Here is a 1099423-nt window from a genome sequence, read left to right as displayed (position 1 = left end):
TAATAATATGCATCTTCATTTATGGACCCTACTGAGTGTTTTTGTAGGAAGAGAGACCAGGTACCATGGTAATTATTGATTCTCATTGTCTGGGTAAGTGCCTCACATCTACTGAGGCACTTATATCAAAACAATAATAGTGGGGACAATAATAATGAACATGCATCTTTGGTTACTCATTAATGCCATCTGCTCAGTAAACCATTAATGAGCTTACACTTTGACCTGTGAAAAGTGTTTTTAATTACACTTTTTTTTTTTTTTTTTTCTCTTTCTGCTGTTTGATTCTACCAGACTGCTGGATCCTTTGAACATGCTGTCTATTGTTTGGAGTAACAAATGAGCTCTCTGGTTTTACGCTGACATAAACGTGATGGTAGAAAAACAACGATTAAAAACAAATATCCCTCTAAGCTTTGGATGTTGCACTGAATATAGGATGAATGTTTGGGGTTAAAAGTTCCTACAGTCTATTTGATTAATAAACAAAGCACAAAACTTTTCAGTAATAATCACTCGATGATTACAAATAACACAAAAATATAAAAATGATGAACCTAAGTAGTAATCAAATAAATTAACTACGAAAATCAGATAACCTTTTAAACCTATGAAATTAGCAAAGATTATTTATTTATTTATTTATTTTTGGCTGTGTTGGGTCTTCGTTTCTGTGTGAGGGCTTTCCCTAGTTGTGGCACGCGGGGGCCACTCTTCATCGCGGTGCACGGGCCTCTCACTATCGCGGCCTCTCTTGTTGCGGAGCACAGGCTCCAGACGCGCAGGCTCAGTAGTTGTGGCTCACGGGCCCACTCGCTCTGCGGCATGTGGGATCTTCCCAGACCAGGGCTCGAACCCGTGTCCCCTGCATTGGCAGGCAGATTCTCAACCACTGCACCACCAGAGAAGCCCGGCAAAGATTTTTTAAATGAAACATCCAATTTTGTCGGGATATAGAGGAATAAGCATTCGTGGAAAGCTTTTTGGCCAGTGAGGATGTAGATTGATTCCATTTGGTCAATTTGGAAATAAATATTAATGCCTTAAAATATGTATTCTATTTGAGCCAGTGTTTATACTTACAGAAATGTATCCTAAAGAAATAATTATTACTGTGGGATTCTGGTAAAGATTAGTGACAAAAAATGTTCAGCAAGTTTTATACTAAGAAATAAAGAGAAACAGTCTCAACATTAATTTATTCAGTCAATATGTATTTATTGAATCCTGTTATATGCCAAATTCCATCATTCCTCAGAATCTTTGGGTACAGTGGTGAACAAGGCATGGTTTCTCTTATCAAATACCTATAGCTCAGTAGGCACATCCATTCAATGAAATGCTAGGCACCCATTTAAAAGTTATGCTGTAGACGTTTGCTTCAGTGAAGATGGAGTAACAGGGTTTAGATTTACCGTACTGTGTTAAACAACAAAATACGAGAGAAATTATACAAAGTAATGATATTCAGGCATTGGACAACAGACAGTGTAGGACTGTAATCTCTGAGAGAAAGGAAGTTTTACAAAAAGAATACTAAGATTGCATCAGATTACTACCTAGAGGAGGTTTAGGGGAGGTGGATGTCTCTGCTAGCCTTGCTTAATTGAAGAGACAGAGATCAGAGTTTAGGGAAATCAAGGCTGCTAGAATTTTCAGAGTGGAGTACTCGGGAGGAAGAACTCCATAAAGAGAGAGCTTCATAGATTTCTAGAGGGATCCCCTTGAGTCTTTGACTGAGTGCTGATCTGTACACATGTGAAAGGAAGTTATCTGGACCTAAGGAAATAACTGCTAGAAGGAATGGGTAGAAAATATCTGGATCAGACAAAGTTAGGAAATATTCATGTTTCCAATAGCCAGAGTACAAAGATTTTATGGAGTACAATCCTTAGAAAGTAATCACTTTATTAGTGCAAGTGAATTGGCCTTAGACTAAAGGCTACTCTGGATCTGCCCTAACAAAGCTTAAAAGCAAGACTCAAAACATACAGCTGATTGCTAATAACTTCACTGCACACCAGAACAAAATCCACTGCGGTTTACAGAGTTCAACAACCAACGATGTAAAATTCACTCTTTCTGGCCATCAATCAAAAATTATCAGGTGTGCAAAGAAGTAGGAACATACAACCCGTAGTCAGGAGAAAAATCAGTCAATAGAAAGAGAATCAAAAATGACAGAGATGTAGAAAGTAGCAAGAAAAGGACATCGAAACAGGTATTATAAATGTATTTGACATGTTCAAAAAGGTAGAGGAAAACATGATGATGATCGACATCGAAGATATAGAGAAAGACCTAAATGGGACTTTCAGAGCTGGAAAATAAGATATCAGAAACAAGTACATTGGGTGAGATTAACAGCAGATTAGATACTGCCAAAGAAGAGATCAATTTGAAGATATAGCAATAGAAGCATTCCAAAATGGAGCAAAGATATTAAAATTTTTTTTAAAGGAACAGAGCATCAGTGATGTGTGAACCAATATAATGCAGTCTATCACATGTGTTGTTAGAAACATAGGTCCTAAAAAAAGAGGTGGACAGAACAGAAAAAATAATTTCTGGAAACAATGGGCAAAATTTGGGGAGTTGATAGTTTGCAAAGGGAAAGAAGGTAATTTTTTTGGATGATGGAAATATTTTATATCATAATTTTGGTGGTGGTTACACAATTTTATTCCTATTTCAAAACTCATTAAATTATACTTAAAATTGGTAAATTTTACTGCAAATCTATCTCTATAAAAATCATGGTCCTCTTCCCAGAAATGACGTGGAGAATCATGAAATGATGATGGTATAGGTAGTAAGGTTAAGAAAAAAGCTTATAAGTTTACATTACATTTTGTTTTTGAAAAAATGCAGAAAAAGGCTGAAGAGATATATAACAAAATATTAGCCCTACAGTTTGCTGTGTAATAGGAAAACTTTTTAAGTAAATTATTTCTTCTTCTTTTTACTCATGTTTAGTTTCAATTTTTAATTTTTTCCCAATCAAGAACATGTATTATTAATGTACAAAAGAAGAAATTGCCAGTTTTTTGAGTTCAAGAAACCTAGGAGTTTGGGCAATGGTCAGAACAGGCCCCTGCCAATGACTCCTGGGAGAAAGGAAAATATAAATAGTGTCCTTCCGAAATGTAAAAGACGGCAGCATCTTTGTAGTACATCTATTCCACAAATTAGTTGAGTATGATAATCCTGCATTATGGCTGTATAAAAGAATGCTTTTTCGTAACGTGTTTTAGAAAAACAATTCGACCAGTGAAATCTCTACTGAGTGTTTTAATCTTATTTATTTATTTATTTTTGGCTGTGTTGGGTCTTCATTGCTGTGCACGGGCTTTCTCTAGTTGCGTCTAGTTGTTCTCTAGTTTCTCTAGTTTTTCTCTCTGAAAAGAGAATTTATTGGTTCTTATAACTGAAAAAGCTGGATCTAGGTTTTCAAGTATCAAGGCTTTTCCTCTATCTCCACAGCTTTTAGCTGTTTTCCTTTTTGATGACTTTATTCTTTAGCTTCCAGATAGCCTTGATAGGTATAAGTTCATATTGTTGAGTCCATGTACAGTTTTCATTTCTGCCGACATTGCTACATTGCTCATGAACTTTATCAGCAAACACTGGAGTGGCAGTTGGAGGACAGTGTGGCCTGTCATCTGGTCCAGTTCCTCAGTGGGGTCTTTTGGTGGCCATTCATATGAGCCACAGATATTCTCACAATCTGAGTCCATTCAGAGAGTTACATACCTTTCTCCAAACCTCACCTTCAATCCTGCAATGTCATTCCTTCCAAAAATTTGAACATCTGACATTAGCGCATTCCAATAAATCTGTATAGATTTATCCTCAAGCCATCAGTATTTATAGGCATACCGGACTAAGAGATCTCAAGTTTCTACTCACAGTGGGGTTTCTTTTCTTCGTTGTCCCTCAGGGACAATGCCTCTAGAACAGCAAGTACAGTTAGAGATGCTTCTTGATTAAGCTTAGGGTAATCCACAGTTATTCTGTAAGACCCATCTTCCTGATACACTGATCAAAAGGTAAGGTAAATGGAGATGTGATAAGAATCACGACCCCTGCATCTTTCAAGTCTTTGATGGTGGAACTAGCCTTTGTGATAGCAGTGGGAGTTCAAAGAGTTTTTACTTGTCCGTTTCTATCGTAACACTCCACAGTTCAAGAGACTAATGTGTAGATTCTGCTCAATTCTGGGTATACCTACTCAAGCTACACACTCAGAACTGGGGATATGATTACATAGTAGGTTTATGACCACCCTGGGCCTATGAATAGGTGGGTTTATCTGTATGATGATCTCTAACTATAAATGGTGTACCACAGGATGGGTCTCCAGGAATTAGCACGTTTTGAAGCCAATGTCAATAAAGATTCAAAGGACCGGGTATCTCCCTCTCCAGTGCATAGTTATCTTGTCAAATGATCATGCTTCCCACAGTTTTCATAGGAAAAGTTAGAAGGGGGATGTATAATACCTGCTTTCACGTGCTTGTAGGTTTCTTCCTCAAAAGTGCCTTGCTTTCCTTCCAGGTCTATGAAATGACTCCAATCAGAGAACTGGATGAGGAGAGTGGCTGTTATAGTAGCTCAAATCAGCCCTTTGTTAGCCAGACCTAAAGATTTTAGTTATATAATAAACCAAGTAGGACCTTAGTGGGCTACCCACTGTTTCAACCTGAGGGGACCCACATTAACTAGCCACCAAAGAGGGTCATAATTGAATGTCAGACAGTTCTGCCCATTAGGTTATCTTGCATTTGTGTACCTTGCATTTAATCATTAAATACCAATACTCAGCCTCTGTGACCCCAGAATCCTGGTATTTTTCAGTAAAATCAGTGGAGCCCATTTCCAATGCAGCATTTCTAGCTCATAGACAATGACTAGGTGAGGTCATATGAGACCTTCAAGCAAGGCAAGGACAGTTTTATTAAAAGGAGGATTTGAGGCTTTTCCCACTGGTAATAGACTACTCAGCTCAATGTAGTCAGTCATCTGAATCTTCCCATATGTCCTTATTTCAAATCTTGGGGCTCTAGTCTTTTATTATTGCTGCCCTTAGTTTCACCTAAGATATTTGCCTAGGCTGTAAATTATACTTAACGAACATTGTAAATTGGCAACAGCTAAGATCAATCTTTAAGTTTGTTTTGGGGCTATTACAGGCCTGCAGGAGCAAGAGGGAGGAGACTCATATAGGACCATTGTAGAAATCCCCTGATTATTGGTCTGTATTTTTAGCTTTGAAAATTTTAGCTTCTCTTTCTTTAAGCTATCAAATGTCCTTGCATTTCTTCAGTCCTTTTATACAGTGGTTATATGCTATTGGGTCTCCCCAAACCTGGCTTCAATGAGTTCTTCATTCCAGCTGACCACCATTTGCCCTTGGCTGCCATGGGCTACCAGAGTTTCAGCCATTTACACCAACTGTGTTTTTATTCTTTTTAGCTACAATCAGGTCAGATGATAGGTTCCAGATTGCCCCTGTTTCATTAGGCATCTGTTGCTTGTACCTCATACCTGATACAGATACCTGCTCATTTAAATTCCGTGATAGGCAGAACAGTGCCTCCAAAGATGCCCCTGTCCTAATGCCTGGAACCTGTGAATGTGTTAAGTTACATGGCAAAGAAGAATTAAGGGTGCAGATGGAATTAATGTTGACAATCGGCTGAATTTAAAATAGGGAGACTAGCCTGGATTATCCAGGTGGACCCAATGTAATCACGAGGGTCTTTAAAAGTGGAAGAGGGCGGTAGAAGAAGGGAGAGTCAGAGGAAGACGCGTCAAGGGAAGAATAGTCAGAGAGATGCAATGTTGCTGGCTTTAAAAGTGGAAGAAAGATGCCTCTGAAAGCTGGGAAAAGCAGAGAAATGGGTTCTTCTCTGGAACCTCCGGAAAGAAATGCAGCCCTGCTGATACCTTGATTTTAGGACTTCTGACTTCTAGAACTGTAAGAGAATAATGTTGTGTTAAACTACAAAGTTTGTGGTACCTTATTGTAGTAGCACTAGAAAACTAAAGCAGATTCTTAGTTTCAAGCACAAGAAACTAAATGGCTTTTAAGTAGAAGAGATTTATGGAAAGAGTTTTATCAGACAGCTCTCAGAATCTCCGGGAAGGGCTGGAGCACAAGCTGCAGAGGCTCCCTGTCCGAAGCCATACCACAGTCTTCCCGAGGACATGATTCACTGAACTGTTGCAGTCCCCTTAGGGGCATAGCCACTGAGCTTGCACTGTTGTTAGAAACGCAGGATGCTAGGTATCGAACGCTGTTGCTAGAACTTCAGCCTCTCTCTGGAAACTGAATGTATGAGTAGATGCTATTATGCATCGTCCTCTCTAGAGGATATAGATTTTGTGCAGTCTCCACTTCTTCGGGTCATTAACATCGAATCAGAACCTGGAATCTAGATGTATGACTGGCTTGGCTTGGCTTTTATGCTGGCACCATAGCTGCAAGGGATTTTGAGAGAGTGAATATCTGGCATAGTTGACGTTTCTGCTCTGCTTCCAAGGTGGTGGATTCCTCACATAGGAAGGCGATTCAGCTGCTGGTTACCATAAAGAATGACTAATGTCTACCACAGCATTTACAATCCTAGAAGAGGAGAGATTTTGTCTCCCAGCGTCTGTTTCAATCTCTGAGAAAGATTCTGATTGGCCTTGCTTGGGTCCTTTGCTGACCCCTGTAACAAACTATTGTTTAAGATGAGTAGGAGGTTCACTGATAAGCTGGTTTTGGTGGGGACCCTTGACTGACAGCCCTTTATGGAAAGATGTAGGTACCCAAAGGAAAAGTGGTTCCGTTATCAGACGAAAGGAAAAAGGAAAAAAACATTGTGATAAAAAGAGCTTATGACTGTAGCTAGACCCATTTGAGTTAAATCCCAGCTATACTGCTTGCTGGTCTGCAAAGTCCAGTTTACTCAAATGTACCTGCATTCTACCAGAGGAGTTGAGTCCTGATTCTGGTTCCAGGTTGCCTGGTGTGTGTCCAGGCTCTGTCACTGCTAACTGGGTGATTTTTGTGTTTCAACGTCCTCATTTTTAGAATGGGTATAAGAATAGTACTTCATAGAATAGTTGTGATTAATACATGAGTTAATAAATGAGCTTAGAATAGTGCCTGGTACATAATAATTGCCATTATTTATTATTATTATTTTAGGACAACTCAGACACACAAAGAAAGGAACTTAAAATTATTTTTATATAACTAATCTAGTTTTCAAACTGTTATTTCTGCTAATGGGGGTGGGGTGTGGGTGTGGAGGGGAACTGAAAATTGCTGTTAAGAGGTAATTTAAATAGCATCTTTTAGATACAAAAGCAATAAGTTTAAAACTCAAACTCCTTATGAAACTGTCTCCCTTCTCTCATGGGGTCTCACCCCCCTCTCCTTTCCTTCCCTAATGTGAACTGGGTGCAGGAAGAAAATGTAGATCATCATGGCACTCGGGTGGTCTCCTGTATCTTCTCAGATGCCCATCTGACTGGTGTGGCTGGTCAGATCTTGTCCCTGGAATGTTGAGCTGGTGGCCATTGATGTTTGGCTGGCCCTGCCTTGTTTTTGACATCAAACTGTTATCTTCCCCCGAAGAATTTGGGTCCTGCCATAGCCTCCGTATACAAAGTCCCTGCTCATTGTGGCCTTTCTTCCAGACTGTAGGCTGCTTGGCTTCAATTTTCCTGGAATGCCCAGAATTTCCATCTGTTTTATCTCTAAATGTTATGGTACGAGTTATCACCCTCTACCATTCCTACACTGTTAACCCTGCACCCTGTTGAAAATAACATGTAAAATGCTAGTCTTCTTTAAGGAGTTTGCTTTTTTTTTTTTAGGCTATTCTTTTGAGAAATGAGGATTAAGTTCTTCTGTACTTGGATTAATTGGGTGTTTCTATTCCCACTTGCATCTCCTCCCCACGATTTTGACTCTTAGAGGATAGTCAGGATGCCTGAATCTGAACTTCTTCCTTTTTTTTTTTTCCTCACTCTCTCCTGTCATCTCCAGCTCCCCCAATGACAAAGATTTCTTTTTCTCCTTCTTCTGAGCGTTGTATCATATCCTGAGTGCTTTCTGGCTTTGTTTCCCTGCTTTATCTTTCAGGTCTGGTTCTTAGGATTTCAAGGAATGCCTTTTGAGTTTGCGAAATTCCACTTCTTCTCAACAGAACCTAGTGATCAAAACTAAAAATGGAACGAGAAAAGTATAATTTGCAAGTTGAAACTGAACAATAACTTTATTTCTCCTGCGAAAGTGTTAACTGCTCTTGATTTTACTGGGTAGGGAGCAACAAGGAAATATACCAGTTCAATATTTAAAAAATATTATCCTTGTTCCACCAGCTATGATAACAAGCTATTCTTATTTTATGTAAATAGACTTGTTTAAATGAAGCCAGGAAATAATGCTTACCTTTATGCCTAAGTATTGGAGTTGCTTAGCAATATACTGAAGCTCTATACCATTCATTCATTCATTCACTCAACAAATATAGATTGATAGCCTATTATATGCCAGGACTTGCTTTAAGTGTTCCACAATTTCCTTTTTAGAGTTTAGGCCAAATAAGTGACATTGCTTTTAACAGTGAAATTTTCTACAAAGCACCCCCAGATTCTTCAGTAAGTTGGGTATGGCCCAAGATGGATCACGTATATACCAAATCCACCAGTTAACAAATAATAATTTTTCAGTATAGTGTCCCAGTTCAATGAGGTTAAATTGCTTCTTTTTTTTTTTTTTTTTTTTTTTTTGCGATACACGGGCCTCTCACTGCTGTGGCCTCTCCCGTTGTGGAGCGCAGGCTCCGGACGTGCAGGCTCAGCGACCATGGCTCACAGGCCCAGCCGCTCCGCGGCATGTGGGATCTTCCCGGACCGGGGCACGAACCCGTGTCCCCTGCATTGGCAGGCGGACTCTCAACCACTGCGCCACCAGGGAAGCCCTAAATTGCTTCTTTTGACCCCACTCAGTATTAGCTAAGTATGGGATGAATGATCAAGTTGTTGGGAGTGGCACTGCAGATCTTTCTGTCTGACCAAACCCAGCCCAGCGCTATTGCCAGGTTCATGGATCTCCTGTTGGTTTCCTTCTTCTTTTCACCCAACCCTGGCCCTGAGCTCTGACATTGGCCATGGCAGCAGAGGAGGGTTAATGGCAGTGATGAGTTATACTGAATCCAAGGAGAAGGCCCTTAGCTCACTGAATCTTTGGAATGGGAAGCCTGTGGTAAAATTGATGTCTATTACTGAGGAGCAAAAGGCAGTGTTGCAAGTAGCAGAGTCCTGACTATGTCTTTTTGACCCTCTGTTTTCTATTTTTATGTAAACATGGTATGATTAGACTTTAAATCGTGAGAAGCTCATGGAGAAAGCAGGTAATTGGAAACATTTTGGTTATACTGTACGTATCATGTATAGATTATATTTACCATACCTAGTTAATGAGATAATAGGTAAAGCTATAGGTAAGTTTACTATAAAAGTAAACTTCTATAACTTTATACCAGTTCTCAGTAATGATAAAAATATAACCAATTTTCCAGAGATCATTTGACTCTTTTTGTACATGTCAAGTATATTTTAAAGTGTTTTGCTATAAGTGAAATGGCAATTTTTCATGTGCAAAAGCAGCTTTTAGAAAGATAGGAATAGATATGTCAAGATAAAACTGAAGCTGCTTGCCCGTGCAGGAAAATGTCATATGTAGTCAGATTGGCTTGTAAGTGCAAAAGCTTCTTATAACTCTTGAATCCTCTGAAACGTGTTTTTTCCCCGTGTGCTAAGGAAACTCACGTAGGTAGCTCACCAGTTGTGATATGCCTACTATGAGGACTATTTCCTTGGAAAATGATCTCAAGTTACCTATGCTTCTGGGACTAAGTCAAATGCCTGAGAAATTTTTTGGAACCAAGACTGAGATATTTTCCAGTCTTTGAGCTGATTCTGTGTAGCATATGTGTTCCTAAAAAGCTGCCTTAAACTATGTATTTGTCAATAATTTCACTGCACTAAGGAATCTTATTATTTAGAGGAACTCCCAAGCAAGTATCCAGAGCAAAAATCATCTTGTGCTCTAATCACAACCTAATTTAGCTGTTTTATGACTTTTTTAAAAAGCAGGACATACCTGGTTTATATTTCACATATTTAAAATAAGGTTTTGAAAATACTAGATTTGTATTTATTAATGTATAAAGTACACGGATGTTAACAGTACAGTTTGATGGGTTTTGACAGATGTACGCACCTAGGTGACGAACATCCCAATAAAGATGTAGAACATTTCCGCAACTTGTAAAATTTCCTTATGTGCCTTTGCAGTCAATCTCCTTCCTCCCTCCCAACCATTGTTCTAATTTTTATTACCTCAGTTTAGTTTAGCTCCCTCTTGAACTTTCTATAAATGGAATACTCTCCTGCATCTGGATTCTTTTGCTCAAAATGTTTTTGAGATTTATTCATGTTGTTATGGGTATTAGTAGTTCATTCTTTTTTGTTGCTCTGGAGCATTCCAGTTAGTGATTATGCCACAATTTGTTTAACCATACTTCTATTGATGGACATTTTAGTGTCCAGTTTTCAGCTATTATGAATAAAGCTGCTATGAACATTCTTAAAAAGTCTTTGTGTGGAAATGTTTTCATTGGTCCTGGGTAAATTCTTAGGAGTGGAATTATTGGGTCATAGAGTAGGGATATGTATAATTTACAAAGAACTGAAAACTGATTTTCTGAGGTGGTTGTTGCATTTTTCTCTCCCACCAGTAATGTGAGAGTTCCAATTGTTTCACATCCTTGCAAATATTTATATTGTCAGTTTTTAGCTGTTTGCGTGGTAGTTCTCATTGTGATTCTAATTCGAATTTCCCTGATGACTAATGATGAATACTTTTTCATGTGATTCTTGGCCATTTATGTCTTGTGTTTCCTCTTTTTTATAAGCATATTTTCAAGTTTTACCTATTTAAAAAAATTGGATCATCTTTATTATTAATTTGTGGTAGTTCTTTATATATTTTGGATATAGGTTCTTTATCAGATACATGGGTCACAAATATTGGCTCAGTTTCTGCATTTTTTATTCACTTTCTTAATATGCTTTTGATGACACATAATATGTTTTTAATTTTGATGAAGTCCAATTGATTGCTTTTTATTTATGGTTAGAACTTTAAAAAATCTTATCGACAAATTCTTTTTCCATCCAAGATCATAAAGATAGTCTCTTAAATTTTCTTCTGGAAGCTTTATAGTTTTAAGTTTTATGACCAATCTCTAATTTTTTGTATGGCCTGAAATGGAAGTTCAGACTATGACTTTCTGTGCATGGATATATATTTTTTTCTGGCACCATTTGTTGAAAAGACATTCTTCCCCCATTCAATTGCATTGACACCTTTTGTCAACAGTTTTCCATTTAGCATGGATCTATTTTTGGACTCTATTCTACTCCTCTGATCTATTTGAATATCTGTACATTAATATTATACCATCTTAGTTACTGTAACTTATAGTAAATCTTGAAATTGGGTAGTATATGTACTTTAATTTTGTTTTTCTTTTTAAAGATTGTTTTGACTATGTTCAGTCATTCTCATTTTCATATAAACTTCTAGAAATAGTCTTTTAATTTCTATTTTTAAAAAGCCTTGTAGGGTTTTTAAGGTGATTACTTTATTTACTTTTTATTTATTTTCTTTTTTTATTGAGTTATAGTAGATTTACAATCTTGTGTTAATTTCTGCTGTACAGCAAAGTGATTCAGTTATACATATATATATATATATTCTTTTTTAATATTCTTTTCCATAATGGTTTATCATAGGATATTCAATATAGTTCCCTGTGCTATACAGTAGACCTTGTTGTGATCCATTCTATATATAAAAGCTTATATCTGCTAACCCCATCCTCCCACTCCATCCCTCCCCCAACCCCCTCCCCTTAGCAATCACCAGTCTATTCTCTATGTCCATGATTCTGTTTCTGTTTCATAGATAGGTTCATTTGTGTCATATTTTAGATTCCACATAGAAATGATATCGTATGGTATTTGTCTTTCCGACTTACTTCACTTAGTGTGATAATCTCTAGTTGCATCCATGTTGCTGCAAATGACATTATTTTGTTCCTTTTTATGGCTGAGTAGTATTCCATTGTATATATGTACCACATCTTCTTTACTGACTGTTATTACTTTAAATCCAGAGATAAATTTGGGAAAAAAAATGCCATATTAACAAACTCGAGTCTTACAAACACATGAACATTACGTATCTCTTTTTATTTAGGTCTTTAAGTTCTCTCAGCAATATTTTAGTTATCACTATAGAAGTCTTTCATGTCTTTATTAAATTTACTCCTAAATTATTTTATGATATTATAAATGGCAGTAAAATTTTTAAATTTTTGTTTGCTTCTAGTACATAGAAATAACTGATTTTGTTACATGGGCCTTGTATCCTGAAATCTTGCAAAACCGTTTATTGGTTATATTAGCTTCTTTTTAGATTTCTTAGGATTTTCTATGTACAAAATCATATCATCTACAAATAAAGACAATTATAAATTTTCTTTTCTGACATTTATGCCTTTAATTTTTTTCTTGCCATATTGCACTAAGACTTCCAGTTCAAAGTTAAATAGAAGAGCCATTATTAGGAGAAATTGTTTCTGATCTTAGGACAAGTATGTTAGTCTTTCACCACTAAGTATAATGCTAGCTGTGTTTTTTATAGATGCCCTGCAAAATAATATTATATTATCTGCCACCAATTCCACACACAAAACTCTTAAAACCCTTGTAATCTCCTGAGTTATAGGGATGATGGAAACATCTTTTGTTCTAATATTTGCTCTTTGACACTGGTTCCTGACACAGAGTTCCTAAATCCCTTGGAATTTCCTGGATGATAGGAGCTTCTTTTGCTCTAATTAAGTGACTCTTGGTGGGCTCATTATCATCTGGATAATCATCCGGGTAACTTCAGGATGTGTCATCAGAAAGACCAAGCCATGATTAGAAGCTTGGAACTTTTAGGCCTCCCCTCCAATCCTCTGAGAAGGGGAGAGGGGTTAGAGATTTAATTAATAATCCATTATGCCTACATGATGAAGCCTTTACAAAAATAAAGTGCAGTGTTTGGAGAACTTCCACATGCCAGGAGAGTGGTACATCCCAACTCCACAGGGACAGATTACTCTGAGGAAGTTTCTACACCTCACCCTATTTACCTGTTCATCTGTATACTTTATCATATCCTTTATTATATGAACTGGTAAATGTTAGTGAGTGTTTCTCTGAGGTTTGTGAGCCATTCTAGAAAATCAGTCCTGAGGAGGAGGTCATGGGAACCCCCACTTTAGAGCTGGTCAATTAAAGGTACAGGAGTTCTGGAAGTTGCATTTGGCATTTGAAGTGGGTGCAGTCTGTGAGACGGAGACCTTACTTGTGGGATCTAACATTAACTCCAGGTAGATAGTATCAGAATTGAATTGTAGGACACCTAACTGGTATCAGAGAATTGGTCAGTGTGGGAGAAAAACTCCACACATTTGGTGTCAGAGTGTTGGTGAGGGCAGAGGAAAGAAAATAGTAGTTTACTTCTGTGCCCTTTATTAGATTTAGGACACCGGTGGCCTTTCTATTCCTAGCTTTCCAAATTAACGAATTTGAATTTTGTCATATGTTTATGCTTTTACTGAGATGCTGTTATGGTGAACTACACTGAATGACTAATCTAGCATTCACAAGAAAGCCAATTGGTTATGATACATTATACTCTTTATATATTACTAGATTTGATTTACTAATATTTTGCTAAGAATTTTGGGGGAATTTCCTGGAGGTCCAGTGGTCAGGGTTCAGTGCTTTCACTGCCGGGGCCAGGTTCAGGCCCTGATCAGGGGACTAAGATCTTTCAAGCTGCACAGCATGACACCACCGCGCCCCCCAAAAAAAGAACTTTTGCGTTTATATTCAATAGTTATTAGTATGTACTTGTAATATCCTTGTCAGGTTTTAGTATCAGGTTTATTCTGGTCTCAAAAAACACATTGGGGGCTTCCCTGGTGGCGCAGTGGTTGAGAGTCCGCCTGCCGATGCAGGGGACACGGGTTCGTGCCCCGGTCCGGGAAGATCCCACATGCCGCGGAGCGGCTGGGCCCGTGAACCATGGCCGCTGAACCTGCGCGTCCGGAGCCTGTGTTCCGCAACGGGAGAGGCCACAACAGTGAGAGGCCCGCGTACCGCAAAAAAAAAAAAAAAAAAAAAACCACATTGGGATATTTCTTACTCTTTTATTTTCTGAATTTGTATAAAATTAGTAGTAGTTCTTCCTTAAATGTTTGATAGAAATCACCAATGAAACCATCTAAGCCTTGAGGTTTCTTTTTGGGAAAGTTTAAATGTTCCCATGCACAAAGTTAAATGTCTCGAAGAGTTATAGGACTATTCAAATTATTTCTGTTGGTATCAGTTTTCATAATTTGTGTTTTCAAGTGATCTAAGTTGGAAAATTTATTGGCATAAAGTTTTTCATGATATTCCCTTATTAATCTCTTAAGGTCTATAAAGTCTGTATCAATGTCCTTATTCCATTCCTGATATGGTATTTTGTGGGGTTTATTTCCTGGTCAGTCTTCACAGGATTTATCACTTTAAAAAAAAAATCTTTTCAAAGATCTAGCTTTTGACTTTAAAATTTTATCTATTGCTTATCATTTCATTATTTTACATTCTTTTATATTTTCTTTTTGCTACTTTGAGTTTAATTACCTTGTTTTTTCCAGCTTCTTTAAGTAGAAGCTTAGATCATTATTTTTAAATGTTTCTTCTTTTCTAATATAAGCATTCAAAGCTAGAAATTTCCCTCTAAGAACAATATAGCTACATCTCACAAACTTTGACTTCATAAATGTTTTGCTTGAGATATTTTCTAATTTACATTTAAATCGCATCTTTGACTTATGGATTATTTTTAGACATAGTTTTGGTAATTTCCAGATTCTGTGATTTTTCTATTGATAACTGATTTCTAATTTAATTCTGTTGCAGTCAGAGAAATACTGACTAAATTCTTTGAAATTTTTGAGATTTGATTTATGCCCCATCATATAGGCCCTCTAGACATTTGTTCCATGTGCATTTGAAAAAATATTTTGTGCAGTTGTTGTTGTGTTTTATAAAAATCAAGTAGAACTAGTTGGTTGATAGCGTTGGTTAAATCTTCAATATCCTTATTGATCTTCCCTATTTGATAGGGATCTTCCCGGACCGGGGCATGAACCCGTGTCCCCTGCATCGGCAGGCAGACTCTCAACCACTGCGCCACCAGGGAAGCCCCTGGAAACATTTTTGATCTTTGTCTCCAGCAAGCTAGAAGAGGTATTATTTTACCTGAAAGAGATTAAAACTGAAAAAGTATTTTCAGGTGGTGTCAGCTTGCTAAGAATTGTAGAGTTTATTTTTCTTCAATTGTCTTTATTTTCAATATTTTTACACAGTAGAGGAATTCTATGGCATTTTGATTTGGAAAGTTTAAGATTCACTGGTCTGGGATTCTAGCCTGGGAGTCAGGAGGATGGTATTTTTTTGTTTGAAATTCCAAATATCTGACTTAAGGCAAGTCTTCTAAAAGCTATCCCTGCCTCTTCCTGCCAAAACAAAGGTAGTGTTGCTTATCATAACCTAAAACTCATGGAATTTTGTAATTGGATATGACCTTAGAGATTACCTGCTCCTACCTGGTAATTTTATGTATGAGGAGACTGGGACTTTGAGAGGCTGAGTGATTTACCTAAACAACATTCAACATTCAGCATGTTCATAGAAGAGCTGGAATTTGAACCTTAGACTCCTGTTACCAGTCTAATGTGTTTTCTACTCAAATGCGGTGACTTTAGAGAATATTTAGAAAGACTCCAAGATTCCAAAATAATGAGTCTATACAAAATTTGACTAATAAGAGTTAAATGATTTAAAATATTTAAAAAATGCTGTTACCTGAATTTCAAAGAGCAGTGTTTATCTTCCATAGCTGAGTTCAAATTTAAGCAATCATGTCAGAAGAGACCCATAAATCCTTGTCAAGTACCAAATAATCTGATTTAAAGGAGGTATCATTTTCCTCTTTATTTTTGGCATATCAATTTGTATAGCTTTTAAAGATTACAAATGTTTCATTTGATCCTCACAAATAGCACTATAAAAATAATAGCTAGTATTTACTGATTGCTTACTATGTGCCAGGAACTCTTCTAAGAGCTTTATATCTATTAACTTTGTCCTTTAAACAGCCCTAGTGGGCTTCCCTGGTGGCGCAGTGGTTGAGAGTCCGCCTGCCGATGCAGGGGACACGGGTTTGTGCCCCGGTCCGGGAAGATCCCACATGCCGCGGAGCGGCTGGGCCCCGTGAGCCATGGCCGCTGAGCCTGCGCGTCCGGAGCCTGTGCTCTGCAACGGGAGAGGCCACAGCAGTGAGAGGCCCGCATACTGCAAAAAGAAAAAAAAAAAAAGAAAAAAATGGTACAGCCACTTTGGAAGACAATTTGACATTTTCTTACAGAACTAAATATACTCTTACCATACAACCCACCAGTTGCATTCCTTGGTATTTATCCAAAGGAGTTGAAAACTTATGTCCACACAAAAACCTGCATGTTATAGCACCTTTATTCACAATTGCTAAAACTTGGAAGTAACCAAGTTGTCTTTCAGTAGGTGAATGGATAAATAAACTGAGGTACACCCAGACAATAGAATATTATTCAGTGCTAAAAGAAATATGCTATCAAGCCATGAAAAGGCAAGGAAGAAACTTAAATGCATATTACTAAGTGAAAGAAGCCGATCTGAAAAGGCTACATACTGTATGATTCCAACAATAAGACATTCTGGAAAAGACAAAACTATGGACACAGGAAAAAGATCAGTGGTTCCTAGGAGAAGGGATGAATAGGTGAAGCACAGAGGATTTTTAGGGCAGTGAAAATACTTTGTATGATACTGTAATTATGGGTACATGTCGTCATACATTTGTCCAAACATGTAGAATGTGCAGCAACAAAGAGAACTGTAATGTAAACTATGGACTTTGGGTGATTATGGTGTGTCAATGTAGGTTCATTAGTTGTAACAAATGTACCACTTTTGGATACAAAATGTTATCCACTTTTGGTGGATATTGATGATGGGAGAGGCTGTGCATGTGAGGGGAAAGGCAGTGTATGGGAAATCTCCCTACCTTCCTCTCAACTTTGCTGAAAATCTAAAATTGCTCCGGAAAGCCTAAAAAACAAACCAGTTATAAGTGGAACTAAATGACCCATTGGATGTAATATAGATGGAAAAAAATGAGTCTGGGGGATGGAACTAGGTGAAAGAGATTTGCAGGTGGAGATAGTGAGTTCAGTTTTATATTTTATACTATTTATTTATTGAGCACTTACCATGAGCCAGGTACTGATTTTTCCCATCCTATAGATGTGAAACTGAAGCTTAGATAAGAGTCTGCAACCAAAGTCTTATTACAAGCAAGAGATAGAGCTGGGACTTGAATCCAGATCAATTTCTTATCATCCTGCCATACTGCCTGTGAGATGCTTGTGAGACCATCCAGCATAAAATAAGTCTGGAATCCAGGATTAGGTATGAATGTGGCCATTGAGTTGATGAACTGAAAAGAAGACAAAGGAGATGACTTGCCACTTTGGGTGAATTTAGGTGAGAGAGACACTTCATGACAGAGAAGGCAAGAGGCAAGGAAGTATGCCAACAGAATTGGTGTACAGGCCCAGGAATGTGTTAGTCATCTGTTATGGGTGAGTTGTTATCCATCTCTAATCAGGTGACCCACACTGACACAAGAGTAATGGATAGGAATGTCTTGTTTATAGTTGTCCATAGATAGCAGCTGCCTTATACGTGTTGAAACTTTCATCGTCCTCCAAACCATCTTCTTTTTTGGGGATAATGCTGTAGAAAAATACTTGAATCTGGACAAGTACTCACTGTGCACCAGTGCTGTATGGAAAAAACAACATCAGAGTTCTGGTCTGCTGAAAGCTCAGACCCTAACCCCAGCTGGGACCAGGGCTCTATAGCCTTGACCTTAAGATGAATAAAATAAAATGTGAAAATAAAGAATGCATCTTTTATCTGGTTATGTTCTGTTACTTTAAAATAGTTTAGTCTTGAATGTCAGTGAAGCCCCATGACTTTTTCAGCCTCCCACCTCCCATTAAACTAACCCAAAGATAGTTTTCTTCATTTCTCTGTGCTGTTGTCATCTTATACAGAGTTTCAAGACAGTCAGAAGCAGCACCCAAATCATATGTTTTCATCTATCCTATTTTTAAAGAAAATTTTTATATCCAAAAGCATGTGAATTTTATTTCCAAGAAACAACCTGAAATGATAACTTCAACCTTCTTTCTGCTTTTCTTCTTGAGAAGAGCTGCCTTGGATCAGAGAGTCCTAGGTTTCATTGTAGTTCTGTCAGGGAATAGCAGTGTAACAATGGCCAAGATATTCAGATACACTGATCCTTAATTTCCTCATCTGTGAAGTGAGGATAGCACCAATGCTTTAGACTGAAGATGCAATGAGATGTATCTTCCATGTCTAGCATGTTTCCTGGTCTGCAATAGGCATCCAATACATGCTTGTCTCTCTTGTCTTTTCTCCCTCTCTTTATAACTTATACTTCTCTTTCTTTTCCTCCTGCTGAAAGGGAGAGAACTGGGGACAGTCATTTTGTGTCTGGATAGGTCTTCAGTAGAGCATGGGAAAATTTTCCTTTGATTCTGCCTCTTACATATTTTCTTTGCGCTCCATTGCAGCCTGCCCTGGCCTCAAGCCTCCTGGTTTGAGGTTGTGCTCTACTGGGCCATTTGCTTATTTCTCTCAAATCCTCCTTTCTGTTGCTTCACCATTCCCCTACTTTTTAGAGCAGGCTCAAGGATTAGTACATCTAAGAAGGTAAAAACAATAAATAAGGACAGATAAAGGGATGGGATAAAATTGTCCTTTGAAACCCTCTACCGCAATTCTGCATATGTCTAGAATCTAGGAGGTACACGGGTATATCGCAGTCTTTGCATGGCAAAGTAGTTCTGTAGAATGGAAATCTTCAGCCTTTTCTGTGCTGAGGCAAACACCTGAATGACATTCTCGTGCTTGACATACTTCCTTGGAGGCAGAGGTGAGATGGGTTGCAGGTTATGGACAACTGTTAGAGCCTCTCGCTGTATCTTTCCGGATGCGCCTCAGTTTCTGTCCCGTAGAAGAAATGCAAGTGAATTTGAGAGGATTATGGACACAGCCTTTAATCAATCCTTGTATATAAAAAAAGTGAATCAAATCCTCTTCACTGTTTAGTACTTTTTATTTAAAAGTTTACTGGCCCCTCATTCACAACTGATTGTACCCTGGGCCTCAAAACTGCAGTTGGTTGGTTGCAAATTGCTGCCTTAGAAAGATCTGTTAATCATCTATAAAATCAGATGGTCCAGTCTGGTGGTTTCTGAGGTTGCTTTGAGCTTTAACATTTTATGTTTTGCTCACATTGTGCCACAAAGTCCCAGATCTTACTGGTGATAGATGGCAAGGGTGCTTCTGAAAGACCTGGTGCTGTGGGTTGAGTCATGTCCCCCAGAATATATGTTCAAGTCCCCAGGTACATGTGAATGTAATCTTAATTAGAAATAGTGTTTTGTCAGATGTAGCCAAGTTAAGATGAGGTCATACAGGGTTGGGGTGGAAGCTCATTCAGTGCCTGGTGTCCTTGTAAGAAGAGGGAAACTTGGACTTGGACACAGACAGGGAGAGAACATCACATGACAGTGGGAGCAGGGATTGGAGTGAGGCAGCTGCAGTCCAAGGAGGACCAAGCGTTGCTGGTCACCTCCAGAAGCTAGGAGAGAGGCCTAGAACAGATTCTCTCTCAGAGCCTCCAGAAGGAACCACCCCTACTGACACCTTAATTTCAGACTTCGAGCTCCCAGAGCAGTGAGGCAATACATCTCTGCTGTTTAGGCCACCCAGTTTGTTGTAATTTGTTATGACAGCTCCAGGAAACGGATACACCTGACAAACTTCAGCTTTGGCCGATCCTGACCAATGTTTAAAGTTTGGCATTCTGTCGTCCCTGTCACGTGCCCCGTGACTGGACACATCTCCAGCGGGCACGTGCACGAGGCGTGCAAGTGGACTGTGGACCTGCTTCTCCTGGCCTCTCCCCACAGGGAGCCTGCAGTCTGTCTGGTCTTTCTAAGGTATTTGTTTTTCAGTTTACCCTGGATTCTCTTGACCAGCTCCTGCCTCCTTCTGAGAGGGTGACTTCAAACCTAGACTAGAACTGAGAAGAGATTTTAGAAAACAATTCTTGGCTTCCGTTAGCTGATGTAATTTTAATTTATACTTTTCATGTCAGGGTGATCACCAGGAAATTTTTAAAAAAAAGGCATTATGTGATAATCTCATGACAGTGTCATTTTATGCTGATGGGGTAATTTGTCCCTTTAAAGAGAGCTATTTCTTGAGTAATTATTTTGGGTACCAAGTGACAGGCTCAGACTATTTTAGGCCTCTGTGGCCTTGTCTCATGACATGCACTTACCTTGAGGATAACGCGGGTGGCAGGTCTTACCCGTGACTCACTCCTCATCCAGCAGTTCGCTGCACTATTCATGTCTTTAGCAGATAGAAGCATATGACAAGGAAGCCTTGGAAGATTTGCTGCCAATGCGATTTTTATGTAAGACTGGCATGAAAGATTGTTCTTGTGCCTTACTAAGCATCTTTTCACTCAGACTAGACTTCTTGGTGACAGCCCAGGAAATTCACTAGATGTGAAGAAATGTGGGATAGCCAAGTACTACATTTGATAGTTTTATAAAAGTTTTCCAATTTGAAGCTGCCTCACTTACACTAATATGGGTTTATATAAAGTTATCTTCATTTATGCTTCCTAAAATGTATGCTTAACTAGCTATATTAACTTGTACTCAAAAGAGTAAAGAGATATAGACTATTTCAATTTATTTTTAAATATTTAGAAAAACCCTTCCAACACTTACAAAATACAACACATTTCAGGGTGATGACATATGCATTAAAATAATGTTCAAATCTGCCAACTGCTACCTTGTCCCCTCCTTCACCTAAAGTGACCAACATTAAAGAGTCTTTTTGTATCCCGTCTCACCTTTCCATGGCCTGGGTTGTAATTACAGCTTTTCCACAGATTCTCTGTTTCAGATCCACAGCTAAAGTGCCAAGGTTTTTCAGTGCTTAAGAGATGGAAATGCTATTTTAGTAATATTGCTTTTTGAACATACAAAGCTCTGTGAAGATGAGGGTGAAATGTCCATTGCCTATTGTGCCCAAAAAGGGTATGAATATTCAGACTTATAATTCTTATTATTTACCTTTTGTATATGAAGAAACTGAGATTCGGATAGGGTCAACGACTTGCTCTCAAATATTTAAAATGACAGCAAAACAGGAAGATCTCCCTGTTACAAAGGCCCACTGATTTCATATCAAGAGTTTTAGAATCTGCTCTTACAAAAATACTGAGACAAAATCATAGAGCGTAATGCAATCCTACTAATTAAAGGATTTAAAAATTTGGGGCCTATCTACAATTTAATTACTTTACTGGCTATGAGCTACAAACCTTTTAGCTCCTTAGTGGTTTTTAAAATGTGAAGAAAACCTCAAGTCAAAGAGCCCAAAGCAAAACACACTGTTTTTTCCTGATAATGACATTTTCCAGACGTGATTTTTCCTGCTGTCAGAGTGTGATAAAAGGCTTGGGTTTATAACTTGACCTAAGCCTTACCTTGGTCTTGCCCAGCAGAAATATGTGTTTCACTAAATTAACAATGGATCTTAAGGCAGAAAGTCAAGCTAATCCCCAAAGTCAGTATTTTGTCCCTATAATCTGCAGATGTATAAGGACCACAGAAATCAGTTTAACGTAATTTTCCCATTTTTCTCTGTTCAGCTTCTGAGATGCCAACTGTTATTTTCAGTTTGTCTGGGGATTTCATGTTTCAGAGCTGTCAAGAATTTTAGTGGCTACAAGGAGAGACCCTGAAGATACAGTTTATTGATTTATCACTGCATTCATATAAAACACTAGTGGACTTTTGAATACCAGGAAATATAAGAATGATCTTTCTTACATTCAAAAAATGAGAATTTGTGTATGATGAAAATAGTACCAAATATTAATATGGTACTTTTCAGCTCAAACAGTGCTTTCATTTCATTCCTGCAATAACCCTGTATATCAGATAGCTGAGTTGTTGAGCTACAGTGACACCCAACACACACGCTTACACACACACACAAACATATATACACACAGACATACACATATATGTTCAGTTTTCTCTCACATAAAAAATACACCAACACTACCATCTCCTCAAACTGTAACCCCCATCTCACAGTTGATTAATTTCTAAAATTCTCGAAAAGGTAAAAAAATATTCCCATGACTGTCTTCAACTCCCTACTACTACTCCATTAAGTCTATTTAATCTTTACCATTATAGAAAGCTTTTAGTTGTGAATGACTTTCTTAGTGCCAAATCCAGTGGATTTTTCTCTGTATTTCTCATCCAGAGCTCTCTGTAGTTTTGCATTCTGTTGATCAACTCCATGTTTTCTCTGTCTAGGCTTTTAAGTGTTCCTCACCATGGCTTCTGTGGCAATGCCGTTTTCTTCCCAGTTCTATGGCCAGGCCCTCTCTGATGTCTTTGCTGGTTCCTCTTTCCTTTCTTCTGGAAAATGTGTATATTCCCTAAGGTTGTGCCTGTGACCCTCTTTTCTTTCAGGCTCTCCCCTCTCAGCCTCAGGCTCCCCTGAGCAATGATTTTACCTGTTTCTGTTCATCGTCCTCCCCCACTTTCTACAACAGCCATCGTGTTGCACCCTGACCCCTTCCCTCTCAACTGATGGTCATGACCCTCCTATAATGAGAGAGCAGGACTGGGAAAGCTGGATGTGAATCCCTTTGGCTTTCTGTCCGCAGCAAGCTGACCTCCACATGTATGCACGCTTACATCCTCTCCTCCAGCTTATGAGGAAGAGATTGCCTCTTCCTGCTCAAGACCAATCCTTACTCACGATCCTACCCGCTCTGTCCTTTCTGGGAACAGAACCTTGTTCTATGGATTATTTCCTCTCTCTCTCTGTCTCTGACATTTTCAACCTCTTCCTCTTTATGTTTGGAGCCCATACACATGTTCATGTCTCTCCAGTCCTTAGAAGTGCCTGCCTTGACCCAGGGCCCTCTCTAACTACCAACCTATCTTTCTCTCTCCCAGCAGGGCCAAGCATCAATAAGTAGAGTCTAGGTGTCCTTCTGTTTCCTCTCCTTTAACTCTTTCTTCAATTCAGTGTTTAATGTCAGCCCTCTGCTTTTACCGAGGTTTTCAGGGACATTTAATCGGCTCACGTCACCAGGGTAACTTAATTTCTCAGCAGCAGTTGACACTGCCCACCACACCCCCCTTTTCAACACTTTGCCCTCTTGGTTTCCATGAAGCCACTCTCTCCTGTTCTTTGATTATTCTTTGTTTCTTCTGAGCTCTCCTCCTTCTTTCTTATTCTTCAAATTGTTTCTCTTTTCCTTTTCCACCGCCTTCGGTCTTCCTCCTTCCCCCATTTTTTCTTTTCCCCCATTGATGCTCTCCTTTGGGCTACAAGTTTAAGTCCCATTTTTACTCCGTGGTACAAATGACAGACATCATTCACATGCCGGACACTTCCGATAGGAGTGTCTGTGTCACTGGCCTCAATGTCTTCTTTCCTGCTCATCAGTAACACATATTAGAAGGCAGGTGAATGAGAGTGGTTGTTATCAAGATCACCTTGCATCCATTTTAATTTCTGGGAAAAAAAAAAGTAAATAATTTGCAAACTTCAGTACTTTAACGTTTACTAGTGATAGATTACTGGAAACACACCTCACAATTCATTGGAACACATTAGTGTATCATGACAACTTGATTGGGAAAGGCTGCTACGTTAGGTGTTCAAATGATTGTTGAATTGATTTGGCTTTAATATTAATGATCTTAGAGTTACTTCCTGGAGAATTTGAAACCAAAAATATTATTTCCCCCCAAAAGACTCATTAACTTATCTACCTATTTATCTTACCAAAAGGTAAAATTCTTATTCTGGGAGCATACTGGATTGGAGCAGCCCTGTTCTCAAATTCTTCGAATTGAGCAGTGAGAAAAAATCATTCTGGGGGGTCTTAATGGTTTTATGTATTCAGGAGTCCTATATTACAAAGAACAGATTCTAAGGGAACTAAGATATCATTCAGGTATTAAAGAGACCCCTTTTTCTGGAACCTGCAAAGAATGAACTGAATGGAATGGCACATATTACCTTGAGGTGCTCTGATAAGTTACAATATCTGAAAACTTGGATAGGAAAAGATTAGAGATGGATGTGAATCAGGGCAGCTTAAGTCCTGAAATACTACATACCTTCTCAGAGTGGCTTTAAAGATAACTTTGTATTTCATGACTTCAGTGATTCTAAAATCTGAATGGAGAGATAATATTCTCTAGATATTTATAGCAAGCATATTTTTTATGTTTATTTTTATAATAATTTGAGGTAAATACTCCAGTCACAGTGGGCTATTAAATCTGCTTTGCTGTTAATAATTAAGGCTCTGAAGGCCAAAACTTAACCTAAAAATTTACATTGACCCAGCTCATGTTTACTAATATTACCTTTTTTCCCTCTAGCTGGCCCTACCTACTTGTATTTTTAGCTTATTTCAGTAGAAGTATGCAACAACCCTCCTATAGCAAGCCCACCAATTTACTTCAACAACATTAGATTAGAAGCTTTGTAAAAGGTGGGAACCATGCCTTATACTTCTATTCAAGTGCTTTATACACAATTGACATGTAATAATTTTAAAAAGTTTTGTCGTATCAGTAAGTAAAACGTTTGTAGGAAATATAGATTTCTTTGAAAGAAAAATCATTTATTATCCCATGAAGCAGAGATAATTACTATCAACAGTTTAAGTGTGAACGAAAGGGTGGCAAACTTGTCGTATAAACAAATAGTAAATATTTGAGGCACATTGGACCTTGCATTCTCTATCCCAACCACTCAACTTTGCTGTTGTGGCGTGAAAGCAGAGGTAGGCAATAGAAGACAAGAAAATCCATAGACAGTGTTTGTAACTGTGTTCCTATAAAACTTTATTTGCAGAAACAGGCTGGTTGGATTTCGCCTGGAGGCGATAGTTTGCTGACCTCTGTATACACTATTCTTTAAGCCCGTATATATGTAATATGTATAATAATGTATATGTAACATATAACATATATATATGTATGTATATGGTGGTTTTTAAAAATGACATCATAAAGAGATGACTAGATATCCTTTCAAATCTTGGAGCCTCTGGGGATTGTCTGTCCTATAGAGCATGGATATTAATTGCCCCAAAGGGGGAAAATATTGGTTCTTTAGGGGTGGGAAAAAAAACCCCAGCTCTTACAATATTTGTGGCTCTCCAAAGTTCAACTCTACCCAACAAAATCTTATTTTTTAATATTTAATTTGGGGGAGGAGAGAGTTAGGTAAAAATGTGTAAAAAGTCTCCTTAGGAAGATAACAATGAAAAAAAAGTATTGAGCAACATTGTTATATGAATCTTTGTCTTTGATTAGGATATTTTTCAAGTCTATAGTTTTTAAGATAACTGACAAATTATTACAAATGCAAATAATTCTTGTCTATAGACTTGCAAATGAGTTTTGTACAGTAGAGAGACCATTCCCACTACTCATCACTAGGAAAAAGCCAGTTTTGTGTCCATTTGTAAATTTATCTCCATGTTCATTCACCCTATGTAAATTTGTGGTTCTCTAATTTCTCCTTTGAATTGGTTGAAACACTTGCCTAGTTCCCTCATTTTATAATAATGAGTTAAATAAAAATCTTTGACAAGTGTATATTTTATATCTTATGAGAGTCATGGTTTCACCTTTTCAAAAAGATACAATTAACAATTTCCATTGGTTTGTAACAGTTCTTTTGCACTTGACAGTATATCAAAACTCTTTCCATATCATTACATATTTTAAAGATTGTCAATATTCAATTAAATGAGCATGTTTTAAAAATGATCTTTTATTGTTGGAAAACAATGAATTATCACTTTATGAACAAGCACAGATTCCTCTCATAAACATGCAGAATATGGAAAGTCATAAAATGTGTCAAAAGCCTGTTGTTTAATTTTTTGGGCATACTGCTTGTTTGCTTTCTGTTCCATGTTGACTTTTTCGAGGACGTGGGCCAGTGGACATAGAGGCCAAGCTATTTTCATGGCTCTATTTGTTGACAGAAGGTTGCATGTGTCGCTCCTATGAATCTCAGATCATTCTGGGGAAAGCAGTGTGTCCTGGCCCTGTCAGAGGTACACATGAGATGCAGGACACTGAGTACACTCCGATGCTTTACTTGGCTCAAAGTACCTAGTCAAGATTCTGGTTTGGCTTGCAATTTATTTCAGGAACATGGAAAGGCCACTGTTTTTCTGGGCTTTATGTTACATTGCCAACTCTGAACCTCTTTACCCTCTTACTGCATAGACCCTAATTTCTAGCTCCCATATAAATGTTTTATATTCTTTAAAAAGTTTAAAATTTAATCCAAAATTGTAGAAATGGATCTTCTCAGATTTGTATCCATCCTGTTTAACTCTTGTTAAGGTTGCCTCCCTCGGACCCTCCCTCTCTCTCTCTCCCTCAGCTTCTCTCCCTCCTTACAATTGCCAGGTGAGTGGGTAGCAAGTGCCAATTCTCAGAATAATGTTTTTAACTTCCTTTTAGGAAACCAAATAAATAAATGTTTTATACATAGAGGGGAAGGCAAAGATAAGATAAAGTCAATTTTACGAAGTGGATACTAGTTATACGATCGGAGTAGTGAGATGGAGGTCACCTCATCCAACATCCTATAAAACAAGCCACTGTTATACATCTGCAGCAGTGGTATAGCTAATCTATTAATGTTGTTTTATCATTGCTAGAAAAAATATAAAATGCAGCACTTTCAAGGTCAACCAGCACTTTATAAAATGGTGCCAAATTATATCAAGGCAAGAAAGATGATTTCTGATTTTTAAACTGAGGATCTCTGATTTTAAACTTCTAAGTTTTGACTTTTGGTAAAATCCATTTAACATTTCAGAATGCAGTCCTTTGGTAAATGTCTGCTATTCCTTTAGTAATCTTTCTGCCTACAACAACATCTAAATTAAGGACTTACTCTTTTTATATGATAATGGGTTTTATCTTTATTATATAATTGCATCTTGAAAATTCATAACAAAATGGCAATTTCAATTAAAAAATGAGCAAAAGAACTAACCACCCTAAAGTCAAAATGCATATTACAAGAATATGCAACCTCACTAACAACACAACTGCCAATTAAAATGTGGGCGTGTGTTTTAACACCTTAACCATTTTTAGGTGTACAGTTCAGTGGCATAAAATACCTTCACATTATTGTGCAACCATCACTATCATCCAGAAGTTTTCATCCTCTCCTCAGCCCCTGGCAATCACCATTCTACTTCCTGTCTCAATGAATTTGACTACTCTAGGTAATTCATATGAGTGAAATCATATATATTTGTCCTTTTGTGACAGGAATATTTTACTTAGCATTATGGTCTTAAGGTTCATCTGTGTGGTAGTATGTGTCAGAATTTCCCTCCTTTTTAAGACTGAATACTATTCCATTGTATGTACTACCTTTTGCTTATTCATTCATCTGTTGATAAACACTTGAGTTACTTTCACCCTTTGGCTGTTGTGAATAATACTGCTATAAACATGGGTGTACAAAAACCTATTCAAGTCACTGATTTCAATTATTTTGAATATATACCCAAAAGTGGAATTTCTGGATGATATGGTAATTCTACTTCCAATTTTTTGATGAACTGCTGTGCTGTTTCCTGTACTGGCTGCACCATTTTACGTTCTCACTAAGAGCACATTGAGTTCCAGTTTCTCTACATCCTTGCCAACACTCGCTATTTTCTATTTTTTGGATAGTAGCTGTCTTAATGGGCGTAAGGTGGTATCTCAGTGTGGTTTTAATTTGCATTTCCCTAATGATTAATGATGTAGAGCATCTTCCCATGCACTTATGGGGCATTTGAATCTCTTCTTTCTATTCAAGTCCTTGGCCATTTTTAAATCAGATTGCTTGACTTTCTGTTGTTGAGTTTAAGCACTTGCATTTGTATGTACATGTGGAAGATTAAGTTCAAAGAACTGAATTTTTTTCACACAATAGCCAGATAAATCCTTGGGATAGTTTAGAGAATTACCCAGTTGATGACTGGGAGAACTCCCTTGAAGATATAAAAATAATACATGTTTTTTGTTCAAAGATAAGATTCATGTATTTCCAGTGAGATCACCCATCTATAAAATTCATCTATCATCAACCAAAACAAGATCAGCCACTTAAAAATATATAGGTTCATTTATAACACTTTTATGAATATGACTAGGTAATAGTTGACTGAAATAATTCTGAAACACATCAGGTAAGTATCACCAGATGTCAAATGAAAGGCTAGTCCTTGGGTGTTAAAGAGATGAGACCTCTCAGTAATTTCAGCAAGAATCTTTCTGAGGATGGTTTGTTAGTGTCCAAGTGAGGAATGCTAAAAGTGCCGGCTTCTCCTTAAGTTGTGGAAAAGTTTGAGGATGGGGTACCAGAAATCTGAGCAGGCTTCACGGTGACCCTAGAGGCCAAACAGTTTGGCTTTAAGCACAGGAGCTTAACTCATTGCTTTAAATCGAAGCTCCTCTCCATCATTCAAAGTCCACTATATTCTGGTCTCACCTTGCTCACCCAGCCTAATTTCTCATTCTCTTTCCAACGTATTCTCCCCAAGCAGGCTAACCTCCTCTTTATCCCAAACACCGTCTTGTGGCAGGTGTTTATCTCAGGGCACGAGGTATGCAAGTAATGTGACTGTTTTTCTAACAGCTTGACTTCCATTTCAAGCCATTTTTCTGAAGGGCTATGAAAACTCATTTTCATTAAAATCATAGTTTTCCGGGCTTCCCTGGTGGCGCAGTGGTTGACAGTCCGCCTGCCGATGCAGAGGACACCGGTTCGTGCCCCGGTCCGCGAAGATCCCACATGCCGCGGAGCGGCGGGACCCGTGAGCCATGGCCGCTGAGCCTGCGCGTCCGGAGCCTGTGCTCCACAACGGGAGAGGCCACAACAGTGAGAGGCCCGCGTACCGAAAAAAAAAAAAAATCATAGTTTTCCTCTATAAAAATCCCAGGGACTTAAGGTTAGCCAAGGTATCAAGTAGGGAGCCTATATTTCCTTGGAGTCCTTGGACCAGTATTTCTTTATCTCCCTCCCTCCTCTGAGCCCAGAGAATAATTTTCTGGATCTACGGTGGAGACAATTTGCTCTCAGTCATTCCAGTTCTTTTCTCCCTGGCTTAGTCCCTTCTCTATTAAGAGCTTGAACTTTTTTTTTTTTTTAAACATCTTTATTGGAGTATAATTGCTCTACAATGGTGTGTTAGTTTCTGCTTTATAACAAAGTGAATCAGCCATACATACACATACATCCCAATATCTCATCCCTCTTGCGTCTCCCTCCCACCCCTCTAGATGGTCACAAAGCACCGAGCTGATCTCCCTGTGCTATGCACTGCTTCCCACTAGCTATCTGTTTTACATTTGGTAGTGTATATATGTCCATGCCACTTTCTCACTTCGTCCCAGCTAACCCTTCCCCCTCCCTGTGTCCTCAAGTCCATTCTCTAGTAGGTCTGCATCTTTATTCCTGCCCTGCCCCTAGGTTCTTCAGAATCTTTTTTTTTTTTTTAGATTCCATATATATGTGTTAGCATATGGTATTTATTTTTCTCTTTCTGACTTACTTCACTTTGTATGACAGACTATCTAGGTCCATCCATCTCACTACAAATAACTCAATTTTGTTTCTTTTTATGGCTGAGTAATATTCCATTTGTATATATGTACCACAGCTTCTTTATCCATTCATCTGTCAATGGACCCTTAGGTTGCTTCCATGTCCTGGCTATTGTAAATAGAGAAGAGCCTGAACTTTTGAAAGTCAAAAAACCAGAAGGAAACTCCTTTCTCTTTGTTGCTACATACCTTTCCCAAGGCAAGGCACATAGAGCAGCCCTGCTGACTGTATGGGGGAAAAGATGAAGAGAGTGGAGGGAATGAAACACTGGGGGAAAAATAATCAGTTAATATACAAAAATTTATCTCACTATACTAACTTAAATGCTTTTACGTTTGCTCAGGTGGTTCTTGCTTAGAACATTCTTCCTCCTCCTTTATCCCTCTCCTGCTGTACTTTTCCTTCAAGCTTTGGCTTAAGTCTTCCCTCTTCAATGTATTTATTCTCCTTTACTACTGCTCTTATAATTTATGTCACATGAATTAATATTGAATGTCTTATAATTGCTGTAGGACTGAAAGAAAAGTCACCTAGTCCAAGCCCTCATTTCAGACTAGAATTTCTGAGATATCCAAGTGTTTGTTTAAGCCAGTAGTTCTCAATGTGATTCCCCTGACCAGCAGCATCAAGTGAGAACTTGTTAAAAATGCAAATTCTCAAGTCTCTTTGTAGATCTACTGAATCAAACCCTGAGGTCAGGTCCAGAATCTGTGTTTTAACAAGCCATCCAGAGGATTCTGTTACTTACTCTGGTTTGAGAAGCACTGATTTAACCTATGTTAGCCTGTGGAAGGAGACACTTGTTAGTAGAAGCGATTTCAATATTTGAATGCCTATTGAATGTACTTGAATACCTCTAATGGGTGATATTGATGGGGCACTCATAACTTATAAAGCATCTTTGGAAAACTGATTTACATTGGTCTGAAATCTAAATCTGATGTCTTCTACCCATCGCTCAGATTTAGCTTCCTGGAGTCACAGGGGAGAAATCAAATCTCCCTTCCACGTGACAGTCTTTAAAATATCTCAGTATTACTATCATTTGCCTCTCTCTGCTCCTCTCTTATCCAGTGGCATGACTTTTGAGTCCCTTTACTGTCTTGCTTGTACACAGCTGAACACAGTCTTATTTGTTTACCGTTCTCTTTGATGAGCTCTGCACAGAGCTGAACCCTGCTGTTCAAGGTCAGACAAGCTAGAGGAGAGTGGCTCTCAGTTTCTCGCTTCTAGGAATTATACTCACATTAATGTGAGCTAATACGGCCTTAGCTGGTTTTTTGGTGGCCACAGTGTTAATTCGTACAAAGCATGTTGTTAACTGAAATTCTTTGCTGTTCTTCACTTCTTCTTTTAGAATTGCTTCCAGACCCCACTTTATGAATCACACAAAAGAAACTCATTTTATAATGGTGGCAACACTTTTTTTTTTTTAATCCAAATTGGAATTCTTCCTGTTGATACCCATCTGAGCCCCTAGGTACATATTCCAAATACCTTTTGGTTGTATATACATATACTCTCACTGAAGGTAGTACTTGGCAGAAATTCCAGTAAAGACTTTTCAAAGAGCTTCCCAACAATGGCAATGTCCTTGGGAGGTACAGGTAATGCGTAATTGGACATATACATTTGTGTGTTTGCTTCTTATGGTGACTTTGCCTCACATGTTTGTTGCATCAAATATCCGCCCTAATGTAAGAAAGCACAAAAAGAGATTTGACCTCATAAAACAGAACCCAGATGTTTGTAGATCAAAGTAATGACACTCCTTAAAATGTTAGTAAGTAAAATAGTGTAAGTAAATAGTGTAAAATGTACTCAAATTGACAAGACTAACAATTCAGCCATTAAGTGAGAAGGGCATGAGCTTATTTATTCAACAAAATGTATAGAGCTCCTTATGTATAATGCGTAGGAAGAACCGATATATATTCGACTCCTGGAATATACCAGTCATTTTATGTGGAATCCCCATGAAGTAGAACGTGATTATCCGGTTTTACAGTAGAGAACTGAGACTCTGAGGGGATAAGTTGTCCAAGGTCACAAAACAAGTAGCAAAACAGATACTTGAACCCAGGCCTTCAGGATCCAAATCCTGCTCCCTTTCTACTATATTATACGAGGAATATAAAGAACCAAAAGATACAGTTTCTGTACCCAAGAAGCTCAAGGTACTTCATAGAAAAATAAGTAAATGTGGATTTTTAAATTCTCTGTACAAATCAAAGAAAGCTAAGTTAAAATTTAAAATTAGTTAATTGAATAAAAAATAATTTTAAAACGGCAATGTTTAATTTTGACAAGAGCTGAGTAAAATCGAAACTTTTCCTACAACTTGGTTAAAATTTACTTTGAAAGAAATTTAGCAATATAGATCAAGAACGATAAAAGTATGTATACCCTCTTTTATACCCTTTATTATTAATCCATTTCTGGGACTTTAGTCTAAGACAGTATTCTAAATGTTGAAAAATGGCACAAAGTTATTACTGGTGGAGTTGGAAAGAACACTTCTGTGTTTCCCCTTTACCCTCACACTGCTACCATATGCACAATACTTCACTTCTGACACTGGGTGTGTGGGTTTTCCACACACCAAGTAATTCTCCATGACACCAACTGGATTGCCTAAGATTCCCTTTAATTCTGACACTATTTGCCTGGAGTTAGTGTCCGATCCCACAAGTGAAAGGCTCAGGCCCCCAAGACTGCCCCCAACTTCAGATGCCAATTGCAAGTCCCAGGCTGTCATGCATACTTTTCATCAATTAGCTATAAATCAGGGTTTCCACACCCCTCTTCTCTTGGGTTTGATAATTTACTTAGCATGGCTCACAGAACTCAGGGAAACATGTTTACTGGTTTATTTTAAAGGATATAATACAGGATATGAGTGAGCAGCCAGATGAAGAGATACATAGGACAGGGTTTGGAAGGGTTCGGAGGCCAGGATACTCTGTCCCCATGGAGTTGAGGTGTGCCACCCTCCCAACATGTAGATGTATTCACCAACCAAGAAGTTCTCTGAACTCCGCACTTTGGGGATTTTTATCGAGGCTTCATCACCTAAGCGTGATAGATCATTAACTCTATCTCCAGCCCCTCTCCATTATCTGGAGAGGGGGTGGGGCTGAAAGTTCCAAGCTTCTAATCATGGCTTGCTCTTTCTGGTGATCAGTCCCCATTCTGAAGCCATCCAGGAACCCACCAAGAGTCATCTCATTAGAACAAAAACACTCCCGTCACCCGGGAAATTCCAGGCAATTAGGAGCTTCGTGTCAGGAATCAGGGTCAAAGACCAAATATTGGAACACCGAGATTCTTTTAGTGCTCATGTCACTTAGGAAATTACAAGGGTTTTAGGAGTTCTGTGCCAAAAATTGGGGGCAGGGATGATTATATGTACTTTATCTATATTACATTAGCAGCAGTAATTTTAAAAACAGGAAAAAATAGAAACAACCTATATATCCAATTTATTACCTAAATGTTTGGGTTAAACAGTTTGGCCTGTCTGTGGAATATTATGCAACCGTTAAAATAATGATTATAAAGACTATGCAGCATTATAAAAGCATGCCAGTAATAAACAAATACACATTTGGGTATACAATATATCAAATACTTATGATTTATGTTATAAGAAAGATATAGCATAAAGATGAAGAAAATACGTGAAATACTGATGTATTGCAGTGGAATAGTTTTAAAATGTTCTTTTGTTTCAGATTTTTTATTAATTTTATGATGAAGGGAAAAAAATCTCCAAACTTTCCTGGCATTGTCTGCTGTTGCAAGACAAAATACACTCTTTTTTTTTTTTTTAACTTGTGCTTTAGTTCCAGTAGAACTAAGTTTTTGGAAACTAGCTTTGTTTATTAAATTGTAATCAGATATTCCTAGCTCAATCTTCAATAGTTCAAGTAAGGGAAATACAACACATTTGACACTTAAGTGTAACTGTCACAACTTCTCCATTCATTGTGAATCTGTACAATTAAAAATTTGAAGACATTATGGCTCCTAGGATTAGTGGTTGAGATTGGGGATGCAAGGTCAGTCTCTTGGCTTCCAAGGAAAGTACTTCCTTTCACTGTGCCCTGAGTGTGTCTACACTGTGAGATGGAGAACAGGATTTAGAGCTTGCTATCGAGATATGAATTCTCGTTGGCTCTGGCAAGGCTGTTGGGACTTCCCTACATATTTCTGAAAGAAATATTTTGAAAGGGGAATGGTTTCTTAGTTCTGCTGGAGCCTCAGCTTGGGACTTGGTGACTCTCTGGCTGTCACAGCAAGGGGGGGAGGTGAGCCAGCACAGATAGCTGGACAAGAGTTGGAGCTCACATCAGATGTAGGCAGGCATGAGCCCAAGGCCTAAGGAAGGAATAAGTAGGATGTGGGGTTGGTGGGGGATTGGGTACTGGGAATAGTATAGGGAGGAGCTGGGAACAAAGGCAAGGCCAGGGTAGAGTTCCATCCAGAGATGGAGCTGGCTCAGAGCAAGAGTCAGTGCTCATGGGACCAAAGGGTGGACATAGGCTTGAACATTCAGCCTTAACAAAGAAAGCAAAGGCAAGAAACAGCAGCCACAAAAGAAGCTGGGCTGAAGCCCGAAGGAAGTCTGGTGTTGTAAATGGGAGCAAGGAAAGGGTGGAATTCTGGGGGAGACTCTTTCCAACTCCAGCTGCCTGTTATTATGGCTCACACGTTCCAGGCACAGAGAATTCAGCGTCCAGAGTGCCCTGAAGGAACTCGACAGCTTATAACCAAATGCCATGCAGGTTTCTGGATAAGGTGTCCCAACCAGCATCCTCCTTAAGACACCACCACTGCTCCAGTGTCTGTAGCCTGGACTCAAAAGATCATTTGACTGCTGGGAAGCCCTTTCTCTCAAGAACTATGGCTTACTGAGAAAACAGGATCTCTGCCATAACTGCCCAGATAAGCAATACAGAGTTCAAATACTTCTAATGCTATTGGTAAAGCATTTGCCATTTCAAACTATCAGGGATAGATTCTCCAATCATTACAGATGATTTTTAATCCTGGAGGATATATGTGCACAGACACACATCTCATTCCTCATTTAGATATTTACAATATGTATACAGTTGACCCTTGAACAATGTGGTGGTTAGGAGTGCCAACCCTCCATGCAGCTGAAAATTCATGTATAACTTTTTTTTTTTTACTTACAAGTATTTTATTTGAGTAAAACCATTATAATGGCCATTAAAATGATGTGAAATACAGTGATCACTCTGAAAGGAAGTTACAGCATCACTGGATTTACAGAAGAGGCAGCAGCAAAGGTGCACATTTGGAGGTGAACATAACATTGTAAAATCAACCCACATTAAATACCGTAAAAGTAACTACAAAATGCAGCATTATTTACATATGATTGAAAAGGAAGGGAACATTTCAGAGTTAAACTTTTGTATAATGCATGAATTTTGACCTGGTATGTTTAAGTTAGCAAAAAACCTTAGAGTTTGTATAAAATTATCGTGTGCCTTAATCCCACCTACCACTAGATCAAGACATTGAAACTGAGAATGATTCCTTCCTGATTTTACAGCTTTATTCTTGATATCCCTCTAAAAAGAGACCAGAACGATTGTGAAGAAGATTCATACCTACAGAGTAATTACAAAGTACCACAGTCACATAATAACAAAAGCCAAACGAAATATACTACAACTGTTTTCCTTTCAACTGCAACTATGCCACAAGTAAGCACAGTTGTGCATTTAGGAGTTGATTGTACTACTTCTGTAAAATATTAGGAATGAGCACATCTGAGTATAGGGATACTTACTTACCTTACAAAGTAAAAGCAAGCATTTTCTATGTAAAATCTTTATTTCTGTGTAAAACAAAGAACTCCTGAAAGTCAAACAAGGAAAAAATTCACAACATTCAAAGCACTATTAACTCATGAAATAAAGAAGAATCTGAGGTAGAAGTCAAGCGATATAATCCACAACCTTTTTAGGGGAGTATTTATTGATATTTCCAGCAGCCATCATATCTCTCCAGTAAGATCTAATTTAAAAAATGTCTCAAGTTCCAAAAAATCAGTCCACTCTCTACAATCAGATGTAAAACTATGACCAACAGAAAACACAACATAAACTTTTGTCATATTAACAGAGTAAATGGTTTTACTAAAAACTGCTGACATCTCTATCAGTAGTAGCCATAGGGAGGCCGTTGGTTGTGACCATAGTGTCCATATTGATGGGGGTAGTAAGGTTCTTGTCTGTGCTGCGGGTAATTGTTACCCCAGGATCGTCCATGCCACTGATTGGATTGATTGTCACTTGGCCACCCCCGTCTGCTATCCCTACCTCTAAACTGTCTGTTATCTTGCAACCGATTGCCTCTCTTTCTTTGGTTCCCACCAGCTCTGCTATTCCATTCCTCAACAGTTGGAGGGGACTCAGGAGGGCGTTTCAGGTATTCCTGGTACTCTTTGTCATCTGTGAATCTACTGACAAACATCTCTTCAAAATTTGGAACAGCTTCAGAAGTGTCAGTCATTCTGAAATTCCCAGGGATTTGAGGCAGCTGTACTATTTAATGTTTAGATTGTTTAGATCTCCGGCCCAGAGCACCGTCACAGGATCTCCAGACCCCTTCAGCTCTCCAAGGTAACAGGGCCACTTTCATGTATAACTTTAACGTCAGCCCTCTGTATCTGCGGTCAGCATCTGCACATTCAACCAACCAGGGATCATGTAGTACTGTAGTACATATTTATTGAAAATATAAGTGGACCTATGTGGTTCAAACCCATGCTGTTCAAGGGTAAGCTGTTTGTATATATGTTTGTATAAATATATTTATATATCTATATCTACATATATATGTATACACACATACATTTATATTGCCTATCTTCTTTTTTGGTTTGAAAAAGTATTTTTTATTGAAATATATTTGACAGATAACATTGTGCACATTCAAGGTGTACAAGATGTTGATATGATACATTTGTATATTCTTATATGATGGCCACTGTAGAGATAGTTAGTACCTCTATCATGTCACATAATTATGATTTTTTTTTGTGGTGGGAATAATTAAGATCTAGTCTCCTAGTGAGTTTGCTGATTGTAATACAATAGTGTCTATATTCACTATACTCTGCATTAGGTCTCTATGACTTATTTATCTACTAGTTGCAAGTTTGTCCCTTTGATCAACACCTCTTCTATTCCTGCCACACCCCAGCCCCTGGCAATCACCATTCTACTCTCTTTTTCTATAAGTTCAGCTTTTCTACATTGCACATGTCAGTGATATTGTACAGTTTTTATCTTTCTCTAACTTGTCTCACTTAGCATAATGTCCTCAGGTTCCATTCATGTTGTTGCAAATGGTAGGATCTCCTTTCTCATGGCTGAATTTTCTGCCTATCTATCTATCTCGAATCTTCTTTAACCACTTGCCTACCTTTTTCTCTTAAAATTTGCTTATAAAATATGGCGCCTCTGGATTAAGGTCACCTTGACAATTTTTCTACTCTATACGTGTCTTTCAGCTTGTCACTGGATTTAACATAGACTAGAACATGGCATGTCTCATGGAAAGTTTTCCTAGGCTCTGCCATTCTGTGGTCTCAGCCAATACTGTACTGAACTGTTGGTGGGAGCACAAAGCAAGGTGTCTAACAATCCAGGCAACCAAACAGCTCATAGACAGTGGCAAGTGGGGCCCATTACATGTGACTTTCTGCTCTAAGTCGTCTCTGCCACTAAGAAGTTCTTGAGCTTCAGAGCCACTGACTGAGTCTTGACAAAGGCTCTCCTTGACCAAACCTTAGTTAGGCTCCTTTGAACCCTTTAGGCCTTGACCTTGGTGTCTGTCCTTGTTGGGCCAGCATCAGTCAGTCACAGCAAGAATCTTGCTAAGTTGCTTTAAAGAGGGCCCCCTACCCTTGATATCTGGTCATCCTCAATATAGAAAAGTCCACATTCCCCAGCATCCCCCAGGTGATATATGATCACCTTGGCTTGCCTTCAGCAAGAGTTCTATCAAGTCGCTTTAGGCAGAAATCCCCCTCACCCTTGTAGATAATGTAAGTAATCCTTTCCGTAATTTTCCACCCCCTGACCTCCACCCTTGACTAGAAATCCCCACTTGTGCATGCTGTTTTGGAATTGAGCCCAGTTCTATACTGAGATCTCTTTCCCCCTGTTGTAACTGTTTCTGAATAAAATATAATTTTACCACTACAACTACCATCTAGCTCCGACTCTAACAGTCTTAGGTTTAAAAATTTCTGCCACAATTGCCTTTTAAGCCCTTTGGTTGACATTTTGTTTGTGCAGAATTCTGTAAATTAGGATGATATAGGCATGAGTTACAGAATCACATAGACCTGTTTTGAATCACAGCCCTTTCATCTGCTAGCTGAGTGACATTTTGCAGAATACTTTATCCACTGCACCTCAATTTTCTTATTTGAAAAGTGGGCATAACCATACTGATCTAATAAGATTATGAGGAATAAATGAAGTAACACTTGCAAAAATGCTTAGGACAGAATAGTAACAAAATAAATGATATTATTATCATTTTGATGGGATTACCCAATGAGAAGAAACATTGGAATGTTTTATAGCAAGAATAACTGCTATTTAAAAGTGTTCCTTTTTTCATATTCTTTTCCATTATGGTTTATTATAGGATATTAAATATAGTTCCTTGTGCTATACAATATAGTTTATCCATTCTATATATAATACTTTGCATCTGCTAGTCCCCCAAAAAGTGTGTTTCTGGTTTTGGAAATGTCAGGTCAGCTTGGACCAGACCTTCTTTTTCTGGAAAGAACCACTTAATGGCTTTTCTCTGAATTGTGGATATTTAGTAACAAGCTTACTTGTTTATGTAGCAATATGAAAATGCTTACATTATAATTAACAAAAAGAATATGCAGTTGAGTATACAGTAGAACCAAATACTTATGATTCATGTTATAGGAAAGATATAGTATAAAGATGAAGCAAATATATGAAATGCAGATGTATTACAGTGGTGGAATAGGATTTTATTTGGTCAGACAATGGCAACCCCTCTCTGTGTTCTTGGTAGATAGGGATTGCTGGTTGGTGTATGTGGGGTGGGAAGAGGGAAGGCATATTTACACGGGGTGCCAAGAAACTTTTAGAAATCAAAGGGATTGAGATCCTCATCTCTTCCCTTTTGAGGTTCAGTATTGTTAGGACATCTCTGACCTCATGGACCGAGGTGTTTCCAGTTGAAGTCATTGACCAGGAAAGGAGACCAGGTTTCTTCCGCCCAAGAAGGAAGTCGCTATGAAGAAGGGGAGGGTTTAGGCTTGTAACACATGTCCCAAATAAGGTCCTAGATGGTGATGGGGAAGACTGGGTTGGTGTTGCTCATCTAACCCTCAGAAAAACTCTACAAGGCGGGACGTGGTGTTTATCCCTGTTTTTCATTACAAAACTTAGAGAGGTTAAGAAATTTGCCCAAAGTAAGAGTGCCAGGAGGTAACTAAGAGCTGAGACTTGAACTTGTCTGTCTCTAGGATCCTTGCATCTCACCACTATACTCTGTGTCCTATCTGAGAACTTTATATGGTTTTTCTCCTCCTCAGTTGACAAAACAAAGAAATGCTAGTTGGAGTTGAGGATTAAGACAAATACTCCAGTGAGAAAGGTACTGGTAATTAGAGAAAGAGACCCCAAAAGGGCTTTGAGGTTTCCTGGCCTCCTGCAAGAGGGTAATGATTATGTGATGTAATCCACATTCTTGCCTGACTTCTGGAAATAAGAAAAACAAGAATTTTCAAGATGATTGCCTAAGATTGAAGGTCATTCTGTGGCCATATTTAGTTGTTGGTTTTTTCCCTATGAAAACTTGATCTTTCCGGACCTTAATAATCTCATCAGTAAAATAAGAGGGTTGTACTAAGTCATTGTTTAAGGTACTTTTCATGCTTTAATGTTTGTGAGTGCCTGAATTTATAAGCTTTTTCTGGTATTTAACCTTTGGCCTTAGCCTCTTTAGCACTATGATCAAAACTGATAGACTCAAAGTTTATGTGACAGGTAAGGAAGCCAGGACAAAGGACTTAAGGAAGGTTATGAAGCAGGGAGTCTGGCAGCAAAAGGTTTCACAGCTATGTATTAAATGGAGTTGAAAGGAAAGAATTCAGGATCTCAGAAACTAGTGGATAAAGCAGAAAAGGTTGAAGTTCAGGAAAGGCTTTCAGAGGGATTACATAGAGAAATGGATAAGATTTGGTTGTGCCTTAGATGTTAGCAGGCTGCAATTAGATTGGCCAGTGTGAGTTAGAGGAAAGGATTAGCCATCACAGGGGTGTGAGTAACAGATTGCTGTGCAGCTCCCCTATCTCACAGCTCCAGCCCCAATCTCTTGGAAGATGGCGTAGCTACTGACAACATCACCAATAACTCTACTCGCAACTACACAAAGCTTTCTTAGTCTTAGTTCAGGTGAACCAAAGAATAGATACCAACTGAGTAAATGAAATGTTAAAAAAAAAAGTCATGAAACCACAGTTGGGAGCAGTTTTGCTCTGATCTGTTTGAGAGAGTAACCACTCTCTTGTCCTCCTCTTCCTTCCTTCCTTCTTCTCGTCTTCCTTCTTTTGCCTCATCTATCCACTTCTTTCTCCTTCCTTTCTCTGCAGCTCCTTTCCCTCACCTCTTCATTCTTTCCTCCCCCACTCCCAGCACTTACAACACCATGTTTAAAAGTCCATGCTGGGCATTGTGGCCAACACAAGATAAAGTAGACATAGTTCCATTTTCTCACGTTGCTCTCAAGCAACAAGAGAGACAGACACAGACAAAGAATGCAGTAAACCAAATTTGTAAAAATCATCTCTTGGGTTTCTTTCCCTCACCTCGACCTTGTCTGTACAGACCCATTCCAAATCTGCTAAAGTTCTCTCCATCCTCCTCTCTTCTAAAGCTTGTTCTAAGGATTAGATGACTAATGGCTAATGATTTTCCCTAAGCTAGGAGACAGAATTCTCCTAAGGTTCATTGTGTCGTTTCAAGCAAATTCCAGACACATGACCAGTCACTAGCTGGGGCTTCTTTCTCTTTTTATTAAAACAGATACACAGAGTGTTTTAAAAAATAAGTTTCAGCATTTGGTCTTTTTATTGAGTAATGGTAGTATTTCCAGGACTTTACTGAATGCTTACCATGTGCTAGGTACTTAACATTATTTCTAATCCTTGTATTATCACTCCGCTGCTAACATCAATTCATAGATGGATAACTCAGAGAGGTTAAGTGACTAGTCTGATGTAAAACAGATGGAAGTGGAATTAGAACATAAATCTAACTCGAAAACCCAAGCTCTTTTCACTACCTCTGTGCTTTAATGACAAAGGGGGTTGCATACAATCTTTTTACTCCTCTTCAGAAGAATTCTGCTTTCAAGTACTGTTTTTTGTTTATTTTGTTTTTGTCTTATTTCTTAAACTTACTCATGAGGTAAGGCATGTGTTAAAGTTAGGCTACTAGCTTTGAAATACAATTGGATTCCTTCTAGGTTATACGAGTATCTGATCTGTTTTTGTTATCAATTGTAGACTCTACTATGATATTCAATTAAAATTTTTAATAGTTAGAAAAAGTACCAGAGTGGCATAATTTTTTAAAGTTAAGACTCTAAAAGTCTTATTTCTCCAAAGAAGATATACAGATTGCCAACAAACACATGAAAGGATGCTCAACATCACTAATCATTAGAGAAATGCAAATCAAAACTACATTGAGGTATCACCTCACACCAGTCAGAATGGCCATCATCAAAAAATCTACAAACAGTAAATGCTGGAGAGTGTGTGGAGAAAAGGAAACCCTCTTGCACTGTTGGTGGGAATGTGAATTGATACAATCACTATGGAGAACAGTATGGAGGTTCCTCAAAAAATTAAAAATAAAACTACCATATGACCCAGCAATCCCTCTACTGGGCATATACCCTGAGAAAACTATAATTCAAAAAGAGTCATGTACCACAATGTTCATTGCAGCACTATTTACAATAGCCAGGACATTGAAGTTTCCACACTTAGGACAACCTAAGTGTCCACTGACAGATGAATGGATAAAGAAGATGTGGTACATATATACAATGGAATATTACTCAGCCATGAAAAGAAATGAAATTGAGTTATTTGTAGCAAGGTGGATGGACCTAGAGACTGTCATACAGAGTGAAGTAAGTCAGAAAGAGAAAAACAAATACCGTATGCTAACACATATATATGGAATCTAAAAAAAATGGTTCTGAAGAACCTAGGGGCAGGACAGGAATAAAGACAAAGACCTACTAGAGAATGGACTTGAGGACCTGGGGAGGGGGAAGGGTAAGCTGGGACAAAGTGAGAGTGGCATGGACATATATACACTACCAAATGTAAAATAGCTAGTGGGAAGCAGCCGCATAACACAGGGAGATCAGCTCGGTGCTTTGTGACCATCTAGAGGGGTGGGATAGGGAGGGTGGGAGGGAGATGCAAGAGAGAGGAGATACGGAGATGTATGTATATGTATAGCTGATTCACTTTGTTATATAGCAGAAACTAACACACCATTGTAAAGCAATTATACTACAATAAAGATGTTAAAGAAAAAGACTTTAAAAGTCTTAAATTTAATGCTTATTAATAAAAACACATGTAGTTTTATACATTAATGTTCATTATGCAAAACACATGTGGACTTACAGGCATTAACAAAAGCCGAAGGAAATCGTAAGTCTTCTTACTGCTTGGTGTCATATACAACTTTAATGTATATTCACTTGATTTATAGAAGTTGCCAGAAAAAAAATCTCACTTTGATATTGTACAGCTTAAAAATAACATTATGAATTCTATAACAAATTTAGTTCAAAAGACTGTAAGAGAAACCTAATGGATTATTAATTTTTTGTATCTTGGCATTGATTATATCATTCCTACTGTATTAATACTAATTTTCATTGAGAATATTTTGCCAGTATGCTTCTGTTACAACATAATAATCAATAGGGGAAAATGTAGCATTGATCTGAGATCAGTTGTAATAGATTGTGACATTAATTTGTGCTCATCCTATCATGAATTTGTATCAAATTGAACTGATGCTGGTCATGTCCATAATACAATAGAATTTCATGCCATGTCTATATGGTGCCTAGATAATAGAGGCAGCGTTTAAACAGCAGTTCCTTTAACCCCTCTGGGTGTCAATGCTTTCATCTGTAGGTACAGATTATATTGCATCAAAAGAGTGAATGGCACATTGCTAACATTTCGTGTGGGTTTACTATTATAACCTATGAACCCTATTTTAGGAGTGAGAATGCTATTAGTAATGTTGCCTGTAACAACTGTTAAAGCTTGAAGCTAAACAACCTGAAGCTAAACCCACCAGTAGTCAGAGATATTAAACTCGTTTAAATGTGGACCTAATACAGCTTACAATCCATGAGAGAGGTTTGGAGAGGACTTTGACCATGTTTGAGGGGTGGGATCTTCTAACAGGGGAGAGCAGGGAACAACATTCTGATGTCAGTCATCAGTTAAGCTCTTAATTTTCCGGGTTTTCCGAACTGTGCGTCCAGGGCATGGTCCAGAAGAAGCTTCAGTGCCCCATCCAAATAAGCTTTAAAAATATTGCATAACCTACTCTCTTCTTGGAGATTCACAGTATTCATTTACGTAGCAAAGGCTTAGAGGTATGCAAAAATGAATCCTGTTTTTACTTAATTCCACCTCACTTTTCTCAAACTTATTTGTTAATGGAACCCTTTAAAAACATACCACCTTTAAATAGTCTGTATAATTAGTCCTCCATGGAATACATCTAGAGAAATGCTGATTCATAGAAAACTCAAAACTCGGCTACTTTTCCCTTTTTAAAATTTAGGAGTTTAAGGGACTTCCCTGGTGGCGCAGTGGTTAAGGATCCGCCTGCCAGTGCAGGGGACAGGGGTTCGAGCCCTGGTCCCGGAAGATCCCACATGTTGTGGAGCACCTAATCCCATGCACTACAACTACTGAGCCTGCATTCTAGAGCCTGCGAGCCACAACTACTGAGCCCACGTGCCACAACTACGGAAGCCTGTGTGCCTAGAGCCTGTGCTTTGCAACAAGAGAAGCCAACACAATGAGAAGTCTGAGCACCACAACGAAGACTAGCCCCCACTTGCTGCAACTAGAGAAAGCCCATGCACAGTAGAGAAGACCCAACGCAGCCAAAAAAAAAAAAATTAATTAAAAAAATAAATAAAATTCATGCATTTAAGACAAATTGTGCTGACAAATAGCTTCTCCAGTTTACCTTTTCATACATATTTAGTTGTAACAAAAACTTCACCATGTGGTAGGTAGTGAATTCATAAAACCCAGGTGAGGCGATCAGAAGCCATGTATCTGTACATGCCAGATGGGTCTCTATTTAATTACTTTTTTTATTTTTTGGTGACTTCCTTCTTCCTTCCCTCCCTCCTTCCCTCTTTCTTTCTTTCCTTCCTTCCTCCCCTCCTTTCTTCTCTCTCTCTCTTTCTTTCTTTTCTTTCAGTTTTATTGAGATATAATTGACATACAGCCCTGTATATGTTTAAGGTGTACAGCGTAATGATTTGACTTACATACATCATGAAATGAATATCACGATAAGTTTAGTGAACATCTATCATCTCGTATAAATACAAAATTAAAGAAATAGAAAAAATTTTTTTCCTTGTGAACTCAGGATTTACTCTCTTAACAACTTTCAAATATAACATACAGCAGTGTTCATTGTATTTATTATGTTGTACATCACATCCCTAGTACTTATTTATCTTATAACTGGGTGTTTGTACCTTTCATGCAGTTCCCCCTCTCCTGACCCCCTGCCTCTGGTAACCACAAATCTGATCTCTTTTTCTCTGAGTTTTCTTGTTTGTTTTGAAGTATACTTGACCTACAATGCTATCTTAGTTCCTGTTATACAACATAGTGATTCAATATTTCTATACATTACAAAATGATCACTGTGATCATTCTAGTTACCATCTGTCACCATACAATGTTTTTTGCATTATTGACTCTATTCCCCATGCTGTACATTTCATCCCTGTGGGTCATGTGTTTTAAAACTGGAAGTTTGTACCTCAGTCTCTGTCACCTATTTCTTCCCTCCCCCCACTCCCTTCTCCTCTGGCAACCATCTGTTGTTTTTTGGTTTTGTTTTGTTTTTTTCCTGTAGCTACAACTCTGTTTCTGTTGTGTTGTTTATTCACTTGTTTTTTAGATTCCACATATAAGTGAAATCATACAGTATTTGTCTTTCTTTGTCTGACTTATTTCATTTAATACGATACCCTCTGGGTCTAGCCATGTTGTCACAAATGGCAAGATTTCATTATTTTTTATGGTTGAGTAATATTACATTCTATAGATATACCACATATTCTTTATCCATTCGTCTATTAGTGGGGGCAATTAGGTTGCTTCCATATCTTGGCTATTGTAAATAATGCTGCAATGAACATTGGGGTGCATATACCTTTTCCAATTAGTGTTTTTGTCTTTTTTCAGATAAATACCCAGGAGTAGAATTGCTAGTAGTTCTATTTTAACTTTTTGAGGCATATCCATACTATTTTCCATAGATGCTGCACCAATTTACATTCCCACCAACAGTGCACAAGGATTCCCTTTTCTCCACATCCTTGCCATCGCTTGCTATTTGCTGTCTTTTTATTAATAGCCATTCTGACAGGTGTGAGGTGATATCTCATTGTGGTTTTGATTTTCATTTCCCTGATGATTAGTGATGTTGAACGTCTTTTTGTATGCCTGTTGGCCATCTGTATGTTTTCCTTGGAAAAATGTCTATTCACATCCTCTGCCCATTTTTAATTGGGTTGGTATTTTTTTGTTGTTCTTTTTGTTTGTTTGTTTTGTTTTTTGTTGATGTTGAGTTGTATGAATTCTTTCTGTATTTTTGATATTAACCCCTTATTGAACATATTGTTTGCAAATATCTTCTCCCATTCAGTAGACAGGCTTTCTGTTTCATTGAGTTTCCTTTTCTGTGCAAAGCTTTTTAGTTTGACGTAGTCCCATTTGTTTTTTTTTTGTTTGTTTTTTGCTTTTGTTTCCCTTGCCTGAAGAGACAGATCCAAAAAATTATTACTAAGACTGATGTCAAAGACCTTACTGCCTATGTTTTCTTCTAGCAGTTTTATAGTTTCAGGTCTTAAATTCAAAATGGATTAAAGACTTAAATGTATTTTTGTGCATAGTGTGAGAGAACAGTCCAGTTTGATTCTTTTGAAAGTAGTTGTCTGGTTTTCCCAACATCATTTAGTGAAGAGGCTGTCTTTTTCCCATTGTATATTCTTGTCTCCTTTTTCATAGATTAATTTCCCATATAAGTTTGGGTTTATTTCTGGGCTCTCTAATCTGTTCTGTTGATCTATTTATCTGTTTTTGTGCCAATACCATGCTGTTTTGATACTGTACCTTTGTAGTATAATTTTAAATCAGGGAATGTGACACCTCCATTTTTGTTCTTCTTTCTCAAGATTGTTTTGGCTATTCATGCTTTTTTGTGGTTCCATACACATTTTAGAATTATTTGTTCTAGTTCTGTGAAAAATGCCGTTAGTATTTTGGTAGGGATTGCTTTGAATTTGTAGATTGCCTTGGGTAGCATGGTCTTTTTAACAATATTAATTCTTCCAATCCATGAACATGGAATATCTTTCCATCTCTTTGTGCCATCTTCAATTTCTTTCATCAGTGTCTAAGAGTTTTCTGAGTACAGATATTTACCTCCTTAGTTAGATTTATTTCTATGTATTTTATTCTTTTTGATGTGATGGTAAATAGGATTGTTTTCTTAATTTCTCTTTCTGATAATTTGTTGTTAGTGTATAGAAATGCAAGATTTCTGTATGTTAATTTTGTATCCTGCAACTTTACAGAATTCATTAATGAGCTCTAGTGGGGTTTTTTTTTTGGTGACATCTTTAGGATTTTCTATGTATAGTATCATGTCATCTGCAAATAGTGACAGTTTTACTCCTTCCTCTCCCATTTGGATTCCTTTTATTTCTTTTCCTTGTCTGATTGCTATGGCTAGGACTTCCAATACTATACTGAATAAAAGTGGCAAGAGTGATCATCCTTGTCTTGTTTCTGATCTTAGAAGAAATGCTTCAGCTTTTCACCTTTGAGTGTGATGTTAGTCATGGGATTGTCATATATAGCCTTTGTTATGTTGAAGTATATTCCCTCTATACCCATATATATATATATGTATATATATAAAGTATATATATATAAATATATATGTTAATATATATATGTATGTTAAGTTTATCTGGTCTAGTATGTCATTTAAGGTTAGTGTTTTCTTATTGATTTTCTGTCTGGATGATCTATCCATTGATTTAAGTGGGCTGTTAAAGTCCCCTACTATTATTGTGTTACTGTCAATTTCTCCCTTTATGTCTATTAATCTTTGCTTTATGTATTTAGGCACTTCTATGTTGGGTGCATATATATTTACAATTGTTGTAACTTCTTCTTGGATTGATCCTTTGATCATTATGTAATGTCCTTCTTTGTCTTTCGTTACAATCTATGTTTTAAAGTCTATTTTGTCTGATATAAGTATTGCTAACCTGGCTTTCTTTTCATTTCCATTTACATGGAATAACTTTTTCCATCCCTTCACTTTCAGTTTGTTTGTGTCTTTAGATCTGATGTGAGTCTCTTGTAGAGTCATGTGTGTGTGTGTGTGTGTGTATAGTTATTTTAAGTTACTGATCTCTTAGGTTCAAACACATTTTAACAACTCTGCATTCCCCCCAACGCACATTTCCTGTTTTTAACATCATATTTTACATCTTTTTGTTTGTGTATCCCTTAACTACTTCTTGTGGTTATATATAGTTTTACTACTTTTGTCTTTTAACCTTTCTACTAGCTTTATATGTGGTTGATTTACTACCTTTACTGTATATTTGCCTTTACTAATGAGTTTTTCCCTTAATAATTTTTATATTTCTAGTTGTGGCCTTTCCTTTTTTCTTAGGAAGTCCATTTAACATTTCTTGTAAAGCTGGTTTAGTGATCCTGAACTCTTTTATCAACAGCTTTTGCTTGTCTGTGAAATTTTTGTTCTTTCCATCAAGTATGAGTGAAAGACTGCCAGGTAGTCTTTGTTGTGGGTTCTTCCCGTTCATCACTTTAAATATATAGTACCACTCCCTTATGACCTGCAAAGTTTTTGCAGAAATGTCAGCTAATAGCTTTATAGGAGTTCCTTGTATGTAACTTGTTGCTTTTCCCTTTCTGCTTTTAAGCGTCTCTCCTTATCTTTATTTTTTTCCATTTTAATTACAGTGTGTCTTGATGTGGTCCTCTTTCAGTTGATCCTGTTTAGGACTCTTCCAGCTCATGGATCCATTCTTCTATATTGTCTTATCTCCTGTTGATTCCTTCTAGTGTATATTCTCTTTCCATTATTGCATTCTTCATCTCTGTTTGTAACTTCTTTATATTTTCTAACTCTTTGTTAAAAACTTCTAACTTCTCACTCTGTTCTTTCAATCTTCTCCTGAGTTCTCTGAGCATCTTTACCTTGAACTCTTTATTGGGTCAATCACTTATGTGCACTTCACTTAGTTCTGGGATTTTATCTTGTTCCTTTGTTTGGAATATATTCTCCTGTTAACTCATTTCACCTAATTTGCTATTTTTATTTCTATGTATTTGGTAGGTTGGTTATGTTTCCCAGCCTTGGAGATATATCTCCCAGGAGATATCCTATGCATCCCAGCAGTGCACTACTTTCTGGCCAGCAGAGCTACATGCTCTAGGGATGCCCCCTATGTGGGCAGTGTGGGTCCTTCTTTTGTGGTGGACTGAGTACTATGGGTGGTCTGGTAGGTGTGACTGGCTCCCGGTCCGTTTGGTTGCCAGGCCTTGTCTTGTGCAGAGTCTTTTGGCCACCGGTGGGTAGGGCCAGGTCACTAGGCTGTTGGCTGCAGAGCTCTGGGGGCCCCAGGGATAGTGCTGGCTCACTGGTGGGTGGACCCAGGTTCCAGGGTAGGTGGTTTCAGGACTGGGATTCCTGGATCTAGTGTCACCTTACATGTGAGTGGAGCCAGTTCCTGACATGGCTGGCTGTGTGGTCCAGGGTGTCTTCCTACTGGTGATTGGGACCAAATCCCAGGGCAGCTGACTGAGGAGCTTAAGGTGTTCCAGAGCTGGTGCTGGCTTCCTGGTGGGTGGGCTGAGTCCTAACATGACAGGCTACAAGGCCCAGGGGATTCTGAGGCTGATGCCCACCCACTGGTGGCTGAGGCTGCTCTTGGGCTAGTGCTAACCCACTGGGGGCTAAGCTGGGTCTTATGGTTTCTGGGTGCAGAGCTCTGGGATTCCCAAGGCTATTGCCAGTGCACTGGTGTGCAGCACCAGCTCCTGGGCCCTCTGGGGAACAAGGTTGTGTCCCAGGGTGGCAGTGGGCTCAGGCAGTCTAAGGCAGCTAGCCTGCTGGTGTGTGGGGGGCTGTGTCCCTGACTGGCTAGTTGCTTGGCCTGAGGCATACAAGTCCTGGTGTCAATAGGCTGGTGGATAGGACTGGGTTCAGTGCTAATAGGCTAGAGGGAGGATTCCAAAATTGTGCTTGCCAGCACCAGTGTCCTCATGGTAAAACCAGCTCCCCCCACATGGCTACCACCAGTGTCTATGTTCCCAGAGTGAGTGCCAGGTGCCTCCTGCTTCTCTGAGAGGCTCTCCAAGATCAGCAGATCATTCTGACCCAGACTCCTTTCAAATTACTGCTTCTGTCCTGGGTCCTGGAGTGTGTGAGATTTTGTGTGCACCCTTTAAGAGTGGAGTCTCTATTTCCCAAATCCCTCTGGCTCTCCCCAAAGTAAGCCCTGCTGGCCAAACAGAGCCAAACATTCTGGGGAGCTCATCTTCCCCATGCAGGCTGTCTTGGCTGGGGAGCCCGATGCGGGTCTCAGACCTCTCACTTCTTGTGGAGAACCTCTGCAGTTGTAATTATCCTCCCATATGTTGGTCGCCCACCTGGGGGTATGTGTCTTGACTATACCTCCTCTCCACCCTTACACTTGTCTTACTGTGGTTCCTTCTTTATATCTTTAGTCGTAAGAGATCTTTTCTGCTAGTCTTCTCATCTTTCTCATCAATAGTTGTTCTATAAATAGTTGTAATTTTGGTGTATCTATGGGAGGAGGTGATCTCAGGGTCTTTCTACTCCACCATCTTGGCCACTCACCACTAACTGATTTTTCAGAAAAACATTTTAAGACCCTATAACTATGTTTATATCCTCATTCCAATTTCTTGAGGACAATAGAGACGAATCTGGGGAAAATTACCACAGGGGAAAAAACACATGTTACACCTGGACAGATTTGCATCCAGTAATCTAGGCTTTGGTGTTATTAAGTCGTGTTCAATAATTATTTAGCACTTTGTGCTCACAGTGGTAGGTATGCTCTGGAAACACATAACTGTCATGCACTTTATAATGTATGTTTTAAAAGTAATTCTTCTGGGCTTCCCTGGTGACACAGTGGTTGAGAGTCCGCCTGCCGATGCAGGGGACGCGGGTTCGTGCCCCGGTCCAGGAAGATCCCTCATGCCGTGGAGCGGCTGGGCCCGTGAGCCATGGCCGCTGAGCCTGTGCGTCCGGAGCCTGTTGCTCCGCAATGGGAGAGGCCACAACAGTGAGAGGCCCACGTACCACAAAAAAAAAAAAAAAAGTAATTCTTTTTCCATATTATATTAGTTATCTATTGCTGCATAATAAATTACCCCCAAATTTAGCACCAGAAACAACAACCACTTATTATCCTTACATTGTGGGGGTCTAGGCTGCAGCCCAGGTGCTGACAGGAACTGCAGTTATCTTGAGGCTCGACAAGGGGAGAATCTGCTTTCAAGCTCACCCATGTGGTTGTTGTCAGGATTTAGTTCTTTGTGAGCTGCTGGACTGAAGGCCTCTGTTGCTGACTGGATGTTAGCTGGAGGTCTCCCTCTGTCCATTGCCACATGTGCCTTTCCATAGGGCAACTCACAGTATAGTAGCTGGCTTTCATCAGCTGAGCAAGTAAAAGAACAAGAGAAGGTGTGCAAGATAGAAGCCAGAGTCCTTTTGAAACTTCATCTCAGAAGTGACATCCTATCACTTTTGTCACATTTTGTTTGTTAGAAGCACGTCACTAGATCCAGTCCACACTCAGGGGAGGGAATTATATCAGGACATGAATACCAGGAAGTGGGGATCATTAAGAGCCATTTTAGAAGCTGTCTATCACACACATTAAAAATTTGTGGCATGAGGGTGTTGTTCCACTAAATGGGTCTGGTACTTAAGGATATGTTGATGTTAGTCTGATTCAGAGATTATAGGTTCATGCATTAAAATCCAGTAAAATATTGAGTGATGAGATAGAGAAATTTGTACTTACCTCAATTCCCTTCCAGATAAATACAGAACACTGTATTTACTTGGAAAGAATGTCTTGGTAATCTCTGGTTAGGTGGAAAAAGAGGTCTGGAAGGCAAGGATCAGTACTTTGTGTCAGGTTGACGCCACAGAGTGGAGTTCAGAGTTCACAGCTGTGGAACTGACTGGGCTCTGAGCAGAGTCAATTAGATCTAGACATCTGAAAGACAGATGCTGACGCTGACATCTGAGTTACACTTGTTTGCAATGTGGAGAGATAAAAATAACCTTGGAACTTTAGGTTTTTATTTAGACCTGTTGATTAAAGTACAAACTTGAATTACTTATCTATTGCTGAGAAACAAATTGCCCCCAAATCTAGCAGCTTAAAACAACAAACGTTTTAACCCATAGTATCTGTGGGTCTGAATTTGAGAGTGACTTAGCTAGATGGCTCTGGCTCAGGGTGTCTCATGAGGTTTGACTCAAGATGTCCGCAGGAGCTGCAGTCATCTGAAGGCATGACTGGGACTGGAGGATCTTCCAGGGTGGCTTGCTTACACGACTGTTGGCAGGAGTTCCTCACCAAGTAGACCTCTCCACAGAACTGCTTGAGTATCCTCATGACATGTCATCTGGCTTCTCCCAGAATGAGTGACCCAAGGCAAAGAAAAAGGAGGAAGCCACAACATCTTTTATGATCTAGTTGAGGAAAATATACACTGTCACTTTTGCTATATGCTGTGCACTAGATGTGAGTCATTAACTCCAGTCCACACTCAAGGGGATGGAAATTAAGCTTTACTTCTTAAAGAAAGGAGTATCAAAGAATTTGTGGACATATTTTAAAACCATCACAATACTCTAGATGTTCTTCTTAGCAAAACAAACCATCAAAAACAAGGCAAAACCAAATGAACTTCCTAAATATAAATAGCCCTTGTTATTCATTAGAAGAATGCATTTAAGAAAAAATTTACCTATGTCTCCTTTCATTAACAAATTATTCACAAATATTCAAAATGAATACATGTCTGAGAGTCTGAATTTCAGGATATTATATTTGAAAGTCGTTTATCCAAAGAACAAACTTTACCTTACCAACTCTGAAAAAATTGAGGAAAGGACACTAAGATAAACTTCTAATTCAGCAGTGTTTATAACAAATAGTTAGCTTTTAAGAATTAAATGAATCCGGGCTTCCCTGGTGGCACAGTTAAGAATCTGCCTGCCAATGCAGGGGACACAGGTTTGAGCCCTGGCCCGGGCAGATCCCACATACCGCAGAGCAACTAAGCCTGTGTGCCACAACTACTAAGCCTGTGCTCTAGAGCCCGTGAGCCACAACTACTGAAGCCCGCACACCTAGAGACCGTGCTCTGCAACAAGAGAAGCCACCGCAGTGAGAAGCCTGCGCAGCGCAACGAAGAGTAGCCCCCGCTCGCTGTAACTAGAGAAAGCCTGTGCGCAACAACGAAGACCCAGCGCAGCCAAAAATAAATTAAATAAATAAATTTAATTTAAAAAAGAATTAAATGAATCAAAGTGACTTACAATATGATATTTTAGCGGTCTAGATCCCAAAACTTTTTCTTCAATTGCAAAGCATCACTCTTTTGCCACAGAGTATGTAAGAATCGCTACAAATAAACAGACGTAGCAAAAAAAGCAAATACAAATCCCAAACAGAATTTACACTAATCTACTATCCCACTGTTTTTCAGGAGTTCCTAGCCTGGAGGTTGATCTTTTTGCCCTTTCTCTCAATTCCTGAGATGGAGCACAAAGGCCGAATGAATAAGGAATGTTAGGAAATGCTAAATAACTTTGGCATTAAGACCCTTCCTTTCTTATAGGGTCAACCTCTATTAGGATTGCTTCTGAATTCCTAGGTTGTCTTAAATTTGGGACACCTTCCCAGATGGGGGAGTGCATATCTTGCACAGAAAGCTTCTTTTCTTCATCCAAGCACTTTTGAAGACATCTCCTACCCCCAGAGAGATTTGGAAGTGTGGAGAGATGTTTTTGGTTATCACCATTAACTAGGAGCTGTTCTTGGCTTTTAGTGGTAATATGTTCCTTACCATTAAAGGATAATCTCACAGCACAAATAATTGTCTGGCCTCAAGTGCCAATAGTGCCTCCAGTTAGGAAACATTTCCTTCTCCTCTCTCGAGTTCTACATCTAGTTTAGGTTGTAAACTCTGGGAAAGAAGGGATGTGGACACTGTTCATCGCCCTAACCTCAGTGCCTAAAAGAGTACTTTACATGTAGTAAGTGCTCAATAAATATTTGTTGAATGATGTGCCACCCATGATTGATTGATGGACAATAAGACAGGTATAACAAAAACCTGCTGACCAAAGTTCAATTTCCTTAGGCCTTAAATTGAATGACCTGGTGTTGGGATCCTGGAAACACCTGCTTGTCAAGTAAAGTTCTTTTAGAGCTTTGTGTATGTCAGATTGGAGTATGTCATTTTGGGGGATGGTTACCCTGTGTGCCATAGTTTACTGCGAATCTGTCCATCCATGTTGCTGCAAATGGCATTATTTCACTATTTTTTATGGCTGAGTACTATTCCATTGTGTAATGGAATAATCTCAGAGGGCTGTGAGGAATCATGGATTTAATTTTATTTTGAGTCTCTGTATTTAGGGAAAGTTGAAATACAATGCATACTTTATTTGGTAACAGTTTAACACCAAATTTATGAAGATATTAACTTGAAATCATGGTTCCCTAGATTTCCTGGAAAAGTTGGGAAATCTTTTAATTAAGCTTTCTAGTGATGGGGTGTTTTCAGTCTGTAAAGTGTGATATTCAAGGTTAAAAGGGGTAAAACAGGTTGTGAGGCTTTGGGTAGGTATAACTCTTCCTTCCAGTAAGACTTTCCAAAAAGCAAATTGGCTGTAAATGTTGGACTATGTTTCCTAAAAATAAACAAAAATTTATCAATTATCAGAAATATTGTTTACATGTAACTTATATTGTATAGAAACTACATTAAAAGATTTTCCCCTCAATATTTCAAAGAAAAAATTTCCTGTTTACTTCATTTGTCCTTTCTCTTCTTTTTTCTCAATGTTAATTTTCATACTATATGAAAATTGCTCCCTTGACTAGCATTTAAAGTCTCTTCTCTGGGGATGTCTTCGTTTTGCATTTCTAGCTATTTATACCATCAAGGAACAACTATTTTTTTAAAAAAAGCATTAACTTTATCGCAAAAGAAATATTTACAAATTATTTTTTCTTGTGGCATTTAGTGTTTGTTTCACCTTCACCTCCTTCTGTATTTATAGTATATTCACGCATTGAGTATTTAACATTCCTTCATGATTCCACAACAGAACTTCTTTCCCCCGAGACATCTAATTACTGTTTTCTGTCACAACAGCATATTTTTTTGTGGCATAAAATTGCATCCTTTTTTTTGTACTGAAAGCAGTGTTTTAACTGGGGGGAGTTGACAGACTCTGTGGACCTATCTTCAAGGCTGGGTTCAGAGCAGCTATTTCCATAACAGTCCCTGATGAATTCTAGCTTCTGATTTCTTTTTATATATAATAACAAGACCCTTGGCAAATAATGATAGCCAAATAAAGAAAACCACTCCTCTACAGAATCACTGGTGTCCTGGGAGTGATTGCCATAGGCTGATGTTTGTCTGGTTAAGTTGCTTTTGCCAGTGCACACAGCAGCAAATCTCATCAGAATCTGTTCTCCTAGGCATTGCTTCTCCCTCTTGATTTGTAGAATTGTTCCCTTTCAGTAACTATTTTGATGTTCTGAAGCAAGCTCGATTAACAGTGCTTTATTTTTGAGTTGGGTATAGTTGAGGCGTGTTAACACAGGTGTGTGTGGTTGCGTTGTTCTGCCCTGTCCTTTCCTCTGAAACCACCTTTTGGAAGTAAACCTTACATGGGGAGAGGATTCGGAGGAGGAAGGTGCATTCACAGTGTATTTATGTTTTAACCAAAAAAGTGTTTCGAGGCAGAACCTGTGGTGGGATAACAGAGGATGATTCTGAGAAATGGCTTGTGGGACAGCCTTGAGTTGGAAGATGTTCTTGCTGAGATGGCCATTGGTGTATCTGTGCAATACTTTTCTTTTTAATTGAAGTATAGTTGATTTACAATGTATTAATTTCTGGTGTACAGGAAAGTGATTCAGTTTTTTTTGTTGTTGTTGTTTTTGTTTTGTTTTGTTTTTGTGGTATGCGGGCCTCTCACTGTTGTGGCCTCTCCCGTTGCGGAGCACAGGCTCCAGACGCACAGGCTCAGCGGCCATGGCTCATGGGCCCAGCCGCTCCGTGGCATGTGGGATCTTCCCGGACCGGGGCACGAACCTGCGTCCCCTGCATTGGCAGGTGGACTCTCAACCACTGCGCCACCAGGGAAGCCCTGGACCTTGTTTTTTTATCGATTTCATATATCATAGTTAGTATCTGCTAATCCCAAACTCCTAATTTATCCCTCCCCCACCCCTTTTCCCCTTTGGTAACCATAAGTTTGTTTTCTATGTCTATAATTCTGTTTCCGTTTTGTAAATAAGTTCATTTGTATCATATTTTAGATTCCACGTATAAGTGATATCATATGGTATTTGTCTTTCTCTTTCTGGCTACTTCACTTAGTATGATAATCTCTAAGTCCATCCATGTTGCTGCAAATGGCATTATTTCACTATTTTTTATGGCTGAGTACTATTCCATTGTGTAAATATACCACATCTTCTTTATCCATTCATCTGTCGATGGACATTTAGGTTGCTCCCATGTGTTACTGTAAATTGTGCTGCTATGAGCACTGGGTGCATGTATATTTTCGACTTATATTTTTCTCTGGATATATGCCCAGAAGCGGGATTGCTGGATCATATGGCAACTCTATTTTTAGTTTGAGGAACCCCCATACTGTTTTCCATAGTGGTTGCACCAGCCTACATTCCCACCAACAGTGTAGATGGGTTCCCTTTTCTCCACACCCTCTCCAGCATTTATCTGTAGACTTTTTAATGATGGCCATTTTGACAGGAGTGAGGTGATACCTCATTGTAGTTTTGATTTGCATTTCTCTAATAATCAGTGATGTCAGGCATCTTTTCATGTGCCTATTGGCCATTTGTATGTCTTCTTTGAATAAATATCTATTTAGGTCTTCTTCCCATTTTTTGAATGGGTTGTTTGTTTTTTATTATTGAGTTGTATCAGCTGTTTGCATATTTTGGAAATTAAGCCCTGTCAGTCACATCATTTGCAAATATTTTCTCCCAGTCTGTAGGTTGTCTTTTCATTTTGTTTATGGTTTCCTTTGCTGTGCAAAAGCTTATAAGTTTGATTAGGTCCCATTTGTTTATTTTTGCTTTTATTTGTATTGCCTTGGGAGACTGACCTAAGAAAACATTGTTATGATTTATGTCAGAGAATCATTTGCCTATGTTCTCATCTAGGAGTTTTATGGTGTCATGTCTTATATTTAAGTCTTTAAGCCACTTTGAGTTTATTTTTGTGTCTGGTATGAGGGAGTGTTCTAACTTCATCGATTTACATGTAGCTGTCCAGCTTTCCCAACACCACTTGCTGAAGAGATGGTTTTTTCCTCCATTGTCTAGTCTTGCCTCCTTTGTTGAAGATTAACTGACTGTAGGCGAGTGGTTTATTTCTGGGCTCTATATTCTGTTCATTGATCCATACGTCTGTTTTTGTGCCAAGCTGTCTTCATTACTGTGGCTTTGCAGTATTGTCTGAGGTCTGGGAGGGTTATGCCTCCAACTTTGTTCTTTTTCCTTAGGACTGCTTTGACAATCCTGCGTCTTTCATGGTTCCATATAAATTTTAGGACTAGGTGTTCTAGTTCTGTGAAAAGTGTCATGGGTAAATTGATAGGGATTAAACCTGTAGATTGCTTTGGATAGTATGGCCATTTTAACTACATTAATTCTTCCAATCACAGAGCATGGAATATCTTTCCATTTCTTTAAATCATCTTCAGTTTCCTTTATCAATGTTTTATAGGTCTCAGTGTATAAGCCTTTCACCTCCTTGGTCAGGTTTCTTCCTAAGTATTTTCTTATTTTGATGTGACTTTAAAAGGGATTTTTTTTTTTTTACTTTCCCTTTCTGATATTTCATTGTTAGTATAAAGAAATGCAACAGATTTTTTTGTATCCTGCTACCTGTGTGCAATTCTTGATACAGGCTTTTTCTGATTTTATAGGAGAAAAAACAGCACTAAGCAAAATTAAACATCTAGATTCCTATCCCTTCCTATCACTGAGGCTTGGGAAATGGGAAATATGGGAGTTGTTCTAATTTTTTTCTCAGCTAGAGTTATTTCAGAAACAAAGATTAGAGTGAACTCCTCTCTTCCCTGCTCTCTGAGTGGCTTTGGGTACAAAGTTTCAGTTATGCAAGATGAATAAGTCCTAGAGATCTACTGTACAGCACTGTGTCTATAGTTAACAATACTGTATTGTACACATAAAAATTTGCTAAGAGGGTCGATTTTGTATTAATTGTTCTTATCCACACATATAAAACATAACAAATAAGATGTTGGGAGGAAACTTTTGGAGGTGATGGATAGGTTTCTGGCATAGATTGTAGTGATGGTTTCATGGTTTTGTGTTTATCTCTAAACACACCAACTTGTATACATTAAATATGTACAGCTTTTTGTGTGTCAATCATACCTCAATAAAATGGTTAAAGAAAAAGAAGTGGGCGTGAGATTTGAATTTGGACCTTCTGTGTGTTTGCTGGTCTTTTTGCTATCCCCAGCTACCCCTCTTACCGTGGCTAATTCACTAAGAGTGAAACGGCAGAGAAGGTGTCCCTCTGTTACAGGAATTTTTTAGAAGAGACAAGTCCTGATCTATCTTATACCTTCAAGTATGTCAGGTATAGTCAGGTATAGCAGGTGCGTCTTCTGAGATTTATGGAGGGTGGGTGTGCCAGGGTTCTAACGGTTCAGGGTGGGAGGGAACGGAGCCTTAAGTCTCTCACAGTACTGCATAAAAATGGATATTGTCTTGATCATATTAGTATTCTCACCAGTTACTAAAAGCCCTCCTGAGGCTTTGGTGGCTTTGAGTGAGGGTTCTTTTCGTCCTGTACCAAGGAAGACATACCTCTCTGTAGAAATTTGGGTCAAAGTTCTAGTTCTCAAATCATGGCTTCTGGATAGGTGCTTCAGGGGTCCTGTGAACATTTGATTCATTTATTATTTCCATATTTACCCTAACCATTATATTAGTAAGAGTAAATAACGCTAGCTGCCATAACAACGTTCCAAACCTTACTTGCCTAACAGTTAAAGTTTATTACTTGCTATTCCAAATCTAGTAAAATGTCCCTGGTCTGCAAGTGGCCTTCTACATGGTCCTTAAGGAGCCCAGCCTCCTTCCACTTTGGGGCCTCATCCTCTTCTCTGGACCCTCAGAGTCCTTTCTAGCCAGCAGGCTGCTGAGGAAAGGGCTGGAGGGTTGCCTGTGGCAGGTTTGCAGGGGCGGGGTCTGGGAGTGGTGTGGATCAGCTCCGCTCACGTTTCACTAGGTAGATCTCACAGAAATGGCTCCAAAGGAGGCTGGCAAATGTGGTTGTGCTGTATACCCAGAAAGGGAAGGAAAAAGAGATGACTTTTGCTAAGAACACACCATAATCATTAAAAAAAAAATCTTTTAGGGCTTCCCTTGTGGCGCAGTGGTTGAGAGTCCGCCTGCCGATTCAGGGGACACGCGTTCGTGCCCCGGTCCGGGAAGATCCCACATGCCGCGGAGCGGCTGGGCCCGTGAGCCATGGCCGCTGAGCCTGCGCGTCCGGAGCCTGTGCTCGGCAACGGGAGAGGCCATCTTTTAACTCTTTGGAAACCACAGCTTCTTAAAACATTGCCAGTGTTAACTTGTTTTAGTGAAGACTTTGAGAGGAAACTTCATTTGCTCTGTTTAATGATAGAATGCCCTAAAGTTGCCAAAAAAAAAAAAAGAAAAAAAGCTGTTACAAAAACATCCTCACCATCGGCAGCAATTTATCTGTGGGAGTCACTGTCATCACTCTCAAAAGTAGATACAAAGAAAATACGAAAAAAAAATTAGATTCTAGAACTGATATGTCTGCAAGTCATCTCTAAATCCAGATCACGTTCACCCAGAAAACTTCCTTGCTCTTAGTGACTAAATTTATAGCGTTGGAGAGAAATGTGATCTTATAAATTTATGTCAGTGAAATATTTCTCTCATCTGTTCTAGGTATATTGAGGTTGTATGAAAGATTTATCTTGTTAAAAAGGGTTCCTTTGCTTAACAAATTAAAAACAGTGCTGTCTAGTCTCTTCCAGCTCTAACATTTATACTGTCTATTTTTATATGCCATTGAAAGGAAGACTAACTCTTGATTGTATATAAATGGTTCAATGCAAATTACTAAAGTTGTTTTCCTTAATAGGAAAGTTAAGTTACACTAGAGAAGCTCTCACACAGTGTGCTTCCCCAACTTGTCTTAAATCAACTATTTCTAGAAAATCCTAGTGGCTTGAAATCTCCAGAGGTACCTACCAGCTAATAGTTGCCACCATTTATTTGAAATTTTACAACTGAAATAGGCTTTTGCTTGTTGAGAACCACCCTCACCTCTCTTGCATTGACTGTAATGTCAAGTCAGGGATCTGTTAAATTAAAGAGCCACAGACCTGCCAAACACCAGCATTGATTCTCTCTGCCCTTAGATTTCTTCTGGATTAGGTTTGGATATCTGCTTTGGGACTTCTGGCTCTCCCACTGCCCCTTTAGTGGAGTAGCCCTCTGCCTACCTCACTCAGGGGCTGCCCTGGGTCTGAAATATACAGGCAGGCAACTCATCCGTAAATTAGATGTTGCTGAGGCTGGTGGTGCTGTGGCTTTTGTGTTCAGGGTTGCAGTTTGAGGCGAAGGTCGTAATTCCTGTTCCTATGACGGCTGGCAGCAGCCACAGGGTTGCTAAGGGAGCAGCCACAGACCAGACTGAGATGGGAGAAATGAACTCAGGTGACCCTGCCTGCCTGACACAGATGAAGCCGTTTGGAGCTGTGCCTCCACTGGGGAGTCCTTGCAGAGGGCCAGGCTCTCCTAGATCTACTGTTCCCCTCTACTGGACAGGCATAGGCGTCCTAGATGCATAGCGAGGACTTTTGAAGAACAGAGCGTTAGCCTTACAGAACTGAGCTCTGAGGAGGTCGAGACCACACAACTTATTCCCAATTTCACCTGCATGCAATTAGCCAGTGACTGTGATTTGCTCGGCTTGACCCCTGCTTGTACTGAAACTGGTCGCATCTGTAAGATCTGCTAGGTTTGGATTGCACTTGATCTGGTACACTTGCAAAAATTACCACTTTGGGTTTGAAAGCAGATGTGTTTAGATGAGAGACAAGAGAAGACAAAGTGGTTTCTGGATGCTGAAAAGGGCCTTGGCAGCTCTGAAATGATGTTTCCATTCAGGGCTGGCTGTGTATGTCAAAGCAGATGCAGGAAAGTCCCTTAAAATTTCCCTTAAAATTACTATTATTTCAATAACATTAAACAAATAAATGAAATGCAAAAAAATTACTATTATTTCTATTACTATTAGTCTTTAATGAGCATAACAGTGTGGAGCTGGGACAGTGACCCTCAGACGCCTGTTTCTTTAGCCACCAAGTGTGTCCTTTATATCCCCTGCATCACTCCACAGGTTAGCCTTTCCATAATTTCTCATTTTCCCTCCTGTTTATTTTCGGTCTTTTTTTTGACCCACACGTCTGGAAAGAATGACAAACTTGAAATGCCACAGGAGAAAAAGAAACATAAAGCTATGGAATACATGTTTTACATGCTCCTTGGAGAAAATATAGAAAATTCAGATAAGAAAAAAAGGAAAATTAAACCACCCTGTTTGTTTCTCTAGATCTATCCTTCTCCATGCTGCGGTGTGCCTGGGTGGCTGACCTGCATCCAAAGGCCCCCCTTGCTTTCTGACTTCCCCTTGGGTTTTGCCAGTGTGAGTGAGGTTGGGATATTTATTTCCTTCCTGTGGGGTTGCTGCTAGCTGGCTGTGGGCCTTGATTGAAGGGCACAGCTCCTACCAAGCTGCCCCCTTAATAGAATGCTCTCTCTACATGTTCAGGAAACCACTTCCTATCCCAGCTGTACCAGTGTAGGCTGGTAATGAGGTCTACTCTGGGAACCTGTACCATTCTGCACCCATATCTTGCAAATAGTCCCTTAATAAACTTCCCTTAAATTACTTAAGGAGTTTCATCTCTTTTCTGCTGAAACCCTGGGTGGTACAATTATAATTATTACCCAGAGATAAGCACTGAGAAGCATTTTGGTATATTTCCTTAGCTAACTTTATTTATGATCCTGTGTATGGGCAGCAGATTTAGTGTAATTCTGTATATGCATCTTTATATCTCTTTTCCCCCATAATTCCTTATGAGAGTGATCCCCTACTAGGAAAACCTTCCATACCCTAAATCATGATTTTTATTGGCTATATTTTTTTCCACTGTATGGGTATAACTTGAATTTATTTTAGAATTCCAGAGCAGTTTTATGATCTATCTTCTTTTTATTCCCTCAAACTTAGTCACTCCCTATTTCTTATGTGTGTTCATTTCACAGTTTCACTTACCAAAATAGAAGATTTGACTAGATCAGTGTGTCACCACCATTTCAAGGACACCCTTTTCGGGCACAATCTTAAGCCAAGTTTCCTCATGGATGATTAAGCCTATTTCTGTTCAGTCTTCACTCACCTCAGTGGTTAAGTGACTTCTCCAAGGTCGCATTCTAGTCCATTGCAGACCTGCAACTTGAACCCATGACTGCTGTCTCTAAATCCAGGGCTTACCTACTCCACTATGTTATGTTTACCAATTTATAAAACGCAACCTCTACCTCTAACCATGGACATCACAGTTATAAGTTAAGGAAGAAAGCTCAATTAAAAAAAAAAATGTGTGGTTCTAAAGAAATGAGCTATCAAGCCATGAAAAGACATGGAGGAATCTTAAATGCATATTTCTAAGTGAAAGAAGCCAATCTGCAAAGGCTACATACTGTATGATTCCAACTATATGACATTTTGGGGGAAGGCAAAACTGTGGAGACAGTAAAAGGATCAGTGGTTGCCAGGGGTTGGGAGAGATGAATGGGTGGAGCACAGGGGATTTTAGAGCAGTGAAACTCTTCTGTATGATACTACAGTGGTACATACGTATCATTATACATTTGTCCAAACCCATAGAACGTATACCACCAAGAGTGAACTGTATGTAAACTATGGACATTGGGTGATGATGCTGTGTCAGTTCAGGTCCATCAATGGTAACATATGTATCACTCTCTTGTTATCACTCTGTTGTTAGATGGTGATGGCAAATGCGTATGTGTAGGGGGAAGGGGTATAGGGAAATCCCTCTCTCTTTTTTTCCTCTAAAAACCTAAAACTACTCTAAAAAGTAAAGTCTATTTTTAAAAATGTGTTGTTCTTTTAAAATAGGCATAGTATTAGGTTTTAGTGCCAACAGATTTGCCATGTCTGACTCGTTTTCCTTTAAGAAAAACGACCAGATTTCCCCTTTTATCACAAATGTCTGCAGTAAATTGACGTTCCTATCTCTGGGGCTTTCCCCACTGGCAACCAGTTTTCCTATTGTTATTTTAAAGCAGCTTCAGCACTGGTGTCCTGTATTCAGGTAATGTGGACACACGATCAATTATAAAATATATCTAGTTTTAAGGATGTTTTCCTGCTGGGGAGTTTCATACCCGAGTCTTATAGTGAAGATATAAGAGATCATTTTTATCTAAAGCCTTGGAGATTTAGAGGAATAAACTAGAAGCTTAACTTGAGACTTTCAAAATCCTAAAGTCTATTCAGGCATCCATCAGACATGACAGGATGATTATATTACCTCCAGAATTAGATGTAGGACTATATGTATGTTGGATGGAATTAATCTGACTCTCAATTCCAATGTACACTAAGTATATCTTTTCTCCAATATATCAACAAGTATGCAAACTTAAAAAAGTCAGAACTCTGAAATGCTTATGCATTAATTTCTCTTTGTTGAAACAGTTTAAGGAAATATTCTTTGTTAGAAAGGATCATAATGAACATATGTGGATAGGTTGCCCTGTTGATTGCTTAAAAACTCACAATTGAGACCGTAATGTAAACAAGAGTCTTTATGTGCACATTTTCTGAGACTGGGTGAGTTAAGAAATGCATAAAGGATCAGTGACTAATTTGCAAGGTGTGAGTCCTATTGTGTATATTGACTATTTGTACTTCTAGAGTCCCCTTTCTGTTGATCAGGGATTATGCCAATTATGTTTTGGAAATTTGATCACCTCCTGGTTTGTAAAATCAGGTTTCCCTGGGCACAGAGTTTTGTTTTTTCCCTTTGTCTTTTGAGATAGATTCATAGGCAGCTCTTGTATTTACATGAAAGGGGGAGGAGAGAGATGGAGATGTGATCAAATTGAATTATCCGAAAATCATTTCTATTTGGATTTAAAATTCATTGGTTTTTTATTTTTAATAAAGTTATTTATTTATATTTGGCTACATTGGGTCTTCATTGCTGCATGTGGGCTTTCTCTAGTTACAGCGAGTGGGGGCTTCTCATTGCGGTTTCTTCTCTTGCTGTGGAGCAGGGGCTCTAGGTGAGCAGACTTCAGTAGTTGTGGTTCGTGGGCTCAGTAGTTGTGGCTCGCAGGCCTAGAGAGCAGGCTCAGTAGTTGTGGCACATGGGCTTAGTTGCTCCGCAGCATGTGGGATCTTCCCGGACCAGAGATCGAACCCGTGTCCCTTGCATTGGCAGGCGGATTCTTAACCACTGCGCCACCAGGGAAGTCAAGAATTCATTGTTTATTTTTAGATAGAAGATATACTGTCTTACCTCATTTTCCTTGGGCCAATTTAAGAATTATATTACATAAGCATACAGTGGTAAAAGGCAGCAGAGGCATTTCTGAAGCATGCAGGGTGAGGAGAATGAGATTTAAATTTTATGGCCATTGCCATATTGCTCATACATGCTTAGATAACTCAGTTCTGTACTTTTTGCTCACAGTGCTGTCTTTTTTACCAGTCGTATATTAGATAAGGAATAAAATAAACAAGATTCCATTTCTGCCATCAATTTCCTATGTGCTCAGTGTAGACTGGGAGTGACCAACTATACTTGTTTGCCTGGGACTGAGAGGTTTCCAAGGATGTAAGGTTTTCAGTTTTAAAACTAGGAAAAGTCGTTCACTTTAGCTCAAGGGAGTAACTGTGGATAGGGGGTGGATGCGTTCTCCCGGTGACCTAGGCCAGGTGTATAATGCGAGGTAGAGAACCTTGGGGACAGTGAGCAAAAATAGTGGTTAAGGAAAGGACTAGAGCAGAGTTAAGTAGAGAGGCTGAAGTTAACAGCCAAGCCAAAGTTTTAGGGAGTGAGGGGTGTCCTTGTGTAGAGCCAAAAGAAATGAGAACAAGCTACACCCATTCTAGGTGCATAATGAGGATTGCTGCCCCCAGGAACTCAGCGGAGCTGGCTTCTATCGCGGTCTTCTCATTTGATTCCTTCTGCTGCAGGGATGGGCGTGTCCAGACACTTAACAAAGCCAGCAGAGGAAGCCAGCACTGTCCTTTAGGGCAGTAGGCTGTCTCCATCCTAGCCAAGGGATAAAGTAAATATTTCATCCTAATAATGAACTCTAGTTTCTTATTTTCATTTTTAAAAAGTGCTGAGTATTTTATTTTATGACTGTACAGGAGAACTGAGTGGTATTATGTGACACTCCAAAATGCATTCCCTAAAAGTTAACCTCCCATGGATGAGGTGGTCTGGCTGATGATGGTGGCCTGTGATTTTGCTGTACTCTTTCTCCATGAGGAGAAGAGAGGCTCAGACTCCTTTCTGGGTCTGCATGGGTAGGATGCCTGTCCAGCCCCAATGTAGTGCGCTTGCCTCTTTCCATCTGTGGGGAGGAGATGTGTTGCCCTAACCCGTGGTACTTTTTCTCAGCATACTATATTAATGAATTCAGAAACTTTAAAAGTGGGAATATTTGAATGCAGAGAAAATAGGAGGAGGGAAAGAATGATGAGTCCAGGAGTGACTCCACAAAAATATATGCTGCGAGGTTCTGCATGATGGACAAACAAAGGCCACAAGTCTCTGTGCCCAGAGAGAAATACAGTCTATTATATGAGTCAGTGTTCATAAAAAATGAAGAGAAGTACAACACTTCTTTGTACCAAAGCAAGAGGGCACTTTTTTCCAGGGGGTCTTCTTAGGGAGAACACTTTGAAATATAATGAATAACATTCTCAATAGTATCTTGATAGGAATTTCATAGATGTGTTTCCCATAATGTTCCTCAAATAAAGGCTAATGGTGTCATTCCACAGTTCAATTTAACAAAATTCCTATCTTAAATTTTTTTACAGAACAAAGTGAACTGTAGATATATATACATTTTAAACCTAAAATAAATAAAATTCATCAAAATAGGGAAAGAACTAAATGAGACCATCTAGATATGAAGATCTCTACTGGCTTGGATCACTCCAAAGATAGATTTTAGAGTGTGCAGAGGAATGTCTGAATTTTCTATCCTTCAGGCAGTGCTCCATAATGATGTTTCCCGAGCAAGCATTTGAGGTACTGAAAGCAATGAGTTTGATGAGATTCTGCCTGACAAATACCTCCTGGAATGCACACTCCTCTGTGGCCGATTATGTCTAGAACCCATCAAACAGAATTCCTCAGGCAAATGTTGAGAATTCAAATATGGATGCCACCTGAGTAGAGGCCTTTTATGGGCCAAGGAGGGGTTGTGACAGTGCCAAAGCTCTCCTTACAATTCTGGTTCTGTTCCAACACATGGCTGAATGGAAGGGCTCTAACATTCTATATCTGTAGAGCAGTATGTTAAGAATGTAAGTATGTAAGAACGTTTATGTAAGCTCTCAGTCATGGAGAACTGAGGTCCTTTTATGGGTAGGCCTCAGATAAATCTCTTTGGCTTCATTTTGACACTGTTCTCAAAACTGTCTTAGAATGGTACCTGGAATCTCTGCTTTTCAGAACTCTCTCTTTTCTTTTTTTTTCTCCCTCCTTTCTTATCTCCCTCCCTGTCTCCTTCCCTCCATCCATTCTTCCTTCCTGCCTCCCCAACCCCTTCTCCTTAATTCATATCTAAATCCAAAGACTCAGAGCTTGAAAGCAAAATTCTATTTGTCTTCTCCACCTGCTTCTCAGCCTGTCAGGGGACCCACAGCTCCAATTTCTCAAAGAGTTTCCACTACTTTCCTTAGGGAAATTTTTAAAAATTTATTTATTTAATTTATTTACTTTTGGCTGCATTGGGCCTTCGTTGCTGAACGCAGGCTTTCTCTAGTTGTGGCGAGCGGGGGCTACTCTTTGTTGTGGTGCGCGGGCTTCTCACTGCGGTGGCTTCTCTTGTTGCAGAGCACGGGATCTAGGCGTGCGGGCTTCAGTAGTTGTGGCACGCGGGCTTAGTTGCTCCGTGGCATGTGGAATCTTCCCAGACCAGGGCTCGAACCCGTGTCCCCTGCATTGGCAGGTGGATTCTTAACCACTGTGCCACCAGGGAAGTCCTCCTTAGTTAAATTTTGACCCATATTTTCACACAGTTGTTTCTTAATAAACACGTAGGAACACAAACATAACTGTTTATATAATTTATTTCAGTCCAGTTACTCTGATTCTAGATAGTCTGAAGACATCCCCAAATTCAGAATGGTTTGGGAGTGAAGTAAACTGTGTTATTATATTCTGTCTTTGACAGGTTTCAGAAGGAGAATTGGACAGTATAGGAGTTATATGCTCTTGTTAGTAACTTTATGTCGGGATGCTAATCACATTGTATGCAATCTCCTATTGATTTTTCTAATGTTTTTTATAATCCTTACAAGCTGTATATTTCCATTTTATTGCTGAAAAATTGATATATGGGAAAATATTTTTAGTTTGGGAGTTTTCCAGAGTTAGAGATTTTTTTAATCTTATGAGCTATGAGACATTTTCTTTACATTGCAATTTTTCAGTAACTGTTTTAGTGATAACTCCCTATTTTGTGTCTAAATTTGTTAAGAGACATACTCTTAAGAGCACTGTTGACCAGATTTCTGGCGTTCTACTGATAACCTTGAAGCTGACCTCTTTTCTGTTACAGAATTTCCATTTGGCAGTTAATACAGCCGAAATGTCATTTTCCATATCAACAGAGTCTTTCACTTCTTTGGCATTTCTAGCTACTATTTTTTTTTAAATGATGTCTTTGGGGTAGATCCATTTATTCTGGATCTTAAATATCAAGGTTTCAACATTTGTCCTTTTAGAGACTGTGTCACGAGGCTGAACTCTAATACTTGAAAACGGTTAGCGTTAAATACTTTACAACTGTTTGGATAGTTTATCACCTGCTCTGCTTCCAGCTGGTTCTAAACATTCAGGTATTTAGTACCTGACTCTGCATCAAAATGTTCTGAAATATTTTAGTAACTAAACAAACCGTGCAATGAGGAAGAGGTTCAAACAACTAGCTTGTGGTTATGGTTGTCAAGGAAACCATTTCCTTATATAATGTTTGACAGCAGCCCTGTTTTTTTGTTTTTTGTGTTTTTTTTGGGTTTTTTTTTGTTTTGTTTTAATACTATAAAATCAAAACTTATCTAGTAGTGTGGAGAAGTAAGTGTACAATGAAATGAGCCACAAGCCAACTGGAAGTGACGAGAATGTACTAGATGCAAAATGCTAGATATTAATTGATATATTGTTTGTTTGATAATATAAATACGAAATTCAAGAGGGATACTATGTTGAAAGTGTGGTAGAAGGGGAATGGGAGTAAAATGTCCTCGTTGAAAGAAGTTCAAGGTCCCACTATGTTCTCAAAATATACTGTGTGCATTTTTAGGGGAAGCGTTTCATTTAATGAACAGGTGATCCCATCTTTGCCAAACACAAATTCAAGGGATGGAATTTTAAACAGATTTGATTACATAATTAGTTGGAGATTTGAATGCATTGCTCAGGGATAGACTAGACTGCTAGAGGCTACAGGGACTGCAGGAAATGGAGAGCCTCTTTGGGGGATTTGTCCAGTTTATGCTGGGTTTTGCTTTAAAGGGAAAGAGAGAGTTGTGGAACACAGTGATGCTAAAACTCCTTATAGGAAAAAAAAAAGATCCTAGAATGTTGATAATGGATGAAGTATATTTTTAAAGCCTTGTCTCAAGGCCTATACATGTAAAACAAGACCCTAAAGGGAAGAAGATGGTGCTGGTTTGGACACTGTAGTTTTTGATTCTGCAATGTTGGGTTCGCATGTATAAATTGTCAGCATAAAGTGTGACAAGATGATAAGAAAGGTGAATTGTAAAGTGAGTGACTTTACAGAGACAAGGAGTACATTGAGCCTCATTTGAAGCTATTCAACCTATGAAAAGGAGTATATTATTTAAGAGATATCTGATTTGAAATGTTGAGAGTCAGATGAAAGTCCAATTGGAAGAGACAATTTCTGAATAGATTCTGACGTCTAGAAGAAATTGTTTCTTTCTTGATTGAGCAATGTCTTTCCTTATTTTATAAGCTAATTATACTATGTATGTAAATTTAAAAATTAATTTATACCTCTCCCCACCTTTACCTTTGATGTATAAAAGTAACTGCAGCATATGATACAGTAAAACACTCACTCTTTTTTCTTTGCAACTTGCCACAAAGGAAATGTTTGGATGACTTAAGACGTCCAAAGATAAAGCTGGCTCATAATTGCTTGTGGCCTCACATTTAAGTATATTTTATTTCTAAAAGACTGTGAAATACTTATCTCACTGCCCAACACACTGTTTTCATAAGTCGTTTCGTACAAAAGAGTAGGAAAAGAAAACAGAATGAATATATTTTAAGGACATGATAACTGACCTAATAAAGGAGAATGCTTATAAGCAAGTTAATGGTAATGAACTGGAGGAGGAGAATAAGGTGTCATGGAATTAGCTTCAGATCCCTGTGGCATTTTAGTTTGTATAAAAAGGTCCTAACCTAGTGCTTAACATGTAGGTGATTAATATTTCCTCTACTATTACCATACCTCCTAGCACGGCCAACCATAATTTTCAGATTTCTTATCTTTCATATTCTCTTAGAGTTTCCATTTTTCAGTTAGTCAGTCTAGAAGCATGAGTATGGGGAAAAATGGTGAAATGTATGAAAATCATATATGAACTTTAGTTAAAAGGAAAGGAGGGCATGCATTTAAAGGGCTATCACATAGAAGGAGAATTTAACCTATTCTCTGTGGCTTTCATAGATGGAACTAGGATCCGTGGGCAGAAGATATATCAAAGTAGACATTAAGTTCTCAGAGTTGCTAAAAATGGACTAGGCTGCTTTAATATGCGGAGGACTCACCATTATTGGAGGAATACTTTACTTATTACCTACCCTGTCTTTGGGTCTCACTTTGTGGGGGGGGGGCCTTGAGGGTTTTCACTATGTCAACTATCTCCTTTCTCTCGAATGGCTTTTCCCCTTAGACTAGAATTTCTTATGTCTCTCCCTTTACCAAGCTCTTCTCCTAATTTCCTTACCATCCATTCATTCCATCTAAGTGAGAAACAGGTATCCAATCCTATTGGTTTGATGTCCTCACTGTCTCTGAGTCTGCCCTCTTCTTTCTATTCCACTCTCCCTCCATCATAGATCTTGTCTCCCCCTTGAGATGTGAGCTCCTTGAGGGCATGTGTTGCCTTTTATTTTTTTGTCCCTCGTTAGTTAGCATAAGAGCTGGGTGCTCAGTAAATGTATACTGAATGAATACATGACTGTCAATAACTTACTTTGAAGCCACTTTTGCTTTGAGTGGCACATTGGCCTGTTTATTCAGTAAATATTTTTGAGCATCAGCTATGTGCATTGATGATATATGAATGAATAAGACATAGTAATTTTCCCTGAAAAGATCATGGTCCAGTTGGGAGGAAGGTATGTGAACAAAACTTGATTTTGCTCAGGCAATGTTATAAAAAGAAATATATACCCGATCAACTTAATTGGATCTCCAGAATATCAGATTCCTACCACTTTGCAGGGACCCCACAGCTAGCTTAGGCAGGTGATTTTTGAGAAGCCGGGGTCAGGGTTTGGGTTTCATGGAGCTGAAGATAGCTCCTCCCAGAGGTAACAGAGGACATCGATATTTGAGAGGGTGAACTAAGCAAGTTTAGGAGGGCAAGCCATTATTCCATAGTTTTGACTCTACCAGTCTCTTCTTGCTAGGGACTATCTTCCCTTAGGCTAAAGATTCTCGTGTTTTTAGTTTTCTTCTTGGGCCTCATCTGCTCCACATCAAACCCTGTTCCACATTGGTTCACCATCAAACTGGTCACTTCTTAGAATCAGAGTGCCCATATAGTTACAGAGCTTTTGAGTTTTCAGTCTGCAATTGTTTAAAGTTCAGGCTTTCTGCTTGGCTTCACCGTTATGGTCCGCCAGTCATTTATTTTCCTATTTCCAATTTTACGAATCCAAGCAAATGTACGAAATGTTAGACATGGGAGGCTCCTCCAATGTTATATATTCTGTTAACCAGTTCATTGGAAATGCTTGTAAATGCCTACTCCTTCCCTCTACCAAAAATGCTAGTCAAAGTTTTTTCTGAAGCTTTAATGAGAGTGGTTTTATAGACATCCTGGATCTAAGAAGGAAAAGAAAACACATTCTTGGCTGAAGTGTATCTTGGAAGACTTTCCCTTATTACTGTGATACCCTTCTCTCTCTACTTATTCTGGTCTCTAACTTCTAAATATTCTCAGGCGATAGTCCTCCTGCAACAAAATGTGCTTTTGTTATTTTATCTGTTTCATGCTCCTCCCACATAAATAGGATGGATATTACGATTTTAATACCAGAAGAGGAGAAATATAGGAACCGTGTATATGTGCGTATACATATGTGCACATACATATATAAATATGCATACATATGTGTGTATACACGTGAAACAGAAAAGTCAAGGGATAAATGTCAGAAGAGCAAACAAAACAAATAGAGAAATAAACTTGGTCTTCATTTGTGACCTCAGGTTTTCCCTTCCTTTCTTTTTGTCTCCAATTTCCCTCCGTTTAATCTTTACTTGTCCTGACATTTGGAATGGCAGGTAGTTGAAATGAGCTTTGTCTCATGAACCCTGATTCCCAGCTCTGCAGTCTGTGACCAACGCCGTGTGTGCAGCTGGCGACCTGTGACACACCTAAGCCATGTGATGCTATCACATCACAGTCAACTGAGGAGCAGGTGAAGTCTAAAGTCTGTGACTGGAATCATGAAAGACACCCTCAGGTTACTTTCCTAAAGCATTTGACTTTTTAAGAAATGTCTGTATTCTGATTTTATGATCTAGCCAGTTACTCATTCACCAAAAATGTTATATGCCGGTGAGGCAAAACTTACTTTATCAAGTTATTCCACTGCTGCCTCATAATGATTGAGGGTAGGGTGGGGTGGTATGAGAAACCACAAAATAACATGTGTTCAACTCTTTCCAGCTCATTTAAAAGTTCCAATTAGTCTAAGAGGCATTTGTTTTGGTTCTTACTTTCCAACTCTTAAAATCTTCTATCCAGTGCCTATACTAATTTGGAGTTTCTCTTCCATCTTTCCCTTTCAATCAGAATTAAACAATTAAATTCTATCATTTATTGTTCATCCTCTGCATATCAACCTCAGTATCTCTAGTGCTTTCTGGATTCACAGGAACGGATGTGCCCTTGAGAAAACACCACCTTCAAACCTTGTGTTCATGAAAGGCTTAAATCCAAAACTTATTTAGACCTCTCTGGCTTAAGATCACATAGATTTTTCCTCAGTAGTTCATTCCAGAGTTGGATAGTAAAGAATTACATGCTTTAGACAATGTAATATGGCCAACTCCAGATTATTAAGAAAAAAGATTTTGGCATAGATAATCTCAAATTTAAAATATGTCAACTTGTATAATGAAAATTAGGCAGAACATTTAAGTCAGGCACAAACTAATCATCTTTCTAAGCTTATCCAGCGCTCTCTGCCAACTCTTGATTATGTTGAAGTTGCTGATCTGTTTTTCAGATTCTCTCGGGGGGTCTCTTAAGGTCGTGGTCTGTTCTAGGATTCAGGTTTCTGTGCTTCAACAGAATGCCCAATTCCAGGCTGCTACTTCTAAAGAGGGTAAGGAAGAAGATCCCCCCCAGTCCCCCGAATCGTGAGAACCTGGTGTAGGCTAGCTCTACCTTGGGTCAGATTAAGTGGCAGCTAAACTACCTGTTTTTGGAAACCTCCCTGAAAGCACCGCCTTCCCTTGGTCTGAAAATCTTCTCTACTGTATTCTATGAGAAGACTACTGTCTCCAGAAGACCATTGTGAAAACAGCTGAAGGAGGACCAGGGCTTATCATTGATATATGATATATACTGAGTTCCTGGCTCAGGGCTTGTATATATTTGTCCAATGGATGGATATTCCTTGTAGGAGAGGAAAGGTCCTGACTAAGTTTATCTGATTAGCTAAGTAATATGTATAGATAGTGTTTGTGACCAAAGAGAGTATGACTAGAGGAAGACATTCATGATAGGCACATGGTAATGAGATGGAGGGATCGTGCTGCACATCTGCATACAGATGCTGAGAACCCCACTAGAAATACTGAATCAGGATTTCTGGAGAATAGGGCCTAGGAATATGCATTCCCCACCCTCCCACCCCCAGACTCCACAGGATATTTAGACACAGCCACCGTTGGGAATTATTCCAACAAAAGTAAGTTTCCTAGAACAGGCTTGAATGTAGTGCTCTTGGGGTATGTGGAGAGACAGTGAATGCTTATTGACTGACGGGTTGAATGAATTAATTAATCAGGGACTACCTAGAACTTGAGTTCTTAATTATAGTTACAGCCTTGCTGCCCCCATCGCATTCAAGCCCGGATGTCTTTACCAGCACTGCCAGATCCTCAGCTGTGAGCTGGAGCATCAGGAGAAGACAGGAAGAGCAAGGAGGAGACAAGCAGAAGATGTCAACTGAAATAGCATCTTGGGATGTTTTGGGTTCCCCCTCCTCCCAAAAAAGAGGCAGATTGACATCCCATCTCCCCAGCTGGCTGATGGCATGTGCATAACTGAAAGTGATTAACGGCTTCTTACCAGGATCAGCCTCAGAGCAGGAAAGCTGATGATAAAATGGTGCATGTGACAGAAATGTGTCCTTGCAGGACCCCCAGAGGAGCTCCAAATCAGATCAGCTGTCCTTCACTAATCAAAAGTTGACGGTAGCTCACTCCTCTATTTGGAATGAGTCTAGCCTTCCATCATTATGGCTGAACGGCAGGTTCATGAATAAGGTTTTAGCATGAAACTGAGTACACGCTTGTTATTGTAATCTCAGCCTGTGAAATGCAATGTCTTAAAGGCTGAATCAAGCTCATGGTCTGCAGTCCCACATTTAGAGTGTGTTAGCGCCTTCTCCTTTATTCTTGGATCGCTTTCCTCTTTCTTCCAATGCAAATTGTGGCTGGTGCCCAGTGAGTGTGCCCTTATGCATTCAGCTGGAATCTCCAACGATAAGCCAGGACTGGGGATGGTCCTCAAGGAAGAAGCACTGGCAGAGGGGAGAACTTGAGATCCATGCCATTTAGTTGAGCACTGTGGAAGCGCTCTGCAGCACAGAAATTCATGGAGACATATTATTAACCCCACTTTATAGATGAAGAAACTGAGATTCCAAGATGCTGAGAAAGTTGCCTAAATTTACATAGGCAATAATGTAGGGGAGTAATCAGTAGAGGGTGAGAGGTAGAGGAGTGGAGGGGAAGGCACAAAAGAAGAGAGGGTGTGAAAGGTCAGTCATAAAGCAAGGGATGTTGAAAAGAATGAGGAGAAGAAGGGTTAAATGGGTACAGGGGTTTTTTGGTTTCATTTTGGGGTTTTTTGGGGGTGTTTTTTGTTTGTTTGTTTTACTGTACCCTATTCACCTGGAGTTCAGTTATAAATCATCTGAAGTTTTGATCAGTTACCTCTATACTCATTGCTGGTTTACAGTCTTGTCTCTAAATAACACAGCCCCAGAAGCCCAGTAGGGGAAATTCTTTGGGTAGAGCTAGCTAAGGTCTGTGCCAGATCAAACACACGTAGGATGAGATCCGACCAGGGGACCAGACATTCTCTACTGCTGGTATCAAGTCAACGTGCACTCAGTCTGGATAAAGCTGTTCCCTGACCCAGCACCTCCCTCTTATATACTCACCAGTCAAGGATCGCGCACATTCCAGGAACCATGTGTCTGTGACCTCCTCAGCCTGTCATTGCCCTGTGTCCCTTGCTTCTCACTGCAGCAAGTTGGACCCTGAGACACATCACGTGAGGCAGTCAGAAAAAATGTTCTGTTTGACAAACGTTCCTGCCACATACTGTGCATGCTCTGCTATAGATAAAAGAAATGTGACAGGAAAGTACTCAAAATAGAAATGATCTATTTCTTCCTGGATTTTCTTGTACAGGTTGAACACTAAAAGTAACTTGAAAATAGCTGCACTTCTTATACACCTGGACTGAGATTTACTACCTATTAAATAATCTTCAGCCATTAAGAATTTGGTGCTACACCTGTGAAATTTTAAAACTGAACAAGTCTAATAATTTCAGAAGACTAATAGTTATGCAAACATTAGAGGGGATTAGAGTTTGTTTATGGTACCTTTACAACTCCCCGGAAAGTAAATATTAAAACTGTGTTTTCAAGTAGGGACCTTGTTTTCACTAACCAGGTCCTTAAAGAGAGCATCAGGGAGCTGACTGTACATTTAATGAAAGTCTGTGAATTGCCATAGCTTGTATTTCTAGAGAAATGTTTGTCATCTGGGACCACAGTCATGACAAGAGACCAATATGTGTCTTAAGGTCCCAACCTTTGAATTTAACTGCATTATGATTATATTTTTTCTTTGGCAGTAGGGAAGAAAGACTCAGAAATATTCTTCTAAGAATGACAGTTTGTATTGTGCTTTTAAAAAAAATCATGCTCGTACTGTTGTTCATAACAATGTTCTCTGCCTATCTTCTCAAAGCTGTCATCAACCCTGGAAGCTACCTGCTTTGATGAACACCAGTTAAGAGGGAAACTAGGTCAGAATTTTGACTGGGGATTGTGAAAAGCACAGCAAAAGCTGTGTAACTCAAGAAACGCTAAATAAAATTAATCCTCTATAAATAATGGCATGCAAATATACCTGGTAGTGAAATACTATAGTTGCTCTATGAGAGCATTTGAAATAGACTTTTATTTTTTTATCTTCCTGGTCTCTAGCCCTTTATCCTTCTGAATTATTAGTGTCACTTGAAACCTTACTAGAATGTCTGTCTGCTCTCTGTAGGAATTGGTTCTCCAAAGTAATCAAATAAACTCTCTTAACTAGAAGAAGCTGGTTAACCATTATGTGGATAGAACATTGTAACCAAAATGGGACAGCTCCTACCTGTCCACCAATGTCTGCCACCAGTAGGCCTCTGCCTTTTGACTACGACTTCCTATCCATAAATGGAGTTAGATTTCCGTTTCACAAGGATTACCTTGGCTGCAGTGTAGAGAATAGAGGCAAGACTGAAGGAAGGAGGACCACTTGATCATCATAGTCTTGACAAAGGACAGAGGTGACCTGGACAGTGCAGCAGTAGTAGGGAATGGAGAGATGTAGGGAGGCCAATAACAGGATTTAGTGGCAGACACTATGTGGGTGATCAGGGACGAGATAAATCCTTATGATGCTGAGCCCAGATTCTCACGGGAAAAGATGTGAGAAGCATGAAGTGCAGGGATTTTCTGGAGCTTGGAACCAATTGTCACTTGAATTCTGTGTTTGATCTTTTCTTTTTTGGACTTGAAACTCCAGGAGGATAGAAATCATGCAATGTACTTTCTCCCTACCCAATTGGTATCATGAAAGAAATCACAGAAAAACTGGGTTTCAGTCACAGTTTTGCAATTCAGTAAATTTGAGATATCAGGCAAAATACTTAATGTCTAATCAGAGCCCACTTCAGGCCCCAGGAAGACAACAGTGAACAAGAATGAAATCTTTTACTTTTATGAGCTCTAGCTGAGAAGACAGACAATAAGCAAATAAATAGAAAACTAGATAATTACAAATTGTGATAAGTGCTATGAAGGAAATAAAAAAGAATCCTGAGATAGAGCTAAAGAATGAGAATTGGTCAGTCACTAAAGGGCTGGCGGAAAGGCATTACAAGCAGAAGGGACACGAGTGCAAAGCCTGCCAATTGGAAAGAGCTTGGTGGGTCAAGTAACAGGCAGTCACGGAGGCAGGCCTTGTAGGCTAAGAGGAGATTACATTTTATTCTAAGAATGAGAGAAACCATTAGTGCATTTTAAGCAAGGCAATCAGCATGTCCAGATTTACATTTTTATAGTGTCATTCTGGCTGCTAAGTGGAGAATGAGTTGGAGAGGGAGAAAGTAAAGAGATCAGCTAGGAGACTATTACAGTTGTCCAGGAAGGATAAAAGTAGCTCAAATAATAATAAGTAATGGGTCTATAGCACTTACACTCTTTTTAGAAATTTTTTTCATAGATAATTTTGGGTAAGTTTTGGATAAAAAAACACTGAAAATATTTTACTTAATTTATAAATTTCCATCACTTTATTATAAAAATACAGAAAACATGAAAAAAAATTACAGAGTGTTACACTATATACCTACCTCAAAGATTCTAGGGCTTCCCTGGTGGCACAGTGGTTGAGAGTCTGCCTGCCGATGCAGGGGATACGGGTTCGTGCCCCGGTCCGGGAAGATCCCACATGCCGTGGAACGGATGGGCCCGTGAGCCATGGCCGCTGAGCCTGCGCGTCCAGAGCCTGTGCTCCGCAACGGGAGACACCACAACAGTGAGAGGCCCGCGTATCGCCAAAAAAAATAATAATAATAAGATTCTAAAATAACCATTTACTATTCTCGCTTTGTCACATGTCTGTTCCTCTAATCATCCCTCTATCAGGCCATCTTATTTTTTTGATGCATTTCAAAGTAAGTGCAGGTATCAATACACAACCCATAAACACTGCAGCATGAATAAGCTTAACTAGGAATCTGAATTTTTTATGATTCTTTTTTCCTTTTGTGATGAAACATACATATTTGTAATGCACAAATATAAATGTACTATTCGACACATTTGCCAAACACATATAGCAGTGTATGCCCTATTTTCTTTCCTTTTCTTTTGGCATCTCAGTGACACTTTATGAGACTTTTGATATTATTCCACAGGTCCCTGAGGCTCTGTAAACTTTTTTCAATCATTTTTCTCTCTGTTATTCAGGTTGGATAACCTATTGATCTATCTTCAAATGCACTTTGCTTTGTCATCTTCAATCTGCTATTAATCTCATTCAGTGATTTTAAAATTTTTTTAGCGTTTTATTTTTCAGTTCAAGAAGTCTTTTGATATTTTGTTACGGTTTATGTTTCTCTGCCAAATTTTCCTGCTCTTTTATTCATTATGTATTTTTCTTTGTAATATTATGCATAATTGTAATAGCTGCTTCAAAATCCTTGTCTACTAATTTGAACATCTGCATCATTTTAGGGTTATTCTCCATTGATTGCCTTTCTTTTTGAATTTGGTTTGTATTTTTCTGTTTCTTTGAATATAAAGTAATTTTGGATTGTCTCCTGGACATTTGGTTAATATTTTGTGTAGACTCTGGATTCTGTTAATTTCTTCAGAAGAGTGTTGATTTTTTTCAACTTAAGTAAAATAAAAACAAGCGTTACCTGGTCCTAACCTAAAAGCTCCAGTTTCTTTTGTAAGCAGTCTACATATGTTGACTGATTAATTTTCACAACCTACCAATCCTATAAGATAGGCCATTTTGTAGATGAGGAACCTGAGGCACAGAGAAGTTAGGTAACTTGCCCTTACAGCTAGTAAGTGGAGGAGCTCCAGAGTCTGACCTTCCAATACTTCTTAAAGTGGGGTGGTAGCAATGGAAACAGAAATAGGTGCACAGATCTGAAAATTATTAAGAAGTTAGAGGACTTCCCTGGTGGCTCTGTGGTTAAGAATCCATCTGCCAATGCAGGGGACATGGGTTCAAGCCCTGGTCCAGGAAGATCCCACATGCCGCAGAGCAACTAAGTCCATGCGCCCCAACTACTGAGCCTGCTCTCTAGAGATCTGCGAGCCACAACTACTGAGCCCACACTCAGCAATGAAAACCCAATGCAGCCAAATAAATTTAAAAAAAGAAAAAAAAAAAAAGAAGTTAGAGTCTCTCCAAGACTTGGAGAGATTAGGTATGAGAGAATGATGGAAAGAGAAGAATCTAAGAGCGTTCTGGACTTTCGGCTTGAGCAATGGATAAATGGTGATAAAACTTACTGATGTAATGAAAACTGGAGGAATACCTAGATTCCATTGTTGTTGTGAGGGGTATAGTATTTTAGATTTGTTGAGTTTGAAATTTTATTAGACATTCCAATGGAGTTGTCTAGTAGGCATTTGAGAATATGAGTCTGGAGTTTGGGAGTGGGTTGATTAGGGCTGTAGATACAACTTTGGTAATTGTCAGCACATGGGTATCCTTTAAAGTCACTGGACTGAATGAGGTAAATAAGGCAAAAGTATAGCTAGAGAAGAGAAGATGGCTGGGGGAAAATTCCCAAGGCACTTAAACACTAAGAAACTGGGAAGAATTTGGCAAAAGAAACTAAGAAAGAGGAGCTAGTAATTCTGAAGGAAATCCAGGAGAACGTAGTGTCCTGGAAGCCAGGAGAAGAGAAGGTTTTCAGAAGAAAGATGTGGTAACATGCATGAAGTACTGCTGGAATGTTTAGAAAAGATGAGGACAGAGAAGTGTCTATTGGATTTATCAAAATGGAGGTCAATAGAGTAAAAAGGTCGGACATATTGGAGTGGGTTGAAGAATCAATAGTTGAATGAGAAAGTGGAGATAGCAAGTTCTGAATCATTAGTTAATAGGTTTGTAGTGAGTCGAGATCAGGGGAATGAGGCAGAATATTTTATGTAGGCGGGACTGATACAGTAGACCCGGAGACATTTATCAACATTAATCATTAACTAAATACCTGATTTAGCCAATTCACTGGATTGTTTTGAAAATCAAATGATTTCTGCAGAACTCCTCTGTAGACTGTGAACTACTTCAAGAAAATTTTTAGGAGTATTTTTTTTAGACTTTGTAATTTCTGTGGGTTTTCTTTTTATCTTATATAGTACATACCTGTTGATCAAGGTCCACATTGATTTAACTTCTTTTGTGTTGTGTTACATAAAAATTGATGTTTAATGAATGCCTTTTCTAAACCATTCCCTTTGAAGCTTTGACTAGTTATTTTATTCCTCTGGATTTCAGTTTTCCCATTTTGAAAAATAGATGAGAAACGATGAAGAAATATATTCCTTGTCAGAGATGTCTGAACATATTGCTGAGTGGAATAAGGGTTCAAAAAATAACATATAGTGTATAATTCTGTTTTTGAAAAACTATATACATACATCAATGTATTTATGTCATTCAATTAATTTATTTCATATATCAATGTCTGGAAATATTTTTAACAGAATAACAAAACGGAATTGTGTTTATCAAAATTTAACAATATGAAATAGTAAAATGAAGAGAGTAAAGAAAACAGAACTGTGCAAACATAGATAATAATATTTTATTTCATAAGGTAGGACAAATTTTATCATTTGTAAAGGGATAAGTATCAAAATCAAGATGGCTTATATGGAGTGAAATCCAGCTCAGTTTATTTGAGCCTGAGTACATCAAGGACCATATTAATTCTGAACTTTCTACTGTTCCTATGTGAAGAAAAGAATCAGCCTGAATCCAGGTGTCTTTTGATCCTTCCTGAAACTTTCCCGTTTTCTATATGTCCATCCTTCAAAAGAAGCTGCCTTCATCTATGTTTGCTAATAGTACCAGCTCCACTTCCTGACCCATTTCTATCAGTGACTTCTTTCAGTTCCGGCTTTGAATATTTTGTCAGCTGAATCCTACAGGCTTCCTTTTATTCTCTGCTTTATCGAGAGTATGCTGAGTCCCAGCTCAGTGTCAGTTTTGGAACACAGACTTCCTGCCTGGCTCTGTAGGACAAATGCTACTGTGCCAGGTTTTTTTGTTTTGTTTTGTCTTTTGTGGCTTTCTTCCATTGTATCTGCAGTGGCCAATGGTAAGCATCATGTTCTGGTGCCCCCTGATGCAGTCTGCCACTTGCCCAACTGTACCTTGGCTTACATCCCTGTGTTCCAACGTTTTTGTGATTGTTCTTTTTGGATTAGAAGTACCTTATAGAAAATTGGTAACTCTGTTTATTTTTGACTACTGGGAAAAGAGTCATAAGAGCCTCAATCCAAAAAAAAAAATACATCTTGTAATTTTTTCAGTGGTTTTCTTTGTTTTTAAAGGTTATCTGAAGGTGAAGAAGTTGAAGGACATTTTCTTGGGCTGTTTACTCTGCCTTAGGTGCCTTTTCTTCTCCTTTCTCCTCATCTAGTGCAGTTCTAACTTCAAGGTCCAGTTGCAATCTCAGCCACTCCATGAAGACTCACCACCCCTGCCTTAGGGATCTGCCCTTTCTCTGTGTTCTGGTAACACACAGTGTCTACACTAGTGCTTACAAACTTAACGTGTGCTGCCTGTCTGTCAAGTATAAGCTTTGTCTTCCCAATTAGACTATCAGCTTTGTCTTTCCCTCACTGATTCTAAGTACAGACTCTGGAGTAAGAGTGCCTGGACTCCTGGCTGCATCACTGGTTAGCGCTTTGACCTTGTTCAAACCATTTACCGTCTCTATGCCTTGGGCGCCTTCATTGTTCAATGTGTTAATAGTATCTATCTTTTAAGGTTGTTGGGAGAGTTAAATGAAATTATACATGTAACATGTTTATATAGTGCTTGGCACATAGCTAGCCTTCAATAATTGTTATATTTGTATGGTTTTTGTTATTTAACTCCTGAGATTAAAAGAACTGGAGAAACAGTTATGAAAGAGGCATTATTCTACAGAAATGGTTTCTGCCATAGTAGAGTTTAAATTCCAAACCTTAGTAACTAATTACTCAATTATTTATTTAAATACTTACTCTTTTAATAAGTACAGGGTGCTCTGAGCACCCTGGAGGGTTTGGGAAAGTTCCCCTGAGGAAGTGATAAATGAATTTAGATAGGGAAAAGGAATAAGTGTGAACCAGGTGAATGTAAGGAAGAATATTCCAGGCAAAAGGAACAGCATGTGTGGGGACTCTGAGCTGGAGGAAAGCATGGAGTATGTGAAGAACTGAAAGAAGGCCAGCGTGGCTAGAACACAGTGGTCGAATGAGGAACTGGGTTTTATGTCTTGTCATTTTCCTGATATCTTGTGCCTATATACTGAAGAGCTCAATTAATACTTGTTAATAGCGTAGTCTACATGGGTAAAGCTGGTTCATCTGATTCTTTTAAGCATCACATGAAAGCGGTTTTCTGGGTAAGTGGTGCATCAGTAAGGGTCCAGTCAGGAAAATAGAAACCACATTGGACATTTCAGCAGTGAGAATTTAAAAGATGAGTTGGTTACACAGGCACTGGAGAAATGAGTAGGACGAGGGAACACCGGAGTAAGAGAGGGAGTGACTATAAGAAGCCACTACATCTCCAGACCAGAATCTTAAACTTCATCTTTATTGGCTGTCTCTCCCACATCCAGCCTCTCACAAAGTCCTATCTTTATAGCCCAGAGGAGCTAGAACTCAGAACCACGTGTGTGAGGGGGTGAGGGTGGAGGCAGAGGGGCTCTCTGGGTGCTGCAAGCAGGTGCTGGTACCTTCAGGCGCTTGGAAAAGCTAGGAAGACTTCTCAGTTGGTGCTGGTACCTATACCTCTAAGAATGAATTGTTCACATTAGTTCTAAGATTACTGAGATAAAGCAGGACACTGAGGCCATATGCCCATCCCAGGGTGGAGCACCATTGCTAAGACAACAGTGGTAGAACAGGAAGAGAGCAGAAAGGAGCTTACCTTCTAGGCTCCCTCTAGCGGCCACTATTGGTGGAAAATGATAGGGGATCAGCAGGCAAAGCAGAAATGTGATTTGCAGAATCCTAGACCCAGCATCAAATAGCGTAGTGTAGAAGGGTGGATGTCAGTTTTTATCTAGATAAGAACAAAGGAGGTGAGCATTGATAATTGGACATCAAGGGTGACATGGTTTTGCTTTGGATAGCATCTGAATCTCTAATTTCTGACCTTTAGCATATAGCAAGTTATTTTGAAAGACTGAAGAAAAAAATATTCCATTAACTCTTTCTTTGGAAGTAATGAAGATGAATTCCTCTGCTAATGCAGAAACATAGAGAAAACATCTTTTAAGTTTATGCCTCCAGTCTCTGAAGAGGAAATGTATGTGTATATGTATGCATATATATGTATACGTATGTATATCTATACATATACATATGTATGTAATACATATACACACATTCATATTTAAGTATATGACATTTAAGTGTATATTTTAAATTATTGACAAAGAACAAGATCTCATTTCGGGACTTAAAGCTATTGGAAACTAGCACACACCTTCATTAAAATACTGAAGGTGGGGCTTCCCTGGTGGTTCAGTGGTTGAGAGTCCGCCTGCCAATGCAGGGGATACGGGTTCGTGCCCCGGTCCGGGAAGATCCCACATGGCGCGGAGCGGCCAGGCCTTGAGCCATGGCCGCTGAGCCTGTGTGTCCGGAACCTGTGTTCCGCAGTGGGAGAGGCCACAGCAGTGAGAGGCCCGTGTACCGCAAAAAAAAAAAAAAAAAAAAAAAAATACTGAAGGTGATGACACAGGTTGGTTTCAGATACCAAAAGGTCTTGCCATCTATCAGATCTCTTGCTTATGTACTCCGGGGAAATCTCTGCTTCCCCACTTTTCCCTTGGTGGTTGATTGTAGAATCCCTGGGATTTGGAGAATCACATGTGCCTTTTCTCCCAGTCTCTGACCTAGGCTTAATTAAAACAATTAGGCTGATGAAGCTGAGCAGGTACCACCTAGAGACCTTTTTATTACTCCCCCTACCCCGAGCCCCATGGTGTGGAATATTTTGTCACCTAAACCACGAACAATAGGTTAGCAGTAATTTCTCAATATTTGTGAATAACAGTATTCTTAAAAGTTAACCACTGTTTTGATACTAAGTTGACTGAATTCAACTTAGCAAATGGATGTTTTAGTCATCCCAAGCAGTTCTAACAGACTAAAAGGTGATGTTCATTGGATACTTTGGAATATTAAAAATAATGATTCAATTGCCCAATACTACTTTGAAGTACCTTAAAATACACAGTTTCAGGTATAATTAATTTTTTTCATGTGTCCTATATTAAAAGATGTGTTTGCATGGAAGGTCTATTTAATGCAAAAGTGTGACTTTTGATCAGTTCCTCTTGGTCAATGACAATAATTGAATTCAGTACTTTAGTTCCTTTATTTCAACTCCTATATTTCTGTAGAGTTAGTGAAATAAGTACTTAAACTGATGTGGAAAGAATGAGCTTTCCACTTAAAAGGGGCATTGAAATGATATTTATCATTCAAATTGACTCATCCATCTCAAACATTCATTTCCTGAAAATAATCCCTTGGTGTTGTTTGTATGATAACTGAAACCTTATTATTTTATTTCACATACTTTCCCTGTTCTGATTTTCAGCATTAGAAAGCAATAATAACCTTGGTGAAAGATAATTCCTGTAGATCATTTTTCCATGGCCAGTTTTAGCTGGACATTCATCCCTCACTAATGCCACATACTTTGATTTTGTTGCTTAAATCAACACAAACCAGAATTACTGGCAGTCACAAAGATCTGATAATTCAGTGTTCAACTGTAAAACAAAATGCAGCTTTTATCAGAAACACAAAATACAATAAACAGATAAATATATTTATTTCTCAAAAATATGGTCTTGTTATAGATTCCTGAAAAATTACCCAGATATCCATTTTTTAAAATAAGCTATGCATTATTTATATGTTTGTTTCTCTGCTGGTAACAATATTTATGTGAGAAACAGGAAAAAAACCCATGGTGCAAACATAACATAAATCTTTGATGGGGTTTAGACCTCTTTCCATCTTTAATCTGCATGACATTTGCTGCCTCTTTACAGGATCAATTATGGGTTTGAAAGACCAGTCATCAAAAGTTACCTCATTTTTTCTGGCTGCATTGCTTTCTGTTAGAATATATGGCCAAAAAGTGCTGGCTAGTGCCTTATGTTATACAGTTGCATACTTTGATATTAGTGTGTAAAAATGTAACTTATTAACATAGTGAAGTATGAACATTGGCCTGACTTATGAAACATCATTATTATTTTTAAAGTAAGTACCAAATTGAAAACCACTTTAAAGTATGTTAATAAAAACCTAGGTACATTTCTGTACCTTTGTTGATGATCCTTAGCTGTTGTCCATCCTAGACTATTTCTAGTCTAGGAAGAAGCTGCTCCTCCTTAACTTGGCCAAAGACCTTTCTGGGGCTTTCCCACTGTACTGAGCTTTTTAGTAGCTTCACTGGCTTCACTTATATTTCTGCTACAAGATTTAACTTCCTTACAGATGCAGTCTTCCGTTTGTCTTTAGCTTCCTCACTTAACACTACTTAGTTTTCTTTTTATCTAATTCCATGTATCAGTCTCTTACTTTCTCCTTAATGGGGTAGAAAATTATCCTCCAGATTTACAAGGCTATTGTTGATGGAGAGAAATTACAGATATGATGTGCCTTTCCCAGGCAGCAGCACACCTAAGTTGACAATCACATTTCTCCCCTCAGCTACATGAAGACTTACTAGTTTCATTTGCCTCTTTTTTTAATCATTTATTAAGTGCTTATTAGTGTATTAAATATTTACATGCATCATCTTATTTAATTCTCCAGTAATCTGTTTCAGTTGGTATCATTGTTATCCCCATTTTATAGGTGAGGAGGCAGAGGCTTACCTACTACTAGCAGATATATCTCAACCTATTCTTTTTCTTTTTTTTAACATCTTTATTGGAGTATAATTGCTTTACAATGGTGTGTTAGTTTCTGCTTTATAACAAAGTGAATCAGCTATACATATACATATATCCCCATATTTCTTCCCTCTTGCATCTCCCTCCCTCCCACCCTCCCTATCCCACCCCTCTAGGTGGTCACAAAGCACCGAGCTGATCTCCCTGTGCTACGCGGCTGCTTCCCACTAGCTATCTATTTTACATTTGGTAGTGTATATATGTCCTGGGACAAAGTGAGAGAGTGACATGGACATATACACATTTGCCTCTTCTTAAAGAAAACTACTCTGAGCTTCCTTTCTCCTTTCTTGATAAATTGCTTAGTTGAGTGTCTGTAAAATGAAATGTACATCACATCAATCCCATAGCAACCCTCATACCCAAGATCTAATATGTTTTCCTTCTGGTCTTACTGAGACCATATATTCTAAGTTAACTAGCTAAGTAATATCAGAGTGTAACTTTTAAAACCACTTTGAAACTCTTCCAGAGAGCCAACAAAAGATACAAAGTGGTTTTAAGACAAACTCAAATATTGGGGAAAATATAACTATGTGTAATGGTAGTCTTGGTGGCTAGATTAAGGCAGCTCCTCCCAATAGTCCTTGGCAGGCAGAGTTGATCTTTGGGGAAGAGGTAGGAATATTTGCATAGGAGCCAAGGAAATTTATGGGACCAAAGAATCAAGAACCTGGCCCCCTCTCTTCTGAGTTTCAGTGTTATTAGAATATCTTCAGTAGACAGAGTTGATGCTAACTGAACTCTGCCAGCAGGAAGGACTCCAAACGTTCCTAAGAAATGTGCAAAAAATTGTGGTGTTCCAATTTTAACACCAAGGTTGCATGTTGGTGGCGCATATCCACAAAATGTACAAAATGTGGATATGGTAGAAGCTACTCTTAGCCAAGCCAGAAACATGCTAGGGGTTGTATTTAGATGCAATGACTGAAAATTTGATTATGAACTAAAAGAACTGCAGCAAGAGCCAGCAAAGAAATCATTACAAGTGGACAAGCATCCTGTGGGCATCCAGTTCTCAGTAGTTAAGTGATGGGGCTGGTACTGAACAATTACACTAGTGGTTTTGTTAGACCTCCTGGTTCTCTCCATGTGATATTTGGAAGTAGGACTAGCCACTTTGGGCTAAATAAGTAAACTGAGTAAGTAAACTTGGGTAGTTCAGAACAAGTAGTGCTTCCTAAAGGGAAATACTGGGATTCTTGCTGATGAAATAATTAGTTGGTATTATAAAGGAGATATAATTACCTTTGCATTCCAAGCTTGGAAAAGAAGGTCGTATTAGTAATGTATATTTGAAATGTTAAGATAGTCAAAATTTATTCTGAACTTCGAAAGAATTTGTCCTACATTATCACATTTTTCATATTTGTTATAGTAAACATATTTTTGCAAAGGTATTGTCTCTCCCTTCAAAATTTGTTTATTAATGGCCCTGATTTATCTTTATCTCAACTCTTGCTTCACGTCCCATGGAGTACAGCAAAGTGCCTCATGCAAAATAGGTACTAAATTACCCAACTCAATATTAAATTATAGAATGAAAGAAGACATTTGGAACACCCAGAATATTTTAAATACTGAAAGGTTCACACATATTTATGAGCAATATTTGTTTTATTCAAGAAAATAAATTTTGGGCCCTGAACCAAGATGGCGGAGTAGAAGGACATGCTCTCACTCCCTCTTGCGAGAACACCAGAATCACGGCTAGCTGCTGGACAGTCATCGACAGGAAGACACTGGAACTTACCAAAAAAGATACCCCACATCCAAAGACAAAGGAGAAGCAAAAATGAGATGGTAGGAGGGGTGCAATCACAGTAAAATCAAATCCCATAACTGCTGGGTGGGTGACTCACAGACTGGAGAACGCTTATACCATAGAAGTCCCCCCACTGGAGTGAAGGTTCTGAGCCCCATGTCAGGCTTCCCAACCTGGGTGTCTGGCAATGGGAGGAGGAATTCCTAGAGAATCAGACTTTGAAGCCTAGTGGGATTTGATTGCAGGACTTCGACAGGACTGGGGGAAAGAGAGACTCCACTCTTGGAGGGCACACACAAAGTAGTGTGCACATCGGGACCTAGGGTAAGGAGCAGTGACCCCAGGGGAGACTGAACCAGACCTACCTGCTAGGGTTGGAGGGTCTCCTGCAGAGGCAGGGGGTGGCTGTGACTCACCGTGGGGACAAGGACACTGGCAGCAGAAGTTCTGGGAAGTACTCCTTGGCGTGAGCCCTCCCAGAGTCCACCATTAGCCCCAAGAAAGAGCCTGGGTAGGCTCCAGTTTTGGGTTGCTTCAGGCCAAACCACCAACAAGGAGGGAACCCAGCCACACCCATCAGCAGTCAAGTGGATTAAAGTTTTACTGAGCTCTGCCCACCAGAGCAAAACACAACTCTACCCACCAGCAGTCCCTCCCATCAGGAAACTTGCACAAGCCTCTTAGATAGCCTCATCCACAAGAGGCCAGACAGCAGAAGCAAGAAGAAGTACAATCCTGAAGCCTGTGGAACAAAACCACATTCACAGAAAGAGAGAGAAGATGAAAAGGCAGAGAGCTATGTACCAGATGAAGGAACAAGATAAAACCCCAGAAAAACAATGAAATGAAGTGGAGATAGGCAACCTTCCAGAAAAAGAAGTCAGAGTAATGATAGTGAAGATGATCCAGGACCTCGGAAAAAGAATGGAGGCAAAGATCGAGAAGATGCAAGAAATGTTTAACAAAGACCTAGAAGAATTAAAGAACAAACAAACAGAGATGAACAATACAGTAACTAAAATGAAAACTACACTAGAAGGAATCCATAGCAGAATAACTTAGTCAGAAGAACGGATAAGTGACCTGGAAGACAGAATGGTGGAATTCACTGCTGCGGAACAGAAGAAAGAAAAAAGAAAGAAAAGAAATGAAGACAGCCTAAGAGACCTCTGGGACAACATTAAACACAACAACATTCACATAATAGGGGTCCCAGAAGGAGAAGAAAGAAAGAACCAGACAAAATATTTTAAGAGATTATAGTCAAAAACTTCCCTAACATGGGAAAAGAAATAGTCACCTAAGTCCAGGAAGCTCAGAGAGTCCCATACAGGATAAACCCAAGGAGAAACACGCAGAGACACATAGTAATCAAATTGGCAAAAATTAAAGACAAAGAAAAATTAGTGAAAGCAGTAAGGGAAAAACGACAAATAACATAAAAGGGAACTCCCATAAGGTTAACAGCTGATTTCTCAGCAGAAACTCTACAAGCCAGAAGGGAGTGACATGATATACTTAAAGTGATGAAAGGGAAGAACCTACAAGCAAAATTACTCTACCCAGCAAGGATCTCATTCAGATTCAATGGAGAAATCAGAAGCTTTACAGACACACAAAAGCCAAGAGAATTCAGCACCACCAAACCAGTTCTACAACAAATGTTAAATGAACTTTTCTAAGTGGGAAACACAACAGAAGAAGGGACCTAAAAAAACAAACCCAAAACAATTAAGAAAATAGTCATAGGAACATACATATCGATAATTACCTTAAACATGAATGGATTAAACGCTCCAAACAAAAGACACAGGCTAGCTGAATGGATACAAAAACAAGACCCATATATATGCTGTCTACAAGAGACCCATTTCAGACCTAGAGACACATACAGACTGAAAGTGGGGGGATGGAAATAGATATTCCATGCAAATGGAAATCAAAAGAAAGCTGGAGTAGCTATAGTCATATCAGATAAAATAGACTTTAAAATAAAGAATGTTACAAGAGACAAGGACACTACATAATGATCAAGGGATCAATCCAAGAAGAAGATATAACAATTATAAATGTATATGCACCCAACATAGGAGCACCTCAATACATAAGGCAACTGCTAGCAGCTATAAAAGAGGAAATCGACAGTAAGACAATAATAGTGGGGGACTTTAGTACCTCACTTACACCAATGGACAAATCATCCAAGATGAAAATAAATAAGGAACAGAAGCTTTAAGTGACACAATAGACAGTTAGATTTCATTGATATTTTTAGGACATTCCATCCAAAAACAGCAGATTACACTTACTTCTCAATTGCTCATGGAACATTCTCCAGGAGAGATCATATCTTGGGTCACAAATCAAGCCTTGGTAAATTTAAGAAAATTGAAATCATATCAAGTATCTTTTTGACTACAATGCTATGAGAGTAGATTACTCTCAATTACTGGAAAAAAAATCTGTAAAAAACAGAAACACATGGAGGCTAAATGATACACTACTAAATAACCAAGAGATCACTGAAAAAATCAAAGAGGAAATCAAAAAATACCTAGAAACAGATGACAATGAAAACACAATGACCGAAAACCTATGGGATGAAGCAAAAGCAGTTCTAAGAGGGAAGTTTATAGCAATAAAATCCTACCTCAAGAAACAAGAAACATCTCAAATAAACAATCTAACCTTAAACCTAAAGGAAAGAGAAAGAAGAACAAACAAACCCCAAAGTTAGCAGAAGGAAAGAAATCATAAAGATCAGAGGTGAAATAAATGAAATAGAAACAAAGAAAACATAGCAAAGATCAATAAAACTAAAAGCTGGTTCTTTGAGAAGATAAGTAAGATTGATAAACCATTAGCCAGACTCATCAAGAAAAAGAGGGAGAGGATTCAAATAAATAAAATTAGAAATGAAAAAGGAAAAGTTACAACAGACACTGCAGAAATACAAAGCATCCTAAGAGACTACTACAAGCAACTCTATGCCAATAAAATGGACAACGTGGAAGAAATGGACAAATTCTTAGAAAAGTATCACATTCCAAGACTGAACCAGGAAGAAACAGAAAATATGAACAGACCAATCACAAGTAATGAAATTGAAACTGTGATTAAAAATATTCCAACAAACAAAAGTCCAGGACCAGATGGCTTCACAAGTGAATTCTATCAAACATTTAGAGAAGAGATAACACCCATCCTTCTCAAACTCTTCCAAAAAATTGCAGAGGAAGGAACACTCCCAAACTCATTCTATGAGGCCACCATCACCCTGATACCAAAACCACACAGAGATACTACAAAAGAAGAAAATTACAGACCAATATCACTGATGAATACAGATGCAACAATCCTCAACAAAATACAAACAAACAGAATCCAACAACACATTAAAAGGATCATACACCCTGATCAAGTGGGATTTATCCCAGGGATGCAAGGATTCTTCAATATATGCAAATCAATCAATGTGATACACCATATTAACAAATTGAAGAATAAAAACCATATGATCATCTCAATAGATGCAGAAAAAGCTTTTGACAAAATTCAACACCTATTTATGATAAAAACTCTCCAGAAAGTGGGCATAGAGGGAACCTACCTCAACAAAATAAAGGCTATATATGACAAAACCACAGTAAACATCATTCTCAATGGTGAAAAACTGAAAGCATTTCCTCAAAGATCAGGAACAAGACAAGGATGTCCACTCTCGCCACTGTTATTCAACATAGTTTTGGAAGTCCTAGCCACGGCAATCAGAGAAGAAAAAGAAATAAAAGGTATACAAATTGGAAAAGAAGAAGTAAAACTGTCACTGTTTGCAGATGACATGATACTATACATAGAGAATCCTGAAGATGCCACCAGAAAACTGCTAGAGCTAATCAGTGAATTTGGTAAAGTTGCAGGATACAAAATTAATGCACAGAAATCTCTTGCATTCCTATACACTAATGATGAAAAATCTGAAAGCAATTACGGAAACACTCCCATTTACCATTGCAACAAAAAGAATAAAATACCTAGGAAGAAACCTACCTAGGGAGACAAAAGACCTGTATGCAGAAAACTATAAGACACTGATGAAAGAAATTAAAGATGATACCAACAGATGGAGAGATACCATTTTCTTGGATTGGAAGAATCAACATTGTGAAAATGACTATACTACCCAAAGCAATCTACAGATTCAATGCAATCCCTGTCAAATTACCAATGGCATTTTTTACTGAACTAAGGCAAAAAATCTTAAAATTTGTATGGAGACACAAAAGACCCCAAAGAGCCAAAGTAGTCTTGAGGGAAAAAAACGGAGCTGGAGGAATCAGGCTGCCTGACTTCAGACTATACTACAAATCTACAGTAATGAAGACAAAATGGTACTGGCACAAAAACAGAAACTTAGATCAATGAAACAAGATAGAAAGCTCAGAGATAAACCCACGCACCTATGGTCAACTAATCTGTGACAAAGGAGGCAAGGATATACAATGGAGAAAAGACAGTCTTTTCAATAAGTGGTGCTGGGAAAACTGGACAGCTACATGTAAAAGAATGAAATTACAAGTGATATTTTATAGTGGGAACAGAATAAAGGAAATGTAGCTCTCTAACACCATACACAAAAATAAACTCAAAATGGATTAGAGACCTAAATTCAAGACCGGACACTATAAAACTCTTAGAGGAAAACATAGGAAGAGCACTATTTGACATAAATCACAGCAAGATCTTTTTTGATCCACCTCCTAGAGTAATGGAAATAAAAACAAAAATAAACAAATGAGACCTAATGAAACTTCAGAGCTTTTGCACAGGAAAGGAATCCATAAACAATATGAAAAGTCAACCCTCAGAATAGGAGAAAATATCTGCAAACAATTCAATGGACAAAGGAGTAATCTCCAAAATATATAAACAGCTCATGCTACTCAATATTAAAAAAACAAAAACCCAATCCAAAAATGGGCAGAGGACCTAAATAGACGTTTCTCCAAAGAAGACATACAGATGGCCAAGAAGTACGTGAAAAGCTGCTCAACATCACTAATTATTAGAGAAATGCAAATCAAAACTATAATGAGGTATCACCTCACACCAGTTAGAATGGGCATCATCAGAAAATATACAAACAACAAATGCTGGAGATGGTGTGGAGAAAAGGGAACCCTCTTGCAGTGTTGGTGGGAATGTATATTAATAGAGCCACTATGGAGAACAGTATGGAGGTTCCTTAAAAAACTAAAAATAGAATTACCATATGATCCAGCAATCCCACTACTGGGCATATACCCAGAGAAACCATAATTCAAAAATACACATGCACCCCAATGTTCATTGCAGGACTATATAAAATAGCCAGGTCCTGGAAGCAAGCTAAATGCCCATCAACAGACAAATGGATAAAGAAGATGTGGTACATATATACAATGGAATATAACTCAACCATAAAAAGGAACGAAATTAGGTCATTTGTAAAGACGTGGATAGATCTAGAGACTATTGTACAGAGTGAAGTAAGTCAGAAAGAGAAAAACAAATATCGTATATTAACGAATATATGTGGAATCTAGAAAAATGGCACAGATGGACCAGTTTGCAAGGCATAAATAGAGACACAGATGTAGAGAACAAACGTATGGACACCAAGGGGGGAAAGCAGCAGGGGAGTGGTGGTGGTGGTGTGATGAATTGGGCGATTGGGATTGACATTTATGCACTGATGTCTATAAAATTGATGACTAATTATAATCTGTATAAAAAAATAAATAAAATAAAATTCAAAAAAAAGAAAATAAATTTTTTATAATTAAAGTTTAAAATAATGGTTATGATGTTCTAATATACAGAGAAATTATTTGAGGATATAAGTCTAAGTGAAAAGAAGAATTAGCTCTCAGCTGTGTAGCCAGAAATTCTGATTTATGTTTGGAGTTTGTTATATGTTTGGGGGAAGTCTTTTTATCTTAGTTCTTTAATTTTTTTGTCAGTTCTATGTGTCTTTATATATTTATATGTGTATTAAGTATATGCAGTAGATTTATTCTCAATATTTGATTTTTAAAAGTTTACATGCTGGGCTTCCCTGGTGACGCAGTGGTTGAGAGTCCATCTGCCGATGCAGGGAACACGGGTTTGTGCCCCGGTCTGGGAAGATCCCACATGCCGCAGAGCGGCTAGGCCTGTGAGCCATGGCCACTGAGCCTGAGCGTCTAGAGCCTGTTCTCCACGACGGGAGAGGCCACAACAGTGAAAAGCCCGCGTACCACAAAAAAAAAAAAAAAGTTTACATGCCATGCCACTCTCTTAAAAAGTCCGTATCCTGTTTGTAATGATTAATTTTATGTGGCAACTTAGCTAGGTCATAGTACCCAGATATTTAGCCAAACATTATTGTGGATATTTCTGTGAGGCTGTTTTTGGATGAGATTAACATCTAAATTGGTGGGATTTGACTGAAGTAGATTGTCTTTCATAGTGGTCATCTATGAACCATGAAGCGGGTTCCCACTAGCCACTGAATCTGCTGGCATCCTGATCGTGGACTTCCAGCCACCAGAACTGTGAGTAATGAATTTCTGTTATTTAAATGTTACCCAGTCTATGGTATTCTGTTATAGCAGCCCAAGTAGACTATGATAGTATGTAAGTGAAAATGTGAAACTTCCAGCAAGTGTACATAAAAGGTGGGGTCACATCCTTCTTCCCTTCTCTTTCTAAAAATGGTTGGAGACTTCTTGGACAAAGAGGTGAATTTGGGAATGAAAGCCTAGTTCTTGACATTGTAGAGCTCCAAACCAGCCCTGAACTATCTATCTCTGGATTTTTACATAAAGAAGAAATAATCTCTTAATTTTTTGATGCCACTGTTTTTATTGGGTGTTCTGTTTCTTGCAGTGCAATATAATCCAAGTTGATACATGATTATTAGGGATTTGGATGTTGATGTTCGTATTTTGCTCTCAAAGTGATATTATACTTAATTTTGTAATTTGGGATTGTCTCTTGAAGATCTCAACCTTTAGAGTGGGACACACTGTTCTAGCAGATGGAACAGAAAGTTAATGTGTAGTATTGGCTAAATTTCTAATCTTGTTATTTAAGTTTCTTCATCCACACTGTAAGAAAATAGAAACAGGTATGAAAGAGTTGGTAATTATTTGACTTACCACTTCTGAACAAAAGTAAGTTTCCTTTCAACTTATATCTGTCCCGTACCATCTTTCAGATTGAAGAGTTTCTCTGGCTCATTTAGATTTTGTGTTTTCACTGTCCTGGGGAGATATAATATTGGTTTCACTTGGATTCAGTTAGAATTAAATTTAAACTCACTGTGCCTAAAGTCTTTCTTTGGGACCATTTTTTTTTTGAAGCAGACTAGGACATATTTATTTAGTGCATAGGTAGAGGGGAAGTGTAAGTAACAAATGGTTGTATCCTCTACTTCTTTTTCTTAATTAATTTTTATTGGAGTACAGTTGCTTTACAATGTTGTGATAGTTTCTGCTGTACAGCAAAGTGAATCAGCTATATGTATACATATATCCCCTCTTTTTTTGGATTTCCTTCCCATTTTGGTCACCAAACAGCATTGAGTAGAGTTCTCTGTGCTATACAGTAGGTTCTCATTAGTTATCTATTTTATACTCAGTAGTGTATATATGTCAAACCCAATCTCCCATTTCATCCCACCACCCTCTTCCCCCACCTTGGTATCCATGTTTGTTCTCTACATCTGTGTCTCTATTTCTGGTTCGCAAATAAGTTCATCTGTATCATATTCCTAGATTCCACATATAAGAGATATTATATGATATTTCTTTTTCTCTTTCTGACTTACTTCACTCTGTATGACAGTCTCTAGATCCATCCACATCTCAACAAGTGACCCAATATCGTTCCTTTTTATGGCTGAGTAGTATTCCATTGTATATATATGCCACATCTTCTTTATCCATTTCTTTGCCGGTGGACACTTAGGTTGCTTCCATGTCCTGGCTATTGTAAATAAAGCTGCAGTGAACATTGTGGTGCATGTGTCTTTTTGAATTATGGTTTTCTCAGAGTATATGCCCAATAGTGGGATTGCTGGGTCATATGGTAGTTCTATTTTTAGTTTTTTGAGGAACCTCCATACTGTTCTCCATAGTGGCTCTATCAATATACATTCCCACCAACAGTGCAAGAGGGTTCCCTTTTCTCCACACCCTCTCCAGCCTTTACTGTTCGTAGATTTTTTGATGATGGCCATTCTGACCAGTGTGAAGTGATATTTCACTGTAGTTTTGATTTGCATTTCTCTAATAATTAATGATATTGAGCAACTTTTTATGTGTTAGCCATCTGTATGTCTTCTTTGGAGAAATGTCTATTTAGGACTTCTGCCATTTTTTGATTGGGCTGTTTGTCTTTTTTGATATTGAGCTGCATTAGCTGTTTTTATATTTTGGAGATTAATCCCTTGTCAGCTGTTTTGTTTGCAAATATTATCTCCCATTCTGAGGGTTGTCTAGTCTTGTTTATGGTTTCCTTTCCTGTGTGAAAGCTCTGAAGTTTCATTAGGTCCCATTTGTTTATTTTTGTTTTATTTTCATTATTCTAGGAGGTAGGTTAAAAAAGATCTTGCTGTGATTTATGTCAAAGAATGTTCTGCCTATGTCTTCCTCTAAGAATTTTATAGTGTCTGGCCTTACATTTAGGTCTTTAATCCATTTTGAGTTTATTTTTGTGTATGGCATCAGGGAGTGTTCTAATTTCATTCTTTTACATGTAGTGTCCAGTTTTCCCATCACCACTTATTGAAGAGACTGTCTTTTCTCCATTGTATTTTCTTGCCTCCTTTGTCATGGATTAGGTGACCGTAGGTTCATGGGTTTATCTCTGGGCTTTCTATTCTGTTCCATTGATCCGTATTTCTGTTTTTGTGCCACTACCATACTGTCTTGATTACTGTAGCTTTGTAGTATAGTCTGAAGCCAGGCAGCCTGATTCCTCATTTCAAGAAGGAAGGAAGGAAGGTATCTTCCTTCTCAAGATTGCTTTGGCTATGCAGGGTCTTGTGTGTTTCCATACAAATTGTGAAATTTTTTTGTTCTAGTTCTGTGAAAAATGCCATTGGTAGTTTGATAGGGATTGCATTGAATCTGTAGATTGCTTTGGGTAGTATAGTCATTTTCACAATGTTGATTCTTCCTATCCAAAACATGGTATATCTCTCCATCTGTTTGTATCATCTTTAATTTCTTTATCAGTGTCTTATACTTTTCTGCATACAGGTCTTTTGTCTCCCTAGGTAGGTTTCTTTTTGTTGCAATGGTAAATGGGAGTGTTTCCGTAATTGCTCTTTCAGATTTTTCATCATTAGTGTATAGGAATGCAAGAGATTTCTGTGCATTACTTTTGTATCCTGCAACTTTACCAGATTCATTGATTAGCTCTAGTAGTTTTCTGGTGGCATCTTCAGGATTCTCTATGTATAGTATCATGTCATCTGCAAACAGTGACAGTTTTACTTCTTCTTTTCCAATTTGTATGCCTTTTATTTCTTTTTCTTCTCTGATTGCCGTGGCTAGGACTTCCAGAACTATGTTGAATAATAGTGGCGAGAGTGGACATCCTTGTGGTGTTCCTGATCTTCGAGGAAATGCTTTCAGTTTTTCACCATTGAGAATTATGTTTGCTGTGGGTTTGTTGTATGTGACCTTTATTATGTTGAGGTAGGTTCCCTCTATGTCCACTTTCTGGAGAGTTTGTAGCATAGATGGGTGTTGAATTTTGCCAAAAGCTTTTTCTGCATCTATTGAGTTGATCATATGGTTTTTATTCTTCAATTTGTTAATATGGTGTATCACATTGATTGATTTGCATATATTGAAGAATCCTTGCATCCCTGTGATAAATCCCACTTGATCATGGGGTATGATCCTTTTAATATTTTTTGGATTCTGTTTGCTAGTATTTTTTGAGGGTTTTTGTATCTATGTTCATCAGTGATATTGTCCTGTAATTTTCTTTTTTTGTGATATCTTTGCCTGTTTTGGGTATCAGGGTGATGGTGGCCTCATAGAATGAGACTGGGAGTATTCCTCCCTCTGCAATTTTTGGGAAGAGTTTGAGAAGGATAGGTTTCAGCTCTTCTCTAAATGTTTGATTAGAATTCACCTGTGAAGCCATGTGGTCCCGGACTTTTGTTTGTCGGAATATTTTTAATCACTGTTTCAATTTTATTACTTGTGATTGTTCTGTTCATATTTTCTATTACTTCCTGGTTCAGTCTTGGAAGTTGTACTTTTCTAAGAATTTGTCCATATCTCTCAGGTTGTCCATTTTATTGGCATAGAGTTGTTTGTAGTAGTCTCTTATGATGCTTTGTATTTCTGTGGTGTCCATTGTAGCTTCTCCTTCTTCATTTCTAATTTTATTGATTTGAGTCCTCTCTCTTTATTTCTTGATGAGTCCGGCTAAAGTTTTGTCAATTTTGTTCATCTTCTCAAAGAATCAGCTTGTAGTTTCATTGATCTTTGCTATTGTTTTCTGAGTTTCTATTTCATTTATTTCTGCTCTGATCTTTATGATTTCTTTCCTTCTACTAACCTCTTTTTGTTTGTTCTTCTTTCACTAGTTGCTTTTGTTTGTTTGTTCTTCTTTTTTGTTTTGTTTTGTTTTTGTTTTTGTTTGTTTTTGTTTGTTTGTTTTGCTTTTGTTTGTTCTTTTTTGTTTTTGTTTTGTTTTTGTTTTGTTTGTTCTTCTTTCTCTAGTTGCTTTAGCTGTAAAGTTAGGTTGTTTGAGATTTTTCTTGTTTCTTGAAGTAGGATTATATTTCTATAAACTTCCCTCTTAGAACTTCTTTTGCTGCGTGCCATAGGTTTTGTGTCGTTGTGTTTTCATTGTCATTTGTTTCTAGGTATTTTTTTACTTACTCTTTGATTTCTTCAGTGGTGCATTGGTTGTTTAGTAGCATATTGTTTAGCCTCCATGTGTTTGTGTTTTTTACAGTTTTTTTCCTGTAATTGATTTCTATTCTCATAGCGCTGTGGTCAGAAAAGATGCTTGGTATGATTTCAATACTCTTAAATTTACCAAGGCTTGATTTGTGCCCAAGATGTGATCTATCCTGAAGAATGTTCTGTGTGCACTTGAGAAAAAGTGTATTCTGCTGCTTTCAGGTGGACTGTCCTATAAATATCAATTAAGTCTCTCTGGTCTAATGTATCATTTAAGGCTTGTGTTTCCTTATTAATTTTCTGTCTGGATAATCTGTCCATTGGTATAAGTGGAGTGTTAAAGTCCCCCACTATTATTGTGTTACTTTCGATTTCTCCTTTTATAGCTGTTAGTATTTGACTTATATATTGAGGTGCTCCTATGTTGGGTGCATAAATATTTATAATTGTGATATCTTCTTCTTGGATTGATCCCTTGATCATCATGTAGTGTCACTCTTTGTCTCTTGTAATTGTCTTTTCTTTAATAAATTTATTTATTTTGGCTGCATTGCTTCTTTGTTGCTGTGCGTAAGCTTTCTCTAGTTGCGGCGAGCAGGGGCTAGTCTTCGTTGTGGTGCACAGGGGCCATTCTTCGTTGCGGCCCGCAGGTTCCTCATAGTGGTGCCTTCTCTTGTTGTGGAGTATAGGCTCTAGGCACGTGGGCTTCAGTAGTTGTGGCACACAGGCTCAGTAGTTGTGGCTTATGGGCTCTAGAGCGCAGGCTCAGTAGTTGTAGCACACGGGATTAGTTGCTCCGCGGCATGCGGGATCTTCCCAGACCAGGGATTGAACCTGTGTCACCTGCTTGCAGGCAGATTCCCAACCACTGTGCCACCAGGGAAGTCCCTGTAATAGTCTTTATTTTAAAGTCTATTTTGTCTGGTATGAGTATTTCTACTCCAGCTTTCTTTTGATTTCCATTTGCATGGAATATCTTTTTCCATCCCCTCACTTTCAGTCTGTATGTGTCCCTAGCTCTGAAGTGGGTCTCTTGCAGACAGCATATGTACGGATCTTGTTCTTGTATCCATTCAGCCAGTCTGTGTCTTTGGTCGGAGCATTTAATCCATTTACATTTAAGGTAATTATCGATATGTATGTTCCTATTACCATCTTCTTAATTGTTTTGGATTTGTTTTTGTAGGTCTTTTTCTTCTCTTGTGTTTTCCACCTCGAGAAGTTCCTTAGCGTTTGTTGTAAAGCTGGTTTGATGGTGCTGAATTCTCTTAGCTTTTGCTTGTCTGTAAAGCTTTTGATTTCTCCATTGTATCTGAATGAGATCCTTGCTGGGTAGAGTAATCTTGGTTGTAGGTTTTTCCCTTTCATCACTTTAAAGATATCCTGCCACTCCCTTCTGGCCTGCAGAGTTGCTGCTGAAAAGTCTTTTGATAACCTTATGGAGATTCCCTTGTATGTTATTTGTTGCTTTTCCCTTGCTACTTTTAATATTTTTTCTTTGTATTTAATTTTTGTTAGTTTGATTACTATGTGTCTCAGCATGTTTCTCCTTGGGTTTACCCTGTATGGGACTCTCTGTGCTCCCTGGACTTGGATGACTGTTTCCTTTCCCATATTAGGGAAGTTTTTGACTATAATCTCTTCAAATATTTTCTCAGACCCTTTCTTTTTGTCTTCTTCTTCTGGGACCCCTATAATTTGAACGTTGGTGTGTTTAATGTTGTCCCAGAAGTCTCTGAGACTATCCTAATTTCTTGTCATTCTTTTTTCTCTATTCTGCTCCACGGCAGTTATTTCCACCATTCTATCTTCCAGCTCACTTATCTGTTCTTCTGCCTCAATTATTCTGCTATTGATTCCTTCTAGTGTATTTTTCATTTCAGTTATTGTGTTGTTCATCACTGTTTGTTCTTTAGTTCTTCCAGGTCCTTGTTAAACATTTCTTGTATCTTCTCAATCCATGCCTCCATTCTATTTTCGAGATCTTGGATCATCTTTACTATCATTACTCTGAATTTTTTTCAGGTAGAGTGCCTTTTTCCTCTTCATTTATTTGGTCTGTATGTTTTTACCTTGCTCCTTCATCTACAACATATTTCTCTGTCTTCTTATTTTGTCTAACTTACTGTGTTTATGGTCAACTTTCTGCAGGCTGCAGGGTCATAGTTCCTCTTGGTTCTGGTGTCTGCCCCCTGGTGGATTAGGTTGGTGGATTAGGTTGGATTAGGAGCTTGTGTAGGCTTCCTGGTGGGAGGGACTGGTGCCTGCACTCTGGTGGGTGGAGCTGAGTCTTGTCCCTCTGATGGGCAGGGACACGTCAGGTGGTGTGTTTTGGGGTGTCTGTGAGCTTAGAACAACTTTAGGCAGACTGTCTCCTGACAGGTGGGGCTGTGTTCCTGTCTTGCTGGTTGTTTGGCAGGAGGCATCCAGCACTGGAGCCTGTAGGTAGTTGAGTGGAGCCAGGTCCTGGTGTTGAGATGGAGACCTCTGGGAGAGCTCATGCTGCTAAATATTCCCTGAGCCTGGGACTTCTCTGGTGGTCCAGAGAATTCTAGTCCTGGACTTGGCACTGCCAACCCGGAGGCTCAGGCCCGACCCCAAGCTGGGAACTAAAACTCTGCAAGCTGGGTGACACGGTAAAAAAAAAAAAAAAAGGAAAAAAAAGGGAAAGAAAACAGACAAAACCCAAGACAAATAGCAAAAACAGAAACAAACAAACAGCAACAACAACAAAAACAAGAAAAGAAAACAAAGAAAACCCAAGACAAATGGTGAAAGCAAAACCAAACAAAAACAGTGACAGACAAAAAGAAACAAACAAAACAAAAAACAAGAGAACAGCCAAACAACCAAAAGAACACCAAAATGAAAACAAACAATAAAAACAAAACAAAGCAAAAAGCAGAAAGCAAATTTAAAAAAAGCAAACAGAACATAAAACAAACACACAAAAACTATCAAAAATATATGAAAACAAAACAAAGAATAAAAACAAAAGCAAGAAAAAAAACAACAAAATAGTAAAGTAAAAATAGAAAAATTAAAAGTACATTAGGGCTTCCCTGGTGGCACAGTGGTTGAGAGTCCGCCTGCCAATGCAGGGGACACAGGTTCGTGCCCCGGTCCAGAAGGATCCCATGTGCCGCAGAGTGGCTGGGCCCGTGAGCCATGGCCGTTGATCCTGCATGTCCAGAGCCTGTGCTCCACAACGGGAGAGGCCAGAACAGTGAGAGGCCCGCATACCGCAAAAAAAAAAAAAAAAAGTATATTAAAAAATTTAAAGAAAAAAATGAATTAAAAATTAAAAAAATAAAAACAACAAAACAAAACCAAAGAATAATAGTAATAATAATTTTTTCCTGGGGCCACAGCTATCAGTGTCTTTGCCCACACAGTGAGACACAGCCAACACCTGCCTCCCCTGGAGGCCCTCCAATACCTCCAGGTGGGTCTCTGCACCTGCTGTGGGCACTACAGGGGCAGTTCAGACTCTGACCTGGCCCAACTTCTGCATGCACTTGCCTCCAAAGTCCACAGCTGCTAAAGCTAGACCAGTCTCCGTTGTGAGAGTACTCACTGTCTATTCAGATATTCCACAGATGCAGAGGTTAACCAAGCCATCATGCGGATTTAAACCGAGGCTTGTGCAGCTTCATGAAGAGATTTCCCTTTCTCTTCCTTATTCACACTGCCCCTGGTGCTCACCTTTGGTTTTGGCCCCAACTCTGCATGTGGGCCACCCTCAGGCATCTGTTCCCCACCCAGGTGGGAGGGGGTGAAAGCAGCAGCTGATTGGGGCACCCTTATTTACTCAGGCCAGGGAGGGATAAGGCAGCCATAGCTGGGACATGTGCAAAGTGCCTGCAGCAGCAGAGACCAGCAGGAATTTGCAACAGACCGGGTGTGCTGTGCGCTCTCCCAGGGACATTGGCCCCAGATCGTGGGACCCTTGGCAGTGGCAGGCCACACAGGCCCCTGGGAAGGTGGGGGCAGTGATCTGTGCTTGCTCACAGGACCCTCCGTGGCAGTGGTGGCAGCAGTAATGATCTGCACGTGCCTCTGGGGTCTGAGATAGTAGTCGTGGCTCATGCCTGCCCCTGGAGCTCGTGTAGGTGGTGCCCTGCTGCCTGTGAGCGCACAGAGAAAGAAGTTCCTATGGTGGGCCTGCCCCTCTCCTTGCCCACCTCCCACCAATGGTCCCTTGGCTCTTTGGCAGGTCCAGGCTTCTTCCCAGACTCCCTCAGGTGTGGTGCACTACACCCTAGCTCCCTCAGGCTGTCTTCACGCAGCCAATCCTGGTCCTCTCCCCAGCATCTCATCTCCAAAGCCCAAGCCTCAGTACCCAGCCCCCACCTGCCCTAGCAGGTGAGGGGACAAGTGTCTTAGACTGGGGTGTGCCCGTTGGCACTGACCCTCTGTGCAGGTCTCTCTCCACTTTGCCCTCTGCACACCTGTTGCTGTACTCTCCTCTGGGGCTCTGAAGCTCCCCCTCTGTCCCCACCAGTGGGGGGACTTCCCAGTGTGCAGAAACATTTCCTGCTTCACAGCTCCTTCCCTGAGGTGCAGGTCCCCTCCCGATTCCTTTCTCTCTCTTTTTTTCTTTTATCTTTTGCCCTACCTAGTTACATGGAGATTTTCTTGCCCTTTTGCAAGTCTGAGATCTTCTGCCAAAGTTCAATAGATGTTCTGTGAGAGTCGTTCCATATGTAGATGTATTTTTGATGTATCTGTGGGGAGAAGGTGAGCTCCACGTCCGACTCCTCTGCCATCTTGATCTCCTGACGTTTTTTCTTTTTCTTTTTTTTTTCTTTTTTTTTTGCAATTTCCCCCCCAAACATCCATGAGCCTGGTAACCAAACAGTAAAGGCTAGATGTGGATTGGATGCCCCAAAGTTGCTTGAGTTAATTGCTTCAGATGCTTTCTGCTTGTTTCTGGCATACTTTGGCTCTTACTGGACTTAAGCATTGTCTTTACAACTTTGGTACTGCCACTGGCCCTTTGGATTAGATGTCCATAATTGATTTTTATGTCATTTAATTATTGATTTACCCTAGATAATATTTAGCTTATTTTTACTTTCTACCATTCATATTCTGAGTTGACTTGACTAAAAATTTCCCCTCCCCTGGTTGTTCATGAAGCAGGAATAACCAATCTGGGAAGCAGGGAGGAAGTTGGAAATATGGGGAAGGTTGGCCATTTTGTCACAAGTTTCATCTTTTCCTTTGAGAGAAGATTCATAGCTTTCATCAGATGAGGGGACATTGAAAGATAAATACGACTTTGGTGTCTATTTGGGGGATGGAATTGAAGAGGCAGTATTTCAGAGAGTAATAATGGTTAAGTGGTAATTATAACAGACTGGATGAGAGATAATAAAAGCCTAAATTTAAGCACTAGCAATGATGATGGAGAGAAAATAAATTTAAAGGACTATTCAGGGCATACAGATAAAAAAATTAGAGATCAGATGTATTGTGAAGGGAACGTCAAAAAATCTAGAATGACACCCCCCCCCCGCATTTGTAGCTTGAGAAACCACTGTGTGATGGTCCATTTCCTGAAATGACAGAAGAGATGAACAAGAGTAAATTTGGAGGAAGGTGATAAATTTATCTTGGGAGCCTCTGAGCCATCTAGATGGAAATGCCTGGCAGGCATTTGAAAATACCAACCAGCAGATCAAGACAGAAATATGGATGGTAGAGATGGAAGTGGAAACCCCCAGCTGCTGAAGCCAGGAAAATGGACAAGATCACTGAGGGAGAACACAGGCCGAGAAGAGATGAATTCTTAATCAAGGATGGAGTCACAGAGAACACCGAATCATGAAGAAACAGAAGAGAGTTCTGAAAGAAAAAGTGAGAAAGAGTGGTGAGAAGGGATGGAAAAATTACGAAGGAAAAAAAGAAACTGTTGTAATTTACTATCATTTCAGGAAAATAGGTTAAGCAGCTGTGGCAGACACACTGCTCTGTGTTCAAAAATCTGTTCCCACCCCGCCACACCCTAGGTTCCAGGAAGACTACATTTTCCAGTCCCCCACTGCATCCAAGTGAGACCAAGAGATTGAACACTGGCCAATGAAAAGAAGGTAGAGGCGGAAGGAACGACATAGTCTACTTCTAAGCCAGGTCCCTAAGACATTGCAGGTGGTCTGTGTGCATCTCTCTCTTACCTATCCATGTGACCAGATGGAGGAGTCATACGAGAGAGCTTCCTGATCAGAAATATTTATATCAGACTTTGCTTGAGTGGGAAATAGACCTTTATTGTGTTAACCTATTAAGATTTTGAGGTTATTTATTATAGCACTCAACACACTTTGATTGATAAGACAATTTAAAAAATATTTTAAATAAAGATATGTCATTTTAAGTTATACTTTTGGTATTGCTGACACACTTTAAAAACACAGCCATCCTAACAATATGCATTTTTCAAGATACTTTATTTACTGTCTTTTAGCAAGAATATAAGTTTCAGGATCATTGGAATGGCATCACATCTTAAATTTATGTTTAAAACAGACTAACAACAGATGGAGGAGCAAAAGGTTAATACGTGCATACACTCAACCATCTTGTCCTGATCATGTTATAGCCTGTTGAGAACACAAGCAAGCCTTTTCTCAACCACCCTCCTGGGGCTATCCAAACCCTTAGAGGGTAGGGCCTAAAATCCCAAATGTCAGGGACTCATGACATTCCATGTGATTTCTGTAGATGGAATGTCTAAGCAATGGTTTACTACCATAGCAGAAGCCTCCTGGTCCCAGGATTATGAAAATATGTACCTGAGTGGAGAAAGTAACAAGAGCATACAAGGAACCTCTTCCAAGTCAGTCTTCTGAACTAATAGAAAAGGCCTCAAAGGCAGCCTGAGGAACTATGAGCTCCTCAGGGATTGTGTTCAAGAAAATGAATTCAACCACAAAAAAAAAATGTAGACAACAAAATTAATAACTTCCGGATTATAACCCAAAGTATAAAATGGGTCCATACTCATATAAAAAATTAAATAAATGGGAGGAAGAGACAAATCTCCCATAACAAGAATTCCAAATAATTTATGTAGGTACTACCCCTTCAAGGAGGAGGAGTAGAACTCTCCACCCCTTAAGTGCGGACTGCGCTTAGTGGCTTGCTCGCAAAGAGTACAGAAAGGAAAGGGGAAAATAACTCTACAGTGGAGAAACCTGGCAAACACTGCCTTCGCCAGGTGAGTAACACCATCAGCACTGAGTCATGTCGACAGCCTGTACCCTTGATGTGATGTGATAAGAATGACACTTTACCTCTGTGGTCTTCCTTCCCAAACCGGTAACCCCAAGGAAATCTTGAGAAAAACATCAGACAAAACCAAAGTGATAGATATTCTACAAGATATCTGAGCAATACTCAAAACTGTCAAGGTCATCGAAAACAAGGAAAGTCTGAGAAACTGTCACAGCCAAGAGGAGCCTAAGGAGACATGACAACTAAATGCAATGTATCCTGCATGGGATCCTGGAACAGGTGAAGGCCATCGCAGAAAAACTAGTGACATTCTAATAAAGCATGGTTTAGTTAATAATGATGTATCCGTATTGGTTCATCAGTTGTGATGAATATATCACAGCGATCTAAGATGTTAAAAGGGGAAACGGGATGTGGGTTACGTGCACACCCTCTGTACTATTTTGTAACTATTCTATAAAGCTAAAACTATTCTAACATAAAAAGTGGTTTTTTTAAAGGAATCTAGAAATAAATTATTTATTTCTTTTTTTAACTTTTTATTTTATCTTGGAGTATAGTTGATTAACAATGTTGTGTTAGTTTCAGGTGTACAGCAAAATGATTCAGTTATACATATACATGTATCTATTCGTTTTCAAATTCTTTTCCCATTTAGGTTGTTACATAATACTGAGCAGAGTTCCCTGTGCTATACAGTAGGTCCTTGTTGGTTATCCATTTTAAATACAGCAGTGTGTACATGTCAATTCCAAACTCCCTGACTATCCCTTCCCCTCGACCCTACCCCCTGGTAACCATAAGTTCATTCTCTAAGTCTATGAGTCTGTTTCTGTTTTGTAAATAAGTTCATTTGTATCGTTTCTTTTTAGATTCCACATATAAGTGATATCATACAATCTTTCTTTGTCTGATTTACTTCACTCACTATGACAATCTCTAGGTCCATCCATGATTCAAATGGTGTTAGAAATAAATCATTTATTTCTTGAAGAAGAAATCTAAACATACAATTCACAGCAAAATTGACCACAACCTTCTCTACTTCTCCAGCTCTCTGAAACTCACTGATGGACACTCTCCCCGAATCTATATTCATCCCTCATCTCCATCTGTCTCCCTGGTCACTTTCCTGCTTATAATCCCTTCTTTAAGCTCCATCTTCCTTAATACAAGATATTCCTTATCAGACAGAGCCCAGTGGAAATTTAGTTTGTCCTGTTACTACTCTTGGAGAAATTAGGTGATCTGGCTCTTGTCCTCTGCACCCCTTCTCGTCTTTGCTTCAGTTCTGGTAGAGGGCTGGGGTGAGCTATGGTCGTCTTGATCATTCTCATTCCCATTATATGCACAGCTGACATTAATAAATTAGCAAATTAAGGGGGGAAAGGCAAGTCTCTGTTTTAGAAAAGCTACTGCAAAGTTACTGAAGGAGGAAGTAAAATGGACCCTTAACTACCATGCTTTTCATATTTACCCCCCCCAATATCATATATTTAATAAGAGTCACTGACTATTAAACTTCAAGGGAATTCAGTAAATATCCAATTCTATATTCTCAAGTTGCAAATTAGAAAAATAAGGGCCAGATGGCCTCAGTGGCCACCTCAGCATAATACAGTTAATGACCAGAGGATCCATGACTATTCATCTCTTCTTCCTTGCTTCTTTCATGTTCTTCAAACGCCAAGTTCAAATTTTTGTCACGATGCAGGAGAGCTACAGGCTTTGATATGGTAATTCTTCTTTCTTCTCAAGCAAGAAACATGGAAAGAAATAAAATAGCAAATGAATATACTAAAAGGATCAGACTAACCAAATACTATGTTATACTCTCTTTGATTTAAGGACATATCTAGAGATATGTGTCCAATAAGAGAGTTTGAATGAGGAGCAGGTCAACCTGTTTGATCAGCCAGCTGCCACTGCCTTCTAGCTCTTGGTGTTCAGACGCGTGGGGCTTCTCAGCCCCATCTCTTAGGTACGTTCCTCATTAAATACACGGCAACCATTGTTCTCCTTAAACCTTTGAGAGCTTCAGAAAACTAACAACTTGTTTAATTACTCCTGTTTTTATCATTTTCTTCAGTAGTCATTCACTCATTTGTTCTGGTATGTGTTTGTTCATCTCCAAGTTTCCAGACACTGAGCAAGGTGCTAGAAATACAAACACAAAAAGGCATCATCCCTGAAGTCCAGGTGCATAGTGTCTACTAATTTAAGTGTTGGTGAAAAGAGTCAGACAGTGTTTCACGTCAAATCTACAGAATTTTTAATTTGCTATGCTCATTAATTAGTGAACATTATTTCATGACATATTAGGTAAAGACGTGAATGGTGTCTGTAGTAAAAACAAGCAAAGAAATTCTTAAAAACCAAAGAGTTCAAGAAAAGAAATCTAAATTGTACACTGTTTCTTTATTTTTATTTTAAGTGTGAATGTGTATACATATATATGCGTACACAACATATTTTAATTTCTATACATCAATCAACAAAAATTCAATATTGGAATGATGTTGAAACATTATCCTGCCAATAATTATAAGTGTATCAAATCCTCTGTTTCTCTAGCTCTCTGACATCCATATTATCCAATAATGCTTTCAATACTTTGTATGTTCTTTATGCAACCATAGAATACCAGGGCTATCTCAAGGGCTAAATCAAGCACAAACAATTTAGCCCCTATTTACAATAGAAATCAAGACATATTTTCTCACTCAGTTACACAAAAGTATGGGATTGAGTACACAGCCCAGGTTGTAGAAGGAGTTATTAAAGAATGAAGTTATTTTACTAACTTTACTTATGCAGAGTATAACTGTAATGCCTTGTCATAGATGCTCTCTCAAAACTCATTTCTTTAGTTTACTACCTATTGACTTTTCTCTGAAAATCTGGTGTCATTGCAGGAATTATAAATAGTAGCTCTGTTTGGCACAGTCTCTGAGACTAAATATTTTTATTGTCCCACAAAATAAGAAATACTTCAAAATAATATTACATAATTCCCACAGCTAATCAGTTGGTCCTGATGCCACACTCTGTTCACGGTTGCTTTTGAAAATTACAATTTCTTGCATAGTCTTTTGTGCTAATGATTCAGTCAAGGCATAATGACAACTAGTTTATTTATTATCAGTCACTATTCAGAGGAAGAGGCAGAAAAAAATGCTGCAGCAGCTTCCCAAACGAGCTCATTGCCTGAGATCTAAGACACATTCTATGAGAAACTTCACAAGAATAAAAATAACAATAGCTTTAAGAGTAGCTAACACTATGACATTTACTTTTCAAGCATCATCTTTTCTCAGCCTCAAAAAAAACCTATGAAGCAAATATAATTATAATCCTCATTTTATAGATGAGGATTTTGAAGGTCTGCGAGAGAACTTGCTTAAGCTCACACACCTTATAAATGGTGGGGCTGAAATTAAACCCAAAACATGCTGCTCTTGGAGTAACTTTTAATAATTTTATCTTTCAAAAAGTATTGTGTAAACAAAAGAACAAAAGATACTGTTTAGTTTTGGAGCAAGTGTCTAGATTAGTCATACTTCTGGAGATGAGTTACAGATTAGAGCTACTCATTGGCATATGCCCTAAGTTCTATTTTCAATTCTGCCATTGATCATGATATATGTAACATATGTGCACAGACACATACATATCACATCATTTACCAAGCTTTTATCTTAATATTTTAAGTTTCAAGCTGTGACTCTTCTATGTGCTAAGCTTTCCTGTTTCCCTGATTTTGTTCAGGATCTTCTCTTTACTTGGAACATTTTTTTCTTCCTTCTTTACCTAGTTAATGCCTTCTAAAACCTCCAGGTTTGATCAGTTACCTCACCTGATCCCCATAAGCAGGATTTCAAACTTTCACCACTGTCTACTGAACCCTCAGCTTATGTTAGTTTCTAATTGCTGCTACAACAAATTACCACAAACTCGGTGACTTAAAACAGCACAAATGCAATATCTTGCAGTTCTGGAGGTCAGAAGTCTAAAAATAAGTCTTACTGGGTTAAAATCAAGGTATCAACAAGGTTGTATTTCTTCTGGAGGCTGTAGGGGAGAATATGCCTCTTTGCCTTTTCCAACTTCCAGAGACCACCTACATTCCTTGGCTTGTTGTCCCTTCCTTCATTTTCAAAGCTAACAGTATAGCATCTTCAAATCTCTCTGTGATTCTGACCCTCCTGCTTCCCTCGTATAAGGACCCTGTGACTTCATTGAGCACACCTAGGTAATCCACGATAATCTCTCCATTTTAGTCAGCTGATTAAAACCTTAATTCTATATGCTGTCTTAATTCCTCCTTGCCTTGTAAAATAACATTTTCATAGGTTTTAGGGATTAAGACATGGGTATTTTTTATCTCAAAGACATATCTGTACTCTCATGTTCAGAGCAGCATTATTCACAATAGCCATGGTATGGAAACAACCTAAGTGTCACTAATGGATGAATGGGTAAAGAATAGATAATGAATACTATTAGCTTTAAAAGAGAAGGAAATCATGTCATTTGTGACAACATGGAGGAAACTGGGAGGTATTATACTAAGCAAAATAAGCCAGACAGAGAAAAAAAATACTGCATGTTATCACTTAGTGCAGAATGTTAAAAAAAAAAAAAAGTCAAACACGTAGAAACAGAGTAAAAAAGTGGTTGCAAGAAGCTGGAGGGTGGGGGATATAGGGAGAGGCTGGTAAAAAGAGTACAAACTTTCAGTTATAAGATGAATAAGGTCTGAGGATCTAATGCATAACATGGTGACTATAGTTGATAATCTGTACTGTACAACTGAAATTTGCTAAGAGAGTAGATCTTAAATGTTCTCATTTAAAAAAAGTAAATAATGAATGTGTTAATTAATTCAATGGTGGAAATTCTTTCACAATATATGCATATATCAAATCATCACATTGTGCACTTTAAATATCTTAATTGTATTTGTCATTTATACCTCAATAAATCTGGGGGCGGCGGGGGGAAGAAAAGAAACCTCCGTTGATCCTATGACCTTCTCCAGTCACTGTCCTGTCATTCCCTTCTTGAAAGACAGTTAACATTTAGGCTTCATTTGATCGTAAATAGTCTATTTTAGGACTCTCTATTCTGTTCCATTAATATATATATGTCTATTCTTACACCAATATCATACTCTCTTTATCATTACACCCTTAGAATAAGTCCTGAAGTCAGGTAGTGAAATCCTCTAACATTTTCCTGTGTAAAATTACTTTAGCCGTTTTATATTTTCTATCCTTTGCATTTAAATATAAATTCTAGAGTCATCTTGTCAATTTCTGCCCCAAAAAACACACAAAAAGAAAAAAAAATCCTGCTGGGATTTTGATTAGGATTGCAATGAATCTGCAGATAAATTTGGAAAGAATTGACATCTTAACGATATTTAGTCTTCTAACCCATAAACATGGTAGCCTTCATTTATGTAGTCTTTAAATTTCTCTCAGCAATGTTTTATAATGTTAAATGTACAGTCCTTGCATATATTTTGTTAAATTAATCCCTAAATATTTCGTATTTTAGATGTTTTGCAAACGGTACTACATTTAATATTAATTTCCAATAGTTTCTAATATATAGATATGTTTGATTTTTGTATACTTACCTTGAGTACAGTGACCTTGCTAAACTCAGTTATTGTTTCTAGTATCTACTTTTGTAGATTCTTTAGGATTTTTCACATTGTTCCTGCTAGCTGCTGTTAGACAGTTATACTTCTTTCTTTCCAAGCTATATGGCTTTTCTTTTTCTTGCATTATTATATTAAGAATTCTAGTACAATGCTATATAAAAGTGAAAAAGGGGACATCTTTGTCTTGTTCTCAAACTTAGGCAGAAAGCATTTAGTCTTTCACCAGTAAGTATAATGTTGTTCTTCACAGTGCAGTTTGTTCCATAATGTTAAGTGTTTCCACAGATACCCTTTATTAGATTGAAGAAATTCCTTCCTATTCCTAGTTTGCTGAGATTAAAAAATATCGAACAGGTATGAAATTGTTCAGATGCTTTTACTACATCTATTGAGATAATCATATATTTTTAATTTTAGTTTATTAATATGGTAGGTTGAATTATTTTTGAATATTAAATCAACCTTAGACTTCTGGTAAAACCCACGTAGTCATGACATATTACCTTTTTATGTATTTCTTAATTCAATTTGTTAAAATATTAATCATGAAGGATATTGGTCTTTTAATTTTCTTTTCTTGTAACATGTATCTGGTTTTGGTATCAGAGTAATGTTAGCCTCATAAAATGAGTAAGAAAGTGCTCCCTCCTTTTCTGTTTCAAGAAAGTTTGTATAGTGTTTGTATTATTTCTTCTTTAAATTTTTGATGACGTTCACCAGTGAATCCAACTAGCTCTTGTATTTTTAACTATGAATTTCATTTCCTTATTACATAAAGGACTATTCAGAGTAAATATTTTTGTTATTGTTGTTAAATGAGTGTTGGTAATTTGTGCCTTTTAAGGAATTTGGTCTAATTTGTAGATTTTTTGTGCATAAAATTATTTATGATATTTCCTTATTGCTCTTTAATGTGTGTAGGAGTTGTAGTGATGACCCTTTCATTCCTGATGTTCCTCATTTATATCATCTCCCTTCTTTTTCTGCTTGGTCTGGCTAGAAGTTTATCAGTTGTATATCCGTACAGTTCTTAAAGGTCATTTGTTTTCTTTATTGTTTTGCTTTCTAGTTAATTGAATTCTTTTTTATTATTTCTTCCTTATTTTAGGTTTAATTTGATTTTTTTAACTGTTCTTTTAGAGTGGAAGTTTAGATAATTAATTTTGGAACTTCTTTTCTAATTCAAACATTTAAGGCTATAAATTTCCCTTTAAGAACTATTTTACCCGTATTCTACAGGTTTTGACATGTATTTTCATTTTCAGTCAAATCAAACCATTTTATAATTTCTGTTGTAATTTTTCCTCTATCATTGGGTTATGTAGTAAGTGTTGTTTAATTTTCCAGTATTTGGGAGATATCCTAGCCATATGTTTGTTGCTGATTTCAAATGTGGTCAAGGAAAAAAATTTTATGTATTTTCTCTTTAACTTATTTGGACTTGGTCAATATTGGTGAATGTTCTGTGTACATTTAAAAAGAATATGTATTCTGTGGTTATTGCTTTCTTAATATTTTGACTCATTTTATCTCTTCACATATCATTTTGCATATTTTCTTTTGCTTTTCCCTCTAGTTTACTAATATTTTCTTTTTCAGAATTCAATCTGCTGCTGATCTCATCCAGTATATATTATTTTCAGATATTGTATTTTTTCATCTCTAGGTGTTCATTTGAGACTTTCAGTAATTTATTTCATTTGTCTTCTCATCATGTCGAGTTTTCCTCTATCTTCTTAAGCAAATTGAATATATCTATAATAGCCTTTTAAACATCCTTGTCTGCTAATTCCATCATCTGTCATTTCTGGGTCTATTTCTATGAAGTGAGTTTTCTCCTGATTATAGGTCATATATTTCTGCTTCTTTGTATGCCAGGTAATTTTTGTTTAGATGCTAGACATAGTTCATTTTAAGGAGTTGGTTACTAGATTTTGTTGTATTCCTTTAAATAGTGTCAGATTTTATTCTCACATGCAGTAAAGTTAGTTTTAAATAATTAGAACTTTTCAGCACTTTCTTTTAAGGTTTGTTAGGGTACTGACAGAATAACCTGTGGTCTAGGGCTAATTTAGCTTCACTAGTAAGACAATACCCTTCTGAGGACTCTATTAAATGTCCTGTGTATTACAAAGTTCTTCCACTTTGGCCTGTGGAACATAAACTATTTCCAGCCTTTACGAGTTCTGGGAATTTTTCAGTCTATTGCTTTCTGAAACATCTTTCCTTTGCCTTGTGTATTTTCCTCTAATGCAGAGTTTCTTATCTGTGGCACTGTTGACATTTTAGACATGATTATTTCTTGTTGTTGGGGATGTCTTGTACATTGCAGGAAGTTTTTCAGCATTCCTGGTCTCTACCTACTAGGTGCCAATATCATTCCCCCAGTTATAAAAATCAAAATCGTCTCTAGACATTGCCAAATTTCCCCTGGGAGACAAAATTGTCCCCTGTTGAGAACCACTGCTCTAGCATATTCACAAATCATTCCTTAGCCAAATACTCTCTGCAATTAACCAGAGTTCTTTTCTCATGTAACTCCCTCCTTTCTCATAATCTGCCCTATAAATTTTAACTACTTTTGTCTCCCCAGATTCAGGTCTCTCGCTCCTCAACTCAAAAAACTCTCTGGGTCTATTTGACTTCTCTCTCTCTCTCTCTCTCTGGAAAGCCACTGAAAGACAGAGTGAAGCTTTTTTGTAGTTCTGTGTGACAACAATTAGAGTTTGGAACCATAAGGAATATACCAGGTACCCAGGTGAAAAACCTAGAGGATGTGGGTAATAGTAGAATGAGCTTAAATACAGCTTTGAGTTGGCATAGTTTCTAGTTGGATTATGATCAGTACCACTCTATTAGCCTAGTAGAGAGAAAGTGAAATGTTTCTGGAAGAAGACGGTATCATCTGGAACAGTCATAATTTTCACATAAAAAGTTCAGTATTCAATCCAAAAATACTAGACACATCAAAAGACAAAACCACATGACTAAAATTCAAGAGAAAAATAAAAAATCTAAACATATCTACATGTGATTCAGATGTTAAAGTTAGCTGACCTGTACTTTAAATAACTATTATTAATATATAAAAATATAGATTTAATGTTAGAGAATAATACAAAATGATTGAAATCCATCAAAAGTAAAGTGGAAATTATAAAATTGAAAAGTACAGTATCTGAAATTAATAACTAATTTCATGGGTTTTAAAGGAAGCTAGACCAGTAGTAGACAAATCAATAGTAAATATTCAAACTAATGACCACAGACAGAATAAAAAATACAGACCTCCAGATTCAGTGGGACTCAGTGAAAATGTCTAAAATTTTATAATCTATGTGTAATTGGAGTCCCAGAAGAAGGGGAGAGAGAATTAGGCAAAAACAGTATTTAAAGAGATTGTGACTGAGAATTATCTCATATTGGTGAAAGAAATTAAAGCACAGATTTAAAAAAGTCAAAATAGGCTTTAAAGAAAGAAACATCATTAAGGATAAAGAGGATAATTACATAAAGACAAAACGTTTAATTTAGCACTTGTGAAACTTGTATACACGTAACGAAATGGCCTCAAAACACATAAAGTGAAAATTGTCAGAACTGTAGAGAGAAATTAACAAAATAGATCATCATGTGAAAGATCTTAACATGTCTCTTAGGAATTTGTAGACTGAGTAGACCAAATGATCAGAATATATACACATACAAGATTTGAACAACATGAATTAATAAGTGCAACCAAATAACATAGAAAAGTGTACCCCAGAATTAGAGAATATATACTCTTCTCAAGCACACAAAAATATTTAGGAAAATTGACCACACACTAGGTCATAAAGCAGTTCTTCCTTTCTTTCCTCTTTCCTTCTTTATTTCTTTATTTTTTAGTTGAAGTATAATTGACCTATAGCACTGTTAGTTTCAGGTGCACAGCACAGTGATTCGATATTTCTATACATTGCAAAATGATCATAATGCTAAGTATAGTAACCATCTGTCACTGTACAAGGTAATTACAATATTATTGACTATATTCCCCATGCTGTACATTTCATTCCCATGATTCATTTATTTTGTAACTGGAAGTTTGTACCTATTAATCTCCCTCACCTATTTCACTCAGCCTTCTAATCCCTTCTGACAACCATCTGTTTGTTCTCTGTATCTATGACTCTGTTTCTGTTTTGTTATGTTTGCTCATTTGTTTTGTTTTTTAGATTTCACATACAAGTGAAATCATATGGTATTTGTGTTTCTCTAACTTATTTCACTTAGTATAATACCCTCTAGTTCCATCCATCTTGTAACAAATTACAAGATTTTATTCTTTTTTATGACTGAGTAATATGCCATTGCACAAGATCTTTATGGAGAATGTTTTAAAACTCTATTAAAAGATATAAAGGAAAATGTTACTAAATAGAATAGATCATGTTCATTTCTGGAGAGATACAAGATTTTAAAGATGCCAACTGCCATCAATTAGGTATATAATCAATGTATTTTTCATAAATTTTCTGATAGGATTTTTTGGCACCTTTGACAAATTGATTTAAAATTATACGGAAAAATAAAGGTATGTGAAAAGATAAATTTGTAAAAAAAAGAAAAGAGGGAGATACTTTCTTTATCAGATATGAGCAATCAATAATAAAAAGTGAGGTCTGTCACAGGAACATTAACTATGCCAATGAAAGAGAAAGGGAATTCAGAACATCTCATTTATGACTGAGAAATTGGCATATACTAGAGGTGGTCTCTCCGAAACATGGAAAAGGAGATGAATTATTAGTAGATGGAATTGGGAAAAATTATTTCACTGGGTAGAGAAAAATAAATATGGAGCCCTAATTCATACTCTACATAAAAATAAAGTTTGAACGGACTAAAGACCTAAAAAGTGAGAGGTAATGTTATAAAGTTTATAAAGAAAATATAGAAGATATCTTTGTGACTTAGGGTTGAAATGTCTTATCTCAACCAGATAAAAAGGGAAAAACATGAATTTGCCTATAGCACAATTAGGATTTCTGTTCTGCAAAATTGAGATAGGTGACTGACTGGGGACAATTGCAATGTCTAAGAATGATAAAGGATTATTATCTAGAGTTTATAAGGAATAACTGCAAACCAAAGAGGAAGAGACAGACACACAGTAGAAAAGAGGGAAAAGAATATGAATTAGCAAGTCTCAGAAGAGGAAACGCCAGAATATGAATTAGCAAGTCTCAGAAGAGGAAACGCCAGTGGTTAACAAGTCAGTGCCAGTAGTAATTAGATAAATGAGAATTACAAATAAAAATTCCTAATTTATATACATCAAAATGGCAAAAAGTAGAAGGTTAGACGATGCCAAATGTTGGTGAGAATAGAAACTCTTAAAACTCGCCAAGGAAGTATAGACTGACATGGCCATTGGAAAAGCAATCTGGCAGCATGGAGGGAGATTTGATTCATATATATTATTTGAGCCAAAATTTATACTTCTATGTATTTACTCCATAGAAACCTATTAAGGGTTATATATTAGAATATTCACCTCATCCTTGATTGTGGTAGCAGGCGGCCAATAGTCTGTTACTAGAACATAGATAAAGGATCCATTGGAAGCATACACTGGAGCACTCCACTGCAGTCAGAATTAATGACTTAGATATACATACAGCCACATGGATACATGTAGAAGCTCAACGTGAAGTGAAAAAAAGGAAGAAACAGAATTTAAGCTATGGCATATTACCATTTATATAAATTAAAATACATAGAGACACAAAATTATATTATGATTATATTAGTCAACTCTGATTGTCATAACAAAATACCACAGAATGCATGGCTTAAATAATAGAAATACATTTTCTCAGAGTTTTAGAGACTGCAAGTCTAAGATCAGGGTGCCAGCATGGTTGGGTTCTGGTGAGAGCTCTCTTGCTGGCTTGCAGATGGCTGCTGTCTCACATGGGAGGGAGTGAGGAAGCGGGGGAGGGAGGGGGAGAGAGAGAGACAGAGACAGAGAGGGACAGAGAGAGAGGATATCTTCCTCTTATAAGGCTACAGTCCTATTGGATCAGGGCTCCACACTAATAACTTCATTCATCCTTAATTACTTCCTAAAGACGCTATCTCCAGATACAGTCACATTCGGAATTAGGCCTTCAACATATGAATTTGGGGAGGGACATAATTCATTCCACAGCATTCCACCATAAGCCCCCCCTAAATTCGTGTCCTTATCCATGCAAAACACAGTTATTCCACCCTAATAGCCCCCAAAGTCTTAACTCATTCAAGCATCGACTCTAAACTCGAAAGTTTTATCTAAATGTCATTGAAGTCAGGTATGTTTGAGATTTGAAGTATGATTCATCCTGAGACAAAATTCCCTCCAGCTGTGAACTGTAAAACCAGACATGTTATGTGCTTCCAAAATACAATGGTAGGCAGGTATAGGATGGATATTCCTGTTCCAAAAGGAAGACATCAGAAGGAAGGAAGGGATGAGAGATCTCAAGCAAGTCCAAAACCTAGCAAGGCAAATACTCTTTGATCTTAATTCTCAAAAATAATCCTCTTTCATTCAATACTTTGCAAGGCCCCCACCTCTGAGGCATAAATGGGGTCATGTTGACCCCCTGAAACTGGAAAGATGGTCCTACTCTTTGAAATGGAGGAAACAATCTTGCCCCTGAACCTGTGGTAGGAGTGACAGTGACACAATTTGGTACACAGCAATGATTTTTTAGAGATACATACATAACTGACACATATTAAACAAAGTAGAGTGGGTGTCTGTATAACAGGCAGGAAAATGAGGATGTGAATAGGGGATGAAGAGAAACAAATGTTAAACAAGGATGAGACCTTTCGTGAAGCTGTGATAGTAGCATGCAATGAACAGAGAAATAGGATTACTCCATCTTTGTGCACTTGAGAGACAAAGAGGAAAAAATGAATCTAGCTTCCCTCTTTTTCACCTTGTACCTGAATAAGTAGTTACAGCTCATAAGAATTCTCCTTGTTTGACCTTCTGCCATGGAAACTGAGAAAACAACTCCTATGAAATGTTGATGACTTGGCTGGATTTTCACTTTTCCAGATGAGCCTCAGAAACAAGTAAATTTATTTATGGTAAGAAAGAACATCAAAATGTTGATTATTCTAAAAGGAAAAAGAGGCAAAGGGGAGATTCTGGCAACAACTCGTTTGGTTATTTGGCAGGAAGTGGTAAAAGCAGTGGGGAAGGGAGAGTAGGGTTTCCATCTGTTGACTGGTTCCTTAGGGTTCTTCTTGCTCTGCATTAAGTCTGTCAGAGGCATATTTAGGTTCTAGTCTCATTGCCGGCCAGGGGTGTCTTATCCTGCCTTACAGTCCTGAGCCTTGGAATGTATCAGTACCACATTAAGCGCTCAGGCGACAACTGACCAGAGCAATTTTCCAAGAAGCCTTAGCCCTGCCAGAAAATACTACAGCTGCAGCATCTGAGCCAGTGTGGGTGGCCTCTAGGATGCCAGAAGACAAGTTTGAATACTCTAGTTTCAAAATAAATGGCCATCTCTGTTGAATTCTAGGCTGGCATCTAGAGTGTATAAATTCTTCTAAAAACAACGAAAAATATCTGTGCTTCTGTTGGCTGGATGGAATTATGTGTGAAAAGTTCTCAGCACAATAATAAAAACTTTTCATACTTTTTTTTTTTCAGATGTAAGGTTCTAATCTTTTATTAATGCTTGGACTTCTAATTTTAGCATTCTAGACTAAGCTCACCATATTTGGGGATTCAGTCTTTTCAATGGCTCTCCTACAATGTGAAAATCTCTTCTTTGTTGGGTCTGAGGAATAAGTTGTATCTTTGTTTCTCATTCTGAGATTAGGACATACTGATTTATTTCTGTGGCTCACAGGGGATTTAGTGTTTATTTCTTTTTTTAATTGCCAGTAAGAGACTAAGCATAAACTGTTCGTTAACTTCTAACAAGAACCATAATGAAGAAGCATTAAACAAGAAGTTTAATAGCATGATATTACTTAGCAGCCATACTTATTTGTGTTTGGGGGCATATAAATGAATGTAAATATTATTTGCTAAGAAATAAACAATGATACAGAAAAAATAATGAAGTTCCTGGAGCAGGTTCAGGACAAGGCACTTTTTCCCAAAAAATCAAATTATAAATTTTCCACGCAGTTTTCTTCGCAGACTGAGAATCATGTGCCAGCCTTTTAGATTTGTGATCTAACTCTTTAATCTCCTTGCTCCTGAAAAGGAGTTAGAAAACTGTGTGGTCACCGAACCAAGGGTTTGGATGCAACCTGAGCTTCCAATTTTTGCTTGGATTTGAGAATTACAGCAAATTCAGAAAATCAAATGGAGACAATAGAACTGGTTTCAGAAAGAATATGATATGTTTGATTTGGGGCACGTGTAGCGTAAGATGCCTGTAGAATCTTTAGGTGTCATTGTAACTGAGCCAGAGCAACTGGCTGAACAGGATAGAAATGTCGGATAGAATTTCTATTTGGGGAGTCATTGATATTGAGCTATTATTATATGTCAAAGAGTACTGCACACTTATTCATTCATTTTACAGGTGAGGAAACCAACGTCAGAAAGGTTGAATAAACTGAGGTTCCAGAGCTAAGTAAAAGGCAAGCTGGGATTCAAACCCAAACAGTTATTGAGATGTTGTATGGTTATCAATGACCTTGTTGGAACAAAAGAAATCCTAGAGGGACGGAACATATAGAAAGGACTGAATGTTTTTTAGAGTCTACCAACCTATACTTTCTATGGGTATGGAAGCAGTTAATAAGTTTGGAGCCATGGTATGACACGGTTTCAGTTGAAGAGGTATTTTATTGAGCTACTAGAAGAACAAATCTGACTAGTTAAGAAGTATAAGGGCTCCAATATGAATTCCATGCAGTGGGTAATCTTGAAATGCATTATTGGAGAAATTTCCTAAATCAGATTGCTGGGATGATGAAGGTAATTCTGCAACATGAACAATGATGCTTTCTCCATGCTGTTGATAACATTTGTGAGAAATGCACCTTCAACAATCTCACGGGTTCATCAAATTTCTGGATTTAGGTGAATCAGTTTTGGGGCCACACCAGCCCTTTAAATACACCTTGGATAAATGGATCCTTCTGTGACAGGTCAACAAATGTCACTTTTCCCATTGCCAGATTTTAGTAGAAATATTTTAAATACTTTGGAGTCTGATATCTCACTTCTACCTCTATATCTTGCAGACCTCCTTCTGCCCACACTAGGGACAGGAAACAACAAACCTCTGCTCCTCAGACTTTCGGTGTTGTTATTTTAGTTTCTCATTCCTTGGCACCCATGCCAATGCATTTTATGAGAACTGGCTGTACAGTGTCAGTGAGAACTTGATGAGGACCTATATTTGAGCCAATAAATTTTCAAGAGCCCTGAAGTTTAGTATTCTCCATTTTGCTTGTTTTCAGATGGGATAGAGACCTCTCACCATCTGAATCCTAGAAGGCAGCCTGGGCAATATTGAGCATTTCAGTGCCAAGCTAAATAAACAAAAGATCTATTTAGATACTATGTCTGTTCCAGTTTTAGGAGGAATTGTTACCAATTGCTTTCAATGGTTCTTTATGTTTCTATTGCTGGTAATTATTACTTTTTGCTTACAGACACCTTCATCGTTTCTGCCAGGGATTTGAGAATGAATAGGTCTTCTTAATAATATTTCTTAATGAAATGATACATAAGTAAAAGCCCAATTTAAATCACTGACACGTACAGTAATAGAAACTAAAACTATCAAGATAATAACAGAGGGCTTCCCTGGTGGCGCAGTGGTTGAGAGTCCGCCTGCTGATGCAGGGGACACGGGTTCGTGCCCCGGTCCGGGAAGATCCCACATGCCGCGGAGCGGCTGGTCCCGTGAGCCATGGCCGCTGAGCCTGCGCGTCCGGAGCCTGTGCTCCACAACAGGAGAGGCCACAACAGTGAGAGGCCCACAAAAAAAAGAGGTACCACAAAAAAAAAAAAAAAAGATAATAACAGAAATCAAAAGGCACAAAAGTCCCTGGCCTATGTAGCTGAAAAACTCCAGTTTAGTAGTTTCTAATGGATTCACGGTTCTTCAGCTTTATGCTTTTTTTGACATCATGTTTAATATTTCTACTTCAGTTTTTAATTAAAACAAAAGAATACATACAAAATAAAAAAGCATATTTTAAAGTGGAATAGGAAGAGGTGACTTCTGAAGTGGAATCAGTATTTATCAATTAAGAGCTATGTGGGAAATTCGAGAGTTGGGAATTTAGTAGAGAAATGTACTGTATTCTTGCCAAAATTATGAAGTAGTGATATTGTCTCACTTGCATTCCCTGTAGTTCCTCAAGACAGGTATCCATCCATCCATCCATCCATCCATCCATCCATCCATCCATCCATCCATCCATTATTTTCCAAAACACAGTTATTGTGGGCCTAGTGTATTTCAGGTACTGTTTGAGTGCTGAGAATGCAAAGACACAGATTCTTCCCTGCAGGGGGAAGGCAACTGAACCAAAAATTACAGAACAGTATTCTTTAGCTGCCCAGAGTCCCTTGTTTCAAGGTCAGATCCAGGTCTGACTCCCCAGGATAGTAAACCAGGACCTGGATCTTTCCTTTTTGTTCCTATTAACGCTATTTATAAAAGATAAATGATTTTTCTCTCATACGGAACATAAAACTCATTATCTCAAGAGGTGTCACAAGCTAAAAATATAAACAAACTACCTAAAACAAAAAGATTAAAATAAATTCTTGGCTGATAGCTACAATTGACTCCAAATGGAAACTAGGATACCTCTGACTTCTGAAAGTGATGACAAGAACAACCATGTTCCTTTGGAACCACTGTCACCAAGAAAATATGGAATAGTATGGAAAGGGATGAGAGAAAGAAAGAAATGAAGAGTTTCAAATATAGTTCAACATGCTGGGCTTCCATACTGGGAAACTTAATTGCCTTTTTTTTCCAGTTGCGATCTGGGGGCACTTTGAAATTACGATGTCCTTTTTTCTGGAGAGAAAATTATACAAAAAAGAAAATAACAATTTTGAGAAAAATTGGAAGATGGCCTAACTGTTGTCTGAATGATACATAGACTTGAGTAATCTCTTAATTAGAGTCTTTATTGCCTCAAGGAAGGGAAACAAAATCTGAACTAAAGGATGAACAAAGGCATGTATTTTAACTGATAAATCTAAATGCAAAATGATAACAACATAACCTTTAAAAGATTGCTTCCTTTTAAGGCCATAAGCTTCATAGTTGGTTGAATATGTGTCCTCTGTTGGTGTACAGCTATGCCATCTTTCCCAGACGCATAGACCTCCCAGCACCAGTGTGTACATTCCATCTGACTAGATTTAAAGTGCTAATGGAGGGCTTCCCTGGTGGCGCAGTGGTTGAGAGTCTGCCTGCTGATGCAGGGGACATGGGTTTGTGCCCCGGTCCGGGAAGATCCCACATGCCGCGGAGCGGCTGGGCCCGTGAGCCATGGCCGCTGGGCCTGCGCGTCCGGAGCCTGTGCTCCGCAACGGGAGAGGCCACAACAGTGAGAGGCCCGCGTACCACACACACACGCAAAAAATTAAATTAAATAAATAAAGTGCTAATGGATAAAGCTTCTGGATTTTGGACCTGGCAGGCTATTTTTCACGTTTCCTGATAAAACATTGAAAAACACCTCCAAAGTCTTCCAAAATAGGACATGTGGTAGATGCATTCAATTTTCCACTACACTGCAACCACAATATAATATGAGTAGCCATGGCACTGGAGATTGGTTTAATACCATCCCATCCTCTAGCCAATGATATTTTTAAAAAATAAACTTTATGTCCAAACAATTATAAAACTCATGACATGAGACCTATGGATATGATAGTGAGGCCCCAGTGAATTAAGAGTCACTGTGTAATTCCTAAGATTTAAAAAGTGAACTTTTTCCTCTGTGGAGTGTAAGAGTACACAATTTGTGGATATGGGCAAACTAATGGATTTAGCAGTTTGCCTTTTTTCCCTTGGTCAAAAATTACTCAAGTTCTGAGTGGAAATAAGAGGCGTCAGCTGTCTCGAGTCCCTGAAACACTGCACATGGCAGCTTCATAACCAGCATAATATCATATGCATAGCATAGTAGCATAATGAGCTATCCTGGTTTCCAAATGTTATGTGGGATGCTCAGATAACAAAATACTGTCCAAAATACTGTCCTTTTGGCTTTAATTCTTTCTGGACCAGATAAATGGGGTGAACAGGAGAATCAGAATGAAACAAACTTGCATTTCTGCCAAGTAGTGAATCAATAATTGTTTGGAAAGAAACCTTTGAAGGCTATTGATTAAAGAGCCAGCAGGGGAACAATGATGTACCACTCATTATGCAAATATTTTACCAAACTCTTAAGGGGGCTTCTCAGCCCAGATTCTTCTCCTTTCAGACAAGGCCACCATTTGGGCTTCATTGCACAGTGTTTAATCTCTGTCCTTGAAGTTCACAAATTAACTTGCTCTGTGAATTCCTCCCTGTGACAGCCTCTGGCTGTGTTTTTACTGCCTCAACAGCCACTGGCAGGCAGCTTGTCTCCCACATTCACTACAAAGTAAACAGGAATTTGGTCCCAGGGTAATCAGCTGCTCTCAGCTTAAGAATGTGAGTTATTCATGAGCACAGTGGGCTTGCTTCTGCTTCACCTAGACTGTTTTCACGAGGGAGCACAAGGACAAAAAGAGCTGTGAAGGTTCTGAATCTTGAGGATTATTCTTTGCAAACATGTGATAACCTGTGTTTATTTTCCCCAACATTTGCTAAGCTTCCCCCACCTCTTCTACCATCTTTCATCTCATGGCGATTACCAGAAATTTACCAAGGAAAAGGCCATAAAATGACATATTTCTTTCAGAAATGTAACTGACGCAATAACCACATCTGGCTGCGTTGTTATTTTGGAGAAACAATTTGTTTACACAACTTTTAAAATTAAATCTTCATGAGAACGTTGGGGTGAATGCCACCTGAATTTGTGAGCACCTAGATGAATGATAATTCAAAAAAACTAAGAAAGCAATGTAGAAAAAACTTACGGTTTCAAGGATAGGAGTATATATCCTTTGAAATTTGAGTTGGTGCATACTAGACTTAAAGTCTACCCAAAATTAAGAGATTTAAACAAAATTTAAAAAGACAAAAAGAGTTACTCATTTATCACAGTTGGAAGAAGGTAAGAGTTCTAGACTCCTCTAAGATAAGGCCCTTAAAAAGCTTTATTATCTTATCTGAAAGGTGCATACTTTAACACTGTATACCATGCTTTCTAAATTCCGCCATGAACGACACTACAAACAAGACTCTAGTATTTGATATTATAGCCCTAAAATCTGCTTAGCAGAGACACTAACAATTGTTTGAGGAAAAAGAAAATTTTTAATTCCTTCAGTTTACTCAGAGTCATGCAATGAATGTACAAAAGACAGAATATTAAATATATTATGCACCCTGATTTATTTAAATATTCATTATTATTTGCTGAAAACTTGAAAGATTTTGTGGTTTTGGAATGTAATTTATAAGAGTATCAATTCCTTCATATTTCAGTTCCCTATCACTGTGTGGTACCATTTCTGTCTTTCTTGGTGATGAGTCTGCCTTTTGATGAGCACTTGCAAATCGTGCAGAAACTTCTGAAACAGACACATGTAGATTTGCAAAGATCTATTTTTATTAGATGTGTGAGATATAATACTAGTTAACTTCAGCAGGCCACCTGTAGCTTTTAAACCCAGTATATTCCAAAGATCAAACACTTGCATTCCAGGCACTGGAGCTGTAAAGTTGAATGACGTATGATTTTTGCCCTTAAGGAGTCTTCAGTCCAGCGGAGAATCTCAAAACACAAGCATTAATGATAAAATATAAGTGTAATAAAGAGGAATGTGATCAACTGCCATGGAAATACTGATGCAAAAGCAGTTCATCCTGAAAGGGAGATTGGTGAAGGCGAGTCTTGCAGAGACAGTGATATCTGAGCTTGGCCTTGAAGCGTGTATTGGAGAAGGTGGAGGGAGAGACTGGGAAGGGTGCTTCAGGAAGGGGTGCAGCATGGACAGAGGTGTGCAGTGTGAACTTCCGGGTAACGGTGAGAGGAGAGTGGCTGAGGCAAGAGGTCTCCTGTGTGAAGGGTGTCTGTGTACACATGATATAGTTTCAACGTCCTTCTGTAGGCAGGAATCTTCGAAGTAAGTAGCAATAATCAGGTCCAGATGCCATTTGGGGTTTTACATGTGAAGAATCTAAGCATTTGTTAAATGCTTGTAAAGCATATACCCATCTGATTTGTATATTTGGATGTGGACTATTACCACAGTGTTACCAATCTTATTCCTTAAAGATTGAGAAAATTCCTTGTAACTAAAACACTCTGCCTTGGGATATATGGAGAGCAGGATAAAGCTAACCAGGCTTACAATATATTTCACTACTACCAGCTTGAGTAAGATTCACCTTCTCTCTTCAGAGCAGCTGCAGGGGCATCAGAAGACCCAGATGTGAGTTCCAGGGTCTTATTGCAGCTGCCAAGCCAGCTATGCTCTCTTTGGCAAACGACTTGACTTCTTTAAGTCTCAATTGCTTTATCTATAAAATGGCAGCGTGGGCGGGGGGAGGGAGATGATTATACCTACTTTTCCCAGAGCCTTATGAAATTAAATGATCTAATAGAAGCAAATTTTTTTGAAACCATGAAGTATCACAAAAGTTATGGGGTTATAGTTATACTATCAAAAGCAGAAGTCCTACTGATTATAATAGTACCAGTAATGACAATTATTTAGTAAGGATTTGTTTTGTGCCAGTATTGTTCTAGTTTCTTTACCTGTGTGATCTCATTTAATCCTTATAGCCATCCTATAAGGGAGGTTTTCAGAGAGAAGGAAACTGGTTTTGGCGAGGTTAAGAATTGGTGAGCAATAGAGCCAGAAGCCAGACCCATGCCTTCCTGACTACAAGCCTAGACTCTGTTTTTTGTTTTTTGTTTTTTTTTTGCGGTACGCGGGCCTCTCACTGTTGTGGCCTCTCCCGTTGCGGAGCACAGGTTCCGGACGCACAGGCTCAGTGGCCATGGCTCACGGGCCTAACCGCTCCGCGGCATGTGGGATCTTCCCGGACCGGGGCACGAACCCGTGTCCCCTGCATCGGCAGGCGGACTCCCAAACACTGTGCCACCAGGGAAGCCCAAGCCTAGACTCCTCCTTCAGTCTTTGCAAAATTTTTGCTTCTTCCTTTAAAGTCTAGGCAACTGACAAGAGATCAGCAACAAATGATAATTTCAGAGTTACTAGGCTAAAGTTTATCAGTGTTTCTTCTTACTATCTGAATTAGAAATCTAGAGATGGAAATAAAAAATGTGATCCCTTGCCCTTTATTCCAGATAAGAACACGAGCTCTTATTGTTGACTACAAACATAATATGCTATGAGTTTTTGTTGCCAAAATACAACTCAAGAAAGAATATAACATGGGAGTCAAGTTTTCAGGGAGGCAAAAACATACAAGTTTTAAAGTTATGTTCTCCATTTTTTTTTTTTTTGGTCCTTTAAAGGCAACGTTGCTCAAGAATAGTGGAGCACACAGAAAACCTGGGATGCTCTTTCCAATCCCCTATAGCAAAATCTGAAGATCCAGCTTCCCTTAAAGAGTGAGTAAAAAGTTTGTCACTTTCAGATCCATGAGGAAACTAAAAAAGGTACAGCTATCATTCCACAATGTTGCTGAGCATTCAAAGATGTTATATAGATTGAGTTTTTACTCCAAGAGTGGTGAAGCTTTAAAAAGGGCTGGAATATAATGTTATATATTTGATGTAGATACATTAGAAACCCTGGCTTGGTTTATTAGCAGGGTTCAATGAAACCCAGCATCTGTTATTTGTTGATGCAAGGCTTGTTGCATCTCCTGGACATTATCTCAGTGGCTTCTAACTCATCTTTCTCTAAATGGGTGTTGGTACTCTAGCAATGACCCTGGGGACTGGAACAGACTCAGGTCTCAACCATCCATGGTCTCTGCTCCTGGCAGTAGATGGCAGAATTGAGCTTGGCTTTTGTGATGCTTTCTTACATGTCCTCATTGGTGAAGTTGAAGTGGTCTCAAGCTACTCCCTAAAATAGCTTTATTTTTTAATCAAAAGAAATTCAATTTGTCTCTTTTATTCTACTGGAATCTCATGTATCTCATACTGTATAATGCCTTTAAAAAAAAGCTTGTAGTAACTCTGGGGCACCTCTACCTCATTGAGAGTTTATCTACTCTAAAAGGGATACCACCTTCATTGCTGTCCTTTTTCTTCTATCTAATTTAATCAAAATTTTCTATTTACTTCCCATTCTTTTAGTAAATCTTAAAATCAACATTAGATTATTTTCTTCATGTCCTTCAAGTCACTCAAACAACTCGACCAGTCTTAAGACTCTAAGAACTTCTGCCTCCATAGCATGTGAGAACTAAAGCATACTCTATCAAAGGAAGCAGAATCTTCTTTGGATATAAGTGTGGGTTTTGAGAAAGCTGGTGTTGTAAAGAACTGATGACTCGAAGCCAAGGAGAGACCCTGAGGACAAACTATAGGAGTTGAGTGAGGAAGAATAAATGGAACTTTGTGAAAACAGGAATCTGAAAGCAGGACATTATGGTCAAGGGTGAGAGTGCCACGGAAAAAGCCAGAAGTCATTTGACTCAATGTTGTTAGGAAAGGCTGGAATGCAGAAAATAGATATTTTAGAAAATCTTCCTTTGGGGTAGTAGAGGGAAGTGACCAAAAACTGTGTGTCCTGCAAGAGCAAAAACCAGCTGAAAGAATACCTCCATGAGAACTTCTTGAGACCACAAGGGGTTTTGCTGGGCTTAATAATCAATGTAAATTCTAGAGAGACTGTGTAAGAGGATACTTACTATTTACTTTAACAATTAGTAGAATTAACAGAAGGCCCTTAAATTGGTGTAGGGGTAAAACAATGGGTAGAAATAAACTGCAAAAGACCTATCTTGAATCAAACTAAAGTAAACAGTCAATTGGTTTAGTTATACCTATATAGTTAATACACACCCTATATTTGAGCTTCGCCGTTTATCTGTCTGATGAAACATTATATGGAAAACCCCATGTGGGAAGGGTACTTGGGGAAGCAAATAGGTGTAAGGCCCAGGTATCAAGGTGGGGATAGTCAAAGAACTAGAAAACTTTTGTTATAAGACTGTGCAAGGCCTATTTCTTCACAAAACTTAATATGACAAAATCCAAGATTATCACTTGGATTATTCCATTGCCTTCCTTCTCTTCCTTTCTTCCTTCCTCTCTCTCTTTCTTTCTCTAACAAAAAAAAAAGAAAGAAAGGAAAAAAGTGAATAAAGGCTGTGAGAAAGAGAATGTTGGGTCCATGAACACTATTTTAAATGCCATTTCTTAGTATCAGTTTCCCATGTTAGTTGACTAGCCTGTCATTGGCAAGGGAATAATAGTCATTTTCCTAAACCTAAATTTAACAATACCTGATAACTCAGTACTTGCTGACAGGAACCAAAGTAAACAAGAGATGCCCATAGCTCTGTTGCTATTTCTACCCTACTGAATTCATTCGGATATGGAGGAAGAATGTGATGTGATTGGAAAAGAATTTGTTCCTCAATGAGAGGTTAATCCATGATCTGTGATTTTTAATCCTCTGAATAAAGCCTATAAAATAATTTGGAAATAATAAATGTTAGAAAAGGAAAAAATTGATCTAAGTTAAGGGGTACCCCACTATTTCTTTTAGAGAGAGAAAAATCAGTACAGATATGTTTTCTTGGAGCCCTGAGAAATTAGTTCAGGGTTCTCAATCTTTGCTGCCCATTAGAGTTACCTGGAAAGTTGTTAAAAGATATTGATGCATGGGCATATTTAATCCATCCAGGGGAAGGCCTAGGCAGTACATTTTTCTGAGCTCCGAAAGTGATTCTGAGTTGGGAGTCATTTGTGGCTGGAGTGAAGGATACTTGTTAAAGAATGGCACAAGATGAGATTGGAGAGAAACTTGTGCATCAGGTTAGGAAATCTGTATTTATCCTACAGATAATGGGCAGTGATTGAGGGTACTATAGGCAGAGAATAGCCGTAGTTTTGTTAGTTTCTGAAGATCGTTACCCTTTTGGTGGTGTGGATAATGAATGGATTGGCATTGGGAGCACTGGGGAGCAGGCTTCAAGGGTTGCCCTCATATTCTATGATCTTGAGATTTGCATGTTTGCCCTCATTCCAGCAAATTTTTAAAATTTAATTTAATTTTTTAAAAATTTTTATTAGAGTAGAGTTGATTTACAATGTTGTGTTAGTTTCAGGTGTACAGCAAACTGTTATCAGTTATACATATACCTATATCCACTCTTTTTTAGATTCTTTTCCCATGTAGGTCATTGCAGAGTATTGAGTAGAGGTCCCTGTGCTATACAGTAGGTCATTATTAGTTACCTATTTTATATATATTAGTATGTATTTGTCAATCCCAATCTCCCAATTATTCCCCCTCCCCCTACTTTCCCCTGGTAACCATGTTTGTTTTCTATATCTGTGACTCTATTTCTGTTTTGTAAATAAATTCATTTATACTATTTTTTAGAATCCACATATAAGTGATATCATATGATATTCGTCTATACCCTGTCTGACTTATTTCACTTAGTATGACAATCTCTAGGTCAATCCATGTTGCTGCAAATGGCATTATTTTGTTCTTTTTTTTTTTTTTTTTTTGTGGTACGCGGGCCTCTCACTGTTGTGGCCTCTCCTGTTGCGGAGCACAGGCTCCGGACGTGCAGGCTCAGCAGCCATGGCTCACGGGCCTAGCCGCTCTGCGGCACGTGGGATCCTCCTGGACCGGGGCACGAACCCGTGTCCCCTGCATCGGCAGGCGGACTCTCAACCACTGCGCCACCAGGGAAGCCCTATTTTGTTCTTTTTATGGCTGAGTAATATTCCATTGTATATGTATATATATATATACCACATGTTTTTAAATTTTTGATTCTGTTTTCTTTCTTTTTCAAATTCAGTCAGTCTTGTTAACTTGCCCTCATGTGGTAGCCCCTTTGATGATGCTTTTGTTCTAGTCAAGACTTTCTCCAGATTATGCTTTTAAAGTTGTTCCCTAAAAATCAACAATTGTTAGATAATAAACTTAAAGGCTTAAGTCTCTAAGCGTTTTTAGTTTTGAATATATAGACTTAGGTTACTCCTTTGGAAACATGTTTCTCTTTCAAACAGCCTGGAATTGTGGATTCCTCTTGAGAAAAAAAGACATAATTTTCATTTTACTATTAGGAAATTTATGGCTCATAAATTGGAGAATCAAACAGCATTGATTTGAACAAACACAAGTTGAAATGAGAATCACCTTTAAAAAAATTATTATTTTCCATTTTCTTAATTTAAGCCTCAAGAGACTCTTCATTGTCTGGACCAGGGACTTCCTTAAGGAGTACTGATTTAGTAGTGGTTTAATGCATATGCCAAAAAAAATTATAAAAGCCTTTGAAGTGGGCAAAAATATTACTAGGTATTTTTTTCAATAGAATGCTGTGCTTTGTCTAGTGTATGCTCCAGAGTTATCTGATTCTTTAAGGGTCTGTGTCTTTCCTTGTCTTTGACTTTTTTACAACTCCGTAATTGGAAGAAAGCTGATAGCAATGTGAATAATTTCCATCTGCCCTGTAAAAGAGTCATGTTTGGAATCTATAATGTATTTCAGCAGTCCTAATCACCTATTGTGTCAGATATCCCCAAAACCACTCTCAGGCTTGATGATTCACTAGAAGGACTTACAGGACCCAGAAAAAATCCCTTATATTCATGGTTATGGTTTGTTATAGTGAATGACTACAGATGAGAATCAGCAAAAGGAAAGAGTGGATAGGGCAGAGTCCAGGACAAACTAGGCACAAGCTTCTAGGGCTTTCAACCTGGGAAGCTCAGCTAAGCCTTAGAGTCCGGGATTTTTACTGAGGATCAGTTATGTAGGCATGTATTATGCAAGTGACTGATATTAGCTACACCATCTCCATGCCCCAGAGTTCAAACTAATGCAGTGCGGTCCAAAGCCTCAGATGGGAAAAACCATTCTTAGCAGGCAGGATATTCCAAGGACTCAGAGGTCATCTCCCAGGTGTCAGCAGAAAACCAGTCCTTTCTTTGGAATGTGCAGGGTTAAGTAACCAAACCTGCTGAGTCAATCCTTTCCTGGTCATACCACACATATATACTAAAGAAACGTGTGTGTGTGTGTTATGTGTGTGTGTGTGTTCTTTAGATTCCCCATTGAACTGGCTGTTGTTGTTGACTTCACCTTACTAGTTCCCTCATTAGTGGGCTAAATAAAGTCTGTGATGCATTTATGTTTACATTAATTGTCATGATTTTACCCTTTAAAATTAATCCTTTAACAAATACGTGAGCATAAAAATCACTAATGTTTTTGTTTTTGCTTGCATGTTTTGTCTTCCTCCCTCCCTCCCTCCCTCCCTTCCTTTCTTCCCTCCTTCTTTCCTTCCATTCATCCTTCCATCCTCCTTCCTTCCTCTTCCTTTCTTTTCCCCTCTTCCTCTTTCTCCATAAATGTACGTATATATGCCAGTAGGAACATATGGAAACACTGAAACTTAGTGTAAGCCCTATTTCACATTTTCCTGACCAACGTGAGAAGTTACCTGTCACTAATCAATCACTCTGCACATCTATACTGAATTATAGTTTAGAGAGGACCTTCATAGATGCTGCCTCATCTGTTTTTCCCTCCATCCTATTGCGGCAAGCAGGTATTAGGTCTCATTTTTCAGAAAATGAGACTGAGCTCAGAGTAACAAGGAGACTTGTCCAAAGTTTCATTACTGATAAATGGCTTGACTTTTGCTTACAGATCTAGAATCACGTACATAACAGCCCACTGGTTTCTACTTGAATGTGTTGCAGGCAACACAGACTTATTGTGCAGAACTGAAACTTTCATCTTACTCTGTTCCCTTCCTCAATTTCTTCCTGCTCCAGTTTTTAATCATTCAGTAAATCCAAGCCTGGTAGCATTCCTGACTCCCCCTTCCTTTTTTCTCATGTCTCATATCCAACTTACCACCAAATCCTCTGGATTATAACTTTAAAACATATCTGCAATCTATCCTTTTCTTTCCATCTCTACTGTGTCCACTCTAGTTTGACACCAGGTCCTCTTGCCTTTAATCCTATTTCCACATGCCATCCAGAGTGATCATTCATTAAAAATAACTTTCATGGGCTTCCCTGGTTGAGAGTCCACCTGCCGATGCGGGGGACACGGGTTCGTGCCCCGGTCCGGGAAGATCCCACATGCCCCGGAGCGGCTGGGCCCGTGAGCCAAGGCCGCTGAGCCTCCGCGTCCGGAGGCTGTGCTCCGCAACGGGAGAGGCCACAACAATGAGAGGCCTGCATACCGAAAAAAAAAAAAAAAAAAAAAACTTTCATTATTGTACTTAAAATCCTTCAATGCCACAATAACTTACTTTCTAACATGTCCACAAGTCTCTGTATGATCTGGACCTGTTTGCTTCTCCAGCCTCCATGCTGCTTCTTGCCAACCATGTTCTAGCCCCATGAACCTCTCTGTGGCTCAGACATGCCAAACTTGTTCTGCTTTAGAGTGTTCACTATGTTGTTTTCTCTGATACCCTTCCCCCAGCTCTTTATTACTCAGTTGCCTGGCTAACTCATGCACATCCTTTAGTTTAAATGTCACTTGCTCCAGAGAAGCTTTCCCTAAACCCTCCAATTCAGTGTATGTAAGTCCTCCTGCATTTTCTAGTTATACCCTGTTCTTTTCCTTCTGGTACTTATCATAATTGTAATAAATATGGTTTTTCATGTCCTACTAGCTCACAAAGGCAATGATTATATCTGTTTCACTATACCCCAGCAGCTATAGAGTCAGAAAAGGGTTTGGCATACAGTAGGCACTTAATACATGTTTTGTGACAGAACGAAAGCAAAGCAAATCCCAGAACCAAAGCTTCTAATTCTGAATCAGGGACTTTTCCCTGATGCTACATTGCCTCTGTAGGGAGCTCTCTTCACAGTTTTACAATATCCTTTTCAGTTTCACGCCTACAAATTTATTTTTTCATTACCCAAGTAAAACATGATTAATTCTTTTATTATTAATTTTTTAAATTAATTTTTATTGGAGTATAGTTGCTTTACAATGTTGTGTTAGTTTCTACTGTACAGCAAAATGAATCAGCTATACTTATACATTTATCCCCTCTTTTTGGATTTCCTTCTCTTTTAGGTTATCACAGTGCATGAGTTCACTGTGCTATACAGCATGTTCTCATTAGTTGTCTATTTTATACAGAGTATCAATAGTGTATATGTATCAATCCCAATCTCCCACTTCCTCCCACCCCCCCTTCCCCCTTGGTATCCATACATTTGTTCTCTATGTCTGTATATCATTAATTTTTTTCAAGTGTTGCATTAAAGGTTTGAAAATAACTGTGCCCTGAGGGGTGGTTAAGTCAGTGAAAGGAATCTGAGGCTCTTATTCTTAAGGCATTAAATCCTACTCCATATTGGACATTTCTATTCTCCATATCAGCTCCTTAGCTCATTCTGTTTGCTTCTTTTATTGCCTCAATCAAGTCTATACTTTTCAAAGACCTGCCAGTTGGCCTTTCCACCAGGATCCACACAACTCAACTTTCTTCTTTTCAAATTACTTTTGAGGTTGAAGGGAACTATTTTTTTCCTCTAACCCATGTTGCATTACATAATTTAGAAACATAAGTGATGCAGAGAGTAGCTCACCATGTGGAGAAGCCACTCGGTAGTAGTCAGAGCTACACTTACTGAAGAGAGGCTGTGGAGCACATGAGGCACACACCATTTCCAACCCTCACAATAGCCTTGGAGTGGAGGTACTATTATTTCCATTTGTGTTAGTTATCTATTGCTGTGTAACACCCCCCCCCAAAAAAAAACCCATAGAAGCTTAAAACAACACATGTTTATTTAATCCATAGTTTCTGTGGGTCAGAGATGCAGGCTTAGCTCGGCCCTCTGCTTCAGGGTCCCTCACAAAGCTGCGCTCAAGGAGTTGGCTGACGTTGTAGCCATCCAAGGATCAGCCAGGGGAGGGTATACTCCCACACTTCCAGGAGATCGTGTTTCTACCTCACATGGCTGTTGACAGGCCTCAGATCTTCACTGGCTATTGATCCTAACAGAGGGAGAAAGGAGAGAGGAAGGCGGAATATGAATACGGGAGCACCTAACCTTGCAACTGATATCTGATCGCTTTTGCTATATGCTATATTCTAGTCATTAGATGCAATTCACTAGGTTCAACCAACCCATAAAGGGAGGGGACTACACAAGGGTGTGAATACCAGGCGGCCATCACTGGGAGCTATCTTAGAGCCTGCCTACCGTACCATTATACAGAAAGAAAGAAAAGAGACACAGATAAATTAATTAATGATGTGACTGGGATTCACACCCAAGTCTGTCTGATTCTGAATCCACATTCTTTCCACCACATTTTGTAGTTTTATGATGTTCAACAAATGATTGTTGCTGAAATGATTCTAACATCACAAACCGGTGCCCTAAAATAACGAGGTATTTTCCACACCCATAGACTAAACTACTAATCTTGGCCATTCATTTAACAATAGCCTACAGTTGTTCTGAAAAATGTCTGATTAGATCATCAGTATAGTAGAAAATCATGTGCAGCAATGCAGAGAGTGCAACCTAAAAGCACTGGGCTGTGACATGCCTGAAAGACATATCTAATTACTACTGTAGAATCATAGGAATGTTGGTACGGCTTCTATCTAGATAAATGGTAATTTAGTGAAAGAGTTATTGACCCAAGTATTCAAGTAGCTAATGATTCCACAAGTTCCTGCTTGGTGGGAGATAAATCTACTAGAGAATGTCTCCTAGAAGATTATTTCTTTTATTTCCATTTTCTTCTGTTCAATTTTTGAGTACTATTCATTGTGCATTTTCTGTACCCCAAGTTTGGAGATAACTAATAAAGAAAACTCACTCTTGCATAATTCCTTCTTACTTTAAAAAAAAATCTTTATTAGATTCACTCAGGTAGACAAAAGGTCAATTTTGGGGGACTTCCCTGGTGGTGCAGTGGTTAAGACTCCGTGCTCCCAATGCAGGGGGTCTGGGTTCAATCCCTGGTTGGGGAACTAAGATCCCACGTCCTGCAACTAAACCCATGTGCCGCAACTACTGAGCTCTTGTGTCCTAGAGCCCACCGCAACTAGAGAAGCCCTCGTGCCACAATGAAGAACCAGTGCAGCCAAAATAAAAAAGTAAATAAATTTATAAAAAAATAAAACTATGTGCATGTATACCTTACACATATATACATAAATATTAGACAAAGGTCAGAAAGAATAAAGTAGTAAGGGTGACTATCTAAAAATACATGAATCAATAAAAGCTTTTGGGTGCTGACCACCAGAGGGAACAGGGAATGACAGGCAACCTTATCACCACCCCTCCTCTGTCCCGAACTTTTGTTTCTCTAACATTCTGCCTCTACACTCCCAGAGGCTCTGGAGGGGCTGAGATGCAGGAGTTGCCAGGCTCTTCTTCCCAGAAGTATTTATGGCTTGAACTCCAGACATTAATAGACTTTAAATCTTGGGAGTTTCCTGGTGGTCCAGTGGTTAGGACTTGGCGCTTTCACTGCCGTGGCCCAGGTTAAATCCCTAGTCAGTCAGGGAACTAAGATACTACAAGCTGCATGGCCAAAAATTAAAAAAAAGACTTTAAATCCTTACTGTAAAGGTTATTCTTCATATCATAAAGCTAGTCCATAGCTGTAGATTTATGCCTGGCTATAAGAAGGACTTGCTGAAACAAAATGGACATGATATTGTTTAATGTCAACTACATAGTCTCTAATTGTCTTGTAAAGTTAGGCATTTTTTAATTTTTTAGGATCTAGGGATAAGTATCTTAGTAAATTGACATTTTGTATGTATACTTTTTCCTAACTCTTTTAGAATAAAAATGCAGCTTGGTCCTCATAATAACCCTTCAAAATTCTCCTCTCAGTGTCAAACTGCAAAGAACTAGCTCTTATCAGATCCACTGAATGGTCTCTAGATTATAGAAAGAGCAGAAAGGGCAAGGATTCCATGCTAATCTCCTATTCAGATCTCATCTGGAAGAGATAGCTTAAGTGTAAGTGAAAAGAAAATTAGTGCCTTTTTTTCTGATAAGTGTCAAAGTACATGAACTCTTTGTTAGCAGTAAAGACCAGGGAAACAAGATAACCATCACCAGCTTGATGGCAGCTAACAGCCCTGTGTAATTTGGCTTTCTTTGAATTTTCTTTTTACATAACCGCTTTAAAAAGCACTCCGGCAACTGTGCAACTGAATTGCCAGTGCCTTTTTATCTTGGACGAGAATGACTTCGTCTGATTCACGTGACAGTCAGGAATAATGAAGGAACACGCTAAGCATACTTAACTCCCATGAGAGCACTTTACCAAATAGCTCTACAGGTCATGATTAAGTTGGGGCCGGAGAACATCTTTTCTTTCTCTGCTCAGTGATACATTCAGTGGTATATGAGGTACGGTTGTATTATGGGCAGTGGAGCTTGTAGAATTCTCAGTATTGGCCCTAATATAATTTAATCACCAAAAGTACAGAACTCCCCTACTGACTAGAGTTCTTAAAAGACCCAAGCAATTCTGGAAGAACTGGTGTCTGGTCTATCCATCTAGAAGGCACACATACATGTTGATGAGTGAATGAGAAGCACAGGTATTGTGTTAGTATTATGTTTACATCCCTCACTGAAACTGCCCTAATGGCATCAAAGAATTTTAGAACCGGAAGGGAGTTTAGACATATAGTCAAAAATGGTCATGTTCATAAATAGATCATCTAATTAATCCCAGAGTGTTTAGGTGAGCCTGTCAGTCTGCTGATTAATGGTAGAGCCCAGTTGGACTCAGTAGGATTCTTAGTTACTGGTACTGAAGCAAACTTTGAATGATTTAGGCAGAAAAGAAATTTATCTAGAAGATATTGAGTGGTTCACAACATCCCCAGGAAGGCTGGAGAACCAGAATCAGAAGAGGTTGGGAGGAGGGGATGCTGGGCAGTGGACAGTACCACATTTCCCAAGCAGCCCTGCAAGGTTGTGCCGCAGCTGTGGCTGACCTCCAGACCCTGCGTGGTATATCATGCTGGTGGCACTGCCTCCCTTGGAAACTGGATTTCAGTTGGGGTTCATCTGCCACCAACATGGTAGAACCTCCAGGGTCGCAGCTTGTCAGGGTCATGATGTCCCAGTTTGAAATGTGATTGGGGGATTGTGTTTACCAGGGGCTTGGGGAAGTGAGTATCTAGCTTTATACAAAGGGACTCGTATAAAGCTTTAAATATATGAGGGAGGTTTAGAAGATTGGAGACCAAAAAACTGACAATGTCCACTCTATCAGATGTCTTGTGTTACAGTTCACCAGAGCATATTAAGGTCCACTCCATAGTCTTATAATAGTTAATTCAGTACAATTTATGGAACAGTTAGAGTGTCCTGAGCCTATAACCATGAATTAATTAGGCAATTTCTGTCTTTCAGGGTTTCACAGGTAGTCAGACCTATACAGTCATAAATTACAGTGTAGTAGGAAGAATGTATTAATGCAGTGTCTTAGTCTGTTCCAGTTGCTATAACAGAATACCCTAAACTGGGTGGCTTGTACAACAAACATTTATTCTTCACAGTTCTTTTTTTTTTTTTTTTGCGGTACGCGGTCCTCTTAGTGTTGTGGCCTCTCCCGTTGCGGAGCACAGGCTCCAGACGCGCAGGTTCAGCGGCCATGGCTCACGGGCTCAGCCGCTCCGCGGCATGTGGGATCTTCCCGGATCGGGGCACGAACCCATGTGTCCTGCATCGGCAGGCGGACTCTCAACCACTGCGCCACCAGGGAAGCCCCTTCACAGTTCTTAAGGCTGGGAAATCCAAGATCAAGATGCAGGGTCTGCTTCCATGTTCATAGACAGCATCTTCTCACTGTGTCCTCACAAGGCAGGAGGGGACTAGGAACTCTGGAGTCTCTTTTGTAAGGGCAATAATCCCATTCATGAAGGCTCCACTCAATATCTCCCAAAGGCTCTACCTCCTAAAATCATCATATTGGGGGTTAGAATTTAACAGATGAATTTGGCAGGGGACACACACATTCAGTCTATAGCATACAGGTATGAGCAAAATGTCTCAAGAAAAGAACTTCTCCCTAATCTAGTAAATAGACAATATTCTTCCTTTTATCCAAGAAATTAAGTAATTCTAAATAATTTTGCAGGTTAAAATAAATTATATATATCTGCTATAATTATATTTGTCTGCTTGGTGGTAGTTTAGAAGTTCTTCTAACTAAAAGCACTCAGAGAGACAGATTATGTTGTATCCTTATTGGAAATAAATTTCTTATTTTTTCTCTACACAGAACAAACTTCACTACTTTTTTTTCCTCTTCTTGTCCAATGAACATTTAAAAAATCAAAATACTGGCTTGTACTGAATTTTAATTGGTTTCAAAATATTATAAATTTCACTTTATTTTCATTTTGAAATTCAATAATAAAGCTCAAAAGCAAATTTTATTTCTTTGTTTTTCTATGCAAAAAGGTATACATAATAAAGTTTTCATCAGTTGTGGTCTTTGCTCAGACATTCTTATTCGAAACAGTTTAGAAATAAGATCAGATGTGTTTTTAATACACAGAAAGGAAAACCATTTTATTTACTCAAGACTGACACATGAGAAAATTGTGAAGGGAAGTTTGTTTTCAGGGTCACTGCTCCTGTCCCCGCCATCCCCATGCCCTTGAAAAGGTTTTTTCTCCCACCAGTGCTTCTCCCCAGTGCCCTGTGTCCTGAACTTGACCACGGTTCCAGGGGTTTCTCTCCTACACAGAGGTCGCTGCTGTTGCTACCTTTTTTTTTTTTTTAACATCTTTATTGGAGTATAACTGCTTTACAATGGTGTGTCAGTTTCTGCTTTATAACAAAGTGAATCAGCTATATGTATACATATATCCCCATATCTCCTCCCACTTGCATCTCCCTCCCACCCTCCCTATCCCACCCCTCTAGGTGGTCACAAAGCACCGAGCTGATCTCCCTGTGCTATGTGGCTGCTTCCCACTAACTAGCTATTTTACATTTGGTAGTGTATATATGTCCGTGCTACTATTTGTAGTGAGGTGGATGGACCTAGAGTCTGTCATACAGAGTGAAGTAAGTCAGAAAGAGAAAAACAAATACCGTATGCTAACACATATATATGGAATCTAAAAAAAAAAATGGTTCTGATGAACCTAGTTGCAGGACCAGAATAAAGACGCAGACAGAGAATGGGCTTGAGAACATGGGGAGGGGGAAGGGTAAGCCACTACCATTGTTTTTACTTAACAAATTCCATACTTTCTGTTCTGAATTGGGCTTAAGGTGGTATTTTGCTGAGCTGATTAAACATACTAATTTTGTAATGAATGGAAAGCGTGGTAGAGGGGCACTTCTTAAAGTAATTACACTCAATATTCTTTCTTCTGCCTTCTGATAATAACAGTTACCGCTTACTGAATGTTTTTGACACACTGCCAGAACCTTTAAAAATTCTTACACTAACCTCTATGGAAAAATAGTATCATTGGTGTTGCCATTGTACAGAATCATGAATGTTACATGACTCCTTTAAAATCACACTGTTGTTGCTGGGTTTTCAATATAGATCAGTATGAAATCAAAGCAATATATTTCCTTTTAAAGGGTAATATTCTGAGAACTGTTTTGCTTTTCCTCAAATTCAAGGTTATTTATAATAAACTTTACAAGTGTCTGTATATTCTTTTTTCTTTCCTTGAGTTTTAAGTATCCCGTTTCATTTTTTTTCAGTAGAACTCTTTCTATTCAGTCGCTTCTTGTCTGTAATTCCTTCCCTAGTTATATGTAATAGTAAATGATGAGCCAAATTTGAAGTAGCCATTGGCAGATCAATCTAGTTTTTGTAAATATACAGGGGCCCACATGTCTGGGATGCCAAAAAAATCCCCCAAACAGCAAAAAAATCCTGGCCTTTGCAATAAGTCCTAAGAAGGTAGGCTGTGTATCAGTTTCCCAGGGCTGCCATAACAAATTACTACAAACTGGGTGGCTTAGAACAACAGACATTAATTCTCTCAGAATTCTGGAGGCTAGAGCTTTGAAATCGAGATGTCACCAGGGCCATGCTCCCTCTGAGGGCTCTAGGGGAGACTCCTTCCTTGCTTCTTCCTAGCTTCTGGGGGGTGCAGGCAATCCTTGATCTTCCTTGGCTTGCAGGTACATCACTGCAATCTCTGCCTCCATTGTCGCATAGCCCTGTGTGGGTCTGTCATTGTGTCTCTTCTCCGTATAAGGACATGAGTCACATTGGATTAAGGGCCCACCCTACTCTAGTAGGACCTCTTTTATTTCTTTAAATAAATTTATTTATTTATTTATTTTTGGCTGTGTTGGGTCTTTGCTGCTGTGCGCGGGCTTTCTCTAGTTGTGGTGAGCGGGGGCTACTCTTCATGGTGGTGCGCAGGCTTCTCATTGCTGTGGCTTCTCTTATTGCGGAGCACGGGCTCTAGGCGTGTGGGCTTCAGTAGTTGTGGCTCGTGGACTCTAGAGCGCAGGCTCAGTAGTTGTGGCACATGGGCTTAGTTGCTCCGCGGCATGTGGGATCTTCCCAGGCCAGGGATCAAACCTGTGTCCCCTGCATTGGCAGGCGGATTCTTAACCACTGCGCCACCAGGGACGTCCCTAGGACCTCATTTTAACTTAACTAATTACATCTGCAATGACATATGTTTTCAAATAAGTTCTGAGGTTCTGGAGGTATCAATTTCACTGTCTTTTGCGGGGGACACAAGTCAGCCCGTACCAGGCTGTAACATTTAAGCTAACATTAATTTTCCTTCTCATTATTTCTTAGGGGTTTGAGTTTGTGCTGCCATTACTTAAAAAAAAAAAAAAGCCATAAATAAAATATAATTAAGCCATAAAATATAATTATCTTTATATAATCTTTATATTATCTTTATATTAATTATCTTTATATATAAGCCATAAAATATAATTATCTTTATATTGGAAGAAATAAGCAAACACTTGAAAAAATATTTCATTAGCATCTACTTGTGCCTGGAGCTAGGTATTGTGGAGGAAGATACAAGAGAAAAAAATTGTTTCAATATCACATAACAACTGGTTAGAGATGCAGATTCTCAGGGTCCACCCCGGACCTAAAGAATCAGAATCTGCATTTTAGCAAGTGTCCCAGGCTGCAACAAAGATCAAAACCACCAGAGCGTTGACTCCAGAGCAATGATTCTTAAACTTGGTTGCACAGTAGAATCATCTGGGAATCTTCAGAAAAATCCCTATGCCCAGGATGCATCCCATACAAATTGAATAGAGATTTCTGGGACTGAGATCTACGTGACAGCAGTAAAAACAAAAACAAGTCCATGTGATTCCAGTGTACAGCCATAATGTTGCTTCTCAAACTCTCAAGCACATACAAAGCACCTGGGGCTCTGGCTAAAATGCAGATTCTGATTCATTAGGGCTGAGGTGGAGCCTGAGAATCTGCATTTCCAGTCAGTTCCCAGGTGATGTTGACGTAATTTTATATCTCTTGTATCTTCTGCAATGTTTAGCTCCAGGCACAAGTAGATGCTAATTAAACAAATAAATTCTTTGAAAGGCAAAATTGTCCAAATATAGAATTAGTAAATATTTCAGATATGAAGGAAGAAAGAGTCTTCAGCAATGTTTAATTTGTAAGTACTTCAAAGGGATTTTTTTTTCCCCTCAAACTTGAAGAAGGCAAAAACACTTCAAACAAGATGTCTTTTGTTTTCTCAGGATTCTCTACGAGAAAATAGTCTCAGTAAGAGATAACAGCTTGGGTTGTTTTCCTGTTCCTCTTACACAGTTGCTTCAAGTTTCATTATTAGGTTCCCTGGGTACAACACTCAGAGATCTTTCCCAGAGTGTATTAAGTTCCTGTGGAGTGATTATTTCATTTTGACCCATGTACACAGACCAGTGGTTTGATAAATAATAGATCACACAAAACTCTTTATTGAGGTTCATGCCACTAACGGATTTTTTTCTGTTGCATAGGAAATACATCCCAGATTTGTCAGAGAGAGATTTTCGGGGTTAAAAGCTGTATGATTTCTCAGTTCCTGGTCAAAGTTTAAAGCATTTGACTCAATTAAAAACAATACTTCTCTAAAACAGAATCCATTGCACGATAATCTCAGACTTTGGTGTGATAAATTTGTTTTTAGATATTCTAAAAATGAGTATAAAACTATAAAGCTCTGTAGATATGATTCATTCTTGCTTCCCTCTTTCTCACTGCTTCAAACCTCTAGTCTCTTCTTCTTCTTGTCTTTTTTTCTATCCTCTTTTTAAAGGTGCTTCTTTACCTCTACCTTAAATCAAGGGTGGTGTGATTCATATAGTTTCACAGGAGATTCAAACTACACACAGTAATAATCTACACAGCCCCGTGTGCTCAAATTCACTTCCTGCTTAGCACTTGGTTCAGTGCTTCCTCCCTCTCCCCCCTCCATCTATGCCCCCTTCATCCCACAGGCATTCCTCCAAATTATTCTGTTTGTCTAGGTACTGACGTTCTATCTGTTCTGGGTGCTGAGCATAGGGCTAAGTATACTGTGATGAATAAATCACACCATTCCCTGAAACCTTTCTGATTTTTTCCTTTTGCTGAATTCCTCATGTACTTTAAGTACAATGTCATTTTGGATTAAATTGTTATGTAATTTTTTTTCCTGTGAGTTATTTTTGAATTGCTAAGTAGATCAAAGGCTTGTTGAAGATTTTGCATTGTTAATATTCACAAAGAAAATGCATACCTGGACGGCTGAAGAGGCTCTGGAAAATGATAGGGGATACCCGTCCTAACTTTTAGGGTCATGGAAGGCTTATTGGAGGAGACAACATTTAAAGCTGAGTAGGATGAGAGGTAGCTCAGCCTATGTCTCTCACATGCAGGGGCTAATACAAAATAGCCTCATTACCTGTCAAATTGTGCTATAGTCACAAAATTCTGTAAAGTAAGAGTTGGCTGGTCTTCCCAAAGATTTTACAGGCTAACAAAGTGCTACGAGATAGATGAGAGATGGGTGAGAGTTGGAGCGGTATCTATGGCAGAGATGGCCTTAAATTGTGGGCTGACTTAGAGAGCCAGAGAGGAGGGTAGTAGCCCTTCAGGCTGGGAATGCAGCCTGAACAAAGGCCCAGTGGTTGGTAGTCGTGCTCTATGGGCCTGATGAGAATAGGGATTTCTTCTCAAAGGTAAAGGAGAGGCAAATTTGCCCAATGATAACATTGGGATGGCTGAAACAGGACCACAAACCAACTATCCATTTCCTAGAACACAAAATTAGTTATTACGCCCAAATATCCATTTTCTTGCATCACTGAAAATGCTTTCTTCACCTTTTCATTATTTCTTATTAATAATCACACAGCACTGACATCATTTATATTCAGATTTGCAGCTTAATAGACCAAGTAAGTTGTACAGAGAACAATGAAGTGATATACTGAAATAACAGTGATCTTATCTTTGTCTACCTCATCATCTATTTGGGTCTCAGAAATGTTATAAATCATGAACATTTTATTACTCTTATTCTTTCTTTTATCTACTATTTAAGTTCTTTTTATGTTTCAAGCACCGTGGTGATTTACAGATTGTAAGATAAAATGGATTTCTTAATGTCTAGCATCCCTTCCATCTTCTTCCAAAAATAATTATTTTTTTCTGTTTGGAAACCAACCTTTCCTCGTTCTAACTCCTTGCATCCACACCACTGCCCGTAGGCTTTGTGGTGGTAGTGGTCATGGCCTGGCTGAGCCCACGGTGACTGGTAACAAGTGGGCATGTATCCCAAGGTGGACTGAGCCATCCAGGACCTAGGCTTTTGCTGGAGTTTTTAGAGAAGAGCTGCTCTCCTTCTGGTGGGGTCATTAGGTGTAAGCGCCATTTAACCTGGAACTGACCAGGAGCACCTGCTACAATGAGAAGAGCCCCTACCTGACATGACAGTGAGGTCAACACACATGAAAGCAGACCCAAGAGGTGAAGAGGGAGCAACAGCATCCTCAAGACATGAAATTCTGAAGCCTGCCATTCCTGAAGGGAATATTCTGTTGGGCCTCTCTATTCCGTGGCCCAAGAAATTCCTATTTGTCCTTATTAAGCTAGTTTGAGTTGGGCTTTTGTTCTTGGCCACCGGAAAAGGCACAGACCTTACAATCTTTTTTCTTTTTTATTAAAAATCTCCTGTTCTTAAACACCAATATCTCCAAGGATGCGTGCTGGTGAAATAACGTGAGTAAATTTAAAATAGAATCGCTTGGGCTTCCCTGGTGGTGCAGTGGTTGAGAGTCCGCCTGCCGATGCAGGGGACACGGGTTCGTGCCCCGGTCCGGGAGGATCCCACATGCCGCGGAGCGGCTGGGCCTGTGAGCCATGGCCGCTGGGGCTGTGCATCCGGAGCCTGTGCTCCGCAACGGGAGAGGCCACAGCAGTGAGAAGCCCACATATCGCAAAAGAAAAAAGAAAAAAAATAGAATCGCTCTCTACCTGCCCCCATATTTTGGGAGCTTCCCTTTAAAGAAAAATATATTTAGTATGGCAACTTAGCAAAGTGTTAGATTGTCCACGGGAAAGCAAGTCCATGAGAGTGCTTACTTTGTTTTGAATGAGGCCTGTAATAGGACAAGAACAGCTGTGGGGGGTTGGAGAGCTGTTTGGGGGTGCCCTGCCTGGCTGCCAGAATTCTCCCAGTCTTCACAGGGGGGATCACAGGCTTTAGGCACTCTCCCAACCCAAGCTGCAACCAACAAAGCATCCTGGCCCTTCTCATTTGCAGCTGGTAAGCAAGTTCTTTTCACCACCAGGTGGGAAGCCTTCTGGTACAAAAAAGAGTTTTGCTTAATTATAGTCAGGCTTGAACTTGATGAAACGGCCCCCTCCGGTGGTTAGAGAAGCTGCTGTATGCTCCTTCTTCAAGAAGCTGCCTTCAGGTAGGAGACATAAAATGAACCTTAGAGGACTTATTGTAGAGTCCACTGTCCCCTCATATTTACTGTGTTGGTAAAAACTGTACAAACTAGCCTGCAGTGATAACAGTACAACTTAGAGGGCATCGTTTAAGAAATCACAGTTTGAATGACTTCTAAATACTAGGATGGAGCTTCTTATATTCTGGAAGGGTTAATTTCACACTCCTTTACAAGGGGAGGCTCATGAAATAAGTTTTTTCAGGAGTATATATTAAATTTTTAAAAAAAACCCTAACATGGTAGATTAATTTATCTATGTTTAGTCTCTGTCCTTTAGAAGGGTAAGATTAAAATGGAGGTACTGGGCTTCCCTGGTGGCGCAGTGGTTCGGAGTCCGCCTGCCGATGCAGGGGACACGGGTTCGTGCCCCGGTCCGGGAGGATCCCACATGCCGCGGAGCGGCTGGGCCCGTGAGCCATGGCCGCTGAGCCTGCGCGTCCGGAGCCTCTGCTCCGCAACGGGAGAGGCCACAGCAGTGAGAGGCCCACGTACCGCCAAAAAAAAAAAAAAAAAAATGGAGGTACTATATTAGAAGATCCAAAAACATGCAGGCTTCTTGTAGTCCTTGAACATTTGGTCTAAATACTTCCTGGCTTGTTTTTAAATCAGCTGATATGAATGACAAGTTATAAATAATCAGAGAAACAGAGTGCCCTGCACTAGAGAGAGATGACCTTTGTGTTCCCTGAACATCTGTTCTAGTGTTCTCTAGGGAATGCCACCTGAAATTAGAAAGAATAGAGCTTATTATGATATTAAGAATAATTCTGCTTCTTTTCTTTCTTAAATTTCATGGGACTTAAAGTGATTCTACAGTTATTAAAATGAACCTTTTAAATATTTTCAGAAATATTTTAACTTTTCATTTTGCTGTTGGATTGGTAGGCCCAACTCCTATAAAATTACTTATTTAGTTTGAAAAATAACTTTATAGATGTCACTGCAATGTTGAAGTCTTGATCTTTAAATCCCTTTCTGGTTCTAAAATTTTGATAAACATGTATTGTTAATGGGAGAGAGACCACTCACACCAAATAGGTAATGATGATTCCTCTTTTTGAAATGTTCCTGATTCCCCTTGTATTTCTGTCCCCTCTCTTTCTGCTGCCTCTTCATCTTTAGCAAGTGCCTTAAACATTGTTCACCTTTAGTGCCCTGCCTGTCCTTGATTCTCTTCTTAATATATTCACTTTCTCCCTGGGCAATTTCATCCAAACTCATGGCTCTACTTAACTACCCACACATTACGGTTTCCTAAATTAGTATTGCTATCAAAACTCCAGAACTCAGCCCTGACCTCCGGACTTATGCATAATACTGACTGCCAAACATCTACCTGAATGTCCCATAGGGACTCAAATTTAATATATATAGTAATTTAATATAGTAAAACTGAACTTAATCTAGTTCCTCCCAGAACCTAGTTTGAGTTCATTTCATGGCACCAAAACCTGGGAAACATGCCAGAATCTCTTCTGTCCCTCTCTTTCCTCAACCAATCATTTACCTTATGCTGGATTATCTACTTCTTTGATGTCTCTGGTATTTGTCTTCTCCTAACTACTCCCACTGATGTTGCTCATTTAGGCACTTGCCATCTCTTACCTGAACTATTGCAAGAGATTCCACTTTCAACTCAACCTATGCATTGTAGCTAGAGTTACTTTTCCAAAATGCAAACTAAGTCATGTTTCTCTCCTTTGAACACCCTTCAGGGGTTTCCATTTCATAAGCATAAACGTAAATTCCTCAGAGTAACATACATGATCCTCCACATCTGGCTAAGGACTACCTTTCTGTATCTGTTGTCTATTGCCACAACAACGCTATGTAACAAACAACCGCAAAATCTCAGAAACATACTTAGGAAACTTTTATTGCTCTCTTGTCAGGGCTTGTATGCTGGATAGCTCTCTTGATTTTGGCTGGAATTGCTCTTGTGTCTGGGGGTTGGCTGGCCTTGGCTGGTCTAGGACAGACTTAGCTGGAGAAACTGGGACAGCTTGGCTGGGACTACGTGTCCCTCATCCTCCGGCAGGCTAGCCTGGGCATGGTTTATGGGGACCACAGAGGTGCAAAAGAAAGCGTAATCAGAAACAAACAAGGTTTTTTGAGGTCTAGGCTCAGAATCGGTATGCTCTCATATCTGCTAAATTTTATTGACCAACGGAGGTCATAAGACTGGCCCAGATCAGGGTTCGGGAAACAGATTCCATCTGTTTAATGAGAGGAATTACAAAGTCATTTGGTAACAGGCTTGAATACAGGGTGGGGGGAGGTGAAGACGGGAGAATCGGAGCTTTCATTGTATTCTCCATCTTTATCTTCACTAGTCTATACCTCTACTCTGGCTGTGCTGTAGAGAATGGATGACAGTCTCCTAAATATGTTCAGCTCTTTGCACTTCTGTTTTGTTTAGCTCCTGCATATATTAAAAAAAAAAAAAACAGAGCACAGTGAAAAAAAGAAAAATTAAAAGAACATAAAATTTTAAAAAGGATGTCAAAATAAAGAAATCAGTGGAAAAGTTGGAAGATAAAATTGAGGCATATCCTGGAATAGAGAATAAAGAGAGAAAAATAAAAAGAGACAATAGGAAAAGAATTATAAGAAGATCAGAGTCAATCTAGAATATTCAATATCTGATTAACAAGGGATCCAAATAAGAGAAGGACATTATCAAAAGTATGAGAAAATGCAGATGCCCAGGGTTTATCGCTGGAAAGCTCTGATTCAGAAGGTCAGTAGGTTGGATTAATGAATTAATTTTGTACCTTTCTTCCAGCTCCTTTGAAGCACTAGGTATGAACCACAGACAAAGCAGAATTCTAGAACTGATGAATTATTAGCAGTTGTTTAATTTGAAAATGTGGAGGCTGATTGTGGAAAGATGCCATAAGGATGGGGATAACTATGTTTAAAACTTATTTTGAAAGTAGAAAATAGCTACACATTAGTGTTCGGTGATTACAGGAAGTGGAAACAATGCAGCTGCTAAATGAGTCCCTTAAATATTGACATGATTGATTCTGGTGTGACTTGTTTAGTAGGAAGTGGGAGGGGAAGCAAAAATAGACCAAAGCAAACATTTGCTCAAGATAAATGAAGAGAAATACATCCTCTCTGTGCTCCTCCACCCCTGTGAAAACATGGCCATAAGCTTATGACAAGTTCTTTCCTTACGTTTCTATTGTTATCATTTATAACAATATAGTAATTTATATACTGTATTTATATACTAATATACTAATTATATTATTTCTAAGTCATGGTTGTGATGTAGCACATTCTAATGACTTATTTGTGCTTCTCTGTCTGACCAAATGCTAGATAAATACTTTATGTTTACATTGTCACAACTCTTCAGGGATGAAGGTTACTGCTTTCCTTCATCAGAGACTGGAGAGAAGTATTCAGCAGTAGAGTCTTTTTTAAGATTATTTTTAAAATGCAATTTCAAGGGATCTCATATTTTTTTAAATCTCATCTACTTTGTAAAAAAATTTTATTGAAGTATAGTTGATTTACAATGTTGTGTTTAATTTCTGGTGTACAGCAAAGTGATTCAGTTATATATATATATTTTTTCATATTCTTTTCCATTATGGTTTATCACAGGATATTGAATACAGTTCATCCCAAACTCCCAATCCTTCCCTCCCCACCCCTCTCTCCCTTGGCAACCACAAGTCTGTTCTCTATATTTGTGAGTCTGTTTTTGTTTTGTAGATATGTTCATTCGTGTTGTATTTTAGATTCCACATATAAATGATATGGTATGGTATTTGTCTTTCTCTTTCTGACTTACTTCACTTAGTATGATAATCTCTAGTTACAACCATGTTGCTACAAATGGCATTATTTCATTCTTTTTTATGGCTGAGTAATATTCCACTGTATATAGGTACCAAACCTTCTGTATCCATTCATCTGTTGATGGACATTTTGGTTGTTTCCATGTCTTGGCTATTGTAAATAGTGCTTCTGTGAACATAGGGGTGCATGTATCTTTTCGAATTATAGTTTTGTCTGGGTGTATGGCCAGGAGTGGGATTACTGGGTCATATGGTAATTCTATTTTTATCTTTTTAAGGAAACTCTATACTGTTTTCCACAGTGGCTGCACCAATTTACATTCCCACCAACAGTGTAACAGGGTTCAAGGTATCCCATTTTAAAGGTTATGGAACTATGTACAGAGTACTACAAAGTTAGTGGAAGAAACTGAAGCAACCACTTAGGTGATTCTGAACAGATATTGTTTTTCTGAAATTTCAGATTATTGAGGCAAATTCAGCAAAATCTGACATAGTTGGATGATGGCTTAGTTCTCCACTGTGACTTTATGTGTAATGCAGGCACCTGGAGAATTTAAATCCCCTGCAGAGAAATCTCAAAACAAAGGAATGGAGAGCATACAAAAGAAGTTTCTTTTGTCTCTCTTTTAATGAATGAGAAAAATGTGCTACAACAATTAACTCACTCAGGCTCTATGGAGTGTTAAGCAAAAGATTTTTCCATGTAAAGTAAATTAATTCATTATATCCCATCTCTACTGATTGAGGAAACATTTCTAGAGACAGGTGGAATTGGTATAAGTATGTTGAGAAAGGTCTATTCTTATTGTATTTGTCTATCCTTACTGTGCTGAATAGATGCATTTAGAATTAGATTGATTTTTTTCAAAAAATTAAAATTATAGGCATTTATTGAGTGAAATAAAAATTCTTATTCTCTATTTGACCTTCTATTTTATTCTTTATTTAGACTGCACTTTTCATTTAAAACTATGTACCTAAAAATGAACTATGTATTGGTGGTAGTGTTAATACTTCTATCAAAGTTTACAGTGGTAAGAAAATATATTCTATAATAAATATATTGAGTAATAAATTTTGAGAATATATTGGAAATGCTGTCCTAATATAAATCCTGAAACTTAAGCAAAATTTCTTGCAAGCAATTGCTGTAGTAAAGCAAAATATTAATTGCCCATGTCATAAAGTTGTACTCTAGGTCATCAGAAAACTTCTTCAGGTAGATTTATTTAGCAACATCCTACCATAGCTATTCAAATGTGAAAGATTACTATGCTCTTCCAAAGATTCTTCTCATGTTTATTAACAATAACAGTTATATGAATTAAGCCTGGACCAATAATAAGCCAATTACAGAAAGAGCCCACCAGTAGAATTCAGCAAGAACTCTGCTATGCAAGTGTACTTGAACATATTTTTATTTTTTTAGAGCCTATTTAAAAATGTTTTAAGTATTATGAATTCTGATTAACTTTGACAAGTCATAGTCCCCATATCTTTCTAAATAGATTTAATACAATACTCTTGAGCAATAAACTTGAAGCAAAAAGATAAGGAATAATAGTTCTTTGGGATAATAGAGACCAGCATATATGTATTCCCTGGATTTCAGAAATCATCAAAGACAGGCTAACATTTCTTTTTACTCCTTAACTTCTTTCCCTAGAAGATCTGTAAAAACAAATAAAATGAATGATTTTTTATTCTGTATAAATTTTAATAATTGTGCATTTTTAAGGCTCTATTTTTTCCTACCATCACCATACTTTCTTACCTTTTCCTTCTGCTTTACTATAGTCCGAAATTGCAATGAAAAACCTGTCTCAATGAAAAACACCAATTCCAAAAATACCACAATTCCAATACATGGTATTGGAAGCCATGTGGCAGAAGCAGAAAGAGAGTGAGGTTTATTAACATATTAACAAATATATTATCCACATATGGTTAGTAACTTTAAAAACATTGTCTGATTTAATCTTTGCAACCGACCTATGAGGAAAGAGTGAATTTCTCCATTTCATAGATGAGAAAACTGAGACTCAAAGACTTTACATAAATTTCCCAACATTACATTGCAAGTAAGCAACAGAATTGTCACTGGGAGCCCAAATTGCATGATTCCAAAGTCCATGCTCTTTTTATTCTACCACCTAGACCTTGGGGTCAAAACAAAATAATGCCAAACCAAGTCAGTTAGAGCAGTGATGCTCATAGCCTGTCTGTGAACTGTTTGTACCCATCTGCAGTGAGGTAAGGAGTTTGCACCAGAATGTAAATCTACACACTGCTTCCTTCATCAAGAAACTCTTGCCTTGACAGCAAATGTCAGCTGAACTAAATAATGTGATTAATGAGGTAGTTGATTTGTTTTCTGGAACAAGCCCCTTATCACAGACCCATAACACATAGTTTGGGAGCGGCAGGACTACACTTTGAGTAACACATCTCAAAGAAGAAACCGTGACTGCAGTGAACTAACCAGGGTCACCACTGAGCCCCTTTGAGGGTGGAATCAATTCGGTTGCATGACTTGCACCTACCTAGTTTATTACATTGTTATCCATAGCAGAAATCAAAGTACATACGCTAAAGAAGTTCAACATTTCCTATGCAAGGAGAGGGAAATGGTTCTGACATATAGACAGAATCCTGGCTTAAACCCTGGCACTTTCTGGAGCTGTGGTCTGAAGGAAAAAGCAGAGTTCATGTTTGAATTACTGGAACTTTGGCAATTGGATGGACTGGGGAAGGTGTGTCATAGTGAGGTTAATAGCATAGGCCTAGAAACTAGACAAATTTGGTTTGAATTTTAAAAGGGTCTACTTTAAAGGGCTGCTGTGAATAATGAAGAATGCTTACCACAGCCTGGCATGCAGTGCCCAATAAATGGCACCTCTATTATTAGGGTCAGCTTTCCAAGGAAGATACGTAAGTGAAGTAATTTGAGCATCTTATTCACAGTACATGAAATGCCATCTTAAATTGTAATTTCTTCACATCTTAAAGCCTTTTAATCTTCCAAAAGCAAATTTAAAATGCAAATATTCTAGACATCTTATTATCTTTGGCTAGTATGAATAGAGGTCAGTTTAATTTTCTACTATGTATTTGGCAAATATTCAAAATGACATTCATAATATCTTTCTGAAAAGGACACATCTTAGGTAAACTCTTAGGAATTAGCTTCTGTCACAGTGTTTCCCAAATTGTGTTTTTTAAAAAAATATAAATTTATTTATTTATTTTTGGCTGTGTTGTGCCTTCGTTGCTGCACACGGGCTTTTCTCTAGTTGTGGCAAGTGGGAGCTACCCTTCGTTGCGGTGCGCAGGCTTCTCACTGTGGTGGCTTCTCTTGTTGTGGAGCACAGGCTCTAAGCTCACAGGCTTCAGTAGTTGTGGCTCGTGGGCTCAGTAACTGTGGCTCACAGGCTCTAGAGTGCAGGCTCAGTAGTTGTGACTCATGGGCTTAGTTGCTCCGAGGCATGTGGGATTCTCCCAGACCAGGGATCAAACCCATGTCCCCTGAATTGGCAGGTGGATTCTTAACCACTGTACCAGCAGGGAAGTCCCCCAAATTGTGTTTTATTTTATTATAGTGTCTGTGACATATACTTTGTTTTAGAAAACAACAAAAATGATGTATTAAAGTTGGGATATGAATATCTGGAGATAATAAAGGCTGGGAAAAATTTATTTAACCTAGAACTTCCAAACCTAATTTGATCAGAGACCACTTTGGTAAGGCAACATCTATTCCTATGCCATGGAACACATTTTGGTTTAAGACCACATAGTGGCTTAAGAGATTTTCTTTCCAAACAATAGTTAACTGGGAAATCCAGACTTTTTAGGAACAGGACATAGCCTAGGCACTTGGAACAAGGGGACATGAGCGGGGGTCCTAAAAGGGGAGGTGGGAGGATGACAGTGACCTCTGTCCTACAGGCAAAGAGCAGAGAAGAGAGATTCATGTGATTTTTGTCTATCTCTAGTTTATTCACATATTAGCCACTGACCCATGCTTATTACCTCTAAGTCGGTTAACTTATCTGGTGTTTAATTTTCTTTCAGGAACTCTAGACTATCCCAAAGGTCAATAAAAATATTTGATAAAAAGCACTTTAGTAATTTTTCTATAGTTCGAAGATTGTTACTTATAGTTCAAAGTCTCTGTCCAGTCTCTGAATTAATGTTAAATTTTTTTTTAAATAATGGGGGTTATTTTAGATGGACAGATCAACTCATGATTTCATTGCCTCCTCTCTTATGCCCACTCATTCAAACTGAATGACTCTCTAAACAATGGAAGAACTAGAGGATGCCTTATGCTCAGTGGCTAACTGGAATTACTCCATAAACCAACAATTGTATTTCACTAATGTGCTCACTGTTGACTCAGGTTATCATGGTCTTAGGGAGGGATTAACGTATTTTCACAAAACTAGGCCTGGATGTCAGGTGGTCAACTTTTGTTACGAGATGAGCTGTAGAGGATTCAGAAGCTTTATGGACTTAATAGTCATAAAGTGAGTTGGCTGACAAAGGTGGAGAAGAAAAAGAGAGCTCTAGAGGGCATTACTAACCTCTGAATAATAGGTATGCGTATCACTGGACTTTTAGAAGTAGCAGGTGGTCATGAGTCACTGTGTTTAAACTTGCCCACTTTTCTGTTACATAAGGGAGATGTTTTGGTAAAGTACATGTTATATTGAAAAATAGCTCTTCATCCATTATAGCAATTCCGATGATACTGCTTTGGATATAAATTATATCGATATTGTTTGTAGGCAAATTTAATACTGGTACTATAGCAATTGTATTTCCATTTAACAACTTGGGTTTTATCCCTCCTTTTAATTCCTGGGGATGAAAAACACTTTCTATAAAATTAAAGTCTTTTTTCTTCTTCAGACAGCATGATTATACAGAACATGAGGTCTCTTTTATACCAAGTAGGAAGTGCTTTAAGCTTGTTGGATGATGACATGTCAGCAGTTATTTTTTATGAACTTCTCAAGAATTTTAAATAGATTTGAATTAAAATTCTTTAATAATTTTCATTTAATATTTATTATTTGGAACTGCAGTCAGCCTGGAGAAATAAAATCTTCACTCTAATAATTTCATCTTTCTAATTTAATACATATTTGTTATCTTCAGATCTCCAAGAGAATGACCATACCTTTCCTTGGTAAAATGTCATAGGGATTAGATACCTTAATGGTAGAGTTTAGAGAAGGTGGTAGCTATTATTCAGTGCTAAAAGGTGTATAGTTCACAATCAGAGAATTCAGATTCCCTATGATTTTCTAAGAAGTACTGCTCAATTTAGCAAAATTGTCACAGCTTTCCAATTATAATTCTTTTCTTGTTAGGTGTTAAACTGTATTTAGACTTTTATGGCTGAACAAGACAATGATTTCAAGTGGCAAAGAGGTAAGTGATGAACACACTTACTTAGTTAAATGAAAACAAAGATGTTTAAAAATGGAAAATCCAACTACCTAAGACAAAATAAGGTCTGAGGAAGCTCTAAGGTCTCGGAAGCAAAGGAAATCTCCATCTTTTAAAAAATTCCAAAGACTTGCTTTTAAGCTAAGCTTTTAAGTTAAGAATAAAGGCCAAATGCAAAACTGAAAACAAAAAGCCTGTTTTGAAACGTTTAAGAAAATATGTGGAAAAATATCTTTCAATCTGCATACTGGTTTGGAATTTTAATGTGAAACATGTATTTCTAAATATGCAGTTTTGGAAGGGAGGACGTGCAGTGGACTAGAATTTTCTAGAGCACAGACTTGGACTTTGAGGAATAGAAGGCCTGTATTCTTGTCCTGGTTTTCCCTCCATGAATTTTGTCACTATGTACACATCATGTCAACTGTGTGGCCTTGGCTTCTTCACTTGTAAAGTGACAGGATGGTATTGACTATTTCATTCATCTTTAAGACCATTTTCACTCTATTATTTAAAAATTCTATGGGAATTTTTCTTTTGGCTAGTTTTTCTCTAGATACTATTTTTCTCTAGATACTATTTTTCTGATCATAGCTCCTTGGAGATCTAATATTTTTGCACTTAAAAATAATATATGGGGGCTTCCCTGGTGGCGCAGTGGTTGAGAGTCCGCCTGCCGATGCAGGGGACACAGGTTCATGCCCCGGTCCAGGAAGATCCCACATGCCACAGAGCGGCTAGGCCCGTGAGCCATGGCCGCTGAGCCTGTGCGTCCGGAGCCTGTGCTCCGCAATGGGAGAGGCCACAGCAGTGAGAGGCCTGCGTACCGCAAAAAAAAAAAAAATAATAATAATAATAATATATGGTATCCTTTCAATTGTCTGAAGAAACATAAAGGTTTATTGCAACTTTAGGAAGCCTCATTTTTAATAATGCTGAAAATTTGAGGAATTGAATATCAGGCTAGATCATGAACTGGAGCTTTCCAACATTTTGCTCTTTGGAAAGTTGTATCACTAAAGCATTTGTGTGATGACATTTCAGGCAACATGCCTAAAATCCTTAGAGAATAACAGAAGTGAAAAGGAATAAAGTAACTTCAAATCCCCACCATCCATCCCAATAAACATCTTATATTTCCAGAGGTTCCCACAAACTGTTTCATAGATACAGGCCTTGATCTCATCATCATTCCAGGAAAAAACAAAATGTACGTGAAATAGCTTTGCGACTTAATCATGACTCCTGAGTTGGTGCTTGCGTTAGGGAAGCCCAAGTGTGAAAAGACAATGAGGATTTCCTTCTATTCAGCAGGACAAATCAGTTTATAGAGTCAATCCATTGACGGGGAAGAGAAAACAAGCCTCCTTGACCCTGATTGAACTTCCTCAGACGTCTCCCCTCTAGGGGTGAGGGGCATCTAGCTGACAGATTTCCAGCAACACAGCCAGGGACGGAAGCGGCAGCTCCACGAGCCCAGTGGAACAGCTCCGGGAAGGACCACGTGCACACACCCAAGTTGGCAAGGCGACGAGTGGGAAGATCATACGTGCTGCCGAGCATCAAGTGACCTTGCCGTCCCTCTAGGCTTCCTCCTCTATTGCATAACATCCTAACAAGGCTTCAACAAGAACCAAACAGCACTTATTTAGCTGTGAACTGTAAAACCACTGCAGCAATTTCTCCACTGGCAAAAGGAAATGATGGTTAGTCAATTTTTACTCGGCCTGTGGTACAGAGAGAATTATTACACAGCCAGATGAAAATCGCAGTTGATTGTTTCTGAATCAGGTCTTTTGCTATGACTTCCCTGAAAGTATCCAACTTGATTGCTCAGCTTCATTCCCTTTCTTTTTTGGTTTATAACATTCAAAAAGATTTTTATGTTCGGGGAGAGTCAGGAGGAACAGGAGGGGAAATAGGGTAATAGAAAGAAGAAAAGGAGCTAGATTATCTATAAACTGGCCAACCAGGACAGAAGTTGATAAGAATTACTGGTTTAAAAAAGTACTCCTCATGGATCAGACCAATTAAGTCAGTGTTAAAAGCAAGATGGTCATATTTATTACGTTACTCAGCAAATGTTTATTGAATGCTGTTTGTTTGCTACAACCTGGAGGGGAAATTGTGTCCAAGACCCTTTCCCTCTTTTCTGAACAGGTCCAACACCTCACTTGGCCTCCCCTTGGGTTCAGCCACCAGAAAGACTCCCTGTCCCTGCCACACACTCTCCCCATGTCCTGCTGCCTCTGTACATCTTCCCAGGCTGGTGTCCTAAACTCCACTGGCTCTTCTTTTCAGTTCACTGACCCTTTGCTCCTGACTCTGGTTTTGGGTCCCATTCTTGTCTTCCATAATTTCCTTAAACTTGATGACTAGATTAACAACCCTGAAATACATTCTTCTTAAAACCCTGTTTTTCCTTTCTGTAACATTCTCTCACTTGTACTCATGAAGGATCTTCTCTACCACGAATGTAATAGCACCCTGGCTGCTATGGACTGAATTCTGTTTCCCAAAATTCATCTGTTGAAGCTCTAATCCCTCAGTGTGATAGTATTTGAAGAGGGGACCTTTGGGTAAATAGGTTTAGATGAGGTCATGAGGGTGGGGCCCTCATTATGGAATTAGTACCTTTATAAAAAGAGACAAGAGAGCTTTTTCTCCCCCCACCCTGACCGGCATACACTGAGGAAAGACCATGTGAAGGCACAGCAAGAGGGTAGCCATCTACAACCCAAGGAGAGAGATCTCACCAGACACCAACCCTGCTGGAACATTGATCTTGGAATTCCATCTCCAGATCTGTGAGAAATAAATTCCTGTTGTTTAAGCCACCCAATCTGTGGTATTTTGTTTTGGCAGCCCAAGCTGAATAAGACACTGGCACAGTGCTTGTCACACATTAGACACTTAATGTATATTTGTTGAATAAATTAATGAGTACTATTCCTGGGTCCTGAGCCATAGATTCAATTACCCTCTGCTTTCACCCTGCAGCAACCGGCTCACTCCCAGACTTATTTGCCACACCCTCCTAACTGTGGAATTCTAGCTGAACCAAGGCCCTGTCTCCTCTTACTTAAGAGAGGAGGTCAGACCTCTGCTCTCCCAATAGCATAAACAGAACATTCCTGACTTATTGCCATCACTTGGCTCTGTTAAATAGCTTAATATTCCCCATGTATCAGAATCAGGTAAATGTTAGCCTCTGACCACCAATATTTGTGGCAATCATTCTGGACCCTCTTCCACTTTCTAACCTACACTCATTTCTGTCTTTCCTCCATTTTCCACATAGCAGTTCCATCTCCAGGTACCATTTTAATCTGATCCCTTGATTCTAGGGCATTTCTGATCTCTGATTCCTGATTTATGGCTCCCTCTTGTGGATGTTGGCTTGGGTTTGTCCCATCAGTTTTATCTAGCCAGAACTGGCTCTTATCCACCCCATTCCTGAGAGGAGGAGTTCAAATAACGACAATATTATAACATATGAATATGCTGTAATAGAAATATGACTAAGGTACATTAGACATTAGGAAGGCCTAAGTCTGTCTGGGAGAGTCAGTTTAGGCTACACAGAATTATGAATTGTGAAGGAAAAGTAAGACTTTTCCAAGCAGACAAGAGGAAATGATGATTAGATCATAGGCACAATACACTTTGGTAATCAGGCAGACGGGACTAGGAAAAAGGGAGGGTCCAAGATAGAGTTCAAGCCAGGTTTCTGGCATCAGCACCTGCGTGCCATCCTCCATATTGGAGAATTAATTGGTGGGCATTTCTCTTGGTTTAATAAAATATTTCTTCATAGATAATGGAAATTGATGTTATAATTACTATGCTGAAATATTTTAAACACATACTAGAATATATAAAGGTATTTATATTTGGATAATTAGTCAAAACATATTTTTGGCTATCATTATTAAAGGAGTTTCTCTAAAGTCTTTTATCTGGATACAACTTTGGTACGTTCTTAGACTAATAACCATATGTATGTATATTCTTCTATAACATAGGCTTTTACTATTCGACTCTGCTTCATTACTCCAAACTGATGAGATTCATTCACCTACTCATTCAATAAGAATGCATTCAGCTTCCTTGGGGTGCGTGCCCTGTGTGATCCTATGATAGTGAAGATCGCAATACATTGGCTACAGGTGTACTGGAAATTTTGCAACAGCAGTCCTGGCTTATGTTTTGTTATACCCCATGGCTCATTAATAGCTCTTGCAAAATATATTTTATCTTAAATTGATGGAATTAAATGTGTGGAAGACTATTTCTAGCTGTCAGACTGAGCCACCACTGAGCAAGATTTTCACAGGTTCTGAAATATTGACACACTTCAAGCACTTAACAAAGTTAAGGTAAAAGAATAAAGTGAGTTAAGTATATATTCCTTGAGAATTACGCTTTATGTGATGTGAATTTTTCTTGACAGATGATTTGGTTTTACTCAAAGAAGGGTAAGTAACCTCCCAAGGAGAGAGGACGATCTCAAAACTAGAGTGATTTATCCATCTTACCTTATCATAAAGTGGATTTTATTATTTATATTTAATTTGGGATTGGGAGAGATTGAGTAGAGACTCATATCACCTACCCCTTACTGAAATCTGTCGGGGCTTAGCAAGTTTCATATTATTAGTAGAATAAATAACATACATATATATTTTGTCTTTTAATTATTTTAGGAAGGAAATAAACCCTGGGGGAAAGACCAAAGTTGTTTTTATCCTTAGCTAACTTATCTTTATTAAAGAGGACTAGAAACTATTTTAAATAACAAAGCATCTTATATTGTTTATCAATATGGTACATAAAATGAGCAAACAGAAATGCTAATTATTGCTATAGGGATACTAAGGTTTTTTTTGTTTCAACTAGACCCCGGCGAAAGGACCAACAATGAGAAAATAATTACGTGCGCATGCATGCACACATATGCACAGACACCCCTGCATCTTCCCCCAGTCTTTCATGGAGACCCCAAAGGAAAACAATCAATAATAGGGAGTACATGGTCCCCAGCACCATGTCTCTCACACAATGGGGGACTCAATAAATGTGTGTTGAGTCAATGGAATAACATATGCCAGATAATTTTACTTAGGACAGAAGACAGCTACCAAGTTTTGGTTCCTTAAAACCAGTGTCACGTGCATTGAAATCTGATTTTTATTCTTTGGTTTTTCACTTGCATAGATGATGTCTAGTGTCTATTTTTTCTGCCAGGCCTGTAATTGAAGCTGATGAAAGAATGACTAGACAGACACAGACAATCCTTGCCCTCAAGCAGCTGACTGTCTTGGGGAGGGGGATGCAGATAGTCATAAAATGGTGTAATGATGAGGTGAGCTAAGGGGCTAGGAGAGCAAAAGGGGTCCTTGGGTTTCAGGAGTGGAGCTGGGATTGGGACTCCAGGGAAGGCTTGTTGGAGGACAGGAAGTCCAATATACCCTTACTTTTTTTTCTTCCTTTTAAAGAATCTTTGTATAATGTAAATTTTCAAACCTATACAAATGTAGGGAGATAATTTAACAGTTATCTACAAATGGCCAGTTTTTTAATATTCATACTCTCTTCACTCCTTCTAATCCCTCACTGGACCACTTTGAATCCAGTTTCAGACCTCATATTGCTTTATTTGTAAGTATTTTAGCATGTATTTTTAAAAGATAAGGATTCTTCAATATAGTGAAAATGACTATACTACCCAAAGCAGTATACAGATTCAATGCGATCCCTATCAAATTACCAATGGCATTTTTCACAGAACTAGAACACACACACAAAAAAAATCTTAAAATTTGTATGGAGACACAAAAGACCCTGAATAGCCAAAACAATCTTGAGAAGGAAAAACGGAACTGAAGGAATCGGTTTCCCTGACTTCAGACTATACTACAAAGCTACAGTCATCAAAACAGTATGGTACTGGCACAAAAATAGAAATATAGATCAATGGAACAGGATAGAAAGCCCAGAAATAAACCCACACATCTATGGTCAATTAATCTAAGACAAAGCAGGCAAGACTATACAATGGAGAAAAGACAATTTCTTCAATAAATGGTGCTGGGAAAACTGGACAGCTACCTGTAAAAAAATGAAATTAGAGCATTCTTTAACACCATACACAAAAATAAACTCAGAATGGATTAAAGACCTAAATGTAAGACTGGATACTATAAAACTCTTAGAGGAAAACATAGGCAGAACACTCTTTGTCATAAATCGCAACAATATCTTTTCAATCCATCTCCTAGAGTAATGGAAATAAAAACAAAAATAAACAAATGGGACTGAAAAGCTTTTGCACAGCAAAGGAAACCATAAACAAAACAAAAAGACAATCCACAGAATGGGAGAAAATATTTGCAAACAATGCAACAAACAGGGATTAATCTCCGAAATTTACTAACAGCTCGTGCAGCTCGATATAAAAAAAAAAATCCAATCAAAAAATGGGCGGAAGATCTAAATAGACATTTCTCCAAAGAAGACACACAGAGGGCCAAAAAGCACATGAAAAGATGCTAAACATCACTAAATATTAGAGAAATGCAAATCAAAACTACAATGAGGTATCGCCGCACATGAGTCAGAATGGCCATCATCAAACAAAAATGTATAAACAATAAATGCTGGAGAGGGTGTGGAGAAAAGTGTACCCTCCTACACTCTTGGTAGGAATGTAAATTGGTGCAGCCACTATGAAGGACATTATGGAGATTCCTTAAGAAACTAAAAATAGAACTACCATATGATCCAGCAATCCCACTCCTGGGCATATATCTGGAGAAAAACATGGTTCGAAAGGATACATGCAACTCAGTGTTCACTGCAGCACTGTTTACAATAGCCAAAACATGGAAGCAACCTAAATGTCCATTGATAGATGAATGAATAAAGAAGATGTGGTCCATATATACAATGGAATATTACTCAGTCATTAAAAAGAATGAAATAGAGACTTCCCTGGTGGCACAGTGGTTAAAACTCTGTGCTCCCAATGCAAGGGGCCGGGGTTCAATCCCTGGTCAGGGAACGAGATCCCACATGCATGCTGCAACTAAGAGTTCACATGCCACAACTAAGAAGCCCCTCATGCCGCAACCAAGGAGCCCAAGTGCCGCAACTAAGAAGCTGGCAAGCCATAACTAAGAAGCTGGCAATCCACAACTAAGGAGCACGCCTGCTAACCAAGGAGCCCAAGAGCCACAACTAAGAAGCCGGCAAGCTGCAACTAAGAAGCCTGCCTGCCACAACTAAGGAGCCCACCTGCCGCAACTAAGGAGCCCACCTGCAGCAACTAAGGAGCCTACTTGCAGCAACTAAGGAGCCCACCTGCTGCAACTAAGACACGGTGCAACCAAATTAATTAATATATTTTTTAAAAAAGAATGAAATTATGCCATTTGCAGCAACATGGTTGGACCTGGGGATCCATACTAAGTGAAGTAAGTCACACAAAGAAAGACAGATATCACATGATTTTGCTTATATGCGGAATCTAAAAAAATGATACAAATGAACTTATTCACAAAACATAAACAGACTCACAGTCTTAGAGAACAAACTTATGGTTACAGGTGGGGTGGGGATGGATTGGGAGTTTGGGATTAACATGTACACACTGCTATATTTAAAACAGATAACCAAGAAGGACCTACTGTATAGCACAGGGAACTCTGCTCAATATTCTGTAATAACCTAAATGGGAAAAGAATTTGAAAAAGAATAGATACATATATAACTGAATCGCTTTGCTGTACACCTGAAAGTAACACAACGTTAATCAACTATACTCCAATATAAAACAAAAATTTTTAAAAATTTATAGTGCACCTTGGAAACAGTATATATGATTTCTATAAGAGCATAAAGAGCTTGTAAGGACTTGAGATGGTATATACAAAAGAGCATTTCTCTATATGGGATCCCTGGAACAGTGCAGAATTTTTCTCTATTTCAAGGGGAAAATATTAGTGAAATTTATATTTGCAGATATAAGAAAAAAATTAAACACATCAATAGCACAGAAGGATGATATTCAAAGTGTGTATACTGATACAGAGGCAGCATTTACCAACTAACTACCACATGTATGCTCTTTTCAATAAGTGGGTTTTGCTATATATCTTGTCATAATTTCAAATTTTTCTGTAATGATATTTAATATTTCTAAGTTTTTAAACAGTTTAAGATATATGTGTATCTATTGCCAAAAAATAAGTGTGTACATTTAATTTGCTTTATTATGCAGGAAAATACTATTAAATGATAAATGAAAAACAAAACAAAAAAGATAAGGATTCTTATTTTATTAAAAAAACAAAATGACAATGCTATTATCTCACCTAAAAATTAATAATAATTATATTTTCAAATGTCCAGTCAGTTTCAAATTTCCTCTATTGTCTCATGATTTTTTAAGATGGCATGCTTGATGAAACTAAGAGCTGGTTCTTTAAAAGATAAACAAAATTGATAAACCTTTAGCTAGAGTCACCAAAAAAAAAAGAAAAAGAGAAAGAGAAAGGTCTCAAATAAAATCAGAAAGGAAAAAGGAGATGTTACAACAATACCACAGAAATACAAAGGATCATAAGAGACTACAATGGACAATTATATGCCAACAAATTGGAAAGCCTATAAGAAATTGATAAATTCCTAGAAGCATACAACTTACCAAGACTGAATCATAATGAAATAGAAAGTCTTAAGAGACTGATTACTAGCAAGGAAATTGAATCAGTAATCAAAAAACTTCCAACAAATACAAGTCCAGGACCAGGTGGCTTCAATGGTGAATTATACCAAACATTTAAATAAGAATTAATACCAATCCTTTTCAAATTCTTTCAAAAAATAGATGGGGGGAGGGACTCTTCCAAACACATTATAGGAGGCCAGCAAATCCAGAGAAGGACACTGCAAGAAAAAAAATTATAGGTCAAGATCACTGATGAACATAGATGTAAAAATCCTCAGGAAAATATTAACAAACTGTATTCAACAACACATTAAAAGGATCATACATTGTGATCAAGTGGGATTTATTCCAGGGATACAAGGATAGTTCAATATCCACAAATCAGTCTATGTGATATACCACAATAACAAAATGAAGAATAAAAATCATATAACCATCTCAATAGATGCAGAAAAACCTTTTGACAAAATTCAACATCCACTTATGGTAAAAACTCCAAACAAAACAGGTATAGAGGTAATGTACTGCAACATAAGAAAGGCCGTAGATGACAAGCCCACAGCTAACATTATGCTCAATGATGGATCTGACATCAAAAGCATAGGCAACAAAAGCAAAATTAAACAAGTGGGACTATAGCACTGATAAGGGGCTAATATTCAAAATACAGAAAGAACTCATATAACTCAATAGCTGAAAAACAAACAATCTGATTTAAAATGATCTGAATAGACATTTTTCCAAAGAAGAGATATAGATAGCCACAGATATATAAAACATGCTCGACTTCATTAATCATCAGGGAAATGCAAATCAAAACCACAGTGAGATATCACTGCACACCTGTCAGAATGGCTGTTATCAAAAAGACAAGCAATAACAAGTGTTGTTGGAGAAAAGGGAACCCTTGTGCGCTCTTGGTGGGAATGTAAATTGGAGCAGCTACTATGGAAAACAGAGGTTCCTCAAAAAGTTAAAAATAGAATTACCATATGATCCAGCAATTCCACTCTATATGTATCTGAAGAAAACAAAAACAATAACTTGAAAAGATATATGTGCCCATGTTCACTACAGCATTGTTTACAATAGCCAAAATATGGAATCAACCTAAATGTCCATCAATGGATGAATAAATAAAGAAAATGTGGTATATATATACACAATGAAATATTATTCAGCCATTAAAAAAATGAAATCTTGACATTTCCAACAACCTGAATGGACATTGAGGACACTATTGTAAGTGAAATAAGTCAGAGAAAAACAAATACCATTGGATCTCTCTTGCATGTGGCATCTGAAAACAACAATGACAACAACAACAGCAGCAACAAATGAATAAACAAAAACCAAGCTCATAGACAAAGAGAACAGGTTGGTAGTTGCCAGAGGCGGGGAGTGAGGGGTGGGAGAAATGGATGAACTATTATTTTTAGTTTAAATACATTATATAAAAAACAAAACAGAACAAAGATGGCATGCTTGAAACAAGATTCAAATGGGATCCACACACTGTGTTGTGTTGAGTTCGGAGTGTGTTTGAATGGCATAAAGAAGTAGCCAAGATAATATGTGATTTATGCAGGACTTTTCTGTGTGTTTTGTTCACTGTTTTGTAATCGTTCTTGTAGTTGTTCACCGTTTTGGTCACTCTGTGCCTAGAACAGTGCTTACCCATAATAGCTTCTCAACAAATATTTATTGTATAAGTGGACGAATGAAAGAATGGGTAGGGAAGCATTTCAAGCTGAGGGAGCAGCAACGAGTGTGAAGGTCTGAAGCCCTGTGAGATCACAGTGCATGTGGGGAGCTATCCTTTTATGTATGGCTGGAGCTTAGAATTGGGGTAACGATAGGAAATGTTGCTGAACCAAAGTAGGGGCCAGATCATGCAGTGCTAAGCAGAGTGGTTAGAAACTTTTGGAGGACTTTCAGGAGGGGAGGGGCATGATCAGATTTGCATTTTGGAAAGGTTGTGATTTCCAGCTCTGCCTGAGGGATCAGTAGATCCTTGCAGATGGTGTCACATTCAAGACCACACCAATCTAGCAATGAAAATTATTTAAAGGGAACCTAATATTTATTGCAACGTCCCAAGAAAATTTCCTGGGGAGATTCATCACAGGGAATCTCTTCAAATGTTCTCTCCTAAGTCTCTCTCCTGCTAAAATTTCTCTCATGCCCTGCGTTCACACAGGCTGTCTTCGATCTTTCATCTCTTAGCCTTTTCTCATCTATTTTGCTTTCCTGTCCTCTAATATAAATCCAGGTGGACGCCAGGCCTCTCCTGTTCCCCCCGAGCCCAGCAGGCCAGATGGACATATCCTCAGCCGGATGGGAGCAGAGAGATGGTTATACAGTAATGTCTTTTCTCTTACATGACACAAACTTTTCTAGGTTCTTCGACACCTATTTGGGTGACGATGAGACTCTGACTAATGCTTATTTCCCAAAAGACTGAAAATCCTAATTATTATATTTAAAATTGTTCTCTCCTGTTTCACCAGAACACAGCTCTGCCACATAATAGAATATTCCAACATCAGTGCCTTCAAGTGTGTACAGTTACTTGGAATGTCGCTGTTCAAGTCTCAGAATTTTGCCTGGATGCCCCCCATGTGGTGAGAGGCACCCTGGGGCTCTTTCTTGAAGGAAGCTGCTCAGCAGGAGGGGTGGCAGGCTGGGGAGGAGTCAGGCAGGAAGCTATGAGCAGACGCCCAAGAAGCTGTTTTCTGGGAGGATTCAGATTTTAGAAATGCGTAAAAGTGCATCCTCCTAGTATCAAACTTGTTTCTGGGGACTGGATTGTTTTGGATAAAATTTAGAGTTGTTAGCGGCAAAATAGCGATTATCTATTCTGGGCCAGTTACTTTATATTTGTGTAAGTATTTTATAGTCTACTAATTTGTGTAGTAGGAATGAAACCTTGATACTTATTTTAGAGTTTTATTTAAGCAACATGGGCTTCTTAGAAGAAATTTTTATAGATCAATTATGAGGTGTTTTTTTTTCTTTTCTATGCAGCTACTGCCATCTTTGCTTTTATTGGATTTCTTTTAAAAGCCTATTTTGAAACATGCTTATTTTGAAAACCTTTGGGAGAACTCACGTATTTAAAAATTCTTAATATCACTGTGAAAGACACCAAAAATATCCTCTGATGAACTGCTACAAGGAAGGTTTCCTTACATTTTGAATCAGCACGAACTTGAATCGCTTCAATAGGATATATTATCAAAACAACTATTTGCAAACTTACTGAAATTTAATGGATTTTTCTCAAACAAATATTCAAAGAAACAGATGGGTAAAGTACCAAACTTAGAGTTTTAAAAACGGTTACATTCCAATAAAATAAAAGAGATCATGAGTTTTACTGCTTGCTTTCCACTACGAAAAAAGTCCTTTTTCCTCTTTAAAAAGATATCAGTGCTCAAACTATTCTTAGCGATTGCTTCTTAAATTTATGTTAATCCATGACACAATTCATAAGGAAAGAATAAGAGGTGAAACAGACCAATCATAAGCCCTGTTGACATGTTTAGCAATTCTGACAACGAAGTAGAAATTCAAGTGCGTTAATAAATTGTTAGCCTCACTATTGATTTCAGCTATTGTGTAGTTTCTCTCACAGTTTCACAGAGGATGAAAAGTACCCTGTATGAAGTTAGTGGCAAAATGGATGCTAGAACATCACGCCCTCCATCTCTCAGAGCAGTGCTTTCTCTTTCTTTTTTATATTATGTTTCCACGTGCTCTTCCTTGTTTTTGAAATGAGTACTTAAAATATATATGGATTTTTTAGTTTTGAAAGGGTCAGATAACGAAGGGACTTGTAGGACATGTTAAAGGACGTTGTATCTTAAAGGTGTTGGGGAATTACTGATCACATTTGAATTTTAGAAAGTTTTATCTTCCAAACCTAATTATTCTTCACTTGCATAATTTATGCCATCTCTCAATAACTATATCTCCTTACTTGTATATTATGTAGTAAATATATTTTTCTATTATCTAGTAATACAAGTGATAGGCTTGTTAATTATATCATGTGGAAATTGGTTCAGAGGTTCCTACACTTAGATTTTAGACATACTTGTAGCATATGTGTATACTTATGTCTTTGAAGTTCTTTCTTCCACCGAGAAGGAAATAAATCGCAGAATGGTATATAGCTTCTGGCAAGAATACCATTTCAACTGCACTCTTTTGTGTGTGTGTATACAAGAATCTTTTTTCCTGAATCTGGTATAAATTATGATTCCTTACAATGGGATTTATTTTTATAGAAAGCTCAACTTGTCTTGGAAACTACCATTAACAGCAATAAAAGCTAAGGCCAAATACTGATGCACAGTATTTCAGTGGCAAGCACTCTATCTTCCCAGCTTTCAGTAAAATTCTACATAATCTGTTGAATAATGTTGTTACTGAAGATGATGGGAAGATGATGGAGAATCGTGGTCAGATACTGGACTTTCCTGAGTAATTAAGAGGTTTCACATGGACCTTATAAGTTAACAATAGGTCATATCAACCTTCTTCCATCTTTTCCACTTTGGATTGTGTTCAAATTGGCAAGCCCTAGGGAAAGATGATCTTATTAATTAATCCTTAATCACTTGTTTGATCTGATCAAATCAATGTAAATCTGAAACTCCTAGAGCTACCTAGAATAAAACCAGCAATGTGCTGAGGATTTCATGTACACGCTCTTCAGTGACATAGAAACACATATATTGTCTTCAATGCATAGGACAAAGAGAAGATTCTATAGCAAATATTAAACATTGGATCCATGTTCATTATACGGGCATCAAAACTGAAGGATTCTTCACCTGGGATATTACTGGCATTTGGGCAGCCCAATTCTTTGTTGTGTGGGAGGCCCCCCAAAGGCAAGAGATTTAGCATCTCTGGCCCCAGACCACAAAATGTCCATAACACCCATGGGTCAACAATGTGACCTTCCCACCTACATTCCCAAATGCCCGGTAGAGGGGTGGTTCCATCCCATGTGGAGACAAGATGATAACCATCCTCCCTGTACTCAAACCTAACTGTAAAAAGAATTCCAGAGGAAAGATCACAACCTTTTTGTCAGAGGTGAAATTCCTGATCAACCTACTTGACTGACCTCATGAATGGAGCTCTTCAGGCCACTGAACGGGTGAGGAAGGCTGAGGGTTATGTGCAATCTACTCCTTTCCCTCCCATTAGCTAGAGACTCAGCAGTGCATCCATATAGGGTGGTAACATAGCTGCCATAGAGCAGTGGCTCCTAAACTGTAGCATGCTAGGAATCACCTGGAGTGTTTATTACAGTGTAGATTTAGATCTAGTACATGTGAGCCAGGGTTCAGGACCTGAATTTTACAGAATCACTGCATATAAATGTGATTCAAGTTGCTACCTTTTCTTTTCTTTTCTTTCTTTCTTTCTTTATCTATTTTTAAGCTTTTATTGAAGTATAGTTGATTTACAGTCCATGATGTGTTAGTTTCTGGTGTATAGCAAAGTAATTCATATATATATATATATATATAAAAATATATAGTAGGACCTTGCTCTTTATCTATTTTATATATAGTAGTTTGTATCTGTTAATCCCAAACTCCTAATTTATCCCTCCCCCACCCCCTTTCCCCTTTGTTAATCATAAATTTGTTTTCTATGTCTGCGTGTCTGTTTGTTTTGTAAATAAGTTCATTTGTATCATATTTTAGACTTCACATATAAGTGATATCATATGGTATTTGTCTTTCTGGCTTACTTCACTTAATATGATCATCTCTAGGTTCACCCATGTTGCTGCATATGGCATTATTTCATTCCTTTTTATGGCTGAGTAGTATTCCATCATATACATATATATATTCCACATCTTCTTTATCCATTCTCTCTATGCTTTTTATATATACTTCCTTAGAAGATTTCAACTCCAGGAAGAATCTTACAGACCAACTGGCAATAAAACTCCCTATAATAACAGCATGTAGGGGATGGGAAAGGTTCTTAGTAGAGGTTGAGGGCTATATTAGAGGAAGAGAAAGCAGTAGTCTTGACTTTCACATGTAAGTCAAGTGGGTCAGGGCGCAGACTTATCTGAAGGGAGAAGAAATAAACAGCCTGGTCCCATGGGAGTGGCCACTTTATGAGCCCTCTGTATCACCCTCACCAGAGAGGAACCATGTAGAAATTTATGGGGTTGCCTTCAGCACACAAATGGATGGAAATGGAGAAGTAGTGACCTCCTGAGCTGTGGTGGACAGGAAGGCTATGTTCATGGACATATCCCTCTGCCTTTACTGGGATCATTTCCAATAATAAAGGGTCTGATTAGAAAATGTGTTACTGGGATTTATCTTCACTCTTGACTGTTATTCTATAGGGGGAAGATATTGTGTAAAACCAGTTTAAAATGGCAGCCTACTACCTGTGGCAACCTCCCGTAGCTTCTCATTTACAAGGCTGGCCCCAGGCAAACTTGAGGAAGGAGGTAAAGTTTGTCCCTAGTGTCCCATCCCCTCTTTCCCAACCTACTTCAGCACCCCTTCCTCTTTCGCCATCTCAGGTCTACTAAAGCAGACCCTTGGTCCTATTTTTCACCCTCAGCTAGTTGCTATCTAATCCTCACTGGTCGCTTAACCAGAAAACAAATTAAAATTGTGCATTCAAGTAGTTCCTGAAAAATGATAAGCCTTTACCACACGAAAGATGAAATGCAAATGGTGAGGTCAGGCACCAAGGTGATGGGCCTTTTGGGCAATCTATTGAATAGCCCTGAAATACAATGGAATATCACTCATAAGGCTGGTTATGTGACAGTGTGAATTAGAACTTCACTATATCATGTCAGAGTATTAGAAGGGATTTTGAACGATCATGAGGTCCCTCCATAAGCTTTTAGGCACATCTATACTTTGACCCCCAGGAGAAAGGACATTTTTTTCTTCTTTGTGCAAATTTCCACTAAAGAAGGTTATAGTGAATACTTTCTCACCACGAAGTCCAATCTACCATCACTTCTCTCACTGGACTGTAACTGCCCTAAACATCACTGACTCCTGCCGCAGCTACCCCTTTGCCATCTGTTCCCTCCTCCTCATCCTATCCCCACATACTGGTAATCTGTTTGGTACACGGAAGCCCAAGTGACCTTTTAAAAATGCTAATTAGATCATGCCAATTCCCTGCTTAAAACCGTTTTGTGGCTTCCCGCTGTTGCTAGAATGAAGACCTGCATGGCCTACAAGGCCCTCCATAATCATGACTTAGCCTGTCTCTCGTCCTAACTCTCACCTCCAGCCTCTCTAGTCTCCTTTCGTATCTCCTTGCACAGGCTGTAATAGCTCCTGTAGGCTTTCATCTGTGCTTCCCCAGCCCCAATGTCACTGTGTTATTTTAACCCATATTTATGGTCCATTGCAGCTATCACTGTTTCTCTTTATTAATATATTGTGTGCTTATTTGATTGTTGTCCGTTTTCCCAACTAGACTATAAGCTCCATGGGACGAGGACTTGGGTCTCTTTTACTCATAAGTACATTCCCAGATATTCCCACAGAGAGAGACCATAGTTAGTTCACAATGAATGTATGCCTAATAGATGAATGAACTATTTCTTTTGTCTACCAACCAGCTCATGCTTTGGATTGAACCCATTTTTAATCATTGGAAGAGATGGAGAACTGCTGATCATTTTCCTCTAGTTCTCCCTTTGTTTTGGGATGTAATAGACTATTACTCTGGTGGAAATGCACAGATGCCTCATTAAAATGGAGACTAGGCAGTACAAATTAATTCTAATGTCACTAGAGTGGTTTATTAACATATGTTGTTAATTTCCTTCATTTTCTTCAATTTGTTAATTATCCCCTTGTGTTCAAACTCTAATTTGGTAACTGGAGAGGGTTAACTCCACTACTTAAAGAGTTTAGGGCTCCCAGACATTTTCCATATTAGAAAAAAAATTCTTTTTGGGCGGGGGAGGTGTAAACAGCAGGGTAGAGAAATACAGCAGCAAGAGACAGAATAAAAAAGTAAATGTTAGAATGAGTTTTAAGATGGCAATAAGAAATGAGAATTAAAAATAGGTTTCCAGAACGAACCAGGGATCTTATGAGAGATTTTATTTGAAAGGAGAAATGTTTTTCTTCAGATTATATCAGTCTCTTTTTATTTAATCTGAATCCAAAACAAACACATATTGTATCCTGACCAAAGTTTCCCCTGTATTAGATCTCAGAGATTATTGCCTACAAGTGAACTGTTTTTTGTTTGTTTTTACTAATTGTGTCTAACTTTTAAAATAAAAATAACCATTTATAGAGTACTATGTGCCAGACACCTTACATACAGTATCTCATTTGGTTCTCAGAGGCAGATATGATTATTAAACCTCATTTTACAGATAAGGAACGTATGGGTCAGGGAGGTTAAGCAATTTGTCTGCACTCACAGTTTTGGACAGATTCCAGATTCAAATCCCAAGTGTGACTGGTTCTAAACTCTGTGCTCCTGTTTTGTCTCACTTCCTCTTCAAAATGAGATCTCAACATTTGCTAAGGTTTAAGTTTTCCCCATTTGTCACAGGTAAAATCACTCAGAGCAGTGGTTTTCCAAGCGGGATCCTCAGAGCAGAAGAATCAGAGTCACCTGGTTAGAAGTGCAAATTCTCTGACCCCATCCCAGGCCTACTGAATCAGTGACTGGGATGGGGATGGGATGAGCCTAGTGATTTGCATGTTAACCAGCCCTTCATGCGACTCTGTTGCACACGAAGGTTGAGAACCACTGCCTGGAGGAATTAAGAACTGAGCAGCCCTTTGAGCTCGCTAAGGTTATAACTGATCATAAACATTATAGCCCACACATCACACTCCCTTCCCAGACACCACTCCTGGAGAATGTTTCTCACTCTTTCAGGTTGCCCAGGGAAGCAGCCAAAGCTGAAAACCTACAGATTTTGTTTGGGTTTGAAATGGTGTCACATAAACTTACACTTGGTTAAGTAAACAGGCAACATTTGAACAAAATTTTACTTGGATGTTGTGGTGGATTGCAGAAGGTCATTGTTCTTTTCGGTTAACATGTTCATGTTTCTGCATTTCTGCATTCCTTCAGAACAGGAAGCGGAAGTTCTAAATACTACCATGAAACCTGCTCTTGGTATTTCCGGACTGGCTGAGACCAGAAAGTAGCGGAAGAGACAAACCTTTCTTGTTAGAGTTCCAATTTGATTTCCAAATCAAGGTGCACAGGATCAAAGGCCTTTTAAGTACAGATCAGCATTCCAAACTTTGATGCTTATCTAAATAAACAGCTTGGGACTCTATGCTACTAGTTGTAACACAGGTGACTGAGATAACGAGATAAATCAGCCCTAAGGAATGAGGGGGAAATTCCTCAAGCTTGTGGTTGCCTTCCTTATTAATTTTTTAAGTGTAGGTGATCAAAACCTATAATAAATTGAAGAGTAAAAGTCTTAGAACCTGAGTAAACTGGGAGGAAAAACAATTTCCACAAATTGGTTCTTTCATTATGATAAAAAGTGGCCGAAGATCTTTAAGGAGCTACCCTGCCAAGAATTTTAGCTGCTGTTGAGACTGGTTAATTTACTTCTGTTATATAATCTCTAACATAAGTTAAGGCATATGGAAGTAGAAGGAACAGAGTAAAAAAGATCATACCATGTTTTCTATTTATTATTTAGCTTAGATTTTTGCTTTTAGTCTTTTGTTTGTTTGTTTTTATAGGGAAGAATAATTGTTCATACTGCAAGAAACCAAAGGAAATTTAGATTATTTTTAAAATAATGAGACTTCTAGATGAGTAAACTTGGAAGATAATCTGTGAATCAAACAAGTGCATTTGGTGTGTAATTTTGGAAACTGATAAAACCCACTCATCTAAAAAGAAGGTGAGGGGCTTCCCTGGTGGCGCAGTGGTTAAGAATCTTCCTGCCAATGCAGAGGACACGGGTTTGAGCCCCAGTCCGGGAAGATCCCACATGCCATGGAGCAACTAAGCCCAGGCACCACAGCTACTGAGCATGCGCTACAGAGCCCATGAGCCACAACTACTGAGCCCATGAACCACAACTACTGAAGCCCGTGCCCCTAGAGCCCGTGCTCTGCCACAAAAAGAAGCCAGTGCAATGAGAAGCCTATGCACCTCAACAAAGGGTAGCCCCTGCTCACCACAACTAGAGAAAGCCCGTGCACAGCAACAAAGACCCAACGCAGCCAAAAATAAATAAATAAAAATAAATAAATTTATTTAAAAAATAAAAAGCTGAGGGTTTTCTGCTGTCACCAGGGCTTCACTTGGCAAGTCGGTCCCACTACCATATGAAAATGAAATAAAACTAGAGGGATCTTTGAGTCGTACTCTTGGTTTAGAATCTTCAGAATCATTCGTCTAGCACTGCTATCTGTCAAGGTAAAGGGATTTCGTTATTCAATACCAGCCATAAAATATCTGGACTAAAATAATCACATTAACCCCTTGTTATATGTGCTCATGATCAAGTGATAAAACAATGGTGTTCTCCCTACTTTAGACCTAAACTTGACATTTCTAAATATCTCCACTGTGCCACCTGAAATTGTGTTGCTTAGAGCTTCCTGAAATACTTGCATGCCATGTATATTTCCAATCTATACAAAACAACAGTGAAACATAAGCAATGTTTTCCTTTAGCTTAAAATATTTTAAGTCAATTTCTGACAGAATCTGAGAACAGGCACCACTCTGATCTTAGGTGAGAAATTCTGGATTCTAAGCTGAACCCTGCTGTGAACACTAATCTTTGCTTTAGATCTCCACCTTGTGGTTAGATGTTTAAAATGTAAATCCCTTTGGATTTTATGATCCTGGTTTACAGATTCTTTTTAAAAGGAAGTCAGAAAGGACGTTGTCTGAAGATAAGCTAAATGAGATGACATTGTCTGAAAATAACTGAGACTTATGATTGGGTATTTAGAAATTTATAATTCAGATTTAGTTTACTCCAGCATGAGTTTTTCCTCTGAAGGACATATTTGTCTCTTTTGGTTCAACTACCTTGAGAAATTAATTTTAAGTTGAAGAGACATTCAGAGATCAGTTTTTGTGTTAGGGCTGGTAGAGAAGGAACCCATAAGAGACACCTCATTATTAGTATCTTCCTTTGCCTTCAATAAACTCCAATGGGTAGATTATAACAGTTCCAGAGTTTACAACCTCCGAATTCTGGGGGAAAATGTACAGAATACTCAAACGTGGTTTAACGTGGTCCGAGAAAGCAGACAAGTGACAACTAGGAATACTGTGATATCATTTTCTAGGTTTCTTCGTTACCATTACAGAAAAGCTGTATGGCCTTCACCTGCTGTACAGCATGGCTCTGTGCAGCTTACAGACCAGGGGGTTCCAGCATGAAGTCCTGCTAAGGGTAGACCTGATGTGCTGGGATCAAGATTAGAGCTCTTTGGATTTCCATGAGATTTGATTTACAGAATGTGATTAACAAGATACAATATTTTACGATACTTATTTGTTTATATATCATCCTTGACTCCTATCTTTTTGTCAGAATCTAATAGCAAATGGTGACTCTACCTGAAAATCATATCCAGAATCTAATAACCTTTCATTACTTCCATTGTTCATTGCAACCAGACATCCTATTAGAACATAAGTCAAATTCCCATCACGCCTCTGCTTAGAATCCTTCCATGACTTCCTTTCACTCAGAGGAAAAGCCCCAGTCCTCACAGTGGCCTTCAGGACTCACACTACCTGGCTGGTGTTACCTCTCCAACCTCACGTCCTCTGACTGTCACCTGCCATCCTTCTGCTGCAGCTACACAGTGGCCTCCTCGGCGGTCTGGGCACAGAAAAGGCTTTGCATTACTGCCCTGTCTGCCTGGAGTGCTCTCCCTCCAGACACCCATGAGGTGTGATCCCTCCCTCTTCAGCATTACTTAAAATTCATGTTTCTTTCCTGGCTACCCTATTTAAAATTGCAACACTCCCCATGCATCTCCAATCCCACTTCACTGCTTTATTTTACTTTCTTAGTCTTATTATATATTGTACTTATTTATCTCATGTATTATCCATCTCCTCCACTAGAATGTAAGCAGCATGAGTAGAGATTCTGATTATTTTGTCAGCTTTTGTATTCCCGGTGCTCATGACAGTTACTGGATCCAGGGGGGTAACAGTAGGTATTTCCCGAGTGAATGGCTGTCTCACCCATTGGTCTTTAGTTCCTTGGGTCCGCATCTTGTTTGTTTGCATCCTGGCACCCAGCACAGTGCCCAGCACTTCGATTTTTAATGCCTGTTTGGTGGATAAATGAATGACTGTTGAGGTAACTTCCTGAGAGCTCTCAACTTATTTAACATATAAACATGGAATGATTGTATTTTTTCTTATTACTGATTCCAAATGATCTCTGTTGCACTGCCCCTTAAAAACATCTTGGCCAATTTCCTATTATTCTTGTCGATCTAATTATTGGGTCAGTCTTCGAGTAACTACAACTGTTCTTTTGAAAACTTCATTTTTAAAACTTTAAAGTTTTTCTCCTCCCCTTTCCCTGACACTGTTTACCTGCTGAAAACCAAGCTATGTGGACTGTCTTACATACTTTCTTCTTTCTCTTCCCTTTGGAACTTCCTTCTCGCTTCTCATCAGACCCTGGACTCCCACAGGTGCCCACTGCAGAAACTTAGCAGGAAGGGAGCGGAAGCTTTGCTGCCCTGATTGGTGACAGATTCATGGTTTACAGCACTGTTACTCAGACTTTCACGTGTAGATTTAGCTCCTACTGGTCTTGATAAAAAGCAGATCCTGATTCAGAAAGTTGAGCGTGGGGCCTGAGACTCTGCATTGCTAATAACTCCCAGGTGATACTCAGACTGTCTATCAGAAGTCACATGTAAGTAGCAAGGCATAGAGGAGTCCTCTGCTCATTCCACTTTACCTTGTTTCTGCCTAATGCTGGAAGCCTCTGTTGATATGGTGGTCTCTGCATAGGGACTATTGGTGGCTTTTAGGGGTCACAGTTTAGCTTCTTTTGGGCCCCTTCATTGCTGCCAGGAGGAAAAGTTCTAAACTCTTTTCTACATTGGGCTGCCTAGGCAGGTCCCAGGGCTTCTACCCCTTTGCTAATCTCTGGGTACCTTCTTACGGAGCCAAGGAATGAGAGGGGTGATAGTACGTATCCTCTAAGGGCCCTGGGGAACTGGGATTGGGTAGGGGTCACCCCATCTTCCTCCTAGACATGTCACAGAAGAGTCCCATCAAACCTTGCAGATGTAGCCTCCTTCTGGGATCTCCTAACATGGGAACAGATGTTAAGCGACCCTTCCTTCATGCCCAGTTTGAGGAGACTGTAAAGGCAGGCATGGTACAGGGGCCACTTCTCTGAGAATGTGTTGCCTCCATCCGGAGGATAGTCTCACCAAGCTTGGCTCCTGTGCTGAGATGCGTGTGGGCCCGTGGGCTCTGCAGCCCAGTGTGGATCCAGCCAGGAAATGATGCCCCTTTCTGCAGGCACCTGCTGTCCTTCAGGGATTTCCTCAGTGCTTTCCTCATTTGCCTTCTGGAAGAAAAACCTCCCTCTACCTCCCCACTAGAAAGTGGGGGAATAGTCCCCTTCCCCCAGACGCTTGACCCTCAGAACCATGGGCAATGGCCTCTTCTCTCAGTCTTCTTATAGGACCTGGCAAGGCCCCATCCTATGGACTTTGCCTCCATTTGGGGCCCTTCCTTTTCTCCTTATTTCTCTCTGGCTTCAGCCTGGGCTCAAAATGTTAAACTAAGGGAAGATGATAAAGGGCCCTTCCCAAGCAAGGAGCCAGGGATGGGTAGGAGTGATGGTCCATCCTCCTTGGTCCTTGCTCCAGGGATGAAGCAACACTCCCCCCGCCCCCACCTCTCACAAAGTGGGCTTTTCCTCTTCTTTCTCCACACCAGAGATGTGAGTTCTGCCCTTCTATCTCCAACTCAGTCTCACCTGACAAAGACCACCCCCTGCCCTGGCTCAAATTCAAATCTTGACCACCACCATCATCCCATATTCATCATTTCTGCATCTCTCCAGCCGGGCTCCCCATCTGCAGTCTCACCTCCAAGATTTTGCACAGGTCAAGGCCAGTTATGTTCTATTCTTAAACCTTCCCCTTACCCAAATTTAAAATCAAGACTAGACTTCAAACCTGCTTGTAGGGCTGTGCATGTCCTAGTCTACCCTCTCTCCCTTTGGGGCCTCCACGACACTCTATCAACAGAAGGCTCTGCACAAGAGAAAACTGAATATAGAGATGAATTTTAAAAATTATGATGGAGTTTGATAGTGATAGGGCTGACCCTAAATGCTGGCAGTTCTAGGAACTTGAAATGTGGAAGTGTGAAGTGCCTTTTACCCTCAGCTCTGGACTTGAGACTTAAATTCTGTTGTGGGATGATGGGAAAAACAACATTCCATATCCTAGTACGGTTGAATGAATGAATTGAAACAACCCAAGTCTCTCTCCTTCCATTTCCCCTCCTCTCCCAGGGGTGAGCCAGTAGATACAGCTTGTATAGGTAGGAAGCTAGGGTAGAAATGAAGATGAGAGGCTCCAGAGCTTTATGGTAATCTGTTAATGAGGAATGTGATGTGGTAGAGAAAGCACAAACTTGAGGTCAAAAATACTTGCAGCCCTGTCATTTGAGGGCTCTGCAACTGTGGGCAAGTCACTGAACTTCCTTGACCTTGTTTCCTTGTCTGATAAATTAGGGAAATAATGTTGACTTTTGTGGTTGTTAAATTATATATATAAATATTAAATTCAATGCTCATGTACTCAATAATCTCAGACCCATAGTGAAGACTCAATAAGAGGTAGATATTCCATGGACTGTAATACTGCTGTTTTCACCCTGTTTTTATGACTTTGAAGGCTTATTTTATCCTCAAAATCTAAGTGTCCTTTGGACACAATGCATTGAAGAGAGATGTTTTTCCCCTTCCAAACAGTAATAAGCTCTATACTAGTTGGAGAGTGGTAAATTGGAGGGAGGTATGTTATTACATAGAAATTAGTGTACAGTAACTAAAGCTGAAATGTTACCAGTGTTAACCGTAGAATAATTTACTACTTTAGATGATGGTCACAACAAACTTTTATAAATGAATCTGTAAAATTTGGCAGTTAAAGTGAATTTCATGTTTTTTGAAATGTTAGGCATGATGCTTAAAATTTAAAAGTTGAAGCTCAAATTGACTTCTAAAAGTCCATATTCATATTTTTCAGGGCTTATGAACAGTAACATACCATTTGAATTAATATTCATACTGACATTGTAGAGACATTTTAGAGGCTATTTCAGATGAAGAGACTTTACAGTTTGCTAAGGAAACTTCCTTCAACAACTGTAGTTTAATCGTAATCCTCTGTAATTGCCATTCTGTCTTATTGTTGATGAAAATATTTTTACTACTTTTAATACAATAAAAAGCCTTGGACAGAGACGTAGTATTTTCCATTTGGAGGGTAATAAAATATTACAATTATTACTAATCTTTACACACTCATGAGAGAATTATTGTGAAATCCTAAATTTAATTTCAGTTATAGACAGGATATCTTGATGTTACAAGTGAGTTACTCTGAATCAAAAAGGGCATACACAGCTTTGAAGATAAATTTTTAAAAATAATTATGCAAAATTTTTCCTTCAGCTATGAAGGCTTACCAAATCATGGCTGCAACAGTAAAAATAAATGCTACTCATTGAGTAAAACTGCATAGTAGTTACTATATCAGGCATTTTAAATATACTTAGCCACTTAGCTTCAAAATATATACTCTAAGTAGTATCTGTGTCCCAATTTTACAGATAAGGAAACTGAGGCTTTGCGAGTTTAAGTGATTCGCCCAAAGTTACACAACTTGTGAGCATCAAAGCTAGGATTCATGCCCCTAAAGCCTCTTTGTAGTGCCAATAAATGAAAAATGTAGGTTTGATCTAGCTACCCTTGCAACTAGCTAGATATCTGTAAATTGGGTAGATAATGAAAAGTAGTGCTGGAAGAAAAGATCTGGTCTGCGTCCTCATTTTACAGAGGCAAAGTGACATGCCCAAGGCCAGACAACTAGTTCTTGGCAAAGCTCTGATCGGAACCCTTAAAACTTGCTTCTTTTGGTGTTCTTTTCCACTCCGTTTCCTTAGACAAAACAAGATAGCAGCGTGAGTAGATCCATTAGAGGACACTGTCCTTTTCTCCTTAAGTGAGCTGAGGCTATGCAAGTTTTCTGGCAATTACTTTCCTCAAATTACTTTAGGAATGTCTTATGTAATGTGTCCTCTTGAAAGTTGTCTGTAAGTCACGAAATGAATTTGGATGGAGTCTTAAAATTCCATTAGGCCCACTCATTCATCCTTGGATGAGGAAATCCTATCCAAGTGAGATGAATAGGTTCCTCTAAGGTCACACACCACCAGTAGTACCAAGGCGTTGCTCATTCTACAGCACTGCTTTAAGCATTTGTATTGAGAAAGAGAGAAAAAATAAAGGAAGGAAGAAAAAGAAAAGTTTAGAGTCCTGGGGAGTTTTGCTCCTAAAAGGTCTTATTATGAATTGTTTTGTACAGTGGAGAATCCTTCTGTGAAGAGAATAATTCTCCCCATTTGTATCTTTTCTGTTTTTCTTATTTTAAGTTTATTGAATTCATTGTATACTTAAACTTTTGTCCATGGAACCATGGATCATTAGACTCCATTATTCATACAAATTTAAATTCAAGTCTGGATCGTCCACATCTTTCTTTCTTCTAAACCTTGGGTATGTGAACCTATGATAATTTACATGGCTTAAAGTAGTCATAAACTGAGGAGAAAGTTGGCTCCAAGTTTTGCCAAATGGTTTCTGTGTTAATGAGCGTTACATATTAACAAGGTGCAAAACAGCTTAAACCACCAAGCCCACTCCTTCACAGTCTGGCGTGGTTCGTTCTCTTCCTTTGGCAGGAAAACTGGAATGAAACTGTATTTTGTATGTGCGAAGCTGGCCAGACATTGTGAGTATGTGATAACATGAGCCTTATCTTTCAGACCATTACTAAAGATTGGAATAAGCAAGAAAGGGAAGCCAATCGCAATTGCTACAGTGATCTTGAATTCATTGCAAATACAGTTGTATGAGACCTTAGAACCTCTGCCAGCTTATCTTGCTGTGGCGAGTGGCTGCCCTGCTTGATCATGCCAATGGCCTGAACACAGGAATGCCCAGCTATAGGAAAATATGCAGAAAAACTCTGAATTGATTTAACAGATGAACTAGAAAATGATAATTCACATTGCCAAATAATCTCTCATTATGTAAAAGATGATGGTAATTACTTTCCTAATAAGCTTTCTTGAGGCTGCTAACATAATTTTTAGAAAATTAAAGCCATGACTCACATGCAAATATAAAATGAATGCATGTCAAAGATTTAATTTACTCATTTATTAATGAGGGAATGGGGAAGATGTTAAGACTCATTCAAAGAGCAGTTGAGGACTTAGATTCTTACAGGCAATTTAATAAAAGAATGTTAGGATATGATTGCTGGATACCCAAAAAACTGGTTAATATCCTACTGGGCAATAACCATAACCTTTGGGATTATTTGTTCCACATAACAGACATTATTTGCATCTTTACCGGACAAAAATCTGTAAGTTTCATAGTAACATCACTAAGTCTAGGACCTTTAATCAGTAAATAGTAAATTAAACAATGACATCCCCTAGATATCGCTGGGTGGGTCTTCAACAAAAATGATCCTGACAAGACTTACCATCTACTTTTTTTCCCTTTTTCCAGTGTTGAATACTTTTCCTTAACAAGGCATTTAATTTTAAACAATTAATTGTATATTTTTAGTAATATAGACATTATATAAATATGTGTATAACTATGTGGGAAAGTACTTAGAGGAAGCCTTGAGATGGGGCAGCATAGACTGTAGGCCCCCTTGGATTTACTACTACTATCTATCAAATCCTTACTGTGTACCAGGTATCACATTAGGTGTTTTATTAGAACCATGTCTAATTCTCAGATAATGACCCTAAAAAATAACTCTTTTATAATATTAAATAACTTACTTGAGGTTACACAGTTAGTGAATACGAGTCATAATCTAAACCCTCAGTTATTGGGCTCCAATAAAGCTTGGCTTTAGGGAGGTTACTCTATACTCTGCCACTTCTCACCATATCATTATGGGTGTAAGGATCTTGAAATTTTACACATTTAATTTTAAGCACAAATATGGACTCTCAATCCTTTCCTCAGTATGAAACCTAGAACTGATATTTAATGGAGATTTATTGATTGCTAGCCAGGGTGCAAGTGCTTTGCCCTGGTTGTCTAATTATCCCAGCAGCTCCATGAGGATAATTAAAAAGCACCCTTACTTTACAGTTCAAGGCAAAACACAATGATATTTAATTAACTCACCATTTGCTCTAGTTTTAAAATCTCCAGTTGTCTTATGACATAATGTAGCTGTAAAATAGAGCCTCTTTCCCTCTCAGAGTGTATAATCCAGGAGATACTGTGTAAATGTAAGAAAATATTCAGCTTCCCTGGTGGCACAGTGGTTGAGAGGTCCGCCTGCCGATGCAGGGGACACAGGTTCATGCCCCAGTCTGGGAAGATCCCACATGCCGCGGAGCGGCTGGGCCCGTGAGCCATGGCCGCTGAGCCTGCGCGTCCGGGGCCTGTGCTCCGCAATGGGAGAGGCCACAACAGTGAGAGGCCTGCGTACCGCAAAAACAAAAACAAAGTACTGACATTTATAAACCTGCAAATACTGAACAGAAACATAGATTAAACAGAGATATAAATCATGTGCCATTAGTAGCTTTCCTAAAGCTCTGTGAACATTTCATAGAGAAAAATATGTCAGTGGTACCTTCTACCTTTTGGAAAATCATGAGCTTGCTCTATTATGGTGGTACAGAGACTAGTTCAATAATTTGGACTTTCCTACTCCTGGTCCTCAATTCAGAAAGTAGAGTTATATACCCTGACATTCTTTCTTTATATTTCTTTATTTCAAAAAAATCTCAAGGCAGGAGATTTCTTGGCAGGACACAAGGCTTGAGAAGCACAAATTTGTCATATCCATATTTTATTTTTTACTTTTATTGTAGCTAATAATCCCAAATGGCTTTCATGGGGTTAACTTATTACGATTCCCTTCTTATCCCTCGTCAGAAGAGAATGTTGGAACTGATGGGTAGAGATATGTGGACACCTATGGTATTTTGGGAAGCTGAGCACATCTGATTTTAAATCTATGGGTTTTAAACGAATTCACGTGTTAAATAGTTTGACCTTTCTAACCCCTTAACTGCAATTTACATATTTATTGGCATGAAAATTTTGCTGGATGGATACATTGAGAATATCAAAATCAGGAGAGATCTTTCAAGATCATCATGTCCAAATTCTCTTTCAATGAAGATATCTGTTTCACAACATCCTTGCTGTATAATTGTCTAATAATAGGGAATTGTCTATACCTCCTTGGACTCTCAGTGATTCATCGTGTATTAGATTTCTAGGGCTGCCATAACAAATTAACACAAAGGTGGCTTAAAACAATAGAAATTTATTCTCTCACAGTTCTGGAGGTTACAAGTCTGAAATCAAGGTATCGGCAAAGCCATGTTCCCTCCAAAACCTTTAGGGGAGGATCCTTCCTTGTTTCTTCCCACTTCTAGTAGCTCCAGATGTTTCTTATTGTGGCAGCATAACTCCAGTCTCTGCCTGTCTGTATCAGTCTCTTCACATGGCTGTCTTCCCCTCTTATAAGGACACCAGTCATATTGGATTAAGGGCCCACCCTCATGACCTCCACTTAATTTTGTTACATGTGCAAAAGACCCTATTTCCAAATAGGTTTAGGACTTCAATGTATTTTTGGCAGGGGTGGGGGTAGGGTTGGGGGGAGGGTGTTATATTTCAATCCATAATCCATAGTGTATCTGAAAGAGCTAAATGAGTACCCTGGGTAGGTCCCATTACTTGTGCTTCTGTTCTTGGCTTCTTGGCTAAGAATCTTCCACATCTATTCAGTCCTGAAGCCTAGCCCATCATTCTTTCCTTGTGACCACCTACCTGCCTGACCTGGCTCTTTAGAAAGATTCCAGACCGTCACAGATCAGACTCACCCCTGAACCAGGCTTAACTCAGCCATTCCAGGAAGCTTGTTCTATTTTCGTATAGGTTAAATTGTTAAGAGTTCTTTTTTATATTTGGTCCTAATTCTTTTCTTTTTTCTGTAGTAACACACAAAACAATATATCTATTTGAAAAAATAATGCCTTGTTTTACAATGAGAAGTCTGCAACCTGGAAGAGGGCCATCACCTGACGGTGCTGGCACCCTGATCTCAGACGTCCAGCCTCCAGAACTGTGAACCGTAAATTTCTGTTGTCTATTTTAAAAAGTCATAATTTTATATCACTGTAATTTACAAAGAGATTTTATATTATCACATTAAACCTCAAGAAGAATTTCTTAGAGATTAACAAAATGAGTTGTGCATGGTCACACAACCTTTGAGCTGCAAAACTTGGACTCCCCTGAAAGTCATCTGACTCCAGGGCTAGTTCGTTATATTGTGCCTTAATTATTGTAGTCCTCTTCTTTACGATGCTCTTTTAAATATTTGACCAAAAATTTACATCTCCTACTTTCAGGTAATCCCATTCTCACTTATATTCCCCAGACCAACCTTTGTAAAAATTCTCCAGGAGACATATGAGAATGTTCTTGGCAGCACTATTCACAATAGCAAAAACCTGGGACAGCCTAAGAGCCCCACTGACAGGAAAGTGGATGATCAACTTTGTATATTCATTCAATGGAATATTATTTAGCAGTAGAAATTATTGAACAAGAACAATACGGATGGATATTACAAATGTAATATTAAGTGAAAAAGTTCTAAAAGAATATATTAAATATGATATCTTTTTTATAAAGTAAAAATCAATTAAAATTAAAAATATACTTTTAAGCTTACTTGCAGATGAGATCTAATTAATATAAAATGAAAAGAAGGGAGGCATAAACACAGGGTACAGATGATAGTTACTTTGAGTGTGACAGGGAAATGCAGTGATGGTGACCACATTCTGGTATCCAGTTACTGTTGCTGAGTAACAAACAACGCAAAGGTTAGTGTCACAAAACTACCATTTAATAATGTTCACAGATTCTATAGATCAGCAACTTGAATAAGAAACAATGGGGATATCTTGTGTTTGCTCCATGATGTCTGAGCCTCAACTGAGAAGATTGAAGGATGGGACTGACTTTCTTGGCAGTTGGGAGCTGGAATTATCTGGTGATGTCTAGCTGTTGATGCTTTCTAATGGCTGGACCACATATATGTGGTCACTCCACATGGATTCTCAGTGTGGACTAATTGAGCTTCTTCACAGCATGATGACTGGATCCCCAGAGCAAGCATCCTAAGGGAGAAAACAGAAGTGCGTGATAGTTTTATGATTTATGCTAGTTGCATAGTGTCACATTTGCCAGACTTTACTGGTCAAGGTCATTACAGTGGTCCTACCAGGTTCAAGAGGAAGGTATGGGGGCTATCTATGTGGCCATCTGCCAGAGATATATCCTTGTGGCCTCTGTCAGATGTGGAAGTAACTTATTGCTAAGGTTCTTATTTTCTTTTGGGGCAGTGATTCATGGGATCGTGCTACATTATTAAAAGTAGGCAAGGAAACAATGAAACATAAAAATAAATCATTAAGAACCTTCATAGACTGGTGATGAGAATGTGTCTTAAGGTATTATGGTTACCATACTTTGGTGCACTGCAGTCCAGTAAAAGAGATACACACAAACTGAAGGCTACTATTTATCTACCTCATTTGGATGCCCCAATTTTCTTAGATTTTTCCCATCTGATGTGTCGTTAGAGCTTCTCACCATCTTGGTCATTCTCTTCTCAATGCTCTCCAGTTAGTCGGCATTTCTCTTAAAGTGTCACACCAGAGGGCAAACATGGCTTCTGTCTAATGCAGGGTACAGTGGACTATTTGCTCTTATGTTCTGTATAGAAGACTTCTATTATTACTCAATTTTACATTAACTTTTTAGTAGCCATCTCACATCATTGGCTCATACTGATCCGTGGTCATTTGAAACCTTTGTTATTATGTTTTCATACCATAACTACCATACCATATTTTTCTTACCGTTGAGTCCAGATTCCCTCCTCTTACATTTTAAAATTGTTTTCATGAATCTAAAAAGGCATTTACATTTCTCTTTGTTAAAATTTCAAACAGATGGATTTCAGTCCATTTTTCAGATCTTTGAGATAAAGTGGAATCTCCATTCTGTTATCTAGTATATTAACTTTCCTCATTAATTTTGTAGTGTTCACAAATTTGATTAGTATGCTGATTATGTTTTGATCCAAGTTGATCAGGACATGGCAAAGAATAAGATCCTGGTGGATTTAGCCTGGCGTGATTTGTTTTTAGTGAATCCAGGCTCTCCTTCTAAGGGGTCACAATTCATCTACATATTTCTCACTTCAAGAGGAGGTAGATGTTATATTTGCCAGCCTGCGGTTTTCAGAATCTATTTGAGTTTGCCATTCATTCATTCATTCATTCATTCATGTATTCTTTCATGTTACAGATGCTGTACTAGGTGCTGACAATAAAAAAGTAAATAAGATGTAGCCTTTCACTTCAAAGACCTTATACGTTTGTTTCTCCTGTTCCCCATTCCTTTGAAAATCAGGGATTTGCCTATCTTTGGTTCTCCGGCACAGCTCCATCATTTCTTTAAAAGTGCTGACCATGGGGTCAGATTTATGAATGTTATATTAAAACAAGGATAGGATAAGAGGGCAGGAAATTGCTACCTTACTCAGGCAAGTCTTTGTGGAGGAGGTAGAATTTCAGTAAGTCTTAAAACAGTTGATGAATTTTGTTTGCATATTGACTTAATTTTGTTAGAGTGACATAATATAGAAATATAGTCGAACTCAGGACTAATTATTAACTTGTCCTGAACCAGATTGTAAATATGAACATTTTTTACTACTGTTGGAATAAATCTTAGAGTGTAAGGACTAGCATGCATCTCACACTAAAACTAGTTTTCTTTTTAAAAAAATTACATTATTAAGTTTCCCACTTAAAGTTTTATTTTGGTATTCTGTATGTGCATATGCGGGCTAGGCTAAAAATCTTCTGGAAACAGTACCCCGGGCACCGAAGAAACAAAGTTTACAATTTAATGTAGAATCAGCTTTTTCTCTTCAAAGTAGTAACTTTTTACTGCCTGGTTGTACTCCATTATTGTGCTAATCTATAGAGTTAAGAAATTGAGATTTTACTAGAAGTGAGCCAAGTATAACTTTCCCCCAAAACTATGTGCTAGAATTGTCACTTCATTACTAACACGGACTTCATCTTACCATTCAGTTATTCTTTTCAACGAAAAGTTTGACCATTATGCTGTGTTTATGTGTGTGCATTTTGCTGCTGTTTCCTTACTTGTCCATTCCTTTTCCTGTACCGAACAGTTTCTTTTTTCAGAGAGGAAGAGGGGAAAAACAGTAAAGATTTTCTCAGTTCCCTTTTTTTAGTGCTATTCTTTCTCTTCTCAAAGACTCAAATTTTGGCCAAATTGAAGGTGGTGAGAAACATTGGATTTGAGATGGCTTTAGTGACAAAGTGGTTTTTTTTAGGGCTTCTTAAAAGCAATCAATATTGAGAGAAAGGCAACAGAAGTAACTTAAAGAAGGTGGAAATGGCAAGGCGGTAGAAATTGTTGTCACATATTCAAGGATATTTGTTCAATTATTATGTCAGTCAGTCCTGGGCTGACTCCTCTGCCCCCAGAGAAAGTCTACTCTTAATGTCATTTTTTCCCTGTTTTGGGGGGGAAAGAGGGTGAGGGGAAGTGGGCAGCAGAAGCAGGGCCAGGGAGGAATGTTGAAGAAAGATGGGGAAAGAATAGCGGTGTGGGTGGGATGCCTCGTATTGATATCAGTAGGAACTTAAATGAGATTTCTTATTGGATTCCGAGTTTGAAGGCAACTGGGGGAATACATGTTTGGCCAATACCGTGTCATGTTTTGGTGTTGGGCATACTTAGGCAAATTCAGAACTTCTGTGATCTTTTCTATTCTATGATAGAGAAGCAAGATGGACGATGACTTTGGACTGGCTGCTTCAGTTGACAAATGGGAAAGTAAGCAGAGGAAAACGGTGAATATTGGCAAATTATAATCTGTTGATTTATAAATGATTATTTATTAAAATTGGTTATGTACTTTCTTTCCGGATGTAGCATGAGCTTGTAAACCTGAAAGATGACCTTTGCCTTCCAGAAATCCTCTTCCAGAAGTTTTTACATACACTTCTTGTTAATATGTTGACTAAGGTAAAATTATGGTAGAAAAGTTTCTATTTTATAACCTACTCTTTACAAGTAATTCATCATCTATTGCCTATTAACAAATAACTATTTGTACTTAAATTTCCTTTCCTATGTTTGTCCCTACTTTATTTAGTCTTTAGCTTACCCCCAGAAGTCTCCCATTGCTGATTGAAGTTTTAAGATGAGAAAGAAGTATTATTTTATTTCCACTGAAAATTAATATAAAGGGGTACCTCTCTACAGTCAATCTTCTTTATTCCTTTTCTGAATAACAGATCCATCTGAAAATCTGTTGAAAGTATGAGCTTTCTCTTCATCAAAATATGCAAATCCAAATTTGTATACAGTTTTAGGGGGAGCCAATTCCCTTAAAGGTACAGGTATCCCAGTTGAATATACTTTGTTTGGGATGTAGGACAGCAAGGGTAAGAATGAATTATACTGTTGAGGTCTAGGCATGGAGATAGGTTTGATACAGGAAAAGTGGCAGGAAGGTGTTACACATCTTTACACAGAATATTTCTTGATGGTGTGGGACCGTCTTTAATTAAAATACTATGAGAACAGCTGGCCACCAGCTAGCACTGGCAACACAAGAATGTCAATAAATCCATCATAGAAGAAAACTGAAGGCACAGCTGTTTCAAATGGAGACTCTGAGTCTGTAGCCCTACAGACAAGAGCTTCAACTTTTCCATTCTGCTCACACTTGCTGTAGCATCTTTAATGTTGAAAATAAGCTGAGAACTTCCCCAGAATTTTTAAAAAATACCACCAACGGCATTTAGCCTTTGTAAAACGCTGGAAAAGTAGTTAATTCCAAACAACTCACCACATATCTTGTTGTGAGTTACCAAGAAAACAAAAACAAACAAACAAACAAACAAATGAGCTCCAGGACTCATGATTCGGGTGTCTCCCTTAACTAGGAGATCACAATCCCACTGGCAGCTGGAAAAGGCTGGGTTCCAGGATGCAATGCCCAAAGTGGAGGGCAGGGAGCGCTGGCGAGCATGTAATGGCAACTGCTCGGGAGTTGCAGTCGAGTCAGAACATGAAGCAGTGCATCCCAGGTGGGTCAGGAATGATCCCTGAACAAGTCAGAACACATGGTTTCTGGTTTTATTCCCCATATTTGGCAGCCCCCTTTTTTCTCCTCCCAGTTTCCTTAGCTTTAAAACGGAGACTAATGTGAAACTGAAGTGCGAGAGTATAGATTAAAGTGTGTTGGAATCTGTAATTTTCTCTACTTTTACTTAATTGGAAAATGACGGTAAGTAAAATAAATTTCCTTAGTGCCTTTTCCAATGTAGGTAGCCTCTTTTGATGTTGGTAGAAGCCCTAAAGCAGGCAAAACATGGGAGATTATGTATACATCTTATTGCTGGTGGGGAAAAGAAAGGTTTGCAAATTAAATAGTGTAACTATAGCACATTTTCTTTCTTCTCTTCTCAAGATGTATCTGAGCTAAATGTTCTGTGATACTGATTAAAAAGAAAAAAAATGACAATTTATCTAAAAGGAAAAGGAAGAGAGCTACGTTTTTGAATGCTCATTATGTGCCAGATACTTTACATACTTTATCTCATCTAATCTCTAAAGCAGCGCAAGAAGAAATATGTTTCTTATTTACAGATGAGAAAGCTGCAGCACAGAGAAGTTAGGTGAATTTCCTACCACACAGCTGAGTATCAAAGCTAGGATTTAAATCCAAGCGTGTTCAACTCCAAAGCATGTGTTCTTCCTACACACCATACCGGATTCTACCCGAAGCATATTGTTGAGAAACAAGGCTTAATTTGATTAAACGTAATAAATGTAATTGACCAATTCACTTATCTATTCAACAAGCCTGCCTTAAATATGTATTAACTATAGGACACTGTGATAAGTACTAGAAATACAGAGATGAAATTGAGTGCTTGCTCACAACCAAAGCTTCTTGTATCCAACTATACTCGCTAAAAAAGAGAAATTCACTGAAAATGTTGGAATCAACTTCCAAGTATGATTCAAATCTTTTTCACTAACAAGGAGCTTCTATGTCATAATGCCTCTCAACTTATTAACATAGGATCATCTAAAACTGAGAGTTGATACAACTATCTTGAGATAGTTACGTCCCCAGATCTCATGCTGCATCTGAAGGAGCGAATTCATACACCTCGATGGTGAAAAGAGAGGCATAATTGTCTGTCAGGTGGACTGACAAAGCCTTCTCAAATGTCAGAGCTACCTAAGTTCTCAGGAAACTGGAGAGTCTTTGCTTATTAGGTTCAGGTTCAATAAGATGAGATGAAGATATCCCTGAACCGCTATGCTGTGAGATAATGTCTTCACATGATGTGGATAGCACTATATTTTTTAAAGTATTTATTTTGGTTGGTGCTGACTATGCTTATCATCATTGCCTAGACATTTTGGACTTTGTTTCAGAAGGAATTCCAAGCATTACTTATAAGAAGCAAACTCTAATCTTTTAATGTCAAAATGTATCCCCAAAGAGTGAGGAATAAGGTAAAATGGCAAAACAAACACAATTCTTTTTACTTGAGGAATCTGCCAGCAGAGGGCAATATTAGTTTTCACACTTTCCTAATGCCTCTACTGATCCTAAACCATTAAGTATAAAATAGCTATTTAGTAGAAATCTTAGGCAAATAAGGCTAGTAACGTACTAGTAGCAAAGATCAGGCAACTGTTAATTATCAAAATCTTAACATCTCTGATAAGAGTTAAGTTTATTTATCTTGCCATGAAAACTCTAGATATTGGCTGATTATAATGTGGCTGGAGGGTTGCCATCTCTTTATGGTATTTCTCTAGTGTCTAGCATATAGAAGTTTCTCAATGACTATACATTGAATGACTTATGAATAGATAATGCTGACCAAATATATCCATGTGTGGGTTAGGGTAGAGACTGAGGGTAGGGTGAAAACTTCGCACACTGCCTTCTCATTGAGAATGTAATCTTTTTTTTTTTTTTGAGAATGTAATCATTTTTGTGCATGGTTTCTCTAAATGTTTCTGGTAGCACCTTGGAAAGTAGTTTCTGGCCATTTTGAAAATTTTAGGGTAACCTTAAATCAACTAGCTCTGCGTTAGTAGAAGACAAACACAGTTGCTGAATTTTCCATGGAAGCGTTCTGAGTTTTACTTTATTGGTAAAGATATTTGGCTAGATTGGATTTGTGAAGAGCAAGCTTTGGAAATTAAACTATTGTTGATCAATTTCTGGTTGAACTAAATGAGCAGCTTCATAAGAACTAAAGTCAGAAAGAGTGAAACTGTGACTTTTTTTAGGATGAATTTAGTTGAGAGATATGATACAAATTGGAAGTCATATGTTTGCTGGATATGTTTGTATCTTATTTTGTCAATTTTGGTGTGCAGTTATTTTATTATTATTATTTTGTTCTTTATATAAGTTGATAGCAGCATTGTTGGTAGTTTGAATTAGTTGGAGTAACACCATTTTTTTTTCAACATCTCTTAAATATGGTTCTAATTTTATACTCAGTTTCGGCATATAGCTAAATATTTAGCATTAAAGAATGCTCTTTGGGGATGACTGAATGAGTTTTCATTCTTCTAATAACTCATTGTACATTTGTGTTTAGAAAATCAACCCTAAGCCGTAAACTACAAGCCCAGTGGGAAGAAACCCTTGTCTGTACAATCTTAATGTTCAGTTCCTTGGCCAGCCTGTAAGTCACAGCAAAAGAAAATGTTTTAAATGTAGTACAGAAAATCCTCTATCAAGATATCTGGGATTAGCTGCAGTGTGAGTGGAAGGATTTTGCTGAAATTTGTCCATCAAATCTCAGCAGAGTTCTCCCACTAGAGTCATTTATGGTAGAACTTGCTTTGCCTTTGCACAGGTTCTTTCCCAGGTTAACGCAGGTCAGGTTCCATAGATAGTAACATATACCTGATCTATCATTAATAAGGCATTCGTTTAAGCAGTTTTTCCAGGGAAGGGTTTAGGTTTATGCTGATCTAGGCGCACTCTTGTCTCACATTGACTAATGACTGTAAGGCAACAAGCTTGTATGGGGCTAGAGCTTGTCACCAAATATCGTCAAACTAAATGATACACATGCTAATGACTTTGGATTCATTAGCAAGCTGTTCTGATTGAAATAGCAGTTGCAATTTCTTATAGATAGGATTTTTTTTTTCTGAAGAAAAGATAATCATGAATGTCTTCCACCCTTAATGTTTCAGTAACTAACACTATTGCCTTGCTTAAGTGGCAGTGATTTGCCATATGGCAATGAGCAACGGAAGTATTTTTGCTTTAGGGTACATTTTTCAATGCTTATTTATGCTATATAATGCCTTTAGTCTGATTTCCAATAGGCCCAGTAGAATTTCTTTCAGATGTTCTGTCTTTTAAGTGCAAGGCAGTATTCTGCTTGATAAAATACACTCATGAATTACCATGAGTTATTTAATTCACTTCATTGTATGGACGACAAACGACTAATAAAAATTACTTGTATTTTTTGATGCTATCATATTCATGCCTCATTAAAAACGGTTTGGGGGCTACTTTTGCTATTTATTTATTTATTTTATTTTATAAATAACCTTTTATTTTACAACAGTTTTAGATTTATAGAAAAGTTGTGAAGGTAGAACAGAAAGTTTCCATAAACCCCATATCCAGTTTCCCCTGTTGTTAATATCTTTCATGGGTATGGTACATTTGTTGCAACCAGTGAATCAATATTAACTAAATATTAATTAAACTCCACCATACTGTATTCATATTTGCTAGGTTTTTTAACCTAATGCTCCTTGTTTGTTCCAGGATCCCATCCAGGATACCAAATTGCACATTAGACCTCTCTAGTCTATAACAAGAAGTCTTGGGGGGATTCTTGGAAGGAAAATGACAGATGCTATTCTCATCACATCATATCAAGAATACATGCTGTCAACACGATTTATCATTGTTGATGTTAATTAACCTTGATCACCTGGTGGAGTTAATGTTGGCTAGATTTCTCCTCTGTAAAATTATTTTCCCCCTTTCTTTACTTTATTTTTGAGGAGCAAGTTACCACATTTAAGGGGTGGGTATTTATCTTCCATCTCCTTGAGGCTGGCGTTTCTACATATATTATTTGGAATTCTTCTGCATGGGAGAACAATCCCTTATTTATTTATTTATCCAATCATTTGTATCCTCCTAGACTGAAGGATATTTATTTTATACTTTGGGTTATAATTTAATATTATGTTTTGTTGTTCAAATTGTTCCAGCTTAGACACTGGGAGTTTTTTCAGTTGGCTTCTGTGTCCCTCTGACATATCCTGTTTGTGTGTGTGTGTGTGTGTGTGTGTGTGTGTGTGTGTGTATACCTTTTTTGTTTTGTCTTGCATTGCCTTCATTTATGGCCCAATAAGATGCTCTAAGCTCATCTTATATATTTCCTGTTCCAGCCTTAGAATCAGCCATTTCTCCAAGGAGCTCTGGTTCCTTTTACTGGAAATTGCCACTAGAAACCAAGATTTAGGCACTAAGTGTGTTCATTGCTATTGGTATATCATTGCTTTTAGGTCTTCTCAGCTGACAGAGCAAGGAAATGCATGTGTGTATATTAACACCTGTGTGAGATACATGTGTGTATATACACATCTCTATAAATATTTTTATGTGTATCTATCTGCATCTGTATGAAGTCAAACTTTGATTCATTTTGATGTCTCCAACTCTAATCTGTCACCACAGTATCACTTTAGCCTTGTTTTTAATTAAAACTTTTCAAAAAAAAATTGATTTTAAACTAAGTGTAGGCTGGAAATAAAAAGGAAAGAGAGAAGATTAATTCTTATGATATATTTCCTTATTTCTTCAGAGGAACCTGGAATTATTTATCATATTTTGATTAATATGATTTGAATAGGATTAAGGTATTAAAAAAAAGTAAAGGCAGAAAACCTGGATCTGGGTAATTATTATTGAAGCCAACACCTTTACGCTTTCATGACTTTACAGAGAGAAAAAAATATTTGGAAGGCTGTGACCAGCTGTAGTACTTCTGAAAACAGAACAAGAAGAAAGAGGCTTAACTTATATTAGAAGAAATGTAAGGAGAAATATTCTGATAAAGAGAGTTACTGAATGTTGGAATGTAAGATAAGAAGTTAGAATTTCTTCCTCTGTTTGAAATTAGGACAGATTCCCAGCTGTCTAAAATAGTAGGTGTTTTCTGATTTTCATAGCTCTTTTCCTCCCTGAATTCTAGGACTCTTTACATCCATAATCAAAGCCTTAGCCTAGGAAAATCCCTATTTTGGAGACATGGAAGGGAGGTCTGCAAGAAGAGAAGAAAGGATGTTTCATCCCTAAAAATATATCATAGTTAGAATAAAAGTGAAAACAGAAAATGGGTTATATCTACCATCTGAACTGTATTCTAATACCTTTTCATATTCTTTCAGTATCAGGTAAATCCATGTTAGAACATTGATCTTTCCCTTTCCATAAAAATAGATGTTTTATGGATGTTTCTAATAAACAGATGAGTAGCTAAATAAAATATTCACAGCTTCATACTATTCCTTTTTTTTTCTCCAAAGCTACATCCTGCTAAATTGTCCTCACTTCTGCAACTCTTTGATTAGGTATCTAGAGTTAAGTAAAGATAGATTCACGTAAGCAAGATGAATTAAATAAATATTTTGGCTTTAAAATGAATAACTTTCTCTGCAGAACACTTATTTTTCCTAGAAATGTCAGGTTCAGGCTAATAATGAAATTATTTTGCATGGTGCTAATGGAGTGTATTGGAAAGAGTCCTAAAAGATCAGGGTTTAACTCCTATCTGTACCATGTACAACCAATGTGATCTTGGGCAAATTGCGTGCCATTCTTAGTTTAGTTTGATCATCTCTGAAATGGTTATAGAAATATTTATCTTAATGCTGAAGGGGGTGTGGAGAAAAGGGAACCCTCTTGCACTGTTGGTGGGAATGTAAATTGATACAGCCACTATGGAGAACAGTATGGAGGTTCCTTAAAAAACTAAAAATAGAATTACCATACGACCCAGCAATCTCACTACTGGGCATATACCCTGAGAAAACCATAATTCAAAAAGAGTCATGTACCAAAATGTTCATAGCAGCTCTATTTGCAATAGCCAGGACATGGAAGCAACCTAAGTGTCCATCATCGGATGAATGGATAAAGAAGATGTGGCACATATATACAATGGAATATTACTCAGCCATAAAAAGAAATGAAATTGAGATATTTGTAGTGAGGTGGATGGACCTAGAGTCTGTCATACAGAGTGAAGTAAGTCAGAAAGAGAAAAACAAATACCGTATGCTAACACATATATATGGAATCTAAGGGGAAAAAAAAGGTCATGAAGAACCTAGGGGTGAGATGGGAATGAAGACACAGACCTACTAGAGAATGGACTTGAGGATATGGGGAGGGGGAAGGGTAAGCTGTGACAAAGCGAGAGAGTGGCATGGACATATATACACTACCAAACGTAAAATAGATGGCTAGTGGGAAGCAGCCGCATAGCACAGGGAGATCAGCTTGGTGCTTTGTGACCGCCTAGAGGGGTGGGATAGGGAGGGTGGGAGGGAGGGAGACGCAAGAGGGAAGAGATATGGGGACATATGTATATGCATAACTGATTCACTTTGTTTTAAAGCAGAAACTAACACACCATTGTAAAGTAATTATACTCCAATAGAGATGTTAAAAAACAAAAAAAAGAAATATTTATCTTACAAGATTATTGTGAATATTGAATGTATTCATTTTACCTATGTGCCAGGAACATGGTTAAATTACCCCTTAAATGGCAGTGGTTATTATTACTGCTGTCATTATTATTAATCATTATGAATTTAGCAGTTCATTAAAGAAACATTATTGAATTTCTACTGCATGTTGGGCACAATGTGTTTATAAAATTGACTCAAATACAGCCCTTATTCTCAAGGAATTCATGGCATCATGGGAAAAATATAAAATTAGTTTGAATTGATAAATCATGAGAGAGAAAGCTCAAAAGTAGGCTTAGGGGTAGGAAAAGCTCCTTCAAAGACAGAGACTGCTTCGTGGATAGTAGACAAAGCAAAAGAAATCAAGACTGTAGTATCTTTTTTTTTCTCTGAAAAGGCCAATATAGTATGTTTATTATATTATTAATAAAACTTTGAAATATACTATAAAGTAATTATATACTTCAAAGTTCGGTTATTAAAATTTTCAATTTTACTGTAAAATAATAGGGAAAATGTGGACTGAAGGCAAAAGGAAGAGAATAAAAGTGAAGAGAAGGATGAGCTGTGAGAACCAGGTCAGATGACCTAACCTCTTTGTGTGAATTTCATCTTCAATTTCCTCTTCTGTGAAATGGGGATCATTATGTTAGCTACCTCACAGTTTTGGAATGAGAATTGAAGATGATTAACTGTGTTCATACATAAAAAATAGTTAAAATAGTGCCTGGTAAGTCCTCAATAAATATTAGCTAGTACATTTGGTGAGATAGAAAAAAGTGATAATTACAGGTCCAAAATATACTTCCAACCTTACTTCAAAATTTTGTAAGACCTTGGACAAGTCACTGTCTGGGACTCAGTTTTCTCTCTGTAAACTGAAGGCCCTGGAGTAGAAAAATGATCTCTAAAATCTTTTCCAGCATTTGAATTGGGATAAAGGAGCGGAAAAGACTGGGTGTGTGAATATTGCCCTGACTTTACGGGGACAGCATCCACCTGTGAAAGAGGATGGAGGTTTGAGAAGACATCTGGAGAGAGGTCATTGAGGCTAAATGTTAATTTCTTCCATTCTTTTCAGAAAGGGAAGCTGAGGCATTCTTTGTTCAAGCCTCTCTTCTCCATTAAGCATTCACTTAAGCTTTCAAAACTTCCCCCCAAGTAGTCTGAGGATAGCTTGTAGGTCTCTTGGTCTTTATTTTAGGAGGGGGTGGGTAGCTGTGGTCCTTATGAAGAGCTCACAATTGAAATGCAAACCAGAATCATGAGTCCTAGAGAGCTAGGGCAGCGGCTGAGCCAAAAGTGGGGCTCCCTTTGGATGACACGTGTTCTTTCTTCCTCAGGCAGCCTACTTCCCATTCCATTACAGACAACAGGAGTTTTGCCTATATAAGGAATAGAAGGCTTGGCCCCCGTGCTTTTCCCTCTTCTGGCTGTCTCCTTGGCTGGCCACAGGCTTTGTGGCTCCATTAAAAAAGTTAGAGTGTTCCATTCTCCAAAGCACACCATGACAGAGTTATTCTGTTCTTTCTTCTCTCGACGTTCGTACCAAAGGAGAATAAGAATGTAAACATCTGTTTTATATAAGCCAATTCCTGACTTATAACTTGATTAGTATAAGAGAATATTTGATGTGATTAATTTTCCAGTTACAACATGATGGCTTTCTGTCCTTTTATTGCCTTCGTAAGAGAGAAAAGAAAAAATAATCAAACTTTTATTTTTTTTTAAGTTTCATAGCGGTGCCAAGTACAACCATTATGGTCGGTGTAGAAGTACTCTACTTTTAATTTAGTTGTAATAGCATGTTACTTACCCTGTAGAAATGTGCTAAGTAAACATAAAATAATCCTGGGCCTCATTACATAGAGAACTAGACATTTTAGGAAAGATCATTGAGGATAATGTCAAACCATCTAGTGATTTGCAGGAGGCATTTTACAATAAAGCAGTGTATGGACACACCACTTTACAGCAATCGTCTTGAGAACTCACTCTTTTCAGGCAATGTTTTTCTGAGCTAGGCTTTATCAGGCCTAGTGTGATAAATGCTTCCAATTAGGTGATTTCTTGAAATACTTAACCAGTGAGCAGTGTCTGATCTTCTCGAGGGCAGGTCAAAGAATTTCAAGGGAGAAAACTGAATTGAAGAGAAGATTTTAGTGTTGACGTTGCTGTAAATGTGCTAGACTACTTTTTAAAACACATCACCTTTTCATATTCTCCCCCTAAAATATAACAAAGATGAGAATCTATGTAACGAGACTTTTGAGAGCTAATTTGGTGATAGTTAGCATGAAACTGGAGATGTTCTGTAAACTACTACATGTCACTGCAAAGCCTGCATTGTGTATTAATTTCCAAGAGGAGCTACTCCCTTCTCTACTCCTATTCCCTACCTCCTAGGATCTTCTAGGACATCCTGGAGGTTATCTAGGATAGTGTCTAGGGTAGACCAAGGAAGGATAGGTATCAGCTACCATTAAACTTACTGTTTTCCTCTCATCCTTTTCTCTGTCCATAGAGAATTTAAAGGGTGTTTCTGACTTGTGCTTGTTTGGAATTACCTATGCAGATCTTTTATAAAAAGCAATAGAAAATTACCACATGCTTTTTTTTTTAAATTAATTAGTTTATTTTTGGCTACGTTGGGTCTTCGTTGCTGCACGCAGACTTTCTCTAGTTGCGGCGAGCGGGGGCTACTCTTCATTTGCAGTGCACGGGCTTCTCATTGTGGTGGCTTCTCTTGTTGAGGAGCACGGGCTCTAGGCACGTGGGCTCAGTAGTTGTGGCTCGCAGGCTCAGTAGTTGTGGCTCGCAGCCTCTAGCGCACAGGCTCAGTAGTTGTGGTGCACGGGCTTCATTGCTCCGCGGCCTGTGGGATCTTCCCGGACCAGGGCTCGAACCCTTGTCTCTTGCATTGGCAGGCGGATTCTTAACCACTGTGCCACCAGGGAAGTCCCTACCACATACTTTTGATAATTTTTTTTGAAAAGTAAAACTGTCTTTATTTGCAAACAACATAATCATATATATAGGAAGTCCTAAGAATCTTCCTGAAAAACCACATCTTATTAAACTAATAACAAATTCAACAAGATCGTAGTATTCAAAGTCAATATATTAAAAAGCAATGGCATTTAAAAAAGTTTATTTTATATTGGAGTATAGTTGATTTACAATGTTGTGTTAGTTTCAGGTATACAGCAAAGTGGTTCAGTTATACATATGCATATATCTATTCTTTTTCAGATTCTTTTCTCATTTAGTTATTATAGAATATTGAGTAGAGCTCCCTGCGCTATACAGTAGGTCCTTGTTGATTATCTATTTTATATATAGTAGTGTGTATATGTTAATCCCAGACTCCTAACGTATTAACAGTTTCTCCTTGTCTTATCCATTGCTATTATTTTAGTTTGTAACTTGGAGCCTGGGGGCAGCAATGCAAAGCAGTGAAGAGCATGGGCTTGGGAATCAGCTTGCCTGGGTCCAAATCCTGATCCTGCTGCTCGCTAGTAATGACCTTAGGCAAACTGCATAAACGTGCCAAGTCTCAGTTTTGCTAGATGAAGGATGTTGTTAATATTATGACTGCAGCCTACTCCTATTTTTGTCTTTTTCCCCAACTTACTTCCCTTATTCCACTCATTGATTTTGCTGAAGTATTCATCTTCTTGCTCTTCAGCTTACATTCCTTCAGTGTCTTTTCTTGTCTTCAGGATATAATCAAGCTCCAACCAACTTCACGCAGGTGCAACCCGACAGCCTCTTGAGCATCTTGTCTCAGGTGTCTCGTGTGCCTCTCTTGTCTCTGTCCTGGGCTTTTCTATTGACGCCTTGGGGCAGGATGCCAAGGAAACCAGATCAGCGCCCATATAAGTGGGACCCAAAAGTTTGGGGTGTTTTTAGCCTTTTGGGGTAAGCCTTTGACCAATGAGGATGCTTGCCGATAGTAGGTACTTTGCCCTTTTACCTCATTCACTGCTCTTTCGCCTTCACAGTCTTGAGGCACCTAACATAAGGGTTTTCAGTCAGTTCCACAGGACCCAGTAACTAGTAGCTCACAGCAGAGGCCAACTTGATAATGCACTTTTATACTGCCTCCCCCTTCTCTGCTGCTTCATTCCCCTTATCCGTCATGCCTGCACCCTGGAATCACACCCCAGCCCTTCATTTCTGGCTCTGCTTTCTGGGGAACTTCAGCTAAGACCATCAGAGAATGTTACAGCTGGAACAAATTTTAGAAATTGTTTAGTATGACCTGCTGTGAGTGACAGAACTGAAACAATTAGTGGCTGAGGAGACTAGATTCATAAACTAGTGTTCCTTCCAACATCATAGAGACTGTTTTTAATAACACAAGCAGGAAAAAGGCTGGGATATATTGTTATTTCTGGGCAGTACTTTGACTTAAGCGTCAACGTCTTTTTTGCCCAACCCTTCCTACCCCTGTCCTGGGCCATGCCCTCTTCCTAACCCAATTACTTTCTCCCATTTTACATTCTTGGTGTTCTCAGCTGACTGCCTGCCAAAATCTACTTTCAGGGACTCATTTATTTTAAAGTGTAAATAAGATTTCTGTCCACAGGGCTACTCTGTCCCCAGAGATCTGCATTTCAACAAAGATCAAATTTTATTGAAAAGGAGTGGGAGAGCCCATGTATGTCTCTCACGTGTTCCAAATCATACAGTTATCAATTATATGAGACTGAAGTGGAGAGATGCACGGGGATTACGGAAGTTAATGTGTATTTCTACATATATATAAATGTAAGTAGAAATGCCTTTTGAGACATTAAATATTCCTTTTCTTTGTCACCCGTCTTTCCCTGTCATGGTACCTTCCGGACCTTAAACATTAAGTTCTTAAGTGTTACCACCCACTTAGATATCAGGATGTTAGTGAAGCTACAAAAGATCTTCTATAAATAAACAAAAAGCCTCCCTAGTTATCTGTCCCTTCCAAAGCATTGTGTCCTCAATGCATATACACATAGCTTCAAACTTTCAATGCTGTAACTTCAAATAAATATGATGGTAATAATAATACCAAACTTTACTGAGTATTTATTGTGCCAAGTGCATTGTAAGCATGTTTTTCATTTTACTCTCAGGCAAAAAAGGACAATGATTCCACAGAGATGGGAAACAAATGAAGCAAGTCCTATAACTGTCCCAGTTTACCATCTTCAGAGAGATTTTGCAGGCCATGGTGTGTGGAGGTGGAACCAAGGTTGAGGGGGTCCCCCTTGTATATTCAGCTGAGTACTGACCAGCATGTGCTTGTGAGGAAAGAGCCACTTGAAGGAATAAAGGTGACAGTGCCCACACTCACACAGGGATGGGGATAGGTCTGTCCCCACCTGCCGGATTGGAAAACCTCATGATTCAAAGAGCATTGGGCAGAGTACTCAGAAGGGTTTTTTTCCCAGCAATGGGGAATTCGTTCTAGACTGAATACTGTTTTGGTCTGACCTAATAAATTTTAAAAGTGAGTCTCAAAAGGATCAAACTCTTTCCAAATAACTTTACTCTGTCCCAGAACAGAGCTCAAGAATATTTATAAAAATACAAAAATATCTAGTATAAATTCATAATGTAAAGGCAAAATTCATAATGTCTGACATCCAATCAAAGAATATGAAGCCTGAAAGGAAGCAAGAAAATATAACCTATAATAAGGAGAAACACTGATTAATTGAAGCTGTAATAGAACTGGTACAGAAGTCAGAATTACCAGTCAAGGACATAAAAAGTTATTATAACTGTCTTCTAGATATTCATGCACTTAAAATGAGACATGGGAAATATTAAAAAAAAAAAAAGAGATCCAAATAGAAATTCTAGAGATAAAAACTGCAATGTCTGAGATGTAAAGTACACTGGATGGGACAATTGGCAGAATAAACAGTGGAGAAGAAAAGGTTAGTGAACTTGAAGAAATAACTATGAAAACTATCAAAAAATGAAACACAATGAGAAAAGAAAATAATAATTTAAAAAACTGAGCAGAGCATCAGTTTACTGTGCAACAATTTGAAGTGGCCTCATATGTGTGAATTGGGGTCTGCAAAGGAAAGGAGGTAAATATAGTTGAAGAAATAATGGCCAAAAATGTACAAATTTGATGAAAACCATACAATTACAGATGCAAGAATCTTGACAATCTGCAAGCACAAGAAATATGAGGGGAACCACATCAAGGCACACCATAATCAAATGGTTCAAAATCAGTGATAATGAGAAAACTATTAAAAGCATCAAGAGACAAAAAGATGTGGTTCATATAAAAGGACAAAAATAAATATGAGAGACATTTCTCAACTGGAAGCAATGCAAGCAAGAAGACAGTGGAGTGACATCTTTAAGGTACTGAAAGGAAAATGAAAACCTGCCAACCTAGAATCCTCTATCCAACAAAACAAACAAACAGACAAACAACCCCAAAGTCCAAACAAAACAAAACCCCAAAACTTTCAGAAACAAAGGTGAAATAAAGAATTTTTTGAACACACAAAAGTGAAAGAACTCATCACCAGCAGAACTGCACTACAGGAAGTATTAAAGCAAATCCTTCAGAGAGAAGGAAAATGACATCAGATGAAAACCTGGGTTTACACAAAGAGATGAACAGCATCAGAAATGGTAACTACCTGGGTAAATATATTAATTTTAGAATTAATTAAATCTTTTAAAAAGATAATTGACTACTTTAAAAATTACATTAATATAGTGTGGGGTTTAAAATACAGTAATGTAAAGTAAAATGGATGACTAACCAAAAAGGTTGGGAGGAAAGTAATGGAACTATATTATTCTGAGGTTAAGTGGTATAATATTACTTGAAGGAAGACTGTGATAAAGATATACACTATAAACACTATAGCAACCACTAAAATAAAATAAGAGTTATAGCTAATAAGCTAGCAATAAATATAAAATGGAATCATAAAAAATATTCAGTACGCCTAAAAGAAGTCAGAAAAACGAAACAAAGAAGAGATGGGACATAAAGAAAACAAATAGCTAGATGGTACATTTCAACCCAACCATATCTATAATCACATTGAATGTAAATAGTCTAATAGCCCAATAAAAGGCTGAGATTGTTTGCATGAAAAAAGCAAGACCTAATTGTAAGGTGACTACAAGAAGCACACTTTAATATAAACACACAAATAGTTTAAAAGTGACGGGATGGAAAATGATATATCATGCTAACGCTAATCAAAAGGAAGCTGGAGTGCTATATTAATATCAGACAAAGCATATTCCACAGCAAATAATATTACCAGGGATAATGAATGTAACTTCATAATGATAAAAATGTCAGTCAAGAGGACATAATAATCCTAAGTGTTTATGCCTCTAATTACAGGCTTCAAAATGCATGAAGCAAAACCTCATAGAACTACAAGAAGAAATAGACAAATCCACAATTATAGTCATAGATTTCAATTCCACTCACAGTAACTGATAGAACAAGAAGGCAGAAATCAGTAAGGATACAGAATATTCTAGCAACACTATGAAACTTGACCTCATTGACATTTATGGAGCATTCCACCAAATAACATTCTTTTCAAGTATGCACGGAACAATTACCAAGATAGATCATTGAATCCTTGTTAGGTAGGTACTGTCATTATTTCCATTTACAGCTGAATCAACGAAGGCATAAAGAAATAGGTAACTTGCTGAAGATACACAGTTATTAAGTGTCACAGCTGGGTGTTGAATGCAGATTATCTGACCCAGAAGCCTTAATCACCAGGCTCTACCACCTCCCTTGAACACCTGGAACAGCTCAGGTCTCAGTGAAATCTCCAGGATTTAGAATGCAATCCCTTTTAGATAAACAAAGGAGTAGGTTACTCAAATAGCATTTTCTAAATACTATTTAGAAAGGAAGAACGTTCCCCCTTTCCTCTCATATTCCCACTCATTCCAAATGGCCAGGCTGCTTCCTTTAAATGACGTGACTTATAGGTATCATAAACTCAGGGTCCAGAGTCCCTGGGTCTGAAAGAGAAAACAGTTGCAGACTATAAAAGGCTCAGGGGAGCCGGCTCTTCCTCAGGCGACCTCCGTGTTGGATGGGTGGTCTAACACACATTCCAACTCAGATCAAGATGCCTGCTGGCCCCTCTTTAAATGCCAGGATCCAGACCACAGCTCCTTTTGCAGGATGTGAATATGTTTTTATTAAAAAGAGGCAAGGAATCCTTAGCTTATGGTTGACTTTCTTTGTCCCCCTTCTTATCTCTGTTATTAGTACCAAAATGTGTATAATAATTACAACACGGAAAAACTTTGTACTGTTTTACAGGGCGAGGTTTCCTTACTTATCAGCGAGAAAACGCCATAGAAGGGAACACCTTTTCAATGGATCTTTGGCTGAGACTTGGCACATGGGTGTTCTATGGAAGGAAGTGTGAAATGAGGATATTATTCTGCCTCATTATGCTGAGGGGAGGGTTCATATTGCTCAGCAAACATGAATCTTGATAGTGAAATTTAAAAAAATTAACTTTTCTCTTCAGTATGATCTCTCTCCCCCTCCCCCCGCACCCCCTTCCTTTCCCTCTCTCCCTTTTCATCCTTTGCACTGAGCTGCCACCCTGTATTCCACATCCAGCTGCTTTCCCTTCTACCATCTTTCCTAACTACAATCAGTGACTACCCAGTTCCAGCTGTCTTTCTCTCATTTCCCTCAACAGCCCTTTTCCCCTTCCTCCCGTTTCTGGCCCATCCAGCTCTGTCCTCCCTCCCTTCCCCAAAGCTCTACAGTCCCTGAGGAGATCAAAGAGTGAGAATGTGGCTTCAGCCCAGCCGGGAGAACTTTCCAGCTCCCCCTCCCGGCTGGGCTGAGTTGCGGGCTGAGAGCGGGAGGCTGGGCTGGGGAGGGGGGGAGGTCTTGGCTTCTTGGTGGGGGAGGGGAATTATGATAGAGGTGTCTGAAGCAGCGTTGTGCATCGTAGAAAAATACAATTCCCTTAGTGCTGGTTAGCGTGGTGTCCCTCGGTTCGGGTTCTTGCCACACATTCTTGAAAGCCATTGTTTACCTTGGGGTTTGGGAAGTGAGAAACAACGAGGGCGGGTGCGGAGGGGATACTGGGAGCGCTTCCCAGGTACTGAATTGACCCGAGAATCAGTGGAGAGAAGTCGTCCTCCAGGAGGTGGGGGCGCCCAAGAGCAAAGGAGGGGGGGCGTCCACCGGCCAATCAGGAGGCGAGGCCGAGCCCGGCTTCCCTTCCCCTCCCAGCTCCCGGGCTGGAAGCGCGCAGTGGAAAGTTGGGAGCCGCGACGGCTGGCCCGGCGGAGAGCGGCGCGGCGCGGCGGCGGCGGCGGCGGCGGCGGCGGCGGCGGCAACGGCGGCAAGGGCAGCGGACTCTGTGCGGCGCCGCTGGCTCGGAACGGCCCCCGGGGCATGGGCCGGGCGCGCCGCCCGCACTCAGCCACACGCCGCCCGGGCCGCGGGCACTCGGCTGTCCCGGAGGAGGCTGCGTCTGGACAAAAGCTGCCGCATCTCTGCCCGCCCGGCCCCTGCAGGGTTTCGGGTTTGCTGCTTGTCCCCATCTGATTCTCAGCGCCCAGTTTTTTGCGAGTTCAAAGAGGTTTCGGGAGTCGAATGAATTGCCCCGAGAAGAAACCCGCTGCCTGTTGTTGAGGAGGACTCAGCACAGTGCTTAGGCGCTCAGGAAAAAAAAAAAAAAAGGAAAGAAAGACAAAATGATTTCCTGGGACATTGTCCGCACAGTATTCCTGTTCACTCTTCTTCATACTTCCCAGCCTCAGGAAGCAAGACCCCAGTCAGAGATCAGAGCTGAGGAAATTCCCGAGGGGGCCTCCACGTTGGCTTTTGTGTTTGATGTGACGGGTTCCATGTATGATGATTTAGTTCAGGTTATCGAGGGGGCTTCCAAAATTTTGGAGACGTCTTTGAAAAGACCTAAGAGACCTCTTTTCAACTTTGCTTTGGTGCCTTTCCATGATCCAGGTAAGGGAAATATTTATTCTTTGTTATTCCTTATGATTACATCGTTTCTTATGCTGTGAAATTTTGTGTGAGTTTCAGAACAATTTTTAAAAAATGTGTAGCTGAATACAGTTGTAACAAAGAATTGCTCGCCTGTATCTGGGTTTGCTTTCTGATACCTAAAGTCTCAGCCATGGAGGTGGCTTGTTTAGGGTGATTGTACGGTGTTACCCAAACCTGGAAATGTGGAATTATGAAAATCAGAACCAGAGCAACGACATCAAAAGCAGTTAATTAACTTAAAAATTAACTTAAAAATTTTAGAACTCAAGTGTTTAATTAAGGCAGATTGGGACATGGGTATTCAGCAGCAATACTTTAAGAGCTAACATCCAGCTTGAGAGCGTACTCAAGATAACTCTAAGTAGGGGGGAGAAAAACCTGTAGTGTGAGACACAAGGAAGCTTGTTAAGCAATGATTACTAATGAACTGAAGAGATGAAAATAAGAAGCCATTCATTTCTTAATTGAATCTATTCAAATTCTTTGCACCAGATCATCCTTAGTTAGGTTCACAGATGGTAATAAATGTTATGTCCGTGTCTCATCCAGTAGAAATGCTTGAAATTTGGTATGGCGGTGCTCTTTAAAGGTAGTTGAAGCACAGTCACTTTACTTTTTGCCCTAAAGCCATGGGTTTCAGCTGCTCCACTGGAATTTGATCCTCTTTACTTTTTTGTTTCTCTTTAAAGTGGCACCTTTCTACGAGGCTCATAGGAGCCTTCATTGTCATTGCTGAGGGTAGCACTGCCGGGGGAGCCCTGGGGTTGGCTGTCTATAACATCCACCTGAGTTTCATTAGCACAAGTGGCTGCCCAGTTGAAGAAATAAAGCAGTGGTTTCTTAAAAGTCCTCCCCCACTGTTCTCCCACATTTCTATTGAAATCTGTCTCTGCACTGGAAGACCTTGACACAACCTCTTCACAATGAGAGTTTGATACTGAGAATCTCAGATTCTTTCCTCGTGCATTTGACAAGCATATATGAGTTCAAATCATTGCTGGGTATTAAATGTGGCAGGTTTCAGCTATTAAAAAAATTGGTAGGGGGAGGAATTTAGAGGGAAATAGAACTCTGGGATTTTTGTTTGTTGTTGTTCTTTAAGTGATGAAAACCATAACCTATCCTACTCTTCCGGGATATACATATATCTTAGTAATTTCTACGTTGATCAAACGTGATATGTTCTTTATATTTGAATGACGAATTGAACGATCATTTACTGTGTTAGCTGCCTCCGTGAGATACCTCGTGTGTTATAATGTTTTAATTTATTAAATGTCAAGATGCCAATTGTGATGTGGTCCAAGACTTTTGCTATTTTGGAATAGGCTAAATATGTTTCTTCTATAGGGATGAATCTGAAATAAGCTAAAAAAAAGTAAAAAATCTTTTCTCTAACACCACAATTTGCTTTCCTCCAAAAAACTGTTACGAAATGATGTTGCTGTAAGCAGAACACAAAAATTGCCTCTAGTCATAAATGGAAACTAGATCACCATCATATTTTGATACGATATGAAAAATTATTGTAATAAATTGTATTGTAGTGTGCCGCCTTCCAGTTGTTACCAAATGGGCAAGTTTGTTGTAGTTGACTTTCCTATACTTTGGCAATCATGATTCAAAGTAGGGAAAGGTGGTATGCTAATAACAAATGGCTAAGAAATTATAGCTATTTTGAGTTAAATAATATGAGAAAATGATTAACTTAAATTGGTTCCATAAAATTAATTGTATGTATAATTCAGCAAAAATGATTAATTCTAGTTCCATTGTGATTCAAAGTAGAGAGGCTAAGACCAAAGTGTTTTTGAAGATAAAGAGGGAAATAAAACATACTAATAACCTTTAATTAAGTTCACTAACTCACTGTAGTGGATTGTAATATTATCTTTGTGTGTCATTTTCTGTTTGTGTGTGTGTACAGTCATCAAGAGTTTCTGATTCCCTTGTACTTCTGGTTGGTTATCAGCTTGTGCTCGCCAGTGGACAGAAAGGGCCTTGAATGGAGTTTTGCTGGCTTACTGAGTGACATTAGAGAAGTCTATCTACCTTTTTGTATCTGTTATCTCAACTATAAAATGGCAGAATTGAATCTGAACATCGCTAAGGTCATGTCCAACTGTAACGTTTTACGACTGTTTTACGTGTGGTGGTTTTTCACAGTCCCTGACACAACTGACAGGCAAAGAAAAGGTGTGTGTAATTTAATGTAATTATATGAATCACCTCGACTACTTATAGCTTTTCAAAATCCTTTGACATCTGCTTTTGCATTTAGCTAGATGAAATAATGGGTAAGATCTGGGCTGTAGTCTCAGGCATTTGACAAAGACCTCAAAGCCTTTACAGATGATTGTTTGGACCTCTGCGTTATGGTTTGGAGCAAGGTGTGTGTTTTCAGGTGGGGGTAAAAATGAAAATACATGGAAAATACAGACATACAAGAGCAATAAGTCTAACAAGTTGACAAGGAGGTGATAAAATCATTCAGAAAATGTGTATGTAGGAAGCTATTGTTAGAGGGGCAGCAGCATAACCCATGGTAGGAGGAAGTACCAGAGAGGACCAGGGTCATGGCAAGCCAAGTCAACTTTTTGATGCTGCCTCTGCTTAAGATGGGTTTTTCACTTCTAGAATCACATTTAATGCATTAATTTTTAACAGCTTTATTGAGATATAATTCCCTTACCATACATTCATTTAAAATGTACAATTCTGTGGTTTATAGTATATTCAGAGATATATACATGCAACCATCACCTCAGTCAAGTTTGGAACATTTTCCTCACTGCACAGAGAAGCCCTGTGCCTTTTAGTTATCAGTCCTCTACCCCTCCCCTCCGCCGCCACATATCATCCTCCTCCCAGCCTTAAGCAACTACTAATTTACTTCTTGTCTCTGTGGATTTTCCTCTTCTGGACTTTCATATGAATGGAATCATATGAATTGTATAATATGTGGTCTTTTTTGACTGGCTTCTTTAACTTTAGCATAATGTTTTTAAGGTTCATCCATGTTGTAGCATAAATCAGTACTTTATTAATTTTTATGGCCAAATAATATTCCATTTTATAGATATACCACATTTTGTTTATCTTTTAATCTATGATGTATATTTGGGTTGTTTCCACTTTCTGGCTAGTATGAATAATGCTTCTATTAATATAAACATTTGTGTGCATTTTTCTGTGTGAACATATGTGATATTGTGATTTGTAATATGAAATAAATATGTGGGCTTTGTCACCTTTTCTGGCAAGGAGCTCTTAAAACCCTTGAAATTTCCTAAGTGATGAGAACCATAAAGGTATCTTCTGTTATGTTAATGAGTTAACTTTTGAACCCCACTGAAGAAAGGGGGCTCATTGCCAGGAGACTCATCCCTGTGATTAGAGCATTGGAACTTTCAGTCCCACCCCTAACCTCTGGAGAATGTTCTGTGTGTACTTAAAAAGAATGTGTATTTTGCTGTTTTGGGATAGAATGTTCTATAATAGTCTATTATATCCATCTGGTCTAATGTGTCATTTAAGGCCAACTTTTTCTTATTGATTTTCTGTCTGGATGATCTGTTTATTGACGCAAGTGGTATGTTTCAGTCCCCTAATATTATTGTATTACTGTCAATTTGTCCCTTTATATCTGTTAATATTTATGTATTTAGGTATGCCTGTGTTGGGTGCATACTACAAGTATTATAATCCTCTTATTGGATTGATCCCTTTGTCATTATGTAATACTCTTCTTTGTTTCCTGTTAGTCTTTGTTTTAAAGCCTATTTTGTCTGATCTGCATATTGCTACTCCAACAATTCTTTTTGTTTCTTTTTGCATGGAATGGCTTTTTTCATTCCTTTACTTTTAGTATGTGTGTTTTAGACCTGAAGTGAGTGAGTCTCTTGCAGGCAGTGTATATATAGGTCTTTTTTTATTAAAATCCATTCAGCTGCCCTATGTCTTTTGATTGGAGCATTTAGTCCATTTACATTTAGAATAATTATTCATAGGAATAATTATAATTCATAGAATAATAATAATTATTATTGCAGTTTTGTTAATTGTTTTCTGGTTGTTTTTGTAGTTGTCCTGTTCCTTTCTTTTGTTCTCTTCCCTTGCAATTTGATGACTTGTTTTTAGTGCTGTGTTTGTGTTTCTTTCTCTTTATTTCTTGTGTATTTGGTATAGGTTTTGTGTTTGTCGTTACCATGAGGTTCATATATAACAACCTACGTATATAGGAGGCTATTTTAAGTTGATGGTCATTTAAGTTCAAGTACATTCTAAAAGCACTACATTTTTACTTCCCCACCCTCAATGTTTTATGCTTTTGATGTCATATTTACATCTTTTTATGTTGTGTATTGCTTAACTGATTATTTTAGATATCAATGATTTTACTATTTTTGTCTTTTAACCTTCATGCTAGTTTTATAGGTGGTTGAACCACTACCTTTGGTATGTTTGCCTTTACCAGTGAGATTTTCTGTTTCATAATTTGTTTGGTTTGGTTTGGTTATGGGCTTTTCTTTTCCATTTAAAGAGGTCCCTTTAATACTTTTTTTTTGTAAGGCCAGTTTAGTGGTGATGAGCTCCTTTAGCTTTTTCTTTTATGGGAAACTCTTTATAAATCTCCTTCAATTATGAGTGATAACCTTACCAGGTATAGAGTATTCTTGGTTGTAAGCTTTTTCTTTCAGCACTTTTAATATATTGTGCCAGTTTCTTCTGGCCTATACAGTTTTTGCTGAAAATTAGCTGATGGTCTTATGGGGGTTCCCTTGTATGTAACTAAGTGTTTTTCTCTTGCTGCTTTTAAGATTCTCTCTTTAAACTTTGATTCTCTCTCTAACCTTTAACCTTTAACCTTAAGGTTAACCTTTAACCTTAAGATTCTCTCTTTAACCTTCAACCTTTGTTGAAGCTTTGTTGAAGCTCACTGAGTTCATCCATTCTTCTTCCAAGTTCGTTAAGCTTATTTATGACTATTACTTACTTTAAACTATTTATCTGGTAAGTTGCTATCTCTGTTTTGTTTAGTTCTTTTTTTTTTATTTATTTTTATTTTATTTATTTTTTTATTTTTTGCGGTATGCGGGCCTCTCACTGTCGTGGCCTCTCCCGTTGCGGAGCACAGGCTCCAGACACACAGGCTCAGCGGCCATGGCTCACAGGCCTAGCCACTCCGCAGCATGTGGGATCTTCCCAGACTGGGGCATGAACCCGTGTCCCCTGCATCGGCAGGCGGACTCTCAACCACTGCGCCACCAGGGAAGCCCTGTTTAGTTCTTTTCTGAGATTTTATCTCATTCTTTTATTTGAAAGGTATTCCTTTGTCTTCTCCTTTTGCCTAACTCTTTGTGTTTGTTTCTATATATGAAGTATATCAGCTGTGTCTCCTGGTCTTGAAAGAGTGGCCTTATATAGAAGGTGTCTTGTGGGACGCAGTGGCACAGTCTCCCTGGTCATCAGAGCCAGGTGCAGAAGAGGATGGTATATCTTGGGTAAAATTGGTAGTTGGAAGTTTTGAGAAATAGTTGGATTCTATGTATATTTTGGAGATTCAACCAAAAGGATTTAATGATGAACTAGATGTGAGAGAAAAATAACAGAAGATAAGAGAGATTCTGAGGATTTGTCTTGAGTGAGTAGAAGCATAGCATAGCGATTTACTGAGATGGAGAACAAGCATGAAGTAGGTTTGAGAAAGAGTGGGAGACTGAGGCTATTATTTTGGGGTATGTTTAAGTTTGAGATGCCTTTGTTACCCAAGTGGAGATATTACAAAGGCAGTTAGATATATAAGATTAGAATTCAAGGGGACAGGTCTGGGTCAGATACATAAATTTGGGATCCAGAGGCACATATAGGATGGTAATCAGGGCTCTGAGGCTAGGTAGGACCACTAAAGGACCGATTAAATGAAGAATTAATAAAGGTCTAAGGACTCAGCCTTGGAATACTCCAATGTTTAGCAGTCAGAGATGATGATAAAAGAACAAAGTAGCCTGAGAAACTGAAGATTGAAGAGTATAACTAGAAATCAAGAGAGGAAAGCTTTCCAAGGAAGAAGCACTAATTGGTTAGTTAGGAAGAGGACCGAGAATTGGCTAATCTATTTAGCAACATGGAAATCATTGATGTCTCAACAAGAAACGATGGGAGTGAAAGCCTGTTTGGAGAGAATTTAAAATAGAATGGGAGTAGAGGAATTGGAAATCTTTGGAATTATATTGCTGTTTCCAGCTACTGGAAAGGTTGTTTTGTTCATGAAGCTAATAGAACAAATATAAAATAGAACAAAATAGAAACTAGTTTTGATAAATGATTCAACCAGTATTTTACAAAATGCCCATGCGATGTAGTAGAAAGAATGTCCAATTTGGAACAAATTTGTGTTCTCATCCTTATTCTTGTCATTTAAGCAAATCGTTTAACCTTGCCAGACTTGTTTCTTTATCTATAAAATCAGTGCATTGGTAGATTATTACCGAAGTCCATGGTTTTAATGATCATAATATAGTGAAAGATAAGGGACTACAAAGAGACTTAAAGTGACAAGGACTTGATTCACTGGGAGAAATAGCAGCATTACATGTTTCTGCGCTTAAAAGTTTCATTGTAATAAAACTTCTGAGCCCTCAGTGACTTTGTATGTTTCTCCAGGACCTACAAAGTGTTAAAAAAACTCTAGGACTTCTTTTATGAAAAGATTCTCTTAGAATATTTTTCTGAGCAATAGAATAGAAAGAATTTTACTAGGAAAGTATTGCACATTCAGACCTTGAAAACCTATACCAATTTATATGAACTAAACTTCAAGTTGAATGTTTTCAGTTTCACTATATATAGAAAAAGGAGCCAAGAAGCTATTAGTCTCCCTTTGCCTCTGGCACATCCTACAGGAAAAGGGTTTTCATGAGGAAATGGACTGGTCTTTTAAGTCAAAGAGAAATCTAACTAAAAGAAATGAACTAACATTTAAGAGTGAGAGATTTTGGTTAGACAATGATAATGATAACTTTGTTTCCTAGGATGATAGACTATTTTAACCTGAGAGTGTAGATCCCATGTCACTGGTTGTTTTCTGAGGATATGGAGACGTTTTGCTCTGCACAATGAAAACTTCAAAGTGTAGGAATCAAATTTTTTTTTTTTTAATGGGAGGAGGAGCCAATGTAATGGCTAGTTTTTATGGGAAAGAAGAAACTTTACATCACATTTTGAGTGAGTTAGTGCAGGGGCTCAGTGGGCCAGCTGGTAGGGCACCAGCTTGTAATGGGTTCCACTGGGCCTCGCCTTTGTGCAGCCAGAACCAGATGACAGACAGCACTGTTGCCTTCTTCACGGATGCAGCCCACTATCTGCTTATTGGTGATGGAGGGGACTCAATTAGGGTCTTCCTTGGTACCTGAGGCTGCCTTTGGGGCGAGCATATTGTACGGGTCCAGTCCCTTGTGTGAAGCCGGCATGACCTCCCTCTCCAGCCCAGATGCCTGCTCATCATCAGTAGGAGCACCACCTCCAGATGCCATAGAGGGCACCATGGAGACTCCGTTGGGACCGCGGGCCGTCAGGGCCTGCATGGCCAGCGCTTCAGCTCTGCGGAGTAAACTTGAAGCCATCGCGCCAGCTACCAGCATTTGGAATCGAATTTTGATATATCAAATATGTTAAGTTTGTTAGGGATGCTTCTATTTTGAAAAATCGTCTATGACTCCCACAGGATGAAGGTTTTTTTTTTTTTCCCTATTAGGTTGAGGACAGCCTTTTAATTGATGGATAGTAAATCAGAATTTGGTTTTGCTTATAGCTTGTCTCTTATCAGGCAAATAATAACCATTCTCAAGGATGTTTATGACTGCTTATCTCTATTTATAGGTAATAAACTCCCTGTTTGTCAAGGACTGTGCTAGGTGCTTTTGATTCAAAGATAATGAGGTATAGCTTACAAGAAGTTAACAGTCTTTGGGGAGAAAGGCAAGAGAAATAACAGTATTATATGCTGTGAAACATTTTATAGTGGGGAAAACAGCATGGGGAATTGTGTGAGCTGAGAGCATGTCCCTGATCCCGAATTCAGGAGGGTGATGGTCAGCAAAGGTTTTCTGGAAGAAGTGTTACCTGGAGAAAGTGCATGAGTAAAAGCAGTTTAATCAAAAATATTAAGGAGTTTGGATTTCATCCTGAAAGCTTTTGGGAGGCTGAAAGGATTGTAAGTGAAAAGTGACATGATTGGGTTTTCATTTTAGATCTTTATGTCTTGGATGGATTGGAGTAAGGCAGTCCTGAGAGCTGAGAGCTGAAATCTGAGGCCATCATAGCAATTCAGGGAGGAAAATTGACTTGGGCATAGGAAGAAGGGTATGGATTTCTGAGCTATTAATAAAGTCCAAAAGACTGGACTTGGCCCTTAGAACATGGAAAAAAGGGAAATATGATTGCCTTCTGTAGATTAAAATATGAAATTGGCATACAATGAAAGAGGAAAGATATGTAAAGTTAGCTTTAAGATGCACTGTTACTCTCAGGGTGGTAGTCTTTGTTATAAGTTCCTTATACATTAACTTGTCCAAAATAAAGTCTCAACCAAAAGTATGAGAGGTCAGCAATGAAAAAAGAGTCACAGAAACAGACTTAGACGTTGTACAACCAAGTTCCTTTTAAAAAAAATTGTGGCATAATTGACATATAATATTAGTTTCAGGTGTACAACATAATGATTTGATATTTGTCTGTGTTGTGATATGGTCACCATGATAAGTCAAGATCTGTGATCATACATGTTAGAAACTGTTTTTTTCTGTGATGAGAACTTTTAAGATTTAATCTCTTAGCCTCGTTCAAATATACAATACAGTATTGACTGTGGTCACTATGCTTTACATTACAATCCCATGACTTATTTTATAATTGGAAGTTTGTACCTTTTGACCCTCTTCTCTCATTTTGCCCGCCCCACCCTTTGCCCCGACAACCATCAGTCTTTTCTCTGTATCTATTAGTTTTTTTGTTTGTTTTAATTTATTTATTTTTGGCTGTGTTGGGGCTTCATTGCTGCCCGTGGGCTTTCTCTAGTTGCGGTGTGCGAGGGCTGCTCTTCGTTGCTGTGCGTGGGCTTCTCACTGCAGTGGCTTCTCTTGTTGCGGAGCACATGCTGTAGGCAGGCGGGCTCAGTAGCTGTGACATGCGGGCTCAATAGCATGGGCTCAGTAGTTGTGGCACGTGGGCTCAGTAGTTGTGGCTTGCGGGCTCTAGAGAGCAGGCTCAGTAGTTGTGGCGCATGGCCTTAGTTGCTCTGCGGCATGTGGGATCTTCCCGGACCAGGGCTCAAAGCCATGTCGCCTGCATTGGCAGACAGATTCTTAACCACTGTGCCACCAGGGAAGCCCTGTATCCATTAGTTTTTAAAAAAATTTTTTTAGACTCCACGTATAAGTGAGAACATACTGTATTTGTCTTTCTCTATCTGATTTATTTCACTTAGCATAAAACCCTCAAGGTCCATCCATGTTGTAGCAAATGGCAAGATTTCCATTTTTTTTATGACTGAATAATATTCCTCTGTGTGTGTGTGTGTGTGTGTGTGTGTGTATGCATGCCACATTTTCTTTTTCCATTCATCCATTAACAGACACTTAGGTTGCTTCCATATCTTGGCTATTGTAAATAATGCTGCAGTGAACGTGGGGGTTCATATATCTTTCTGTGTTGGTGTTTTTGTTTTCTTTTGATAAATACCCAGAAGTGGGATTGCTGGATCATATATATGGTAGCTTTAGTTTTAATTTTTTGAGGAACCTCCATACTGTTCTCCATAGTGACTGCACCCATTTATATTCCCACCAACAGCGCACAAAGGTTCCCTTTCTCCACATCCTCGCCAACGCTTCTTATTTCTTGCCTTTTTGATAGTAGACATTCTGACAGGTGTGAACTGATATCTCATTGTGGGTTTGATTTGCATTTCCCTGGTGATTAGTGATGTTGAGTACTTTTCATTTACCTGTTGACCATCTGCATGTCTTTGAAAAGATGTCTCTTCAGATCCTCTGCCCATTTTTAAATCAGATATATATATATATTTTTGCCAAGTTCTATCTGCGGTTTGGAGTGTTAGTTCATTCTACACTTAAATAACTAGTCCATCATGAGCAATGTTCCAACTGTGGTGATAGACTGTTTATCTTTATAAATATGTAATGATGTCATTACATATTTGGATCATACTATTAACTCTCCTTGTTTTGGTTCCGTGCTCACCAAACAGCCTCCAAATAATTTAACCTCATGAACTTTACTTATGGTGAGAGAATGCTCTGATCAGACTGGCATATACCTCAGATTCACAGACAGTTCTATTCCTCATTGGTAACTCACATTTTGGCATACCAGTTTTATACATCTGCCTCTATTGTTTAAAGTATTCTGACAGTGTCAAGTTAAAGTTTCTGAGTTTGCAAGTCTGAGAGCCAGATCTTGGTTGATGGTAAATTTATGAAAGTAAATGTCTCCCTGTGTGAATCTGTTTGGCTGGCCTGTCAGTCTCCAGGTTCCACCCCTCAGCATTTCCAGCTGTCACTGTTAGTGTGAATAGTGCCAGGTAACTGTCCTCTCCACTTGAAACTTATATAGGTGATAGCTGAAGCCATCGGAATGAACGAGATCATCTAAAGAGAGTATGTAGACTGAGAAAAGAAGGAAGACAGGCAAGAACTATGGTGAACACAAGTATTTAAAAGAAGGGACATTCATAAAAGATTCTGCAAAGGAGAGTCCAGGTAAATAGGAAGAGAAACAGGAAGGAGCAGGGTTTGGAAATCTAAAAAGTTGTTAGTTTAAAGCAGGAGAAGTTGTCAACTCTATCCATTTAAAAAGTTACTGAAAATAAAGGCTTTTAACCAAAAGATTAAAATAAAATAGACAGTTTCATTGGAGTTGTGGAGTCAGGAGGCTGAAATGACAGGTAAGAAAATGGAGCTAATGAATGCAGTGTGGTTCTGTCATGAAACATAACATTGTGGTTTAAAGCATAGGCTCTGGAGTCTGATGCCTGGGTTGGAAGACTGGCTCCACCAATTACTTGTTGTGTGACTGTAACTTCTTTGTGCTTCACTTTCAGTAATTGGGGATAGTATTACTACTCTATAAGGTTGATGTGAGGAGTGAAATACTAGATGTTCAAAACTTAGCACAATCCCTTTCACACAGTAAATTCTCAATAATCATTAGTAATTGGGATTTAGAGTTGAGAAAGGACATTTTTTAAGGTGGGAGAGAGGATAAATATTTAAATACTGCTAGAAAAGTCAGTAGAATAGAAGAGATAAAATATGCCAAAGGGAGAACAGATACTTTATAAAACCAGGACTTTGAGGAAGTAAGAGGAGATAGAATGCAAAGTAGAAGGATTGGCTGTTGGCACGAGAAGACGTTTGGTTGAGTGTAATAGGAGAGAAGCAGACCATTGATAGGTATAGTCATGGACAAGGTGGTAGGTGAGGATACAGGATGTTGGGTGACTTCCTGTCTGATGGACTCTTTTTTTTCTCAAACAGAAAGGAGGGTCATTTGTTGAGAGGAGGGAAGTGGCAGAACGGTAAGTAAGGGATTGTAGAAAAATGGTGGAGTTTTGGAGGTAGGAGTTACCTGTGGACACAGAGACAGTTTTCCAGGATGAGTTGTGGTTCAGAAGATGAACTTGTGATGCTTGAATACTGCCTACCTTTGTGATTTTCTCCAGTAGCTCTCGGCAGCCTGGGTATAATTGCTGAGTTTAATCACTTGTTTGACCTAGGACTGGGATTTCGTTGAGCAGTTGTGGCTAAAGAACTAAGATATAGTTGAGAAGAATATTGATAAGAGAGAGACTGAAGTGACAGATCATAGAGTCAAACCTGGATGTGCTGGACTGACAAGAGTTGAGATTTTGCATGTGAAGGACAATATAACAAAGAATTTGGGATTCATTGGTAAGAATGGCCAGAGTGATTGATCATAGAATTCAGCTTGAGTAGAAATGAAGATTGTGGGATTGAAATCAAGGAACTTGAGTCTGCAGCGTTGAACATGTGTGTTAAAGTAACCTGGATAATAACAGAGCTTAAAATGCTGAGGAAGCCAGTGAGTCAGGCATCAAATTTTTATTTAATAAGGATTCATTGAGATGTCTTCAGATGGGAGATGACAATGATGAAGAAGGTTAGAGGGTGTCAGGTGGCACACACCTCAGAATGGCATGTTGAAGAATGAGCAGACTCCACTGGGGAGGGCTGTAGGGGAGGTGGCACCATCTATGGAGAACCTTGTTTCAGCTAAAGTGGGGATTAGATGCGGAGTTCCTGTGAGAAGATAGTTTGGAAGGCCACAGGATTTGTGAGGAGATAGGATGTGAATGAATGGGTCAGGAGAGAGGAAACAGGATGAGAGGAAAAGGGAAGAGGAATGATTTGCATTTGCGGCAGTGATCGCAGATGATGGTGATGTAAAGTGGGGCAGGATGTGCTGTTTGCAAAGTCTGAGACTTGGCTATAAATTTAAGATACCAGTTCAGGCCCTGGGAGAGTTGGAGCCTGATGAAGTCATCTGTTGCAGACAGCATGGCTGGAAGGGACTCCTGAGGGAACACTTCAGCTCACACATCTTAGTGACACAGGCTTAGTAGCATCATTTTTATTTCTAATAATAACAGCTACCATTTTATTTTTTTGAGTCATTACTATGGACCGACACGGAACTAGATACATTGCGTGGCTCACAAAAAACCTAACTGGTCGATGTTAAATTTATTTTATGTGGGAGGCAACTGAGACTTATATGAACTCTCACATTATGTACAAAATTTCCTGAAAAAGAATAGCTTTCTACAGGTTATTTTTTGCCACCTTCTTCTGTTTTGAGAAATGTGTGAAATTGAGAAGATGTGCCCAGGAAGGCATGGCAAAGGGAACACCGTGTTAGTTTGTGAGGGCTGCCATAACAAAGTCCCACAAACTGGGTAGCTTAAACAACAGAAATTTATTGTCTCACAGTTCTGGAGGCTAGAAAGCTGAAATCAAGAAGTTGGCAGGGTTGTTTCCTTCTGAGGACTGTAGGGGAGAATCTGTTTCATGCCTCTCTCCTAGCTTCTGGTGCTTTGCTCATGATCATTGGTGTTCCTTGGCTTGTAGAGGCACAGATCTCTGTCTTCATGTTCACAGGGTGGTCTCCCTGTGTGCTGTGTCAGTTTTCCCTTTTTGATAAGGACACCAGTCATATTGAATTATTAGCTCACCCAACTCCAGTATCTTAACCTCATCTTAACTAACTATATCTGAAACATCCTAATTTCTAAAAAAAAAAAATCACATTCCAGGGTGCTGGGAGATAGGACTTTAATGTATGAATTTTAGGGAGGACACAATTCAACCCATATTAAGACCATCCAGTGATTAACACCGAATAAAACAAAACTCTTTTAACTCTTTTGCTATAGACTCAGTTCATTCTGTAAGTTTCTAATAAAAATGTTTGCATCAGGGAGTATCATGGGCTCTAAGCTCTGAGCTCTCTTTGGATAGGAACAGGGTTCCCAGTGGGAGTTACAGAGAGAGGTATTAATATGTTTAGGATGCTATTTAAGTCCTTGAAATAATTTGACTTAAAAAAATGGTGAATTTTACTCTTAAATCACTTAATACTTTAGAGCATTTACTCTTAAAACTTTTTTTTTGCTCTTAAAACATTTAATAAAGCTTTATTTGATTTTTTTTCTTTTGGAGATGTTGAGACATTTATTTTGAAATGGGGGAAATTATACAGAAGCTAGGAATTCTGGGAATTATGTGTGTGTTCCAAAATATTTTGGGTTTGTATACCCATGGATTTCTTTTCTAGGGAACTTCAAACACACAAATTGGAGCAATTTTTCCATTAGCACTAAATCTCTGAGAGGTTCCCTTTAAGCATTGTTTTATTCTTAGGTGGGAGGAATTCCTGGAAGTTCCCAGGCTGGAAGTCACTCTGTTTGTCATCAAAAATGCTTCAGGGCAACTCAGTAGCTGTTCTGGCCTAGATCAGACTGGGAGAGGCTGGTTAAATGAGACTGATGGTTGATGGGGAAGAGATAAATACATGAGATGAATATTTAATATTTCTCTTTCTTTTCTTTCTTTCTTTTTCTTTTTTACCAAGTAGAAGGTCCAGAAAATACATAATTTCATTAAGCAGTAGAGAACAAAATTCTAAAAAGATACTGTACTACTTGGAATATTAATTTTTTAGATTCAAAGTGAAACCTGTTTTGCTTTTTGTTTAGTTCATTATTTCCACTTCAGAGTCCTTTGCTGGAGCACACAGAAAACCTCATTTCTATTGTTTCATATTCCCCAGAGGGTCTTCCGTGCTTTTCTTAGGTGAACTTTTCACTAGCCCTTGGGTCAGGTGATCCCGCTTGTGCCTTGAAGTTTTCTCCTAAGCCACACCCTATGTTGGAGTGTCTCTCTGTGTGCCAGACATTTTCTCTTCTGTAATTAAAAGATTTTTTCAAAATTTCACCTCTTCCAAGGAATTTTTCTGGAGTATTGGAAAAGTGTCATTCAATATGCAACCTATCAACTGTACCTTATATGGACTTAATTTGTTCCTTTGATAACTTCACTTGTTTTTTTCCCCCTTCTACCTTATAACAGATATCAAGGTATTTTTTTCCATTCTTTCTTAAATTATTTACACTCTTTAGTAGTTTTCTTCAGGAATTGTATGTAAGTAGGTGTTGGTTCACAACCTCAGGAATTCCCAGGAGAAATTTGAATCCCCCGGTATATACAGAGGGCAAGGAGAGACCAAAGAAAGAGGAAGACCACTCTAGATTCATAAGTGGCAGTTTTAATAAAAGGAACTTACATACGAGACTTGTCTTGGGTAGCTACAAGATGAGTTGATTTCTACATCCACCAACTGGAGTTTATGTGGAGGGCTTAACGGGGTTCAGTCATGTATACAGTACATAATGATCTCAAAAACCCATTAGTCTCTCAAGGCTTTGCCCCTGAAGTAGCTCCTAATGTGGTAACAGTGGTCTGAACAAACATACATTCTAAGGAGAGAAGGGGGTGAGGAGTCTCCAGCTCAAGGTCTCGTCCTCTCAGTGACCTCCTCCAATAATAGGAAGTCCTTTTGGTCTTTTATTTTTTTGAGAGTCTATAGCAACTTAATTTTTGATTAGTAGGTAGGTAGAATTCTGTACCTAACTTAGCCCATTGAAGATATTTTATTGTTTTCTGACTTGTTGATGAGAAGTCTTCTCTCGGTTTGTCATTCCTTTTTAGGTAAGCTGTCTTTTCTTTCTGGTTATTTTAAGATTGATCTCTTTTGCCTTTCTGTTTCTGCAGTTCTTTATTGTCTAAGCTTGGATTTGATATTATTTTTCCTGCTTGGAATCTGGTTTGCCACCCCAACCTGAGGACTTTAGTTTGTATTCATTTCTGGACAGTTCTTATCTTTCAAATATTCCTCTCTTTATTCTGTAATATCCCCTTCAAAAAAATCTTATTAAGTACATTTTGGATCTTCTCATTTGATTCTCCAAGCCTCTTTATCTTTCTTTCTTTCATAGTTTCCTTTTTTTTTCCTCTCGTTGCTACATTCTGTATGATTTTCTCAAATCTTTCGTAAGTTCTCTTCAACTCTTTCTAATCTACTCTTTTTTTTTGCGTACCCGGGCCTCTCACTGTTGTGGCCTCTCCCGTTGTGGAGCACAGGCTCTGGACGCGCAGGCTCAGCGGCCATGGCTCACGGGCCCAGCCACTCCGCAGCATGTGGGATCTTCCCAGACCGGGGCACGAACCCGCGTCCCCTGCATCGGCAGGCGGACTCTCAACCACTGTGCCACCAGGGAAGCTCCTAATCTACTCTTTAAGTCATGCATTGAGTTTTCAACTTCAATAACCATAGTTTTTTTTTTTTTTTTCTTCCAGAAGTTTCATTTGGTTCTTTTTCAAATCTGCCTATTTTGTGTTGTATGCTCTTCAATATTACAGTCTCTTTAATATTGTTGTATTATTTCTACCTCTTAGAGTGGTGCAGATTCTTCCAACTGTTTGGTCTGCTGACTCTCCCTCATTGTGGTTTGTTTCCTTGTGTGGTTGCTGATTGTTGACTGTGAGTGCATCCTTAGCAGGGAGTCTAGCGTACCCTGGATTGTGTACTTACTAGTGTTTCTACAGAGTGGTTTTGCATTTGATTTTGTTGAGGTCCTAAAATTAGCTTGTGGGCAGATTTTCTTTGGCTTTGGGTTCCTGCACTATGCAGTTAGTACAATTCCTACTAAACCCTTATATGTTTCTTGCTTAGGGTTTCAATTTAGCCTCAGGAGATTTATTCCCCAATTATATACCTGAATAGATGGTAAACTTTCTTGCCAATTTTCTAGGTTAGTGTGAGGAATTTTTCCTGATCACTGTTTCACTGATAGGACTTGGCTTTAAATAGGGTACTCTGAAAACTGTACTCAGTGGGCATTAAAATCTTAGCAGCCAAGCCCTGTATCAGGATCTGACACCCTCTTTTGCTGACATGGTGACAACTGAAGCTTACTTCTAGTTTGAGTTCCTTTTTTATTTTAGGTACTTAGGAGATTTCCCTTTATTTTTATTATTTGAGCTTGGCTTTTTATTACAAAGGAAATTTTATGTTTTATCCAGCATTTCTGTTTTGTAGGGTGAGTGTCTTCCTTGTCAACTCAGTCTGCCATGTTGCTGAAAGGTCACTTCTCATATCTTCATACTTTTCCTTCTGTATTCTTTTCCTATATCCAATTTTCTCCCATTAAAAAAGTTTCATTTATGGTAAAATATCTGCGTACAAGGAAAACTCTAGGCCCAGGTGATTGCTCAGAGAGCTTTATCAGGTATTCAAGGAAAAATAATCACAATTCTACGAAACCACTTCATAAAAAAAAAAAAAAGGGAACACTTTCCTTGAGACTGGCATAACCCTGGTACCAATATCTGATAAGGCTAATACAAGAAAGAAAAATTATAGGTCAGGGCTTCCCTGGTGGCGCAGTGGTTGAGAGTCTGCCTGCCGATGCAGGGGACGTGGGTTCGTGCCCCGGGCCGGGAAGATCCCACATGCCGCGGAGCGGCTGGGCCTGTGAGCCATGGCCGCTGAGCCTGCGCGTCCGGAGCCTGTGCTCCGCAACGGGAGAGGCCACAACAGTGAGAGGCCTGCATACCGCAAAAAAAAAAAAAAAAAAAAAAAAAAATTATAGGTCAACTTCCCTCATAAATCTAGATGCAAAAATTAATATTAACAAATCCATCCAGCAATATATAAAGAGGGACATATGTAATGACCAGGTTGTTTTAATCCCAAGGCTAAGAAGATTAGTTGAACACTAGAAAATAAATAGTAATTTATGATATTAGTAAAAGGAGAAAAATAATATCATCATCTCAGTAGATGCATTTAATATAATTATATATCTATTCATTATCAAATAAGGAAACAAACAACTCTTAGAAAACTAGGAATATACAATAACTCCTTTAATCTAAAGGAAAAAAAAACCTCTTCAGAATACACTAAAGTTATCATCATGTTTGATGATTAAACTAAAATTTTTCCCATTGAAATTGCAACCAAGATAAAGATGGCAGTAAAGGAAGTTTAACTCTAGTGTATCCATACCAATGACTCAGTTTTTATTTCCAGTGTTATTTCTTTGTGCCCTCTCTTTCTTCATGATCAGTTTGTCTGTTTCAAGAAAATGGCCTCTGGTTTTTTGATCATCTCTATTTTTTTGTTTTCTACTATATTAATTTGTGGCCCTGTTTTTATTGTTTCTTAGCTTCCACTTTCCTTAGTTTTGTTCTGTTGTTTCTTTTTAACTTTGAAATTTATATGTTTATTTTTACCTATCTTATTCATAATACAGACATTTAAGGCTTTTAACTTTAATTCATACTTTTTTTCTATTTAAAAAATTGTAAAGACTGCTTTTGTGAATGAGCCAGTTTGGTCAATTATTATTTTCTAAATATTTTGAGTGTGTTTGAAAAACAGTATTCTCTGCTTATTGGATATGTGATTCTTTATATAATTTAGATAAGTTTGTTAATTGTGTTATTTAGAGAGGCAGTATAACATAGTGGTTAAGAACATAGGTTCTGGGGTAGACTGCCTGGGTTTCAAGCCTGGCTCTGCTACTTATTAGCTCTGTGAACTTGGGCATAACCTCTCTATGTTCAGTTTCTTCATCTGTAAAATATGCATAATAATAGTACCCTTTCATAGAATTATTTTCAGGGTTAAATTAATTAATATGTAAAGTGTTTATAATAGTGCCTGGCACATATTAAGTGCTACAGAATATGTCTAAGATCCTGTCGTTCACATCTGTACTTCTAATTATTTTTATGTGCTTGCCCTATACATTTGTGATAGCGATATATGGAAATCACACACTATCATCTGTTTTTTTCTTCTTGTACTTTGGCCAGTCTTTACTCTCTTTGTTGTAACGTTATAATGTTGTGTGCATATAAAATTATTTACCTGGTGGATTTATCCATTTTGTTATTACATAGTAGTATCCTTCTTAATCCAGGACCTCTACCTGATCTAGTTCCCTCTGTGGAGATTAGAAAAAGCCACATCCTGTGGGTCAGGTAGCTTGGCCGAAGGCTAACTCAGCAGGTTGTCCAGGGTGGTTTGGAGATGTGTAGGCCAAACAGCGTCAGGATTGGCCAAAACCTGGAAGGCTGTCTTTCACTGGTTTTCCAGTGGAGGCTGCTGCTAAGCCTCAGGGTGCAGTGCTAGGGGAAGGCTCTAGAACTTACCCTTGGCCACTGTGAGACCATCATGTGCTGCTTGGACATTCCTGTATGAGTCTGGGAAACCTAGAGTGAAAAGTCACAAGTGTCACCTTATCAGCTGGCTGAGGAGATCACAGCTGCTCTGTAAACCATGTGTGGGGTTCAGGAATGGGCTGAGGACTGGCAGGCCGGGGCAGCCATACCTGATGAGAATCACAGGAGGCTGGGAACCCCATTATTCTCTCTGGGGCTGGTGAGGTTCCAGAGAGATGGGAATAGGAGCAAAGGGGCTCCCCATGAGTGGAGCAGAGGAGAACCAAATTTCTTATCTCCTGTGCAGCACTCAGAAAACCTGGGCTCTTCTAGAAAATCACATCCATAGGATGGACAGAAAATGCTCACCAATGGAGTTTTGGCAGTGGAAGTCAGTAAGTGTGGATGGCTGGGGAGGTGGAGCTGGAGAGATGCTTTAAGCCGAGAGTTTTACAGGACATCATGGTGAAATTCTGGGAGAAGAGAGTGTTGTTAAAGGCTGTAACCAGTTCAGTTTCTTACTATTCCCCTGTGAACATTCTCCAGTCACACTGAGAAACACTGATGTTTCCTGTGCATACCTTTACTTACCTTGTGTCTTTACTGATGCCTTTTCACAGCCCCAGAGAGATACTAGGTCAAAAAAGGACACAGGTTTTGAGTCAGATGGACCTGGATTTGAAACTCTTCTCTGCTAGTCATGGGGCCTTGGACAATTTACCTAACATATTTCTCCCTTAATTTTATCTCAGAAAAAAAAAGGGAGGGGTTATAATATCTACCTCTGCAATTGTTGTGAGCATTAAATGAAGTAATTGATATAAAGTGCCTAGACATAGCAGATGACCAATAAACATGAATTCCTTTCCACTTTTCTTTCTCTACCTTTTTCTCTACCAGCATTCTAAATGGTCAAGTCAGTCAATTTTACACACCACACACACACACACACACACACACACACACACACACACACACACACACACACACACACACACACACACACACTTATTCAACATGTTTTGCTCTAACTTCAAAATACAGCCTGGACCTGTCCATTTTTCTCAGTCGCCACTACTGTCAACTGTTACCAGCATCTCTCTTAACTTTGTAATAGCTTTCCACCTGGTCTCCGTGCTGTCAGTCTTGGCTCCATCCACACAAAAGCCATGGTAGTCTTTTTAACAATGGAAATAAATCACATTTCAACAGCTTCCTACAGATTTTAAGTAAAATGTAAATTCCTTCTGGTAAATTCCTTCACCTAGGAAGCCCTATGTGATCTGCCACCTGAGTACCTCTCTGCACTCTTTTTCAATTTCTTTCTTACGAATGCTCTGTCATGCTCAGCCCATTCTCATTTCAAGGCCTTTACACTTCCTATTCTTTCTGCCAAGAATATTTTCTTTTCTTTTTTTTTTAATAAATGTATTTATTTATTTTTGGCTGCGTTGGGTCTTTGTTGCTGCATGCGGGCTTTCTCTGGCTGTGGCGAGCGGGGGCTACTCTTTGTTGCGGTGTGCGTGCTTTTCATTTGCAGTGGCTTCTCTTGTTGCAGAGCACCAGCTCTAGGCATGCGGGCTTCAGTGGTTGTGACTCGCGGGCTCTAGAGTGCAGCCTCAGTAGTTGTGGACACGGGCTTAGTTGCTCCACGGCATGTGGGATCTTCCCGGACCAGGGCTTGAACCTGTGTCCCCTGAATTTGCAGGCGGATTCTTAACCACTGCGCCACCAGGGAAGTCCCTGCCAAGAATATTTTTAATTCTCAGCTCAAATGCTAAAAATTCAGAGAAATTTTTATTGACTACATTACCCGAAGTTGCCTCCTATTGCCTGAAATTGCTTTCCATCAGACTACCCTATTTCAATATTCAAAAACAATTGTCATTGTGTAAACTTATTTATATATGTATAAATCTGTATGCATGTTTATTATTTTCTTCTTTGAAAGTTTGTTTCATCTGTCTCGATGACGGATGTGTTTCTTGACTCCTTAAAATAGTATCAGGTATATGGGAAAATGCCACAATGTATTTGCTTAATGCATAATGAATGAATTAATATCATTTCCTTCATGAAGCCTTTTCAGACTACTCCCACCAAAGGTAATTCTTTCTTCGTTTGAGTCTTTATTATATTTCATTTGCATTTCTCACTATATTTATCACAAATTCTGTATTTTGGTTATTTGTGGATGTTATCCTCTACTAGACCATAGAGTGCTGGAGGGCAGAACTGGAGGGAAAGCATTCAATAAATATTGGTTGAATTGATGAATCAATTACAAACAAATCATCCTTATTTAAAATACTGATAGAAGAGGCAGTCCTGAAAATGGCTATAGCCTGTCTCACTACCACTTCTCAATATTCTTTGACAACTGTGGCATTTGGACTGTAACTAGGCTTGTTGGAAGATATATAGTTCACCCTTGAATAACTGCAGGGGTTAATCCACTTATAATTTACGGTTAGCCCTGGCCTTCATTATCTGCAGTTCCTCTTCATCCCCGGATTCAGCCAACCATGGGCAGTGTAGTACTGTAGTGTTTACTATTGAAAAATATCAGCGGATAAGTGGACTTGCACAGTTCAAACCAGCATTGTTCAAGGGTCAACTGTATACATTGTCTAGGAATGCTCTACACATGCCTCTGCCTTTTCTCAGCCCTATTAGGTTGGTACAATTCATTCATTCTTTATTCACTGATACACAGCATTTCAAGCAAACCACCAGTTTATGGCTTTATTTCCTGTTTTTCTTTTAATTTTATAGCTGTTCTGCTTTTGAAGCCAGTGGGTTATGGTTTCCATACTTGATGACATGATTTAAAAAACTTTTCCATTGTCTTCCTCCTCCTTCTCCTTTTTCTTTTTCTCCTCCTCTTCCTGTTACTTCCCCGACTTATTCTTTTTTTTTTTTTTTCCCTCCTGGCTTCACTGTCTTACTCCTTCTCCTTTTTTAAAAATTAATTTTTGACTCAACAGTTAGAGAACCAACATTTGTTAGGCATCTTCATATGTTATTTATGAAGTAGCTGTTATTTCTGTCATTGTGTAAGTGAAGATCAGAGAAGTTAAAGAGCTTGATCAAGATGTCCTCAAGTAGTGGGGGAGGGATTCAAATCCAGGTATTTCTACTTCCAAAGTCAGGACTGTAGACTAACCCAAAAGTGTTCCTTGGCAGTGTATTAATAGGCAAAACAGAACGGAAACATTAGTGAAGGCCATGGTTGGAGGTTTAAGAGCGCAAATTACATCTATTCCTGACAGGCTACAGCTCTATTGGAAGAAAAATGCATACATTTAAACAGAGCTTGACCAGAGCCTGCTTTTTATACTGTCTATGATTATAAACACTTGAGAGTGTTGTCCTTTCCCCTTATTTCCTTCTTGCTGTATGAACACATTTTTACTGTTTTAACGTAGCAGAAATGTGAGTGTGCTGTACAGACGAGAATTGTGGAGGGAGCAGGTCTATGGCTGTCGAACTTTGATTCCCTCTCTGCCTTTCCTGGGATGTTCCTTGAATATTAAGACCAGAGCGTTATAATGCATTTGTTATTCTATTAGACTCTATACTGACCGAAAAATGAAGGGTCATAAGGAGAGACAGTCCTTTTAGATCTGTTCTACATATATTTAGAAAGATTTAATAGAAATAATACACTTCAAAAGAGGTGATTTTAGCAGCTGTCCTTCAAGATCATGATGGTACCGTTTTTGTTGGTGAAGAGCAAAACTGGAAACTGCTTTAATTTCAAATGCTTCAGTATTGTTTTAACCTAAATTTAAATCGACTAATTTATGAACTTTTAAAGGCATAGAATATGATTTATCCATCTTTACATCTCTATCCTTTATTTTAATACACAACAGTATAGTAGGAATTCAATACATGTTTTTGAATGAACAGATGAAATACCATTGTTTTAGTGCCCTTGATATGGACTTGTATATAACCTTGTAGTATTGTCCCATGATTTTGTTAGCATGAAACATTTTCTGTTACATGTCATGGACAATAGGATGGTGTTATGAATTTGGAAGATCTTAAACATTACAACTAATAAAACACAGAAGAGTAAACTGATACTGAATATATTGGGTCAAGTCATTATTAACACCTATTGTCATTGTACCATAATAATGAGAAAGTAACAAATAATAGAATTCCAACTGATATTCAGAACAGATAATTTTTCTTTTCTTTAAAGCCACCTAGTTAGTGAACAAAGTTACAGGGTGTTATAGGGGGTGTTATATTGTCAATTTTCTCAGTTCCTGGTGGGGATAGGATATAGACTAAATGTGAGGAAATGCTCCTTCAGGTGGTGACCCAGAGCAGGGTATTTCTTATGCACAGCTAGGATACCAAGTCCTGTAAATAGTCCTGGAAACAAACCAAGTGCAAACACTCAGCAACTCTAAGGATCAACTAGTGTAGTCCAGATTCCAAAACATCAAGTTAGAGTATTCCAACGGTCAGTCCAATGGCTGACTCAAGTCCAAAAGCCTCAAAGGTAATGCACAGTGGAACTTGGTGTGAGAGAAGTTGAGAAGTCATTCTAGAGCAGTTGAACCCCTCTAGTTTGTTAGTGGGGGACATGGGCTTGTAGGGATACAGTGACAGTTCCCTAAATGGAAGATTGGACGCATGACTTGGAGATAGAGTCACTGTCTGACAATAATTCACTTATTCGTTGAATCATTAAATGTTTTTGAGTGCCTATTCTATGCCGTATACAATAGTTAGTGCTTAGAATGCAATAAATGAGTCAGACAAGATCCTTTCTCTTACAGAGCTTATAATGTTTGGAAGATCATGCTGTAAGAATAAGAATTATAATAATATAATTACATATAATATAATAACATTATATTATAATTATAATAATATATTGTAATTATATCACAATATAATATATAATATACAATTACAATATAATAATATATTGTAATTATATTATTTTATTATAATATAATTACATTATAACATCATATAATAGGATGTGGGAAATCCAGATTTTGTGGCAGTAATACTCATGGCTAATGCTTACTGAATAGTTACTGTGCATCAGGTACTGTTCTTAGTGCTTTACATGCGTTGACAGATTTAATCCTCACAAAATAACGATATTGTTTATATTTCGTGTATGAGGAAACAGAGGCCCAGAGAAGTGATGTTTTCCTGCCCTGGGCCTCATAACTAGTAAATGGTAAATCTGAGATTTGAAATCCACGATTCATCTCCAGGATCCAAGCTCCTAGTACATATACTCTCCTACCCCGCCCCACGGCCTATTCATTTTTCCAGTCTTCAGTGGAAGGTGGTGGGACTGGGACAAGGAACCAGGAGACGTTCCCCCAATCTGGGACATTGCAGTTAGACTTGGCTGAAGGGATGGAGGTATAGCTGGGGAGAAAGGCTGATGGCACAGGGCAGAGGGGAAGCATGTTCAAGACTCAGAGGCGAAAAGGAGATGTTGAAATTGGAGAGCAGTCAGTCAAGGTGAGTGGTAGAGCTGTTCTTGTTGGCTGATGTGTGAGCTTCAACATGAAGTTAGTAGGTTCATGGGGAGAGATTTTTGACCGTAGACACATAAAAACTAAGGAAGAACATGACCAGGAGAGTAAGATGGTCAAGTGAAGTCTTAGGAGAGAGATACTTGACTATTAATAAGATCATAAGTCTTACATAATTAATCTTAAAAATGCTAAATTTAAGTGTTAGCATGAGAGAAAAAATAGTGATAAATATGAAGGCATGTCTTAAAACAATATCCACCTTTACAATTGACTGTGTACAAAGGATAATTTCCTGGCCTGGTACCCTATTTAAACAGGCTCATGATAGGTGTTTGTTTTACCAGTTTTAGGGGACCAGAAGAACTTCCATGTAGAATACTCTGCGCGATTTGTACTCTAGGAAAAAAAAAGAGGGGAAGAGTATTTTAGAACAACGATTTCCTTTTTCTGGAGGGGAAGACTTAACATTCTACCCTGCATTGCAATTCTGTTTGGAAAGGAATAACTGACATAATTATTTTTTCGAAGGGGGTTTCCGTGAGCAGTTTTATATGTCTCTGCACTTTAAAACAAATTATTGGGTTTTTTTTTTTATAATGAAGTTCCAGTTTCACCAGGAGAGATTTGCAGATGTTATGTAGGACTTTATTTACAGACGGCTGAGCACACATGGCGTTTCTGAGCGCACATCTTCTGGGTACTTGTAACTTGTGTTAAGGTGCTCATATTTAGCTTGGACACTGTGGTTATTAAAGCAAAGTGAATGAAGTTTTTGCTTGTTTTTTTTTAGGTTAATCCTGAAACTTTAGTTCCCATAGTCATGGTTCCTAGCAAATAAGAAAACTGGGGAAGCTAGAAGTTGTGTCAGTCTGTCATTCACTCATCAGAGGAGAAGTATATTTTATCCCTTCTAGTGATGAAATCAGGCAGAGAGACTAACAGGATAGGACAGATGGATTTCAGCAGAATTGACCGTAGCATAAGATAGGTAATGAAATGAATTCATTTTGACACTAGTTCTGATAATAAAAGTGTCAATAATAACTTAAAGGAAAAATACTCCAAGAACCTGAATTGAAAGCTTTTAGTGTAGAAGAGATTTGATGTTGGTTAAGACCACTAGATCCCAGTTGTTTGAATACTGGGGATGTTTATGCAAAACTTTTAAAGACTTTTACAGTGGTTTTTGTTTTTCTACCTGTTATTTTCCACCTCCTTCTTGTCTTCCTCAAATGATGGAAGTTTCTTCTTTGGTTAACTTATTTTTATCCCTTTATTTATGCTTAAAGCTGTTATAGCCCAAAGGTTAAGGAACAGGGCTAGGGGCATGAGAAGAACAGGAGATCTGTCCTCTGGGGAGGTTATCTAGAAAAGGGTAGCATTGAGACTGGAAGTACCTGGGCCCCCCAAACCCAGGGACACTGGTAAATTGATCATGCCTGGAGCGATTCCATGTTCTGCAACAAAATGTGAGGGAGAGCTGATACCAGACATGGTATCAGAAACCTGAGAACTAGTACTGGGACAGCTAGAAACAGGCCGACAACCACAGAGATGAACTTAGGCCTGAGGGAAAATTCCAAGGGTGAAGTGTGGAGTCAAGAGTTGGCTGGAATTACAGAGACACAAAGGCACATTCCCAAAATGAGGATTTAGCTGCTGAAAGGATCCATTTGAGGGAGGATCAGAACAATCTAGCTGAACGTAGAGACACAAAAAAGATTTTGTATAAAATGATACCCTTTACTGTTGCTCTCTCCTCCCCTGGCTGAAATCTGGCTCTTTATGTTAATTAACTTTTGGAACAAGCTAGTGGCTGCTCTTCAAGGAACTTTATAGTATCTCTTCCTAAATGCTCAATAAAAATAAAGAGCAGCATCACATTTTAATGCAGGCTCTGTCTTCTATTATATACTGTAGAAGAAAAGGAAAGGAACTTACATTTCATAAAAATAAATACTCTGCCAAGTGCTCACATGCATTGTCTCACTGAACTCTCACAATTTCGGCTTGATGTACGTTCTTTGTATACACATTTTACAGATGAGAAGGGTAAAGCTATGAGAGATTACTTAATTCACCTGGTCACCTGTTATCTCTGTTGGACAGTTAGTCATGCTCTAAGTTTTATGTGCTGTAATGTTTGTAACATTTTTTATTTTATAATTTAGAGTTCAAATGATATGACAGTCTCACACAATTGAGGAATACCTGAACAAAACTGTTTATGCAAGTCGTTTATTCAGGTCAGGAAGAGAAAATATATTCTAGGACCCAGGAGCTGGATGCTAACCCTGTGATGGGGTCCATGAGAAAAGGTCCAGTCAGTTTCCTAAATGGAAAACAAATGTATATCATTAAGAATGGCTCACAACTCTTAACTTCTTGAAACAGCTGGTGGAATCCCATAAAATGAATTCAAGAAAGATAAGTATATACGAACATATATACCGTATATATGTACATATAATGTGTTAGTGGACGTTTTGAGGTGAGAAACCTACATTTTCTGCTTTGCATGGTGAAGTGGAGAATGAGGGAGAATAAAAGTGTACATGTAACGTTTCAACATTACAAATAGGTTCAGTGAAGATTTTCATAATAAACTCACAGATGATGGATCCACAACCAGTATTTCTGTAAGAAGTTAGGGCTGTTATGGTTAATATTTCAAGATGGTGTTTTTAAAGGAACTCCCACAGTTTGTATAGAATTATTATCTGATGCCATTTCTAGAAAGAGTTGCAATGTTGTTTTCATCCTTATTAATGTTTGCTGTGCTCTTCATGTTTGTCTTATGGATTTTCTTTTGAATATCACTCAGGCAGTCTTCAAAAATTATCCCTTTTATCATATTTCCTGACTGATGGATCTAATAGTAATATCAAAGCAGATAGTGTAAATATACACTTAGTAGAACTTCACCCCTGTCATGGGATCAGTTTTTTCCTATTCCCATTCATGAAGGTCCTGCTATACTTATTGCTGACGGCCTCCAATGTTCTTAACATGTGTGAAGCACATGACATGAGAGCTCAGATATATCTGAATAGGGTCTGTATAAAAAGAGAAATTATTGGATATAATGGAATTTAATCACAGTATTTTAATGAGAACAAATTGAGCAAAAACATTAAATGTTTTTAAGCGTACAGTGGTATTTAGACTTGTCAGTCATGGCGTGTGCTTCATTTCCAGGCCTTTCTTAGTGCATCGTCCCCATTCATAGTCACTGCTTTGGAGATAGCCCTCTGCAGCCTCATTTTATTCCACCCACCCTCTCATTTTGCTGCACCACAGCTGATGGGACCAGGGAGGGTGACCTGGTCCAACGGCAGCAAGTTCACGGATTGTGATGTGGCATGGCGGCAAATGATAATTTGACTAGTCAGATTCTCTCTTGGGAATTTAAACTGGGAAAAATGGACAGAATTAAGTATGTAATTAAGAAGTATAATTAAGAGCTAAGTATACAGTAGTCATTAATAAACTCAAAAGATTGGCAATAGAGAAGTCATAAAGTAGACAGTCATGAAGGGGGATAGTGACTACTAGTCTGTGAGTGTCATGTAAACTAAAGTTGCAAGGAAACTATGCTAGAATATTTTTAAAGACATGCAGGAGGGAGGGAGTCGGGAGCAAGAGCAACTTCACAAAAGAAAATAAGATTGGACATAGGTAAAAAAGAGAATAAATACTGAAATATGATGTAATTAAAATAGGTGAGTGTTGGGACTTCCCTGGTGGTGCAGTGGTTGAGAGTCCACCTGCCGATGCAGGGGACGCGGGTTCGTGCCCCGGTCCGGGAGGATCCCACATGCCGCGGAGCGTCTGGGCCGGTGAGCCATGGCCACTGAGCCTGTGCGTCCGGAGCCTGTGCTCCGTAACGGGAGAGGCCACAACAGTGAGAGGCCCGGGTACCGCAAAAAAAAAAAAAAAAAAAAAAATGTGAGTGTTAATGATATTAGTAATAGCTGATATTACCAAGTGCTTGCTAAATACTGGCACTATTCTAAGCATTTTACATCCTTCGTTTCATTTAATCTTCTCAACAAACCCTTTGAGGTAAGTACTACCAGTTTCCTTATTACAGGTGAGGAATCTTAGTCACCGAGACAGGAAACAAGCGTGGAGAAGGTGAGAAAATATGTCTAAATTCACAGGTGTAGTAGAGGGGCAACTAGGATTGGGATCTAAGCAGTGAAACTCCAGAGCTTTCCTGCAATAGGGTGGTGAAAGGGTGGTCTCTGGACCAGCAACATCAGCGTCACCTAGGAATTCAGTAGAAATGCAAATTCTCAGGCCCTACTTCAGAAACCCTGCAGGTGGGACACAGCAATCTGTGTTCTTAACAGCCCTCCAGGCAATTCTGAGTCTTTCTAAAGTTTGAGAACCTCTGACGCGGAGTGCAGGCTCATAGTCTCCTACTGTTTTCAGTTCTTCCCATCTCGACACATCGTAAAAAGCTTCTCTTTCTGTGGTTTGGCTTGTTCAGTTACTCCTGGGGTCCTATGCACCGGTATCCTTATAGAAGATACATACATATATATATATATATATACACACACACTTCAGACACGTAGAATACGTTTGCTTTAATGGGGCTTATTAAATCTAGGGAGGGTTCTATTTCTGGAAACATAGTGGGCTAGGATACTCAGACCAATGCTTCCACTGAAAACAGTTAAAAAACCTGGGATGAACACATATATAATTTTAAAAGCATCAGAAAGCTAAAAAATAGTAAGGAATTACCTGGCTAAAATCTTAGAGGAAAATGACAACCCAGAAAGGTAAGTGGAACACTGAAGCCACTTCTGCTTGAGGACATGGGCAGGGATTATTCTAGGTTGCAAAACCTGGTCGCTTTGAGCCCAGCGCCCACCTGTGATAGGGAGTCAAAGGGGAAACCTCTCTGCATAAAGCTGGGATCCCAAGGCTATCCCCTCAGGATAAGGGTGAGCCAGAGGTCAAGACTCCCTGCCCCCCCACCTTTAGTGCTGAGTAGAAGATGGCACAAAAATCAAACCAAAATGAAATAAATCATCGAGAAGTTACAGCCAAACCCTTATGTTCTCAAGGATGTGCTGCTTAAATACACCTCACCTAGGAATTTTCAAGAATGCTAGGTGTGGATTTGGTTTAAGGTGGTCCTGAACTGGTTGTGCCCTGTGTGTACCTGGTAGAAACAAATGAAGCTCCTAGGCTCCCAGGAATTCCCAGACATATTGGGTCGGCCAAAAAGTTTGTTTGGGTTTTTCTGTAAGATGTTGTGGAAAACCCGAATGAACTTTTGGCCAACCCAATAGTTCCATGAGTGAAATGGGAAAAATCACAGTAAAATTTAATCAAGCACTCATGGAAGCCAGGCACCAAGGATAAGAACAAGCAGGAACAACCAGATGCCAAAACAGACACACAAGAATGTAAGGTTTTCGAATTGTCAGAGTATAAGACACAGTCCTATCTTTAAAGCAGTAGGATGAACTTGAAAATATTTTAAGGAAATAGGAAACTGCAAGCCTAGCAGATTGGAGGGGAAAAACTAGAATTTAGAGAAAAGAAAAGAATGGTAAAAAGAAAATTAAACCAAGGGACTGATAACAAAGGATTAAACTACACTATTTTATACTCTGAATAACCTTCTATATTTTTGATAAGAGTAGATTTTGTGAGATCTTATATTTTATGTGGTTAACTTTTGATTTAAATTTATCTGAAGTTAATGAATAAATGACATTTTTAATGTTTAAATTCTAACTCGTCAATACATAAAGATAATTCAAAGTGCATTAAACTTACATTAAATCTGTATTTCAGTTTCTACATTCAGCTGAAGTATAGATAATGATATATGTATGAGTGACCTCTCCAATACATTAAACAATGGCCTAAATTGGTCTTAATTATCTGAATATATCATGAACACTTGTGGATTTTGAGACCAAATATTTAAGTTAAATAGTGTCAGTCTCCATTTTATTTAACAACTTGAGTATAAATAACTTTGGAAGAAAGGCAGATATGACTATAGGGTCAGTATATAAGCATGCAGGTGGAAAGTTTCTGGGTTCCACTAGCATGCAAGTGATTCAGCAGTTAACACAATCTGTGTTTCCCAGAGAATAATTTCAATTTTCAGGACTGGTAAAACTTATAATTGAGGCTTAGTGTATGGAAAGGATAGAACCACCATTTTCTAACTGTGAGTAAATGTATCTACAAATGTTGGATGTGTAATATCCAATTCATCCCTAGAGATGCTAATTATTCTTTAATAATGTGGTAATGAGGTGAAACATACTGTGTGCCAGCAGGCGTAATAGATCATGTTTCATATCACTCATTTAAATCAGAGCATTAATTTTCATTGCAAGATAGAGTCAGTGATAGAAACTGAGGCAAACTATGGGGAAAACAAAGTTTAGCAAGTACAAACAATAAGCCACACAATAATTGGCTCTTAAAATCCTGATCTCATTTACTTGCAGCCAGACTTGTTGAAAGATGGCTATCAGAAGAAAAACAAAAATCCCCTCTGTGGTGCAATAGTAATGTTAATAGCTCTTAGCAAGGAAAAAACATAAAGTGCAAGTTAAATGCCATAAAAGATAATTCTTTTGAATGCAACATGAAGCCAGTGGGGAGGGGGGGCCATAGTTTCCACTTTGGTATTATTATTCCTCAACTTTCATTTACTGAACACCCGTCATGTCAAGATATAAATGAAGAAGTAGACTTTGTCCAGCAAGCTTACAATATGTATAACCCAGAGCCAGGGATGAATCTCATAGGTGAGAGTAAGTTGGCGTCTTACATTTAATGAATGTTTTGATTTGTATTCCATCTTTTTCCTCCTCTGTCTACCTCAGTCACAGATTAGAAGAGAGGCTGGAAAAAGTAAGACCTTTCAGAGGAGATGGCTGATTTTTCTTTTGACAGGAAAGCACATGTAGAAATGAGTAGATGAAAGTGGCTTAGTCCACTGTCACGACCTCTGAGAAGAGAAAAAGCAGGAAAGTAGGTAGGTCAATGCTGAGAATGGTGGGATCAAGAGTGCACCATTCTTAGGCTGCATCTGCTGTTTGAATGAATGAGTAAACAAAGTAAAGGATTTGGGTTTTAGTTCTATAAGTTGACACAAAATTTAGTATATCTAAGTCTTTTAAGAAATTAGGACATTAATCATATACTCTCAAGGTGAAAATAGCCAGTATGGTTTAATGAAAAAAGCATAGGCTCTGGAATCAGAAGGACATGAAGACATGAATTAACCAGTTTTCTCATAGAAAAGATGAAAGGAGATATAATTTGTAAAATATCTGGCACATAGCAGGTTATAATCCTAAAAGGATTAGAAAAGGATTTGTTTCTATATTATATGACATTTGTATGAACTAGGATAATTTTTTTTTTTTTTTTGCAGATCCAAGTATCTATTCTTTTTTGATTCTTTCCCATTTAGGTTGTTACAGAGTAGGATAATCTTACATATTTGATTCTTGAGGGAAATTTTTACATAATACTTCCTATGATATCATTGTGGCTAAGAACATCCTGTCCAAATACTTTGGGAATGAGAATTTTTGCATTGAACTATAGGAATTTATAATATGTGCTAGATGAAAGGATATCATAATTGAAGAGAACTGAAGAGAAACCTTTACCCTATCCTATAAATAGAAAAGTAGCAAGGTAAAGAAGAGGAGGCTTGGTTGTTAAGGAATGTACGAGCAGCTGTATTAGTTAGCTTTTGCTGTGTGACGAATTATCCCCAGACTTAAATGATTTTTAAACAACAATCATTTACTAAAGTTCACAGTTCTGTGGGCCAACAGTTTTGGCTGAACTCAGCTGGGTAGTTCTTCTGTTCTTGGCTGGCTTCATTGATGTATCTTTGATAAGCTGCTTAGTCAGCTAGGGCCTGGATGATTTCCAGGTTCTAGGATGATTTCAGCTGGGATGGTTTGCTCTGCTCCTTGTGGTCTTCCATCATCCAGGATGCTAGCTTAGGGTTCATCCAAGGGAATGAGGGGTTCCAGGAGACTGAGGGGAAGTGTGCAAAGGCTCTTAAAGTCTACTGTTTGAACTGGCACACCATTACTTCTACCATATTCTATTGGCCCAAAGCAAATAACAAAGCCAGTCTAGATTAGGGGTGGGGGAAATAGACACTGCCTCCTGGTGGGAGGTACAGTCACATTGCAGAGGGCATGCATGTAGATAGTTGTGGCCAATTTTGCAAACTGCTACAGCAGGGAAGTGAGTTCTAGTAGATTTTATGATGAGAACAAAAGATCTTGAGGAGGACCTATAAGAGACTGATTTCACCAAACCCAACAATTTTCCCAACAGTGGTGGTTAGAAAGGCCTAGAAGGGTGATGTAGAACTTGATGGGAACTCTGGGAAGAATACTGAAGAGAGGTGCAAATGGGGATTTAAATTTTTTCAGAGAGAATATATGTTTAAGGTGTTCTATAGATAAAAGAAATTCACTTCAGAGAGAAAAGAAATTATTCGTGTTAAACTTTAAGTTAGATAAAATGTTGAAGTCAGTGGTTGGGTAATTGCAATATAGAGAAAGTCAGGTGGAGTGTATCAGTGTTAAAAAAGAAGAGAAAGGGAACACAGAAAACAAAAATCCAGATCCTATCCAAAAATATAAATATGACATACAGCTATCTATGATTTTTTTTTCCTGTAGAAATGTACTTTTGTTTTATAAGGTAATAAGTTCCATTTTAGGATACCCAGGTGCAAACAGGAATTTCTGAGAAATCTGATCTTTTTACCCTTGTAAACAGGATGAGTGAGGGTGGAGTGCAGAGAAGTGGTGTCTCTTCAGCCCTACAAACTGCCTCTAGTTCTGGCAGTGGGGGAACACCCTTTTTCAGAATTTATACTCTCTGTGTGCCCATCAGTAATATGCAGTTGTTTCCACCATGGAGCAGTCATTTAGCAGTAACTCTCACTCTATTCTAGATGATTAAGCAGGAAACAAAAATACAAGGGACATTTAAGGGCAGGGACCTTATTAAGGCAGTGTTTATGGTCACCAGACTGTTAGTTAAAGACAATAGGATCACGCCACACCCAGCCCAGCGCAGGCCATCTTATTAGCTCTTGCCTCTGTCTTGGTGCCTGTGGCAGTTTTATATTATTAGGGACAAGAGCTGGATCCTGGGCTATTCCTGACAAACAGGGTTAAATAGAAATTTAAGGGACAGAGAGAACAGGGCCACATTATAGCATTATTATACAAATCTCACTTTGGATGTAAGATGAACTGCCGTATTTGAGAATTCTGACTCCTGGGCACCATGGTCCACAGGCTAACACAGTTAAGGTTCTCTGCAGAGAAGAGAAGCAGTCAGTAAGGTTTGGCAGATAATCACAGGTGCTTCTTCACCCTGACCAGGCAGGGTAGGTGTCCAGGCTGGGGCTTCCATCAGGGTGCCAGAGCGGCTAATTTTAGATTTTTTTTGTGAAACCTCATAAACTTCTGTCCGCTAATTCATATTCTTTGCGACACTGCTGATGAAGCTTATGACTGCAGTTCTGAGTTGAATTCCAAGCTCTTGGGACTTTCCAAGAAGTGAGATCAAACTGGCCAGGGCCTCCGACAGGCTATGTAGATCTTTCTCAGTGGCATTCCACCCAAATTGCATTGACCTTTCTGAACATGGGTGTTCTGTGCTGCTTGTGCTTGAAGGTGTGTGTAAATGGATGAAATTTATTTGTGACACAGCCTCTGTGGTTCTCTTGCCTACTTGAAGTTAAACTTTTGAAAAGTAACATAACCACAGTATAGAAAGTTTAGAAGATAATGAAAATATAAAGTTTAGAAATTGCTACCTTCTGGTATAGCCATTGTCTTTTCTGATATATTTAGGTAGAGCCTTTACACACATGATTTTTTTATCAATATAATTGTGACTGGGACATAAGTATCAGGTGTCTTAAGCACTTCCTCATGTTTTCACATAGATGCTACATAGTCTTCAGAGCTAATTTAATTGGAAGAATGTAAAAAGATGTAATCAGTCTTTTACGGGGGATATGTAGGTCACTTCTGTTTTTTCTTTTTTATAAACAAAGGTGCTTACAGACTTCCTTCTGGGTTTTTTATTATTTGCCTGGCAAAGATTCCCAAAGCAGAACCTCTGTGACAAAGAGAAGTCACATCTTTATGACTCGAAACATATTACCCCATTGCTTTTCCCGTCTATAGGCCTTTATAAATTCTGTTCTTGTTATTTATCTTCTACTCAGGCATCTCGTGTACTAAGAAACATAACAACAGACCAAAAGCAGTGATGCCTCTGTTAGTGACTCTCCCCAGATAGTCTCTGTTTACCCTGACTCCTTTTGTACTCAGTTTCTACTTTGGTTTGGATTAAAAACACCAACAGCAACAATAACAAAACTCAAAAAACAAAAAAAAAACTTCCTTATCTTCTGGAAATGTGGCTTTTGCTTAATTTCTTTAGTTCAGCATCTCTTGGGGCCCAAGGACACTTGTATTCGAGCCCCTGTTCTCAGAGACCCCACTCAGACCCTGTTCATCATTGAGGGTGAAGTATGAGAAGGGATTTGGGTAGTCTGTGGGAATGCACATGTGTAGAAGACTCTCTGAATCATGCAAAGACTTGGAAATTATCATCCCTCTTAACACTTCAATGATTTTATAGGTGATTTTGCCGTATTTTTATTTGTCACACTGATTTTCACTTTTTGACTTGTTATTTAATTATTAAACAGGTATTTATTAGCATTTTATATGGTATATATGTTTTTCAGATTATTTGGCTTGCTATTAGAGAAAAAGTATTTTAATTGACTGGTTAGACTTAGTCCCTGAGACTTATAATATCTTTGGGCAAATACATTGAAGTCAGTTCATTTGAGTTCCTTCGTTTCAAAATCTCTGCATTTAGAGCTGTTTCGTTGCGTTCTAGGCACTGTGCCAGAAATTGTTGTTATAAATAGAGATAATACCTCACCTTTAGTAGCCCTGATCTAGCTGGGCAGATGAATAAAGCTATAATATGATGTGTTAAGTGCTCAATCAGAATTATATTTTTAATAAGTACTATGGGGATACAGCTGTGAGAGTAATTAATTTTCTCATGGGGAGAGTAGAAGTTACCAAAAAAGAAATAATGCATGAGGAGTGTGAAGGACTTGAAGACAGATTAGGAAGTGAGAGTGGAGAGGTCATTCCAGACAGAAGGACTGACACAAACAAATCACTGATATATCAAATGTCTGGTTTGAGGAACAATACATAATCTGGAGTGGTACAGAATAAGGTAAGTGAAGGTGCTGGAGTTGAGGCTGCAGCACTGGGCAATGGATAAATCATTGCGGGCCTTGTATAATAGACTAAAGACTTTCAATTTGGTTTTGTGGGTAATGAGGAAGAGTCATCAAATGGTTTTAAGTTGAAGGTTGATTTGACCAGATTTATCCTTTAGAAGATAACTATCAAAGCTGTAGGAAAGCCTAGGAGGCAGGAAACCTAGTAAGGAGGTGACCACTGAGATATTTAGGTGACATGGAGAAATGAGAACAGATCCACAAGAAGCTTCATCATCAGTATTGATAAGAACTGTTAACCACTGGATATGGGAAATAAGGTATAAAGATGATGCTAGAGTTCTTAGTTTGGGCCGTTGTTCTCATTTTGGGCCATTGAGTATCTAGATAGTGGTATGTTAATCAATATCAGAAATTCAGGAGGAGAAATATATTTTGGACATGAAAAGTAGAAAACAAGTTTGTTTTTGGACATTGCAGTGGCCACTATTGGTTGCCTAGTCAACTTTAATTTCCTATCTCCTTTCTTAAGAGATGACCCTTCCAGTACTTGTGTTCTAAGGATATATCATGGTTAGTCTAAGCCAGGAGTTCTCAGACAGTGGTTATTTTGCCTCCCAGGGGATATTTGGCAATGTCTGAAGACATTTTTGGTTGTCAAGAGTGGCAAATTCTATTGGCATGTAGTGGGTAGAGGCCATGGATGCTGCTAAACATTCTACAATGCATAGAATAGCCCCCTACAGGAAAGAATTATCTGGCCCTAAATGTCAATAGTTCCAAGGTTGAGAAACCCTGGTCTAAACTAAGTATGGTACTCTCATTCCATTTGCCAGTGATTGGTTTAGAAATAAACATGGATCTCTTTCAATGGGACTTTTGTAATGTTTTTCTCTTAGGGAAGTGAAACGCTTCATTTGTGGATGATGTTATGTTTGAATATTACACCTAGAATTGTTGCATTCATCTTGCCATCAGCTTGAGGATAAAGCCAATGCAGAGGAGGGCAGGGCCAAAAAAAAAAAAAGGGCAGAGAAAAGGATTCAGAGCCTTGATGTATATCTCAGCAGTACCTGTAGCCTGCTCTACCTCATGGGGCTGTAAATTTGCTTATGGTCTAAGATAGAATGAGTAGAAGTGTCCTACTACTTGTAAGCTAAAGCATCCTGATACTGCCATGTTGGGTTGCTTGTGGATGATTCAGAATGGTAGTGTTAAAATGTGATATTAGAGTTAGGGAAAAGGGTTAAGCCTGGAGTTAGAGCTGTGAAAGATTTCACATAAGGGTGATAGGCACAGTCATGGAGCTGATACTCGAATCCAAGCAGGGCTTGGAGAGCAAGAAGGAAAGCCAATAAGGGTAGAATCTTAAATTGTGAGTCTGAGAAGAGGAAGATTTAGTAAAAGAGTTGCTGAAAGGCGTCAGGAAAGCTAAGTGCCAAACCTAATGAGAGATACAGTGTTATAGAGACCACTTGACATTTTCTGAAAAGTTGTGCTTTTTGTTCCATACTGTGGAAGAATTACTGGGATGCAGGTGCTCAGCCAGAAACTACATTTCCCAGACCCCTCTAACCTCAAGAAAGTCTAATGGGAGAGAATTTGTTATTCACAGTTCGGGGGAGTTTTGAGTGCATATCCCAGGCAGGTGAGAAAAAAGGCTATGGAGTGGAAGAGAAACACTGATAAAAGAAATGGAAGATGTGATTGATAGCTTTGGAAGAGATGTGAAAAGTTGCATGTGAGTTCACTTGAAGGAGTGTATACCTTTGGAAAAGAAGCATCACTAACAGTAGTTGGTCTCCTGCAGGAGGGAAGGTGGGAAGAAAGGATACAGTGTAAATCAAAGGGAGGGCAATTGAGGGGGTTCTTGGCTAAAGTCATAGATTTTTTTTCTGACAGTTGTCCACTGGGAATGAGGAGGGCAGAAGCAGGGAGTCTAGTGCTTGAAGTGAGTGATAAAGATTTGGAATAGCTACTTGTAGGCAGCAGAAAACGGAGCAGAGGAGAAATAAATTAATGGATTGTTGAGCAGCTGAAGTTGAATCTAATAAATTTGTGATGGATCCAATTAGCATATTTATGTGATTCCCCTTGGCAATGCTCAGTGACTCTTGAAAGGAAACAGTTGTATTAATCCAAACTTGGAGATTGGAAGGAGGGGTAGAATAGAAGGTAAAATGGCAAAGTAATAATTGTAAATGCTGGTAGGAAAGTTGCTGGTATTATTGAGCATCAATCACATTGTCAGTAGAAACACATTCAGATAAATTCTGATTCTTAGGGTATTAAAGAACACAGTGGGAATTGTGAATGGTTAGAATGCATCATTAGGCATCAAGTGATCTCTCAGGGATGCGGTTTGGGGGGTGGTTGTAGGGCTTGAACATTTATTTAAAATGACAACAGGATAAAGTGTAATTGAAGGCAACAGATCATGTCTTGGATGTCCTGTTTCACAAATTAATAACGTTTTAAAATAGAAATGGATTTACCAAAATTCACCCACTTTGTAGATAAAGAATGTGAGCTTCAGAGATGCCAAGGGCAGATGCCCAAGGTCAGGTAGCTTTTAATGACTAAACAGATTATAACCTGGATATCTTTGTTTTCAGCTGAATATGCTCTTCCGGGAGCAGTTCTGGAGTAGATAAAAGAAAGATACTTTTCTTCAGTATCTTTCAGATTCTTCAGTTGAACAAATATTCCAAATGCCTCAGTTGCTCTGCAGAATTGTTTTGAAAACATTTCTCTACCATACTGTAGAAGTTCTAGAAGGCTAGTCACATCTCTAGAGGCTGGCTTCCATGGTCTGGGAAGGGCAAGCTTTGCAGGGAATCTGGATGAAAGCCAGGTGAGGCATTTGCTTAGGAGTCAAGTAACAGGGTGGCAAAAAGTCACTGGAGGGAAACAAAAGGGGATTTGATGTAACTAATTGATTAGGAATGTAGCCTGAAGCATGTGAATTGGGGGAGACCTTCACAGTCCACTGGCTAAGTATGTGCTTTCTAATCAAGAGGTTAGTGTTCATGTGAGTCCTGTTTCTCTTTTGAAAGGGGTTTATTCATTGGAGAAGTTATTGGGAACATGTGTTTATTAGGCTGGGCTGGTGAAAGCCTTAACATTGTTGAAAGAGATCAGCTGTGTTCCTCAACCTCTGCTGTGCCCTACAGTAATTGACAAGCTTGTAGGAACAGGATGGAGAGAGAAGGTGTGTTTTTCCCTGCAGGTTTTATTGACTGCTCTATATGTTGAAATGCAATACTGTAAAGTTGGGGTTTGTTTTTTAAAGTGACCCAAATCACGGCTCAGAGCATATGGTTTACTAAGTGATCAGCCATTGGTATTTCCTGTTTATATTTATTATTAGGTCTAGTTTATTTTCATATTTAAATTCTTTGTAAACTCTAATTTTCTTTTTAGAGTTGTTTATGAACCTTAAAATGGTCTCTTTTGTGTATTTAATAATTGGAGAGCTGAGCTGTCTTTCTGCATTTTAATTAGATAGTTTGTTTTTAGGGGCCATATGCTTTCTTCACTATTTCAGTGGAATGTCTGTTGTTGTCATTGAATTTTCCCACATTTGGGCAAGTGAGGAACATGCCCTTGAGGAGGTGATTAACTTTCAGTATCAGTAATAATTGTATGTTTTTCTCTCTGTTTCTCCCTCCCTCTCTCCCTCCCTCCCTCCCTCTCTCTCTCTCTCTCTCTCTCTCCCCCCCCCTTTTTCCCTCCTTGCCTCAACTCCTTCCTTTCTTCCTTCCTTCCTCACTCAGTGAACATAGCCATACTATAATGTGGAGTAAATACAAGTAAATACAAATCTCTTTTTAAACAATTACATTCTCATAGCTTCCTTTTTCTCTGTTTAAAAAAGTCTCACTAAGGATGAAGCTCATTTCATTAGGTCTCTGCCGGGGGTAAATAGTTTTGAAAGCTTGGTAAAATAAATAAGATTATTTTGAGAGTGGGAAAAATACATAAGCTTTTAGCATCCACAAATACTTCACTTATTCTAGGATGACAGTATGATTACATCAAAATGCTTAATATGAATGGCACGTCTTCTGGTTGCCTATTTAGAATGCTTGCTTTTCTTTTATCTTGTTCCTGGTGGAATACTCACTTTTTGTAAGACTTTACAGATTTTATTTCAGTAATTTCTGTTTTCATTTGGTGAACCCCACTTTGTTGTATTATTGTTTATTGTCAAAAATAGGGTCTGCACTGCCTTTGAAAGTATGGTTTGTGCATAGCCAGTTAAAAAATAAGTACAAGAGAGAATGCAGTCATACTGCTTGTTTACTCTTTTGACTTACCATTCAAGTGTAAATATGAAATCAGTAGGTCAATACAGGAAAATATTATTATAGCCTTGTTTTGCATAATTTTCAGTACTCAGGAATTGCTTTAAGTTCCAGTGCCTTTTCCCATCCCTCATTTCTGCTTTTTCCCGTTGGATAGATAAGGACGTAGAGAGGTGGGGATGAAGAGAAGAGTATACAGGTTGGTTTCTTGCTGTCTCCTCTCCTGCCTCTGTTCTACGACATCAACTCAGAGCAATTCATCTTCTGATATCTCAAAGTAGGCAGGAGACTATTGGTTGTGTTCAATAACTTACTCTATAATCTTATAGTTATATTATAAAAGCTTATTCAAATTCAGATGTTTGACACAGTGTTAAAGTGGGATTCCAGTATACACAATTCTGGTGTAATATGCCATTTACAACTTATTCATGTTAGATGCAGGCAACTCCATCAGCCTCTAATTGATTGTGATATGGCCTTGTTCAATTCTCTTGTCTTCACCCTATTTGAGGCCTGTTTGTCATGCCCTTTACTACTCTTCTGGGACTGGATACATTGAGTCTTCAATATGCTTTTCTTTAACAGCGTGAGGATGGAGGATAGTAGAACTTGCAAGGGACTGGCTGGCTATGGTGATTGGTGGACCAATCTCTGTTTGCCTAAAGGCCAATGAAAATACATGGCCTAGAGTTTCCTCCACCTATTTGGGAGAACTTTTTTATTTTGGGGGGTTTCAGACCTTTCTCCAGTTCGTGAAGCGACAACTCGGTTTTGGCCATAGCCTGTTAATTCAGAGAGGTGTCAGGACTTCTATAGGGACCTCTGTGTGTTTCTCTCTGAAGCATCTCCCGTCCCCTCAGAAAATCATCTTATTTTCCCTTTTATTTTTCCTTCTGCCAATCCCTCTTTACTGATGGAAATTTAGTGGGTTGGTTTTGATAGTTCTCATTGGACAACTCAGTGGAAATTTCTGAACCTGTGAGACCCTGTGGTGGTAGGGAGGCTTTGTTCATGTGAGGGGTTTTCTATATCTTTTTCCTGGGCTGTCTACCTATCCCCTCAGCAGCTGCTTTTATTCATTTATTTTGGATTAAAAAAACAATTATAGTATAATTTACATACAGTAAAATGTACACATCTTAAGATTATGGTTTGATGAGTTTGACAGATGTTTACACCATGTAACCTTTAGGGCAATCAAGGTAGTGAACTTTTCCATTTCCCCAGAATGTTCCCTTATGCTCCTTCTCTGCCAGTCATCCTACCATTTTTCTCATAACTGTCATCATGGATTAGTTTTGCATATAAGTGAAGTCAAAAGAATATGTATTCATTTGTGACTGACTTCTTGCACTCAATTTAGTGTTTTTCATGATTCAGTTTCTTTTTGCACGTATGAATTCCTTTTTCATGACTAAGTAATATTCAGTTATATGATTATACCACAATTTATTTATTCATTCTTATGTTGATGGACATTTGGGTTGCTTTTAGTTTTTGAGTATTATGAATATTTTTGTATAAGTCCTTTTGTGGACATATGTTTTCATTTCTCTTGAATAAGTATCTGGAAATGCATTGTTTGGTCTAGGATTGCTTAAGCTGCTTCTTTAAAAAAAATAATTGGAGATATTAGTGGAAAACTTGGGAATTTGTCACTACTTACTGCTCTGGTGTATGTAGAATGTGGTTTAGGATGACTAAGCTACTTTCTAGAATCTTTACTTTTTCTCTCCTCTGGCAATGTTTCCTTCTTAAAAATTTTTTTTAAATTGAAGTACAGTTGAATTACAGTGTTGTGTTAGTTTCTGCTGTACAGCAAAGTGATTCAGTTATACATATATATATTCTTTTTCATATTCTTTTCCATTATGGTTTATCACAGGATATTGAATATAGCTCCCTGTGCTATACAGTAAGACCTTGTTGTTTATCCATCCTATATATAATAGTTTGCATCTGCTAATCCCAAACTCCCAATCCTTCCCTTCCCCGCCCTCCTCCCCTTGGCAACCACAAGTCTGTTCTCCATATCTGTGAGTCTGTTTCTGTTTCATAGATATGTTCATTTGTGTTGTATTTTAGATTCCACATACAAGTGATTTCATATGGTGTTTGTCTTTCTCTTTCTGACTTAGTTCACTTAGTATGATAATCTCTAGGTCCATCCATGTAGCTGCAAATGGCATTATTTCATTCTTTTTTTATGACTGACTAATATTCCATTGTACATATGTACCACATTTTCTTTATCCATTCATCTGTTGATGGACATTTAGGTTGTTTCCATGTCTTGGCTATTGTAAATAGTGCTGCTATGAATGTAGAATATTAGTTTTGTCTGGATATATTCTCAGGAGTGGGATTGCTGGATCATACAGCAACTCTATTTTTAGTTTTTTGAGGAACCTCCATACTATTTTCCATAGTGGCTGCACCAATTTACATTCCCATCAACAGTGTACGAGGGTTCCTTTTTCTCCACATCCTTGCCAACATTTGTTGTTTGTGTTCTTTTTGATGATAGCCATTCTGACAGGTGTGAGGTGATATCTCACCGTGGTTTTGATTTGCATTTCTCTAATAATTAGCGATGATGAATATCTTTTCATGTGCCTGTTGGCCATCTGTATGTCTTCTTTGGAGAAATGTCTATTTAGGTCTTCTGCCCCTTTTTTTTTTTTTGCGGTACGCAGGCCTCTCACTGTTGCGGCCTCTCCCGTTGCAGAGCACAGGCTCCGGACACGCAGGCCCAGCAGCCTTGGCTTACGGGCCCAGCAGCTCCACGGTATGTGGGATCCTCCCGGACTGGGGCACGAACCCGCGTCCCCTGCATCGGCAGGCGGACTCCCGACCACTGCGCCACCAGGGAAGCCCTGTGAGCTGTTTTTATACTTTGGAAATTAAGCCCTTGTCGGCTGCATCATTTGCAAATATTTCCTCTCAGTCCATAGGTTGTCTTTTCCTTTTGTTTATGGTTTCTTTTGGTGTGCAAAAGCTTTTAAGTTTCATTAGGTCCCATTTGTTTATTTTTGCTTTTATTTCTATTGCCTTGGGAGACTGACCTAAGAAAACATTGGCTGGACATGCTTCTTAAAAAGAAAGTGGCATTAAGATTGTGCCTCCTACTTTATTTGATTGCTGTGATAAATTTCTTGGTTAGTTTTAGCCTATTTTTTTTCTTTCATTTATTAGGCTTGTGGGAAGGATGATTCTGTGATCTGGTTTCAAACTGCTAGTTTTCCTTAGAAGTCCAGTGTATAGCAGACAAAATATTGAAAATTGCTCAACTAACTCAGAGTTCTCCTTTCCATGCATTATATATATTTCTCAAAGCAGATACATATATTTTAAAAGTGAATTTGACTTTATTCTTCCGTCTCCCCTCAGAAGTCCAGTAAATCCATTTTGATGGCCAAATAGGGAAAATAGTTTTTCAGCAACAACAAATGTAATGGGATTCAGTTTGTGGCTGATAGGAGACTTTCTGTCCTTAAAAATCAAACACTTCGTTAACATGAACAAATCCGAGGACAATTCTGAGAAAGATTCATCTTCTTCAGTGGGATGTTTTAAAACACATGGGTAATTCTCTTCACTTGCAGGATTTTAAGTCATTCTATTGTGAATGTACTTGCCTTTGAAACAGCATTGCCTCTTGGATAGATGAGTGTTCTATACACTGGATGACCTTGTGCCTAGTCCTGTCTCCACTTATCAGCTGTTGTTGGCAAGTGACAGTTTTTTCTGTGATTGAAATCCTCCATCAGTAAAATGCTATGTGTGTATCTCAGGGAGTCCCATGCCAATAAACACAGAGATGTCTGTAAGACATTTTGAGATATTTTCGAAGAAAAATGCCTTTGTAACAATGTTGTTATTTATCTGGCTCCGAGGAGGCCTCTTCTGGTTTTCAAATTGAAGGCCCAGAAATCATTTTCCCTAACATGAGGTTTTCCATGGAAATGCAGAAAACCGTATTTGGAACTTGAATTTATGTGATACGTATTCTTCCATGTTCTCTCTGCATGCCTGTTACTTTGTATTTAGCCTGATTTTTTTCCCTATTAACATTGATTATCCTTTTTTTTTTCCTGTCATTTATTTCTTTGTAGGGCACTCACTGTTTGGCCAATAAGAAGTAATTCTAATTTTGTTTTAAGATGAAAATGCACATAGGCAAAGGGAGGCTGGGCTTTGTATTAAAAGTGGTGTCTTGGCTCCCTTTGCCTCATCTGGGATTCTCTTGCATCTTGGCTTTCTTTGACTTCCTTGGAAATCTGTTCTACCACTCAGTCTGATTCCAGCAGTTGTGATGTAGCGTTGTGCAAATCTTTGCTAGCTGTAAATACCCTCTTAAAGATGTATTCAACCACAGATTTTGATCTGCAAATTATTAATGCTAAAACTATTTGAAGAAGGACACATTTCCAGATACCAAGCCAACATGAAGCTTTCATATAAATCAAATATGGCAGAACCAAATTAAAACTATTGAATTTTTCCCAGTCTCTAGGTTTGGGTCATTGTGATGGCCTAATTTCCCATTTGTGGTTAGCATCAGTGTATCCTATACTATGTGTCACCCCAGTGCTGCATCTGGCCAACGTGCATAGGGAGCCCTTTTCCCTCCAGGCTTGGCTTGTTGTAAGTTAAACATGGAATGAAGGGACATGCTTTTTTGACTTGCCTCTGGCAATATGAGATGACTTTGCTTTTCAGTGTTTTCTCTTTCTCTTCCTCTTTTTAATGTAATTTCACACGTTAAAATACACTTCTTTAAAGTTGAACCTATGCGGTGAATGTGTGCATGTGTGTGTGGTTGGGTGTTATATGTAAGTTTTCTTGATAACAGATTTGCCTAGGAGGCAGATAGAAAAGATACACTTTCTGAGGTACCCCCTCTATCAGATATGAGAGGAATTAGGTTAAGAGTAGGCTTGAAGGTAGCAAGAGAATGCCCTTTTCAGAAGCTGCTATAAACTTCACCTTGGTTTGGTTTCTTACTCTGGGCTGGAAGGGTGGGAATCAGCAGGCATGTGCGTACCACACCGAATTAGAGTCTGGAGAGACTGGCAGAAGCACACCCAGGGCCCAGGGACACCGCTTGACCAAAGCACATGGTATGCTAATATGGTAAGATCAACTGCCATGTAAAGCCTCAAAGATCCCGAACACTTCCATTGCCATTTTTCAGCTCTCCTTGGCAAGTCCTTTTCTCTCTGTGACTGAAATCCTTAGCAAAATGGTAGAATATATTTTATCTGCATATCTCAGGGCAGAAGGAACAAATGCTGGAGAAGAGATAAGGAAGGAAACTAACATCCATTGGGCTAACGTGCCTTTTCTCTTTTAATTCTATGAGATTGTTGGTTTCTTTATACCAAATTACAGGTAATAAGGCAAAGCTCTGAGAAGCCAGGTGACTTATTGAAGGCCAAATAGTAGGTAAATGGTAACTAGAATTCAGGCCCAAGTATTTGGGTTCAGAGTGTATGTTTGGACTAATATATACTAAACCTTTCTCCCCCTTGCTCACCCCCAAGTACTGATATCCAAAGTAGCAAGTCTGTCCATATTAAACATCAGCTTAGCTTGCTCTCTCCTAAAGGCCATAACCCAGTGAATTACATTAAATTAAGTTTAGGCTGACGGTTTGGTAAGTTTGAAATGTATGATATTGCCTTTTATTTTGATTTTTTTGTTCTTGATAGACTTTATGGACTATTGCAAAGTTTTGGCATTTCTCTAATGCCGACAGACAGAAAGAGGACATAGCTTCATCTATGCTTTTACTCAAATGCCATGATAAAATACCCATTTCAACACATCTGTACATACATATGTAAGGCACTGTGCCCAGCCTTCCCCTCCCCTTTCTCCTTCTCCAAAAAAGAAAAGGAAAAAGAAAAAAAGAGAGAGACAGTGTAAATGTAAATTAATATTACATTAGAATACATGATAGTTTCTTTTTATTTTTGTGGAACATGTAAAACATGGGAAATCTAAAAGAAAAGAGTTAGTATTGACAGATAAATGCACAGATCAGCTTTTTAAATAATAGATGTTTTAGCTTATGCTAGTGGTTTGGTTGGAGTTATGCATATTGTTTAAATTAGTCCCATAGCCTAGAGGGGGCTTTTGCAGGAAGCCATTGTAATTTTCATCCCTTTAGACACTGGTATTTTCATGAGCTGAAGTTAAGTGTCTCAAGGGATAATGGAATATCAGTAAAACATTTCCTGAGCTCTCTTGAATTGTGCATTGGTATGCCCAAGTCTCCTCTCAGAAGAACAGAGCTTTTGTTTCATTTTGTGAAAAAATGTTGCCCCCAGATGCAGTTCTTTTAATGGATATTAAAAAATATATTCAGAAAAAAAATAGTTCAAGTATGTAGTCAGTAAAAATGTTCCATACTTAGTTTGAAGAAATCATGGGGATTTGATTATTTATTATTTGCCTTTTTATACCTATATAATAAAGCAACAAGTTCAAAGTATTTGCTTAACCTAAGGTTTTCTGAAATATTATGAAATAAAGCTTTATAGGCATTTTGAGATAGAGAAATAAAACCCTTTAACTACACTTGTTTCTATTAGAAATTCCCAAAGACTTGTAAGTTACTTTTATAAAATTAAAATTCACGTATAGTATTTGATATGAATAAAGCAATATAAAGCCATCACAAACACTGGTACCTTACTGGATATTAATGTGACTTGAAAGGCATTTATTTTATGTTCTTAGCTTCAGCAGCTGGGTGGATGGGTTTTCTGTTAGTTAACAGAATGAACAAGGGTGTGTGAGAAAAGAGTTAGCTCTTTGGGTCTTAAGTTTGAGGTGGTTTGTGGTGCCCTCTCTAGTAATCACAGAGACACTGGCAATAGCTACAGGGAGGGTTAACAGGACATGGCATCCAGACCTCAGCATAGGTCAGGTTGCGTTTTGAAATCACCATACTCTCACTATGACATGATAAAGCATGCCTGATTACATTAATTAGGAAGCATGTCATATACGCTGATTACTTTGTGCAACAGAAATACTGTAAATGTTACACACCACAGAAATATTGTAAATTTTAACGCAATTATGCCGCCAATTGTGGTGGCAGTCTAAAGAATGTCATATGACCTGGCTGTTTTCTCTACCATGTTTCTGAGTGGAGACCATTTCTGTGATTGTGGCCTTGTGATTATACTCGATGTACCTCGTGATGTTCTTTTAATATTTTCTATGACTTTGTCCTGGCTATTGGTGGAGGCAATTTTATTTGCTATCTCTTAGCTCCTGTGGGCTCAGGAAGAGTCTCTGTTCCAGGGTCAGAGATAATCTCTGAGTTTACAGCTTGCTGATATAGTCTTTAATGCTATGTGTTTTCTTTTTCTTTTTTTTTCTGGTCCTATCTCTAGGCTCTACCTGCTAAGAACTATAGAATCTGCCTGAGTCTTTCTGTTTGAGAGATCTTCAATACTTGAATATTTGTCAGATCTATATTTCCTAGAAAAAATCTGTCTAGTTCCATTCCTCTGAGACACTGTTCTTCAGTCAGTTTTGATGGGCTCTTGCAAACAGTTTCTCCTATCATTTGTGAAACACACACACACGCACACCATATCCTAGTCTCCTGATCAAAACAACAATAAGAACAAAAATTTGCAGCTACAGTGCAACAGCTCTCTCAAACTGCTACTTTAATATCATGCATTCCTTCATTGTCACATTTATTGAAAGCACATTTTAAATCTACTTGAAACTTCCACTTCCTAATCACCCCTTCCTGTATTCCTTGTAAGAAAAAGCTACTATTCTCCAGCGGTCGCCAACAACATGCTTGCTGCCAAAGCAAACAGTGATTTGGTCAGTCTCGTTCTCCTTGCCTTTTTTGTAGACTGTGATGCTACTGACCGTCAGTCCTTTCTAACACACTGCCTTTTGTGCTTGGCTTTCAAACCACAGCTTTATCCTGACTCGTGGAAGGAGCAGGGCTTTGTGATCGGGTAGACTTGGTGGGAACCTCAGACTTGGTGTGATCCCCATTGTGCTAACCAAAAAATGCCCCACACTTTTCCAAATCTCTTCTGCAGAGGTGATACTGCCCTGGGTTGAGGGGAAATGGGAGGTTATGGTTAGCTTTTTCCTCAGAGAGTCCTTCACATTGCACACGAGCCCTTACTCACTTATTTCTTTTGAGAGACTAGCGTGGTATGTAAGGTCCAGCGTCATTTATTTCTATTACCTCTGTCACAAAATGTGCACTTACATCCTATTCATACTTTTCCAAACTTATTTTTTTCTTCACTTCCAAGCCTCTATCTTTTTTTTTTTTTTTTTTTTTTTTTGCGGTACGCGGACCTCTCACTGTTGTGGCCTCTCCCGTTGCGGGGGTCCGGACGCGCAGGCTCAGCGGCCATGGCTCACGGGCCCAGCCGCTCCGCAGCATGTGGGATCTTCCCGGACCGGGGCACGAACCCGTGTCCCCTGCATCGGCAGGCGGGCTCTCAACCACTGCACCACCAGGGAAGCCCGAAGCCTCTATCTTAATTAATGTGAAATTGTTGTGCTTGAGAAGCTCCTACTCATACTTTGGAATCATGCTACTCATACCAAGACCTAACCTCCTTGACCTGTAGATATAGGAGCTGCCTCCTGTGAGCGCCCTTTACCACCTGCAGAGCATTTGTCCTACTGAAATCCACAGCCTATTTTCACGTCCATCTCTCACAATACACTCAAGGACAGAGACTTTATCTTGTTCATGCCTAGTATACTGTCTGGCATATTGTAGACCCCCAGTAAATATTTACTGTTATGTGAATAAAACAAAAAGAAAAGTATAATGAGATTCAGAAAAATTTTTAGGTGGAAAGAGCTTATATTAACTGGGTATTAACATTGTAGAGTGAGATGGGCTATGTTAAAACTTGGAATGTGGAGGGAAATTTTAATGCTCTTATCGTGACAATGAGAGTGAGTTAACAAAGAATAAACAGACTTTGAAGTAGCATCTGCTCCCATCTGAGCTTAGAAAGAATGTCTTTATGGTAAACTTATTTTTATTCAAGTCATTTTCAAAAACCCCAGTGCAAGACTGAAAAAACTATAAAGCTGAAATCAGAAACATGAAGGATTGTGATTATTCAGAAAGATTTCAAAAGATCAGAGTTGGGAAAGGAAGAAGAGTTAGGGTTCCTCATAACAAGAGTAAGTTAAAAAAAAGCAATGAGCTGTACCTCTTTAATGCAGAGATTTAAATGGATTTTGAGAATTATTTTTCATAGTTTCTGAACCCCATATCTTTATCATTGAGGATATTAAAAAAAATAAACCCTTATTTTAAAACTTAGCTTTTTCTCAGCACTTTTTACAATAGCCAAGACATGGAAGAAACCTAAATGTCCATTGACAGGTGAATGGATAAAGAAGATGTGGTACATGTATACAATGGAATACTACTCAACCATAAAAAAGGATGAAATGATGCCATTTGCAGCTACATGGATGGCCCTAGAGATTATCATACTAAGCAAAGTAAGTCAGAAAGAGAAAGACAAATATCATATGATATCACTTATATATGGAACCTAAAATATGACACAAATCAACTTATTTACAAAACAGAAACAGAGTCACAGACGTAGAAAGCAAATTTATGGTTACTAAAGGGGAAGGGTTGGGGGGGAGGAATAAATAAGGAGTTTGGGATTAGCAGATACAAACTACTATATATAAAATAGATAAACAACAAGGCCCTACTGTATAGGACAGGGAAGCATATTCAATATCATGTAATAAACCATAATGGAAAAGAATATGAAAAAGTATGTATATATATGTATAAGCGAACCACTTTGCTGTACACCAGAAGCTAACACAACATTGTAAATCAACTATACTTAAATTAAAAAAAAAAACCTTAGCTTTTTCTCGTTGCCAGATTATGTTCTCAAAATTCTATTCCATTTACTCTTATGAGCCTGTCTTCAATTCTCTGTCCAGTTACTTTATTCCAGCTATTAATAGTTGGCATAGCTGCTTTGTGTAGGAGTCTTTTTTTCCCTTAGCCCACAGATAAATATTAGATGCTACTCAACGGGCATAAGTACATCTGCTTGTATTTACCTGGTCCTAATCTTCATTTTTTGGGTGCTATTTAAGATTTTATGTGGTTCAAGAGATAAGATGCTGATTTGGTTTCCTAGTAGTGTTCTAATTTTGTCAATAAAAGCTGTGCTGTAGCTAATAAACCAAATCATTGCCCAAGGATCTTACGTAGTTTTCTTATTCTAGTAGTAAAGAAAGCTAGAAAAGATCTTTGCCTTAGAGCGCTGCAGTTAACTGTTAATATATATAACCACTTGTTTGGAAACAAAAACTTAGTTAATGCTTAAAACCAGGTGAATTCATTTTTTCTTAATACTTTTTTGCTGATTTTATTCAGTAATATTTGAACCATTAGCTTCCTAGGAGTATATTTGTCTTATGTATAAGAAAGACGGAGTACTCAGGGCTGAATTAGTTCATATTGTAAATCGGTTCGTATATTCCAATTGAATGATGTAATTTTTAACATGTCACGAAGGTTCAGGATAATCCTAAATAGCTGTGAACCCATATAAATCCTGAGCTTGCACAGGTGATTTTGCTGTCCTTTGCTGGGGGGAGATGCTTCACCCAGGTGTAGGCTAAAATGTGGTTGAAGGGTACTGATGGGTAGGTGGATTAATTGAATAAACATTTATAAAATGCCTACTGTGTTACAGGCAATGAGGGTACAGAGATGAGTAAATAGACATGAAAAAATAGCTATAATAAATACTCAAAAGCCATGCAGTGGAAGCATAGAAGTCATTTTAGAAGGACAACTCTGAAGGTGGTATGGTGATAAAATTGCTTGGCTCTCTTGGTAAGGGGCCATCACTATGCTACTAAGAGCAATTATTTTTACTTGCATGGACCATTTAACATTCATCGATTCTATAACCACAAACTGTATTCCCAATCACAGTCTTGTGGTAAGTGAGATATAGAGATAAAATGTTAATGGACTGACATAAGTCCTTCATGACTATATAAGGAAAACCGTTCAAAGTGTCCTATTAGTTATTGTTGGTGGCTAAGTACTGTCATCATTTTTGTTTTTTTCTTTTTTTTCCTCTTCTGCGGCATGCAGGCCTCTCACTCCTGTGGCCTTTCCCACTGCGGAGCACAGGCCCCGGACGCTCAGGCCCAGCGGCCATGGCCCACGGGCCCAGCCGCTCCGTGGCATGTGGGATCTTCCCGGATCGGGGCACGAACCCGTGTCCCCTGCATCGGCAGGCGGACTCCCAACCACTGCGCCACCAGGGAAACCCTAAGTACTGTCATCGTTTTGAGTAGAAAATAATTTCTCCAGCATGTCAGTGCTAAGGAGCTGTTTGAATTAATGATAGATTTAGTATTTAAATGTCTTGGTTCCAAAATGGCACGATGTCAGTATATAAATTTGACCCATTCAGTTCAGCATTTTCTTTGTGCGTTTTCTTGGTTTTTATTTTCATTATTATGGTTTAAGTAATGCTGTTATGATAGCATTAAATCTCTCAAAGTGATTGTTACGTGCTAAAAGACAGACATAACTGAGAATGGTTTCCACTGGGAATTTTCCCGTTAGTCTGCAATCACATCACAATAATCCTCCCTGTGACTGCACCTCATATTAGTAGTTCATGGTTGGGGCTGCAGTGACATCACCTGCCAACCACTGGTAGGTCAAGATCACCCTCTCACACTACAGCAAACATACTATGATTATTAACAGGAATGGATTTTTAAAAATGGGTGATCAATAGTATATTACTTTAAAACAATTTTATAGTTATTCTTAATACTACATTTTATAGCAATATTTTCAGTGTCTAGAATTAAGAATATATGGTCTAGTATATAAAAGGAGCCGGCGTTTCATTGAAAAAGTAACCTACTGATGGCTGTGATTTCAACACCTTTTTTAATGGTTTTGTCTAGATAAGTTCAGGTTGTCACAAGTTAGCAATTTATGTCAGTTCTAGCATGGCTCTGATAGATTCTACAATTCTTGACATAGCGGTACTGTATGAGTTTCCTATTTTTGCTGTAACAGATTACCACAAACTTAGTGGCTTAAAACAATACTTATTATGTTACAGTTCTGGAGGACAGAAATCCAAATATCAAGGTAACAGCAGGGCTGTGTTTATTCTGGAGGTTCTATGGGAGAATCCATTTCCTCGCCTTTTCCAGCTTTTAGAGGCCACTTGCCCCTTGCCTCCCTCTTGTAAGAGCTCTGGGGAATACATAGGGCCTACCTGAAAAATCTAGGATAATCTCCCTATCTCTAGATCCTTAATCACGTCTGCAAAGTCCCTTTTGCCATGCAAGGTAACATATTTTCAGGTTCTGAGGATTAGGATATGGACATCTTTAGGGGACCGTTATTCTATCACAGATGCCTTAAAATAAAAGTGTCTAAATCATTAAGAATTATTTTAACTAACATTTAAAATGCTGATTAATATCAGAAGATGATTGATATCAAATATTGAAACTGGAAATTTTCAAAACAGGGAATGGTGAAGCATGTTAAGAATCATTTAGGTTTTAGAGGGGGCATTTTTCAAATAATATGTGCCTCTAAGAAGATTCTTATGTACTCCACATGGAGGTTAAGGGTTGCATTCCCTTACCCTCCCCTCCGTTAAGAATCACTACGTGTAATGAGAGATACTACTAATTGGAGTGTCTTGTGCAGATGAACTGTATACTGACCTCAAAAATGGTTCAGAACCAGTTAATTCAATTTTTAGGAACTATCAGAAGATTGAGCCATTAACTGTATTTAGGTAAGTAATATCCATGTATTCCAAATGCTAATAATTTCTGACTTTAATGGTGTTAATTTACCACCGCCAATGTTGTTATTTGATTTCTGTAAAACTTCTTAATAAGTAGACAGCCCCGGGGAATGTTATGATTGCCTTAATTATTCCAGGGTTTAGTCTTTGTTTGATAGATCCTCCTGCCATTTTTGGTTTCTCTTTCTAAAAGGAGAAAACTTTAAAAAATCTTGTTGAAAATAGTAGGGGTATTCTAACAAGTCTGAAATGCAGCCACAGTCTCAGGCCCAAATTACGTATTTAGCTATGTCTTAACGGAATGTATGGGGGCATTAATTTTTAAAAAGTGTTGTAATAACAATGCCAAGATATGACTTTTGTAAGTAAAATGGAAGTCATGTCACTGTATTTAGAGTAGGAATTGTTAGATTAGAGCCTTAGCTTTTGGAGTATTAATCAGTTTGGAAATTGTTTCCATTCTCCATTGAGATTCACTGTCTATTTCTGGAAGCAGCTAGAAATCTTTGCTTACTATTGAAGGAACAGTGTATGTGTGTGTTGCATTAGAAAGAAGTGAGTATACCTTAATAGTATACGACACACTGGACTTTACAAAAAAGTCACACAGCTGAGTGTCAAATAGTAGGGTTTTAAAGGTAGGAGGGGTCATAGTTGAACTTGTGAAATTTCTTTCCCATAGTTATTGGCCACAAGCTGACAGAAGCTATAGGGCCTTTGACTTACTTAGAACATTTGGTTGCCAACCCAAATATTTCAGTCTCTTAACTGTCCAAGAAATGTACATTTTTATCTTGTTACTTCATATAATCACTGAATTCTAAAATAATAAGTTACAGAATCGTTTCAAAATATTTTCCCAAGAGAAACCCTCTTATCCCCTAAGGAGCTGCATGTTGAGTTGGTTGTATTACAAATAATCAATTTCTGACTGTTGAAATAACCTTGTAGTAACATACTAAATTTGGTGCCCTCATGCCAAAGACTCAGCTCGTGAAAACCGTGACAAGCATTTGGGTGACAAATTCTACTTTACGATTCTTCGCAGGAATTTATTGAGTGTGAGGATCTTGCCTCGTTGCTTAAAGTTCTCAGAAAAAGATGAGATCTCTGTTTACATTGATAAGGTCATGAAGAGGAGCATGTCCAGCATATGAAAAATAAGAATTTTCTCACCTCTTTAATCCTAGAAAACAGCTCCTTAAAGAACCAAGGTCTTGGAGTCTCCCTTTTAAACTGCAACACTGATTTCTTCTTCTTCTGGTTTTAAAAGATACAGTTATTAGCTCCGGTGAGGGTGAAGGACTGTGTCTTGTTTCTTGTGGTATCCCGAGGTCTTGCACCCAATAAGCGCTCGCTAGATATCTGTTGATTGACTAAGAGAATAATGTTAGTGGTGTTTCCATAGTTATGTCAGCTTATTTTTAACTACATGTTAGAAATCATCCAATCATCTGTTTGGTCTTTAACATTTTCAAGCTCCTTCTCTGTTAAGTATGACATTATGTTATGTTATATTATATTAATTTTACAGGTTGTTTTGAAGATTAGTGATAAGCACCTAATACATAGTAGATACTTATTAAATGGTAGGAAATATTATTATAAATAATTATAAATGGAATAAGTGCAACTTTGTTTCATGATTATATTGTGTTGCAGATGAATTAGATCTTCAGTAAAAATTTCCATGCCTCAAAATAATTGAATTAACCATATCTAATTTATGAATTGTTATACTGCTTATGAATTGTTTATGTTAAAGAGAAAATAAATGCCTACTATTGAAAATATGTTAGGCCACGTATGAGACGTTATCTGATAATATCTCTTCTATTTTTGTGAAAAATAAAGCATTTAAAAAATACATAGATTGATATGGCAGGACTTCCCTGGTGGTTAAGAATCTGCCTGCCAATGCAGGGGACACGGGTTTGAGCCCTGGTCTGGGAAGATCCCACATGCCGTGGAGCAACTAGCCCGTGCACCACAACTACTGAGCCTGCGCTCTAGAGCCCGTGAGCCACAAGTACTGAACTTGTGCACCTAGAGTCCGTGCTCCGCAACAAGAGAAGCCCCCGCAATGAGAAGCCCGGGTACCACAGCAAAGAGTAGCCCCCACTCACCACAACTAGAGAAAGCCCACATGCAGCAATGAAGACCCAACACAGCCAAAAATTAAAAACAAAAAAAAAAGATTTATATGGCAGCTAAGGATGTAAACTACATTACACAAAGCAAAAGATGAGCTGGTTTCAGCACATTTAAAAATAAAACAGAACAACAACTACATGAAAACAAACAAGCACAGTAGCATAGCACATGGTGTAATACCAGTTACACAGGAAACACTTATTGTTTTCAGTTGAATTGAGTAGAACAACAATTCCTTCCTGAACAAAAATCATATACTGCAATTATGAAAATCCTGCGTGGTTAGAGTTTGGTCAGTAATTCAGAATGATTCATGTTAGTGATGAGTGCTGAAACAGAAAAAAGTCAATTGGCTAAGATATAATCACTTGTGTGCTAAGAAAAAGAAATGTTCTGGAAAAGTAACAGCCAAAATGACTGGATACATTTGTCTTCCATTTCTTGCTGATCTCCAACAACTGCAGGTTGTTCTGATGGTTCAGTGCTCTGAGGTTCTAGTTTGGTCACGTATTCTTTTCGTCAACAAATATTCTTTCCACAATGTCTTAGGCACTCACTTGGCACTGGGATGGTTGAGAAACAAAAAGCCAGATGCAGCCCTTTCCTCTGGCTGACAGTCTTGTGGAATGATAGAAATTGATTAAATAGTCAAATTAAGCAGCTGAAAATGCAACTTGGAGAGTATGATGTAGTTGGGGGATTCAGGCAAGGCTTCCCTGAGGTAAGGAAGACAGAAATAAATGCAAAGGAGGAATAGGAGTTAACCAGAGAAAAGGGTAGAGGGAAGAACACTCTAGGGTAGGGACACAGAGGGAAGGTCCTATGGAATAAGAGTGAGCAGGTGAGTAAGAAAATAAAAAGTGTGGAGAGGATTAGGGATTGTTGGAGGAATAGGTGGAAGCCAGTCCATGCCGGGACAACAAAGTCCACGTTTAGGGATTGCAACTTTATCCTATGAGCCGTAGGAGGTCATTGGAAAGGTTTAATTGGTAGATGATATAATTAGATTTATGTCTCAGAAAAATCACTATGGCTCCCTATGTGGAACGGATGAGAGAGAAGTTCATAGCGAATTATGAAAGAACCGTTCAGGGCTCTTTCTATAGTCTAGGTCCTCTAAGAGATAAAAGATGGTAGAGCTAGGACTAAGGTTGTGGTTGAGGAGATTTGGAAAAGTCGAAAGATTCAAGAGGTATTTAGTAGGTAAAATGGTCAGGGTTTGGTGATGGTTTAGGTAATGGAGGAGTGAGGCTGGGGGGATGAGTAATGATAAATCCGAAGGTTTTATTGTGCAACTGGATGAATGTAGGTACTTTTCTGGAAGAGGACCAGATGGGAGGGTAGAGATAAAATGGTAAGTTTTTCTTTTATATATTGAACTATATGTAACTTAAAGACATTTTAGTTAAATGTACATTTGTGAGTCACTGTTGGCCTAGGTTTTAACTGGAGTCACTGGCACGGATGAGATCAGCTAGGGAAAAGTATCGATGAGATGGCTTATGAATGAGACTTTAGGAACTGCAAAATCGTTATTGGCCAGGTGAGGAAGAATGAACGTGCAGCTGAGAGACCCAGAATCAATGATAAAAGAGGAGGGAGAAAATCAGGACAATGTGATGTCAGGGTCACCAAGGATAGAGAGTATTTCAAGCATTGCCAAATGCCGTTGAGAGATCTTGCAAGATATGGACTGAGAAGTGCTTATTTGGTTGTGAGGAGAGCCACTGGTAACTTCACCCAGAGCTGTTTTGGTGACGTGCTGGAGGAAGAAGCTGAATTTGGCTAAAGTTGAGGCTTCAGAGGGAGGTGAAGAAATGGTGAGCATAGACAAATACTTTGATAAATTTGCCTACAGAAGGGAAGAGGAATATAGGGTGGCAGTGGAGGAGAATGAGGGGAACAGGAGGTGCTTTTTTGGTTTAAATTGGAGAATTTGAAAGTTCAAAAGCTAATGGGAAAGAGGGATGGCTTAGATATATACAGCAGAAAATCGAATAATCCAAAAAATAAGACTCCTACTGCGTATTTAGAATTAGTTTTTTCCCTTATTAATCAGAATCTGATTGCTTATTTGCACCAGAAAAGCTGTCCTTTTTGTTAAATGCCGCCACTAAAATTAGCAGAACCAAGAAAACAAGGAGGGAAATGCCTTTGAGGAGTAAAAATGGTGAGATAAGAAAGAAAAGGAAAGATAAATTCCTCTAAACTTACTTTAACCTTCATAAAAACCTTTAAATATGTCTACTTTAACTTTTTTATAATTATAAATTAGTTTTATTATAAACACTCACCATAGTAACTTACGTCGATGAATGTTTATCTGTGGAATTCAGGCAATATCTGGTCATTTAAGCTGAAAGATCCTTTTTTTTTTTCAATAGCCATTTTTTTCCAGTCAGTTTTACCTTCCAGAAGGAGATGAAAAACAAATCTCTAACAGCACATGTTCTCCCAACATTTAAAGAATAAGACAAAAAAAAAATGAGGTGGAAAAGTTACTTTTGATAGTTGGTACCTGTTTAGAAAGAAGGAAGTAGAGTTAAGTATAATTCTAGTTGTTTTAAAATTTCCTTATACTTCAGACATTGCTTTTCATGCCAAATTAAAAAAAAATTATGTTAAAACCTTCTTATCTTCTCCTATAGTGCCCTTTAACTAGTTCTGTAAACTTAGGTAAGTCCCTTTAATTTTGTCATCTCTAAAACAAAAGGATTGGAAGAGAAGACATCCAAGTTTCCTTCCTGATCCAGGATTCCAGGATTCAGTAAACTTTAGTCACTGCTTTTTGGCTGTCACTTGTTTTCCTCAGAATAAGTCTTCTTGGATCCTTTAGTTATCTGTCAACAAAAATAAATTCTTTATTTCTGAAATAGCCCTCTTAAAGCTCCAGATGTGTAAATTGGCACAGAAAACGGAGGGCATTTTTATCCATCGCTCACCACACTTCCTATATCAGCTGGTTTACAGAGTGTTTACAAGTCAGTGTGTTTTTTATGTTCATTTGAAAATTGAGAGAAATGGCTAAAGAGTACACAACGTATACTCCATGCTTTCAAGATAAAGTTTTGGTAATCAAAGAATGATTGTGATCATTTCAAAAGGGAGTAACAATAATTATACATAGAGCATCACAAAAATAGCACTAACAAACCCTTTTTTGGTATAACATCTGCTTACTGAAATATTGACTACTTTGCACATTTTAACTGCAGTCTTCATGGTTTTGGTGTCTATTGAGTGGTTGTCTGTTTGCTTGACAGTCTTCTGGAATGCATATTTCCTAAATGCAAATGATTAGACCTTTTTCTTCTAAATACAGTATCTCGAGAGTGCTTCACTGAGTAATTAAAGAAAAAGAAAGCCCAGTTTACCTCAAACTTATAGTATAACTTCACCTCTTGCAAAATCTCAGGATTGGCCATGGAACCCCACAACCCAAAGTCCTTATGAAATTTTGTTGTACTTGTGCATTAAAAAAAAAAAAAACTTTTATGACTTTCAACTCAAAGCTTTCATGTACTTGAAGATGGGTTCTTTTACCACCAAACAGATCTCCTATCCCCACTTCTACCCATTACCTCATTATTTGTTATTCTCACCTCTGGGACACGTCAAATGTGTCCTCACTTTGACCTGATTCTGCGGAAATTCTTATTTATGTCTTAATTGTTTCCTGTCCTGACTGTAGCAGTTCCTCTTCCTAAATCCTTGCTCTCTAAACTTCAGAGGGGTCTTAGAATGTTATGACAAGACTAAAGATTCCTGCTTTTGGAAAAAATGTGCATTTTATTGAAATAATGTCTGTTGACCTAATGATTTAAAAAAAATTTTTTTAATACTATTTCCCTATTGACCTGCTTTGATTATTTGGTTAGAAAATGGATGAGACTGGCATTTGGAAGGAAGAGCATATCTGACACATTCTATTGGAAACTGTATCCTGAATCATTTCAATTAGATTTTTAGTGGAGAAAAATGATTATGATGGTAGATTTTTCCTTAAATTTGTGGTAGACTTTTATTCAAAGTTTACTTACCTAGCCTTAGACTGGGAGGATGAGAAAAGTATGAGAAAAACAATTCACATTTCTTCCATTCCAAACACATTAAATATATAGACACAAAAATTATAACTATAGTAGAATTTGTAGTATTTTGTCTTATATATCCAAAGTATTTTTATTTATTTTTGAATTTTATTTATCTTCTTATACAGCAGGTTCTTATTAGTCATTCATTTTATACACGTCAGTGTATACATGTCAATCCCAACCTCCCATTTCATCACACCACCATTCCCACCCCTCCCCTGCCACTTTCCCCCCTTGGTGTCCATACGTTTGTGCTCTACATCTGTGTCTCAATTTCGGCCCTGCAAACCGGTTCATCTGTACCATTTTTCTAGGTTCCACATATATGTGTTAATATGTAATATTTGTTTTGCTCTTTCTGACTTACTACACTCTGTATGACAGTCGGTAGATCCATCCACGTCTCTACAGATGACCCAGTTTCGTTCCTTTTTATGGCTGAGTAATATTCCATTGCATATATGTACCGCATCTTCTTTATCCATTCATCTGTCGATGGGCATTTAGGTTGCTTCCATGACCTGGCTATTGTAAATAGTGCTGCAATGAACATTGGGCTGCATGTGTCTTTTTCAATTATGGTTTTCTCTGGGTATATGCCCAGTAGTGGGATTGCTGGGTCGTTTGTTAATTCTATTTTAGTTTTTTAAGGAACCTCCATACTGTTCTCCATAGTGGCTGTATCAATTTACATTCCCACCAGCAGTGCAAGAGGGTTCCCTTTTCTCCACACCCTCTCCAGCATTTGTTGCTTGTAGATTTTCTGATGATGCCCATTCTAACTGGTGTGAGGGGATACCTCATTGTAGTTTTGATTTGCATTTCTCTCATAATTAGTGATGTTGAGCAGCTTTTCATGTGCTTCTTGGCCATCTGTATGTCCTCTTTGGAGAAATGTCTATTTAGGTCTCCCACCCATTTTTGGATTGGGTTGTTTGTTTTTTTAATATTGAGCTGCATGAGCTGTTTATATATTTTGGAGATTAATCCTTTGTCCATTGATTTGTTTGCAAATATTTTTTCCCATTCTGAGGGTTGTCTTTTCATCTTGTTTGTAGTATCCTTTGCTTTGCAAAAGCTTTTAAGTTTCATTAAGTCCCATTTGTTTATTTTTGTTTTTATTTCCATTACTCTAGGAGGTGGATCATAAAAGATCGTGCTGTGATTTTTGTCAAAGAGTGTTCTTCCTATGTTTTCCTCTAAGGGTTTTATAGTGTCTTACATTTAGGTCTCGAATCCATTTTGAGTATATTTTTGTGTATGGTGTTAGGAATGTTCTAATTTCATTCTTTTACATGTAGCTGTCCAGTTTTCCCAGCACCACTTATTGAAGAGACTGTCTTTCCTCCACTGTATATCCTTGCCTCCTTTGTCATAGATTAGTTGACCATAGGTGCGTGGGTTTATCTCTGGGCTTTCTATCCTTTTCCATTGATCTGTATTTCTGTTTTTGTGCCAGTACCATTTTGTCTTGATTACTATAGCTTTGTAGTATAGTCAGAAGTCAGGAAGTCTGATTCCTCCAGCTCTGTTTTGTCCCTCAAGACTGCTTTGGCTATTTGGCGTCTTTTGCATCTCCATACAAATTTTAAGAGTTTTTGTTCTAGTTCTGTAAAAAACGACATTGGTAATTTGATAGGAATTACATTGAATATGTAGATTGCTTTGGGTAGTATAGTCATTTTCACAATATTGATTCTTCCAATCCAAGAACCTGGTATATCTCTCCATATATTGGTATCATCTTTAAGTTCTTTCAACAGTGTCTTATAGTTTTCTGCATACAGGTCTTTTGTCTCCCTTGGTAGGTTTATTCCTAGGTATTTTATTCTTTTTGTTGCAGTGGTAAATGGGAGTGTTTCCTTAATTTCTCTTTCACATTTTTCATCATTAGTGTATAGGAATGCAAGAGATTTCTGTGCATTAATTTTGTATCCTGCAACTTTACCAAATTCATTGATTAGCTCTAGTAGTTTTCTGGTGGCATCTTTAGGATTCTCTGTGTATAGTATCATGTCATCTGCAAACAGTGACAGTTTTACTTCTTCTTTTCCAATTTGTATTCCTTTTATTTCTTTTTCTTCTCTGATTGTCGTGACTAGGACTTCCAAAACTATGTTGAGTAATAGTGGTGAGAGTGGACATCCTTGTCTTTTTCCTGATGTTAGAGGAAATGCTTTCAGTTTTTCACCATTGGGAATGATGTTTGCTGTGGGTTTGTCATATATGACCCTTACTATGTTGAGGTAGGTTCCCTCTGTGCCCACTTTCTGGAGAGTTTTTATCATAGGTGGGTGTTGAATTTTGTCAGAAGCTTTTTCTGCATTTATTGAGATGATCATATGGTTTTTATTCTTCAATTTGTTAATATGGTGTATCACATTGATTGATTTGCATATATTGAAGAATCCTTGCATCCCTGGGATAAATCCCACTTGATCAGGGTGTATGGTCCTTTTAATGTGTTGTTGGATTCTGTTTGCTAGTATTTTGTTGAGGATTTTTGCATCTATGTTCATCAGTGATATTGGTCTGTAATTTTCTTTTTTTGTAGTATCTTTGTATGGTTTTGGTACCAGAGTGATGGTGCCCTCATAGAATAAGTTTGGGAATGTTCCTTCCTCTGCAGTTTTTTAGAAGAGTTTGAGTGGGATAGGTATTAGCTCTTCTCTAAATGTTTGATAGAATTCACCTGTGAAGCCATCTGGTCCTGGACTTTTGTTTGTTGGAAAATTTTTAATCACAGTTTCAACTTCCTTACTTGTGATTTGTCTGTTCATATTTTCTGTTTCTTCCTGGTTCAGTCTTGGAAGGTTATACCTTTCTAAGAACTTGTCCATTTCTCCAGGTTGTCCATTTTATTGGCATAGAATTGCTTGTAGTAGTCGCTTAGTATGCTTTGTATTTCTGCAGTGTCTGTTCTAACTTCTGCTTTTTCGTTTCTAATTTTATTGATTTGAGTCCTCTCCCTCTTTTTCTTGATGAGTCTGTGTAATGGTTTATCAATTTTGTTTATCTTCTCAAAGAACCAGCTTTTAGTTTTATTGATCTTTGCTATTGTTTTCTTTGTTTCTATTTCATTTATTTCTGCTCTGATCTTTTTGATTTCTTTCCTTCTGCTAACTTTGGGTTTTGTTTGTTCTTCTTTCTCTAGTTCCTTTAGGTGTAAGGTTAGATTGTTTATTTGAGATTTTTCTTGTTTCTTGAGGTAGGATTGTATAGCTATAAATTTCCCTCTTAGAACCGCTTTTGCTGCATCCTATAGGTTTTGGATCATCGTGTTTTCATTGTCATTTGTCTCTGGGTATTTTTTGATTTCCTCTTTGATTTCTTCAGTGATCTCTTGGTTATTTAGTAACTTATTGTTTAGCCTCCATGTGTTTGTGTTTTTTACATTTTTTCCCCTGTAATTCATTTCTAATCTCATAGTGTTGTGGTCAGAAAAGATGCTTGATATGATTTCAGTTTTCTTAAATTTGCTGAGGGTTGATTTGTGACCCAAGATGTGATCTATCCTGGAGCATGTTCCATGCACACTTGAGAAGAAAGTGTAATCTGCTGTTTTTGGATGTTATGTCCTATAAATATCAATTAAATCTATCTGGTCTATTGTGTGATTTAACACTTCTGTTTCCTTATTTATTTTCATTTTGGATGATCTGTCCATTGGCGTAACTGAGGTGTTGAAGTCCCCCACTATTATTGTGTTACTGTCGATTTCCTCTTTTAGAGCTGTTAGCAGTTGCCTTATGTATTTAGGTGCTCCTATGTTGGGTGCATGTATATTCATAATTGTTATATCTTCTTCTTGGATTGATCTCTCGATCATTATATAACGTCCTTCCTTGTCTCTTGTAACATTCTTTATTTTAAAGTCTATTTTATCTGATATGAGTATTGCTACTCCAGCTTTCTTTTGATTTCCATTTGCATGGAATATCTTTTTCCATCCCCTCACTTTCAGTCTTTATGTGTCCCTAAGTCTGAAGTGGGTCTCTTGTAGACACCATGTATATGGGTCTTGTTTTTGTATCCATTCAGCAAGCCTGTGTCTTTTGGTTGGAGCATTTAATCCATTCACGTTTAAGGTAATTATCGATATGTATGTTCCTATGACCATTTTCTTAATTGTTTTGGGTTTGGTTTTGTAGGTCCTTTTCTTCTCTTGTGTTTCCGAGTTAGAGAAGTTCCTTTAGCATTTGTTGTGGAGCTGGTTTGGTGGTGCTGAACTCTCTTAGCTTTTGCTTGTCTGTAAAGCTTTTGATTTCTCCATCGAATCTGAATGAGATCCTTGCCGGGTAGAGTAATCTTGGTTCTGGTTCTTCCCTCTCATCACTGTAAGTATATCATGCCACTCCCTTCTGGCTTGTAGATTTTCTGCTGAGAAATCAGCTGTTAACCTTGTGAGAGTTCCCTTGTATGTTATTTGTCATTTTTCCCTTGCTGCTTTCAATAATTTTTCTTTGTCTTTAATTTTTGCCAATATCATTACTGTGTGTCTTGGCATGTTTCTCCTTAGGTTTATCCTGTATGGGACTCTCTGCATTCCTGGACTTTTGTGGCTATTTCCTTTCCCATGTTAGGGAAGTTGTTGACTATAATCTCTTCAAATATTTTCTCGGGTCCTTTCTCTCTCTCTTTACCTTCTGGGACCTCTATAATGCGAATGTTGTTGCTTTTAATGTTGTCCCAGAGTTCTTTTAGGTGATCTTCATTTCTTTTTATTCTTTTTTCTTTATTCTGTTCCACAGCAGTGAATTCCATCATTCTGTCTTCCAGGTCACTTATCCGTTCTTCTGCCTCAGTTATTCTGCTATTGATTCCTTCTAGTGTATTTTTCATTTCAGTGATTGTGTTGTTTATCTCTGTTTGTTTGTTAATTGTTCTAGGTCTTTGTTAAACGTTTCTTGCCTCTTCTTGATCTTTGCCTCCATTGTTTTTCCGAGGTCCTGGATCATCTTCACTATCATTATTCTGAATTCTTTTTCTGGAACGTTGCCTGCCTCCCCTTCATTTAGTTGTTTTTCTGGGCTTTTTTCTTGTTCCTTCATCTGGTACATAGCCCTTTGCCTTTTCATCTTGTCTATCTTTTCGTGAATATGGTTTTTGTTCCACAGGCTGCAGGATTGTAGTTCTTCTTGCTTCTCCCTCTGTCCTCTGGTGGATGAGGCTATGTAAGAGGCTTGTGCAAGTTTCCTGATGGGAGGGACTGGTGGTGGGTAGAGCTGGCTGTTGCTCTGGTGGGCAGAGCTCAGTAAAGCTTTAATCCACTTGACTGCTGATGAGTGGGGCTGGGTTCCCTCCCTGTTGGTTGTTTGGCCTGAGGCGACCCAACACTGGAGTGTACCTGGGCTCTTTGTTGGGGTTAATGGCAGTCTCTGGGAGGGCTCACACCAAGGAGTACTTCCTAATACTTATGCTGCCAGTGTCGTTGTCCCCAGGGTGAGCCACAGCCACCCCCCACCTCTGCAGGAGACCCTCCAACACCAGCGGGTAGGTCTATTCAGTCTCCTTTGGGGTCACTGCTGTTTCCCTTGGGTCCTGATGCAGACACTGCTTTGTGTGTGCCCTCCAAGATTGGAGTCTTTGTTTCCCCCAGTCCTATCGAAGTCCTGCAATCCAGTCCTACCAGCGCTCCAAGTCTGATTCTCTGGGAATTCCTCCTCCCGTTGCTGGACCCCCAGATTGGGAAGCCTGACCTGGGGCTCAGAACCCTCACTCCAGTGGGTGGACTTCTGTGGTATAATTGTTGTCCAGTTTGTAAGTCACCCACCCAGCAGTATGGCATTTGATTTTATTGTGATTGCGCCCCTCCTACCATCTCATTGTGGCTTCTGTTTTGTCTTTGGATGTGGGGTATCTTTTTTGGTGAGTTCCAGTGTCTTCCTGTCGATGATTGTTCAGCAGTTAGTTGCGATTCTGGTGTTCTTGCAAGAGAGAGTGAGAGCACGTCCTTCTACTCCGCCATCTTGAACCAATCTCCAGTATTTTTAAAATTTGTAATCCGACCCCTCACATATGCCTATAAAGTGGAGAACTAAGAGTTTTGTACTCCCCCATTCCACAATGATCAAGTGGAGAGGCTAATGTTAAATTGTTTACTTCTGGAACAGTAAAAATATCATGGATATCTAATAACATCTAGTTAAAAATGTTAGTTTTTTTGTGTGTGAAATGAAAGTAAATATCAAATTTGATTGACTCTTCCTAACTTTAGTGAGAGTTATTGTTGAGTTTTTGTCACACGGCATTATTAATAAAGATCAAAAAAGGAACATGAGTATTTTATCTTTAGTGAAACTTATTTTTGTAAAAAAATATTTAAACCTTTTGATCTTTTGGTGAAATTATTCTGGGAAAGCAGGATTTTGCTGTGGCACATGTGGTATTTCTTTCTTTCTCTCCCTTTCTTTGTTTCAATCTCTGTCTCTGTCTCTTTAGCACATACGGCTAACTCTCATCCATGGAGTACAAAATTACTTCTGAAGATTTTTGTCGGCTCTGCCTTCTTCCCGAAATGCTACAGTGTTTGTACAGCCAGCTCTTTAGTTGATCTTGGTGCAGGCAAATATATGCTTTACGAATTACGACTGGGTGCCACATTCATGATTGTGTCATGGCTCATTTTCCATGAAAAAAATTTATTGCTGAAAAAATGAAGAGCTGACTGTAGAGTGAATCTAAGCATAAACAAACTTAACATAATGATAATAATAGGTAAATTTTGTGTGAGCTTGGCACATACTAATGATCACTCTTGTAAATGCTTTCATTTATTAACTCATTTAAATGTACAATGATTCTACAGAGTAGTTTTATTATTTGGCAGGTAAGGAAACTGGCACTAAGAGGTTAAATGCTTGGTAAGCTAAGAAGAGACAGAAATGAGTTTTGAACACTATCTAACTTTAGAGTCCACATTCTTAAACATTTGGCTTTACCACCTCTGATAACTTGAGAGTGCTTTTCTCAGATGTACATACTATGTTTCTGAGGCCTAACAGAAGTTTCGTTCGGCAATAGTTACCAAGCATCTCTCATGTCCATTGGCATTGCTTCTTGCTTCATTTACCTATACAAACTGTCTTGCTTCTTAGAGCGTTTTAAAGTTTCAGAGTTTGAAAATTAAGTATAATCCACTACGAAGATTTGTATTCATGATCACTGTGTTTTGGTTGTGTTTATGCTATTTGACATGGCTTAATGCAGGCAATCTGTTGAGAAGGTTGAATTAATTAGTCTTGTTATGAGAGGCCTTCCCTTCTTATTTCCTGTCTTGTAAATTTTTCCCGTAACATTTCATTGATGAAACAGTTGGGGTTTTTCCTCACTGAATGAAAATACTTAAAATTATGCATTTGACTTTGAAATAACTTTAATTTCACTAGAATTTATGATTATAACAGCAGTTAGTAAGAGGATGGATGTTTGTTTGAGCTACTTATATGTTGAAGATTGTAAAATAAATGAAACAGGTTTTCTGTTAAAGTCCTTGTCCCAACTACCTGGGAACATTCAAAAACCTTGGATGATATGAAAAATTTTAATACTTTAGTGTGATTGTTTCCTGTGGAAGATTATACAGTCCTTGCAAAATAAACAGTGGCATTTTGGTACTGAAGAATCAATGTTCAGACTTTTTTCCACCTTCCCAATCCTCTACCCAGTAGTTGCATGCAATATTATGGCTTGTACACATTCTGCATAGTTCACAAACAAGAAAATAGATTGCTTCTTAAAACATGAAGAATAAATATGGTTGAGAGCAGCAAATTAGCATGCACTTGCATGCAAACATGCACAAACATGTTCATGCATATGCACACATGCTTATGTACACTCACACACTCATACACAGATTCAAACACATGCTCATGCACACTCAAATACATATGTACACTAACATACAAATACATGCATACATGTGCATACACACATGCCTGTGCATGCTCATATATACACTCACAGATATACACATGTGCACATAGATACTCACATACACACATACGTACTCATGCTCATATACACACATATTTGAAAGTAAGACTAGTTGTGGCCAAAGGGCTGTTCTTGGATGACTGTGTTTTGGTATAAGGATTCAAAAACTCCCTTAAAATAAGCTTTCCAACATTATTTATAATTTGTGAGAATGAGCCTTGCATTCCTGTCTTTAGTATCACTTCCTTCATATTTATGAATTTTATATTTCTTTACATTGGATTCTTTCTGCAAAGATTCTTTTATGACAAGAAGTCTTCTTTTTTTCTCTTGTAGTTGAAAGATAAGAGATAACAAATTAGATTGTACAACTCTTCCAGTTTTCTAAAGAGTAAACATCTTGAAACGTTATTATGTTCAGAAACAAGTGACAGAAAATTTCTCCTTTAGAAATATTTAAGACATGGACTTTTCTGATCTAATTTTTGGGTGTAGAGAGACAGTTCTGGTTTATATTGAAATTTCCAAATAATTGAATAATTACTTAAAACCCATCAAATTATCTCTAATTTGCCTTTGTTATTGCATGTGGTATGGACTACTTATTAAATTTTTGAATGGGTTATGATGCTTCCTACAAGATTTTGTGGGAATAAGCCTACAGCTGCATTTCATATTTCAATCTTTGCAACTTGATCAACTGTGTGAAATAATGGAATCCTTCAAAGTACCTTCTACTTTCTCTACTTCTCAGGCATCTGAATGACATAAGAGGTTAACTGTTCCATTTTTCTTGGCAGATCAGTATTTCTGTCTTTGACTGTTAATGATGTGATGGCATCCAACATGGATCTTTGGGCAACTCTTACAAGAGTCAAGAGTATTCAGAAGGGAAATAGCAACAGGCAGTACGTAATAGATTAGCTCTTTGGAATGGAAAGCTATTAATTTATTCCAGACCACTTGTTCAAGGTTACTTTACCCACCCTCCTATTTTCTGATCCAGAGCCAAAGGTTTCAAATGGTAATTACCTTTTTGTCAAATTACATTTTGACTTACCTTATGATAGCCCTTGGTATAGAATTTTTCTCCCAAAGGCCATATAAGCACTGTATTAACATCTCCTTCATTCCTAACATATGTCTAAAAATAAGATAGATGCCAAGTTTATTCCTTCACAGTAGTAAAAACCCCATTTTACAGACAGGGCTGGACCATAAGGCCATTTTCTGGAACATAGACTTTGGCAGTTTTCTCTAAGAATTTTAATTTTGAAATACTTTCTTTTAATAAGCTTTATTAATAAGAATATTTGAGATACTCATGATTAATAAAATATGTTCTTACTCCATTAACAATTGTATATATACACACACACACACAATCATATGTATGCACATATTTGCACATGTGATTATATATATATATCACTAGAAATTCCTAGTGTGTACACACACACACACACACACACACACACACACACACACACACACACACACACACACACACACACACACACACACACACACACACACACACACACACTGTCAGGTATTCCTGAAATGCCTACTATGCATCTTGTACTTGGTTGATGAACATAGGAAGATAATGTTGATGAAAAGGTGATCCTTGCCCTGGTAGAGTTAACATTTCTGGAAATAATATTAAGTAGGATCTTGACACACTTCCTGATGTATGGATGTTGGGATCAGCCAGGTATGAAGTACTCCAAAAGCATTTAGATCTTGTCTATACTTATCAGATTTAGTAAACTACTTTCAGTCATTAATCACCACTTTGAAAGGCTTAAGATACTTTCCAAAGCAATTCAAACTCCTACCACTACCCACTAGAAACTTCAAAATGTTTGTTGCAGAATGTAGCCTGTCTTTATAGTATTATTTTCCTCCTTGGTATAAATTTTTATTTTGTATTCTGGAATTCCTTTGGCCCTAGTTATCGTAAGTCTTATCTAGTGAGGAGATTGGAGGTGAGGAAATAAATTCTTGAAGAGGCAAGGCAAGCTCATCACGGAAGCTCTTTTTTAGGGATTATTGGTAATTGCAAAGTAATCTTTTGACACTTGGGTTGTAGCATTGCAAAGCACAGGAGAGTCAGACTCCTTCGAGTTTTCATCACACTCTTAAGTGGAATGAAGGGGAAGACATATTTTGCAGTTAAATTATTCAACTTAGTTCACTTTAATCTGTCATTTTTTCCATTGATTAATAAGCTCTTAGGATCTCAGTAGGGGAACTGCATTATAACTGAATTTAGAAAGTTTTCCTTAATAATTGGGGCAATTTTGCACACAGAGTTTGGGAAGAGATAGACAAGTGAAACTTATTCAATATAATCAGAGACTATTTTAAGTCTAAAAGGAAAAAACAAATATTTGACCTGATAAAAAGATTCAGGGGCATCACAGTAATGACTGAAAGTAAAACTCGAGTGTAAGAAAACCTGCATCAGTGTTTTACTTGTTGAGTATTTTTTTCTGATTTGACAGTGAGTACTTAAATACAGGTAGTTTTGCATGTTATATAAATGTGAACCCAAACTGCTGTGTGTAGTAAAATGAAATATTTCATCCCACAATCTATTTATGAACAACTTTCAGTATGTTCCTAGAGAGTGACACTTGAATAAATACTTAGTGTGTTTGTGTGTGTGTGTATCTGTATGTGTGTGCGTACAACATGGGAAGACCATGAATTCTTCTCATAATTGATTAAAATTTATAAAGTGCATGGAGAATAAGTTAAAGTTGAACAAAGAAATATTGATCAGAAAATACCAAATGTATAATCTCAGTAATGGCAAATTGATAAATTCCGTTTTTCAAAGTTTAGCTGGGTGGTGGTTTAAGAAAAAAATATTCAGACATTTCAACATTGTTTGCTTATGGAAAACATTTGCAATTCTGTTAGCAAAGAACAGTGTCAAAAATCTAAACGTTTTTCCCTCAACATCTGCATTTGCTTATTAAAAAACACCCCACACCCCCAATCTCTCAAACAAGTTAAGTTTGTCACGAAATGTTTTTAAATGTCATGAAAGTCAGTCTCACATTTTTTGTGCATCTGTGAGTTTTAGTTTATTTGCTTATTTCATTTGAGTTTTTGTTTATTTCATTTCCATGTATTCTTACATTTAGGACTTACAATAGAATTTTGAAAAAAATGCTTAAAGAAAGTAATCATTTGGGGTCTAGGTCTGAGGGACAGGGTAGATTCTCTTATATGGGCTCCACAAAGAACTATGTATGTCCCCCTCCAAGGTGCTTCATCAACTGAATTCCACACATTTACGGAGGGCCATGAATATGCCATTCTCCACATATCAGTCTGCTTAAAACAGGGAAATAGGATTTTGATAGAAACGTGTGAGTGTCTGTTGATATAACTTATTTTTCTCATGGATCTGATTTTTAAGCTAGGAGACTAAAAAGAAAGAAAGGCAATGTGATCTCACTCACTCTGAAAAAAATAAATGTATCTATGAACACGTATGCAGATGCCTTCATTGAATTGTTTTAACTAAAAGATTGAAAGAAAATACTGAACATACTAAACTAACCTATTAGAACTTCCTTCTTGACATTATTTTTCCATACTTTTCTTTTAAATACTTGCTCGATATTTTAAGATTGCCTCAGTTAATGAGATGAAGTAGTTTCTAGGGCATTTCCTTAAGAATTGTGATGTTAGAGAAAACTAGAGACACATTTAATAACGTTTACAAAGGTCATTTATTTTCAATTTAAGGTAGCTCCTGTCAGAGCTCTAGAATACTCAGCTTTTGGTAACCCATCAGCTAACCTCTAGGTAGTATACAGTTGTTTCAGATAGTCAACTTTAAAAAATTTATATCTGCTTAATAGTATGTTGGTATTTTTAGGGCAAGATAGAAGCGATGATATCAAGGAGTAGTTGGTGGGTCGGCTGATTGCAGCTGTGTCCTCTCAAATTATTTGGCTGATTTTTTCTCAGTCAATATCTTTCCACTGAAATATTGATTTTAGTATTATATTTGACTGGAAAACATACACTCACACACTCAAACCAATGGAAAACACTTATAGAAGAAATTGGATCATCATAAGAGCTAGCTGACCTGGACAAATGAATCTAATTTTGACAAAAAAAAAAAAAACTGCGTTGCCATATTCAGCTCCCAGAAAAATTAAAGTGATTTTTTATTTGAAATGCCTTTTAGCTTTTTCACATTCTCTGGTTATCTATGGGTGTTAACAACATATAATATTGAAATCTAAGAAATGAAAATTATACTTATGATCTGCTTCCCATCACAGAGCCCACGTTGTGAATTTTTAAAGGTAAATATTTAGTGCAGACATTAGGCTTTTGAAATAGTTTTTATATTTGTACATAAAGTAAGAATAATTGAGGGAAAGTATTGAAAATGTTTTTTGGCAATTTTGTTATTCGCGAAATTGCTTCCTAGCTCTTAATTATCCCAATATGAACACTTTCATGTACATACACACACATGCCTTCATTGTGCATCATGCTAAATGAGATGGGACTGAGTCCTAAGTTTTTTTTGATCTAAGAGGAAATATATAGCACAAAATTATAAGATTTCCAAATTTTCAATACTGTACTTTCACAGAGATAACAATTATGAGTTTTCTCTACACAGTGTGCATGGGTACACTTTTGACATGCTTTCCTCACGAGAGCATTTTGTGATGATTTCCTCACTGCATCTGATTGAAGTGATAGCGACAACCTGAACTACACCATAAAGTCCAGGTCTGCCTTGTTTCTTCCTGCTTCCCAGAGTCTAATGTGGAGCTTGGCTCTTTATATGTAGATGCTCAATTAATATTTGTGAGTGAATGAATCAATGGATACTTAATTATGTAACTTTTGTTCATTTATTAAAATTGAAACTTGGGTACATGGAAACAGGGTAAAAGTTTAATTACTGAGATTTTATTTGACCACCTAGTTAAAATGTGAAAATATAAGCCAGAACAGAAACTTAGTACAGGAGCAGAGTAATTTCTATTTAATTTTACTTTTGGACACATTTTAAGCAAATCAAATCCTAATTATTCTTGTAAGATATACTACCGTAGGAGGGTTTAGGCCAGTTTTGAATAAACGTAAATTTAGGTAGATTAGTCTACAATAGTTTTTTAACTTGGATCTGAAAGTACCTGTAGGTGGCTCTATATTCCAGTGCTGAATAACAAACAGACCCTTCTAGACTCATGTGGTAGGACCAAAATCCTGGTCAATAATTTTATAAGGGATTATGTATATCATGGTTTGATGTGCACATCTTAAATTCTATCTATCTATATATATATATAAGATAATTTGGAGTTTAATAGAAAAATTTTTTTACTCCTTTTCATTGTTGGATTTGAACCATGAGTTTGCTATCATGAAAGCAGTCATAATTTTGCTATATTACATTTGATCTATCTTCAATGTATACTAACAAAATACACATACCAGAAGTAACTGCAAAGCCAAGTATAGACTCATCATGAAGAAAGATGAGTGATAGAGAAGCTATAGTGGAGTTTTAGATGTTAGTTCATGTAAGCATGTTTGGCTTACATCACTTCCACATTTATGGCATCTTGTTATTCACTGCTTAAGGCACTGCATATTTTTTTTTCTGAATGACAAACTGGAATTCTAAAAAGTAAAACAGAACAGTCAAGTTTAACCTCTAACTGGGAGAGAAATAGAACCTGACAACTTGAAAATGGAAAAGGCCTTCCTTCAAATTTGAGTCTTGTTTTCTTCCCTTAAACCAGTAATTGTATAAGCTGTCTTTTTGAAGCAGTTTGATAAGTCTCTGACTTAAACGTTTATTCTTCTGCCTTAAATACATGATGTTTTTCTGGAACACCTATATACTATAAAATTGAAAATTAGTGCTATAAACAAGGATGAGGGAATATTTCCCAATGTGTACTGGTTTTCACAATACAGTGAATTTTAATAGACAGTTAAAGTTGGTTTCTGAGAAATTACTCCCAGTCCTACCTGGGTATAGTTGAAGATGAACATCTGTTTTCATGCTTCTTTTTTTATTTAAACAATCTATTCAATAGAAGGCAAATTTGGTGCTTGATGATATTTAATCAGTTAGCTCCTGGGGACTCACTTAGCAGCGAAGGCATCTATTTTATCTTTCCTACTCATTGTTTCTCAGGAGGTTATCTTTTAACTATATTGTTATACTTAGTATTTTTTGAATATTATTGTGTAATTAGCATAATTTAGGGGTTGTGGAGGGTAAAAAAATCAGGATCTTTTGAAAAAGATCTTGGTAAAAAAGAGAAAAGTGAACAATGTCATTAGTTTGTCAAGAAAAACATGCTTAAAACCAATGGCAAATGCAGAAGCTTTATTTCTGAGTAATTTTACATTTATAATGATAGTTGGATTACTCAGAAATACTAACTAGATAATTTGAAGCACAGTATCCTAAGAATGATCTAATTAACTTTTGAAACATTGTTCAACATGGACCGTAAGGAAATTAAGTAGGATGATAAATTTGTCAAGTCCTAAGTTTGAGATTTTCTAAGTAAAAAGTGGGTGTGTCAGTTGTTTCCAAACTGAATAAGTTATTCTTAAGTGCCTATAGTCAACTGGTTTTCTTATAAATGGGTACCATGTTTTATCATCCATACTTCCGAGAGCTGTGCTTACACATTGAAGGTACTCCAGGAAGATAAGTGAATGAAAGAATGTGTTTATTCTAAATAGGAATTTGCAAATCTTTGCTTTCATTATTTAGATTATCTGGTGTGGAGGTAATTTTGCTATAGTGTTAAAAGCATCAAATCAAGCAGTTTAGTGTGCTCGGTAGCAAGTTAGTAACAATGTTATGCAAGTATTTGTTTCCTCTGACTTTGAAAATGCATGTACACTAATCCATGAAAGTAAATATAACTGATAGTAATGCCATTAGGCTTCATCAACCTGGTTGTCTATGAAAACAACCCTTCAGTTTTGAGACTACTGCTGTTTTCACAGATTGTCACTTCTCACATTTGGCCACCTAAGACTTGCAGATGGTTGGAATTCCTTGCTAAAAGATTTACTGTTTTATATTGCTGAACACCATTTTGGTTTGTTTATTATAATTTCAGATGCTGCTGTATTCTCCATTTCTTGGTGATAATGCTATTTTTTTAGGAATATTTTACCCATGAGACTATGTAATGAATGTACTCAGGGGTCAGAATCCAGGCAAGAATTCATGGACTAAGTTTGACATGTGGAAAAATTGGGACCGGTAGAGTGGAAAGTCTTTTGCCTTAACCAAAAAAATTCCATTTTGTTTCCCTTTTAAGGAAGGGCATCTAGCATGGTTATGGGATGGTGTCACTGTCTAGTCAGACTGGAAGGTTAAGGGACCCAAAAAATAATAAATTATAGGCAGTTACTAACTCAGATTCATCAATCCATGTGCTAAGCTGACTTTGTAAAGTGGTCAGTAATATCTCCTTCTACCACTTTAATGTTTGAAAAGCAGTCTTGTATATTGACGGATGCTTGTAGTATGTTTAATGGATAGGGGTTTCCCAGAATCTTAGAACCATAGCTTGATCGCAGCTTTTAAATCTCTTAAACAGTGCTCATCCCACTGTGACTTCCCAATATACATTCAATTTATTGGTTGTAGGAAAAGAGATCGAAAGAATTTATCTCTACTATGCCTATAGCAGAGGAAGTTTTAGATAACAATGGATGTTGTTTGTATGATAATGTCAGCTGTATCTGATTAGCAATAACGGCACATTGGAACATAACATGGAAAACCCCGTGGTCAGTATTGGGTAACATTCTAGCAGTGAGAGTGACTCAGTACCAATGCCCCAGTGTTGGGGATGAGGCATTTAAGTACATCTTGTCTTAAGATTTTAGGAATGTCAGATGTTGCTAGGGTTAGTGCCTGGAATCGGATACATCCATGGGTCTAGCTGAGGGGAAGCCAGGAGACAGAGAGAAGTAGAAGGTGGCAAGGGCCTCATCTTTGACTCTCATATGGCTTGATGGCTGACTGCAGGATGTCCTTTTCTTTTAAATATATCTTTATTGCAGGATGTTCTTGATGCTGTGGCCTGGACCTCTTTCTAGTCTACTGCTTAGACCTCCCTCTATCCGCCAATGGAAGCTCCATGAGGGCAGGGGTTGCAGATTGTTTATTTTTCCCCTCCCACCTATGTATCTTCAGTGTCTAGAACAGAGCCTGGTACATAGTAGGAGCTCAGTAAATATTTGTGAAAATATCGAATAAGAGAGTTTGCCAAGAGACGACTCTGTGCAAAGTGATTTCGTAGGTGTGACAGGAGAAATAAAGATGAATGAAAAACTCTGCTTTTCTCAGCCAGCCCAGAGCCTAGCAGGGAAGACATGTGCATATAAGACAACACAGAATATCCCTGAGGGTCCACAGTGGTGAGTGAAGTCTCTGGAACTTCAGGAGTAGAACTGCAGGGCTCCCCGGGAGTAAGAGACATTCTGCTTGGTCCTCAGAGATAGGTTGGCAGCAAGAGGCAGCAGTGGAAAGGGTGCACCCAGGCTGATGGCACAGTTGGAGCAAAGACGGGTGGAAGCATCCGAGCATGATTGCAGAGCAATAAGCAGAGAGGTTGGACCCAGGGTAGGACAAGTAAGAGGACAAGGTAGGAGAGAACGCTGAAGGGGAAGGCCGGGGCCAGATGATGGAGGGCTGGCAAAGCTATGATAAAGAAGTTCACACTTTAGGCAGTGAAGATTTTACTTAGAATTAGAGAATGTAAGGGTAAGGGTCAGTTCTCAAATCCTGAAGGTCACTAGCCACAGTTTATACCTCTTGGCATATTACACAGTTTCAGAGAATTGTTTAGATTGTTTCAGATTTAAATTCACTAAAGCCTATGCATTATATCTAATATAATCATTGTAAAGTGGCCCAAGAAGTAAGTCTACATCCAGATTTGAAACATAGGGAAGGAAGATTGAGAAAAGCCTGAAAATCATCGCTCTGTGTGGAGCACAAAAAGCTCTTTTGGCTCATAAAAGCTCAGGAGTTAGAAGACAATGGAACCAAGCTTAAATACTTTTAGTCCCTTGCAGCTACTATTTTTTCTCTAATATTAGTGGTTTTACCTTTGTTTTCTTTGGTCCTCTTGCCACCACCAGTCCGTCTCCTGCATGTGGCTAAACCCAACCCTTTCATCAAAACTCGGATCATTTGTTATTTCTTCTGTGCTTCTCCCGAAACCTTCCTTCAGCTTACCCATATCTATGAGGCAAATGGACCCACGTCTGCACCTGAATGTATCCTCTCCTTATATTTCTTTCACTGCACAGTAATCATCTTTGATTTCAAGAATGGATCAATTAATCATTCTCTCATTCTAAGCCTTGAAGTTGATCCTTGAAGTTGATTTGATCCTTGAGGTTGATTATCTAAATTGCCCTTAAATATTTCGAATGACTGATTGAAATAGCATCTTATACCAGTTTTAGTTACAGGCATACCTTGGTGATATTGTGGGTTCAGTTCCAGACCACCGCAATAAAGCAAGTGATGTGAATTTTTTGGTTTCCCAGTGCATATAAAAGTTATGTTTACACTGTACTGTAGTTTATTAAGTGTGCAGTAGCATTATGGCTAAAAATGTACATACCTTAATCAAAAAATACGTCATTGCTAAAAAACGCTAACCGTGATTTGAGCCTTCAGTGAGTCAGTCTTTTTGCTGGTGGAGGGTCTCGCCTCAGTGTTGATTAGGATGGTGGATGCTGAACGTTGAGGGTAGCTGTGGCAATTTTTAAAAATAAGACAACAATAAAGTTTGCTGCATCAATTGACTCTTCCTTTCACTTGAACTCTTAGAGGCCCTTGTAAGGTTATTAATTGACCTAATTTAAATATTGTGTCTCAGGGAATAGGGAGGCCTGAGGAGAGGGAGAGAGACAGGGTAACGGCCGGTCAGTGGAGCAGTCAGAACACACAACATCACTGAGCCTGGTTTGTGGCACCCCCAAAGCAATTACAATATTAACATCAAAGATCACTGATCACAGATCACCATGATAAATATAATAATAATGAAAAAGTTTGAAATATTGTGAGAATTACCAAAATGTGACACAGAGACACAAAGTGAGCAAGTGCTGTTGGGTAAATGGCATCAATAGACTTGCTGGACCCAGGTTGCCACAGACCTTCAATTTGTAAAAAAAAAAAACACAGTATCTGTGAAGTGCAATAAAGTGAAGCGCAATAAACCGAGGTATGCACATACTAGAAAATTCCTCATTATATTGCGCTGTTTATCTGTTTCTATTACTGTTGATTTAAATTCTTTTCATTCTAAATGACATGGCTATAAGAGTTTGAAGATGATTTTCCTGTTACTAAATATTCATATGAAATGGTTTCCAGATTAAGACGTCTTGTAACCTTATAGCCCTTCTCTGGATATACTTTAATTGGTCACTTTCCTGTCTTAAAATATGGAGTGGCATACAGTTCTCCAAAGGTGAATTGGGTAGAACTGAGTGCAGTGAATTCTTGCCTTCCTTGATATTATACAACACCTTTATTAACCCTAAGATTTTTAGCTTTTTTGTTAGTGATTCCACATTCTTGAATGATACAAAGCTTGCAACTGGCTAAAGTCTAAATATATTTTTCATAACAATTGAAATGGTATGTGCCCAATAACTGTGGTTTTGGATGAGTAAATGAATGGCACCAGCTAACACCATTCTGTACTTTGAAAACACATGTATTGATAGAATGTAAAACTCATCCTAACTAAATCCCATCTTTAAAAACCTTCCATACACCTGAAACTAATACGATGTTTTATGTCAATTATATCTCAATTTAAAAAATAAAAACCCAAAGCAAAACCTTTCACTTGGGCTAAAATTGCCATCCCATTGAACATGAATAATTTAAGAAATTTTACCAGTTTTTTTTTTTTTTCTGAAATCAAGCTGTGTTATGCAGTTCCTTCATCTATCACTACGGAAACCATGTTTTAAAAAGGAACTGCTGCTAGTTTGATCTATTTTGGTTTTTAGTCACATGCAGCTACATCTTTTTCTAAGTACTCATGGCCATTTTAGACATTTTCTTGAATTTAAAATTAAATTTACCAGTCCATATATGCTTCTCAGTATTTGTCATTCTTCTGAAAAAACAATTTTTCCTATTTGTCATTTTCTGTTACATTTTCTTATGTCCATGAATTCTGAGTTATTACATCAATCTGCACCCTTGTGTATGGTCTTTAAGAAACTAAAATGTAGTTTAGTCAGAAATTGGAGAAAAATATCTTATTTAAATTGATTGATTATTCTCTTTCTGTCTTTTCAGTGATTTCGTATGTACTTCTCTGATTACAATGGCTTTACAAAAATACCTCCATATAATCATTCTTCTTAAATATTTTATTTAAAAAAATATTCTTTTGTTGTTTGGAAAGAATTGGAGAAAGAAGCAATCTTATAAGAAATTGCCCCAAATATTTAAAAACAAGAGAAATCCAGAATAGATCAAGGAAGTATATTGAACCACTGATGTTTTCTCAATGGACATACTCAATAAAACAATTCAATATTATGAACCCCAACCAAGATTCTGAAATGTAGTTTTATTTTCCTTTTACTAACAATGTATCATGCCATATAGCCTGTTAAACATATGTAGTAAAGCACAGGACAAGAAAATAAAAACTCAGAGAAGGAGCAGGAAGTAGGTAAAGGAAGTAGCAGAAAGGAAAAATGCACAATGAAGTGTGATAAAAGGGTACAAGCTGCAGCCCATTAGCCAAATGTATTTGAGTCATCAGAGGTACTTTGTGGGAAGTATTGATAGAATATATAATACTTCAGTGCTTTATAGCAATATTTTCTGGTTGTGAAGTGCTTGTGATAAACTATAGGTGAAATGGATTGTCTATTGCCTTGAGCTGGGTAAAGATTCTTGCTCAGGTAGAGATTAACACACTGATTTTTATATATAGATTTTTTTATATAGACATTTTCCTTTTCTAGTTCTGATCATCAGCTTTCAAACTTTTAAAAACAAGCATCCTTACTGATAAAAATGTTGAGTATATAACTAATAATATACATATTAATTTATAAACCACATGCATGTACTATTGTTCTTATAAATTATGTTAACTGAAAAACACTCCAGAAAATATAAATGTTTGAGATAATTAAACATAAGCAGAGATTTCTTGCATACAGATATTCTTATGCACCCTTTGGGATATGTGTACCTCACTGTAGAGACCACCAGTGTAAAGGATTGCATTCTCTGGCATAATTTAACTGAAGATAAGTACATTGAGAGGCATTCTGAGGTTAGCTTCAAGTTTCGTTTTCTCTCTTTTAAATTTATAGTAACTGTATGTCATTAGGTATTTGACATATGTTTGATCTAAGAGAAATGAATTTTCTTATGGCCAGAAAGGTGTAGGAAACTCATATTCTGTCATGTATTAGTAAAAAACGAATAGTTGTAATAAACAAGCTTAAGGGTAGCATACTGTAATCCCTACTGAGTTGCAGACAGCGGTGGGCAATTTGTCTCCCCAGAGTCGATATATGTAATTCTTGCAACCAAACCAACTTTTTAGAATGTAATTCATTTATCAGTTTTGTAAGAGTCTGGTGACAATCATATTCTGTGTGTGTGTGTGTGTGCGTGTGCGTGCGCCTGACAAGTAAGTTTCAGCCCTGGTGTGGCTCAGCATTTTCAGCTTTTCTGAGAGCTGTGAGGCCAGTCTGATTGTATCTTATTTTCTGAGCCTAGGAAGATGCTTAGCAGGGCCTGCCCATGGTCCCCTTCTGCTTGGCCAAATTGGGGAGGGCTCAGGAAAGCCAAGGAGGAGGCTAGGCAACTGGGGAGTAGTTGAGCAGGCAGAGATGATTCTGTGGGGATGAGGGATAGTATGTCCTGGCTTGGGATATGAAATTATTACCTGCTGATTGCTTTGCTGTATATTAAGCTTTATGTTTTTTTCTCCATGTGCCAGGAAAGTAGAGCTTCAAACATACCAAAACTAGTATTCTAGCTTCTGCTTGCTTGGTCAGCATTTTCTTATTAACCTGAAGGACTTGATAGTGTTCAGTGTAAATTAAATCAAATCCTTCCTTACACAACTGCATTAACGTACTTGATTAAGTCCATTAGAATATCTAGGAGTGCTTTCCTGCAGCCAATAAGTGTTTTAAACTAAAGGGTTAGGTTCAAAAAAAAAAATCTATCTTAGGTTAACGTTAGAAATTAGCCTGTTGGCGAATCTGTTCCAGTGGCAAAGATTCAATGGTATATTGGTTGCCCGGCAAGAGTTAATACATCTAAAATAAATAACATTTTAACTGAAGATATGGGCTTCCTCATTTATGATTTCATAATTTTAATAATTGGTAGTGTTTTTCTTGACGGAAAATGTCCGTGTAGTGGGCAGGAATTATCCCATTTAGCAGGTAATACTTCAGATTCAAGATTTTTCATTTGTTTGCTTATGAAACTAAATATGTTCCTTATAGAAAAGTTGGAGACTATAAAAGTATAGAGAACAACAAAATCAGCAAAATTCTAACAATCTCACTGTTAAAATTTGGCATATTTCATTTGTCTCCTGTCTTTCTCTCCCTTCCCTTCACTGTTCTCTTTCCTTTTTGTTTCAGTTGGAGAGTATATGGGATATTTATTTTGTATTGTACTTTCCCCTCCGCAACACATACACGATGAGTATTTCCAGAAGGAATTAACATTACTCTAAAACATTATTTAAAATATTACATATGGATCATCACTTATTTCCTTATCTTCTGTTGGACATTAAAATATTTTTTCTCCTTAAAAAAAGAGTGATTAGACAAATTTTTTGGAAACAATCTGTTCTTGTGTTGAGACATTTTATGGGAAAAGGTAGTTCATTTTCTTTTATTCCATAGTCAATATCAAAATTAAAAATCTTTATATTGACATTTTCACAAGCTTCCTGTCATATCTAAGGCAAACATGGATAGTATGAAAGAGTGGGCAACAAAAAAATGCTCTTAGAAATTTAAAGTGTAAATGATGTTTAATGCTAATTTCATAGCTCTAAGTATTGATAGGTATTTTTGTTGTTGTTGTTGCTTCAGTTGACTACAACTTTGATGTTGCCTCATTTTACTACAGATTTCTGGCAAAGGTGCTTATTTTTTAGGTTAAAGTTAGTCATGAACTTCCCAGGTGCCATCTCTTGGCTTTGTGGTTTTGGCAAAATCCAACTCAGGTCTGTCTAGCAGTTCACAGGACTGAATGCCAGAAGATTAGAATCGAAGTAAAATATCCCATTCTAGAAAAATAAACTACCTAAAGGACCTGTGTGTGTTTCCTTAAGTCTTTTTATTTCTAAATTAAGAATTGAAATTTAAACAAGAAGCAGCATTTTCAATTTAGAATTAAAGCAATCTAGACTCCTAGAAACAAGTAATTAAATTACCTCGTTGATAGTGCAGTCAAGTATGTTATTGTATTTTTATTGCTTTATAATATCTTACTTCGTCTATTTTTTTATTACAAACATATGTGAGCTAGAACTAACAGCAAGTAGGTTTTTGTTTGTTTATTTAAATCACCATAAACAGCATTCTATGGGGGAACTGACAGCATATCTTTGATAGAAATGGAAGGAGATGTAAAACTTTTCTGTCCTCAGCTGTGTGACTTAGATGATGACAGTGATATTATCATTAACTCATGGGTCCTGAGTGCTGGGCCTTATGCTTTGGTGTGTTTTATCCTCTCAACAACCCCAATTCTAAAGATGAGGAATCTGAAGCTAAAGGAGTTTAAGTAAATTGCTCAAGGTCATGCAGCTAGTAAGTGGTTGAGCAGGATTAGAGCACAGGCTGTCTCTCCTTCAAACTCCACGTGCGTAACTGCTAGGCTTATTGACCCAGGTGAAAGAGATACTCTCTAGACTCCTGTGGCTTTGTTTGCACTAAACTTATCTTACACAGTCTTATTTGCACTTACTTGGTTCATTTTTTTCTTCCTACTAAATTGTAGACTTTTCAGGATCAGGGGTTGAAAAAACTGAGAATACTCAAATTGTATAACCCAATAAAATTTACCCTCTCTGCAGGGTACACAGTGCCTTCCAATAGAATGGCTTTTTAATAAGCCATGCTAATAGGTGTGAGGTGATATCTCATTGTGTTTTGATTTGCATTTCCCTGATGATTAGTGATGTTGAGCGTCTTTTCATGTGTCTGTTGGCCATCTGTATGTCTTCTTCAGAAAGTGTCTATTCAGATATTCTTCCCAGTTTTTAATAATTGCTTTTTTTTTTTGCTATTGAGTTGTATGAGTTCTTTCTATATTTTGAATATTAGCTCTGTATCAGATATTTATTTTTGCTTTTGGTATCAGATCCAAAAAATTATTGCCAAGAATTATGTCAAGGAGCTTATTATTATCTTTGCTTTCTTCTAGGAATTGTGGTTTCAGGTCTTATGTTCAAGTCTTTATTTAAATTAGTTTTTGTATACAGTGTAAGATAGTGGTCCAGTTTCATTTTATTTGTATGTGGTTGTCCAGTTTTCTCAACGTCATTTATTGAAGAGACTCTCCCCTTTCCATTGTATATTCTTGGCTCCTTTGTTGTAAATTACTTGACCATATAAGCATAGGTTTATTTCTGGGCTCTCTCTTCCATTGATCTATATGTCTATTTTTATGCCAGTATCATACTGTTTTATTTATTTCTTTAAAAAATTTTTTTAAAGCAGATCTTTTTTTTAAAGATTTTTTTGACATGGACCATTCTTTTAAAGTCTTCATTGAACTTTTTACAATATTGCTTCTGTTTTATGTTTTGGTTTTTTGGCCGCAAGGCATGTGGGATCTTAGCTCCCTGACCAGGGATCAAACCTGCACCTCCTGCATTGGAAGGCAAAGTTTTAATCACTGGACTGCCAGGGAAGTCCCACCGTACTGTTTTAATTACTATAGCTTTGTAATATGACTTGAAGTCAAGGAGTGTGATGTCTCCAGCTTTCTTCTTCTTCTTCAGGATTGCTTTGGCTGTTTATGTTTTTTGTGTGTATCCATACAAATTATAGGATTGTTTGTTCTATTTCAGTGAATGACACTGGAATTTTATTAGGGATTTGCATTGAATCTGTATATTACTTTGGGTAGTATGGACATTTTAACAGTATCAGTATTTCTGATCCATGAGCACAAAATACCTTTCTGTTTATTTTTGTCATCTCCAATTTCTTTCATTACTATCTGGTAGTTTTCAATCTACAAGTCTTTCATCTCCTTGGTTAAATTTATTCCTAAGTATTTTATCTCTTTGATGCAATTGTAAATGAGATTTAAAAACAATTTCTCTTCTGATAATTTGTTATTAGTGTAAATAAGAAACACAACAGATTTTTTGCAAGTTGATTTTGTATCCTGCAACTTCACTGATTTGTTTATGAGTTCCAGCAGGTTTTTGATGGAGTCTTTAGGGTTTTCTGTATATAATATAATGTCATCTGCAAATAATGAAAGCTTTACTTCTTCCTTTCCATTTTGGATACCTTTTATTTCCTTTTCTTGCCTAATTACTCTGCCTGGAACTTTCATTACTATGTTGAATAAAAGTGGTGGGAGTGGGCATCCTTGTCTTGTTCCTGATTTTAGAGGAAAAGCTTTCACCTTCTCACCATTGAGTATGATGTTAGTTGTGGACTCGTCATAAATGGCCTTTATTATGTTGAGGTGTCTTCCTCTATACCCGCTTTGTTGAGAGCTTTTAGTTATAAATAGCTGTTGAATTTTGTCAAATGCTCTTTCTGTATCTATTGTGGTGATTACGTGACTATGTGATTATTATCCTTCATTTTGTTAATGTGGTATATCATACTGACTGATTTGCAGGTGTTGAATCATCCTTGCATCTCTAAAATAAATACCACTTGATCATGGTGTATAATCCTTTTAATGTATTGTTTAATTTGTTTTGCTAACATTTTGTTGAGATTTTTGCATCTGTGTTCAACAGAGATACTGGCCTGTAATTTTCTTTTTTGTGTCATTCTTGTCTGGCTAGGGAATTAGGGTAATGCTGGCCTTGTAAAATGTGTTTGGAAGAGTTTCCTCCTCTTCTGTTTTTTGGAAGAATTTGAGAAGGATTGGTATTTATTTTTCCTTGAATGTTTGGTAGAAGTCACCAGTGAAGCTGTCTGGTCCTGGACTTTTGTTTGTTGGGAGGTTTTTGATTACTGATTCAATCTCTTTGCTGGTAATCAGTCTGTTAAGATTTTCTATTTCATCATGATTCAGTCTTGATAGGTTGTATGTTTCCAGGAATTTATCCATTTCTTCTAGGTTGCCCAGTGCATTGGCATATAATTGTTTGTAATTGTCTTTTATGATCCTTTGTAGTTGCATGATACCAGTTGTAATATCTCCTCTTTCATTTCTGATTTTGTTTATTTGAGTCCTCACACTTTTTTCTTAGTCTACCTAAATAAACACTTATCAATTTTGTTTTTTTTTGTTTCAAAGAACCAACTCTTAGTTTAATTGATCTTTTCTATGTTCTTTTAAGTCTTTATTTCTTTTATTTCTGCTGTAATCTTTGTTATTTCCTTCCTTCTACTAACTTTGGGCTTTGTTGTTTTTGTAGTGCCTTGAGTTGTAAAGTTAGGTTGTTTATTTGAAATTTTTCTTGTTTCTTGAGGTGACATTTATTGCCATGAACTTCCCTCTTAGAGCTGCTTTTGCTGTAACCCGTAAATTTTGGTATGTTACATTTTCATTCTTTTTAAGGCATTTTTTGATTTCGTTTTTTTTTTTGATTTCGTTTTTGATTTCTTCTTTGACCCATTGGTTGTTTATTAGCATGTTGTTTTATCTCCACATATTTGTGAATTTTCCAGTTTTCCTCAAGTAAGTAATTTCTAGTTTCATACCATTGATATGATTTCAATCCTCTTAAGAATCTTAAGACTTGTTTTGTGACCTAACATGTGATCTGTTTTGGAAAATGTTCTATGTGCACTTGAGAAAGAAGTGGATTCTGTTGTGTTTGGATGGTATGTTTTGTACATATCTGTTAATTTCATCTGGTCTAACATGTCAGTTTAAGGCTGATGTTTCTTTATTGATTTTTGTCTCAAAAATCTACCCACTGATGTAAGCAGGCTATTAAATTTCTCTACAGTTATTGTATTTACAAATGTTACAGCTTTTTCTTGGATTGGCTCCTTTATCATTATGTAACACCTTTTTTTGTCTCTTATTACAGTCTTTGTTTTAAGGTTTATTTTGTCTGATAAAAGTATAGATATTCCAGCTTTCTTTTGGTGTCCATTTGCATGGAATATCTTTTTTATCCCTTCACTTTTTACCTGTGTAGGTCCTTACAGCTAAAGTGTGTCTCTTGTAGGCAGCATATGGATGAGTCAACTTGTGTCTGTAACAGTCTATTTTAAGTTGATAGCAACTTAAGTTTGTTATCATTCATTGTCATATCATAATATTATGATATATAATTATTATTATATTAGATCAGTGCAGCAGAATGGAGAAACAAGAACTTGTTCATAATGTTATTCAGATTCAGTAAATACTTATTGACAATCTACTATGTGTTAGAAACTATGCTAGCCAGCTTACACAGGTATTAGCCACACAGGAACACCGAGGAGAGGTATTTCCAAGTCTATTTTATACACACAGGCACTGAAGTTTAGAGATTAAGTAACTTGCCCAGATTCACACCATTAATAGTGTAGAACTGGTATAAAAACTCAAGTCTTTTTTTTTTTTCTTTTTCTTTTTGCGGTAAGCGGGCCTCTCACTGTTGGGGTCTCTCCCGTTGTGGAGCACAAGCTCCGGACGCGCAGGCTCAGTGGCCATGGCTTACGGGCCTAGCCGCTCCGCGGCATGTGGGATCTTCCTGGACCGGGGCACGAACCCATGTCCCCTGCATCAGCAGGCGGACTCTCAGCCACTGCGCCACCAGGGAAGCCCCAAAAACTCAAGTCTTAATTTGAAACACAGTGCTCTTCTATTGTGTCTTCTTCAGTGCTATCTTTAGAAGATATCAATGAAAAATTTTAAATAAAACATTATTTTGAAAGAAGGGAAGATTTGTGCAGTACTTTCTTTGTTTTGAATGGCAAGAAAAGTATGGTAGCAATTGCTAATTTCTGTCTGTAACTGTTTGAAATAGTGAATGTGTCTGTAGTTTTCATACGTGTAGCAAGTTTAAAACGTTCATGAAGTAATTTTATCAATTATGTCCAAAATGAAGCATTTGTAATTTACTCTCAAATTGTCACCTGAATGCTTGCCTGTTTATTATTTATGTTTATTCAAAGTTTACTTTTTAGGTAGGGGTATATCAACATTCTTAATCTTTGTCAAATCCATTGGCAGGCACTTTTATAGTAGTGTTTGGTCAGTTGCTTAGGGGACAAAACCAAACAGCATATTGGTTGTGTTATGTTGGGCTTTGTGGTTTTACAGTTTAGGAAGTCCAGTCCTTGTTCGATAGCATGCAACCATTTACGTTCTAAAATTTTTCCTCCTATATGTAACCAGTGGTTTTAAAAAGTATTTGGAGGAGACTAAAGAAATTTAATTTCCAGAACAAGGAAATAATGCCATAATCTAATCAATCTGAACTCCTTTGTTTCCACAACAATTAAACATGTAAAAATTATCTTTAGAGAAAAAGAATTTATTTGTGTGTGGTTTGGAGTAAAGAATGTGGGCTTTAGAGTCAGATAGATCCAGGTTGAAATCTGGGCTCCGCTATTCATTTGTAAAATGAAGATAATAATACCTCATTTGCAGGGCTGTTTTAAGGACTACAGAATAAAATAAATATATGTGTATGCCCAGTGCCAGATACAAAGCAGATGGCTATTATTATTTCTTAGTACTTCCAACTCAATTCCTAACCATATAAAATGGGTGGATTTTGAGAATGTTCAATTTTTTTTTTAATTTTTATTTATTTATTTTTGGCTGCATTGGGTCTTTGTTGCTGCATGTGGGCTTTCTCTAGTTGTGGCGAGTGGGGGCTGCTCTTCGTTGCAGTGCACGGGCTTCTCATTGCGGTGGCTTCTCTTGTTGCAGAGCACAGGCTCTAGGTGCACAGGCTTCAGTAGTTGTGTCACATGGGCTCAGTAGTTGTGACTCTTGGGCTCTAGAGCACAGGCTCAGTAGTTGCGGCGCAGGGGCTTAGTTGCTCTGCAGCCCGTGGGATCTTCCTGGACTAAGGCTCGAACCCGTGTCCCCTGCATTGGCAGGCGGATTCTTAACCACTGTGCCACCAGGGAAGTCCAAGAATGTTCAATTGTTAAGACTAAAAATTAAAGAATTTAGGATTGGACCTCTGATTTGAATGTGGTAGTTTACAATCACATTATTCCATCCTCTTCCCAGAAATTATCCAAAACCAGAAGGTGAAAGAGAAACAAAAATGTAAAGAACCATTTTTGGTGAAACTAGGAGACTACTAAAACCCCAGATACCCCCCAAAATGAATTTCTACCCAAAGCTATGGACACTGTACAGTAGGATGTGGAAATGGAACAGAATGGAGACAGAATGCAGCCGATGATCTGGAAGAGGACCATTTTTGAAGAAGGGGGACACATACTGAGGTGCAACGCTTGACCTCCGTTTTTATAACAGCGCATATGGGGTGAACCAGCAGATAGCAAGGGCTTTCTCAGACCCTTTGGTTTGGTTTGGTTCTCAGCAGTGAACATGGGTTAATCATAAGAAAATACAGGGAATAGTTCAGCAAACAGGCAGTTTCTGTTGCAATGGAGAAAAGAATGCTGAGTTAAGAAAACTGCCATGTCCATTGGCTGAGGAAATGTAAAGAGCAAATAAATATACAAACAAAATCCTTTATCAGGAGAGAAAGTGCTATTATCCTGGAACATGTCCCTGGTTCCTTCCCTACATGAATCTCCAGCAAACAGCTGGTACAGAAAAAAAGTACCAGTGTTACTACTATGATACAAAAAAGAACCAGCCCAAGATTTTTTTTAAAGAAAATCACAAGGAAGATATGAGGAAGTGAAGAGGAAAACCAAAAGCTAGATAAGGAAAGATCATGAGAAAACAAAACCAAAGAAAACAATGTAGCCATGAAAGAGACAAAAATTGTTCTTGAACATTGTGCCATAAATTTAAAAATAAAGCAAAACAAAACCTTAAGGAAATAAATGTCTCTCTGTAGGGTTAGTGCTACTGAAAAATACAAGAACTCAGAAAAGAGATGGTAGGTGAATAGTGAGGAGGCTCAAGAAAGAAATAGAAGAGTGAAATAAAACCATCACAGAAATAAAGGTAAAGTTGGCAGGAAAATAAGAACACTGCTGAAACATAGCAAAAATCTAGAGGATGGATGTGAGAAAAGTGAGCAAGAGGAAACAAATATAAAAAGAGTTCAAAAAGATTAGAGATAAAATGATAGCTATAGAATACAGGCAAAGGAAGTCAATCATGCATATTACTGGAGTTGCTAATAAATAAAACAGAAATTATGTGACAAAATAAAAGATATAAATTAAATGAACTTCCATAAATTAAAAAAGACTTGCATTTACATGTTAAAAAACATTATCAAGCCCAATGGAAGTTGCCCCAGAGCCATCCATGTAAAAACATCCACATTAAATTGCTTAACATTGAAGATAGTGAAAGAATCCTTTGGGTGGCCAAGAAAAAAGTCACTTGTAGAAGGAAAAGATTAATGTGACCTTAAGCTGTTCTATAACACGTTCAGTGCTAGAGAGTGGAGCAACATCTACAGAATCTTCAGATAAAGAGTGTGACTCAAGAATTTTATAGCCAGCCAAATTGTTGTTAAAGTACAAAAGCAAGAGTAAACAATTTTGAACATGCGCAACTCAGGGAATATTGTTCCCATGAAATGTCTTCAGGAATTTTTAAGATGTCTGAAAAAAACTACAGCAAAAGTACTAGCCAGGAGCACTAGATCCACGTAACTCTTTAACAGTAGAGCAAATATGGGGATTAGAGCAACAAAATAGACTATAATGTTAGTTGTGCTGACAGTAGAAATAATAAACCTTACAAAAGTGGGACAGTAGAGGGAAAGAGAATGGCAGGTAAAATAAGTACGTTTATTTCAAATGCAAATTAAAAGCTAGCTAGGGTCATGATCTGGACGATATAAGGAAAGTTTTACTTTAAGTCAAATTAACCTAAAATGAAATAAAAAGAACACTCTATAATGTTAAACAAGATAAAATAATACTTTATAAAGGGTTGAAGCATTCATAGTGAAGATATAACAGTGAAATATATCTATGTACCATTCATAAAACAAAGTAATGTTAAGGGAAGAAATATAAGCAGTTTAGAATGAGGAGCCTTGATTTTCTTCCATAGTTCATGACAGACCAAGTGGCCCAAACTATGTAAATCTATAAGACCTAGTTAATATAATTAATAAGATGGATCTAATTGATGTATAAAACTATGTTTTCTTAAAACAGAGAATATGTCTTCTTCCCAAGTGAGCATGGAATGTTAACAAAAATGAAACATTTGCAGTACTACAAGGAAAATTGCACTAATAATAATACAATAAAACTAGAAATTAATAAGAGAATAAAATTTAAAACAATTCATCAAATTAGAAAATCTTTGTCTCAAAGTCATGTCAAAAAGGAAATCCAGGGCTTCCCTGGTGGCGCAGTGGTTGAGAGTCCGCCTGCCGATGCAGGGGATGCGGGTTCGTGCCCCGGTCCGGGAAGATCCCACATGCCGCGGAACGGCTGGGCCTGTGAGCCATGGCCGCTGAGCCTGTGTGTCCCGAGCCTGTGTCCACAACGGGAGAGGCCACAACAGTGAGAGGCCCGCGTACCACCAAAAAAAAAAAAAAAAAGGAAATCCAAACTAAAATTGTTAAAATATAGAAAATAAGTATAATAAAAATGCAGCCTATCAGTATCTATGATATATAGATAAATAACTCCCAGAAGAAAAAGTATACATTTGCTACTTTGAGTAGTAAGTTAGGAAGCTGGAAGAAAACAACAAAATCAATCTATGCAAAGTAAGATGATACAATTAAAAAACATAAAAGCAGAAATAAATGAATTAGATAAGAGATGAATAGAAGTAGATTTTCTTTGGGAAAACTAAAATATTAGCTAATGAAATTACTAAAAATGTAGAGGGCAAAAATACATAATGTAAGAAAGGATAATAGGGAAAATACCTCAAAATGCAGCAAATTTAAGCCTTAAGAGATTGTTTTCTAAACTCTAGATGAGTAATTTGAAAAACTGCATAAAGTGGTTAAAGTGGTTAAATTATCTCAAGATAGATAATTTACTAAAAGACTCCAAAATATGTAGAAAATAAAGACAGACATATTAAGTTTGGGGGGGGTGAGGAGGATGGAGAAATATATAGTACCCCCATCAACAAAAGCACTAGATCCTGATGATTTCACAAGGGAATTCTACCAAACCCTTTAAAACCTAATGTCAGTGATATTTAAACTATTTCAGGGAACAGGAAAAGGAAATTTATCAATTTTTAAAATAATATGAGCATGATATTCACATTAAAATTTAATAAAGGTTCCAATTAAAAGAAAACTTTACATCATTGGTATTCATGCAAATAACTACACAAAAATCCTAAATAAAATGTTAACAGAATCTAGCACACATTAAAAGAATAAAACATCCTGATTAAGGGGGTTTATTTCAGGGATATAATAATGGTTCAATAAAAGGAAATCTATTAACATTACATTTAAGGAGAAAAGCACATGATTATATTCATACACATGAAAGCAACAAAATTTAATGTTTATAATTAACACCAAAAAGAAAAATCTCTAATGTAATTGTGACTAGATAATATTTTCTTAATATGATAACATATGTATATTTAATCCCAAATCCAGTATCATACATAATGTGGAAAGACTAGAAATATTCTTGCTAATTTTAATTTTTTTTTTTTTTTTTTTTTTTGCGGTACGCGGACCCCTCACTGCTGTGGCCTCCCCCGCCGCGGAGCCCAGGCTCCGGACACGCAGGCTCAGTGGCCACGGCTCACGGGCCCAGCCGCTCCGCGGCACGCCGGATCCTCCCAGACCGGGGCACGAACCCGCGCCCCGGTAGGCGGACTCCCAACCACTGCACCACCAGGGAAGCCCTCTTGCTAATTTTAGAAACGGACAATGATGTTCATTATCACAGCTATTATTTAACATTGTTCTGGAGTACTAACCAATTCAATTAGAGGAAGAAATTAGAGATATAAAAATAGAAAATCATTTGCAGCTTATATGATTGTATATCTGGAAAACCAAAAGAATCAGCTGAAAATTCTTACAAAGAGTAAAAAAAGATCTAAACAGTGGTAAAAAATAAATTAATATACAAAATTAGTAGCTTTTCGATATGCAAAGTTACAGACATTTAGAAGAGGTAATGGAAGGAAGACCCCTGATTTTCGACATCAAAGAGTATACATGAAATAGCAATAAACTTAAGAAATATGCAAACTTCTGTATGGAAAAAACCCTATAAAAAGCTTCTAATATTCCCGAAAGAATACTTTAATAATTGGAATAATACACCATGGAAAATCTCAGCATCTTGTCAGTTTCTCCTAATTCATTCTATAAATTTATGTGACATACACAAAAATACCTACAGGATGTTTTTGGACCTAGATAGCCTGATCTTAAATTGTTATAGAAAATATATAAGCACCAATAGCTAGGAAAATTCAGCAAAAGGAGAGTGATGATGTGGAAATTAGCCCCACCTGAGATTAAAACATATTATGCCTCAGTTTGTAAGACAATTTGGTTCTGGGCATGAAGCAAAAGATCAATGGAAAAAAACGTAGAATACATACATGAATTGTAGTGGCATGTAATATCAGTAGGGAAAAATTGATTTTTCAATAAATAATGATGAGCCAACAGGGTAGCCATCTGGAAGAGAAGTGGATCCATACTTCATAGCTTACACCCGCAGAAACTTCAAATGGACCATAGATGTAAATCTAAAACATAAACCTTAAAAGGACTAGAAGACATCATGGGAGAACTCTATATAACTTCAGCATGAAGAAAGTTTTCCCAACTATGATAAAAACCAAGAACCATAGGGAAAAGAGTAATAAATTTTATTACTACATAAAAGAAAACTATTTCTACATGACCAAAATTGCCACAAGAGACATCAAGGTAGAAAAAACTTCACAACTGTTGTCACAGACAAAACCTAATTTACTTAATATAAACACCTTTCATAAATTGACACAAAAAGAGCAACAGCCCAGTATAAAAATGGACAAAGATTATGGACATTCGTTTTGCACAAAGGAAATGAAAGAGGTCTTCCTTGATGCTGTACTATTAAGCAGCCCCTCTGCCCATTATTTGTCCCATAGCCTGCTTATTTCCATCACAACACTTATTCCAACCTGTTGCTATTTTTTTTCCTCTTTGCTTGTTTACTTGTTTTATTGTCCATTTTCTCTCTCATACTGTGAAATCCACGGGGAAGGAGATCACGTCTGTGTTCTCCACAGTTGGTTCCCTTGCACTGAGAACAGTGCACTTCACAATTCTGTTCTATGCTAGTCTGTTGTATTCCATCTCAGAAATATGCCTTCAAAACTTTCTTCCTCATGACCTGTGCCAAACATATTCAGCTTTTTTACAGTAAACTTGATAGGTGAGTTGAGATTTACAGAATTAAAACATCACAAACTCACAAGGCAATTGGACTGCAATATGAACTGTTTTACCAGGCTTCCGGTGGTCAGCTTCAGGCATGGGGTATGATTACCTAGTAGGGACTGAAAGATGATTTATTGAATTAAAAAGTGTTGGAAGAAGAGTGTTTGCCAGAAGAGAGCTTAAATTTTTGTCCATTTATTCTTTGGCAGAGTGTATGCTTTATTAATAACTTCTTTAGAGTCTTGAATTCAGTTTCAATTTCTTTGAATTTTCTTTGCTTAATTCATCCACCTAACTTTATTGCTTTAATGATCATGATGAAATTCATAGGCGCCATTAGAGATAATGTATGAATGACATCGTTTCTATTAATGTTCACTATTTCTTTAATTTTTAGGATTAAATGCCATAGTTTTAAGAGATTTTGTAATGCTTAGTATTTTTTTCTTAAATATTTTTCAGATAGCCATACTGTTTTCTGATTTTCCAGATATCACACTTTTCATTTCCTTAATTATTACTTCTGTGCCTCTTCTAAATTTGGTCATTTATGATCTGTTTCTATTGTGGGCATTTACTTATTATAAACACATGCATATATACATAGATATGTTTATATTTTCTCTGTTTTGCAAATTAAATTACAGATTTCTGAAGATACTACAATTTATAGTGACTTTTAAAGTAATACTTGTATATATTGTTCAAAATTGTTGTCTAAGTATTTCTGTAACTTTACCATCATCACACAGTGAAGGTCACTGTCCAAATGATGGAGATTCAAAATATCACAGTTGCTGTCATCAGAGAAGTTATAATCTAGCTATGGAGACTGAATATGGAGTTAAATGAATCTATTGCTGCATGGAAAATTATTCCAAACCTTAGTGTTGTAACATAACAAACAGTTATTAAATCATACTTTTTGGGAGTCAGGAATCCCAGTAAAATGTAGCTGGGTCCCCTGATTCAGGGTCTCCCACAGGTCTACAATTAAGGCACTAACTGAGTCTGTGGTCATTGCATGGCTTGACTGGAGAAGGTCCACTTTGTTACTCACATGGCTGTTGTCAGGATTGAGTTACTTGCTGGCTGTTGGCCAGGGGATGCCCTCTGTCCTTGCCACGTGAACCTCTCCATAGGATAATAGGGAAGCTCATATGGGTAATTTCCATCAGAGAGCAAGAGAGTACATGCAAGACAGAAGCCATAGTCTCTTTGCAACCTAATCCCGGTGGTGGGTGACATCCCATCACTTTGCCCTGTTCTCTTCATTAGAAGCAAGTTATTAGGTTCAACCCATTCTTAAGGAGAGGCGATTACACAAGGGGGTGAGTATCAGGTAGTGGGGGTCATTGGAGGCCATTTTAGAGGACATTTACCACATTGGGTAAATACTTAACAGTTGAGATATGTCATTAAAAGAATTCAGAGGAGTGACCTCTAAGGATTGAAACACTCAGGAATTTGTTCCAAAAAAGTTGGGACCTGAATTAAATCTTAAAGAAAAGTTTGATAAGGGAGAGAACAGTCTCTTATATAGAAAAAATATAAACAAAGATGTGGAGGGGGACATTTTTCTATATTACTTTGGGAAGAGTGAATAGAAAATAGAACTTGACAGTAGTATTTTCTTATATTAATTAGCAACCCTAAATCAGATACCTGTTTTCTCTTTTTGATAAATGCTGTTCTTATCTCAGTCCTGTTTGGGGATTAATATTTTTAAGTATCAGAGAAGTGGAAATTAAAGATCAAACATATTTTTGAAATGCTTGATCATGTAACTTCAGATTCTGAGATCTGATTTAATGACAAGTATGAGATATGTTGTTTTGTTATCTCCAAAGGCCAGCAAGAGTTTTATTTGTCTAAAAGTTTGACATTTTTCATCTGATGCAAGGTAAAAATAAGAAGATTTTTTTAGGAGGCATGCCTTGATAAGAATGTACCTTAAAAAAACAACAACACACCTTACTTAACTAATGCGATTTGAGTTGGCAATTCAAATTCATTAAATCATCTTAAGCAGTGATAAGCACAAGAAAAGTATTATGTTTTTCTAAACTCCAAGACTGAATTTGTTCCTTATATTATAGTAGATTTTTATATAACCAATCATAGTACATAACATAATGTATTTTACTTTGTCATGAAAGTTACTGGCAGTAGCAGCAGTAGCAATAGCAGAGTTAGCGTGTTTAATCCATTCCAAGCATTGCATCATGCATGCTATCCTGATTAAACTCTCACGACAACACAGTGGTGTAGCTATGATTATTTCCCCCACTTTATAGATGGGGAAACTGAAAGTCATTGAGATTTAGGAACTGGATAAAAATTAAAAACAAAACCAAAAAACTATTATGTGGCAGAGCCTTGCTTCTAACCCAAGTAGTTTTGATTCCAGTGCCTGAGCTCTTAAGAAAGACAACCGACTGACTCTTAGGTGTCAAACATTTAGTAAATGAGGGCCATGCGAGTGGACCGTTTCCCAAATCCAATGTCACTTTTCATCTAGGCTATGTAGATTTTCTGGTGGTGTCTGGATCAGCGCCCGTCTAAGCACTATTATTAATCAGTTTGGTTGGGAATTTCACTTGGCCAAATCTCCCTCTCAGTGTCTCTGCTAATTTTTATTAATGGATGTCTGTAAAACATATTAATTATTTTGGTTTGAGGAATGTAGTACAAAAAGGAAACAACTCCTGCCTTTTGCAGTTCAAGTTTTAAAGAGAAGGCTTGATATAATTGGTTAATAGGAATGTTCTTCAGAGTAAAATAGGGAAGCATGGGAGCTTGGAGCAGAGGTATTGAAACCCTGAATGGTAAGAAAGGACTGATCACTGTGATACGAGAGAAATGCCACAGAGTGTCTCTTGTCCTTGATGTGGATATGTGCCACAGCCTCTTGGTATCTATGGGGACATCCCCCTCCTTGCTAATGCAGTAGTGCGCTCGTGATGTGGGAGGAGAAGTGAGGTGGCTCCTATGCGGATGCTTTCCTCTTACCAGGTACGGGCACGATGCACGGGTTTGTCTTGAGTTGAAAGTGCCTTTGGAGTCTATTCACAATGGCACATAGTAAATTAACTTCATTACTTTAGACTATAGTAACTTCCAAATCTGGGATGCTTTTAGTTACCAACTAAGATGAATACTCCGGGGGCTTCCCTGGTGGCACAGTGGTTGAGAGTCCGCCTGCCGATGCAGGGGATACGGGCTTGTGCCCCGGTCTGGGAAGATCCCACATGCTGCGGAGCGGCTGAGCCCGTGAGCCGTGGCCGCTGGGCCTGCGCGTCTGGAACCTGTGCTCCGCAGCGGGAGAGGCCGCAACAGTGAAAGGCCCGTGTACCGCAAAAAGAAAAAAAAAAAAAAAATGAATACTGTGAACTTCTTCCCAGTAGGAGAGGTATTTAAATTTAAAATGCATATTCACAGTGATGATTTGGTTTCATGTTCAATATTTACAATTATACTGGGTATTTCCTATTTCCCATATTTTTTCTATGAAGAGAAAAAAAGCAAAACAGAAGACACACATGTGTATATGAACACACGTCATTGCAAGAGTGTGTAGAGAAAAAAGTCAGTAATAAGCAGAAGAGAAAAAAAATGTGACTGTGATTGAGCTTCCGTGTTACAAGTGTGGAGAGTGTTTTATTTCATCCAATCAAAAGGAATTCTTTGTATATTCAATAAAGACTAACTAACAGTAGGAAGATGACATTGTCAAGAGTTGGGCGTTTGAAAGAAAGCTGGAAGCTGGAAGTGAGAAGATTAGAAAAGAATACCATATCCAGACAATGACTGTTCTGGTTAGATTCTAAATAGTTAAAATATTTTGCCTCACAGCATTAACAGATAATGTCTCAAATCAATACTTTTCTTGTTATGTTGCCCAATGCTGAAAAATATTTTTGCCTCTTTTCTCCAGTGACCAATTTAAACCAATTAAGAACCACAGTCAGCCAGAATTTATGAAGAAAACCTCATACTTGTCTGTGATCAAGTGAAATTCTTCTCTTTCTCCTTAAATTACAAGTACAAATAATTTGAAAAATTTGAAGAAAGAAAAAAAGTAATCATCACTCCACTTATTCCAAGAATCAATTTTTACTGTGGTGTGACCTTTCAGAATTTGTTTTTATGCGTATGTGTCTTTGTAGATGGTTGCAATCAAGGTACCTATAATTCTATGTTTTGCTTTTTAATGTTGTAAGATGAACATTCACTTGTGTTTCTACATGGAACAGTAGTTTAATTGCTGCCTAATATTATTTAGAGAATCATGTTTATAATCATTTCTCTATTTTGACATTATTGATATCCTAGTAATATCAGTATCTATTTTCAGCGGATTATAACAAAGCGGGAAATGACTTTATCACAAGATACTTTTAAGACTTATCATACCTATAATCATATCATACACATAACTACAGTGAATTTCACAAAAGTTACAGCCACTTATAATCTTAACGACCGTACCAGTATTGCAGGTTTACTATGATACTGGTTTGAGTGAAAATATTAAACAAAATCATTTTCTTTCTTACAAGATACTTCAGATTTGCTGCAGTTCACTCTCTTTTGCTATAACTAAATATGAGCGTTTGTTTCTGGTCTTTTTTTTGTTGTTGTTATCCTTCTTTTAATGAATTTTCCTTTCATTTAGTGATTGGTACTTTATTTTTTTTTGGTAAAAATTTGATCTCTTCAGATAGTATAGATTTTAATTTATTTTAATTGATGACATAAATGTTGGCAAATTTGGCTTTATATCTTTTTTAGATTTTAATTTTTACTTGATTTTTATATATTCATATCTGTCAGTATTTCCCCTTGTGATTTCTTCTATTACTTTGAAAAGGAGAATGTTATTTTTCTATATATATCTGATATATATTCTAATTTATATTCAGTTGAAATAATTACAATGGTTATATTGAACCATTTAACCCTTTGGAGCTTATTTTTACTAGATACTGTAAAATATGAATTAGAGATAAATATTTTTAAAATAAATAATCTTACTTTATGCATCTTGTCTTCAGATGCTAGTTTGTATATAATTATTAATTCTTTTCTACTTATTACATATTTATTTGTATGTCAACACTTCTGTCCTCTTAGTTATTCATGCTTAAGATGTCCTGTTTATAGTTTTTTTGGCCAGTTTTCATTGATATGATTGCCCATGTGCTGTTCAGAATAAATTTAGGAATATTGTTGCTAAGTATTCTAAAACATAAGCCAAAAAGTATTGTTTTTGAGATTTTTAATGTATTAAATCCATAAATTAACTTGGCAGAATAACATTTTAATATTTAGCTTTCTTTTATGTAACTGTGGTCTTTTTTCATTTAAAAAATCCTTTATGTTTTTCAATAAGGAGTACTATTTAATTCAATGTCATGATAAACCTGGAACATTCATCCTGTTGCTGGGATTATAAATGAATGGTTCCTCCTTCAACCTTCCCAAATCTGACTTGTGTGTCTCTTCTGGAAAGCTGGAGGCACCATCTGGTATCAGCCGTGAAATACAAATTGTATAATTTGGGTAAATCTACCTAATAGTCAAATGCTCTGATATTTGCATCTAATATTGACATTGCACAAAATAAAGATGGATGGTAAAATTCGCTTAGTGGTTTAAGCTAGGCTACAAAGGGTTGCAAGGAGGAAGAGAAGATCCTCCTGGCATGGCTCCTGCAAAGGGAGCGCCCCTGGGTAGCAGGATACCTGTGGTTCAAGTGCGGACCCACACTGGCCCCTCTGGTCCCTGAGGTCCCACCTAGGGATGAAGGCTGTCAGATTCCCCCTCCTGCCATTGGGACCCAAGCACTGTGCTCAAGCTGGAAGCAGGGTCTGGTGAAGTTGAGCCAGATATCTCCTCCGTCTCTGGCCCCATTGCCTCAACTCTTGGCAGACAGATGACCCCCAGAGATCTTTAAACCTTGGTGCTGGGAAGTGCCTGGCATATGGATTGGGAGTTCATTAAAAGGCTTGTCCCAGCTGAGAGGCTAAGACTTGGCCTCTAACCTTGGCCAGCACTTGAGTGCCCTCATCCTAACCCTCCCAATCCTCACATCCAGGTCCTCACTGGGGCAGATGGCAGAAGCAGGGACTGGGGTGCTGGGTATGGCTGGGGGCATATGAGGGTGGGTGAACAGGTGGCTGAGAACCTGTCCCCAGAAGGTGATAGGGGCAGGACCATGTATGAGATGAGGCTAAAAACTTGGAGTACATGTTAACATCTTCCCATTGAAGTTTGCTTTACGAAACATAAATTCAGACATAAAATTATTTCAAGACAGTGACTGCAAAGCATTAAACCCCAAAGCAGGGGTTCTTTTGAGAGTAGGGCCTGGTACAACTGTACCGGTCACAAGTCCATTCAGCCACCTCTTTGTTTATAAGATACACCCAGATACTTCTGACTCTCTTATACTCAAGACACCACTCTTTAAATGTATTTGCTTTCTCCTGCCTATTTGAACCAAGCTTAAGGATAGAGTGCCTGTTTGTTGAATGAATGAATGAATGCAAGTATTTAGGGAAAAGCATACACATATTATAACATATATACAGACACATGAAAATCATCTATATTTTGCCATGCCTCTGATTCTCATTGTTTGCAAATAAAGTGTTTACTTCGTAAATATGGTTTTGGACCACTGAATTGTATTTTCCCTGAAAACATGATCAAAGGACTGCATGTATTTGTTCACTTGTGGAAACAATCAGGGCTGAAGTTAAGTGTGTTTTCCTAACATGTGGAAATTTCAGCAATATTAATGATTCTTTTCTAAGGATTTTCAAGCATATTATTTTCTTCTTCAAAAACATTTTACTGCTCCTTTTATAGTTTTTCTTTTCTTTATCCTCCCCAATGTTTACTTTTATTTGGAAGACTATTAATGCTAAAGAATTGTCTAAGAGAACAATTAAAGCTTTGAAATGAATTCTAATATTTTTCATTTTAAAGTTTTAAACACAGTCTCCTATAAGAATATCATATCTAAATTAAAAAATGTTCTGGAAAATAGTATTAATTTTCTTCTTGTTTGCTTTCAGAGTATCTTGATCACATTGGAAAGCTTGTTAGTTAAATTTGATTAAATAGCATGACTTAAAATATTATATGTTTTATTATCTGAGTATACCTTGTCTGCTCGGATATATTTTGATGTTAAAATGCCATTTTAGTGTTTGGTGTTAGGTAGTGTTCTAATTTCATTCTTCTACATGTAGCTGTCCAGTTTTCCCAGCACCACTTATTGAAGAGGCTGTCTTTTGTCCATTGTATGTTCTTGCCTCCTTTGTCATAAATTAGGTGCCCATATGTGCAGGGGTTTATCTCTGGGCAGTGTATGCTGTACCACTGATCTGTATTTCTGTTTTTGTGCCAGTACCATACTGTCTTGATTACTGTAGCTTTGTGGTAAAGTTTGAAGTCTGGGAGTCTGATTCCTCCAACTCCGTTTTTCTTTCTCAAGATTGCTGTGGCTATTTGGGGTCTTTTGTGTTTCCATATGAATTGTAAGATTTTTTGTTCTAATTCTGTGAAGAATGCCATTGATAGTTTGATAGGGATTGCATTGAATCTGTAGATTGCTTTGGGCAGTATAGTCATTTTCACAATATTGATTCTTCCAGTCCAAGAACATGGTATATTTCTCCATCTGTTTATGTCATCTTTGATTTCTTTCATCAGTGTTTTATAGTTTTCTGAGTACAAGTCTTTCACCTCCTTAGGCAGGTTTATTCCTAGGTATTTTATTCTTTTTGTTGCAGTGGTGAATGGGAGTGTTTCCTTAATTTCTCTTTCTGATTTTTCGTTGTTGGTGTATAGGAATGTAGAGATTTCTGTACATTAATTTTGTATGCTGTAACCTTACCAGATTCATTGATTAGTTCTATTAGTTTTCTGGTGGCATCTTCAGGATTTTCTATGTATAGTATCATGTCACCTGCAAATGGTGACAGTTTTACTTCTTTTCCAATTTGTATTCTGTTTATTTCTTCTCTGATTGTCATGGCTAGGACTTACAAAACTATGTTGAATAAGAGTGGCGAGAGTGGACATCCTTGTCTTGTTCCTGATCCTAGTGGAAGTGCTTTCAGTTTTTCACTATTGAATATGATGCTTGCTGTGGGTTTGTCATTTATGGCCTTTATTATGTTGAGGTAGGTTCCCTTTATGCCCATTTTCTGGAGAGTTTTTATCATAAATGGTGTTGAATTTTGTCGAAAGCTTTTTCTGCATCTATTGAGATGATCATATGGTTTTTATTCTTCAATTTGTTAATGTGGTGTATCACATTGATTGATTTGCTTATACTGAAGAATTCTTGCATCCCTGGGATAAACTCCACTTGATCATGGTGTATGATCCTTTTAATGTGCTGTTGGATTCTGTTTGCTAGTGTTTTGCTCAGGATTTTTGCGTCTATGTTCATCAGTGATACTGGTCTATAATTTTCTGTTTTTGTGATATCTTTTTCTGGAGTTTATCTTAAACTCCAAATGGATTAAAGACTTAAATGTAAGACCAGACACTATAAAACTGTTAGAGGAAAACATAGGAAAAACACTCTTTGACATAAACCACAGCAAGATCATTTTTGACCCATCTCCTAGAGTAACAGAAATAAGAACAAAAATAAACAAATGGGACTTAATTAAACTTAAAAGCTTTTGCCCAGCAGAGGAAACCATAACGAAGACAAAAAGACAACCCTCAGAATGGGAGAAAATATTTGCAAATGAAACAACAGACAAAGGATTAATCTCCAAAATATACAAAGAGCTCATGGAGCTCAATATCAAAAAAACAAACAATCCAGTTAAAAAATGGGCGGAAGACCTATATAGACATTTCTCCAAAGAAGACATACAGATGGCCAAGAAACACATGAAAAGCTGCTCAACATCACTAAATATTAGAGAAATGCAAATCAAAACTACAATGAGGTTATTACCTCATGCCGGTCAGAATGGCCATTATCAAAAACGCTAGAAACAATAAATGCTGGAAAGGGTGTGGTGAAAAGGGAACCCTCTTGCAGTGTTGGTGGGAATGTAAATTGATACAGCCACTATGGAGAACAGTATGGAGCTTCCTTAAAGAACTAAAAATAGAAATACCATATGACCCAGCAATCCCACTACTGGGCGTATACCCTGAGAAAACCTTAATTCAAAAATAGACATGCACCACAATGTTCACGGCAGCACTGTTTACAATAGCGAGGACATGGAACCAACCTAAATGTCCATCGACAGACGAATGGATAAAGAAGATGTGGCACATATATACAATGGAATATTAGTCATAAAAAGAAACGAAATTGAGTTATTTGTAGTGAGGTGGATGGACCTAGAGACTGTCACACAGAGTGACGTAAGTCAGAAAGAGAAAAACAAATACCGTATGCTAATACATATATATGGAATCTAAAAAAAAAGAATGGTACTGATGAACCTAGTTCATCAGGAACTAGGAATAAAGAGGTAGACATAGAGAATGGAATTCTTGACATGGGGTGGGAGGGCGAAGCTGGGGCGAAGTGAGAGTAGCATCGACATATATACACTACCGAATGTAAAATAGTTGGCTGGTGGGAAGCAGCAGCAGAGCACGGGGAGATCAGCTGGGTGCTTCGCGATGACCTAGAGGGGTGGGATAAGGAGGATGGGAGGGGGAGGCTCAAGAGGGAGGGGATAAGGGGACATGTGTATGCATAAGGCTGATTTGCTTTGTTTTGCAACAGAAACTAACACAGTATGGTGAAGCAGTTGTACTCCAATAAAGATGTATTGAAAAAAGAATTTGTTATCTTGGAGTTTTCATTTTCAGATCCGTATAATCAGCAACATCTTTGCTCAAAAAACAAAAAATGCCATTTTTAGTATTACAGGTGAAACTGAGCGTCTGAATTTTGTTGGCCATTAAAAATCCCATGGCTGTTGTTGTAAGAATGCTTGCTGGAGCCCTGGCCAAAGTCCAGTCTAAGCAATAACATCCTACTCAGTATACCTCACAGTCCTGTGAGGACTGTCAATTATTAAGGCATTCTTCTTTGCTTCCTCCTCTAAACAGCTGTGAAACATTACAGAATTCATGTTCATGACTTTTTCTATATCCTGTTCAGTCCAAGTGAAATGAGCCTTTCATTATACATATATTATCTGCAGTGTTGCTAAGTGCATACGTTTAAGGTTATACAACTCACTGTTAAATGAATAATCTTTTTGGAAATTAAATTAGAATGCTATGTAATCAATATTAGATAACATGCTGTACATGAATTCATCTTTGACTCAGATTTTATAAAACACACCAAGTACATCACTTCATGTCAAAATAATCATTAAGGGCCTTTAAGTGGTCTTGAAAATAACCTCTTCTAATGTGAGTAGGCATGTGCTCAATTAAATGAGGCCTGAAATATACTTGGCATTGGCTCAGCTCAAAGTCAGGAAACAGTTCTGTTTTTGTGGCTTAGATGCAAATCATTTAAAAATGGTGCTGGACAGCAACATTATAATTAAGTGAGGAGAGAGAAATCTGGAAAGAGTGTATCGTAGATTCAACTGAAAACAGTGAAAGTAAATATAGTTATTAATCTGATTTTCTGTACCATCCCAAGGCAAGAAACATAATTTATTAATTTTCATGTAAACAATATTAATATTTTGAATATGTATATATTTATATTAGCAACTTTGCACATAGAAGACATCATTGATTTGTGTAAAATTATTGACTAAGAGTGGAATTTTTACAAAGTGGAATGTGTTGAGATTCAGCTCATGGAAGGCGTTTTGAATAGGCCATATCACAGTGCCTGGAATTTCTTTGCTCTGACGTCACCCTCTGTGTCCAGTGTTCTCTTCAAGTGCCGTCCCACATCTTCTCCCTGATACCTTCACTGTATATTTCCCTAGAGCTCAGGGGTCTTTCTCTGGACACTGAAGAAATTTGCTGTCCCTTTGTATCTATATCACTTGCGCTTCTCTGATGCTAGATTAAACTGTTTAATTTTTCATACCTTGCTGTTTTTTTAAGTTTTCAACTATATTTAAATTTCCATTATGGCAAGCCCTGTGGTTTATATATTTCTTTTGTTCTTTTACAGTGCTTTGCAAATATTAATTTATAATGCAGCTTAGGGGTTTTCATTTTAACTTTTCACATATTTATGTATAACTATAAATATAAAGCCAAGAACTACATAATTTTTTTCAAAAAAGCAAGGAAATTGTGAACATTGTTATCAAATCATTCACAGACAGTATTGAGACCCCAGCAAGCAGCAGTAAATATTCCTCTTATTATCAAGGAGCCACTTTGAGTAAAGAAAAACTATAAGGATCAGAAATCTGTTAGTAGAAAGGAAAAAGGAAGTGAGGAACTGGATATCGATCTTGCCAAGTGAAGCAGTGAAAGAAAATATTACACTGTGAACTTCTTTCCACTATTTTCTCAAATTCAATCCAGCAACTCGGGTTAAGAGAACAATGGCTGAGATGTTGGAAATAAATCCAACCCATCTGATAAATCCCTAGGAAACAGGAAATAACACAATTAATGAGAAGAGGAAAGGCTTTTTTAAGAGTCTCAGACAGTTATTTTTTTAAATCAAAAGTAGTCTTTTGAAGCATGACATACTCCTTATATTTTTAATAACATGTTATCTTAATGTTCTTTTGCTTTTTAAGATAAACTATATGTGGAAAATTGTATCTATTGATTATCTGCATCAAGAACTTGATTAAAGAGCAAAACATTTGGTTAAAAGAGTAAACTGAAGACTTTCTCAGTTGACTAGTCAGTGTCATCATGCTGATCATGTAGCGTGGTCTTAGCTATAGCGTGGAGGCTCCATGGTAAAATGAAAAGAGCACAAAATAAAGGGTCTGAAGGCCTGGGCTTAACCTTTATTCTTTTTCTTCCCTTCTCTCCCTTCTTCCCGTCTTCAGACATTTACTGAGACTCTATTATAGGTACACTGAGACAATTCATCTCCTTGGGCTGACAGTCAAGTGAGGGAGACAAAAAAGCAATGGCAGCCATAGTATTATCTGGTAGATGCCATCATGTCGCAGGCACACAGTATTGTGGTAGCCTTCAAAGGGACTGGTTGGCTTTGGCTTATCATCCAACCTTCAGTTTTTTGTATAATTGTATGTATTTTAACTTCTTCATGAGGTTATTGTGAGGCTCAAAGGAAGCCGCTATATGTTACAAAGTATTGTGAATTGTACTTGCAAATATCGATAGTTATAGGTAATAGTAATTTGATAAAATACAGGGCTGTCGTGAAAACTTGATATATAGAACTTTAAAAGAAATTAGTTTTAATAAAGAACGTTTTTGTTTTCTCTAATATGGAATCCTAAATTTTCATTTCCTTTTTGAAATCCCCATGGTTCATTCTGAAAAAAAATTTTTTCTATGTTAATTAGTACTCCCACACTACCTTTTCCATACTTCTCTTTATGCATTTATTGTATTGTACTGTAATTACATATTAGTTTTATTTTCTCCACTAGATCCATCAGGACTTTGAAGGAGGGTTCACGTTTGGTCGTCCTTATGCTACCGGTGGCAACCATATATAGTCCATGATCAATGTGTGTTTGTTAAATAGATTAGAGAAGGAATTTTCTAGTGAGGTTTCTTTGTGTTTTTAGTTATAATATCTACTAGGCAAGAGAGATAATTTTCTTTGTTCTATTAAAGATAATATCCAGGCATGTGACAATAAAGTATTCTAGATATTGTGTGCATCGAATTAGGCACTCCTAACATGGCCTGTCTTGCCTATGGTCCAGAGGAAAGAAGAAAGTTAATAGTGATGTAATCATTGACAGAATGGAGATCTTGGAAAAGAGGAAATGTTAGTGAGGTGTGGAGGTTGCTCAGTGTAGAAAATATTTCTAGATATCTTAATCTCTTTCTTCACTACCAAAATCTTTCAGGGTCATCTTCTCTGAACCTCAAGTTTTCTTGTCTGTAGATAAGAGAATTGAACCAAATGATCTTTAATGCCCCATCTAGCTTGAGGATTCTGTTTGGAGATTGATGGTTGAATAAAATAGGATATTGTCCCTGCATTCTGTTAAATGTTATTCACCTTCATTCTTCCCATGTCTTTATTATACAGACATCAAACAACATTAAAGCATATTGAAGAAAAGGCAAAACATTCAAGAAGATAGGACTTGAATCAGGCTTTAAAGAATAAGAGGTGTATGGGCAGATGGCCATGGACATGGTGATGGCCATGGATGAGGAAGAGCAGTAGCTTCATGCTAAGGGGTGTGACGAAGTTGGAAGATTAGATAAATAGAAGAGAGGGCCTGAAATGCCTTGGAGGGTTCCCATTTAATTTTATAAGCAATAGAGGACCATGTTCAGGAAGGACAGGGGATGCAACCAACGTGAGAAAAAAGGAAGAGAAGAGGAAATTGCTCATGACACAGCTGGCATAAGGCTCTGTTAAATGAAGAGAAAGACTGGAATGGACACAAGTCCTGAGAGGGAGGAGGGCTGATTTTGCCAAATGGTTATATCATTCAATTCAAAAGAGTTTGAAAAGATGCTTACACCTGGAGGGATGTGGCAGCTCGGTGGGCCTTTACGTCTCCTGAGTATTGCTCATAACTGATAGAAGTTTTACCTCAGCTGTCCAGTGTGATTTGCAAAAATGTACATTAATGAGCTTCAGGAGATATTTCCTATCTTTGTTGAAAACAGGTGGATATTTGAATCTCTCAATAACTAAATGAAGGCGAATCAGTCCTCCTATTTGAATAGCATCCGTTAATCTCCACTATTGAAGAACAGACATATATCAGGGTTATTTTAAAAATTTTTATTATAGGGAATGTTCTGGCATGTCTGTACTTTTTATTTTCATATAATTAATTTTTTTTCTAGTATTCTTTGTATTTCTTTCTACTTCTTGAGTTTTGAATTCTAGAATTACTTCAGTGTTATACCATGTAGGAACATAGAAGCTTGGCTTGACAGTGCTGCTGACAATTTATATGTCAGGGTGTAACTGCCTAGCATATTCTTTGCTGTTTTGCATTCCTTTGCAAAGTATGCCTTTGTTTAATCTTGAGGGAGTGGGCTTCTCCGATTTTCCATATACTCAGGACATGACTTTTACACAGCCAGTGACTGTTCTGCTCTGTATAGAATGCAGATGTTTGCATTTTCACACAGTTTCTTCAATCGCCTCTCCATTCCTTTTGCATACTTCAAGGTGTCTAATCTGGTGAAGGATGGTGACATTTTTTTCATGTAATTTCTAAGAAAAATTACATGCCTTATGACAGGCATATTGTGCTTCCTTTCCAATTTACCTCATTTATTTCTAAAATACTAAAAGTCTGTTTTTATATCACATTTAGCACATTATAGAAGGCCTGGCTAATTAATTATTAGCCTTTGAAGTTGTAAAGTCCTTTTCTAGCAGTAAGCATTTGAAGCTAGATAATGTCTTATAAAAACTAAATGTTAAGTACTTTTATAATTTTGTATTGTTATCTTCATTAGATAAAATAGAAAAATTTTCATCCACCCTGGGAATTTAAGGTGGTATGTCTGTACACATGATACTTGGATGAATTTTAATACTATTACTTAAATATATGAATGTTTCCTGGGGGAAGTAATTGATACCTGTAAAGGCCAGTTTCTGGTTGTCTATTTTAAAGGTTGATTTTCTGTTTTTAGAAAATGGTCTTGGCACATTAAAATGTTTATTATAAACCTGCTGTATATATCTATATCTATATATTTATATCTTTCTCACTATTGTTCTATCAATCAATCAATCAATTTAATCCACACTGGTATCTGGGCTCTTTCTCTTCACCTGACTTAGATCTTGGTGTTCCAAGGAATGCAGTGGTCCCCTCACCTGTTTCCACTTGAAACAATGGTTTGTGCAGTACATTAAGGCAGTTATGAGGGTGTCAGTGACCCCAAAGATAATTATGGTGGTCAAAGCCAGCTTAGGAGAATGGTGATAGTGATGGACAGCAACACCAGCCATGGTGAAGGAAGCAATAGGGACTGTTTTCTGAACTTTTAATATCCTCATATCTTTGCTTCTACAAGTTCTTAAAAACCCTGTGGGATAGACAGGGAAGGGTCATTTGTTTTTTGTTCAGTATTAAATTTTTTATTTGCAGACAAATTTACAATTTATAGTTGAGAAAGAAGAATTAAAAGATGAATAAGTGATTCATTTAGACTTCAACAACAAAGTAGGTGCCCAATTAATATCACTGACTGGTGAGAGTAAAAAGAGACCGAAACTGGGGTCTCCTGACTCTTTGTCCTGTGACCTTTTTCACTATCTCTGCATTTTCTGAGGCTAAAAATCCACTTTTTAAGGTATGCATAATTTACAGCAAATTTTAAGGTATTCTTTGGTTGCTATAAATTGAGAAGTGGTCTTTGTTGTTTTGCTGACTATTTCTAATTGTTAAATAACCATGTAGTGCATAGTGAAAAGACATTTGCAGACATAGTACCTTGAAGTCTTTAACGCTATTGATCACTATTTTTGACCTATGTCATTTTTATCTCCACAGAAATTGGCCCAGTAACAGTTACCACAGATCCCAAGAAATTTCAGTATGAGCTCAGAGAACTCTATGTTCAGGTGAGTTCTTGCATTCAATTTTATTTCTTTTAAGGGAAAGGAAAATAATGAACTTCTGGTTGATTTTCTTTAGTTTTAAGTCTGAAAGCAGTGGTTATTGGTTTTTAAATTCTAACACCACTTTTTCTGACTTAATTTGAATGACAGATATGGTAGTGGGATAGATTGGGTTCAAAATATCACCTTCATTTATGCATTGTCTATGGCCGCTTCCATGCAACAATGTCAGAATTCCATAGTTGTGACAGACTGGCCCACAAAGCCTGAAGTGTTTACTGTATGATGCTTTAGAGAAAAAGTTTACTGACTCTTGTTCCAGATGACTCCTTTCCCTGAGAATCATAAGGAGCAGTTAATTCTTTCCCTGTAATAGTAGTGGTATAATTACGGTAATTTTGATATTCTTTGCTATAAGTCATCTTTACAAAATTTTTGACTGTAAGTATAATTTTGTTAGTAGAGAAGATGAATAATTGGTTTAAATGTTATTCTGAAAACAGGACTTGGAGATAGGGTTGATATGCACCATCTCCTCATTGTTGCTTTGAGGTCATTATTCCCAAATCCATTAGTCAAAAAAGAATTGCTTCTTTGAGGCTGTTTTACTGTCCTATCCTCCATGGATGGTCTCTGCTGCAATCACCTACAGATCTTTTGGCCAGTCCTCATCATTCATTTAAGCTATTGATACCTGAATCATTGGCTGCCTTTCTCCTTTTGGGCTGCCGTCATTCCGGTGCACTTCAGCATTGATGGGGATGACCTGTCAGAACCTTCTCCTCTCAGTTCTTTGACGTGCTATTTGTCTTCAATGACCTTTTCAGTGCTCCATCTCAGTCTTCTATTCTCACACACACCCTCTGGATCTTATGATCACCTCAATCTGTTCCGTCTCTCAGATCACTAATTCAAGCAGGTCCACAAGCTTGTTTTTGCAGCTATTTACACTACAACTACTCCTTCACCCTCATCAAGCACTCTAGTCCATTGACCCCTATCCTGTCTCCAAGGCCATCAGATCTCTCCTTTTTCACTTTCTTCCCATCTAGCTCAGAGCTCTGTCATTTCAAAAACACTCCTTTTTCTTTCTTGTCCATTGCTCTTCTGTTCAAAAGGCAAAACCTCATTCCTGAATGACTGCAATTATGTCCACCGATGGCCAAGTGCTGTTGAAACCTCACAACATGGCAGGTTGCTTCCACTGTAAATACATAACCACCTATTTTCACTGGACTCTTAGTACTTCCATGATCTTACTATGTTTCTTTGGTCAATTATATCTCCCATTCCTCTCAATGACAGTTGCAAATCTTATCCATTCTTCTTAAACCTCTATCCCATTACCCTTTTACTACTGGCTATTTCAGCTAACGATCTAGTCTGAGCAAGCTGTCTCACTTACTGTTTCACACACAGGCATATATAAATGGAAGCCCTCTGCTTCCTCATACCTAGCATGTAATCCACCTACATCTGGTATCCATCCCATCCTCATTCCCTACTTAATCACAACTCCTTGGCTTTCTCAGGATCTTAACCTATCAAACTGTATTTTTCTTTTTTTTTCCAACTGCTTAAGAGTTCCCATTTACTTTTAAATATGTTTCCGTCTCCCCCCAAAACAAACGGATCCCAACAAATCAAACCATTATAAGCAAAACAAAATAAACAACAAATCTCTGTTTTTCTCACATCCTCTTACAAATAACTTCTCTCTCTCAGTTCCTTCAGTGTCAAGAATATTGTCTGTATTGACCGCCATCTTTTCTTCACATCCCTTCCCCATCTACTCCTCAGTCTGTTTCGATCTAGTTGCCACACCCCTGCTCTGTCAAAGTAGCTCTAGTTGGTGATATATGATTTGTATTTTGCTAAATGCAGCGGTAGCATTTCACTTGTCAGCATATTAGATTAACATCTGTGTAATTCTCGGCAATACTGGCCCCTCCCTTCTTCTTGAGACATTCTCTTACCTTACGTGTGCTCTCATTTTGTTTCCCACTTTCCCTCAGCTTCCTAGGCAGCTCATTTCTGTCCAGGTGACCATTAAATGTTTAGGATCCTAGGAGGTTTTGAAAGTGGCCCTATATTTTCTTTCATTTTTATTTCTTCTCTTTAGGGGAAATCGTCCATACCCACATAAATATGTTTCTAGCCTAGGCCTCTCCTCTGAGAAATAGACCCTTATGTCAGGCTCTTGGATGTCACAGTGGCCCTCCAAAGTGAAACTCACAAATGTTCTCTTTCCACTGCCCCAAATCTGGTCCTAAATCCTTGCTCTTTGTTCTGTATTTGTTATCTTTGTGAATGATGCCTACAATATTCTGGTTATACTACCAAAGATCTGAGTTATCCTTACTGTATCCATTCCCTGCCTCTCTCCCCCCTCCCCACCCCAATATACAAACTATGAATCAAGTCTTGGTTTTTAACTTTCTAAATAATTTTGATATCAATTGACTTTTCTCCTTTTCTATTGGCACTGTCCTAGTCCCAGTTACTGTATCTTTAGGCTAAATTAATGCAAAAAAGCTTCTAAGTGATTTTCCTGCATTTACTCTTCTTTTTATTTTTCCAGGCCTTTCTCTACTCTGACAGGCAGACAAAATAATTTCAAAATACATCTCTGAACATTTCTCCCTAATACCCAGTCCACTCACCTCCTACCCCCATCTCATCAAAGTCTTCCCAAGTTCATGAGTGACCTGAGGCCTGTCAACCTAGAGCCCTTCCTAGAGCCGCTCTCTCCCTTGGACCCTGAGCTCTGCCACAGGGGCCTTGCATAGAGCCTCCTCCTGTCTGTATCCCCACCTGTCTCCCCACAGGACCTTTGCACATGCTGTTCTCCTTGCATAGGAAGTTCTTGTTCTTCATCCTGCCCTCACGTCCATGCTCCTTTAACCTAGTTTAAAATCCTATATTCAAAATCTCATCTGGAATACCAGTTCCTCAGAAAATCCCGCCCTATCCTCCAGGCTCGGTCATATCTCACTGCCTCTCTCCGTCACAAACTAGTTGGCGTTTCACAGTGAAGAACTATGTCTGATTTAGCTCATCAGTGAATCCCTTAGTAAAATGCCTGGCATATAGAATGTGCTGAATTTTTGATGAATGCAAGAATGAATGAACAAACGAACAAACGAACCATTATGTACAAATTAACGGAGTCCAAATTAGAGTTTGAAGTTTAATACTTTATTGGTTCACTGTAGGGTGCATGACTTGATTTGGAACTATATACGGTATGAGCATAATTGGGGCATAGGATGAAAAAACTCAAAAGTTTGGCATTCCAAATATGTATTCCATCGTGATTCTTTTATTGTGACTGTCTTTATTTTTAAATTGCATACTAAATTGAATTATGTTTCATAAATATCTAAATAGGTATATATAGTTATCCCTTGACTGTTTTTCTCTTTTATTCAATTTCTTCTGATAATCTTTTTCATTAATCCTCCATTTCCTTTCTCTTATACCATGTCATTCTTTTTCAGTCATTATCTTGATACTTACTGACAATTTACTTTTCTATCCCTTGATATAGCAACTTCTTTGCCGCTTTGGATGTCCACATTCTTTGAAAAAAAATTTTACAGAAAAATTTCTATCCTGTACATGGATCATAGGAACTAGAAATTGTACTGCCCTGATTGTTTAAACTTTTTATGTTCTGGTATTTTATCATGAGCTCCTGAGGGCAAGAGCCTCGTAGCTCTCATTGAGCCTCTGGTCCACTGTGGGATGAACAAGTGTCTGCAGTAGAGTGGACTTAAATAGCTATAAATGAATGTCATACATGGGTGGCTTCTTTTAAAAATGTATATTTAACAGTTAAACTATATCAGGTATAATACAAACTTTACTTTGATGGTACAAAAGATACTTAAAAACCTAATCATCAGTTTTCATTATATAAAGATTCAGAAGGGCCAAGTAATGGAGATTTCTAGCTGATAGAATGTTAGGAAGAGATTTACTGTATTCATTTTTTTTCTCTTCAAAAAAGAATTCAGCTGGGATATATTCTTGGAAATCTGGCCAGAATGAAAATGCCTACATTCTCAATGAGACCTGGCGCTGGCATTTCCTGATTTCCTGCCTCTCCCCTTCTTTTGTTCTGACGGATCTTCAGGGAGTACCCTTATCCTCCTTGCTCCATTTGTCTCCAGGGTGAAGGCTTGTGATTCTTAATCATACTCCATTGATTCTCTCCCCAGCCAATATCTGGAATTGAACTTGATACAGACACTCTATAGGGTCATATGACATCTCTGTTCAAGAAAATAATCTTTCTTTCTCCCCTGGAATGAAAGCTCGTGTCCATTTCTCTGGAGATTTCCTCTGTACTGGCTGCATCTTATGGAATTCATTTTTGAATTGTCTTGGGATCCAAGGGGATGCTTAATTAGAACAACCAGCCAGGGAAGAAATCAAATATTTACTTTTTCTCTTCATTCAAAATCGGGCATTGTTATAGGCATTGGGAATACCAAGGAAGTGTTTTTACTTTCAAAGTTTCTAGTGAATTATTCCTTTTTTAATCAATGGCAAAAAATGTCACCAAGTAAGGGTCAAATATGACAAGACACTAGGCTACATTATCGCTTAACATCTAACCTAAAGAATATATTTTGTTTTCTCTTCAGTGTTTCGTAGAGAATATTTTATTTCATAAATAAATAAATTTATTTCATAAATCACTCTGTGAAACTAAAATTTACAAATTTCATAAAATTTTAGAATAATACTAAATTCTTCAGTTGCCCTTCTACCATTTTTAGTAACTCCTCCCAAATCACTGATATAAAGAGCAACAAGGATTGCTATCTTATTAAAATTAACTTGGATTTCCTAAAAAAGAAAACTTTAAAAATATTCCTTTCATACTTTAATCGTTTTGAAAACAAGAAAAGTAAATTCAGTTGGAAGTAAATTAAATAATTGCCCATTAACTTTTTACTAGGTTCAGCTATTTTTCCTGTAGAGATATGGAATTAACTTGGGGAAAAGCAATTTAAAAATTTCCAAGAAAAACGTAACAAAAATCGCTAAACTTAAATCATTAAATTTATAACGTTAATTTCATTTTCCTTCATCTTCTTTCATCTGGAATGCAGAGAAGTAACTTGAAAAGTATCTGAGCTTTCTCTCTGGGGAAAAGAAGGGAAGACAAATGACAGCAATGGTATTCAAATCACACAGAGCTTTGGGAATTAATATCCTTGTGAATGTGCAGTGCGAAGTCCTGCCTCAGGTCACAGTCTTTATAAGAAACTATAAAGCTTGTTGATTTTTAGAAAATGGTATTGGCAATGATATGCTTTCAAGCCTTTTATCCAAACATTTTAAAGAACAAAAAGCATATTAGTCAAACATTTGAAGTGTAGAGAAGGAAGATATTTCTACAGTAATGGAATTATAATTTTTTCATATAGATGGTTGATCCCCAGACCTGAAAAATTTCACACATAATTTAGTTTTTCTTTGAGAAGTGTTTTGATAAAATTGACCTTAATAAAAGCAAGAATAAGAGTAAAAATATGTAGAACAACATCATGACATAGCAACAAGATAGAGTTATGAAGATTAGGGTAAGATCCAATTACTGTCATTCTTTAACTGAAACAGGAGAATAAATAGGCAAACTGATGTTAAGGGGAAAAAATGTTCTGCTGTAGTATAAGAACAGTTGATGTTAGAATTAACTGCCAACAGAGAATATGAAAAACTGTGGCCAGATAGGCAAAGACTGTTAAAACAGAGGATAATGTTGATTTATGATATCAATTCAGTATACATTTTATTTAATTTCAAGTATTCTAAATCATGCTACTGTGCAAAAGTGTCCTTTTTATTTCTATATTTATAGAAGTCTTCTATATGAATTTAAAAAACAAAACTGATATATAACCAAAAAAATTAAGAAAGTAAAATTGACTAGAACAAGAAAAGGGAAAGGATTATATGTTAGGATAAATATAATGTAGAGCTATAAGAGATGTGATTTTCATGTTTGGTATTGGACATGATTCAACTGAAGAAAGCAGTTTTCATTTCCATTTAAGTTTTCTTAATATGCATTTGACTTACAAATATGCATTTAACTTACAAATGCATATATATCAGCATATACATATACACACTTTTACAGGAGGAATGGCATGTATTTAATTTAGGGAAGAAAGTGAGATAGAGTCCAATACATACAACTCATAATACGTGTGAAAGCTACAAGAATAGTAGAACCAGCATCTGACCCAAAATAAGGACTTGATAGATGTTAGCTATTGTTACTGCTATTACTACTACTATCTCTAGTACTCCGAGGTTCTTTTAGCAGAAATAATCACCAAATAATTATACCATAAATGAACAACTATGGAACTTGTGCCTTGTGAAAGATTTTGCATGTATTTTAAAGTCATCCTCTCATTTCAAACCTACACAAATCTTAATCTTCCTTTTTGCAAATGAGGAGACTCAAGCTTTGAGAGCTTAGGTAACATCTTCCTCAGGTCACCGAACTGGCAAGGAGCAAGGCTAGTCTCAAAAGTGGAGGTATTTAATGTCAAAGCCAGTGTCCTTTTTCACTTGGCTACTTTTCTTCTAAAGAGTGGTTTAAGTAACCTTATTAAGCTAATCAAATTAACGTTTATTTATATAATTTCTCTTTGTATTTTACTTCAAAGTAGGAAAGTAGAGAATTAAAGACAGATGTAGGTCTAGGGCTGGTCTCATCCTCAACGAAACAAATTTATTTCTTAAAGATTTCGACTTCCTCTTCTACCTCCAGTCACTTTGGGTTAGCAGCTCACCTAAAGTTACTGAGCGGCTAATGAGAATGATAACTGTACATTGAAAATGACTCCCTTTGCTCAGCATGTGTTCTTGCTACTTAGCGCGCTAAGCTTATTTAAGTGTAACCTCACAGTCACCTTGGAGAGACACGAGAACAAGATGTATTTTAAGAGATTGAAAGGTAGTGTTTATACTGCAGTTGTATTTGTAGGCGGTTTCGATTATTTTTATTGTTGAAATTTCTTGGTACCTGAATGAAGCATCTATTCAAACTTTAGTTTGCTGCTGGAGTTTTCTACTAGAGGGACAAACAATCCTATATCCCCAGGAAGTGAGGGATGGGGACTAAGATAAGTAACTGGAGGGCACTGGGAATGATTGACTCCTTTCTAGCTATCCATCCTGGTATCCCTATCCAGAAGCAAATAGTTGGCTGATTTCTTAATGACCTTTTGTGTGCACTTCGAAGGACAAAGAGTATAGAAGGGTATTCTGACCGTTGCATTGCTTTTTCAAAGCAGAATACATAGGCATTTAGAATGGGGTGGGTGTGGATTATGATGGGACATTTCTTGATTTTCTTTTCAAAGTGTGGATGTGTGGGGATGTTCTTAAGGGTACGTACATAAGTCATTGTGGAGTAAATATTGCAAATATATGTGACAGAATAACATTTAGGAAGAGGACTCCTTTGACCTATGATGCCTGGATTTATTCCATTCATGGTATTAAGTCAATCAAGGGATTGCTCTGTTCCCCGCAATAAGTACTATACCTGATTTTGTCAGGTTTTAGGTGATGGTGAGGATGGAGGTCAAAATGTTTTTCTTGGGAGAATATTTCTTGATCTAAAGCCATGACTCCTAGAAAAAACCTATAAACCTCACTTTCAACAAAATGGAAAATTAAAGAGTTTCTTTAAGGGAAATTAAAGAGTTTCTTCTCAATCCAAATTGATCTGAAGCAGTTCTCAAGAAGCCATCTTTTTTTCTTCTTAGGCCTTGAAAAAGTCTCAAGAAGACTAGTAGAGTCTTGGTTTTGGTATTGACTTTGAGTAGTATTTGTTCAGTTATCCCTTCAGATGTTCGGATCCCTTCCAGAAACTTATCAGTACCCCAGGCATGAACTGGCATCAGTTAGAGATTTGATAGCACTGGCCTTCCTCAGCAGATGATACCTGGGGCTCCTGTGGAGCAATATCTGGGAGCCTCTGTTGATGTTCAAGGCTGATACAGGCTTTCTTGGGCAGGAATATCCCATTATTGAATACTGGTCCAGTCACCAGCTAAGTCCCTCAGGTTTCCTTATGCAAACTTTAAACCGGGTCTCCATTCTTCTATATTCATGTTGATTTTAAAAACTCCTCATTTATCTACTCTCTCTATATATTAGTCTCCTCCTTTGAGATGACCTAGATCTTAGTTCACCAATTTTGTTTAATGACTACTTACTTGTTCTAAAAAAAAAAACAAACAAAAAAACTTATCTATCTCCAACTTCTATATAAATGTAACATTCACAAATTATAATGATTTTATTAGTAAAAATACATTGTTAATTTTTTTCATCAAGACCTATTATAACCTACATAATATAAATATATTTTTATCACTTTAAATAAAAAGAATCACAACATTACAGCTTCTTCAATTAGTAACAAAGATTATGCCAAATGTGCTGGAAAGCATGTAAATTCCATACGTGAATGTTGGAACAGAAAGGAAGAGAAAGTGGGCAGGTAGAGTCTGAGGTAGTACAGAGGAAAGGTAGAGAAGGGTCATAGCAGAGAGAAGACAGGGAGAAAGAAAGCCTTCCCAGAGGAAGTGCAAGCAGGGTGAATGCCTAGTCCTTGAATAAGCAAATGATGATTGGCTACAAGGGCCTCCTTAGACCATGCCCCTGCCCTCTTCTGGCTCCTTCTCACTGAGCAAACAAGAGAGACATTTGAATCTCTCTCAAAGAGACATTTGGAGACCAGGAGTCCTTTCCAACCAGAGACCAAGGCAGTGTCTTAATTTGATGGGAAAAGAAAAGGTCCCAATAAAAAGGTACAGAATCCTTGAAGGAGGAGGGAATTCTCTAAGTAGCAGAGAAGAGGAGAATTACTGAAGTGGATACTGAGAATTCCAAGATATCATTTTGCAGTTTCCCATTTTTGCCTAGAGTTAACCCTGCACACTTCTATATGTCTCCTGATCACGAGAAGGTATTCGGTGGTGGTTTTGTTACTGCTTGGTTGCTTCCACGCTGTTTCCCTATTGAAAGGACCATGGTCTATTATAATTCATGTAAATTATGAAGCTTTTGAAATATTTTAAGGTATAAAGGCACATTATTTTCTGATTTATGAATCAAGATATTGAGCGTCTGGTACATAGTCTCTTCTTTATGATTATTTAAATGGAAGTGAACTGAATATCCTCGTAAGGCTCAACATAAAATAAGTTCCAGTAACTGGAAAGATCAATTTCTGAAGCGTTAGACTCCTACTACTGACAGGTGATAACCTGAAAGCCTGGAAAGGGTTGTCATTGTTAACCTTTAATGTTCCTGGGATCGAGATCAGCAGTTCTTTGATGCCTTGATTTGTATTCCACCTTCTTCAGACTAGTAAAGGGCAGCATGGTGGACTGCCTGGGATGCATCCTTTTCTTTTTTTGATTATGGAGATTTGAAGTTTGGACTCTGAAATATTCTGTCCCTCAGTACATCCCTGCTGTATTTTCTACAAGTGATGAATACCAAATGTCACTGATGCATTAGGATTCTACAGTCATTTTGATTTACTTTATACTTGATTGGGAGCAACTTTTAATTAAATTCAATGTAATTTAATGGTTTCCACATGTACATTCTGTTTTCTGGGTTATAGAATCGCACAGCTGTATTTTTAGAAAGAGAACTGAGGGTTGTAAACTTTTGTTCAGCTTGCAACTGAGTTTCATTTCTAAATTTTATATGTAAAGGGAAAATGATGCAAATAAGACATCCGAAACAATGGGTGTTCCATGTGAAAGGAAAATACAGTTTGACTCTGAAACTAGGCTTAGTAGGTTGTAGTCATGTTAGAATAAGGGTAAATATTGTAACGCCAATAGACGTTCTTTTGGATTCAGGCATGAGCCTACCAACAATGTTTCATTTTTTGATGGCTTAGAGTTAGGCGTAACTGGAAAACAACTGGTATAAACACTAATTCATTGAAAATGGCTGATGAGAATAGAAGAATTGAAATGGGTTGGAAGAAATAATAAGGCATGGCAAGGGCCTGCCTTGAGATTAGCCTTCTTCCTTCTCTGATCTCTTGTTTGATGAGTGTTTTCCCATCAGGTTTTGGACAGAGACCTCATTTTTCTCCAGCTCCTCTCAGGGTTTAAAGGTTCAGTTTCTTCCAGTACCGCTCCCACACTGTCTTGTATTTAGAAAAGACAGCATGGTAATCTGTTTTATTACTCCCTTGACTGATAGCATTTCTGTTCATTCTTATTTAATCTTGTTGACAGGAATTTATTTTCTGAACATAATTATCACTGTAATTCTGAGGTTACCATTTTTTTCTATCTGAAGTGTCTTTGGCAACTTGGTAAGTTGTCACAATCAGTAGAATTATAAAGACAAAATGATGAATGAAACTACTGATACAAATTAGTTATATTTCAGAATTCAAATAAAAACTCTAAGTTAACAAAGTCAGGCCCTTCTTATATACCTTTAGGGAATTATGCAATTCAATGCATTATGCAACTTTATCTCCCTCACAGCTTTCATTTTCATGTATCTGTGCAGGTTGATGTGGTTTCGGGGGATGCATATACATTGCTGTGTTTGTTTTCTGTTAAATATAAAAATTGACCTCATGATGCGGGGTGGGGGGAGGGAGGTGGGGAGGGAGAAAGAGAGAGAGAGATAAGAGGGAAGAAGAGGGAGGAGGGGGAGAGGGGAGACATGGGGGGAGTTAGTTTTATATATATACACTCACATGCGCGCACACACACACACACACACATATATATATTCATATATGTATTGCTTACTTAAAGAACAACTTTTGGCACTTGTATTTTCAGGAGACTTAGCTCTGGAATTTTACTACTTGAAATGAGATGGTCTAGGCTTGAGCAAAGCTAAGACTTAATACAGCAAGTGTGTCTAGATTGTGTCAGGATTGCTTTGCACAGTCTCATTTACCCATTTACCCACTATTCATTCATTTACCCATTCATTCATCAAACAACAATGGAACACTTACTAAGTTCCCCAAGGAACAATGATCTAGTGGGAGGAAGCAGATAAGTTATACGTACAAGTCAGCGAATGCTATAATAGAATGAACAATATTCCGTGGGCATCCAGAAGAAGGAGAATCTTTCTTCTGCTGCTTTTACAGTGTCCCTGACAAGCTGCTTGCAGCCACAGAAGTAGATGAGGGAATAAAATGCCACACTGCTGTTTGCGTGACGCCAGGCAGAATTGAGTTCCTAATCCCTGCTCTTTCACATACTGGTTGTGTGATCCTGGGAAAGGGGTTTTCAAGATTTAGTGCTCTGTCAATAAAATATGCTAAAAATGATACCTCCCCCATCAATTGATGTAAAGTGTAAATAGCGGAGCATGTGTGACAATACCGTCTCAGTGCTTGGTGCACAATTGATATCCATTGAGTTAATACAAGTAGAGTGTCATCACCAACAAAGTATCAGTTAAATAAATGAGACTTTTCATAGATTCACGTTCATTTATTCTAAATTTCTTCATCGTAGGTGTTTTATAGAATATTATTTTACTTTTCCATTTGGTATTCAGGTCAAAACAGAAAATGTTAAGACTTTTAACGGACTACTTTTTTTTTTTTAAGTTTGGAACTAAAAACTTAAAACAGTTTGTTTTTATAATTTCAGTCACAATCCCATTGCACTAATTTTATAATCTGTACATGAGTTTGACCCAAATTAACCTAAAGTATCCGACTTTGTTAGGCTTATTTATAAGCATGGACGTTTTGACAATGGTTCTCAGTCCTGTTCTGACAAATTTACCTTTTAGCTAAATTTAATGATCAGAAGATCAGTTAATGATTTGGGAAACACTGTTAGCCAACCTGTGAGTTAAGTTTCTAAGATATTTTATATGTTTATGTAAATATATAAAAACTTTATTTATAAACTTTGTGTGTGTGTGTGTATGTTTAAACAAAGTAAGTGATTTATAGATTTTTGGAGTAGATTTTAGCTTGATTCCTAAACCTTAGTAAATGAAAACAACTTGAAATTTTGTTTCTAATAACTTCTTCCAGGAAGCAAAGTTCACGGAAGACTTTTAGATCAAATCAACAGCTTTACAAATAATAGTCTAGAATGAAGCCTGCGTAACTAAACCAAACATATCATTCTAAAGCAGTGCTGTCCAATAAAAGTAGAATGTGAGCCACATATGTAATCTTAAAAAACAGTTGAAATTAATTTAAATAATCTAACCCATTATATCTAAAATATTATCAATTTAACATGTCATCAGGATAAAAATCAGTACTTCAGTTTTCAATTTTAAAATAAAAACATTCATTTCCTCAGTTTCAAGTGTTCTGTAGCCACATAGGGCTAGTTAGTGGCTACTACAGTAGATAGCACATATCTGAAGTCTTCCCTTTATAGATCATTTTAATGGTTATTTATGATTTAAAATGATTAGAAAATTAAACTCAAGTATCAGAGAGGGACCTTTATAAGGCTATAACATTATATGTTAACTTCTTTTGGAAAAAAGAAACTTATTTTTCTTTTCAAGAACCTACATGTACAATGAGATAGGCAAACTTCCAAGGATTCTAGTGGTCTTTAGAATCTACTCCTGGATGATGTGGAGGGATGAGCATCCCGAGGTTCTCTTAGAGTAAATTTGAATGCGAGTCAAGTGGCTCAAAGATTGTTCTCCACTCAGTAACTGGACAAGATTTATCATTCTTGCCATTCCTAACAAGTATCTCTGAAGATGACTTAGCTGTTCTGATTTTTGGCCCACAGACAGATGACTTCTCCTAGCCCCTTGCTACTAGGTGACAATGAGCAAAAAGCAATTCATCTCTCCAGAGAGTTATTTACCACAGAGGATTATTGTGTACTTGGCCATTTAACAAATGCTGTGGAATGGATAACTTATATTGTGATTCCACTCAGGTGCACAATGTCAAGTGCAGGTGAGAAATTGTTTTTTTGCTTAAGCTTCTGAAAATACAGTAGGAATCTAATACATTTTTGAGCAGTCCAGAGTATTCATTACAGATATGCAGAGTTGGCTACAAGTAACAATTATTCCTATCCAACATACTAAAGTTACCAATGTGCCCAGTAGCTATTTCCCACTTTCCTAGCCCACAAATGCTCACTCAGGGGCATTTGCTGCACACGGTAATCCCTCCAAATAACTGTTATGCCAAGGAAAATATGTTTCATTATTAAAGAATAAAGCAAATTAGAGTACATCTGAAGAGTGAGGAAGTATATCTGAATGGGAGAAAAGAGAACATTTTAAAAGAGGGGAAGGCATATTGTCTCAACCTTGGAAGGAAAATAATTCAATTTGACAAATATTTACTCAATAATTACTGTATGTCAGCAAATGCTATGAACTGAGTTCTCAAGGACTTAGCACACAGTTCCTGCCATCAAATAGCTTATAGAAAATGGGAGATTTTAGACATGCACACATCGGTAAGGAATGTTTGATGGTGGAGATGCAGCAGTAGAAAGATTACTTGAATGAAAGTACTAAAGGAATTAAGATGTGAAGCAAGGGGCATAGTTAAAGAACAGGAAATAGCCTCAGATTAAAGGAAGCAATTTTTTTCTTCGAGTTTATTGAGATATAATTGACATACATCACTGTATTAAGTTTAAGGTGTACAGCATGATGATTTGACTTACATACATCATGAAATGATTATTGCAATAAGTTTAGTAAGCAGTCATCATCCGATATAGATATAAAACCAAAGAAATAGAATAAAAATTTTCCCCTGTGATGAGAACTCTTAAAGTTTACTCTCTTAACCACCTTCATATATAACACACAGCAGTGTTCATTATATTTATCATGTAGTACATTGCATCCCTAGTACTTCTCTTACTTTTAACTGCAAGTTTGTACCTTTTGACTGCCTTCAGCTAATTCCCCTTCCCCTTGCCTCTGGTAACCAAAATCTGATTTCTTTTTCGGTGAGTTTGTTTTCGAAGTATTATTGACCTACAACACAGTTCCTGTTACACAACATATTAATTCAACATTTCTGTACATTTCACAATGATCACCAAGGTAAGTCTAATTACCAAGGAAGCAATTTTTGAAGAGGGAGCATCAGGAGATAGAAAGCCAGAAAGATAATTTGATCCAACACAGTGGTTAGTGAAAGATTTTAACTAGGAACGTGATATAGACAGCTCTTTACTTCAGGAAATATAAAGTTTGGTGGTAGGAAGAGCAGATTAGATAGGAGGCTATACTTATAATAAAATTAATGATAAGAAGAGTGAATTGTAGGAAGTAAAGAGGAAGGGAGGGAACAGATTCATGATGGGTGTAGAAGGAAAATGGTTTGACCACTGATTAGGTGAAGAAAGAGGGAGGAGTCAAAAATGCCTCAGGTTTTGAACTGAACATCTAGGCAGATGGTACCATTAACAAAAATAGGGAAGATATGGTTGGGGAAAATACAGTGAGTTCCATAGTACATGCACTGAATTGTAGACACCTGTAAGACGTCTAGGAGTAGGTGTCTAACAAGCACTTGTAAATAGAAAATTGGAATTTGGGAGATAAGTACAGTCTGAGGATACAAGTATACAAGTTTTTGAGAACAGTATTATCTGTTAAGCTAGATCCTGTGAAAATGCACATAAGTAAAAGAGGATAGGAGATATTTACTGAAAAAATAGAAGGAACTGCTAACTCAATAAAATTTCTGGGAGTCGATAACTGTTATCTTCTCGAAAGTTACTGCAGTGTCCAGCCCTCTACTATTAAGAAAGTGGCATAATATTTAATGGGTGTCTCAGTTTTAGAAGTAATTTGTAACAGTTGGTGCTCAGTTCCAACTCATTGAATAAATGATGTTTAAAGGCTGTAAGTACTGAGTGGCATCCAGTGCAAGAAAAGATTCTTCAGGTGGTCCAGGCTAAAGTGTAAACAATTCTAGTGCTTGGTTCTCATGACCCTGATTAGATCCTGTGGTGCTCAGGGTATCTGTATCAGAATCAGAGATTGTTTGGAGCCTAGGGAAAACCCCAATAGGATAATCAAGTAGAATCTTCAGAGTTTAAAGGTAAAACCGTATCCCTTTCATCAAGTAATTATTTTCTTTTTGAGAAAGAGCTCTTACTCACTGGGTTCTAGTGGACTGTGGAACCACGAGGCCCCCCAGGATCCCAAGCTGCCCTGCTTTTTTATTTGATTGTCTTTTCTAGGCATGAGTTCCTTAAGGACAATATACTTTGGCTTATTCGTCTTTGCGTACCTAAATCCTTGCAGGGTGTTTAGCAGTTATTCATTGCTCAAAACATATTGGTTGAAAGTCCATTTCCTTGACCCTGTAGTTATTGACATCTGCTAATGAGAAAAAAAATACTATATTATATATATTATAAATATAAGCATATTTATAATAGATTTGTATTTATTTATAACAGGAAAATTTGAAAGAGAATTAATATTTAACAATAGAGAAATGCCTGACTAAATTATGGGATATAGACAGAATATTATACAATCACTAAAACCTGTGATTTTGAAGAACATTGATGACATGATAACATAAGCAGGATATAGCTCTAAATTTAAAATATAATGTATAAAATGGTAATTACAGCATGCTTACAGTTTTATCTGTCAGTTCACATGTGTTGGAAGGAAATAAGTGTGACAAGAATTCCTCTTACGGTGAGGGCTATTTTTGTTTAGGAAGGTATATTGAGCCTAATTGAGTAGAAAATAAAACACAGAGATCATGTGTTAATAGTAATAATGAAGCAGAGTGAAAAGAGTGACAGAGGGAGTGTATTTTATATAAAGTGGTCACGGAAGGCTTCTCTGATAAGTCACATTTGGGCAGAAACTTGGGTATGGGAGATGAACCAGTGTGTTTGTTTGCTGGTGGGAATGATCCAGTGAAGACAGAATGTTTGACAATGGAGTGGGGAGAAGGGACAGCCATAGGAGCCATGTCCTTGACTAGGCCCAGGTGAGAAGTTAGCCTAAGCTGTGGGTGTAAATGATTCCTTCACCATGAAGGCGGGGCATGTGCCTGCTGTTGCTGGACGTTAATAGGTATCGGTGCGGGAGTTTACGAAAGTTCTCTTCTGATTGCTTCTATCTTCTCAGTACAATAGAAGAAAAGTCATCAAATAAGAGTGAGAAGGGATAAGAAAAGAGGGGATGTATAAAATAGTCATGTATGAGAGTGGGAGTCAATCAAGTTAAAAAGCATATAACAATTTCTATTTTCTGTATTTTTGGTGAATTTTTATTATTTTTTTTCTTTTCCTGACTCTTTTAAGTTTAGTTTATTTACTTATTTTTATTGAAATACAGTTGATTTACAATGTCATGTTAGTTTCAGGTGTACAGCAAAGTGTACTTAGATAATCTCGAGTTAGATAATCTTCACTTAGATAATCTCGAGTTCGATCCATGTCGCTGCAAATGGCATTATTTCATTCTTTTTTATGGTTAATATTCCATTGTATATACATACACACCACGTCTTCTTTATCCATTCATCTGTCGATGGACATTTAGGTTGCTTCCATGTCTTGGCTATTGTAAATAGTGGTGCAGTGAACATCGGGGTGCATGTATCATTTTGAATTATGGTGCCTAGGAGTGGGATTGTAGGATCATATGGGTGAATTTTTAATTTATGCATAAGTACAGGTTTTTCTAACACTGCATCATTTTATATCTTTTCCATCTCCTTGTAACCAAAGTGGTTAATCCAGTGGCAAACTGACAGAAAATAAAAGTGAAGACAACCGCTCAGTTCTAGAGCTCCTACAGCAACTTGTAATAACTAAGGTATCTCTTTTCTGCTAATGAAATAATTGACTTTTTTATCACTGCTCCTCAACAGGGTGGTGGCGATTGTCCAGAAATGAGTATTGGAGCTATAAAAATTGCCTTGGAGATTTCTCTTCCTGGTTCTTTCATCTATGTTTTCACTGATGCACGGTCCAAGGATTATCGGCTCACTCATGAGGTGCTGCAGCTTATCCAACAGAAACAGTCACAAGTGAGTAGGAATCAACTCCCCACCACTGAATTTTCCATCTGAACACAGCTGTAAGAAATACAAGAGATTGCCTCCCCTCCCTGACTATACTATGTGTGACAGATGTCAATAATTACAACTATTGATCCATATATATGGACTCCAATATGTATGTGTCATTTAATCTAAACATGTTAAATGGATATGTGATATTTGTATGTAGCATATGAATGCCTTGTTTCATAATATGGAGAAGAAATGATTAGAGTTTAATTAAGATGCTTGTTACCATCTTATCCTTATAACTGACAAAAACATAGCCCTGACAGAAAAGGCCTGTATTTCAAATATCGCCTCCTGTGTGGAATCTTGTCTGAGTCAGTTACTCATTGTATCAGTTAGCTATTGCTGCATAACAAGGTGTTCTCTCAATGACTTAAAACAATAATCATTTATTTCTCACATGTTTGCAGGTTTCAGTTTTGCTAGACTATGCTTGCTCACTTGTGTATCTGGGCATAGTTTGGGTTTGGCTTATCTAGGTGATCTTGGGATGACTTGGCTCTGCCTTTCAGGTTTCTCAGCCACTTTCTGAGACCAGGAAGCTAGTTTAGGCATGTTCTTCTCATGACCAATGCAGAAACACTAGAGAGCAAGTGGAAATACCCAAGGCCTCTTGAGTTCAGGCTTAGAACCAGTAGAATGCATATCTATATCTATATATCTTCCACTTGCTTGGTAGTATGTAAATACATAGTAAGTGCTCAATAAGTATATATTGGTTTCTGAGAACCCTTTAAACTATCTTCTTTTTTCAAAAATCATAGGTGGTATTTGTGCTCACTGGAGATTGTGATGACAGGGGCCATATTGGATATAGAGTCTATGAAGAAATTGCCTCTACAAGTTCTGGTCAAGTGTTCCATCTGGACAAAAAACAAGTTAATGAGGTCAGTTTAATAAAGTGGGTCTACTTTATTACCAGCTACCTTACCAGCATCAGTTAGGCAAACCTAATTGTGTCAGTTTTGATTTCAAAAACAATTCAAACAAAAAAACATTTTCCCCCATTCCCCACAGGTCGATAAAGTCATTAAAACAATGTGGAGAAACATAGATTTATCTGGTATTAATTTCTAGACTGTATTATGCTATACTGATAAATTATTTAGATTTAAGCATACATTTATTTAAAATTCATTTAGTGGAACTTGAAAACTTTTGTAGTTGTTGTTGTTTAGTAAGGTCAGTTTGTATTTCTGATGTACAGCTTTTGGATAGCTGGTAAAATGAGGCTTGATTTGACTTTTACTTGACTCATTTTACATTCGTTTACTGAAGTAGAATATAAAAAAGTGAGTTATTAAGCCAAATTCTAATGAAGTTTGAGCTCTAAGATTAAAAGTAAGAAACTATAACTCAGTAACTATATACTTATCTAAAAATTTTTATGATAATAAAATCTATAACTTATATGCTAAGAAAATCTTGGTACTTTCTAAAGAAGTGTTTGAGATATATTTAACTGTCATGATTATTTCTTTCTTTTTGTTACCTTTCCTTGACCTTACTTGTGATGATAAAATATTGTTTACTTATTTATTTGGCTCCCACTTAAGTTTCTAGGAACATGCCAGAACAAAGATAAAATTTTACGTGGGTATAATTCACATTTGATTTGATGTGGTCAGTGTATCGAAAAATTCTACAGTTTTTTGTTTGTCATTACTGCAATTAGTATTATTTAAAATTTTTCTTAACGAACAATTTTTCAACTATTGGTTGAAAGATAACAAGCATGATTGACTGTATATATATATATATATATATATATATATTCACAGATACTTAACACACACATATATATATATAGGCACATATATGTAGATATATGTTTGTGTGTGTATGTTTTCTTTTTTCCTCTTTCTTTTTTTTTTTTTTCTTGGCGGTACACGGGCCTCTCACTGTTGTGGCCTCTCCCGTTGTGGAGCACAGGCTCCGGACACGCAGGCTCAGCGGCCATGGCTCACAGGCCCAGCCGCTCCGTGGCATGTGGGATCTTCCCAGACCGGGGCACGAACCCGTGTCCCCTGCATTGGTAGGCGTACTCTCAACCACTGCGCCACCAGGGAAGCCCTTTTTTTCCTCTTTTTTTGTGATCTAATATGTGGTAAATATTTAAGTCTCTGATGTGAGCTAAAAATATGGGTTTCTCTTTGTAGGACAGGATTTTATATATATATGTATAAATATATGTATACATATATATAAAACCTGGAGAGTGTTATGCTTAGTAAAATAAGACAGAGAAAAACAAATACTGTGTATTTTCACTTATATGTGGAATCTAAAAAAAATAAAACAAACAGATGTAACAAAACAGAAATAGACTCACAGATACAGAGAACAAATTATTAGTTACCAGAGGGGAATGGGTGGGGGAGGGGGCAAAATAGATGAAGGGGTTTAAAAGGTACAAACTACTAAGTATAAAAAATATAAGTTTTAAGGATATAATGGACAGCACAGGGAATATAGTCAATATACAGGTTCTGTGAATTTCATGACAAACTTCCTTGTCTTGAAAGAAGTGGTTCAGTAGTCCTTTTATAACTAAAGAGTTCCTATTACATCATGGTGGAACTAATAGGACATTGCATATTTCTAGAATAAACATTTTAGCAAAAATATTTTTTATTAATATGTGATATACAAACCTGGGAGGTTACTTTAGTCCAAATGTTTTTTCTTCTTGCAAGAAACAGCCTTAGAGTGATATGTGGCTTGAGTCCATATTGTGTCCACTGTAGTGATCCAGAAATGCCTGGGCAGGTCTGACAACTATTCAACTACTGAGCCCTTAGCAGTTATTTGAATAAACATCTGCATGAGAATTTGGGAGCCTGGGAAGAGGAGAGTTGGAGAAGAGTGCAGGACCGTCTCAGGAACTGGGTTTCTTGTCCCATCCCATACACTGTGCTTGACCCTAATGACCTCACACTGGCCAGAATGGACATCGTCAAAAAAATACAAACAATAAATGCTGGAGAGGGTGTGGAGAAAAGGGAACCCTCTGGCACTGTTGGTGGGAATGTAAATTGGTACAGCCACTATGGAGAACAGTATGGAGGTTCCTTAAAAAACTAAAAATAGAACTGCATATGACCCAGCAATCCCCCTATTGGGCATATACCCTGAGAAAACTGTAATTCAAAAAAGACACATGTACCACAATGTTTATTGCAGCACTATTTACAATAGCCAGGACATGGAAATAACTTAAATGTCCAACAATAGATAAATGGATAAAGAAGATGTGGTATATATATACAATGGAATATTACTCAGCCATAAAAAGGAACAAAATTGGGTCATTTGTAGTGATGTGGATGGACCTAGAGAGTGTCATACAGAGTGAAGTAAGTCAGAAAGAGAAAAACAAATATCATACATTAACACATATATTGGAATCTAGAAAAATAGTACAGATGAACCTACTTGTAGGGCAGGAATCAAGACGTAGATGTAGAGAATGGACATGTGGACACGGTGGGGAAGGAGAGGATGGGACGAATTGGAAGATTAGGTTTGACATAAATACACTACCATGTGTAAAATAGATAGCTAGTGAGAACCTGCTGTATGGCACATGGGCTCGGCTCAGTGCTCTGTGATGGCCTAGATTGGTGGGATGGAGGGGAGGGAGGTCCAAGAGGAAGGCGATACAGGTATACATATAGCTGATTCACTTCATTGTACAGCAGAAACTAACACAACATTGTAAAGCAATTTTACTCCAATAAAAAAAAAAAGAAAGGCCACTATTTGGAGTTGCTTTTTAACCTGGAATTATGTAAGACTCTGGGGTACAGTCAGTATCATCAGCACAAAGTAGGGCATAAGTGAGGAAAAGCAACATTCTCTCTTGTATCAATGGGGATACCATCTGCTTAGGGGGTTGTGAGGCTTTTGGGAGAAGTGGCAGTGGTGTTCAATGTAGACAGATGGGACATTGCTGCCAGCAGAGGATACCCAGTAGACAGGGTGGTTCTCAGCAGAAGGTACTAGAGAAGAGGTGAGAAGAGACATGGCCGTGGTCAGCACCTAGAGCATTCGAAAGAACAGTTGCTTGAACCTGCTGTGAGCAGTCAGGCATAACTTGGAAGTCTCAAAACAAACTGGGTAAACTTTTAGGGGGAACCATAGGGCTTTTTTAGGAGTTGGGCCATAGAGCTAGAATATAACCTCGTCTGTCCCATAAATGTAACTCTATATTCATATACTCAGAGAAAATTGATTTATGCAAACTTGAAAATACTGTTGTTAGGACTTCCCTGGTGGTCCAGTGGTTAAGAATCTGCCTGCCAATGCAAGGTACACGGGTTCGAGCCCTGGTTCGGGAAGATCCCACATGCTGCGGAGCAATTAAACCCATGCGCCACACCTACTGAAGCCTGCACACCTAGAGCCCATGATTTGCAACAAGAGAAGCCACCACAACGAGAAGCCCGTGCACTGCAACGAAGAGTAGCCCCTGCTCGCCACAACTAGAGAAAGCCCGCGCACAGTAACAAAGACCCAATGCAGCCAAAAATAAAAAAATAAATAATAAAAATAAATTAATTAAAAAAAACAAACAGAAGCAGTATTGTAACAAATTCAATAAAGACTTGAAAAGGAAAATGGTCCACATCAAAAAAAAATCTTTAAAAAAAAAAGAAAAGAAAATACTGTTGTCTTAAATGGAGAATATGAGCCCTACAGAGGTACAGGCTTACTTATTAAGAAATGGGGTAATGCATATTTTTTATAGTCCTAATAATTCTGATAATTACCAAGTAATTTATAGGAACAATTTAAAAAATTTGGTGTGAATTACAGAAAATTTTATAGATATATGTATATAACATAAATTTAACCCCCTGGAATCTTAATAGTGTTTTTCTCCCAGATCATCAACTGATATTTTGATCTTTAACTTTAGCTAGGCAGAAAAGGGCTAGCAAAAAGCATTGCTAAAATCGTCCATTTTTATAAGCTGAAGTTTGATGCCAACAGGGACGGGCTTTAATTCATATGTCAACCATAGCATTTCCAATCCGCCTTCCAGGTTGTTCAGGAAAGGTCATCTCATATACTTTGTGCCACTGGGATGCAGGGAAATTTAGCTAAGGGTATCTTGGAAAAGTTGTCTTCTAGATATTGTCCTGCATGGATGTGAATTCCAGATTTGGTACAGGCATCTTCATACAAGTCTGAGGATGAAACAAATACAAGGGGGAGGAAAGAGCTAAGAAAATCCAGAGCCTTTGGCTTAAGTCAACACTCAGACCATCCTACCTCTAAGCCTCTGAATCAGGGAAGTGATCTTTTTGTTTAAGCCAGTTAGAGTTGAGTATTAAGTTACCTAAAGATAAATGTATTCCAACTGATAAGAATTCTATATTTCTTTGTGACATGGTCTCTGTAAAGTCCCAGTTTCCTTTTTTGTAAAATGAGGATAATAGAATTATACACTTCAGGAAGTTGTTATAAGATTAAATGAGATAATGCATGTAAAATGTTCTACACAGGTCTGATACAGGGTAAGTGCCCCATAAATGTTAACTGGTATTGTTACAATCCTCATAATGTTGTTATTTTGCTTTCATAGTGGGGAAATTGTGCCACTGTGTTTGTCAGAAACCAGGTGGCTAGTTGTCGGTTGCTGGGAAGTAAATTTGAGTGGAAGAGTCTAGGAAAAGGCTGGAGCGATGGTTCTTTTTTTTTTTTTTTTTTTTTAAATTTTTTATTGGCTATTAATACATGAAATTAAATTTCAAGTACATTTTCTTTTTAAATTTAATTTATTTATTTTTGGCTGTGTTGGGTCTTCATTGCTGCACACGGGCTTTCTCTAGTTGCGGCGAGCGGGGGCCACTCTTCATCGCGGTGCACGGGCCTCTCACTATCGTGGCCTCTCTTGTTGAGGAGCACAGGCTCCAGACGCGCAGGCTCAGTAGTTGTGGCTCACGGGCCTAGTTGCTCCGCGGCATGTGGGATCTTCCCAGACCAGGGCTCGAACCCGTGTCCCCTGCATTGGCAGGCAGATTCTCAACCACTGCGCCACCAGGGAAGCCCGATGGTTCTTTTTTGATGTGTGTGAAAAAAGATACTGTGAGGGGTTACTGGAATTGTATGAGCCAATATGTGCTTTAAAGCCACCAAAGTAAAAGCTTTTGTTAACAAAAAGCAGAGTGACAGTGTTAAAATTGGATTTGCAAAATTTTTAGCAGATAATTTAGCCATTTTTCTTTTCTCATTGTTCCAGATTCTCCTATTATATAAATATTTTAAACTCTAGAGAATATAGATGCTTTAATGATAACTGCACATTTAATAGATTTAAGAACTGCAGTGAAGCCATGCCCATACTGAGTCCTTTCATTTTACTAGAGCGATTTTTCATCTACTGTTTCTAAAGGAATCTGTAGAGTATTATGCTTTTACTCTCTTAACCTTGTTCACCAATTTCCTAACCTAGTGGGATATATTTTGTATCAACTCTCTCTTGAGATAACTTGTAGTTTTTTTCTTTCTTCCTGTTCTTTTTTTAAAGAAGGTCTAGGTATCTTTCATCTTTTTTTTTTTAACATAAAAGAGAAACCAAAGTAAAGAAATTATTTGGCTGAACATCAGAGGCACGTAAATCATTGTATGGTGTTACAGTTTGGAAATACAAGTTAAGACACATCTAAAGGATGTACTTAAACCGTTCACCTTTGAAGATGGAAAGGAACTAAACAGTCTAACTCTTTCATTTCTTTGTAAACTGGGTGATTGTCAATGATCTAATTAATGCTTCCTAGGTTTAAGCAAAGTCCAAGTTTGAAATCTCAGAGTTACCCACAGACGTTATACTCTTGTGTCCAAGAACCTAACACAGAAAAATCCACTATCAAATGGATAATTCACTTGTTCTGAGTTTCCCCATCCTTTCTCTCCACCTCTCCCAACTCGTGTCTTCAAACATCTCCCCTTCCAATCCCCCCACCCCCCCAAAAACCTCTCCCTGCACGTCCCAGACTTGTGGATTGGTTTTATTTCCCGCTTCTAAGTAATGCTGGCTAGCTGGCTATGTTATATCAGAAGGAAATTTTATCAAATAAAGAAATAATTGTCAAGAAATTTATAGTTTTTGAAGGAGATCAATGATGATATTTAGAAGTCCCATGAGAATGTATCTTAATGACTATCCTATCATATAACTTGCAGGTCTTTGGTGTAGGATGTTTTAGTTCCAGCGTTCCTTTTTAACACCTAGTGCTTTCTTCTGGAGTGGTTCCCTGTGCTACTCTGTTTGGCACGGGCATACTCCTCTCGACTGTCACTCTCTGTTAGACGTGAAAGACTCCCACGACTCTTTCCTTTCTTTGATGATTGCCCTGTGATTAAGAAAGTAATACCAGATCAGAATGATTGTGTGCTTGTTATCGCCGTTCAACAAGAGTTGAATTTTATTTCACTTCATTTCATTTCATTTCACTTAATCCTTACCACAGCCTATAAGGAAGACACCATGATCATCACCCTCTTTTCACAGATGAGGGAAATGAAGCATAGGGAGGCAAAGCATCTTGCTCAGGGTTAAACTGCTGCTAGCTGCTAAGTGTCTGAACATAGGGGGCGTATGCATTCTTTCTCCCGAGACTGCACCCTCAACCACTGTGAGTCCTGCCTCTGATTTTGTCTTTTGTTTTCATCAGAGGATGCAGTTTTAACAATACAGTGACACATCAGAGAGTCCATCCCCATTCATTTGTTCAGCAGATGTTTGGTCTACTTGATGCTAGTCACCACACTAAACACCATGGGAAAGCAAAGACTAACAGATGCTGTCCTCATTTTCAAGGAGCCTAGAGGAGGAAAGGGAATGTAATTACACTACAGGGTGATAATAGCTGATGGATACCATCCCAACTCCTCAACCAGCCAGAGACTTCACTCTAGAAGGACCGTGGGTCTCATTGAAGACCAGGGCACACACTCTGTTCCTCAGGGTCCTAACTGCTGCATTGGCCAATGGAGTGAACAGGGGGCATCTAATGCCAGATTCTCTGGATTTGAATCTTAGCTCCACCACTTACTAGATTCATGACCCTTAGTTATCTACCTACTCTGTGCTTCAATTTCTTCATTAATAGATAGGATACATATAATACCAACCACATAAGATTAAGCAAATAGGGAAATTTCAGTAGTACCCAGCATATAATAAGCCTTTGAAAACATTTTATGTTTATTTTTTAATGTTTGTTTTCAAGTAGCAAAACTGCAGACCCCATTCCCCCCATCCTTTCTATCTCTTAAAAATAGACTTGGGCATCTGATCTAAATTTACTACCCTCTACCTTATAAGTGGCTGGAAAGGCACTGAAAGGCTGTCTACTTTTCTCTGAATATGTGGCAGGGTAGTAAAAGTCCAGGACATTAGGAATCTCCATTCTAAGTTCTCCTCCCTCCTATGCAAGACCAACTGCTGCTAAAGTCAACATGCTCTGGGAATATACCATCAATTTTCTTACAACAGCAAGGAGAGAGGAGAGGTCATCCCAGAATTTTTCTCTAAGAATGATTAAAGAAGCAGGATATCAGTAATCATCTGGGCAGAAAACAGATGGCTCGCTCAACAGGGGCAAAACAGAGTTTACTGAATAGCAGATTACCGAGGTGTGGGTAGGCCTAAGGGCAGCCAACAGGGAATGGTGAAGCACTAAGAGTCCAGCAACAATAGAGGAGAGAGAGCTTGGACCAGCACCCAGGGAGATCAAGGCTAAGGACCTCTGATAGGCAAACTGCAGCCCTGGAGGATGGAACCAGGGGAATAAATACCCAACTCCTCTTTATCCCTTTCATTTCACCCAATCTAATTGGAAGCTGGGTCACTGATCTTGGGTGCCCTCAGCCTGAAGCGATTTGAAGCAGGATTTCAGTTCCCGACCGGAGATTGAAGTCAGGCCGTGGCAGTGAGAGAGCTGAATCCTAGCCACTAGACCAGTGACAAGGCCCTGGCCTGTACAGCTTTGCAGAAAATGAATTTCCGCAAAGAAACGGAAAGTAGTGAAACAAGTCAAGTGTTTGTAAGAAGGAAAAAGAATACCTGTGGATAGACACACAGGCGGACTCAGAGAAAGAGTCGTACCCTCTTGGTAGTTTGAATCACTCCTTTGGGACCTTTCTTCCAGGTTTCCTTTGGCCAATCATCTTGCTTTGTCTGGTTCCGAGTCTGTATTTGGTTAATCTCTGGGTCCTCCCACGTGTGCGTGCGCATCTCTTAGCCAAGATGGATTCTAGCGAAGAGGCCTATGAGTAGGTTGACATCACTCCCTTTCTGACCTCCAAGGAGCCTCTCTGCTCATGTATAGTCGGGAAGGTTTTCCTTGACCTCGAGAATGAGAAACATGTGGTCTCTATGGGCAGCTCCTCCCCCTCTTCATCTTGGAGTATCTGTCCACAGGGAACAAGCTGCTAAGCCTGGGGCCCATCTATCTCCTGCCTCAAGACCAAGGAGCCCCTAGTGAGGCGGTCCATAAAGATCAGTATCCCTGGACACAGAGCCTAATGGAGAAAGGCAGAGAATGGATCTGGAGGGGCAAAATGAAAGTATCCAGCACAAGCAGTATGGTGCAGTAAAGACTCCAGGCTCTGGGACTGTGGCTCATATCCCAGCCACGTGACATTAGATAAGTTACGTAGTTTTTCTGTCTCAGTTTCCTCATCTGAAAATGGGGAGGATGGTACCTACCTCATAAGGTTATTGTATTTAGAACATACCAATAAATATTAAATGTTTTTATTTAGTGGTACATGTTAGTCAAAACATTCCACCAACATTTGTATAATTTTTCCTAAAACAAAGAAATATATATTTACTGTCCATCTGTGTTGAGATGGCCAAAGGCAGCACGCTGTGATGGGGCTTTAGAATCGGGGAGATCGGGGTTGGAATGACTTCTCTGTCTTTAAATAGTTGGACAACTTTATGTAACTTTATATAACGTCTCTGAGACTGTTTCTTCATGTAAAAAATGGCATACTAATTAACTCACAGGATTGTTCTGAAGCTTAAATAAAATAAGGAATACGTATAATAAGCTGAATAGAGTCTCAGGAAAATGGAAATCAGCGAGCCTGGAGGTCCTCTGATGCCAGAGAGGACCTATGGTTTTGCTTTGATTGTAGGTCCTGGATGACCTTATTCTGTGGAGGGCTCAGTGAGCCCCACATTTACAAATAAATACCTAAGGGAGAATGGACTCAGAACTACTAAAGACTGTAAGATGCTCAAACATTTACATTTCCCTGTATTTGTCATGTTTCCTTATTTTCACGTTGCAGTAAAGCCGTTTAAAGGTAAAGGGTTTAACTCCTTATTTTGGGAATAATAATAACATTGATTATAGTCATAATAATATAGGTCAGCCTTACAGAGTGCTTATTTTATTGCAGGCACTATGCTGAGTGCATTCCTTTAATCATCACAGACATATGGACAATAGATAATGTTTTGAACAATAAATTATGTGGTTTTTTCCCTAAACAAATGGAAACAAAGTACACATGGCTTCATTTACCCATATCAGTGACCTATAAAACACTAGTAATAATAATAACATGATAAGCACTCTACAAGAAGCCCCAAGCAGAATAAATCCCACTCCCCTGGGAGTCTTCCTGGAGTCAGCATGTGTAGTTGCAGTGTCCTGCATGGTAAGATGAGGGGTGATTGGCTGGGAGTAGTATCCTGGAGCTGAGAAATAGGTCCATGGAGTTCTTCTAGAAGAAGACAGAGCAGATGATCATCTTTCTGTCTGTAACATGAATTGAGACTCTAAGATAAAGAAAACATCTTTATTTTTTTCCACTAAGGAATTTCCAATGGGAAGGGAAGAGTTGAACTCACTAGATATTTCAGAGGAAGTAACTAAAGCAGAGGAAAATGAAATGACAATCTTGTAACTGATTGGTGCAAAATACCAACACCCTGGCAACAAAAATCCTCATTGATTAGAAATTACTGGATGTGTTTCTCTTCCTAGTTTCATGCTCTATTTCATAGGGGTCAGTACTGATATTAGAAAAACTGTATGGAGGCTGATGTTAACACTGCATACACGCCCCATTCATTTGTAGGCAACTTTGTGAAATAAAAGCAAGCCTAAGTTGGTTTTGATTGTCAGTGTAGCAATATCAATAAAAAATAAAATCTGTAGAATTGTATTGATCGATTCCTAAAACTCAAGTACTAATTACCTTAAAACCAGTGAGAATAGAGTAGCATGTACAAATTTAAAAGCAGCTGTGACTCTGTCCATTCCCACATCTTCATGGAAATTAAATGCAGTGCATCTCCCCCTGCCCAAAAAAAAAGAAAGAAAAAGAAAAACTGTAAGCTTTGCTGGAGTATGAATTCAGCACAGCCGCTTCCTGCAATTTTGGCTAAAGCCTACTTGTGACTAGAATTCAGACCAAGAGTTTTCTGTATATGGGCTTAATGATGAGACTCTGAAACTCAGGGTTTTGAACAGTTAGTGCTCTGAAGTGAGGCATCTGCCATTTTGTTTTCCTCTATTTCAAGTTTCACTCCAGACATTATTTCAAAAACATCACCTTATTGCTGACCTTGAAAATAAGTAGAAATGGGTGTTTCCTCTGAAATTTGAAAATGTATCAGAGACAATTATAACATCTAGAAAGCTTCAGGAAATGTATGAAAACAAGATATAAGTGTTTCCACTTATCCCTTCTTTGAATTCACCTAATTAAATGTTGCAAATGAAGTGGAGAGCTCAGACCTCGTACTTTAAAATAATACAGATGTCTCTACATCCACAAAAATACCAAAAAAGGAATACGTACCTTAGTTCCAGTGGAATGATTTCTTCCTCTATTACTATGCTAAGATTGACATGTCATGAGTGTGTGCTGGGAACTAATGCTCCTGTAGTTATCACTCCAGGGCACCTGGGAGTGCTTTATATAGGTCACCAATATGGTTAAATGAAGCCATGTGTACTATATGGTTCCATTTGTTTAGAAAAAAACAAAACATAACATAATTTATGGTTTAAAAAACTATTTATTGCTCATAGACCTCTGAGAAAGTGAACAGTTTTTCAAAATGACATTTAAAGTATACATAATACATAATACTCCTTGCAAGTGGGAAAAAAAAAAGACTGTTCTCAATAGAATCTTATTTAGGCAAAATATACCGAGTCAAATGGAGCCCTTCTGCAATGTGAAATAGTGGGGAATAGCGAGTGTTTAAAAGGATACACTCTGTAAAAAAATGGGAATTCCATCTTTCATTTCATGGTTTCATGTATATAGTGGCTCTGGGAACTATTTGAAGTACTAGTTACAAACTGTGGCAGTACATTCCATAAGGGCCGTGGGAGTCATATCCACAAAACAAAACTCACTGCCTATGAAATGTGAGTTTCAATATGAAAGTGTTCCAAAGACAGTCATGATATTTGACCCCTGGTATTACTTGTCTACAGAACTCAGAACAGAATGGATATGACTCACTAAAGCGTCTTTCTAAAATACCAGAAAAGCAAAGAGAAAGGAGAATGCCTGAAAAAATATTTCTCTCTCTCTCTCTCTCTTTTTTTTTTTTTGTAAATTTATTTATTTATTTATGGCTATGTGGGTCTTCGTTGCTGTGCGTGGGCTTTCTCTAGTTGTGGTGAGCGGGGTCTACTCTTCGTTGTGGTGCGCGGGCTTTTCGTTGCAGTGGCTTCTCTTGTTGCGGAGCACGGGCTCTAGGTGTGCAGGCTTCAGTAGATGTGGCACGTGGGCTCAGTAGTTGTGGCTTGATGGCTCTAGAGCTCAGGCTCAGTCGTTGTGGTTCATGGGCTTAGTTGCTCCGTGGCATGTGGGATCTTCCCAGGCCAGGGCTCGAACCCGTGTCCCTTGAATTGGCAGGCAGATTCTTAACCACTGCGCCCTCAGGGAAGCCCTGAAAAAAATATTTCTTAAAAAAAAATGTTATTTAAGAGCAAATGTTAGCCAATAGGTTACGTGCATTCAACAGGACCAAAATAAATAGAAAAAGAAATAAAACTGTTTACTTAGCTGACTCTATTTTGATTAGAAGCTGAAATAAAATATTAATTTTGACTATGAGATGTCAGTTTTAACTAATCAATCAATTACTTGTATAGCTAACTCTGGATTTGCGAGAGTCTTAACTATCAAAAAGTTATAGTGTCAGACTCAAAGTCTTTGAAAAATTTATTCAGGTCTGCACTGACTTGAAAGAAATGATCTTTTATCTCCATTTAGAAGGCTTGGTCTTTATTTTTATTGGAGTTGTGATGGAAACTAAAGGTTTGAGTTGAGGAAAAAAATGTCCCAAGTGCTTGACATTTAAAAGTGAAATCACTAATTAGCCTTTAAAGTCATCGACCATGATCTCTTGACGAGTTCCTGCTGGGAACCACAAAGGAACACAAGAAAACATGAAGAAAATCTGCAGTGTTGAAGCAAATAAAATTCTATTGAGGCATTTTCAGAGAGCCTCAACAACTTGGATGTTTCCTTTCATATTTTATCTATTTAAATTTTAAAGTTTCCTTTTAAAATTTTTTGTTTAGAGAAGGCATATGTCTGTGGTAAAATAGTAGGCATGATTTCTCTCTTTACAAACACACACCAGAGTATATCTGATCTTATATTAATTCAGAAAGAACAAGAGATTTAACACATTTAAGAGTTTATATACCTGTTGTTTCCAAAAATATTGTATTTATGTATTGTAAAGTTTTTATATCGTTGTGAAGAAAGCAATTACAGAACAAGAAGGATTTACTGTATAATAGCACAGGGAACTATATTCAATATCTTGTAATAACCTATAATGGAAAAGAATCTGAAAAAGAATATATATATATTTATATTTATATATATGTTTATATATATAACTGCATCACTATGTTGTATACCTGAAATAACACATTATGAATCAACCATAGTTCAATTTAAAAAATTAATGGAAAAAAAGAAAGCAATTATCATTTAATCATCCGATCTAGGAATTATTAAAGGCAGCAAGTTTGTTGTGGTTTTTTTTTGGTGGAAATTGAGTGAAATCATGTGCCCAGATTATTTTGAAAAGGACCTAATCTTGAATCTTGGGAAGAAGAATTTTGGAATCTTAGTCCTTTATTTCCCAGAAGGATTCTGAATGTGTGGGCCAAGTGCTCCATCTGACCAAGAAATCTGTGTGACCAGGATACCAAAAGTCAGTCTTTAGTTTATCATAGAAGGGGGGAAATAAAAAGGTCTGGGTATTACATATATTGTCCAGGTCAAGAGGTACCTACTGCTAGTATTTTCCTTTAATAATGATAATTAAATAATTTGGCCCAAGGTAATTGACTGTTGCTAATCTCTAGACATAGAAGAGTTTATATAATCTTCTAATTTTCTTTTTTTAATTACCTATCCAGAAGTCCTGTTATATAATTACTATTGATCTGAAAGAAAAAAGTTGTAACTTGTGGACTAAACACATTAGATAAATATTATTTTACAGTTGCAAGAAAAGACTTGGTTAGTACCTTTGGCAGAAATAATTGCATCAATTAAAAGTAACTTAATACCTCTGGAGAAAACATACGAATTTGCTTCTTTGAAAGGCAGTTTAAAGGATTTCATGTGCAAAGAATGAAGAAAACCCATGATTTTACTTCTAATATTTCTATTTAATAATAAACCAACAGACAACTTTGAAATCAGTAGGCTTATTTAGTGAAGTGGTAAGAAGTTCCATGAAGATATTAGGTTGCAAATGCTCTGTAAATGCCAAATATATATCATGATTTATCCTTATTTGCACTTGTTTCAGCATAAATTAGAAACATTCGTCAGGGGCAATCTAATTTTTGCTTCTCTTCTGCCGTAGCAAAGAGGAGATGAAAGAGTTAAGAGTCAAAGCAGAGGAAGTTTTATATAAGAAATTTCCTTATGATCTAGGGTAGATAAATGGAAACAGAGTCCATGCTTCATATATTTTCCAGGTTTCCTTATGCATCCCTGGAATGAGCCAACTGTAATAGGGTTATAAAAGCAAAATCTTTGAGAGATGGTATGAGCTACTTTTGAGAGCTCCCTTGTTACATCTTGGACGTGATTTGGCTTTGTGGCAAAAATTACAAATAGCTTTTCTCTTTCTTGCTAAAGCCCCCAGAAGAAAACTGTATTTTAAGGTCATTTACCATACAATTTAAACAGCTGTGGTGTGAAGGAAAAAAATTTTCAAAATCCTTGATTATAATTTTAAATAGGTACAAATAATTAATTTACTTTTAAAATATCATTGTTGGGATATTTTATCACCTTTAACAATTATGAACTTAGGAAAAAACACATAGTCTGGTTAAACCATTTAAAATTTGAAAATTTCTTCTGGGAATAGGAAGTCCTTGGCATTAGTGAACCCATTTGTGAACCTTTGCCCATTGTTCAAATAATATTTATTAAATTAATATATTAACTCAATAATTTGATAATGAATTTTAAAATTTAATAAAGTAATAAAAACAAGTAATTTAAATTATGGTTACTTCAAATGATCATTAAAATTTTATATCTGTTAGATTACAGTTTTAAAAATGCATTAATCATTTACATATATATGCATATTTCTAGAAAAATTGGAAAGGTCATACCCAAATATGTTGATGGCAATTATGGGACAGGTAATTTTAATATTTTTTTGCTTTATGTGCTTTCTTGATTTTTAAAATAATGAGTATGTATTATTTTAAAAATAAAAGCCGTGAAGGCATTTTCACTCAAAAAAGAAAATTTCAAATGCACTCAATATACTTACAGACCAGGTTTATAGACAAGGCTCTATGCTGTGAGCTATGGGGATGCAAGGATGAATCACACATAGATCTAGTGTCTAAAGATGTCAGATTCTGGAATCTAAGAGGAGAGAGATCAAGTCTTGCTTATCCAAAAGCAAAATCAAGACCCAAACTTCACCTTCTAAATTTTGCTTCTTCATTCTTCACCAAACTTCTTGAGGGATAATTACTTCTTTTGTCCCCTCCTACCTATTTATTCTGGCATCTAATTTTCACTCTCTGTACCCAGTTAGAACTGTTCTTTTCATGTAATCCAAGACTGTAGCCTCTGTCCTCATTCTTCTTTGTAAAAGGTGACACTGCTGATCGTTTTTGCTTTTTTGCAACCCTCTTGCCCTGAGCATCCATGATATGATTGATGTTCTTTCCCAGTGGATCTCTGTTCCTTCTCTGTCTCCTTTACTGGTACTTCTTCCTCCTATTATTCTAAGTGTCTGTGTTCCAACCTTGCCTAGCCTCTGAACATACTCTTTCTCTTGGGTTTTTTATTTTTTATTTTTTTTGTGGTACGCGGGCCTCACACTCACTGTTGTGGCCTCGCCCATTGCGGAGCACAGGCTCCGGACACACAGGCTCAGCGGCCATGGCTCACGGGTCCAGCCGCTCTGCGACATGTGGGATCTTCCCGGACCGGGGCACGAACCCGTGTCCCCTGCATCGGCAGGTGGACTCTCAACCACTGCGCCACCAGGGAAGCCCTACCACACTTCTTGCAGTCATCCCAGCCCAGATGGCCTGAGTCATCCTTGACACTTTCCCTTCCTTTGCTGTTCACATTCAGTCAGTTATTAAAATGCTTTCCATTCTATTTTCATACTAGCCTTCCCAGTCAGTGCATGCTTTCCTCACCTCATGGCTCATTTAGTCTGTGGCCATGGGTCATTTTTACTCGTCTCTCTGTCATTCTCTTATTTATTTATATTTTCATTCTTTGCTTTATTCACTTCACTCATTTATTCATTCAACAAACAATGTTGAGGCCTACCTACTATATGTTAGGCTTTAAGGGTTCAATTTTAAGTGAAAATAGATGTAGTACACATTCTCATGGTGCAAAATGGTTTTAGGGAGAGCAGCTAAGTATAGAGACTGAAGGATTTGGAGCCTGTGGTGAGGAAGTAAGATATCTGGAGCTGCCCTAGTTGATAGCTAGTCCCATGATGTGGCTCTGGGGGTTTGTGGCTGAAATGAAGTGGTGATGTGGTTATAGGAGACCAGGAGTCAGCAGGGGACAAGTCATCTGTGTGAATGTGGAAATCACTGTGGTGACAAGGCTTGGGATAGAGAGAAAGACAGCAGGCCAGGTGCCAAAGTCTTCAATAAATGAGGACCAGCAGCAACAGAGCAATAGAGATGGATTGATGTAGATTTCAGAGGAGCAGGGCTTTATTCAGGGCAGGGAAATCAGTAGTGAGGAAAGAGAAAGCTGCCTCAGGTCTCTAAAATGTATGGCGTACAGGAGAATGAACAGCCTTCATTAAAGAAAGGTATTGGAGAAGAAGCTAGCCTAAGTGACATATTTCCCTTGAGGTTAGGAAGTACCTTGAATTTTTGGTGAAGACTGGAAGTAAGGGAGTCCATAAGTGAAATGGAGTTTTTAGAAATCACAGTGGAAGCTTTGGGCTAGAAAGATGAGTGAAAAGTTAATGGGAAGAAAGCGTAGAACAGAATGAGGGTGACAGAACAAAAAGAGACTGATAATTGAGGGGACTTCAAACCTAAAGGCTGACTAGGTTTAATGTAGAGTGAGCCATGTGGGTTCAGTTACAATGTACTTCTTCCTATTTTTAATTGAAGTATTGTTGATGTACAGCATTATACAGGTGTACAGTGTAGTGATTCACCATTTTTAAAGGTTACACTGCATTGACAGTTATTATAAAACATCAGCTGTATTCCCCATGTCGTACAGTGTATTCTTGTAGCTCATTTTATACATAATAGTTTGTACCCCTTAATCCTCTCCTCCTATCTTGCCCCTCCCCTGTGCCCTCTCCCTACTCGTAGCCACTCTGTTTGTTCTCTACATCTGTGATTCTGCTTCTTTTTTGTTATATTCACTAGTTTATTGTTTTTTAAGATTCCATATAGAAGTGATATCATACAGTATTTGTCTTTCTCTGTCTGACTTATGTCACTTAGCATAATATCCTCCAAGGCCATCCATGTTGCTGCAAATGGCAAGATTTCATTCTTTTTTATGGCTCAGTAGTATTCCATTGTGTGTGTGTGTGTGTGTGTGTGTGTGTGTGTGTGTGTGTACACACCACATCTTCTTTATCCATTCATCTATTGATGGACACTTAGGTTGCTTCCATATCTCGGCAATTGTAAATAATGCTGCTATGAACATTGGGGTGTATGTATCTTTTTGAATTAGTGTTTTTGCTTTTTTCAGATATATACCCAGGAGTGGAATTGCTGGGTCATATGGTAGTTTTATTTTTAGTTTTTTGAAAAGCCTCCATCTCACTTCCACAGTGGCTGCACCAATTTACATTCCCACCAACAGTGTACGAGGGTTCCTTTTTCTCCACATCCTTGCCGACATTTGTTGTTTGTGTTCTTTTTGATGATAGCCATTCTGACAGGGGTGAGGTGATATCTCACTGTGGTTTGGATTTGCATTTCTCTGATGATCAGCGTCATTGAGCATCTTTTCACATGCCTGTTGGCCATCTACATTTCCTCTTTGGAAAAATGTCTATTCAGATCTTCTGGCCATCTTTTAATTGGGGTTTTCTGATGTTGAGTTGTGTGAGCTGTTTATATATGTTGGATACTAATTCCTTTTTGGTCATATCATTTGCAATATTTTCTATTCGGTAGGTTGTCTTTTTGTTTTGTTGATGGTTTCCTTTGCAGTGCAAAAGCTTTTAAGTTTAATTAGGTCCCATTTGTTTATTTTTGCTTTTATTTCCTTTTCTTTAGGAGACAGATCCAAAAAAATATTGCTACGCTTTTTGTCAAAGATTGTTCTGCATATGTTTTCCTCTAGGAGTTTTATTGTTTCCGGTCTTACATTTAGGTCTTTAATCCATTTTGAGTTTATTTTTGTATATGGTGTTAGAGAATATTCTAATTTGATTCTTTTACATGTAGCTATCCAGTTTTCCCAGCACCACTTATTGAAGAGACTGTCTTTTATCCATTTTATATTCTTGCCTCCTTCGTTGAAATTAATTTCCCATAAGTGTGTGGGTTTATTTCTGGGCTCTCTATTCTTTTCCATTGATCTATGTGTCTGTTTCTGTGCCAGTACCATACTGTTTTGATTAGAGAATATACTTGTTTTAGTTTCTCTGATGCATTTTGTTTTGTCATCTGAGACTTTGGACGGGCTGTTCTTTCCTCCCAGAAAACTTTCCAGACTCTGTACCCATAGCCATCAATCCCTCATCCTCCCTTAACCTGGCTAATTCCCATTCATCCTTCAGTCTCATGTTAGAAGTGATTTCCCTCAGTGGACCTCCCTGAATCCCCAAATTTGGGCTAGGTGCCTGTCCTTTGTCCCTCTCTTACTGTATCATCATGTTGTATTATTATAACAGTGTATCTACTGTAATAGGCTATAAGCTTCACATGAGCCAGAACTGCTTTTGTTTTTATATTTCTGCTGCCTGCCAGAGTGCCAAGCATATAGTAAACTAGCGGAAACTTAATATCAGCAGATATTAAAATATCTGTTGACTGAATGAATGAAGAATTAAAATGGTGGAATTACATTGAGATTTGGACTAGAAGAAATCCCCAGTGATTTCCACATTTACATAAACTCTCAGGTCTTCTACTCTATGCTATAGAAAATTGAAGAAGAAAGGAATTGTTTGGCTAATAGTTTCACTGCACACAGGGAGAACCTGTATCTAAATTTAGTCACATCTAATGTAAGCAGGGATGCTGATTCTAAGTCAGAGGATGATGTCGAACCCAGGTACTCTGACTTAGTGTCCAGGGCTCTCTCTATTATTCCTTTCTGCCAAAAACCTGGCACTTACTTCAGTGGGATGAGGAGGTGAGGAGAGGAAAACATAAATTTTCCTCTACCCTTCTATGCCTCAGCTGAACCTTGTAACAAAAGACAATTTAACAAGAGAAAAACAAATCGAAGTTTATTAACATGTATACCTTATGTACACATGGAAGATACCCAGGGGAAAAATTAGTTGCTCTCCAAGATGGCTTAGAACTCAGGCCTAAATACTATTTTCAGGATAAGTCAAAAGAAGGAAAAGCTGGGGAGGCAGTTTTGGGCAGGTGACCAGGAAAAGCAAGGTTAACAAAGGTAAGGTTTGTTATGCAGATTTAAGTCAGAGGAATTTCTTGTGACTTAGAGTCATCTTTGTCTTCCTGATATGGAGAGGGAGACACCCTTACAAATGGAGATTTCCTTTATAAATGTAAATTTCCCTTATAAAAGGGTAGCCTCTACTCTGTTTTCAGAGCCTCTTCTGTGTCTGCTGTTTCTCAAAATAATCAGCTCAAAATAATCCTGTGCCAAAGAAGCATATGTGGAGGTACCATATTCTGCCACCCTTCAGAAGCCCTTCTGAACCCTTCCTTAATTCTTCTGAATCAACCTGTCCATCAGTTGATGTTGTTTTCTTTGTACATCACAGATTCAGTTGTTCAGATCGTTCTTGCCAGTGAATATACTTTTCCCTCTGCTTTGGGCTTCTCTTTTCCTGATAGGATAACCAACGCTAAAGAGTATAGCGTTAAAAAAGTAAATATGCAGAGATATCCATAGTGCTGTTAGAATTTGTTACATGGATGTACTTTATATGAGGTAATTGATATATGACAAAGATGAACTTTTCGTAGCAATATCTACATTAGCATAGTCTGTTGTGGTGGAGAAAGTCATCGGTAATACCTAACACTTTACTGTTTTTAATGACATAATACTGTCTTACACAATATATTTAAGAAAATTACAGATAGGGAAATATCAGACAAAAAGACCAATTCGATTGTTAGTCAATTTAATTCACTTTCGTATCTTCTTTAGGAAATAAATAACTTGTTCTGAATTTCCATTATTTTGTAGTAGAAGAATTATCACAAGAATAGGTATTCTGATCCTGGCTTCCTGGATTTTTTGGGTTTTGTTTTTGCTTTTTTTTTGCAATGTTCTTCACTTTTTATTAGAAATGTGTTATAAAACAATACTCAGTATGTGGATTTAGACAAATGTCATTTATGAATTCAGGGTGCAATATCAAACAAAAAAGCTCATTTACAGAAGAGGTTTCCAAAGTAAACACAATAGAAACAGTCAGTTTTTATGAAATAAAAACCAGTTTGTAATTTTTCCAAACTTACCCTGAATACTTTTGCAGCTTCGAAAATATTTGCATAAGTTTTATAGTATTTGTTCATTTCACTCATTCCTTATACTTCCTCTTTTAGCTGGGGCCTGGAAGTTGAAGTTCAGAATTTCACAAAAGAACTGTTCTTTTAGAAATTTCTAGCCTAAACAGATGTAGAAAAGACTAGGACCCTAATGGAAAACCGCTCACTACATATTTGAAGGTTTGTCAGACTGAATAACTTCGAGAGGTTTAAACTTATTTTTTCTTTGGACTATAAGTATTTAAGTGTTATTTTAAAGGGCACATAAGCATGCTTGGCTAGCTCTGTTGACCATAGAAGACTTTCCAAGTGTACATTGATTTTTGCAGTTGTGGAACGAAGCAAAGCTGACTCCCACGTGGAGAGACTCTGAGCCTCCCTTCATTGAATAAACTCTAATGGGGCATCCACAGCTTATTATTCCCTACCTGGAAGAATAATAAGCAAATTAATGTTTTTGTGCCTGTATCAAATAAATGAATGAGTTGTTTTTTCGTTATAATTTTATTCTGTGATTATGCAGCAAAGAAGTTTTAAACTGTGCTTCTTTTTTTTTCTTTGCAGAAAATAGTAGAAAAGGGAGATATCCCAATTCATTTAATAAAATCAGAATTACTGTGATATCAAAACAAGGCAAAAACATTACGAGAAAGGAAAATTACAAAGAAACATTTTCTATGACATAGACAAAAATATCTTAACAAATTGTAGCAAAATGAATCCAGCAATATACGAGACGGTACTACATTATGATTACGTGTGATTTATCCCAGAAATGCCAGATTGACTTAACATTAAAAAAAAAGCAGTGTAGCTCAACATATTAACAGAATAAAAAGTAGAAAACATACGATCATCTCAATACATTTTAAAAAAGCATTTGATAAGATTTAACATATATTCATGATAACTCAGCAAATTAGAAATAGAAGAAACTTTCACAATTGATAAAGGCCATCTGTGAAAAAAATTAAATCTTGTATCATATTTAAAAAACTTTTATTATATTTTATTTTTTAAAATTTTTATTGGAGTATAGTTGATTTACAGTGTTGTGTTACTTTCTGCTGTACAGCAAAGTGAATCAGTTATACATATACATATATCCACTGTTTTTTAGATTCTTTTCTCATAAACTGTGCTTCTTGGAGCTTGTTTGGGGTAGATCTTGGGGGCTCTGCAGTGGACTGCACTCTAGTTTCTACTGGAACAGTTGTGCCTTTACCTGTTTTCTGTGTTTTTTCTGCATAAGGCTTGATTTGACAAATAAGGCTGTTTAAAAAAAAAAAATTGAGGAGCATTGATACGGTTGTCAGTTGCCACTAAAACTGAAATTATTTGGGATTCATTCATGGAAAACCACAAGTCTGGGAGCCACTTCTTCCCACTTCAGAAATTAGAATATAAAGAATGGTAAAAATAACATTTAGCTTTGGAGATTGAAATATCAAATGATGTTGATTTTATGAATGTTTTTTTCTCTGATGTCTGTGTCAATGCTAGCATCAGCTTGAGTCTTCAACTACAAGAAATAGTTATTTATAATGTCCACTCTTCAGTGGTTATCAAAAGAAAATTTGTGCTCATATTTGGCAAAATCAAGGGCTAAAAAACTCTATGTTTTATAGTTGATGAGGGAGACCATTTATAAAAAGTTGAGTTCTCTTTCTCCGTAGCTGCCTTTTGAATCCTTGGGCCCACTTGAATTAATCTTTCCATTCCTCATACTCTCCTGTTTCTCTCATCTCTTTTATGGTGCCAGATGGTGAGCCCCTGAGGGCAGGGGTTTTGTCTTAAACACTTTGAGCATCTTATCCTACTGTGAACTTCAATCACATGCTTTCTGAACAATGAATTAGAGAATGAATCACAGTATACCCACATACAGTTATATACATATATATGCATATATATTTACTACTTTACCCCATATGAACACAAAGCATGCTTATAACATATATATATCTTTGCATTCTTATGACACTAACCGTATTTCTATACATGCTGTATATTCACATAATATGTTTTAGCCAATATTACTGAGGTAGAGTTTGCATAAACTAAAGTGCAACCATATTTAGGGTACCTTTTGTTGAATTTTGGCAAATTTATACACTTGTGTAACCACCACCACAATCATGTTATAGAACATTTCCATCACCCTTAAAACTTCCCTTATGCCCCATCCCAGTCAATTTTGTTCTTTGCCTTTCAGCCTGTCAACCACTGATTCGCTTTCTGTCACCTGATTGGCTTAGTCTTCTCTAATATTTCATGTAGATGGAAACTTTTGTGTCTAGTTTTTTCACTTAATTTAATGTTTTTTAGATTCATCTATGCTTTTGTGTGTAACATTAGTTCATTCTTTTTTATTTAGTGCATTCTATTTCATGAATAGACCACAATTTATCCATTTCTCTGTTGTCAGACTGTTGGGTGCTTCCAGTGTTTATTTTGGTTAAAGCACCTTTTGTCTGATCAGTCTGGGAACCTAGATCATTATTTTACTTTGAGACCTTTTTGACATTTTTTAAAGGTAAGCATTTAATGCTATAATGTTTCTGAAAGCACTGTTTTAGTGACTCCCCAGGAATTAGAATCTATTGTGTTTTCATTTGTACTGTTTAAAACATTTTCTAATTTCTTTTGTGCCTTCTTCTTTGATCCATGATTTCCTGGGTAGTATCTTGTTTAATTTTCAAATATCCATACTTGGATCTTTGCACTTGGGATTGTGTATTTTTCTGTTTGTAGGTTGAGTGTTCTATAAATGTCAATTACGTTTAATTGTTTGGTAGTGTCTTTCAAATTTATATACTTACTGATTTTGTGTCCACTTGTTCTATCAGTTATCAAAAGAGAAATGCTAAAATCTAATTGTATATTTGTCTTCTAAGTTATGTTAGGTCTTGCTTCATGTATTTTGAGGCTCTGTTATTGGGTGCATATTTATATAGAATTGTTATGTGTTCTTGATGAGTTGACCCTGTATCATGTTGAACACTCTCTTTTATTTCTGGAAATGTTTTTTATTCTGAAATCTAGTTTTTCTCATTTTAATAAAATGATTTCAGGTTTCTTATGTTTATACGATAAATCTTTATTGTCATTCTTTTGCACTTCATCCACCAGTGTCTTCATATTTAAAGTGTGTTTCTTGTAGACAGCAAATGATTGCATCTTGCTTCTTGTATCATGAGTAATACTCCCTTTTTAAAAACTGGAGTGTTTGGACCATACATGTTTAATATAATTATCAATATGCATGGGCTTATATATATCAGCTCATTATCTGTTTTTGTTTTTGTTCCATGTGTTCTTTGCTACATTAAAACCTTTTTTTCTGTTTTCCTTTGCATTAATTGAACATATTTTTATTGCTCCTTTAACTTCCACTGTTGGCTTATTAACTACAGCTCAATGTTTTATATTTTTAGTGGTTGATTTAATGTTTAATATCAACTTTAACTTATCATAATATACCTTCAGTAATATTACTTCACATATTATAAAATAATGTTTACAATAGTATATTTTCATTTCTCTCCTTTCATCTATTGAGCTATTTTTGTCATTAATTTTTTTTGCATATTTAATGAAACCCATAATATATTGCTACTAATGTACAATGTTTTAAATTGCTAATTATCTTTTAAATAAGTTTTAAAAATAGTGTTTTATAATTACCTTTAGATATGTCATCTTTGGCTCTCTTTATTTCTTTGAGTAGGTCCACGTTTCAACCAGGTATTTTTTTTCCTAGTGCCCAAAGTACTTCCCTTAATATTTCTTGTGCTGCAGGTTTGCTGGTGACAAAGTATCTCAGCTTTTCTTCCTTCCTTCCTTCCTTCCTTCCTTCCTTCCTCCCTTCCTTCCTTCCTCCCTTCCTCCCTCCCTCCCTCCCTCCCTCCCTCCCTCCCTCCCTCCCTCCCTTCCTTCCTTCCTTCCTTCCTTCCTTCCTTCCTTCCTCCCTCCCTCCCTCCCTCCCTCCCTCCCTCTCTCCCTCCCTCCCTCCTTTCCTTCCTTCCTTCCTTCCTTCCTTCCTTCCTTCCTCTTTCTTTCTACAGAGAAGTGTTATTTTTGCCTTTCCTATTTTTACTGTATATGGAATTCTAAGTTGACTGCTTTTTTCCATCTAACACTGACTTGCTTAGTTTTTGCTGAGAAGTCTGCACTCATGCTTAGGTTTCTTTCTCTGTAGGTAATGTTCCCCTTTCTCTGGTTGCTAATATTTTCTCTTTATCACCTGTTTTCATCAGTTTATTTATGTAGTTCTTTTGGTGTTTATCTTGCTTGTGTTTTGTTGAACCTTTTGGATATACTTTTCTGTTCTTGTTCTCCTTTTGGGACTTCAATTACATATATTTTAGACCATTTGATATTAACCCACAGAATATTGAAGTTTTGTTTGTATTATTTAATAGTTTTTCTCTCTGTGTTTCATTTTGAATAGATTCTACTGCTATTTCTTTAGGTTCTCTTTACTTCTACAGTGTCTAATCCTTTGTTAATTGCATATAGTGTATTTTTCATTTCAGATATTGTATTTTTCATTTTTTAGAAGTTTCATTTAGTTCTTGTTTATATTTTTCATTTCTCTTCTCATTATGTTCATGTTTTCCTTTGTATCCTTCAGCATATGGAGTATATTTGTAGCTTCTGTTTTAACATCATTGTGTGCTAGTTTTATGATTTCTGTCATTTCTGGGTCTGTTTCAGTTGACCAGTTATGATTTTTGTTTTCCTGCTTCTTTGTATGTTTAGTGATTTTGGACTATAGGCTAGACATTGTTAATTTTATATCATTAAGTGTTGGATATTGTTGTTTTCATTTAAGAATTATTGGACTTTATATGACGGGAGTTGAGCTGCTTATGGATTAGGTTGATCCTTGAGGCTTGTATTTAAGCTCTAATAGAGTGAGTGAAAAATGCCATTATTCTAGGGGTAATTTAGTCCTACATATAAGGGATGGCCCTTCTATTGTCTGTACTGATTTCACCATGAATTCAACAAGGTCTCTCTGCTCTGGCAAAAAAGAACTCATATAATTACCGGTCCTGTGTGATCTCTAGGAATTTTTATCTTACTTATCCCAAGAAGATTTTCTTTTGTGAGAAGTGGTTCTGTCTTGTCCTCATGTGGTTTACCCACGCATGCACAGATTGTTACTCAGACAAGACTCAAGAGGCCTCCTATGCAAATATCTGGATCTTTTTGTTTTCAAAACTCTCTCTTCTCTAGAATTCTTTTCTTAAAATTCTAGTTGTTTCAGCCTCTCCAAACTCAGATCTCTGTGTCCTCAATTCAATTTCATTTTCAGGGCAGAAATTGCCTCCAGCTAGTAATCCTAGGCTTCTCTCATTTGTCATCTTTTAAGAATCACAATCCTTTGCTATTGTTGGATTATGTTTTCTAAAAAGTTATTCTCTCTATTGTCTAGTAGTCTTAGTTGTTTTGGAGAGGGTAATCTCTAGCTTGGTACTCCCTGATGAAACAAAATTGATTTGAAAGTGTCTGAAACAGGTTACTAAGCGAATCAATAAAACATTGTATCGGCTTTGGAAAGCACGTACTACTTTGCAGGGAATTTTTTATAGAAGGCTCATGGAGACCAAATGGAGGAAACTGCAAAGGGCATGATACCTCAGAATCAGATAAAGCTGTTTTACTTCATCATGTTGTATAATGGTCATTTTGCAAAAAATGGCATTTGTTGTTTTAAAAGATTCAACAATAGTGATTTTGCTGAGGCAGATGCAAACTACTACATATTAAGTGGTAAAATAGGCGATTTATAAATGACAGAAAACCTAAAATTTTAAAATGTTGTAAAGTTCAGCATTAATGGTTAAGTAATATACACTAGTAAATCTTAAGGAATGGTTTATAATAAACAATGGAAAAATGCCATCCTTGAATAAGCCTATATTTTCTATTTTGTGTGATAGTAATCCTTGTTCATCAGAAGAACTGTGAAAAACTTGAGGAATTCCAGAGAAGCAAAAGTTACTGAAGGAATTATAAATTTAGTATATTAGAAAATATTCATTATGCTTAAGAATGTAGTTACATTACTAAGTGACTTCATAAATATATAGAGAATATAGAGAAAAGGGTAGATAATATCTCAACAAATTCATACAGGGAAGAATGAGAATAACCATAGTTTACTTTCAAAAATGCATGCAGACATAAAGACCACAATTATACAGTTTTTAAAAATCATTAAGCAACATTTACCACCATCTCTCTTGATAGTTTGAGATGTAATTGAAGCAGACAACTAGATAATCTGATTCCATCCTTTTCTGAAATTATGATGTTCCATAGGTAAACAGTAAGTCTTTTATCATTAGCTATGTTAAAAACTACCTTTTTACTTTGAAGTTGTGACCAAAGTATTTATTTTTTTCTAAATTGCCAGCATGATTATACTACATGTCACTACAGTAAAAGACTGTGTTCCTATATTCTGTCCTTTCAATTAGGTCTCTTAAGGTATAGGCTTTGCTCCTATTGCTCTTTTATTAAGATTTATAAATACAAATACATGCCTATAACTAAATGAATCAGAAGATTTTGAATGAGTAGATATGAAATTCTACTTCCCAATTCCAGACACACTATCCCCTTTAATTAAATCTACTCTGAGTAAAGGAGGGGTAGCAGCCAATCTTCTACCCTACAATCCATAAAACTTGTAAGAGAAAAATTGATTCCACTTGTCTCTCTTGCTGTGTTGGTAATACTGTGCTTTTCATAGCATTATGGGTGAAGTGAATGATTACACCAAATTTAATCTAAAAATAGTCTCTTGACAGTTTTGTAATTATTCTATAATGATTCACCAATTGGAAATCTACCTTTTTAAGTTAAAAAAGTGCCCAAATGCTTATTGTGTACCTAAGATCCTGTCTAAAGACAGATAATCATTATTTGCATAACTCAGTGAAGAAGACCACACAGATTTTTCCCTGTTTCATTGAGCAAAGAACTTTACTAAACATTCTAAGTCTTACTATTAGTATAAGGATTATAAACACTTGAGAGCCTGTGCTGTGCAGGTTCTGTTGGAAGAAAAGTAGCTAGAGGAGAAAAAGGGATCAAGATAGAGAGAGAGAGCGAGAAAGAGAAATCCAGTTATGCAGTTATTAAATAGCTAATAGTCATTCATGATCTAAATGCAGTAAGCATCCACCATATGTAGTTAAGTAGGTAAATACCCAATAGTTTGTTTAGTTAGGTGTTTAGAAATTTCAGGTCTTAAAAAGATGAAGCTTGAATGAATCTCCTTTGAGAAGGTTGGGAATATATATTTCTCATTTTAACTCTTTCATTCATCTCTTTTACTTGAACAAAATATAAAACTCATGTTCAAATTTCTAATCATAAGTCAAATGTCTTATAAAAAAGAAAAGCATGTAGTTTACTTTTAGGAAGTTGTACTTACTACAACATCAAACTTAGTTTTACATATGGAATGCATCATAAAGTTACACTGTGGAAATTTTTGTTTAATGCATTTTCTAATGTCAGCACTCTAGTCCAAGTGTTCATCACTTCACACCTGTATTACTGCAATAATTTCTTCTTTCTCTACTTCTAGTTTCCCCCACCCAATCCAGTAAGATAAGCTTCCTCAGATATCACTTTAATCACATCTGGTCATTGCTGTAAAAACCGACAGTTACTGCCAGTTGAATGGTATCCAAACAGTTTTTGTTGGAATTCCAACCTACTATAATCTGGCCTCACCTTGCCATCCAAATATATCTACAGATATTTCCTAATACTCCATTCCCTACTCTAATTAGGCTATCTCTTCTCTAACTCCACACAAAGTTGGGTACTTTGCTGCCTCTGCACTTCTTCTTCTAAAGCTTTCTTAACCTGGAATAACCTCACCTTCCAGCTCTTAACTTCTTTCCTTTCTACCCTTCAAAGACCATTTTTTTTTTTTTTGTCCCAATTAATAGATAACCCCTTCCCAGAGGATACCTGCCGTGTGGAGCCTTTCCTAGTCTGAGTACCCACAGTTTTTACTATTTGTTTATGGTACACTTCTTATCCATTATAAGAGACACTTAAAAAAACTTAATGTTTTTAATGGAATTTATTTTATAATCAGTGGCATGTCACAGATCGATTACAAGTGTTTTACCTTTCTAATTGGCACATAACATAGCGGTGCATCTTATAATTTATGGTATTTTAAGAGTTGAAAAATCAGTATATATTTTATTTATTGTTTTCCCATGTATCTAATGTGTTATCCAGTATTATTGTAAATTTTTGTCGTCTCGTGAATACCCTTTAGTTTTATGTGTATAGTTGAATTTCTTGAAATTAATTAGTGAAACTTTATTTCAGTTAAATTAAACTTAATAAATAAAAGCATGTGCTTGGTTAGAAAAGGGCTTTTGTGAATCATTATTAATTTTTCTTTTATTATAAACTTCACTGAAGTATTACATACATGCAGAAAAGTACACATAAACCTGCAGCTTAATACATTTTCACAACCTCAACACATCCTAGGTAACCAACACCCAGATTGAGAGGCAATACATTGCCAGGACCCCAGAAACCCTCTTCAGGCCACCTTCCAGTTACAAGGGGTACCCTTATATCCTGGCCTCGAAAAACATAGATTAGTTTGGCACATTTCTGTCCTTTACATAAATGCAGTCACACCCTGCACACTTTAACGTCTGGATTCTTTTGTTCAGCATTGTTATTTGTGAGACGCAGCCACGTTGTTACCCATAGTTGTAAATCATTCATCCTCATTCATGTGTTGAGTTCAGTTTTATGAATATATCACAGTCTGTCCCTTCCCTTATTGATATATATTTGGGTAATTTCCAGTTTTGATCTAATACAAATAGTACTGCTCTGAACATTCTAGGATGTTCATTTGTTGTACATATGCATTAATTTCTCTTGGTTAAATATCTAGGAGAAAGAATGTTCTGTCACAGAGTATAAATTCACCTTCAGTAGATGCCACCTGTTTTGAAAGTTGGTTCAACTTATATTCTCATCAGTAGTATGTAAGAATCCTGACTGTTCCACATTTTCACCAACACTTGGTGTTTGTCTTTTTCAGTTGAGCCATTATGATGGATGTGTATGATATCATCATCATCATTTTTTTTTTGTACAGATAAGAGAATGCTTACAGCAGAATTTTTGGATTTTCCTTCAGAAATGTGACAGTTATTGAATATAATCACTTTGGGTTGAGTTTAGGGATTCACATGAAAATAATTACTAAAGCTGTTACCATTACTCACTTTGGATATTTGCTTGGCTATGGTGCAATGCCTGTGTCACTTGTAAACACTGTATTGGGAGCTGTTTCTAGTGATGTCTTTCTGGTGACATTTAACTGTAATCATTTTTGTCTTTGTGAAAATTTACTGAGCATTTCATATATCTCTAGAGTTATCTATTTGGCTCTCCTAACTCTTGAGTTTAGAATTAGTTATGCTAATTCCTAGGAGCTGGGGACAACTTAATTAACATTTTGTTGATTACCTCTTTAGATTAATATCATTTGTTATTTTCTTTCGTTTATAAATATCTCTAATTAATACCAGCATTGTTTACTGGGTAGGTAAAGTTAGTAATAAAATGTTGAGCCCCATTGATACTATAACTATTATCTACTGTGATTGTATGTTGCAAGTGAAAGCCGTAGTTTCAAATCTGTGCATTAAATCTCTAATGAACTGATATTTCTCATTGATTTTTCATGTGCTCCAAAATATTTTACGTGCTTGAAGTACTAGGTAATTAGCCTGTAATTCCATTTCTTTACCCTGTGATTGCCGAGAGAAACACTGTGGTCATTTTTCTTGTCAATATTCTTTCCTGTTCATTTTCCAGCTAAGACATCTTGTTTCTTACTGAATCATAAAGCTATATTTTTTAATTGTTTTGAAATCAAAGATGCTGACTTCAGTATATTTCACCCCAGAGGTTTGTACAGATTGTGTGACTAATTACTGTAAAAATTAATTATGTCTCAGAAATGAGAAAGGTGTACTCACTCTATCACACTGTCCTATTTACAAAACAAGGCTTTAAAAAATAACCAAACATCAGTGCAGTAGTTTTATGAAACCATGGTTAATTTGCAACTATTTCTTTAGTGGTCTAGAAATTCAGAGTGCTAAGTTCAACCAGTCTGTAATGGATTGCATGTTAAGAGCCTCTTACTGAATGAGCGTATGTAAGATCTTTCTTACATTGTCATTGGGTGAAGAATATCTAGTTTTAGGATTGCCTTTTTCATTGGGAGGCTGGACACTGATTAATTCATCTCCTGCAAATTACTGCCTTTAGTTTGTCTCCTGACTCCAACCTTAAGTTTCTTATTACAATCTAATTTAATACCTTAAAAATCTGCTTCCGGCCATGAACTCTAATTTCTTTTGTATTCCCAAATGTTTACCTGATGGGCGAGTACAGAGTAAGTGTTTATAAATATGTATTGAAATAAGAAAACTAAATGTGTGATGTAGAGAACAAATGTACGGACACCAGGGGGGGAAAGTGGTGGTGGTGGTGGTATGAATTGGGAGATTGGAATTGACACATATACACTGATGTGTATAAAATAGATAACTAATAAGAACCTGCTGTATAAAAATATAAATAAAGTTCAAAATAAAAAGAAAACTAAATGTCTAATAATCCTAATTATGTAAATAAGTCTGTGTATAAGCACACACACAAATGCACAAATACAGAAGGAAATATCAAAATACTGAACAGTGACTATTTACAGGTAGTGCAATAGTGAATATTATTGATAGAGATTACATTGAATCTGTATACTACTTTGAATAATATGGATGTTTTACAATATTAATTCTTAAAATTCATGAACATAAATGTTCCTTTTTTTATTTTTAGAATTTTATTTATTTTTTATACAGCAGGTTCTTATTAGTTATCCATTTTACACACATTAGTGTATACATGTCAATCCTGATCTCCCAATTCATCCAACCCCCACGCCCACCCCCCACCACTTTCCCCCCTTGGTGTCCATACATTTGTTCTCTACATCTGTGTCTCTATTTCTGCTCTGCAAACCAGTTCATCTGTACCATTTTTCTAGGTTCCACATATATGCGTTAATATACGGTATTTGTTTTTCACTTTCTGACTTACTTCACTCTGTATGACAGTCTCTAGATCCATCCACATCTCTACAAATGAACCAGTTTCATTCCTTTATATGGCTGAGTAATATTCCATTGTATATATGTACCACATCTTCTTTTTTTTTTTTTTTTTCCACATCTTCTTTATCCATCATCTGTCGATGGGCATTTAGGTTGCTTCCATGACCTGGCTATTGTAAATAGTGCTGCAGTGAACATTGGGGTGCATGTGTCTTTTTGAATTATGGTTTTCTCTGGGTATATACCCAGTAGTGGGATTGCTGGATCATATGGTAATTCTATTTTTAGTTTTTTAAGAAACCTCCATACTGTTCTCCATAGTGGCTGTATCAATTTACATTCCCACCAAGAGTGCAAGAGGGTTCCCTTTTCTCCACACCCTCTCCAGCATTTGTTGTTTGTAGATTTTCTGATGATGCCCATTCTAACTGGTGCGAGGGGATACCTCATTGTAGTTTTGATTTGCATTTCTCTAATAATTAGTGATGTTGAGCAGCTTTTCATGTACTGCTTGCCCATCTGTATGTCTTTTTTGGAGAAATGTCTATTTAGGTCTTCTGCCCATTTTTGGATTGGGTTGTTTGTTTTCTTAATATTGAGCTGCATGAGCTGTTCATATATTTTGGAGATTAATCCTTTGTTGACTCGTTTGCAAATATTTTCTCCCATTCTGAGGGTTGTCGTTTTGTCTTGTTTGTAGTTTCCTTTCTTTTAAGTTTCATTAGGTCCCATTTGTTTATTTTTGTTTTTATTTCCATTACTCTAGGATGTGGGTCACAAAAGATATTGCTGTGATTTATGTCAGAGAGTGTTCTTCCTATGTTTTCCTCTAAGAGTTTTATAGTGTCCAGTCTTACATTTAGGTCTCTAATCCATTTTGAATTTATTTTTGTGTATGGTGTTAGGGAGGGTTCTAATTTCATTCTTTTACATGTAGCTGTCCAGTTTTCCCAGCACCACTTATTGAAGACACTGTCTTTTCTCCATTGTACATCCTTGCCTCCTTTGTCATAGATTAGCTGACCATAGGTGCGTGGGTTTATCTCTGGGCTTTCTGTCCTGTTCCATTGAGCTATATTTCTGTTTTTGTGCCAGTACCATATTGTCTTGATTACTGTAGCTTTGTAGTATAGTCTGAAGTCAGACAGGGAGTCTGATTCCTCCAGCTGTGTTTTTTCCCTCAAGACTGCTTTGACTATTAGGGGTCTTTTGTGTCTCCATAAAAATTTTAAGATTTTTTTTGTTCTAGTTCTGTAAAAAATGCCATTCGTAATTTGATAGGGATTGCATTGAATCTGTAGATTGCTTTGGGTAGTATAGTCATTTTCACAATATTGATTCTTCCAATCCAAGAACATGGTATATCTCTCCATCTGTTTGTATCATCTTTAATTTCTTTCATCAGTGTCTTATACTTTTCTGCATACAGGTCTTCTGTGTCCCTTGGTAGGTTTATTCCTAGGTATTTTATTCTTTCTGTTGCAGTGGTAAATGGGAGTGTTTCCTTAATTTCTCTTTCACATTTTTCATCATTAGTATATAGGAATGCAAGAGATTTCTGTGCATTAATTTTGTATCCTGCAACTTTACCAAAATTCATTGATTAGCTCTAGTAGTTTCCTGGTGGCATCTTTAGGATTCTCTATGTATAGTATCATGAGTCATTCCAGACTTTCCTTCTTTTTCATGTCCACATTAAATTACCACTGAGGTTATATTGAATCTAAGATATCTTTGACTTCTATTTCTTCTTCCTTCCCAGCATCATTGGTGCGTCATTATTTTTAGCCTGGTTTATTTTAACTGCCACATTGCTGATCTCTCAGGAGAATGCTGCATGTCTAGCTTAGTTCATCTTAGAAATTTCGTAGAACCTAATGGCAATTACTTAAAATGGTCCCTGATCATTTAGTCAATAATCAGTCCAAGACTGTGATATAATTGCAATGTATAGCAATATTTACCAAGCAAGGAAATAGTGAAACTCACTCTTGACTGGTCTTCAGGCAGCTAAAATAAATAAATAAATAAATAAATAAATAAAAATTTGACATTGATGGTTGCCATTTGAGTGGTGAAGTAAATGGGCAAGGAAGTTGCAATTAATGAATCCTCCAAAAATGGGAGTGGAGGCAGGATTACATTGACAGTAACAAAATTTAAATTCAGGCACTTTCTTTATTTGAATCCCTTCCAAGCCTCTGGGAAATGAACTGAAACATGTTCAGAGAGTTAAAAATTGAGGGGGAATGTTTGCAAAGGTAAGATATTTTAAACCATGATTGATTAAGACCACTGTCTCCTTCAACTTCAGCTTCCCCTCTGACACATGTGCCCTTGTGTCCAGTGACACTGGGGTAATTTTGGCTGTTTTTATGGGATGCATAGCTCTAGCAATACTTCAAACACCAAATACATCATGTATGAAGTCAAAATTCTTAAAGCATCCCAGATAATAAAATTTTTTTTATTAAATTATATTAAAGACTTTCTATTTTCTCTACATAAAATATTACATTTTTTTTTGTCATGGGAGCAGACATTCAAAGAGTATGAAGTCATATATGCAAGGGGTAAAATATAATAGCCTCTTGTCAGTTAACAATAGCAACTTTCTTTTAATTATTTCTAGATTTTGTGGGATTTACAGTATTTGTCAGCTTTTAATAATTTGAAATGCATTTGAACTATTTTCTTGTTACAGGTGACTGTTTTTGTACCTACTTTCATAGCTGTGAATTTGTATTTCTCTTAAAGAGGGCCCTCAAATTGTATCAGCTTCAGGCCCACAGAACCTGTGTCTGTCCCTCAATAGAAGGTATTTGGGAAAACATTTATGATGTATTATCTTTTGCTGAGGCATCTCTCACTGCTCTTAGTCAGAGACCCAGAACTGTCCCCCTGCTCAAAAAACATGAATTTACTAGGGGTGAAACAGAGAGGATATGTTATCCTAGTTTATAATAGCAAATGCCAAATGCCTGTACTTTAGTTATTCACATCTGGCTTTGTAAACTATTATAGGCAGGGAACATACCTTTTCCCTTATGGATTTAGTGCAGCACCTAGTATTTGATAAAATGACTGTACTTAAATGTTTATCAACTTACTATAAAATCTATTTTCAGGCCATTAATCACTGTCATTTTTTCTTTGGTTGTTAATAAACTGTGATAATTTGATTTAAAATAAATATTATATAAATAGTATGTACTCTAAAGACCTTAATAGATTATTCATTGGATGCTTTTTCTTTTTTACTTCCTCCTTCACTACCCCCACCGTGTTGAAAATGTCTTCCTGCCTCTGTATCACCTTTACTTTCCAATCTCTTCTTTTTCAGACATCTAGATTACCTTTTGGTATGCTGATTTCTCTTTCTTAATCCATCACTTTCATTTACTTCCCAAATTTAGACTCTTGCTTTACTTTTTCTCTTTCCCCCTTGGGAGCTGCTAAGATTTGTACAGTTGTTTCCAACTACCGTCTCTGGAGTGATGATTTAGTTGTGGGGCTAATAAAGTTTCACTGTAATTTCAAAGGGAGACTGAAGATGCTTGGCAAGTACTGAATATTCACCTATATTATTTCAAGTGTTACCAGTAAAACCCAGGCTGTTATATAAATTTAAGGGTCCTTACTAAAGATTACAGGGAATCTGGAAAGAGTTAGTGTTACTGAGATTTTTGTGCATGGTGCCAGATTTTAAAAAACTGTATAATATTGAAGTTTTACCACTCCTGTAAAGCATTTCCCAATAATTTTAGTCCACACCAATGGCTCTTCTTCTTGACTGTCTTAGGCACACATTGTTACTAGCATTTGTACCTTGTGGAACCTCTGAAATAACTGGATCTTTAAATCTTCCAATTTATCTCCCCACTAAATGCACTTAAAGCTATATTGTATGACATTTGAATATATACTTCCTAAAGCTTCTTGTTTTTGAGTACATTATTAGTTCTTAGGAGGCTATTTGGAAATATGGAAAGTATGATGAGATCTTGAGAACTTCACTTTAAAACCAACACGTAATCAGAGCAGAGATATATAAAAGACTCCTTTTAGTGACTGAACGGTCTGGGGGTCAGTGAAACGTGCTTGTAACTTGACTGAATGTGTTAAAATATCTAAATAATGTGTCAGAATGGGTACAGATGAACACGCTAAGTCATTAAGATAAATGTTTGCAGTGCCCATCCACATTCTGTCTAAAAGTGAGGGAGCCTCCATCAGCTGAGTTAGGGTCTGTTTGGTCTTATATGGTTCCGATTAGTGATGAAAGAGTTGTAGTCTATGGACTGTGAGATTTTCCCATCTCACTGATAAGAGCAGATCTATTGTGAGATTAACTTAATCAACCAAATGCTATTGGTGTTTAATGCATCTGAATCACTTCCTCTGTCTTATTCCCAAACTCAACAAGCACATGACAGTACAGTAGATTTACATATTAAGTGTGTGTAGGGGTGCATCTTAGACCAGGACATAATTTGAACTTTGCATATAATCAAAATTATGCCTGAAATCTTTTTTTTCTTTTTTCTTTTTTTTTTTCGCTACGCGGGCCTTCCACAGCTGTGGCCTCTCCCGTTGCGGAGCACAGGCTCCGGACGCACAGGCTCAGCGGCCATGGCTCACGGGCCCAGCCGCTTCGTGGCATGTGGGATCTTCCCGGACCGGGGCGCGAACCCGTGTCCCCTGCATCGGCAGGCAGACTCTCAACCACTGCGCCACCAGGGAAGGCCCCTGAAATCTTTTGAATCACTTTTAAATTCCTAGGACTTAGGCTGAGAAGCTCAAAATCTAATTTATTTCTTTACCTTCCTCCTGTCCCTCCTTCCCTCCCTTCCTCCCTTTTCTCTCTTTCTCCCCCCCACTCTCTCCCCCTCCCCTTCCTTCCCTTTTTCTCTCCCTTCTCCTCAGCCCCCTCTCTATTTCTCTCTTTTTTTTTTTGTCCTGGTCCAGTTGGAATCTGAGATTTCTTTCAAAGGTAGGAATGTGGGGCAATGGGCACCCAAACAACTTTATCCTATATTACATTACAGTGGTTGAGAGCATGTGATTTGGAGTCCTATGCTTTTTTTGGAATCTTATATCTTATACTTACTAGCAGTGTGTTACTATAAAATTTAAATACTTTCAGGATATAGGAAAAATTAAATGAGGTAAAATTTGTAAAGTTCTTAGCATGGGGCTTAGCATGTAAGTGCTATTTACATGGCAGCCATCAAAATAACCATTCAGTTATGATTTGGAATCCGGAATAAGTCAGTCTGCATCTTGAAGCCAGTGGAGCAGTCTTGTGGCCATAATTGTTCTGATTCCTCCTCCTTGTAAATGTATGACTTGACATTATCAATTCTGGAGATTCAGTGTATATGCGTCTGCCCCAGAGGAATAAATTCTCCACCTCAAATTATTCTATGTTTAAGAGCCAGATCTTGCCCCTTAGTAAATTCTTCTTGGGAACAAAGTCTGTTTTGAGGTTTCTGGGGAAAGATCTTGCTAATTTTCATTACACGTATGCTGTAAGGGACTGATAGGATTTTTACATGTCAAGTATAAACCAGACAATCTTGTATTTTAGCTTTGTTCTGGTAGAAAAGGGGTGGAGGGCAGATCAGGACACATAAATAAATACCTACTTTTCTTAGTCACTGTAAATTAAAATTTGTTTTCATACTCTGGAATACTTTAGCTCATAGATACTTCTTTTAATTATTTAAAGACTATATATAAACACTTGAAAAGAGCCTGTAGTTCAGTTATGAAGTGAGGAATTCCTTCACAGTATGAATTATTTCATGCTCTAATTTATCTGTTTTAAGTGAGATGTTCAGATACTTTAAAAGAAACATTTTGTTTAGTAATATAAATGATTGTTCTAAAGAAGAGATGGTACCTCTGCAAAGTTGTTTTTCAAAACCCCCCTCCTATGTACTTTTGAGAATCTGGCCGACTATGAATCTGCCTCCCATGTACTATGCCCACATAATTATATAATTTTGGAAATAAATTTTGCTAAGAAAGCTTATTTTAAGAGTACTCAAGTAACTTCTTAACTATGGGTTATTTTGTTACTCAGAAAGAGCCTGAGTAAATTTTGGACTTTTACCTGCTTTTACTGTAGCCAGGAGTAAGACCTGAATGAGTCTACGTATGTTTGCATGTATGTGTATATGTATGTAGGTATATGAATGTATGTATTTATATACTCAGGTGTTTTTATAATTTCTTTTCCTTTCATAACTAGGAAGAATTTTAATGGAACAATTGAATTCACTGAGATTTTTCTATTCTAAAATAGAAAGGTAGTTAGTAGAGGGGAAAAAAATGAAAAAAAAAAAAACAAACGAAAAAACCCAAGCAAACAGTAAAGGATTCAATGGGAGATATGAATGAAAAAGTCAATAGTTTGCACCGCAGGCTCACCCTGCATCTGTACCCCTCCCTCCCCACGGCCTGAGTGAGCCAGAGCTCCTGAATCAGCTGCTCCCTTAACCCTATCCTGTCTGAGAGAAGAACAGACGCCCTCAGGCGACCTACAGGCAGAGGCGGGTCCAGATCCCAAGCTGACCCCGGGAGCTGTGTGAACAAAGAAGAGAAAGGGAAATCTCTCCCAGCAGCCTCAGAAGCAGCAGATTAAAGCTCCACAATCAACTTGATGTACCTTGCATCTGTGGAATACATGAATAGACAATGAATCATCCCAAATTGAGGAGGTGGACTTTGGGAGCAAAGATATATATATATATTTTTTCCCTTTTTCTCTTTTTGTGAGTGCGTATGTGTGTGCTTCTGTGTGTGATTTTGTCTTTATAGCTTTACTTTTACCATTTGTCCTAGGGTTCTGTCAGTCTGGTTTTTTTTCTATTACTTGAAAAAATTTTTTTCTTAATAATTATTTTTTATTTTAATAACTTTATTTTATTCTACTTTATTTTATTTTATTTCTTTCTCTCTTTCTTTCTCTCTCTCTTTCTTTCTTTCTTATCTCTCTCTCTCTCTCCCTCTCTCCCCCTCCCTCCCTCCCTCCCTTCCTTCCTTCCTTTCTTGTTTTTTCTCCCTTTTATTCTGAGCCGTGTGGATGAAAGGCTCTTGGTGCTCTAGCCAGGTGTCAGGGAGATGCCTCTGAGGTGGGAGAGACAAGTTCAGGACACTGGTCCACAAGAGACCTCCCAGCTCCATGTAATATCAAATGGCGAAAATCTCCCAGAGATCTCCATCTCAACGCCAAGACCCAGCTTCATTAAACAACCAGCAAGCTACAGTGCTGGACACCCTGTGCCAAACAACTAGCAAGACAGGAAAAACCCCATCCATTAGCAGAGAGGCTGCCTAAAATCATAATAAGGCCACAGACACCCCAAAGCACACCACCAGACGTGGACCTGCCCACTGAAAAGAAAACATCCAGCCTCATCCACCAGAACACAGGCACTAGTCCCCTCCACCAGGAAGCCTACACAACCCACTGAACCAACTTTAGCCACTGGGGACAGACAACAAAAACAACAGGAAATACGAACCTGCAGCCTGCAAAAGGGGGACCCCAAACACAGTAAGATAAGCAAAATGGGAAGACAGAAGAACACACAGCAGATGAAGAAGCAAAGCAAAAACCCACCAGACCTAACAAATGAAGAGGAAATAGGCAGTCTACCTGAGAAAGAATTCAGAGTAATGATAGTAAAGGTGATCCAAAATCTTGGAAATAGAATAGAGAAAATACAAGAAACATTTAACAAGGACCTAGAAGAACTAAAGAGCAAACAAACAGTGATGAACAACACAATAAATGAAATTAAAGATTCTTTGGAAGGGATCAATAGCAGAATAACTGAGGCAGAAGAACGGATAAGTGACCTGGAAGATAAAATAGTGGAAATAACCACTGCAGAGCAGAATAAAGAAAAAAGAATGAAAGGAATTGACGACAGTCTCAGAGACCTCTGGGACAACATTAAATGCACCAACATTCGAATTATACGGGTCCCAGAAGAAGAAGAGAAAAAGAAAGGCACTGAGAAAATATTTGAAGAGATTATAGTTGAAAACTTCCCTAATATGTGAAAAGAAACAGTTCATCAAGTTCAGGAAGCACAGAGAGTCCCATACAGGAAAAATCCAAGGAGAAACACACCAAGACACATATTAATCAAACTATCAAAAACTAAATACGAAGAAAAAAAATTAAAAGCAGCAAGGAAAAAACAATAAAAAACACACAAGGGAATCCCCATAAGGTTAACAGCTGATCCTTCAGCAGAAACCCTGCAAGCCAGAAGGGAGTGGCAGGACATATTTAAAGTGATGAAGGGGAAATACCTACAACCAAGATTACTCTACCCAGCAAGGATCTCATTCAGATTTGATGGAGAAGTTAAAACCTTTACAGAGAAGCAAAAGCTAAGAGAATTCAGCACCACCAAACCAGCTTTACAACAAATGCTAAACGAACTTCTCTAGGCAGGAAACACAAGAGAAGGAAAAGGCCTACAATAACAAACCCAAAACAATTAAGAAAATGGTAATAGGAACATACATATCGATAATAACATTAAATGTAAAAAGATTAAATGCTCCAACCAAAAGACCCAAACAGGCTGAATGGATACAAAAACAAGACCCATATATATGCTGTCTACAAGAGACCCATTTCAGACCTAGGGACACATACAGACTGAAAGTGAGGGGATGGAAAAAGACATTCCATGCAAATGGAGATCACAGGAAAGCTGGAATAGCAATTCTCATATCAGACAAAATAGACTTTAAAATAAAGACTGTTAAAAGAGGCAAGGACACTGCATAATGATCAAGGGATTGATCCAAAAAGAAGACAAAACAATTGTAAATATTTATGCACCCAACACAGGAGCACCTCAATACATAAGGCAAATACTAACAGCCATAAAAGGGGAAATCAACAGTAACACAATCATAGTACGTGACTTTAACACCCCACTTTCACCAGTGGTGCTGGGTGGTTAGGAAAACAGGGACAGATTGGTAAAAGGATACCAGCTTTTAGCTATATGATGAATAAGGTCTGAGGATCTAATGTATAAAAGTCAATCCTTTATATTTTTATTATTTTAAATAATCTGGCAAGATAAATTTCCTCAGTCCTTTGTAGCGCATTGAGCTTTGACACGTAAGAATTTTATGAAGATAAATTAGTGAAATATACTTTGACACTTTATAACAGCAGGAATGATTTCACCGTTCAGAAATGTCTGAAGTGTGCTTTTATTTTTTCAGCTGCTTTGCATTAGAGAACTTTCATCATGTTGAAGGTGTGGTAGCTTTACACAAGTTTTAGGTGTTCATAGAGTTGAAGTTGATTGTCACTTTTGTCATCAGTCCTCTGTAGTGTCCCTGTTGAACCCAAATTTTCTAATGCTCTTCCAATTTCTAAGCCCTCCCCCAACCCATATTCTCTATATTGAACTCAGTAAAATTTTGTTCCACCAGAAAGCCTTTTCTTGACAAAAACCTTATAACACATAAATTATTTCTTATTTTGCCTACCTTCAAGCATGAGCATTTATGGTCTGTTCCATGAATTACCAGCCTCACTTGTTTTGGGGCACTTACTGCTGGAAAAGCTCACTCTGGAATTTTCCAAATTAAATAGGTATAAGGTACACAGAGGGTAATAAAAATGGATATTATCAGCAAAAGACCTTCTTTTTTTTTTTTTTTTTTCGGTACGTGGGCCTCTCACTGTTGTGGCTTCTCCCGTTGCGGAGCACAGGCTCCGACATGCAGGCTCAGCAGCCATGGCTCATGGCCCAGCCGCTCCGCGGCATGTGGGATCTTCACAGACCGGGGTACGAACCCACCTCCCCTGCATCTGCAGGCGGACCCTCAACCACTGCGTCACCAGGGAAGCCCAAAAGACCTTCTTAAGAGACCTCAAAATGTGACATTTCTGTGGTGGATTTGCTAAGATTTGCAAACTAATGGAACTGGGTTTGTCAGCACTCCAAAAGTGGACCCGTCCTCCTCAGGAATAGACACTCATTAGACAGACTCACAACAGTGTTGTATAAGATTAGAATGCTACTCATTAATCTATGGTGAGAAATCTCATTGCCATAAGTCTACAACACTTGTATTGGCATGACTAGTGCATTCACTCCCTACAGACTCATATACAATGTGGGGGGTACCTTGTCATCTGAAGGTTGCCTAGAGTCAGAACAAGGGGAGACTTATTCCAAGGCTTTCTTCTGGGCCATTGTGTATTAACTTCTAAGTTTATTTTCACAGGATGGTGTACTTCCCCCTTCGTATAAGTTGTTGGTGGGGAGGGGCTGCGAGGAGAGCTTCATGATTTTAAATTCCATTATATCTCCAATCTGGACCTCCTAACTGAACTTCTGATCCGTATATCTGACTGCCTGCTTCTTTCTTCCACCTGGTGTCTAATAGACGTCTCAATTGGGCATGCCCAAGCTGAGAGCCTACATTCTTCTCCTCAGTCCATCACCCCTTTAAATCAACTTCCTGTGGTCTTCACTGTCTCAGTTAATGGCAACTGAGGTATCATCCTCAGGCTCCACTTCTGGTGTTCAGTAAACCCTGCCAACCCTGGCTTCAGTAAACATCCAAAACTGGCCACTTCTTTCTGCCCCACTATTACAACCCAGGTCTGGATCACTATCATCTTCCACCTGGATTAATGCAGTGGCTTTATATCTGATCTCCTTGTTTCTGACCTTTCATCCCCTACAGTCTAATTTCAACACAGAGCCTAGAGTGATCCTTTTAACACATGTCATATCATGTAACTCCTGACCTATGAAGGTATAGCTTGGATCTACTGTCTAAATACAGGAAAATGTAGGATCACAGTACTACATATACTCTTGAAATGAAAGTGAGTAACAGAGTTAGCATGACCATGTATGTGATATATAACTGGGAGTTCTCTGAATTAATGTCTGTGCAGAATATGATGTTTCTTAAAGGGAAAGTAATAAAAATGTGCTAATTTGAAGCTTACATGTATTATTAAAACCCAGAGGTAATAACAGCAGTTGCTTAGACTTTAGACAATTTTTTTTAAGGGGGAATTGGTTAGGATTACTAGGACATGATATTAGAAAGTAGAGCAACTTTTAGTCCGTTTTTTTTTTTTATCGTTTTTAAGTTTTCCACAGCCAGTGCACCCCTTTATTATCTGCATCCAGGGTAGACTACTCCCATTGCCAGCCCTCAGTATACTCCTGGCTTGGGCTTCATTCTGAATGTAACAGGGAATCATTAAAATTTTTGAGTAGAAAAGTGCATCACAGTTTAGGACTCTAAATTGATCATTTATAATATAAAATTGAGACTATAAATCTGATCTTTTTAATTTATTACTGGAAGGTAAGAGCTAGTTAATTTGTTTTCATTGTCTTTGTCTCATTTCTCCAACTAGATTGTCATGTCTTATAAGGCAGGGAGTGTGTTTCTATTTCTTTGGTATTCTCTATAATATCACGTACTATCCTTTATATTCAATAGATGCTCAATAAATGCTTAGTGACTTCTATGCAGATTCTGAATTATGGGTTCTATGCTATACTGCAGGGTAAAAATGAACTTGAACCTAGGGGGAAAGGCTCTCCTGGTTACCCAGAGGAGTGTCTCTCTCACTTAGCCAGATCAGAGTGGAGTGAAGCCTGCCTCTGCTATCATGTAGGGTTTATCACAGAATGGTTGTCTTGGAAATGTAGTAAGTCATTCTCACATCAAATTCAATATAGATTTAAAGGCTTTAATATTTTTATGTAAGTTAATTCTAGACAATTTACTGTTCAAGTAGTGATAATAATATACAGATAATCAAATCACTGTTTTGCAAGCCACTTCTCATTTAAAACACCTGCATTGATTTTTTTTCCACTAGCTATTATTTCTTATTCACTCTTGAAAACTGTGATTTTTCCTTATGATAAATTTAGAAAATAGACAAGATTATTGAAATCAAAAGCCAGCCCTACCTTCTTACTAGTTGTGTGACTTATGAACTTTGAGAATGTGCCTTAGGTTTTCTGTATGTAAGATGGAGATAACCATTCCTGTGTCGAAGAGCTATTGTGAAGTTCACTGTAAAGCTCTTAAAAGTATCTGGCATGTAATAAACACTATAAAAGTGCTTTCTATTATTAATAGTAATATTACATGGATGGTTTTCTGGGTAGGCTCTGATTATTAGGTGGGTGCACTTATGCCTAACCCAGCCTTTTAAACTACTTTTGCTTTGTTGCATTCATTTACTGAACAACTTTCTACCACTACTGAGATTGAAAAATCTTCATCCAGTGCTACTGAAAAGCATACACTGGCATTTTTTTAAAAATGGACTTAATTCTAGAGATATCTCCACTGCATTTTTAAATCCCGAGTTAGCTAACCAAATAAATCAAAACTAATTAGAGCCTGATGCTCACATTTAAGACCACACCTGCAAGTTTGTGCCCTATTCAGCTGTGTTGAAAATTTAGTGCTGAGAGAGGGCTTGTCACAAATGAACACAGGGCCGAAATGTTACCTTTTCACATACTCTTAACTCTGAGGGTAAAGATCTGATATACAATTTCTCTCTCTTTCCTCCCTCTTTCCTCTTTTCCCTCCTCATATATATTTATTAGGAATTTACTATATCTGTATCTCATGCATTGTGTTAGGTTGAGGGGATATAGTAGTGAACATGTCATCCATAGCTTCTGTTCTGTCTCATGGGACAGTTTAGTAGAGATGACAGATGATAAACAGCAACAACAAAGATACAGATATATGCATAATTACAAGTTGTATCTAACACTTTACCATATTTCCGTTTTCCCACCAAAAGGACAAAAGATGTTCTGGAGAAATTCATTTGGATATAATTTTTTACATTAAAAACATCCTTCCACATGGTATCAAAACAAATAAAATACTTAATACCTAAAATACTTCAGAAAAATATTTAACCAAGGAGGTTAAAGCTGTATACTAAAGACTATAAGACATTGATGAAATAAATTACAAATAAATGGAAAGATATTCCTTACTCATGGATTGGAAGAATTAATATTGTTAAAATGTCCATACTACCCAAAGCAATCCATAGATTCAATACAATCCCTGTCAAAATTCCAATGGCATTTTCCACAGAACTAGAACAAACAATCATAAAGTCTGTATGGAACCACAAAAGACATCAAATAGCCAAAGCAGTCTTGAGAAAGAACAAAGCTGGAGGCATCATGCTGCCTGATTTAAAACTATATTACAAAGCTATAGCAATCAAAACAGTTATGGTATGGCTGTGAAAATAGACACATAGATCAATGGAACAAAATGGAGCCCAGAAATAAACCCACACATATATGGTCAGTTAATTTATGACAAAGGAGCCAAGAATATACAATGGGGAAAGGGAAGTCTATTCAATAAATACTGTTGAGAGAACTGGAGAGCTTCATGCAAAACAGTGAAACTGGACCACTATATTATGCCATTCAGAAAAACTAACTCAAAATGGATTAAGAACTAGAATGTGAGATCTGAAACTATAAAACTCCTAGAAGAAAACGTGAGTGATAAACTTCTTGACATAGGTCTTGGTGATGATTTTTTGGATTTGACACTAAAAGCAAAGGCAACAAAAGCGAAAATAAGTGGGACTACAACAAACTAAAAGGCTTCTGCATGGTAAAGGGAACCATCAACAAAATGAAAAGGCAGCCTATTGAATGGCAGAAAGTAGTTTCAAATCATATATTTGATAAGGGGTTAATATTGAAAACATAAAGAACTCATACAACTCAATAGCAAAAAAACCCAAACAATCAATTAAAAAGTGGGCAAAAGATCTGAAAAAACATTTTTCCAAAGAAGACATACAGGGCTTCCCTGGTGGCGCAGTGGTTGAGAGTCCGCCTGCCGACGCAGGGGACGCGGGTTCGTGCCCGGGTCCGGGAGGATCCCATATGCCACGGAGCGGCTGGGCCCGTGAGCCATAGCCGCTGAGCCTGCGCGTCCGGAGCCTGTGCTCCGCAACAGGAGAGGCCACAACAGTGAGAGGCCCGCGTACCGCAAAAAAAAAAAAAAAAAAAAAGAAGACATACAAATGGCCAACAAGTACATGAAAAGGTGTTCAACATCACTAATCATCAGGGAATTGCAAATCAAAACCATGATGAAATATCACCTCACACTGGTTAGAATGGCTATTACCAAAAAGACAAGAAATGACAAGTGTTGGTAAGGATGTGGAGCAAAGGGAACCCTTGTGCACTGTTGGTGGGAATGTAAATTGGTACAGCCACTATGAAAAACAGTATGGAGGTTATCCCCCAAATTAAAAATGATCTTATAATCAAGAAATTCCACTTCTGGTATTTATCTGAATAAAATGAAAACATTAACTCGAAAATATATTCATTCTGTGTTCATTGCAGCACTGTTTACAGTAGCCAAGACATAGATGCAACCTAAGTGCCCACCTACAGATGAATGGATGAAGAAAATGTGGCATATATACATACACATACTGGGATATTATTCAGCCATAAAAAGAAGGAAGTCTTGTCATTTTTGACAGCAGGGATGGACCTTGAGGGCATTATGCTAAGTGAAATGTCAGACTAAAGAAGACAAATAACATATGATTTCACTTATATGTGGAATCTAAAACAAAAACAAAACTGAACTCATAAGATACAGAGAACAGATTGGTGGTTGCCAGAAGCGGGGGTTTGGTGGGATAGGCGAAATGGGTAAAGGGATCAAAAGGTACAGACGTATAGTTATTAAATAAGTAAGTCTTGGGGATGTAATGTACAGCCTGGTAGCTATAGTTAATAATATTGTGTTGTATATTTGAAGGATGCTTAGTAAATCTTAAAAGTTCTCATCACAAGAGAAAGAAAATTGTAACTATGTGTGGTGATGGGTGTTATTTAGATTTATCGTGGTGATCATTTTGCAATATGTACAGATACCGAGTCATTATATTGTATACCTGAAATGAATGTAATGTTACATATCAACCATATATTGATTAAAAAAAGAAAAAAGAAAAAAATCCTTCCAAACAAAGTTTTCTTCAAATTCTATTCTTGAAGATGTATGCAAAATTTATTTTACTTCCATTTCTACTTAATACTGTGCATTGTATTTCGTAATACATAATAATGTAGGCTAGTTTTGTGTTTTGCAGTAATATTTGCATTTCCTTCCTGAGTTGAATAGAAATACGAACTTATTTTTAAATATTGATTATTACATAGGATGCAAAATGTTTAAACTAAGAGAGTGTATTCAGGAACAAAGGGGCTTATGTAAAAAATAACTACTGAGCCAGAATCAGTCTGGTTAGGTGTTTAAAAGGTACAAGAACTCTTTCAAATATCAGTTTCCCTCATTTATAAAATAAAAGAGCTGGGTTAGATGTTCTCAAAGGCCCTTTGAGGTTTAAGCTGCTACAAATCATGAGAGACTATTTTTACATTAAAACTTAATGTACAATTAATGGTTCCCTAGTGAGTTGAAACAGTTTTTATGTTAGTGAAAAGGTACTGATTCAAAGGATCTCACATTATTCTAGTTCACTTCTTTTTGTCATTATAATATCAGTATAAGATCATTTCCAATCTCATGAGAACATTTCTCATGGTTAGACAAAGTTGTTGTTTTTTTTTTCTTGTATGTGGCAACATGAGAGGCCGGAAGCCTCACTTATGGTGATCTGTGGCTTGCAGGGATCTACTTTTACTCACATGTAGGTAATATCTGTATTTTCTAACAAAGTGAGTTGCATCTGTTTTCAATTTGATTTTTTTCTGTAAGTGGATAAAAAAAGTATCATGAGTATCTTTCCCAACAAGTAGTATCATGATACATGGTAATCCCTTTGTGAAAGCCTTATAAATGTTGATGAATTGGAAACAGTATTAAGAATAAACCAAAAGCCTGCTTACATTTCCTACCATTTAAACACAATTGTCTTATGAAAATGCAACTAAATAGTTTTCCATTTTCATAAGAATGCCTAGAACTTAATGCTTTCCATCCATAACTAACAGACAACAGGATAGATTTCCAGTGATATATCATAACCTTTCTACATTGGGTTTGAAGGAGAGGTATGTTTGAGGAGTCACCCAGAATACACTATACATTTAAGTAAAGGTGTATGAAAAATTGATTTCACTTTTTTTTCTACTTAACACTACTGCATTTCATTGTTGAACTTGAGATTCTATACTATCCTTGTTTTCTAATTCGTTTCTTCCCTTACATTGAGAATTATTTATGGCCACATTTTGTGTCTTGTCCTTAAAACAAATGTTCTATTTATCTGATTTCTCTTGTCCTTTGCCTTCTTTAGTCTCTAAATCAGACATTATCCTCAAAGTTATTTATCCACAGTCAAATTTATCAAGTGCTTTCTCAGACAATAAGTCAGTTCTTTGCATTTCCTTGAGTTACGCAGTCATATTCTATGTTTAAGACATAAGAATGTCAACACTCTGATTATTAAAACATGTGTTCTATTTAAGATCAAATATTAGTGATAATCAGTCTGGTTTCTGCAGCCGTATGGATAGATTTGATGAGCAGAATGATTCATACCTTTCTGTTCCAGCATGATAGGTCACTCAGAACCCATTTTTCAAAATATGGCATCTGCTTCTTTAGACAATTATCTTGATACGTGCTTTATTTCATACATAAAATTCCAGGTGCTTTATAAGGTTAAAGTTTGAGGAAATATATCATTTGATTTATGGAGTAATTAACTGTAATAGATTTGTTTTTTGTGCTCAGTTAGTTGATGATACCACTACAGGTGTTTCTTTGTAAAATACCACATTCAGTGTATTACTCCTCTGCATAAAGTCCTTCAGGAATTTTTCATTTGGGTCTTTAGGATAAAATCCGATTGTCATAGCTTTACTTTGTGACCATACGTAGTCTGCCCCTGACACGAGCTTCCAACCTCATCTTCCGCTTCTCCCTTTTCTGAGCACTTAACTGTAGGCAGTTGGATGCACTCACGTTCCTAACATATATGAGTACTTCTGTCTCTCTGTGTTTCTTCAGAACTTCTCTTCTACCTGGAATGACTTTGTGTCTCTTTTTCATTTACAGAAATCTTATCTGACTTTCGTGGATAAGTGTTTTCACTTTGGCCATGAAGTCATTATTGAAATATTCAATTAGGGGAAGAGAAGGGAATTTAGTCGGAGATGGAGGAAAACATCTGAATATCCACTATGGGGCAAGTACTGTGATGGGCACCTTACATACATTATTTCAACAAGGGCTCCCTGTTTCATGAATTCCCATAACAGTCTTTTATTTAAGAAGACATCGTTATTATCATCATTATGACCAACTTCATGGACATTAGTACATATCCCACCTTTATTATGTGTAGAGCAGGTCGCTTGGTTCAGGGTATACAATGATAAAGGAACTGGGGTTCTTGACCTTGGAGGAAAGGTAAGAAGATTTATTAAAAACGAATAATGCAGACTACAAAATAATGCAAAAAGATACTAGTTCAGAGAAGAAGTGTGATTACTAAATATTGACTAAAAATATGTTCATCAACACTCAGTACCTGGAAGAGTACTTTGAATGATAAACCTTTATTTAATGAATGAACATAATTGCCTCACACTGTTAATTTTATGATAATATGTCTTAGCTACTTTCCTCATCCTTGAGGACAAAAAAAAAAAAAAAAATGGGAGGATCCTTTTTACAGAGAATTAAGTTATTGCACAATACTTGTTTGATTCATTGATTTGTGGCTACTACTATTGAAATTTCAAATATGTTTTTGTTTATTTTGAGTAGCTTGGCTGTAGCTTAATATCCAGCACTGTTCAGTGTTTTATGCATAATTATAAGGGATATAGTCTTAAAGGATATATGAGCCAGAGAAAGATCTGAGATGGATTAAAACTTAGTATGATTTAGAAGTAATTGGGTAAGTTTAAGCAGTACCTGTCCAGTCATGACCTCTTTGTTTAATGAGGAATTGTGTTTGCTGTTGCAGAACATTTCTGTGGACTGGAAGGTTTCCTTGTTCACAGTGAGTTATTAATACCCTATTATAACCCAGTTTCTTAATATTTTCCCAAAGCCTAGTTTTCAAGGACACACCACTTAAATTGGTGGTGAAATATTTTTCCATTTTAAAAAAATACAGTGGTTACTTTTCCCATTATTTTCTACTTATTTATTTTATCATAAAAATGAATATTTTGCTGGCATGGCAATTATTTTTCAATAATTAATATACTACAATATATATTATAATATACAATATATAATTATAGTATACTCTATTACAATAATTCAATACCCAATATATTGAAATTGGATTGATAATATGCGAATTATCTTTTATAAATTGGACCTTAAAAGAAATCCAGAAAGAAAGAATGGAGGGAAAAAGAATCTCAGTATCGCCATTACCATGTTTTTTATAGGTTCTTTTCATTTCTCTTGAGAAATAGAACTGTCTGTAATACCTCTGCATGTAATATCTCTGCACAACTGGTTTTTGGACACTGTAGTCTCATTTTGAATATATTATTCCAAGATATAAAAATTGAAATTTGTGCATGAGTTAAACTAGCATTTTATTCTGAACCTACTATAATAAGTGGATGTAGGGAAAGTTTGTCTTTTTTTTCTTTTTTTTTATACAGTAGTGTGTACATGTCAGTCCCAAACTCCCAATCTATCCCTCCCTCACTCCCTTCCCCCCAGTAACCACAAGTTCATTCTCTAAGTCTGTGAGTCTGTTTCTGTTTTGTAAATAAGTTAATTTGTATCATATTTAAAAAAAATTTTAAACAAAATTCACATTTTATTTAGGTTGAAATAAACTCTACAAAATTGATATTCTTCACCAAAAATAACAGCAATATTTTCTGTATTATTCCTAGATAAACCACAAAACACTTATTTTTGTAGGTTTTCTAGGTTTTGCTTGTAAATCAAGATGAGGCAATAGATACAGTCATGGAAAAAGAAGAAAACAGACAAATCAGTTGTCAGTATCCATGCTCTCTGATCCTGTCTTGAACATGAAACAAGTGTTCAACATATACCTGCCAAAAAGCTTATGAAGATGTAGGCTCAATAAAGGAATGCACACAGCAACAACCAGTTATGGAGCAACAATGGCAGGCTCTTCCATTCAAACTTTAACTATAACTTGTTCCTTTAACTTCATTTGATAAAGACAAAATCTACGCTGAAACCCTTTTTTGGCAAGCTCACACATTTCTCTTACAGTCTGATAATTTTCTTAACTGTCCCTTACAGATTTTTAACAGCATACTTACAACTCCTACTATTCAAAGGTCATTCATGAGCTTCCTTGTAACATTTTATAAAATGTATTCCTTCCTCCCATACCTCCTTAAAATTTATTTCTTCAAAGTTGATAATCTGCCTGTATCATTTTTTAGATTCCACATACAAGTGATATCATATGATATTTGTCTTTCTCTGACTTCCTTCACTTAGTATGATAATCTCTGTGTCCATCCATGTTGCTGCAAATGGCATTATTTCATTCTTTTTTATGGCCGAGTAGTATTCCATTGTATATATACCACATCTGAGTAGTATTCCATTGTATATATATCTCCATACAGTTCTCCATAGTGGCTCTACCAATTTACATTCCCACCAACAGTGTAGGAGGGTTCCCTTGCTCCACACCCTCTGCAGCATTAATTGTAGATTTTTTGATGATGGCCATTCTGGCTGGTGTGAGGTGATATCTTATTGTAGTTTTGATTTGCATTTCATTAATAATTAGCAAAGTTGAGCATGTTTTCATGTGCCTCTTGGCCATCTGTATGTCTTCTTTGGAGAAATGTCTATTTAGATCTTCTGCCTGTTTTTCCATTGGGTTGTTTGTTTTTTTGATATTGAGCTGCATGAGCTGTTTGTAAATTTTGGAGAATAAACCCTTGTTGGTCTTATCGTTTGCGAATATTTCCTCCCATTCTGAGGGTTGGGAAAGTTTGTCTTAACTGTGATGGAAATAAACCTCACACCAGTACAGAAAGTGACGGAGTCGTGTAATTAAGCACAGTCAACTACTGCACCAGGAATTCGAGGTAGTATAAAGCTGTAAATGTTTTGATATTACTCATGCTTCTTTTTTTCTCTTATAGGTGTTAAAATGGGTAGAGGAAGCGGTTCAGGCTTCCAAAGTTCACCTCTTGTCAACAGATCATTTGGAACAGGCTGTAAACACTTGGAAAATTCCTTTTGATCCCAGTCTAAAAGAGGTTACTGTGTCTCTGAGTGGCCCTTCTCCAATGATTGAAATTCGCAATCCTTTAGGTGAGATATATGGGACATTCATATAATAAAATAGAAAAACCATGAAAGGTAAAAGATTTTTTTGTACACTTACTTGTTCAAATTAATGCTAACTTTATGAATAAATTCAATAAATCCAAAAGTGACTAGGGAAGATGTTTAAAAATTAAAACTGAATGTTTTTAGTGATAAGTATTATTGACTTAACATGAGATTCAAAAAGCTAAAACTCCTAATAATTTAAACAGATCACATGTACTAACTTAATTGTAGGTAAAGTATCCAAAATAAAAAATATTTTAATTGAACCTGAAATCATATTTTCCTCATCTTTATGTGGGGAAATACTTCACAATAACTTATTCTGTAAAATTCAGTATTTTATGTTATTTTTAAGTGAATCACATGAAAAAACTCCTCTTAAAACCACTGATTAATTTTTTTACTGTATCATTTTCTTGATACATTTTAATTTTATAGGAGACAATCATTAAAAAACAAATTCATGTTCTCATTAGAATGATGTTTTAATTTACTTTGCTTCCTCAGTAATTGTATAGTATAACCCTAAGTTTTGGCTTGATTCCATTGTCAGTTGACTATTACAATAAGACTTAATGTTGAATAGTAATCTAATAAAAACAGAAACCTCATTTTTCTTAATATTTGCATTTAGAAAAATTTTTTAAACCTATTGATGTTTGCAAAATATTTTTATTCCCATTGTAGCTTTAGTATGTGCTACATTTTTTTACCTATTTGTGAATATTTATAAATGGGGAGGGAGTAACTATCTTTCTTACTTATTTGAGTCTTAGAAAATAACTAATACCTTAAAGAAAATAGCGTATGAAATTGTCCTCAAAGGCTTCATCCACGCTAACGATCAAATTGAAATTTACAAGCAAGCTAAATCTGTTTTTCAAGACTTCTACAGGTTTGGTCTTAAAAATGGATTTGTCTTTAGAAATGGATTTGTCTTTTTAGGTAGCATTCTTCTAATACCATCCATGCTACCTATCCAGGAAAGATTTGTGTTTTTCATTATCTGGATACTTAAAAGTACCTGTAACCATTGCCTTACGTTTCTGCTACTTTAAAAAGTCATTGATATTGATATTTTAAAAGTCATTTACAGTGATTGTAAAGCTTTTGATGCAAACATAGAATTCTTATAATTAATTTGTTTATATAACTGCAGAAGTAGTCCATAGGCGAGCCAAGAGTGAAGTGAATAAGTAAACTATGGCTTAATTCCAAATTGGCTTTTCTTCCTAAGTTCCACCTATCATGCTACTTCATTACACTGCCTCCTTTAACTATTCCTATGACAAGTAAAAGCCTTCAAGCTGTGCTTCGTGGAAAACTGAAGTTGTACACTTTATGCAAAGATATGCCCAGGGCTCTTATGTTAGTAATACCCTGAGTGATCTTCCAAAAGACATTTATTCTGTTTTACTGTTTTTGCCATCTATCAAGTGTAAATGTCTCTGGGGACTCCACATAACTGCTTGGTAGCCATAATAGTTACCTAGGCTGGCTTTGGAAATATGATTACAGCCTGTCATTTGTTACTCTCTTTATAAGATCAAATCAGCATAGCAAATAGGAATGTTACTTCAATTCCAATATCCAGAAATGCTAAAGTTGAGTATATTTTAGATATAAATAAAATAATGTTTTGAGCTAGAGGTGCAAATGTCCATCAGGTAATTTGTACTGGAAATGTATACAGCTAATATACATAGCTGAAAGAAAGATTATGCTTGTTACCATTATGTCTGTCTTGCAGGGAAGCTGATAAAAAAGGGATTTGGCCTGAATGAACTATTAAATATTCATAACTCTGCCAAGGTGGTGAATGTTAAAGAGCCAGAGGCTGGAATATGGACAGTGAAGGTATTTTATAGTCTATTTGTTATTTTATTTTGGTGTTGGCATGTTTTATAGAGTGTATACAATATTTATATCTTCTCTAGCAATCATAGAGAACGCTTTTACTAAAAAGCAATATACATGGTGTGTTTGTAGGAGGTGTCTTGATCACATGAATGGATAGTGTTAAGTTTTGATGACCACTAAAAGCATCAATACCACTATAAATAGACTTAAAATTCTTGGATAGTTTTCCTATCATCAAATCTGCAGATTCATCGTGTTAGCCACTGTCTGCTTCCAAAACAATCAGAGATGGAGCCAGTAGAGAATGATGGTTGGGGTATAGGCCCCAGTATGGAACTGCCCTGGGTTTGAATCTCAACACCGCCACTTAAAAGCTGCATTACGTCAGAACTATAACTTCTCTGTGCCTTGCTTTCCACCTCTGTAGTGTAGGATGGCAATAATAGTCCTTTCCTTCATAGAATTGTGCTGAGAATTAAATTAAGATGGTACAAATGAAGTACTTCGCATAGTTCCTGCTACAAAATAAGCTCTCAAGTACTGCTGGTTATTGGTATTTGGTGGATGCACATTCATTGTGTACTTTAACACAGAATGGTATTTGTATCCTAGAATTAAATTAAGTAGTATATATTCACTCTAAGAATGCACTGTATTTTGGCAGTATGGAGGAAAGAACATACCCTCAGAATTCAGGATGCCATAAATCTGAGATCTAGTTCTGTTGCACATTATATGTGGGACCCACTCTAGTACCTGGTCTGAGTGGCTTGCCTATATTTCTCAAAATTTTCAGTGTGCTCTGGCCTATTTCCAACTCAAGTACCCGTGTTTCTGTGTCTGAGAGGCTTTTTTTTTGTTTAACCTGAACAGGAGAAGGCTGTTCTTCCGGAGGATGAAGCCCCTCAAAAGCAGCTTTCAGCCCCTGCAGGAATAAGCTCCAGTGAGAGCAGGCTTAAAAGCACACCCTTTATGGGCTGCATTCTTTTTCCTGTGTTACCTGCTCTTTGCTTATTAGCATCCGTCATACCTCCCAAATGAACAACTTACTCTAGAATCCTTCCGGGACAATTCAAATGAAGATACCCCTTACATCATTTACTCTTTCATTGTCTCAGCTTCCCTCCATAAAAAAATGGGATCAATGGGCTCATAGTTCAAATTATTTAGCTTCTGTGAAAGTATGCGGAGGTGTTACACTGTAGAGATTCGAGGTGCTATTTTTGCCTGCCAGTTTTTTTTTAAGGAATACTTATATTAACTTTACCAATTTAAAGAATGAAAGTTTTCATTGTAACTCCATTTAAATCCTAGAATATCAATTTTTTTATTCTCAGAACTCTCAGCCTTATAAGGAAAATAGAAAGTGTAATATGGATTTTTAAACATGGATAATATGGGATAAGGGTGTAAGTAAAAGGCAATGTGAGATAAAATTAGTAATTTTTTTATTGAATAGATCAGAAATGGTCCCATCTGCCTGTTTTATTCACCCAGCTCCTTGCACATAGTAGTTGCTCAATATTTATTGAGTGCATTAGATTGTCAACAATGAAGTGTTTTGCTGTTATATTTTAAATAAATGTGGCCAAATTTGATGTTATAGTTATTTTGACCAACTTGCCCAAAATATGACTAGATTGAGTCTGACTTTCTGTGACCACAGTAAGAAGGAGTGTAAGAAGTTCTGAGTCTCTTTATCCGTCAAACACTTTAATTTAAGCATGACCTAAGCCAGCAGTGTCCTGAGCTAGCAAGTTCACTAAGGTAATTCATTCTTGCTCTCTGAATAGTGACATTAAGTTGTTTATCATTGATTTTGAAATATGTACAAGTGATGACACTCTTCCGTATTATTAGCAACTTATTGTAAAGTATTTGAATCCATTTTGCAGGTGATTTGGGTTGCTAGCAGTGGTATTTCCTCTACTAAAACTCTTGCCTAGAAGAGGGATATTTTATATGTCTGATGTTTTTCCTTGTGCCTAACACACCTATTCCTTCAGTCTCCATTCAGTAAACATTTACTGAGCATCTGCTTTTGGCCATGTTCCGTGATACTTAATGGGCACTGAGTACATCTTAATTGATAATTAGAACAGAGAAGCACTGAGGATTAGTCTGTGAGTGAGGAGAGAGAGGATAAGATGGTGGGAACACTGTAGACAAGTTTCTAAGCTCGGTTTCCTATAATTAAGAAAACAATAAAAAGACACAGTACCTATTATCGTATTACCTTAAATTTATATCTAGTCATCACCAAAAAGCTTCTGGTCCTGATGTTACACAATTTCTAGAGTACAATTCGTGGTAACTAAACAAAGGATAAGCATTACAATGCAAGTAAAGATAATAAACTTATTTTGCTCCTAAACGAAATGCCAAGATAATGTATTGGGTTGGTGCAAAGGAATTTGAGCTGAATCTACTGACATAAATATGGCTGTTGACTTTGGATCTCCCTTTTGAATGGCTAATGAATGATAACGTTTTACACGTGTGCTTTCTCAAGCGGAGAAATGTCTGAGATAAGATAGCACATCCCTGGTGCCGTCTCCTGTGCACTCTGCTATCTGGCAAGTGTCTGCTCTATCAATGGAATTACTAATGGCTTTTTGAATGTTTCACATAACAGTTTTAATCTCAAGTATGGAGCACAGGCTATCCCTTAACTGACCTTAGCCTGGTATTCAAGGACCACCTAATTGAGCCTCAACCAATCTTTCTGGTTATCTTCTATCACGTGCCTTTCCACTCTAATATGCTTTTGCAGTGTCTCTCACCCTCTCTCTTACCACATTCTCATGGTCCATGCTCTGTCTCAAGCTGTTGCTTCTTTCTAGAATGCTCTTCGTACTTTATGTCTGATAGATAACTACCCACTAATGCTCAGCTCAAATGGCAACACTTTCATCAAGATTTTTCTGACTTTTTTCATCCAGAACATTCTCTTTTCCCTCTGGCTTTCTATTGCAATTTTTCTGCACCTCCCTTTTGCATTATTTTTCCCCTTTATGTCATATTTATTTCTGTACAGATTTTGTCCTCCAATTTGGCTATAGACCAGACTGTGTCACCAATATATGCCATAGTGCCTGGGAAAGAACTGTATAAATATTCATGAATAAAAATTAATACACTTATTCTGATGATACCCAGGGAAGCAGGCAGAAGCATTGGTTTAGTTCACCCACAGTTGATATACTGACACAGAACACTTTATTATGTCCATGATTTGAAATGCTATGAGAGTGGCGATTTCTTTTCTTTTGTGGTTCTCCTCTGAAACCCTGGTAATTTCTTTTCTGTGATTTAGTGAGACATTTTTACTAAACATAGACAATGAGTCAACTCATCAGTACAGTTCATATAAATGACTTGGATGTTTTAGGTTGCCTGTGATGCAGGGGAAAACATGCCAAAAAGAAGTCACTGAAATGAACTGCAAGTGTTATTAAAAACAAAGAGAAGGTTGTTTTATGCCCCTAAATTTTCATTTGTAGGGAAGCTACAAATCCTGAATCTAATTTCTGAGAAAAAATGTAAATTTTCCATTCGGGCAGCTGTATCTGTATATAGAGTATTTGAACATAACCACGGAAACTCTCAGGCCAAACTGTGTGCTCTGCTCTTTAAGGGAAACTTCCTGCAAAGACATTAGATAACTGTCAGCACCCATTAGGTTTAGGTGGTACAGACTTTCTGTTAGTCTAGGATTATCAATGTGATCATGTAATTTACCACATGCCCTGGGGTGTTTCCATTAAGTAAATTTGGATAAACTGTCCTTATATAATCTCCTAAGGAGAGAAGGGAATGTACCCAACCACATGATTATATTGAGATTCTGAGACTAGTAGAAATATTCTGTTTGTAGATAGTTATTTTGGTTGCCAGAGCCTACTAATGTATTTTCTATAGGATAAGGATATTTTAGAAATCATACTCAAGTGACACAAACTTGCTAAGGAATCGTAATTAAATAAGCCTCAAGTCTACAAAGGACTGCACAAGTAGAATATTATGCTGGCCTCCAATTATTCTCACCTGGTGCCTCTTTTGAATAAGCCTTCAGACTACACCAGGTGGATTATTTAAATGGATTAGATATGGCATTAATTCACTGTTTAGGAATGCTGTATAGTAGATTTTTTCCTGGAATATTTCCCAGTTATTTTGGTCTGCCAATATCAGACTGTCAACCAAATGGAATGTTTCCTTTAAAGACATACCTGTACTCTTGTGTTTTTGTATAAATGTGTAGAGGTGTGTGTGTGTGTGAACATATACAGAATTTACTCTTTGTTTTGGGTACATTTCTCTCCTTGTATCACATTTCTTTAAACATATAATAACCAATAAAATGATAGTATTTAAATCTAGCTGGCTTTATTATATCTTTATGGCTGGCACAATGCCTAGCCCACAGTAGATTCTCAATAAATATTTGATTAAAACCATAATATTCTTTAATTTGTAAAGAACAGTATGTCATATAAGAGTAAAAACTTTAAAAAGAGATGGATGTCTATTTTAATTCAAGATACACTACTTAGTATCTTTTTGACCTTGAAGAAATTACCTAAACCTCTCCAAGTCTGAGAAAAATGGGGGAAAATAATACCTACTTAATATTGTCATGATTAATTTAGATGTTGGTAAAATGTTTAAATGGTTTCTGACACATGAATGGTAAAATTAGTTAAATCTGTTATTCTTATTCTCCTGAATGTGTGTAAATTGTACCTATATTTTCTATCAATTCAGATACACATAAAGGTTTTATTTTTTACTTGGTTTATTTATTATTTTATAAAACATTGAAACTCCTTAGGAGAGAGAAGTTAAAGCCAACTCTATCAGTCACACTTTAATTCAGTTTATAACGGGGCACGACTCACATTTAGTACCAGGAGGAATTCTCCCAGCTTAATACAGGAAAGTTCATTCCTCACTGATGTCACATGTCCTGTGAGGGCTGACAGGTGTTCTACTTCACATGGTCCCTCAGGAACCCAAGCTGATGGAGGTACCATCATATTTTGAACACGTGGCTTCTCTTAGTGGGGAAAAGACTAGACCATGTGCATTGAATAGAAAAAAGGAAGGGATTGTGTCACTTCTCTGATGAGAATTTTTTCTGAGTGACAGACACGCTTTACTTCCTTTATAACCCATTGGCCAGAACTATTGTCATGGCCTAATGGTCTGCTGGAGCTGGCTCACAAATGGCTCGTGTAGAGTCAGTTATGCACTTTCTCTTCCCAGCTCTGTGTTCAGTGACATCCTGTTGAGAGCTTGAAGTCAGCCACTGTGGTAGTATTTACATCACAGAAATTGGCAAATACCCCAAATTAGGGCTTTCTCTTTTCAGAGAGAATTTTACCAACACTCCACTAACCTGACCCCTCCTAAATGAGAGTGTATTTAGAAATTTAGAATGGCAAATGAATAGTTGTGTGGTATTATTGTTTTCTATGCCATAGCGTCCAAATCAACTCAGAGATTATGTTATCCTAAAATGCTGTGCATAGACCTAGAAAGAGTATTGAGCTTGGAGTAACTGCCATTTAACTTCCTGTCTAAACCTAAGCAAGTAATCATTTCTTTGAGCCCCAGTTTCTTTATGGTGCTATAAAATCATTTTTGGATGTAACAGGATTTTGTGAGATAATGTGTGAGCACACTTAGCATAATGTGTCTAGAAAAATTCAATGAATTCTTGATGACTCTGGCATTAGTTGGTCCTAGGGGAATCTAAGGAAAAGTGCCAACATTAAGCATTTGGATGACATAGTATCATTTATTAAACCTACATATATTAAGTGCCTATTAAGATTTTATAGGTGATATATATGACATAATTATTGACTTCAGGGGCTTTCAATGTAGAGAGGGCTTTCAATATTTGATAAGCCTTTATCCTTAAACTAAAAGTAGATCCATCTGCAATAGAACTGACCAGGAAGCTATCAGAGGAGCAACTGATTTTCCCTGGAGCTCTCCATGGTCCTTGCTTCATGGTACTTCAGCCTGTCCTGCTTTTTCATTCCTCATAGACTCACTGCAATTCAGAAGCCTACACTCTGGTCCACTCTGCTCCTTCTTTCCTCTTACTGCTTTGTGGATCATGGCTACCTATTTACAATTATAGAATGCCAGTGGGTATCTAGTCTAACCTCATCTTTGCCTCAGGTCTGCTCATACTACAGCAGCCTCTGTATTCCTGATTCAGATTCTTCTGCAACTTGATCAACATGACATTCTAACTCAGGATAGTAGTGTAACTCATTATGAACCTTTATAAATTGTATGAATAAATATACTCTTTAAAATACAACTCTCAGAATTTCAAGGCAATACAAACCCAGTTCAGTGTCTAGTGCCTAGGAAATTTCCTGTTATGTTTGGAACCATTATGTTCCAAGCATAAGATTTCCCTCTTCTTAACTATGGAAAGCATGAGGTGAGGATGGCTCTGTGCCAGAGTGATGCTTCTAGATATTCTGTGGTGGAGAGATGCTTTTTGGAGCCAAATTCTAATTTTATTATAACCCACAGTTTAAATCTACATGATATAAAGAGCAAATAGAAAAACATTAAATCAGTAATTTTTGTCTTACTAATTTAATTATATATATAGAAAATGGTGCTAAGATGGCTAAATAATTCAGAAGGGAAGAGAGGAATAAGAAATACACAGCTGGACTTCCCCTCTGTTTAACTTCGTTACGGAATTAGCTGAATTTTCTTCACCCCTCCAAGACCTTCTTATCATTTATTTCTCCTCCAACACTACTCTGTCCATAACATGTGAGAATCCAAAGCCTTCTAATGCTTCTGGAGTTTCCTGAAGACTTACTTTCTTTTGGTCTCCTTGCCTCCTGATTATTTGTGTGTTGATTCTAATCTTTTGTACTTCGATGGAGGGTAAAGCTCAGCCCTTCAAAAATTTCGTAGGAAATCCACTAACAAGAATCTTTTGTGAGTTTAGTAGATTTGCCTATAGATGTGGGGACATATCTTAAAGTGAGTTGTGTCCTTTTGCTCTCTCCTTGCCCCCCATCCTTCTTTCTCCCCATTTTGTTTCTGCTTCTCTCCTGTGGATAGACTCAGAAATTCCATATTACTCTTCTATTATGTAGAGCAGTTGGGTATATTTCAGCTTTTAGCTTGAAACCAGCATAATCCAGTTCACTGAGATGATCATGAGAAATGCATGGGGTAGCAGTAGAGGTCAGTTTCTGGAGCCTCACTGAGTTTACATCCCAGGTCTGCTACCCACTGTTTATCTGTGACTTTGAGCAAGTCACTTTACCCTTCTGATCTGTGAAATGAAGATAATTATAGTATTGTCTCACAGAGACTTTTGTGAGGATTAAACGTGATAATTTACATAAAAGATTTGCCTGCTGTACAGAATGCATTTTGTATATGTTGGTACTTTTCTCCTTCATCCATTTACTTGTTTGTTTAACCATCATTATACATAAAATCTTTTTGTTCCTATGACAATAATACTTGAAAAAAGGGAACTCAGCTAAGAAACAGACTAAAATAATAGCTTACTTTAAGAAAACAGATTAAAATAATAAATTATTGGCACTTTCTCGTGATATATTGTGTTCCTAAAATAATGTCCAAGTATTGTTGTAATTCTTTTAAGAGAATGATTCGAGAATGATAAATGCAGGCATGAGTATTAGAGGTAATTTTAAAATAAGTTAGCTTAAAATTTTTCTTTGCATTTTATTTTTAAACTATAATTTTGGTTTATTTGTGATGTCCCTTGCTTCCATTACTCTGATTAACCCAGAGTTGGATGTCATTGTGCATAAAAACTGATTCGCTTGGAAATATCTTTTACTTACAAACCCTTTTAAATTCTATGCAGGCATTCCTACCGTTTACAGTATAATATATAAATAAATTAAGATTTTCTTAACTAATTATGCTTCCTATTCTTAGCATTTCTCAGAGAATAGTAAAACTATGTCATTATCTCCACCTACTTTTTTGCTATGCTATTTGGATCAAAATTAATTTATTTTCCAATAATTTTATAGAGATTGTAAAGGACTCCCTCTTCATCAACTCAGCTTTATTTTTAATGTATTATTTAGCAACAGGATAGCATATTTTCCAACACTTAGGTAATTTTTAAGTTTCTCACTTAGCTATTAGGCAACTTTTTTTTTTTTTTTTTTTTTTGCGGTACGCGGGCCTCTCACTGTTGTGGCCTCTCCCGTTGCGGAGCACAGGCTCTGGACGCGCAGGCTCAGCGGCCATGGCTCACGGGCCCAGCCGCTCCACGGCATGCGGGATCTTCCCGGACCGGGGCACGAACCCGTGCCCTCTGCGTCGGCAGGCGGACTCCCAACCACTGCACCACCAGGGAAGCCCCTAAGCAACATTTTTTAAATGGACTCGTTATCAGTTGATTTGTGCACAGACACTTGGTAGCTGATTAGCACTTAACAACAGTCATTAGGCGGATTGCATGTTATATTTACCCTTGGTAGCCTCAAGAGCTGTTTTATCATAAGGGACTTTCTGAGCAACAAGACAACTAACAGCAATAGATGATGTCAGTGAAAAAATCTAAATCAACTCATAATATTGACCATTTCATTTCTCTTTTACAAGAAACCGGTAGACAATAGTGTCTTCACTATAGCTCTACATTATCTAAAGCAGTTGAAAGTAGACTTAGCAAGGTTTTGTATAGCCTTGTAGGAAATCCTCGACTTAAAATTGGTTTATGATTGTAGTTTTTTTTTCTTGTCTGTTATGTGAAATTCAGATCACATTTTCCTTTAGAAATAATGCAATAAGTGGTGGTACTGAGACTCCTACACTTACACTTAGAATCCTTTGTTACGCCTATGAAAATGAGCGATAGTAATAAGCAGCATCGTTTATACTAAGAATACAACAATGTTTTCATGAAGATGTGTTTTTTTTCTTTTTCCTCACCTTCATTTTCCTTTCCTCTGAGTTCCTGCAAGTTCTGCTCAATGAGGAACATGATTGGTAGCAACAGGGACATATCTCCTCACCCTTTCTGTCCTCGTTGCCAAATAATGAGTCACAGTGATGTAGGGAAAACTGTGTGGTTTGCTGAGCCTTGGAGCTGGCTTATCTTTAACAATGCTGTGGCTTAATCTAGCTGTTCACTATATTAAAATCATATATATATATATCTATCTTTTTAGCACCTTCTGTCATGCTGTGATAACTAAATATGTGTTTCTCAGTGTTGAGATGGAGAGCCATGTTGGCATACTGGTGTTATCATGTGAATGCTTTCTCTTAACTCCTATATTCTGCTTCTACCTAAATGCTGCTATCATATAATCATTTTATTGTGAGACAAAATCTCAGTGATCAATGTCATAAAATAATGGTGAACTCTTGTTCATAAGCCTTTAGATGGTTTTGGAAATACATGTTCCTAAACTCCACTGACTAGAGATTCTGATTCAGTAAATCTTGGCTGGAGCTCAGAGTCCATATTTTTACAAACAACCAAAGTGATTTTGTGTAGGTGTAGATATAGGTGGTCCTTAAATCATATTTAGAGAGATATTGATGTAGAGGCTAACTCTGACTTACCTTGCCCTTGGGAGACAATGTAGCATGGTGGGGAAGAGCCCAGAGCCTGACTTTTGGATTAAAACCCCACCTCTGCAAGTTAGGAAACCTTGTGAACTTGGACAAGCTGTTGAATAGCTTTGATGCCTCAACCTCCTTATCTGTGCAGTGGGGATAATGGCGATACCTACCTTATAGGGTTGTAATAAGGATTAAATAAGCCAACGTATTCAAAGAGTCTGGGCACAGAGGAAGTGCCCAATAAATGTTAGTGTTTTATCCTGTGACCCTAATCCAAATTATCAATATTTATTATTTATGCACATATGGGTAACTTCAGTGCTTAGCTATTCAATATCTTGTTCATCTCCCTTAGGAGGTGTTAACTGAACTACAGGCTAGGCTGTGCTTTTATATATGTGCCTTTTCTGTAATTCTGTCACTGCATTTACTGCATCCTCTTGAAGATTTCGCTTTCTCCATCTGACCGTCTCACTGGCCATAGACCCTTACAGGGTCAGGACCTTCTTTTCACTCATATTTGTATCTTGAGCACTGAGTGCCTTGGCTGGACACTGCTGAGCTGAGGATGCCGTTTGGCTAAAAGTTGGAGAATGGTCGGCTCTTGTGTTTGTCCTGGCTGTCTCTTCCCAGAGGCAAAGAGAAGGGAAATATTTTCATAATAGAACCTGGATGGTGTTTAGGGGAGAAGATTTAGTCATTCGTTCATTTCACAAATATTTCCTGAACATTCACCATGTGAACCAAGTCCATTCACTATGACTACACCCCTCTATCTTTTACCACTGGTCATGCAATATAAAACTCAGCTGTACTTTAGTCCCCTGGGATATGTATTACAAAACTTGCATTGAAGTTACAGAATCACAGTTTAGTTCAAAACACCCAGATCAAAAACCTCAGTGATCGGACATCAATCCTAGTTAAACACTCTGCAGTTTCCCATACTGGTTAGTGTCTAGTGTGACCTGCATCCTGGATCAACTGCTGATAGAGTTTGTCATTAAACATTTTTCAGACGTCTAGCAGTGGAAGGCACTCTGTTCGCATCACCGGCCTCAGTACTATTGATTTTCGAGCTGGTTTTTCCCGAAAGCCCACCCTGGACTTCAAAAACACAGTCAGCAGACCGGTGCAAGGTTTGTATGTTCTCATTACTTCAGTTGGCATAGTAGATATTGAAGTGCAAAAGAGTTCTCAGACTGTCTGTGATTTTATAATTTTGTGGTATTCAATAAAATTGGGAAACATAGCATCTTTATTTTAAATATGATTGCACTCTTGACCTAGTAACTGTTTCTCAAAGTGTGGTCCCGAGGCCAGTGATATTGAAATCACTCAGGGAGCTTATCAAAAATTAAGATTCCTGGGGCCCACCCCAGATCTCCTGAATGAGAATCACAGAAGGTAGGGCCCAGGAATATGCACTTTAACAAGCACCTCATTGATTCCTACACTTACTAAACTTTGAAAACTGATGACCTAGATCTTGAGACTTTTTCCTTACTAGCATCTTACTTGCCTGTTGTCAAGGTGAAAATGCTGCGTGTGTGTGTGTGTGTGTGTGTGTAGTTAAAACATTAAAGATACCATATAGCATTATATGTTCCAAGGTGAAATTATTGTTGATTTGAAAGGTGCTTATGTTCCAAGGTGAAATTATTGTTGATTTGAAAGGTGCTTCTTCCTCTTGTTTTATTCATGCAACAAGATTTATAGTTAAAAAGAAGGCTCAACTCTACTGTGACTTTAAATTTCTTTTTTCTGATAGTTCTTTTATTTTTATTGCTGCAGTTACTGGAAGGATACAGAATAGTGAATCTTTAAAAGTATTCATATAACAAATATCATATAACACAATATTCATAATTCTGTTCTTTCTACATATAAACATGATTAAATACCATGAAAATAATTACTTAGGGTTTCCTAAGTTTCTCTGGTCATGAATAAACTGTCTTTTATGTAGAGAAGATTCTACAACTGGGCCACAATTTATGGCACAGTCTGTAGTACTCATATGTATGTCCTTATTACCTGTTATTATAAATACAAAACTTATTTGATAGATAACCTCAGGTGCATGTTACTTGCAAATGATGACAGTTCCTTTCTCTTGTAGGAATACCTACCTATGTGCTGCTGAATACTTCTGGAATTTCCATCCCAGCTAGAGTAGATCGTCTTGAACTTCTGAGTATCTCAGGCAGCTCTCTTAAGACAATTCCTATTAAATATTATCCAGATAGAAAACCTTATGGCATATGGAATATTTCTGACTTTACACCACCAAATGAAGTTTTCTTTCTCAAAGTAACAGGCTATGATAAGGATGATTATCTCTTCCAGAGAGTATCAAGTGTTTCCTTCTCTAGTATCGTCCCAGGTAAGGTATCACTTTATTCAACACTGGAGTATTGATAGTTTAAGGGGCTGATATGGTCCTATGAGTAAAGAATGGACTCTAGAGAATTCCCTGGCAGTCCAGTGGTTAGGATTCTGGGCTTTCACTGCCAGGGGCCCCTGGTTCGATCCTTGGTCAAGGAACTAAGATCCCTCAAGCTGCACAGTGTGGCCAAAAAAAAGAAAAATAAGAAGAATGGACTCTAAAGTCAAAAATAATATCCTCACATTATTACTGGGTCACCATGTAGAAGAGCATTTACACTTAGTAACACAAGTTTTCCTAACCATAAAATAGCACATTCAAAGTTTCATGTTAAGTCTCACTGATCGTAGATCTGAGAATTTTGATTACTTCAGTCAGTGTGAGAATTTGAACTGGGAAGTTCTCATGCTCTTACTCCCCCTGCAGATGTGTTTAATATTTGATTAGCTATCTGATTTGGCTAAATGTTTATATACAATTGTCAGAAACCTTTCTACTTTGAACAGTAGTTCCCTGCAAATAACTGGCGATGATTTTGCCTTTTTTGGTTAGTTAATAAGTAAGCTAGTTACTTATATATTTGCTATTATTTCTCAAGGCTGATGACTGGATTCTGACCAAAACTTTAGAGCTGTATGTAACTTGAACCATGGACTGACAAGGATACAGAAGGATTGTTTCTAATATTGTACTTTTGGGTGGAGGGATAACAGTTTATCATTTATACATAAGGTTATGATTTGGGAAATTCAGGAACCACTCTGTAGCTATTGGTTAATAGCTGTAGAAAAGAAATAATAGAACCAACCTCAGTATTTCCTTATATGCAGTATTCAAAGTTAGTTGTGTTAGCCCCTGAATTGAATGCTTAAAAAAGCTATTGGATTCTTAAAAATCAATTTTTTCGTTCCTTTTTGGAAGCAGTTACCCTATGAATTCAATTCTAGGATATGTGTGTTGTTTTCATAGTTTTACATTTTTGAAATTGAACTATGTTCTACAATTGATGATGTATTGTAACTTATCTGGTAGCTTTGTTTTCTATCTTGGTGGTACAAAAAGTGTTATGTCTTAAGGTCAGTGGAGTCTTAGATTCAATGAGTACCTTAGTAAAGGGTCCATGGAGATAATCCAGAAATTAATAACCTTTGAACAAAGAAAGATAAAGTGATTTTTCATGATTTAGATTAACTGGAATGCAGAGAATTTACTGGAATAATTTAAGTATGAAGCTTTTGAATGGATTAACAGGAAGTACCAAATATTATTGTGACCTTCTTGCCCATGTTCTTTTTTTCCCAGATGCTCCCAAAGTTACAATGCCTGAGAAAACCCCGGGATACTACCTGCAGCCGGGCCAAATTCACTGCTCTGTTGAGAGTCTTTTGCCCTTTACCTTGAGCTTTGCCAGAAATGGAGTTACACTTGGAGTAGACCAGTACTTAAAGTGTGTAAATGTTTCCATTAGTAATAATTTATAGCACTAAATATCTAAATACAAATAGATACTTATTTTAATGTACTTTTTTCATTAGACATTCTTATTTATTTGCTTCATAGTCTTGGAATGTAGCAGTGAGCAAAATAGACACAATTCTGAACCTTTGTGGAGCTTATATTGTAAAGGAGGAAGACAAACAGATGATAAATATAATATGATAATATAATAAATGCTAGAATACATTTAAGAGTTGATTCAGGTTTTATAGAATCTGAATTTTACACAGTTTAAGGGTCCCTGGATGAGACAAAGAATACAAAATTGCGAATACAAAGTTAGGTCCTGAATTTTGCAAGAGTCCTTGCAAATGAAACTTAAGCTTTAGTGGCTTGAGTATAAACATGTCTCTGAATCTGATTTAAAGTGTTATGGCAAAAAGTAGAGCAGGTTAATTAGGGCAAGTACTACTGGTTGGTGGAGTACATGTGGTTTTGGCCAAGTTGCAATTTTAAAATTCAGAGTAGGGGCATTTGAGCAAGGACTTGAACATGGTGAGATATCCAGGTCACACAGATATCCAGGGAAGAGCATTCACACACCAGGAACAGGCAATGCAAATGCACTAAGGCCAGAGTCCACCTGGCACGTGGGAAAGAAAGACGGGAAGGAAGCCAGTGTAGCTGTAGCCCAGGGAGCCAGGAGGAGAAGAGTAGAAATGAGGTGTGTGCTGGGGGTGTGGGCCAGATGGAGCAGAAGCGTGTGTGGTCACTACCGCAGCCAACAGTGAAGGGAAGTGGGCTAGAGGGCACCAACTTCCGTTGTGAAGATGGGTGAATTTTCTAGACAAGTTTAAGGAATCTAATGATAAAAATTAAGTAGGCCTTGAAAACTAGAGGATGATTTCTGGCAAACTTTTTTTTTAAACTTACTATGAAACTACATTTGGGGGAAAAACTCTAAGAATCATTTTACAAAGCTTTTACACTGGTAATTCAATATTCACGTAAATAATTTGTGTAACATGTTAAATATTTGACAGTCTTAGCTTATACAATCTCCTTATGGGGTCATTTTAAGCAGAAACTATGGCAAGAATGTTCATTATAACTTGAGAAAATTTTCCATTGTTTAAACATTGGACTCTATTATTTCCTGCTATTTGCTTAACATACATCTTGATGATTTCCTCAGCTGCATATTTAATAACCAGCAACATAACTGACCAAGATATCAAATGATGAAGTTACAAAACTGAATGATGAAATCAAACAATTCTGCTTCGTGTTTAAATAGTAACAATTTTCAAAGACACTTGAGATTCTTTATAAGCATTAATTTATTAATTCCACACAATTCCTCTGAGGTAAACCACAAGGATTCTTTCTTTCATTTTTCCAGCCCTGTGGCCCAGAGATGTGACATGCCTTGCTGACATTTGTTAAGTTCTTTGGATGTAAGAGGCTAAAGACATAATTGGGCATGGGTGATGATGGATTGATTCTCTAATCCCAATTCACTTGCACATCTCTGCCCTAGATTTCCTAATAACTCCAGCTGCATGACTGGATCTTTGTTATGTGAGTCACTATGGTCTCTAGGGGATGTAGGAGAGAATTAGTTTCCATCAGTAACAAGACACATTTCTATCTGACATGTTCCTTCCCCTGTTCCAAGGGTCATCCCTTCAAAACTTTTTATCGTGGCCATATAATCTTAATGCTAAGTGATAAGGGTACATGAAAAAGAGAATTGTTTTCATGTAATATTTCATAAATAAGAGAGGAACAAGTATAACTGTAAAGAATATTCTGTAAGCACTCCATATAGTAGTTTTGTGCCTTTGAATAAATTACTTGTCCTTCTTCCTCAACTTTCTAGTTTTTAAATAAAGGGCCTTAAGACTAGAAGAATTGTCATTTTCTGTTCTAAAATTTCTGCATGTCTCAGTTTTTGATGAATCCTAAAATATCCTTGGCTCTGAAGTAGGCACTGCAGAAGACATGAACGACGTGTGTATTTCAGACTCCTACCTTCCTGGAACTTACCAGTACCTCCTAGACAATGGCATTTGTAAATTTGGGCTTAGCCTACTGCTCTTAAGCATTCATGATACATCTTAGGTGATCAATGCAGCATAGAATAAGCATACTCCGTTTTCTTCTGAACGTGACAGTAAGGACCACTGACACCTAATGCAGACGCAAGTGAAAGGAAACAGTATTAAGTGAATATTCTCAGTTACTAAAATATACGGAAGGATCACCTTGCTTATTTTCTCGCTTTCCTAATGACAGGAACCTGTGTCTTGACTTTCTCTTACAAACTCTAGGTTAGTGGTAAATGTACATTAAGAGTTCAGTGAATTCTTCATAGTGGTTTGGTGATGGGTGTGGTTCATTCGGATGGGGAGAGATCTGGAGTTATTACTGTGAGGTATCACATCTTGTACCACTTTCAGCTTCAGTGGAAGGTGTCTTGACTGCAGTGGGCTTTTCATCTCATCTGTATCTTGAATGTTTAAAAAGTTTATAAATAGCTATGGTTGATTATAAGAAAAAATTATGAAAATATTTATGACATTGCAATCATATTTTAAAACAATATAATGCTTGTTTTATAGATTATTTTAATGTTTTAAATAAGGATTAAATAGCTATTACTAAGACATTTCCAAAAAATGAGAAACAATTTGAAGAGTGTTAGAGGACAAAGTATAGATATTTATTAAATGAATGAATATGTGATATAGCAAAGGGATTTATTTTACCTAAATGACAACTTTGACTGTAAAACTGATAATCTTTTTCTTTACTCATTATATACATAGATTGAACCAGTTATGGTATATAGACTTATGTAGAGCTTATATATAAGAAAGTTAAAGAGGATTTATCTTTTGGGAACCAAAACGTTTGTTTTCTACCTTCACACTTGTAAATTACTAGTTGAGTTGCTTTGGCTAGAACCTCACTGAACATGACCAAAACCTGGAAATGAGAGGGGAAGGAGAGAGGATTTAAAGAGGGTTTCTGTGCCAACTTTGTATCTTATGTTTTGACGTAGCCAGAGAAGGTCTCCTAAAGAAATTTCCAGTGACCCTAACTGGACACAGGCACAGGCTATAGTTCTCAACAGCAAAGTTACAGGCCTGTTCAAAAAAGAAAAAAAAGAAAGACATATGACTGTGAAAATGTGGGAAAAAAAAAAGTGGTAAAATGATCATTAGTTTGAATTAAATGAGTTTTGAGGGAAGATTAAAGATGTCTCCCTGATATTTTCTCAGTAAAAAAAGTCCCACTCTTCTATCCTCTGCCTCTTTAAAGTTTTTCTCACATTTGGAAGTCAGTTCTTTTGTTAGAGCCTACGAAGATCAATAGAAAACAAAACAAAACAAAACTTACTGTCTTTATGTTTTTTGCTCAGAGTACAAAGCTTAACTTTCTAATTAAAATACAAAAGGTGTATAATTTTTAAGCTGTGAAGAACTCTGCATAATTTTATCAATAAAATTATGATAATTACGATAATAAAAGAACTCTGTATAATTTTAAGCTAAAATAACTTTTTTTAAGCTGTTTTTTTGTTGTTTTGTTTTGTTTTTGTGGTACGCAGGCCTCTCACCGCTGTGGCCTCTCCCGCTGCGGAGCACAGGCTCCGGACGCGCAGGCCCAGCGGCCAATGGCTCACGGGCCCAGCCGCTCCGCGGCATGTGGGATCTTCCCGGACCGGGGCACAAACCCGCGTCCCCTGCATCGGCAGGCGGACTCCCAACCACTGCGCCACCAGGGAAGCCCTAAGCTGTTCTTTTGAATGCATAAAACAAATAGTGGAATCACTGTTTTCAATTTGGTCTTGTTTTTGTAGTAACTAAACATGCTTCTATTTTCTTACCCCAGAGAATCGGCCAGTGTGACCTGGGATATTGAACAGGTCACTTTGTCTGATGAAGGCTCCTATGAGTGTATTGCCGTCAACAGTGCAGGGACTGGACGGGCAGAGACGTTCTTTGACGTGTCAGGTAATTATCCCTAATTGCTTTGCAGTTGCCTAAGTATTAATGTAGCTATGGAAATGGGATGTTTGTTAATCCAGGCTTCACTGCATATTAACTGTGTGACCTGCCTTGGGCCAGTTACTTAAGAACTCAGTGCCTTGGATCCCCTAACTATAAAATGATGACAATAAGAGTAACAGTCTCTATCTCATGGAGAAACTGAGGATTAAATGAGACAGTGTATGTCAGGCACTTAGAAGAGAGTCTGGCACATAGAAACACCTAATAGACATTAGCTGTTTTTATTATTGTTGTTGTTATTATCATTATTATTATTATGGGGGCTCAATAAATATTTTTTGATCTCCATATAGTATTTTCCATTGAAAAAATAAAATATCAGAAAAGGGAGAGATCCATTCTGATTATAGCAACGTTCAACTTTCCCTTTCCCTCTCCCATATTTATAATGAGCAGAGTGCTTTTGTGAATGGATTCTGACATCTAAGTTGAAGACAATAAGGAAAGTATCACATTCAAAAAACATAGGACCTCAGTGGCTACAATATTGGTATTAAGAAGGGCAGAAGTCATGCTAATTAAGTTACATTTAAATAGTGTGTTTCCTATGAATAAATGGGCAAGGCTCAGATTACTTTACAAGGTAGAATATATTTTAGTGAAAAAAATTCATTTTTTCCTCTAATCTCCCAGATTAGAAACCCAAAAGACTACCATTATCAATTAGAAACCAAACAGACTACCATATATTATCATTGATCAGGACTTAAGCCACTTACTCAGCATATATCTAGAATTTATTGGAAACTTTGTTTTGACTCAGTTATTTTCTACCTGCCTCCTAGCCTAGGGTTGCTGTGTGTTTAATAGTAAGCCTGTTCTGACTTAAATGTGCCTGTTGAGTTTATAACAATGTCTGAATTGTCAATTTAGTATTGATGTGCATTTTCTTTGGAAAATTTAAGACAAAAGTAGCCTTATAACTGTAGGGCTGTTTAGAAGCCTAGGATTTATGTTTGTTATCATTAAGTCCAAGCTGAACTTTAAAACAGAGGCGTGCAAGCCTGTTCTTCTTGCAGTAGATTATTCATTTTCTCTTATTCTTAGAAAAATAAAGTTCGTCTTCTGAAACAATTTAGCAAGTTGACATGCATCATAAACTATTCATTTTTTTCATCTCCAGTAATTATGAAAAACATTGGAATCGTTGTCAACATTCCTCAGCTTCTGGGGAAACTAACACTTGAGCACTTGAGGGTTTTTTTCCCAGCAGTATTAATTAAGGGAAAGACAATAGGGAAAGAGGTTTGAGTGAGTTGATTCAGACATCTTGCATAAATAACTGGAAAGTACCAGAAAGAACTCCTGAACTGACTGCTAAGAATTTGGCCCTGTGGTATCAGTAACTGCCAAATATACACTCTACATGTGCCCTTCTAGTATTAATCTGTGCCAGCCGAGCCATGGTATTGCTAGGAAGTTTTACTGTACCAAAGCCACTTTTCAGGAATTGTGTCCCACTGGTTAATTATGAAAGAAGGGCAGAAGCGTGGATTGTATGACAATGACTGTAACAGCAGAAGTAGCAAGCAAGTGCCCCTTTGGACTTGAAAGCGTGGACATTTCTTTCTGGGCTAACTTTTGTTTAATCTTCCAGCCTCAAACCTCCACCCAGGTCCTGGCTCAGCCACCCTACTGTCACTACTAACCAGCACACCAGAATCAGATTTGAATTCACAGGATAATTAGATCTCATACCTTGGACAGGAGTGTTGGGAAAGCACGGCATGATGGAATGGTGATGTTTTTGTGTCACTGTGGGTGAACATTTATAAAGTCAAATAGCACCCAAGAACTGTTTCAAGAAAAGTTAAAGTTCTAGCAATATGTTACTTCATTTTTTTTTCAGCATTTCCTTCTAGACAACATTTTTAAGGATTTTTGGTTCATTGGAGATATTGGTTATTGATATATCGGTTTTAAATGCAAAATGGGTGTAAAAAGAATTATACCTCTTTATTGCATATAAACATATAGGAAACAATGAACAGAACTGCAGAAGCAGGAAAAAATTCTTTACAAATGATATTTTGTACTTTACTTTATATTAATTTTCTCTACTGAATTTATTTTTTTAGCATAATGTCCCCCACCTGCAATGCACACATACATACAATACCAACATTTTGGCTTTAAGTAAAATTGAAAAGAGAAAACTTGTCAAGGGCATGTCAGTGACAGGCAATCTTAAATTTTAATTTCAGGATATTCTTTTAGAACAGGGTAAGACTTGGAAATAATATTACACCACCTCATCATTTTATAGCTAAAGAAACTGAAGCCCAGAGCAGGCAGGTGCCCCATTTCTGATCAGATGGATAGGTAGTGAGAAGTAGATTCTTAGCCTCCTGACTCTCAGTCCAGTGATCGTTACCTAATGTCACAAGGCCTATGCTTATCATTCTTTCTCAGTTTTGAGGTTTCATCTCTGGTCCCCTAATCCTAGCCTCAGCCATTCTTTCACTTAAGAATGACTACCCCTCATCCTCCCGGGACCAGGCTGTTTCCGGTAATTGGTTATCTTGGCCTCTTTTGCAAACTGCTGTAATTCTCCATCGTCTCCTCCATCACCACCAAATTTATTGATGTATGCATAAATATTTCAGTGCATATACTATTATCTGTAGATATTTATGCAGTGATGGTATTGTATGTCATATTTAAAATCTCCTCTCCTCCTGGATATTAGCAGAAAGTTGGCATTTTACGTATTTGAATTTATATTTGAAGAGGAAACAGACTCTGAGGCAGATTTTGCACGCAAGAGGGTTATTGCTGAGTTTCCTAGGAAAGAACACCTGTAAGGGAGTGGAAGAAGTTAAACTGTGATATAATCACAACAGGGGCCTCAGCTGATCCTACAGGGAATTCTGGAGCTGGGGTGACCCTGAATTGAGGCAAGAGAGCTGCATCTTTTTCCTTCATTAAGTGGTCCCTGGAAGTGGGCTGCACTGGAAAGGGGGTCTAACCCGAGCATGTTAGCTCCCTTGGCCATGAGCTCAGTAGCCCAAAAGCAGAGCAGCTAGGGAAATGAGTGCCTAGGTCCTTGAGAAGGATCTAGGTGTGCACCCAGCCTTCCCTGTATGCCCATAATATGGGATTTTACATTTTCTAAAATTCCCTAGTCTAGTTGAAGAAGTTTGTTTAAAAAGAACAAAAAAAGAAACCCACACAAAATGTTTTGTGGTCTTCAAAAAGATTTTGATACAGTGTCAACACGTGTTCACAAATACTCGCCTCCGGGTCTTTGATGGTCCATACCATCTTGTACGTTAGCATCACAGAGCCTTAGTGCTAGAAGGGGTCTTTCAGATTACCTAATTTAATCATCTCATTTTTCAAATAGGGAAACAAACATTGTGAATAAATTGGCTTATCTAAGGTCATACAGCTAGTTAGGGATAAAGCTAGGCAGCCTATGTTTGCCAGACTCAGCAAATAAAAACATAAGATGCCCAGTTAAATGTGTCTCTAATATTTCATGAGTCATACTTATACTAAAATGTTATTTGATATTTATCTAAATTCAAATTTAGCAAACCATCCTGTATTTTATCTGTCAAGCCTAACCAGACTTCCGTCAGACCTTCCTAACTTTCTCCTGTACTCTTTCCAATTGATTCATTAGCTATTTTCATAAGAGATTTTAAAAACATAGCAGAATTGTAAAAATTAAGGATTTTAAAAATGATTTAGAATAACATATACTCCTCTAAAAATGTTTGGAAAACAAAGATAAATATAAAGGAAAATATGAAAAATATACACACTTCTCTCTCTCGGAGACGACCACTATGGTTTTGGCGTATTACTTCTAGGTTTTATTATAGGCTTATGTTATTCATCTGCACGTATATATAGTTTTGAATAAAGAAGTATAAAGTTGGATCTTGAATATCTGATACTCTTTCACATTTAAACTGAAACAGACACATGGGTTTCCAGCTAGTTTTTATTGCTATATTATTGCTCAATAATGGCTTGCTGTGGCAGGTTATTTTAAAGCATTTGGGCAGAGTGAGCTTTACAGGGGCATTTGGATTTACAGTATTCTCAAACCTAACTAGAGCAATATGTGATTTTCTCTAGAAATGTAGTTAAATATTTAATTAGTAAGTGCCTTTTGACCACATCTGAAATGCGCGTGCATTACTCAATGCCTTTTGTGTACATGGTCCTATGTGTATAATTTTTTTAAAAGTCTATGCCTTACTGTTAACTTGCCTTTCTTAAATCAAACATTCCTCATCTTCACTGGGAGAAATTCATCTTACTCTAATGTACTGTGTCTTAATGAGTTTATAATCCCCTTAAAGCTGATACCATTGTATCTTTTCCATATCTACCATACTTCATGCGCTATTTTCTTTAAAACACTAAGTAAATGGTTTTAAATTTTAAAAATCCATAAATGCTACTTTCTTCACAATTCAAATCAAAATTTGACTCATTTTGCAATCCTGAATCAGTCTAGTCATATCATTTTGCCATGCCTCTTTGTTCCTCGTATCTATAATTTACAGATTTGGACTTGAGTGTACTTTGGTATGTAAACATGCACTCCTACTGAAAGCATTTTTCAACTAGATGATAATTTTCTTGGGATGACAGACATACGTATTAATGAATACGTTCCGTTGTACTGCATCTTTCCTACTAGATATTCAACACATGCTCATTAAATTTTTAAACCACCTCTATGAGTGAGCAAAATGACTTCTGGGTCTTTCAATTTGGATCTTTTCATTTCACACAGAGCCCCCGCCAGTCATCCAAGTGCCTAATAATGTTACAGTCGCTCCTGGAGAAAGAACACTTTTGACCTGTCTTGTCATCAGTGCGGTGGATTACAATCTAACCTGGCGGAGGAATGACAGAGATGTCAGGCTGGCAGATCCAGCAGGAATGAGGATCTTGGCCAACCTTTCCCTGGAGCTGAGGAGTGTGAAATTCAGCGATGCCGGAGAATATCACTGTGTGGTTTCCAGTGAAGGAGGATTATCGGCTGCATCGGTTTTCCTCACAGTGCAAGGTACTGTGTGCTTATGGTAACTTCTGAATTGTGGCGTCTTTCTGTCTTCCTTCTTTGATCTCTATTCCCTTAAGTTGTCTGTCTGAGGGTATCTACGCAAACAGTTACAGTTTTGAAAGATAGAATGCTTGTGGACCTTGAGGGTCTGAAGCTGACTAAACTGGAAACTAAAACATCACTAACAAATAGGTGACTTTAAAACAAACACAGCTAATCCTAGTAGTTGAAGACCTTTATTTTAAGCAAATAGAAATAGAAATTGTCTCTGGATGATTTAATGGTTTTAAATTCTCTCATTTATCCTGTGAACTTTAAAAAAAAAACTAATTGTTAATAATTGATAAAAAACTTTTTTTCCCAATGTGAGTGCATTATTTGCATATTTAATTTACTTTTATGGTTTAATTCAGTTTTAAGATGTTTCTCATCTAGGTGAAATTTTATTGAAACTAGCAGAGCTGTTTTTACCTTATTTATGTTAGACACACACACACACACACACACACACACACACGCACACACGCACACACGCACACACGGTACTTACTGAAGGTAAGCTAATGGTAAGCCAAACTTGAATTGTCTATATAGACTAAATGATAGTTTCAGATAGCTGAAAACAAGTGCATTAACAATGTGGTCTACTCGCTACCATCAAATGAAGATCAGAAACTATTCCTAAGTATCTCTTTCAGTAGAATCATAATTGGCTTCTAAATGTCTCTAGAGTCTTAATGTAATGAGCAACTTACTCTTGGCAGTTTTACACAGTTTAGCTGGAAGATTCGGTTGCTGCCTTAGCAGAATATTTCATTTCAAATCCTTGATGTGGGAGACTGATTGCTTTGGAATCGGGTCTGGCTCCTTGGTTGTGCTACTCGCAACAACTTTATAACATGCCTCAAGTAACACTGTCAGATGGTTTTTTAACATGGTGATCTAAGAGAGTGACCACTGAGTTTTGGAGGCTAGCTCTTGGAATGTTATTAATGGCAAAAAAGTGAAACTGCCATGAGACTTAATAAAATGGTTGACATCTGATTCTGGTTTTCTCGCTGGTAGTTGAGATATATTCTGCAATCCGACTGTATGGCTGTGTGTCTTTTGTTAGTTGATCTGCTGAAACCTCTGGGGGAACATTACTTTTGTAAATGATTCATGCATTTCTACGTGGTAAACTACCTACATCATTTGAGTCAATACAAGTAGTAACTTGAGTTACTAGAGTTTTGGAAGTATTTTTACCAAACTGATTGTTTCAGATAGGATAAATGCTCATGGATTTCTGAAATGTGACCTTGGTTCTTTCCCTGGAGTCCCTTAGAATGGGACTGTAAAATAAAATCAGAGCCTTCCTTGTTTCCCCAGATTAACTTTTAATCCTTTAGTATTGTTTAGTCAATTTGAGTAGTGATTCTCAGACTTTCATGAATAAAGAATTATCCAAGGAACTTTTGAAAAAGCAGAAATTCTAACCCCACACCCAGAGATTCTGATTTCACAGGCCTGGTATAGGGCCTGGGGATCTGCGTTTATAACAGACCTCTCAGGTGGTTTCAGGGACAACATTTTCCAAAACAGCATTTGAATCTATTCCAAAGTATGAATCCTATGATGTAGAAATGCATACTTTTAAAGGAAACCCTAAACTCTCTTCTTTCTGGTAAAATAGACTCATTATTATCTAATGATTTAAGTTCTGAGGTAAGATGTTACATAATGTACAAAATGCAAATACAAAAAACACATGTCATTACATGATTACTGGCTAGCCTGTATAATCTCTAGTGGTGTAAATCTGTTTAGAGGCATTATTTTATGGCCTGTCTAGTTGGTCTTGAGTTTGAGGGAACAATTTTGATGAAAAATTTGTTTTAAAAATCTAACAAAAATATGTTCTAGAATTGATGGCACTGTTTAATAAAAAATAAGAGATTCTAGTTAACTGTAGCCATCTGATTATCTTATGGTTATACATTATTTAAAAGCAGTGGATATTTGATGAAATAAACTGCTGTACCTAGGATTATAATTCCTGCGAATATGTTTGCTAACTATTGACATTGAATCATAAATTGTATATGAATTTCATTTTTATGCAGTTAAATGTTTTAAAAAATAAAAAATAGTTCAAGAAATCTTAAAAGAGACAATAGTTACTTGGATTGAATATGCACTTTAAGAATATTTTTCTTGCTTACAGGGGAATCAGTAGCTTAATTTATAACCTCATTTATGTTATTCTGCCTCCACAGATCTGTTTGGAAACCGTTTCTATCTGGAATACTTCTTAAAAAAAATTATTTTATTTATTTATTTTTGGCCGCATTGGGGCTTCGTTGCTGTACGCGGGCTTTCTCTAGTTGCAGCGAGCGGGGGCTACTTGTTGTTGCAGTACACGGGCTTCTCCCTGCGGTGGCTTCTCTTGTTGTGGAGCATGGGCTCTAGGCGCGAGGGCTTCAGTAGCTGTGGCACACAGGCTCAGTAGTTGTGGCTCACAGGCTTTAGAGTGCAGGCTCAGTAGTCCTGGCACATGGGCTTAGTTGTTCCGGGGCATGTGGGATCTTCCCAGACCAGGGCTCGAATCCGTGTCCCCTGCATTGGCAGGCAGATTCTTGACCACTGTGCCACCAGGGAAGTCCTGGAATACTTTTAAAAGTTAAGCATCCAGATTTTACAAATTTTGGTAGTAGTTAGCAAGGATTTTCTGGTTAAAAATAGTATGTCTAGCTACTGCAACCTCTTCTCAATAACAGTAGAATATCTGTAAAGATCTCAAAAAGACAAAACTGAACAATACTAAAAACCAGTTGCAATATACAGTGGCAAAAATTTGGGGATGAATTTTATAGGTTATTTATAAAGATTCTTATTTGTATAAATAAGTATATAGTCTTCACTTATATTTTAAGTTCAATGGAATGAAAATTTCAATCAGTGGTCCATCTTTTCTTATGTTCACATGAAAGCAGGGAGGATGTATCTCTGTTCCTTCATTTCATAGTTTGCTTCAGAAAGAAAATGTTACTCTTTAGGGAGCCAGCATGCTATCTCCTTAAACCTATCAATAGCTATAACCATCTAGTTAGGAAAACAGTAGGACAAGAAGTGGACAGGCAACCTGGCACCATGTAAAAAATTGGAACCTGAGATATGTTTCTCACCAAGTGAAAATATTTGGAAGCAAGAGAAACATTGATGGGTATGTCAGAAGGGATTTTAGAGACAAATGGTAGCAGAGGGGAGCATCCCATCTCAGCCAGAAGGGCATCTTGGGTGAGAATCAGGTAAGGAGCTATGCACATCAGATTCTTAGCCACAGAGCTGCAAAGAGGGTTCAACTAGAACAGAAGTAGATAGAGAATGAAGTTAGGTCCATTCAAACACTTTGTTGACTGACACTGAGTCTGGGGAGATGCCACATCATTTGAGGATTAATAAACAGAAGACTGTCAAAACAGATGCTGCAGAACAGGAAAAAATAAAGCATAGGACCTAAGAAAAAAATACTGGGGAATAAAACAAGGCGGGGAAAGACTTAGAAGAAATTGATGCTTTGAAAGTAGTAGTTTATTCTAAAGACTGGAAAAAAAAATGTTTAGTGTCACCAGTCTTTCAGAAAGACCTGTCCTCCTTTAAGTGGGAGTATATATTTATAAAGGAAGAACTGGCTAAGATGAAAGGACAATAGCAAGTGCAATGGAAGAATTAAAAAGGGATTTGATGTTAAAAATGCAATATTATAATTCAGTCTGAATCAGAAATACTGAAGAACAGAATTTGTACTACATATAATAAAATCAGGGATGTGCTGCATAAACTTGAGAAGTTCTTTCAGAATATTGAGGCAAAGGACTAAGACTCGAATAATATGATTTTTTAAGTGGAAATAAAAACAAAGAATGGAACTGTAAGGTTTATAGGTATATAACATATATAGGTACACAGCAAAGACAACTGAAACGAAAGAAATAGTCAAAGATATAACTGAAGAAAAATGCACTAGGGAGGAAAAAAAAATTGTCTTGAGTGAGCAAATCAAGCAAGGTCAGTGAAGGGAAAACTTGATCTAGACACATCCTGGCTGAAATTTCAAATTACTGTTATGAGGGACAAAACTCCACAGTATACAGACTAAACCAATACATTGTAAACAGAGTGATAAAATCAGACTGGTGTCAAACTTCTCAGATATGCTCAAGCCTGGAAAGTAATTAAAGTGGATATCTGTCATATTTTGGCTCTTAGGGTCTAAACATGTTCTGTAATTTGAAGAGGAATTATTTACTATCTTGGAAAACAAACTTAACGGTTACCGGCGGGAAGGGGGGGCGATAAATTGGGAGATTGGGTTTGACATATACACACTACTAAATATAAAATAGGTAACTAATAAAGACCTACTGTACAGCACAGGGAACTCTACTCAATACTCTGTAATGACCTATATGGGAAAAGAATCTAAAGAAGAGTGGCTATATGTATCTGTGTAACTGATTCACTTCGCTGTACAGCAGAAAGTAACACAACATTGTAAATCAACTATACTTCAATAAAAAAAAAAAAAAGAAGGTGGAAAGCATATGAGATCAGATAATTACCTTTCCCTAAACCCTTGCAGGTCACATTACCTAGAGTCAGCCACTCAGATGTTCCTGTGGGATTTTAGTTCTTACTAAGACCATGGACATTTAAAAGACTTCAATTTTGGCAGCATCATGGAATTTTGAGTCCAGCAGCAGCAGAAGCAAATGTCCCAGTGGCCTTTTTCCATCACTCTAATTTCCCTCAGTGACTAATAGGCTCATTATCAATTTATCAGAAGAGCCTTGAAAAGAAATGCTGATTGCAGAAACTGTGGTTGTTCAGTCAGTCTCACTAATGAGCATGGGAGAATGTGAATGGGTTGATACGCTTATTTCATTATGAGAATTCCTTACTGTGGAGATCAAGGTATAACTAGACACAGGAAACTTTTCAGAAAACTCTGCTTACCTCAAGCAGGGTTTACCACAAGACTCAGAAGTACAGCTATGCAAACAAAATAACAATCAAATAAAAACCACACACAGTTCTGCTAGGAGGAAAAAAAAACTAGATTGATATATACAAAAATGTGATTGTTGGTGGCAATGGACCTATAAGTGACTTTTTACTTATGCTTTTCTGTACTTGAAAAAAGTATTCAATAGAAATGAATTATCTTAAACCTTTGTGTAAATAAGACTTTAAAAGTTTTAAAAATGCTGACATTAATTTTATTGGGGAGATCAAATTATGTGTGGGTATATGCTTTCTTTGCTAAATATTCTATAAATTTGCTTTATCGCTTTTATATTTAAAATAATTAAGATATAATTAAAGTAAATAGGAGATAATTAAAAATAAGGAATAATTAAGAAAAATTCGGAAATAATGCCTCTCAAAAAGTGTCAAGTGAGAAATTTTGACACTACAAAAAATCATATTTGAAAGCTTAAAGGTCTGGAATTTTATAGGATTATATCACAGAGTAATCTGTTTTGAATCATTTCTGAGTGAGGTAAGAGAAAAAGGAGAAATGCAGAATATTAATTGATAATTACATTAGATTTTCTTATAGCTAATAGTCCAGTAAGAGAATCATGAAAAGCCCCTTAACTTTCCCCTTTGCAAGATTTTCACAGGAATAAATTTTGACTTATAGAAGTCTGTATCTATGTTTGAATAATAAAAATTGAATTTAATTAGCTCATCTATTTTCCTAGACATTTTAATACATTGAAGTCTTGGTATTTAAGCTTTTTATTTTTGGAGGTTGACCTGAGACATGTATATGTCTGTTTCAGATACTAGTGCCATCTTTGTGGATTTCATTTAGATGAGATGAAATCGTATACTTAAAACTCCTAAATTGTTACTTGTTGTCAAAAGTTAATTTTATTCACTGCTTTGGTTCTTTGCTGTCTCAGTGTGAATCAGCACAAATGAATAAGATGCTCTGTTAAAATACTGGGTTTTGTTGTCTGTGGAATCCTAGGGATCTAATAAGGAGTGAGTTGGAGGCTTTTAGATTTGAAGGAAAATATTCTAGTGAAATTTTACATCAAGTATATCCTGCAGTGATATCCACGAAATGTGTAGTTTTCCTACAGAAATGTTTGCTTTCCTACTTCTTTCCAGGCTGACTGTAAACTTTATGAAGAGAAAAGTTTAATATTCACTTACTTTATCTGACGAACGTACTCTGCTGACTCCATGGTTAGGGGCAAGCTTCTGTTATAATACGATTCAATTCCATGCAGTAAAATGTATAAATAAATATTATGCATTTCATTCTTTTGTCTTTCGTGCAAGGCATCTATGTGGTATATAGATCTTAGACCACTTTATTTGTAGATAGAAAGAATCATATTTCTCTAAAGCTTGGAAGACAGAAACATTATTAAAATGTCTTTAAATAGAAGTTATAAGGAAGGGTAAAGAATTAGAGTTATTTACATTGTAAAAAGAAAAAAAGGGATGAGATGGCCTAATAAATACTTCAAGTATATGAGAAATTGTTATAAAGAAGCTTTACACCAAGGACATTTTAATTTCCAGCAAAAATGGACCATTAGAAAATGTGTATTAAGCCAAGCCTGATGGATTTAAGTGAGCTAGAAAGATGTCCAGATGTTGGAGAGGTTAAGTGATGGACTGTGATAACTTTCACAGTTCAGGGACTGCTGGGAAGAGATAGAACAGACGAGGAATCAGCAAGCACTTCAATCCACTGAGTTATCCAAATGAAGCACTTCAATCCACCAAGTTATCCAAATCCAAATGAAGCACTTCAATCCACTGTTATCCATTTGAAAACTTTTGAGAATTCGTGACGTACATTATGCCATCTAACCCTCACAAATTGTGTGTATTTGTATCTGCGGGGTTAGTGGCTTGCCCTAGGTTACAAAGCCAGCAATTGGCAAAGCCCAGATCTGAACTAGGTCTTTCCATCATTCTCAATAGTGTACAGAAATGCCTACACATGCTATTAACAGGTCTAAGGTACAGGTGGGTAGAAGAAAGTATAAAAAGAGAAAATAAATAAAGGGTCCTTGGGCTTCCCCGGTGGCGCAGTGGTTGAGAGTCCGCCTGCCGATGCAGGGGACACGGGTTCGTGCCCCGGTCCGGGAGGATCCCACATGCCGCGGAGCGGCTGGGCCTGCGAGCCATGGCCGCTGAACCTGCGCGTCCGGAGCCTGTGCTCCGCAACAGGAGAGGCCACAACAGTGAGAGGCCCGCGTACCGCAAAAAAAATAAATAGATAAAAAAAATAAAGGGTCCTTGAGTATGAATAGGAAAGTGAGAGTACTGAAATAAATTTTTTTTTAAATAGAAAAGATACAAAGTGTCTGCAAGTTCCTGGCACATGGGTAAAGAATAGCTGGAAATCTAAATCTAAATAAATAAATAAAAAGTTTGGTGAATCCTTTGACCTAAGTTCTGATAGAGCAGCTGGTAAGGAACAGCCTAGAGGAAAGAGAGAACTGGGAATATGCACACAGAGACCATGTAAGATGACTAGACTAAGCTACATTAGGGCAGGACCCAGTTTTCTTCAGTTTGGGGTCTTTAGTGCCTGACATAATATCTGGCACTTAGTTTTGTGTGCATGAATGTCTGTGGGAAGACTGAATGAAAAGCAGAGTGCTTAGCTAGGCAAAGGAACTATTGCCAAGTCTGAAAAATCCTGTGTCAGAACATGTAGTAAAAATTGACTTGATTCAGATTCCCTTGAAATGTTAATTAATGTTTCTTTGAGTTACTGTTTTATAAATTAATGACGCAGCTAAAAAGCAAATTCTGTTTCTGAAGATTAGATATTTGTAATACAGGAAAAACGTAATGGCTTACTATTTTTATACATGAGGAAGGAGCTTTGATATTTGACTATTATGAATAAAAATTGAATTAGAGCTAATATCCAAAATAGGAGTACTTATGGCTGCATCTGCAGAAGGGTAGGATATGTGAGGAACATTTGATTATTGAGACTGCAAAGCTGATAGATAGCTGTTACGTTGATGAGATCTTCATTGATGCTATTTCCCACAGCACTATCTAAATCATACTATGTCAGGTATATATTTTTTCCATAATAATGAAACCAATCCTGAAATGTATGAAGTGCCTTGACTTAAAACACATTTTTACAAAAGGTCAGAGGTGGTATCTTGTTTGTCCATTTGTTCATACATTTGTTCGTTCACTCATGTATTCACCAAAAATTTAAATGTCAGACATTCTGCTCCTTGCTGAGGATATAAATGAGAAGAAAACAGCATCCTTCCCCTCAGTAAGTCCATAGTAAAAAAAAAAAAAAGGACATAACTAAATTTAAAAAATAAATAACTATTACCCAGTGGGATAGGAACTTAACCAAGGTACTATAGGAGCCTTGAATACTGTCTCAGTAATGAGTGGAGGTTGAGAAGGGCTTCACACAGGAGATGGTGTCTGAGGTATCCACTGGAATATGAGTCAGCATTTGCCAGATAGAAGTCAGGAAAGTCCTTCTAGATGGAGAACCCTACACGTGCAAAGCCATGGAAAAATGAGGGCACAGAAATGTGAGCTTGCCAGAGTAGAGGGTCTGACTGAGTTGGGATCTTTGTCCTCACGAAGGTGTGGTTTTCTTTTTCCTGTGCTGTCTTCAGTAATCTTTTCAAAATATACATAGAAGGATCATATAGGTTTGTGGTTTTGTGATGTTGGTTCAGCAAAAGACAAGGTAATTGGGGAAAAAAAGGTGTTTGTAGTGACGCTCCATGGAGTTTAGGCTGGATAAAGAAAGAAGAGAGGGTTAAAGGCATGGTCTGATGGATTGGAATAAAAAAGAAGGTTCAAAGGAGTTGAGACCATGATGAACTTGGAGAAGGGAAGTATGGGAGTCAGGAAGTGACAGCTGGAAGGATGGGAGGTTGTGACTCAAACTGGACTCCCAAGACTAAATATTCTTCCAATCCCATTGTGGGTTGCTTCCCTGATAAGATAACTAAGGTAGCAGGTGAATTTGTCTAGCAAGATAAATTAATTACCAGATTTAAAAATCTTTCCTTCAAGAAGTGCTAGTTAGATCCAGTTTCATATACTTTTGATTCTATGCCTGTTGCATGATAATTTGTAAAAATAATTCCTGTTTTCTAAAATGTGCGGCCACATTTTAAAAAATATTTATTGTTTTTTTCAGAGCAGTTTTAGATTCACAGCAAAATTAAAACAAAGGTACAGAGATTTCCCATATGCCCCCTGCCCCAACACATGCATAATCTCTCCCATTATCAACATCTCCCACCAGAGTGGTACATTTGTTACAAGTGATGAACCTGCATTGACACATCATAATCACCCAAAGTCCATAGTTTACATTAGAATTCATTTTTGGTGTTGTACAGTCTATGGGTTTGGACAAATGTATAATAACATGTATCATAGTAACCATACAGAGTATTTTCACTGCCTTAAAAATCCTCTCTTCTCTGCCTGTTCATCTGTTTTTCCCACCTTCCCAACCGCTGGAACCCTCTTATCTTATTACTATCTCCATAGTTTTGCCTTTCCCAAAATGTCATATCCTTGGAATCATTCAATAACTAGCCATTTCAGATTGGCTCCTTTCACTAAAATTCCTCCATGTCTTTTCATGGCTTGATAGCTCATTTCTTTTTAGCACTGAATAATATTCTGTTGTCTGAATGAACATAATCAGCTTTTTATAGTCAAAAGATATTCTTGCTATAATTGATTCTGAATCAGGAGATGCAAGTAGATATATGTAAAGCTTTAATAGTATCCTGCTAATATGCCAAGAAGTAATAATGGTAATTTGATACTTTCTCCAAGTCAAATGAGAATGTTAAGTCTAAGCTTTGGCCTTCCTCTTTAGTTTGGAAATTCTCTGATTTTGGAAAATTGTTATAAAGAGGACCCACTAAAAAAAGGCAATGTAATAGGCAATGTTAGTCGTCATTTACCTGAAAATTTTCTTTTTAAAAAACTTTTATTGGAGTTACTTGATTTACAAGATTTTCTAAGTAAGAAAAAACTAAACTTTAAAAATTCTTTCCTCTGATCAACCATATTTATTGTCTTAATCTGTTTTAGCTAATCATCCAAAGAAGCTCCTGAATTCATGACTTCTTGTTGTTAAGGAAAGAAAGCATATAGCATTAAATAGAAAAAATGTTAATGTGTAAATAATTTTACATTAGGAATTACTTAAAATGGGTATAAAGGCAGCAAACATTTGATACATTTACATATTCTTATATCTTATATTGGAAAAATAAAAGTAAATTTTGAAGAAAAGAAATCTTGATGCATATTTGCCATTAAGATTTTGTCATTAAAATAGAATGTAGCCTAAATTTATCGTTGTTTGTCTCTGAAATTATTGCCTTTCTCTTATTAACTGAATTTCATAACCACACTGGAATTTGGGTGTGGAATTTTTTTGCAAATCTAGCAGGTAACTGTCAATATTTAGTCTTTGCCTGTGTGTTCTATTGCCACTGTACCCACTTACTGGTAAGTCAAAGAATTAGCGACCTTCTCTCTTGCTCTCTAGTCCAGCACTGTCCAGTAAAACTTTATATAATGATGGAAATGTTGTGTATCTGTGCTGTCCCACATAACAGCTACTAGCTGTGTGTGTCAACTTAGCACTTGAAATATGGCTAATGCACCTAAGGAGCTTGTTTTGAGATTTGACTTATTTTTGGAAATTTTAAATTTGAATTTAAATAGGCATGTAGCTAGTGGAGACAGCTCCAGTTTTTCTGGAGAAAAAAGAAAGTCAGAAAAAGCAAGAACCGAAGTCTTAGGAAACTTATTTCTACTGCCCTGTAGACTAACCATTATCGTAATTCATTTGAATTATTGCCATTCAGGAATAATTCTACCGTTTTGGGAAAGTTGTAGCCAGGTCTTCATATTTTCATTGATGAGATTTCATTTGGAAATGTTGCATTTGATTCCATATCTTTGGAATTTCAGTGCCCCTTGCCTCTTTCCCAGGCCATTGATACCTGTTTTCATTGGTTTTGATCATTTGGCTGATTGGTTAGTTTTAAGTTTTCCTCCTTTGCTGTTTGGAAAGACTCCCTGGCCACTTATGCAAACTGTCTAGTAGTCCTGGAAAAACTTAAAAATATTAAAATATATTCCATTGCCATTTCTTTTTTTTTAACATCTTTATTACAGTATAATTGCTTTACAATGGTGTGTTAGTGTCTGCTTTATAACAAAGTGAATCAGTTATACATATACATATGTTCCCATATCTCTTCCCTCTTGTGTCTCCCTCCCTCCCACCCTCCCTATCCCACCCCTCCAGGCGGTCACAAAGCACCGAGCTGATCTCCCTGTGCTATGCGGCTGCTTCCCACTAGCTATCTACCTTACGTTTGGTAGTGTATATATGTCCATGCCTCTCTCTCGCTTTGTCACACCTTACTCTTCTCCCTCCCCATATCCTCAAGTCCATTCTCTAGTAGATCTAGTAGGACACAGCCTTTATTCCTGTCTTACCCCTAGGTTCTTCATGACAGTTTTTTTTTTTTCCTTAAATTCCATATATATGTGTTAGCATACGGTATTTGTCTCTTTCTTTCTGACTTACTTCACTCTGTATGACAGACTCTAGGTCTATCCACCTCATTACAAATAGGTCAATTTCGTTTCATTTTATGGCTGAGTAATATTCCATTGTATATATGTGCCACATCTTCTTTATCCATTCAACCGATGATGGACACTTAGGTTGTTTCCATCTCCTGGCTATTGTAAATAGAGCTGCAATGCACATCTTGGTACATGACTCTTTTTGAATTATGGTTTTCTCAGGGTATATGCCCAGTAGTGGGATTGCTGTGTCATATGGTAGTTTTATTTGTAGCTTCTTAAGGAACCTCCATACTGTTCTCCGTAGTGGCTGTACCAATTCACATTCCCACCAGCAGTGCAAGAGGGTTCCCTTTTCTCCACACCCTGTCCAGCATTTATTGTTTCTAGATTTTTTGATGATGGCCATTCTGACTGGTGTGAGATGATATCTCATTGTAGTTTTGATTTGCATTTCTCTAATGATTAGTGATGTTGAGCATTCTTTCATGTGTTTGTTGGCATTTCTACTGATTGAAGATTCAGGAAAAATTACGTGAGCAAGCACATCTATCCATTGTAAATCACTCTTAGTGAAATTTTGTTACTCTCATTATGCAAGCTTCACACTTAAAAGTTAGTTACCTTCAGAACTAGCTAGAGTTACCTTCCTAATCAGAAACTGAAGTAATGCATTTTACAACAATGCCAATTCGTTTTAAATAAGCTTATTGAGGTAAATCAGTAGGTACATATCTGTTAAAACAGGACACAGCAACTACTAATTACAATTCTCAGCAGGCTCAGTAATAGTCATTATGTAACCTTTTGAAGTTAGCTTTTTCTATAGTAAATACAGATATTTAGAAGGGTCAGAGATTCTGTAAAATACATTTTCAGGCTGTAGGATTCAATGGAACCTAGGTTCAGTAATTAAATACTAATTACTTTCCAATTTCTCATGTAGCATGGCTTGATGTTAGACCATGCAACATTTTAAGGGAATATATTATCCGCAATGAAAAATATTTTGGGGAACAGTTGTAAAACAGTTCTAATATGTTTTCAGAAATATAAGTCAATTAGGTGGTTGGGCTGAAAGTAGGTTTAAACAGTCTCCAAAATGAGGATCGTTACTTAGCTTTTATGGAAAGAACTCAAGTAAGAAAGGGAACTTAATACTAAAAACTAGTTAATGGAGTATCTTTCTTCTCATCAGAGTCTTAATTCCTCATGACATAAAGTTTATCATTAGGAACATTTAGAAGCCTGGGAATCTTATATCACAGAGATCTATTGATAGCCTTGAAATACTTTTTGTCCAGAATGTAATTTAATGCCTATTTAAACAACAGCAATTGATAATCAGTTGTTCCACTAGGTTCCTTTTGGGCGCAAATCCTTTTGGAGTTGGGAAATAAAAGGTTCTAAAACTTTGTAACCCTATTTCTTTTGAACACAAAAAGGTTTTGAGATAAAAATCCTTTCATGGTTGATTCTGTTAATCTAATTTGCTTTTTGGGGTAACAGAAGCTCTAGACCAGGAAGTAGGGTACTTGAGATCTGTTTTCAGGAATCATTGCCTTATTTCTCTCTCTCTCTTTCTCTCTATCTCTCTGTTCTTTACCCCAGGCCACACAAACACAGTGCATCAGTTTTCAAAATTGAATTTCCCACATCCTTTTTATTTATGGACACATATATGGGACACATTTTCTATGTGACACTGATGCTGGAATCAGCGGATGATTGGCTATGCTAATAGGGATCAGAGTGAATGATCTAATGGGAAATTTAGAGTTCAAATGGAATTATCCCAGTTGTAATGATATTTTTCGGCTGAGGCGCCTCTCACTTTCCCTATGCATGGGTTAGTTCACTTCTTCACTGCCTCTCACATCACTCCCTTTCTTGTTATCTCCATTGGCACCACCCTCCTCCCCCTCCTGATTCACATGCCTAAACTAAATCCATAAAAATCCTCTTTTTAGGGGCTTCCTTTCTTCTGATTTTGTTGCCCCACTCTACTCCGTAGTACCATCAGGTGAAATTTCCCTGAATATCGCTTTGTATCCATCTAGTCAAACCCTTTTTGTGGTTTCCTAATTACCCCAGAATAAAATTTACACCCCTCAGTCCTCCACGAGCTGACCCTTTCATAATACTTTCAACATTTTATCTTCACCCTTTATCCACATAAAACCATGTATGGATAAGCAAAAAGGAATAAAAATGTTTCCTTTCAATACATGAAAACTGTTTACCTTAAAATAATTAGATATTCATATATTTATCCATCATTCATGTTTCCTTAATATGGATAACTGAATACTTGAACTTGCTGTTAAGGCTTCACTTCTAATTATTGATTAAAAGTAGAGAAACTGGTAGGTAATTCTTTTGTATAAATAAATATTAATAATATTAATAAAATATTACTGATGCTCCATTTTATATGTCAGAGTAGTATCAGGTAAATAATTTTTGGTGTCATATATGAGGTTTGAATTTTCTTTGGTACTACACTTATCCTGTCTTCTGTCTCCAGAATTGAGTTTTTGATGGCCACTGAATGTTTTCTGTCAAGCTCCATATGTTCATTGTACCTTCAGTGAATTTCTGTTTCCTAGTGCTTCAACTCTAGCCCCTGCCCTGTTATCTTCCGTCCCTCCATAATTTACCCCAACTCCACTTCTCATACTTGAGTCACAGGGGCGTTCTGACTGCCTCCAAACTACTTCATTCTCATTCTAGTTCTGTGACTTAGCTCATAGAGTTGTTTGACTTTAATGTCCCCTACCTATATCCTCCTTATAATGCTAAGCCCCTCTCATAAAACACCGCCTTTCTGAAAATTGTTGGCTGCTTTTTTCTGGTATCCTGTAGAACTTTTATTTAATTTTTTACCACACAAGTCTGCACTTAGTCATGATCAATTTCATATGTCTAGTTGTTTTTCCCCAATCATATTACACGCACTGTGTGATACTTATTGCCCTTTTTTTTAAAAAAAATCATAATGCCTTGCACAGAGAGAAAAACACAATTGTACCCAATGGATGTGTGCTCCTTAATTGCTGAATGGACCTCAAAGTAACAATAGCAGACTATAAGGAAAACTGGGGTCACCAACCTTATCTTTCATGTTTCCATGTTAACTTCAGTGGCTTATTTGAATCACATCAACAATTTTAGATTTCATTATATAAGTACTTTATTTTCCTGTTATAGCACAGGACAGCATATGACTGCTTACATTTATAACCATATTTTACAACAAAATCTGATAATTACCTGGTGAAAATATTTATACAGATATTATTTTTGAAGTAGTGTTTAAACTAGTTCACCCTAATTTAAGAATTCTGTCAGGTGACTTTTGCAAAACTTTGTGAAATCGGCCAGAACAGTTTATCACTTTTAAGGTGGCACAGTGGCCGCTAAATTTCCAAATGCTTGTATTGGTCAGGCTTAGGAATAAAAATCAGAATAAGTATAGTGGTATTTATGTATATGATGTGACCTTAAACTTCTGTTTAAAACAGACTATCTTCTGTTGATTCCATTGACTGCTCCTTTATGAGAATGATTTTTGAAGCTGAAGATGAACACAGGTGTCCTGGTTAAATTTGAGTGTATTCAGTGTAGAGCTGACATTTCTTCCATAATCACATGCTGCCACATGGAACGCAAAGGGCCAGACAAAGGCTCCTTTCCTCCTTCTATGTCTGTATGAACATGAGAAGTATTAATTTGTCTTCTGTGGTGTGAGGAAAGGGTAGATGTCTGTCACTAATTAGTCTAGGTCACTAGAGAGAATTTAGCAACAAAAAAGGAAATAGTTTTCAAACTGATTGATGAAGTAAGTCCCTAATGACCAGAATTACTTCACTAAGAATGAAATTGATATTATCATAACCATATGTTCATTACATCATCATAACTCTTTTTTAACATGTGCCAGGTGACATAGGTATTGGTGAGTTTTTTTTCCATCAGTAAAACTAAATTTATCTATTTTTATTGAAATTTCTTATACATTTTGAGTGTCTAGAAACATCTCAAATTTCAGAAGAATAGAATAATATGTAATAAGTATTATTTATTACTAGGATGTGTAACCTAAATACTGTACGCAAGTGTGAGAATTGTGATCAAGTTTCATGTGTAAATGTCTAGATAATACATTTGTACACATATATTGTAAATACTGTATACTTACTTTATCATTCTTTGTCATACTTTACCATATAATGGAATATAATAGCAAAAATTACATAGTGCCTACTATGTGTCAGGAATTTTTTAAGTGTTTTATGTATTAGTTTAGCTAATCCACAATGACCCTATGAGTTAGATACCATTATTATTATTTTTTTACACAAAGGTAAAAACACTCATCTTGATTTTTTTTTGAATTTTATTTTATTTTTTTTTATACAGCAGGTTCTTAATAGTTATCTATTTTATACATATTAGTGTATAGATACCATTATTATCTCCATTGAAGTATAAACCAGATACCATGGATTATTTAACCATTTTGAGCCTTAGTTTTTGTATCTGTAAAATGGCAGTAATATTTCATAGAGTTATTGAGAAAAATAAGTGATGGGTCTAGAGTATCTATCTTGGTATCTAGAGTATCTAGAGTATCTATCTTGGCACATAGATACTCATTAACTTCTGCCCACCTTTCTATTTCAATGAACTGACTACTAGAAAGAGATTTAGTTCCTAATTGTACATAATATGTCTTTGTATACAATATTCTGTGAGATCTTTGAGGTCATAAAGTGTCAGAAATACAGTAGGTACTCAATGAATGTTCGTTTTGTGAAAGAATGAAAGCCCAAAGAAGTTTGCCCAAGTACTGTAAATATACCAGTGTTGAAAAATATTTTAAATTATTGCTTAAGTAATTCAAATCATTACCATTGTCTGATTAATTTGTTGATGGGAATTAAATCACCTTGAAGAAAAAGGCCTTAGGTCTTGTCTTTGAGAGTTTCCTACCAGAGGCATAGCAGCAACAAATCAGACCCAACTGACCTGACTAACAGGAAATATGCGTCTTGCGTATGAAGGTGATGTTGGAGATTTTCAAGTTAGGTGAGATTTTTTTTTTTTTTTAACATCTTTATTGGAGTATAATTGCTTTACAATGGTGTGTTAGTTTCTGCTTTATAACAAAGTGAATCAGCTATACATATACATATATCCCCATATCTCCTCCCTCTTGCATATCCCTCCCACCCTCCCTATCCCACCCCTCTAGGTGGTCACAAAGCACCGAGCTGATCTCCCCGTGCTATGCGGCTGCTTCCCACTAGCTATCTACCTTACATTTGGTAGTGTATATATGTCCATGCCACTCTCTCACTTTGTCACAGCTTACCCTTCCCCCTCCCCGTATCCTCAAGTCCATTCTCTAGTAGGTCTGTGTCTTTATTCCTGTCTTACCCCTAGGTTCTTCATGACCTTTTTTTTTTTCTCTTAGATTCCATATATATGTGTTAGCATATGGTATTTATTTTTCTGTTTCTGACTCACTTCACTCTGTATGACAGACTCTAGGTCCATCCATCTCACGACAAATAACTCAATTTCATTTCTTTTTATGGCTGAGTAATATTCCATTGTATATATGTGCCACATCTTCTTTATCCATTCATCTGTTGATGGACACTTAGGTTGCTTCCGTCTCCTGGCTATTGTAAATAGAGCTGCAGTGAACATATTGGTACATGACTCTTTTTGAATTCTGGTTTTCTCAGGGTATATGCCCAGTAGTGGGATTGCTGGGTTGCATGGTAGTTCTATTTGTAGTTTTTTAAAGAACCTCCATACTGTTCTCCATGGTGGCTGTATCAATTTACATTCCCACCAACAGTGCAAGAGTGTTCCCTTTTCTCCACACCCTCTCCAGCATTTATTGTTTCTAAATTTTTTGATGATGGCCATTCTGACAGGTGTGAGATGATATCTCATTGTAGTTTTGATTTGCATTTCTCTTTTATCTTCCTTGGTCTTTGTAGTCAGAGCAATGGCTGTTTTCATGCTCTCTTATAATGCATTTTGCAACCTTAGCATTAATGCTATGTAAAGACACCTAAGTCTTAAAGTAGTATTTTTTATTCTTAGTATCCTAATTTATGTTTAACATTTTAAAATCATTGGTGATGAATTATAAAAACTCACATATTTTTCTTTCATTATGGTTCAAATATAAAGAATGAATTAATGCCTTAATACCTAATAGAGTGCCATGTTCCCATTGCTTTGGCTAATGAACAGCAAGTTGTTATTTATGATGGTGGTGCAGATGGTCAGTGTTGGTGATGATAATGGTGATGATTGTGATGCTGAAATGAGACTGAAAACCAACTGAGAATGGATTACTTCTCCTTAAAGCCTAAAATTGGACTCTGGACTTTGATGGAGTTGAACTATGGTTCTTCAATACCTTGTCCTTGCTGCATTACAACTACTTTTTAAAAACAAGTTGAGCTTTTTTCTAGGGATTAAAAGAAATCTAACAGTTGAAATAATTATAGTGAGGTCTCTTATATCCTTATTTAACGTAATCAGGTAAAGCCTGAATCATTCTGATCATCTTTATTCAACTGTTATTTGGTTGAAATCCCATTATGTTTCCCTGTGTTTCTTCGTGTCCTTTCTAATGTTATTATCAGGAGAAATATTCTTTCCAGAGCAGTGGTAAATTTCTCACCTTCTGTGGGATGATGTCATCCCATCTGTATGTTGCACACAGACTTATTTCATGACCTTGAGCAGCACCCTATACCCAGGCATTATTTGAGAAATGACCTCTTAGCTCTCTACATCCTGGCTTGGGTAACTGACATTTATTTTCACTTTAATATGTGAACTACAGAGCCTACCAGTGGGATTCTCGCTGGGAGATATGCCAAACCAATTCTGGCAGACGGCATTGGAAGGCATCATGTTTAGACAGAATTCCCGAGAGCTGCCGAGTCTTTGCAGCAATCCTATGTCAAAATGAGGTGGACATGAAAAACCTTTTATTTTAGGAAGGTGGGAATAAATGTGGGTATTCAAAAAATTCCAAAGAAAAACAACTGTTCATTTCTTTCCACCTCTTCCCCTAAAGATTGTCTGCAGCATCCCCACATGTGTAGTACTCCAGCATTTCAGAATTGATGGACTCCAGATGCAGTCACAATTTGAACTTACTGGCCATGGCCAGTCTGCCCTTGGCCTCACATGTTTCTTTAGCCCTATGTTCACCAAGAAGAAACCATGGAATAATGAGTCTGTCAACCAAGTCCACTGGCTGGAAAAATCCTTTAAACATTAACTTCAAAGGCAAACATTGTTTGAAAACCACAGTGTAAACAGGAGAAAAAAGAAGGGCGATTATAAGCTGCTCGCAATTAGGCACTAATTTGGTTTGTTCCATTCTTTAGCTGCCCAGTTCAGCAGCATCATTTGTATCTCTTTCAAATGTTTGGGGATTCCTCTTAGTGAAACCAAACCACAGTTTGCAGACTGACTTATAATAAAGGTACATCATAAATATATCCAGATCTAACTGACTAACTGAATTCTCAATTTCCTTTATAGTAAAAACCCAATTGAATGGAAAGCTGACACCATGTCTGTTTGGCTCATCAGTGTATCCCTGTAAGTTAGCACAGAGCCTGGAACATAATAATTGTGCAAAAAGCACATTATTGAATTAATTTATTTTTGTTAATACTCATGACATCTATTTCAAAAATTGTGGAAATGAATTTATTTCTAGCTGATTGAGTGGGGGATATTTACACTAAGTAAATTGTTTAAACTACCAGTTATAAAATAAATAAGTCACAGGTATATAAAGTACAGCACAGGGAATATAGTCAATATTATAACGATTTTGTATGGTGCCTAATCTATATAAATAACTAATCACTGTGTTATACACCTGAAGTTATTATAATATTATGAGTAAATTATACTTCAATAAAATAAAAAAATAAACAGCCTTTAAAGAGAAAGAAAATGTGATTAAATATTTCTTTGATGGTACCTTCTTTGATGATTAATTCTTACTCTGTAGTAGTATAGATGTAAAACATATAATTGATTAGACCAGATATATCAGCATCCCAGCTACCCCAGAGAATTCTTGTATTCTTTTTGACAATAAATTTCTGATTTAATATATCATTTTCAAAAGTCTTTTTTCTGCCGTAGAAGTGGAATGCAATAGGCACTTGGATATTTTCTAAGTTGAGGTCTTATGAATCCATGGGCATGAGGCAAATGATCAGTATAGCAGGATCTCCAGAGGCCGGCAGGCATAAAAATTCTCAGAGCCAAGTTACATTTTAGGAATGACCTGTATTCCATCAATGGCTTTAAGTGTCTTTCATTTACAAGTCACTGCATAACATGAAAGAGATGTTATGTACTGTGGAATATATTGGAAATGGAATAATAAGAAAGACATGGTCTCGACCTCAGCAAACTTACAATCGAACAAATAAAAAGGGAAAGAGCAACTCAAAACAGGCAGCAGTCAGGACAAGATTGGCTCCAAACCTATGTTCACTAGATAGAAAGTAGCAAAAGGCCCAGTGTAGAGACTTTGCCTGAAAACAGGTTTATATTGAAGTTCCAGATGAGCAGATGGAAACCAGTAGTCAGCTAGTGGGAGCAAAGTAGCAAGGGGCCCCATAGTAACCAGTGGAGATGCAGAAACACAACACTGGGATCAGATTCATTTTACTCTCAAAAGCAGTTTACCTCCCGTGCTTTCATTACTTTTGGTTTCTCTCTTGCACTGATTGGACCAGATCTCTGATAGGGGTTATCCAAAGAGCTCCTCTCCAGCCAGAGCCCAAGGAGGGAGCCTGAGGCCAGTGCCATCGAGGCTCCAAGGGGGCCACCATACATGCACGATCCCAGCGCGGCCTTGGCCATGGAACTCTGGCCGTGGCTGACTGCACACTGCTGCAGCTGTTGCTCCTGTTGCTGCTTGTGCAGCTGAGCTGCACGGCCAAGTTCTAAGCCAAGATCACCCTGTACTGCATGCACTGCTTTATCGTCGTCACCGTGGCCGTGGTCACCTGCCTGCTGTGTCACCGTGGCCAGATAGTGGAGAATGTGAGCATCATCAGTTGGCGCATCCAGTCCTTCAAGTACATATACTGCATTCACTTTGAGATTAAGGGCCACCAGAAGCTGGAGGTAGACCACCCCTGTGTCATCATCTCTAACCACCAGAGCATCCTGGGCGTAGTGGTCTCATGGAGGCCCTTCCTGAATGCAGATTGCCAAGCAGGAGCCGTTCTTCATAGGATGCATGGGCCTGATCTTGTGTACCTTGGGGCATCTTCATTGCCAATGCAAATAATCAGTAAACAATCTATAATAGGAATAGAAAAGAGTTTTATTTAAGCCAAACTGAGGACTGTAGCCCTGGAGACACAGATTCAAGAAGCACTTGAATTGTGTTCTGCCTGACCACAAAATGAGGGAGGCTTATATAGGCAAAACTCACAAAGTTGCATAAGTTGTTTGTCAAGAATTAGGATTAGAACCAGCAAGAAGAAAGGGTGCTTGTTAAGCAAGGATTGTTTGGGGACTGAATGGTTGCATAGTTACAAGGGGAGACCTTGAGACCATAAGGTTGCAGCAGGCAACTGCTAGCAGATGTTGTTTTGAGAATAGTTGGTGGTGTCCTTGAGTTTGATACAGTTCAGAAAATTCAAGTTCTCAGTGATGCAGGAGCGTGTCTGAAACCACACCCACAATGGCCACCTGGCTCCATTTTGAATGTTTGAACCACAGTTACTCCATTTTTATTTTTTAAATACATTCTTTAATGGTTAAAGCCCATGTGCAATGCATGCTTGACAGTACATAGACAGGCTGTTCTGACTAGCATAAAGTTCAAGCCAAATCATGTATAAACTAGGATGAATCCCCCATACTTTAATTTGTGAAAATTTCTTCTGTCATCAACTAACAAAGTACCAGGACCATGATGGCACATGTGGGCTTGGGCATGGTCAGAGAGAATCTTGAAGTGTGACTCTACCCTGAGGGCATGTGGAACGACAATAGGACCTGCTGCTTTTCAAGAGAGGAGCCTTCTACCTGGTGATCTGAGTCTGGTTGCCCCTCACCTCTGTGTTATACTCTACCTTCTCCTTCTACAACCCCAAGAGGAAGCTCTTCACCTCAGGAATGGTCAAGATGAAGGTGCTGGATGCCATCCCCACCAGCAGCCACCCTGTGGCTGGATGTTCCCAAGCTCATGGACACCAGCTGCCATGAGCTTGGGAACATCCAAGTCCCAAGGACCACCTTCTCCCGCATGTCCAAGATACCCCAGAAAAATGGGGCCACTGCAGGTCCTGGTGCCCAGCCAGCCCAGTAGCTAAGGTCATGGGTGGGTCAGGAGCTGAGGGAAGGACCTGGCTAGAGAATGGATAGAGGGACCCCAGCCCTGGCTGCTGAATAATACTATGTCATAGTCCTGCTTCTCTCCACCTTGCATTCAGGCCCCAGAAAGTGGAAGCCTCTTTCTGTCATTGGCCTCAGACCCAGGCCCCTGATGTCCCCTCAAAGGAGAGTGTGCCAGACCCTCACCAAGCTCTGAAGGCAAAGCCTTGCCCACTGTCATGCCTCCAAGATCCAAGAGTAGGAGCAGGCCTGGGGCTCCAGATGGGCTGACAGGGCTGGGCTGGGCTGCAAGGCCTTGGGTTGAATGGCCAGAGATGAGACCCTCTGTGGTCCTGCCTGGGCCTGTGGGGTGCAGAGTCACACTTTGGGGGCCCAGCCACAGTCTGCATCGGTCTTTCAGGGAGAGGAGGAGCTCTGGGGGGCTGGAAGGAGCAGACCCCAGTTTTGTACAGTCTTGAAAGTGCAAAATAAATAAACAAATAATTTTTTAAAAGTAAAGGTGTGGCAGTGAGAAGCCTGCAAATCTGCTAACATCATTGACATTTCACTCTGTGTGTTTCCTTTGCAGAACCGCCCAAAGTCACTGTTATGCCCAAGAATCAGTCATTTACAGGTGGATCTGAGGTCTCCATCATGTGTTCTGCAACAGGTTATCCCAAACCAAAGATCACCTGGACCATGAATGATATGTTTATTGTGGGTTCACACAGGTACTGGGTTTGTATCATGTTCTTTGTTTTTACTGAGTGAGAGAAGTTGGTGAAAGTTCTGGACAGTATTAATCTGACCAAATCCCTAAGGTTAAGGGAGATTTGACCCAAATCCACAGCTTTAGATTTTCTCAATAGGCCAGGAAATGTCAGTAAAATAATAAATGATGAATGTATAGAGTCTGAGGTTCTTAAGTCTCGAATTCAATAGCTGGGACTAAGTGCTTCCTAATACTTTGCTTTGCAAACATAACACTGTAACAGTTGGTTTACCTTGAATAATTGAAATGGGGATAATAAACTTTCTGTGGGTAAAGTAATGTGTAGTTTTAACCCATCTACTAGAGATTTGGTCCTGAGATTTAACAGAAGAGAGAGGGAGAGACAAAGGACGGAACAGTAGCTCTAATTAAAGTGTATGCAGACATTCTTCGTAACTCCTGCTTGCTGCTGCCATACTATCGTACACTGAGAGGTATTTTATTCTGCTGGATGCTTTTAAAAGAAAATGAATCCTCTTATGCTCAAAGAGAGTACTGAACACGAGGGGCATAAGCAATGAAGTTTCCAGCCATCGGGCTTCCATTACTCTGGGTTTGGCAGGGGGAGAAGGGCTTAGCTATGAGCCAGATTCTATTCCTGGTCTCTTCACAGACTCACTTGAGATGGGAGGCATTGCATCTCTCAGGTTTTCATTTTGAGGAACTGTTTGGCTTAGAAGTTCACACAGAGCAAGATTGCCTGGGTGCAAATTCCACTTCTTCCCTTTACTAACCCTGACTCCGGGCAAGGTGTATAACCTCTTTGCTCGTCTGTATAACAGAGATAATAGTATCTAACTCATTGGGTTGTTAGGAAGATTTAAAACATAGATAAATGTAAAGGTACTAGAGCAGCCCTGATACATGGCAAGTACTAGATATGTGGGACCTATTGTTATTATCATTATAACATTTCTGCTTATAAAATGATGATGTTAATCATTTCTGCAATCAGCACCACAAACATAACTCTAAAATATTTGAAAGGAAGGTGCTATAGTTCCTTGATACTATTATTAGAGTATTTTCAATTTTATTTTCTTTTTGTCTGTAGGTATAGGATGACCTCAGAAGGTATCTTATTTATCAAAAATGCAGTTCCCAAAGATGCAGGGATCTATGGTTGCCTGGCAAGTAATTCAGCTGGGATGGATAAACAGACTTCTACCCTCAGATACACTGGCAAGTATAATCAGTTTAAAAGGCAGTACAAATAGTATGAATATCATATCAAGCAATGTAAAAGTACTTTTTTGAAAATTAATATTAGGAATGAGTTATACCCAGTTGTATAATTTATTGTTCGTTTCACACATTGATTAAAGCAAATAGTGTAACTAATTTAAGTTAAAAGTTCAGGGAGTGAATAGCTTCAGTAATCAACAGAAACCAAGGAAGCTTCCAGATTATGGAAGAGTTCCAGAATGTCCACAGAGTTCTATCCTTCCATGATTCATCTGTTCTTTGTAATATTTTACTTACAAATTAATAAATTCTGTATCCTTCCGAGTTTACCTCAACTTTCTTTTTGTTTTTAACATCTTTACTGGAGGATAATTGCTTTACAATGATGTGTTAGTGTCTGCTTTATAACAAAGTGAATCAGTTATACATACACGTATATTCCCATATCTCTTCCCTCTTGCGTCTCCCTCCCTCCCACCCTCCCTATCCCACCCCTCTAGGTGGTCACAAACCACCGAGCTGATCTCCCTGTGCCATGCGGCTGCTACCCACTAGCTATCTATTTTACATTTGGTAGTGTATATATGTCCATGCCACTCTCTCACTGTGTCACAGCTTACCCTTCCCCCTCCCCGTATCCTCAAGTCCATTCTCTAGTAGGTCTGTGTCTTTATTCCCGTCTTACCCCTAGGTTCTTCATGACATTTTTTTATTCTTAGATTCCATATATATGTGTTAGCATACAGTATTTATCTTTCTCTTTCTGACTTACTTCACTCTGTATGACAGACTCTAGGTCTATCCACCTCATTACAAATAGGTCAATTTCGTTTCTTTTTATGGCTGAGTAATATTCCATTGTATATATGTGCCACATCTTCTTTATCCATTCAACCGATGATGGACACTTAGGTTGTTTCCATCTCCGGGCTATTGTAAATAGAGCTGCAGTGAACATATTGGTACATGACTCTTTTTGAATTCTGGTGTTCTCAGGGTATATGCCCAGTAGTGGGATTGCTGGGTCATACGGTAATTCTATTTTTAGTTTTTTAAGGAACCTCCATACTGTTCTCCATAGTGGCTGTATCAATTTACATTCCCACCAACAGTGCAGGAGGGTTCCCTTTTCTCCACACCCTCTCCAGCATTTATTGTTTGTAGATTTTTTGATGATGGCCATTCTGACCAGTGTGAGGAGATACCTCACTGTAGTTTTGATTTGCATTTCTCTAATGATTAATGATGTTAAGCATTCTTTCATGTGTTTGTTGGCAGTCTGTATATCTTCTTTGGAGAAATGTCTATTTAGATCTTCTGCCCATTTTTGGATTGGGTTGTTTGTTTTTTTGTTACTGAGCTACATGAGCTGCTTGTAAATTTTGGAGATTAATCCTTTGTCAGTTGCTTCATTTGCAAATATTTTCTCCCATTCTGAGGGTTGTCTTTTGGTCTTGTTTATGGTTTCCTTTGTTGTGCAAAAGCTTCTAAGTTTCATTAGGTCCCATTTGTTTATTTTTGTTTTTATTTCCATTTCTCTAGGAGGTGGGTCAAAAAGGATCTTGCTGTGATTTATGTCATAGAGTGTTCTGCCTATGTTTTCCTCTAAGAGTTTGATAGTTTCTGGCCTTACATTTAGCTCTTTAATCCATTTTGAGCTTATTTTTGTGTATGGTGTTAGGGAGTGATCTAATCTCATACTTTTACATGTAGCTGTCCAGTTCTCCCAGCACCACTTATTGAAGAGGCTGTCTTTTCGCCACTGTATATTCTTTCCTCCTTTATCAAAGATAAGGTGACCATATGTCTGTGGGTTTATCTCTGGGCTTTCTATCCTGTTGCATTGATCTATATTTCTGTTTTTGTGCCAGTACCATACTGTCTTGATTACTGTAGCTTTGTAGTATAGTTTGAAGTCAGGGAGCCTGATTCCTCCAGCTTTGTTTTTCGTTCTCAAGATTGCTTTGGCTATTCGGGGTCTTTTGTGTTTCCATACAAATTGTGAAATTTTTTGTTCTAGTTCTGTGAAAAATGCGAGTGGTAGTTTGATAGGGATTGCATTGAATCTGTAGATTGCTTTGGGTAGTAGAGTCATTTTCACAATGTTGATTCTTCCAATCCAAGAACATGGTATATCTGTCCATCTATTTGTATCACCTTTAATTTCTTTCATCAGTGTCTTATAATTTTCTGCATGCAGGTCTTTTGTCTCCTTAGGTAGATTTATTCCTAGATATTTTATTCTTTTTGTTGCAATGGTAAATGGGAGATTTTTGGTAAATTTCAGATTTTTCATCATTAATGTATAGGAATGCCAGAGATTTCTGTGCATTAATTTTGTATCCTGCTACTTTACCAAATTCATTGATTAGCTCTAGTAGTTTTCTGGTAGCATCTTTAGGACTCTCTATGTAAAGTATCCTGTCATCTGCACACAGTGACAACTTTATTTCTTCTTTTCCGATTTGGATTCCTTTTATTTCCTTTTCTTCTCTGCTTGCTGTGGCTAAAACTTCCAAAACTATGTTGAATAATAGTGGTGAGAGTGGGCAACCTTGTCTTGTTCCTGATCTTAGTGGAAATGGTTTCAGTTTTTCACCATTGAAGATGGTGTTGGCTACGGGTTTGTCATATATGGCCTTTATTATGTTGAGGAAAGTTCCCTCTATGCCTGCTTTCTGCAGGGTTTTTATCGTAAATGGGTGTTGAATTTTGTCAAAAGCTTTCTCTGCATCTATTGAGATGATCATATGATTTTTCTCCTTCAGTTAGTTAATATGGTGTATCACATTGATTTACTTGCGTATATTGAAGAATCCTTGCATTCCTGGAATAAACCCCACTTGATCATGTTGTTTGATCCTTTTAATGTGCTGTTGGATTCTGTTTGCTAGTATTTTGTTGAGAGTTTTTGCATATATGTTCATCAACGATATTGGCCTGTAGTTTTCTTTCTTTGTGACATCTTTGTCTGGTTTTGGTATCAGGGTGATGGTGGCCTAGTAGAATGAGTTAGGGAGTGTTCCTCCCTCTGCTATATTTTGGAAGAGTTTGAGAAGGACAGGTGTTAGCTCTTCTCTAAACGTTTGATAGAATTCGCCTGCGAAGTTATCTGGTCCTGGGCTTTTGTTTGTTGGAAGATTTTTTTTTTTTTTTTGCGGTACGCGGGCCTCTCAATGTTGTGGCTTCTCCTGTTGCGGAGCACAGGCTCCGGACGCGCAGACTCAGCAGCCATGGCTCATGGGCCCAGCCGGTCTGCAGCATGTGGGATCGGGGCACGAACCTGTGTCCCCTGCATCGGCAGACGAACTCTCAACCACTGCACCACCAGGGAAGCCCTTGTTGGAAGATTTTTAATCACAGTTTCAAGTTCACTGCTTGTGATTGGTCTGTTCATATTTTCTATTTCTTCATGATTCAGTCTTGGTAGGTTGTGCATTTCTAAGAATTTCTCCATTTCTTCCAGGTTGTCCATTTTGTTGGCATAGAGTTGCTTGTAGTATCTCTCATGATCCCTTGTATTTCTGCAGTGTCAGTTGTTACTTCTCCTTTTTCATTTCTAATTCTGTTGATTTGAGTCTTCTCCCTTTTTTTCTTGAGGAGTCTGGCTAATGGTTTATCAATTTTGTTTATCTTCTCAAAGAACCAGCTTTTAGTTTTATTGATCTTTGCTATTGTTTCCTTCATTTCTTTTTCATTTATTTCTGATCTGACTTTTATGATTTCTTTCCTTTTGCTAAATTTGGGGTTTCTTTGTTCTTCTTTATCTAATTGCTTTAGGTGCAAGTTAGGTTGTTTATTCGAGGTGTTTCCTGTTTCTTAAGGTAGGATTGTATTGCTATATACTTCCCTCTTAGAAGTGCTTATGCTGCATCCCATAGGTTGTGGGTCATCGTGTTTCCATTGTCATTTGTTTCTAGGTATTTTTTGATTTCCTCTGATTTCTTCAGTGCTCACTTCGTTTTTAAGTAGTGTATTGTTTAGCCTCCATGTGTTTGTATTTTTTACAGATCTTTTCCTGTAATTGATATCTAGTCTCATAGCATTGTGGTCAGAAGAGATAATTGATACCATTTCAATTTTCTTAAATTTACCATGGCTTGATTTGTGACCCAAGATATGATCTGTCTTGGAGAATGTTCCATGAGCACTTGAGAAAAATGTGTATTCTGTTGTTTTTGGTTGGAATGTCCTATAAATATCAATTAAGTCCATCTTGTTTAATGTATCATTTAAAGCTTGTTTCCTTATTTATTTTCGTTTTGGATAATCAGTCCATTGGTGAAAATGGGGTGTTAAAGTCCCCTACTATGAATGTGTTACTGTCGATATCCCCTTTTATGGCTGTTAGTATTTCCCTTATGTATTGAGGTGCTCCTATGTTGGGTGCATAAATATTTACAATTGTTATATCTTCTTCTTGGATCGATCCCTGGATCATTATGTAGTGTCCTTCTTTGTCTCTTGTAATAGTCTTTATTTTAAAGTCTATTTTGTCTGCTATGAGAATTGCTACTCCAGCTTTCTTTTGATTTCCATTTGCACGGAATATCTTTTTCCATCCTCTCACTTTTAGTCTCTATGTGTCCCTAGGTCTGAAGTGGGTCTCTTCTAGACAGCATATATATGGGTCTTGTTTCTGTATCCATTCAGCCAGTCTGTGTCTTATGGTGGGAGCATTTAATCCATTTACATTTAAGGTAATTATCGATATGTATGTTCCTATTCCCATTTTCTTAATTGTTTTGGGTTTGTTATTGTAGGTCTTTTCCTTCTCTTGTGTTTCTTGCCTAGAGAAGTTCATTTAGCATTTGTTGTAAAGCTGGTTTGGTGGTGCTGAACTCTCTCAGCTTTTGCTTGTCTGTAAAGGTTTTAATTTCTCCATCAAATCTGAATGAGATCCTTGCTGGGTAGAGTAATCTTGGTTGCAGGTTTTTCATCTTCATCACTTTAAATATGTCCTGCCACTCCCTTCTCACTTGCAGAGTTTCTGCTGAAAGATCAGCTGTTAACCTTATGGGGATTCCCTTGTGTGTTTTTTGTTGTTTTTCCCTTCCTGCTTTTAATATGCTTTCTCTGTATTTAATTTTTGACAGTTTGATTAATATGTGTCTTGGCATATTTCTCCTTGGATTTATCCTGTATGGGACTCTCTGTGCTTCCTGGGCTTGATTAACTATTTCCTTTCCCATATTAGGGAAGTTTTCAGCTATAATCTCTTCAAATATTTTCTCAGTCCCTTTCTTTTTCTCTTCTTCTTCTGGGACCCCTATAATTCGAATGTTGGTGCGTTTAATGTTGTTCCAGAGGTCTCTGAGACTGTCCTCAGTTCTTTTCATTCTTTTTTCTTTATTCTGCTCTGCAGTAGTTATTTCCACTATTTTATCTTCCTGGTCACTTATCCGTTCTTCTGCCTCAGTTAGTCTTCTAGTGATCCCTTTTAGAGTATTTTTAATTTCATTTGTTGTGCTGTTCATCATTGCTTGCTTTCTCCTTAGTTCTTCTAGGTCCTTGTTAAATGTTTCTTGCATTGTCTCTATTCTATTTCCAAGATTTTGGATCACGTTTACTATCATTATTCTGAATTCTTTTTCAGGTACACTGCCTATTTCCTCTTCATTTGTTAGGTCTGGTGGGTTTTTATCTTGCTCCTTTATCTGCTGTGTGTTTTTCTGTCTTCTCATGTTGCTTATCTTACTGTGTTTGGGGTCTCCTGTTTGCAGGCTGCAGGTTCGTAGTTCCTGTTGTTTTTGGTGTCTGTCCCCAGTGGCTAAGGTTGGTTCAGTGGGTTGTGTAGGCTTCCTGGTGGAGGGGACTAGTGCCTGTGTTCTGGTGGATGAAGATGGATGTTTTTTTTCTGATGGGCAGGTCCACGTCTGGTGGTGTGTTTTGGGGTGTCTGTGGCCTTACTATGATTTTAGGCAGCCTCTGTGCTAATGGGTGGGGCTGTGTTCCTGTCTTACCAGTTGTTTGGCATAGGGTGTCCAGCACTGTAGCTTGCTGGTCGTTGAGTGAAGCTGGGTCTTGCCATTGAGAAGGAGATCTCTGGGAGAGTTTTGCTATTGGATATTACATGGAGCTGGGAGGTCACTTGTGGACCAGTGTCCTGAAGTTGGCTCTCTCACCTCAGAGGCACAGCACTGACTCCTTGCTGGAGCACCAAGAGCGTTTCATCCACATGGCTCAGAATAAAAGGGAGAAAAAGTAGAAAGAAAGAACGAAAGAAAGAGGATAAAATAAAGTAAAGTAAGATAAAAAAAATAAAGTTATTAAAATAAAAAATAATTATTAAGAAAAAAAATTTCTTTTAAAGTAAAAAGAAACAACAACAAAAATCGGACAGACAGAACCCCAGGACAAATGGTGAAAGCAAAGCTCTACAGACAAAAGCTCACACAGAAGCATACACATACACACTCACAAAAAGAGGAAAAGGGGAAAAAATAATATATCTTGTTCTCAGAGTCCACCTCCTCAATTTGGGATGATTCGTTGTCTATTCAGGTATTCCACAGATGCAGGGTACATCAAGTTGATTGTGGAGCTTTAATCCGCTGCTCCTGAGGCTGCTGGGAGAGATTTCCCTTTCTCTTCTTTGTTCATACAGCTCCCGGGGTTCAGCTTTGGATTTGGCCCCGCTTATACGTGTAGGTCGCCGGAGGGCGTCTGTTCTTTGCTCAGACAGGAGGGGGTTAAAGGAGCCACTGATTCGGGGGCTCTGGCTCACTCAGGCCGGGTGGGAGGGAGGGGCACGGAGTGCGGGGTGGGCCTTCGGCAGCAGAGGCCAGCGTGACGTTTGCACCAGCCTGAGGCGCGCCGTGCATTCTCCCAGGGACGTTGTCACTGGATCACAGGACCCTGGCAGTGGCGGGCTGCACAGGGTCCCGGGAGGGGAGGTGTGGATAGTGACCTGTGCTCGCACACAGGCTTCTTGGTGGCAGCAGCAGCCTTAGCGTCTCATGCCCGTCTCTGGGGTCTGCGCTGTTAGCCATGGCTTGCGCCCGTCTCTGGAGCTCCTTTAAGCAGCGCTCTTAATCCTCTCTCCTCGTGCACCAGGAAACAAAGAGGGAAGAAAAAGTCTTTTGCCTCTTCAGCAGCTGGAGACTTTTTCCCGTACTCCCTCCCGGCTAGCTGTGGTGCACGAACCCCTTCAGGCTGTGTTCACGCCACCAACCCCAGTCCTCTCCCTACGATCCGACCGAAGCCCGAGCCTCAGCTCCCAGCGCCCGCCCGCCCCAGCGGGTGAGCAGACAAGACTCTTGGGCTGGTGAGTGCCGGTCGGCACCGATCCTCTGTGCGGCAATCTCTCCGCTTTGCCCTCCGCACCCCTGTTGCTGTGCTCTCCTCCACGGCTCCGAAACTTACCCCCTCCGCCACCCGCAGTCTGCGCCCGCGAAGGGACTTCCTAGTGTGTGGTAACCTTTCCTCCTTCACCGCTCCCTTCCACTGGTGCAGGTCCCATCCCTATTCTTTTGTCTCTGTTTTTCCTTTTTTCTTTTGCCCTACTCAGGTATGTGGGGAGTTTCTTGCCTTTTGGGAGGTCTGAGGTCTTCTGCCAGCGTTCAGTAGGTGTTCTATAGGAGCAGTTCCACATGTAGATGTATTTCTGATGTGTCGGTGGGGAGGAAGTTGATCTGCGCGTCTTACTCTTCCGCCATCTTCCTCCTCTCCACCTCAACTTTCATTTTACATTTTCCACTTATGTTCATATATATATATGAATTTATATATATATGTATAAATATATTTATTCATATGAAACGTTATAATATTTCTGTTATAATTAAATATTTACAACATTTCTGTCACTTCTCTAGGTATTACGTTTTGCTTTTCATCTTCAGTTTTTCCCCTCCAAACTGAAGCATTTATTGAAGATATACTTTATGACAACTTATTCTATACTACAATATTCCATAATATAGAATATAATACATTCTAACATATATATAGTATAATCAAATCTATTATAATACATAATCATATATTCTAATAATATGTAATATAGAATACAGTATTTCCTTTTTTTTTTTTTGTCGTTTGCGGGCCTCTCACTGTTGTGGCCTCTCCCGTTGCGGAGCACAGGCTCCGGACACGCAGGCTCAGCGGCCACGGCTCACGGGCCCAGCCGCTCCGTGGCCTGTGGGATCTTCCCGGACCGGGGCACGAATCCGTGTCCCCTGCATCTGCAGGCGGACTCCCAACCACTGCGCCACCAGGGAAGCCCCAATATTTCTTTTACTTTGGTCTTTCTTAGACAAATAAAGGAGAAGGGTTATATGCTCAGTGTCATTTTGTAAACTGTGAATAATTAATGACTAGCAATCCACCCTTTCTCTCATTTTTCTTCATCATTCATAGTAAGGTAGTAAAATTGGCAGTGGCGAGGAAGGAGTGTACAAGAGCCACAATAAAGATTGAGAATTGATGTAAGAGGGAAGAGATATGGGAACATATGTATATGTATAACTGATTCACTCTGTTATAAAGCAGAAACTAACACACCATTGTAAAGCAATTATACTCCAATAAAGATGTTAAAAAAAAGATTGAGAATTGTAGATGGTGTGTATAGATGAAGGAGGTAACAAAAATGTCACAAATACTGGACCTAAAAGCCTGGGAAGAAGTCTCATTTATAGAAATGAGGAAGGCACGTGGTGAATAAGTTTAGAAGGGAAGATGGGCTCAGATTTAGAGATGACAATTAAAAACATTCATAGAACAGCCATGTGGAGAGGGAACCAACAGTTGGGAATGGGGATTGAAAGAGATTCTCCATTGCAGAAATGAATTTGGGTTCATTCACAAAGAAACCAAAATATTCCACCCATTTATTTAACTTAGTAATCACCCAAATTATGTAAAATGCTGTGCTAGAGACTGTGGAATGTAGAATAAAAAATGTATGTCATGAGGTCCTTACTCTTCAAGAGTGTGAATAATGGGAGTGGATATATGTAAATAAATATAAGGCAGACAAAAAAGTGCAAAAGTAGAAGGTTGGTGGAGGGGAAGATTAATTCTGACTGGGGAATTTGCAAACACTTCTTAAAGAAGATAGGATTTAAGCTCAGCCTGGAAGAATGAGTGGGATTTGAAAAGTTGTGGCAAAGGGCATTTCAGGCAGAGGAAAAAACTTTAGCAAAAGCAGGAAGATGGGAGGGAATAGGGCATGTTTTGGACTACCAGTGGAGCTCCATACCTTGTGATAAGTAAGGAGGTGTAATGGAGCGTGAAGTTCAAAAGAAAGCCACGCACCAGTTTATGATTTTTGAAAGCCGAACTAGGGAATTATGAAATGCAATCACCAAAGTTTTCTAGCCAAGGAGTAACATGATCTTTGAGAAATTAACTCTTGGCTTTGTTTAAAACTACCTCAGTTGAAGTTAGGAAGTCCTAAAATGTTCAGTTAAGAGAAAAATATGTGCATGAACTAAAGCATTAGGCAAAGGCGTGAATCAGAGCTAAGGAAAGAAACTTACAGAATGTCTGTATTTAACATCAAAGGGAAAAATAGAGTTAAAAGTGGGAGACTCTACTTTTTATAGATGCAAATTTTAGCCTTAGACTACAATTGTCTCTCTGTAGATAGACATGAATATCCTTAAAGTCACGTAGAAAATGTGCATCGATTAATTGAAATGTGCATTACCTAGAAAATGTGCATCAATTAATTTCCTAAATTTTTGGACACTGTTTCATCAGAATTACTTTTTCCTAATATTCTTTTGGCCTTATAGATGATCTTTTCATCACACACATCTGTGTGCATATACATCATAAGAGTTCATTTCTGTTTGTAAAAACTGAGATAGCCACAAGCACGTAAATAATAATAGTTTTTTTTTTATTACTGGTTCATTTAGTAAACAGAAACAAGATGTAAGTGGCAGTGTGCAAGACGTTAATTATTTGCATGTTTATTGTTTTCAGAAGCCCCGAAGTTGATGGTAATTCAGAGTGAGCTCTTGGTTGCCCTTGGGGATACAACAGTTATGGAATGTAAAACGTCTGGTGTTCCTCCACCTCAGGTTAAATGGTTCAAAGGTACATTTCTTAAGTATGTTCATGTCTGGTTCATTTAGTATTGTTTTCTCTTTTAGATAAAGATAATTTGTTAAAAATTTGTTTTGGTGTGTGACTTAGCAGCTCCATAAAATGTGCTTATGGTCTCACTAGAGACGATAGTTCAAAATTCTGCACTCTGAATTTCAGCATTTGACATCTGGTGTGGATTATAGGACTGTGAAAATCAAAGCAGGAAAACTTCGCCTGTGCTAATCCAGCTGAACGTTCTCTTTATTAGTTTAGGATTGTTTCCTGTAGAAAATTGTCCAAGAATACTCAGTTAATGTTTAAAATAGCTTCACTTATTTCAGTTCACTTTGCTTAGGCTCTCACAATTAGGAAGTTTTCTAGATTCTCCAGGACACTTTCTATAAAGAGCTCAAATAAAGACATACCTCGAAAATTACAGCTGAATGACATTTGACTGAAAGACAAACGTATTTTATGGTCAGCTTCATCATGCATGGTAGCTGTTTATATCAAGTATAGAAATTATCTGCCTCTATTTGTGATATAAAGCTTCTACCTCTGTGATTCTGTAATAAAATAACAGTAATGTGCTGCTTGTCCTTGGTGAGAATGCCCTTGGGTCCTGGTCTCCGCTCAAATGCTGACAGTAGATATCTGTCTAAAATGTCTTGCTTCTGTTTTTCTCTTAGTTTTTCCAATCTATGAGAAAGAAAAATCCCCATAAACAGCCTAAGAGGGAGGTTGCTAGGATTATTGAGATGCTGTTTGCAAAATACTCTTTAATCTTCAGATGAAAAATGCTAAATAGTACAAAGCACTATTGTTATGATTCTGTTTGTTAAATCACAGACATTCCCATAGCAACAGGTTGATGTCATAATTACAAAATTGTGAATTCACCTCGGGTTCAAACTCTTAGGGAACACGAGGTGAAAAGGAAAGGCTTTATGTAGAAAACAAATACTTTTCAATAATACAAATCAAAAAAAGGGAGGGAAACTAGGAGATAACGTCATTTTCATAGTTTTCCATGTTAAATGATTTAGTCTTCATGTTTTCTCTGAAAAGAAGGCATTTCTCGATTTGCTTCTTAATTAGGTTTCGGTCAACAACAACTAATTTTCCTTATTTGAAAAACTTAAATCTTTAACTTACAAATGAAATAGATAAAAGTTTCAAACTCACATCTTAATTAAATAAATCCAGAAAAATATCAGTCAGTAGTTTATGTTAATAATAAAAAAAATCTTTGAAGTAATGGAACCTGCTGATTTCTCTGCCTGTAAATAGCTGAGTCACAGAGAGAAAGTCTTTTATTCTCCCAAGTAGGTGCTACTCTCCTGAGTAGTCTGTATGTCAGCTTTGGTCCCACAAATGGCTTTTGGGAGGTGAATGAGGAGTTAGGGAGCTCTGCAGCCACCACGTGGAAGATTCTAGAACTGACTGCCTAGTAGTTTCTTTTCTCAACCAGAGACATTGGAGTTCAGTGCGACTAGTAAATCATATCCCATTTCTCTGTTCGAGTTATGCACCAACAGAGCTAGCATGTGGGCATTAAGCACTGACAGATCATGTTGGAGGACCTGCTTCAATTGATGTTCATCTCCAATATGCAGAGCTGCCCTGAACCCTAGTATCACTTCTTCTCCCAGTCCCAGGCAGGCAATTTATTCCATAAGCAGAATCTGGATCATAAAGAGAAAAGCCAGGGGACAAACTCTTCTACATGCAAACTGGCTCCAAAAAGAAAGGGACGAGGAGGCAGCTGGACCTTTCTTTGCCACCTCTGCTGGGGATGAGACAGCAGCAAGGTTAGGAAGATCCTACCTTATGGAAACCACAGGGGGAAAGAATAGTTCTTTCCCTAACCATAAGAATAACTTTTTGTTCATAGCTTTTTTTTCAGGCAGTTCTTATTGAATAAAGTAGGTGGTCATTTGTTTATTTTTTATTTATGGTAAGAACACATGAGCTCTACCCTCTTAACAAATTTTTAAGCATACAGTACACTATTGTTACCTCTAGGTACTGTTGTACAGCAGATCTCTAGAACTTACTCATCTTGTATGATTGAAACTTTATGCCTGTTGAACAGCAGCTCCCCATTTCCCCTGTCCTGCAGCCTTTGGCAACCATCATTCATTAATAAATTGTATTTCATTCAGACCATTTGAGAAAAGGAATTTCGTACATACAAATGCCCCCCCAAATTTTAGATTTTAGAAAGGAGCAACATAAAGTGGGTTCAGAGAAGAATCAGGGACACTATTAAAATGTCGTATAAAGAATATTTCTGGTCAAATAGTAAATTGAATTTGTTTCTTTAGATCTGTTGTTGCTAAAGTGTAGTTGGGAATCCCTGGAGGTTCCCCACAATTCTTTTCAGGGAATCCATGAGATCAAAATTATTTTCCTGATGATACTAAGATGTTATTTGGCTTTTTCACACTCATCTCAGCTGCATGGTATGTGATATCCAAAAAAGTGAAACAGAAGCAAAAATGAACACTCAGCTCTCTTCTATTAAGCTAGACATTCTAGAGATCTGCAAAAATGTGCAACAGTCCCACTTTTCTCACTAAGTTTCTCTTGTTCAGGGAAATTTTTTTATATAAAATACATTTATGTTAAAATGTCATGAGTTATTAGAAAACAAATACGTATGTTTTAAAATTTTTCAGTTTCCTTTCTAAAATGCGAAGTACAAATAAATATAATCCACTTAAAAATTCATTAAAGTCCCCAATAATTTTTAAGAGTATAAAAAGGTCTTGAGACAAACATTTTTGAGAACCACTAAAGAACCTTCAACAATTTAAAGGGTCTTTTGTCAGGGATAGTGATCTCTCTGTTAGTCTTTGCATCCACAGAGGCCAGAATTGAATTTAAATTAAGCAGAAAGAATCCTCCTTAATGGTAATGATTGTTCAATCCTAGAATAGATTGTCAGCAAAGTTTATATATTTTACTATGTGTGTAAACATTCTTCTAATCTTATCTACTATTAAAAGTATATACTTCCTCAGTCATTTTCATCTCAAAGTTCTGTATTTCTCTATGGCTTCTCAATAATTTGATTACTAATTGTTCAGTAGAAATCAAGAGAGATGACCAAAATGTGATCAAAATGCAAACTTGATATAGCCAGTGTTTTCCAATTTATATTTTGTTTCATTACTGCTATTCCTTAAACACTTTTATTTAAAAAAAAAAAAAGCTGCTAGCAAAAAGTAGCTTTTTTAATCTTTATTTCATCCTGTATGTGCTCTGACATATACAGAAGTAAAGGAGAAGTAAAATCCAAAAATCTAAATGCATTTTAGTCCAAACATTTTAATGCTTGATGAACAGCTTGGTCACATTGCATCCTCCCCTAGAGGGAGGAAAGTTTATGTCAACATCATCTGCTTTTAGTTATGAAAGTTTCCCAGAGGCACATAGACAAGCCTTTAGTTGCTTCTCTCATTCTCGCGTGGTATCCAGTAGCAAGCTTAAAAGGATGATTGGGGTTTTAAATGTTGGAATGCTGAAAAATACTTTATTTTTGGCACTGACAGTTGCTAATGTAATTTTTTTGTTTTTAAATTTATGGCTCCTTTGACCTCTTCTCCTCCCCAAATTATAAAAACAAAAGGAGAATTGTTTGTTTCTCTGAGTCTGTTGCTTTATGTAGTGTCCTAGAGAATTACTAGCTCTGGCGTTTTAGCCTGTTAAAAGCTAAGGGAGTTACTTCCACAGTCCTTAGTCCCAGGGCACATGGCTAAGCTAGTATATGGCATTTTGGAGAGTACCTCTTCAGACTTGACATCTGGGCATGCTCTGAGACCCGAAGGCAATGGCCCTTAAACCTCCTGGAATTTTTTAGGATCCCCACCAAGAGTTTGACATCACCCTTTACAAAAACAAACAAAAAAGATATGGACGCTAAGCTGCCACTTAAACATCAGTACTAGGTAATTTTTTATGATATTTGTCATCCTGGTGAAATTCATTCTTCAATGAGGGGAAACCTTGGAGGAAGGGAAGCCTAAGGAAAGGCTAACCCAACTTAGAGATTTGTTGAGGCATTGCCTGCCTTCAAATAGAAATGGTTCTCAGGAGATCTGAGGCATTCCGGGGCAGGTAAGCCAGAAATAACTCATCTTTCTTGGGTCATTCTACCCTCATACCGAGGTCAAATTCGATATCAGGTTCCATCCTCCACTCATTTATCCCCTGCCTGCTTCTTCCAAAAAAACCTCTAACTCCAACTTAAAGAACTTTGATGCCTAATACAGGTTTAGTAGAGGTATCCTGGGAGATTTATATAACAGTACTCCTCTCTGGCCATTGTCAAGAGTTCCTCATCCATTCTTTCTCTTCTCTCAGCAAGCTCTTCCCTACCCTCTCTAGCCAGCTGTGGTTCCTACTTCCCGAGCCATCCTTAGAATCCTCTCAGGCAGCTCATACCTTTCACAAGACAAAATCTGACTGAGAACATTCAGCAAACCAGAAACCTGGTCATTAGCCAAACTAAGAACACCCATAGTCTCCGGAGCATTTCCTGGGTAATTGAAATTCATCCTACCACAAAGATGGTAGAAACCTCATTTCAACCTTCATCTTCCCATTCCCTTCTTACCTAACACAGCCACAGTGACAGCTGCCACTCTTTCCCAGTCCCCCAACATAGCTTCAAAGAGTTTGTTCTCATTTAGGTACATATATGGTAGGAAATATTTGTACATAATTCATTTAGGACCTGATTTTTGACTCTAGATTAGCCTGTGGAATTATACAGACTAATAAGTCAGCTCATTACCAAGAAACACTTCATTCTTTCATTGCATAAACATTGTTTAAGTGTCTGCACTGTGCAAGACACTTGTATTTAAAAACTTTACAATCGTTTTCTTCAGAAGTTGTGCAATCAAACCAATAGCAAACTATGTAAACATCTAACTGTTTAACGTTCTCCGCTTTGTTTTGACTTAGGGGATCTTGAGTTGAGGCCCTCACCATTTCTCATCATTGACCCTCTCCTGGGACTTTTGAAGATTCAAGAAACTCAAGATCTGGATGCTGGTGATTATACGTGTGTTGCTGTCAATGATGCCGGAAGAGCAACTGGCAAGATAACTCTGGATGTTGGCTGTAAGCATCCCGTCTCTGATAGACAAGTTTGTATTGAAATTGACCTGGTATTTTTTGACACTAATAACTTTGAAGCAGTTGGTGGAAATATTTGTTAGATTGGCAAAATTAGAGTTAGCATTTCAGATTATTAATATAATAATGGTAGTTAGCATGTACCAAGTTTTTTTCTATTTACCATGCACTGTGCTAAGAACTTGTATATGCATTATATCATTAAACCCTCATAACAATCTTAAGAGGAAGATACTATAATTTTCTCTGTTATATAGGTAAGGAAACGGAAGCTTAAAAAGGCTAAGCTACTTGACCAGGTTCAAGAGCTATGGGGGGACAGAGCCTAGATATTTGAATCTAGGTTGTTTGATTTCAGAAACTGTAGGCTTCACTGGTCTATCATCTGTTGCCAAACATTTTCCTATCAGGAGTCATCCATTTGGACACCAAATTCCTAAGTATTAACATCTGGAGGCCAAAACTTAGACTTTGGCCCTAGACCATAATTTGGAGATGTTGATGACAGCAAGGTAGCAGATTGTTATCTTACTTTTTTTAAAAAATTCACTAGCAATGACTCCTCTATGTATAAAACAAAATACAAACTACAAATAAATGTCAATCACAGTGTGAATGATACAGCATGTGCATGACAACTTTAGTCGGATTACTCAAGAAGTTTGGCCCTCCCTCCTTCATCTCTCCATCTCATGTTTCTTGAAAAATAAAATTACACAGTTTGGTAACACATGAAATAAAACAGAGCTTCTTTCATGTGGAAAAGAACCTGGCAGCTTAATTTTAACAGATAAGTCAAATGTTTGCATCACTTAAATTTATAAAATATGACATTTCATTAAATTGTATTTTCATTTATGCATGATGATTTTCATGCCAAAGCTGTTTTTTTTAAACAAAAGTTAAGAACTATAAAGAAAATGCATTTTTTATTTAGAATAAAGTTAACACAAAACATTTTAGTTCTACTATCTTTGCTCTTTAAATGAAAATCATGACCCACTAAGCTTCGTATTTTATTTCATATAAACGAAAATTTTTTTCCAGCTGGGATCTTTTATGATCCCCATGCCCCTAGGCTGTCTGGTGAACACTCTGCATTCTTGGTGATTATGCCCTTGGGGTAGAATCAACAAAGCTGAAAATGGCCACAAAGACCACTGTAGAATCTGTCTAGGGCACAGCAAGATGTGTTTGAACCATGACTAAACTCTGTGGTTATTAAGAGAAGTGCCTTGGAAATAAGATTGGAATCTATGGGTGGAGGGTCTCTGAGTTTACCAGCAGAGTATGAAATACAAGAAATGCTTTTAGAAATATAAGGCCCACATGAAGAGGGTGATTAGATACAGAATTCTTGTTTTCAAGAAATATACAAAGTTTCACTTCTCAACATTTTCTAGTTTTGCTTCTCCCTCTTTCCTGCACAGATATTTTCTGTTCACCCAATGTTCTTGTAGAGTTGTCTAGCTCTAGAAGGAAGAGTGAAATAGCCCAGCAAAAAGGGAATGACACCCTCAACCCCTCCAAGATTGTAGAAAATCTAAACATCTTACATGTTTCTTTGCTTACTTACTGTCTTCTTGAAAATCTTTTTAGCTTCTGAACTTTCCAGGTTCTCTCTTCGGATTAGTGACAAACCATATAAGGGTTAGGTCTGTCTGTGCTGGAGTGACTTGGAGTAGATAGGACACATCCTAACAAAAGTTTTATATTTATCCCTTATTCCTTGAACTGAATTTTGTTTTATCTCCACTCATATTCAAGATCTTCACTCTCAACGACCCTTTCTAAAACAATGGCTTCCTTAACTTTTATTCCAGTAATTGTCCTGATGAAACTACTAACATAAACTCTATTGTTTGCTTACTGTAACCTTGATCATTGTTAAAAGTTGCCAAATAACTTAATATTAATGTCAGTACCATTCATGTTTCTGCTATGCCTTAACTATTTCCTTATTCAGCATTAGAATTCTGATCATTGTAGCTTACAAAGTTTGACTAGACCTTTTCTGTCCACATAAAACTATTGTTACATATCCTAGCAGATAGAGGATGTAACTGCCAAGCACCGTGCAAATCACAGTCACAGTGATAGTTGTGATTATTGCTATTAGGTTTAAAAGCAAACAAACAAAAGAACAAGTTTTCCCTAGAATTTATATAGTGTTTAAGAGAATGAGCTCTAGAAAGGGACTGGGTTTTCTACCTGACTTTTAACAGTACCTACCTGATAGGTTGGTTGTAAAGATGAAATGAGGTATTACCGTCTATGTGCATTCAGCATGTCAGCGGTTACTGCTTTTCCTCCAAAGCTGCTTCATGGACGTGTATCAAATAGGTGAATAGTAACTTTACAAACTGAATGGTCACTTTGATTCTTTGAGTCTTGAAAAATAATATAGAAATGCATATATAATAGTGGTATAGCGTTTAAGATTAAGCATTGTGCTTTTAATACGATAGTCACTGTTTCAACTTGATTTTTTTTTAAAAAAGGGCTTGAGACAATTTAAGTACTACTATTAGTGGTGCATCAAATTATTCATTTGAGTTCCAAAACTACTGGGCATAAATTTAAGTAGATTATGACTTAAGAAGAAAAACTTGCTTTTCTCCATATCACGTAAATAGTTAGACTTTCAGTTTGTGGGCCTATTATTTCACATAAACAATACTAGATCAAAAAATAATCATAGAAAGATCATTTAATGTTATTCATGAGTTCTGGCTTCTTGTAGTGAGTCTCCGTTATGGACATTTCAGGTCAATGTTCAGGGAATGTTACCAATGCTTTTCATCCTTTTTTAAAAGGGTGTCAATTGGAAGAGAAGAAGATTGGCTACATCAAACAAAAAGTTGGCCTGGCAGTGACTTTATTTGCAGCATTCCACACCACAGAGGGTGATGTTTTAGACTTAGACTGTGGTTTCATGTTTTGTGGTTTGGTAGAACCAAAGCAGTATGTTCAGCCATTTTAGGAAAGAAAATCTCAGTTTGACTAATCTAATGCAAGAGTTGCCATGGTGGGGATAGATTTAATTATCACTAAAGGAACTAGAATAATTGTATAGAATAGGTGTCAGAGCAAGATGATCAATCTGTTTGTAACTTTTATATTTTCAAAATAATGTGTGCACACAGCCATATCCACCTGTAAGTGACAACAGAGCTGTACCGTGCTTTAACCCTGTGCAGTCCTCAAAGTGCTTGCACACAAATATTTAGGGGATCACAGAAGATCCAGCATAATAAATCCAACAGACTGTATGCAGAAGCCAAAATTGAAACTAACATTAGATACATTAAACTCCAGAACTATGATTTAATAAATTAACTATACAATATTTATGATCATTGATAGTTTATAGTTGGGTGATTACTACACGTTAAATGATTAATAATGATTCTCTCTTTTAACAGCGTGAGATAGGATATGTTATCGCCCTTTTGTTCATGGGGAAATTTAAACTGGGGTAGGTAAAATAATTTTCCAAGGTTATAGACTAAGAAATAGTGGAGCTGCGATTTGAAACCACCTGGTGGGCTGTACCTTCCCTAAGCTACTTCTCTAAGCAGCTCCTCTGTACAAGTTCCATATTTTGTACTATAATCACTTCTGCTTCCTTTCCCACTGGTTTTGTTAATCTGTTTACCATCCACCCAATGTTAATTCACTTGGAGTCTGAATTGGCCACACTCAGGAGTCGGAAATACTTAAAAGGCTTCTTGGCTTGAAGAGGAGCTGCTTCATTTTGATGTTTGCTTGTCATTGATGCTGTCCTGGCTGCTTACCTAGTGCCTGGTACTCTCATTTGCCTTGTTTTCTGGTACCAGTACATTTATTCCCTGACCTTGTGCTTGTCTCGTGCCTGACACTCTTCCCAAAGCTTCTTCACCACTGGTGACTTCTCTCATCTTAAGTGAGTTTTATGGGCACAACTTGAGCTTCACTTACCCTTTTTTTTTTTGCGGTACGCGGGCCTCTCACTGTTGTGGCCTCTCCTGTTGTGGAGCACAGGCTCCGGACGCACAGGCTCAGCAGCCATGGCTCACGGGCCCAGCCGCTCCGCGGCATGTGGGATCTTCCCGGACCGGGACACGAACCCGTGTGCCCCGCATCAGCAGGCGGACTGTCAACCACTGCACCACCAGGGAAGCCCTAACCTTTTTATTTTTTAAATAGATCTTTACTGGAGTATAATTGCTTCACAATACTGTGTTAGTTTCTGTTGTACAACAAAGTGAATCAGCCATATGCATACATATGTCCCCATTTTCCCTCCCTCTTTAGCCTCCCTCCCATCCTCCCTATCCCACCCCTCTAGGTCATTGCAAAGCACCCAGCTGATCTCCCTGTGCTATGCGGCTGCTTCCCACTAGCTAACTATTTTACATTCGGTAGTGTATATATCTCGATGCTACTCTCACTTTGCCCCAGCTTCCCCCTCCCACCCCATGTCCACAAGTCCATTCTCTATGTCTGCATCTTTATTCCTGCCCTGCAACTAGATTGATCAGTACCATTTTTTTTTAAGATTCCATGTATATATCTATATGTTAGCATACGGTATTTGTATTTCTCTTTCTGACTTCACTCTGTATGACAGACTCTAGGTCTAACAACCTCACTACAAATAACTCAATTTTGTTTCTTTTTATGGCTGAGTACTATTCTGTTGTATATGTGTGCCACATCTTCTTTATCCATTTATCTGTTGATGGACATTTAGGTTGGTTCCATGTCCTGGCTATTGTAAATAGAGCTGCAATGAATATTGTGGTACATGTCTCTTTTTGAATTATGGTTTTCTCAGGGTATATGCCCAATAGTGGTATTGCTGGGTCATATGGTAATCCTATTTTTAGTTTTTTAAGGAACTTCCATACTGTTTTCCATAGTGGTTGTATCAATTTACATTCCCACCAACAGTGCGGGAGGGTTCCCTTTACACCACACCCTTTCCAGCATTTATTGTTTCTCAATGTTTTCATAATGGCCATTCTGACCAGCATGAGGTGATACCTCATTGTAGTTTTCTTTTGCGTTTCTCTAATAATTAGTGATGTGGAGCATCTTTTCATGTGCCTCTTGGCCATCTGTATGTCTTCCTTGGTGAAATGTCTACTTAGGTCTTCCGCCCATTTTTTAACTGGATGGTTTGTTTTTTTGATATTGAGCTCCATGAGCTGTTTGTAAATTTTGGAGATTAATCATTTGTCTGTTGTTGCATTTGTAAATATTTTTTCCCATTCTAAGGGTCGTCTTTTTGTCTTGTTTATGGTTTCCTCTGCTGTGCAAAAGCTTTTAAGTTTAATTAAATCCCACTTGTTTATTTTTGTTTTTATTTCCGTTACTCTAGGAGGTGGGTCAAAAAAGATCTTACTGTGGTTTATGTCAAAGAGTATTTTTCCTCTGTTTTCCTCTAAGAGTTTTATAGTGTCTGGTCTTACATTTAACTCTGATCCATTTGGAGTTTATTTTTGTGTATGGTGTTAAGAAGTGTTCTAATTTCATTCTTTTACATGTAGCTGTCCAGCTTTCCCAGCACCCCTCACTGAAGAGGCTGTCTTTTCTCCGTTGTATGTTTTTGTCTCCTTTGTTGTAAATTAGGTGCCCATATGTGTGTGGGTTTATCTCTGGGCATTCTATCTTGTACCTGATAGATCTATCAGGTGCAAGATATTGATCTATATTTCTGGTTTTGTGCCAGTACCATACTGTCTTGATTACTGTAGCTTTGTGGTATAGTTTGAAGTCAGGAAGCCTGATTCCTCCAACTCCATTTTTCTTTCTCAAGATTGCTGTGGCTATTTGGGGTCTTTTGTGTTTACATACGAATTGTAAAAATTTTTGTTCTAATTCTGTGAAGAATGCCATTGGTAGTTTGATAGGGATTGCACAGAATCTGTAGATTACTTTGGGTAGTATAGTCATTTTTACAATATTGATTCTTCCAATCCAAGAACATGGTATATCTCTCCATCTGTTGGTATCATCTTTAATTTCTTTCATCAGTGTCTTATAGTTTTCTGCATATAGGTCTTTTGTCTCCCTAGGTAGGTTTATTCCTAGGTATTTTTTTCTTTTTGTTGCAGTGGTAAATGGGAGTGTTTCCTTAATTTCTCTTTCAGATTTTTCATCATTAATGTACAGTAATGCAAGAGATTTCTGTGCATTAATTTTGTATCCTGCAACTTTACCAAATTCATTGATTAGCTCTAGCAGTTTTCTGGTGGCATCTTTAGGATTCTTTATGTGTAGTATCATGTCATCTGCAAACAGTGACAGTTTTACTTCTTCTTTTCCAATTTGTATTCCTTTAATTTCTTTTTCTTCTCTGATTGCTGTGGCTGTGGCTTCCACAACTATGTTGAATAAAAGTGGCAAGAGTGGACATCCTTGTCTTGTTCCTGATCTTAGTGGAAATGCTTTCAGTTTTTCACCATTGAGTATGATGCTTACTGTGAGTTTGTCATATATGGCCTTTATTATGTTGCAGTGGGTTCCCTGTATGCCCATTTTCTGGAGAGTTTTTATCATAAATGAGTGCTGAATTTTGTCAAAAGCTTTTTCTGCATCTATTGAGATGATCATATGGTTTTTATTCCTTAATTTGTTAATGTGGTATATCACATTGATTGATTTGTATATATTGAAGAATCCTTGCATCCCTGGGATAAATCCCACTTGATCATGGTGTGTGATCCTTTTAATGTGTTGTTGGATTCTGTTTGGTAGTATTTTGTTCAGGATTTTTGTATCCATTTTCATCAGTGATATTGGTCGACAATTTTCTTTTTTTGTGATATCTTTTTCTGGTTTTGATACCAGGGTGATGGTGGCTTTGCAGAATGAATTTGGGAGTGTTTCTCCCTCTGCAATTTTTTGGAAGAGTTTGAGAAGGATCAGTGTTAGCTCTTCTCTGAGTGCTTGATACAATCACCTGTGAAGCCATCTGGTCCTGGACCCTTGTTTGTTGGAAGATTTTTAATTATGGTTTCAATTTCATTAGTTGTGACAGGTATGTTTATATTTTCTAATTCTTCATGGTTCAGTCTTGGAAAAATTGTACCTTTCCAAGAATTTGTCCATTTCTTCGTGGTTGTCCATTGTATTGGCATATAGTTGTTCGTAGTAGTCTCTTATAATCTTTTGTATTTCTGTGGTGTGAGTTGTGATTTCTCATTTTTCATTTCTAATTTTATTGATTTGCATCCTCTCCGTTTTTTTCTTGATGAGTCTGGCTAAGAGTTTACCAATTTTGTTTATCTTCTCAAACAAACCCCTTTTGGTTTTATTGATCTTTGCTATTGTTTTCTTAGTTTCTATTTCATTTATTTCTGCTCTGATTTTTATGCGTTCTTTCCTTCTACTGACTTTGGGTTTTCTTTGTTCTTCTTTCTGTAGTTTTAAGTATAGGGTTATATTGTTTATTTGAGGTTTTTCTTGTTTCTTGAGGTGAGACTGAATTGCTATCAGCTTCTCTCTTAGAACTGCTTTTGCTGCGTCCCATAGTTTTTGGGTCATCATGTTTTTATTGTCATTTGTTTCTATGTATTTTTTTAATTTCTTCTTTGATTTCTTCAGTGATCTCTTGGTTATTTAGTAATGTACTGTTTAGCCTCCATGTATTTATGGTTTTTACAGTTTTTTTCCTGTAATTGGTTTCCATCTCATAGCATTGTGGTCAGAAAAGATGCTTGATATGATTTCAATTTTCTTAAATTTACCAATGCTTGATTTTTGACCCAAGATGTGATCCTGGAGAAGATGTGTTCTGGCTGCACTTGAGAAGAAAGTGTATTCTGCCACTTTTGCGTGGAATGTTCTATAAATATCAATTAAACCTATCTGGTCTATTGTGTCATTTAAAGCTTGTGTTTCCTTATTTATTTTCTGTTTGGATGGTCTGTCCATTGGTGTAAGTGGGGTATTAAAGTCCCATACTATTATTGTGTTACTGTCGATTTCTCCTTTCCTGGTTATTAGCATTTGCCTTATGTATTGAGGTGCTCCTATGTTGGGTGCATAAACATTTATAGTTGTTATATCTTCTTGGATTGATTCTTTGATCATTATGTAGTGTCCCTCCTTATCTCTTAAAACAGTCTTTATTTTAAAGTCTATTTTATCTGATACGAGTATTACTACTCCAGCTTTCTTTTGATTTCCATTTGCATGGTATATCTTTTTCCATCCCTTCACTTTCAGTCTGTACGTGTCCCTAGGTCTGAAGTGGGTCTCTAGCAGACAGCATATATATGGGTCTCTTTTTGTATGCATTCTGCCAGTGTGTGTCTTTTGGTTGGGACATTTAATCCATTTACATTCAAGGTTATTATCAATATGTATATTCCTATTACCATTTTCTTAATTGTTTGGGGTTTGTTTTTGTGGGTCTTTTTCTTCTCTTGTGTTTCCTGCCTAGAGAAGTTTCTTTAGCATTTGTTGTAAACCTGGTTTGGTGGTGCTGAGTTCTCTTAGCTTTCACTTGTCTGAAAAGCTTTTGATTTCTCCATTGAATCGGAATGAGATCCTTGCTGGGGAGAGTAATCTTGGTTGTAGGTTTTTCTCTTTCATCACTTTACGTATATCCTTCCACTGCCTTCTGCAGAGTTTCTGCTGAAAAATCAGCTGATAACCTTATGGGGATTCCTTTGTATGTTATTTTTTGTTTTTTCCCTTGCTGTTTTTAATATTTTTTCTTTGATTTAATTTTTATTAGTTTGATTAATATGTGTCTTGATGTGTTTTTCCTAGGGTTTACCTTGTATGGGACTCTCTGTGCTTCCTGGACTGGGGTGACTATTTCCTTTCCCGTGTTAGGGAAGTTTTCAACTGTAATCTCTTCAAATATTTTCTCACACCCTTTCTTTTTCTCTTCTTCTTCTGGGACCCCTATAATTCGAATGTTGGTGCATTTAGTGTCGTCCCAGAGGTCTCCAAGGTTGTCTTCAGTTCTTTTCATTCTTTTTTCTTTATTCTACTCCTCGGCAGTTATTTCAGCCATCTTGTCTTCAGCTCACTTATTCGTTCTTCTGCCTCAGTTATTCTGTTATCGAATCCTTCCAGTGTTTTTTTCATTTCAGTTATTGTGGTGTTCATCTCTGTTTGTTTGTTCATTAGTTCTTCTAGATCTTTGTTAAACATTTCTTGTATTTTCTCAGTCTGTGCCTTCATTCTATTTCTGAGTTTCTGGATCATCTTTACTATCATTACTCTGAATTCTTTTTCAGGTAGATTGCCTATTTCCTCTTCATTTATTGGGTCTTGTAGGTTTTTACCTTGCTTCTTCAGCTGTGACATATTTTTTGCCATCTCATGTTTTTGTTTGTTTGTTTGTTTGTTTGTTTGTTTTTAAATGGGTGGGATTGTGTTCCTGTCTTACTGGTTGTTTGGCCTGAGGCTTCCAACACTGGAGTTTGTAGGCTGTTGGGTAGAGCTTGTTCTTGGTGCTGAGTTGAGAACCTCTGTGAGACCTCACTCCAATGAATATTCCCTAGGGTCTGAGGGAATACCCCTATTCTCTGTTAGTCCAGTGGTTCAGACTCGGAGTTCACACTGCAGGAGCTTCAGCCCAACCCCTGGCTCATGAACCAACATCTCACAAGCTGCATGGGGTGGCAAAAAAAAAAAAAGAAAGAAAGAAAGAAAGAAAAAAAGAGGGAACAATAACAAAGTGAAAAATAAAATTAGGCTAGGAAATAACAGATATGTTAGAAAGAATATAAAAATCTAGATGAATCAACAAGTGGAAGGTACATCAGTACCACAATAGGGAAAAAGAGGAGGGAAAGGGAAAAAAAAAAAAGAAAGAAAGAAAGAAAGAAAAAAAAGGGGGGTAAAGACCTTGGCTGTGGAGGGCGGGACCTAAGCAAGGGTGAGGTTTGGGCGGTGGGCAGCGCCTATGCTTAGGACCCACAGGGCTGGAATAGGCCCTGGGGGCTGTGGGGGGCTGGGGCTTAGGCTCAAGGAACAGAAGTGGCCCAGGCCTGCCCCCCATCCCTGGTCTCAGAGGGTGGGAAACCTCACCTGGGAGCCCAGCAGGCTTCCTGGACTCAAGTGGGCGGGGCAAATGCCCTCCTCTCTTCTCCTGCTCCTCCCGGAGGGCCCCTCCCACCTGCCTCTCCTGATCTCCCCAGCCTCAGGGGTGCCAATCCTGTCTGGCCTCTACTTCTTCTGCCCCCTCTGTCCCCCCACGTCCTATTGGTTCACTTGGGGGTTCCTCCCATCTCCTTAGGTGTCAGGGTCCTTCACCAGCCACTGGCAGGCACCCTAGTTGTGGGGAGATGCTAACTCGATGTCTTTCCACACGCCATCTTGACTCTGCCCCCTATCCTTTTTAAATCTAGTTGTTCTTGGCTTTGTTACATCTGAACATTGTCATTTTGTCTCCATTTTCACTGATGGCCTTGTTCTTTATGTCAGTAAGCTTGGTTTCCTCCCCAGCACTTGAACAATCCCAGACTTCTGCATATCTTTTTGCTCTTCTGGAATTTATTTTCTTTCTAATCTCCATATTCACCTGTTCACACTCTGAGCCTAACATATCCTGGGATTTTTATACCTCTCTGTTTCAGACAAGCAGCTGGCTCTGGAATAAATGACTAGTATCACTCCAGAGAAAAGTAAGTAGGCCTTACACACGTAAGATAAGCACAGAGTCAGCTGCTTTCTAAACTATTTTTTAAATATGTTTATTTTACCTATTATTTTTTATTAGTCAAATTCCCATATATATGTAAGAGAAATCTAAACACAGGTACATAACTTCTTTTTAAAAACATATTGCTCAACTGTAGTATTTAACTTAATTTTATGTAGTTTCAAAAAACAAACAATTACACTTCTGAAATTGCCATGTTTCTTCAAAACTGCAAGTTCAAATGTACTGGATCAATGTTGTTATCATCATATACACTTAATGCACACACACACAAGGTTATTGTTGAAGTGTTTTAATATTGATTCAATCATTCACAAATATCTAGCAGCCATGTATAATACACAAAGTACCATGTTAGTTGCCATAAAAGGTAAAAATGTGGTTACAAATATAAATTCTCTGGGGGAAGTCAAACATATAGTCTAGTAAGAGGCTGAATCTAGCCATTGCCGTGAGAGTGGCGTAGAGTGAGTTCTGTGAAAGCTCAGAGAGGGAAGAAATCATATCCCTTTAGGATGGTAAGAGATGGCATTGCGGAAGGGCCTTTTGAACTGCCTTCAAGAATTGTCAGTATTTCAGTAGCCAGAGAATCAACAGCAGACATCACATTTGAAAGGGGTGGTGGTAACACAGTTGCTGATTTCGGAAAGGTCCATCCTTGACTGGAGACGAGTAAGTTCTGATTGTCCAGAGAATAAGATTTGTATGGAGAAATAATCGAAAATGTGGCTGTAAAGTTAAAGGAGGTCGTTTGGCCCAGGCTAATAAAGCACTAATGCTACTTGGGAGACAGCTGTACATCCAAGTCCCAGAATTCCTGTTGAGAAGGGAGAGAAGTGATCTCTACACCCATTCTTACTAGCCTGAAAACCAGCTTGAGTACGGGCAGTTATAAGAACCCATGGAAAAGGGGAGGCTGATAAAATGATAAAGAATTGTGACTTTGGAGTCGGATCAACCTAGTTTTCAGTCCTAGTTCCACTGTTCAACTCCATGTGACACTTAGCAAATTAACTATCTCTGTCTCAGTTTTATAAAATTGGGGTAATAACAGTACCTACCTCATAGGGATATTTTGAAGATCAAATGAGGTAATTAATGAAGAGGACTTAACAGAGTCTCTGGCTCTATAAGTGATAGTTGTTGTAGTTCCTAACCATTGTTTAATCTTGACATTATCAAGGAGACATCCCTAGGGTACTTCCTCTTAGAGTCCTACAAGAGCAGGTTTCATCTGTTACCTCTAATAGTATCTTATGTATTTCTCCTTGCCTGATACCTCAAACATTATTACTCATAAGTTCCGTGGGACATACTGAGCGCCTCATCTATTTGGGCCTTCTGACAGCATCCTCCCTATATTGCATTCCTCTGTTTTCCAGGGTATGCCTGTTACCTCTGATTTTTTCCCCCTGGCTTCTGTGGTTACCTAAATTATGTAGATAAGTGTAGACTTCTTACTTATAATTTTATAATTTCTGAATCATTTCTTAGCTCTAATATTAAGCACTCCGTATTCTCCATTTATCAAATGCTATTCTGTTACTTTAATTTGAATTATTGATTCTCAAGCTTCAATTTCTTTAACTCAAAAATGCAAAAAAAAATGTGAAAGATATTGAGAAGCAAGAATGTGATATACACCAAGAATATAATTTAAGATTAAATACTGTTACCTTGTTATATGGTGATCTATTGAAGAATGAACTCTGATATAATTAGTTTATTTAAAAATTCAGCCTAAAGAAGTAAGTTTTGGAAAGTGTCAAAAATATTTCATTGCAAGGCAGACTTATTTGTAAGAAAATTTTAAGTTTTGAGGAGTATGGCATAAACTAAAATTGAAAGCAAATTCCAAAAATGAAAGATTCCCTTTAGTTAAGGAAATCTTGATTTAAATTCCCACCCTTTCCATCTTATCACTTTAAGGAAATAGTTGAACTTCTTTGTTGCTCTATTCATTTATTTAAAAAATCTATTTCAATAGCAGACAGGAATACTTAAAGCATATATTTATAATATTATATGAACTATGATTTGATTTGAATTCAATCTGTTGATAGTTTAATAATTTATATTTAATGCACATGTATACTATACCAATGACCACTCTTTTTCATTTTAAATATCTTCTAGCACCTCCAGTTTTTATACAAGAACCTGCTGATGTGTCTATGGAAATTGGCTCAAATGTGACATTACCTTGCTATGTCCAGGGTTATCCAGAACCAAAGATTAAATGGCGAAGATTAGACAACATGCCCATCTACTCAAGACCTTTTTCAGTGAGTTCCATCAGCCAACTAAGAACAGGAGCTCTCTTTATTTCAAGTAGGTTAAAGGAAATATATTTTATACAAATATATACATATAAATTATACATTTTTATACATAGGTGTTGCTATGTTTAAAATAGTGAATTAATCGTGCCAACATATTTTGTTTGTTGCATTTCATTTTAAAATAATACTGAACTCATATCTAGGAATTGTCATAAATGAATAACATTTTATTCAATTTTATGTCATTACTATATCATATAGATTTATGAAGCAATATGACTTTCTTCATATCTCATTGTTTCTTACTGCAAATAGAGTCTCCTGGGCCTGTAGGTGGATAAGTAATCACATTTTATTGACTCTTGTACCACCTGTTGTATAGAAAGGTAAAATATTACTAGTAGTTAGTTAATGTTAATTTTGGGCCAAGAATACATAACCACATAGGGACACTATACACTATCAAAAATTTTTGATTAAAAGCTATATCTATCTGGAGCAAAACATTTTTTAAAAAGTCAAATATGCCATCATCCCAAACTTTTACCTGTAAGCTATTAAGCATTCAGATATTTGTAAACCTTTAGTACTTTTTCAAATATTGTTAAGAATATTTAGATACTGGCACCAGAGGAGTAAAAACATTTAGATGATTAATTGATTTTTTTTTAATAAAATTGCATTTTTAGGGGATTTTGTAGAAAGCCCCCAATAAGTGATTTTCATGTTTATTAACAACATTAAATGTGCATTAGCCACTTAAACTTTCAATACAAATTAAACTGTCTAATTACAAGTGCTTACAGCTCTGTGCTAGGTGAAGACAGAAGTCAAATATGGGGTTCCTCACTCAGGCATTTTACAGTCTACTGTCAGAGTGGATGATCACAGAAGTACCTACCAGAATTACTCATTAGATTGGGTCAGATTGTGCAGGAACTGAAATGTGCAGGTGAAGAAATGTAGTTGGTGAGGTAGAAAATAGACCCCCAAGCTTCATAGGCACGAAAAGGCATGTGAAAGTACTGTTTGAGAACAGCTCCCCTGCAGGATATGAGGAGACAGGAGCGGGAGGGAAGAATGGGGAGGATCATGTAGGTAGGGTGATGGTGGTGATGAGAAACAACCCAGAGGAAAACAAATGAGACCTGAAAACAAATCATTTAGCAGAAATGAAAGAAAAGTAAGAATAAAGGAGGGCAGTGTATTCACCGATGGTTGCCCAGTTGTTCAAACTAAATCATCTAAAAGGAAACTAGTGATGAGAAACTTAGCTCTCACTGGTATTTTGTATTTCTACAGAAATTAGCCCGAGTTGATAATATGGAGACTACCTTGGTTAGAAACAATGTATAACTTATTAACTAGGTGATTTGCTGAGCTTTCCTTGGCAAATGAATGTTTGCTAATTTTGAGAGTGAACACTGTGCTTACCAGATGCAGTTCTGCAGTTATATGCATGTGGTTAACAGAGTAGAAACTTGGTCACTGCTCTTTATTTGGGATAGTATGGAACTATTCATAATGGAAAGCTGCGTTTTTCTCTGCCAATGTCTTATCAATAGATTAAACTGTGCCTATTTTAGTTAAGATAGTTGCAAAGGTGACGATCAATCCCCTATTTAAAAATCTTCTCTTGACACCCCAGTTGCTCATAAGGTAAAACTTGGCTGTTTTATAAGGCACCAGGCTACCTCTTCATCTTCAGGCTCCTGACTGTGCCCACACGGCCTGTAACCCAGCGATCCTCATCCTAGTCCCCTAACACACTCTTTAATTTTAAATATTTTATAAATATCCTTTTTATTATTCTGAAAATTCTATGTATTTGATCAACGTACATAATAAAAATTATTTTAACATGCAAAATATAGTACAAAGGAAAACAAAGGAAAGTAATTTTTATTAAAATAATATGTATTTAAATAGATAATACTCTGGCAATGCTCATACAATATGTATACATGTTATGTATATCACCATGAATTTGAGAGCTAAAATGTAGACTGATACAGAAATATGGGATTGATGACTCAAAAACTCCAGGCTGGTGAAGTGATTTTCTGAAATGGCGGGCAATTCTTGCAAGAGTTCTTTCTTTCTTCCACTTATACAGAATTAGGTTGTAGGCTCAAATAATTATAAACAAAGTCATCACATCCATAAATTTCCAGTGGGGCCTTCAAAAGTCTTGGCGAACCTGGGATATTGTTCCTTTCGTGAATCCCCCCCATGCATCGTCTCCCTAGTTTTTGCCAGTAGACTCCCCTGATCATTGGACCAATGAAAGCAGTCTCCCCTGCAAACCTCCACACGCCCCCAGGGTGGTACTGCAGCTTTCCATTCTTTGAACAGACCATGAGTTTTCAAGTCATGCTCTTGCCTTTGCAGCCCATTAGGTTTGGACTGCCCTTCCTCTGTTCTACCTACTGTTTCAGGTACAGCTTAGGTATTACCTCCTATGTGAATCCTTCCCGAACTCCTCCTTGTGCCATCAGTCACTTCTGTCTCTGTGCCCCCATAGCTCATTGTCTGAAGCTCAAATTAGAGCAGTCATCACACTGTGGTACGATTGTTGCTTTCAAGGTATGTCTCCTCCCCTAGAATGGGAACTACCAGATCACAAGCACGGTGCCTGGCACATAGTTAATGCTCCACAGATGATGTTGAATGAGTAAATAATCTCTTCTTTTTAGACTTATGGGCAAGTGATAAAGGAACATATATTTGTGAAGCTGAAAACCAGTTTGGAAAGATCCAGTCCCAGGCAACAGTAACAGTGACAGGACTTGGTAAGATCAATTAAGTACTTAGACACCACACTTTTTGAAAACATCAGACTCCTCTTAGTACGTCATCTCTTGCCTGTACCATTAAAAACAAACAAAAAAAAACCCCAGGTAAACATCTGATTACTACATTAGCCTTCCTTCTCCCCACCCTATTTCATATTTCATGATGTTAGAACTGGAAATAGAGATCATCCTCTTCAAGCTCCTTATCTTTCCTTTGAAGAAATGAAGGTCAATTGAATAAATTCATTTAAGTCTTAAGTATGAGTACACACACACACACACACACACACACACACACACAACACACACATGTTGTGGTGGTGTGCTTTTCTAGTTCTTTTCTTTACACTTATTATTTTAGTCCACATGGAATTATTTCTGTGTATGATATGAAGTAAGAATATAATATCCGTTATTTCCAAGTAGTAAGACACTTGTTTTAATATTTTTATTGCATGTTCTCTTCCCACTGAGTAAAATACCCATTTGGTCACATGCTAAATTTATAATCTTATGTCTGTTCCTTGGAATTCTATTTATGCACTAGTCCTACATTGTTTAAATTCTTACACCATTTATTGTGATTTTTAAATCTCATTAATACACTTCTATAAAATTTTCTTTATGTATCTCCCTTAATTCATCTACGTATATTTAAATTTTCCAAGAAGACTCTCTTAGAGATTTTGCTTTGATTTATGTAGAATTACTTCCCTGATTTCCATCTAAGAGTTCACCTCATTTTATTTGCCTGAGCTGTTATGACAGCCTCCTCACTAATCTCATCCCTTCCACTTTTCCCTTGTCCGGTAAGTTCTCAGATTGATATTTCCTGAAAATGGTTCTGATGATTCCACTCTTCTATTTATCCATGCTTTCAGTCACTCTCCATTTGAATACATTGCAAATTTCTTGGCTTGACTTTTCTGCCCTTTCATGCCATAGACTTATTCTTTTTTACTTTCTCTACTTCTTTGCTATTACCTGTCCTCTTGCCATTCCCTCTGCTTAGAAGGGTCCTTTATCTCTATCTTCCAATTCATACCCATGTACATTTAAAAATCTTGTTCTTGAAAACTCCATTTCTAATAGCATAATTAGTAGTCATCTTTGCCTATAAAAGAGTTTGCTTTCCTTTGGATGAAATAGCCTTGACAGTGCCTGTGTTCTTTCTCTGATTTAGTTGCTCCACTCATCGGAATCAGCCCTTCAGTGACCAGTGTAATTGAAGGACAGCAGCTGACTTTGCCTTGTGTTCTATTGGCTGGAAATCCCATTCCAGAACGTCGGTGGATTAAGAACTCAGCCATGGTAAGAACATTTTAAATCCATGCATTCATATTCCTCTTGCGTAATATGAATTCATATTCATATATTGCCTCTTGTGTAAGAGGCAATGTATTCCAAACATTGAAATTTTAATGTAATAAATATACAAACATATATTTTTTAAGTGTACCAAAACTTTTCTTCAGTATTAACATGTTTATGCAGTTCATATTATTTTGAAATTAATATGATGGAGAAATAGCCAATGGTGTAATTTTTATAATTTTGTAACTAGTAAACTCTCTTCAGAATATGTAATAACTGAAGCAAGTATGAAGTTTTTTCCCATAGGATTTAAGTATTTTATATCCTTCTTTGCAGGACATAATAAAATGTTAATATTCTCATAACATTCTTTCATTTTATATATTAATCTTTATTGTTATCGTCAAATGTTCTTTTATTGTGAACTATTTTAAAATGTGGGTCTACTTTGTGTCGTTTTTCAATGCATAATTTTTGATTATGAAGGAATGCGAAAAATTTTCACAGTTGTAAGGAATTATTCTGTAATTTTCACAGTTGTAAGGAATTATTAAACATGCTATCTATAGCAACAAATTTTCACCTAGTCCAGAGCATTTTTCCTTCCATTTTCCAGAGTATTTAGACTTACTCCCTTATTGAAGTACCAATTAAAAGTGAATTGATTCCATGGGATAAGATGTAAAATTGTTTGTATTTGCATAAAAACCTGAGAAAAATGAGTGCACCTCACTCAATAGTAAATGCCCTTATAACATAGGATGATACTGTTTGAGCACTAAAGTACCCTATGATTGAATAAAATGCATAAATGTTACAGAGTTAGAGGTGATGATTCTTAACGGAAACCGTTGTCAGCCTTCTCTCATGCAGTTCCTATATCATACATTGCCCTCTAATATTATTTGTATCTGTCACTGAAAAGGGTGCATGTTGAGATTAAGTCACATTCTCTCAGCTTGAATGATGCCTGTTTGCCAGAATGAAAATGTCAGATGGCTTGGAAGTGGTAGTAAAGCCTTCTTGAAAAAGAACAAATTAAGCCAAAAGTAAAAGTGAAATTTGGGTCCTTCGTGATAACAAAAATTACAGAAACAGGGAATTCGTGTTGTTTCTATTTCTTTCCCTTTCCAATATGTGCATAATTCTGACAGATGTTAGTGGATAGGATTTTTGGTGGTATATCACAGTGACATACAATTGATGCTACTCTTGGTAACATTTTATTCTCATCATTTTTCACTTAAGGGTGTTAAAATATTTTGTTATTTTATAACACATTTAATAACCCAGTTGGAGAAGAAAGCAGATCTGTTTTGGGCTTACACAATATTGCCTGTTTAATTAAAAATGACTTTTTTTTTCCTTCAAGTTGGTCCAAAATCCTTACATCACTGTACGCAGTGACGGGAGTCTCCATGTTGAAAGAGCTCGGCTGCAGGACGGGGGCGAGTATACTTGTGTGGCCAGTAATGTTGCTGGAACCATTAGCAAAACTACCACTGTGGACGTGCATGGTAAGAGGCGCACCCATCATAATTCTTTTCTTTCCAAACCATGTTCAAGGCTGGGTTCATATCTTTAAATCAAATAACTCTGTTCTTGTAGTTTTAAGAAGCAGATATCTTTCCTAATTGTTATTCTTAACAAAAAGCCTTATTTCTTGAACAATATTTACATTGTTAAGCCCGTTTCCAGATTTCCCTTTTCTGTATATACAAAAGGACATTATTGGGAGTCACTTGCTGAGTCTCTCCAGGGGCTTTTGTAAGTGGTTTCTTAATTGATAAAAGTGAACTCAGCTCTCAAAGAGTTATGTTTAAAAGTACATTTTAATTTCAGGAAAGCTGAACTTACTGTGCCATCCAAATTGCCTCTTCTTCTCGGATTGTGCCACAAGCATTTTCTTACTAATGACCCCTTTGTGTGTTTGCTAGAAATGACCTAAACTTTTCTAAAGGCCACTTCATGTGCTCCAAACAATCTTTTTGCGTGTTAAGTAACTTAAAGGTCACAAATAAAAAAATCCAGAAACCATCTTTTTTCCATTCGTGAGTAACCGTTCCCAACTTTTTACATCTCAATAAATAACAGCTTCATAGCTTAAGAAATTGTCGTAACTTCTTTTGTATATCTCCTTTAAAGACTTTGCTTTTTAAAGTGTTGTATTAAAAACTAGCTCTGTGTACAGAGATAAAAGTAGAATAGAACATTTATTTTTAGTAGTTGATACAGTCTTTTTTAGGGCCTGGATTGGAGAATCCAGTAATTTCCAAATTTTGCTTGTTCTGTTGAAATTTTCAGTGGATACAGGACATCTTTTTAATGTGTGCTTCTCATTGTAAATAGCTTCTTCTACCTCTTTCAGTCCTATGCCAATCTTGTACCAATCTCCACCAACATTATGTGAGATATTCTTGAAGAAATACCAAAGTAACATTAAGTGAGTTGAGTAAATACATAATGTCAAATTGGGTATAGCTGTGTTTAACTATTTTTTAAAGAAGATCAGTCCATACATTTTGCGGAGGGTGCTTATGGACCAGTTTGAGAATCTACGGTAGAAATGCATTCATGTCATCTCCCTTTGGCATCTAGCAACTGCCTAGAATATTGTGTTGAGAAGAATTCTGATATAAATTTTCACTTGGGTGAAAGAGTGACATGATTAGTTGTGATGTCTGCCAGATCCGAGGAGTATGGAGAAGACGGATGAACCAATGATGTGGTTTATCAAGATGCAAAAAATTTTAACAGTTAAGTTTAAAAGGTCATTTCACAACATCGTTTCATCCATCTTAGGCCAAAATGAGTAACTGATTTAGTTAATAAGATTTAGAAAAATTAACCCAGCATTTGACGTGAACTAAACCAAACAGCTATTTAGAGGACAGATTTGCCTTTGAGTTGGATGTGATCCAGTATCACAAATTCTGTATACCTCTGTATTTATGTTAATTTCATCACTCTGCCTCTCCACTTTTAAGAGTATTTATTATATCCTGAGATAAACCATAATGGAAAAGAATATTAAAAAAAGAATGTATATATATATGTATAACTGAGTCACTTTGCTGTACAGTAGAAATTAACACCACATTGTAAATCAAAGGCTCTCAAAGAATTCTTAGAAGAATTGAATTAACGAATGCCCATATAAATATGTGCAAATTAAAATGACAAACTATTTAATTGTCATGTTGATTTACATAGATTGACAATCTGGAAAGAAAAACTCTTCCATACTCAAATGTCATCAGATTTGAAAACCGTTGCCTAAATTTGCCACTTGCCTTTATAGCTGTCGAACTGAATATGTATTTAAGAAAATGGCTTATTCCATGTTGCCATAAAATGACAGCAAAGTTGAAAGTTGACTATTCCATGATGATTCTAGAAATTAAATTTCTCACTTTAGAGAGCAGCCTGACATTGAGCTGGGAATTTACTGCCAATTCTTTAAGAAGATATGATCTAAAGAATAATCCCAGCCTTAGGAAAATACAAGGATTTACTGCCAATTCTTTAAGAAGATATGATCTAAAGAATAATCCCAGCCTTAGGAAAATACAAGGATGTAGCAAAGCTCATCTAAGCCTTTCAAAAGGAAGCTTTTGCACTGAGGTCTCTGGTTTCTCTTGTTCTGGCAAACTTCTACACCAGGGTAGCTGGGATAATTCTAGAGAAATTTGACTTAAAAACAAGAGCCACAGTGAGTGCTTGAGCTCTAGGAAACAGCTCCAGTCTCATCTTTCTGGGGGAAGGAAAGGAAATTCCTGGTATATATTGGGCTTTCATTACGTTCCTTGCGCTATGTTAGGTACTTTCACGTATGGGAGCTTTTTTTTTTTTTAAAGATTTATTATTTAATTAATTAATTAATTAATTAATTTTATTTGGCTGCGTCGGGTCTTAGTTGCAGCATGCGGGATCCTCGTTGAGGCATGCAGGATCTTTTGTTGCAGTGCACAGGCTCTTCGTTGTGGAGCGCGGGCTTCTCTCTAGCTGTGGTGTGCAGGTTTTCTCTTCTCTAGTTGTGGTGCGTGGGTTCCAGAATGCATGGGCTCTGTAGTTTGTGGCACACAGGCTTCTCTCTAGTTGAGGCACCCGGGCTCAGTAGTTGTGGTACGTGGGCTTAGTTGCCCTGTGGCATGTGGGATCTTAGTTCCCTGATCAGGGATGGAACCCATGTCCCCTGCATTGGAAGGCAGATTCTTTAACATTGGACCACCAGGGAAGTCCCTGGGAGCTTCTTTAATCAAATTCTTTACTTTGAGAACATTGAGTATTGATAATTTTTTGTATGCAAGTTGGTTATGATGAACAGATATATACAGAATAGAATGATGAAGTCTTCCCTTTCCTTTTGCTTCCAATCATATAATGTCAATTCTTTAGTTGCTTTCTAAAGTCAAAAGATATGCATTCTTAGTGAAAAATATTGACTGGGCTTCCCTGGTGGCACAGTGGTTGAGAGTCCGCCTGCCGATGCAAGGGACACCGGTTCGTGCCCCGGTCTGGGAAGAGATTCCACATGCCACGGAGCGGCTGGGACCGTGAGCCATGGCCGCTGAGCCTGCGCGTCCGGAGCCTGTGCTCCGCAACGGGAGAGGCCACAACAGTGAGAGGCCCGCGTACCACAAAAAAAAAAAATATATGTAGACTTAAAATCTTGTATTTTAGACTTTTAAATGTAAACTCCTGAGACCTTTCAAGCTTTACTTTTGAATTCCTTTTATGAAAATAGATTCTATTTTCGAGGTTAAATTTAGTAGCTTGCTAAGTGATTCTTGTGTATAGACAGGTATTTAATCTGTAGTGGTTAAACAGTCCATTTCTCTGGAGGTGAGGTTAAGTCAGCTCACTGCAGCTTAATGGGGTAATGGAGAATGGTGTAAGATATGTTAAGTGTGTAACTCTGTAGTTCTAGCTTGAATTTCCTGAAAATACGATTTCCTTCAGTTCTCTCTTATTTTTGTTAGGAAAATCAACTTAATTTACTACTTGATTTTAAGTGTTTATTAAATTCTTCAGATTGCAACTATTTTATTTACTTTATTACACTCCCTTACAAATTGCCATACGTTTCTAACAGAAAAGGTTGTCTTTGCTAGTTTTTAGAAATATTCGTGTATCCTGAAAATGTTCAACTTTAAACTTGTGAGGCTAAATGGAAGGACGGGTGCTCAGATTCTGCATATTGCTTCCTTTTCCAGTTCTACCAACCATTCAGCATGGACAGCAGGTACTCAGTACCATTGAAGGCATTCCAGTAACTTTACCATGCAAGGCAAGTGGAATCCCCAAACCATCTATCATCTGGTCCAAGGTAAATGACTTATCTAGTGATGTTTGTTAATAATATGTGTTGCTACAACAATATTTGAATATTTTCATACATGGAACTTGTCACTGTACCATAGAACCTTACAGAAAGGAAAACCCATAGTCATACGTCTTAGAAGGGACCTTAAAATGTCCTTAGTTCATTCAACTACTTGATGCTTAAATAGTATTAACACAACAGTGAACACTAATGCAGCACATTCTTTGCGCCGGGGACTTTTCTAAGCACTTCACATGTTGTAGCAGATCCTTTTTTACTCCTTGCCACATCCCCTAAACCCTTTTGACTTAAGCTCAGCTCTGGTGGACTGCTCCATGCTCTCTGCCAGGGTCACTCTTCATGCATGTACCTCTCTAGTTTGGGGACTCAGGGCTTTCTCCAAAACCCCACAACGCCACTTAGCCTGCTGAGTGGTCAGGGAGTACAAGAACATTAAATCCTGGGAGAGGGAGATGTCCCATATAAATGTCCCACTTCTCATCTATCAGAAAAATCCTTCTGGGGTGCATCTACATAGTTTCTCAGAGGGCCCCGAGCACACTGAGCTTGTAAGCCCAGCCACGGAGGAAACCAGGGCAGTGAAACCCTTTATTAGCTTTCCTTCCTTCTTGCCTCACTTTCCAACTGTCCTCTTCAAGCCCCTGGGAATCACTTTCCAAGTAAACTTCCTGACTCCAAATCTTTATCTAGGACTCTGCTCTTCTGGAAGCCAAAATAAGACACATAGATGAACTCATTTATCCCCCTCAGTATCCCTGTCGTGAAGTTCTCTGGCTTTTCCTTATGTTCTTGCAGTGAGGAAAGAAGGACTTCCTTCTTCCATTTCCTGAGGAAGTCCTTTCCATCTTTCAACAGCCGTGAAGGTGGCATATTTTCTGTAGATTAAATCTGGTAGAGGAAAGTAATATAAAATGGTGGCATAATAATGAAATATGGCGTTTGTATATTTAGGATCACAACCAAAGTATTTTGTCATAACATCTAATTTTATATTTCTAAAAATCTCTGAAATATAGAGAAGTTGGTTTTGACATCCGTAAATTAAATGGAAAGATTAAGATTTCTGCATCCTGGGCACAAAAATATGGTGGTGAAGCGGATCCCCCAAACTGCACAGTCTCTGGTCCTGAGTAGAAGCTTAATGCATTTTAGGGAAATGTAAAAATGAAATCTTCTTTACAGGATGGCCTTTGAGCTGGGATCATGCACAGAAGTTAAGAGTTAGGCCCCCAAGCCTGCCTGCGTGGGTTCGAGTTCCAGTTCTACCACTGACTGACTGTTTGGCCCTGGGCAAGTTACTCTGCCAAGCCCCCAGATTTAATGCTGTCATCTGTAAAACACGGGTTGTAGTAGTTCCTACTCATAAGATTGTTGTGAGCATTAACATAATTAATTCATGTGAAGTGCTCAAAACGGTACCTGGCTTAGCATAAACACTCATCCCATCTGCTGCTACCTCATCCTCTCCACTTTTTTTTTTTTTTTTTTTTTATAGCGGTACACGGGCCTCTCACTGTTGTGGCCTCTCCCGTTGCGGAGCACAGGCTCCGGACGCGCAGGTTCAGCGGCCATGGCTCACGGGCCCAGCCGCTCCGCGGCATGTGGGATCTTCCCGGAGCGGGGCACGAACCCGTGTCCCCTGCATCGGCAGGCGGACTCTCAACCACTGCGCCACCAGAGAAACCCCATCCCCTCCACTTTTAAGTAGCTTTGGAATGAAGGGGATCTAGTTTGGTATGAAGAAATGTCACCTTTGCATTGTTTGTTTAATTTTTCTTACAAAGAGCTTTCTTCAAATTAGCATTCTTTCAATCTAGTATTTTCCCCTTTAGAGATTTTTTTCTTCCTCTCTTTTCTTCCAGACATTAAGTCACTCCTTTATTATCTTAAAAAACACTTTTTGCTCTGTGTTGTTTTGCAGAAGGGCGAGCGGATTTCCACCAGCAGTGCTAAGTTTTCCGCAGGGGCTGACGGAAGTCTATATGTGGTGTCCCCTGGAGGTGAGGAGAGCGGGGAGTACGTCTGCACCGCCACCAATGCAGCCGGCTACGCCAAAAGGAAAGTGCAGCTGACTGTCTATGGTGAGAGCCCTCGGGGAGGAATGTTTTTCTTTGACGCTGTCTGTCTGCCAAAACTCACATTTCTCTCCCAAATAATGTTACTAGAGGGCTGTACCCCTAAAGTGAACTACTTTTCCAAGTTTATAGTTTTGTACAAAAAATGCATTTTTCCTGCCAACCAACATCTCCTCTACTTAGATTCTGATTTAAAGGGAGAGGAATTGTATAGCCTTTCGGAAAAATTTTATGGTGTTTTCCCAAGGAGTATGCTTATGTCACCCAACCCTCTTTAGAAACACCACTTAGTTAAAACAAAGCCAAACCTCAGCTATATCTTGGTTAGTGCTCTGCCTTGAGGGGTTGCTTTTACAGATGCTAGATTCCAAAAGGGCATTTCAGCTGACCTCTGCATTGTGTTCTGAAAGAAGGAGCTAAAAAGGAAAACTTTCTAGTCCTTTTCCTTTAAGCTCTCACGATGTGTGTTAATGGAAAGCTTTAGATACGTCCTGAGACTTTGGAACAAACAGCATCTTTTTGCAAATTACTGAAGAATATTAGTAGTCCCCATTTTAGTGTGAATTAAAGTGTGCTTTGTTTTCAATGTACTGTTTCCCTTTCAAAACTTGTGTTTATTTTAGTAAGGCCCAGAGTGTTCGGAGATCAACGAGGACTGTCCCAGGATAAGCCTGTTGAGATCTCAGTCCTTGCAGGGGTAGAGGTGACACTTCCATGTGAAGTGAAGAGCTTACCCCCACCCATAATTACCTGGGCCAAAGAAACCCAGCTCATCTCGCCATTCTCTCCAAGGTAGGGGACCTGGGATGAATCGAAACATGTGAAACATAATCTCTTGGGACAGGTGACTGTACTTGTTCAGGTTTTCAAATGTCTCAAAAAAAAAAAAAAAAACTTTTAAATTTGAGATAATTTACACGTACATTCGAGCCTACAGAAAATATATATACCTTCTAAGTCATTCTTTAATAGCAGAAATGCTAACACCCAGCTTTGACATAATTTCCCACTGGTGCATTCTACAAGGTAGTTATGAAAATGGAGTGGATTTGTATGTAGATCCTGGTTAGCGCAAAGTGCATAGTATAAAATTCCAGTAATCCCAGAGGAGCAATAAAACACAATACATTCTCTAATATCTAGGATTTGACTTTCATTAGATGACTTTGTAAAAATCTTCTTGATTGAACTTAAACCCTTATACAAATAAAGGCCCACTGAAACAATATATTTGATAGGCTAAGTGACGTGGAAAGCAGAATGCCAGAGCCCTTAAGAGCGCAACCTTTGTTGCCATGCTGATGTGAGTTTTAATTTACCTCCACCACTTAAAGCTTACCTGAAACTTAGGCAGTTTTTTTCAGTGGGCCTCTTTGAACCTCAGATTTCTTGTTTATAAAATGGGTATAATACCTGAAAGGATGATATAAGATAATGTACATTCCATATCCCGTCTCTGGTTCTCAAAGAATGGTAGCAATTACTGTTCTAACTCAACATCATGCCAGAAGTTACTGGCGGAATAAGAATTACAGTCTCTAGCTATTGTCTGTTAGACTTGTTGATGTATGGTTACGAAGCTATAAATTCATGCCACAGTAGTTTCCCTACCACTGGTGAGAAAAAAAGTAAACAATTAAGAACTACTTTACTATTTGTTTGAAAAAATATTTGCCTCGAATATTTTTGAATAGAAGAAATACCACATTTCAGATAAAGTTGAAGTTTCATTGTTCCCCTCCTCAGTCATAATCTCTTTTCTCCCTTCCCAGGGGCACAAACACTGACACAGACTTGGTGTATATCCTATGCATACATCCTTAAATAGGATAGAATATTGTTTTCTCTATTTTTAATTTTGTTTTGTGTACTTGTTTTCAATTTACCATTGTAACATGTTCTATATTATTATTCTACTGCTTGCTTTATTGAGTCAACATTTAGCCATTTTATACATATATTCAGTTTATTCATTTTAACTACCATATACATATTCTACATTTTATTTATACATTTCCCTGTGTATGGACATTCATGTTCTTGTTTGTTTTGTCTTTCTACATTTTCTTCTTTTCTTTTTCTTGGTTTTAGAAACGGCTTTTCAGGGAATATCTTTTTTTTTTTTTTTTTTTTTTTGGCGGTACGCGGGCCCCTCCCCGCTGTGGCCTCTCCCGTTGCGGAGCACAGGCTCCGGACGCGCAGGCTCAGCGGCCATGGCTCACGGGCTCAGCCGCTCAGCGGCATGTGGGATCCTCCCGGACCAGGGCACGAACCCGTGTCCCCTGCATCGGCAGGCGGACTCTTAACCACTGTGCCACCAGGGAAGTCCATCAGGGAATATCTTTTTATATCTCTCTTTGTATGCATATGCATGTTTCTTTGCGACTTGTACCTAGAACCCCAATTTCTAGTTAGAATGAATTACTATTTTCACCTTTGTAGACTGTGCTTAACTGCCTTCTGAAGGGGCATTCCTGATTTACCTTCCATCAACAGAATATAAGTGTACCTTTTGCCACATTATAGTCACTGCATGGTGTTAACTGACTTAAAATTTTTTGCCATTCGTCTGGATGTGAAATGGTGTCTTGCAACTGTCTTACTTTTCACGTGACTGAATTCTAGTGAGCCTGGAATGTTTTCCCTTGTTTGTTGGCCATTTGTGTTATCTGTGAATTGCCTCTTTAAACCTGCTGCAATGTACTGGTGACTTGTTTCTCTTTTTCTTATTGAATGTAGAAATTTGGTTTTTGTTCTCAATAACAATCCTTTGTTTGTTGTACGTGTTGAAAATACCTTCTCTCAGTCTACTCCTAGCCTTTCAGGTTTATGTATGGTGTCTGGTTGTACAGAATTTAAAAATTTCTATGTAGCTCAAGGTGTTAATCTATTATTTTTTTCGATTTCTGCTTTAGGAAGATCATAAACAGAACTCCAATGTTTTATTGCAATTTTTAAGTTTGTTTTCACATTTTGGATTTTAATACATCTGAATTTTTATTTTGTGTGTGGTATTAGGTAGTGCTCTAATTTTATTTATTTATTTTTCCCATGTGGAGAGCCACTTGCCCAACACCATTTTGGAATAGTCAGTCCTTTCCTGACTTTTTGTAACACCATCTCTGATATTGCATATTACATGTTGAGTTCTCATACATGCTTAAGTCTTTTTTTTGAAGGGGGGGGTTCCATCTTTAACTGTTTATCTATTTGTCTGTCTCTGGGCCCATAGCACACTTTATTTGTCTTAGCTTACGAGAAATCTTGATAGTAAGTAGGTCTATTTGACCCCCTCCCTGTTAAAGCTATTTTAGCACAATTAACATAATAACATTTTTATATGTAGATCTGGTTTACCTAACTATATAAGAGGAATATATTCAGTATATATCTGAGAATGGCATATGTACCTTTTTCTGCCTTTATTTTAGGATACTAAACTTTTAAATGAAGCATTGTAGAAAAAAGCAATAATGTGTTCAGAGTATATTTAAAGTTTATTAAACTATACATTTGCTTTGTAAAGTTGCAACTTAGCAAAGCAGAGAGATGTACAATTATTTGACGATGTCAGGCCCTTACATTAGATTTAAATGTAAAAGAAAACTGATTTGGTATTTGTAAGAACATCATACAGAGTACACAAGACAATTTTGATAATTATGAAAATTCCTGACTTTTAAGGTGTATAGAAATGACATTATAGATGGGAGAATGGTTTGAAAAAGAGCTTGCAGAGTAGTAATTTCACATTGAATTGTAGCTGCATAGGGGATATTTAAATCCTCATACTTTATGGTCTGCTCTCTGGTTTCTTTCTTTTAGACACACGTTCCTTCCTTCTGGTTCAATGAAGATCACTGAGACCCGCGTTTCAGATAGTGGGATGTATCTTTGCGTTGCCACAAATATTGCTGGGAACGTGACTCAGTCTGTTAAATTAAATGTCCATGGTGAGTTTTGAAATGAAGGCATATGCTATAGCATATACTGGCCACAGGGAGACCTATTGTCCCAGTTTCTTTGATAATTAACCTCAAATTGTATAGAGAGTAATTATAGAAAACTTTTCTAAAATCTGAGACTTGTGATTTTCTTTCAGTTACTCTGAAATCTTTATCTGCCCTCTGTAAACAACTCTCCCCTTTTTCCTCAGATGCACAGTATTAAAATTTTGGATCTCAATTTTACTAGATGTCTACAGTCACTTATGACTATTGTTGATACACCATAAAAAAAGAAAATGTGTTTAGACCGGTGGCTTTTTGTTGAAGTGAATGTGAATGCCCAAGGAAGAACTTCATAGCATATAAATGGTCATTTTCAATGTTTATAGAGCTCAGCCACTGAAAACATTCTGCTCCTGGGATTCTTTAACTACTTTAAAACTCTCTAGGTAGTCTGCTTTCTTCTCTCAATTTGCCATAGCCTATCTATTGATAATTACTCATTCATTCAACACATGCTTAGTGAGCGCGTACTGTAAGCCACACATTCAAATATCAGAAGAAATATTCTCAAATAGTTTTGACCTGATTTCACTCTGCGATCAGTCACTGCAGTAGCGTCCTCTTGACTGTGGGATATGAAATCCAATGAGAGTTCTGTCATTTACTAGCATTAGGCATATTACCTCCCCTCTTCTATATTTAATTTTCTCTTTCATAAAATGATGATAATAATACAGGCATATCTTGGAGATATTACTGTTTTAGTTCCAGACCATCTCAATAAGGCAAATATGGCAATAAAGTCAGTCACACAAATTTTTTGGTTTCCCAGTGCCTATAAAAGTTATGCTTACACTGTACTGTAGTCCATTAAGTGTGCAATAGCATTCTGTCTTTTAAAATAATGTACATACCTTAATTTAAAAATACTTTATAGCTAAAAAAGGCTAACCGTCATTTGACAATGCAGGGTTGCCGTAAAACTTCAATTTGTAAAAATTGCAGTATCTGTGAAGTGCAATGAACCAAAGCACAATAAAATAAAATAAAGTATGCCTGTACTATCAAACTTAAAAGTTTGTTGTAAGGGAAAACCTTTAGAATATACTGGTTAAATATTAAGTTTTAACAAAAGGACAGAGGAATGGGGTTTGTTAGGGAAGTAAAGTACATAAATTCTAATCATATTCTTATGAGTCAACTTGATTATAGTTCATAATGCTTGTATGTGGAACGCAATACTACTTGCCAGTGTTTTGATAAATTATCTCATTTAAATTTCTGAAGGAATGTAGATAAAGGGAAATAATAGAGGCTTTATCTTGATTTTCTTCTCTGAAGTTAACAAAAGCTTTTATTAGAAATATTTCGTACTGTCTGGCTAAACCTTCCACAAAGAGAACAAAAACTAAGAATACATGGAGAGAAATGCTTTTTGTTTTGCTCACTTACATGATAGAAATTAACTGGATTGCCATTTAAGAGGGCTTTAAACCTTAAGTTATTTACATACTATAAGAAATCTGACATCATTAAATGCTTACTTTTCCTCGAGTTTGGAATGAGGAGTTTTATATTCATTATTTCCCATAACCCTTGCAGTGTATTGGTATTGAAGAGGTTATTTTGCCTAGATTATCAAGGAAACAGCCCTCAGGAAATTCACTGAATTGCCCTAGATCACACAGCTAGTTAAGTGGCCTGAGCCTGGATGCCTCTTGGTAAGGAGCTCTCATTTAAAGTGAGAAAAGGAGGAATTTTTTAAAACTTGGATTATTAATACTCAGTTGCTGTTTCCAGTGCCTCCAAAGATACAGCGTGGCCCTACAGTTATGAAGGTCCAAGTTGGTCAAAGAGTGGACATTCCATGCAGTGCTCAAGGGACACCTCCTCCTGTAATCACCTGGTTTACAGGTGGAAGCGCCATTTTGGTTGATGGACTGCAGCATATTAGTCATCCAGATGGAACATTCAGCATCGACCAAGCTGTGCTCTCCGATGCTGGCATATATACATGTGTCGCTACTAACATAGCAGGCAGTGATGAGACGGAGATAACGCTACATGTCCAAGGTGATTTTTGGCCTAGGAAAATATTTGTACAGTGGGGGAAAAACCCTGGAGTCTATACAGAATATATAGTCTTGGATGGTCTTGGATCACTTTCAGAAGATTTCTATATAACTTTTATGACTCTCTAGTTAACTTTGAAAGGAGAATCATTCCAGAAAGAAACGAAACTATACATTACAAAACTGTTTACCTTTGAAAATGGAGTTGCCCTGGATGATGTAGACAGTGGAAACAATCCTAGATAAGTGCCCCACCCGCTATTTTTGGTTTGGAAGAAATTGTGGGCAGAGTGGGTTGGAGTAGGATTTACCTCACATTGGTAATTTGCACTCAATATTAATCCCTAGAAATCGACGTCCACTGTTCCCTGTAATGATGTAGGCCTTATTTTGAGGGTTTAAATATTAATCCTTGGGGACTTCCCTGGCGGTCCAGTGGTTAGGGCTCCAAGCTTCCACTGCAGGTTCGATCTCTGGTCAGGGAACTAAGAACCTACAGGCCACGTGTCACGGCCAGAAAAAAAAAAAAAAAAAAACGATGAATCTTTATTCCTTCAAGCAACAGGTGTTTATCAAGTTCCTGACAGGCGTCTGTCATGATCTGGGCAGTGAGGAGGAAATAGTGACAAAGGTAAAACACCTGCTCTCGTGAGCGGTTCTGTAAGTAGGCAGAAAGCAAGCAAGTACAGGTCGTGAGACGTGCTGTGTAGAAAATTAAAATAGGGTGATGCTCCCAGCAGTTGGCTACTTTAGATTGAATTGTCGTGTAGGACTTCTCTGAGGAGATAATGTTTATAGTGAAATCTTGTTGACTGGCGGGAACCAGCCATGTCCAATCAGGAGGAAAAGCACTCCTGTCAGAGAGGATACCATTGCCAAGGTAGGAATAGAGAAGCAGGTGTCATACTTAGCCTCAGAAGAGTTCGATATTGCCCAAGGAAAGCCTGTGATAATGCCTTTCTTTTTCTAACAGAACCACCTACGCTGGAAGATCTAGAGCCTCCGTATAACACTCCATTCCAAGAAAGAGTGGCCAGTCAACGCATTGCATTTCCATGTCCTGCAAAAGGTGTGGAATACTCGGACACATGGGCATTGGCATAATGTTGTATTCTTCCAGAATTCTATATTGAACCCCAAACATCATAAAATTCTACTTGTCAGTCCTCATTATAACATTTGGGCATAATGGAAACTAATCCCTCTTTCAAATAACAACTAGGTTGAATAGGTATTTTTCCCTCCCAGGTGTTTTATTTCCTTCACTGGAAATACCTTCTGTTTTTTCAAACTTGCCTTATCTAGCATGTTTTCCAGGTCGTTCATGCTTTTCCTGTTACTTCTTGTAGTTCATTGTATTTTTGACAAGAATTCTCTTTAAAATGTGACAGATAGGGCTATTCAAACTTTGCAAATTATCTCAGTCAGGGGTATAAATTAGGGCAATCCCCTTGTTTGTTCTAGATACTTCTTTTCTAAAAGCCTCTTTCTAGATTTATCCTCTACTGGTAATTCTGGAGCCGGGTTGTAACTTGGCTCTCTGATGCTTGTCCAGACTCCTTCTCTCCCTGAATTTCTGGGTTTTCTATCCCACCATGTTTCCTGGCAGGAGATTGTTATTCTCTCTCCTCTAGAGGATGTGAAAAAGGCACTGTCACTATCACCTTACTCTGGATGCCCAATAGATGGTTAAGAACATCCTTTCTTTCGCATATGCGTTCATCTGCAATGACTCAAATGAGTCTGTAGCAGTTCTGGCAAAGACCAAGCAGTATTCTTTTTGTGACCTCCTGGAGGGCTCCATGCCACTGGTAGCATTAGTGCTCCCACATGTAACTCTTTAACTCTCCTGTCCCTGGAGACAGTGGCAGTTGAAGGTCCTTAAGGCTGTCTCTGTTACTGTAGCAAGATTTTGCCTCTCTTAACAGCATTAAAAGAAAGATAACTTTAACAAGATTTTCAGATATCTAAAGAATTGTCAGTAACTATTCCTGGAGCCAGTGGGGAGGGAGGCAAGGCCTGAAGAAGGATCCTTGAGAAAGGTTTACGTTCAGCTGAGTTCTGTGGGTGCTTACTACTGATGGAGCCCTGCCAGTGGCACTATTGCTCAGTACTCTCCGCTGAATCCCTGACTCCCAAGCTGGCTTGGACTTCCCTTTTCCATTTTGAAATACCACCTCTTCCTAGTACTCTATTCTCACCGGGGATAGAATTCTTGAGTTCATTTAAAATAGCTAGATGCCTTTTCATTTTATTTGCCATGAATTTCATCTTGACCATGGTTGTTCTACCATTTAGAAATAAAATAGAACACAGTTTCTTTCTTTTGCTTGTTCATTTACTTTTTCATTTATTAACTTAACAAATATTAATTGAGAAGTTTGAGAACCACATAAAAGAATGAGTAAGATGTAAGGAAATGATTATAACCCCCTTTTTTCCTTGACAACATGAACAACTGCAGTCCATCAGTTTTCTCTTCTCTTCCTCATCAGTCAGCATCTTACTATGAGGATGATGAAATAGGCGAATATTTTTGTTTTGTTTTTTCCCATAAGTATAGTCATTTTATTAGTTCATAGTCAATCACAGTCATTTTTATAATTCCTTAACTCAATTTGAGTTTAACCTAAATGACACATTCTATGTATTCCTGCCATTCTCTTGTACTTAGATATATGACCATTCTTTAATATTTTTATTATGCTTTAATATAAGATTATTAGCCATTTCTTATACAATTATATTAATTTTATTGAATGTGCTTTTTTGATTTTTATAGAGATTAAGTAAAATGTGAAAGTACTTAGAATAGTACCTGGCACATTGTTTGCTAAATAAATACATTCTTATTATAGAGTTTACTGTTTGTCTATTTCAGGTACGTCCTTTTGGCTCCATTATGCATTTTAAGATGGTTTTTATCACTTTCATTCATGAGTTATGTAACTTCCATTCACTCTCTTGGTCATAAATAAATTGAGGAAAGCAGTTCTGCTCACTGCTTTCTCAGCTTTCTTTTCAGTATAAAAAGTCAAGAAATAATCTATTGCCCTCTGTTTAACAGAATGGGATCCCCAGAAGATGTGTGGATAGTAGACGTTCCTCATCTCTGCTCTATCAGGCCTGTTTAAAATGTGACTTATGAAGCATCATTTCTGTACATCATTTATGTACTCTGAGCAATCTTCATGTATATTCCTCTGATAGCATCTTGTTTTTGCTCTTCCTTTATTTTCATCCAAAAACTCTCCCCATTTCTAGTCCATTTAATTAATATAGCTTTTTTCCCCCACTAGCAGCATAAACTCACTCAAGAAAATGTTTTGCTTTGCTTACTGTCATCTGAATGTCTTGATAAAAACAACTTTAATCAAATTCTACACTACAAACCATACATCTTTTAACACTGATCAGGAATTAGAGGCATTAAATACCGTAATCTCGTCAAAATCCCATGCCAGGAGCAGTATCTTCAAAGAAGCATAGTACCTAAGGGTACATGTTATAATCATAACAAATTTTATTTCTCCTCAGGATATTTGCTATTTAATAGTGACTTCTAATTTTGTTGTAAAATATCACAAAGCTTTAATTTCTTATTTAGGTACCCCCAAACCAACCATCAAATGGTTGTGGAATGGTAGAGAGCTGACAGCCAGAGATCCTGGTATTTCTATATTAGAAGATGGTACATTGTTGGTTATTGCTTCTGTTACGCCATATGACAATGGGGAGTACATTTGTGTGGCAGTCAATGAAGCAGGAACCACAGAAAGAAAATATAACCTCAAAGTCCATGGTAAATACAGATAGAAATGCTAAAATCGTGTAACTGAATATGTGACATTTTCAGATTCTTTTATATATGTTATTCTTTCAGTCTAGTGTTATTTAATATTTATGTGAATAGACGTGTTATCGACCAGAAAAGTAGTGGTCTAACTGCCTTTATTGATTTATTTTTTATCACTGAAAGTTCAAATGGTAGAAAAAGATACAAAGTCAAAAGTCCCCTGGACCTGAGCTAAGCCATCTGCTTATCCTCCCTATGGGCAGGGAAAGTTGTTAGGTATATATGTGTGTGGATGTATCTTCCCAGAGATATTTTTATGCAAAAATGAAGAAATATGAATATATATTTCATCCTCTTTTTTTTACATACAAAAAGCATTTATAGTAGACCATTATATACATTACTCCACACCTTGCCTATTTCATTAAACACTCTATCCTGGGGATTATTCAATATTCCTAACTCTTATTTATGCCTACCTAGCATCCCACCATACCAAGATTTACTTAACTTTCTTCCAGTAATGATGAGCATTTGGTTTGGTACCATTTGTTTACTATTCTAAGTAATGCTTCAATGAAATCATGTATATACGGCACTTTGCACGTCAAAGGATAGTGCATTTTGAAATTTGATGGATATTGGCTTCCAGAAACACTGGGCAATATTCATTCTCATCAGCAAAGTAGTCTCACATAACTTGAGACTCTAGCAGTTTGCATTTTGAGTGGTATGTGAAATAAATAGGATCTCCCTTAAATTTATCCTTAATTCAAAACTCTAAAATAATAATTAAAGTAAAAATTCAATGAATTACTTATAAATATAGTGGTCAAGACTCTTCATTTCATAATAAAAGCTGTCTTAAGTATGACCAGCCTTTCTAGCTATCAAGTATCTCAGAATTTGCTTTCTAAAGTCCTTTGGAAAGAAACTTTGTATATAATATTTATTTAAAACTAGCTAACTACAACTTCTCACTTTTTGCAGTTCCTCCAGTAATTAAAGATAAAGAACAAGTAACAAATGTGTCCGTGTTGGTCAACCAGCTGACCAGTCTCATTTGTGAAGTTGAAGGTACTCCATCTCCCATCATTATGTGGTATAAAGATGATGTCCAGGTAAATGGAGACATCCAAATATGCATAGGTCCTTGCCTCTCCCTCTGAAGTAAATCATTCAAATGTGACTTTCTTATTAATAATAGTATAAAAATTTTACTTCAAATTTTAATTATGCATTTTTATTAGGATTGGAAATAACACTGACCCTTTTGGCCTTAAAAGGTGACTGAAAGCAGCACTATTCAGATTGTGAGCAATGGGAAGATATTAAAGCTCTTCAAAGCCACTCCAGAGGATGCAGGAAGATATTCCTGCAAAGCAATTAATACTGCAGGCACTTCTCAAAAGTATTTTAACATCGATGTGCTAGGTAAGGAAAACATTCTTTTAAAAAACTGCAATTCAGATGCATTTCTTATATAGGACAGCATTAACTGTATTAAAGAGTAAAGAGGTGAAAAATAAATTGATAGGAGAAATATCATTCATTTTATTCTATTATTATTTTTGTCTTTAATATTGGTTAATCAGAACCATGTGATATAGAAAGTGTATAGGTATTTGTTATTATCATATAGTGATGTCTATGGTACTGTATGGTACAGTATGGTACTGTCTTGTACAGAAAATACTAAATTACTGCTCTTGTTAGTTTCTCTAATGATGTGGTCAGGAAATTCTTTGGGAAGTAACTATACAGGATGATGCACAATAAAACTCATTCATGTTGCCAACATCTCCTAAAGCTGCTAGGTTGTACTTGAACTGAGGAAGGTAGTAAATTCGCCCTCCCCTGCATTCTAATTAATTCCTATAACTAAACAATCTCAGCCCTGATTCTAATTAAGTGGGGAGAATGCTGAGAATGGGTAGCAGCTGTAATAAATTGGGATTTAAAACATTTAAAATGTTTTAATCATAATCATAAAATTTCTATAAGTTTAGTTTGTGAGATTATATTTGCTTATTAAAATCTACTTTGTGATAAAATGACTTCCTTCCTTTTCAATGTTTTGCTCATTGAAAGGGCATATGATTTGTAAGTCTGGAGTGGAAGTGAGGTCTGGGAATGATGCTGCATTAGAATTACCATTCGTAAACTGCTAAAACATAAAAGTTCTCTCTCTCATAAGTCTTCTCAAAGCCTGAGGTACTTTGAATTTCCTCTGCTAAAATTACCATTATTGTATTTAAGTATAGGTTATAAAAACAAAGTGATCTTTTCTATCATTAGTCTCATTGGCATTATTTCTCTTGGCACTCATTTACTCTCATGACTTTGACTGCTGTCTATGCACTGATGACTCCCACATTTTTATCTCCAACTCAGACTTCTTCCCTGAGCTCTCAGGTGATATTATCTGCTCTCCTCTACAATATCTTGGCTTGAATATCTCAGTGGCATAGAAAACTGAAAGGTCTCAGTAAATGCCTGTTCTGGTCGCCTTCAGTGACCCCCATCATAGTGACTAGCACCTCCATCCATCCACTTGCTTCTGACACAACCTGGTGCTCATTCTTCCTACCTCCCTCTCCCTGACTCTGTAAATCTGTCTACGTCCTGTTAAATCTGCTTCTTAGTTCCATGTTAATTATAATTTATAAGCTGAATTAATGTAATAGCCTCCTAACTACTCCCCTTCATCCAGTATTTGCCACTGGAATCCGATCTTCATTCAGAAGCCCGTGTGGTCTTAAAACAAATTTGATCACAGCCCTCCCTTATTGAAACCCTTTTAATGGCTGATCATTGCTCTGAAGATTAAGATCAAGCACCGTAGTGTGATATAAAGGGGGAGGATTCAAAGACCAGGAAAGTTTATGGGAGCTCTTTAATATGCTTTATAATTCCGAGAATAAAAACTAGTACAATCTTTTCACATTATATCTCATTTACAATTTTAGCATAGGAGCCCTTTAAAAGAGACAAGGGTAATATATGTCAAACAGCACTATGATAGAGTTTAAACATTATAAGATTGTCATTGACTATGTCATTCATTATCTAAAACGTATAGCAGTAGTAAATTTCATTATATGAGCTTGACTGCTCATTTATATTCTAAACTCCTTTTGTACATTGATTTAATACTCCTCAAAATGAGTTCTTTACTACTATAATTCTTCCAAGTAATTGTCTTGCTATCAGATCTTTCATGAACGTGTTCCTATGTTTAAATTTGACATTTGGGTCTGCAGATGTGATATGAAAGGGATTATTTTATGGTATTTCACTTTTAACATTAAGATCTTGTTGAAATATTATAGAAATCATTATCTTCTCTCACTCCCCACTCTTTTTGCTAAGTCATAGATTTTCATGATAAAATGTCTTTGTTCAAGTCCCACCCACCATAATAGGTACCAGCTCCCCAAGTGAAGTCTCAGTTGTCCTCAACCAGGATACCACCCTTGAATGCCAGGTCAAAGGCACTCCCTTTCCCATTATTCACTGGTTCAAAGATGGCAAGTGAGTACCTCTTCTGTATTTGTTACAAGGATCCAATTGTTCGGGAATAGATGTGGATTTTCCCCCTCTTAGTTATCTTACCACATAGAATATTATTAAATGAACATGAAGGGAAAACAATATTGTTCAAAAATGGTCTCAAATTTATGAATTTATGAATTGTAGGACTTCATAAATGCTGGGAATTTATTTTAGAGACACAGAGGAACTCACATTTATTATACACTAAATATACACTAAGGGCTAAGAATGAAAAATGCAAGATCCAAGTACAGAGATAATCTTGTCTTTACATGGAATTGTTTGAATTATTAAAAAGGAAAACTTGCTTATGACAGCAAGATGCATGCTTAAGCTAGTTTAATATATGGTCAAAAAGGAACAACCACAAAAGAGCAATTAGATGTTTCTCTTGGCCCTTGTGTATTATTATAATTTCTGAAAGCAGCTGTCTAAGACCTAAATAGCAAAGAGTAAAGGTTTTCAGTGTATAAAATAAAGGATTGTGTAAAAACTTTTTATATGTCAATAAGAAAGGCAAACAACATAGAAAAATGTGTGGAGGGTATAAACAGGCAATTGAGAAGTTATATAGTTAATCAATAAATATATTAAAACATGCTTACCTTCAATAATTTGGAGAAGGTAAGCAAAATAATATGATTTTGTTTTTCATAGGTTAGTTTGGCAAGAAAAAGTAGAGGTTCGAAAAATATCAAGTGTTGGCTTAGAGTATGGGAAATCAGGATATAGGACTCTGATGGGACAATGTAAATTAGTACTCTGAAAGGCAATTTGTTGATATCTATTAAAATTTAAATACTCATATGCTATAATGTAGCAGTGACACTTCTGGTGTCTAGGACAGGGAAGCTAGTCATCTGTTCTGCAGGAAGGCTTGACTCCCTGAATACTCCCTGAAACACTGTGAAAGCAGAAAAGTGAAAACTGCTTAAAGCTTGACATTGGGAGAGAGGATAGATGACGTATGGCATTGTCTTATTATGAAACACTGGACAGCAATTCAAAAGAGTAAGATCAGGCTATATGTACCAAAACTATCTCCATAGCTATTGTCAAGTGAAAAGTAGAACAATAATACAATACCATTTATGTGTAACAACTTTAGATTCCTCTAGCAATACATTTATGGGTGAAAAATGTTTAGAAAAGCATGTGGAAGAACACAAACTAAACTGACAATTGTAAGAAGTCTAGAGAAAAGACTCACATTAGGGATAATAAAACAAGGAGACCTTTTCTTATTATAATGTTTTTTTCTTTGTTTCAATTTTTGTGTTACTTGCATAATTAACAATCAGTGAAAGTTTTAAAGTTAATTCAATTTGAGTAGCATTATCAAGTATTCCACTTCTTTAAACAGTTAAAATGCATTAAAATAAGGTACTTTATTCTCTTAGCTTTAGAGAACTTAAAAGAGTCATACCAAGGAACAGTATGGGATGCTACCACAGAAAATTAAATGTGTTTCCATTTAACCTTGTAGTCTGATTGGTGGCTTATTAATATAGCAGTGCATCTATTTATCATGGGGCTAGTTCACTGCAGCTTTTTAAAAACTGGCTATGGGTTTTCCTGAAAGAAGATCAATGGATTTTAAAGGCATGACTCTTAGGATATCATAGACTTTAATTACCATGATGTTTTAAGTATTAAATAAAGCTGCTGCCAAACATAAAGTAAGCATTTTATAATAGTTAGTAAATGACTCCGTATAGTAGAAGAAGTCTTCCTTGACAAATATATATATATGAGCTGCCTTTGGGGTAAATATCTTTCAGTATTTATGATTATAAAAGCATTTATATTTATTACAATATCTACTTTTTAGGAAAATTGGCATGATCATTGTCTTTAGTAAGTAATAACCATTCATTCTATTGTAAATATTTTTCCAGGTGTTATAATATTAGTTTACAAATAATATTGCTTAGCTTGAAGCTCCTGTACACTTAGTTTTTCTTTTCTGAATGATGGTAGAAATTTTGGCTTTGTAAACCAATAAAAAACAGTGGGGGGATGAATGAAAGAAATAAAGTTTTGTATTAATATTATTCAACAATTTAAGTTTGAAATGAAGTTCAATTTAATAATTTAATATTATTCATTTAATTTAAGTTTAAGTGAAGTTTTGTCTCAGAGTGATAATTATCTACTTTCATTAGTAAAGTGGTTTAATAATTCTGTTCTTCTGAACAGAAGTACTTAATCATATCATTGTATTTTTTTTAGATTCATACTAAAAAACTCAACTTTGATTCATATTTTTAAAGTCATATGATTTAATGATTTTTGTTGTGATTAATAAAAGAGAAAACATTTAGGATAACAAAAATGGGCCCATGGAATAAAATTTTACTTTTTCTAGGCCTTTATTTTTGGGAGACTCTAATATTGAACTTCTAGACAAAGGACAAATTTTACATTTAAAGAATGCACGAAGAAGTGACAAGGGACGCTACCAGTGTACTGTGTCTAATGCAGCTGGCAAACAAGCCAAGGATATAAAACTGACTATCTATAGTAAGTGTGACGTTCTTATGCTTTTTACTGTTATTATCAGTTCTCATTAAACATGAAAATCAGGGTTCGCTCTACTGTTAACTGCTCTTTGATTCAATACAAGTAATTTGGAATGCTACTTACTTTAAAAGAAAAAGCCTATTTTCATGTGTTTTAGGCTAGAACATTGCATCCAATTTTAATGTATTTTATCATTAAGTATGGATTTCTTCAAGGGGTCTAGTGATTTTCATATGACCTCACTTAAGAGGTCAAGTATGCCCTGATTTGTTAGTATAACATAAATCAAATGTCTGTATCCCTAAAGGGGTTTTTAAAAAGCTCTAAAAAGAGTATAGATGCATGAAATACAATGAAGATGATGGTATGAGAACAACTCAATTATTCTATTTTCATTGCATCTTGGCCTTTATTCAGACCACATGGTAATATTTTAAATGTTTTAGACTGTGCTGCTATTTTCTCTCAGTTAAGTCCCCATCAGAGGTATGTAGCCCTCATTTCACTAAAATTCTCAATATCCCCTGAGGAAGGTGACTGCCAAAGTCATTTATTTTTTATGCCAGGAGCCATAGGAAGGCACTTGAACATTATGTTGCAGGCACAAAGAATTGCATGATAGAAAGGAATAGGACTCATTAGGCCAGTCATGCTTATTGTGGCTCTACTTCCTGCACTATCTTCTGCTTTGTGTAGCGTTTGACACTCAAGGAAAGTTTAGATACCTCAGGAATGTCACTTCCTTGTAGGATCTTCCCAAACCAAACCAATCACGTCATCACTCTCTATTACGTTGTCCCAGTTTTCTTTACAGCACGGATCACTGTCTGATAGTTTAGTTGCTTACTTATGGGTTTATTTACTTATTTGCTATTTCTCTCAAAGGAAGCTAAACTTCATAAAAGCAGGGCCTTGTTTTGCATGTTCTCCACTTTAATGTCTGATACACAGTAGCTCTCAAGAAATACTTGCTCAGTGAATGAATTGTCTAGTGATATACTGTTCAGTATGGTAGGCACCAGTCACACATGACTGTTGAGCATTGGAAATGTGGCTAGTCCAAATTGAGACAAGCTGTAAGTATAAAATACACACCAGATATCAAAGACTTAATATAGAAATATAATGTAAGATACCTAAGTAATAATTTTACGTTGATTACATCTGAAATGAGGATATTTTAGATATATTGGACTAAGTAAAATGTATTATTTTCCTACTTTTTAATGTGGCTACTAGAAAATTTTAAATTATATATGTGGTCTTAATTATAATTCTGTTGGACGGTGATGGTTTGAGTCATGGATGTAGAAAACAAACTTATGGTTACCAGAGGTTAGGTGGGGAGGTGGCGGGAGGATAAATTGGGAGACCGGGACTGACACATACACGCTACTATGTATAAAATAGATAACTAATGAGACCCCGCTGTATAGCACAGGGAACTCTACTCAGTACTCTGTAATGGCCTATATGGGAAAAGAATCTAAAAAAAAAAAAAACAAAACAGAAAGTGGATATATGTATATGTATAACAGATTCACTTTGCTGTACACCTGAAACTAACACAACATTGTAAATCAACTATACCCCAATAAAAATTAAAAAAAACAAAAGGAACTTGGGCTTCTGAGGTAAGAGGACTTGGGTTCAGACCCAGCTTCTGCCACTTACTAACTTTGCAACTTTGGACAAATTGACCCCTCTGAGCTTCGGTCTCATCTATAAAATGGGGATAATAATAGTACCTACTTAATAATATTATTGTGAGGATCAATTGCTAGATACTTTATATTTCCCAGCTTACAGTAAAAGTTCAATGAATATTATTCATTTATTATTATCTACTTAGTGATTGTATTGTCTTACAACTTGAAATATATGTAGAATCTGGCTTGATTTCTATATAACTTCACTGAATTGCAAATTTCCCTTTTTTAATGTTAGTTGTCTTTATATAAAGTTCAAATAGCTTTCTTGAATCAAAGAAATTTTATTTAATGCAGGCTTTTAAATCATTTCTTTCTACAAATAGAAGCCTGTGGAAGAAATCAGTCGTGAACAGACATGTATTCCAAAAAACAGTAATGTTACTGAAAGATTAGCTGTACAGGCATCCAAGTTAAACAAAAGTGGTATTGCTACCATTGGCCTCCTACCAGAACCAACCTTTTGAACAATAGGTGCAATATTTCCCCTAAGCTGTTGAATAGTTTTCTCTACATTGTTGTATTGTTGCCAAAGAATGTGATGAATACGTTTTGGTGATTCAATAAGACTCCTATTTCCATAGGAGTTGAGTTCTTTCATTTCAGATTTTCTTGTTCATTTGGTATGATGCCCTAAGGCACTGAGAAGAGAGGGCTTTGTAATGACTAAACCTTCTTAGATTGTCTGAGATGAAAGGCACTGTAACACTCTGAAGTTTTAAGTATTCAGTAATTCAGGAAATAATGCCACTTCCTCTCTAGCAAGCTTGTCTGCACCTCTGAGTGGGTAATCTTAAGCTTATTTTGTTTCGCTTGTGAAAATGCTTTTATTCCTAAGAATAAATGAAACAGATGCCATACTTGGGCTAACTGTGAGAAATATTTATATAGATTTCAGGTTGAGAATGTGGTTCATAATGCAGCTTATTCATTCATTTTCTTTATTTACATACTAACATGAGGAAAAAGCAGGTGGGTCCGATGCATCTGAAAGGCAGAAATGCACATTGTGCCTGAATTAGGGAAGAAATGGAGACAAAATATGATGAAAAATAAAAGAGATGGAGGGGAAATGGGGGGTGGGGAATGAATGTGAAAAAAAAGGAAATAAAGAGCTTTTAATAACCTATGGGGAGACTGCAGATTCATAGCCAGTAGTTCTGAAGCAAAGATTTTTAACCTGCAGTCCGTGCATAAGTTTCAGAGGTCTGAGAGTTTCCCCAAATGGTGTAAAAGTCTTTGAGTGTATATACATGGTACATTTTAATGTGCAGTGGGTTCATAACATTTACCTGTAACACCCTTCCTCAAACAGAAGTACAGGTCTCATAAAAGTATACATGAATTAGATTGAAACAGGAAGAAATATTTATCTGGAAGATTTAAACAGTAGATGGTTTATTGTTCTGCTTTCAGCTGGAAATGTTCTTTGAGTAATTTTTTCCTCAATTTCATAAATACAAACTTTTAAAATGAACTCTTTTCAATACAAGTGATATTCCTTTGTAAAGCATTCATGGAGGGTAAGGGGTTGTTTGAACCTATGTTCTTGACTTCATTTTTTTAATTTAATTTAATTTGTTTATTTTTATTAGTTTTTATTGGAGTATGGTTGTTTTACAATGTTGTGTTAGCCTCCACTGCACAACAAAATGAATCAGCCATACATATACAGATATCCACTCCCTTCTGGACTTCCCTCCCATTTAGGTTACCACAGTGCATTAGGTAGAGTTCCCATCTGTTTTTGACTTCATTAATGTATCATCCAACTAATTAGGCTAGCCAGTTTATTTAGACAATTTCAGCTAAAAATTTGATGTATGTTTCCAGATTCCATCAGTAGGCTCAAATCAAAATTAAAATTTAAACTCTGAGGGCTTCCCTGGTGGCGCAGTGGTTGAGAGTCCGCCTGCCGATGCAGGGGACCACGGGTTCATGCCCCGGTCCGGGAAGATCCCACATGCCGCAGAGCAGCTAGGCCCGTGAGCTATGGCCGGTGAGCCTGCGCGTCTGGAGCCTGTGCTCTGCAACGGGAGAGGCCACAACAGTGAGAGGCCCACGTACTGCAAAAAAAAAAAAAATTTAAAGTCTGAGTAAAATGTTCGTTCTTAAGATTTCAAAATGGTGGCTTGAATTGAAATTAATTAATTATCTATAGCAGGACTTGACAAACCTTTTTTATAAAGGGCAAGTTGGTAAATATTTTAGGCTTTGCAGACTGTGAGGCAAAATCAAGGACATTATGTAGGTACTTACATAACAAAATAGAAAGAAATGTCTACCAATTGTTTATTCATGATATTCTATTTTTCTGGTAATTTTAAAAATTGTAAAATTTGTTGTAATACAAGTCTACTAATGAGAATGGATTTCTTTTGGAGTGATAACATTTTACTTAATTAGAGTTCAAAGTTAATGATTCCTGTCACCAAAATTAAATGCAGATGTTCATCTGTTAATACTGGTATGTAATGAGATTTTATGTATTTCATTTTTGAAAATGTCTTTTCATTCAGATACTGTAGATACTGTCAAATACTAATATCATTTCACAAACATAAGATTTTAATTGATCATATTCATTACTTGAAAGGCATTTGCAGAATTCTGTTATATTCTCTTGATATTTGACTTTTGGCCTGCCATTCTACTCCCAATTAATCAATTCCAACTGAAGGTTAGTTGGAAGGCCCTCGTTTTCAGAGGTAAAAGAACTTAAAATGTGGAAATTTCATTTGCATTTGCATCAAAGTTTGACAAACATTGTTGAAACTGAAAGTTGAGCTCAAAATATATTCACTGCAAATTTGTAGGGGAATCGAGATCTGAGTTTTGTTTGACAGCATGGAAAATATGTAGAGGAGCTTGACATTACTTGTGATTCAAACAACAGAATGAGTACTAACAGTATATATTTTGCATTCAAGTGCTGGTTTTATCTGGTAAGTTTAGGTTGAACTTATTAAGAAACATTGTCAAGTTTATGGCAAAACTAAATTCCAAAATCATTCAGTACTCAATAATAGTGTTTGAGGACAATTCTCATTCAGAAAAAATTCAGTCTCAGTCCTAAGCTCCAAAAATTAAAATGTAACTTTACCACAATTAAGACATTAAGCTGCTATAAGGTAGAACAAGTCATTATATTCACCTTCTACTTCTGACAAAAATTCATGGAACTGATGATATTTAAGTCCATAAGAGCAAGTAAAATACCCCATGGACAGTTCTCTTTCAATAACACATGAATATTTTACACAAGTGCTGATGAATAGTACAAGGAATAACGATAGACTTTTAGAATTTTAAATTTTAATAAATTTAAAATGTAAAATTTGTAAATTTCTCTAAACCTTTTTCTGCCCCACACGTATTTTTATCACCATCAGTTGTAGCACATCTTAGCAGATTCCACTTCAGGTTGTAATAAATTAGTGCTTTTTCAACTTCTTTGAAAATATTTTTGTCTGTAGTTGTTCCATGCAGACTATTCTTAGAGACTAATTCTTCAGTTTCTTCACCGTGGCATTGACTCCTCAAATAAAAGACAGCTAAGCAGTATCAGTAACATGTCGATTTGTCAAGAGCCAAGAATACTGTTCAGAAAAGTTGCCTTTAAAAAAAAAAAAGACTATTGATATTGTCAGTTTTCTCAACTCTTCAAGCAGTTTTTCTTATGGAAAGGCTGATCATCTTAAACAAATTGATTAGTTTAGGCATAATTGTTTGCTAATGCAATCATTCTTGATTTAATTAAATCACTGTTGGTAAATGGCTCTCCTTCCTTGGCTAACAAATGAGCCACTCAGAAACTTAGATGGTAGCCTCATTTTGACTTTTTGTGAAGAAATTCTGCCTAATGAGACATTCCATTTTATATTAATTTATCGGTTGTTTTTCTTTGAATGGGATATATTGTGATGAGTGCTTAGGCTAATAGAGTTAGTGTACACTGTATTTTTTCAAAACAGCTATAGTGTTATTAAAAAATAAACTCAGTGCTTTGCCATTGAACCTAATAACAAAATAATCCACACTGTGCTTTAAAAATGGCACGTTTTAAAGCTTACTTCTCTTTCTTTTGTGTGTTTTGACATGGGGAGTGTGCACTGGTAATAAAAGTAAAGTAAAATATCACGGTATGGTGATATTTATGGCACTTGAAATGCTGTTGGCTTATAATTGTGTCACTGAAATTTATGGTGAGCTGAGCAACAGTGAGAAGCAATGAGAACACCACATTTGGTATTTATTGCAACAGTTTAACTCTACCATTGTAGAAGTGAAAGTAGCCATAGACAGTACATAAACAAATGAGCATGACCATATTCCAATAAAACTTAATAGGTGCTGAAGTTTGAATTTCATATAATTTTTACATGTCACAAAATATTATCATTATTTTGATTTTTTCCAGTCATTTAAAAATGCAAAAACTGTGCTTAGTTCAGCATCTTGATGCCTGGCCTGTGGGCCATAATTGGCTGCCCTGATTTATATAGTAAACCACCTTATAGAAAAATTATTCCACCATCAAATTTACCTCACAATACAGGCATACCTCTGAGATACCACCACAATAAAGCAAATATTGCAATAAAGCGAGTCACACAAATTTTTTTTGGTTTCCCAGTGCAAATAAAAGTTATGTTTACACTATACTGTAGTCTATTAAATGTACAAAAGCATTATGTCTAAAAAAAGTACACACCTTAATTTAAAAATACTTTATCGCTAAAAGATACTAACCATCATCTGAGCCTTTAGCAAGTCATAGTAGTAACATTAAAATCTCTGATCAGATATACAGATTGCCAACAAACACATGAAAGAATGCTCAACATCATTAATCATTAGAGAAATGCAGATCAAAACTACAATGAGATATCATCTCACACCAGTCAGAATGGCCATCATCAAAAAAATCTACAAACAGTAAATGCTGGAGAGGGTGTGGAGAAAAGAGAACCCTCTTGCACTGTTGGTGGGAATGTAAATTGATACAGCCACTATGGAGAACAGTATGGAGGTTCCTTAAAATACTAAAAATAGAACTACCATACGACCCAGCAATCTCACTACTGGGCATATACCCTGAGAAAACCATAATTCAAAAAGAGTCATGTACCACAATGTTCATTGCAGCTCTATTTACAATAGCCAGAACATGGAAGCAACCTAAGTGCCCATCAACAGATGAATGGATACATAGGATGTGGCACATATATACAATGGAATATTACTCAGCCATAAAAAGAAACAAAATTGAGTTATTTGCAGTGAGGTGGATGGACCTAGAGTCTGTCATACAGAGTGAAGTAAGTCAGAAAGAGAAAAACAAATACTGTATGCTAACACATATATATGGAATCTGAAAAAAAAAAAAAGGTGATGAAGAACCTAGGGGCAAGATGGGAATAAAGACACAGACCTCCCAGAGAATGGACTTGAGGACACGGGCAGGGGAAAGGGTAAGCTGAGACAAAGTGGGAGAGTGGCATGGACATATATACACTATCAAATGTAAAATAGATAGCTAGTGGGAAGCAGCTGCATAGCACAGGGAGATCAGCTCGGTGCTTTGTGACCACCTAGAGGGGTGGGATAGGGAGGGTGGGAGGGAGGGAGACATAAGAGGGAAGAGATATGGGGATATATGTATATGTATAGCTGGTTTCCTTTATTATAAAGCAGAAACTAACACACTATTGTACAGCAATTATACTCCAATAAAGATGTTAAAAAAAAGATATATTTTTATTAAAGAATCCATCATGATCACTAAAAAAAATAAAATAAAATCTCTGATCATAGATCTCCACAACAAATATAATAATAATGAAAAAGTTTGAAATATTGATAGAAATACCAAAATGTGACAAAGACAGGAGGTGAGCCAATGCTGTTGGAAAATAGTGCCAATAGACTTGCTCAGTGCAGACCTGCCACAGACCTTCAGTTTGTGAAAAATACAGTGTCGGCAAAGCACAGTAAAAGGAAGTATGCCTGTATAGTAGATCTTGCCTTCATTTATGTGTGAGGAAAAAAAATATGTATATCAATGTTTGTCACTGTGAACTAGTTCTAAGAACAATTATCAGAAAACATTAAGGAATTCCACTCAGATCTAGATACTGTTTTCTAATATTCTTTTCCACTAAAAAGAACCAGAGCTTCTAGGAGAAATAGTTAATTCTAAGGCTGGGGCAGAGAGTATAAAGATGAGCCTGGAGCATGTAGTAGGGCCAGAAAATAAGAAAATACTAAAATAATATGATGTGAGTATGTCAAAGGGACATAGGGCCGGTTGGAATAGCTCCCAAAGGCCATAACTGGAACAATTTGAACAATAAAATAAATAATGTAGTATTGGATTATACCCAAAGTATAAAATGAATCTCCATGAGTGCATATTGATATAAAGAAATAAATTGGGGAAGAGAGACTAATCTCTCATACAGAAGAATTCCAGATGATAAATTATGTAGGTATTCCCCTCTCAAGGAAGTAGAATAGCTCTCCCCCTCATATATATGGGCTGGGAAGAGTGATTCTTTTCAAAAGGGCAAAAGAGAGTAACTTTACAGTGGAGGAACCTAGCAAAATCTACCTCAACCAGGTGGTCAAGGTCAACATCATCAGTGATAAGCTGTGTTGATAGTGTGTACCCTTGATATGACTGATGAGAATGGTACTCCGTGATCGTGCTTCCAAAACCCATAACCCTAGTCCAAACATAAGAAAAACATTCTCTTCTAAAATAAAAGTTTATTTTAAAAAATTAAAGCACTCAAATTCAGGCACATGCCATTTAATTTATTTTAAGTTATTGCAGTGATAGCACAATCCTGGAATGATCGTGTTCAGAGTATGTAGCAGAGCTTGAGTCAGTGGTGTTGTTTTTCCAGCAGCAGAGTCCTCATGTGGTGTGAGAGGCCAGACATGTGGTTACTGAATTATGAAAGATACACATGTAGCCAATTAGATGAGTATAATTGAGTGAATGAACTCTCTGTGGCGGTTCCAAAAAAAAAAAAAAAAGTAAGAAGAAGCAAAAGTTAAAGACTCCACAGCTATTACCAGTAGCTGGATCTGAAAGCACTTAGGCCTTTTGTATTTCCTGGGGAAAGGGCATGCAGTTGTACCTCATCTGACATTTTTGCTCCCTTGGCCTCATTTCAAACTTATTGTATTTACTTTAAGTGGGATTTATTTTGTTTTGCTTTGTTTGTTAAACACGACTTTCTTAGTTACTGTAATATGATCTATTGGGCTTAAATGAACCCCTGAAATGAAAACTGACTTTCTGCTTTTACTGAAATCTGAAACCCAAAAGGACAGTGATGAAGATTGTTTTGACAAAACAGGCAACTAATTATCAATAGGTAAATCACAGACTTCCTAATTGTCTTTAATTCATATTTACTTTAATGCATTATTTAAATATCTATAGCGTTTGAGACTTTGATGCAGATGCTAAAACTTAGAAGACTTGTTTCTGTTCTGAAATCCTTTGTAGTTCCACCTAGTATTAAAGGAGGGAATGTCACCACAGAAATATCAGCACTGATCAACAGCATAATTAAACTGGAATGTGAAACACGGGGACTTCCAATGCCTGCTATTACTTGGTATAAAGACGGCCAACCAATCATATCCAGCTCACAAGCACTTTATATTGATAAAGGACAATTTCTTCATATCCCTCGAGCACAGGTCTCTGATTCAGCAACATATAAGTGTCAAGTAACCAATGTTGCTGGGACTGCTGAAAAATCTTTCCATGTGGATGTCTATGGTAAGGAAAAAAATATATGTTTTAATTATGTACTTTTCTGCCTATGCTTTCTAATATGGCAACATGCAATTTGTTCACTAATAAATCCCTGTTGGGTTGGGTTGTCTTCGATATGCATACATTGGAATTAGAAGAATTTGTCTCATGATTTGGAAAAATATTTTAAAAAGCTAAGGTTAGCAAGAAGTGGCCCATTCATTCAGTCAACCATCTGCCTATGGCACTAGGGAATCTAGACCATTTGATTTTTACGGAGAAGGTAAAGTAGTTCTTAGCACTAAGCTCATTCTCTCCAATTTGTCCTTTTTAAGCCAGACACAGTATAGCGTATCCGACAGTATTTAGACTAATTGCAGATAAGCTGAACCAAGAAATTCTTTCCTCAGTAGCTTAGGGGGAGATGGACATATAGGTAGTTTCTGTAGTCAAACTACGTGAGTTAAAAATGAAAAGAATCCCCTTTATTTCATGAGGATTTTAAAGAATTGCCTGAAATATTACTCTTTTCTACGTAGTTCCTCCAATGATTGAAGGTGACTTGGCTGCGCCTCTCAATAAGCAAGTGGTTATTGCTCATTCGTTGACACTGGAATGTAAAGCTGCTGGCAACCCTCCTCCAGTTCTCACCTGGTTGAAAGACGGTGTACCTGTGAAAGCGAGTAACAACATCCGCATAGAAGCTGGTGGGAAGAAACTGGAAATCATGGGTGCCCTAGAAGTCGATAGGGGACAGTATATATGTGTGGCTACCAGTGTGGCAGGAGAAAAGGAAATCAAATACGAAGTTGACGTCCTAGGTAAATGAGGATGCTGCCACCTGTATTCTCATATTCATAGCAAAACCTGACTAGTTTATTAAATGCTTTTGTGTTCATGGAATAATAAAACAATCTTAGAGAAGGTTTAGTGATCTGTTCAACTCTGGACTACACATTACTGAGTGGTGAATTGATCACCAGAGTCCCAAGATCTAAAAACCCACATAAATCTTCCACTTGCCCTGATAGGTACACTTTGTAAGTAGGTAGATGCCTTTTTACATTTGTGACAATATCTGATTGTAGTGAGTGACAGCATGGTCTCTTGTCATGAGCACTGTGTTAAACAATAGGAAACTTAGTCTGTGGCACTTGGAAAGTCATCTTGTAACCTTACATCTCTATTTCTTTATAAATTGAAGGCTTTCAATGCAGGCCCAATTTTTGAGGTTCCCTTATCTTATTCTTATGAAAATAAGCAACATAAAATATGAATCAACTTTATGTTTTGATGGCATCATCAGCCCCATAGTGCTAGATTAACTGAGAAAAATTCACAGTGTTTCGAAAGTATATTTATTGATTGTGGCAAATGTGTATTGTAAAAGGTATTTTGCAATACATTTCTGAAGTCTCCTTCATGTACCAAATGACTATGATACTTATCAGCCTTCTAAGTGCAACTTAGTATTGCTTAAAGTGATGCTATATTTTTTCTTGTAAACATTTCTTTGTATGTTACATCCTTGCTGTTTTCTAGTGCCACCAGCTATAGAAGGAGGAGACGAAATGTCTTACTTCATTGTGATGGTTAATAACTTACTGGAGCTAGATTGTCAAGTGACAGGCTCTCCTCCACCAACTATCATGTAAGGGTTTTGGTATGTCTTCTAAATATCTCCCACTTCTTTATTTGAGTGTTTTAGAGCTATCTCGAAAGAGGTTCTGTGTCATTCAAAAGTGATTTATAAAATTATACTAATTATATCCCTCTTTTAAAAGACGTACTCTATATTCAAGGCAACTTTTATCTGATACTCACAGGGCCCATAAATCTCAATTAGAAGACTTCGTTATATGCTCTTAAAAATTACATTTTCAGTTCATAGAGACAGACTATTAAGCAGTATCTGTCAGATCTTCCTGAAGCACTGAAATGTTAAATGAACAACGGAATTTAAAACAGTATGCCAGACATATTAAGGAATAGTGGAAGTTAACATGAATATATGATTACCAATACTTTTTTCTCATTCCTTCATTCACGAAGTATTTCTTCAATACTTATCTTTCATTTCCAAAGTGCTATGGGATATGCAAAGGAACAGATACTCAGCTAACTTTTGGGCTAAAATATGTTCACCCATGATTATAAAACTAAATGGAAAGTGATAATTCATAATAAATTAAAAATTATAATGCTATATGATTTTAGGATTTTATTTTACAGATGTTTTAAGATTATGTGTGTTTTGTTGGTTAATATTATTTAAACATTTGAAGTGAGTGATATGTAGGGGCATTTGCCTCTTTCTGTAGCCCAGCATTAATAGAAGAATGAAGAACTGTACACATAGTTCTTGGGTTCCAATAATATGCCAGCTTCTTTGTTAAACTAGGTTTCCTTTTTCTTTTCCCTATTTACAGTTTATTTTATTAGAGTGAGCAGATGGGAAATTAGGCAAGTACATAATTGAGAATACATATATATAAATGTATCATATATACATATATACACATATACATACATATATATAAGTATATAAGTCGAATATATGAATAAATGTAGTTCCTCCGAGATAGATAGATTGCTTTAGAAACATAGTTATTTAAGATATAGTTAGGAACATAGTTATTTAAAATATGTCTCCAGACTTCTTTTTGCCTTATTTCTGTAGGTGGCTGAAGGATGGCCAGCTAATTGATGAAAGGGATGGATTCAAGATCTTACTACATGGACACAAACTGGTTATTGCCCAGGCTCAAGTGTCAGACACAGGCCTTTATCGGTGTGTAGCAACAAACACTGCTGGGGACCACAAGAAGGAATTTGAAGTGACTGTTCATGGTATGCTGAAGAAGGAGCATTTCACTGAAAATTCATTTATGCATTGTTTCAGTATCTAGTTCAGAACTTAGCTCAGTAATCTGGATAAATCTTGAGTTGTGGAAAGTAGTGCTAATTTGAGTGAGAATTTGGATCAAATTTGAATTAGATATTGGAAAATTTTAAGGCACTTTACTAACACAGAAGATTTAACCAAGAGGTATCATGTGAATGAACTGAGACCAAATTTAAATGGTAAGAGGTATATTCTGCATAGAATGTGAGGGTCTGAGGAATGAGATCAAAGAAGATAGAAGAGGCAGGCAGCAAATTTCAAATAAAGGGGGGATACGAGTGTTCAAAGATTCAGCCAAAACAGGAGGGAGTGTGAATAAAGTCATTTCCAGAAATGGAGGCTGAGGGTGTTATGCAGGATCCAGGGCACATAAGTGCACTCAAGGAACTGGCACAATAGGGTTAGAACCATTAGTCTAATGACAGAAGCAACCCTCTGCCAGGGTATTAGGTATCTCACTTGCCAGCAGACCTTGGGAAGGGAGGGACTGGAATGAGAAACTGGAGAGTGTTTGGAAGCCACAAGTAGAGGTTTCTATGAACATCAACTTCATTATTCCCAGGCGGACTGGTTTTTTTCCTGCATTTTGATGGAATACAGCTGATGCTGTTTCTCAGTCTCAATTCCAATTCTTGAGGGAGGGAATCTGGCAGGCCCAGCTTAAATCAAGTTACTATCCTGGATTTAATCAGCCTTACTGGGGACAGAGTCATGTGGTATAAATATGGGTACTGGAAACCCACCCCAATTTAATGAGGCAGCTCTAGAGAAAGGGCAGGTCATAGTAGATTGGGAAAACACACCAAGAGGTTGTAAACCAAACATACATGTGGATTGCAGTTGGCTGTAAATACACTTCACTTATTCTCTGGAGAATTAGAGACCCATAGTTAAGACATAAGTAATCTCTAAAATTGCTAAAAGTTATAAGTGAAATGCATGGAATGAAATTATTCTGTTTGTTAAAATAGGCCTCTGCCCTTTTCTAAATTTTGAAGTTTCAGGTTCTTGGATACAGACTTTTAAGTGTTTGATCCCACTGATTATAGTTTTCGCTCCCTCCCTCACTTCCTTTTTTCTTCCTTCTTTCCTTTCTTCTCCTCTCTTTTTGTTAAATCTAGTTCCTCCAACAATCAAATCCTCAGGGCTTTCTGAGAGAGCTGTAGTAAGGTATAAGCCCATCACTTTGCAGTGCATAGCCAATGGCATTCCAAAGCCATCCATTACATGGTTAAAAGATGGCCAACCTGTCAACACTGCCCAAGGAAACCTCAAAGTAAGTATGAATATTATTTTGTCCAAGATGAGAAAGCTATATATGGAGCTATCATATTCTCCTTTCTTAATTATAGATTTTCCTGTTGGATAGATTTTGCAGGAAACGTACTAAAACAATATATGTTTTCCTTAGGATTTTTCAGAATTTAACTTAATATTTTGATTTGAAAAATGGAATTAATTAAAGACTAATAACAATGATGTTAATTTTAACATAGTGGTTGGTATTTTTATTATTTCAATTTATGCCTGTTTTAATTATTTAAAAACTAGTATCTTATGGATGAATAGTTCATCAGTACTAAGTAAGTCAGAGTATCCTCAGTATATTCACCATTGACCAGGATTAAGGTAGAATTATATCTATTGGTACATAAACCTAAGTGAAATGGTTTCTTGAAAAACATAGTTTAGTTTATAAACATCATGATGGCAGAGACTCAGTCTCTATGAATAAGTTCACTTGTGTATCTTTCATATTGAGTATAGTCCTGGGCATATAACTATATCTCAGTACATATTTGTTGAATTAATAGATAGGTAGATTGCAAACCTGAGTAATCTACATGATACAATTAAAATAATTAATAGATTTTGCTACTAAGATCAAGTTAATTGACTAACGTGGGTTTGAGCTTTGCTTGAGGTAGGTTTCAGTAACAAGGGATGTGCCAAGTTCTTCTCCCAGCAGAAGTGATGGATATCTGTTCATTTATCATTCCTATTGCAAATTCAATGGAACTAATCTCACATATTTGAGCTAACAAAAGATTTAATATGTAGCCTTCTAACACAGAGCAGGTAAACAACTGTTTACCTGGGAGACAGATATTTATCATACAATCGTACAAAAGTATAATTGCAAACTGTGATGAGTAATTTTAGGAGACAGTATAGAGAGGTGTAAGAACAGATAATGAGGAAAGCCTTTGAGCGTGTGTTGGTTTGCAACCCCTGGAGCTTCCCGGGTGTCATCTGAAATCGGCCCCCTATTCAGAGAGAGCAGAGAGAGATCTAAGAAAGAGGCACAGCACTCCAGATTGGTAGGGGGCAGGTTTAATAAGCAAGGGAACTTACTTACCAGGCTTGTCTTGGATGACTGCAAGATGAGTAGATCTCCTCACGTGCCCACCAAATCTTAAAAGTTTATATAGAGATCTTAACTGGGTTCAGTCATATATCCTGTCCAGATGGTCTCAACATCACACTACTATCTCAAGGCTGCGTCCTTGGGCAGTTTCTAGCACTGGGAAAGAAGATGGAATGCACATTCCAAAAATGGGGAGAGGATGAGGAGCCTCCAAATGCCTGAGTCCAGCTCACGGGTCATCCCTGCGGTCACATCCTCTCAGTGACCTCCTCCAGCAGGGTGAGGGAGGGTAATTTATGGAGAAAGTCTTTAAGCGGAGATCTGAAGAACATATGGAGTTAAGTGGGCAAATTAATAGAAGAGAGGTGAGTAGAATCTTTCAGAGAAGATGTGCATGGGCAAACAACCTAAAGTAAAGGGGAGCATGACACCTCTTGAGAACGTGAAAGCAAGCCATTAGGGAACCAAGAGCAAGGGAGAAATGGTATTAGAGGACAGGTAGGAGGCATTTAAGTAATGTTAATGATTTTATTTTCACTTTGCGAATTTCACAGTGTGAAATTTTTGAACAGTTTTAAGAGAAGAGTGACATGATCAGGCTTATATTTTCAGTAGTTACCTAGGCCCGTTTGGAGAATGAATTGTAGGAGTCAAGAGTAGATATGTGGAAATCAATTACTTATTTGCATTTGTCTAAGAGAGAAAAGATAGAAATTTGGACTCACATGCTGGCCATAGAGATGAGGATACATGGATATATTTGAGAGTTATCTATTGGTTAAATCATTAGGGCTTGATTATAGATTGTTGATGAAAGGTGAGGGAGTGGAGAATATCAAGAAAAATTAGTAGGAAGCTAATCTACACAAGTACATAAATAGTGATGCCATCCAGTGAGAAAGGAGACTTTGGAGGAAGATAAGTTTGAGGGGGAATAACTGTGATTTGAGTTTTAGACTTCTGGGTGTTGAGTTGACCTTGAAATAAACTAGTGGAGTTGCCAGGTAGACCATTGAATATATGGTCTTGGAGCTCAAAAGATAGTGCTGGCTGGGGATATTGGCACACAGATCATATTTGAAACGCATGGACGTAGATGAGTTAATCCGAGGGCAGAATAAAGAGTAAGAAGAAATAGAAAAAAAATGATCTAGTTCAGAATCTTAAGAAATTACTGCACTTAAAGGCCGTATGCAAAAGTCTAGAAGTGAATATAAGTATATGAATGTGCTGCTTAACGTGTTTAGTACAGTATGGATGAAGAATAAGTTACGTGGGAGTTTATGTGGGAGTGTAGGGAGAGAAGATCTTACGGGGTCAGAATGCGGTAAGCCTGGAAGGCTTTGCTAGTTCGGATTTCATTCTGGGCAAAGTGGGGAGCCATGAATGAGCTTTGAAGGGGGACTGGTAAAAGGATCAAATTTGCATTTTAGATAAATTATTCTGGCAACAGTATGCAAGGCAGATTAACAGTTCGGGAGGTTGGAGACACTGGAATATAAATTAAGGAGCCATTATAATCCCACAGTGGCTGTGAGAATGGAGACAGGGGAGTCTGAGAAACACAGAGTGGTATAATTACTAAGAGAGTCAAAGTGGGCTCTGAAACCCAGATGACTGGTGTCATTAAACAAGATTGGAAACACGCAATGAGAATTTGGTTTAGAAATACAGGAAAACAGCTTTGTTTTGGATTGTTCAATTTCATGTGCTAACCTGTCCAGCAGAGAGCTGGAAGCTCAGGAGAAAAGTTGAGGCCAATGCTGTAAATTTAGGAGTCTGCATGGGATTCTTCATCACAGCCATGGGTTTGGATGAAAACTATCAGAAAGCTAAGTTTCCTGTTTATGGAACAGGGAGAGGAAGCAGATTCCATAAAGTAATCTACTAAGAAAGTCAGCGAATGAGAACTGAGGGAATGCTGTACCTTCAGCTCCCAGAGGGCAGAGTGACTGAAGGAGCAGGAAGTCAACAACGCCAAATGCTGTAGATGGTGAAGGAGAGTATGAGCTCACTGCCTAGGCTGCTGCATGCTGTGATTAGAAGTTAACTGGTAACCTCTGAATAATCATTTTCAAAAAATAACCACTGAATCACCAGTTCCAAAATGGTAGAGGCTAGCTGTAATGCGTTTAAGAGGGAAATAAGGAAAACCAGTCAAGGAAATTTATCTGCATTTCCATTACTCATATTTTATAATTTTTATTGTTTTTCTGGCCCCCATGACCATTTAATCAAAAAAGATTGTTTTAAAACTATTTATGAAGTGTTACATAAATGTAACCATGTTTTTTTCAAATAGCTTAAATTTTCATCACATACCTCATAGTTGCAGTGCTAAAGTCTTTTATTCAGTGGAGTTTTATGACTGTACCAGCAGGCTTGCCTTAGGTAACACTGTTTTGTGTTTTCCAATGACTAAGAAAAGCTTTTCAATCAAAATAGTCTATTTTCTTGTGCATGATGAAGTGATCTGGCTCTAATCTATCAAAAGATAATTAAGATACTGGCATAAAAATATAACTAGATATTATAAATTTAAATGAGTTTGTCTATTCAGCAGATGTTTTCAGGTCCAAGTATAAAGTACAAAATGCTGCCATACTTTCTGATCCCAATTAGATACAGTCTTCTGGTCGAGTTCTACAAATTGCCAAAGCCCTCATGGAAGATGCTGGCAGATACACATGTGTGGCTACCAATGCAGCTGGAGAAACACAACAGCACATTCAACTGCATGTGCATGGTAATGGCATCTTCACGTCTTAACAAGAGTATTTCTGTGGCTTTTTTAAAACATAGTGGGTCCATTTTTATTGAATTGTAGTATAAAAGAAGCAAGTGTTTATTTTAATCTGTATAAAAAAAGTATATAGTTTTTTTAACATTATTTTCATTATAATTGCTCGTATTAAGATCTTCAGTTTTCAGGTTGTCAAACAGGAAGTGCTGGAGCTCATAAGTAAATAAATGCACTACCCTGTGTTTTAATTATTTGAATTCTGTCAACTGATAACTTTGTACAGATAACGTCTGTTGAAAAAAAAAACCAGAAGTTGCAGGGTTTTTCCTTAGCGTTGTCTGTGATTATCCTGCTTGCCTATAAGATGGATTTTGTGAGTAGAAGCTATTCTTGACTCAGGATCTTCTCTCATGTGCTTTAATAAAAAGTCGGGTTGGCTGTGGAACACTTCATGAATACTGTAGCTTCACAGGTAAACTTGAAAGATTACCTGACCTTGAGTGTAAGACTTCACATCTCTAGAGGCTCATCAGAAAGGGCCAAGAATTGTAGGCTTGAGCTTTCCTAACTCAGCCAAGGATATTTGCAGAGAGCTAGCCAAGCTCTCATTGTACATGTTGTTCATTTTCTCTAATTCACGTGATTGCTTGTTAAACTTTTATTCATTCATTCATTCTGTCCATCCATTCATTCATATATTTACTCTACATTTTCTGAGCAATCTTAACCTAGAAGAACACTCCAGCACTTAGTTTAATTCCAGGTATATAGCAGGCAGTCAATAAATATTTCACAAATGAAACAGTAAATAGTAAGTGAATGAAAAAATTTAGTTTGAACGTTGAATTCTAATCTGTTTCTTTACATATTTTCTTTTATTTAAATCACCCAGTTAAAAGATTTATATCATCAGTTCTCTAAACGTTTCCAATAAACCAGCTTATTCTTTCCCCAGTTCTTCCAGTATGAACACCTAACTTATGGATATCATACACACAAACCGTGTTCCTTAAGAGGACCTTTATTTTTTCATTGAATAATTAACCTAAAGACCAATATCTGAGTGTAACCATCTTGGAACGGTCTCACTATAATTGAGGGTTGGGGGACAGGCTGACCCTGCTCTCCCGTAAGTTGCCTTGAATTTACCTTGTTCCTCATAGGGCCTTGTATATCTTTCTAGTGTTCTTTGGCAGCTGTCTCCAGCATATACTCAGACCTCCACTTCCATCTAAGAGTGTGCTGGGGGTGGGCTTGTTCTCCTTCCCCATTTTTCTGCTCTGAGTCTCCTTCTCTCCTCCTTATACAGGCTATTTGTTCCCTCCCTTCCAACAGCTTCAATCCTTATCTGATCTCCATTGTTGGCTAAAGGAAATAGTTGAGTGGGATAGCATGATGTGTTGTAGTCATCTCAGGCACTGGAGTCATGCCCACTTTAGTTTAAATTCTATGCTAAACATGATCTGCGTAACCTTGAGCAAACGATTTAACCTCTCTGAGTATCTGACTTGCAGAGTGCTTTTGAGGTCTAGAGGTATTAGACGTAAAATATTTCCCACTTTTACTCTTTCAGGAGTTATCAAAAAGAAAGATTTGGTTTTGTTCTCTAGACTGGTTTAAATTACTTAAATGAAGACTCTGTAATGAAGAACAGAATATATGTCTCCAGAACTGGGAAGAACCAAACTTCAATGTTTGAGGCTCTCCAACTTGTGTTCATAAAAATCATAGGTATTGCTTGTTAAAAGTACAGCTTCCTGGGCCCATTCCCACATCTCCTGAAACAGCATCTCTGATGCAAGTAGTCTGTGCCATTACGTGGAGGTACGTTGGCTCAGACTGTAAAGACTGGCCTAGAGACTTGCCAGTGTAGTCAAGGATGACTGAAAACTAGAATCCATAAAAGGAATCAAGTATCCCATCACCTACCTAGCAACAACAGAAAAGACTAAACAGATTCACTACCTAAGAAAACACAAGTCTATAAATATGCTGTCTGAATATGGTAACACGATGTATGTTAGCAGGAGATGCAATTAGTGTACATACTGACATGGAAAATCATCAGAGACAGGGGATGCAGGCTAGAAGATGTCTGAGTTAATGTGAAAAGAAAGAGAAATAGAAGGTTAGTCATTGTAAGGATTTATTAAAAACTACCAAATTATGGTTTTCTCAGGGTATATGCCCAGCAGTGGGATTGCTGGGTCATATGGTAGTTCTACTTTTAGTATTTTAAGGAACCTCCATACTGTTCTCCATAGTGGCTGTATCAATTTACATTCCCACCAACAGTGTAGGAAGGTTCCCTTTTCTCCACACCCTCTCCAGCATTTACTGTTTGTAGATTTTTTGATGATGGCCATTCTGACCGGTGTGAGGTGATACCTCATTGTAGTTTTGATTTGCATTTCTCTAATAATTAGTGATGTTGAGCACCTTTTCGTGTGCCTCTTGGCCATCTGTATGTCTTCCTTGGAGAAATGTCTATTTAGGTCTTCCACCCATTTTTTGATTGGGTTGTTTGTTTTTTTGATATTGAGTTGCATGAGCTGTTTGTACATTTTGGAGATTAATCCCTTGTCAGTTGCTTCATTTGCAAATATTTTCTCCCATTCTGAGGGTTGTCTTTTCACCTTGTTTATGGGTCCAAAAAAGAGGGGATATGTGTATACATATAACTGATTTGCTTTGCTGTACAGCAGAAACTAACACAACATTGTAAAGCAACTATGCCCCCCCCCAAAAAAAACTACCAAATTAGATGGAGAATATAAAACAATCTTCTTCATACAAATCACCAATAGGATAGAGGTAAGATACATTAGTAGCTGAAAATGTTTCATCTAATACAATCTTGACTTGTCTGGATACCATTTCATCAGCCTGAAGGGAGAATAAATGATGAAGTGAATTCCTAATCTAATACAGATAATGGTCAACTTGGAGGAAGTAGTTGGCTAAGAGCATGTGATAGGAATCTGAACAGAAAGTTGGTGTATCATCTTGGCACTCATGATGGCAGTGTCACGTTGGATGAAAATGGCTCCAAACTTGATTCTGTCCTCTTCAATACTTGTATTAATAATTTCGGTGAGAACTGGAGTTGTTAAACAAGGTGTAGGAATTTCTAAGGGTTGATAGATTTCAAAAAGACCTCAGAGGTTAAAATGACAAGTTAACCTGACGTGAAAAATTGCATAAGAATAGAGATAGAATGGCTTAAAGATACCACACATTGAAATACTTGAGGTATTAATGGCTCTCTCCAATTACTGTAGATTTGATCATTCAATTTCATAATAAAGCTAATCAACCTTAGAAGTCAGTAATAGAAGCTTATAGTAGCCCTCTTATATTCTTGCTCTCTGAATGCTTCCAAAGTGTTGTATCTAATTCTGGTGCTATATATTGAGGGACAGTGAGAAATCTATAGGGAAGCAACTCTTATTTAATTTAGTTCATTTATCAATTTATTTAATCAAAGAAACTCAGCTTTCAGATTGTTTAGTATTTTGCTTTCCTATAAAAAAGATTGTAGAAGCTTCCATTCTTCTCAGACATGGAAAAAAGTGTTTCCAAAAGGTGGAGTAAGGGTGCATGGTCTCCTGGACTAGAAGATGAAGTCATGATCATGAGAAGGGGAATAGTCTCATGATCCCCTGTGTCTTCCAGGCGGAGTTCTGTCAATTATAAAAGGCTGAGGCTCTCAGTAGGTGGTCCTTTTGATGATCAAAGTTTCATAATTCTGGAAGTTCTAATTCTCTAGACCAAACTATGAAATTATATTTAAACCTCAGATATTTGCCAAGTGAGACAGATGTTTCCACAAACAAATGATTATTTGGGGTCTAATGGCTCAAGCATTCATTTCATCTGCACTTAATTATTTCCTAGCTAAAAGCAACCAAGTGAAGTGCCCCAGAAGTAGAATGTTGTGGTTAAAAGCTCTGGATTTAGGCTCCTATACCCTGAAGTATCTGGAGGACAGTGGGCTTAGATGTTAACTTTTTAAAAGCCCCATTTTCTCATCTGTAAAATGGGAAGGATGAAGATAATACCATAATCAGGGAAGTTGTTCTGAGGACTAAATGCAAGACTAGACATGAAAAATTTAGCCTGGTGTCTGGTTTCTAGTCATCATCTGTAAGTAGTAGCTTAATGACTGTTTCAGCCAAACACATATTTGGCTTCTGGCACTTCTCACTGTACCAACATCTTAACAAATATGTCTAAAGTCCTGCTGTCTTTACTGTTGGCCAGGAACCAGCTTGAGTCTGTATTAGCTGTCTGGTTAAAACATTAGTAGAGCACCCTTAATTTAATTTTATTATTTTAAAGTATTTGCTTGGCTAACATTTGCTAACACCCACTTAAAAAAAGGTTTCTATATCATTTCTGTGATTTGCTTAATAGCTCACTTGTGGCTTAAAGGAGACTTGAGAATATTATAGGGAACTTTTTTTCTTTTTTAAAGGATAACTTCAGTTCTGGGCGCTACTATACTATTTTCTCGGTATAGATGAATTTATTATTTACTAGATTATAATTTTGGTGGTTAAAGTGTATTATCTCACCCAAATCACTTTTAGATCAGTTGTGTATTAATTCAAATTTAACCAGAGTTTGAAAAAATGAATTTATGCCTCTGAATGATTAAAATAATAGGCAAAATTTAGACCCACAATATGTCCAGAAGAAGGTATTTTGTTTTTGGCATGATATACGCCTAGAACTTTTAGAAGAAAGGAAAAAACTAGGTAAGTTGAATGGAATTCAATCTTCTGCTTGGAGTATGCAGACATCTTCTTACTGTTAACATAAGATATTATTACCTTACTAATTATTCTTCTAGAACAGCATTCACCTAAATTCAGATTTCCAAGACCATCTCTTTAACGCTAGAAGGGAATAATAGCATTTATATTTGTATTTACTTTTTAACCTAAAAATGAACAAGCACCATTTATAGAAAAGACTAATCTTTCCCCATTGAATGGCTTGGCAGTCTTTTTGAAAATCATTTGACTGTAGATGTAAGGGTATGTTTCTCTAATCTCAATTCTATTCCATTGCCTAAGTGTGTATCCTTATGCCAGTACCACTCTGTCTTTTTTATTCCTTTTTGTCTCCCAGCTTTATTGAGATATAATTGATAAACAAAACTGTATATGTTTAAAGTATACAATGTGATGATTTGATACATGTATACTTTGTGAAATAATTACTACAATCAGGTTAATTAACACATCCATCACTTCACATAGTTACCATTTTTGTGAGTGTGTAGTGAGAACACTTAATATCTACTCTCTTAGCAATACAGTATTAGTAATAGAATAGTCACCAAGCTGTACTTTAGATTCCCAGAACTTATTCATCTTATAGATGAAGGCTTGTATCCTTTGACCAGCAACTCCCCATTTCCCCCACCCCGCAGCCCCTGGTAATCACCATTCCACCAGTTTCTGTGGGTTCAACTCTTTTTAAATTCCACATATAAGAGATCATATAGTATTTGTCTTTCTCTATCTGGCTTATTTCACTTAGCAAAATGTCCTATAGATTCTCTCAGATTGCTTCAAGTGGCAGAATTTCCTACTTTCTCATGGCTGAAAAATATTCCATTATGTGTGTGTGTGTGTATACACACACCATATATATGTATATATACAACATACATCATATGTATATGTTGTATGATAATACATATAATACACACACACACACACACGAGAGGGGGAGAGAGAGAGAGGAAGAAAGGTAACATCTTCATTATCCTTTCATCTGTCTACGGACATTTAGGTTGTTTCCATGTCTTAACTATGGTGAATAATGCTACAATGAACATAGGAGTGCAGATATGTCTTTGAGATACTGATTTTACTTCCTTCAGATATATAACCAGAAATGGGATTGCTGGATCATATGGTAGTTTGCTGGATCATATGGTAGTTCTATTTTTAATTTTCTGAGGAAACTTCATACTGTTTTCTATTTTCTTGTTGATTTTTGTCTAATTGTTCTATTCATTATTACAAGTGGAATATTGATATCTCCAGGCTTTATTGTTGAATTGTCTTTCTCCCTTTGATTCTGCATAGTTTAGTTCCATGTATCTTGAGACTCTGTTGTTTTGTGAATATATGAGACTCTGTTGTTTTCTCATGTTTTTTGATAAATTGATACTTTGTATCATTTCAAAATGTCCTACTTTGTTGCTAGTGACAGTTTTTCTTTCAAAATCTACTTTGTTTGATATTGGTATAGAGTGTCCATTCTTACTTGGTTACTGTTTGCATGGTATATCTTTTCCATCCTTTTACTTTCAACCTATTTGTGTCTTTGAATTTAAAGTTTGTCACTTGTAGACAACATATAGTCAGGTCGTGTTTTTATTGTCGTATTGCTTCTTAAATCCATTCTGCTAGTCTCTTCTGCCTTTTGCGTAGAGTGTTTTAATACATTTACATTTAACGTAATTACTGAGATGACAGGATTTATGTCTACCATTTGTATGTGTTTTTATATGTATTATGTCATTTTTGTTTTTATGTTCCTCCATTACTACCTTTTTGTGTTAGATATTTTCTTTTTTTACTATATTTTTGAGTTCATTTTTAGTGGTTGCCCTGAGTATTACAATTAGTGTCTTAATTAATAATGTTATAATTTGGATTAATACTAATTTAATTTCAATAGCATAAAAAACTTTGCTACTATATAGGTCCCTTCCCTTTCCCCTCCTTTAAAAGTTACACCTTTACTCATCATGTGCCTATCAATACATATTTATAATTGCTTTATGCTATTGTATTTCAATTCAGAGGGGAGAAAAAATGTTATATGCAAAATATATAGTTTTACTGTCTTTACCATTAGTTACCTCTACCAGTGCTCTTTTTTTAAAAGTAATTAATTAATTTATTTATTTATTTATTTTGGCTGTGTTGGGTCTTAGTCGCTGCGTGCGAGCTTTATCTAGGTGTGATGAACGGGGGCTACTCTTCATTGCGGTGCATGGGCTTCTCGTTGCAGTGGCTTCTGTTGTTGCAGAGCACGGGTTATAGGTGCACAGGCTTCAGTAGTTGTGGCACTCAGGCTCAGTAGTTGTGGCTCGTGGGTTCCAGAGTGCAGGCTTAGTAGTTGTGGCTCACGGGCTTAGTTGCTCTGCGGCATGCGGGATCTTCCTGGACCAGGGCTCAAACCTGTGTCCCCTGAATTGACAGGCGGATTCTTAACCACTGTGCTACCAGGGAAGTCCCTACCCATGCTCTTTTTTTTTTTTTGAGTTTTATTTTATTTCTTTATTTTTTATATGGCAGGTTCTTATTAGTTATCTATTTTATACATATTAGTGTATATATGTCAAATGCAATTGCCCAACTTATCCCACCACCCATCCCTGCTTTCACTCCTTGGTGTCCATAAGTTTGTTCCCTACATCTGTGTCTCTATTTCTGCTTTATAATCTGGTTCATCTGTAACTTCTTTTTAGATTCCATGTATATGCATTAATATATGATATTTGTTTTTCTTTATCTGACTTACTTCACTCTGTATGACACTCTCTGGGTCCATCCACATCTCTACAAATGACCCAATTTCGTTCCTCTTTATGGCTGAGTAATATCCCATTGTATATATGTACCACATCTTCTTTATCCATTTGTCTGTCGATGGGCATTTAGGTTGCTGCCATGACCTGGCTATTGTAAATAGTGCTGCAATGAACATTGGGGTGCATGTGTCTCTTTGAATTATAGCTTTCTTTGGGTATATGCCCAGTAGTGGGATTGCTGGGTCACATGGTAATTCCATTTTTAGTTTTTTAAGGAAAGTCCATACTGTTCTCCATAGTAGCTGTATCAATTTACATTCCCTCTAACAGTGTAAGAGGGTTTCCTTTTCTCCACAACCTGTCCAGCATTTTTTGTTTGTAGATTTTCTGATGATGCCCATTCTAACCAGTGTGAGGTGATCCCTCACTGTACTTTTGATTTGAATTTCTCTAATAATTAGTGATGTTGAGCAGCTTTTCATGTGCCTCTTGGCCGTCTGTATGTTTCCTTTGGAGAAATGTCTATTTAGGTCTTCTGCCCATTTTTGGATTGGGTTATTTGTTTTTTTAATATTGAGCTCCATGAGCTGTTTATATATTTTGGAGATTAATCCTTTGTCTGTTGACTCATTTGCAAATATTTTCTCCCATTCTGAGGGTTGTCTTTTTGTCTTCGTTATGGTTTCCTTTGCTGTGCAAAAGCTTTTAACTTTCATTAGGTCCCATTTGTTTATTTTTGCTTTTATTTCAGTTACTCTAGGAGGTGGGTCAAAAAAGATCTTGCTGTGGTTGATGTCAAAGTGTGTTTTTCTGTAGTTTTCTGGTAGCATCTTTAGGATTTTGTATGGAGAATATCATGTCATCTGCAAACAGTGACAGCTTTACTTCTTCTTTTCTGATTTGGATTCATTTATTTCTTTTTCTACTCTGATTGCGGTGGCTAAAACTTCCAAAACTATGTTGAATAATAGTGGTGAGAGTGGGCATTATTGTCTTGCTCCTGATTTAAGAGGAAATGGTTTCAGTTTTTCACCATTGAGGACGATGTTGGCTGTGGGTTTGTCATACATGGCCTTTATTATTTTGAGGAAAGTTCCCTCTATGCCTACTTTTTGCAGGGTTTTTATCATAAATGGGTGTTGAATTTTGTCAAAAGCTTTTTCTGCACCTATTGAGATGATCATATGGTTTTTTTCCTTCAGTTTGTTAATATGGTGTATCACATTGATGTGCGTATATTGAAGAATCCTTGCATTCCTGGAATAAACCCCACTTGATCATGGTGTATGATCCTTTTAATACGCTGTTGGATTCTGTTTGCTAGTATTTTGTTGAGGATTTTTTCATCTATCTTCATCAGTGTTATTGGCCTGTAGTTTTCTTTTTTTGTGACATCTTTAGTTTTGGTATCAGGGTGATGGTGGCCTTGTAGAATGAGGTTGGGAGTGTTCCTCCCTCTGCTATATTTTGGAAGAGTTTGAGAAGGATGGGTGTTAGCTCTTCTCTAAATGTTTGATAGAATTTGCCTGTGAAGCCATCTGGTTCTGGACTTCTGTTTGTTGGAAGATTGTTAATCACACTCTCAATTTCTGTGCTGTGATTGGTCTGTTTATATTTTCTATTTCTTCCTAGTTCAATCTTGGAAGGTTGCGCTTTTCTAAGAATGTGTCCCTTTCTTCCAGGTTGTCCATTTTATCGGCATATAGTTGCTGTAGTAACCTCTCATGATCCTTTGTGTTTCTGCAGTGTCAGTTGTTACTTCTTTTTCATTTCTAATTCTGTTGATTTGAGTTTTCTCCCTTTTCCTTTTGGTGAGTCTAGCTAATGGTTTATCAGTTTTGTTTATCTTCTCAAAGAACCAGCTTTTAGTTTTATTGATCTTTGCTATCATTTCCTTTTCTTTTTCATTTATTTCTGATCTGATCTTTATGATTCCTTTCCTTCTGCTAACTTTGGGGTTTTTCTGTTCTTCTTTCTTTAATTGCTTTAGGTGTAAAGTTAGGTTGTTTATTTGAGATTTTTCTTGTTTCTTGTGGTAGGATTGTATTGCTATAAAGTTCCCTCTTAGAACTTCTTTTGCTGCATCCCATAGGTTTTGAGTCATCGTGTTTTCATGTCATTTGTTTCTATGTATTTTTTTATTTCTTCTTTGATTTCTTCAGTGATCTCTTTGTTATTTAGGAGCACATTCTTTAGCCTCCTTATGTTTGTATTTTATACAGTTTTTTCCTGTAATTGGTATTTACTCTCATAGCATTTTGGTCAGTAAAGATAATTAATATGATTTCAATTTTCTTAAATTTACCAAGGCTTGATTTGTGACCCAAGATATGATCTATCCTGGAAAATGTTCCATGAGCACTTGAAAAGAAAGTGTATTCAGTTGTTTTTGGATGGAATGTCCTATAAATATCAATTAAGTCCATCTTGTTTAATGTGTCATTTAAAGCTTGTATTTCCTTATTTATTTTCATTTTGGATGATCTGTCCATTGGTGAAAGTGTGGTGTTAAAGTCCCCTACTGTCTATTTCCCCTTTTATGGCTGTTAGCATTTGCCTTATGTACTGAGGTGCTCCTATGTCAGGTGCATAAATATTTACAATTGTTATATCTTCTTCTTGGAATGATCCCTTGATCATTATGTAGTGTCCTTCTTTGTCTCTTGTAATAGTCTTTATTTTTAAAGTGTATTGTCTGGTATGAGAATTGCTACTCCAGCTTTCTTTTGATTTCCTTTTGCATGGAATATCTTTTTCCATCCCCTCCCTTTCAGTCTGTATGTGTCCCTAGGTCTGAAGTGGGTCTCTTGTAGACAACATATATACATGTTTTGTTTTTGTATCCATTCAGCCAGTCTTTGTCTTTTGGTTGGAGCATTTAATCCATTTACATTTATGGTAATTATTGATATGTATGTTCCTATTACCATTTTCTTAATTGTTTTGGGTTTGTTTTTATAGGTCTTTTCCTTCTCTTATGTTTCCTGCCTAGAGAAGTTCATTTAGCATGTGTTGTATAGCTGGTTTGGTGGTGCTGAACTCTCTTAGCTTTTGCTTGTCTGTAGAGGTTTTAATTTCTCCATCAAATCTGAATGAGATCCTTGCTGGGTAGAGTAATCTTGGTTGTAGGTTTTTCCCTTTCATCGCTTTAAATATGTCCTGCCACTCCCTTCTGGCTTTCAGTGTTTCTGCTGAAAGATCAGCTGTTAACCTTATGGGGATTCCCTTGTATATTATTTGTTGCTTTTCCCTTGCTGCTTTTAATATTTTTTCTTTGTATTTAATTTTTATTAGTTTGATTAATATGTGTCTTGGCGTGTTTCTCCTTAGATTTATCCTGTATGGGACTCTCTGTGCTTCCTGGACTTGATTAACTATTTCCTTTCCCATGTTAGGGAATTTTTCAACTATAATCTCTTCAACTATTTTCTCAGTCCTTTTCTTTTTCTCTTCTTCTTCTCAGACCCCTATAATTCGAACATTGGTGTGTTTAATGTTGTCCCAGAGGTCTCTGAGCCTGTCCTCAGTTCTTTTCATTGTTTTTTCTTTATTCTGCTCTGCACTAGGTATTTGCTCTATTTTATCTTCCAGGTTACTTGTCTGTTCTTCTGCCTCATTTGTTCTGCTATTGATTCCTTCTAGAGAATTTTAAATTTCATTTATTGTGTTGTTCATCATTGTTTGTTTGCTCTTTATTCTTCTAGGTCCTTGTTAAACGTTTCTTGTCTTATCTCCATTCTATTTTCAAGATTTTGGATCATCTTTACTATCATTACTCTGAATTCTTTTTCAGGTAGACTGCCTATTTCCTCTTCATTTGTTTGGACTAGTGGGTTTTTACCTTGTTCCTTTATCTGCTGCTTATTTCTCTGTCTTCTCATTTTGCTTAACTTACTGTGTTTGTGGTCTCCTTTTCGCAGGCTGCAGGGTCCTAGTTCCCCTTTGTTTTTGGTGTCTGTCCCCCGTGGATATCGTTGGTTTGGCACGTTTTGTAGGCTTCCTTGGTGGAGGGGATTGGTTCTTGTGTTCTGTTGGATGAGGCTGGATCTTATCTGTCTCGTGAGTAGGACCACATCCAGTGGTGTGTTTTGGGGTGTCTGTGTGCTTATTACGATTTTAGGCAGCCTGTCTGCTAATGGCTGGGGTTGTGTTCCTGTCTTGCTAGTTGTTTGGCATAGGGTGTCCAGCACTGGAGCTTGCTGGTCATTGAGTGGTGCTGGGTCTTAGCATTGAGATGGAGATCTCTGGAAGACCTCTCACTGATTGATATTATGTGGGGCTGGGAGGTCTCTGGTGGTCCAATGTCCTGAACTCAGCTCTCCCACCTTAGAGGCTCAGGCCTGACACCCAGCTGGAGCACCAAGACTGTCAGCCACACAGCCATGTACGTGGTGAGTTTCTTGCCTTTTGGGAAGTCTGAGGGCTTCTGCTAGCGTTCAGGAAGTGTTCTGTAGGAGTTAGTCCACATGTAGGTGTATTTTTGATGTATTTGTGGGGAGGAAGTTGATCTCCACGTCCTACTCCTCGGCCCTCTTGAAGCTCCTTCCAGGAACCCAAACGCATTCTACTATCCACTTTCTACTTGGCTGCTTTTTTCACTGTGGTTGCAGAGCTCTTTGCTTTCAGCCTTACTGCTGAGGTAGGGAGAGAGTGATGGGAATAGAGTGAGGTAAAATGTCATAAACCTCGCTGTTCTTAATTAGATTTTGCTGTTTTTCTTGAATACTCACTTTTTTAATTATTGCAAGCCTTTGTTTAATTTCCAGAGTTGTGAAAAAGTTGGTTTTGATAATTTTTCCAGTGTTCTTTTTTGTTTTTTAATGGAGGCATGTATTTTCAGTCTTTACTCTGCCATTCTTGCTGACATCTAATCTTTTTTTCTTTCAGTCCTTTAGTGGAATGAAAAATAGCCAGCCCACTCCACAGCTCTTTTATTTCTTATTCTTACCATGTTGTTTTATTGCAGCTGCTACATAGTCTGTCAAAGCCTTCAGTGATCACTTTCGTCCAGAAGGCTTCAAGTTAGTATTTAAATAACTGTTTTGAAAGAAGGCGCCATGGACTAATTATTTTTCCTTTCCAGTTGGAAAAGTCAGATAGCCATATTTAAAGGTCTTTTGTCCTTAAATACCATATCATAAATCAGAATTTAGTGCAGAAAACAGAAACATTCTAGGCATTTCAAGCAGGAGGGGTTAATACATTGCATTAGATGGATACAAAGGAACTACAGGTATGAAGGAGGAGTGGAGTCTAGGCTTTGTCTTTAGGAACAACTTCCAAGAAAATAAATATGACTCACAAGAACATCTACTTTTGAGGACAGACTTTATTTTAAACTTGTCAGAAAGCAGCTTTGAGTTTTATTGTCTTCTTTTGTTATTTCTTTTGCTTGTTTGTTTTCTTTGGTGTAGTCTTCTGCTTTTATTTTTATTATTTCTTTATTCCTGACTTCTTTGGCTTATTTTATTGGTCTTTTTCTGGAATCTGAGTTGAATGATTGGAACATTTATTTTCATTATTTCTTAGTTTTTAATATATTAATTAGGGCTTTAAGATTTTTTTTGAGTACTTACTGTTTAGTGACATTCCATAGGTTTTAGTTTTTAATCAATCTCATTCTAATTTATTTTTTCTACTTCTATACTTCTGTCTTGATTTCCTTTTTAATAAATTTTTTCTCCATGTAGAGAACTTTATATTTTATTACTGAGTTCTGTTTTTTTTATTATGGTTTTATTAAATTATGGTTATAAATGCTTTATTGACTTTTTTACGGCCTAATATATAGTCTGTTTTGAAAATATTCTGTTGGCATTTGAAAATAATATGTATTCTTTGTTAACCATAAATACACAAATACATATGTGTATGTGTATATTATATGTATTATATATACACACATACAGTATGGATGGGTAATTTTAGTTCTCAAATTATTTGTAACTTTATGTTTTGTTTCACTGCATAGTCAATTTCTAAGAAAGGTGTACTAAAATATAGTACTTTTCAGTTTTTCAAATTTTCTCTGCTATTTAACCATTTTTGCTTTTTTATTCAGTGCATAAAGCATTATCATTATAGTGGATTCTTTCTGAATTGTAACAGTTCAGTCAATAGAAAGCATTATTTTTGTCTTGTATAACAGTATGTCAGAAATTGATATCACACTTGTTGTTCTGGTATACCTTTGTCCAGCTCTTTATTGTCAGTATTTTTGCAATTGTTTTGCTTGTGCTTTTTAATTTTAAAAAATACTGTTAACCCTCAAATAGTGTTAAATATTTCTCTATTGACCAAGAAAATGAACTAATTCACATTTATGCTCTTGATTTATATATTTGATTTTATTTCTGCCATCTTGTTTAGTTCTTGTAATTTTTCTTGTTCCCTTTTCTCCTTTCCCCTTTCTCTGTTTTTGCTAGATTAATGGGTCAATTGTTTAATTGTATATGAGGCAGAGGTCAGGGGCTCTCATGCATTGGATAAGTTAAATTTAGCAAATCTTTAAAATGTATTTTTATATAAACCTTAAAGCTAACATATCTGTAGCATCTTTTCCAAGTAAGGTAAGATCTCTAGTTTACTTGTAATTTTGTTTTTCTCCTGGCATCCCTCCTACACTCCTTGAGACAGAAGATGTAGAGCATTGCTGTTCCAAGTTGTCATTACTTTTACACTATGCCTCTTAGACTTTCTGAATTCCTACTTTATAAATACATTAAAAATAGAGCAGCATTATCTGTGATTATTTAAAGTTGAAAATGTAGTTTTCTGTTTTATTTTACTAACAATTTAATTGTAACTTTCATATCAAAAGAAAAAACTCTAATAAACAAACAAAAAATGATTTTAATCCCTCTGAAATGGTTTACGATAGTACTGTACTAAGGTAAAGTCAGATATTTTGAGGAATACCCATGTCCTTCCCTGAAAGAGTTCAAATGTGTTAGATTACTTCTTGGTAAAGGCAATTCATCATCAGACCAGTCAGATTTATTGGAATTAAAAAAAATACTCCATTAGCTTTCTTTTACTTCTCTACTAATCTACAGTTCTAAGGCTTTTCCTGTCTAGGCATAGAGAAATGGATGATCCAGAAAACCTATTAACATCTTTTTCCATCCTGTTCTTCAGTACTACTTAATAGTCTACTTTAGTTTTATTCCAAATATATCATTGTATATAAGTGAAAGAAAGAAAGAAAGAAATGACAATTCCCAGTGAGCAAACAATTTCAGTTTAAATATTCTATTTGTGTTTGCTAATTATCTGTTTGGGCTTCTTACAGAACCACCCAGTCTGGAGGATGCAGGGAAGATGCTGAATGAGACCGTGGTAGTGAACAACCCCATACAGCTGAAGTGTAAGGCAACTGGAAATCCCTCACCTGGTAGGTGTGTTTGTGGACTCTGTAGCTTATTAACATTTTAAGATTTCTGCGAATTGCTAAATCTGTTTATAAGCATAATATAGTAATTACTAATAAGGGAAATATTATAGAATATATTTCAAGGGTAAAATATTGTTAAGGATATCATTAGGTGGATGATATTTTTGAATTTTCATTGCTTTTAACTACATGAAATAATTTACTCATTTAAACAATGTAGAAATATGTGAATAATTATCTTACTGTCCTTACTATGACCACAGAACCCACAATGGTATTGTATATAAATTTTTGTTGAAAAATATATTTTTATCTAGTCTCAATTGATTATCTTTATAAATCATTCATTTGATGAGACTATTATTTTGTTGATTTTCATCACCAGTAAGTTATTCATACTAATCAATAATAATATAAAAATTTTGAGGCTAATAGTATATATAGTGTTTGGTTTTGATTAGATGCATAAACAAAATTTTATAGATGAGAGGAATATATACTACACCAAAAGAAATAGAATCGGTTAAAAGTTTGCTATCAAACAAATACTGATATTGGATTGGCCAAAAAATTCGTTCAGGTTTTTCTGTAAGATTGTATGGAAAAACCCAAATGAACTTTTTGGCCAACCTAATACATTAGAGATAATGTAAAGAATATTATTTTTATAAGTTCACTTCAGGACTCTTATATTGGCTCGGCTATTCATGTTTTTCTAAAGTTTACCTCCTCCTAAAAATCAACCCTAAAGAGATAATTAAACAGATTAAACTAAGATGATAAGCGTAAGAATAAAGCAATTGTTACTGTTGTAGTTAAGCTTCGATTTAGTGTGTGTATTGAGCTTTTAAATGAAAAGTTTTAAAAAGATGGGTTTCTGTCCTCTTCCCCTTGCAGCTATTACATGGTACAAAGATAATCGTCCACTGTTAGGTTCCAGTAGCATGACTTTCTTGAACAGAGGACAGATCATCAATATCGAAAGCGCCCAGATCACAGATGCTGGCATATATAAATGTGTGGCCATCAACTCAGCTGGAGCTACAGAGTTATTTTATAGTCTACAGGTCCATGGTTAGTGCTACTTCTCCTAGATTCATCCTGGAGTGAAGAAGCATTCAAAATGATTAAGTGCATCTATAAAATTCTAGTGTAAATATTTAACAGAATGTGTTATTGTCATCTTTACTTAAGAATGCAGTATTCTAAAACTGATAAGCGTTTATATTTTCTGATTCCCATTAAATGCTCTATTTTCACATGCTATTGAACTTAAGTTTTCTTTAGATGAATTGCTGCAAATAGTCATCAACAATCTTATCAGCTAATGACATTGGCCCTGTTTGTAAATACTGTCTGTCAGAATCATAGGTTTTAGTTCAAGAAATGTTTCCAAGTTATTATCTCTAATAATGCTTTTAAGAGGAGTTCATAGTTAACATACTAGAGTAGATACAGTGTAAGGAAACACACACAGATACACACAAAGCCTGGAAATCAAGAAATAAAAATGTAAAACATTACTGTGGACACAACATATAGTTTTATTATTTTGAGATGTACTATTCCATGATGTTAACATATCTTAATTTTATTTATTTTTTTATTCCTTTTCAGTGCCCCCATCAATTTCTGGCAGCAATAACATGGTGGCAGTGGTAGTTAATAACCTGGTGAGGTTAGAATGTGAAGCCAGAGGTATCCCTGCCCCAAGTCTGACCTGGTTGAAAGATGGGAGCCCTGTCGCTAGTTTCACTAATGGGATACAGGTACTCTCTGTCATTCCTTAAGTGAAATCTACCATCTAATTATTCAATACAGGAAGTATAAACAAGTAAAACTATTAAAGGGATTTGGAGAGCAAGGATTCACAAATGTTATCCAAACATGTACACATATACATCCATAAATACCATGGGCACACAGTTGTGATTTCTAAACAATTCATTAAAAGCTCAGTATATCTAAGAGTTCCCTTATCTCATATGTAGTGCTATATTTTGACCATTGTTTTATATACTTTCTACTTCCCCCCCAACTCTCTGCCACCACCATAAAAGATACCCTATGCAAAGAAATGTTCTTCAGCAATAAAAACAGGAATTTTTTGGTAGACGTTATATTTAAATGTCTGGAAATAATCAGAATATTTACTTCAGAGTAAATATTTACACAGAGTATATTTACTTCTACTAAAACATCATATAAAGAAAAAGTATAAAGGCAACATTATGAGAAGTGAAATTTGAGTCTGACAAAAAAATTTAAGTACATTGCACTGACTCAAAATTTAAAATACGGAAACATATATCTCATTGAAAGTGTACTTCAATTTTGCTTTGCTTAGCAGAGAGCATAGTTACTCCACCATTCTACTTCTTGAACTTTTCTTGAAAATCCATTGCTTGCAGAATTTGGGATCATAGACTATCCAGAGTCCATGTCAATATTAAAGGTACAACTACATCAGTGGGATAAAAGGACAAATGAATGTGACTAATTAATTTATTTGACTGCTACCATTCTGTTAATTTTACCTTCTTACTTTTTCTCTCCAAGAAAAATTAAGAGGAGGATTAGCTCCTCTTATTCCCACTTCTTCTTGTCTTTCTCCCCTGGTGGCTTTTTCTCTTTCTGTAGTAAGTATTGATAAAGTTGGATCTTCACTTGATCCTGTATGTAGAGAGTTGTGTTCAGTGGTTATTACCAAGTTTGGTTCTAGCCTCTGTCGTCCTCCACAGATAAGATGAGAAGGGGATTAAATGATGCTTGCCCTCTTTAAAACATCCAAGTAGAAATCCTTCTAGAGGCAAATGTTCAGTTGATCAATCTCAGAAAATAATTGAAAAAGTATGTTTACACCTACAATTCTCAGGAGATATGTTGGTTATTTAGCTTTCTATTCATCAACAGGTTCTGTCTGGGGGCCGCATCCTAGCCTTGACCAGCGCGCAAATCAGTGATACGGGGAGATACACCTGTGTGGCAGTAAATGCTGCTGGGGAGAAACAAAGGGACATTGACCTCAGAGTATATGGTGAGACATTTTAATAATTACTTCTGCTCTGATATAGCTGTGTTTAAGTCCTAATGTCATTGAGGAAGTTAAGAAAGTTTTTGACAATAAAGAGCTGTGAACAATAGAAATTATCAAAATATTACAAGGTTAATTAAATCAGAGTCACGCTTTCTGCCTTATATTTGACTTTGATTTTCCTTTATTGAAGTTCTGAGAAATAAAGATGCATACATCCAGCATGTAGGGTGTTGTTTTTATGGAGCACTCTGAAGAACATGACTATGGAGAGATCTTTGCAGTTTGGAAGACATTCTTCTCCCTAAAGCAAGGCTCTGTTCAAGTAGCTCTCTTGATCTATTCTACTCGAAGCCTGGATTTTCTTACTTTTCAATTATATGTATAATCAGCATATTTTATAGTCAGTACTATGTCTATGAATTAAAGGATATTTGAGAAGCAAAAGTTAAACTAAACATAAACTTAGGCAAAATTCAAGTATTTTTTCTTCCTACCTATGATGCAGCTGTAAGGTACAAAAGGAAAGGTCTGATTCCATCACACCAAGAGGCCCCTGGAACAAAGTTGGGGCCTCAATGGCCTCCATTCATAGATTACACTTGTCATTCCACATTTTAGTATACCTTTGCATTTAGAACTTTTTCAGGGTTTTACTTGCATTATATTCTTGGTTCCTGGAATAATGGATGTGTTCTGTAGTCCTCAAAGAGTATCTGTTTAATGCAAGCCTCCTCTTCTAAGTCCTACCTCACTTCCAAATAATTTACTCCTGTTCAAAATATATTACTTTTTTTTTTTTTTTTTTTTTACCTCCAGGCCACGTGGATTGACTTCCCTTTTTGAGTTTGCCAAAACAAATGTAATCATCACAAATAACTTATATAATAAGTCCAAATTTTTTAATAAAAAGGCCCCTTGTTTCAACCTGGATGCCATGCATCTCTAATTAAGCTAAAAAATCCCAGTTGGCATCAGTAAATTACCCAAGGCTCATTATGCATCCCTCTTTTTTGTTGCTTCTGCAGTTGGCATGGGTCTGTATCTAGCCTCCAGCTGGTGCTCTGTGTCTGAGATAACAGAGGGTCTAAAGTACCCAACTGCAAGGAATCTAACTCCTTCCCTTAATGGGTCACTTTTATGCTTTATGAAGAACTGGAATGTTTCCAATCTAAACTATCCTTAGAGAATGATGCATCAATCTAAGTATGTGACACAACAGCTCCTTCAATCATGAACAAGCAAGCAGACGAGCAAGCAAACATCGGTATTCACTGGGTTTTAGTCAGCCCTGAAAATCTGGGATTGGCTGCTTCCATTTCTGCACTGGTTAGTGTCAAAAGTGGACCTGGGAGGTGATAGAGAGTTGATATTTTTCAGGAGTTATGAAGATGTGCGTCACTACTTTTTATCATTTATTAAGTACCCCCATACTACCTTTTTAGTCTGAAAACCAGAATCTTCCCTCTGTTATAAAAGTCAAGTGGCTAGCCAGCCCATGCGTATGTTTTAGAATGTGCGTATGTGTTTAGTAGCCAGCCCATGCGTATGTTTTAGAAGGTGCGTATGTGTTTAGTAGCCAGCCCATGCGTATGTTTTAGAAGGTGCGTATGTGTTTAGTAGCCAGCCCATGCGTATGTTTTAGAAGGTGCGTATGTGTTTAGTAGCCAGCCCATGCGTATGTTTTAGAAGGTGCGTATGTGTTTAGTAACTTGCTGTGTGTATATATTTTGAATGTCAAAGAAGTGCCAGATTAAAACAGGTTTTTAATGTGAAATTAGCTTCCGGTCTATGCTCTACTATTCGTATTATGTCCCTATATTATATTCCTAAATTTGTGATAGTAACCTTGGCAATCTTGGATCTATTTGGTGCGTGATGATTCTGCAGCCTCAGAGGTAAGTCCCCGTCAGATTTACATTGTAGAGTGTGGTGGTGTAGGAGGAGCAGACACTGTGTAACATAGCTTTCCCTACAATTACAAGAGTAGTTCATTAAAACTGTTTCTCCCTGGTATCAATTTGGAGTATGCATCACCATACTCTTAGGTGCTGAAACATGAGGATAGAGTTTTTAAATGCTTTGGATTCCTGTAGTACCTTATCTTTAAACTGAAGCCCTGAGAACTTTCTTAGAGATCACACACTGCCCAGTGTTTTAACAGGCATAACCCTGTGGCAGTTCTGATTTGTGTAATTACATTTCACAAGTATAATACGTAGGATGAGAAACAGACACAACACACCCCTTCCTAAGCAACATGACTGCAAAGCAGAATAGGGATAACATCTAAGGAAGCTGAGGATCTAAACGGCAGAAGCTTGTTCTCTTCTCAGACTAAACAAAAAGTTGGAAATGAAAGACAGGGCAGAAAAAAATAGTTGTGCTGAGGTAATATATATCCTTGACTGTAATTAGATTTGCTTTAATTTATGTTCTTTAAGAAACAAATACTCTTTTTTTTTTTCTTTCTTTTTTTTTTTGCGGTACGCGGGCCTCTCACTGTTGTGGCCTCTCCCGTTGCGGAGCACAGGCTCCAGATGCACAGGCTCAGTGGCCATGGCTCACGGGCCCAGCCGCTCCGCGGCATGTGGGATCTTCCCGGACCGGGGCACGAACCCGCGTCCCCTGCATCGGCAGGCGGACTCTCAACCACTGCGCCACCAGGGAAGCCCTACTCTACTGTTTTTGTATTTTTCCTCTCAATTGAAAAAAATTGAGCTTGATTCAACTCATTTAGCTTAAAGAAAAGTAATTGAAGGAAAAATATTTGGAAATAAATTAGCATTCTGCTTTCTTGAATTGTTTCTGACTTTTACGTCTACAAGCAGTCATAAAGAATCCATGCTCTTTTGTAAATTCTACAAATAATCTGAGATAAACATATTTTATATAGTTGTGGTACATTTTTATCCACAGAGGACAGACTTAACCTGAAATTATTTCCAACTGTGAAGTTGTATTTAGGACTCTCTATGCTAAGACTGGTGAATATATCTTTTCTTCATAATATCTTAGAAGATGGCACTCATTGTGCTGATTTTGCTGAGATTATAGAAGTTTTCATCTCAAACAGACTAGTTGTATATCTTTTATCTGTTGTCTCACATGTTAAAAACAATCCCACTCTTTTCTGTCACCCGTAGAGTACTTTAGGCTTTTGGAAAGCCACATGTCTGTGTGCTGTTAAATTTAGCAGGACGGGCATCACAGATCTCTGCCCAAAAGTTCCACTGATCTGTTCCAACCATTGTGCATGGAGTTTCTTTTGTTAGCCTCATTTCCTTTGGGTTTAACACAAGTCCTGCATCCAGAAACAGCATAAGAAATACCCTCTAGTTCAAATGCCTTTCCCTGTGTAAAAGACATGGTAGCAGAGAAACCTCCTGGTTATAGAACACGATTATATAACCTCCTGGTTATAGCCCCTTAAGCTATAGGGACTAGCTTAAGTACCCTGCGTTCATTGTCATTTTGCCACATGCAACAGTACCAAGCTGGAAACAATGGCCAATGGACTATCATAATGTTCCTTACCACAAAAATCTTATTTCTACCAAAGCATTTGGAAAATCCTTTAGGATTCATTTCAATGAAACTTAACCTTTCTTGTAAAAAAAAAAACAAAACCAAAAAAACTACAAATATGGTATGTTTCCTACAATCCTAAATAGTTATGGGATTTAGCGAGAAATGGCTGAGGAAATTCCCCTCTGTGCTTTTTTGGAGTGGCCCTTTTATAACAGGCCTGATTTTATCATTAGTTCATGATTTTGAATTATTATAAATATAAGCCTGAAAGAGTCCTTGAGAGCTTATGGAGCCCACCGTCTAATTCTTGGCAGGGCTGTACCTCGACCATCTGAGACAAATGATTGTTTACTCTATTTTTTAATACACCCAAGGGAATGCGGTTCCTTAAACTTCTCCAAGAACATATTTCACGATCTGACAAGCCTTATAGCCAGGGAATTCTAATTTTAATCTCATCAAAATTTCAACTCATTTCTTCTTTTTATGTAGTTGTATGCTGTACAGCTGGTCACTGTTTTAGTTTGGTCTTTAATGTATCATTTATCCCACATGGTCTTTATTCCATAGAAAACTGACAAGGCACCGTGAAAAACCAAAATGAGCTCTAAACTGCAAGTCAGAAGACTCCTAGTTTTGCCACCAATTAGTCATATTATTTCAAATAAGCTCTTATCTGTCAACCATCTTATGTTTTGCAAACTCTGAGGTGGGACAGGATGATCTCTTTCAACTCTATTTTTTTATTTTGCCTCTGTATTTATGAAATTTATTTTCTTTTGCAAAAATAAACATCAAAAATGTGTTTGCCTTTAATTCATTGTTATTTCCAAAATATTTCATGAGTGGTTTAATGCTTTGAAAATCTTAAGTGGTGACATCTAGTTCAAGAAGTTTCTTAAGTGGGCACTTGGTGAGAACTTCCAGTTCTAAAACTTTTTTACATGAAAAGTTAGTGAAAAAACTATTTCTGTTCAACAGGAACACGTTAATCAGTGACTTATGAACACTTGATTCTGAACGAAATGATGTGCAGAGGGTATGTTAGAATTACTGTGCTCCTACATCTAAAAAGAACTAATAAAATTATTCAGTATATGTCCTGATGATTAGTAAAGATAAGCAGTATGCTGGCCTCTTTTATCCTGAGGGAAAACCCATCTTTCACTTAGTTGCACCAAATATTATGGGAGAAGAACAGAACGTCTCTATCCTCATTAGCCAAGCTGTGGAGTTACTATGTCAAAGTGATGCAATTCCCCCACCGACTCTGACCTGGTTAAAAGACGGCCACCCCTTGCTGAAGAAACCAGGCCTCAGTGTCACTGAAAATGGAAGTGTGTTAAAGGTAAGCCTATAGATTCATTTATTGCTTCTTATATTATTCCTAAGCTCATGGCTTTGGTATTACCACTATCAAAATAGTACCCCTATTAAACTTTACAAGTATTCTACTAATTTCATCTTATAAAATTCCAGGAACCCTTTTATTAATGAGGTTTGTAATATTTTTCAGTTTTATGCTTAGTAAGGTTTAAATATTATACTTAACTGTCAATTCATGTTTGTAGCCAGAAGTCATTCAAAAATACTTCTAGGAAAATATTATAGAAATATTCTAAGGAGTGCATCATCTTCAGTCGTTCAGCCAATCAGCGAATACCCATTCTAGGTGCTCTGCATAGGGATGCAAAAAAGTATGACACATTTATGCAAAATGTCTTCCAATTTTGCATAAATATATGAAAATTTAACAGCTCATGAAAAATGCAATGAGTGCTCTAAGTCTCTAAGTTAATTACCAAGTGGATGATATAGACAGTACATTTGGGAAAGATAGCAAAACGTGAGGCTGTGGTTGTCCAGAATAGTCTTGGAAAGCTACTTGGCTTTTTGTGGGTAGATAGGACAAAAGGCCTGATTACGGGAAGCAAGTAAGCTAGTGTGACTGAAACAATTTAACAAAGTGAATTTTGGAAATGAGGTGGACTACGTTGATTTAAGCGAAATAAGAGCTAACATTGAAAGCCAACTTAAGGAATTAGGATTCAGGAAGCCAACAGGCCATTGGAGTATTTATAAAATCCTCAATAACCGTATTTAGAATTGAAAGAATGGCTAAGTAATCTGCCTACGGTTACTAAGAGGCAGAAATGGGATTTGAATACAGGAGTATAGCTTCAGAATCCATGCTGCTAACCACTACACCACATAGTTTCTTGGTAAAGGAACATTATTACTGTCAAACAAGGAGAGTCTTGGGAAATGGATAATGATTTTCAACACAAAGGAAACTAAGACGCTTACACAAGGAGGATGGAAGTATAGGAGAGAGTGAGAGGGAGGTGAAAGTGTATATTGGAGGCAAGAGGATGGAGTCGTTCGGAATTATGATCCTGTAACGATGGAGCCGGTGAGGAAGGAAAGGCCGAAGTCACTGATGGAGGAAAGTAGGATAAGTCAATTGAGCTATATAGGGGGAAAAAAAGCAAAAAAAAAGCAAAAAGCACTGCCCCTTCTCAGAGGCAGACCCCAGAGTTCAAGAAAGCAGCTGGTAGAATTCTCAAACCTCAGCTCTGACTGAATGATAGAGGGAGACGATTGTACAAACCACAGGTCCCAGCACTGCTAGGGGAGAGCTATACGTGATTAGAACTCTCCTAGCAAATTTTAGTGAGTAGAGAAGTTCATTTCTTCAGAGCACGGATCCCAATAGAGTTGGGAAGCCAGGAGAGAGGTGATGGTGAAGAAATCCTAGGATCCACTGAGTCTCCACCACTGAGGCTAGCCAGGCACCCTGGAATGTGTGGGTCCATAGGAAGGAACATAGGGCGAAGACCTCATGGAAATGAAAACTTCTAGTGTACCCCTGCTGTACTAAATACTTTTAATGATAACTCCAACTCTAATGATTCTCTTTTGAATGTTTTAGCAATTGATTTCAAAGCTTTCAGCAATTATATACTGTTTGTTGTACCTCTTAGATTATCTTATATTCTTATTTATACCTTGTTTATTATTAAACTCCTTTTTTATGTTCACATACATTATATTCTCAACTAGATTGAAAACTCAAGTCAGAAACCATATATCACACCATACTTCTTTGTATCTTTTACCTATAGTACCTGGTACAGGATTCTCAATAACTGCTGAAAGGTCTATGAATAAATGATAAATGAGTATTAATGTATGTTGCAGATAAATATATGGAAAGTATTTACTGGTATTCAGTTATCTACCAAGCACCAAACTGGGTATTAGGAGATTGAGACTAATTGAGTATAATACGTGGCTTGAAGAAGCTTACAAACCCAATATAGGAGAAGACATAATAAATTAATAGTATGGGTATTATTTTACTGAACAAGGACCTGGGCATGGAAAGATTGTATATTTAAAGCCCTGAATAACATATTCAGAAATTAATTGTGACTTTTTTGTTATTTTATCTGAATCATATTTAAAAGGCCTTTCTAGACCTTCAACCAGTAGAATTAATGAGATTCAAATAAGGTATGACATAAAAGAATTGCTGAATCTTGATAAGTGTTGAATGTGGGTGATGGACATATAGCCATCCATTTTACTGTTCCCTCTATTTTTTATATGTTTGAAAACCTTCAGAACACAAATGAAAAATCAGAGATCACAAATAACATTAATAGAAAAGCCCCAATTACTTACAAAATAGAAACTGTGGTTTCAAAGCATGATTTTGTTTTCAGATTGAAGATGCTCAGGTTCAAGATAGTGGTCGTTACACTTGTGAGGCGACAAATGTTGCTGGAAAAACTGAGAAAAACTATAATGTCAACATTTGGGGTAAGTGGGATCAGCCCCTGATTGTAAAGCAAATGATACAGCTTGTGGTTTAATCTTTGATTCTTTGTGTCAGTTCTTAAAATAACCAACCACGTAACTAAAATTGATCATAATACAGACATGGACACTAATTAATATGTTTAAATGATGCTGAACTGTCCTGAATATCAGCTTATATAATTAATTCAAGAGCAACTAGACAGATTTCTTGAACCTAAACATGTTGGTCACTGTAACTTTGATGTAGAACAGTTCTGCTCTCCTGCCTGATTAATATGCCTTTTAGCTTCTACAACTGAGATCCTTTAATGATTGAGTGTTCTCCATGAACAGAGAGTGTGTTGGTCAATTGAAAATAAGTCACAAGGCTAAATTGTGTATGTGAATTATATTTGTGTGAGAGAAAGAGGACACATGCACTTGTGGGTGGGAGATGGGATTACTCCGCTGACAAATGTGCAAAGCTATTCTTGCTTGAAGTTTTACTCTTACTAATCAAGATAATTCTTAGGAATAGTCACAACTTTTATATCACTGTAGTTGTTACACTATGTTCAAAAGTGTTCCCATTTCCTACGTATTCGCCTTTATTTTAAGTACTTCTTTAAATTCATTTATAACATATTAAGCTCTCTTAATTTTGATTGTATTTGTTTAAACTTTTTAATTTTTGAGATAATAACCTGAAATTTACCTTTGATTATAAAAGTTAATTCAAAAACACATTTTAAAATAAAAATAGGTAGAGGAAGTAATCTAATTCCAATAGAGAATAAATATTTTATGTATAAAATGACTTGTTAATTATAAATCATTATTATCATTTTTAAAAATCTTGAGGAAAATTGTAAGAAGTATTATCATTCACCTGTAAAAGGATTTACTTTTAAATGACAGAGTTTACTATGCAGTACCTTTATATTTACTACATATTTGTTATGTATCATTCACTTCTGTTCCTACCTCCTTCTATCCTTTTTCTCCCTTCATATTTCCTTTCTTTCCTTTCTCTTCTCATTTCTTTCAAATGGGGAAAATATTCGTATAACTCCCAATATGGACAACAGTGAGCTAAGTCTTATCAAGTAAAGGTTGAAAAAAAAAAAGAAAAGAAAAAGAAAAATTTGGAGTGATCAATTAGAAAGTGAGATGAAGAATTCATTTTTAAAATGCTGTATTAGAGATACCTGTAGACTATTCATGTGAAGCTGTCCTCTATGCCATCAGAATTATGAGCCTATAGCTCAGGAGAAAGAGATAACAGCTAAAAATGTGAGGTTAGAGACATGAGTGTATACGTAGTAGTTGAGATCCCTTAGCGAGAATAAGAAGAATGTGTACGAAAGAGTACTGTATAGAATGACCCTCACATATCACATAAGAAGGGAGACAGAAAAAGAGACCCCCAAATGGGAAACTGAGAAGGAACAGTCAAAGAGGGAGGAGGAAAACTGGGTAAAGCTTGTGTCATGGAAACTAAGGGACAATGGTGTTCCCAGAAGAAGAACACGGACAACAAATAAGTTGGACGTGGTTACATAGATGAGTGAATGAATGAATGAATAATGGCACACATTGCAGAGAAGCCAAATGAGACATAAAATACAAAGTGTACTTTACAACTGAGTAGACCAATGCCTCTTAAAGAGGAAAGCAGGTCACAGTCAATGTGAGAATGAATGATAGGGGAGTGAAAGTCGAGACCTCAAAAATCATGTATAGAGTGACTCTGTGTTCTAGGTACTATGCCACATGTAGGCACAGAGAGCTTAAGAAGAAAGACAATGACACTGGTTACTGAGTTCAGTTTGGGGCAAGTTGAGTTTGACAGTGCCTCAAAGGCATCCAAGATGAGATGTTAAGTAGTCAGATATAAAAGTCCAGATCTCAGAGAGTATCTGCATTACAGGTACAGATTTGCAAGTATTTGTATTAATGAAAGCCATTGGAGTAGAGGAGGTGGAGTTTGGGCTGGAGATCATGAATTTATAGTGGTGGCAATTTGTGTAGTTGTCATTTTCTTCTGTAGAATTTTCATCTGTGGGATAGGTGATGACAGAGTGAACTATAGGATTCATCCCAAGTTAAGGGTATTGCCAAATAGGAAGAGCAATGGTGCCGGGCAGTTGAAAATATTGGCAGAGGACTAGCTGAAATTACTGATCATGAAATCTAAGTTGGATAGTGAAGTTGGTAAATAAAAGAGTAAGCAGCTAGGTTGGGAGGCTTCTGAGAGGTTTAAGGACTTGAGATTCAATTAGGTCATTGAACTGAGAATTGGGAATAGTTGAGTGAAAGAGCTATAAGGATAGAGCAGTTGTCAGAAAATGGCCTAAATTTATAAATTAATAGGAGAAGTGTTCTAGATGGTGAAAAGAGTATGGCCTCTGTTGGAGAACAGGATGAGCAGATCAAGGAACTGAGTAGCCAGGTGTTTAGACGTGTGGATATTGAGTTCATACAGAATGTGGCAGGTCTTCATATAAAGAGAAAGGATAAAAACAAGTACCAAATTGTTCAGTGAATGGAAAGAGAATGACAGGTTCACAGATGGTGATAAGAAAAAAAGAAGTAAATGGGTGACATGAGCCTCAAAAGAATAGTGACTTTCATGGGGGTGCTTGAACAATGGCTGGAAGCAGCATTGGCGGTGAGGAGGATTCTCCCACTCCTCACCTCCCAGGAGCTTGGGAGGATAAGCATCTATCACGTGATAATACTGCAGCCAGAAAAGTGTCCCAAGGGAGAGTTCAACCAGCAAATGCAGACTCAGCCTCTTTGAGTAAAGTGTGGGTAGTCAGAATTCACTTTGAGAGTTCCAAGCAGAAGCTGGAGATCAGTGGGGGGATGCAGAGTGTGCAATCTAGGATAGGTAGCATGTCTGTTCCTCAGATCAAATTCCTTACCTCTGTTCTTTACTATATGTTATATGCCTGATGTCTTTCTATTCTGTTCAACATCTGAGATATCAAAGCTGGAGAGGCACAATGGCTGGGTTAAATTTAAATTTGCTAAGTGTCTTCATTTCTTTTGGTGCAAGATGTCTAAATATCTAGACTGTATCTCCTTTTTATATCACTCTGAGTATTTTGGTAATTAAGTTTCTATCTGTGAAAATGAGAAGTCTGCTATTAGGTATTTATTCTAGGTCTTACAGTTGACTTTTAATGTGGTGTTGATAGGTCAACCTCAAGTGCTAAATTATTTACATGTACCATTGGAGTGGGAACCTTTTTTATTTTTACATGCAAAGTGTCAGGGAAATTTTATTTTTGAGTGTAAAATAGTATTTTTCCTTTTTTTAATCTTTCAGTACCACCGAATATTTATGGTTCTGATGAACTTGCTCAACTTACAGTCATTGAAGGGCATCTTATTAGTCTATTGTGTGAATCAAGTGGTATTCCACCCCCAAATCTCATTTGGAAGAAGAAAGGTCAGTTTTCATCCTTTGACATTTATAAAATTAAATATAAATATTAAGTCAATTTATATTTTGTTTGAGAAACATGCCAACAAACTTTCTTAAGGTTTGCACGCAAAAATACCAGACAGCAGAATTGCTTTGTGTTAAATGCGCCATATGCAGTATTTCTACAATATCAACCTGAAAATTGTCGGTTTTGAGACTCACTGCTCCCAAGAAGAAATTAATTTTCTCCATTAATTCTTTTTTAATCAAATGCATCGTAGGGCAGCTATAATGATCAAGAATCCACCATTCAATGAACTATTTCTTTCTTCTTTAAAATAGGTTTAAAATTTTTCTTGTTTTTTAAAGCAAACATTTTTGCTGTATTTGTGACAGTTTTGTAATGTACGTTAAGATTGAATTCTGCAGTTGAACCGATTTTTAGTTATTCATCAACAAATATCTGTTTCCATTAAGTATCAGATCATCTAAATTTTTAGCTGATCTAAAAAATAATTCTTGTTTTACTTAAAGATTTTATTTTGTTTGTTTTACTAAGTATGTTTTCTTTTAAATGCAATATTGATTGAAAGAAAAATTTGCAGAAGATAGTCTTCTCTTCATCTTCCTCCTCCTCCTTTTTGCCTAGATTATTATACAGTGTCCTCTGCCTTTTAAGTATGTGAACTAGGAAGTAAATATATATGTATATATACTCATTAGAGTATATACACAAAACACCTTACATTTATGCTTCACATTCTGCCACTTGGTTTTCTTTGCAGGTTCCCCAGTGCTGGCTGATTCTGCAGGGCGGGTCAGAACTTTATCTGGAGGCAGGCAGTTGCAGATTTCAGTTGCAGAAGAATCTGATGCAGGGCTCTATACATGTGTGGCATCAAATGTTGCTGGAGCAGCAAAGAAAGACTACAATCTGCAAGTTTACAGTAAGTTATTAGTTAGCCAGGCTTTGGCACAATTTTTTTTTAAAAACCTCTCCATCCTTCCCTTTTACTTTTTCTTCATATCTTTGAGAGTCATTCAAAGTAGTATGGTTATAGTATGGAATTGGCCGTCCATATCCACGGATTCTGCATCCATGGATTCAACCAACTGCAGATTGAAAAATATTTTTAAAAAATCCAAAAAGTTACAAAAAGCAAAAATTGAATTTCCACGCACCAGGCAACTGTTTACATAGCATTTACGTTGTATTTACAACTGTTTACACAGTATTTACATTGTATTAAGTATTATAACTAATCTAGTGATGATTTAAAGTATAAGGGAGGATGTACATAGCTTATATGCAAATACTATGCCATTTTATATAGAATGGACTTGAGCATTTGGGTATTTTAGGGTGTCCTGGAACCAGTCCCCTATGGATACCCAGGGACAACTATACCTTTCATAAGACCCACAAATTTTAATTGTGCTGACGTAATAAAGAGTAATGACTTCTTTCTAGCTGTTATTTATTCAGCAGTACAGCTGAATATCTGCATCAGCTTGCTGCTGGCAGGTGTATCAACGTGGCTGTAACTTTTGGGGGGCAGGATAGTGTATGTGCAGAATGGAGAAGATGGCATTGTACCATAGGGTACATTTACAGTATGTAAAAATATCTCATTGTAAAGAGTATTTAATTTATATAAGATTTTAAAGTATTTGAAATATTTACATTACCTCATTTAATCTTTGCATAGCTGTGGTATGAGACAAAAATATTGCCTCCAAAATGTATGTGGAGGGCTTCCCTGGTGGCGCAGTGGTTGAGAGTCCGCCTGCCGATGCAGGGGACACAGGTTCATGTCCCGGTCCGGGAGGATCCCACATGCCGCGGAGCAGCTGGGCCCGTGAGCCATGGCCGCTGAGCCTGCGCGTCCGGAGCCTGTGCTCCACAACGGGAGAGGCCACAACAGTGAGAGGCCCGTGTACCGCAAAAAAAAAAAAAAAGTATGTGGAAACTTAAGCCCAGAGAAGTTTCTGTGACCAACTGAGGTCACATGGCTTGTATGTGACAGGATTGGCCCTGGAACACAGGATTACTAACACTGGTCCATTTTCTTTCCCACACACATGTGTATTTGAGTTGGTTTAATCTTCTTTCTTGGAATCAGTATCCACTAGGTGAATTTAGCTATAAAGTTACAGAATCACTGGCCATCAGTGGCTTAAACAAATAGAGGTTTATTTTCTCACATAATGAGAAGCCTGAGGCTGGCAGTCACTGGAGTTGGTCAGCACCTTACTCTTACCAGAACAGGAGATCTAGGATCCTCCTGGTCCTTCCTTTGTTATCTGAAGATGGTTGCTGGATTTGTAGTATCAAGTCCACATTGAAGGCAGTGTGGGAAGGGAAAGGAATGGTATCTTTCTCTTTTGGCAGGAGAGCAAAAAATTTCCCAAACCCACCCCCTCACCTCACCCCTGCCAGCAGACTTCCATTTAGACTTTTTAGGTCTACAGTGATTCCTGGGGTCACCTCAATTTCCAAAGAAGGCTGAGAAAGTCTCAGCTTTTCCAACTCCTGTAGTGAAGGGAAGAAAGGAATTGGTAACAGACATTAGGTCGTGAGCTAGGCTATCATATCTACTTTAAAATTAGTACTAGAAGACTTCCCTGGGTTAGAGCTACAAATGATAATTCAAATAGTTGTATAACTTCTCAAAAGCAGGGAAAGTAGCTAATGCAGTATTCTTTCCTTACTATATTGATAGCTTTATTTTAGTTATGAACCCATTTAGGTACATTGGAGAATTCTACCTCTCAGTACAGCAACGCAAGCTTTGCGCAGTGGCAGTATCGTAGCCAATGAGGTTTATCCGAGGCGCGATTATTGCTAATTGAAAACTTTTCTCAGTACAGCAATGCCATGTCTATTAGTCCTGGGTCTTTTCTTTAGTAGCTAATTTTTTGACATCAAAAATGAATTTAGTATGTTTTGTCATATTATTCCTAGATATTTGTTTTTATGTTATTGTGCTTAGTAGGTTTTCTTAAATTTCATTTTGTAATGGTTGGTTTCATGAAGACCTAAATGTTTTCAGTGGGTATATTCGATTATAGCATGGTGAGTGAGCTTTATACTTTTCTGAATTTTGTGATTTTTGTTTTGCTGTAAATTTGTACTGCTTGTATGACCACAAGAAACAATAAAGCATTTTCTTTCAAAAAAAAAAAAGAATTTAACTTTGCGTGATGAAAATTCTTATATAAGACTTAAGGCAAACATTTCCTATTCTTTTCTTTTTTTTCCCCAGTTCGACCAACTATAGCCAACAGTGGCAGCCACCCTACTGAAATCATCGTAACTCGAGGGAAGAGCATTTCCTTAGAGTGTGAGGTGGAGGGTATTCCTCAACCAACAGTGACCTGGATGAAAGATGGCCGCCCTTTGACTAAGGGAAGGGGAATGGAAGTAACGGATGAAGGTCATATCCTTCAACTGAAGAATGTCCATGTGTCTGACACAGGCCGTTATGTGTGTGTTGCTGTGAATATAGCAGGAATGACTGACAGAAAATATGACTTAAGTGTACACAGTAAGTATAAACAGGCTCAATAGGTCCATTCACTGGCTGATATAATCTATAGCCTCCTGGATGGGAGATACAGACCTCAAGTGTTGAGTCTTTTATTTATAGTCGATTATTTTCTACATTTGCACCACTTCTTTAGATCAGTCTCATCACTCCTCCTACTATGCCTGACCTTCCATATCTTACCTTGCTGAAATAAGCATATATTGGATATTCTTTTAGGAAAGCACATAGTAAAGTAGATAATTATCTTCTTCAAGTACTTTTGATCCAGTGCTATCCCAAGTAACATTCCATAATTCTATGTTTTCCACATTAGCTGACTTGGCTAGTGTAAGTCTAGGTTCCTTAGAGCTTACTGACTGAGCATCAGATGGGCATAAGTTGTACTGAAGTCAGCTTTAAAATTCTAAGTAATGAGCAGTAAATGTCCATAGGAATGGAGCAAACATACATGTACTCAGGGACACCTATTTGTATGCATACAATTTGAATTGCATTTTTAAAATCTATAGAAATGGTAAATCTAATAGACATGGTCTTGTAACTTAAATCCAGTTAGAACATGCACAAAGTCCAGTATTAATATCTCGTAGTTTGCAGCCAATGGGTAAACCAAAGCTAGAGACTGAAAAGGAATCAGTCCTGTGTATCGTTTTGTTAGATTGTGGTTTTTTCATTCTTTTTAACAGGTGCTTACTATTTCATTATTTGAACGTTTCATACTTTATTTGATCAGTTCTCTAGGGAGGGACATTTAGGTCAGTTGTATTAACAAGAATTTCTGTCATAAAATTTCCTAGGCAAGACTGATGTTGAGAAATCAAGGTCTCAGATTATGCTAAATTCCAGTTGGCTCAATCTTCCATGTACTTCAATTCTGCAAGACCATTGAAAGTGGAGGGTGTCACTGGCCCTTCTCTGTGCAGAAGGAAAACATGATGGAGGGGTAACTTTCCATGGGGCTAATGAGGGACATAGAGGAACTCAAGGCCTCTGTGTAGCCTTGTTTTATCTATGTTCCAGTGCTGGCTTAATTGGGTTTTAACACTGGTTCTCCTCTGACCCAGCCCTTGCACTTGTTCAGGCCTGTTGGGTCAATGTGACTTGTCACTCTATCCTCAGACTATCCTGATTCTACTCTGCTCATTGCACAAACCCGTCTTCTCAACCCACTTTGTGTGTCTCACATTTTTGCATTCACAAGGCATATTTGACCTCGAGGAGCTGGTCACTCATGTCTTTTCTAGGCTTCTGGAACTGCCCCACCCCTGCCCCTCTTGGTTGGTCTCTAACTCTCAGGCAACTCCTTCCTCTCAACCTCTCTTATTGTTTCCCCCTACTCTTCCAGACTGTAGTGTTAGAATGCCCCAAGGCTCTGAAATGGGCGATACCTGCTTCTCTGTCCACACTCTCTCATGGGTGATTGTGCCAATCCCACCCCCTAATGTGATTGAGCAAGAGAAAGACCTAGGAATCATCCTTGACTCCTCTTTTTCTCATATCTGGTGTCACTAAGTCCCATCAACTCTACTGCTCCTATTCTAGTTGAAACCACATTTGTCTCCATGAGCTGGATTGGGGTGAAAATAAGGGAAAAAACAGCAAGGAAACAACTAGCCCAAGGAACAAAAATGTGGTTAGTATAGATGACATGAAAGCTGGTGTGTTTCACGAGGTTTTGAGCTTCTAATTTGTTCAATTGTTTTTATTTTTTATTTATTTTTTTATTTTTTTTGCGGTACGCGGGCCTCTCACCGCTGTGGCCTCTCCCGTTGCGGAGCACAGGCTCCGGACGGGCAGGCCCAGCGGCCATGGCCCACGGGCCCAGCCGCTCTGCGGCATGCGGCATCCTCCCAGACCAGGGCACGAACCTGTGTCTCCTGCATCGGCAGGCGGACCTCTCAACCACTGTGCCACCAGGGAAGCCCTGTTTTTAATTTTTAATACTAGAATTATTTGTTAGAAAATTCGGCCTATAAGAAAGTCATGAATCCATATTACCAGAAAAGATGAGTGACTCACAGAAAATCATTCACCACTATTAGAATAACAATATGAAAGTCATTTGGGGACTTCCCTGGTGGTTCAGTGGTAAAGAATCCACCTTCCGATGCAGCAGATGCAGGTTTGATCCCTGGTCAGGGAACTAAGATCCCACATGCCATGGGGCAACTAAGCCCACGCGCCACAACTACTGAGCCCGGGCACCTCAACTAGAGAAGCCCACATGCCGCAAACTACGGAGCCCATGCGCTCTGGAACCTGCGCACCACAACTACAGAGCCCACATAACCTGGAGCCCTTGCACCACAACTAGAGAGAGAAATCCCACACGCCACAACTCGAGAGAAGCTCGCATGCTGCAACGAAGAGCCCGAGTGCTGCAACTAAGACCCAACGCAGCCAAGAATAAATAAATAAAATAAACAAAAAAATTTTTTTTTAAAGTCATATGTTGCTATTAGTGAGGAAGAAGTGACATTTTTACTTCCAGGAGTGTTGTCCTCGTCGTCGTCATCATCATCATCATCTTGTGATTGCTTATTTTGCTTACTGTTGACTAGAAAATGGAAGCTTATTTTTAAGAATAAGCTGTTTAGAATTTGGTGTTTGTTACATACTAACCACCCTCCTTTCCATTTCTTGTTTGTTTTGTTTTGTCTTACAGCCCCTCCAAGCATCATAGGAAACCACAGGACACCTGAAAATATCAGTGTGGTGGAAAAAAACTCAGTGTCCCTAACTTGTGAAGCTTCAGGAATTCCCCTGCCTTCAATTACCTGGCTTAAAGATGGGTGTCCTGTCAACTTCAGCAGTTCTCTGAGAATTCTCTCAGGTATTAGAAATTCTTGTAGCCTGGTAACCTGATTAGCTTCCTGTGGCCACAGTTTCTCCTTAATTTCTCATAACTCCATGTCTTCTTTTTTTCTTTATGATCTAGCTGCTTACTATAATCCCCACTGATCATATTAAGAAAAAATTTTAGGACATCAGAAGCTATATGACAATGGGGAAAATCTCTAAATATCTCTATATCCTTTTGACAAAGAAATCTTTGCACTCGCTTATTACTTAAATCATGGGGATGTCAGAGCATTCATGCTGGAATGAGTACCAGCCAATCTGAAAAGTGAAAAATGAAAAGAAATACTTGAAGCCAGAGCCTAGAGTGAATAATGTTATATAACGATTTCTATAACCACGAGTTTAAATTTTTTCACAACTCTAATCTGAGTGAGATTTATATTTCCAAGATGGAATAGTTTTAAGTGAGCTAAGATTTTATCATTATTGTAAAAAAGATATTCCTCTTATTCCTTATCTAATTATGTAGGAAAATCTATTAGCTTATTCTTTATGGATCAGTGTAAGTGTCGAGAGAGGTGTCTTGGGGCATGCCACAGGAATCTGCACTTGGCCCCTTTCAGTAATAATTTGGGTACAGACTAAGAAAATAATCTTGCCAAGTTGATGGGTAATAAAAAGCTTGGATATTTAGAGGAATACCTAATGTGTTGAATGAAGGCATCCGAATTCAAACACACCTCACTCTGGAACTTTTGAATTGAACCTAACAAAAGGAAAATTAAGTAAACTCCTGCACTCACATTCAGAAACCAATGGTGAAAATTAGGGTGAGATATAGCTTCAGAATTCTTCATATGAAAAGATCTCTGAATTGCTTTGGGTATTGAGTATGCATTAACAATATAATGTGTTTATCATGAAAACAGATGCAATGTTTTGCCACATGAATAAAATATATTTTCACCAATAAAACAGGTAAAACACCAGTTGTATTGTGGATTTAACTTACTCATTAGGAAGACTAGAAGAAGGATTTATTGACAGTATTTTCGAAGGAGGATAACCATGATGGCAAATGATTGCAAAGTAAACTATACGTCCAATTCTATTTAACCTGAAAAAATAAACCTTGTGTAACTCATGACAACGTAGTGAAAATTACATTTAAATACTTGAAGAGCCATGGCTTAGAAAAGATGATGTTGGTTCCGTCTAGTGCCAAGTAATACCAGTGTATGGAAAATTCTAGGGACAGATTGCAGTCTGAATACAAACAACTTTAAAAAATATTTCTATTGTTGAAAGTCCAGATGAGCTATTTTAGGAGGTAACAAGCTCCTTGCCCCTAAATTTGTTCAAAGTTTAAATTCTCACTTTTGAAGGCTTTTTCAGAAAAGATACTTTCCTAGTATTTGAATTAGGTCTAAATAGCCTAAGGTCCTTCTGTTTCTTCAAGATCTTGGTCTATAAATGATAGCGGCTTAATGAGGAATATATATTGCTCTAATTATTATATCTATTGCCTATAATACTAGATTTATAACCTCAGGCAAGTTTCTTAACTTTGCTAACTTCAGTTCTTCACTTGTAAAGTGAGGATACTAGTGGCATTTGCCTCTTAGGGGGTTTTGTAAAGATGAGTTAGTATGTGTAAAGCAGCTAACACAGTGCCTGCTTATATCCTAAGCATCCAATACATGTTTGTTATTATTTGCCATAGACAACCTGGTAAAAGATTTGGGTTTCCCTATCCTAGGAGACTTTCCTATGTCCTATAATGCTGTCATTTTTGAAGGACTGCCTGCCTCTGTTGATCTTAAGGAGTGCATACTGATGGCAAAGATTTCATTGCAGTTTGGTTACCAAAAACCTGAACACATTATCTTCTTCTCTTATAGTCATCCTTATATTATTGTTTTTTTTTTTAATTCTCAATTGCTGAAAAAGTAGGAACTCTTTTTAAATATAATAACTACATCAGCGTTCCTGGAAATGAAAAAGGCAAGATAAAATTAGGTACTCTGGCTTATTATAGATCCACAGGGATAGTGTTTTGGTTTTATTGTATAGCTTTGTTTTGTTTGACTAGCAGCTGGAGATCCCTGAGCAAACACATTAAACGTACTTCACCTTGTGGCGCTGCCAGAAGAGTCATTCAGTTTTACAGTCTGAACATGTGTGTTGTGCAATCGATGACTGAGAATCAGATGAATGGCGTATGACTCGCTTGTTCCTTGATCGGCTGCACATTTCTGTTTCATTAAGATTAGTCCTCCTGAGACATTAAGTCAGGCTTTTCTGAAAGAAGTACTTTGTTGAAGGTCCTATCATTGTTATGAAGTTATCTGCCAAGAACAGATAGCTGCTATAAAAATTTAATAGGTACGAGAAATGTCTCCATCTAAGTATAATTTACTGTCCAACCCTTTTTTGTCTTTCACTGCAGTAAGGGAGAGGACCAGGAAACAAAGAGAAAGGAAAGATCATGAGATTTATGAGGTTGAGGTTTGCAGAGCCAGCAATGACTCATAAACGTTGTATTTTTTTAATATCTCTCAACTGGAATCATATTATGGTCTCACTAATCTGAAGTAGCAGTGAGTGCTTTTGAATGCTTTCCTAATTAACATAAGTTTTTTGACATGTTTAGGGAATTTCTGTATTCAACTTTGCTTACTTAAATTCAACTGGGGAAAAAGACTGAGTTTAGATAATCAGTTTTGTCTGTCTAAATAAGATATTACTAAGTTCACCTTTCATTGGTTTGAGGATGAGTAGGTTGCTTATAGGAAAAGGTCAATGAGGGCTTGTGTTTATAAAAACATAAAGCAGTTGGAAACTCCTGATAAATTCAGATCCAGGTGAATATTTACATGAAAATTTTATGTTTAACCATTTCAATGTTTTTAGTTCAAATTCAAGGTACTAAGCAAAAATACACCGAGTGGAAAATTATTACAAAACCTAAGAAATGATTTACACTTTTTTTTAAACATCTTTATTAGAGTATAATTGCTTTACAGTGGTGTGTTAGTTTCTGCTGTATAACAAAGTGAATCAGCTATACATATATGTGTGTGTGTGTGTATATATATATATATATATATATATATATATATATCCCCATATCCCCTCCCTCTTGTGTCGCCCACCCTCCCTATCCCACCCTCTAGGTGGACACAAAGCACACAAAGTGTACATATGTCCATGCCACTCTCTCACTTCGTCCCACCTTACCCTTCCCCCTCCCCGTGTCCTCAAGGACTCTACTCTCTCAGTGTGTCTCTTTGCTCTCTGCCAGCTTTGTTTCAGTCTCACCTGCTGGCTCCTCTTCCTTGGTCCTTAATAGGAGTTTTCCTCCAAATTACACCCTTCAGCATATCAGTTTCATTCCCAGTCTACCAGAATCTTTCTTCATTACATAGAAGTTCAAAATATAAAGAGGAACAAAATCAGAGTCGTGCTAATGAACAAAGTGACCCTCATGAACTTTGATATAAATAGTTCTAGAATTCCATGAAACTCAATTGAAAACTCGTAGTCAGTCTTCATGGTTTCATTCATCCCTTGTATATTGATGTCATCCGAATCTGGGTAGTTGGTGTGGTCCTCTTTCTAACGTTCCCATTTCACGTGTTCCACTGCAAACTGGGAATCTTTTCGTAAACATCCTGTCACGGTTGTTTTTCTAAAGCACGAATCAGAGCATGACTTTTTTGTTTATGTACTTCCATAGCCTTTAGTGAACACAATAAAGTCTAAATTCCTTAGCATAGCATTCGAAGGCCCACAGAATCTGGTCATACTCCAACTAGTCTCATCTCTCACTGTTTTCTCCACCTGTTCTGTTTCAGGTGCCACACCTCTCATCTACTTTCTACCTCTAGATCCTCATTCATACTCTGCCTACAGCGGTGTCTCTTAACTCCTCTCTGTGTTAAAGAATACTTACCTTTCAAGATTATGTTCAAACAGTACCTCTGTGAAACTCCATTTCTTACTTGCTGTCACCTAGGTTTGTATTAACTTTTTTTATCCATTAAATCAGACATTTCTTCTGAATTATCTATTCTGCTTCATATAGCCTTCAAACATGTGATATTTTTTAAAAGCTTGACATAAATGCATTTTAAAGGCCTTTGAAGTGAATTGATTACATTTTCCCAAAATTCAGCACTACACGGCTAACTTGTAAAGTTACAGATTTCTTTTTGCGTCATCTGGTGGTTTGCTTCTCCAGGAGGAAGGACTCTGCGGTTGATGCAGACCAGAATGGAAGATGCTGGCCAGTATACTTGTGTTGTAAGGAATGCAGCTGGTGAAGAAAGAAAAACCTTTGGGCTTTCAGTATTAGGTATTTATATAACTTATAATATCTAGACAAAATAAAATGGTCTTAAATACATTCTGGAAGCAGAGTTAAAATTTATCTGCAGCTTGAACTTACATTTGTGTATTCTTTGGCCCCTGGACTGTCACTCTTGGCAGGAATTCAATGTTAGAATGGTTTGTACGTAATCAGTTGGATTAAAATGGCTGAAATGCCATGTCTTATCAGTTCACCATTGTTCAACAATGTTCTAAGACTCTAATAACTTATTTAATGTGAGTGCTTATCAGAGTTATAGAGGGAGAAATGTGTCTAATAGATTTTGTTACTCTTTGACTTGTTGACATATTTATGATTTACATACAATAAAATTCATTATAATTGAATTTATGACATATAACTTTATAGTATATCTTAGAATTGATCAAACAATATAACATTCTAGTAAACAAATAATAATGAGAATTTGGAGGGATTGTTTTAAAGGGTACAGCCTAATAAAAAATATGAAAATAGATGCCTATAAATAACCATTCTGCTGTTAGAACTTACTTTTTCTGTCTTTTTTTTTTTTAGTACCACCTCACATTGTGGGTGAAAACACATTTGAAGATGTGAAGGTAAAAGAGAAACAGAGTGTTGCATTGACTTGTGAAGTGACAGGTAAGGGTCTCAGCTCTTGCATTTCTGCTCAACTCACTGGTTATTCATTGCCTCCACTTATCTCTTAGTTGAGAAAAATCAAGCATTTGACCTTGAATTCTAGCCCAATATAGATGGAAGAAGTATAGGAGGAAACCTTTCAGATTCTGTGGAGATAAAAAGGAAATTCCTACACTGAAAAAAGGAAGGAAGGAAGGAGAGAGGGAGTAGGGGAGGAAGGAAAGCAAGGAAGAGAGAGAGACAGAAAAAGACACATTAGTCTTTTCTTTCAACTCAATAAATGATTCTTTTTTTTAATCCTATTCCTATTTGTGGGTAAGATTTCCTGTCCCACCTCCTCTTATTTTTTCTTTCCTTCCCTATGTTTGTACCTTCCTTTCCTTTTTATTGTTTTCTTAAATTTTATTTCAAAGAAATAGGAATTTTGGTGAAAGTATAGCATCACTGATAGTGGGAATTACCCAAGATCAACACTGTCACCTTTTGTAAGCATGTTTGCATATTACCAAGGAAATGGAAAAGAGTAAAAATAAAAGTGAAAATTCTAAACCCAATTTCACCGGCTTTACCAGTGAATCATTGTGTTGCATGTAATAAAAATCAACAGATCTCTAAGAGAATGTGTTCAAGACTGTCTTTTTAGTAAAGGCACAGCCTTGCAGTTTTAATGGAACGACTAGAGCAGCCCATACTTTTTATAGAAAGCAAGTGTTTTAAGGAAGATTCAATTAATTTCTTATTTCATTGTCTACATGCCTTGCATGAGCAATACATTTAAGTAAGCAAGGAAATATTTTCATTTTAAGAAAGACAGATATAAAAAGTGTCACATATACTATTACTTAACCTGTTTTCTTTTTTTCTTGCAATGATGTGGTAACAACTATTGCATAGAGAACAGCTGCCTAAATTTTGTAGTATCCCATCTTGAGCCTTCCAGTTTGTTTTTTTTAACATTGACATTTGGTTTTTTAAGATACTTCTTTTTTATTCTTTCTTTCAGTTTCATTGAGATATAATTGACATATAATATTGCATAAGTTTAAGGTGATTATACACACACACACATACACACACACTCACACACACACACAAAATGATCACCACATGTTTAGCTAACATCCATCACTGCACATAGCTACACAACTTTTTTTCTTGTAATTAGAACTTTTAAGATCTACTCTCTTAGCAGCTTTCAGTTATACAGTATGGTATTGTTAACTGTAATCACAATTATCATCTTATAACTGGAACTTTGTGCCTTCCGACCACCGTCACTCATTGCCCCACCTCTAACCTCCTACCTCTATAACCACTAATGGGTTCTCAGTTTCTATGAGTTTGGTTTTATTAGATTTCACATATAAGTGAGAACATACAGTATGTCTTTCTCTGTCTGACTTATTTCCCTTAGTATAATGTCCTCGAGGTTTATCTGTGTTGTCAAAAATGATAGGATTTCCTTCTTTTTTCATGGCTGGATAATATTAAATTATATATATATAGTAAATAATATTAGTATTATATATTGTATAGTAATATTTAGTATTTAACAATAATATTAAATTATATGTATAATTTTATATATGTCACATTTTCTTTATCCAGTTATCTATCTATGGACACATAGGCTGTTTCCATGTCTTGGCTATTGTGAATAATGCTGCAGTGAACGTGGGAGTGCAGATGTCTCTTTGAGATAGTGATTTCGTTTTCTTCGGATATATGCCTAGAAGTAGAATTGCTACACATATGATAGTTCTATTTTTAGTTTTTTGAGCAACCTTGATACTGTTTTCCACAGGGGCTATACCAATTTACATTCCCTCCAAAGGTTCACAGGGGTTCCCTTTTTTCCACATCCTCATCAACACTTGTCATTTCCTGTATTTTTGATAATAGCTGTTCTAACAGGTGTAAGGTGATATCTCATTGTGGTTTTGATTTGCATTTCCTGGATGATTAGTGGTGCTGAACAGCTTGTCTTGTACCTGTCAGCCATTTGAATATCTTCTTTGGAAAAATGTCTATTCAGGTCCTTTGCCATTTTTTTAATTGAGTCCTGTGTGTGTGTGTGTGTGTGTGTGTTTGCTATTGAGTTATATGCATTCCTTACATATTTTGGATATTAACCCCCTTATCAGATAGTGCTTTGAAAATATTTTTTCCCACTTTGTAGGTTGCCATTTAATTTTGTTGATGTCTTCTTTTGCTGTATAGAGCTTTTTAGTTGATGTAGGCCCATTTGTTTTTGCTTTTGTTGCATATGCTTTTGGTATCATATCACAGAAATCATTGCCAAGACCAATGTCAAGGAGCTGTGTACCTATGTTTTCTTTTTTAATTTCAGCTGCTTTTTAAAAAATTTTTATTATTTTATTTATTTTTTAATGTTTATTTATTTTTAATTTGTTTTTATTTTTTAATTTTATTTTTGGTTGCATTGGGTCTTCATTTGTGTGCAGGCTTTCTCTAGTTGTGTCGAGTGGGAGCTTCTCCTTGTTGCAGAGCACAGGCTCTAGGTGCTCAGGCTTCAGTAGTTGTGGCATGCAGGCTCAGTAGTTGTGGTTCATGGGCTCTAGAACGCTGGCTCAGTAGTTGTGGCTCATGAGCTTAGCAGCTCTGCAGCATGTAGGATCTTCCCGGACCAGGGATCGAACCCATGTCCCCTGCATTGGCAGGCGGATTCTTAACCACTGCGTCACCAGGGAAGTCCCTGTCCCTCTGTTTTCTTTCAGGAGTTTTATGGTTTCAGGTCTTACATTTAAGCCTTTGATACATTTCAAGTTAATTTTTATGAGTGGTGTAAGACGCGGGTCTAGTTTCCTTCTTTTGCATGTGAATATCCAGTTTTCCCACTGCCATTTACTGAAGAGACTCTTTTTCCAATGAGTATTCTTGACCCTCTTTACTAATATTAGTTGATCGTATATGCACGGCTTTATTTCTGTGCTTATGATTCTGTTCCATTGGTATATGTGTCTATTTTATGGCAGTACCTTACTGTTTTGATTACTGTAGCTTTGTAATGTAGTTTGAAGTCAGGACGTATGATGCCCCCAGCTCTTCTTTCTCAGGATTGACTTGGCTATTCAGTGTCTTTTGTGATTCCACACAAATTTTAAGATTTTTTTTTCCATTTCTGTAAAAAATGCCATTGGAATCTTCATAGAGATTGCACTGAACCTATAAATAGCTTTGGGTAATATGGACATTTTAACAATATTAATTCTTTCAGTCCATGAACACAAGATGTCTTTCTGTTTATTTGTGTCTTCTTTTATTTATTTCATCAATGTTTTATAGTTTTCAATGTAGAGATCTTTCACCTCCTTTGTTAGATTTATTCCTAAGTTTTTGTTTTTGTTTTTGATGCTATCGTAAATGAGATGTTTCTTTAATTTCTTTTTCAGATCATTTGTTGTTAGTGTATAAAAATGTAGTGATTTTTTTAATGTTGATTTTGTATCTGAAACTTTATTGAATTTGTTGATTAAAGCAAACAGTTTTTGGGTGGAGTCTTTAGGACTTTATATAAATAATCATGTCATCTACAAATAGAACTTTACTTCTTCCTTTCCAATTCTGATGCCTTTTATTTCTTTTTCTTGCCTGATTGGCTAGGACTTCCAATAAAGTGTTGAATAGGAATGATGAGAGTGGGCACCCTCATCTTGTTCTTGATCTTAAAAAACTTTCAGTACTCAGTATGATGTTAGCTGCAGATTTGTCATATGGCCTTTATTATGTTGAGGAATGTTCCTTCTATATACAATTTGTTGAGATTTTTTATCATAAATAGATGTTGAATTTGGTCAGGTGCTTCTCTGCATCTATTGAGATGAGCATATGATTTTTATCTTTCATTCTATTGATACAATGTATTATATTGATTTGTGTATCTTGAACCATCTTGCATCCCAGAGATGAATACCATTTGATCATGGTGTATGATCCTTTTAATTTGATGCTGAATTCAGTTTTCTAGTATTTTCTGAGAATTTTGTATTTATATTCATCAGGGATGTTGGCCTGTAGTTTTCTTTTCTTGTGGTGTCCTTACCTAACTTGGGTGTCAGGGTAATGCTGGCCTTGTAAAATGAGTTTGGGAATGTTCCCTCATCAGTTTTTTGAAAGAGTTTGAGAAGACTTGATATTAATTCTTTTTTAAACATTTGGTAAAATTTATCACTGAAACCATCTGGTCCTAGATTTTCCTTGTTGGGAGGTTTTGACTTCTGGTTTAATCTACTTACTAGTAATTGGTCTGTTCAGATTTTCTTTTTCTTCATGATGTAGTCTTGACAGGTTGTATATTTCTAGGAATTTACCCATTTCTCCTAGGCTGTAGTTGTTGAGCGTAGTCTCTTATGATTCTTTGTATTTCTGTGGTATCAGTTGTAATGTCTCCTCTTTCATTTATAATCTTATTTATTTGGGTTCTCTCTTTTTTTTTTCCTTAGTCTAATGTTTTGTCAATTTTATCTTTTCAAAGAACCAATACTTAGTTTTATTAATCTTTTCTATTGTTTCCTTGTACTCTATTTCATTTATTTCTGCTCTAATTTTTATTATTCTCTTCCTTCTGCTAATTTTGGGCTTAGTCTGTTTTTTTCCTAGTTCCTTGAGGTGTACTGTTAGATTTTTTTTTAGAGATCTTATTTCTTCTGTGATGTATGCATTTATCAGTATAAATGTTCCTCTTAAAACTGCCTATGCTCTATCCCTTAAGTTTTGGTGTGTTGTGTTTCCATTTTCATTTGTCTCAAGAAATTTTTTTTTCCCTTTTGATATCTTCTTTGATACATTGGTTGTTCAACAGTATGTTGTTTAATTTCCATTCATTTGTGTATTTTCCAGCTTTCTTCCTGTTACTGATTTCTCATTTCATATCATTGTGGTCATAAAAGACATTTGGTATGATTTCAATCACTTTAGATTTACTGAGATTTGTTTTGTGGTCTAACATATGAGCTATGCTAGAAAATGTTCTATGTGTGCTTGAAAAGAATGTGTATTCTACTTTTGTTGTACAGAATGCTCTGTATGTGTCTGTTAGGTATATTGGGTCTATGGTAATTTTCAAATCTCTGATTTGTTATTGATTCTCTGACTGGATGATCTATCCATTGTTGAGAGTGGGGTATTAAAGTCCCCAACTATTTTTTTTTTTTTTTGTGGTATGCGGGCCTCTTACTGTTGTGGCCTCTCCTGTTGCAGAGCACAGGCTCGGGACACGCAGGCTTAGCGGCCATGGCTCATGGGCCCAGCCGCTCCACGGCATGTGGGATCTTCCTGGACCAGGGCACGAACCCGTGTCCCCTGCATTGGCAGGTGGACTCTCAACCACTGCGCCATTAGGGAAGCCCCCCCCCCGCAACTATTATTTTATTGCTGCTTATTTCTCCTTTTATCTCTGTTAGTATTTGCTTTATATATTTAGGTGCTCCAATATTGGGTGCATAAATATTTACAGTTATTATGTCTTTCTGATGGACTGACCCCTTTTTCATTGTCTCTTGCCTCTTTTGACCAATTTTAGCTTAAGGTCTAGGCTGATATAAGTATAGCTGCCCCAGCTTTCTTTTGGTTACCATGTTCTTGACATATCTTTTTATATCCTTCTACTCTCAGTTCACATGTACCTCTAAAGCTAAAGTGAGTCTCTTGTAGGCAACATACTGTTGGATCTTGATTTTTTTTCTTCATTTAGCTATTCTATGTCTTTTGATTGGAGAATTTAATCCATTACATCTAAAGTAATTATTGATAGGTAAGGACTTACTATCTCCATTTTACTGGGGTTTTTTTAATTGTTTTGTAGATCCTTTCTTCCTTGCTTCTTATCCTTCTCTTCTTTTGTCATTTGATGACTTTCTTAGCAATATGCTTTGAGTGCTTTATCATAACTTTTTGTGTAGCTATTAAAGATTCTTTTCCTTTGTGGTTAACAGAGGCTTACATAAGATATATGTAGAACATCCTATTTTAAACTAATAATAACTTAACTTTGATAGCATACATAAACTTCACTTTTACTTCTCTTCCTCTCACATCTTAGGTTATTAATGTTACAATTTACATGTTTTTTATTTTGTGTATCTAATAACAAATTATAGATACAGCTATTTTTTAAATGTTTGTTTTTTAAATTTTAAAAGTGAGTTACGTATCACCATTACAGTATTAGAGAATATGACTTTGACTACATGACTATGACTATTTACCATTACCAGTGAGTTTTGCACATACATTTATGTGGTTTTACGATGATAATTAGCATCCTTTTATTTCTACTTGAGAATGCCATTTTGAATTTCTTGTAAAACAGGTCTGGTGTGTTTTTTCGTTTTTGTTTGTTTCCCTCAGCTATTACTTGGCTGGGAAAATCTTTATCTGTCATTTCATATTTTGGCAGCTATAGTATTCTTGGTGGACAGGCTTTTTTTTCAATATTTAGAACGTTTTATGCCATTCTCTCCTAGCCTTCTAAGTTTCTTATGAGAAATCTGCCTATACTTTTATGGGGGGTTCCCTTGTATGTGATGTGTTGCTTTCTTCTTACTACATTCAAAATTTAGTTATAATGTGTTTCAGTGTAGCCCTTTTTTAGTTCAATCTATTTGGGATCTTTTGTGCCTCATGAGTCTGGATGTCCGTTTGGGGAGTTTTCAGACATTATCACTTTAAATATACTTTCTGTTCCTTTCTCATTCTCCTCTCCTGGGATTTCCATAATGTGTATATTGTTTTTGTAATGGTATCTCATAACTCCTGTAGGCTTTCTTCACTTTTCATTCTTTTTTCATTTTGATCCTCTGACTGGATAATTTCAAATGAACTATATTCTAGTTTACTGATTCTTTTGCTTGGTCAGCTCTGAAGTTGAAGCTCTCTTTTGAATTCTTTAGTTCAGTCATTCTATTCTTTAGCTCTAGTATTCATTTGTTTGATTGTGGTTTTTTTATGATTTCTATTTCTTTGTTGAACTTCTCATTTTGTTCATGCATTGTTTTCTTCATTTTGTTTACTAAACTTGATTAAGAGTATTATTCTGATTTCACAGTTCATAGATCTCCATTTTTTAGGGTCAGTTATTGAGTTATTGGAGCTTTATTAGTTTCCTGTGAGGTATCATGTTTACCTGATTCCTTGTATTGGTATCTGCACACTTGAGTAAAGGGTCTCTGATTCCAGACTTTACAGGTTTGCTTCAGCAGAGATTGTCCTTCACCGTTCAGCTCAACTTCGGATTCTGGATGGGTCAGCTGGTAGCATCCTTGGGCAGGTGGGGTTTTCTCTCAGGGTCTCTATTTGGGTGAGGCCACTGCCTCTTCCTTAGATGTGAGGTCGGGACGGGGGGTGCCATTGGCTGGGAACAGTTGGTTAGGACTAATGATTTGGTTTCCTGCCCAAGTGCAACTGTAGAATAGGCCTGAGTTACCTGGATTCTCTGGTCATACTTCCTAGTTGGATAGGACTGTGTGCTATACTCAGCAGTTGAGTAGGCCTGTGAATTTGCTTTCCTGCCCAGGCAGGGCCATAGAACAAGCTCCATGGCCGATACAGTTGTGCCTTAATATGATATCATCCTAATCTTCTTTCCTAACAGAATGTGTTTTTATAGTTTTAAATTTTCAAAAACAAAATGTTTGAGCAATTTAAAACTTAATATTTAACAAAAGTCCCATGAAAAATATGAAATATCTTTTTTCTCTAGGCTATAAATATTAAAGGAATAATTAATAGATATTTCTATCTTTCTACCTATCTATATATCTATGCTAGAATCCTGGCATACATATCTGCTTGTTGAATTGTTTAAGTTTTTTTTTCCTTTTTATACAGCTTTCCCTCAAAAATAAAAATCTTCTTTAAAAATTTAATATGAATGCAAAGGTATTCATGAGTAATAATTTTAGTAAACATGTATACTCCATTATTTTTTAAGTGTATTTTACTATGAAAATATTTAATTGTAATAGCCTAAGGTATGGTATAAATTTAGTTAAACACAGAGACTAACATAACTCTTTCACTTATAGATTTTTAAAATCATAGCATGATTATTATTATAAATTCAGTTATGTTTGCAAATTTATTTTAAAATGCATGGCTACTGCATTGTTTCAGAAGTGGAATATTTTAAAAGGGAAATGAATAAAAATGCATCCTTTTAGTTACCAACTGTAGACATGTGATTATTAGCCAACTCTCAGAAATGACTTTTTGTTGTAGGGAATCCAGTGCCAGAAATTACATGGCAGAAAGATGGGCAGTTCCTCAAAGAAGATGACACCCATCATCTTATGTCTGGTGGCCGTTTTCTTCAGATTACCAATGCCCAAGTGTCACACACTGGAAGATATACATGTTTGGCTTCTAATACAGCTGGTGACAAGAGCAGAAGTTTCAGTCTTAATGTGTTGGGTAGGTATAAGCATTGCTGCAAATCTTGAAGAATCAGCCATGGCAATAGGCCAAATTCTCTTCTTTTTCTGTTTACTTAATATTTCTACCATAGAATTTCATTATTTCAGAAGGACCAGTGCTTGTGTACATTTGCTGGTTTTCTTTTATTAATTCATACATTCATTCATTGCATTTGGCATACCTACTATATTCCAGGTACTGTGTTTTGTGTGAAGTGCAACTATGAACAAGATAGATATTAAATAAGCAGTAGTAAAGGAAAAATAAATACTGGTCAAAAAGAAGCAGGTCAACAGTGAAAGAGGATCACCGTGAGATGTTTTATCATTTCTTTGTGGGACTCTGCCATTATTGGTAATTGCCCATACTGAAATCTCTGTTGGTAACTATGATGAAGGAGAGGAGATGCAGACAAGCTCACCAAAACTGTATGCTTGCTCATGAGCGATAGTGAATTAACACAGTCCCTTGGGAGGTTGAAGGGGTCAAACAAAACAAAACATCATTAAAATGATTTTATTTTAGAAGTGTGCTTTCCTCTGTCTTAAAACACATTTCCCCTCCTTCCCGTTGCCAACTTATGTAGCAGTATTGTGAGCAGAACATCTGCTCCTGCTGGGGTGAGCAACTACCGTAGATTTTCTTTTTCTTAACATAATGTGCTGCTCATCTGTCTTTATGTGCGTTTATCTGTGTCATTTGCTAACTCACTGATCCCTAAAAAATCTTAAAGGAAGAAAGTTGACAGGTATTGCTGTGCAGTAAATTACCTGGACGTTGCAAATTTAGGTATTTTGCCATTTAATTAATAGTTATTTATCCCAGATAAATCCCCTCCCCTTGAAATTAATATATAATGTGTAAATTCTATATTGTCAGTGATAAGCTGTGAAAATTCCTAGATTAAAATGTAGACTGCAACTACAAGTGTAGGTTTTAAATCTCACGTGGTTTCCTTCTGATTTAATACAGATTAGCTTGTACATTTGAATATCAAGCCCTTTGAGAGCAATAAAAACTACACCATGAAAAAATATGGAGTAGGAATGATGAAATAACTACACATTCAGTTTCTGCAGCATTAAAGTTATACTTATGTCTTGGAAATGATATTAAAATAGATTCCTAATTTCTGCTCACGTTAGAAATTTAAAATGCACCACCTAAATGTATTGTATTTGATTACTAATATCAAAACACATTTCATTCTACTTAAATAAACTGACCTATAATGCGATGCAAATTTTTGCAATTTTTTATTTGTTTGTATGTTTTGATAGTTATTGGCTAGACTGGGGGAATATGTAGTCCCATACGTAGAAACTCCCATAGAGGACACAGTCCTCAGGCAGCTTACAGTCTAATTGAGTAGAAGAGATATATAGGCCAGAAATGTTAAGTCAGAATACTGGATAATGTATTAATAAGTGTCAAATAAATCGTATATATAAGTAATAACTACATAAAACTATAAACTCCCTAGGACAGAACCCTTTTTATCTTGAAAAGGATATAGCCCCAGCACCTAACATAGCAGTGAATAACAGATGCGTGGATAAGTAAGAATGAGAGTTCATGAGCCAGTTGTCTCCTAACACACCCGTCTTCCCTGCATGCCCATCAGCGAATGAAAGGCAAATGCCCTGCCCTGGATTTCTTCTCCTCTCCTGTAGCCCATTGCGTCTCTTAGAGCTCTATGTTCCTCATGCCTCCTTCCTCCTACCACTGACTCACCTCCCAGTACTGGCTCATGTCCACATCCTATCCCTGTCCTCTGGAAACCTGATTTAAAACTCTTTCTGGCTCCTTTCAGTAACTGAAATCTGACTTCCCAAGAGACATTAGCTCCCTGGGGACTCTCTCCAGTGGAGATCACTTATTCTTTACCCCAGGCATCTCAAGTCATGCTCTCTGACTATATTCCTTCCTCTGCCTCCTACCCGCTTCCTAGTTACTTATTTCTTATCATTTTCCCTCATTCATTGAAGATGAGGGATCTGAATTCAAGTCTTCTTTTCACCAACTTCATATAAAGTTGAGGCTGTTCAGGTGTGTGCACTGGCAATTTCCAGTCTACCAGCCATAATTCAGTGTCTTTACCCTTTCTTTTCCCAGAGGGTGTTATCCTTTTTGTTCACAGTTACTGCTTCTGCTTATGCCCTTGATCCTATATCTTCCCCCCTTCTTTGGTCTGCCAGTCATGCCCACCATCTGCCTTACCTTCAGCTTTACCTTCTGCTGTCTCCATCACTTCATATAGTCACTACTCCCTGTCTATACTTCTTGTCCCACTACATATGGGCTTCTGCCCACACCATTCTTGACACTGCTGTGGTGAAGACTACCCTGTTGTTAGATGCAACGAACATTGTTCAGTCCTTATCTTAACGTTTGGATATTATGTATCACTTTCTCCTGGACACTGCTCTTCCCCAGTTATCCTTGCACCCCTTTGGTTGCTCCCTTTCTCCCTCCTTTATGGACTCATACTTAATCTGTCTCTTAAACATTAGGTCCCCTCATGTTTTGTCCTTACTTCAGCGTTCATTTTACTCTAGATATTCTCATCAAGTAACAAAAACTTATTTCCCAGAGGTTTAATGATCATCTCTTAGCAACTGGAGACTTTTTAAAATCCATACCTGCAACCCTGATCCTTCTCCCAAGGTTCAGATTTCTATATACAGTTGCTTGTTGGACATTTCTACCTGGAATTCTCACAGGCACTTAAAATTCAAGATATTCAGACTGAACAAATCATCTTCCCCTCCTAAGTGAGCAAATCTTTCCATATTTTCTATTTATTTTGCTTCGTTGAAGTTTACCTAGGTTCGTTCCCAAGCAATAAAATTGGAAGTTATATTTGACGTTGGTTTCTTTACCCCTTAAATTCTATCATCAAATCCTGCCAATTGATGTCCTGAATTTTTCTTTAGTTGCTCCCCCCTCTTTATGCCTTTCTTCACTGCTCTAGTTCAGGCCCTCACTATCTTTTATGGAACAGATGTACTTGTCTGTCTTTCCCCTGCTTCCAGCATTGACCCCCTTGAATCCATCCTCTATATATTTCCTGCTTGCCCCTCATTGTTTACACTACTCTGCTCCCAATATGCTCCCTCCTCCTAGTAGTCTCCCTTCTTTCACCTTCTGACCACCACCAGTCCTTTGAGGCTCAGTTTGAAATCTGCTCCATTAGGAGATCTCCCCTGATGAGAGTCCACACACCACCCCACACCTCAGATTGGATTGGATGCCATGCCCCCATATATCCTGCACCAAAATTCCCAGTATTGCCCATACTACATTGTGTTATGATTCCTTTTTATGTGTCATCTCCTCCATTACTCTGTGAGCTTTTTGAGGTTCTCACTGCTTTTGTGTAGAATGAGGACACTAATCAATTGTTTCTGTAATTGTTAGGGAATGGAATTACACAAATAAGTACTATGGAAACTTAGAAATGTACAAATAAAGAAATTTCTGAATATATTTCTTTGATCAAGTTTTAAATCTTTTTCAGTATCTCCTACAATTGCTGGTGTTGATAGCGATGGCATCCCTGAAGATGTCACTGTTATCCTTAACAGCCCCACATCTTTGGTCTGTGAAGCTTATTCATATCCCCCAGCCACCATCACCTGGTTTAAGAATGGAACTCCTTTAGAATCCAACCGAAATATCCGTATTCTTCCAGGTAATTAGCTCACTTCAGATGCCCAAGTTGCATTTGTGCCATTTACTTTTACAGAAGAACAGAATCATTGACTATTTTTATAAAAATACTTAATGTTGTTGCTGGTATTGTACTATTGCTATCTTATTTTTTAGTATTTTGTATGTATGTTGTAATCTAAGTTATCTAAAATTACTTTTTGAAAGACCAGTAAAGTAAATAAAAGGCAAGTAAATAAATACTACAGTGTAATTAATTGCTCAAATATAACGTAGAATGCCAAAAAGAGTAGAAATTCACTTTTTGTTGAATTGACCCTTGAAGGTTAGTATTTAGATTGACAGAGTTTATTTATTCCTCTTTAATACCTGACAATATGTATGAAAACAGAAAGAATTTAAAAGTATGATCACTGGCTGTAAGAAATGTATAGAGATAATACATGTGAAAGTTAATTAACAACAGGAATCCATGAATAATCATGGGTTCTGAATAGTCATAGGTTATGATAAATGGGATAGTGACAAGTTTTATAAGAATTCAACAGAAGGAATGGCCACCGTGGGCTGAAGCAGTCAGGAAATGCTTTGTCATAGACAGAACTTGAACCAAACCTTAAAGAAAGTTATAGAATTTTGTTAGTTGGAAATAAGTTAGGAGAGATCTCAGATCCTTCAGGATGCCTAGTGTGGGAAAGTACGAAGGAGAATGGCATATCTATGTGCAAGTAATAATAAACAGACTCCTCACCTCCTTCTTGAGTGGAGACATTGTGTATACGTGTGGGTATGGCAGGGAAGGGGGCAGGTAGGAGATAAGATCAGGAAGGAATATTGGAGTCATGTTTTAAATACCTGGATTTGAGAGTTTTGACTTTATACTTGAGTCAGTTGAGAACCACTGAAGATTTTTAGGAAGAAAGATACCATAATAAAAATGGTGTTTTAGCAAGATCAATCTCTACTGATACGCCAGGTAGATGAGAGGAAGAAGATGACAAAGGCAGAAGACCTATTTGTGAAGAGAGTAAAGTAAGAACCTTAATTACAGTATGTGCAGAGAGGTAGGGGAGGGTCAGAGTGAGCACGAGAGTCATTACCACGGAGGACCATCGTGGACTTAGTGAATGTCTCCATCCAGCAAGTAATGCCCATCTGTATTGTAGTTTGCCTGTGTCAAATGTCTCTTACAGAATTATCATAGAGAAGAAGAAATGTGTTAATAGTAAGAACTAAAACCTGGTGGTTTGTGCAAACCCTGCTGCCACTGTGACTTCAGAGATTCTTTGGTGTTCCACTGCTTTTCAGGAGGTAGGACTCTGCAGATCCTAAATGCACAGGAGGACAGTGCTGGGAGATACTCTTGTGTAGCCACTAATGAGGCCGGAGAGATGATAAAGTACTATGAAGTGAAGGTCTACAGTAAGTCCCGAAAGAACACTATGTTCCTAGTTTTCTCCAGGTTTTCTAACTTTTTTAATTCTATTTTTCATTATGGGTTCATAATTATTTATATTCATCATTAAAGTTTATCGTTTACCCAGCTTGCTTCATTAAGATGGAAATTGAATTAAGCAGTGTGCCCATGACTTCAGTTGCTTACAGATGTGAAAGCCCACTGAAAACTGCTCTCTTCAGCTTTTTGGAGAACTTGTCAGTGGCGCTTCCTTAAGTTTCTCTCTTTTTGTCTCAGGAATTACCCTCTTCTGAATTCTGCTGCATATAAGTACCTGCATGCACAAAACTCTTCCTTAAATATATATGCTGTATTCAACAGCCTACGATGAGTTTGTCATTGACTTTGGGCTAATCCACTGTACATTGACCTATTAAAAAAAAATTATGCTACCACTGATAGGCAATAAATTTTCAGAATTTTATTTTTAAAAAGGAAGAGCATCTTTTTTATTATCTTTTGTTCTTTGAATCATTCCCCTTAGTGACTAATAAAATGCATTCTATGGGTCATACTCAGACTGTGTCTGGGGACCCGGAACAACCTAAACTAACTGTTCTGTGAAGGACATTGGCAGTATTACAAATGGCAGTATTACAATGATGAGGAGAGAAAGGTAGTTTTCTTCACATTCTGTATATGAACACTGCCATTTCATAAGATGCTAACTTGGGTCCTTGATGAAAGGAGAGCATAGAAGATGCCTAAGTTATTTCCTTGTTTTCTTATTAAGTGATCCTCACTGTGTTCCATGTCATTCCATTTAAAAGAACTAATGTTTAATACTTTAATATTCGTGTTTATGCAGTTCCACCCATAATCAGTAAAAGAGACCTCCTGGGGCCAGGTGTTTCCCCCAAAGAAGTGAAGATCAAAGTAAACAACACCCTGACCTTGGAATGTGAAGCCTATGCAATTCCTTCTGCCTCTCTCAGCTGGTACAAGGATGGACAGGCCAGTCAAGTTTTTTCATTTGCTGATGTTTTTTTATAGACTAAAATGGCCAGTTAAATTAAAAAACAAAACACCCAGACACAGGTAACTCAGAGAATCAATGTGACCTTAAAATTAGCACAATCCCATGCTCCTAGAGTATAAAACTGCAAAAAAATTGAACCGTGTTCAACAATTTTAGTATTATTTCATCACTCTAAAGTTTGAAGGACTGTTTTAATACACGTTAGCAATTGTCTTGGAAAATCCAGCCACCTTCCCACTGGGGAATGGTTTTTGTGCTCTGTGGTTTTTCAGAGTAAGTAAACTTTGTGGAGAAGAAACACAAAGACAGTAGCCAGATTAGAATGATAGGTATAACACAGGTGCTCAGTTTATTCAGAACTTTGTCTAAACACCTTTAACTCTTTTACAAAGGGTAACATTTTTAATGTTCCAAGATGGAAAAAATAAGCTCAATGTGATGATTAAGTGCTCAATACAATTAATTGGGGGCAATGAAGAACTTTCAATAAAAGACACATCCTTCAGTTACATAATCTGGCTTTCAGACCACACGCCCTTATTTCTCATTCAACTTATCTTCTAACATGCATGTTTTAAAAACATATGTGCTGGTGTTTTAAGACCAAAATAGATTTTTTTTAGCTGCTGTTAACACTCTGCTTAATACAGATGTCACATAGCTAAGCTGATGTTTATCCTGTTTTACACATAATCAACCAAATGGTCAGTCAAATTCCAGTTGTAGACGTTCAGGTCAGAGTCATGATTTAAGATGCAGAAAGATATAACTTTATTATTTCAGATCACAGATGGATTTTGCAATCCTGGCAGCCAGGAAAAAAAATATCTCATAAAATAAGCAAATTTCATCTGGAAGCCATTGCAAAAGGAAAAATATGGAACTCCCACCATGTTCTGTTTACAGTTTCTTTTCTGACTACAAGCATACTTCATGGTACAATATCAACTCTGTATGAGTTTGCATGGAAACAATTCCTTTCACCTTTCAAATTTTAATATTTTATTTTTAATTTTACCTAAAACCTTTTCATTCCTTGCATTTTATACCCATGCACACATATACACAAGCACATACACACATAAAAGTTGGGTAAAGTCTAGATTTGTACTAGGAATTAGGGCTGTTTTCTTAAAATTTCATAATGAGTAGTTAAATTAGTTTCACATCCAGACTGAAATTGATCCAATTATGATGCTTTAGTTAAATTGCTGAATTTTTCAAGATTTGGGATTGGTCCCCTAAAATGTGTACAAAAAATACTGGGTTTTGTTTATTTTCCATATCCTTTCTTCTGCTAGCTCATTTCTCAGATAAGCAACACTGAGTGAAACAGTGTTTTTGAGAAAAGCCACCAAAAATATTGGCAGCATTAACCACAATAAGTTTTGATAGAATCTATGTGTTTTGCTTATTCATGCTCTGAAGTTTTTCTTTGACATGGAAAGTTAAAGTTATACTATCTTTATATGTGATATAATGTTAATAATGATACATTGCGTCCCAAATTATTTATTGAGCACATAGTATTTGCTCATTATTTATTGAGCACATAGTATTTTAGGTGCAGGTGATACAGCTATGAAGGAAACAGACAAAAATCTCTGCTCATATGGAGTTTTGGGGGGAGGGGAAAACTAAACAAACAAGTAAAGCATACAGTATGCCAGATAAGGTAAATGTTATGAAGAAAATTCAGTCAGGAAGAATAGAGAGTGTGAAGGGTGTGATCTCTTACAATAGGGAATGCCTCACTGATAAGGTGATAGTTGAGCAGAAACTCACAGAAACTGAAGGAAGCAGACATAAGATATCTGAGAGGAAAATATTCTAGAGAGACTAGCAAGGGGCAAAGGCCCTGAGGCATTTGGCTGGAGTGCAGTGATCAGTGGGAACACAGAGAAAGGTGAGAGCTAGGGTTAAATCATACTGCTTGTAGATCAGTTGGCCTTATTCTGATGGAAAGCTTCTGGAAAATTTTGAACACAGGAGTGATGTGATCTGACTTAAGGCTTTAAAAAGATTATATTGGCTTCTTTACTAGTTGAAGAAGAAATGAATTTATTGCCATGGTCCAGGAGATAGATGGTGATTGCTTGGATGAAGGTGGTAGCAGGATGTGAGGGAAAGAGATGAGTCAAAGATGAGTCCAAGGTTTTGCATGAGATCACTAGAAGAGTGAGTTTAGGTAGAAAGAGAAGAGGTCCAAGGATCAAGCCCTGGGGTACTCCTACATTTAGAGGTTGTGGGGCAGAGAGTGATGTGTCCTAAAAGAAGGAAAGATACGTTTTCAAAATAAAGACCAGTTAAACCGTGTTAAATCCCACTGATCAGGTAAAATAAAGACTGAGAATTGATCAGCAAATTTAGCAACATGGATGTCACTTGTCACGTGACCTTGACAACATCATTTTGGTCAAGTAGAGATGGTGAAAGCCTTATTGGAGGATTCAAGAAAAGATGGAAGGAAATGGAGACAGCAAAGGTAGAAAACTTTTTAAAGTCACTGCCTATAAAGCAGAATAGAAGAATGTGGAGTTAGGCTGCAGTGTAATAAGATTTTTTTTTTAATGCGGAAATTATACTGTTGTATACACATTGAAATCATCCAGTGGAAACAAAGCGATTGGTGATGACTCACATGAGAGAGGACACAGTTGCTGGAGGAATGTTCTTGAGTAGATCAGGGGATGTTCAGAATGGACAGAAACTGGTATTAACCAGTTTTTCCAGGGGAATAAAATAAAGGGAGAGGGGGCAAAAGAGTTGATTTTTTTAATAGAAGTTTGTACAAGGAGTGATTGCCATAATAGACCTTCTCTGGGTCAGGAGGAGAGTGAGTGATAGGGAAAAGATTGCAAGTTCAGTGAATTTTGGGTCCTCCCATGGGATCAAAAAATAATGGGAGTTGGGATTCTAGAGGAAAAGAGTTAGTAAGTTAAGAGGTGATGGTCAGAAGGTGAGAACTTGAAACTGAGATTCTGAAGAGATGTGATTATTGGTAATTATAAGTTCTAGGTATGACTCTTCCTATTGAGTGGCTGAGAGAGTGTTGGGGCAAAAAAAAATAAAAAGGAGGTCAAGGAGCTGAGAGCACAAAGCATTGGTGACTGTCTGTGTGGGTGTTGAAATCACCAAGAATTATGAGAAGAGTGTCATTGGAAGGAGTAACAGTGAGCCAGGAACTAAAATTTTCAAGGAATAAGAGGGAATTTAGTATATTCGGAAATGTTTAGAAGATGAGAAATGTCCTATTAAATGTTGGTAATGTTTTCAATAAAACATCATAATATAAATATATCTAGGTTAAATTTTCTCATTTATGAAGTAATGATGTTTCTGAATGAGCAGTGGTGATTTTTAAATCAGGCTATGCTAATGCCTTCAATCTTTCATTATAAAACTCTAGCATTTGCTACAAAATAGTAAGAAAAGATACACTTTTTTACTACAATGTGGGATCAGCCGAAGTTATTTTTCTCCAACATGGATAAATGGATATGGCACCTAAGAACATTTTTCATCATAAATAATTTATAAATGCACCACTCAGAAGCACCGGGCATAGATGTAAACTATAGGAATTACAATTGTCAATAAATAAAGACATGATTACTCAAAAACAGCTTATTCAAAGTAAATTGTTATTGTCTTGAGTATTTCACTTAAATTTTTATTTTTACTTATTAAAGAATCATAAAAACTCTCAACTGCATGGTGCCCTAGAGGATTTACTGGAGTACTTTTTTTTTTTTTTTTTGCACATTATTATTTATTTCCTTACATAAAACTGTTCTCTGGCTCAATTTCACTTTATCACAAACTACAGAAATAGGGTAAGTTTATAGGACTCAGTTATACATTTAACTCCTAGAGGATTATACTTTTTTTTTTAAAGCTGGTTTAATCTCAGGAGATCAAGTATAAATAATATAGAGGACCCCCAACCTGCTTATTCTTCCTAATATTGGGGTCCTATTTGGTATTATACTCCACATGATATATGTGGCAAATACCTGTTACCATTGAAAGCAAAGATAGCAGCTAATTGATTTAGATACTTCATTCTGCTGCAAAATGAGCTTTGAATCCAGATTTTTTTTTAAATTGAAGTATAGTTGATTTACAATATCATGTTAATTTCAGGTGTACAGCACAGTGATTCAGTTTATCTATCATCTATCTATCTATCATCTATCTATCTATCTATCTATATCTAATTTTTTCAGATTCTTTTCCCTTATAGGTTGTTACAAAATATTGAGTATAGGTCCCTGTGCTATATAGTAGGTCCTTGTTGGTTATCTGTTTTATATAGTAGTGTGTATATGTTAATCCCAACCTTCTAATTTATCCTTCCCTCCTCTTTCCCTTTTGGTTCCAGTTTTTAAAATAATGAGTATTCCAGAATGAACATTGTATCTCCTATCAGACTGAAAATTTTAAAATTTAAAAATCCACACCATAAGCTGTTGGGTTTTTTTTTCTTATATACATATGTAGTTCTTTTCTCACTCTCTTTAGAGGCTTATTACTGGAGTACTTAATGATAACATTATTATAATTGAATCACAGCCCCTTAAAGCAGATGATCATGTTACTATTGCTGCCAGTGGACACACACTTCAAATCAGGGAGGCTCAAATATCAGACACTGGACGATACACGTGTATAGCGTCTAATATCGCAGGTGAAGATGAGCTGGATTTTGATGTGAATATACAAGGTAATACTAATATGTTTATTGTATGTAATTTAATTTATATGATCCGGCAAAGCAATGAAAAAGAGATTTGACTTGGTTTATTTTAATGTTTTTTTTCTGTTGACAATAATATAAATTCATTATTGAAAACTTGGACTCAAGAAATTAACAAAGAAGAAAATAATCCCATCATTCAGGATTACCTCAGTTATTTTTATGTGTTTCCTTCTGATATATTTTTGTAAATGTATACTTCATTTATAAATTGGGACCACACAATACGTACTTCTCTGTTACGTTAGCTTTCCCCTAACATTATACCATGAAGTTTATCAGAAAGCTAATGTAACATTGTATCAGAATTTAAAGTAGTCACACTTGGAACTGAATGATGATTTAGGCTCCTTCAAGCTTTCTGACTTGGGCAAGTTACCTAAATATTTTAAAACCCATTTTCTCACTTTTAGAATTAATGCCTTGTAGAATTGTGGTGAGTACTAAATTAGATAAAGTATATAAAACTCTTAGCAAAATGCTTAAGAAATGATATTTGCTATTATTGTTGATATTACTACTGTCAACATGATTTTTAATAACGATACCTGTTTTATCAGTTGAGTATCCAAATCTTTATTTAACCAGACTCCTATTGTTGAATGTGTGGGTGTGTCCAAGCTTTTACTACTCATATATAATGCTTCATTGAACATCTTTATACCTAAAACTCTTACACAGTTTTTATTTTTCATAAGTTGTTAATGATGGAAATTTTAGGTCAAATGTTATACACTTTTGCAGTGCTTTTGATGTACAGGCAAATTGCCTTCTAGAAAGTTCATACTTGTCACCCAGAAAACTGAGTATGTCCCATTATATTTTTTAATAGACTTATTAATCTTGGCTGCATAACTTCTTTAGTTTTCTGAATAAGACAAATCATTGAGAAATGCTCTATTGAGCCAGTATTTTTTAATGATTTCTCAAAATTAGTTTTCCCTGCTATGATCATATTCTTTAGCCATGTTTATCATAGTAGGTCCTTCCTGAGAGCAGGACATTTTATCTTCTAAATGCTAGAGCCTTTGAACAGAAATGGAGAGCAAAGCATGAGCACAACATTCTGAGCTCCATACTTCTTGCTTTTCCACTGGAGAACCAACTCTGACTTCTGTCTATTACTTTTTTTAGCTAAGGGCTAAGTTGGTAGGTGTGTAAGTACTTGACAATATTTTCACATTGTCTAATTTATTACATGTACAAATCACTCTTGTGAAAATACAGCCAAGATCTTTCTTTAACGGATTGACACTGTCATTTACATGAGTCCAAAATTTCATGTCTTTTCTCCATAGTTCCTCCAAGTTTTCACAAGCTCTGGGAAATAGGAAACATGCTGGATACTGGCAGGAGTGGTGAAGCCAAGGATGTGATCATCAACAATCCCATCTCTCTTTACTGTGAGACAAACGCTGCTCCTCCTCCTACACTGACATGGTATAAAGATGGTCACCCTCTGACCTCAAGTGATAGAGTATTGATTTTACCAGGTAAAGATTGCTAGGAACAGGGTGAAAATCTGAATCTCTGTCAGATGTGTTTCTTCTCATTTATTAGACCAGTCAAATTGATTGACTTTTTGGCCTTGTGATTTAACTGACACAGGATACTGAATGCCACTGGTATCTATGTAGCTTCAAGCTAGGAGAGTCTAGGCTGAGAATTTGACATAGGCTAGAATACCTAGTTAATTTTCATATCTACTATGGGATCATTCTATCAACTTAAGAAAGTCCTTTGGCTCCCTTGTGCCTCCATTTTTCTAAATAGTGTGAGGAAATAATCAGTTTTGTTTCTGTACATTATTAATGATAAATTCTAGAATATATTTGCAAATAGTTATTACTCAGTTTATTAAATGCATTTCTCATAAATCAATAGTAAAGATTTTAGTTTCAAATATTTTAGTTATTACATGTTTATCGATGGAAAAGGAGATCTTTAAATTGTGGAAAAATAATATTTTCAAGGCTTCTATTTACTTTTAGCAAACATTCAAATAGGCTTGTCAAAATTTATCAGATTGTACACTTAAAGCCCAGTGCCTTCCAATGTATGTAAATTTCATCTCAATTAAATAAAAAAAATATCTTGGCAAAAAAAGAAAAGAGACTAGATAGAAATGACAACTACATGTGATCCTAAATTGGATCTGGGCTTAAGGAAAAATAGCTATTAAAGACAATATTGTAATAATAGTGAAATTTGAATATGGACTATGGTTCAGTCATACTTTTTTCACAGATTTTACATTTTCTGATTTTGATCATTATACCTTCTTTTAATGAAATACATATTTATGAATATTTAGGGGTGAAGGGACATCATGTCTCCAATATACTCTCAATCTTTTTCTGAATCATTTGAGAGTATTACTCATTTATATATATAAATAAAGTTAATATGTACATTTTTATGACAGAGATCAAACAATTGGATTGAAATACAAATTATTGATAAACACAGGTAAAATTTTTAATATAATTATTGAGACTTTTCTCTAAGTTTGATATTACATCAACATGAAAAGTTAAAAAATACAGTTATTCTTTCAAGATCATATGTATAAAGGTATACTTTATACCTTTTATATCCTTGGCTATTATTTTCTCAAATCAGTACTTGCCTCCAACAGTGTAAACTTCTTTTACATGTGTTCAAAACTGTAAAAGCAAGAAGTCACCACATAACAACATTCCACATGGAATGTGAGAGGGACATGGAGCAACATTCCTCCCTTGCTCTATACAAGCTATTTAGTTCTCAGGAGGTCTCATTCATATGCTGGGTCACTTTTCAATAATGCAGTGTTTGTCCTAAATGTGGTATGTGGGATTAACACCGAAACACTGGATGAAGTAAGAGCCTTAAAAGGAAATGTAAAGAAGTCATTAGACCTGAAAAACTATATCTCTGTTTATGATCACTTTCACTCTAAGATTTAGAGAAGTAAAAATATGTATTGGGATATATTTTCAGGAGGGCGAGTGTTACAGATTCCCCGGGCTAAAGTGGAAGATGCTGGGAGATATATGTGTGTGGCTGTGAATGAGGCTGGAGAAGATTCCCTTCAGTATGATGTCCGTGTACTCTGTGAGTTTTTCGTTCGTTTTTTTGTTTATTATGCATTCTTTCGCGCAAAAGTTTTTTGAGGAACTAATGTTTGCATGATGTTGCACTAGCATTTTAGAGACATAAAGATAATCAGAAACTGATAGCTTTCCCAGGGAGCTGTCTTATACAAATTGAAAGCACATTAGTTAGGACTCCTGAAGTATCAAATAACAAACTAGCTTAAAAAAAAAAAAAAAAGAGAGAGAGAGAATCACTGATTCATGAACCTGAAAAGTCCCAGAGTACAGCTGGCTATAGTCATATCTGACTTCTATGGCTCAAAAGAGGTCCACCAAACTTTACCTTTCTCTTTCTCTTGGCTTTTTTTTTTCTCTGTTAGCATCACTCTCAGGTGGGGAATCCCTTTGGATAGCAAGTGGGCCCCCGGAAACTCTATAATCTTACATCTTCTTAGTTTCACATCCAAAGTGAAAGCTCTTCTTATCCAGTATTTACAACTGAAGTCCCAGAATTGGATTTCCATGGCTTTAACTGGCCAAGCATGACTCACATATCCATTTCTGAACCAATTACAGAGGCCAAGAGGCCTAATTGATAAGGCGTAATAACTATGTCCACCCTTGGATCACAGTCATATTATGAATGCAGGGACTGAGAGTAGAAGAAGTATTGCACCTTTAAGGGCAAAGAAAGGTGATGCTACTAGAAGCAGGAACAAATAGATGCTTCCATGAGAAGGAGTTGAGCTAGAGAAGTAGCAGTAGGAATGTATAGGAAGCAGTTGGTATGAAAGGTTTTACAGAGGAAGTGATTAAGTAATATGAAGCATTAGGCACTTATCTGAGAGTATCAAATGACACTGAGATTTTTATCCTGGGTGATTAAGAAAATTATAGCAAGGGCAATAAAAATAGAAGATTTGGAAAAACAACATAACTTGGGAAGAAGGAAGTCAATTTTGTTTTGGACGTATTGAATTTGGCATGATACCAAGATACTTAGGAAGATGTTGAATGAGACATTGAAAATAAGGAACTACAACACAGGAGAGAGAATTGAACTAAGAATAAAGAGTTGAGAGTTATCCACAAACAGGTGATATTCAAAGGCATGAGATTTCCAACAGAAAGGGTTGTAGATAGCTTAGGAGAAGATAAAAAAAATAAAAGATCATTGTGGGATCATTTACAAGTAGGAGACAGGAAAAAGAAAATAGAGGAGAAACAATCTGAGGAGTTAATGAAAAGTAGTAAACTACCATATCACCTATTCAAGGCATAGAAAAGGTTATCAAGAAGTGGGTTTAGTATGGAATGCTAAAGTAAGTTTAAGAGAATAAAAACTGGGGGAAAGGCCATTTTAAACTAAGAAATCATTAGTGAAATTCCGAAGATCAATTTATGTATAGTATGGTGCGATACAAAGCCACAGAACAAAAGGATAAATATCGAGGAAATAATCAGAAAGAAAAGGAAACAAATATAGAGTACTCTTAAGACATTTTGAAGAGGCAGGAAGAGGTGAAATAGAGTTTTAGGAAGAGAGCTTCTTTGAAAAAACATATTTAAGAGAGATTTGAATTTGCTTATAGACCAAGGAAAATGATCCAACAGAAGGAGACAAGTTAAAGTTTCAAGTATGTGTGTTGATGGGAGGAGGGGGCAAGGATTGATGGAGCAAGTTCTAGAACAGCAGAAAAATGCAATCAAGAAACCGAGAGGGGTCAACTAGCCTTTCATGGTAGTGAATTGCCATACCTTGGAATGGTAAGAAGGGATATGTGGGAATGTATATCAAATGTATTTAGTCCTTTCCTTAAGTATGAGAACAAGAAAGACAGTGGCAGGGCTGGTATTCGGGCCTGTGGAAAGCAGAGAACCTTAGAGATTGCCACTATGGGGGGTGTGATCGTCAAACACTGAAGTTGGAGCTATTTGGCTTAGTCATGGCTTTCTGCACCCACCCTCATTAACCCGGGATCAGAGGTAGAAAAAACAGATGATGTGACCTAAGGGTGGGGAGAGGGGAGCCATGGAGGCAGTGCCACAAGGTAACAAAGGTACACTTTGTGGAAGCACTGGAGGGTAAGGGACATAGCATGTGCAGTGAGACAGAGCATCGCTGAAATGACCCACTCTGAGACCTAGGCAGAGGAAGAGGAAAAATGAGCTTGCAGGAAGGCTGATAGATTGATTGTAAGGGGGAGGAGTGGAAGGGCTAGAGTTTTCAGCGCAAACAAAAAGCCAGCTTATGAAGGAAGCCTGAAAAGACGTGAAATAGAGAAAACCCACGAACTCAAAAGTCATTTATTTGACAAATATCTATTGATCGCTTACTGTGTGCCAGGTACTATGCTAGGCACTGAGGATACAGCAGTGAATACCGTAGACATCAGACCTTCTTCAAGGAGCTTATGAACTTGCAAAGGGCAGAAGTGTTTATGTTGAATGGTCCAAGGTATGACAGTCTGTGGCTGGCTGAAGTGGGGTAGAGGTGAAACTAGGGTGGGATGGGTCATCAACATAGATTTTAAAGTCTACAAGGTAGTGATACGAAGACAATTAAAATCAGTGCTAACATCATCAAGAGCAGTGAAGGAATATCTTAGACCACCTGGCTTAATTTGACCTAAGTTTGGAAGGAATTTAGTTTAGGACTGAGTGGAAGGATCTGATAAAGTAGCAAGATATTATAGGTTGGGAAGAACTGGAATTTGGTTAAATTGAAATGGAATTTAGGGATTGATTGTCAAAGGGAGATGTTCATGTCTTCAGTCTGTTATTTTTAATTAGGAGGAAGTTGGAAAGCATGTTGGAGATGAGTTTAGAGAAGTACGAACAAAGCAAAAAAAAAGAGCCCACAAAGTCTGTCTAAATTAGGGATACTTCACAGTGTTTGATGCTTACCTCCTAAGTGCCACTAAGAACAATTCTGAGAGGTGTAATCCAGCTGGAGGGCAGGTCAGAGCAAAGAGCTTCGGTGGAGGCCTCTACAGGTCAGACCTTGGGCCTGTAGTGTGTCTCCTGGTAGCTCCTAATGATTCAGCTCCAGAAACATTGAAATCTTTCAAGAAAACATTGAATCTTTATGTACCAACATTTCATTTGATCAGTTTTCATGGTGTGGAGGTACTGATAGCCTCATTTAATCTGAAATTCAAGTTTATTATTTACTAATCTGCAGTTCAACCTATATATTCTGTGTTATCTAAAGTACAGCAAAAAATCATATAATTTTGACTGTGAAAGTTTGCATTCAAAATAACACTGAAATTTTATTATGGGGCCTTGTAACCTTGATTATTTGCCTTATAGACTTTCAATTTAGTTTTGGAGAGACCCAAATACTACAAGAAGGCATCTGCATTAAACATATATTCTTTACTGATTGATAAAGATATGGCACATTTTAAGAGAGTAAAACAAAATACCTAAGCTTTCAAAACAAAACAAAGTGATTATTCGTTTTGAAAATGAATTTCTACATTTACAAAAGCAGCCAACACATGCATTCCTGGTTTAACATTTCCATTTTTTAAAAAATTCTACAGATAGTATGTGCTTTTTCATAACTGACTAGTCTAACATCAGGTGGGCATGAACCTGGATTGATTCTATATTATTGTTTTAAATGAGAATGAATATATGTAGAAAGATCTAGAGCATGGCTTCCCAAACTCTAGCATGCATAAGGATCACGTGGAGACCTTGTTAAAACACAAACTTCTTTGGCTCTCCTAGGGATGCCAACTAAAGAAGGCTCAGTCAGACCCCCAAATCCGCATTTCTAGCCAAGCTCCCAGGTGATGCTTATCGTGATACCACTGATGCCGAGGCTGGGGAAACACAGTTTGAGTAGCCCAGACAATTCCCTTGCAAATGAGACCAAACCTGTACATTTCAAATACGCTTTAAAGATTTACCTGGCTTGTCTAGATGACCAAGTAGACTTAACTGTTAATTTGTGCAGATGCCACTTGCATGTGTGCTTGCAAACCCAGAGGGCCCGTGGAAGGGGCTGAGAGAGAAACTAGACAAGATGTATTGGGGAAGAATTGGGATTAACCTAAATGCAAAGGAAACTATGGGAGGGGTTAGCCCAGGATAGGTAAAGAAAGGGAAGAGAATAAACCCAAATTCACACAGATTTATCACCCCCCCGAATTTATTAGTGTAAAGTGTTACTTCAGAATCATGGATTCCTCTTCAACTCTTGTCCCTCTATTATCCCAAACTTTTTAAAATTGTCAGAAAACTAGAATAATTTAGAAAAGACCTTGTTTCCTGTCATTATCTCTCTGTTGCAATCACTTATTAGTGCCGCCAGTTATCCAGGGAGCAGACAGTGATCTGCCTGAAGAGGTCACCGTGCTGGTGAACAAGAGCATGCTGGTGGAGTGTTTATCCAGTGGCAGCCCCACCCCAAGAAATTCCTGGCAAAAAGATGGGCAGTTCTTGCTAGAAGATGAGCATCATAAATTTCTATCTAATGGAAGAATTCTGCAGGTAAAAGTAAAAAATCTAATTAGAAATAGCTATTTGACTTTGTATTTTATAATAATTGTCTTTTTGCTTTTAAAAATAATTTGTCTTGGTTTATAAATATTGGCAAAAATAACTAATCATAAAAAGGATATATAAAATAAAATTCTTCTTAGTCATTCTTTTCTCACTATCAGAGGTAACCACCATTAACGGTTTTGTGTGAATTCTTCCAGAGGTTATCTGTACATTCAGCACACCACACACACACACACACACACACACACACACACACACACACACACACACACACACACACACACACACACCTAAATTTACTACAATATGGCCTCTGTGATAAAAACCAAATTATTATAATTCTTTCCATTGCAGATTTCTGATGATTAAATTCTAGGTGGTTTAAGATTCCCTATAGATTAAAATTTGTCCTCTATTGGCAAAGAATTGATGATAAAGAATAATGGAAACCACATAAATATCCTGAGTTGTTGTTCACTAATGGGCATGTCTATATTTTTCTTTTCAAGGGTCTTAAAAGGAAGATAGGCACTTGTAAAAATAACACCAACTCTTTTGTTAGGATGCAACTTAAGAAATTATTTCCCAAACATATTAATGATGTTGTATAGGCCCAAGAATCTAAGCATCAGTGTATCCAACACAGGACCTATCCCATGGAGTTCTTTATTAAAAAAAAAAAAAGTATGAGTTTCACTGCTTGTAAATAACCTTTAATTCTCAAAGTATCTTCTGAACACCATGACTATTTCTTTTTGATGCTCATACAACCTCTAGCTAAATACTTAAATATTTCTGTTGGCTAGAGCCAAAAGATATATAGATGGACAGAAATTTCTGTATAATAAAAAAAAGAAAATATAACTGCTATATTAACTAACTCTTGCTACATAAAACAAACCACTCCAAACAACTTAAAACAATAAGCATTTATTTAGCTCACAAGCTTTCTGGTTGGCTGGGTGATTCTTCTGGTCTTGGCAAGGCTAACTCGAGTGTCTGCATGCTGTGGATTGAATCCGTGGCTCTGCTGATCTTGGCTGGGCTCTTGTACCTATCTGGGACCTCAGCTGCAATAACGAGGCTGACTCTTCCCACATGATCTCTCGCCCTCAAGCAGGTTAGTCCTGGTTTCCTCACATAGTGGTGGCAGGGTGCACATGGTCTAGGTTTGAAATGGAAGACTGTCACATCCATCACGCTCTATTGATCAAAGCCGGTCACAAGGCCAACACAAATTCTCCATCTTTACTCCACTCCCTGATGGGAGAAGCTTCACAGTCACACCACCAGGGATGTAGATAGGAAAGTGGGAGAATGATTTGGGACTTTTCATAGCCAATATACAAGTATGTATAAATTTGCCTTTTCTGATTAGGAATCTTTATAAATATTTATTTGATAGACCTGACTAATAAAAACCAGTGTCAGCACTATTATGTACAAAATTTTTTTCCTATGCTTATCTGGTATTAGCTAGAAAGAGTATGTATTGTTTATTCTCAAAAATTGACAAGTTGCTTTATAAAAAAGTTTCAGTTGGAATTTCTTCATTTTTTTCCTTAGATTCTAAACACTCAAATAACAGATATCGGCAGGTATGTGTGTATTGCTGAGAACACAGCTGGAAGTGCCAAAAAATATTTTAACCTCAATGTTCATGGTAAGAGCTCAGTTCCAAAAACATCTGTTAGAGTACGCTTGAAAAAGCAGGAAAACTGTACTTTAGATCATGTACGCTTATTTTGCATTTTTTAACTTGAACAGTGTGTGGAGCCTGCATTCATTCAACCTTTCCCCTTCTTTCTTTCTACCACAGCTTGTGCGATTTATAAAGTACAAATCTTTTAGGGAGTCTGTTTTTATATTATTTCAGTCCCTTAAGAAAAAATAGTTACTCCTACATATTTGAAAGTAAAAAAAGAAAAAAAATCACAATTTGAAATCCCAAAGATTACAAGTTTATATGAAGTTAGAACCAAATATAGCTCTTCTACCCATAAAAATGTACCCACTGGGCCTTGTTGGAACCAGTTTCTGTCCTCAATTGTAGAATTCATGTTGAGTTACACCCTCCAGTATGTAATATACTTCCTGAAGAAGAAAAAGTAACTTTATAAAGTTAAATAATTCCTGAAAACCATCAGTACACCTAATTTATTTATTAGATTCTAAGTTCTCAATAAATGCTAGACACTCCATAAATACTAACTTTTTGCTAAAAAAGCAGTTAGGTGTCAGCCATAAATAATTAGTTTTATTTTCATCATGCACAGCTGCTTCCAGAATATGAAATTGGAAATGCTGAACAATTATTATAAAAGATTTTCTTTAAACATGTGATTCATATGCAAAATTCTAGCTCATTTTGGAAATAGCTGAAATTTGACATTACTGAAAAATTTCTTCCTTCAAACGACTTTTATTTAGCATAATGGATATTCTTTTTTTGTTGCGATATATAGGGAGTATTGATGTCTAGCAATGTTTGGTGTTTCTGTAACAGATATTTGAAGCACTCTTACCTTTTTTTATTCCCAGTGCTTAGCAAGTTTTTTTTGAGTAAATCTGACCAAAATAGAAGAAATGTGTTATAAATTCCCCGGAAGAATAAATTAAGCAAATATAATCATTGTGAAAGTATACTGTACTAATCTAAGTAATCTAAAGTAATCTGTAATCTAATTTGTATTCTAATCTGTAAAGTACAGTAGGATAAATGTTGAAAAATAAAAATGTTGATCATTTTTCCTGATTCCCCAAGGCAGAATTAATTTTTCCTCCTTTATGTGGTCAAAAGCGTCTTGTAAATACCCCAGTTTTAGCAGTTACATATTCTACCTTTTTATCTTTATACATCTGTATCTTCACGTCTATCCCATAACTTTATTATAAATGCTGTAGGCAAATGGTCATCTCTTACGGACCTTGGTCTTCCTAAACCTTGTCTAAAGTCATGGTAGTTGCTAAATAAATATTTGTTGTTCCTTTATTATATTTCCTTCATATCCATTTCCTCTTTGTAATGCATAGGAAAAACACCTGAAGTAGGAGACTTGCCTGACTTGAGAGGCAGAAGCCACTTGTGTTTACTATTGAGAATTGGAGTTCAGGAGGGGGGGTTTCCTCTTTTACTGGTTAACAGTGTCTTGAGCTCCTGCCTGCAGTCAGGAACCCATACTTAAATATTGGAAAATTCATGTAGGAGAGAAACAGTTTAAATTGTTTTCACTTAAAACCATACCATTTGTTATCTCCCTGTACAATATCGCTTGCTTCTTTTGGACTCTAACCTTCAGTCTGTTGACCTCTCAGTTATTTTTCAACCCTCTGTGTCTTTACCTTCTTCACATCCAGTCTAACTTTCATGGACCAGCATATCAATCACTTCTCTTAGCCCACGCCTTCTCAGCACTCCTGCTCAATAAAGGCTCAACTCTGCATGTAACAACACAACACACTGACTGCTTGATACCTACCAGGTGCTGTGCCAGGTGTTTTGTATATGTTATTTTACTTAATTATCTCAGTAACCCCAGGTGGTTGGTACTATTTTATACCTCTTTTACAGATTAAAAAGCTGAGGCTCAGTGAGACTAAGTAACACGCCCAAAGTTACACACCTGGCAAATAGGATTTTAGCTTAGGTAGTCTGATTCCAGAGGCTTTAAACTCACCTGCTTTTCTGTATTACCTCTCACTGAATTCCATACCTGCACCTAGGTAGCTAACTATGGCTAGAGAAACTCTTGGTGTCAGGACTATTGGTGGTATTATAAATTCATAGATACTGCTTGAAATGAGCCCTTTATACTGCCTCTTCATGGCTCTACTCCACAGTGACTCATACCTTCTTGAATGTCAGATGGCCCCTGTCTTAGCTCAGGCAGCCATTAACAAAATACCAGAGACTGCATGGCTTAAACAATAGGAGTTTATTTTCTCACCATTCTGGAGGCTGGAAAGTCCAAGATAAGGTTCCAGCAGGGTTCAGTTTCTGGTGAAGGCTCTTTCTCCCTTGCAGATGGCCACTTTGTCCTCACAAGGCCTCTCCACTGAGCACGCATGGACAGAGAAAGCAAGGAAGCTCTCAGGTGTCTCTTTTTATAAAGACAATAATCCTATAGGATGAGTGCCCCATCTTTATGACCACATTTATCTTTCGTTCCTTCCTTAAAGGCCCCATCTTCAAATACAACCACACTGAGAGGGCTTTAGTGTATGAATTTTGGGGGGACACAAACATTCAATCACAGTTGCCTCTCACCTTCACTCAGTCAGTGCCCTTACCTCCTGTTTTACAGGGAAAAGAGAAGGCATATGGCTGAAACCACTTCAAATTCCTACCATCAAAATGAGAATATTAGCTGCATGTGATGCTGCCATTTCTTCCTTCTGTTACAACACAAGATGGGAGCATTCCTCTACCTTCTAAAGACTGACTTGACTCTATATCCCTGGTGACCGCCTGGTCAAAAATCTCACGGTCTCCTCTCTTCCTCTCCTCTCTTCCTCTCCTCTCTTCCTCTCCAGTGAAATTCACACTTTCACTGGCTCCTTCCCAAGAGCATTTAAATTTACTCATCTCTTGCCTCTTAAAAAAAAACCAAAAACCAAAAACACAAACAAAAAAAACCCAAAACAACTCTCCCTTAGACCTAGTATTTCTCTTCAGAGGCGTCCTTCTCTTTTTCCCCATTTCAAGGCAACCTTCTCTAATAGCTGTATATATTTACTGTCTCCTTTTCCTCACTCCTCCCACCGTTGCTCATCGGATTTCACCCCAACTCCAATGAAACTGCTCACTGAATTCATGAAATGACATCAGAAGTCCAACACGCATTTTCAGGCTTTATCTTTCTTACTTCTGAGCATTCAACATCCTTCAACATTTGACTATCTTTTTCAAAAATTCTCTTCCTTTGGCTTTTGTGATGCCCACACCCCTTATTGATAATCTTGCCTTCCCAGTCTCGCATTCCCAGTCGTCTTTGCTAGTTCCTCCTTCTCTACTTGACTATTACACTTTCGTTTTCCAAGCGCTAGACTTTATTCTTCCCACTCTTTTCTTACGTGATCTCATGAATTCCCAAATTTCAGATACCATCTATGTGTAGAATAGTTTGCAAATTTTTATTTTCAGTCAGGGCTGCCTCAGGAACTCTAGACGCTTCTGTTCAAATATGTACTTCTTATTGACACAAATGCCTAATAGTCACTCTAAGACCATGTGTATATAACTGATCTCATTACCTTTTCCCAGAAATGTGTTCCTCCTCCAGGGATCTCTGTCTCAGTAAACGGAATCACCATCTTCGCATTGTTTGAGCCAGTTAAATGAATGTCATCCTGGATTCCTCCTCCTCCTGAAACCTCACCCCCAAAGCATTGAATCCTAAATATTCTACCTACATAATATTCTGGATCCACTCACTTTTCTATCCTTTCTGACACCATCCTAGGCATAGCACTATCATCTTCTGCACTCATTACAGCAACAGTCTCCTAACTGGTCTTTCTGAGTCCCTTCTAGCCTTCTCACCAGTTCCCTCCACTGTGGCCAGATTGATAACTTTTAAGCTAATTTTTGAGTAAACCACTCCTCTGCTTTCCTCTCCTTAGGCTGTTATTTCAGCATTCTAATGATGCCCAGAAGACCCTCTAGAATTTTATACTATTTAGTCCTTTAATCTTTGCCTTCTCCACCTTACTCCCCAGCAGCCTTGCTCTTCAGACTCTGGTCATGTCAGCCTTCTGGTGCCATGTTCTTTTCCCCATTTGCGCCTTTGTATGTGCCATGCCTTCTTTCTGAAAGACCCGTCCATTATCTGTCTTCCGCTAGCTTATTCCTGGTCATACTTCAGCATCTTTTTAAATGTCACTTCTTCCTCCTGATCCCCAAACTAGGTTATTTCCCTCTTGTCACCCTACTCTTCTGATGGACACTCACACTCATCACACTTGTAATTATTAGGCAGTATCGGACAGTGGCTAAGAACAGGGCTCTAGAGCCAGACAGCAGTCTTCCAGTTTCTTCCAGTATCTAACTGTGAAACCTTAGGCAGGATGCTAACCTCTCTGTCTCAGCTTGCTCATCTATAATAAATAAGAGGATAAGAACTGTATCTAACACATAAGGTTTCTGAGCCTCCAATGGTATACATGAAGTGTTTAGTTCAGTGCCTGGCACAGCATAACCACTCAAAAAAATGTTAGCTGTTACTTTTTGTTCAATGTCTGTCACTATCACCAAATTATTAATTCTTTATAGATAATATCTATTATATTTTTCATACTGTATCAGCACTTAGCACATCTGAAATACAGTAGGTATTTAATAAATATTTGATAAATGAGTAGATGAATGAATATGAAAATTGGTGGATAAAAAAACATGTATAGTAAAATTTAAAAAGCAATTTCGCCTTTTGATCTTTTGCTTTTGTTTTTGATGCTATTTTAAGACCTCAGTCTTAATATAAAAGAGTATAATATAACATAGAGAGTATAATATAATAATAGAGTGTTACATTAGTTGTGTTCTTTATTTCATGTCTTACTATCTTCATTGGCCTGAGCAAAACCTACCTCTGCCTTTATTTATTAATGTATTCATTCATTAATGTATTCACTCATTTTTATGCTCATTTCTCGCTCCTATTCCCACCCCCCACATAGAAACCATTCAAATATGTATGATGTTATTCCTTCCCCGTGCATGTGTTCTTGTAAAAAATCTATTATTCCATCTGCGTGTGTTTTAACATGCATAATTGGCATTGCATTATTAATCTTATGCTTTTTTACTCTACTTTTTCTCTGTACTGCTTCTGCTTTTGGAATTCTTTTTTGGTTTTGAACAATAAGCCATTGTATTGCTTATTTCTTAAATCTTCTGTTTATCTTGAAAGTCAGTGATTTACATTGTTGAAATAACCTGTATAATTTATTGATAGATACCCTAAAATAACAGGTCTAGTCTATTATTTCTATAAGCAAGAAAATAAAAACTTTAAGGATGTAATATTAAAAACAAGAATATTCACATGTATTTAATAAAAAGCAGTATTAGGTCTGTGTACATTGACAAAACCATCTCAGGAACTGGCAACTACATTTTACAAATAAAATGCAGAATAATTCTGTCTGAAAATTCTAGTATTCTGTTTCAATTGGGAAAAACAAAACTGATGGACATGAGTTTGATGAAGGCATTAGGGAATTCTAAGAAGAAAGGTAAATAATTAACAGTATCATTAACTCAGTGCTTTAGCAGAGTACAGTAGTTGGGATTATATTAATAAATTGGAATATGTATTACTGATAATATCACTTTTTACATTTAATATGTTTACTATTAATACCAATATATTTCACTTTTAATATATTTACTATTATAGTTCCTCCAAGTGTCATTGGTCCTAACCCTGAAAATCTCACTGTTGTGGTGAACAATTTCATCTCTTTGACCTGTGAGGTCTCCGGTTTTCCACCTCCTGATCTCAGCTGGCTCAAGAATGAACAGCCTATCAAGCTAAACACAAATGCTCTCATTGTGCCCGGTAAGGAACTTAGAGCTCTTTATGAAGTGGGCAACACTTTCTCATTTTTCTTTATTTAATACAAATGGCATTTCAACTTAGTCTCTTTCCAAACTTTTGTCTTGCTGCATTTATTTGTTCACATTAAATGCCTCTCTTCAGCCATTTGGGGCCATTAGGATAAGACTGTAAAGACTCTATGATTTCAGTGGGAATGTACAGTAACAAGGTCTACTTCAAGAAATTATGAAATTTAGGAACAGAGCTGCTTAGCAATTACTTGGGGGTGATAGACTAGCGAATAGTGCTTTCATTGGATAAAATCATTGGTTGTTTTCAATCGATCCTAAAGCTCCTTGAAGATAGATTAATATCAGTAGATAGACTAACAGACGGACAGCCAGTTCTGCACTGTGGGAGATTTAAACCCAGAAATACTTGGTGACATATACTGACTCTAATACAATTATGGTTTGCTCACTAGAATCTATATGAAACAGTTCTATTATCCATGTTTGGTTACTGGAGAGAAAATTTTATTAATTTCTCCTTTTATAAGGAAGTAGAATAAATAGTACTGAAAGGATCAAAGGAAGCTGATTAAATTCTTTCATTTTATATATGAAATGCTTCTATATGCTTCTATCTATGCTTAGATTTTCCTCTAAGGGAAAGGATATATTTTGCTATTTATCTTATTGATAAGGTTGTTATTACAACAACCTCTGTACCAAACTTCAGTTTGCATTATATTTGCCCACAGGTGGTCGAACTTTACAAATTATCCGGGCCAAGGTATCTGATGGTGGTGAATACACTTGTATAGCCATCAACCAAGCTGGTGAAAGCAAGAAAAAAGTTGCCCTGACTGTTTACGGTTTGCTTCTACTTTTTTCATAAGATTTTTTCATTCTTAAACTGGTATTAGATATTTTCTATCTGAGCATTCTATGAAAAAAAAAATCCTCTGTTCTTATTTTCTTCCTTCAGTGCCCCCAAGCATTAAAGATCATGGCAGCGAATCTCTTTCTGTAGTTAATGTAAGAGAGGGCACCTCAGTGTCATTGGAGTGTGAATCGAATGCTGTCCCACCTCCAGTCATCACCTGGTATAAGAATGGGCGGATGCTAACAGAGTCTACTCAGTGGGAGATTTTGGCCGATGGACAAATGCTGCACATCACGAAAGCTGAGGTGCATCTTTTATTCTTGTTTGTGTGTCATGACTCCTTGGCGGGATTATGGAAGGGAGAATTGGAAGTTGCATATTCCCCTTACTCCAGTGAAAAATTATTTTCATTTAAAAAATAACATCATCAATGCCATTATCTTCATTTAAAAAAAAAGCAGGATTGTAGAAGGCAATTAGGACTGGGGCATTTAAGCATAAAGATGACTGATGATTTAATCTACACTCGAACGGTGTGATTGGTCATCTATAACTTAATGGAGCACATACAATAGTATCTTTTTCTTTTAGGTATCTGACACAGGCCAGTATGTATGTAGAGCTATAAATGTAGCAGGACGGGATGATAAAAATTTCCACCTCAATGTATATGGTGAGCATCTGCCTCTAATATAAGTCTTTTTCCCCCAGATATGCAAATGCCAGAAAGTATCCTGAATTAACTTAATGAGGACACATGATTTTCTTCTGTCTTTTTACAGTGCCACCCAGTATTGAAGGGCCTGAAAAAGAAGTCATTGTGGAGACAATCAGCAATCCTGTGACTTTAACATGTGATGCCACTGGAATCCCACCTCCCATGATAGCATGGTTGAAGAACCACAAACCCATAGGTAATGTAGCTGTGCAGTTTTTTATGATTGTTTTCTTTTGCTCTTGATTCACTAGGTTAATAAACTAGCACATTTTCAGTATTACGCACATAGCTGTGTTTAGTTCATAAAGCCTAATGTACTGTAATATAAACTTACAAAAGGATTCTTTTTTTTTTTAATTTATTTTTATTTTTGGCTGCGTTGGGTCTCTGTTGCTGCGTGCGGGCTTTCTCTAGTTGCGGCTAGCAGGGGCTACTCTTTCTTGCGGTGTGCGGGTTTCTCAGTGTGCTGGCTTCTCTTGTTGCGGAGCACAGGCTCTAGGTGCGCGGGCTTCAGTAGGTGTAGCTCACGGGCTCTAGAGAGCAGGCTCAGTAGTTGTGGCTCACGGGTTTAGTTGCTCCGCGGCCTGTGGGATCTTCCCAGACCAGGGCTTAAACCCGTGTCCCCTGCGTTGGCAGGCGGATTCTTAACCACTGCGCCACCAGGGAAGCCCTACAAAAGGATTCTTCACTTTACAGAGATTTTTCTCCTTTCCATTTTACTGGAGAGAAAATTTTATTAATTTCTTCTTTTATAAGGAAGTAGAATAAATAGTAATGAAAGGATCAAAGGACAAGGGGAAAACTTAAAAAAATACATTTGTCACATAAAGACATTTTTACAGTGACTTGTAGAGATGTTAAAATAAAAGCTTTTTTATGTTTTGTTTGGCTTTGTTTCTACCTCTAGAAAATTCTGACTCACTTGAAGTTCATATTTTGTCGGGAGGTAGCAAACTCCAAATTGCCCGGTCTCAGCATTCAGACAGTGGAAACTATACATGCATTGCATCAAATATGGAGGGCAAAGCGCAGAAAAATTACATTCTTTCAATTCAAGGTATGTGTGGTACACTCTGATCTGTCTTCAGTTTCTTTATTACATTCTATCTGTAGTACAAAATAAGTGTACATCTAAATAGATCATTTATAATTGATTCAAAACATCTCTTTTTTGCATGTTTTGGATATTTTATTTCTTTTCCAATTTATTGAGATATAAGTGATATAAAGAACTGTATAATTTTAGGGTGCACAGCATAATGATTTGACTTACAAAATATCATTAGATAAACAAAAAATTTTCTGTCCTACATTTGCCAGTAGATAGTATTTTCATGAAAATGGACATAAATGTGGAGAAAAGAATAGAAATTTCAAAATCTCTTTTTTTTCATGTTTCCTGAAATGTTTACCTTCCTATAGTATATATTCTATTGAATTACTTGTTTATTTAAAACTGCAATAACTTATTTTGATGCTAAGCCTATAGGTCTCTTCCTATTGATATAGATAAGATTTATCTCATGAAGATATTAAATATGTTCTAATTACTGGCCAAGGATTAGGTGAGCTTAAATAATCATGAATCTTATACTATTTTGGTTTGAGAATAAGGAGCATTGATTCATCCAAGAAATATTTAATTAACACTTACTATGTTCCAGCATAGAATTGAGCACTGCAGGGAGAACTTGCATCCTTTTGATTTTCAGCAAACCTTTGGGGTATTACTTTTGGTCTAATGTTTAAATTGAAATGGAACTCTAACTTGAAACTAAGTTGAAATGCTTGCTTTTTCCAATTTTATTATAGTTACTGAAAAGAATTTCTCATAAGTTATAAATGCAGTTGTGAATATGTATTATCTACCTGTTGCATGCTCTGTTAAAGCTAACTCCAGAAAATTGAAATTTTTTTCCAGTTTTATTGAGATATAATTGACATATAACACTGTATAAGTTTAAGGTGTGCAACATAATGATTTGATATATGTATATATTGCAAAGTGATCACAATAAGATTAGTTAAAACCCATCACCTAAAAACTGAAATTAAAGAAAAATTAAGATGTTTATGAGTAATAGTGGTTTCTCCTATTAGTGATGCTTTAAGATTTCAGAAGTAAAAAGGGAAAAACTGCTATTCAGAGATTCAGTATCAGAAATTGCATGTTTAATTATGTTTAATGCCCTAATAATAATAGATGCCAATCATGGGGTATGTGGTATGACCAAACATTTTGCCAGACTTTTTATATATGTTATTATGTCTTAGGACTAGAAATTGTATATAGACATAGGGCCTAGTCTGCACTTTTCCTATATTATATACTTGTTATAGGATGTCTCATTTACATTCTTATTGATTCAACTTCTAAATTGTACAAATTTGATATAATTATTATCATCTTCTGGACGACTAAAATGAGATTTGGAGATATTATATAGCAATGTGTTGGTAAAAGTTTAACAGTTGACTCTGCAGACAAAAAGGTCTTGATTTGTAACCAATCGTTTGTCAGTCTCTGTGGTGTAAGTATTCCCACAGTGGCCCATTTCAAGGTACGGATATTATGGCACCAAACATGGAGCAGGAAAGATGTGCAAAATTGGCTCTTGCAAGCTGGAATGAGCTGCCTCCAGCACACCACTATAATTATTTAGAAAGAATTAAAATGTATTTCTGTCTTATACTACTGTCAATATTTTTATTACACATTATTTCTTTTTTTTAATCAATATTTCTTTTTGTGAAGTATAGTTGATTTACAATGTTGTGTTAATTTCTGCTCTACAGCAAAGTGATTCAGGTATACATCTATATACATTCATTATTTTAAAATATTCTTTTCCATTATGGTTTATCATAGGATATTGAATATAGTTCTCTGTGCTATACAGTAGGACCTTATTGTTTATCCATTCTATAATATATATAAAAGCTTACATCTGCTAACCCCAGCATGCCACTCCATCCCTCCCCCAACCCCCCCTCCTCCTTGGCAACCACCAGTCTGTTCTCTATGTCTGTGATTCTGTTTCATAGATAGGTTCATTTGTGTCATATTTTAGCTTCCACATATAAGTGATATCATATGGTATTTGTCTTTCTGACTTACTTCACTTAGTATGATAATCTCTGGTTGCATCCATGTTGCTGCAAATGGCGTATTTCATTCTTTTTTATGGCTGAGTAGTATTCCATTGTATATATGTACCACATCTTCTTTAGGTTGTTTCCATGTCTTGGCTATTGTGAATTGTGCTGCTATGAACATAGGGGTGCATGTATCTTTTTTTAAAATATATATATATATTTTTTAAAATTTTTGGTTGCATTGGGTCTTCATTGCTGCACGCGGGCTTTCTCAACTTGTGACAAGCATGGGCTACTCTTCATTGTGGTGCTCAGGCTTCTCATTGCAGTGCCTTCTCTTGTTGCAGAGCATGGGCTCTAGGCACGTGGGCTTCAGTAGTTGTAGCACGCAGGCTCAGTGGTTGTGGTGCACAGACTCAACAGTCATGGCTTGCGGGCTCTAGAGTGCAGGCTCAGTAGTTGTGGTGCATGGGCTTAGTTGCTCTGCGGCATGTGGGATCTTCCCGGACCAGGAATCGAACCCATGTTCCCTGCATTGGCAGGCAGATTCTTAACCACTGCGCCACCAGGGAAGTCCTGCATGTACTTTTCTGAATTATAGCTTTGTCTAGGTATATGCCCAGTAGTGGGATTTCTGGATCATATGGTAATTGTATTTGTAGTTTTCTGAGGAACCTCCTTACTGTTCTCCATAGTGGCTTTACCAATTTACATTTCCATCAACAGTGTAGGAGGGTTCTCTTTTCTACACACCCTCTCTAGCATTTGTTATTTGTAGACTTTTTGATGATGGCCATTCTGACTGGTGTGAGGTGATACCTCATCGTAGTTTTGATTTGCATTTCTCTAATAATTAGTGATGTTGAATATCTGTTCATATGCCTGTTGGCCATCTGTATGTCTTCTTTGGAGAAATGTCTGTTTAGGTCTTCTGCCCATTTTTCAATTGGGTTGTTTGTTTTTTTGTTGTTGAGTTGTATGTACATGTTATTTCTTTTTTTTTAATTTTTTATTGGAGTATAGTTGCTTTACAATACTGTGTTATTTTTTACTGTATGGCAAAGTAAATCAGCTATATGTATACATATATCCCCTCTTTTTTGGATTTCCTTCCCATTTAGGTCACCACAGAGCACTGAGTAGAGTTCCCTGAGCTATACAGTAGGTTCTCATTAGTTATCTATTTTATACATAGTATCAGTAGTGTATGTGTGTCAATCGCAATCTCCCAATTCATCCCACCCCCCCTCTTGCCCCCCTTGGTGTCCATACATTCTCTATGTCTGTGTCTCTATTTCTGCTTTGCAAGTAAGATAATCTATACCATTTTTCTGGATTCCACATATATGCGTTATATACAATATTTGTTTTTCTCTTTCTGACTTACTTCACTCTGTATAATAGTCTCTAGGTCCATCCACATCTCTATAAATGACCCAATTTCATTCCTTTTCATGGCTGAGTAATATTCCATTGTATATATGTGCCACATCTTCTTTATCCATTCCTCTGTTGATGGACATTTAGTTGCTTCCATGACCTGGCTATTGTAAATAGTGCTGCAATGAACATTGGGGTGCATGTGTCATGTGTCTTTTTGAATTATGGTTTTCTCTGGGTATATGCCCAGTAGTGGGATTGCTGGGTCATATGGTAGTTCTATTTTTAGTTTTTTAAGGAACCTCCATACTGTTCTCCATAGTGGCTGCACCAATTTACATTCCCACCAACAGTGCAAGAGGGTTCCCTTTTCTCCATGCCCTTTTCAGCATTTGTTGTTTGTAGATTTTTTAAAAAAAACTTTATTGGAGTATAATTGCTTAACAATGGTGTGCTACTTTCTGCTGTATAACAAAGTTGTAGATTTTTTAATGATGGCCATTCTGACTGGTGTGAGGTGATATGTCACTGTAGTTTTGATTTGCATTTCTCTAATAATTAGTGATGTTGAGCATCTTTTCATGTGTTTGTTAGCCATCTGTATGTCTTCTTTGGAGAGATGTCTATTTAGGTCTTCCGCCCATTATTTGATTGGATTTTTTTTTTTTTTTTGATACTGAGCTCCCTGAGCTGTTTGTGTATTTTGGAGATTAATCCTTTGTTAGTTGCTTTGTTTGCAAATATTTTCACTTCTTCTGAGGGTTGTCTTTTCATCTTGTTTATGGTTTCCTTTTCTGTGCAAAAGCTTTTAAGTACACACTATTTCTTAAATGAATCATTAAGGTGAAAAACAAAGATGGCTAGAAAAAGGGAATAGAAATGATTAAATCTTGAAACCAATAATAAACCTATCGTTCAGAATAAATAATATTTAAATAGAGAAAGAATTAACCAACTTAGATACTTTTCTCAGATGTTTATGCCAAAATTTTATAAAACAGATTCCCCTGAACTGTATTAATTCTCAGCTATCTATTGAGGATTTAATCTAAGAGCGATTCTGTTTGGCCAGGAGGGGTGCCCATGAGGTAGATATGTCACCAACCACCATGAGCAAATAATTATACCAACTTACAATATAACAGGAATATTGAAGTGATTCCTCTACCTATTCCTCATTTAAAAATAATTTATGGCAATAACAAGAGTTTGATCTTGAACCACAATCTAGAAAGAATGTGAAATAAAAATGGCATATTGTTCTATGATTCTGTTGCATTCATTAGAATTTATATTCTTGTGCCTTGTTAATGAAAGTCAATTTTTTCTCCAAAGTTCCTCCAAATGTTGCTGGTGCTGAGATTCCAAGTGAAGTCAGTGTCCTTCTTGGGGAAAATGTTGAGCTGGTCTGCAATGCAAATGGCATTCCTACCCCTCTTATTCAGTGGCTTAGAGATGGAAAGCCCATAACTAACAGTGAAACAGAAAGAATTCGGTATGTGTGAAAAGAATTTCTGCATCATTAATTGTAATGTGTTCTACAGTTTTAGAGAGTTGGACACAGATATTCTCCTTGGAGAATCACTCAAAAGTATTTGTCTGTGTGTGTATGTGTTCCTTATTTATCAATTCTGTGTTATAAAATCTCCTCACATGTTCATTCCTGCAAGTGTTAGTTAACTGTTGTAGATTTTATTCCTCTAATTTCAGAACGTTTATACCAAAGTCCGCATCATAAAATAATTCTTTCTTGCTAACATCAAACCAATTTCATCCTACAAAAGATTCATCAGTCATCCCTTAGATATAATTTTGTGTCCTGAAATCACCAAACCACCAGACATGCCATAGTGCTTGGCTCATTTTGAGAAAAGATACTATCATCATAACCTGGTTCATCTCCTATAGTGATCTGTCCAAATCCCGTTTTCAGCTGACACTTCACGCCACAAACCACATAGAGATGGAATGATAATGTGGTAAGGCATTCCTGCTACTTTCAACAACAAATGCCTTTTGAAGGACACTGCAGAATTCTACACTCTACTATATTATTTCATCACAAAGCCCTATAATATACACATACCAGAATAATTATAATTACTCAAAGAATTATATATACCTCAGAAGGCATTAATTAAATGTATTGCAAACTTTATCATTTTGAACCAGTATTTTAAACTTAAGGGTTTGCAGTATATTTTCTAATCAATGAATTGAATATACATAATTTAAAGAAAAATAAATGTTATTTTCTTTGAAATCGTTTTATGTTAAAACTTAGACATTTGTCCCCTTTACAAGATTAGGTAAATTGCCAAACAATGTTTTAGCTTAGAGGTACATTTTGAGTTTCAATTCTCTGGTGTGGACATTTCTGAATAGTTAAATATTTAGTTATTTATTAAATCAGCTGATATCAACCCTATTCTAAACCAAGTACTAGATAGTTGGTGGGACCTCAAGATCTATAAGATAATATTTGTACCGAGGAATTTGGGATCTATTACTTCTCCTCTCACATTAAGAGCCCACATATACTTATTCTTATATCCACTTTATTATTTGTTCCCAGCTACACAATATGTGTAGATTTGTAAATGGGCCAATTTGTCAGTCAAATACAGTATTTTTCCAAAGTCAGCTTACTACTTTCCTTTGGTCATGGCAACTTGCTTTTTGTTTATTCATATGGTTAAACTCATGGAATTTTAAAATTCATAGTTTCAAAAAGAAAAAATAAAATAGACCCAGATAATAAGATTGTAATTCTCAATAATTATATTTAATAACATGATATAGTAGAAATGGAGTATTTACTTTGGACACTGGGAGAATCTAATAAAATCACTATTGTAAGAATGACTAGATAGCAATTTAATCTCTTTGTAAAACACAGGAAGTTTTATTTGATAATTAATGGTGTGTGAAGAGAATCAATAATGCAATAATCTTAATTTAGATATCATTGATAACCTAGTTGTATAGTTAGTATACAGTATTATGTAAATAAAAGGAAAAGCTTTAGCAATTAGAAAAATTTTTGCAAACTATACCCATACATAAATACTAAGTTGTTGTCAGTGTTTAAATAAATTATTCTATCCTGCTCCTTCTCATTAAGAGTATTAGTAAGTTGTTTATAGCCAGATTTTTCACTCTAATTTATCACTGTAACATTCTTCAATTTTTATACCACAGTTTTTATAATTTTCATTTAATTCCAGCCTTATATTGATAACTAAGGACAAAACATTCTATCTCTGAGAAAAACATGTCTTTGCCCATGATTCGGATAGACAAGTTCCTAACCTGATTTTGTTCACTTCCTTTTTTCTCATAAGGAGTCAGTGGATATATGAGATCCATTACTGTAGCAGTTTAGCTGGTTGCTTGAAATCTCTGCCAGTTTCACTAGCTCTGACTTTAACAGGCTTCCATGTACTTAGTGGAAAAGATTTAAACCATTATATCCAAGATGAAGATGCATTTTAGGGTGATTTTTTTTAAAGAATATAATAATCTGGAATGAGTTTTCCAGAAATAGCTCCATATATATCATCTCAGTGCCTCTGATATAATCTTTTCTATAGGGTGACTGCAGATGGCAGCACATTAAACATTTACGAAGCCCTCCCATCTGACATGGGGAAATACACGTGTGTTGCTACTAATCCTGCTGGAGAAGAAGACCGAATTTTTAACTTGAACGTCTATGGTAAATACGAAATTTCACCCTCTTTTGACTATGCTGCCTTAGGAATCGATCAGAAGAAATGAAGGTCCAGCAGTAGGTGTCTGAAGCATTTAGTTCTAAAATGTGATGTCCTTGTTGTTTCCTTTTGGGATACAAGGCAGAAATATAGGTAAATGTAGTTGAAATGATTGGAACTGGTAATACACACCCCACTCCACCCCACCCCCTTCTCTCTCATTTTCTATATGATGTAGTTCCACCTGCAATTAGGGGTAATAAAGAAGCAGCAGAGAAACTAATGGCTTTGGTGGATACTTCAATAAATATTGAATGCAGAGCCACAGGGATGCCTCCACCACAGATAAACTGGCTAAAGAATGGACTTCCTCTGCCTCTCTCCTCCCATGTCCGGTTGCTGTCTGGAGGACAAGTTGTCAGGTCAGCTTTTATTGTGTATGATTTGCTAGACAAAGTTACTGTGATTGTAACTTTAACTTCACCTAAATAATGTTTTTAAAATGTCTTTCCCTAAGCTTTTACTTTTGTTTCCCTTTCAGTAATTTTTTAGAAGAGGGGGGATAGCAAATATAAGTTTGGCATGGTTTATTATTCTTATTTAAATGCTCATGTTTTAGTAAGTTTGTATAAAATAGGTCTTTCATAGACATACATGTATCATATATTTTTTCAAGAACTATTATAGCTAAAACTATATGGCAAAATGGTAGGAAGATGCTTACTACAATCGTGATTTTCATGATTTTCATCATTCTCTATTAATATGTATTTGAAAAATATTCACCTCTCATATTGTGTTATATTTTCAGTGGCTCTGTCGAATAAATGGCATTGGAGGTATCTATATTTTGTGATGGATGGTTATAAGCTTTATAACTAAAATTTCCCAAAATAAATTCCCTTCCTTAATCTTTGTATTATCACAAATGTTTTATTTGTATATGTTGAATGGGATCAAATTACGAAGCGTTGGGTCAAACTATTTTTCAGGATTGTGAGAGCTCAGGTGTCTGATGATGCTGTGTATACTTGTGTGGCCTCCAACAGAGCTGGGGTGGATAATAAACATTACAGTCTTCAAGTCTTTGGTATGTCACCAGAAACAATCCTAGTACTATACTATGTGTCCAATATTAAACAACAGCCTTAATTTAACTATTGACGTATCAGGAAGGAGTGGTAAAATAGGATCTTAACTAGGGCTTCTAGAATGCCTGCTCTCCCCAGGGGTCCATATATATTGGAGCATACTGTCTGTCAAAATACTTTTCTAACCTGGAATTTTGCATTCAGTGAAATCTAAATTTTTTAAAATAGTATTTCAATCCAGACACAAGACCAGTCTTTTCATACAAAGAGAAAGTTAAGACTGTTTTCTAATAATGTTAGTGTCTCACTGAGAGTATTTAAAGTATGAATGGATGTGTGCATATATACTAAATATCTCTGTGTGTATGTTAGGTAGAGATAGAACTCAAAACATTCAATTTCTGAATTATTAAGATTTGCTAGACGAGAGTTCACGATCCCCAAGAATTTCTCAGAACAGTTAAGTAACTATTTACTATAGCCTACAAATGATTTATGTTGGATTATATACAATTTACTCTGGAACTTATTTTATTTATTCCACATAAAGTAGCTGGAAGTATACTTCTGTAATAATATAAATTATAACAATTTAAAAGGAAAAACCTAAGATGTTGAAAAATGGCCAAATTTTAAAACACATTTAGTTTGTATGTTCTACAAGGAAACAGTATTGAGGTCTTATTGCTAATATTTTGGAAGGTTAAAAACTAGCCTACATAACACATGCTTTTATAGTAAAGTCATAGACTAATTAGATGGTATTTTAAATTCTATATTTTTATAGATCATAGAAACACTATAGAACTAATTGAACCATTTAAATTTTTTAATCTAAATTGCTCTCAAATTATAATAGATACATAATTTTGTTTTGTTTTCTATACAGTACCACCAAAACTGGACAATGGGATGGGAACAGAGGAAATCACAATTGTCAAGGGTAGTTCCACCTCCATGCCATGTTTTACCGATGGAACCCCAACTCCCAGGATGTCCTGGCTTAGAGATGGCCAGCCTCTGGGGCTTGACGCCCATCTGTCAATAAGCTCTCAAGAAATGGTCCTTCAGCTCATCAAAGCAGAAACTGAAGATTCAGGAAGGTACACCTGCATTGCCTCAAATGAAGCAGGAGAAATCAGTAAACACTTTATCCTGAAGGTCCTAGGTAAGTAAAATAATTGGGAAATAAGTGATAATAAAGACAATAAGTAAGTATAATTCTTAGAATCATTGGCTATAGGACAAAATTTGTAAAAACTTCATTGTACTTCATATTTCTGTTCTGTAATTCACCTAGCTTTACTTTTAGTATCCGAAGCCTGTTAAGTTATTGTGTTTCTTATCTGTGTAAAAGGATGAACACTCCCACTTGTAAAACATTATTCATTGACAATGCCATACAACCAATTGATAAGTAGCTTTTTAACTTTTTCGAAGAACTGAAATCACTTCTGATGCTAGTAATTTAATGGAAAAGCATGATATTTATACTATTATGTTATTCCAAACAATCTTTAAACGATCCAGTCTGTAGATTATAGTTGTAATGGTCATTTCAAATAGTCTAGTTCTATTTACTCTTTTGTGCATTACAATAAGTATTTTAAATAGGTATTCCAGTGTTCTACATGCAAATAAATAGTATAAAGGGAAAACATATCTTTTCCTTGAAGTAAAACAGTTTGACTTCGGAATAGAAATGAAAATGAATGAAATGAATTATTTCAATAATCAATAATTTTTTGGAGGTTTTTTTTTCACGATGATTGAGGTAAAACCTCAGACTCTTTACATTTTTTCTAACAAAATGCACCCCACAAGGAAAAATAAGAATTTTGGCAAGAGTCTAGCCAAATGTTTTCAGGACATCCTATAATATTTCTGGTAGCACCTATTACAATTTTAATTATTTGTGTAACCTTAAAAGTCTGTTTCATCCTTAGTTAAACTCTGTGATGATCAGTACCCTTTTTACTTATTGCTGTATTCCCAGGGCTTAGCATGGCATTTGACACATAATATTTATCTGTTGGCTTGAACTGAATGGAACTAGGTACTTATCAGGTGGATTGAAGTGAGTTTTAACTGTAGCAGGAGACAGAACAATATCTAAATAAACAAACAGAAATACTGTGGTGTAGATGAGTATTCCATAGAATGAAAGGTAGTAGTGGAGGCAGTACACCAGAATATTCAGAGACAAAAGGCAGGAGAAAGCATGTGTTTGTAAGGAAGGATGGAATAACAAATTCCCATATACCAATTCACAGAATATGAGGAATATCAAGAGATGACATCTTGTACATTAATTATTCACCTATTAATTGTTAATTATTGACTATACATTATGTGCCAGGCATGTTTCTAGTCAACATGTAACAAATAATTATTGGACACCTACTGTGTGACATATGGTATGACAAGTACTTGACTGCATCACTGAATAGGAAGGATGTGGTCTCAGCCCTCAAGTTCCTGCATTGGCGGGGAACATGGATATTGAAAAAGTAATTACTTATGAGTGTGATAAGGATGATATGGCGAAAATTAAATTCTGTGGGAAGGTTCGAAGAAGGTCTCTTCAAGGATACATCTAAGCCTTAAAAAGTAAGACTATAGAGATGAGTGAGGAGATGCCTACATCTTTTACCTAGAAATGATAAACCCTGAGTTGTCTATCTGTGCTTACTGAAGCTGAGTGTAACAGCAAGAGTAGAAGACAAGACTGGAAATATAACTGGACAGAAGCCATACTGTGAAGAGCCTCAGTTAGAGAATTTGGGCCTCATTACGAAGGCAGTAGAAGAAGCTTAAGCAGGAATATGTTACAGTCAGATTTCACTTCCAAAAAATTCCCTCTAATGACAGAGTGAAGAATGAATCGAAGAGTCTGTTATACTCACAAAGGCCTAAAAATACAGGGGCCTGGTGTAGCATGTGGCAGTGGAGAAAAAAAGAAGGAAGACTTCTGTAGGAATTCTAGAACCCAGGAGCAGAATCACGGCCCAGTACATTTCTGGATGTAGAACACAAAAAAAGAAAAATAACACCAATGTTGTTAGAGTCACATACAAAGAACAACCTTCCCACCTGCAGGGTTTACAAGGATATTCTCTTAAAACAGATTTGAAAACTGGCTTAACAGAAGGATGAGCAGTTTTAGCATTTCAGCATCTGTTGAAACCTAATTCCATTAAAACCTGAAAAACTTCACTCTGATCTATATTACAATAGAAATGTGAATTTAAGTGTCCTAATTTGGTGATGCGCTAATCTCAACTTAATTCTATCCACCTGCCGGGAGGTGTCATGGTGTATTAGTGGTTCTGAAAGTCTACTATGGGTAAAATACTAAAAACAAAGGAGAAGATCATGCAAAATAAAGCTAGTGGGTACGGGAGCTGACAGGGTTCAGGCTATGAAAGGACTGTTGACCACATTAAGGATTTTGTGTTTTGTCCTAGAACAATGGGAAACCATTAAAAGTTCTAACAAGTGGAATGCCATGAGTAGAGTTGCAGTTTGGAATGACCACTCTGTGATTGCAAAGTGGAGAGCGGCTTGGAGTGGGTTCTGGAGACAGTGTGTTATTAGGAATTGTGTCTGGCTGTGATTAACAGAGAGTCTAAACATGGTGACTTAAAGAACTTTTGTTTTTCTCACTGAATGAGGTGTCTGGAGGTGGGCAGTAGTTGCATTGGTTCTGCAGTTCAGATCTTAACAGTTCTCCTGGCCTTTGGCCTTTATATCATAGTCAGACCGTGATCATGCATTGGCTCCTCACCCTCAGCATCACTATAGGCAACAATAGAGCAGAAAAAATGGGAAAGGCAAAGAACTGCCCCTTTCAGTGTTTTCTTAGAACCTCCACAAAACTACCTCTACTTATATCTCACTGGTCAGAATCTTCACGTGCCACTCCATCTACCATCTACTAAAGAGGCTAGGAAATGTAGTTTTTAGCACATTGACAGCCCTAACAAAATTGAGGTCTGTTAATAAGAAAGAAACAAGTAAATGATATTGGGTAGGCAGCTACAGCCAGGAAGGAGGAGATATTAGTCCAAGTAAACAGTATTATAGCTCAGATTAGTGATGCAAGTGAGAGGAAAAGATGTATTCTAGAACTAGTTGCAGGTAGAAGTATTAAGACTTGGTGGTGGATTTGGCCATATGAGAGTGATGACAAGGAAGAAGATACCGAGGATGACTCCCAGCTTCTGGTTTATGTGACTGAACAGTTGGTGGGTTTCATCACGTAAATGCAGGGAATGCTGGAAAAAGACCAGGTTTTGAGGGAAAAGGTAACAGGTTCAGTCTGAATACATGATGAGTTTGAAGTTGTTTTCAAACAACCCACTGAAGATGCTTATGTGATAATTATATATATGGATCTAGAGCCCAGAGAGAGATCTAGGCTAGAAATAGAAGTTTTGGAGTCATCAAAGTATGGACAACTCCTATTCTGCTCAAAGTACAAGACTTATCGACAAGATACAGAGTAAAATGGTTCACAATCACTTAACACATGTAAGATCTGATGACTGGTATTTGAACCACTTGGGTACATGTTGTTATTTTAAATCTAGTACTATAAGCTTTTGAGGTTAAGGGCATGCTTAAATAATCTTCGTATCCACAGGGACAGACACATAGTAAATAACCAATAAGTGAGAGGAATAAAGAATTGACTGTAGTCAAATGTGCTATGGAAATTAAAAGGGATAGAAATTTTATAGTTTGTTGAGAGAATCAAGAAAGGACTTATGGTTTTTACAAATGAACATAATGATACTAAAGTGACCTTGAGAGTACTTGAACATGCTCAGTTAGGGGATGGTGGGACTATTGGAGATATTCCAGTAGAAGGAATAGCATTAGTAAAGTCACAGAGCAAGAAGGGACTGAACTTGTTGAGGGAGAAAAGTAGTCTAGTTTGAAGTCTAGGTTACATAAAGTGTTTTAAAAGTAAATAGTGTTATAAAGAGAGATTGAGGCTATGTTGTGGAAGGCTTGGAAGCCATGATGAGGAGTTTGTATTTAATTCAATGAGCAACATGGAGACACTGACATCTTTTAACCAAGAAATCTTGGATTGATCTAAAATGCACTTAAGAAAATGTATTTTGACAGCAAAACATAATAAGATGCATGAAAGTGAAAAAGAGTAGTCATGTGGGACCATAGTTAAGAAACTCTGACTTCTTAATTATAATGTATTAAATATATTATCTTTTTCCAGTAAGGAAAACGAGGACCAAAGATACAAATTTTTAGGAGGCAGTTTTTAATAATAACACCAACAGATGTAGTAGACTTAGTAGTAGTTATAACTTTCTTAAAACCTTTAATTATAAAATAAAACAGATTCAGAAACACAAAAGAAATGTAGTTTATAGATTATTTCATTGAATCCTCACAATTCTACTAGTTAAATAATAGTACTATACTTATTTTAGGGATTTGCCCAAATCCACTAACCTAATAATTGTTGGAGCTAAGATCCAAATTCAGGCTATTTGATTCCAGATTCTCTGCTGTGAACCTCTGCTCTAAACTATGTGCCTGACTTTAAACACACACACACACACGCGCACGCGCACGCGCGCACACACACACACACACACACACAGAGCTAATCCTTGGAGCTGTCCAACAGCTATTTTTGCTGCCTTGTGAAATAGTAAGCTGGAAACGTTAACAGAAAATTTGAATGATCTATGTAAGGGAAATCTGTTTTAAAGTGATTCCTAAACTTAGGAATAGTTGGACTAAGAAACTTTACTGTTTGCTCCAAGTGTTTAGATTCCGTAACATCCTCTTGAGAAAGGTAATTTAGAAGTATAAATAACAAAAAAGGAAGTTATTTCTGCCCAGACATAACAAATGTGGTTTATGCAGAAATGGTCTCCAAATGTAACTCTTTTTTCTTCTGCTTAGTCATTGTTTCCTCTTAAAGTTCTGCACGGAAAAAATGATTGCAAAATTCCATAGCATTTGCCCATTGCTTTTGTAGAACCAATAGATATTTAAAAGGTGCAAAAATACACTACTATATTTAAGTAACTCTCTTTTAAAAATAGTACAAGATTAGTTTAGTTTTTATAGTTTTCAAATCTTTACAGTTAAGTAAGACTGCTCTAATTATCTGAATCCCAACTGCTGAGCTATAATTACCTTAAATAGCTTGCCATTTACTTCATGATCTATTACAGGCATGATCCATCTCTTTTAAAATAGTGCCAGTAGGGACTTCCCTGGTGGCACAGTGGTTAAGAATCTGCCTGCCAGTGCAGGGAACCCGGGTTCGAGCCCTGGTCTGGGAAGATCCCACATGCCATGGAGCAACTAAGCCCATGTACCACAACTACTGAGCCCACAAGCCACAACTACAGAGCCCACGGGCCACAACTACTGAAGCCCTTGCACCTAGAGCCCGTGCTCCACAACAAGAGAAGCCACTGCAATGATAAGACCGCGCGCCGCAATGAAGAGTAGCCTCCGCTCACCACAACTAGAGAAAACCAGCGCTCAGCAACGATGACCCAACACAGCCAAAAATAAATAAATAAATAAATCTATTTTTTAAAAAAATAGTGCCAGTGAAAAGATAATGCACAAAGACTTACATAGTGCTGGCATTTAATAAATTGTCCCTCAATAAATTGCAAAAAAAATAAAATAGTTCCAGTGACAAATGATAACAACATCTAGGAATTATTTTGGTATCCTTGTTCAAATCAATTTGCATTGTACGAACATATTTGTGTTGAATTTTAAAGTTTTTCTGATCTGCAGTATTTTATCAAACAGCAAGTTTATTTTGTTGTTGTTTTTCATTCTTTTTAAATAGAACCACCTCATATCAATGGATCTGAAGAACCTGTAGAGATGTCAGTAATTGTTAATAATCCACTTGAACTTACCTGCATTGCTTCTGGAATCCCAGCTCCTAAAATTACCTGGATGAAAGACGGACGGCCCCTTCCACAGGTGGATCAGATGCAAACTCTTGGAGGAGGAGAGGTTCTTCGAATATCTAATGCTCAGGTAAGTTCAGAGTTCATACAATTATTTTCCAGGTTAAACTTCTTACTTGCTAATCTATGAGAAATGTTGGAGAAGTTGTCTTGGAGTCAGTATATCACAGATCTCTGTAACGTTAGCAAGGGGAGATTGGTTCTATGACATGCATGATTGGGTAGACACTTACAAAGTAACATGCCTAGAAGGAAGAAGTGAAATTATCATATTAAACACAGAAGAAAGCAAGTTACCTTCACATTAATTTTTGCAAGTTTTCACAGTTCTATAAGTGATAACAGATTTCCGAAGCCCTTAATTTGTGCCGTGTAGCCCTTTACAGAAATGGCAAAAAGCAATCCAACATACATATATGTGAGGCTTCAGAGAGCACTTTTGATCTCTAGAAAGAAATCTCAGACATGAAAATCTGAAGAGACACAATTTTTCAAAAAATGCTCAATTCAATAAAATTGTTCTTTTAGTTTGTGTTTAAGGAAATTAATCTGAAATGTAAATATATTAAAGATAAGTATGTCTGGGATGTCTTACTGTAACAATATGCTGTTCTACAAACAAAGGCAAACCTTATATTACAAATATCCATGTGTTCCTTAACACCCTCATCTGTAAACTGGGGATAGAAACAGTAATAATACTGAACGTATATACTTGGGGTTTTAGAGACAGTCTAACTTGATGTGCTTAGACTGGTGCCACGGGCATGAAGTGATGCTAAAACGGAGTTAGAATGATTGCTGTTGTTGCTGATTTTATTGTTATTATAATCATCATTTCTTTAAAAGTAGAATAATACATTATTTAATCATATTTCATGTACATTTTCACTGAGGAAACAAAAGAACGGGAGCTGGAAAAGAGAGCTAAGGGTTGTAAATCGTGTCAGTCTTATGTTCAGCTATGGGCGCTATCACTCCCGTGACCATCATGACAACTCTGTGAGGCAGTGTCTTTATCCCCTTTCTACAAATCCAGAAACAGACACAGAAAGATTAAGTATTCACCTGCCAAATACTTAACCACTGCTCGGTGATGGAGCTGGTCTCAATGCTGGGTGTGGTTCAAAAGCGTAGCCAAAGCACGGGTCCGGCGGAGCGCGGCAGAGCGAGGAGACTGCGAGGCGCCCCCCCCACCCCCGCACCGCCACCCGGGAGCGGCGGGGCCCCCGGAAGCGCACCCCTTGGCCAGGGCCGGGAGCCGCCCCAGTCAGTGCCCCAAGCCGAGGACGGTCTGCCTCCCTCCCAGCGATCAGCCATCCGGAGTGCGACCAGAGGGCATGCCAGATCCACCAGGGATGCCGCTTGCAGGCCGCGGGTGTAGAAGAAAGCATGGCCTCGCTCGGCCCCGAGCGAGGAAATGGCAGCTGCCGAGCCCAGCGGGACCATCACCCGCATTAATGAGAAGCACGATCTTCAAGTTATCCTGCAAGAGGGCTGTAGTGAACCAATGGTCCAAGACCTGGCCCAGGTTTTTGCAGAGGCCTCAGGGGTCCCGCTGCCTTTTCAGAAACCCATATTTAAGGGAAAATCTCTGAAGGAAATGGAGACGCCGGTGTCAGCACCTGGAATACGAAATGGTTGCCGGGTCATGTTACTTGGGAAAAAGAACAGTCCAGAGGAAGAAGTTGAACTAAAGAAGTTGAAAGATTTGGAGAAGTCTGTGGAGAAGATAGCTGACCAACTGGAAGAGTGGAATAAAGAGCTTTCCGGAATCCAGCAGGGTTTTCTAGCCAAGGATTTGCAAGCTGAAGCTCTCTGCAAACTCGATAGGAGAGTAAAAGCCACAATCGAGCAGTTTATGAAGATCTTGGAAGAGATCGACACACTAATGCTGCCAGAAAATTGCAAAGACAGTAGAATGAAAAGGAAGGATTTGGTGAAAAGGATTCAGGCGTTCCCAGCCGAGTGTGACACAGTGGGGCAAAGCGCCCCAGGAGACGGAGCGACTGCAGGCCACAGACTTGGCCCCGGCTGACTGAGGTGAGGCGGAGAAGGCTGTGCTGCCCTGAAGAACAGCTCCACCAGCTCTGGTCTCTCTGGAACAGAAGTTCCTTCCGTGCTTTCCCCGGGGCAGCTGGGGACAACTGGCCGATTGCCAGTTTTCCTCCCCTTATTCCCCCCCACACACACACCGCCAGTGAACAAGTATTGTCTGTACAGTCTAGCGCTCCTGTCAGTTTCTTGTTTTGTCTGTGTATATCTGTGCTGTCCAGCAGCCCATCTTGTCTGGAGAGGGCCTCCCCTGCCCAAGTCTTCCCAGCTTTTTTGACCTTTGGGCTGGTGAGAGCTCTCATTTGTCCTGGGGTAGTTCCGGCTTTATCAGCTATCCTGGTCTTCAGGTACGTGAGGCCGTTTTGCCGTTATGATCCCATAGTCCCATCTATGTAAACCAGAATCATCAGGAGGCTGTGTCTGGTCAGGGATGTTGGGAATGGCTCAGGACAGGTGTTTGGCACACAGGGACTCCAAGTATCTCTCATTGTGACCTAATTCTGGAACAGCTGGCTGGGTTGTGGGTTCATAGACCCTGACTTCACCCCCCAGTGACCCTGACCAGCCACAGGCCGTGAGGTCTCAGGGGGCCATTCCTGCAGTGGGACCTGTGTTTGATACATGGACTTCCTTGTCCCCAAGCAAATCTCTAGGAGGTTAGAACCCAGAGTTGACTAAGTCTCTGCTCGAAACCGGATCAGAACCATGGCTTAGGAGGGGCAGAGAGGGGAGACAGAATGAATAAAGCAGGCAGGTAGTGAGAGCCACCATAAACTTCTCAGGAGTTCCTTCAAAGACATTTCTGTCAACCGTACCCTTCTGAGATCTACATTTCCTTCGAGTTCCTTCGAGGCTATTTTTCTCTGTTTCGTGGCCTTTTTCCCCTTCATCGTTATTTAAAAAATAAAACAGTTTATATATACGTCAGCAAGCAGAAGAGTGTTTAGACTTTTTTTTCCTTTTGGTAGATGAAGTAAGGGAAGCAAAAGCCTTCTGAGGTTCTACTCTAGTTATATTATAAAGTTGAGCGTGGCCCTGCGTGCCAGAACTCTTAAACGGGTCAGCTGCTGTCACCCCATTTTTTCACACAGTGCCCAGGAGACAGGCTCCCAACAGGCCACTCTGAGGCCAACCTTATTTGGCAGAGAGGGAGTCTGTGAAGTCCCAGGCATTTAGGGCTGCGTGGGTGGGACTAGGACAAGGTGGTGGTTAGGGGTGGACAAGTGGACGAGGCTCGGGGCCCGGCCCGCCCACCCCCAGCTTTAATCAGAGCAGTCCAGTATTTCTCTGTTTCTAGTAGTAGCTGTGTGGCCTTGGGCCACAGCACGTTCCTGTGTGCCAGATACCGTTCTGAGTTCTTGAGGTGTATTTGTCATTTAATCCTCACACCATCTAGGACATAGGCAGATACTATCCCTGTTTTAGAGATGAGCTTAGGTAATTTGCTCAAGATTGTAGAGTAAGTAACAAAGTCAGGACACAAACTGGGCAGCTTGATTCCGAGCCCATGTTCTTAATCTCTACCGGTTTGCCTCCCGACTGACAAGGTGTTGCTCACACCCTCTCATTTTCTGTTTTCCTTCTATTTATCTCCCATGTTGGCCTCTGCACTTCCCCTCTGGCCCTCTCCAGTTCATTCTCCACAGAGTGGCTGAGTGATCATGAAGTACACATCTTATCATGTCAGTTCCCTGCTTAAAAACCTCAATAGCCCCCATTTCTCTTGGGATAAAGGCCAAGGTCCTTACCCTGCTCCCTCCTCATCTCGGGCCACTCTCCTGTTTGCTCTCTGCTGTCAGCCACTCTGGTCTAGTTCAGGCCCTCAGGTGCTCTGTACCCTCTCCCGCACTGGGGTCTTTGCACACGCTGTTCCTCTGCTTGGACAGTTCCACGCCATCCTTCCCCTACCCCTACCCCTACCCCTGTCCTAGGCGACTCCTGTTCATGCTTCAGAACATAAATGTCTCTTGCATGGAGAAACCTCACCTACTACTGTCTGAGAACATCAAGCCCTCGGGTGGTATCCTGTCACAACTTGTCATGACTTTTTACAATAAAGAGCACTTATCATGATCTATGATGATTTATTTGTGGGATTGTTTCATTAATATTTGCCTTTAGGCTAGACTGTGAGTTCCTTGGGTTAAGGAGCTTCTTCATCCTGTTAACAGTATATTTCAAGCACCTTGTCTGGTTTATATTAGGTGCTCAATAAATATTTGGAGAATGAAAAAAAAAAAAAAAAAGCATAGCCAGTAGAACTCAGCCCAGTTCTTTTCTAACATCAAGGAGAACACACCTTCCATTCCCCTCTTCCCTCTGTCAAGCACTTCAATAACCCAGAGAAAACTCAGGTCCAACTGTCAAACCACATACTGAATCAAAACCCTTGAATGTTATAATTTCAACAGACCAAAAAGGAAGCAAAAGAATTTTGTAACATAGGGAATAGCATGGAGACAGGGAAATGTGTGCACTAGAACCATAAGTATAAAGGAATCATGGTAAATAAAGCTTTAGAGGGAAATTAAGGCCACATTACACTAGGTCTTAAATGTAAGAATGAAAAGTTATGTTAAAACAAGACAAAGGTTCCATAGAGTGTTAAATGGTGACCCACACATTCTAGCTTTTGTGGAGAATACAAATCTAATACATAAGACGTTTCTCAGCCTTCAAGGAATTTCCAGTTTTCTAAGGAAAATAAAACTACATAGGACCAAATTAGGAAAACAATAAGAAAAACATTATAGAATTGAAAAATTAAATATTATCAAGTCTCAAGACTGCTCTTGGTTCCTCTGGTCCTCTGTGTTTTCACATTTGGTACATCTCTCTGTTAAAGCACTTATTACTAAATTATATCTTAGTTACCTGTGTCTTTTTGTGTATGTATCTATAGCATGTAGTTATGCCTACTACCTAATGGATGCTTTGCAAATTCCAAACTGTGTGGTAAAGACAAGAGTTTGCTAACACATTTTCCATCAAACCCTCATTCTGTAATTTATTCCAAAGGGAGAAAAATTCTGTGATTAAGTAGATCTGAAAAACTCTATATACTGTACCTTCCTCTCCTTTGTGAGCCATAATGCATGTCAACAACTCTGCAAACTCTTACTCCAAAGAAACCTAACTATAATTTTTTAAACACCCTATTAACAGAACACTCTTTAGGAAATGTAGCTACTAATAGTAACTGTCAAGATTCAGAAGGGTATAAGTTGTCAGGAAATGTTTCTTGGAGAAGGCAAGATCTCAAAACAGTCATGAATGATAGTGCAAGTTTGGCTAAGTCACGACAAGTGGAGAGGGCAATATGATTTGGGAATAAACTGAATTGGTGGAGTAAGAGTTGACTTTTAGAGGTTTGAAAGATATGATGAGAAATTTAGAAATTATTCTCTAGGCAGTAGTGCATCACTTCCAATTCTTAATTGAAGGACGATGAGTCATTCTTCTAAAGTCATATTAAATTTTCCAAACATACTAGGCTTAAATTTTTTCAGTGGACTTTTTGCAGCCTACCAAAACGTTTTTCCATAAACTATAAAGTCAGTTTTGAATGTAAGAAGTTTAAAATTCCCAGTGTTCTAGGAGTATTCAAGTAATAAAATAAATGAAAACAGGATTTCCTACTTTTCAAAAATATATTTTTCACAGTAGTAAGATCATCTGTTTTTCAGTGTATCCTTTACACATACATAAGACATCCTCTACACAATGTTAAATATGAATGAAGACTAACACTTCCAGTGGAAACTATGTATGGAGATTTTTAAAGAAATGTTTCTGGTTTTTGTCAGAAAATAGTAGATTTTGCTGTCAACCTGACCTATTTACAGCCAAATTACATAATATAGCTATTTTGTTTCACCATGTATATCAAAGGTAGACTAAAAATGTGCTTTTATTATTATTGTATTAATGTGCTTTATTAAAATAACCTGATATTTTATTTACTTTTTTGGTTGGTTAATGTATTTTATTTTCTTCAGGAAGACTCCAGTAGAATTTTCAGTCTGCAATTTAAATTTATAAATACTTATTTCTTCAATAAATACTGTAGTATCTAGTCTGTCATGTATGGTGGTAGACCTTATATGTATCTGCCCTTTCTGAGATCATTAAATATACCTAATATGCAAACATTCTGAGATCAAATACCAAAACCCTGTTAAGTCTATGTCAAATACATAGATTTACATGTAACAGATGTCAAGCCATGCTCAGTATCAGTATCAAATGTAACTGATACACTTAACTGATTAAATGTATAAGTTACATTTAATCACAAATGTTAAAACCATTCATTAAGTTTTACTACTGTACTCTTAATGATATCTTGCTTTGTGTGAGACTTCTGTATTCATCCTAATAGATATTTATTCTCATCAACAAAACCAGCATGTTAACATTGTGTCATTCACTTATTCGAATTTTATAGGTGGAAGATACAGGAAGATATACGTGTCTGGCATCCAGTCCTGCAGGAGATGATGATAAAGAATATTTAGTGAGAGTGCATGGTAAAGTTGGCAAAATGTCCTGCAGTCCATCATACATTAATACCTAATTAAAAGGCATAATTTATGGAACATAGAGCAACTGTCTAACATCATAAAACTATGTTTATATATTAGGAAAAATGTATTTTGCAAATCTGATTTTTATATTTGATCACAGTAGTCCATTAAACTATTGTTGGGAATAGTTTAATGGATTTTTTGAGTTATTTGTTTTGTTCCTGCACAAATAATTCATATTCATTGGTTTTAAATCATAGAGTATAAATTATATAAATCAATCATAATCTCATCACACAAAGATAAGACCTTTTTACATATAAATATTGTCACAGAAATGTGATCATACAGCATGTAGTATTTAACTTTTTTATCTTATTTAGTGGTATGGTGAACATGTTTTCATGTCAAAAAATGTATTTTTATAACATTACTTTCTAGTGATTCCATGATGTCCCATTTTATGAATATGCCATTATTTATTTAATACATTCCTTATTTTTGGATATTTAAGCTGTTTTGTATTTTTACCAATATAAGCCACACTGTTATAGACATCTTTGTACATGTGTGTTGGCCTCTTCCTTTAATTATTTTGTTTTGATAAATTTCTGTAGGTATATTTACTTGATTATATGCAAGTACACACACATGCATGTACACACACACACACACCATTTAAGGCCAAATTACCTTTTAGAAAAGTTGGGCAAATTAGACTGTGGCCGATACTATTTTGACATAGAAATGGGAATTACTCTTCATGGAGAGGTGATTGAAAATTTGTATAAATTATACTCCATTTAAAGTTATTATAAAATATTGACTGTATTCCCTTTACAATATATCCTTGTAGCTTATTTATTTTATACATAGTAGTTTGTACCTCTTAATTCCTTAACCCTATTTTGCCCCTCCCCCTTTCTGCATATTAAGAAAAATGTACATATTTCTGTATATTATAATGGGCAGACCCTAATTTAGAAGTTTTAAAATATGATGTTCAGAGAAAATTATTACCAAGTGTAGAGCTAGACAAGGAATCCCTTCTTTGTACTTAGACTCTGATTATATTACTTATCCTGTCATTTACGTGGCCATTGGAAGAATTCCATTACTTGATGTATGTGAAAGTACTGAGAAAGGTAAAAAATTTTTCACTATTTGTAATCATTGTACTATAAATTGAATGAGTAATGTTTTAAGTTTATGCTTTTTATTTCATACAGCAGAAGCAACATTCGTTGAACACCTCAGATAATCCAGATCATTTTATATCCTGTTTATTAAAAGCCTTTGGTGTATTTGTTCTCATGCCCAGTCCCCCCTAATATTGCTGGAACTGATGAGCCCCAGGATTTCACTGTGTTACGGAACAGACAAGTGACATTGGAATGCAAATCGGATGCAGTGCCCCCACCTGTAATCACCTGGCTTAAAAATGGAGAACGGTTACAGGTAAATCTTGCTAAATTCCACAGATTCATTGTGAGACAAAAAAATCAGCAAGAGAGTCCTTGCTAGGGAGATAAAACCAAACAGTGTCAGACTACTAGTTATTCAACATTACAGGGGTGGGCACAGGGTCCTTTAATCAGCCTTTTTCTCAGCCTTCTTGGAGTAGTTAGTAGCTAGTTATGAGGCAAAAGACAGGTATTTTGATTTATATACTCTGTAAATTGTCCCAAGTATATATCTCCTGGAGCCCGTGGATTAAAGTTGAATTAAAACACTCAGCTATGTCTTTTTTTTTAATTGGAGTATAGTTGCTTTACAATGTTGTGTTAGTTTCTGCTGTACAGTGAAGTGAATCAGACATATATATACATATATCCCCTCCTTCTTGGACCTCCCTCCCCCCAACATCCCACCCATCTAGGTCATCGCAGAGCACTGAGCTGAGCTCCCTGTGCTATACAGCAGATTCCCACTAGCTATCTGTTTTACACATGGTAGTGTATTTATGTCAAACCTAATCTCCCAGTTTATCCCACCCTCCCCTTCCCCCACTGTGTCCACATGTCCGTTCTCTACATCTGCCTTTCTATTCCTGCTCTGCAAATAGGTTCATCTGTACCATTTGTCTTTACTTGAGAGGGAAGAAACCATCAGAGTCTCAAAAGACCTGACCTGTCCTGCCAACTCCCTAGGGCAAACCTATTACTGAATTTCCCTAGTCTAAACTTGGTCCTCAGGAGTGACCCCAAGGATCTGTGCAACACCAGAAATATGGACTGGAATCTTTGAAAACACAGTTACTGGCTCTTTAAAGGTTCCCATGCTCAGGTGATATCTGTCTGCTGCCCTATAGTGTCACAGCCCAGGATCCTAAGTAGGCTTTTAGGGTTGGCTCAAAGCCGTGACTTTGAATGCTCTGATTGTCCTTATCCTAGTACTCACTTATCCTTTTGTTTCTCCTTTGTTCTTCCTCATCCTGTTAGTATAACCTATTGTGGTACACTGTGCCTAAATAAAAGGAAATTGTGTCCCTAATACATAAGGCAGAAAGACTTTCACCATCATCAAATCACACAAATGCCAAACACAGAGAGACTGGGTGCTGAGAGTTGCTTCCTTGTTAAATCATCATGCATATCACTTAACAGTCCTGTGCCTCAGTTTCTCTATTTATTGTGTGCCTATTATAATGCTAGGCACTATGATTGCCCCTGAGAATAATCTTGATCCTCAAGGAGCTCACAGACTATCTGAAAATATACAGAAGGATATCAAAGATTGTAGAAAATTGATACTGTTGATATTCAATAAACAATATCTTAGAGGGATATACAGCATTTTATGGAAACACAGGGGAGAAGCAAGTAATCCAGACTGAAGGGTAAGGAATAGCCCAGGGGAGCCTCTTGGAAAGGGTGAGTTCAGTTTAAATGTTGGGTAGATGTTGGGTGAGAAAGAAGAAGGGGATTCCAAACATAAGTGATAGCATGTACAAAGACATTACAGGAGAAGGAATGCTGCTGTCCCAGGAACTGCAGGTAGCTTGGTATGGTTGAAGTAGACCTTGATTAAAATCCTTTGATGATTCTCCATAGATTTCAGGATTCGGGTTAAACTGCCCAGCTTAGCTCACAAAGCCCTTCATGCTCTGACTTTTCCTCCATAGTCTTATCTCCCATGTGTGCATTTCACTCTAGACCATTAGGTGTTCAGATAGGGACTGAGTGAATGTTGATGATACAGACATTCAGGCTAATCTCATATATGACCAAGTGATGTCAGTACTGGGACAGACTGATTTCAACAGTTATGGGGGAAAAAGAGTCCAGTTTTAGATATTTTGAGTTTGAATTACCTATATATTATCTAAGTGGAGCTTCTAAGAAGCACTAAGACATATGGGTCCATATTTCATCAAAAACATCTTTGATTTGGTGGTCCTCAATGGTGTAACCTGTTGCTGAAGCCATCAGTTTGTATGAGGTCAGCCAGAAAGCACACCGTGTGAGAAGACCTGTAAATGAGAATAAAGCCTAAGGCAACATTGACAATTAAAAGGTGAGCAAAGGAAGAAGAGAAGAATGGGACTGAGAATGAGGACTCAGAGAACTAAGATTAAATATAGGAGACATTGGTGTACTGAAAGCCAAGGAAGAGAGTGGGAGTGGTTAACAGAGTCCATGTTAAGATACAAATTAAGTTGTATTCACTGGCTTTGGCAATACATAGACTTGATTAAAGATCTGAACAACGGTTCTTCAATACAGTGATCAAAGTAGAAGACAGGTTACAGCTGTCTGGGGGAGTTAAAGAAGAGGAAGTGGAAATGATTGTGGACTGTTACTTAAATACAAAAAAGACTTGTATATGCTTATTTACTGAAAGAGATGGAAGATACAGGACTAAGTGTGTCCAGTGGGGAAGGGTTGGGACCCTGGTGACAGGTGAAGACATTAGCCTTGGACAGAAGCCTTGACCTTTTTCCACAGAGATGGAAAAATAGGAAGGAAGGTTGCATTCATATGCAAGAGATGAGAGGGAGAAATTGCAGGCACCTGGCTTTGATTTTCTCAATGAAGTAGGAATTAAGGTCATCAGCTGAGAATGATGTTCTATCTGAGGAAAGAAATCAAATTTGGAAGAATCACTGGCAGTAAATGAGAAGAGAACCAGAGAAAATGGTAGTGAGACTGAATAAGTTGGCAGAACTTACTGATGTTCATAGAAGAAAGACATGAGAATCAACTCAGAATTTTTTTATTAGCCTAAAATCCTGCTATACCCATATCAAAATTAAAATGTTGCGTAGAACTTACCATGTATGTTTAAGAAATCACTTATTCTCATCAGAAGTAATAAAAGTTTACCATTAATAGCCCCTGTAGCAAGGAAAGGCCTAGAGAAAATGTGTGGACTTTCAAGATAAATTGACCTGAACTGTCTATGTTAGTGTGAACAACTTTTTTCATTAGAAATATATGTTTATCTGGGACAGAACCCATATGGTAGAAAAATCTTATTTGGGCTCTTCCTGAAGTAGTTCCACTTAGGCACAATCAGAAAATACCAGTCTTTGATGTTACCTGGCATTTTTTAAAGCCTATGAACAATCCCCAATTGGACATTATAGCAGAGATTAGATTTCATTATATTTCAGTATTTCATTTCAATATAGGTCTCTGAATTTTCATAATTCTTGGTCCCATGCCTGGTCGCAAAATAAGTGCTTAATAAATATTTGTAGACTAAAATCATTTATTTACTTATGTTAAATATGTTGAAGGATAATTATTTCCTATAAGTTAACCAAAGTTAATTTATTAGTCAGGAAACTTTCAGCTTTAAGTGACAATTCAAACTCAAAATAATTTAAATGGAAAAAAAAGATATTTATTAGCTATAGTAATTGGTGAACTTAAGCTTTAGGCATTACTAGATCCAGAGGCTCTAACCATGTAGTCAAGCATCTCTGTCCTTTCTCTGAATCCCAACTCTGCTTATGTCTTAGATTCAGAGCAAGCTGTCCCCACATGGTGGTATGACTGCCACCAAGCTATGTCATCCTCACTACCAGTGATTCCAGTAAAAATATGCCTTATTCCAACACTTCCAGCAGTGTCTTTCTGGGGAGCTCGAATGGGCCCAACTTGAGACACCTTTTCATCCTTGAGAGGTTCATTGTGGCCGTCACTGTGAAGAACTGGAGACACTGATTGTGCTCTTGCTTTAACTACACTCATAGAAATATTTCCCAAGAGTTTTTGATACCAGGATAGCGGTGGGGGGAGCAGACAAAGATACTGGGAGACAGGTGCACTACAGTTCACTATAGTTACTTTTGATGATTAATATTTTATTTTATTTTATTGTCCAACATTTTAATGGTAAATTTTACTTACTGAATCCAGGCAACACCTCGAGTAAGAATCCTATCTGGAGGGAGATACTTGCAAATTAATAATGCAGATCTAGGTGATACAGCCAATTATACCTGTGTTGCCAGCAACATTGCAGGAAAGACTACAAGAGAATTTATTCTCACTGTAAATGGTAAGAAAAATTAATCACTGTTTCACAATTTAAAAATTTAGATAAGGGCATTTAAAGAGATGATAACGTTTTTATTTTTTATGAGCATACTAAACAAATTCTTGTGCTTATCTTATTTCTTTTCATAAAGACAACACGTGATACTTGTACTATCACTATATTCAAACTAACTCAATTTCAAAAGAAAAAGATACATTTCTCTTAGAGGACAATATATGTCCAATTGTTATCAGTATATCCTGACGTTTTGCATCATTCAGATCAGAGCCATTGGAGAAGTTAATACACTAAATCTCTGGATAACAAGTAGCCAATTAATTAGTCACCTTTGTTGATGTTGGTGTTTGATTATATATGTGCTAGACAGGGACTGCCATGGGACTGTAATTTTCTCAAATATAAAATCTAAACACTAAGATCTGCCAAATTTCAAGAATATGAACAGACTTTTTCAAAACCGTCCCTTTGGATTTTTAATATACGAAACTTTACAAGTTGAGTGACCCAGGCAGCTAATATCTCTAACACTAAAATTAAAATTCAAGTTTTCTATTCCCATATGAACTCAATGATTAATAAAATACACACTCTGAGACTTGCATAATTAATCACAGATGTGCTTTGTTATAACACCCCACTTTCTAGCCTTTATTTAAAGTGAAGTTGTTCCAGTATTAACATTCTCTGACCATTATTTGGCCAAAGAGAAATAAGAAATATCATCTTTAATTTGTATCATACCAGAGATGACTTTTATTCTATTCAAGCCTCTTTCATTAGAAAGCCAGATTTCATACACCATATCAGGGATTTAAAGCTTCCCCACCCATTTACTCTTCATTTTTAAGTAAATTTTTAAATAAAATCTTACCTTGAATAAGACTTTAGGAATTAAACCCCAATTCTATTTATACTAACCTGAATTAGCTGTAGGCAAAGCCATACATTTAACTCAAATCTCACTTTGTATTACCTCTTAAGAGTCTTAGTTCAGGCTATGTTATTGATATAAAGGAAGTTTTCCACATGCATCTCTTGTGCAGTTCCTCCAAGCATAAAGAGTGGCCCCCAGAGTCTTGTCATTCACTTAAATAAGTCAACTGTATTGGAATGCTTTGCGGAAGGTGTGCCAACCCCAAGGATAACATGGAGAAAGGATGGAGCTGTTCTATCTGAGAATCATGCAAGGTAACAATTCTGGAAAAGGATAAAAAATACTGTAAGAACTGAAATATAAGTTTTAAAATCTTTGATCCAGTGCATTATTTGGGTCTTTTCATTCTAAAGTGAGTCTCTTCATCTTAAATGAGGATCAGAATATAGTATTTTAGAAGCATAATTCTTAAGGCTTATGTTCAAAATGTAATGATTATAATCTGTCCAAGATCACAAGCCCATCTGCTATGCACCTTTGCAGAATATCCTTTTTTTTCCACCAAGGGTATTATAAATTTCTGAAGTAGGAAAGGACTAAAAATGGATTTAACTGGGTATTTTATAATGTTCTCAGTCAAAATGTGCATAATCAGAAAGGCTGATCTGGAGGAACTCACTTGTGATCTTTCTTATAGATACTCCGTCTTGGAAAATGGATTCCTTCACATCCAGTCAGCACATGTTACTGATAGTGGGAGATATTTGTGTATGGCTACCAATGCTGCTGGAACAGATCGCAGGCGAATAGATTTACAAGTCCATGGTAAGTGTACTTTTATGAACAACATCCAATCTTTGGGTCAGATATTCTTTGGTAGCCTAAACCAGTGAGGTCATAACATAAAGACCTTCATATCTAGTGCTATTTAAATGTATTACACTATATTATAAGCATCATCACGACACGGTGTAAATTCACAGAACCTTATTGTGTTCATGACTATAAAGCAAGTTAGCAATGATTAATTTCAGTTTGGCAGAGATACTTCGAATGGCATACTATTTACTGAACCTGTTTCTTACTTGGTGACTTTGTTTTAGTTCCTCCATCTATTGCTCTGGGTCCTACCAACATAACTGTAACAGTAAATGTTCAAACCACTCTGGCTTGTGAGGCTACTGGGATACCAAAACCATCAATCAACTGGAGAAAAAATGGGCATCTTCTTAATGTGGATCAAAATCAGAATTCATATCGGTAAGGAATAATTTAACTGGAAAATCCCACCTATTATTTAGAAACATAAGTTTTAAAAGAATTAACATTTAAACTCTATTCATGGAGACAGCAAATATATAAAGTATGAAGAATTAGCTAGTATGTAGAGAGCGTATTATTTTTTCTTAATGTAGAATTAGTTTTTCAACCTAAAATCTTATTTCTGAATTATAGGTGCAACTTCTGTATTCATAAGTCCTGTAGATAACTGTCTGAGCTCTAAAAAATTAGATTTCCATTCTGCTTTTTTTTTTTTTAGTATCTTTTGGAATTTTATAAAGACAAAAGATAAAAACATCATTTGGTATAAAAGAAAAACTATTCTGTAGAAATAATACAAGTTTTAGTTGCAGAATAAAAATCAAATTTTATACCTTGAAATACAGCATAGGTATTTGGCAGCATGTGGAGGGAGGAAGAACAGCATTTTCTCCCAGTTTTTTGTATTCTTCCAGCTTGACTACCATTGCTCTTAATATGATATCATACTTTTTAAAGACTAACCTTTAAAAAAGAAACTAGGAATTTCTGATACTTTAGATAAGCATCATTTCTTGTATCTCAAGTTAATAGATATCTTGCAAAAGGTTTGCCATAGTACTGAAAGCAAATGTTCTCATAGACCTACCTTAACAAAAATCAGTTCTGATATATCAGGAAATATGAAACTAGGAGTGTTTCACTTGAAACTCTGTTGCTTCTCCCTCTTTCTCACCCTCTTAATCTTTTGGCATTGGGCGTTTAGTGACTTGAAAGCATATACTATGGGGAAAATGTACAATGCCCTTGAATAAAAAAGCAGGTCAAGTATGTTTCCATTGAATCAAATCATTTCATCATTGCACAGTTTGAAGTAAGAATACAGATATTCTTATTTAGATTATTTTAATTTTTTTAGTATGTTCAACCACTAGAAATTTTAAAGATCTATTGATTTTGATACATATTTTCTTTAATTTTTATTTTATATTGGAGCATAGTTGATTAACAATGTTATGTTAGTTTCAGCTCTACAGCAAAGTGATTCATGAGGTTACTTTAAATAATGTATGTGTATTTACTCAACCTTCTGAACATTTGAAGTGATTCAGATCACTTTAGTTTTGAGTTGATTCAAAGTTAAGGAAAAGACTCTTTGATTTATGTACTATGCATCTCCAAGGTATCCACCACATGTAAGGAGACGTGTGAAGTAGGGAAAGGTGCAAGACAGACAGACTTGTAGTTACCCATCTGTCAGTAGAAATAATCAAATACCAATCTGCAAAGTTACTGTGAAATTTAGAGATGATTAATGTGAAGCATTTGAGATGGTGCCAGGAATGTATTCAATGGCCAATAAACAATGGCTATCATCAGTGTGCTCATTTCACTGTATTTCACCTGGGAGAACATGGTGGATTATGCCATAAGCATTCAGAAAATTCAAGATTCCCTCTTAACACAATCATTCCACACCACTGCTTCCTGCAGATGTCAAGGTTGAGGTCCTATTAACCCACTGCCATATAAACTTAAAGTCTGATGCATAAAATGATGCTCGTTTTAACATGAAGAAAGAGTTCCATTTCCCTCAATTCACAAGATAGTACCACGTTGAACCAACTAGAAACATTTATGAAAATTGATATATAGCACCTCATTACTTTGAAATCTCTCTTCTAGGCTCCTTTCTTCAGGTTCACTAGTAATTATTTCCCCTTCTGTGGATGACACTGCAACCTATGAGTGCACTGTGACAAGTGATGCCGGAGAGGATAAGAGAACTGTGGATCTCACTGTCCAAGGTAGAACTGGCTTAGTATGTGGACTGAAAGTTATTATAATGATATCATTCCATCATTCCTCTACTTCACAAGAGACCTTCCTTTTCCACTGACCAAGCATTCACTTTCAGTGTAGAAAGAGAAGGATATATGAGAAGGCTTTGGAAATCTGTAAGGGTTGGGAACATGTAGTTTTCTTTCTTTTTGTTGTTTTCCTTTTAGTTCCACCTTCCATAGCTGATGAGCCTACTGACTTCCTAGTAACCACACACGCCCCCACCGTGATCACCTGCACAGCTTCAGGAGTTCCATTTCCCTCAATTCACTGGGCGAAAAATGGTATAAGACTGCTTCCCAGAGGAGAGGGCTATAGAATTCTGTCCTCAGGTAAGACCCAGCTCAGTGATTACACAGCTATTGATTGGATTCGTTTTTACTGGATGGCCTTACTTGGACTTCTGCTGCACCAAAATAAAAGAATAAAGTACATCTGTATTCCTGGGCTTAGGCATCTGGGAAAAAATGCACTTAAGAGTGGGGAGGGGGAACTTGGGAAAGGGATAGAAAAAAAGTCTAAAAACAAAATAACAAATAATATCTAGGACTGATATGAATATATTAAGCATGACCACTGGGATTTTATGTGCATATTTACTAAACCTAAGGCTTAACAAATTTACTGGTTGCCTTTGAGTGAACCACACGTCTTTTATTGGCCAAATAGAATGTCCATTCATTCAACAAACATTTAGTACCTAAAATAGGCTAAATACTCCACTGAGTTTCTGAGATATAAAACTAAGACAAGGTTCTTGCTTTTAAGGTTTCAATAATTTAGCAAGTAGGGCTGGGTGTTAAGTGCTATGATATGGATAATTTTTGAGGGTGGTAGTAACCATCATTTATAGAATTTAAGTATTGAAAATTTTATAATATTAAAGAGAAAAAAATTCACCCAAATGGAAGTATAAGTGCTTCACATTTGTGTTTCTGGAAATTCATCCTGCATTGGGGAGGTACACTGGAGATTAAAGTAGCAACTAACATCCTGAGGGTTTATGAGTGTGGGCATATTATTCAAAGAGAATTTGTTTATTTCTTCAGTAGAAGGGAAATAATGAAAGATTTGTTCTCAGGATAGAACTTGGCTTTCAAAGCATAGTATTTTGGCTATCTCAGAAATCTGCATAAACGGGTAGCAAGTAAAATCATAAAATGTAAATTAACTACTCTTGGGCTTCCCTGGTGGCGCAGTGGTTGAGAGTCCGCCTGCCGATGCAGGGGACACGGGTTCGTGCCCCGGTCCGGGAAGATCCCACATGCCGTGGAGCGGCTGGGCCCGTGAGCCATGGCCGTTGAGCCTGCACGTCCAGAGCCTGTACTCCGCAACGGGAGAGGCCACAACAGTAAGAGGCCCACATACCGCAAAAAAAAAAAAAAATTAACTACTCTTCAGCACAAAGTACTGTGCTAAGAAAACAGTTTAGAACTTTTCTCAAAATGTCAAACAGTTACCATATGACCCAGCAACTCCATTCCTAGGTCCCTACCTAGAGAAATGAAAGCATATGTCCACCCAAAGACTTATATGCAAATGTTCGTACAGCATCATTCACAATAGCCAAAAACATAGAAACAATGTAAATGTCCATCAACTGGTGAATGGATAAACAAAATGTGGATAATTCACAGGATGGGATTCTATTTAGCAATAAAATGGAACAAAAATATTGACACCTGCTGCAGCAGATGAAACTCAAAAACTATGCTCACAGTAGAAGTCAGACACAAAAGCCTTCTGTATGATCCCATCTATATGAAATTTCCAGAAAAGGCCAATATATATAGAAATTAGATTACTGATTGCTTACACTTGGGGTTGAGAGTGAGGCAGGACTATAAGTGGACTGAGATTTCTTTGGGCATAATGGAAATTTTCTAAAATTATAATTGCACGACTCTGTAGATATACTAAAAATCATTGTATTGTACATTTAAGTCAGTGAATTTTATGGTCTGTAAGTTTTGCCTAAATAAAGCTGTTAATAGTGATTTTTAAAAAAATACTGTGGTAGGTAAGCACAGGGGGTACAAGTATGAGTACAAGCCACGCACTATGCTAGGGGGCAGACTCACACAAAATCAAAGAGACATGGTTTATCAAACCAGAAAAACAGGGATGCACTGTGCATGAAAAATTTTTCCTTTTTAGGAGCAATTGAAATATTTGCCACTCAATTAAGCCATGCTGGAAGATATACTTGTGTTGCCAGGAATGCCGCTGGCTCTGCACATCGACATGTGAGCCTTTACGTCCAAGGTATGAAAGGTTATTTATTCATTAAAATTTTGCTGTTGTACTTTTCTAAGTCATGTTTATTCTTGACAGGTGGTACCATCTAGAGTCATAAACCACAGTAATATTTGGGGAATATGAAGCCTGATAGATGTTCTTCAATAGACTAAAGAAAACATACAGATGACAAACCACACAAAACAACCCCTAAATTATTTGTCTTCTTGAATTTTTATGATCTGTTTCTGACTTTAGTCTTTTCTATGGAATTCTTCTAATGGAAACTGGCTATAGTAACAAGACTCAAAAAATGTGATATGACCTCTATTTGCTTTTCCCTGGGACAATGAAATCACTAATATTTTGGAATTTTGAATTCAGTCATGTGTAACCTCATGGCTACTATAGACATTTATGCTACTAACTAGAGCCTTTGCTTATTTCTGCTGATTGGTTCTTATAGAGCCTCCAGTCATTCGGCCTCAGCCAAGTGAACTAGCCGTCATTCTAAACAATCCCATTTTATTACCATGTGAAGCAACAGGGACTCCCAGTCCTTTCATCACTTGGCAAAAGGAAGGTATCAATGTCATCACTTCAGGTACCGTTTCAATCAAGAAAATAATGGCAATTCAGTTTTATAATTCAGAAGTCGGTATGACTTTTTAATGAAAATAAAAATTCTTCTCACTCTGCTTTTGTAACTATGATGTAGGTAGAAGCCATGCAGTTCTTCCTCGTGGTGGCTTGCAGATCTCCAGAGCTGTCAGAGAGGATGCTGGTACTTACATGTGTGTGGCTCAGAATCCAGCTGGTACAGCCTTGGGCAAAATCAAGTTAAATGTCCAAGGTACCTAAATAATAAATCTCTATGTCTTCATTGCAAAGATGCTTATAATAGTGTATATCAGAATTCATATATCTAAAGTAATGATGCCACCATAGTTCTTAATTAACATTCTTAGTTTATATTATCCTAGATGTTTTTCTATTAACCTCATGAAGGAAAAAATTTAGTGCTTGGGTGTTTTGGGGCATTATTTGTATAAGAAAACTGAGGCATCTCATGATATTTTGAATTTCTGTGAACCTCTCTTTGGTACTTTCATTGTAGCACATATTTAAGGTGATTTTTAAAACTATTCTCTCTATAATACTACGTTGTATGCATTACAAAATACTGGATTGTAATATCCACTTAAAAAACATCGTAAATTTTTAAAATTTTAAAGAATCACCAATAAGAGTCATGAAACAAAAAAATAAATCATAATTGCAATTAAACCAGCTTGATGGAAAAAAATATTCTGAAGACAGTGGGGTCTTTTTTCACATTTAACTTATATTTTCTTGATGTAATATTCATATCTTACATGCATTGTTTTTGTGGATCAAGACGGGACCTAGAGATGGGTTCCGAGCTGCTCAGTTTGCATGGCTGATTTGAATTTTCTTGTAGTGTGATTTTCTTGTGGTGAATTAATAACTGTAGTAAAGCTCACTTACCTGCAGATTGTAAATCTAATTTATTTGTATTTTTCAACACTTCTTTAACAAGTGTTTATTGGGATAATAAGTAGAAATACATTGACCATTATAGATATGATCCTTTCCTTATAGTGTGGAGAAGGAAAAAAATGAAACTACCAAATAAATGAAATTATGATAAATTCTGACATATGCTATGCAGAGGGAAAACAAAAGGCTGAGATGGAGACTAGTGGGAAAATGTGGGGACCACTTTACACTAGTGGTTAAAGTAGGCTTTAACCTACTGATGGGGGTACCATTGGAGCTGAGGGGGGTTACCATTGGAGCTGAGACCTGAATGATGAGCTAGGATGAGCCATGTAAAGGTAGCAGAGTGTCCAAGGAAGAGCGGGCAGCACGTGCAATGGCCCCAAGGCAGGAAAGGGTAAGAAAAGGAGCGTGCCAGTGTGGCTGACAGTAATGAACCTGGGAAGGCTGGCAAAATGTGAAGGAGGTCAGAAGAGAAAGTGGGACCAGTGCACAGAGTGCCCAAAGGACCAGAGGAGGGGTAAGATTTCCTTCTGTGTGCAATGTTGAAGCCTTTTAATGATTTAACCAAGACTCTTGTTTGGTTTTAGGAAGACCTCTTTTGCTGGTATATAGATAATGATTTGAGAAAGCACAAGACTAGAGCTGGAAGAACTAGTAAAGTGCTCTAGGCATCATGTGATACGGTCTGGCTGGGAGTGTGAGTGGGTGTGTGAGTTGCAGGGGAAAATGAACAAGAAGTGGTGGATTCAAGAACTCTTTGGAGATGTAATTGCCAGGATTGCTGATTAATCAGATTGGGAGGTTAGGAAAAGAGAAGAGTTAACGATGTTTCCTGGGCTTTGGGCCTGAGCTAGAGATGGGAGATAGTGCTGTGAGGGATGCAAGGGGAGGAACTGGTTTGGGAGGAAGGAAAGCGTGACTTCTGTTTAATCATGTTAGATGTGGGAAACTATTAGAAATCCTAGCAGAGATGTCAAAAAGTGTTGAATATTTATGAATTCAGAACTCAAGGGAGAAGTATAGTCTAAGATATAAATTTGGAAGTAATCAGGGTATTTCAGTCTATAACACTGGATGAGAATTTGGACCGAAAATATCTTAAGGACAAAGCCCCAGGACTCTGCATTGTTAAGAGGTCTGAGAAAAGAGAGAACACTGGAAAAGAATACAAAGGAGAGGGAAGAGATGACAGAGGAAAACTAGATGGAGGCTAGGAGAGGACAGTGTTTCAAGAAGGGAGTAGACAGCTTTTTTAATGCAAGCGAAAGGTCAGTTAGGATGATGACCAAGAAATATTCATTGGTTTTGGCAACACTGAGGGTCATAGAAAAGAATTAGTGAGGGTTTTTCCCTTCACTAATTGATTAAAACTATTGATACGAAAAAAAGAAACACTTTTTTTCAAAAAAGAAAAAGAAACACTTTGAACAATTAACAGCATTTCAATATTCCAAAATGGGAAAATGTGGGGACTACTTTACACTAGTGGTTAAAGTGAGGTTTAACAACTGCTTGGTGTGGGGGGGATACTATTGGAGCTGAGGTGGGTACCACTGGAGCTGAGACCTGAATGATGAGCTAGGATGAGCCATGTAAAAGTAGCAGAGTGTCCAAGGAAGAGAGGGCAGCATGTGCAATAGCCCCAAGGCAGGAAAGGGTAAGAAAAGCTCAGTAGAATATCCTTAGTGTAATCTATTGTAAACACTAGGAATCTGTTGTAGACACTAGGAAGAGAAATTCTAATCATAAGCCCTTCCACCATTTTCTGAAGAAGTGCGAAGAGTTCTATCTATATACCATCAACCCTTGACCAACACGGTTTGAACCGTGCAGGTCCACTTATACATGGATTTTTTTTCAGTAGTAAATACTACATTACTGTACCATCCAAGGTTGGTTGAATCTGCAGATGCAAAAACCACAGATACAGAGGAGACAAGGATACAGAGGGCCAACTATAAGTTATATTCAGATTTTCGGTAGCACACAGGGTCATCATCCCTAACCCCTGCGTTGTTCAAGGGTTAATTGTAATTCTTTTCCATATTCTACTTCTTTATTCCTTTATTCATTAACAAAATACCTTGTTAAATATGGCCACTGTATATGAGATCATAAGCACTGTAGGAAACGCATGAATAAAAGGATCTTTGAGCAGGTGAACAATTTCCAAACCTTGAAGGGGTCTATTTTGGAAGTTTTAAGTAGCTGATGAATCACAATACATGTATGTTAAAGAAAATACCTCTGTCAACACAGTCTAAGTTTTCTGGACATGAAATCCCTCATGAGTACATGTTTATATCCTTATTTAAAATTGATTATCATTTATATTTGTTAACTAGATAGAGAATAATTTTCTACAATGGGGTCAATGAATTTTCTTTTCCAACACAAACAAGCTATAGCAATCCTTTGGTGATGATGTGGTAAAGTCAGGGCTTTGTTTCTTGTCAATGTGACTTCACTTTGCTAGAGTAATACTGTAGTGTGTAAATGGTACATTCCTGCTTTTAAGGTAACATTCAAACCTTGTATCTTTTAGTTCCTCCAGTCATTAGCCCCCCTCCTAAGGAATATATCATTGCTGTGGATAAGCCCATCATGCTACCCTGTGAGGCAGATGGCCTCCCACCACCTGACATTACGTGGCATAAAGATGGGCATGTAATTATGGAATCAGTCCGCCAGCACATCCTCAGCTCTGGAGCTCTGCAAATAGCATTTGCTCAGCCTGGTGATGCTGGCCAGTACACGTGCACAGCAGCTAATGTGGCAGGATCAAGCAGCACGAGCACCAAGCTCACTGTCCATGGTAGGTTGTTTAGCATAAATCATTTTTAGTGTGCTACATGACCATGGCAAAGAAAAAAAACACCAGGAAAAAAAATACGATGAAAATCAAAACAATGTAAAACAGTAATGAAGAGTGGAGTGTGTGTGTTCATGTGGTATGTAGGTACACTTGCCCTTCAAATATGTTTTTGGTAGGCTATGTTTATTCGTGTGTGCACATATGTGTGTGACAAAGAGAGATTTTATTAATAAAGCCAGGATAATTAATGTGTTGCCAATCCCCTCATAATGTGATTATTGGGATCTTTAATTGGGCTTATGAGGAGTCCATTTGTTTTGTTATTCTTATGCTTTACTTTTCAAGTTGCAAGTCATCTTGGCTCAAAACTAATCACCATGTGACCTACATTATAAATGTAATGTGACTCTAATGAGAATTGGAGATCTATTTGATTCATTATTTTAAAGTATGTAGCAAAATATTTACAGGTATATTTGAATAATAGAAAAAATACGATTTTTTCCTTTGCATTCAGACAACTAACAAAATACCTAAAGATCAGCATTGAAATATTTTAGTTGTTATTTTGTTATTTTTTTAATTGTATACTTTTAAGACTAAAGGTAGAATACCTATTAATATCAGTGGTAAGAAACAATAAGTAAATTAAACTATTTCCAACTACTATTTTCAGAGGTAACTCTTGTTTTAATGATGAGTTTCTACTTTTTCCCTTTTTAAAAAATGTGTGAAAGCTGTTTTTTATCTTTCAGGTGTATTTGAATTTTCTACAGTTTTATACCTGCTCTCAGTTAATATAATTGAACTAATTAATACACATTAGTCCTTTAGTTTTAAGTAAATAATATTCCTTCTTTCAAGTGTTCGTAGAAAATTTACCAAAATTGACCATATACTAAACAACAAAGAAATTGTTAATAATAATTTAAAAGTATAGGCCACAATTCCTGCCCACAATGCAATAAAGCTAGAAATGTGTAATGAACTTTTAATGCCAAAACCCCAACCCCAGCCATATTAAAAAAGACCATTCTAGTCAACAAGTAGGTCAAAGAATATGGTTTTATTTTCAGATTATTTAGAAAATAATAAAAATAAGGACACCACATATCAAACTGTATGGTGTGTGGCCAAACTATAATCAAATATAAAGTCACAGCCTTAAAATTTTCATTTTGAAAAAGAATGAATTCAAGTAAATGTACTAATGCTGCAACTTTGTAACCATTAGAAGAGTTGAAGTATAAACTCCAAGGAAACCAGGATAAAGGAGATAATAAAAATATAGCATACATTAATGAAAAATGAATATTTGTGACATACCATTCAGCAAAATAGATTTTTGATTTTCCGTATTATCTATTGTTTATGCATATAATCATTCACATAATCTTTGTATATTTACTCATGATAAAAAAATAATTTTTGCTGAAACCAATTGTTCTAAAAAATGTCATTAAGATTGATCCATTTCTCAGCAATGTATTTGAATAATTCCAAAATTTATTGTTTTGTGGGAAGTGTATTTTTACTTTTTTGTTTTTTTCTTATTAGTCATCCATTTTATACATATCAGTGTATACATGTCAATCCCAATCGCCCAATTCATCACACCACCACCACCACCACCCTGCAGGTTTCCTCCCTTGATGTCCATACGATTTTTTTCTCTACTTCTGTGTCTCAATTTCTGCTCTGCAAACTGGTTCATCTGTTCCATTTTCTAGGTTCCACATATATGCGTTAATATACGATATTTGTTTTTCTCTTTCTGACTTACTTCACTCTGTTTGACAGTCTCTAGATGCATCCACGTCTCTACAAATGACCCAATTTTGTTCCTTTTTATGGCTGAGTAATATCCCATTGTATATATATACCACATCTTGTTTATCCATTCGTCTGTCGATGGGCATTTAGGTTGCTTCTATGACCTGGCTATTGTAAATAGTGCTGCAGTGAACATCGGGGTGCATGTGTCTTTTTGAATCATGGTTTTCTCTGGGTATATGCCCAGTAGTGGGATTGCTGGGTCATGCGGTAATTCTACTTTTAGTTCTTTAAGGAACCTCCATACTGTTCTCCATAGTGGCTGTATGAATTTACATTCCCACCAAGAGTGCAAGAGGGTTCCCTTTTCTCCACACGGTCTCCATCATTCGTTGTTTGTAGATTTTTTGATGATGCCCATTCTAACTTGTGTGAGGGGGTGCCTCACTGTAGTTTTGATTTGCATTTCTCTAATAATTAGTGATGTTGAGCAGCTTTTCATATGCTTCTTGGCCATCTGTATGTCTTCTTTGGAGAAATGTCTATTTAGGTCTTCTGCCCATTTTTGTTTTGGGTTGTTTGTGTTTTTAATATTGAGCTGCATGAGCTGTTTATATATTTTGGAGATTAATCCTTTGTCCGATGATTCATTTACAAATATTTTTGTCCCCTACTGAGGGTTGTCGTTTCATCTTGTTTATGGTTTCCTTTGCTGTGCAAAAGCTTTGAAGTTTCATTGGTTCCCATTTGTTTATTTTTGTTTTTATTTCCATTACTCTAGGAGTTGGATCAAAAAATATCTTGCTGTGATTTATGTCAGAGTGTTCTTCCTATGTTTTCCTCAAAGAGTTTTATAGTGTCCGGTGTTACATTTAGGTCTCGAATCCATTTTGAGTTTATTTTTGTGTATCGTGTTAGGGAGTGTTCTAATTTCATTCTTTTATATTAGCTGTCCAGTTTTCCCAGCACCACTTATTGAAGGGACCGTCTCTTCTCCATTGTGTATCCTTGCCTCCTTTGTGATAGGTTAGTTGACCATAGGTGCGTGGGTTTATTTCTGCGCTTTCTATCCTGTTCCATTGATCTATATTTCTCTTTATGTGCCAGTACCCTACTGTCTACATTACTGTAGCTTTGTAGTATAGTCTGAAGTCAGGGAGTCTGATTCCTCCAGCTCCGTTTTTTCCCCTCAAATCTGCTTTGGCTATTTGCAGTCTTTTGTGTCTCCATACAAATTTAAAGATTTTTTTGTTCTACTTCTGTAAAAAATGCCATTGGTAATTTGATAGGGATTGCATTGAATCTGTAGTTTGCTTTTGGTAATACATTCATTTTCACAATATTGATTCTTCCAATCCAAGAACATGGTATATCTCTCAATCTGTTGGTATCACCTTTAATTTCTTTCATCAGTGTCTTATAGTTTTCTGCATACAGGTCTTTTGTCTCCCTAGGTAGGTTTCTTCCTAGGTATTTTATTCTTTTGGTTGCAGTGGTAAATAGGAGTGTTACCTTAATATCTCTTTCAGATTTTTCATCATTAGTATATAAGAATGCAAGAGATTTCTGTGCATTAATTTTGTATCGTGCAACTTTACCAAATTCATTGATTAGCTCTAGTAGTTTTCTGGTGGCACCTTTAGGATTCTCTATGTATAGTATCATGTCATCTGCAAACAGTGACAATTTTGCTTCTTCTTTTACAGCTTGTATTCCTTTTATTTCTTTTTCTTCTCTGATTGCCATAGCTATCCAAAACTATATTGAATAATAGTGGTGAAAGTGGACATCCTTGTCTTATTCCTGATCTTAGATGCAATGCTTTCAGTTTTTCACCATTGAGAATGATGTTTGCTCTGGGTTTGTTGTATATGGCCTTTATTATGTTGAAGTAGGTTCCCTCTATGCCCACTTTCTGGAGAGTTTTTATCATAAATCAGTGTTGAATTTTGTCAAAAGCTTTTTCTGCATCTATTGAGATGATCATATGGTTTTTATTCTTCAATTTGTTAATATGGTGTATCACATTGATTGATTTGCATATATTGAAGAATCACTGCATCTCTCGGATAATCTCACTTAATCATGGTGTATGATCCTTTTAATGTGTTGTTGGATTCTGTTTGCTAGTATTTTGTTGAGGATTTTTGCATTTATATTCATCAGTGATATTGGTCTGTAATTTTCTATTTTGTAGTGTCTTTGTTTGGTTTTGGTATTAGGGTGATGGTGGCCTCACAGAATGAGTTTGGGAGTGTTCCTTCCTCTGCAATTTTTTGGAAGAGTTTGAGAAGGATGGGTGTTAGCTCTTCTCTAAATGTTTGATAGAATTCACCTGTGAAGCCATCTGATCCTGGACTTTTGTTTCTTGGAAGAATTTTAATCACAGTTTCAATTTCATTACTTGTGGTTGGTCTGTTCATATTTTCTATTTCTTCCTGATTCAGTCTTGGACGTTATACCTTTCTAAGAATTTGTCCATTTCTTCCAGGTTGTCCATTTTATTGGCACAGAGTTGCTTGTAGTAGTCTCTTAGTATGCTTTGTATTTCTGTGGTGTCTGTTGTAACTTCTCCTTTTTCATTTCTAATTTTATTGATTTGAGTCCTCTCCCTCTTTTTCTTGATGAGTCTGGGTAATGGTTTATCAATTTTTTTATCTTCTCAAAGAACCAGCTTTTAGTTTTATTGATCTTTGCTATTGTTTTCTTTGCCTTTATTTCATTTATTTCTGATCTGATCTCTATGATTTCTTTCCTTCTGCTAACTTTGGGTTTTGTTTGTTCTTCTTTCTCTAGGTCCTTTAGGTGTAAGGTTACATTGTTTATTTGAGATGTTTCTTGTTTCTTGAGGTAGGCTTGTATAGCTATAAACTTCCTGCTTAGAACTGCTTTTGCTGCATCTCATAGGTTTTGGATCGTCATGTTTTCACTGTCATTTGTCTGTAGGCATTTTTTGATTTCCTCTTTGATTTCTTCAGTGATCTCTTGGTTATTTAGTAACGTATTGTTTAGCCTCCATGTGTTTCTGTTTTTTACATTTTTTTTCCCTGTAATTGATTTCAAATCTCATAGTGTTGTGGTCAGAAAAGATGCTTGATATGATTTCAATTTTCTTAAATTTACTGAGGCTTTATTTGTGACCCAAGATGTGATCTATCCTGGAGAATATTCTATGCACACTTGAGAAGAAAGTGTAATCTACTGTTTTGGATGGAAAGTCCTATGAATATCAATTAAATCTATCTGGTCTATTGTGTCATTTAAAGCTTCTGTTTCCTTATTAATTATCTGTTCAGATGATCTGTCCATTGGTGTAAATGTAAAAAGTGTAAAAAATGTAAAAAGTCCCCCACTGTTATTGTGTTACTGTTGATATCCTTTTTTAGAGCCGTTTGCATTTGCCTTATGTATTGAGGTGCTCCTATGTTGGGTGCATATATATTTATAATTGTTATATCTTCTTCTTGGATTGATCCCTTGATCATTACGTAGTGTCCTTCCTTGTCTCTTGTAACATTCTTTATTTTAAAGTCTATTTTATCTGATATGAGAATTGCTACTCCAGCTTTCTTTTGATTTCCATTTGCATGGAATATCTTTTTCCATCCCCTCACTTTCAGTCTGTATGTGTCCCTAGGTCTGAAGTGGGTCTCTTGTATACAGCATATATATGGGTCTTGTTTTTGTATCCATTCAGCAAGCCTGTGTCTTTTGGTTGGAGCACTTAATCCATTCACTTTTAAGGAAATTATTGATATGTATGTTCCTATTGCCATTTTTTTAATTGTTTTGGGTTTGTGTTTGTAGGTCCTTTTCTTCTCTTGTGTTTCCCACTTAGAGAGGTTCCTTTAGCATTTGTTGTAGAGCTGGTTTGGTGGTGCTGAATTCTCTTAGTTCTTGCTTGTCTGTAAAGCTTTTGATTTCTCCATCGAATCTAAATGAGATCCTTGCCAGGTAGAGTAATCTTGGTTCTGGTTCTTCCCTTTCATCACTTTAAGTATATCATGCCAGCCCCTTCTGGCTTGTAGAGTTTCTGCTGAGAAATCAGCTGTTAACTTTATGGGAGTTCCCTTGTATGTTATTTGTCGTTTTTCCCTTGCTGCTTTCAATAATTTTTCTTTGTCTTTAATTTTTGCCAATTTGATTACTATGTGTCTCTGCGTGTTTCTCCTTGGGTTTATCCTGTATGGCACTCTCTGCCCTTCCTGGACTTGGGTGGCTATTTCCTTTCCCATGTTGGGGAAATTTTCAACTATAATCTCTTGAAATATTTTCTCAGGTCCTTTCTCTTTCTCTTCTCCTTTTGGGACCCCTATAATGTGAATGTTGTTGCATTTAATGTTGTCCCAGAGGTCTCTTAGGCTGTCTTCAGTTGTTTTCATTCTTTTTTCTTTACTGTGTTCAGCAGCAGTGAATTCCAGCATTCTGTCTTCCAGGTCACTTACCCGTTCTTCTGCCTCAGTTATTCTGCTATTGATTCCTTCTAGTATAGTTTTCATTTCAGTTATTGTATTGTTCATCTGTTTTTGTTTATTCTTTAATTCTTCTAGGTCTTTGTTAAACATTTCTTTCATCTTCTCGATCTTTGCCTCCATTCTTTTTCCAAGGTCCTGGATCATCTTCACTATCATTATTCTGAATTCTTTTTCTGGAAGATTGCCTGTCTCCATTTCAGTTAGTTGTTTTTCTGCGGTTTTATCTTGTTCCTTCTCTGCTTTTTCACCTGTCTATCTTTCTGTGAATGTGGTTTTTGTCCCACAGGCTGCAGGACTGTAATTCTTCTTGCTTCTGCTGTCTGCCCTCTTGTGGATGAGGCTATCTAAGAGGCTTGTGGAAGTTTCCTGATGGGAGGGACTGGTGGTTGATAGAGCTCAATAAATCTTTAATCTGCTTGTCTGCTGATGGGTGGGGCTGGGTTCCCTCCCTGTTGGTTGTTTGGTCTGAGACGACCCAACACTGGAGCCTATCCGGGCTCTTTGGTGGGGCTTATGGAAGACTCTGGGAGGGCTCACGCCAAGGAATACTTCCCACAACTTCTGCTGCCAGTGTCCTTGTCCCTTGGTGAGCCACAGCTGCCCCCCACCTCTACAGGAGACCCTCCACCACTAGCAGGTAGGTCTGGTTCAGTCTCCTATGGGGCCACTGCTCCTTCCCCTGGGTCCCGGTGCGCACACTACTTTGTGTGTGCCCTCCAAGAGTGGAGTCTCTGTTTCCCCCAGTCCTGTCAAAGTCCTGCAATCAAATCTCACTAGCCTTCACAGTCTGATTCTCTAGGAATTCCTCCTCCCATTGCCGGACCCCCAGGTTGGTAAGCCTGACATGGGACTCAGAACCTTCACTCCAGTAGGTGGACTTCTGTGGTATAGTTGTTCTCCAGTTTGTGGGTCACCCACCCAGCGGTTATGGAATTTGATTTTATTGTGATAGCGCCCTGCCTGCCGTCTCATTTCAGCTTCTCCTTTGTCTTTGCATGTGGGGTATCTTTTTTGGTGAGTTCCCATGTCTTCCTGTCAGTGATTGTTCAGCAGTTAGTTGTGATTCCAGTGCTCTTGCAAGAGGGAGTGAGCACACGTCCTTCTACTTTGCCATCTTGAACCAATCTCTATTTTTACTTTTTGAGCCAAGTATTATTAATATTTTTATGCCTTTCTTTTAGAAGTGAATATCTTAGTTCCAAGTTCACTAAAGTATTTGTTAGTACCCTGAAATAGTCAATTGTCCTTTCTATATTGCCTAAATATAGAAAGGCAGTATTTGCACAGGCAAATACTGTGCAAAGGCAAAGGCAGTATTTGCACAGAATTATGAAATCACTGTAAAAATTTCTCTGTGACAGTATAAAAACTGAATTAAATGTCTTTTCTGGTTTTACTTGCATTTGTTGTAACACATGTGAAATATTGCAATAAGTAGTTTTTTCTTTAACACTTTGTGATATTTAATATGGAGTGAGTATTTTACAGTGTTTTTAACTAGGGACTTTTATTAGTCTATCCTCACAATATCTCTGTGATACAAATCTAGCAATTATACAACTATAGAAGCATTTTTGGTTTTAGTTGCTCTTGTTTATTTTACCTTACTGCAATAAGCAAAAGAAACTCAAGTAAGGAAAAGTCAGGAAGTCAAATAAAATCTAAATATTTCTCACCAGTTCTGTCATTTTTTCAGAAATTGATATTCAACAAGTACAGATGCATTAGAATTCTTGCTAGCATCAAAAATATGGATTGCTTTCATAGTAAGAAACAAGTAAACGGCTTGATAAATTTTGTTAGTATTTCTAGCAAGTTACCCTCAAGAAAGTCTATTTTGTGTTAATTTTCAGTGTGAATAAAGATATTATTGAATTCAACATCCTGAATACCTATCATTTTTAAACTCTTCATAGTACCACCTAGAATTCAAAGTACAGAAGTACATTACACCGTCAATGAGAATTCACAAGCCGTTCTTCCATGCGTGGCTGATGGAATCCCCACACCAGCGATTAACTGGAAAAAAGACAATGTTCTTTTGGCTAACTTGTTAGGAAAACACACTGTCGAACCCTATGGGGAGCTCATTCTGGAAAATGTTGTGGTAAGTTTAATAGACACGAATAGATACATTAAGCCAGATTATTAATTCACCTTTTTACATTTAGTGACTTAGCTCGGAAATGTATATTTTAATAATGAAAGGAAAGAAAGTACTCTTACAAATTCAGGTCAAAGAATTAATTTTACACATATTTCATTTTATGTCCCCGAGAATAGTATTTAGCAGATCGTGAGAACTCATAAGTGGCCTCCTTCTAAAATTATTTTATTTTTGTGAAAATCTGTGTTTATCAGGAAAAATTCTAAGCCTCTGTTATATTCCATGTTTGTAACGATGCATGAGGATGGTTAGAAGAGTAGAGATGTAAGAATGTCTGATGTATTATTAAGCAAATACAAAAAGCAGGCTTTTTGCTCTTTTCAGGTTTTTAAATAACTCTTAGTCTTAGGGATCAGTGCAAGCTGGGGTTTTTGAATATTCTTAGGTGGTACGTCGCCAGTCCGCAAAATTGTAGCTATGGGAAGCATCTCAGTTTTTCAGTGTGAGCCCACTTGAAGAGGAATCTGTATCTATGCATACCACGTGACTTTTTAAAAAATTATCATGTGGTTTGAGAGTATCAACACTTGGTACTAAATATTAAACATGATTAAAATGTGAATCACTTTCAGAGCTTTTGTGCCTATCTTATTCCTTTTCATTACCCTTCAAAGTGCCTAAATTTCATTAGAAAGTCTTCATAGAATTAAATTTGAACAAATTAAAATGATAAATTGATCACATTCACTTCACAGTATAATTTCAGCCTTTAGCCAGACTCCTGGAATTACCAGATAAATAGCTCTAGTGATAGGTTAACTCTGTGTCATGTGCTAGTAGATAGTGTATTTATTCAAATCTAAGTTTCCATCAATTCTAAGATGCACCAATATTTTATGTGCCACTAAGACAAAAATATATAGTCAAGTAAACTAGAGAAGATCATCAATTTTTAAGTTGTATCCCAAATTCAGAGATATTAAAAGTTAAAACTATGAATTTTAGAATTGATAAAATAAGGATAAATTTGTTTGCTTGTTTGTTTGTTTAAGCTGGTAAATATCTCCAGTAGGGATTACTCCCAGGTTCAAGAATGTTGAATTAGGCCCCTTAATCACTCTTAGACCTGAAGAAATTAAGTAAGAAAAGTTTAGACTTTTAGTGAGACAGTGACTCAGATACATTAAGAAATATATCAACAATAAGGTAGCTTATAAAAACTGGATGAAGGACACAAATGATAAGAAGTCTATTTGTGAATAATACGTGCAAACCAGATTTTCAAAAGCTTTACTTCCATAAAATCCTTGATTTTAAACTTAAGTTGTTATAACCTGGGAATTTTAAGAATAGCTAAGTGGTATCAGAGTGGGGAGACCTTTACATGGAATATGATTTATTCCTGTTTGCCTTTAAAAAAATTAGTATACAACCAACCAAATTTAGATTATATCTATAATGAGTAATTACAATTTTGATGCTGCATTTCCAATCAGTTTTTTGATGCTTCAATGCAAAAATATATATTCTTAAACTTTTTGAAAGGAAGAAAAAGTCTGTAATATGGACCTTAACGCAGTCAGAAGCATTCAGTCATTAATTCAACAAATATTTATTTATCAGTGTGATCAACACTGATTTAGGCACTGGGAATAAATACATCAGGGAACAAAGGAATCAAAGATCCTTGCCCTCTTGGAGTTTATTTCTAGAGGAGGGAGATGGACAATAACAAATAAAAATAAACAATGTATTGTTTCATACCAGTTGCCAAAAGAAAACAACTGGTATGAAAAATAAAAGAAGAGCAGGGTAAAGGGGATCAGAAGTTGGAGGAGTACAGGTTACATTCTTTTTTTTTTTTTTTTGCGGTACGCGGGCCTCTCACTGTTGTGGCCTCTCCCGTTGCGGAGCCGCGCAGGCTCAGCGGCCATGGCTCACGGGCTGAGCCGCTCCGCGGCATGTGGGATCTGCCCCGACCGGGGCATGAACCCGTGTCCCCTGCATCGGCAGGCGGACTCTCAACCACTGCACCACCAGGGAAGCCCCAGGTTACATTTTTAAATAGCATAGTCAGAGTAAATGTCCTTTGGGAAGGAGATATTTTGAGCAAAATTTGAAGGAAGTGAGTTAGTTAAGCAAATATTTGGAAGAGGAGCATCCCAGGCAGAGAAAACTGGGATGCTCTTCCCCCAGATTTTAGGGGCAAAGAAATTAAGGTGGGTGCAAAGAACGCGAGAATGTAAGGTAGGAACATGTCTGATGTATTTGAGAAACTGAAGGCCAGTGAAAGCAAAGAAGAAAAAGAATGAAAAGAAAGAGAAAGAAGTCAGAAAAATGAAAGCCAGATACAGGTAGTGTCTTGCAGGTCATAACAATTTTGCATTTTACTCTGAGTAAAATCAGAATCCATTACAGGTTTTGAGCAGGGGAACAATGTGGTCTGCCTTATGTTTTTGCAACATTGCATTGGCTCCTCCTCCCCCTTCCCTCCCCCCGCCCCTCTTCCTCCTCCTCCTATTCCATGAGAATATACGGTAGGGAGGCAAGGATAGAAACAGAAAAGACCAGTTGGGAAGATGGTCTGGAGGCAGAGGAGAGATTATAGGACTCAAAGCTGAACATTAGGTCAATCCACGTCTCTGACCCAATTTCATTCCTTTTTATGGCTGATTAATATTCCATTGTATATATGGACCACATCTTCTTTATCCAGATACTATGTGTAAAATGGACAACCGATGGGAACATGCTGTACAGCACAGGGAACACACCTAGTGCACTGTGGTAACCTAAATGGGAGGGAGGTCCAAAAGGGAGGGGATATCTGTATGCATATGGCTGATTCATTTTGTTGTGCAGTTGAGGCTAACACAGAATTGTAAAGCAACCATACTCCAATAAAAAATTAATAAAAAAAAAAAAGCTGAACATTAGCAGAGAAGGGGTGAGAGGTGATTGGATTTTGCACATACTTTGAAGCTAGGATTTCCTAGCTAGATTGCAAGTAGAGTCTGAAAAAGAAAAGAATAAAGGATAGTTCAAATGTCTGAGAACAAAGGCATGAACAACTGGAAGAACAAAGTAGCCATCAACTGAGATGGTGTGAAGGCTGCAGATAGAACAGGAAGGGGAAATGGGGAGTTCAGTTTTGGACATGAGTGTGAGATGTCTTTTAGACATCTAAGCAGAGAGTTGGAATGAAAAGTTCAATGTAGTTGAAATTTGGAAGAAACATCTGGGCTGGACATCCTGTTACTCATCAGTAGATAGATGATATTTAAAGCCATAAGACTGGATGAGATCACCAAAGAGGTGAGTGCAGATATAGAAGAAAAGAGAACTAAGACTGAGCCCTCTCACATACCAACATAAAGACATTAATGTGGAGGGGAAGCCAGCAAAAGGAGATGGAAAAGGAGCAACCAGTGAAGTAGGAAGGAAACTAGGGGAATGGGGTGTCCTGGAAGCCAAGTGAAGACATGGTTTTAAAAAGAAGGAAGCCAGAATTGTGTCAAATGCTGCCAATACATCTAATAAAGTGAGTGCCAAGAGCTGGATTTAGCAGGTGAAATTTTGGAATTGCAGGTGTTATTGCCCTTACTCTTGCCATTTCCTTTGATAATTTTGGTGGACTGTGGTGCCACATTACCCAGAGAGCCAACTATGCTGTCAAGATTCTAACAGCCTTTGGGACTATTTGCTCTTTATTTGTACATTGCAGTACAACAGTTGATGTTTAATAAACTTTAAAGTTTTCTGAGATCTTATTATTATAAATTCTATAGTTCTATAAGGTATGGGCTTTTGTTTAAATTCTTATACATTTTAAATTATGTTATTTACTAGCTAGCCAGATGGTTCAGACTACAAGATGGAAATTTAAACTGTCTTTAAAGAAGAGTGCTCCTTTGGGAACCAAGCTATGTAACTTTATGTATTATATGTAGTATAATGTAAGATTATGTAATTTTAAGCCGTATGATTTTTCTTTCTTTAAGCCAGAGGATTCTGGCACCTATACCTGCGTTGCTAACAATGCTGCAGGTGAAGACACACACACTGTCAGCCTGACTGTGCATGTTCTCCCCACTTTTACTGAACTTCCTGGAGATGTGTCATTAAATAAAGGAGAACAGCTACGATTAAACTGTAAAGCAACTGGTATTCCATTGCCCAAGTTAACATGGACCTTCAATAACAATATTATCCCAGGTTGGTAATTTAATTCTTAAGAAGTGAATGGTACACCCATAGAGAACTCAAAACCAATCTCCATTTTTTTTTTAAAGCCCAGGAGCCCTCATCCCTGGGAGGACAAGTGTCTCTATTTGTTAGACTTTATGACCAGCATAAAGATATTGTCTGTAAAGAGAAATTGTTGCATCCCAAAATTGAGTTCTGAAGTACTGCATTTACAAATGCCTTGCTGGAAAATTAGTAATAAGCTTGAGTTTTCTCTGCTATAAAGATTTATGTTAATCACTAGAATTCACCAACTGTATCACCTTAACAATAATAGTATATCTTACTAAAGAAAAATAAACCCTAAAAAACTTAATCAGTACTCTTTTCTGAAGGCGTAGTACTAACTTAGCTATTTCAATTTTTAAAGCTTAATTTTCCACATAATATTCAGCAGTATGAAACTTTAAAATATAATTTGAATGGGAGAGAACATGCAAGGTAAACATACTTAACAATCAGATATTGGCTGGTCTAATCAAAATCTTATTTAGTATTGATTATTTTAGGATTAGCATGTTTATCTTATACTCTATTCCAAGTATTGTAAATACCTTTGTAAATAATTATATCATCATCACCTATGGAGAAGTTCAAATTATTACAAAATTAATCTTGTTATTATTATTTATTACCTAACTAGCGTATATTTTCATGATTTCCCCTCTGAGCTGCCAGGTCAGTTGAATTATATTTTGATGTAAATTGTTTGGGAGGAAAAGTGGTGTGAGAAATGAAATGGAAAATGTCATATTTCTGAATGAAAGATTTTTTGAAACCCAGAGAGACTGTGAGCCAGCTTTAGGCAACCCTTTGAGATGAAAGGTGTACTTCAAATCGAAAATTAATTTTGAAAGATGTTTGTTTTCATTCTCTTCTCCTGTTCCTTCTTTTTTTTTCATTCTTCAAACAAGTGTCTAGAGACACAGCAAATAGCTCAGGAAGAAATCCCTGGAAAAGGCTCTCTCCTCCAGTGTCATAATGAGATCTCTTTGGTTCAGTTGCTAACCAATTCATAAATCTAACCTGCAAAATATTGAGCTGTACTGATTATTTTCCTAGGTTACTGAGAGGCATTTACGTTGCTTTCTACCTTGTTTCCTTCAGCCCACTTTGACAGTGTAAATGGACACAGTGAACTTGTTATTGAAAGGATGTCAAAAGAAGATTCGGGTACTTATGTGTGCACTGCAGAGAACAGCGTTGGTTTTGTGAAGGCAATTGGATTTGTTTATGTGAAAGGTAGATAAAAAGTCTTCTATTTTAAATTTATTTATGATGAATGGTTTGTGTTTTGCCTCCTTATTGTATAGTAATACAATATAACTTCAATTTATTAATCCATTTAGTCTTATTTCACAGATATGAAATTCATGACATAAAAAAAATTATGAACATTCAACTCAAAAGTAGGTAAGCAGTATGTAAAGAGATCATTTGGCACAAAATGGAATCATCCACTTAGGTTACTGAAATGGACAAAATTGTCTCATTGATTAGCATGAGCAATTAATTCTGGAAGATCCCTGGGGCTCAAACGTGGCTTTTCCCCTCTTCACTAAATCATCTTTTAAATAGATCAAAATCACAAAGAAATTATTGGAGCTTCCTTTTTCTTATACTCATCTTTTGTTATTTCCCCAGAACCTCCAGTCTTCAAAGGTGATTACCCTTCTAACTGGATTGAACCACTTGGTGGTAATGCAATCCTGAATTGTGAGGTGAAAGGTGATCCCGCCCCAACTATCCAGTGGAACAGAAGGGGGATGGATATTGAAATTAGCCACAGAATTCGGCAACTTGGAAACGGCTCCCTGGCCATTTATGGCACTATAGTAAGTCACACTGGAATTGTCAGTATGCACTTTAACTGTCACAATCAATGCCTCTCTATAGGTGCCATGGATGGGAAAAGTTTCTAATGCATTCCTATTTTAATCATAAAATCTGAGTCAATGGGTTCTTTTAAAAAACTGAAACAGTGGTTCAAATTGATGATTTTTAGCCCTTCAAAGAAGTACAAGCAATAAAATAATTTTGCTGCTTTGTTCTCCATCATTGACCTATTGTTCAACATCAGTAGATAACTTCCTCAAATCTGTTTTAGAATGCGGAAATTGAAGAATTACAACATTGTAAATTACAAATAAATGTTAGATTTCATCACCAAGTCGATAACTATATTAGGCTGTCCAAAAGTTTCAGTAATTCAGACAGTGATTAGTACTTTAAGTTATTCTAATTTGGGGGTCAAGTGAATGAGATATTTTATCTGAAAAATTCTTAACTAGACTAAATGAGGGTAATTTGTTAACCTACTGTTGAATTAGTTAATTAGTATATACTATCTAATCACCTGCTCCAATGGGCCACTCTCAGTCTTTTCTTCTCCTTGGCTTTATTTCAACCTTAGATGTTATTGATCGTCCCTTCAATTTTGAGATGATTTCTACCTCTAGCTACACGAATGAGTCTCAGGCTTCTTCATTACTGCTTTACCCCCCTTTTCCTCTACGCAAACATTACTACTGCTGAAGTCCTTGGTACTTCTTCTAATATCAATATTAATACTAATTTTTTTCCACCATACAATTTCAGATTCCTAACCCTGTACCTTCAACCCTGAAACTCTTTCAGGTTCCATTTACAGTTTCCTACTAGAAATCTCTATTTGGATAATGCATTGATACCCTGATTAAACAACTAAATCATCTGTCTCTCTCCTCCCACCCTCCTCCACTTCCTTCAATTCAGTTCCTCTTAACTGACTTACTCTTTCTATTAACAAGACCAGAATTCTTCTGTTCACAAGACCTTAGCAAAATCTGTGTCTCTAGTCATCAAATCTAAACTCATGTGGTCCTTATTTTCTATAATATATATGTATAAATTTGTGACTTACATTCTGTGATTTGTCATCATTAATAATTAGTTCCTCACTTTCTTTCCTACATTTCAAGCTTTCTAAATGGAGGCTAAGCTTAATGTTTTTTTTTAACAACCCCCATAAGAAAGAACTAGATATTCGTTGATTTGTTCTGATTATTTAATGCTTTTTAAGCTATCTATAAGAATAGTGTTGGCATTTTTCTTTAATGAGATAATTTTGGATAAATGATTGTAAAAAATGTGATTTTCTGCTTAGGTTTCCTGCCAGTTATTGTTCCCTGAGAGCAATGATACGTTGTTCAGAAAAAAATTAAGCTAGGAATTTCTTTCTCTTCTTTTCTTTAAAAAAAACAATCTATGTGGTTAAATATAGGTAAGTTTTTCTATTTCCATTGAAATACCGTCTCAAAAACAAAATTGCATATAAACAAGCATCATGGTAATAAAAAGTGATTTGCGCTGTTCTATAGGCACATATTTTTATAAAACACTGCTTATTTCCGTAGAATGAAGATGCCGGTGACTATACATGTGTAGCTACCAATGAAGCTGGGGTGGTGGAGCGCAGCATGAGTCTGACTCTGCAGAGTAAGCTGCTTAATCAAACTCTAATTAAACACTTGTTTTAAGAAATGTCCATTTAATTGTTCATTTAACTTCCTAGCAAGTACATTAATGGTAGCTTTCAGAGTCTGTCTAATTTACTTTTCTGCTGCTGATGGAGCAGCTGTTACCAAGCATAAGACTGATATAATTTTGCAATATATTTTATCTAACACATGCAGCTCACACTTGCAATTGCTCGGTAGCAGAGCCTTTTGTGTTGTTTGCAATATATTCAATCGAGTACCCTTCGTATAGCTCCTCACGGTTGTTGTAATGAACTTACAAAAATATCATTTTCTGGCACTTGAAAAATAAGTGTTGAAAATAAAGACTAATGTAAGTGAACTCAAGAGTGCTCCAGCTTGGGGCTTCCCTGGTGGCGCAGTGGTTGGGAGTCCACCTGCCGATGCAGGGGACACGGGTTCATGCCCCGGTCTGGGAAGATCCCACATGCCGCGGAGCGGCTGGGCCCGTGAGCCATGGCCGCTGAGCCTGCACGTCCGGAGCCTGTGCTCCGCAACGGGAGAGGCCACAACAGTGAGAGGCCCACGTACCGCAAAAAAAAAAGAGTGCTCCAGCTCGATTGCTGTCAATCTGCCGTGAAATAACTATGTGCTCCGAGCAGGATTATCATGTTCATGATGAAGGCCCTCAGTATAAACCATTGGAAGACAGGTTTTCATAATTAGAAAAACATGAAAGACTCCAATGGCTCCCTGGACAGTCCCCAGAACCACTTCAGGGGCTGACCCGAGAACAATGTTATTCGGTTGACAATTTAAGGAAATCAGCTTATTTTGAGACTAGGCTCAGTAATTAACAGGGTGAATTTATTTACATTTTCTTTATTCACTATTGAGAGATGCTGTAGACTAGCATTTACTAACAGCTGTTTGCCAAACTACTATATATATACCATATTTTCTTTATCCATTCATCCATTGAAAGACACACTCAGGTTGTTTGTATGTCTTGCTAAGACAATGTTTTATTAAAATACATATCTACCAAATGATAACTTTGTGGGGTGTCATTAGGAAAAAAGAGTGCCATGATTGAATAAGTCTGAGAAAAAAATAGATTAAACAAGGTTTATTCATTTATTAAATATATAAAGAGCACCTAGTATATGCCAAGCCCTGCTTAGGTGTACCAATTTCTTTACTGCAGATATTTCCAGAAATGTTAATATGCAGATGTGAGTTAGTTATAACTCAACAAGAGGAAAATATAATATTCTACATTTCCCAAAAAAAATGTTATTTCCATGAAACCTTCCTCACCCCTTTGTTGGGTGAGTGTAGGTAGGTCATCTCATGATTAATCTCTCCTGGAAGACTGTTCCACTGACAGTTTAAGAAAAGCTGCATTAGATTAGATTAGCTCATCTACATACTGACAATAGATTCATTGTAGTAAATGAGGGATATAAAAAAAGCCAAAAATATAATTTGTTTAAAATTAAGATTAAAGCACCAGAAGGAATGTTTTCATTTAGATAAAATGCTCGTATTTAACTGATCATTATGTGACTGATAGAATTAATTCAACTTTGAAAGATGTACATATGGAATTTTATTGTTGAATTAATTTATAGCCTTATGTGCAGTTGGAAATGTTCAAATGTGCAATCTAAATTAAGATTCTAAGTTTTATTTAACACTTTCTTTGGCCATAATAATATGAACAGACAAGCTCATCTATTCATTTTGTTGTTATTTAGTGTTACGTGATTAGTCTGAGGCATTTACTTTATTCAGCAACAGTTTATTGAATACATTATGTAATCTCATCACTGGGAGAGAAGGAAAAGCACCAGCCCTGAAAGTTCCTAGAGTGATGTTAATGTAAACATCAAGTAAGAAGGCCATTGTATAGGATGATGTGGGCATATATATGAATAATACATTAATAACACTCACTGAGGGATTCAAACCTCATATGAAATAATTACTTTTGTAAAAGACATGTCAGTGGTACCTTTACATAAAATACTAGCATAGTAATATCACAATAAAACACATTTTACTTCTGTTTTTGTTTTATGTTCCATCATTCCAGATACATTTCCTGGTCTATAATGTGCAGCCACTGCCTTGAATTATATGATTGCATTAACTCTCACTGAGCAAATCATTCCACCATTCAGTTCAGTCTCACTAAAACACCACTGTCATCCCGACATACTCTATCAAGAATAAGCACAATCCCCTTTGCTTTACCTATTCAAACATAAACGCTTCTGATTTTCTTATAAGATTTTAACCAAATGTTTAATACCTGCATGCTACTGCTCTCCTGGATGAATCATCCTTTCAAAACTAAACCCATCTCTATGCTATTTCCTTCTCTCCAGGGAGCCTCCTTTCTGCTATATGTAATCTTACTCATTTTTAAAAATCCAGTCCAAGCTTCTTCTCCATGAAGTCTTTCATATTCTATCCTGACACTGTAGACCAGTATAAAGATAAACATTCTGTCAGCAGTTTTTTGCAATTCCTTTTACATTCTTTCCAACAGCTTTATTTGAATAGCTATCATCCAGTATAGATACTGTTAACCTCTTCCTCCTTCTTGAAACTCCCTTTGGTTGCCAGGATACCCTTTTCTCCTGAGTTTCTTCAAGGAAGAAACTCAATTACAGGCTCATTTTCTGTCCATTTCTTAAATAATGATGTTGTAATAGTTTATGTCTTTGGATCTCTTCCTCTGATTTTAGACTCACTTCTGAAGCAATCTTATCCACTCATGAAAGACTCACAAATCTATATTTCTAGCCCATATCTCTATTCTGAGCTCTGGATATGAATATCCAACTGTGGTGTAGACATCTCCATTTGAATGTCCTACAGATATCTCAAGCTCAGCAGTTCTAAATGGATGCAAATTATCATTCCTTACTCCCTCCCAACAAATCTGTTCTATCTCCTATGTTCTGCTGGATTGCCCAAAGATATACTATATTGCCCAAATCAAAACCCTGTAGTCATCAATTCCTCCCTTTATTCCATACCATTCAATGGCTAAGTTCTATCACTCCCACCTTCTTAACAATTCTTGAATATTTTCCTTTTCCTCTTCATTTCCAGTGACATGCTTTTGTATGATCTGTTGAGTCACTATTGTTATGCTCCCAGATTACCACAATTTTACCTATTGTATACTAAATTCTATTCTACTACCAAATTCTACAGGTAAATTATAGCACAGCTCAATAATGGGTTATTTGTCTGTCTTATAAGTGGACTGTTAGCTCCTTGAGGCTACAAATTATATCTGTGCCCCCAGCATCTAGCACAATGCCTGGCAAAAAGTAGGTTCTTCATATATGTTTATTAAAGAATGATGACCACTGGTGAAAGAATAAGTTGATAATGAATCCCTACCTCAAAAATAATGTAAGGGAAAGAACTGAATGTTCACCATGTAAAACACAGACAAAAGCAATGATAGTAACAGCAACAGTACTAATAATATCGTGTGCTTACCTTGTTAACAATAACAATAGTCCTAATAATATTGTGTGCTTACCTTGTTGAAGAGCTGTGCTTACATCATCTTAGTCGAGTCAAACAAGATCCTGTGAACTAGGGACCATTTTTAAGGACACAATGATTCAAAAAGGTAGTAAAGAGCAGAGACAAAATTTGAATCCAGAAAAGCATGACTGCAGAGCCCATGCTCTAGGCTAGACTGCTTGGGGATTTTAAATTTTTGCCATTTACTAAATAAAACATTCTATCAATAGCCATTACAACCTTAATAGTTGAGAAGCTACAGTGTATTAAAAAATCAGCCTAACTTTTTTCAAAATAATGTTACTATATAATATGGCTTAAAATGTTAATATGATTCCACAAAAGCTAAGAAATACTATGTGCTTTTTTCCATAGGTCCTCCTGTTATCACTCTTGAGCCAATAGAAACTATTATTAATGCTGGTGGCAAAGTCGTCTTGAATTGTCAGGCAACTGGAGAGCCTCATCCAACCATTACATGGTCCCGTCAGGGGCACTCTATCCCCTGGGATGAGCGAATTAATGTGTTGTCCAACAACTCATTATATATCACCGCCGCTCAGAAAGAAGATACATCCGAATATGAATGTGTTGCTCGAAACTTGATGGGTTCTGTCCTTGTCAGAGTGCCAGTAATAGTCCAGGGTGAGTGTGATTCGTTCGCCCTGGGATATTCATGTTAAACAGCACCTGGAGTGATCGAAATCATAAAAATCGTTAAGCATCTTAGTCCAAGTCTCCTCTACCTTTAAGATACTTCTAGATTATAGGGCTAGGACAAAAATCACATCACAAACTGAAAGGACTGAAACAATACAGATGAGAGCTGCAGAATACCACGTTAATAATTCAAAATCCCGAACTGAATTTTGTATTCAAAACTAGGTTAAATTTATTCTCAAAAATCAATGCATATTTTTGCTTTAAAGAATGACTTATTTCCAAACGGTAAATAGCATATAAATTTCTTGGTCACTGACTCTTTCAACAGCCATGTCCAGATGAGTCAGGACTGGAGCTGGGAAGAAACCCTAGTTAGCAGTTTGAAGTTCTTCTCTCTTGCTTAGGTTTTTTTTTTTTTTTTTTAACATCTTTATTGGGGTATAATTGCTTTACAATGGTGTGTTAGTTTCTGCTTTATAACAAAGTGAATCAGTTATACATATCTTGCTTAGGTTTTAATTTTACAGTAAAGAAGAGCTTCCATAAGCAATCTCTCAGCCTTCATAGATTCAGCGCTAGACCCAGTGCATATCTTAAATGAAATCTGACTTAACAATTTTTTTACTTACAAAAACAGAGACCAAGTACAATGTTTTACTTGCAGTTCATGGTGGCTTTTCCCAGTGGTCAACCTGGAGATCCTGCAGTGTCACCTGTGGGAAAGGCATCCAAAAGAGGAGTCGTGTGTGCAACAACCCCTCTCCAGCCAATGGTGGGAAGCCTTGCCAGGGATCGGATTCAGAAATGCGGAACTGTCAACATAAGCTGTGTCCAGGTAAACCTCTTTATTCACCGGACAGGCACGTATTCAGTAGATACTCATTTCTGTTCCCTAACTATGGCTTGTCTCACTATTAGTTCTTTCAACTGAAATATATCTAATGGTGTAATGTGTCACCTTTAGTGGATGGTAACTGGTCAGAGTGGAGCCCTTGGGAAGAATGCACAAGGAGCTGCGGACATGGCAACCGAACCAGGACCAGAACTTGCAATAATCCATCAGCTCAGCATGGTGGGCAGCCATGTGAAGGGAATGCTGTGGAAATAATCATGTGCAACATTAGACCTTGCCCAGGTGAGAATCCACCAATAAGCAAAACTTGCATCTTTCTAACTCCTACAAAGGAGTTATAATTACCTTTTCTTCTTTATTGTGAAGAGATGTTATGGCCTCAACCCTTGAACATATTCATTTTCTGTGTTCTTAGTCCTGTCTCATGGATGAACTTGTGAAGGTATGACATTAATCAGTGTTACATCAAATACCTGATATAACTGAACATGATAAAAGGCTCTAAACTGTGGTGTATTTTTAATCATGTAGATTTAATCAAATTAATGGAATTTTAGAGATAATGAGGACCTTAGATAACAGCGAATCCAGTCATTCGTTTTCACATGAAATAAATGAAGCCTAGAGAGGTTAAAGACCTGCCCAGAAACACACAGCTGGTGAGGAGTAAAATAATATTAGCTACCATTCACTAAATATGTGTCATGTGCTAGGAACCATGCTCATCAGTACTTTATCTACATGTTGTTTTTGACTTTGTGAAACAACACTACAACATAGGTATTTTAGGGTTCTAGGTATCTTCACTGTAAGAACCTTTGCTGCAGGCAGTTTTGCTGCACAACTAAACAGACCGTAAGACAATTTTGTTGTAGAAGATAAAATAATAAAGATAAAATAAAAGAGGAACATTTAAAAGGATATAATTAAGATGAAAAATTAAAAACAAAATTTTTAAAACATTTTGTCATGAAAAATGAAAATACAGAAAATATTTGAATACATTTAAAATGTGTGTAAATTCATGTTATAGTTGTATTGGGGTATGTCTTAGAAAACGATGATACTTCCTTTCTCAGAGTTGATCATTAAGGATTCAGGATCTTTTGTTGGACATAAATTCTTTTTGATATACAAAAAATCTGCTGTAAGTCTTTTCAGATATCCCTGACTGTAAAATGAACAGACGAGGGATGCTATTTCTTATCAATATATGTAACATACATAACTGGTCCTACATATCTGGACTACATTTAAATGTTCCATCACAATTTCAGTCCTTATATTTCACCAAATCATCTAAGCCAGATTCTGTCCCAAATACCAAAATTCTGGGTACATAGTGTTCTCCACTATCAAATAGCAAAAAATTTCACCATTTTCAAGAAACTTACCGGGAAGCACGTAACCGTTTCCTTTTGCTGCGATAAGAGGAGCTTGATTCTTTTGCCTCCAACTTCTAATATTGTGTGATAGATTTTATAAAGACAGCTTGGAGAGCAATCTGTAGTATCTGAATTAGCTAAAGAATCGATAATTAATGCGCTTGAAGACCGTTATGAATTACTAGCCGCCCCTTTTATATTTGCCATAGCTTGGTAAACTTTTGCTTTTGACAGGTGAGAGTGATGACTGTGCTCACCAAAGGATTTGCAAACTGATATATTATCATTTTAGTATAGTATGCGATCTGGCTTTACACGCTCTCATTTCACATTTCCTGTAAGTTTTCTTATCACCGTATTTTCTATCAAGTCATTATACATAGTTGTTATCATCCACTATTTTAAGACCCTCACATCTGCTCGTCACTGTAGTGACCATTATGAGGCCTAAGATGTGTATAATATAAAAATGGGAGCACTGAGTCAGTGGAGAAATGAAACCACTGTCAACTAGTTGAAACCAAACTGTCGAACCTGTTGATCATTGTTTTATCTTTCACAGCAAAATTGCCTTACAGCCAATTAGTTGGTGGCAAAACTGTTTGGGGCAAATATTCTTACAGTGAATATACTGGGTGTGGTATATTAGGGCTCTTTCAGGTTAAAGTGACAGAAATCAAACTTAAATACGTAGCTTACATAGAAAATTCTACTTTCAGGTATGATTGAATCCAGGGATTTGGCTAATGTTTTTACTAGCATGTTTTCACTAGCATGTTTTCCATCTCTCATCTCTGCTTTCCTTTCTCTGCCTTTGTTTCTCCATTAAACTCTTTCCATGTGGTGGGAAATATGACTTCCGGCAGCTGGCTCACAGCGGCCTTATAATCTAAGGCCTCAGAGGAAAAAAGTTCCTCTCTCTCTCTCATAATTTGTATCAGCCTCTGCGAAAGAACCCTCTTTGATTTTGTTTGGGTCCCAGGCTCACCTCTGAACTCAGGTAGTCCAGGAGAAGGATACTGCTCTGAGAGCCAGCTTGGGCTAGTTGCCCACCTTGTATCAAGAGGGGCAAGGTTTCTTGTTTGACAGCCTGAAAGAAATCATATGGAATAGAAGAGTGGCTGTTAATTCATTCTTTTAATCATTCATTCATCCAACAGATACTTATTGAGCACCATTCTAACTGCTGTAATTAGAATATCATTCAGATATTGATAAGCATACAGGACAAACTCAAAGAGTTGAAGTGATAGAGCATAACTGGGAGAGCCACCTTAGCTGAGATGGTCTAAAAAAGGGATATTGACAAACAAAAATGAGTCGTAGTTACCTCTGCATTGGATATTGCATTCTATTGTACAGAAAAGGAAACTAAGATTCAGAAAATATATGATAATTAATTCATTGAGGTTACACACCTACTAAAAGTGAATTAAGGATTTGAACCCAGGTCTGTCTGATTCCCAAGCCAATTTGCTTAGATCCTGGGTATCTTGATTTGCAGTTCAGAACTTCTATTACGTTACAAAAATTAATTAACTGTTATGAAATCTTAAAATAAACCAAAAGCCAAGTTTTTTTAATCTTGAAAAATGAGAAATCTAATTATAATAGAATAATATATCAAAGTAAAAAGAACCAGAAATACTGGATTAGAGCAACCTTTGTACAGTTTGTCAGCTATGATATCTAATGTCTATATAATGAAAAGGTAAATGATATTAGTAAATGTCATAAAACAAAAGTCAGGATTTTTTTTCTCTTCATGTTGAGTAACTATTGGCTTACTGCTGTTTTGCTCACTTTTCTGTTGGTTTACTGTTCTTCTGTCTTTCTTTGGTTATCTCCCAGCCTCTATATTGATTGAATTTAGCTGTTATTTTGGCATATTGTCAGTGGTGTTCTGGATCTTGCCACTGAGAGCATGTATCTCTTCCCACTGAGAGTTTAGTGACATCATATTAGTAGGTAGATATTGACCACAGTGGGAGTGTTTGGTACCACAAAAATTGCAGATGCTATAATTCAGAGTTTCCCTCCCTACTCCCAGAGAGCTGGTTGTTAAACATTTATCAGTATACCACTGCAAAATGGGCAAATAGCCAAAGATAGTCTTTTTCATCCAGGGGGTATGTCAGCACCTTAGGGACTGAAGAGATTTTCTTTTTATACATGGTTGGATTCAACTTGCTAATATTTTGTTGAGAATTTTTACATCTACGTTCATGAGAGATATTGGCCTGTAGTTTCCTTTTCTTATAATGTCTTTGTCTGGTTTTGGTATTAGGGTAACGCTGGTCTCATAGAATGAGTTAGGAAGTAGTCTCTCTGCTTCTGTCCTCTGAAAGAAAGATAGAGAATTGGTATAATTTTTTCCACAAACATTTGGTAAAATTCAGCAGGGAACCCATCTGGTACTGGTGTTTTCTGTTTTGGAAGGTTATTAATTATTGGTTCAATTTCTTTAATAGATCCCCCCTCTTTTATTTCTGATATTAATAATTTGTATTCTCTCTCTCTCTTTTTTTCTTGGCTAGCCTGGCTAGAGGCTTATTGATTTTATGATCTTTTCAAAGAACCAGCTTTGGGTTTCATTGATTTTTATCTATTGATTTCCTACTTTCATTTTCACTGATTTCTGCTCTAATTGTTACTGTTTCTTTTCATCTTACTTTGGATTTAATTTGCTCTTCTTTTTTAGTTTCCTAACGTAGAAATGTAGATAATTTATTTTGATCTTTTCTAATATATGCATTCAATGCTATGAACTTCCTTCCCTCTAAGCATTACTTTTGCTGCATCCCACAAATTTTGATAACTTATGTTTTCATTTAATTCAAAATATTTTTAATATCTCTTTAGATTTCTTCTTTGACCTAGGTATTATTTAGTAGTGTGTTGTTTAGTCTCCACATATTTGGGGATTTTGCAGCTATCTTTCTGTTATTGATTTCTAGCTTGATTCCATTGTGATCTGAGAGAGACATTATATGATTTCTATTCTTTTAAATTTGTTAAAGTGGATTTTATGGCTCAGAATGTATTCTACCTTGGTGAATGTTCCATGTGAGCCTGAGAAGAATGTTTATTCTGCTGTTGTTGGATGAAATAGTATATAGATGTCAACTACATCCAGTTGATTGATGTTGTTCTTGAGTTCAATCCTTTCCTTACTGATTTTCTGCCTGCTGGATCTGTCCATTTCTGATAGAGGAGTATTGGAGTCTCTGTCTATTATGGTGGATTCATCCATTTCTCTTTGCAGTTCTGTTAGTTTTTGCCTCACATGGTTTAATGAGATTTTCTTTTAGTAAAAATTTGTGCTTAATCAAACTTACAGAAAAGTTGCAAGAATTGTACAAGGAACTTATGTATACCCCTACCCAGATTCACCTATTCTGTATATTTCCTAAAACAAGAACATTCTCTTTTATAAACAGTTATCAAAATCAAGAAATTTAACATTCATACAATACTAATTAAGTCTTATTACCTAATCCACAGTTCACATTAAAATTTTATTAGTTGTCCCAGTCATATATGCTTCATAACTCTTTTTCCCACTGCAAGATCTAGTCCAGGATCACACTTGTGTTTATGTGTCAAGTCTCTTTAGTCCCTTTCAACTGGAACAATTCCTTAGTCACTTTTTACCTTTTATGGCCTTGCTATTTTTTAAGTATACAGGCTAATCATTTTGTAAAAGAGTTTCCATTTAGATGTGTCTGATATTTCTTCATGATTAGATTCAGGTTTTGCATTTTGGCAGAAACATCACAGAAATGGTTTTGTGTCCTTCTCAGTGCATCATATGAGATAGTGTATGATGTCAGAATTTGTCCCAAGCTGGTGATGTTAACTTTGTTCACTTGTTTAAAGTGGTGTCTTCCACTGTGTCGTTACTATTTTTACCTTTGTAACTAATAAGTATTTTGTAGGGAAACTTAAAGACTTCATAAACATCTTGTTTCTTGTCAATCTTTTATCTACTAGTTTTAGCATCTACTTATGATTTATTTTTGTTTTAAATCAGCTATTGCTATGATCTTACAAAACATTTATAACTCCATCATATCTTCTACATCTATTATTGGCTTTCTTTTTTTTTTTTAATTGCATTTTTTCTTTGTTTTTTTTGCTCTTTGGCCATGCCGTGCACCATGTGGGATCATAGTTCCCAATCAGGGATTGAACCCACACCCTCTGCATTGGAAGCACAGAATCTTAACTACTCAAACGCCAGGGAAGTCCCCTACTGGCTTTCTATTGTAAGAAAGAATTTTCTTTCTCTTTCTCCTTTTTTTTCAGTTATATCAGTAAGAACTCAAATATCATTTCATTCAGTGGTTTATAATGCACTACTGTCTTCATTTATTGTGATGCACAAATTGTCCTAGATTTGGTTAGTGGAGATCCCTTGAGGGATCCTAGCTTCAGTGTCCTCTTGATATGTCCCCATCATTTCATGAACGCTTCGACTTTCTGGTACGAATTGATATTTTAGGCCTATCTTGTCCTCCCCCAGTTAGAAGATATTTCTAAACTGACAATCCTCCCTCTAAAAAAGATGGGTATCTTCTGGGGTAGGCCATCCTGCTGCCATTTGAGACAATCATAAAAAATATATTGTTACAGATAAAGAATGAGCTTTTTTTAAGTGTTATTCTGAAAATCGTTGAACTTTGAGTGAAGAATAGCAGTACTAGCTCAGAGCTCACACTCATGTAATACTGTGTGTCTTACACTGCTCAAGGACTTTTCATCTATCAACTCATTATTCCTCATGCCCATCCTAATAAGGTAGGTTCTTTGCTTATCCATATATGGCAGATGGTGAAACTAGGCGCACAGAAGCCAAGTAACTTGTCAAGGATCGTACAGCTAGTAAGGGCAGAGTGGTTATTCAGGCCCAGGGCATCTGCTCCAGAATCCCTGCTTATAAGCACCATGCTCTCCTACCTTTCCAGAATCACAACTGCAACATAGTATAACAACCAACTCGTCTATTATATTTTACTTTATTTTTCAATGTACTAATTCCTCCATAGCTGTTTTCTTTTGTATTATATTATTTAGATACCATGATGTTTTATGCCTTCTCTGGTTTATATTGTCTTTCCTCTTTTTCTTGCTATCGTTCCACTCACATCAAAGAAACATTTCAACTCTACCGCATTTTATGCCATGAAATTTAATTTTGGTTAGGGTTTTCTGTATTGATTTTAAAAAATTAAAGGATCTTAAGCTGGAAACCTCTATTCATATATAATAGAAACTACACAGATAATAAATGAACAAATGTCACCTAATTGTGGTCCTCCAAAAAATGCATGTATCATAAGTCTTTATATTGTAAGAGATAAAGACTTTTGTTAACCAACAGCCTTGGAAATAGAACATATTAAAATGATTGGAATGGCAGAATTTTGAAATCCCATAGTCCATATATAAGAACCATGAGCATCAGTAATCTGAATTAATAAAGAAGTAGTCTTGAGTAATATTTGCCATTTAATTAAAGGCCTTCTTTCCTTTTATGTTTAGTCAAATAACTTTTAGTGCAGATTCTTGTCAGGTGAAATAAATTTGTGTGACTGTCTAAAAAGTATACGAATATGTAGTCAATTCAACTAGAAAACAGTTAATTAAAAGAAAATTCAAGATGTGTTTTAAAATATTTTCTAAACAAAGCAACCAAATGATAATTCCATTCCTTGTTTTTCAACTTATTCTTATAGACTGGGTTAAGAGAATATTTAGACAAGACCTTACAGCCCTATGGTTCATATCTTGGTTAAACTGGGTGACCACAACAACAAACTTTTTGAGCCCTACATCTAGAAAATACCCCTCAACAAAACTATGACCTGATACTGACTTATACATAAGAGAAACCATAATGTTGATTCTCAGCCCCTGCACCTGGTAGGAAACATAATGTTGTTTCAGTCTTCTGGTCAGATGGTGTAATATGTTAGTTACCAAAAGGAAGGCCTTAATATCATTCCTTGGAAACTCCTGGTCAATTTTTACTGTTGTTTAGGAAGCTGGTGGGTGTGTTATTCAGAACTCTTAATTCATGAATATTATGTAATGGGGAAAATTTTTCAAAGAGTTACAACTGTGCAAATCATCATGTTGTTGAAAAGTCCAAGTACATTTTAAATGTGAAGGTGAATCAGGCTTAAAGATGTGGCCTTGCAGTCTGGGGTCCAGCTTATCATTATGGAGACATTTGTATTGTCCATAACCGTATCTAGATTTGTTATACAGCTTTGCTTCTTAGCTTCTGGTCCCTTCCACTTTCTCCAGAGCTTAGAGTACAAATACTTAGCTACGGGTAAAAGCTCAGATTTTATTTACATATAGTAGTTTGATTAAATTAAATTAAATTTTTTTCGGGGGGTGCTCTTTTTTTTACATCTTTATTGGAGTATAATTGCTTTAAAATGGTGTGTTAGTTTCTGCTTTATAACAAAGTGAATCAGTTATACATATACGTATGTTCCCATATCTCTTCCCTCGTGCGTCTCCCTCCCTCCCACCCTCCCTATTCCACCCCTCCAGGCGGTCACAAAGAACCGAGCTGATCTCCCTGTGCTATGCAGTTGCTTCCCACTAGCTATCTACCTTACGTTTGATAGTGTATATATGTCCATGCCTCTCTCTCGCTTTGTCACAGCTTCCAATTCCCCCTCCTCATATCCTCAAGTCCATTCTCTAGTAGGTCTGTGTCTTTATTCCTGTCTTACCCCTAGGTTCTTCATGACATTTTTTTTTCTTAAATTCCATATATATATATGTTAGCATACGGTATTTGTCTTTCTCTTTCTGACTTACTTCACTCTGTATGACAGACTCTAGGTCTATCCACCTCATTACAAATAGCTCAATTTCATTTCTTTTTATGGCTGAGTAATATTCCATTGTATATATGTGCCACATCTTCTTTATCCATTCATCCGATGGTGGACACTTAGGTTGTTTCCATCTCCGGGCTATTGTAAATAGAGCTGCAATGAACATTTTGGTACATGACTCTTTTTGAATTATGGTTTTCTCAGGGTATATGCCCAGTAGAGGGATTGCTGGGTCATATGGTAGTTCTACCTTTAGTGTTTTAAGGAACTTCCATACTGTTTTCCATAGTGGCTGTATCAATTTACATTCCCACCAACAGTTCAAGAGGGTTCCCTTTTCTCCACACCCTCTCCAGCATCTATTGTTTATAGATTTTTTGATGATGGCCATTCTGACCAGTGTGAGGAGATACCTCACTGTAGTTTTGATTTGCATTTCTCTAATGATTAATGATGTTAAGCATTCTTTCATGTGTTTGTTGGCAGTCTGTATATCTTCTTTGAAGAAATGTCTATTTAGGTCTTCTGCCCATTTTTGGATTGGGTTGTTTGTTTTTTTGTTATTGAGCTGCATGAACTGCTTATAAATTTTGGAGATTAATCCTTTGTCACTTGCTTCATTTGTAAATATTTTCTCCCATTCTGAGGGTTGTCTTTTGGTCTTGTTTATGGATTCCTTTCCTGTGCAAAAGATTTGAAGTTTCATTAGGTCCCATTTGTTTATTTTTGTTTTTATTTCCGTTTCTCTGGGAGGTGGGTCAAAAAGGATCTTGCTGTGATTTATGTCATAGAGTGTCCTGCCTATGTTTTCCTCTAAGAGTTTGATAGTTTCTGGCCTTACATTTAGGTCTTTAATCCATTTTGAGCTTATTTTTGTGTATGATGTTAGGAAGTGATCTAATCTCATACTTTTACATGTACCTGTCCAGTTTTCCCAGTAAGACTTATTGAAGAGGCTGTCCTTTCTTCACTGTACATTCCTGCCTCCTTTATCAAAGATAAGGTGACCATATGTGCGTGGGTTTATCTCTGGGATTTCTATCCTGTTCCATTGATCTATCTTTCTGTTTTTGTGCCAGTACCATACTGTCTTGATTACTGTAACTTTGTAATATAGTCTGCAGTCAGGGAGCCTGATTCCTCGAGCTCCATTTTTCTTTCTCAAGATTGCTTTGGCTTTTTGGGGTCTTTTTTGTTTCCATACAAATTGTGAAATTTTTTGTTCTAGCTCTGTGAAAAATGCCACTGGTAGTTTGATAGGGATTGCATTGAATCTGTAGATTGTTTTGGGTAGTAGAGTCACTTTCACAATGTTGATTCTTCCAATCCAAGAACATGGTATATCTCTCCATCTATTTGTATCATCTTTAATTTCTTTCATCAGTGTCTTATAATTTTCTGCATACAGGTCTTTTGTCTCCTTAGGTAGGTTTATTCCTAGATATTTTATTCTTTTTGTTGCAATAGTAAATGGGAGTGTTTTCTTGATTTTACTTTCAGATTTCTCATCACTAGTGTATAGGAATGCCAGAGATTTCTGTGCATTAATTTTGTATCCTGCTATTTTACCAAATTCATTGATTAGCTCTAGTAGTTTTCCGGTAGCATCTTTAGGATTCTCTATGTAGAGTATCATGTCATCTGCAAACAGTGACAGCTTTATTTCTTCTTTTCCAAGTTGGATTCCTTTTATTTCCTTTTCTTCTCTGATTGATGTGGCTAAAACTTCCAAAACTATGTTGAATAAGAGTGGTGAGAGTGGGCAACCTTGTCTTGTTCGTGATCTTAGTGGAAATGCTTTCAGTTTTTCACCATTGAGGACGATGTTGGCTGTGGGTTTGTCATATATGGACTTTATTATGTTGAGGAAAGTTCCCTTTACGGCTACTGGAGGGTTTCTATCATAAATGGGTGTTGAATTTTGTCGAAAGCTTTCTCTGCATCTATTCAGATGATCATATGGCTTTTCTCCTTCAATTTCTTAATATGGTGTATCACGTTGATTGATTTGCATATATTGAAGAATGCTTGCATTCCTGGAATAAACCCCACTTGATCATGGTGTATGATCCTTTTAATGTTCTGTTGGATTCTGTTTGCTAGTATTTTGTTGAGGATTTTTGCATCTATGTTCATCGGTGATATTGGCCTGTAGTTTTCTTTCATTGTGACATCCTTGTCTGGTTTTGGTATCAAGGTGATGGTTGCCTCGTAGACTGAGTTTGGGAGTGTTCCTCCCTCTGCTATATTTTGGAAGAGTTTCAGAAGGATAGGTGTTAGCTCTTCTCTAAATGTTGGATAAAATCTCCCTGTGAAGCCATCTGGTCCTGGGCCTTTGTTTGTTGGAAGATTTTTAATCACCGTTTCAATTTCACTGCTTGTGATTGGTCTCTTCTTATTTTCTATTTCTTCCTGATTCAGTCTTGGCAGGTTGTGCATTTCTAAGAATTTGTCCATTTCTTCCAGGTTGTCCATTTTATTGGCATAGAGTTGCTTGTAGTAATCTCTCATGATCTTTTGTATTTCTGCAGTGTCAGTTGTTACTTCTCCTTTTTCATTTCTAATTCTATTGATTTGAGTCTTCTCCCTTTTTTTCTTGATGAGTCTGGCTAATGGTTTATCAATTTTGTTTATCTTCTCAAAGAACCAGCTTTTAGTTTTATTGATCTTTGCTATTGTTTCCTTCATTTCTTTTTCATTTATTTCTGATCTGATTTTTATGATTTGTTTCCTTCTGCTAGCTTTGGGTTTTTTTTGTTCTTTCTCTAATTGCTTTAGGTGCAAGGTTATGTTGTTTATTCAAGATGTTTCCTGTTTCTTAAGGTAGGATTGTATTGCTATAAACTTCCCTCTTAGAACTGCTTCTGCTGCATCCCATAGGTTTTGGGTCATCATGTCTCCATTGTCATTTGTTTCTAGGTATTTTTTAATTTCCTCTTTGATTTCTTCAGTGATCACTTCGTTATTAAGTAGTGTATTGTTTAGCCTCCATGTGTTTGTATTTTTTACAGATCTTTTCCTGTAATTGATATATAGTCTCATAACGTTGTGGTTGGAAAAGATACTTGATACAATTTCAGTTTTCTTAAATTTACCAAGGCTTGATTTGTGACCCAAGATATGATCTATACTGGAGAATGTTCCATGAGCACTTGAGAAAAATGTGTATTCTGTTGATTTTGGATGAAGTGTCCTATAAATATCAATTAAGTCCATCTTGTTTAATGTATCATTTAAAGCTTGTGTTTCCTTATTTATTTTCATTTTGGATAATCTGTCCATTGGTGAAAGTGGGGTGTTAAAGTCCCCTACTATGAATGTGTTACTGTTGATTTCATCTTTTATGGCTGTTAGTATTTGCCTTATGTATTGAGGTGCTCCTATGTTGGGTGCATAAATATTTACAATTGTTATATCCTCTTGGATCGATCCCTGGATCATTCTGTAGTGTCCTTCTTTGTCTCTTCTAATAGTCTTTATTGTAAAGTCTATTTTGTCTGATATGAGAATTGCTACTCCAGCTTTCTTTTGGTTTCTATTTGCATGAAATATCTTTTTCCATCCCCTTACTTTCAGTCTCTATGTGTCTCTAGGTCTGAAGTAGGTTTCTTGTAGACAACATATATATGGTTCTTGGTTTTGTATGCATTCAGACAATCTGTGTCTTTTGGTGGGAGTATTTAGTCATTTTACATTTAAGGTTATTATCGATATGTATGTTCCTATTCCCATTTTCTTAATGGTTTTGGGTTTGTTATTGTAGGTCTTTTCCTTCTCTTGTGTTTCTTGCCTAGAGAAGTTCCTTTAGCCTTTGTTGTAAAGCTGGTTTCATGGTGCCGAACTCTCTCAGCTTTTGCTTGTCTGTAAAGGTTTTTATCTCTCCATCAAATCTGAATGAGATCCTTGCTGGGTAGAGTAATCTTGGTTGCAGGTTTTTCTCCTTCATCACTTTCAATATGTCCTGCCACTCCCTTCTGGCTTGCAGAGTTTCTGCTGAGAGATCAGCTGTTAACCTTATGGGGATTCCCTTGTGTGTTAGTTGTTGTTTTTTCCTTGCTGCTTTTAATATGCTTTCTTTGTATTTAATTTTTGACAGTTTGATTAATATGGGTCCTGGTGTATTTCTCCTTGGATTTATCCTGTATGGGACTCTCTGTGCTTCCTGGACTTGATTAACTATTTCCTTTCCCATATTAGGGAAGTTTTCAACTATCATCTCTTTAAATATTTTCTCAGTCCCTTTCTTTTTCTCTTCTTCTTCAGGGACCCCTATAATTCGAATGTTGGTGCGTTTAATGTTGTCCCAGAGGTTCCTGAGACTGTCCTCAGTTCTTTTCATTCTTTTTTCTTTATTCTGCTCTGCAGTAGTTATTTCCACTATTTTATCCTCCAGGTCACTTATCCATTCTTCTACCTCAGTTATTCTGGTATTGATCCCTTCTAGAGTATTTTTCATTTCATTTACTGTGTTGTTCATCGTTGCTTGTGTCATCTTTAGTTCCTCTAGGTCCCTGTTAAATGTTTCTTGCATTTTGTCTATTCTATTGGCAAGAGTTTGGATCATCTTTACTATCATTATTCTGAATTCTTTTTCAGGTAGACTGCCTATTTCCTCTTCATTTGTTAGATCTGGTGGGTTTTTATCTTGCTCCTTCATCTGCTGTGTGTTTTTCTGTCTTCTCATTTTGCTTATCTTACTGTGTTTGGGGTCTCCTTTTTGCAGGCTGCAGGTTCATAGTTCCCGTTGATTTTGGTCTGTCCCCAGTGGCTAAGGTTGGTTCAGTGGGTTGTGTAGGCTTCCTGGTGGAGGGGACTAGTGCCTGTGTTCTGGTGGATGAGGCTGGATCTTGTCTTTCTGGTGGGCAGGTCCACGTCTGGTGGTGTGTTTTGGGGTGTCTGTGGACTTATTATGGTTTTAGGCAGGCTCTCTAATGGATGGGGTTGTGTTCCTGTCTTGCTAGTTGTTTGGCATAGGGTGTCCAGCACTGTAGCTTGCTGGTCGTTGAGTGGAGCTGGGTGGTGGTGTTGAGATGGAGATCTCTGGGAGATTTTCGCTGTTTGATATTATGTGGAGCTGGGAGGTCTCTTGTGGACCAGTGTCCTGAAGTTGGCTCTCCCACCTCAGAGGCACAACACTGACTCCTGGCTGCAGCACCAAGAGCCTTTCATCCACATGGCTCAGAATAAAAGGGAGGAAAAAGTAGAAAGAAAGAATTACTAGAAGAAAGGAAGGAAGGAAGGAAGGAAGCAGGAAGGAGGGAAGGAAGGAAAAAAGAAAGAAAGAAGATAAAGTAAAATTAGATAAAGTAAGATAAAATGTTATTAAAATAAAAAATAATTATTAAGAAAACAAATTTAAAAAAACGGACGGATAGAACCCTAGGACAAATGGTGGAAGCAAAGCTATAGACAAAATCTCACACAGAAGCATACACATACACACTCACAAAAAGAGGAAAAGGGGGGAAAAAAATCATAAATCTTGCTCTCAAAGTCCACCTCCTCTATTTGGGATGATTCGTTTTCTATTCATGTATTCCATAGATGCAGGGTACATCAAGTTGACTGTGGAGATTTAATCCGCTGCTCCTGAGGCTGCTGGGAGAGATTTCCCTTTCTCTTCTTTGTTCGCACAGCTCCGGGGGTTCAGCTTTGGATTTGGCCCCACCTCTGCGTGTAGGTCTCTGGAGGGCGTTTGTTCTTCACTCAGACAGGACGGGGTTAAAGCAGCAGCTGATTCGGGGGCTCTGGCTCACTCAGGCCGGCGGGGAGGGAGGGGCACGCAGTGCGGGGCGGGCCTGCGGCGGCAGAGGCCAGCATGACGTTGCACCAGCCTGAGGCGCGCCGTGCGTTCTCCCGGGGAAGTTGTCCCTGGATCCCAGGACTCTGGCAGTGGTGGCTGCACAGGCTCCCCGGAAGGGGGTGTGGATAGTGACCTGTGCTCGCACACAGGCTTCTTGGTGGCGGCAGCAGCAGCCTTAGCGTCTCATGCCTGTCTCTGGGGTCCGCACTTTTAGCCGCGGCTTGCGCCCGTCTCTGGAGCTCCTTTAAGCAGCGCTCTTAATCCCCTCTCCTCGCGCACCAGGAAACCAAGAGGGAAGAAAAAGTCTCTTGCCTCTTCGGCAGGTCCAGACTTTATCCCGGACTCCCTCCCGGCTAGCCGTGGTGCACTAACCCCTTCAGGCTGTGCCAACCCCAGTCCTCTTCCGGCGCTCCGACCGAAGCCCGAGCTTCAACTCCCAGCCCTGCCCTCCCCGGCGGGTGAGCAGACAAGCCTCTCGGGCTGGTGAGTGCCGGTCGGCACCTATCCTCTGTGTGGGAATCTCTTTGCTTTGCCCTCCGCACCCCTGTTGCTGCGCTCACCTCCGCGGCTCCGAAGCTTTCCCCCTCCGCCACCCGTAGTCTCTGCCCACGAAGGGGCTCCTCGTGTGTGTAAAACCTTTCCTCCTTCACGGCTCCCTCCCACTGGTGCAAATCCCGTTCCTATGCTTTTGTCTCTATTTTTTCTTTTGCCCTACCCAGGTATGTGGGGAGTTTCTTGCCTTTTGAGAGGTCTGAGGTCTTCTGCCAGCATTCAGTTGGTGTCTGTAGGAGTTGTTCCACGTGTAGATGTATTTCTGGTGTATCTGTGGGGAGGAAGGTAATCTCCGCGTCTTACTCTTCCACCATCTTCCCCTTGTCTCGCCTTAATTTTAATAAAATAGCCTCTTTGGGCTTCCCTGGTGGTGCAGTGTTTCGAGAGTCCGCCTGCCGATGCAGGGGACACGGGTTCATGCCCCAGTGTGGGAAGATCCCACATGCCGCGGAGCGGCTGGGCCCGTGAGCCATGGCCACTGAGCCTGTGCGTCCGGAGCCTGTGCTCCGCAACGACAGAGGCCACAACAGTGAGAGGCCCGCGTACCGCAAAAAAAAAAAAAAAAAAAAAAGAATAAAATAGTCCCTTTGAATAATTTAAAGCATTTATTTTGGCTCTAGGTATCCTTCTGAATTTCCTGATAGACACTAATTCTTATGAAAATCTAACCAGATGGGAAAGGAAGAACATCATTTGTTACTTTTCCTTTGGTTCAATTTCAGTTATTTTAGATTCTGGGCTAATTTAACTCATTACTGAGTTATTTATTTGTATAATTTTGTTTCTTTTAACAAACATGGTTCTGTGACTTGAAACTCTGTCTCTTGGGATGTTTGCAGTTCATGGAGCATGGAGTACTTGGCAGCCTTGGGGTACATGCAGCATAAGTTGTGGGAAGGGTACCCAAACAAGAACAAGACTGTGCAATAACCCACCACCATCGTTTGATGGATCCTACTGTAATGGAGCAGAAACACAGGTGCAAGTTTGCCATGAAAGACACTGTCCAGGTAAGATAAATACAATGTTTGTACCCTTAATAAAATAACATCTATCTCTGATCTACGGAATATTTCAATAAGAATCATTGTCAATAAGAATATCACTCAACCTATCAATGCCCAGCGTTTAACTTGGTCATTTTTAAGTAGTAACAGAGCATATACGTTTTTCTTTAACCCAGTTGATGGCAAGTGGGCCACTTGGACCAGTTGGAGTACCTGCACTGTGTCCTGTGGAGGAGGCGCCAGACAACGAACAAGGGACTGCTCTGATCCTGTTCCCCAGTATGGAGGCAACAAGTGTGAAGGGAGTGATGTGCAGAGTGATTTTTGCAATAGTGACTCTTGTCCAAGTGAGTGTTGGAAATAGTGAGTCAGCATTATACTTTCTTAAGTTTCATTATGGACTCAAGTCCTTAAAGTTATAATATAGTCTGTTACTTCATTTGTCTTCCTCTGGTTTAGGATATCAAAATGTTGCATGGTTGCTGTTTTGTCTAATACCATAGATGCCACTGATTTATATGCGCAGGGGCTATGTCCTGTTTCACGTGCTCTACAGGACCAGCTGCAGAGGGCAGGGACTAGGGCACCCTTCCACGCTAACTGGTAATGATGTTGATTCTTTTATGGAGGCAGACAGGTGGCTCTCTGCCTTAATTTAGTCACCAAGCTAGAATTTTAGACCATAGCAGTATTTGAACTCACTGTATCCTGAATGTTATAGCTGGACTCCTCAGAGATCTTTTCTCATTCCTATCCTCCAGCTCCTGGAAAACTCTAACGCTCAGTAAATGTAGGTTAAATGGAATTGCACAGTCACTGGAATGTATTCTGTTTCTAGTCAAACCAACAACCAAACCCCCTGCCTTTGGAATTTGCTTATTTATAGATTTGTGTGTTTCTTTTCAGTTCCTGGAGAGAGTCTTTCCATATTTTTTGGATGAATGTCATTCTTTAGCACTTCTCCAATGGTTCTGTGTTGTAGCTCATGGTAACTGGAGTCCTTGGAGTGGCTGGGGAATGTGCAGCCGGACGTGTAATGGGGGGCAGATGAGGCGGTACCGCACATGTGATAACCCTCGTCCCTCCAATGGAGGAAGAGCTTGTGGGGGCCCAGACTCCCAGATCCAGAGATGCAACACTGACATATGTCCTGGTGAGCTTCCCGACTCCTGGCAGTAGAACAAGTAAAGCATTTCTTTAGTGCCCATTGTAGTAGCCCATCATTTCAGATCTTAAAATGGAAGTTGTATAGGCAGAGTTACCCTAGGTGTAGGTTTTAAAACCTATTTGTTAATGTCGACCATTCTATTCTTGTTCATAGTGGATGGAAGTTGGGGAAACTGGCATAGCTGGAGCTGGTGTTCTACCTCTTGTGGAGGAGGTGAAAAGACTCGAAAACGACAGTGTAACAATCCAGTACCATCCAAAAGTGGTCGCCCCTGCCTAGGAGATGCTACTCAGGTATCCAGATGCAATATACAAGCATGCCCAGGTAAGCAACTAAGTTAGACTTTGGCAGGACCACATTTACAGACTTTCCACAAATTGAAGAAAGGTGTCACTCTGAGCCCTCAAATTACAAAATAGCACCAACTCTGGGAGGAAGAAATAGGAAAAGTGCGCTGTTTTCCCCCCTCGTTGGTGCAGCTCTGCACCAAAGTTCATGCTGGATTTTAGTCTCTGATTGCCATCTTCCAGGCTCCCTTATAAAAGGAAATAGTCTGCACAGCCGTATAGTAGTCCTGGGCTTGAGGGGTAAAGGGGCATGGAAGAGTGGGAAAGCCAGGCTGAGATTCCAAGCGGAAAAATGACGGTGGGGTAGAAACTGAATATCTAATAGAAATACACAATTGGAGGCTGTTCTTTGACAGATGGAAATATGGAGAACATGAGTGTAGACAGTAAAATAGGGCAAATTCAGCTCAAGAAAAAAGATTAGGGGAAGTTCAACTACCATAATTCAAGTCAGTCATGAAATATGGCTAGATATTGTAAGTGATGCAAAAATTCAGAAGGAACAAAGTCAGAATTCTAGAACTCATGGACCTTAAAAAGAGTTTCTTGGAGGGCTTCCCTGGTGGCGCAGTGGTTGAGAGTCCGCCTGCCGATGCAGGGGACACGGGTTCGTGTCCCGGTCCGGGAAGATCCCACATGCTGCAGAGCGGCTGGGCCCGTGAGCCATGGCCGCTGGGCCTGTGCGTCCAGGGCCTGTGCGTCCGGAGCCTGTGCTGCTCAACGGAAGAGGTCACAACACTGAGAGGCCCGCGTACTGCAAAAAAAAAAAAAAGTTTATTGGAGTCCCAAGAAATGGTGGATAATACTAAGGGTACTTATCTCAAAGGATAGGCTTCCTAAGTGCTATAAGAAGACCAAAAAGAATATTTTCACATTGTTGAAATATTGAGATACCATTGGACTTTCCAAAGGTTTAAGGTTGCCTTAGAAATAAAATATCCCTGAAAATCAAGAAGGCCCATTTGGCAGAGTGAGAGAAAGGAATTACATGAAAAGGTTTATAGGATGTAGGCATGCTGAAAGAGCAAATATCTATCAGTCAGATGTAACCATATCTTCTTTTTTTGGTATAAAAATACAATGAAGTTTTTAACTGATATTGTATCCTGAAATCTTGCTGAATTTGTCAGTTTATTTTTTAGTGGATTCCATGGAATTGTTTATATATAAGATCATGTCATCTTCAAATAGAGATAATTTTACTTCTTTTTCTTCCCACTGGATATGCCTTTTATTTGTTTTTCTTGCCTAATTGCCCTGGCTGGAAGGTCTCTTATAATGATGGATAGAGGTAATGAGAACAAATATCCTTATTTTTTCCTGATTAAGGAAGACAGCATCCTTTCTTTTACCATTAAGTATGATGTTAGATGTGGGTTTTTTCATAGATGTTCTTTCACATATGGAGGAAGTTCCTCAATTCATAGTTTGATGAATGATTTTATGATGAAAAGTGTTGATCTTGCCAAATGCTTTTTCTGTGTCTAATGAGGTGAGCATATGCTTTTCACTTATTAAATTCTGATATGATGTATTACATTAATTAATTTTTGGATGTTGAACCAACCTTGCATTCATGGAATAAATCCCACTTGGTCATGCTGATATTTTTTTTTATATGTTGATGGATAGCAGTTGCTACAATTTTATTGAGGGTTTTTACACCCATATTTGTAGGAGATATTGGTCTGTTGTTACCTTGTGATTTTCTTGGTTTAGGTATCAGAGTAATGCTGGCTTTATAAAAGGAGTTGGGAACTGTCTTTTTTTTTTTTTTAACATCTTTATTGGAGTACAACTGCTTTACAATGGTGTGTTAGTTTCTGCTTTATAACAAAGTGAATCAGTTATACATATACATATGTTCCCATATCTCTTCCCTCTTGTGTCTCCCTCCCTCCCACCCTCCCTATCCCACCCCTGTAGGTGGTCACAAAGCACCAAGTTGATCTCCCTGTGCTCTGTGGCTGCTTCCCACTAGCTATCTGTTTTACGTTTGGTAGTGTATATATGTCCATGCCACTCTCTCACTTTGTCACAGCTTACGCTTCCCCCTCCCCATATCCTCAAGTCCATGCTCTAGTAGGTCTGTGTCTTTATTCCCATCTAACCCCTAGGTCTTGTCGTGATTTATGTCATAGAGTGTTCTGCCTTTGTTTTCCTCTAAGAGTTTTATAGTGTCTGGCCTTACATGTAGGTCTTTAATCCATTTTGAGTTTATTTTTGTGTATGGTGTTAGGGAGTGTTCTAATTTCATACTTTTACATGTACCTGTACATTTTTCCCAGCACCACTTATTGAAGAGGCTGTCTTGTCTGCACTATATATTCTTGCCTCCTTTATCAAAGATAAGGTGACCATATGTGCGTGGGTTTATCTCTGGGCTCTCTATCCTGTTCCATTGATCTATAGTTCTGTTTTTGTGCCAGTACCATACTGTCTTGATTACTATAGCTTTGTAGTATAGTTTGAAGTCTGGGAGCCTGATTCCTCCAGCTCCATTTTTCATTCTCAAGATTACTTTGGCTATTCGGTGTCTTTTGGGTTTCCATACAAATTGTGAAATTTTTCGTTCTAGTTCTGTGAAAAATGCCAGTGGTAGTTTGATAGGGATTGCATTGAATCTGTAGATTGCTTTGGGTAGTAGAGTCATTTTCACAATGTTGATTCTTCCAATCAAAGAACATGGTATATCTCTCCATCTATTTGTATCATCTTTAATTTCTTTCATCAGTGTCTTATAATTTTCTGCATACAGGTCTTTTGTCTCCTTAGGTAGGTTTATTCCTAGGTATTTTATTCTTTTTGTTGCAGTGGTAAATGGGAGTGTTTTCTTGATTTCACTTTCAGATTTTTCATCATTACTGAATAGGAATGCCAGAGATTTCTGTGCATTAATTTTGTATCCTGCTACTTTACCAAATTCATTGATTAGCTCTAGTAGTTTTCTGGTAGCATCTTTAGGATTTTGTATGGAGAGTATCATGTCATCTGCAAACAGTGACAGTTTTACTTCTTCTTTTCCGATTTGGATTACTTTTATTTCTTTTTCTTCTCTGATTGCTGTGGCTAAAACTTCCAAAACAATGTTGAATAGGAGTGGTGAGAGTGGGCAACCTTGTCTTGTTCCTGATCTTAGTGGAAATGCTTTCAGTTTTTCACCATTGAGGACGATGTTGTCTGTGGGTTTGTCATATATGGCCTTTATTATGTTGAGGAAAGTTTCCCCTATGCCTACTTTCTGCAGTGTTTTTATCATAAATGGGTGTTGAATTTTGTCGAAAGCTTTCTCTGCATCTATTCAGATGATCATATGGCTTTTCTCCTTCAATTTGTTAATATGGTGTATCACATTGATTGATTTGCGTATATTGAAGAATCCTTGCATTCTTGGAATAAACCCCACTTGATCATGGTGTATGATCCTTTTAATGTTCTGTTGGATTCTGTTTGTTAGTATTTTGTTGAGGATTTTTGCATCTATGTTCATCAGTGATATTGGCCTGTATTTTTCTTTCTTTGTGACATCATTGTCTGGTTTTGGTATCAAGGTGATAGTGGCCTCCTAGAATGAGTTTGGGTGTGTTCCTCCCTCTGCTATATTTTGGAACTGTTTGAGAAGGATCAGTGTTAGCTCTTCCCTAAATGTTTGTTAGAATTCACCTGTGAAGCCATCTGGTTCTGGGCTTTTGTTTGTTGGAAGATTTTTAATCACAGTTTCAATTTCAGTGCTTGTGATTGGTCTGTTCATATTTTCTATTCTTCCTGGTTCACTCTTGGCAGATTGTACATTTCTAAGAATTTGTCCAATTCTTCCAGGTTGTCCATTTTATTGGCATAGAGTTGCTTGTAGTAATCTCTCATGATCCTTTGTATTTCTGCAGTGTCAGTTGTTACTTTTTCTTTTTCATTTTTAATTCTATTGATTTGAGTCTTCTCCCTTTTTTCCTTGACGAGTCTGGCTAATGGTTTATCAATTTTGTTTAGCTTCTCAAAAAACCAGCTTTTAGTTTTATTGATCTTTGCTATCGTTGCTTTCATTTCTTTTTCATTTATTTCTGATCTGATCTTTATGATCTGTTTCCTTCTGCTAACTTTGGGGTTTTTCTCTTCTTTCTCTAATTGGTTTAGCTGCAAGGTTAGGTTGTTTATTTGAGATGTTTCCTGTTTCTTGTGGTAGGATTGTATTGCTATAAACTTCCCTCTTAGAACTGCTTCTGCTGCATCCCATAGGTTTTGGGTCATCATGTCTTCATTGTCATTTGTTTCTAGGTATTTTTTATTTCCTCTATGATTTCTTCAGTGATCACTTCGTTATTAAGTAGTGTATTGTTCAGCCTCCATGTGTTTGTATTTTTTACAGATCTTTTCCTGTAATTGATATCTAATCTTATAGCGTTGTGGTCAGAAAAGGTAGTTGATACAATTTCAATTTTCTTAAATTTACCAAGGCTTGATTTGTGACCCAAGATATGATCTATCCTGGAGATAGTTCCATGAGCACTTGAGAAAAATGTGTATTCTGTTGTTTTTGGATGGAATGTCCTATAAATATCAATTAAGTCCATCTTGTTTAATGTATCACTTAAAGCTTGTGTTTCCTTATTTATTTTCATTTTGGATAATCTGTCCATTGGTGAAAGTGGGGTGTTAATGTCCCGTACTATGAATGTGTTACTGTCAATTTCCCCTTTTATGGCTGTTAGTATTTGTCTTATGTATTGAGGTGCTCCTGTGTTGGGTGCATAAATATTTACAATTGTTATGTCTTCTTGGTTCCATCCCTTGATCATTATGTAGTGCCTTGTCTCTTGTAACAGTCTTTATTTTAAAGTCTATTTCGTCTGATATGAGAATTGCTACTCCAGCTTTCTTTTGATTTCCATTTGAATGGAATGTCTTTTTCCATCCCCTCACTTTCAGTCTGTATGTGTCCCTAGGTCTGAAGTGGGTCTCTTGTAGACAGCATATATACGGGTCTTGTTTTTGTATCCATTCAGCCAGTCTGTGTCTTTTGGTGGGAGCATTTGATCCATTTATATTTAAGGTAATTATCAATATGTATGTTCCTATTCCCACTTTCTAAATTGTTTTGGGTTTGTTATTGTAGGTCTTTTCCTTCTCTTGTGTTTCTTGCCTAGAGAAGTTCCTTTATCATTTGTTGTAAATCTATTTTGGTGGTGCTGAACTCTCTCAGCTTTTGCTTGTCTGTAAAGGTTTTAATTTCTCCATCAAGTCTGAATGAGATCCTTGCTGGGTACAGTAATCTTAGTTGTAGGTTTTTCCTCCTTCATCACTTTAGATATGTCCTGCCACTCCCTTCTGGCTTGCGGAGTTTCTGCTGAAAGATCAGCGGTTAACCTTATGGGGATTCCCTTGTGTGTTATTTGTTGTTTTTCCCTTGCTGATTTTAATATGTTTTCTTTTTATTTAATTTTTGACAGTTTGACTAATATGTTTCTTAGCGTGTTTCTCCTTGGATTTATCCTGTATGGGACTCTCTGTGCTTCCTGGACTTGATTAACTATTTCCTTTCCCATATTAGGGAAGTTTTCAACTATAATCTCTTCAAATATTTTCTCACTCCCTTTCTTTTTCTCTTCTTCTTCAGGGACCCCTATAATTCGAATGCTGGTGCGTTTAATGTTGTCCCAGAGGTCTCTGAGACTGTCCTCAGTTCTTTTCATTCTTTTTTCTTTATTCTGCTCTGCAGTAGTTATTTCCACTATTTTATCCTCCAGGTCACTTATCCATTCTTCTACCTCAGTTATTCTGCTATTGATCCCTTCTAGAGTATTTTTAATTACATTTATTGTGTTGTTCATCGTTGCTTGTTTCCTCTTTAGTTCTTCTAGGTCCTTGTGAAATGTTTCTTGCAGTTTCTCTATTCTATTTCCAAGATTTTGGATCACCTTTACTATCATTATTCTGAATTCTTTTTCAGGTAGACTGCCTATTTCCTCTTCATTTGTTAGGTCTGGTGGGTTTTTATCTTGCTCCTTCATCTGCTGTGTGTTTTTCTGTCTTCTCATTTTGCTTATCTTACTGTGTTTGGGGTCTCCTTTTTGCAGGCTGCAGGTTCGTAGTTCCCGTTGATTTTGGTGTCTGTCCCCAGTGGCTAAGGTTGGTTCAGTGGGTTGTGTAGGCTTCCTGGTGGAGGGGACTAGTGCCTGTGTTCTGGTGGATGAGGCTGGATCTTGTCTTTTTGGTGGGCAGGTCCACGTCTGGTGGTGTGTTTTGGGGTGTCTGTGGCCTTATTATGATTTTAGGCAGCCTCTCTGCTAATGGAGGTTCCTCTGTGAGACTAGAGAGGCCACGCTCCTTAGTAATGATCCAGAGAACTAAGTAAATTAGTAATCCTTCTACCCTTCTCTCGCCCTGCTTAGGGCTAAGGATAAGAACAAATGGAGCCGACCAGGTCCTGACTGGCCCTCCTGTGTACTTTCCTGCATCATCTTGCTGCATGTTTCCCATCACTCACTAAGCTCGCTACTCTTGGCTTCTCAGATGTGACAAGCCACCACCTCCCAAAAGGGTGACACATGCTGTTTCCTCTACAAGGAAAGCCCTTTTCCTGCCTTCCTTGACTGAGCTAAGACCTTAACTTTCTTCAGATCTTCAAACTATTTTTACCTCCTTTTCAGACTTACCTGAGTAGTAGATATCCTATTCATTAAGATATACATTTCATTTTTACATTTATTTGTGGAATTCTAATTAATGTTTATCTCCCCTATTCAGACATAAGTGCTATGAAGGCAGGCTTCATGTCTTTTTTATTTTCTTTCTTACCATTCTATCCTCAGTACTTGATGAACAAATGAATATAATCCAGAACATGAAGGGTGAATCAATGTGAAAAAAATGTTTTCTCTCACTAGTAAAATAATGCAAATTAAAATGGTGAAACACTTTACTTATTGACTTTTCTCAGACTGAATACAATTGTATTTCTCCCCAGTATATAATACATGATAACAATATCTGAACCACCTAGCGATTGTTTTAAAATATATTCAATTAAAAGGCATTAAATAATGTTTTAAAATTTAACTGTTAGCCTCTTCCCAGTACGTTTCCCTCTCTTGTCAAAGCATGTACTCCTTAACCACCAGTTCTGTGTTAGTAACCAATAATTTTGTTGAACAATGGAAGGAAGGCATAAAATTACTGTAGAGTTACTTTTAAAAGATTGTATGATTATTTTTCAACATAACTGTCTTGGTATGAACTTTGCAACAATGTTAAAAGTACAATATTCTTCTCAAATTTTTCTCAAGTTAAACATTTTCCAATATATTTGTAATATGAAGAGCTTGGTAAGCCCTTGATCTGAAACTCAAGACGAACAATAACCCTTAGATACTTCACATTTATGTTGACAGTGACCTGTCACAAGACTTTGGAGCTGTTTTGTTGGCGATCCCTCCTTTCCCCTCCATGTTCTCTTGCAGGAGGTAATAGATGAAAGAATATGTGTTTTGATGACAAGCAGATCTGTGTTCATATCCTCACTCTACTGCCTCTTAGCTGGGTAATCATGGGAAAAGTCACTTGATTTCTCTGAACTTTATTTTCCTAGTCTGCAAACTGTGGCTGTTTAAAACTACCTTATAGGATGTTTGCTAGAATTTAAAGTTAATGCATATTAAGTGCTTACTGTAGCACGCATGACATGCTCAATAAACTCTCATTATTATCATTATTTCATCACCATCACCAAATACATACTTTATTTTGGCTTTGGGACTGGGTACCGAATGAATTCTTTGGATTGTGAAATAATACTATGATGTACGTAGATTGGAAGGATCCTAGATTTATATGGGTTGATGAGTGTTACATGAGAGTAGAATGTTTTGAAATCTTATGTATGTCACTCTTAAATTCAGATGTCATATGATCTTTTAAATGTTTGAGAGAAGCCTTGGAGCATCTTTGAATACTGGCTTTCTTTTCTCCCATGTAATGTTGATGAAATTGTTCCCTTATCCGAGAATGTTTTTTCTTCCCGCAATAGGTGGGCCCCAGCGAGCCAGAGGAAGTGTTATTGGAAGTATTAATGATGTCGAATTTGGAATTGCTTTCCTTAACGCCACGGTAACAGATAGCCCAAACTCTGATACCAAAATAATACATGCCAGAATTACCAATGTACCTCGCAGTCTCGGTAAGTCTCTTTGCTTACAAAAGTTGTTAATAAGCCTCTTTTTAAAAACATATATTTTTCTTTTTCATCTATTATTAAAATTTCTAGAGGATGCTACTACTACATGATCAGTATAATAGTCCTTAGTTTTATCCCAGTGGTAAACACTTAAAGACACATGAGATACTGATATTTATTTTGTTGTTATTCAAGTTTATTTAGGATTCATCCTTTTGAATAACATGCTATGAATAATAATAATGGACTGTAAATATTTTGCTCTGATATCTTACTTATCCCTTTTTCTCTAGGTCCAGCAATGAGAAAGATAATTTCCATTCTAAATCCCATTTATTGGACAACGGCAAAGGAAATAGGAGAAGCAGTCAATGGCTTTACCCTCACCAATGCGGTCTTCAAGAGAGAAACCCAAGTGGAATTTGCAACTGGTTAGTACCAGCTGAACTTATTATTCTATTACTATTTAAAAATATGATTGCTTTAAATGTTGATGGTTAAGAAAAATACATTATATGTTCCCACAGAGAATAATTTCAAAGTTTTGTTGCCATCTTAGCATAAATGATATAAAAGCAAGTTTATATTTTCCCATAAACTTTTACTGACGTGGGTCTATAAGAGGCCATGTGTTTTCAAATAGTATAGTGATTTTTATAGTCTGAAAGCTTTTTTTTCATCATCTTTCCTGTATCTGTTCTCTTTAAATCCTTAGAGAGGGTTTTGAAGGCCAAAGAGCAGGAAGATGAGCCATTGCTAATATTAATTAAAGGCTTTTGTCTATGAAACTGAGAGCCAATTAGGATATCTTATAGAGATTCTTTAATCAAAAAAATGGAAATGAAAACAAGCAAATCTAAACACTTTTCGCTTTATCCTTAGTCTTAATACTTATTAGCAATTCATGGCCCTTTCCAAGGGTCTACAGCTTTTTATAGACCTCCATTTCTAACATCTTTGAAGGTGGTCAGCTCAGCAGCAGTGATCTTTGAGAAAGAAGGGCTGAGGGAGGGCATAGCTTTAATAAGCCCAGAAGACATGTGGGTCTCTGTATGGCAATCCACTTACAAAGATGCCCCTTTGCTACTTCTTATTTTTCTTTAAGCATTTTTAAAATATTTATTTATTTGGCTGCACCAGGTCTTAGTTGTGGCACATGGGATATCCTGCACGCGGCAATGAAGATCCCCTTTGCAACTTCTTAAAGCATCCAAAAGAACAAAGCCCTGGGGCCAGACTTGTGGCTATTGCCAGTCTGCCTGGTCAAGCTTTCTATCCCTTCTCACAGACAAGCGATCCATTTTTGTAGAACTGCCTTTCTCTTGCTTGTGAGTTAAAAGTGTGGAATCCTTCACCTAATCATAGGCTACATTTTTGCCACAAAAAAAGAGATTTTAGAATCAACTTAATTCAGTCAACCTAAGTCTTTAATTTGGGGACGAAGTGGTAATTTAATTCTCTTATGATCTGTGTTTAATCAAGTTTGAAGTACAGTAACAAAGCTGAACTGGTATATAAAGTAAATCCGCTCTGTGCTTACACAAACCATATATATATATATTACTATTGAAATGAACGAATTCTAATTCCTAGGAGAAATCTTGCGGATGACTCACATTGCCCGGGGCTTAGATTCCGATGGAGCTTTGCTGGTAGATATCGTTGTCAGTGGCTATGTCCTGCAGCTGCAGTCACCTGCTGAAGTCACTGTGAAGGTAAAATGCTAGGATAACTTGCCTTCGCTGTTTATTGGAGTAACAATAAGAGTAGGAGTAAAAGAGTGCAGAAAACTTGTGTAGTTTCCCTTGTTCATTTTGGGGAGTAAATGTCTAAACCACTGAAGTTAGGAATGGCTATCTGGTCTTTGTTTAAAAATCTTTACAGACAGGTCTTTATAAGCTCTTAGTAGTTTTATTACCCTGCTTATCAGGACCAAGATCACAGCTTTGTTGATTTAAGCCATTTGTTTAACTTTCTGTAGACAAAGAGAATACTAATTCTTGCATTAAAGTTTTTGTAGACCATCCTTAGAAGTATTCCAGAAATTAAAGAATGGTAACAATCACCCTTTCACATTTTTTTTGACCTACAACTGAGTCCTTTATTAAACTATAACTTATGACACTAAAATTATGAAACTAAGGTATTTACAATTAAAAGGTTCAAATTTTAGTTCCTGAACACTACTGTACAATTACAATTTTATTTAGAATTATATATTTTTATCCCCTAAGCCTTTTTTTTTAATCTCATTCTACATCTCATAGTACCCTCAAGAAAAAAAAATAGGATGAGCCATGCTAATCCTCAAATCTGTACTGTCTTTCTTAGGATTACACAGAGGACTACATTCAAACAGGTCCTGGGCAGCTGTATGCCTACTCAACCCGGCTGTTCACCGTTGATGGCATCAGCGTCCCATACACATGGAACCACACTGTTTTCTATGATGAGGCACAGGGAAGAATGCCTTTCTTGGTAGAAACACTTCATGCATCCTCTGTGGAATCTGACTACAACCAGTTAGAAGAGACATTGGGTTTTAAAATCCATGCTTCAATTTCCAAAGGTAATTTGGTTACAGGAAAGTACAGCTCTTTAAGCTATGCAGTCCTTTCTAAATGGGTAAAAGAATCGCATTGATGCCATTCAAAATAAGGATATTAAGGTATAGACTGAACACGATAACATGTTTTTCATGTGTGTTGCCCACGTTTCGTAGGTGAAGTCCTGTGGTAAGGCCAATCCCATTGGCATTCTAGTACATTTAGTTTACTAATAGGCATCTTCAGATGGCATAGTGGAGTTGTTACTGTTCTAGCCTGTATACACAGAGAGGTTTAAAAACATATCCTCTGTCAACGATTTTTCTTTGGGTAATAAAGTCCATTTGTTCTTGTTCTGAATCTTATATTTGACAGAATTTTTTTAATTTCTGAAGCATGATGTAAAGGTGTATCTTAACCTAAACTAGCCAAAAAAAGTTTCCATATTTTAAAAGCAGCTTTTAAAACCCGGGAGGCAATCATTTCAGCTGTCATTTATTGTTCTTGGAAATTATAACTTTTGAACTGCTTTCCCTTGATCTCAGCAGTCTCCCTATGCTGTGTGGTGCTTTGATGTGTCTATACTCTGAGATTTCCTTTTCAGTTGTAAGAGGCAACACGACAATTAGCATTCCATATCCTGCGGGGTTTTGATGCTAGGAGATACTTGCATGTGGTTATGTTATAGGCACTAACTGTTTGAATGACTTTAGCTTTGAACTTTAGGCTCCCATGAGACACTTCAAATGATTCAGAGTGGCCTGGTGAATGTATGTGTTTTGCTTTGTGCTGGCTTTCCTAAAATAGATGCAAGTAGATTTTAACCATCATTTTGCTTATCATGCGCAGCACATACACTTAAAATTCATTTCCACTGTTTACTCTTGCTTTCATCAGTTGTGCATGTGACTGTTTTCTTCTTCAGCATCTATCAGAACTGCTTCATCAAATTTAAGGTCATAGTAATGTAGGAGTATATTCACATTTTTTTTGAGCTAATCACAGATTCACAAAGCCTCATAGCCAGTAGAACCCGTAGCCCTACACCTACTCCAACCACATGTCACCACCACCTCATTTTACTATCGTCATGCATGTTAAGGTAACTTGGACTAAAGAAAAGAGCCACTGGAATGAACAATTATGTTTTCTTTTCCCCAGTAATACTTACTTTTCAAAGTTAACCTCTGTTTCTACTTTTTCCAGTACTCCGTATAATTTTTTAAAAGATAACTTAGCACAAGACTTTAGTTAAAAATGAATTTATATCATCTGGGACCAGAGACATTAAAGTGATTTTTGAAAAGTCATGTACACTTTCTACCCAGTCGTGCTTGAAGGTCTTTATGGTTTAAGACCTTCCTTGGGACTTGGGTCCCACAATAGAAGGAAACATTATAGGACATTTAAAACCCCTTACTATCCTTGGATGCTATGATTCTATGAATTACTAGGTGCCCATTTGTTGTTGATATTGTTCCTGTGAGTTGCAAGAATTGTGTACCTGCAATTTCTTTGACCACCAGGGAGCAAGCTTGCATTCTTAGCTGCTTGACCAGCATGTTCTTTCTCTTTGTTGGGTCTAGACTAAACCTATGGTTACAATGCAATCGGAATTGCAGAGAGCTTGAAAAAAGTTCAGATTTCTAGGTACAAAGATTTTAGTTTAGCTAGTCTAAGGTAGGGCCTTGGAGTCTGTATTTTTAACACAGCCCCTAAATGATTCTATTGTTACCGGTCTTTACTCTGGCATTGGAAACTACTAGTCAAGACAATTCACAAATATAGAAATATTTAAAAATTATATGAATTTATATCTTTAAAATTAAATGATTCTATTGTAAGCGGTCTTTACTCTGGCATTTGGAAACTACTAGTCAAGACAATTCACAAATATAGAAATTTTAAAAAATTATATGAATTCATATCTTTAAAATTAAATTATTTTCAAAATATAGTTATAAAAAATATTTATAGTTTTGCAAATTAATCAGAAGGAGATAAAAGAAATTTAACTACAAATAAAATTTTTAAAGCTTCCTCATGGGAGAAAAACAAAATATATAGTTTTTCTTTGTGTATATTTAAACTTATTTGCATTACATATTATGGACAACTATGATTACCCTTAATATATATAAGAACCTTAAAAATCAATAAGAAAAAGGCAAATACCCCAATAGAAAAATACATAATCTGTGAACAGGAAATTCACAAAGGAAGAAATAATAATGACAAAATAAATGTGAAAAACTGTACCTCATTAATAAGCAAAGAAATGTAAATTAAAACAATGAGGTTCCGTTTTCCAGTTATCATTGTCAGAGATTAAAATATAGGCTAACCACTCAGTAGTGGAGAGGTATAGGAAACAAATACCCTCCTACACTGCCAGCAGAGATTGTAGATTTGACATTTCTGGAAAACAGTATGTATCAGTAGCCTCTCAAATGTTCACATCTTTTTAGTTATCTCATTCTAGGAGTCTGCCCTAAGAAAATCACAGAAATGGCCAAGAATAAATGTCCTGAAAGAGGTAAATATGTAAATGATGACACAGATGTATGATAAACTCTTAAACTAAATATTCCTTCAAAAGTATTCTAATGGTTGCTTATTTATTCATTTAAAAATATTTATTGAGTACCTACTGTATACCAGATACTGCTCTAGGTATTGACAATATAGCTATAAACAAGTGACAAAGGAGAATGTACATGACATAACAATCATTGAAAAATAGTACACAATATGATCCAAACCTGGGTTGCCCACAGCACAGTGATTGTAAGGAAACCTTTATACTGGTTAAGGAAACCTTTATACTGGTTAAAAACACAGATTCCCAGGCTTCTTCCTTGGCAATTCTGACTGGGGTAGGACCAGAGGGATCTATATTTTTAATAAGCTCTCCAAGAGATTTTACGATCAGTAAAGTTTGGCAACTGTTAGTCTGTAAAGGATCCTAACTTAATTTTTTGAAGTATATGCTGATGGAAGTGACTGCAGGGAAAAGCACCAAAATCTTGGCAGTAGTTTGTTCCAAGTGACAAGGTTACAGGGAATTTTATGCTTTTTAAAGTTTCTACAATTATACATTACTGTAACACAAATATTTTGTATTGTCTCCCTACTATGTCAAAAAGTAAATCATAATATAATTCAAAATAACATGATTTAATTACAACAGAAAGAATAAATAAAAGGAAAATAGTTGATAACAAAATATTATGTATTTCAATATGAAAATCTTTAGACATTACTACACTGGAAGTTAAAGAGAGAAGTATTTACATGGCTGAACCAATATTTAGAGGCCCAGTGTGATTTTTTTTAAAAAACATTGAGTAATTCTTGGTAATGTTCTGAATAAAACAATGTACAATCAACCACCCATTTATATGACAGCTGCATTTCTGGAAAGTTCATTGTATATCTTAATCACACAAAGAAACCGTTTAATATATGGAAGATGGGTTCTAGCCTTAGATAATTACAAACAGCTTTCTCACTTCCACGACAATTTTTCAGGGCAAGGGACACATCTTCATCTTGCATCATTATCCCACACATTGCAATACTTAAAACCTTCCCCAGGGTCTTCTCCACTCCCTAAATTTAAATAGGCTTCCCTATTAAATCATGTCATTATAATGACAACCAAAGTCTCTCCCAAAAACCTTCCCAGATGCCACTCCATGGAAGATATCTCCCCATTTAGAACCAGAAATCTAAAGCTTCTATCAAATAATAATTTGTTTACGTTACACATTTTTCCACAACTACGTCCCCAACACAGTGCTGTACACAACATACTGGCTGCATTAAGGAATGTTTGAATAGTAAATAAAAATGAAGCATGAATTATAATCACCACCTGAATTGTATTCTTGAGTTCAGTGGTTGAAAGTCCCACAGACTTGCATCTAAATCCTTGCTCCAGATTATCTTAGCACTTTGACTTTAAGCAGTTTACATGTCCTCAGTCTCAGATTCTTCATCTGAAAATTGGTTATGATGGGAGTAGGGCAGTTCTGAGGTTTAATTCGAAATACAGCCCATGAAGCTCACAGTACTGTATGACACTCAACAATCATTTAGCAACATGCTCCGGACGTTTCTATCCCATCCATCCTGTCCCCATTCCCTTGAAGGTGCAAGAAGGCTTGGATGCTCTCAGGGTCGTGTTTACACTCAGGGTGGAAATGGATCATGAACCTCTCTGCTTTCGCTTCATGGTTTATAGCAATTTGATTGCCTAGAAATAGCAAGTAGGGCTCTAGCTTTCTAGTCAAGGAAATATTTTCATTGGAGCATGTTTCTTCCACCCTCCAAATATATAAATGTACAGAAGAGTTTTGAACAGTTTCATGTTCTCAGCAGGGCTTAAATAATATTGTAATTGAGACTCTCCAAAGTAGAATGAATCTGAAAAATTAATGAATGCCCAGACTCCCTCTATGAAGAGCACCTAAAACAATAGTAAAAATAAACAGTTTCATGCATTTAGAATTGAAGGAAAATCTAAGATAATTTCTAAGAGATTGAATATGAACTGAACATAAAATTTCCCTTGAGAGAAATCTGCTATACCTGTTATATCAATGATTGTTTTTTAAGGTATGTGTATGTGTGTGTGTGTGAGATTACTTTGTTAACTTGAAAAATGTTTCATTTAAGTTTTTGCATCTCAATAACGTTTGAAAAATATTTGCTAAACGGCTTAACACCAGTCAAAACAGAGTTACTTTCCAAGGAGATTCCCTAACCTATTTATTATTGTTAATAGTTTTTTTTCTGACCTCTAACTTAAATCTATTCTATTGCTATAATGATATGCCTGTTTCTTCTTGCTTTGACTACCAGGAAGCAAAACACTTGGTTACACCTAGGAGGACTTAGACCCAGATTCTTCACAGTACAAACGGAGGAGATATACAAAAGGAGAGGGTTTCTTCACTAGAGTTTGTTTTTCACTGGCATAGGTTATTTTAAGTGGCTTCAAAATAGCAATCCTACTTCTAGAACAAACAATAAGTAAATGGCTGGAAGAATAGGACTTTGCCTGTGGTTATGCCTGGCATTCATATTGATTTGGATCCTTTTTCATTATCAAAGAGTAATTAATTTTCTTTTGATTAATGTAAACAACAAACAGAAAATCTGCTTCCAGTGGCTGGCTGCTTGCCAACAATCTCTGTATTATGATTCATTTAGTTCTTGGTTGAGAAACAGTAAAACTTTTCCATTCTGCTTGTTTTCACCTATTGCATTTGCTGTGTCATGTGTTCCATCCTTGGCATATGTTCCCAGAGAAGATGGTCCTGGGGAGAAACAAGATGCTAATGTTCTAACAAGCCAGTTAATTTTGCTTTTCTCTCTATGGTAGGAGATCGCAGTAATCAGTGCCCCTCTGGGTTTGCCTTAGATTCAGTTGGACCCTTTTGTGCTGGTAAGTATGGAAATAAATTATTCATTTTTATTTTTTATTAAGCTGTTAATGCTACCATTTAATAGACATTTACTGTCATTTTGCTAGGTATTTCAGAATCACAACAGTCCTATAAATGTCCCATTTTACAGGTGAAGAAATTGAGATGTGAAGAAGTTAACTGCCTAAGATCACTCAGCTATCTAGTGGCAGAGCTAGATTTGAATTTAAGATAGATACAAAGCCCTTGCTCTTCCGATTAGTCCACAATCAAGTGTGTCTAGGATCATGATCAAGTAAAGGGGTAGAGGGAACACAGGGACAAAACACTGGACTTCGTCTGGCCACCTGATTGCCATGAATGTGGAACAGCAGTAATTCAACTCTAAGTCACCTAACCTGAGAATTGCTTAATCGTAGGATAGGGCTGGATTGTGGGTGGAGGACTAATGACTAAACCAGCCTTGTGCCATCCAAGTACCTGTGCAAGAGGGTCATGGATAAGTAAATAGCTAAGTAAATGACTTGAGGAGCTCAAGTTAGCATACATAGTGCCTTGCTTTTCTTTTTTTTTTTTAAATAAATTTATTTATTTATTTTTTTTTATTTTTGGCTGCGTTGGGTCTTTGTTGCCGCACATGGGCTTTCACTAGTTGCAGCAAGTGGGGGCTACTCTTTGTTGCGGTGCACGGGCTTCTCATTGTGGTGGCTTCTCTTGTTGCGGAGCACGGGCTCTAGGCATGTGGGCTTCAGTAGTTGTGGCACACGGGCTCAGTAGTTGTGGCTCACGGGCTCTAGAGTGCAGGCTCAGTAGTTGTGGCACACGGGCTTAGTTGCTCTGCAGCATGTGGGATCTTCCTGGATCAGGGCTCAAACCCCTGTCCCCTGCACTGGCAGGCAGATTCTTAACCACTGAGCCACCAGGGAAGCCCCACAGTGCCTTTCTTTTTGCTGGTAGGCAATGTAATGTAGTATAGTGGTAAAAAGGTGGTCTTTAGAAACTACACTGCCCAGGTTCAGATCCCAGCTCTGCAAATAATGACCTATGTGACCTTGAGCAATTTACTTAACCTTTGTTCCTCAGTTTTATCATGCAAATGAAGATAGGAATAAAAATACTTAGCTCCTAGGAATGTTGAGGAATGAGTTAATGTAGGTAAAAAGCATTTAGATCACAATAAATTGTCATTATATCTCAGCTGTCATCATTGTTGTTTTAGAATTAATCTAACCATTTATTCACTCTCAGAGATCTGAGGACCCCAAATTAATTTTTATTTTGTGTTTCCATCCTGTGGCACTTAGAGCATTTCCTGTTACATTTGATTCATTCATTGGCCTCTATAAGCAACTCTTTTCACCAACTTTAATAACTCCTTGAAAGTAGGGCTTCTTCATACTAACTGGGTCTTTTTGTTTCTTCTTTCAGATGAAGATGAATGTGCAGCAGGGAATCCCTGCTCCCATATCTGTCACAATGCCATGGGAACTTATTATTGCTCCTGCCCAAAAGGCCTCACTATAGCTGTGGATGGAAGAACTTGTCAAGGTAGTCACAAAGCTAAGTCTAATCAACACATTTAAGCAGTGGACATGGCAGTCTCTGACCTAGGAAAAGCGTGGTAGACCAGTGCTCTTCTTTCCTACTCTTTCTGCCCTCACCTTCATTAAGTTAAAAAAGTAAGGAAGAGGGAATACTGCTCACACACTGCCTTCATATGGGGTGCTCTGTGGGCAGGAATGCCTACAGGAGTGACTCACTCAATCCCCACAACACAATGAGAAGAGGCAGGCAGGACTATTACCATACTCCTTTTACAGGGATAAAAGTAGGAAGGAAGAGGTTATAAAGAAATTTAGTAAATTGCACAATCATGGTATGTTAAAGAACACACTTTTCTATCAGATTCCAGGTATGCTTCAAAGTTAGAACTTGTATAAGAGCCTAGTTGTATAATAAACTAAAAATGATGAAAAGAAGAAAGGATTTCTCCCTCTATGCCCAAGGAGACCCCCTTCTAAATGCTAAAGAGAGAGAGAGCAGGGGCATAGGAGTAACTTTTATGGAATGTCCAGTATGGACTGGGCACCTCATAAACATTATTTAATTTTCAGAGCAATCCTGAGAGGTGGATATTATTATCCTCATTTTACAGATGAAAAAACTGAGATGTCAGAAAGGAGAAGTACCTTTTTTCAGCCACCTAATTTATAAGTGGTCTGTTGGATGGCTTGGTCTGTGAAGACATCACACTGTCCTGCTATGAGCTTGTCAGCTACTCAACCCACCTGAAATGACACACCCCCAAAATTCGCCATTTTTGCTCTTGTATATTTCAAGTGTCATTCATTGCTTTTCTTATCCCTGTTTCACAACAGGTTCTTTGGTTGGTTTTCTTCAGTTCCCCCTAGTTGAATGACTCACTTTGTTGCAGATATTGATGAGTGTGCTTTGAGTGGACACACTTGCCACGCTGGTCAGGATTGTGACAATACCATTGGATCCTATCACTGTGTGGTCCGCTGTGGAATTGGCTTTCGAAGAACCAGTGATGGGCTGAGTTGTCAAGGTATACAAATGGAGGCCCTTGCTTATCTTCATTGTATTACAGATTAAAACCCCTGCCTGTTGAATCACTTAGAGTAAACTCTCTTTAATAGATTGAGCTTCTTAGTAAAATGTTTAAATGTAATATGCCATGGCTATTTTAAGTATTTGTAAGAAAGTGGTTTTGAATAAAACTTGCCTGTAATATTTGAGAGAAGAGATCATACAGCATGATCTTAATAGAATCTATTTAATAAAACTCATTTCATAAGACTGAATATTTACTGCAGGACTTCTTTAATAGAACTTATTATTTTAGAGCAGTTTTAGATTCACAGCAAATTTGAGTAGAATGTAAAGAGATTTTCCATATTCTCCCTGCCCCAACTCATGCACAGCCTCCCCTGCTACCAACCTCCTGCACCAGACTGGTATTTTTTTTTTTTTTTAACCAAGGCTAAACCTACATTAACACATAATTACCACCCAAAGTCCATTGTTTACATTAGGATTCACTCCTGGTGTTGTATATTCTATGGGTTTAGACAAATGAATAATGTCATATATCCTCCATTATAGTATCATACGCAATAGTTTCCTTGCCCTAAAAATATTCTGTGTTCCACCTAGTCATCCTTTCCTCCCCCAACCTCCAGAAACCACTCATCTTTTTATATATATATATATTTTTATATATATATATATATATATATATATAAAAATTTATTTTTTGGCTGCGCCGGGCTTTCTCTAGTTGCAGCAAATGGAGGCTACTCTTTGTTGCAGTGCAGTGGCTTCTGTTTGTTTCAGAGCTTGGGCTCCAGGCATGCAGGCTTCAGTAGTTGTAGCGTGCAGGCTCAGTAGTTGTGGCACAAGGGCTTAGTTGCTTCACAGCATGTGGGATCTTCCCGGACCAGGGCTCACACCCATGTCCCCTGCACTGGCAGGTGGATTCTTAACAACTGCGCCACCAGGGAAGCCCGTCATCTTTTTATTGTCTCTCTAGCTTTACCTTTTCCAGAATGTCATGTAGTTGGAATGATGCAGTATGTAGCCTTTTCAGATTGGCGTCTTTCACTTAGTAATATATATTTAAGATTCTTCTATGTCTTTTCATGGCTTGATAGCTTATTTCTTTTTAGTGCTGAAAAATAATCCATTGTATGAATGTACCACAGTTTATATATCCATTCTACTGAAGGACATCTTGGCACTTACAAATTTTAGCAATTATGAATAAAGCTGCTATCTATCAGGATTTTCCAGAGGAAGAAACACTGGATACAAAATGAAATTCTTAATAGGAGAAAGAATGAATGAATTATGGTACATCTATACTATGAACCACTATGCTGCCATTAAAAAGAATGGAATGAAGCTCAACTGTTTGGCTTAGACAAATCGCCAACAACTGTTTGGCTTAGAATTTCCATGAGGCGTTGTTGAGTGAGAACACAAAGATATGAAAGAGTGTATGCAACTTGTGTAGAAAAGATTATGTGATTGGAAAACAAACAATAACCAAAGAAAAAGAAAATGGATTTATATATTTAGGAAGAGATATAGGTTTACATTAAAAAGATATGTTATTATTTATATTAGATTGTTAATGTAAGTTGGCTTTGGTGGACAAGGGGAGGACAAGGGAAGCCAAGTGAAAGAAGAAGAAAAAACTGCACTAAGAAAATCTTTTAAAAGTATATCATCACAGATCAGGGAGGAGACAAGATGGCAGAGTGGAAGGACTTGAGCTCACCTCCTCTCATGAAAACACCAAAATCATGACTACCTGCTGAAGAAACATCGACAAAAATGACCTACCAAAAGAACCTACCAAAAAAGATATTCTACATCCAAAGACAAAGAAGAAGCCACAACAGGATGATAGAAGGGGTGCTTCCATGATATAATCAAACCCCATACCCACTGAGTGGGTGACTCACAAACTGGAAAATAATTATATCACAGAGGTTCTCCCACAGGAGTGATAGTTCTGAGCTCCCCATCAGGCTCCCCAGCCTGGGGGTCTGGCATTGGGAGGAGTAGCCCCCAGAACATTTGGCTTTGAACACCTTTGGGGCTTGAGTGCAGGAGCTCCACAGGACTGAGGGAAACAGATTCCACTCTTGAAGGGTGCACATAAGGTTTCACATGCACTGGGACCCAGGGCAAAGCAGTGACTACATAGGACCCTGAGCCAGACCTACCTGCAGGTCTTGGAGGATCTCCCAGGGAGGTGGGGGTCAGCTGTGGCTCACTGTGGGGGCAAGGACACTGGAGGCAAAGACCCCAGGGAATATTCATCAATGTGAGTTCTCCCAGAGGACTTGGCAGCAAGAACTGGCCCCACCTAACAGCCTGTAGGCTCCAGTGCTGGGACACCTCAGGCCAAACAACCAGCAAGACAGGAACACAGCCCCACCCATCAGCAGACAGACAGGCTGCCTAAAGTCATCCTGAATCCACAGCCACCTTTAAACACACCCCTTAACATGGCCCTGCCCAGAGGGACAAGACCCAGCTCCACCACCAGTGGGCAGGCACCAGTCCCTCCCATTAGGAAGCCTGCACAAGCCTCTGGACCAACCTCACCCACCAGAAGCAAGAAGAACTACAGTACTGAAGCCTGAGAAAAGGAGACCACAAACTCAGAAAGTTAGACAAAATGAGGTGGAACAGAAATATATTCCAGACACAGGAGCAAGATAAAACCCCAGAAGAACAACTAAGTGAAGTGGAGATAGGCAATCTGCCTGAAAAGACTTCAGAGTAATGAGAGTAAAGATTATCCAAGATCTCAGAAAAACAATGGAGGCACAGACTGAGATACAAGAAATGTTTAGCCAAGAGCTAGAAGATTTAAAGTCAAACAGAGTTGAACAATACAATAACTGAAATGAAAAATACACTGGAAGGAATCAATAGCAGAATAAATGAGGCAGAAGAACGAATAAGTGAGCTGGAAGAGAGATGAGTGGAAATCACTGCTGCAGAACATAATAAAGAAAAAAGAATGAAAAGAAATGAGGACAGTTTAAGAGACCTCTGGGACAACACTAAACACACCAACAGTCGCATTAAAGGGGTCCCAGAAGGAGAAGAGAGAGAAAGGGCCTGGGAAAATATTTGAAGAAATAATAGCCAAAAACTTCACTAACATGGGAAAGGAAACACTCAGTCAAGTCCAGGAAGCACAGAGTCCCATACAAGATAAACCCAAGGAGGAACACACCAAGACACATATTAATCAACTTGACAAAAATTAAACACAAAGAGAAAATACTAAAAGCAACAAATAGCATACAAGGGAATCCCCATACAGTTATCAGCTGATGTTTTAGCAGAAACTCTGCAAGCCAGAAGGGAGTGGCACGATATATTTAAAGTGATGAAAGGGAAGAACCTACAGCCAAGAATACTCTACCCAGCAAGGCTCTTGTTCAGATTCAATGGAGAAATCAGAAGCTTTACAGACAAGCAAAAGTTAAGAGAATTTAGCACCACCAAACCAGCTTTACAACAAATGCTAAAGGAACTTCTTTAGACAGAAAAGAAAAGGCCACAACTAGAAACAAAAGAATTATGAATGGGAAAGCTCACCAGTAAAGGCAAACATTCTGTAAAGGTAGCAAATCATCTACACACAAATATGACATCAAAACCAGCAATCGTGAGGAGAGTACAAATGCAGTACATTAGAAATGCATTTGAAATTCAGAGACCAGCAACTTAAAATAATCTTATATAGATAGATAGATAGATTGCTATATCAAAACCTCATGGTAACCACAAACCAAAAATCTACAATAGATACACATACAAAAAAGAAAAAGCAATCCAAACACAACTCTAAGATAGTCATCAAATCACAACAGAAGAGAACAAAAGAGAAATGAAGGGAAATGATGTACAAAAACAAATCCAAGACAATTAACAAAATGGCAATAAGAACTTTAATATCGATAATTACCTTAAATGTAAATGTATTAAATGCTCTAACCAAAACACACAGATTGGCTTAATGGATACAAAAGCAAGACCCGTACATATGCTGTCTACAAGAAACCCACTTCAGACTAAGGGACATGTACAGACTGAAAGTGAGAGGTTGGAAAAAGGTATTCCAGGCAAACACAAATCAAAAGAAAACTAGAGCAGCAAAACTCATATCAGACAAAATAGACTTTAAAGACTGTTATAAAAGACAGAGAAGGACACTACATAATGATGAAGGGATCAATACAAGAAGAAGATATAACAATTGTAACATATATGCACCCAACATAGGAGCACCTCGATATGTAAGACAGATGCTAACAGCTATAAAAGGAGAAATCAACAGTAGCACAATAGTAGTGGGGGACTCTAACACCCCCCTTACCTCAATGGACAGATCACTCAGATAGAAAATCAATAAGGAAACACAGCCCTTAAATGACACATTAGACAAGATGGACTTAATATTTAAGCACTCCATGCAAAAGCAGCAGAATACACATTCTTTTCAAGTTCACATGGAACATACTCCACAATAGATCACATGCTGTGCCAGAAAGCAAACCTCAGTAAATTTAAGAAAACTGAAATTAAGCATCTTTAACAACCACAATGCTATGAGATTAGACATCAACTACAAGAAAAAAAACTGCAAAAAACAAGAAAAAAAACAGAAACACCTGGAGGCTAGATAATACGTTACTAAACAACCAATGGATCACTGAAGAAATCAAAGAGGAAATCAAAAAATACCTAGAGACAAATGAAAACAGAAACACAACAATCCAGCAACTTTGGGATGCAGCAAAAGCAGTTTACGAGGGAAGTTTATAGCAATACAATGTTACCTCAAGAGACAAAAATCTCAAAAAAACAACCTAACTTTACACCTAAAGCACCTAGAAAAAGAAGAACAAACAAAAGCCAAAGTTAGTAAAAGAAAAGAAATCATAAAGATCAGAGCAGAAATACATGAAATAGAGATGAAGAAAACAATAGAAAAGATCAAAGAAACTAAAAGCTGGTTCTTTGAAAAGATGAACAAAATTGATAAAACTTTAGACAGACTCATCAAGAAAAAAAAGGGAAAGGGCCCAAATCAATAAAATTAGAAATGAAAAAGGAGAAGTTACAATGGGCACCACAGAAATACAAAGGATCCTGAGACTACTACAAGCAACTAGATGCCAATAAAATGGACAACCTAGAAGAAACAGACGAATTCGTAGGAAGGTACCATCTCCCAAGACTGAATCAGGAAGAAATAGGAAATATGAACAGACCAATCACAAGTACTGAAGTTGAAACTGCGATTTAAAAACTTCCAACAAACAGAAGTCCAGAACCAGATGGCTTCAGAAGCAAATTCTATCAAACATTTAGAGAAGAGTTAACATGGATATGTGTTATCCAAACATATCCTTTGGAAACTGTTTCAAAAAATTGCAGAAGAAGGAACACTCCCAAACTCATTCTACAAGTCCAGCATCACCCTGATACCAAAACCAGATAAAGATACTACAAAAAAAGAAAATTACAGGCCAATATCACTGATGTACATAGACACAAAAATCCTCAACAAAACACTAGCAGACTGAATTCAACAATACATTAAAAGGATCATACACCATGATCAATTGGGATTTATCCTAGGGATACAAGGATTTTTCAGTATGCACAAATCAATCAGTATGATACACCACAGTAACAAACTGAAGAATAAAAGCCACATGATTATCTCCATAGATGCAGAAAAACTTTTGACAAAATTCAACACCCCTTTATGATAAAAATGCTCCATCCAGAAAGGGGGCATAGAGAGAACCTACCTCAACATAGAAAGGCCATATATGACAAACCCACAGCTAACATTGTACTCAGTGGTGAAACCGAAAGCATTCCTCTAAGGTCAGGAACAAGACAAGGATGTCCACTCTCACCACTTTTATCCAATATACTTTTAGAAGTCCTAGCCATGGCAATCAGAGAATAAAAAGAAGTAAAAGGAATCCAAATTGGAAATCCAAAGAGTAAAAAAATCCAAAAAGTAAAACTGTTACTGTTTGCAGGTAAAGTGATACTATACATAGAAAATCCTAAAGATTTTGCTACCGGAAAACTACTAGAGCTCAATGAATTTGGTAAAGTTGCAGGATACAAAATTAATACACAGAAATCTGTTGCATTTCTATACACTAACAATGAAAGATCAGAAAGAGAAATTAAGGAAACAGTCTCATTTACCATCGCATCAAAAAGAATTAAATACCTATGAATAAGCATACCGAAGGAGGCAAAAGACCTGTACTCTGAAAACTAAAATGCTGATAAAAGAAATTGAAGATGGCACAAACAGATGGAAAGATATACTGTGGTCTTGGATTGGAAGAATCAATACTGTCAAAATGACTATACTACTCAGAGCTATCTACAGACTCAGTGCAATCCCTATCAAATTACCAATGGCATTTTTCCCAGAAGTAGAGCAAAAAATATTTTTAATTTGTATGGAAACACAAAAGTCCCTGAATAGCCAAAGCAATCCTGAGAAAGAAAAACAGAGCTGGAGGAATCAGGCTCCCTAACTTCAAACTATACTACAAAGCTACCGTAATCAAAACAGTATAGTACTGGCACAAAAACAGAAATATGGGTCAGTGGAACAGGATAGAAAGCCCAGAAATAAACCCACACAACCTATGGTCAATTAATCTATGACAAAGGAGGCAAGACTATGCAATGGAAAAAAGACAGTCTCTTCAATAAGTGGAGCTGGGAAAACTGGACAGTTACATGTAAAAGAATGAAATTAAAACATTCTCTAACACCATACACAAAAATGAACTCAAAATGAATTCAAGACCTAAATGTACGACCAGATACTATAAAACTCTTAAGAGGAAAACATAGGAAGAACACTCTTTGACATAGATCACAGCAACATCTTTTTGGATCCACCTCCTAGAGTAATGAAAATAAAAGCAAAAATAAACAAATAAGACCTAATTAAACTTAAAAGTTTTGCACAGCAAAGTAAATCATAAACAAAATGAAAATAAAAGCAATAATAAACAAATAAGACCTAATTAAACTTAAAAGTTTTGCACAGCAAAGGAAATCATAAACAAAATGAAAACACAACCCACAGAATGGGAGAAAATATTTACAAAGTGACCAACAAGGGATAAACCTCAAAATATACAAACAGCTCATGCAGCTCAATATGAAAAAACTAACAACCTAATCAAAAAATGGGCAGAAGATCTAAATATACATTTCTCTAATGAAGACATAAAGATGGCCAAAAAGCACATGAAAAGATGCTAAATATCACTAATTATTAGAGTAATGCAAACCAAAACTCCAATGAGGTATCACCTCACACCAGTCAGAATGGCCATCATTAAAAAGTCTGCAAATAATAAATGCTAGAGAGGATGTGGAGAAAAGGGAACCCTCCTATACTGTTGGTAGGAATGTAAACTGGTACAACCACTATGGAAAACTGTATGGAGAAACCATACATATATCCAGAGAAAACCATACTTCGAAAAGATGCATGCACCCCAGTGTTCATTGCAGCACTATTTACAATAGCCAAGATATGGAATGGCTAAATGTCCATTGACAGAGGAATGGGTAAAGAAGATGTGGCACGTATATACAATGGAATATTACTCAGCCATAAAAAAGAATGCAATAATGCCATTTGCAGCAACATGGATGGACCTAGAGATTATCATACTAAGTGAAGTAAGTCAGAAAGAGAAAGATAAATAGTATATGGTATCACTTATAACGTGGAATCTAAAAAGATGATACAAATGAACTTATTTGCAGAACAAACAGACTCACAGACTTCGAAAACAAACTTATGGTTACCAAAGGGGAGAGGTGGTGGGGGGAGGGATATATTAGGAGTTTGGGATTAACATATACACACTAATATATATAAAATAGGTAATTGTAAAAGACCTACTGTATAGCACACAGAACTCTACTCAATAATCTGTAATAACCTATATGGGAAAAGAATCTGAAAAAGAATGGATATATGTATATGTGCAACTGAACCACTTGGCTGTACAACTGAAACTAACACAACATTGTAAATCAACTGTAGCCCAATATAAAATAAAAATTAAACTTAAAAAACATGTTATCACATTTGTGCATTTATGTGACATGTACAGATTTTGAAAGATTAAATTAGAAAATCTGAAATAGAAAACAAGAACAAAATAAGACATTGGAAATCTCGAACTTGGGAATGTAAGATTAGAACATGAAGAGCCTAAAATATGGTGAGATTGTTCTTTTGAGGGTTTGTAATAGAACAATAGAAAAGTGGCAGGAGCTTGAGGTTAGTAGAGACCTGAGAGAGGAATTTTGTTGGGATAGGAAAGATTTGATTATGTCTACAGGGTTGTGGGAAAGACGACAGTAAGGAGAAGGGCATTAAAAATACAGAAGAGGAGGGCATGATCAGTGGACCACAGTCATCGTGATGAGGAAGGAGGAGATGGGCTGCAGAGATCAAAAACTCAAATAGAGGAACTCTTCTTAAATGGAAGGAGTGGTCTCCCTTTTTCTGGAATGAAAGGAAGGAAAGGGGAGAAGTTACAAAATACAGGCAGGTGCACACAAGTTTGGGGAATTCATGCCTGCAGGGTTTTTTTTCCATTGCACTATGACCCAGATGGTGTTCAGGAAGCTTAATTTGGCAGTGACTACAAATGAGGAGAAAAGCTAAAGTTGCTGCAGTCATTTGAGTGCAAGGTAATAAACACCTGCATCAGACTAATAGCAGCAAAAATTGGGAAGAAGGGTCAAATTGCAAAAGTTGTTGCTGAAGACTTAACTTTATTATTATTATTTATTTCTACCTTCAGTACTCCAGTCTGTCCACAACATTCCAGGGCTAAAAGTTCCTAGAAACTGGAATGGGAGCCATATGGTAAATAAAATAGTTAAAATAGAGAAGTTTTGCATCAACATAGTTCTGAATCACTAGCAACCTTGTACCTTGGAGTAGTGTTGAAGAGAATAACCCTCTCCAGCAGTTAATTCTATCAATTATCTAGCAGATCCTTTGAGAGCACTTCAATTGGATTCTTTTTAGGGAAGATCTTAAACATCATGATCACTAAAATATTTAACATTTGGGATAAATTAAGCCAAGTTTTCTAACAGCATGTAAAGCAAATTTTGTTTTCTTTAACAGATATTAATGAATGTCAAGAATCCAACCCCTGTCACCACCACTGTTTCAATGCCATAGGAAGTTTTCACTGTGGATGTGAACCTGGGTATCAACTCAAAGGCAGAAAATGTGTGGGTAAGAAGAGGGCTATGAATTCAAAGCAGTAACATCTTTGTAACTTCTTTTTTTTAAATTTTATTTATTTGTTTATACAGCAGGTTCTTATTAGTCATCAGTTTTATACACATCAGTGTATACATGTCAATCCCAATCACCCAATTCAGCAAACCACCATCCCCACCCCACCCCACCGCTTTCCCCCCTTGGTGTCCATACATTTGTTCTCTACATCTGTGTCTCTATTTCTGCCCTGAAAACCGGTTCATCTGTACCATTTTTCTAGGTTCCACATATACACGTTAATACATGATTTTTTTTTTCTCTTTCTGACTTACTTCACTCTGTATGACAGTCTCTAGATCCATCCACGTCTCAACAAATGACTCAGTTTCGTTCCTTTTTATGGCTAATATTCCACTGTATATATGTACCACATCTTCTTTATCCATTCAACTGTCGATGGGCATTTAGGTTGCTTCCATGACCTGGCTATTGTAAATAGTGCTGCAGTGAACATTGGGCTGCATGTGCCTTTTTGAATTATGGTTTTCTCTGGGTATATGCCCAGTAGTGGGATTGCTGGATCATATGGTAATTCTATTTTTACTTTTTTAAGGAACCTCCATACTGTCCTCCATAGTGGCTATATCAATTTACAATCCCACCAACAGTGCAAGACAGTTCCCTTTTCTTCACACCCTCTCCAGTATTTGCTGTTTGTAGATATTCAGATGATGTCTATTCTAACAGGTGGGAGGTGATCTCTCATTGTAGTTTTGATTTGCATTTCTTTAATAATTAGTGATGTTGAGCAGCTTTTCATGTGCTTCTTGGCCATCTGTGTGTCTTCTTTGAAGAAATGTCTATTTAGGTCTTCTGCCCATTTTTGGATTGGGTTGTTTCTTTTTTCAATATTGAGCTGCATGAGCTGTTTATATATTTTGGAGATTAATCCTTTGTCCCTTGATTCATTTGCAAATATCTTCTCCCATTCTGAAGGTTCTCTTTTCATCTTATTTATGCTTTCCATTGCTGTGCAAAAGCTTTGAAGTTTCATTAGGTCCCATTTGTTTATTTTTGTTTTTATTTCCATTACTCTAGGAGGTGGATCAAAAAAGATCTTGCTGTGATTTATGTCAAAGAGTGTTCTTCCTATGTTTTCCTCTAAGACTTTGATAGTGTCCAGTCTTACATTTAGGTCTCTAATCCATTTTGAGTTTATTTTTGTGTATGGTGTTAGGGAGTGTTCTAATTTCATTCTTCTACATGTAGCTGTCCAGTTTTCCCAGCACCACTTATTGAAGACACTGTCTTTTCTCCATTGTATATCCTTGCATCCTTTGTCATAGATGAGTTGACCATAGGTGTGTGGATTTATATATCCTTGCATCCTTTGCATCCTTTGTCATAGATGAGTTGACCATAGGTGTGTGGATTTATCTCTGGGCTTTCTATCTTGTGTCATTGATCTATGTTTCTGGTTTTGTGCCAGTACCATATTGTCTTGATTACTGTAGCTTTATACTACAGTCTGAAGTCATGGAGTCTGATTCCTCAAGCTCTGTTTTTTTCCCTCAAGACTGCTTTGGCTATTCAGAGTCCTTTGTGTCTCCATACAAATTTTAAGAGTTTTTGTTCTAGTTCTGGAAAAAAATGCAATTGGTAATTTGATAGGGATTGCACTGAATCTCTAGATTGTTTGGGGTAGTACAGTCATTTTCACAATATTGATTCTTCCAATCCAAGAACATAGTATATCTCTCCATCTGTTGGTATCGTCTTTAATTTCTTTCATGAGTGTCTTATACTTTTCTGCATACAGGTATTTTGTCTCCCTGGGTACGTTTATTCCTAGGTATTTTATTCTTTCTGTTGCAGTGGTAAATGGGAGTGTTTCCTTAATTTCTCTTTCAGATTATTCATCATTAGTATATAGAAATGCAAAAGATTTTCTGTGTATTAATTTTGTATCCTGCAACTTTACCAAACTCATTGATTAGCTCTAGTAGTTTTCTGGGGGCATCTTTAGGATTCTCTATGTATAGTATCATGTCATCTGCAGACTGACAGTTTTACTTCTTCTTTTCCAATTTGTATTCCTTTTATTTCTTTTTCTTCTCTGATTGCCATGGCTAGGACTTCCAAAACTATGTTGAATAATAGTGGTGAGAGTGGACATCCTTGCCTTGTTCCTGATCTGAGGAAATGCTTTCACTTTTTCACCATTGAGAATGATGTTTGCTGTGGGTTTGTCGTATATGACCTTTATTATGTTGAGGTAGGTTCCCTCTCTGCCCACTCTCTGGAGAGTTTTTATCATAAATGGGTGTTGAATTTTGTCAAAAGATTTTTCTGCATCTATTGAGATGATCATATGGTTTTTATTCTTCAGTTTGTTAATATGGTGTATCACACTGATTGATTTGTGTATATTGAAGAATCCTAGCATCCCTGGGATAAATCCCTCTTGATCATGGTGTATGATCCTTTTAATGTGTTATTGCATTCTGTTTGCTAGTATTTTGCTGAGGATTTTTGCATCTATATTCATCAGTGATATTGGTCTGTAACTTTTTTTTTTTTGGAGTATCTTTGTCTGGTTTTGGTATCAGGGTGATGGTGGCCTCATAGAATGAGTTTGGGAGTCTTCCTTCCTCCGCAATTTTTGGAAGAGTTTGAGAAGGATGGGTGTTAGCTGTTCTCTAAATGTTTCATAGAATTGACCTGTGACGCCATCTGATCCTGGACTTTTGTTTGTTGGAAGATTTTTAATCACAGTTTCAATTTCATTACTTGTGATTGGTCTGTTCATATTTTCTTTTTCTTCCTGGTTCCGTCTCGGAAGGTTATACCTTTCTAAGAATTTGTCCGTTTCTTCCAGATTGTCCATTTTATTGGCATAGAGTTGCTTGTAGTAGTCCCTTAGGATGCTTTGTATTTCTACAGTGTCTGTTGTAACTTCTTCTTTTTCATTTCTAATTTTATTGATTTGAGTCCTCTCCCTCTGTCTTGATGAGTCTGGCTAATGGTTTATCAATTTTCTTTATCTTCTCAAACAACCAGCTTTTAGTTTTATTGATCTTTGCTATTGTTTTCTTTGTTTCTATTTCATTTATTTCTGCTCTGATAGTTATGATTTCTTTCCTTCTTCTGACTTTAGGTTTTGTTTGTTCTTCTTTCTCTAGTTCCTTTAGGTGTAAGTTTAGATTGTTTATTTGAGATTTTTCTTGTTTCTTGAGGTAGGATTGTATAGCTATAAACTTTCCTCTTAGAACTGCTTTTGCTGTATCCCATTGGTTTTGGATCATCGTGTTTTCATTGTCATTTGTCTCTAGGTATTTTTTCATTTCCTCTTTGATTTCTTCAGTTATCTCTTGTTTATTTAGTAACATATCGTTTAGCGTCCATTTGTTTGTGTTTTCTACGGGTTTTTTTGCCTGTAATTGATTTCTAATCTCATAGCATTGTGGTCAGAAAAGATGTTTGATATGATTTCAATTTTCTTAAGTTTACTGAAGCTTGATTTGTCAACCAAGATGTGATCTATCCTGGAGAATGTTCCATGCACTTTAGAAGAAAGTGTAATCTGCTGTTTTGGATGGAATGTCCTATAAATATCAATTAAATCTATCTGGTCTATTGTGTCATTTAAAGCTTCTGTTTCCTTATTTATTTTCATTTTAATGATCTGTCCATTGGTGTAAGTGAGGTGTTAAACTCCCCTACTATTACTTTGTTACTGTCAATTTCCTCTTTTATAGCTGATAGCAGTTGCATTATGTATTGAAGTGCTCCTATATTGGGTGCATATATAATTGTTATATCTTCTTCTTGGATTCATCCCTTGATCATTATGTAGTGTCCTTCCTTGTCTCTTGTAACATTCTTTATTTTTACAGTCTATTTTATCTGATATGAGTATTGCTACTCCAGCTTTCTTTTGATTTCCATTTGCATGGAGTATCTTTTTCCATCCCGTCACTTTCAGTCTGAATGTGTCCCTAGGTCTGAAGTGAGTCTTTTGTAGACAGCATATATAAGCGTCTTGTTTTTGTATCCATTCAGCAAGCCTGTGTCTTTTGGTTGGAGCATTTAATCCATTCACGTTGAACTTAATTATCAATATGTATGTTCCTATGACCCTTTTCTGAATTGTTTTGGGTTTGATTTTGTAGGCCCTTGTCTTCTCTTGTATTTCCCACCGAGAGAAGTTCCTTTAGCATTTGTTGTAGAGCTGGTTTGGTGGTGTTGAATAATTTAGCTTTTGTTTGTCTGTAAATCTTTTGATTTCACCATCGAATCTGAATGAGATCCTTGCCTGGTAGAGTTATCTTGGTTGTAGGTTCTTCCCTTTCATCACTTTAAGTATATCATTCCACTCCCTTCTGGCTTGTAGAGTTTCTGCTGAGAAATCAGCTGTTAACCTTATGGGAGTTCCCTTGTATGTTATTTGTCATTTTTCCCTTGCTGCTTTCAATAATTTTTCTTTGTCTTTAACTTTTGCCAATTTGATTATTATATGTCTCGGAGTGTTTCTCCTTGCATTTATCCTGTATGGGACTCTCTGTGCTTCCTGGACTTGGGTGGCTATTTCCTTTCCCATGTTAGGGAAGTTTTCGGCTATAATCTCTTCAAATATTTTCTCGGGTCCTTTCTCTCTCTCTTCTCCTTCTGGGACCCCTATAATGCAAATGTTGTTGTGTTTAATGTTGTTCCAGAGGTCTCTTAGGCTGTCTTGATTTCTTTTCATTCTTTTTTCTTTATTGTGTTCCGCAGCAGTGAATTCCACCATTCTGTCTTCCAGGTCACTTATCCGTTCTTCTGCCTCAGTTATTCTGCTATTGATTCCTTCTAGTATAGCTTTCATTTCAGTTATTGTATTGTTCATCTGTGTTTGTTTGTTCTTTAATTCTTCTAGATCTTTGTTAAACATTTCTTGCATCTTCTCAATCTTTGCCTCCATTCTTTTTCCAGGTCCTGGATCATCTTCACTATCATTATTCTGAATTCTTTTTCTGGAAGGTTGCCTATCTCCACTTCATTTAGTTGTTTTTCTGGGTTTTATCTTGTTCCTTCTTCTGGTACATAATCCTCTGCCTTTTCATCTTGTCTTTCTGTGAATGTGGTTTTTGTTCCACAGGGTGCAGGATTGTAGGTCTTCTTGCTTCTGCTGTCTGTCCTCTGGTGGATGAGGCTACTAAGAGGCTTATGCAAGTTTCCTGATGGGAGGGACTGGTGGTGGGTAGAGCTGACTGTTGCTCTGGTGGGCAGAGCTCAGTGAAACTTTAATCCACTTGACTGCTGATGGGTGGGGCTGAGTTCCCTCCCTGTTGGTTGTTTGGCCTGAGGCAACCCAACACTGGAGCCTACCTGGGCTCTTTGGTGGGGCTAATGGCAGCCTCTGGGAGGGCTCACGCCAACGAATACTTCCCAGAACTTCTGCTGCCAGGGTCCTTGTCCCCACGGTGAGCCACAGCCACCCCCCGCCTCTGCAGGATACCTCCCAAAACTAGCAGGTACTTCTGATTCATTCTCCCCTGTGGTCACTGCTCCTTCCCCTGGGTCCCGATGCACACACTATTTTGTGTGTGTCCTCCAAGAGTGGAGTCTCTTGTTTCCCCCAGCTCTGTCGAAGTCCTGCAATCAAATCCCAGTAGCCTTCAAAGTCTGATTCTCTAGGAATTCCTCCTCCCGTTGCCGGACCCCCAGGTTGGGAAGCCTGACGTGGGGCTCAGAACCTTCACTCCAGTGGGTGGACTTCTGTGGTATAAGTGTTCTCCAGTGTGTGACTTACCCACCCAGCAGTTATGGGATTTGATTTTACTGTGACTGCGCCCCTCCTGCCATCTCATTGTGGCTTCTCCTTTGTCTTTGGATGTGGGGCATCTTTTTTGGTGAGTTCCAGTGTCTTCCTGTCGATGATTATCCAGCAGCAAGTTGTGATTCTGCTGTTCTCACAAGAGGCAGTGAGAGCACGTCCTTCTCCACCATCTTGGTTCCACTCTCCCTTTGTAACTTCTTAATGGTGCCTTATCTAATCCATGTGCCATGTCCTGGGCTGGATTGTAATACCATGCATCATGTATGTGATTCATGCAAAAACAAAGCAAATGCTCTAAATTACAGATTTCATCTTCTAATTACATAACCATTTTTTTTAACATTTCCCCTATTTTGTTACCAATTTTTTTCACAAAATCATAATTTATATGTATATATATATATACTTATATATAATGTATAAGTATATAATTTTTCTTTTTCTAGGAGGAGGAAGTGGTTGGTATGGCTACCAGCTATGTTTAGTAATATTTTATTTTTTTATCATAACGTTTTAAAATAAAGTGCGTTACATAACTTGATTTAAACACTTTAACCTTACACCATGATTATATAATCATCTGTATTAGTTTATGATATCCTTAAAATCTGAAGGTATAATTTTTATGCAAAGGCGGAAGAAATCACTTTCTCAATCTGCATTACCTGTGTTCTTTCATCAAGATGTAAATGAGTGTAGACAGAATGTATGCAGACCAGATCAGCACTGCAAGAACACCCGCGGTGGCTATAAATGCATTGATCTTTGCCCAAACGGAATGACCAAGGCAGAAAACGGAACCTGCATTGGTGAGTGTCTGGCTGTCTCAGCTACTGTGATTCATTTACCATCAACAAGCCAAATAAGGCATTCATTCTTAAAATAAATGATTAGAATAAATATAATCTAACAAGGAAATATCTTTTTCTATAGGTTTTCTACTCCCAACCTCTAGTATTGTTGAGCCCTGGGGTCCCAGGGTCATGGCTATACCAGGAAATGAAAGCTCACCAGGGAGATTTAGCCCATTTTGAACTCCCATCAGTTACACAATTGGTTTATATAGTTTCATATCCACATACATTAATATTATGTCATATAATTTCTAATATGAAATTTAGCATATATATTAAGAATTTTGTTGGAAGGGTTAAGAAAAAAATTATGTTTGTAGAGATTTATTAAAAGTTCAAAATAGAAAAAACAGTGATCACATCCTCCCCACGACCTCCTCCAAAAGCCGGAACAATAGGTTCTTTGAAGACAGCCCAGGTCAGGGACATCTGTGTCTGAAAGCACTGGAAACCTTCACTGAATCACTCAGAGACTTTCTGGTCCAACATCTCACAGCATTGCTGTAACTTCAATGAACTATATAACAGTCTGAGCCATGTGGATTGAAGGCTCTTGGTGCTGCAGCCAGGAGTCAGTGCTGTGCCCCTGAGGTGGGAGAGCCAACTTCAGGACACTGGTCCACAAGAGACCTCCCAGCTCCACATACTATCAAACGGCGAAACTCGCCCAGAGATCTCCATCTCAACACCAGCACCCAGCTTCACTCAATGACCAGCAAGCTACAGTGCTGGACACCCTATGCCAAACAACTAGCAAACCAGGAAAACAACCCCACCCATTAGCAGAGAGGCTGCCTAAAACCATAATAAGTCCACAGACACCCCAAAACACACCACCAGACGTGGACCTGCCCACCAGAAAGTCAAGATCCAGCCTCATCCACCAGAACACAGGCACTAGTCCCCTCCACCAGGAAGCCTACACAACCCACTGAACCAACCTTAGCCACTGGGGACAGACACCAAAAACAACGGGAACTACAAACCTGCAGCCTGCAAAAAGGAGACCCCAAACACAGTAAGATAAGCAAAATGAGAAGACAGAAAAACACACAGCAGATGAAGGAGCAAGATAAAAACCCACCAGACCTAACAAATGAAGAGGAAATAGGCAGTCTACCTGAAAAAGAATTCAGAATAATGATAGTAAAGATGATCCAAAATCTTGCCAATAGAATAGACAAAATGCAAGAAACATTTAACAAGGACCTAGAAGAACTAAAGATGAAACAAACAATGATGAACAACACAATAAATGAAATGAAAAATACTCTAGAAGGGATCAATAGCAGAATAACTGAGGCAGAAGAACACATAAGTGACCTGGAAGACAAAATAGTGGAAATGACTACTGCAGAGCAGAATAAAGAAAAAGAATGAAAAGAACTGAGGACAGTCTCAGAGACCTCTGGGACAACATTAAATGCAACAACATTTGTATAGGGGTTCCAGAAGAAGAAGAGAAAAAAAAAGGGACTGAGAAAATATTTGAAGAGATTATAGTTGAAAACTTCCCTAATATGAGAAAGGAAATAGTTAATCAAGTCCAGGAAGCACAGAGAGTCCCATACAGGATAAATCCAAGGAGAAATACGGCAAGACACATATTAATCAAACTGTCAAAAATTAAATACAAAGAAAGCATATTAAAAGCAGCAAGGAAAAAACAACAACTAACACACAAGGGAATCCCCATAAGGTTAACAGCTGATCTCTCAGCAGAAACTCTGCAAGCCAGAAGGGAGTGGCAGGACATATTGAAAGTGATGAAGGAGAAAAACCTGCAACCAAGATTACTCTACCCAGCAAGGATCTCATTCAGATTTGATGGAGAGATAAAAACCTTTACAGACAAGCAAAAGCTGAGAGAGTTCAGCACCACCAAACCAGCTTTACAACAAATGGTAAAGGAACTTCTCTAGACAATAAACACAAGAGAAGGAAAAGACCTACAATAACGAACCCAAAACAATTTAGAAAATGGGAATAGGAACATACATATCAATAATAACCTTAAATGTAAATGGACTAAATGCTCCCACCAAAAGACACAGATGGGCTGAATGGATACCAAAACAAGACCCATATATATGCTGTCTACAAGAGACCCCACTTCAGACCTAGAGACACATACAGACTGAAAGTGAGGGGATGGAAAAAGATATTCCATTCAAATGGAAACCAAAAGAAAGCTGGAGTAGCAATTCTCATAACAGATATAATAGACTTTAAAATAAAGACTATTAGAACAAAGAAGGACACTACATAATGATGAAAGGATCGATCCAAGAAGAAGACATAACTATTGTAAACATTTATGCACCCAACATAGGAGCACATCAATACATAAGGCAAATACTAACAGCCATAAAAGGGGAAATTGACAGTAACACATTCAGAGTAGGGGACTTTAACACCCCACTTTCACCAATGGACAGATCATCCAAAATGAAAATAAATAAGGAAACACAAGCTTTAAATGATACATTAAACAAGATGGACTTAATTGATATTTATAGGACATTCCATCCAAAAACAACAGAATACACATTTTTCTCAAGTGCTCATGGAACATTCTCCAGGATAGATCATATCTTGGGTCACAAATCAAGCCTTGGTAAATTTAAGAAAATTGAAATTCTATCAAGTATCTTTTCCAACCACAACGCTATGAGACTAGATATCAATTACAGGAAAAGATCTGTAAAAAATACAAACACATGGAGCTAAACAATATACTACTTAATAACGAAGTGATCACTGAAGACATCAAAGAGGAAATAAAAAAAATACCTAGAAACAAATGACAATGGAGACACGACGACCCAAAACCTATATGATGCAGCAAAAGCAGTTCTAAGAGGGAAGTTTATAGCAATACAATCCTACCTTAAGAAACAGGAAACATCTCGAATAAACAACCTAACTTTGCACCTAAAGCAATCAGAGAAAGAAGAACAAAAGAAACCCAAAGTTAGCAGAAGGAAAGAAATCATAAAAATCAGATCAGAAATAAATGAAAAAGAAATGAAGGAAACGATAGCAAAGATCAATAAAACTAAAAGCTGGTTCTTTGAGAAGATAAACAAAATTGATAAACCATTAGCCAGACTCATCAAGAAAAAAAGGGAGAAGACTCAAATCAATAGAATTAGAAATGAAAAAGGAGAAGTAACAACTGACACTGCAGAAATACAGAAGATCAGAGGGATTACTACAAGCAACTCTATGCCAATAAAATGGACAACCTGGAAAAAATGGACAAATTCTTAGAAATGCACAACCTGCCAAGACTGAATCAGGAAGAAATAGAAAATATGAACAGACAAATCACAAGCACTGAAATTGAAACTGTGATTAAAAATCTTCCAACAAACAAAAGCCCAGAACCAGATGGCTTCACAGGCGAATTCTATCAAACATTTAGAGAAGAGCTAACACCTATCCTTCTGAAACTCTTCCAAAATATAGCAGAGGGAGGAACACTTCCAAATTCATTCTACGAGGCCACCATCACCTTGATACCAAAACCAGACAATGATGTCACAAAGAAAGAAAACTACAGGCCAATATCACTGATGAAGATAGATGAAAAAATCCTCAACAAAATACTAGCAAACAGAATCCAACAGCACATTAAAAGGGTCATACACCATGATCAAGTGGGGTTTATCCCAGGAATGCAAGGATTCTTCAATATACGCAAATAAATCACTGTGATAAATCATATTAACAAATAGAAGGAGAAAAACCATATGATCATCTCAATAGATGCAGAGAAAGCTTTCAACATAATTCAACACCCATTTATGATAATACTCTGCAGAAAGTAGGCATAGAGGGAACTTTCCTCAACATAATAAAGGCCATATATGACAAACCCACAGCCAACAGCATCCTCAATGGTGAAAAACTGAAAGCATTTCCATCAAGATCAGGAACAAGGCAAGGCTGCCCACTGTCACCACTCTTATTCAACATAGTTTTGGAAGTTTTAGCCACAGCAATCAGAGAAGAAAAGGAAATGAAAGGAATCCAAATTGGAAAAGAAGTAGTAAAGCTGTCACTGTTTGCAGATGACATGCTACTCTACATAGAGAATCCCAAAGATGCTACCAGAAAACTACTAGAGCTAATCAATGAATTTGGTAAAGTTGCAGATACAAAATTAATGCACAGAAATCTCTTGCATTCCTATACACTAATGATGAAAAATCTGAAAGTGAAATCAAGAAAACACTCCCATTTACCATTGCAACAAAAAGAATAAAATATCTAGGAATAAACCTACCTAAGGAGACAAAAGACCTGTATACAGAAAATTATAAGACACTGATGAAAGAAATTAAAGATGATACAAATAGATGGAGAGATATACCATGTTCTTGGATTGGAAGAATCAACATTGTGAAAATGACTCTACTACCCAAAGCAATCTACAGATTCAATGCAATCCCTATCAAACTACCACTGGCATTTTTCACAGAACTAGAACAAAAAATTTCACAATTTGTATGAAAACACAAAAGACCCCGAATAGCTAAAGCAATCTTGAGAATGAAAAACGGAGCTGGAGGAATCAGGCTCCCTGACTTCAGACTACACTACAAAGCTACAGTAATCAAGACAGTATGGTACTGGCACAAAAACAGAAAGATAGATCAATGGAACAGGATAGAAAGCCCAGAGATAAATCCACGCACATATGGTCACCTCTTCTTTGATAAAGGAGGCAGGAATGTACAGTGGAGAAAGGAGAGCCTCTTCAATAAGTGGTGCTGGGAAAACTGGACAGTACATCTAAAAGTATGAGATTAGATCACTCCCTAACACCATACACAAAAATAAGCTCAAAATGGATTAAAGACCTAAATGTAAGGCCAGAAACTATTAAACTCTTAGAGGAAAACATAGGCAGAACACTCTATGACATAAATCACAGCAAGATCCTTTTTGACCCACCTCCTAGAGAAATGGAAATAAAAACAAAAATAAACAAATGGGACCTAATGAAACTTCAGAGCTTTTGCACAGGAAAGGAATCCATAAACAAGACCAAAAGACAACCGTCAGAATAGGAGAAAATATTTGCAAATGAAGCAACTGACAAAGGATTAATTTGCAAAATTTACAAGCAGCTCATGCAGCTCAATAACAAAAAAACAAACAACCCAATCCAAAAATGGGCAGAAGACCTAAACAGACATTTCTCCAAAGAAGATATACCGGCTGCCAACAAACACATGAAAGAATGCTCAACATCATTTGTCATTAGAGAAATGCAAATCAAAACTATAATGAGATATCATCTCACACCAGTCAGAATGGCCATCATCAAAAAATCTAGAAACAATAAATGCTGGAGAGGGTGTGGAGAAAAGGGAACACTCCTGCACTGCTGGTGGGAATGTGAATTGGTACAGCCACTATGGAGAACAATATGGAGGTTCCTTAAAAAACTACAAATAGAACTACCATATGACCCAGCAATCCCTCTACTGGGCATATACCCTGAGAAAACCATAATTCAAAAAGAGTCATGTACCAAAATGTTCATTGCAGCTCTATTTAAAATAGCCCGGAGATGGAAACAACCTAAGTGCCCATCATCGGATTAATGGATAAAGAAGAGGTGGCACGTATATACCATGGAATATTACCCCGCCATAAAAAGAAACGAAATTGAGCTATTTGTAATGAGGTGGATAGATCTAGAGTCTGTCATAGAGTGAAGTCAGAAAGAGAAAGACCAATACCGTATGCTAACACATATATATGGAATTTAAGAAAAAAATGTCATGACGAACCTAGGGGTAAGACAGGAATAAAGACACAGACCTACTGGAGAACGGACTTGAGGATATGGGGAGGGGAAAGGGTGATCTGTGACAAAGCGAGAGAGAGGCATGGACATATATACCCTACCAAGCGTAAGGTAGATAGCTAGTGGGAAGCAGCCGCATAGCACAGGGATATCAGCTCAGTGCTTTGTGACCACCTGGAGGGGTGGGATAGGGAGGGTGGGAGGGAGGGAGACACAAGAGGGTAGAGATATGGGAACATATGTATATGTATAACTGATTCACTGTGCTATAAAGCAGAAACTAACACACCATTGTAGAGCAATTATACCCCAATAAAGATGTTAATAAATAAATAAATATAATGACTTTAGGTTTTGAAATAGGAAATGTTATTGCTTTTTATTGCCCTCCATGTCTCTAGATATTGATGAGTGTAGAGATGGGACCCATCAGTGCAGATATAACCAGATATGTGAGAATACGAGAGGCAGCTATCGTTGTGTATGTCCAAGAGGTTACCGGTCTCAAGGAATTGGAAGACCCTGTATGGGTAAGTTAACAGGAACTCTTATTGAGTAATAAAGGCTGGGTAACTATTTTACCAGCTTGGTTAGAACCACTCTATCCTCAAATACTTTCTTGCTACAATTAGATTTGCAAGTTGGTTTAAGTAGTCCATTACATAAGTTGAATTACTTCTTAGAGACTTCCTATTGAGCTCAATTTACACTGACTTTCAAGTGATAATAATAACTACTTACGGAGTGCTTACTATGCACTATACATATCAAAGTGAGGCTGTGGTATAATTACCACGACAACTTAATTATGAAGATTAGCTCATTGATTATCTCTCTATGCATGTGATGTAAATGTTTGCATAGATACATTTTATTTGAATATGAAGTATATCTGTATGTACTACGAAGGTTTAGTTATGAAGGATTAAAATGTGAACACACATTTTAAGTGAATTGGTAATTATTACTTTATCTACCATGTTTAGTGCATACTATTTGCCATTCCCTGTGCTAAGAATCTCGTTTAATTCTCCCAGTTACCTATTTGTTTCCATCTTAGTTATAGTTGAATGTAAAGTAAGGCAGGTAACGATAGTAGAAGATGTCTATAAGAAGGTAACCATATGCTTTTTTTTAATTAATACATTTACAATCAAGAAACTGACCTCTAAAATTATATTTCACCTCAGAATATTTATATGCAGAAAAAAATTGTGTGAGCTTTTAAATACTAGCTTTTGGTTTGCATGCTATTACATCAGTATTTTTAAAATTGGATGCCTTGGTTGTCTATTTAATTCTTTATAGCAAATTCTTCCATAAAGACTTAGTTCTGTCTTTATGTAGTCCCTAGCACAGTACTTTGCACATAGAAAATGTTTAATGTAGTATCATTATTATGAATGGTTTTAAAATAAGTACTTTTTAATAGTAGGAATATATATCATGCTAGTCTTCTATTTAGATATTGTAATTTGTATATAATTTAACATTTTGATCAGTCATTACAGTGACCTAGCAGAATGAAATGTGTTTATTTGTTCACTAGTTTGACTTGAAGCTGAATGTCAGAAATTGGGCTGGGGGATAAGTCAGTGAAGAAGGTAGGGCCATTGCCTTAAAGAGATTTAAAATGTTAATTTTAACTTTTGCCTACTAAAATAATTTTTAAAGCACAATTTACTACTTTTATTCTACTTATTCATATTGTTTTCTTTCATGCCACTGTGGTAATAAATTAAGGAATTTGGTTTTGATCTCTGGTCTTTATTCACTTTTTCAATTTACAAGAAGACTTAGGAGTACATACTCTGTGTTGACCTAGGAATAGAAAGAAAAATAACTTTAATTTTTGAACTTTGAGTTTATCTTAGGAAGAATGATTCTGTATCTTCATTTCCTTCTTTTTAATTTTTTTAAGAAAATGTGCTTGATATGATTATTCATTAATAATTATTGATGCAAAAGAAACAAAGGAAAATAAAACTGTAGGTGTACATTGTACATTCTTGCATCTGAAACTTGTAATTATATGAAAGATTAGAAGCACTAGTGATCAATATTGTAATTAAATGCGAACTAGAGATCTGACTGCATTCTTCACTCCACCAACAAAATTAAGATCTATATGTTAGCTTTGAACTCTAGTTTTTCTGGATTCAAGACCACATTTTCCATTATGACCCTATATGATTCTACTGTCCATGTAAAACAATCTTCAGGGACAGTCATAGAATCTTTCTATATATTCATAGCTGAATGATGAAAGCTTTTTCAACAGTTCACAACAGCTGAGAAATTACTGTATTCCCTGCTTTGGAGGGTAACATGATGTCTTCAGTTTGTTTCACAGACTGATTCTTTATTCCTGTGTTTTCTGTGTGTATATGTGTGTATGTTTTTTTTTTCTCTTTTTTATGTATCATGGCACACGAGCAGACATTAATGAATGTGAACAAGTGCCTAAGCCTTGTGCATATCAGTGCTCCAACACCCCCGGCAGCTTCAAGTGTATCTGTCCACCAGGACAACATTTATTAGGGGACGGGAAATCTTGCGCTGGATTGGAGAGGCTGCCAAATTATGGCACTCAGTACAATAGCTATAACCTTGCACGGTTCTCCCCCTTGAGAAACAACTATCAACCTCAACAGCATTACAGACAGTACTCACATCTCTACAGCTCCTACTCAGAGTATAGGAACAGCAGAACGTCTCTCTCCAGGACTAGAAGGACTATTAGAAAAACTTGCCCTGAAGGCTCTGAGGCGAGCCATGACACATGTATAGGTAAATGTCAGCCATATTCCATTTCCTTTCTGTGGGCTCACTTAACGGACCAGAGTCTAAGCATATATACAGCACCTGTGAGAGTTTGGGTGTTGTGAACTACATCTGATCTCAAATCTGGGATGACCCAAGTTTCAAGACATTTACTCTGGCACCTAAAACTATTACCAGTTTTATCAAATGATGTATTTACATGTGTACATTCTGATAATTTATTGTTTTGTTGGCAGTTTCTCTTTTTTGATCACCCCTGAAAGTGTTACTAAATTTAATGCTATATAGAAATAAAATTCAGTGGCATCCAGAATATGGTTCTTAAAAAAAGAATATGCATATTGCCACCATAATATTAATACTATCAGATTATGGCTTTATCTGATGGATGCCAAAGCAGTGGGTTAAAAGTGAAACTCTCAGCTACTGTGTCGACTGCTTGTTCTGTCTGCAACCAGCATTGCCCTGACTGTTGTTACACACTCCCCATGGAACCTCTCAGTTCAATTATTTTGTATATATGTAAGTCACTGAAAAGACAATGTAAGCCAGGACAAAACTAACTTGTTTCCATTGTTCTAACATATGTGCTTTCAGTATCTTTACCTAAACTCAAGTCTGTAATTTAATTTGTTTGCAAAAGTGAAGTGTAATTTCCAACTCAAGAATTGAGACCTTGTCTTCAGTTAAGTTGCAAACAATTCCATCTGTCATTCATTTAATTCAATTTTCTGTGAGTAGCCACAGTTTGCATGTCACTGAGCTATGCACCAAGGGGAATTAGCAAACACAAATTAGCCCCACAGTTTGTTAGAAGAAATGAGAAAGCAAAGAAAGGGAGGAGGGAGGCAAGAGGGGAGGGAAGAAGGAAATTCTGTTTAAATTTGAAGACCTATGCTAACCTCACGTTCTTGAATTTTTCTTAAGCATTCCACACGTTGCTTATTCTCTCCCAGATATGCTCTCTGTTAAACATTTTTTAGATATTTAAAAGAAATATCTTCTGACTTCAGTTTTTGTCATATCTTTTTCTACCCTTCTCCAAGCCCTGTTCCTGCATCGTTATCTTCTTAGACATGATTCCTTAGTCACTCTTAGGCGGACTCAGCTTCTCACATTATCTCCACTCAGCTGGACCTTCAAACCCTCTGGATCCTTACTCTTTAACCTTTAGTCTCTAGGCCCAGATGTTCCCAGAACTTTTCTGTCTGGCTGTCTTGAAGTACCTAAAGCGTAATATGATGCACATGGAATCTCCTCCCTGTGATCAGCTTCCTCGAACTGTGGACAGTGCTAGTTTCTTTTACTCCTTGAATTTGAAACATTCATGGGTTCATTAACAACTCTCAACATTTTGCCCCATATGGTCAAACACTACTTAATTACTAAACCTGTGGACTCCACTGTCCTTGGGAGTATGTCAAACATTGCTCTCAGCCTGCTCCAAACCATTCTTATTGGGTTTTTTCCATTGGTAATTTTGGTAATTTTTCATGCCTATTTTTACCTCTGTTAGTGAAACTTTTCACTATTTTATTGACAGAATTAACATCTGACATTTTGTCTTTCAATGTTTCTTCTAAATAATCATTCCCACTGAAGGGTTTTCATATCCTATTAACATTCCATTCTCTGCCTTCGTCTTAGACAACTCTTCTCTTCTACCTTCACTCCCCTGCTCCAAAAATCCTTGATTATGCTCTGATAAATGAGTGAAACGGTATTTCCCACACCATATACCATCTAGTTGACTTCTAGATCATCTGAAGGTCCAAGCCATTTGAAGAAAGAGTCCCTGATTAATAACCAGTTCTCCATTTCTTTATCACAATCTGTGCCCTGTAGTTTCATCACAGTAGAGTCTTATGAATGTTTTATGTGCCTTTGTGTTTATATTACACTAATATGTTTATATGAATTACCTTCCCAAAACCATCTACTATGTGAGGCACCTACTATTTCAGAGTGAGGACCAATCTTGGAGACTCTAAAGTAAATTTCTATAACTAGTCTATGGCTGGATATTTAAATTTTATTTGGGGGCAATAAATAGACTAAGACATTTAGAAATATTTCTTAAAATATGGTGAGTATTTTCTGGCGTTGGTACTAATAAAGAAATTTACACTAAGATTGCAGACAGCTTTGGAATTATGTAACAAGCAACCTGCAGTAAACACCAAATGCCTTTAATTAACCATCTAGGATAGACAGTTTACAAAGGATTCAGAGTAACACCATGGAATTTTGTTAGACTTGGGCTAAGATTTAGCTTTTTAGGGAATTGATTCCAAAGCTTAATAGGGAAAACAAACGTTGCATTGCTTCTGAACACCAAAATCACACTTGGGGCCACTTTAAAATTCATACTCTGGAAAGTGTGATGTCTACTACTTGGAGTTCAATGTCATTTACATTTCTGTTGTTATCTTAGGTTAAAGCCGATTATAAAGGGAAAAAGTAAAAATATATCAAAAGTTCTGCAGTGAGTGCTTTGGTTAACCAAACTGGGGCAAAAACAATGACAAATGTTTGATGAGCGTTTGTCATTAACAGATTTTGAGTCATTGCAATTATCATCTGAGCAGATGCACAATGAACAGGTCCTTTTGCTGAGCCATCTCCAGGGTTTCACTTTGTCTTCCCTTTACTTCCAGCCCTCAGCACTCCTGCTTCCATTTCATACCACATTCTCTTCCTTCTAACACTGGTTGGCACATTTTAATATTAGGCAAAACACAACTGAGACAAGAAATCTGAGGCTTCTCAAATCCCATCCCTGATTCTGAAAGCAAATATCAATTAATTTTTTTACTATCTATTCCCACTCTTTTTATTGCTGTTTTCTTGACTTTGTTTAGTAATAGCAGGTAGCTTAGCTCTTTATAATTTGTTTTTCATATATTACATGTTTGAACCTTCCAACAAGCCTGTGAAGTAGGGAGATTGTATCAGTGACTCCTGTTGGCAGAAGAATCAACTGAGATCCTGAGAAGTTAAGTGGCTGGCCCAAAGTAACATAGCAACTATATGTATATCTAGTTGCCATTAGTACTTTACAGTTGTATGAAGTTGGATGAATATTCCTATCACAAAGATAAAACCGCCTCCACTTAATGATATCTGCTATAGACATGGCTGTTGGAGAGAGAGAGGCTGCTAAACTTTAAACAAAATAGAAACGAGTATTTTCCCAATTAATCTCAATAGAAACTTTATCTTTTAGGTAAATTCTACTGTGTTCTGTCAAGAGTTTAGTACCTTGGTGGTTTAGGATCCTGTACAGGTCTGTTTCATCTGTCATTCCAATATTAATTACTTAACTAATATTGCAATTGGCCAGTTTGGGGCTTCAGCTCCTATGTGCTTATACACAGAAGAGATGTTCATATTTTATAATACAGGACAGTTTATATTGTACTCCATTAAAAATATACTGATATGAAACGGCACTGAACGTTTTTAAGCACAAGTATAAAATCAAGTTTTCTGTTGTATATCAACAACTTGTTTATAGTTGATTCTGCCACAGTTTCTGCCTTTGTTTCGCATGGTTATACACACTGCTTTTTTTCTGCACAGATATTGATGAATGTGAAAATAGAGACACCTGCCAGCATGAGTGTAAAAATACCTTTGGGAGCTATCAGTGTATCTGCCCGCCTGGCTATCAACTCATGCTCAATGGAAAAACATGTCAAGGTGAGAAAACATTGGGACATTTATTGCTACAACTTAACGTAAAATGAATATAGTGTGAGAAATGTCTTTTTTTTTTAATAATTTTTCTTCTAGTTGCTTCCTCTCCTCTCACATTCCCATGGGTCAGACTTAATCTATAATCCTTGCTTTTGCAAGCAGGAGAAAGCAATTAAGCAAAGGAAGAGTTGAGAAACACTTTTGGTATGGTCTTACCAGAAGGAGCAAGAATGCCTAAGCCACTTCATATCATATATATATATATATATATATATATATATATTTAAAACTAAATGGAAATAGACCTCTTCAAACATGTTTTCACAGTTCAGCTAAGAAGAAAGGAGAAATGAGAAGAGTGCTCAGTAAATGTACCTCAGTATTAGGCATTATTTTATACTTTGTCTTAGTGATCAGTGGGTAACTGATTAATCCACTCATTCTTCGAGTCAAATGATGAGTAACAATCATGTGACAGAGTTGCAGGATGCAGGAGGTTAAAACAGATGAATAATGTACACTCTCTTCCCTTTATGATCTTAGAGTCTAGTGGAGACAGACATGCAAATAAGTGCATAATCAACATACAAGGCTGTAGGTGTTATAACTGTTTTAGATAATGTGTAGTGATGGTAGAAAGAAAATCAATCTCAATAGCAAAATTGTTAAACAAAAATGTGAAAGGAGCATTGTATATTGATGAGGTTTAGTATGTTGTAACGTGTCCTTGATCAAAAGAATATGAACTTGTATAAATCGTTAAAATCTTCTAAGAAACCACCTCAATTCCATAGACAAAATCTAAGAATATTATATAGGTCTTAATAAGCCTCTGAATTTTATTAGTTTCTGTCATGTATAAAAGACTTCCCTTCACAAAAGACTTGCTAAGATGCAGCTCATGGAAATGTGTTCCAGAAGCCAAGACCAGGATGCACAATGGCTTCACCCGAGTTACCATGAGCTTCCACACGCTTACTCAACCCATTCACCCATCACACTCCCTGAGAGTCCCCACTAATCCTGTGGGCTGGGGAAGGAAAATGAACTCAATAATAACCTTTACTCCCAGCCATCACTCAAACATTTATGAAGAACTTACCCTGTGAGGAACATCTTACTAAGTTTTGAAATACTGGAAGAACATACATACATTATAGTTTTATGTTTTTCCAAAACAACTGTTATCTCATTTTAATCAGCAGTATAGTTTTGTCAAGAACAATAATTTGTACCCATTCTACAGTTGATAAAACTAATTCTCAGAGTGGTTATGTGAGTCTCAATGTCCTAGAACCATCAAGAGCAAGGGTAGGACTTGATCACAGATCTCACAATGTCAGAAATGGTCCTTTATCTCTCCTGTGATGCTGTGAACACCAGGGTCATTGTATTGTGGGAGCAGACAGAGGTTAGAGCACTTACGTTGTCCATATTTTATAACTTCTCCAGCTCTTCAACCCAAGAATCGTTCTGAAAAGGTGGCAGTGCACAACACTAACATTACACTCCCAACAGGTACACCAGGCACCAAGGAAGGAAGGGGGTAGATACTAAGCATTTGGAATAACCAGCCAGACTGAAAACTCCTTAGCCAGATTTATATATATATACATATAAATTTATTTATTTTATTTATTTATTTTTGGCTGCATTGGGTCTTCGTTGCTGCGCGCGGGCTTTCTCTAGTTGCAGCAGGTGGGGGCGACTCTTCATTGTGGTGCATGGGCTTCTCATTGCAGTGGCTTCTCTTCTTACGGAGCACGGGCTCTTGGCATGTGGGCTTCAGTAGTTGTGGCACACGGGCTCAGTAGTTGTGGCACACAGGCTTATTTGCTCCGCGGCATGTGGGATCTTCCCGGACTGGGGCTCGAACCCATGTCCCCTGCATTGGCAGGTGGATTCCTAACCACTGCGCCACGAGGGAAGCCCCTTTAGCCAGATTTTTAAGGGTTATATTATGTCATATTCTCATTAGAGGATTTTTTCTTCTGTAAATTATTCCAGTTTGTTTTTTTTAGTTGCCCTTGTCACTCCTTCACTTCAAAACATTTTTCAGCTTTCACTTTTACTCCAGAGAGTGGAAAATAATGTGCACAAATCAGAAACAGGTATCATTTAAAATGTTTGCAATTTAAATGAGTTATATATTTTTGTGGTTTTAAAAAAAGACATGAGGGACTTCCCTGGTGGCACAGTGGTTAAGAATCCACCTGCCAATGCAGGGGATATGGGTTCGATCCCTGGTCCAGGAGGATCCCACATGCTGTGGAGCAACTAAGCCCGTGTGCCACAACTACTGAGTCTGCGCTCTACAGCCCGAGAGCCACAGCTGCTGAGGCCACGTGCCACACCTACTGAAGCCCACGTGCCTAGAGCCCGTGCTCTGTGACAAGAGAAGCCACTGCAATGAGAAGCCCGTGCACCACAATGAAGAGTAGCCCCCACTCGCCGCAACTAGAGAAAGCCCGTGCGCAGCAACGAAGACCCAATGCAGCCAATAATTAATTAATTAATTAATTAACTTTTTAAAAAGTTGTCTAAGAAAAAACATGAGAGACAACAATTATGACCTTTAAAGAAGTCTTTACTCTAAAGAATAACTTGGAGTCTTTATAGCTTTAGAAAGTGTTTGAGGCATTTATGAGGAACAAAGTGCTACTTTTCATTCACAGATAAATTTTTGAATCTTTATACATTAGTGATAGAAACGTCAGTAATAAAAGGGATATTAAAGTGAATTTGACACTGAATGAGGACAAAGACTAGTCTACAGTGGAAGTCACCAGACTAAAAAATGAAAAACAAAAAACATGACCAATTATAATTTGCCCCAGAAGCAGAGAGGAGAAACTAAAAAATCCGTATGCTAATTTTAAGCACCGTTAATCTAATTCTAAAACTGTAAGAACACTACATGTTGGCATTGCATTCGAAATGAGTGTTCTAATCTATCCAAGTTTTAAGAAGCAATTCATAATGTTTGTCAAGAATCTGAATTACTCTACACCCTCTATAAGACAAATGTTTCAAGTATGCTTATCCTAAACTACTTTTTTAATGTATCCAGAGCACTTGGTTAAATGCACTCATATGTTCTAAAGCTATTATTGTGAAAGTTTTTCAGCTCATCTTGGTATTCTTTTCTTGTAGCAATAATATTTATGTTATGAAATCCCTATACTTTAATTTTTATCATAATAATTTTCTAATAATATTTTATAAAAACCAGACATCACCACACTGTCAGTTAACAGAAGACAGTCTGATTTCTCCATCTTTTCTAGCTTCTTTTTTTAAGACCAATGAGTAAAGTGAATGAACAGAGTGACTAGAGTGAATGCCTACAGGATGCTTACTCCTGAGGAGATAGCAGTAGACAGAAGACAAAGGAGGGCTACCTTCCCCAAAGCTCAAATACTTTATGAAAGCTCTTCTATAGGAAGTGTACATTATTATGGAGCTAGAGACAAACACTGTGTATATTAGATTCTCATATCTCTGATAGATTTATTTGCAGCCAATGAAAATCTGTGATAAGGTAGCTGTTCTTATTATGCCTGGACGTGTGTCCAGATTCTGGCCTCCAATCACCATTTTCATGGACCCTAGTAGCCCACTGGCCTCCATGTTTCTGCATGAGTTCACTCTAAAAATTAAAGCTAAAATGAAATTTGGAGTATGGATGGGCAGGGAATTTTTTTTATGGAGAGAAAAGAAGATAAGATTAATTGAATTTCTTTCACGTTTTCCTAAAGGGCTTTTCACTTCATTCTGAGACAATCTCATTTTGTCAAGGAGATGGAGCACTGCTGGCAGATAAAATCATAATTAGAAATTGGTTTACAGAGACAAAAGGCAAGATTTAACTGAAATAAAACATGTTTCACTCTGTTCCATTCCTGGAGGAAAACTAGTCCTAATATAAAACGAGTAATAGAAAGCACATTATGTCATTATCAGCACATCTAAGTAACTAAAAAGTCAAGTAAGTGATTTACTCCATATAATTCTAGCTTAATATCTTTTGACTTTGTACAGACTATTGTTAAGTTTAAAGAAACTAATTACATTGTATGTCATTTCCTTAAGAAATGGAATATATTTGGAACCAAATCTAAAAATGATCATTTTTGACACAGAAATGCAAATGGCATTTCTGGACAAGATGGTGGAGTAGATGGATCTTGAGCTCACATCCTCTCAAAAGCACAACATTTATTCTTCACGATTTATATACTGTCTCTTGGAATATCTTCTCGCCTTTTTTTTATAGTAATATTCCAAGTTATTTACGAGTTCACGAAAAACTTCACAAATTTAACCCAAGATCAATATAAATACCATCATGCAGATACCGAGTCACTACTATGAAATGACATAATAGTTACACATACCCATTGGTTGTGGCACCAATTCCATGACTGAAGTACGTTTGACCTTTAGAACCTACCTCTCCAAAAAACTGATTTGGGTCCAATTATACATCAGAATCTATGTTTATTCAAATACTAAAGAAGAAAATGTTACAAGTGGCTCTGTCCAGCCCATTGACTTAAACTTTCTCTAAAATTAGTCTTCATATTTTTTGTTTACCTACTCCAAAAAGAAATTTGAAAACCTTCACTCATACTTGTAAAAATCAACCTCCAAAGTTTCTTACCATGTTTAAATAGTTACAGAGAATGTGAGTTCTGGCATTGGTGTTTACGTGCTTTCAATGTATTTTCATCAAAACTTTGGAACTGCACGCTTAACTCAGTTACTGGAGGATGACCACCATATAATTTAAAAGTGTTTACTCATTGTAAAACCAACCAGACTGTCAGGAAAATGTCTAAAGTCATTTTTCTGTTCAAGTAAAAGTGTTAGTAGGTGTTCCTATGACAGCTAGCTCACTTCTGAAATCTAATTTAAAATGGAGAACTAAGACCATTGGTTTGTAGCCATGATGAAATAAGGCCTGCCACTATCAATATATGCCACCAGTTTTCTTACCCTTCCTATGTGCCTGGAAGCATTTTATACCCTGTATCATAAAGAAATTTGCAATTAGTGGAAACATTTTTTTGTAAAGCAGAAGAAGGATGTAAGAGGGAAGAGTTTGGGAAAGGAGAACTCCAGGCCATAGGAAATTCTCAAGCAGATTGATTTTAGGAAGGAGAACTTAGGAGGGAAAATCAAAATCTGAATGGAGAGCAGGACAATATGGTGGAGTAGCTGGATCTTGAGCTCACATCCTCTCAAAAGCACAACAAAATCACAACTAACTGCTCAAAAACCACTGATTTAAAAAAAGACTGGAACCTAACAAAAAAGATAGTCTACATCCAAAGACATTACAAATAGAACTACCATACGACCCAGCAATCCCACTACTGGGCATAAACCCTGAGAAAACCATAATTCAAAAAGAGTCATGTACCAAAATGTTCATTGCAGCACTATTTACAATAGCCAGGACATGGAAGCAACCTCAGTGTCCATCTACAGATGAATGGATAAAGAAGATGTGGCACATATATACAATGGAATATTACTCAGCCATAAAAAGAAACAAAATTGAGTTATTTGTGGTGAGGTGGATGGACCTAGAGTCTGTCATACAGAGTGAAGTAAGTCAGAAAGAGAAAAACAAATACCATATGCTAACACATATATATGGAATCTAAGAAAGAAAAAGGTCATGAAGAACCTAGGGGTAAGACAGGAATAAAGACACAGACCTACTAGAGCACGGACTTGAGGATATGGGGAGGGGGAGGAGTAGGTTGTGACAAGGTGAGAGAGAGGCATGGACATATATACACTATCAAGCATAAAGTGGATAGCTAGTAGGAAGCAGCTGCATATCACAGGGAGATCAGTTAGGTGGTTTGTGACTGCCTAGAGGGGTGGGATAGGGAGGGTGGGAGGGAGGGAGATGCAGGAGGGAAGAGAAATGGGAACATGTGTATATGTATAACTGATTCACTTTGTTATAAGGCAGAAACTAACACACCATTGTAAAGCAATTATACTCCAATAAAGATGTTAAAAAAAAATAAAAGAAGAAGAAACCCAACAAGACGGTACAAGGGGCTCACTCACAATATAATCAAACCCTATGACCCCCAGGTGGGCAACCCACAAACTGGAGAACAGTTATATCACAGAAGTTCTCCCACAGGAGTGAGTTCTGAACCCCATGTCAGGCTCCCAGCCTGGGGTTCTGGCATTGGGAGAAGGAGCGCCCAGAGCACTTGATGTTGAAGGCCAGCAGGGCTTGAGTCCAGGAGCTCCACAGGAGTAGGGGAAACAGAGACCCACTCTTGGAGGGTGCATAGAAGGTCTTGTGTACACCATGACCCAGGGCAAAAGCAGTGACTTCATTAGGAGCCTGGGCCAGACCTACCTGCTGGTCCTGGAGGATTTCCTGAGGAGGTGGGGGGCAGCTGTGGCTCACTGTGGGGACAAGGACACCACTGGCAGAGGTACGGGGGATTATTTATTAGCATGAGCTCCCCTAGAGGCTGCCATCTTGGTACCATGATCTGGCCTCACCCAACAGACTGTAGGCCCCAATTCTGGACACCTCAGGCCAAACAAGCAACAGGGCAGGAACACAAAGCAACAGGGCAGGAACACAGCTCCACACATCAGCAGACAGGCTGCATAAGGACTTCCTGAGCCCACAGCCACCTCTAGACATGCCCTTTGACATGGCCCTACCCACCACAGGGTCAAGACCCAGCTTCACCCACCAGAAGCAAGAAAACTACAGTCTGGCAGCCTGCAGAACTGAGTCCACAGACACAGATAAGAACCTACCCCAGGACTAGCTTGGTCCCTGGCCCTTGGTGACAAGAAGGGAGTGTACTTCTGGGACACATAGGACATCCCCTACAGGGAGCCACTTCTCCAAGGTCAAGAAACATAACTAACCTTCCACATACATAAAAATACAAATAGAAATCTAGACAAAATGAGGGAGAGGGGAGTATGTTCCAGACCAAGGAACAAGATAAAACCCCAGAAGAACAACTAAGTGACGTGGAGATAGACAATGTACCTGAGAAAGAGTTCAGAGTAATGATCATAAAGATGATCCAAGAACTCAGGAAAACAATGGATGCACAGAGCAAGAAGTTACAAGAAGTTTTTAACTAAGAGATAGAAAATATAAAGAACAACCAAACAGAGTTGAATACAATAACTGAAGTGCAAAACACACTAGAAGGAATCAGTAGCAGAGTAAGTGAGGCAGAGAATGGATAAAGTGAGCTGGAAGACAGAGTGGTGGAAATCACTGCCACATAACAGAATAAAGAAAAAAATGAAAAGAAATGAGGATAGTTTAAGAGACCTCTGGGACAACATCAAACGTACCAACATTCACATAATAGAGGTCCCAGAAGGAGGAGAGAGGGGGAAAGGGCCTGAGGAGATATAAAGAGATAATAGCCAAAAATTCCCTAACATGAAAAAGGAAGCAGTAACCCATGTCCAGAAAGTGGAGAGAGTACCATACAGGATCAACCAAAGGAGGAACGTGCCAAGGCACATAGTAATCAAACTGACAAAGAGAAAATATTAAAAGCAACAAGGGAAAAGCAACAAATAACCTCATGGGGCTTCCCTTGTATGTTATCAGCTGATTTTTCAGCAGAAAATCTGGCCAGAAGAGAGTGGTACAATAAGGTGATGAAAGGGAAAACCCCACAACCTAGGATTCTCTACCCAGCAAGGCTCTCATTCAGATTTTGATGGAGAAATCAAAAGCTTTACAGACAAGCAAAAGCCAAAAGAATTCAGTACCACCAAACCAGCTTTACAACAAATGCTTAGGGAACGTCTCTAGGTGAAAAAGAAAAGGCCACAACTAGAAACAAGAAGATTACAAAATGGGAAAGCTCACTGGTAAAGGCAAACCTACAGTAAAGGTAGGAAATCATCCATATTCAAATATGATATCTAACCCAGTAATCGTGAGAAGACAGTAAAAATGCAGGATACTTGAAGTGCACTTGAAATTAAGAGATCAGCAACTTAAAACAATCATGTATATATATATAGACAGCTATATGAAAACCTAATGGCAAATGCAAACCAAAAATCTATAACAGATATACACACACACAAAAAAAAAATGGAATCCAAACACAATTCTAAAGATAGTCATCAAATCACAAGAGAAGAGAACAAAAGAGGAAGGGAAGAAAAAACACCTACAAAAACAAATCCAAAAGAATTAACAAAATGGCAGTAAGAACATACATATAAATAATTACCTTAAATATAAATGGATTAAATGCTCTAACCAAAAGACATGTTTACAAACGGATAAATTGATAGAAAAACAAGACTGGTATATATATAGTCTACAAGAGACTACTTCAGATATAGGGACACATACAGACTGAAAGTAAGGGAATGGAAAAAGATATTCCATGCAAATGGAAATCAAAAGAAAGCTGCAGTAGTAATACTCGTATCAGACAAAAGAGACTTTAAAATAAAGACTTCTAAAAGAGACAAAGAAGAACACTACATAATGATCAAGGAATCAATCTAAGAAGAAGAGATAACAATTGTAACTATATTGGGTTGGCCAAAAGTTCTTTCAGGTTTTTCCTTAAGATGTTACAGAAAAAGCCAAACGAACTTGTTGGCCAACCCAATATACGCACCCAACATAGGAGCACCATAATATGTGAGGCAATTATTAACGGACATAAAAGGAGAAATTGACAGTAGCATAGTAATAGCGGGGGACTTTAACACCCCATTTATATCAATGGACAGATCATCCAGACAGAAAATCAGTAAGGAAACACAGCACTTAAGTGACACATTAGACCAGATGGACTTAATTGATGTTTATAGAGCATTCCATCCAAAAACAGCAGAATACACATTCAAGTTCAAATGGAACATACTCTAGGACTGATCACATTCTGGGCCACAAAGCAAGCTTCAGTAAATTTAAGAAAATTGAAATCATAATCAAGCATCTTTTCTGACCGCAATGCTATGAGATTAGGAATCAACTACAAGAAAAAAACTGCAAAAAACACAAACACATGGAGGCTAAACAGTATGCTACTAAACAAACAGATCACTGAAGAAAGCAGAGGAAATCAAAAAATACCTAGAGACAAATGAAAACAAAAACATGACGATCCAAAACCTATGGGACACAGAAAAAGCAGTTCTAAGAGAGACGTTTATAGCTGTACAAGCTTACCTCAGGAAATAAGAAAAGTCTCAAACAACCTAACCTTACACCTAAAGCAATTATAGAAAGAAGAATAAACAAAACCCAAAGTTAGTAGAAGTAAAGAAATCATAAAGACAGAGTAGAAATAAATGAAATAGAGATGAAGAGAAAACAGTAGAAAATATCAGTAAAACTGAAATCTGGTTCTTTAAAAAAGAATGAACCTATGTATATATATAACTGAATTACTGTGCTATACACCTGAAACTAACATAACATTGTAAATCAGTTATACTCCAATAAAATTTTTTTAAATAAAATAAAAATAAGTCAGAGTATTAAAGTGAAAATAAAAGCCAGTTCTTTGAAAAGATAAACAAAATTGATAAACCTTCAGACTCATCAAGAAAAAAAGTGAGAGGGCCCAAATCAATAAAATCAGAAATGAACAAGGAGGTGTTACAACTGAAACTACAGAAATACAAAGGACCATACTAAAAGCAACTATATGCCAATAACATGGACAGCCTAGAAAAAAATGGACAAATTCCTAGGAAGGTACAATCTCCCAAGACTGAATCAGGAAGAAATAGGAAATATGAACAGAATAATCACAAGTACTGAAAGTGAAACTGATTAAAATATTTCAAACAAACAAAAGCCCAGGACCAAATGGCTTCACAGGCAAGTTCTATCAAACATTTAGAAAAGAGTTAACACCTATCCTTCTGAAGCTGTTCCAAAAACTTGCAGAGGAAGGAACACTTCCAAACTCATTCAATGAGGCCACCATCACTCTGATACCAAAGCCAGGCAAAGATACCACAAAAAAAGAAAAAACACAGGCCAATACCACTGATGAACACAGGTGCAAAACTCCTCAAAATACTAGCAAACTAAATCCAACAATACATTAAAAGTATCATACACCATGATCAAGTGGGATTTACCCCAGGGATGCAAGGATTTTTCAATATCCACAAATCAATCAGTGTGATATACCACAGTAACAAATTGAAGAATAAAAACCATATGATCATCTCAATAGATGCAGAAAAAGCTTTTGGTAAAATTCAACATCCATTTATGATAAAAAAAAAAAAAGTCTCCAGACAGTGGGCATAGAGGGAACCTACCTCAACATCATAAAGGCCATATATAACAAACCCACAGCTAAAATTATATTCAATGGCGAAAAGCTGAAAGCATTTCCTCTAAGATCAGGAACAAGACAAGGATATCCACACTCCACTTTTATTCAACATTATTTTGGAAGTCCTAGGCATGGCATTCAGAGAAGAAAAAGAAATAAAAGGAAGCCAGATTGGCAAAGAAGAAGTAAAACTGTCACTATTTGCAGATGACATGATACTATACATAGAAAATCCTAAAGATGCAATGAAAAAAACTACTAGACCTTAATAAATTCAGTAAAGTTGCTGGATACAAAATACACTGAAATCTTTTGCATTTCTATACACTAACAATGAAAGATCAGAAAGAGAAATTAAGGAAACAATCCCATTTACCATTGCATCAAAAAGAATAAAATACCTAGGAATAAACCTACCTAAGGAAAAAAAAAAAAACGAAACTTACCTAAGGAGAAAAAAGACCTATACTCTGAAAATTATAAGATGCTGATGAAAGAAATCAAAGATAACAAACAGATGGAAAGATATACCATGTTCTTGGATTGGAACAATCAATACTGACAACATGACTATACTACCCGAGGCAAACTGCAGATTTAATGCAGTCCCTATCAAATTACCAATGGCATTTTTCACAGAACCAGAACAAATAATTCTAAAATTTGTATGGAAACACAAAAGACCCCAAATAGCCAAAGCAATCTTGAGACAGAAAAACAGCTAGAGGAATCAGCCTCCCCTACTTCAGACTATACTATGAAGCTACAGTAATCAAAACAGTATGGTACTGGCACAAAAACAAACATAGATCAATGGAACAGGATAGAAAGCCAGGAAATAAACCCACACACCTATGGTAAAGTAATCTACAACAAAGGAGGCAAGACTATACAATAGAGAAAAGACAGCCTGTTCAATAAGTAATGCTGGGAAAGGACAGCTACGTGTAAGAGAATGAAATTAGAACATTCTCTAACACCATGCACAAAAATAAACTCAGAATGGGTTAAAGACCTATATGTAAAGCCAGATACTATAAAACTCCTAAAGGAAAACATAGGCAGGATACTCTTTGACATACATCATAGCAATATCTTTTTGAATCTGTCTCCTGAGTAACAGAAATAAAAATAAAAATAAAATAGGAACAAATGGGACCTCATGAAACTTAAAAGCTTTTGCAGAGCAAAGGAAACCATAAACAAAATGAAAAGACAACCTACAAAATGGGAGAAAATATTTGTGAATGCTGCTACTGACAGGGATTAACCTCCAAGACATACAAACAGCTCATGACCAAAAGAAAACAACCCAATCAATAAATGGGCAGAAGCTCTAAATAGACACTTTTCCAAAGAAGACATACAGATGGCCAAAAGGCACATGAAAAGATGCTCATGCCTAATGGTTAGAGAAATGCAAATCAAAACTACAATGAGGTATCATCTCACACTGATCAGAATGGACCTCATCAAAAAGTCTCAAAATAATAAATGCTGGAGAGGGTATGGATAAAACAGAACCCTTCTACACTGTTGGTTGGAATGTAAATTGATACAGCCACTATGGAGAACAGCACAGAGGTACCTTAAGAAGCTAAAAGTAGAGCTACCATATGATCCTGCTACTTTACTCCTGGGCATATATCCAGAGGAAACCATAATTCGAAAATATACATGCACCCCAATGTTCACTGCAGCACTATTTACAATAGCCAAGACATGGAAGCAATCTAAATGTCCATCGACAGAGGAATGGATAAGGACAATGTGGTATACATATACAATGGAATGTTAGCCATAAAAAGAATGAACTGATGCCATTTGCAGCAACATAGATGGACCTAGAGATTTTCATACTAAATGAAGTCAGAGAATGACAAATATCATATGATATCATTTACATGTGGAATCTTAAAAAAAAATTGAAGTATACAAAACAGAAATAGACTAATAGACACAGAAAAAAAACTTATGGTTACCAAAGGGGAAAGGGGGGAGGGCTAAATTAGGAGTTTGGGATTAACATATACACACTACTATATATAAAATAGATAACCAACAAGGAACTACTGTATAGCACAGGGAATTATACTCAGTATTTTGTAATAACCTATAAGGGAGAAGAATCTGAAAAAGAATATATATACATATATATGTATGTATAACTGAATCACTTTGCTGTACATCTGAAACTAACACAACATTGTAAATCAGCTTTACTTTACTAAAAATTTTTTTTTAAATCTGAATGGAAATTGATTCCCAAAATATTTGCCTGCTCTCAAACTGCTGGGAATTTTCATGCACTACCAGGGGAATACAGATAGCACAGTTTGAAACTATTGCTCTAAAATACGATTCTTAACTTTGGGGTCTTAATCCTTTAAATTGTGTTGAACTCTATGACTGATAAATTTTCTGGAAGGAGGGTCCAATCTTAGCCTTGCTTTATCATGCATGTGTACCTACACACTCGCACACAGAAACGTTTTCATTCACAGATCTCCTGATGCTCAAATATGGACCTCAAGTTAAGAATCATGGCTTAAAAACACTCATTTTCAGAAAGCTCAAAAATAAGTTTCTTTTAGCTTCATCTTGATGCTTCTTAATTTTGGTGATTTAAGAGTGTTTTTATTTAACAACTTTGTATAGAAAACAAAATAAAGAGCATTTCATTTGCATGTCCCCCCAATATCCTAGGGAGAGATACTTTAGGGAGAGCATCCCACCTGAAACAACTGAGGCTGGCTCCTACACAGTTCAGATTTGATCAAACTTGATTATGGTTCTTGATCCTGTTTTTTTTTCTTTACTCAGTTTCTCACCACAAGATCTGAATGAACTGTACAGTCTCCCCTAAATTTATAACTTCTTTAATTTCCACTACACTGCTTCCCACTCAACAATTTGAACTTACAAAAGAAAATACTAGGGAAGGATCATGGATCACTCATGTTTTGTTTTCTTTTGTTTTGTTGCGGTACGCGAGCCTCTCACTGTTGTGGCCTCTCCCGTCATGGAGCACAGGCTCCGGACACGCAGCCAAAATTGATAAACCATTAGCCAGACTCATGAAGAAAAAAAGGGAGAAGACTCAAATCAATAGAATTAGAAATGAAAAAGGAGAAGTAACAACTGACACTGCAGAAATACAAAAGATCATGAGGGATTACTACAAGCAACTCTGTGCCAATAAAATGGACAACCTGGAAGAAATGGACAAATTCTTAGAAAGGCACAACCTGCCAACAGTGAACCAGGTAGAAACAGAAATTATGAACGGCCAATCACAAGCACTGAAATTGAAACGGTGATTAAAAATCTTCCAACAAACAAAAGCCCAGGACCAGATGGCTTCACAGGCGAATTCTATACAACATTTAGGGAAGAGCTAACACCTATCCTTCTGAAACTCTTCCAAAATACAGCAGAGGGAGGAACACTCCCAAACTCAGTCTACGAGGCCACCATCATCCTGATACCAAAACCAGACGAGGATGTCACAAAGAAAGAAAACTACAGGCCAATATCACTGATGAACATAGATGCAAAAATCCTCAACAAAATACTAGCAAACAGAATCCAACAGCACATTAAACAGATCATACACCATGATAAAGTGGGGTTTATTCCAGGAATGCAAGGATTCTTCAATATACGCAAATCAATCAGCGTGATACACTATATTAAACTGAAGAAGAAAAACCATATGATCATCTCAATAGATGCAGAGAAAGCTTTTGACAAAATTCAACACCCATTTATGATAAAAACCCTGCAGAAAGTAGGCATAGAGGGAACTTTCCTCAACATAATAAAGGCCATATATGACAAACCCACAGCCAACATCGTCCTCAACGGTGAAAACTGAAACCATTTCCACTAAGATCAAGAACAACACAAGGTTGCCCACTCTCACCACTTATTCAACATAGTTTTGGAAGTTTTAGCCACAGCAAGCAGAGAAGAAAAGGAAATAAAAGGAATCCAAATTGGAAAAGAAGAAGTAAAGCTGTCACTGTTTGCAGATGACATGATACTATACATAGAGAATCCTAAAGATGCTACCAGAAAACTACTAGAGCTAATCAATGAATTTGGTAAAGTAGCAGGATACAAAATTAATGCACAGAAATCTCTGGCATTCCTATACACTAATGATGAAAAATCTGAAAGTGAAATCAAGAAAAGACTCCCACTTACCATTGCAACAAAAAGAATAAAATATCTAGGAATAAACTTACCTAAGGAGACAAAAGACCTGTATGCTGAAAATTATAAGACACTGATGAAAGAAATTAAAGATGATACAAATAGATGGATGTTCCGTGTTCTTGGATTGGAAGAATCAATACTGTGAAAATGACTGTACCACCGAAAGCAATCTACAAATGCAGTGCAATCCCTATCAAACTACCACTGGCATTTTTCACAGAACTAGAACAAAAAATTTCACAATTTGTATGGAAACACAAAAGACCCTGAATAGCCAAAGCAATCTTGAGAACGAAAAACGAAACTGGAGGAATCAGGCTCCCTGACTTCAGACTATACTACAAAGCTACAGTAATCAAGACAGTATGGTACTGGCACAAAAACAGAAATATAGATCAATGGAACAGGATAGAAAGCCCAGAGATAAATCCACGCACATACGGTCACCTTATCTTTGATAAAGGAGGCAGGAATGTACAGTGGAGAAAGGACAGCCTCTTCAATAAGTGGTGCTGGGAAAACTGGACAGTACATGTAAAAGTATGAGATTAGATCACTCCCTAACACCATACACAAAAATAAGCTCAAAATGGATTAAAGACCTACATGTAAAGCCAGAAACTATCAAACTCTTAAAGGAAAACATAGGCAGAACACTCTATGACATAAATCACAGCAAGATCCTTTTTGACCCACCTCCTAGAGAAATGGAAATAAAAACAAAAATAAACAAATGGGACCTAATGAAACTTCAAAGCTTTTGCACAGTAAAGGAAACCATAAACAAGACCAAAAGACAACCCTCAGAATGGGAGAAAATATTTGCAAATGAAGCAACTGACAAAGGATTAATTTACAAAATTTACAAGCAGCTCATGCAGCTCAATAACAAAAAAACAAACAACCTAATCCAAAAACGGGCAGAAGACCTAAATAGACATTTCTCCAAAGAAGATATACAGATGGCCAACAAACACATGAAATAATGCTCAACATCATTAATCATTAGAGAAATGGAAATCAAAACTACAATGCGATATCATCTCACACCAGTCAGAATGGCCATCATCAAAAAATCTAGAAACAATAAATGCTGGAGAGGGTGTGGAGAAAAGGAAGCCCTCTTGCACTGCTGGTGGGAATGTAAATTGATACAGCCACTGTGGAGAACACTATGGAGGTTCCTTAAAAAACTACAAATAGAACTACCATGTGACCCAGCAATCCCACTACTGGGCATATACCCTGAGAAAACCATAATTCAAAGAGTCATGTAACAAAATATTCATTGCAGCTCTATTTACAATAGCCCGGAGATGGAAGCAACCTCAGTGTCCATCATCGGGTGAATGGATAAAGAAGATGTGGCACATATATACAATGGAATATTACTCAGCCATAAAAAGAAACGAAATTGAGCTATTTGTAATGAGGTGGATAGACCTAGAGTCTGTCATACAGAGTGAAGTAAGTCAGAAAGAAAAAGACAAATACCGTATGCTAACACATATATATGGAATTTAAGAAAAAAAAAATGTCATGAAGAACCTAGGGGTGAGGCAGGAATAAAGACGCAGACCTCCTAGAGAACGGACTTGAGGTTATGGGGAGGGGGAAGGGTGAGCTGTGACAGGGCGAGAGAGAGTCATGGACATATACACACTACCAAACGTAGTAAGGTAAATAGCTAGTTGGAAGCAGCCGCATGGCACAGGGATATTGGCTTGGTGCTTTGTGACAGCCTGGAGGGGCGGGATAGGGAGGGTGGGAGGGAGGGAGACGCAAGAGGGAAGAGATATGGGAACATATGTATATGTATAACTGATTCACTTTGTTATAAAGCAGAAACTAACACACCACTGTAAAGCAATTATACCCCAATAAAAATGTTAAAAAAAAAAAAAAACTACAAATAGAACTACCATGTGACCCAGCAATCCCACTACTGGGCATATACCCTGAGAAAACCATAATTCAAAGAGTCATGTAACAAAATATTCATTGCAGCTCTATTTACAATAGCCCGGAGATGGAAGCAACCTCAGTGTCCATCATCGGGTGAATGGATAAAGAAGATGTGGCACATATATACAATGGAATATTACTCAGCCATAAAAAGAAACAAAATTGAGCTATTTGTAATGAGGTGGATAGACCTAGAGTCTGTCATACAGAGTGAAGTAAGTCAGAAAGAGAGAGACAAATACCATATGCTAACACATATATATGGAATTTAAGAAAAAAAATGTCATGAAGAACCTAGGGGTAAGACAGGAATAAAGACACAGACCTACTAGAGAATGGACTTGAGGATATGGGGAGCGGGAAGGGTAAGCTGTGACAAAGCGAGAGAGAGGCATGGACATATATACACTACCAAACGTAAGGTAGATAGCTAGTGAGAAGCAGCCGCATAGCACAGGGAGATCAGCTCGGTTCTTTGTGACCGCCTGGACGGGTGGGTTAGGGAGTGTCGGAGGGAGGGAGACGCAAGAGGGAAGAGATATGGGAACATATGTATATATATAACTGATTCATTTTGTCTTAAAGCAGAAACTAACACACCATTGTAAAGCAATTATACTCCAATAAAGATGTTAAAAGAAAAAAAAAAACTTAGAGGAGTCTGGGAAATAGCACACCAGGAATCAGGATCCCCACTTGGTGGGTGAAGAAGCTTAAGTGCAGCTACCAAGTTCATTCATGGCGAGGAGAAAGCTAGCACTCAACGTTCCAGTCCAGTATCCACAATGCCTGCCCTGATGGTGTGTTCTGACCCGAGTTGCTGATGGTGCATGTTCCTTGTGCTATTGTAGATGTTGATGAGTGTCTGGAGCAGAATGTGCACTGTGGGCCGAATCGCATGTGCTTCAATATGAGAGGAAGTTACCAGTGCATCCAGACGCCCTGTCCACCCGACTACCAACGGGATCCTGTGTCAGGGTATGTCTTGCCTTCTCTTCCCAGACATGCTTTTGAAAATCCTTCTTCCTCTCTCTCCTTGACCAACAACCCCTGTCTGCAGTCATGTTTCACTCACAGGAAGTCAATAGCCCCCCAGGGATAGAGAGTTACGATGTGTTCCTTCTTCAGTGAACTGGCAAAAAATGAGCTCATCCTGCAGCAGCCACTGCAGCTGAAACCATCACTTTGAGCTGCAGGGTTTCTTGGAGCAAGTCTCCCCAGCATGTAATCCACCAGACAACATCTAGAATTCTGTCTCAGCAGGAAGCATTTTATAGGGTGATAGAGCCTGCTTTTCTTTGAAATTGTCTCATTTCCGTTGGTGTTGCCTCAGGGTTTTCAGGGCGCTCAGCCGTTAGAGCGCTCCAAGAAGTATCATGGCTGTTATGGTGATGAGTCAACATGACTCCATGAGAGCATGGAGGAGAGCAAAGATGAGTCAGTGGTCTGTCCATTCACATCTCATCTTGCTTACGTATCCTGCTGTCTGAAACGCTGTCTTTTCTGGGTTCTGAATAAACCACTCTTCTATTTTCTCCCTCCCCTTACAGAAATGTATTCTGTTTAGGTACCAAGTTAGTGGGTTGCTTGGAAAATGAGATAATAGCCATAATGAATAGGACCCACTAATAAGGTGGTTCTGAAACCAAATGCTGGTTGGATCTCACACTTTGTTTTCCTCTCAGCGGTGACTACCATGTTACTGTAACATGGTCAAGTGTGGACTAGCCAGGATCCATCAAAAACCTATTTGTAATCTGTCTGAGGGTAATAGGAAGGAAAGGGAAAAAATTAAAAGTGCAGACTTAGGATACTTTTAAAAATACTATGACTGAAGAATCCCTATCTTCAGAACATGGTCCTTTGTACTTTTTTTTTTTAGTTTTACTCTTTATTACCAGTGATTTCTGGCAGACAATTTAAAAGTCATGATGACTCAAAAACAACCACTGTGGGCCCTGGAAAAAGAAAATATAGTATGTTTAATCTAAAATCATGTGGAAGGCAAATACAGAAGGAAGTTTTTTTTCAGGAGTCCTAATTGACCTTTCATTATTTTTAGAAAAGTAAACCAAATATCAATATATTCTGTTTCCGCTTTCAAATAGTCTTAGGGTAGATGTTAAAATTTTTAAATCATTTACATTCCTCTCTTTAAGAAGTCCTTGTTTCCAATATATGTGCAGATGCTTCTCTTTCCAAAACTGACTTTTCATTTTAAAGGCAATCTTGTGGTACTCATACTTTTTTCAATGGTTCAAAAGCTTCTGATTTTAATAGAGCTGAGAGAGAGATATATGACTCTAGTCCAGCACACTCTCATCACCATCTGGCATCTGGTTTCCGTTAATGACACAGAACATGGGGTGAGCCTTAGTGCTTTGCAGTCAGACTGTCTCCTGCCTTTAATGCCCGAAAGTTGTCATGGATCACGATCACCTGCATCATGCTTTCTCCTGCTTCCAAGCCAAGATAACTGTATACATTTCATGTGTTTGTTGTCCTTAGGTTCTGCCTCAAGAACTGTCCACCCAATGATTTGGAATGTGCCTTGAGCCCGTATGCCTTGGAATACAAACTTGTCTCCCTCCCATTTGGAATAGACGCCAATCAGGATTTGATCCGGCTGGTTGCATACACACAGGATGGAGTGATGCATCCCAGGACAACTTTCCTCATGATAGATGAGGAACAGACTGTTCCTTTTGCCTTAAGGGATGAAAACCTTAAAGGAGTGGTATACACAACACGACCTCTACGAGAACCAGAGACCTACCGCATGAGGGTTCAAGCCTTATCCTACAGTGCCAACGGGACCATTGACTATCAGACCACATTCATAGTTTATATAGCTGTGTCTGCCTATCCATACTAAGCAGCTCTCCAAAGCCTAATCCACATAATTAAACTGCATATATCATGGGAATCGCGTTCTCTTCCAGATTACTGTCTCCTGAGCAGTTGCAATCTTGGCAACTTGAAAATGGTGCTATGCTTTTTTGTGTGCCTTCCTTGGTACTGCTGAGGTATTTTCATGATCCCACCACGGTCATATCTTTTGGTAAGGTCTAGAAAAGTCCCTTAGTATTTTCTTTATTTATTACACTGGAGCAGTTACTTCGCAAAGATTATCCTGAACATCTAACAGGACCCATCAGTGATGTGTTATAGTAACATAGTAGCTAAGATAATTTCCTGTAAAAAAAGAAAAAAAAAATCCAAGTGGATTTGAGCATTTAACCATTTTTAGAATAATAAAACTGGTTGCTATGTGTTTTGATCAAAGCTTACCGAGTAACTTATGAAGATGCTTTTTTTTATGTATTAATACTTTATAATACGACTTACATACTTACGTTCACTTAGGAAAGAAAGAAATACCACTCATTGTAGAAATATAGTACAGCTTCTAAGAAAGTTTTGATACCAAATGATGCTCACCTTGATTGAACATCCAAAATAAGATTATTTTCAGTGACTTTGTGGAACCAGCTGAACCAGTTAGGATAATAGGAAAAAAATATTTTTGTCCTCAGTGATTATTTATGGCATGGATCTTTGCTCTAACATTTTTGACATGGTCTTCCATTCAGTTAGTGCCATAACTTTTTTTTTTTAAGTCTTTATTGAATTTGTTACAATACTGCTTCTGTTTTATGTCTTGGTTTTTGGCCATGAGACATGTGGGATCTTAGCTCCCCAACCAGGGATTGAACCCACACCCCCTGCATTGGAAGGCAAAGTCCTAACCACTGGACTGCCAGGGAAGTCCCATCTCCATAACTTTTACATTCTAGACTTTTTAAATTTTCCTGTCAATTGGAAACAATTTTTTTTAAATACAGGTGGGACAGTTTTGTTTTTCTTGAAAATCTTGTATGTTCAAATTAGCATAAACGTTAAACGTCAATACACTGTAAATGGTGGTAACAGACTCTGGAAGCAATTGCCAGGATGTATTCTATTTTTATGAAGTGTACATATTTCCTTCGTGTGCATTTTCTATATAATATCTTGATGGACTCTTTTATAAAGTTATTTTATAAAAAAATAACATTGTTACAGTAAAACCTGCCTAAATAAAATTTTCACATCCTTTTTCTTAACGTTTTTGAAAACCTAAAATTTGTTTCCTTATAGCTAAAGTATTAAAGTTTATAGATGCACATACATATACGTGTATGTCATACACATCATAATTTAATCATCACAGCTCTTGAGATAGTATTATTCACATTTTATATGTCAGGATCCTAGGATTCAGATAACTTATGTAACTTCCTTAAGGCAACACAGCTAATTAGTCACAAAAATGTCATACCTTCTACCTCCCATGACTCCACGTTAAAGAGTATCTCCATTTCATGACAGTTTTCTCACCTAGGTAACAGTTTTGTATCACACGATGTGACTTCATCTACCTGTGATAGGTAATAAGCTAGCAAAGGTCTGATCATGGCCTATGATTGAAGAATGTTTACCTAGCTCACATTATTCAAAGAAACCTGGAAAAATCATCTAGTCCACAGCCAGGCAGTCAGGAGGGTGATTATCTAAATCAATGTTTGCCAAAGAATATTCTACAGAACAATAGCTGGGTCAACTGAGTTCCAATATCAAGAAGTTTGTGAAACACTATATATCATGTCCTCCTATTAAATATTTACTATGAGTACTGATACTTAAATAATCTTAGAAATTCAGTAGTAAACAAATTTAAATTGTTCAAGTCCACAATTACCAAAATGTTTAATCACAAACATTTGTCCCCAATATATTGTAATATATCACTGAACATTTGGAGAATGCTGGTTTAATATAATCAAGATATCTGCTCAACTCCTTAGTCCCTAGAAAGGATACTTTACAGCCTACTTTGGTAAACAATTCCAGCACATGACTTTGACCACTGAGCTTCTTCTTAATTGAACCACACTGACTTTAACACCCCACTTACATCAATGGAGAGATCATCCAGACAGAAAATCAATAAGGAAACACAGGCCTTAAATGATACATTAGATCAGATGGACTTGATATTTATAGAGCATTCCATGGAAAAGCAGAATACACATTTTTTTCAAGTGCACATGGAACATTCCCCAGGATAGATCACATGCTAGGCCAGAAAGCAAACCTCCGTAAAATTAAGAAAAGTGATATCTTATCAAGCATCTTTCCCGACCACAACGCTATTAGACATCAACTACAGTAAGTCCCCTACATGCAAATGAGTTCCATTCCAAAAGTGTGTCCACAAGTCCAATTTGTTCGTAAGTCCAACAAAGATAGCCTAGGTACCCAACTAACACAATCAGCTATACAGTAATGTACTGTAACAGGTTTATAATACTTTTCTTACAAATAATACATAAAAAAACACAAAAAACAAAACACTTTTAATCTTACAGTACCTTTAAAACTACAGTAATACAACAGATGGCATACAGGGGCCAGCATCGAGTGAACAGGCAAGAAGAGTTACTGACTGGAGGCAGGAGAGGAGGTGGGAAATGGTAGAGCTGAAGGATCATCAGCAATAGATGGAGAGCAAGAGCAAGCTGCAATTTCACTCAAGCCTGACATCGATGGTACAGGTTTTGGTTCCTTGCTGGATTCAATTTACCCTCTTGAAAAAAACCATCCAGTGATGTCTGGGTAGTAGCTCTTTTTTTCTCATCACAGATGACATGGTAGCCCTGGTTTGCATTCTGGATGGCTGCTGCAACCTTCATGTATTGTTCTACATCCGGGTCCTGTGCCTCAAAAACTAACAGTGCCTCCTCAAATAAAGTAAATTTCCTTGCCATTTTCTGTGTCGTGAATCTCTTCAGTTACTTCTTTCTCTTGTCTCTCTTCATCCTTTCTCCGGGCTTCCAATTCCTGGCACTTCTTAGCAGGACCAGCTACATCACCACTGCTTTTACGCTTCCTTCTGGACATCCCAGGCTTGAAATAAAAATACTGTGCTACTGTACTCTATACAGCACTGTACAGTAAAGTACACAAAAGCACAACCGCTTGTAGAGGAAGCATGCACATGACAATGTACACCAGACATGTGAACTAACTTACATGACTGGACATACAAATGCACGTTCACATCTTTGAAAGTTCACAACTTAGGCTTCCGGAAGATGGCAGAAGAGTAAGATGCAGAGATCACCTTCCTCCCCACAGATACACCAGAAATACATCTACACGTGGAACAACTCCTACAGAATACCTACTGAACGCTGGCAGAAGAACTCAGACCTCCCAAAACGTAAGAAACTCCCCACGTACATGGGTAGGGCAAAAGAAAAAAGAATAAACAGAGACAAAAGGACAGGGACGGGACCTGCACCAGTGGGAGGGAGCTGTGAAGGAGGAAAGGTTTCCACACACTAGGAAGCTGCTTCGCAGGCGGAGACTGCGGGTGGCAGAGGGGGAAAGCTTCGGAGCTGTGGAGGAGAGCAAGCAACAGGGGTGCGGAGGGCAAAGCAGAGAGATGCCCACACACAAGATCAGGGCCGACTGGCACTCACCAGTCCGAGAGGCTTGTCTGCTCACCCGCTGGGGCGGGCGGGGCTGGGAGCTGAGGCTGGGGCTTCGGTTGGAGAGCAGGGAGAGGACTGGGGTTGGCGGGGTGAACACAGCCTGGAGGGGGCTAGTGCACCACAGCTAATCGGGAGGGAGTCGGGGAAAAGTCTGGACCTGCCGAAGAGGCAAGAGACTTTTTCTTCCCTCTTTGTTTCCTGGTGCGCGAGGAAAGGGGATTAAGAGCCCTGCTTAAAGGAGCTCCAGAGACGGGCGCGAGCTGCGGCTAAAAGCGCAGACCCCAGAGACAGGCATGAGACACTAAGGCTGCTGCTGCCGCCACCAAGAAGCCTGTGTGCGAGCACAGGTCACTATCCACACCTCCCTTCCGGGGAGCCTGTGCAGCCCGCCACTGCCAGAGTCCTGGGATCCAGGGACAACTTCCCCAGAAGAACGCACGGCGCGCCTCAGGCTGCTGCAACATGCCGCCGGTCTCTGCCGCCGCAGGCTCGCCCCGAACTCCGTACCCCTCCCTCCCCGCGGCCTGAGTGAGCCAGAGTCCCCGAAGCACCTGCTCCTTTAACCCCGTCCTGTCTGAGCAAAGAACAAACGCCCTCCGGCAACACACATGCAGAGGCGGGGCCAAATCCAAAGCTGAGCCCTGGGAGCTGTGAGAACAAAGAAGAGAAAAGGAAATCTCTCCCAGCAGCCTCAGAAGCAGCGGATTAAAGCTCCACAATCAACTTGATGTACCCTGCATGTGTGGAATACATGAATAGACAACAAATCATTGAAATTGAGGAGGTGGACTTTGAGAGCAAATTTATGATTTTTTCCCCTTTTCCTCTTTTTGTGTGTATGTGCATGCGTCTGTGTGAGATTCTGTCTGTATAGCTTTGCTTCCACCATTTGTGCTAGGGTTCTATCCATCCGTTTCTTTTTTTTAATATTTCTTTCTTAATAATTATTTTTTATTTTAATAACTTTATTTTATTTTACCTTACTTTATTTTAATTTACTTTATCTTTCTTATTTCCTTATTTCCTTCTTTCCCTCCTTCCTTCCTTCCTCCCTCCTTTCTTTCTTTCTTTTCTTTCTTTCTACTTCTACTAATTCTTTCTTTCTAATTTTTCTCCCTTTTATTCTGAGCCGTGTGGATGAAAGGCTCTTGGTGCTGCAGCCAGGAGTCAGTGCTGTGCCTCTGAGGAGGAGGAGACAACTTCAGGACACTGGTCCACAAGAGACCTCCCAGCTCCACATAATATCAAACAGCGAAAATCTCCCACAGATCTCCATCTCAACACTAGCAGCCAGCTTCGCTCAACGACCAGCAAGCTACAGTGCTGGACATCCTATGCCAAACAACTAGCAAGACAGGAACACAACCCCACCCATTAGCAGACAGGCTGCATAAAATCATAATAAGTCCACAGTAACCCCAAAACACACCACCAGACGTGGACTTGCCCACCAGAAAGACAAGATCCAGCCTCATCCACCAGAACGCAGGCACTAGTCTCCTCCACCAGGAAGCCTACACAACCCACTGAACCAACCTTAGCCACTGCGGACAGATACCAAAAACAACGGGAACTGAGAACCTGTAGCCTGCAAAAAGGAGACCCCAAACAGTAAGATAAGCAAAGCGAGAAGACAGAAAAACACATAGCAGATGAAGGAGAAAGATAAAAACCTACCAGATCTAACAAATGAAGAAGAAACAGGCAGTCTACCTGAAAAAGAATTCAGAATAACGATAGTAAAGATGATCCAAAATCTTAGAAATAGAATAGACAAAATGCAAGAAACATTTAACAAGGACCTAGAAGAACTGAAGATGAAACAAGCAACGATGAACAACACAATAAATGAAATTAAAAATACTCTAGATGGGATCAATAGCAGAATAATTGCGGCAGAAGAACGGATAAGTGACCTGGAAGATAAAATAGTGGAAATAACTACTGCAGAGCAGAATAAAGAAAAAAGAATGAAAAGAACTGAGGACAGTCTCAGAGACCTCTGAGACAACATTAAACGCACCAACATTCCAATTATAGGGGTTCCAGAAGAAGAAGAGAAAAAGAAAGGGACTGAGAAAATATTTGAAGAGATGATAGTTGAAAACTTCCCTAATATGGGAAAGGAAAGAGCTAATCAAGTCCAGGAAGCACAGAGAGTCCCATACAGGATAAATCCAAGGAGAAATACACCAAGACACATATTAATCAAACTGTCAAAAATTAAGTACAAAGAAAACATATTAAAAGCACCAAGGGAAAAACAACAAATAACACACAAGGGAATCCCCATAAGGTTAACCACTGACCTTTAAGCAGAAACTCTGCAAGCCAGAAGGGAGTGGCAGGACATATTTAAAGTGATGAGGGAGAAAAACCTGCAACCAAGATTACTCTACCCAGCAAGGATCTCATTCAGATTTGATGGAGAAATTAAAACCTTTACAGACAAGCAAAAGCTGAGAGAGTTCAGCACCACCAAACCAGCTCTACAACAAATACTAAAGGAACTTCTATAGGCAAGAAACACAAGAGAAGGAAAAGACCTACAATAACGAATCCAAAACAATTAAGAAAATGGGAATAGGAACATACATATTCATAATTACCTTATATGTAAATGCTCCCACCAAAAGACACAGATTGGCTGAATGGATACAAAAATGAGACCCATATATACACTGTCTACAAGAGACCCACCTCAGACCTAGAGACACATACAGACTGAAAGTAAGGGGATGGAAAAAGATATTCCATGCAAATGGAAACCAAAACAAAGCTGGAGTAGCAATTCTCATAGCAGACAAAATAGACTTTAAAATAAAGACTATTAGAACAGACAAAGAAAGACACTACATAATGATCAAGGGATCGATTCAAGAAGAAGATATAACAATTGTAAATATTTATGCACCCAACATAGAAGCACCTCAATACATAAGGCAAATACTAACATCCATAAGAGGGGAAATCAACAGTAACACATTCATAGTAGGTGACTTTAACATCCCACTTTCACCAATGGAAAGATCATCCAAAATGAAAATAAATAAGGAAACACAAGCTTTAAATGATACATTAAACAAGATGGACTTAATTGATATTTGTAGGACATTCCATCCAAAAACAACAGAATACACATTTTTCTCAAGTGCTCATGGAACATTCTCCAGGATACAGCATATCTTGGGTCACAAATCAAGCCTTGGTAAATTTAAGAAAATTGAAATGGTATCAATTATCTCTTCTGACCACAATGCTATGAGACTAGATAACACTTACAGGAAAAGATCTGTAAAAATACAAAAACATGGAGGCTAAACAATACACTACTTAATTATGCAGTGATCACTGAAGAAATCAAAGAGGAAATAAAAAAATACCTGGAAACAAATGACAATGGAGACACAACGACCCAAAACCTATGGGATGCAGCAAAAGCAGTTCTAAGAGAGAACTTTATAGCAATACAATCCTACCTTAAGAAACAGGAAACATCTCGAATAAACAACCTAACCTTGCACCTAAAGCAATTAGAGAAAGAAGAACAAAAAATCCCCAAAGTTAGCAGAAGGAAAGAAATCATAAAAATCAGATCAGAAATAAATGAAAAAGAAATGAAGGAAACAATAGCAAAGATCAATAAAGCTACAGCTGGTTCTTTGAGAAGATAAACAAAATTGATAAACCATTAGCCAGACGCATCAAGAAAAAAAGGAAGAAGATTCAAATCAAGATAATTAGAAATGAAAAAGGAGAAGTAACAATTGACACTGCAGAAATACAAAAGATCATGAGGGATTACTACAAGCAACTCTATGCCAATAAAATGGACAGCCAGGAAGAAATGGACAAATTCTTAGAAATGCACAACCTGCCAAGACTGAACCAGGAAGAAACAGAAAATATGAAAGGACCAATCACAAGCAGTGAAATTGAAACTGTGATTAAAAATCTTCCAACAAACAAAAGCCCAGGACCAGATGACTTTACAGGTGAATTCTAACAAACATTTAGGGAAGAGCTAACACTGATCCTTCTCAAACAGTTCCAAAATATAGCAGAGGGAGGAACACACCCAAACTCATTCTACGAGGCCACTATCACCTTGATACCAAAACCAGACAAAGAAAGAAAACTACAGGCCAATATCACTGATGAACATAGATGCAAAAATCCTCAACAAAATACTAGCAAACAGAATCCAACAGCACATTAAAAGGATCATACACCATGATCAAGTGGGGGTTATTCCAAGAATGCAAGGATTCTTCAATATACGCAAATCAATCAATGTGATACACCATATTAACAAATTGAAGGAGAAAAGACATATGATCATCTCAATAGATGCAGAGAAAGCTTTTAACAAAATTCAACACCAATTTATGATAAAAACACTGCAGAAAGTAGGCATAGAGGGAACTTTCCTCAACATAATAAAGGCCATATATGACAAACCCACAGCCGACATTGTCCTCAATGGTGAAAAACTGAAAGCATTTCCACTAAGATCAGGAATAGACAAGGTTGCTCACTCTCACCACTCTTTTTCAACTTAGTTTTGGAAGTTTTAGCCACAGCAATCAGAGAAGAAAAGGAAATAAAAGGAATCCAAATTGGAAAAGAAGAAGTAAAGCTGTCACTGTTTGCAGATGACATGATACTATACATAGAGAATCATAAGATACTACCAGAAAACTACTAGAGCTAATCAATGAATTTGGTAAAGTAGCAGGATACAAAATTAATGCACAGAAATCTCTGGCATTCCTATACACTAATGATGAAAAATATGAAAGTGAAATCAAGAAAACACTCCCACTTACCACTGCAACAAAAAGAATAAAATATCTAGGAATAAACCTACCTAAGGAGACAAAAGACCTGTATGCAGAAAATTATAAGACACTGATGAAAGAAATTAAAGATGATACAAATAGATGGAGAGATATACCATGTTCTTGGATTGGAAGAATCAACATTGTGAAAATGACTCTACTACCCAAAGCAATCTATAGATTCAATGCAATCCCTATCAAACTACCACTGGCATTTTTCACAGAACTACAAAAAAAAATTTCGCAATTTGTATGGAAACACAAAAGACCCTGAATAGCCAAAGCAATCTTGAGAACGAAAAATGGAGCTTGAGGAATCAGGCTCCCTGACTTCAGGCTATACTACAAAGCTACAGTATCAAGACAGTATGGTACTCGCACAAAAACAGAAATATAGATCAATGGAACAGGACAGAAAGCCCAGAGATAAACCCACGGACATTTGGACACCTTATCTTTGATAAAGGTGGCAGGAATGTACAGTGGAGAAAGGACAGCCTCTTCAATAAGTGGTGCTGGGCAAACTGGACAGATACATGTAAACGTATGAGATTAGATCACTCCCTAACACCATACACAAAAATAAGCTCAAAATGGATTAAAGACCTAAATGTAAACCCAGAAACTATCAAACTCTTAGAGGAAAACATAGGCAGAACACTCTGTGACATAAATCACAGTAAGATCCTTTCTAACCCACCTCCTAGAGAAATGGAAATAAAAACAAAAATAAACAAATGGGACCTAATGAAACTTCAAAGCTTTTGCACAGCAAAGGAAACCATAAACAAGACCAAAAGACAACCCTCAGAATGGGAGAAAATATTTGCAAATGAAGCAACTGAAAAAGGATTCATCTCCAAAATTTACAAGCAGCTCATGCAGCTCAATAACAAAAAAACAAACAACCCAATCCAAAAATGGGCAGAAGACCTAAATAGACATTTCTCCAAAGAAGATATACAGACTGCCAACAAACACATGAAAGAATGCTCAACATCATTAATCATTAGAGAAATGGAAATCAAAACTGCAATGAGATATCATCTCACACCAGTCAGAATGGCCATCATCAAAAAATCTAGAAACAATAAATGCTGGAGAGCGTGTGAAGAAAAGGGAACACTCTTGCACTGCTGGTGGGAATGTGAATTGGTACAGCCACTATGGAGAACAATATGGAGTTTCCTTAAAAAACTAAAAATAGAACTACCATATGACCCAGCAATCCCACTACCGGGCATATACCCTGAGAAAATCAGAATTCAAAATGAGTCATGTACCAAAATGTTCATTGCAGCTCTATTTACAATAGCCAGGAGATGGAAACAACCTATGTGCCCATCATCGGATGAATGGATAAAGAAGATGTGGCACATATATACAATGGAATATTACTCAGCCATAAAAAGAAATGAAATTGAGCTATTTGTAATAAGGTGGATAGACCTAGAGTCTGTCATACAGAGTGAAGTATGTCAGAAAGAGAAAGACAAATACCGTATGCTAACACATATATGGAATTTAAGGGGAAAAAATGTCATGAAGAACCTAGGGGTAAGACAGGAATAAAGACACAGACCTACTAGAGAATGGACTTGAGGATATGGGGAGTGGGAAGGGTAAGTTGTGACAAAGCGAGAGAGAGGCATGGACATATATACACTACCAAACGTAAGGTAGATAGCTAGTGGGAAGCAGCCGCATAGCACAGGGATATCAGCTCGGTGCTTTGTGACCAACTGGAGGGGTGGGATAGGGAGGGTGGGAGGGAGGGAGACGCAAGAGGGAAGAGATATGGGAATCAATGTATATGTATAACTGATTCACTTTGTTATAAAGCAGAAAGTAACACACCATTGTTAAGCAATTATACTCCAATAAAGATGTAAAAAAACAAAAAAAGAAAGTTCACAACTTGAAGGTTCATATATAGGGGACTTACTGTACAAGAGAAAAAATTGCAAAAAACACAAACACATGGAGGCTAAACAATGTGCTACTGAACAACCAATTGATCACTGAATAAATCAACAGGAAATGAAAAAATACCTAGAGATGAATGAAAATGAAAAGACAATGATCCAAAATCCTGTGGGACACAGCAAACGTGGTTCTAAGAGGGAGGTTTATAGTGATACAAGCTTACTCCTGGAAACAAGAAAAATCTCAAACAACCTGACCTTACACCTAAATCAACTAGAGAAAGAAGAACAAACTAAACCCAAAGTTAGTAGAAGGAAAGAAATCATAAAGATCAGAGCAGAAATAAGTGAAAGAGAGACTAAAAAACAATAGAAAAGAGCAATGAAACTAAACGCTGGTTCTTTGTAAAGATAAACAAAATTGATAAAACTTTAGCCAGACTCATCAAGAAAAAAGGAGATGGCCTAAATCAGTAAAATCAGAATTGAAAAAGGAGAAGTTAGAACCAACACCACAGAAATACAAAGGACCATAAGAGACTACTACAAGCAACTAGATGCCTGTAAAATGGACAAGCTAGAAGAAATGGACAAATTCTTAGGAAGGTACAATCTCCAAGACTGAATTAGGAAAAAATAGGAAATATGAAGAGACCAATCACAAGTACTGAAGTTGAAACTGTGATTTAGAAACTTCCAACAACTGGGGCTTCCTTAGTGGTGCAGTCATTAAGAATCTGCCTACCAATGAAGGGGACATGGGTTCAAGCCCTGGTCCAGGAAGATCCCACATGCCGCAGAGCAACTAAGCCCATGCACCACAACTATTGAGCCTGCGCACCTAGAGCCCATGCTCCTCAACAAGAGAAGCCACCACAATGAGAAGCCCGCACACCACAACGAAGAGTAGCCCCCGCTCGCCACAACTAGAGAAAGCCCGCACACAGCAACAACGACCCAATGCAGCCAAATAAATAAACAAAAATAATTTTTAAAAATAAAATAAAAACTTCCAACAAACAAAAGTCCAGGACCAGATGGCTTCACAAGTGAATTCTATCAACAATTAGATGAGAGTTGACACCCAACCTTCTCAAACTATTACAAAAAATTGCAGAGGAAAGAACATCTCCAAATCCATTCTATGAGGCCATCATCACCCTGATAACCAGACAAAGATACCACAAAAAAGAAAATTACAGGCCAACATCACTGATGAACACAGATGCAAAAATCCTCAACATGATACTAGCAAACCAAATCCAACAATACATTAAAAGAATCATACACCATGATCAAGTGGGATTTATCCCAGGGATGCAAGGATTTTTTAATATCTGCAAATCAGTGTGATATACCACAATAATAAATTGAAGAATAAAAGCCATATGATGCAGAAAAAGCTTTTGATAAAATTCAGCATCCACTTATGACAAAAAAGAAACTCTCCAGAAAGTGAGCATAGAGGAAACCTACCTCAACATAAAGACCATATATGACAAACCCACAGCTAACATTGTATGCAATGGTGAAAAGCTGAAAACGTTTCCTCTAAGGTCAGGAACAAGACAAGGATGTCCACTCTCACCACTTTTATTCAACATAATTTTGGAAATCCTAGCCACAGCAATCAGAGAAGAAAAAGAAATAAAAGGAATACAAATTGGAAAAGAAGAAGTAAAACTTCCATTGTTTGCAGATGACATGATACTATACATAGAAAATCCCAAAGATACTACCAAAAAACTACTACAGCTCTTCAATGAATTTGGTAAAGTTTCAGGAGACAAAATTAATACACAGAAATCTGTTGCATTTCTATACACTAACAATGAAAGATCAGAAAGAGAAATTAAGGAAACAGTCCCATTTACCATCACATCAAAAAGAATAAAATACCTAGGAATAAACTTACCTAAGGAGGCAAAAAACCTATACTCCAAAAACTATAAGATGCTGATGAAAGAAATCAAAGATGATACAAACAAATCAAAAGATATACTGTGTTCTCAGATTGGATCACTACTGTCAAGATGACTATACTACCCAAAATAATCTACAGATTCAATGCAATCCCTATCAAATTACCAATGGCATTTATCACAGAACTAGAACAAACATAATTTATAAAATTTGTATGGAAACACAAAAGGCCCCAAATAGCCAAAACAATCTTGAGACAGAAAAACAGCTGGAGGAATCAGGTTCCCTTACTTTACACTATACTACAAAGCTACAGTCATCAAACAGTATGGTACTGGCACAAAAACAGAAATATAAATTAATGGAACAGGATTGAAAGCCCAGAAATAAACCCATGCACCTATAGTTAATCTATGACAAAGGAGGCAAGAAAGAATATTCAGTGGAGAAAAGACAGTCTCTTCAATAATTGGTGCTGGGAATACTGGACAGCCACATGTAAAAGAATAAAATTAGAATATTCTCTAACACCATACTCAAAAATAAACTCAAAATGGAATAAAGACCTAAATGTGAAACTGGATAATATAAAACTCCTAGAGGAAAACATAGGCAGAACACACTTTGATATAAATCGCAGCAAAATCTTTTTGGATCCATCTCCTAGAGTAATGGAAATAAAAACAAAAGTAAACAAATGGGACCAGCTAAACTTAAAAGCTATTCCACAGCAAAGAAAGCAAACAAAATGAAAAGACAACTTACAGAATGGGAGAAAATATTTGCAAATGCTGTGACCAACAAGGGATTAGTCTCCAAAATATACAGACAGCTTGTACAGCTCAGTATGGGTACAACCCAATCAAAAAATGGGCAGAAGATGTAAATATACATTTCTCTAAAGAAGACATACAGATGGCCAAAAAGCACATGAAAAGATGCTAAATATCACTAATTATTAGAGTAACGCAAACCAAAACTCCAATGACGTATCACCTCACACCAGTCCAAATGGCCATCTTCAACAAATCTACAAGTAATAGAAGCTGGAGAGGGTGTGGAGAAAAAGGAACCCTCCTACACTGTTGGTGGGAATGTAAATTGGTGCAGCCACTATGGAAAACAGTGTGGAGGTTCCTTAAAAAACTAAAAATAGAGCTACCATATGATTCACCAATCCCACTCCTGGACATATATCCAGAGAAAACCATAATTCTAAACGACTCATGCACCCCAATGTTCATTGCAGCACTGTTTCCAATAGTCAAGAAATGGAAGCAACCTAAATGTCCATTGACAGATGAATGGATAAAAAGGATGTGGGGTGTGTGTGTGTGTGTGTGTGTGTGTGTGTGTGTGTGTGTATATATATATATATATGGAATATTAATCAGTCTTGAAAAAGAATAAAATAATGCCATTTGCAGCAACATGAATGAATCTAGAGATTATCATACAAAGTAAGCCAGAGAGAGAAAGACAAATATCATATGAGATTGCTTACATGTGGCATCTAAAAAAATGATACAAATGAACTTATATACAAATAGACCCACAGACATAGAAAAACTTATGGCTTCCAAAGGGGAAAGGGAGGAGGAATAAATTAGGAGGTTGGGGTTAACATATACACACCACTATATATAAAATAGATAATTGACAAGGACCTACTGTAGAGCACAGGGAACTCTACTCAATACTCTGTAATAACCTATAGGGGAAAAGAATCTGAAAAAGAATGGATATATGTACATGTGCAACTGAACCACTTTGTCATACACCTGAAACTAACGCATTGTAAATCAACCATACTTCAATTAACAAATGAATAGCGCAGTGAACCCCCAAAAACAAAACAAACAGTTAAGTGACTCCATGTGGCCGTGGTGGTGGGCAGGCCTAGTATTCCTTGTGTTCCTCACTATCACGCACTTATTCTGTTGCTTTTCAGAACCCCCTCCCCCTGATAAACATTTGCCCCTGCTGGGTCTGGAAAAAAATACGTAATATGATGTCAAAAGCCATGATACTCCTAGTAGGACTTCTGATGATGGTCGCAGTTCAGAGAGAATGGAAAATCATGCTTCAGTAAACACCTAAAATAGTGCCCCAGGGAGAAAAACTAGTTAATTGTCAGGTCTGCCATAAAAATCCTGGTTAACAACAATCTTTACAGGTACAAATATGTTCATACAACGAGTTTTATCAATTCAAACACAGGGAAAATCCCCCTCTCCACCAATTCGAGCACAGTGGGCAATACCCCCGTCAGGCCCAATACCTTGCCTATGTTTGACTCCTTTTAAAAGGGTTTCATACCTTTTGCATTAATCATGGCTACTTTTGTTATTCAGAAAACCAGTCATGCTTCCAATGCCACTACACCTCTAATGGTTCTCTTGGGTATGGTGAGCCTCTCTGGAACAACCCCTGGCCACCAGATGCTAATATCACCAGTGTTTTGGAACCCAGACCAAAACTGCATTCCCACAAATACCTCTACTCTGTGCTTATAATGAAGACCAGAACCAAGGTGCCTACTGGATAGGGATGGAATGGACTAAAAGTTGGGCTAGAAATTGTCAGGCTCCATGGCAACAATGGGTGAAATGCTCTTGCTTCACCATCTCATCTAAGCCGAGGGCATGGAGTACACCCAGACTTCATGATTTTTAATATACTAATGGGCCCTCGTCTCCACACTGTGTTCATAACTTGTCCCTTCCATGGATCCGGATGGCTGCTTCCTTGTTAAATTCTTCTATTCCCATATCTTTTACTGAACCTTCAGGATGTATCTGGTTATGTAGCACTCCCTAGAATGAGGGCCCAAAGACAAGGGCACGCCAGTGAATATTTGGCCCCTATGTAACTGCTTATCCTTATTATCAATAATGTGTGGCACAAGGAAGTTTGGACATTAGGACATTTGGTCCCATTCACAGTCACAATACGTAATAGTCAACACCACCCTAGGGGGGCCATCAGATTAATATCGGCAGGAATAGGACTGGCAGGGGAACTGGCAGCTCCACAGGGAGGCTTTGCCTACCATGAGGTAACCCTAGAAAACCTAACCAACACTTGGGAGAGCCTAGCCCTGACCCCTGAAAATGCCTTAAATAGACTCAGCTTCTTTAAGCTCACTGGCCAATGTAGTTAGGAGAATAGATTGGCCTTGGATTACTTGCTGACTGAGCAGGGTGGTGTTTGTGCGGTCATAAACAAAACCTGCTGTACTCATGTTAATAATTTGGTCCAGATTGAGATGACATCAAAAAGATTTATGAACAAGCATCATGGTTACACCACTACAACCAGGGGTCAGGCCCTAACGCCATGTGGTCCATGATTAAGAGCACCCTCCCTAGGCTTACTTGGTTCCTGCCCCTCCTGGACCCAATAAGGGTCATACTCTTCCTCCTCCCCTTTGGACCCTTCATCTTTAACCTCTTGGTTAAGTTCATGTCTTCCAGGTTACAACAGTTCCACATCAAAACGATGTGATGATTCCAACCCCTAAAACCCTGACTTAAAACAAGAAACTGTCCTGCCCCTGGGACCCCAGACCAGGCATCCAGAGATTTTCACTCCCTGACAGGCAGGGTCAACACCACTGCCCAGCCCTGAAGCAACTACTGAAGATGCACCATTGCCTCTCTGCTTCCCATAAGAATAGGAGTAAAATCTTCAAGGGAGGAATGCGTCAGGAGGGAAAGGGGCAGGACACAAACACTAGATATTGAAGAAGGGGTGCAGCCACTAGGAAGCAGTAAAGCCTGGCTGGAACCAGCTGAAACCAAGGGGCCTTTGAGAATAGTCCAGGCAGGGAGAGGAGTTGAGGAAGATGGTGGAAGAGTAAGACGCGGAGATCACCTTCCATCCCACAGATACATCACAAATACATCTACACATGGAACTGCTCCTATAGAACACCCACTAAACGCTAGCAGAGAATAGTCCAGGCGTTGACATTTAGCTCATTATAAACCTTCACTGTAATACTAAAAATCACTACCCCTTACACAATGACAGTTCTGGGGAAGACCAAAAAAGGCCAAAAAGTGGGCAGTGGCCCAATTCCTGGGAAATCCCCACCCTACCCCAAAATAGCAAGAATATTCCTCCCACTATGAAATTACTTAGCCCATAAAAATCTATGACCCCATACCCTGGGGCCGCTCTCACTTTGGGACGGCCTGCATTCTGCCTACGGAATGTGTATCTCTCTAAATAAACTTGCTTTCCCTTTACTCTTGCTTGCTCTTGAATTCCTTCCTGCTCAGATCCAAGAACCCTCACGTGGTGGTCCGTCCTAAGGACTCCTGCAGGTCCCAGGATGTGACATTTCCCTCTCCTGCAACAGCATCTCTCCCGCAATGGGTACTACTATGAATGTGCTGCAGCATGGTGTCTGAGAACGCCTTAGGCATCGAAACAATACTGCGCTACATTTCCAGCCCAGCGAGGTGTGATCCAAGTCAGACCCCACTCTGGCCCTCTCTCTGGCCTTTGCTGAATACACTGGCTGGTATTCTGTCGGAGAAGTGTTCGTCTTGACTCAGAGGATACAGTTTTAGATTAGGTGCCCCAGCATTCCTATTTAATGAGATTCCTATTGGCCATGTGTTTCTGGCCTTCCCTGGGGTGCAGTTAGCATACACTCTGGTCTTACCTTTTCCTAGTCCTTTGGGGGAAAGAGCTGTGTCTCCTTTCCTGGGGTTTTCATTATCGCCATCTGTAGGCTTAAAGTGTGTTCTGGTGGGACTCTGATATCAAGCTGTTCTGGTGAAAAACTTCAGGGTTGTAAGGCCAACTGGCCCGAGGCAGGGGAACGCAATCAGACTCACAGGTTGCATCAGACCGAAACTTTCCGGACCACCCAGTTCCAGAAACTGACCTGGGGACTTTCCGGACCACCCAGTTCCAGGAACTGACCTGGGGACTTTCCACCCGGCCCAGCCTTCCCGCCTTTCAAGGGGCAGGACTAACGGTCCCTCACGAAACCCGAAAAGACCACCAAATAAGGAATACCCTGCGCCCATCCCGGATTCACCACACCCCTTTCCCTTCTTCCCCTATAAATTCTGCCCAAACCCTCGCCCGGGCGCGACTTCTCTGGCCCCTTTCTCTCAGACCAGTGAACCTCGCCCGGGAGCGCTCCCTAATAAAGCTCACTTGAAGCTTTCCTCTGTTTCGCGGTGCCGTTTGTTAAGATCCGACCTTACATTTGGTGCCGAAACCCGGGAGGGGTACCAAGTCCCGCGGGTTACCGCGCGGGCCGCTCCTCCCCTCCCCCAGGAAACAACCAGGGAACCTCTACTCATCCACCCGATCCGGCAGAAAACGGGGTAAGTCCCCCTCCCTTGTTCCCTCCGACCCCCAGAGTCCGTGCCCACCCGGACCCCTGTCCCTAATCGCGGCCGCGTCAGGGACTCCTCTGTCCTCTCTCCGGGCCTCGGGCAACTTTGGAGACGTCCCAATTGCCTGACTGCTCTCCGACCCGCCGTGAATTGGAGACTGAGACCCAGGGACGCCTCTCTCCCTCTCCATTCACGCAGGGACAGACTCCTCCCACGCCCCTTGCTTCGCCAATTAGTGCACGTACACGCTCTCACGACTCCCAAGATCCAAATCTCCGCTGCCCTCCGAGGGAGGTAGCAGAAGGGGAAGGATTAGTTAGAGTTCATGTTCCCTTTTCCCTCCAAGATCTCTCCTTTTCTACCGACTCTTCCCACTACATCAAAGAATTTCACTACCTCTCTCAAGCTTACGATCTAACCTGGCACGATATCTTTGTGATCCTATCTTCTACTCTGACCCCTGACGAGAGGAAAAGAATTCAAACTGCTGCCCGAAACCATGCACATCAGGTTCACCTTACTGACAACTTCATGCCTGTCGGAGCGACTGCCATACCTGGCACCGATCCAGGCTGGACTTATCAGGATGACAAACATGGCCATCGTAAACGCGACCTCATGATCCAATGCCTCCTGGCTGGCACGCAGGCTGCCGCTCATAAGGTAGTCAATTTTGAAAAACTAAAAGAGATAACCCAAGAACCTAACAAAAATCCAGCTATCTTTCTCAATCGCCTTACAGAGGACTTAACTCTCTACACCCAGCTGGATCCCGACACCCCGGCAGGGGCAACGGTACTAGCCACCCATTTTATTACCCAATCAGGCCTGGACATCCGAAAGAAATTAAAACGGGCAGAAGACGGCCCTCAAACCCCTATTCGAGATCTGGTAAAGATGGCCTTTAAAGTCTACAATGGCCGTGAGGATTTGGCAGAATCCAGCCGACAGGCTCGGAGGCACCAGAAGGTGGCCCTCCAAACCCAAGCTGTTGTAGCCGCCCTGCGGCCGGCCATCTCCCATGGATCACAGCATCCACGGGGTCCGCAAAAGGCAACCCCGCCAGGGGCCTGCTTCAAATGCAGAAAAGAAGGCCACTGGGCTCGCCGATGTCCCAATCCCCGACCTCCTTCTAAGCCCTGTCCCAGCTGCGGGCTAACGGGCCACTGGAAGAGTGACTGCCCTACGACTGGCCCTCCCTCAGCGTCTCCATGCGGGGGGCAGGCCGACCCAACGGCATTACCACTCGAACTGCTGGGATTGGCTGACGACTGACGGCGCCCGGACTCGAAGACCCCCATCACCCTCGCCGAGCCCAGGGTAACACTACAGGGAGCGGGTAAGTCCATCTCATTTCTGGTGGACACGGGGGCTATCTATTCGGTCCTGCCTACTTATTCCGGGCCAGTTTCTCCTTCCCAGATCTCGGTCATGGGTATTGATGGCAAACCATCCTTCCCACTCCAGACCGGTCCACTCCCATGTCATATCGAAGGACTCCCTTTTACTCATTCTTTCTTAGTCATACCATCCTGCCCAGTTCCCTTGCTAGGCCGAGATGTCCTTTTCCACTTAGGGACCTCCCTCCAGCTGGTTAGACTTGACCCTAAGGTCCCCTCCTCCCAACTCCTGCTTCCTCTTCTCGGCCTGTCTCTAGAACCCTCCCCCTCCTATTCCCCTCTTCCAATCACACCGAACCCAATCAATCCCCAAGTTTGGGATACTTCTAAGCCCGTAAGAGACTCCTTATCCCCACTGACTCTCCCTGCAACACCCCCATCCTGCCTGTCCACAAGGCCTCTGGGGATTATCGCCTGGTCCAGGACCTCCGACTAATCAATGAGGCCATAGTTCCTCTCCACCCAGTAGTACCAAACCCATACACCTTGCTCTCCCATATCCCCCCCATCCGCAACCCACTTTACGGTTCTGGATCTCAAAGATGCCTTTTTCACTATCCCCCTACATCCCGACTCCTATTTCCTCTTCGCCTTTACCTGGACGGAGCCGGATACTCATACTTCCAGTCGGCTCACCTGGACAGTTCTTCCCCAGGGCTTCCGCGACAGTCCTCACCTCTTCGGTCAGGCGCTGGCACGGGACCTCACTTCCTGCTCCCTTACCCCCAGCACACTCCTTCAATATGCAGATGACCTCCTCCTTTGTAGCCCCTCAAGACAACACACTGCAGATCTCCTCAATTACCTTGGCTCTCGCGGTTATCGGGTCTCCCCAGCCAATGCTCAGTTATCTGTATCTTCTGTAACCTACCTGGGGCTCCACTTTACCCCTACCACAAAAGGTCTAACAGCCCGACCACACCCGGATGATCCGTGAACTCCAGCCTCCGGAAACAGCGGAACAAATTCTCTCCTTTTGGGGCCTTATAGGATTTTTCCGACACTGGATGCCTAACTTTGCTCTCCTCGCTAAACCCTTATATCTAGCCGCTAAAGAAACCCCTCAAAGACCCCTCACCTCTCCTTCCGCCGTTCGACAGGCCTTTCTCACCCTCCGTAACGCTCTGATATCTTCTCCTCCCCTTTCTCTGCCCAACCCAAACCGACCTTTTCACCTTTTTGTGCATGAACGGGCCGGAATAGCCACTGGACTCCTTGCCCAGCCTGTAGGGCCTTCCTACCACCCCGTGGCTTACCTCTCCAAACAGCTAGACCCAACCATTCGGGGATGGCAACCATGCCTTCGGGCCCTAGCAGCGGCAGCCAAAATGACCAAACACTCAAACTGACTCTGGCCCACCCACTAACCGTGTTTTCCTCCCACCGGCTGGTCGACCTCCTAGGCCACAAGTCTCTCTCCCTCCTGGGCCCCTCCCGCATCCAGGAGTTCCACCTACTGTTCATTGAAATCCCTGCTATCTCCCTCGACCTACCCCCCCCCACCTAAACCCGGCCTCCCTGTTGCCTATCTCCAATACCGGGACCTCCCCTTCCCACTCCTGCCCCCAAGTCGTAGAGGCCCTCGGCCCGCCGAGAGAGGGACTCTTTGACACCCCTCTTTCAAACCCGGACCGCACCCTCTTCGTAGCATGCTTGCTCCCTGTTTTCTTAGGTTCCTTTGCAGGCGCATGGAGGAAGTCTCTCGGGTGGCCACAAACCAAATGCTCCTCGGCCCTTACACTTTGCTTCCTACAGGACCCCCCACTGGTCTCCCTTAAGCCTCGGACCTCTGGTCGCCCGACTCCCCTTTCGACGCCCCCATTCAGCAAGAAGTAGCCAGAGATCAGAACGCCGCCCCATTACACCAAAGATGTCGAGATGTAAGGCCAACTGGCCTGAGGCAGGGGAACGCAATCAGACCCACAGGTTGCATCAGACCGAAACTTTCCAGACCACCCAGTTCCAGGAACTGACCTGGAGACTTTCCAGACCACCCAGTTCCAGGAACTGACCTGGGGACTTTCCACCCGGCCCAGCCTGCCCGCCTTTCAAGGGGCGGGACTAACGGTCCCTCACGATACCCGAAAAGACCACCATATAAGGAATACCCTGCGCCCATCCCGGATTCACCACACCCCTTTCCCTTCTTCCCCTATAAATTCTGCCCGAACTCTCGCCCGGGCGCGACTTCTCTGGCCCCTTTCTCTCGGACCAGTGAACCTCGCCTGGGAGCACTCCCAAATAAAGCTTGTTTAAGCGCTCCTCCGTCTTTGGTGCCGTTCCTTACAAGGGTGAGGTCTATCAGACTGTTCGTCAGGTGCCGTTCCGTACAAGGGTGAGGTCTATCAGACCGTTCATCAGCTCATTCCTCACTGTTAGTTTCACCTGGGGCTCCTGTGGGGAATTAGGTGCCTCAAGTTAAAGGGAGCCCCTGGGCCACTTCATTCATCAGAGTGACCCTCTCTTTCTACCATATGAGAGGCTCTCATCTCGTTTTTTTTCTTATGTTTTACTGTAGGGCAATGTTTTCCAATGTTCTTCCTCCAATGGTAGCACATTGTACCTTCCCCAGTAGTGGCTTTCCTCTCTTGGGACAATGCCAAGGCCAAAAGAGTGGCATTTCATTTCGTTTTGCATCTTCCTTCATCTGTTGTTGTTCCCTGTTCAACACTTTAAAAGCAACATCTACCCACTGAGAAGGGTTCATTCCAAATGCATCATCTACTCTTTGCAACTTTCTCCTGATATCTGAGGCACTTTGCCCCCAAAAGTTCAAGCTTACCATTCTAATATTTTCAGGGGCCTCGGGATCTGCGTTAGTATAATGTCTGTAGGCCTGATAAATCTTTTCCAAAAATTTTCTCCGAATTTTTGGAAGGGTCTTCATTTGGTTTTGTGCTGATTTTCTTGAATTTTGCTCAAACTCTTTGCTTTAGTTCCCCTTTTCAGGGGAACTTTTTCAGGGAGAGCCCTGCCAAGATACACCAATAAGCAGCGCCCTAATAAGGGTGTTCCTCCCTCATTGGGGTCCCAATTTGGTTCAGCTGTGGGTACTGCCTAGTGGGCTTCATGTGTAGAGGATCCTCCTTATAAAGGAGGGTTGCAATCTTTCCAGTTAAACAAGTCTGAGAAACCCAGCTGGTTGGTCATTTGCATTTAGCCCCCTATGAGATAAGGGCATAAGGGAAATTTCCCTGCCCTGGGAGCGACTCCTGGCCCAAAATGGGTGCCCTGTCAGGTCTTAGAATGGCGATACCAGACCAAGTCTCTGTGCCCCAGAAACTAACACAGGATTTCTACGTGGTCCCTATAAGGAGGGGCAGTCCTGAGCCCCAGTGTCGGGAACTGGGGTTGAATAGAAGCAGATGCTGGGGGAGGGGTGGATATATTGGAGCAGCTGAGACAGCTAGCCCAGGTGGAGGAGTTAAGGTTTGACCCAATCTATTCTCACTCTCTTCCTTATTTTCCCTGATGTAGTAGCACAAATGCTTGCATATTAGAGAATTCCATCATTCTCCTCCGCTTCTTCAAGAAGGACCACCATAAAACCATAGATAGCAACTGATCACGTCCAGCCATTCGAAGGATGCCTGTTTGCCTTGACATCAACCAACTGAGCTGAATTCTGGGCTGGGGCTTTTGGTGATTTTAGGAATCGAGTGGAACCTTTCTCTTCTCCCTGTAAATATCCCACAGACAGGTCTTTTTTAAAATTCTTTTCCTCTATCTGACACCTGTAAAAGTTTTAAACATCAGAAAACTGATTTGGCTGTAAATGGAGAAAGAGTACCCAACAAAATGAAATGAACAACCCAAAGGTCAAACAGAAAATCCTAAATAAACCCTCGAGTTTGGTCTTGGGTTTTACATATACCAATGACACAGGAGACCACAAAGGACATAATTAACACAGCAAGGGTAGCAGTACATGGTGCACAGGGTCCCAAGATAACCCTGCCTAAACCCCTTGTGGAGATCCTAACAGGTACTGTGACCACACGTTGTTACAATAAAAGAGCATCTTCTTCTCACTCATGAGTTCATGGCTGGAATCAAATCACTTATCCAAAAGTCACCTCAGAGAACTTTCTTTAGCAATAGTTGAGACATTCCCCATTTTTACAGACAGAAATTCAAGACAAACAAAACACAAATGGCACACACAAATGTAGCATCCATAGAAACATGACCCAGGCCACAAATCAGGTAAAAGTCCAACAACTCTTTTCTCTCTCCAGCGGGGTACCCCACTCAAATATGAAACAAATTGGCTTATTCCAGGGGGAAAAAAGCCCCAGACAGAAGAAATAAAGTTTCTGGCTGTACACACCAGAGCAACTTACCCTAATGTATGGAGGCCGTTGGGTCCCAAATATTGATTCCTTGATCCAACTTCCAAGCACTGGGGCAGCGGGTGCTCCTTTGGGGAATTTTGAAGGGTAGGTCCTCAGGACAAGTGGTCCTGGCAGCTGCTGGGGCCTGACCTGAGAATTCTCCAACAGGCTGGCTGGCCACGAGCAGCACGGTTCCTGGCTGGCTCCACACAATTTGTTACCAAGTCCAAGCTCATACTGCTTGACGCACAACAGGCCAAAAAGTTGAAAGATGAGTTTCTGGGGCAAGGAATAGCGACTTTATTCAGAAAGCCAGCAGACCAAGAAGCTGGTAGACTAGCGTCCCATAGAACCATCTTGCCTGCGTTAGAATTCAGGCTTCTTTTATACTAAAAGGGGAGGGAGTAAAGCCAAACATTTCCTGGTTCCCGTCAGCCTCCGGAGGGGATGTGTTAATTTCAGCCTTCCTGCAGTCATGCACAGGTGGGCCTGGTCCTGTGAGCTAAACAAAGGCATTTTCGCTTAATGCTCATTACCTGGGAGGCAGGGTTCTCAGAGATAGGCCATTATGTATAATTTAAGCTTATAGGCAACATCCCCTTAGTGATTAACTTGTAATAGAGTACAAAGTTTCTTCCCTATTACAACCTTAGCGGTTGAGCAGAGTTTGACAGTGATATCAATTATCAAGCTTGAGTATTTCCTTAGGATGACAGGACAGGGTGTTGAAGCCCTCCATGGCATCTAGCAAAGATGTAAAGAGCAAGTCCACATCTTGTATGTTGCTATTACAGTCATAATAGCATAAAAGGGAAGGTCTCCAAGGGCAGGAAACCCAGGGACAAGTGAGAAATCTAATAGGCAATAGTAGACTCACATATTTACAATTCCTTATATGTCCTAGGAAGTCTACCTACGATATAATTAAGTAATCTGATGTTAACATACAAAGAAGCATGATCTACACCAGTGGTCAGCAAACTTCTTCTGTAAAGGGAATAATAGTTAATATTTTAGGCTCTATTGGCCATATGGTTTCTCTTGCTACTAGTCAACTCTGCTGTTTTGTCACAAAAGCAGCCACAGATAGTATGTATACATGTGTTCCACTATCACTTTATTTACAAAATCAGGCTGGGTTTGGCCTGTGGGACATAGTTGAACCTATGCTCTACACAATGAGTGTAATTCTTTTTATCATTCAGCCTAATCCAAGCTCAAAGTATAGGCAATGGTTCTGATCAAGTTTTGTAACAGGAGTCTGCATGTGCAATCCTACCGCATCTCTCTAACCCATTCTCAATCTTTACATTATCCCAGTCCATAGACTTAGTTGTTAAGTTCTCAATCACGTTCAAGCCTCACCCTCCCTTCATAAACACAGCCATGCCCAGAGGAACATGCTTTGCAGGGCTAGATAACAGCACACTCGCCAGAACTTATTTTACATTTCAGTCCGTCTGGGTGAACAAGGTAGGGAGGAGATATGACACTCCCTTCCAAGACCCTTTGTCAAACTGACTACTTGCTATTGTCTCCTGATCAACTCAAATTTATAATCCAACATATGGTTAACCCAAACCCTGTCCACATATTCCCTGTTCCCTAGCAACATTCGAGTTACGACAGTGGTCATGTGACTCCATTCTGTCCAATAAAATGTAAGCAGAAGTCACTTGGTGGGATTTGGGGGAAATTGCTTTAAAAGGGAGGGTCTTGGGGGCTTCCCTGGTGGCGCAGTGGTTGAGAATCTGCCTGCTAATGCAGGGGACACGGTTCGGGCCCTGGTCTGGGAGGATCCCATGTGCCGCGGAGCAACTGGGCCCGTGAGCCACAACTACTGAGCCTGCGCATCTGGAGCCTGTGCTCTGCAACAGGAGAGGCCGCGATAGTCAGAGGCCCGCGCACCGCGATGAAGAGTGGTCCCCGCTTGCCACAACTAGAGAAAGCCCTCGCACAGAAACGAAGACCTAACACAGCAAAAATAAATAAATAAATTACTAAACTCCTACCCCCAACATCTTCTTAAAAAAAAAAAAAAAAGGGAGGGTCTTGTTAATTACAAACTCCTAATTTAGGATAAATTAGGAGTTAAACACACTACTATATATAAAATTGATAACCAACAAGGACCTACTGTATAGCACAGGTAACTATACTCAATATTTTATAATAATCTATAAGGGAAAAGAATCTGAAAAAATATATATAACTGAATCATTTCGCTGTACCTGAAACTAACACAACATTGTAAATCAATCATACTTTCATTTAAATAATTAATTAATTAAAAAGAAAAAAAGAAGCAAAAGAAGCCAGGCACACCTAAGAAAAGACACCTCTACCCCTCCAAAACAAAACAAATAAAAGGAAAGTTTTGGTGGCATGCTAGTTTGGCTTTTTGCCATTTTCCATCTTTCCATGCTCAGAACATGGAGAGAAATGTAGCAGCCAGTTTGCAACAATGAGGCAACAACTCTGAGGATGAAGATCTACACACTAAGGGTGGAGAAAGAAGGAAAGAGCTGAGACATTGTGACATTGTTGAACCACCCTATAAGCACTGGAATAACTTCTGGTTATATGAGGGCGATAAACCCCTTGCTTATTCAATCCCTTGTTTGTTGCATTGTCTATACATTCATGCCTAGGGCATGACCCTCCAAATCTTATCCTTCCCTAGTCTTTCCCAACTAAGTTAATGGCACTACAATTCAACCAGTTACTCCAGCTGAAACCCTGGGATTCACTCATAATGTCTCACTCACCCAAACTCCCCAAATTCAATTCATGAAATGATACCTCTCCACCTCTACTACTACTACCCTAGGTGCTATAGACTGAATGTTTGTATCTCCCCCAAATTCATATGTTGAAACCTAACCCCAATGTGATGGTATTTGCAGGAGGGGACTTTGGGAGAAGATTAGGTTCTGAGAACTCCACCTCATGAATAGAATTTGTGCCCTTATAAAAGAGACCCCAGGGAGATCCCTAGCCCCTTCTACCATGTGAGGACACAGCAAAATCACAGCCATCTCTAAACCAGAAAGCAGGCCCTCAGCAGACACCTAATCTGCCAATGCCTTGACCTCGGACTTCCCAGACTCTAGAACTGTGAGAAATAAAGTTCTGTTTATAAGCCACCCAGGCTATGATATTCTGTTAAAGCAGCCAGAACTGACTAAGACACTAAGCAAGACCACCATCATCTCACACAATACACTCCTTACCGGTTCATTCTCCACTTCTCTGCTATACTCCATTTTCTACCAGACTGATGGTTTAAAAACATCAGACCATGTCATTCCATCAATGACTTTCCATTCTTTTCTTTCATGGCTAAAACTCATATATGATCTGGTTCCTCCCTAATGTGTCAGTTTAGATAAGCTGGAACTACATATCCTTTCTCTGCACAGTTCAGAGCGTGTCCACAAGAGACATTTCTCACAAGACTTGGGAGGCAGAAGTGAAGATACAGTCAGTGCAGGGGTCCCAGGTACTGTGGCAACTCATGTACATTGTCACTAGAGTCTGGCTCCCCTTGCTGGTGTGAGACAGTCATTGGTGCAGGTCAGCTATTCTACCTCTCAATGGATCTCCTTCTAAAACCTCTGGGTCACATAAGCATTTATCTCTGTGTCAAAGAGCCCCATCTCTTCCTGCAAGAGACCCACACCATCAAAGCCAGAGGATTGGAAATGAGAGACTAACACCGTTTCCAGTCTGTCCTCATGGGTTCCAACTCATATTCGTGGATTTCAGTTTTGCCTTGCTCTCCCTTGCACATCCATCTTCCCAAGTCCCTGCTCTGCTGACATCAAACTCCCACCCCAGAGGCAATGTTTTATAGGGCCTCTATAGTGATATTAATTCATACTCCAATTGCAAAAGCTCAAACACACACGCACACACACACACAATCTCCTAGTGATTAAGTCTCTGTGATAGAACCTGATACAGACTTTTTAAAAATATCTTTATTGGAGTATAATTACTTTACAATGTTGTGTTAGTTTCTGCTGTAGAACAAAGTGAATCAGCTATATGTATACATATATCCCCATACCCCCTCCCTCTTGAGCCTCCCTCCCACCCTCCATATCCCACACCTCTAGGTCATCACAAAGCATGGAACTGATCTTCCTGTGCTATGCAGCTGCTTCCCACTAGCCATCCATTTTACATGTTGTAGTGTACATATGTCAGTGCTATTCTCACTTTGTCCCAGCTTCCCCTTCACCACCCCATGTCCTCAAGTCTGTCCTCTACATCTGCATCTTTATTCCTGCCCTGCCACTAGGTTCATCAGTACTGTCTTTTTAGATTCCATATGTATGCATTAGCATACAGAATTTGTTTTTCTCTTTCTGACTTACTTAACTCTGTATGACAGACTTGAGGTCCAGCCACCTCATAAATAACTTGACTTCATTCCTTTTTATGGCTGAGTGATATTCCATTGTATATATGTGCCACATCTTCTTTATCCACTCATCTGTCGAACCCTCCTGCCCTGTTGGTGGGAATGTAAATTGATAAAGCCACAGTGGAGAACAGTATGGAGTTCCCTTAAAAAATGAAAAATAGAACTACCATATGACCCAGCAATCCCACTACTGGGCATATACCTTGAGAAAACCATAATTCAAAAAGACACATGTACCACAATATTCATTGCAGCACTATTTATAATAGCCAGGACATGGAAGCAACCTAAGTGTCCCTGGACAGATGAATGGATAAAGATGATACAGACTTTAAATGGATTCTCTGAATTGGTTCTGAGTTAACTTGAATTGGTTGTGTGATCTAGTCAGATTTAATAGCATTAATAAGCTGCCTCAGGTGGTACAGTAGACACTGATAGTTCATGGGAGGCAGCGCCAAAATGGTACTCAGATTGTCTCCAATAGACATTTCTATCAAGTGTTTATGGAAGGCAAGGCTTTGAACAGTCAAGTATTTACTCCCACGGATCATTTTGGTGAAAATGGAAAGTATGTTGCTTGCTTGCTTCTTAGTGCACTGGAGAATGAGGAGAAAGAAAATAGTGAGTTCAGGGCTTTAAATACCCACCTAAAGTTCTGCAAAATGATATAAAATTGAATGATGAGGGCTTCCCTGCTGGTGCAGTGGTTAAGAATCTGCCTGCCAATGCAGGGGACACAGCTTCGAGCCCTGGTCCGGGAAGATCCCACATGCCACGGAGCAACTAAGCCTGTGCACCACAATTACTGAGCCTGCGCTCTAAGCCCATGAGCCACAACTACTGAAGCCCACGTGCCTAGAGCCTGTGCTCCACAACAAGAATAGCCACCACAATGAGAAGCCCGCGCACAACAACGAAGAGTAGCCCCCACTCGCCGGAACTAGAGAAAGCCCGCGCGCAGCAACAAAGACCCAACACAGCCAAAAATAAAATAAATAGAAATTTTAAAAAGACTTTATTAAAAAAAAATTGAATGATGACCAAAAAGAAACCTTTATCTCCTATAACTGCAGAGCCAATTTCTCCAAAAACCAAAACAAAGGTCTAGCTCTGAGAGTGCTTAGGTTACAGTACAAACTTAACTCCCAATCTCTTATGTTAAAGTTAGAGCGCTGACTGAAAAAGAAGTGTGATCCTAAAACTTGGGATAGAAGCATATGAGCAGATTTTGATGAAGCTAGAAAACTCGAACCCCAAATCTGATGTGTCTTTTCCACCAATAGAGACAGTGCTTCCTCTGAGGAAATTACTCTTCTTTGTCTAAATAGCCCATAATGGCCTCTCCTAGAGCCCTTACAAGAGACTCTGAGCCTCCTCAGATATTTTGATGCAGAGTTAAGGGTTTACAGGCTTTGAAGAGAGGAGAAACATTGTCAAACTCAACGAATGTTTGATGTGTGGAGTGATAATTGGCATTACAAATGGATACATCATTGTCATTATGAAGACAAGAAGTTAAGAGTTCATACTAGACAGCCTCTGCTTTTTCTGTGAAATAGATGTTAAAATAGAGGAACTGGGGGTTTGAGAAGAGTCAAGTTGTGGAATAGCAGCCAAGAAGAATCAGAATCACAGGAACCTGCACTAAAATTGGCAAGTGTTGTTAAGAGCATAACAGAGATCATCAGAAAACTTGAATATTTATGGACAACAGTACAGATAATGCTGTGTCAGCAGCTGAAACGGAGGGAAGAATGTAGATGATTCAATTTCTCCACAATCAGAGCTTTTCTGACCAGGTAAAGTGCAGGAAAGTTGGGGCAATGGAGTTGATGGTGCTACTGAGAGCGATGTCTAAAGAAACGGATGATGGATTGCAGGCCAGAGAGAAAAAAAATGTGGAACCAAGAAATAAATAATAGACCAAAAGAGCAAGGAAAAGTTAAAGGCATGAAGATTTATTAATTTGCTCATTTGAAAACTATTTCTCTTTTCAACAGCTTTATTGGAAGTATAATTTATAAACCATAAATTTTACCCACTGTAAGTGTAAAAGTTAATCATGTTTAATAAATTGACAGTTGTGCAACTATCATGACAATCTAATTTTAGAATGTTTCCATCACTCCAAAAAGATCCCTCATATCCATTTGCAGATATTCCCTAATTTTACCTCTAACACTATACAACCCAGTAATTCATTTTCTGTCTCTATAAATTTGCCTTTTCTAGACATTTCATATGAATGGAATTATACAGTATGTTGTCTTTTGCATCTGGCTCATTCTACTTTGCACAACATTACTGAGTTCATCCATACTGTCAGTATCTCATTCCTTTTTATTGTTGAATAGTGTTCCATTGTGTGAATATGCCACTTTTATTTATCTGTGACTCAGTTTCCTGATGTTGGCTATTATGAATAACACTGCCATGAAAATTCACACGTAAGTCTTTGTGCAGACATATATTTTCATTTCTCTTGCATAGATACCTTGGACACCCAAGAACCTAACAATTTTACTCCTGGGTATCTATGCAAGAGATGTCTACACAAAGACTTAACACGTAAATTTATGTTTACGTTTCTAAGAAATTGTCAACCTGTTTTTCAAAGTGGCTGCAACACTTATATTCTGATCAGTAATATATGAAGATTCTAGTTTCGCCACATCCACATCAACACTAGTTATTATCTATTCTAGTGGGTATGGAGTGTTATCTCCAATAGTGTGATTTATAAGAAATATATATTTGATCATTCCGGTCATTCTCATATATATTTGGTCTTTGTCCACAGTTCCTGGCTCAAAGCTTCCCACACCCTTGGAACTTCCTAAGTGCTGAGAGTCATAAAAGTGTCTTTTGTTATGTGAATGAGGTGACTTTTGGAAGCACCTAAGGATGGAGGCTGTTTGCCAGGAGCATTAACCTTGTGATTAGAAGGTTGGAACTTTTGGTCCCACTCCCTCATTTCCAGGGAGGGGAGAGAAGCCTGAGGTTGAATTAATCAACATTGGTCAATGATTTGCTCAACTAAGACTAAATGAGGCCTCCATAAAAACCCCCAAAAGACAGCTTCTTGGCCTCTTTTAGAGAGTTTTCACGTTGGGGAACCGGAAAGCCTCCGCATGCCACCACATTCTATGAGGAACAGAGCTCCTTTGTTCAGAACCTTGCTCTGTGTATCTCTTCATCTGACTGTTGTTTTGCATTCTTTATTATTCTTTTATAATAAATTGATAATCTAGTGAGTAAATGAGTTTTTCTGAGTTCTGTGAGCCACGATAACAAATTAATCGAACCCAAGGATGGGGTTGTGGGAACGTCTGATACCCAAATTGTCAGAAGCACGGGTAACAACCTGGGCTTGCAACTGGCATCTAAAGTGGAGGGTGGTCTTGTGGGACTGAGCCCTTTAACTGTGGAATCTGATTCTATCTGCAGGTATATAGAACTTTTTTTTTTAGTTGTCTATTTTATACATATTAGTGTATATATGTCAATCCCAATCTCCCAATTCATCCCACCACCACACACCCCCACTTTCTCCACTTGGTGTCCATATGTTTGTTCTCTACATCTGTGTCTCTATTTCTGCCTTGCACACCGGTTCATCTGTAAAATTTTTCTAGATTCCACATATATGCATTAATACACAATATTTGTTTTTCTCTTTCTGACTTACTTCACTATGTATGACAGTCTCTAGATCCATCCAAGTCTCTACAAATAAACCAATTTCATTAATTTTTATGGCTGAGTAATATTCCATTGTGTATATGTACCACAACTTCTTTATCCATTCATCTGCCAATGAGCACTGAACTTGCTTCCATGACCTGGCTATTGTAAATAGTGCTGCAATGAACACTGGGGTACGTGTGTCTTTTTGAATTATGGTTTTCTCTGGGTATGTGCCCAGTAGTGGGATTGCTGGATCATATGGTAATTCTACTTTTAGATTTTTAAGGACCATCCATACTGTTCTCCATAGTGGCTGTATCAATTTACATTCCCACCAAGAGTGCAAGAGGATTCCCTTTTCTCCACACCCTCTCCAGCATTTGTGGTTTGTAGATTTTCTGATGATTCCCATTCTAACTGGTGTGAGGTGATACCTCTTTGTAGTTTTCATTTGCATTTTAGTGATGTTGAGCAGCTTTTCATCTGCTTCTAGGCCATCTGTATGTCTTCTTTGGAGAAATGTCTGTTTAGATCTTCTGGCCATTTTTGGATTGGGTTGTTTGTTTTTTCAATACAGAGCTGCATGAGCTGTTTATATATTTTGGAGATTAATCCTTTGTTGATTTGTTGGCAAATATTTTCTCCCATTCTGAGGGTTGTCTTTACATCTTGTTTATAGTTTCCTTTGCTGTGCAAAAGCTTCTAGGTTTCATTAGGTCCCATTTGCTTATTCTTGTTTTTATTTCCATTACACTAGGAAGTGGGTCGAAAAAGATCTTCATGTCATTTATGTCAAAGGGTGTTCTTCCTATGTTTTCCTCTAAGAGTTTTATAGTACCCAGTCTTACATTTAGATCTCTAATCCATTTTGAGTTTATTTTTGTGTATGATGCCTGGGAGTGTTCTAAGTTCATTCTTTTACATGTAGCTGTCCAGTTTTCCCAGCACCATTTATTAAAGAGACTGTCTTTTCTCCATTGTATACCTTTGCCTCCTTTGTCATAGATTAGTTAACCACAGGTGCGTGGGTTTATCTCTGGGCTTTCTATCCTGTTCCACTGACCTATATTTCTATTTTTGTGCCAGTACCATATTGTCTTGATTACTGTAGCTTTGTAGTATAGTCTGAAGTCACAGAGTCTGATTCCTCCAGCTCCGTTTTTTTCCCCTCAAGATTGCTTTGGCTATTTGGGGTCTTTTATGTCTCCATACAAATTTTAAGATTTTTTTGTTCCAGTTCTGTAAAAAAATGTCATTGGTAATTTGATAGGGATTGCATTGAATCTGTAGATTGCTTTGGGTAGTACAGTCATTTTCACAATATTGATTCTTCCAATCCAAGAACATGGTATACCTCTCCATCTGTTTGTGTCATCTTTGATTTCTTTCATCAGTGTCTTATAGTTTTCTGAGTATAGGACTTTTACCTCCTTAGGTAGGTTTATTCCTAGGTATTTTATTCTTTTTGTTGCAATCGTGAATGCGATTGTTTCCTTAATTTCTCTTTCTGATCTTTCATTATTAGTGCATAGGAATGCAAGAGATTTCTGTGCATTAATTTTGTATCCTGCAACATTACTAAATTCATTGATTAGCTCTAGTAGTTTTCTGGTGGCATCTTTAGGATTATTTATGTAAAGTATCATGTCATCTGCAGACAGTGACAGTTTTACTTCTTCTTTTCCGATTTGTATTCCTTTTATTTCTTTTTCTTCTCTGATTGCCGTGGCTAGGACTTCCAAACCTATGTTGAATAATAGTGGTGAGAGTGGACATCCTTGCCTTGTTCCTGATCTCAGAAGAAATGCTTTCAGTTTTTCACCATTGAGAATGATGTTTGCTGTGGGTTTGTCATATATGGCCTTTATTAGGTTGAGATAGGTTCCCTCTATGCCCACTTTCTGGAGAGTTTTTATCATAAGTGGTGTTGAATTTTGTCAAAAGCTTTTTCTGCATCTATTGAGATGATCATATGGTTTTTATTCTTCAATTTGTTAATACGGTGTATCACATTGATTGATCTGCATATACTGAAGAATCCTTGTATTCCTGGGATAAATCCCACTTGATCAGGGTGTATGATCCTTTTAATGTGCTGCTGGATTCTGTTTGCTAGTATTTTGTTGAGGATTTTTGCATCTATCTTCATCAGAGATATTGGTCTATAATTTTCTTTTTTTGTAGTACCTTTGTCTGGTTTTGGTATCACGGTGATGGCGGTCTTGTAGCATGAGTTTGGGAGTGTTCCTTCCTCTGAAATTTTTTGCAAGAGTTTGAGAAGTATGGGTGTTAGCTCTTCTCTAAATGTTTGATAGAATTCACCTGTGAAGCCATCTGGTCCTGGACTTCTATTTGTTAGAACATTTTTAATCACAGTTTCAATTTCATTACTTGTGATTGGTCTGTTCATATTTTCTATTTCTTCCTGGTTCAGCCTTGGAAGGTTATACCTATCTAAGAATTTGTCCATTTCTTCCAGGTTGTCCATTTTATTGGCATAGAGTTGCTTGTAGTAGTCTCTTACGATGCTTTGTATTTTTTTGGTGTCCGTTTTAACTTCTCCTTTTTATTTTTCTTTTTTAATTAAAAAAAATTTTTTTTTGGCTCCAGTGGTCTTCATTGCTGTGTGCGGGCTTTCTCTAGTTGCAGCACATGGAGGCTAATCTTTGTTGTGGTGCGTGGGCTACTCATTGCGGTGGCCTCTCTTGTTTCAGAGCACAGGCTCTAGGCCTGTGGGCTTCGGTAGTTGTGGCACACAGGCTTAACGGTTGTGGCTCACAGGCTATAGAGCACAGGCTCATTAGTTATGGCGCAAGACCTTAGTTGCTCTGTGGCATGTGGGATCTTCCCGGACCAGGGATTGAACCTGTGTCCCCAGCATTGGCAGGCAGATTCTTAACCACTGTGCCACCAGCGTTTTATTTATTTGAGTCCTCTCACTCTTTTTCTTGATGAGTCTGGCTAAAGGTTTATCAATTTTGTTTATCTTCTCAAAGAACCAGCTTTTAGTTTTACTTGACTTTTGCTATTGTTCTCTTTGTTTCTATGTCTTTCATTTATGCTCTGATCCTTATGATTTCTTTCCTTCTGTTAACTTTGTGTTTTCTTTGTTCTTTCTCTAGTTCCTTCAGGTGTAAGGTTAGATTGTTTACTTGAGATTTTTCTTGTTTCTTGAGGTAAGATTGTATTGCTATAAACTTCCCTCTTAGCACTGCTTTTTCTGCATCCCATAGGTTTTGGATCATTGTGTTTTCATTGTCATTTGTCTCTAGGTAATTTTTGATTTCCTCTTTGATTTCTTCAGTGACCTCTTGGTTATTTAGTAACGTATTGTTTAGCCTCCACGTGTTTGTGTTTTTTATGTTTTTTTCCCTGTAATTCATTTCTAATCTCATAGCGCTGTGGTCAGAAAAGATGCTTGATATGATTTCAATTTTCTTAAATTTACTGAGGCTTTATTTCTGACCTAAGATGTGATCTATCCTGGAGAATGCTCCATGTGCACGTGAGAAGGAAGTGTAATCTGCTGTCTTCGGATGGAATGTCCTATAAATATCAATTAAATCTATCTGGTCTATTGTGCCATTTAAAGCTTCTGTTTCCTTATTAATTATCTGTTCAGATAATCTGTCCATTGGTGTAAATGAGGTGTTAAAGTCCCCCACTGTTATTGTGTTACTGTTGATATCCTTTTTTAGAGCTGTTTGCATTTGCCTTATGTATTGAGGTGCTCCTATGTTGGGTACATATATATTTATAATTGTTATATCTTCTTGGATTGATCCCTTGATCATTACGTAGTGTCCTTCCTTGTCTCTTGTAACATTCTTTATTTTAAAGTCTATTTTATCTGATATGAGTATTGTTACCCCAGCTTTCTTTTGATTTGCATTTGCATGGAATATCTTTTTCCATCCCCTCGCTTTCCGTCTGTATGTGTCCCTAGATCTGAAGTGGGTTTCTTGTAGACAGCATATATATGGGTCTTGTTTTTGCATCTATTCAGCAAGTCTGTGTCTTTTGGTTGGAGCATTTAATCCATTCACATTTAAGGTGATTATTGATATTTATGTTCCTATGACCTTTTTCTTAATTGTTTTAGGCTTGTTTTTGTAGGTCCTTTTCTTCTCTTGTGTTTCCCACTTACAGAAGTTCCTTTAGCATTTGTTCTAGAGCTGGTTAGGTGATGCTGTATTATCTTAGTTTCCTCTTGTCTGTAAAGCTTTTGATTTCTCCGTCGAATGTGAACATCATTGCTGGGTAGAGCAATCTTGGTTGTAGTTTCTTCCCTTTCATCACTTTAAATATAATGTGCAACTCCCTTCTGGCTTGTAGAGTTCTGCTGAGAAATAAGCTGTTAACCTTATGGGAGTTCCCTTGTATGTTGTTTTTCCCTTGTTGCTTTTAATAATTTTTCTTTGTCTTTAATTCTTGTCAATTTGATTACTACGTGTCTCAGAGTGTTTCTCCTTGGGTTTATCCTGTATGGGACTCTCTACGCTTCCTGAACTTGGGTGACTATTTCCTTTCCCATGTTAGGGAAGTTTCTGACTAAAATCTCTTCAAATATTTTCTTGGGTAATTTCTCTCTCTATACTCCTTCTGGGACCACTATAATGTGAATGTTGGTGCATTTAATATTGTTCCAGAGGTCTCTTAGGCTGTTTTCACTTCTTTTCATTCTTTTTTCTTTATTCTGTTCCATGCCAGTGATTTCCACCATTCTGTCGTCCAGGTCACGTACCGTTCTTCTGCCTCAGTTATCCTGCTATTGATTTCTTCTAGTGTATTTTTAATTTCAGTTATTGTATTGTTCATATTTGTTTGTTTGTTCTTTAATTCTTCTAGGTGTTTGTTCTTTAATTCTTCTGGATCTTTTATAAACGTTTCTTGCATCTTCTCAGTCTTTGTCCCCATTCTTTTTCTGAGTCCTGGATCATCTTCACTATCATTATTCTGAATTCTTTTTCTGGAAGGTTGCCTATCTCCACTTCATTTAGTTGTTTTTCTCGGGTTTTATCTTGTTCCTTCATCTGGTACATAGTCCTGTGCCTTTTCATTTTGTCTATCTTTCTGTAAATGTGATTTTCATTCCACAGGCTGCAGGATTGTAGTTCTTTTTGCTTCTGCTGTCTGTCCTCTGGTGGATGAGGCTATCTAAGAGGCGTGTGCAAGCTTCCTGATGGGAGGGATTGGTGGTGGCTAGAGCTGGGTGTTGCTCTGGTGGGAAGACCCCAGTAAAACTTTAATAGCTTGTCTGCTGATGGGTGGGACTGAGTTCTCACCCTGTTGGTTGTTTGGTCTGAGGCGACTCAGCACTGGAGCCTAGAGACTCTTTGGTGGGGCTAATGGTGGACTCCAGGAGCGCTCACGCCAAGGAGTACTTCCCAGAACTTCTGCTGCCAGTGTCCTTGTCCCCACGGTGAGCCACAGCCACCCCCCGGCTCTGCAGGAGACCTTCCAGCACTAGCACGTAGGTCTGCTTCAGTCTCCCCTGGGGTCACTGCTCCTTCCCCTGGGTCCTGGTGCACACAGTACTTTGTGAGTGCCCTCCAGGAGCAGAGTCTCTGTTTCCCCCAGTCCTGTCAAAGTCCTGCAATCAAATCCTCCTAGCCTTCAAAGTCTGATTCTCTGGGAATTCTTCTTCCCATTGCCAGACCTCCAGGTTGGGAAGCCTGATTTGGGGCTCAGAACCTTCACTCCAGTGGGTGGAGTTCTGTGGTATAACTGTTCTCCAATTTGTGAGTCACCCACTCAGCAGTTATGGGATTTGATTTTATTGTGATTGCACCCCTCCTACTGTTTCAACGTGCCTTCTCCTTTGTCTTTGGATGTTGGATTTCTTTTTTGGTGAGTTCCAGTGTCTTCCTGTCAATAATTATTCAGCAGTTAGTTGTGATTCTGTTGCTGTCACAAGAGGGAGTGAGCACACATCCTTCTACTCCACCATCTTGAACCAATATCCCAGGTATATAGAATTGAATTGAATTCTCAGACACCCTGCTGGAGTCCAAGTATTGCTTGCTGGTGTAGGGATGCCTCCATGAACATATCTTGGAAATGGGTCCAGAAATCCTTTTGTAGTATCTCATTTTAATTTGCCTTTCCCTACGAATTATGAGCATTTTTTGTCATGTGCTTATTGGTTACTTGGATATCTTCTTTGGCAAGATATCTATTCAAATATTTTGCCCATTTTAAATTGGGTTGTCTAATTACTGTATTGTAGGAGTTCTTTATATATGTTAGATATCTGATTTGGAAATATTTTTCCCAGTCTGTCGCTTACCTTTTCATTTTTTAAATAGTGTCTTTTGAAGTTCAAAAATGTTATTTTTTGTGAAGTCCATATTATTAATTGTTTTCATAATGGATCATGCATTTACTGCTGTAGCTGAGAAATCTTTTTCTAAACTAAGGTCTCAAAAATTTTCTCCTATGTTTTCTTCTGAAACTTTAGATTTTTAGATTTCACATGTATGTTTAGGATACAGTGATTTAATTTTGTATATGCTATGAGGTAAAGATCTAAATTCATCTTGTTGTCTAAGGATATCCAGTTGTCCCAGCACCATTTTTTAATAAGCTACTCTTTCCCATTTAATTGCCCTGGTATTACTGTCAAAAATCAATTGACCAAAAATTGATTACTGTCACTTTATAGTAAGTTTTGTAAACATGAAGTGCAAGTCCTCTAATATTTTGTTCCTTTTCAAGAATATTTTAGCTATATTGGGTCCCTTGCATTTGCACATAAATTTTAGGATTAGCTTGTCAATTTCTGCAAAAGAGCCTGTGAGATTTTGGTAGAGATTATACTAAAGCTATAGATAAATTTGGGAGATTAAAACTATTCCTGAATCATAGAAAAATGGTTGCAAAATAGATACTGGAGTCAGATGACCTGAATTCACCTCTAGTTCTATTTCCCACAGTATAATCCTGGACAAGTTTATGTCTCTAAACTTCAATTTCCTCATCTTTAGAATGGGGGTATTAATAATACCTGCTTCAAAATAGCCTCATACACCAGAGGGCAGAGATCAGAAGCAAGAAGAACTACAATCCTGCAGCCTGTGGAACAAAAACCACATTCACAGAAAGATACACAAGATGAAATGCAGAGGGCTATGTACCAGATGAAGGAACAAGATAAAACCCCAGAAAAACAACTAAATGAAGTGGAGATAGGCAATCTTCCCGAAAAAGAATTTAGAATACTGATAGTGAAGATGATCCAGGACCTCGGAAAAACAATGAAGGCAAAGATTGAGAAGATGCAAGAAAAGTTTAACAAAGACCTAGAAGAATTAAAGAACAAACAAACAGAGAAGAACAACACAAAAACTGAAATGAAAACTACACTAGAAGGAATCAATAGCAGAATAACTGAGGCAGAAGAACGGATAAGTGACCTGTAAGACAGAATGGTGGAATTCACTGCCGCTAAACAGAATAAAGAAAAAAGAATGAAAAGAAATGAAGACAGCCTAAGAGACCTCTGGGACAACATTAAATGCAACAACATTCGCATTACAGGGGTCCCAGAAGGAAAAGAGAGAAAGGACCAGAGAAGATATTTGAAGAGATTATAGTTGAAAACTTCCCTAACACGGGAAAGGAAATAGCCACCCAAGTCCAGGAAGTGCAGAGAGTCCCATACAGGATAAACCCAAGGAGAAACATGCTGAGACACATAGTAATCAAATTGGCAAAAATTAAAGACAAAGAAAAATGAAAGCAGCAAGGGAAAAATGACAAATAATATACAAGGGAACTCTCATAAGGTTAACAGCTGATTTCTCAGCAGAAACTCTACAAGCCAGAAGGGACTGGCATGATATACTTAAAGTGATTAAAGGGAAGAACCTACAACAAGATTACTCTACCCGGCAAGGATTTCATTCAGATTCAAAGGAGAAATCCAAAGATTTACAGAAAAGCATAAGCTAAGAGAATTCAGCACCACCAAACCAGCTCTAGAACAAATGCGAAAGGAACTTCTCTAAGTGGGAAACACAAGAGAAGAAAAGGACCTACAAAAACAAACCCAAAACATTAAGAAAATGGTCATAGGAACATACATATCGATAATTACCTTAAATGTGAATGGATTAAATACTCCAACCAAAAGACACAGGCTTGCTGAATGGATGCAAAAACAAGACTCATACATATGCTGTCTACAAGAGACCCACTTCAGACCTAGGGACACATACAGACTGAAATTGAGGGGATGGAAAAAGATATTCCATGCAAATGCAAATCAAAAGAAAGTTGGAGTAGCTATACTCAAATCAGATAAAATAGTTTTTAAAATAAACAATGTTATAAGAAACAAGGAAGGACACTACATAATGATCAAGGGATCAATCCAAGAGGAAGATATAAGAGTTATAAATATATATGCACCCAACATAGGAGCACCTCAATACATAAGGCAACTGCTAACAGCTATAAAAGAGGAAATTGACAGTAACACAGTAATAGTCGGGGATTTTAACACCAATGGACACATCATCCAGAATGAAAATAAATAAGGAAACAGAAGCTTTAAATGACACAACAGACCACATAGATTTAATTCATATTTATAAGACATTCCATCCAAAAACAGCAGATTACACTTTCTTCTCAAGTGTGCACGGAACATTCTCCAGGATAGATCACATCTTGGGTCACAAATCAAGCCTCAGTAAATTTAAGAATATTGAAATCATATCAAGCATCTTTTCTGACCACAGCGCTATGAGATTAGAAATGAATTACAGGGAAAAAACGTAAAAAACACAAACACATGGAGGCTAAACAATACATCACTAAATAACCAAGAGATCACTGAGGAAATCAAAAAATACCTAGAGACAAATGACAATGAAAACACGACAATCAAAAACCTATGGGATGCAGCAAAAGCAACAGTTCTACGAGGGAAGCTTACAGCTATACAAGCCTACCTCAAGAAACAAGAAAAATCTCAGGTAAACAATCTAACCTTACACCTAAAGGAACTAGAGAAAGAGGAACAAAGAAAACACAAAGTTAGCAGAAGGAAAGAAATCATAAGGATCAGAGCAGAAATAAATGAAATAGAAACAAAAAAAAAAACAATAGCAGAGATCAATAAAACTAAAAACTGGTTCTTTGAAAAGATAAACAAAATTGATAAACCATTAGCCAGACTCATCAAGAGGACTCAAACCAATAAAATTAGAAAGGAAAAAGGAGAAGTTACAACAGACACCGTAGAAACACAAAGCATCCTAAGAGACTACTACAAGCAACACTATGCCAATAAAATGGACAACCTGGAAGAAATGGACAAATTCTTAGATAGATATAACCTTCCAAGACTGCACCAGGAAGAAACAGAAAATATGAACAGACCAATCACAAGTAATGAAATTGAAACTGTGATTAAAAATGTTCCAGCAAACAAATGTTCAGGACCAGATGGCTTCACAGGTGATTTCTATCAAACACTTAGAGAAGAGATAACACCCATCCTTCTCAAACTCTTCCAAAAAATTTCAGAGGAAGGAACACTCCCAAACTTATTCTATGAGGCCACCATCACCCTGATACCAAAACCAGACAAAGATACTACAAAAAAAGAAAACTACAGACCGATATCACTCATGAATATAGATGCAAAAATCCTCAATAAAATACTAGCAACCAGAATCCAACAACACAGTAAAAGGATCATACACCCTGATCAAGCGGGATTTATCACAGTGATGCAAGGATTTTTCAATATACGCAAATCAATCAATGTGATACACCGTATTAACAAATTGAAGAATAAAAACCATATGATCATCTCAATAGATGCAGAAAAAGCTTTTGACAAAATTTAACACCCATTTATGATAAAAACCCTGCAGAAAGTAGGCATAGAGGGAACTTTCCTCAACATAATAAAGGCCATATATGAAAAACCCACAGCAAACATCGTCCTCAATGGTGAAAAACTGAAAGCATTTCCTCGAAGATCAGGAACAAAACAACAATGTCCACTCTCATCACTATTATTCAACATAGTTTTGGAAGTCCTAGCCACTCAATCAGAGAAGAAAAAGAAATAAAAGGGATACAAAATGGAAAAGAAGATGTAAAACTCTCACCATTTGCAGATGACATGATACTATATAGAGTGAATCCTAAAAATGTCACCGGAAAACTACTAGAGCTAATCAATGAATTTGGTCAAGTTGCAGGATACAAAATTAATGCACAGAAGTCTCTTGCACTCCTATACACTAACGATGAAAAATCTGAAAGAGAAATTAAGGAAACACTCCCATTTACCATTGCACAAAAAAGAATAAAATACCTAGGAATAAACCTACCTAGGGAGACAAAAGACCTGTATGCAGAAAACTATAAGACACTGATGTAAGAAATTAAAGATGATACCAACAGATGGAGAGATATACCATATTCTTGGATTGGAAGAATCAACTTTTTGAAAATGATTATACTTCCCAAAGCAATCTACTGATTCAATGAAATTCCTATCAAATTTCCAATGGCATTTTTTAAGGAACTAGAACAAAAAAATCTTAAAATTTTTATGGAGACACAAAAGACTCCAAATAGCCAAAGCAGTCTTGAGGGAAAAAAATGGAGGTGGATGAATCAGACTTCCTGACTTCAGACTATACTACAAAGCTACAGTAATCAAGACAATATGGTACTGTCACAAAAACAGAAACACAGGTCAATGGAACAAGACAGAAAGCCCAGAGATAAACCCACACACCTATGGTCAACTAATCTATGACAAAGCAGGCAAGGATATCCAATGGAGAAAAGACAGTGTCTTCAATAAGTGGTGCTGGGAAAACTGGACAGCTACATGTAGAAGAATGAAATTAGAACACTCCCTAACACCATACACAAAAATAAACTCAAAATGGATTCGAGACCTAAATGTAACACCGGACACTATAAAATTCTTTGAGGAAAACATAGGAAGAGCACTCTTTGACATAAATCACAGCAAGATCTTTTTTGATCCACCTCCTAGAGTAATAGAAATAAAAACAAAAATAAACAAATGGGACCTAATGAAACTTCAAAGCTTTTGCACAGCAAAGGAAACCATAAACAAGATGAAAAGACAACCCTCAGAATGGGAGAAAATATTTGCAAATGAATCAACGGACAAAGGATTAATCTCCAAAATATATAAACAGCTCCTGCAGCTCAATATTAAAGAAACAAACAACCCAATCCAAAAATGGGCAGAAAATCTAAACAGACATTTCTTCAAAGAAGACATACAGATGGCCTAGAAGCAGAAGAAAAGCTGCTCAACATCACTAATTATTAGAGAAATGCAAATCAAAACTACAATGAGGGATCACCTCACACCAGTTAGAATGGGCATCATCAGAAAATCTACAAACAACAAATGCTGGAGAGGGTGTGGAGAAAAGGGAATCCTCTTGCACTCTTGGTGGGAATGTAAATTGATACAGCCACTATGGAGAACAGTATGAAGGTTCCTTAAAAAACTGAAAATAGAATTACCATATGATCCAGCAATCCCACTACTGGGCATATACCCAGAGAAAACCATAATTCAAAAATACATATGCACCCCAATATTCCTGCAGCACTGTTTACAATAGCCAGTCATGGAAGCAACTTAAATGCCCATCGACAGATGAATGGATAAAGAAGAAGTGGTACATATATACAATGGAATATTACTCAGCCATGAAAAGGAATGAAACTGAGTCATTTGTTGAGACGTAGATGGATCTAGAGACTGTCATACAGAGTGAAATAAGTCAGAAAGAGAAAAACAAATATCATATATTAACGCATGTATGTGGAACCTAGAAAAATGGTACAGATGAACTGGTTTCCAGGGCAGAAGTTGAGACACAGATGTAGATAACAAAAGTATGGACACCAAGGGGGGAAAATCACGGGGGGGTGGAGATGGTGGTGTGCTTAACTGGACGATTGGGATTGACATATATACACTGATGTGTATAAAATTAATGACTAATAAGAACCTGCTGTATAAAAAATAAAATTCAAAAATTAAACTAATAATAATAATACCTGCTTCTACTTTTTCGGATCCAAAGATACATTTCCTATTAAGCCCATAGCACAGTGTTTCTTTTTAGCTATGATTGTCATATTGGCACTTATTATTCTATGCCCGGAACTATGTAGGCAACTAAAGATAAAAAGAGTTCCAGGTTGAAGACGTCTTTCTGCAAGTGAATGAGATTGCCTGGGATCCTCTGCTTTTGTTGCTTTGAGTGGGTAGATAATAAGGTAGCATGGGTGTTGATGGGGAACAGGGAGGATGAAGCCTAGTAGGAAGCCTGTGAAAAGGAAGAAGTATTGACGCCACCAGCTGCCTTTAAAAAGTAAGACTTCCCATGATTTTTACATTCATTCAACCAACACCCAAACTACCTACTCACTATTCTCATGGAAAAAATGGCCAAGAAGGCATTTTGTTTTATCTCCCTCTCCTGTTGAGACTTGTTTTTCTTATCAAGACTAATGACCATTCTTACTCGATTTCATAGAGTAATAATGTGCCAATAGGTGGATGTGTTTGTGTTAGAGGAGGGGTGTTATTTGGCTCAAGCCCAAGGAGAAGCCCTGTGTTTTTGCCACTCTAAGAATGTTCCCAATGATAATAGTGGACTTTGATCCAATGGGACCAAGTCTACATGATTTTCTGGCGCTAGGAGGCTACCCTTGCACCCTGAGCCACTTTGTCCTATCCTATTCATTTTCAGCTCCCAGACGGCCTGATTTCAAGCTTGTAATCCACACTGTGCTGATGTTCCCAGTTTCCTCCACCTCCGAGACAGACAGCAGGATGGAGCTCATTGTGCTCTGGCCCAGGCTACCCAGTAAAGCGGTTCCATGTGTGGAGACAATGCCTGACATGCCCCGTTGGCTGCAGGTTGTTCCAACTCTGTAGGGACACTGAAAGAATGTATCAACAGGCTTGCCCAGGTATCTAAAACACATTTGCAAAATGTCAAGTGACCCTTGATGACCAGTCTGCTGATTAACCGCAGAGTCCCAGGGGTCCTTGGAGGGGAGAAGCTGAAGCCAAGTTTTCAGTGTGTATTCACCTCTCCACTGAGTCAGAAAGCTCACTGCCAAGCTGGAGCAGCAGTAGAACATGTAACTGGTCAGAACAAATGCAGTTTCCCAATCACAGTCTTCTGCCAAGATTCTGTTTCAAATTCTCTATTCTCAGAGGAACAGCCTGGGAATTTGGAAGTTCTTCACAGAAGTTTCTGGACGAGCTCCTCCCTCCTCATTTCTACCACCTCAAGCCTCATGCTGGCCATGAGACCTCTTAGTTGCATCAGCTGACTTCCATCTTTGTAGGTTCTCCCTCCTTTCACATCAGTCTGCACTCGGTAGCAGAATCACCTCTGCTAGGATTTGTCTCCCACCTTGGAACCTGCAGTAATACTTGCTCGTGATGTAGAGTTGGTATTAAGCCAACAAGCAGGATTCTCAACCATTTGCCACCCAATTACAGTCAGTTTACATGGAGAGATATACAAAGTTAAGATCACACTATAGGCCCTTCTTGCACTGGAACACTTGTTTACACTATGAGTAGGTCCAAGGACCTCACCAAAATCAGACTGAGGGATATTTTGGGCTTCTTTTTCCTGGGCATTTCTAGGAAAGGGGCAGCTCCCATAGATGCATGGGAGATAGACTATAGAATTCAAGAGAGATTGTGAATCCCAAGGGAGAAAGTTGAAAGAAAGAAAGAGAACACACCAAATAGAAGCCCAAGCTTTTAACCCTTCTGTTCCTTTCATTAAATGTGTCACTCCTTAACTCCACCATGGAGGTCCAGCATAATCACTGACAAGGTGGCTGTTTTTTGTCATTAGACAAAAGAATTGTCTTTACAATAAAGTACTTCCGAAGTGATAAATGAGAAATTGTACATGAAGCAAGTTTAACAAATATTCTGTAAAAGAAAAAAAAAGAAATATAGAAAATTTGAATGGCCACTTGTATCTCTTAATTCATGTATCTTGGTCAGCTTCTCCACGAGTTTACCTAATTGTTTATATACTTTATATATCTTATAGTATACATTTATAAATGTGAAAAAAGTCATTGACATCCTGGCTTCTTCACGTGGTTATTGTTCTGTGCACACATGCCCTGGTGTTTCTGTGTGTTCAAAATGCGTCTTATAAGGACACCAGTCAGACTGGATTAAGGTCTGCTCTATTGGCCTCATTTTAACTCAATCACCTTTTTAAAGGCCCTCTCAGACCTTCCCTGGTGGCACAGTGGTTAAGAATCCGCCTGACAATGCAGGGGACACGGGTTTGAGCCCTGGTCTGGGAAGATCCCACATGCTGCGGAGCAACTAAGCCCATGAGCCACAACTACTGAGCCTGCACTCTAGAGCCTGAAAGCCACAATTACTGAGCCCACGTGCCACAACTACTGAAGCCCATGTGCCTTGAGCCAGTGCTTCACAACAAGAGAAGCCACCGCTGTTAGAAGCCTGTACAACACAACGAAGAGTAGCCCCCGCTCACCACAACTAAGAAAGCCAGCATGCAGCAGTGAACATCCAACGCAGCCAAAAATAAATAAATTAATTTATTTAAAACATCAAATAAAAAAATAAAGGCCCTCTCTCCAAGTACAGTCACACTCTGAGGTATTGGGGGTTAGGACTTTGATAAATGAATATGAGGGAACATAATTCAGTCCCTAATGATACTATATGGTAATTATCTGTTTACACAATTCTTGTAAGTGCATACTAATGCCTTTTTTAATAAATATATCTCCTGCACTCAGCACAGCATATAGTAGGATTGATGAACTTTTGATAAATGTATGGGTGAATGTACATATGCCTAACCCCATTGTGGTCAGTAAGGAAAGTTTTTGTTTTGTTTTGTTTTTTTAATTTTTATTTATTTATTTTTGGCTGTGTTGGGTCTTTGTTGCGGTGTACAGGTTTTCTCTAGATGCAGCGAGCAGGGGCTACTCTTTGTTGCAGTGCACGGGCTTCTCACTGTGGTGGCTTCTCTTGTTGTGGAGCACGGGCTCTAGGTGCACGGGCTTCAGTAGTTGTGGCATGTGGGCTCAGTAGTTGTGGCACATGTGCTTCGTTGCTCTGTGGCATGTTGGATCTTCCTGGACCAGGGCTCAAACCCGTGTCCCCTGCATTGGCAGGCAGATTCTTAACCACTGTGCCACCAGGGAAGCCCAGTAAGGAAAGTTTATTGATTTGCCTGGTTTTAGGTGGAAGGAAAAAACCTGTATTAAGCATTAACTTAAAGAGCCTTGAAAGTTGTTCAGAAACTCTTTAGGATGGCATCTTTGTCTCCAAAATCAAAGATCCCTGAAGTTATGGCTAATGGGATGAAAGCTGCCTATTTTCTGCCATGTCGTATTATATTCACTTCATGCTTCACACTCACTTCCATGTAGATTACAGTATCAGAACTGTTTAAAGAGTTAACAATTAAGTGGAACAGGCAGGAGCTGGGGAGTCCAGAGTAAGACCAAATGAAGTATTTGGTGAGAGGTTGGAGAAGAGTGGTTACTAAATGGATCAGCTGTCTTGATGTCAAGGAGACCAAATGAGATGAAAGAAATTGGCCAGAACATAGAACCATCTGGATGGCAAATGAAAAATCGGTCATTTTCCCAGATGTTTGGTCTACACAAAACCTCACTCCCCAATATCTGAAAGCATTCAGAAGGGTGGATGAATGCTTCATCGTTCTCCTGGGTTTCTCTTGTGGGATGAGGCAGTCAAGCCTCAGACCCCCAGTAAGCACAGGGCTGGAAAAACAGTGATTTCCCAATGCCAAATGATCACAGCTGCCAACAGGGCAAGGTTTTGTGTACATCCTATGGCATTTCCAGGATATGAACAATAGCCTTAGAAGCAGTAGTAAAAGATGTGTGATGAGACATATGTGCCTGCCTGTGTACTACATACACCTGAATATGTATCATCAAGTGTGATGTAGGACTGGAAATAGATCCATGACAGAGGTTGAACTGTGCAAAGCAGCCTATCCTTTTGGGATAGAGAAACTTGGTAAAAAAGAGTATGTCACATTCCAAGGAAATAAAACAGCTTCCTGGACTCACTGTTGAGAATGAGCATGTGAAAGAAGTTCTGAGGACGCAGTAGGAAAGGAACAGGATGTTTCACAGATATGCCTTTCATCTTGCCCTCCTTTGAAAGCAAAACTTTTTATGTGGTATCTTTGAAGGTTAGTGGTTTGGGAATTTAAGGGGCATTCCTTTAAGTGACTTGACTATTGAATACAGGAGAGAGTAAAAAGAGATGACGTATAATTACTCTGTGGTGACAGTATTAAATACCACACATAGGACTGTGCTACCTCATCTCAGCCTAGACGTCTTCCCCACATTAAAATACTGCATGATAAGTGATATGAAAGTGATAATCACAGAAAACAATTAGGGCGCATGCAGGGTCATTAAACCAGGACAAAGTGGTCCCCGAAGAATGTAACAGCTAGGCGAAAATCTGAATCACAGTAGCATTAGCTAACCCTTATTAAGCCAGACACAGTTCTACATGAGTTACATATATTACCTAAATTGGTTAATGAATACTTTAATAATCCCTTGAGGTAGGGAATGTAATTTATTCCTAGATTATAGTGAGTCAGTGGATAAAGGCCATTTTCTAAAGAGATCATCGGTTTTGTAGAGGCTCAGAGGTGAGTGAGTAGTTCAGTGTGGCTAAAAGGCTGGAGAATTAAGCAGATGCTAAAATATTGGTCCCATAAAGCCTTTTAAGGAGTTTTGACTTTATTTCCAGAGTAATGTTAAAGAGAATGTTTTGAGAGACCCAGAAAGGCTAGACTCAATGAGACCCACCCTGGGAAGTTGGTCCTTGTCCCAAACTGAGGCATGTTAACAAGAGGAAATTTAGGAATGGATTGTTTCATCCTTTGCTAAAGTTCATTTATTTTCCATAAAGCAAGAGTGAATGCCCTTATTCTAGGTGGTGAAGTCGAACGAGTTTTAGTCTCATCTTTCTTAAATGAGATGTACCAGATACTTAGCAAGGGGGCCGAGAAGCCAAAAGTGGAATTACTGGCACCAGAAGACCAGTACTCTCTGTCTTAGAAATGGGGTTCCCTCGGGCTTCCCTGGTGGCACAGTGGTTGGGAGTCCACCTGCCGATGCAGGGGACACGGGTTCGTGCCCCGGTCCAGGAGGATCCCGCATGCCGCGGAACGGCTGGGCCCGTGGGCCATGGCCACTGGGCCTGCGCGTCCGGAGCCTGTGCTCCGCAACGGGAGAGGCCGCAACAGTGAGAGGCCCACGTACTGGAAAAAAAAAAAAAAAGAAATGGGGTTCCCTCAAAATTTTGAGGTTGCCCAACCACTGCTTCCCTGGAAAAGCCTGAATCTGGTCATTAAAAGGTAAACAGTGTCCTTGCTGCAGCTGATACATGGGGTGTTTGTCTTCATGATAATTCTTATCCCTGGTATGAGGTCAAAGGTACCAACAATTGTGGAAAATTATAGAAGGAAATAGAGCACTTCGGCAGCATTTGGAAAGCCATTACAATAGGCAGGCAAAATTCCTAAGTACTTGTTATCAAGTAAGATTAAAAGCAAGGATAAAATTTATTAAATTGACATTATCAAGCTAAGTAGTGTTCCATCCTGTTTGCAGTTTTTAACTGTGAAGTAAACCACAACTCAAAATATCTGATTGCACTCTAGGAAAATGGTTCTCCAAAAAAGTAGAAGTATACATGGAGCGGTGGGAAGGAGAGAGAGAGAGAGAGAGACAGAAGGAGGGAGGGAGGGAGGGAGAGAATATATTGAGAGACAGAGAGAATGCTTTATTGCCTCGTAGCACAAAAACTATCTTTCATTCAAAACAGATGAGAATGAACAAGAAGTAACGCTTCTATCGATCCACTCAGCTTCCTGCCTTCAGGGTATTATTGCACAGACAAAAGGTAAAAAACTGGAGACACTTTAATCTTTCTCACACCTCAGGAGCTTCGTTTCTATACACTGACTTTTGAGTACCAATGGCTACATCTGGTTTCTGAGCAAATGAAGCTGAGCTTCCTTAGCCTCCAGTTAGAACAGGCACACGCATCTGTCCTCAATTGACACACACTCAGCTAAAATGTTGCAGCACTGGCTGGCCTTTTGTCATTGTTCTCTTGACAGCAAAATCACTATCATCTGGCTCTGTTCGATCAAAGAAGGACACGCGTTTGATATAAGGGCTGTTGCTTCACAGCATCACACTTCGTTATTATTACCTCTTTGGCAACATGGCATGGAGATGAAAAATAGGCATCTTTGATATGCAACAGAAACAATGACCAGACCTAGAGACTGAACTTGACTGTTTGCCTGGTAGGTTCTTTCAAACTGCTGCTTCCGCAGTTCCTCCATTCTGTTGCAGGTTGCTTCACATGTTGGTTTTGAGGAAACCTCGAGGTGTGAGCCAAAAACAACAAGGGAACGATTGTTGATACGTCTGCTCCAACAGAGAAATGAGGATGTACCAAATAAGGAGGCAGTTTATCTGCAGATCCCAGTATGCCAAAGAGTAGGGCTTGTTTCAGGCTGTCCTAATCTCTGTCCCTAATCAAAGACCTCTGTTTCAGAAATGTTGGCTACCACAGTTTGTTCACACATACTATTAATTTTCAAGCTGGCAAGTTTAGAGGTCATTTTACAACGTGAGAAAGCTGAGGGCAGAAAGGATGACTGCTATGGGTAAGGTCAAGTTGTTTAGGTCCTACCTTAAGCTGGATGCCACTCAATAGGGCATTTCCCAATCTTTTCATTTTTGGTTACACTTATAAGTCAAAATTTGCCTTAGTCACCTGAGTATGGAAAAATGAAAATAATCCTAATAAAAATAAATATGGGAAAGAGTTTGGAGGTAGTAGGAGTTGTGGGTGTGGACATATAGAATAGAATAAGAAATAGACTATAAAATATGGAGCAGAATAAAGTAAGAAAGAGATAAAGAAAAAGAAGAAATAGGGTGCTTGTTGCAGATTGAATTTTGTCCCTCCAAAAATATAATGTTGAAGTCCTAACTCTTTGTACCTGTGAAAGTGACCTTATTTGAAAGTAGGGGTTTTGCAGATGCAATCAAGTTAAAATGAGGTCATTAGGGTGGGCTCTAATCTGGCGACTGGTGTTTTTATAAGAAGAGGAAAGCGCCATGTGAAGAGACAGACACACAGGCAGAAGGTCAAAGGATGACAGAGGCAGAGATTGGAGTGATACAGCTGCAAGTCAATGAACAAAAAGGACTGGCAGCCACCAACAGCAGCCAGGAAGAGGCAAGGAAATGTCCTCCCCTACAGGTTTTAGAGCCCTTTTGACACCTGGATTTGGGACTGCAAGCCTCCAGAACTGTGAAAGAATGACTTCCTGTTGTTTTGTCACCTAGTTTGTGGTCCTTTCTTTTAGCAGCCCTGGGAGACTAATACGGGGCACACGAGGAGAAGCCTGCACCTGACGTCATCCAACTGTACCCTGATGTGAAGTAGAATTAAGGAGTTTCAGCCCTCAGCTCAAAGGCCTAACATGGTCAGTATCTCTACCCTTTGGAAAATCAAAACAATCTTTGCTTATGTTCAGCTTTTCAGCATCTCTCTGCTTCTTCACAGTGGGACAGAGATCTGTGAAGCCAACCTGATGATTTCATTTGCCAGTTGTGTCAGGAGCCTAGGATTTAATCTTCCAGTTCTAGAGACTGGAACTCATTGAAGGCAGCCAGGTGAATCTCAACCCATGCTCACACTGTAGTGTCATCCTGACAATGTTCTATCTTCTTCAACCTGAAGTTTAATCTTATCAATAGACAGAGCCAAAACCAATTAGATCTGGAGAAGTTCCATTTCCCCAAGCTAACCAAGTGGACTTGTGTCTGTTTTTTGCCGAAAACACACCTCTGCCTATCTGGTGGGGTATCTTGCATTGTGTGTAGTACTGCTGGTACACACAGTACCTTATTCAGTCCTTGCCCCAAAAGACAAAGTAAAAAGGACTCACCTCTTGCCATTCTCCTATCTGGGACTTTACATAAGGCACAAGCGACACAAAGCAACCCGGTGGGGAAGGGATGGTTGGATTTTTTGAGGCAACTTTGCATTTATGCTTTGTCAACCACTACATCCTGCTGCTTTTTTCTGCTAAGGTGTGATTACTATACCTTCCTTCTGATTTTTCTTCATCATAAATAGTTGTTTCTTTTACATACTTTTAAAGTATATCTCTGTCACCTAAGAATGATTTCTATAAGTGGAATTGCTGTGTCAAAAATCATGATAATGCCTGAGGTTTCAGAGAAAATCTCCAAATTGTTCTGAGAACAAATTATACCAATTTACACTCCCAGGTGGAAAACATTTGATTTTGTCAACTTTGAAATACATTTTTACTCTTATAAAATTATAAGCTGTACATTTTATGGTAAACTTACCTATCTGTAAATCTACCTATAAACTATAAACCAGACAAGGATAATTTTACAGCCGATGTGTTTCTTCAACTCTAATTCTTATTAGAGTTCTCTTTTAAGATCTTGTGGTTTTTTCTATTTGCCAGTGTACCTCAGCATCTGTCTAACAGGTAACACATAGTTACGTGCATAATAAAAATTTAACTAAATGAATTTGAATAAATGAATAAATTTAAATAAATGAATAAATGAATTTAAATAAATGAGAGACCAGTTTGAGGAAAAGAAATAAGAAACACTGCAGAGAACATTATCAGTGTTTTTTTTTCACAACAGAAATGTCCTTAGTAAGTAACAGGACAAACAATTCAAAAGAAGAAAGAGTACACTATGAAAATTTTGCCAAATATTATTCTTCTTTAATCTTTACTTTTGAATGAGTGATTTGTTCGCATTATCAACAAAGTACAAACAAAACCACAAACAACAGATACAGTGAAAAGTAAGTTTTCTTCCCATGTCTATGCCTGAATCTCCTACTTCCCTTCCCAGAGGCAACTATGATTACAGCCAAACAACATTTTTAAGTGCTATTAATTAACTAAGAGGCATTCCCCAAATTCCATCCATCAATGGACACCATTCCTATAGATAAAAGCATGCTTTGCAAGGCATTCCACAATTTTTGTTTTTATCCTTGGATGAAGACACAGTGTGGAGAGCTCTGTTATGATGAGTGACATCTGGAGACCAACATTACTTCTCACATGACCCTGGGAAAAGAAGCAAACATCTGTGGACTGTCTGCCTTGCCTTCCCAAAGAGGGTCTGAGCACATATGTGTGTTCTGAGAGTGACATCCACTGGTGTGTAATCATAACTGCATATGCCGGGGCTTCGAAGATCTGCAAACAGGAAATCCTTAACTTAAACATTATATCAGGCGTGGTGCTTCTCAGACATCCATCCATGGAATTCTCCTAAGTTTCCAAACATAGCAACCAGCTTTACTTACTTTGAATTTCAGAAGAGAAGACAGAATAACCACCAGGTCTAGATGTGCTGCATCAACAATAAAGATGTACTTCTGGACATTCATTCGTCTCACATATAATACTGAGCATGAACTACATGCCTGTAACTGAATGTCACACAGTGCTAGGAACAATGATGAAAAAGACACAGCCATATCCTCAAGGGCATCTTCCAATTGGGGAAAAAAAAAAGATGCACTGGACATGGAAATACATGGCAAGTCATGCATTCATCTGTGACCTTGTTCTGTCTTGATATATTATTTTAATTTAGCCCTCACAACAATTCTAGAATAAGCAGAATTTTATGTACGGGAAACCCAAGGCTCAGAGAGGTTAAGTGACCTGCCCACAGTTACACAACAATAAAAGTCTGAATCCAGTTTGGCTTGATTCCAAAACCCAAGCTTTGACTACCACCCAATGCAATCCATCAGCTTAGCTCATAAATCAAAGACAAAGCATACTGTTTATTCCAGGCTTTCTAGCCTGTATCTTATTTTATGTTATAAAAGGATGTATCTATCATAGATTCAGTAGAGAATTTCTATTCCTATAAAATTATCCCTCCATAAAACTATTATCAGACATAGTAAGATTATAAATATATAGGAAAAGAAATCTTGAAAGTCATCAAAATTGGTAAGCCATTTTCTTCTTTATGTTCAGATTCTTGTTCAATTTCCTTCCAGCTCACCTATTAGCAGTCTAGTTGCATCAATATGGGTCCTTAGTTTGTAACTCCTTGTGAGCCACATTTTTCTAGGGAAAGAAATTCTGGCTTATATGCTCTTGGGCACCAAAACAAATCCCAGTTGTATCAGTCATAGTTTGATCAGAGAAGCAAAATCACTAGAAAGTTATGCATGTAATAGGAGATTATATTGTAGAGATTTGATCTCACAAAATTATGGGAGCTGGTTAAATAGTTTACTTTCTGCTGTTGTTTCTATATCTCTTGCTGGGCCTGAGGGCAGCAGGGCAAGAAATCAGGAAGGAAGAAAGGTGGTTGTGAAATGATGGAGAGCAATGACAAATTGGAACCCATAGGACAAGCTGGAAACCATGTTGGTCTCTTACAGGCTCCAAGTCTCCAACTTCAATGATGCGAGTAACCTACAGGAGGAGCTGGCACTCTTCATAATGGAGCTAGACATGCATTTTCCCAGGAGTAGGAGCGGAAGCACAAGTGGTGGGAGCTGGAGGTGTTCAGCTGTTGTCCCATGTCGACAAGACGAGCCAACAGATACAGAACTGTGTGTGCAACGTGCACCAACTGTCTGAGTGTAAAAATAATATGGCTGCTGCTTATTTACACCTTCCAAATCCCATGCAAGGTGTTTCTTATGACCCACGCTAGCCTAAAACTATGGAAAATACTGGGAAACCTAGTTCCAACTTAGGTTAAGTTGACACAAGACAATGCAAAGCACAATACACAATTATTTTGTACAATGTCTTATGTAAATATGAGTTATTTCTGTCTCTAAAGCATTACTAAGGCTGATCTTTGGCTTACTTAACTAAATTATATGTCAATTCCAATCTGAGGGCCAGATAATAACTAAGAAAATAGGCTCCCAGTCATGAGGAGTAACAGCATAAATACTGTGTTTGACCTAATGAAAGTAGCTTGTAGGAATCAAGAAAATGGAAAATGGACATAAAAGCTATAAACAACAAGGTCCTACTGTATAGCACAGTTATCCTGTGATAAACCATAATGGAAAAGAATATGAAAAATAATGTATATGTATGTATAACTGAATCACTTTGCTATATAGCAGAAATTAACACAACATTGAAAATCAGGTATACGTCAATAAAATTTTAAAAAGCCATATGCATTCTGAGAAAAACCAACATTCTTAAACAATCTCAATATCCACTTGAATTCCTTCTATGTCATCATCCCCAGGAAGCAAGTATCACTTTGGTGAAAGCGGCAGGAGTCCCATGTCAGAGACCTAGGCTTTTTAATACAACCATTGACAACATGAGATTCAGTCTGCTCATGACTTTATGCAGCTGGAATCTGAGACTACACCCTCCAATTACACATAGTGTGATTCTGTATACACGGCGGCTGCCCACAGAGCTTCCCACCCGCCCCACTTTGGCATTACTGAAATAACAACCAAAGCTTATGATCCTGGAGGCTTCAGAAGTTCTTCAAGGGGTTGCTGCTCAACAGGGTTGCATTTAGGACAGGCTCTAACAGCAGTGGAATGTGTCTCCGGTCCTTACAATGCAGTCTCACATTCAACCATTTCCAAAAATCTCTCCAGACTTGATGGACTGAACAGCAATGCTTCATTGATTATCCAAAAGCAGCTTAATTTTGCTAAAGATAACATTAATCCACGCAAAATGGATTAATGCAGTTGAGCATGGAATTAAATGATAGCTACAGTCTTCTCTACTAATAGACAATTAAAATTGTGAGTTTACTGAATTCGTATTATATTTGATTTATAATGTCAGCTTTCAGAATAAAGCACATGACAGATCAAAAAATAGTCTCTGCTTGCAAATAGCTGACTAAGGTAACCAGATATATTTTTTTTATTGATGTATAGCTGATTTTCAATGCTGTGCCAATCTCTGCTGTACAGCAAAGTGACTGAGTTATACACATACATATGTTCTTTTTTTGTATACTTTTCCATTATGGCTTATCACAGGATATTGAATATAGTTCCCTGTGCTATACATTAGGACCTTGTTGTTTATCCATTCTAACTGTAATAGTTTGCATCTACCAACCCCAAACTCCCAATCCTTCCCTCCCCCACTGCCCCTTGGTAACCACAAGTCTGTTCTCTATGCCTATGAGTACGTTTCTGTTTTGTAGATAGGTTCATTTGTATCATATTTTAGATTCCACATATAAGTGATCCAGATATCACACTTTCTTTTTTTTTTTTTTTTTTTTTTGGCTGTGTTGGGTCTTCATTGTGGTGCACGGGCTTCTCATTGCAGTGGCTTCTCTTGTTGTGGTGAGCGGGATCTAAGCACGTGGGCTTCAGTAGTTGTGGCACGCAGGCTCAGTAGTTGTGGCTTGCGAGCTCTAGAGCATAGGCTCAGTAGTTGTGGCACACGGGCTTAGTTGCTGCGCGGCATGTGGGATCTTCCCGGACTAGGGCTCAAACCCATGTCCCCTGCACTGGCAGGCGGGTTCTTAACCCCTGGGCCACCAGGGAAGTCCCCAGATATCATACTTTTAAGTACTCTATGCTTAAGTGAGTAGGAGACCTAAAAGTACCAAAGGAAAAACTCTGTTAAATCTCATTAAGATCCATTGAAACCTGCCATAGGTTGTGAATTATCATGACTTAATTAGGCTGCTGGCAATAATTGCCTTTTGAATACTCCAAGTTGAGACACTCTGGATATTTGACCTTTATGAGCTAATTATAATTGCTTTGGAATCTGATCAGAGTATTGAGTTATTTTTAGAATTCAAATATAGAGTATATGCACAATATATGAGACTAAATAAATCAATATTTTGCATTCCATATTGAAAACTAATACCAGGGAAAATAAATTCTTAAAAATAAAACAATTATTTAGCATAAGCAGTTTGGTATGAAGGGATTATTAAATACCAGAATGCTGAACATGAAAATACAAGGTATTGCTGTATTTGGTCAACAGAAATTTCTTCACAGCAAGTCTGTGCTTGTGTGACAAACAAAAAGAGCAGTCTTCCAGTGAAATTATAGTAAAAAGAACGCATATTGCATGAATAATGCTACAGAATTGATCAAAACTCATGCTTTCATGCCTAAAAGGCATTAAAAATGTGGGGACTCAGAATAAGAAAGCCCTAAAATAAATGAGCACCCAATCAAAAACATTGGAGAATCCAAGAGAGGAGCCCAGAAAAATGATATTATGGGAGATTCCAAATCAAGAAGAGTCAATGCATGTATGCTGTAGGTGTCCTTGCAGATTCATTTAATGGTGGGTGGCTTAGACTCCCCTTGGGAGGTGAATACAAAATTGTTCACAAATAGCACAGATCTAAGTAGAGCCTTGCTGCTTATCTCTGCTGAGAAAGATCTATATGAACAAGACTTTCCTCTGACCAGCTCAATGGGACATAGCCGTGTTCATGTTTGTTATTTTATAAATTTATTTACTTATTTATTTTTGGCTGAGTTGGGTCTTTGCTGCTGTGAGCAGGCTTTCTCTAGTTGCAGCAAGCAGGGGCTACTCTTCATTGTGGTGTGCAGGATTCTCATTGCGGTGGCTTCTCTTGTTGTGGAGCACAGGACCTAGGCGTGCAGGCTTCAGTAGTTGTGGCTCGTGGGCTCTAGATCTCAGGCTCAGTAGTTGTGGTGCATGGGCTTAGTTGCTCCGCGGCACGTGGGATCATCCCGGACCAGGGCTTGAACCCGTGTTCCCTGCACTGGCAGGCAGATTCTTAACCACTGCACCACCAAGGAAGCCCCTGTGTTCATGTTTATTTAAACCACACTTTGTGGTTTGGATAGAGGAAATGGAACTCATATTTACTAAGTGCTTAGTCTATGCCAGCACCAAGTTATGTATTTGTCTCACAGCTTTCTTATAAGAAAGTTATATATTTTTAAATCATTATCTCTATTTACTTGTGAGGAAATTGAAGCTCAAAGAGGGGGAATAACAGCAACCTAAGTGTCCATCAACAGATGAATGGAGAGGGCAGAGAGCAGAAGCAAGAAGAACTACAATCCTGATGCCTGTGGAACAAAAACCACATTCACAGAAAGACAGACAAGATGAAAAGCAGAGGGTTATGTACCAGATGAAGGAACAAGATAAAACACCAGAAAAACAACTTAATGAAGTGGAGATAGGCAACCTTCCAGAAAAAGAATTCAGAATAATGATAGTGAAGATGATCCAGGACCTTGCAAAAAGAATGGAGGCAAAGATCAAGAAGATGCAAGAAATGTTGAACAAAGACCTAGAAGAATTAAATAACAAACAAACAGAGATGAACAACACAATAACTGGAATGAAGACTACACTAGAAGGAATCAATAGCAGAATAACTGAGGCAGAAGAATGGATAAGTTACCTGGAAGACAGAATGGTGGAATTCACTGCTGCAGAATAGAATAAAGAAAAAAGAAGGAAAAGAATTGAAGACAGCCTAAGAGACCTCTGGGGCAACATTAAATGCAACAACATTCGCATTATAGGGGTCCCAGAAGGAAGAGAGAGAGAGAAAGGACCAGAGAAACTATTTGAAGAGATTATAGTCGAAAACTTCTCTAACATGGGAAAGGAAATAGCCACCCAAATCCAGGAAGTGCAGCAAGTCCCATACAGGATAAACCCAAGGAGAAACATGCTGAGAGACATAGTAATCAAATTGGCAAAAATTAAAGACAAAGAAAAATTATTGAAAGCAGCAAGGGAAAAATGACAAATAACATACAAGGGACCTCCCATAAGGTTAACAGCTGATTTCTCAGCAGAAACTCTACAAGCCAGAGGGGAGTGGCATGATATACTTAAAGTGATGAAAGGGAAGAACCTACAACCAAGATTACTGTACCCGGCAAGGATCTCATCCAGATTTGATGGAGAAATCCAAAGGTTTACAGACAAGCAAAAGCTAAGAGAATTCAGCACCACCAAACCAGCTCTAGAACAAATGCTAAAGGAACTTCCCTAAGTGGGAAACACAAGAAAGGAAAAGGATCTACAAAAACAAACCCAAAACAATTAAGAAAATGGTCATAGGAACATACATATTGATAATTACCTTAAACCTGAATGGATTAAATGTTCCAACCAAAAGACACAGGCTAGCTGAATGGCTACAAAAACAAGATCCATATATATGTTGTCTACAAGAGACCCACTTCAGACCTAGGGACACATACAGACTGAAAGAGTGGGGATGGAAAAAGATATTCCATGCAAAGGGATTCAAGGGAAAGCTGGAATAGCTATACTCATCACAGATAAAATAGACTTTAAAATAAAGGATGTTACAAGAGACAAGGAAGGACACTATGTAATGATCAAAGGATCAATCCAAGAAGAAGATATAACAATTATAAATATATATGCACCCAACATAGGAGCACCTCAGTACATAAGGCAACTACTAACAGCTATAAAAGAGGAAATCGACAGTAACACAGCAATAGTGGGGGACTTTAACACCTCAGTTACACCAAAGGACAGATCACCCAAAATGAAAATAAATAAGGAAACAGAAGCTTTAAATGACACAATAGACCACATAGATTTAATTGATATTTATAGGACATTCCATCCAAAACAGCAGATGACACTTTCTGCTCAAGTGTGCAAGAACATTCTCCAGGATAGATGACATCTTGGGTTACAAATCAAGCCTCAGTAAACTTAAGAATATTAAAATCATATCAAGCATCTTTCTTGACCACAATGCTATGAGATTAGAAATCAATTACAGGGGAAAAAAAGGTAAAAAACACAAACACATGGAGGCTAAACAATACACTGATAAATAACCAAGAGATCACTGAAGAAATCAAAGAGGAAATCAAAAAATACCTAGAGACAAATGACAATGAAAACAACAATGATCCAAAACCTATGAGATGCAGCAAAAGCAGTTCTAAGAGGGAAGTTTATAGCTATACAATCCTACCTCAAGAAACAAGAAAAATCTCAAGTAAACAATCTAACCTTACACCTAAAGGAACTAGAGAAAGAAGAACAAACAAAACCTAAAGTTAGAAGAAGGAAAGAAATCATAAAGATCAGAGCAGAAATAAATGAAATAGAAACAAAGAAAACAATAGCAAAGATCAATAAAACTAAAAGCTGGTTCTTTGAGAAGATAAACAAAATTGATAAATCATTAGCCAGACTCATCAAGAAAAAGAGGGAGAGGACCCAAATCAGTAAAATTAGAAATGAAAAAGGAGAAGTTACAACAGACACCGCAGATATATAAACCATCTTAAGAGACTACTACAAGCGACTCTATGCCAATAAAATGAACAACCTGGAAGAAATGGACAAATTCGTAGAAAGGTATAACCTTCCAAGACTGCACCAGGAAGAAACAGAAAATATGACAGCCCAACCACAAGTAATGAATTTGAAACTGTGATTAAAAATGTTCCAACAAACAAAAGTCCAGGACCAGATGGCTTCACAGGTGAATTCTATCAAACATTTAGAGAAGAGCTAACACCCATCCTTCTCAAACACTTCCAAAAACTGCAGGAAGGAACACTCCCAAACTCATTCTATGAGGCCACCATCACCCCGATACCAAAATCAGACAAAGATACTACAAAAAAAGAAAATTACAGACCAATATCACTGATGAATATAGATGCAAAAATCCTCAACAAAATACTAGCAAACAGAATCCAACAACACATTAAAAGGATCATACACCATGATCAAGTGGGATTCATCCCAGGGATGCAAGGATTCTTCAATATATGAAAATCAATCAATGTGATACACCATATTAACAAACTGAAGAATAAAAACCATGTAATCATCTCAATCAATGCAGAAAAACCTTTTGACAAAATTCAATATCCATTTATCATAAAAACTCTCCAGAAAGTGGGCACAGAGGGAAGCTACCACAACAAAATAAAGGCCATATATGACAAACCCACAGCAAACATCATTCTCAATGGTGAAAAACTGAAAGCATTTCCTCTAAGATCAGGAGCAATACAAGGATGTCCACTCTCACCACTATTATTCAACATAGCTTTAGAAGTCCAAGCCATGGCAATCAGAGAAGCAAAAGAAATAAAAGGAATACAAATTGGAAAGAAGAAGTAAAACTGTCACAGTCAGCCGATGACATAGTACTATACTATACATAGAGAATCCTAAAAATGCCACCAGAAAACTACTAGAGCTAATCAATGAATTTGGTCAAGTTGCAGGTACAAAATTAATGCTCAGAAATCTCTTGTATTCCTATACACTAATGATGAAAAATCTGAAAGAGAAATCATGGAAACACTCCCATTTACTATTGCAACCAAAAGAATAAAATACCTAGGAATAAACCTACCTAGGAAAATAAAAGACCTGTATGCAGCAATCTATAAGACATTGATGAAAGAAATTAAAGATGATACCAACAGATGGAGTGATATCCCACGTTCTTGGATTGGAAGAATCAGTATTGTGAAAATGACTATACTACCCAAAGCAATCTACAGATTCAATGCAATCCCTATCAAATTACCAATGGCATTTTTTACAGAACTAGAACAAATCATCTTAAAATTTGTATGGAGACATAAAAGACCCTGAATAGCCAAAGCTGTCTTGAGGGAAAAAAATGGAGGTGGAGGAATCAGACTACCTGACTTCAGACTGTACTACAAAGCTACAATAATCAGACAATATGGTACTGGCACAAAACCAGAAACATAGATCAATGGAACAAGATAGACAGCCCAGTGATAAACCCACACACCTATGGTCAACTAATCTATGACAAAGCAGGCAAGGATATCCAATGGAGAAAAGACAGTCTCTTCAATAAGTGGTGCTGGGAAAACTGGACAGCTACATGTAAAAGAATGAAATTAGAACACTCCCTAACACCATACACAAAAATAAACTCAAAATGGATTCGAGACCTAAATGTAACACCGGACACTATAAAATTCTTTGAGGAAAACATAGGAAGAGCACTCTTTGACATAAATCACAGCAAGATCTTTTTTGATCCACGTCCTAGAGTAATGGAAGTAAAAACAAAAATAAACAAATGGGACCTAATGAAACTTCAAAGCTTTTGTACAGCAAAGGAAACCATAAACAAGACAAAAAGACAACCCTCAGAATGGGAGAAAATATTCGCAAATGAATCAATGGACAAAGGATTAATTTCCAAAATATATAAACAGCTCATGCAGCTCCATATTAAAAAAACAAACAACCCAATCCAAAAATGGGCAGAAGGCCTAAACAGACATTTCTACAAAGAAGACATACAGATGGCCAAGAAGCACATGAAAAGCTGCTCAACATCACTAATTATTAGAGAAATGTGAATCAAAACCACAATGAGGTATCACCTCACACCAATCAGAATAGGAATCATCAGAAAATCTACAAAGAACAAATGCTGGAGAGGGTGTGGAGAAAAGGGAACCCTCTTGCACTGTTGGTGGGAATGTAAATTGATACAGCCACTATGGAGAACAGTATGGAGGTTCCTTAAGAAAGTAAAAATAGAATTACCATATGATCCAGCAATCCCACTACTGGGCATATACCCAGAGAAAACCATAATTCAAAAATACACATGTGGGCTTCCCTGGTGGCGCAGTGGTTGGGAGTCTGCCTGCCGATGCAGGGGACACGGGTTCGTGCCCTGGTCTGGGAGGATCCCACATGTCGCGGAGCTGCTGGGCCCGTGAGCCATGGCCGCGGGGCCTGCACGTCTGGAGCCTGTGCTCTGCAGCAGGAGAGGCCACAGCAGTGAGAGGCCCGCGTACCACAGGAAAAAAAAAATACACATGCACTCCAATGTTCACTGCAGCACTATTTACAATAGCCAGTTCATGAAAACAACCTAAATGCCCATCGACAGACGAATGGATAAAAAAGCTGTGGTATATATATACAATGGAATATTACTCAGCCATAAAAAGGAATGAAATTGAGTCATTTGTTGAGACATGGATGGATCTAGAGACCGTCATACAGAGTGAAGTAAGTCAGAAAGAGAAAAACAAATATCGTATATTAATGCATGTATGTGGAACCTAGAAAAATGGTACAGATGAACTGGTTTCCAGGGCAGAAGTTGAGACACAGATGTAGAGAACAAACGTATGGATACCAAGGGGGGAATACTGCGGTGGGGTGGGGATAGTTGTATGCTGAATTGTATGACTGGGATTGACATGTATACACTGATGTGTATAGAACTGATGACTAATAAGAACCTGCAGTATAAAAAAACAAACAAAAAAAAAAACAACTAATACTAAACTTTCTTTGGGTTATTTGTATGGAAATATGTTAATATAAATGTTTCAGACATTACATGTAATTTCTAAAGATCTTATATGTTCTGGTATAATGTTATAAGTCATAATTCTAGTTATTACTTTAAAATGTATATCTCAGAAATAACTAAATTTCCTTGTCAATTGCATTATTATGAACTTTCATTAAATCTTTAACCATGGTCATTCTTAAGTCTTTTGTCATTTACAGACAATTCTGGGTGTACTCTGATGCTTTTGCAAAAATTTTCCTATAAAAGTGTTTCATCTTCAAGGAATTCATGGAAAAGACTCTGACAAGTACAGGTTTCTGGTAACGGACTATACTGCTGAACTGAATGAATAAGCATTTTCAGAACTCTAATGGAAAACTGATGAATTCATAAAAGTACTAAAAGATCAAGATGAAAAAAAATTAATTACATGGGACTGAGTGAACTGATGAGGATGATTATAATTTTTGTGACTTTCTGTTTGAATAAAAAAAAAAATCCCACAAGGACTCAGTGGCAAAAAATATACAAATCAATTTTCACTGTAAAGTAAAGGAGCTGTTACAGTGGAGGATTACTGGACTGAATGTCAATATTATGACAGGGTATGAGTGTGTTTCATGTTTGGTAATTGCAATCATTGTTGCCTTTGTTGTGGTCATCCATTTACAATTCTTGAAGTCAGTTTATTTATCTCTTGTAAAAATAAAATACAGTGTATGTGTGTGAGTTGTGGGGAAAAAAAGAAAAAAAAGAATTCAGTGGTGTAGGTGGGGTGATATTTGCCTAATTACTCATGTAGATTTGATTGTATATTTATTTTATTATTTTGATTAAATAATGCTACTGGAAAAAAATTAATGATCTTTCTTAAAATATTAATTGTGTGATGTGTATTTAAGATACTCATGTAACTTCTAAATGGCACTTGTGGATTGTGAAAATAAAAACTTTAAATTACTCCAGGAAAAAAAAAACAGATGAATGGGTGAAGAAGTTGTGAGATATATATATATATATATATACACACACACACACACACACACATACACACACACACACAATGGAATACTACTCAACCATAAAAAGGAACTAAATTTTGCCATTTGCAACAACATGGATGGACTTGGAAGGCATTATGCTAAGTGAAATTAGTCAGAAAGAGAAAGACAAATACTGTATGATATCACTTATATATGGAATCTAAAAAATACAACAGACTAGTGAATAAAACAAAAAAGAAGCAGACTCATAGACATAAAGAACAAACACATGGTTACAAGTGGAGAGTGGAAGTGGGGAATAGAAGGGTGAGAGTGACAGGTGCAATCTACTGGGTGTAAGATAAGCTCAAGGATGTATTGTATAACGTGTAGAATGTAGTCAATATTTTGTAATAACTGTAAATGGAAAGTAAAGATGCTACCAGAAAACTACTAGAGCTCATCAATGAATTCGGTAAAGTTGAAGGATACAAAATTAATACAAAGAAATCTCTTGCATGCCTATGCACTAGCAGTGAAAGATCAGAAGGAGAAATTAAGGAAACAAGCCCATGTACCATCGCATCAAAAAGAGGAAAATACCTAGGAATAATCCTACCTAAGGAGGCAAAAGACCTGCACTCTAAAAAGTATAAGATGCTGATGAAAGAAACTGAAGACACAAACAGAAAGATATACCATGTTCTTGGATTGGAAGAATCAATATTATCAAAATGACCATACTACCTAAGACAATCTACAGATTCAATGCAATCCCTATGAAACTACCAATGGCACTTTTCACAGAAATAGAACAAAGAAATCTTTAAATTTGTATAGAAGCACAAAAGACCCAAATAGCCAAAACAATCCTGAGAAAGAAAAATGGAGCCAGAGGAATCAGGCTCCCTGACTTCAGACTATACTACAAAGCAACAATAATCAAGACAGTATGGTACTGGCACAAAAACAGAAATATAGATTAATGAAATAGGATAGAAAGCCCAGAAATAAACCCATGCACCTATGGTCAATTAATCTACAACAAAGGAGGCAAGAATATATAAGAGAGAAAAGGCAGTCTTCAATAAGTGGTGCTGGGAAAACTGGAAAACCACATTAAAAAATGAAATTAGAACATTCTCTAACACCTTATACAAAAACTCAAAATGAATTAAAGACCTTAATGTAAGACCAGATACCATAAAACTCTTAGAGGAAAACATAGGCAGAACACACTTTGACATAAATCACAGCAATATCTTTTTGTATCCACCTCCTGGAGTAGTGGAAATAAAACCATAAAGAAACAAATGGGACCTAATTAAACTTAAAAGCTTTTGCACAGGAAAGGAAACCATAAACAAAAAGACAACCCACAGGATGGGAGAAAATATTTGCAAACCATGTGACCGACAAGGGATTAATCTCCAAAATTTGCAAAGAGCTCATGCAGCTCATTATCACAAAAACAACCCAATCAAAAAATGTGCAGAAGATCTAAATAGACATTTCTCCAAAGAAGACATGCAGGTGGCCAAAAATCACATGAAAAGCTGCTCAACATCACTAATTACTAGAGAAATGCAAATCAAAACTACAATGAGGTATGACTTCACACCAGTCAGAATGGCCATCATCAAAAATCTACAAGCAATAAATGCTGGACAGGGTGTGGAGAAAAGGGAACCCTCCTACACTGTTGGTGGGAATGTAAATTGGTACAGCCACTATGCAGAACAGTATGGAGGTTCCTTAAAAAACTAAAAATAGAGCTACCATATGATCCAGCAATCCCGTTCCTGGGCATATATCCAGAGAAAACCATAATTCAAAAAGATTTCTTTCAAGAAATGAACATGCACCCCAATGTTCATTGCAGCCCTATTCACAATAGCCAAGCCATGGAAACAACCTAAATGTCTACTGACAGAGGAATGGATAAAGAAGATGTGGTACATATAGACAATGAAATATTACTCAGCCATAAAAAAGAATGAAATAATACCATTTGCAGCAACATGGATGGATCTAGAGATTATCATACTAAATGAAGTAAGAAAGAGAAAGGCAAATATCGTATGATATCACTTATCTGTGGCATCTAAAAAAATGATACAAATGAACTTATTTACAAAACAGAAACAGACTCAAACAGTTCGAAAACAAATTTATGGTTACCAAAGTAGAAAGGTTGGGGGAGGAGGGATAAATTAGGAGTTTGGGATTAAGATATATACCCTACTATATATAAAACAGATAATCAACAAGGACCTACTGTATAGCACAAGGAACTCTACTCAATATTCTGTAATAACCTATATGGGAAAAGAATCTGAAAAAAATAGATATATGTATATGTGTAACTGAATCACTTTGCTGTACACCTGAAACTAATACAATACTGTAACTCAACTGTATTCCAATATAAAATAAAAATAAATTAAAAAACCATGGAGGTCTTCCCTGGTGGCACAGTGGTTAAGAAGCCACCTGCCATTGCAGGGGACGTGGGTTCGAGCCCTGGTCTGAGAAGATTCCACATGCCGCAGAGCAACTAAGCCCATGCACCACAACTACTGAGCCTGCGGTCTAGAGCCCATGAGCCACAACTACTGAGCCCGCATGCCACAGCTACTGAAGCCCGTGCGCCTAGAGCCCATGTTCCACAGCAAGAGAAGCCACCGCAATGAGAAGCCTGTGCACTGCAACGAAACAGTAGCCCCTGCTCGCCACAACTAGAGAAAGCCCGTGCACAGCAACAGAGATCCGATGCAGCCAAAAATAAATAAATAAATAAATTTATTTTTAAAAAACCAAAAAAACATGGAGAATATAGCCAATATTCTGTAATAACTGTGAATGGAAAGTAACCTTTAAAAATCATATAAAAATTTAAACATTAAAATAATTTTAAAATAAAAAAATTAAATTAATTCAAGGTTATAAAACAAAAGAGGTGAAATAACTGTTTTAGAGTTGGTTAGTGCAAGAGCTGGATGGGAATCCAAGTTGTTCCGACTCCAGATCCACATGTAGGACACCATTTTGCTTCTGACAGCAGCTGCACGGTGCCCACCAGCACTGGCTTTGCCCAGGTACTTCCTTGGCCTCAGCCCTTTGATACTAGCTCTCTGCTATAGAGCCCAGCTCAACTGCCCTAGAGATTTTGGAATCCCTAGATCTCTAACTCTCCCCTCCCCAGGTCTTTTATTGTATTTTATTTTGTCCAGGGCAGGAGGGCGAGTGTAGGGCGAGTAGGAATTCTTCACCAAGTCTCTCTCATAGACACTCCCTCTATTCTCAAACCTGCCAGAATTCCTCTCAGAGTCTCTTCGATAGGATTTTTGGGGAAACAAAAACAAAAATACAGGGAGCCATGCCACAAACCTCCTCTGAAGAAAAAAGCCCAGAATCAGCTCCCTTTTCAAATGGGGGGAAAAAAAAAAGGAAAGGGAGAAAACTAAGAGGAAAAATAAATCTAAATTATACTTCCAAAAATTTATACTGCCACCTACAAAAGTGCTGAACATAGTGCAATGACCTGCTCAGATTTGCTTTTTGGTACCATTGCTTTAGCTGTGGTGCAGAGGCTAGGCTAGGATAAAAAGGAATATGAAGAGATCGGTGAGCAGATCACTGCAGTAATCTTGACAAGAGTAGATAGATGGCAAGCGGTTACAAGGAGCAATGGCAGTGGAGATGGAGAAATAGCACATATATTTGAAAGGTAAAACCCAAAGACATCATTATGGACTGGTGGGCGTCAGAGAAGGAAGGTGTCAACAACAACACTCTTTCTATGTATGTGTGTTTAGATCTTTAGTCCTCACAGCAACCCTGATATAGAGACACTATTAAAATAACTAAAGAATCTAGAGAATGTGTAAGAGTGGTGTTGTAATAAAGCACTATATTGTCTCAGCTATGAGTGTTTGACCAAAGCACTTCCCTCCATGACCCATCATCAAAAAGCAATATTCTTAGTCTTTGTTAGATAACAACAAATTCAGACCTATTAAGGAGAGACTTTATTATGAAAGAGATTATTGCAAGGTGGGAGGGGGAGGGACTGTTGCAGTAAGAGCACTGTGACCCTAAGATCTGCAAAAGTCTCAAGAGTTAGGCAAAGTGATAGTCATAAACAGGGTTGGGAAGAACCAAGTGTGGGGAGGCAGGATGAAAGGGTGGCATGATCAGATAGTAGATTAGAGAATGTTTCACCCTGAGCCTGGTGCATTCTCAGAAGAGGCTGTGTGCTGACTTGAGTGAGGGGCAAGTAAGGTTCAGGCACTTAGGGGAAGGAGAGAAGTGCAAAATCACTTGCTAACAAGTATTTTGTTCTCATTGATCAATAGGGACAAGCAGTTCAGCTAAATACTTATGAGACAAAGAATGGGAATTTGAAGGGACCGTGTCTGGCCTTGTCATAGGTAAACAAACGGGGAATCCATGAGTCCTATGTAAGTCATAAGAAGAAAGGTGATATTTTGCAGTAAGCCATTTTCCAGAACACAAAGGTAGAGGGGATTTCTTAACCTTCACCGTTTTCCAGGATCAGTTAAAATTTAACATTGTCATCTTTTATGACTTTTAGTGTTGACATAGCTTAGCAGTTAGCTGGTGTGTGAAGACAAGGGTTAATACCCCTGCTCAAAAATATCAATTAGAAAAGTTTACATTGTGTGTTTATCAAGTGAGTTTTACAGTTCTCTTGGTATAGTTTGTCTACATTGCTAGTTAAGTTTTCTGTATATATTTTATGTCTTTTGCTATTATTAAAGAAACTTTAATGTTTTAAAATAGTTTCTATCTAGTTGCTGTCTGTATATATGAAAACCATAAAAATAGAAGTAGATAGACAAATTTGATCCACATTAAATAAATTCTTTTATATTAAAAAATATCAATTAGGCACAGACTCTGAATGCTCGTATTAGACAGTCATTCGACTAAGTTATGGTTTGACATTGCCTCTTAGACACTCCCTTTTAAATGCACATATTCTTGGAAAACTATTGAACTTAAAACTCTTTAATGGGATGCCAAAAGGGAAAGAAGCAAAGATTTTCACAAGATCTACTTGGAGCTGAGCACATTCATTTTATTCATTTATTTGTTCATTCATGCAACAATATTTAATGACCCTCTACCACATACCAGGTGCTTTCCTACACTGCAGGGATTCAGCCATGAAAAACAATGCAACAATGAAAAAAACACCCTGCCCCCTTCACCCTGCCTTCAGCTAGTGGGAGAGCTAGTCAAGTAAGTATGAATACATAAATTATATAATCTCTTTTCATGATGAGAGTTATGAAGACAATAAAATAACGCTAAAGAAATAGACAACGATGGGTGAATGATTCCTATTTTGTATAGAAAAGTCCAAGAAGGGGCTTCCCTGGTGGCACAGTGGTTAAGAATCTGCCTGCCAATGCAGGGGACATGGGTTCGAGCCCTGGTCCAGGAAGATCCCACATGCCACGGAGCAACTAAGCCCATGTGCCACAACTACTGAGCCTGCACTCTAGAGCCCATGAGCCACAACTACGGAAGGCCACAAGCCTAAAGCCTGTGCTCTACAACAGGAGAAGCCACCGCAACGAGAAGCCCGCACACCACAGCGAAGAATAGCCCTCACTCGCTGCAACTAGATAAAGCCCATGTGCAGCAACAGAGACCCAATGCAGCCAAAAATAAATAAAATAAAATAAATTAATTTTAAAAAAAGTCTAAGGAGGCCACTCAGAAGAGAAATTTTAAACAGATCTAAATGGTAGGGAAGAGGAAGTCATGCAAAGATATGCAGAAGAATATCCAAGTACAGTGTTGCCAAGACCAAGCTCATACTGCTTGCCACACGAGAGGGCAATAAATTGAGAAACAAGCTGTTGGGGCAAGGAATAGCGACTTTATTCAGAAAGCCAACAGACCAAGAAGATGGTAGACTCATGTCTCAAAGAACCGTCTTGCCTCAGTTAGAATTCAAGCTTCTTTTATACTAAAAGGGGAGGGAGTAAAGCCAAACATTTCCTGGTTCCGGTCACCCTCCAGGGGGATGTCTTAATTTCATGCTTCCTGCAGTCATTCACATGTGGGCCTAGTCAGGATGTTTCCTGTGTGCTAAAAATGGTATTTTAGCTTAATGCTCATTCCCTGGGAGGCAGGGTTCCCAGAGATGGGCCATTGTGTACAGTTTAAGCTTATAGGCAACATCCCTTTAGTGATTAACTTGTAATAGAGTACAAAGATTCTTCCCTATTACAAATCCCCACGGTCAATGTCCATTCCATAATCTTGTGGGGAAAGGGATGAAGACTGCTCTAGCTACTTCCTACTGAACAGGGGTGATGAATATTCCTTAGAGCAGGGGTCCCCAACCCCTGGGTCACAGACCAGTACCAGTCCGTGGCCTGTTAGGAACCGGGCCGCACAGCAGGAGGTGAGTGGCAGGCAAGAGAGCAAAGCTTCATCTGTATTTACAGCCGCTCCCTATCGCTCACATCACTGCCTGAGCTCTGCCTCCTGTCAGATCAGTGGCGGCATTAGATTCTCATAGGAGTGTGAACCCTACTGTGAACTGCGCATGCGAGGGATCTAGGTTCCTTATGAGAATCTAATGCCTGATGATCTGAGGTGGAGCTGAGGCAGTGATGCTAGCACTGGGGAACGGCTGCAAATACAGATTATCATCAGCAGAGAGGTTTGACTGCACAGAGACCATAATAAATCAACTGCTTGCAGACTCATATCAAAACCCTATCAATGGGCGGCAAGTGACAATTAAGCTGCATCTGGTGGCAGGCTTTATAGTGGCAAGTGAGCTGATGTACTTCAACTGTACAGCTGCATCTGGTGGCAGGCTTTAAGTCAGAATCTGACACTTATTTTAGTCCACACATGGCCTACCCATTATTTTATTTACCATTTCTGTCTGCGCCTCTTTCCTGCACTGTGTACTGTCTCAGTTTCAGTTTTGGTAAGCCCACAAGCTAATCCTAGCCAAAATGAGTAAAAAACAAAAGGTGCTGGAGAGCTTCTTTGAAAACGGGGAAAGACCCAATGATGAGACAGCAGAAGACTCTAAGACTGCCAACAAAAAGAAAGCTACATTTAAAAGAAAATACCAAAAAAATAAAAAAATTAAAAAAAATGTTTAAACCCACCCCCTCCCCCCAAAAAAGAAAGAAAATACCAAGGGATTTCCCTGTTGGTCCAGTGATAAAGAATCTACCTTCCAATGCAAGGGATGTGGGTTCAATCCTGGTCGGGGAACTAAGATCCCACATGCTATGGGACAACAAACTCCATGCACCACAATTACTGAGCTCACACACACCAACTAGAGAGCCTGTGTGCCACAAACTACAGAGCCCACATGCTCTGGAGCCTGCGCGACACAACTAGAGAGAGAAAACCTGCACGCCACAACTAGGGAGAAGTCTGTGTGCCGCAACTAGAGACAAGCCCAAGCACCGCAACTAGAGAGAAAACCAAGCAGACTGCACGCCGTGATGAATAAAAGAGGTCCCACATGCCTCAACAAAGATCCTGTGTGCCGCAACTAAGACCTGACACAGCCAGAAAAAATAAGGAAAATAATATTTTTTAAAAAATAAAAAGAAAAGAAAATACCAAGAGTCCTATCTAAATTATGGGTTCATTGCAACAGGTGATTCACATTCTCCAAGCCTGCTTTGAATAATATGTGGCGACCAGCTATCCAACGAAGCCATGAAACCTTCAAAAATGCTTCTCCACATGGAGACCAAGTACCCTGCATTAAAAGACAAGCCTCTGGAATTTTTCAAAAGAAAAAAATGTTAACACGAAGAACAGAAGCAATTGTTAAAGGCTACCACTTCATCAAATGTGACTGCACTGAAAGCATGATTCTTAGTGGCTAACTGCATTGCTAAAGCTAAGAAGCCCTTTGCTATTGGTGAAGAGTTGATCCTGCCTGCTGCTAAAACATTAGTCGTGAACTTTTAGGAGAGGCTGCAGTTCAAAAGGTGGTACGCGTTCCTCCTTCAGCTAGCACCATAACTAGAGGAATTGATGAAATAGCAGAGGATACTGAGGCACAACTGTTAAAGAGGATTAGTGAGTCACTGTGGTACACAATCCAGGTTGACAAGTCTACCGATGTTGACAACAAGGCAACAATGCTTGTTTTTGTGCAATTTATTTTTCAGGACCGTATGCATGAGGATATGTTATGCGCACTTTTGTTGCCAACCAACACCACAGCTGTAGAAATATTCAAGTCCTTGAATGATTACATATCAGGAAAACTGAATTGGTCATTTTGTGTCAGTATATGCATGGACGGAGCAGCTGCCATGACCGGACGGCTTTCTGGTTTCAATACTCGGGTCAAAGAGGTCGCCTCTGAATGTGAGTCTACAGACTGTGTCATCCACAGAGAAATGCTGGCTAGCCGAAAAATGTCAACTGAACTTAACAGCGTTTTGCGGGATGTGATTAAGTTGATAATGAACAATTATCAATATTATTATCAATTAATATTATCATGTATTAAAATACATGCCCTTAGCTCACGTCTATCTGCACAGCTCTGTGAGGAGACGGACGCAGAGCACACACGTCTTCTCTTACACACAGAAGTGAGATGGCTTTCTAAATGTAGATCACTGGCCAGAGTTTCTGAGTTATGAGAGCTGTTCCAGAGATTTCTTTTAGAAAGAGTCACCACTGGCAGCACATTTCAGTGACACAGAATGGGTCGCAAAACTTGCTTATTTGTGTGACATATTCAACCTGCTCAATGAACTCAATCTGTCACTTCAGGGGAAAACGACAACTGTGTTCAAGTCGGCAGATCAAGTGGCTACATTCAAAGCCTAACTAGAATTATGGGGACGACAGGTGAACATTGGGATTTTTGACATGTTTCAAACATTAGCAGAGATTTTGAAAGAGACTGAGCCAGGGCCTTCTTTCTCCCAGCTGATGCATGATCACCTATTTCAGCTTTCAAAAGAGTTTGAGCGTTACTTCCCATGAAGTAAGACCCCCAAACTGGGAAGGAATGGATCCACGACCCATTTGCGAATAAGCCAGGTCAATCGACTTTGTCTGTGCTAGAAAAGGATCAACTGCTTGAGATCGCAAATGACGGTGGCCTTAAAAGTATATTTGAGATAACTTCAAATCAAATACATTCTGGATTAACGTCAAGGCAGGATATCCCGAGATTGCCGCAAAAGCCCTGAAAAGCCTGCTTCCATTTCCAACATCCTACCTTTGTGAAGCAGCGTTTTCTGCAGTGACAGCAACCAGAAGGAGATTATGGAGTAGACTAGACAAACAACACACTTCAGATGTCAGTCTCCCATCACTCCCAGGTGGGAACATCTAGTTGCAGGAAAACAAGCTCGGGGCTCCCACTGATTCTGCATTATGGTGAGTTGTATAATTACTTCATTATATATTACAATGTAATCATAATAGAAATAAAGTGCACAAGAAATGAAATGCGTTAGAATCATTCCAAAGCCATCCTCCTCCCCAGTCCGTGGAAAAATTGTCTTCCATGAAACCAGTCCCTGGTGCCGAAAAGGTTGGGGACCGCTGCCTTAGAGACTTTAGTCAGTAGTAAAATCTGCTTTCCTTTTCTATCTACAGCTATCTGAACCTGATAAAAACCCTTAGCACTTTGTTGTCTAATTTGTAACTGAACTTGGGGTTTTAGTTCTAGTTCCCAATACATATAAGTGGCACAGGAATTTAGTATTTGGACAAAATTAAGCAAATAGGTTGATCTCACCCTTCTCCAGCTATAATGAAATCACCATGTACTTCAGTTGGATAGGCAGACCTGTTGGAGGCAAACTCATGTATATATATGTTATATATGTTATTATATATATTATATATATATACATATATTATATATATGTATGTATATATGTTAGTATAGTGCCCAAAGTTTTAACATAATTGTCAACTGCTAGTTATTTTAGAGAATTTATAGATTCTCTTGCCTGGGCAGACACCTGGAGTGGCCCATCATACAATATTTCAAAGGGGTTTAGGCTTAATTTAAGCCTGCTCTGGGAGCCATGGATCTGTAACAGGACAACTGACAAGGCCTTATCCTAAGTTAAATTAGTATTCATTTTCTCAGTTTTTCTGTTGATTGTGGTCTCCAGGATGAATGTAATTCCAATGCCTTAATCCAAATCAGGGGATAATTTCCTTAAGACGGGCTTTAACCAATTAAAAGGTACTGGTGTTAAAAACTTAAAACTGGCACACACAAAACAAAGGGTCCACAAAACATTCTCCTTTCCTTCTGAAGGCTTTACGATGCACTGTTATCATTAACCAGTCTTACTATTAAACTTAAATGACCAATTGAGACAAACAGTTCTGAGACCGTTACTCCACAACTGATTAAGACTGGAGTGGCAGGTATTGGGGATAATATTCATTTAGCCTTCTGAGCTTTCTGGGTAGACTTGGTGACCTTGCCAGCTCCAGCTGCCTTCTTGTCCACTGCTTTGAAGACACCCACAGCAACCGTCTGTCTCATGTCACGAACAGCAAAGCGGCCCAGAGGAGGATAGTCTGAGAAGCTCTCAACACACATGGGTTTGCCAGGAACCATATTAACGATGGCAGCATCACCAGATTTCTAGAATTTGGGGTCATCTTTCAGCTTTATCCCAAGATGACGATCAATCTTCTCCTTCAGGTCAGCAAACTTGCAAGCAATGTGAGCTGTGTGACAATCCAGCACGGGGACATATCCAGCTCCGATTTGACCTGGATGGTTCAAGATAGGCACCTGGGCTGTGAAGCCAGCTGCTTCCAATGGTGGGTCATTTTTGCTGTCACCAGCCATGTTGCTGTGATGAACATCTTTGACAGGCACCTTCTTGACACTGAAGCCCACAGTGTCCCCAGGAAGGGCTTTACTCAAAGCTTCATGGTGCATTTCAACAGACTTTACTTCAGTTGTAAAGTTGACTGGTACAAAGGTTACCATCATGCAAGGTTTTGAGAACACCGAACTCCACTAGACCCACAGGGATAGTACCAATACCACCAATTATGTAGACACCCTGGAGGGGCAGACGCAAGGGCTGGTCAGTTGGACGAGTTGGTGGCAAGATGCAATCCAGAACTTCGAGCAGCATAATTCCATGGGCATTGTCATCTTTATGGATGGCTTTCCATCCCTTGAACCATGGCATGTTAGCACTTGGCTCCAGCATGTCGTCACCATTCCAGCCAGAAATTGGCATAAATGCTGTGTCAGGGGTGTAACCAATTTTCTTAATGTAGGTGCTGACTTCCTTAACAATTCCCTGATATCTCTTCTGGCTGCAGAGTGGCTCAGTGGAACCCATTTTGTTGTTAACCTCATCAATTAGTTGTTTCACACCCAGAGTGTTAGCCAGAAGGGCACGCTCATGGATTTGCCCATTCTTGGAGATACCTACTTCAAACTCATCAACACCAGTAGCAACAATCAGGACAGCACAGTCAGCCTGAGATGTGCCTATAATCATGTTTTTGATCAAGTCTCTGTGTCCTGGGTTATCGATGATGGTCACATAGGACTTGCTGGTCTCCAATTTCCACAGGGAGATGTCAATGGTAGAACAATACTCATGTTCAGCTTTCAGTTTGTCCAAGACCCAGGCATACTATTCAGAGACTTTCTGCCCAGGTGGATATGCTTCCACACATCCTGAAAAAAGTGTCCACAATCATTAACAGGTATCTGAAATTTCCGACAGCTCAAGACATTTGCACCCAGTCCTCAGTGGTGCAAGTTTCTCTGTATTGGATCCCCATCTGGGGAGGTTCAACAGCAGCCTTTGCGTTATGTTTAGCACAAATCATGCCATTCTGAGTGACTCACTGGACAGTCTCTTGTAGGTTAGGCCCCATGATAGGTCTGAGTCCCTTGTAAGGTGGCATCTCTCCCATAGTGGGTACTATTATGAATGTGCTGCAGCACAGTGTCCCAGATCACCTCAGGGATCAAACCAACTGTGCACTACATTCCCAGCCTGGCAAGGTGCGATCTAAGTGAAATCAGCTCTTGGCCTTCTCTGTCCTTTCTGAATACACTGGCTGGTATTTAGACAAATCAATCTGTGGGAGAAGTGATCCTCTTGCCTCAGAGCATATGGTTTTAGATTAGGTGTCCCAGCATTCTTTTTTAATGGGATTCCTATTGGCCATGTGTTTTTGGCCTTCCCTGGGGTGCAGTTAGCACATACTCTGGTCTTACCTTTTCCTAGACCTCTGGGGGAAAGAGCTCTGTCTCTTTTCCTGGGGTTTTCATGAGCATCACCTGTAGGCTTCAAGTGTGTTCTGGTGAGACTCTGAGGTCAAGCTGTTCTAGTGAAAAACTTCAGGGTGAGGTCTATCAGATTGTTCATCAGCTCATTCCTCACTCAATTTCACCGAGGGCTCCTGTAGGGAATAGGCACCTCAAGTCCAAGGGAGCCCCTGGGCCTCTTCATTCAGAGTGTTTCTATCTGTCTACCATATGAGAGGCTCTCATCTTTTACTGTTTTTCTTCTTATGTTTTAGACTAGAGCTATCTGTTTTCCAATGTTCTTCCTTACAGTAAGTGCATTGTTCCTCTTCAATGGTGGCTTCCCTCTCTTCAGGTCACTGGGAATCCAATGTCACTGCCAAAAAAGTGGCATTTCATTTCATTTTGCATCTTCCTTCTTCTGTTATTGCTCCCTGCTCAACGCTTTAAAACCAAATCTGCCCATTGAGAGGGTTCATTCCAAATGCATCATCTAATCTTTGCAACCTTCTCCTGATACCTGAGGCACTTTGCTCAAAAAAGATCAAATTTACCATTCTAATGTTTTCAGGGGCCCTGGAATCTGCATTAGTATAATGTCTGTAGGCCTGATAAATCTCTTCCAAAAACTTGGAGGTGTCTTCATTTGCTTTTTTTGCTGAACTTCTTGAATTTTGTTCAAACTCTATTGCTTTGGTTCTCCTTTCAAAGCCCTGCCAAAATGCACCAAAAGCCAGCGCCCTAAAAAGTGTGTTCCTCCCTCACTGGGGTCCCAAATTTGGTTCAGCTGTGGGTTCTGCTAAGTAGGCTTCAAGTGTAGAGGATTCTCCCTGTAAAGGAGGGTTGCAATCTTTCCAATTAAACAAGTCTGAGAAACCCAGCTGGCTGGTCATTTGCATTTAAGCCCCCTATGAGATAAGGGCATAAGGGAAATTTCCCTGCCCTGGGAGCGACTCCTGGCCCAAATTGAGTGCCTGTCAGGTCTTAGATGGTGATATCAGACCAAGACCCTGTGCCCAAGGAACTAACACAGGTTTTCTAAGTGGTCCCTATAAGGAAGGGCAGTCCTGAGCCTCAGTGTCGGGACTGGGGACGGGTAAGAATGAAAGGTGGAGGAAGGGGTGGATATATCGGAGTGACTGAAACAGCTAGTTCAGGTGGAGGAGTTAAAGTTTGAAGCAACATATCCTCACTCTCGTCCCCTTTCCTTATTTTCCCTGATGTAATAGCACAAATACTTATACATAAAGAATTCCATCATTCTTCCCCTCTTCTTCACAGACTAGCCACCATAAAACCATAGATAGCAATTGATCACGTCCAACCATTAAAAGGATGCCTTTCTGCCTTAACATCTACCAGCTGGGCTGAATTATGGGCTGAGGTTTTTGGTGATTTTAGGAATCGAGTGGAACCTTTCTCTTCTCCCTGTAAATATCCCACAGACAGGTCTTTTTTTTTTTTTTTTTCCTCTATTCCTTTCTTCATCTGACATCAGTAAAAGTTTCAAATATCACAAAATTTATTTGGCTGTAAATGGAGAAACAGTACCCAACAAAATGAAACAAAAAACCCAAGGGACAACCAAAATCCTAAATAAACCCCCAAGTCTGGTCTCAGGGTTTTACATATGCCAACAACACAGGAGACCGCAAACAACGTAATTAACACAGCAAGGGTAGCAGTACATGGTGCACAGGGTCCCAAAATAACCCTTCATAAACCCCTTGTGGAGATCCTGATAGGTACTGGACCACACATTTTTACAATAAAATAGCATCTTCTCACTCATGCGTTCACGGCTTCAATCAGATCACTTACCCAAAATGCAACTCAGAGGACTTTCTTTAGGGATAGCTGAAAGAGTCCCCATTTTTAAAGACAAATTCAAGACAAAACACAAATGGAACACACAAATGCTAGCACCCAAAGAAACAAACTAACCAGTTCACAAATCGGCTAAAGTCTAACAACTCTTTCCTCTCTCCTACAGGGTAACCCACTCAAATACAAAACAAACTGACTTATTCCACAGATAAAGCCCCAAATGGAGAGGAAATAAAGTTCTGGCTGTACACACCAGAGTGACTTACCCTACCATATGGAGCCCATTGTCTCCCAAATGTCGATTCCTTGATCCAACTGCCAAGCACCGGAGCAGCAGGTGTTGCTTCAGGGTATTTTGAAGGGCAGGTCCTCAGAATAAGTGGTCCCAGCAGCTGCTAGGGCCTAGCCCAAAAATTCCCAAGTGGAGCTGGCTGGCCATGAGCAGTAAGACTCCTGGATGGCTCCTCAAAATTTGTTACCAGGGCTTCCCTGCTGGCGCAGTGGTTGAGAGTCAGCCTGCCGATGCAGGGGACACAGGTTCGTGCCCCGGTCCGGTAAGATCCAGCATGCAGCGGAGCGCCTGGGCCCGTGAGCCATGGCCGCTGAGCCTGCGCATCTGGAGCCTGTGCTCCGCAACGGGAGGGGCCACAACAGTGAGAGGCCCGCGTACCGCAAACAAACAAACATATTTGTTACCAAGTCCAAGCTTGTACTGCTCGCTGCAATACAGGCCAATAAATCAAGAGAAGAGTTATTGGGGCAAAGAATATTGGCTTTTTCAGAAATCCAGCAGACCAAGAAGACGGTAGACTAGCGTCCGAAAGAACCATCTTGCCTGAGTTAGAGTTCAGGCTTCTTTTATACTAAAAGGGGAGGGAGTAAAGCCAAACATTTCCTGGTTCCCGTCAGCCTCCGGAGGGGATGTGTTAATTTCAGCCTTCCTGCAGTCATGCACAGGTGGATCTGGTCAGGATGTTCCCTGTGAGCTAAACAAAGGTATTTTAACTTAATGCTCATTACCTGGGTGGCAGGGTTCCCAGAGATGGGCCATTATGTATAATTTAAGCTCATAGGCAATATCCCCTTAGTGATTAACTTGTAATAGAGTACAAAGAGTCTTCCCTATTAAAAGTCATAGACATGTGTAAAGGCCTTGAGACACCAAGGGGCTGGGCAATTTGATGAACAGCAGGAACACAAGTGTGGGGAGCAGAGCAAGATAGGGAAATGGGGAAAGAGTGGTAGGTAGAAGTAGATCAAGAGCCTTTCTTTTTTTTCTTCTAATCCTCACAATTACTCACTCTACAGGTAGTGGAAAAATCTGAGATTCTGAAAGGTTTAGTGTATTTCCTAGGGTCATACAGCAAATAAGGGCAGAACTGCAATCTGATTGGTCGGTCTATCATTGCCAATTAGAAGGAACACAAAAAGGCAAGTAGAGTCCACTTGGCAAACTTCACATTCCTGCCTACAGCTTGCCTAAAGGTCCCTGTCCTGTCAGTCTCAGGGTCATCAACATGCATTGTGATTTAACTATAACTTGGGCTCTTGAACTCATTTTTTAGACTCTAGGCCAATTTTCAGGAGTAGGGCTTAATAGTTTATAGTAGAACTTCTCACTCATAATCCTTTAGGGCTTCTGCAAGATTCGCTTTGGCTATTACAAAGGCTCCTCAGGTTGGCTTGAGGCACAGTTGTAAAAGAAAGAATATCTCCCCTTTTGTTGAGAAGTTCTTCGCACCTCTAGCAAGCCTCATCCTTTCCCTCTGGGTACTCAAATTCCAAACCCAGCATGTCAGTCCTCTTGTCAATTACAGTAGAGGTTTACCCACACCTATGTGTCAACTAAAGTGTTAGCTAAATTGTATAAGAAGATTTAAGAAATACCAACCTAGCAGGCATTTACCTTCTAAAAGGGAACTCACTGAGACAGAAACCCAAATTGTGCTTGACTACCTTATCTCTAAAATAAGGTCTTGGGGAATTATTGACTGTAATTTGACCAACCTCTTCACCAAGGAGATTTAGACAGAATTTTGTTGTTATTTTTAGCAACCACTCTTCCAGCCATATTTCCTACCACTCAGCCCCCTGTTCTGGTGCAGAAGCTGGGCATAAGACCTAGCTTTGACACTTTATCACCATGTGACCTTGGGTCAGTCACTGGTTATGTTAGTCCAGGACCCCAGAAACAGATGTCCACACAGGATTAAATGAGCAAGGATTGTGTCAGGGAAACATCTGTGAGAGAAAACAGGGGGAATGGGGAAGGCTGGAAGAGCTGTCATACCATGGTGCAAACCTGACCCTTAGTGACAGATAGAAGAAGGGAAGGAAGTGACTGGCAGTCCAAGGAGAGCTCAGCAAGGCCATCAGACATTCTCAAGTCAAAGTCAGCTGTCAGAGGAGTCCTGTGTCTCTCAGGAATGGATCTGCCAGTATCCCTGATGAACTGCCCACTGGCCACTGAGAAGCAGGGCTCTGGTGGAAGCAAATGCAAAAGCAGTTTTTTTACAACAAAGCTGGAGTTAGTTGGAGTTCTACAAGGTGCATTCTTATGGCTTCTACACTGAACTTCTCTGAATCAGCTTCCTTGTCTTTCAAATGGGGTAGTAGCAAAATCACATGTCAGTGAAATGCCGAGGTATCTGCATTGTCTGTTAAAGATAACTCTACTATTTAATTTTTAATTTAATTTTTAACATCACTATTTAATTTTTCCTTACATAATTTTGCAAGGAAAGAAACAAACTTTTTCTAACTCCAAGAGAATATGATGGCCTTTTATAAGGTTAAATATAAGAAAATCAATTATTATGATAGGATTCATAAGTAAATGCAATCTTCTCAAACAATGAATATAATTTCTTAATTTAAAAAAGTATCATAGACTCGAAGTTAAGAATTATTGTAGTTAGAGTAGATGATTCCCACAGGGATCTTCTTATAAACAAACCACACAATTTTATAATGACAAGGTACGGGATAAGTATACATATGATAAGAAAGTTTCTTCACCCCTTCAGGCCCTGTGTTTATATATTCAAACTACCAGAATGGTGAATAGTCTCATCTTCTTTCTTATATTTAGTATAAAAAGGAAGTTAAGGTTACTTAGTGCTCTATATTCTGAAAGCACTGTGTTAATAGCTCAACTGTTCTAACTCCCTTTAAGTTCCTTCTGTTGGAGTCTGTGCCCTCTGGGTACATATTAATTTTAATCAAGACAGAAACAGATATCTTGGGCCTATCATAATTTATCCCCATAGTCTGTTTTCATAGTTAAACAAAATCATACATGTAAAGCATTTCGAATAGCACCTGATGCATGGTAGGTACTTGGTTCCTTGCAGTTATTATGATGAGTTGTGTTACCTTTTATGCAGCATCCATTGGCTTTTGATGGTTCCTTTCTGAGATGTCATTTGGCTCCTTTTCTGCAAGTCCAAATCCTGCTTAAGTCCAGCACAAATGCTGCTGCCTATAGGAAGCCCTTCTCCGTCTTTATCGCAAAGCACGTTAGTAGACTTATATTACATGCTTTTCCCCTCCTTCATATTACAGTTTTATGTCTTATACCTTTTGTTGAACAGTAACCAGTAAGTGCTTTGAAGGAAGGATTTTTGTCTTATTTATTTTTATTTTCTCAGCGATGCCGGAGTAATTATTTCATAGAAGTTCAAGGAATGTTGATTCATTATAATCAAGAGGTAAAGAAGTGTTGATGGAGGGCAATAGCAAACAGGATCAGCATGAGCAAAGCAAGGAGGAACAAGGGAGAAGCTCAATGATTGCTTGGGAAAGGGAAATGGCATTTGGAAGAAGGGAAGCTTTTGTGACTTTAGGCATCGTCCTCTTTCCTTCCTTTCCTCCAAAACTGATTAAAGTCCAACTATGTTCCAGGTGCTGAGGACAAAAAAAGGAAGAATAGGGCTTCCCTGGTGGCTCAACGGTTAAGAATTTGCCTGCCAATGCAGGGGACATGTGTTCGAGCCCTGGTCCTGGAAGATCCCACATGCCGCAGAGCAACTAAGCCCGTGACCCACAACTACTGAGCCTATGTGCCACAACTACTGAGCCCATGTGCCACAACTACTGAGCCCATGTGCCACAACTACTGAAGCCCGTGCACCTAGAGCCCATACTCTGCAACAAGAGAAGCCACTGCAATGAGAAGCCCACACACCTCAGAGAAGAGTAGCCCCACTTGCTGCAACTAGATAAAGCCCGTGCGCAGCAGTGAAGACCCAACTCAGCCAAAAATAAATAAATTTATTTTTAAAAAAGGAAGAATATTAGCTACTGCTTATTGAGTTACATCTTGTATACCAAGCAACTTACATAGATCCTCACGTTAGCATCCCAAGAACAGCATTATTAAGTCACAACTGAGAAAGCTAAAGACGTGAAAAGTTCAAACATTTATCTAGGGTGATACTGTCAGTAAGTGACAGAGTTGGGACTGAAGCCCAGGTTTGCCTCACTTGCCCATGCTGTGCTGCTTTCCATGTTGATAGATGCTTAAGTACCACCTTGCTCCTCCCTGCCAGCTAATTATGCAGCTACTTATAAAAGAAAACTGAAAGCCAAGAATGGAAAAGAAATCACCAAGTTCATTTCAAAACATTCCATGTATTTCTGTTAAGTCATTTGCTGCTAAAGGATCCTCGCATTTGCCAAACTCAGACAGCGTTGTACCTGGTTCCCTTTCTCTGGATTCTTCAATCAAAACAAATGATTTTGAAAATCTTCGACCAATAAAATGTTCAAAGACGATTCTGAAACCCGACTCTGGGAATCTAGACTGGTTTTGCTTCTCTCTAATAGCCTGTAATTTGACAAAGCAGATGTTGGAGAGCCAAGAGAAGATGAAAATCTTTGGGATTTGGGTGTGTTCAGAAAAACACATTTGCAGCAGACTGAGATTGTCTCAGTTTATGTCATTGGGTTGGGTCTGACTATGGGCCAACGCCTTTCGCTGGCTCACTAGTGTGTTGGGTTTCCAATCCCTGAATGTCTCAGGACAGTGAAATCCTGGTGGAAAAAAAGAGAAAGCTCCCTGGAGCTTCACTGTACAAAGAACAAAACAGGAACATGAAGGAAAGCCAGAAATCCATGTCTCATCCAGAGAAGACCAAAATATGCCTCAACATTCAGAATGTATTACCTCAGTCTAATCATCTCATGAAGCAAATATTGAGCTACGTGGGGGAAGGAAGGGATGGGCTACAAAGAGAATGGAAAGCAAGGTTCTGTACTCTTCTATAAAGGGACATGGTTATCCTTGTGAAGCAAACGCTACATGGCTGTTCTCATGCAGCTGAAGGATATTTATACGTGACCAACAGGGCTTTCTCCTCGGGAGGAACAAAGAACAATTAAAAATGTGAGGATACAATGAGAAGTCTGAGACTGGACAGACGATCCACATCCAATCTTGCTGGTACCCTGATCTCAGACTTCCAGACTCCAGAACTGTGAGAAATCAATTTCTGTTGTCTATCAGCTATCTAGTCTGTGGCATTTTGTTATAGCAGCCCAAATGGAATAAGACACCGGCCTGTTAGTTACTTTGTCTGCATCTTCCTTGATGCTTTTTTCTTTTTTAATTTAAAAAAAGTTTAGGTAAAAATAAGAGAAATATGCTTTAGAATTCCTTCCAGTCACATCCCTCTGCCTTCTAATATCCACAGCTTTGGCAGCATCCAGGAGGAGCTTCAGGGCATCTTTAAAATAATGTACTCTCCCTCAGCCTCATCCCCCAGCCCACCCCCTCCATTGCCCTGTTATAACTCAGGATAGTCTTGTACCCTAGTATAGTTGGATTTCCTCACACTCAGCTCAGGAGGATTTGAAAGATGTTACTGCCATGCTAGTAAACCAGCAACTTTACAGGATTCTGTCCTAAGACTGGCAGACAAAACTGATGAAAAATCGCAGAAAACTGGAGGTGACACATCACACAGGATAAAAAAGTTAGTCCATTATAGACTTGACATCCATGAGTCTAATGTTTTTGAAAAGCTGCTGTGGGAGGTGGAAAGATGACCCCCAAAATGCCCATGTCCTAATCCCCTGGAATTTGTGAATATTTAACCTTACCTGTGAATATACCTTATGTAAGAAACTTTACAGATGTGATTAAGAATCATGAGGTAGGGAGATTATCCTGGATTATCCAGGTCGGCTCACTGTAAACACAAAATCTTTAAAAGAGGGAGGCAGAAACAGTTGGAGATTGAAACATACAATGCTGATGATTTTGAAGATGGAAGAAGAGGCCAAGAGCCAAGGAAAGTAGGAAGCTTCTAGAAGCTGGAAATGGCAAGGGAACGATTTTTCCCCTAGAGCCTCCAGAATGAATGCAGGCCTGAAAATGCCTGAATTTTAGCCCAGTGAAACCCATTTCAGATTTCTGACCTCCAAAACTGGCAGGTAATAAATTTGTGTTATTTTAAGCCACTCAATTTACAGTAATTTGTTATAGAACCAATAGGAAACTAATACAGCTACTAGATTTCATATTTTCAGCATAAAATGAATGCCTCCTATTAGGGGTGTCAAATTTACCACATAAAAATACAGAGTACACCGTTAAATTTTTTTTTAATTAATTAATGTATTTATTTATTTATGGCTGCGTTTGGTCTTCGTTGCTGCGCGTGGGCTTTCTTTTTAGTTGCAGCGAGAGGGGGCTACTCTTTGTTGCAGTGCGCAGGCCTCTCATTGCGGTGGCTTCTCTTGTTGCAGATCATGGGCTCTAGGTGAGTGAGCTTCAGTAGGTGGGGCTCACAGGCTCTAGAGCACAGGCTCAGTAGTTGTGGCACACAGGCTTAGTTGCTCCATGGCATGTGGGATCTTCCCAGACCAGGGCTCGAACCCGTGTCCCCTGCATTGGCAGGCAGATTCTTAACCACTGTGCCACTGGGGAAGCCCCTACACTGTAAAATTTAAATTTCAGATAAACAACATGTAATACTTTAGTATAAATATGTCCCATTCAATATTTGGGACATACTACAAACATTGAAATTTGTTTAGTTGAGCATCCTGTATTTTACCTTTGTAACCCTAGGTCTATAAGTTAACTATCCTCTAGGGTAAGAATACTTTACTGTTTTCATCTTAGCCTACTTCCATGTTTTGAGTCCTCAGTTCACCTAGATTTGATTAAGTTAAAATTTACCTCATCTAGTTTCATTAAAATATTGCAGGTTAGGGCTATATGTTTTTTCCATATTTTTATAAAGAAATTCCAATTATATTCACATGGAAAATTCTTGGTGCCTAGCACCTGGAATCTAGACCTCATCAGAAACACACATTGTTTTATTTTAGTGTGAGGTGCCTATGGAAGAGGGTAACTAGGATTGAAATATGCTAAGTGTGAACTGTGGTTTCATGACAGACAAGAATAATGCACTCTCTTATGTTTTTAGTACATGTGATGTCTCTCCTTAGATGCCTCATAGACACCTCAAACAAGTCCACAATTAAGCTCATTGTCTCTGCTTCCCACCTCTCCCAGATCTACCTCCTTTTTTTCCCTATTTTGAGGGAATGGCATCACCATCCACCCATTCACCCAAGTTATTCTGGAGCCTTACCTGTCTTACTATCTCACCAGCACATTTTGTAACACTATATTCTTAATATTTCTCAAATACATACCTTCCATTCCATCCCCACCACCATTGCCCTGGGTTAGGCTTGTGTTTATCATTTCCTACCTGGGCTTTTTGCCTCTAGTCCTCCTCTGAGGTGAGACATCTAGGCTGACCCATTATCCACATCCATACTCTTTCCTGAGTGATCATTCTGAAACAGATCTGATCATTTCACTTGCCTGATGCGAAGTGCCTCCCCAGTGCCTTCATTATACATTCCAAACCCTAACTATGGGACAAAAGATGTTTCTTGTCCCGACTCCTGTCCTGTTTCTCCCTGTTTATCTCTCTCCACCATTGCATTTGTATCACAGGTTTTGGTTAAGTAGAAGTACTTCACTGAACCCACTGCCTTCATCACATCTCCATTCCTTTGCATATTCTATTTCCACTGCAGAGAATGTTCTTGCTTCACTTATTTATTTAGCTAACTGCCATTCATACTCAAAATTTAATTCAGGTTTTTTTCTCTTTCCCGGTAGCCTTCCCTGATTCCCCTCTGAAATTTGAGTTTAAATCTTCACTCAAATATCTAAGATCAAGAGGACCTTCAACATGGTGGAGGAGTAAGACGTGAATATCATCTTCCTCCCTACAAATACATCAGAAATACATCTACACGTGGAACAACTCCTACAGAACACCCACTGAACGCTGGCAGAAGACCTCAGACCTCCCAAAAGGCAAGAAACTCCCCATGTACCTGGGTAGGGCAAAAGAAAAAAGAATAAACAGAGACAAAAAGATAGGGACGGGACCTGCACCAGTGGGGGTCAGCTGTGAAGGAGGAAAGGTTTCCACACACTAGGAAGCCCCTTCGTGGGCGGAGACTGCGGGTGGTGGAGGGGGAAGCTTCAGAGCTACGGAGGAGAACGCAGCAACAGGGGTGCGGAGGGCAAAGCGGAGAGATTCCCGCACCGAGAGGATCGGTGCCGACCTGCACTCACCAGCCCAAGAGGCTTGTCTGCTCACCCGCCGGGGCGGGCGGGGCTGGGAGCTGAGGCTTGGGCTTCGGTCAGATTGCAGGGAGAGCACTGGGGTTGGCGGCGTGAACACAGCCTGAAGGGGACTAGTGCACCACGGCTAGCTGGGAGGGAGTCCGGGAAAAACTCTGGAGCTGCCGAAGAGGCAAGATACTTTTTCTTTCCTCCTTGTTTCCTGGTGCACGAGGAGAGGGGATTCAGAGCACCGCCTAAACGAGCTCCAGAGACGGGCGCGAGCCGAGGCTATCAGTGCAGACCCCAGATACGGGCATGAGACGCTAAGGCTGCTGCTGCCGCCACCAAGAAGCGTGTGTGCAAGCACAGGTCACTATGCCTACCTCCCCTCCCGGGAGGCTGTGCAGCCCACCATTGCCAGGGTCCCGTGATCCAGGGACAACTTCCCCGGGAGATCGCACGGTGCGCCTCAGGCTGCTGCAACGTCACGCCGACCTCTGCCGCCGCAGGCTCGCCCTGCACTCCGTACCCCTCCCGCCCCTGGCCTGAGTGAGCCAGAGTCCCCGAAGCAGCTGCTCCTTTAACCCCGTCCTGTCTGAGTGAAGAACAGACGCCATCAGGCAACCTACACGCAGAGGCAGGGCCAAATCCAAAGATGAACCCCCGGAGCTGTGCGAACAAAGAAGAGAAAGGGAAATCTCTCCCAGTAGCCTCAGGAGCCACGGATTAAAGCTCCACAATCGACTTGATGTACCCTGCATCTGTGGAATACATGAATAGACAACGAATCATCCCAAATTAAGGAGGTGGACGTTGGGAGCAACTGTAGACTTGGGGTTTGTTGTATACGACTGACTAGTTTCTGACTTATATCTTTATCTTAGTTTAGTATTTAGAGTTTATTATCTTTGGTAGATTTGTTTATTGAGTTGGTTGCTCTCTTCCTTTCTCTCTCTCTCTCTATATATATATACATATATATATAGATACACTTTTTTTTCCTTCTCTCTTTTTTGCAGTGTGTATGTGTCTGTGTCTTTGTGTGATTTTGTCTGTATAGGTTTGCTTTTACCACTTGTCCTAGGGTCCCATCTGTCCGTTTTTTTTTTTAGTATACTTTTTAGCACTTGTTATCATTGGAGGATTTGTTTATTGGTTTGGTTGCTCCCTTCTTTATTTTCTTTTAATTACTTTTTAATATTTTATTTTAATAATTTTTAAATTTTTAATTTTAATTATTTTATTGTTTTCTTTCTTTGTTTTTTTTTTTCTTTTCTCCCTTTTCTTCTGAGCCGTGTGGCTGACAGGGTCTTCGTGATCCGGCCAGGTGTCAGGCCTGAGCCTCTGAGGTGGGAGAGCCGATTTCAGAACATTGGTCCACCGGAGACCTCCTGGCCCCTCATATTATCAATCAGCGAGAGCTCTCCCAGATATCTCCATCTTAACACTAAGACCCAGCTCCACTCAACAACCAGCAAGCTCCAGTGCGACATCCTATGTCAAACAACTAGCAAGACAGGAGCACAACCCCACCCGTTAGCAGAGAGGCTGACTAAAATCATAATAAGTTCACAGACACCCCAAAACACACCACAGGACGTGGTGCTGCCCACCAGAAAGACAAGATCCAGCCTCACCCATCAAAAGACAGGCATAAGTCCCCTCCAACAGGAAGCCTACACAACCCACTGAACCAAACTTACCCACTGGGGGCAGACAACATAAAAAATGGGAACTATGAACTTGCAGCCTGTGAAAAGGAGACCCCAAACACAGTAAATTAAGCAAAATGAGAAGACAGAGGAATACACAGCAGATGAAGAAGAAAGGTAAAAACCCACCAGACCAAACAAATGAAGAGGAAATAGGCAGTCTACCTGAAAAAGAATTCAGAGTAATGATAGTAAAGATGATCCAAAATCTTGGAAATAGAATGGAAAAAATACAAGAAATGTTTTAAAAGGAGCTAGAATAACTAAAGAGCAAACAAACAATGATGAACAACATAATAAATGAAATTAAAAATTCTCTAGAAGGAATCAATAGCAGAATAACTGAGGCAGAAGAACGGATAAGTGACCTGGAAGATAAAATAGTGGAAATAACTACCACAGAGCAGAATAAAGAAAAAAGAATGAAAAGAATTGAGGACAGTCTCAGAGACATCTGCGACAACATTAAACACAACAACATTAGAATTATAGTGGTCCCAGAAGAAGAAGAGAAAAAGAAAGGGACTGAGAAAATATTTGAAGAGATGATAGTTGAAAACTTCCCTAGTGTGGGAAAGGAAATAGTCAATCAAGTCCAGGAAGTGCAGAAAGTCCCATACAGGATAAATCCAAGGAGAAACACACCAAGACACATATTAATCAAACTATCAAAAATTAAATGCAAAGAAAAAATATTAAAAGCAGCAAGGGAAAAGCAACAAATCACATACAAGGGAATCCCCATATGGTTTACAGCTGATCTTTCAGCAGAAACTCTGCAAGCCAAAAGGGTGTGGCAGGACATATATAAAGTGATGAAAGGGGAAAACCTACAACCAAGATTACTCTACCCAGCAAGGATCTCATTCAGATTTGACAGAGAAATTAAAAGCTTTACAGACAAGCAAAAGCTAAGAGAATTCAGCACCACCAAAACAGCTTTACAACAAATGCTAAAGGAACTTCTTTAGGCAGGAAACACAAGAGAAGGAAAAGGCCTACAATAACAAACCCAAAACAGTTAAGAAAATGGTCATAGGAACATACATATTGATAACTACCTTAAATGTAAATGGATTAAATGCTCCAACCAAAAGACACAGGCTTGCTGAATGGATACAAAAACAAGACGCTTATATATGCTGTCTACAAAAGACCCACTTCAGACCTAGGGACACATTCAGACTGAAAGTGAGGGGATGGAAAAAGATACTCCATGCAAATGGAAACCAAAAGAAAGCTGGAGTAGCAATTCTCATAACAGACATAATAGACTTTAAAATAAAGACTATTACAAGAGACAAAGAATGACACTACATAATGGTCAAGGGATCAATCCAAGAAGAAGATATAACAATTGTAAATATTTATGTACCCAATATAGGAGCACCTCAATATATAAGGCAAATGCTAATAGCCATAAAAGGGGAAATCCACAGTAACACAATCATAATACTGGGCTTTACACCCCACTTTCTCCAATGGATAGATCATCAAAAATGAAAATAAATAAGGAAACACAAGCTTTAAATGACACATTAAACAAGATTGACTTAATTGATATTTATAGGACATTCCATCCAAAAACAACAGAATACACTTTCTTCTCAAGTGCTCATGAAAGATTCTCCAGAGTGGATCATATCTTGGGTCACAAATCAAGCCTTGGTAAATTTAAGAAAATTGAAATCATATAAAGTATCTTTTCTGACCATAATGCTATAAGACTAGATATCAATTACAGGAAAAAAGAACTGTAAAAAATACAAATACATGGAGGCTAAACAATACACTGCTAAATAACCAAGATATCACTGAAGAAATCAAAGAGGAAATAAAAAAATATGTAGAAACAAAGGACAATGAAAACACGATGACCCAAAACTTACAGGTTTCAGCAAAAGCAGTTCTAAGAGGGAAGTTTATAGCAATAAAATCCTACCTCAAGAAACAAGAAAAATCTCAAATAAACAACCTAACCTTACACCTAAAGCAATTAGAGAAATAAGAACAAAAAACTCAAAGTTAGCAGAAGGAAAGAAATCATAAAAATCAGATCAGAAATAAATGAAAAAGAAATGAAGGAAACAATAGCAAAGATCAATAGAACTAAAAGCTGGTTCTTTGAGAAGATAAACAAAATTGATAAATCATTAGCGAGACTCATCAAGAAAAAAAGGGAAACACTCAAATCAACAGAATTAGAAATGAAAAAGGAGAAGTAACAACTGACACTGCAGAAATACAAAGGAACATGAGAGATTACTACAAGCAACTCTATGCCAATAAAATGGACAACCTGGAAGAAATGGACAAATTCTTAGAAAAGCACAACCTTTTGAGACTGAACCAGGAAGAAATAGAAAATATAAACAAACCAATAACAAGAACTGAAATTGAAACTGCGGTTAAAAATCTTCTAACAAACAAAAGCCCAGGACCAGATGGCTTCACAGGTGAATTCTACCAAACATTTAGAGAAGAGCTAACACCTATCCTTCTCAAACTCTTCCAAAATATAACAGAGGGAGGAACACTCCCAAAATCATTCTATGAGGTCACCATCACCCTGATACCAAAACCAGACAAAGACGTCACAAAGAAAACTACAGACCAATATCACTGATGAACGTAGATGCAAAAATCCTCAACAAAATACTAGCAAACAGAATCCAACAGCACATTAAAAGGATTATACACTATGATCAAGTGGGGTTTATCCCAGGAATGCAACATTCTTCAATATACGCAAATCAATCAACGTGATACACCATATTAACAAATTGAAGGAGAAAAACCATATGATCATCTCAATAGATGCAGAAAAGCTTTTGACAAAACTGAACATCCATTTATTATAAAAACCCTCCAGAAAGTAGGCAAAGAGGGAACTTACCTCAACATAAGAAAGGCCATATATGACAAACCCACAGCCAACATCGTTCTCAATGGTGAAAAATTGAAACCATTTCCACCGAGATCAGGAACAAGACAAGGTTGCCTACTCTCACCACTATTATTCAACATAGTTTTGGAAGTTTTAGCCACAGGAATCAGAGAAGAAAAATAAACAAAAGGAATCCAAATAGGAAAAGAAGAAGTAAAATTGTCACTGTTTGCAGATGACATGACACTATACATAAAGAATCCTAGAGACACTGCCAGAAAACTACTAGAGCTAATCAATGAATTTGGTAAAGTAGCAGGGTACAAAATTAATGCACAGAAATCTCTTGAACTCCTATACACTAATGATGAAAAATCTGAAAAAGATATTAAGGAAACACTCCCATTTACCACTGCAACAAAAAGAATAAAATACCTAGGAATAAACGTACTTAAGGAAACAAAAGACCCATATGCAGAAAACTATAAGACACTGATGAAAGAAATTAAAGATGATACCAACAGATGGAGAGATATACCATGTTCTAGGATTGGAAGAATCAACATTGTGAAAATTACTATGCTATCCAAAGCAATCTACAGATTTAATGCAATCCCTATCAAACTACCATTGGCATTTTTCGCAGAACTAGAACCAAAAAATTTCACAATTTGTATAGAAACATAAAAGACCCCAAATAGCCAAAGCAATCTTGAGAAAGAAAATGGAGCTGGAGGAATGAGGCTCTGTGACTTCAGACTACATTACAAAGCTACAGTAATCAAGACAGTATGGTACTGGCACAAAAACAGACATATAGATCAATGGAACAGGATAGAAAGCCCAGAGATAAACCCACGCACATATGGTAATCTTGTCTTTCATAAAGGAGGCAAGAATATACAATGTAGTAAAGACAGCCTCTTCAATAAGTGGTGCTGGGAAAACTGGACAGCTACATGTGAAAGAATGAAATTAGAACACTTCTTAACACCATACACAAAAATAAACTCAAAACAGATTAAAGACCTAAATGTAAAGCCAGACACTATAAAACTCTTAGAGGAAAACAAAGACAGAACACTCTATGACATAAATCACGACAAGATCATTTTTTTTTTTTTTTTTTTTTTGGCTGTACGTGGGCCTCTCACTGTTGTGGCCTCTCCCACTGTGGAGAACAGGCTCCAGACGTGCAGGCTCAGCAGCCATGGCTCACGGGCCCAGCCGCTCCGCAGCATGTGGGATCTTCCCGGACCAGGGCACAAACCCATGTCCCCTGCATTGGCAGGCAGACTCTCAACCATTGCACCACCAGGGAAACCCAGCAAGATCCTTTATGACACACCCTCTAGAGTAATGGAAATAAAAATAAACACATGGGTCCTAATGAAACTTAAAAGCTTTTGCACAGCAAAGGAAACCATAAACAAGATGAAAAGGCAACCCTCAGAATGGGAGAAAATATTTGCAAATGAAGAAACTGACAAAGGATTAATCTCCAAAATATACAAGCAGCTCATGCAGCTCAATATCAAGAAAAACAAACAACTCAATCCAAAACTGGGCAGAAGATCTAAATAGACATTTCTCCAAAGAATATATACAGATTGTCAACAAACACATGAAAGGATGGTCAACATCACTAATCATTAGAGAAATGCAAATCAAAACTACAGTGAGGTATCACCTCACACCGGTCAAAATGGCCATCACCAAAAAGTCTACAAACAGTAAATGCTGGAGAGGGTGTGGAGAAAAGGGAACCCTCTTGCACTGTTGGTGGGAATGTAAATTGATACAGCCACTATGGAGAACAGTATGGAGGTTCCCTAAAAGCTAAAACTAGAGCTACCATATGACTGAGCAATCCCACTAGTGGGCATATTTCCTGAGAATACCATAATTCATAAAGAGTCATGTACCAGAATGTTCATTGAAGCACTATTTACAATAGCTAGGATATGGAAGCAACCTAAGTGTCCATCTACAGATAAATGGATAAAGATGGAATATATACATATATATGTATATGTATATATACATATATATACATATATACAATGGAATATTACTCAGCCATAAAAAGAAACAAAAAAACAAAATTGAGTTATTTGTATTGAGGTGGATGGACTTAGAGTCAGTCATACAGAGTGAAGCAAGTCAGAAAGAGAAAAACAAATACTTTATGCTAACACATAAATATGTGGAATCTAAAGAAAGGGAAAAGAAAAAAATAGTTCTGAAGAACCTAGGGGCAGGACAGGAATAAAGACGCAGACGTAGAGAATGGACTTGAGGACACAGGGAGGGGGAAGTGTAAGCTGGATGAAGTAAAAGAGTGGCATGGACATATATACACATATATACACTACCAAATGTAAAGTAGATAGCTAGTGGGAAGCAGCTGCATAGCACAGGGAGATCAGTTTGGTGCTTTGTGACCACCTAGAGGGGTGGGATAGGGAGGGTGGGAGGGAGATGCAAGAGGGAGGGTATATGGGGATGTATGGATACGTAGAGCTGATTCACTTTGTGATACAGCAGAAACTAATACACCATTGTAAAGCAATTATACTCCAATAAAGATGTTAAAAATAAGTAAATAAATAAACACTATTGGGGGGAAATAAATAAATAATTAAATAAGACTTGGGAATAGATAATTGGTCAAAGTGATAGATAATATTTAATGGAAGTTTTTTGAGAATAATTAGTTTTATATGAAGATATATTAAACTTTAGTTCTAAAAAAGAATTTATGGATTGAATTTAGCTTATTTGTTGTAAACTTGAATAGTTTTGTTGTTGTTGTTAATGAAAGGACTATTTTCTCAGAAAATTGAAATAATTGATTTTATAACAGTGAATTATAAACTGGAGTTACATCTAGAAAAGTTAACACAGAATTATCTTGAAGTTCAAGGGGAAAAAAGTGGTTGATTGGAACTTCACTTATGTTTTTTGAGCAAAACAATGTTGAAAGAAACATATTTTGAATAGAAAACTTTATCAGGCTCTTTTATATTTCAAGGTGTAATTGTAATTTGATAGAGAACGTTCCATTTGTCTGCATTTGTTTAGATGATATTACACTAAAAGGCAGCATTTTGATTGTAGAACGTAGCTAGTGAGAACATAAGCAATATAAATTTAAGAAGAAATTAGCTTTTCCATATGAAATAAAATAAAGGATCAAATAAATTCAAAAAAAAAATCTAAGATCTTTTAAATCAACTTTGGTAATCAGTAGTCAGTCATCTCATCACAGCAACACTGCTTCCAGAGTTTGTGTTCATGACCTCTACTTCAACAGTGTATTTAGGGATCACATTATAAATTTGAGGTTTATCAAAGAACATAATTTCTTCTGCATTTCCTATGGACTAAATTCATAATTTTCTCTTCTTTAATGAACTAAATATCATGGAATTTAAAAGCTCCTATTGAAAGTCAGAAGGTTTTGACAAATATGATTATTACCTGAGTAATACTTCTTCACTATACATTAATCGATCACACCAAATCTTCCCAATTTTGCATAATCTATAATCTATTCTAGGATATTTAGCAGTTCACACTTTCAGTAATTAAATATTTTGGCTTCAGTGGGCAACCTTCTGGATATACAATACTTCCTCATTTTAATATTGCATCATAGGTTAGTTTTTGTTTTAAGTTCAAGTTAAAATCAGGATTTAAATTGAAATTCAAACCAGAGATTGTGCTACCAGTATAAACAATTTATGCAAGATTACAATGCAGTAAACTGATAGATTTGATAAGAAGCTGTTTGTACACTCAGAACTATATCACACCTTATTCACTGCCTAATGCCTAGAAAGTTTCACTGATATCAATTATAAGATACTTTTATATTTTAGAAACATTAAAATGTAAAAAGAGATACATGTTATAGACTCAAGGAACACCGTTTTATTTGTATTTCTTTCTTTCCCATTAAACTATGTTTTCCTATTTACATGTTTTGTGTCTTTATCCTCATATCCTCAGGTATTTGATGAATATTGAAAATGAAAAAATGAATGATTGAATGACAATGTTCAGGAAATCTATAACATTTCAATCTCTGCTATACCCAGTACTTCCCTTTGAGGAAATCATTGAGAGGCAATTTTTTATACAGATGGTCTTGTGCCCTGCTAACTGGTTGGGTTAATGATTGGTGCTAACACCCAAGGAAGTTCAATAAGCCAGGAGGTAACAGAGAAGGAAACATAGCCCAATACTGGGTGGGAACAAGTATTGATGACTCAGTAAGACCCTTTCTTCAGTGCATTCAGAAGAAGCAGTGGGAATGATAGACTTCCACTCATCAGGGGAACAGAAGATGGCTGGATCAGTAGACATGCCATTTTATCGTCAATGGTGATGGACCATCATTCCAGTTCTTTAGGAGTCCTGCTGTATATTCCATCCTGTCACAGAGAGAGACACCAAAAGTTTGTGCTGTTTCTGAAATAGTTTCCAGTCTTCCTTATTTGGTCTTCTATCTTTAAGAAGTAAACATAATTCTAACTTCAGGTAATATATAATCTTTACTTCATTTTTCTGTTGTACATTAAATTATTAACAAGCATATGTTTGCTCTCTCTTCTCCCCATCTCCATGAGAGGAGTACATTTCCTTACTCCATAGATGTTGGGATTGGTCATATGACTTGCTTTGACCAATGAAATATGAGGGAAGTGAAACTGGACCAGGTTTGAATCTAGGCCTTAAGAAAAATCATATGTTTCTGTTCACTCCTTTTGCATTTCTGCCTTTCTCCATGAGGAGAACATGTTGCTGGCCCAAAGAAGGATGAGGGACACATGCAACAGACCCGTATTCAACACACAGAATAGAGCCAAGCCTAGCCTAGGTCAGATAAAGTCAACCCGTCTGCCAACACATAATAGAGAAAAGCTCGTGTGTTAAGCCACTGACATTTTGTGGTGGTTTGTTGTGAAGCTATGGCTAAAACATCCTCTGAATCAGCTTAACGTCTTCCTTTTCCCTGAATGGAGAAAATGTCAAACTGAGTCATTACTGATGTCACCTTCACAAAGATCTCAGGGGTCTTACATAAGGTACAGAGCATTGGAGACTCTGATTATTAATCCACATAAGTCACTGCTGGTAAACAATTGTCTATGAAAGCATGGTCCCTCAAAGGTGGGTGACTTCACTGGTCCAATGCCTTATTTATGGGCTAGGATCTTTATCAAGGTTGAAACCCTGACTCCTGGGGTCCAACCTCCTTAGGTATGTAGAGATTGACGATATTCTCCTTTTCCTCCTGGGAGCACAAATAGGTTATTTTCCTCCAGACTCTGTTAAAATTACATGTAGCCATGTAACCAAATTCCAGCCAAGTGGAAGTGATATATGGGCTGACCTCATTTTATTGCACTTTGCTTTACTGCACCTCACAGATGTTGCATTTTTTACGTGTAACTCCCATGAGAGCTTCCATATTCTTCTCCTTTTATGGCTGGATGGGAATGAATATAGCCCTCAGGACAGCCTTGGAGGTAAAATGGTAAAGATGTTGAATCCATAAAGTGGAGGAAACCCGTGTACCCTGATCACCCCTGTGAGAAGAGTTGTTTGACCAGTAGGGTAACCAACTTGTTCTAGTTTGCCCAGAACATACCCAGTTTTAACACTGACAATCTCTCATCTCTGGATCCCCCTCCATCATAGGTAAACCAGGACAGTTGGTCACTTTACCAACCAGGAGCCTCTTCACTGGCAGGTTACCTAAGCTAGAGACAAGGTTTTATTGTGATAAGCCACTGAAATGTGGGGATTTATTTGTTACAGCAGCTAGTGTTACTGAGACCAACATGTCAACATGCATGGTGGTGTTTCATATTTAGTAATTTGGAAGAAAGTAAGGACAGAGACATGTAAAATCCTTATAACTGCTTAGCATGTCTGAAATTTTGCTCAACTTTTTAACTTGATTTTTATTAAATCGTGGTTCTGATGTTGTATCTATACTGGGTGAGTCATGATTTATAGGTGTAACTAGAAGTTTGAATTTACTGGAAGAACGAATAGACATTCTATATTTATAGAAAATGAATCGACTCCATACTTTTGAACCTCAGTCTGGTATCTACTCTGTTTTCCCAGTGATGATATGTTACTATTCAAAGTAAACTTTTCCTTCCCATTACCCCTCACATGCATAAATATATATACAGCCGCATACATACATACGGCTGTAAACATATGATATCTGGGGTATCTGTTCATACTAGCTTCTCCCTATTTCCAAAATGCAAATGCTTGAGGCTACACTTGTGGCAATAGCAGATTATCTAGAAATTAAAACTATCATCCTCCAGATTCCTACCTCTACCCTCATGTTTAAGAGTCTGGAGAGAGAGACCAATCCATCTCAGACCTCTCTTGATGTATGCAATTATGGTAGACAGTCACTGATTCTGATGAGAAATTGGCCTTGGTGAATCATGCCTTGAAGTTCATAAAGTAATGCAAAGCCCCAATCTTAAATAAAAGCCACAGCCAGTGGGGCAGCATAGTTCCTCACAGAAGCCAATTGCTTTATGGCAGTCTATTCATACCTCAGTGTTATGCTCAGTGAAAAGCTCCCAGACAAGATGCCCAGGGTCCTATTGATGGAAGTTCTTTTAGTTTCCAGTTTTCCTGCAGGTGTGAAGTTGTAGAAATTTGGCCTGTGATAGAACCAAGCTACATAACAATAGTGGAGTCACTTTGGCAGAAGACACAAGGCAATCCAGAATGAGTCTTAGGATGGAAGATGCTGGGAAGAAAAACATTCTTTGTACCAACAAGGCCTTTCACACATGTTGGATCTAAAGCCAGGGGTAAATATAGAATCCTCTGCTAGAGCTGCTCCTATGGGTGCCAGGATAGGGCTCTTTCCCAACAATGCCTTGGGGAAAGAAAATCTCTAGCATCATGGACCCTCTGTCCATACTGCATTTGAATGGTAACACTTGATGTATCCTCTGTCAATAAGTTCACTTAGTTCACCTACACAGACACTTCCCTGAACCTGAACAAGTCATCCCAAGAGAATTAGTCAGCCTTAGATCTAATGTTTCTACCTCTCAGAGTTGAATCCCAATTTTTAAAAACTCTCAAAATACAATAGATTTAATTTCACTCTCTTCCTAGAACTAAGAGGGCTATCCTTAGCTGTTCCAAGGTGACTTCTGTCTTGCCTTAGTTTAGTGGTGAAGACCTCTCTGGTGCCTACCACCTGCCACTACACTTGGAGAAATAAAAGCATGTACACAGATCTGTATGAGCTGAAAGTGTATGGTAAGTATATGGATTATCCATGGCGATTATGGAAGAGCACTGTTTGTTGTTTACATAGGTACCTGGTTTGCCTGAAGTACCTCAGCATTTTAAAGAAAGAAAATTCAAGACAGTTAAACTGTTCCATTGGGTCAGACAGCCACCCACTTTTGAGCAGAACTGAAAGAACAGCAGGGATGAGCAACTTCAAGTGGAGAAGCAGAGCTGGTGATATGCAGGCAGAAGCAGGACAAGAGGATCTCAGGAGGAGAGGGGTGTGTGACTCACTGGAGAGGCATCACACGTCTGATCCCTGACATCTTCTCACCCTAGGGTTGACAGGGCCATTCCCAATGAGGAGATATGCAAGCAACTCCCAGGAGAGCCTCAGTGAGATGACCCCTCAGGTCACAGGTACACGCAGGAGCAGCAGAACATATGAGTGGCTGTTGCCAACAGAAAGCAATGGGCCCTGGTGACCTGCAAGTGATCTTGAGGTTTCCCCAAGGGCAGACAGAAGAAAAGGCGGAAACAGGCTATTTTCAACTAAGTTGCACAAAACAATCTGTAAATTTTGATATAAATATTCTTTAGTTATTTGAGCTGAGTATCTGTAAGTAAAAGTCGAGTACAGGTAATGAATTAAAAGCATGAGCTCCAGAAACACACAGCCTGGGTTACCTCTGGTGTGGAGCTGGATAGGATGCTTGAGCTCCAAGGGTCTCAATTCCTTCATCTGTAAAAAGGGAATAATAATACTTTCTAATCAGCTATCATTATCACCATCATCATGATTAGACATCTATATGCAATGATATCTATTTCCCAGGTTTCTAGGTCAGGGAGTCCATGTGGCTGAAGAGGAAACAATACGAACAAATTAATACCTGGAAGGTAGCTCATATACTCAGGCATCCTTAGCATGGGACGGTACAATCACAGCCTAATGAAGATGTGGACACTTAGTTAGCAGCTACAGCACAATACTCATTCCCATTGAAAGGCAAGGGTGAGTAAACGTGTGTAACAGATCTGAACAAAATGAGTGAGTTGCCGTGCACAGGGAGAGGATGAAAAGGAGGCAGGCAAGAAGTAGAAAAAATACACGTAGAAAATCAGTCAGGCTCTTGATTACACTGTGACATTCCACTTATATTTTCGAAGCCCTCATACCTTGATTTCTAATACCTGTCCTCTCCAGAGCCCTTCCCAGGGTCCTATTTTCACAAGAACTACTTTGTTGTAGACTGATCCCAAATACAGGGCTAGTCAATAACTCTAACCATTCCTTGTGCAATGTATGTATTTAAATAGTTAAAGGAATAAACCTCCTTCATGACCCGGGTGCTTTCCCCAGGACCCCTCAGTCACACCACATTCTGTGGGCTCCTGTAGAAGTCTTGCTGTTTGGCAAAAATCATCACAGGGTACAAGCTCATTGTAATTTTAAAATCATCTTCCTCATCCGTCATAAAGTAAAAAATGTTCCTCAGTGTGCTGAAATCTGCTAGATGATGGTAGAGATTAGGGAGGGAAGGGAAGGAAGGAGCTTGAATTTTCACAAAATGAGCCTCTGAAATTCAAGGCTTTAAATGAAGAAACCGTATATGAATAAAGGAAGCCTTCTTGATCGAAATCCTTTTTCCAATCTTGGCTTTATATGGACCCAGGGAATGGCCTTTCCTTTACATTCACTTCGTCTCCATGAATAGGTGGCTACAGGTTTTATCATCATCCTTTAAGAAGTTACTTGTATATGTCTCTGAGATGTTGCCCTGAAAAGCATCCTCTAAGTGTAAAGCCAAAGACACTAACAGTTTTTACCACTATCACCAACCCAGCCACTGATTTATCTAATACAGTTAAGGCTTCAATTATCCCATAAAAGCCAAAGAATATTTGCTTTCCTCTACATGGCCTCTTCTGTCACCTCAAGAGATCCACTGGGCCCCCAAGGAATACATTTTCTCTCCAGCTCAAATATTTCACCACATGTTTTTGTTATGATTGGCTAAGTATGTGGTGACTACTATTTAATTAGGGTAAGATTTAACCTCCTAAAAGAAGATGTGGCTCATGTTTTCAAGAACTGACCAACTTGAGAATGCCCTCCCAAACATAAGCCAACGAAGCCATGATTCTTTTAGTGAAACAGATTTCCAGTCTTGTAAGGAGGGAGTAATTTTAATATTCCCTAGTGATATGTGGGCACAAATACACATTTCAAAACCTCAGAACATCTGTTTCTGAAAATAAAGAAAAATGTGTGTTTATTGTATGTCTGTGTGTTTCCAGCTGACAAGATTTCATCATGGGTATATTTAGCTGTGACTCCTAATTCAGGACATTTGATTAAAATATGTCAAATAAATTGCTCACCATAATTTTCAACCTAATGAGAATTCCCTCCAGACACATTTTTATAATTGTCTACATTTGTTTCATTTCTTCTCAGAATTATTTTCTTTGCTTTGCACATTCTATTTGATACTATTTTACTTTATACTTCTTCATAAGTGATGGAGGTATATTTTATGCCCCCTTTTGTGTTATATGTAGCAGAATTATGACAACCAAATATCTTCTCCAGGGACGACTCTCTTCAGAATTGGTACTAGTAGAAGTATTTTTTATGCCATAAAGTAAATGAATAATAATAGCAAAGTATTATTTTATATTATATAAAATATAATGTTTATTCGTATTGCACAATGTTATATAGTATTTACTCTGAGATAGGTATTATTCTAAGTGCTTAACATTTATTAACTCATTTAATACTTAAAACAGCCCCGTGAAAAATGGTACTACAGTGGTCTCTGACTTATGATGGTTTGACTTACAATTTTTCAACTTTATGATAGTATGAAAGTGATATGCATTTAGTGGAAACCATACGGATAATGATCTCCACTGTACAGATGAGGGATTTGAAGCAAAGAGAAGTTAATAACCTGTCCCAGTCACCAGCTAATAAGCAGCAGATCCGGTTTTCAAGCACAAAGTCTCGCATTGAGAGATCCATTTTCTTAACCACCAAGCTGAGCTGCCTTGCTGAACGGAGATCACTTTACGCCATTGCCACAAAGATATATCAAATATACAAAAACGCACTTGTCATTCCCCTGTTGACAAACTTCTGATACTTCCCCACTGATCCAGCTGTCCATGTATTATACTTTTTACACATTCAACTCATTGTGTGTTAACGTTTATATAACTCTCCACACAAGAATCATAAATTCTACAAGGACAAAAACGCTGGTTTATTATTGTCTGTTTGGTTTAAAATTTTTTTTTGCCTCAGTCTGTAACACCCTTCCTTAACTCTATAGGACTCGTTAAATGTATGTACAGTGAAAGAAAAGGCCCGCACGTGGGGACCAGGCAGCTGCTGCTAGCTGAGCCCCACAGTGAGGTGAGCAGCTAAACGTGAACAGTCCTAAGAGTATAAGAGAGTTCAGTTAGGTTCCAAGGAGAAGCAAACACATTTATCCCAAAGACCAAAGAGATCATTTGGTTGGAAAAAAAAATAGTTAAGAAAATAATGGTGTAAGACTGGGCACCTCAATACACTCAAGATCATTCACTCCTCTCATGCACAGCAAAAGCTGGAAAGAAAGTTAGAAATTAAATAACCTAAACTTGCCTTTTACAGGTGAAGAAACTTAGGCCCAAAGAGGTAAACTGACTTGTCTAGTTCCACTTGACTTGGTAAAACCAAGTCAATCAAATTCCCCCGACCTCCCTCCAGTGCTCTTTCTATTATATCACACAGCTACTCTTCAATCTGCTCTGAAACTGCAGTTTCAGCTCCTGGTTTCTTGTTTAACTCAGACTAAATAAGAATTCATTGTCTCAAGGACTTACTGCCACCCCGATCATCTATTTAAATTGGAATCTGGGGCAGAATCAAGGCATCAATATTTTTTTTTACATTAAAAAAATTTTCAAGCATATACAAATATAGTTTAATAGCCAAGAATCACTCTGTTTCATCAACTATCAACTCATCAATTATCAATATTGCTTCATCATGGCTTTTTCCCCCACCTCCAGGTGACTGTAAAGAAAATTCCATACAGCATGTTACTTTATCTATAAATATTTTGATATGTATCTCTAAAAAGTAAGGACTCTTTAAAAACTAAACCGCAATATCATTATTGCACCTTAAAATATTAATCCTAATCCCTTCATATTGACAGATATCCAGACAGTGTTATCTAATGATTATTACTTCACTAATGTTTTAAACAGAATCCAAAGATCTATACCTTGCATTCAGAGGATATAGTTTCTTAGTCACTCCTAATTTACGGGTGCTCCCTCCATCATCCTCTGTCCTTTTCTTTTAAATCTTTCTTTGAAGAAAAACGTTTGTTTTCTGTAAAGTTTCCCATAGTCTGTATTTTGCTGATTATATCCCTGTAATGTTCTTTACTGTGTTTCTCTGCCCCCTGTGTTTCTAATTTATCAGAAATTAGATAAATTTATTTGGCTTCTGCTTCAATTCTTTGCAAGAATACTTCATAAGTAGTGGTGCATATATAGTGTTCGGATGTCTCTTTTTGTGATGCTGGCTACTAACAATCATTGCCTAGATCCACTAATTCACTCAGGTTACGAAATGGGAAATGCTAATTTTACCATTCCTTCCACGATCATTAGCTGGAATACTCTTATAAAGAGATTTTTTTTCTTATCAACTGTGTAGTTATGTTGAGGAATATTTCATATAGGAGAAGCAAGAAAGTGCTTCTTTCCCTTTATTTACTTCTTTCAAAATAAAGAGTTGTTTTACTAACAACTTCCAAAGGTGACAATTACGAGTTTTTGTTTTATTTCATCTTTTGGCATCATTATTAACTTGTGGATGTAAACATATTTGATGTGCATTAATTGCAACTAATATCCTTATTATACCATCTTTAGGTTAGTTCATGCTTCTTTTTGATATGAACATAGTGGTATTTGATAGTAGTACTATCTTGCTTTCCAGAACGATAAGATGTTCCAGTCTAACAGCCACATGTAAATCAATGAAGTTAGAACACACCCTCACACCATACACAAAAATAAATTCAAAATGGATTAAAGACTTAAATATAAGACACGACACCATAAAAATCCTAGAAGAGAACGTAGGCAAAACATTCTCTAACATAAATTGTACCAATGTTTTCTTAGGTCAGTCTCCCAAGGCAATAGAAATAAAAGCAAAAAGAAACAAATGGAACCTAATCAAACTTACAAGTTTTTGTGCAAAGGAAACCATAAACAAAATGAAAAGACAACCTACAGACTGGGAGAAAATATTTGCAAACAATATGATTGACAAGGGCTTAATTTCCAAAATATACAAACAGTTCACACAGCTCAACAACAACAAAATCCAATTGAAAAGTGGGCAGAAGACATAAACAGACATTTCTCCAAAGAATACATACAGATGGCCAAAGGCACATGAAAAGTTGCTCCACATCACTAATTATTAGAGAAATGCAAATCAAAACTACAATGAGATACCACTTCACACCGGTCAGAATAGCCATCATTAAAAAGCCTACAAATAACTGGGGCTTCCCTGGTGGCGCAGTGGTTGAGAGTCCGCCTGCCGATGCAGGGGACACGGGTTCGTGCCCCGGTCTGGGAAGATCCCACATGCCGCGGAGCGGCTGGGCCCGTGAGCCATGGCTGCTGAGCCTGTGCGTCTGGAGCCTGTGCTCCACAACGGGAGAGGCCACAACAGTGAGAGGCCCGCGTAACGCAAAAAAAAAAAAAAAAAAAAAAAAAACTCTACAAATAATAAATGCTGGAGAGGGTGTGGAGAAAAGGGAACCCTCTTACACTGTTGGTGGAAATGTAAATTGGTGTAGCCACTATGGAAAACTGTATGGAGGTTCTTCAGAAAACAAAAAATAGAGTTGCCATATGATCCAGCAATCCCACTCCTGGGCATATATCCAGACAAAACTATAATTCAAATAGATACATGCACCCCAATGTTCATAGCAGCACTATAGCCAAGACATGGAAACAACCTACATGTCCATCAACAGATGAATGGATAAAGATGTGGTATATATATACAATGCAATATTACTCAGTCATTTAAAAAGAATGAAATAGGGCTTCCCTGGTGGTGCAGTGGTTGAGAGTCCGCCTGCCGATGCAGGGGACACGGGTTCATGCCCTCGTCCGGGAAGATCCCACATGCCGTGGAGCGGCTGGGCCCGTGAGCCATGGCCGCTGAGCCTGCGCATCCAGAGCCTGTGCTCCGCAACAGGAGAGGCCACAACAGTGAGAGGCCCGCGTACCGCAAAAAAAAAAAAAAAAAGAATGAAATAATGCCACCTGCAGCAACATGAATGAACCTAGAGTTTATCATACTAACTGAAGTAAGTCAGAAAGAGAAAGACAAATACCGTATGATATCACTTATATGTGGAATCTAAAATATGACACAAATGAACTTATCTATGAAACAGAAACAGACCCACAGACATATAGAACAGATCTGTGGTTGCCAAGGCTGGGGGGAGTGGGGGGGTGGATTGGGAGTTTAGGGTTAGCAGATGCAAACTATTGTATATAGAATAGATAAATAACAAGGTCCTACCATATAGCACAGAGAACTATATTCAATATCCTGTGATAAACCATAATGGAAAAGAATATAAAAAGAATGTGTGTGTGTATATATATATATATATATATATATATATATATATAATGTATATGTAACATAATATATATTAATCACTTTGCTGTCCAGCAGAAATTAACACAACATTGTAAATCAACTATATTCCAATAAAAAATAAAAAAATTAAATTAGAAGACTGAAAATATACTTAAATCGTAGGCCTTAATTAAGAGTGTTTATCAAAAACAATAGTAAAAAACACTTGTTAAAAAAAAAAAAAGGTTCCAGTCTCATTTTCTACATTTTTTGCCCCAGAGCTAGAATCGGCCATTTTTTTTCAAGAAGTCCTGGTAACTTTTAAAGGGAAGGGGTATTTAGAAGCCTTTTAGCACTAATAGTGTTCAGCATTACTGGGTTGGCCTTTGTTTCAGGACTTTTCAGTGAACAGAACTAGATAACACATATTTTTAAGATGAAATTCGTCATGAATACATACTTTCAATTCCAGTTTAAATTAGACTATGGGATATTTATTTAACATCATTAATCTTAATTTATATCTTCTTTCTCCCATAGAAGTATCCTTATTCTAAACAACACCAACATAAATAGCCCATTAAATTTATCTCACAACTGTATGTATAGCAATATCAACACTACCAACAATAGTATGATTATTGTTTTAAGATATTTCTGCAATTTTTTTTGTTCTTAAAGTATATCATACGAGGGATCCATGGACAAATTACTGTGTTACAAAGTCATTTGAAATAGTCTTTCCCTGTTTGGTTATGTCACTAACTCAATACACAACACTCAATTGTTGTCACTTATTTTTTATATTAAGTGATTGATATTTTAATTTATGCTTATAAGTATGTGATATATTTACATGATCCAAGGGCAAATCTACCCTTATAGTCACATAAGTCTAGATTGTATTCCTGTTCCATCTACCCTATTCACTCAAACTCCCTATTGGTAAATATATTTTTAAAATTTAATGGTTTACCCTATCATATACTTAATGTTAGCACCTACATTTACATATAATCATATTTCTTCTCTTTCTTAAATAAATGGATCAAATATGAGCACAAGGAGAAGTAGCTTAAACAAGATACAGGGACTTCCCTGGTGGTCCAGTGGTTAAGAATCCACCTTACAATGCAGGGGACGGGGGTTCAATACCCGGTCAGGGAACAAAGACGCCACATGCCGCAGAGCAACTAAGCTTGTGCACCACAACTACCGAGCCTGCACACCACAACTAGAAAGAAGCTCACGCGCCACAATGAAAGATCCTGAGCACCGCAACTAAGGCCCATGCAGCCATAAATAAATAGATAGAATGCTTCTGATGCCTAAGTGTCTTTCTCCTGCAACTCCAAACCCATACTTGCTACTTTGGGTGCACGGATGGTTAGGTCAGCAGGCTGGGTCCACCTGTCGCCTTTCCATGTAGGAGGCTTCTAATTAGTGGGAAAAGAGTATTTTTCTAATATATTGCAAGGAATAGCCAAATCTTCCTGCAGGAAGAAGAAAAGTGAACAGCGGTTACCTGTACCTAGCATAGTACAATCAGAAGGCCGTAGAAACCATAAGGGACAGGCTTTTCAGCGCTGGCTCTTCTTCCTGCCACGACCTTCCTGTGATTATTGCCAGCTGAGTGCATGGCCTCATTCCTCTCTCCCCACTCTCCCCATCCCTTCTCTATTGCACACAGGACATCAGTCTCCAAGGAAAGGGACTTTTTTTCTAGTCTGCCAATCATATTGGGAAAGTGCTAGCCACGCTTACCTTCCTGGGAATGTTTTCAGCTCATCTGAGAGCACTTTGCATTTCTTTATCAGATCATCGAAGAAAATGCAGCTTTTATATAGGTGCAGGATTGCTATAAGAAAGGCGTACCTATAGACTCTACTGTGATTTCAGAAAAAGCGAAGTCATTATATGATAACTTACAGCAAAAGGAAAGTGAAAGGTCTAAAGCTGGAGAATTTAATGCCAGCAAAGGAAGGTTTGATAATTTTAGAGAGAGATTTGGCTTTAAAATGTCATGATATCAGGAGAAGCAGATTCTGCCAACCAAGAGACAGCAGACCAGTTCCCAGATGTCACTAAAAAAATCATGGAGGAGAAAGATTATCTGCCTGAACAGGTTTTTAATCAGAGGAAATTGCCCTATTCTGGGGAGGTGGGGGGAAGCCACAGAGGATTTTTATCACTAAAGAAGAGAATCAAGCATCAGGATTTAAAGGCAGGAAGGGATAGGCTAAGTCTACTGTATTGTGCAAATGCAGTCAAGGTTTATGATTAGGACTTCCCTTATCTATAAAGCTGTTAATCCTGAGGCTTGAAGGGAAAAGATAAACACCAGCTGCCAGTCTTTTGATTGTACAAGATTTGGACAATGAGAACGCTTTTTCTGGATTGGTTGCATTGATGCTTTGTACTTGAAGGCAGGAGGTACCTTGTCAGTAAGGGACAGCTTTTTACAGTTTTATAAAAATTCTACAATGATTGTTTCACTAGTATATAAGCTAGGCTACCAGGATGCAATCATATTAATTATACTAGGCTACAATAAAGCAATTGTATTGCTGCTTCTTTGTTATCAATGCATATATTGGTTATACCTGTAAATAAACATGAATTTCTTTTTCACACTATCTTTTCAATTCTGATATCTAGTATTAGTAACACATAAAACGTCTATAGTATTTGTATCACATCAGACAATATTGATGTAGGTACTGAGGGACAGATAATTCATCTTGTAAATAGATCATGGAAACTTACGGTATCGATAAAAACAATACAGTGCTATAAATATATTTTCTTTATGATTTTCTTTTCTCTAGCTTGCTTTATTGTAAGAAAACAGTATATAATACATATAGCATACAAAATATGTGTTAATTGACTGTTTATGGTATTGGTAAGACTTCTAGTCAACAGTAGGCTATTAGTAGTTAAGTTTGGGGGGAGTCAAAAGTTATTCATTGATATTTGACTGTGTGGGGTTTGGTGCTTCTAAGCCCTGTGATGTTCAAAGGCCAACTGTAGATAAATGGGGGAACAGAGACAAATTTTCCATGCAGAATATTTCAAAATAACTTATGTAGATACTCCCTCCTCAAGAAAGTGGAGTATAACTTCTCACTCCCTTAGGGCAGGTTCTACTTAGGGACTTATTTCCAAAGAGTGTGAAAAATGGGGGGAAAGTAACTTTACAGTGGAGAAACCTGGCAACACTACCTTAGCCAGGTGGTCAAGGTTAACTCTAAGGACATGTCATGTTGATACCACATACTCTTGATACGATGTGTGAAGAATGGTACTTCACCTCTATGATCTTCCTCTCAAAACTAATAATCTCTCAGTTAAATCATGAGAAAAACATCAAACCAAACTAATTTGAGGACATTCTACAAAAATACCTGAATAGTACTCTCCAAAACTATCAAGGTCATTAAAACAAGTAAGATCTGAGAAACTGTCACATTTAAACTCACAGAGGAGATTAGGTAAGACATGATTACTAAATGTAATGTGGTATCCTAGAAGGAATTCTAGACCAGAAAAAGGAAATTAGAAAAAAAAACTAATAAAATATGAATAAAATATGAAGTTTACTTAATAATAATAACAATGTATCAATATTGATTCATTAGGTATGATGTAGTAATTCAAAATGTTAATAATAAAGGAAACTAGGTGTAGGATATGTGGGAACTTTTCCATACTCCCTTTTATATGAACTTTTCTATAAGCCAAAAATTATTCTAAATTTAAAAGTCTAGTTAGAATATTATTAAAGTAAAACTTTAAAATATGTTATTAATGTAGTTTTTCATGAAACTCTTCAAGCTGATATCAAAATGTAAGTAAAAGAACAAAGTATTTATGAATAATGTTCAAAACACTTATGAAGAAAAAGAAGGCGGTAGGACAAACAACAAAACTTTATGTTAAAGCTTCATAGTAATTAAGATGGTATGGTGTTACCACAGAGATAGGAAAGAGTCATAAATTATGGAAACAAGGTATGATAGAGTTAGCTCTATAGGTCAGACAGAAAAAGACAGATTGATCTATAACTGTTGCTGAGATAATTTGTTATTCATACAGGAAAAAATAAAGTTCAATCCATGCTTCACACCACACACAAAAATACATGCCAAATGTGTTAAGGATTTCAATGTGAAAAGTCAAAACTTAAACTTATTTGGAAGAAAATGTAATACCTTTAAGACCTTAAGAAAGAGAAGGATTTCTAAAATGCACACAAAAGCACAACCCAAAATAAGAAAACATTTATATATTCTAATTCACTAAAGTTAGAAACTTCTATTTATTCAGAGATACCATAAATAGACTGAAAAGTTAATCCATAAACAGAGAAAAGATATACACAGTGGACAGAACAAACATAGGATTAGTATTCAGAATACATTTATATCAACAAGAAAAATAGAAACAGACCAATAGTCAAATGGACAAAAAAATGTTTGCAGTAGAGGAAAAGTATGAAAAGATAATCAACTTCATTTGTACTCAGGGAAATGAAACGTAAAATTATCATAATTTGTCATTTCCTACCCACCAGATTGACAAAAAATAAAAAGTTTGACAATGCCAAGTACTGGCAAAGTTGGGAAGCAATGAGAATTTTCATGCTGGTCCACATGTACATTGTACAGTCACTTTGGAAAACAATTGGGGATTCCTCTATAAAGCTAAAGACGCATAAATCCTACATCCAGCTCTTTCATCCTAAACACGTACTCACTCTCGCTCCTATAAAAGAATACATATACACATTATAATTATAAGAATACAAATAAAACTTCATCAATTAAAATAACTAAATAATGGAAATAATTCAATTTTCCATCTAAATTATGATGAATAAATTAATTGCGAGATATTGCTATGACGGAATGTTATGTAGAATTGAAAAAAATAAGTAAATAGTAGCTACATATAGCAACACAGATGACTCTCCAAAGAGATTGTTAAATTATGAAAATAAGTGACAGGAGCATACATAAAACATAATTTTATTAAATAGTCTTACAAAGATAAATTAAACAAAATATTTTTAGGGAAAAATTTATTTTGGTAACACTACAAAGAAAATAAAGAAGTTCAAGATAGTGGTTATCTCTGTAGGGAGGAAAGTAGATAGGTTGGGGTGGGATATACAGGAATCTTAAAAATCTTAGGAGCTCTATTCCATAAACTGAATTATGGCTACACAGGGGTCTAGTTTATTATTACTATTTATGATTTTCTTAAGAGTGCACATTTAAATTACATATATATTTTTGGGTGCAATATGTTTAATAATATTTTAGTTAGATGCACATGTAAATCAATAAAGAAAAACCTTTGAACGAATATTCAGCTACACTAGTGATCAAATCACTGAAAATTAAAGCAATGAAAAAAAGTTTGTCTACTGAATTCACAAATAAAAAATTAAATATACATATTTTTACATACAAAACAAAGGGATAATAAATCAGGTACCCATGTTCAGTTTATTAGGTACTAACCATTATATTTCTAGGAAATAATTTGGCAGCATACATCAAGAGCCTTAAAAATGTTTTTATCATTTGGTGTAATTCATCTTCTACTTTTCGAAGAAATATTCAGAAAGACTATGTATTGATGTTCATCATGATGTCTCTCATAAATTCAAAACATGTAAACAACTTAATGTCTTAATTAAATATAAACAAATAAATTATAGTATACTCATGAAGTGAAATATGCAAACATTAAAAATATATCTTCGAATTATAATAATGTGAGAAAATGCTTATATGAAGTTATGAGAGGAAAAATCAAGATTCTGAACAGCTTATACAATATCCAGGTATGTCTTAAAAGCCTAAAGTTAATTTTCTTTGATGCTTTAATTCATCTTTTAGGCATCTATTACAAAGTGTCTGAAAATATTAACTTAGATCTTTGGAGGGAATATTTTAGAATATTAATAGTGATTATCTCTGGAAACAAAAATTATAGGGGCTCCTGGGAGTTTTCTTACACATTTTTTTATGCTCTACACTTTTCTGTGCCTTTCAAAAATCTCATGAGAATGCAAATTTTATACAAAAAGACGTCATTAATGTTTTTTATTAATTCATTCAATAAATATGCATTTAATATCTGCTCGTCTAGACAGTGAGGATTTGTTTGTGAACAGGACTGACACCATCCCTTCTCCCTCAGACCTTACATTCAAGGAGAGGAGACAGAAAATAAACAAGAAAAAAAAAGCCCTGCTTGTTTTGATGTGGGGTGAGACAGGAAGAGCGGACTCAAGATGGTCTGAGCAGCTGAGAATATGGTGTCATTTACTGAGAGAGGGAGAAAGTGTTCCAAGTTTGTCAAGTGCATTGAGAGGTTACTGATCAAGAAATACATGTGAAATACACATATAAAGGACAAGTGTCAGCGGGATTGACACTTGGTTGAATACACTGGAAAGCTAACTCCCCATTTCTCTCCAAGTCATAAAAAAAATAAAACTTTGTTTTTATTATGAAAATTTCAGTGTAATGAGTTAAGCACTTTTTATCAGAGGGAAAAAAATAGAAAATTAAAGGATTTCCAGATTCTATAGCTCTTTGCAGCTTCAGGTTTGAATTTCTTAATTTGCCTGAGATGCTAAGAGAATTCGGTGTGGAAGCTTTTGAGAGGCATTTTATAAGATCCCTTCACCAGATTCATTTTTTCACTATTTGCCTAAATTTTTACGAGGGTCCAAGCATTCTCTAATTATAACCATTATCTGTACTTCAATGGTGAAGACTAATCAATCTCTTTTTTGCTTCTATGATTTTCACTTCTAGTGATTTTCACAAGATCGCTTCAATTTAAGAACTATGGGGACTTCCCCGGTGGCACAATGGTTAAGAATCTGCCTGCAAAGGCAGGGGACACGGGTTCGAGCCCTGGTCCAGGAAGATCCCACATGCCGCGGAGCAACTAAGCCCGTGTGCCACAACTACTGAGCCTGCACTCTAGAGTCTGCGAGCCACAACTACTAAGCCCACGTGCCACAACTACTGAAGCCCGGTGCCTAGAACCCATGCTCTGCAACAAGACAAGCCACTGCAATGAGAAGCCCGAGCACTGCAGCAAAGAGTAGCCCTCGCTTGCCGCAACCAGAGAAGAGCCCGTATGCAGCAATGAAGACCCAACGCAGCCAAAAAAATAAAATAAAATAATAAAACAAATAAATTTATTAAAAAAAATTTAAGAAGGATGATGTCATCTCCAAATGTCTTAATGTCACACACACCTCATACTTTAACAGTTACAAGTAGATTCATATGATATTATTATATGGCAACTTAGGTAATTGTGGCTTATCAAGCATCAAATAGTCGAATTATTTTACACACTCACACACCTGAGAAAATAACCTGCACTTCTTAAATTAAAATAGAGAAAAATTTCGATATCATATTATATGACAACCAAAGTCATAGGAAGGTCTCTACAATTTCATCCCTACAATCTTCTCCCTTCTTTTCCTAGAATGCCCTTCCCCATTCCCATCTGAACTATTGTTATTATTCTTTCTATTGTTACTCCTCTTTCACAGTACACTTTAGGAGATCCCTTTATCTAATGGGCCTAACTGACCCCCTGTTCCCCCCTTGACTGTGTTAAGTGCTGCCATATCCATAGGAGATCTCCTTGTGCTCACCTCTCTCATAGCTGCATGGAATTTGTTATCTACATCAATTATTGATTATCAAAGTCCAAGACACTGTGCTAAGGACTAGGGATACGGAGGTAAAGAAAATAAAACCTATCTGAAAACCCCTTGAAGAAACAGAAATTTTATAGTTCATGCTCACTATTTTTTAATCATACGAATAAATAAATTAATTTGGAAGCTAGATAGACTCAGTATTATCAGAGTCGGCCATAAAAAAAAACTTTGGTGGTTATAATATCCTCTGTGATTAGGTCAACAGAGCATAAAGTAGATTTCAAAAGTTGAGAACATTTCCTTGGGTCTGTTGACCTAAAATCTTGAAGGAATTAAAACAGCACTTTTTTTTTTTTTTGTGGTACGTGGGCCTCCCACCGCTGCAGCCTCTCCCGTCATGGAGCACAGGCTCCGGACGCGCAGGCTCAGCGGCCACAGCCCACGGGCCCAGCCGCCCCGCGGCACGCAGGATCTTCCCAGACCGGGGCATGAACCCGCGCCCCCTGCACCGGCAGGAGGACTCTCAACCACTGCGCCACCAGGGAAGCCCAAAACAGCACTTTTAATTAAGAGAAATGAAAAGCAGTCAGAATATAAAGATATGAGCTTTTGATAAAAGTTGAAAATGCTTTTAAAGCACTGAAGCGGTCCTTTTTTTCAGGCCATAAATTTGTTTTGTTTTCACATTTTTGTATGTGTGCAATGCTTTTAAAATCAGTGACATATTGGGACTTCCCTGGTGGCACAGTGGTTAAGAATCAGCCTGCCAATGCAGGGGACATAGGTTCGAGCCTTAGTCCGGGAAGATCCCACATGCTCCCACACGGAGCAACTAAGCCCGTGTGACACAACTACTGAGCCTGCGCTCTAGAGTCTGAGAGCCACAACTACAGAGCCCGTGTGCCACAAATACTGAAGCCCACATGCCTAGAGCTCATGCTCCACAACAAGAGAAGCCACCGCAATGAGAAGCCCGCATACCACAATGAAAGAGTAGCCCCCGCACGACACAACTAGAGAAAGTCCGTGCGCAGCAATGAAGACCCAATGCAACCAAAATTAAATAAAATTAAATTTTTAAAAAAAACTCAGTGACATATTGTGTAAAAAAGTTGTAATTAAGAAATCAGAAACTTAGGTTTTAATGCAATCATCATCATCACACCTTTGGGGGAGGTTCTTAGTATCTCTTAGTTTAAGCTCCCACATTTGCCAAATGGGTCAAAGATATTTGTCCTTTTGTCTCAAAAGACTGTTATGAGGTTCAGTTGAGTGATCATAGATTGGAAATTTATCAAAACTTAAAAATGATAAGAGAAATATACTTTTTGGGGGGTGGAGTTCTGTCATTGCTATCTACGGTAGGCAGACTAATGTGCCCTGCAAAAGATGTAGAAGTCCTAATCCTCAGAACCTGTGACTATGTTACCTTATATGGCAAAAGGAACTTTGCAGATGTGATTGGGTTAAGAATCTTGAGATGGAGAGATGATCCAGGTGGTGAAAAAGACTCTCCTTGATCAAACTCTGGTCAGGCTCCTCTAAGCCCTCTTCTCGACTAGGCCTCAACCATGGCCTGTGAAGACTTGTACAAACATTAACATAGTTTCTAACAGCTCAAGTGTGCATCTAGGGAAGATACTAGCCCCTCCTTAAAGTTCCTGCCAGAGAAAACTCAAGGCTGCCAAAAGAATTTACTGTTTGTTCCAGCCGACCTCTGAAGGTAGGGCCCCTGTCTCCCAATCTCTGTGGGAAAGTAGGAGCCTAACTATGATGAACACCAGTTAGCACACCCAGGTGGGTTTTACATGAACCAATCCTCACTTCCTGCTCTTTATAGTTTTTCATTTTTCTGACTCTGCTCAAGCCATTGCCACTCCCTACTCCCTCACTCTCCCTTTAAAATACCCAATCACCTCTGCACAAATTAGAATTGAGCTCAGCGTTTTCCCCTATTCTCAGTAGTCACTGAATAAAGTCTGTTTTTATCACTTTAACTGATGCCTGACTGCATTTATCTTTGAGAGTGAACCAATATAAAATCACAAGGGTCCTTATAAGAAGGAGGCCGGACCGTCAGAGAGAGAGAAGGAGATGTGACAACAGAAGCAGGGGTACTGATGCAGCCAAGAGTCAAGGAATGTGGGCAGCCTCTAAAAACTGGAAAAGGCAAGGAAAGGATTCTTCCTTCAGAAGGAATGCAATCCTGCTGACACCTTGATTTTAGCCCCCTTTGAAACTATAAAACCTCTAACCTTCAAAACTGTAAGATAATAAATTTGTGTTATTTTAATCCACTAAGTTTGTGGTAATTTGTTAAAACAGCAATAGGAAACTCATATACCATCCATGTTACATGATCAGCCCAACAAAAGTGTGTTAATATCATCTGACCACATGAGATAGTATTAAATCAATCATCTGTATGGACTTTGTTGACCATGGAAGATCAAGAACTTATAGAAAACTGACAATCAACACAGTTTTAAGGAATATATCTTCAAATAGGTCCATGATTCAAAATCAAATATCTTTGGGAATTCCCTGGCGGTCCAGTGGTTAAGACTCAGTGCTTTCACTGCCAAGGACACAGGTTCAGTCCTTGGTCAGGGAACTAAGATCCCAAAAGCTGCACTGTGTGGCCAAAAAAAAAAAATCAAGTATCTTTCTTTGGGAAGGTGCAATAAATGCTGAATACCAGAGCCTTTACAAAAGACTGAGTAGAACTTCTTGCCAAATATTTAAGGGTTAAAGCATGACCATTTCCTCAACGCTTCTAACAAGGCTGATTCATCTTTACTGAAACTGATTTATTTCACAATTTCTAAGGAAACTTTCTGACTTATATGATAATGCACTCTTAATTAGCTCTGCTCATAGGGGAAATATAATAAAATGATATACTCTAGACCCAATACCAGCTTCTTACAAAACGTTTAAAAGGTTGCTTCTGTTTTCTTGGTAAGCTTGCTTACAGGAGGGAAAGAATGAGGGACTATTTTTCCAGAAACCACACAGAAAGACCAGGCAGGCAACGATCAGCAACTACATGTAGTTTCTATGCTGGAGGTCAGATGTGATTTTTATTTGGTCATTTATTTTCCCTCTCTTGAGTTTAGAATGATTAAAGATATTTGTATTTCAAGGTGTTTTTGTTGTTGTTCATTTGTTTGCAATCCTGAGAGGTAAAAACATAACCAATGCCACCATCAGATCCTTTCATGTTTTCTAACTTACTGATTTGTTAAGTTTCCATTGTTAATGTCTTTCTTAGTTAATATTATTCAGAATAAGCATCTAGTCCAAGTTTGCCCAGTTGTGAAGATGGCCGTTAATATTCCCATTTATCTCACATATCTCTAATACTCTTAAATGCATACTTTATAATCTTTCAATACTTCTGGCCTCAATCAATTTCTTCAAGATACATATAATACAAATAATTGTGCCCATTTCTATTCTGCTGCATTTTTGCCTACCATATCTGGGGAAAATAACTGGAAAGTGACTTATTTTCAGGACTCTTTCTGATGTTCATCTAGGTTCAGGGATATTAACAATTCAAACTGGATGAACACTTGCAGCAAGGGAAATGGAAAGTATATTTTTCTGGGAACTCCTGTTTTGTCACCATTAAATCATACTATGAAACAGTTTCAGTTTGGAAAGGTTCCATCTCTGCTCCATCAACCCGGTGGCTCCAACTGGGCATTTTCCTTCAAACCATAAACTTCCTTCAGCTTAGTTTAAGTTTAAATTAACTTCATCAGGAAAGTAGGTAAAGAAAAATATTATGTTTCAACTGTAAGTTTGGAAGGGACTCTGTTGCTGTGTCCCTTCGTAATGGCAAAACTGCATTGATGCAAACAACCCTTCTTTTAACACATGTGCATGATACACATGGTTTAGGAAAAAGAAACCGATTATTGCCTGAGATCCATTTATAATGAAGTAATGTCTCTAAAATTACCATTGACATTCAACCTTCTTCGGTGGCAAGTCTTGCAAAAGCAACAGCTAAATGAATTTGTTACTTCAATTTGTGGAGGATTATAACAGGTATTTCTACTCATGAGGGCCTTAATGTTTCATAAATTGAGAGTTGCATTCTAAATTAATTAAAGAGGACCCAGTAGGAGAAATGCAGAGTTAGCTGACTTAATCGTGGAGCCTTGGGTAACAACAAGTCTCTAGAAATTAAATTTCATACGACTCTTCCTTTGAAGAAATGCAAACTGATCTTCTAGAGAGTCAAATTAATTTGGTTATCTATCATGGTTTGGGAGAGTGAGGCACTGGATAACAACTTATTATTACTAAGAAAGAATTATAACTATGCCATACCTAGCTTGACAATTTTATGCAAGGACTTTAAGTATAATAAAATATAATTAATTTTCAAAAATTATATGGTATGGATTTGTTCTTCTGGGAATGGCAGACCAAGGCTTCCACTGAAGACAGCTAGAAAATCTAGGCAAAAAAAGCTTTTTTGATGACTTGATGGAATGTTACAGCTAATAAAATGGGGAAGAATTACTGAGCCAGAAGCCAGTGGAGGACATAGGCCTGGGAAGGAAGTCTGGAGTTTGGGGTCACGTTTCCCCTGGGGATGTTTGCCAATCCTGGAGGACTCCTTTACCTACCCCAGAGGCAGAGGCTGAGGTTGAATGATGCTGTAACAGCCTCACAAGGAAACAGAGAATGAGGTCCGGAACCTACCAAAAGTGTGTCTGATGAGCCTTCTTTCTTTAATTTCAAGAAAAGAGAATTGCACTCTAGGAGCAGGAGTGAACTAGAAGTTGACGATCCAGAAAATGAAGAAAATGTGTCTCAGCTTCGATTATCTCAATGCCCAGAGTTGGAATAATACGAAGGACCCGAATAGAAGCAAATTTAAATCCACCCTGGAGGAAGTTTACATCTTCCTAGGATTCCAATTTCAATCTGGCATAATCAAAAATAACCAGGCACATAAAGGAAACACATAACATGAACAAAAACTGGAAGAAGAAAAACCAGACCTGCGGAAGCTTCAGAGAGTGAAGTTAACAGACACGGACTCCTAATTGTTGAAAAAGAAAAAGAGTTTGCTCGTTGGCTTATTCAGGTGAGAAAGGGAAAGGATTCTGAAATATCAAGTTGCTGAAGCATTTCTGTTTCCAGACTAGCCAATCCAGACTGTGTTCCCTCTACCCTAATCACTCCTTAGAACCACTCAACACAAGCCCAAACCTTATGGGAAGCTCTTCCCCACTCCCCCTTTCTGACACACCCCATGGTTCCTTCCAAGTGCATTCTCTTTGCTGTAGCCAAAGGAATAAAAATCCTAATTTTAACTACAAGTATATTTCCTGTAGTCTTTGCCTGGTGGCTTTGACACAATTCAGCCAAAGATTTAGTACCATTTCCCTCCATGAGGGATAGGAAAGCTCTGATATGACTTTCTAGCAATTGCAGACATAATAACCTAAGAGTAAGAGTGTGAAATATGAATTTTCTTGAGTAGTGTGAGCCATCTAAATGATGCAGGAACCCAGAGAAAACCATGATTCAAAAAGATACATGTACCTCAATGTTCGCTGCAGCACCATTTACAATAGCCAGGACATGGAAGCAACCTGAATGTCCATCAACAGAGGGATGGATAAAGAAGATTTGGTACATATATATAATGCAATATTACTCAGCCATAAAAAAGAACGAAATTGGGACATTTACAGAAACGTGGATGGACCGAGAGACTGTCATATAGAGTGAAGTAAGTCAGAAAGGGAAAAACAAATACCGTATATTAACGCATATATGTAGAATCTAGAAAAATGGTATAGATGATTTTATTTGCAAAGCAGAAATAGAGACACAGACATAGAGAACAAACAGAACAAATGTATGGATACCAAGGGGAAGGGAGGTGGTGGGATGGATTGGGAGATTGGGACTGACATATATACACTATTGATACTATGTATAAAATAGATAACTAAAGAGAACATACTGTATAGCACAGGGAACTCTACTCAATGCTCTGTGGTGACCTAAATGGAAAGAAAATCCAAAAACTAGGGGATATATGTATATGTGTAGCTGATTCCATTTGCTGTACAGCAGAAACTAACACAACATTGTAAAGCAACTATACTCCAATACAAATTAATAATAAATAAATAAATAAATAAATAAATGATGGAGAAAAGCCTTAGACATTTACTGCCTACTAATCACATATCTGAAGAAGTTAATAACAATATAATTCAAAGATTGTTAAAGCTGTAATACCAATCAGTTCCTAGAAGGAACCAAAAAAAATGACATAGACATCATGGTTTAGAGCACCTAACACCAGATGATATAATCCTTCAAGTTTTATATAATTTTTTCTACTTCACTTTTTAAAAGTTGTAATTCAGCAACTTTTCTTTACAATAAGCTTTGCCTTGGTAACCAGTTCATAATATACTTATATGAATACTGAAAGGTAATATTATTTGATTTTCTTTGACTTTACTTTTGAACACTTATCTACTTGAGTATCAGAGACAACATTTTCATCAGTGTCTGGGCAAATGAAATCAAAGTCTCTGGGATGGAACCCAGGTATTGGAACATTTTTAACCTCCAGGTGATCTGAAGTTCATCCAGGATTGAGAATCACAAGTTTACACCTCTATATCTTAAAACAAATACAAAAAGAATGCCTTGTTTAGGATAATGAATGACATTTTTTCAGGTTAAATTATCCTGTTGTGTAAATTAACTAAATAATTGAAGCAAGGTTTAAGTTGCAATGATAATAAAAAGTTCTTTTCATAACCAAGAGGAAGGTGCCATGTAGATCAGACTTTCCACTATATTTTTTCATTCTACAAAGGTTTATTGAATGACTACTATAAGCCAAGCCTTGGGCACTGGAAGCAAGAGTGAACCAAAGAGACATGGTCCCTCAAGGACCTATGGTCTAGAGAAAGAGCCAGACATTAACTAAACAGTCATATAAATAAGTATTTAAGAATGATCTGTGACAAATGCTATGCTATGAAGAAACAGTACAGAGTGCTCTGAGAGAACACATGGGAGGCTCCCGTCTCAGTCTGAAATATTAGGGAAGTTTGAGTTTGAGTTGAAATGTTTGAGTTGGGAAATTAAAAAGAAGGGCAAGTATATCCCAGAAAAAAAGAAAAAGCATGTGCAATATCCCTAAGAAGAGAAGTGATGTAGGGCAATGCTTCTCAAAGTTAAATTGAAAAAGAATTTTTGGGGGGAGTCTTATTAAAAAGCAATAGATCCAAAGTTGAACCTGGCATTTTCATTGCTAACAAGTTCCCAGGTGACACTTTTGGTCCTCAGATCACAATTTGAGTATCCAGAGAAGAACATTCAAGAAACTGAATGACTTTTAGTGTGTTTGGACCACAGAGAGTCAGGGAGAAATGAGGCAGGAGCCACATTACACTGTAGGGTCAAAAATGTCATTGAGTGCTAGCAGTCTGCCACTCGATTTTGTTTTGCTGGATTGATGAGCTGGATTGATGAGCATTATCATCTAAAATTAACAGTTTATTTTCCTTTTTTTCCAATCTGTATAACTCATTGCATTTCTTACAACTTCCAATACAATGTTGAATAGTCGAGAAGACAGTGCCATTTTTTCTTCTCCCTGACTTTAACAGGGATGCTTCTAAAGTTTCACCAATATATATTTTTGTTTTAGTCTTTCTTGCATATGCTTTTTCCAGCCAAGGAAAATTTCCTTTATTCCTTGTCTGTTAAGTGTGAGTATGTGTCTTTACTTGTGAATAGGCGTTGGATTTTATCAAACCACTTTCAACATCTATTAAGGTATCAAATGGTCTTCCCCATTTAATCTAACTTAGTAAATTATAATAATAATTTTCTAATGTAGAACCATCCTTACATTTCTAAGAAAAATATAACATAAAAATCTGGGCCAAAAAGTATTTTCCTTTTAACTCATTGCAGTATTCAATTTATTAATGTTTCACTTACGTTTGTATTCATAAATAAAATTGGCTTCAAGTTTTCTTTTGCAGTTCCTGTCCAATTTTGGTATTGTGTTTCTCTTAGCTTCATAAAATGAACTGAATAGCTCCCTATCTTTACCAAGATTCTGGGACATTTGTATAAATGAAAATTGTTTCTTGAAGATAAGCAAAGCTTGCCCACATTCTGTAGGAATCTAGGGCCTTTTAGAGATATATCTTACTACTATATAAGTTTCTTATATGAATCTTGGTCTATTCAGGTTTTTTTTCTTTTTTACTATTTGATGAGTTGATGTTAGGAATTAAACATTAAATAAAATATAAATTAAATTATATTTTATAAACTGTTGGCATAATGTTGTAGGTAGTATTCTCATAATTTTAAAGCATCTCTTCAGTATCTCATTTGTCTTCCTTGATGTTGCTTATTTGTGGATTCTCCTTCTTACTTGGTTATTTTGACACTCTTTTCTACCTTTTTAGTCTTAATATTAGGCTTGGTTTTATGGAGGAACGTTTCTTATTTCTTTAGTCTGTTTCCTATTTCATCAATTTCTTCTTTTTCATTTCTTTGTTTATTCTCTCTTTGGATTATTTTGTTTTACTTTATCTGGTTTCTTGAATTGAAAGATTACTTAATTTAATTTTGAGCTTCACTGCTGTCAAATAACAGTTAGTTTGGTTCCATTACACTAAATATCTCCTATAAATACTACTTTAGCCACATTCTACAGGTCTTATTATATAGTGCATTCTTTCACTTATTGACTTAGTGAATACTTACTGAGCACTTACAGAGTTCCAAAAACTGTTCTAATTGCTAAAAATACAACAGTGAATGAAACAGATAGTTCTTCCCCTCATGAAACTTACATTCAACTCTTATTTTAGATGGACTGAACAGAAAATGCCCCTCTCACAAGGTAAAGTTGAACAAGAATGAGAAAAAATCCAAACAAGTATCCAAAAGGAAATCAGAATAGGCATAAACAGTAAGTAAAAACAGTAAGCACAACAGCAAGTAACTTGCTGCAGAGGAAGGAAGTGGGTGTGGAAACAGCACAGAGAGGAAAGTTGTAGGACAGGAAACCAGATGGGACCTGCAAGGCCATGGTTAATATTTCTAGGTTTTATTATAATTGTGATATGAAACCAATGGAAAGTTCTGAGCAAGGAAGTGACATGATCTGGCTCAAGTTTTAAAAGTATCTTCCTGGTAGAAAAGACAGTCTCTTCAGAAAGTGGTACTGGGAAAACTGAACAGCTACATGTAAAAGAGTGAAATTAGAACAATCTCTAACACCATACACAAAAATAAACTCAAAATGGATTAAAGACCTAAATGTAAGACTGGATACTATAAAACTCCTAGAGGAAAACACAGGCAGGACACTCTTTGACATAAACTGCAGCAGTATCTATTTGGATCCATCTCCTAAAGTAAAGGAAATAAAAGCAAAAATAAACAAATGGGACATAATTAAATTTAAAAGCTTTTGCACATCGAAGGAAACCATAAACAAAATGAAAAGACAACCCACAGAAAGGGAGAAAATATTTCCAAATAATATGACTGACAAGGGATTAATCTCCAAAATATACAAATATCTCATACAGCTCAACACTGAACAAACAACCCAATCAAAAACTGGGCAGAAGATCTAAATAGACATTTCTCCAAAGAAGACATACAGATGGCGAAAATGCACATGAAAAGATGCTCCACATCACTAATTATTAGAGAAATGCAAATCAAAACTACAATGAGTATCACCTCACACCTGTTAGAATAGACATCATCCGAAAATCTATAAACAACAAACGCTGGAGAGGGTGTGGAGAAAAGAGAACCCTCCTACACTGTTGCTGGAAATGTAAATTGGTGCAGCCACTATGGAAAACAGTACGGAGGTTCCTCAGAAAATGAAAAATAGAGTTGCCATATGATTCAGCAATCCCACTCCAGGGCATATATCTGGACAAAACTATAAATCAAAACCATACATGCATCCCTATGTTCATAGCAGCACTATTTACAATAGCCAAGACATGGAAACAGCCTAAATGTCCATCAACAGATGAACAGATAAAGAAGATGTGGTACATATATACAATGGAATACTACTCAGTCATAAAAAAGAATGAAATAATGCCATTTGCAGCAACATGGATACAACTAGAGATTACCATACTAAGTGAAATAAGTCAGAAAGAGAAAGACAAATACCATATGATATCACTTATATGTGGAATCTAAACTATGATACAAATGAACTTACCTATGAAACAGAAACAAAATCATAGACATAGAATACAGACTGGTGGTTGCCAAGGGGGAGGGGGTTGGGGGAGGGATTAAGTGGAAGGTTGGTGTTAGCAGATGTAAGCTTTTATACATAGAATGGATAGACAACAAGGTCCTACTGTATAGAACAGAGAACTATACTCAGTATCCTACGATAAACCATAATGGAAAGAATATTAAAAAAAGAATGCATGTATATGTATAACTGAATTGCTTTGCTTTACAGCAGAAATTAACACAGCATTGTAAATCAACTATACTTCAATTAAAAATATATTAAAACTGAAAAAAACCCACTAAAAATAGAGCTACCATATGATCCTGCAATCCCACTCCTGGGCATATATCCAGAGAAAACCATAATTCGAAAAAATACATGCACCCCATTGTTCATTGCAGCACTATTTACAATAGCCAAGACGTGAAGCAACCTAAATGTCGATTGACAGATAAATGGATAAAGAAGATGTGGTATATATAGATAATAGAATACTATTCAGCCATAAAAAAAGAATGAAATAATGCCATTTGCAGCAACATGGGTGGACCTAGAGATTATCATATTAAGTGAAGTAAGTCAGACAGCAAAAGACAAGTATCATATGATATCACTTATATGTGGAATCTAAAAAATAACACAAATGAACTTGTTTACAAAACAGAAACATACTCACAGACAAAGAAAACAAACATATGGTTACCAAAGGGGAAATGTGAGGAGGAGGGATAAATTAGGAGTTTGGGATTAACATATACACACTACTGTACGTAAAATAGGTAACAAGAACCTACTTATAGTACAGGGAACTATACTCAATATTTTGTAATAACCTACAAGGGAAAATATTCTGAAAAAGAATATATATATATATATATATATATATATATAAACTGAATCATTTTGCTGTACACCTGAAATTAATACATTATAAATCAACTATACTTCAATAAAATATATTAATTAAAAATAAAAATTTTTAAAAGAGCAAAATAAATAAATACATACCTACATACATCATAATAAATAAAGTATGGATAATGGATTATAGTGAACAAGAGTTTTTCAGTCCTGAGGTGTTTTTAATTTACACTTTGGATTTTTTTTCAACTTTAAAGCCATTTAGCAAATAGCTTCTATTTTCTATCACAGTATGTTTCATATGCTTTGTCTACCTGATTTGTAGATTCCTGTGAAAAGTGTATGAATGCTCCCTCTGTGACTTGATGATGCATTGTTATATTTCTATTAGTTACTACTTAACATATTTTGAGGTGATATTGTGATATTGCTATATAACAATTCATGGCCTTCTTGGTAGATTATTCTATTTCCCATTAAGGTTCTCTCTCCTTGTTCCTTTTTTTTTTTTTGCATTAAATGTTTTGTTTATAATCCTTAACCTGTCATCTTGTGACTGTTATTTGCCTGGTATTCTCACTCCCTCATTACTCTCTGTCTCTCTCTCTCTCTCTTTTTTCAACCTTTTAAGGTTATTTTTCTTAAGGAGCCAGGCTACACTTGGAACATTTATTTGTTCATTTCTGATTACCACATCTCAGCACATGGATAATTTGAGGAATATCTAGTGAAGGACAATAAGGATTGTGAAGGATCTGGAAACCATAGTGCATGAATAAGCTTATAACTGTAGTGCGCAAAAAGAAAACCTACAGGGAAGATAATAGTTGCCTTGACATATCACAAGGTCCTGTGAATATGTTATTGGAACCTGGAATTTGAGAACTAGAAGAGTTATTCTCCTTGTCCAAGTTCTTCATTCTGCAGACCAGAAAAGTTAGCTCAGGGAGATGAAAACCCTGACTTAAAGTCACAGGGCAGTTAATTGCTGAGTTGAAGATACAATACTGAGCTTCTGATTTAAGCTAGTCATGCTATTTATAGCTATAGGAAGGCTGACCTAGTGTCCGTAAGTAAGAAATTTTTAACAGTTAGAGTGCTTTGAAACTGGAATGGACTGTTACGGTGTGAATCGTGTCCCTCAAAAAGATTTGTTGAAGCCTTAATCCTTAGTACCTGTAAATGTGATCTAATTTGTAGAGTCTTTGTAAATGTAATCAATTTAAGATGTGTTCATACTGGATTAGAGTGTCCATATACGACGGAAATTTGGACACAGATACACAGGGAAGATGGTGTGTGAAGACAGAGACAGAGATTGGAGTGATGTATCTACAAACCAAGGGGCACCAAGGATTGCCAGCAAACACCAGAAGCTAGATTGGTTGGTCAGAATATGGAGAGATTGGAACCCTCATACATTGCTGCCAGGAATGTAAAATTGTGTAGCCTCTGGAAAACAGTTGATTCTTCAAAAAATTAAACATATAATTTCTACCTGACCCCGAAATTCTATTCCTAGCTGTATATCTAAAAGTATTCAAAACAGGTACTCAAAAAAGTACATGCACACACATGTTCATAGCAGCACTATGCACAATAGCCAAAAAGTAGAAACAACCCAAATGTCCATCAACAGAAAAACAAGTTGAGATATACACATACAATGGAATATTATTCAGGAATGAAGTACTGATACATGCTACAACATGGATGAACTCAAAAACATTATGCTATGTGAAAGAAGCCAGATACACATATTGTGTAAAAGATCACATATTGTGTGATTTCATTTATATGAGATACACAGAACAGATAAATCCGTAGAGACAGAATGAAGATTGGTAGTTGCCAGGGGCTGGGGACAGTGTGGAGAAAGGAGGAACTGCTTAGTAGGTAAAGGGTTTTACTTTAGACTAATGGAAATTCTTTGGAACTAGATAGAAGTGATGGTTGTACATTTTGAATGAAGTGAATTGTTGCTGAATTGTTCACTTTGAAATGGTTAATTGTATGTTATGTTAACTTCACCTCAATAAATAATTTTTTTACGTGGTGACGGACTTCCACTTCCATTTCCGGACTAGATGGAGTAGACACACTTTCCCCATTCCTCCTACTAACTAAATTCCTCCCCTGGATGTTATATATAAAACAAATTAGGAATGACATACATACACTACCATGCATAAAACAGATAGCTAATGGGAACATGCTATAAAACACAGGAAGCTCAGCTCCGTGCTCTGTGATGACCTAGATGGGTGGGATGGGTGGGGGTTGGGAGGGAGGTCCAAGAGGGAGGGGATATATGTATACATATAGCTGACTCACTTTATTGTACAGCAGAAACTAACACAACATTGTAAAGCAATTATACTCCAATAAAAAAAAAACATGATGAGACTCTGAAAGGTAGAGAGAAAAAATCAGACTGTCTAGGGACCTTGGGATCTGAGAAGCAACATGGTGATATATTCCTTGGGTTTTCGTTTTGCTTGATATATCTTAAACTGGGTAATGGAGAAGCCAGAAATTTGGAAACCCCAGTAGTACAGACCAAGAGAAAAAAAAAGAAAAAACCCAAAGAAAAGACTTCTCTCTCCATCCAAAGGACCAAGAAAGAAACAGTCTGGCAAGACAAAAGCTTTTCAACAATTGCCCTAAACTAGTGATACAGCACAGAAAAACATGCAGCTTCCACACTGACCCCCATCAACAAAGGCTGAGTGGGGAGCCTAGACTCCCACCCAACCAGAGGTAAAGAGAGGTCCCTCCCCTCCCTGTTGAAGTGGTGTCAGAGAAGGTCTAATGGAGAGTCAGGGCTTTCACTACTATGTGGTAGTAACAAGGCCACCCCAAGCAGTGACAATGGAGGCCATGTGGGGAACAGGAATGAGACACCCCTGCCCTTCGCAGCCAAGGTGATATCAATGGAAGCTTAGTGTGACAGGAATGCTCATTCTCACCCAGCTGTAAAGAGGAGCACTTCCCCCACCCTGCATGTCAATGGAAAGTGGACTTCCACCTCCATTTAGTACTAATAAAGCAGCATCCCTCTTCCCCCACCAGAATGATGTCAAAGAAACCTGCTAAACAAACTAATGGTTACCAGTGGAGAGAGGGGATTAAGAGGTACAAACTATTATGTATAAAATAAGCTACAAGAATATATTGTACAACACAGGAAATATAGCCAATACTTTATAATAACTATAAATGGAGTATGATCTTTAAAGATTGTGAATCACTATATTGTACACTTGCAACTTATATAATATCATACATCAAGTAGAACTCAATAAAAAGAAGCCTACTGGGCTTCCCTGGTGGCACAGTGGTTGAGAGTCCGCCTGCCAATGCAGGGGACACAGGTTCGTGCCCCGGTGTGGGAAGATCTCACATGCCGCGGAGTAGCTGCGCCCGTGAGCCATGGCCGTGAGCCATGGCCGCTGAGCCTGCGCGTCCGGAGCCTGTGCTCTGCAACGGGAGAGGCCACAGCAGCGAGAGGCCCGTGTACCGCAAAAAAAAAAAAAAAAAAAGAATCCTACTAAAGCAAAACATTTAAGTATGATTCAGAGTCTCATGACAGAATATAAAAATTCCAGGTTCAAACAAAAATCCCTCGTCATACTAAGAACTAGGAAAATCTCAACTTGAATCAACAGACACCAAAACCAAGATGATGTAGATAGATGCTAGGATCAGCTGACAAAGATTTTAAAACAGTCAAATGAAAAACAAAATGGAAACTTTAGAACTGAAAAATATAATAACCTTAATAAAAAACCAAATGAATGAGCTCAACAACAGAATGGAGGGGGTAGAGGAAAGAATCTGAAAACCTGAAGATAGAACAATAGAAATTACCCAACAGAGTAAACAGACTGACAAAAAGTGAACACAGCCTTAGGGACCTGTGGGACAATAAACTATAACAAAAGATCTAACATTTGTGTAATAAGAGTCCAGAAGGAGAGGAGAAAGAAAAGGATTGAAAAGATATTTGAAAAAATAATAACTGAAAATTTCTTAAATTCCACAAAAGGCGTAAACATACAGCTTCAAAAAACTAAATGAACCTCAAACAAGATAAATCCCCAGCCCCCAAAAAACCAACATAGTATAATATCTTCAGGACATAGGGCTTGGTAAAGAGTTATTAGACATGACACCGAAAACATGATCCATAAAAGACATTATTGACAAATTGGATTTTACCAAAATTTTAAATATTTGCTCTGTGAAAAACTTCTGTTTAGGGGATAAAAAGACAAGCTAGGGCTTCCCTGGTGGCACAGTGGTTGAGAGTCCGACGCCTGCTGATGCAGGGGACACGCGTTTGTGCCCCGGTCCGGGAGGATCCCACATGCCGCGGAGCGGCCGGGCCCGTGAGCCATGGCCGCTGAGCCTGTGCATCGGAAGCCTGTGCTCCGCAACGGGAGAGGCCACAGCGGTGAGAGGCCCATATACCACAAAAAAAAAAAAAAAAAAAGACAAGCTAAAGACTGGGAGAAAATATTTGCAAACCATTTATACTACAAATGACATATTTAGAATATATAAAGAACTCTTACAATCCAACAGCAAAAAATAAACAATCCATTAGAAAATGGGCCAAAGACATGAGCAGATATTTCATTGAAGAGGATATACATATGACAAGTAAGCACATGAAAAGATGCTCAAAATCATTAGATATTAGAGAAATACAAATTATAACCACAGAGAGATATTATTATATACACATAATTTTATTATAATAGCAAAAGATTTTAAATAGTGACAATACCAAATGCTGATGAAAATGAAGAAAAACTGGATCACTCATACGTTGCCGGTGGGAATTTAAATGGTACAACTACTTTGGAAAATAGTTTGGCGGTTTCTTAAAAAACTAAACATAGGGCTTCCCTGGTGGCGCAGTGGTTGAGAATCTGCCTGCCAATGCGGGGGACACGGGTTCGAGACCTGGTCTGGGAAGATCCCACATGCCATGGAGCAACTAGCCCCATGAGCCACAATTACTGAGCCTGCGCATCTGGAGCCTGTGCTCCGCAACAAGAGAGGCCGCGATAGTGAGAGGCGCGCGCACCGCAATGAGGAGTGGCCCCGCAACAAGAGAAAGCCCTGGCACAGAAACGAAGAGCCAACACAGCCATAAATAAATAAATAATATTTTTTAAAAAAACAACTAAACATACACCCACCATATGACCCATCAATCATGTTTCTGGACATTCACTCTAAAAAAATGGAAAAATGATCACAAAAATCTTTCACACTATTGTTCATTGCATCTTTATTTGTAATAGCCCCAAACTGAAACAACCCAGATGTACTGCAAAAGGTGGATAATCAAACTACAGTACATCATACCATGGAATATTCCATATTCCTTTTTTCAGAAAGAAAAAGAAATGACTATTGATATATACAACTTCTATGAATCTCCAGGGAATTATGCTGAGTGGGAAAAATAAATCAATCTTAAAGAGTCATATGCCACATGACTTCATTTATATAATATTCTTGAAATATTATATGTATTATATAAAATTATAGAGATGGAAAACAGATTAGTATTTGTCAGAGGTTAGAGATGGTGGGGAATGAGGGATGTGACAATGAAAGGGAAGCACAGAAGAGACATTTGGGGTGACAGAATTATTCTGTATCTTGATCGTGTTGGTGGTTACACAAATCTACACATGTGATAAAATGACATGAATGTTCATTGTACCAATATCAATTTCCTGGCTTGGGTATTGTTGTATTTATAATATAATACTATTATAATAGTACTATTGTACTATAATTACATAAATTATAACCCATAGGGGAAACTGGATATAGGGTACACGGTCTTCCCTGTATAGTCTTTATAACTTCCTCTGATCTATAATTATTTTTAAAAACTGGTGACTATAATTAGACAGCCATTTAATTTAGAGGAACTTTGCTTTAGTCGTATTTTCTAATGATTTAGCATGGCCCTCTGGGACATTTGGTTGAAATTTAAAGGAATTACCACTAGATGACACCATAGATTGCACAACCAAACCATCAGAATATTCCCTAAGGGTTTGAAATTTATTTAAGCCTCTATTGTTTTTAAAAACATGGACTTGTAAGCATATAAAAGATGGAATTTACAATCAGACAAAACATTACTTTCTGTTGATCTTAAATCTCTATGTCTTAAACCTTAGAGATGGTTTTTGTTTTTAAAGTTTTGGTTCAACTAAAAAAAGCTTTTATTAAAAACAAACAAACTTCTAGGTACTTCCTTGGAAGCACTGAAGTTATTTTGTGGCCATGATTGAAGAGCAGAGATGGTGGAAATATCACTAAAGAACCCTGAGATATGTAAATCCTGTGAGTTAGGTACCAAATCTGTGAGCTAAGCTACAAACCAACTGCTGATCAAAAGGTATCTGCATGGGTCTCCCCAGTTCTCCAAGCGTCTAGGAGGGCTTTCAGGCCAAGCAAACCCACACCCATATTTTTCTTGAAGGTGAACCTGTTTTGCCTGGTCTTAGAGTGCAAGAGGGGTCATGTGAGGTGACAAATACATTTCAACCTCAGAACCTTTGTTCTTGTTGTTACCTTTTCCTGGAATAATCCTTTTTCAGATGTCTGAAAGGGAGGCCCACTTCCCTTTACACAAGTCTCTAAAATGTCACTTACTCAGAGATGTCTTCCCTGAGCCACGCTACCATATTTAGCAAACTGCCCCCTGCCACATACACCATATTTCTTTAGCCATGCCATCTGATTTCTTTTATTCTTCCTAGTACCTATCTGACATTGTGGCATATTTTTTCCCAAGGTAGGAACTTAAGTCCATTTTATTCAATACTCCTGTCTACCTAGATCAGTTCAAACACATGTTTGTGAGATAAATGAAAAATTAAGAGAGATATATAGCAGGGCTTATAGAGCACACACAATAAATACTGGTTTCTAGGGCTCCTGAGTCTTCTACTTTGCTAGCCTGTTCCTGGTATCCTCTTCTGACATCTAAAAATCTATAAGCAAAACATGGCTGTTTGAAGCTCTTAACAGTTCAGTATTTAAAATCTGATGGCTTCCCAATGAATTTTTTTAAATAAAGCCATATTTTCTAAAAACCATATTTTTTAAAGGGCAGAAAATATCATAAAACAGAGTAATTAGTTGTCAGCCAATACATGTAAATTTATTAAAAATTACAACTTTAATTAAATTTTATATTGGTTTTACTTTCTGCCAGTAAAAACTAAAACACGTGGCTTTGGCTTGTTCTTATGAAAAACTAACAAGTGTTTCTTAAAATAAGTATAAATCAGCAGTAATATTATTTTTTCTTCTCACAGAGGTAGCATAAAATGATACTCCATAATATCAACATAAAAAATTAGTACTCATGCTTAACTACTACCTCCTCATCAGTAGTTTTTTACTGTATGTTGAGAAAGTCATAATTTCAATCATATGACTTTTTTATGTCCTTTATTCAGGTCATATGTTCACTGAAAAGGTGAACTAGCTAAAAAAAAAAAGAGAACATGATTCATATTCAAACAAAACCTGTTCACAATTCTAAAATTCAAAAAAGTTCTGAAAAATTTAAAGTTTTATATAGTCTATAAAATATGACCTGAGCAGCATATTTGGTATAGCAGAATAAGAAATTCTGAAAATCAGCTCCTCCATAAAGGCAATGAGAATATTGGCAAAAAGTGTCAAATCAACTTTTTTAGAATTCTGAGGAATAGCCAAAACTCACAATAATACAAGGAGCATTTATGAAGAACTGTTACAACTCAATATTTAAAAGACAAATAACCCAATTTTAAATGGGCAAAAGATTTGCATAAATATCTCTCCAAAGAAGACTGTATAAATTACCAATAAGTACATGAAAAAGTGTTTGACGTCATTAGCCATCAGGGAAATAAAAATCAATACTGCAATGAAAACCACTTCACAGTCACTGGGATAGCAATCAAAAACACGGACAAGGCAAGGTTGAGGAGAAATTGGAATCATTATACATTGCTGATGAGAATGTAAAATGGTGCAGCCATTTTGGAAAAAAGTAATTCAGTTTCTCAAAAATTTAAACAGAGTTATCATATGACCCAGCAGTTCCACTCATAGGTATATACCATATTTTCACACAAAAAAACTTGTGCCTGATTGTTCATAAGAGTATTATTCATGATAACCAAAAAGAACTCAAATATCCATCAACTGATGAATGGATAAACAAAATGTGATATATCCATACAATGGAATACTATGCAGCAATGAAAAGGAGTGAAGTACTGATATCTGCTATAACATGGATAAACCTTAAAAACATTATGCTAGGAGAGGGGGAAGATGGCGGAAGAGTAAGATGCGGAGATCACCTTCCTCCCCACAGATACATCAGAAATACATCTACACGTGGAACAACTCCTACAGAACACCCACTGAACGCTGGCAGAAGACCTCAGACGTCCCAAAGGCAAGAAAATCCCCACGTACCTGGATAGGGCAAAAGAAAAAAGAATAAACAGAGACGAAAGGATAGGGACGGGACCTGCACCAGTGGGAGGCAGCTGTGAAGGAGGAAAGGTTCCACACACTAGGAAGCCCCTTCGTGGGCGGAGACTGCAGGTGGCAGAGGGGGAAAGCTTCGGAGCCGCGGAAGAGAGCGCAGCAACAGGGGTGTGCAGAGCAAAGCGGAGAGATTCCCGCACAGAGGATCAGGGCCGACCGGCACTCACCAGCTCGAGAGGCTTGTCTGCTCACTCGCCAGGGCGGTCGGGGCCTGGAGTTGAGGCTCGGGCTTCGGCCGGAGGCAGGGAGAGGACTGGGGTTGGCAGCGTGAACACAGCCTGAAGGGGTTAGTGCACCACGGCTAGCCGGGAGGGAGTCCGGGAAAAAGTCTGGAGCTGCGGAAGAGGCAAGAGACTTTTTCTCCCCTCTTTGTTTCCCAGTGTGTGAGGAGTGGGGATTAAGAGCGCTCCATTAAAGGAGCTCTTTTTATTAAAGGATTAAAGGAGCTCCAGAGACGGGTGCGAGCCGCGGCTGTCAGCGCGGACTCCAGAGACGGGCATGAAACACTAAGGCCGCTGCTGCCGCCACCAAGAAGCCTGTGTGCGAGCACAGGTCACTATCCCCACCTCCCCTCCCGGGAGCCTGTGCAGCCCGCCACTGCCAGGGTCCTGTGATCCAGGGACAACTTCCCCGGGAGAACGCACAGCGCGCCTCACGCTGCTGCAACGTCACGCTGGCCTCTGCCGCCGCAGGCCCGCCCCGCATCGTGCCCCTCCCTCCCCTTGCCCTGAGTGAGCCAGAGCCTCCGCATCAGCTGCTCCTTTAACCCCGTCCTGTCTGAGCGAAGAACAAACGCCCTCAGGCGACCTACATGCAGAGGCGGGGCCAAATTCAAAGCTGAATCCCCCGCAGCTGTGCGAACAAAGAAGAGAAAGGGAAATCTCTCCCAGCAGCCTCAGGAGCAGCGGATTAAAGCTCCACAATCAACTTGATGTACCCTGCATCTGTGGAATACATGAATAGACAATGAATCATCCCAAATTGAGGAGGTGGACATTGAGAGCAAGAGTTATGATTTTTTCCCCTTTTCCTCTTTTTGTGTGTATGTATGTGTATGCTTCTGTGTGAGATTTTGTCTGTATAGCTTTGCTTTCACCATTTGTCCTAGAGTTCTGTCCGTCTGTTTTTTGTTTGTTTGTTTGTTGGGTTTTTGTTTTTTTTACTTAAAAATTTTGTTTCTTAATAATTAATTCTTATTTTAATAAGTTTATTTTATTTTATCTTACCTTTCTTTCTTTCCTTCTTTCTTTCTTTTTTTTTCTTTCTTTCTTTCTTTCTACTTTTTCTCCCTTTTATTCTGAGCTGTGTGGATGAAAAGCTCTTGGTGCTGCAGCCAGGAGTCAGTGCTGTGCCTCTGAGGTGGAAGAGCCAACTTCAGGACACTGGTCCACAAGAGACCTCCCAGCTCCACGTAATATCAAACGGTGAAAATCTCCAAGAGATCTCAATCTCTACATCAACACCCAGCTTCACTCAACGACCAGCAAGCTACAGTGCTGGATACCCTACGCCAAACAACTAGCAAGAAAGGAATACAACCCCACCCATTAGCAGAGAGGCTGCATAAAATCATAATAAGGCCACAGACACCCCAAAACACACCACCAGACGTGGACCTGCCCACCAGAAAGACAAGATCCAGCCTCATCCACCAAAACACAGGCACTAGTCCCCTCCACCAGGAAGCCTACACAACCCACTGAACCAACCTTAGCCACTGGGGACAGACACCAAAAACAACAGAAACTACGAACCTGCAGCCTGCAAAAAGGAGACCCCAAACACAGTAAGATAAGCAAAATGAGAAGACAGAAAAACACACAGCAGATAAAGGAGCAAGATAAAAACCCACCAGACCTAACAAATGAAGAGGAAATAGGCAGTGTACCTGAAAAAGAATTCAGAATAATGATAGTAAACGTGATCCAAAATCTTGGAAATAGAATAGAGAAAATACAAGAAACATTTAACAAGGACCTAGAAGAACTAAAGATGAAACAACACAATAAATGAAATTAAAAATACTTTAGAAGGGATCAATAGTAGAATAACTGAGGCAGAAGAACGGATAAGTGATCTGGAAGATAAAATAGTGGAAATAACTACTGCAAAGCAGAATAAAGAAAAAAGAAAGAAAAGAACTGAGGACAGTCTCAGAGATCTCTGGGACAACGTTAAATGCACCAACATTCGAATTATAGGGGTCCCAGAAGAATAAGAGAAAAAGAAAGTGACTGAGAAAATATTTGAAGAGATTATAGTTGAAAACTTCCCTAACATGACAAAGGAAATAGTTAATCAAATCCAGGGAGCACAGAGAGTCCCATACAGGATAAATCAAAGCAGAAACACGCCAAGACACATATTAATCAAACTGTCAAAAATTAAATACAAAGAAAACATATTAAAAGCAGTAAGGGAAAAACAACAAATAACACATAAGGGAATCCCCATAAGGTTAACAGCTGATCTTTCAGCAGAAACTCTGCAAGCCAAAAGGGTGTGGCAGGACATATTTAAAGTGATGAAGGAGAAAAACCTACAACCAAGATTACTCTACCCAGCAAGGATCTCATTCAGATTTGATGGAGAAATTAAAACCTTTACACACAAGCAAAAGCTGAGAGAGTTCAGCACCATGAAACCAGCTTTACAACAAATGCTAAAGGAGCTTCGCTAGGCAAGAAACACAAGAGAAGGAAAAGACCTACAATAACAAACCAAAAACAATTAAGAAAATGGAAACAGGAACATACATATCGATAATTACCTTAAATGTAAATGGATTAAATGCTCCCACCAAAAGACACAGACTGGCTGAATGGATACAAAAACAAGACCCATATATGTGCTGTCTACAAGAGACCCACTTCAGACCTAGAGACACATACAGACTGAACGTGAGGGGATGGAAAAAAATATTCCATGCAAATGGCAATCAAAAGAAAGCTGGAGTAGCAATTCTAATATCAGACAAAATAGAGTTTAAAGTAAAGACTGTTACAAGAGACAAAGAAGGACACTACATAATGATCAAGGGATCAATCCAAGAAGAAGATATAAAAATTGTAAATATTTATGCACCCAACATAGGAGCACCTCAATACGTAAGGCAAATACTCACAGCCATAAAAGGGGAAATTGACAGTAACACATTCATAGTAGGGGACTTTGTCACCCCACTTTCACCAATAGACAGATCATCCAAAATGAAAATAAGGAAATACAAGCTTTAAGTGATACATTAAACAAAATGGATTTAATTGATATTTATAGGACATTCCATCCAAAAACAACAGAATATACATTTTTCTCAAGTGCTCATGGAACAGTCTCCAGGATAGATAATATCTTGGGTCACAAATCAAGCCTTGGTAAATTTAAGAAGATTGAAATTATATGAAGTATCTTTTCCAACCACAATGTTATGAGACTAGATATCAATTATAGGAAAAGATCTGTAAAAAATACAAACACATGGAGGCTAAACAATACAATAATAACAAAGTGATCACTGAAGCAATCAAAGAGGAAATAAAAAAATACCTAGAAACCAATGAAAATGGAGACACGATGACCCAAAACCTATGGGATGCAGCAAAAGCAGTTCTAAGAGGGAAGTTTATAGCAGTACAATCCTACCTTAAGAAAAAGGAAACATCTGAAATAAACAACCTAACCTTGTACCTAAAGCAATTAGAGAAAGAAGAACAAAAAAACCCCAAAGTTAGCAGAAGGAAACAAATCATAAAGATCAGAAAAGAAATAAATGAAAAAGAAATGAAGGAAACACTAGCAAAGATCAATAAAACTAAAAGCTGCTTCATTGAGCAGATAAACAAAATTGATAAACCATTAGCCAGACTCATCAAGAAAAAAAGGGAGAAGACTCAAATCAATAGAACTAGAAATGAAAAAGGAGAAGTAACAACTGACACTGCAGAAATACAAAAGATCAGGAGGGATTACTACAAGCAACTCTATGCCAATAAAATGGACAACCTGGAAGAAATGGACAAATTCTTAGAAATGCACAACCTGCCAAGACTGAATCAGGAAGAAATAGAAAAGATGAACAGACCAATCACAAGCACTGAAATTGAAACTGTGATTAAAAATCTTCTAACAAACAAAAGCCCAGGACCAGATGGCTTCACAGGCGAATTCTATCAAACATTTAGAGAAGAGCTAACACCTATCCTTCTCAAACTCTTCCAAAATATAGCAGAGGGAGGAACACTCCCAAACTCATTCTATGAGGCCACCATCACCCTGATACCAAAACCAGACAAGGATGTCACAAAGAAAGAAAAGTACAGGTCAATATCACTGATGAACATAGATGCAAAAATCCTCAACAAAACACTAGCAAACAGAACCCAACAGCACATTAAAAGGATCATACAACACGATCAAGTGGAGTTTATTCCAGGAATGCAAGGATTCTTCAATATACGCAAATCAATCAATGTGATACACCATATTAACAAATTGAAGGAGAAAAACCATATGATCATCTCAATTGATGCAGAGAAATCTTTCGACAAAATTCAACACCGATTTACGATAAAAACCCTGCATAAAGTAGGCATAGAGGGAACTTTTCTCAATGTAATAAAGGCCATATACAACAAACCCACAGCAAACATCGTCCTCAGTGGTGAAAAACTGAAACCATTTCCACTAAGATCAGGAACAAGACAAAATTGCCCACTCTCACCACTCTTATTCAACATAGTTTTGGAAGTTTTTGCCACAGCCATCAGAGAAGAAAAAGAAATAAAAGGAATCCAAATCGGAAAAGAAGAAGTAAAGCTGTCACTGTTTGCAGGTGACATGATACTATACATAGAGAATCCCAAAGATGCTACCAGAAAACTACTAGAGCTAATCAATGAATTTGGTAAAGTTGCAGGATACAAAATTAATACACAGAAATCTCTGGCATTCCTATACACGAATAATGAAAAATCTGAAAATGAAATTAAGAAAACACTCACATTTACCATTGCAACAAAAAGAATAAAATATCTAGGAACAAACTTACCTAAGGAGACAAAAGACCTGTATGCAGAAAACTATAAGACACTGATGAAAGAAATTAAAGATGATACAAATAGATGGAGAGATATACCATGTTCTTCAATTGGAAGAATCAACATTGTGAAAATGACTCTACTACCCAAAGCAATCTACACATTCAATGCAATCCCTATCAAACTACCACTGGCATTTTTCTCAGAACTAGAACAAAACATTTCACAATTTGTATGGAAACACAAAAGACACCGAATAGCCAAGGCAATCTTGAGAATGAAAAATGGAGCTGGAGGAATCAGGCTCCCTGACTTCAGGCTATACTACAAAGCTACAGTAATCAAGACAGTATGGTACTGGCACAAAAACAGACATATAGATAAATGGAACAGGATAGAAAGCCCAGAGATAAACCCACACACATATGGTCACCTTATCTTTGATAAAGGAGGCAACAATATACAGTGGAGAAAAGACAGCCTCTTCAATAAGTGGTGCTGGGAAAACTGGACAGCTACATGTAAAAGTATGAGATTAGAACACTCCCTAACACCATACACAAAAATAAGCTCAAAATGGATTAAAGACCTAAATGTAAAGCCAGAAACTATCAAACTCTTAGAGGGAAACCTAGGCAGAACACTCTATGACATAAATCACAGCAAGATCCTTTTTGACCCACCTCCTAGAGAAATGGAAATAAAAACTAAAATAAAAAAATGGGACCTAATGAAACTTCAAAGCTTTTGCACAGCAAAGGAAACCATAAACAAGACCAAAAGACAACCCTCAGAATGGGAGAAAATATTTGCAAATGAAGCAACTGACAAAGGATTCATCTCCAAAATTTACAAGCAGCTCATGCAGCTCAATAACAAAAATACAAACAACCGAGTCCGAAAATGGGCAGAAGACCTAAATAGACATTTCTCCAAAGAAGATATACAGACTGCCAACAAACACATGAAAGAATGCTCAACATCATTAATCATTAGAGAAATGCAAATCAAAACTACAATGAGATATCATCTCATACCGGTCAGAATAGCCATCATCAAAATATCTAGAAACAATAAATGCTGGAAAGGGTGTGGAGAAAAGGGAGCCCTCTTGCACTGTTGGTGGGAATGTAAATTGATACAGTCACTATGGAGAACAGTATGGAGCTTCCTTAAAAAACTACAAATAGAACTACCATACGACCCAGCAATCCCACTACTGGGCATATACCCTGAGAAAACCATAATTTAAAAAGAGTCATGTACCAAAATGTTCATTGTAGCTCTATTTACAATAGCCCAGAGATGGAAACAACCTAAGTGTCCATCATCGGATGAATGGATAAAGAAGATTTGGCACATATATACAATGGAATATTACTCAGCCATAAAAAGAAATGAAATTGAGTTATTTTTAATGAGGTTGATGGACCTAGAGTCTGTCATACAGAGTGAAGTAAGTCAGAAAGAGAAAAACAAATACCATATGCTAACACATATATATGTAATTTAAGGAAAAAAAAAAGGTCATGAAGAACCTAGGGGTAAGATGGGAATAAAGACATTACTAGAGAATGGACTTGAGGATATGCGGAGGGGGTAGGGTAAGCTGTGACAAAGTGAGAGAGTGGCAGGACATATATACACTACCAAACGTAAGGTAGATAGCTAGTGGGAAGCAGCCGCATAGCACAGGGAGATCAGCTCGGTGCTTTGTGACCACCTAGAGATGTGGGATAGGGTGGGTGGGAGGGAGGGAGATGCAAGAGGGAAGAGATATGAGAACATATGTATATGTATAACTGATTCACTTTGTTATAAAGCAGAAACTAACACACCATTGTAAAGCAATTATACTCCAATAAAGATGTTAAAACAAACAAACAAAAACATTATGCTAAGTTAACGAAGGCAGACACAAAAGGCCACATATTGTGTAATTCTGATTATTTGAAGTGTCCGGAATAGGCAAATCCATAGGGACTGAATGTAGATTAGTGGTTGCCAGGGGAAAGGCAAGGGAGAAATGGGAAGTGATGTATGTATTCTAAAATTAGAGAGTGGTGATGGTTGCACAGCTCTATGAATATATTAGAAACCTCTGAACTGTACACTTTAAAATGATGGAATTTATGGTATGTGAATTATATCTCAGTAAAGTTGTTTTTATAAGTAAAAATATGACAAACTCATCTGATAGCAAAATCTAACTACTATAAAATTGTTCATTGTCTTTCTTTATGCCACTTAGTGTAACTATTCATACATTTTCCTGCAGAAATATGACTGCATTTCTTTATCAACTGCTGTCCTGGGCCCTGCTACAGGTGTTACATATTAGGAAATGTGTTTGCTCTTTACCTTTCTAAAGTGATAGCAATTCTGAATACTTAAGGACAGGTTCCAGGGATTTTCGAATAACAGCCATGAACCTAGATTATTATTCATTACCACTTGTATAATGACAAATACTGAACTTCAATTTTGGTTTCCTTCTTGTAGCCCAAGACTAGAGTGAACAGATACATGTTTAATTAAAAGGCTACTATGGGGTTATTTGGCCTGAAAGCATTCCTAGACACTTAAAACAAAAAGGGACTATCTATGATCTATGCAGATACCTCTGACCTAAAGTTGGTTTGTAAACTATGCTTGGTTCTTAATTCACAGAATTCACAGCTCTCAGAGGTTTTTGTTGATATATCTACCATCTCCCATTTTCTATCACAGCCACAAAAAACTTCAGCACCTCCAGGAAGTGCTTAGAAATGTTTTTTTTTTTTTCTAAACACTTTTTTAATGGGACCAAAAGCTTAAAAGAAAAACATAAATAAACAACAAAGCCAAATAAACACATGCCTGTACAATGTACACTTTCTGATACAAAGATCTCCACCATCATCTGTAAGAAGACTAAGGTTTCTCTTAGTGAATCACCGTGGGATGAAACACGAATCAATGGAATACCATAAGTCAATGTTTCTTTCCTGTTAGAAGCGCAGACCGTGAGTACTATACACGTCAATGCTGTAATAAAACAACCTGTGTGTCCCTGGAGAACCTCGGTGGATTATTAGTAGTTCTCGGTCTACACTTTTGAAAATACTCGACTGTGTTTAATGACAACAACAAAAATTCCAACAAGGTAAGAGCTAATTTTTAGTTTGCCTCTTGCTGGGAGTTGAAAGATACAAAGGACCCCTGAAAATATATTTAAACCAGAGTGGCTCGAGTACCATATACCTAGGCCAGTGGTCCCTGAAGTGGTCCCTGGAGGAGCACTGCAGCATCAGTATCACCTGCACACTTGTTAGATATACAGATTCTTGGGCCCCACCACAGACTGACTGAATCAGGAACTCCAGTCAGGGTGGGCAGTATTTTGGATTCACAAGCCTTCCAGGTGATTCTGATACATGCTGAAATTATAGAACTACAAAATGTCCATGTGGAATATGGAACGTCCCCACATATTCCAAGATATTTTGGAAAGTGCTTTATATAACATTCCCCTTTTAGAAAGTCATGCTGCACATTAACTGCATATTAAAGGCTTGGAGTAACCTATAGTAAGGGAAACATGAAAGCACAGGAACCCAGGGGAGTAATGCAGGGCATTACAGTGCCTTTGGGGGCAGTTTGTTGCTTTCCTGGAGGTATAACTTCAGTGTGCAGAGACCAAATATGTTTTTCCTTTAAGCACTGCCATAAAAACTATTTTTAATTATTTTTATTTTTATTTGCACTTTTTTTTTTGCCTTGCTCGGCTGCTATTGGTCTTTATGTAAGCACATCTGCCTGTCTGTAATGGGCTATGGTAAATTGCTCTGGTTCCCAGAGGGACCCCACATGGCTTGTTAACCTCCCCCTGTAGGAGGGTTTGGTTTTAGACTGTTTTTTTCCATAAAAGAAAAGCAGGGATGCGAGTCAAGTTGCAAAGACTCAGAAGCTGGCACAGATGGGGTTTCTTAGCAATACTCTAAAAAGGCCAAAGAAGTCAAGAGTGGAACATTCTCTCTCATTCTTTGTATGATATTCTTTTATTTATTTATTTTTGTACGTCAAATTCACCCTTTGCCCTTTAAACATCCGTTTAAAATTAAGAAAACAATTTATTATTGAAGAATATGATAGCCATACTGCCTTTTTAAAAAAACACATACTCTTTCACCTCTAGGCTTGAAACCTCAGTCTCAAAATGATCTGGAAGAAATAAGCAATTCTGCTTTCATTATTGGCATTACAATTGTGTTCTATTAAACAAAAAATTCTACTTTCTGTTCTCGGCAAAAGTATAGATCACCAAGATATATATTTTGTGCATTAACCTTATTCTTCTCTACCTTAGTTTTTTCTTTGCATCAACCTTCTCTCTTACTTCTACTTTACATTATATTTTTTATCATGTGTTTTTACCAAGCTGCTTTACATTTTCTAGAAGTAATCTATAAATAAAAGTGAATTTGTATTCTCTCTTTCATTCTTATGTGTAAAGAATAACCAAGTTCTGTTTTTTCCTTTAGCATTCTTTACACCTTAGCAAATATTTTTTGAGCATTCACTGTGTCTGCCCTGTGGCAGGAACCATAGGTATACAAAATTATATCCCTTTTATCCCCAAAGTACTAGTAAAACAATTAGGCAGAAACACCATGCAATTGTGGAACAATTCAAATAACAGTCCCAGACAGTGGTGAAGTGAAGAAAGGAATGTCATGAACAACATTATCAAAATGACTTGCAACCAGATTGCATAGACAAATTTAGAAAGCTGTCTACATTTTTTTCTTCTCTACTTATGATATAAATTGGAAATAAGATGAAAGATTGAGAAATACTTTGGTTTTTTTCCTATTAACAATCATTTTATTTTACTTGCTTTTATTTTTTTTAAACATCTTTATTGGAGTATAATTGCTTTACAATGTTGTGTTAGTTTCTGCTGTATAACAAAGTGAATCAGCTATATGTATACGTATATCCCAATATCGCCTCCCTCTTGTGTCTCCCTCCCACTCTCCCTATCCCACCCCTCTAGTTGGTCACAAAGAACCTAGCTGATCTCCCTGTGCTATGTCTCTGCCTTGCCCAGCAAACATTTGCTTACCAAACACTTCCTTTTCCATCTCTATGTGAATTGCTTTCCTCTGCTTTAAAGTCCTAAACCACTAATTCCAACATCCTTTTTTTTTTTTTTTTTTTGAGTGTGGGCCCTGTTTTGATATGGTAACTTCTAGATACTACTTTGTGGTCAGAAATTAGAAGACCTTCAAAATCAGGGCAAGAATTTGCAACTTTATTCGGGTTGAAGTTTTCAAAAGGCAATTGATGGAATATGATGAACCCTTCAGGATACATAAATCTCTACTTCTTGTTTTTTTATACATCTTTATTGGAGTATAATTGCTTCACAATGCTATGTTAGTTTCTGTTGTACAACAAAGTGAATCAGCCATATGCATACATATAACCCCATATCCCCTCCCTCTTGAACCTCCCTCCCACCCTCCCTATTCCACCCCTCTAGGCCATTGCAAAACAGCCAGCTGATCTCCCTGTGCTCTGCGGCTGCTTCCCACTAGCTAGCTATTTGACATTTGGTAGCGTATATATGTCCATGCCACTCTCTCACTTCGCCCCAGCTTACCCTTCCCCCTCCCTGTGCCCTCAAGTCTATTCTCTATGTCTGCATGTTAGAAAATGAGCAGAAGACCTAAATAGACATTTCATCAAAGAAGGCATACAGATGGCCAAGAGGCACATGAAAAGATGCTCAACATCACTAATTATTAGAGAAATGCAAATCAAAGCTACAATGAGGTATCACCTCACACCAGTCAGAATGGCCATCATCAAAAAATCTAGAAACAGTAAATGCTGGAGAGGGTGTGGTGTAAAGTGAACCCTCCTGCACTGTTGGTGGGAATGTAAATTGATACAGCCACTATGGAGAACAATATGAAGGTTCCTTAAGAAACTAAAAATAGAACTACCATACAACCCAGCAACAACACTACTGGGCATATACCCAGAAAAAAACCATAATTCAAACAGAGTCATGTACCACAATATTCGTTGCAGCACTATTTATAATATACAGGACATGGAAGCAACCTAAGTGTCCATCAACAGATGAATGGATAAAGAAGATGTGGCACATATACATAATGGAATATTACTCAGCCATAAAAAGAAACTAAATTGAGTTATTTGTAGTGAGGTGGATGGACCTAGAATCTGTCATACAGAGTGAAGTAAGTCAGAAAGAGAAAAACAAATATCATATGCTAATGCATATATATGGAATTTAAAAAGACGCCAAACATCCTCTTTTATCTTTAGCTGGGGATGGTTTTTTTTTTTTTTTTTGCGGTACACGGGCCTCTCACTGTTGTGGCCCCTCCCGTTGCGGAGTACAGGCTCCGGACGCGCAGGCTCAGCGGCCATGGCTCACGGGCCCAGCCGCTCCGCGGCATGTGGGATCTTCCCGGACCGGGGCACGAACCCGTGTTCCCTGCATCGGCAGGCGGACTCTCAACCACTGCGCCACCAGGGAAGCCCTGGGGATGGTATTTTTTGACGAGTTACTCAGTTCTCCTGGGTCCCTCCCATGTATACATGTTATTAAACTTTTGTTTTACTTTCTCCTGTTAATTTATCTCATGTCAATTTAATTCTTAGACCAGTCAGAGAAACCTAGAAGTTCTTCCTCCCTAACATCTTCCACGTAGAAAGAACATCTAAGTGGAGACTAAAAAGGTTAGAATTTCTAACCATATTTCTTTGAATTCCCTCAGATTGTCATTTTTTTCATTACAACCAGTTGCCTCCTTGAATCTCTGTCCAACTCAGAAGTCATGGGGAAAGTTAGAAAGATCTTTTTTTTTACCAGCTCTGAGAAGGAAAACAACATGTACAAAGAAAAATGGAATTGAGAAAGAACATGGGTAAATGAAGAAACTATAAAATGTTCAGTGTGGTCCATGTAGAATGATGCGGGGAGTGGACAGAGGTCAGGCTGGAAGGTAAACAAAAGCCAGCACGTGAAGGACTCATATTCTATACTGAGCTTTTGTACATTATCCTGAGAACAAAGAGGCATGGTTCTGTTTTTGGAACCTCTGTCAGAGGGTCCTTCTGACTATACTGTCCCAAAGAGAACAGAGATCATCCCAACTTGCTGGGTCCTATGGAAAGCTCTGTTGATTACATGATATATTCAAAGATGGAGACCAAAGGAGATTGTCTTTGGGAAGATTTTTCCTGCTTAGAACACTAGTATCCAACTCTGTCCCCAGGCTTCTTTCCCTTCCTGTTAGAAACTGGCTTTGCCTCTGAATCCAGGGATTTATGGCAAATAAATATCCTCACGAAAATAATGGTGATTAATACTTTTTTAAAAAATGTAATGGGATTTCTGGTTTCGAGGTCTGTGTGTAAGGAGCTTGGAGTCACCCAAACAAGTAAAAAGCTAAAGAGACTGAAAAATCAACAACTCTTCTTAGATCCATAAGGGAAGTGAGGCCACAGGGCAAAGGCTACCCCTAAATTTGGGGAACACAGAGAATCACAACTTACCAGAGCAGAAAGCTGCAAACTGAAACCTCCGTGGGAAGAAATGCCCTGCTAGGAAAACCAGAGCAGTAATTGATAAATTGCTGGAGGCAATTTGTCAGATTTGACAAGCCTGAGAGTGAAAAACTCCAGGGGGATCCAATTATAGGGGGCCACCACCACATTCTGGGGACTCTCACCTCCAGGACCTTGACCAGGTCCTCACCGTGAGTACTGGAGAAAAATATCCTCATGCTTCCAGCAGTGGGAAAGGAAAAGGAACCATTTTGAAAAACACTAGAGCACTCTAGTTCTTCTTAACAAGGTCTGCCCTTAGGAGAAACTAATTAACCACATTTAACCTGCTGGGGTTTTATCAGAGGCTAATTGAGCCAGGGGAAGGGAAATACCCAACTCCAGCCCACTCTAGCCTTCCCGTTTCACATAAATGTAGGGGAGGGGAGGTGATGGAGGGTGCAGGAGAGGAGATGAATCAGAGTAACACTTGTGAAGTTCACAAGAGGTGTAGGCTCACTGAAACACTGAGACCTAATCATAGGATTACAGAATGCTTCCCCTGCCCCCATACGTCACCATCACATTAGTAAAGGCTTATTTACAGCAGTTTCTTTTACCAAGTACATCATGTCTGGGTATAAGCAAAAATTGCAAGATATAGTAAAAAAAGCAGAAAACACAGTTTGAAGATACAGGGCAAGCAGAACCAGATATGGTTGGAATATCAGACCAGGGATTTAAGACAGCTATGATTAATATACTAAGTTCATAAAGCAGGCAGCAGGGAAAAATAGATGTGTAATCTAAGCAGAGAAAAGGAAATCCTAAGAAAGAACTAAAAAGAAGTGTTAGAGATTTAAAAATACTGTAACAAACATGAAGAATGCCTTTGATGGGCTTATTAGTAGCCTGGATATGGCTAAAGAAAGAATCTCTGAGCTCAAGGATGTATCAATGGAATCCTCAAAAACCGAAAAGGAAAAAGAATAAAGACTGAGAAAAACAGAATAGGACTATAAAATAACTACAAAAGATGTAACATATATATAGTGGGAATACCAGGAGGAGAAGAAGGAGAGAAAGGAACAGAAGAAAAATTTGAAACAATAGTGACTGAGAATGTTGTTGAACCCAACTTTGTGTGCCCGATGCACAGTGAGGCCAAACAAACCGAAATGTCAGAGTTTGGAGCAGAAAAAGGTTTATCGCGAGGGCCAAGCAAGAAGCACAAGCAGCTCATGCTCAAAAAAAGCCCAAACTCTCTGACGGGTTTGAGGGAAGAATTTTTAAAGGCAAATCTGGGGGTAGGGCTGCAGGTGTGTGACTTTCTTCTGATTGATTGGTGGTGAGGTAAAAGGGTGGTATCCCAGGAATCTCAATCAGCAGCCTTTTGGTTCCAACCAGTCTGGAGTCCATGTGCTTATGCTCAGCCTGAAGTTACCATCCTCCACGTGGGTGGGGGCCCCAGCACCTGTAGAAGAACTCTGAGATATATATCACATGACTATGCACACCCCTGAGGAGGAATCAGGGTGCTGCCCCATCTCTGCCCTGCTGTTTCTTGACTACCTTCCCTTTGTTTCTATATCCTGTCACTTCCCTAATTAGTACTTGTTTGAATCTGCTCTTTGAAACCCAGAAAAGGTCTAGGAGGATGAAGCTGTTTTCCTACAAACAGCAGGGTATGCAGAAAGGCTTTTGTATCTAGAAGGACCCCACAGGGTTCTGCTCAGTTTCAAGAATTTTCCCAACTTAATTTCAGACACCAAACTGAAGATTCAGAAAGCTCATAGAATGCCAAGCAGGATAAGTACCCCCACTAACTACTCCTAGGCATATTGTGTTTTTCTTTTAAATCCTGAAAGAAGCAGGGCAGGTGGGGAAACCTTACTATAGATGAAAAAAGATAAGAATTATAGCTGACTCCTCCTCAGAAACCATCCAAACAACATAGCAGAGTGTTTTAAAGTGTCAAGAGGAAAAAAACGTAATGCACTGGGGAATGGTGTAATTTATTTTTTATTTTACTTTTTTTTCAACATCTTTATTGGAGTATAATTGCTTTACAATGGTGTGTTAGTTTCTGCTTTATAACAAAGTGAATCAGCCTAAGTATCCATCAACAGAGGAATGGATAAAGAAGATGTGGCACATATATACAATGGAATATTACTCAGCCATAAAAGGAAACGAAATTGAGTTATTTGTAGTGAGGTGGATGGACCTAGAGTCTGTCATACAGAGTGAGGTAAGTCAGAAAGAGAAAAACAAATACCGTATGCTAACACATATATATGGAATCTAAAAAAAAAAAAAAAAAGTTAGGAATGGTGTAATTTAAATGGCTCACCACAATATTTTGAGGTTTCCAAACTAAGAAGTTCAAGACTGATGTGAGGGGCCAAGCTGGAAAGGCCTGACACGCCTCACAATTTGATACAAGGGATTTTCCATTCGGTCTCTTTTTATCAGTTGCCAGGGGCACTTCATAAAATTACTCACCAGATATGGGAAGGTCTTTCAGTTTCATCTGACGGGTGTGTTCTACTTCACTGGAAGAAAAATCAGTTTACGTTTTACTAGTTTTTTAAGATTTCTGTATTTGTCAGTCTATGCTAAGTGCTATACAGCAAACAAAACAAAAACCCAACCTCCCAAGTCTCTGTAACACAATTAAGTTTATTTCTTCTTCATGGCACAATCTAATGTAGGAATAGGAGAGGGAGACCTCCAATCCATAGTCATCATTCAAGGATCCAGGCTTCTTCCACATGGTAGCTTGCCATCATCGAGAGCCTTGGAGTCTTCAGCGTTGGGCCAAGTGAAAGATATATTTCACTTCTGCCCATGATCCATTACAGCCACGTGGCTCCCCCTAACTGTAAATGATGCAGATAAATGCAATCCAGCTCTGTGCCCAGGTTCTCTTCCTTAATTTCCATGTGAAGACTAAAATTAACTGGCTTTATATTTCTGATTTTTTCCAGTATGTTTTTTGTGACAGTCGTTGCCATAGTTTTCCCTTCCCAGCTCTGGTTGTAGGCGGTCCTTTGGATATTAACTGGATATCGTCATGACTTTTAGATACATATCATAAACAACTGAATATATTTGCTTTCTCATAAATTGTTTATTGTTCATATTAATTTAATATGGAGACAAGAAAATGAGTGGTATTTACAAAACCTATTTTAACGTATCTCCTATGTCTTTTAAAAAATTTTGTAGCAGTGAATTCACTGAAGCAGTGGAATTACATGCTACTTTACAGAAACAATTATGTGACTCAAGAGACTCTTGTTATAATAAGCCATAAATTTAGCCTTAAACTTTCTAGTTATCAGTATGAATAGTAAAGGGTTATTTGATCTTACATGGATCCTAATAATTTATCATCATAATCATTTCATAAAATATTTTGGAACGTAGGCAGAATGGAGAAGAGAACCAGTGAGTTGGTAGGAGATACTGAACACAAATCCCTTTTTGACTTCCTGTGAATTTGTCATGGAAGTTCACAAATTTATAAAAATGCTCTACGCATAGATTGTATTTTTTGTGAATAAAACATTGAAGGAGTAGAGCTTCATATTTGACCCAGGCAGTTGATGGGGGTTGGGGGTTTGGATGGGGTTCAAGAATAGGGAGAGTCTAGATGAGATTCAGATATATCTGATGTAATTAGCTGCTCCTTCTGAGAAGAAATTAGAATTCTACTTGGTAGATTTTAATGAGTTTAACAGCCACTTCTGTGAACCCCACCCTTTGTCTCTCAGCCCTGGGAGAAACTCTCAAAGAGTCAAATGATCTTAGACTATAGTCCTTCATTTTCTTATCTAAGTATAAGAGTTTAAGCTCTCTACTTTACTATTAAATGTCTCTACCAGGCGATAAATCATTCACTTGGTTTTCTCAGAGAACTTTTCCCTTGTAGCAGGCTTGCAATAAAATTGTGACTCCTTATAATGATTTCATTAGAGAAATTTCTTTACAGATATTTTTCAAGGGATTTTGTGATTTTTTAAAAAATTCAAATTCAACTGAGAGAGGTAACACTTAAACCTTCATCAGCTTCATTGTTGAATTTATTCATTTCCTTTCCAAAGGCTTGCTTTTGATAGGATGGCTTTGATAGGAAGCCATAGCCTCAGGACATTGATGCCTAAGGGGAGGAGGGGGGAGCAACTCTTAATGGGAGAAGATATTAGATTCAAAAGTTAGCATAATTATAACAGGGAACAGCCAAATCTGACTCCATGTTGCATCTGTTTCTTTAACTTTTGCTTCCCGTTGCTTTTGTTCACTAAAAGGATACTGTCTATACCTAATGGCCTGCATCGGGGAACCCTGCCCCTCTGCCTGAATGTTAAACCAAAGTGCCTTTGTTCAGGGAAACATCCGGACCCTGTCCATCTGTGGAACACATCCCCTCCCCGAGGCTGGCCATTCCAGGGGATATTTGCAAAATTTATGGCCTTTTTACTTTACTTCCTCACCTCCTCCCCATCTCTGTGTTATAAAAGAAACTGGCATCCAAACCCCGATAAAATGGTTTTTCGGAGACACTAGTCTGCCATCTTCTCAGTCTGCTGGCTTTCCCAATAAAGTCATATTCCTTGCCTCAGCACCTCGTCTCCGATTCATTGGCCTATCGTGGGGTGAGCAGAGTGAGGTTGCACTCAGTAACATAATTAGAAAGCCAAGAGAGACCCAGGACGCAAACTGATGTGTGGGTTAAAACAGTTGCCCTCCAGCTCTCTGACTCTAAGCTCTAAAAGCCAAGGATGAGATAGTATATTGTCTCTGCATTTTATAGACGGTTACTTATTTATTTATTTATTTTTGCGGTACGCAGGCCTCTCACTGTTGTGGCCTCTCCCATTGCGGAGCACAGGTTCCGGACGCACGGGCTCAGCGGCCATGGCTCACGGGCCCAGCCACTCAGCGGCCTGTGGGATCTTCCCGGACTGGGACACGAACCCGTGTCCCCTGCATCGGCAGGCAGACTCTCAACCACTGCGCCACTAGGGAAGCCTGAAGGCTACTTATTTAACGCAACTTAACTTTTGGGGAAAAAAAAATGTAAATTCCTCTGTGCATCAGTTATTTCAGGATATTTGCTAATTCCCTATGGACCGTACAAGGACTGCCTAGGAAGAATGATTTAACTCTAACATCTGCTCTCTAAATGGAATAGACTTGCCTCAGCTATCTTGATGTGAACTATAAAATTTACATTTTTGAAAATACATAGATTTAAAAAAATATAACTCATCAATGTTATAAAAATTTCTTTCTTTATATAATTTTCATTAGATGACTTTTAGTGGTACCACACCTCTTGTACTGCCTCAGGAACCCTGCCCCTCTGCCTGAATGTTAAAGCAAAGTGCCTTTGTTCAAACACTCAACTCCAGCACATCTGGATTTTTCTGGTGCTGCACATTCACCGCACCTGCAATAATTCTGTCGCTATTGCCGTTGCCATTATGAATAATGGAAAATTTATTAATTAAAACATGATATTTTGAGGCACCAGCCTCACAAAGTATCAAGGAGACAAAAAAGGTACCACTCCTGACTTCCCAGTTCTCCAAACACAGCACTTTTGTCTGTTGAGGAAGGCTGTAAGTGATAAGTATTCCCGGGCGTCTGGTCGGGTGTCCACCCGATGGCACTCCACCTCATCAGGCCTCAGTGTGTCCTCACCTCCTTTCCTTGGTCAGCTCTGTCCCATGCTTATCCACTACCACATCTAAAATATCCCCTGACTGCTGTTGTTCCTGGATGTTCAGAGGGGCTGGGTTGTCAACTCACCTCCAACCTGCACCCTGGAGAGCAATTGTCTTCCCAGATCCAAGTCTCAAGTAATGACTCATTCTTTCCTTCTTTAACCACCCTCACTGATCATTCCTTTTTATTATGTTCTACAATTCTCTGCTGATACTTCTTCACTAACACCAGCAGCTCTGAAATTGACTGCTTTTAGGGAAAATATACTTTTCTACTGAGATTTTTCTAAAGATTTTTCCTATATAACTTTTATACTCCCCCTTCCTTTAGTTTACATGAGATTCAGTCAATAACCCCACATATGCCGGTCAGTCTGTCTGACTCCTAGGGTGAACACATTGGTTGTCATTCAGCAACAGTTGAAAATAATTAGCACTAGCAGCTTCCAAAGAGAAATCTTCTGAAGGAGTGAATGGTTGGGAGCGTTGCCAGTGGCAGGAAGCTTAGACTAGCGATTAGGTCACTCCCATTGAGTCTTTGATTCATAGGTTTGCTTCCTGTAATTATTGTTGAACCCAAGTTTCCTTGATGCAATGAAAGAGAAAAGGATGATCAGGTGAAATTCCAAGAGCAAAGGGAGAGAAATAGCTGCTCAAACCAGAAGATATAATGTGACCCATTACCCAAAAGTTGCCGTAGTTTGTTGACTAATTTCCCATTATCCTGTCAGTGAGTCACTCTGGCTGTCAGACTTCATTCCGGTTTATAACAGTGCATCACTTATAAGAATTACCATCAAAGAAGAAGGAACTGGCCATAATCTATGAGCAAAGAGCAAAGAGCTACTCTTACCTTTTCCGTTCTATATTTGAAAACTTTCACTTGTTTTTGAAATGTTTTCTTTATATCATGATGCACTATTGTTCAATGATAAAATATAAACAAAAAACCACACTGCTATCTTTCCTGTCCTAGACACCTCAGCCCAGGACTCTGGAATTGCCACATGAAACAGACCAAGAATTAGCCCCACCAGCACTCTGTGTCTGACAGAGGCCCCAGGGAAGATGGCAGGGATCTGCCCCACTGTGCTCCATATCTGTCTTCAGGTCAGATATGTTCTCCCAAACACTTTGATTAGCTCTAACTATTCCTTAATTCATTGGAGCTATTCATGCTGTCAACCCATACTCCTCCTCATGACTCTCGGCCTCTGAAGCCTCTGAAAGCAGCTCTGATGAGGAGGTGCCTTTTCTTAATATTTTACGTATTAGACATCAACTCATTTTTCAGTTTTTTTAGAGGTCAAATATGAGAGTAGTCCACATGTAGCTTCTGGTTTTACCCAGTGCCAACCATGACTATGGTCAACAAATCCACTGATATCAAAAGTTTCTGTGAACATTGTGGGATTTGTTAAAGATTGTGTAAGGAACAGGGAAAGGAGGAGTGACATCGCACACCACACAGCACATGACCATAAATCTTCATTAGTCGGTTGCTGTTTTTTTAAATTTCCCATTGGAGATACTTTCCTCTCTCTCCCTTTTCCCTCCAACCCAGCACTCACTCCCTCTGCTTCCTTCTACCTTTCTTTACTATGCAGAGTGCCTGGGTGCTGGCCAGCTTTTACTTTGCTAAAGGTTTATTAAAATCTTATTTCGGGACTTCCCTCGTACTCTAGTGGCTAAGACTATGTTCTGCCAATGCAGGGGGCCTGGGTTCAATCCCTGGTCAGGGAACTAGATCCCACATGCCACAACTAAAGACCTTGCATGCCACAATGAAGATCCCATGTGCCGCAACTAAGACCTGGCGCAGCCTAAATAAATAAATATTTTCTTATTTCAACCAAACAGTCTCTCTTAGGAAAGCAACGTCGGAGTGCAATTTAAGTTGTTGTTTTAAAATGTAATTTTCCAGATCATTGCATTACACAATCTGTAGTTTCTTGACTTTCCCGTGTCAAACTAATTTTTTAGATCCAAAAACAGAGCCACAAAATAGTTCAATTGGTTTCTCAAAAGTTTTAAACAATCCCAATTTTAGTTTTACTGGCATTCAGATAAATTGCTCTGCTTTTCCCCCCGCTGGTATTCCTACCTGCCTTCTACTATATCAGGATAGATGGTTCTGTGCAAGACTGTGTCAACCATTTACGTCTAAGTTTATCTTTTTTGGCTTTTTACTTCTTTTCTCCTTAAGTCTCCCACATTGCTTTTCTACAGGAAGCATGGAAGAGATAAAAGGTGACGGGAAAGATAGTAGTTTTTGGCTGCTCGCCTCAACTTTGACCTTCAGCATTCATCAGCTAACTTTCATGTCTAGCCATATACTTTAAGATGAGAAAAAAAAAAGGAAAGAAAGGAACAGAACCAAAGGAGAGAGCAGTTTCTGTTTTCAATGCTGTGGAGGGCTGATTGTTAAGTTTTCTGAGTTCTGGGGGCATTCAATGGAAGTTTCCTTCAGAAGTCACTTGCTTCCCAGCACTGTTCCTTACCTTACTGGGTCACATCCATCATTTGTCTCATTTCTTCAAATGCGTGCTGTCATACGGAAGAATAAACAGGAGTGTATGTAAGTACCAACTCATTTGCCTTGTTGGGATGGGAAAAAAGAATTTTTAAAATGCCTGTTATACTGATGATACTTCTACAGTTTCACGAAACTCAACTTGATATTTCATGAAACACATCTTATGTGCAACTCCTTTGCTGGTGCTGGGGATACAAATGTGTATGAGACAATTTCCTTTCTTTGATGAATTTACAATAGATGGCAAGATAATTTGACAATAGTTATCAAGAGTCATAAAGATGTTACTACTCCCAACAATTTATTTTAAAGGTAAGATTCAATATAAACTACATGAAAAAAGGAGTTTATTGCTGCATGAATCATAACCAAAGGAACTGGAAACAATGTGTATAGAGGTCAGTAACAAAGTATAGTTAAGTAAAGATTAAAATAAAATATTGTCATTTAAAATAATAATTGTGAAGACAAAATAGGAAGATTAACCATAAGGATATACCACTGATATTAACTAAGTTCAATTTCATTATGGAGGCATGCTCAATTTCATTTTTATAGTTAATCAGACAGATTTAAGCATAAATACACCCTAAGAAGTATGGTATCATTATATAGGGTCAGGGAGTTTATAGAAATTAGGACAAGGAGAGGCTATCTCTTTTAAACAGACTAGAATTGTACACTGGCCACTGAGAGGGGAGACTCCATAATATATTACAAAAAAGTTTTGGGGGAACAGTTAACTATAGGCTGCATGATATAAAATTTTTCTTTGGGATCCAAAGTTTAAGTTTACGCAGCTGAAGCTTAGGTTGTTTCTATGACTGCTTCAAACCTCCAAAAATACAAAAACACTCAAGTTATCTATATTTTCTATATAGAGCCCCCAAGTTGTCTTTAATAGAAGAAAAAAAGCTAAATATACATTTTTATTACAAAATAGCCTAAAAAAGTACCTGGAGTATTATAGAAGAATTAACATGACAATTACGAAGAAAATATAAATGTGTTTGCTAATTCAATAAGTTAAAACATAAAGAATAAAAATTATTTTTGATTTTGGGCTTCCCTAGTGGCTCAGTGGTTGAGAGTCCGCCTGCCGATGCAGGGGACACGGGTTCGTGCCCCAGTCCGGGAAGATCCCACATGCCGCGGAGCGGCTGGGCTCGTGAGCCATGGCCGCTGAGCCTGCAGGTCCGGAGCCTGTGCTCCGCAACGAGAGAGGCCACAACAGTGAGAGGCCCGCGTACCGCAAAAACAACAACAACAACAACAAAATTATTATTGATTTTGAATACATTAAAAAAATTTTAATTGCAAAGGGACAAATTCTTGAAGAGCATATGTAAGCATGTAAATAGTCGTATTATGGGTGGTAAAATTGTACATGAATTTTTTTTTTATTAATTAAAATATTTTTATAATTAAATAAAACAGTAAATCAAAAGCTGAGACTTAGTTGTCATTTTCTACTGAATTCATCACCTATGATGTCATCTATGATGGCAGCCCATCTATGAAGGAGGAAGCCACATCTATCTTTGTTTTTTTTTTGTTTTTTTTTTTGCGGTACGCGGGCCTCTCACTGTTGTGGCCTCTCCCGTTGCGGAGCACAGGCTCCGGAAGCGCAGGCTCAGCGGCCATGGTTCAGGGGCCCAGCCGCTCCGCGGCATGTGGGATATTCCCGGACCGGGGCATGAACCCGTTTCCCCTGCAACGGCCCGCAGACTCTCAACCACTGCGCCACCAGGGAAGCCCCCGGGAAGCCCCCACATCTATCTTTTAAACTGGAATAATTTTTTAAAGACCCAAAGCTTCTTTGGGTCCTTACAGTGGTTCAGTGTTAGAATTTGGAATGTAGTATGAAAAGAAGTCTACTTCTATAATTTTTAGACAAATGTAGACTGGAATCCTGATCCTTCCAATCACAGGAAAAGCTACTGAAATGCTAGTACTTGATTTCCTTACTTGTAAAGAGAATAATAAAACCTACTTTTTTATTTGTCTTGTTTTGGTTTTGTTTATGTTTGTTTTGCTTTAAGAAGAATAAGTGCCTGGTATCTATTTGGTACTCAGTAAACGTGGATGGGAGTTGGTGGGAGTGTTGGCCAAAGCCTGACCGCACTCTGGAGGACATTGACCTCGAGTTCACCTCCATAAAGGGCACAGCTCCTCATGATACTACTTCAGGGAGGGCTTGAGGGAACAAAAAGATCTGGCCTTCACCAACACCCCTGCCATAAATGTTTCCTTTGCGGAAAGAGCAGAGTACAAATAGAAGGATAAATAAATAACCATTCTTCTCCTCTCCCTCTCCATCCCTTCATTCTTGCAGACTAGTTGACACATACAAAGAAGCCAAGACTCTCCTTCCCAGTCCAAGGGAGAGGTAGGACAGGTGCTACTATTAGTTGTAACATTTATTCATAAATTCATTCAACCATCTATGGAGCCACCAGAGACGTAAAGATCCTCTGGTGCTGGGTTTCATAAGGGATCAGCAAAAAGGGTCAAGAGAGAAAAAATGTTGAGCTTTATTTTAAGCTTCCTTTTGTGTTTTCCATATCAAGCTTAATAAAAGCTTAATTGGGGGCAATTCATCGCAAATGTCCTGCTTCTTAATTCTTTTGACAGAAACTAGCTACCATGGCAAAGGGATTTTACAAGGATTATTATGCAATGTTGTACAAACAGCCAAAACTGCATTATGCTCAGTATCTTTGAAGAGCCTGGCGTTCCTCCTTTGGAATGACTCAGTGTAATGTCCTCCACGGTGTCTCTTGGGAGACTTACCTCTTGTCCCACGTATTTGTGGTCCTTCATCCACACCCAAACTTTGCTCCCACTCTCTGAATTTCCCAATCTCAAGTATTTGTCACACTGAGTTATTAAAGCACCCTGATTCACTTTCACTCACTTAAATAGTTATGTGGAAATTACTCATGTCGTTGGCTCCTGGAAAATAAATTTGTAATGATTTTTTCTGAGCTGTCATATAATATGCTTCCTTGACATCTGGAATCCAAGTGCGGTGGAGTGGAGTGATAACAATGCTATAGTGGTAACAGTTAGAAAACAGAGATATGATGGCAAAGGAGCCATTAGAAGACAATAAACTTGAGTTAAATTTAACAAGCAGATATAGAGTATCAATCAGGTACAAAAAGAATCTACACTAGCTGTGGAAAAGGCTACAAAATGAGCAAGATGTAATCACTCTGGAACCTTCAGAAGCTTCTGACTTAGTGGGAAAATGGATATTGGCAAGTATGAAATGCCTTATAGGTTACAAATAAAGCTATATAGGAGTGCAAAATAAGCAGTTATTAACCCTGGATATGACAGCATATGGGCCATGGAACTCGTTAACATCTTGGTCTTTGTAGCCAGACAGGCCTGGGTTAAAATATTAACTTTACCATTTACTGGCTTTCTAGTTTTTCCATCTTAAGCAAATTACTTAATCTTCTGTGTCTCAACTATCTCAAAGATAAAATGGGTTTAATTATAATAATTATCTCATCAGATCACTGGGAAGCTCAATTAAGCCATGCATATGTGCCCCGTAGCCTCCTGTGAGAAGGGGGAAAAGAGGACTTTTAGGTCAAGCAATTTCCTGTTAGGAAAGCAGAGTGGAAGTTGTACATATCCATCTACTGACATTTCACTGGAGAAAATGTAGTCACCTGGTCACACACAACTGAAGGGGGAGCTGGGCAATGGAATCTCTAGTTGGACAGCTAGAAAAAGGTAGAAAAGATCCGGAGCAATTATCAGATGGCCACGATCTCCAAAAACAAATGCAATAATTCTTATCTAATGGTCAGACTTTTGATCCACATCCAGAAAAAAAGCCGCAGGTCTGTGAAAATGCCATGAACAGAGCAGACAGAGCAGACGAGAACCAAATCCTCATCTCTATTCCATAGGAGAGGAGAGATGTTGCACTTCTAGAGTACGCTAATTTGACATTGTGAGCGAAATTAGGGCAATAGAGAGGAAGTTTGCATCTGTGGTTTTCCCCTGGTAGCCTTCAGTTTTTCCTAGGCTGCTGTTGGAAGAAAATGAAACATATCAAAAGTGTGGAAAGGCCGAGAGAAGCCAATTGGTACAGACACGCTGGCTACAGGGCAGAGTGACAGCTAACAGCAGGGATGGAGACAGGGCACGCCAAGCAGAAGGGTACGTGGGTCTGGGATAATTTAATACAGTGAAAGTATCCCTAAACACACTTGAATGTTCTCTGAAAGCATCGCTGTGTTGCTGCCAAGCACAGAAACTGATGTTCATGAGGGTGAACTGGGTGAAGAACATCCCTAGAAGATGGGTATAGGATCCAATATTATTTACATTTTCTCCACCTCTCTTTATCCTCCTCCCTATCTCTCCTGCACCAAAAACCAATCCTGAGATAATTTTTATCCCAATTAAATGAGATTTAAGCGAACATTAAGAAAATACATTTAATGAGAAAAGAAATCTCAAAGGTGGAACCTGTAATCTAATGGAACAATTTCTGTGTGGCCAACAAGGAAGGTTAAATGGCCCAATATTCACAGAATCAAGCATTTAGTACAATTCATAAAGATATATTTAGTAGATAAAATTTAAATGCTGCCATGCTTTAAAGGCAAACTTCACTCACCCAGATAGCCTCATTACCCAATAGAATTATGCAAATCAGGTTAAACCTCATGAACTTGATATTTAATAAAGTTTCTCATTTTTTTCATACTTTAGTATGCAGAGAAAACACATTTGATGACAATGAGAATGTCTCAATGGATATGTTTAAAATTATTATTGGTCATAATTGTGTGTGTGGGTATTGTTTTACTTGTCAGTTTTCCAAGCCTAGAAGGTGAACTTAACAAGAGTTACTAGAGCAGATTTTTCCATCACTTTAAAAATGTCACTTGCCGTCATTCTAATGAATTTGTCCAGAGAAGGAAAATGATATTACAGATAGCTCTAAAAATAATAATCAGAAATCAATTTATGTTTTAAGAATATGTGTCTGTGTGTATATCTGTATCTGATATTCTTGGTATTCCCAGCATTTCAAACAAATCATAAGAAAACACTGTCTGACTTGAACAAATTACTAAGCTTCTAGCGTCCCCTTCTGGACCTCAGGAAAGCTAAGAATTAAGAGAATTCAGTTCCATCCAACAGGATCTTCTGTACATCTACTAAGTATTGATTAGTGATTTTAAGTAAGATAACTCATACTCTTTAGCCGGCTTCACCCCCAAACGGAGAGTCTGCCATAAAGATACAGAGCAAGAAGTCATCTGGGTCTCAGGAACAAGGAGTAACCAAGACCTAGAAAGCTCTCAGAACACCCTGCCTCTCTCTGCGTGACTGCTTCGTTTATTTGCATGTCTTTATTCTGAAGGATTTTCTCTACTTCTTTCGACCATAGACAAACTGGTAATCTCTGGATTGCAATTTCAAATTTCCAGGACAGGGAAACATATTAGCCTAGTTTATTTCAGGTTTCTACTGCCAACCCTGCCAGCTGAGGCTGATGTGGCAAGATCACATATACGAAAGCAGCTAAAAGGGAAATAACCCTAAAGTTAGGGAGGTAGTTCCCAGAGAAAGGAGATTATTTAGAGGTGATCAGATAGTCTCTAAATTGTCCTTATACATTATATACTTAGCCTGGAATAAGAATTTTGGGAACAAGAGAGATGTTTATATTATAATCCCTGTCTTTACAAAGGTTACAATCTCATAAACCCACATGTAATCATGAAGGAGTAAAATTTAGTACCGTGTTTAAGTGCTGAAGTGATGGCTTTGATCGAAAGGGAGCTGAATATAGTGGAAACGTGATGAAACCTCCTTTATGTATCCTTAGATGGGTCACAGATTCTTGATTTGTGGCTCTTCATCTTATCTGTAAAATATGGATGATTACATTTAACTCAAAGGCATTTTTTTGGTGATAATTAAGTGCAGCACCTACCAAACACATAGTAAACAGCAGAATCCAGGTTAAACCAGTTTGGTTCAACAAGCTTGTATTAAACACATCCTTGGTGAGGCACTGGACTAGATCCTGGCAAAAGAATTAAACATAGGTGTTTGTTGTCCTTGGGAAATTCACAGACTGTTGGAGGAGGGGTGGGGGGGTGGGTGGAGAGGAAACAGATGAACAGTTAATTCAATGATTCTGGATGTGCTTTGGATTGATCTGACAAGTTTTTGGGGGGTGCTAGGACATAAACTGGGTCTTATGGAGGTAGATAGGACTTGAACAGGAACGCTGCATATCAAACTGGGTAAAACTTTGAGCTAGTTGACCCAGCCCAGCAAGGTTGACGGTTCACATTTTCTCTGTGGCAAGGAAGTTAATTAGTAAGTAAAAAGACCTTTTCCAAACAATGCTGGGCTTAAATAAAGGGGCTAAGGGAGATATCAATGCGATTTTTAAGCAGGTTTTTACATAGTAAAGGAAGTTATAAAATCCACAGTGTACATCATCTACCAATAGGTAGAATCGAAAGCATATTTTTTGCGCTCAGTGAAAATGAAAATACTCAAGAAACGTACATTAGAATTAATAGTATAAGTTCAGAAAATTTATGCCACAAACTGACACTAGGTAAATTTCAAAATCACTCTTCTTTGCTGGATTCACTGGGGGAAAAAAGAAAGAAAGAAAGAAATGACACCAGCATTTGACTATTTTAAAGTTGCTGCACTAGTCAAAGCCTGCCAGAGCAATTTACCATCTCAGAACAATTTGTTCACTTCACTTAGAAATTAGAAGTGTGTTTGGGCCAATAAATCTAAATTTATTTGTAGTAGTCATTTTTCTTAATGGAAGTGTTTTTCAGATGTTGCCTAAGTCTAGTCGTCTGGGACCTCTTCCAATAAATGAGGAAAGTTTGATTTCATAGGTTGTCACTGTTGATTTTGTCTAACCTTTGGACTAATTGGTTCATCCCAATGTATTTGCCCTGATATATAAGACTTCCAGGACATTGGAGAAATTCATCTCTCCTTTTACGGGTAAGTGTCAAAGTTAACTTGCTTCATGGAATTAAATGTGTTTTCAGTTCAATAGGGATATACCTTATTAAAGGTGTTTGAAAAGATTTATAAGGATAGTGGTTGGAAAGTTTTGAAAAGATCACATTTATGCAATACACCTGCTGGAAGCTGATAAATTTATTTTGAGAGTTAAGGGAAAGTTGGAACAATAACTCTTGTTTGTTAAATTAAATTTTACTGAAGCTGGTTATTATTATTTTTTTTCCCCCAAGATAGGATTTAAACCCTGCACTGTAAGTACATGCTGTAATTTGAATAGAGTTTGAAGATAAGTCTGTTTTCTATTTGGGGAGATTCTAAAGTATTAAAATCGTCAGTAACATGACTGTGATGGTGATCTGATTTTTTTTTTTCTGCATAAGATTAAATCTAATGGTCAAATATTTACAACGAATTAAGGCTGGTTACTTTAAAAGTCTTATTTCAAGAATCAGATGGCTTTTATCATTAAATTGCATTTTAAAAATTACTGAAACACTGTATGTAACACAGGCATAAATTAGTGGTGAGATTCAAGAGCAGTTTTCTGATACTTTTTTCTTTTCAGCAAGGGTTCAGTACCCGAAAACAACTATGGAGAGGAAAATACTTCCCATTTACTTTTTGTTGCTGCTTTCTGTTTTCTTGATTCAGCAAGTTTCTTCTCAAGGTAACTTAACCATCAAAAATACTTTCATTTAACAACTATTGCTAATCATTCAGTTCTGACTTTTATGACAACAAAAGAAATAGATTTCTAAAAACGTATATTTGTTTGAGTTTAATACATAATAAAACCTTAAAATTATGTATAGAATATATAGCATATTTATAAGCATTTTGTATTATGAAGTTTTTCAAGAAGTTTTGAGCTTTTCAATGGAATAATTTTTGTACTAATTATTCCTATAGTTCTCCCAAAGGTTTAAAAAAATATAGACACTTACACAATAAAACTATGCTGAAATGATAAAATATCATCAGATTAACTGAAATGAACAATATGTATATAGCATATAATTTTTTCCTACATGTTTACAAAGAAATTTAATCTTTTACATCAAATAAATTATGGCATCATGTCGATATATTACAACGAACATTTACAATGTTTCAAATGACATTTTATTAATCTTGAAAATGCGCCTTCTTTCTTATAAGGACTGTTCATCCAGATATAAATTTACACAGGTATGAATGTCATTTTATATTATAATATTGAACCATTCACAGCCATCCAAAAACAGAGTTAGTCCTGGATGAACAGTTCTTGTTATTCATTTTTAGAGAATTTTAAGGTACATTCAGTGTAATCACCTTAACAGAAGTCTCTAGCATCACAAGATAAATTACTTAACAATAACACCAAGCTTTGGATTTTTGTTTCCTTTTCATTTTTTTTTGGTTCAAGTTATTGTTTTTTTTTAAATTAATTTTTATTGGAGTATGGTTGCTTTACAATGTCCTTTTCTTTTTTTCTTTTTCTCTGATAAGCAAAATCTGAGAGAAGAAAAATCAAGGTGCATGACTGTTATGGCATTGTTTACATTTCCAGTAAAATAATTAAATAAGCCTGAGCATGTGAGATAGCTGCCTGCCATGGACATAGTTTCAGAATCACTTAGATAAGGTGGAAAAACGCATGAAAGAAAATATAAATATTTAATCAGGAATGACGAATACCAGGGTGTATCCAAACCCTCTGCTCTCTCAGAATAATATTACAAGGTTCATAACACTGGGTGCATTTCCTAAGCTACCTCTCCTCTGTGATACAATTGGCTGTTCACTAGAACAGTTTTACTCTCCTTTAAATAAATGAAATTAAAATTAGTTGTTAAAATCAACATCAATAAAAGTAGGACAGCCATTAAATCTATGGAAATAAATTTTCCTGTAAAGATGATTGACTTCCTATTTCAGAAATCTGCTAGTTATAAAAGAATAACCTTTTGATGTTGTCTTGTCTGCTTTTCTTGCGTTCTCAGCCTCTTCCCATTCTTTTTTCTTTATATATATGTATTTATATACATATACTATATATGATAGGCATTTTTGTATGTATTGTGCACGTGTATGTAAAAAGTTCTGAAAATTGTCCTAATGTTTACTGTTTTATTTGCATATTAAGACTTTAACTTTCCTGGACTCATTATTTTGAGTAATTTTTCAGTGTGCTTCTGCGTTCCTCTATGGATTTAGGACATTGCACCTGCCAGTTTCTATTCCAGAGATGGATTCAGTTGTTACATTTCTGAGGTTATCTTTCAGGGAGGTTTTCAAGGTGTTTTCTAAATGGCTTAAAAAATATATTTAAGGATAATTATGCTTTTGTTTTTGTTTTGTTTTACCCAAAATAACTCTGTTCATGACCTTTATTCAAGTCCAGATGCTTTTCAAGAGTCACCTGTTTGGTACTCTGTTTAGTGGTGGTCGTAAGCATCTGACTTCCCCAACACTTATAGCGCCCAGTTATCCCCACCCATGAGAGGAGCAGGGGCCTAGGAAAGTTTGTGCTGGCATGACTAGCTTGCTGTAAACGTATGATCAGAAATGAGAGGCAATGTGATCAGGACAAGTTTGGGTATCAGAATCAGATATATCAGAGTTCAAATTCTAGATGGGCTGTTTACTTAGGATGACCATATAATTTACTATGCAAATCAAGACACTTCTAAGAGTGAAAGAGGTCACTATGAATGATTTTTTAAAATTTATTTATTTTATTTTTGGCTGCGTTGGGTCTTTGTTGCTGTGCCCAGGCTTTCTCTAGTTGTGTCGAGTGGGGGCTACTCTTGGTTGCGGTGCGCGGGCTTCTCATTGCGGTGGCTTCTCTTGTTGCAGAGCACGGGCTCTAGGTGCGCAGGCTTCAGTAGTTGTGGCTCGCAGGCTCTAGAGCGCAGGCTCAGTAGTTGTGGCGCACGGGCTTAGTTGCTCCGAGGCATGTGGGATCTTCCCAGACCAGGGCTCAAACCCATGTCCCCTGCATTGGCAGGAGGATTCTTAACCACTGCGCCACCAGGGAAGTCCACTATGAATGATTAATAGGTGTTAATTGACCTGTAATACATATATACTGGAGTTATTAAGTAGCTGGGTGCCCTTGAGCAAGTTATTAAAATTTCTGTGTTTCAGCTTTCTTACCTCTAAAAAAGAGACTACTAATACTCTCCTGGCAACGTTTCATAAGCATTAGAGATAATGTATGACTCAGTGCCCAGCACAGAGATGCTCAGTAAATGGCAACTAGTCATCATCCTAGTAGCAGTATCAGTAGAGCTGTAGCTGCCAGCCCTCCTCCAGGAATACCATCCTCTTTTGTGCAAAGCCATTATTCAGCCTGATTTTCAAAAGTGCATTTATCTTCTCAGTCTAGTAATGAATAAAATGGCATGATCAAGGTCACCTAGGAGACCAGGCAAAAGTCACCTGGACCCATTGCTAACCATCATTCCCAACCTTTCCAATTGATAAAATTCTGCCTCATCAAGCAGCTTTGTCCTCCTCCCTAGATTTCTTCCTTTTTACAAAGTGGCTTGGCCCTGTTTACACTAGTATTGTATAATTTTAGATTTATCAAGCTGTGCAGGGAGATGTGGGGAAGGGTATTCTAGAGATGCCATCTGCAACTGTGATTATAACTGTCAACACTACATGGAGTGCTGCCCTGACTTCAAGAAAGTCTGCGCTGTAGGTAAGTCCTGAGAGCTGGTGTCTCCTCTGTCAAGCACATGTCCTGTGAGAGTCTCCTTGCACCCCCTGCAATGCTGTTGTCACACTATTTCACGTCTCTGTGCTGAAGTGCCTTTCCCTTCCCTTGTGTAAATGCTGCAGTGTGCTGTGCCTGAGGGTGGTGTCAAAGCTTGTGATCACTGGGGGAGGTTAAGGGGAGCCTGGAAGTCTGACACTTGCACAAGGTTACTGACTAGTGCCAAGTATCATGTCTTGTTTTAAATAGAGACAATACTATGACTCAGGAATCATTAAGTAAATAGTAATGAGTAATTCTTTGCTATTAACCAGAGAGGTAATTGCTTAGGGATGGAGCCCTTGAATAGCTTCATCAAAAAATTCATGGACATAAAATAATCTTGCTGTTTAACTTTTTGTTATTAATATGTTTCTAAATTACCTGAAAAAGACACTTTAAAAGTTTTTAATAATGAGTGTATAATGATGAATTTCAGTTACATCCCAAAGGGTATGAATTTTAAATTATGATACTTCATTTAAACATACTTTGAACCACTTTCTTGTTAATGTGCAAATATTTCATATTTAATTTATGAAAGTTATAATTAAAAGTGGCTCAAAGTTATATTTGCTTCAGAATTTGCATGTGAAGTTGATAAATATATTGTTGTACAATTTGTTTGTTGAGTAAGGAAATTATTTCAAATAGGCCTGGGTAAATCATCATGGCTTTAACCAAGGCTTTTTTGGAAGTGAGCAGGCTTCTTATATAGTCCATATCATGGGATTAGGCTGAAATCTTTCAACTCTACACCATACCCAGTTTGTCATCACAAAGATTTCTGTATTATAAATGATTTTTGAGCCTAAAGAGTGACTATTTATATTAAGCCAGCTCTTTAGAATATATTGTTGTAGAATATGCATGCTCAATTGACAAAAATCTACTTAAAAAGTAGCAGTATCAAAAGGAGAGAATGGTGGGAATTCATATGAAGTGTACTTACCTCTTTAGGCATTTCCCAATTTTCCACTGTCCATACATGAAATGACTCAGACAGCATTGGGCTGTCTCTTGGAGCCTTGAAGGGCAAGAAAATTTTCCTTAGTCACCATATTTCTTTCTTGACCAGGGCTGTCTCCACTTGGGAAACCACCTATCTTCCAAATTCCAAATAAAAGACTTAGCTATGCACTTTTGGAACTCTAGTCAGCTATAGGGTGGGAAATGGCTATCAGTACATGGGCATGACTGATTGTGTAACCAATAATCCATAATGTTTTGTTTTGCTCTGGGTAGAGTTTTCCTGTAAAGGCCGCTGCTTCGAGTCCTTTTCAAGAGGGAGGGCGTGTGACTGTGACTCAGAATGTAAGAAGTACGGCAAGTGTTGTTCCGATTATGACAGTTTTTGTGAAAAAGGTAAGCATCTCAGTACCAATCATTGCCTCTCAGTACAGCCAGATCTGTGCACCTGTCTTAGCTTCACTGATAATGTCTTAACATGCGGTACAACTCAGGTCGTGATTTTACTGACATATACGCTATTTCATATTAATTTTGTTTCACCAAGATGAATTAAAGAAGGAATGCTTCTTCTAAAGCACTCCCTGGCTCAGCCAGGCTCCAGGAGTGCAAGTGATTGCAGGTTGAGTAATGGAGAGGATAGGGGCTGGGTATACATGATTTTCTCCTCCAGGTGTGGTTCAATTTCAGGTTAAATCAACAGTAAGCAGCTCATTTGATGATTTCTTGTCTAATCCTATGGTGATGACCCCACAAAGTCAACTGTCCTTTGAGCTATCTGTGCTTTTGCTCTCAATGTTTTTGAGTGTATATTTGGGGACAGAATCAACACGTCCAGCTTCTTTGAACTAGTAAATTTGAGTCAGTTTAAAGCACTAAGTTGATAGGCAAACCAAGAAGCTAACTGTCCATTGTATTCCCCTTCTGATCTCTACAGTCCTCTCAGTAGTCTCTATCTAAATGCCTGTGTGTGAAGGAGTCAATAAAAATAGGTAGTTCCATTTTAAAATCCTCTTCTCTGGTTTTGGTCCTGAAGGAGTACTCTTGAGGCCATAATAAAACCCTCCAGATTTACCAAAAAAAAAAAAAAAAAAAAAAAGGACTTTAAACAATGTACTTAAATAATGAATTCCTTTCTTTTACCAAATGTTTGTTCTTAAATCCTACTCTGTTAAAACAAGAATATTTATGGGGGTAAAAGTGAAAATAAGCATTGCTTGCATAATCTTATTTTATTTAAACAAGGCTGCACCTTCTGCTTCTTTCAAACAGTGGAGAAATAGGGTGGAAAACTATTAATCAGCATAGTTAAGGAATATTTCTTAACTCTTCAATGTTTTCATTGGAGAGCATTCCAAACATAATGGAGACAACCCCCTGTAATCAAAATCGCAGAGTTCAGAGTTCCTACAGCTTTCAGAAGGACACATGAGATGAGTGTTCCATATTTACTCATCACTCTGATAGTTGTTTTGGCTGTGAGACAAAAAAACTAAGAATTTATTTTGGGCAGAGGATGGATAGGGAGGGAAGATGGTTAGAGAATGACAAAGCATTGAGAGAACATGTTAATAAAGACAATAGTTTATGCTACCAAGTGGTGGGTCAGATTACTTGAGGTTTTTGTAAAACTCAAGGATAAAAAATTGATGAAGGTAGTGCATCATTTACAGAATTCACAGAGATAGTCAGGGTCCAACTGAAAATGAAGGCATCAACTAGATCTTCAGTACTTCATTTTTATTTATTTTCTTTTAAATTTTTTTTACATATTTTTTTATACAGCAGGTTCTTATTAGTCATCAATTTTATACATATTAGTGTATATATGTCAATCCCAAACTCTCAATTCATCACACCACACCACCCCCCGCAGCTTTCCCCCCTTCGTGTCCATACGTTTGTTCTCTACATCTGTGTCTCAATTTCTGCCCTGAAAACCAATTTATTTGTCCCATTTTTCTAGATTCCACATATATGTGTTAATATACGATATTTGTTTTTCTCTTTCTGACTTACTTCACTCTGTATGACAGTCGCTAGATCCATCCACGTCTCTACAAATGACCCAATTTTGATCCTTTTTATGGCTGAGAAATATTCCATTGTATATATGTATCACAAATTCTTTATCCATTCGTCTGTCAATGGGCATTTAGGTTGCTTTCATGACCTGGCTATTGTAAAAGGTGCTGCAAAGAACATTGGGGTGCATGTGTCTTTTTGAATTATGGTTTTCTCTGGGTGTATGCCCAGTAGTGGGATTGCTGGATCATATGGTAATTCTATTTTTAGTTTTTTATGGAACCTCCATACTGTTCTTCATAGTGGCTGTATCAAATTACATTCCCACCAACAGTGCAAGAGGGTTCCGTTTTCTCCACACCCTCTCCAGCATTTGTTGTTTGTAGATTTTCTGATGATGCCCATTCTAACTGGTGTGAGGTGATACCTCAATGTAGTTTTGATGTGCATTTCTCTAATAATTAATGATGTTGAGCAGCTTTTCATGTGCTTCTTGGCCATCTGTATGTCTTCTTTGAAGAAATATCTATTTAGGTCTTCGGCCCATTTTTGGATTGGGTTGTTTGTTTTTTTAATATTGAGCTGCAGGAGCTGTTTATATATTTTGGAGATTAATCCTTTGTACATTGATTCGTTTGCAAATATTTTCTCCCATTCTGAGGGTTGTCTTTTCGTCTTGTTTATGGTTTCCTTTGCTGTGCAAAAGCTTTGAAGTTTCATTAGCTCCCATGTGTTTATTTTTGTTTTTATTTCCATTACTCTAGGAGGTGGATCAAAAAAGATCTTGCTGTGATTCATGTCAAAGAGTGCCCTTCCTATGTTTTCCTCTAAGAGTTTTATACCGTCTGGTCTTACATTTAGGTCTCGAATCCATTTTGAGTTTATTTTTGTGTATGGTGTTAGGGAGTGTTCTAATTTCATTCCTTTACATGTAGCTGTCCAGTTTTCCCAGCACCACATATTGAAGAGACTGTCTTTTCTCCATTGTATATCCTTGCCTGCTTTGTCATAGATTAGTTGACCATAGGTGCATGGGTTTACCTCTGGGCTTTCTATCTTGTTCCATTGATCTATGTTTCTGTTTTTGTGCCAGTACCATACTGTCTTGATTACTGTAGCTCTGTAGTATAGTCTGAAGTCAGGGAGTCTGATTCCTCCAGCTCCATTTTTTTCCCTCAAGACTGCTTTGGCTATTTGGGGACTTTTGTGTCTCCATACAAATTTTAAGATTTTTTGTTCTAGTTCCGTAAAAAATGCCATTGGTAATTTGATAGAGATTGCATTGAATCAGTAGATTGCTTTGGGTAGTATAGACATTTTCACAATATTGATTCTTCCAATCCAAGAATATGGTATACCTCTCCATCTGCTGGTATCATCTTTAATTTCTTACATGTGTCTTATAGTTTTCTGCATACAGGACTTTTGTCTCCCTAGGTAGGTTTATTCCTAGGTATTTTATTCTTTTTGTTGCAATGGTAAATGGGAGTGTTTCCTTAATTTCTCTTTCACATTTTTCATTGTTAATGTATAGGAAAGCAAGAGATTTCTGTGCATTAATTTTGTATCCTGCAACTTTACCAAATTCATTGATTAGCTCTAGTAGTAGTTTTCTGGTGGCATTTTTAGAGTTCTCTATGTATAGTATCATGTCATCTGCAAAAAGTGACAGTTTTACTTCTTCTTTTCCAATTTGTATTCCTTTTATTTCTTTTTCTTCTCTGATTGACGTGGCTAGGACTTCCAAACCTATGTTGAATAATAGTGGTGAGAGTGGATATCCTTGTCACGTTCCTGATCTCAGAGGAAATTCTTTTAGTTTATCGCCATTGAGAATGATGTTTGCTGTAGGTTTGTCGTACATGGCCTTTATTATGTTGAGGTAGGTTCGCTCTATGCCCACTTTCTGGAGAGTTTTTATCATAAATCGGTGTTGAATTTTGTCAAAAGCTTTTTCTGCATCTATTGAGATAATCATATGGTTTTTATTCTTCAATTTGTTAATATGGTGTATCGCATTGATTGATTTGCGTATATTGAGGAATCCTTGCATCCCTGGGATAAATCCCACTTGATCATGGTGTATGATCCTTTTAATGTGTTGCTGGATTCTCTTTGCTAGAATTTTGTTGAGGATTTTTGCATCTATATTCATGAGTGATATTGATCTGTAATTTTCTTCTTTTGTAGTATCTTTCTCTGGTTTTGGTATCAGGGTGATGGTGGCCTCATAGAATGAGTTTGGGTGTGTTCCTTCCTCTGCAATTTTTTGGAAGAGTTTGAGAAGGTTGGGTGTTAGCTCTTCTCTAAATGTTTGATAGAATTCCCCTGTGAAGCCATCTGGTCCTGGACTTTTGTTTGTTGGAAGAATTTTAATCACTGTTTCAAGAATTTTAATCACTGTTTGTGATTGGGCTGTTCATATTTTCTATTTCTTCCTGGTTCAGTCTTGGAAGGTTATGGCTTTCTAAGAATTTGTCCATTTCTTCCAGGTTGTCCATTTTATTGGCATAGAGTTGCTTGTAGTAGTCTCTTAGGATGCTTTGTATTTCTGCGGTGTCTGTTGTAACTTCTCCTTTTTCCTTGCTTATTTTATTGATTTGGGTCCTCTCCCTCTTTTTCTTGATGAGTCTGGTTAATGGTTGATCAATTTTGTTTATCTTTTCAAAGAACCAGCTTTTAGTTTTTGTATCTTTGTTATTTTTTTCTGTTTCTATTTCATTTATTTCTGCTCTGATCTTTATGATTTCTTTCCTTCTACTAACTTTGGCTTTTGTTTGTTCTTCTTTCTCTAGTTCCTTTAGGTGTAAGGTTAGATTGTTTATTTGAGATTTTTCTTGTTTCTCAAGGTAGGCTTGTATAGCTATAAACTTCCCTCTTAGAACTGCTTTTGCTGCATCCCATAGGTTTTGGATCATTGTGTTTTCATTGTCATTTGTCTCTAGGTATTTTTTGATATCCTTTTTGATTTCTTCAGTGATCTCTTGGTTGTTTAGTAACACATTGTGTAGCCTCCATGTGTTCGTGTTTTTTACGTTTTTTCCCCTGTAATTGATTTCTAATCTCATAGCGTTGTGGTCAGAAAAGATGCTTGATATGATGTCAATTTTCTTAAATTTACTGAGGCTTGATTTGTGACCCAAGATGTGATCTATCCTGGAGAATGTTCCATGCACACTTGAGAAGAACGTGTAATCTGCTGTTTTTGGATGGAATGTCCTATAAACATCAATTATATCTATCTGGTCTATTGTGTCATTTAAAGCGTCTCTTTCCTTATTCATTTTCATTTTGGATTATCTGTCCATTGGTGTAAGTGAGGTGTTAACATCCCCCACTGTTATTGTGTTACTGTTGATTTCCTCTTTCATAGCTGTTAGCAGTTGCCTTATGTATTGAGGTGCTCTTATATTGGGTGCATATATATTTATAATTGTTTTATCTTCTTCTTGGATTGATCCCTTGATCATTATGTAGTGTCCGTCCTTGTCTCTTGTAGCATTTTTTTATTTTAAAGTCTATTTTATCTGATATGAGTATAGCTACTCCAGCTTTCTTTTGATTTCCATTTGCATGGAATATCTTTTTCTATCCCCTCACACTCAGTCTGTATGTGTCCCTAGGTCTGAAATGGGTCTCTTGTAGACAGCATATATATGGGTCTTGTTTTTGTATCCATTCAGCAAGCCTGTGTCTTTTGGTTGGAGCATTTAATCCATTCACGTTTAGGGTAATTATCGATATGTGTGCTCTTATGACCGTTTTCTTAATTGTTTTGGGTTTGTTTTTGTAGGTCCCTTCTTCTGTTGTGTTTCTCACTTAGAAAAGTTCCTTTAGCATTTGTTGTAGAGCTGGTTTGGTGGCGGTGAATTCTCTTAGCTTTTGTGTGTCTGTAAAGCTTTTGATTTCTCCATCAAATCTGAATGTGATCCTTGCCGGCTAGAGTAATCTTGCTTGTAGGTTTTTCCCTTTCATCACTTGAAGTATATCATGCCACTCCCTTCTGGCTTGTACAGTTTCTGCTGAGAAATCAGCTGTTAACCTTATGGGAGTTCCCTTGTATGTTATTTGTTGTTTTTCCCTCGCTGCTTTCAATACTTTTTCTTTGTCTTTAATTTTTGCCAGTTTGATTATTATGTGTTTCGGTGTGTTTCTCCTCTATGGGACTCTGTGCTTCCTGGACTTGGGTGGCTATTTCCTTTCCCATGTTAGGGAAGTTTTCGACTATAATCTCTTCACATATTTTCTCCAGTCCTTTCTCTCTCTCTTCTCCTTCTGGGACCCCTATAATGCGAATGCTGTTGCATTTAATGTTGTCCCAGAGGTCTCTTAGGCTGTCTTCATTTCTTTTCATTCTTTTTTCTTTATTCTGTTCCGCAGCAGTGAATTCCACCATTCTGGCTTCCAGGTCACTTTTCCATTCTTCTGCGTCAGTTATTCTGCTATTGATTTCTTCTGGTGTAGTTTTCATTTCAGTTATTGTATTGTTTATCTCTGTTTGTTTGCTCTTTAATTCTTCTAGGTCTTTGTTAAACATTTCTTGCATGTTCTCGATCTTTGCCTCCATTCTTTTTCCGAGGTCCTGGATCATCTTCACTATCATTATTCTGAATTCTTTTTCTGGAAGTTTGCCTATGTCCACTTCATTTAGTTTTTCTGGGGTTTTATCTTTTTCCTTCATCTGGTACATAGCCCTCTGACTTTTCATCTGGTCTATCCTTCTGTGAATGTGGTTTTTGTTCCACAGGCTGCAGGATTGTAGTTCTTCTTAGTATTTCATTAAAAAAAAGTAGCAATCAAACTATCTTGCATCTCACCCCTTAGTCTTTTTTTAAAAAAAATTAATTAATTTATTTTTGGCTGTGTTGGGTCTTCTTTGCTGCATGCGGGCTTTCTCCAGTTGTGGTGAGCAGGGGCTGCTCTTTGTGTCAGTGAATGGGCTTCTCATTGCAGTGGCTTCTCTTGTTGCAGAGCACAGGCTCTAGGTGTGTGGGCTTCAGCAGTTGTGGAACGTGGGCTCAGTAGTCGTGTCGCATGGGCTTAGTTGCTCCACAGCATGTGGGTTCTTCCCGGACCAGGGCTCCATCCCATGTCCCCTGCATTGGCAGGCGGATTCTTTACCACTGTGCCACCAGGGAACACGTACTTAAGATTGCTATAGATACCAGTTGTAGGCATCTATATATCTAAGTCATAACACTTCAAGAATTGAAGCAGTCAAGTGCCTCTGAATATGGGTGAGAAAACAATCCAAGAAGTTAAATAGTTTGCTCAAGATCACTAGTTAGAATGTGATAAAACTGTTTCTTGAGTTGAGGTACCTGGTGTTTTTGTGGGGTGGGAGGAGTAAGAGGGAAAGGTATGGTGGTCAGTTCATGCAGATTGCAAAAACAGAGTTCTGAGGAGAAGTTTGGTAAGAGCAGGAGGATTTATCATCACTGTCCTCTACCCAGAGTGCTTCCCCCTACCCCGTTCTCTGCCTTCTTATCTTTCAGAAGTCCTTCTTTTCTTCTGGTTCCTAATGGTCAAAACATGTTCCATGTAGGTTAAAAAGATACACATCAAACCACTAAGCTGTTTATCTTGGAGAAGGGCAATACATTTTGAGGAAAGCATAATGTGAATGTGTGAAATTCTTCCATGAGTTAATATTTATGTAGAACTTTTGTAATTAACAAAAAGAAAAAAAGAAACGTAAATTGGTATCATTTGATTTAAATGAATATGAAAACAGGAAAATGTAATTTTTATATTTATCTTCTCGAGAGCACAAACATCTGTCAACCACATGCAGTGATTATTTTGATATCACAGGAGGCTGGCACAAAGTATAGAGCTCATATTTTTTAGGCAGGCAAATACCTTCAGAAATCATCTAGAAGAAACACCTCTGTTTGCAGGCAAGAGGGGTTCAGGAGGGTTTGCCCATTTGCCCAAGGTCACGATAGACCCTTGTAGGTCTAGAACTAGAAGTCTTCTGACTCCTGAGCCTTTGCTCCCCATCATAATTTACAATTTGAGAACCAATTTTTTTTTTTGTAGCAATGCATCTTCAGATAGCTTGGAGTAGTTGGTGTTGGGCCAAGAGCCTGCCTATACAGGTTTTCACCAGCATTTACTCTTGAAGCCAGATGCATCAGTACCTTTCAGTTAGAGTTGCTGATGAATATGAACAAGAAGTTAACTGACCCATCTTGCTTGGTCTCAGTGCACAGTCCTACATCACCACCACCTTCAAAGTCTGCACCTCCACCTCCAGGAACAACTCAGACCATCAAATCAACAACCAAACGTTCACCCAAATCATCAAGCAAGAAGACTAAGAAAGTTATAGAATCAGAGGAAATAACAGAAGGTAGGAAGATGACAGATGTAAAAAAAGGAGGTTTCTGAGATGAAATAACCTGTAGGTGGACTTTTATAAGACTCCTCATAGTACAGGGTGATCTTCTGAGTCATTAAAGGCTCATCACACTGCCTGTTTTAGGGCAGAGTTTAAGCCAAAGTATAAATGCTCAGTTATTTATTTTCCTTATTTACCAAACTCAGTATGGGACTAGGTTAAAATAATCAGAAGAAACAAGTCTTACTGTTTAAAAAGAAACAAAAAAAAAGCCATGATTTTGTTTGCAGAACAATTTGATTCTGTAAGATATGGGGAAGTTGAGAGAAAGTTATATAGTTATACCGCTAGTTATCTGTGACAAGCTCAGGTGCCTTGCTTTTAACTGACATTTACAAGAGCTGTTGCTCATAGTACTGATAAAACAAAAGCAGAACACAGACATTTGTAGATCAATAAATAGCATTTTTTGTTGTATTTGAACTGGCAGTTCTTTTTTGCTTTAAATCACAGTTGGTGTGATCAACTTTTTATTTATAGAACATTCTGTTTCTGAAAATCAAGTCTTCCTCCTCCTCTTCCTCAACTTTTTGGAAAATCAAGTTTTCCAAAAATTCAGCTGCTAATAGAGTTAAAGAAGAAACACAAAGGTTTGAGCATTGATAAAGATCAGTGACTATATCAATGCCATGTTAACAATAATGACCTAAAAGTAAGGCGTGTGGGTAGAATGATTTGAGGACATTTCAATATTTGGGGGGGTATGTAACTTCATAAAAATTACTTTAGAAGATACCAGTGAAAATTTCCTATAGGAAATTAGTGCCAAGCAGCTAGGAAACCACTCTGTAAAGCAAAGGAAGAAGATACTATAGAAGCAACTGTAGAACCACAGGATGGCACCAGAGATGACTATTAAGTTTTCTATTTCAAGTTCTGTCTACCTGATATCATCGCTTTCTTCTCTTTCCTCTATCTTGTCTTTTCATTTCTCCTTCCCCAGATTTATTTTATTTAACTTTTATATACTTCCTTAAGTATTTTAAAATGCTAATCCATTAAATTCTCATACCTTTCTGAGAAAGGCAATATTATTATCCACATTTTACAGATCCTCTTTATTATTTTCCTAATAAATTATCTGTCATATCTGGCTAATTTTTCTGTAGTAGAGAAACTACAGAATTTGCTATTACCTCCTAAAAAGAGATTCCCTTTGTTCTGCTTTTTTATTATTTCCTGGATTTCTAAAGTACATTCTCATTCTCCAGGAAATACTGGATTTTGGATACTGGAGTTTTGAAGAACTCATTTCCTGGGTGGTTATTTCCCTGAAGCCTTCTTTCCAGCTGAATAGCCAGATATTTAATCTTTGAGTTATCCAGAGAGTCTTGCACACAATAGAAGTGTTTGCTAAACGGAGCTCATCTCAGTGATGTGCCTCTTGGGCTCTGTATGTCACCTATGGGGTAGCTGCTAGGGGAAATCCTGTTAAACAGGGTCCTTTTGCTGCCATGGCATCCTAATCTCCTCTCTGTATCCCGAGACTGCTGAGTTTATCCAGGTAGAGGAAAGAAAGCAGTTAAAAGCCATGTGCACAGAAACAGGCCTAAGCAGGAACCATGGGGGTGACTGGAACAGATTCCCTGGATGTAGTTATAGAGGCCTCTGAGGGAATTGGTGCAGTGAGTCTAAAAGATGTTGGAGCTAGGTTTCCAGTAGGAAGGAAGTGGCACCAAGCAATAAGGAATAAGAAGAGTTGAGAAAGTGACAGGCAAAGAACACTGACATAAAGAGTAGAATTAGTGTTATTGATCATATTGATCATTTCAAAGTTGCCACTTGCTTCCATATATTCTATTGAGTTTTACTTGTGTTTTTCACCCCTTATCCCATTCATTCCCTAAAATAGCCCAATAAGATAGGTTGAGCATTTATCATTTTACAGTAAATTAACAGACATGTTAGAAATTAGCAATTTGCCTAGAGACAACACAGCTAGTCAGTGATAAGGATGGCATCTTTATGTCAGTATTAAAGAAAAAAACCTATACAAAAATAAAAGACGTATATTTTTTTCACTAGCAAAAGAAAACAAGAAGAAAAGAACCCCTAAAACGAAACCTACCCCAGAACCACCAGTAATAGATGAAGCTGGAAGTGGACCGGACAATGGTGATTTCAAGCTCACCCCAACTCCTAACATTCCCACCACTCAACATAATAAATTTACCACAACTCCCAAGATTACAATAGTAAAACCAATACTTTCTAAACCCAGTATTCCACCTAATTCTGACACAACTAAAGAGACGCCTTTGACAGCCAATAAGGAGACAACAGATGAAACTAAAGAGACTTCTACAACAAATAAACAGACTTCAACTACTGCAAAAGAGAAGACTACTTCAGCTAAAGAGACACAAAATGCAGAGAAAACATCTACTAAAGACTTTGCACCCACATCTGAAGTTCCTGCTACATCTACACTCAAAGCTGAAACTATAAGCAAATCCCCTGCTCTCATCTCTCCCAAAGAGCCAGATCCCACCACCAAGGAATCTACACCTACCACCACCAAGGAGCCAGCTCCCACCACCAAGGAATCTACACCCACCACCACCAAGGAGCCAGCTCCCACCACCAAGGCATCTACACCCACCACCACCAAGAAGCCCGCTCCCACCACCAAGGCATCTACACCCACCACCACCAAGGAACCAGCTCCCACCACCAAGGAATCTACACCCACCACCACCAAGGAGCCAGCTCCCACCACCAAGGCATCTACACCCACCACCACCAAGAAGCCCGCTCCCACCACCAAGGCATCTACACCCACCACCACCAAGGAACCAGCTCCCACCACCAAGGAATCTACACCCACCACCACCAAAGAGCCAGCTCCCACCACCCCCAGGGAGCCAGCTCCCACCACCAAGGAATCTACACCCATCACCACGAAAGAGCCAGCTCCCACCACCACCAAGGAGCAAGCTCCCACTACCCCCAAAGAGCTAGCTCCCACCACCAAGGAATCTACACCCATCACCACCAAAGAGCCAGCTCCCACCACCACCAAGGTGCCTGCTCCCACCACCACCAAGGAGCAAGCTCCCACCACCAAGGAATCTACACCCATCAACACCAAAGAGCCAGCTCCCACCACCACCAAGGAGCAAGCTCTCACCACCAAGGAATCTACACCCATCACCACCAAAGAGCCAGCTCCCACCACCACCAAGGTGCCTGCTCCCACCACCCCCAAGGAGCCAGCTTCTGCCACCCCCAAGGAATCTACTCCAAGTTCTCCTAATACACCTGCTCCAACCACCTCAGAGGCCTCTCCTTCAACTATCACCATGGAGCCTCCCACTACTCCTAAGGGCCCTGTTGAATCAACTCCTGAGTCTCCTGTAGAACCCACACCAAAGACTCTTGAAAACAGTCCCAAGGAGCCTGCTGTACCTACAACCAAGGCTCCTAAAGTGACCAAACCTGAAATGACTACAACAGCTAAAGACAAGGCCACAGAACAAGACACAACTGATACCATGGCATCATCCAAAATTACTCTTAAAGCAACAACTCTTGCACCCAAAGTAATGACAGCAACAAAAAAGACAACTGAAGAGACTACAAGCAAACCTGAACCAACAACAGCTATACCAAAAGGTACAGCTACTAACGCTCAAGTGACAACTCCTAAACCCCAAAAACCAACCAAAGCACCCAAAAAGCTCACTTGTACCAAAAAGACAAAAACACCTAAAGTGAGAAAACCGAAGACTACACCAACTCCCCCAAAGATGACATCAGCAATGCCTAAATCAAACCCTACCTCTTTAGCAGAAGCCAAGCTCCAAACCACCACCAGCCCTAACCAAACTCCCAACTCAGAAATAATCGAAGTAAATCCAAAGAATGAAGATGCAGATGCTACTGAAGGAGAAAAACCTCAGATGATGATTCCTAGGCCCCCTGTGTTAACTCCTATAGTTATTCCAGGCACTGATTTCATAGGGAGAGGACCCAGTCAAGGCATTGGCATCAACCCCGTGTTTTCAGGTAATATGAATCAGTTACTTTCATGTTTAAAATTGACAATGTTAACTTAAATCTTTCTGAACCAGGATGCCCTGATTTAGTATTATTCTATTGATATATATTATTTAGAACCCTGAACTTGTGAAGTTTTACATCTTCTCTACAGGTAAGCAGAGGGGTAATCACAGTAAGTTTATTTTGTTATTTGGAAAATCAAGTAATAACCTAGGATTGCAAAAATCTGCAATATTGTTTTCCAAACCAATTCCACAGGGCAATCAGAATTGAGAAACAGAATTTCACGTTGAGATTGAATATCCAATACTTGTCTAATTTAGAAGATCAGGTACCCTTACCCATTCCAGTTCATAATTTATTTTTATATAACACTTTTGAATAATATCACCTTTAAGTAAAACAACTATGAAATATATCACTTTTTCACCTCTGAAATACATGTACCTCAAATTATACTCTTCAAGAGCTTAGGAAAGGGCGAACAGAGGAAATAGAACCCAGTGGGTTCTATTTTGAAAAGAACGGAACACTTTTCTCATTTTTATATTGGCTTAATTTGTGTTAATTTGTTTTAGATGAGACTAATTTATGCAACGGTAAGCCAGTAGATGGACTGACTACTCTGCGCAATGGGACATTAGTTGCATTTCGAGGTGAGTTTTGCACACATTTCTTTTTCTGCCCCTTGTTTTTTTCTTGGTGCTTATGAGAGCAAGAGTCATGGGAGAGTACAAGTTTGGGCTGAGCTTCCTGGAGGGAAACCTGATTGATGAACTTACCTCACACAGTATTATAAGGACCTGAGGGTAAATACCAAAATATTGGATTAACAAAACTGGACATAGTAAAGTAACAAACAAAATAAAGTTATTTAATTATAACTCCTTAATGCTAACAGGTAAAGAAAATGAGAGATAAGTCATTTTCTGTAAATCACAAAGCCAGAAGGCTCTTCCTAGAGAAGCTGGGAAACTAAAATACTTTAAGTTATGCTAAATTTCAGACTTGAGAAATATCTACTCTCAGAAATGTTCAAATACTACCTTCTGTATTAGTACTAAAAATTCTGATTAAACATCATAGAATGCTTGTTAACACATTCAATCTGCTTCTTTATGATAAACTGTTTTTAAAAGATTTCATTTTGATTTCTTCTGGGATTCAGTTTGTAGGCTGATCATCACTTTCAATTTTAGGTCATTATTTCTGGATGCTAAATGCATTCAGTCCACCATCTCCACCTCGTAGAATTACTGAAGTTTGGGGCATTCCCTCCCCCATTGATACTGTTTTTACTAGATGCAACTGTGAAGGAAAAACTTTCTTCTTTAAGGTAAGAAAAATATCTTTGTGAGAGAAATCAGCAAATAGTTATTCTTTATTATGACAATTTAACCTCCACTTCAGAAGGGTCTCCATATTTTAATAAACTATCATTAAAATTTAATAAATAGTTAACACTCAATTTGGTAACATTGTCAACTTATTCAAATACTTAACTAAGTTAAAACTTTCTCCCTATACTTAAATCTAAGAATGAGTTCCTAACCTTTTTTTTCCTTTTTAACCTTTTAAAAAAGCTGTTCACATCATTTCCTCTTTTTAATTACCAGGATTCTCAGTACTGGCGTTTCACCAATGATATAAAAGATGCAGGGTATCCCAAACTAATTTCCAAAGGATTTGGAGGACTAAATGGAAAAATAGTGGCAGCTCTCACAATAGCTAAATACAAGAACAGACCTGAATCTGTGTATTTTTTCAAGAGAGGTATGTGTTACATAATTGACAAAATTAAAAAAATTTTTAAGGAGTGATCTGCCAGGAAAATTTTATTCAATATTTCCATTTATTATAGGGTTTACTGTCAAAAGATATCTTTAATGGCTAGAATCAAGTATTTTCAATTAAAAAATAAAAAGGGCAGTAAGAAGTATTTAGCTCTCTCAACATGCAAATCACAACTTCATGAGTTTTCAGGACATTGATATAAAGAATGTCATTTATTTTCAAAGTTAAATATATAACTATGCAATTTGTTGGCTTTATTCACAAGTACTTCGAGATTTAGTAATTATTTTTATAATACCTTGACTAATAACCATTATTAATGTCTGGACATACTTTATGAAAAACACTGTTTCCTCTACCTTGTAAAAGCTCTTTTCCATCTCTTTGGGGAATTAAAATTAATTTTCATATTGTACGTGATTTTCTAATTCATCATAGGTGGCAGCATTCAGCAGTATACTTATAAACAGGAACCCACCCAAAAGTGTACTAGAAGAAAGCTTGCTATAAGTTATCCAGTGTATGGAGAAACGACACAGATTAGGACACGTCGATTTGAACGTGCTATAGAGCCTTCTCAAACATACACCATCAGAATTCACTATTCACCCATCAGAGTCACTTATCAAGACAAAGGTAATATTTTTTACTGTGTTAAAAATTCTTACACATGAAGTAGATGTAATAGTTTCTTACAGAGTATGGCTTATTAAATATAAATACTGACCATATAACCCTAATACTTAGTATTATTCTAATAATAATAAATTGATGCAAAACATCAATTTGCTTCAATGAATGACCAAAGATCAATACTTTTTTCTTTGTGGCTAAGAAAGGCAATTTATTCAGGCTTGTTAATTATAATACCATTAACCAAGAACATTAAATCCAAATTTGTAATCCTTAAAACAGTCCTAAAAGGTAGATATTTGTACCATATCAGAGATAGCAAAAGCTGAGGCATTGAAGTTAACTCACCCAAGGTAACAGAGCTACTGAGTGACCAAACTGGGATTAAAACCCAGGTCTGTTTGACTCGAACAGCTGCTTTTTCCAATACAGTACATTGCCTTTCAATCTGATACCTTTAAAGTGTCATCTGCAGGTTTCCTCCATAATGAAGTTAAAGTGAGTACACTGTGGAGAGGACTTCCAAATGTGGTTACTTCAGCTATATCACTGCCCAACATCAGAAAACCTGATGGCTACGATTACTATGCCTTTTCTAAAGGTAAGTTATTAAGTAAAATCTTAATAGCTTTCTGAAGATGGTATCTAATCTCTGAAACATGAATAAATTCAAAGCAAAAACAAGTGTTCAATGGTGACTGAAGGTGAGAAATTAAATTACATCACTTATTCTAATTATTCTGAAGAGAAAGTTTAGATTTTTGCTTTACTTTCAATTAAATTGAATGGATTGCAATTCATTTCTGCCCTATCATTCATGAGATTAAAGCCTATTACGAAGAAACATCCAATTAATTGAGTAAAACTGCTACTGAAAACAATATTTTACTTCTATTATCTGTGGCATTTAACAGAGGTCTTGTTTGCCACGAAGCTGTACTGATTTACATCATTACACAGTCTGTAAGATCAGAAAGAAGTTGCTGAGAAACTAATTTTATTAACAAAATTATATTACCTGGGATATTTTTCCTTGAAAAATCCATAAAAATATAAGTTCTTCTGCCTATATAAATGTCATCAGAATGTATTTTTTTAAAGAATAAACCCCCCCCAAAAAGAATAAAACCCAAATGAATTATTTTTTAAACTAATTCGGTTTTCTCAAATTCTTACTTTGAAAAAGCAGAGTTAAACCTAATTTTATTGAAAGATGGTGAAAGGTCAGTCAAGGCAATTGTTTTTCTCTTTGTCAGAAAGTTCAAATTAATTAATACATTTCTGATATTAAAATGATAAATACTGTCTTTGAGTATAATAATAAATATAAACTATTTTTAAGTTCAAGTGTTTTGTTTCTTTTTAATTGAAAAAGTGACTTCTCTTCTGTTTAGATCAATACTATAACATTGATGTGCCAACTAGAACAGCAAGAGGCATTACTACTCGTTCTGGACAGACCTTATCTAATGTCTGGTACAACTGTCCTTAGACTGATGGGCAAAGGAAGAATCGACTAACTAAAATGAAGAAAAGAATGATAAATTTTGACACTGAAACACATTTTATTAATAAAGAATGTTGATATAAGCATACCAATTTAAATACAAAAATGTTTTTCAACTCGACAATCATTACACTAAAACAGATTTGACTAGCTTATTCACAGTTATTATAGTTTATAGAACACTTAATTAATATTTCCTCTATTTATTCCTCCTCTCCCTCCCATTGCATGGCTCATACCTATAAGAGAGAAAAAGAATTAAACTGAATGCATCTTTTAAAAAGTTAGCTCAAAACTAGAGTATTCACTTACCCTAGTTCATTATAAAAATTTTCAAGATCAAGTGTGCAGGCATGTAGACAAAAAGCTGTTAGATATGTCACATCTTCAATGGAACTTACAACAATCAGATTAATGTTTTATTACATGAATGCAATCTCTAACAGTTACATTGGAAAACAGAGATATTGAAATTTTACATTTCTTTTACTAGCTAAACAAGTCACAAAGCTTTATTCTGCTATATAAAAAGCATAACAACAATAGGCAGAGATGTAACAAGTAGTTACATCTACATAGCACTATAACAGTTTAGCTTTTCCAGATTATACCATGAATTTAAGGAAGAAATGAATAAAAATAAAATGTAAGCACATATTCATGATATACCTATGGTATACAAACTTGTCTGCAAGATGTTTACAGATTAGTAAACATCATATGCTCAATGTATACTTATTTAATCAACCCTTGGAACGTTTTAAAAAAACTAGATACACATTGGAGGCTTAAGGATTAGAAAACTCATTCCATTTATTACTATCCTACATCCTATCACGTGATCAATATGTTAGAAATTTACCTCTCTGTCTGTTAAACTGACGACCACGGACACCTTGTCTCAATGTTGTCTGAAGTCTTACTCGTCTGAAAGGCTTTGGCTGACTACTGCTGGTATCTAAGAAAAGCATTAATATACAAGAAAGCAAGTTAATAAACAAGAAAGCAGTTATAGTGACAAAAACTAATTACTAAATGAATGCATGGATAAAATGCAGAGGTGCCCATTGCTTTCAATATTTAAATGTTGTTTTTTTAACAAGGGACATTTAACAAACAGAAAAGGTAAAAAGTTAAGAAAAAAGTTCTTTTTGACTTTTTTCATTCATTCACTCTACTAATTTAATAATAAATATGTACTTGGTGCCTATCCATTTATCAGACACTGTGCTAGGGGTTGGGGAATACAATGGGAAACAAAATACCACATCCCTCAGGAAACAACAGTCCATTACAATATAACATGAGTCATATCTGACTCTTCTCTTTTCCAGATGTCCCCAATCCAATCATTAGAAAATCTTGCAAGCTCTAATTTATTTTTATTTATTTATTTATTTATTTTGCGGTACGCGGGCCTCTCACTGTTGTGGCCTCTCCCGTTGCGCAGCACAGGCTCCGGATGCGCAGGCTCAGCGGCCATGGCTCACGGGCCTAGCCACTCCGCGGCATATGGGATCTTCCTGGACCAGGGCACGAACCCATGTCCCCTGCATCGGCAAGCAGATTCTCAACCACTGCGCCACCAGGGAAGCCCGCAAGCTCTAATTTAAATATATATCCCAAATCTGACTACTTCTCATGACCTTGACTCTACCATCCTGTCTAAAACATCATTTTTACCTTGAATTATTGCAATATCCTCCAAACTTTCTCTTTGTTTGTCCATTACTCACTTTCAGTCTCTTCTCTACACAGCAGCAAAACTGATACTGTTAAGTCTTTAAAGCAGATCATGTTACCACTCTGTTTGAAGCCCTCCAAAAACCTGCTATATCCATGAAAGCCAAAGAAATTCCAATGGTCTCCTAGATCTTTCCTCCCCCACCCTGTTACCTCCTGCTAGTCTCTCTCTGTCCTTACTGTGCTCCAGCCACAAAGGCCTCCTTGCTGACCCTGAACACATCACACCGCTGCCTTATGGACTTTGCATCTACTATTTCTCTCATCCTGGAACACCTTCCCCTGAATAGCTGCACAGCTTTGCTCCCTTACCTCTTTCAGGTCTTTCCTTAAATACCATTTTCTTAGTAATGTTTTTGTGAAATTGCCTGGCACTCGGTGGGCACTTAAGTATTTGGGGACCAAATGGATAATTGCTTAGATGGGGAGGTTTAGTATTTTATGTTGTCAAATAAATTTAAGAACACCCTAATTTCATATTATACTGTAAAAGGGAACAAGAACCATATTTTCTTATGCAAGCTCTGATAAGATATAGCTAGTACCAATTCTCCTGCTGAGGAAAGACAATTCTCATGGGACATCAGGATATAACTGGAGGCACAGAACTTCAGTTATTGTATTGTATTATTAATAATATTACTGTTTTACTAGTAACTATGACAGCTACAATTTTTTGGGGCTTTCTTACTGTGTGTAAAGCATTGAGATATAATTTACATACATTATTTTAAATCTTGACTGCAAGATGAGCTATGAATGCCCATATTTCACAATGAAATGAGCAGAGATTTAAAGTTACTAGCTGTTAAAAGGCAGATACAGGATCTGAACCTGGGGATGTTGGCTATAGGTTGATGTGTCACAGAAAAGCGTCTAAAAGGGAGAATATATCTTGAGATAGGAAAGTTCCATGATTGAAAAAAGTAGTAACTGAGCAGGTCTTCCATAAAACCTGAAGGTTCTACGACAGAGTTTGAGGATTAATGCTATAAACCATTTAAAATGAAAACAATCAGAGAGGATGACTGAGTATGTATTTCTTCAATAATAAAAGTAATTCCCTACCTAAAAACTTTGAGATAGATAAGCTAGTGTAGTATACTGTTTAAGAGTGGAGTCTCTGGAGTCGAACTTCTTGAGTTTGCATCCTGGCTTGCCCATTATTTACTCACTATGTGACTTGGAAGGAATTTTTCAACCTTTTGTGACTCAGTTTCCATTACTGTGAAATGGGTATGCGTGCTTACCATGTTGGGTTGGTGTGAGAATTAAGCGAGTAAATATAGGTAAAGGGCTTAGAATACTGTCTGACACACAGTAAGTGCTCAATGAATGTTAATTAATTTTTAAAAGGTCCTGCAGAATTAATTTTTATTGCAAGAAAGATACATAAAATAGCCCTTTTCAAAGTTAACTTCAAAAACATGAAAAACCAAACTTTAGAACTATTTATATCAGTAAATTTCAATTTTTTTTTTTTTTTTTTTGAAGCAACAGGCCTCCCAACCCTCAACCCTCCATACCAAATCTCATGTAGAACCTAATATGCAGAAGAAATAAAAAAGGAGCTGCTCTGGTTTAAACACAGGCAGGAGGCCTGGAGTACTACTCCTTAGCTTCTCTCCTAATAACCCACCCCTCACAACCCCTATAGCACCTCTAATGTAACCAATTCCCATTAATATAAGCCAAGTTCCTTTTAATAAAATAAAATTTCTCTTTTAAATGAAGCATTTTAAAAGTCAAGGAAAAAAGAATTATCAATTGTAACTAACAGGGCAGGATCTTTTGCAAACAAGTTTGATGTATAAAAGCTGTACTGTAGTCAAGAGCAGGAACTTACCTACAGAAGAACTGGAAGGAGGGTCCTGGCTGGTGGAAGGAAGATCTGACTCATCAGATGCCTGAACAGGCTCTTCCTCCTGCTGGCTATCAATTTCGAGGCCTGCTTCTGAACTAATACTAAGAAAGGAAAACAAAAATTGATTAGAAAATACAAAACTGATCCTAGAATGTATCCTAAATTTTTCCCAAACTTTATTTTTCGATAGTCTACCATTTAAATAACCCAGAGCTCCCCTCCAACTCAAAACTGCAGTCTCTGATATTGGTAACCATACATTTTTTTTAAAAGGCAGGGGAAAAGAGAGCTCAAGCTCCGTTTTCCTCACTCCTTTTCTCACTAGGACATGTTTCAATTTTAATTTTTGCTTTTTCCTCTCTTTTGCTGTTGTTGTTTTTTCTTTTTGACAAAAGATGTTCACATTCTTGATATTCACAACAGATATATTATCCAGATTTTGATACATCACAAAACAACTTTCTAGGAAAGCAGAGTACTAAAATAATTCACAACGGTTACAACTATTAGTAATATACCACTATTTCACCATGGGCTCTAGCCTAGATGAGACAGGCTAGGGTAGGTGAATTCCTGGCTCAAAGCTATAACTCCATTTTTCTCTCTCTCTCTCCCATTCAAGAAAGTACATCAAAAAGCAAGTGAGGGAGATAAGAGTACAAGAATAACTTGAATCTGTTCCAGTTTTTATCGTCTGCAAACTTTAGTACACTTATTAATAACAATGTACCTGAAAGATAACTCTCATGACTCTGCTAAAGTTGAGAAGAACTGGTGAAGTGCAGCCTACGCAAGTTATTTTAATGTTCAGAGTCTGAGCTTTCTCATTTGTAAAATGGAGATAATACTTTGCAGAGACACTGTGTGGTTTAGAAATGACATATATAAAGGGACCTGCATACATGGTATGGAATTAAAGGCAGCTAGTATTTTCAGCAGGATCTGTAACTTTCCCCAAATTAAGCAGCACTGTGTTAGAGGCATAATAATAGACCTGCCTTTTTTCTTATATACTAGAGTTGGCCTGTAATTACACTAAGAAAACGTTGCTAAATAAAACAAAACCTCTGAGCTCTACCTAGGAAATCTGGGTTCTACTTATAGCTATGCTTCTGACTATGAAGCAGTCCAACTTTTTTTATTTTATGAAGAATCAGGTTCCACCTTGAAAGTTAAACTTCTCCAAAACCACTGTCCAATGGTTCTTTCCATTAAATTACTCCACCTCCTTTGGTTTAAAAAAGCCCAGATGATTTGTTATGAAATACTTCTTTTGTTAAACTTTGCTTATAACTGATGTGCTAAAAACAGTCAGGTCTTGAAGATTTCTGATTTTTAACAAGTTAGTGTTTCAGACCAAGTTCTAAATGCACGTAAATAAAAAATAGGTGAGGTTTGCTTGAGAGCCCACTACTAAATGGAAAATTGAGTCATTTCCTAATATTTCCTAATTTTCACAGAAAGCCTTCTTTCTTGGGGAAAAGTTCAAGCAGAGATATTAATGGAAGGGTGATTCTAAAGAATACTTTGTTCTAGAATGCATCATGCAATTTTCAAGGAGAGAACCTTTTAAAAAATTATTTGTCTTCTGTAATAACAATGTCTTAAGTCTTAAAATATGATATTTTGTGCAAATATTAGTTTTCCAAAATATATGGCTTGGTTTACTTTTGTAACAGGATGCTATTGAAAACACAGCTCAAGAGACTGTTGCTTCCTGGCTTAAAAAAAAAAAATGTAAAAGTCTGACAAGTTTAAGCAAGCAAAAATTACACGGTAAACATTTACCCTTCAGATTCTGCCTCCACAAATACTTCATCTCCATCATCACCTGTTGCTGTTTCATTTGTTGTGGATAAAGTGCCAGTGGATGTTGTCACCATTGGAACAGACTGAGAAGCATGCTCTGAAGCATCAGAGGTGGTACTCTCAGTAAATACAGTCACTTGAAAAAATGAAAGACCAGAAAAGCAATGAAAACTTTAACAACTTTGTGGTTTCTCTAATTTTTAGCTAGAAGATATATCACAGGTTTCCATTTTACCATTATAACACATAATCTATTGATCTGCCTTTGATACCTACCCGGGGCTGCTACTTGCAGAGGAGTAGTGGGAACACTTCGGCCACCTGACTCCTCTTCGTGAGCTAGGAAGAGGGGTGTTTCATACATTCCCAAACCTAAAGACAATTCTGAATATTAATGATTGAAAGAACAAAATATTGTCAATATCCCAGACATCTAAAAGAAAAAAACTAATCAGTGGAGACACACAAATTTGTTGGAGCCCACAATTAGCCCATCAAGCAAAAATCAACCCCTCAAAAATGTAAATACAATTTAAATGTTTCCTTTAAGCTCCCTAACACTAATTTAAGTAACCCTAAATAAAAAACAGCTAAAATCCTCTTATAAGTTTTGTACAAGCTAACTTTACTGAGTGCCCAACTATGAACTAGGTACTGTGTTTGAATCTACTCTACACCAAAACAGCAAGGTATTATTAGTCTCCTTTTCGCTAAAGAAACTGAATTTCAAAGAGATTAATTAACTTTCCCAAAGTTACTAGTAAACTGGTAGCATTCCAATTTAAGCCTAGATCTGACTTCCAAGTCTTGGAAGTGTCCTATAATAAAGCCACATAAAATTGTGAATTCCTCTGAAGTCAACTCACAATTTCATATTGGTAGAGGGAAGCAGTGTTAGACCTCACATCCTAAACCACCAGGGACTAAGATGTATTGCATGACTTACACGAGGGCTGCAGATTAATCTTTGTTTTGGGCTTATTATTAAAGCAGTATGCATTCCCTATTCACTTACAAAATGCCATAATTGCTTCCCAGAAATATAGCGGGTTCTATGAATGCCAACCAATGATTAAAAGGTAATTAATTCCAGAAATAGCACAATTCATGTCCAAATAACCAACTGCTATTGGTTATGTTAGGGGTCATTTTATTCCACGTTTTTTTAACATTTTATTTTTCTTATTTTTAGTGTTAATGGAAAATATCTAACTAGTTTTATACACTTAACTAGGAATGTCAAATGTCAAACTAAACAAAAAATATGCTGTATTCCTTCCAACAACTTTCAAATGGCTGGTTAGTACCTAGGTATATTTATTAGCACAACAGATACTCCTGATACTATATTAAAAGCCAAAAGAGATACAAATGTAAAAGCTAGTCATTATGCCCAAAGAACTGAAAATTTTGTTGGAAAGACTAATATGTAAGGCAGTGCTTAATAAGCAGTAAATATATTATAGCTTCTTCCATAAATTAGGATAAGGTTTATTTAGATATAGACTTTTTTACATTAATATTTGTTCACTTAAAAAAAAATCATGTCAGAACAGCTTATTATCAAAATACATGCAAATCCAGGAGAGCTAAGCTTTTATTTAGCGATTTACCTCCTTGAGAAGCAAGTTGGCCAAGATCAGAGTGACTAGAACTCGTTTGTGGCATATCTTCAGGTGGCCCAAAACGGAATCTAGGAACACCAGCAACCTGTGGGGAACTAAACAGACAAAAATTAATTTAAGATGACACTTAAAGTTACCTTGTTTAAACTGCAATGATGGAAAGACTATAGGAAGAAGGAAGAATAAGCATAAACAAAGTAGGAAGAAAACAGTTTGAAAATAAAGTTGATAAAGGAATTCTCATTTATGAAAATATTTTCAAAATATCAGTTGTCAAGAATTTAGCAACAATATAAATCGTGTGATTCATATTATGTGATCTATATATACATGATTTATACATAAATAGCTTTCAGCTGTCCTGAACTACACCTCACATTTCTTGAATCTGCTAGAAATCCCTATGTAGATATATTGAAAGCAACATAAACTGAACACGAAATGTAACAAAAAAAGAATAAAGTCATGAAAAAAGTTTTGTCTCAGTTTTCAACGTTTAGTCATAGATAAATCAGGTCACCTCTCGAGCCCATTTCTTATCTGAAAGAATTCACTAGGTGGCTCCCAAGGTCTAGAAAAAAACTTTAATATTAGATGGCTAGAAATTTGTTTTCTCGCTGACCTAATAACACTACCATCCATCTTTCTGCCCATAATCCAGGATATAAAATAGCATTATCTCACTCTTTGCCCACTCCTTACCCTAACCTTTCTTGGCTAGTCAGCTACTGATGTTTATGGATTCTACCTCAGTAGTAACTCTTGAATCTATTTTCTTTTCTGTTTCACACTATTGCTTTAGTTAAGGACAGTCTCAGGTGAATTTTTAAACATGTCTCCATAAGTTATTCTTCTACTAGAAGGACATTAAATTCTTCTGAGCTATGTGAGAATGTTGTTGATTGGCTGGCACTCAGCAGTTCTTTAGGAGTGAGTCTGTTTCTGACTGGCTGACTTTTGGAAGGATGGGGCTGACAATGATCAGTTGGCTTGTAAAATTGTGTTAGCTGAGGTGAGTTGTGGTTAACTGAGCAAATTTAAAACTGGTTTTGACGGCCATATGTTGCCACATACTACAGAAAAATCAATCATTCCCCAAGTTTGTAGAAACATTTTTATTCTATTCTTCAGGTACATCCTGTCATGCAACTGATACTTCAGGCACAATTAAACATGTGCACTTCCACGTGGAAAGTCTTTTTATTCTTTAAAAGGAGTGGTATAGCACAAGCGTTAAAATAGGTTCTAGAGCCAGACTGGTCTGAAATAAACAAACAGTCACTTCCTAGCTGTCTGACCTCTGGAAAATTTGTTAGCATCTCTGTGCTTCCTTATCTGTAAATGAAATAATAGTATCTATCTTCATAGTTACGAAGATTAAATAAACTGATTCAAGGGAATACTCAGTAAGTTTTAGGTGTTTTTTTCCAAGACTCAATTTAATGTTGTCCCCATTAAGTCCTCTCAGATTCTCTTCCCCTAAGTGTTAGAATAAATCACTCCCTCGTTTATATAAACAAAGCCTATTGCTTATGCCTCTATTCTCCTAGATTGTTTAGGTTATTATTAGTTGTGCATATGCTTAGCTTTCACAACAATATTTTCCATCATGATCACTGTAATTACTAATACCTTCACCAACATCTATAAAGCATTTATTATGTGCCTGGTGATATTATAAACATGTTAACATAAATTCATTTAATTCTCACAACTTATGAGGTAAGAACTATTGTATTATTATTCTTATTAATAAAATGAAGATACTCAGGAACAGAGAACCCAGCAACTTGACATAGCTAGTAAGCAGTACAGCTAGGTTCCAACCCAGGCATTCTAACTCTAAAGTCCATGCTCTTAACCATTGTTATACTGCCTTTAAATTTCAAATTCCTGATGGAAGCAACTGTACTTCATTCACCTCTATGTGATTTTCCCCAACACTACACCCTCAACCCTCCTACCCTCAACTGCTTAGTACATAGCATAGGACTTAACAAATAATGAATCAATCAAATGTAATCAAGTTAACAGGGAAACAGGAAGAATTTGATTAGTCACAAAGTATGTTTCCCTCTCACTGACTTACTGAATTGCTTCAGCAAATCCATCAGTACGATGTGGCACAACAAGAGTTGGGGTACTTGGAACTGTTCTATCTTCATCATCAAAAAAATGCTGCTGCTAAAAAGACAGAAAACAAGTACTAAACAGGCATGACAGGAGCATACGTACGGACTACACAAATAACTGCTGAACAAATGAATCACTTTTACACGACAGGTAGGTACTTACCATGCCACCTATTCCTGGAGTCAACTGAAGCCCACGTCCTACAGACTGCCTCCGGGTCATCTGGATTCTCTATGTCAAGAAAGGAATTTCATTTGTTTTAAGGAATTAGGCAATGAAAGAAACACCAAATATTAACAGATATGGCTTATTATATGCTGGTAATAAAATAACTGAAATGTTAGCAGATAATGTAATCACTGGGATTTTTCTTAGGAAAAACTGCTACTAATCTTGTACCAGTACTAAAGAAATCCATTTTGTAAACAACGACATGTTTTTAATTATAGACTATAATATTAACCAAGAGACAAATATTTTATTAGCCAGTAGATAATATTAACCAATATGTAAAACCAAACTCTGATCCTATTTGTAGGTTCTGATCTAACTTAGTTCCTATCTCCTTAATTTAAGTGTTAGTAAGTATCCTTTGATCTTAAAGTTTAATTATCCTTTGGAGTTCAAACAGCCGTACTGACTACTTGTAAACTGTTTCCCAATTTAGACAATTCTAAATTGATAGAATTGGCATATTTTGCAGGATCCATAAACAATCCTGTAAGACTTTATATTTTCAGAAGATGAGGTTATCTTCATCAGTGGTATTTTAGTAGAATCTACACTTGACAGTGTTTAGTACACTACAGAGTAAGACTCAAGCTACATGATTAATAGAGCCTTTGTACTTTTCCTGCTATTTCTTCAAGAGCTTCTGATAAGAGATGTCCAATCCTACTACAAAGTGTTACATGGAAAGGGTTATGCACACTTTCATGAACTTTAATAGTGGATATTAATATATGTGATTGCAAAAAAATAAGAGGAAAAGAAGTTCTGTTAAGCAGAACAGAAATTTCCTTTTTTTTTTTTTTTTTAAAAAAAAAGTGCACCTTAGAGAAAGAAACCTTCAAAACAAATGGTGGACAGATGCTGAAATACATTTTATTTTAATTAAAATCCAAGAAAATTTTCTTTAACCTGTAAAAACAGCGAGAAGACTTTTATTTTCTATGAATATAATCATCTCACTTTATATACAACTTTAATAAGCCTTGCCTTTCCAAAGTTCACTTCCTCTATGAAGTAAATTACTGCCATATTTCAGGGAAAATAATTCAGAGATTAGTTTCAGCTCAAAAATTTTACAAAAATACACCAAACATTAGAACGTTCACTTAATTTCTGGGGAAAAACAAAGTAATTACTAATGGAAAGAAAGGGAGAAAAAACCCAACATGTTTTCAAGTAAAATTTTCAGAATGACTAGTATTTTTAATACCTGAACTGGTGGTCCTAACTCTTGAGGTGGAGCATGAATGGTCAGTCTTGGGGGAAGTGGGTGTGGTGGGCGTCTTGGTGACTGAGGTGCTCGAGGGGTCTGTCTTTCAGATGCTGATGATGGCTGTTGTTCTCTAGAAATCTCCTGGGAAAAAGAGGACTCTGCAGTACCGGTATTTCCTTCACCTATAGGAAGAGAGAAGCTTACTTTGAACAATTATGTTTACCACAAAGTAACTTGGACAATCCCTAGAAGTATAAATCTTACCACTCGGAATGTTCACCTAATATTTTCAGAAAAAAAGTAGTGAGGTGTGGTAGACCCAGAGATACTGGGTGTGCAGTTAACAGTGGTATGGCCTTAGCAACTCCCTTCTATTTATTTGGTTGGTTAATGGAACAAAAATGTAATGTACAAGAAACATTTTTCTGAAGATATCAAATAATGGACATAAAGCACCTAGCTTAACACATGATAAAATAAACATTTAATAAATTTTGGCTCATATTATTAAAATAGGCAAATTACCTAAAGATCAGACCACTACAGTTATTAGTATTACACTCAAACAGGGTGAAGGAGATTGGTAAAAAGCCTTACAATAACTTTCATATTCTGGTTTTCCTAAATTTTGAATTTCAACGGCCCTTCAGATGTCTAGGTCTTCTACATACAAAGTAAAACAACAGAAGTGAAAAGTTGAATACGATATCAATTTAGTAGTTTAAAAGTCTGAGGTCTAGAATCAGATTCCAGCCCTAACACTTTTTGTTTTTTAAATGTTTTTATTGGAGTATAATTGCTTTACAATCGTGTGTTAGTTTCTGCTTTATCACAAAGTGCATCAGTTATACATATACATATATCCCCACATCTCTTCCCTCTTGCATCTCCCTCCCTCCCACCCTCCCTATCCCACCCCTCTAGGTGGTCACAAAGCACCGAGCTGATTTCCTTGTGCTATGCGACTGCTTCCCACTAGCTATCTATTTTACATTTGGTAGTATATATAACTCCATGCCACTCTCTCACTTTGTCCCAGCTTACCCTTCCCCCTCCCTGTATCCTCAAGTCCATTCTCTAGTAGGTCTCAGTCTTTATTCCCATCTTGCCCCTAGGTTCTTCATGACCTTTTTTAAAAAATTCCATATATATGTGTTAGCATACGGTATTTGTTTTTCTCTTTCTGACTTACTTCACTCTGTATGACAGACTCTAGGTCCATCCACCTCAGTACAAATAACTCAATTTCGTTTCTTTTTATGGCAGAGTAATATTCTATTGTATATATGTGCCACATCTTCTTTATCCATTCATCTGTCGATGGACACTTAGGTTGCGTCCATGTCCTGGCTATTGTAAATAGCCAGCTTTAACACTTAATAGCTATGTGATCTTGGTTATATCACTTTGCTTCTGCTTCTCAGATTCTTCACTGGTACCTGAATCTGATAGGCTTACTGTAAGAATTAAATAGTTCAGTACAAGTATAGTTGCTCAGAAAAAGCACTTATTTTGTAATTACTAGCAATGTACCAAATCCATCCACTAACTTAAAATTATCTAGACTACTAGGCATATTTTTGCTTGATTGTAAAAAATAAAAGGAAGTCTCCAACAAGTATTCAATGAGCATCTGTTATATGTTTTGTATCTAGGAAAAATGGCTATGAACACCCACCCTCACAAGACTTAGCTTCTAGTGATATTACCTAAAGAGGCAAAAAAATTTCCCTTTATAACCCAATTATGTGACACAAAAAAGGTGTTTCTTAAATCCATAAAATGTTTTAGAAAACGTAAATTATTATAATTAATCTCTCTCCTTAGCTCATCTCCCTTAAAAAGCAACACTATTTTCATTATATGGTTCAGTCTTCATTAGTTTATTTTTCTCTTAAACAATTAAAAGTTGAAAAGATTGCCTGCCTTTGCTTTCTTTAATTCAAATGAGCATACAATTTGCACTTTTAAATATACAGGCCTACACAGAAACTCAGATATACTGTTTTCCCACTAGTCTACATATATAAAGTTTTTATTATATTACTATTAATGATTCTGGCTCAGTATTTGTTAAAACCAGAATGGCATACTAGACGATCACCAATTCTTTAAAAAAACATTTTAAAACCATTCTAAAATAAAATTATTATCTATGAATTCCATAATTCTTTACTGCCTATAACAGTCCAGCTGACCTCCAGGACTCATCCTTTCAAGAATTAACAAAAGGTGTGCTATATTGATGAAAAAATCTTTTATTCATTGGAAAACTGGACAACACTGCAAAACTCCTACACCCACAAATCTTGAAACATGTAGCCTGATTAGACTGACCTCTTCTGGTTGTGAACTGCCATTACTATTAGAAGTCCCTGACTTAAATTTCTACTTAAGAGCAGCAGCAACACATGGCATTTATAATGCTTTGTAGATTTAAAATTTTTGAATCTTACAGCAGACCAATGAGGTAGAAAAAATAGTATAATGACTACATTTTAGATATAAACATAGTAGACTTTATGAGAATGATAATGACAAAGCAAGAACAAGAGCCAGTCTTTTGCTTGCCAGTTTATTAACCAAGTTTTATTACCTATGTGATAATTAAGTGCAGTCCTAGTTTAGAAAACATCAGGTTAAAATATTAAAAGTGTTCAATTAAAAAGAGACTAAAAAAACAAAACAAAACATAAAGAAAGAAAAACAAAACCAAATCTCACCACTGTTTTGAGAATCAGCTGCTCTCTGATTACTTTCACCTCCACCCATACTTTCTTCTGTTTCTGTACCTGGATCAGTCCCATCACCACCCTAAAAACAAAATATGAATGCTAAATGCAAATAAATCAAGTAGTTACCTTAAAAAATAATTAACCAAACCAAACCACAGTAGAAACAAACAAAAACCCAAAGATAAGAAAAGCTGTAGTGTTCTAAGAATACAAGCCTTTTTATATTCTTGAAAAACAATACTAAGCAAGTTCTTAAAGAAAACTGATTGTCAAAATTCTAGCCAGTTACCTCAGCATCATCAGCTTCATACCCATCGTTGCCATCTGCACTACCAGTGCCTTCATTACTATCTTCACCCTCGTCTCCCATCCCTGTGTCATCTTCATCATCATCGTCTTCTTCTTCATCTTCTTCATAATCCTAGTAAAAAATCCCCAAGTATAAATAAAGATCTAGGACATGGTACACGTGTTCTGCATATCTTGATACCATGGTTAGAAATTTAAGTGACTCATTATTGACCAGGATACAGGAGTTGTCCTGAAAGTTATATGGGATTACTTCAGTGGCAGCAAGTATCAAAACTGTGAAGCTTACTGGAATTAGTACAGTAATAATCAACTCTGAATTCTAACTATTCATATGAGATCAATTCAAAGATTAAAGCTCCCAGATGTCCACAGAATGTCAAGTGGTCCACTTTAATTCTAAATTTAAAATGTGGCATTGAATAAGAAAATGGTGAAATTATACTATGCTATAAGCTTTTAAAAAACGTTGATTAATAAAGGAATCTAAAAACCAGAAGCTGTCAATATAGGATTAACTCCCAAAATAAAATGCCAAGTTTCACTTAGAATATGTTTTAATTATCATGACATTCTTTTGAAAAGAACTATAAGGGCTCCACAAGAAAAAAAAACCCTTTTTATTTCCAGAAACCACAGTGCTTACAATTAAGTCTATAGTCACTTATCAGTGAGATTTAAGATTAAGTTTAATTAATCTAACAAATTCTAAAGGACTCAGTAATCATTTAAAAAAAATGAGATTTTCCATCACTTGTTCTATTCAAAATGTTAAGTGCATAACTAATCAGGATAAAAGAAAAGCATAATAATCTATTTAAAGTGATGGGGAATCAGAATTTACTGGTTGATGCATTAGTATTCCCAAGGATTTCAGCATTTCATCCAGCAGTTTAAAACAATACAAGATTTCAAATCCAAATTTACCTCATGTTCCCCATCATTTTCATCATCATCCTCCTCTTCATCATCACTGTCAATTACAATGACATCATCTCCTTTGCCTTGACCATCTTGTGATGATGTTGTTTGCTGATCTGATTGAAGAGGTCCAAGGTCTATTTGTAGAGACTGAGAGGTTTCTTCACTGTCTTCCATTGGTGTATAATCTCCCTGGGTGACTCCCTTTAAAAGCAAAAGATAAATGAATAAACAAACAAATAAATAAAGTCAAGTATACTTAAAACTATCAGTGACATACTGTAGATATAAGTAAAGGCTAAAGAATACTTATGGACTACCAGAATTTTATTTTTAAAAATACAGTTTTGAAAGCAGAATTAATTTAAAATAAATGCTTTGAGTTTCTTTACAGTCTTCCTATAGAAGAATTATTATAAATCCCACTGGGTAATACTCCAATAAAAAAGAGAGAAAACACTTTATGTAGACACACATGTATATATGTGTCAAATCTACCAGTGTGGTACTGTAGATGAGTGTTGTCCATCAGAAGTATAATGTGAGCCACAATACATTTCCCATATGGAATTTAAAATTTTTTAGCAGTCACATAAAAAAAAAAAAGCAGGTGAGATCAATTTTAACAATAATTTAATACAGCCCAAAATTTCAACATGTAACCTATATAAAAATTATTAATCCTACATTTTAAAATTTGTAATAAGTCTTCAAAATCCAACGTATATTTCACACTTAAGAACATGCCAGTTTGGACTAGCCATATTTCAAGCGCTCAACACCCAACATGGTTAGTTAATAGTGTGGACCAAAGGCAGAAAAAAGACTATCCATGGAACTGCAACATATAATTATAAAAAAGACAAAAAATTTTCCCCAAATCAGAAATACTGTGTAAAACACACTAAATAAAACAAACTATTATAATTGTCTTTTTACAAAAATACTTCTCCCCCTCTCAAAACTCTATCTTAAGCCTTTAAACTGCATTAAAGATATACCAGACGTAAAAATAATTCTTCCCTTAATCTATTTCCTCACAATTCCATTTTTTAGCTACTGAAATAAACTGCAATTTAACTTTATTTTTTGGTATTTACTATAAAAATTTAAACGTTTACTTTTTATTTTAGTTCAGCACTCAGCAAAATCTGTTTTTTTTTGGCCATGCCACACGGCATGTGGGATCTTAGTTCCGTGATCAGGGATCAAACCTATGCCCCTGCAGCGGGAGCGAGGAGCCCTAACCACTGGACTGCCAGGGAATTCCAAAATCTCTTTTATACAAGCCAGAAACAATGTCTTATGAACTAAATCATTCATAAAGATGTTTACTGTAATGGAAAATATGAGTAAGTCATGGTATAACTAAAAACGTAACAAACTAACATGCTTATTTCAAGAAAAGCAACACTTAGAACATCTGCTTCATTGTCAGAAAATTAGAAAAATGAACTGTTACACTTTCACACACTAAGTAGACAGTGCAAGAAGACAAAATGGAAAGCCCAAAGGCACTTTTGAGTCACAGACAATTTTGCCAATCTCAAGAAAAAGCTTTGCACAAAAGATTTCAGTATAATTTAACCAAGCCTGGCAATAACATAGAAATTCACATCTTATTTCAAAATTGTTATTATGCTCTTCAGGTATGACCCGCTCTGAAATATACACAAAATCGGTGTCATTTAGAGTATTACATATTCATCTTGGAGGTTTAGTTTTCTGTTCTTAACCAAGGAAAACGGAAAAAATTAACTTACAAAATTAATGCATCTAAGAAACTAACATTTACTTGCAATCTATGGTTACTTATGATTAGCCTGAAACAATTCCTTTATTTTATACAGATAAAATAATTTTAGAATAAAATGATCCTAAAAATTTATCCAGACAGAAAGTACTGTTTCAAGCTTAACAAGACAAATGGAAACCAGACAGCCTGAGTTCAAATCCTAGCTCCAATGCTATGAAAACCTGGGTGCATGACTTAGCTGGGCATTGGTTTCTTCACCTGTAAAACAGGGAACCCTGTTGCAAGATTTCTTATGAGGATTGAATCAGTTAATAAATGCAAATATTTCAGAACCACACTTGGCATATAATAATGAGTTGTGTTAACTAATATTATAATATTACTATAAATATGAATTACTATAAATTATGAACTCTCAATTTGTAGGGCGGAGGAATGGAAGAAAAGCAATAATTTGAGTGCCTAATATGTGGCAGGTACTATTTTAGGTACTCTACAAAACTAAAAATTATGTTATCTTATGACAAAATTGAGGCTTAGGAGAATTAATGTCTTGCTTACAGTCACACAGCTTCTAAGTGGTAGAGTTAGGAACAGAAGCCAGAGCTTTGTAATTTCAGAGTCTATGCATTCCCATTAGTTAGGCTGCCTCTGGAGAAGCCTCAATGTGAGTTCAAAAGATGAAGAGGTACACAAATGCGTTTCCTTTCACAGATTATTTTAATTCAGTAAGGGAAGCAATAGAGGGGAGCAACAAAGGATACCAAATGGGGCACTTATTGATTAACTCAAGACTCAACCAGCTCATCCTTCCAAATAAAACAGAGTGGGTAATCTTTACTCATGACAACCTTAGCTTGGAAAATCTATGCTAACTATAAACAAAAACATTGCTTTAATAAAGTTTAGAAGGCAGGATACTAATTAGAAGTAAAGCAGAAACAGCATTGGTAATTCTAACAATATTTCATTAAACATAAAAGCAGCAAATTGAAAACAGAAGTCCAAATAATATTTCAATTTGTCAAAGCTCATTTCATTCACTAAAAGCAATAATTTGTTTACTTTAAGTATGTTTTACTTACTTCTCCAATGGAATCTTGAGAATCTTGGTTGTATACTTGAGTCTCTACCTCTCCATCAGTACTTTCTTCTGCCATAACTTCTTCCTGAATCATGACATACAAGTGTGGTAACCATATCAGTTCACTAGATGAAGCATCACCTGGTCAGTGAGTTCTCCCAATAAAACAAAACTCAAATCTGTAATTTTATGAAGCTGTACATCAGAAATGTTCACTTATATTTACTTATAAAATATAAACAATCACATTCCTCTTTGGTATATACAAAATAAGGTTTATGAACATTAATTAAATATATGCAAGTGAAATTAATTTAGTAGTCTCAATGCTTGATAATAAAACAATTCATTACAACTTATCTTCAACAAAAGAAAATAAAGGAATACCATTTTGGTCAATCAGAGAAAAAGATGGCAGGTACCAGTTTAAAATTCCCATGAGACTATAACTTCCTTATTCTTTAAAAAAAAAATTGAAATGGAATTCATCCTACATTTTTGTAACTGTGTTTTAAAAATTGAAATGGGAACTAATTCAATTAAACATACTCAAAGAATATAAAACAGTGTTGGCAACAGCAACAATACCTGGGTTTTCAGTGGAAATTTTACAGTAAGTTCAACAAGAGAGTTTTCTGGATTTTGATCCCAAAAGGTCCATTCTCTTAATAATGTTGTAACTGAAAGAATACCTTGGGTCTATCGGTAGAAGTAAAAGTAAACAGAAAGATCTTTACACACCTCAGTTCCTACAGGTGTAACACTTTTCAACTTCTTTGGAAGAGGCATTTCCACTGTATCGTCAGAGATCTGGTCTGATGCTTCTATGGTGCTATCTTCTTCCTCTTCACGTGTGCGCTTCGGCAAAGAAGAACTTGGGGTAGCCGACACTTTGAAATTACATAATTTAAACCTTGAATTAGAGCGTGATAATCACTCAATTTAGACAAAGTTAATTTAAAAAATATCTTGGTCATTTAACTAAAAAAAAAACATGGTAAAAATTTGGACAGAACAACATAATTTGTTCCTGCTAATCTATGTGTAAACAAAGAGCAATTTACGCTCTGAATCAATGGTCTTAACCATTGGTTAATAAAGCCAATCAACTTCTACAACAATAAATCTGACTCACTGTGACTGTACTGATACAGAATTGCTACTCACAAAGCTTATATAGGGCCATCTTATAATTTATAAAACCCAGGACTCCTTGGATAAAAAAATTTTCCTTGTACGTTTAGACTTGAAAATTCTTACTTAATCTTCTTCTAGATATCTTTTAGTTCTCAGGACTTGTATTAAGTTATAGCTGACCCTTGAACAACTCAGGGGTTAGGGGTGCTGGCCCTCCATATCAGCCATTCCTTCGTGTCTGCAGATTCAACCAACTGAGGATGTATAGTACTGTAGTGTTTACTATTGAAAAAAATCCACATTTAAGTGGACCACAAAGTTCAAACCTGTGTTGTTCAAGGGTCAACTGTATATAAAATAAGTTTCAGGTTGTATCACCTTTAAAATTAGTCAAAAAATAACTGGAAAGGAAGAAAGATCTTAATGACAAAAACGAGTGACCTAAAATAGAAGTCAGCAGTAAACATAAAATAAGATGTTAGGAATATCGTCATCCATTTTAATACCTGGTAGAAAACAAGTAGGTACAAAGAACATTCAAACTATGTATTACACTCAAGAAACTATAAATGCACAGGTCTACTCTAACCTCATTTTAAAATTAATCTTACCAGTGCCAAACACTGCTGTGGAAGTAGAAGGACGCTCAACTGGTGAACTCTGAACCACCTCCACTATGTTTGGGGATAGCTCTTGATTTGTAGGCTCGATCTGAGGATGACTCTGTTGAGTGGGCTGCACAAAAGCCGTAGCCTGTGTTTGTTGCTGAACAGTTAAAATGGGTTGAGGGATAGAAGGCTGGACGTTAGGACTAGTAGAACGAACAGATCCACTTGTGCTTCCGAAAACTGGAACATGTTCCACAGGCCCTTCTGATTGCATGGCTGAAAAATAATTAAAACATTTAATATATTAAGTTTTCTACTTTTACCAAAGCTGGAATTGTCCTTCCCTATTCTCTTATAGGTGACATTTTGCATAGTTATTTATGTACATACCTCTTCCACTCACTAGACAAAAAACACTGAGGGTAAAAGTAATGTATTATGCATTTTTGTATTGCCTATGTGACAGACATAGAGTGTGCAGTAAACTGTTGGCTGAATTAAATAAACTGTTTTTGCATCTATTATTCTATGTAAATGACCAAATAAAATGACATTAAGAAACTCAAAGTCAAATTATAAGTTTTTTTTTTTTTAACAATTTTCCATGTATTTTATTTTCAAGCACTTAAAACCCTTCAAAATCAAAAGACATTAAGACGAGATGTTAGCAATACTGTCTCTTAAACTTTTGTGTGCACAAAGGTCATCCATAATTTCAGTAGACAGCTCATAAGACAGGTGGTTTCTACCTTGGTGATAGCTTTGTGCAGTTATAAACAAAAATGTATCTATAAGTAGATGACACTAGTTAACAAACCAAAGAAACAAAATGCCTTTTTAAGGCTACTGCTGCAATAAATGGTTCAGTCTGAAGTGCACTGGAATAAACTGGTTGATAGGACAAAGATAAATCTGGAGGCATAGAAGAATATTAAAAAAAGAGAAAGAAGAGGGTTGAAGAGACTGGCAGACACCATCTGTCAGTATTAAAAGCCATAAAAAGAGACGAAATTGAGCTATTTGTAATGAGGTGGATAGACCCAGAGTCTGTCACACAGAGTGAAGTAAGTCAGAAAGAGAGAGACAAATACCGTATGCTAACACATATATATGGAATCCAAGAAAAAAATAATGTCATGAAAAACCTAGGGGTGAAACAGGAACAAAGACACAGACTTACTAGAGAATGGACTTGAGGCCATGGGGAGGGGGAAGGGCAAACGGCGACAAAGCAATAAAGAGGCATGGACATGCACACACCACCAAACGCAAGGCAGATAGCCAGTGGGAAGCAGCCGCACAGCACAGGGAGATCAGCTCGGCGCCGTGCGACCGCCTGGAGGGGCGGGATAGGGAGGGTGGGAGGGAGGGTGACGCAAGCGGGAAGAGACATGGGAACACATGTATACACACAACTGATTCACTTTGCCGTGAAGCCGAAACCAACACACCACTGCAAAGCAACCATGCTCCAATAAAGATGTTCAAAAAAAAAAAAAAAAAAAGAGAAAAAAAAAAAAGGCTTGAATCACACGGATTGCTTTTAACTCTTTGTTCTCTCGTATCCTTGGTTAATGATAACTTTTTTATTTCTTCACACAGCTTGGCCATGTAAATCCACCACAGAGTGGTGACACAATAATATAGATGAATACGACTGATATGATGATGATGATGATAGTGAGCTTGAGATTCTTCATACACATGGCTCGGGCAAGATTTCTGCTGGTTGTTTTGAAGGTGACAGACGAATCCACGAGATTTTCTGTTTTATCTATCAATAATTCCAATCTTTCGCCTCGCTGAGCTACCAGATCTATGTTTCTGACCATGATTCCTTTAAGTTCATCCACTTGGGCTTGAGTCTCCATCACTTTATCTAGGCCCTTATTCTCGGAGTGATGCTTCAGCTGTGCAGCCAAGACACTTGAGAACTCACTATTCATGGCATATGGGAGCGCTGTTTGTGCTCTTGAACCATATGTAGTCTGGAACCTCTTTTTTATCTCATTCAGAAAATTAAAGGCTCTGGAACGCTCAAAATCATCATCAGTGATACAACGATAAACAATCCTGTCTTGGCAGATGTAATGAAACAAATAATTGCCGTGTGAGTACGTTAGCTTGTTATTTTCAGAAGGTATCTTAGCCAGAATCTGCTCTGTCACCTCCAGGAAGTTGCCTCCACACCAAGCATGTTTGGCAAGGATAGTGGTTCCCCTGGCAACAACAGCGAAAAGAATGGCCATGGCTTCGATCTGTCTGGACACCGTGTGAGAACTCGGGGATCGGGACAGAGTCGCGCCGGTTAGCGTGGGGTCGCCAACTGCCTGCTCCCGGAGGAGGCTCCAAATTATAAGTTTTTATTAAGTATCATTTTGTTTTCAACTAATATAAAATGACTGTTAAGTTTAACTGGTAATATATCTCACAATTATTTTACTGAATGTAGTTCAAATAAAATATTCTGTCCTTTCACAGCATATGTACATGTTATATATTTCTAAACACTTAGTTTACTGAATTCTAACATTTGTTAAGACAAGGATCTAAGAAAATTGTATTTAGTAACTTTTACTGACACCTATCTTGGGGTTGGGTAAAGGGATTAAACAATGAGAGAAACAAATTCCTACCCTTGAGGAGCTCAATCTAGCGGAATAAAAAAACATGTATTCAACTGAATAAAATGTGGCTGTAATTGTTGTAATGAGTAAGAAAGTGACATGGGAAGAAAGTGCAGAAAGCAATTACAAGGTCAGACAGTTTATCAGGGAAGAAGTTGATGTTTGGGTTGAACCAGTGATTTAATATGGTTTTCTGAAGTGGATTTCATATCATCCTTCTTAGCTAATAGAGGTAAAAAATTTGGTCCTGGAAAAGCATGCCATATACTTATAGGGGTGTATTTCTCTCCTTCTTCAGCTTCAAATCACAAAAAGCAAAAAGGAACGGAGGGAGGAAATATGCTACATTAACAAGTATCCCAGGAGGCATACACCTGAAAATATTAAATGCCCACTTTTACATGAGGTCTGACTTTAGCTTTAGTGGAAGCCTCATTTATCCTTGAAGTTACTGTCATCTTCTTGTAATAAATCTAAGTAAACAGTTCAATCAGACCTGTTATTATTTTACTTACCTTCTTGTGATTCCACTTGTGTAGTGGGCATCACTGTAGCTGTTGGGGTAGTAGTAGGATTTGTAACAGTTGCAGGTGTAACCATTGGGCGGATACTAGCCCTAGGTGTTGACTTATTCCCAGCCATAGCTGCAGCTGTCACTTTACTTGGAGTAGACACAACAGGGGTTGGCTTGATATTGGCTGTTGGAGGGTCTGATGTGCTGGCACTTACAGAGGGGAAAATGCAAGAATAATAAATCATAAAAAATTACTAAAAATATTCCTTATAAAATACATATACTCTATCAAAAGCAAAGCACATATGCTTCTTGAAGTGAGTGTCTAATAATTATGACCTTAATATGCATTCAGACCTTATTAACTCTGTTTTCCTAACACTGCTTTGGGTAGACCTTTGGCAGATTAGAAAAAAAATTAAAGAGACAGTTCAGTATAGTTCTACATTTTTTGTTCACTAAATATTACAAAACTCTTATTGAAGAGGTTTTGAACTTAAGCATTAAAAACTGTGCAGGAAATGTTCTGCAGTGGTGCATCCTGACAATGTAAAAAGTATTCAACTGTGCTCAGTCTTTTATCCTTGTATCATATAACATCACAGGGAACATTAGTAGCCTATCTTAGAAGTCAATCACAAACTAAAAGATGAAAGACACTTTCTCTGTCACAAAGCTCTACCTATCTGATAGGACTGAAAGTATACTGAAAACAAGACTTCTGGAAAAAAAAATCTCAACAACTACATGATGCAGTTTTGCACAGGATAAATGGCTCTTTAGTTACATATTTTTATTTTTTCTCCCCAAAGATCACTAGATCCTTCCCGTATTTTAAAAGAAAAACAGGGAACAGACTGCAAACAGACTGTCAAAGAACAAAACTCACATTCCTCTTTCACCAGAAGTTGGAGCTGTTTTCAACGTGATCTGTCTCTGCTGTTCTGGGACCTATAAAAAGAAAACTATGGATTACTGTGCCTATCCCACAAGAGTCCACTAAACGGTGCCATCAAATTATTTTACTTGTTAATTCTTTCTATATACCTGGTTTAGTCAAAATTCAGTCTGACAAAGGCTCCTAAATCACCAGACATCTTCAAGTAAAATGCACAGGGCAAAGATGATTTGTCACTTAAACCGAATTAGCTAATTACCTTATTAGTAGGTTCTTGAGGCTCATCTCTCTGCTCAAGGTGTCTCTCTTGATGCTCCCTGAGTTCTCTTTCCAAGCGACTAATTCGACCTTCATACTGGGACTTAAGAGCAGTCATACGAACATCCAGTTCATCTTTCTGCTGATCTAAGGCTCCATTCCTTTGTTTAAGCTCCTCATTTTCTTTAGTTAGCTGATCTTTTACACCTAAAGAAGTAACCACATGATTCTATTAATATCAAAATCAAACACTGGAAATAAAATGCATTTATGTGCGTAATGAGTACTCAAAAGTCGTATCAGATTCTATTCCTGAACTTTAACATCCACAATAATTCTGATACACATCTCAGTAAGTAAAGTTCTAAACCTATCTGTATTTGCTTTATTACTCCAATATAAAATATATTCCAAAATAAAACATTTTACTTTTCCTAAGATCTCAAAAAGACAAAGGATCTACCATAAACTAGTCAGCAGGAGCCCTTTCATATGATCTTTAATATTTTAATGTATTAGGAATTATAAAATTTTCATTTCATATAACCTACAGCATATACTCAAGAATAATTAAGAAACTTCTTTTATGAAATAAGTTGCCAGGGGCACTATAGAGATCATTTAAAAAGCTGCATATAATAAAACTCAACTGATTTGGCATCTTATTTACCTACTAGCAGACTGGTAAGCAAGGTGCAGTAAGGCCCTGAGCATTGTAGCACTGGGCTCCTCATAAATTTGACATGATATTCTCCCTGAAGGGCTAAAGGGGCCCTCAGTGAAGTGAGGCACAGAAAACTTATTTGGCTGGTAAGATCTGATGCTGTCTAAGAATTTACAGAAGGCTTCTGGACAGTATACTGTGGACCCAAAGGATCACCATTAAAAGGTAGTAATAGTTACACAGTAAAGCAGAAGGATGGCTGTACTCTCTATCTACTATCTACTACCAGTTAACAATTAAGAAAGATTTCATAAAAAAATTACTGACATCCTCATCACTTGAAAATTAAAATTGCTGTAATTTGTGTCTAATTAAATAAACCTAAATATCTAAAGCACAAATGCACATACACAGAAGTCACTTTATAGTATTTACTTTTCTTTTCTACTTAATTTTTAGCCTGAATCAAGTAACCAACTTTCACTATCAAGTTCAAATCTTAAAGTATACAGAAACTTACCAGCTAAATGTGCAATTTTTGATTTTGCTGCTACAATAGCCTTTCTTGTTTTTTCTTCCTTTTCAGTTATCTGCTGTCGGAGCTGTTCCTCCTGTGTAGTTCTATCTTGAAGGTCCTGACGAAGTCGTGAAAGTTCAGATTGAAGCTGCACAGTCTGTTCCTGGAGACTTCTTGCTTCCATCTCTTTTTCAGATAATGTCTTTTAAAGGAAGATGAAGTATGCACCATGTAATTCAACGAAATCTATATAACTGTATGCCCTACAGACTTCAAATGTAAAACTTATTAATTTGCTTATTTAGATTAAATGGAAGTATAAATATAAAATGGTGGTCAAACCAAGTAAGTGAACACTTAAAGATGATTAGGTATTATTTACATATATAAGTCATTCAAAGTAAAAGGATAAAATATATACCTTTCCATATAAGAGAAAAGTATCAGTGTTTAACACATTTTTTTTTCCAAAATTCCTTTTTATGACTGAGTAAAATTCAATTGTATTTCTTTAGCTTTTCAACAAGAAAACAATTCCTTCAACACCTTCCACTACTCTTCTGCTCATACCTTCTGCAGATTATCCACCTGACTCTCGAGTGATTTTGACTTTGTTTCAGCTTGGTTAAGGGTTTCTTTGAGCTCCTGCATTTCCTGGACTGAGACATGCTGTTCCTGATGTTCTCCAGAAGACTGAGCTGAGGTCTCCATGACCTAAGATGACAAAGAGTATATACTTGCACATTAGTCAACAATTCTGCAAATTCATCTAAGAAAATAATCATAAGTATGTAAAGAAATTTATTTTTAAGGGTATTCATAGATAAATCTTCTATGGAACAACTTTAATGTCCAAAAGTAAGCTATTAAACAGGTTAGGGCTTTCCATACAACTAGGTATTAACCAGCTAATCAAAATGCTGATGCATTATTTAACACAGAATTATTTGGAAAAACAAATCACTCATATGTAAACGAAAGCATACTAAAGTGCTAACAATGGTTAACTGAGAGGTAAGAATTTTGAAATTTTTTCTTTTTATGTTTTTTCGTCTAACGTGCTAAATACACAATAAAGTCAATATACAAGTTCTTTACCACTGGGAATTAAAAACAAAATTCAGATCCAAAGTAAAACAAGGATTTAAAAATTCTTTTTGGTAGGTGGTTAACACAGACTACTTATTTAAAACTGTAACACAACCTGATCAATTAAAAAGAACTAGTATTTTTTTTTTTTTTTTTTGCGATACTCGGGCCTCTCACTGTTGTGGCCTCTCCCATTGCGGAGCACAGGCTCCGGATGCACAGGCTCAGCAGCCACGGCTCACGGGCCCAGCCGCTCCGCGGCATCCTCCCGGACTGGGGCACGAAGCCGAGTCCCCTGCGTCGGCAGGTGGACTCTCAACCACTGCACCACCAGGGAAGCCCAAGAACAAGTATTTTTTGATATACACAATTTCAGTCAGCAATGAGTTACAAGAACATAGTTTTGAAAAGGAGCAATATTTGAAATTGGGAAACTGAATTAAAATATCTAGCATTTACTACTATCTCTATATGAATTTATCGTTCATTTTGGGACATACTAAAGAGCAAATCTTTTTTTTTTAAATTTAATTAATTAATTAATTTATTTTTGGCTGTGTTGGTTCTTCGTTGCTGTGCACAGGCTTCCTTGCAGTGAGCAGGGGCTACTCTTTGTTGCGGTGCGCGGGCCTCTCATCGCGGTGGCCTCTCTTGTTGCAGAGCACGGGTCCTTGAGCACAGGCTCAGTAGTTGTGGCGCACGGGCCCAGCTGCTCTGCAGCATGTGGGATCTTCCCAGACCAGGGCTCGAACCCGTGTCCCCTGCATTGGCAGGCGGACTCCCAACCACTATGCCACCAGGGAAGCCCCAAGAGCAAATCTTAAACCAAATAAAGATATCACATATAAGCTTACCCTTGCTCAGAATCTAAAAACCAATAATTAAAAATTATGAATAAGGTTTTTGTAAGTTATCCAAATATTTATATATGTATCCAAATATATATCCACCCATATATCCAAATATATACATAAAACTGTGTAAACTGTGTATATCAAAACTGTGTTATCAAAAAATGCTAATATATATATGAAGAATATATTAAAAAAAAAACAGTTCAAAATACCTTATCTTGTTGTGCTTTAAGTTCTTCATATTGAGTCTTGTACCTACGCCCAATTTTCTTGACTTGAGTAATAGTTTTAACTTTTTCTTGAATATCAATTATTTTGGCATCTAAGTCCTTCTGGATGCTTTCCTTTTCAGTTCTTACTTTATTTAAATCTTCCTTTAGACTCTGGATTAAGTTCTGGTTGTTAGTCAAAGATGCATTTGATCTAAGCAAAAAAAATGGGGTAAACACTAAATATTTGGAACTTTCCAAATTTTAAAATCCTTTAAGTTACATTTTTATTGTGTTGCTTTAGTCTGTTTTTTATTTAGAAAATTCTAAGAAAACCATACACACTTCAAAAGATAATTTCTTAACTTATGAACCTGTGGTCCTTTAGAAAGATCTGATTTACTTATTATATGTCATACATGCCCATTTTAGAGATGAGAAAAACTGAGCTACAAATGGTCAAGTAACATGCACACTTTTACTCTGCGTTGGTATACAGAGTTTAATCCACATCTGTCTGATAGCAAAATCTATACTCTTTCCACTCTACTGTGTGCTGAGTAAGTATATTAGGCTTTATAGGCCACATACAATGTTTGTTACATGTTCCTCTTCCTCCTTTTTTACAACACTTAAAAAATGTAAAAATCATTCTTAGCTTCCAGCTGTATAAAAAAAGACCTGTGGATTATAGTCTGCCAACCCCTGTACTGTTATCATGAACAGAACTTGAAATCAGATGACCTGAATTAAGAACATGGGTTTAACCGCTACTAACCTTATAAGCTTGGGTACCTTTCTGAATCTTAGCTTCCTCATCTTTAAAATTAAGTAATATCTCTCCTATTTAAAATGCCAGACTACTGTTATGAAAAAAATAAGAGAATAAATATGACAAAAATTTGTAAGCTTATCAAGTATCACATAAATAGGGGCTATGACAGGGACAAAGGACATTGAAGCTTAAAAGAGGTAAACCAGAAACATTAATTTTAATATTACATTTATCTTTAAAAGCCAATATTTCACTATAAGTTCATTTAAAAACTTTCTTTATTAAAAACTTTCAAAATAGATTCATGAATATATGTTAACCCAAAAAAATAAAAGATAAATCTACTTGCAAAAGTCATTGACTATTTTAAAAAGTTTGCTTTAGATTCATACCAACTATGTAGTTTTTTAAAAAGTAATAAAATATTGAGAAATAATGCATATATGAAGGCATAAAACTAAATTACTGCTTGCTTTGCTCTATAAAGTAATAAAAGGAAAGCCACATGTAAGGGCTCCAGCACTTTCCATTCTTTAAAAAATCAGGAAGCACTTAGGGGGTCACATAAAGAATAGAAACAAACTTCTTTAAGATTTCAAGAATTGTATACAACTTAAGGTTTCTTCCACATACCTTGCAATTTCAGCTTTAAGTCTTCCAGTTTCTTCAGTCAATTGTTGAATACGCTTAGCATGAACTTCCTTTTCAGAAAGGAGCTTCCGATACTCTTCTGTATCTGGATCTTTCTGTTGACTCACTAGATGCTACAACAGCAAAAATGCATAATATGGTTTTATAGGTTTTATGAAACTAATGTGCTATAACAAAGTATCAGAGTATTTGTGTTTACATTTGCTACTTGCATATATAGTGATCAAGCACCAAACTACAAGAAAATAAGATCAAAGCTTTAGTTCCTTTGTTTAGCTAAGATGTTTAGACAAAATGGAAGGGGAAAATAAAATAAATGTCATTCACTATTATTTTTCATAGCTGCAAAGGAACATTTCAGAATCGTTACAATGGAGCCAAAAAAGGGATCCAAAGAATCTACAAGCTTTTAATATTAATATTAAATACCTAATTTCATTAAAGTGACACATACAAGGGAAAAAATGTCATAATGTATTACAATCTAAACAAAAATATGAAAATAATCGTAAATAATTGATTCCATTAACTAGGAAAGAAGGCATCATAATTTAACAGGAATGTATCTAGATTTGGGCAGATTATCCTCCTTTCTTGATTTTTCAGACTGCTTGTTTGATTAAAAAAAAAGAATAAATGCGCTCTAATATTCTATAGTCCTCTTCAGATATGAGTGGTTCCCTAGAGCATTTTCCAGGTGCTAGGTGCTGTGTGAACTGCTTCATTTATTGTTTAATTTTTGTAACATGAAGAGGGGTATAATGTCCTCATTTTCACAAATAAGGAAAATTGGCTCAGAAAGATTAATGTCCTCATTTTCACAAATCACGTAACTAGTATGTGGTAAGGCCAATTCCCAATCTTTTGTTTGAATATAGAGCTAGCATTTCTTTTTTTTTTTTAACATCTTTATTGAAGTATAATTGCTTTACAATGGTGTGTTAGCTTCTGCTTTAAAACAAAGCGAATCAGCTATACATACACATACATCCCCATATCTCCTCCCTCTTGCATCTCCCTCCCACCCTCCCTATCCCACCCCTCTAGGTGATCACAAAGCACCAAGCTGATCTCCCTGTGCTATGCAGCTGCTTCCCACTAGCTACTGATTTTGCATTTAGTAGTGTATATATGTCAAAGCCACTCTCTCACTTCGTCCCAGCTTACCCTTCCCCCTTCTTGTTTCCTCAAGTCCATTCTCTATGTCTGCGTCTTTATTTCTGTCCTGCCCTTAGGTTCTTCAGAACCATTTATATGTGTTAGCTAGCATACGGCATTTGTTTTTCTCTTTCTGACTTACTTCACTCTGTGTGACAGACTCTAGGTCCATCTGCCTCACTACAAATAACTCAATTTCGTTTCTTTATATGGCTGAGTAATATTCCATTGTATACATGTGCCACATCTTTATCTATTCATCTGTCGATGGACACTTAGGTTTCTTCCATGTCCTGGCTATTGTAAACAGAGCTGCAATGAACATTGTGGTACATGACTCTTTTTGAATTATGGTTTTCTCAGGGTATATGCCCAGTAGTGGGATTGCTGGGCCGTATGGTAGTTCTATTTTTAGTTTTTTAAGGAATCTCCATGCTGTTTTCCATAGTGGCTGTATCAATATACATTCCCACCAACAGTGCAAGAGGGTTCCCTTTTCTCCACACCCTCTCCAGCACTTATTGTTTGTAGGTTTTTTGATGATGGCCATTCTGACTGGTGTGAGGTGATACCTCATTGTAGTTTTGATTTGCATTTCTCTAATGATTAGAGATGTTGAGCATCCTTTCATGTGTTGGTTGGCAATCAGTATATCTTCTTTGGAGAAATGTCTATTTAGGTATTCTGCCCAGTTTTGGATTAGGTTGTTATTTTTTGATAATTGAGCTGCATGAGCTGCTTGTATATTTTGGAGATTAATCCTTTGTCAGTTGCTTCGTTTGCAAATATTTTCTTCCATTCTGAGGGTTGTCTTTTTGTCTTGTTTATGGTTTCCTTTGCTGTGCAAAAGCTTTGAAGTTTCATTAGGTCCCATTTGTTTATTTTTGTTTTTATTTCCATTTCTCTAGGAGGTGGGTCAAAAAGGATCTTGCTGTGATTTATGTCATAGAGTGTTCTTCCTATATTTTTCTCTAAGAGTTTCATAGTGTCTGGCCTTATATTTAGGTCTTTAATTCATTTTGAGTTTATTTTTGTGTATGGTGTTAGGGAGTGTTCTAATTTCATTCTTTTACATGTAGCTGTCCAGTTTTCCCAGCACTACTTATTGAAGAGACTGTCTTTACTCCATTGTATATTCTTGCCTCCTTTATCAAAAATAAGGTGACCATATGTGCATGGGTTTATCTCTGGGATTTCTATCCTGTTCCATTGATCTATACTTCTGTTTTTGTGCCAGTACTACACTGTCTTGATTACTGTAGCTTTGTAGTATAGTCTGAAGTCACAGAGCCTGATTGCTCCAGCTCCGTTTTTCTTTCTCAAGATTTCTTTGGCTATTCGGGGTCTTTTGTGTTTCCAAACAAATTGTGAAATTTTTTGTTCTAGTTCTGTGAAAAATGCCATTGGTAGTTTGATAGGAATTGCATTGAATCTGTAGATAGCTTTGGGTGGTATTGTTATTTTCACAGTGTTGATTCTTCCAGTCCAAGAACATGATATATCTCTCCATCTGTATCATCTTTAATTTCTTTCATCGGTGTCTTATAGTTTTCTGCATACAGATCTTTTGTCTCCTTAGGTAGGTTTATTCCTAGGTATTTTAGTCTTTTTGTTGCAGTGTTATATGGGAGTGTTTCCTTAATTTCTGTTTCAGAGTTTTCATCATTAGGGTATAGGAATGCAAGATATTTCTGTGCATTAATTTTGTATCCTGCTACTTTACTAAATTCATTTATTAGAGCTGGCGTTTCTAACCATACTATGCTATATGGTTTTGTCCCTCCTGAAAAGGTACCAGTCAGTGAACAAGTCTTCTTAAAGTGATTCAGTAAGCTACATAAATCCATTTATCACATACCAAAGCATTTTAGAGATAAAGCAAAAGCCTAAATTTGGAATACAAGTAAATAAATTAGCTGTTTTTAAAAATATACAAAACGTAACCAAAACTTTAAAAACTGAGTTATAAGTTTAATGCCTATCACGTATGTAGAGGTTACATGTTAGACTTTTACTGATCAACGCATAATACTTTCCACTAGCTCATCAAACATTTTTATCCCCTTAAATTTTACCCTATTATTTTAAATCAACATGTTTCCATATTTTGGAATGGGTTTAACTGCACTTACCTGGTTACGTGCTTTCCAACGTTTGACATCTTCTTCTAATAACTTCTTCTCTGCTTGCAACATACCGCTTTTCTCACTCAGCTCAGCATTTGCTTCTTGTAAGGGTAAAATATCTAACTCCAGTTTCCTCACCTGAAAATAGTTCCAGTATTTTTTTTAATACCTGATGTGAGAGTTTATTTAAAATACTATTAAAAATAATGTGCCTCTTCTCTTCATTAGTAAGTTACAAACCTTGGCTTGCATCTGTTGTAGATCCTGTTCTAGCCTTTCCTTTTCTTCCCTCAGCATCTTATTGGTCTCCATAACTACATTCATTGTTTCGGTTTTCTTCATCAGTTCCTCATGCTGGGCCATTGTTTTTGCAGTTACCTAAAGATTTCAAACATGTATACAGTAACATATAACAATAGATTAAGACCTACCTTTTCCTACCAGTTCTAATCTTTCCTACAAAAGTAAAAAGGATTTAAATGTCAACTTTTAAACAAATTCTTAGAAGTCTTACATGTTTTTCTGTAATTATGCTAATTACAGAGTTTAAACAAATACTAGAAATTAAAAGATGAAAGTAAAAAGATACTACAAATCCTGCTGACAAATAGTTTTTACATTAGGTAAGAACATCAATCCAGATCTTTCTGTATCTATTCTTTTTCTTGCTACACTGAATTAAAATAGTTCTAAAACAATGTTATTTTGATCCTCAGTTTTTTCCCCCTTTTTCAGAAACTCTTTTATATTTCACTCAGTTGTTTCATCACTTTGGTTCTGAGAAATTTTACTGAATATTTGTTAATTTGTGAAGACCTTTTCTTCTGTTCTCATTGAGTATAATTATCCATCTTTTGCACATGTTACTTTATTCCTTCACCATTTTAAAATCTATGGTTCATGACTGCCGTGCTACACTGTTCATCTTTGGTAGACATTCTATTAGTTTTGATATAATGTATGTTACTTCTTGACTCTCCTCTGACTATATGTAAGAGTTTGTTGAGCTGGGCATTTTCTACTAGTATTATTTGCCTTTCTGCAGCCCAAAGGAACAGCAAAGAAAGCAGAAGAGACTGAGAGAATATACAATCTTTGTTAGAAACCCCAATTCTGCTCTTTTCCTCCAAGTGTTAACTCCATTGAATTACAGGGTCTGTTTATTATTTCCGTAATGAGAAATGTTTGAATTTGGGTTGTTTTCTCAATAGGATATAACTCTGGAATTTTAAATTTCTCTCTGAAAATGTAAATCCAATAAATCTAATTGTTCAATTATTCACTTTCCCCTGTTTCAATGGTTTATCTCTAGCAGGCATTCCAGTTATCAGTTAAAAGAAGATAAATGATTCAAGGTCTTAATTTCCTTCCTTCCAGATGTACAGCTGTTATGCAATAGTAAGCCTTTGGGTGGTAGTGTGGACTAGGAGTTAATAAGCTTATGTTGTGATCACATATTCACTAAGCATCTTTTATTCTCCTTTGGTCAATTGTTTTGACTACATTTTGCACCTCTGATGAGAAAGGAATATTCTGTAGCAGTTTCAACCTACCTTTTTTTCTAAAATGACTATCAATCTATCATGAAAACTACAGCAATAAATTAAGATAACTGAAATTTATTAAGCACTCACTGTGTACCAGACATGATTCTAAACGCTTCATGTGCACTAACTCAATCCTCACTATTATTATCACCCCAATATTACAGACAAGGAAGTTTAAGAGCAAGGAAGTTAAACAATATATCCAAGGCACACATCTCACGGTGTGAAGCTAGAATTTGAAACCAGTCAGTCTGGTTACCATTAGTCTCTCACCACTGTATTGTGCCAGTGTTTACTAATGTTTAATGAATTTACACGTTTAAAAAGAATGCTTATTTCAAACTAAATTTTATGTTATTAGAAACTGAAATGAGCTCATCTCTTGATTTAACAAGTGCTTTCTTAAAGCTTAGGATACATACCTGAACTTTCTCCCTTTCAGCATTTAGACTATCCTGCAGTTCCTGCAGCTCTCTTTCTAAAAGTTCAACCCTTTGTCGATAGCGCAGGCTCTCAACCTGAGCCACTTCAAACCTAGTTTCAGCAATTTCTTTTTCTCGTCGTATAAATCTACAAGAATATGTATTTTATTTGAATAGAAAAATGCCAACAACATAACATTTCAAAACTTGGATAATTTTTAAGATGACAAAAATCATTCACTTTAAAAACTATTTTTACAAAATGCTTTCATTAAAAAATAATGGGGGATATATTTTATTACAGACAGTGGCTTCTATCTTTAAAATAATCCGAAAGGCAATTAATTTTCTAAAGAACCCACTCAAGTTCTTACTATTAGATTCAACTTGAACTAATTTATTTAAATTGGCATATGTCTAAATGTCAAAAGTGATCACTAATTGGGTGATAGTGGCTTTGTTGACTAATAAGAGACAAAATGAGCTTTATGCCTAAATATCCTGTAACTCCCACTTGTCTAATTTATACATTTATAGTGTAAACTTCATAATTGTTGTTAACCAAAGCATTAAGAATATATTGGATTTACCTGAGAATTTCCAAAATTTGTTCTTGAGATTTTCCTTCTTCACTGAGAGATACATTCAATGGACCTTGTACACCTTCCTTCATAGAGGCGACGATTTTGTCACTTAATTTTTCAATCTGATCATGAAGTAATCTGTTTTGTTTTTCTAGATCTTCACAGCGAGACACACTCTTGGAAACTTCATCCTATAATCCAAGAGTCTATCATAATACCAGATTTTCCAATGTACATTAAAAAAAAACTTTCAATTCTCTAAACATTCTGATGTACAATATGATTATGATGTACAATAATACCTTCAACATTCTCTCTCTTTCCTCCCAAGATGCTTTACATTCCAACAACTGTGATTCTGCTTTCTGGGTTGTTTCTTCCAAGTGCTGACGCACTGACACCATTTTGGAAACCTGTTCTTTGGCAGCTTGTAGAGCTTCAACATCAGCAGCATGTAGCATCAATTCTCTCTCATACTTATTCTGAGCTTCCACAGCTATTTTAGCCTGAAAGGAATTATTTCCCCATCGACATAGATGATTAAAAACCCATAAAGCTAATCTTTGAAAAGATGCACATTGTATTATTTAAAGTAATAAAAGTGAAGACAATCTCTAAATGTACCAAAATAGGAGAATGATTAAAAATCACACTGTAGTGGGAAGCAGCCACACAGCACAGGGAGATAAGCTCGGTGCTTTGTGACCACCTAGAGGGGTGGGATAGGGAGGGTGGGAGGGAGGGAGACGCAAGAGGGAAGAGATATGGGGACATATGTATATGTATAACTGATTCACTTTGTTATAAAGCAGAAACTAACACACCATTGTAAAGCAATTATATTCCAATAAAGATGTTAAAAAATTAAAAAAAAAATCACACTATCTATTTAATGAAATATTAAACATCTGTTCAAAATGAAACTTAAGAAGATGATATAGTAACTCGGAACAGTCTTTATGAAAAAAAGACTAAATATAACTGAGTTACATAAAATACATATATATACACAAAGTGAATGAAGGTAAATGAAAATAATCTATTTGAGTACTGAAAAATGGATACATTATTTGATTCTAATTTCCAATATTATGCTGTTTGGCAATAAGCCAAAGACAATTCATTTTTGTCTAATTTACCTTCAATTTGAAGCACTTTCCCCTGTATTCCATTTTTAAAGTAATCCTGATACATATACATGTTATGTATATAAGCAATATGTAAGCAATAAAGAATAGTAACCCAACAAATGGCTATTAATATACCACCAAACATAAAAATGAGAATGTTTCCAATATCCTTACATGTCTTTCCTTCCCATTCTACCATTTCAATAATTCCCATTTTCCTGAATTGTTTTACCATTTCTTGTTCATAAAAAGCAGTATCACATATATGTGTGTGTGCATGCTGTATGTATACTTAAATAATGTGGTTGTGTACTTTTAAAGCTTATAAACAGTGGTGTATAGAAATCTGTGTAAGCTCAGTAATACATTAAAAAGGTATTAAAATTATTTTGTTGAGAAAAGTATCTCTATCGTGTCTGTAGTACAGCTTTACAACCAGAATTAGTGAAGGACTACAATAATGAAAGAATGTTTGCAGGCCTTCCCTGGTGGCGCAGTGGTTGAGAGTCCGCCTGCCGATGCAGGGGACACGGGTTCGTGCCCCGGTCTGGGAAGATCCCACATGCCGCAGAGCGGCTGGGCCCGTGAGCCGTGGCCGCTGAGCCTGCGCTCCGCAACGGGAGAGGCCACAACAGTGAGAGGCCCACGTACCGCCAAAAAAAAAAAAAAAAAAAAGAATGTTTGCAAGTGAAAGCAAGTACACATGTAATCTCCTACTCCTATTTTTCTATATTTTTCCCATTTATCAACTTTGTTTTGTTAATGGATATTGCTCTACAGGTATCTCCTACTTTTTGAAAGTTTGCTTTATGCCACTTTGCTTTTATGAAAAACCTACATTAGCGTCTGTTTTTGCTAACCAAAAGAAATCCAAAGAGCATTTTTGCTTTTACAAAAAAAGGAGAAAAGTGAAAAGTGTTCAGCGTTTGTTTTGCAGGAGCCATTATAGAGGCTGTGCGCACCCCGAGTAGCAAGAGAGGCACCGCCAAGCTCCCTCCCTGAGAACTACACTCAGAATCTCAATATCAAGCTGTCAGAGCTTTGAATTGTGTCTGTGAGCATCTATGCTTTATCTCAATTTATTTTGTGCTTCCATTAGCAAGATGTGTCCTAAGCTAATTGTTTCTTCACTTCATGACATTGCAGTTTACACACGGCTTCATAGGAACTTTCTACTTTTGGACAGCAGGGGGAACCTGTGTTTACTTTTAGCCTTCATATATACTTTTCAACTGATGTTATTCCAAGTTCCACAAGAGTGGAAATAAACCTGCATTTTTGTAAGATTCACCAATCCCCAAAATGCATTAATATACTCCAAGAACTGTTCCCTAAGATCAAAGCTCACTTCTCGATAACTGGCTCTAAGAGTGACACTTACTTGTTCCTGACAGTCCCGTCTGGCTTGCTGCTCATTACTCAAAGCTGTGCCTGCTCTCTGAAGAGCTTCTTGTACTTCATTCTGAACACTATTGAGTGTTTTCTTTAACTCAGATAACTAAATCAGAAGAACAAGATTAAAACCAGAGTTAATTGCAAACTTACTTTAAAAATACTGAAGATAGATTTTTCAAAATACAAGTAGCCCAAAGACTTCTTACTAAATTTAAAATAGTCATAACCTGATATAATCTACTGGACAAATTTTGCAGGTCTATGTTGACCCCATATTACTATCTGCAAAAGTCAATTTTTAGGCAGAGGCTTCTAAAAAGCAGCACTGATACCTAGTACCATAAAGTAGTCTTAAATATCCAAAAGGAAACATGTGCAGATGTACAGAGTAAAACATAAAACTAAAATTGTTGGGTATGTGTTCATTCAATATCTGTTGAGATGAACTGAATAGTAGCTGATGAGCTAATTAAAAGAATTTAAATTCTTACCATAGAAAAAGTGATTGATATGGTAAAAACTTAATTTACCTGTTGTTCCATGCTCTCTATGGCTCTTCTCTTGTCATCCTGAAGTTCCTGTTTTTCCTTCTCTACTTCCATTAACTTCTTTTCCAGCTGTGTCTGAAACTCAGCTGACTCTTTTAAGCGAACTTCAATATTCTTATGTACTTCTTCTGTCACCTTTGCCATCAACCAAACAATAAGATACAAAGAATATACATATTTAAAATTATACAGTTACTTTCCCCAAATCTAAACTAAATTTAAAAAATACTAAAATTAATGTTTGCCTCGTATTTTTTTTAAAAAAATCCATCAAATGCTGATTCAAGAGTTCAAAAACATCACTTAAAACTATGCATAATTTACCTCTCTACCTGTTTACTGGTCATTTTTCTTTTTTGAAGTGAAATTTCCAATTTTCGTTTTCCCCTCATTCTTCATATCCACTTGCCAAATCTGTCCATTCTACCACTGAAAGGGGTTTTTCTCCCCACATATTTTGATTTTCATGATGCCAGCCACGAAAGGATCTTTTAAAACTGTGGCCCTAGTCTATTGCTATAGCCTCCAAAACAAACTTTGTACCCTCCAATCTATTACATTAATCTTTCTAGTTAAAGCAAATTCTGGTTATGACATGTTGGAAAAAAATCAATGCCTCAATAATCTTACAACGTATAATTTAGTATGACTTGAAAACCTTTCACATTTGGCTCCTGACTACGTTTATAATTATATTCCTCACTATTTCACTTCATAAATGCAACACACTAACTAGCCTTTTTATCTTGGCTGATGGTGCCTTCTACGTGGAATAACTTCCTACCTTTAACTATCCAAATGATGCTTTCTTTCAAGGCTGGACACAAATGCCTTCTCTCCTGTGGAGTTATGCATACTCAAAAGACAAATAATCTCACCTACCTCCCACTCACATCAACATTTCATCTATACCTTTTCTACAGCAATACACTTTCCATGTTGCACAAAGTTTGTGTGATCTTTTTGTTTGTTTTATTTGGCTTATTAGACTCAAGCACTCTTAAGAGGTAAGTGCAATGTCAGTCAAATCCATACTTTTACACAGTGTCTTACACATAGCAACAACCTAACTTAAAAAAAAAAGTTAGTAAGTGTACGCAAACCGATTTCAAAATTGTATATACCTGTTTTTCCTTGTTGAGGGACTCTTCCAAACTAGTAACCATTGCACGATACTGTTCCACATTACTAGTGCTTGTTTTGAGTCTTTCCTTCAAGTCATTCACCTGCTCTTCTGCCTGCCTTAGCTGACTCAGAAGGTCATCCACATCTTCTTTGTTGCTAGGCTGACCTAAAAGATTTAACAGCTTTCTTAAAATGAACACGTTAAAAGATATTAGAGATGACTGTTATCAATCCTGACTGTGAAGTTAGGATTAAGGCTGAAATAAGTAGTTAACTACCTAAAAAGTATATTTCAACCCATACTGAATACCAAAATAAAACCAGGTTACTGTTAGTATGTTATTTCTTCAAAAGAACTTTGCTGTTACAAATATTTTTTTAAAAAAAAGATACTTAAAAAGAGAATACAAAATATTTCCACTAAACTGAGACAGTTACTTGAAGAAATTACCATTCTTAATTTATTTAAACGTTGTTTATTCCAAAACACTACACCTTAATCATTTAGTGCAATTTTCATTCTAAAATTCATGGAAAAGGAAGAAATTGCAGATTAGAAAGAATGTTTTCATACCATATGATAACAAGAAAGAAGTATTGGATAATTATATACATATACTATATATATCACATATACACATATATACTTATGTTTTAAATTTCTCTTCTATTAAGAAATAAAACCATGTAGAAAATCTGGACACAATGGCTTTGCATTTGAAATAATGTATTGACAAAGAGAAGCAAAACCTAATGAGACAAATCTTTTACCTGTGGCTATCAATGAGCAAAAATTAGAAATGTTGCTCTAAAAGAGACCAAGCCAATCAATTATTTCTGTAAGTGAGCCATATCATTACAAATTCAACAAGTAACCTCATCTCGAAAGGGAGAGTTAAAAATTCAAATATTAACCCTCCACAAGAGAAACATTCTTAAAGTATCAGTAAAATGGTTTCAATAATTGGAAAACTAAGAGCATATCTTGGTCAGCTGCCATATGTACAACTATTCCGAATCTTCCAAGTCTGCAAATTTATTAATTTAAGTGGAAAACTGAGCTTTACTATAGGAACAATAAAGGTTTTTTGTTTTTTAAATCTTTTGCTAGTATCCACAAAGAATAGGCTATTTATCTACAGGATATGTTATAAACCTAAAGAGGTACTTTTTATCAGCCTACTTAATTATTTACCTTTACCAGTTCTCTGTGAGGACTGAGAAGCAAGCTGGACTTCCACATTACTAAGGTGCTGTTTCAATGTAGCAATTTCCTTTTGAGCATTTTTTAACAGTTCTTTTGTGTTAAGATGAAGATTAGTCTCAGTATCCAGCTGTCTCTTTGTATCTAAAAGTTGAACCTATAAGAAAAAATACATTAACCCTACAAACATTTACCTTTAAGTTCTTAAGTAACTAGAGGTTCAAGTTATCTTTTTACAGAACTTTAACACTCTGGCTAAAACAGGGTAACAGAGATGAGATTTACCTCCCCATCTGAAACAACCAAAATCAAAAAAACAAACACCAACCAAAAAACCCCAGACAAAACACATTAGAACAACTGTGATACCTGAGTTAGGAAACAAAAGAGGTGAACCCTACAATTTCCCAACTTATTGATTTAAGAGTGTGCAGGCTAAGGCATAGGGAAAGGGAAATGAGGCCCACAGGATTCCTGAATTGAGAACATAGAACTGAGAGTAGAAGAAGGCTAGTCTGAATTCATAAGACAATCAGAGAGACGAGAGCTGCACTGAGTACTGTGATTTGCACAGGATCCCTCTTGAATATTCAGCAAAATTGTGATCAGTGCATGCCTATGAAATTACCCTAGACAGGGTAAAGAATCACCCAAAGAGACTGAATGAAGACTCTCTGGTGCTCAGAGAGAGTTATTAGGAATAAATAATGCCTGTTTCCAGCAGCCTGACTGCAAAAGCTCTTAATTCACTGGGCACTGGGACTAGTAGTCAGGAAGATACTGGCTTGGTAGCAGTGAATAATTAGTTCTAAACTGAGCACTGCTTTGGGCCTGCCTAATAAATCGTAAAAAATATATTGAATAGAATCAAACTATTTTCAATGAACTTTACTGCATTCCAGAACAAAGTTCAAGATTTATAGAAATACAGAAATATCCAGCACCCAATAGGATAAAACCCAATCAAAAATTACTAAGCATACAAAAAGGCAAGACAAACTTACGAGTCTGTAAGAGATCTCTTCAAAACTATGCTTCAACATGAGATGACAGTTTATCTACACACCAGCTTAATTTTTAAACATAAACATTCTACAGAAATTCAGAACACAGACTCACATCTAGATTTCTAGTAAGTGTATGCCTTTGTTCCACCTCATTTTCCAACTTCTTCTTTAGATGGGATATCTCATGTTCCAGTTTTTCTATCTGGCTACTAAGCCTTTGTTTGGTTTCTGTTTCAGATCGTTCCAATATTCCCTAAGGTAAAAAAAGATTTTTGTTATACTTAAGAAAAAAGTAACCCCCCCCCACACCAAAAAGAAAACCCAAAGGCAATAGAAAATTATGGGAATACAACTCATTTCTACATGAAGAGGTTAATATCTAAAACATTTACCAAGAAGGTATTTGACATTATCCATACTAAAACATCTATTTAATAGGGAAAATAAAAACCATATTACCAACGGCCATTCAGATTTCTTGAAGTTTTAAAGACTATAAACCAAAGATTAAATCTTGTACGCAATTAAACTGTACAGGACTCTAAATATAGACCTGAGGATTAAAACTGCCAATTGCATGGCTTCAGTCAGTTTTCTTTAAATGTTTTATTTAGAATATTGACGTCTTAATAAACTTCAAATTCAATGATCATAATGCATGACAAAAATGACATGAATTTTCTCATTAAGAAACCTGAGAAAATACAATGTCAAAATTGTTCAAATATAACTTAATTTTTCTACATGTCCTTTTTTATTTGGTTACCTGAATTGTTTGCAGATTAGTTAGCAGCAAGTTTTGCCCTCTTTGTTCAGCCAACAAAGATTCTCTTTGCTGAGAAAGACGAACTTCTGACAATTTAAGCATTTCCTTTTCCTTTTTCAAATTTTCTGCTCTTACCTTGAGGCAAATACAAGTTAAAGAAAAAATATTGAAAAGCAATGTGTCAAATGTAATAACACAGTTATAAAATTAAAATGATTCTTCATTACTATATATTTCTTAATGTTAGAAACTAACAGTAGAGACTACATCTCTTCACTATATAAGGAAATACAACTCTTAGTTTCATGTATTGAAATATGAAGCAAATATTGGAAATACTAATAGATCAAAGGAAAAAATCTTGCAATTACCACAAATACACTATCTTTGCTCTAACAAATCAGACTTTAAAACAAACAATAAAAAAATCTAAAATGCCAGAGTGTAAGAGGCAAAACTGAAAAATTGTGCTATAGTCATACCTGCATACTATTAAATTATGCAAGTTTAGAATCTAAGCTTGGTTTCTAAGGATCTGTTTGAAAGTGCTGACTGATCTATTTAAACTTTTTTCCCCCATAAAGACTCTGAGTTTCATGGGATATAGGAGGGTTCGCTGAAAATCAATATCCTCAAATATTCATATTTTCAGGATGAGTCAAAAACTATCAATCATAAAACTTACTCCACCAGTTTGAAAAAGTGCTGCTGTCTAGTCTCCACAAAGGAGTGGGTACAAGACAAAAATGAAAGAATATAGCCAACAGAATTAGAAAAGCTAGGTTTTAAGTCCCAACCAACCCATCTCTCATCATGGCCCCAAAACAGGCAAATTACTTAGCTTCTGCGTCTGTTTCTCGATAGGCCAAATGGGGGACAACTGTACCTAGTTCATAAGTAATGATTAAAAAGTTGTAAGAGACAATTTTATAAAAAGTAAAGCATTGTATGAAAATTTATCTTCAAAGAATTTAGAATTTAGTTGAAAGTACTGTCAATTTCTGATTGACATTTATATTCATCATTCATTTCATCAATTATATTTTATTCATTGAAATTCAGAAATATAATTCAATGCTAATGAAATTTTTATACTGTCCTTTATTAGAAATAAGAATGGATAAAATATTCACCCACTGCCTTTGTTGTAACTAGAGCAACAGTGACTTACAAATTTATTTTGAAATGGAAAATCTGTAAGACAATCTTAGTCTAGACAAACAAACTTCTTTCCCTCTCCAGTTTTATTAGAAACAATCACCCAACTGATCTGATGGACAAGTGGATGCCTGGAAACTATTTGATAAGGACATGTAATTCACAAACCTCAAATATCTACATTACACCAACCAGTAAAAGCAAAGTAATAATTAAAAAACAAGTGTCAAATGCAACTTATAACGCAAGTGAGATGCCGGAAATTGGTCTCACTTCTGCAACAGCTAGCTTTTCATTAGCTCCTCTCAAATCTTGTGTCATTGTGTTGATGATCTGTTCCTGCTTTTGAGTTGCTGCAGTGAGTTTCTGATTTCTCTCGTGTAGGGATGATATTTCTCGACGATATCCTTCAACATTATCTTGTAGCATTTCATAACTTATATGAAAAAAAAAAATTCCATAAGCAACTGAAGTACTATATCCTAGCTTAGTTCCTTGATTTTCACAAGAACTTAATTTTACATGATTAATAATATGAAAACAGTGGCTTGTGTAATAATGTAAAAATCTCCATTCTTTTTTCTAAATTCCACATTTAGCAGTCAAATTCAAATTCTAATTAAACACAGTATTTCATGCTGAATTAATTTTTTAATCTTACTCATTTACAAGTATTCTAATCATATTCAAAATAATGCCATATAATGTTGATACACGAGACACCCATCACTATACAGTATGCAATTTAAGATATTCACTCATGGTTAGTGATGGATTTTTGCCAGTCCTTTTTTTCTCTCTAAAATTCTTCATGTTATTTTCTTATGTGCTTGAAAGCTTAGAAAATGGCTGGCTAGAGCTATCAACATAGGAGAAAAAAAGGTGCTTTTATTGGGATATCAAACTGTTGGAATGTACAGAGACAACTTCTTGGCATATACTTACAAAAACAGTTTGACCATGTAGTATACAAAGAAATAAGTTTTCTCCTAACTTGATAAACTAACAAGTATTCAATGGCTCTGGTAATAACTATGGAATGAAATTTACCATTATTCCTTTGTTAAGTGACCAAGAAAGTGAATTTTCCCAAAATTAACTCGCTAGAGCCTGCTTCTCTTCTACCTAGACTAGAAAAGGCTGAATTTGCTCACAGTTCTCTTATCTTCCTTACTTAAAATAATTAAGTCCTATGGAAACAGTATCTTCTTTAATCTCAGGAAGGAAAAATAGCAACATTCCTTACATGAACTTCAACTTAACTAAATAACTACCTGGACTCCTTAGCAATATCCAGGAAAATCATTAACCAAAAGTAAAAAATGAACCCCTGTACATCTCATCCTGGATCAGAATCCACCAAAAAAAGTAACACTATTGCAAATTAACACTTGAATTTGATTCAACTGAAAACTAAGTATACCGTTTAGACTTAATTTTTGAAAAGAAAATTTACCGTTTAGAAGCAAAATCTAGCTGGGTAGAAATTTTGGTATTTTGTGATCGCAAATCTGTGACTTGCTCCTGAAGTTTCTCAAGCTGCTCATTCTGCATTTTTTCATTATCTGCCTTTTCTTTTTTGTAGTTCTCAAAAATTTCCTGCAACTAAATATTGGAGAAATTATTAGAAGATGATAGTCCATGTTCTCAAAAAACCTGACCCAAGATAAAGCTGTAAAGGTGGGGTCTTTACCTGTTTAAGGGCAGCCTTGGCTTCTATAGCCTCTGCTGACTCAATTACAGGTACTGGAGTAGGAGTGGAAACAGTCTGTGATGTACTTGAACGTTTTTGAGTTGACACAAGAGAACTATCATCTAAGCTTGAAGCTTCAGAAACGTAAAAAGAATGATGTAACATTTCTTCACAAAATACGTCATTACCAAAAAACAAGCTGACTCATTTAAATGAAATCATAAGATTATAGAAATTATGAGACAAAGAACCTACTAAACAATTTATTAAAGTTATTTATGACTTCTAGTTAAATAAAGGTAATTTTTGCAGATTAAATGTCAAAACATAACCAGAATAAACACTGTAATTCATTGCCTCTCAGATGCATATTTTTCAACAATGATCAGCATTTTTCTTACCTAATATATTTTAGAATTGATGACGTGCTATGATCACTCATATATGGTAGTCAAATTTGAAGTTAGCACTGTTAAAGTAGATACTAGTTATATTGCGAAATCCATTCCCTAATATACATTTCAGAAATATTTCCCCAAAATACTTGGAAACTTTTAAGATACGTATAAAAACGTACCTTGTAAAGGAATGGTAACTCCTGTTGTCTGTGACAACAAAATACGGTACATATCACGCTGACGAACTATGGAATCAACAAGCTGCATTTGATGTCGTCGTGATTCACGGAGTTGTTCCAGTTCAGCGAGGGCGCTCTCAAGTTTGAGCTGAAGCTCAGTTATTCTGCAGGAAAAGAAATCAGTCTATTTCACAGGACTGAGATTGAGAGGCAGTCATAATTTCTATTGCAAATTGACTAAGCATTTTATCGCCTATCATTAAGCACAGTATTTTCATCTCTCTTATCCTTTCTTTCTTCTGCTGCTATTTTAAGAATCACTTTTAAAACCCCCACCATATAGGACACAGACACTCACCAACGTCATCTGAAAAATTTGTTTGCAAAAATTAAACCAATTCCACTGAGTCCAAACTCCAGTCTTCTTACTTTCATAGCCATTCTTCCTCCTCTAGTACCAAAACCATTTTTTCCCAAAAAATTCTTTACTGTAATTCCTTAAATATCTTCTCCATGAAGCCTGGCCTGTTCCCTAAAATCTAGGCTGGGTCTCATACCCTACGCTCCCATGGATAGGCTCATCTATTACAGCACTAATCACACTGAACTAAAATTATCTATTTATTGATCTTATTATCTATTTTATCTATTATTAGTCTCATCCACAAACTGAGGTCCCTGAGAGTAGAATTTTTGTTTTTTTGGGTATTGTTGCTCAGCTGTTTTTTTTCTCCTAAATCACTATATTCCCAATATCCAGCACTGTTAGGGGCACACAAAAGGTTTCAATAAATGTTTGCTGAATAAACCAAAGTAGTCTATTGCTTACTTGGATGAAGTTGTTTCTTGTTCTTCTCTTTCTCTGGTTTCCCCAAGTTCCCGAAGGGCCACTAAGAGACGTTGATTTTGCTGTTGAAGCTCTTCAATGTTTCTGTAAGATACTAGGTGCTGTGATATTACTTCAGATGAACTACTTATATCAGCAGAGCTTACTTCCTCATCACGGATTACATGGTTACCCCTCGCTTCTTCAAGTTCCATTAGAAGCACTCTAATCTAAAAAAGGGTTTTAATATGTTATCAAATAGTATTGGCTTCGATTCTGGAAATGTTTAGAAGAAAAGTAAAAATTTTCAAATGACAATGTTACTTTATGAACACTGTCAACTTAGTATTAAATTATCTTGAAAAACAAAACATCAAGCTTATCATTTTAGATATTAAGGCCTAAATAAAGAAAACCTTAATGGAAAAATTTATTTTTCATTTCTATGGACGTACGTAATGAAAACTACTATTTTTTTAAAAAACAGATTCCAGAAGCATGGTTCCATTTTTCTAAAACAAAGACCAAATAAAACACACAGAAATATATACCCATTTTGTGTGTGTGTGTGCGTGTATGCTTGCACTCGCATGCTTATATATGTATTATGTGGTGGGGCAGAAGGGGAGCATGGAAAATAGATGTTAATTTCATTCATGTGAAATTTTTATCTATGTTTGTGTGTACGTGTGTATACCCACACACAAAAATTAGGGTAAAATATATGAACAAAACAGACCTACATTTCCAAACCTGTTCAGTTAAATAAAAAAGTGGTAGGGTAATGCATTTATAGATGCATATACAAAATGCATGATTGTATTTTAGTAAAAACAAAGAATGTTTACATATGTTTACATATGCTCTTGTGTATCTGTACATATAAGAAGATGTGAAAGAATACACCACTGGTGAAAGAATAACACCATTCTGTTAACTCTGGGACTTGGGCAGGGGAAGAAAACTTTTATTTACCTTTGAATTACTTCATTTATTACAACCAGTACCTTCAATATGAAAATTTATCAAACACATAAGGAAAAGAGAAGGGGGAGCAGCTACGGGAAAACAATGACTAGGCTGCAATTCTGCTAGAGTGGTTTTCTTAGTTGATGAGAATTTCGTATGTGCTAGTTCTACCTTACATACCTGCAAAAAGATTCAAACACTACTAGGCAGTCAGTTCAGGGAAAAAATACAGGAAAAGAAACAAAAAATTCTAACCTGTTGTGAAAGATCTTTTATTTGTACTTCCATTCTTTGATTGTCTCTTTCAAGCACAGATGAATGTTTATTGGCTTTATCTGTGTCCTCCTGCAATCGCTGAATCTCCTTTAAAATGAAAAGTCAAATGAAAATTGTTTTTCCTTCTAAGATCTATATAAATAGCAGTTACACAAACAACAAAAATATTCAGTGCTCAAATACCACAGTAATCAACTTATAAATAAAAAAATTCTATATAATATACTAGCCTCTAAAGAGAAATTTCTTAAAAATAGGAATACATGTATTTCTTAATATCTCAAATATTGCTCATTATAATGTTCATCACTGTACGATAATGATGAGGAATTCCCCCTAAGTTAACTGTGAACTACAATGTTACAGCCACACCAAATTCATAGTGTATTATCAAATGATATCAGAGAAATACTCTCAAAAGCTTCGTTACTAAGACAAAAACAAAGGACTGCATTACAATGATGATCATTATTATACTATCTGGTAATAAATGTTAAAAGTAAAAAATGTTGGGTAAGATGCATAAAAGACTTGGTTTTATTAAAAATGCATCAGGAATTAATTCTAAAGAAGCAGCAGCCAATGTAACAAGGCTGTTAAAAAAAGGAAAGAAATTACAGCATATTGCAGTGCTCTGTAAAGTTTAGCATCACAATATCATTAGGGATTTAGGGGCACAGTTTTAAGGAGCTTGATGTAAGCAAAAAATATCTTTGAAATCTTATGTTTTATCTCAAATTTATACAAAATTTGCTTCTTAATGTACTGTTTTCACATACTAATGTTTTACACACTATTCGAGTGAAAGATGGCTCATATTTTTCCTGGTGTTTAAAGTACCTCTGAGCACAGTGCCCTCAGGGAACATGGATAAACCAATTTCAGTTGACAAAATGAAGCAGGCAAATATTCATGAAAGATGGTAACGACACAAATCTACTGAGTTCAAACTGGGATAAATTAAGATGCCAAGGAAGGAAGTAATTTGGTTATAAAACTCTAAGAATCTAACAAATAAGCACCACAGAATCTAGACTGGACATGATGTATGTTATGGACAGAAGATTCAGCTATGAAAAACATACAGAAATTATCTTTAAAGTCTTCGGCAGTTATGAAAAATGTCTGTGTTTATTACTGTGCCTGTATGTTAGTGATGAATTAACAAATAGGTTTCCCCCACAATGAACAGCTGCTATTATCTAATTTTTAAGCCCCTCTACTTTACTACCTCCTTCAGACAATAAGCTCCAAGCAAAATGCTCACTCTCAACAGTGAGAAAGTCAAGTAGATCCAAAGGACCTCTTTTTAAACCACATCAAAGGGGCAGAGGTGTGTCTAAAACCTAATATTCTGTCAAGGCAAGACTGCTAGACATCATTTGATTTAGGAGAAAGAGAACATTAGACACAATACACCCTGATTTAAACTGACATCTAAATTGTAATAACAACAGCAACAAAAGTTTAAGGTGAATTAAGGATACAATTTATTTATACAATATATTTATACTCTCAAAAAAAATTATCAGTTTAGATACAAGTTGATTTAGCTGATTTTCCCCAATAAAACTTGCTTAATAAATCTTGAAGATTTCTCAGTAATAACAGTTGTATCCTAAAAACAACATTATCAGCATATAAATACTCTTTTTAAACCATTACCTATTAAAAAGGAATCTTAAGAGGTAAAGAATATTTACAAACTTCTTTAGTACTTCTAATATGCAAAGGAACAGTAACAAAATAATGTATATAAAGATTTGCCAAATTGTGAAACGATATTTAAAAAAAGGAATTCTTTTCAATGGTAAGTCAAACAATATTATCATTTCTAGACAGAATATCAGAATTGCCTGACAAAAAATGACTATTGCTAAATTTAGAAAGGTTCTATTAACAGAGATTGTTATTTTAATCTGAAGAGTAGCCCAGGGAGATTTGGCTATTTATCATCCACTAGAGAACCCTACAGAAATCATCCCAAATGTCTTAAAAAATGCTAAAGGTTTTCAATGTTAGCTGAATAAAGATAAAACGTTTTGCAATTACAGATGTTTAATAATGTAATGACAAGTTCTAAAATATATAATTACCCTATCACTGAAAAAGTGGTTAGCCTTTTAACTTAAATTCTTTAATTCTAAGAAAGAACTACCCTATCTAGTAAATGGTTTCTCATATGTATTTTTTCTACAGTTAAAATTTAGGAATGGAACCAACCTTCATAGCTTGTTCAAGCTTAACAGATAAACTTGCCACAGCTTTCTGGGCACGTTCATACTCCTCACGTTGGCGTTTCAAAATTGGTGCTTTGGCTTCAACTTCTTTCACTATTTCATCTAGATACTTATTAATTCTTTTGTTCTCTAGTTTCTCCAAAAGCAGCTGATCCTGAGTTTCCACATAAGCATTATACAGCTGAAAGAAGAAGAGGGGTCATTTCAAACCTAAGCATAACAGATATACACAGTTTGTCTAGCTTCTTCATAAACATTCATTAGCAATTACACAAGATGGAAATCTTTACTGTATGTTACACAGAACCAGGAACCAAGAAAGCCTTTCCTGGGGACTTCCCTGGTGGCACAGTGGTTAAGACTCCACGCTCCCAAAACAGGGGGCCCAGATTCGATCCCTGGTCCGGGGACCAAGAGTTTGCATGCCACAACTAAGGAGCCCATGAGGCACAACTAAAAACAAACAAACAAACAAAAAAAGTAAGAAAGCTTTCCCTAAAACGATCCGTTAATCACTAGGCAATTTTAAGAATAATTTTTCTGGGGCATAAGTGTCAGAGAGATGTGAACACTTTTGCTGAAGGAAAATAACAAGATTTAATACCATTTTTACCTCAGTTAGCTTCATGCCAGGTTTCACTATCTTAGCTACGGCTGCTGCAGTAGGAGACATGGCTGCAAGCTCTTCTTCAGACAAGATGGCCCCTGAGCCAACACACAGAAATCGAGTATATTTTTGTAAAATTTCAAAGTAAAGCCACTAATATTTCTTACAAGTAAAAGTGATACCTACTGTACATTACATATAAATTCCTATGAAGACTATATAAAATATGACAAGTAACACAATTCTAAAAACCATGCAGTAATTATAGTTAAAACTATTCTGGAAATTGACACACAATTATGTGTGATCAAATGGTACTTATACCTAATAATACAATAAAGATACAGATAAAGTAATGCGGAACTAAAAATAAATAAATTGTAATGCTATAACTTAATGAGTTTCCTACATCACAACATGACAAACACTATTAGTGAAGTTAAGTGAGGACTATGTAGGGAAGTTCTAGTATTTCAAACCTTTAATAAGCATCTATTAATCCATACCTTTACGTTTTGTGGCAGAAAGCAGGTCATTTGCATTCTCTAATTCCTTCTCTAATTTCCTTATTTTCTCAAGCATTTCTTTTTCCATTTGATCTTTAGATTCCTCTACTTCTAGAAGATGATCTTGTATTGCTTTATTGGCTAAAAACATTTTTAGAGACAGAATAATCAAGCACATAATTAAAATCTTTAAGTTACAGAATGTAACAGAATAGTCAGCACACAATATTAAATTCTACAGAGGCTGTGGTTGACAGTTATTACCCACTGGAAGCTCTTGATGTACTTATAATTCCTGAGGTGTCCTGGCCTAGTCAATCTATTTCTCCTTTTGATGTCCCTTTTATAAGAGGGGAAAACAGGGGAACTCAAATTATAAAAAAAGTGGCTCTAAGTGTCTCTTTGGTTTTAATCTGATCTTAGATGTCTAGAACATAGGAAATGCCTGGAAAAGATCATACATAAATAACTTACATTAAAAAAAAGCAGGAATATATGAAATCAAAGACTTTAAAATACATTATAACTTAAAAAGTAAGGCTTATTTATGGATTAAGAGAGTACCCAAACTATAAACCTATATGTATTTATCAAAGGAAACGTTTCAAAAATGGAAGAAAAATTTCCTATTACAATCAGAATATATATATAAGGTTATCAAATGAAAGAAACAGAAAAATGTTAGCTACTTATATTTTCAAATATTTGCTGAAAATAGAATTTAAAATTTCTTGAACTAAGGATCTTTCTTCTATATCAAATTTTGTCCCTAATAAGGTATCTGACCTCCAAATCCAAAAATCTACAGAAGGGTAAAGAAAACAGTACCTTCTATCTAAAAACAAAATAATCTTCCCATAATTGGAAAGTCTTACCTTCTCCAGCTTCCTTCAAAAGTTTGTGTAATTCATCCACTGCTCGGGTCAGTTCATTGCTCTTTGCCTCTGAATCATCAGCAGCACTCTAAAATTTAATCTTAAAAAAGTTACCCAACATCCAATAATGCAACATTAGGACACTAAAGCATATGGTACGGTACCTACCTTGTAAAGATTAGAGAGTTTTATGTGAGCATTTAATTCATTGTGGAATTTCTCTTCCATACTGGCCTGCTGTTCCTTGGCCTGAGGGGGAAAAAAAAAGCCAACACCAAAAACCAAATTAGAACAGTCTGATTTGAACTGAATTTAGAATGCTTATCAAATGCCAAGATAAAAAATTCAGTTTTGAAAGTAAAGAGATGAAGACTAAAACACTAAAATTAAAATCAGTTGTCATTATAGAGATAAATTATTTTAAGGATAAAATGTTAATGATATTTTTATCTTAAAGTAGGATATTTAAATGTCATTAAAATTAACCATACTCGTTTTTAGACAGTACTTTGGATACAGTATGTAACTGATTCTAGCAATTTTAGCCTAGTTACATCCTATGAAAGTGCCCTGGCCATTTTGTGGTGCCAGGAATGGTTCAAAATATGAAATCATTTTATAAATCAATAGCTTTGTAAGTGTTACAATATTTTTGTAAAAGAGACATTTTAAACTGGTCAACTACACCTCTTTCAGTTTGGTCAACAGATCCTCTACATGCTTTTGAAGATTCTCATTTGATGTTTTCAAGCCATTCATCTGTTCTTCCATTCTAGAAACCTAGAAACAAAGAAGTAGAGTTGGCTGCGGGGAAGGATGTTGTATTAACTGAAATTAATTTGGTATAAAGCTGCCAAGTACCAGGACTGAGTGAGCCAGAGCCCCCTAATCAGCTGCTACTTTAACCCTGTCCTGTCTGGGTGGGGAACAGACGCCCGCAGGCGACCTACACGCAGAGGTGGGTCCAAATCCAAAGCTGAACCCCAGGAGCTGTGCGAACAAAGAAGAGAAAGGGAAATTTCTCCCAGCAGCCTCAGGAGCAGCGGATTAAAGCTCCACAATCAACTTGATGTACCCTGCATCTGTGGAATACCTGAATGGACAATGAATCATCCCAAAATTGAGGCAGTGGACATTGAGAGTAATTGTAGACTTGGGGTTTGCTTTCTGCATCTAATTTGTTTCTGGTTTTATGTTTATCTTAGTTTAATATTTAGAACTTATTATCATTGGTAGATTTGTTTACTGAGTTGGTTGCCCTCTCCCTTTTTTTTTTGTATATATATATTTTTCCTTTTTCTCTTTTTGTGAGTGTGTGTGTATGCGTCTTTTGTGATTTTGTCTGTATAGCTTTGCTTTTGCCATTTATCCTAGGGTTCTGTCTATTTTCTTTCTTTTTTTTTTTGGTATAGTTTTTAGCACTTGTTATCATTGGTGGATTTGTTTATTGGTTTCATTGCTCTCTTCTTTCTTTCCTTTTTTATTTTTTACTTTCAATATTTTTTTTTGTTATTTATCTTAATAACTTAATTTAATTTAATTAATTTATTTTTCTTTCTTTCTTCCTTTCTTTTTTTTTTCCTCCCTTTTCTTCTGAGCTGTGTGGATGACAGGGTCTTGGTGCTCCGGCCGGTGTCAAGCGTGAGCCTCTGAGGTGGGAGAACCGAGTTCAGAACATTGGTCCACCAGAGACCTCCCGGCCCCACATAATATCAAATGGTGAAAGCTCTCCCAGAGATCTCCATCTCAGTGCTAAGACCCAGCTCCACTCAACAAATAGCAAGCTCCAGTGCTGGACACCCCATGCCAAACAACTAGTAAGAAAGGAACACAACCCCACCCATTAGCAGAGAGGCTGACTAAAATCATAATAAGCTCACAGACACCCCAAAACATACCACCAGATGCAGTCCTGCCCACCAGAAAGACAAGATCCAGCCTCATCCACCAGAACACAGACACCAGTCCACTCCACCAGGAAGCCCACACAACCTAAAGAACCAACGTTACACACTAGGGGCAGACACGAAAAACAACAGGAATTACAAACCTGCAGCTTGCGAAAAGGACACCACAAACACAGTAAGTTAAGCAAAATGAGAAGACAGAGAAACACAGGGTAGATGAAGGAGCAAGCAAAACCCACCAGACCAAACAAATGAAGAGGAAATAGGCAGTCTACCTGAAAAAGAATTCACAGTAATGTTAGTAAAGATGATCCAAAATCTTGGAAATAGAATGAAGAAAATACAAGAAACGTTTCACAAGGACCAAGAAGAACTAAAGAGCAAACAATGATGAACAACACAATAAATGAAATTTAAAATTCTCTATAAGGAATCAATAGCAGAATAACTGCGGCAGAAGAACAGATAAGTGACCTGGAAGATAAAATAGAGGAAATAACTACTGCAGAGCAGAATAAAGAAAACAATGAAAAGAATTGAGGACAGTCTCAGAGACCTATGGGACAACATGAAATTCATCAACATTCAAATTATAGGGGTCCCAGAAGAAGAAGAGATAAAGAAAGGGACTGAGAAAATATTTAAAGAGATGATAGTTGAAAACTGCCCTAACATGGGAAAGGAAATACTGAATAAACTCCAGGAAGCCAGAGAGTTCCATAAAGGATAAATCCAAAGAGAATCACGCCAAGACACATACTAATCAAACTATCAAAAACTAAATACAAAGAAAAAATATTAAAAGCAGCAAGGGAAAAGCAACAAATAACATACAAGGGAATCTCCATAAGGTTAACAGCTGATTTCTCAGCAGAAACTCTGCAAACCAAAAGGTGTGGCAGGATCTATTTAAAGTGACAAATCGGAAAAAACTACAATCAAGATTACCCTACCCAGCAAGGATCTCATTCAGATTCAACGGAGAAATTAAAACCTTTACAGACAAGCAAAAGCTAAGCGAATTCAGCACCACCAAACCAGCTTTACAACAAATGCTAAAGGAACTTCTATAGGCAGGAAACACAAAAAAAGGAAAAGACCTACAATAACAAACCCAAAACAATTAAGAAAATGGTAACAGAAACATACATATCGATAATTACCTTAAATGTAAATGGATTAAATGCTCCAACCATAAGACACAGACTGGCTGAATGGATACAGAAACAAGACCAGTATATATGCTGTCTACAAGAGACCCACTTCAGACCTAGGGACACATACAGACTGAAAGTGAGGGGATGGAAAAAGATATTCCACGCAAATGGAAATCAAAAGAAAGTGGGAGTAGCAATTCCAATATCACACAAAATAGACTTTAAAATAAAGCCTATTATAGGAGACATAGAAGGGCACTACATAATGATGAAGGGATCAACCCAAGAAGAAGATATAACAATTGTAAATATTTATGCACCCAACATAGGAACACGTACATACATAAGGCAAATGCTAACAGCCATAGAAGGGGAAATTGACAGTAACAGAATCATGGTAGGGGACATTAACACCCCACTTTCACCAACGGACAGATCATCTAAGATGAAAATAAATAAGGAAACACAAGCTTTAAATGATACATTAAATAAGATGGACTTAATTGATATTTATAGGACATTCCATCCAAAAACAACAGAATACACTTTCTTCTCAAGTGCTCATGGAACATTCTCCAGGATAGATCATATATTCGGTCACAAAGCAAGCCTTGGTAATTTAAGAAAACTGAAATCATATCAAGTATCGTTTCCGACCACATGCTATGAAACTACGTATCAATTATAGAAAAAAAATCTGTTAAAAATACAAACACATGGAGGCTAAACAATACACTGCTAAATAACTAAGATATCACTGAGGAAATCAAAAAATACCTAGAAACAAATGACAATGAAAACATGACGACCCAAAACCTATGGCATGCAGCAAAAGCAGTTGTTAGAGGGAAGTTTATAGCAATACAATCCTCCCTCAAGAAACAAGAAACATCTCAAATAAACAACCTAACCTTGCACCAAAAGCAATTAGAGAAAGAAGAACAAAACAATGCCAAAGTGAGCAGAAGGAAAGAAATCATAAAGATCAGATCAGAAATAAATGAAGGAAATGATAGCAAAGATCAATAAAACTAAACTCTGGTTCTTTGAGAAGATAAAAAAAATTGATAACCATTAGCCAGACTCATCAAGATGAAAAGGGAGAAAACTCAAATCAATAGAATCAGAAATGAAAAAGGAGAAGTAACAACTGAAACTGCAGAAATACAATGGATCATGAGAGATTATTATAAGCAACTATATGCCAATAAAATGCACAATCTGGAAGAAATGGAAAAATTCTCAGAAAAGCATAACCTTCTGAGCCTGAACTAGGAAGAAACAGAAAATATGAACGGACCAATCACAAGCACTGAAATTGAAACTGTGATTAAAAATCTTCCAGCAAACAAAAGCCTGAACTAGGAAGAAACAGAAAATATGAACGGACCAATCACAAGCACTGAAATTGAAACTGTGATTAAAAATCTTCCAGCAAACAAAAGCAAACAAAAACAAAAAAAACAAAAAACAAAAAACCAGATAACTTTACAGGTGAATTCTATCAAACATTTAGAGAAGAGCTAACACCTATCCTTCTCAAACTCTTCCAAAATACAGCAGTGGGAGGAACACTACCAAACTTATTCTATGAGGCCGTCATCACCCTGATGTCAAAACCAGACAAAGATGTCACAAAAAGAGAAAACTACAGGCCAACATCACTGATGAACACAGACATAAAAATCCTCAACAAAACACTAGCAAACAGAATGCAACAGCACATTAAAAGGATCATACACCGTGATCAAGCTCGGTTTATTGCAGGAATGCAAGGATTCTTCAATATACGTAAATCAATCAATATGATACACCACATTAACAAACTGAAGGAGAAAAGCCATATGATCATCTAACTAGATGCAGAAAAAGCTTTCAACAAAATTAACACCCATTTATGATTAAAAAAACCTCCAAAAAGCAGGCAGAGAGGGAACTTACCTCAATAAAACAAAGGCCATATATGAGAAACCCACAGCCAACATCATCCTCAATGGTGAAAAACTGAAACCATTTCCACTAAGATCAGGAACAAGCAAGGTTGCCCACTCTCACCACTATTATTCAACATAGTTTTGGAAGTTTTAGCCACAGCAATCAGAAGAAAAAGAAATAAAAGGAATCCAAATCGGAAGAGAAGAAGTAAAGGTGTCACTGTTTGCAGATGACATGATACTATACATAGAGAATCCTAAAGGTGCTAGCAGAAAACTACTAGAGCTAACCAATGAATTTGGTAAATTAGCAGAATACAAAATTAATGCAAAGAAATCTCTTGCATTCCTATGCTAATGATGAAAACTCTGCAAGAGAAATTAAGGAAACATTCCCATTTACCATTGCGACAAAAACAATAAAATACCTAGGAATAAACATACCTAAGGAGACAAAAGACCTGTATGCAGCAAACTATAAGACACCGAAGAAAGAAATTAAAGATGATACAAACAGATGGAGAGATATATCATGTTCTTGGACTGGAAGAATCAACACTGTGAAAATAACAATACCACCCAAAGCTATCTACAGATTCAATGCAATCCCTATCAAACTACCAGTGGCATTTTTCACAGAACTAGAACAAAATAATTCACAATTTGTATGGAAACACAAAAGACCCTGATAGCCAAAGCAATCGTGTGAAAGAACAACGGAGCTAGAGGAATCAGGCTCTGTGACTTCAGACTATAATACAAAGCTACAGTAATCAAGACAGTATGGTAGTGGCACAAAAAGAGAAATACAGATCAATGGAACAGGATAGAAAGCCCAGAGATAAACCCACGCACGTATGGTCACCTTATCTTTGATAAAGGAGGCAAGAATATAATGGAGAAAAGACAGCCCCTTCAATAAGTGGTGCTGGGAAAACTAGACAGCTACGTGTAGAGGAATGAAATTAGAACACTCCCTAACACCATACACAAAAATAAACTCAAAATGGATTGGAGACCTAAATGTAAGGCCAGACACTATCAAACTCTTAGAGGAAACCATAGGCAGAACGCTCTATGACATAAATCACAGCAAGATCCCTTTTGACCCACCTCTTAGAGAAATGGAAATAAAAACAAAAATAAACAAATGGGACCTAATGAAACTTCAAAGCTTTTGCACAGCAAAGGAAACCATAAAAAATATGAAAAGATAACCCTCAAAATGAGAGAAAATATCTGCAAACGAAGAAATGGACAAATGATTAATCTCCAAAATACACAAGCAGCTCATGCAGCTCAATATTAATAAAACAAACAACCCAATCCAAAAATGGGCGGAAGACCTAAATAGACATTTCTCCAAAGAAGATATACAGATTGCCAACACACACATGAAAGGATGCTCAACATCACTAATCGTTAGAGAAATGCATATCAAAACTACAATGAGATATCATCTCACACCAGTCAGAATGGCCACCATCAAAAAATCTACAAACAATAAATGCTGGAGAGGGTGTGGAGAAAAGGGAATCCTGTTGCACTGTTGGTGGGAATGTAAACTGATACAGCCACTATGGAGAACAGTATGGAGGTTTCTGAAAAAACTAAAAATAGAACTAACATATGACCCTGAAATCCCACTACTGGGCATATACCCTGAGAAAACCATAATTCAAAAAGAATCATGTACTACAATGTTCATTGCAGCTCTATTTACAGTAGCCAGGACATGGAAGCAACCTAAGTGTCCATCGACAGATGAATGGATAAAGAAGATGTGGCACATATATACAATGGAATATTACTCAGCCATATAAAGAAATGAAACTGAGTTATTTCTAGTAAGGTGGATGGACCTAGAGTCAGTCATACAGAGTGAAGCAAGTGAGAAAGAAAAAAACAAATACCGTATGCTAAAACATATATATGGAATCTAAAAAAAAAAAGAAAATATGGTTCTGAAGAACCTAAGCGCAGGACAGGAATAAAGACGCAGATGTAGAAAATGGACTTGAGGACACGGGGAGGGGGAGGGTAAGCTGGGAGAAAGTGAGAGAGTGGCATGGATATATATACACTACCAAATGTAAAATAGATAGCTAGTGGGAAGCAGACGCGTAACACAGGGAGATCAGCTTGGTGTTTTGTGACCACCTAGACGGGTGGGATAGGGAGGGTGGGAGGGAGACGCAAGAGGGAGGAGATATGGGGATATGTGTATACGTATAGCTGATACACTCTGTTATACAGCAGAAACTAACACACAATTATAAAGCAATTATACTCCAATAAAGATGTTAAAAATAAATAAAGTTTAGCTGCCAAGTAAAAGCAAAATAATCCCCCACACCCAAAAAAGCATTTTACATAAAATATGAATGTTTAAGAAAATGAAAAATAGCTCACAGAACAACATGTTTAGTTTTAGCTCAGAGAAACTCACCACCACTTCTTAAACATGTGTCTTAGGAAGGACACACCATTAAGACAGTAGATAGTATGAAAATTCATCCAAGGATATGTAAGTTCTTTATTTAAATGCAAGTCAGAAAGAGAAAACAAATATTGTATATTAACGCATACATGTAGAATCTAGAAAAATAGTACCGATGAACCTATATCCAGGGCAGGAATGTAGAGAATGGATATGTGGACAACAGTGGGGGAAGTGGAGGGTGGATGAACTGGGAGATTAGGTTTGACATAAATACACTACCATGTGTAAAAAAGAGAGCTAGTGGCAACCTGCTGTATAGCTCAGGGAACTCAGCTCAGTGCTCTGTGATAATCTAGATGGGTGGGATGGGGGATGGGAGGGAGGTCCAAGAGGAAATATGTATACATATAGCTGATTCACTTCATTGTACAGTAGAAACTAACACAGCATTGTAAATCAATTATAATCTGATAAAAAAAAATGTAACTGGTTAATTTCCTAGGCCAAATGTTTATGAGTTATGTCCTTCACATTGACCCCTAATCTTACAATATATTTAATTTGGTACTCTACTGAATAAATTTGTATAAGCTGGCACACAAATGTAAACTGTAACTAACATAAAGATACAATTTTACTAAATTACCTCCTCTTTTTTGTTTTCAAGATTACATTTAAGCTCAAGAATTTCATTTCCTTTATCTCTTCCGAGAGCCAGAAGTTCATCAGTTTTGGTCTTCAACTCTGTATTCAGCCAAGTATTCTGATTATGTAACAACTCCTTTTCTTGCTCCAAGCGTTTTTCTCGATACTAAGAAAATCCAAGAAAAAAAGGTTTACAGTTAAATATAGTATACGGTTATTCAAAAGATTTTGTGTATAGCTAAGGTACACAAGCAGAACTTTTACAACAGAAATAAGTATTTGCATGGACTCTTAACAGAAAAGAGAATCAGGTAAGAACAATATGAAACAAACATCATATAAGCAAAACAGTTTAATTAAAATTGTCTTAAAACTTAATTCCTTGATATTAAAAAAATATAGCTTTTAATTCATTTATAGATAACTTGCTTATATTTAAAATTTAATTTAGGTGAGTTTTAATCAAAAGTTGTATTCTATGCATTAGAAATTGTTTGTTTCTCACCTTAACAGAAACATCAGAAGCTTGAAGTTCATCGAATTTTAACTGAAGCTCACCCTTTGTTGCATTGCTTTCTTTAAGTTTTTCACTTAGACGTTTAACATCCTCTAGAAAGGTCAGAAGAGAATGTGAAAATGACTAATGAATGGTCAGAGGAACCAAACATCAAAAATGCATCTCTAGGAATACAAACATTTATATAAGTAGTTCTCAACTCTTCTATTTTAACTTGTTTCTGCCATACTTAATCACAAATTTAATTTTAACAAATAGATGATGAAGTCAAATTCATGCATCCAACCAAGCATGTAAATTATACTGGTTATCTTATTTTAAATGCAGTATCTAAAGCTAAATATACAATATTAACATTAATTCCCTCATATTAACCAAAAATCTATTAAAATTTCACAAATTAGCCATTTCTTAAGTTAAAAAGCAATGATACATATTAAAACCTTACATTCAAAACAGCAGGAATATACATACTTAATTATTTTTGTATTCCTTACATGAAGGTTTTTATGAAAAAATTTAATTTTACTTACCCACTAGCTGATCAAAATCATCAACAAATACTTTGAATTAATTTTTCTGAGAATAGTTACTAATTGACTATTATTGTACAGTAACATAAGTATTTGAAAATTCTTCCTTCAGTAGAAATAAAAATTCTGAAAAATCTTATAAAAAGGAACCAAAGGGAACTGGATACCACTAAACTGCTTAAGAGTCACATTCACTTGAATACATCAACTGTATTACATATTATATTCTATGTCTAAATATCTTATATTCTTGCTTCCTAATTCTTTCAGCCTGTGCTTTTAAATACGGGCTCTCCTTTTAGGTTCTTATATTGAATGCTTGTGGACAGCTTATACCAGCAAGTGCGTCTGTATCAAAAGGAGTTCAGCCTCTACAACTGTACATCTGAACAGTTTCCAATTTGATACTATAAATAATACTGTAGTTCATAAACCTTGGTCCAAATTCCTTCAGATGTTTTTCATTTGTGTACTTGTCTATAGACACCTCTTTAAGGGCTCAGAATGATCTAGAGATAAATGAGTAGGAGAAACAACAGGATATTACTCTGAACTCTATTCTGAGCTATGACAAACACCAGCTAATAGAAATGGACTGGGGATTAAATCTTAGCACTGTTAGAAGAGAAAGAAAAGAGTGAAGTTAGAGACTAAGGTCCTTTTTCATACCTGTTAAATATTCAAGTTCTTGAGATAGTCTCTCATTGGTTCTAATTAAGTCTCTTTTCTCAGCTTCTAATTCTTCCTTTGTCCTTGTAAACTGGCTCTGTCATATAAAGGAGTTAGCATAAAACATTTAAATAAGAAAATCAAGTTGATCAAATATATAGAAATGAACATGGAATTGGCACCTTAGTTAACATTAGCAGTGGTTTAAAAATGGTTGGTTTTCTTACTTATGGCTTATACATAAAAATGTTTAAAAACTACCCATAATCTCAACACTTCTGTTCATATTTTGGGTTTTTAAAAATTATTCTTCCTAGACTCACAAAAAAATTTCCCATGTCACTTTTTAATCACTTGAAAGTGTCATATAATTATATAATTACTTCAACAAGCCTTTATAAGAAACTTAATTTACTTCTAATTTTTGCTGTTATAAAATAAAACTTTAATGAATATCACTGCACCTTGGCTCAAATTATTTCTCAAGAAAGATCCCCAGAAACAGAATTATTTAAAACTCTTAATATATTTTGTCAAATTGCTTTGCAGCAAGACAACGGCAATTTATAGGCTTTTCTTGAAGTCATAATTGCCAATCTGAAGCCACTTATGCCAGAAGTGAAGATTATGCTTTTAAAAAAAAAAAAAAAGGAGAAACAAAAAAATCAGTGTTAACATGGGGAGGTGAAAAATAATTACATTGTTGCATTATCTGCATTTTTCTGATTACAAGTGAAGTAGAATAATATTTCATATTGCTATTGGCTATTTGTACAGCTTCCTGTCTGGTTTTAAAAACCTTTGCCCATTTCCCCCTTTGAATAATTTTTCTTATAATTTGAAAGTAGTCATGTATTAAGGATATATATAGTCATATTTTTATTGAGAAAATACTTTCTATGATTTATTTGCTTTTTAATTCTTTTTTTTTTTTTAACATCTTTATTGGGGTATAATTGCTTTACAATGGTGTGTTAGTTTCTGCTCTACAACAAAGTGAATCAGTTATACATATACATATGTTCCCATATCTTTTCCCTCCCGCGTCTCCCTCCCTCCCACCCTCCCTATCCCACCCCTCCAGGCTGTCACAAAGCACCGAGCCAATATCCCTGTGCCATGCGGCTGCTTCCCACTAGCTATCTACCTTACTACGTTTGTTAGTGTGTATATGTCCATGACTCTCTCTCGCCCTGTCACAGCTCACCCTTCCCCCTCCCCATAACCTCAAGTCCGTTCTCTAGGAGGTCTGCGTCTTTATTTGATTCTTTTTATATAGAAAATTTAAAATTTCTATTGGATCAAGTCTATCACTCTTTCCCACTATAAGTGTCTTCCATATATCAAATATCTTTTAACCTCAAATCAAACGCAAATTTTTAAAAAGCAATGGCAAGAGTCTAAAGGTCTATCTGATCAAAGAATCATTGGGTATGACCACTTTATTAAACAAACTGGCCCGCAATCCTTGTAATCATATTCAATCTGTTATTCTTAATCACTACTCTAAGGAAATGATTACCAATGTGGATTCACACATATCCCCAACTGTATCACAATACTTGAAATAATGCCTAGGCAATAGTAAGCATTAAATACATAATTTCTAAAAGAATGGAAGGAAGATAGGTAGGTAAGTGGGTGGATAGACAGCCAGATGGATCTATGAATATCTACCCTACTTACAGATTTATGGCACTTATAATGCAAAAAAATTTTTTTTAAATCATGACTTAAGAGCTACACAGCTAAAAGCAAGTGTTTTTTTATATCAAGAACTTACATATTCTAACAAGTAAAAGGAATATACAATCAATCATTAAAACATAAAATCCTATTAAGGAATTTATGTATATACATTTTTGTTAGTAGCTTCTCCTAACTGAACATATTTCATCTTCCCACTGACTAAATAACCAATAAGCACAATCAGAATAGAAAACTTCCTCAAGTATCAGGTTTACAATTAGCTTTATTCACAGGAATAACTTTTACCTGAATGGCAATATTGCGATCCTGAGCCACTTCAAGTTCTTTGTTTTTCTCAGTTAGCACCTTCAGTTGACTGTCTGGATAAAAGGAATTTTATGAACACACGTACATAAGCTTAAAATTTGCGATGACAGTTTGTATTCAATGGCCACCCATACACGTTTTGAAATTAAGAAACTAAGTTTCAGAAAGGTAGAGCTGCACAACACTGCATTCCAAATTCGTAAGTACAACCCAAATTTACTGTATTTCTAGAACAAAGTTTTAAATATGCTATCCTGTCTTCAAAATCATATTTGTGATCATTTTAGCCAACATTTTTAGGAAAAAGTATTTGCAATTACCAATTTCCTTATTTTTCAATGACATCTTCTAAATCAATCATAAAAAAGTGAATTAATTGTATTTGCAAATTCAAAAATTAAGTGAAAAAAGGCAAAATCAAGAGAATAAATAACATTTAAACTACATGAAATGTATACAGAGTAAATCACAATAATGGATAACTAATTCAGCTGGTTTACCACGCTAAAAAGAGCTATGCTTGATACTGAATTTTCAGTCCCACAATCTCTACTCATAATGAGTTATCTCCCCTAAAGTTTCTCTTCTAAACATATTCCAATAATTAGGAAGAGTATACTTTCTGAAACTTTCTTCCACTGTAACACGTCTATGTTATGTGCTGGTAATTTAATGAACAAATACATTATTATTACTTCCAAGTTAAACAATTCGTTTATTAAAAGAAAAACAAAAAACCTGCTAAATTTGTCCACATTTTCTGTCATTTTAATGTTATTTACTGCTTCCAAACTAAAAAAATATAAAAATATAAACTGTACACCCCAGGAAGGCATGTCTATCTAGGTTTATCCCCATCTTCTCCTCCCTCTCCCTTTTCCGGATCTCATAAAAGAAGCTGGGATCACAGTCATTTTCTTGAAATTTTTTAGCACTTTTGCTCTACAAACCTTTTTTTTTATGCCAAGACAAAACTGTGTACAGGTGATAAATCAGATGTAGCTACTCAAGTATTCATACCCTCATTACACATATATACATACCATCATATGTATACATCACATGTTTTAAAAATGAGATGTGCCAAAATTAGTTGAAAAGGGTTTTGACTCAAACATACAGCTGATGGGCATGGACTTGGTTAAGAAAGAAGACTAATGTTTCAGCCATTCTCTTAATTATTAGCTTCTTGCATTCCCAATGAAATTAAAATCCAGCTATACCTAATAACAAATATTATGCCCCTACTCTATAAAGATCTTCCTGACATTCGCTTTTTTCTCTGTAAACAAGGCACAAAAAACACATCATCCTCCCAAGAAATGTCAGGACCTTTAAGATCTTGTGTACTTTCTAGGACTTAATGATGTAAGAAAATTAATTAAGAAGAAAAACAGCTGTTCATCTTTCAATGGAATTAGGCCTTAAAGAGGAAATTACATCCTGAGGTTCATAAGTAGTTATAAATATCATAACAAGAGTTAAAACATGAATATAATAATGGAACTAATAGGCTTTAATTTTTCAACAACATAAAAATAATTAAGTCACTCTCTTTACTTTTTCAGTTGGATAATGCTTCAGCCTTTTCAAAATGCTTTCATATATACCTCATTTGACCTGTACAGCTGTTTAAGTAGATAGACAAGTGGCTCTAGCCATTTTATAAACAATAATCAAACACTGTTATGATTTACATATGACATAAGAGTTTTTAATAGCAGTCAGAATTAGAACCCATGCCTCCTGACCATTAAGCCCTGGACTCTTTCAAAGTCTTTACCACTGAATGAAAAAAAATCACACTGAAAGAAAAAAACATGATATTACCAGAAATGAAAACAAGGACAATCAGTATTTTCATATACAGTAAATAAATGTTTCCAAAGCATACAAAGGAGGATCTGAAGACCTCAATACTCTAATATTAGAAAGATATAATTAAATACTTACTGAGCTTCTCCAGCTCAAGCCGCAAGCTTTGGCACTCTCGGGTTTCATTCACAAGTCTCTCCTGACTGTGGGACAGCCTCTTCTCTATCTCAAAGTACTGTTGTTCTACAGATGATCAGAGGAAAAAAAAAAAAAAAATCAAACATACATGTACACACTGTCGACACTGCTACTTATTTTTGATAACCTTGATTTTAAAATTTAAGACATAGTATTGGGACCCACACTCCAAATAAGAGAGAATTTGAGTAAAGATAAATAGATCGAGTACAGAAAAGGACTTTAATCCAACATTTCCAACTGACATATGTAAAATGACAAAAGAAAATAAGGCCTGAGAGGGTTTTAACAAATTATTTTTCTGCCTATTCCACAAGATTATGAAATTCTTCAAGGCAGGCAACATGTCTCACTTATCATAGTATTTTCCCCACACATCAGTAGACTTCTTGGCATAAAGCAGACCAAAAAAATATATTTATTAAATGGAGAAAAAATTATTTAGGTTAAAAACTGCTTTGCTTTAAAAAGGTTTGTCTTAAAATAGCCAAAATAATGCCTGAACATATAAAATTACTAAATTTATGTAAAAATAAACATGTTAACTTTCCAAGAGAAGCGACTGATAGTGTACTGTTCAACACATTAGAAGCACATAGAATACGCTCAATATTTATTCTGTAAATTAACACATAGAATGCAGTGCACTATATTCAGTGTTGGGATTCAGAGAATTAATTTTCAACATCAATTCTCCTTGGTAATTTTATTTATTTTTTTTAAATGAAAACTTCTTCAGAACTTTCAATCCACTTAGCAAAAACCAGTTACCAATCCCGCACCGCCCGCCCACCCCCCCAAAAAAAACCAAGACACACAACCTGGTAAACCAGGACACACAACAGATGGTTTGTATTTTACTAATGGTAATTACTATGCTCTTAATATTTCTTCAATGATATTCAAGTCACCATTGTGAGGAACTTTCTTATTTGAGAGTCTACTACAGGTATTTATAAGGTCTTAATAGATTTTCTATCAAAGTCCAACTTTTAGAAAGAAGTCGTATATATTAAACATTTACTGCACGTGCACTGTGTTTCCAGCGCTGCCTTATGCATCCATTCGTTCTTGTGAACACAAAACGGACCAGAGCGAGACAGACTCAGAACAAGTGCAGGAAGTTATCATTAAAGACATAGGCCTTTGAAGGCAGATGACTAGAAAACAGAGCAGAAATTACTATCATTTAACGTGCAACATACAGACAGGGTACTCTAGGCTTAGAAGAATTAGGAGTCGCAGACCCCTAGTCCGGTGTAAACAGACCCAAATCTTCACAATTTCTGTTTGCCAGACGTTAGGCGTCCCTAAATGAGACCACCCTAATTACAAAGAAAACAGGAACTCAATGTGGATTCACATTTTAAAAACAAACAAACAGGCTCCTTCGTATCAAACTGTGAGGGAAGCAGTTACGAGAAGGCCTATGGTGCCCACGGAGCCAGAGAAGCGATGCTAGCTAGCAGTGAAGCCGTGGATGGTGCGAGCTTGCAAGGGGAGGAGACCAGCCATCGCTGGGATCGCGCCCAGAAACAAGGGCGCGAAGAGCGTCGCACTTACCGCTCTCCACCTTAAATTTCTCGTGCCGCCCCTTGAGACCATCGATCTCGGACTGCTGGTCAGCAAGGAACTTCTCAAGTTTGTTCTGGACCGACTTGGGCAGCTTGTTCAGTTCCGTGCGCTCCAGGACTTGCTGCAACACCGCCGCCATGTCGATCGGGCCGGGGACCGTGGCGGCAGCGGCCGACGGAGCAGAAACGGAGAAGAAAGACGAAGACGAAGAGGACCCAGAAGCCTGGGCTGCCGCCTCCGCCACCTCGCTCGGTGTCTCGCGCGCGCCCGCCCGACGGAGACTCAAGCGGCGGGACCCTGGGAAATCGAGTCCCGCGTTAACTACTGCACCAGACGCGCCGCAGCGCCCGCGTCCGCAATGCGCGCGCAATCACCGGAAGCTGTGCACCCTGGGAATCCGAGTTCAGAGGCAGTCTCTGACCCCTGTCGTGCACTCCGCTTTCCGGCCCCCTTTTCAACCCGCTTCTAGCCGCGTAGGCTTCAGGGAAACGTAGTTTTCCCCAATCCCTTCCGTGAGCCCAATTCCGCACCACCAAGTCCGCTTCCTCCTTTCTCCCCGCCCCCCGGCTCTCCTTGCCTGCCGCGCGACCACTTATCCGCGAGGTGGCGCCACACAGTACCCGTTAACCTACGTTCCTCCCTGAAGAGGAGGGCGACCTTACTGTCACAGCTCCGGGATGCCATGGGTCGTCCTCTTTGGCGGCTTTTAGACACTGGGCCGCTAGAGGGCATCGGTCCCGGCAGGGCCGGACGGCAGACGCCGGGCTACCGCCACGCTCTTAATGGCGCCCGGAAGGGGGCGGGGTGGCGACCGCAGTCGGTTTGGCTGAGGCGCTGCGGTGAAAGGAGGGGGCCAGCGTGCGTCATCAATCTGAGCCACCTGACTCCAGAGACCCCGGGTGTGGAGTAGGAAGTGAGGTGCGGGAAGTTCGTCGCTTTCTGATGAATTCATTGACTGTGGAATTGGGACCGGTGTGGAATCTGGTCCCTGGAGGCTGGTACTTGCACTCTAAACACCTTTCTCAGGTGGTCTGACAGTTCGACAGATTTGTCTGCCACGCGTGCACAGTCTGAGTACAGGTGAGTCAGCCTGAGGGTGGAATCCGTGTGTGTGTGTGTGTGTGATGTGTGTGCACTCGGGCACAGAGAACTGCCTTTTCAAGGAGGACAGAAAGGGGTAGAGTATAGGAACTATATGGACGGTCACTCCTGTGCGACACACTCAAGTCCAGTTATGAGACTTATCTTACTTAGATTTTTTGGTTTTTTGGTGGCAGAGTTGGTAACAGTGATTTAATAGGAATTTAAAGAGCTCGGTTTATTTTCCAGGAAGAGGATTTTAAAAAGCCAAGAGGAGTTTGAGTGTAGCTTTTATTTGTATGTTTTAAGGTAACGTTACAGAAAATGTTGCCTTGTGTTTATATTGTTAAAATTGAAAAACTTTTGGAACAGAAGTTGTTGAACACGTTCGTTCTTAAAAACCGCTTCTTACCCTGCTACCGTAACAGAACTACTTGTTTCCAAATTGTAGTTCTGTGACTTCTAAGCAGAATCCGTAGATTATTTCATGTTTGATTACTCTTCTAAAAGAATTTGTTAAATTCTTTATTGAAAATAAAGCATTACTAATGTCATCCTCCCTACAGTTCCCACAGTAGCAAACCTTTGAGAATAGCAGTAAGGAGCTTAAGGTTGTTTCTTTCCCCCAAAATATTTTATATAAGCACTTTAATTAAGGTTGCTGGTATGTGCAGTACTGTATTATGTCCTAGGCCCACAATATTATCATTATTGATCTACCATTTGGAAAATGCAGATGTTCTGTACTTGGACTTAGAGAATCCTAAAATTAGATTTTCCGACCTGCTATGATCCAAATTCTTTATTTTGTAGACTAGGAAAACAGAGTCCAGGGAAGTTGAGTGGTCTCAAGTCAGCGTTTGGACAACTTGCAAAGCTTCTGCTGATACACAGCATTTCAGGAAAAATTGAACTGTATAGGAGAAGATCTACATTTTTATTAGCGTCCTTTATAAAGTATGGTTAGCTACATTTCAAAGTTTTGAAGGAGCACTAAAGAAAAAAAATATCCGACAGTCAACCAGATTTCATAACCCAAAGATTTTCATCTTTCTGTTGCATTCAGTTTCTTACACGTTAACGTGACTAGTAGATGACACCTTGGAAAAAGTAAGATTAGAAAGTTACATATCATAACCTTGGAGTCACTGTTAACTGCTATTTCTTGTAAGAATTAAGAATTATTTAGGGCAGAAGGAAAAAGAGTAGAATAGCATGATGAAGTAGAAGAAAGTTTAATACACAGAAATGCATACCTTAAGGTGGTAAAAGTGGAAAGCCCTTAACTTTATAGAGGCATTAATGATTTAGACAGGCAGTCCTAGACTTCGCCAAAAAAAAAAAAGTGCAAACCTGAGAGCTAAGAAGACATTTAATGCATTTTGAGACAAAACCGAACAGGAATTTTGAAAAAAGACCATCTAATAGGCCATTTCAAACTGGAAGCGATTCTCTGGGCTTTAGTTTTAGAGTAATGCAAGTCATTGTGACTGGCAGTTTATTTTACTGATGTCAGATAAGCCACCCCAGCACATCTATAGTTGCCTGGATTTTGTTGTCCTGAATAAGATTGGGATTTTTTGCAGGACCTAAGTGACTATTACCGCTATTCAGAATGCTGCAACTGTGTTTCTTCAGTCTCTCTGTGGCTATTTTATAGCTTTTTGGAATCATGTCTTTACATTTGTTTCTCCCACACTGAATGTGAACTCCTTGAGATCATCATTTATTATTTCCTACCTCTTTTATTCAGCATCTTTGATTTTAAGCTACAGAAACTCAAATCAAAGGAGTATGAGCCAGTCAGAGGAATATGCTGATTTTCATCCCCAAACTCGCGAGAGGGTAGAACAGGAGTCCCCCTTAGTGAAAGTTTAATTGAGAGACTGGGTATGACTCCTAAGTATGAGCACAGTATTTAAGAATACTATTTAAGAAATGGGTTTTAGAGCCAGACTGCCTGAAGTGAAATCCTACCTTTGCCACTTACCAGCTTTATCGCTTGGGCAAGTTATGTTACCTTTTTTCGTTTCAGTTTCTAAATCTTTAAAACAAGCGTGTATATATGTCCCCTACCTCATGGGGGTTTTTCTGAATATTAAATGTTACCATATGTTAAGTACTTAGAACAAGGCCTTACACAAAATGGAAGCTCTACAAATGTTTGTTATTATTGTATTGCTGTTTGTCTACTTCCATCATTCCAGTTGTACTCTGAGTTACTCAAGGGCAGAGGCCAAGTATTATTCATCTTCGTGCCATCCCACTTGGCACAATTTCTTGCACATAGTAGTTCTTTATAGTGTGCTTACTGAATACATGAATTTGATTCCATTTACCTCCCATTGAGCAACTCAGAAATTATCATCTTTTCTGTTTTAGAAATGAACACAGTGAGGCTCAGCAGTAAATTACCAAAGATGATACAACTAAGGAGTAGTAGATCTAAATAAGAAATCAGGTGTGTTGGCTACTAGTAGTTTAGTGTTCTCTTCATTATCTGAGGTATGGGAGTAGGTTTTATCGCTCATGTCAACTCTGGTTGATTGGTAGTCATTTCCTGCAACACTCTGTTGAGAATTCTGAAGCTACATTCAAACTTTGCAAGAAAGAATATCCTATTGAATAAGCAATCACTGTAAGGTATGGAGTAGTATCAGGGTAGTACAACTTCTCTCTTTATACTACCCCCATGAGGAAAACATTGCAAATTATATTTTTTGCCTAAAAATGCTCTATATTTTTTCTTGTAATTTAGGAGGTTGAATTAGTTCTTAATAATGGGAAGAACCTACATTGTAGAAGAGACTGTCGGCCAGTATCTTTCAAACATCAGTCTCCAAGGAAAAGCTTTTGTCTCTGGTCTTTTAATAGGACAGGTATGTATCTTTTCCTATGTATTTACTGATAAAGCAAATTTGTTTATTTAAAGTTAAAATATGCTATTTAACAATAAATTCAAGTTAGGGGATGGAGGGATGGAATGAAGAAGAATAATGTAGCCCAGGTTTGCCCAAGTCAGCACACATTCCCTTTTGACAATGTAAAAGTAACTTATAAGGTAGACACTGCAAAATTAGAATTTTACTGACCAGATTATTCACGTTTTATTGTCTTTCCAAAGTGATTTTTGCACCCCTTTAATTCCAGGTTGTCCCATTCTTTACAAAGGTAGCTTTTTACAATTTTATTTCTAGTTTGTCTTATTTCAGACTTGTAGCAAATATAGGTCGTATATTTTATTGTATATTACCGTACCCATTTATTGAATTTTTTTTTAATATTGATTCAGTGGAGATTGAGGGAAAGGGACTGAGAGAAATTTGGACATTACACAAATTTTATTTCCCTCTTAGAGTTAAGGCTCAAAAATCAAACTAAATGGAACAGATATTTGGACAGTTACTTTAAAAAGCATAAGCACCCACTGATTTATTATAATTGAAGGAAGAATGTGTTAATCAGCAGGGAGGACTTGTCAGCAGTACACAGAAATGAAAAAAGGAGAGTCACACAAACAAACTGGCTACACACATCTAAACACTAGGGGAGAGTGTACTCTGGTCCAAAGATTAATTTTGAGGCCTAATAGCAAATAAAACCCTATTGGAGGCAGATTTCTTTCTGGATATTTTAACATGATGCCTTAGAACCTTCAAATTGGATAATTAACTTGTTCTGATTCTATCCACATTCCCAAGCTACTTTCTCTTATAATTTGATGCCCTGTGTTGCCTACTTATAAAGAATGCACCATGCAGAGGACTTACATGTTCACATCCCTTCTTGGTATTCTAGTTTTAGCATCATTCTGAATGATCTTAGGTAATGTTAGTGTAGCCCTAAGAGACAGGTACATTCTCAGAGTTTTCACAAATCCGATTTCTTAACTTGTAAGACAGAGGGCAGACCCTGCACTGTTCACCCAGGTAATACCACCCTCTGAGGCTTCTCATTAGACAGCCAGACGACCTCTCCTGGCAACGATCTGAACTTCTTTTAGATTCAGGTTACTTAACATCTAGTATGGGGTTCTTTTTGCTAGGAACAGAAGTGATCAGTAAAGGTGAAAGGTCAGGGAGAAATACCCTCTTCCAAACTTGCCTTACAGCACATAGGCTGTTTCTAGAGCTCAGCAAAACTACCATCTTACGTATAAGTCTCCCACAATTTAGGGAGAATTCCAATCTCTCTTCATGCTGCCTTTTCATTCCTTTCAGTATTCTACATGCTTCTTCTTTCTCTTTATTCCAGGATTCATCACTTTTCTTGCCTTCCCCTCAAGCTTTCAGGCTTGCCTCTCTCCTACTCCTAGGGTCAGTTTCTTTTTCTTTTCAAAATCATAGATTTTATGAAAAGAAAGAGCTTTCTTAATCAGCACCTACCTTTTCCTTTTGTGCACTTCAGTGTAACTTTCTGGAAATAACTTTTATTGAAATAATTTCTCTTCCTTTATTTTCCGTTCCAGGATGACACTAGCGATTAGAATTTCAGGTCATGTGTGAGGATAACATCATGCTAACTTGTATTTTTACTCTTTCTTTATAGGAAATTTTCACTGTAATGAGACTGAGCTATTAAATTTTCCCTAAATTTATCTTTAGGTTTCCCACTTCTGGTTAGCATTTAATTGCTATTAAAACGGAGGAACATAAATCTAATATCACTTCACCTTTGTTTCTCTGTGGACACACATGAACAAGTTCCCCACTATCATTGTTTTTATGAAAGTAAGATGCACAAGGTCATTTGTTGCTTTATTTTATTGGGTTTTTATATTTGTTGAACTGTCTAATCTGTTCCAGTAAGCCATTTTTAAGGACCACTGCATGATTCACATTCAGGTTGCCCAAACAAATAAGGAGCTGGTATTAAATATATTAAAAGATAAATAACATGTGAGGAAAATGTTGTAAAGCTATCCATGAAAATCGTTTTCTCTGTAGATTCTGGTATAATACAGGTATTAACAATTTAAGCTGCTATAAATATTGCTCAGTTTTTGCACGTCATAAGGGCTTTGGATTCCTCAGTCAGTTATCACCCTAATAAGCTTTTCTAATTTGTTTTTAAGTGTTCTTCACAAAAGGATTACGTGATTCTTGCCACTAGAACGCCACCCAAAGAGGAACAAGATGAGAGCTCCAAACATTCCAAAGCTAAGTTGGATAACTTGGATGAAGAATGGGCCACAGAACATGCCAACCAGGTCATCACGTTTGTTTCTTTATATAGTTAAGTTTGTGTTTATTGACTAACAAAATAAAAGTACCTTATCCTCAGGTTACTAGACTAGGATTTCAGAGTACTCATTCTTAAGTTTTCAAAACTTGGGTAGTATGTCAAAAATAGAAGTATTTTCTGCTCTGTTTCCTCCATGATTATATTTTTTATTTATTGATTACTTGCATCTAGTTTTTAAAAAAGTATTTTCTTACTTGAAGTTAAGTAATCCACCCAAGATTAGTGTAATAGGTAGTGAAACTGGGATTTGAACCCAGGTGGTGTGACTTGAAAGCCTTTGATCTTGTACACTATGCTTTTCTATTGTTAACTTTTATCTGTTGTGTTTTTTAACCTATATCCTGTTATTGGTCATTTACCTTATTTCCAGTTTTTCCTTATTTTAAAATAATACTAGTTATTGGTAACATTGTTGCTGGTCAGAATTATTTTAAAGACTTAAACCAGGTACTGAGGAAATAAAATGATGGTTAAATTTTTCTTTAATGTCCTTAGAATTTATATTTTAAGCAAAGTGAAAGACATTATTACCAAAACAAATTGTAAGAGAAGTGAATAAAAATAGGACAGTACTATAGGAATATAGAGTGGGGAATGATTAAATATCTGTCAAAGGTTGGATTCAAACAGCTTCACAGAAGGCTCTGAACTTGAAAGATGAATAGGACTTTGCTAGTAGAAGTCAGGGAGCACATTGAATGCAAAAAGGACAGTGGATAAATGACCCAACGGCATGAAATTTAAAGGTATGTTAGAATAGCACGAAATTGGGTGTAATTGAAGCATGGTGTATATAAAAGAATGCTTTTAGACATAAGGCTGTATGGGGCCAGTTTATGGATGGTTTTGAAGTGTCATTCTAGGAAGGAAGGAGTTCTTTTGGAGCCAGTAGCTCTATGGTAGACTTTCAGAGCTCCCTATATTGAGAAGGATTGAGAAATAATCCTGCCAATAATTGAGAAAGTAATTGCAGTGCCCTGGTACAGTGTAAATGGAGAGTAGAGGGATTGGAGAGAGAGAGAGCAGAAAATATAGTTACAGTAATAGTTCAAAAAAAGGTGACATGAGCTAGTGACTAGACTGCAAGCTTCCTGAGGATGGGGTCACGTCTTTTTTGTTCATGGCCGTATCCTTAGTGCCAGGCATAGTGTTCCCATGGTTTATGTGAGAACTCCAAAATGTTGGATAAGTGAATGGATAAATAAGCAAACTAAAGCAGTGGGCTAAAACTTCATTGCCAAAACATTTCAGAGAAAGAGCTAGTATTAAGATGATTCAGTGACCAAGTAGATTGGCAGTAAAAAGAGATTGTGAGAGAGTTGCTAAAGATTATTGAGATTTTTTTTTAGCCTGGGTCTAGGAAGATGGCGTTGCCATTACATGAAGAGGAAACAGATTTGGGGTGAGTCAGAGAGAATGATGAGTAAATTCACTTAAAAGTAGTTATTGAATGGATTATATCATCCAATAAAGTATGTTAAAGTAAGGTAAAAATAAAATTATTTCCTTCTCCAATTATCTTTAAATCTTCAAACACACACACATGTTTATCTGCATTTGTGATGGGGGGGTAGTATGTAGTTATATTTTTGAAAAATGCAATAAATATTTAATACCATCTTCTAATGAAATATTAAATATTTTAAACTTATATTTCCAATGGTTTGTAAATAACTTTCTACTCTAATTTTGCTTTTGGCCTTCTGTAAAATTACATACCTGTATCTATATCTATGTCTAGTCTATATACATCTAAACACACAAACATAAAATTTATGTAGTAAAACAGATAAACTTTTTATCCCCAGCAAGAAATGGTTAATTTTATTTGTTGATGATTTTCAAAAGATGTGCAAGTTCCCCATGCTAAGTATGAAAACTTTATTCCTTATTTATGTATGTCAAGCTTGTGTCACTGTAGTAAACAGAATTTATGAAATCAGAGGGAACCACCAGCAGACATAATGCAAATATATTAGGGGTTAGACTATGGTATCTAATTTTCTGAAGACTTAACTTTGTGATCAGTTTGCTCATACATTAAATACATAAAAGGTAACCAGAGCACTAAGAGTATAGATGGTAGAAAGGAATACATGTGGCACTAAGAACTAGCCACAATGATGTGGAAGGAAAATCACAGATATTATGCAGGACAAACTGGTAGGATGTGTCAAAATCCTTAAACATATGTATGACCCTTTAACCTAGTTATCCACCTCAGGAGATTTATTATAAGCAAATAATCCTGTGAACACAGAAACTTGCTAGGATTTTTAACCAATATTATTTTAAGGTACAGAAAAATTGGAAATAATATAAATGCCCAATATCAATAAGAAGGTTTTAAAAATTGAGGTAAAGCTAAACAACAGGAAACAATGGAGTTTCAAGTTGGACCCCCTCTGCTCAAATCACAGACTCTGCTGAATATTATAGGGATACAAAGGTAGTTGAGAATTAACTTCTTCCATTAAGGAGCTCCCAGATCAACTAGTAAGGTTCAGACATAACCATAGTACAGGTTCATGTGATAAGCTCCATGGGAAAACTACACTGAGGTCCTGCAGGAATTTGGAGATCAAAGGATCAGGGAAGGCAGCTTCCTCAAGCTGACTTCGAGGTATTCAGTAGAGTTCAGACATGTAGACGTGTAAGAGAAAGTCTTTTCAGGCTGAGTGAGCAGCCTGAGTAAAGGTATAGAGTTAGAAAGCGTAACTATATATGTGGAGAACAGTGAGAAGTTTGTGATTGATGCTTGAATGTTTCATGGGAAGTAGTATCAAATGAGGCTCTGAATATCAGATCAGCCAGATTTTAGAGAGTCTGCAATACCAGTCTAAGGTAAAAATTTGTATTTTATTTAGCTGATAGTGGAAGCCCTTGAAAAATTTAGGAGGTATTTTAGTTTTCAATCTTAGGAGAAAGGAGTTTATTTATTGATGTAGCTAAAGAGTGTCATTATTAAATGGTTTTATTTATAAAGTAGTTTTAAGGTAAAAAGTTAAGGACACTCTAGGAAGATTGTGTGCATAATAACACCCCATTCATCTTGGTTTTCATCCATTTTGGCTGCGTTGGGTCTTTGTTGCTGCGTGCGGGCTTTCTCTAGTTGCGGTGAGCGGGGGCTACACTTCGTTGTGGTGCGCAGGCTTCTCATTGCGGTGGCTTCTCTTGTTGTGGAGCACAGGCTCTAGGCGCGTGGGCTTCAGTAGTTGTGGCACGTGGGCTCAGTAGTTGTGGCTTGTAGGCTCTAGAGCGCAGGCTCAGTAGTCGTGGTGCACAGGCTTAGTAGCCCCATGGCATGTGGGATCTTCCCAGACCAGGGCTCGAACCCATGTCCCCTGAATTGGCAGGCAGATTCTTAACCACTGTGCCACCGGGGAAGTCCCCATTTCTCAATATTTTAACTATTTTTTTCAAAGCCCCTACCTCAATGCTTTGCATATAGTTGGTACTAGGTAGGCATTTGCTGATTTAATATTTAACTTCTCAAATACAAAAGATTGCATATAATGTCAAATGCTTTTGTTAGCTAATACTATATTTCTGTTTACAGGTATCCAGAATGCTACCAGGGGGACTTTTAGTTCTTGGAGTATTTATTATTACAACTTTAGAAATGGGAAATGAATTTCAAAATACCCTACATAGAGTAAGTCTGAAATATCAAAAATTCTTAAAGTTATATCTTAATTGATTATACTTGTATACAGTGATCCTAGTCATATTTAGATTAATTCTCTATGCTGGGATTATGTTGAAACAGCTTTTTCCACCCAATTGCTTGGTATCTTGAGTGTAATACATGTCAGTATTTATATTTTCAACAAATGCTACATATTTTTAAAATAGTTGTTATTTTAAAGATAACTTTTTACTATTGTGAAACAAGTTATAATGGTTTAACAATTTTTCTTGTGCCGTAGCAGTATTCTGCTAGACCTTCCATTTAGTTCCAAGTGATTGCTGTAATGTGAAATTTATAGGTTTTGCAATTCTTCATCTCTTCAATTCTCTCAGGATCCTGAAAGTAAGACATAAAATAACAACAGTCAGATACTTATTCTTTATTTCTGGACTGAGTATCTATTATGAATCCCCTGCTTTTTGTTTAATTCCTATGTCAATCATTTGGGTAACATGGTTTACAAGTAAATGTGAGGGTCCACAAGCTGTTTCCCCTTAAGCCCAGACCTAAAGCAAACTCTGTGCAGCCAGTTTTCATCTCTTTTAGTACTCAAGATCCAAATAAGCCTTCAAAAGTTATTTTCCACCCCAAGAGAGAAGGAGACCTCATTATCTTGAGAAGTGCAAAACCCCACAGAATCCTTCCAAACCTTTTTCTAGTAAAAAGTGTACAGCTAAGAATCCAGGTGCTACAGATTCTTCCAGTTTTGTAACATTCTCTCCCATCAAATATCCCACCTTCAAATCTTTGATATTTGTACTTATGGGGGTAAAGGAAGAAAATGGTGATAATCCCTCCCCTGGCAAGTTATTCAACCTTCTGCCATTTTTACCGTTTTAAATAAATGTACCTCTTTTACAATCATTCATCCTATTTGGCATTTTGAAATGTAATCTATATCCATGTGTATTTAATAGCATTGGCTGTGCATCCTCTTGTGGTTGGGTTGAATGTGGGCTCAGTGCTAGAGAGATACAGTAGATCCTCCTTCCTCTTGCTTTTTGTATCTCTTTTGTTTCTAAGAAGCATGTAAGATTTTAGAAAGGCCCTATTTCAGAAATTGTAGCATTTTAATTATCTAACTTTGTTTCCATTGACCTGCATTGAGGGACAATATATGAAGTAACCTTAAAAAACTCGTCACTGTCTCCCATAAGGTCATTGCTAAGAACTTTGTTATATTACATAATATTGTCTTTAAAGAAATTTCTTTTGATATCATTATTAAGAAAGTTACGCCTCCATCTCCGGGCTATTGTAAATAGAGCTGCAATGAACATTTTGGTACATGACTCTCTTTGAATTATGGTTTTCTCAGGGTATATGCCCAGTAGTGGGATTGCTGGGTCTAAGTGTCCATCATAGGATGAATGGATAAAGAAGATGTGGCACATATATACAATGGAATATTACTCAGCCATAAAAAGAAACCAAATTGAGCTATTTGTAATGAGGTGGGTGGACCTAGAGTCTGTCATACAGAGTGAAGTTAGTCAGAAAGAGAAAGACAAATACCATATGCTAACACATATATATTGGAATTTAAGAAAAAAAAATGTCATGAAGAACCTATGGGTAAGACAGGAATAAAGACACAGACCTACTAGAGAATGGACTTGAGGATATGAGGAGGGGGAAGGGTAAGCTGGGACAAAGCGAGAGAGTGGCATGGACATATATACACTACCAAACGTAAAATAGATAGCTAGTGGGAAGCAGCTGCATAGCACAGGGAGATCAGCTCGGTGCTTTGTGACCACCTAGAGGGGTGGGATAGGGAGGGTGGGAGGGAGGGAGATGCAAGAGGGAAGAGATATGGGGACATATGTATATGTATAACTGATTCACTTTGTTATAAAGCAGAAACTAACACACCATTGTAAAGCAATTATACTCCAATAAAGATGTAAAAAAAAAAAAAGAAAGTTATGCCTCTTCTGATCAATTGTTTAGCTTATGGACTGTGCGAATTAGGGAACTGATTGGGTTTCTCTGTGCACATTATTTTTAGAAAGCCTAGAGCCAAATTTATGAACCCTCTCCCCATATCAAGTATGCATTTTTATAATTCTTACATGTGGCATAGATTTTTGTCACTATTTCTGATTTTTTTCACTTAGAATTTATGTTATTACTATATTTTATGTGCCCTTATGTATTATTACCTTACATCTTTTGTGACATTTAAATAAGAAATGCCAAATGGGTGACACGCTCCATTTTTATAGGTTAAAAATCACTTGTCACTTCTCATTCTAATTAAAGTCTTTATTCTGTACTCACTTAAATGTTAGTTGCCCAAAATCATGTTCAGTTGATCATTAATGACAGTGAATTATATTTTTTTATTTAACACCTAATTTTTTTATATCCCTAAAAATGGAATCTAAATGGTTAATAATCAGTTTCACTCTTTCTTTTGAGAAAAAGGAAATTTAATTATAGCATCATGGAATTTTAAAGCTAGATGAGTGCTTAAGGATATTATAATTGTCTTTTTCTGCACTCTCTTTCTTATTTTATTTTGCGTTCAGTTGATGTGTTTTCCTCTTTTTCAGCTAGTATTTGCTGTGGAAAAATCTATGAATAAAAAGAGACTGTGGAATTTCACAGACGAGGAAGTCTCAGAACGAGTGACACTTCACTTTTGCTCTTCTACAAAAAAGTATCTTTTATTTAGGTGTTTATGTTCTAAAGTATATGATACCAAAATAATGTTCCTGCAGGTTTTTTCCCCAAACACTTATTTAAGTCATCATTTAAAAAATAGGCTTACTTTGTACGTTTTCCTGTAAATAACACATAATTCGGACTGCCAATAATAATGGTAATAATGGTTGTTAATCATGTATCAGGGTTGTAAAGAGTTTGAGAGAGGTGGCAAGGACTGGGTATTCTGAACTCTTTACCAGCTCTCCACCCCTGTACATTAAAATATACTAGGGCCCCTACAGAAAGGTACAGCTTAGGCAAAGTAATGCTTTTATTTTGTTTACCTCCAGTTCCTATAGATAAAATGTTCAATGCAAAGCACAGGTGCACTGAGCTGGCAATTTTTATATCTTTGGCCAAGATCAAGTGACACTAAAAGCCAATTATAGGGCCTTCTTAGGTTCTTTCCTCTACATATTACCAGGGCAAGTACCTCCCAAGCATGAGGCAGCCTCACCAAGGGAGTGAAGCAATGCAAGGGCCCAATAAATTAGGACCTGCAAAAAGACAAAATTCAAAAAGTGATCATCCCTGTAGAAGGCGGGCTGTTAACTCCTTTGGTATTTAACTAGAAAGTTTCATGTACAGACCCTTTGACCCAATAAACATTCCCAGGCTTGACTTCATTCAGAACAGCACTCCTATTTGTTAAAAAGGGTCTGTATTTGAGGACAGTTTTGTAAGAGCTATCATTCTATTCATTGTGATTAGCAGGATTTATAAGCAGTAGGAAATAGTTTAAAGTACCACAAGTATTATAGTCAGAGGAATTTGTATATATGTAAGTATATGTATTTACACAAACATATACATACATATATATGTGTATACATATCTTTAAGTGTCATGCCATGAAGTGGTATGATTTTGTAAAAACTCTTGGATGCATATACTTTATTTTTTGATGGTTTATTTTCTTTTGATCATCAAGAATTGCTTTCTTATTTTTTTGGTTATTTCTATCCTTAATTAATAAAGAACATTTTGTCGAACTTATGATATCCATAATCCAAAGGTAAGAAAAACTGCTCTTTAAAGATTTTTCTGTGTTGCAAACTATTTTTAAATAAAATTCAATTTTTAGTTTTAATAATTTTCAGTGCTATCTCTTCCTATTAATGTCCACAACCACCTGTAGTTTTTTTTTTGAAATATGATTAATTTCACTACAGACAAGGACAATTTGTGTTTTTTTTTTATTGTTAAAATATTTTTGTTAAGCTCTCCCTACCTTGTTTATGTGTCTGGTATTATATTTGAGAGGCTAGCAGTAAAAGTGTCTAGGCTTGTGGGAGCCACAGTGCCCAGTAAACAGGCTGTCTGTACTCAGCAGGATCCAGACTAACATTTTGCCAAGGTGTCTAAAAAGCAATGTGAGGGACTTCCCTGGTGGTCCAGTGGTTAAGACTCTATGCTTCTACTGCAGGGGGGCACGGGTTTGTTCCCTGGTCAGGGAACTAAGATCCCACAGGCCATGCAGTGTGGCCAAAAAAAAAAAAAAAAAAGAAGCAGTGTGAAAAAGTAATGCAGTATTCTGTTAGCAAGGATAGAACAGAAAGGAAAATGTCTGGCACCTAGTATTTGCTCAGTGATTATTTACTCTCCATCAGAAGCTTCAGAATTGACACTGTTGAAGCTACATATGGGACCTACAGGACCAGAGGACTTGTCAGGATTTTAAGCAAGCCTTTCACTGGGCGAGGGAGTTGCCAAGATTGCCTGGGATGTGCTGAAGAATACTGAACTTTTAATGCATGCTTTATTTTTATTTAGTTCTAACCTATTACCCTTTGATGAAGGAATTTGGCCAAATATATTAGATAACAGCTTGTATAAGTTACTGGGTTGTATATTTTATGATGTTTTATTGCTCCGTGTGTTTTATGTAAATCACATATTTTATGTTTTTCCCCCTTTGCTAAAGAGTTCTGCAAAACCAGCAGATTGGAAGTATCAAAATGGACTATCAGCTTCATGGCTTTCTTTAGAGTGTACAGTATATATTAATATTCATGTCCCACTGTCTACTACTTCTGTCAGCTATACTCTGGAGAAAAATACAAAGGTATCAGGGTAAAATGAATTTTCTTTAGTGATTGTTGAATAGATGATCTGCCTTTATTCTGGTTGTCTATGCCATTCATTTTATAATCCTCAAAAATGCATTCTAATTATAATAATATTGTTATGGGTAACTAATTTGTTACTCTACCCAGATTAAAAAATTAGAGGTGGGACATTGTTATCATACTAATGTATTTAGCATAATAAGTGCTCCATAAATACTTGTTAATTAACATGTAATTATGTACATTGTAAAATATAATTATGTAGGAAGATGTACTGTTTGGTCTTTTTGCTTTCTCTTCATCTTTAGTTTTTTTAAAAATTTATTTCATTGAAATATAGTTGATTTACAATGTTGTGTTAATTTCTCCTGTACAGCAAAGTGATTCATATATTCTTTTTCATATTCTTTTTGATTATGGGTTATCACAAGTTATTGAATATAGATTGACAGTTTGGGATTAGCAGATGCATACTGTTATATATAGAATGGATAAACAACAAGGTCCTACTGTATAGCACAGGGAACTATCTTCATCTTTAGTTTTGTTTTCCATCTTCCAGTTCTTTTTTGTATTTCTGTACCATTCTTTTGTTCATAACTTATTTCTCTTATTTTTTCCTATTGAAAGAGGTAAATGGAACTTGCTTATTTTTTCCTCTTTAATACTGCTTTATATATTTGTTTGAGGCTCTTTCTCTTTTCTCACTTTTTTTAAGATAACAGGAATTATTGAATTTTATTTGACTGTGGTTATTAAGTCTCCTAGGTCTGTGACATAAATGTTAGTTTGGGAAAAAGATTAGAAAAACTATTATTAAATATGGGTGAAGTGCCAAAAATTGGGGATATACTTTTTTGTTGTTTATGATATTGAATTTAAATGCCATATTGCTGATACTTAGGGATTTTTAATATTTCAGTATACTAGGTAGAAAAAAGTCGACTCGAGGGAGTTTAATTGAGATGGCATTATATTTGAATGATATCCATGTTGTGTTTCTTTTAAGAATGGACTTATACACTGGGCCAAGCAAATAGAAAATAGTATTTATTTGATTAATGGACAAGTTAAAGATGAAGATTGTGACCTATTAGAAGGACAGGTGAGTTAAGAGAAAATCATCTTACTTATGAAATTATTTGTGCTTAAGGAAAAATAAAAGATGACTTATCTTTAGTTCTTTAGGCCTTGCCTTCATGAAAACAATTCATCTACTTTTTATTTCTAAGGTCTTTTAAACTAAAGTGCAAATGTTTTTCTCAGAAAATGATAGGAGATTATTTCTGAAATCATAGGAATTTTGAAACCTAAAGGAGAGAGTGTCATCTAAATAACATCTAATTTCTACAATGTAAACTGCTTGCTTAAAACTAAAGTCATGTTCTGCCCTGATAACAGTTTAAAAACTAAGTTTGACCATTTTATAGGAGGGGTCTGTATGGGCTTCTAAAATATCTTTGATTTGAAGAGGAACTTTGGTGATCTCTCCCTTTAGAGCAGGGATCAGTGAACTTAATGTAAAAAACCAAATAGTAAATATAGGCTTTGCAGGCCATGTGTTCTCTCTTACAACTGTTCAGCTCTGCTGTTGTAGCATGAAAGCAGCCATAGACAATATGTAAATGACTGATCCTGGTTGTGTTCCAGTAAAACCTTATTTACGAAGACTGGTGGCAGTCTGGATTTGACCCATAGGCCATAGTTTGCCAATCCTTGCTTTAGAGGAATAAAAGTAGGAGATTAATGGTTTTTAAGAGTGCACGTTGATTGATGTAGACGACACAAAGTTACACATCTATAGAAAAAGCTAAAATAAAACAAATAATAAGACCTTTTTTCCCTCTGAGTTACTTAGTGTATGTTGGATAGTCCCTAAATTGTCTTTTATGTTCCACTCCAATCTCAACAATCTAATTTTTTAAATTTTTGTGTTATTTCAGAAAAAATCTTCTAGAGGAAATACTCAAGCAATTAATCATTCTTTTGATGTCAGAGTGCTAACACAGTTGGTAAATATTTTAACATACTCCTTATCTAAAATTAAAATACAGTATTTCTTAGAATAAGCTTAATGAAATTGTTTCTGTTTTTATGGTGATTGTTAGAGGGTCAAAGAATTTTAGAGACGTAAAGGACTATAAAGAATGTTCAGTTCTAAGAAAGTTATTCCCAAGAAACATTTTAATAAAACCTATTTGGGTCTATTGCCTCAATCCTATTAAAATTTTAACATCAAGTAGATAGCAATTAGGAAAAAATGTATATATGTATACATACCCATATATATGTACACGCATATACATATATACATGTGTATGATATTTGGTGTTGTAAGTTTTATGAGCAAAGTTGCAATTCTTAACTTAAAAATAAAACGTGTGCACAGATGTGCCAAGAGTTGTTATATACCTAATTTGAAGCAGATTTATACCTCTGATTTGACAGAAGCCACACAGTATTGGCAAGGTTTATGTTTTTATATGGTTGTTTTAAATTACACATCTCTTTTCTGGAATTTAAAGTTACATAATTATTCCTAAAAGTATGCATACTTTTGATTTTAATCTTGCTGGACATTATCCTAGAGGCCAGATAGGGTATAAAGTACATCCATGTTTTTAGAAAACTTTTCATTTCAATATTATACTGAAGGGGCTTCCCTGGTGGCGCAGTGGTTGAGAGTCCGCCTGCCGATGCAGGGGACACGGGTTTGTGCCCCAGTCCAGGAAGGTCCCACATGCCGCAGAGCAGCTGGGCCCGTGAGCCATGGCCGCTGAGCCTGCACATCCGGAGCCTGTGCTCCGCAAAGGGAGAGGCCACAACAGTGAGAGGCCCGCGTACCGCAAAAAAAAAAAAAAAAAAATTACACTGAAAATGTTGAAACAGGGAAATACTACCAGGACTTATATATATTTTTACCTGAATAAAATAGACTCAAAAGCAGTTTGTCATATGAGGATGCTTTAATTTCTTCTTTTCCTTTTCTGTGTTCAGCAATACAACATTACTAAATTGTTGTTGGACTTATGCCACTAAACATTTCTCAATTTCTCTTCTCAGTATCTTAAAAGTACTTTTAGTCTTCAGTTTTCCTCCTCCTTTTTGATTTTAGAAGTGTTCTTTATTTTAAGGCTATTCCTCTACCTATATGCTTTTTACTAGTTATGCTTATGTGACCTCTCAGTTTATTAAACAATTCAGTTAAAATTATTTTGGTTATAAAATTGCAGTTAGAAGATGTGTAGAGGATGGGAATATAGAGAGAAGAGTAGAAGATAATATCATGAGATAATTTATTATAATTAATAGTATATGGTATCATATATTTTTGTCAATAATTCCACTGGTCAGCCAGCTGGAAACTTTAAAATGACCAATATATAATAAGTAGTCAATAAGCATTTGATACCACTTTCCTCCCAGTCACCCTTCATCAAGTCTTGTTGATTTTTTCTTTGCAGCATAGCACCTCTTTTATTTTCCTTGTAGTCCCAGTGCCATTAGCCTTACAACATAATTATTTTACCTAGTTTATCACAAGTAACTCTTAACTAGTCTCTCTCCATCTATTCATTCTTATCCAAAGTGATTCATTCTCCGAAATCTTGATACCTTTGTTTGTATATCTCTTGGAATATCTTCCGTATTTCTGATCTATCCTGCATATTACCTCAGATTATCCTTTCTGAATCACAGTTTGCATTCATTCACTGTTCATTTACTTATTAGTTTTTTTTTTCAGTTAGTATTTATTGTGTGTAAGGGTTAGACACTGATTGTGTTACTTTGCTTGATTAAAATTCCTTAATTGCTCTATATTGACTAGTTAGAAAAGTCTAATTTAAGGCTTTTCAGGGCCTCAACATGCCTTTTTGTTATTTTCTAACTTACTGTTCTAGAGGTATGCTTTCTATGCCTTCAAAGTTCTGTGTGTTTCCCAAGCCGTCTGTCTTACCAGTGCCATTTTTTTCCCTTCTCATCCAGACTGTCAAACTCCTATTCTGTACATGAAGATCTAGCCCAAATGTTACCATTTTGGTAAGGTTTCATTTGGTCTCCATAACCAGAGGGATCTTTCCTTTTCCAAAATATCATGTCAGCATCACAGAAGTTCCTCCACTTATGAATAGGTTAGATTCCCAAAGTAGCTAGTTTGTTCCTAAGTCCAAAGAAACCAAGGCGAGTTGACCTGTATAGAGCCCAGATACATTTCCACTGAAAAGGAGTGAAGCAGTCCTTTTATTCTTTAAAAAGTCTTCTCCTTGGTGTGTGTGTGTGTGTGTGTGTGTGTGTGTGTGTGTGTGTGTGTGTGTGTAGTCTTTTATATATATAGTCTAGTCCATTTGGAAAATAATGTTCTAATTTATGCATATATAATATATATGCTATAAATGTGTTATATAATATGTATTGTAAGTTAGATATTAAGTATGTAAAATAGAGCATTATTTTTCTATAGTAAAGTTCTGTTTAGTGGATGAGAGAAGCCCATTACTCCTCCTCCACTCCACTTATTGATATATCAGTGATCTCTACAAGTATCATAAGAGGCTTATTCCAAATAGAGTATCAGCATCATCACCCTTTTGCTTGGTTTGATGATTGACATTTTTGCATGGACCTGGAATCTTCTGGACTATTTATTTGGTCTGTGACAAATTTTTTACCAAGACCTTGACTGTGTTTAAGTTTAAATTCTTAAAAAAAATTTAGCCTTTGCCTGAATTACATTAGACGTTGACTATTCATGCTCTTTCAGTGGCTGCATATTCAAGTCTTTTGATTCACCATTTGTCCTCATCACTTCCTGACTGTTTCTTAGTGCCTAGGCACATGGTTAGTTAGCACTGGTCACAAGTTGTATGATTTGTTTCTGTTCTTCAGAATTGACCCTATTGTTGAATATTTATTTCAGGTACACTTAGAACATATATTTTTACCATGTCCATTTTTTTTTTAATCATAATTTTCGGTACCAGTGTGATTTTATGGGCCTCTAGTAGTACTTTCAAAGTTTCGATCCTCTCCTTGTTTTGGCACTTATTGAAATGATAAGGTTAAAAATGTCTGTGAAAAAGCTCAAAACCAAGCATAAACTAACCCTACTTAGATTAAATAAGAATGGGTCTGTGAGGTGAAAATGACAATCACTGGTATCATTTTCTGGTGACGGGCATAGTTGACTTGCTTTTTTTTTGCTGTGAAGCCTATAGCATTACTTTCAGTCTATAAAAGTTATGAGTTAAAAATGTATAAATAAATGTCTATATGTTGCTTGTAATTTTATCATATTTATCACATCCTGCTTTGTATTCCAGTTATTTTTGTGCAAGTCTTGCATAGTGTACCTTCTCTTACTAGATCATATCTTCTTTTTACATCTTTTCATCTTAATAGTTCTTACTAGATCATATCTTCTTTTTACATCTTTTCATCTTAATAGTACTTACCTGAGTAATCTGCAAATAATGTATGTTTAATGAATATTGGTACTTTAGATGGTTATATTAGTAAGAAAAAAATTAGATGTTGTGTATTTAATTTCAGAGTATGTTCAAAATACTCAGAAAATAACATGTAACTTATAAGGAGAAATATGAAGGCCTTTTAAAAATTTATGGGGAATATTTTCAGACACGTGGTTCAGTTAAAAATTCCTTCTTGCTTCATGAAATGACTCACATATATAATGTTTAAATGTTTCACATAATTAATAGTCATTGGCTATTAGAATCTAAACAGATTTTGTCTTTCAGCTTCTGAATTCAGACCACAGATCCACAGCCACAGTCCAGATCTGCAGTGGCTCTGTAAACCTTAAGGGTGCTGTGAAATGCAGAGCTTATATTCATAGCAATAAACCCAAGGTTAAAGATGCTGTACAGGTAAAAAAAAAAAAAAAAGGAATAACTGGTATATGAAAAACAGAAGCATGTTAATATAATTATTCAAAAATCTTAAAATTTTACCTTTTTTCAATCTCAAATTTCATCATTATTCATTTGATTTTAACTGATAAAAGTCCAGTCTGTTGGGCAGTCCAAATGTACCAGGTAATTGGTCCCAAGATTTTCATATGTAGAATGTCTATTTTTATACCTTTTTGAAGTGATAATTATACAAGTGTATTAAGTGTTCCACAGTTGTAACATATTAGTATATTTGAAATCATTTCTTCTGAGGGAAATTGAACTTTTTAAATAACAGGAAAAGTACACCTACAAAGAATTATTAGGTATTGTTCTGTAATCAATATAATTTAGAAATTTAAAAAATGATGACTGGCACTTTTGTCATAGTTATGCATTTTCTAATTTGGACCACTAGCATTATTTGTTCAGATGCAAAAGTTTGTTCATTTATTTGGTTTAAATTTACTGTTTAGATGAAGTCTGGGTAAATTTGCTGTTAAACTATTAATGTATAGATAAGCCTGTTACATAAATGGACAAATGGAATGACGTACTAGTTATTTTAGTGGACATGATTATACAGGGAAGTCATTTATGTGGCAGGTTTTGGTAATAAAATAATGCAGATTTAAAGAAATGGATTTTATTTCTTATTGTGGTTTGTTTTGGTTTTCCATAGGCCATGAAAAGAGATATATTGAATACAGTTGCTGATCGTTGTGAAATACTATTTGAGGATCTGCTTTTGAATGAAATTCCAGAAAAAAAAGTTATGAGTATAATATTAAGTACTTTTTTTGCATGTGTTCAATTGATATATTAAGATGTCAAGATATAATAGATAATTTTATCTTTTTAACTGCATATATCTTTTTAAAAACAATATGTAATCATTTACTTTTCTTATTGAATGAAAATTTTCAGTTGCCACCTAAAAACAAGTTGTTGAACACCTTGTAATAGTAAATCTGTCAACATTTAATAATTTCAGGGAAGATTTAAAAAGAAAAATTCTGTGTGAATTTTTGCCAGAATAGATAAGCTGTGTTACCATTTTTTTTTTAGTTATTTCTGAGATATACATTTTAAAGAAATAACTAGAATTATGGCTCATAACATTATACCAGAACATATAAGATTTTTAGAAATTGCATGTAATGTCTGAAACATTTATATTAACATATTTCCATACAAATAACCCAAAGAAAGTTTAGTAGTAGTTGTTTTTTTGTTTGTTTGTTTGTTTTTTTATACTGCAGGTTCTTATTAGTCATCAATTTTATACACATCAGTGTATACATGTCAATCCCAATCACCCAATTCAGCACACCACCATCCCCACCCCCACCGCGGTTTTCCCCCCTTGGTGTCCATACGTTTGTTCTCTATGTCTGTGTCTCAACTTCTGCCCTGCAAACCGGTTCATCTCTACCATTTTTCTAGGTTCCACATACATGTGTTAATATACGATATTTGTTTTTCTCTTTCTTACTTTCTTCACTCTGTATGACAGACACTAGATCCATCCACGTCTCAACAATGACTCAATTTCGTTCCTTTTTATGGCTGCGTAATATTCCATTGTATATATGTACCACAACTTCTTTATCCATTCGTCTGTCGATGGGCATTTAGGTTGCTTCTGTGACCTGGCTATTGTAAATAGTGCTGCAGTGAATATTGGGGTGCATGTGTCTTTTTGAATTACGGTTTTCTCTGGGTATATGCCCAGTAGTGGGATTGCTGGATCATATGGTAATTCTATTTTTAGTTTTTTAAGGAACCTCCATACTGTTCTCCGTAGTGGGTGTATCAATTTACATTCCCACTAGCAGTGCAAGAGGGTTCCCTCTTCTCCACACCCTCTCCAGCATTTGTTGTTTGTAGATTTTCTGATGAAGCCCATTCTGAGCGGTGTGAGGTGGTACCTCATTGTAGTTTTGATTTGCATTTCTCTGATAATTAGTGATGTTGAGCAGCTTTTCATGTGCTTCTTGGCCATCTGTATGTCTTCTTTGGAGAAATGTCTATTTAGGTCTTCTGCCCATTTTTGGATTGGGTTGTTTGTTTCTTCAATATTGAGCTGCATGAGCTGTTTATATATTTTGGAGATTAATCCTTTGTCCGTTGATTCATTTGTGAATATTTTATCCCATTCTGAGGGTTGTCTTTTCATCTTGTTTATTGGTTTCCTTTGCTGTGCAAAAGCTTTTAAGGTTCATTAGGTGTCATTTGTTTATTTTTGTTTTTATTTCCATTACTCTAGGAGGTGGATCACAAAAGATCTTGCTGTGATTTATGTCAAAGAGTGTTCTTCCTATATTTTCCTCTAAGAGTTTTATAGTGTCCAGTCTTACATTTAGGTCTTGAATCCATTTTGAGTTTATTTTTGTGTATGGTATTAGGGAGTGTTCTAATTTCATTCTTTTACATGTAGCTGTCCAGTTTTCCCACCACCACTTATGGAAGAGACTGTGTGTGTTACCATTTTAAAGCCATTAATTTATTAGTGTTGACCATTATGTATAACAGAGTCTTTAATAGGTGTATATGCAATTGATCTTTCTTTTTCTTTCCAATTTATTTTTTTTGTGTGTGTACTAGTTTATATACTTCTCATCTATTCTCTAACAGACTTTACTAGATTTTAAAAAGGCTGGGTCATGGTGTCTTAACCTTTTATAACTATTCCATCTTTTGAGAAACATGAACAGTTTATACCTTTTCAGTAATTTGTATTAGAAAAATTTTATTTTACTCAAAAAGAAAATATAATATTGAGTATGCTTTTTGAAGCTACACATTTATCTGCCTTTCTACTATTCAGGTGGATTTGCAATTCACGGTTGAATATGTACATAATTGAAACATACGTTATTAGCTTGTTAAGGGAATATGTTTATTTTTATAGGAGAAAAGCATAGCTCCTGTGCTAACTAACTTCTTTTAGTTATAATAGCCCGTATATCAGGTTTGGTGGACTGATTATAATCTTTTTTCTATTCCTAGTATGATAGATACCTGGAATTTCCAGGTTTAACATCTGTCCTTCATGTACTTCACAAATAACCCTGAAGTTATTATTAGTGGAATAACCCATCCACTAATAATGTATAGTTTTGCTGAGACATGAATTTGATTGAGATTGCAATCAAATTGTAGCAATTGGATTGAGAGTTTTGTTTTGTGAAGTATGTAAAACCTGGTCACTTAGCCACCCAGTTAGTCTAGCAGTGTCATCTCTGTGGCTTTGTTTTTGCTGCTTGACTTTGTGTGTGATAACTCTCATGGTATTAAACACTACTTCACTTTCTGAGTAACAGTATGTGTTACAACTGAACTGTGAATTTTAGGATTTTCTGGGACATGGGGATATATCCACCAATAATGCCAAAGATCTACCTTATCACACACATTAGTTAAATATTCCTTTTCATTACAAATGCTTCATAAAAAGGGTATCAAATGACTGCTCTAGTATTCTATTTAGTGAATTAGTATTTTGAAATTTTTACTGACGTCCAATCAGTAAAATTAATTACTTCTAATAACAGTTGTTTATATGTTAAATTTGATATATTAGAAGTTAATGTTATCATCTAATGTTACATTTTTACAAAATGAAAAAATATTTTCACTGATAATTGAGGGGCCTTTGAGCTTGTGGGAAGAGAGAATAGGCAGTGTAGTTTGGTGGAAACAGCAAAGACTGAAGTTCTTGGGTTCTGTGTCTACTCTAACACTACTGGAGTGACTTCAGGTGAATAATTTAGCCTGTCTAAGCATCCACTGTCTTATGTGAAAAACAGGGATTATAGTAGCTATTTTTCGAGCCTGTGAGATGAAAGAAGATGATGTTTTTAAAGTCCCTAATACAGGTTGGTAGGCCAAGCCCTCATCAAGTAGTAGTTACTATTAAGTTGGAGGTACTGAAGGAAGAGAATTACTTAACAACGGTTGTATTTAAACTTTCTTAACTTTAGGTTTTGTGGAATGTAGCCTTATATTTCAAAAATGAACCAAGTGTAAGTATACATTTTTTGAACTGTAGTAAGAGGGTAATTATTCCAGCAACATGTTAGTAGATCTTAAGATAGCAAGATTAAAAAATATATTGCAAGTATAATAATATGAACATGTAAATTTTGAAGTTGAGTATATATACACCCAATTGTTAGATCTTAAATTTAGTCCTCATTTTACTTAGCTTATCTTTCTTTTTTCTTTTCTTTTTTTTTTTAAAGGAAGAAATGAGTGTCTTTATTCTCAGGTGACATGATTGTGTACACACAAAATCCAAAAGAATCTTTAAAAATAAAACTACTAGAACTAATAAGTGAATTTACCAAGGTCCCAGAATACAAGGTCTATACATAACTCAATTATATTTCTCTATAGTAAGAAAAAACTGGAAAATTTTTAAAAATTAAATACCATTTATAATAGCATTCAAATAGCCATAAAATACTTAGAGATAAATCTAACAAAATATATATAAGATCTATGTACTGAAAACTATAAAACACTGTCAAGACAAATTAGAAAAGACCTAATGATTAGAGAAAGATGCCATGCTCATGGATTGGAAGACTCAATGTTATTAAGATGTCAACTTTTTCCAAATTGATCTATAGATTCAACATAATGCAGATCAAAATCCCAGCAGGACATTTTTTTTTTAATTCCCTGTTCATCATTTTATTGGAAGTCCTGGGTAGTGCAATAAGGAAACAAAATATATACAGATAGGGAAGGAAAAAATAAAACTTTTCAGATAACGTGATTGTCTATCTAGAAAAGTCACAAGAAATATACAAAAAACTCTTTAATAAGTGACCTAGCAAGATCACAGCGTACAAGGTAATATACAAAGGTCAGTGTTTTCCTATATATGTAAATGAACAATTGGAATTTGCAATGAAAAAATAACATATACAATACAATAGGACCCCGAAAATGAAACTTATGTATAAATATAATAAATATACATAGAAACTGTGTATGGAAAACTATAAAACTCTGATGTAAGAAATCAAAGATCTAAATGAATGGATAGATATTTCTTGTTCATGGATTGAAAGACCCAATATAGTTAAGATGTCAGTTCTTTCCTACTTGATCTATAGATTCAATGAAATTCCTATTGAAATCTCAGCAAGTTATTTTATGGATATCAACTAACTGATTCTAAAGTTTGTATGAACGGGCACAAGACCTAGAATAGCTAGCACAATATTATTTTTTTTTGAATTTTATTTATTTATTTTTTTATACAACAGGTCCTTATTAGTTATCGATTTTGTACATATTAATGTGTATATGTCAATCCCAATCTCCCAATTCATGCCACCACCACCACCCCTCCCCCACCATTTTCCCCCCTTGGTGTCCATACGTTCGTTCTCTACATCTGTGTCTCAATTTCTGCCCTGCAAACTGGTTCATCTGTACCATTTTTCTAGGTTCCACATGTATGTGTTAATATACGATATTTGTTTTGCTTATGCTTCTTATATACTGGTAAAATCTTGTAGGTTTGTAATATGGTAAAATCTAGAATGCATGCCATGAAATTAACCTGAACTAGAATATTTTTTGCATGCATAAGGAAGTCTGCAAAGGGCATACTAACATTACATTCTTAATCTTTAAAGTAAACATAGTTTTTTAATTCTGGCTATCCAGATGAAAGAACTTAATACTTCAGGTGACAGTAAAAAAATAATAATAATAAATAAAATATGAACTCCAGTCAGTCCTTTTACTTATTCTGGTCTTCCCCTTTTCTTTCCCTTAAGAAGTATTCCAGACTTTCTTCATTATTCTCTATCAGCCTGCATTCAGTCCTGCCCAACTTACTCTCAGTAGATGACATACTCATTGTGAAAACTGAGGTCATCAACTATGAAATTTCTTACCTTCTTCCATCCCTACATCCACATCCATCCATACTGCCTGTCCTCTCAGAACATTTATATTCCTCTTTGCCTGTAGTCATGGTTCCACTCTCTGGATCGCGCTTCTCATCCCTTCATGCAAATGTCTGTTTATCTTTTAAGAGTCAGCTCAGATATTGCCTATTCTACAAAATTTTCTGTAATGTTCCAGTATGAGTTAGGATTCTATACTTAACCAGCAAAATCTCAATTCTTATCATATTGGCTTAACTTTAAATTTTTTTCTCTGTTTTGAACTTATTTAAATAATTTTGAACAAAATACTCTGCTATGGGAATTCGCCTAAAGGATTCTTTTTTTGAGTACTTTTTAAGATGTATGTTTTTTTTTAAAGCTTTCCTCTCCCATTTTAAACCTCAGACCAGCTAAAAAACTTGGTCTTATTTAGATAATAAATGTTTAATTTAACTTTAACTTGAAAATTGTAAGCGCTTTTTTTTAATGAGTAATACAAGTTCATTGCAACCAATTCTTTAACATTTGATTTTATAAGCAAGCATATTTGTCTCTTTTTCAGGCAAACCTAGAATTAATGCAGTTTGAAATTGTTTTAAAATTTTGCATGCCAATTACACTTAGGCCACCTTTGAAAGTTTTGAACTTAACCTGTTTTAAGAAACTATGGCCCAAAATAAAATACTATATTCCTAATATCAACGTGTGGACAGTTTACATGCTATAAGACAAATTGCAGTAATATAATTTTACAGCTAGGAGGCAGTCTGGTCAAAGAGTAAAATTCTCCCAGTTCTCATTTGAAAACAATATATTAAGCAGAATCTGGCAGGAACACATATTTAAGTCATGGCATTTCCTATGACACTTAAGGCATTCTTCATTGTCATCTGTTTGCAGTTATATAAAGCTACCACTTGCTTCTTGATGAGGAAAGGTAGGTTACTGTTAAAGTGAGCCCTGGTTTTCTACTTGGTCTGTACATTGGCAGCTTTTTAAATCATATCCATTGCTGAAAAAAGTCATTCTTTACACAAAATCTCTATCTTTGTTGATACTTCATCAGAGTTATGGTTTTGAGCCAAACAATAATTATGTGTTTATGTTAGAAATTGAGCGAAATGTGTGTGTTGAAAGAAGAATGAAATATTCATTGTTTACTTAGGTCCAGATTATTTTTTCTAAAAATGATTTAAGGCTATTTACAAAAAGGCATTACAAGTTAAGAAGGTAAAGTAGGTATTAATAATGAGAACGAGGCAAAGGGAAAATGAAAAAGAAAGCAAGATGGAGTTGATGGTGAGATTAGTACAGAAAATGTGTATCTTAATGTCCTACACATGCTTGATTAGGGGGCTACATCATGTAAGATGAAGTCAGTGGTGAGATTAGTACAGAAATGAATGCTATCACAACCTATACACTTGATGTAGGTGAGCCGCTAATTTGGCTCTATAAGCTTGCATGAAAAAGGGAAAAATTGTTTAGAAAATTCAGTACTTGTAAGGTTAAAACAAAGAAAAACAACTCTGAGACAAAATTATCTCCTAGGTATTCCTTCATAGGACAGTGGATAATATAAGAATGTATAATCAACAATGTCTTCACATTGAAGGCAGTGGTGAGTTTATATTTCATGGGAGTATCATTTATGTCCCTTGCAGAGGCCTTAGGTATTGAGTTAAAGAATTCAGTAAGCAATTTTGTGCGAGATCAATTAGAAAATGAAAAGACCTTTTAAGGTTTTATTTATTTTGGCATATGCTTTCATGTACTTACACAATATTTATCACTGATACCAGTGACAGACCTGTCTAAATACTGATATTGTTTCTTCTCCTTTTAGATTCTGAAAAAGAGTTCCACATCCTCCCTCACCGAGTTTTTGTCCCCATTCCGGGATCCACTGTAATGTTATGTGATTATAAATTTGGTGATGAGTCAGCTGAAGAAATTAGAGACCATTTTATAGAGATGTTAGATCATATGATTCAAATAGAAGATTTGGAAATTGCAGAGGAAATAAACACAGGTAATTATATGAGGTTATTTAAGAACCAGAGTAGACTATAGCTGAGGTTACCTATGGGACATCTAGTTTAAGTATCATGTCTTTAGATTTTCTTAAAGCTAGTTCTCTTTGATACTTTTGAGGCATTTAAAAATGTGTCTGTTTTTCTACACAGTTTATAAACATGCAGTGTTTTTCTGGAAAATTGTACCAAAATTTAAGATACTTTAGATTTTTCCAAGCCTAGCAAGTAGATCTTCATAAAACAAGTTCAGTCTTAAACAGGTAGAAATATATAGCTTTAAGGGATTTCTTTTATTATAAGAGAAGTTTTCTCAAAATCTGTTATTTTAATTATTTGGTTAAGCATCAGGTTACAGAAGTTTTTTTAAACACTTTATTAAACATCTCCATATGATTTGCTGTTATTTTCCTGTCCCCTTCATATAATTGGGATACTAAGCTAAAATGGGCAGTTCCAAAAATTAGATCAAGATTATTTTTACAGAGCATAGATTTGCCATACTATGTAATTGTGTACACATATTCTTCCCCTAACCATTACTTTCATATTTCATCTTACCTTTTAAAAGGTTTTTTTTTGTTTTGCTTTGCTTTGCTTTGTTTTTGTTTCTAGTGAGAGTAGGATATGAAAACGTGTCTATAAATAAATGTGTTTGACAGTCTTCCTGAAACATTTTAAAAATATGTGGTAAAAGTAGTTATTTGCAAGTATCCATAAATACTTGAGTATCTAGACATTTATCAGTCTTGAAATTTCTGATATCATAGTAGAAAGTCTTTAGGTTACTTCTGAATATAAATGTTTATGAAATTTGAATATAACCATTTTTAAGTGCTTTTTCTAATTCTGATTTCTTAGTTATTCTTCTATTGCTTAACTAATTCCCATTCCCCACAAGAGTAGAGTGATTGAGTCCTGTTGTTTCTATGGTGAATCAAGTAAGTATTTGGTTGGTGAATTTCAAATCTGTCAGTAAAGCCTCAGGTTAGTTGGAGATCACCAGGCTTGTTTTTTCAACAGCTCCAAGTTCATATTAATCATGTGGAATAGTAAGTTTGTTTTAAAGGGGAAAAAAAAAAACCCTCTAAATTGCTCAGTAAAAGATGTTAAAGCTGCAGCTATGTTTCAGTCCCCTGAAAACTAATATTTTTAAAGGTATAGCTATAGAATATTCTCTAAGTAATAGATTTTGGAGTAGACTGGTAGAAATGTTTGCTACTTTGTGAAATATGTTTTTCCAGATTAGCGACTACGCTGTTTCTTCCAACTAATCTTAGAGTCATGAGGGCAGAGATTTTTGTTTGCTTTTGTTTACTTCTGTCACTAGTGCCTAACAGTAGTTCTTGACCAACTCTGTTGTTGATAACTTGAATTAGTTTTACGTGGGATCATTAGAGTTGACCTGGTTCATCCTCTTTCATATAATACTGAAATCTATGGGTATTTAGACTTTTTTCTTCCTTATTCTGAATTCCAGTCTGCCTTCCTGAAACCTCTACTTTTTCAGTAATCTGGAGCAATTAAACATGAGTACAGTTGACACTTGAACAATACAGGAGCTAGGGGTACTGACTTCCATGTGGTCGAAAATTCATGTATAATTTTGCAGTTGGCCCTCCATATCTGCAGTTCTGCATCCACAGATTCAGCCAACTGTGGATTGTGTAGTACTGTAGTATGTATTTATTGAAAAAAATCCAAGTATAAGTAGACCTGTGCATTTCAAACCCATGTTTTTCAAGTGTCAACTGTACTGCTTCTTTATTGAGGCCTTGCTTTAAGTTTAAATTGAGGGCAGTTGTCATGTTCTAAATATTTCAAAGCCAAATACTCCCATATACCTTTAACTGTTCTCATTATTACAGTTTCTAGACCTCATTTTTCCTTACCACCTTATTTACCTTTCTTTAGATTAGACATTTTTAACCTGTGGTGTCCAAAATTTTGGGGTCATAGTTGGCTATCAGGAGATCCCTAAACCGCTTGAACATAATTGTATAATGTTTTCCTGGGGGAAAGATCTATAGCTTTCAAAGGGTTGGTGACCTAAGAAGGATTAAAAACTGCTTTTTAAAATATCAGTATAGTCTGGCTTGCCTTTCCTGAGATATGTTACCCTGAATTGAACCTAATACTCCAATAATATTAGCTATTGTTTTTATAGAACCTGCTATGTGCCGGGCACCGTTTTAAGAGCCTTACAGATGCTAAATCATTTAGTCCTTATAAGAACCCTATAATGATTATTATACTATTGTTAGCTCAGTTTTCCCAATAAAGAATTGAGGCTCAGAAAGGTCAAGTAATTTTTTCAGGGTTACATAGCTAATAAATGGTGGAGCTGGAATTTAAACGTAGGCAGTTTGGTTTTAGAGTCTGCTTTTTTTCCGACAGTTTTGTTTTACTGCCTTTTTGTGACACTTAACCAGGACAGACTATAGGGTTATTACTTTCCATGATCTAGGTACTTATTTTAGCCTAGCCCTCTTAATTCCATCATTTAAAACAATTTTTTTAACTTAAATAAATGATGTTACATCATCCTCATTTAATTTCATCTTATGTCAGTGTAATTTCTCACTTGTTGGCTAGAAGCTTGGATCTGTTATCATATGTAGTTTTCATATTCTTTTGAATTATTTGTCACACTTTTAGTGCATATTACATTGCTGAATTAAGTATGACTAAGGGAAGCACTGTATGCAAAACTTGCCCCATTCACAACTTACTTTAAAAATCAGATATAAAAGAATAGGAAGAGAGAGATTTCATTTAGATTTTTTTAAGACTACCATCTGTCTGAAATATTTTTATCTTGTTTAATTTTGTGTCATATTTTAAACATAAGCATTTATAGACTAGTTTGTATTTTATTCAATACTTTATAAGTAATACTTTAAAAATAGTTAGTTATTAATCTCAATAACAGATTAATATCCATTGTTTAAATTGCTAAAACAGATTAAAATAAAAATCCAAGTAGCTTTCACCACTGTAATACATTCTTAAGGAGGCAACTATGGCAGCCTTGCTTGACAACCTCCCCCAAATAAAACTAAAACCTAATAAATTAAAACCCATATGAAACAATTTTATATTGCATTTCAGCAAACATTTATTGATTTTTCCATAAGGTTCACAAGGAAAGGGACTTTTCCTTTCTTGCTCACTGCTGTCATTTCTAGCACTTTCCTAAGAACCTAGCCTTAACACATTGTAGGTACTCAGTAAATATTTGTTGACTGAACAAATTATTGATTTTGTCAGTCCTAGGGTTTGGGAACCAAAATTCAATAAGATACTGATTCTGTCTTCAAGGAGCTAAATGGAATTTTTTTTTAACCTGGGTAGATAATTTTATGTGCTCAGACTAGGTAGGTGCCTCCATTATACTTAATCATAGTTTTTTGCTGCTTTTTTGCATTAGTTTCCATTCTTGTAATTATTGAACTCATCAGTTGCATGTTTAATATTAATTTTTCATATTAGACTGCAAGTTTCTCGAGAGTATTTATTTCTCTATCTGAGTTCCATGCCTAAAACATGATAGGTATTCATAAATATTTGTTCCTAACTGACTGACATATACTGAATTGGTCATTTTTAGGAAACTATAGCACAGCTTTTTTTAATACTTATTTTATGCTTGGAAAATTGTAAGCTTATGCCAAGCAAGATATAAGGTTTTTAAGGTTTGTGTAGTGCACTACACTGAACATGATGAAGATTTTAAGAGGATATAATGGTCATAGCTCTATGGCTCAATAGTTCAGAACGTTTTAAGGGATATAGAACATTAAAAACATATGACAACATGTAACACTAATTGTTGCCCCGTAAATATTAATTCTAGTTTATAGCATTTAGTATGTCTATTTGTTAGATGTTTATTAAGCATTTGCTCTGTTCAAGGTAGTGTTATAGATGACAAATCAATGGCCAGATTCCTTTCCTCAAGAAGCCTATAATCTGACTTGGAAGATAGAATTGTATGCATTATTAATCATTGCAGGGCATGTAGTAAGGTCCAAAGAGTAACTAAGAACTCAAGAACATCAAGATTAATGATCATAATTTTAGAGTCTCTAGTGATTTGGCTAATAATTCATTCAGAAAAAATATTTTGTTGGTAGGTTAGCAATAACCTGTAATCTATAGTAAGAAAGATTTGACATTAGTATTTTCAAATTTTAGTAAATTCTTTCCATTTTTTCTTTATTATTACTATTACATTTCACTTTAACTAGAGGTTAGTTCAATAATACGGGAATGAACAGAGAATTATCAGAATATTTAGCACAGGCATTATCCCTGTAAGTGATTCAGAGCAGGTAACATTTTTTTTTTTTAATAAATTTATTTATTTATTTTTGGCTGCATTGGGTCTTCGTTGCTGCGCACTGGCTTTCTCTGGTTGCAGCGAGCGGGGCTACTCTTCGTCGTGGTGCACGGGCTTCTCATGGCGGTGGCTTCTCTTGTTGCGGAGCACGGGCTCTAGGCGCACAGGCTTCAGTAGTTGTGGCACGCAGGCTCCAGAGCGCAGGCTCAGTAGCCGTGGCACACGGGCTTAGTTGCTCCGCAGCATGTGGGATCCTCCCAGACCAGGGCTCGAACCCGTGTCCCCTGCATTGACAGGTGGACTCCCAACCACTGCGCCACCAGGGAAGCCCCAGGTAACATTTGAGTTCATTTTCAAGGATGAATACAGTAAAAGTAACTCTAAGCTGTTTAGGAATTGAACATTGGCATCAGATTTATTGTGGCCAAGAATAGGACTTGTCTAGAATTATATTATTTTTGCTTCATCAAGTATTTATTGAATTAGAAGGAATGATATAGTTATTTAGTAGCAAAATAACACATTCCAAATTATGGGATAGGGTAAAAGCATAAACATTTTAATAGAAAAATTAAGTGCTTTTACATATACATTCAGTTGGTTTAGAATTATGTTCACTTTTTCATTTATTCTTTCATTTATTAATTTATTCAAAAATATTAGATGCATAATTTTACCAAGATGTTTTAGCTGAGTCCAGGTCTTCCACTTACAGCTGTGTAACCTTGAACAAGTCCTCTCTGAACCCCAAATTGTTTTGGTGTTGGTACTAGAATTTAGTAAAAATATTAGAGAAAATACTTTCTAAACAGAAAGAGATATATAAATGTAAGGTGATATTTACTAGAATTATTATAAAACTTTTAAATAATGGACCTTCTGAATTATAATGAAAAACATTAAAGTATAAGAATAATGCTATATAGTGTGCATAGATTTTCCTAATTATTTGAAATTAGGGTTTCCAGGTAAAATAAACAATGAAAAGTGGAGTTCAAATGTTCAAATTCAAACTTGAAATCAATTACTGTACATTTAGGATTGTTAAACTTGTTATAAGTATCAAGCTTTATTTTCCAAGTATTTGATGTTACTATTTGCTTGATTATTTAATTATTTCTGTTCTGTAATGTAGTTGCTATGTTTAAAATACGTATTTTGCCAAGTAAGTATTTTAAAATAACATACTTTAAAATGATTTAAGGAATGAAGAACAATTTGTTTGTCAAAATGACTCACTTAAGGTGAGGGATAACTGTGGCTTTAAAATTTCTTAAATGTATTAGTCATCTCCTGGTAGATATTAACTTAATAATTCAGATGTACTTTATCCACAGTTTCAGCAAATTTGGAGACACACATTTAAAATCTGGTGAAACCCATCTTTGCCAATTCTGTCTTGATATCAGAGGTGAAATTAATTTTCATTGCTTGGTTAAACATTGATAATTTAATTATAAAGGAAAAAAAGTAATGCTGAAGATGTATTTTAATGGCTAAATCACTGACTAGTGAAACCTCATTAACTTAGGATTTAGGGATCTGGAAGATGACACCTAACTAAGGAGTTCAAGTGCTAGCATTTCATTTTAAGCTTCTAAATAGTCCTACCTATCAGCAGCTTGGAATGAAATTGAATATATATACAATTTAACATGCATTCATCATGGCCCTTGTCTTCTCCTTTGTTGACAGTTGCTTAAGAAAGGTTGGTTTCTTACATGAATAATTTGAGATTTGTCTGCAGTTAAAATTACCTGGTTTTAAGGAATGGTTAAGATCTAATTTCCTATTGAATCTCATGTCCTTTGCATTTAAAGTTCAGAGGACGTTAAGGTATTGGTAAAAATGACAGTATCTGAGGTTTGAATTAAGTTCTTCATGGCCGCACCAAAAACAGACAAACAAATTGTTATGGTAAGGATTTATTCATCCTTGAAAAACGCTCTGCTTCAGTAAAATTGTCTCAGCTTTGTATCAAATCAATATGATTTTGAATGACAGATTTTATTTATTTATTTATTTATTTATTTATTTATTTACTTATGGCTGTGTTTGGTCTTCGTTTCTGTGCGAGGGCTTTCTCTAGTTGCGGCGAGCAGGGGCCACTCTTCATCGCAATGCGCAGGCCTCTCACTGTCGGGGCCTCTCGTTGCGGAGCACAGGCTCCAGACGCGCAGGCTCAGCAGTTGTGGCTCACGGGCCCAGTTGCTCCGCGGCATGTGGGATCCTCCCAGACCAGGGCTCGAACCCGTGTCCCCTGCATTGGCAGGTAGACTCTCAACCACTGTGCCACCAGGGAAGCCCCCTGAATGACAGATTTTAAAATGGAAATAGCAGAGCAGTGGAATGTCTTTTTTTAATAGAAGTAAATTGTTTATACAGAGGACTTGACCTCTTAGAGCATGCTCTTCTTCACAAATAACAAATTAGTATTAAATGTGTGAGTAATATGACATGACAAATAAAACCATTTTTGTGCTCTTTATCTATAGGTACTCAAGTAAAAAAGTAAAAAATTTCCTGTAGCAAATAGGTATAATTCATGTTTCATCCATTATTTTTGTTTTTATCTGAGATAAGGATTTTAGTGGCCCAAAGAAAAAGCTTTTTAGCAGTGATATTTGCTAAAAGAAAAAGCCGAAGTTCTGTGTGTGTGTGAGTGTATGTTTTTAAAATGAATAAAATTGTACTCTCCATTCAACTTTTAGACATATGGATGAAGTTAGGGGAAATTTTAAGCTGGTGGGCTAATGTATTCTAGAAGTAAAGTGTTACAGCCCCCGAGAAAACTGGATGCTGTAGAAATATGGAAGACTGAATAATTCTGGAGACAGTTCATGAGAATTTGTTGGCCTTTGTGACTAGTTTGATATGGGAGTAGAACAAAAGAGAAGAACGTTTTGTGTTTGTTTTTAAAGTACTTTAGTCATATGCTCAAAGAGGGAAAAAAAGAACAGTTTTACCTTGATTCTAATGAGGTGACTACTAAGGATTATTTCTCAAAATGGCAAACTTCATGGGAAACTGATGAGAAGCAGGCAAATTTTTTTCATCCATTTTGGTACCACAGTTAATTATTTCAGTAAGTTATGTGTCATCCTTGTGAGCACATCTGCATGTGCCAGTATGTTGGTATACAAAGATGTCTATAAAAGATATTTTAAATCCAAGCAATAAGCTATTTTACTTTGAATTTAAACAGTAGTATTTACTGTGTCACTCTGGGGTTCTCTTCTCTTCTTTGTAAATAAAGGGATCAACATGAAGTTCAGTTAACCCTTGAACAACATGGGGGTTAGGGGCACTGACCCTCACGCAGTTGAAAATCCACATACAGCTTCAGTTGGCTATCCGTATGGGCAGTTCCCCATCCATGGATTCAACCAACCATGGATCATATAGTATGTATTTAGTGGAAAAAAATTTGCGTATGAGTAAGTGGATCCATGCAGTTCAAACCCATGTTGTTTAAGTATCAACTGCAGTTGTTTTCAAACATAGTTCCCTTGAGTTCTATAGAACAGCACTCTGCTGTCACCTCTTAGGGGAAGGAGGGAGTATGACTCCAGGAGTCCTTCATCCCTGCTTCAACCAGAGTAATTCTGCTTTCATCTGTTTTACATACTGGGATTTTCTGTCAGATTTTCTAGCACTAGTTTAAAAAAAGAAAACCATTGGTCTGTGTGATCCCTAAGGATGTTTTCAGTTCAGACACTTTTAGTCAGTGTTAAATAAATTCAGCTTGGCTAACCTATGCAAATTATTGTCACCATAATGAAGTAGAAAGAGAACTTGTATTTGAATCCTCATTCTGTTGCCTATGACCCTCAAATACGCACTTAATGTCCCAGGTTTTATTTTCCAACTATAAATGAGATAATGTACTTACTTTGCTTAACATTGAATTGTTTTAAGGTCAAACTTATGGTCCCAGTTTGCTTATGTAATTCAGGTTAGATCAAGAGTCAGCAAACTTTTTCTGTATAGGGCTAAATAGTAAATATTTTAGGCTTTGCAGAGCATGTAAGGTCTGGCCCATGGGCTGCACTTTGGCCCATGGCTACAGTTTGCTGATCCCTACTTTTATTATTACTGATTACTTAAAATTATTAATTGCCAAAACCATCAATAAGAATATTATAAATTAATCCCAATTAAGAGCAAAATTTACCCTTTCCTATCTAGTTTGATTTTTGGTATCATTTATCTCCACTACCATATAGTAATCAGATTATAATTTGTGGGAGTCATTCAGAACTGGCTCTGTGGCTCCTTGGTTTTGATCAGTTATAAAAGTACATAAAGTATTTTTTTTAAGATAGAAGCTGAGGTCAATGAATTGAATCGTTCTTTTCTTTTTTTAAAATTTTATTTATTTTTGGCTACATTTGGTCTTCGTTGCTGGGCGCAGGCTTTCTCTAGTTGTGGAGAGTGGGGGCTACTCTTCGTTGTGGTGCGCAGGCTTCTCATTACGGTGGCTTCTCTTGTTGCAGAGCACAGGCTCTAGCTGCGCGTGCCTCAGTAGTTGTGGCACGTGGGCTCAGTAGTTGTGGCTCGCGGGCTCTAGAGTGCAGGCTCAGTAGTTGTGGCACACAGGGCTAGTTGCTGTGCGGCATGTGGGATCTTCCTGGCCCGGGGCTCGAACCCATGTCCTCTGCATTGTCAGGTGGATTCTTAACCACTGCGCTACCAGGGAAGTCCCCATAAAGAATTTTAAAAAGTACATCAGTTTGATATATAGTCCATGAAATTTAATTCGCCTGCATTTGATAAAGAGCAAGTTTAAAAAGTCAAGTTGAAAAAAAAAAAGTCAAGTTGAAGGAAAGTGGAATTCACTGTGTGTTTTTTATAATGTTCTTTAAAACTCATTTTTAAGCAGTAATTATTCTTATTTTATTTAGGATTTATTTTTATTATCCTCTTGCAGCCTGTGTAAGTTCCTCTATGAATACTGAAGCTTCATTGGACAACACAGATGATGAACCACCAAAACAGCCAATTAAAACTACAATAGTGTTGAAAATTCAGCAAAACATAGGTATTATATTTCTTCTATAACATTGAAAAGATGGCATTTTGGATTTGAGTTTTCTTGTTACTTTAAAATTATTTTCATTTCATTTCTTAAAAGAGCTAGATTAAGCTAGTATTTATTGAATATTATAGAAAGCGGTACGCCCTGAGAGATAGAAAGATTTATAAATAAAGCATTGTCTCAAGTGCCCTAAAAGGTGACACTTCCTATTAAATGTTTTGGTGTTTTTAGAAGAAACACATGTTGAGTTTTGGGAATCAATTAGTATAGTAGGGCCAGTGTTTTCCAAGCTGGTGTTCCCAGGATTGCTATTGTGGAAGATTTTGATAGGTGCTCTATGAAAAAAGTCAAATTCAAGTCTGGAAATTCTAATGTATTTTAGTATTTTAAAGGCTCCAAGAAGTGTGGCAGTCACTTTAACATTTTTCAGACTTATTGATCAAAGAACATGTAGACTGTTGTTTAGTTGAATGCCAATTTGAGAAATGCTTTATAAGCATTAAGATTTTTGACTGACTGAGAGAAGCCAGAAACTTTGGTTATTTTTCATGTCAGTTACTCATAAGTTAAGTTAATTACCTAAATTCTTTGTACCTAAGTGTGTGTGTGTGTGTGTGTGTGTGTGTGTGTCTGGCCTACTCTGGTCAGTTTTCTTTTTGTTGTTGTTTTTTAACTTAAAATACTCAGGAAAAAAAATTAAAAGTTACCAACCCAAGCTTAATAATTCTTAGATTTTAGTTTCTGTAGTTTTCAATAGCTATATAAATGACTTCGCATGGTAATTACTGAGGACTCCTGCCCATTGGAGATGTCTTTTTGGTTTAAGCTAAGTAGCATGAGACAGCTGAAATGTCAATATAAATATTTATAGAAGCCTTTTTAAGTATGTATTAGTTTGTCTCTTAGATGTGTGTGAGTGCACTCATGTATAAGAAAGATAATTTTTTATTTTAAGGTGTTAATGAAGGTGGTGAAGTATATGATTACCAGTCCAACTTTGTAAAATATAATTTTCAACCTATTGCTATATTTTCCTCTAAGACTTTGCTGGCTTTTCATGCCTGTATATGTGTGTGTGTAAGTATATGTATTTGTGTGTGTATGTTGTTCTTGTTGTTTAGGCCCATCAGTTACCGACATTTCAAAGCCTAGGATCACTTAAGCCTTTCTTTTGCTCATTCCATTTCCATTTGTTTTGTGTTTGTTTTACTTTTAGGTGTGATTGCAGCATTTGCAGTTGCAGCCCTTGCTGCGGGTATCTCCTTTCATTACTTCAGTGATTAGGGTGAGGCACAAAGAGCTTCCTGATCATCCAGAGAACACTGACCAACAATTATGAATAATAATGATGCAAACAATCCATCTGCGTCTAAGACAATAGCAGTCAGATCTGCTGCCATAATGCCTATTAGGTGTGTTTCTGACTAAAATGAAATCACCAGCTGCCTTCTTTAGCCCTGCTTATATTATAGGTGGCTCAGGCTTCCAAGAATAAAGTTATGAATCTAGATGGAAGTTGCATGTAACAAATCGTTATTATCTATTTTTTAAAATGTTCAAAATCATGGTTTATTTTCATAGATTTTAGTCCTGTTGACCTGAACCACATATTGATCAGGACATTGGAAATTTGAATAGTCAGGGTTGACTGAATATATTAGTAATAGAACAATAGAAATTTCTGCAAAGTGGGGCAAAAACTTATTGGATAAGTTCATAGTTTAGGACCTTTCTATACTGATTCCAAAATACTGATTGAGTTCCATTTGAGGGGTAGGAAACCTCTCCAGACCTCTTGAATCAGCAAGGATTGTCATAAATCATGAGCTTTCTCTGGTTAGTATATCATAACCTAATATATTAAATAAGACTTTTGCTTCCAGTAATATATTAGGTCCTGCAAAACAGCTAGATCCTGAATACAGTCTCCTTTTGAATACATTAATAGGCTCAAAGAAAGTAGGGGAAATCTCCAAGAACTACACCTCTATTTTTTCTCCCTGACAATGGAACACATTTTGATATGGAAATTATGAAAACTATATTAAGCATAAGGTTGGCAGTGGTTGCCTGGGTGACAAATACCAATTGCAGCACTGCCATATGCAGTTTTCCTTAGACCAGAAACAAGGAGATAAATCTGAATCTGAGATGTCCCATCCAGGACAGTTGAAGTGGGCCTCAGTTTGTAATACCCTATAGTTCCTGGCAGAAACAAGATATAGGCCCCAGATTCCCATAGATTAAGATAAGCAGTATTATTCATGGCTGGAGATCACCAGGTGCAAGTTGAAACTAGCTAGCTTGAGAAAGAACCTGTAGATATAAACTTTGGACTCAATTTTCCAAGGTCTTATCATCAACATACATGAAGGATGGAACCACAGACTGATCTGAAAAAGAAACAAGTGGAACTGCTTGATGAGAAATATGTTACTTGCAATTTAAAAAAAGAAAAACCCTTAGACATGTTGAATATCATATTAGACTCAGCTGAAGAGACAATACATAAACTGGAAGCTAGATATAAGGAAATTATCCAATGTGCAGCCAGGAGAAACAAGGTGTTAGAAAATATAAATATTAAGGAAAAGATAAGAGATATAGAAGGAAGAATTATGAATACTAGAAGTACCAGCAGAAGAGAATAGAGAGGATGGAGGAGTGGCAATATTTGAAGAGATAACAGAATTTTCCACATTTGTTGGAAAAACACGAATTCATAAGTTCAGGAAGCACAGTGTATCCCAAGCATATATAGATAAAATCCAAGCCTAAACCCAGTGTAGTATAACTGTGAGATACCAAACAGAGGATTCTTAAAGCAATCAAAGGGGGAAAAAGATTATCAGTGAAGGCAAGACAGATACTTCAGAAAGCTTCTCAACAGCAACAATGTACTCCAAAGGTGGTAGAATAGTGCCTTCAAAATTCTGAGAAAAACAATTGTCAACTTGGAATCTGTATGAAGCAAAACTGAAATAAATACATATTCAAGTGAAAAACAGATTTTACCATCAGTGGAACTTCTTTAAAGAAATTGCAAAAGGATTATCTTCAAGAAGGAAAATAATTCCAAAAGGATGATCTGAAATTGAAGAACTAGTAAGCAAATAAATGAAAAACATGTAAATCAAAAGTGTTGTTTGTATAAAACAATCATAATGAAAGAAGTGTTTATAAGAAGCAAGATTGTAACTAAATAAAACTAAATAAACATTTTATGCAACATTAATGTGGACTTTTAAAATAGGGTATAATTGAAAAACTGGACAGTAGCTTATAAGATGGGGGGGGTGATTAGAATTAAAGTGTTCTGAAGTGTTTTATTATTCAGAAAATGGGTTAAGGTACTGTTTAACTTTGAAATTATGTTAAATATGTGTAGTAAAATTTCAAGTGTAACTGCTAAATAATAGATATGGGATGAATCATTCCAAAGAAAAAAGTTAAAAATATGGAATAAGAAGACAATACCTCAATACAAAAAAAAGGGAAAGAAATTAGGGGTGGGGGAAGTACAAAATTAGTAAGATAAATAGTAACAAGTCAAATAATTAAAATAACTATGAATAGGCTAAACCCAGTTAAAAACATTGATTCAGTTTTTTAAAAATCAGCTATAGGCTGATGTGGGATTTTTTAAAGGATAAAAAAATGCACTAGGCAAATAGCAAAAGAAAACTTATGTAGCTTTGGTGCTATCAACTCAAAATTAGACTTTATTATAGTATTATTAAAGATGGAGAAGACCACTAAATAATGGTAAAAGGATCAATTTATTAGGAATATATACAATTTTAGATTTGTATATGCTTTATAAAATGGCCTCAAAACGTATAAACTCTAGGGCTGAACCAACAAATTGAATAGCAGTGGGTGATTTTAACAGCTCTCAATTACTAATAAATCAACTAGACAAAAAATGAATGAAAACACAGTTTTGAATAATGGAATTAACAATGCTGATTCGATGAACATATTTAGAATAATCAACAGAATATTCTTAAGCATTGTATATTAGCAAAAATTGACCATGTATTAGGCATGAAGTAAGTTACAATAAATTTCAAAAAATTAGTATTAAATAATAAGAAAGAACTTAGGTTAATTTTTTTTAATCATGGTTTTACAAGTTTAAAAAAACTTCATAGATGAAAAAAATACATAATTAGTACCTAATTATAAATACTACATTTGGAAAAATTGGGTGATGCAACAGAAAGAGCGCTTAGAGGGGAATGGTTTTAAATGCTTAAATTAAAGGCTAAGTGTATAACTTAGGAAAAGGACAACAGAATAAACACAGTATAGAAGCAAGGAGTCAGAGGAAAGGAAAGAAATCAATGAATTAGAAAACATAGAATCACAATGTCAAAGTTGTTTTCATGACAAAACAAATTGGCATATTTGAACAAGAAGAAAACAGGGCTAAAGTAAACAATATAAAGATTGAAAAATGGGTCCTAACCCACAGCAGAGATGAAAATGATAAGAGACTACCAGGAGCATCTTAATGTATGAAAACAGACAAAATAGACCAAGGTCTAGAAAAGTGCCATTTCCTTAAATTGGCTGAAGAAGAAATACACAAGCTACATGGACTTAATAGTATTGAATAGAAAATACTTTTAAAAATTTTGATAAAGAACATCTAGCTCATGTTTACAGATGTTTTACTCTTTCAACGACCATACTATTTCAACATATTATACAAACTCTTCCAAAGAATATATAATGAGGGAATACTCTTCAGCTCATTTTGTGAGGCCTGTATAGCTTTTATTGATACTAGAACCAGACACATTTGGTAGGACAAAAGAAAATTACAGACTAAAAGCACTTATTAAGACAGATCTGAAAGTCAAAACCATTATTGATGAACTGAATTCAACATTATGTAAAAAAGGACAATGCATCATGGTGAGGTTGCATACATTAAAAATCAGGAACATGACAAGGATACCTATTATCACTACTTCTATTCATCAATGTCCTGTAAAAAAATGAGCAAAAGACAGAAACCAGGTACCCTTAAACACATGAAACACATGAAAATATGTTTAATTTCAAGTGATCAACTAATTAAGACCACAATGAATAATATTTCATCTGACAGATTGAAAAATTAAGAAATATGCAATACCAATGAAGAAGATGTACATCAAGAAGATATCTAAAGGTGGGGTTGTAAACTAATAAACTTTGGAAAGCAATTTGGCATTATCTTGTAAGGTTAAGCATCTGTGTACTCTAAAACCTAACCATTCTACTTCTACATACATACCTTAGAGAAATTCTTGCATTTGTGCACAAGAGTACGTGTGTGGGAATGTTCAAGGCAGCCCTGTTTGAAACCACCCAAATGTTCGCTGACAAGAGAATAAAAAATAAATTGTGGGTTTTGTAATTTTATTTGGCAGTGAGAATGACCTGAGAATAAAGTGATGATTAAATAAAGCAAGTCTTAGAAGCCTACATGCAGTTTTATAAAGATTAAAAACAAGGAAATCTAAACTATATTATGTTGGAATACATATATTTGTGTAAACTCTTTTGTTGTTTTTTAAGTAAAGATCATGTAAAAATTCATGTTTACGATTTCAGAGTGAGAGTGATGGCAGGATAGGAAGGCAAGAAGGAACAAATGAACAAATGAAATAGTATCGGTGATGTTTTAGTTCTTGAGTTGAAATGAGTTTTTTTTTAATTGATGTATAGTTGATTTGCAGTGCTGTGCTAATTTCTGCTGTAAAGCAGAGTGACTCAGTTATACACATATATACATTCTTTTTTTTATATTCTTTTCCATTATGGTTTATCCCAGGAGATTGGATATAGTCCCCTGTGCTATACAGTAGGACCTTGTTTATCCATTCTAAATATAATAGTTTGCATCTGCTAACCCCAAACTCCCAGTCCATCCCTCTCTCTCCCCCGCCCCTTGGCAACCACATCTGTTCTCTATATCTGTGAGTCTGCTTCTGTTTTGTAGATAGGTTCATTTGTGCCATATTTTAGACTCCCTATAGAAGTGATATCATGTGGTATTTGTCTTTCTCTTTCTGACTGACTTCACTTAGTATGATAATCTCCAGTTGCATGCATGTTGCTGCAAGTGATATTATTTCATTCCTTTTTATGGCTGAGTATTATTCCTTTGTATATATGTACCACATCTTCTTCATCCATTCATCTGTCGATGGACATTTAGGTTGCTTCCATGTCTTAGCTATTGTGACTAGTGCTGCTTTGAACATAGGGGTGCATCTGTCTTTTTGAATTATTGTTTTGTCTAGGTATATGCCCAGGAGTGGGATTGCTGGATCATATGGTAACTCTATTTTTAGCTTTCTGAGGAACTTCGTACTGTTTTCCATAGTGGCTGCACCAACCTACATTCCCACCAACGTTGTAGGAGGGTTCCCTTTTCCCCACAGTCTCTCCAGCATTTGTCATTTGTAGAATTTTTAATGATGGCCATTCTAATCAGTGTGAGGTAGTACCTCATTGTAGTTTTGATGTGCATTTCTCTAATAGTTAGGGATGTTGAGCATCTTTTCATGTGCCTACTGGCCATCTGTATGTCTTCTTCGGAGAAATGACTATTAAGGTCTGCCCATTTTTTGATTGGGTTTTTGTTTTTTTGTTGAGTTGTATGAGCTGTTTATATATTTTGGAGATTAAGCCCTTGTCGGTTGCATCATTTGCAAATATTTTCTCCCATTCTGTAGGTTGTCTTTTCATTTTTTTAATGGTTTCCTTTGCTGTGCAAAAGCTTGTAAGTTTGATTAGGTTCCATTTGTTTCTTTTTTGAAATGAGTTTCTTGATCATTTTATTTACTTCATGACATTTATGTATGTGTTATTTTGGTTGTCTGTTACTAAAAAAATACCCCCAAACTTAATTGAAACAACAACCATTTCATTTTTCTAATAATTCTGAGTTGACAGGAATCAGTTGGCTGATTCTGCTCTACATGGTGTTGTTTAGAGCTACAATTTTCTAGGAACCTGATTGGGCTTGAAACATCCAAGACAACTCTTTCACATGGTTGGCAGTTGATGCTGGCTGTTTGCTGGAAACTCAGCTGTCACACCTCAGTTCTCTCCATGTGTCTTGTGGTTCTTCTATCATGGTGACTGGACTTCTTCCTGTCATGATGGCTGGGAGCCAAGAAGTAGCATCCCAAGTGTGAGAGTTCCAAGAAGAGAAAAGTAGAGGCTGTGGGTTCTCTTGAAGCCCTGGCTTGGAAGTCTCAGAACATCATTTTCACTATATTGTATTGGTCAAACTAATCTACAGGACCAGCCTAGATCAAAGGGGACAGGGAAGAAGAATCTTTACCTCTCAATGGTTATGCATATGCAAGAAGAAAAGGGCTTGATGGAAGCCATCTTTGGAAATTAGTTACCATAATATACCCCGGGTTATAGCAGTTTATGTTCCTGACATGTGGAAAATGCATTCACCACCTCCCCAGACACCTGAAAGTCTCATCTTGTGTCATCAGATTCAGGCTCAAGGCTCATAATTTTGTCATCTAAATTGGTTTCAGGTACACAGGGGCAACCTTTACTGCAGTTGCTCTCAATCTAAAGATGCATGAACTAAAGAACCAAGTTTTCTTCTCCATACTCATCCAGCATACAATGGCAAGACAGGTAAGAGCCACTGTTGTTCAAAAAGAGGGAAAATTGGAGGTACAATGCAGTGAATGCTCCATAACAATTCTGAACTCCAGTGGGACACATGTCTAATTCGTCATGATTCTACGAGCAGAGAATGTATGTCAGTTAGAACCTAATTCTTCTTGAGAGTGGTCCTCATCTCTTGGCTCTTCCATACAAGATTTTGGCTCTACTCTGAGTCATTTTCCATGAGAAATGGCTTATATTTGAAGCTGAGTAGCTTTCTCAACCTGCCTCCTATTAAGGCAGGTTGAGGAAGGTTCAAGGCCCAGAAGCATCTTTTTATTTTGAGCTGTCTCTCCCTTTTAGACTAAACTGATATAATTCCTTTTAAAATCATGTATTTACTATGAATCAAATTATCCATTCCATTAGACAAAAGGCACACCCACAAATGTTCAAGACGGACCTCTCTCTTTCTACTTTGAGCAGAGAGTCAAGGTGCTGAAGGACGATACCCTTAAAAATCTTAGATACCCATTGTCTAGCTAAGAGGAGTACAGTCTTTGCTCATAAGATTCTTGTAAGTCTTTTTGTATAGCTAAGAGATCTATGAGGCACTGGCTTAAATATTTCTGAAGTCTTAAAGATTATTACAGCTGCACCCTTGATCCTAACTTACCCTGATGCTCTGTTTCACTAGCAATTCCCTAGATTTGATCTTTGCCCATAAGGCATTTCCTTCTTGAGAACCTTTTGCTGTCTGGAAAAGGTGTTCTGGGTCCTTTATAAAATTTTTTATAAATTTTTCTCCAAAACCCAACTGTTTCTGATTTAGTTCATCTCTCTTTTCTCATATTTGATCTTAGCCAGCTAGAAGAGGTCAGTTGGCATTTTCAATATTCTGCCTGGAAATTTCCTCAACCAGATCCACAAGTTTATTAGGTTACTTCTTCCCCTTAGCAATTTCCACAAGTTTATTCTACCTTTCGCATTACTGTAGGTGAAAGTGTTGCCTTTCACAACAACAGTTGCCTTTTAATGACAATTTCCTCATTGTTATTCTACCACCACTGTTTCCTGAAGGTTGTACAGCCATCTCCTTCTCAGTTCCAAAGTTAAAGCTACGTGTTTTGGGTTTGGCCCAACAGAATCCTATTTCTAGGTACGAATCAACATCTATTGGTTATCTCTGGCTTCATAACAACCTCAAAACTTGTTGGCATTAAACTACCATGTTTTTGTGAGTAGACTGGCTAAGCTGAAAGGTTCTTCTTCTCCCCATGATGTTGGCCAGGGCTTCAATTACCTAAGAACTGTGACATCCAAAATACCTGATCCACATGGTTGGCAGTTTATCTGTTTCTCCTCCACATGACCTCTGCATAGGTCTTAGGCTTCTCAGAGCATGGTGGTTGAATTCCAAAAAAAAAGAGCCCCAAAAATCAATGTTCAAAGAGGAAGTAGGTAGAAATTGTTAACTTCTTAAGGTCAGTGTTCAAAAGTCCTGGAATGTCATGCCTCCATATTCTATTGGTCAGAGCAAACAGGACCAGCCTAGTTTCCATGGGAGGGGAAAAAGCACATTTCTCAGGGGAGGAGCACATGCATACAGAGAGGGAAAGAGTTGATGGCATTCATCACTGAAGACTAACTACACATATATATATATATATACTTTAGTATATATCAAACTTTAAAAATGGTCAAGGGGCTTTGCTGGTGGTGCAGTGGTTGAGAATCCGCCTGCCAATGCAGGGGACACAGGTTTGATCCCTGATCTGGGAATATCCCACATGCCATGGAGCAGCTAAACCCATGCACCACAGCTACAGAGCCTGCGTGCCGCAACTACTGAAGCCCGCGTGCCTAGAGCCCATGCTCCACAACAAGAGAAGCCACCTCAATGAGAAGCCCGTGCACCGCAACAAAGAGTAGCTCCCGCTCACCGCAACTAGAGAAAGCCCACGCGCAGCAACGAAGACCCAACTCAGCCAAAACTAAATACGTAAAAATAAATAAATAAGTAAAATAATAAAAATGATCAAAAATGCAGGAGAAACGGGAGACTATTAAAGAAGTTCCCAGAGAAATAATTACTATTACCTAAAAGCATAATCCAAATATTATATTTACCATAGTCTGCCTTTTACTAAAATGCGTCTGTCTTCTTTCTGTTGTGACATTTCTGTGAAAATATAAAATATCTTCCCCTTTTACTTATTCCTATAATGCTCAAATGCCAACTGGTTCAAAACCATATTACCATAATTGTTGGGGATCATCAAGTTCTATTAAAATGCTTGTTATGTTTGTTGACTATTATTTAAAGGATTTGTCTAAATATAAATTAGCCAAAATAGTAAATTTTTCTTGATTTCTAATATTAACCTAATAAGTGATTATATTGGGAATATCAAATATGGTATTAAATATTAACTAAAGGTAGTCAATGAGTTCTCATGTAATTCATAACCTCTTAAAAGGAAATTAATATTTTAATGGGTTTTGATTAATTGATTAAAGACAGGAGAAAAAAGTGGAGTTAGAAATGACAGTTATTTTTCTTGGCTTTTGCCACTTCTAAAGTGTTTTCACATACATTATCTCCTTGGATTTTTACAACACTCTTCTGTTGTAAGCAGAGCAAGAATTTGTTGAATGGATCCCAATTTGATGGATACAATTGAAGTACACATTGATTTTTTTTTAAAACACCTTTATTGGAGTATAATTGCTTTACAATGTTGTGTTAGTTGCTGCTGTATAACAAAGTAAATAAGCTATATGTGTACGTATCCCCATATCCCCTCCCTCTTTCATCTCTCTCGCACCCTCCCTATTCCCCTCTAGGTGGTCACAAAGCACCGAGCTGATTTCCCTGTGCTATGCGGCTGCTTCCCACTAGCTATCTCTTTTACATTTGATAGTGTATATATGTCCATGCCACTCGCTCACTTTGTCCCAGCTTACCCTTACAGCCTCCCCGTGTCCTCAAGTCCATTCTCTATGTCTGCATCTTTATTCCTGTCCTGACCCTAGGTTCATCAGAACCTTTTTTTTTTTCAGATTCCATACATATGTGTTAGCATACTGTATTTGTTTTTGTCTTTCTGACTTACTTCACTCTGTATGACAGACTCTAGGTCCATCCACCTCACTACAAATAACTCAATTTCGTTTCTGTTTATGGCTGAGTAATATTCCATTGTATATATGTGCCACATCTTCTTTATCCATTCATTTGTTGATGGACACCTAGATTGCTTCCATGTCCTGGCTATTGTAAATAGTGCTGAAATGAACATTGTGGTACATGACTATTTTTGAATTATGGTTTTCTCAGGGTATATGCCCAGTAGTGGGGCTGCTGGGTCATATGGTAGTTCTATTTTTAGTTTTTTAAGGAACTTCCATACTGTTTTCCATAGTGGCTGTATCAATTTACATCCCACCAGCAGTGCAAGAGGGTTCCTTTTTCTCCAAACTCTCTCCAGCTTTTATTGTTTGTAGATTTTTTTGATGATCGCCATTCTGACTGGTGTGAGGTGATACCTCATTGTACTTTTGATTTGCATCTCTCTAATGATTAGTGATGTTGAACATCCTTTCATGTGTCTGTTGGCAATCTGTATATCTTCTTTGGAGAAAGATCTATTTAGATCTTCTGCCCATTTTTGGATTGAGTTGTTTCTTTTTTTATTATTCAGCTGCATGAGCTGCTTGTATATTTTGGAGATTAATCCTTTGTTCATTTCTTCATTTGCAAATATTTTCTCCCATTCTGAGAGTTGTCTTTTCGTCTTGTTTATGGTTTCCTTTGCTGTGAAAAAGCTTTTAAGGTTCATTAGGTCCCATTTGTTTATTTTTGTTTTTATTTCCATTTCTCTAGGAGGTGGGTCAAAAAGTATCTTGCCATGATTTATGTCAAAGAGTGTTCTTCCTATGTTTTCCTCCAAGAGTTTTATAGTGTCTGGCCTTACATTTAGGTCTTTAGTCCATTTTGAGTTTATTTTTGTGTATAGTGTTAGAAAGTGTTCTAATTTCATTCTTTTACATGTAGCTGTCTAGTTTTCCCAGCACCACTTACTGAAGAGGCTGTCTTTTCTCCATTGTATATTCTTGCATCCATTATCAAAGATAAGATGACCATATGTGCGTGGGTTTAGCGCTGGGCTTTCTATCCTATTCCATTGATCTATATTTCTGTTTTTGTGCCAGTACCATACTCTCTTAATTACTGTAGCTTTGTAGTATGGTCTGAAGTCACAGAGACTGTTTCTTCCAACTCTGTTTTTCTTTCTCAAGATTGCTTTGAGAAAGCAAAGCAATTTGGGGTCTTATGTTTTGTACAAATCGTGAAATTTTTTGTTCTACTTCTGTGAAAAATGCCATTGGTAATTTGATAGGGATTGCATTGAATCGGTAGATTGCTTTGGGTAGTATAGTCATTTTCACTATATTGATTCTTCCAATCGAAGAACATGGTATATCTCTCCATCTGTTTGTATCATCTTTAATTACTTTCATCAGTGTCTTATAGTTTTCTGCATACAGGTCTTTTGTCTCTTTAGGTAGGTTTATCCCTAGGTATTTTATTCTTTTTGTTGCAGTGGTAAATAGGAGTGTTTCCTTGATTTCTCTTTCAGATTTTTCATCATTAGTGTATAGGAATGCAAGAGATTTCTGTGCATTAATTTTGTATCCTGCTACTTTACCAAATTCATTGACTAGCTCTAGTAGTTTTCTGGTGGCATCTTTAGGATTCTCTATGTATAGTATCATGTAATCTGAAAAGAGTGACAGCTTTACTTCTTCTCTTCCATTTTGGATTCCTTTGACTTCTTTTTCTTCTCTGATTGCTGTGGCTAAAAGTTTCAAAACTATGTTGAATAATAGTGGTGAGAGTGGGCATCCTTGTCTTGTTGCTGATTTTAGAGGAAATGGTTTCAGTTTTTCACCATTGAGAACAATTTTGGCTGTGAGTTTGTCATGTATGGCCTTTATTATGTTGAGGTAAGTTCCCACTATGCCTACTTTCTGGAGAGTTTTTATCATAGATGGGTGTTGAATTTTGTCAAAATGTTTTCCTGCGTCTATTGAGATTATCACATGGTTTTTGGTTTGTAGTTTTCTTTTTTTGTGACATCTTTGATTTTGGTATCAGGGTGATGGTGGCCTTGTAGAATAAGTTTGGGAGTGTTCCTCCCTCTGCTATATTTTGGAAGAGTTTGAGAAGGATAGATGTTAGCTTGTCTCTAAATGTTTGATAGAATTTGCCTGTGAAGCCATCTGGTCCTGAGCTTTTGTTTGTTGGAAGATTTTTAATCACAGTCTCAATTTCAGTGCTTGTGATTAGTCTGTTCATATTTTCTATTTCTTCCTGGTTCAGCTTCGGAAGGTTGTGCTTTTCTAAGAATTTGTCCATTTCTTCTAGGTTGTCCATTTAATTGACATAGTTGCTTGTAGTAATCTCTCATGATTCTTTGTATTTCTGCAGGGTCAGTTTTTACTTCTTTTTAATTTCTAATTATGTTGATATGAGTCTCCCTTTTTTTCTTGTTGAGTCTGGCTAGTGGTTTATCAATTTTGTTTATTTTCTCAAAGAACCAACTTATAGTTTTATTGATCTTTGCTATTTTTTCCTTCATTTCTTTTTCATTTATTTCTGATCTGATCTTTATGATTTCTTTCCTTCTGCTAACTTTAGGGTGTTTTTGTTCTCCTTTCTCTGATTGCTTTAGGTGTAAGATTAGGTTGTTTATTTGAGTTTTTTCCTGTTTCTTGGGGTAGGATTGTATTGCTATAAACTTCCCTCTTAGAACTTCTTTTGCTGCATCCCATAGGTTTTGGGTCGTCGTGTTTTCATTGTCATTTGTTTCTAGGTATATTTTGATTTCCTATTTGATTTCTTCAGTGATCTCTTGGTTATTTAGTAGTTTATTGTTTAGCCTCCATGTGTCTGTATTTTTTACAGTTCTTTTTCCTGTAATTGGTATCTAGTCTCATAGCATTGTGGTCAAAAAAGATACTTGATATGATTTCAGTTTTCTTAAATTTACCAAGGCTTGATTTTGTGACCCAAGATATGATCTTTCCTGGAGAATATTCCATGAGCATTTGTGAAGAAAGTGTATTCTGTTGTTTTTGGATGGAATGTCCTATAAATATCAATTAAGTCCATCTTGTTTAATGTGTCCTTTAAAGCTTGTGTTTCCTTATTTATTTTCATTTTGGATGATCTGTGCATTGGTGAAAGTGGGGTGTTAAATCCCCTACTATGAGTGTCTTACTGTCGATTTCCCCTTTTATGGCTGTTAGCATTTGCCTTATGTATGGAGGTGCTCCTATGTTGGGTGCATAAATATTTACAATTGTTATATCTTCTTCTTGGTTTGATCCTTGATCATTATGTAGTGTCCCTCTTTGTCTCTTGTAATAGTCTTTATTTTAAAGTCTATTTTGTCTGATATGAGAATTGCTACTCCAGCTTTCTTTTGATTTCCATTTGCATAGAATATTTTTTTCCATCCCCTCACTTTCAGTCTCTATGTGTCTCTAGGTCTGCAGTGGGTATCTTCTAGACAGCATATGTATGGGTCTTTTTTTTTTAAATCCATTCAGCCAGTCTATGTCTTTTGGTTGGAGCATTTAATCCATTTACATTTAAGGTAATTACTGATATGTCCTATTACCAGTTTCTTAATTGTTTTGAGTTTATTTTTGTAGGTCTTTTCCTTCTCTTGTTTCCTGCCTAGAGAAGTTCTTTTAGCATTTGTTGTAAAGCTGGTTTGGTGGTGCTAAATTCTCTTAAATTTTGCTTCTCTGTAACGGTTTTAATTTCTCCATCGAATCTGAATGAGATCCTTGCTGGGTAGAGTAATCTTGGTTGAAGGTTTTTCCCTTTCATCACTCTGAATATGTCCTGCCACTCCCTTCTGGCTTGCAGAATTTCTTCTGAATGCTCAGCTGTTAACCTTATGGGGATTCCCTTGTATGTTATTTGTTGCTTTTCCCTTGCTGCTTTTAATATTTTTTCTTTGTATTTAATTTTTGATAGTTTGATTAATATGTGTTGGCATGTTTCTCCTTGGATTGATCCTGTATGGGACTCTGCACTTCCTGTACTTGATTGAATATTTCCTTTCCCATAATAGGGCAGTTTTCAACTATAATCCCTTCAAATATTTTCTCAGACCCTTTCTTTTTCTCTTCTTCTTCTGGGACCCTTAAAATTTGAATACTGGTGTGTTTAATCTTGTCCCCAGCATCTCTGAGACTGTCCTCAATTCTTTTCATTCTTTTTTTCTTTATTCTGCTCTGTTGTAGTTATTTCCACTATTTTATCTTCCAGGTCACTTTATCCGTTCTTCTGTCTCAGTTATTCTACTATTGATTCCTTCTAGAGAATTTTAAATTTCATTTACTGTGTTGTTCATCATTGTTCATTTGCTCTCTAGTTCTTCTAGGTCCTTGTTAAACCTTTCTTGTGTTTTCTCCATTCTATTTCCAAGATTTTGGATCATCTTTATTCTCATTACTCTGAATTATTTTTCAGGTAGACTGCTTATTTCCTCTTCATTTGTTTGGTTTCGTGGGTTTTTACCTGCTCCTTCATCTGCTGCATATTTCTCTGTCTTCTCACTTTGCTTAACTTACTTTGTTTTGGATCTCCTTTTCACAGGCTGAAAGTTCGTAGTTTTCATTGTTTTTGGTGTCTTCCCCCAGTGGGTAAGGTTAGGTCAGTGGGTTGTGCATGCTTCCTGGTGTAGGGGACTTGTGCCTGTGTTCTGGTGGGTGGGGCTGGATCTTGTCTTCCTGGTGGGTAGGGCTGTGTCTGGTGGTGTGTTTTGGAGTGTCTGTGAGCTTAGTATTATTTTAGGCAGCCTCTCTGCTAATGGATGGGTTTGTGTTCCTGTCCTGCTAGTTGTTTGGCATGGGGCATCCAGCACTGGAGCTTGCTGGTTGTTGAGAGGAGCTGGGTCTTAGCATTGAGACAGAGATCTCTGGGAGAGCTCTCACTGATTGATATTACGTGGGGCTAGGGGGTGTTTGGTGGTCCAGTGTCCTGAACTCAGCTCTCCCACCTCAGAGGCTCAGGCCTGACATCAGGCTGGAGCACCAAGACCCTGTCAACCACCTGGCTCAGAAGAAAAGTGAGAAAAAAAGAAAGGAAAAAAATTTTTTGAATAAAATAAAATAAAAAATTTATTAAAATTAAAAAGTAATTTAAAAATAGAGAGCAACCAAACCAATAAACAAATCCACCTATGATAACAAGTGCTAAAAACTATACTAAGATAGGGCTTCCCTGGTGGCACAGTGGTTGAGAGTCCGCCTGATAATGCAGGGTATGCGGGTTCATGCCCCAGTCCAGGAGGATCCCACATGCTGCAGAGCGGCTAGGCCCATGAGCCATGGCCACTGAGCCTGCGCGTCCGGAGCCTGTGCTCCGCAACGGGAGAGGCCACAACAGTGAGAGGCCCGTGTACCAAAAAAATGAAAACAAAACAAAACTATACTAAGATAAACATAAAAATCAGAAACAAGTCAGTCACAGACAGCAAATCCCAAGTCTACAGTTGCTCCCAAAGTCTACCGCCTCAATTTTGTGATGATTTGTTGTCTATTCAGGTATTCCACAGATGCAGGGTACCTCAGGTTGATTGTGGCAATTTAATCCGCTGCTCCTGAGGCTGCATGGAGAAATTTCCCTTTTTCTTCTTTGTTCTCACAGCTCCTGGCGTTCAGCTTTGGTTTTGGCCCCACCTCCTCATGTAGGTTGTCCTAAGGCTTCTGTTCCTGCCCAGACAGGATGGGGTAAAGCAGCAGCTGATTAGGGGGCTCTGGCTCACTCATGCCAAGGGGAGGGAGGGGTATGGTAGTTATAACTGGAATGCAGGGCGAGCCTGCAGCAGCAGAGACCAGCATGACGTTACAACAACCTGAGTCATGCTGTGTGTTCTCCTGGGGAAGTTGTCCCTGGACCACAGGACCCTGGCAGTGGTGGGCTGCACAGGCTCCCGTGGTGGGGGGAGGGGTGGGGCATGTGGATAGTGACCTGTGCTTGCACACAGGCTTCTTGGTGGCTGCGGCAGCAGCGTTAGCGTTTCATTCCCGTCTCCAGTGTCCGAGCTGAAAGCCGTGTCTCTGGAGCTCATTTAGGTGGTGCTGTGCCTTCTGTGGTCAGACGGGAAAGTAATCCCCTCTCCTCGCACACCCTGAAACAATGGTCTCTTGCCTCTGAGGCAGGTCCAAACTTTTTCCCGTACTCCCCCTCGGCTAGCTGTGGCGCACTAGCCCCCTTCAGGCTGTGTTCACACAGCCAACCCCAGTCCTCTCCCTGGGATCCGACCTCTGAAGCCTGAGCCTCAGCTCCCAGCCCCCACCCGCCCCGGAGGGTGAGCAGACAAGCCTCTCAGGCCAGTGAGTGCTGGTCAGCACTGATCCTCTGTGCAGGAATCTCTCTGCTTTGCCCTCTGCAGCCCTGTTGCTGCGCTCTCCTCCGTGGCTCTGAAGCATCACCCCCGCCCACACACCATCTCCGCCAGTGAAGGGGCTTCCTAGTGTGTGGAAACTTTTCCTCCTTCACAGCTCCCTCCCAGAGGTGCAGGTCCCATCCCTATTCTTTTGTCTGTTTTTTCTTTTTTTTTTTTTTGCCCTACCCAGGTACGTGGGGATTTTCTTGCCTTTTGGGAAGTCTGAGGTCTTCTGCCAGCATTCAGTAGGTGTTCTATAGGAGTTGTTCCACATGTAGATGTATGTTTGATGTATTTGTGGGGAGGAAGGTGATCTCCATGTCTTACTCCTCCGCCATCTTGAAGGTCGCCACACATTATTATATGTTGTATCCAAGGACATATAGTTAGGAAGAGTAGACATTTGGGTAAGTATTACCTATCTCAGTAATCAGATTATTCCTTCCTTATTTTTTCATCTTTGTAAAAATATTTTGTAAATATTTTACGTAATTAGCCCCATCAAATAAAGGTAGAGTTTATACTGTACTGTGGAACTACTTAAATTCTGATCCCAAAATAGCCCCGTACAAAAATTCTTAATTAGAAAGGCTTACCTTTTAGGAAAATATTTTTCTTTTGTGTGTGCATATGTGTGTGTATGTGAATTTGTGTTTTTTAAAAATTCGTATTGAAATATAGTTGATTTACAATGTTTTAGTTTCAGCTATACAGCAAAGTGATTCAGTTATACGTGCATGCACACACACACACACACACATATATAGTTTTTTCCAGAAGATTTTCCAGGTTATTACAAGATATTGAATATAGTTTCCTGTGCTATATACAGTAAATCCTTTTTGTTTATCTATTTCATATATAGTGGTGCATATCTGTAAATCCCATACTCCTAACTTATTCCTACCCGTATATATATATATTCTTTTTAGGAAAAGATTTTTCAATCCATTTGTTCAGTTTGTTAAGGAGGTCTTATGTTTACAGAATTGTGAAGGGAAACTTGATGATACAGATGAAGGTACTTTAATCAGCTCAGATTCTATTTTAGTCAAATCCAATTTAGTTGTAGATACGCCTGATACCTGTCACCATGATTAAAATTCTGAAGGTTAGGCTTCCCTGGTGGCGCAGTGGTTGAGAGTCCGCCTGCCGATGCAGGGGACACAGGTTCGTGCCCCGGTCTGGGAAGATCCCACATGCCGCAGAGCGGCTCCGCAACGGGAGAGGCCACAACAGTGAGAGGCCTGCGTACCGCAAAAAAAAAAAAAAAAAATTCTGAATGTCAATAAACTAAGATGCTGACTGCAATATCTATATCTAAACAAAAATTATGTCATTTAAAAAATATTTCTGTGCTTTCAAGTTACTATTACTGAAAATAATTTTCTAGATTTTAATTATAAATGAAATAATAGCTGTTGATAATGGAGAGTTGAGTTGTATCCCTAGGTCTTTCAATTAGGAAACAAAACCTTGGGAAATCACTTAATTGCTTTGATCTTTAGGTTGAAACAAATTCTAACATTAAACTAACTCTTATTATGTAGTGCTTTACAGTTTACAAAGTATTTTCATTTTTATCATACTTTAACAATTCAGAAATTGAGGTTCAGGAAAGTAATTTGCTAAACATAGTAGTGGGGCATATACATTTTCAGGGGAAAGATACTGATGAAAGGGAGGGATTGAATATGCAGAAGCAAGAGGGATGACCATACAGAAGAAAACATGAAAGTAAGATTCCTGAAAAGGTGGAAGGGGATAGTCTCTAAAGCATTGGCATTGAGAGAAGGAACATCTATTCTAATGTAATAGCTCAGAGAGAGAAGAAAATTAGTGCATGTGTATATAGACTTATAGGTTCAGTAGTGGAAAGTTAAAGATAATTTTATCTGATGGCTTCAGATCTCTGTGAAGTTGGCAAGGTCATCTGCTGTGAGTGAAGAAAGAGGAGCATAGAGAAGATTTCAAAGACTTATTGCAAATAATGGGAGGTCAATCCAAACAAACAAACATAGCAGGATTACCAGACAGTGGTAAAGCCCCATTTGAGGTTAGTAATAATAAATGAATGAACTTATATTATTTTGCCCCCAGTAGTCTTTGACTTCTCAGTTTTAAGAATAGAAAAAGTAAATATCAGCATTTGAGGGTCTCGTCCAACAGATAAGCTGAAAGCAAAGAAAGGCTAAGAAATGTAAGATATTGTCAATACTGTTATTTAAAGGATATTATTTAAAGGATGAACTATGAAATCTAAACTGAATAAAAAATTGAAGAGAGAGAAATGGGAGAGAACACCGTGAGAGAGAAAGAAAGAGAATGTTGTGGTGAATTGTAAGTGCATCAGTGCCATGGAGATCGAGAAAAAATAAAAGACTTAAAATTTTGATAGTTGAGGGACACCCCTGGCAGTCCAGTGGTTAAGACTCCACACTTCCACTGCAAGGGGCACAGACAGGTTCAATCCCTGGTTGGGGAACTAAGATCCCGCATGTAGTTGACGGGTAAATATGGAGACATGATTGTGATCATAAGCAAGAATGCTTGGAATAGTAATTTGGGAAGAAACACATAGATGATAGCAAACGAAGTGAATGGCTGAGGTAAAGTAGGTTATTGGAGGTCAAGAGATGAGGAGGTCAAGGAGCAGAGTCCATATTATGGAAGGGTGGTCTGCTAGAATAATGATAATACCCAACATGATAATAGAACTTGAAACATAAGAGAAGGCTGTGTGAATTGAGTATCAAAATTTTGATAAATGAGGGAGAGTTATTAGAATATCATTACTTGACAGTTCCAAGGATGGAGAAAAAATGATACAAACACCATGACCCTTTTAAAAAGGACGTAAGGTTTTTTACAGAAGCAAGTGGGAACAATGATCTACAGTGTAAATGCTGTTTGGATTTTGAAAGAATAAACAATCACCACTTGAAAGCAATAAAGGGAAAGGGTACTTTCTTTGAAGAACTAGGTTTTACTTATGGCAAAGATGTAGAAGGAATGCTTAGAGAAAAGGTTGAAAATAAAGGGAAGTGTGCTGCTTTTAGAGGGGAAATGTAAGTGAATGGGGATAATGGTACAGTAGAGTATTATGGCAAACAGCAGGTTGGGAGTGGGCAAGCAGTAATGAATGGGAAGAGGTTGGGGAGCTTTCACTTTGGTTGTTGAATGCAAGCTTGAGAATCATGGCAGATTTAATCTCAGTGTACTAAAATGTAATCTGTCTAATAGTGACATAATTTATCAACTTTTGAAAATCTTTGTGTGCTAGCCGGGAAAAAATGGTTAATTCACTAATTCTTGGTTGCACTGTTTTATATGTCCCTTAGATCAAGCTTGTTTATGTGGTAAATATCTACATAGATAATAATTTTTTGTTATTTGATCTATTAAAGATTGAAAGAACTGAACTGAAATCTCTGATGGTGGATTAGTCACTTTATCCCTGCATTTTTTTTATTAAAAAATTTTAATTAAAAAATTTTTTTTGGCTGAACCATATGGGATCTTAGTTCCCCAGCCAGGAATTGAACCCACACCTGCTGCACTGGAAGCATGGAGTCTTAGCCACTGGACCATCAGGAAGTTCCTCTCCCTGTATTTTATTAATTTGTACTGTGTATATTTTATGACACTTTATTAGGTACGTGTAAGTTTAAAATTGATAGATTTTCCTGGTGAAATGTACCGTATTATCATTATGTGATGACCATTTCTATAATAATGCTTTTTCTCTTTAAGCTTATTTTGTTTGATATTAATTTAGTGATTTGTGCTTTAAAAAATTATTTTCGGGCTTCTCTGGTGGCGCAGTGGTTGAGAGTCCGCCTGCCGATGCAGGGGATGTGGGTTCGTGCCCCGGTCTGGGAAGATCCCACATGCCGCGGAGCGGGTGGGCCCGTGAGCCATGGCCGCTGAGCCTGCGCGTCTGGAGCCTGTGCTCCGCAACGGGAGAGGCCACAACAGTGAGAGGCCCGCGTACCGCAAAAAAAATAAAAAAATAAAATAAAAAAATAAAAAATTATTTTCTTGTTATAACTTTTCCATTATTTTACTTCCAACTTTTGTGTCCTAATATTTTTTTCCTTGTTTTGAATATTATTTTTTTATACAGCAGGTTCTTATTAGTTATCCATTTTATACATATTAGTGTATATATATATCAATCCTAATCTCCCAGTTCATCACACCACCACCCCACCCTGCCCCACTTTCCCCCTTGGTGTCCATACGTTTGTTCTCTACATCTGTGTCTCAATTTCTGCCTTGCAAACTGGTTCATTGGTACCATTTTTCTAGATTCCACATATATGCGTTAATATTTGATATTTCTTTTCCTCTTTCTGACTTACTTCATTCTGTATGACAGTCTCTAGGTCCATCCACGTCTCTACAAAAGACCCAGTTTTGTTCCTTTTATGGCTGAGTAATATTCCATTGTATATATGTACCACATCTTCTTTATCCATTCTTCTGTTGATGGGCATTTAGGTTGCTACCATGACGTGGCTATTGTAAATAGCAGTGCAATGAACATTGGGTGCATGGGTTTTATTAAATTTTGGTTTTCTCTGGGTATATGCCCAGTAGTGGGGTTGCTGGGTCATATGGTAATTCCATTTTTAGTGTTTTAAGGAACCTCCATACTGTTCTCCATAGTGGCTGTATCAATTAACATTCCCACCAATAGTGCAAGAGGGTTCCCTATTCTCCACACCGTCTCCAGCATTTGTTGTTTGTAAATTTTCTGATGATGCCCATTCTAACTGGTGTGAGGTGATCCCTCATAGTACTTTTGATTTGCATTTCTCTAATAATTAGTGATGTTGAGCAGCTTTTCATGTGCCTCTTGGCCATCTGTATGTCTTCTTTGGAGAAATGTCTGTTTAGGTCTTCTGCCCATTTTTGGATTGGGTTGTTTGTTTTTTTAATGTTGAGCTGCATGAGCTGTTTATATATTTTGGAGATTAATCCTTTGTCTGTTGATTCATTTGCAAATATTTTCTCCCATTCTGAGGGTGGTCTTTTCCTCTTGTTTATAGTTTCCTTTGCTGTGCAAAAGCTTTTAAGTCTCATTAGGTCCCATTTGTTTAATTTTGTTTTTACTTCCATTTCTCTAGGAGGTCGGTCAAAAAGGATCTTGCTGTGATTTATGTCAAAGAGTGTTCTTCCTATATTTTCCTCTAAGAGTTTTATAGTGTCCAGTCTTACATTTAGGTCTCTAATCCATTTTGAGTTTATTTTTGTGTATGGTATTAGGGAGTGTTCTAATTTCATTCTTTTACATGTAGCTGTCTAGTTTTCCCAGCACCACTTACTGAAGAGGTTGTCTTTTCTCCATTGTATATCCTTGCCTCCTTTGTCATAGAATAGTTGACCATAGGTGCGTGGGTTTATCTCTAGGATTTCTATCCTAATGCAATGGGATTTCCATTGATCTATATTTCTGTTTTTATGCCAGTACCATACTGTCTTGATTACTCTAGATTTGTAGTAAGTCTGAAATCAGGGAGTCTGATTCCTTCAACTCCATTTTTTCCCCAGAGATTGCTTTGGCTATTCAGGACCTTTTGTGTTTCCATACAAATTTAAAGATTTTTTGTTTTAGTTCTGTAAAAAATGCCATTGCTAATTTGATAAAGATTGCGTTGAATCTGTAGATTGCTTTGGGTAGTATAGTCATTTTCACAATATTGATTCTTCCAATCCAAGAACATGGTACATCTCTCCATCTGTTTGTGTCATCTTTGATTTCTTTCATCAGTGTCTTATAGTTTTCTGAGTACAGATCTTTTGTCTCCTTCGGTAGGTTTTTCCCAGGTACTTTATTCTTTTTGTGGCAGTGGTGAATGGCATTGTTTCCTTAATTTCTCTTTCTGTCTTTAGTTGTTAATGTATAGGAATGCAAGAGATTTCTGTTCATTAATTTTGTATTGTGCCACTTTACCAAATTCATTCATTTGCTCTAGTAGTTTTCCGGTGGCATCTTTAGGATTCTCTATGTATAGTACTGTGTCATCTGTAAACAGTGACACTTTCACTTCTTCTTTTCCAATTTGTATTTCTTTTATTTATTTTGCTTCTCTGATTGCCGTGGCTGGGACTTCCAAAACTATGTTGAAATAAGAGTGGCAGGAGTGAACATCCTTCTTTTGTTCCTGATCTTAGAGGAAATGCTTTCAGTTTTTCACTATTGAGAGTGATGTTTGCTGTGGGTTTTGTCAAATATGGCCTTTATTATGTTGAGGTAGGTTCCCCCTATGCCCACTTTATGGAGAGATTTTATCATAAATCGGTGTTGAATTTTGTCAAAAGCTTTTTCTGCATCTATTGAGACGATCTTATGGTTTTTACTCTTCAGTGTTTTAATATGGTGTATCACATTGATTGATTTGTGTATATTGAAGAATCCTTGCATCCCTGGGATAAATCACACTTGATCATGGTGTATGATCCTTTTAATGTGTTGTTTGAATCTGTTTGGTAGTATTTTGTTGAGGATTTTTGCATCTGTATTCATCAATGATATTGGTCTGTAATTTTCTTGTTTTGTAATATCTTTGTCTCGTTTTGGTATCGGGGTGGTCTTGTAGATGGTGGTCTTGTAGAATGAGTTTGGGAGTGTTTCTTCCTCTGCAATTTTTTGGAAGAGTTTGAGAAGGATGGGTGTTAGCTCTTCTCTAAATGTTTTGAGAATTCACCTGTGAAGCCATCTGGTCCTGGGCTTTTGTTTGTTAGAAGATTTTTAATCACAGTTTCAATTTCATTACTTATGTTTGGTCTGTTCATATTTTCTGTTTCTTCCTGGTTCAGTCTTGGAAGGTTATACCTTTCAAAGAATTTGTCCATTTCTTCCAGGTTGTCCATTGTATTGGCATAGAGTTGCTTGTAGTAGTCTCTTAGGATGCTTTGTATTTCTGTGGTGTCTGTTGTAACTTCTCTTTTTTCATTTCTAATTTTTGAAATTAGAGGACTGATTTGAGTCCTCTCCCTCTTTTTCTTGATGAGTCTGGCTAATGGTTTTTCAATTTTGTTTATCTTTTCAAAGAACCAGCTTTTAGTTTTATTGATCTTTGCTATTGTTTTCTTTGTTTCTATTTCATTTATTTCTGCTCTGATCTTTATGATTTCTTTCCTTCTGCTAACTTTGGGTTTTGTTTGTTCTTCTTTCTCTAGTTCCTTTAGGTGTAAGGTTAGATTGCTTATTTAAGATGTTTCTTGTTTCTTGATGTAGGCTTGTATAGCTATAAACTTCCCTCTTAGAACTGCTTTTGCTGCATCCCATAGGTTTTGGATCGTCGTGTTTTCATTTTCATTTGTCTCTAGGTAGTTTTTGATTTCCTCTTTGATTTCCTCAGTGATCTCTTGGTAATTTAGTAACGTATTTTTTAACCTCCATGTGTGTGTGTTTTTTTCATTTTTTTTCCCTGTAATTGATTTCTAATCTCATAGAGCTGTGGTCAGAAAAGGTGCTTGATATGATTTCAATTTTCTTAAATTTACTGTGGCTTGATTTGTGACCCAAGATGTGATCTATCCTACAGAATGTTCTGTGCACACTTGAGAAGAAAGCGTAATCTGCTGTTTTTGGATGGAATGTCCTATAAATATCAATTAAATCTATCTGGTCTATTGTGTCATTTAAAGCTTCTGTTTCCTTACTTATTTTCATTTTGGATGATTTGTCCATTGCTGTAAGTGAGGTGCTAATGTCCCCCACTATTATTGTATTACTGTTGATTTCCTCTCTTATAGCTGTTAGCAGTTGCCTTATGTATTGAGGTGCTCCTATGTTGGGTGCATACATATTTATAATTTTTATATGTTCTTCTTGGATTGATCCCTTATCACTATGTAGTGTCCTTCCTTGTCTCTTGTAACATTCTTTATTTTAATGTCTATTTTATCTGATATGAGTATTGCTACTCCAGCTTTCTTTAGATTTCCATTTGCATGGAATATCTTTTTCCATCCCCTTACTTTTTTATAGACAGCATAAATATAGGTCTCACTTTTGTATCCATTCAGTGAGCCTGTGTCTTTTGGTTGGAGTATTTAATCCATTCACATTTATGGTGATTATCAATATGTATGTTCCTATCACCATTTATTTAATTGTTTTGGGTTTGTTTTTGTAGGTCCTTTTCTTCTCTTGTGTTTCCCACTTTGAGAAATTCCTTCAGCATTTGTTGTAGAGCTTGTTTGGTGGTGCTGAATTCTCTTCACTTTTGCTTGTCTCTAACGCTTTTGATTTCTCCATCGAATCTGAGTGAGATCCTTGCTGGGTAGAGTAATCTTTCCCAGCAAGATTAAATATATCATGTCACTCCCTTCTGGCTTGCAGAGTTTCTGCTGAGACATCAGCTGTTAACCTTATGGGAGTTCCCTTCTATGTTATTTGTTGTTTTCCCCTTGTTGACTTTAATAATTTTTCTTTGTGTTTAATTTTTGCCAATTTGATTACTATGTGTCTCTGCCTGTTTCTCCTTGGTTTTATCCTGCCTGTGACTCTCTGTGCTTCCTGGACTTGGGTGCCTATTCCTTTCCCTTGTTAGAAAAGTTTTCGACTATAATCTCTTCAAATATTTTCTCAGGTCCTTTCTCTCTCTCTTCTCCTTCTGGGACCCCTATAATGCGAATGTTGTTGCATTTAATGTTGTCCCAGAGGTCTCTTAGGCTGTCTTCATTTCTTTTCATTCTTTTTTCTTAATTCTGTTCCACAGCAGTGAATTCCACCATTCTGTCTTCCAGGTTGCTTATCCATTCTTCTGCCTCAGTTATTCTGTTATTGATTCCTCTAGTGTATTTTTCATTTCAGTTGTTGTATTGTTCATCTCTGTTTGTTTGTTCTTTAATTCTTCTAGGTGTTTGTTCTTCAATTCTTCTAGGTCTTTGTTAAACATTTCTTGCCTCTTCTCTATCTTTGCCTCCATTCTTTTTCTGAGGTCCTGGGTCATCTTCACCATAATTATTCTGAATTCTTTTTCTGGAAGGTTGCCTATCTCCACTTCATTTAATGTTTTTCTGGTGTTTTATCTTGTTCCTTCACCTGGTAGAGAGTCCTCTGCTTTTTATTGTGTCTATCTTTTTGTGAATGTGGTTTTCTTTCCACAGGCTGCAGGATTGTAGTTCTTCTTGCTTCTGTGTCATTATGTTTTAAATGTATTTCTTTTGAATATCAAGTACCTTGATTTTTAAAGTCTAATTTGAGAATATGTGCCTTTTAACTAGTGAGTTTAAATCATTTATGTTTTTGTTACTATTGTTATGTTCGGAACTGTTTCTACTTTAAATTTTCACTTTGCCACTTAGAAGATAATGCTCATTTCAAATGGATAGCAATTCACTGCTATTCACCTCAGGAAAAGTCAAATCAGGTTTAAAATTCCTTTCCATTCCTCCACCAAAACAAAAGCTACAACAAAATTATTTATAAATCCCTCTTCTCCTTAAACACTCAAAGTAGGAACATGATGGGCAAAAATGGCATCTGTATTTTTAATAAAAGTTAAATATAGTGTAAAGCCATGGTCTTATTCTTCTGAACTTCTTGGGACTTATGTAGCTTATTATGTAAGCCTCTGTAATTTAAGTTGCGTAGCCAGTTGAATTTCATGTGTGATTATCATTGCCTGTTGAAAGTGCATTAATTTGTTGGAACAGGAACAGTGTAGGGGAGTTAATTATATGTTGTCAGCAATGAACAAATGTCAACGTTTAAAAATGAATTATTATTTTTGAGATACCATGATTAAATCAAACTAGTATGTGTTCAGGGATTGGGAGTGGGGATGGACACTCTGAGAAATAAAATAGCCTAGGGTGAAACACCTGGTTTTGTGAAAACTAATTTTTGAAGCATTGTCTTACATACTATGGCAAAATAAAAGAGCCCTGAAAGATACAAGGACTTTGACACCCATTATAGCTGAGAACCTCAAGTAAAGATAAGATGCAATGTTTTCTCTAAATGCTATTGCCCAAATAAGGAAAACCTACAATTGAAAACTGAGATTAGTGTATACTTAACCTTGTTTTCTCTGCCCAGGGCCATGGCCACTGCATTAGTTGTTGGAGTTGTGAGACTTACTGAAGCTTTGTCTGGATTCCAGGTAAATTTTGTTTTGTTTTGTTTTCTGTAGAATTGCCATATGGACTTGAATATATTAAAACATATTTTCTAATCTTACAGAATCCCAAATTTGGTTGTTCCTGTATTCTTTATACTGGTGACTGCTTTGTGAGGAGTGTGATGTAATGTGAATAGTATAGGCACTAGGCATTAAATTCAAACTCTACATCTTAGTAGCTGCATAAACCTGGACAAGTGAACTAACCACAAACACTTCAATTCCTCCATCCTCTGTGTTAGTTAACTTCATTGGTGGTGGGGGAGATCCTCTCACAGTGTATATGTATATCAAACCATCATGTTGTATACTTTAGATGTCTTACAATTTTGTCAATTATACCCCAAATAAGCTGAAAAAAATTGTCTCTGTCCTTGAGCAGGATGTATTAAAAATATTGCTCTGCCTATCTCATAGAGGAATTGTGAGAATCAAATGAGGTAATGTATGTGAAATTCTTATAGATCTTATAACACATTATAAAAAGGTTAGCTATGTTATTTGGAATCTCCAAAGCTACTACTGCATAGTATGGATAGTATTGCCTTCACATGAATTCTTTAGTAATCACAACTTACATGGTGTTTTTGCCTTTATATTTGTTTCAGTAATTTAATATTTAATTTGTTTGTGAGGTGCTTTACTTTCATAACAGGATATACAAACAGCTGCCCATGACAAATGTAGTTGTTCTTAAATAACTTCTAAAATTTTCTTGCTAAAGGCACAAGGGTTATTGAAATAGCATATATATACCAAATTTTTTTCAAGTCTAATTGCTGTAAAAATAATAACTTTTGTCATAAAACCTGCAGGTCTTTATCTAAATTTGTGTCAATACCATAGTAGTCTTTATAATCTTTTTAGGATTCCAACATTCAGTTAGGGATCAAACTCTTGAAAGTTGACTAAATCATTGCTGTTAAGTATTTTTTTAATTAAAAAAAATTTTAATTGAGGTATAGTTGATTTACAATATTACATTAGTTTCAGGTATACAACATAGTGTTTCACACTTTTTATAGAATATACTCCATTAAAAGTTATTAGAAAATAATGGCTAAAATTCCCAGTGCTGTACAATATATTCTTTTTCCTTATCTGTTTTTACATAATGGTTTATATCTCTTAATCCTATATCCCTATCTTGCTCCTCCCCTCTTCCCTTTCCCCACTGGTAACCACTAACTTGTTCTCTGTATCTCTGTTTACATGTAGTTGTCCAGTTTTCCCAGCACCACTTATTGTCTCTTCTCCACTGTATATTCTTGCCTCCTTTATCAAAGATAAAGTGACCATATGTGCATGGGTTTATCTCTGGGCTTTCTATCCTGTTCCATTGATCTACATTTGTTTTTGTGCCTGTGCCACACTGTTTTGATTACTGTAGCTTTGTAATAGTCTGTAGTCAAAATGCATGATACCTCCAGCTCTGTTGTTCTTTCTCAAGATTGTTTTACTATTCAAAGTCTTTTGTGTTTCAGTACAAATTTTAAAATAATGAAGAATGCCATTGGTTTTTGATAGGGATTGCATTGACTCTGTAGATGGCCTTTAGTAGTATGGTCATTATAACAATATTAATTCCTCAAATCCATGAACATAGTGTATCTTTCCATCTGTTTGTGTCATCTTCAATCTCTTTCATCAGTGTCTTAATTTTTTAGTATTGGTCTTTTACATCCTTAGGTAGGTTTATTCCTAGGTATTTTGTTCTTTTTGATGTGATTGCAAATGGGATTGTTTCCTTAATTTCTCTTTTTGACAGTTTATTGTTAGCGTATAGAAATGCAACAGATTTCTGTATATTAATTTTGTGTCCTGCAACTTTACCGATTGATGAGCTTTAGTAGTTTTTTGGTGGTGTCTTTAGGATTTCCTAAGTACAGTATCATGTCATCTGCAAACAGTGACAGTTTTAATTCTTCCTTTCCAATTTGGATTCATTTTATTTCTTTTTCTGGTCTGATTGTTGTGGCTAGGTCTTCCAATACTATGTTGAATAAAATTGACCAGAATGGGCACACTTGTCTTGTTCCTGATCTTAGAGGAAATGCTGTCAGCTTTTCACCATTAAGTATGAGGTTAGTTGTGAGCTTATCATATATGGCTTTTATTATGTTGAGGTATGTCCCCTCTATGCCCACTTTCTGGAAATGGATCTTGAATTTTACCAAAAGCTTTTTCTGCATTTATTCAAATGATTATGTGGTTTTTATTCTTCAATTTGTTATTGTGGTGTATCACATTGATTAATTGTGGATATTGAAACATCCTTTCTTTTGAAAAAAAATTTTTTTAATTAATTTAATTTATTTATTTTTGGCTGTGTTGGGTCTTCATTGCTGCGTGCAGGCTTTCTCTAGTTTTGACGAGTGGGGGCTACTCTTCATTGAGGTGTGCAGACTTTTCATTGCAGTAGCTTCTCTTGTTGCAGAGCATGGGCTCTAGGTGCACAGGCTTCAGTAGTTGTGGCACACGGGCTCAGTAGTTGTGGCTCACAGGCTCTAGAGTGCAGGCTCAGTAGTTGTGGCTCACAGGCTCTAGAGTGCAGGCTCAGTAGTTGTGGCACATGGGCTTAGTTGCTCCATGGCATGTGGGATCTTCCCAGACCAGGGCTTGAACCCGTGCACCTTGCATTGGCAGGCAGATTCTTAGCCACTGTGGCACCAGGGAAGCCCCGAAGCATCCTTTCATCATTGGAGTAAATCCCACTTGGTCAAGTTTTATGATCCTTTTAATGTCTTATTGGATTCAGTTTGCTAATATTTTGTTGAGGATTTTTGCATCTATGTTCATCAGTGATACTGGCCTGTAATTTTCTTTGTGATATCTTTGTCTGGTTTTGGTATTAGGGTGATAGCTTCATAGGGTGAGTTCAGAAGTGTTCCTTCCCCTGCAATTTTTTGGAACAGTTTGGTAGAATTCATCTGTGAAGCCATATGGTCCTAGACTTTCATTTGTTGGGAGTTTTTAAATTACTGATTCAATTTCATTACTGGTAATTGTTCTGTTCATATCTTCTATTTCTTCCTGGTTCAGTCTTGGGAGATTGTACATTTCTAGGAATTTGTCCATTTCTTCTAGGGTGTCCATTTTATTGGCATATAGTTGCTCATAGTAGTCTCCTATGATCCTTTGTATTTCTGTGGTTTCCGTTCTAACTTCTTTTTCATTTCTGATTTTACTGATTTTGGTCCTCTCTGTTTTTTTCTTGATGAGTCTGGCTAGGGGTTTATCAATTTTGTTTATTATAAGAGCCAGCTCTTAGTTTCATTGATCTTTTCTATTGTTTTTTCAGTCTCTATTTTATTTATTCCTGCTCTGATTCTTTATTATTTCTTGCCTTCTACCAACTTTGGGTTTTGTTTGTTTTTCTTTTGCTAGTTCCTTTAGATGTAAGGTTAGGTTGTTTATTTGAGATTTTTCTTGTTTCCTGAGGTAAGCATGTGTCACCATAAACTTCCCTCTTAGAACTGCTTTTGCTTTGTCCCATAGATTTTTGATTGTTGTATTTATGTTTTCATTTGTCTCCAGGTATTTTTTAAATTCTTCTTTGATTTCTTCAACAATCCATTGATTGTTTAGTAGCATATTATTTAGCCCCCATGTGTTTGTGGTTTTTGAAGTTTTTTTCTTGTAGTTGATTTCTAGTCTCATAGCTATATGGTCAGAAAAGATACTTGATATGATTTCACTTTTCTTAAATTTACCAAGGCTTGGTTTGTGGCCTAGCATGTGATATATCCTGGAGAATATCCGATGTGTACTTGAAGAGAATGTGTATTCTGCTGCTTTGAATGGCATATTCTATATATATCTATTAAGTCTATTAGTCTAATGTGTCATTTTAGGCCAGTGTTCTCTGATTGACTTTCTGGCTGGATGATTCGTCCATTGTTGTAAGAGGCGTGTTAACCTGGGAGGAAAGGATTTGAATTTGAGAATGGTCACCAGCATTCAATGAAGCCAAAAGCCAAGATGGGGATTATAGAGTCTAGTGTGTTTGGTGTTAGGTGGCTGTGTTTTGTATCCCACATTTGCCCCTTAAGAATGACTTTCTATCCTTCTCCAACCTGCTTTGTGCCCAGGGAAAGTTGACCTAACACACATCAACAATGTTCTTTTTCCCTCTGGCTTCTGGTTGTGTTTGGACAATGGGAGGCACTGAGGAGAGATAAGAGAACAGAAAGAGAGGTAACTCCTGTTATTTATTTTGATATCTCTCTCCCTCCTAGGTCACAGATTGGCAGGGGCAGTGTTCTCTCCCAACAACTAAAGCTCCTGTTGGACAGCACTTTCCTATAACTATGTCTCTCTGGTTTCCTCAAGGCCTGGGGGTAGTAGTCACTTACACCTGTTGCTAGCCCTGTGGTGCTTTACCATCCCCTGTTAGTTTCCTGCCTACATTCTTGTATACACACAGTCTCTTCATTATACTCCTTTCAATCATACCTTTTCTGTTTGTGCTGTTCCTTGCCAGAAACCTGCCTGACACAGAGGTCATTGTTGATCTTTGTTAGAATCACTTTTAGTGGAGTGGTTGAGGAAGAGAGGTGGAGAAGTAAATGGAAAGAAAGAAAGAAAAAGATTAAGGACATGGATTCTTTTTTCAAGAGTGTGGCAGTGAAGGGAAGGAGAATGCTAGAGAGCATCATAGCTAGTGAAAATTCTGAAGAACTAGAAAAAATAAATTTAATGAGAGATGTAGACTTAATTTTACGTTGTGAATAAGAAGTTAATATAGAAGGAGAAGAAAAATGGTATAATATAAGCAAAAAAGTTGTGAAATTTGAATGTGATATAATCTGATTAAAATCACAGAAGGCAGGATTAACCTTGTACAGAGAGACATCTTTGAGAACAATGAAATGGTGAATAGAGGATTAATATATGTGGGGTAAATCATTAGGGAAGTTCTTGCTGAGGAGGCTCGATTTCTTCTGTGATGTTGAAGGCAATGTCATTTTTTCAGAGGGGGAAGGATTTGTGAGAGGAAGACTGACAGGGAATGATAAAGGATGAAATGATGACTGTGGGAAATGGAAGAGGGAATTATTTGCTGGATAAGCTATGTACTCTAGTTGAAATGTCCAGAAATTTGGGGATTTAAAAGAGAAGTGCTTTGGAAGAATAACAGGATGAAATATGGAGTGTGCTAACAGGAAGGTGGTTGATGTCACCTTCCAAGTGTCTAAGCTACATGGGAAGGACAGAAATCATGAAAATGGAGATAGTGTTAAAAAGACAAGATTGAGAAATTGGAGGTCTTAAAGAATGTGCGTTGGGAGTAAAGGACTGAGAGAGCTTGAGGGGTAGATGCCTATCATCAGAGAATGGTATAATGAAATTGAAGATTTTTCAAAGAGTAGTGAAAGTAAAGGAGGAACTGAATAGATATGACAGTGTGTTAGCTAATCAGAGAGGCATGAGTGGATGACAATTTCTTCACTGAAATTCTATATCAGCTGGGTTCCAGAATATAAGACCTTAGACAGTAATAAACAAAATAAAAATAAATCCCCATCTTTTTAAATTTCAGAAATGTGTGCTCCTAATTGCAAGTCCTGAAATGACTATATCTTACCCATTTTAATTACCACCCTCTATTATCTAACATAATTCCATGCATGTATTAGATACTCAAATATTTGTAGAGTATTTGAAAAAAAGAACAAAGAAAAACACATCAAATTTTCATTATAAGATAATAGCTTACTAGATATATTTGAGCAGCTAGGTATATGATTGTAATTATATTCTGCAATAAATTCAGTATAAAACTCCTCAAAATTCTGTAAATTTCTTTCTTATTTGATGTTAATGTTTGTTTGGCACTTCTGTTTTCAGAACTAATTTAATTTATATTTATTGTGGTATCTACAGTCAATTTGATATGGCAGGTTGTTTTTAGGATCTTTCTCTTTCAATTCAAATATATAGATTTTTAAAATAAGTTCCTTATATAGAGGAATGTGAGTGGTGTGTTTGGGATAGATAATCGCATTCAAACTTCTTCATAAATGAGCTTCTATTTATGTAAGCATATCTTTAAGATCTTATATTTATGTACTATGTTACCATTTTACTTCATATATAACTGTTAGTAATTATAACAATAATAATAACATTGGGTATTGTTTATTATGTGACAGGTGCTGTTCTAAGTAGTTTAGACGATTTACTCATATTTTCCAAAATGTGCTATTATTATTCTTATTTTACAGATGAAGAAACAAGTATAGAGAGGTTAACTAACTTGCCTAAGATCACAAAATTAGTGAGTAGATTCAAACCTAGGAAGTCTGGCACCGGTGCTCAGGATATTAACTACCACTACTAATATAGACATAGATTTAGATACAAATGTAGATGCATTTATCATCTGCTTGCTTAAATGTCTGTTTTCTTTACCTTGAGCTCCCTAAGGTCAAGGACATTGCATGGCACATTGCAGCTTATCAATAAATATTGTAAACTAATGAAAAATCTTCTCACTTTCCAAGATAATTTTGCTGTTTCCTACAGATTTTTCTATTATATTTATAATACTTTTCAACTAACACTCTTGGCTTTTCTTTTCAAGTCTATTCCAGTTATTATTTGGGTGGTTTGTTATGAGACATATTATGACATTTTAAATCTCTACATCTAAAACTTCATTCTTTTGCTGAGACAAAAATTCTCTCTTCCTCTCCTCCTGCCAAATATCACAGCAGATTAAGTGTTTACATGAGGGGAGTTTGTAGTCCAGGATTTCTGCAGCAGCGGGCTTCAAATATTCCAGTCAAATCCTGCCTTTTTTCTGACTCTTCCTCATGAGTGTTATCGTCAAAGCTTCACTCTGGCATCTATTAGTCACTGAGTACTTATTTTGAGAATGGTTGCTATCATCACTACTCCCTTTACAAAGGTGCCACCTAGTTACTTTTGTTTTGGCAATTATGGGTTAAATACATTCCAGGGGTTAGTCCTGCTTAAGCTTGCTAGCTCTCTATTTTAAATTAATGCACAGTGGGTCATTTCTTACAAGAGTAAAGCTTTCATTAAACAGGAATCTTTCAAAGCACTCATTTTTATTCTTTTCCATAGATGAGAGTCTTCTTTCACCATTAAGTGATGCTTTTCTTCCTCTGCCCTACAAAGCTACACTACAGTGCAGTTAATAATGACTGGTGATTGAAAAGAACTTATACCTTAATCTTAAAATATTGTTCTCTTTTGAGATACATCTTTGACTATCCTTCCCCACTGCCTTGTGATCATCTTTTTAAGTATTTACTTCCAGTCCATCGAATTAATATCACCCTAAAAGACCTGTTCCACTAAGGAGTTTTTAAATGATAAATATCACATATAAGGATCCTGTTTTTTGCTATGGTTTTTAAGTCCAGTAATTCCCTAACAGAGAACTCTGTAATGGATTAATAAATTCATTAGCAGTTACTCAGTAGGAGAAAACATGTGGAACTCTTTTTAAAAAGCTCCTCATTTTATATATAATTACCCTTCAGTCTCCCTCCTAGCATTCATCAATTTAGAAATAGGCCATAGGGTATTTAAAATGCCTTTCCCAATTGGTAAAGAGGAATAGAAGATGGAATTTTGGATTCATAAGCAGAAACTACCTATTGCAGTAACTACATGTTAAGGACTGGTCAATGTAAGCTGGTCACAGTTAGGAATTCTATCTCACCCATATTTGAATCACCAATATCTAGTATAACTGCAGACCTTCTTTTTCTTTCCCATTCTTCTTTTCCCTTTTTCTTCCCTTCCTCCAGTTGAGACATAGGATTTTGGGGTCTAGGAGAGAGGTAGAGCTGGAAATGTGAGTTTGAAAGCAGTCTGAATATAAATGGTATTTAAGACTATAGACAGGAGGGAGTTACCTAGGGTGAATGTTTAGAGAAGTTAGAGAAGGAGACTTAGAGGAATAGTCAGTAGGATAGAAGCAGGATGTGTTCAAAGAAGCCAAAGGAAGTGACTTAAAAATAGGGGAGGTGGTCAGCTCTGACACATGCTTATAGGAGATAGAATAAAATAAGGAATAATGCTGAGTCTAAACTCATACTGTTCACTGTACAACAGGGCAATAAATCGAGAGATGAGTTGTTGGGGCAAGGAATAGCAACTTTATTCAGAAAGCCAGCAGACCAAGATGGTGGACTAATGTCCCAAAGAACCATCTCACCTGAGTTAGAATTCAGGTTTGTTTTATACTAAAAGGGAAAGGGGTGTGGTAGATTGTTGCAAACTTCTTGGTGCCAGAATCCTTTGCTGTTGCATCTGTCCATGTAAGTCCTGTCACAGTGTTCCTATAAACCTCCAACAAGACAAATGTTATACTCAATTCTGCAACTTTATATCTCTAGATGAATGGAAAAGTGTTATACCTTTAAAGGTCAACACCTTGAGAATGGGCTATCCTGTGTATTTCAGGCTATAAGCAACATTATTTTAGTGATTAACTTGCAACAAAAACAGTATAATACAAAGGTTAAAGTAAAAGAAATAGATCCAATATGGAGTCAGATTTGTCTTTCCCTGTTACAATAAGACTTATAAGGAATAAACTTAAGTTTGACAAGGTGATTACAACTGTAATTAGAGTGCTTGGGACAAAGGCCTGATGGGAGTGGGATGAAAAAAATTAGAATGAGGAATAAAGATGATGACTTTAGACACTTCTTTCAAGAGATGTGATTTTTATTTAAAAATTTTTTTAAATATTTATTTTATTTACTTATTTATTATTTTTGGCTCTGTTGGGTCTTAGTCGTGACACACAGGATCTTCATGCAGCACATGGGCTCTTCGTTCTGGTGCGCAGGCTTCTGTCTAGTTGTGGCATGCGGGTTTTCCCTTCTCTTGTGGCGCGGGCTCTAGAGTGCATGGGCTCTGTAATTTGCGGCACGTGGGCTCTCTCGTTGAGGCGCTAGAGCTCAGTAGTTGTGGCACGTGGGCTTAGTTGCCCCGTGGCATGTGGGATCTTAGTTCCCCAACCAGGGATCGAACCCTCGTCCCCTGCATTGGAAGGCGGATTCTTTACCACTGGACCACCAGGAGGTCCCCCAAGAGATGTGATTTTAAAGGGAAGCAGAGAGGTGAAGAATAGCTGGAAATTTTAAATTATAAGGGGCATATTTTAAATAGTGGACAATTTAAAAACTCATTTATAAGCCAGTATGAATAATACAGCATAGAGAAAGTGAGAAATAGATGATGCGGGTAGAGGGGAAATAATTTCAGGAATAAAATTACTGTGTGGGTGAGCATAGGATCCATAGCACAGTTTGATCAGTCGGGCTGAGCTGTGTGAGCTTCTTCCATTTTAACATCAATGGAAACAGTGTTTACATGAAGGTGCATATTTTAGATTGGTAATGGAAAGGTGAGGTAGGGCTCATCTGATAATTTCTGTTTTCTCAATGAAATATGGGCAAGGTGAAGTGTTTGGCATGGGGTCAAAATGTTTTAAGGAAAAAAGAGAAGCCATAAAATAGTCGTTTAGGAGAGTGGAGACTAGAATTTGCGACATATATCTGGTTTCAACATTGGTTCACCAGAGGAAAATGTGCAAACCTGTTTTAAGCACACTTGTCTCTGAGAGCCCACACTTGGTTACTTATCAAGCACCATGTCTTCAAAGATAGGCTATATCACTTTGGCTCTCACTCACTGTCATTTTCCACTCTGATTCAGACACCTAGAATTTTCTTTTATCTTGCTCTTCAGCTCATTCATGCGTTTAAAAACATTTTTTCAAATTATATTTTATTTTGCATTTCTATGTGTTTTGTGTAGGAGGAGAGTTTTCCAAATGTTTTCAAGGGATATGGAAGTAGAACTTCTACTTCTCTGAATTTGTTTCATCATTTATGAAATGGGAGTAATATCTACTTGCAGAATTGTAGTTAACTATTAGAAATGATATGTATAAAATATTGGCCCATAAAAGACAATCAATAAATAATAGTTGTAATTATTATTACCACTAAATATTATTTTGTCTAAAGAATAAAAAGACCTTGCTTCTACCCTGCTTTTTTTCCTAGATAAAGTTAGCTTCTGAAACTCTGAAACTGTATTTTTAAACAAATACTTTTTAAACAATTTTAATGTGCCACAGTGTTTCTAAGTTTCTTATGTATTAGTTTGGTTGGAATATAAGATATCTTACTGAATGATAAATTTTTGTATTTTGAGTTATATAATGTTTTAAGGCCTTGATAATGTAATATTTGGGAAAGAATAGACTTTAAATAGGAAATGTATTTTCTTATGAGACTTTATTCTTATTACACAAGAAAAAAATTATATTAAAAATATAATTTGAAAAACACAGTAGTAACAATGAGGATAAAACGTGGAGTAAAAAAGCCAACATATAACTTGAAAGGGATTTTTGAAAACTGTCACAATATTATCCATATCCTCTTTGTCTACCAAAATATTACTGAAGACTACAATGTATTGAAGTTAAAGCATTATATCAATTTGAGTAACTAATACTAAGAAATGCTAATCATATAATTTTAGTGTCAGTCTGGGTTTTTTTTTTTCCCAAATTAGAACAGCCATTACTACACTTGGTGTTCTCTAAAAGAATATAAATACTACCAAAATCAATGTTCAATGCTTAAAGGAGAAATATGAGACACTGACATAGTGAATCTTTATTCCATATCTTCTTCCATGTTGCTCTGGTCTAGGACATGCATTTCTGTTTCAGGTAATAACCCATATTCATTCAGGAAAGATTCCACATCCCCAGTAAAAAATTCTTCGGCAAACTGTTCAGCAACACTAATGAAATTGCTTATGAGTTCCCCACCTTTGTAGACGAGCAGTGTGGGGAGTACATCTGAGGAAAAGCGGTCCCCAGCACCTGTATTAGAAGCTTTTATTTTACAAAACTTGACCGTAGGGTATTCGGCTGCAAGGCATATTAAGCTACTGTTTAGAGCATCACAGCCCTTAATACCATCTTCATAAATGTGAACAATGATTGTGATTGTTTTCTGCTCCTTTTCAATGGTTTCCAGGAATTGCTCCCCAGATTCCAGCTCATAGACAAACCCATATCTAGGCCCGAAACTCAGCTTCTGGTGCATATCCTGCATACACTGCCTACGGTATTTACGAAGGCAATTTTCGTCTTCTTTTTCTCTGTGGATTAGCTCATATTCTTGAACGCTCATCTGGAAATAGATGAAAGAAATGATAGAGATCATTCAGTCAGAAATTTATATTCCTTATAATACCGAACCCATTCTCAACTTAAAGAGTTTGCATTGGCTGTCCCCCCTACCTCCTGAGATGGCCTTCTCCTTCACCTCATTTGTTCAAATATCACCTTCTTTGATTATTCTACCTAAAAGTGTCCCTGCCCCATGTTCTTTATGCTGGTTTATTTTTCTTCGTAGCAATAAACATTACTTGATATTATAGTATATGTTTCATTGTTTAATATTAGTTTTTCTAACTTTTATGCTGTATGGGGGCAGAAGTTAGTGTCTGGCACATAATAGGGGTTCAGTAATTATTTCATGACTAAATACATGCATAAGTATTGCTAAATATAGTTGAGCTATGAGATGGTCATGAAATGTGCCACTTTGGGTGAAAAAAATCCAGCAAGGTCTACTCTAGAGTGACTTTCATAAAAGTGTATACACATGCTCATACATGCACAAGTGCCTGTACATGCACTTAAATGTGTTTCCAACAAATGCCTTTGGACATTATTGTCTCCTCCACAAAAGTTGTGAAAAAGATTTTTTCTTATCACTTACTAATTTTTTTGGAATATGTAGGATGGAATTTAAGAAAGACAACTTTTACTACTATTTGGAGTTCACCAGATTAGCCAAAAGACCAGCAGCATCACCATTACCTGAGAAGTCCTGGGAAATGCAAATTTGGGGATGCCACCCCAGATCTACTGAATCAGACTCTGTGTGAGCCTGAGTGAGACATGTTTAAACAAGCCCTCTAGGTGATTCATATGTACTGGTTTAGGCTAAAATGAGAAAAGACCTAACTTCTATCTTCCAAGACAGCTATTTTTCACTGAAGCTGGAATATAAAATTACCTGCAGAGCCTTTCTTAATAGCGATGTCATTATTAACTTAGTCAATAGAATGTTAAACACCCTTTCCCTTCACATACACACACACACACAAGATATAAAGGAGTGATGATGGGACATAGTGTGACTAAGAGATGTGGAGCAGCCCAGAACCAGGGAAGTTGGACGACTCCCAAATTTATGGAAAATCTACTATGTCTTAGACAATTTACATAGATTATTTTTCTTAATCTTCACAATAAACATATCAGGTAGTTTTTTTACAGAAGATACTGAGATTAAGTGGAAGTATTTGGTGCTTTCATTATTTCCTTTTCTTGTTTCTTCCTCCTATATTTGTTTTTCTAATGGCCTCATTCTTATTATTGTTTTCTGCTTTAAAATTATCATTCCAACTTAATTTGTTTTAATCCTAAACATTGTTAAATGTTTTATATAATTTTTAAGTTGCTACCATAGTTCTGCTAATTTAACAGGCTGAACCACAAAATACTGATTTACATATGCATTTGAGCATTCTTATGAGAACTTGTTCCATTCACATCTTCAGGCAAATAGATATTTAGGCATTCAGATACATTTCTAAAGCTTAACCTTAATACAATATTTTTAATCATTATAATGTCTCACATTTGTATAGCATTTTACATGTTTCAAAATACGTTCTCATTTATTTTCTCTTTAAAACAAGTGAAGGAGGTATTGTTATAGTTCCTCAGATAGGAAAATTTAATTGTCTCATCCACATCACATAGTGACTCAGTGAAGGAACCAAAATCTGAAAACGAGATCTTTTTTTTTTTTCCACTTCCCTCACAAACATTATATTGCATTAATTTTTTTTTTTTTGGCTGCGCCAGGTTTTAGTTGCAGCATGAGGACTTCTTAGTTGCAGCATCCATGGGGGATCTAGTTCCCTGAACCCAGGCCCCCTGCATTGGGAGCACAGTCTTACCCACTGGACCACTAGGGAAGTCCCTGAAAATGAGATCTTAGATTTGAAGATTTTTTACAAGGGCCAGAAGCCTAGAACCAAGAATATTTCTGATGCAGAGACTGTCTGTTGAGAATCAATATACAACAATCAATATACAACAACTCATATATACTGGTTTGGAGATAAATAAACCACTAAACTGATTTTTCCCCACAATGAAAATCACCTTATGGTTTCTTTTAGTATTTCTTTAGTATTGCTGTTGTTTTTATATAAATAATATGTGCTAATTATAAAGATTCAAAACTGAACTAAAAGCTAAAGGAAGGAAGTAATAAATACTGAAATTTTACCACTCTGATACTCTAAGATAATCTCCATCAAGATTTTATAGATCATCTTTTCATATTTCACTTTTTTATGTATGTATGACATACACATTATATAATAAGAAATAAGTGAGAATTTTAAAAAATGCTGCTCTTAAAAAAATTATGGATATATTTTTTTCATAGTGTGGCTTATTCTGCTTACCTTCTTCCTCCTCCTCGGAAAGGAGGTTGAGAACTGTCAACCAATCCCACCCTTCCAATTAACCAATATTGTCAATTTGGTGAGTGTCTTTCCATACTTTTCTACATACATGCTCATATAATCATAAACATAATCATAAGCATAAACACATATACAGTGTTTGTTTTCCATTGCTCTAGAGAATGGGATCACATAACTTAAAATTCTCTGTATCTTACTTTCTCATGTTGTGGAACTACCTCTAAGTCAACTCATGTATTTGTAACTCATTCTTTTAACAGTTGCCATGTATTTCTTAGTATGGGATGACTTTATAGGCATAGGCGTTTACTGCATTTCCTTTTTTTTTTTTTGCTAATACAAACAATACTATAATAAAAACACCCTGTAGATTATTTATTTTTGATTTCTTCTTATCTTACCTTTCTGCTGAATCTTTCTTTTGAGTCTTTGTCATCTCCACTCTGAGGAGAAGACATTTGTCTGAGAATCTCCTTCTTACTAGGTGGGAGTGAATTATTATCTTCACTCTCCAATTTAAACTTTCTCCAATCACTTATTACTCCTTTGGGTCCTGGAATAGAATTTAAAACAAATTGTTTTCCTTTTTACTTTCCAAGGACTATTTACACAATTGATATTGCCATGGGAATAGACTTGCTGTCTTCCGTATCAGAAAAATTATCTTATTTGGGCTAGAAATTTCTGACTGCCTTGCTCATAGAAATGTTCTCCCACATTAATCTTGTTAAGTGGGTTTTGACTACGAATCTTTCTATAACATCTGTGTTAATGAAAATACAAATTATGCACTTTGAGCTATTGGAAAAAATTGTGGGTAAAGATATTTAAAAATTAGAGTATAGAGTGGAAACTAGAATTTTAGAAAAATAGTACTGTCATTAAATAAGAAAGAAACTTCAGCAATAAACTAAAATTGGAAGCACACTATTTTTTTTTTGTTTTCGGTACACGGGCCTCTCACTGTTGTGGCCTCTCCCGTTGCGGAGCACAGGCTCCGGACATGCAGGCTCAGCAGCCATGGCTCATGGGCCTAGCCGCTCCGTGGCATGTGGGATCTTCCTGGACCGGGGCACAAACCCGCGTCCCCTGCATCGGCAGGTGGACTCTCAACCACTGCGCCACCAGGGAAGACCTGGAAGCACACTATTAACAAAGGAAACTAGAATTTGGGGGGAAACAGATTGAAATGTTATCAATATCCAGAGAACAATAATGACAATAGCACTTAAAAGACAACCAGTAAGAGGGAGGCCTGACTTCAATTAAAACTAAAATGGCTTTAAGAAACTTATTATATAACCATTCAATTCTTTCTAAGATCCTAAGAATCTTTTTACAAATATAGAAAAGATGGAATTTGCATATTTAAGAATATTAATTAAATCAAGGATGATCTAACTGAAGTTCTGATGTTCAGTTGCCCTGATAAATAATAACAGTGTTTGGAAGAAGGTCTAAATTCTTGAAAATATGGAGTTTTAAATATCCTTCACTAAAACTTAACCATATCCATACTTTAATATTGTATTACGTATGTAGATGTATTCTCTCTCCCATATATTTCCTAATAATTTTTATTTATATAATAATAATATACAATTTTAATATAAATTTATTTATATTATGTTCAGACAATCGATTTTTTTTACTTACTTGCATAGTCTTCATTTTCCAGATATGTCTTCTGCATATACAAAATATGCATGTGTATAGCATGCGTTTATGTGTGAAGAAAAGAGAATCCCTTTTTTTCCTCTTTTTTTACAAATGTTAGTATATTATGCACACTTCTGTTCACTTTTCTTTTTTTACTTCATAATATATCTTAGAGATTTTTTTCACATATATACATAAACATCTTTTTTAAAAATGGAGGCATGGTATTCTACTATGTAGATATTAATTTACTTAGTTTCTTATTGATGTAAATGGTTGCTCCACATTTTTTCTCTGACATTATTCTGAGTGAAGAACCCTACACATACATTTTTTTTCCTCTCTGTTCAGGTCCACATATAGGTAATGGTAGTAAAATTGCTTGGTCAAAAAGCATATATATTTCTAATTTTAATATTGCTAAACTACCTTTAAAGAGGTTGTACCAATTTACACTGCTACCAGTAATGTATGAGTATGCCTCTTTCCAAAGTGTGATATTAAACTTTTTTACTTTTACAAACCATGTGAAAAAAACGTATTTCACTATATAGTTCTAACTTTGTAAGTGCCTATAAATTTTTTTTCTAAATAGTCTATTCTATATTTTGCCCATTTCTCCATTTGGTTGTTGGTTTTATTCTTATTGATTTGTAGAAATTTTAGTATATATTAGGAAATTCACCCTTTGTCAGTTAGTTGCAAATGTTTTTCCTCAATTTGTTAAATTTTTTTTGGATTTTGCTCCTGATGACTTTTACCAGACAGCAGACATTTGCTTCCCCCCTTTCCTTCCTCCCTCCCTCCCTCCCTCCCTCCCTTCTTTCCTTCCTTCCTTCCTTCCTTTCCTCATTTCTATAGCTGAATTTATCAATCTTCCTTTATGGTTTCTTGGTTTTGTGTCATACTTAGAAGGTATTCTAAATACTGCCACTATGAAATTAGTTTCCATGCATTTTTGTTTAGTACTCATATGAATTCATTCAAACTCAAATTGACATCTAATTAAAACTGTTCTAAAAGTACTTGATTTCACATTAATTTATCCAGTCAAATATTTTTTAGATGATTCCACAACCCATTCAAAGGTATTACTTAAATTTCACACTGAATAGTGGCAATAAGAACATTAGAGATCTCCAGATCTAATTTTAATTTTATAATTATTTTTTTCTTTTAACTTTGCTTACCTGTGTGTGTGGCCTGTCCTTCAGAGTCTTCCTCCAAACTTTGCCTTTTGGCTCCTTCCATTTTAGAGATTCAGATTTGATATAATCTATAGGATAAACAAAGAAATAATGACGGCAGATGAATTCTAGGAGAAATATATGTATATATTCTGCTGCCAGGTTCCATGTAAGTTAAGGGTTATCACTAAGTGATGCAGTGTTTAGTTTTCTATCTACCTTGTAAAAGCACATTAATTTAATATTTGTGTCCTTAAAGATATTTGGACCTAAGAATTTTACATAATTTATAGTTTGTCTTTTTTTACTTAAAAAGCCTTCAGCTTGGGTCCATGTACTTAGTAAACATTACTTATTTTCTTTTTTATTAGTTTGTTACCAAATTTCATAAAATTATATTCTAATCATTTTATATAATAATAATGTTTTAATTAGTAATAATTATATACTTACTATGAACACTTGTATGTGCCAGGCATTGTACCAATCATTTTATTGTATCAAAAGTCACTTAATTCTCACACAACCATATATAGCAGGGACAATTGTTAATGCCATTTTACAAGTGAGGAAGCTGAAGGACAGGGAGTTTAAGTTCTACTTGCCTAAGATCACATAGTAAGTGGTGGAGCAAGGATTTGAATCTACATTTGATTTTAGAGCTGTCTTAAAGCATTACACTCTTAATGGAAGTTAAAATACTGTATCATTTTTTCTCAGTGTGATTTGACAAATCCAGCTTCTGAACTGGCATTAAAGAACTATGATCTAAGGAATAGTGTGATTCGAAGCCTAACACTGTAACTTCTCTCCATACCATAAAGCACGTTTTGGTGACGTTACCCACCAAGCAAATGAAAACAGCCAGTAGCTATGCCTATAGAATTTTGAGAAGCTAAAATTTGTCACAAAATCTACCAAAAGCACATGGAGTTTTATTCTTAGGAAACTCCGTTATGTCTTCATGTAGAACCTATTTATTCCTAGTTCACATTCAAATCCAACTTATTTGCCTATTTATTTTCCATTATCTGGAAAACTCTATTATACATACTGACACATTCCCCAAGAAGGTCCATATAGTTGTGACTTTCTTGAAATTTTCAAGTCAAGGAGGGTTTACTGACAGGGGATATGCTATCTTTTTACTCTTTCTCCTTCTACCCTTTCCCCTTTGCCTCTTTCTTTCAAAGTCAGTTATTTTTAGATTAATTAATTAATTAATTAATTTTTGGCTGCATTGGGTCTTCATTGCTGCTCATGGGCTCTCCCTAGTTCTGGCAAGCGGGGGCTACTCTTCGCTGCGTTGCTCGGGCTTCTCATTGCAGTGGCTTCTCTTGTTGCGGAGCATGGGCTCTAGGTGCGCAGGTGTCAGTAGTTGTGTCACACAGGCTCAGTAGTTGTGTCACACAGGCTTAGTTGCTCCATGGCATGTGGGATCTTCCCGGACCAGGGCTCGAACCCCTGTCCCCTGCACTGGCAGGTGGATTCTTAACCACTGCACCACCAGGGAAGTCCTCAAAGTCAGTTTTAAGCAATGATATCACCCAGCTTATGCTTTGATCCCATCTTAGTTTTTTGTTGATAAACACTGAGCTTGGTCTGTTTGGTGATTTCCCGAGGCACAGAATGGTAAAACAGAACTCTTTGTCTTGATTCCTTTTTGGCTCGGACTTCTGCCCAACATTTGGACTGGTATCTTAATTTTATTGTTTCCCTCATTACAGTTCCTACCCAGAATCAGAGGAGGTCAAAGGTCTTTGCCAATTTGATTTGCCAATTTGAACAAGAAAAGACCTTTAAGAGAAGGCTGTCAAGGGAATGCCAGTCCATTCCACAGTATTTATGTAGCTATAAATGTAATAGAGAATTTTAAATCTGAATGGATTTAGTAGTGAAAAAGAATAAAAGATAATGAAAATAAGAGAAAATGGAAATAAATAAATGTTGGACAAAAGAGGCTACTTAATTACTTAATGCAATTATTTAAAAATAATTTTTGCATCTAAGAAAAATGAGTATTATAAGTTTGCTTCAAAAGACCACTGCAGGGCTTCCCTGGTGGCGCAGTGATTGAGAGTCCGCCTGCCGATGCAGGGGACACGGGTTCGTGCCCCGGTCCGGGAGGATCCCACATGCCGCGGAGCGGCTGGGCCCGTGAGCCATAGCCGCTGAGCCTGCGCGTACGGAGCCTGTGCTCCACAACGGGAGGGGCCACAACGGTGAGAGGCCCGCGTACCGCAAAAAAAAAAAAAAGACCACTGCAGAACAAAGTAATGGAAACTATTTCATAACTTCAATAGCTATTTAGTCCCCGGAAAAGTAGAGACTCAAGACAGTCTCTTTTATTTTGCAAAAGTAGATTGATAATTTGGGGTAGCTACTATTCACAATAAATATATATAAGTTTAAGAAATCCTAAAAATAATTTTATTTCAAATGGTGAAGAGACAGAAGCATAGATTATTTCTTGACCTGTTTCTTGCCAACCTAGTTGGCAATCTAGTGGAGAAAAAAAGAAATTTCACTTTTCAAAAAGACTTTCACCAATTTCAAGGAATTCCTTTACTGAAGAGATAATCCAGTTACATGGGGGAAAACCTGTTTCATTGATTGGATTAGCATATGTTAGGAATAGACTATGGGCCAGGCATTCCCCTGGGCTCTGAATTACATGAAGAACAAAACTCTTCTAGTATGGCATTCACAAATACTAAGACTGAAGTCAGCTGGGTTACCTATGTAGTAAAAGACAGAGTCTGTTCCTTACCTAATGCCTCCATTTGAGTTAGAGTACAAAGATTGGTGAAATTTACTACTAAGGGAACCAGTCAACGGAGACAGAAATTTGAAGAAAAATATTGAAATATGAGGCATATTTGCTTTCACTGCTTGAAGACACTGTAGAGGAAGACACAAGTCTAGTGTAATTAGCTATTGATATATTTGACCTGCCCACCTGTTAATATCCCCCGTCATTAACTTACTATGAGGCTTTCTGATTATCTCAAATAATTTATCTTCTTCAAAATTTGCTTTAATATCCTAAAATTAATCCAGTTAGTATTTGGAAGGTGCTCAGATGCTTACACATAGTAAGTGTATATAAGTCTGTAAAATAAAACTTTTACATTTCTATCTTTTATGTTTCTATATATAATGTAACAGTCATTTTAAAAATATGATCAATATTTGGTATTATTAGTGGCTAATAAATTCCATGTCTGCTTTAGGTTAAAGGATTTAAAGTAACAATAGGATTATTACAAGACTTTGGGTTATTGTAAACACATGCTGTGTGATTGGAAATTAGTGATAAAGTAGGGCAAGAAGACAAAAAAATCTGCCACCTTCCCCAAGATTTACTGTGGTTCAAGAGTTACTGTATTTTCCATATGATATATTATAAAAATCTGTGATGTTGTTCCTTTTTGATTTTAGACAGTTATAATACTGTTTCAATTAATAAAATCTGTGTTAAGTAAAAATTGTGTTTGCATGACCTTTGACAGAATGTCACTCACTCAAATGGGTACTACCAAACTCTTTTTTTTTTTTTTTTTTTGCGGTACGCGGGCCTCTCACTGTTGTGGCCTCTCCCGTTGCGGAGCACAGGCTCCGGACGCGCAGGATCAGCGCCCATGGCTCATGGGCCCAGCCGCTCCGCGGCATGTGGGATCTTCCCAGACCGGGGCACGAACCCGCGTCCCCTGCATCGACAGGCAGACTCCCAACCACTGCGCCACCAGGGAAGCCCTTTTTTTATATATATATATATCTTTATTGCAGTATATATAATTGCTTTACAATGTTGTGTTAGTTTCTTCTGTACAACAAAGTGAATCAGCTATATGTATACATATATCCCCATACCCCTCCCTCTTGCATCTCCCTCCCACCCTCCCTATCCCACCCCTCTAGGTCATCACAAAACATTGAGCTGATCTCCCTGTGCTATGCAGCAGCTTCCCACTAGCCATAAATTTTACATACCAAACTCTTTAAAAGTAAAAGTAAATATTGGTGAGAAATATAGTTTAAAAGTATAATTCTACCAAGTTAGTGTTTATTTTCCTCTTAGTTTAGGATTTTAATAGTAGTTTAAAATAATAGCTTATGTGGGATAAGATTTTTCAAACTTTGTCCTCAAAACTCTAACACCTCCCATCCATGGTTTAGTAATTATTAAGAAATAAAATGACACAATTTAAAACAATTTTTCTTTTAGTTCCTGTTTTGCACATAATAGTGATAATCTAGAATAGAAAGGAAGTAAAATTCTTAAGTATTTGTTTTAAAAAACTCTAAAATCCCCAAATCCACCCCTAAAATATTTCATTATCATCATTATTCTTGTTCACATGATACCGTGATGATGACATTTGTTTATCATTTCATATATGTTGATCTAATCTAATCAGAACATCTAGTTTAGAATTTACTGTAGATTCTCAGTGTTCCAGAAGAGCTTTGCTTTCAATACTAACTGTTGTAATTTACTGGTAGGTTTTCAAATAGTGGGCTCATCTCATCACTGTTTAAGGTATGGGCTCATCTCATACCTTAAACTGATTTTTCTCCTAGCATCCACAGCAATTTGTAGAACTTATTTTTACATGCTTCACTACTGTAAGTTCTTCCAGGACAGAGATTAGTCTTCACTTGTCATTGCCTTACTTCTTATAACTGTTTCACATGTTATAAAAAATCCATAAATGACAGCAGCAATTTTGAAAGAATATAAGTGCTAGGTACTTTATACACACTGTTTTAAATTTTCACAGAGCAATTTTCCTCATTTTTCAGATGTGAATTCTCAGGCTCTGGGAGTTTCAGTGACTTGCCAACACTCACAGAGGTAGTATGGAGTAGATAGAGCTAAATTTCAAATCCAGGTTTCTCTGACTTTCAAATCTCTAAAATACTTATTTTTTCCACTTTGCCATCACCTATTCAATAGCATGCTTAATGAATGAATGAATGAAACAAATCCACCTAATTTATGCATAAGCATTAAAACCAAGATAAGAATATGAAAAATAACAGATCAATAAGTCACCATGTCCTTGTTCTTGGAGATAGTGTTTATTCTAATGATATATTTCTTGAGATAATATTTATTTAAATTATATTTTGCTTGAGATAGTACTTATATGAATTATATATGTCTCTGTTTGGATTAAACCTCATTCATTTATACTAAATGTAATAGAAGAGTCTATTCCAAGTTATCTCAGTTAATTCTAAATGACTAATAATGACTGTAAAGTTAATACAAAAGACAAAATGGCTTTGCTTGCTGTTGGTTCTTGCCAATCATACATACTGATTGAGAATTTATCATCAATCCTATGTCTCTGGATCACTCATAAAAGCAAGTGTAATAGGCAATATACATCAATTATGTATCAAAATAAAACTACAAAACGCTCTTTATAGAACTACTCTTGCTTGTGTAGCAAAATTAAGGAACTGTTACACTGAGCTTTGTGTGGAGATTTGTGCAACTAAGTGAGATACTTCACTCAAGGACTCATCTCAACCTTTTTGAAAGAATTAATTCTGTACTCCAAAGAACAACATTTGAATTTTTAAATGTAATTGAAGTAACAATTCTATGGCTTCAGCAATCTTTAAGATCAATTTCTAAAATTAAGCCTGTTTCTTAGTCCTGTTTTTATGTAGCTCAACTTTTACATAAAAATCTTCTCAATGTGTGACATATCTTTGGAAACTAACACTTAATCTTTCAAACTTTGTGCCACTTTTCTATTTGTCAAAAATCACATGTAAACATAGTTTCCTGGTAACTGAGTCTTCTTGGGCTGCTATAACAAAATATTACAGACTTTGAGGCTTAAACAACAGAAATTAATTTTCTTACAGTTCTGTAGGCTAGAAGTCTCAGATCAAGGTCTGGCAGGGTTGGGTTCTGGTGAAGCCTCTCTTCCTGGCTTACAGACAGCCACCTTCTTGTGTCTTATATGACAGAGAGAGGGGGAGCTCTGGTATCCCTTCTTGTTAGGACACTAATCCTATGGATCAGGGTCTTACCCTCATAACCTCATTTAACCATTAACCTCATTATTTCCATATTAATTACTATCTCAAGATACCATCACATCTGGGGTTAGGTCATCAACATATGAATTTGGGGGAACACAGTTCAGTTCATAGCACCTGGCTCTTACTTTTGTAAAGAATTATCTAAATTATGTAATAGATGATGGCCACTATTTCTGTGCTTTGGGCCTGAATAGCGCATCTTTTCCCTAATTTCTAAAGCTTTGGGGCCTCTATGTTTCAGGGTTTCCCATCTATCCTTTAAGAATTGCAGGTAGGGAAATGAGGCATACCTAGGATTATGTTGTCCAATTTTTGGATTGTTTATTAGTTCTTTCCTTGCTTCTGGACACGCATTCCTGGGTTGCCACAGAAGGTTCTATAAAAATATAGGCCAGGAAACCCCTACATATCAAATAATACAAATGCCAGTTATTTTCTTGGCCAGTCTCTGGGTTGTTCTGATGTCCTTAGGAAAACATTGGCATTCTATAGTAATTGCAATACAATCTAGAGTGTTGTGTAAAGGTAAATCAGAAGAGTGATACATAGACTTGGTTAGAATGTATGGGTTCACCTTGATCTAGGTCAGATCAAATAACCAGTTGTAGATCTAAGAATACACTGTGTATCAGTATTTTCCATACAGAAGGAAAAAACTGTTTTAGGCATTACAATAACTATTATTTTCTGTTGAGAAATAAAAGCTATAAATGCCAGGGGAAAGAAAAGGCCCAATAGAAGTATTCCATTTTATTTAGTAGGGCTGAGGTTCAGGTAAATGTGTTTTCATTCTTTTTCTTATTTTAATTGTAGTTTAAGGTTTTAGATTCTGTATTCTGATACTGGTTTCCTTAAGTACAAAGTAAAGAGGTTAAACAACCAAAGATTAAAATGAACTTCCCATGACATACATGACATCTTTCCATGGACATAAAAAATGTAAAAAAGAACATTAAAGTATCTTTAATGTGAAAATTTCAAAATATTTTTTTGTTGTTGTGCAATTTAAAACAAATAACCTTCCCTCTCTCTTATACATGAATGCATATGTTCCCTTCTGGAAACATGGAATAAGAAGCTGTTTTAGAGAAGGTGCTATACTAAAAATGACATTATTTTGTCTGAACATGATTAGTCATGGAATGTAAATAACCAACTGGGAGTAAAGTACTGAAATGCTTGATTAAAATAATTCTTTAACTTAACTGAAGTGGAATGTAGCAAATTATCTTTAAGGCATACTTGGAACATACTGTGTTATTAGGTGTCTGAAACCAAGCAAAACTGCTAGGTGAGAAAAATCTATAGAAATTCTGCTTCACCTTCAATTTTGATAGAAACCTAGATTCTGTGTCTTGGTCTATGCTCCATAAGGGTAATACACTGTGCTGCTCACCCTTGCAGGGCTTCATGTTCTACCCTTTTCCACCTCTAACCATAAATCTTCATAGATCTGTGCCTTCCTTTGTTTTCCAAGGTGACTGTGAGCTAATCTGATCAACTAAGCCAGGTTAATGTTCTCACCAATGCTAATATATTAACGTCAGATGCTTTAAGCCGTGCTACGACTGTCTTCCCCAATGTCATATTGGGCTCCTGTAGAAAACAGTTCTGCTTTTTCTTTCTTATTAAAAAAAATCATCAGTGGTGGGAATTTCACTTCAGATAGGTCTGACAGCACCACCTCAGATCATGGGAGCTATTACTGGGCTTGTGAAAACTGCATTATCTCTCAAATCACAAAATTAACTCTGATGATTTCACCCAAGCCATAATTTCCTCTTTCTCTACCCCACCCCACTATTTTATTTACTGACTTTGAGAACTAGAGATTTTTAGTAAGAGTGATGTGATCTTAGGTTTAATATTAATATAGAGGGGATTTTATGCCTCATAATATATCAGTTAATTTCTTGAATTACTCTCTAATTGGTTTATTTATATATGTCTTCTACCCAGTGAGGAATTAGCTTCTTGTGGGCAGGAACCATGCATTGCAATGCTTCCAAGTGACAGTATAGCATAATGATTAACAACACATAAACACTTGGGTTCAAATATAGCTCTGCCAGTTATTGGCTGTGTGACCTTGAGCAAATCACTAAAATTCTCTGTGCTTTAGTTTTCTTATCTGTAAACTTGGGGTGATAATAGTGTCTACCTCAAATGACTGTGTAAGGATTAAATGATACAAAATGTATTATGTGAAATATATAGTATTTAATAGTAGGAACTTAATAGGTATTGAGTAGAATGATAATTAATAAATAATTTAAAATTTTAGATACTAGAACCAAATATTTAAAATTAATAACAGACATTGTCAAACTAATATAAATTTCATTTTGGAATCAATATGTATACGCACTGCTTATGTCTAATTATCTCCCTCACTCAAATATATGTGTGTATGTGTGTGTGTTGTGTGTGTGTATGTAGATATCCACATTCATGTTGTACATTTATCTCAAAGCTGTTTTACATTCTCCTATCACATTACTGACTAAGGTCCTTTACCATCATACTTTGATTTACTTCTAGTTAGGTCTGTTTGCCACAAGGCATTTAAGAATGTGAAACCTGAAAAGGAGATTAATTTGAAGTCATGAAATACAGGCTAATAAAATGTACATGAAATTGCTTTGAAAACAATAGTAGAAAGGTTTTCTGTAAATGTGTACATATGTGGAAAATGGGAGATGAGTATTTATTCGAATGTGACATACTTGTTTTCCAATGACTTACCTCTCTAACTCTGATTTTTCAGCTTATAAGTGATTTTCTGTTTGAATTTCCTTTCAGCATTTATGTCATAGTGATTCATATATATTTTCTGAATTTCAGTTGTCTAGTAGAGTAGGACTTTAAAGAGACAGTAACAACACTCAGGATTTCTGCTGCCACCTTTAGTCACTCTAGTTGTTAATTTGGGGGTAGGTCAACTTTTACATTTTTATATCATAAGGAGAGTTTTCTTTAGAAATAAATCCCCAGAAGCATGAATGGAGCATAGGACACACCATCCTCAAAATGGCTGTAACAAATAATGCTGAGCAAATGGTTGGCTCTAAGCAAATGTTCCTTTTCTTTTCTTTACATATAAAATTCACATATTGATGCTATTGAAAACATCCCTTACTTTATTTTTTACTTTTTTCCTCCCTAGTGTCTAAAGTTTATAATAACATTGATAGAAGAACTGTGATAGAAACTTTAATGTAAGACACTGCAGAGCAGATAGAATGTTTTCTTAGCTTCTACCTTTCTCAGATAGTTCTGATTTTTCAACAAATGAGACAGGCAAGTGAGAGATGTAGGGAGGCTTTTGAACAATTTGTATGTCAGGAATGTATAACAAATAACAATCATATTTGTCAACCAGTATCATCAGTAAAAAGTATTCTGGGAAAATAGGAGCTTTCAAATTATAACTGAATTATTGCTCCTAACAAATGAAGAAGACATTAACTTATCCAGGTTTGCTCTTACTACATACAGATATTATCTTACTTGTTCTGAAGAAAAGAGAAATGTCAGAACCTGGTGGGAAATTCAGAGCATATATATCTTGTTTTGAATAATCTCTGTATCTTGTAAAAACACTATACCAGGACATACTATTTGAATTCCATTATAGACATCACAGATGGTATATATATATATATATATATATATATATATATATATATATTTGACAATAACTTATGTAATATTAAATCCAGTTTATAAACATAATATTTAGGCAAAAAACTGCTGTGGAGAATTAAGTGATCTCTAAAATTTTTTCTAGCTTTAACATTAGGTAATTCTAAGTAGCATGCATAATCGTCAAAAATATATATATATTTAAAATGGATGCTATAATTAAGAGCTATTTTTGCAGTTAATAAAAATATTCCATGGCAAAAGAATGGGAAAACCTAACTTCATTCATTTTCATGATGCAAACTGTAAGTTTATTAGTAATAATAATCACCTCCACAGGAGCAAAATGCCAAAAAAAAAAAAACTGAAAGAAAAATTTTACCTAATTTAACAAATATCAACAAACTCCATGTGTTTTCTTTTAAAAACATCATTTCTGTCTCATTAAATTTTTGAAGTAAACTTCTTGAAACAGACAACATTTTCCCACTTTAAAGATTAAAAAACAAAACACAAAACAAAAAATATAATATCAAGAAGAAAGCCCAAGAACACACAACTTGTTAAGTATTTGGTTCAGAGGTCTGAGAGTGCTTTAGTGCTGAACGTTAATACTCCCTCTCCCAGCTTGGGAGTCAACTCTTCAAATATAAAGTTCAAGGAATCATCACTTCTTTCTTTCAGTTCTCCCTTCACTTAAAGGAAGGACTGAAGAATTATAAATTTCAAAATTAATACTCTATTCATGGTTTTAACTTTCTAGAGTATCAGACTCAAAATTGTGTGTTTACTCTGAACTTACATTAGTGAAGGTGACTGGTGCAAATTAACTTTAAAACGGAAAGATACACAGTATTTAGTTATCTTCATAGTAGATAAATATTATTTAATGTTACTTTGCAATATTTTAAAAGAACACACAATAATATATCAACAGTGAAATCATTATTTTTCCCCTAAGATAAAATTTTAAAAATTATATTATCAAGAAGACTACCTGTAGACTCACAGTTTAGTGCCTGGTGTCCTCGATTGTGTTCAGTGGATAAGATTTACTGTCTGCTGAACTCCTCTCGAAGTGGAACAGGTTTAAGCTCAGATTTAAGATCCCTGGATATTGATGACCTTTACAGAAATAGCTCTGAGCAAGTAATAGGATTGAGGTAAGAGAATTAACAAAGCCTATTTACTAACAGTAAGGCAAAAACAAAAAAATAAATGGAAGAAAACCAAAGAACTTTAAGTCCTGTGGTAAAATGCACAACCTAAGATTTGAGAGTTATGTTTTATTTGGCGGACATTCTTAGGACTTCAAGCCCAGGAGACAGCCTCTCAGATAAGGCTGAGAAAACTGTTCCGAAGAGGAGGAGGGGGAAACCAGAATATATAGGAGTTTTTGCAACAGCACCAGGTAGCTGAAACAAAAGATTACTGTTAACAAAAGAAAACTAGATAACTCAAATTAAGGAATTTAGTGCTCTTCTATGTTTGGGAAGATGCAAGATTCTGGGCTCGCTGAAATCATTCCTTGGATATTCACCTTAGCTGTCTGGGACCAGTTATCCTGTGTTTTCTCATCCTGAGTTTCCTCAGACTGCACCATCGGGGGTGAGTGCAGTCTGATGACTGCTAGATGGCAGGCATTCCTTGCTTCCATCCTCAGTTCTCTCAAGGATCACCATGGGGGGTGGCTATAATCGCTGATGGCTGCAACATCCTTTACTGATATGGCGGGCAGTATTTTCTTTCCACATGTCCTATTTTCAGCAAGAGTATTGCCTCTCTTCCCTTCCATGTATGCCCTTCTGGACTGTCTTGCCATTTCGCAATTTTCCAATTTAAACTTTAGTTTAAATATTTCATCCAAATAAAGTATTTTAGGACAGAATGCATGAAAAGAGCATGCAATGTAATTTTCCCAGAATCTTAACTCCCTCTGGAGTAGCTTTAGATCTTAATGACTGTAGGTCTGATCAAAGAATCAGAATCACGAAGCTGGAAATGATGAAAGGGTGGTGGCACAAAAGCATAACACTTCAAATTATTTAAGGAAAAAGAATCTTTTAGTGGGTATCTGTGGAGCTTCAGGATAATCACTGAGAAACAGCATTTGAGATGTCTGACAAAACAATGAAAATAACTTAAACTTTTTGAATAGTTGAAAGTTAGGTTTAAATGAAAGCTTGTCTCAACTTCAAAATACTGAATTTCTCAAGAGAAGTCTATAATTACTGTCATCAGATGCTGGGGCCCCCAACCAGCATCATGTTAAATTAAACCCTCTGAATTCTGTGTTTATCTTTCTGCTTCTTTATGTGGTGGAGAAAGGAGAGTTCAGGAATAGTTATGGTAAAGTCTGAGTGCTTCCCTTTTTTATTTTAGTGAGCAGGTCCAATATAAATATTCAAAACTTAAATTCTCATATAGGGGATGGAATTTTCAAGTGAACCGTTATATATAGGGGCATTTTTTAAAGTGAGGGCCCAGACCATAAAGAAAGCAGTGGTAGGTATCAAATTAGAAAAAGAGAATCACCATGAAAATGGCAATGCAAATATATAGATATAAAGACTGGACAACAGCTGGGAAAAGCTGAAGTTTTAAAAATACCTTATTTGATATGTTACCCATATGATATTTTAAAAAAGCAAGATAAAAACATACTCAGAACACATCACCATACAGTCATATGGTAATGAAGTAAGTCTGCCCCCTAGTGATGTCATTGCTGGTTTCAGACCATTCTAGGAAAAGACTCTGTGGACAGATAAGTGTACATCATGCCTTCTGGTTTTATGGTATTGGAATTCAGACTACATAGATTATAATTTGTTTATGCCTACTCTTTGTGTTAAACTAAAAGAAGTTGGATTGCCTAGACACTGAGTGTTTTGCTTGAATGAGTTTTTTTTTTTTTAAAAAAAGCTAGTATTTATAATGTCATGAATCACACTAAAAACTTCTCTTTATAAAAGAAAAAATCCAAAGCAATTGTAGATTTGAGATTGAGTGAAAATAGAGTGATTAAGAGGTTGGGCTTCAGAGTCAGACAGACACATACTTAAATTCTGGCTATGTCACTTACAGTAGTGTAATTTTGGGCACATTACCTAGATTCTTCAAACCCTGGTTTCCTCATTTGAATAATAATAATAATACTAGCGACAACAGCAATAATAATAGCAGCACCAGCTTCATCGGTGTTTTGCAAAAAGTAAAAGTGTCGATACATATGAACTGCATAATTGCTCAATGAATAGTCATTGGTATGATTATTGTTGCTGGGTGAACTTCATGGTCCAAATTTCACAGACTCCAGTGCCCTATTCCCAGCAAAGGAGGAGAGGAATGTAGAAATGTGGAAGATGTCGTGAGCCTTGAAAGTTTAGTAAATCCCTTTGTGATCTCATCTGTGAGAACATCTTTCATAACTTTTTCCAAACAATTGTTAATATATTTATATTTTCTATATATAGCAGATATACTGGGAAATGTTTTATTAATTTAGGTTTAAATTTAAAACATTCCCTTTTATCTGACATTCAGGCCACTATGAATTTAAAGCATGTCTCCTTGCCCTAGGATTTTATGATTTAGGAAATAAGTTTGAGTGTAGTTTCCATACTATTCACAACTGAAAAAAAAATACAACCTTGTTTGAACTCTTACTGTGTTCCAAGTACTGTTCTAAGCATGTTACATACTTCATTTCATTTAATCTTCAAAATAGTCTTATGAGGTAGGAAATATTATTCTTTAAAGAGAGAGTTTAAATTTATGGATTCTAATCATATTACCTTTTAGGCACCAATATTCTCAATGTTTTTAGTCAGTATTCATATAGTAGCCTTTTTATCTACTATAGTTTTTTCATGGTTAAGCATTCAGAGCTATACATTGAAGGCTGTGTAGTGAATTGGTTGAGGGCACAAGCTGTGAATTATGAAAGATCTTGGTTCCAATTCTGACTCTAGTGTTGACCTTGGGTAAACTGCTTAACTTTTGGGGGCAGTTATTACTTTACATATTAAATGGGGCTAATGTTAACTACTTCATAGATTTATTTTAAGGATTAAGTGACTCAATTAATATAGTGTAAAAAGATAGAGTCTGGCACATAATAAGCACTCATTTAATGGTGGTCATTATTTTTGATCAACATGCAATGAGTTACTGATGGATAAAACACGCACACACACACACACACACACACACACTCACACAGCTAGAGACCATAGGAAATGCTAAGCGAAAAATAATATGCTGAGGCATCTGGGAAGATGGCGGAAGAGTAAGACGCGGAGATCACCTTCCTCCCCACAGATACACCAGAAATACATCTACATGTGGAACAACTCCTACAGAACACGTACTGAATGCTGGCAGAAGACCTCAGACCTCCCAAAAGGCAAGAAGCCCCCCACGTACCTGAGTAGAGCAAAAGAAAAAAGAATAAACAGAGACAAAAGAATAGGGATGGGACCTGCACCAGTGGGAGGGAGCTGTGAAGGAGGAAAGGTTTCCACACACTAGGTAGCCCTTTCGTGGGCGGAGACGGCGGGTGGTGGAGGGGGAAAGCTTCGGAGCCGCAGAGGAGAGCACAGCAACAGGGGTGCGGAGGACAAAGCAGAGAGATTCCCGCAGAGAGGATCAGGGCCGACCGGCACTCACCAGCTCAAGAGGCTTTTCTGCTCACCCGCCGGGTCGGGCAGGGCCTGGATTTGAGGCTTGGGCTTCGGTCGGAGCGCCGGGAGAGGACTGGGGTTGGCAGCGTGAACACAGCCTGCAGGGTGTTAGTGCGCCACGGCTAGCCAGGAGGGAGTCCGGGGAAAAGTCTGGACCTGCCAGAGAGGCAAGAGACTTTTTCTTCCCTCTTTGTTTAATGGTGCGTGAGGAGAGGGGATTAAGAGCGCTGCTTAAAGGAGCTCCCAGAGACGGGCGCAAGCTGCGGCTAAAAGCGCGGACCCCAGAGACGGGCATGAGATGCTAAGGCTGCTGCTGCCGCCACTAAGAAGCCTGTGTGCGAGCACAGGTCACTATCCACACCCCGCTTCCGGGGAGCCTGTGCAGCCCACCACTGCCAGGGTCCCTGGATCCAGGGACAACTCCCCCGGGAGAACGCACGGCGTGCCTCAGGCTGGTGCAACGTCATGCTGGCCTCTGCCGCCGCAGGCTTGCCCCGCACTCTGTGCCCCTCTCTGCCCCCGGCCTGAGTGAGCCAGAGTCCCCGAATCAGCGGCTCCTTTAACCCTGTCCTGTCTGAGCGAAAAACAGATGCCCTCCGGCGACCTACACGCAGAGGTGGGGCCAAACCCAAAGCTGAGCCCCTGGGAGCTGTGAGAACAAAGAAGAGAAAGGGAAATCTCTCCCAGCAGCCTCAGAAGCAGCGGATTAAAGCTCCACAATCAACTTGATGTACCCTGCATCTGTGGAATACATGAATAGACAATGAATCATCCCAAATTGAGGAGGTGGACTTTGAGAGCAAGATTTATAATTTTTTTCCCCTTTTCCTCTTTTAGTGAGTGTGTATGCTGCTTCTGTGTGAGATTTTGTCTGTATAGCTTTGCTTCCACCATTTGTCCTAGGATTCTATCCTTCCATTTTTTTTGTTGTTGTTGTTTTTTTGTTTTTCTGTTTTTTAAATCTTTTTCTTCTCTTAATAGTTATTTTTTTATTTTAATAACTTTATTACATTTTATCTTACTTTATTTTATTTTACTTTATCTTCTTTCTTCTTTTCCTTTCTTCCCTCCTTCCTTCCTTCCTCCCTCCCTCCCTTCTTTGTTTGTTTGTTTGTTTGTTTGTTTCTACTTCTACTAATTCTTTCTTTCTACTTTTTCTCCCCTTTATTCTGAGCCGTATGGATGAAAGGCTCTTGGTGCTACAGCCAGGAGTCAGTGCTATGCCTCTGAGGTGGGAGAGCCAACTTCAGGACACTGGTCCACAAGGGACCTCCCAGCTCCACATAATATCAAACGGCAAAAATCTCCCAGAGATCTCCATCTCAACATCAGCACCCAGCTTCACTCAATGACCAGCAAACTAGAGTGCTGGACATCCTATGCCAAACAACTAGCAAGACAGGAACACAACACCACCCATTAGCAGAGAGGCTGCCTAAAATCATAGTAAGGCCACAGATACCCCAAAACACACCACCAGACGTGGACCTGCCCACCAGAAAGACAAGATCCAGCCTCATCCACCAGAACACAGGCACTAGTCCCCTCCACCAGGAAGCCTACACAACCCACTGAACCAACCTTAGCCACTAGGGACAGACACCAAAAACAATGGGAACTACGAACCTGTAGCCTGCAAAAAGGAGACCCCAAACACAGTGAGATAAGCAAAATGAGAAGACAGAAAAACACACAGCAGATGAAGGAGCAAGATAAAAACCCACCAGACCTAACAAATGAAGAGGAAATAGGCAGTCTACCTGAAAAAGAATTCAGAATAATGATAGTAAAGATGATCCAAAATCTTGGAAATAGAATAGACAAAATGCAAGAAACATTTAACAAGGACCTAGAAGAACTAAAGATGAAACAAACAACGATGAACAACACAATAAATGAAATTAAAAATACTCTAGATGGGATCAATAGTAGAATAACTGAGGCAGAAGAATGGATAAGTGACCTGGAAGATAAAATAGTGGAAATAAGTACTGCAGAGCAGAATAAAGAAAAAAGATTGAAAGGAACTGAGGACAGTCTCAGAGACCTCTGGGACAACATTAAACGCACCAACATTCGAATTATAGGGGTTCCAGAAGAAGAAGAGAAAAAGAAAGGGACTGAGAAAATATTTGAAGAGATTATAGTTGAAAACTTCCCTAATATGGGAAAGGAAATAGTTAACCAAGTCCAGGAAGCACAGAAAGTCCCATACAGGATAAATCAAAGGAGAAATATGCCAAGACACATATTAATCAAACTGTCAAAAATTAAATACAAAGAAAACATATTAAAATCAGCAAGGGATAAACAACAAATAACACACAAGGGAATCCCCATAAGGTTAACAGCTGAACTTTCAGCAGAAACTCTGCAAGCCAGAAGGGAGTGGCAGGACATATTGAAAGTGTTGAAGGAGAAAAACCTTCAACCAAGATTACTCTACCCAGGAAGGATCTCATTCAGATTTGATGGAGAAATTAAAACCTTTACAGACAAGCAAAAGCTGAGAGAGTTCAGCACCACCAAACCAGCTTTACAACAAATGCTAAAGGAACTTCTCTAGGCAAGAGACACAAGAGAAGGAAAAGACCTACAATAACGAACCCAAAACAGTTAAGAAAATGGGAATAGGAACATACATATCGATAATTACCTTAAATGTAAATGGACTAAATGCTCCCAACAAAAGACACAGATTGGCTGAATGGATACAAAAACAAGACCCATATATTTGCTGTCTACAAGAGACCTACTTCAGACCTAGAGACACATATAGACTGAAAGTAAGGGGATGGAAAAAGATATTTCATGCAAATGGAAATTAAAAGAAAGCTGGAGTAGCAATTCTCATATCAGACAAAATAGACTTTACAATAAAGGCTATTAGAAGAGACAAAGAAGGACACTACATAATGATCAAGGGATCGATCCAAGAAGAAGATATAACAATTGTAATTATGCACCCAACATAGGAGCACCTCAATACATAAGGCAAATACTAACAGCCATAAAAGGGGAAATCGACAGTAACACATTCATAGTAGGGGACTTTAACACCCCACTTTCACCAATGGACAGATCATCCAAAATGAAAATAAATAAGGAAACACAAGCTTTAAATGATACATTAAACAAGATGGACTTAATTGATATTTATAGGACATTCCATCCAAAAACAACAGAATACACATTTTTCTCAAGTGCTCATGGAACATTCTCCAGGATAGATCATATCTTGGGTCACAAATCAAGCCTTGGTAAATTTAAGAAAATTGATATTGTATCAAGTATCTTTTGCGACCACAACGTTATGAGACTAGATATCAATTCCAGGAAAAGATCTGTAAAAAATACAAACACATGGAGGCTAAACAATACACTACTTAATAACGAAGTGATCACTGAAGAAATCAAAGAGGAAATAAAAAAATACCTAGAAATAAATGACAATGGAGACATGACGACCCAAAATCTATGGGATGCAGCAAAAGCAATTCTAAGAGAGAAGTTTATAGCAATACAATCCCACCTTAAGAAACAGGAAACATCTCGAATAAACAACCTAACCTTGCACCTAAAGCAATTAGAGAAAGAAGAACAAAAAAGCCCCAAAGTTAGCAGCAGGAAAGAAATCATAAAAATCAGATCAGAAATAAATGAAAAAGAAATGAAGGAAACGATAGCAAAGATCAATAAAACTAAAAGCTGGTTGTTTGAGAAGATAAACAAAATTGATAAACCATTAGCCAGACTCATCAAGAAAAAAAGGGAGAAGACTGAAATCAATAGAATTAGAAATGAAAAAGGAAAAGTAACAACTGACACTGCAGAAATACAAAAGATCATGAGAGATTACTACAAGAAACTCTATGCCAATAAAATGGACAACCTGGAAGAAATGGACAAATTCTTAGAAATGCACAACCTGCCAAGACTGAATCAGGAAGAAATAGAAAATATGAACAGACCAATCACAAGCACTGAAATTGAAACTGTGATTAAAAATCTTCTAACAAACAAAAGCCCAGGACCAGATGGCTTCACAGGCGAATTCTATCAAACACTTAGAGAAGAGCTAACACCTATTCTTCTCAAACTCTTCCAAAATATAGCAGAGGGAGGATCACTCCCAAACTCATTCTACGAGGCCACCGTCACCCTGATACCAAAACCAGACAAGGATGTCACAAAGAAAGAAAAATACAGGCCAATATCACTGATGAACATAGATGCAAAAAATCCTCAACAAAATACTAGCAAACAGAATCCAACAGCACACAAACGGATCATGCACCATGATCAAGTGGGGTTTATTTCAGGAATGCAAGGATTCTTCAATATACACAAATCAATCAACGTGATACACCATATTAACAAATTGAAGGAGAAAAACCATATGATCATCGCAATAGATGCAGAGAAAGCTTTTAACAAAATTCAACAGCCATTTATGATAAAAACCCTGCAGAAAATAGGCATAGAGGGAACTTTCCTCATCATAATAAAGGCCATATATGACAAACCCACAGCAAACATCGTCCTCAATGGTGAAAAACTGAAACCATTTCCACTAAGATCACGAACAAGACAAGGTTGCCCACTCTCACCACTCTTATTCAACATAGTTTTGGAAGTTTTAGCCACAGCAATCAGAGAAGAAAAGGAAATAAAAGGAATCCAAATTGGAAAAGAAGAAGTAAAGCTGTCACTGTTTGCAGACAACCTGATACTATACATAGAGAATCCTAAACATGCTACCAGAAAACTACTAGAGCTAATCAATGAATTTGGTAAAATAGCAGGATACAAAATTAATGCACAGAAATGTCTGGCAGTCCTATACACTAATGATGAAAAACCTGAAAGTGGAATCAAGAAAACACTCCCATTTACCATTGCAACAAAAAGAATAAAATTTCTAGGAATAAACCTATGTAAGGAGACAAAAGACCTGTATGCAAAAAATTATAAGACACTGATGAAAGAATTAAAGATGATACAAATAGATGGAGAGATATACCGTGTTCTTGGATTGGAAAAATCAACATTGTGAAAATGACTGTACTACCCAAAGCAATCTACAGATTCAATGCAATCCCTATCAAACTACCACTGGCATTTTTCACAGAACTAGAATAAAAAATTTCAGAATTTGTTTGGAAACACAAAAGACCACTAATAACCAAAGCAATCTTGAGACCGAAAAACGGAGCTGGAGGAATCAGGTTTCCTGACTTCAGACTCTACTACAAAGCTACAGTAATCAAGACAGTATGGTACTGGCACAAAAACAGAAATATAGATCAATGGAACAGGATAGAAAGCCCAGAGATAAACCCACACACATATGGTCACCTTATCTTTGATAAAGGAGGCAGGAATGTACAGTTGAGAAAGGACAGCCTCTTCAATAAGTGGTGCTGGGAAAACTGGACAGGTACATGTAAAAGTATGAGATTAGATCACTCCCTAACACCATACACAAAAATAAGCTCAAAACGGATTAAAGACCTAAATGTATGGCCAGAAACTATCAAACTCTTCGAGGAAAACATAGGCAGAACATTCTATGACATAAATCACAGCAAGATCCTTTTTGACCCACCTCCTAGAGAAATGGAAATAAAAACTAAAATAAAAAAATGGGACCTAATGAAACGTCAAAGCTTTTGCACAGCAAAGGAAACCATAAACAAAATCAAAAGACAGGGCTTCCCTGGTGGCGCAGTGGTTGGGAGTCCGCCTGCCGATGCAGGGGACACGGGTTCGTGCCCTGGTCCGGGAAGATCCCACATGCCGCGGAGTGGCTGGGCCCGTGAGCCATGGCCACTGGGCCTGCGCTCCGGAGCCTGTGCTCCGCAACGGGAGAGGCCGCAGCAGTGAGAGGCCCATGTACCAGAAAAAAAAAAAAAAAAAAAAAATCAAAAGACAACCCTCAGAATGGGAGAAAATATTTGCAAATGAAGCAACTGACAAAGGATTAATCTCCAAAATTTATAAGCAGCTCATGCAGCTCAATAACAAAAAACCAAAGAACCCAATCCAAAAATGGGCCGAAGACCTAAATAGACATTTCTCCAAAGAAGATATACAGACTGCCATCAAACACATGAAACAATGCTCAACTTCATTAATCATTAGAGAAATGCAAATCAAAACTACAATGAGTTATCATCTCACACCAGTCAGAATGGCCATCATCAAAAAATCTAGAAACAATAAATGCTGGAGAGGGTGTGGAGAAAAGGGAACACTTTTGCACTGCTGGTGGGAATGTGAATTCGTACAGCCACTATGGAGAACAGTATGGAGGTTCCTTAAAAAACTACAAATAGAACTACCATATGACCCAGCAATCCCACTACTGGGCATATACCCTGAGAAAACCATAATTCAAAAAGAGTCATGTACCAAAATGTTCGTTGCAGCTCTATTTACAATAGCCCGGAGATGGAAGCAACCTCAGTGTCCATCATCGGATGAATGGATTAAGTAGATGTGGCACATATATACAATGGAATATTACCCCGCCATAAAAAGAAACGAAATTGAGCTATTTGTAATGAGGTGGATGGACCTAGAGTCTGTCATACAGAGTGAAGTAAGTCTGAAAGAGAAAGACAAATACCGTATGCCAACACATATATATGGAATTAAAAAAAAAATGTCATGAAGAACCTAGGGGTAAGACAGGAATAAAGACACAGACCTACAAGAGAACGGACTTGAGGATATGGGGAGGGGGAAGGGTGATCTGTGACAAAGCGAGAGAGAGGCATGGACATATATACACTACCAAACGTCAGGTAGATAGCTAGTGGGAAGCAGCCGCATAGCACAGGGAGATCAGCTCGGTGCTTTGTGACGGCCTAGAGCGGTGGGATAGGGAGGGTGGGAGGGAGGAAGACGCAAGAGGGAAAAGATATGGGAACATATGTATATGTATAACTGATTCACTTTGTTATAAAGCAGAAACTAACACCCATTGTAAAGCAATTATACTCCAATAAAGATGTAAAAAAAAAAAGCCTAGACACACTAAAAAATAATAATAATATGCTTACAGTATTTGGATTTATAATTTAATGAGAAAGGAACATGCATGTATGAAAGAAATACTTTTTAAGAAATACAAACAGGGCTTTATAAGGTTGTAGGAGATAGAGATAAATTCTGAGTGTTGGGGTATAGCTCAAGTGAGAGGAGGTGGAGAAAATAGTACCTGAACTGGGTTTGGAAATATAAATAATATGTTATTTTTTGGAGAAGGGAGAAAAGAGCTTTCTTGATGCAGGGAATAGCATGAGTAACTGCCCTGAACTATAGAGTACAGTACCCATGGAATAGTAAGTATTATGGTGTGTGGTATGATTGGAGAATGGAGTTTGTGGAGACATCAATTTAGAAATAAGTCTGAAAGACAGGTATAGCCTAGATTGTTAAACGCCTCGCTAAGAACTTTTAATCTTACTGTTTAGAAGACTCCTCCATTAGGAATATGGAAAATATATTTGGAAAGGTGAGGCAGTCAGTGAGAACAGTTAAGACATTGTCCAGATGATTTAGTGGAAATCGATGAATACTTAGACAAGGGTAATGACAATAGGAATAGAACATAGGGCTGGATAAATACAAAAGACATTTTGGAGATATCAGCCAGAGACATTCATTTACTAATGGCTGTGGTGGGAGTAGGGCTGAGGAAGGGGTCAAATATGATGTAACATTTTCACCAGGTGGCTAGAACAATAGTGATACTATTCACTGAGACCAAACCCTCATGAAGGAGGTTTGGGTACGTATATTTCTGGACATAATGAGTATGAAATAGTCCAGTCTAGTGTGAGTATAGACTATTTGGTAGTCCAAGTAGATTTGTCCTAAATACACATGGAAATTTGAGCCTGGAGCTTAAGTAAAGAGTCTAAGTTTGGATGTAGAATATGATTCTTATAGTTGACAGAGAAATATAATTTATTTTTTGATACCCTTGAAAACACCAGGTGGCCTTTTGAATTCTTAGTACAGTTTCTAAAATCTAGGTGTATGGAACACACATAATCTCTGTATAACCTACAGTGTATTTTAGGTGGAATACATCTATTTAATACCCGGCCCTTAATTTTTGTTCTTGACCAGAAGATATAATTTTTTTTGGATTAAGAATAGGGTGTGGGAGGATCAATGATTCTGGAATACACTCCACAAGTGCTTTGACAGAACCTGTTTTATTAGCTCACATAAACCCCACCTCCTGGGGCCTTTGCTTGATTGGCAATCTGGTAATCCTCTTGTGAGAATTAACTGAACGGCTTTATCTATAAATAACATTCATTTTCAAGTGTGAGATACAAAGGTGTAGTTATGGCAATGAGAGATTGTCTAGCCTACCACCTTTTTAAATTCAGAGTTAGTTCCTAACGCATTTGTCAAGCTTTTACATTCTTGTCACATTTCTAATATCTTAGGGCATAGTTTGTGAAGAAAACAACTTTTCTTGGAGGAAATGTGAACCTGTTTTAGGATTTAGCTTATTATTAGTATTGTTATTATTCTAATGCTTAATTGGGTAACATTGAATCACTTTTGTTCTTCCAGTTTTGAGATATCGTTGACATGACAGCACTGTATAAGTTTAAGGTGTGCAGCATAATGATTTGACCTACATATATCATGAAGTGATCATCACAGTAAGTTTGGTGAACATCCATCATCTCAGATAAATAAAAATGAAGGAAAAAGAAGGAAAAATTTTTTCCTTGTGATGAGAACACTTAGGATTTACTCTTTTAACAACTTTCATATAGAACATTCAGTAATGTTAGTTATATTAATCATGTTGCACATTACATTCCTAGTACTTATCTTATAACTGGAAGTCTATATCTTTTGATCACCTTCATCCAATCTACCTCACACACCCCCCGTAACCACAAATCTGATCTCTTTTTTTTATGAGTTTGTTTACTTGTTTTTGAAGTATAATTAACCTATGACACTAGTTGGTTCCTGTTACCAACAGAGTTGATATTTCTATACATTTCAAAATGATCACCGTGATAAGTGTAGTTACCATGTGTCACCATACAAAGATATTACCTTATTATTACATTGAATAACTTTTAATAATTTACAAAACACTTTCACTGACATGGTTTCACCTTGATCTTCACAATAACTCAAGTGGAGGCAGAGTTGTTACATTTAATAGGTGAAGAAACAGACTGAGAGAGGTTGAGTAATTTGCTCAAGATCCCAGAGCCAATAAGAGTTGGAACCAGGGCTTTGACATTAACTTGGCTCCAGATGGGCTTTTTTATTCCTATTACATGTCTCTACTTTTTCTAGTAATATTTCTACATCTGATATTTAATATTCTTCCTTGTATGATCTCAAATGAATAGACTATATATATTCTTGTTTTCCACCTTCAAAATTCTTGACATATCTTTTGATATGGTAAATGTGCTATTAAAATATGATCAACACCTTAGGAAAAAGTCTGTGTGTTAACTCATCATATTGATAGTGTCAAGGTTGTTGATTCTTGTTTGATTTTCTCTTTCCTTTTCTCTTTCTTTTTCTTTCTCTTTCCTTCTTTCTCTTCCTTCCTTCCTTCTTTCTTTCTCTCTCTTTCTTTCTTTCTTTCTTTCTTTCTTTCTTTCTTTCTTTCTTTCTTTCTTTCTTTCTTTCTTTCTGTAGCTGCATGACTATGTTAAGCTTAACTAAGTTATTAGTAGATTTTGGCTGTAATATTCAGCAACACATATTTTGGCTTTATTTTCAAATTAGGTGTCATTTAAATCATGGTATTTACGTTTTATAAAAATTGAAAACAAGAATGAAATATGGAAATGAGGTTGAGCAAAATGTATAGGAAACAATAAGATAGCCAAATACCTGTTTGTATCCAGAATCTGTTCTGCCTTTCCTTTTTTAAAGAAAATATTTTGAATATCATCTTTAGGGACTTTAAATAAAAAATTGATCCTTTAACTAAAGTGTATTGTCTTTTAACTGGGGAAAAGGGCAGAGATAAAAGAGTACCCAGCTTAGAACACTGCACTGCCCTTTATTGGAAGGAGCAGTGCTGCCAGCTATCTTTGCTCTGGTTCAGATGCTAGAGTCATTCAAGGAATCTGATGCTATTTTCCCCTTGTTTAAGTTTGTATTCCTACTGTTTCTTGAGGTCTTTCCGAGTCATGGAAGAGAAGGAGTTAGGCAGAAGGGATCTCAGAATATTGTCTTTGTATGTTAAAGAGCTATCATAATCACTGAGAGAAACATAAGTTTCACTGGGTGATGAGTATCACTGTATCAGTATTTCCTTGGAAAGAACTATCATGAGGCAAATCAGTGTGTAACCTGGAAGAGGACATCACCAGAAAAGGACCAACTAACGATTGCTTTGTCAGATGTATAGAAACAAAACAAAACAAACTTAATTACATTATCACTTAACGTGGCTAACTTTCTAGTGCTCATTTTTTACAGTTTGGGAGGATTCTATTTAGATTTTAAAAGAGTCAGCAACCTCTTTTCCTTATTTGGCAGTACGTTATTTTAGTTATGTTTCCTCCCTCACCCCTTTTTTTTACATTTATTTAGTTTTTTTGAAACATTTCAAGATATAAAGTGAATAGAATCTTTAGCAACACAATAAAGGCCTTTCCTAATCCTGGCTGAGAAGAGGTGGAACAACCTGTTCAATACTGAGCAGAGGAGTTAGCATTTCAGTATCTCTGTGTGCATTTCAGTATCTCTGTGAGAATTTATTTGTAGTAAAGTGGTCAATTTTAAAATTCTTTAAAACAAATTCGGTCATTCTACCCTTTTTGCTTAATTTAATTTGTAAACTGATGAAATTTCCCTCCTTATTGCATGATTTCCATATTTTAGTTTTGGTCAACAAGGCCAGTCCCACAGAGAATTAGCTAGTTGTACGAGTTTTGTGTTTAGCCTCTGCTCCCTTTCCCTTTTGATGTTTGGCTTCTTTGCTTAGCTGATCTTGCCTTGTTCCCACTCCTACAGCACACACTGGCTGCTATTCTAGCAGTGCTGTATGCTGTATGTACCATTCCTCCAGCCTCCTGGCCATTCAACACTCCCTGTAGCTTCACCTCTTCCCTCATTATTTACTGCTTCCCTTTTGACAATAAGTATTCTGATAGATTAATCTATTCTAAAGAATTTGTGATTTATAGTGTCTTATTTCTCCAGATAATGTTGTGTTGTGATATTTCAAAATGCAACTGCCAGAGAAACTCCAAGAAACATCATGTAAGTAGGAAAAAATGTATTAGTGGCAGGAATCCTAGGCTTGGGTGCAGGCCAGTTTGAGAGGCAATTTGGAGGCCTTTTGCTAGCCTCAGATTCACATTTTCTAGGCGGCTCCCTACATCATCTGAGGTGGAATTTTGATGCTCTGTTTCTGGTTTTTAACGCCACACTCAGTGAGACTATCATGTGAAATTATTACCAAAGGGGAATTTAGCCGCTGCCTTTGCAAGCCAATAGACAGTTTATCAAAGGGTAAAGAGGACATTATTTCAGATCTGTCTTGGGTTTTTTTGTAGGGCAGAGTCTCTGCTGTTTTATTTTCTTTTTTTCTGCTGTTTTATTTAATCAACATAGGCTGTTTCCATACTCATAATTATGAATAGAGGATTTAAGTTTAATGTTTTAAATTCCATGTTTTTAAGATTAATATTAAAAAGATTGAAAAATGGCAAGCCTTTTCAGGATGTATAATCAAATAGGTAAATTATATACACCCCTGGAGAAATTTCAAAAATTAACCAGTTTTTAAAAATATAATTTTCAATTTCATATACCCACTTCTCTATTAACATATTGCATTCACAGGGAGAGCATTTTTTTTAATTTTTAAATTTAATTTAATTAATTTTTTTATAGAGCAGGTTCTTATTAGTCATCAATTTTATACACATTAGTGTATACGTGTCAATCCCAATCGCCCAATTCATCACACCACCACTCCAACCCGGCTGCGGCTTTCCCCCCTTGGTGTCCAGACGTTTGTTCTCTACATCTGTGTCTCAATTTCTGCCCTGCAAACCGATTCATCTGTACCATTTTTCTAGGTTCCACATATATGCGTTAATATACGATATTTGTTTTTCTCTTTCTGGCTTACTTCACTCTGTATGACAGTCTCTAGATCCATCCACGTCTCAACTAATGACCCAATTTCGTTCCTTTTTATGACTGAGTAATACTCCATTGTATATATGTACCACATCTTCTTTATCCATTCGTCTGTCGATAGGCATTTAGGTTGCTTCCATGACCTGGCTATTGTAAATAGTGCTGCAATGAACAGTGTGGTGCATGTGTCTTTTTGAATTACGGTTTTCTCTGGGTATACGCCCAGTAGTGGGATTGCTGGATCATATGGTAATTCTATTTTTAGATTTTTAAGGAACCTCCATACTGTTCTCCATAGTGGCTGTATCAATTTACATTACCACCAACAGTGCAAGAGGGTACCCTTTTCTCCACACCGTCTCCAGCATTTGTTGTTTGTAGATTTTCTGATGATGCCCATTCTAACTGGTGTGAGGTGATACCTCATTGTAGTTTTGATTTGCATTTCTCTAATAATTAGTGATGTTGAGCAGCTTTTCATGTGCTTCTTGGCCATCTGTGTGTCTTCTTTGCAGAAGTGTCTATATAGGTCTTCTGCCCACTTTTGGATTGGGTTGTTTGTTTTTTTAATATTGAGCTGCATGAACTGTTTATATATTTTGGAGATTAATCCTTTGTCTGTTGATTCATTTGCAAATATTTTCTCCCATTCTGAGGGTTGTCTTTTTGTCTTTTGTATGGATTCCTTTGCTGTGCAAAAGCTTTGAAGTTTCATTAGGTCCCATTTGTTTATTTTTGTTTTTATTTCCATTACTCTAGGAGGTGGATCACAAAAGATCTTGCTGTGATTTATGTCAAAGAGTGTTCTTCCTATGTTTTCCTCTAAGAGTTTTATAGTGTCCAGTCTTACATTGAGGCCTCTAATCCATTTTGAGCTTATTTTTGTGTATGGTGTTGGGAGTGTTCTAATTTCATTCTTTTACATGTAGCTGTCCAGTTTTCCCAGCATCACTTATTGAAGAGACTGTCTTTTCTCCATTGTATATCCTTGCCTCCTTTGTCATAGATTAGTTGACCATAGATGCGTGGGTTTATCTCTGGGCTTTCTATCTTGTTCCATTGATCTATGTTTCTGTTTTTGTGCCAGTACCATATTGTCTTGATTACTGTAACTTTGTAGTATGTCTGAAGTCAGGGAGTCTGATTCCTCCACCTCCGTTTTTTTCCCCCAAGACTGCTTTGGCTATTCGGGGTCTTCTGTGTCTCCACACAAATTTTAAGATTTTTTGTTCTAGGTCCGTAAAAAATGCCATTGGTAATTTGATAGGGATTGCATTGAATCTGTAGATTGCTTTGGGTAGTATTGTCATTTTCACAATATTGATTCTTCCAATCCAAGAACATGGTATATCTCTCCATCTGTTGGTATCATCTTTAATTTCTTTCATCAGTGTCTTATAGTTTTCTGCATACAGGTTTTTCTCTCCCTAGGTAGGTTTATTCCTAGGTATTTTATTCTTTTTGTTGCAATGGTAAATGAGAGTGTTTCCTTAATTTCTCTTTCAGATTTTTCATCATTAATGTATAGGAATGCCAGAGATTTCTGTGCATTAATTTTGTATCCTGCAACTTTACCAAATTCATTGATTAGCTCTAGTAGTTTCCTGGTGGCATCTTTAGGATTCTCTATGTATAGTATCATGTCATCTGCAAACAGTGACAGTTTTACCTCTTCTTTTCCAATTTGTTTTCCTTTTATTTCTTTTTCTTCTCTGATTGCCATGGCTAGGACTTCCAAAACTATGTTGAATAATAGTGGTAAGAGTGGATATCCTTGTCTAGTTCCTGATCTTAGATGCAATGCTTTCAGTCTTTCACCATTGAGAATGATGTTTGCTGTGGGTTTGTCGTATATGGCCTTTATTAGGTTGAAGTAGGTTCCCTCTATGCCCACTTTCTGGAGAGTTTTTATCATAAATTCGTGTTGAATTTTATCAAAACTTTTTTCTGCATCTATTGAGATGATCATATGGTTTTTCTTCTTCATTTTGTTAATATGGTGTATCACATTGATTGATTTGCATATATTGAAGAATCCTTGCATCCCTAGGATAAATCCCACTTGATCGTGGTGTATGAACCTTTTAATATGTTGTTGGATTCTGTTTGCTAGTATTTTGTTGAGGATTTTTGCATCTATATTCATCAGTGATATTTGTTTGTAATTTTCTTTTTTTGTAGTATCTTTGTCTGGTTTTGGTATCAGGGTGATGGTGGTCTCATAGAATGAGTTTGGGAGTGTTCCTTCCTCTGCAATTTTTTGGAAGAGTTTGAGAAGGATGGGTGTTAGCTCTTCTCTAAATGTTTGATAGAATTCACCTGTGAAGCCATCTGGTCCTGGACTTCTGTTTCTTGGAAGATTTTTAATCACAGTTTCAATTTCATTACTTATGATTGGTCTGTTCATATTTTCTATTTGTTACTGGTTCAGTATTGGAAGGTTATACCTTTCTAAGAAGTTGTCCTTTTCTTCCAGGTTGTCCCTTTTATTGGCATAGTGTTGCTTGTAGTAGTCTCTTAGGATGCTTTGTATTTCTGCGGTATCTGTTGTAACTTCTCCTTTTTCATTTCTAATTTTATTGATTTGAGTCCTCTCCCTCTTTTACTTGATGAGTCTGGCTAATGGTTTTTCAATTTTGTTTATCTTCTCAAAGAACCAGCTTTTACTTTTATTAATCTTTACTATTGTTTCTTTGTTTCTATTTCCTTTATTTCTGTTCTGATCTTTATGATTTCTTTCCTTCTGCTAACTTTGGGTTTTGTTTGTTCTTCTTTCTCTAGTTCCTTTAGGTGTAAGGTTAGATTATTTATTTGAGATGTTTCTTGTTTCTTGAGGTAGGCTTGTATAGCTATAAACTTCCCTCTTAGAACTGCTTTTGCTGCATCCCATAGGTTTTGGACCGTCGTGTTTTCATTGTCATTTGTCTGTAGGTATTTTTTGATTTCCTCTTTGATTTCTTCAGTGATCTCTTGGTTATTTAGTAACATATTGTTTAGCCTCCATGTGTTTGTGTTTTTTACATTTTTTTCCCTGTAATTGATTTATAGTCTCATGGTGTTGTGGTCAGAAAAGATGCTGGGTATGATTTCAATTTTCTTAAATTTACTGAGGCTTGTTTTGTGACCCAAGATGTGATCTATCCTGGAGAATGATCCGTGCGCACTTGAGAAGAAAGTGTAATCTGCTGTTTTCGGTTGGAATGTCCTATAAATATCAATTAAATCTATCTGGTCTATTGTGTCATTTAAAGCTTCTGTTTATTTATTTATTTTCATTTTGGATGATCTGTCCATTGGTGTAAGTGAGGTGTTAAATTCCCCCACTATTATTGTGTTTCTGTCGATTTCCTATTTTATAGCTGTTAGCAGTTGCCTTGTGTATTGAGGTGCTCCTATGTTGGGTGCATATATATTTGTAATTGTCATACCTTCTTCTTGGATTGATCACTTGGCCATTATGTAATGTCCTTCCTTGTCTCTTGTAACATTCTTTATTTTAAAGTCTGTTTTATCTGATATGAGTATTGCTACTCCTGCTTTCTTCTGATTTCCATTTGCATGGAATATCTTTTTCCATCCCCTCACTTTCAGTCTGTATGTGTCCCTAGGTCTGAAGTGGGTCTCTTGTAGACAGCATATATATGGGTCTTTTTTTGGTATCCATTCAGCAAGCCTGTGTCTTGTGGTTGGAGCATTTAATCCATTCACGTTTAAGGTAATTATCAATATGTATGTTCCTATGACCATTTTCTTAATTGTTTTGAGTTTGTTTTTGTAGGTCTTCTTCTTCTCTTGTGTTTCCCACTTTGAGAAATTCCTTTAGCATTTGCTGTAGAGCTGGTTTGGTGGTGCTGAATTGTCTTAGCCTTTGTTTGTCTGTAAAGTTTTTGATTTCCCCATCGAATCTGAATGAGATCCTTGCTGGGTAGAGTAATCTTGGTTGTAGTTTCTTCCCTTTCATCGCTTTAAGTATATCATGCCACTCCCTTCTGGCTTGTAGAATTTCTTCTGAGAAATCTGCTGTTAACCTTATGGGAGTTCCCTTGTATGTTATTTGTCGTTTTTCCTTTGCTGCTTTCAATAACTTTTCTTTGTCTTTAATTTTTGCCAATTTGATTACTATGTGTCTCATCGTGTGTCTCCTTGGGTTTATCCTGTATGGGACTCTCTCTGCTTCCTGGACTTGGGTGGCTATTTCTTTTCCCATGTTAGGGAAGTTTTCAACTATAATCTCTTCAAATATTTTCTCTGGTCCTTTCTCTCTCTCTTCTCCTTCTGGTACCCCTATAATGCAAATGTTGTTGTGTTTAATTTTGTCCCAGAGGTCCCTTAAGTCGTCTTCATTTCTTTTCGTTCTTTTTTTTTTTTTTTTTACAAATTTCTATTTATTTTCAATAATGAAATCAACACAACAAAGAGGGATTAATCCTCTAATTTTTAAATCTAACACTATTCTTAGCACAAAACTATCCTCAATAAATAAAAACACATTACTAGTAACTAAGTGAGACTTTTCCCATGACTCTCTAAATTTTTGTGTTTTAAACAAAACTGGCTGGTAGATAAAGAAATACATGCTAGAGACTTAACTGACACAGACTTGAAGAAAAGAACAGCCAACAAACAGGCTCCCCAAATATAAGTTGGCAAAAGGAATATGGGGTTTTCAAAGCAGCCCAGAAATCAGAGTTCACTGGGGTATGCAAGGGTTTGGGACAGTCCATGTTCAAAGGCCTTGTAATTAAATCTTTCCACATTCCTAGATTCTTGATTTGGAATCTATCATAATCTAGAGAAGCTTCTGCCAAAGGATAGGAGGCTCTTTATTTATGCTTTCTGAAAAGACCCATCTAATTTTCCGCCTTTGACTTTGTCACTAGCTCCTCTTACCAATACAGCAGGGATTCCATTCCAGAAAGCGGTTATTACTATGTAAACCAACCTCTCTGTTTTTGATTTTCCTTTTACAAACACATTGATACTGCCAGGAACAGCTCTAAATATATCCAATTTCTTTTATTTTCATCCTCCAACTTTGCTTGGTTACAAAATCTAGGACTCACAGAGCAACAATAGCATTTGGTCAAAAGATGAGTGTCAGTTCCAATGTAAAAATCTCTGAAGTTCAATAGTCACAAAAAAATTTTTTAATGCCTTATCTGCCAAAGCTTTTTTTTTCATTATCTTGCCAATTATTTCTTTCGGAATTCAATCCTCCAAGCTGCATTCTGAGCACCAAATTTTTTGACCAGTGCATCTCGGGTACCCTCATCATCTTTTTGCAAATCTAAGTCATCCTGTCGGGACCAAATGGGATACCCATCAGCCCTCTGACCAGACTCTAAAAAGGAGGAAGTAGCCTCCAGCTCACCACTATTTTTTAGGAAGGCCTGTGTAACTGTCGACAGATCCAAGTTAAACTTTTCCATTAACTGCCGGATGATCTTAATGGCAGCTCCCACCTCTGGTGCGGAAACTTTTTCTTCTTCTTCTTCTTCCTCATCAGGCTGTGTTTCTGAGTCTTCCTCAGGTGTGGGTGGATCATCATAACACATTGTTATATGTATTTCAAAATCAGGGCTCTCATCCACCACAATCTCCTCAAACTCCCGGGTGGCTTCTACAAGCATCTTTTTGACTGCTTCTTCATTCTCCTTGATCTCTTCCTTTTCAAATTCTTCTTCAGGCAAGTCTGGAGTTCTCTTATTCTGTGGTTCCCTGCTATCAGCATCCTCGGCGTCTTGCTCAGTTTTCCGCTTGAGTTTCTGGGAGGAGGGGCTCACTGGGGCCTCCCCAACAGGACCCGCAGGCGCTTGAGATAGCGGTCCTTCATGGACTGCCACGAGTGCTGGGTGAGCGAGCTCTTCTCCATCGCTTTCCACAAGGCATTGCCGGTGACGGAGCTGGGCGAGCAGGCATGTTCCTTCACAAAGGTCAAGATGGCCACGTCCGTGAAGACGATCCGCCCTGTGTGCGGCTGCAGCTCGGGCTCCGTGGCGGCGGCGTCCCCAGCCTGAGCCCCGGGCTTCGTCTCTGGGGCCTGGTCGGCCCCGGAAATGAAGTCACCCGAGGCCTTGGCCGCCGCCTCCCCGGGCTGAGCCAGCAGCACGGCCCCGGGCTCCTGCACGCGACACAAGGTGCCGCCGCCGTGCAGGATGAGCGTCGAGAGCCGGCGCTTCGCCGGGCTGGGACGCACGTAGAAGGACATGGAGCTGCCATCCTTCCTCACGAACAGAGTCGAGGAATGGGTTGGCCCATTGGGGTCTTTGCCCAAATCCATTGCCTCAGCCATAGCTCACGCCGAGCACCAGAAGAAGGTGCCGTCTTGCCAGCGCACGGCGTACAGAGACCCTCGTTCTTTTTTTAAAATTCTGTCCCTCAGCAGTGCATTCTACCATTCTGTCTTGCAGGTCACTTATCCATTCTTCTGCCTCAGTTTTTCTGCTATTGATTCCTTCTAGTGTAGTTTTCATTTCAGTTATTGTATTGTTCATCTCTGTTTGTTTGTTCTTTAATTCTTCTGGTCTTTGTTAAACATTTCTTGCATCTTCTCGATCTTTGCCTCCATTGTTTTTCCGAGGTCCTGGATCATCTTCACTATCATTATTCTGAATTCTTTTTTCTGGAAGGTTGCCTACCTCCACTTCATTTAGTTGTTTTTCTGGGGTTTTATCTTGTTTCTTCATCTGGTACATAACCCTCTGCCTTTTCATCTTGTCTATCTTTCTGTGAATGTGGTTTTTGTTCCACAGGCTGCAGGATCGTGAGAGAGCATTTCTGATGTTTCCTACTACTGAATTGAAAATGCGTATGAAACCTGTAAATGCACAGTACTGTAAATACCTGCGCTGATTGAATAGTCTCCCACTTTGTTTCTCCTGTGAAACAAGTTAACTACATGTGAAAACTGCATTGGCTTTTTGAGGTCACAGGTAAAAGTGGGTTTGAAAGTGGTCAGTGAACAGTTGTGGGGTAGCTACTCTCAGCTCCTCTGCGTTGAGCTTCATAGTCTCAGCTAGCAGTCCACCCTACTTGCAGTTCACAATATCTGTCACTTGGGGGCAGCATAATCACACACGTACAGGCCTGATGTCTGGTTTAACAAGGAAGAACTGATTGCAGAGCAAACCACAGAGCCCACGAACATGAAAATCAGGTCAAGTTTTTTTTCATACACACTGCTCAACTGATTGAAACGCAAGGTGAGCGTATTGGAAAGAACAGTTATTTTTCTATAATTGAAAATCCTTATCCAAAGAATATGTGATTTGCATTAGAAAATTATTTGTAATTATGAATTTTAAATTAGGGTTTAAGGGGTGGGGGGCAGGGTGGAAGAGTGAATGATGTCTTTCCTATCTGTGCATGGAACCATACATAGTAGTTAAGCCATTTGGCACTAATGTCAGACTTCTTTGTCTTAATCTACCATGAGATTTTGGGCAAGTTATTTAACATGTTTATGCCTTAATTTCCTCAAATACAACATAGGGGGAATTATAGTATGCATTCATAGGTTTGTTAAGGATGAAATGACCAATTTTAATACACATATACAGTACATATAAGTGCACTGTAAATGTTAATTTGGATTATATTCATGAGGTAAATGCTGACCTTTTCAAGTTAAAAGACCTCAACTGAGTATCAGCACACAAGAAAGCATTTGAGTGAGATGCTTACACTGTATTTTATGGTCGTTGGTCATAATGATCCTGGAAAAAATACGTTTGAAGAAGCTATTTAAGAGGAGAGCAAAAATATTAACGAAAAGAAATTTAAGTTTAAGTGTAAATTAGGGGAGAGGTCTCACGTGTGCTTATGTGGAAGAGAAATTTCCCTTCTTCACAAAGTCTTGAACCAGTACCTTTTAGTCAGTAACAGAGTAGTGGCTGCTTCCTATTTAGGAACTCACCTGTTACTAATGAAAGCAATATTGCAGTAAATAAGACCTGAAAAAACCTTAACAAAAAGACAATTCAAATTGAGGAAACAGTCTTTTTGAGTTCCGAATCCAAATTCAGTCAGCACTTACCAAGAACTTAAGAGAACTTAAACGAGCTTAAACTTTCTGGAGATAGAAGACCTGCACCCATGAAGGTGAAGCTATACAAGTACCAGAGTGAATGAGGTTGGAACTTAGAGGAAAAAGAAAGTTGAGCTAGAATGATTAAGTGGTAAAGAACTGGAAGTGGGATTTTAATGTGGCCTTAAATATTGTTTGGGATTTGGAAAGGAGAAGGAGGAAGAAGAAAACTTAGGTGGGTGTTATGGACTGAATTGTATCCCCCTCAAATTCATATGTTAAACTCCTAACCCCCAAAACCTCAGAATGTGACTACATTTGGAGATAGGGATTTTAATGAGATAATGTTAAAATGAGGTCATTAGGGTGGGGCCTACTTCAATATGACTGCTATCCTTATAAGAAGAGGAAATTCTAGCCTCCAGAATTATGAGAAAATACATTTCTGTTGTTTAACTCACCCATTTCGTGGTCCTTTGTTGTGGTAGTGCTAGCAAGCTAACACTGGGGGAAATTATGAACCAAGTGTGGAAGCAGAAATACGTGTTTCCTTGGAGGAGGACTAATAAGAAAATAGTGGTTTGGTATTGGGAAATGTTGAGTTGGCTTGTTGGAGAAGCAAGCTGATATGATACTGTCCTGAAAGAGGTGGGACTTAAACCAGCAGGATCTGGTCAGAGGTTTGAAACAGAGGTGGACTATGGATGCCCTGTCTTTGAAAGCTGAATCCGGCAGTGGTATGAGGGCTTCCATCAGACACAGACTGAAAGCAGAAGCCACATATGTGGTGAAAGACAACCAGCATTTGCAAATGAAGGAGTCGGGTTATATGTAAGTTGTAATTTAAAGTAAGAATGGGCAGTACTTGATGGCAAAGAAAGGAACACCTGAATGCACTAAAGTGGTTTTGAGCCAAGTTGACGAATGTGGTAGTGGTACCGTTGATAATGCAAATGTGCTGAAACCGGACCCTGTCTCGTAGGAGGTAATGAGACAGGCTGGAGTTCCAGGCTACGAATGTCATGTGTTGATGCTGGAGCTAAAAGAATGGGTGAAATCTATGGGAGAGCATTTAAAAGGGCAGAGGATTAAACAGGAGGGTGAAAGGACTTTTAAGAACAAGGATGTCTACTATTTAATTTTAGAATTAGTGCTAAAGACAGAAGGGAAAGAGAACTTTCACAGAAGGTGATAATCAAGTAAGACTGAATACTCACTGAAAACATAAGCTCAGAGCCAGGGGTAACCAGGAGAAAAGTGAATCTTCAATTCCCCTCCCCATCTAAGAATCCCCGAGGACAGCTGTAGGTGGCACCCTCCAACATATGGGGATTGTAGTTCAAGTCAAATTGCACTTAAATCTTGAAAGACAGACTGCTCACTCTTGGATAACACTCAGGTGTCAGCACCACAGAGCACTGGCTCTCTGAATTTGTTCTGTCTTTTGTTAGAATAGACATTTCATGTATCAAAATGAGTTCGAAGAGAAGAAGGGAAGAATAGGGCAGCTGTCTTTAAGTATCTGAAGGAATTTTCTGTGGAAGACTGATTGGACTTGGTTTGGGTTGCTTCAGAAGGAGAGCAGCATGGCAGTAACAGGAAAGCAGGTTTCAGTTCAGTATGAAAACTGAAATCTTCTAGCTGGCCTCTGCTAGTGACTCTACCACCATCCCCTTCAGTCTTAGGCAAAATTGAGATCTTTTCATCCTGGCCTTTCCTTTCTTAGAAATGTACAACCAAGTAACCTGGCTATCTAGCTAGCTTAAAAAAAAAAAAAGGGTAAGTCAATTGAGAATAATTATTGTAAGTCTTACTATCACCTTGCATAACGATTTATATCCTTGACAAACTTCCATGTGCTCTTAGAGGTTCTATGGTTGTACATGACCAACACATTAAAGGACTTTCAAGAATCAGGGGGAAAAAAAGATGGCAGTGACTTATTAAAATACCTTTCTTTTTCAAGAAAATCACATGTTTCATAAGAGTAGTGCTAATGAATTCTATTTAACTGTTGACTTTAATTCAGAACTTTTTTTTTCATGTCTCCAATTCCTTCCACTACTGGCCCATGGGGGTGTGAATTCCTGGTATTTGAAATAACAAACCAAATCTTCAAACTTTAAATTGGAGGAGAATTACATGATTGATCAGAGGCCAAAAAGCATAGCCTTTTTGTTTGTTTTTATTCTTATTTGAATCACCAAACAATAGACATTAACAATATGGGTTACTAGAAATATCACCCAAACATTTTAGCTGGAAAAACAATAGGATAATTAGTTACTCTTTCCCACTTCAAAACTTATTATTTCTGAAACCAGTATTACTGTAAAGATCCTGGAAAAGTAAAACAAGCAAACAAAACAGACAATTTGGAAAGAGAAAGTAACATAATAGTGAGTCTCTTGATTTATAAAACTATCTAGTACTATTGTCATAGAACACAGGCAAATTACGAAAAGGCAAGTAAGATGTAACAGCAGTGAATACTGAACATTTGATTCCTCAGAAAACTCTTTGAGATGGGTCATCATCAAATGAAACCTAAATTATGGAAAGTCTAAGCTGTGAAGGTGTCATTGTGAATTGATCTGAGAAAGCCTCATGACAGGGCTGGTAGCTTAGTTGAGCCTCAAAAGATGGATAGGGTTCTCAGAATGTTGTGCACATTCTATCTTTTAGCACAGGGTGTTTTAACCTTAGCACTATTGACATTTGGGACTGGATAATTCTTTGTTGGGGTGGGGGCATCCTGTGCGTTACAGGATGTTTAGCAACATCCCTGGCCCTTATCATCTAGATGCTTGTGGCAGCCCTCCTCACCACCCTGAGCTGTGATAATCAAAAATGTCACCAGATATTGCCAATGTCCTCTGGGGGGCAAAATTGCCCTGGTTGAGTACCACTGATATAGCACATAAAGGGTAGTAATGCATAATAAGAGAAATTGTCTTCATTTCAGTATTTTCAGGAGCAAACAAAGGAATAATGGTGCAATTTTGGCATATTTGAAGAAACTTGTCAAGTTTTTTGAAGGAGCTGGCTTGGTTCACTCTTCAGGTGGTGTTCAGTCCCGGAAGAATCACACCACATAATGCTGACACTGGGGGTACGTTGGCTCTCACGGAAAAGGTATCATAAAATCTTATACCTGTTTTCCCGACCGCCCAGTGATGACTGTACTTTTCCTGAGATTCCCTGAATAGTACATACAGACACAATAATTTCTGATGATTCATTAAAATTACAGTTTAGGAAATATGAAGACATTAAAAATATACTTTAAAGCCTACTCATGTTTTACTTTCCCACTTCTTCAAATACCAACTGAATTTATACTTTTTCCACTTTCATCAATTTCAATCAACTTGTTAGACATGGTTTTAGTCATATGTCCAGCTGAACTGCTGAGGGTGTGACTGTCTTAAACTGACTAGGCAGCTTTGGATAGCTTTTTAAAATTTATATTCAAAGAATGATGAAGTGATAAATAAAGACTTGAAAAAAGGAAGATACCCTGAGAGAATTAAAATAACAAAATAGAAGGAACGTCTGGACAGCATAAATATTTGTGGATATGCATAGCATATGTACCCACTTTTATATCTGATTACACAGACATTATCAGAATTTCATAAAGGAAATAATTTCTTCTGGCTTAATTTCTTTGCATTATGACATTCAAATTTGGGGTGAATTTTGTCAATTTTACCTAGAATAACATGTATTGGAACAGGAAGTCTGGTCCTTATGCATTCATTTAACAAACATCTCTTAACTACCTACCATGAGTCAGGTCCTGTGATGGAAGCTAGAGACTAATGAGAATAGAGATTAGTCAGACTGGGTCCCTATCCTCAGAAACCTTGTACACCAAACGGAGAGTTATACATGAAGAGTACAAAATGCAATTAAATGTTATAGGTTTTATAAAATGGGGCCGTAAAGAAAGGGGAGATCAGTTATTCCAGGTTGATAGGAAAAAATGGAGAATTATATCAGATTCCTATCAGCAGTGTGTGCTGTGTCCTTGTATCCTTGCCTTGAATTCGTTTCATGTCTTACCTTACTAGACATCTAGCACCGTCAACCCCCTTCCTTCTTTAAAAACTCCATACACGGCTTCTTCATCAGCTCTAGTTTGGTTTTTATTTTACATTTTTAATCATTTCTTTTCAGCTTTTATTTGTGTGCGCCTCTTGCTTTTTACATCCCTAATGCATATTTATGAGGTTCTTGTCCTTTTTCTGTTTGTGGATCATAGTCTTTCTTCTTTATTCATACTCACTTTTACCAACGTCATGCATTCTCATGGCTTCAATCTATGTGTTGGTGGCTACTGTATTAAAACACATGTGGAATATTATGGTCAATTAGGGGCATCAAAAATCAATACTTTGTAAAGGACTTGAATGAACAGGAGTATGTCAGAAGGACAGTGACCACGATGATGGAAATCCAACCATGTGTAATACTGTCTGTAATGCCCCAAACAGAGAGTACCACTGGACATTTTGAGGCATTTCCGTCCAATATTTTTTCTTATGCATACATTTTTTTCACAGAATCTATGGCTTTATGTATTGCTTTTTAACTTAACATTATAACATTACCATTTCCCTATGTTACTTATTATTTTTTAAAAATATGATTTTTAATGACCATGTAATGTCGATAATATTCTATTACATGGATTTATTTAGAATCCATTTTTTATTTCTCAGAACTTAGTAACAATTTATTGTGTATACCTTTATATTTTTTTCTGGAGTTTTCATGCACAGGCATATATATTGTGTGTGTGTGTGTGTGTGTGTGTGTGTGTGTGTAATGGTTAATATATATTGAAGGCTTCATATACAGTAATTCTGGTCCTAAGTGCATTGAGGTTGTTATTTCATTTAGTCTCCATGAAAACTCTAGAAAGTAGATACTGTTTATCCCTATTTACAAAGGGGGAAACCTAGGCTTAGAGAGATGATGTAAATTGTCCAAAGTGATACAGCTGTCATGTGACAGAGTAGGATTACAAACAAGGGCTTTCTTTTTTTTTTTTTAACATCTTTATTGGAGTATAATTGCTATACAGTGGTGTGTTAGTTTCAGCTTTATAACAAAGTGAATCAGTTATACATGTACATATGTCCCCATATCTCCTCCCTCTTGCGTCTCCCTCCCACCCTCCCTATCCCACCCCTCTAGGTGGTCACAAAGCACCCAGCTGATCTCCCTGTTCTATGCGGCTGCTTCCCACTAGCTATCTATTTTACATTTGGTAGTGTATATATGTCCATGCCCAAACAAGGGCTTTCTGCCTCCAAAATTTGTATGATTTTGTCTACCAATATCATACTACACTACCTTACTCTCTGCCCCATTTTAGTTCTGTCATTATCTGAGTGGTTAAATCAAGTTATATAACCAAAGAAACACTACTTATTTACTTAGGACATATTTTAACACACTTCTAACAAAACATATATTCTTTTCAGAATATTTTACTTTGCTGGTCCCCTAAAATGGGGTTCTAATAGAGTATTTCCTATGAATAATTATTTTCTTTTATGATCTTGTTTAGCCTCCCAAACCAAAACTACTCCTTTTCTAGAATAAGTGAAACTTAGGTTTTAGCAGCCAATTAAAATTTAGAATTTGTAAATTATGTTTCTAACTTTGGCAAAATGTATTCTTATAAATTGAAGTGATCTTTTCAAATATTTCCTGTGGGAAAATTTTGTAACCTTTAAATGTTAACATTTTCTTTATGTTTAATTTGTACCTAAGGGGTATTATAGTAATTACTTAAAGAATAAAAATACATTTTCTGTCTAAAGAGTATTTTTAACTTAGTCTAATAAAAAATATCCTTAGATGATAAGTTGAGGTAGGCATGAAAGGTATCTAATCTACACAATAATTTGATGATTAATATCCAAAAGGCAGATACATAGTGCAAATTCAAAACTTTTTATTTGGAATTTGTGAGAATTTAGACAGGATTTGGACCTGGTCTATTTATGGAATAAATCTGCAAAAACTTAAGTAATATTAATTATTTTTCTTTACTTTCATGTGCCTAAAAAGATTATTTATGCTCACTATTAGCATTTCATATTTTAAATTTGATATCTTATATATTATTGAAAATAATATTTTATAAAAGCCTTAATGATCAATTTTTAAATTAATTTGGACTAGCTTTCTCTCAATTAGCCCAGTTTAGCCATATTTTTACTACTAATAGCTAAATCTTTGCCATATAGTTAAAAAAACTGTAATGGAAAAAATAGTAGGTGAGAGTCTAGGATCTTCAATTTTGTTAATGCCATTATAAACTATAGGACAGATGATAAAGCAGTTATGGTTTGGTAATACAACCAAATAGCTAATTATTTTTACAGTAAAATGGAGATAAGTGAGGTGATTTCCTTGGATTTCTTAACTCATGTTCTGTGGTTTAGGTTGCAAATATGATCTGAATACTGTGTTCTTTTCTGATATCAAATAGAAATGAAAAAGGCTAAAATATTTATAGATTCAAATCTTGACCAGACACTGCTGATAACTGAGGCCTTATTCACCTTTCTCACTCTTTGGTGAGAAAAAGAATTATAAGAAAGATGACTGTTAGTAATTGTAATGTCCATGAAAGTAGAAAATTGTCTTTTGTAAGGAAAAGACCATGGAACATTTTATATGCTGTAAGTTTACTCTCCAAAGGTGGTTGAATGCTTAAATGATGTTTGAGATATTTTCAAGCTTAACTCACTCCTTAAGGAACGGATGACTCTACAACTGCCATCATAACTGCAAATAGTCCTCACTGGTCTCCCTTTACAGCAGGAATGTCAAAGATTAGAGCAATGGTTCGCAAATTACAGTGTTACATCAGTCACTTGGAAAGCTTGTTAAACATGTAGGTGTCTGGGATTCACCCATAAAGATTCTTCTTTTGTAGGTCTGAGGTGGGGCCTAGGAATCTAAAAGTTTAGTAATCATTCCCGCAACTGTGACACAGATGCTTCCAGAGCCAAACTTTGTGAAATGCTAGGCAATGCCGAGAATCCCTGGTGGTGTCTTGGGAAGGACATAGACGGTTATGTAGCTCATTGCTAGAATAAAGTGGAATATTTACCTCTGTTGAAGACTCTGCATGAATAAAGATGATTGCTCATATGGAAATCTCTCAGCTAGAGCCACGAAATCACAGGATCAAAGTTAGAAGTGCCCTTAATGGGACTTCCCTGGCGGTCCAGTGGTTAAGACTTTGCCTTCCAGTGCAGGGGGTGCGGATTTGATCCCTGGTCGGGGAGTTAGATACCACATGCCTTGCAGCCAAAACACCAAAACATAAAAAAAAAAAAAAAGAAGCAATATTGTAACAGACTCAATAAGGACTTTAATAGTCATTTTTGAACATTTCCACTAATGGAAGTGTATTCAATCCTGTAGATTGAAATTATTCAATCCTGTGGCTGTGAAATTTATTCAGTCCTGTGGCAGTCCTCACTTTGGACTGTTCTAAGCCTTACAGTGTTCGTCCATGTAATGAGATGAAATTTATGCTCTTCACATAACCATCTATTTTTATAAAATGTACAACATAAATATTTATTAGATTTTTAAGATACTATTTAAAAAGAAGGGAGAGGAGTAAAATACTCTAAGCATTCTTCCAAATAAGGTTGTGTCAGTGCTACAGGTTTAGTGACATTCGTGAGTTTAGACTTAGATAATGCCAATATTGATTTCATTTAAAATCTAGGATTCATAATCAAAACTACTACTCAGAATTAAAATTCTCTTCTATATCTGTATTATTCCTGTTTTCCTTCTCCATCAAATCAAAGAGAAATATAAATAAATAAATAAATAAACATCCTTCTCCAGAATTTGTTTTATTCTAGAACTGCTATATGCTTTTTTTTTTTTTTTTTTTCTTTTTTTTGCGGTACGCGGGCCTCTCACTGTTGTGGCCTCTCCCTTTGCGGAGCACAGGCTCCGGACGCGCAGGCTCAGCAGCCATGGCTCACAGGCCCAGCCGCTCCGCGGCATGTGGGATCTTCCCGGACCGGGGCACGAACCCGTGTCCCCTGCATCGGCAGGCGGACTCTCAACCACTTGCGCCAACAGGGAAGCCCTATATGCTTTTTAAGAATATAAAAATTATGATTGCCTAAAACTTAATGAACTATGTTTTCATGCCTTTTTGCCTAACCCATTTTCTGTATCTTGAATGTACTTCTCTTCGTTCAGGAAGCCTCCTCATGTTTATTTCACATCATTTTGATCATTCTTTTACCCCCTTTTCCATGGCAATTTTTATTTGACAGTGTTATTTCTTGTTCCTCTAATTATACTTGAGTTCTTTCATATTTATATATAATGTAAAATAATACATGTACACATATTTTTTCTCCTCTATATGTAGGCTCCTCAAGGATAAAAGCCAAATCTTTAGTTCTCTTGTTCTATCTATTCAGGGACAACAGTGTAGTTTGTTGACCAGGCACCAGGCCATCTCTATTTATTTGCCTCCAGTGTCAAATTTCCAACAATGCATGCCCATTCAAGTAGAATCAGATGCTGTGATGGGAATCTGTGGAATCAAAAGGGAAAGGAAACCTGTAATAGCAAAATCAAGTCCTGTCAGCCTATTATGCCAAAGAGGACTGATTTCCAGGGAAGCAGTGTTGGCTGAGTAATCTAGGATCCAGGATCATGATGGAAGGAAGGAGAGCTGCAAGAGCAGGTTGGGGTTGGAACGCCTACGTGTTGAGACAGACTGGTTCAGAGAGTACTCATTTCTGTCCTCCTTGAACTCAAGGTGGTTGTTTTTTCAATATTTGCAGAACCCAAGCAGGGGTCCACAAGGTTTCTTTGATGGTTACTTCCTTGTTTCTTCGTAGGTGTGTTCATGTTCCTGGCATAGGTGTTTTTAAAGCAGTCTCAAAAGCCATGAGTTAAGTATGTTGGAATGTCTGGCTTTGGTGAACTTTTTGAACCAAGACTTCATAGGGATGCTACCAAAATTGGAATTTCCACTTCCCAGAAAACATTTTGAACTCCTTAAAGCTTTACTCTTTTATATTAATTTTATTTCTCCTGCACTACTTGGTGTATATTAGATGCTAAATACCTGTTAAGTTAAAGAGAAGTTTGCCTCTTTTGAATTTGTTACACCTTGTATTAATTCAAATTCATTTTTGTCAAATATCCCCTAATAGTATG

The 1099423-nt window shown here is 37.3% G+C and overlaps 6 protein-coding genes, 1 long non-coding RNA gene, 1 other non-coding gene and 6 pseudogenes across 11 annotated transcripts; 7 read left to right on the top strand and 7 right to left on the bottom strand.

Moving 5' to 3' along the window:
* Positions 1–36253: 36253 nt before the first annotated feature.
* LOC115861882 (RNA guanine-N7 methyltransferase-activating subunit-like protein) lies at positions 36254–36693 on the bottom strand. Its single transcript, XM_060285759.1, has one exon. It carries the CDS (start codon positions 36634–36636, stop codon positions 36283–36285), a length of 354 nt encoding a protein of 117 aa, XP_060141742.1. The 5' UTR covers positions 36637–36693; the 3' UTR covers positions 36254–36282.
* Positions 36694–205653: 168960 nt separating this feature from the next.
* Positions 205654–726824, top strand: HMCN1 (hemicentin 1). The gene is made up of 107 exons (XM_030873036.2): positions 205654–205921; positions 314429–314499; positions 331418–331576; positions 332383–332505; positions 384239–384410; positions 386182–386288; positions 396925–397045; positions 398029–398292; positions 399598–399742; positions 403633–403754; positions 408568–408843; positions 431480–431621; positions 432717–432844; positions 442784–442897; positions 447863–448021; positions 460845–461039; positions 463687–463782; positions 464969–465096; positions 466472–466616; positions 470316–470428; positions 472368–472527; positions 473145–473313; positions 476347–476474; positions 478272–478544; positions 479517–479612; positions 482151–482345; positions 483330–483460; positions 483626–483773; positions 485747–485873; positions 488263–488417; positions 497649–497927; positions 498443–498724; positions 499446–499554; positions 500584–500753; positions 501930–502084; positions 505799–505922; positions 520772–520873; positions 521771–521947; positions 522491–522642; positions 523787–523910; positions 528611–528786; positions 531167–531263; positions 534577–534699; positions 535461–535622; positions 537942–538223; positions 540892–541059; positions 545272–545385; positions 545938–546024; positions 554263–554454; positions 557978–558151; positions 559438–559551; positions 560394–560539; positions 565140–565290; positions 566622–566816; positions 568306–568419; positions 572719–572906; positions 574488–574584; positions 580322–580483; positions 581226–581339; positions 581453–581655; positions 581942–582023; positions 582133–582264; positions 582976–583125; positions 587880–588039; positions 590138–590262; positions 590496–590679; positions 591250–591347; positions 592238–592516; positions 598205–598401; positions 604834–604915; positions 606234–606370; positions 610279–610420; positions 611464–611608; positions 611992–612119; positions 612398–612554; positions 614241–614362; positions 614564–614728; positions 616554–616661; positions 617101–617238; positions 617353–617487; positions 620704–620973; positions 629138–629328; positions 633330–633543; positions 634681–634815; positions 635218–635408; positions 636969–637050; positions 640962–641231; positions 641914–642084; positions 642214–642384; positions 657542–657712; positions 657886–658056; positions 658692–658862; positions 659031–659201; positions 667245–667394; positions 667685–667822; positions 668985–669106; positions 669723–669960; positions 675327–675389; positions 676798–676917; positions 677804–677938; positions 687137–687250; positions 693740–693865; positions 700136–700264; positions 702174–702524; positions 706101–706220; positions 723607–723733; positions 725264–726824. Exons 1-107 carry the CDS (start codon positions 205654–205656, stop codon positions 725628–725630), a joined length of 16908 nt encoding a protein of 5635 aa, XP_030728896.2. The 3' UTR covers positions 725631–726824.
* Positions 213209–213588, bottom strand: LOC115861849 (cytochrome c oxidase subunit 5B, mitochondrial pseudogene; annotated as a pseudogene).
* On the top strand, positions 429422–430885 carry LOC115861678 (1-acyl-sn-glycerol-3-phosphate acyltransferase beta-like; annotated as a pseudogene).
* Positions 537464–537610, top strand: LOC115861892 (U4 spliceosomal RNA). The gene has a single exon (XR_004042926.1). It is a non-coding gene; the product is annotated as a U4 spliceosomal RNA (small nuclear RNA).
* LOC115861848 (BAG family molecular chaperone regulator 1 pseudogene) lies at positions 599752–600369 on the top strand (annotated as a pseudogene).
* A 73273-nt stretch (positions 726825–800097) lies between the features above and the next one.
* LOC115861698 (elongation factor 1-alpha 1 pseudogene) lies at positions 800098–801270 on the bottom strand (annotated as a pseudogene).
* An 85745-nt stretch (positions 801271–887015) lies between these two features.
* Positions 887016–907785, top strand: PRG4 (proteoglycan 4). The gene is made up of 12 exons (XM_070043802.1): positions 887016–887091; positions 889993–890115; positions 891415–891534; positions 899372–899518; positions 901592–902154; positions 902290–903574; positions 904147–904224; positions 904768–904904; positions 905185–905341; positions 905801–905998; positions 906471–906596; positions 907390–907785. The coding sequence occupies exons 1-12, from the start codon at positions 887016–887018 to the stop codon at positions 907485–907487; spliced, it is 3108 nt and encodes a 1035-aa protein (XP_069899903.1). The 3' UTR covers positions 907488–907785.
* TPR (translocated promoter region, nuclear basket protein) lies at positions 905520–974667 on the bottom strand. 2 transcript variants are annotated; one of them, XM_060295340.2, is made up of 52 exons: positions 974537–974667; positions 973863–974171; positions 972240–972344; positions 970266–970339; positions 968271–968367; positions 967057–967160; positions 966553–966717; positions 959153–959245; positions 958634–958714; positions 958466–958553; positions 957591–957731; positions 957091–957182; positions 956461–956658; positions 954217–954324; positions 952996–953222; positions 952167–952330; positions 951590–951723; positions 951353–951501; positions 950170–950332; positions 948739–948873; positions 948085–948225; positions 946957–947122; positions 945761–945927; positions 944619–944771; positions 944075–944191; positions 941866–942069; positions 941570–941754; positions 940980–941127; positions 939251–939388; positions 939017–939148; positions 935709–935839; positions 934304–934514; positions 932719–932862; positions 932152–932350; positions 930969–931174; positions 930701–930762; positions 929813–930021; positions 926674–926946; positions 925667–925815; positions 924927–925010; positions 922092–922289; positions 921145–921276; positions 920844–920934; positions 918118–918302; positions 916839–916907; positions 916633–916724; positions 914532–914638; positions 913195–913290; positions 912898–913054; positions 911092–911210; positions 908365–908460; positions 905520–907741 (listed from the first exon to the last, which is right to left on the bottom strand). In XM_060295340.2, the coding sequence occupies exons 1-52, from the start codon at positions 974604–974606 to the stop codon at positions 907686–907688; spliced, it is 7314 nt and encodes a 2437-aa protein (XP_060151323.1). In that variant the 5' UTR covers positions 974607–974667; the 3' UTR covers positions 905520–907685. The 2 variants fall into 2 exon arrangements, with proteins under 2 accessions (XP_060151323.1, XP_030728885.2); XM_030873025.3 differs by having other exon boundaries at positions 905521–907741; positions 916633–916727.
* Positions 928193–929012, bottom strand: LOC115861846 (vesicle-associated membrane protein 7 pseudogene; annotated as a pseudogene).
* A 37-nt stretch (positions 974668–974704) lies between the features above and the next one.
* On the top strand, positions 974705–1015145 carry ODR4 (odr-4 GPCR localization factor homolog). Of its 3 annotated transcripts, none has more exons than XM_030873028.3 (14): positions 974705–974954; positions 977713–977833; positions 980029–980163; positions 983758–983853; positions 986424–986554; positions 987580–987616; positions 988526–988666; positions 989680–989775; positions 990614–990682; positions 994430–994558; positions 995265–995355; positions 1002344–1002529; positions 1011803–1011913; positions 1013127–1015145. In XM_030873028.3, exons 2-14 carry the CDS (start codon positions 977735–977737, stop codon positions 1013192–1013194), a joined length of 1389 nt encoding a protein of 462 aa, XP_030728888.1. In that variant the 5' UTR covers positions 974705–974954; positions 977713–977734; the 3' UTR covers positions 1013195–1015145. The 3 variants fall into 3 exon arrangements, with proteins under 3 accessions (XP_030728888.1, XP_060151342.1, XP_030728889.1); XM_030873029.3 differs by having other exon boundaries at positions 974763–974954; positions 986448–986554; XM_060295359.2 differs by lacking the exon at positions 983758–983853 and having other exon boundaries at positions 974762–974954; positions 986448–986554.
* Positions 1015146–1019477: 4332 nt separating this feature from the next.
* On the top strand, positions 1019478–1093384 carry LOC132596893 (uncharacterized). Its single transcript, XR_009563205.1, has 3 exons — positions 1019478–1019575; positions 1039082–1039145; positions 1093155–1093384. It is a non-coding gene; the product is annotated as an uncharacterized lncRNA (long non-coding RNA).
* PDC (phosducin) lies at positions 1049843–1055660 on the bottom strand. The gene is made up of 3 exons (XM_030873085.2): positions 1055600–1055660; positions 1053152–1053303; positions 1049843–1050367 (listed from the first exon to the last, which is right to left on the bottom strand). The coding sequence occupies exons 1-3, from the start codon at positions 1055658–1055660 to the stop codon at positions 1049843–1049845; spliced, it is 738 nt and encodes a 245-aa protein (XP_030728945.1).
* Positions 1086617–1088468, bottom strand: LOC115861879 (telomeric repeat-binding factor 2-interacting protein 1 pseudogene; annotated as a pseudogene).
* Positions 1093385–1099423: the final 6039 nt, after the last annotated feature.

The sequence above is a fragment of the Globicephala melas genome, chromosome 1, assembly GCF_963455315.2.
Source record: "Globicephala melas chromosome 1, mGloMel1.2, whole genome shotgun sequence".
Taxonomy (NCBI): domain Eukaryota; kingdom Metazoa; phylum Chordata; class Mammalia; order Artiodactyla; family Delphinidae; genus Globicephala; species Globicephala melas.
The sequence above is the reverse complement of the archived record's forward strand: the minus strand, read 5'-3'. Positions and strand labels throughout refer to the sequence as shown.

Coding starts and splice junctions, on each gene's coding strand:
- TPR (XM_030873025.3), bottom strand. CDS start 974,606: ATGCCCTCTAGCGGCCCAGTGTCTAAAAGCCGCCAAAGAGGACGACCC. Junction 972,345..973,862: donor GAAATTTAAGGTGGAGAGCG/GTAAGTGCGACG, acceptor GATCATCTGTAG/AACAACAGTACTTTGAGATA. Junction 944,192..944,618: donor TAGAGAGCATGGAACAACAG/GTAAATTAAGTT, acceptor CTTCTGATTTAG/TTATCTGAGTTAAAGAAAAC.
- ODR4 (XM_030873028.3), top strand. CDS start 977,735: ATGGGAAGAACCTACATTGTAGAAGAGACTGTCGGCCAGTATCTTTCA. Junction 989,776..990,613: donor GTGACCTATTAGAAGGACAG/GTGAGTTAAGAG, acceptor GTGTTATTTCAG/AAAAAATCTTCTAGAGGAAA. Junction 1,002,530..1,011,802: donor TGCAGAGGAAATAAACACAG/GTAATTATATGA, acceptor ATCCTCTTGCAG/CCTGTGTAAGTTCCTCTATG.
- PDC (XM_030873085.2), bottom strand. CDS start 1,055,660: ATGGAAGGAGCCAAAAGGCAAAGTTTGGAGGAAGACTCTGAAGGACAG. Junction 1,053,304..1,055,599: donor AGGACAGGCCACACACACAG/GTAAGCAAAGTT, acceptor ATTCTATTCCAG/GACCCAAAGGAGTAATAAGT. Junction 1,050,368..1,053,151: donor AAGAAAGATTCAGCAGAAAG/GTAAGATAAGAA, acceptor ATCTATTTCCAG/ATGAGCGTTCAAGAATATGA.
- HMCN1 (XM_030873036.2), top strand. CDS start 205,654: ATGATTTCCTGGGACATTGTCCGCACAGTATTCCTGTTCACTCTTCTT. Junction 531,264..534,576: donor CTATAATGTCAACATTTGGG/GTAAGTGGGATC, acceptor TTAATCTTTCAG/TACCACCGAATATTTATGGT. Junction 620,974..629,137: donor CACCAAGCTCACTGTCCATG/GTAGGTTGTTTA, acceptor AACTCTTCATAG/TACCACCTAGAATTCAAAGT.
- PRG4 (XM_070043802.1), top strand. CDS start 887,016: ATGGAGAGGAAAATACTTCCCATTTACTTTTTGTTGCTGCTTTCTGTT. Junction 891,535..899,371: donor TGACAGTTTTTGTGAAAAAG/GTAAGCATCTCA, acceptor GCTTGGTCTCAG/TGCACAGTCCTACATCACCA. Junction 904,905..905,184: donor GAAAAACTTTCTTCTTTAAG/GTAAGAAAAATA, acceptor TTTAATTACCAG/GATTCTCAGTACTGGCGTTT.
- LOC115861882 (XM_060285759.1), bottom strand. CDS start 36,636: ATGACTGACACTTCTGAAGCTGTTCCAAATTTTGAAGAGATGTTTGTC.